The sequence below is a fragment of the Balaenoptera borealis genome (genome assembly GCF_965194805.1).
Source record: "Balaenoptera borealis genome assembly, chromosome: 6".
Taxonomy (NCBI): Eukaryota; Metazoa; Chordata; class Mammalia; order Artiodactyla; family Balaenopteridae; genus Balaenoptera; species Balaenoptera borealis.
Window position 1 is genome coordinate 4,276,661 of NC_138863.1, and position 1,153,433 is coordinate 5,430,093.

Here is a 1,153,433-nt window from a genome sequence, read left to right on the forward strand (position 1 = left end):
ATTTAGCCCCAGAAGGGCAGCATCTGCATCTGCCCTGCACCCCCAGAACCTAAGTCTGCGCTAGCCCAGAGTAGATACCCAGTAAGGTTTCGAAGGAACGAATGACTGTTACCCCACTTTACAGATGGGAAGACTGGGGCTACCATCATTAAGGACCTCGCCCAAGGCTACATATCTGAAGGTGGATGAAAATGGGCAAACGGGAAAGCGGAACAACGGCGTGGAGGACAACGAGCGGGTGGACAGGACCTGGGGCCGATCCCAGGGAACGCTGGGCGGGTCCTCCGGGAGGCGGGTACTAAGCGTGGTTCCTGCGAGGAACCGCGGCCTTCGGCGTTCGGCGCGGTTGCCAGGGAAACAGCAGGAGGCGGCGCAGGCGCCTAGCGCGAAGGGGGCGGGAGCGCGCCGGCCGAGCGGACACGCACCGCTCAGGCGTAGCGTCCGTAGCTAGGCTCCGCCTCGCGCCTTCTCGCTGCGGGGCCACAGGAAGGTTCCGGAGCCTGGGGGTCTAGGCGAGAAGGCTCGAATCCCCCTCTCGGCGGCTGCACGCATCCCTGCCTATCGCCTTTCCCTTCCCGAAGTGAAAAGTTATCCCCAACCCCAGTCCCTCCCTCCAGAAGGAACTCACCCCAACGCCCTCTGGCGGTGTCCCGACCCCTGCAGCCAGCCGCCCTTCAGAGGACAACAGAACAGCTTCCCAGCGGGCGAGGGGAAGAGGGAAAGTAGCCAGCATGTCGAACGCGTAAGTGATGGGCTGCCGGGCCATAGCCATGGGGTGGGCTCCTCCAGACAGAAAGATAGCCTGCTCTGCTTCTTTTCCGTTTCTTTTCTCCCCCACCTCTTCTTTTTGCAGTTTTAGCAAGTAAAGATACACGTCAGCAGAGAGCGTCAGCTTCTGTGGACAGGGAATGCCGTACGCTTAGACCTGCCAACTCCCCTGGTGCTGTCTCTGCCCCGCATAGAGATGAGCTCCTCCAGACCCAGTGCTTGTGCCCGCTGAGCCCTTGTGGATGTATTTTTGAGGAAGCAGTGTCTATGTTCAGTTCCTGCCTGCTTTTTTGTTAATCTAACCCAGTAACATACAGTGCTTTGTGAAAACACCCAGGTCCCGATATTTAAGTTAAGAAAGATCTTGAGGAAGCTTTATTGTACCACCTTGCTTTTCACCAAGAAACGCCAGTCAGGTGGCAGTAGCACCAAGGAGTATTCACCCAGCACTGTGCCATTTACACAGCACCAGCCCAGCAGTTATTTCATAATGGTCATCTCGAACATCTAGTGCTGACTCTGCAGGCGCTGTTCTGAGTGCTTGAATATAATAACTCATGACTCCTCTGTAATGTAAGAGCTGTTAATATTATTTCCATTTTACAGATGAGGACTTAGGCACAAAGAAGCTAAATAGTTCATATACAGCAAGGACACGGTGTCAACCAGGCACTGCAGCTCCAACCTGCATTCCAGCTCTCAGTAACCCTGTTTTCCAGGCCAGGAAATAAGAGCAGTGAGGCTAAGGGCTTGCCAGGTTTTGCAGGTGGGGGAGATCAGGAGTTCAGTTTTGGACGTGTTGAGTTTGAAGTGCCTATTGGACATAAAGTGGACATAAGTAGACAATTGACTTGAATTCAGATGAGAAGGCTGTGTATGAAATATAAATTCGACAGCTGTTGGCATAGACGGTCTTTATGAGACATGGGATGAGTGTAGACAGAGGAGAGAACAGGTCCAAGGACTAAGACTCAGTTATCCAATGGCAAGAGATGGAGGAGGAGAGACCAGCAAAGGAATCAAAGGTGTGATCATTGAGAAGGAAACAAGATTGTGGTGCCTTGGAAGCCAGGAGAAAAAGTAGAGTTTCTTGGAGGAGGGGGTAACAGACTCTGTCAAATGCTGCAGAACAAGCCACGGGAGAGCTGAGAATTGACCATGGATTTAGCCCTGTGGAGTCCAGCGGTGACCTTGACCTTCAGGGGGGTGATGGAGTGGAAAGATGGACTAGAATGAATGTAGGAGAGAGAAAGAGGAGAGAAATCATAGACAGTGCAGCACTGGCTTTTTAAAGGCATTTCGCTGTAGCTGGTGGCAAGGGAAATGGGGTCCAGAGACAGATTTTTTTAAGATAGGAAACAGTAGCCTATTTGTTTGCTGAAGGGAATGGCCAGTATAAAGGAAGCGGGATGACATGGGAGGAGGAAGGAGAAGTGGGGTGACATCCTTGCTAGTGGGGGCACGGGCCCCAGCAGACAGAGAAAGGAGCTCAGGTGGTTTATGGCGGGAAGATGAGGCAGGGTAGAGGCTGTTTGATAAAGATGCTGTTCAGTGGGTCGATGTCCTGGTGGGGCCTGGAAAGATGATGTAGATGGTAGATGGTGGTGACACTGAGGGGCCGAGGGCGATACCCTCTGATGAAATGAGGTTCCAAACTAGGGGGTGTCGTGGGTGGGAGGGAGAATGGTCTGGAGCTGGAGTGAGGAGCCAGGATCTGGCCCCGCTCCGTGCTGTGGTCAGAGGGCTCTGGGACGGAGGGAGGGCTGCAGGAGAGGCTGTGTTCTTAGGGGAGAGCCAGACCTCCCTTAGAGCAAGAATGCCAAGGAATATTCCAGAAACAGTACAAACACCTAGATAGTATTGGAAGAATTTGAAGGTTTATCATATATAAAATAACTTGAGGAGAATTCCCATTTTGCAAGATTTTGTATCGAAGTACATGTTTATGTCTGAATATTTAAGTCTTTTTTCCCCCCTCCGCCCACCTATGCATCATCCCTCCATCCCCCAGTTACAGGAAAACTGCCAAGCTGTAGAAATAACAATCTGGTGTTTTTCAACTGTCATATTCAGTCTTCTGCGCCCACAATCCTCCTAACTTCAATATCTGTAACATTTCTGGGTCATGTGCTGAAGTCTGAAACCAATCATGTACTTAAAAAAAATTCTAAGTGGTCTCATGGATAAAATACTACCTTCTCTTTACAAGGCACATTTCAAATTTCAAGAACACTTTCACATCTGTTATCCCATTCCTCAGTAATCCTGTGGGGTGTCCAGGGTAGGTGTCATTATCCAGATTTGCCACTTGAGGAAGTGAAGGCACAAGGTTAAGTGACCCTCCTGAGACTGACTACCTCAAGAGACGGGTTCTGATTTTAAGCTTGGAGCACTTACAGCCTTAAAAACCACCTTGCCATACCCCAGAGAAATAAAAACATAGGTCCACACAAAAACGTGTATTGGAATGCTCATAGCAGCATCATTTACAAGAGCCAAAAGGCAGAAGCACCCCATGTGTCCATTCACTGATGAGCGGATAAACAAAGTGTGGTATATACATGCAGTGGAACGTTATTAGGCAATAAAAAGAAATGAGATAGCGATACACACCACAACACAGTGGGCTTTGGAAAAGTTATACTGAGTGAAAGGATCCAGTCACAAAGGGCCACCTGTTATATGATCCCACTTATGTGAAATGTCCAGAATAGGCAAATAAATAGAGACACATTAGATGAGTGGTTGCCAGGGGCTGGGCGGAAGGCGGATAAGGGCAAATAGGGAGTGACGGGCTAGCAGGTGTAGGGTTTCTCTTTAGAGTGATGAAAATGTACTGAAATCAGAGAAAGGTGAAGGTTGCACAACTCTGTGAATATGCTAAAAAAAAAAAACAAAACCCACTGAACTGTGCACTTAAAGAGGGTGAGTTTATGTATGTGAGTTACATCTCCATAATGGTTCTCTTAAAACATCATCTTGCCACATTCCGTGTCTCAGATCATCTTCATGGGCACCAGCTCAGCGGAAGGATGCTGAGACCTTGGCTTCGAGGCGAGGTGGGGCTCAGGCTGGACTGAGGCTTCGAGGGGCGCGGAGGCTGCACTGGCTGGGGGTCCAGGGAGTGACAGGGTTGTAACCAGTGGACACACGTGGAGGGGCAGCAAGGCAGCGGGGAAACTGGAAAGCTGGAGCCAGTCTCCAGGGGAAAGGGTAGCAATGCAGGGTTGCGTGCTCACACAGCTACTTAATATCTCCCCATCAACCAACAACCTTGCCTGGTCTCTCCAACAAGGGTCCCCCGAAAGACAGCAGGTGAGGAAGAAAGAGGCTGCAGCCCAAATGTCAGGACTTGGAAGGATCAAGCCACCAGGATGGTCTTTGGCCAAAAGTTCCAGTTCAGGAGTCAGCTCTGCCCTGGCTCTGGAGGGATTCCTGCCTCTTTGACCCTGGGTAGAAGCCCGGGAGTGCACTGAACTAGGGCAACAAGGCTTCCCCAGGCTGGATCTGCCCCAAAGCAAAGTCTTAAATTCTAGGTGTGTCCCATCCATTAATTTGGCTTTTGTTTCCCCTGGTGGAAGCCTCCTTTACCCAAGATCCCTTGCTAATGATTGGTGTGGGTCTTTATGGGATTCAAGTCACCCCCCTGCACCCTATGGAAGCAGCCTCCATGGGTGGCATAACACACCTTAATGCTTGCTGGTGCGTTAAATGCTTTGAAGTCTGATAAATACCCTTTATCTCTTATTATCAACTCTACCCCTGCATATAGAAATTATGACTAGATTTATTTACAGAGTCTCCTGGATATTATTACCAAATTCTTGGTAATATTAAATCTGCCTGTCAGTCTCAAGAATCTGCTTTTTTTTTATCTGGTCTCTCCAGGCGGGAACAGAGACCGCCTTCTGCCTGTTCCAGACCTCTGCAGCTAGCATTCCAGAATTTTCTTCAGCTACGTCTTGTGTGGCTCTCGACATATTTATTCTTGAATGTTTAATGTTCTTGATCAGCACTGTGAATCGGGTTTTGTTTTTCATATTTTTTCTCTGCATTTAGTTTTTGGGCCTTTTATCTATGTCTTGCAACTTTGTATTAATTGACTTCTTACATTTTGTTACTGATTTCCTTGGATTTTGCAGCGGTGTCATTTACAAGCAGTTTTTTTCATCTTTTGTATTGATCCCTTTTCCATCTGTTTCATCCTTTTTGTACTTGTGTTTTTTAGCTTTCTGGTGTTTCTCTATTGAAAATATTTATGGTCTCTGGTTTTCAGCATTTTGAAGAGGTTGTCATCATCAGCCTCTTTGGACAGTATTCTTAATCAGGTATATGCCATAAATTAAATTTATTGAGCATCTTCTTGGCATCTGTGAAAATAATCCACAGTTTTTACTGTCTTGTGCGGTATTTCATCAGCTTTCCTTAATGTTGAACTCTTGTGAATTTCCCAGGTGACCCCCCCCCCCCTTGGTCAGCGGGAACAATGCTTTTGATCTGGCGCTGTGTTTTGTTTGCTGAGTGGAATTTCAGATCCCAGTTCCAAACAAAATTAGCTTGTAATTTTCTTCTGTAATGTTGTCCTGCCAGGTCTAGGCCCTGAGCCCTATTTACTCTGCAGAACGAGCGGATATTCTGTTTTATGGGAACAGGTGTCGAGCCTGGTGGCACGTGGGGCCTGTGTCACCCGTCAGGTCAGTGAACGCCTGGGGTCCCCGGCCCCCTCTCAGATGCTGGAAGTCTGGGCTTTGGTAAACTAAGAACCTGCTCAGCTGCTTTGTACCCATTTATCATGCAACGAGTGAGATGTCCTGGGCTAAGTGGAATTCTAACTTTTGATAGTACCTTTTCTCTGTTATAATGAAGTTGTCTATCAGAGTGCTCTTTCACTAGCAGTATTTTTTAAATATTGCCAAGTTGGGAGAAATCTGGTACTTGAACCCGAGGGATGCAGTGCCAGGGCCAATATCTAGCATCCAACCTCAGTGGGGTGCTGGGAGGGAGGAAGAGTTTCGTTTTTAGCTGTACATCTTTGTTTCCTTGTGGTGTCCAGCACTCCTCTGCCCCGGGATTTGTCCTGACAAACTGGAGGCAGTAAAGGTTCAGAGCCTGAACTCTGGAGCCTGGCTGCTTGGGTGCAAATCCTGCGTTCAAATCACACAACTTCGGGCAGTAACTCCTCTGTGCCTTGGTTTCCTCATCTGTAAACTGGAGTGATAATAATACCCACCTCATAGGGTTTTGAGAATTACATGAGTTAATATATGTGAAGTACTTAGAACAGTGACTGATATGATGTCTGTCATCATCACCAAAACCCTAAAGACTTTTCACATCAAGAGAAGCTTTCCACTTTTGGCCAGGAAGATAAAAATCTCCCATCTCTGCTCTAAGCACATAAAAATGATAGAAACAGCAGAAATTAATACAACGTTGTATATCAGCTATACTTGAATAAAATAATTTTTTTTAAAGTATAGAAATTAGTATAGAAACAGTAACAGATTTAAGTTCCTTTCTTGTTTTATGAGCACCAGCATGTCAATAGGTTTAGAAATAAACAAAAGTCCAACGAACTGAGGTTTTGTTAATACTATGATTTCCATATTTATCTTTCTCTAAAATTAAGGATGTTGCTTTGTTCTTAAATTATTCCAAGTACTCAGAATTGACAAAGGAAATGTTTCTTTTGAATTTAAGGTGATTTATTTAGAGAGCAGAGGTAGCTCAGTAGAGTCCAGCACAAAAAATGAAGTGACAACACGATACTTAATTTTGAAAAATGTTCAGAGTATAGCTAAGTGGCTTTCCATATTTAAATAGCGTAGTGTATGACATCTAGTTAGTAAATGTTAATTATTTTTATTTTTAATTTGGAATTTTGATCAATAAAACAAAAATCAAATTATAAAAAAAGATAGAAAAATATTTTTAAGTATTATTTTCATTTTTTATCTAAAACTTTTATTTTTTAATATTTTTATTTATATTTTAAATTTATATTTATAATATACTAATATCAGTATATTAGTTTATATTTATATATATATATTTATTTTTATTATATATATTTAATATATATATTATATATATTATATATATTTATATATATTAGTATATATTTAATAGTATAATATTAAATTATAAAATAAAACTAAAATATTTAAAATTGAAAATAAAAAACTTTTTTTTTTTTTAATCCAAGTTGAAAATCTCTGCACCAGGAGCAGAGTGGAAACCCAGGGCAGTGAGCAGGCCAGACCAGGAGGCGTAGTCGGTTCTGGCACAGGGGTGGGCAGTGCACTCTGGGATTTCAGTTCCTGAAAGGCCTGGGACCAGACCGTCCAGGAGGACTTGAGCTGGACTCCCATGGAATCCGGGGCAGGACCGCCCTTCCCAGCTGGGTCAGAGGCAGAGGGAAGGGCCACAGCCCATTCTGGGTCATAGTGGGAAACCAGCTTTTCAGCCAGAAGGCAAGCTGTGGAACACATAAACTCAGAATACGTAAAGAAGCCCCACAATTTAGTAGAAAAACAATCCCATGTGAAAACAGGTAAAACAAATGGATGAACAATTTAAGGAAGAGAAATTGCAGGTGACCGGTTGCACGTGGAAAGATACTGTCTCGGTAGCAACCGGGAAAATGGACACAGAAATCCTATTTCTTACCTGTCATCGTGGCAAACATTATGGTTGTGTATCTCAGGGCGGTGGCAGGGGCTCTTTTATTCTGGGGAGAGGTGGAGGCGGCAGCGTGGTTTGAATCGTGGTTTCAGCTCAGAATCGTGTAGACCCGGGTTCAGACGCTGACCCCGCCTCTGAGGGACATCATCTCCCTCCCACCCCAGTGGAGCGATGGGAGCCTTCCCCAGGGATGCTTCGAGGATGACACGCAGCATGGAACGCGGCAGGTGGTCAGTTTCAGCGCGAGATGTTCACACTTTCTTCCCCACGGGAAAGTGGGGGGCATGCTTGAGGAAGGGCAGATAGTGGAGCCGAGGGCCAGAGGGGGTGCCTGGGAATGACCTCGGGGCGGAGGTGAGGGATCCCCAGTGGAACAAGGTGGATTGACCAGCATATTTGTCTCCGGATGGCCTCTGAAATGGCAGTAAGGGATTTAAGACGCTGTAAACACACGAGGGCCAAGAGAACATTTGAGCATTTGACGAGAGACATCAGGAAAATGGAGGAGGAGGGAAAGCAGACTTGGATGAGAGGGGAGAGGTGGGGTAGAGAGCGTGGCCTGCAGGCCAGCAGAGCCCTGGGAAGGTCTTTCAGAGGTTGGGGGGCACTGGTCAGAGATCAGCAGAGGGGCAACCCCGGAGAGCAGGTGCTACGCTGCTCCCATCCTGGTGGAAGAGGCCGGTGCAGCAGCCTGGACCCAGGATGCAGGACGCAGGTGGGCGTGGGAACGGGAGGCCGGGCTGACAGCAGAAAGGCAGTGAGAGCCCGCAGCCCCCTGGACCCGCTTGCTTCTCAGGCTGGAGGTTGGAGCCGCCCTCGCCAGTGCATCCTGGGAAGACCCTACAGACAGAGACGGGCATTGGCGGGTTTCGCCCTCATCCCAGGGAGATGGCCAGGATCCTACCCACCCCATCACCCCCGGTTAAGCCCACTGGTTAAGAAGCCCCTTCCCAGACACAATGAACTTCCGTTTAGCTTTTCAGAACTGGGTCTTGGATATAAAATAGGAGCCAAAAATCAGCCAAATTTTGAAAGAAAATAAAAGTCTCTGCCATGAGTGTATTGATCAGAGTCCCAGCAGGAAAAAGAGGGCATACTCAGCAGGGTGGCTAATAAAGGGACCGGTGACAAAGGTGTGAGCTGAATCTCGGGAAACCAACAAGGGGTGGGGTGGTGTCCTGGGGGTGGCAGGGCTGTCACCACTCTAAGTCTTTGCTAGGAGGAGGATCGTTTGTTGACTCACTGGGGGACCGCGAGAGAGGGCACATCCCCATCTCACTCTCCCACTCCCCGGGCTCCCGGCTGCACCCTCCACTGAGCGGCTCAAACAAGAGCGGGGAGCTGGCCTCCCCAGCCACAGTCTGCACCTTACTTCCCACACTCAGTGTTATGGTTCCGGGGTTCGTAGGTGGTGCTTAGAGCTGTAAGTCGTTCATTTCTCACTGCTGTGTATTAGTCTGTTGGTGACTATACTATTTATTTATCCGTTCTCTTACTGATGGACATTTGGGATATCTCCAGGTCTTTACTTTTATCAAGAAATGCTACTGTGATCATTCTTAATGCAGATTTACAAGAGTCTCTCCAGGGTATAATTGTTCATTCGTAGTTATGCCCATGTTCAACTTTACAAGGTATTTTCCAAAGTATTTGTTCCAATTCGTACTCCACCAGCTGTGTATATGGACAAATCAGGTAACTATTCTGGTTATCAACTTCCTCATCTTTTAAATGGGTATAATAATACTGGCTTTACCAGTATAGTGAGGAATCACTTTATACCATTTAGGCAAAAGGCTTTTTTAACTATTTATTTGATGATAATAGCCGTGGTCATATCCAAAAATCACATGCATAACAAAACAGGACATAAGTGGTCTAAAGAGCCTTGCAACTATACACAGTGTTCTTAGCTCACATTTATGGTGTGTTACATTTTTGTTATACCAGATGCCCAGTATGTATGCCTTGCAAAGTAATTTTTTCTTCTTGTATTGTTGACCCTGTCGTCCCTCAGAATGTATAATAAGATGTGGCATCAGACCCAAGAAGCCCTCAGTTCTCTGCTTGATAACGAATCTCAGAAGATGATGAAACCACAAAGAAATCAAGTTTTCATCTTCCAGATGTTAGCCACCTTCTACATAAAATACGTGCAGATCTTTAGAAACTTGGAGAACGTCTATGACCAGATAGTCCATCCACAGAAACGCATGCTGATCCGAAAAATCCTGGATGGGGTGATGGGTCGCATCCTGGAGCTGAAGAATGAGATGGTTGAATTGGAATTAACCGAGTTTCATTATTTTGATGATATCTTACAGGATCTAAAGTTGATTCCTGTAAGTACTCAGGGTTCTTTTCATATTAGTTTCTTCTTGTTATAAATAAGATACATAGGCCTGTAACCAATACCCTGCAGACTTCCTGGTCGTATTTATTAGTTGCATGTTGTATTGAAAGTCGAAGCATAGCCCTTCAATGAAACTATACTGCCGTGGACGAGGATTGGGTTTGCTCAGTTTTTGGCGCAGACAGATCTTTGCACGGTCCTGGGGTCTGCTGGACACCGTTGTTGTGGTCTTACCTGTCACCATGGTGTCTGCCCAGGTAGGTTGGAATGGAGTAGGATGAGCCTTTCACAAATATCCTCCCAATTTCCAATAGCCATGCCCCTACTTCTGTTTCCAAAGGAAATCTCTCTCTGGCCTTTGTTTCCCATCATCTTCTCGATGAGCAGCCGGTTGGTTGCTGGTTCCTAATTCCCAGGAGGATGCATCTTCTCCTTTGCTTTGGGTCAATGGTGACTCAGGAGGTGTATGACAATGGGCCTTTGAGCCTCCGACACCAAAGAAGGGCTCCCTCCCCTTCTCTCTGATGCCATGCCCTGAGCACTCCCTGCCGGTACCTGTAACCACAGTGCCCTCCTGTGAGCATTCTGTCCTGCAGCTGCCCTTATGACCACTGCCTGATGCCCGGGATCTCTTCTGGCTGGGTCTGTAGGGGCTGGTGGACACTCCGCTTCAGTGTCAGGAGTCATGTGAGTTCAGTCTTCATTTTGAAAAGACCGTTTCCCTAAAATAAAATTAGGAAGAGAAAGTGTTTAGTTTTCTACACGGGGTTTAATATTTCTTCCTTTGGAAACTATTCAGGCTTCTATAAAAGGATGTCCCTCTCTGGGATAAACTTTCCTAGCATTATTACTGCATTTAATCAGAATGGACTAAAGAGAATACCTGGAATGAGTGAAGATGTTGAAGATCATCTCAAAATGTTCATGTTTCTTGCATTCATGTATAAGAGCATGGGTTAAAGCAGTAGATTTTTTTAGGTCGGGAGTACTTTACCCACCCCCAGTGTGAAAATATCAAGAACAACTCAGGACAAACATGAAATAAATAGTCATTAAGTCATAATAATAAATTTAGTTAATAAGGTAATATTCAATTTATTAATTTAATTCCAAGAATATTAAGTAATACTCCTAAATTTAAGGAATACGCAGTTTATGAAATTTATACGGTGGGCTCCTTCAGTTTTCTCCCTGCTCTTCATCCTGCCTCAGCACCTCTGTGCTGGCTGGTTCATCTTCTTGAAGGTCGTGACCGTTGAGAAGGATGATGACCGAGTGACATCATCCAGGCAGCCTTCCTGATAGGAGACCATGAACTACGTGTTCTGCCAGCCCTGGAGGGTGTTGATGGAGCCGTACGATGACGCTGAGCTCCAGGTGGTTAGGGGGCGCATCACACAGCCTCAGCACGGGCTCCAGGATCAGTGCCCTTGCCAGCGAGACACACATGGACCAGCCTCTGGGGATACCTGTGTGGCCCAGTTGTGCATTTCAGGGTGAAAGCTTGACCAACTAGCATCCTCTGTGGCTGGGCCTCTGTGGCTATCACCCACACAGCCCACAGCTCCTGTGTGTTCTGTCGGGCCAGCACGCAGATACTCGTACAGCATGACCACCCCTGACCATAGCTTATTGGCTCAGGGACGGAGACCTTGGTGGCTGCACTAGCCAGTCCTTCCTTGAGAGGTTCTGAAACTGGGACAGAGAGAGACTACTTTCTGTCTCCAATTCTTAACTGTAGTCTCCCAAACTTTTAAGTAGTTGGAGCCTTTGTTCACCCGATGCTCCAAAGGAAGAAGCTTCAGAGAGAAAGAGTGAGACAAATAGAGGGGAGAACAAAGCAGGATCACCAAGAGGAGTAGAAGGAAATGGCAGATTCCTGAAGGCGTCGTCTCCCCTGGACACATCCCTATTGCTGGCAGACACCCAGCTTTGTTCCTGCCCTTGTTCCAAGAGGTCCCAAATCCTTCCATCAATGTCCCCTTTGGCTAAACTAGCCAGAAGACTGTTTCTTTAGGTCCCCATAACATAGAGAAACACGTAGAGGAGAGAGAGAGATTCTCTGTTCCAACAAATTTACTTTGATTCCACCCCATGGAGAATGGAAACCCCAAGGCATCTGTGATGGGCATAAAATATATCACGGATGGGATGCAGCAGCAAGCCTGAAGCAAGGGATACCTACATTCCCCTCTCTTGCATTCTCAAGTGCTCTGTTTCCTCACCTTCAAAATCCTAACTGTAACTTTATTGGTCCTACATGGACCAGACAGAGCCACGTCAATAAAGTTTCGTCTTAAAATTTAGAAAAGCACAACACTTGAACATGCTTATTAATAAACAAAAATCATAACATTAGATAAAAGTGTCATCATTCTCCACTGACTGTCCACACTCACCCACTGGACCCTAGAAGCTCAGTCTTAGTTCACCCCAAACACTCCATTAGCCTAGGAAAGTTTTGGTTTTCAAAAACTGCTGCCACTTCCTGGGTACGCTATTCCACCAAGTCCTAAAGAGACATTCCTGTATGCTAAAATGCTTTTTCAAGGGAAGGCCTATTCAGAATTCCCTGGATTGGGGAGATGTGGGGAGTCACACCAGAATGGGAAAAGGCAGAGCTGATCCCAAGGACCAGAACTTAGCTTCCCCCCAGTCAACTGGTCTACCAGAAGGCAGCCATGAGTGTTCTCATAGAGTATCTAGGACAGTGTTTATAGATACTAGGACCAAAGGCCCACCCATATTCTTGAATAACACTTCTACAATCTTGATTATTGACCTTGGAATGGTAAACATTCATTTGACCTCCACTGATTTGAAATATCTGTACACAAATGAAGTTTATATTAGTGTATAAAAACAAGTTTCCTAATAAAGCAAATTAATTTTGTAAATGATTTTTGTAATGGGGTAATTTAGGTCGAAATAAAACCAAATTATTTTTTTTAATTGTGACTGTTCACGTACACATGGTCAATGGTGCTAATGATAAATTATTAGGTTTAATTCAAAGATCTCTATAGCTCAATTCTATGCTATCCTAATTTGCATTATTTTAGGTAAGCTCAGATAATATTTCTTTAAAGAAAATTTGTTAAGCTATCATTGGTTAATTGAGGCCTAATCGATACGAATTACTGGAATTTTACAGTAATGATCAAAATGGGATATGGTTACACTTTCTCCTTTTGACTTTATTTATGTCTCCTTAGCGGGAAGGAACTATCTTCACACCACTGGCTTCATCACCTCTTAAGTGAGGATGGGAAGTAAAGCGAGTCTCTGATGCCCTTGTCCTAACTGTATATTTTAAATGGATTTGAGTCCTGGAATCATGACCAAAATGCTCTTTTGCTTCTTCTTTCTCTTCTCTAGCAACAGTTAGATATCCCCATACCAAAGTATTTTCTGAAGGAGAAGTTGGAAGTAATAAAAGGAAGAGAGAAAATCCTTGCTCAACTATTAGCCGACAGTGGATTAGGCATGACTGAAAAGGTTTGTATATCATTTTAACAAACATTATTCCATAATCTGTAAAACCTCCTTTTCTGCTGCCCCTAATTGTGCGAGAAACAAGAAGACTTTTCAATGCGAGGAGCGTGGCACCTTTTCTCCCGTGTTATTCAGTCACTAAGAAGTTGCATAACCTTTGGATGTGTTTAGAACGAGTCATAACCATTCTTTTTTAAGATCAAAACATAGTACTTCGTTGGTTAAATCAGCATCTCTAAGATTGAGTAGGTTATTGACTCAGTTTACTGGTTCATCTCAAAGTCAGCCAGCCTACAGTCAGAAGCAGAATGTTGTTCGTATAAAATAATTAAGTGCTGAGATAACTAGGAGCTAAAAAATTACGACACTCTCTGAAAATGCCGATTGACCTCTTATAACTTCCAGCTGAGTGGCACTTAGATCACCTCGAATGGACTCTCTCTGGGGAAAGCGGGGAAAACCCTTAGAGACTCCCGTGGAAAGTCAAGGGCAGAACCCAGTGGGTGCTCTGGCCCCATTCCTCCTTTATCCCCAGGATGTGCGCGGCTGCACCCTTCCCTGTTTCCGCAGCTGTCTTCGCTCTGACCCTCACTGCCTTCTCGTGGATTCTGTGGTCATCTCCGTTCAGCCTTATGGCGGGCAGCCCTCTCCACAGGGCACTGCCAGATCAACCTGATCAACCCCTCACTGCCTGCAAAGCAGTGCCTCCCGCCTCTGGCTGGTCTTCATGGCCCAAGCATTAAGGCGGCAGCTGAGCATTCACGCGGGGACAGTTCAGAGTGACAGGGACACTGTTAGTAGCTATGCTGAGACTGTGTGTGCAGCCTGGGCGCAGAGGGCAAACCGACACCTGTGGTCTTCGGGCAGGTGGGCCCCGTGGGGTAGTGCCAGCCTGGGCCATGGTGTGAAGGAAGAGTCCAGGCGCACCCAGGATGGCAGGGGGGAGGGGGAAGCGTGTGCCCTGTCTGCCTGCCGAGGGACATGCACCAGATCAGCACACACGCCACGGCCCGAGCTCTCTGTCCTTTCGCACAGGCAGCGTCGCGCTGCATAGAGGGTTTGGTCTCCTCGCTGTATCCCTGTCAACGTGATGCTAATTCTGCAGAGCCCAATGGGGCACAACATCCCTGCAGAAACCTTTCTTGACCCGCCTCACTCACGACCGCCCCTCCTTCCTGTGCCCCTTCTCCAAACGACCGGCCCCCCTTCTACATTCTGCATTCCTTGAAGTGGATTCCTGGGAATCTGGCCTGGGGGTTGTCCAGCCGTTCCTTCACCACAGGCTCCTGGGCCTGTGCCGTGTGTCACCGCATCATCACCAGAATGGAGCCCTCCCTCCCCAGGAATCCACCCCAAAGAGGCCCTGGCCCAAAGCGGCGACAGGCAGTGCAGAGCCCGCGGAAGGTCTCCCAGGGAAGACAGAGAAGGGAGGTTACCTGGCACACGCCGCAGTCAAACCCGAAGATGCCCTCTCTGCCGATTCTCCGCCCCACTGTCCCTCTGGTTTGTGCGGGGTCAGCAGCAGGAAGGTTTCTCTCCTCCCTCACTCCGCGTCCAGCCCTGGTGGCTCCTTTCTGCTCGTTAGGTCGAGCTGTTCATCTCTGCTCCAGGCCCCGTTTCAGGGGTGCCTAATGCCCCGCAGAACACGGGGCTTCTGAGCAACACCCAGCCATCTGTGTGACTTTCCCATGCCCTTCAGTGTCTCACTGGACCGCCGCTCTCACCTTAAGCTGCTTATTTCTTGCAGATACATGCAATGTATACCCCAAGAAGAATTTTGATAAGGGAAAATTACTGCCCACTCCTATAGTAATCATGCTGAATATTTCACTGATGTTCAAAAAATCCTTGTCGGACTGAGTAGATGACACAAAATCCCTCACAAGTATCCCATAGAAGCTGAAATTATTTTTAGAATGACAGTATGGAATCTAAAGGAAATAGACAATAATAACTAATGTTTGCCAGGCACCTGCTCTGGGCTTAAGGGTTTTTACATACATCAGCTGCTTTAATGCCAGCATAATATTCATTTTACCCTCACGTGCAAAACGCATTATTGAAAAGGAGTGCTCACTGCAAATTCGAAGCAGCAGGATCCCCCTGAAAACCAAACCCTGATGAGCAATTGTTGTGTGAAAGAGCTTCCTCCTATAAGGCTCTAGGTGTCCCCATGCTGAGGGGCAGTGGGTGCTTTCGTGGAAAGAGGGTGGTCCGTCTCGGTCCCAGGGGGCTCCACCCCTGACTAACCGTGGGAACTTGCGTAAATTATTTTACTTTTTTCAGCCTCGGTCTTCTTAAGTGGTCACAGTAATACCTGTCTTGGCAGTTGCTCTGTGAACTTGATGAGAACACATGTGAGAAGCATCTGGCATCTGTAGGTCCTCAGTAAATGTCCCATTTCTCCCCTACTTGCCCCTTTCTCTGCACCGCCCCCTGTTGCACAGAGAAGTGACCGTCCCGGGAAACTTTGGTCCAAGGGATGAATTGGAGCACCTCTACCTGGTCCCACAGTGTCTTGCCCTGGACCCTGATGGGGTGGCCATCGCTGTCCTCTGAGGCCTGGGAAAAGACTCAGCCCATGATTGAGTGTTTTTCGAATTCAGAAGGCCTCTCCCTTCTGCCTCTATCCACTCAGGAGGCTTGGGTGAAACCAGGCCAGGTCCACAGCTTTTCCCTCCTTCCAGGAACAGCGCCTGAGCTCATGCAGGACCCAGGACGCCCCCAGCAGCCTTGCTCTTGTCCCTCTCCTCAGAAAACAGCACCGCGCCTCGCCAGACCTTGCCTAAACACACCCCACTTGAGATCTCCAAAGACAACATCCTATTGCATGAGCCTGATTTTCTCAGTCTTAATAGTAACCATCACATTCAGATGTTTTAAAGTGCAAGTGTGCAGGTACTGGCACACATTTCCCATATAAAGGTTTTTTTATTAATTAATTTTTATTGGAGTATAGTTGCTTTACAAGGTTGTGTTAGCCTCTACTGTACAGCAAAATGAATCAGCCATGCATATACATCTATCCCCTCCCTTTTGGATTTCCCTCCCATTTAGGTCACCACAGTGCATTAAGTAGAGTTCCCTGTGCTATACAGTATGTTCTCATTTATATATAGTATCAGTAGTGTATATATGTCAATCCCAATCTCCCAATTCCTCCCACCCCCCCCCCTTTTCCCCCTTGGTATCCATACATCAGTTCTCTACGTCTGTGTCTCTACTTCTGCTTTGCCAATAAGTTCATCTATACCATTTTTCTAGATTCCACATATATGCGTTAATATGCGACAAAATTAAATACTCCTAAAATGATTCTAATATTAGTCATATTCACTAGGTCATCCTGTAATTGATTTTAAAGTCAGCATTTGACTTCATCTATATTTCACATTTCAAATTCTCATAGTAGATATGTTTTGAATTTGTACATTTCTACTATTAAGTTAATGAAACAGTGACAGCAATTTCAAGTTTATTTCAATCCATTTTATTGACATTCCTCGTATAATTTGCTGCCAACCTAAAACCTTGTGGAGCTAATTAGTATTTTGTTCAAAATGGTAGAGGAGAGCTTAAGGGGTCCTTAAGTATGGGCCCATGGCGTGAATGTGGCATAGTATCAAAATATACGTATTCATGGGAAAAAATGATTCATATCGAATGGCTATCATACTATCAGCAGTTTGGAGACTCTCAGCAGGGTGGTGTCAGAAGTTAGCATGTGATGTTTCTGGAATCAGCTGACGTCATGAACATGTTTAAACATTGATTTATCTTAAATGTTTTTGCAGAAATACCCTGTAAAGCCTATCCCCCTAGAAGAGGCTGTTAAACTAATCCAGGTCGCCGAGAGGGCACGGCAAGGGCGCCTAAGAGCCATGTTCATGAAGCAAATCTATCTTCAAGAATACAGAGCAAAGCAAGCCAGGTTACTGGGCGAGAGAGTAGCAGACGTGGGGACTGCTGCACTGTGTATCCAGAAGGTGTGAATGGGGCGCTTTTGGACTTGGGGGCAAGGTGTCTTGACACAGCTGGAGATGCAGACCAGGGGTGGGGGTGAGCTCTGAAACTCAAAATTCCCACGTCCTACCTTTAGTAGGACTGGCCTAAATTCCAGAAGGACTGATTATCTTACCCTGGGGAAACTGTTAAGCAAGCTTCGTTGTATTTTTTTTAATTTTGTTATAAATAGGTATGAAACTCAGGCATATTATTGAAATATTTTTAAAGATCACCGATAACTGTTGGAAAGAATGTTGCTATATAAGTCCTCACTGAATTTTTTAAAATACATTTACACGCAGACATGGTAATTATAGAAGGGGAGCAGAGTTAACACCTGGGAGCTTGCAGAAGCGTGTGCCATTTGCAGAAGCTCCAGTGACCACCACTAATAACCAGAACACAGATGGTCCTTTCAGAAGAGGCCCTTGAAGTTTCCTTCCCTTTGTCAGATGACCACCCTCGAGTTATACCCCATCTTTTTTCAAATTGTGACTAAGGTTGCTCATGGGAAAATGCAGAAGATGGCAACGTGACACAAGTTAGAGTTAGGCTGGGGAGAAAGTAAGCATAAGGACATTAAACAGAGCCAGAAGATCAGGAATCTTGTCCCTAATTGTGTTTGAATGGGAGTGGTGGGAATGCTGGGGAGACACAGATGATCGACTATTTTCTTTCAAGTTTCTGTGGGGATATAAGGTTTTTTAATATTTATTTTATTGAAGTGTAGTTGATTTACAATGTTGTGTTAATTTCTGCTGTACAGCAAAGTGATTCAGTTATACACATATGTATTCTTTTTCATATTCTTTTCCGTTATGGTTTATCTCAGGATATTGAATATAGTCCCCTGTGCTATACAGTAGGACCTTGTTGTTTATCCATTCTATACATAATAGTTTGCATCTGCTCATCCCCAGACCATCCCTCCCCACCCCAGCCCTTGGCAACCACAAGTCTGTTCTCTATGGGATATAAAATTTTAAATGAGCATCTGAGTTCAGAGCTTGAGTTGTATAATTCTTGGATGTTGCTGTGTTATATTTCTCCATGTTACAGTGGAAACTTTTCTGTTAAAACTCTGAAGTGCCACCCTTAGATTTAGCCCCACACTCCTGCAATCTAGAAGCTTCTCTTGAAGAAATACAGGTAGAGGAACCTCACTAACAAAAACTATAGGCTATTTCTTTTTGCTCCCCAGCTTTATTGAGATACATTTGACATATAACATTGTGTAACTTTAAGAGTACGACATTGTGATTTGATATATGTGTGTATTTCAAAATGATTGCCACAGTAAGGTTACTTAACACATCCATCACCTCACATAATTGCCATTTTTTCTTGTAGTGAGAGCATTTGAGGTCAACTCTCTTAGCAATTTGCAAGTATAAATTACAGTATTGTTAACTATAGTCACCATGCTGTACATGATACCCCCAGAATGTATTCATTTTATAACTGGATGTTTGTGTCCTTTGACCACCTTCACCCATTTCCCTCACCCACCCAGCCCCTGGCAGCCACCGAAGCTACTCTCTATTTCTATACATTTGGTACTTTTAGATTCCATATGTAAGTGAAAGCATAAAGTATTTGTCTTTCTCTGTGTGACTTACTTCTCTTAGCATAATGCCCACAAAATTCATACACATTGTCGCAAATGGCAGGATTTCCTTCTTTTCGTAGCTGAATAATACTTCATTGTATGTGTGCATCACATTTTCTTTATACATTCATCCATCGACAGACACTTAGGTTGTTTCCATATCTTGGCTATTGTGAATAATACTGCAGTGAACATGGGGGCACATGTATCTTTTCAAATTAGTGTTTTCCTTTTCTTCAGATGAACACCCAGGAGTGGAATTTATGGATCATATGGTAGTTCTATTTTTAATTTTTTCAAGGAACCTGCATGCTGTTTTCCATAGTGGATGCACCCAGTTACATTTCCACCAACAGTACAGGAAGGTTCCCTTTTCTCCGCATCCTCGCTGACACTTGTTATCTCTTGTCTTTTTGATAACAGCCATCCTAACAGGTGTGAGGCTGTTGCTGGGTCAGCAGTGGACCCTCCAGTTTGCTCCCAGGGACAAGGGTGGGTCCTGTCTTGTCCCTGGGTGGACAGAACTGCCTCTAGTACCCCTTGTTCAATAGGGAGGCCCTGGACAAAGGTCCTCATCAGGGTCCACAGTTGGGTCCTGGGAGAGTGGACAATGGTATAGGCCACTTCTGTGATTCATACTTCCTTTAAAAATTTTGCCTGTGATCACGAAAGAAAAAATACTCCATCAACACACACAGGTGCACGACCTTGACCGCATAATCATTACATCATTTGGGATGTGCAGGTTACATGGGAGAAACAGTGTGACCATGTTTTCTTTATTTTTTATGTATTAAACAAGTAACCATTTATTTATTTATAGGTTTGGCGAGGTTTCCACCAGTGCAAGAGAACTGAAAGAGAGAGAGAAGAGGAGATGATATTCTTGGGTATGGTAAGTTTTCTTATAGACAAATAAGCATCTGGTTTTCTTAAAGGCAATAGAATCTGTAAGACTTGTGTCTTCCTTAGAGAGTTTTTGAGAGAAGAAAGGAAAGCAAAATACATGACCGGTGACTTAAGAGAATGGAATCACCTGTGTTATCTAGAAGCCTGCCCCGGGTGATCCAGAGACAGCAGGGTCTTGTCTGTTTACACGTCTGCTGGAATACACGGGCTGCTCCAAAGGTGGGACAAGCTGTGAGCTGCCCACCAATATCAGCTGTGCCCTACACTTTGTTAGTATATGTTAGTATTCGTGGTCCTGAGAATGGGTTTGCCCTGATACAGCTGCCTTCTTTTGGGTGATCTCCATGGTGAGTACTGAATCAGAGTTGAAAGGGTATATTACTTAGTTACTGCCACAGACTTAGCAGCTGCAACAACACACGTGTGTTACCTCGGTTTCTGTGGGTCAGGAGTCTGGGCTTGACTGAGTCTTCCGCCCAGAGGCTCACAGGCTGCAGTCAAGGTGTCGGCTGAGGATGGGGTCTCATCCTGAGGCTCAACTGGGGAAGGATCTGCTTCCACGGTTGTGTGGTTGTGGGCTGGATTCAGTTCCTGATGGGCTGCCAGACTGAACGCCTCAGTTTTTTTGCCAGTTGTTAGCTGGAGGTAGCCCCCAGCCCCTTGCCAAGTGGGCTTTCCATGTGGCAACTTGCTTCATCAGAGCTGGGGGACGGGGAGCTGCTTACAATCCCACACAAATGATTATGGAAGTGGTAGGCATCACCTTTGTCCTATTCTGATGGTTATCAGCAAGTCATAGGGTCCACCCCATGTTTTTTAAGACAAAAGTGATGAAAGTTACAGAGCAATACCCTGAATGTGGGACCAAATGCTATTTTTTCTATTTACAGTAATATCACTGATAAGATCTTCTAATTTACTTTAAATCCTAAGACCTCAGAAAAGAAAATTTAAATAGGCATGTTTTTGGTTGATCCCAGAACTCACTCTTTGCTCTTGCATCACTTTTAAAATGGCCTGTTCTAAGTGACAGACGACGTGGTAAATCGTTTTAGAATAGCATATATTCTCCTCCAGCCCCGCATCCTGACTGCTGCACCTGCACTTCGGCCTCTGTGCATCACCTCTGTCGTCAGCACAGAATGGAAAACAGGAATTATTTTGTTTGAGGAAGGGATTCACCTCCGTGGTGCAGACACTTGGAAGAGCGTCTTTCCCTGGTGAAGGGGTGTACGCTCACTGCACCTGTGTGCGGAACCTCAATTGTGACGTCCAGGCTTTCTTATCTTAAAAAACATGGTGACTCATATCAGAGTGGCATATATGATTCAAGAAATACCCTGATTTCACCACCTGCATTCTTGATTTCTTTTTGATCTTTGAGTTTCAAAAATAAGTCAACATTAATTTTTAGAATTGAAAACCCCTAGGATCCCAGCCCATCTTTTATTTCTTGGTTGTTGAGGTGCCATGAGAATCAAATGGGTGAGTGCCTGTCAGTTGTTATAGATCTTTATGATTTCAAAACTGTGCTGGGTGCAATATGATTCAGCCATAAAAAGAGGGAAATCTTGACACACGCTACAGCATGGATGAACTTTGAGGACATTATGCTAAGTGAGACAAGCCAGTCACAAAAAGACACATGCTGTATGATTCTATCTTTATGAGGCATCTAAAGTTGTCAAACTCATAGAGACAGGAAGTAGAAGGTTGCCAGGAGCTCAGGGAGGGGCAATGAAGAGTAGTTCAATGGGTATAAAGTTTCAGTTTGCAAAAAAAAAAAAGTTTTCCAGATCTGTTGTGTAACAATATGAATATACTCAACACTACTGAATGGTATACTTACAAATGGCTAAGATGATAAATTTTATGTTATGTGGTTTTCACCACAATTTAAAAATTGTTTTTAGTTCACTGAACATGGAAATGTATATTGAGGTGGTTCTATAGGAATCATCACTAATCACTAATGGCCAAAAAATACAAGTTAAAAATTAAATGAGATACTGTATTTCATTGAATCTAAGATGTTATTCATTATAAGATACATCATGATTGAAAATAAAAGAAAATGTTCTGGCAAATAAACCAAAACACATCCCTGATTGTAATATACAGCCATCCCTGTATATTTAACATTTCAGATATGTTAAACTGTGAAAAATATGTATGTTAGAACTGATGATAGAAGGCAAGTTGTATCTGTCTTACTGGGGGGAAAAGTTTTTTCATGTTATATTGGAAAAATCAATATTGTTAAAATAACCACACTACCCAAGGCAATCTGTAGATTCAGTGCGATCCCTATCAAATTACCAATGGCATTTTTCACAGAACTAGAACAAAAATTTTTTGAATTTATATGGAAACACAAAAGACCTCAAAGAGCCAAAGCAATCTTGAGAAAGAAAGACGGAGCTGGAGGAATCAGACCCCCTGACTTCAGACTATACTACAAAGCTACAGTAATCAAAACAATATGGTCTTCACACAAAAACAGACACATAGGTCAATGGAACGGTATAGAAAGCCCAGAAATAAACCCACGCACCTTGGTTCAATTAATCTATGACAGAGGAGGCAAGAATATACAATGGAGAAAAGACAGTCTCTTCAATAAGTGGTGCTGGGAAAACTGGACAGCTACATGTAAAAGCATGAAATTAGAACGCTCCCTAACACCATACACAAACATAAACTCAAAATGGATTAAAGACCTAAATGTAAGATCAAGTTATAATTATTGACAAGAGTGTGATGAGATGCTTATTCTCATACACGGTGAGTTAAATTGATTCACCTTTTCTGAAAGAGGCAACACAATCATTAAAATATATCCTTCCCCCTGAGTTCTAGTTCTAGCTTAAAGAAATCATCAGAAATAAAGGTTTATGTGCATAGACGTTTCCTACAGTGTTGTTTTTAATAACAAAAAATTGGAAATACACAATCCTAGTGTTCTAGAGTAGGGATGGAGTTAAATGATTTATGGTGGACCTACCTTTAAGTAGTGATAGACCACCATTAAAAAAATATGTTTATGAATCATTTTTGATGTGAAAATGCTCAGAGTGAAAATACAGGATTTAGAATTATACATATAATAGGATTTCAACTAAATACATACACACATACATGCACATACAAAGGAAAGAAAGTTTATATCGTGCTCCTTTTTTCATGTCGGAACTTTGGAAGTTTTTTGTTTTAATTGTATTTTCCAAAATGTTTCAATTTTACTGCATTAACTGGAAAAAAAAGGCACACATTTAAAACTAAAAGCAAACAGCCATAGAATATTATCAATTTTTTCTATTCAGATCTCCAAATTGTTTGGTGTATGTACGTAGGTGGACAGGTTATGATACAGAATTGTTTCTCTGTTCTACCCATTAGAGACACAGAAATATGAGATGTAATGATAAAAACAATGGTTATCTCCAATTTTCTACTTTAAAAATTAAACTAGCAGTCAGAAGATTCAATCTAAGATAATCTAAGTTTAACATGAAATTTTATGTAAGCAGCAGTTTGACTCAACCACTTCCATTTAATTTAATTCAGCCGACATTTACTGAATATGATGCGTAACAGGCCAGAAACTTAGGGAATGGCCAAATGCTATTTTTTTAACCTAAGGTTTTAATGGCTTACATTGGTACCACATAAAGATAGAGTAACATGTTTTTTACTGTAATTTTTCTGTTTTACTTTGTCGTTTGTATATGCTGAGCTCAAATAAAGGAAGTCTGTTTTAATTTTTCAGCAGTACAGAGTTTGGATAGTAAAAAGAGGACAGGTTGTCTGTTTCGTATTAAATGCGACTTTCTCCAGTTTGCTTTTTTTCCAAGCATGTCTTCTCTTGGTATTACGTGTTCTATGAAATTTTACACCATTGAGAAATATATGGATTCAGTTTTTAAAAGAATGGTATCTTCTGTTTGCTGGCTGATAACCATAAAAATCCATTACCCCAAATCCTGGGAATGTTTTCAATTAAATACATTTTTCACTATATCACTAATTAAGATAGTGTCTACTCATTTTAAAATTTCATTTTTCCATTATTTTACTTTGTTATATCATACCAGTGTATAAACCATTGACTTCTCTGATCAAAACAGTATTTGTATCTTTGTGGGAAGCTTGGCCTATTTCCAGGGGTGATTATTTAGTAACTGAAACGAGAATTAGAGCAAACGACATCATTATGTCCTCAGTTCCTGACTAAATGTTGCCTTTACCATTGTCATATAAATTATTTTTTGATATTGCCATTTTAAATATTTATATTCTAAAATCTACAAAGGAAAACAAATAGCACTCTAAAAATTCATGTGCAGTTATTTTAATTGGCAGAGTCAACGGAGTGGATGAAGGAGGACACTTAATGAATGTAATACATTTCATTCTGTGGGTTCCTTTGAAATAATGTGTCCTACAGCCATGACCATGGTGTATTTTATGTTACCCTGAAGCTATCAATGTTTGCATTATATAATAAAGAACACTAGGGGACACTTATTAAACACGAAGAACTGTCACTGAAATGCATCAGCTAAATCCTCAAAACACCGTAACACCCTGCTCACTTTCAAATTCTAACATGAAACAAGCTACCTTATAGATTATTTTTTGGTCAATAAATTAGACTCATTTCTTATTAACAAGTAGCCCCAGGTAGGAGCTTGGGCACCCAATGAATGCTCCCGAAAGGCGGCTCCCTCCTAAGGCTCCCCTTGGTCCGGGGCCCTCAGGGGCTCCGCTTTGGGAACTGCTGTCAAAGCCAAAATGAGTGAAGGATCAAAGTGAAGCGGTCTTTACGATCACACTTTGATTTCAACCCCAAACCATGGCATCCAGCTTGGTCCTGTGCATTATTCATTATATTTGGCTCCAAATGACCTTTGGTTGTTTCTAGAAGCAAATGTATTAAAAAACAGATTTGCCATGATTTATGGGGTTTTGTTTTGCTTTGTTTTAGTTTTATTTTACTTTTTTTTAAATGTTTATTTCAGCTTACTTTTTTTTTTTTAAACTTTGGGTTTATTTTATTTATTTATTTATTTATTTATTTATGGCTGTGTTGGATCTTCGTTTCTGTGCGAGGGCTTTCTCTAGTTGCGGCAAGCGGGGGCCACTCTTCATCGCGGTGCGCGGACCTCTCACTATCGCGGCCTCTCTTGTTGCGGAGCACAGGCTCCAGACGTGCAGGCTCAGTAGTTGTGGCTCAGGGGCCTAGTTGCTCCACGGCATGTGGGATCTTCCCAGACCAGGGCTCGAACCCGTGTCCCCTGCATTGGCAGGCAGATTCTCAACCACTGCGCCACCAGGGAAGCCCCTATTTTACTTTTTAAATGCAAAAAAAACGCTGTTTCCCTAAGTGTCTGGGGACAGCAGCATCTTAGAAATGAGTGCACGTCTCCCCTTGGCCTTTGAAGGGTTGGCCTGCCAGGTGGATGGAGAGGCAGGTGTCTGGGGTGGCCCCTCTACCACGTGGGTCGGGGGGCGGACACTTTGAGCCACTCACTCACCCTCCCCCTGAGCCTCAGTTTCTCCTTCTGTAAGAGCAGGATAGTACTACCTATTTCAGAGAGCTGTTAGAAGGGCTTCCGGACGCAGCCTAGAGCTTAGACGGGTTGCCTTCAAGGAATGGTGGCTGATGGTCGTCGTCTTGGAAAATTACATCACTTTGTCCCGATAACTGAATGATTTTGTACAAAGGAAAACTATCACGATGCATCATGACATCTCTATGTAACAAAACAAAATATTTCAAAATAAGTTGTTGCCTAACACATGCATGCCGCTGATTTCAAAATATAAAGTAACTTGGCCCTTGTTATTTGCTGCTCGTGTTACCGGCCAGGATTCTTAGCCTCCTTAATCAATAGAAATTGCTAAGAGGCCCGAAGAAATTCAGGCTAGGCTCTGTTGGGGCCCCTGCTGCAGCTGGAGGGGGCGAAAACAAGTAACGGTGCCCTTGCTCACTCCCTGAGTGTGGGCGAGCTGGTTCCTTGTAGGAGGTGAGGGTAGGGGGGTGTGTCCAGGGGTTGGGCTGGAGGGGTGGCTTAGTTGTTTTGCCCACCCCTTTGGTGGTGTGGTGTGCTGGGGGCATGCTCAGCGCCCTGCTTTTGCTCCCAACACCCTGATTTTGCTCACGGCTCCTCAGAAGTGGCAGTTGGGTTTTTGGTCTTTATGTATCTGGTTGTTCATGATTTGCCCCAACTGTGCCTGCACGCAGTTATTTTTAGTCCCTTATAGTTTCTTTGTTTTTTGTTGCTGGAGGAGACGTTTGTCCAGGTGCAAGCACTACAGCAAAGGGTCCCAGGTCCCAGCCTGTCTCACTCAGATTTATGAACTTGAAATTAGTCTATTAAAAGTGCAATCTGGAAAAGCAGTGCCACTGGAACAGCCCAACAGGGTCCGAGTCTTACCCAGCTGCAGAGGGAGAATTCGGAGATCCCTAGGGCAGCGGGCACTGCCCACCACGTACACTGTGTGTGTTGCACCAGGAAAATGTTTGCAAACCAGGAAAAGCAGTGATCCTGATACAGGCATGCATGAAAGGCTCTTAGGTTGAGCAAGGGAATCAGAGCCCGAGGAGGACACCCTGAATAATTTTTGTGATTCAAAAGTCCACCTCAAGATGCTTTGGGAAAAAAAGAAAACTCACCATTTTCTTTTCTGTTAAATGAGATCTTACAGTCTAGTTGACTGGGAACCTTTAGTTTGATTTTAAGTATTTTTTATTGAAGTATAATTGTCATGCAGGATCATATTAGTTTCAGGTATATATCATAGTGATTTGACGTTTATGTACATTTTGAAATGGTCACCCCACAAAGTTACTACAATATTATTGACTATATGCCCTATGCTGTGCGTTTCACTCCAGTGACTTATGTATTTCATAACTGGAAGTTTGTTTCTCTTAATCTCTTTCACCTACTTCTCCTGGCATCCCCCCCCGCCCCCCACCCAGTCCCCCTCTCCCCTCTGGCAACCGCTTTGTTCTCTGTAACAATGAGTCTGTTTCGGTTTTGGTTTGATGTCCATGTGTATTGATTTTTAAATTCCACATATAAGTGAAATCATACGGTATTTGTGTTTCTCTGTCTGACTTATTTCACTTATCATAATACCCTCCAGGCCCATCCATGTTGCCGCAAATGGCAAGATTTCATTCTTTTTTATGGCTGAATAATATTCTGTATGGAGTTAAATGATTTACGGTGGACCTACCTTAAATGGCAAGATTTCAAAAGGCAAGATTTCATTGCCATTAGATGGCAAGATTTCATTCTTTTTTATGGCTGAATAATATTCCATTGTGTGTGTGTGTGTGTGTGTGTGTGTGTGTGTACTATATATATATTCATTTATTCATCTTCTTTATTCATTCATCTATGGACGGACACTTAGGTTGCTTCCATATGTCAACTATCATAAATAATGCTTCCGTGAACATGTATCTTTTCGAGTGAGTGTTTTTGTTTTCTTCAGATAAATACCCAAAAGTGGGATTGCTGGATTGTATGGTAGTTCTATTTTTAATTTTTTGAGGAATCTACACACTGTTTTCCATAGTGGCTGCACCAGTTTACATTCCAGGAGTGTAAAAGGGTTTCCTTTTCTCCATATCCTCACCAACACTTGTTATTTTTTTGGCTTTTTGATAATCGCCAGTCTGACAGGTGTGAGGTGATATCTCATTGTGGTTTTGATTTTCATTTCCCTGACGATTAGTGATGTTGAGCATCTTTTCATGTGTCTCTGTTGGCTGTCTGTATGTCTTCTTTGGAAAAAGGCCTGTTTATGTCATCTGCTCATTTTTTAATTGGGCTGTTTGTTTTTTGACATTAAATTATATAAGTTCTTTATATATTTTGAATATTAACCCTTTATCAGATACATAATTTGCAAGTATTTTCTCCCATTCAGTAGGTGGCCTTTTAGTTTTGTTGATAGTTTCCTTTGCTGTGCAAAAGCATGTAGTCCCATTTGTTTATTTTTGCTTTTGTTGCCGTTGCCTGCAGAGAGAAGTCCAAAATAATATTCAGATTGATGTCAAAGAGTTTACTGCCTTATGTTTTCTTCTAGGAGTTTTATGGTTTCAGGCCTTACATTAAAGTCTTTAATACATTTTTAATTTATTCTTTTTTTTTAAACTCTTTATTTTTTTTTAATTTTTTTATCTTTTTGGCTGTGTTGGTTCTTTGTTGCTGCGCATGGGCTTTCTCTAGTTGCGGCGAGCGGGACCTACTCTTCATTGCAGTGTGTGGGCTTCTCACTGCAGTGGCTTCTCTTGTTGTGGAGCACGGACTTAAGGTGCGCGGGCTTCAGTAGTTGTGGCGTGCGGGCTCAGTAGTTGTGGCTCAGGGGCTCTAGAGCACAGCCTCAGTAGTTGTGGCGCACAGGGCTAGTTGCTCCGCGGCATGTGGGATCTTCCTGGACCAGGGATCAAACCCATGTCCCCTGCATTGGCAGGCAGATTCTTAATCACTGCACCACCAGGGAAGTCCCTAATTTATTCTTGTATATGGTGTGAGATAGGGGTCCAGTTTCACTTTTTTGCATGTAGCTGTCCAGTTTTCCCACCACCATTTGTTGAAGAGACTGTCTTTTCTCCATTGTATGTTTGTGCCTCCTATGTGTGTTGTAGATTAACTGACCATGTGTGCGTGGGTTTATTTCTGGGAAGTATTTATTGTTATTCTTATTCTGCTTTATTCTTGCCCTGGTTCCCCAGGTCGTCAGAAACTCAATGAGCAAAACAATTCTCTCCCTTTAGTCACCTGATCCCAGGATTCTTTTATCCCTACTCTAGGGCAGGACATTTGCCCTTATTTATCTCAGATTAGGGCCCATTACAAAGTCCTTTACTGCAGCATAGTAGAATGGTTAAGGCCAGGAACTCTGGAGCCAGCCTGCCTGGGTTCAGATTCTGGTTTCACCATTTACTCGCTGTGTGAACTGAGGTGGTGTCTTGGCTTCTTGGTGCCTCGATTTCCACATATGCAAAATGGAGATAGTGCTAGCACCCAGGCAAAGATGTGTGTTAAGTATTAAAGAAATTGGTATCTATAAAGCATTTAAAATAGTGTCTGACACACTGCACCCTGTGAGCACTAAGTAAGTGTTCACTGTTTTTTTATTTTTTATTTTTAAAGTTTTCTTTTTTTTTTTTTAATTAATTAACTTATTTATTTTTGGCTGTGTTGGGTCTTCGTCTCTTGAGAGGGCTTTCTCTAGTTGCGGCAAGCGGGGGCCACTCTTCATCGCAGTGCGCGGGCCTCTCACTATCGTGGCCTCTCTTGTTGCAGAGCACAGGCTCCAGATGCGCAGGCTCAGTAGTTGTGGCTCATGGGCCCAGTTGCTCCGCGGCATGTGGGATCTTCCCAGACCAGGGCTCGAACCCGTGTCCCCTGCATTGGCAGGCAGACTCTCAACCACTGCGCCACCAGGGAAGCCCCCACTCTTATTTTGTGTAATGGCTTATAATTGTGGGTTTAAATGCTCACATCACTCATTTAAAAATGCTTATTAAATTGCCATTTTTTATCTATTTAAGTTGGCCAAGATCAAAATGGTTAAGGTCACAATGTTGGCAAGGTGTGGGAAAAAAGGCTCTGTTGTACAGTGTTGGGGGGAAGAGTAAAGCAATCCTGCAACCTCTTTGCAAGGCAGCTCAGCAATATCCGTTAAAATTACAAATGTATATTTTTGAAAAGTATGATCTATAGTACCCGTAAAAAACCATTTTCAGAAAAACTATTTTAAGCCAGAAGAAACCTATCAGTGAAGAGATACAAGAAAGCATACAGGGTAAGAGCAGAGATTCTGGAGGTACATGCTTCAGGTCAAAGCCCCAGTCTGCCACTTCCTGGCTGTGTGACCCTGGACAAGTTCTTTGACCTCTCTGTGCCTCAGTTTCTGCATATATAAAATGAAGATAGTAATGGTACTCATACATAGGCTACTTTTTATGAGGAATAAATTAGTTAATATTTGTAAACCAGTTAAAATAGTGTCTCGCAAACTTTAAGTGCTGTGGAAGTGTTTATTTTAAAACATTTTTAAAGAATGTAGGACACAAAAGTAGCAAATTTGGCTCCCACCACTAATCGATTACAGGCTCAACTATACAGTTCTATTCCAGCTCTTAATTAAGCAAATCTTAAAACTACTACAAGTTTCTAGAAAGTAGATTTAACGGGCTAGAAATTGCTCTATTTTTAATTGTTTTGCACCCATTTGAAGTTGTGGCATCCTAAAATAAAGATTTACCATAGCTGTAGTATGAGCAGAGGGCAAAAGAAAACCATCGGCCGGCTTCCCTGGTGGTGCAGTGGTTAAGAATCCTCCTGCCAATGCAGGGGACAGAGGTTTGATCCCTGGTCCGGGAAGATCCCACATGCCACGGAGCAACTAAGCCCGTGCACCACAACTACTGAGCCTGCACTCTAGAGCTGGCGAGCCACAACTACTGAGCCCACATGCTGCAACTACTGAAGCCCACGTGCCTAGAGCCCGTGCTCCACAACAAGAGAAGCCACCGCAATGAGCAGCCCGTGCACCACAACGAAGAATAGCCCCCGCTCGCGGCAACTAGAGAAAGCCCGCCCACAGCAATGAAGACCCAATGCAGCCAAAAATTAAATAAATAAATAAATAAATTTTTAAAATTAAAAAGAAAACCATCAGCTCTGACTCTCCCCACAACTTCTTTTCCACTTCTTCTTGCTGGGTTCTTCTTTCTGAGTAGATGTGTTTATATACACACAGATATACAAGTATAGATATATTACTGTGAAATGAAATGGTGAAACAAAAGAGCTTATTTTTATAAACTGGGGAACGTCCACACACATGCACACGCATGCACACGATCTTAAAATGGACCAACCGAAGAGCAGTTTACTCCACAGCGTGAGGCATTCCATGTGTAAAATTTGCGCAGGAAGCGCGCAGCGCAAGCCCATGGGCTGATGGGGCGGCTCTGAGTGCTCCCTAATGATGACCAGCCGGGGGCTGCGTGGAGCTGATTAATCTCTGCACTGACCACGGCAGTCATTTGTTGGAATAGACCCTCTACCTTCCCCTCACTGCTCCCTCCTCGCCTTAAGTTACTACAGTACCCCCAAGACCATGAGCTCCTCCAGGAAGTCGCCAGCATTAAATCACTTATTTGCAAGGGGATTTGTGACTGATAAATTGAACAGATTGTCATTTGGACAAATGTCCATTTTATCTTACTAATTTGACCAAGGATTTTTAAAGGCAAAGCCCATCAAACATTAGATAAGCATTTTAAGTTAATGGACCATGGAGTCCTATTTCTTCACAAACCCAGGAGTCATCATCTTATGTCCTATTTTTACAGCAACATCAATTATTAATATGTATATTTTTGCTGACGGAGGACCATGCTATAAACTTAGGTTTCGTTAGCCAGTTCTGGGTCATTAACTGTGGAAAACTTGTAAATATAATGGTTTATTCACATGGGAAGCCTTCATTAAGATGCATTATTCTACAGCTGATGTATTTCCATATATAGTATATTATTGTGTTCTCTATTTCCCTTTAATATTCGTAATTTATTTTTCAATGAGTTGCTGTTTATGCGGTGAGTTAACAAATTTGAATGCCATATGACCAAAGTTGCTAAACAGGAAAAAGATGTTTTAGCCCAAAGGAAAAGCTACTCATTAACATAAGAATCTAAATATATTATAACCTTCAAATTCAAAAGCAACTAGCGAAAGAAGCTACAAATGACCCCAAATGTATTTTTGTCAGAGAAAGTCTATCTCAAGCAACACGCATGAATACACACATATTAACAGCCCAGCGTGGTGTAATAGGAGAAACACAGACCCGGAGGAATCCAGAAACCTTATTGCCAGCTTCTTCATTCACATAGGATGGCTTGGGAGAGTCATTAAGTGATGGACCTCAGTCCCCATCTGTTCAATGGGATAATCAGGTCCTTACTTCTGTCTCAAAAGATGGATGTAACATCAGTAAAGAAATGTAGAGAAAGAAGGTGTGGGACAGAGTGCCATGCCAATTACAAAAAATCTGATGAGCGCTGGGAGACTTCTGTTTCACTTGTAGATCATGGACGTGTTATGAAGTTGGCTGAACACTTTGTGTAGAGCTTTGCCAGGACACCAGCCAGAGTTGCCTACTCATTAATTCACTTTTAGGGATTCAAAGGGGAAAAGGCCCAGCTAAAATATAGTTTGTATGTGTGAATCTATGAAAAAAATATGCTATGATTTACCATAAGAACAATGTAGTGGGGGGATTTCATATGATTCACTGATAAAAAATCATAACATTAAAGCAAGACTTCAAGACAATTTTACACGTTCATCAGAGACAAAGAAATTTGGGTCATTTGTAGCAGAGATGCATTTGAACATCTTCACGAAAACAATGGACTTTAGGGTAGTCATTGGAGAGATCAGATAAAAATCTCTGTGTGAGTTATAAACTTCTATTTCATAACACTAGGAATGTAAGACATTACCTGAAAAATATGAGAATTGGATACTTCTTTAAATGATTAAATAAAGGGAATTCTTATCTCTTTATTTTGACACAAAGTAGATAATATAAAGTCATGGCTTTGAGCACATACATCTTGAGTCAATTTAGATCACTGGCTTTTAACATTGTTCTTTAAAATGATTCTGTAATTCTCATTCTAGATCCACTTTTAAAGTAGTTTTAGGGGGTTTTCCCTATCAAGAGTTGTACATTCTCACCTTCTCATTATACTAAACTTAGACAATTTGCTTAGTTTGTTACACATTCTAATACATATTTTTATCAAGTATTATATGTGTGATTTTCTTTTCATTTTTTTCCCACCTGGCTTTATGTCATTAAGTGGATGCTATATTCTGACAGCATCTCAATTGTGGATTCAAGTAGAGAAGTCACAAACCAAAACAATGGTCACATTCCCACCAACAGTGCAAGAGGGTTCCCTTTTCTCCACACCCTCTCCAGCATTTGTTGTTTGTAGATTTTCTGATGATGCCCATTCTAACTGGTGTGAGGTGTTACCTCATTGCAGTTTTGATTTGCATTTCTCTAATAATTAGTGATGTTGAGCAGCTTTTCATGTGCCTTTTGGCCATCTGTATGTCTTTTTTGGAGAAATGTCTATTTAGGTCTTCTGCCCATTTTTTGATTGGGTGGGTTGTTTGTTTTTTTAATATTGAACTGCATGAGCTGTTTATATATTTTGGAGATTAATCCTTTGTCCATTGATTCATTTGCAAATATTTTCTCCCATTCTGAGGGTTGTCTTTTCATCTTATTTATAGTTTCCTTTGGTGTGCAAAAGCTTTTAAGTTTCATTAGGTCCCGTTTGTTTATTTTTGTTTTTATTTCCATTACTTTAGGAGGTGAGTCGAAAACGATCTTGCTGTGATTCATGTCAAAGAGTGTACTTCCTATGCTTTCCTCTAAGAGTTTTATAGTGTCTGGTCTTACATTTAGGTCTTTAATCCATTTTGAGTTTATTTTTCTGTATGGTGTTAGGGAGTGTTCTAATTTCATTCTTTTACGTGCAGCTGTCCAGTTTTCCCAGCACCACTTATTGAAGAGACTGTGTTTTCTCCATTGTATATCCTTGCCTCCTTTGTCATAGATTAGTTGACCATAGGTCATAAATCAAGCCTTAGGAAATTGAAATCGTATCTAGCATCTTTTCCAACACAACACTATGAGATTAGAAACAAATTACAGGGAAAAAAATGTAAAAAACACAAACACATGGAGGCTAAACAATACGTTACTAAATAACCAAGAGATCACTGAAGAAATCAAAGAGGAAATCAAAAATACCTAGAGACAAATGACAACAAAAACACGGCAATACAAAACCTATGGGATGCAGCAAAAGCAGTTCTAAGAGGGAAGTTTATAGCAATACAATCCTACTTCAAGAAACAAGAAAAATCTCAAATAAACAATCTAACCTTACACCTAAAGGAACTAGAGAAAGAAGAACAAACAAAACCCAAAGTTAGTAGAAGAAAAGAAATAAAGATCAGAGCAGAAATAAATAGAAACAAAGAAAACAATAGCAAAGATCAGTAAAACTAAAACCTGGTTCTTTGAGAAGATAAACAAAATTGATAAGCCATTAGCCAGACTCATCAAGAAAAAAAGGAAGAAGACTCAAATCAGTAGAATTAGAAATGAAAAAGGAGAAGTAACAACTGACACTGCAGAAATACAAAGGATCATGAGAGATTACTACAAGCAACTATATGCCAATAAAATGGACAACCTGGAAGAAATGGACAAATTCTTAGAAAAGCATAACCTTCTGAGACTGAACCAGGAAGAAATAGAAAATATAAACAGACCAATCACAAGCACTGAAATTGAGACTGTGATTAAAAATCTTCCAGCAAACAGAAGTCCAGGACCAGATGGCTTCACAGGTGAATTCTATCAAACGTTTAGAAAAGAGCTAACACCCATCCTTCTCAAACTCCTCCAAAAAATTGCAGAGGAGGGAACACTGCCAAACTCATTCTACAAGGCCACCATCACCCTGATACCAAAACGAGACAAAGATACTACAAAAAAAGAAAATTACAGACCAATATCATTGATGAATAAAAATGCAAAAATCCTCAACAAAATACTAGCAAACAGAATCCAACAACACAAAAGGATCATACACCATGATCAAGTGGGATTTATTCCAGGGATGCAAGGATTCTTCAATATATGCAAATCAATCAATGTGATACACCATATTAACAAATTGAAGAATAAAAACCATATGATCATCTCAACAGATGCAGAAAAAGCTTTTGACAAAATTCAACACCCATTTATGATAAAAACTCTCCAGAAAGTGGACATAGAGGGAACCTACGTCAACATAATAAAGGCCATATATGACAAACTCACAGCAAACATCATTCTCAATGGTGAAAAACTGAAAGCATTTCCTCTAAGGTCAGGAACAAGACAAGGATGTCCACTCTCACCACTATTATTTAACATAGTTTTGGAAGTCCTAGCCATGGCAATCAGAGAAGAAAAAGAAATAAAAGGAATACTTGGAAAAGAAGAAGTAAAACTGTCACTGTTTGCAGATGACATGATACTATACATAGATAATCCTAAAGATGCCACCAGAAAACTACTAGAGCTAATCAATGAATTTGGTAAAGTTGCAGGATACAAAATTAATGCACAGAAATCTCTTGCATTCCTATACACTAACAACAAAAGATCAGAAAGAGAAATTAAGGAAACAGTCCCTCTTCTTTTTCTTTATCATCATCATTTTAGGCTTTGCAGGCCATATGGTCCCTGTCCCAACTATTCAGTGTGGCCGTTGTAGTGTGAAAGCCACCATAGACAGTATGTAAATGAATGGGCATGGCTGCGTTCCAATAAAACTTTATTTACGAAAATAAGCAGTGGGCCAGGTTTGCATCATGTGCTATAGGTTACCAAACCTTTTTCTAGAGCAGTTAGTTTTTCCTCAAACTTGGATATTATCAGAATCACTTGAAGACTTTCCCAAACTACTAGTTTCTTGCTTCTTCCTCACCCCCAGGATGGAACTGGGAATCCATATTTTTTTACTGCTTTTCAGAATTTTGAGGAAAAACATGAACTTGGAAAAAATAACTCACTGGTATATTTGAAGATGTGTTGCATCTAAAATAATTTCCCTGAACAAAGTGACTACTAAAAATAAGAAAGGAGCAAATATAATATAAAATAAGAAGGAATTTTGGGAAGATAAGCGCACGCTCAAAAAAGCAGAACAATAATAACCCCTCTAAAATTCTAAATAAATCCAAATAATAAATGGACATAACTGAAAACCAAATTAATTGTGAAAGATAAAGATAGAGAAATCTTCTGTAACATAGTGCAAGCAAGTAAAGGAGAGATGGAAAATACAAGAGAAAAGGTCAGATCAATCTGGTGCTCTGCCATTTATGTAATATTTGTTGCAGGGAGAAAAATGGAGAAAAAGAAATAATAGAAGGAAAATTTACAGAGGAGAAGACGTAATTCTTTATATTGAAAGGACCCACCAAATGGAGAATGTGATGAATGAAGAAATGCTCACACCTAGATTCATTTTGATAAACTTTGAAAAGACTAAGTGTAAAGCATCATAAGAGCAGAATAGCTTATCTACAAAGGAACAATCATCAAATTTCCAACAAGCTAGTCACTGGCAGCTCTGCCCGTTAGAAGAAGTATCCTCCAGGGTAGCTACTAAACTGCCATTCGAGTGGGAGGGGCCAAATGAGGACATTTTAGAAATGCAAGTACTTAGAATACTTATGGCTGACCATATCCAGTCTGAAAGTTACACTCAAGGACATGCTTCACCACCTAAATGTCCATCAACAGATGAATGGTTAAAGAAGGTGTGCCACATATATACAATGGAATATTACTCAGCCAGAAAAAGGAACGAAATTGTGTCATTTGCAGAGACGTAGATGGACCTAGAAACTGTCATACAGATTGAAGTAAGTCAGAAAGAGAAAAACAAATACCATATGCTAACACATATATATGGAATCTAAAAAAACAATACTGATGAACCTAGTGGCAGGGCAGGAATAAAGACGCAGATGTAGAGAATGGACTTGAGGACATAGGGTGGGGGAAGGGAAAGCTGGGATGAAGTGAGAGAGTAGCATGGACATATATACACTACCAAATGTAAAATAGATAGCTAGTGGGAAGCAGCCGCATAGCACAGGGAGACCAGCTGGGTGCTTTGTGACCACCTAGAGGGGTGGGATAGGGAGGGTGGAGGGAGACGCAAGAGGGAGGGGGTATGGGGATATATGTATACAAATAGCTGATTCACTTTGTTGTACAGCAGCAACTAACACAACATTGTAAAGCAATTATACCCCAATAAAGAGGTAAAAAAAAAAAAAAAGGACATGCTTTAGCAAAATGAAAACTGAATAGGAGAAAGAAGACTAAAAAGTGAAACCAAAACAATGGTTAAATTTAAATAGTTACTGGTTTAAAAATTAATCACAATCTGTTATTACACAAAGTTTGAGGGAAAAAGAGTGAACACATGCAGAGGTCCTAGACTTGCTTAAAGAAACAGTAAAAATACTAATGAATTCTAGACATAAATAGAAATATAGGTGGTGATTATGATGTTAAAAATTTCAGAATAACTGGCAGAAGATTATAAATAAGATGTATAGTTTCTTAACCACTGCATAGCAAGAATGAACAAAGTTGACTGCATAGACCCAGCAAAAGATAGGAAAGGAAAAACAAGAAATTGTTTTAGAAAACATAAGATGGCAGAATTAGCTCTGAATATTTTATTTATAGAAATGAATAAAATTCCTCTTTTCTATAATTTTCAGATAGAGTTTTTAATGTACAGTTGTATGCTGTTGAAAGGGAGAAACTTGTTGAAAAGTTCAACGCAAAGGGACATAAGAGCTGTGTCAGTGAGTTTGGTTTAACTCTGTAGAATAAGCGCTTGTGTTTATCTTGTTCTTTCTGCCCAGTGGGGAGCGAGGTGAGATCCTGTTCTGAAAGGAAGGATTAAGAGAACAGTGAGACCAATAGCTCCCTCCCTCTGCTTGGCTCTTGCAGCCACACTTACACCTCTTCAGGAGCAGATGGTAGGATTTCTGTCTGCAGAAACTAACCAACTCAAAAGAAAGACATTTGGATACTGATACTCAGATACCTCCAATAAAGCAGCTCTGACCTCACCAGTCAGCAACTCCCCTACACAGCTTCCAGACAGCTCTGGGAGCCTCCCTCCTAAATAAGCGTGAACCACAAAGGGTCACCAGTCACTTAGGAAAGACAGAGACCCAACAGAAAAGAAATTGGAAGAAAAAAAGGGGAAAAATAAAACATAAAAAACAGAATTCTATGGGGCTTCCCTGGTGGCGCAGTGGTTGAGAGTCTGCCTGCCGATGCAGGGGACACGGGTTCGAGCCCTGGTCTGGGGGGGTCCCACATGCCGCGGAGCGACTGGGCCTGTGGGCCACAATTACTGAGCCTGCGGGTCTGGAGCCTGTGCTCCGCAACAGGAGAGGCCACGATGGTGAGAGGCCCCGCACCGCGATGAGGAGTGGCCCCCGCTCGCCGCAACTGGAGGGGGCCCTCGCACAGAGACGAAGACCCAACGCAGCCATAAATAAATAAATTAAAACTAAAGAAATGGCTTTATTTAAAAAAAAAACAAAACAGAATTCTAAAAGTAATAACCTTATGGAAATAAAAGAGGATTATCGAATCCAGAAATTAGAACAAAATGCCCCAAAAAAGGAGAATCAAAGAACAGTTGAAGTGCTGTTGAAGAGTTAAAATATAATAATAGAAACTTCAAAAAATAAAGTTGAAAGAAAACATTAGAAAATCTCCTAGAAAATAGCAAAATGACAAAGAGATGGATGAGGGATACGTGTAGAGATGGATGAGGGATACGTGTAAAGATGGATGAGGGATACGTGTAAAGTTCTGAGAAGAAAAGATCTAAGAAAACAGAGGAAGGAAATTGTAAAGGAACAGTAACCAAAAAAATCCTTGTAACAAAAGGATATGGATTTTCAGATTTAAAATGGTCCCTGGCTTTAGGTTGTATCCATACCTTGGCTATTGTGAATAATGCTGCAGTGAACAGGGGGGTACAGATATCTTTTTAAGATCTTGATTTCATTTCCTTTGGATGTATACCCAGAAGTGGGATTGCTGGATCATATGGTAGTTCTATTTTTAATTTTTTGAGGAGCCTTCATAGTGTTTTCTATAGTGCCTGCACCAGTTTACATTCCCACCGACAGTGTACAAGGGTTTCAATTTCTCCACATCCATGCCCAACACTTGTCATCTTTTCTCTACTTGATACTAGCCATCCTTTGCTGAATCAGATTATAGTTTTTGGATTCTGGAAGAATCTTTCCTGAGTTTTGTGTGCTATTCACAATGTAAGTGACACAGACACGACACACTTTTATGTTTATCTGCATTATTATTTTCTCTACCGCTTTCTTAAGTCTATACAATCAAATCACAGTAGTAAATCAAGCCCTCATTTGTAGCATTTGCTAATTTCGATGGTGTAAGTATTCCTATAGCCAACTGCAAGCTGCTAACCTGAATGAACACAGGAAGACACGCACAGAAGTGACAGCATTATTACAGTATTTTCACCTTAGAGATACAACAGACATAATGACATCAAGAGCATAGATGACAATAAAATCCAGTAAAAATAATTATGAAGCGATGAGTTTTTGGTATCGGTAACTTGCGTTGTTAACATAATTTAATCCTAAGTTTATATAATTTAGCATTTAAAAATAACTGTGCCTAACAGCAAGCTGGCAAAATTCCTGAAAATCTATCAACTGGATCTCATGAGTCATTACAGGCTGGCTCCAACACACCACTGAATTTGTCCTTAATTTGCTAACTTACCTGGGCTGAATCTCTGAACTCCTTAGAGCTCAGGATCTTTAACTCATACCTATGATTCCCATGTGTGTTCTTCTTCTCCAAGTCCCTTTTAGTTCTTTCCATCCAAACCCACAAGGTAGCACTTTTATAGATTATTTGACACGGTTCCCTACTGTGACGGACATTACTCTTATCCCACCAACCTCATTTCTTTAGGGGTTCTAAAGAACAGGGATTATGTCTCAAAGTGACTTTGTATTTTCGGTTACCACAGTCCTCCACATGTTGCTGGACCAGTGCTGAGCATTTGGTTGGCGTTCTATAGCCAGCCGTTGTTGCCTTTCTGATCAGCAGATGTGGAGAGAGAACATTCTCACAATAAGATGTAATAGCGTGAATGTCTGGAGTCAGCTGAGAATTTCCTGCTCTGGAGGTCTTTAACAATAGAGGGGATATTTTCAGAGTTGATTTTGGTGTCATTTTTCTTGAAATCAGAACACCCAAACTCTTTTCATCAATTCTTGCTTCATTTACTTTCTAATGCTATATTCTTTTCTCTCCCACTAACCAAGAAGATTTGGAAAACTTTACCTTCTGTAACTTGAATGCTTTTTTGAATGATTTACCAAATAAGCACTTTTTAAGCTAACTACCAGTTTCTGGGAAATAGTACAGAGTGATCCCATACTTCCTCCCCATGGTTGTGAATTACTCCTTCAAGTTCTCCTGCAAGATCTGATTCTTTTGTTCTGTTTGTATTTCTTATGGGTCTTTGGTAGGACACCATTGAAGATACTGACATATTTCATTAGTGTCTAATATTTTTCACCAGCTCTGTAACCTTTATGATCTCAAACCTTTTGGCTTATATTTTCAGAACCCACCTCCTTTGTTTAATGAAGTCAGTGCTGCATTAATCCAGGCTGACAGGGTGACCCATCTGCGGGATAAAGTGCAGGTAAAGCATGAGGAGGAATACAGAGATGCCTTGGTTACAATCAAGGATGACTTGAAACTAATAGAAGGTCCCAACATCAAGGAGAACCTCCAAGATCAGATCCGGCGCTGGTTCATCGAATGCAGGTGAGTGTAGGACAACTGTGCTGACAGTCTCTTCTGTGGTGGTTGATATTCTTGTGTGTTTTTAAGCACAGAAACATGTTGATATAGATTCATGTGGTTTCCTGGCTTCATTTTAGAAAAGTAGAACGTGAAGGCTAAGAATTTAGGAACTAATTCTTTCTTTAATGAAATTGCTTTTGTTCCTGGTTTTTTTAAAGAAATACAGTCTATGTAATACCTCTATAACCACATGAAATTAAACATCATGGGTGGATGACACAGCCCCAAGATGGTAGGCTTTCACAGGCCAGGTCTGTCTGAAATCCGAGGGGTCCGGCCACAAGCAATTCATGCTGCCCTTCCTTCTGGGATTTGACCCTAATTGTATGAGACTTCACAGCCTCAGTCATGCTCCTTCTCTGTCATAATCCCTTGAAGCAGCTGCTGACTCTGGGACCTGATGCCTGGCCCCCAGGCCTCCCAGGAAATGATGGGAAGGTAGCAGTTCTGGGGACAAGGCATTATGTATATTAAGGCCTTCCTGTATTAAGGGTCTGCCTATATTAAGGGTCTTCTTTAATGCTCTTAAGTGAAATGTTAAGCAATTTAAAGCTTCTTTTCAAAAGATGGTTTTTGTTTACAAAAGATGTGCTCCTTTATTAGAGAAGTACAGTAGAACAAACACTTGTAGAACACAGTACAAGTTTCCACCCAGTAGAACAAACGCTTTGTAGACAACCCAGTTGGAGCAGCTTTAAAATCTATTTCAAGAGGGGAAGGAAAGAGAGCAGATTGTTGTGATCAGTCCCAGGGCCATGGAAGCAGACTCACCACCTGTTTTCTTTGATGGGTATTGTGCTGTACCATGTTAGGTTCAGAGACACTCAGATTCCAACTTTGATGAGCTCGTCAGGACCAGGGAATTTAACTTGTTGGCAATAGAAAACCAACCTCCTTCTCAAAACATTACATTAAAAGATGTTTAGGGGCTTCCCTGGTGGTGCAGTGGTTGAGAATCTGCCTGCTAATGCAGGGGACACGGGTTTGAGCCCTGGTCTGGGAGGATCCCACATGCCGCGGAGCAACTGGGCCCGTGAGCCACAACTACTGAGCCTGCGCGTCTGAAGCCTGTGCTCCGCAACAAGAGAGGCCGCGATAGTGATAGGCCTGCGCACCACGATGAAGAGTGGCCCCCGCTCACCGCAGCTGGAGAAAGCCCTCGCACAGAAACGAAGACCCAACACAGCCAAAAATTAATTAATTAATTAATTAAAAAAAAAAAAAAAAAGATGTTTATATCTGTGGTAGGCAGCCTCCCAGGTGGCCTCCACTGACCCCACCTCTTCCTCTGGTAATGTTCTCCCTTTGAGTGTGATGTAGACCTAGAACTTCACTTTTAAAGAAAAATATATGGGGAACTTCCCTGGTGGACCCGTGGTTAAGACTCTGTGCTTCCACTGCAGGGGGCACAGGTTCAATCCCTGGTCAGGGAACTAAGATCCCACATGCTGCACAGCGCAACCAAAAAAAAAAAAAAAGAATAAAAAGAATATGGCAGGGGACTTCCCTGGTGGTCCAGTGGTAAAGAATCCACCTTACAATGCAGGGGACGCGAGTTTGATCCCTGGGCAGGGAACTAAGATCCCACACGCCGCGGGGCAGCTAAGCCCACACGCCACAACTAATGAGCTCACGCGCCTCAACTACAGAGCCCACGTGACCTGGAGCCCTCGTGCTACAACTAGAGAAGAGAAAACCCGCATACCACAACTAGAGAGAAGCCCAAGCGCTGCAATGAAAGATCCCACGTGCTTCAATGAAGATCCTGCGTGCCGCAACTAAGACCCGACAGAGCCAAAAATAAATAAAATAAATAAATAAATAATAAGAATAAATAAATCTTAAAAAAAAATACAGCAAAAGCGATGGGGTGACACTGCCATCTTGCTTGCCTCTTGCCCCCTCACTTGCTTTCACCCCTGGCTCTGAGAGGGGTCAGCTGCTACCCAGCAGAGGGGCCCCGTAGAAGGAACGGAGGGAGGTTCCTGGTGACAGCCAGCAAGGAACTTGGGCCTCCTTCCAGCCTGAGAAGAGCTGAATCTTGTCCACAACCACATGCGTGAACTGGAAGGGCATTCTCCCCCAAGTGAGCCTTCAGATGAGGCTGCAGCCCCAGCCAACACTGTTTGCAGCCTCGTGGGGGACCCCAAGGCAGAGATACCCACCTGAGCCACATCTAGTTCCCTACCCACAGAAACAGTGACACAATAAACATGTGTTGTTTCGGTCACTAAGTGTTGGGGTGTCTTAGCATGCAGCAAGAGATGTCTAACATACATCAGTTATTTTACAGTGATTCAGAAAAACTTGAACAATCATAAACTTCTCTTGTGTTAATTCTGTATAGGATTCTAACATGCTGTCTCCTCAATAATACTTAAATTTTATAACAAAGTTTCTTTAGGAATGTTTGATATAACAGTTACATGCTTTTGATTGGGGAGTTCTGTCCTTTATTATATAAATAGAGCTTTTAAATACTTACGATTTTTTAAAATTCAAAATTGATTAATTTTGTGAGCTTTTCTCTTTATATCGTATTTATCAGGGATATTTTATTGCCAAACGGGATATTTTAAATGAAAGGAATATTTTAAAATGAGAAATTTGACATTGTATTAATTCTGTACGGATAACTGATAATAATAAAGAGATAGAGAAAAGATGCCGATAGGGAGGGAGATATTTATATATGCATATATCCCCTCTTCACTTTATCAGCTTCCTCCTTACTTTTAATTCTGGTGATGGCTTCATGGAGATATAAGATATACATATACATGTGTGTGTGTATATATATATATACACATACAGGCAGATAGATAGATAGCTCAAACTTATCAAATTGTACACTTGAATATGAACAGTTTATTATATATTACACATCCATAAAGCTGTTAGAAATAGATCAAAGATATTACATCAGCAAAGATGTTAGTGTTTGAGTTTTTAAAAATAGCATGTTTTTTTGTTATTCAAACACCAAAACCCAGTATTCCCATCACTAGCCTTGTTCTCAGACTACCCCGCTACCCCCCTGCCAAACTCCCACTCACAGTATAAGAAAAACTTAATCGGTAACAATTATAGGTAACAGTCTCTTCTGGCTTAAATAGTCTCTTTAAGGTTGAATGTCTATTTTGAGTAAATTTGCAGTCACTTCAGATGCCTCCCTATCGTGAATGTCCCCGTCTTTCTTCCCTTTGTGGCATCTGCCGGCAAAGGGAAGTTACCAGCCTTCACAGCATCGGCTGGGGGCCAGCAGAGTGAACAGCATCTGGGCTTGGGCTGTGCCGGCGCCCTGGCTGGTTTCCGCAGGCGGGCGGTGTAGCCATCTGGTCCACGAGGAGAGACCAGGCCACCTGGTCTTTGGGGACCCCCTCCTGTGGCCTGTGGTTTCTGCCACGTGCCCTCAGTCACTGGGCAGCTGCGATTCAGGCCTCTCACTTCCTGAAAAGGCCTCATCCCTCTGGGATGCTGGTTCCTTCAGGACCCACGCTCCCCAGGAGCGTACAGGGTGCCCTTCTCAGGCCTTGGGGGACGGGCGGGATCTCTCAGACCCTCCACCAGCAGGTCCCCCCCTCCTGGCTCCGTCCAACCCCATCACATGCTGCACACCCAGGAAGACAAGCACTGCCCAGACGGTCCCTGATGCTCTTCAGCCACTCCGCGGTCTCTGCTGGGATCTCAGCACTCATCCCCGCCTCGGCTGAGACCCCTGGAGGTTGGGGCCCAAGACGCAGATGGCATCCCCACTTGTCCGCCTTCTCCTCCCTTCCCCCACCACTCTGCCTCGCCAACTTCTTGTTCAAATGCATCCTCCTTATGAAACCCTCCCTGAGTGCTTCCCTGCAGTTCCTCTCCATCTCCTCCTTGAGCTCTGCCCGCATCTTCCCCTTCCCCCTCCAGGCGATCTGCATAATCACAGAAACTGGAGCCTTGCTTCCTGAGAAATAGCTGTGCAGCCTTGGGCAAGTCTCTTAACCTCTCTGTGCTGTCAGTCTCCTCATCTGTGATACGAGAACCTACTTTGTGGGGTTGTTAAGATATGAGAAACTTCGACCCCAGGATGCAGACCATTATTATTCCTACCGTATTGTGCACACCTGCTCATTCATATGCCCCTTCCCCAGATAAATGGCAAGCCCCGTGAGGACAGTGCCTGGTGCTGAGGAGAGAGTGGTGGAGACATTTCCCATCCAAGCGGTGGGTACTGCAAGCCAGCAGTATTGGCGTTTTCCTTTCTTATCTAATTACATAATTGTGTCTGGAGGAAATATACTCAGGGTGATTTTGTGCAATCATGGAAATTTAAGTAGAAAGGCATTGTTTCAAAAGAACTGTCTTCTGATTAAATCACCTTGGTTTATAACTGAAACCTTCATTTTCATAGTTAATGAAGATGATATGCCCTGTGTTCATGAACTTTCCTTATCAGCAGCTTTCCTCCCTTTTCTCAGGACATCAGAGAACAGATGCCCACAACCATGTTTTCTACAAATGAAATAATTCTTTACTTTTAGATAGACTTTTATAATCCAATTTATTGTTAGGTGATATAACAAAGTTGAAAGCACTATGTACAATTATAACTCCAAATAAGCTAAAATATATAAAATATACATATACACACATATACATATATACAAAGATATATTCACACATGCCTTTAATTTATTAAATATATGTTTGCATATGGATGGGAAATTTCTGGAAGGGTACACTAGAAACTTTGTTAGCATGGCCACCTCTGGGGACAAGAGTAGTGATGTTACTTTTATCTCATATTCTCCTGTACGCTTAGAAGTCTTTCTTTCAATAAGTATTATTTTTATAATGAAAAAGCCTAGTTAAAAATATATTAGAAGAAAAAGAAAGGCAAGAAGTTAATTTGGGATAATCCAAAATAAACATTTGAAATGTTAAAACACCCTAATTTTTTAAAAAGTATATTGATGCAATACCTGCACAACACTCCTGGAAATTCTTTTGATGAAAGAATAGGGCGCCTTGAGGCTGGCAGTAACTGCGCGTTGCTCCCCCATCTGAGGTGCTGGGAGGGTCATGGGAGGCTCCTGATGGCCTCCTGGGAGCAGCCCCTCCCATTGGCTCTGGGCTTTCTTTGAAGACCCAGCCCTCCCGGCCAGTCCCCTTGAGAACATTCCATCCTGCTGTTACTGACCTGACAATTTGGAGGCTGAGTTAGAGCAGCTCCCATGGGTATGCTGTGTGTAATTCACAGAGACGTAAAGATCCCTCCTTTTGAAGTGATGTAAGGTCGAGGGAGGATTTATTTTCATAATTGGATTACATTTATCTGATTGACTTTGATAAAATCCCTTTCCTTGCTTTTTTAAATCAAAGACAAATAAAAAGCAAATATTGTCTTTTGAAACATGAAACATGATCAGTCTTCAGGATAAATTCCAACAGGACATACAGTGACAACTAAAAAATGACTAGAAGTTACAAATATAAACTCCCACAATTTTGAATACTAATTCTTAGCTGATTTAATCAATACTTGTAGTTGCCAAAAGTTGCCCAGTATTTTATCAAATACTGGGATTTGTGGTTCAAGTTGATTTTTAAATTATTTTAAAGGAAGTCTTTTTTTTCCAATGTTAAAACTAATACATGCTTATTGTAGAAAATTTACAAGACAGAGTTTAAAGAAGAAAATTTAAATTGTCTATAATTTTAGTAGACAGAGATAGCTACTATAAAAATTTTTGGTAAATTGCCTTCCAGTATTTTTCTCTCATGTATATATTTTAATTACAGTTTTATGAATCCTTTTTCTAATTTTTAAAAATTTAACACTGGGTTTCCCTATGTCCTTAAAATATTTTGCAAAACGTTGTCTTTCATGATTGCTTAACGTTCTGTTGGATGGATGGACTAGCTAATAAATCAATGATCATCTTTTTAATATTTTGTCAAATTGATAAGAGAACAGTGGTGTCCCTTAATTTGCATTTATTTTATTATTTGGAGGGGTTGAAAAATCTTTTGGACTTTTTGTCAATAGCATTTCTTCTGTGAACTGCCCTGTCATTCATATGCTTCCTTTTGTGATGTCTTTTTTCTTAAGTGACCTCTAAAATGTAGTATGTATATATAAAGTAGTTTAACCCTTGCATTAATTTGTGATTACTGCTGTAATGCATGACCACAAACCTGGTGGCTTAAACCAATAGAAATTTATTTTCTTCTCGTTCTGGAAGTCAGGAGTCTGAAATCACAGACTCAGCAGGTCTGTGCTCCCTCTGAAAGCTCTAGGGGAGAGTCGGTTCTTCACATCTTCCGCTTCCGGAGACTGCCGACACTCCTTGGCTCGTGGCTGCATCACTCCAATCTCTGCCTGTGGTCACTTGCCTCCTCCTCTTCTGTGTGTCTCATCTCTCTCTGTTCTTCTCTTATAAGACACTTAGGATTTCATTTAGGGCCCACCAGGATAATCTTATCCCAAGATTCTTAATCACATCTCAAATATAGATATCTTTTTTCTTATAAATAACATTCAGAGTCTCCAGGGATCAGGACCCAATATCTTTGGTGGCTGTTATTCAGCCTACCACAATCCTCAACAACCCCATGAGATAAGTACTCTTCTTTCTTTCATTCGTTGGCAGCATTCCTGATGAAGGACAAAACGAGAAGTTTGTAGTACTCTCGATCAGCCCTGTCCAATAGGACTTTCTGCAGTGGTGGAATTGGTCTGATGTGTACTGTCTACTCCAGTAGCCACCAGCCACATACAGCTATTGAGCACTTGAAAGATGGTAGGGTGACTGAGGAGCTGAATCTTTAATTTAATTTAATTTTCATTCATTCAAATTTAAGTTTAGATAACCACGTGTCATTAGGGGCTACCATATTGGATGGCACAGTCGTGGGGATACTTGTTTCCAGAAAATCTCTTGCTATAATTAGTATTTCTTTTGGCTTGGGACCTGTCATAAACCGTCATCTAAGTGTTACGATCCACGGATGAGCTTCATTTTAAAGTATCATAAAGTGACCTCATCCAACCCCTTAGGGTGATAAAGGAGAACCTTGAAGTCCATGGGACTGTGGGCTCTTGTCCCTGAAGATGCAACAGCCTCTCCCCCATTTCCCTCACGAGCATCAGGGCCACCTGAGTAGCTGTCAGCTCTGAAAACCGGGCCGAATCCAGGCCTTTGTGTCCTTGCAGTTGGTCCTGTGTGGACCATTTCTCCCCACCTGCATTTTTTAACTTAGTTTGTTGAAACTATGCCCGACATCCAGCTCACCTTCAACCTAGAGAGAAGTAAGACCCTCACATGGGGTGACGGCTCTAGGATTGGCCCTGCGGCAGTTCTCCTGGGATTTTAGCAGATTCCTTTTAATCCATGCAATCTTGAGGAATCTGGAAGTGATAGTAAATTACACAGCCTTATTCCATTTTTTAAGCCAACACACAGTCAATCAGAGGTGATGGCTAAGAGGAAGAGCTCTGGGGGCTTGGGAGGATCTTCGTCCTCAGCAGGGTGAGCCTGAATGCGAAATGAAATGCCAGTGCCTTTTAATCTTGCGATGTGATGGCATCTATCATGCTCTCTATAATAAACAAATACATTACAAATCACACACACACACACACACACACACACACAGGAGGAGTGGTCTGAGAGCCAGGCTGCCTGGGTTCAAGTCCCAGCTCTAGCACTTACAGACTGTGTGTCCTTGAACCAGTTCCTTAACCTCTCTGTGTCTCCATTTCCTCAACTTAAAATGAGGATATTAACAGTATCGACCTCATAGATAGGATAACATAGACTAATACATATAAAGCCCTTAGAGTAATGTGTCGCACATGATACAGCCTCAGTAATTGTTTTAAACGTGTAGGAAGGCCGGCACATTCTCAGACACACAGTTTGCAGTTTGGAAGAGTTGCCATGGCCATAGTGCCCTGCGTTTTCACTCCTGGGTCTGGAGCCTTTATATTCGCAGCCGTAAGCATCTTTTCAAGTGCTGCAGCCTGATGTGCAGGAGAGACTGGCTGGGGATGGAGGCGGGGGAGGAAGGGCTGCCAGGGCTGGGGGTGGGGATAAAACTGAGGGGTAATAACAGGGTAGGCAGACAAAAATTAGACAGGGTGGAATGTGCTTTTAGTCCCCAGGACGGGGAAGCCAGGACGTGACATGTCTACAGATCACCAGCAGACGTACATCCTTCCTGGAAGAGGCCTTGGAATGCTTTGTTAATTTTTTTGATTAAAAAAATTAAGATATAATTTAAGTGCGGTAAAGTTCACCCTTCTGTGTACAGTTCTGCGGGTTAAGCTTTGTCATTTTAAGGTATGTGGACCTGGAGAGACCTGCAGATTTGTCTCTCGCCTCCACAGTTTATGCCAGTTTAGGGCTCCAGGAGTTTACACTGGAGGGGGCTCAAGAATTATCTGCAAGTGGAGAGAATGGTGCACTCACCACCCAGGAGAGCTCCCGGACACGTGCAGAAATTTGCTGAGGATGGGGATGTGTTCGGAGCGAGGCGAAACGACAGAGTTTCCCATCAGCCTGGAAAAGTGGATGTCTCTTTCGGAAAAGACTTTCGGATCTCTCCCATCCAGCCTCCAATGCTGCCCCCCTGCCAGGACCTCCCGGGCCTGCACCAGCTTCCATCACTGTTCACTCCTTCTGGACTTGTGTACCTGTCTACTGCTCCTCCAAGAGGGACCTCGCCAGGTGCTTCCCACGGATGCTCTTCTGGGATCCTGAGGCTTAGAAAGGCTGAGTGCCTTACTCGGGGTTCATGGCTCATGAGAGGCCATTCATACTCCAGTCTATTGATTCCAAAAGCCATGATGCTCCCACAACGGCAAATGTGTCTCCTCGTTCTGAGCATTCCAGCAACAGAAGGCTTGTCCTGTGTGTCTTGGACTCCGTGGTCATTTCATAGAAAAAGATGGCAGTTGCCCAAGGCCGAGTTGCTCACTAGGTACCGCCTGGAAACCAGGAGCTTTCCTTGTTTCTGACTCCTTCTCTGTCCCTGCTTCTAAGCCTCTTCCCGCAGAGTGAGGTGATGGTCTGTGTAGGTAAAAGGGAGAAAGGCAGAGAGGAATCGTGGGATTTGAGAAAACTGGCTGACTCCAGTTATTTTACAGGTGACAAAAGGGACTCAGAGGAGTCAGGTAACTTGGCTAAAAACTTGGGTCGCTACGGGCAGAACTAAAACCAGGGTGAGCAGAGGCTTTCTGAAGCCTGGTCATTGTGTAAAACGAGATCGGTTTTCAGGGAAAGGTTCAGAATTGTTCCGAGGACTTTTAAGGACATCGGAAAGAAACCACTAGAATGTTCACGATAGATATCTTCCCGGGACTGGGACCACGGCTCTGTTTGTTCTTTTCCTTCGTATTCCAAATTTTCTACATTGAGCATTAGTTACTTTCAGAAAGAAAAAAGAAATTTCAGGAGGACAATGGGAAAGGGATGGCCAGGGGAGGTGATTAGGGGTCGTTATTTTGAATTCCTTGTGTAATTATATTTTCAGTGAATTCTCAAAAGCAGCTGTGGTCTGTGGAGGAGATGTGAACACATGTGGATTACTCCTATGAGAAGGTGAATAGCTTTTTCTTTTCTGCCATTCGCTTTGGTGGAAAATATGTTAGGTTGAATGGAGGACATAAGAAGAGGTGGGTGAGAAATCAAGGTTATTCACCGAGGCCTTGGGGACAGGTGCACACCTGCGTGAAATCGCGTATTTTGCTGTCAGTCGTCACAGTAAATCAAACTAAGAACAGCCAGCAGCTACAGGCTCTCTGGGCTTATCCAGGCACCGGGTCATGGTCCTTTGAGATCCCAATTTCATTTCCTTTGGATATATACCCAGAAGTGGGATTGCTGGATCACATGGTTACTCTATTTTTAATTTTTTAAGGAACCTCTCATACTATTTTCCGTAATGACTGAACCAATTTACATTCTCACCAACAGTGTTCAAGGGTTCCCTTGTCTCCACATTCTCGTCAACACTTATCTTTCCTCTTCTGATAACAGCCATCCTAACAGATGTGAGGTGACATTTCATTGTTATTTCAATGTACATTTCCCTGATGATTAGTGATGTTGAGCATCTTTTCATGTACCTGTTGGCCACTTGTATGTCTTCTTTGAGAAATATTTATTCACTTCCTTTGCCCATTTTTAAGCCAGGTTATTTGGGGGTCTTCTGCTATCGAGTTGTAGGAGATCTTTATATATTTTGTATATTAATCCCTTGTCACATGTGTGCTTTGTGAATCCTTTCTCCCATTCTGTAGGCTGCCTTTTCATTTTGTGGGTGGTTTCCTTTGCTGCACACAAGTTTTTAGTTTGATGTGCTTCCACCTGTCTGTTTTCTTTGGTTGCCTGTGTTTTTGGTGTCGAATTTCTAACACGCTCCTGGGAGTTGCTAAGAGTCCTGGTCCTGGGATTATACTTGGAGCAGCCTTGGGCTAGAGGCACTGCCACCCTCTGCACGCCTTCCAGGGAGGTGGGAAAGTGTAGGCAGTCGCCTTAAGGAGTGTCAGAAAACCACGGAAAAAATTAAAACCAGTATTATCCTGGGAATGTGAAAGCCCCCAAATCTACTGACTCTCTGCTGAAGTCACTGGAAGCCGCCTCCTTCATAGGTACTTAATACATTGCAAGGCAGGGCAAACTGTTCTTTGGATATGGAGCCTTTGGGTTTGTTTCAGCAGGCTCTTGATTTTTGTGTCGTATGGTGACATATGTCAACACACGTGTTGCTTCAGACAGAAATTATCATGCCTTTATGTTTCATAAATAGGTGTTTGTCACTTGATAGAATTAAGGTCAGAGGATCTTCAGAATTAACCTTTATACTCTAAAGCTTCCCTTTTCTGTAATTCACTCTGTTGCTGTTTATGAAAGATTAATTTTGAAAGTAACGCATAGGAAATGAGTCTAAAATGTAAACATCTGTAAAGTTTCGTTTCCTAAACTTTCTGGACTCTTGAGTTAGGAAGGGCAGTGACTCACTCCTTTAAATGAGGAAGAGTCTATGGATGAATGATGTCTGGGGTTTAGAACTATAGGTGCATGAACAGAAATGGACGGCCGTCTATTTAAATAGAAAATTCTCTGCATTCCTTCCTAAAGTGATTTGTTCTTGCTTGGGTATGAATTTTTTATACAGATAAATATTTCAGACAAAAGGTGAAAATAAAGCATATATATCATTTTCTCAACAAAAGAGTCACCAAAGTCTAAATAATCAATTACGTCATCTGTAGTATATTGTTCCTTTTAATAAAAAAAAAAAGTGAGCGCAGGGCAGGGAGGTTCCTGTAGGATTCAAGCATGAGCAACGATAATACTTTGGAATCAAGAAGGAAGCTTCCTCCTGGAGTAGTAACTGCTAATCATAACCCACTAATAAGTAGAACCATCAATGAATAAATCAGATTTTGTAATGTGCCACTGAGAAATCGCCTTGCTTTGCACTAGACTTTTTCCACCTCTCCTTTGAGAGATGGCGAACCCCTCAGTTTTCAAACGAGGGCCATGGTAATTAAGTCCATGTGTAGCCAATTGCCTTTATTGAGTGTAAGTGAATTTATAGGCAGCAAGTGACACTTTTGGAGGCTTCTGTGCGATGGCACAAGCTGCTTTCTTTAGAACGCAGGAGAAATTTATGAACCTGCTGACATTAATGTAGGTGGTTGGATGACTTGGGGGGGACCAGCCGGAAACCCCTCCCTCCATATATTTTTCATACTTGGTGAAACACAGATAAATCTCTGCCCTGGGCATCTGAAACGGTGGGACCGTTGAAGCTCAGTGTCAGAGCTCAGGGGAAAAATTTATCATTTTAGTAGTTCTGCTTTCTAAATCACTGCAGACTCTAGAGCTGGTCCTTTTCACGTTTGTGAAAGAATTTTTGACAATATCCATAAATTTTTAATCAGCCCTAACTTTACCAAATGTTCTGTGCCTCACGTTTGCTAACTGAAACACAGAAGGCATGGGTGTTTTTCTCTTCAGGCTCCCTTAAATAAAAGAATATAAAGGCAGGTGGGTCTGTTGAAGGTGATTTTTATAAGAAAGTAACATTAATCATTGAATATTCTGTAAGAAATTAACATTGCCCTTCCCCCATTAACATTGTCATATATGAATTATAGCTTCTAGAGCTGAAAGGAACTTTAGAAATTGTCTGATAGACACACATGCCTTACTTTTTAATAACGAATGAATAAACCTAGTTCAACAGCATCGTTTGGAGGAGAGGGAAACGTACCAGCCTCCCACAGTGATGGAGCGATTTGCTCAAATCACACCTCTGATTAGTGGGAGCAGCCCACTTTATTTTTATTTTTATTTTTTTATTTTTTTGATGCGGACCATTTTCAAAGTCTTTATTTAATTTGTTACAATATTGCTTCTGTTTCATGTTTTTGGGTTTTTTTGTGTTGTTGTTTTATTGGCCACAAGGCATGTGGGATCCTAGCTCCCGACCAAGGATCAAAGCCACACCCCCTGCATTGGAAGGCAAAGACTTAACCACTGAACCACCAGGGAAGTTCTTCCAGCTTTATTACTGGAACCTAAACCACCCGTGTGCTTTCCTTGGCTGTCAGCTCAGCTCTGCCTGTGTAAAGTGCCAGGCAGGGGAGCGGAGCCTGCAGGTTCTCGAGTTGCTCGCAGCTTGGTTCTGCTGGGGCAGCCAGTGAAACTTGCTAAGCTTCAGTTTTCTCATCTGAAAAATGTTGACAGCAAAAATAGCACCCACCTCACAGGGCTGTTGGGAGGATTAAAGGAGACCATGATCTCAAGTTATGAGCACATAGTGCTTAAAAAGGAATATATTACCATGGAAGATCCTTTGCAAATCATTTCAGTGCGGTCACTAGATCAGGTTATCCAGAAATAACATTGCATTTTAAATAAAGATCCAAGGTCATCTCATTTAAGCCATTCAGTTTATAGGAGAGAACCAGCAGCCAATATAGAATGGAATCTGCCCAGTGGGGTCCTAGAACCTCTCCCTTTCTAGCTGGACAGGCCATTTGACTTGAAGGAGCCTCTGCTACTCGTGAAATCATCAACTTTGCCCAACATATCCCCTGTCTTGAGGCTGATTTTGGTTACGTGATAAAAATGACAGTCCAGTAAACTGAAAAGAGAGGAGAAAAATCCTCGGACACAAAATATACCCAAATGCGTTTCTGGTCCCTCCTCTTAACGGCCAGAAGCCCAGGGCCTAGACCTTGCCTCCCTCTGTTCCCTGCCCTTCTCGGTGTCCATGGTAACCTCATCCAGGCTCACAGTGTTCCATTCCATCCCTGTTTGGTTGACTCCCAAATGCGAATCCCCAGCCCGGAGCGCTCGCTCTCCTGAACTCCAGACGTGGGGATCCCACTGCCCACTCAGTATCCCCGCAGAGATGCACTTGGGGGGGCGGCATCTCAAGCTCCACACATCCAGAAGTGCACTGGGCATCTTATCCTCCCAAACCTGCCCCACACAGCCTCCCACCCCAGCAGATGTGAACCCACCCGTCCAGTCTCTTACCGTCACCCCGACTCTTCATCTTCTCTCAGCCCAGCCTGCAGTCGGCCCGAAAATCCCATTGGCTCTACCTTCCAAATATGCCCCAAGCCCACCGACCTCTCAGGCCTCTGACTTCGCCACCACCTGGGGTCTGAGCTGCATCAGCCCCAGCCTGATGAACCCACCTCCCCGCAACCACCCGGGCTCCCCAAAATCTGTTTTCAGGATGATGCCAGTGTATTCACCACCTATTGCTGCGTACGTAACAGTTATCACTCAGACTTACGAACTTAGTGACTTAAAAACCACACCCACTGCAGCTCCCACGGTCTCTGTGGGTCAGGAGTCTGGGCTTAGCTGCATCCTCTGCTCACGGTCTCACAAGGCTGCGGTCAAGGTCTCACCTGCTTCCACGCTCTCCTGGCTGTGGGCAGGGTTCGGCCCCTGAGGACCTGGGTTCTTTGCTGTTGGCTGGAGGCCGCCCCCAGCTCCTTGCCAGGTGGGCCTCTCACCATGGCAGCTTGCTTCACCGAAGCCAGCAAGAGAGAGAGTCTGGGAGAGAGGTGGGGATTACAGCCGTGGAGAGCCATTGGGGAAGTGACGTCCTGTCCTCATGCTTCCTGTGTTCTATTGGCTACAAGCCAGTCCTGGGTCCCAGCCCCACTCAAAAGGAAGGAGAGACACAAAGGTGTGGACACCAAGACACAGAGAACTCAGGGGCTGCCTCAGAGTCTGTGGACACAGAGAGGAAGAATCATCCTTCAAAAACCTAAGGCAGGTCTTGACCCTGCCTTAAAAAGTGGCTCCCTTTCCTCTCCAGAAAAGCAAGTTCGGGCTCGGTGCCTGCGGCCACTGACAGTCCTGGCTTTCCTTGGGGCAGCCCAGGGGCACCTCCTTCTTGGAGCGTCGCCGTGACCAGGCCCCGGGAGCCTCCTCCACAGGGACTCTAGTGCCTGGGAGATATGCTTCCACAGTCTCTGCTCCCAGAACTGTCCCCCGTGCATGTTTTGTGGTTTCTTCTAATGAAATCTGAGAGAAGGGAAATTAGAGGCTTCCACTTGTGTTACTGAATCCTCAGTGTGCAGGATAGAAAATTATGTGTCATGATTATTGTTCTTGAGTCATTTCCAACTTGTTTGTGTTTTGATTTTTCTGTCTCACTTGTTCTTTCAGATAGGACTTTTAGGTTTCCAGGTCATTCAAAATTAGACACAAGTGTTTATTCCCAGGAATATAAATAGTTCAGTGGTAGGAGAATGCAATATTATGTACATCAGGAAAAACAATATTATCATTTCAGGTCATGCAAAAAAATTATTTGATGAAATGGAACGCCCACTTCTTATTGTAAAAATTTAAAAACAAAGACAAGGGTTAATTCTTAGCATAATAAAATGTAAACTGAATAACAACAAGGATTTTTTTAATCTTCTGTTTACTGCTTTTTCCCTTATGCCTAGTACGGTGTTTGGCACATAGTTCTAAATGAGTGAATGAATGAATGAAACATTAAGTATTCCTTAAAACAAAAGAGAGCTATACACTTAATGAGGAAACACTATAGGTCGTCCCACAAAAGGAAAGGAAAATATAGATGACTTTGTCCCCTAATAATTAGTGCCATAATATAAATTGTTATCAATATAATGACATCAAAAGGAAACAATATTTTTTAAAATGTAGCAAAATGTATTTTTTTAAAAATCAACCACAGACTAAGTATGAAAGAGAAATATATGAAAGTTTAAGAAGTCTATAAATGTTAAAAGGAAGAAATTTTAAAAGACTTGAATAAATGGTGAGACGTGCCATGTTTCTGGTTAAACAGAAAGATGACATGATTGCTCTGGGTAATTGATAGAGAGGACACAATTTCAATTAAAGTCCCAACAGGATTATTTATTGAACTTGAAAACATAATTATTGAAGTCATTAGGATTAAAATAAGAAAATAAGAACCATAAGGAAGAACAAATGGCACTTTATTTTCAAGAATATTATAAAGAAAAATAAGGTGTTGCTATAAATGCATTACACTAATATAAAAGCACAAGCATAAATCAGTGAAACAAAGTAGAGAGCCCAGGAACTGACAAACATAAATGGAAATAAATAGCATATGATAAATTAAGTTTAAAAAGTAATAAGAATGGAAAAAATATACTTGCAATAACTAGATTGCCTTAATTGCTAAAGCCAACAAGCAGTCGAAAGTTGAATGGAGAATATAACTTCCCTAGAGAAAGGTCACAATTTTCTAACTATGGAAACAAAAATGTTTTCCGCTGGCTGTAAAAATGACAAGGTCTTTATAATAATCAAACCCTAAAATAAGACAAAAAAGGAAGTCAACCAAAAATAAAATTTATTTTTTATTGTACATTATTTTACCTTACCATTTTATTTAATTACAAACATGATTTCTATTTGTCATAGCAAGGAAAGCAATACTGAAACATGTACAGAAAAAAATGGTCTCCTCCCTCCAGGCCCTCTCTCTGAGCTAATCCTGGTGGACGGTGCACGCGTTCCTCCTGCACCTGCAAACATAAACACAGGCGTACAAGGCTCTCCTGTCCCCTTTTCTTTTGATAACCCAGGTCGCTCCCCAGCCCAGTCTTTCCCCTTAATAGTCTATCTTTAACATCCCCTCTGTCCACATAGAGCAGACTAGTCTTTATGAGAATTGAATTTATTCATCCACCTAAGTATTTATTAAGTGCTGGTGGTGAAAAGGTAAAGAGGAACAGGTGAAGTCTAGTCCCGATGCTGGATTCCACAGTGGGGCTTTACCAGAATTACATACGCATTCCCCATTGGGTGATTATTTGCAGTCTCTCATTACAGTTTTTATTTTTTACAGCTTTTGCTAGTACAAATTGTGCATCACAAAATATCTCTGCTTTTACTTCAGTAAGGATTCCCAGTAGTGGAATTGTTGGGTTAAAAGTTGTGTACATGTGAAAGGTATATAACACAAACTTGATAGCTAAAAAATTAAGGAATCCATTGTCTAAGGGTTTATGCAAAGCCAGTCAGTGACTGTGATTAGTAGAGACATCCTGGGCTTCTAGGCAGAATCCCAAGGTTAGAATTGAGGCACTTCTGTAAGGAACCGTTTGCCTTTGGAAAAGTCACTTAGACTCTCAGATTTTCCAACTACCTCCTTTGCAAAATGGACAAAAGTGCTTATCTCACAGAATTTCTGTAAGGATGAAATGAGAAACAATTTGTGAAAGGCGTGTGTGAAAACGCTTTGTAAACCTGCATGCAACAAACACACAGTCGATGATCATTCCTGCTAAATAAGTGGGTCCAAGAGGTAAGGAGACAGCTACACAAATGCACATGCACATAGCAGGTAGCAAAGTGCCAACGTCAGTAGTAGCTAAAGAAATGCAAATTCAATTTGGGCTTCCATTTTACACCCAAACTTTCATTTTACACCCAAAACCCATAAAGGCATCCGAGGAAGAGGAAAGCCAATGCGTTGGTGTGATAGGTGAAACAGACTGCAGGAGGCACTCAGAACTGGCTGGTGGGTTTGTGTTTGAATTCTGTTCTTCCCAGGAAGTGACCAGGGCTTTTCTCTGGGTACTTCCATCATGGGCACGGCCTCCCCACCCCCAGCCCCAGAATAATTGGCTGGGACAGGGGGTTGTAGTTATACCGAATTTTAATTCTTCCCATTTAAAATAATGAGCCGTCAGCATCCTGCCCAGAGCCTCTTGACTTTCAAGAACAGGTTGCTGCTGTTAGGAGATGCCTGTGAGGTGTGAACTAAGGTCACCTGAATTGATGTGAGTTTTGATGCTCGGACGGGCCAGGCTGGCACCTCGGTGTCTGAGTGCTGTGCTGCAGAGCCCAGGCGCCTGCCTCCAGACCGTGAAGCCATTTTTCAGGCACAAAAAGGAAATGGCAACAACATTGCCTGAGTCACGCAGATGCTGGACAAACGCTACTCGTACAAGATAAAATATGGGCTACTTCCCACCTCCCTGTGTGAGATTAGGGAGGGGGGCAGGTCTGTTTGCCCCTGGCCTCAGACAGAGTGGAGACAGGCTTCCACAGTGCCTCAGGCAGGAGTTCTTCACTTAGGCTACAAGATGTACAGGACACATATCATATCTGCAGGGCCAAAGACAGATTGAAAGTCCAGTCATGGACCAAGGGTTTGGATGGAGGTTTGGACCAAGGGTTTGGATGGGCATTTGGGGAGGAAATTAAGTGAGAACAGTTTGGGATCAGATGATGGGATGGCTGGCGATTCAGAGTCATTGCTTTACACACGTGAACCCTGCCTGGAAGCTCCTCTAGGGGAGAAATGGTGCAGGTCCCACTTAAGAGGCGAGGACTTGGAGGCCGTTATCCTAGATAACTTTGATCATGAAATGTGGATGGGATGCTTTCTGGGTCTGTAACTAAGATTGGTATCAAGAGAAGAAGCTGGAAGAAATGTCAGATTACTAGAGCTTTCCAACCCTGGAGCAACTGCCACGTGCCATCACTTAGAAGGCTAATTCTCTGGTGGGGAGGGGGGCTTGGTGGCTTCTCAGCTTCCTTCTTTTGTAAGTTTCCAGGGGAGATCCAAATTTAGTGGTAGGGAGGTGTCACTTGTCTTTGAAAAATATTCAACAATCTCTAGTTTGTTGATAAATCTAAAGTTTGATAAATAATATATTTCATATTCAGCATTCCTATTCAAATTTTCCTAAATACTTTTTATTTTACTTTTTAATTTTACTTTATTTTATTTTATTTTCTAACTGACAAAGCAAGAAGACTTTAATGGGAAGGGGTGCCTGGGTGGAGAGCAGTAGGGTAAGGGAACCCAGGAGAACTGCTCTTCCTAAATAGTTTTTAGGGAATGGATTTAATGAATACCTGGAAGTTTATCTTTTGGAAATTATACTTAATACTAATTAAATATTGTTCCAAAAAGTTGAATTCTTGCTTTTAGAAAAAAATGTCATCCCCATGAGACGTGCCAGCATTTGCTTGGCGGTGACTAAATGGGGACTAGGAGTGCAGAAATATCTGGTAAATCCTGTCTTGTCAAGTTCCAGATCCCTTTCTCAAGCTTTGTGTTCTTGGGTGGTTTTCACCTTTCTCGTTTCTCCTGTTCTGTAGATGCGGGTGAAATGTATATAGTTGAGGTGATTTTTCATGCAGCCATGTGATGAGATCCATTTTCTGCATCACTTGGTGCATCTGATGGTTTGGATGCCCATTTGAAGAACCTGCTTTGGCCCTGCCTATTGCAGCAATTTGAGGGCAAATGGAAATTAGTTGGTGGCGGGCGGGGGAGGGAGTGGCACAGCGGGGAGGGTACTAGCCCACGCCCGCACGTTAACTTTGAAAATCAGCCAGACGATGAAAGTTCAAAGGTAATCAAATGTCTGTGGAATTAAGATTCAAGCTATAATTGAGGGAAAGCTGTGATTTAAATAATCACCATGTACCACGTCAGGATCTTTACCATGTAATGATTTTGTAGAGGATTTTGTGTTAACATTTCCTTTAAGTAGAAAAGAATTCCCGCGTCTATGAAAGCACTTTCTAAACTACAGAGAGAAACTGGGGTAATCATCCAGAAACAACTTAACATCCCCTCTCTTCTCCATCCCAAATGCACATCCCTCAGCAAGACCTTTGGCTGTGAGATAAGAGGGAACCTATTGTATTTGGCCAAACATGTACTTTATGCAAGGTAGTCAGGGAAGCCCTCTGTGATATGATGCCATTTGAACAAAGCCTTAAAGCGAGTGGGTGCGTGTTTTTTCTCTCTGAACGTGAACACCTGTCTGAGGAGGGAGCATCGGGGTAGACGGAGGAGAAGCTGGAACGATGAGAAGGTGGAGGAGGGCAGGAAGGCAGCAGCGAAGCCGTAGTACCAGGGCAGCCGTAGTAAGTGCAGGAACCAGGTAAATCACCATCCGAACCAGGAGACTTGTAAGAATGAAAGGGGGTGCTGTTGTCAATTACACATAACTGGGCCTGTCCCCAGGAAAGCGGGCCATAAGTTAACCTAATTACGTGGGCGTTGGTTTCATTTGGAGGGAGAGTTTTGGCAAACTTGGAGCAGAGAAACGGCACGACATGACTTATGTTTTAAAAACATCACTCTGGCTGCTACGTGGAGGGGAGCAGGGGTGCGGAGGGGCAGCAGGGAGACCAGTTAATCCCAGTAACACAAGTACAAGATAAGGATGGCTCGGATCAGTGCGGGTAAGAAAAGTGGTTGGATTCTAGGCATAGAATTGGAAGGTAGAACCAGCAGGGTTTGCCGATGGATTGAACTGAGGTGTGAACGAGGGAGACGAGCCCAGGATTCTAGGGTTTTGCCCTTGCAGCAACTGGAAGATGAGTTTCCATGTTCTGAAATGGGGAAGTACAAGAGGAGGGGGAGGTTTGGGAGAGGAGGTGAGCACAAGGGTGGAGGTTGGGGCATTTACGTCTGAGACACTCACTGCACTTCTGAAGGTAGACACTGGGCAGGCAGGTGAGTGTATGAGTGTGTGGTCCAGGGGAGGGACGAAGGCAGGAGACGTGGTGATGGGGCAATGAAGCCTGCAGGGGGTGTTTAAAGCCAAAAAGCTACATGAGATCCTAAGGGGTGAGCATGGAAGAGAAGAACCCAAGGGCCGATCCCGGGGTCCCCCAGCATTTACAGGTGGGAAGGCAAGGTTCTGGCAGAGAAGGCTGAGCAGGTGGTCGGTGGGGGGAGGAGAACTCAGAGGGAAGCGAATCACAAATCATTTCGGGAGGAAGGGAGGGTCCAGAACTCACACTGCTTCCAAGCCACGTCCTGTGAGCCCCTTCTCTGTAAGGCAGAGAAGGAGGTGCCAAATAGAAGAGGAGGAGGTGAGAGATGGAAGGAAGCCAGGAGGATCCCAAGCTGGAAGCCAAGGAAGAGAACCTTCCAGAAAAAAGGACTGTGTCATCTGATGGATCAAGAGAGAGCAACGTGGTAAAACACCCTGGGAAGCCAGCACATCAAACTCACTGATAAACTTGTTTACTTAGTTTGTGGGGGAGATGGAAGCCCAAGATCACGGGGTCAGCAGGGTCGGCTCCTTCCGAGGCTGAAGGGAGAAGCTGCAGATGCCCCCTTCTCCCTGAGTCTCTTCACATCATCTGCCCTCTTGGTGTGTCTGTGTCTGTGCCCTAATCTCCCTTGTTTATAAGGACACCAGTCATATTGGATGAGGGCATCACCTCATCTTAACTAATTCCATCTGCAAGGACCCTGTTTCCACAGGCAGTCACATTCTGAGGTCCTGGGGGCTGGGACTTCAGCCTATGGATTTGGGGAGGGACACAGTTTGGTCCGTAACACCTCGTGGGGACTATTTTAATGGAGCCAGTGAATGTGAAGGACTTGAAAAGCTGGAGTGTGGAGGTGAGCAGGGAGATACGTGAGAAGCTGGGGGATGAGTGTTCACAGACGTAGACCACAAACTGGTGGTTACCGGTCGGGGGGGCATACAGGGGTGGGCAGTGGGAGGTACAAACTACTGGGTGTAAGATGGGCTCAAGGGTGTACTGTACAACACGGGGAATAGAGCCAGTATTTTGTAATAACTATAAATGGAGTGTAACGTTTAAAAATTGATTTGAAAAGTTGTAGTAAAACAAAAAGGAGGATGATAGTTTTCTAAGTGAGAGAGGCCTGAGCTTGTTTCAGATGCACAGGGAAGCATCCAGTCATGAGAGAGAAAGGGCCCGGGGGGAGTGGGAGGAGTGAGACGGTAGGGGGCCTCGAGATGCACCACCAGGCTGGCCTGGGTCCCGGGAGCAGCCTCCCTTCCACTAATGAGGGTGGGAGAGCCAGAGGGTCTGGGCTGGACCACCGTCCCTGTCCGATGGCAGCTTCCCTCTCCTCCACCCCGCTGCATTTGGGCAGAGCCCTGGTTGGGGGGGCGCGGGGGGAAGGGGAAGGATCCCCTCTGGGCCGAGACCCCATCACTCTGCAATTCCAGGTGTTTGAATAACGTCCATGTTCACACGATGTGTCGGCCCTGAGCTCCGTGGCGGGTTTGACGGGCCTGAACAGACACCCCGGGTGTCCCGGCAAACGTAAACCAGACACTGTTTCCACTTTGAATCTTTCCTAACACCATGTCGTTGGGGGTCTTCGGCTGCTCCCCTAGAGGTCCCCACATGGGCTGGACACTGTTTCCACTTTGAATCTTTCCTAACACCATGTCGTTGGGGGTCTTCGGCTGCTCCCCTAGAGGTCCCCACATGGGCTGTCACCTGCGGTCGATGTGGTCAGCCCCCCGGCCCTTTGCACCTGAAACACTGTGGGAGCCGAAATAGTATTTCCGGTCACTCGTCTCCAAGTATAAGTCATCTGTGCCCCGGAGCTCCCCAGCTCCACACTGCGCTGAGTTCCAAGTGCTGACACGCTCGTCACCTCGCAGCTTCCTTACGCTCAGCAAGGGAGGCGCTGACTGCGTCTGGGTTCTGAGCATCGTTATTCCGGAGACGGAAGGCCGTGTCCCATCTCTGCCCCAGAGCACAGCTGAGAACGTGGTGGTGAAAAGCCGGCAGCCAAGGAAACGTGAAACGAAATTCGAGAACTGTTTTCTCCCAGCGTGCTGTAAGTGACGGAGTCTCAGTGCGAACCCGGGGCAGCCTTGGACATCACAAGGCAGGAGTGCAGCAGCTGCGGGAACAGAGGTCCCCTTGCCGCAGAGTGAGGGCGTGGGGCGTCGTGAGAACAGAGAAGTGCGTGTGAGAGAAAGAGCTGTCAGGTTAGGCTGTCATTTTCTACATACGAATTTTAAAAGATATCTTTTAAATGTGTGCCCAACAACAGTTCTTACATTCTTTAAGGATAAGACCTTCAATTTTAAATTATGATTAATTATTTAAACTGTCACTAAAGAACTAAATATGTTCATTTATCTATTAGAAATAAATATATTTTTAATAATATATTTGCAAAAAGTACTGTGAAAAATATAAAATTATCAAATCTTACTCTGACGATTGATGCATAACATAATTAAGAGTTCCATTTTAGTAATGGCACATGTAAATCCTTTTTGGCTTTAATTTATATGAGTGTCTAGGTTTGTTTTGAGTCCTCAAAAACACCCAAGCTTTACAATGAAACAATAACACTTTGCAATGGAATTGCTTGTGAAGTTGGTCGTCAAAGGAATAAGGTGAGTGGTTGTGAAGAAGGGAAAGTGCTCTAACTTTTTTTTTTTTTAGGAATTCCTTTATTTTTATTAGTTATTTATTTATTTATTTTTAGCTGTGTTGGGTCTTCGTTTCTGTGCGAGGGCTTTCTCTAGTTGCGGCAAGCAGGGGCCACTCTTCATCGCGGTGCGCGGGCCTCTCACTGTTGCGGCCTCTCTTGTTGCGGAGCACAGGCTCCAGACGCGCAGGCTCAGTAGTTGTGGCTCACGGGCCTAGTTGCTCCGCGGCATGTGGGATCTTCCCAGACCAGGGCTCGAACCTGTGTCCCCTGCATTGGCAGGCAGACTCTCAACCACTGCGCCACCAAGGAGGCCCATGCTCTAACTTTTAATTCAGTTGTATTCCTGGTTTTTATCCAAGATCGTGTAGGCTGAATGATGCACAGATAAGACAGAACATGGTCAGGCACGTTAACAAGGTTTGAGATACGAGTCTCGTAGACAAGCAGGATCTGGGGCCAGATCTGTGCATCTGCCCTGTGGCTGTGGAGTGTGAGCTGCGTGAGGACGAGGTCTGACATCTTTTAACCTTCAGATCACTGTCTTCCATTGCAGCATCCAGAATCTAGTTGGTACTAAATAGATGTTTGTTGATTGACTATGTGCATGAATGGAAGGATGGATGGACGGATGGATGGATGGATGGATGGATGGATGAGTGCATGAGGCCGCTAAAGTAGCTGAAGTCACGGTAGCTCCGTTGACAGAATGGCACACATAGTGTGTCACCACCCGACGTCCCCACTGCTGGTGCATATGTCCATAGAACCCCCCACCCCCACCCCAGGCAGTGCACTGTGTTCAGTTCCTTTCAAAGCAATGCTGAGGAGCTGAGTCACGTGCCTGCTGAATGAGCCCATAGGAGAGTTTCAAGAGACCTGAGAGATTTTTGTCTAGACAGTGATGTAACTGTCCTAAGATGTTTGAGAAGCAGTCTATGAAAGGGATGGGGCCAAAGCCCTGCGGTGGGGACGGTTAGGGAGCTGCTGGCTGCCGACCTCTGCCCGAGGCAGTGGCCCCAATTCAGACCCAGTTCAGAGTCATCGCAGTCCTCACTGTCATGCACCTGCCTTTTTAAAAAGTTCCTTTAACAATATCCTTGAGGACACCGTAAAAAATAATTGCAAGACTCAACCCTTGAATACATAACTTTTCAAAATTGTACGTGAGGAACCTGGAGGTGAGGTGGCTGCCTTCTGCTGCGCCCCAGAGTATGAGGGCCGCTCAGGAAGGGCACCTGCCACCTGTCCAGCTTCAGACCGAACCAGACACTTTTTATGGAACCTCATTTTTCCTTGAGAAAACGACTGACACTCTGGCTATTCAGACTGAGGTTTGGGACAACATTTTCTCAAAAATGAACCAAGTGAGCCTGAAGGAAAACAACTGAGGGCATTTGTTGCTGATAACAAAATATAAACTTTCTAGCGAAAATTACAGTTTTGGAAATCTCGTAGTCACCTCTGTGAGTCTGAGAGCTTCTCGTTACTTAGCTTTGGGGTATGAGATGGGTGGCGTTATTAATGAACATGATTTTTGGTACGATGAAATGTGTAAGCATTGGGAAGATCCACATACGTCAATGAATCATTAGTTTTGAAATGACCAAGATGTTACAAAGTCATGATACAAAGTCATGCTGGGGTAAAAGATCTATTCAACGCACAAGGCACGTGGATTTTGATGTGACAGGGAAGGGAAAGTTCTTGATATGCTTTCAGATTCCACATCACCACCAGCCTTTAGGAAGCTACCACTTGTCGAGTTGTGGTGTAGAATCAAAGCAGAATATTCACAGCTATCTAAAAGGCTATTAAAACTCTCCTCTCTTTTCCAATTACACATCCGTGTGAGGCCAGATTTTCTTTCTATACTTCAACCAAAACAACATATTGTAACAGATTGAATACAGAAGCAGATATAAGCATCCTGCTAACTTCCATTAAGCCAGAACAGTAATACTGTTCTCACTAATTTTTTTTGTTCTGGGAAATACATTCTTCATTAAAAATGTTGTTTATGTGAACACATAACGGGCTTATTATTATTTTTTAATGAAAAATGCATATTTTAGAAATGTGTCAGGTTTAATGTTTAATACAGTAAATATCAATAGCTAGAACTCACATAAACAAAAGCTTTTGGGGATCATCAAAAATTATCAAGGGTGTCAAGAGCAACTAAGGCCAGAAGTTTGAGAACCGCTGTTATAGAGTCATCTGGAGCGTGGGCACCTCCTCTAACCCTCAGATTCTGTTCTTCCGTGGATTAATGGAACTAACTTGGTCGTTTTTTCTTTCTATATATGGAATAAATATAACACTCGTATCCAAGTCAGTTTCTCTTGGAAAAATTAACTTCATTTCCCTTCTGAAATTCCTCAACATTAAATTTCAAAGTCTGCATTTTAAAACATAGAAACTATATGGTTACAGAAAAGAAATTACTATTCGGAACTCTTAACATACGGGGCCTTAGACTCGCTAAAATCTAAAGCATGCATGCGTATTTCATGCACTAGTCCTAAATCTGTAATTCGAACAATGCCATGCTTCTGTTTTATTTCAAAATCCTGTGTTTATCCTAAATTTCAAACAGGAAGAAATAATTTGTGCTTCTGTCTTCATTTTTAATGCAAGCACAGAGTATCTCAATAATTTAAAAAAGCAGAAAATTACAATCTGCTTCAAAGAGAGGTGTGTCTGTCTCACAGTAACAATTGCCTTGAGGAAGGAAACCTGCTCCTGAATGTCACCAGGTCCTTCTGCTTCTTAGAGACCGGATGTCCAGCCAGCAACTGGCAGGGAGCCCCTATCCTAATAATGATCACTCATTTCAGTGAACTTGACCAGAGCCAGCTAGTGGGGAATGCAGCAGAGAGGGCTGTGCTCATGGATGTTTATTCTGCCCTTTTTCTTCCTCAGGCACTTAACGGGCACATTTCCCGACTACCCTAAAGAAGAAGAAGGAGGTTCAGCTATTATTTTTTCCAACAAGACGCGACAACAGGTACACATATGCGTGAGAAATAAAATGTAAATATATCATAATCGCATTTCTTTAAACTTTAGAGATAATGACTTTTGCAGTGTTATTAGGTCTTGGTTATTTCCCTACAGATGTTTACCTGGAAATACTTATGTTGTTTATCAATTAATGTACTTTCAAAATTTTTTAGATGAATTCATGCTTTCTCCTGTCTTTGAAAGCGATGTGACAACACATGAGTCTTATCTTCTTAGTCACTGATGAGCAGCTTGATTGCAGGAACCCTTTATGTTCTGGTCCCTGCTTGCCTCCCAGTATCATATCCTGTCCCCCTCACCCCATCTTCACACCATCAAGTCCAGCGGTCCACTTGCCCGTCCTCCTCACCGCTCATGCTGCTGCACCTTTAGTGCCTTCGTGCATCTCATGCTCTCCCCTCACTCCAGGATGCCTTCTGCCCTTCTTCCTCTGCTTAGCTCCTGCTTGCCTGTCAAGACTCAGCTCTTTGCCATATTCATGTTCTTCAAGAGAAACACCCTTGGACCATCTCTATAGATGCTCCAGTGGCATTTGATGATTGACATCCAAAGCTGCTTTTAGAAATGCCTTAATAAACTAGAAATAGGAAAACTCTTCTTGACCTCAGAGTATTTATCATAGAAACCAAGAGAAGGTTTGCATTACTCAACAGTGAAACGTTTAGAAGCATGACCATTAAAAGTGAAACTCAAGAAAAGAATAATTGCTATCAGCACTATTAGTTAATACTCTCTGGAAGTTCTAACAAATGCAATAACATAAGAAAAAGAAAAGAAGTTACAGATATTTAAAAAGTGACGATTTTATTATTGTTTTCAGATTATGTGATTATATTCCTAGAAAACACAAACTTATCAAAAAATTATATTGACATATTATGCAGAATTGTATAGAATTATACAGACAAAATTCACTGAAGAAAATGAAAGAAGACATGAATAAATAGACTGATGATTTGTTTCTCTGGATAGAAAGATTCAGTAAAATACAAATACACATTATCTTTCCATTGTTTATGCAGTTAGTGCAATTCCAATAAAATCAAAACAATTTTTTATTGACAAAATTATTCTCAAGTTTATAGAGAAGAATGAAAGCATGACAATATCCAAAAAGTTCTTGAAAAAGAACTGTAATCAAGGGAACTTGCCCTACTTGGTACAAATCAAATTATAAAGTAATTGAGCCATCACGGTACTGGGAAAGGAATAGACAGATAACAGCAATAACAAAAATAGTATGTCATGTGCAGCATTTATTGGACAAATATTCTGTGCCGGGTCTTATGCAAAGAACATTATGTAAATTAACTCATTCAATTCTCCCAACCCTCGAAGATCAAGCCATTTGGCCAGATTCACAGTTAATAAGTTGGGGAGCTGAGATTCAAACCCAAATAATCTGACTTCAGGATAGTGTGCTCAGAAATTGATTCAGGTACTAGTTGGAATTCAGAAATATAATCATGACCTAAGTGGAGAAGGATGAACTATGCAATAAATAATATTGGGACAACTGGCTCTCCATTTGAGAAAATTAGTTGATTTTTACCTCCCTTAATATACAAAATAAATTTCAGATGCATTAATATTTACATGTAAAATATTAAACCACAAATTACCAGTAGAAATTGTTTGATATTTAATAATAATGGGGAGTAATTTTATAAGTATATCACCATAGGCAGAAATCATAAAGAGAATAAGCTGATATCTCTAACTAAATGAAACTTAAATAGCAAAAAATATCATAAATGAAATTAAAATCATATGATAAAATGGAGAAAATATTAGCAACATAGCTGACGTTAGGTATCTTTCATATGTAGTTCTTAGAAAGTAATAAGAAAAATCTGAACACCTCAGTAGAAAAGGCAAAAAATATTAAAGTAATTAAAAAATTTTTTAACTCACTAGGAAAGAAATTTAAATATAATGTTACTGTATCTCTTTTCACCTATAGGATTGCTAAAATCTTTAACTTGTGATTATAATTGGAGTTGGTGAGCGTGTGGAAAAAAGTCACTCTCGCACATTGTGGCTGGATACATAAATTAGCATGACATTTTTTGAGGGCCATGGGCCAAGTAAATATCAAAATATTTACTGTGTATACCCTTTAACCCATAAATGCTCTTCAAGGAATTTATACTAAGGAAAAAATAAAAACAAGTTGCCATAGATGGGCAACAACAAACTTTTTCCATTAGCAGCAAAATAGTAAATATTTGTGGAACATACAGTCTCTGCAGCAACTACTCAACTCTACTATTACAACATGAAAGCACAGACAATATGTAAATGAATGGGCATGGCTGTGTTCCAATAAAGCTTTATTTATAAACATGGGCGGCAGGCCAGATTTGGCCCACGTGATGTGGTTTGCTGATACTTGCCATAGATGACTGAAACAGCTGTTCTTGTCTGCACTGTTCACAGCATTGACAGAGAAGAAACAGGCTAATGTTCGTTACTAGGGAATTAGTTAAGTAACGTGAAACACTAACTAAGCAGCAGTAAAAACCATGCTGTAGATGAGGTTTTGTCAGCACTACCGACCCCACAGTCAGCATCCCTGGCTTCCTCTGCTTCCCCGCCTGAGCCCTCAGGGTCAAGGGGAAGAGCTCTTCTCCCAACTCCCTGTCAAAAGCCAGCATCAGCTCCCAAAGCCTTCTCTCCACCCTCCTGTCCTTCTCCCCTGAACTGTGTGACCACTTAATAACCACCCTCTTGTTGGCAGTTCGAGCCCTCCCTTGAGTGACTGTCATTTTGACGTGATGTTATTTCACTTTTTTACATGTTTAGGTCTTGTCCCTCCAGCTAAATCATCCGGCACAAGTTGTGTCTTGAAAGCCCATGACAAGCAGCCAGACATGTTTCATGTTAGCTTTTAAAGGTAACAATTATAGAACTAAGAATGTTGGTGGAATGTCTAAATTGTCCATCAGAAACTCTCAAAAGTAGAGTTAATGTCCAGTCAAACTAAAAGCAAAAGAAAACTGAAAACGTCTGGTTAATACGTACACTAAAATCAAACAAAGGGAGCCACAAAGCAGCATGACTTTAAAAGGCAGATGATTGAAGAGTCAGGACAGCATTGTGGTGAAGAATCCGAGTTCCACTAGGTCTGCAGCCTTAGGCAAGCAACTTCCCCTTTGTGTCTCAGTTTTCTCGTCTGCGGATGGGGATGCTAAAAACACCTGCCTCCCTGGGCCAATGCAATAATTAGATGAGATGATACATGTAATGTACTCAGAATGGAGCTTGGCACCCTGAAATCATTCAGAAAGTCTTAGCAGTTGTTACTAATGGGAGGAGAGGGAGGAGGAGGGAGAGGAAGAAAGGAAGAGGAGAAGGAGGAAGGGGAGGGGGAGGAGGCAGAAGAGATAGACCAAACACAATCATTATAACATGCATGTATACAGTCAAATTTATATTTGTAAAAACAAAACAGTGCAAATACTTTTTCTGAAGTGAGCATAATCACATTAATGCCAAGCCCCCCAAAAGATGGAATACAAATAGAAGCTCAGATCAGTCTTCCTTATGAGTATAAATGCAAAAATGCAAAGTGAAATATTAGCGAAACACTACAGTCAAGTGGTGTTTATTCCCGAACGCAAGCATGGTTGTGTTTTGGATGTTCTGTGAATACATTGCATCATATAAAGAGATCCAAAAGGGAAAACCATAAGCTCATCACTGTGGATGCTGAAAGGGCATTTTACAAATTCAACTCCCTTTCTTGATATTAAAAGGTAGAACAAAAAATGGAATATATGAATACTTCTTCAACATGACAAAAAATATTTCTTAGTTCAAAAGTTAATATCATGCTTAATGAAATTCACAAGAAACATTTCCACTGATGTCATGAAAAATACAAGGATGGCCATTATCATCATTGACCCACAGGATCTATTGAACACTATTACACAAGAGAAAGAATGTAGAGATAGAGAATTGGAATGGAAGAGGGGAAATGGTCACTTTTTGCAGATATGTTCTGTACTTAGAAAAGCAAAGAGAATAAACTGAAAAGCACCTTAAACAATATGAGAAGTAAGACAGGGAGTTACAAAATTAATATGCAGAAAGAGAAAGCTTTTCTATGTTCAAACAGCAGCTACATAGAAAATATAATAAAAGAGTCCATTTACAATGGCAGCAATGACACGAAGATAAAATATCCAGGAATAAATTTAATAATAAATGTGTGTTCTATGGGAAGAACAGCTTAAAACATTCTGAAGAATGAAAATGAACAGATGGAAAAGCATATTGTGTTCTTAGGTAGGAATACTCAATGTTATAAATACTTCAACACTCCCAAACATCATCTATACATGTAGTACGATCAAAATAAAAATACCAATAGCATTTTGTTGGAGTGGGGAGTCAGGGCATGCAGGTGGTGACTAATTTGATTCTAAACTTTAGGTAGAAAGTAAATAACCAGGAATAACTAGTAAAATTCTGAGAACGAAAGGTAATGAGGAGGAACCAGCCCTGCCAGGTATTAAAACATGTTTTTAAGAGCCCATTGATACAGGCAAATGACTAAATGAAAAAGAATAGAAAATCAAGAAATATATCCAACTACACATGGAAATTTAGTGTATAATAAAGAAGCATATTATCTTTCTTGTAGAAGGAAAAGAAAAAGACCATTTAATGAATGGTATTATAATAACCAGGTTGTCAACTGGAAAAGAAGAAAATTCATCTCTATCTCTTGATACTTTACCCCAGAATGATTCCAAATGGATCAAAGATTTAAATGTCAAACAAAACAAAAACACAAAAGAACTAGAAGCAGCCAACAAAGAAATACGTCACAACCTCAGAGTGGGAAAGACCGTTTTACCTCTGTCGCACAACCCAGGCGTCATAGAAGAAAAAAAACATAAATTAAACTACATTAAAAAAATTTTTTTAACCTGCATGGCAAAACCAACCCCAAGTAAAGTCAAATGACAGATGACACACTGCAAGAATTATTTGTAATGAGTATCACAGATAAGAGATCATTTTTCTAATATATAAAGAGCTCCTACAGCTCTATAAGAAAAAACTCAATAACCCAATATTTTTAAAGCCAAACGCTATGAACAGTTCTCAGAAATGAAAATCTAAATGGATTTGAAACATAATAAAAGATGTTCAACATATGAAAAGACAATCAACCTCACATGTATAAGAGAAATGCAAATTAAAGCTACACTGACAGACAAAATTGATAGATTAAACCTCATCAAAATTCAAAACTTTGGGGCTTCAAAAGATGCCATTAAGAAAACGCATAGCACAGGGAGATCAGCTCGGTGCTTTGTGACCACCTAGAGGGGTGGGATAGGGAGGGTGGGAGGGAGGGAGACGCAAGAGGGAAGAGATATGGGAACATATGTATATGTATAACTGATTCACTTTGTTATAAAGCAGAAACTAACACACCATTGTAAAGCAATTATACTCCAATAAAGATGTTTAAAAAAAAGAAAAAGCAAATTCACACGATTAAATGCTAATTAGGTGAAAGAACATTAGAGGGTATATAACATTTATTTTCTCCACAAAATTTGCATATCTTTAATGCAAAACACCATGTTTCAATTCTAATTTAAAAATATCATAACATGGAGTTCTTGGTTAATCTAGATGGAATGAAAAAAAAAAAAAGGGTAACTAATGAGAACCTACTGTATAGCACAGGGAACTCTACTCAATGCTCTGTGGTGACCTAAATGAGAAGGAAATCGAAAAAGGAGGGGATATATGTATAACTATAGCTGATTCACTTTGCTGTGCAGTATAAACTAACACAATATTGTAAAGCAACTATACTCCAATTAAAAAACAAAAACAAAACAAAGCAAAAGTACAAAACCTTAGTGGACCATAAATACCACTTCCTATGTTGGCAAGAATACAGAATTAAGAAAAATCATTATTAATAATAAAAATACTTAATGTTAATAAAATTTCAATAACATTAATAAAAATTATTAAAATGCCAAAAAAAAGAAAATGCAAATACAAGAACAAACTGGAAGAAGATATTTGAAAACTTATACTTGATAAAGGATTTGTATCGAGAATGTAAAAAGAATTCTTACATCTCAATAATAAGACAAACAGTACAATCAAAAAATGAGCAAAAGACTTGAATAGACAATTCACAAAGGAATATATATGAATAGCTAATAGGCACATGGAAGGATGCTCAACACTGTTAATCATTAGGAAGATGAAAATTAAAACTATAATAAGGTACCATTTCACAACCACTAGGATGGCTGTAATTAAAAAAAAAAAAAGACAATAACCAATGTTGAGGATGTAGAGAAGAGGCAATCCCCCTACGTGGCTGGTGGGGATGTAAAATGGTGCAGCCACTTTGGAAAACCAGTTTGTCAATTTTTTTTTTTTTTTTTAGGAATTCCTTTATTTTTATTATTTATTTATTTATTTTATTTATTTTTGGCTGTGTTGGGTCTTCGTTTCTGTGCGAGGGCTTTCTCTAGTTGCGGTGAGCGGGGGCCACTCTTCATCACGGTGCGCGAACCTCTCACTATCGCGGCCTCTCTTGTTGCGGAGCACAGGCTCCAGACGCGCAGGCTCAGTAGTTGTGGCTCACGGGCCTCGTTGCTCCGCAGCATGTGGGATCTTCCCAGACCAGGGCTCAAACCCGTGTCCCCTGCATTGGCAGGCAGATTCTCAACCACTGCGCCACCAGGGAAGCCCTAGCCCTTTTTTTTAAGTGCATACCTTGCTCTCCAGAAGTAACCACTGTACTGAATTTGGTGTTTATCATTCCCTTACATTTCTTACATTTTGACTATGTATGTGTGCATCCTGAAACTGTAACCATCAAGTGTCATTTTTTTGTTTCACTAGATGCATTTCACACTGAAGGATGAATTTAGAGATATCGTTAGGCATCTTGCCTCTTTACTTTCTACATTGTGCAGGTCATCCTGGTTAGCACCTGTTTGAATCCCAGCTCAAGCCACTTAGTAGCTGTGTGTGTTGACCATGTGACTGAACGCTTTGTGCCCCATTTCCCTCATTGATAAAACAGGTCGATAACAGCTTGCACCCGTGGGCTGTGCTCGGCAGTAAATGAGCTCGTCTTTGTGAAGCTCTTAGAGACATGCCTGGCGATCGTTAGTGCTGTGGATGGAAGTGTTGACTTCATTCTAAAGCTGAGGAAACTGAGGCTCAGAGAGGTTATGCCGCTTGTCTCAGTCACATGACCAGTGGTGAGCAGAGTCCGAGGGTCAAACAGGGTATGTGTCCCGTCACGGTCACCATCCTGCCTCCCAGAATTCACAGTGGGTGAGAGCTCAGTAAATACCTGCTGTACTGAATGGAATTATATAGCTCTTTACAAACTTCCGCTAATTCTCCAGGGACGCTAATCCTATGTGAACCAGGTATTTTTTAACCAATATTTTAAATTTTAGGAGAACAAATGGATTTTCGTAGGAAATACAAATTAAAGCACAGGTTAAAGACACCAACTCTGAGGAGAGATGCATGATCATATATGGAGTCCAAGCAGGAAACAGCAGGGGTTCCTGGCTGGGATTTGGGGAAGAGGTGTGCGTGGGCCTGGCGCTCGGGCTGCGGCTGAGATGCTGAGGGAGCCGAGACCTCTCCTGGTGTTCGTGGAACCCCTGGGAGCCAGAGCAGCTCTGAACCCGCAGGGAATTGGTTCAGAAATGTCCACCCTCTCTCTCTGTCTGCCCTCCAAGATCCCACTGCTGCCTCCACTGATGAATCCAACCAAAGGCAGATGGCAGGAGGGAGCCCAATGATGTTAGGAGGGGTCGGTCTGTGGGCCCAGAGCAGGGCAGAGGAGGGACACTGGCACAAATACTTCCTTCCAGGCAGGAAAAATAGTCCTCATCTCGATCCAACTCTGAAAATGCCACGATGATTTTGTTTTTTACCAGGTTATTGAGGATATTATTGCAAGCCAAGAAGAGGAGGAAAAAAACAAAAAGAAGAAAAAGGAAGAGAAACCCAAAAAAGGCAAAAAAGGAAAGGAAAAGAAAGAAACAAAGGAAAAAAATAAGGTAAGGTATTTGGAATTTTAGAAATTGGGGATTTTTTTTGCTTTTTTGCTTTGAATCCGTGGAATAATCTCAAATTTGTTGAGACTGTAGTCACTCGTTTCCTTGGGAACCATGCTATCTACCAGCTGTTTTTCTTTTTTTTCTTCTTTTTTTTTTATGAAAGCTGACACTTTTTTTTCTTATTTGCTGTTTATTTTATACATATTCGTGTATATATGTCAACCCCAGTCTCCCAATTCATCCCACCACCACAACCACTCGCCACTTCCCCCCTTGGTGTCCATACATTTGTTCTCTGCATCTGTGTCTCTATTTCTGCCCTGCAAACCGGTTCATCTGTACCATTTTTCTAGATTCCACATATGTGCATTAATATACGATATTTGTTTTTCTCTTTCTGACTTACTTCACTTTGTATGACAGCCTCTAGGTCCATCCACGACTCTACAAATGACCCAATTTCGTTCCTCTTTATGACTGAGTAATATTCCATTGTATATATGTACATCTTCATTTTTTTTTTTTTCATGTTGGTCGACAGTTGCCATCTTTTCTATGACTCACAAATACCTATTAGGATAAGGAGTGGTTTCAACAACTCAGATACTTTACATTATTCACAAATGTGATAGCTTTGAATTGTCATTCTTCAAGACAAATGATTCCACTCATCTTTTCTCAAGGGTAGAGATAAGGAACAGTTCTTGGCAAACTAAGTGACCACTACAAAGTCAAAATAATTGTGTCTGCTTTCACCAAAGTGTGTTCATTTCAATTCATCACTTCACGTCGACATCTTGGACCTGTTTTAACAGGACTTGTTTCTTCCTACCCAAAGGAAAGCAGAGTTCAGAGTCACTGTGGGCCGGGCATGCCCTGTGAGATGGGATTGCTGGGTGGTGGGCGGGCAGGGGGGTGCTGCTGTCCTGGGTGCGATCGGAGGGGTTTTCACCCTCAAACAAGTGGAGAGACCACTGCCAGGGTGGTGGTTCTCTCCGCATAAACTCCTTCTTTGGGAAATGGAATTCAGGCTGAAAGCTAGCGTCATCTGAAAACGTGAATATGTTCACTGTAGCGGCTGACCCAGACAGATACTGCTTCACAGCTGACCAAAACCCTGATCTGAATCAGAGTGGATCCTGAAAGGCTGTGTCCCTCTGTGACTGTCCAGAAGCAGAGACCCAGCTCTAGCTCGGCTAGCCGTGGCCATGCTCTCATATTCTGAGGATTCCCACTGACGCTCAGACTCGCAACGTTCTCTGTGGGAGAAGCAACTCACTGGGGTCTGGTAGATGCATCTGGGACTTTTGGATGCATCACAGTGAGAGAGAAATTGGACGGGCTATGTAGTCAAGGAGTGATTGGACCAAGGAGGCAGAAGTTGTGAGCAAGGGAGAGGGGGATGATGGTGAATATAAAATGTCAATACCCAAAGTCCACGAAAATGCAAGTGATAAAAGCCAGCCTCTTGTTTAAAATCCTTTGGCTTGATTGAGGCGAACACTGCAGGCGAGGGTCCCTTTCCAGTGGTCACGCCTGCACGGTGATATGCGGAAATCAAGCACCTGTCCCCGCTGTCCTGCCCTCTCTAACTGTGTTCCATTGTTTCGCTGCACGGACAAAAGAAGAGAGACCCCTCCCCACTCATTTTGAGCACAGCCCACTCCACCGTAGTGGATGCTGAATGGGGCCCCTCTGATGCCCCCTTCAGGACCAAGGGGCTCAATCCCCAGCTACCCAGGATGTGGTGCTGACCCCTCACAGTTAGTCCCTCCCCAGGAACTGTTCAGGGTCTAGGAGGGTGCTTCAAATGAAGTGAGCCGCCGCCACGGGGCACGGGACTTCAAGGACAGTCACATTAGGGACTTCCCTGGCGGTCCAGTGGTTAAGAGTCTGCGCTTCTACTGCAGGGGGCACGGGTTCAATCCCTGGTCGGGGAACTGAGATCCCACAGGCCTGCATGGTGCAGCCAAAAATAAATGAATAAATAAATAAACAAATAAATAAATGAAATGAAGAAATAGCATCATCTTAGAAAAAAAAAAAGATAGTCACATCAGGGTACAAAGACCCAGCCCCTCACCTCCCAGGACAACTCTGAAGGGTTCTCCTAGCTCCTGGGCTCCCTGCGGGATCAGCTACCATTCTCTTGCAATTGCATCCCAGTTCAGCTCCCCCTCTGTCCAGTTTAGCTCCCCCCTCTACCCAGTTCAGCTCCCCCTCTGTCCAGTTCAGCTCCCCCTCTACCCAGTTCAGCTCCTCCCTCTGTCCAGTGCCGCTTCTCTCCCTCCCTCCCTTATGCGTGATGTTCCCAACAAAGCACCTGCACGTTCTCCATCTCAGTTTTCCAGGGAATCCCACCCAAGGGGCCAGCTATTGCTCTGTCTCATGGACTTACAAAGCTTTCAACCTTGTTACCTTTGTGATATTTTAAAAAGGGTCTATTTTCCCTTAATGGAGATAAGTTGAAATATTCAGATGTTTTTATATGAGGTCTTTCCCAAGTTTTCTGCTATATATAAGGGGCTGGCAATTGATAGATGACCAAGTGTTATAAAAATACTCAAAGAATAACCATACAGCTCTGCTGTTGTGGTTAGGGGTTAGAGTTAGGGGTGAGTCAGTATCTGCAAGTTAAACAAAACTCATTTCCTCTGTTTCCTGCCTTACCCTCTAACCAGGATGAATAATAGACGTCTTTTTCTACAGGTCAAAATACTAATTTCCACGCAAGGATTTGAATAGCTGGTCTCAGGAATGCTTCCTGATTCTTTAGGAATGATTTTAGAATAAGACTTTAAAAAGTCAATGGAAAAGGTAATCTGATCTATAAGAAACATACCAACATCATTTAATTGTATCAAGTTTTCGTAGAGATGAACATTTCACATTTTAATAATCACACTGTCACTCTGTAGACCTGTACTTTTCATATAAATTCATTTCTAAGTAATTCTGAAGGATTTTCCCCATCATTTGCAACTACTTCATAATTGCTGATGTACTCAAACTTTGCTTTTTTGTCCAAAACCATTCATCATTAAGTGACTATTTAATAGCTAGTTAGTAAAACACTATCACTCAACAAAGAGCAGATTGTGTAGCAGATAGTTTCAGATTTTTATGGAACAAGCTTCGCTAACAGTGAATTTTAATTTGCAAGTGTCAAACTCACTCATGCATATTTAGAGGAAGAGATGCTTAGAATAAAATTGAAATTCTTCCAGCTGTCCCTTTTCTTAGGCACTGCTTCAAAATTATCTTGCCAGGTGGAGGAGGATTTTAAAAATTAACTGTATCAAGTGAGCTGTCTTTTTGGTTTTGGTTCTTTTTTTCTGGAACAAGTTAGAATTTTAGGGGTGCAGGCAGATCAGTAGGGCAATAGGTGGTCTATGGGTTCCCTGGAAACACTGAGATGGAGAACGTGCCGGTGGTTTTTTGTGAACATCACCTGCAAGGCAGGGAGGGAGAGAAGCAGCACCGGGCAGAGGGGCAGCTGAACTGGGTAGAGGGGGAGCTGAAGTGGGATGCATTTGCAAAGGAGCATACATATCCAGGGAGTAGCTGTTGGGAGGGGCCTGGAGGGTGAGTGGACCAGAAGGCTGGGCGGGGGCAGTATTCCAGGCAATCTCCAAGCCACAGAACCAGAGAACAACTTCAGAGCGTGGATGACAGGAGGCCAGGATAGGTATGCAGTGTGTGGAGCCCGGAAAGCCTGCAGCAGGCAGTGAGTGATCCCTTGGGGGGCCTGGCAGAGACTTCTGCAGAGAGAAGATGGACAGAGAGAAGACCCTGTAAAGAGGCTGAAAAGACAAGCTATAGACTAGGAGAAAGTATTTTCAAATTACATATCTGACAAATAATTTGTATCTAGAATATATAAAGAATTCTCAAAATTCAACAGTGAGAAAAAAAATGTCTTTCTTTTAAATCTTTTGTTTTAAATCCATCTCTAAAAGTATTGAGGATTGCAGATAAGGAGATCCCCTTAAACGAGGGCTTTGATAGAGGAGATGCTGGTGCCAGAAGGACATTTTCTGCAGACCAATAGCAATCTCTGCAAATATGCTTTCAATACCAACATAATTTTATTTGCCTCACTCTGGACCTCATGTTGGCTTTAGAAACAAAAATACAGAAAAAGAGCACTCTGTAATCCATCCCTACAATTCTTTTCTCTCTGTTGTTTTTCAATGTTCCGTATGTTCAACCACTTGGAACTATTTTCAGTGGTTTTGTCCTGCCCATAACACATGATCACGCGAATACTAAGGAGTCTTCTGTAAGTTTCCTCCAGCCATAAAATGACTTGACTTGGTGCTCACTCCTTCTGGAAAGCTCCTTGGACCTATCCGTATGCAGCACGATTAGCTTGAAAAGCTATTGTTTGTCTGCAGTGCCACCCAGCCGCTCTGACCACAGTGCCCCTTGGCCCAAGGAGGTGCTCCACATTGAACCTTGGAGCCAAGCACGTTCTTATATAATTTTAGAGTATTTCAAGCCAAATTTTGCACTACTTCACACAGATGGAAAAGTGAGTGTCATGGGTTTCCAGAGGCTGCTATCAGGAATAAGGATTTCATTATGGAAATATACACACTGAGCATCTTCTGTGTCCACTGAAGTGCAGAAAGAGAGGGGATATAAGGAAGTGAGAGGCTTCTGGGCTGTAGAGGCAGGGGCTCGTAACCCAGGGAACACGGACCCTGTGGATACACACCCTGAAATTGTACGGAATTATGCAAGATGCATTCTCCTGGGAAGAAGGTGTATGGGTTTTCTTTGTGTTTTCAAAGGATTCTTCTCTCTAAGAAGCTCAAAAGCCACTGCATGCAGGAAGGACATATTGGGTTGTATACGGGAAGGGCCAAGAGAAGCACTGCAGACCCAGAAGAGAGCGAGGCTCTATGAGCACCGGAAAAGGTGGAGGCTTCCCGGAGGGGGTGGCACCTCAGGAGAGCTACAGGAGTCTACGCATGTCTCCTCATCTCAGGGGAACGAAATCTCCTGGCCGCTGCCCCACCTCCTGTCCTGCACGTGCAATCTCTTCTTCCCGCAGAAGCCAGAGTGACCAGACTCCAGTGTGACTCTGATCAGCGCTCCTAACAACACTTGAAACTCAGGAGCTGTGCAGTATTTATTTCTGAAGGAATGAGGAAGTACTCAGGTGAGGACCCTAGGGTGGAAGTGGTGGATGGAAAAACATGGAAAAGCTGCAGGAGATATCGCAAAGGATGACCAGCCTGGTGGCCTGGGTGTTTGAGGAGGAGAAGGAGACCCGGAGTTGAGGTGGCTTCCAAGCGTCTTGAGCAACAGGAACTGGCTTCAGAACCTTGATGGTGGACATCCAGGTAGATGTCCGACTATCAGCTGGAGGTTCAGCACGAACTCAGGTGGGGTCAAGACACGGTGTCGATGCAGGAGTTGCCCCTGTGCAGGAAACGCTAGTGAAGGCGGGAGGATGGATGGGTTTTAGGAAAACCGGTGTGGGTATACGTTGGAGGACCTGGATTACATCCATCTATCAGGGCAGGGGGAAGAGGTGAAACCAACCAGGGAGATGGAAACAGCCTGGCCGCAGGGAGAAATGCAGCACGATGACGCTCCTATTTAATTTTCCACCTGGGTGAATTTCTAGAAGGAGGAAAGGAACGTTTTCCTTCTGTTCCCCTAAGTCCATTCACCGTGAGAAGTGAAAACTAAGAATACGATGGAGGCAGAGTCAGGAGACTCTTTAAAGAGAAGGGACCACTGGTGTCAAATGCCGCAGAACAGTCAAGGAGGAAGCTTGAGAAAGAAAGTGTGGTGATGAGAACATCCCTGGGGCTATTTCAGGAAAGCGGAGCAAGGGCAGGAGGTGCAGAAGGCAGATGACAGGCAGGCAGGGGACTCGGGCTGAGACCTGTGGGCAGCTGGTGGACATACCTCCTTCAAGAAGTTGCAAAATGATGACTTGAGTCGAGAGAGGACTTTAAGATGGGGAAGAACTGTAAATGTACCGGGACAAAGGGGAAAGTGCCCGTGGCCTGGGAGAGCTTAAAATTGTCAGGAGGTGATGCCGAATAGAGTAAGACAAGGTTTCTCTGCAGCAAAGAGCAGCAGAGGAGAAGCCGGGAGAAGCACAGGCATTTGAAGAAGTGAGAAAAGGGTGGAGAAGGGGAGACCGTTGTATTCAAATGGCCTCTGGCTTCTCAGTGTAACAGGAAGCAAGTTTGAAACTGGTGTGACACTGCTCAGCTAAGAAGCACACAGCGAGGCACACGCAAAGACAACAGGCAGGTGGAGAACCCACTCACGCTGGGACCGTCTCGGGCTTCAGTTGTACAGCTGCCCCACGCCACCAGCTGGGTGCAGCCCGGACCAGAGCCAGACCGATGCAGGTGAACTGTGTTCTCTGGACCCTGATTTCCCAAACTGTGACTTTCTGGAAAGGTCACAGAGATTTCCTTCCAGGAGAAGTAGGCACTAAAGACAGGAGGATCCCGGGATTCCTTTGCTGGCCTGGCCCTACCCTGCAAAGGCTCATTTAATTAGCATATCAAGCAATATATAACGTCACTCAAGCAGTACATGTTCAGTGGAGAGGGGAAAAAAATCACTGATTAGCAGAAAGAGAAAAATAAATAGAAGTTGCCCTTGCACCCATGACCCAAAGTTAATGGTCATTAACATGTTGGTGTATATACCCTTCCAGAAATTTCTTTATGCATGTGTATATGTATATATATATATATATATATATATGTGTAGTAAGATACATTATTGCTAGTAACTGTTAATTGTCACGTCCTGATATCTATCTATCTATCTATACATATATATATAGTTTCTTAAGATACATTATTTCTAGTAACTGTTAATTGTCACGTCCTGTGGAGATGTGAAGTCAAGATAAAGATAAGGATTCTGAGCTGGAGCATGTCAGTTAAGCTATGAGAAGGCTGAGTGTTAGCTCGAGCTAAGTCTTCTTAAAGGGCAGAGAGGTCAGCCAGGTGGACAGAGGTAAGAGTGGCTCCCCCAGCAAAGGGGGCCTGTGAGGACTACAGAGGTGGGTGCAGAGCCGGGATGGTGGTGAGTGGGTTGGGGAAGGAGACAAGTTGGTGGTCTGCATGGCCCGAGGGAGAAAGTCGTATATTCCACAATAATAGCCGGGAAGCTCCTTCTGACAGAAATTAAACCTAGATATCCGCAGAGAAAATTGGGACAGATGTATTGAGGACATAGCTATATATTTTTAGACTTCAAATTGTAGGTTTTGTCAGATCTGCCATACATCTTTCATGTGGGAAGGCCAAAAAGGTTGAGTAACTGATTCTCCAGTCTCAATGGAATGTGAGAGCAGAAAAGGCAAATGACATTCTAAATGCAAGCTTGAAAACAGTTATGAGATGATGAAGTATTTTTACAAGTCAAATTTCAAGAGATATCACATTATCATGCATTTTTATTTTAAAAGGCAGTTTTTAACGATGATAGCTTCTGGGCTGATTTTTTTCACTTCTGGATCTAAAAGCGGATTCTAATTTCACTCTCAGCTCAGTGGGAAGTAATCAGCCTCTTCCCAGTCACAGCAACCTCACTACTACCCCCAGGACAGAGACCCTAAGGGAACCATCAAATAATCTGAAAGCCACAAGTGATCAGTCTGACATTTGGACCTGTATGTTAATAGGTATATGCTGAAACACATACCCCCATTTAAGAAACGGAACAGGGACTTTCCAAGAGGTCCAGTGGTTAAGACTCAGTGCTTCCACTTCAGGGAGCACGGGTTCGAGCCCTGGTAGGGGAACTAAGATCCCACGTGCCGCATGGTGTGGCCGAAAAAATTTAAAAAAAAAACCGGAACAGATATGACCCTACTTGAATTTTGACACTTACCCACTAATGTGAAGTGCCGACCGTCCCTCCACCCACAGACCGCTTCAGATGCACACGTTGGCTCATAGAAAATTTCAACAGGGCTTCTGTTCGTCTGAGTCCCTCTTTAAGCCAGGCTGGAAATGATCCTAATGGTTAACATTTGGGGAGTGGCATGGGCAGGCACGCTGTTTACCTCTGTCCACTCTCCTAACTTCACCAAGACAAATACCTAGGATACGATATTTGACGACGAAAAATCTTTTGGAATCCTCTGCGTTTTTCTCTGTATCGCTATCTCATTGATGATGATTAAGGAAAAAAATTGTGTTGTATAAGGACCCATGTCACACAATAGATGGAAACTTACTAAAAATTGTCAGTTTCAGTACATTGACGTTATAAATATGTTCTAAAAATCAAATCAAGGGGCGTCCACCAGTTTATTCTTACTAAGAAACTGCTTTGTCCTTAATGATTTATGACAGATTGGGTCATGACAAGAAAGTGGGGAGCTAATCTGAGAATAGCCAGCTGCCCGAAAAGAACCTCCGTGTGGCGGAGCTTCCTAGTGGGACCGAGAGACCAGGCAGGCAGGTCTCACTGCTGCTAGATGCGATGTTTGAGGCATCCTGGAGAAAGAGCGGCCCAGAGGCCGGAGCTATGGCAATGGCTCAATTTGCAAAAAGAGAAGAAAGCCAGATGCCACAGACCACAGATCGTGGCACCAGGTGCGGCCATGCAGAGGACGGATAGCCCATGACTCAGCCCTCTGAGTGAGGCTGGTAGGTGAGAACACGAGTCTCTCGTCTATTTGGTGGGTCCACAAGTGTGGAAGGCAATGGAGAAATAAAATGAATGAGACATAATAGACACCGCCCTCCAGCAGCATAACGTCAGTTCAGAGACCAAAGGTAAGAAATTGACATTTATTAGCAATAAGAATACAAAACCATCAGTACAATCTCAAGGTAGGAGAAACCCGTCTACGTGGGACATACATGGAAAAGTCAGGAGGACTTGTCAGCTGTCTGACTCGTGGTGTGATGGAAACGTCCGGAAGGCCGGCCACCTTCACGTTCAGGCCAAGAAGGAAGCTGACCATGGCTCCGCCTATAACCATTAGACCAGCACCATTCCTTAACTGGGCACCTGGCTGACTAGAACATATCCATCCATAGGAGAGAACCGGGAGGTGGAACTATCTGGAAGTCTCTGAGATGTAGGTAAAGGAGCCAAGAAGGTTTCACCGTGAGCTGACTTTGGGCTTGACGAGGATTTGGATTCTCTGACGCCCCCGGAGGACGAACCAGGCCTCAGCTGATGGAAAGAGGGCTTCTGTTAACCTGTGGTCCTTGCTCTAGCGGTTGATTAGAATCGCACAGAATGGTCTGGTTCTAAGAAAATGTCCGTGCCCCATTCGAGGAGATTCTCATTTCCCTGGTCTGGGGTAGAACTGGGGTATTGGAGATCTTTTATGTTCTCCACTGGGTTAAGTAAAAAGAAAGTGTTTTCTAACAGTGGAGTTGGGCTGCCTCTGGAAGAAGTGAGTGTCGGAATGTGGGCCAGGGCTGTCCAAGGTCTTGTTCGCCTGACAGGCAGGCCAGAGGGCAAGGGGCTGGGCTGCACTGGAGGAGGGGGGTGGGAAGGCGACCCCCAGTTTCCACGGGGGAAAATATGTATCTGACAGTCACAGTCACAGGGAAGCTCAGGACCCAGGAGTCACCTACTAAGAGGTGACACTGGCAGATATCAGGAAGAGGGATGGTGGTGTGACATCAAGGGGTGTCCCAAGGCACGGTCAGTGAGAATCTGCGAATCCCAGTGCAGGAGATCCCAGAGGCAGGCCCCAAAGGTAGAGCCTGAAGGATGCACCCTTGTAACCCCAGCACCTAGAAATTTCCACACGCGGTAAGTGCTCAGGAGATATTTACAAGTAAACAAGATAAGGTCATAAAGCTGGTAAACTAGCCCCCCACACACACACACAAAAAACTCAAGACAAAATAAAGTTCAGTGGCACCCAAAGAAGGCATATGAATTAAAAGTTAATACTATGTTTCACCTACTCAGCTGGCAAAACTTTTTTATCATTATAATTATGCTGTAACCGACAGACATCACCTATGCGTATAAATAAAGAAAAAGAAAAATGAAAGGTTCATGGGATAAAGGTGACAGTGATACAGCTGATTATTTCCTTGGATTTTTAAAATCTTTATCGCATTGTTGCAGTGGTGTCCTTTCTACAATTAATAAGCATTTTTGCAAAACATGCAACATGGCTCTGGCATTAGCTCGCAGGAGGAGCTGGGGTGAGCCAGCCCCCCTCTCTGGACATCCCTGGCTGGCGTCTGCACAGATCAGATCCTCAGTGATATTTATAACATTTCTGAACGAATGGAAAGGCTGGACATATCTAAGATGAGGTTTCTTTTTTTTTTTTTTAATAAATTTATTTATTTTATTTATGTTTATCTTTGGCTGCATTGTGTCTCCGTTGCTGTGCGCAGGCTTCCTCTACTTGTGGCGAGCGGGGGCTACTCTTGGTTGCGGTGCACGGGCTTCTCATTGCGGTGGCTTCTCTTGTTGCAGAGCACGGGCTCTAGGTGCGCGGGCTTCAGTAGTTGTGGCTCGCGGGCTCAGTAGTTGTCGCTCGTGGGCTCAGTAGTTGTGGCTCGCGGGCTCTAGAGCGCAGGCTCAGTAGTTGTGGCGCACGGGCTTAGTTGCTCCGCGGCATGTGGGATCTTCCCAGACCAGGGCTTGAACCCGAGTCCCCTGCATTGGCAGGCAGATTCTCAACCACTGCGCCACCAAGGAAGCCCTAAGACGCTGTTTCTTATTGGGACTCACTGGGTCTTCTGGGTGGCAACACCAGCTCGCTCAGGTCAGCAGACAATGAGATGGAGTTAGGGCACGTGGAGGGCTCAGGACCTGGCAGGCGTGGGCTGGAGCTGGGAGTTGCAGGACCCAGGTCCACTGGGACCAGCTCCTCTGTCCACCCCCTTCTCTAAAGAAGGCCGTGTGGTGGCTGGGACCCGCGTTCTCACCTTGCTGCCAGCTGGCCGGTCCACCTGTGTGTTCCCACGCCAGTGCAGAGGGAACCATTACGGCTGGCCAGTCCAGCTCCTCGGGGTCAGGCTGCTCCAGGAGAGGCACGTCTCTCTGGTTAGACACTCTCCAGCCACTCGGCTGAGCTGGGAGTTGTGGCCGAGAAGTTTCCATCAGAAAGGGATGTTGGTCAAGGCAGGCACCATTGACAGGTGCAGCTGTACTTGTATGACCCCTTCACAGTGAGATTCAGAAAAAAAAGTGACTTTGGAGTTGAGAGGGTAAAACCTCCTCGTGGGATTTCTCTCTCCCAATAATTGTCAAAATGAGCAAGATATTAAGTGTTTAAAACAGCAACCAAAGGAAAGGATCAGTCCAATGAACTATTGACCAAAGGAAGAAATATCTCTAAAAAGGAAAGCAGACGTGTTCCATCGTGCTTTCTCTCTGGTTAAAAGGTGTCTCCTGTGATGGCCAGTTACGTCATTACCACGTGGAAAGTCGTGGGAACCGCTAACGTCCGCTGTCATTCTGTGCAATCGGGATCAGATGTTTCCAAAACTGGTCTTACAGTGTTTTACTCCCCTTGAGAACTTGATATTTATTATAGAAATAAAGCTGTACAAATAGACCTATAAATCTTATTTTTACTTACATGCGTTAAACGCCTAGAGAGCAGGCCTGATGCTGGTTCCATATAGGGTACAAAATATCAGCAAGACGGAATCCTTCTCCATGGGGGCCCACAGCCCAAGAGAGCAGCTAAGACAGGCACACAAATAGCCAATAATATGCACAGAGAAACAGGAGCCAGGAAAGATAAGCAGATCCTACTGAGCCAGGGGAGAGTCTTCTTGACCTGGGAGAATCCAGGACGGCTTCACAGAGGAGGGGATATTTGCCTCAGACCTAAGAAGAATTTTCCACAGAAGAAGATGGGAAAATGAATTCTGGTCCGAGAGAGGTGGGCACCCTGACCCTCTCCAGCCTGTGCCCGTGCTCCAGCCAGAGTCATGACCCGACAAGCAGATCCATTCATGCCAGGCTCCTGCAGGGACCCCCAGGTGGCTGCCCTGCTCTCAGACCAAGTTCACACTCCCTGAGGAACATGGCTCATGGGCCTTCCAAAGTCCGTCCCCTCTCTGCATCTGTGTCTCTGTGTCTCTGTCTGTCTGCTTGGCCCTGTTCCGTACGCCCCTGCCCTACTAACTTCCAGTTACCAAAGGCAACACGGCCTTCCAGCTCAGACTCGCGCGGACTGGTCCCTCTGCCGAAAGCGCTTCCACGGTGCTCCCTCCCTGGAACAGCACTCCTCCCCCTCCCTTTCCCTTCCCCCTCCTCCTCCACCTCTACCCATGAAGGCGCACACCCACCACCTATAGGGGCTCCCAGAGGCCAAATACAGGACGATGTGAGTATCCAAAACCAGAAGAGCCACAGCACATCCGTCAGCAGCGCACTGACTGAAAAATACAAAAGATCCGTGAATGCTTCGTGATACCTGGAGAGAGAGAGGCGGGGAGAGAGAGGAGTAATATCTCTGAGAGTATTAATTAGCTATTTCAGATGCCCCTTTCTGTCTATGAATCATCTGTTTCCTCCAGGGACGTGCCTTTTTCCAACACTGGTCTTCTCCGCGCTTCTCGGGCTGATTCTTCTCGAATGACTGGGTGTCCTGGGCTGTGTGAGTGAGTGGGGCTCCTTCCCCCGTGAGCTCTGATTTCCTGTGGGTCCTGGAAGGTGGGTCAGTTGCTCCACAGGCGTGGAGGCCCCAGGATTTCTGGGTCCAGGTTCTCCCCCCAGGTCTGCAAGGCGGGTGGCCCCTCGAGGAGGCTGTGTTAGCCCCCGCGTGTTTCGTGAGCTGTGGTGCAGGCAGGTCTCCCGTGTCACCCCACCCCCGCAGGAGTCAGAGTCCTCCCGCCACCCTGACTTCCTCCTGGGAGCTCCCATCGCTCTCGTGAGCTCGTCTCACGTGTCTTCCCGACTGCCGCGTGGAGTAGGGGAGGAGAGGTAGGCGGGGATCTGGTACCCGGGCGCTGCCGGACCACGGCACGTGGCGCGTGAGGTCCCAGAAACGAGGGCACGTCCTGTGCCCAGACTCACCAGAGGCGCTCACCATCTTATTGCTGCTCCTTCAAGCTGTACAGAGAGCACTTTGATTGCTTTGGAAACTCCTCATGGACATCGTGTAGACCAGCATCCCTTCTTTTGCCCTTTGTGGGGTGACAGTAACCAGGATTTGGGTCATCGGGCACCTGACTCTTAATACAGTACAAACATTATTGCCCAGAAACGTCAGATGGGCCTTTGCGAGGTATGGCTCTTCCCGACGCGGAACAGCCCTGGTGGTGTAGGGCAAAGGGGACTTCTGCCGGGGGTCGGGGCAGACCCTCCAGCTGCAGTGGCCGGTGTCCCTGCAGCTCCCATCTGGCTGCACAGAGGCAGCCGGGACCAAGGGTGGCGTGGCCAGGCTCTCTCTGCAGCGGGGGCCCAGGGCAGGGAGGCTGGCAGGACCTCCAGCTCAGGCTGGGGCTCAGGACTGGCTTCCTGGCCCAGGGAGGGGACAGGCAAGCCAAGAAAGGAGCAGCCCGGGTGCTCCTACAAACCACCACCTGACAAGTGGCGGAGCAGAACACAGACGGAGAGCAGCAGCAAATCTGGGTCACGCGAACATGGCAAAGGAGGTGGCAGGACTTGGGCGGGCATCAGTTTTCAGAGCAACGAAGGAGCAGAGCATCAGAGGACAGGACCAAACTCGGGGTGGGGTACCCCAGGGAGCCCGAAGGCAGACCCAAGTCTCCAGACCATCCCCGCCCTGGTCGGTGGACACAGCACTCCCTGTTCAGACTGGTCAGCAGGGAAACTGCCCAGGTGGGCAGACGCCCCACAAACCAGAAAAGAGTCTACGTGCTTTTCTGTAGTCACAGCAACCACGATGTACGTGCCTTTCACTGTCTGATCACGACGGATAAACTCTGCCTGTAATTAACAAGTGTATTATTCTGCTTTCACAGGAAGAAGGTGAGGGCTGGAAAATGTCACCGAGTGTTTTCCTTCATATGATGGAAGAAGGAAATAACGTATACAAAGGTCAGTTTAGCAGAATAGGCGTGCTGACTGAGGTGGCCCCGTCCACCCAGTGTGGCCTCAGCCTCTGTTGGGCAGAATTTGCTGACCAATCATGAGAGGCTGCAAACATGCAATTCACAGCCAAGACCTTCTGTCCGTCTCTCTTTTAAAATTCCTTTGGGTGGCTTCAAGGCATATAACTGGTCAAAGAGCAAGATGAGAACGTAATCTAAACCTCTGTTCTGTTTTAAACCCTTAAGACTTCAGCTGAACATTCTCTTGTTAGGAATGAAAGGGAAGAAGGATTTTCCCTGGATTGTTTAAATTAAGAAAATCAATGCCGTATGTACAGTAAAATGTTTTAATCCTATTAGACTAAGACTCGTGCCTGAACACTGACACCTAAATCTTTTCTCCCATGTTCAGCATACTTCACAGAGTATAATCTGGCTCATTCAGCAAGTGTATGGATTGGTCTTTGAGATACTCTCATTATACTTTACTGGAACGGTTATCCAATTCCTGTGGTTCCACCCCACCCTCACAACAAATCCCAACACAGAATGACCTGCCAAGGTGACCCTGGTCATCAGTGTTATTTGGAAATTCCTGAAAAATGCAATAAGGGCGTGAAGTAGAATATGTCCAAACTCCAGTCACATGTGTGCCTCCTTCCTAATTCTGGTCTTAGGTGGACAGCACCGGTACTATAATTTACTTAATATCTATTTTTAATTGATACACGGTTTTTTACCCCAATTAATTGAGCCTCATCCTCAGCAACTATATCAAAAGTCGTTGCAGGTTTGATATGCCGGTTCTATAAAATAAGAATGTCCGTGGACTTCCCCCCGGCAGTCCAGTGGTTAAGACTCCGCGCTTCCACTGCAAGGGGAGCGGGTTCGGTCCCTGGTCGGGGAACTAACATCCTGCATGCCCTGCGGTGTGGCCAAAAAAAAAAAAAGAATGTCCGTGTACCTCCTGAAATTCTTTCCCTTACCAGCAGTGGCAAGGGTCCCACTCTACCTGAGATACTGAACGAAGGCAGAAGCACAGGGATAGGATGACCCCAGCAGGATTTAGCGACTGCTTTAATTGGGGAGGAAGGAGGTCAAAGGGTAAATTAACATTGATTAGGTGCCCAAGACACAGAAGCCTTTGTGTTTTCGTTCCCATCTTACTTACCTTTATAACAACCAGGAGCGGTAAACATCACTTACCCACGATCAGCAGGTCTGATCTTCTATCAGGTCTACTGATAGAAGACCTGCCATCGTTCACGTTTGAGAACATCAACTGTTTTTCTTTTCCATTATGGTTTATTACAGGATATTGAATATAGTTCCCTGTGCTATATACAGTAGGACCTTGTTGTGAATCCATTCTATATAGTTTGCATCTGCTGACCCCAAACTCCCACTCCAACTCTCCCCCATCCCGACCACCCCCTTGGCAGCCACAAGTCTGTTCTCTATGTCTGTGAGTCTGTTTCTCTTTCGAAGATTAGTTCATTTGTGTCATATTTTAGATTCCACACATAAGTGATATCATATGGTATTTGTCTTTCTCTTTCTGACTTACTTCACTCAGTTATGATAATCTCTAGGTCCATCCATGTAGCTGCAAATGGCATCATTGCCTTCTTTTTTTATGGCTGAGTAGTATTCCATTGTATATATGTACCACATCTTCTTTATCCGTTGCTCTGTCAATGGATATTTAATTTGTTTCCATGTCTTGGCTATTGTAAATAGTGCTGCAATGAACACTGGGGTGCAAGTATCTTTTCAAATTACAGTTTTGTCCAGATATATGCCCAGGAGTGGGATTGCAGGATCATATGGCAACTCTGTTTTTCAGTTTTTTGAGGAACCTCCATGCTGTTCTCTATAGTGGCTGCACCAATTGACATTCCCACCAAGATAATACCAACTCTGTAACAAACAATGGTGCCAAGCAATCCCTATCAAAGCATCCATTCACTTACATATTCACTCAACAAACATTGATTGACTCCAATGTGCAGGTGCAATGCTAGCCTGGAGCTACAAAGCTGGCACATGCCACCAGCAGGCTCACAACACACCAGGTGCTGTGGCGGTAGATGGGTGGGGACAGCGGCACAAGTTGGATGGCTTGTTAGGCTGGCCTCAGCCGCCTCTGAGGGACCCAGCTAGGAATCGCAGTAAGTCACAGGCCTGGCTGGGGTGCCCCCGGAACTCAGGGCTGTGTCCCAGACAATAGCTGCCATTTGTTAAGACACCACTTCACATGACTTCATGTATTGGTCTGTACACACTGTCTTTTGTTTCGTATTCTGCATATCTATCACCAACCTTCGAGATAATTTTCCAGGCCTTCGAACGCATTAGGTAATTGACCAGCTCCTCTTCTTCTGAACATCTCCCTTCTGGAGCCCTGCCAGCTGTCCTCCTTGGGGCTTCCTTTGCCTTCTGTGACTGTCACCCCTTCATTTTCCTGTTACTCCCTCATTTTGGTGGAGCCTGTCCTACTGGGTGTCCTGAGAGGGGCTGCCGGTGGGGAGTTTTAGGTGCCAGGTGCATCTCAATACACTCACACTCGGGATTTGGAAGCTCTGGCTCCCTTGGCCTGTGATGTAACTACATGGAGAAAGAAAGAAAAGTGGAGAAGAGCAAAATTCTCACCTACCTTAACAGGGAGTCAGGAGCCCATGTCTAAAATTGATGAATCAAGAAGCAGCAGTATAAGCGTATCATCTAGACATTGGCAGAGGAACAGAGAAACAACCAGAAGAGCCCACGTGAAGCTAGATCACTTCACACCCTCCTCCCGTGGGCCCTGTGCTCTTCCTCCCACAAGCTGCTCACACTCCCACCTCAGGGCTGTCGTACTTTCTGTTCCCCTTGCCTTCAATGCTTGTCCCTTCAGGCCTTCTCCCGCCTCACCTGTGCCCGCCCCTGACCCCACTTTACTCACCTCCCTCTGACTTCCGTGTGTGTGTTTGCTGTCTCCCCGCAGGGGAGGCGGCGGGGGGGCGCCAGGTCCATGAGGGCAGGGCATGAATTTCATAATTTACAAATAGATCAGATTTATGAATGAATCTGAATCTAGTCAATGCATTTTTGAGTGAATGAATGTGGGAATAAATGCCCCTGGACAGTGTAACTGGAAGGCAGAGTTTTTTTATTATAATCTTTTCAATACCCTGACTTTAAAATAAGGTGCCTGCATTATTTTGATAAAAACAGTAATTAATTTGGGGGACATCTAATGTTCCCATGGGAAGCCTGCGGACCCACCCAGCAAAGCTCTTGAAACGACCCACACCTAGTGTGTAATATCTGTTTCCATCAAGACTAAGAAAACACAAGCCACTCGGGAGCAGGAAACATGAAGTGTGATTTTCCTAGTTGGCTGTTGGGGCATTTGATGAGTTACCTGTCCGGTCTTTGGTAATTTACAGAAATTAAATGTTTTCATCTGAGAATTCTTTTCATAAAAACCAAAGGTTTTCCTTCTCAGACGAAACATTAGCATTTTAATCACTGAGATTAAGCCCCCTCCTCGTCACCCCTCAACCTGCAAAAGCTGCCGCAGCTCCCGCTTTCCCAATTCTGGGATAAAAGCTCATTCTCTGCTGTAGGAAAGAGCGGGCAGTTGTTTTCCTTTGAGAGCCATGAATAGCTTCCTGCAATTAGAAATGTCCATGAAATTCTTGAAGGGATTGAGAAGTGCCCTGTGCAAAAGTGTCATGAGAAAAACAAAGTTGCAGTGGAAAACTAGGTCCATTTACATGAACTAGAGTGAAACCGGGAAAGGCTGCTATGAACTGTTTTATCTGTAAAATAGTTACAGCTCCAGAAATGGGAATGTCATGAGGTGCCACTGCTTTTACATAAATAATCACATCTTGCTTTCCTTTCTGTTGAATATTCTGTGTTCCTTTCATTATGAAACGCATGGCTTCCCAGTCTTAGTAAATCTATCCCGTGAAAAAGCAGTGTAGCTTCCTTTAAATAACAAAGCAGTTTTGCTCTAAAAGATCTTAATGAAACAGGTGGGTTTTGCTGTGGGAGAAGATTTAGTCATCATACAAGGGGGAAATCTGCTAGAAAAGAGCTGTTATTAGTGAATAGCACGTTTTAACACAGTTATGGTATTTTCAAGGGGGAAAGCTTACAATTTTAAACCCATAAAAAAGAAGCATTATATTATTCCTGCATTTCAAAGTTTTCCACAGTCTAAGCTTATGTAAATTTCAGAAAAACGTACAGAGAAGGGGCAGTTGCCTTCAAGCCCGTGAGCCAGCCTCGCCTTTGTGTACTCACACCTTACAAGCTCACTGCAAAATCCCCCTTCTCGTGGGGGGACAGACATTCAGGCCAGAGCAGAAACTGAGGTCACCCTCAGACAGGTGTACAGGAGGCACACCCCCAAACCTCTCCTGCCGTATTGTCCTGTCCCATCGTCTGAGCCCTAGCGGCTGGGCCACCTCTCATGTGGCCACCCTGCTGGGGAAGGACATGTGGGTGAATCAATTCTATGAAAATTTTACCCCCTCTGTGATGTGTTTCTTGTCTATTTCTTATAAATCCACACTAGCCACCCTAGAAAAGGTTTGGGTGCTTTCATCATCCTCATTTTCAAAAATCTGCCCCGGAAACTTTTTATCACCCGTAGGTTTCTCCTTGCTATCTTCCTGCCACAGACTGTGACCAGCCAAGGATTGGCCCTGTCCAGGCCACACTGCCTTTGGTTTGCTGGTGGGAGGCCGGTGGGCCTAAGAGCCCTCGCCGGGCCTGGAATCCAGACAGGCCGACCCCTCTGCCCAGCTAACTCTCCAGGAAGTGAGCCAGGCCTGACCTGTGTGCGCCCATCACCTTGTGGTGCCCCTTCTCGCTTCCAGAAATCTCCATGCCAGCCTCTGGGAGCAGCGTCAGGGTCTCCAGTCTGTGGCTTGTGGACCCGACCCACCCTTTCGGAAAACTGGAGCTGCACACCCACATCCCGTCTTGCTCCCCTTGCGTCCTGTGTGGTCCTGACTCGGACCCCTAAAAGGACACGCCCAGCGGTCCTCAGCGTCCTCACTTCCACTTGCTCTCTGGGCACAAGTGTTTTTAGAGTAGCTGCTGTCCTGCCTGGTTCCTCGCCCCTCGAGAGGCGGAGATTGTTGACAAGGAAAGGGAAGAAAGACTGTGAGACCAGCAGCTGGAAAGTGGCAGCATGGGGGATCCACCTGACGGGCTTCCACCTGGCTGGAGCCCTCCGGGCGATGCCCTTGCCCAGTCGCCCGTTCTTGTGCATCTGCATCTCGTCGCCCTTTTGCTCCATCTCCCCAGGATCTGCAGCCACTCCTGGCTCACACCACGTCCCATCCCTTCTCCTCTCCTTTCTCGTTGGTTCTGCTCATCCCCGGCCTCCGTGAGTTACGTGGAAATTCCACCCTCCTCTCTCATCTGTTTGCCCACTTGACTCTCCGAGAATCTTCTCTGCTGTCCGCCTTCACAGTTGACACCTCTTGCCCCCTGTGCACCCAGACGTATGTTTCTGCCTGTGACCATGACTGTCCTCTATGGCTTGTCCTCTAATGCCACCCTTCTTGGTCAGCTGTGTCGGGGGACACAGTCCTGGCTAGTCTCAGGATCCCGTGCGGTGCTCGTAGGAGAGGCCGTGCTTGAGAAACTTCCATCCCATCGTTCACCGCCTGCCATCCAGGCCCCGCACGACCCCCTTTCTTCCCAAGCCATAGCCATTGTCAGACGGAGGTGGGGAAACCCCTGCCTGGGGCCCCGTGGCCCTCGGTTGCCTTCCCGAGTTGCACCGCATCAGTGCTCCAGGGATGCCTTCCCGGCAAAGTGGCCCAGCTGAGTGGTGGTTGCAGGTTTGGTTCCAGAAATTTTCCATCACATTCTGAACACAAATTCAAGGAAGAGATCTCATTTCCCAAACTGGCAAGTCTTTTTCCCCTGGGAGATCCCCCAGTCCCACAGCCAGGATACAGTGATATGCACTTCTGTGCAATTGGGAACTCCCCTTCTGAGAAAAGAGGCTTATTTCCATTTATTCCAGTGATACAAAATTACCCTTATTTCCTCTAGAGTCACATTTCTCTAACCATCCTCCTAACTGCCAGGCAAAAGGGAAATGTAAAATGTGTATGATTTCAAAAACATCCAAAAAGTGATACAGAAATAGAGCCGTTGAATTAGGGGCGAGTAGTGGGTCCTTGTGGGTTCAGTGTTGGCTTTTACTAGGAGCCAGGATAAATTACTGGTGAGTTGAACTAGCAACAGAATCTCTCCTATTTTAGCGAATCATTTGAATAATAAAAATAATGTAAAACGTATTACAGAAACAGTCACCTATAACTGTATAATCCCACAATTAACATTATTTTTTACATGTGTTTAATCGTATGGAAGAATGCTGTTCGTTTCATACTTTTTTATTGGATCTTTTCACATAAGCAGTTTCCTTCTTTATTTTTTAGATATTATACAGGCACAATCCTTCTGTTTGGGAAGTGGAGAAGGAGGTAGAGCAGAAAACTGAGGTTGTGTTACATATCACAAAACTGCGTTCCTTAGTGTCAGCACAAAGGAATGGGCACTTGCCGTCTACCTCTACAAGGATTAAATCACATGCTGCTGCAGCTGCTGACCTTCGACACCCCCTGAAAGGAGTTCAGGGTGGAGAGCTGACATGGGGCCCTCTGTGCTCTGGGAAAAACTGGCAGAGCAGGTCTTCAGAATAGTTAGATATTTTCAGGAGCCAATTTTATGAGCCCAATTCTTGCATCTCCTTGTATCTAGAAAAGCACTAAAATCCTTCATGGTGACGACTGCTCCTCGTGACTAGCAGAAACCTTCTGCAAAAAAATATGTGCTCGATTGCGTGTACTCCCCCTTCACCAAAATCACATATATGCTAACCTTACCCCCTACCTCTTTAGAGCACTTTCTCAGAGCTATCTGAGACGCTGTCTCCCAGGCTATAGTCCTCATTTTGCCCCAAATAAAACTTGACTCACAACTCTCATGTTGTACATTTTTTTTAAGTCGACATTAGTCTTCACGCTGAAAAAATTTCCTTTTCTTTTTCTTTATTCCTTCTGGAGTACAGACCTGTGGAAGAATAAAGATGAATCGTGGAATGTCCCCCAGGGCTATGATCCCGAACTGATCAAAGAGGACAAACGGAAAGAATTGGAGTCGGAGATCCGGCTGCAGGTAAGACTGCTTTTCTGCTGTAGTCCCAGTAAGTCAGTCACTGCAGTGCTTTGTTACAATTTCCTGTTAATAACCTACCCAGAATTTAAGCTATTTTTAACTTCACAAAGAAAACACAGGTTATGCGAAGTCACCTAAACCTAGGGTCTTTTGTATTCACCTAGGTTGACGAGCTGATGAGACAGGAACTAAAAAACTTAAAACTAGCTGTGAACAGAGAGAAGGAATTATCGGGCAAAACAGGAAGGAGGAAAGGAAGTAAAAAGGTGAGTGGTTCTTTTTTTTTTAAATTAATTAATTAATTAATTATTTATTTATTTATGGCTGTGTTGGGTCTTCGTTTCTGTGCGAGGGCTTTTCTTTCTAGTTGCGGGAAGCGGGGGCCACTCTTCATCGCGGTGCGCGGGCCTCTCACTATCGTGGCCTCTCTTGTTGCGGAGCACAGGCTCCAGACACGCAGGCTCAGTAGTTGTGGCTCACAGGCCCAGTTGCTCTGCGGCATATGGGATCTTCCCAGACCAGGGCTCGAACCCGTGTCCCCTGCGTTGGCAGGCAGATTCTCAACCACTGCACCACCAAGGAAGCCCCAGGTGAGTGGTTCTTATGCACGGGAAGCAGAGGGCAGATCCAAACCGTGACCAGGAGCCCGGCCCCCGCGGGTAGTGGCCCGTCCAGGCGTGCTGCCCGTGGACCCTGGCTGTCCCAGGCTGATTCTCCGGGAAACGTGCCTACCTTTGGTGAATTTACCTCGGTCCACCACGTAGCCCTCAGGGTTGTGGGCTCATAAATGAGATAAATCCAACAGTCTGGGAGTAACTTTCCCAGTCCGCCATCACTGCAGATCCGTGGTACCCAAGCCCCACAAGTGGGATGAGACCTATCGGAGGAGCTGGGGCATGTGCTTCAAATGCCCACCCGTCTCTCCCTGTAGAAGGTCTGTAGGGGAAGCCAGTGGCAATGAGCAGGTTCCCTGTGAGTCGGGGAATCCGATGAATTGAATTTTCAGTTGCCACCCATCCGTCTCGTAGTGGTTTCGAGTAGCCAGTTGGATTCCAATATTCCATGTTCACATACTAGGGTCCTGTGAGATAATAGAAAATATACCTATTGGTCTCTGCCCCTGGTTGTTGGCAGGGAGCTCCTGGAACCCTTGTAAATTCCTAAGTGATAAGCACACTGGGAGCGTCTTTTGTCACAATGAGGCGATGCTGGGTGGGCTCCTAGATGGCTCCCAGGGTGGGGCTGGTTACAGGGAAGACCAAGCCATGATTAGAAGCCTGGAATTCTCAGCTCCACCCACCCGCATTCTCTAGAGAGGGGACAGGAGATAGAAATGGAGTTAATAATTGGTCAAGCCCACATGAGGAAGCTTCCATGAAACCCCAGTAATAATGGGATTTGGAGAGTTTCTAGGTGGGTTAACACATCCACATGCTGGGAGGGTCACACACCCCAATTTCACAGGGGCAGAAGCTCCTACACTCAGGGCCCTCCCAGGCCTTGCCCTACAACACCTCTTCATCTGGTTGTTCTTCTGTATCCTTTATCATATCCTTTAATGAACTGGCAGATGGAAGTAAGTGTTTCCCTGAGTTCTGTGAGCCACTCTCACAAATTAATCAAACCTGAGGAGGGGTTTGTAGCCGGTTGGTGAGAAACATAGGTGACAACCTGGACTTGGCATTTGGCATCGGAAGTGGGGTGGGGAGCAGTCTGGTGGGACATCACCCTTAACCTGTGGGATCTGACTCTATCTCCCGGTAGACAGTGTCAGAATTGAGTTGCATTGCAGGACCCCAGCTGGTGTTGCAGAAAACTACTTGGCGGGGGAGAGCCCCGCACATCTGGCATCAGAAGTGTTTTGAACATGGTCCACTTTGATCCAGAGCCAGCCCTACCTCTGGGGCCAGGATACTCCAGGCAGAGGAGTTGGCAGGGTTGTGGGCAGCCTTTGCCCTTTGAAGGCTTTCTCACGTTTCCATGGTCCATCAACTCTTCCTGGGACTCACACACTCCCTCAGAGCTTATCACACTCCCAGCTACATTAGTGACTAGTTTCGCCAGCCCAGGGGCTGTATGGTGTCTTTACAGTGGCTCTATCGTAATGCTTTTTGTGTTGACTTTACAGTTTACAGTTTAACTCTGACTCTGAATGTCCTTCATGGGCCTCTACTGAGGCTCCATCTCTGTAGCCCACTGAGGGCTCTCTATAGGCTATTCCCTCATCAATAGGAAATAAATATGCCACCCATTGACCCTATTAATGAATTTCACGTCTTCAGAAAGTGATACCTTAATGACTGAACATGGAAATCAAGCCAAACAAAACAGGAAATGAAGCCAGGAGGTGACTGTACCCCTCCAGCTGAGAATAGGCTTCCTCCTCTTACCCAACAACTGATCATCAGTCTGGCCCAAGGGCACCCTCTGTACTGCTGCCCCCTCTCACTCCTTGCAGCCTGGTGTCTGCCCTCACCATGTCCTAACTCATGACATGTCACAGGGTGAGAAATTGCTATGAATTTCTCTCTTGGAATTAAACTGGTTGAACACACAATAGATGCACTCAGGGTACCCCAATAGATTGATGGTAATTGTGTAACTGTAGAGTTTTCAGTTCTCAAAATTCCAATCCAAATGACCTTGGGAGACATAAATATGATTCAATTTCGTAAGCTGAAACTTAATTAACTATATTAAATCCCCTCCTTAGGAAGACCATTAGCAGAAGGGGAATGGGCAACCTTGAACATAGAAAAGGAGAAAGAGGACTCAGAGGGATAGAATTTGGCAGTATTATTCCAGCATTATCCAGAAGCAGTGACTTGGTCAGAGATTTTACAGCAGCCTGAGTGCTCCTTTCAAAATATAAATATGACCTTAGCACTCCATGCTGAAACCCTTCAATGACACCCCAGTTCCCCCAAGGATAAAGATGACAGGCTTACAAGGCCATGACCAACCTCGCCAGTGTCCTCTTCTTCAGGCTCATCACCCACCTCTCCTCCCTGGCTGCACTCCAGCACCCTGACCTTCCTCTTTGTGCCTCAAACACCCTGTGCTCCCTCCCACCACAGGGCCTTTGCACATGCTGTTCCCTCTCAAGAACTGTCTTTACCCCCACACCCTCAGTCCCCAGTGTAGTTAACCCCTATTCATCCCTGGGGTCTCAGTCCTAGCCCTTCTTCCTCAGGAAAGCCTTTTGGGGCCTCCAAAGTAAGTCTGGTTGCTACACATACACTTGACGCTGAGTACCATGTCTTCCTGGTGCTTTATCACAGTTTTAATGTTACATTTACTGGTGAGATCATTTTGTTTGTATTTGCCTTCCCAAATCTACTGAAGGGCCATGAGTCCAGCGACTATGTGACTGTCTTTTCTGCTCACCTTTGTAACCTTTTCTGGCACATAGCAAGTCCTCAGCACATAATATTGAATGAATTAATTAATCAAATCTAGATCCTATGCAGATTGACCCCTATAGGCTAAATAAGTGCCTCAAGACGTCACAGTATGGCATAGGTAGCAATTCAGTGCATCCAGCCACCTCCTTGCTTATTCCATACTCAACAAGCAACCTTCTGATGAGTTATTGTACTTTCATGTTCATTTTCTTACAAGAAGGAAGGCTACAGAGTCTGTTTCCCTTGGCAATTATATTTCACATTATAATTTAATCTACTTACATTGCAGTCTATTCCACCTTCTCTTGTGATTTAGAGATCCAAAATCAGATCTTGGGGGACATATCATCTTTACTGATTGTTTCATTTAATATTATTTATTGAGCACTATATGCCAGGTACAGTTCAAAGCATTTGAGGTACAGAAGATAACAAGACAGACAAAGAGTCTGTACTTGCAAAAACAAGTTTGCAGATATGCAGGACTGTGAATCAACCCTGGATGTACTGTCACCCCCATTATGACATCACTGAGTGAGGTCCTGACTCTCAGAGGCCATCTCTCTCTCTCGAGCTCCTCTCTTGTTCTAATCACAAAATCTTTAAGGACATAGGAGTTCCTGAAGTGGCCATGAAGCTCCTTGAGGATAAGATTCTTGACTGGCTCTGTTTTTTGCATTCCTGAGTGCTAGCATATATAAATGAAAACAAATGACATATTTAAATAGAAATTTAGAATCTACGTTTAAAAGAAACAAATAAACATTCTACAGTTGAAAAATATGGTATCCAAAAATAAGAAGTCTTCTAACTGGTTTAACAACAGCATAGACATAGCAAAAGGCAGGTTGACCTCAAAAACAAGTCAATAGGAAATCCAAACTGCAGTACAGAAAAAACAAATACTGTGAAAAACAGAACAGAGAAGAAGAGAGGTTTGAGACATGGTCAAAAGTTGTAACATATGTGTAATTAGAATTTGCCCCAAAAGAGGAGAATGGAACAGAAGCAATACATGAAAAAGTAATGTTTGTGAATTTTCCAAATCAGATGAAATACACACAAATTCAAGACCTTACTGAGGTCCAAGAAGGATGATTACAAAGAAAACCACATCTAGACACATCACAGTCAAAATACTGAAAGTCAAAGATAAAAGGCAAACTCTTACTAGATTTTTTTAAAAGGCACATTTCCTTCAGGATAACAAAAAATAAGAAAGACTACTAAGTCTCTCAACAGAAACCATGGAAGCCAGAAGGAAGTGCGAATAGCATCTTTAGAGACTGGAAAGAAATAACTGCCAACCTAGAATTCTATACCCAGTGAAAATATCCTTCAAAAATGAAAATAAAATAGAGACAAACAAAATCTGATTTGACTTAGCAGCAGCAGACCCATAATATGGAAATACTAAAAGGATATTCTTCAGGCTGAAGGAAAATAATCCCAGATGAGAGAACAGAAGTGTAAGAAGGAATAATCAGTTCTTCAAAATGTAAAATTTGGGCAAGTATAAAAAGCTAACTATTCCTAAAATATTCTGGTTTTTAAAGCAAGAATAAGGGTCTGTACCATACATACAAAGAAAATATATAACAGCAGCAGCAGAAAAGTTGGGTAGGAGTAAACGGATTTGTGAGATTGCTGCATTGTTCAGGGAGCCAAAAAGAGCTAATTTAAGGTAAATTGTAATAAATCAATGATGTATTTTATAATTTTTTAAGTCATACTAAAATGTATAGCAAAAAAGTAATAGTGAAGATGAGCAGAAAATTTTTAAATAATTAATCAAAAAGAATACAGGAAAGGAAAAATAGGAATAAAAAGCAAAGAAAATTAATAAATAATAAAAAGAAAGCAAATACGAATTTGATAGAATTAAATCCAATTAATTTAATACATAATTACCTAAAATGTAAGTGGACTAAATGTTCTATTTTAAAAGACAATGATTGCCAGGCTGGAAAAAAACAAAACTAAATGCTATTTATAAGAAACACACTTTAGGGCTTCCATGGTGGCGCAGTGGTTGAGAATCTGCCTGCCAATGCAGGGGACACAGGTTCGAGCCCTGATCTGGGAAGATCCCACATGCCGCGGAGCAACTGGGCCCGTGAGCCACAACTACTGAGCCTGCGCGTCTGGAGCTTGTGCTCCACAGCAAGAGGTCGCGACAGTGAGAGGCCCGCGCACCACGATGAAGAGTGGCCCCCGCTCACCGCAACTAGAGAAAGCCTTCACACAGAAACGAAGACCCAACACAGCCAAAAATAAATAAATAAATAAATAAATTTATTTTTTTAAAAAAAGAAACACACTTTAAACATAACAAATAGATATGTTGAAAATAAACTATAAACTACAGATGGTAAACTGTAAACCATCAAAGGACTAGCCAAAAGATAGCTAGTGTAACTCAGTATCAGACAAAACAGGCTTTAGTTAATAACCACCCTGCACCATCCAAACACCACAGAAAAAATGTGGCCCCACTCCAGTGCACACCAGCAAAGGTTGCATGGGGAGCCTAGACTTCTTCCCTCATGAAGACACAGGAGACAACCCAACACCCTCACTGGAGTGGTGTCAGAGAAGATCAAATAAGGAACAAAGACTTTCATTCCTGCCCATTGGTTGTGAAGCCTTGCCATCCACTATGTCAGTGGAGGCCACATGGGGAATCTATCTGGACTCCACCCCCAACCAGTGATAACAAGGCACCCCTCCCTCCCTGCTGGGATGGATCAGAGGAGACCTAGTGGAGAGTCAGGACTTCACCAGTCCCCAATGATAACAAGGCCACCTTCACCTCAGTGTGAGTGGAGACCACATGGAGAGCCAGAACTCCCACCCCCACCCAGAAATACAAGGAGCCCCTCCCACAATGGATTGGGGAACCTAGACTTCTACCTTCCTGGCAGTAACAGCACAACACACACACATACACACACACACACACACACACATTATTCCCCTTCCAGAGCAGTGTCAGAGAGAGTTAAAACAAGAGATTTAAATTAAATTCAGAGTCTCATAATACAAAAATGTTTAGGTTTTATTGAAAGTCACTCATCATACAAGAACCTGGAAGATCTCAGACTGAAGGAAAACAGACAATAGATGCCAAGTCTGTAGTGTCAGAGATGTTAGAATTACCTGACAAACATGTTAAGGCAGCCATGATTAAAATGCTTCAATGAGTAATTATAAAGCTGCTAGATACAAATGAAAAAAAAAAAACAGAAAGCCTCAGCAAAAAAGTAGAAGATATAAAGAAGAACCAAATGGAAATTTTAGAACTTAAAAGTACAGTATGCAAAATGCTGGATGAGCTCAGCAGCAGAATAGAGGAGACAGAGGAAAGAATCAGTGAATTGGAAGATAGAACAATAGAAATTACCCAATCTGAACAGCAGAGAAAATCAACTGGAAAAAAAAAAGCTAAACAGAGAATTAGGAACTATGGGACTATTAAAAAAAATCTTATATTCATGGCATCAGAATCTCAGAAGGAGAAGAGAAAGAAGATGAGGCTGAAAAAGCACTTCAAGAAAGAATGGTTGAAATCTTCCCAAATTTGACAGGAGATATAAACCTGCAGATTTAAGAAGCTAAATGAATACCCAACAGGATAAATCCAAAGACATCTGATCTGAGACACATCGTAACTAATCTTCTAACTACAGAAGACAAAGAAAAAATCTGGAAAGCAGCCAGAGAAAAAAATGACCCTTTACCTATAGGAGAAAAACACCTTAAATTACTGTGCGTTGCACACCAGAAACTGAGATGGAAAGAAAGGGCACAGTACTTTTTCAAGTGCTGAAATAAAATAACTGCCAACCAGAATCTATACCCAGCAAAAATATTCTTCAACTGTGAAAAAGAAATCAAGATATTTTCAGATGAAGGAGAACTAAGAGAATTTTTCACCAGCAGATTCACCCTGAGAGAATTTCTAAAGGAACTTCTTTAAATGGAAAGAAAATGGTTCAAAAAAAAAAAAAACCCTGGAGCATCAGAAAGAAAGAAATAACTTGGTAACCAAAAATATAGGTAATCTGGGTATCAGTGAAATCACAAAACACTCCATGTCATGGACCTCCTGGGTACTTCAGAAATACTAGAGGTGGCAGGTGCTCAGTGATATAACCAAGGATCGTCTACCTCGGGAGTCTCAAACTCAAATGCCTTCAGTGTCAGTCAAGTTCCATAAATGAGAGAAGCAGGCAGAGGACTGTGATGAACTAAACAGCATACATGACTCAGCTCTGGCCAGTGATTGCCAGGTGGGAAGGCAGGCCCTGTCCTGCCAGATCTTCCAACTTGTCAAGAAAAGCCAGAAATCCTAACACAACATTGTAAATCAACTATACTCCAATAAAAATTAATATATATATATGTAAATAGAATAGGCTTTTCTTCCCTTTCTAAATTATGTTATTTGATTGAAGCAAAAATTATGACACTGTTTGACTTGGTTCTCAGTGATGCAGAGGAAATATTTAAGACAATATTACAAATGACAGGGGATGGGTAAAGGCATGTAAAGGGAATTAAGATTTTTCTACTTCACTCAAAATGTGACATGAGTAGACTCTGATTCACTATGCATATATAATGTAACACCCAGAGGAACCACTAGAAAAGTATACAAAGAGATACACTCAACACTATCAAATGAAATTCTAAAAACTGGTCAAGTCACCTACAGGATGACAGGAGAAAGCAAATAAAGAAATAAAAAATATAAGAGAAAAATAAATAAAATGGTAGACAAGTCCTAATATATCAATAATTACATTAAATGTAAATAGTCTAAATACACCAATTAAAAGAGAGTAGCAAAGTAGATTTAAAAACATGACCCAACTATATGCTGTCTTCAGGAACCTCATTTGATATATAATGATATAAGCAGGTTGTAAGTAAAAGGATGGAAAAAATATATCATGCAAACAATCAAAAGAAAGCAGGAATGGCTATTCTAGTATCACATAAAGTATATTTCAGAGCCAAGAAAATTATCAAAGTCAGGGAAGAACTTAGATATGATAAAAGAGCCAGTCCATCGAAGACAAATTAATCCTAAATGTGCATACACCAAACAACAGAACTATAAAATATAGGAAGCAAAAACCAATAGAACTGAAAGGAAAAACAGACAAATCCACAATTATAGTTGGATTCATTCTCAAGAACTGATAGAATACTAGACAGAAAATCATCAGCAAGGATACTGAAGAACTCAACAACACCATCGACAAACAGAGTCTAATTGAAATTTATAGAACACTCCACCCAAAAAACAGAATACATATTCTTTGCAAGTGCCCAAAGAATGCATTCCAAGACGGACCTTATCTTGTGCCATTAAACAAATCTCGACATATGGAAAAGAAATGAAATCATGGAGAGTGCATTCCCCTACCACAATGGAATCAAACTAGAAATCAATAACAGAAAAATAATAAGAAAATCTCCAAACACGTGGAAACTAAACAGCACACTTCTAATTCATAGGACAAAGAAGAAACAAGAGAACTCAAAACATATAAGGAAAATACAAGATATCAAAAATATCTGGGACACAAATAAAGTAGTCCTGAGAGGGAAATTTATAGCACTAAACACATACACTAGAAAAAGAGGAAAAAGTTCAAATCCGTCATCTAAGCTCCCACCTTCAGAACTTCAGAACCTAGAAAAAGAAGAGCAAAAGAAAAAAAAAAAAAAACACAAAGTGAGCAGAAAGAAGAAAAAGATAAGAGCAGAAATCAGTGAAATAGAAAACAGAAAAACAATAGGGAAGTCAGTGAAACAGAGCTGCCTCTTTGAAAATTATCAACAAAATTGACAAACCTCTAGTAAGACTGACAAAGAAAACAAGAAGTCACATATTACAAACATTAGAAATGAAACAAGAGGTATCACTACTGACTGCAGATATCAAAAGAATAATAAAGGGATACTACAAACAACTCTACACACAAAATTTGACAACTTACACGAAATGAACACACTATTCCTAAAAATACAAACTATTACAACTCATTTAATATGAAATAGATAAATTGACTAGCCCTACATCTATTAAGGAAGTTGAATTGTAATTAAAACAATTCCCCAGGTAGAATCTCCAGGGCCAGATGGTTTCACTGGAGAATTCTACCAAATATTCAAAGGTAAATTAACACCAATTCTACACAGTCATTTCCAAAATAGAAGAAACACTTCCCAACCCATTTTATAACAAGCTAGTGTTACCCTTAAGTGAAAACCAGACAAAGGCAGTACAAAAAAAAAAGAAAAATATAGGCCAATATCCCTCATGAATATAGATACAAAAATTCTTAAAATATTTTCAAATAGAATGCAAAAATAAAGAGAATTATAAACCATGACCAAGTGGGGTTTATTCCAGGAATGCAAGCCTAGTTCAATATTTGAAAATCAACAATGGAATAAACTATGTTAACAGACTAAAGGAGAAAAAAATCACATGATCATGTCAATTGATGCAGAAAAAGCATTTGACACAATTTAACGCTCACCCATGATAAATCTCTCAGAAAAATTAGAGAACTTCCATGACTTGATAAAGAGAATCTACAAAAACACCTACAGCTAACCTTCTACTTAACAGTGAAAGACTAAATGCTTTTCTCCTAAGACTGGGAATAAGGCAAGTGTGTCCACTCACTGCACTTTTATTGAACATAGTGCTAGATGTTTTAGCCAGTGCAGTAGGACAAGCAAAGGAAATTAAAAAAATAAACAGTCCCTATTTGCAGACGACATGATTGTCTACTTAGAAAATCTCAAAGAAACTCCTAGAAATAAAAAGTGCGTTCAGCAAGGTTATAGGGTACAAGGGGAACATAAAAAAATCAATCATATTTCTGTTTACTAGCAATGAACAGATGGACACCAAGATTAAAAATATCTCTTAAAATCACTCAAAAATGAAATACTTAGGTGTAAAGCTAACAAAGCATGTGTAGGACTTGTATGCTAAGACTACACCATGCTGATGAAAGAAAGAAGATCTAAATAGATAAACATACTATGCATATGGATTGGAAAACAAAATGTAAGGATGTCAATTCTTTCCACATCAATATACAAGATTAATCCAATTCTTATCAAAATCCCAGAAAGATAGTTTATAAACATAGACAAGATAATCCTAAAATTTATATGGAAAGACAATGAATCTAGAATTGCTAAAATGATTTTTTAAAAGAGGAATAAAGTAAAAAGAATCCATCTACCTAATTTCAAGGTTTATTATACAGCTACAGTAATCAAGACTGTTTGCTATTGGTAGAGGGTTAAACTGTAGATCAATGAAACAAAACAGACAACTGAGACATAGGCTCACACAAATAGGCCTGACTGATTTTTGACAAAGATGCAAATGCAGTTCAAGGGAGGAAGGATAACCTTTTCAATAAATGGTGCTGGAGCAACTGGACATCCACAGACCAAAAAAAAAAAAAAAATGAACCTTGAGCTAAGTCTCACATATTGTACAAAAAATAACTCAAAACAGATCATGGACTTAGATGTAAAATGTAAAGCTGTTAAGTTTTAGAAAAAATATATAGGAAAAAAATCTTTGGGATGTAAGACTAGCAAAGCGTTCTTAAAATTAACACTGCAAGCACAAATCCATTAGAGGAAAACTTGAACTTCATCAGAGTTAAAACTGTTTGTTCTGTGAAAGACCCTGTGAAGAGGGTGAAAAGACAAGCTACAGACTGGAACAAAACATTTGTAAAGCACATATCTGACCAAGAGCTAGTATGTAGAACATACAAGGAACTCTCAAAACTCAACAGTTAGAAAACAAAACAATCCGATTATAAAATGGACAAGAGACATGGAGACATTTCACCCAAGTGGATGTACAGAGGGAAAAAGAGCACAGAAAAGTGTCCAACATTGTTAGCCATTAGAGAAATGCAGATTAAAACCACAGAGGAATCACTTCATACCCATGAGGATGGCTAAAATAAAAGCAATGGCAACACCAATTGCCTAAGATAATGGGGACAAACTAGATCACTTTTACATGATTGGTAGGAGTGTAAAATGGTATGACCACTCTGCACAAAATTTGGCATTTCTTAAAAAAAACAAACATACAACTACCATAGAACCCAGCAATTGTACTCATGAGCATTTATCCCAGAGAAATGAAAACTTCCACACACACACACAGACATTTGTTGCACCTTAGTCAATTCATGATAGCCCAAAACTAGAAACAGCAATAATAATAAAAAAAAAGAACAAACTATTCATGCATACAATGACCTGGACAAATTTCCTGAGAATTATGATGAATAAAAAGCAAGAAAGTAACATACTGTATGATTCTGCTGATAGAACATTCCTGAAAGGGCAAAACTGTAGAAACAGAACAGATTAGAGGTTTCTAGTAAAGCTGGATTGGTTGTGGGAGGGAAGCAAGGGTTACTCTGAAAGAGCAACTGGAAGGACCCTTGGGGTGATAGAAACATCCTGGATCTCAGCTGTATCAGTATCAAGTCAAGATCATGGTTGTGACCTTGTGAGAAAGTTCTGCCAGATGTTACCCTTAGGAGGAACCTGCTAAAGGTTACATCTCTCCATAGCCATTCTTACAGCTGCATGTGAATCCACCATTATCTCAAAATAAGAACTTTAAATTTTAAAATACTGAAAAACATGAAGTATAGCTACTTGTAACCACATATGTGAACCTTGGAATTGTAATACTGATTGGAGGAAGCCAGACCTAAAAGAGTTTATGGGGTGCAGAGTCAAGATGGCAGACTAGGAGGACACGGAATTCACATCTCCTCACAGCTAGGGCACCTACCAGGCACTTGTGGGGGACCACGGACACCTGAGGGGATGGGAGGAGGAATCCCCAGCGACCGGGTAGGACGTGGGTGTGGGGGGAGTGAAGGGAGAGGAGAAGTGGAGGCGGGATGGGACTGGCGTCCCTGAGGGATGGCTGGGGGAGGGGAAGGGATCCCACGCCCGAAGGGGGAAATTGGGGGACCATTGGGAGGACATAGGATCAAAAGGGAGCATGGCCAGGTTTCCCATGCCCACTTGGGACCCTGGGGGCCTGCTGAGATCCTGGGCCTGAACCTCTGCCCACTGAGGCCCCCTCCAGCTGCGTGGGTCCTGAGGGAGAGGGTGGGGGGAAGGGGGAGCAAAAGTAAAGGCTGGACCTCCGGGACCGGCACCCCTGGGGGCAGCTGGGGGAGGGTAGGAGTTCCTACACCCAGCAAGACCCACCCACGGTTAGGGGTCCAGCAGCGATGGAGGAGACCCTGGGGGAGACAGTTGGGGAGGGGCATGAAGGAACGGAAGGGAATGGGGCCAGTGCTTTCCCTGTCCACTCAGGTAGCGGGGAGCCTGTTGGGCTCCTGGGCCTAATCCTCTGCCCTCGGAGCCTCCCTCCTGCCACAGAGAGCCCAAGCCCCACCCCTGCACCCCCACCCAGGGCCCCACCTCTACACTCGGAGACCCCCTCTGAGAACCCCTCCAACACACTGGGCCTAAACCCCACGCACACACCTTCACTCAGGGCCCTACCTCCAAACTCTGGAACTCCACATTCCAGAGACCCTCCTTCTGATGTGTTGCTTCTCTCCTTCTGCACAGGTCCTAAGCAGAGGCCCTGCCCCACGCTTGAACATCACCCCCCACCTGCCTAGGCTCCACCCCACCCAAAACCCCACGCCTGCCTAAGTTCCACCCCCCACCTAAACTCCGCCCCCATAGCCAAGGCTTTTGGTTTTTTCCTCTTTTCGATTGGAGTTCTGTTTAAACTTGTTGATTCATTGTTGTTGATTCTTTTATATTTTTATTTTTCCTAATAAATCTTTTACTTTTCTAATTTTATTTCATTCTTTATACTTTATTATTTTTCTCTCCTTTTGGCTTGTTTCCCACCCAAACTTTTTTTTTTTCTTTTTTCTGTTGTGGTTTTATTTTATCTTGTTGCAGTTGTTTCAACTATAGTTTTATTTTTCCTAATATATTTTTTTATCTTTCTAATTTCATTTTGTTTTTTATTCTTTGATATTGTACTGCTCCTTTTTTTCTTTTCTCTCTTTCTTTCTTTTTTTTTTTTTTTTTAACCATGCCACAAAGCTTGTGGGCTCAAGGTTGGGCTCGAGCTCCTGTGATGGGAGCTCCAAGTCCAAATCGCTGGACTAACAGAGAACTTCAGACCCCAGGGAATATCAATCAGAGTGAGGCCTCCCAGAGGTCCTCATCTCAGCACCAAGACCCAGCTCTATCCAACTGCCTGCAAACTCCAGTGATGGACGTCTCATGCCAAACAACCAGTAAGACAGGAATACAGCACCACCCATCAAAAAAAATGAACCAACAAAAAAATGTTACAGACGAAGGAGCAAGGTAAAAACCTACAAGACGAAATAAATGAAGACGAAATAAGCAACCTGCGTGAAAAAGAATTCAGAGTAATGATAGTAAAGATCCAAAATGTCAGAAAGAGAATTGAGAAAATACAATAAACATGCAACAAGGATCTAGAAGAACTAAAGAGAAAACAAAGAGTGATGAACAGCACAATTACTGAAATTAAAAATATTCTAGAAGGAATCAATAACAGAATAACTGAGGAAGAAGACAGATAAGTGAGCTGGAAGATAAAATGGTGGAAATAACTGCCAGGGTGCAGAATAAAGAAAAAAGAATGAAAAGAATTGAGGACAATCTCAGAGACCTCTGGGACAACATTCAACGCACCAACATTCGGATTATAGGGGTCCCAGAAGAAGAAGAGAAAAAAAAAGGGTCTGAGAAAATATTTGAAGAGACTATAGTCGAAAACTTCCCTAACATTGAAAAGGAAATAGTCAAGTCCAGGAAGCACAGAGAGTACCACACCAGATAAACCCAAAGAGAAACATGCCAAGACACATATGAATCAAACTATCAAAAATTAAATACAAAGAAAAAATATTAAAAGAGGCAAGGGAAAAGCAACAAATAATATATAAGGGAATCCTCATAAGGTTAACAGCTGATCTTTCAGCAGAAACTCTGCAAGCCAGAAGGGAGTGGCAGGACATATTTAAAGTGATGAAAGGGAAAAAACTACAAACAAGATTACTCTACCCAGCAAGGATCTCATTCAGATTTGATGGAGAAATTAAAACCTTTACAGACAAGCAAAAGTTAAGGGAATTCAGCACCACCAAACCAGCTCTACAACAAATGCTAAAGGAATTTCTCTAGGTAGGAAACACAAGAGAAGGAAAAGACCTACAATAACAAACCCAAAACAATTAAGAAAATGGTAATAGGAACATACATATTGATAATTACCTTAAATGTAAATGGATTAAAAGCTCCAACCAAAATACATAGACTGGCTAAATGGATACAAAAACAAGACCTGTACATAATGCCGTCTACAAGAGACCCACTTCAGACCTAGGAACACATACAGACTGAAAGTGAGGGGATGGAAAAAGATACTCCATGCAAATGGAAATCAAAAGAAAGCTGGAGTAGCAATTCTCATATCAGGCAAAAATGACTTAAAAAAAAAAGACTATTACAAGAGACAGAGAAAGACACTACATGATGATCAAGGGATCAATCCAAGAAGAAGATATAACAATTGTAAGTATTTATGCATCCAACATAGGAGCACCTCAATACATAAGGCAAATGCTAACAGCCATAAAAGGGGAAATCGACAATAACACAATAAGAGTAGGGGACTTTAACACCCCACTTTCACGAATGGACAGATCACCAAAAATGAAAATAAATAAGGAAACACAAGCTTTAAATGACACATTAAACAAGAAGGACTTAATTGATATTTATAGGACACTCCATCCAAAAACAACAGAATACACTTTCTTCTCAGGTGCTCACAGAACATTCTCCAGGACAGACCATAGCTTGGGTCACAAATCAAGCCTTGGTAAATTTAAGAAAGTTGAAAGCATATCAAGTATCTTTTCTGATCACAACGCTATGAGACTAGATACTAATTACAGGGAAAAAAACTGTAAAAAATACAAACACAGGGAGGCTAAACAATACACTACTAAATAACCAAGAGATCACTGAAGAAATCAAAGAAGGAACAAAAAATACCTAGAAACAAATGACAATGAAAACACGATGACCCAAAACCTATGGGATGCAGCAAAAGCAGTTCTAAGAGGGAAGTTTATAGCAATACAATCCTACCTCAAGAAACAAGAAACATCTCAAATAAACAACCTAAGCTTACACCTAAAGCAATTAGAGAAAGAAGAACTAAAAAACAACCCAAGGGGCTTCCCTGGTGGTGCAATGGTTGAGAATCTGCCTGCCAATGCAGGAGACACGGGTTCGGGCCCTGGTCTGGGAAGATCCCACATGCCGCAGAGCAACTAAGCCCGTGAGCCACAACTACTGAGCCTGCGCGTCTGGAGCTTGTGCTCTGCAACAAGAGGCCGCGACAGTGAGAGGCCCGCGCACCGCGATGAAGAGTGGCCCCTGCTCACCGCAACTAGAGAAAGCCCTTGCACAGAAACGAAGACCCAACACAGCCAAAAATAAATAAATAAGTAAATAAATTAATTTTTAAAAAAAAACCAAAAAACAACCCAAGTTAGCAGAAGGAAAGAAATCATAAAGATCAGATCAGAAATAAATGAAAAAGAAATGAAGGAAATAATAGCAAAGATCAATAAAACTAAAAGCTGTTTCTTTGAGAAGATAAACAAAATTGATAAACCATTAGCCAGAACCATCAAGGAAAAAAGGGAGAAGACGCAAATCAATAGAATTAGAAATGAAAAAGAAGTAACAACTGACACTTCAGAGATACAAAGGATCATGAGAGATTATTACAAGCAACTATATGCCAATAAAATGGACAACGTGGAAGAAATGGACAAATTCTTAGAAAAACACAACTTCCGAGACTGAACCAGGAAGAAATAGAAAATATAAACAGACAAATCACAAGCACTGAAATTGAAACTGTGATTAAAAATCTTCCAACAAACAAAAGTCCAGGACCAGATGGATTCATAGGCAAATTCTACCCAACATTTAGAGAAGAACTAACACCTATCCTCAAACTCTTTCAAAATATAGCAGAGGGAGGAACACTCCCAAACTCATTCTATGAGGCCACCATTACCCTGATATCAAAACCAGACAAAGATGTCACAAAGAAAGAAAACCACAGGCCAATATTTCTGATGCAAAAACACAGATGCAAAAATCCTCAACAAAATACTAGCAAACAGAATCCAACAGCACATTAAAAGGACCATACACCATGATCCAGTGGGGTTTATCCCAGAAATGCAAGGATTTTTCAGTATATTCAAATCAATCAATGTGATACACCATATTAACAAATTGAAGGAGAAAAACCATATGATCATCTCAACAGATGCAGAAAAAGCTTTTGACAAAATTCAACACCCATTTATGATAAAAACTCTCCAGAAAGTAGGCATAGAGGGACCCTACCTCAACATAATAAAGTCCATATATGACAAACCCACAGCCAACATCATTCTCAATGGTGAAAAACTGAAACCATTTCCTCTAAGATCAAGAACAAGACACAGTTGCCCACTCTCACCACTGTTACTCGAAATAGTTTTGGAAGTCCTAGCCATGGCAATCAGAGAAGAAAAAGAAATAAAAGGAATCCAAATTGGAAAAGAAGAAATAAAACTGTCACTGTTTGCAGATGACATGATACTATACATAGAGAATTCTAAAGATGCTACCAGAAAACTACTAGACCTAATTAATGAATTTGGTAGAGTAGCAGGATACAAAATTAATGCACAGAAATTTCTTGCATTCCTATACACTAATGACAAAAATTCTGAAAGAGAAATTAAGGAAACACTCCCATTTACCATTGCAACAAAAAGAATAAAATACCTAGGAATAAACCTACCTAAGGAGACAAAAGACCTGTATGCAGAAAACTATAAGACACTGATGAAACAAATTAAAGTTGATACAAACAGTTGGAGAGAGATACCATATTCTTGGATTGGAAGAATCAACATTGTGAAAATGACTATACTACCCAAAGGAATCTACAGATTCAATGCAATCCCTATCAAAATACCAATGGCATTTTTCCATTGGTATGAACCAAAAATTTCACAATTTGTATAGAGACATTTCTCCAAAGAAGATATACAGATTGCCAACAAACACGTTAAAGGATGCTCAGCATCACTAATCATTATAGAAATGAAAATCAAAAGTACAATGAGGTATCACCTCACACTGGTCAGAATGGCCATCATCAAAAAGTCTACAAACAATAAATGCTGGAGAGGGTGTGGAGGAAAGGGAACCCTCTTGCACTGTTGGTGGGAATGTAAATTGATGCAGCCACTCTGGAGAACAGTATGGAGGTTCCTTACAAAACTAAAAATAGAACTACCATATGACCCAGCAATCCCACTACTGGGCATATACCCTGAGAAAACCATAATTCAAAAGGAGTCATGTACCACAATGTTCATTGCAGCTCTGTTTACAATAGCCAGGATATGGGAGCAACCTAAGTGTCCATCGACAGATGAATGGATAAAGAAGATATGGCACATATTTACAATGGAATATTACTCAGCCATAAAAAGAAATGAAATTGAGTAATTTGTAGTGAGGTGGATGGACCTAGAGTCTGTCATACAGAGTGAAGTAAGAAAAACAAATACTGTATGCTAACACATATATATGGAATCTAAAAAAAAAAAAAAATGGTTCTGATGAACCTAGGGGCAGGACAGGAATAAAGACACAGACGTAGAGAATGGACTTGAGGACACAGGGAGCGAAAAGGGTAAGCTGGGATGAAGTAAGAGAGTAGCATTGACATATATACACTACCAAATGTGTAATAGATAGCTAGTGGGAAGCAGCTGCATAGCACAGGGAGATCAGCTCTGTGCTTTGCAACCACCTAGAGGGGTGGGATAAGGAGGATGAGAGGGAGATGCAAGAGGGAGGGGATATAGGGATATACATATGCATATAGCTGATTCACTTTGTTATACAGCAGAAACTAACACAACACTGTAAAGCAATTATACTCCAATAAAGATGTTAAATTTGAAAAAAAAAGAGTTTATATTGTAAGAGTCCATGTTCAAGAACAGGCGATGCAAATCCCCAGAGAAGTCAGAGTGGTGGTTACCTACAGACCGGAAAGCAGTGTGAGAGAGAATTCAGGAATGGTGAAAATATGTTCTGTATTTTCAACTGGGTGGTAGTTATATGGTTATATGTAAAAATTAAATGTAAAATGTTAATCAATCTGATGTGGGTATACTTTATGTACATTATGCTGCAATAAAAACAATAAATGAAAGCATGAATGAAATGAATGAATGAATGGGGAAAGGGACATGCAAGAGTGAAAGATGATGGAGCATTAAGAAAGAACCTGGAGGGAGTCCTTTGTGATGGGGAGCAAGAGTCACCTGAGGAGGCCTGAGATAGAAGATGAGACAACAAAGGAAGAAAGGGGCCAGGCTGCGGAATTTTAACTTTATCCTGTGGGCAATGGGGAGGTACTGGTGGAGATTTTAGACAGAATAGTGCAGCGATCAGCACTGCTTTAACGGACCACATTGTGAGCACTGCCCTCCAGCCGGCACAAGGATCTGAGTGCAAAGCCCTTTGGGAACCAAAGTTGGATGTTTGCCTCACTCTTTGGGCTCCAGGTTTGGGTCCTGATGCTAACAGAGGGGTGATCAGATACCAAAGAAAAGCACAGCTTGATTGCCTGTGCACTCGGCACTCTCATCCTCTGTAGTAAGCATCCCAGGGCCCAGAAGAAGAACCAGGATGCTCGGGGCCTGCTGGGACAGTCCACGCAGGTTTCAGGGTGGCCACCTCAATGCCAGTCCCTATGTTCACGATGTAAGTGTTGCAGCTCCGTGTACCACGATTGACTTCCCACCTCCCATTCCCCTACGCCACCAGCCAAAATCAGCTTCCTTAGCTAATTTCTGGAGCTCATTTTTCTTGTTTGCACGAAGCTTGTTTTTACTAAATGGGTTTTTTTTTTCCATTTTCTTCCAGAAAAATAAAAAGGAGAAAGGCAAAAAATGGAAAGTGGGGAAGAAGGATAAAGACCCAACGGCTGACAGGTGAGGGGTGCACAATGGGGTGGGGGGCACCCCAGAAAAGAGCATAGGACGTGGCCTGAGTCCTCGGCCTGGTCTGGGAAGGGCAACCCCCCCACTGCTCTGTACACCACACCCCTTCATCCTGGAAGAGTGTGGTGGGCGAAAGCACGGAGACCCCTCTGCAGTCCTGCATGCAGGCCAGCGTCCTCGACTGGGGAGACGCAGTGGAGAGGGGGCGCCTGGAAGGCAGACTCAGGCCCCATCGCTTTTAAGGCCGTGTGACTTTTTTTAAGTTTTAAAATTCGTGGGGTTCTCAAGAAATTTTTTTGAGAAATAGCATCCTGCTACAGCTTTTGAGGGAACGCTGAGGCTTGCGGTCCTTGAGGGCAGAGACAGTTCAGATTACATGCCCGCCCCTGGGCCCGGCCCGCTGAGGCCCTTCCTAAATGCTCCTTGAAGGAAGGGATGAGGATTTGTCTCACTGTAAAAGGATACTTCCATTTCCTTGAGCTTCATCGGCTGAACTTTGATATTAACGAATAATTATAAATGCTCATTTTTAAGCTGAAATGGGCTTCAGTGCTTTACTATTGGAAATAAATAGGGCCTAGGTTTTCAAACATTTTCAAGGAATTTAATTAAAATCCCTAGGAAGTGAATGTCAGAAATCTTTTTTTTTTTTTAAGATTTATTGATTGATTGATTGATTGATTGCTATGTTGGGTCTTCGTTTCTGTGCGAGGGCTTTCTCCAGTTGCGGCAAGCGGGGGCCACTCTTCATCGCGGTGCGTGGGGCCTCTCACTATCGCGGCCTCTCTTGTTGCGGAGCACAGGCTCCAGACGCGCAGGCTCAGTAGTTGTGGCGCACGGGCTTGGTCACTCTGCGGCATGTGGGATCTTCCCAGACCAGGGCTCAAACCCATGTCCTCTGCATTAGCAGGCAGATTCTCAACCACTGCGCCACCAGGGAAGCCCTCAGAAATCATTTTGAATGTATACCTTTTTTCCCATGGGTTTGTTAATGGGTAACAGGTGTTGCTCCCTGTTTGGGGTGTTCCCTTGTTCCCCTTTTGGTGCGCTGATACAGTCCCAAACTCTGCTTGAAAGAAGACCCACGAGAGAGGAAGCCAGCTTGGAACCATCCACAGGAGAAGTGGGGACCAGAGCACCCCAGAGCTGGTGCACACGCCCAGGGCCCTGGCAGGCAGCCTCTGGAGAGACACCCAGCCTTGGTGTGGGCTTTGGCTCTGGGGAGAAAAGGCTCCCACAGGATATCGCTAGAGGGAGGAGCTGCAGGCTTCCTCACATGACGTTCCACTGTTTAGGGAGAAGTTCAAGGTCAAGAGCTTTGGCTGACCGCTACCTGGTCAGCATTCTGAGATTCAGGTGCCCAGTTCCTGGGGAGGAACCCATCTACCGATGCACCAACAATGACGCCCCCTCGGGGGGGATGTTGTAGTCCCTTCCCTGGAGGAAGGTCCAGCCCCTACCTACCCGCAGGGCCACTGCTGTCTTTCAGTGACTTTCACATGCCACTTTTCTCCTTTGTCCTTACCTCAGTCTTTCAGGAGAAGAAGATTCTGCTAAGTGTCTTATTGAGTGACCACCCAGAGCTAAACTCAAATCTGCCAAGATGAGCTGACCACTAAGTTAAAATTATCTATTCACATTCTCTGCATTTAAATAGTCGCTTAACTGAATACAATTCTGCTTTAACAACACAGAGCACACACGTGTGGTTCATGGACCGTGTCTGTTAGTCAATGAATGTGTTCTTTGCATATGTTTCTTTACAGTTGAACTATTATAAATGAGCTACAGCAATTCTCTAGTGAAATGAAGAAAGACCAGTAGTATTTTATTCACTTTTATACCCAAAAGTGCAAAAATACCTGATCATCTTATTCCTGGAAGACTTTTCATTTTAATTTTAAAGACTCTATGTTATTCATTAAGTGGGATTCAATAAATGGGCTAGTTCTCTGCCAAGACACTGTAAGACAACTTATGTTTCTCTCATCCAGTTAGTATAAACCTTAAATCAGTATTTTTATCATAGTTTATAAGGTGGTTTTATTTTATTTATTTACTTTTTTTTTTTTTTCCCCATCACAAAACTACTCAACAGTGTGCTGACAGTCAAGGTATTCAAGGGACATTTCATGCTCCCTGCCATTCACAGGGATTGTTATTGTTGAGTATTGTAATGGCCTCCTGAAAAATCAATTTAAATAGATTTATCACTCTTAGCTCCCTCATCTATCTCTTCCTGGTCACTGTATGTGGCCGTGCTCAGAAAGGGACCATCTCTTCTCAGCCACTTCCTGGTTAATGATTAGGATGATCTATTATTAGTTTACAATTTGGGATTCCTCCCTGACCATTCCTGGTCATGATGCTTTTCTGTTCACTCAAGGCAGCCCCAGGCTGGTAGGTTGGCTGTCCAGAAAAAAGGGGGCCTAGGGCTTTCAAACTGGCTCAGCCATATAAGGTAGCCATATAAGGTAGTTTTAGAGTTGAAATTTTTTATTCTATAGCAAGAGTTTATTTCACTGGAAAGATCCAAATATAGGTTTGTGTTCCCAGAGTCTTAAGATATTTGGTTTGGATTATTTTAGAGAATCTTATTCAATTTTATGTTAATATTTTATGCATATATTTATGTTAAACGAATATTCAAGTCAAAACACTACAGTTGATACTGCCTTGGTATAGGTCAGATACTGTCATCCCAAATTCCATTACAATTAAAACTTTCTTAATTCTCAGCTGAGGGCACACTATTTTAAATATATTTGATAGAATAAAATTTCAGTCAACCAAAGACTGGAGTCATTGAATTAACATCTATCCCGATGGTATTTGGTTTGAATCTCACTGATGTTCTTGAGTCTCTTTTAATCACACTAACTTGGATCATTGAACAATCAAAGAACAGTTTAAAAATAGTTATATTTACAATTCTTCAGTCTAAAGAAAGACTGGGGTTGAACCAAAGCATCAGGCCCCTAAAAATGAAAAGGGAAAAGACAAAACATCTCGAAGGACTCTGTTGAACCGTATTTGAGCATGATCTAGCTGAATTCCAGCAAGCCAAGCCCCAGTTAATTTCACTGGGAGTTTCATTCATTAAGTGGGATACTACCTCCATTTTTTTCCTCAAGTAGTATAAATTACCACTATGCTGGCTACATGCCCAAGGCCCCCTTAGAGAAGAGGTTTTGTCATCTGTAAACACTATGGAAGAGTATAACATCCTCCTAAAAAATTATAATATTTTGTCTTTCATATTAAAATGATTTCCATTATAAGCCTTTGTTTTTTATAGATATTTCTTTTAAACTATTATGCTATGGAGTTAAAAGGAAACGTCAATTTCGCGAAGGACTGATGATTTATTACAGCTTGCAGATGCTAACTGAATATATAATTATGGCCCCGTTATGTTACTATTATTGGGTAATTTCTAATTCATATTTGTGCCATCATGAAGGCTGATGAAAGGGCAGACTGCAGGAGTTATAGCTGGTCTCAGATGCCCAAAGATATAATTCTTATTAATGGGAAACATCAGGTATACCCATGGACGAGTGCAAGTATTGTTTTTAAAAAGCCTAATTTATCCCCAAATTGTAGTAACGCTTCAGAAATCAACTTATTTGCATACATTCAAATGTACTTTGAATGAGATCTGGTTAAAGTTCTCTGAGTATGTGATGATTAACATCAGTACTGCTGATTTGATGTGTTTGCTCACAGAATAGATGGTCTGCTTTATCCCCAGGACCATCGAATCTCTGTATAAGGAACTAGTGGAAGAAGGCTTACTGATCCAGGCTCTGAAAGTCAACCTCTCTGATTACATTGGTAAAGTACACAAAGAATAATGCATGTATGTGTCACATATGTATGTCACCCCTTGGGTTTTGAGGACCCAACAGCCGGAAGTATGTTTCGTCTGTGCTTTTGTCCAACCTAAAATCTGGCCCTTAGTGGCTTGCAGTAAATGTTTGTTGGATTGAATTGATTTGAGTTCATTCTTTGCTGTGATCCAATGGGTCCAGCTCTCTCCCCTAATGTGGTAGAAGCAGGTTTCCAAACCTACTAGCAGGGTTCCTGGAGGCATTCTTTGTGGCTTAAACTGAATTGAGGAAATGAGGAATTGTTCATGTGCTCTGGTTATCAAAATGCCCTAGGGGGCAGTCCCTGGTACTTCCAACACAGAGTCCTCACAGGAGAAATTCCTTCCAGAATTCCATCTAGGGGCCACCACAGGAGTAGTTGGGAGGAAAAAGAGGGCACATTTGCTATCACCATCTTCAGCTAATGTTTTTCTCTTAATTTTTAAAAAATATCATGAGGATCTGAAAACATATTTAAAGCTTAAAATTCTTGATACTCCTACCACCCTAATGCAGATATCATTTTCACTTTCATACAGCTACAGTCAACTGAGGACATTCACCTACGTAACCACGAAAAGATAATCACACTCAGAAAATTTAACATTAATGTCGTACTGTTTCCACTAGGTAATATCTAGTTAATAATTTTCCCGATAGTCCTAATAAATAACATCCTTTGTAACTGTTTGTCTTTCTCAATCCCAAATGCAGTCAGGGATCACGGATGTGATGGTCATATCTTCTTCGTCCCCTTTCATTCCTTTAATCAGCACCAATTTACAGGCTTTTCCAGTCCTTCACAACATTGACATTTTTAAAGAGTCTGAGCCGTTTTACAGACTCTCCTTCAACTGAATTGGTTTGATGGTTTGATGGTTTCCTCCTGACTTGATTCATGTTAAACATTTTTGACAGGAAAACTACAGGTAATATCGTGTCCTTCTCAGTCTTTCACATTGAGGGCACAAAAATGACGCTTTGTCCCATCACTAGTGATGTTAAGTTTAATCACTGGCGAAGGTGCTGTTCCACAGATTTCTCCATCGTAAAGCTCCATTGTCCCCTTTGTAATCAATGAATAATCTGTGGGGGATAGTTTGAGGCTCTGGAGATTCTGTTCCCAACCATCTTAAAGGTGTAGGCATCCGCCGATGACGTCTGCCTGCATCAGTTTTTGCTATGGTGGTTGTAAAGTGGGAATATCCTATTTCTGTCTCCTCTTCTAGCAGGTACCATCGTTCTGGAGAGATTTCCCTCCCACCCTCCTTTTAAAATTGTTTTGGTACTAGAGTAGACACGTGGATTCTCTCTTTTTAAAACTGTATTATAACCCATTTCCGAGTTATTCATTCCAGTGTTTACACTGACCCAGTTTTGGCCTGCAGGAGCAAAAAGGCTGACATTTTCCTTGGATCAAAAAATGATCACTTTAATCCCTTTGAAATAAAGCCACATTTCCTTCTCAGGGGCTTGGAGGAGCATATTTCCTAATGGTGTAAGATTTTACCAGAAAATGTACTGTAATATCTGTTGGGTTTCTGTTTATTTTATGTGTTTCTTATTCAAGTACTGCAGGGTTTTCTCCTGGATTGCCTTGATTATGTTCTGTTAATTCTGTTCATATGAAAAAATAACACTTTTAGCAGAAGCCTACCTCTTTGCTTACGATTGGGATCTCTGAGTGCTGTCTCTCTCCTTGTCTGGTTTCTTCCTTCATATCATGTCTTTTTTGCTTATCACTGAATTCCTAGTTTTTAGTACAGTGCCTAGCACATGGTAGAGTCTCAGAGAATTAATGGACATATTTCTCATCTTCTTACTAATTTCTTATCCATCTTGGACTTCCTCACTGATCTCTTTGTCAGTTTCCAGGCAGCATCTTGAAGATGCTTAAGGTCAAAGCAAATGAATCAACCTCTTAAGAGTGACCTCAAATGTAAATGACCCAGTCTAGCAAAATCAGTCAAATCGCCACAAGGATTGGCTCCCTTTGGTCTTTTCCACGTTTGTCTTCTTTTTCCCGGTTAAGATCCTTAGCTTGAAAAGATGGCAGTGGATCTTCCCAGATCCCCACATAAAAATAGACAAAGCAACTAGATGGCGAAAGCAAACACCTGTGGACAACATTAACACAAAAACAAAATAACCAAGTTTCCCCTCAAAGCCCAAAGTGCAAGCCATTGGGGACAAAAAACAAAAGAACCCCAAAATAGCCAGCAAGCGCTCACTGGAAAGCACAGCAGACCAGGGTAGTAACTGCAGCTGGAATTGAGAGGGGTTTGCTCACTTCAACAGCAGGTGCGTGAAAATGGATAGAATCAGAAAGTATGAACGGGCGAGAACAGTCCAACCTCTGGATGCTCTTGAAATTGACCCTTCCAAGACACAGCCTTATACTGAGAAGAAACTCTTGGGAGTAGAACCACAATTGAATAGGAACAACAGAGATGAGGGAGAGAAAAGGTCCAGAATAAATTGGGGGAGGGGAACAGGACAAGGACATCTCAAAAAGCAAGCCACCATACTAATAACATATATGAAAACAACAGAAGAGGGGACTCTATGAAATTTAAAAAGCTACCCTGACCCAAGCTATCTTCTAAACATACAGGAATATTAACTCATATAAATTTAAGCAATGGAAAATGTCAAGGTCAAAGCCCATGCCAGATGTCTATTAAAAAAGAAAGAATAAGGAGCAAAGTATCATCACAAAAAGACATGCCCACAAAGCAGACATAACTGGAACCTACTCTTTCAAACCAAGCTAATATACATTAAGAAAATTATAGAAGATATGTAAGAACACATAAAATGGAATTAGAAAAGTGCAGAAATGAGTTACACAAAATTCCAGGAATATTTTAAATAAAGGAGAAAAATCATTTTAGGACAAAACTAAATTACAGTGAATACAAGAATGAATGAAGTCCACAAACCATGCTTTAAGAGAAATGAAATGTGAAAGACAGAAATTTTTTTAAAATAAAACTAGAAATGAACAAGATTAAAAGGTTTCAAAAGAAAGTAACAAGTACTAAAGGTAGGCAAAGAAAATTCACATAGGCAGGCAAAGATAATACACATCCCTGAAGAAGAAAACCAAAGCCAAGGAACAGAACAAATACTAAGAATTTTTATTCATGAAAAATTTCCTAAAACAGAAATGCAAACCGCATAATGAATGATCACACTCTGTATGTGAGAATATCAACTCCAATTGACCAACACCAAGATGTATTCTAATAAAAGTACCAGACCTTAAAGTAAAGGGGAAAAAGAAACCTTGGGGCATTACCCCTCCTCCTTTTCCAGCCGGCCCAAAGCTGGACAAGCACAGCAGGGTGGGTGTTGGCTGTGCCTCAGCAACTCCCCCTGCAGGTGGGGACGGAGCACAAACCCTCAGACTCAGAACGTGGCCGCATGGTTGGACATTCTCCACAGCCCAGGAACCCTGTATTCACAGCCAGCCTGGCTCAGCAGTGCCGGGACACGAGTTGTCTGGGGGGCTTCCACTCTTTTCTAAACACCACTCAAATCCAAATATGCACTAGGATCACAGCAGTTAGGGCTGAAAGAGACTTGGAAGGCAGGAAACTCAAGTTCATAATGTCTGGTTCCCCCAAGGCCCAGCCCCCAACTCCCCCCACCCCCAGTTCCTTGCTCTGTCCCTGCGCACCTGCCCAGCTCGGAGCGCTGACCCTGTGCCCAGCAACCAGCTCCCGCCATAAGCTTGGGTATGCAAGAAATAGCACATTTCCTTATTCATTAAATAACCATAACTTAGCATCACGAGGGCTAAACTGCCAAGGTTATTCAAATTCAATCCTTCTTACAAGCCTCCACCCCTGCCCCCAGGTACCATCAAGGTCCCCGATTCCCAAATGGTGCCTGGAGGCTGGGGAGAGATTCTGGGCACTGGCGCCCTCCAGGACCCCTTGGTGCCTGCAGGGGCCACTCATGCCTGCCTGGGGCCCTCTCTCAGCGAGGGGTTCTCTGCCCTGCTCCCTTGTCCTCTGTGCCACCAGGACACAGGGCTGATGCCCACCGACCAGAGACCCACTGACCAGCTGTCCCGCCCAGGCTGGGAATGTCTCCTCCCTCCTGCCTCTGAAGCTCCCACCCTCTGGGTCCCTGGTCCTTTCTGTAATCTTTCTGTGCCTCAGTTTCCACAATTACGAGGCTAATAACAGCAACGGCCTCACTAAATTGCTGTGACAATTTAATGAGTGAGGAAATGGAGCCCTCGAGGGCGTGCTGGCACAGAGCTAGCTAGCTGTGTCCCTGTGTTGCTGCGGTGGTGATCTCACCTATCCTTCCGCGGGCTCAGGGTTTGCCAGCCAGAGGGCTTGTGACTTCCTGGTGCCTCCGTGCCCCTCCCTCCCTGTGCACATCGCAGAAGCACGAGGCACCTAGGTCGGCCACTGCTCCAGGGGAAAATACAGAGGGAACAAACACAGCCAATACTCCCCTAGATTACCTGGCTCTGCCTATGGTTCTGGAGCTGCTGCGTTCGGTGGGAACATTGACACCCAGGCCAGGGCTGGTGCTTCTCACTTTCTCCTTGGCATCCAGGGCCTGTCCTAAGAACAAGAAGATTCAACGGGTTCCCCAAAATCCCACCTTAGAAGACTTGACTTAGACATTACATGTGAAAAACATCTGAAGCTTCGGAATACCTGGGCCCCAGGGTGCATAATCTTGGCAGAGCTGTTGCAACAGAAAGTTAACCTGAGAAGTTTCTCTGTCGACCACATTCTGGAAGCTGGTAGCCTGCATCCAACATACATTTTTATTGTATAAACAATTCAGGAACCTGGATTGTAACCACGTAGCACGCGTCACTGTGCTCTTCATCATCAGAAGATGCTCTGTTCAGCCTTGGCAGTGCCCGGGGCAGAGCTGGCATGTCCTGGTGCAGGTGGGAGGCCCCAAGTCCTACGAGCATTGTCTGCTGACTTGAGGCCTCCTGTGTTCTCTCACTCCTTTTCTTTGAGTAACTTTTTTAAGAGGCTGTTATTTTTTATCAATTGTTCTGTTCTTTATTCTCTTTTCAATGCTGTGTGGGGTAGAATGGAAATGTTAGAAGCTGATTTCACCTTGATTTCTCAAATATTTTTATTTCTCCTTATTTTTTAAGTGTGCGCGTATGTTCCTTTTCTCTACAATTAGTTCCTCCTTCTGTGTTCATTTGCTAGGGCTGCTGTAACAAGTACCACAGTAGGGCAGCTTAAACAGCAGAAAATTACTTTCTCCCAGTTCTGGAGGCCAGAAGTCCAACGCCACGGTGTCAGCAGTGTTGGTTCCTTCTGGAGGCTCTGAGAAGGAATCTTTTGGCTGTAGCCTCAGAGCCCCTTCAAGCCCCCACCTCTGTCCTGCTCCCTGGACCTGTCAGTCCTCCCCTGCCAGGATGCTGAGCTGCCCTGGGGCTCACGTGGCCTAAACTGACCTCTTCCTCTGTCCATCCCTCGGTGGTTTGCTGGCAGTCGTTGGCGATCCTTGGCTTCTGCTGTATCGCCCCATCTCTGCCTTCATCCTCACGTGACCTCCTCCCTGTGTGTGTGTCTGTGTCCAAACTCCCCCTTTTTATAAAGGACACCAGTTATATTGGATTAGGACCCACCCTAATAACCTCAGTTTAATTAATTACGTCTGCAATGATCCTATTTCCAAATAAGGTCACATTCTGAGATACTGGAGGTTAGGCTTTGACATACGGATTTTTAAGGGGACACAATCCTACCCATAACACAGTCCTGTTTCTTTTCCCGCTGCTGTCCTAGGTTTCCTTGCCCTTTTTCATGCTTTCTATCTCCGACACCTCTTCATCTGCTGCTCCTTCTTCCCTCGCTCGTGGAAGACCTGGTGTCTGTGCAGGGAGCCCTGAAGTCTCTAAATTCTGAATGAGTCCGTGGGAAGGGCTTATGGCTTCCATGCTGGGCAATAGCAAAGCATAGTGACACACTTTCAGAATGAGTCTCCTCACTTGGCAGAGGGTCGTTCCTTCTATTAGAACCAACACCCACCAGTTCAACTTCCTTTGTCTGAGTAGGGACTAGAAAATATGGCGCATTTGGGTATTAACTTGGATTTACTTAAGCAGGAAAATGGGGTCACTTTTATGCCCCCCCTAATGTCATGTTTACAGCAATAAGTGCTGGATTTAATGGTGGCTGCAGGATCCCTTCCTGCTCTAGTGAAGGCGAAATGAACCGCTCTTCTATTTATTACCTGCTCATTAAAAAGCGTGCAGATCGGAAGCCATAATAGACGCTTTCATTATCACTCATTTCCCTCACCAAGTCCATTGCCCTTGCCAAGGACTTTTTTTCATGCGGAGGCTTTGAAAGGCTGTGGCCCACAACAAAACAGCAATCGTTATCTGGATTTTAACTCTCATTTCCTTAGCATTTGAAAATGCTTTAAAGCCCTTGATATTTTCAGGATTTCGTAGACACCTACATGTATTTCTTCAGTGTTTTCATACACACATAAAGGCATTTGTTGTACATATATAACATTGAAAGCTCTGCAAGATCCGTACTTGCTATGAAAAGAAAAAGTCGGGAAAAAAAACATCAAGAGATTGTGATTCATTTTTCGAATATTTTTCCTTCAGATTCAGGTACAGATCAAGAGAGAATCACATGAGCATGTAAAAGTCCATCCTCATGACAAATGAAGGCAGCAAAACTAATTTTCGTGGTGACCTTATCTAAGTTAGAAAATAACACTTCAGATTTATGACTAGTTACAATTAAGCTCTTTGATGCCTTCTAATTAAACCTGTAAAGATTTATTTCGATATTATTCCTTTGGTAATCCTTTAAAAATGATAAAAATGTTAATGAATATCACCCTCAAAAGGAGATATTTCTATTTATCCTAAATTAGACTTAGATCCTACCTTTCAAATGATTGCATTTCAGGTTCAGATTTACACGACTTCAATACAAATTTCACATCCATCTTAAGTAAGTTATTTTTAAAGTTTGTGCAAATGTTAGACATAATCTCTTGGAACAGAAATTAAACCAAACCTGCCGTATTTTAGTTTACTTTGTATGTTCTTCATCTTAGAACTTTGCTCTTCACATATTCAACATCTGAAGGTTATTCTTTAAAATACTGGGAGGTTAGTATCATACTCAACATAATTCCCAGTTATTGTAGTGAGTATAGAAATGTTTTTGTGGCTGGACAGTTTTTCTTCAAGCCTTTATCTGAGAAGTTCTTTATAATGACTCTCCATAATATGAGTGTATTTGCTCAGAAATGTTCAATTTGTATCCTATGTTAGTTTTGCAAGTGTCCAAATTATGCAACTCAGAGTAGCGTAGTTTCCCATTCATTTGTCCTCTATTTTTTTTCTCCCCAGGTGAGTACAGCTACTTGGGGACTACTCTTCGCCAGATGTCCACAGAACCCATGCCTTCCCTCCTGGATGTCCGACAGCTAATCACCCTGTACGGCATCCTGCCACTAGGTAAGGATTCCACTTGCCCTGTTGTGCCTTTGCTAGAAGCAGGCGTGTGTGCTCGTGTCTTCCTGGTCGTCATCAGTGTGCATTGCGGCTTACCTCTTCTACTGAGAATTGTGAGTGAGGGTCGTTCTGCTGGGCTAGAGCATCCTGGAGCACAGAAAAGTACCACCCGGGAAGCACATCTGTAGCGCCTTTGAATGTCTGGTTAGCATTTTGAAGGTCCTGGAAGCTGTCATCTGGAGAAATGATAACCAAGGCAAGCACCTGCGATTCAAAGTGACCAAATTAGGGCTTCCCCGGTGGCGCAGTGGTTGAGAATCTGCCTGCCAATGCAGGGGACACAGGTTCGAGCCCTGGTCTGGGAAGATCCCACATGCCGCGGAGCAACTGGGCCCGTGAGCCACAACTACTGAGCCTGCGCGTCTGGAGCCTGTGCTCCGCAACGAGAGAGGCCGCGATAGTGAGAGGCCCGTGCATCGCGATGAAGAGTGGCCCCCGCTTGCCGCAACTAGAGAAAGCCCTCGCACAGAAACGAAGACCCAACACAGCCAAAAATAAATAATAATAATAAATAAATTTTTAACAAAAAACAAAATAACAAAGTGACCAAATTAGACAAAGGCTGAGGATAGGCTTACCTGTTACACACAGGCTCTGTCACTGGGTCCTTAACAGAGCTGGCCCTTCAGGAGTCAGTGAAAGTGTATTTCTTGGATCTAAAGAATCAAGGCTCTGCCAGTTTCCACGGAGATTCAATCATGGTTGTTCAGACAGACGGACCAGAGTCTACAGGAAAGTCGGGGCTCTCGGTAACGGATACCTGCCCCTCTCGTTCACTTTTATTTATGTTTTCATGACTGCGTCACCTGGGGCAGGGGCAGGAACTCCAGCCAGCCGTGCTCTGATGACCATTCTGAACTAGAAATCGCATTTTGTTTTGTTTAATTTGCTTTAAAGTGAGATGGGAATCGTTTGGACACTTCTCATCTTATTCCACGTTGACGTAAATAAGAACTTAAACCTATTGGCAAGGAACAGTTCATTCTTCTTTCAACTTCCTGTCAGAAGCAGTCCATAGAATAGGGGTCAACATAAATAAAATACATATATAACACAAATATATAATACTTGGGGATCAACATAATTTGGGGTCAACAAAATCAATATGCAATATTTAACGGGGTCCGTGTAAATAAACAGATTAGTCCTCAAACTTCATCACAGAGTGATGGAAGGCAGTAGAGCCGCGAACATCAAGAGGTGTCAAGATTGTAAGGGAACTCCTCACAAGTGAGCGTGTGGTGTGTCTGCATCCTCCGCTGGCAGATACAAGGTGATGGGTGTCGTCTCCAAGCTGACTTGAGGGTTCTGGAAGAAGCGTGCCCGGGAGGCATCCCACCCGGACCCTCCTTTTGTCAATAAGAAACCCGAAGTCTCCCTGGTGGCTGACGTCCCCAGCCCCGGAGGCAGCGGGGCGTTTGTTCTCATGACCTGTTCACGAGTTTGCACTGTACAAACAAGTCAGACAGAGAAGTTCGCTCACACGGCAGCCTGCCAGGGCTTCGTCTGAATTTCATACGTCTAAACTAGTATCTGGTCACAAAAGGGAATGCGTTTGTTGGTCTGATTATCCAGGTCGCCACTGCCAGGACCAGCCAAGGCGGCCACTTGGAAGACGGCACTGAGGACACACCGCAAGGCCACTTCCCACCCTGCCCGGCAACAAAGCTCCCACCGGCCTCCAGGGTTCCAGGAGCCTCGGCCAGGGCTCCCAGGACGAGGTGTGAACTTTCAAAGCAGTAAGGGCAGTAAGGGAATGCCCAGGAAGCATCTGGTCAGCATTCACCCGCTCACTGCCCCCCGGCCCGGAAATATCACTGTCCCCGCAGCGTGGAGGGAGAGAGGGAGGCGAGGGGGGAGGGCGCTCATGCAGCAGATGCGTTTTATGTGCGGTTTCATCGCCCAGCAGAGGTGGCCATTGAGCAGCTCTCACGGATGAGTAAGCCTTTCCACGATGCTGAGGAACTTTCTCCAAGTCCGGGGTCAGAAGGGGCAGAGCTGGGCTTAGGACACGGAACACTGGCCTCCTTGTGACTCTTTAATCCTTCGAAAGTTGAAAAGGGTGAACGCACAAAAGCCTGGAAATTTCCTCTGTCTCTTAGCAATTCTAGGCAATTTTTAAAACTGCCCTTGAAAGGCGAGATGAGCAGCTAGAGCCATGGCCGCCGTGGCAGATTTGTCCCCAGCGACTCCCCGGCCCCTCCCTGCCCTGCCGTCTGATGAGCTCTCCAGAGGCCAGCGAGGCCCCGGTGCAGAGGCCTTTCTGGACCCACCCTCTCCCCCTCTGCACGACGCTGGTGACCACCCCCTTCCTTCTGGAAAGTCACATCCCTGGGGTAGATGACGTGTCCGGGCCTCCCACGCCTGTGCCCCTTCCCTCCTGCTGCCCCTCCCCCAGTTCTGTCCTCAGCGCTGTTCTCCCCTCCCTTCACCCCTTCCAGAACTCTCCTGGGCCCCAGGCTTCGGCCACTGCTCTAACCCTCATCATCTTCCAGGGACCCCGACAGCTGGCACCACTCTCCGCCCCACCCCCTTGCTGACCCCAGCTACCTCGCCAGCCAGAATCATCTGCCCCCCCAGGACCTGACCTTCCGCTCCAGGCTGTGGTCACTGCGTCCCCCTACTTGCATCCTTCTCAGACGCCCCCTTCCACTCTGCCCGTTCTTCACCGGCCAGCCCAGATGCAGCCCCTCTCTCTGAAGTCTGGCCTGACTCTCCCCCATGCACCCACCTCATCCCCCCAATGGGAAGTCCTTTCTTCCCTGAATCTCTGTCTCACGGATCTTAGCACGGATCTTTTCCTCCCCTTCTAGTTACTTCTCAAGTTTAGCTCCCCCCGGCCATAAACTCTTTACAGCAAATCCTGTCTCTACCACATGCGCATCCCCAGTGGCCCCCAGCCGAGGCCACAGACGGAGCCTTCAGTATCCAGGTGATGAACGGGAGACGGGAAGAATGGCGTCTCTCTGCTGTCGTGGAAAATGAGTTCTGCTTCACCACAACACATTGCCATTTCCCACGCTAACCACAATGGAAGCGTGCCCGTTTAGCTTCATTTTAAAGAGAACTTGCTTAAAACTACTTTCCAAGTTTTTGCAGAGTGTAGTCGGTAACTATAAAAATTGTTCCTAATGATTAGATAAATTCCCTAAGTCTTGTCAATCACACAAGAAAAAAGAAAGAGAAGCACAATAATTAGAATGTTGATTTGTTTACAGCTGATGCAGAAGAGCCCAGCAGTTGACCAAAAGCAAATTAGCGCGATAGCCGATGTTCCAATCACAGCCTTCTACAGGATTTCATTCTGTTCACTCTCTAATTCCTTAGTGCCGACGTGTGCTCTGCTCGTGTTCAGGATGATGGAAGAAATCAAGCCCGAGTTCCAATCTGGGCTCGCAGGAGATGGGCGATGAGGTTGAGAGCACAGGGCAGGGACCTCTGAGGGACCTAATAATTCACGTCGTTTATTATCAAGGGTCAGGTTGACTCTGCCCCTACCGACAGACTAGAAACCAGGACAGACGAAACCAACAGGGACCTACTGCGTAGCACAGGGAACTCTGCTCCATATTCTATAATAACGTATACGAGAAAAGAACTTGGAAAAGAATAGGTACGTGTATATGTGTAACTGAATCACTTTGTTGTATGCCTGGAACCAACACAACATGGTTAATCAACTATACTCCAATATAAAGTAAAAATTAAGAAAAAAAAGCCAGGCTACTGCTGCCTGGATCTTGTTTTTTCCCCCGCATCTTCCCGTGCATCGCACATTCGTCTTCCCGAGCCTTCAAAGGCTGTAGTGCTGCTGAGAAGCAGAGAAACCCCCAGCCCCTTCCCCCAAAATGCCAGAGGTTAGTTACTGCAGGAATGTTCTCTAAAATGATGAGTGTGGGGGGAATGCTGGGGTGAGGGGTGAGAGAGAAGCAATGTATTGAACGCCCAAGGAGACCTGACAGCTCCACCTTGACATACAAATCAAAGGTGTCACGGAGCTGGCTGAGACAGGAGGCGTGCCCCTGGTGAGAACTGCCTTCCACACATCCATCACTGTTGCCGAGACTGGGGTCATGCCACGGAGTCATGGCCTTGAGGAGTCCCCGTCTAAGAACCACTTATTTTCTTGGCGGGATCTTAGAGCCTCTGCCTCTGCCTTTTTTAGGTTCTGAAGCAGTGCATGAGAAAGCTCCTTCGGTGAAATCCCTGCTCTTGGCTGGTCCGTCTGGGGTGGGGAAGAAGTTGCTGGTCCACACCATCTGTACCGAAACGGGAGCCAACCTCTTCAACTTGTCCGCAGCTAACATTGCCGGGAAATACCCGGGCAAAAATGGCCTCCAGATGATGCTACACGTCGTCCTCAAGGTATCTGTCACATTTCTTGATCTCCGGTTCTCCTCCTTCTTTCAAATTGCATTTTCAAATGCTGCAGTTAATCTCCTTAAGCCAGCTAGCACAGACCCTCACAGATCATTTCCTTAGGCAGACATGCACATCCCTCTTAAACTTCCCCATTGCATCCTCCTGTAAATTGCTTTATTATTGCATCTGGCTGAGCGTCCAACAACCAGACACAGCTTCTTTCTTTGCGTAAACGCCCTCCTGTGCCATTCAGATCAGCCTCCTTCTGCCACAGGAGTTCTTCCTGCAGTGTTCACAGGTCTCGTTAAAAATTCAATCCTTTTCCAGCCCACCTCCCTCCAGTAATGGCATCAGATATTTGCATTTGGGGGTATTTTTTTTCTCACATGGAATAAATTGAAGTCAGCTTCTCACACAGGAAATAAAGGAGGAACCCACAGGAAGCTAAGCTGACCGCAGTAGTGTAGATATTCAATTACATCCCCGTGCCAGAGGATGCCACGTCCTCGAAGGTGCATACACAACCCAGCACTGTGATCTTAGATAAGCTCTTCACCTCCCTGCGTCTCTGTTTTATCGTCACTGAAATGAAGGAGTCAAACCAAATGATACTGTCAGCCCTAAAAGCAATGATTCTCTGATATAGTTTAGATATAGATGATGATGGTGATGGATGATGATGAAGATACATCAATGGATGGATGGATGGATAGATGATAGATAATAGATAGATGGATAGATAGAGACACAGTATACATATGTACACTTGAGGATTACCAAGTTTTAGAGCATTCTGATACTCAGTATTTATATTTGATATTAAAACTTCACAGGATTTCATTTTCATTTGTTTGAGTCCCTCAAGGTTGTCCTTAGGCTGTTCAGTTCATTTTGCTAGCATGCCCGATAAGCCAGCTTTTACTATATCAAAATGTACACAGAGCAAGGACTGTCCGGTACCTGGGGCTAGATGTTAGCACTGCATCTGCTTTCAGGGGAGATGGTTACACACAAGCAGCCGCTCATAGAAATGGTTCCTTTTCCGTCTCCTCCTAACAGCCCCAGGGAGGAAGTGATGGCAGCGGGGTTTCCTCTCCCAGCCACATGGACCCCACGCTGTGCAAGTTAGGACATCCCCCCCTACTTTCGTCCCTTGCTTGTCCTGAAGGAATCCATGGAGAGAGAAGTTTGAGGAGCTGGGAGGCGAGAAGAAGAAGGAGGGTGGGGAATAAAGAGCGAGCATTAAGCTGTTTAATAGAGCACCTCATACACGCTAAGTGCTCCACGTTTTGTGTCATTGTATTTAATCTTCACAGCAGCCCAGTGAAGAGTCCATTCTCATCCCCATTTTACAGATAAAGAAACTGGGGCTCTGAGAGGTTAAGTAACTTGCCCAAGGCCACCGAGATCAAGTGGCTGAGCAGGGTCCAAACCTAGACCCTTCTCTTCCTGACCCTCCTGCACTATTTTTATTAATGTAAAATTTATATACAGTGACATGCACAGATCTGAAATATGCATTTTAAGTGTGAGCTTTGAAGAAACGGATACAGCTGTGTCACCACCATCTTCATGTGCTTTTTGGTCCTTGTATAACTTCTTTTTTGAAATGTCTGTTCAAGTCATTTGCCTACTCTTCACTGGACTGCTGGTCTTGAGATTTGGAAGAGTTCTTTATATATTCTGGTTACAAGTTCTTTGTGGGACACACATATTGCAAATATTTCCTCTCATTCTGTGACTTGCTTTTTCGTTTTCTAATTTTTTTGTTGTTTACTTGTCCTATCAGTTACTGAGAGGGGGTATTAAAGCCTCCAACTATGATTGTGAAATTCTTTATTTCTCCTTTTAGTTCTGTTGGGTTTTGCCTCACATATGCTGAAGCTCTGGTATGCATGAGATGTATCCACACTTAGGATGTGATGTCTTCCTGATGGGTTATTTTATCATTATGAAATGTCCCTTTTTGTCTCTAATAATACTCCTTATCTTGAAGTCTACCCAGTCTGATATTAATGGTGCCACACCAGCTTTCTTTATACTCTTTTATTTTCAATGTCTTTATAGTTAAAATCCCTTTTTGTGGATAGCACATACTTGAGTCTTGCTTTCTTATCCAATCTGACAATATCTACCATTGAATTGGAGTGTTTGCTCCCTTTACAATTATTCACATGGTTGAGTTAGGTCTCCCGTTTTGCTGTGTGTTCTCCATTTGTCCCATTTCTTTTTTATTCTTCCATTTCTCCTTCTTTTGGGTAAACTCAGTACTTTTTATTACTTTATTTCAATTCCTCTATTGTCTTTTTAGCAATGACTCTTATTTTTCAGTGATTGCTCTACAAATTACAATAGTCATTTTTAACTTAACACAGTCTACATAGCATTAATATTGTACTATTTTCCTTAAAATGTGAGAATCTTACAATATAATCCATTTATTATCCCTTGTCCTTTATGATTTTATCATACATTTTATATCTAGAAATGTCAACAACACAATAGAGTGTTATTATTTTTGCATTGAATAGTAATTTGTCTTTTAAAGAAATTCAGCAGAAAAGTTTAATATTTCATACTTACCCACACATTTACCATTTTAAGTGCTCTTCATTCCTTTCTGCCAATCCAGGTTTCCATTTGGTGTCATTTCCCTTTCAGCTGCAGAAATTCCTTTACATTTCTTTTAGTGCAGGTCTGCTGGCAACAAATTTTCTCAGCTTTCATTTTATTTTTAAATGTTTTTACATTGCCTCCATTTTTGAAGGATATTTTTGATGGATATAGAATTCTGGGTTGACACATTTTTCTTTCAGCACTTTAAAAATGTTATTACATTGTCTCTGTGACTGCATTATTTCTGATGAAAAGTTATCAGAAATTCGAATTATTGATCTCTTGTGTGTAATGTGTTAATATTCTCTGAATGGTTATAAGATTTTCTCTTTATCTTTGTTTTCATTCACTTGGCTATAAGGTGTCTAGATATTTTTGTTTGTTCTTTGTACTTTAACTGCTTGTGGCTCACTGTGCTCATTGAAACTGTAAATACATGTTTTAAGCCAAATTTGGGAAATTTGAGCCATTATTTCCTCAAATATTTTTTCTGCCTCACTTTCTCTCTTCTCCTTCTGAGATATATATATATATATTTGACTGCTTCATATTGTTCCACAAGTCACTGAGGTTCTGTCTCTCTAGTTTCCACATTGGATAATTTCTATTAATCTACTTTCAAGTTTACCTACCCTTTCTTCTACTATCTCCAATCTGCTATTAAACCTATCTTGTGGATTATTTTTTTGTGTTTCTGACATTTTGCTTTTCAGTTCTAGGATTTAAATTTGCTTATTCTTATAGGTCTCTATTTCTCTGTTGTAATTCTCCATCTGTTCATTCAATGTAGCTATCTTTTCTTTTAAGTCCTTGAACTCAGTAGTTGCCTTATAGTCCTTATCTGCTAATTCCAATACTGTGTCACCTTGGGGTTTGTTTCTATTTGTTTTTTCTTGACTATGTGTCACATGTTTTTGTTTCTTCATATGATTAATAATTTTTTATTGTACATTAGACATTGTGGATGATACATTGTTGACACTCTGAAGCATGCTAGGCTTGGTTCTATCAGGCAGTTAAGTTGCTGGCTGATCAGCTTGAACTTGCAGAGGTTTCGTTTTCTATTTTGTTAGTGTGGGTCTGTTTTGAGTTCACCCTTAGTCCTGGAACCTTGTCTTTACTTTGAGGTCTAAAAGGACAGCTTGAGGTGTTTACCAAGCTCTTTTAACTTGGCAGAAGCTAAGGTATGTGCTCAATTATTTTAGTGTTCCAGCTGTTGCTTTCCACTGAGCTTCTTGGAATCTTCCCCCATGCATGCACACTTGCAAGGTTACCCAATAATTTGAAGATGAGCTGGAATTTGAAGCCCAGCAACCTGACTTGTGGCCTCTGTGTACTTAACCACCAAGCTCAAAGCACTAAGTTCTTCAGAGGAAAAGTAAGAGAAACCCATCCTCTTGCCCAAAAGAACACCTAAATGCACTCATTCTAAATGCTGAATTTTGTTGACATTGTCAAGTAACCAACAGAAGCACATGAGTATAAAAATATTGGCATTTCGTGAGCATCTATATATCACAGACCTTACACTTCTCTCTGTTTTAACTCATTCACTCCTCGCAACAACCTTATGAGGTGGGCACTATTGTTATCCCCATTTTGCTGATAAGAAAACTGAGGTACAGAGCATTTAAGTGATTTTCCTGGGTCGCAATGCCGTGACGTGAGCCTGGTCAGTCTAGGTGCAGAAGCTCCAGGTCTAACAGCTGCGTTATTCAGCCTCTGAATTAAGCCGCTCTTCTCCAGCCACCAAATGGCTCAATCGCTCAGACTCCAGGACAGAGCCAAGGACATGATCATGATGTTCTCACTCTCAAGAAATTATTTGCTCCTGCCACTGAGGGGTTTGTCTCGATATCAGTCAAGCTATCTTTGCATTAATTAGAATCACTGCAGACTGACATTAGGTGGACCACAAAGTGCTGGATGTCAGGTTATCAACATGTGGAACAGTACGTGCATCCGCCTAGGCCACTCCACGTTGGAGGGCCTGACACACACCTCGTTAAGCTTCACCTTTACTGTGTATATAGCTGATTAATGAAAGACCAAGAGGTCTCTGGAGTGGAAGTCATTCAATTAAAGATCACGTACAGTGAGCCTGTGTGTCCTGGCAGGACTGACGGAGCAGCTATCTGCATTGCAAAGAGGTATTTGCCTTTAATTAACCAAAGGAAAGTGGGATTTTATGGCTGTGCTGGTGAATCAGTGGTAGGCAGCTCCAGTGCGGTCCTGTTATGTGGGCCGGGGCCGCAGCAGCTTGAGGGCAGCAAAATATGGATCTGAGAGGCATTTGCTGGAGAAGGTGAAATAACAGAAGGGCCCAATTACTCATCACGTCTTCTTATAAAGACTTCCTCTGACTGAATTAATCTCGGCAGAGCAAAGAATGCAACGCCTAGGAAACATCATAATTTCACTTCTGGCTGGAGGCGTCTGCTTCGCCCACAACACCCCGTGCACGTGCAAACATGCTGGCGAAACAAGTTTCTGATCTGTTTCCCAAGCACAAGTTCAAATCTGTTTTCTTCTCATTATTTTGGGAGGGTTCCTTTATTTCACACGCGATAACTCTAATGCATTCCTTTAAGAAATGCCTTTACCGTACCAGTTAACAAATGTTATTTAAAATTCTCTCGTCTAGTAAAGCTATATGTGGAAAGGAATATACATCTATTTAGCTAGGAAATATTAGAAATACATCTAACAATTAAGAAACACGGGATAAATGATTAATATTTAATAGGTGTTTTGCAGACAAAAGAAGTTATCAAGGCAGGGTGCCAGCCTCCTCAGGTGTTTATGATGGTCAAGCAGGGGATGGAGAAGCAGGGAAGACTCGTTGTCTGGCCAGAAGTTTTATACACACTTTCCCTTTTCATTGCCCCAATCCCTGATGAGGCAGGAATTAATGTCTCCTTTTTACAGACGAGAAAACTGAGGCTCAGAATGCTTAATTCAACCAAAAATGCAAGAGAACTAAGGGGCTGGCATCTGGATTTAAGCCTAGATCTGACTCCAGAGCCATCACCTGGCCCCCAGCTGGCCTCTGGGAGAGTGAAGGCTGTGTCGTGCCCGGCCCTGTGAAAGCTATGCCCTCGTGGTGGCCCGAGCGCAAGGCCATTCCTGGGCCAGAGTGTCAGCTTACCCTTTTCAGCGTGAGACATTTCAGCGTGAGAAGGTGAAGAAACTGGAGGCTGTAGCGTCCCGTTGGCAGCTCCCGCGACACCCCACGCCCTCCTGATTTCCCCCTTCCCTGACCCTCCAGACCGCCCGTGAGAAGGCGGAGGGGAGGCCAGCAGCATCCTGGAGAGCAGGACAGAGCAGAGCATCCTAATCCTGAGCTCTGGGTCCTGGGGGAGATGGTCCCTCCGTCCCTGGGGTCCTGGCTTCCTCCCTTTCCTCCTTTGTCAGAGGTCTGGCCACTGAGGGCTGGACTCAGAGGGAGACCTAAGAGAGCAGGGCTCACGAGGCCGCCCAGCTGGTGTCTGGGCCACGTGGCCCGTACTGGCCTGCGAATCCGGACAATAGGGAGCTGAGGTGCTCCTCGTGCCTCAGCACCACCCACCAGGGCTCCATGCTGGGCTCACAGCCAACGGCCCGTGGCAGCTGGCCAAGGGATTTTGCCCAGATGTGCTGGTGTAAACAGCTGGCCCAGGAGTCAGCAGATGGGGAGCCCAGGCAATTACATCTCTGTAGCTCGTGGAGGCTTATACTCCCGGTTAATAACCCAGACAAAGACATCGTGGCTATCCGTGGATGATCTTTAAAAAAAAACACACAGATGTACAATAAATGTAATAAATATGTCAGTCCCGCCTTTTCAAGATGAAATTCAGTAAGGGTAAAGCAGAGACCTACACCTGACCCCCCAAAACAGAGCCGCTCAAGTGAGAGAGGGGTTAAGAGAGGAGGGGGAGAGGAGAGGGAAACAGAGAAACAGAATTTAGCCGCTTTCCTGCAGCCTCAGGTGTGGCAATAAAGGGACTGGGGGCTGCTGCCCGCGAGCCCTGAGTGGGCTGCTATCAGAAAGCTGGGTCCCCTCCCGCTGGGTCGTGTAGACGGTTTCAGGTTGAAGAAGGGAGCACACGCAGGCAGCAAAACCTTTTTTTTTACTACAGACTTTCCATTTTAGAGCGGTTTTAGGTTCACAGCAAAACCGAGCGGCGGTCAGAGCATGCACACGTCCCCACAGAGGATGGGCGGCCGGGCTGGGGGAAAGGGCGGGTCCCAACCCCGGATGCCCCGGGCGCCACCTGCAGTGAGGTGTGTGCAGCCGCGCTGTGGGCTGTACGGCACGTAAGCGTGGCTGCATCTGCTCTTGTTCCGTGGTGGGTTATGGGGACAGGGTCCATGTCACAGGCATTAAAGAATTTTTAACCAGTTTGGGAACGCTTAGAGCGGGGAGTGCCCTACATGTGGCTAAAAGGTGCATGGGGAGGGTGACCATGGCCTTGCACCCAGGCGTTAACCCCTGTGCTTCCCAAAGTTGGCACAGAGTCAGGGCGGGTGGGCGTGAATCCGTTAGTCCTAATGGATTAGCTGGGAGTAGGCTGGGAAGAGGGGGTCCCAGGGGAAAGTCTGGATGATCTGTAAGCGTGACACCTGTCACCATCCAGACACCATCCCCTCGAATTCCACCTGATCATCAGCAATGGTATCAGTGGGTTCCCGGCACCAGCGCTGACCTGGTTCCCCCATGTCACCTTTCCCAGTCCATCAGCTGTGCCTCCCTCCTGGTCCTCTCCTCTGCCTCAGTTTACCTTCCTTTCCGTACAGGGTCAGCCCAGCCGGGCTGCTGACTCTAATGCACCTCTGCTCTTCCTGTGATTGTCATTCACGGTTTGTCCCAACTCACAGCCAGCAAGGACTTGAAGTAACTCCTACAATCACATAAAAGATAATGCAAGGAAATAGAAATTTTGAAAATATCATTCGTAAATAATGGAAATAGAGAACGAAATGTCTTCACATATTAAATGGAAACAGAATCCGAGTGACTACAGTTCAGAAAGCTAAGACCCCCCCCCAAATAACCGCCCCCCAGCTCCTCCCCAGCGTGGCAGCACCTCGCTGACGGCTGCCTGATCGCCCAGCAGGTCCCGTTCAGACACAGGAGGCCACACACTCTGCAGGCAGGGACCGTGCTTCCCAGACGTCCCTGCCTGCCACCACAGATGCTCAGCAAAATCTGTGTGGGTTGGATAGACAGAAGGGCGTACGGACAGATGGATAGGTGGATGGATGGTCCTTTTCCGTTTGGTAAACTAAGACACAACCACTGAAAAACGGAGCTGGGTTTTCCTGGGGTTCTCTATGACAAACAAAATAGGACCCTTTCAGAAAGAACTTCCCAAGCTTCCAAGGGTCATTTGGGCAGATCTAATTAGTAATTCAAGCGTGCCAAACACAAACTGGTTTTCATTGTTGAGCCATTATATCCCAACCAAGAGAATCTAATTCCGATGGCGGATGTTTGACAGCATTTCTTTGGAGAACACAAAAGATCAAATCCATAAAACTCACATGGATGGAGAAGTAACTGTTTGCTAGACCTTCCCAGAATTTGAAAAAGCACGTTTTGGTTGAAACGCATCTTTATTCGGGAATTGATATTCAATAGGACTACAGAGCCCTCTACTGGCGGCTTAAATAAACTATCCCCTGTAACTTCTGGAAACTTCCATTACGAATTAATTACATTTAATTGCCCATGACCTCAAACTATCTGTGGGTAATTTAAACAAAGCCTTTTCATTGCTAAGTGAAAATTAAAATAGCAAAGGACACCATTTTTCATTAACAAATTGGCAAAGAGTTTTTTATGGTTAATACTTGTTGAGGAGAAGAGAGTAGAAAAACAGATCCACTTATTTGTGGCTGGAGAGAGTGTGAACAGAGGGCCTCCGGGAGGGCAGGTGGACCACATGGGTGAGAATGTGAAGAGCTGGCAGACCCTCCGACCGACTAGCTTCATGGACCCAAAAGCACCCATCTAAGTGCTGTTTGGTTTAGCAAGAAGGCGGAAAGCCATCCAAATGTTAAAAAAAACAGGGGTTAGATCAATAAATGATGAGACCCCTTGCTAAAATGATGTTGGAGAAATAAATTTCGTGCGAAGTGAACAAGAATATAAAGCAGTGTGTGACGAACAGTCTCGTGCTTGCAAGTATAGATATTGAGAAAGGTCTGTAAAGACAGGACAGGTCTGATGCGTTTCCTCAGTGGAGGGGCAGAGGGAGTTTATGCCTGTCTGAATATGTATTCTGAAATTTTTACTAACCAATGCTGCTTTTGCAAGACAAGAAGAAAGGACTGGGACTTCCCTGGTGGCACAGTGGATAAGACTCTGCGCTCCCAATGCTGGGAGCCCGGGTTCGATCCCTGCTCAGGGAACTAGATCCCACATGCATGCCGCAACTAAGAGTTCGCGTGCCGCAACTGAGGAGCACATGTGCTGCAACTAAGGAGCCTGCCTGCCACAACTAAGACCCCATGTAACCAAAAAATTAATAAATAAATATTTAAAAAAAAAAAAACGGACTCTATTTCCGGGGCACACGTTTTCAAAGCTCAGCCTTGCCTGCCTGACGCCTCCGTGGATGTGCCTTGACTCTCCAGCACCTGCCTGGCCCACAGGCATCCTTCCCCTCCCCGTGGCTGTGAAGCAGGGAAGGCGTCTCCCCTGAAGGTCGTCCTCTCCCGCCTTACCTCCCCACCCAATGCCATCTCTAAACTCTGCCAATGTTTCCTGTCTCTGTCCCATGCGCTCCTCAGCTCCCTGTCACCTGGCTTCTGTCCCCTCCACACCCTGCCAAGGCCACCAGTGACCTCCTGGTTGCCAGACCCTTGGGCCAGCACTGGCCGCCGTCGGCCACCCCTCACTGCCCTCCACCTTCCCTGGGCTGCAGGACGGCTCCCTCTTCTGTGCCCCTTTGTTCTCTCTGGGGCTTCTCTTCCTTCTCTCCTCCATCAACGTCTTCACCCTGTGGTCCCCACTCCGCAGCCCTGGTCTCGCTTCCTCCCCTCTCCCTCTTTCCTTGGGAATCCCCTCCATCCATTCCCATGGCTCTGCTGCCATCCTCAGAGCCCTTTCCAGCCCCCCACCTCCCTCCTGCCCCCCAGCCCCATCAGTCCTCCCGCCTGGACGTCCAGCTGCCCTGGGGCTCCCCTGGCCTAACCTGACCTCATCCTTTCATCCCTCACCTAGTCCCCTTGTTGGATTCCTGGGCCATCGTCCTCCTATTCTCCAGGCCTCCCAGCGTTGGAGACCCCCTACTTCCTCATCCCTCACCCAACCATCACCAGGTCTGGAAGATCCTAAATGCCCCTCACATCCGTTTCCTGCCCTCCCCGCCACTCCTCTGCCCCAGATCTCACCTCCTCTTCCTCCAAAAGCCTCCGAACCCTCTCCCTGCCTCCAGCCTCACCTCTCACCACGCCGTCTGCACACACACCCCCATCTCTTTCCCAGTCTCCGGGGAGCAGTCATGCTTCACACCCTACCAGAGGGATTTTCCTCTAACACAACCAGCATCAAAGGTCACGATTCAAGACCCTTACAGACTCTCCACAGCTTCCAGGGTAGGAGCAAACTCCGTAGCACGGCCAAGGCCTTTGTGACACCTTCCAGGATGACCCCGAGCAGCCCCATGCGGGCACACCTAGCCCTGCACCTTGGCTCCTGTCCTGAGCATGGCAGATATATCCCCTTCTCCAGGCTCCGGGACCTTCTGGAAACCATTGGAAGGTCTGTCTCCTTTAACCCTCGTTGGCAGTCTCCATTTCTACTTAGCCCCCTCATCCACTTCTCCCTCTTTCATCGGTGGTCCTTGCTGACACCCCATTTTCCTTGTGCCCCCCTCCCAGCTACACATCTGCCCGCCACTTCTATAGGTGGGCTCCTTGATGTCAGGGACCCCAGCACCTACCCCAGTGCCCGGCACATCAAAGCCCCTCTATCAATGTTGTGAATGAAAAATGAGAGAATGGCTTTCATTCTACATGATGGACCCAAAATAATAAAACCAGACTTTCTTCCCCATGACAGCCTTTCAACTATTTGAAATCAGCTCCCTTGCCCCCTTGAGTCTTCTTTTCCCCAAGGAAAAGAGCCTCAGCTCCTTCCATTCTTCCTGGTGGGAGAGGTGTTCGGCCTGGGAGGGCCCAGCTTTCTGTACCCCTCTTCTCTGCCCAGAACTGACCAAGGTCACCAGACGTCCCCTGACCAGGCACGCCACCGAGGAAGGTCAGGGAAATATAGATTCATGCTCTGGAGGACAAGACAGTGATGGTCTTAGAGCCCTTCTTCCTATTAGAGTGAAAGGTGACAGAGGAGGACACGGGCCAAGGGTAAGGAGATGCTTTGGAATAGGCATCTTCTCTCCATGGCAACGTGGGAACCTGCTGCCTGGATGATAGTGCTGGCCTGGGGGTGTCGGGCCGACCCAGGGCTTACTCTGGGCTCCACATTTCTCTGTGCCGGGGGAGGAGGGGATTTTACTGACTTCTTTCTCCGCCTCGGCACCTTATGTGTAAAGGGGAGTCGGGTGGGACGCGCTTGCCTCCGCATGGGGTACATGGAAAGGGAGTAGCAGTGGCGTCCTAGATCTCAAGGCAATTTGCAAATGACCATTCTTTGTATTGTCATCATCAAAGAACTCGCTTGGGAAGTGTTTTCTGCTCATTTGATAATCACTGAGCCCTTCCAAACCATGTGGCCACCCAGGCCCTCTGCACAGCCCTGGGAACCCCAGAGCAGGTGACAGTCCTGAGGAAGGAATTCCTTCACAGGTGCGTGTTAGAAACACAGGAAGTGTGGAATTCCCCCACCGCTCAGAGAGAGCGCTCAAGTTCAGGGAACAATCCTTAGCGTTCCCATTCAATGGAATGGTGTGGCCAGGTTTTCAGAACAACTTTAAATAAGGTGCGAGAAATAAGACTGCTGCTTTCAAAGTTATCCCAAACTAATAAGATGCCTGTGTGTCAAGTCCATCTAGGTAGCTTACCTTGTTAAAAGCGGAAAGAGAAAAGGAACGCTGGAATACTTGGTACTCACATCTGCAATTTCCATTAAGAACAGCTGGATCTAGAGAAAAGAGGCACACAAATAAGAGCCATGGAAGATCCGGTGTTTGCCAGATGGACACAGGAGAGGCCGGTCTGCTGCCTCGGTGAGCGCACGAGTCAGCCTGAGACAGGAGACAGCTGCTTATGTGAAAACTGTGTTTCCATTGGTTTCCGTTCTAAAGCTAAGATTTTCAAGAGGGATTGAAAAGAATCAGATTTTTGCCTTTGCTATTATAAAGTATCTTTTTTCAGAGAAGCTGAAAACCTTTTATGTACAGTATCTCATTTGCTTATTTTCTTTGGGGGCTGGAAGCAGGGAAGCTTTTGACTTAAACCCAAAATAGCTTTTAGTGGCACAGTGGTTCCTTGGAGACTGCCCCTCTGACGCTTGAGTGGGTCCCTCTGACTACAGTGGGCAAGACAGCTGGAAAGAAGTTGGGGGTTAAAGTCAGGAGCTGAGAGAATGGATGCACTGATGTGGTTGAAGGAGATTAGGAGGGGGGATGGATAGACTTGAGGATGGTTAGACGGGGAGGTGGGGCAAGGGAGGGTGCTCAAGCATCTGGCTGGAGGAAGTGAGGGGACCCGAGGACATGGCCGTGCCTCCAGCACAGACCCAGCAGCCATCAATCAGCCTGGCCTCGCATGTGGCTTCTGCCACTTTCTAGCTGTGTGACCTTGGACAGGTCATGTAGTGTCTTTGAGCCTCAGTTTCTCCATCTGTAAACAGGGATGATAATAATGCTACCTGCTACATAGGGCTGTAGTGAGCTCACATGAGGTATCACAGGTGACACCCTCCAAGCAGAGGAAGTGCTGGTCTGTGCTGGCCGTAATCTTGCGTGTGATGTCCTGTACAATGCGTGTGGCCCGGGCCTGTCTCGCTCACTATTTTGATGGCTCCACGCCAAGCTGCCTCGGGTACTGGGATTGAAACTTGTGATTCTGAATTCTTAAACTCTGTGGCTCAGGGCCTAAAGAATAACGCTGACCATAGAGTGGTTGGCTGGTACCGTTTCCTCTCTGAACGTCCTGGCGTCCTGGCGTGTGTGGGACTGGAATACAGCCAGCCCGGGGGTCGGACTGGCAAGGGGATCCAGTTGAATCCACTTTTGTCTTTGAACGTGCATAATCTGCTTCCCTTGGTACGTAGTGCTGGCGGAAGCAGACTCAGCCAGTGTTCCCGGTGATTTTTCCATCATTTATTAAATGTCTGCCTTGGTTTAAGAATCATACCTGCTGCCTTAATGATGTTTAAAGAAATGTAAAAATAGGAGTACGTAACACTGCATTCGCTGTGGCTGGAGACGCTTTTATCTGTCACCATTTTGCACAAAGCACAAATTGTTGCAAAAATACCCGAACTCTGCTCTCATGGGGGCGCTTTGAAGAGATTGTTAGGTGCGTGGCAATTATTCATGGGCCCACGGTAAGTCCCAGCGCTGTCACGAAGCCCCGCTCGCCCTGGAGGGGCTCAGAGCCACCTTCCAGAGGAAACCACGGCCACAAAGGCGCAGCCACACGGAGACGAACAAATGGCATCATGGGGGCCCTGGTGCTAAAACAGCTTTTCTCGAAATGAGCAAACTTGAATCAACCTGGGAGCGGGCGTAGGCTGTAATTAAAACTCCTGGCCCAATTCCCTTCGTTTGCAGCAGAAAACTATTGGTTTATTTCAAGCCAAACTGAGTCGAGGCTCGGGGTCCTGGAACAGATCGCACAGACCCCCAGCGCACCTGCCCACAGGTGGGAGAGGGCCGGGCAGCGCCCCCATCCCGCTGTGAAGGAGGCCACAGGCCGCATGCGCAGTGCAGCCCCGCGAGTCCCCCCCCCGCGCCGTCCCCTGGGGTCAAGTGTGCACCCCAGAGGGAAATGCATTTACAACCCACCATTTCTCCTTGCAGGTGGCCCGCCAGCTCCAGCCCTCCGTGGTGTGGATTGGAGACACCGAGAAAACCTTCTACAAGAAAGTCCCCAGCGCCGAAAGGAAGGTGAGGGCTTCTCATTTCTTAATGCGGCCCTTCCCCTCCTCCAAAGGGGCCCCGTACCAGGGACTACCTCGATTTTTCAAGACGGTCTTGCTTTTTCAAGGGAGGAAGGAAACGGAGGGGCGTCTCTCTGCCTTAAGCCCTTGTCTGCATTTGAAAGGATCCAGTGTCTGATTTTACGAGGCATAATTTAGAAGAAATGAAAAAAAGTATGGAGAAGGGGGGAGGGGAGCGTTAAACCCAAACCTACCGATTCAGGGGTAAGAAACAATTGAGAGAACTCCGCTCAGTTACAGCAAATGGCACACATAGGAGTTATTATTAGGATTTCCTATTGTTCATCATAATAAATAGCAAAAGGCCTGCAATTTATGAACAAAGACCGTCCAAAGAACTGCCAAGCGCCCCACATTGGGTGTCCCCGGGGAGTCTTCTGTCAATTGCTTCCTTCCTCCTTTTCTCTCCTTTCAATGGCTCCCCTCCCCCGCACTTCCCCCCGCAAATCACCAGCAAATTTCCCACAAGTTAAAAAAAATTTGCAGATACACATGATTGTTATTCCACATCAATTTGCACCAAAGCAAATAGTGGTTAACTGTGAATTTCTGATTAAATTCATAAGGATTTTAATCACTTTTGCTCCTTATGTATTATACATCATTTTTAGCAGGTAGAGATGATTTGGATAAAGAATGAAAGCTGAATCTTTCTTCCCCAAATGAGCCTTGATTGCCCTGTCATTTTAGAAACTCTTAAGAGGACTCATTTATTATTTAATCTGGGAATCTGGTAGGTAGCTCCCTCTGCTGGCGAAGTTGCTACGTTAAAAAAAAAGTCCACATACAGTAAAGCAACTATACTCCAACGAAAATTAATTTTTAAAAAACAACAAAATAAAATAAATCTTTTAAAAGGCCACATACATGCGAACTTGAAGGCAGCAGTTACTACGATAAATCTAAAGAGATGCAAGGCAGTGTGTAATCCAAGGTGTCACACACTTCACGTCACCAGCTTTGTCTCATTAATGGGCGAGGGCTCTCCCACTGGACATCAGCCTGGAGAATGAGAATTCAGTACATGTATGTTCCAGCCCTGCTTTGCCCTTCATCTTAGTTGGCTGTGTGTCCCTGAGCAAGTAATTTAACCTCTCTGAGCATCCACTTCCTTAACTATCTAATTAAAGGACTCCAGAGAGAACAGCCTCTGAGTTCGTGAAGCCCCTCTCGAATTCTCTCCCATGACCCCCTCGAGCTGTCGGTTTGTCGCCAACAATTACGTCTGCTCGTCTGTACCCCTCAGTGGGTTGAGAGTAAGAGGGATGGACATGCCCGTTTGAGAGAGCCAGAGGGGCCCTGGGGGAAGGGCTGGTGGGCTTTGAGGGAGAGTCAGGCAGGGAACGAAATGTGAGTTCAGTAGACGCCCGCCCTAAGGGGAGTCACTGTGAAAGAGCAGGGAGCCGGCAAAGGAGAGTCTCCAGAACCCTCCCCTGAATAGGCCCTTCCTTGCTGACCCCGAGATGTTCTCTCCAGCACAATCTCTGATTCCCACAAATATAGTCACGGACTAGTCATTCCTGCAGAAAATGAAGGCCTTTGGTGGCACAGTCTTTGTTGCGGACAAATCGGACATTTATTCTGTCCACCTCTGCATTAGAAGAGTCTGTCGTCCGTCCGGGGAATTAACTGCACTGAGGACTGAATCACAACCTGGGAAAATCCCAGGATGCCTGATGAATACAAGCAGAAGGGTCCCTAGGCCCCCAAACGTCCAGAGGCCAACTGGGGGCCTGAGCCAGCCCAGGCACAGACAGAGCTGCAAGGGGCATGCACACCCCTGCAGCAGTGCAGGGGCCCCAGCTCCAGTGCCCCGGCCAGGGGAGAGCACGGTGGGCAGAGAACCACTGCCTATGCATCCTCCAGCTCGACATCCTGGGCCTGCCCCTCGGAGAGTAGGGCTGCAGGGTTCCTGCTGCCTTCCTGCCTCTGGGGCCAGAGCTGGGCCAGCTCTCCTCTCCTTCCCACCCCACCTCCAGCCTCTGACTCCTGTCCTTACCCAAGTCCCTCAGCCTCCAGGGCCTGGGGCAGTCATGAGCATCGGACGTCCAAGCTCTGGAGGTGACCACCAAATTCCAAGGGCAGCAGCTGCATCTGCCAACGAGAGGCACCAGGAGGTAGCACGACCGGTTCCACGTTGCATCACCTGGCCATCCAGGAACCCGGCGTCCTTACTGCCACCCAGCCCAGCCTCCATCCCAAAGGTTCCCCCAATCCCCAAGGTGCTGAAACCTAGAGAAGAATGTCCACCTGCAGAGAAACCACCACCTACAGCCACGACACAGAGCACTCCCGGCGTCCGCCCAGGGCATTGGAGGGATTCCAGGAACGCTCTTCGAAAAAAACTCTCACCCACAATGACTAGCTCCACCCTCGAGGCCTCCACCTCTGGGCTCAGGCCCTTTAGGAGGTACAGTGTGGAGGCTCGTGCAGTCATAAGGAGGGAGGCAACGGAGAAGGCCAGGTGACAGCGATGGCTCCTGGGTGCAGAGCCGGGTGCAGAGACCCCTAGGGCTGCTGCAACAGGCAGAGGACGCCCAGGGGGCACAACGCGTAGGTCAGGAAGCTCCTAGCACCCTGGGAGGGAGGCGGCCTTCCCGTGTTTTGCAGGAGAGGACAAAGGCCCGAGAGGGCGCACAGCTGGTCAAGTACAGTTCTGGGACTCAGAGGCAGGACCCCTCTCCTTGCCTGGATGCAGGTCCAGTGTTAGCACTGGCTTCCCGGCTGACCCTCCACGCTTCTACTACACCTGCGTCCTCCTTCTTCCCCTCTTCAACCCCCAGGCTACTTTAAACCACATCCTGAAGACTGCCCGTGGGGCCCTCAGGTCTTAGAGGCAAATGTGTCAGGCTCCGGAGTCCCCTGGACCCTGACCACCCCTGCCCTCCACGTTGTCCTCAACACCCAGCCCCCAGGGACTTGGCAGATGCCTGGACAGCGCCCTCCCCCTCCCCTCCCAGGAGGAGGGCCCTCCTTTCCACCCTCTGAGGCTGGAGCCGTGGTCAGCTGTTGGTGTGTGAGGCGAACGCAGTAAGGAATGAGGCAGGACGGGCTGCTGCTGCGTTTTCTGCTCCATTACCCCCATGACTCCATCCAGCAGGAGCCCTGCCCACATGACAGTAGGGCCTCCGCGAGGGAAGCGCTGGCTGGGTTGGAGCTGGCTGCTGCTGTGGTTTAGTGGAGCTGGCTGCAGAAAAGCAAATGGAAACTGCCGCATGGGTGTTAGACACTAATTTGAAATTGCCCACAATGATAAGGTGGTGTGGGGCTGGCAGGTCCAGCGGTCGGGGCGGCTGAGAAGGTTGCCAGGTGATGGTGGGGATGTTGGCTGACATGATGGATGAGCACACCAGTCTCATGCATAATGGACGCGGCTCTGAACCGGAACAGGGGTGGCCCAAGTGCAGAAGAGTGTTGGCTGAATGTACTCACCTTTCATTTCCATCCCCTCCTGATGGGACTCGCCATCAGTGAAGATGTCACTCTGGATGCAGCCCAGGATCAACATTTGTTATCCAAACAGGCTAATTAAGTTCGGTCATCCCTGCCATTGTCAGGAGACACAGACAGCAATATCATCTCCTGCCTCAGAACAGGCAGGACTGCACCACTGTCACCATGGCAACCAGGCTGCTGGGGATGGGCTCAGACCTTGCAAGCGTGTGTCTGCCCCCACAGAGTAGTAGTCTCCAGTCTCACCAGGGTCCTGGGGTTAGTCCTTCTTCCACCGGTCTTTGGGCAGCTCCATGTGCACCCCACACACGCCCCAGTCGCCCCTACCACCTTGCGTTGTTCTCCATCAAGCTTCTTAAAAGACTATTCTCACCATCCCCGCTCACTCTTCAACCCGCCACTGTCCACCTGATGCTCTCCAGCTCCATGGAAACTGCTCTCACAAAGTTCTTTGAAATCCATTTCGCCAGTGGGCCCCAGCTTGTAAAACTCTGTCCTCCCTTAGCCCCCATAGCCTTCTCCTGGTCTCCTCAGACCCCACCAACACTTTCTTCTGTGCCTCTTCCATGCGCTTCTACCCACCCCTTAAATACACTGGTGCTCACTGAGACTCCATCTCAGGCCCACAGACCTTTTTGCTCTCCTCGCCCTCCTTGGGCACCAGCTTAACAAATCACCCCTAAGCCAACGAGTGCCCCCACTCCATCACCAGCCTGCAGCTCTCCCCTGAGGCTCAGGTGCAATCACCCGGCATCACCCAGAATCACCCATGGGATACCTCCCCCACAATGCTGCCAACTCAGGCAGGGCCTGTCCAAACTCCTCCTCCATCACCACCTACCACATGACCCTGCCCCTCCTCCTGCCTTTTCAAAGGGTTACGTTTTTAGTATAACAACTTTTCATAAGAGAGCTTTGGATCCACCCGGTAAAATGAATTCTGAATATCTCCAAACTCTCCAAGCCTTGTCTAAATGCAGTGGATTTTTTCCTGGCACAGGTGTAGATATTCCTATAAGGAATATTCTTCCAGAATCTCAGCAGAGGTCTTTCCTCAGCGGCATGAGGCCTAGGAGGTGCTCCTCAGAGATGAGCAATTGACGTCTCATCATCCAGTGCAGTGGAAACTGGGGGAGATTTTTACACCGTCATTTTCAGCTCCGTTGGCAATATTGCTAGTTTCCTTCAAATCATAAAGCCCCCAGTTTTTATGACTCTCCCCTTTAGAAACCTTTCTCTTCAATAGAGCAGACCTAGCATTGATTTCCTACCAGCACTTATATTTCAAGCACTTGTCAGACAGACACATTATGCCATACACCCCTCATGGCATCCCTCCAGGTTAGGACCTATGATTATTCCCATTTCTCAGATGCAGGGACTAAGGCTCAGAGAAGCTGAGTAACCTGCCCAAGGTCACACATCTGAGCCAAGACTGGGATCAGATCTGTCTGACCCAAAGCCTGTGCACTGAACCATTTGCTACATCATCTGCCTGTTGTTATGGAGTTTTTTCCTTGAGCTTTTCATTTTTGCACAGAGCCCGACCCCTGAGGGAAGTTCAGTAGCAAAGTCAAGGCCCACCAAACATGCCTCCCTATCCTAGGCAGCCCAGAAGCATGGGTCTGAGCAAAGGCAGGTTTCTGCAAAGACCTGGGGTAGGGGTTGGGGAGCCGCCCCTTCGAGAGCAGGTTTCCATCCTTATGCCCATTTCCGGGATTTCAGGGAGTCGCATTCTGGGTCATCCCTCTCCTGTGCTTTGCCCTCTTTTAAGCTCCTCTGTTGTCCCCAACCCCCATTCATGCTTCCTGGGTGGAGTCCTGTAGGGCCGTTGTTCCCTCCTGATAGAGCCAAGCAGCCTCTGGACTTCTGTGAGGGCAGGAGGAAATGATCAGAAGCTGCCTGGTGATCTGGCTTCAGGCCCAGCCTGTGAGATTTATTTTGCTGTAAAAATCCCATCTCTTTCTCTGCTGTGAGTTACATTACAGAACGTCCCTTTAAACTGAATCCAACAACACAGAAAAAGGATTGTACACCATGACCAAGTGGGATTTATCCCAGGCTTAACATCCAAAAATCAATTAATGTAATATACTGTATCATTAAAAATAAAGGACAGACACCACACCGTCCTCTCAACAGATGCAGAAAAAGCATTTGACAAAATACAACACCCCTTCATGATTAAAAAAATAGAAAGAAAAGGAAACTTCCTCAGCCTGATAAAGGGCAACTACAAAAAAATCCACAGCTGACATCATCCTTAATGGTAAAAGACTGGATGTTTTCCCCTTAAGAGCACCTCTTCTATCCAACATTGTATTGGAGGTTCTCACCAGGGCAATCAGGGAAGAAAATTAAGTAAGGCATCCATATTGAAAAGGAAGAAATAAAACTATATTTGCAGATGACATGATCTTGTATACAGAAAATCCTAAGGAATTCACTAAAGTAGTATTAGAACTAATAAACTAGTTCAGCAAGGTTGTAGGATAGGATATAAGATCAATATACAAAAAGCAACATTTCTATACACTGGCAATGAAAAAATTAAAATTAGAATTAAGAAAACAATTCCATTTATAATACCCAAAAAATCGGAATAAACTTAACAAAAGAAGTGCAAGACTTTACTCTGAAGACTACAAAAACATTGTTGAAAAAAGTTAATGAAGACCTCGATAAATAGAAAGATACATCATGTTCATGGATTGAAAAACTTATTGTTAAGATGGCAAGAATCCCCAAATTGATCTACAGATTCAACACAATCCCCATCAAAATTCCAGCGACCTTAGTTGCAGAAATTGACAAGCTGATCCTAAAATCCATATGGAAATTCAAAGGACCCAGAATAGCCAAAACAATCTTGAAAAAGAATGGAGTTGGAGAACTCACACTTCCCAGTTTCAAAACTTACCATAAAGCTGCAGCAGTCAGGACAGTGTGGTACTGGCCTAAGGAGAGACATATGGGCCAATGGAATAGAACTGGTCCAGAAATAAGCCCTCACATTTCCAAAAAAATTGACTTTTTTGACAGAAGTGCCAAGACAACTCAATGGAGAAAGAATAGTCTTTTCAACAAATGCTGCTAGGACAATTAGATTGCCACGTGCAAAAGAATGAAGTTGGACCCCTACCTCGCACAGTTAACCAACAATGCACCACAGACCTAAAAGCAAGAGCTAAAACTATAAAACCCTTAGAAGAAAATAGAGACATAAACCTCTGTGACCTTGGATTAAGCAGTGGTGTCTTGGATACAACATCAGGAGTACAAGCAACGGAAGAAAACTTAAACTGAACTCATCAAAACTGAAAACTTTTTGCTGTAAAAGACATCAACAAGAAAGTGAAAAGACAACTCAGAATGGGAGAAACTATTTGCAAGTCATTAATCTGACAAGGGACCTGTAGCTAGAACATATAAATGACTCTTACAACTCAATATTAGAAAGACAAGTAACCAATTTAAAAACTGGGCAAAGGATCTGAATACACATTTTTCCAAAGAAGGTATACAAATGGCCATTAAGCACGTGAAAAGATGCTAACATCTTTAGCCTCCAGGGAAGTAAAAGTCAAAACCACAATCCGATACCACTTCACACCCACTAGGTTGGCTAAATAAAAGGAAAAAGTAAGAAAAACAGACAATAACAAGTGTTGGTAAGGGTCCAGAGAAACTTAAATCTTCTGCTCTCTGCTAGGATTGTAAAATGGTGCAGACACTTTAGAAAACAGTCTGGCATTTCTTTAAAAGGTTAAACATAGAGTAACCGTAAGACCTAGCAATTCAATTCCTCTGTACATACCCAAGAGATATGAAAACATTAGTCCATACAAATCTTATACACAAATGTTCATAGCAGCATTATTCACAGCAGCCAAAAAGCGTAAGAAAAACAAATGTCCATCAACTGATGAGTAGATAAATAAAATGTGGCATAACCATACAATGGATGTCATTCAGCAATTAAAATGAAGTACTGGGCTTCCCTCGTGGCGCAGTGGTTGAGAATCTGCCTGCCAATGCAGGGGACACGGGTTCGAGCCCTGGTCTGGGAAGATCCCACATGCCGCGGAGCAGCTGGGCCCATGAGCCACAACTGCTGAGCCTGCGTGTCTGGAGCTTGTGCTCCGCAACAGGAGAGGCCGCGATAGTGAGAGGCCCGTGCACCGCGATGAAGAGTGGCCCCCGCTTGCCGCAACTAGAGAAAGCCCTCGCACAGAAACGAAGACCCAACACAGCCAAAAATAAATAAATAGATAAATAAAAATTAAAAAAAAAAAATAAAGTACTAAAACACACCACAACATGGGTGAACCTCGAAAATGTTATCCTAAATGAAAGAAGCCACACACACACATAGAGACACATATTGAATGATTCTATTTATGAAATATCCAGAATATACAAATCTGCAGAGCCGGAAAGTAGATTAGTGATTGCCTAGGATTGCAGAAGGAGGTTGGGGGAAAATGGGCAGTGACTGCTAATGGTTGGGGTCTTTTGGGGGTAACGAACATGAAAACGTTCTAAAATTAATTGTGGTGATGGTTGCACAACTCTGTGAATATACTAAAGACCACTGAATCATACATTTTTTTTAATATTTTAATTTTATTGGTGAATCATACATTTTAAATAGGTGAATTATATGGTATGTGAATTATATCTCAAGAAAGCTGATCTATACCATAATAATGATATAAACATAATAATAGATAACATAGTATAATAATAATAGATATTTTAAGTCTCCTTTGCAGCCCTCAATCGCTATAGGCCCCTAAACAGGAAGGGAGTTGGGGGTGGGGCAAGCAAGGCCCCCCGCACATCCCCTCTGAAAGGCAGGGTCCCCAGAACAGGGGGAGGAGCAAGGTTCTGGAGTCACTAACTCCGTGCTGGCAGCTGGGGACCGGCTCATGAACTCTGGGTCACAGACATTGCTTGGCCTCCTTGTGCCTCAGGCCAGCATCTCCGGAGTGAGGGTGAGGACGGGTCCCTCTCCTGGGGTGGCTGCGAGGATAAGGTGAGAAGGTTCATGTCAGGCACCGAGGGAGACCCCTGGAACACAGGAAACACGCAGTAGATGCTACCAGTACTACAGAAGCAGCCTGGGCGTAAGAAGTAATGAGCAAGGCAGACGGGCTGGGAAGTAACAAGCTGCCCTGTCCTGGAAGGTCGAGGCAAGCCCCCAAGTGCACGCCTCATTGGAGCCAAAAGTTTCTGCAACTTCCCACTGGGCTTTCCTCCGAACGGCCCCTCGGCCCGGCGTCTTGCTCTTTCTCATCCAGTATCTTCCCTGCGTCCCGTCAATCCAGACATGGACCTGGGCCTTTCTGTTGGTCAAACAAAAGGAAGGAGGAAGGGGGTGCGACACTGGGCCCCCTGCATGGCCACAGCCCATTCCCTCCCCCTTCCCATCCCGGCATCACCCACCCAGCTCACACCCGCCCTGCGGACCACACTCCTAACCCCACCCTCCCCGCCTCTGCCCAGCAGGCTGCTGTCCCAGGTCTGACTCCCAATTCCACGGGGCAGCCAAAGGGCCTCCCAGGGAACAGATTCCCCAGCACACGAGTGTCCTTGTCCCAAAGGCCCTGCAGCCGTGCACAGCTCTGTCACCCCCCTGCCTCCAGTTTCCTGCCATTCGCTTTTATTCTCGAGCGTGGAATTTATCCCACGCCCACTCCCTTCCCTAGATGTTGCCAGCCCCTTCCTGCGGGCAGACGTGCGGGGCTGTCGTCCGGCCAGGTGTGCAGGACACACAGGGCCAAACAACAGGCGACCTCATCTCTATAGAGTAGCTCACATGTGCTGGGGCGGTTCCAGGAAAGCCCCAGGATAGGTGGGATCTTTAACTCTCTGGCTCAATTGCCCCTGAGCCAAATGGGAGCAAAAAAGGCCCAGACTGTTCTTGGGTGTCTCTGTGGAGGCCCCCCCCATCACCCCTAGCCACTTCGTCTTCTCTTGCTGCACTAGTTGTGGTTGATTTAAAGCCCGTGCGTTGCCATGGCAACGTGGCCAAATCTGCCACACACCCCCCACCCCACCCAGAGGCCAGAAGTTATCCTGCCTCGGGTACCTCAAGCCTTGCTCCTGTCCCTCATTAGTGCTGAGATTATACTGAAATAATACAGGTTCAAACTACATCCAAACTGCTTCAGAGAGAAGTTTCACACTCTTATGTAACCAGCTGTTTTCAGATCTGAGATCCAAGACCTTGGTCCTCATTGTCACGGCCGTCAGCAAAGGAAATCTTGAGTTCACCTTCAAAACAGCTCAGAGGAACACACTGGAAACCAATTCTCAATCCCAGCCAGCTTCCTTCCGCTTGGAAATCCGCCCTGTTTCCCATTCTTAGGGTTAAGATGCTAGAACGTTCGGTCAGGTGCTTCCTTCCTTCCCCCTTTCCAAATCTGAACACCGGATTTAAGGAGAGGAAGCGCCAGCACCTCAGACCATGCAAACCAGGAACCACGTCCCGAGACCCGACCCGGAACAAACTCTAAGCCAGTGTGTTTGGGCATCACTTTTTAGCAAATGTTTGCCACAGTGCATCCAAGGCTATATTTTCTTTTGTTCTTAATTCTTGTTTTCTTTATGTGGGCTCATTTTTTTCCCTCTCTCTTCCTCCCAGATGGAACCTAAGCGCCTGAAAAAACAGCTTCCCAAAATCCTGAAACTCCTGAAACCAGATGACAGGATTCTGATTGTGGGGACAACACAGCGGCCTTTTGACGCTGAACTTCAACCTTTTTGCAAAGTTTATCAAAAAATTATTTTGGTTCCCAGACCAGACTATGCTTCCAGATATGGCAAGTACCCCTCACCCCTTCCAGTATGCAGTAACCGAGGCTGGGCCGTCCGGTGTGGGCTTGCAGGCATGTGGGCTTGAGCCAAGAGGGTGGCCTTCGTCACCCAGCGACCATCAGAAGGTGATGTAAGTCCCAGTGCCCCAGGACGTCAGCTGAACTCCAAGCCATAAACATAAACACCAGGCCCCAAGATCAATAGATCTCTGTTCTGTTGTTAACATAATTCTTTTTACCCAAGACAAAAGGAAACTGGCCAGGGATTATTATTTTGAGCCCTGAAGGAGACAAAAGCCCCTGTGGGTGAGAATTTTTCTTTTGACAGGTAGATTAGGGTCACTCAGCTTGTCCCCGTGGTGGTGATGTCTTTCCCATGCAACAGCATTTCTTTTCACCTGGTCGATTTTTTTTTCCAGGCTCAAAATACTAGTCCAAGAGAATGTTGATTTACTTAAACACTAAATACAACAAGAGCTTACTTTTTTCCATTTTTTCCCTTGGATAGACAGATTCAAAATCACTTCTTTTGAAACCTATTTTTAAATGGGAACAATACAAAAAACTGACCCTGGGAGGCAGTGCAGTGAAATTGGGAAGAGCCGTGGCACGTGGGTTCTGACGAGACCTGGTTCTGATCCTGGCTCTCCCACCGAATAGCTGATGACCTTGAGAAGGAGGCTGACATTCTGAGCCTCCATTTTCTCAGCTATAAAGTAGGAGAAGTGTTCAGTTCACAGGGCTGTGGTGACCCTTATATGAGGTGGCTAGAATGCCCATCACCATCTCAGCTCCCGGAGAGCATGGGTGGAGGGGGAGGAGGCGGTGATGGTGGGCGTGGACGAGGAATATTTAAATGGCAGGTTGGTAAATGGCCCAGGGAGCCGGCAGTGGTGCTGGTGGTGCTTTCCATTATCGATTGCTGTGTGACAGACCTCCCCAGTGGCTTGAAACCACAAAGTACTATGCCTCTCATGATTCTGAGGGGCCACTGGGCTCAGCGGGGGACTTCTCCCTGAGGTGTTTCATGATGGCGCAGTAAATGGCGGCTGGGACTCCAGTCATCTGAAGACTGGACAGGGCTGGACATCCAAGACCATTCCCTCCAGGACTGTGTTGTTGCTGGCTGTCAGCTGGGAGCTCAGCTGGGGCTGGTGATCAGACCTCCTATACCTGGCCCCTCCCCGTGGCCTTCCACAGCACGGCAGCTAGGTCCCCAAGGGGAACATCCTAAGGGGAAATGTTTCAAGAGGTTGAGGCAAAAGCTGGAAGGATCCTTGTGACCCAGCTGCAGAAGTCACACAGAGTCACTTTCACCACACTCTGCTGGTCAAGAGAAAGTCACAGGGCCAGCCCAAGTTCAAGGACAGTGGACTACACAGCATGTGAATACCAAAGGTGCGACTCATTGAGGGGTCGTCTTGGCCGCCCATGGTAGTGGTGGTAGTGGTAGATTTGGTTTAGAGATGATGATGGTGGTGTTGGAAATGGTGGTGATGGTGACCGCAGCCTGGAAGTGATGGAGATGCTGGTGGTCATGACCGCAGCCTGGTGGTGATGGAGATGGTGGTGGTCATGACCACAGCATGGTGGTGATGGAGATGGTGGTGGTCATGACTGCAGCCTGGGGGTGATGGAGATGATGGTGGTCATGACCACAGCCTGTTGGTGATGGAGATGGTGGTGGTCATGACTGCAGCCTGGTGGTGATGGAGATGGTGGTGGTCATGACTGCAGCCTGGTGGTGATGGAGATGGTGGTGGTCATGACTGCAGCCTGGGGGTGATGGAGATGCTGTTGGTCATGGTGGCAGTCGTGGTAGAGGAGATGGCGGTAGCAATGATGTGGTAGCCATGGTGCATTGCTGATAATAATAAAAACTATTAGGTCAGACTTGGTTTCTATTAATCCTTCATTAGTCACAATAGCACCACCAAAACAGAGAGGATATATGGTCCTTTCTGGTTGATCTTAAGTTCCTGGTCAGTGTGATTTGCTAGAAGAACAACCCTTTACTCCCCATACATTATAAACTCTTAGCTTATTAGCCACTCCGTTTGCCATATGCATTCGTTTCTGTCTTGATAAAGTGTGATCATAATCACAATGTTATATGCAAAGCACAGGAAGACTTTGGGCCCAGTTATTTCTCCACCCATCTAGGGACTTCTCCATCTTCTGGGGCCTACAAGCCCTCCACTGGATCCTTTGCAACCAGCCAGCATCAAAGGAAAAGAAAGAAAGATAGTATAAATGATCTCTCAGGAGATTTAGGGACCAGACTGAGGAGGGGCCAACGGTTCTTCTAGCCACATTGGCCAGAATGAGTCACAAGGCCCCACCAAGGTTCAAGGGGGCAGGGATGTGTAGTTTAGCCAAGGAAGGAGTCAACACAGAGATGGGTGATCACCAGTGTTCTCTGCCCACTACAGAGGATTCCACGCTCCTGGCTTCATCAGAGCTTTCCCACTCTCATGCCCCTTGGTTAGATTCTCTGTGTCTCTCTGTCTCTCTGTCTCTCTGTCTCTCTCTCTGTATTGTATATATATTTTAAGCTATCTTAATGGAATAAGGTAGAGTATTATTAATTTTCAGGGGCTAGAACATTATTCTTGACTTTGAACAGTTTCTATTGTTTGACAAAACCATAGGCCCTTTCAAAATGAAGCTATTGATGTATAACAAGGACAGTTGTGTTCTTTTGATAAAGTGCCAGGCCTCTCTAGGGACTCAGATCACAAGACAGATTCCAACTTGAATCCCCTCACGGCAGCATCGTGGGAGAGGAAGGAGGAAGCATCCCTTCACCTGTGGGCGGATGATCAACCTGCAGCAGTGGTCATCTTGGGCCCAGGACTCTGTCCACTCAACCACATGTGTCTCACATATTTCTTTTTCGGTGGGTGATTTGTTCAGGCTGCCATTCTCGCCAACGTCATAAATGCTGCCCAGCGTTTCCTCCAGTGACCTTGAAGTTACCATAGCCACAGTGGCTGGGACATCTATGTTAAAGAAAGACTATTCCTATCTTGCAATGATCAAAAACGGTCTCTTGGGGCTTCCCTGGTGGCACAGTGGTTGAGAATCTGCCTGCCAATGCAGGGGACACGGGTTCGAGCCCTGGTCTGGGAAGATCCCACATGCCGCGGAGCAACTAGGCCCGTGAGCCACAATTACTGAGCCTGCACGTCCGGAGCCTGTGCTCCACAACAAGAGAGGCCGCGATAGTGAGAGGCCCGCGCACCACGATGAAGAGTGGCCCCCGCTTGCCACAACTAGAGAAAGCCCTCGCACAGAAATGAAGACCCAACACAGCCATAAAAAAAAAAAAAAAAAAAAAAAAACGGTCTCTTGCAGCCTGTAAAGCCTGGGCTGCAAATCCATAACTTGGGCCCTTGCTTGTCCATCTATCTGCTGGCAGCAGAGGGCCAAAGGTGCATGGAACACTCACGATCCAATGTCTCAGATTCTCCAGGCGGTGCGGGGGAGTGACGGGGCTGAGAAGAGAAGGGTAGATCAGCCCGAGGAAACACGGTCCTTAAGGTTTACCAAATATAATTCAACATCTACCTCCTTTCCCCAAATCAAGCAGTTTCCTTCAAAATGTCTCTGCAAAGAAAATCCACCCCCAGATTGATTAATGCCATGTCTAGTCCCCAGAAATCCCTTTGGGCTTCCTTCTCTCCACGTTCCTCATACCTCCTCCTGCCTCTCTTCCCCGGGGTCTGTTCCGCTAATAACCCGATTCATCACAGGCCCCCCACCTTGGACCCTGTGTCTGCTCAGAGGGGTCCAGCCCATGTCTTTCTTTTTTTTTTTTTTAACATCTTTATTGGGGTATAACTGCTTTACAATGCTGTGTTAGTTTCTGCTTTATAACAAAGTGAATCAGCTATACATATATATACATTCCCATATCTCCTCCCTTTTGTGTCTCCCTCCCACCCTCCTTATCCCACCCCTCTAGGTGGACACAGCACCGAGCTGATCTCCCTGTGCTATGCGGCTGCTTCCCACTAGCTATCTACTTTACATTTGGTAGTGTATATATGTCCATGCCACTCTCTCACTTCGCCCCAGCTTACCCTTCCCCCTCCCCGTGTCCTCAAGTCCATTCTCTACGTCGGCGTCTTTATTCCTGTCCTGCCCCTAGGTTCTTCAGAATCTTTTTTTTTTTAGATTCCATATATATGTGTTAGCATACGGTATTTGTTTTTCTCTTTCTGACTTACTTCACTCTGTATGACAGACTCTAGGTCCATCCACCTCACTACAAATAACTCAATTTCGTTTCTTTTTATCAGTCCATGTCTTTCGATTTTTCTGGAATTCTAGACTGCAGAGGCCAGAAGCTCATCCAAATCACATTATTCACCTTCTTGTGCTTTTGCAAAATCCCAAATAAAAATGAATTTTAAGAGACTATGTCGTCTCAAGCACTAGCCAGGATAGAATCAATTGGGAATGCCGAAAGCAGAGAAGGGACACCCAAGACCAGATTCCTTTCAGCCTAAAGAAGGGGAAGGGGATGTAGATTAGTCTGAAGAACTGAGAAGCCCTCTACATCCGAGAAAGGAAGGTAAAGCACGGCAGTAGGTCCAGAGAGCCCCTCAGCTGCCTTGAACCATTCTGTAGCCCTGGCCTCTGGTCCTCACGGCCACGCCCATTGCCAGCCCCCAAGCCTGTTGTGCTTTTGTGCCCACCCCCCCCCTCCCCGCGCTGGACCAAAGGCTTGGCAGCCTGCTTGTGGCTCCAGTACTGGCTGTGGGGCTCCCACTGCAATGAGCCACCAGGCTGGAGCTCTCTCCGCGCCTGAATCCCCTCTTTGCCCCAGAGCAGCTATTTAAGGGCCAAGAACCCATGATCTGGTGGCTTTGTAAAAGCAGTAGAAGCTGTTCCTTTAAAAGCTAGTAAGTCTAGTTCATCAAACATGAGAAGGAAGTCAAGCCTGATTCTCTTTCCCCTTCTCTGGATCTGGAGATGGCTGGGGGCAAGTGGGCAAGTCCCACCGCAGCTGTGACTGCACCACCATTAAAAAATGATGAGCTTGGGAAAGTCATCAATGTTTTAGGTATTTTGACGAAGCTTGACCAAGACTTTACACGAATATTATACATGTTCAGTGTCAATAGGGTGTTTACATGTCCACACTAGACCAGAGTAATTGTCTTTTTTTGCATCACTATTTTTTTATTGGAGTATAGTTGATCTACAATATCGTGTTAGTTTCAGGTATACAGCACAGTGATTCAGTTGTATGTATATATGTATATTCTTTTCCAGATTCTTTTCCCTTATATGGTATTACAAAATATTGAGTAGAGGTCCCTGTGCTATACAGTAAGTCCTTGTTGGTTATCTGCTTTATATATAGTAGTGTGTATCTGTTAATCCCGACGTCTGCGTCACTATTACTGAATCTTTACTTGCAGGGATTTTTGTGTTAAAATACAAGGAGGCTGTGACTTTCATAGCTTAACAGGGGGGCACGGGAGAGCCAATATTTGTCGCTGGGAAGCCCTTAGCCCTCACTGTTTGTCCCCTCCACGCTGCAGGTAGGAATTTCACCCACGGGTGCCCAAGTCTGAAGCTGCTCTGGGTTCCCAGCCTGGGGTATCTACCGGGTCCTCAGGTTTAGGGGTTCTCACCAGTGACTGTCCCATAAAACATGTTCCCTTCTCAGCTCCCAGAGTCACCACTCAGACCTGTTCGCACGGCTTCTAGATGTTATGAATGAGGACAGGAAACAGACGACATCCCAAGGGATGGAGTCATCTGGTTGTTCTTGTTTGTGTTTTTACCACGGGTTGTGTCTCCTGATGTCTAACTCTACAACAGTTGTATTTAGATAAGGGTAACCCTCCCCTGCTCCAATCCGTCTTTTACACAGATATGCTTAGAAATACTCTGTCGTTTATTTTGTGTTAGCTTTTATCATTGATGTTTTACTGAGCATTAGGAGACTTTGGTACAAAGTGGAATGACTTGATAGTAATAAAATTACAGAAATAACAGTAATAAAGCTACAGAAGAGAAAGTGTCCACCGTATGCCAGAACAGTTTCTTCCAAGTGATTTGTACACATTCTTGTCCTTATTTCTCATAGCAGCTTGAGAAGTAAATCTTTCTACTCCTACTTTTACCTTAGATGGGTTCAGGTTCAAATAAACCCACCAAGGAAGTAACAGTGTAGACGCAAGAGGAAGATGTTGCTTCAGGCAAATTTGGGGGCCCCCGTGGCCCTTGCTGGTCTTACTGCAGCTTTCAGCCCTTGATGGCTAACCTTCCACCGTTGGAAAGACACCACAGGCCCCATGATAACATGTACCCCTTCCCAGCAACTCAGCTCACCTTGGGGCCAAGGATCCCCCGCCAAGGAGGACAGTGGAGGCGCGTTGTTGGAATAACTCGTGGCCCCAAAAGCCAGACTCTGATGTGGGTCCTAGTTACATTCCAAGTCATTCTATCCCTTGACAGTCATTGGACCTTTTCATTTCATCAGATAGTTTTGGATCAATGTATTTGGACGATGCAGTCATGTCACACACCTGACGGTGCTCAGATCATGCAGTAATCTTTACTTTTTAAAACACTGTTTCAGATATTCCTCAAAGAAGGTCAAAATGCTCTAGAGACATCTGGCCAAATCTTCTCAGTGCCGCGGGTGGTTCTGATACGGAAGACCTTACCCCTGCCTGCATCCTTCCTCACTGTCTTCATAGAACTAAACACACCACAGCAAGTCTCATTTATTTCCCCGGAGCCTCTCTTGATAGAATAGACATAGTTCTCGAAGTGTAATCTCATCTCAAATGTTGTATGGGGACCATCCTATCTCTAAGGTTAAGTAAACATCAGGGATAATTTCATAATTCATCTTCACAGCGTCCCTGTGTTCTAAGTGAAATCTCCCGGTTACCCCAGGTCCCACTGACCCACACAACAACAGGACACCCATCTGGTAGATCTGTTCATCTGTGCATGTTTTTCCATTGTTGGGGGCAGAGAATAAAGGGTCCAGTTGCTCTGTCTAATAGGACGTGTGGGACAGTGTCTTACACCCAACGGGAACCGAGCCCTGCCGTGGCTGATAGAAATTGGACTCTGCATTCCAATTCCACACATAAAAATCATGCAAGAAATGAACTTTATAGCTCAAACAAGTCAGACTCCTACTTAGCCAAATGCCATAGACACCCACGTAAATTTCCAATTTTGGAAGATTTTGAACATCTTTGAAGGTACCGCCCTAAAACTATACTGACCCTAGTTTAATTTTTCCTTGTCAATTCAAGGGGCTCGTAGTCTGTAGACCTCAGGGCCATCGATGTGCATCCCTTACGGTTGAAAATCACTCGGGGCAGAGCATTTGGTTCTGTGGCTTCCTGCTCATTTGAATTACAAATTGGAGCAGACCTCCGGTGCTCTCCTTTCTTGGTGAGCCGCAGCTTTGTCCTGGGAACTGGGTTAATGCTGCTTTCTCTGTGGTGACTCCTGTTCTCTGTCTTTTCCATCATTTTGGATACAACAGTTTTGTGGAAAGAGATCATTCAGCGCAACGGCGGAGTCATCACTGGTGCCTTGAGTATCAGTTGCCTGGCAAAGATCAGCGACGGCTTCACGCAGGGACACATCGTCCAAGTGGTGAAGGAGGTGCTCACGGAGCGGAGAATCCGGCAGCAATCTCACAAGCCACTCACCGCCCTCGAGTTCGTCACGTCTCTCACCAGCATGAGTCCCGTCTACCAAGAGGAAGAAGAAAGCTTTAAGGTAAACACAACGCCTATCTGGCCAGGTCCTAGCAGCAAACACTTGTCATGTCACCTCCTCCCTCCAATCTCCTGGGTTTCATGCATTTGGACTCTACCATACCCAGTAAAATTTAGAAACTCGAAATTTTGGGGCCACAATATTTTTCTGGCCTTAGCAGGGAAGCACATGTCTTCCAAATTTTTGGAAAATTATGATCCATGACCTTATAAATGAACAGCCAAATTGCAGAATTGAGTAGCAGCTTCAAAACCATTGGATTTGCACACACACACACACACACACACACACACGTCTCTTGGTTCTCACTGATTTTTACTTCATAATCACATAATGGAACAAGTTTTGCATGGAAAAAAACATTCCCTAAACAGTGTACTTCCAGCCAATGCTGCTTTTGCCCCATATTTGCGCTGGTACACTTCATCTTCCAGTACACTTGCGATAGGAAATCACAAGAAAATTCGCCAACATTTAGTTTTCGTATTTTTGAACACACTCTGATATGTTCACAGAACTTTTTAGATCGGGAGGAAACTTTGAGAATTAACTCTTCCATATCCCTCGATATGGGAGGAAAAGAACTAGCCAAGGGTGATGTGCCTTTTCCAGGCACAATCCTTTTAGAGCCTTCGTCCCCAAGGCCCAGGCCAGCAGGCAACCCCTCCAAATCCTTTTAATAAGAATGAGTACAGCTGTGTTCTCTTTCTGAACCTAAAGGTAGTTTTCTTGGCCAACTGGAAACAAAAGGGAGGAAAACTGTATCCATGCAATTATACCCACCACCATCTTGGCCATGCAGTCACCGGAAAGAGAGCTGGAATTCCCGTTCAAGCCTCTTGTCTCTGAAAGCCTGCTTGGGATTAGGAAAATTCCCTCTACGACGTGTCACTTTTCCACCAACTGTAGAAACTGTTTCCCTTCTGCTTTGCTGCTGATGCTTCAATGAAGGTTGAAAATAGTCTCAATACTGATCCCCAAAATAATGATCTGCACGAGGGTTGACAAACTTTTTCCAAAAAGGGCCAGATAACAAATATTTTAGGCTTTGAGAGCTATGCAATCTCTGTCACAACTGTTAAACTCTGCATCATGGCGCAAAAGCATCCAGAGAACATAAATGACTAAGTATGACTGAGTTCCAATAAAACTTTATTTGCAAAAACTTTATTTGCAGACCAGATTTGGCCCATCAGCCATAGTTTCCTGACCCCTGCTCTAGAAAAACTCAAAAGAAATATTTCCAACTCCAGGCTGGAGATTTTGCCAAGTGTCTGAATCAGTATACTTGTTAACTATTTAAACCTTGTTAGTATTAATTGCAAATATTCATCCTCTTCAAGCGATATATCCTTTTCAGAAATCCCTAGGTTATTTCTCCTTTCTAAAATAATGTTTCTCCTTATTTTGAGGAACTAAGCTTAGGTGTTAAAATCTATGCTTTCTCTTAGCTGGGTTTTTAACTTTCTGAAATGATCTCTAGAAGTTTTTCTATCTGTTACAGGTGCTTGAGGTCCAATAACTGGAACCGATCACACTAAGCAAAACAAGGAAATGCTACCATTTTATAACCTGGGATGAGAAAGCATATGCTTCTCACATCCATTCTTGGCACATTTGATCACTTTTTTCATTTTTCAGGGAAACGAAATCATTTTACCACCATCACCACTAACCCCATCCCCCCCATCCATTTCTTTTTTTTTTTTAACGTCTTTATTGGAGTATAATTGCTTTATAACGGTATGTTAGTTTCCACTTTATAGCAAAGTGAATCAGCTATACATATACATATATCCCTGTATCCCTCCCACCCTCCCTGTCCCACCCCTCTAGGTGGTCACAAAGCACCTACCTGATCTCCCTGTGCTATGCAGCTGCTTCCCACTAGCTATCTGTTTTACATTTGGTAGTGTATATATGTCCATGCCACTCTCTCACTTCGTCCCAGCTTACCCTCCCCCATCCCCGTGTCCTCAAGTCCATTCTCTGCGTCTGCGTTTTTATTCCTGTCCTGCCCCTAGGTTCTTCAGAACCTTTTTTTTTTTTTAGATTCCATATATATGTGTTAGCGTACAGTATTTGTTTTTCTCTTTCTGACTTACTTCACTCTGTATGACAGACTCTAGGTCCATCCACCTCACTACAAATAACTCAATTTTGTTTCTTTTTATGGCTGAGTAATATTCCATTGTATATATGTGCCACATCTTCTTTATCCATTCATCTGTAGATGGACACTTAGGTTGCTTCCACGTCCTGGCTATTGTAAATAGAGCTGCAATGAACATTGTGGTACATGACTCTTTTTGAATTATGGTTTTCTCAGGGTATATGCCCAGTAGTCAGATTGCTGGGTCCTTTGGTACTTCTGTTTTTAGAAGTGGACATAGTAGCCATGTCAATTTTGGGTCGTCGTGTTTTGGGTCGTCGTGTTTTCATTGTCATTTGTTTCTAGGTATTTTTTGATTTCCTCTTTGATTTCTTCAGTGATCTCTTGCTTATTTAGTAGTGTATTGTTTAGCCTCTATGTGTTTGTATTTTCTACAGATTTTTTCCCGTAATTGATGTCTAGTCACATAGCATTGTGGTCAGAAAAGATACTTGATACAATTTCAGTTTTCTTAAATTTACCAAGGCTTGATTTGTGACCCAAGATATGATCTGTCCTGGAGAATGTTCCGTGAGCACTTGAGAAGAAAGTGTATTCTGTTGTTTTTGGATGGAATGTCCTATAAATATCAATTAAGTCCATCTTGTTTAATGTATCATTTAAAGCTTGTGTTTCCTTATTTATTTTCATTTTGGATGATCTGTCCATTGGCGAAAGTGGGGTATTAAAGTCCCCTACTATGATTGTGTTACTATCGATTTCCCCTTTTATGGCTGTTAGCATTTGCCTTATGTATTGAGGTGCTCCTATGTTGGGTGCATAAATATTTACAATTGTTATATCTTCTTCTTGGATAGATCCCTTGATCATTATGTAGTGTCCTTCTTTGTCTCTTGTAATAGTCTTTATTTTAGAGTCTATTTTGTCTGATATGAGAATTGCCACTCCAGCTTTCTTTTGATTTCCATTTGCATGGAGTATCATTTTCCATCCCCTCACTTTCAGTCTGTATGTGTCCCTAGATCTAAAGTGGGTCTCTTGTTGACAGCATATGTATGGGTCTTGTTTTTGTATCCATTCAGCCAGTCTATGTCTTTTGGTTGGAGCATTTAATCCATTTACATTTAAGGTAGTTATCGATATGTATGCTCCTATTACCATTTTCTTAATTGTTTTGGGTTTGTTATTGTAGGTCTTCTTCTCTTGTTTTTCCTACCAAGAGAAGTTCCTTTAGCATTTGTTGTATAGCTGAATTTTGTGGTGCTGAATTCTCTTAGCTTTTCCTTGTCTGTAAAGGTTTTAATTTCTCCATAGAATCTGAATGAGATCCTTGCTGGGTAGCATAATCTTGGTTGTAGGTTTTTCCCTTTCATCACTTTAAATATGTCCTGCCACTCCCTTCTGGCTTGTAGAGTTTCTGCGGACCCCACATCCATTTCTGCTTCCTGTCGTATCTCCAGGACTTGGCACAGCACCTTGTCCCACCTAGATGTTCAGTTAACTTGTTTAGTGGCAAATGGATTGAGCAGATGGATAGATGGAATGAAACTGTCACTCTGCCAAATAATGTGATTCCATGGCTGTAGTTGCTGGTAATCAGGTCTATCATTTTCACCCTGAGGAATTTCACCCAGCTGTGCTTCTGACAACGTGTCAGACTAGGGTCTTGCAGATTCTCCAAACACATGTACCTGCACAATGGACATGATGGAGAAAATATTGCATGATAATGATGTAATAGTTATAATAGTGTTAGCTAATACTTATGACTACTTATGTGCCAGACACACAGTTAGACTCAGTTAGACCACACCATTTACCCTATTTTGCAGATGGGGAAACTGAGTTATAGTGAGGTGTAGTAGGCAGAATATTGGCTCCCCAAAGAGACCTACATCCGAGTCCCTGGAACCTGGGCCTATGTTAGGTTACATGGCAAAGGGGAATTAAGGTTTCAGATGGAATAAGTTTGCTAATCAGCTGACCTTAAGACAGATTACCCTGAATTATCCTTGTGAGTCCAGTGTAATCATAAAAGTTAGAAGAGGGCACAAGAAGAGAAACCAGGGGCTTCCCTGGTGGCGCAGTGGTTGAGAATCTGCCTGCCAATGCCGGGCACATGGGTTCGAGCCCTGGTCTGGGAAGATCCCACATGCCGCAGAGCGGCTGGGCCCGTGAGCCACAACTACTGAGCCTGCGCGTCTGGAGCCTGTGCTCCGCAACGGGAGAGGCCGCGGCAGTGAGAGGCCCGCGCACCGCAATGAAGAGTGGCCCCCGCTTGCCAGAACTGGAGAAAGCCCTCACACGGAAACGAAGACCCAACACAGCCAAAAATAAATAAATAAATAAATTTATTAAAAAAAAAAGAAGAGAAACCAGAAAGATGGCAGCATGAGGAATCGTTGAGACTCCAGGTAGCACAACACTGCTAGCTCGAAGGTAGAGATGGGGCCACAAGCCAGGAAAGCCAGTGGCCACTGGAAACTACAAAAGACAAGGGGACAGATTCTGCCCTGGAGCTCCAGAAAGGAACACAGCCTGCAGACACCTTGATTTTAGCCCCATGAGACCCATTTTGGACTTCTGATCTACAGAACTATAAGATAATGTGTTTTTTTAAGCCATGTGGTAATTTGCTGCAGCAGCCAAAACAAAACAAACAAACAAACAAGAGGCAAAATGACTTGTTCCAGGTCACACAGCTTAAAAGGAGTAGAGCTAAAATTCAAATCTCACTCCAAAGCCAATTTTGTTGACCACATTCCATACTGTGCCTCAGTAAATTAGGAGTCCATCACCTTAAGTACTTGGCCACCTCACCTTACGTTGAAAGGTGAGTCAATGCTAAAAGAAGAATGAGAAAATCCCCAAGTGCCAGAAACAAAGATAAATCTCAAACACAGGGACAACCAGATGCCTGTCATGTAGCATAGAGAGAAATAAATGATAGAAAACAAAAAAAGATTAGGAGTTGTAGAAGATAAAATGACAAACCTGCTGCTTCTATGACTGGATCTTTGATATCCCAATATCACCAAGGAGCATTAGCTTCTAAACACCCTATAAGTCCTGGTTCTGGATGTGGGTTTAGAGAACCACATGGAAGCAAGTGCAGTACTGCTAGGGAGGTAGGTATAATGAGAGAGAGAGAGAGACCAAAACAAATCTGAAAATCAAAATTCCAAAACATTTTAGGAAATCTAGTGTTACATACAATCTTCAAACAAAAATGATTAACAGACAGTAGTTTAGGGCTTCCCTGGTGGTGCAGTGGTTGAGAATCTGCCTGCCAATGCAGGGGACACGGGTTCGAGCCCTGGTCTGGGAAGATCCCACATGCCGCGGAGCAACTAGGCCCGTGAGCCACAATTACTGAGCCTGCACGTCTGGAGCCTGTGCTCCGCAACAAGAGAGGCCACAATAGTGAGAGGCCCGCGCACCGCAATGAAGAGTGGCCCCCACTTGCCACAACTAGAGAAAGCCCTCACACAGAAACGAAGACCCAACACAGCCATAAATAAATAAATAAATACTTTAAAAAAAAAGAAAAGACAATAGTTTAAACAAAAACATTTAGATTAATATGATTAAGATGTTCAAGAAAATAAATGAAGGCGTAACTTCCATTAGAGATGCACACTAAGTTTTGAAACAAAGACAGGCAGAAATGGAATAAAAACAGATAATTAAGAAAAAAATCACAAAAAGAAAGCTTTGAAATGAAACATAAGGTAACTAACATAAAAAGCCAAAAAATAAAAGAGGTGTGAACACTAGACTAGACATGGTCAAAGAGCAAATTATCAGACTGGAGGATGGTCCTGGGGAGCTCCCCCCAGAAGGCAACATAGAAAAATAAAAACATAAAACCTATAAACTGCAAGTAAGAACCTTTGAAGACACTGACACCCAACTAACAGTAGTTCTAGAAGAAGAGAAGAAATGTCAGAGAAACAATTATTTGAAGAAATACTTGCTGAGAATTTTCCTTAATTAAAGACATGACTTCTTAGGTTAAAAACAAATTCCACATGACCAGCAGAACACATGAAACAAATCTACACCTACATGCATTATTGTGAACCTAAGAACAAGGCAACAAGCCAGTCTTAAGATACCAGATTACCTGCAAAGAAGCAACTGGGAGATCAGACGTCTCCTTGGCAAAAATAGACACCAGAAGAAAGTGAGAGTATATCTGCAAAGTGCTGAGGAAAAATAACTGTCTACCTAAAATTTATATCCAGCTAAACTAACATCCAAGAGATCAGAAAAAATAAAGACACTTTAAGACACACAAAGACTGAGATAGTGTCCTACTCACACACTTCAGAGTGCAGTTTGGAAATATCAAATAAAATTGAAGATGCTCATGACCTACAACCCAGGAATTCTATTTCTGTGTATATGCCCCAGAGAAGTTTTCTCATTTGTGTATAAGGAGATATAAAAATTGTGAATTTCAACACGGTTCATAATAACAAAATATTGGAAATGACCTATATGTCCGTTAATGGGAGAATTGATAAATAACTTGTAGCATAGTCATTTAATGAAATATTATAACCACAGAGCTTGTAAACCAAAGTGTTTCTCAGATTTCAAATGTGAAAGTTGAGAAAAGTGTCATCACAGGGCCAGTTGCAATCATTAAGTGCTTTGGGGTATTTTGGCTCCAATATTTCTGCCATGTTTTTAACAGTATCCCTCAGTCCAGCTGCTGGTGGCCTTGTCTGAACCATGGGGAGCCATTCACATTACCAAGAAAACCCACACCTTCGGGATAGAGCAAGATTCCCAGGAAGTCAGGTGACTTAGTTGGGAAGGGTCGTTGGTTAGATCTGGCCAGTGATCCTCCTTAACTGTTAACTCCTTGAGATAGAAGTTTCAAATTGTATAGAAATAGAGGTTGGTAAACCCACGTAGAAAGAATTTGTATTGAACATACATTAAATGCCCAACATTTAATGGCTGCTTGCCCCCTTCCGTTCAGTGAGCTTTTCTTTATTTTTAAGGGCATACTAGTGAATTCACATCCTTTTGATATTTTCCTGAACGTCTGTTCGATTTCAGGACTGGTACGCCAAGACGCCTATGGGTAAAAAGCGAGCCTTGGCATTAAAAGGAGATAACAAAGAAAATGAAAAGGACAAAGGAAAAGAGAAGGAGAAGAAAGGGAAAAAGGAGAAAAAGAAAAAGTAATGCCTCTCTGAGGAGCCAGGGATGGAGGTGGGCCCGACTCTCCAGGGAGGAGATTGACCATTGCCTGTCTGAAGACCCACACTGATGCCCTACGTCCACCAGCCCTGCTCTCTCTCAGTAGATCTTTGTAGGCTGACCACCAAGTTAGTTGTGCATAACAAGTGTTTCTAGAGCTTGTGATTATTTCTTAATCTATATAAAGTTTGTATATAAGCAAAACTCACTCTTCACACACTCCACGATCTATCCCAGTTGGACACGTCATCTCATCAGTACTAGTTGCTGAATTTAAATTTTGATAGTTAGAAAATACTCTAATCTGGCAACTAGTAAATTCAGTCAGTCATCGGTACTACTAGCTTTTTATTAATAATCTGTATATTATCTTGCACATATTTTAATAAATGAATTCTTTGCTCTATTCATATATTCTATATAATGGAGTAAAAACTTTTTCTTGGACTGACTCAGTAATTTGGTTTCTGGAGCTAAAAAAGATCTTTTAAATGAACGCTTTCAATCTTCTGACTTTGAAGATGGGGAAACTAAGGCCCAGGGTCCCACAGCTAATATTTGGAACATTGGGACTAAGTCATTGCCTCTTAATTCCTGGGTTCCTGCTCTTGAGAAGCACTGGAGCGCTGGCAGGCCAATGGCTAGATGAAAACTACGACCCAGAAAAGGGGTGAAAATAGGAGAAGAGAAACTCTAAATAAAGAAGTAAGAAATACTAAGAAAGAGAAAGATTAAAGAATAGAAAGGTGAGGGTCAAAAGATAAATTTCAATTTTGTAAGAATATGAAAGGTTACTTGGTGGCATATTGTAAGTAACCCCCTTCTAAATTGTGGTGAGAACACAATCAAAGGAAGGAGACAAATTGAGGTGGGATAAATTTATTGGAATTTAATTCAAATGAACTATTGGGCAGTTTTTGGTTACACCACAGAAAGTTCTACAGTCTCCTACTCTGTAGACCAAGCTAGATCTCCAGGCTTTCCTGGGATTTTCAGTGGGTTAGATCTTTAATGCCCAAAACTACCAGTGGTTCCCAGCTGTCTTCTGGCCACCAGCACATACCCCTCAGCCTGTGTCTGTACAGGACATGAACACAAATTAGGACAGAAAGAGACAGCCCCAGGCCCCCGTGCTCTGCATGTGCTCTGTACAAACTGGAAAACCATCCCTCAGAGTCTGTCCTCTTGAACAAGCTCCACTTTCCCAGTGCCCCGCCGTAGATTTGCCTTCTCATACCAAAGGAACCCCAATTTCTGCAGACTGTCTGCCTGCCCTCCCCTTACCCACCCCAGACTGTGTCTGGCCAAGGCTCAAAGTGGCCTGAGAGGTGGGCGGACTCCCCATCCTAAGCTCAGAGAGCAGTGAAATGTTCGTCTCTCCAGGGTGGTCCACGGAGACCCTTTCTTTCACATGTCATGGGAGCAGACTCTTGGTTTTGACCCAAGCTGAGAGCTCCAAGGCTCTAGGGTTTGGTGTTCATTGCAAAATAGTAGGATCTGGATTGTAAAGCAATGAAAATCATGATTGTAAAGGAATAAGCGTTATGAAAATGTTAGTGGTGGGTAACACCTTTTAACTTGGTCTGACTGTGATAAGCACACTTTTCAGAACTCATACAAACCTGTGTAGGTAAAGCTTACTAAACAATTACTAATTAATTCATAAAACATGAAACAGACCCACAAACATAGAAAACAAACTTATGGTTACCAAAGGGGGAGGTGGGAGGATGTTAGGAGTTTGGGATTAACAGATACATACTACTATATATAAAACAGATAAACAGCAAGGACCTACTGTGTAGCACAGGGAACTAACTGTATTCAATATCTTGTAATAACCCATAATGGAAAAGAATATGAAAAAGAATATATATATATATATATATATATATATATATATATATATATATATATATATATCTGAATCACTTTACTGTTCACCTGAAACTAACATAACATTGTAAATCAAGTATACTTCAATAGAAAATTAAAACATAAAAAAATTTAAATGGCCACATGTGGCTAGAGTGCCTAGCATATTGAACAGTGCAGCTTTGGAGTAACTTTGAGTCTTAAAAATTGGTAAAGATCGTCTAAATATCGTCCCTATGGGCTCACTCTCTCATGGCACGTTCACACTGAGACATGATCTCCACTGGCCCCTCTGTTTTCTCCCAAACTGTGACTCCCTGCCCTTTCCAGTGCTAGGTTTTCACTCTGTTCCACGTGGCTCCCATCAGCCAGCCCCACCTGGTTACCAAGAACCACTATGTCCTCCCACCCCAGCCGGCTTTGCCCAGCTCACAGGTGCCCTCAGCTCTGCACAGAGTGGGCCCCCTTGTAGGTCACTGCAAACTGCGCAAGAGCCTGACAAGCTATAGCCCAGCACTTTATGGTATTTGTACCATGGCCTCCTGCTCTGTGTGTGTGCCAGGGGATGGGTAGATTCCTGCACATGTACTCACAAAAATATATTTCACTTTTTTTAATACAAATGATAACATAGCATATATATTGTTCCACTCCCTTGCTCTTTTCACTTAATAATATACCTTGGGTATTGTTTCATATCCGCACACACAGATTGGCCTCATTTTATATTAGCCACGTAACACCCACTTGGTGGGTATAACATAATTCATCTGACCAGCCCACTCTTGGTCAGACATTTAGATCGTGTCCACCCTTTGCTATTCCATCAGTGCTACAATGAATACCTTTGTACGTTCTTCTGTGTGGACATGTACAGGAGAAAGATCTGTAGGATAAATCCCTAAAAAAGAAGTTATGGCAATGGAATGCTATGCAGCCATTAAAAAGGATGAAATAATGCCATTTACAGCAACATGGATTATTAACTACAGATTATCATACTAAGCGAAGTAAGTCAGAAAGACAAATATCACATGTTATCACTTACATGTGGAGTCTAAAATATGACACAAATGAACTTATCTGTGAAACAGACTCACAGACATAGAGAACAAACTTGTGGTTGCCAAGGGGGAGAGGGGAGGGAGAGGGATGGGGTGGGAGGCTGGGGTTAGCAGACGCAAACTATTATATATAGGATGGATAGACAACAAGGTCCTACTATATAGCACAGGGAACTATACTCAATATTCTGTGATAAATCACTTTGCTGTACAGCAAAAATTAACACAACATTGCAAATCAACTATACTTCAATAAAAATAGAAGTTATTGGGTCAGATTGGCCATGCACTTTCATTTTTTCAGTTTTTTAAGGTTTTTATCCTGTTGGGACAAGTCCCTTTATTTATTTTTTTAAATATTTATTTATTTATTTATTTATTTATTTATTTATTTATTTGGTTGCGCTGAGTCTTAGTTGTGGCAGCCGGACTCCTTAGTTGCTGCTCATGGGCTCCTTAGTTGTGGCATGTGAACTCTTAGTTGCGGCATGCATGTGTGATCTAGTTCCCTGACCAGGGATGGAACCTGAGCCCCCTGCATTGGGAGCCCAGAGTCTTATCCACTGCGCCGCCAGGGAAGGCCCTAGCCGTGCGTTTTTAATTCGGGTCACTCTTGCCAGGGTACCAGGCGCTCACCCACCCGTCCTGCAGGGGGATGCTCATGACGTCATCATCCACCGGGCAGCTCGTCAAACTGCGAGCCTGTCAGCAATCCACGTTTAAAATCCAGGCCCCCCTGGGAGAGCGATGCCGCCGTGTGCTACAACACCCATTCTTATCTGACGCAGAGACAGGAGACATGACAGCCCTGACGGGGGGAAAGCAAATGAGAGAGTGTGTGGGGTGGAAGGGCAGAGGGACTGGGGGAAAGAAAGGGAAACAGACCCTTCCTGGGAGTTCTGCTGGGGCCGGAGCCGTTCCAGGGTCATTATGCGACAATTAGCTCCTCTGGAGTGTGTTCTGAAATGAAGGGGACAGTAATTAATGTCATTAACCCTCATTAAGGGAGCATCTATGGAATGCAATCTGATTAAAGTGGAATTAAAGCTCTCGGTGGCTCTGCCCTCTGCCTGCCCTGAGGAACCAGCAGGTTCCGGGTCCAGAACCACTGCGGGCTACCACGGCGTTCTTTCGAAGATGTTCTTGAGACCATCTGGCCTTAAACAAACACCTCCGTCCAGAACTAGCAAGTTTAAGACCCCTAACGCTGAAGAAGCTGCTTTTGAGGCTCTTCCTAATCCTCCATCCATGTGTGATGCGAAGACAGTAATGGTGGTCGGTGTCACAGGGCTATTTCAAAGAGTGACACTATTTTCAGCCACTAAAGACATTGTGGGACCCAAACAACTGAGAGAACTGGCTTCTGATGTCCTCGCAGGTCTGAAGATTTTAATTTAAGGGAGGCATGGGTGATGCTAACGAAAGCAAAGGAGCCACGAAAAACCAATGGGCTTGGAACCAAGCTGGCAGCTACCTCAACAGTGAGGTTTGGAAAATCAGAGGGAGCTTGACCCAAAATATGTGTCTCCAAGCACCTGAGATCCCCACCATTAGAATCACTCATTCGCCAACGCGTGGTCCCCTTAACCATCCCGGGTCACTAGAAGATACGGCTGCAGCGTTGCAGTGGTGTGGGGTTTACTCTCCAAGTCTTTTATTGAACGCCTTCTACGTGCCAGACACCGAGATGCCCAGGGGAGCTGCTTTGCAGTCTAGTGGGGGAAGGGACATCAATGAAACGGTTGTGCGATGAATGTGTGTGGCCAGATCTGCACAAGGGGTGTGGGCACCGGGCACCCGACCTAGGACCTCGTCTAAGGGATCCGGCTTCCGGCCGCCTGGCCTCATCCCTGCAGGAGCGTTTTCCAGATGGAGAAGCTGAGACTCCATGAGTACCTGGCAGGTCTGATTCCTTTCCTCTTCAAAACGGCCACACTTAGTGCCCATATAACTACCTAAGACGGTGTATTTCGGGCCCCCGGCACATGGGATGTACTCAGTACGGGTTTATTGCCTCATAGACATTCCGCAGTGCACTTTTCATATGGGGCTTTGGGAGGCAAACGGGAGGCCAGGAGTCGGCCTCCAGGAGTTTTGGCCTCTACCCCCCGCTCCCCTACCCCGCGCACTGGACTGTAGTGGGATGACTCTCTCTTCAGCCCAGCTCACCCAGCTCCTCCACACGGCAGACAGACACAGCGCGTCGCTCCTCCTCTTGGCCTAGGGATTAAGCATCTTAGCAATTTGGTCTCTGCTGTCAATTCTAGTGGCTTAGAAAGGCCTTGACTGACCCAAGCCCAGGCTCCCCAGCTCTCGCCCTTCCTGGCCCTGCACCCTCCACGTTCTCACCAGGCGGGCAGTTGGTCTCCACCCTGCCGGGCTGCTGTGAACAGTGACCCCAGCTATGACCCGTGCACCCAGCACAGCGGCCGGCACCAAGTGAGGTCTCCGTGAGCACCGCTTGCTGTTCCATGACCGGCAGAGCTTGCGCTACAGGGGAGATGACAACACAGCACTGCGATGCAGGTGGGGTGGGGGAGGGGAGGGGGGACGCTCCTGCATCCCAGGGCCAGGGTGCACGGTCCTGTGAGAAGCCAGGAGACTGTCTGCAGGGTCTCCCCTCACCCTCCATCCCCAACCATTTCACTTGGCTCTGTTTCCCTTGTTGAGGGCCAGTTTGGGGGTCTGGTAGACCTCCGTCACCCCTCTGGGATACCTCTGCTCCGTCTCTAGAGCCCTTGGGTAGCCTCACTCTGACCCGTCCTCAGGCGTCTCCCCGCCTGGAGGGAGGTCAGCCAGTGTCTGGGAGGAGGGTCGTGGCTTCTTGGAAAGCACCGTAGGCTGAGCTGGGCTGAGTCCAAATACACAAATGAGCTGGGTGACCTCGGGCCAGTCCAACCACACAGACACACACACACACAACACATATTCACACTGCACACAGAAACACACATGCCCCACAAACACACATGCCCACACACACAAACACACCAACAGACATATAAACACACATGCACAGATACACGCATATATACACACCCCACACTTATAAACACATACACACACATATGCACACGTCCACATGCATACACACATGTACATACATGCTATGCACACACCCACACACATGCACACGTTCACATGCATACACACATGTACACACATGCACATGTTCACTTGCATACATATACTACACACACTACACACATGCACATGTTCACATGCATACACACATGTACACACATGCTATACACACCCCACACGTGCACATGTTCACATGCATACATGCACGTACACATGCTATACACACTACACACATGCACATGTTCACATGCATACAGCATATACACATGCTATACACACACTACACACATGCATGTGTTCATGTGCATACACACACGTACACACATGCTATATGCACATCCCCCACCCGCAGCCCCCATTTCCTTAGCAGGGCCGATGGCAGATGCCCGTGACCCTCGCATCCCTGAGCCTCAGGCCTCCCCCCAGGGGAGGAGTGGGCACTGGGGAGTAGCAAATTGGGGAGATGTCCCCACAGGTGCTACTGGGCTCGGAGCTGTGTGTTTACTGTCTACACTGAGCGAGTGCTTCGTGAAAACATCCGCTTCCTGCGCCTCGAGGGAGGGAGTCGCGGAGACCCCAGCTGCAGCAGGAAAGGCTGACATGGACCCCCGCGGCTCCCAGCTGCACGTGGAGCAGGAAGGGCAGGAGGGCAGCCCAGGAGAGGCTACGAGTGCATCCACGGCAAACCGAAACCAGACTCCCTACTTTCCAGGTGGGGATCAGAAAGGTTAACAGTCTTCCCAGAGTCACAAAGAGCTGCTCCCTGACACCACCAGGCCACACAGTCAACTCGGAGGAGTGAGAGGGAAGCTGAACGCAGGGTGATGTGGGGCCCATCCTGGGGGCCCCCAGGGAGCCATGTTCGTTTCCTCATCTATAAAAGACCTGGGGTGAACCCCACAAGGATCCTAATAGCTCTGAGTTCCTACTGCCCTTAGGACAGAAGCATTCCAGAGATGAGGGATCTGTAAGCCTTAATCCACGACAGTCATCAGGGTCATTTTTGATAAGAGGACCAGGACCAGGTTCACCCTGCCTCCTAAGCAATTGGGATCCAGCCACATTCCTGAGAAAGCACCCAAAATACCACAGGGCAAAGTCCTCTACCTGCAGCTGAATGTTCAACATCACACAGCAAATGGAGCATAGCGCCGAGGGTTTTATGCTGAGAGAAGCAGACCCCGTGCTGATGAAGAAAGTAAACAGCTGGAGGTCAGAGCTGGCGTGCTCTCACTCCGCACGTGATTCTCTGAGCATCCTGGCTTATTTTATGTCCCAGAGCTACAGCCTTAGGGCTGGAGCCCTGTCTGGTCAGAGGTGGCCCTCATCTTGGAGAGCAGGGACAACTTTCATCTTTGACCATTGGCGTCTGATGACCTCAGGCTGCATCAGCACAGCTCAGGTGGCCCCGTGGGGAGTTCGGCTGCTTCTGCATCCTCCAGGCGCCGGCCAGCTCTTGGCACCAGCCAAGCATCTTGCTGGCCCCGCTTCGGGGTCAACTCCATCTCCAACAATAGTGCCCACCCTGCCCCTCTGTCCTCCTGTCTTGCTTCATGTTGTATTACCCACGCTTTATTTACCGTCACCTGACATGGTAGACATCCATCTGTTTTCCATCCTCCCCCAAGCTACACTAGAACGTACAGCACCAGAGGAGCAAAGTGAGAGCCTGGATGAATCCAGGGAGAAGTCCTCCCTCACCTTTAAGTGGACTCCGAAAGGCCGAGAAGCTGCTATTGTGCGAAGCCCCTGAGAGCTTATCGGGGTGGAGGAGAGCAGAGAGGACCAGTGGAAAGGTTTTAGGGGCCAGGCCTGCAACAGTGTACACATCAGGTCTATATCCTTGGTCACTATGCAGTCACACGGCCACGCTCAAGAGCAGGAGAGGGGGAGGAATATAGGAAAGCTGTATGCCCAGCCTCTACCACGAATGGAAACATGAAAAGTTACCTCCAATTTTTAAATTGTGGACTCAAGTGTATGAATTCAAGAACGTTTGCTACTTCCAAGCAAAAACACTAAAGATAAATGAATATTCCCTTCTGGACAATCCCATTGATACTTGCTCTCTGACTACCTGAAATTGCCTTTAGAGAGTCGTTCTTTTGAAAGAAAACTTTCCAATAGTCTTTTATCAAAATGTGAATGTCCATAAAAGGGGATGCGCATTTGTGTTTTTATTGAGTTATGACACAAGTAGAACAAAGGCACAGTCCAGGATATGAAGGGGAGGTGTTGTCAGCCCCTTAGAAGCCCACTTGCATAGATGTACATCGACAGATGAATGGATAAAGATGTGGTATTATATACAATGGAATATTACTCAGTTATAAAAAGAAGGAAATAATGCCATTTGCAGCAACATAGATGGACCTAGTGATTGTCATACTAAGTGAAGTAAGCCAGACAGAGAAAGACAAATATCATATGATATCGCTTACATGTGGAATCATAAAAAAAAAAAAAAAGACACAGATGAACTTATTTACAAAACAGAAAGTGACTCAGACAGAAAATAAACTGATGGCTACCAAAGGGGAAAGGGGCGGAGAGGGATAAATTAAGAGTTTGGGATTAACATATACACACAACTATATATAAAATAGATAAACAACAAGGACCTGCTGTATAGCACAGGGAATTCTACTAGATATTTTGTAATAACCTATAAGGGAAAAGAATCTGAAAAAGAATATATATAAAAATAACTGAATTATATATATATATGTATATAAATAACTGAATCACTGTACTGTACACCTGAAACTAACATGATACTGCAGATCAACTATACTTCAATAAAAAATAAATAAATAAAAAATTTTTAAAAAGAAGCCCACTTGCAGCGCTTCTGCACTGGGTGTGGCGCACATGGGCCACTTCCAATGCCATCCAACCAGTGAGATGTGGCGCTTTCCCCACCAGCCAGGCTCCCATGTTTATGGGGCTCAGCAGTGGGGAGGTCTCATTGGGTGGTACCCTAGCGGGGCTGGGCCTGAACAGAAGCTGATGCCACCCAGAAACCTCAGTCTCCCCGTGGCACACACGGGGCTGCCATGCTCGGAGCCCAGACTTACACCCAGTCCTGGGAGCTCCCACAGCTCACTGAAGACAGCATGTCACCCCCAGGCGACCATCGTGCTTGACTCAAACAGCCAGAGCAGGGATGACATCCTGCCTCCTGAAAGATAATTTTACTCCAAGTGGAAACATTGATTCTGCCTCAGCAACTTTCCCAATTTGTGAGAATTCTACAACTGACAGATGAGCTGATGGGGAACGTTATCTTTATATAAAACAGTGAGCCACAGACTTCAAAGTGTTCTCGAAGGTAAATTTAATTACATCCTCCCCAACAAGACATCCAAAATACCCTCGCTTAGCTTTTGTGTGTGTACTTATACCAAGCACAATGCCCACGTCCTGTGACATTAGTATTTCTCTTTACATCATTGAAAATAGGAGTCCTTTGGAACTGGTTGGAGCAAATTATAATGCCCCTAGCCAGGGCCTTTTGTTACGCAGCTCTTCAAAGGGGGTGCCTGCCTGGCCCTCTGAAAGCTGTCGGACCACTGGAGTTCATTTGAGAACCCTCTACCCCAAGTTGGTCTTGCAAATTATTTCTGCCCTATGCAGAGAGTCTTTTTACTTTCCTCATGGCATCAAGTGACTTTGAATCTTGCATAATACATACACAGGGAAGGGATTATTGTGTTGCCAGGATTAAATAATGCTTATGATAATGAGCTGATAAGATCTGGAATGCCAGAGGTTTTGTGTTTGTCCCTGGAGCACGGTGGTGCTGTGTCCAGTGAGGGAAGAGCTGCAGGGCGGTCTAGGCTCAGTCTGCACCTACGGACTGGCCTGTGCCATCCTCCAAATGCTCCAAATCTGGATTGGGGCTACATTTGACCTCAGTGAAGCCCATTCCTGCCTTCTCTCCTGGTCCTGGGAAGGGGAAGAATGATAGGTCAGCTAACACTAAGATGACAATCAGACCACACCAGATTCTACTGTTACTTCATGAGCTTGGTTTCCAAGGCTGGGCACCAAGGGGCACTCCACCCCAGATCCTCGGCTCTGTGAGGAAGGTGAACCCAGCCTCTCTCCCACCAATATGGAATCAAACTGGGACAGTCACCCATGCATGGATGGCAGCAGGGAACTCACTGCCCCTGCAGAGACTGGCATCGCTTCTCCAATGGCCAAGGACATCCAATGCTCTCTGTGCAAAGCCAGCACAGACTAGCCAGTCACTTGACTCAAGGCCTTTGTCCTTGACGAGAATGGAAACTTCTCCTGTTCCTCAAGGAGCACATTGAGAGTTTGATGAAGAGCTGGACCAGTCAGGCCCTTGCCCAGGGTTCCAGTTGAAAGGGACACCAGAACAACACTGGGACCACAGTGCCCTCAAGTGGGGATTTGCAAGCACCGCTCTTGGTCAGTTCCAGGTTGGGAGCGTGCTGTTACATCCAGGACACATTGGGAATCTTATTCTAAATGTAAAGATGGCAGCAAGTCATCTTATGAATAAGTATCTTTGTTTACTAATAGAATATAAGCTATTCTACCATCTCCAGTAAGTAAATGTACAAATATTTAAAGAATGCCCATTTTTTGTCTGCTTGGGGGCGTCTCCACACCTCTGCTTGTCCCTGACATCTCATCCATTCTGCATATGCTCACAGGAAATGTCCATCACAGGGCTGTCCCTTCCTTGGGACCATGGAACATTTGGGGGATGCACAAGTACATGTCGAAAAGGGAGGAAAGAGTGACCATGAGTGAGAAGAGACACTTAGTGAACCGGCAATTCCTCTAGTCCTATTTTGTGCAAGGCACAGGCATCTATCAACCTCGTGATGAAGGTGGTTCTCAAGTGTGAGCTGACTGAGTGCTGCATGGTCTTGGATTCGAGGTGGATCCTGGCCGCCGGGGGAAACTTGGAGCACAGAGTTGCTGTGGCCTCAGCTGACTGTGCCTGGTCCTGTGGTCCCAGCCAAGCCCTCGCCTGTCTGATAGGAAACAGTACAAGTAAGACTCCGGAGTCCTCCTTGTGTGTTTCACCTGGTCGTCAGTCACTAACTTCTTCTTTTGGATCATTATCACTGGCCAGAGTCTGCCCGGGAAGACCACGACTTTGCCTTAAAAGACGGATCCTGAAGACTGCTGCCGGCCGTCCCCCCTGCAGCTGAATGACATATTCTTTATCTCAGCAGTATTATCATCAGCTGACCACAGCTGACCATCTGGGCCATAACAGTCATGCCACAACAAATGTCATCTCACACAGAGCTTTGTTCAGCGCCTCATCTATTTCTGCTTGATAGATTCTCAAAAGTGGCCCAGCTGGGTCAAAGTTCCATCGCCACAAAAAGTAGAAAGTAGAGGGGAGTGAAAATCATAGACTACAGGGCCGTGGCCTCCAGGGGTGAGGTCCCAGCCTGGGTCATGGACACCCCCAGCAAAGGATGCCTGTCAACCATTTCTGTCATCATAGAAACTGGCCAAAGGCAGATGTGAGCAAGATCGGGAGAACCAGCCCTCACTGGAGACATTCCCTGAATCATTCGCATCTGTAGATGCCTTCAGAGGGGCCCCAGCGCGGCCATGGTTCCACCCTCTTCTGGGGTCACTTGCCAGTGGGAAAGCAGGCGGGCCATGACACCTGTGCTGCCGTGTGTGGAAAAGATCCAGCGCCTCCTGCCACACCAGACACAAAGGGAAAGAGAAAGGGGCAAGGAAGCCATTGTCAGGAAAGGATTGAAATAAACTCCAAATACCTTGAGAGCAGAGCAGGAAAAGTTCTTCAGTCAGATTCCCATTCCCTGCACTCACTGGCGGATGGACGTCTCTGGAGAGCGGTTCCCCAGAAGATTGCTGCTGGGAGCTGGGCTGTGTGCACACCTTAACCCTGCTTGTGATGGCCTCAGAGGATGGCACTGCTGCCGATGCTAAATGGGATTGCTGGCAAACATCTGAACTTGCATCAAAATGAGGCAATGGGTGGGAGAGGGGGAAATGGGGAGCTGCTAATCAATGGATGTAAATTTCAGTGAAGCAACATGGATAAGCTCTAGAGATGTGGTGCACAGCATTGTAACTATAGTCAACAAGGCTATATTGTGTGCTTTAGAAAGGTAGATCTCATGTTAAGTGTTCTTTCAAAAATGAAACAAATTTTTTTCAAAAATGAAGTGATGGGGAGAGGAGCTTCAGACTACAAGGGATAGGAAGTCACCATCTTGACACTTCACTTAAAAATATGCTCTAAAAGAGCATTTTAGCAGGAGTCCCTCAAAAAAAATGGAGCATGCTGTACAGGGCAGCTGGCTCAAGGGGCAGAGACCTGCACTAACCAGCCTCTACCTGTACCCCCTCCTACCTCCTGGGCGGTGCTGTACCCTCCCACGTGCTCTCATGACTGGTGACCTCAGGATGCAGAGGAGATGCTTGAGACGGGTGCTCTACAGGGGCTATGCCCACACTAGACACAGAAGAAACAAATCTTTAGCACAGAGAATCCAGGAATGGATGAATCCATCTAAATGTCTCCCCTTGAGTCCAAACACACTAAGGGACAGTCCTGCTTCCAGTGGGCAGCCCTGCATGCACAAGGTGGGGAGAGGACAAGACCCACCTTTGAGGACAAACAGCTGTGACGGTCAAGTGCAGACTTCCCTGCAAGCTGACTGCCCCATCCCCCTTAAAGATGCCCCCACTTTGTCACCGGGGTATAAGTTGTAATGGTGGAGAAAATGGGGTGCAGGATGGGAGGGGTTACGCAGTGAGGAAGGGGATGTAACTTGTTTTCACTTCTCTGATGATTGACACACAGAGTAATAGTAGTGAGTTAAAGCTGCAAAGAAGTGTGATATTAACCAGGCAGGCTTAATAGTCAAATGGATTTGGACGAAATGCAAAAGAGTAGAAAACTTGGCATCTGCCCCTTCTTCTCTCCTTATCAGAATTGCGGATTCGACAAGCCGTGCCCAAAGCTAAATAAATCTGTGTTTGCCCATTATTTTCTGTTTGCCTTGGCCAATTACATTAGAATACGACTACAAACCACCATCGCTGCCATATCCAGAGGCACATACACACACACACACACACACACACACACACACATCTCAGCTGATGTATATAAATGTTAAATCCTAATGACTTCCACTGACGGCAGAGGGAAGAGCTAAGGTCCTTTGAACAGAATGCATTTTTCAAAGCCTTCCTCCCTGTTGCCTTGGTGAATCCCAGTGGAATGGAGATTGTCTTGGCGATAAGAGGAAGCCAAACCAGGAGAATGGAGGAGATGGTATATTGGGGCCAATAAAACTTCCTTGAAAGTTGGTTTCTTGGAGACAAGTTGGGGACACCACGGTGGTTTCACCCAGCTGTCCCGCTGGCATTATTAGGTCAATAAACTCGCCTAAGTTTCTATGAGCCAAATGGCCTCTCTCCCTGCACATTGCCCCCTAGCCCAGGCCCCGACTTCCGCGAAGGGGAGGGACGCTGCTGTCACGTGGCCGCCTCCAGGATGCCTGAGGGCATCTGCAGGTCAATAAAATGTCCTCAGACCCTGCCTGCCAGACCCCATCTGTGCCTGAGCCCCTGGGATTTTAGTGAGAATACAGCTTGTAAGATGGGGAGAAGGTCCACTGTACAAAACAGATGCCTATTAACTAGGAAGACCACCAGGGAGAGGAAGGGAAGAAGGAGGGAGCAATGGTGGGTCATCAAGTTGGCCTGAAAGGAAAAAGCATGAAAGATCCAGATTGATCTCAAAGAACCTGCCTGGGTACCAGGCAGGCTCCTGGCAGAATCTCAGTGCAGGTGCTGTCTGTGGATTGTCACCAGCAGCTCAGGGTTCCTGCAGTGGCTGCGCTGCTGCATCCCTGAGCAGCCCCTCTTCATGTTGGATGTGCACTTGGATCTCCCAAGGAGCTTGTTAACATGCAGGTTCCTTATCTGTGGGTCAGGATTGGGGTCCAAGATTCTGCATTTCTGACAAGCTCTCGGATGACACTGATGCAGCTGGTGCCTGAAAACTTCCTTAGGAATAGAGCATCTTGGGCTCCACCCCAGACCTAGGGAATCAGAATCTGCAGTTTATCACATCCCCAGGTGACTCAAATGTACATACATTTTCAGCAGTTTTGTTCTAGACACTACTTACACGCTGGAAGTCAGGAAGAAGGCAAGTCAGAGAAAATGGTGCCTGAGCACCCATGTTTGGTGCACTTGAAATGAGCCAACCAAGGGACCACATGGAACCATCACCCTTGAGTTTCTGCCGTCAGGGAGCAAATCCATCACACCTGCAGATGCCACCAGACTGAACAAGCCAGACAAGGATGGGCAATCCATTAGGCAGGACTCATGTTGTATACTTTGTCCCAGGGGCCCCTAAATGTCATCCATTCATGTGGCCATTTGGCCATTTGTCTCATGGCAACAATGCCCACAATTTTCTCTGATTTTCAAAAGGTAAGAAACCAATGGTTTTTGTTAAAATGTAGATGTACCAAAACATGTTAACACAAAGTTCCAGGAATTAGTCCTTAGAAGTCAAAGTCATGTCTGCTTATGTGAAAATTCAATGAGGTCACTAAAACACAAGTGGAAAATACTTTGGGAGCCTTTGATTTTAGGCCTGACAGGAAGCAAAGCATTGTTTGCATAAAGGAATAGACATAGAAAAGCATTTCAAAAGTCTTCCCACTGATAGAAAAACCCTAAGTATTATCGGCAAAAGGAACTTCCTTAAATTAGTAAGAAATGAAAGTCAATCTATGCTTTATCCAAAGAAACAAAAGAAAAAAGAAAAAATAAGTGAGAATAAAGAACACAGAACAGGGAAGAAGACCCCGGTACAAGCTCAGTTTTGTCACCAATGGGTGTGTACAGACCTTTGGCAAAACTCAATCTGCCCAAACCTCAGTTTCTTTGTCCCTAAAACTGGTCATCTGACTAGTTCACAGCTCATTCTCAGGTCTAAGAATCTAAATTTTCAGAAGTTATGACTTTACATTTTGCTGCTTTTCTGTGGCTTTCAACATAGACATACAAATGCATTTAAAATATCTTTTTAAAAATAGGGAACTGAAAAGACAACCCACAGAATGTAAGAAAATATTTGTATTTGGGTTTTTTCAGTTGGGGCTTATTATCCAAAAAAGCTGCTATGAATATTTGTGTACAGGTTTTTGTGTGAACACAAGTTTTCATTTCTCTGGAATAAATTCCCAGGAGTGAAATTTCTGAGTCTATGAAAATCACGTGTTTGGTTTTATAAGAAACTGTCAAACTGTTTTCCAGAGTGGCAGCACCATGTTACATTCTCAGCAGCAATGGATGAGACGTCCAGATTCTCTGCATCTTGGTCAGCATTTGGTGTTGTCACTATTTTTTATTTTAGCCATTCTGATAGGTGTGCAGAGATATCTCACTGTCCTTTTTTTTTAACTCGCATTTCCCTGATGGCTACTCACACCGAACATTTTTTGTGTGTGCTTATTTGCCATCTGGATCTCCTCTTCGGTGAAATATCTCTTCATGTCTTTTGCCCACTTTCCCTCCTTTTAACTAAATTTGATTAACTAAAAAACTCAGTGCTGCTTTTAGAGGAATAGGAAGCATGCATCCCTGACCAAAAAAAAGTGGGGGGATGTGCATCCTCAAACATTCATGGGAAGACCTGCAGAAACAGCCATAAAAATCAGCTGAATTTATTAAACAATCATTGTCGGGAAGAGCATCCAAACACAGAAGCCAAAGCCCCAATAGTTTCTGCCAGACTTCAGAAGGCTCCAGAAGAATATTTCTGTACAATGCTCTTCAACAAGTTAATGTCTGTTCTTATTTGAAGGGGGGTGGTGTGTTCATACTTGGGCTAACGGGTCTTAGAGGCTCCATTAGGATTCAGACCACTGGGTGGTCTGAATCAATACCCAGTGCTGATTCTAATACATGGTGCTGTAAGCGGTGTATTAAGATTCTATTTTGGTGGAAAATAGACATTAGGGAGCCCCTGGCTTCCAATATTGCAGGCCACAATCATTTTTTCTCTGCTCTGTGTTGCAGCATTCTGGAAGATACCTGGGCATTCCAGAAAGTAAATAGATCAGAGTTGCTTTTGTTTGAGAGAAGTCCCAGGGCTGGGAACAGGAACTCCTGCAGCCCCTCTGAGCAGGGGTAGGGGGTCCACAGTGAAAGCAAGGCGCAGGGCGGGCTCATTGCATGGGCACCCGTATTCACAGCAGCATTATTCACAGTAGCCACAGAGATGGAAGCAACCCAAGTGCCCACTGATGGATGAAGGGATAAACAAAATGTGGTCTATATATACAGTGGAACTCAGTTTTTAAAAGGAAGGGAATTCTGACACAGGCTACAACATGCATGAACCTTGAAGACATTAAGCTAAATGAAACAAGCAAGTCACCAAAGGACAAATTGTGTATGATCCCACTTCTATGAGGTCCCCAGAGGAGTCAAAGTCATAGAGGCAGCAAGTGTAAGGGTGGTTGCCAAGGGCTGGGGGGAAGGAGATTGGGAGGCTGGTGTTTAATGGGGACAGAGTTTCAGTATCTGGAGAGGATGGTGGTGATGATTGACCAAATGATGTGTATGTGCTTGAAGCCACTGAACTACACACTTAGAAATGGTTAAAAGGGCAAATTTCATGTTATGTATATTTTCCCACACTTTTTTTAAAAAGGAAAAGAAAAGATGGATTCTTTACTTTCAGACACACTTTGATCTCACCTTCCCAGTGACTATCCAGGTCTGTTCAGAAGCAGCCTTGTTTTGATTCCCCAAACCTCCAGGAAAGAACAAAGTGTAACAACCTGGCAACTGGTTCTCATTACCTTAGGAAGCAAAGACTATTCTCTTATTTGCTAGCAGTTGGGTCCAGCTTGATTAGGTCCACTGGCAACACTCCTCTGCCGTTTGGAACAGCAGGAGAAACCGGCTTTGGAACAGAAATTTAATGGAAATTCAGGTCTTGTTGGCAGAGGAGAGATTTGCTGGTTTTTTCTTATCTTCACCATACTTGGTGGACTCTGCCTTGGGGGATTCTAAGCATTAACTTTGTGCAGATATCAAAGTCTTGCGAGCTAGAATGGACCCTAAAGATGGTTTACTCCAAGCCCAAATGGAGAAAGAGATCCCACATGACAACAGGAAGGGACAGACCCAGGCCACTGCCCTCTGTCCTCCATCCAGCTTTGGACTTTTTGTGCTTCGTTTATCACACCGTCTAGACCCCCGGCGAGGTCGTTATTACAATCAAAGAGCCCTGGGAGAAAAATGCCTGACTTCTCACCTGTGTCAGGCATGTGAGCTGTCAGCAAATAGATCCACCGCCCTCTGCAGGGAAGAGGGAGAAAGTCCTGCCCTCACAAAGGTCACGCCCACGGGCACGGGGTCCTGATACTGTACACTCAGGATGCCACGTTGATGCCTCACCAAACGACATTCAGATAATCAAAATAGGAACATTGACTGCGCCCCTGCCTCAGGGCCACACCGTTCATATATCAATGCACAGAAAGTGCTGTGTCCCTCCCATCTTGCGGATGAGACAACTAAGGCACAGAAAAATCAATTAACCCACAAGGCACGTGGCTGGAAGATGCTGACCCAGACCCGCTCCAAAGACTGAGATGGCAAGGGGTGTTGCCCAACCTCAAGGTGACTGAATCTAAGTCCCAGTTCCCTGTGGTCCCAGCTCTCGCTGCTAACCCCGCTCCTCCTTCACAAGTGGCCGTACAGCATCCTGAGGGCTGTGCCCTGTCACCATCATGAAAGTCACTCCTACCAGGGGTTAGCTATAGTTCTCTGAGCCGGGGTGTGAGTGGACCAGGTGGTGGGTTAGCAGGACGGGCATCTGGCCGCTGCTGCCCCCTGCTGGGTGGCCTGGGCTCAGCACCCATTTGCTGGGGGGCCCACCCTGGAGAGAAACCCCCTGTGGGCAGTTCTGTGAGTGGCCACTGCCGGGAGGTCACCTCTCCCACTCCTCTCCCCGCCGCTGGTCCTCCTCCCTGGGGGGAATGGATGGAGGAGCTGCGAGTGGATTTCTCAGCATCCCTAAATCAGCCTCACCCAGCTCCCCAGGGTGGCCTGTGCTGGTCCAGGAGCCCTGGACGTGAGCCTCTCCTCCAGCCAGGGGAGGATTTCCAACTATACCTCGAGTGGGGAGGGGCCGAGGTTGGTCAAAAACAGAAGCACCTGGACAGTGTGGGCGTAAAGCGTACGCAATCCAAAGGGGCCAAGCCCGTCCTTCCACAAGGGTTGTCGACCTCTTTGGATTCACCGTGGGGAGCTTTCCTGAACCAGACCTGGGAAGCAAGGTACTCCACGTGAGGTTCAGGTGATGAAATAAGCCGCTTGTTTCTGCACTGCTTAGATGCAGAATTGTTGTGAACTGCTAAGCTGGTGTCGGGCTCCTTGGGCTTTAAGCTGCACCAAGTTGCAAGTTGCCAGCACATCACGCAAAACTAGTCTGAGGCAGTGGGTCAGGGCTGGTGAGGAAGTTTTCTCATTTCCACCTGAGTTTTTGGGGCGATGAAAATGTTCTCTGTCTCAACTGTAGTGTGGTGACTTGACTGAATACATTTGTCAAAAAATTCATTATATAGTTAAAATGAGGGAATCGTATATAAATTATACCTCAGAAAAGTTGAGTTTTTTTTTTTAATATCCATGTCAGGGCAATTTCTTCTTTTGTGGGAGGTTGACTGATTCACTTTCCCTGGTTATGTGTGAATCCCCAGGTGGAAACCTAGTTACCTGGCAGTATCTTTTGCAATTCATTCCAGGGGTGATTTAGCAGCCTTCGTGGACGGATGTGCTCATTGGCCAGGTAGCAAAGTACCCCAAAGACTGGAATGAACTAGATCAAGGACGACCCCTCAGCCCGGGGCTCGTGGCTCTCCACCCCAAGACAGCATCTCCTCCCCTCACAACTCCCCGAGGCAGCTATCCTGTCAGTCAAACGCGTCTCCCTACTTTCCTCCTTGTCTTCTTATCCCAGATGCCCAGTCCTTGACTTCTCTTTCCTAACATCATTCGCTCCCTGGATAATATCCCATCGAAAGGTCCCAAGTATCTTCCAAATGCTGATGACTCCCAAGTTCCTATCTCTTGCCTGGATCTTTTTCTCAGACCAAAGATGGTGGATGTATCTCCAACTGCCAACTCAACGCCCTCCTTGGGTCTATAATGGACAAGTGAAACTTAGGTCCAAAATCGAACTCTGGTTTCCCCCCAAAACCTGTTTCTCCCCATGTCTCCCCCAGCTCAGTGCCTGGAAACTCCATTCTCTAATTGCTCAGCCCGCAAAACTCTCCATTCACCCTTGACTCCTCTTCCTCTCACTGGCCCATCTGTTCCATCAGGAAATCCTGACTCTTCCATCTTCAAAATGTACCCAGAGTCCAACTTCGTCTCATCTCATCCATGGCTACTGCCCTGGTCCAAGCCATCCGTGCTCACCTGAATTGTTGTGATAACTTTCTAGGTGTCTCCCTGGTCCTACCCTTGTCCCCTGCAGCCCTCCCTGAGCACAGCAACTAAGGAAGGTGAGTCATCCCTCCGCTCCAATAACTTTCCATTTCCCCGAGCAGAGATTCAACATCCTTACAATGACCGTTAAGTCCTTCCATGACTTAGCCCCCCATCCGCGCTAGGTCTCACTCCAGCCCAGTGGCAGCCTGGCTCTTCCCAGACACACCTTGCCTGTTCCTTGCTCGGGGAATTTGCACCTGCTGTTCTGTTGGCCTGGAAAGCTCTTTGCTCCCATATCTGCATGACTCTCTCCCTCCCTTCCCCCCAGTGTTCGCTCACCCTTGCCTTTGACACAGTGCATTAAAAATATTTCTAGATTTGTAATTAGTTGTGTAGTTGTCTTGTCAACCATCATATAAAGCCTAGAGAGGAGGGATTATGTGGCTTTTCTGTCTCGACTCTCCAACGTCTTACAGTGTCAGGGAACAGAGAAGGCATTGAGCGCAGACTTGTTACATGTGATGACTCTCTATTTCATCCTGACCTCCACATATGGGTGGTCCCAAACTCAGCGGTGACAGACTCCCACTCAAGGAGAGTTACCCTGGTCTGGGTCCCTGCCACTCCAGGCCATCTGGCAAGGTACCAGAAGAGTGAGCCCTCTCCTCTTCCCAGGCACACGTTCCTCCCCCCCAGTGATAGTGTTGTCTGGCTGCGAGGACAGGCGAGGTGATGGGATTACCAGTGCATGACGGATTAGCCCCATGGCCCATCGGCCTGAGGGGACATGACATCTCTGCAGAACCACACCTTCTCAAACACCCGGGCTGCTCTTACATGTCTGTTTGAAAACAGCATCCCCTCCTTTCTGTGTTCCTTCTTTTGATTCCTCCCAGCTTTCCCCAGGGGACAGTGTGGACCACCCACAGAGGTTCAATGGTGGTGCTCATTTCCCTGCCCAGCTGGATGTGGACATCCAGCTCCTGGAGTGTCCTAGATGACCTTGGGTGGTGCCTGGAAATTCTTCCTGGTGACACTGGACTTCTCATTTACGCTGTACATGAAGACCACTGAACCCTTCCAGACTCTACTCCAGCTGGACCCTGCAGGCTAAAGACCTGGGGAGGGCTGAGGGAGCCAGACTAAGAACCAATCACTGCCTGAGAACACAGGCCTCATCCAGGAATGGCAAACTCCCAGAGAAGGCAGAAATCGGCCAGGATGGCAAATGGCGAGCACCATTTGAAGATAAGATACGTGGGGAACGGCTGCATGCCCTCGGAACTGTTGAGTAGAAACTAGAGATAATTCTGATTGTTGACTTGTGGTTACTTCCCCTCCTCCCTCCTCCCCTCTCACCACCAACGGAGAGGGAGCTTCAAGCCAGAATACATTTGAATGGCAAAATAATTTATGCTTAATTAGGGTGCTGGATTTAAAATTAGAAGTTTCGATGCAGAATCACATGGATTCTTTAATCGCATTGGTTTGCCACTCATTAGCCACTCTTCTTAGATGTCTGTGACCCTGGAACCTTCTCCCTATTCCTAGGCACCCCCTTTCTTCTCTATAAACTATGGCAAATTAATCTTCCTAAAATGCCACCCTGGTCATTTCATAAGCTGCCTCCAAAAAATTCGAAGAGTTGGGCATCCGTGGCATTTAAGACCTTGCATGCTGACCATGTCCCCTTCCCATGGCATCACTTCCACTCCTGCTGGCCGGGTCTACACAGCTGCTGGTCCCTCCATATCCCTTTGCTCACTTTCTTCTCTACATCTGGGAGGGAACCTTTTTACCTAACAAAATTCTGCCCATTCCTTAAGACTCAATTCAAAAACCGCCTGCCCATGAATTCTCTGGTGACTACAACAAGAAGTCTTCTCCCCACCACCACCGCTGATGGCCAAGCTGATTAAGTTCCTCATTATGTCTTCTTATCCAGTTGGTCCTGGAACCAGACACCTTGTTCTACAAGCCTTTGTAGCCTACAATAGGGGCTCACGAAGGTGATTCTTTTGGATTAAGGGTAAATGAAAGACAGGCCCTGTTTCTCCTTAACCCTTTGTGGTAGCTCAGAGAACAGTAAGACGTGTGATATGCTTAAAGCACGAAGCTTCCCCTGCTGCAAATGCCACTAAAATTCACAGGCTCTTGATGCCGTACACAGATTTCCTCTCTGCTCCTAGTCAGCTATCTCACCTGTCAGCCACACCAGATATTTCTAGTTCTCACTGCTGTGTTCAAGCTCTTTACCCCAATCATCTCTCCCAACCCTCAGCAAATGACTTTGACCCTCATTTCAAAGAAAAGACACCACTAGCCCTCCTCCCTCGCTCTTCTGGACCTGGGGACAACCTTACCTCTGTCTTTGGGGCACCTGTGCCTTTCTGCTTCCCTCCAGCGTCAGGTGCGCTCCTGCTTCTGCTAAAGGCCAGGGCCCCCAGCTCAACCTGGTGACAGCCCGTGTGCTCCATCACTTATTCCACTTTCTGCAGTACTTACAATAGTTCTCTCTCTATAAGCTTTATACCTCGTAGAAGATAAACATGCTCAAATCTCTGCCACCTCACACAATTACAGGCCTATCACTGGAATGGTTAATTTTATGTGTCAATTTGACTGGGCCACAGAGTGTTCAGGTATCTGGTTAAAGATTATTTCTAGGTGTGTGTGTGAGGGTGTTTCCAGGTAAGATTGGCATTGGAATTGGAAGACTGAGTAAAGCCAATGCCCTCCCAATGTGGGTGGGACTCATCCAATCTATTGAGGACCCAAATAGAACAAGAAGGCAGAGGAAGGGACAATTTGTTCTCTCTGCCTGTCTGGGCTGGGACATTGGTCTTTTCCTTCCCTTGGACTAGAACTTATATCACTGGTTCTCCCGGTTCTTGGGCTTTTGGACTCAGGCTGGAGCTACCCCACTGGCTTTCCTGGGTCTCCAGCTTACAGAGGTGATGGGACTTCTCAGCCTCCATAATCATGCAAGCCGATTCCTTATAATAAATCTAGAGAGCTAGTAAAATGATTCAGGTACGTCATGGCACTGGCCAGGGCGGCCTCAAGCTTCCTTCTCACAAAATAGATGGTTTTTCCTGTGGGTCTTTACCATTTGGAGTCCAGAGCCCAGAGGTCTTTTCCCTTTAACAGAAGACCCCTGTAAGCATTTTGCCTAATTGACTTTGTCTTGGATATATTGGTTCATTTAGTCATTTTATAACTGAGTCTTGCTAACCTGAAAACCATTCTCTCCTTTTTTACATTTTTATGGAAACCATATCTATTATGTGTTCTCTTATAAAAGATGTAGATGCTCATTATAGAAAAAATATAATGTAGGTAAGTGAACAGAGTAAAATAAAATACATCCTTCAAATCTTTAAATAAATAAATACAGGGTTGGTTTTTTTGTTTGTTTGTTTACAAATATTGGATCACAACATGCATTCAGCTTTGAAACCAGATTTTCACTTAAAATCAACTGTAAACAAATTTCCATACCATTAAATATTCTATCGTCACAGATTTCCGTGGCTCTGTAGAACTCCATTGAATCAATGTACCATAATTTATTCAGCCAATTCCCTGTTAATTGGATATTTGGGTTTTTGCCAACTTGCAGGGGTTCATCAAGTAGTCCCCCCCAAAGAAAAACCCCACCACAGAAATGGCTTGCAATCCTCCAAATGGTAGTTTTTCAGCTTCAACAATTTTTAGATCCAGCATCCACTGAGAATTAGTTCTGACCGTCTCCTCTGCTCCATGGATCTGTGATTCCCTACACCCTTACCACACCACTAATCATTGTTGCTTTCTACCTTCTAGGGAAATTCCATCTTTTACACGTTCCTCAAAGTTTTCTAAACTATTCTCATATATGTATTCTTTTGGGGGGGGGGGTACTTTCTCAGGATACTTACAAAAGTATCATTTTATTGCAGAAAACTGAGAAAATACAGATTTTTAAAAATACTCATTTAGAGATAACCACTGTTAACGTTTGGAATCCGTCCTTCCAATCTTTCTCCAAGCTTAATTTCATATATGCTTTACCAAAAATAAAATCATGCCATAGAATGCTGCCTTCTGGTAATTGTATATCTGCCAGAAATGTATGTAAATACTCCTTTCCCTGAAGTCACCTCAGCACACAAACATGCACATTTTTAAAGATTTGTCAATTTAAAGTCTGGTTTTAATTTGCATTTCTCTGAATACTAGTGAAGTTTAACATCACTTTAAGAGATTTATTGGTATTTTTATTCTTTTTTGTGAGATGGCCATGAACGTCCTTGGCCCCTGTTGCCATTGGAGACTTGGAGTTGTGCTTATTGAACAGTAAGAAGCCCTTTACATGTGAAGGTTCAATCCTCTGAAATATTTCTCACAAGTGCTCTTACCATTTGTTTTTAGGGCTTTTTTATATTTAGAAGTTTCAAATTGCTTATTTGAGCAAATCTATCTTCTAGATTCTGTCTTTGTTTTAATATTTAGGGAGCTCTTCTTCAGCCCAAGATCATAAAAACATATATTTATATTCTCCTTTAGTGATAATATGATTTTATTTTCAGTATTTTATTTTTTTAATCCTCTGGGTCTTCTTTTGGTGCATAATACTACAGATTTCACTTTTTATTTTTTCAGCTACCCCAACTCCAGTTATTGAAAATCCTTCCCTTCCTGGTGAATTAAATGCCAATATTTCATAATCTAAACCTATTTATTGTTTCTGTTTCCAAGCTTCCTACCGTCTTCCATTGATCTTCCATGGAAGCTTTTGCTGCTAACGCACCTGGAAGAATTATTGGTGCTCTACCCTGTGTTTTGCTCTCTGGTGAGGCAGATTTTCTCTCAACTTTCTTCTTTTATTGAATTTCCTGAACATTGATGTGAATTTATTTTTCCAGGATTCTCTCCTCTGCACCTTGCCCAATTTTCTAACTTTGCTGGTATATAGAAAAGCCATTAATTTTTTTTATTTGGGGAGGGACATAGGCTAGCTTACTGAACATTTTTATAAGTTCTAATATTTTTTCAGTTGATTCGCTTGGATTTTCCAAATAACTGTATCATTTGCAGATAATCGTTGCTCATTTTGATTTTTTATAATACTTGTTGTTCTTATTTCTTTTCCTGACTTACCACACACTGGCGAACTTCTTGAAGGGTGTAGAATATTGTTAGAGCTCACCTTGGCCTCATGCTTCCATACACCAAAACTTGTACTTGTGTGATGCTTCTGGCCTCCTTCTGATCTCATACCTTTCACTCTGGGACTACTTTATTGGTATCTCTGGGAGAAAGAATTTGCTTGCATGGCTTAGCCACTTCTAGATTCATTTGGGATCTGCGTATCTGAGGAGAGGGTACTCTGGGTCTCTCTGCTTCTTGGGAAGTGTCAGTCCGTGTTGGGTGTGGGTGGGGAAAGGAGGGTCAGAGCTGTCAGGGACTGTGTACATTGCCTAATTCGGGGATTGCTAGCAAGCTCCTCTGGCTTCAGATCTAAAGCCACCTACTTCAGTTGGCTTTATCAGTAGTGAAGCTGACACTATGAGCCCCATCTGTCTGATGCCTCCCCTCAATTGATTCCAAACTGATACATGGAAGACATAATAATACAGGGTTGGCTTGCCTGTTTTGTTCTTGTCAAAATAATCTGTTTCAGCATTAAATATGAGGTTAGTTGTTAATTTTAGAAAGATAATCTCTATCATGTAACAAAGTATTTTTTTGATCTAGTTTACTAGAAGTTTTAATACGCAATATGTTAGATGTTATAAAATATTATTTTAGTACCAGTTGAGATGATCATATTGTTTTCTCCTTTGGCATATTATGAGATAAAATATATTAGTAGATTTTTTTTAAAAAAACTAAACAAATTTGGCAATCCTACAACAAACTCTACTTGGTCATATGTATTATTCTTTTAACACATTGCTGGATTTGATTTGTTGATGTTTTACATAGAATTTTTGCAATTATATTTGTAATTGATATTGATCTAGCTTTGTTTGTTATTATTGCTATGATTGCTATTATGTTTGTTATGTTTTATTTTGGCTTTTTGTGACTATTTCTTTGACTTTTTTTTTACTTTTGTCGACAAAATTGATGTACTGTGGTTTTCTACTCCTTCCTTATTTCGTTTTTGTTTCTTTTTATTTTCCTGAAAAATCACTCATCCCATTAAGACTTTCAGACAAATTAAAACATATTTTCTTAAAGATTTAAAGTTCTATTCCTTATCTAGTTATAGCCTCTTTTCCCTTAAGGTTATGTATTTGTGCCTATTCTCTTGGCTTTTTACTGATCTTTTTTTTTTTTAATTTTTTTAATTAATTTATTTTTGTCTGCTTTGGGTCTCTGTTGCTGCTCACAGGCTTTCTCTAGTTGCGGCGAGTGGGGGCTACTCTTTGTTGCGGTGCATGGGCTTCTCACTGCAGTGGCTTCTCTTGTTGCGGAGCACAGGCTCTAGGCACGCGGACTTCAGTAGTTGTGGTGCGTGGGCTCTAGAGCTCAGGCTCAGTAGTTGTGGTTCCTGGGCTTAGTTGCTCCACGGCATGTGGGATCTTCCTGGACCAGGGCTCGAACCCGTGTCTCATGCATTGGCAGGCGGATTCTTAACTACTGTGCCACCAGGGAAGGCCGGCTTTTTACTGATCTTGCTAGAGATTTTTTCATGTCTTTTTTCAAAATAATGTTGAATTTTTAAATCATCTTAACTTTTTTTAATTATTCATTTCATTATTTTCTAAATGTATTGTTTCTACCTTCTTGCTTTCTTGGTTTTATTTTTATATTACTTTCTCTGTGCTGAGATGAATGTTTAATTCCTTTATCTTCCTTCTTTCTTGTTTCATAACAGAAGCATTGAAGGCTATGAATTTTCTTGAGGATAACATTGGCCACCTTCCATAACATTTGTTATGCAGTGCCCTCACTGTAATTCATCTGAAACAATTTCTTATCACTGATTTGATTTCTCCTATAACCTATGAGTTGTTCATAAAAAGTACTTTTGCTTGTTTTTAATATCCAAGTGCTTTGATGATTTTTTGCCTATCGAAGGCTATTGCTACATTTTCATTTTATTCACTTGCAGTCAGAGAACATAAATACATTTCATTGGAAATTTATTAATATTTTCTGTACAGCCTAGGATATGAACACATGTCCATGCAACACGGACCTTTGAAAAGACTGTGTGTTTTTGATTTACATGCTACAAAGTGCAATATGTATCTGCTACATCTATGTATTTATCATATAATAGTGGGCGGCACATCTACCCTGCCCAAGACACTGGGCAATTTCCCACTGATTTCTCTCCAGCTGTATCTTGGTCCATAAGTGTTTTCCTTCACACCATTATCCAACTGCAAGTCTCTTGCCCATTTTTCTACTGGGCTGCCTGCCTTTTTCTAATTGATTTGTAGGAGTTCTCTTTTCAGTGGGCTTGTGAGTACCCAGCCCACTAAGGGTGAGTTTACCACAAGTGACAAGTGACTGAGGGGAAGAACAGAAGGACTGGACAATCTTGGGGACACCAAATATCATCCAACCAGGGGCTCATTGGCTGACAGGCTGACCTTTGATACACGGGGTCTGGAAGGTGAGCTAAGGGACCCTCCTACCCTGGGTCAGTCCGCATGGAGCCTCCTGGGGTTAGCAGTGGAAGGTCTTGCTCATCATCTGTCTGGGGGATTCCTCCACCCGTCCCCCACCTCCCCCAGATCAGGTCTTTTTTTGGTTTCAAAGTTTGAAGAAGCTCTCAACAAAAGCTCCTCAGAATATTTCTGTCTGGTTTCTGTTTCAGTTGCTTTTTTCTTTGAAACAGTCTGTTTTTATCTTTTTTATATTATGAAGTTTAAGATATATACAGAGAACATCACACACACACACACACACACACAACTGCTCAATGAATCATCACTAACACCCCTGTAACCACCAGTTCAAGAAGTAAAACACTACGTGAAATCTCCCAATTTCTCCCTCTTCTGAAAAGGTAATCACTATTTTGACTTTGTTTCCTGTAATTTACTTTTGCCCATTTTTAAAATAAATTTATTTATTTATTTATTTATTTATTTATTTATTTTTGGCTGCGTTGGGTCTTTGTTTCTGCGCGGACTTTCTCTAGTTGTGGTGAGCAGGGGCTACTCTTCATTGTGGTGTGCAGGCTTCTCATTGCAGTGGCTTCTCTTGTTGCTGAGCAGGGCTCTAGGAGCATGGGCTTCAGTAGTTGTGGCTCGCAGGGGCTAGAGCGCAGGCTCTGTAGTTGTGGTGCACGGGCTTAGCTGCTCCATGGCACGTGGGATCTTCCCAGATCAGGGCTCGAACCTGTGTCCCCTGCATTGACAGGCAAATTCTTAACCACTGCACCACCAGGGAAGTCCCTCACCCATTTTTAATCTTTACATAAACGATGTCATACGGAATTCACTCTTTTGTGTCGGGCAACTTTCATTTATTCAACACTATGTTTGTGAGAGTCAAGCACTGTTGCAGGCAACTGTAGTACATTTCCCTTCATCACTGTGTCTTTTCCATTGTAGGAACACCATTTATTTATCCATTCTACTGTTAATAGACAATCGGATTGTTTCTAGTTTGAGGCATTAGGAACAATGCTGTTATGAACATTCCTGAGCATGACTTTTAGTGGGAATGTGCACACATTTCTGTTGAGCATTTACCTGGGAAGGAGATATTTTTGTAACTAGATGTGTTTGCCTTCAACTTGAGTAAATAATCTCAATTTTCCAAAGTGGTTGTACCGGTTTATGCCCTAGTAGGTTTTGGAAATCTGCATTGCCCCAAATCATCAAAATCAAATTGTAGGCATTCTGGTGGCAGTGTAGTTGCATTTTAGTGGGGCTTTAATTTGTATTTCTCAGTTGGCTAATGAGAATAAGCCCCTTACATTTATGTATTGTTATTTGGATATCCTATTTTGTGAAGTATCCACTCAAGTCTCTTGTCCATTTTTCTACTTGGTTGTCTCCCTTTTTCTAATTGATTTGTAAGAATTCTTTATCTGAAGGTGAACACTTTGTCTGTTTTACATTTTGCAAATATCTTTCCCCATTTTTTCGCAAGAGATGATGTCTGTGAAATATTTTCCAAGTCCTTTCATGACTGAAAATCTCGTTCTGATTCCCCACACATGAACATTAGATTGGCTGAGAATGGAGTTCTTGGGTTATAGTATATTTCTCCCCCTGCAAAAAACTTTGTGGGCATTATTCCGTTGCTTTGTGCCACCTTATTATATAAAGAAAACTGCTATCAATTAGATAATGTGGCTTTCCTACAGTAAACTTATGAGGGCTGTTCCTTTATCCTTGAAATACCAAAATGTCATCAGAATATGTTCAGGTATGTTTCTATCTTTTCAAAGAATCTCTTGAAGGATACTTTAAAGACAATTTTTAATCTTTAAGGGTGCTTAAAGGAAGCTTTGATTTGGAGAGAAGACCTTCTTCAGCTCAGGAGACTTACCATAGCCCATTTTTGTTATGGGCTACCATAATAAAATAGCATAGACAAGGTGGCTTAAAAACAAATTTATTTCTCACAGTTTTGGAAGCTGGGAAGTCCAAGATCAAGGTGCTGACAAACTAGGTTTCATTCTGAGGCTTCTGCTCTTGGCTTATAGGCAACCACCACCTCGCCCTGTGCTCACATGGCCTTCCCTCTGTGTGCCCAGGGAGAGGGGTCTCTGGTGGTTCTTCTATAAGGACACCAGCTTTATCAGATCAGCCCCCCCTCCCCACTTATGACCTCATTTAACCTAAGCCGCTTGTTTAAAGGCTCCGTCCCCACCAGAGTCACATGGGGGGGAGGGCTTCAACATATAAATTTAGTGGGGGACACAATTCATTCCACAGAAGAACTTACCTTTATTATTTCCTTGTTTACATGTTATAGTCTCTCTGCTCCTATTTCTCCTAAGATGTAATGAATTTCCTGAATCTGTCCTCAATGTTACTTTTCTTTACGTGCATCTTTTTGTCCCTTTTATACTCTGAGTATGAGAAATTTTCTCTGTCCGGTCTTAAATCACTGATTTGATTTTCTGCAATCTCCAATCACTGTGTCAATTGCATTTTAAAACTTGAAGTAATGGTTTTCATCTCAGAGCAATCTTCCTTGATCTCCTGTCGTTCCTTTTCCGTGGACATAATGTTCACCTAGATTCTCAGTGGCAACATAAATCAGAGATTTTCTCAAATTTTCTCTTGTTTCTTGCAGCAACTCTTGTTCATAAAGAGACATTTGCTCTGATGACTCAAAATAATCCATCCTTCTGTGGTTCTGAATCAGAGTTCATGTCGGTTTATCCTTGAGTGAGGAAGGAGAGAACGAGAGAGGGAAGAATGAGGTCCATGGCTTTCTTAAAAAGGTAGTTCAGGTGGTGGAATAATTATGTATTACTTCATAACAAATTACCCCCAAAACCTAATGGCTTAAAGCAACAAGCACTTACAATTGTTCAGTTCCTGTGGCTCAGGAATGCAGGCATGGCTCAGGTGGGTGGTTCTAACTCAAAGCCTCTCATGAGGTTGCAGTCATGTCAAGACTCAGCTAGGCTGGCAGTTCCAATGCCAGACCCCTTCACTGACTGCTGGCAGCCTCAGAATATCCACTTTCAAGTTCACTCACCTGGATCCCTCCACGGTGCCGCCTCATCACATGGAAGCTGGCTTCCCCCAGGATGAGCAATTCAAAAGGGAGAGAAAGAGAGCATCCAGAAGAGAAGCTGCAGTCTTTTTATAACCTAATCTCCAAAGTGACAATCCATCCCCTCTGCTGTATCATATCCATTAGAAGCAAGTCACCAAGTCCATGCTCAAGGGGAGCGGATGACACAGGGTGTGAAGATCACGGGCAGGTCAGTAGGGCCATCTCCGAGGCTGCCCACCACAGTTGGGTAGATCATAGATTGTGTGTGTCTGAGGTCAAACATTTTCAGACCCAGACTAAGAGAAGAGACAGAGTTTAACCTTACAGACACGGTACTTTTCTATTTAACAGGTTTGTATAGATTTGGAGAGAATTAGCCACAGACACGGCCAGGAGCTTCAGCACTGGGCAGAGTGTTTCTTTCCAGGTTTTTGTTTGTCTTGTCGTCTTTTAATGTATAAGCCTCTGGAATGGCTGGTGCAATGCTCCTTTCTGAAACATGCACGACTGAAGCTAGAGGCCATCGGGAGCTGAGTGTGACCCGAGATGCTGACGCTCTGGGAGTACCACGGGGCTCGGGGCTCTTCCCCAAACTGCTGAAGAGGCAAGATCCACCCCACACCCAGCCCAGGGCTCCTCTCCTACTGACACCCATGGTGAGCCCATGGCGAGCTGGGCGGCCCTTCCTCAGCCCTGCCTGCCCTACTTCTCCCAGGAATTCCCCAACACTCCTGTCACGGTGCACTCCGGCCTTAAGTTCAACCAGACACACAGCTCTCCATTTTTCTCCCTTTCCTATATCTCCAAGATTATCTAAGATGGGAAGAGTTAAAACTTGAAAGCAGATTACAAACTGTGCTTCTGCATCCTTGAAGTTGTCAAGGTCAGGCAAGGGGTATACAGTCTGCTTTGCTCTATCAGGTTGGTTTTAACTTTTAACTCTCAGAAGGCAAACTTTCCACCTTACAATATTTTGCCTGATGGGTGCTGCACTGTCTCCCCCAGTCAATGGCAGTGATATCCGTAATTAGCTGGATTACTCTTAAAAAGCCATGACCCTGGTGGTCTGGGCTCAGCACGGTGTCTTGATTAGGGGAACACCCTCCAGCAACCCCAGATGGTTTCAAAGCAGTTGTCTTTCTTTCTTTATCCAATTCCACATACGTCATAGCTGCTCCCAGGCCTTTTCTCCCAAAGTCCTCCAAATATCCCTGGTCCCTGCCTCAGCCCTTGTACCTCTTTTCTTCCCTCCCATGCCTTCCCCATCTTTTTCCACAAGACTGCATCTGGAAAAAAGAGCAAAATAGAAAAGAAGGAAGAGGAGGAAACGGATGAAGAGAGTGAAGAATTGGACCCAGTGGGGGTTTGAACGAGAAGCATGGCCACACAGTTCTAATGAGCACAGTTAAACTGCTCGCATTTGCATCTTAGCTCTGCCACTTAGCAGCTGTGTGACCGCCAGGAGATTGCTTCACTAGTCAGTTTCCCCATCTGCCAAATAGTAATAATGATAGCCCCTGCCTCGCAGGATTGTTGAGAGAAAGAGAGTTTACATGTGCAATATCTTTAAAAGAGGACCTATGTAATAAGTACCCAATATATAGTATATAGTATATATAGTATACAGTATACTGTATGTAGTATACTATATTCTTAGTACATCAAGAGTACCTGGCATATATGAGGGTTCAAAAAGTGTTTATTGGGGGGGAGGAATAAATTAGGAATTTGGGATCAGCAGATACATTCTACTATATATAAAATAAACAACAGGGACCTACTGTATAGCACAGGGAACTATATTCAATATCTTGTAATAACCTATAATGGAAAAGAATCTGAAAAAGAATAGATACAGATACAGATGCAGATATAGACATGTATAACTGAATCACTTTGCTGTACACCTGAAACATTGTAAATCAACTATACTTCAATAAAAAAGTAATAAAAATAAATAATTAAATTAAATTATGCTTCAAAAATGTGTTTATTGAGTGAAACTCATTTGTTTGTTATTTTGTCTTTGATGGGTATACTAATGGAAAATGTCCACATCTCCAGCTGTATAACTTCATCATTGTGTCATCATAAATCATGCCCCTAACAGGAAGAAAAAAAAACAGGCAAGAGTTGTAAAGGGCTTTTATCACATCTAGCTAGTGCCCACATGCCATCACGTTGTTTCAAGCCTTCAAGGACACAAAGGAAATGAAAGTGGCCTCTGTTTTCTGGGTGCATGAATTGCTGCCCATAAAGACCACGTAACAATGCCCCTTCACAAAGCAGCTCCCCACAGCCCAGCAGGTTGATGGGTGAGCCCTTCCCGCCACACATATGTCTTGGTTGAAATTGTCAAGCCTGAAAAGCTATGAGGAACCCCTAAAAAGGAACTTAGAAAAATCTTCCACTGAGTTGAAAAGCTTCTGACCCCAGGGAGACACATCTGAGTTGCTGAAGCTGGGAACTGGGAGAGCCGGACTGCGGGAACGGGAGACAGGAGAGAACAGCCGGAGGTGGATGGAAACACCACGGCCAGGAAGGGAGCCCCGGGTCAGCCCCGAGCTGATAGGGTCCACAGCTGGATTGGACGGTGAGGTTTGAGCCAAGAGCACCTGGGGGCTGACCTACAGGGAACCCGTGTGTTGAGGGAGCAGCTCTCCAGGACCTCAGGATCTAACAGGGGCCTTTCAGGCTCAAAGAAGCAGCCAGTCTCAGAAGTGGACCCACTTCACAGCGGAATTATGCCACAGTCACTTTGAGTTAACCTGGATATGCCCGGTGTTTGTCCCTGACCTGAGGTCACAATGGGGTCTGCGTATCTGGGACTGACCATTTCTCCCAGACCATGACCCTCCATTGGCAACCAACTCACTGATTTTCATCCTAACACGGGGCTGAGACTAAATTAGACCCACACTGTATTCATTTATTCATCAGGCATTGTTATCTTGCTGCAAACTAGTTCAAGACCAAGAGTATTGACAGAGAAAAAGTGCCAAGGCTGGTGGTCTCTGAAGGCGTGCTACTGGGCTCTGCACAGCTATACCAAGCTCATTGGATGCATACTGCATGATGCAAAAGAATTCTAGCTAATGTTTATGCTTTTCTATGAGGATCTGTTACCAGTCCTCATCTAAACACATTTGTAAACATAACTTGATGTAAATCACATACAATATATCACTGAAAATCTGTGAATTATGGTACCCTCTGATGAGCATTTAAACATCCAAGCAGAACAATGAAGCGACCTTTATCTGATTCAGAGAAAGCCAGGATCCCTCTGCTATTGATTGCTTAAATATATTCTGCACCTTCAAGGACAGTCAGTGAAGGAGAAAGTCAAATACAAGATTTCCAAGAAGTTAAGGGGGAGATATTGATACTGCATCCCTTCCTCCTCAAATGATTGTTCAGCCAGTGGGGGACTGAGGCAGGGTGGGCAGTAGGGGGTCCCATGAACTAATCAAAAAAGGAAAGACAAAGAAATAGAGATCAGAAGATTTCACGCTGAAATAAAGAAATTCGTGTTGCCTTAAATATAATTTGTGTTCGTTACATTTCAATTCCTAATTTATACATAGCGGGGTTGATAAAGAATTACATTATAACAAAATTAGCCAGAATAATTAGCATAGTATATGTGCTACTGATTAAACACCCAGCAGATAGCTTGGTAATTAAGATCAGTGAGTGCCATATTTTGAGGCTTTGTCATCTTATTATCTGCCTAACAAGTGCTTCATCTTTAGCTCCCTTCTGATTTGAAGTTTGATAGCAATCTCTAATAATTCTCAGTTTATTTCTTTAAATTATCTTACCCAAATTCCGATCATTTTCCTGTGGTCACTACCCTCCCTCTCTTTGTATTGACACAAACGTGCTGGTGTCAAATTTCTTTCTAAATGTAAGGCATCTGATGCTACAAAGCATTTGTGCTTGGAAATTCAGGTTCAAAATCCCTTTCAAAACCCATCATTCTTCGGCTGAAAGAAAGAACCAGAGGCCAACCACACACTCTGCAAGTTAGTCAAACGTCTGAATCCACAGAGTTCATACCTCCTTTCTAGGCAGAGCTCCATTGCTAGCAATTCCAAGAATGTCTCCATCAGGGTCCAACAGCAGCCCCTCAAGTGGCCCTGGCTGCTTGCTCACTGCTGACCCTAGGCCGTCATGCCACTGCTCCATATTCGGGGAGTCTGGGGTCAGCTGCTGTCCTTGCGACACACAGTGAGATTTTGTCATGGAAGGCAAGAGTTCAACTACCAAAGAACAGAAAGCTGGGGGCTGACTCACGTTCTTGTCACAGGCTGAGCTACGTCTGCTGCATCTCTTGAGACTGAAACCAGAATGTGTCCATGACTTTAAAGGCAGAGTGAACTCACCTACATCAACCAGGAATACTTTGAGCTGCAAGTCACAGAAAACACATGAATGGTACTTAAGGAATAAAGGCAAGAAGTCTGGCAGTTGGCGGCCTGGAGCTGGGGCAAAGGTTCAGAAATGTCATCAAGGAACCATCCGTCTCGTCCCCTCTTTCTGTCCCACTCACCTGAGTATGTTGAGCCTTCATTTCATGTCCATCACCTCATGGCTGTAAGTTGGCTGCCACAGCTCCACACATCATGTCCATGTTCAAGGAAAGAAGAAAAGGAAAGGAAAAAAATGCCAGCCACTACTTCCCCTTTCAATCAGGAGAGCAAAGAACTTCCCAGACGCACCAGAGCAGACCATGCCTGCCCTCACTGGCCAGAACTGGGTTGCAAGAGAGGCTAATTCGTAGAGTAGCTAGCAAGGAGCCTAGGGTGGAAGTTACTGACTTAGATAAACATGATTCATCACCAGGGGCCAGGCACATTGTCACAACAAAGAAAACCCAGGGTCTCTTAGGTAGGAGGAAGGAGAACAAATATTAGGTAGTAACTTCAGGGCTGGCTCCTCAAATGCAGATGCAGACACGTTGGGAAAAGCATCAGTGTATGGAAGAGAAGCTGCAAAATCATGCAGAGGAGCTGAGAGGAGAGGGGTGTGTCATTCAGGGTTCTCCAGAGAAACAGAACCAAGAGGATGTGTGTGCATATATATATATTCTTACAATAAAGGTATATATGATTTATCTTAAGAAATCAACTCACGCAATTGTCGCAACCAGCAAGTCCAAAACCTGCAGTGTAGGCCAGCAGGCTGGAGACCAAGGAAGAATTGCAGTTCTAGTTCAAAGGCCGTCTGCTGGCAGTATTCCATCTTGCTTGGGGGACAACAGTCTTTGTTCTAGGAAGGCCTTCAACTGATTGGATGAGGCCCACCCACATTACGGAGGGTCATCGACTTTCCTCAAAGTCCACCAAATTAAACATCATCATCTCGTTAAAAAAAAAAAATACAGGGGCTTCCCTGGTAGCGCAGTGGTTGAGAATCTGCCTGCCAATGCAGGGGACACGGGTTCGAACCCTGGTCTGGGAAGATCCCACATGCCGCGGAGCGACTAGGCCCGTGAGCCACAACTACTGAGCCTGCGCGTCTGGAGCCTGTGCTCCGCAACAAGAGAGGCCGCGATAGTGAGAGGCCCGCGCACCGCGATGAACAGTGGCCCCTGCTTGCTGCAACTAGAGAAAGCCCTCGCGCAGAAACGAAGACCCAACACAGCCATAAATAAATAAATAAATAAATAAAATTTTAAAAAAACAAACAAACTTCACAGGAGCATCCAGAATATGTTTGACCAAGAATCTGGGCAGTGTGGCCCAGCCAGATTCACACATAAAGCTAACCATCACACAGGGAGACAAGACAAAGTAAGAAAGGGAAGAGGTAGCAAGACTGGCACACAAGGTGAAGAGGGCTCTACAAAAGCTATGTGATATATATACATATATATGTATAACTGAATCACTTTGCTGTACACCAGAATATAACACAACACTATAAATCAACTATACCTCAATTTAAAATTTATTTTTAATTTTTCAAATTTTAAACTTTAAAAAAATAAAGCTATGTGAGGAAAGAGGAGAGATGTCATTGAAGGGCACAAACTTGCAACCAGCAGGTAAATAAGTCCTGGAGATCTAATGCACAGTATAGTGTCTATAGACAACAATAGTGTATTATGAACAGCAAACTTTCTAAGACAGGAAGAAAACTTAATTATCCCCACCACAAAAAAAGAAGTCATAATTCTGCAACAAGGTAGAGGTGTTAGCTAACACTACAATGGCAATCATGTTACAATATATAAATGCATCAAATCAACATGATGTGCACCTCAAACTTACACAGTGTTATATGTTCAATGTATTTCAATTTTAATATATCCAAAAATTAATTTTTAAGCTAAATGGCATAGTCTGGGCCCCTCAGGTCATTACAGCCTACAGGCACTGCTGGAGCAGCTGTGTTTTGTGCCCAGGTCCGGGTGGGGAGATACAGGACCACTAGAGACAGAGGTTATGGAAAAAAAGTCCACTACCCCGCAGGAAAGCACAGAAACCAACATTAGTGCTTTGCACTTCCACGGGGCACGGAATTGGGTACTTTAAGCCATAGTTAGCAGCCTTAAGAAGTACAGAGGCTGCTGCTAATACTCCGGTTACTTTTTGTGTTCACTTATGTGATGCTTTTGTCTTCTCGAGACCAGCAAGTCCATCCTGAATTTGGAAACCAAAGATTTCCCTGCATTCTCAGTTTCAAGGCGTGTCCAATTTATAGTCAACCAGACTCTCTTTTTAGATGAAGTGAAGGAATACGTGGTGTAGAACATCACAGTATGTTCCTTTCAACAGAACAGAGGTTGCAAGCCCAGGCTCGGGAAAAGGATTTTCAAGTTTCAGGACACAGTCTCACTTTGATAAAAGAAGATGTTGATCAGCAGTACCTACAAGAGCTTTTTTTTAAAAAACACGCTGTCCCCTCCGCTCCTCCCACTCACAAACAGGTCTACTGCCCCCCTTTCTAGAATGATCCTTAAGTGAGGCCTTGGGGAGATTAATTCCCTTCTCCCTGTGAGGAAGCGGGTGGGGAGGACTGCTGGCGGGTGGCCGTTCCCAGGGCTGTAACTGGAGCCACGTTTCTTCTATTTATAGACACGCCCGCAGCCCTCTCCGCCCAGCTGCTGACTTTGGACTCAGTTGGGAAGAAGAGCAGTTTGGTCAACACACAAACGACATCACAATGTCCAACTCTGATTGCCTTCCCGCTTACCCGGTCAACTCGGATTTCGTAAAGAGATTGAAGTCAGCCCTGGAAGCCAGGGATGAGGCGAGAGTGAGGGATTTGATCTGCACTGAAGTTCGGCAGGTGGACGCCATGATAGAACTGGCCAACGACGACTGGATGAAGGACCCCTCGGCCCAGCTGCCCCCCGGGGTGCTCCTAGGTAACTGCGATGAATCCGCTGCTTCCCCATCGTGTGCACGTGGTCGGGGTGGGGAACATTCGGGGGTGGAAGGGCAAATGGTTGAAAAAGGCAAATGATCCGTGCCCAGCTGTATGATTCTTATTTATATACATACACACATGCTGCATATACTGTATATATACATGTACCTAGTATATATCTGTATATATGTACATACTATATGTCATAGTATATATATATATCATAGCATATACATATACACATATTTACTGTATTTACTATACAGTACATAGTAAATATATATATATACTATGTAAATATATACACAGTAAATATGTATATATATACTATTATATATAGATCTATACTGTGATATATACTATGTGTCTATATATATACACATACACACACATATATATACACACAGTATGTTACACAGGCCACAGTTAAAGTACAGTACAAAAAATTTAAAAAGAGAAAAATTAAACCGTGACACCACCATCCCGACCCAGCGCCTCTTTTCATTTCTCCACTTTTTTCCAAGCTAGTCTATTTGCATGTGTAAATTTCCTCTACTTATAACCGTGTGGTAGATAATAATTTTGTGTTCTGTTCTGTTGAGTTAATACACCTAAAGTACTTTCCATATTGCTACATGTCTTCTTAATTTCAATCACCTATTGAGGTGATTAATCAGAAAATACTTAAACCAAATGCCTACAAGAGGGGGCTATGTGTTTACATTTTTACTACTATCAATAATGCTATAATTAGTGTCTTTATTAGCATTCATATGCTTTTTTCTTATTCAGGGTTCTGTCCTTAGGATAAATTCTTAGGAGCTGTATTACTGGGACAAGGATAACAAATTTTCCAAATTGTTTTCTGAAAGGATTTCTATTCCTCCTGATAGAGAGTGTGTGTCGCATCACACCCTGAACATTATGGGTGGTTAATATTCATACTTAAATCTCCAATTTAGTAAGTGCACCCTGGTCATTCTCCACTGCATGCTCATCCATCCTTTTATGTTTGCTTTTTTTTTTTTACATCTTTATTGGAATATAAGTGCTTTACAATGCTGTGTTAGTTTCTGCTGTATAACAAAGTGAATCAGCTATATGTATACATATATCCCCCTATCCCTTCCCTCTTGAGCCTCCCTCCCACCCTCCCTATCCCACCCCTCTAGGTGGTCACAGAGCACCCAGCTGATCTCCCTGTGCTATGCGGCTGCTTCCCACTAGCCATTCATTTTACATTTGGTAGTGTATATATGTCAATGCTACTCTCTCACTTCGTCCCAGCTTCCCCTTCCCCCCATCCTTTCTTTACTGCTCAGAACCAAGTCTTATCTGTAGGGTTTGGGTTTTCTTTGTAGACCTTTTTACATGTGGGTCCTTGTCTAGTCAGGTCCTTGGGCAATATCTCCTCATTTCTTTATAACTTTTTGGTCATTTTGTAGGTCTGCTTCACATAACATGTATATAATCCCATTGTCATATTTGCTGAAAATGATTTCCCTGACCAGAGCTTAACTTTTCATTGCATCGTGCTAATTCTAGCTTGTCAGATGTGCCCTCCACAATGTTAGTCTTGACTCCTAAGGAATGTTCAGGGCTCCCCTCCCCCCACTAGACAGACTCCTTCCCAACACACACGAGTGCATGCACACACGCGTACCATTGCACACACAAGGCACAAACACACACGTGCACAAACACACGCTCACACGTCCAGGAAGGACACCAAAAGGGAACGTGCCTGGGACATTGGTGCTGGTGAGTGGAGCTTTCATGTCATGAAGGGACAGATCAGAGACTGAAACTTCTAAGGGGGTGACCATCCCTCTATTCCCCCGTGATTTGGGTGCACCCCCGGTGCTGCCTCTCACCGGTGGTGTAAACAAGCTGCAGAAGGCTTTAGGGAGAAACTGGCTCCTGCTTCTTCTTTTCCTTGGTTTTCCTAATATCTGGGGCCCGGATCAGGGTGAGGGTTCAGGAGGCACGAGCCCAGAGATCACCACACCTCTATCCAGACCTTAGCTCTGCCTGGATGGGCAGGGGTCCTCACCGAGACAGCACCTGGTACACGCAACAATCCAGGAGCCTGCCCTGGGCTGTGGAGGGCACTTTGAAACCCTAAACTGTGCTTCGGCCAGGAGTGTTGAGCTCTACATTTTGCACTTGCACTCCAGACCACCCCTGCCCCCTGCCCCCTGGCTGCCCATGAGGTGATCTTATGAACCACATCATCCTGGCCCATGCTCTCTGACCCCCACTGGGTGTAGCTAACGCAAGGTGCTGCAAGGAGCGGGGAGGGGAGGGTATTTGCTCTGGGGATGCCCCCCCACCAGATCATCGCTGTGATTTGGCTTCACCATTGGGCTGAAGGCTCAGCTCCTGGGTGGCACCTCCTACCTCCCTCCTTGCCCCTTCAGACACAGGGAGGGGCCTCCTACGGTGGCCCTGGGGACCCCAGTTGGCTTCCCTAGCCCTGCCCGCCTTTGCTACGCCCTGGAGTTGTGCCGTCTGCTTTCTGCTGTGATTCTGACTGGAGCAAGTGCCCGTTCATCGCAGCCCCTTTTACAAACCCATCCCAGCAGGCTGGGGATTTGTGTATTTGGAGTCCCTGAGTTAAAATATCATTTCTTGTCCTTTAACAACAGCCCTAATCTGTTCTTTAGATTCATTTATTAAATAGCATAAGTGTTTTCACAGTAGGACACGTCATCAGTGCTCCACATTAATATCAATTACAGGTAACATCTTACTATTTTAAATGAACTACGTGAAAAGCTAATGATGTGATAATATTTTTCTTTCAGTATTAATAACATATTTTTTATTAATCCAAGATAAAAATCTAGTCTTTCCAACAAAAAATAAAATAAAATATCATTTCTTTTCACATTACTTATTGCCCTGCACCATCTTTACTGTCCCCACCACTTTACTAAACACTTGAAACCAATGAAATCTGTGTTAAGAGTGTCCCGTTCCCTCCCACGAAGAACCTGTATGTTCTAAATCATATCCGTATCTACTTCTCCCTGCCGAGCGGCGCAATTCAGAAGGGCAAGAACGGGTCAATGCTGCTGACATCTTGTAAGGACTTGGGCTTGTTCTGGGTTGTTTTTTGTTTTTTGGGTTTTTTTATCCTCATTTTTTTTTTTTAACATCTTTATTGGAGTATAATCGCTTTACAATGGTGTGTTAGTTTCTGCTTTATAACAAAGTGAATCAGTTATACATATACATATGTTCCCATATCTCTTCCCTCTGCATCTTCCTCCCTCCCACCCTCCCTATCCCACCCCTCTAGGTGGTCACAAAGCACCGAGCTGATCTCCCTGTGCTACGTGGTTGCTTCCCACTAGCTATCTATTTTACGTTTGGTAGTGTATATATGTCCATGCCACTCTCTCACTTTGTCCCAGGTTCCCCTTCCCCCTCCCCATATCCTCAAGTCTGGGTTGTTTTTGTTTCGGGATGATGGTAACTGAATGATTAAGCTCGTGACCTTAAGGCACATACTGTTACCGATGATTTTATTGTGGGGGAAGCAGGCTGGGCTTGAAACCGGGGTAGAGATGCAGCAAGCTCACACGTGCATTGGGGGGCCGCCTCTCTGGCTAACATGTGAGAGTAGGATTTGAAGGAAACAAGAAAGGTTAGGAAACAAGATCTAGTTAGGAGGTGATTGAGGGCAGTCACCCAGGTGAGAGATGACAGGGTCTAAACCAAGAGAGTGGAGTAGACACAGAGATAAAGGCGAGAAATGACAAAGCTGAGAAATGCTGGGAAGGGGCTGGAGGTGAGTAGAGGATAGTGCCACCAATCCAGACAGAAATCAGGGGGCTCTGTGATTGTGACAATGTTTGAGCCTTTGCTGTGAGCCTGGCAGTAATGAGGGGAGAATAGAAGCAGGAATAACACACAGGACCGCCTCCCAGGAGTTCAGAGTCCAGCCTGTGTCATCACAGGTAGGCTCTCAGGTGCCTCAAGTAGCCTTGGAGGGAGATGCTCCAGAGGGAAGCTTGGACTCTGCCACCAACGGGCTGTGTGACCTCAGGGAAGTCACCTTCCCCTCTCTGAGCCAGTGCCTTTACTTATTAACTAGTTCATGAGGTTCGATTAGTGATTCCCAAGCAGAGATCCCTGAGCAAAACTCCACGGGGGAGGTCCCTGGAGAACCACGCTGTCAGAGAATATGCAAGGGCAGGTTAAAGGCTCGCTATGGCCTCACCACCACCAGGGGGACTGATGGTTTGCAGACACGCCTTGGGCAACGCTGGCTCAGATCATTGTTGAGGCCCCTTCCATCTCCAGGCTTCTCTGTGGCCGTGATCCCAAAGTCTCACTGTCTCAGCCTAAAATGGAGCGAGGCCTCCTTTCTCCTGAGTATGGGAGTAAATGGGCTCTCTCTCGGGGGGTACTTGTGAGTCATGGGGGAGCAGCCCTGAGACGACCAGGAGCTGTCTGCATTCAGACACACACGTGGGGTCTTTAGAATGTGTGAAGAGGGGTCAGAACTTGTAGCAGCACCTTGAAGGGCAGCCCACCTTGGGAATGGATACTGGAATTTCAGTCCTCCTGAGGAGGAAGGTGAAGATGAAAGGATGATGATGGCTAAGAAGACCGGGCCGGGCCCGGCGAGGGGCAGGGGCTGCAGGTGCCCCCACCCCGGCCAGGAGAGGCAGGGCCGAAGGGCAGGCCAAAAAGGCTTTTCGGGGAAAGGGGAGGAAAAGTTGTCCATCCCAAGGACAACCCTTGTTCAAAGAACTCTGAGTATTGTTCACAAGAGGACAATTTGCAAAAATAAGAAAAAGAAAAGTAACAATTCTTTCTGCTTGTCAACATAACATACAAGGACCTTGCTTCTCTCAGTGAGATCCCCATGCTTGTGTGTGAGCTTATTACTCCCACCAAATAGAGCAGAAAAAATTATTATTATTTAATTCTGTGCAGCCATGTCCCATCACAATAAAAGCATAGGGAAAAGAGGTACCAGCCAAGAAAATGGCAGGAATGACTTGTTCTGGAGAACCCCTCAGGTATACATGGGTCCCCTTAAGGAGGGCAGAGGGCAAAGGAACTTAAAAATCCAGCGCCAACAGATAATGGGTCAAGGTGCAGAATGTACCCTCCCTGCCTGGCCATGAGGCAGAAGAGTGGTCCTCAGGCAGGATTCCCCTAAAGACGCAACTCACCTGTGCTCTTGTGAAGCTGCCTGCTCTCCTGCAAAGATGTACTTCGGGTGCCCTGTGGGATGCTGGGAAGAGCATGGAGGTCTCTAACAGACGCTCAGCCCGCTCCCCGCCAGTCAGACTGAGACTGGCCCGCTGTGAGGAACCAGGGAAGGAGGCCTGGGGCTGGGGCACAGCAATCTCTCTCATTCTCTCCCTCTGTGCGTGTGTGTGTGTGTGTGTGTGTGTGTGTGTGTGTGTGTGTGATGAGGGGAACAGAGCTGAGGCCCCAGCTCATCCACAATCTGCTCCCCCATCTTTCCCACCTACCCCATCCCAACCAGAACCTTCCTGCCAGGACGACACCCAAATCCCAGGGCTTGTCAGGACCTCCCCTGCCTCCTCGGCTCACCTAGGCCATGCCCTCCTTCCGGACCCCACACAAGAGGGCCCCCCTGCACACCCGACCCACAGACCCACCACTTCCCTCCACAAGAGCACAAAGCCTTCAGTCTCCATCAGTTTCCGAAACACACAGCCTCGCTGGGCTAACTTTTATACCCACTGAATATTTCATCCTCAAATGTGACCTCGTCGAGGTCAAGACCCTTGCCTGGTATCCGGAGCCTGGCTCAGGGTCTTAGCCCTGATAAGGGCTCAAACCCTGGGTGCCCTGGCTGCGTGGGTGAGCCGAGCTCTTTTGCTAACATTCACCCGGGCGGACACAGACTGCGTTTCCACAGACACGATTGGGATGAGTCTTTCTGCAAAGAAAGATTCGATTCTACTTTCTGCTAAAGGCAAGTCTCTACTGTTGAATATTAGCAACAACGGCATTATCCGTCCTCGCCTCTTTGCGATGCCTATCAGCTCACTAACCAGAGAGCACACAGCAAGGGAGAAAGGATGGCGGGGGAGGGGTGGCGAGACCCCGCTTGCCCTCCAAATGCATCAACTGTACAATTTGGTAACTGGCGTAATCAAACTACTTAAGAAACAACTGATTACTAATTGCTATTATTAAGGATGTCAGCATTCCATGATTTTGCTGCTGATATCTTATATACAAGTCAAGATGCTACTTGAATTCTTGATTGAAATAGAAAACTAGAGGCATTATGGTGTGCTTGGGGTAATGGTATTTAAGCATCTGGAGGCAAGTTAAAGAAATACTAATTGGGTTTTTATTAAGAGATCTCCCCCAGCAGCAAGTATAGGTGGGGAACGAGTGTGGGTGAACGTGGGATGGACATAGACCCAGTGGGTCCATTGGCAGAATTTGACTGTTCATTCAACCAGCTTGACACTGAGCGCGCTGTGCCATCCAAGGTACATCTACTCCCTCTGTCCCTGTGTGCGGAGGGCAACGTCGCCCACGGAAAACCCAACAGCTGAATGTCAGTTAAGTAAGCACAACCCCTGCCTTGGGGGACTCACATTTGAACCAATGACAAGTGTGTGTACGTTGCTGGTGTAATGGATACAGCAAGAGATTAACGGTGAGGTGACCCTGGCTCTCCCACGGACTGAGTGGTCTTGAACCTTGAACCTGTGTGGTCAGTCCATCTCTCTGAACCCTAATTTCCTCATTTAAAAACATGGGATAAGTGGGGTCATCTCTCAGGGTGTTTCCAAAAGGGACGAACTAGGGTTCTAAGAACAACGACTTGTGTTTATGGAGATTAACAAAACCCCGTTGCCTTCACAACACCTTCAGGTGTCGTGCACCCTGGCAGAGGCCTGTGTAGACTGGGCCCCAACTTCAGAGGAACGGCTGGCTCCAGGCCAGATGGGCAGGGAAGGTATCTCCTGGTGGGAGGCTGGTTTACGAGCTCGAATCACCAAAGACCAGCAGCCTTGCACAGGGCCAGCCTCATTCCGATTGTTAGGAGAATAAGTCCACAGACCAGAGCTTGTTAGCACTGGAGCCAACCGCAAGTGGGGCAAAGATGGAAGAATCACGTGCAGTGAGCACTTCTCTTAGGTATACGTTTCCCAAGGGCTATTGTCTTTCCCACTTTCCCGGCTGAGGAAAATGAGGCTCAGAGAGGGTGAGTTCCACATCTCAGATGCCACAGCCGGAGGAGGTGGAAATCCAGAGCTCTTCCTGGTACTCCTTAATGCCCGTAATTGTCCTATGGCTGCATTTTACAGATGGGGACACCGAGGCTCACATGTGTTCCCTCACTGGGCAACAGCCAGTTAGGAGCAGCTCACAAACTGGGTATGTTTTCTGACTTGTAGTCAATAGTTCTTGACACATACCCACCAGAGACGTGTGGCAGGAAGATCCATGAAAAATGTCCCCATTGAGGCTGTAACAACCGTTCGACTTTACATCAGACACACACACACACACACACACACACACACACACACACGCACACATCAATAGCATGGAGTCCATCGCTTCAAATCATTCAAATAAGAGTATTAAGAAAAAACATGGATGAATGAACGGGGCGCTCGGCTGCAGAATGAAAACAAAAATGGGGAGCAGGAGGTCAGTGATGACAGGGAAGGATGGAGAAGCAAGAGCTCTGCCGTCTCGGCTGCAGCCCTGATCAGAGCATGTGGGGGCAGGGAGACCCTGCTCGAAGCAAAATGAAATTAAACCTTTCTAAGTACTTATAAATCAGCACCTAATGACACCATCCCACCACCAGCCGGAGCATTGCTCTTATTACTTTGATTCACAAGCCAGGAAAAGATCCGGAATTATGCACAAATTATTGTCCCATCTTCTTAATTAACACTGATTGCAAAATTCTTGCTAAAGTCCTTGCTAACAGACTCAATTATGCGCTGCCTGAATTGATTCACCCAGATCAAGTGGAGTTTATTAGAAATACACTTTCCTACAATAACATCAGATTATCTTTGAATATAGTTAAATTATTTAGGAATAAAATGGCTCCAGCAGCAGCCCTTGTTTTAGCTTCAGAAAAATATCTACCACCACCTAGAATGAAGATATTCCTTTGCTTTCTGTCAGACACACACCCTAGGCTCTTTTTTCCTAGGAGCAGGTTGACTTGCTGTGGTGAGATGAGATATATGCCTTCGAGCTAATGGTCCAGCCTCAAAGCATATGGGCAGGAAGAAAAATCCGACAGGGTCAAGTCTCAGCTCCCCCCAGTATGAACTGTCACTGCCTGTGGAACACAGTGAAATTGCAATTAGGCTAAATCAGGATATTTTCAGAATCAAAATTGAGAAACAGGCTAATAAAGACATAATGTATGCTGATGACATACTTCTATTAGCATCACTCCCCAGCACACTGGAGAGTTTCGAAAGAACAAAAAGAAATGAGGATAAGAGGGAAGAGGCTTTTCTACCTTTCCAGGATGACGGTGGTTCCTGCAATGGTGCACTCTGCTGAGGATAAACATTCCAAAGAAACGAATTGGGGCTTCCCTGGTGGCGCAGTGGTTGAGAGTCTGCCTGCCAATGCAGGGGACACGGGTTTGAGCCCTGGTCTGGGAGGATCCCACATGCCGCAGAGCGGCTAGGCCTGTGAGCCACAGCTACTGAGCCTGCGCGTCTGGAGCCTGTGCTCCGCAACAAGAGAGGCCGCGATAGTGAGAGGCCCGCGCACCGCGATGAAGAGTGGCCCCCGCTTGCCACAACTAAAGAAAGCCCTCGCACAGAAACGAAGACCCAACACAGCCATAAATAAATTAATTAATTAAATTTAAAAAAAAAAAAAAAAAAAAGAAACGAATTGGAAATGGCAAATGCACTACCTATAGCCTGGTACCAAATACCAGATTCAACAGATGGATATTGAACAGGGTCTGGGCTTGTCCTAATCACCACATCCTGGCACATAGTAGGTGTGTAATAAATATTAACAGACCAAATAACATATGGAGGACACTAAAAATCTCCTGGGTTGGCCCTTGAAAGACGAACGTGTTCTTGACAGGCTGGGATGGAAAGGAAGTTATTCCAAACTGAGGGAACAAAGGTAGCAGATGTGGAGCACACAGTGTGCACACAGGGAAGTAGGAGTTGGCTGGAAATAGGGTGTGTTAGGGGAGAGGGAGGAATATCTGGGCAAGCACTTTGGGACTGTATTGGGTGAGGCCACAAATCCTAGACATAGGCATTTACACTTATATGCAAAGGCAGTGAGGAGCCACTCAGCAATGGAATGAGATCATCTAATTTGGAAAAAAGTGAAAAACTCCTACATATGTAAGAAGGATAGAGGTGGAGAGACTGGTGCCGGGAGTCATGGCTAGCTGCACACACCCACTCCCCCTCCTCCTTTACCAATAAAGTCCCTATGACAACACCATGTGCCCAGCTGGAGAAAAAACAACATTTCCCCACCTCCCCTGAAGCCAGGGCTGGCCTTGTTCAAGTCAATAATGGACTAAACAGCAGATCAAACATGACGGGAGAAAGAGTCAGTGAATTTGAAAACAGATCAATAGAGAGTATTCAGTCTGAAGAACAGAAAGTAAAACGATTGAAAATAAAATGAACAGGGACTGTGGGACAATACAGAAGGTCTGACACATTCAACCAAAGTCCAAGAAAGAGGATGGAGCAGAAAAACTATTTAAAGAAATAATTACCAAACATTTCCCAAATTGGATGAAAGATATAAACTTACAGATTCAAGAAGTTTAGCAAACCCAAAGCAGGATAGGCATCACAGGAGACAAATGTGTGCCTGGTATCTGGATGCTCTGTTGGCTGCTGTTCAGTCAAACTTGCCTTGAAAGTAAAGAGCACGTTTCATTGCAGTGAAGGGAGGGGAAAAGGTATGCAGAGAAAAAGACGCAGTAACAGTTTCTTATTTGGGGGTGCATGTAACTCTCCTTCCCACAAGCCTGCAGTCGTTCCCTACTGCCTACAGCAAAGGTTGGCAAACTGTGACCCTAGGGCCGGCTACCTGTTTTTATAAATAAAGTTTTACTGGAACATGGCCCTGCTCATTCATTTACACAGTGTCCATAGCTGCTGTCATGCTACAATGGCAGAGCTGAGTAGTTGCCACAAAGACCATATAATGTACAAAACCTAAAATATCTATCTGGCACCTTACAAAAAGGCTTGGCAACCCCTGTCCAACAATGTACAGTTCCAATTTTATAGCAGGTGTCCAAGAGTCCAAAAGATGTGCTGTGAACTAACCCACCCCACCATCTCTCCCACATCCTTCACCCACCCTGCACTCCTGGGACTCTGGTAAATAAAGACACTACTCATAGCTCAGTGGGGAGTAGGGGTTGCTCTGCAAAGTGTTTGCCATGAAAATTGACAGTAAACATTTAGAAACGTTGACAGCAATTTGACAATTAATATAACACCCACGTGTGTGATTACTGGACTTGTAATTATGCCTTTTTTCCATTTTATTCTTTCTTGTAATTAATTTTTATTGTATTTTGAAAGAGAATCACTTTGTGACAAATGGGGACCAAAAAAAAAAAAAAAAAAATCCCTGGTCCTTCACCTGATGTGGTTGAGAAACCCTGGTCCAAACCAGGCCTCAGTGACACCCCCAGGCCCTCTCTCCCCTTTTGGCCTTGGGGCAGGCCATCTCTGATCTCCTGTCTTCACGTGCTCTGATGCTCTGACAACATGCCCACCCGTCCTTCCAGGTGGCCCAGGAGCCTCGGGGTTCACAGTTGGGTGCCGTTTGCCTTGCAGGGTATTTGCTGGGGATCCACACCTTCGAGGGGGAGGGGAGAAAGAGGGATTGGCCAGTGACCCAGACCCCGCCATGCCTCGGCCAGCCCCAAGGGGAGCTTTGGAGCTGATCCACGTATCACGGTTTTCCTACATGGGGTCACGGTGGCAGGACCTGTCTATCGGTACCCATCAGTCACTGGATCTGCCACGTCGGGAAGCGTATTCTGGACTGAGACGCCTCTCTACCCAGAAGGAGCTGACAGCCGGGGCAACAAGTCCTCCCTAACAGTGGGGTCTGGGCAGCACACCTCCGTGTCCACCAGAGGTCTTGGCCCTGCCGTGCACCTCGGCTCTGATCCCTCAGACCTGCTGTCTGCGGCTTGCATCCTCCCCAGATCCCCGCTCTGCCTGCCTGATCGCTGCCCGGTCTCCCGAGCACCCACCTTCCAGACTGCACCCTGGGCCCCACCAACACAGCCCTGAGGCCAGGGACGCCTGCCTGCCTCTTGCTCAGCCCAGAATAATGGGACACTCATCCCCCACCACAGGCCAAGAGGAGGAGACAGACACCCTCAGGGGTCATGAGCCATCTTTTCCTTCAGTTCCCTCTGTGCTTTGCTCAGATGCCACCTTCGGAGAAAGCCTGTCCTACCCCTACTTCCTGTCACTCTGATATCTTACCTGATGCGTTCTCATCTTCACACCTGTACCCCTATCGATCAGTGATCTCACTCCACTTGCCAGCTAACAGCTGCCTTGTCTGTCTCTCCCACAAAGTGTAACCCTCCTTAAAGGCAAGGATTTCTACTCTGAATCTCCATAGGCCTCTAGTACCTGAAAAATGCCCCTTATGTGTACACTCAATACAGAATAATTCCAAATGGTATAGAAATTTACCCTTCCACCTGCAAGCTCTGAAAATATCAGTTTCACTAAACACTTCCAAAACTTGATTTTTTAAAAACATTTCACAATTGGATAGGCAAAAAAGATATCTTCTTTTAACTTGCATTTCTAATTAGTAAAAATGGACGTTGTGTATATGTTTAGTGGTCATTTCTATTTCTTATCATGCCCTTTTCCTATTTTTCTGTTGGAAATTCAAAGTTCTCATTTTTTGCCAACCGAAACATAAGGACAATGAACTTTAAATCCATCAGACATCACAGGGTTCGCTTTGCTCTGTGCAGACTTGCAAAGTAACCAAAGGACTCCACCAGAAGCAACCCCCCTCCTCAACTACAGGACCAGTAAACTTCTCATTTCTAGAAGGGAAGTAAAGGATGATAGGGCATAACCATCGGACCAAACCAACTTCAGGAGAGAAGTATTTTGCTCCCTGTGTGAGATTCATAAAAAACAATCAGTCTGAACAGGCAATTTGTCTCAAGAGGCAGGAGCTGCAATTTTATCATGTAATTAAATCCCCATGACAGTTGTAAAGAAACTCCGTCACCTTTATCAGGGAGAACTTCAATGAGATGCTTTCCAGCTCCATCACCAGAGTCTATAAGTGCCCTTCCAGGGCTGTTTACTCGTGGCTGTGCCTGCCGAGTTCCGGGCTGCCCCATCTCCCGCTCAACCACAGAGGATGGCAGTGCTCAAGGGCACCTTTGCTTCTGAGCTCCCGGAAAAGCCCTCCTGGGCCCTGATGAAAGCAACACTTGACCTTTGGATGAGATGGCATTCGTAATGAGAAGTGACCATGTTGCTTTGCAGGATCTGCACCAGGCTGGGTAGCGCTGTCAGGAAAATAAGTTAGCGAGGTGTTTTCCCCCAGTATTGCACTCTTCCACATGACGGGAATGAGGTTTCTCAATAATGTGAAATGAGGACAGACAATTTAATTCATTATTAATAGATGCACTTGATCTGAGGAAGTAAAATGTTTTAATGTTTTGTTAAATGAGGTGTGCTGTGCTAACATTGTTATTTGGAGAGAAGGTTAGGATACGTTAATATTTTTGGATGTTAATGTCTGTGTGACTAACTCTGGTGAATGGGTGGGTGGGTGTGTCCTGAGCTCTTAAAAGCAGAGCCTTACATGCCGGCTCAGCTTATTATTTTTAAAAAATGTTTTAATTTTTTTGTGTGAATTGCTTCTTTCACTTACATAGTATTTTCTTTTTTTAATTGAAGTATAGTTGATTTACAATGTTGTGTTAGTTTCAGGTGTACAGCACAGTGATTCAGTTATACATGTATATATATATTCTTTTTCAGACTCTTTTCCCATATAGGTTATTACAAAATATTGAGTATACATAGTTCCCTGTGCCATACAGTAGGTCCTTATTGTTTATCAATTTTATATATAGTAGTGTGTATATGTTAATGTTAAATTCCTAATTTATCCCTCACCCCACCTTTCCCCTTTGGTAACTGTACGTTTGAAAAAATGTTGTAATTTTAAAAAGCTATAGGGAGTGGGGATGAAGGAGGAGTGGGCTTTAGAAATTAAATAAGGAGAGTGAGGGTAAAAAAGGTGTGAAAGTAAATCCACGATAAGACCTGGGGCTAGTGCCAGGCCGTAGGAACGTTGAATTTAGGCCATCGGATTTAGTCCATGGCCACTTACAGAAACAATTCGGGTAGGAAGCAGAATATTGGTCAGGATAACAGGATGCATTAGTTTGTTGGAGGAAGTAATCAGAATCTCATTATGTCCCCAAGGGGGATGCCTTCCTGCCCTAGTGTGCCCATTTACTCGGGCGCTTGACCCCAGAAGGAAGCTAGACATTTACCCAATGGCCTAGGAGAGAATCCACACAGTTGCCCTTTCCCAAGAGCACAAGGAAACTCTACCTCGTGGCCCAAACACCTGGGAAGCCACGGCTCTGGATAAGCAGCCTGACCCCGTAACAAACCCACCAGCCCCACATTTCAGGCTCTGCTGGGCTGTTCCACAGAACATCACCAGAGCCCATTCTCAGGAATGGGCTTTTCTGAGGAAAAGGAAATCATTCATCAATTCAATGGCAAGATGCAAAGACCCTGATATCACATAAAAATAGTAATTACCATTTGAACACTACCATTTGTATATCTCATTATCATTTTAAGGTGGTTTTTTTTTTTTTTTTTTTTTTTTTGTCTCATTTGATCGAGAAGCAAAAATTCCCTCTTGTTAGCTACCAACGCTACAAGACTTGGTATGGAGAACCAGTTTTTGTGTCTCCCATGGGCAAAACATTATGCTTATAAGTCCCCAAAATATTCTTTACAAAAGTATATTCAGGACTTGAGGACACGGGAAGGGGGAAGGGTAAGCTGGGGTGAAGTGAGAGAGTGTCATGGACATATATACACTATCAAATGTAAAATAGCTAGCTAGTGGGAAGCAGCCGCATAGCACAGGGAGATCAGCTCGGTGCTTTGTGACCACCTAGAGGGGTGGGATAAGGAGGGTGGGAGGGAGACACAAGAGGGAGGGGATATGGGGATATATGTATACGTATAGCTGATTCACTTTGTTATAAAGCAGAAACTAACACACCATTGTAAAGCAATTATACTCCAATAAAGATGTTAAAAAATATATATTCACATCCAGTGGACTACCTGGCAAGTTAGGTAGAGAGATTTAGTCTGTTCACTGAATCATCCAGATAAAAGTTGGGTATCCTCTTCTGCTTGCATTTTTGTCTTCTCCTAAGTTCACTCCACACTCTGCAATAAAAGGCCTAGCAATTAAATTTCTTTACAAATGAGGTTCCTCCATCAAATAGGTACCATCTGAAACTTCATCTGAAACACTGAAAGTATTAAACATATTGATGTGGAGAAAATTTTATTCATCAGAACCCCTCTCTTTCAAGAAGGGCACTGTATTTGTTCAGAAGAATTTCCTTGACCAGCTCCCTGAAGCTGAAGCTGAAACTAGCCAGGCCTGAGACCGTGTGGAACCACACTGAAAGGGAGAACAGGGAGGAAGATTTCAGTGTTTGCACCAGAGAGAGGGGAAGCAGAGATGGAGGAGATTCGTGGGACAAGCCTGTACAAACTGTGATAGACCCCTTCACATCCTCAGTATAGTTACCAAACTCGCTAGGTAATATTGTTGGTTGGCTAACTTGAAAGCAAACCAACCAACCAGAAAAAAAATTAAATGAGCTAACTTTGTGCCACAGGCAGGACAGAACACACACATTCGAGCAGACACCGAAGTGGGGAAACATGAGGAGGCAAAGCACAGGGGTGTTCAGGGTTCCAGGGAGGACTCTGGGTTACACAAAACCAAGGGTCCCAGTGAGTAAGGGAACTCAAACTGACATCTAACTGACACAAGTTACTCTATACAGGCATTCTTTGAGGGTTTTAAAATAAAGTTAAATAATTTGCTGCACTTAGGCCACCTAAAGTTAGGTATAAACATCACCACATCCATAGCACGACTAACTCTGAGCTTAAAAACAAGAAAGAGAAAACTCGGGGCTTCCCTGGTGGCACAGTGGTTGGGAGTCCGCCTGCCAATTCAGGGGACACAGGTTCAATCCCTGGTCCGGGAAGATACCACATACCTCAGAGCAATGAAGCCCGTGCACCACAACTACTGTCTGCGCTCTAGAGCTCTCGAGCCACAACTACTGAGCCCACGTGCCTAGAGCCCGTGCTCCGCAACAAGAGAAGCCACCGCAATGAGAAGCCTGTGCACCACAACGAAAAGTAGACCCCTCTCACCACAACTAGAGAAAGGCCCGCACGCAGCAACGAAAACCCAGCGCTGCCATAAATAAATAAATAAATAAATAAAATATTTAAAAAAGAAAGAGAAACCTCTAGTGCCAGAAACGAGGGGACCCCCGGCAGTGAGTGGCAATTTCAACCAAGTGATTCACGAGGACAACAGGATCCTATGGACCTGGGATGTTGGTTTCACCCACCAATTTGATACCCACTCATCCACATGTTCACTCAAATCATCAGTAAGCATATCATACAGTATCAGACTGGAAACAGATTCTGGTCTTCCCTTGTGAGCAATGTTTCTCAACCTTGGCTGCGTGTTAGAAGCACCTGGAAAGTTTCTAACCATCCTGATGCTCACGCTGCTCCCTCCAGCCCATTACATCAGAATCTCTCAGGCTGGGGTCCAGGCATCAATGTTTCTAAAGCTCCTCAGTGATTCCACTCTACAGCCACTGCTTTATAGGCACCATGTGTATTATTTCTCCAGTTCAAGTTTTTTAGCAATATTTTCCTAAACAAAGACCCATATTTTTCCATCTTCTCTAAAAGGTTTTCAACCTTCGATTACAGGTTGAAATATTCATACCTATGCCTACATCTCCTTGCATATTAATGAGATAACCATGACACAAAAGAAAATTCTTTGAGTCCACCCTCACTTCTTCCTAGTGACCTACAGAGCTCCAAGTGCCCCCACTTCCTTTTCTAAATACTCCCAACCAATCCTTTTCATGATCCATTTAGGGATCTTGTCCAGAACTGACATCAATTCAGACTTTGAAGAATCAAGTTCTTTTCCTATTTGAAAACTAAAACTCTAGTCTTCTGGTCCTTCTTGTTTTATCTCAGTTTCTCAAAGATTTTGGCAATTGCGGAGCAACTCAGTACACAAATTCACCCTTAGAAGAAACTGAGTTTTCATATGGACTGAAGTAGGCAGAGAAGATAAGACTTGCGTTACATCTTGAAGGCTATGCATTGCCTTTTAAACAAGCTGAGAAGGATGAGGATGATAAAAATGAGATACAAATGGCTTGATCCAAGCAAGATTTTGATGGGCAGAATTGGTGTGCAGCAGGAAAGGAGAAGCCCAACCAAGAGAGCTGGGTGAGGAAACAGTGTTACTCATGTAACTAAAGGACATCGTTCAGCTGGTGGGAAGGAAGATAAAGAACTCCTGTGTGTTGGGGTCCTATGGTCACTGCTTTTTTCCATGTGATCTTTTTTTATTGAGTTATGATTAACACACAATATTACATTAGTTTCAGGTGTCTAACTTAGTGATTCGGTATCTTTATACATTATGAAATGTTCACCACAATAAGACCAGTTACCATGTGTCACCATAAAAAGTTGTTACAATATTATTGACTATATTCCCTGTGTGTATTATTACATTCCCTTGACTTATTTATCTTATAGCTGGAATTTTGTACCTCTTAGTCTCCCTAGCTATTTTACCTGTCCCCTCAACCCCTCTCCCCTTTGGCAACCACCAGCTTATTCTCTGTATCTGTGAGTCTGTTTCTGTTTTGTTTTGTTTTGTTTTTGGATTCCACATGTAAGTGAGATATTACAATATGTGTCTTTCTCTGTCTGACTTATTTCACTTAGCATAATAGTCTCCAGGCCATCCAAGTTGCCACAAATAGCAAGATTTCACTCTTTTTACGGTGGACTAATATCCCATTGTATATACATACCACATCTTCTTTATCCATTCATCTCTGGATGAACACTTAAGTTCCTTCCATATCTTGACTGTTGTAAATAGTGCAGCAATGAAAATAGAGGTACATATATCTTTTCTAATTAATGTTTATTTTTCCTTCAGATAAATACCTAGAAGTGGAATTGCTGGATCATATGGTAGTTCTATTTTTAGCTCCATACAGTTTTCCATAGTGGCTGCACCAGTTTACATTCCCACCAACAGTGCACGAGGATTCCCTTTTCTCCATGTACTCATTAACATTTGTTATTTGTGATCTTTTTTGGTGATAGCCATTCTGACAAGTGTGAGGTGGTATCTCATGGTGGTTTTGATTTGAATTTCCCTGATGATTAATGATGTTGAGCATATTTTCATGTGTCTGTTGGCCATCAGTATGTCTTCTTTGGAAAAATGCCTGTTCAGGTCCCCTGCCCATATTTTAATTGGATTGTTTGTTTTCTTGATATTGAGTTGTATGCATTTTTAATATATTTTGGATGTTAACTTCTTGCCAGACATTTCATTGGCAAATATCTTCTTCCATTTAGTAGGTTGCCTTTTTGTTTTGTTGATGGCTTTTTTCACTGTGCAAAAGTTTTGTAGTTTGAATTGGTCCCATTTGTTTGTTTTTGCTTTTGTTACTCTTGCCTTAGGAGACATATCCAAAAAAAATATTGCTAAGACTGATGTCAAAGAGGTTACTGCCTATGTTTTCTTTTTTATTTTTTTATTTTTTTATTTTTTAAACATCTTTATTGGAGTATAATTGCTTTACAATGGTGTGTTAGTTTCTGCTTTATAACAAAGTGAATCAGTTATACATATACATATGTTCCCATATCTCTTCCCTCTTGCGTCTCCCTCCTTCCCACCCTCCCTATCCCACCCCTCTAGGTGGTCACAAAGCACCGAGCTGATCTCCCTGTGCTATGCGGCTGCTTCCCACTAGCTATCTATTTTACATTTGGTAGTGTATATATGTCCATGCCACTCTCTCACCCTGTCACATCTTACCCCTCGCCCTCCCCATATCCTCAAGTCCATTCTCTAGTAGGTCTGTGTCTTTATTCCCGTCTTGCCACTAGGTTCTTCATGACCTTTTTTTTTTTTTTTTTCCTTAGATTCCATATATATGTGTTAGCCTACGGTATTTTTCTCTTTCTGACTTACTTCACTCTGTATGACAGACTCTAGGTCCATCCACCTCACTACAAATACCTCCATTTCATTTCTTTTTATGGCTGAGTAATATTCCATTTGCCTATGTTTTCTTTTAGAAGTTTTATGGTTTCAAGTCATATTTAAGTCTTTAATCAATTTTGAGTTTATTTTTGTATATGGTGTAAGAGAGTGGTCCAGTTTCATTCCTCTCCATGTAGCTGTCCAGTTTTCCCAACATCATTTATTGAAGAGACGTTTCTCCATCATATATTCTTGCATCCCTTGTTGTAGATTCATTGACCATATGTGTTTATTTCTGTGGTCTCTATTCTGTTCCACTGATCTATGTGTCTATTTTTATGCCAGTACCATACTGTTTAAATTACTATAGTTTTGTAGTATAGTTTCAAGTCTGAGAGTGTGATATCTTCAGCTTTGTTCTTCTTCCTCAAGATTGCTTTGGCTGTTTGAGGTCTTTTGTGGTTCTATGCAAATTTTAAGATTATTTTTTCTAGTTCTGTGGAAAATGCCATTGGTATTTTCATGTGGTTTGCCTTGAATCTATAGATTGCTTTGGGTGGTAGAACATTTCAATGATATTGATTCTTCTAATCCATGAGCACCAAATGTCTCTCCATTTGTTTGTGTAACCTTCAATTTCTTTCCTCAATGCCTTACAGTTTTCTGAGTACAGGTCTTTTACCTCCTGAGGTAAGTTTATTCTTTTTGATGCAAATGTAAATGGGATTGTTTTCTTCATTTCTCCTTCTGATAGTTTGTTATTAGTGAAGAGAGATGCAACTGATTTCTATATATTAATTTTGTATCCTGCAACTTTAGTGAATTCTTTTATTAGTTCTAGTATTTTTTTGGAAGAATCTTTGGGCTTTCCTGTATATAGTATCATGTCATTTGCAAATAGTGACAGTTTTACTTCTTCCTTTCCAATTTGAATGCCTTTTATTTCTTTTTCTTGCCTAATTGCTGTGGCCAGGACCCTATGTGTTCCCTGAGAGTAAATGTGTTATATTTTTTGTCTCTGAATCCCCAAAACCTAATAGCACACCCTAGAACATAATATTACACAAATGATTATTGAATAAATAGGTAAATGAATGGGTTGATTTTCAGCCATTTGTCGGGGGTTTTTTTGGTTTTCTTTTTATTTTGCTTGGCTTTTTTTAAATGTAAGAGTCACACATACAGCTCTTCTTGTTCTTTAAAACAACAACTCTGCCATGCTGCCGTGTAGAACTAATCTCCATGTCCTACTTGTGAAACCAATTCTGTCTACCATAAGCTATTTTTAAAGCTTTCACAAAGAACCAAGTCTGTTTCTGGACTACTACCCCCTACCCACTGAAATCAAGCTTGAGTATTTAGGGTGCTGTTGACAAATATAACACTTGGAAAGCTAAATTTAGCATAGAACACAGGGTGGAATGGCTCTTATCCCTGGACTCACCTCCAGGGTCCCACCCCTTTTAAAAATAGCCCATGACAACATGTATCAGGTACAAAAGAATGCTCTAGTTTAAAGTACAGGCTCCGGTTGGATCCTGGATTATAGTTGCATATAAAAAGTCTTTCAGAAATGTATTTAATTACTAGCTATCAGTCTGAGAAAATAACAGGGCAGAAAGGCTATGTTTAAAGAAACGAAATACCCAAAGAATTAATATTGCTACTGAAATGAATAGAGCAATGACATAATATGGAAATGAAGGGGGAAGAACAGATGACTTTATTCTAGTGGACATTCCAGAAAGGAAATGGTCTCCGTAGTGTTGCTGTTTGTCATTCTCCATATGCTCTTGTCTCTTGTGTCTGATAAAGGCTGCATGCTCCTTGCAAACATGGTCTGCATAGTCTTTACCACTGCATTTTCCGTAGCACTCAGCAGGGTTCTGGGACACCCCCAGTCCCTACACTGTCTTCACCAACGTGAGCCCTTCAGCCTCTGAGGCACTGTCAACACCACTTATCCGCCTGCACAAAGCATCACAGATGAGCAGAGGCTACACCTCTCCCATCCCAGCACCCTGCAGCCCCCTTCTGTAGAGAAGGTGTGTGTTTTACCATTTGGGGGAAGCTCCAGGCCTTGGGTCAGCCCATGTAATACAGTCATGCCTGCAAATCAGGTCTATGATGAGGGTAAACCATCTTTATTAAATCATAAGTGCATCCAATCTCCCCTCCACTCTTTACTGCAAGCCTTGCTAAGAAAGGTCAAGGGTATTCTGCTGGGTCCCCCTTTTGTGGAAAATCTCAATGAAAGGGGCACCCCAGGGGCCAGGTTACTCTGAGAGATCCTGCTCAGGCTTTAGAAGGACTTAGAGGGAGGCAGGGGGTGGTCAGGGGGCAGCTTTGGGGAGTGAATGAGAGTGAGAGAGAGGGACATGGGAAAAGTGGGTGATTACGAAGTCCAGCTCTGACTAAAGAGGTGCTGCCTCGTGAGCCCTAACCCTTGACATCAGGTCTTTTCTCCTGTTGTCTCTATGCTGTTTGACTGCAACACCACATAGCAATGGATCCCACGATCCCTGGGCTACCACTGGCACTGAGAGGATGGTGGCTACTGATATTCACACCTCCCTCCCCCGGAGCCTCTGTGCCTAACTCTCCTGGGCACATGCTCCACCCCCTTTGCTGGTCCAGGCAGTGCCCTCCCGACTCTCCTTCCTCTCTCTAGCCTCTGGGCACATTTTTTATTGTAAGTCACATAGACGTGGCACAGGATCCTGTTGGCCAACTCCACTGGCCCATCCCAGCTTCCTAGCAAGGGAAAAACAAGAATTGGAAAAAATATATGAGAATTGTGTTTTATCTATGTTATAAGAAAAAAGTGACCTTATTAATTTTTTAAAAAACTTTCCATTGAAGTATAGTTGATTTACAATGATTCAGGTGTACAGCAAATTGACTCAGTTTTATGTATATATATGAATATATATATATTTTTTTCAGATTCTTCTCCATTATAGGTTATTACAAGATATTGAACATAGTTCCCTGTACTATAGTAGGTCCTTGTTGTTTATCTATTTTATATATAGTAGTGTGTATCTATTAATCCCAAATTCGCAATTTATCCCTCCCTCCCCCGCTTTCCATTTTGGTAACCATAAGTTTATTTTCTATGTGTATGAGTCTATTTCTGTTTTGTAAATAAGTTCATCTTTATCGTTTTTTTAGATTCTACATATAAGTGATATCATATTTGTCTTTCTCTGACTTACTTCACTTAGTATGATAATCTCTAGGTCCATTTATGTCGCTGCAAATGGCATTATTTCATTCTTTTTTATGGCTGAGTGGTAGTCCCTGATAGATAGATAGGTAGATAGATGATAGATAGATAGATAGATAGATAGATAGATAGATAGATAGATAGATAGATAGATGATAGATAGATAGATCACATCTTCTTTATCCATTCATCTGTTGATGGACGTTTATGTTGTTTCCATGTCTTGGCTATTATAGATAGTGCTGCTATGAACATAGGGGTGCATGTATCTTTTCGAATTAGAGTTTTCATCTTTTCTGGATATATGCCTAGGAGTGGGATTGCTGGATCATATGGTAACTCTATTTTTAGATTTTATTGATTTTTAGACAATAAAATAAAGCCCTGAACTACAGTGTAGCAAGTAACTAGTAAGTTACTAATAAAGAACTGTTACCATCCATTAAAAAAAAAAAAATTGTGGCATCTCTCATCTTCAGCAAGGGATGCGCATTTTGGGATCAGTTCTCAACAACTGGAAGAAACTCACAGGCCACCTGGGGCCCCAGAGGATGCCTTTGGGAATCCCTGGTCTGTCCTACTACAGAGCCTCCCACCCGGGGACACTTGTGCAGAGCCTGGTCATTTGCAGTGTCCAGCTGGGCCTCCCTCACACAGCCTTGGGGCTGACACAGCCCTCAGAACACACATCCATTCACCACCACTGGCCACAGCAGCTAAGGAAGTGGATGGGATGAAAGCAAGAAGACACCCTACAGAGCAGGGAAGAGAAGCCCTGCCTGTTTTAGGCTGTGTGCCCTTGTCATGCGGAGAGCTGTTTGGAAGATATACAGATGTGCTTGTCTCTAGAGTTTACATCTATATAATCACACGGGGGTGGCTGAGCTCGTTGGCATATTAGTGGTCACATGATGCTGGCCATATCAAGTAACCATTATCACATCAGAGCCCACACGAGTTATAAATACACCACCACCCAGCCCCAGCTGGATGACAATTGAGTAATAACAATAGAAATAGCTCACACTCCGTAAGACCATCTTTCCCCTTCCTGGAGAACTTTTCCGAGATCATCAGCATTGCAATGAAGAGACAGCCAGAGCCAGTTGGAGGGAAACTTCAGATCTTTCAGAAGATGGGAAAAGAGCCTCAAGCCAGAGCTGGGTGGCCGGTGCTCGAGTACCATACTGCCTTGGTCACAGGAGACCTGGACCATCTTAAGCTCCTCATGGACCAGTTCTTCCAGGACGCCAACGTGGTGTTTGAGATCAAGAAGGATGAGATGGAGTGGCAGGTGAAATCCCTGGCCACGTTTGGACCGTCAGGTACCTTTGCTCCTTTAAAGCCCGGTTATTTATTTTTTTAAGGAACTACTAACACACCTCTGAACATATAGCTCCAGTGTGTAGACTGCTCACACGGGTGCTGCATTTAACATACTCGAGCAAAAGACATCTAGAAGCCAAACTTTGCGTGCATGATTTTTAAGATGTAGTTTTTAGGTGAGAGATGAGAGAGATCAAATTGGAAAGGCCAAGCTGTTGGTGAGAAGTGCCCTTCGCATGCTGGAGGTGCCTCTTGTCTTTAAAAAGAGCTTTAGTTTGAATGCTGATCTGCCAGAGCCTGGATCTGGCAGCCAGGGAAGCAGGAGATAAAGTACGCCTCTCCTTTGAGTGCGCCCGGAGCGGGCCCCTGGTGAGCAGCACCGGGCAAGTTTCCTCTGTGGATCCGTGAACGCCACGGCTCCAGCGGGGAAGCTGGGACACAGCCAGCACCGTGGAGGGAGAGCTCTCAGGAGCCGCTCCTCCTGGAACCCGGGGGATTCTGGGAAGGGGGAGGAGGGGGAGAAAAAAGAGGTCCTTAAGTTGTGTATGTCTGCATTCTTGTCGCCTGGACACTGTCGCTATGTGCCGGGCAGGCAAACATACCCCCAGGTAGAGAGAAGCCCCCTCACCCCCATCTGGGATGAACAGACTTTCTGACCATCAGGCTGCACTGTGGCCCCCTTGGCTGGCACTCCTTATTGGGCACCCTTCCTCCCGTGCATCCCGATGCCACACGTTTACCGAGAGGGTTCATGTGTTGGAATCTGTGAGGATTTCAGACTCTGTGGTCAGTGGGCCAATGGCCAGTGCCCCGTGCCCCTGACTCGTGATCTCTGGCAGGCCAAGAATCAGGAAGGGTGGTTTCCAAAGCACTGACCCAGTCTGTGTACACCTCACACAGGGAGAAGGGAATAAACCCAAACCCTGCCAAAGGGCTAAGCAGCTGAGAGTCGCCAGCGAGGCGGCAGAGGCTGCGGGAAAGGCACGCGCAGGTCTAGTCTGGGCCAAAACCCCTCCCGGCCAAAGGCATCCCAGAGCCTTTTTGGGTCTCCTCTCCCTCACCTGTCCCAGATGGGGCACACATCTTTCTCCAGAGGGCTGTGTGACCATTCAACCAAGAATGCTAACTGCTTGAATGTTCGATTAATGTTGTTTTTAATCACATGCCTCGCAGCCCTGGACACACACACACTCAAATGTTGCACTGATAGATATTAATGTCAGTTCATCGTCTGAATCAAAGCCTCTTTCCTGTTTTCCCCCTCAATCTTTCCACCCCTAACTTTGCTGTTTTTCTATGGCACATCTGTACGACAGGAGATTAGAGCATTGTGGCAGTGAAGGGACCTGAGATATGACCGAGCAGAAGGGCAGCCCTGGGAGTTAGTGCTGGCCTGCGGCCTCGGTGCAGGCTGGGAAGAGAGGATGGACACTTCTGGACTCTGTGCTCTTTCAGCACAGCCACCTGAATTCTCCCAGCTGGTCCAGTAGCAGAAATGACCAAACCCGGGCTGAGGACAGTGGCCCCGACACTGCCCTCGCTCGTACGAGGACTTCCTGGTGGCCAATTCAGCTCCTCCTGAAGGGAGCCATGGGGAAGGGGATACACAGGTTCACAGTGGCTGGCTCCTGGGTACCACATCCACGACGGAATGCTGGCCCCATCAAGCTCGCAGTGCCAGGAAAGCATTAGCATGGAGCGGATGTCTAGAGGGAGGTATCACCTGGGGAGAAGCCTGCTTCTGTGTCCTTCCTGGTGGCAGAACCTGGACCAAGGGTGGGATTTATTGGAAGCTGATTGATGATTCAGGTTTACTGAATGAGAGAGCTGCCTTAGAACGGGATTCTCTGGAAGGCCTGATAGAAGCTCATCACCATCTCCAGGGACCTGGAGAAAGCGGCTGGCCCTAAGCTATGGCTGAGCTAAATGCCCAACCAAGGCCCCTTCCCATCAGTCCAGGGGAAGACTTGGGAATCTTGGGTGGGTGAACAGAGCTGCTGATGGTGGGAACTTAGCATGCCCTAGAAAATGGAGTACCCCCTTCCTTGACCCTCAGTAAGTAAACTTCCTGTCTCAGGAAAATGAGTAGAATCAACAACCAGGAGCTGGCCCCTACAAGAATGTAGGTCACTGTTACGGTCAAGGACCATATCCATCATCTCCCTCAAATCAGACCCGGTCTTCACTGGGCAGGGCAGCTCAAACCCATGCAGGCCCACGGCCGCAGGGCCTCCAGCCGCCATCACCCACCACCAGGACGACAGGCCCCCTCTTCCCCCACCGAGTGCGCACAACCTCCAGGCTGGGCCTTGGGGACGCGGGGCGGGCTGGAACCGCGCGCTGCATGGAGGTGCGTAATTATGAGTGGTCTTTCAAACTGCTCAGCATGGGTCCCGGGAAGGAGGTGGCCTGTGAAAAGGGTCTCCTCCACAGCTCATTACAGCCACAGTATCGATTCTTCCATCATTATCAGAAGGCATCCCTGCCATGTGAAATCCTGTCCCTTGAAGTGTATTCACCAGGGACAGCTTTCCCCCATTTCCAGGAGTGCTCGCGGCTGCTAACAACCTTCCCCCGGCCTTTTGAAAGCCCCAAGTTTTCAGAGAAGTGAAATGTACAGCTCCCGCTCCATTCATCCCTCAAGAAAGAGCAACCCTATACGCGCGCACACACACACACACACACAAAACCCCAAAGAGCGCAAAGAAACAAACCAGAATTGTGCTCAATGCAGACCACCACATCAAAGGGTGCTTCTGAAACCCGGCCACTTCCAAGACAACTAAACTTTCCGAGTCCTTTTCTCGAGCAACCTTGGTGATGTGGGTCAGTTTGTTTTGTCTGTTGTCTTCCCCTCTTAATGATAAAGGGGTAAATTCGGGGCTCGAAAAGAGAGGGCTTGGATTCCAGAAAAATCCACAGCTCACTTTCCTCCCTCAAGCTGCCCCTAATTCAGAGTCTGGAAAATGTGAATTCTCCCACTGTCCACCCTGCTTGTCCAGCTTTTAACTCCTCAAATCTTACCCAAGTTACCCTCACATTTGGCAAAACTCTCTTGCTTCTCAATAACCGCCCACCCCGATCTCTCCTTTGTATTTCTTCTCTCCCTGTCTCTCCATCTCTGTCTTTCCAGTGTGTCTCTGCTCTGTGTGCTGTTACTTTCTCCCCTCTTCCTACACTTTTTTCCCTTGCTATCTCTCTGCCCCTCGCTGTCAGGGCCCTTTCACCTCTACCCCCACGCCTCCCTCCAGCCCTCATCCGTGATCCAGTTGGCCCTCACTGGGTTTCTCTGTCCCGAACCCTGAGCATCTCTGTGTATCTCCCTACCTGCCCACCTGGTACCTACTTCTAAGAGATGGTTTCACCCTATTTCAGTCTTAATGGACACCGCTCCCCCCACCCGCGTCCCCCGACTCACCTGACCTCTCCCCACCTCCCCTCCACCCCCAGGCCTCTGGACCCTGGAGTACAAGCGCGAGCTCACCACGCCCCTGTGCATCGCCGCGGCCCGGGGCCACACGGCCTGCGTGCACCACCTGCTCGGCCGCGGCGCGGACCCCGACGCCAGCCCCGGCGGCCGCGGCGCCCTGCACGAGGCCTGCCTGGGGGGCCACACGGCCTGCGCCCAGCTGCTGCTGCAGCACCGCGCCGACCCCGACCTGCTCAGCGCCGACGGCCTGGCGCCCCTGCACCTCTGCCGCACGGCCGCCTCGCTGGGGTAAGGACCCGGGGCCCCGGCCACCCACCTGACCCTCGACCCTCGACCCCCGACCCCTGACCCTGCCCCCGGAAGCCCTCAGCGCCCCGACCCCACTCAGACCCCGGACCAGGCCTCCGTCACCGCTCCAGGCCCCGCCCCCAAGCCCACCCCCGCAGGCCCCGCCCCCAGACCCTCGGCCTCGGCCCCGCCCGCCGCCTGACCCCGCCCGGACCCGGACCCGGACCCGGACCCGGGAGCTCTCGGCCACGTCCGTCAGAGCCCCTCGGAGGCCACCGGGCCCCCCGCCCCGGCCTCGGCCCCAGCCCGGGCCCCGCGCCGGTTTAATTAGCGCTTGATTGCGAGCGCGGGGGGGGCCGGCGCCACACGGAGGTAATGAGCCGGTGATCACCGGCCCGCAGACGCCGGCGCGGGAGAATGCTAAAAGGCCACTGGCGGGGTTGGAGGCTGAAAAATTAGGGTTTTTAATGATAATTTTATGCAGAATAATTGTCACAGTGTGACATAAATGGTTAGCTCCTCGGGCGGGGCTTCGGCGTCCCACAAGCCAGCCGAGCTGCGCCCGCGTTTTCGGGGCCCACCCCCCGCCCAGGTGCCGGGGTTCTGGAAGTTCTGCTGGTGCCGGGTCCAGCCTCGCGGCTGTCCTTGCGGAGGGTCTGTCCCCTCGGGGTCCAGTAGGTCCTGGGAGAGACGGCGGGGGCCCATCGCGTCATTGCATCGGATTTCTGTTCCGGGGGCCCAGCTTGCGTTGTGTCATCTTGACATTTCTTTTAGTCCCTGTTCTTGGGATTAAAATTTCTTGGCCTTCTGTCTCTATGATGACGATTAAATAAAATCACCATGTCAAGCGCAGGCAGGCAGGACTACTGAGCTCTCAGGGACCAAGGCGGAGGGGCACCGCCTACCAATGTCACGTGGAGCAGGGACTCAGAAAGGCACGTGGACCACCAGGAGTCTTGAAGGAAAGTGACTGAAAACAACATATTTTTCAAAAGCAGCTTTACTGCGTTGTAATTCCATATAGTAAACTGCGCATGCTTAAAGTATACGATCTGATAAATTTGGACACAGGCATGCACTCATGAAACCATCCCTATAATCAAGATAGTGAACCCAGCCATCACCAGCAAAAGGTTCCCTTGCCCCATTGTAATCTCTCCCTCCCCCTCCTCCAATTTCCCACTGATCTGCTTTTGGTCACTATAGTTTAGTCTGAATTTACTAGAATTTTATGTGAATGGAATGTAGTCTCTTTTGTCTGGCTTCTTTCATGCAGCAATATTACTTTAAGATTTGCTTTGAAGCATGTAATATTTTTTATTTTCATTTCATATTGGAGCGTAGTCGATTAACTGTGTTGTGTTAGTTTCAGGTGTACAGCAAAGTGATTCAGTTCAACATATACATGTATCTATTCTTTTTCAAATTCTTTTCCCATTTAGGTTATTACAGAATATTGAGCAGAGTTCCCTGTGCTATACAGTAGGTCCTTGTTGGTTATCTATTTTAAATATAACAGTGTATACATGTCAATCCCAATACTTTGAGAGTTGTCATACTGTTGTGTGTATCTATAATTCACTCCTCGGCATTGCTGAGTGGTATCCCACGGGTAGAGGATAACACAATGTATCTATCCACTCATATGTTGAAAGACACTTGATTGTTTCAGGCTTGGGGCTGTTACAAATAAAGTTGCTATGAACATTTGTGTACCAGCCTTTTTCTGGGTATATGCTTTCATTTCTCCTGGATAAATACCTAGGCAGAGCTGTGTCACATGATATGATTAAAAGATAATCTTTTAGGAAATGACCTTCCAAATTGGATCTACCATTTTACATTCCCACCAGCAATATATGAATGTTCTAGATGCTTCCCATCCTCACCAATACTTGGTATGGTCACTCTTTAGCTGTAGACATTCTTTAGGTACTCAGAAATGTTCCATTGTAGTTTTGATTTGCATCTCCCTGATGACAAGTGATGTTGGGCATCTTTTCATGTACTTATTTGCCATCCATTTATCTTCTTTGGTGAAGTGCGTGTTCAAATCTTGTGCCCTTTTAAAATATTGGGTTGTTTGTTTTCTTCTTAAATTTTTAGATTTCTTTATATATTCTGGATACAAGTCCCTTGTCAGGCATGTGATTTATAAATATTATCTCCCAGTTTCTGGGTTACATTTTCTTTCCTTAAAAGTGTCTTTTGGAGAACAGAAGTTCTTACTTTTGGTGGCATCCAGCTGATCATTTTTTTCTTTTAGGGATTGTGTTGGGTTATTTTATCTTAAAAAGAAAATCTTTGCCCAACCATGGCCACAAACATTTCCTCCTATGTTTTCCTCTAAAATTTTTAAAATAATTTTATATGTTACATTTAAGTCTATGACCCATTTTAATATCTGAATATGGTGTGAGGTATGGATTGAAGCTTTTTTTTCTCTGCATGTGGATCCAGCACCATTTGTCAAAAAGCCTTTCCTTTCTCCATGGATTTGCCTTTGCACTTTTGTTGAAAATCAACTGACTACATATGTATGGGTTTATTTCTGGCTCTCTTGTCAAGTACACACAAGACAGGGCAAGGCCTGACCAATTCAACTGGTAAAGATCCACGGAGCCACTCCTAGATTCGGACTTTTAACGCTTACATAAACAGTGAAAAGACGAATAGCCAGAAGTACCAATTCTGCACGGTCCTTGTCCCACACACCACAAAAGACAACACCCAAACAAAAGGGGCCAGATAATGGCAATGTGAGTTGCAGCATACCCTGTTACAGAACACCCAAATCTAGACTTCAGGTCAGCGGTTTTACAGTCTGCAGCTCTATTCTGAGGGGGGCAAGGCAGGAAGTCCCAAACCTCATCAGAACCCAGGAGGTGATGAGAAACGTCTCAGGACGGCCTCCCAGGGGCTATAGGGAGGTGAGTGGACGATGGTCTTGTAGCAACTCCTTACAAGACTTTCATTCTGGAGGATCACAAGGTGCTCTGCCAAGACTTAGATCAGCAGTGGTTCAAACTTTTGTTTGCGTGGCCTGTGTGGATACGTGCAAGTCGCTGGGGCTCCGTGGCAGAGCCGTGGTTCTGTGTCTCTACTCCATTACATTGCTCTATTGGTCTTTTTTGACACCAGTACCACATTGTATTGAATATTGTAACTCTGTAAGAAATCTTCAAGTCAGGTAGTATAAGTTCTCCAGCATCATTCTTCATTTTCGAAGTTGATTTGGCTGTTCTAGCCTCTTTGTATTTCCACATAAATTTTAAAATAAGTTTGTCAATTTCTACCAAAAAAGCTGCTGGGTTTTGACTGAGGTTAATGTGAATCTATAGATCAGTTTGGGGAGACTTGACTTAAAAATATTGAATCTTTCAACCCATGAACCCGATAAATCTCTCCATTTATTTAGATCTTTAGTTTCTTTCAGCTTTGTTTTATAGTTTTTAGTGTGTGGGGCTTGCACATATTTTGTCAGATATATCCCTAAGTATTTCAAATTTTTGATGCTTTTGAAAGTGATATTTTTATTTAAATCTCTGTTGTGGTAGCTACTATATAAATTGATAAGAATTTATTTTTGTATATTAATTTGAAACCTGCAACCTTGCTAAGCTTACTAACTGTTCTAGTAGCCTATCATAAATTCCATAAGATTTCTATGTAGACAATCATGTCATCTGCAAATGAACAGAGTTTTACTTCTTTTCCAATCTGGATGCCTTGTAGTACTTTTTCTTGCTTTATTGCACTAGATAGAACCTCCAGTGCAATGTTGAATAGAAGTAATGAGAGCAGACAACTTTCCTTATTTCTAATCTTAGAGGAATTAAATCTTTCACCATTAAGTATGATATTAGATGTAGATGACATTTTTCAGATTGAAAGAGTGCCTTTCTATCCCTACTCTGCTGGGAGTTTCTACTATGAATGGATATTGAATTTTCTAAATGCTTTTTCTGCATATATTCAGTTGATCATATGGTGTATTTTTTAGTGTTAATATAATTATTTACACTGATTGATTTTCAAATGTTAAACCAACCTTGCATTCTTCAGACCACAGTTTATAAATTGCTAGGTTAGATTTGCTGAAATTTTTTCAATCTGCATCTATGTTCATGAAGGGTATTGATCTGTAGTTTTTTCTTGTAATGTTTTTGTCTGGTTTTGATATCTGAGTAATACTGGCCTCAAAAATGAGTTGAGAAGTGTCCCCTTCTTGTCTATTTTCTGGAAGAGCTTGTGTAAAATTGTTATTATTTCTTCCTTAAATGTTTGGTAGAATTCATCCGTGAAGCTATCTTGGCCTGGAGTTTTCTTTATGAGAAGGTTTTTGGCTATGAATTCAATTTCTTTAATGGCTATAGTGCTATTCAGGATACTTCTCTCTTTTTGAGTGAGCTTTGATAGCTTGTATCTTTCAAGACATTTATCTCTTTAAGTTATTAAATTTATTGTCATAAAGTTGTACCCTATTATCCATTTAATAGCTTCAGAATCTGTAGAATCACCACTCTCCTTCATGATACTGGAATTTGTGACTTTTATTCTTTTTTCCCTGTTCAGTCTTGTTTTGGGTTTTATTGATTTTCTTTTTTGTTTTACTGTTTTATTTTTCATTGATTCCTGATAGGATCTTTATCGTCCTCCTTTCTTTACTTACACTGAGTTTTATTTGTTCTTGTTCTTCTATTTGTTAAGATGGAAGCTGATGTCTTTGATGATTTTTATTTTCTAATATAGGCTTTCAGTGTTATACATGTACCCTCTATGTACTACTTTAGCTGAATCCCACAAGTTTTAATATGTTAAAATTTCACTTTCAATCAGTTTTAAATATTTTCTAATTTCCCTTTAAATTTTCCCTTTTGATTTTTTTCTTTGAAACATAGGTTGTATAAAAGCGTGTTATTTAGTTTCCAAATATTTGGGTATTTTCCAGATATCTTTCTATTATTTATTTCTAATTTAATTCCATTATAGTGAGAGAACTTACTTTGTTTCACTTTACTCCTTTGAAATTTATTCAGTCTAGTTTTATGATCCAAAATATATCCTATCTTGGTAAAATTTCCATACGCACCAGAAAAGAATGCATATTCTGCAGTTGTTGGGTGGTGTGTTCTATAAATGTCAATTAAGTCAAGTTGCCTAATAATGTTGTGTAAAACTCCTATATCCTTACTGATTTTCTGCCTACTTGTTTTACAGGTTATTGAAAGAGGAGTGTTGAAATCTTTGACTATAATCATGGATTTGTCTGTTTCTCTTTGCAGTTCTATCAATCAGTTTTGTTTCAAATATTTTGAAGCTCTATTATTAGTTACATAGATGTTTAGCATTGTTATTGCCTCTTGAAGAACTAACATCATTATTAAAAGATATTCTTTATCTCTGGTAATATTCTTTGCTCTAAAGTCTCCTTTGTCTGATATTAAAATATCCAGTCTGACATTAATATAGATTTCCTTTGATTAGTGTTAGCATAGTGTACCCTTTTCCATCTGCATTAGTTATCTGTTGCTGTGTAACAAATTATCACAAACTTAGAGACTTACTACAACACCCATTTATTGTCTCATGGTTTCTGTGGGTAGAGTTTGGGTGTGGCTTCACTGGGTCCTCTACTGCAGAGTCTCTCATAAGACTGCAATCAAGGTGTCAACAAGGGCTAGGGTCTCACCTGAAGGATCAACTGGGGAAGAATCTGCTACAAAATTCATATAGTTATAGGCAGAATTCAGTTCTTTGGGACTGTTGGACTGAAGGTCTCAGTTCCTTGCTGACTATTGCTTAAAGGCCATGCTCAGTTTGTGTCTTTATTTTTAAAGTGGATTTCTTGTAGGCAGGTTATAATTGAGTCTTTTTTAATCCAATCTGGTAGTCTTTGACTTTTAGTTGGGTGTTTAGATCATTTACATTTAATGAGATTTTGATATGATTATGTTCAAATCCAACATCCTGTTATTTTTTTCTATTCATCTCATCCATTCTTTGTTCCCTTTTCTTCTTTTTCTACCTTCTTCTATACTGAGTATTTTTCATGATTCCACTTTATCTCCTTTTTTGACTTATTATATATAACTTTTGGTTCTGTTATTTTAGTAGTTGCTTTAGGGTTTTTAGTATACATCTTTACCACAGTCTGCCCTCAAGTTGTATTATACTACTTCATGTATAATATAAAAACCATATGACACTACAGTTCCATTTCTCTCCTCCTGACCTTTGCACTACTGGTATCATAGATTTTACTTCTGTATGTAAGTCCCACAATGCATTGTTATTATTTTTGTTCAAAGTCAATTATCTTTTAAATATATTGAAATAATAAGAAAAAAAAGTTTTTATGTTCACCCATGTAGTTCCTATTTCAAGTTCCCTTCATTCCTTTGTATAGACTGAAGATTCCATCTGGGATCATCTTCCTTCTGCTTGGAGGACTTTCTTTAATATTTCTTATAGTGAAGGTCTGCTGGGGATGAATCCTTTTGGAGTTTGTATGTTTGAAAAAGTCTTTATTTCATCTGAGTGTTTGAAAGGTACTTTTGTTGGGTAGAGAATTGTAGGTTGACAGGTTCTTTTTTTCTTTCAGTGTTTTACACTCATGGCTCCACTGTCATCTAACTTGAATTTTTAATCTTTAAATCTTCTATCTATCTGATCTTTGTTCTTTTGTATATAGTGTCCTTTTTTTCTGGCTTTAATAATTTCTCCTTATCACTGGTTTTAAGCAATTTGATCATGATGTGCTTTGACGTAGTTTTCTTCATGTTTCTTGACCTTGAGATTTACTGATTTCTTGGATCTGTGGGTTTATACTTTTCATCAAATTTGGAAAATTGTTGGCAATTATCTCTTCACATATTTTCTATATGATCCCCTCCTCTGCCTCAGGGACTCCAACTGCATATATGTTACACCACTTGAAGTTGTTCCACAGTTCATTAATGCTCTGTTAATTTTTTTTTTCATTTTTTTCTTATGAAATTGATTTACCTTTTGTTCTGAAATCCCTGATCTGCCATTAATCCCATCCAGTGTATTTTTCATCTCAGACATTATAATTTTCAACTTTAGAAGCCCAATCTTAGGTCTTTTTAAAATATCTTTCATGTCTTTACTTAACATGTTCAATCTTTCCTCTAGCTTCTCAGATATATGGAATGCAGTTCTAATAACTATTTTAATGTTTCTTTCTATCAATTCTATCATCTGGGTATGAATAACATTTTCTTTATTTTAACTTTGTTCATTTTGTAAATTTCAGATTCACATAAGGCATAGTTGTGAGATATAAGATATGTAGATATAAGATTCAAAGTAGAAATGCTTATGAATACATTTCTCAATGATTTTTTTAAAGCTGTAAGGAGATAGCTATTCTGCATGGATACTAAATAAAGATTAACTTCTACCTCATTTTAACTTACAATTTCTACCCTTGAGTCATTTGGTAGATGATTTGCTGGTGTACAAAGTTGCCATGTGGTGACAAAAGTATAGAAACCCCATCTATTTTTGAAAAGCACAACTCTAAGTTCATCCAATAATGATTCTTTCCCTACAAGCATTCAATCGCAAGTTGTTGAACTCTACAAGGTGCTGGGGCTGCGCTGTGTTGTACACAGTCTATTCCTGCAAGATGCTTTTGGTTTCAAAGGAGAGGAAGGTAATTTACAGCAGTGTGCTAGACACTGAGCCAAGAATATGTAGAATCCACTATGTGCATGGAAGTTGAGAGTGTGGGCTGGTAAATTTCTACTGGAAATTTTCTAGGAGAGAAAGAGGCACCAGCTTTATTAAAGGACATAAGCCAATCAAATCAAAACAAATGTCTTTCTATATACTAAGAAAACGGGCAAAATTATTAGGCAGTTTTACATTGATTGCACTCAGTTTTCATCTTTTTTTTTGAAATTATCTCATTTATTTATTGACTCTCCTCACCCACCCACCCCATTCATCATATTTTTATACCCTACAATTTTATATGTTACAAGTACATATTTTGCTACATCTGAGGTCTGGGTTGAACCCCAATTCCAACACTTACTAGCTGTGCAAGCTTGGGTAAGTTATTTCATTTTTCTGTGTCTCACTGTAATATTTGAGCCTACTATGTAGGGTGGTTATTATGAGAATTAAATTAGCTAACGTAGGAAAAATGTTTAGAAGAGCACCTTGCATATAGTTAAGAATTATGTAGGTGCTGACTGCAATTTCTGAGGCCTCTTGTATAATCATTGTGTCTATTTTATGAGAATTGAAAAAACATTTCACTATTTTTAATTAATATGGGGTTTGTGGTTTCTTTTCTTTATATTTGTTGGTCATCTATCATTTATTCCAAGTAATATCTCTAGTCAAGAACATACTCATAATTATAACATATTCCTATGGAAAATATAACCCATTTGATGATATTGCATGTCTAGGAACACACCATGCTTCCCACTCCCCCAAGAAGGCATGTCTATATTTACTTTTCTCTTGTTCAAAATTAAGTTCTCTAAGTGCAGCATGGTATCCTGGATTGGATCCTGGAACAGAATGTGAACATCAGTGGGAAAAGTGGTGAAAGTCAAACAAAGTCAGTTAATAGTTTTGGACTGATGTTAATTTCTTAATGTGGGCAAAGGTACCATAATAATATAAGATGTGAACTTTAGAGGGAGCTGGATGAAGGGCATTTGGGAACTCTCTGCACTATCTTTGCAACTCTTCTGTAAATCTAAAATAATTTTAAAATAGAAGGAGTTTTATTTTATTTTATTTTTTTATAAATTTATTTATTTATTTTTGCCTGCGCTGGGTCCCTGCCGCTGCACGCGGGCCCTCTCCAGTTGCGGCGAGTGGGAGTCACTCCCCGCCGCGGTGCGCGGGCTTCTCTTGTTGTAGGGCACAGGCTCCAGGCACGCGGGCCTCAGCAGCTGCGGCTCATGAGCTCTAGAGCACAGGCTCAGTAGTTGTGGCCCATGGGCTCCGCCGCTCCGCGGCATGTGGGATCCCCCCCGACCAGGGCCCGAACCCGCGTCCCCCGCGTCGGCAGGCGGACTCCTAACCACTGCGCCACCAGGGAAGCCCAATAGAAGGAGTTTTAAAAACCAAGTTTGCTTCGTACCTTGGGCTCCAATCTTCCACCTTACAGTATTAGAAAAATATTGTTCTTTACTAAGAAATGAGAATGTATCACCTACTCAGAACACAAAATATTGTGAATCCTGACAACAGCCCTTAAGACAAACCAACAAGCTTACATTTGGAGCTGAGGCATATGCAGACCATTCAAGCTACTCGGCTTATACACTGTGTGATAGAAACTAATTTCCTGGCTTCAGCTGGTTTTTCAGAAATCATTCAGATCTAGCACATTGTTTAATAAAGACTTTTAAAATGTCTTTGTATTAAGATGGGGCTTTTAAAATCTCTTTTCTTTTGTCTTTCTCCTCCCCTTTGTTCTTTTTCTTCTCCTTTTCTCTTCCGTCTCCTTGTGTCTCTCTACATGACTCTTTCTCCCTGGTGATTTCATTTGACAGTCTTGACTTATTTAAATCCAGGTTATTGGGGAAAAGTTTAAGATAAGCGATGAACACACCAGAAGTTCAGGCAGAACTATGCAACAGCTGACTTAGAATATCAATGACTTGATGGAAGATGCTGGCGGGTCCCCTTGAACACCTCTACAATAACATAGCCAACTACCTTGAAGGATAAAAGTTAACAGATGTCAGAGAGGGCCTGAGGTTTAGACTACGGCTTTTCAGCTCTGAAGAGTCCCCCTAAAGTTAGACTCCGAGGAGGTCTGGCTTCAAGTAGTATAAACATTATCACTTTGACAGGAAAGAGCTACTTTCTCCAGAATCTTTTTATACATAGTAGATTTTAGGTCATCCTTAATTTTTTTACCTTACAGTAGAGAGGGGGTCGTTGACCTACATACAGAGCCACTTCATTTTCTTACTCTTGATGACAATGGTCTCCACACCTAGGGACCCAGTTCTGCTCCATCCCCTTTTAGTCAGCAATTCTCCATGGGTGCAGGACTTTAAAACCTTTGAGTCTCTGAGTTCCTGGGATTTAAAAAAAAATTATCTGTGCTTCCTTCCAACCAGCAAGCTTCAGAATTCAGAATTCAACACACAAAAAGGGATATCGGAGCTTTAATCTAGGAGTCTTTTGAAGAGATTTTCCCAAAAAGAAAAGTTCCGGTAAAGTTACTCTCTTCACGTTAGTAACCTGCATGCCAGCCTCGCCCTATTTATTATCAGATACCTCTCCTTGACCTTTTTAAAATTCTGAGATAATTAAAATGAGAAAAGAATTAATAGAGTCCTGATTCTTTTTCTCCTCTAAAGCTGTCTTGATTTAAACAAAAGTGAGGAGGATTTGCTTCCTTCACAAACATATTAGTTAAAAAGCATGCAAGTTTACTTCTTGGTCCCAGCTGTGTCAATTCAACTAAATAAAAATTCATTTGTAAGCCAGAATTGGACTTGTGGAAGCAGCTCATTATCTTGGGAGGAAAAAATTATTGAAGAAAATCACTGGACAATTCTTTTCTAACTCAGACCTGGCAGGTTGAAATCTGGGCAGTGAGGAATGAAGTATGACTCTTCCTGAGGAAAGAAAGGCACTCTCTGGTCAGGATTTGAACAGGGACAACTATTCTGAGTCCTCGCCCCGACCCCAAAAGCCGTTGCCTAATAACAGGATGTTTGCTTGCATGAGGTTCCAGCTCATGAGCATTGATGTATATTCCAGTAAACAGTCCACTCTCCACATCCCAGATGAGTGACTGATCGTTGTTCAAGTGGAGGGGAGAAAACATGGTCTGGTTCAACAGGACTTTGAGGCATCTCAAGGAATATTAAAGAACAAGGTGTCAGTTAGGGGCTATTCCCATTGGATGATTTGATATTTGTAGAAGAACTTCACATTCTTTTTTTTTTTTTTTTCCTTTTCTGCCATGCGGCACGTGGGATCTTAGTTCCCTGACCAGGGATCAAACTCGCATCCCTGCAGTGGAAGCACGGAGTCTTAACCACTGGACCACCAGGGAAGTCCAGAATTTCACATTCTGAGCATTTGCAAATGTCTTACGTGCTATGATCCTCCCCGCAGGCCTGCAAGACATGGTTATACCCAGTTTACTGGTTAGAAACCTGAGGCTCACCAAGAGCCCATGTTCTGCCGTTAAAGTGGCACACAGTGTATACTGTCAGAGCCAGGTTTGAAAGCCAAGTGCCATAAGAGAGATGGATGTTGAAAGATAGCTTCTACCTTGTTAACCTAATTTTTTCAAAAACTGCCAACAGTCAGAAAGTAGCTCTGCTCATCTCTAATCACAACCTTTCAAACATGTTCTATCGTAGGTTTATCCTCCTTCCTTGCCACTTCTGGCATCTCAGGCAGATTCCTCCATTTTCTGGTCACTTACCAAATTCTATTTAAATACAGACAACTCACTGTCAGGAATTAAAAGAGGTAATCCAGGCCAAATCAAACCTTCACCCTCTGGGCAAAATCCTTGATGAGACACCTCAGGAAAGATATACAAATGGCCAATAAGCAAATGGAAAGGTGCTCAACATCATTAGTCATCAGGGAAATGCAAATTAAAACCATGAGGAAATATACTTTATGTTACACCCATTAGGATGGCTAAAGTCAAAAAGACTGACAACACCAAACACTGGCAGGAATGTGGAGCAAGTGAAACACTCATACACTGTTGTTAGGAGTGTATAATGATGCAATCACCTTGGAAAACTGTTTGACAGTTTCTTTTAAAGTTGAATATACACCTACCAGCAATTCCACTTCTAGATATTTATCCAAAAGAAATGAGAACATACGTCCACAAGAAGACTTACATAAAAATGTTCATAGCAGCTTTATTCATAATAGCCAAAAAACAGAAATACCCAAATGCCCATCAGTATCAAAAGGAGAATGAATTTTTTCATTGTGGTATGTCCATACAATTAAATATGACTCAGAAATAAAACAGAATGAGTTACTAATGCATGCAACAATCTGGATGAGCGTCAAAGACATTCTGTTGAGCTAAAGAAGCCAGACACAAAAAAGTAGAAAATTCTAGAAAAGACAAAACATGGTGAGAGAACTCAGAACCACGGTTGCCTGTGGGGGTGATGACTGGCTGGTAGCACACACAAAGGAAATTCTTGGAGAGATGAAAATATGCTACGTCTTGACTGGGATGTTGGTTACAAGCATGTATTCCTTTGCCGATTTCTGCAGCTATACTTCTCAGACCTGTGCATTTCTCTGTATGCAAATTTACCGGACTTAAAAAATACATAAATACATGCATATAAAACTGTTCTCTCATACAAGTCCCAGCTCCACCCCCCTCACCCTCATCCCTGCCTAAAAAGGGAGTCTTTTATTTCACTTTTCCTCCTCCTTCTCTTCCCCTCACTCTGATGCCTCTGGGTCTCCCTCTTCCTCCAGTGTGCTGGGGCCAGGGGAGGAGAGAAAGGTTGCCCATTTCTTGTTGAGGAGGGGACACTAGTGAAGCTTCCAGAAAGTCAGATACTCCTTCAAGGGCAAGTGAAGCAAACAGTGGAGCTAACTTCTCTAAGTTCGCTCCTTTAATCAGTCCTCAGTCCACCAAAAGGCAGAATTTCACTCGCCGTCCGGGGAGAATTTGCCCAAAATATCAGCAGCAGCCACAACCATTCAACACTTCCGAAGCAAATTAAATGGCAGCTGTTGCTCCAAGGGAAAACGGAAGGATGGAAATGGCCAGCAAGTTTCTCTCTCCATCTCCCCACTACCCTTAAGGATTTGTCCATTCACATCAGCCGTTTCCATTGTAAACATTTATGCTTGATCGTCTCACAGCTCAGCATCCCGGGAGAAAGGGAGGGAGAAGAAAATACAGAGCAGACGAATTCATAGAAAGGAGATTGTTAGATGTGTTTTAATGACAACTGGGGCTGTATATAATTCTGGCACGTAGGGATTGTCGAATGCTCCTAAAAATAGAATGTTGTGGAAATGTTTATTATAAGGAAATTGACATATTCTCTAGGAAGGACGGGGTGAATGGGCCTGCTACATTTTCTACACTGAAGACATATACAGGTTTTGATGCTACTTCTGTTAAATCAAGTGGGGCTTCATTGGATTTCTGCTACTGCGGAGAAAATCAAATTCTGGGTGGGGGTCAGGAGAAAATTAGTCATAGGTGTTCTTGTGTAATAAATACTGTTGAAAGTGTAAATGATCCATTTAGCAGTAGGACTGAGAATAGAATAATTGCTACATTACTTCGTATGAGATTGTCTGTGCTACTGTCCCTAGAGCTCCAGAGAGTGAGTATTTTGAATCTGAAGCTCATCCAGATCTGAGGACGGAATAAATGGCTAGGCTTGATATGGCTAATATAAATAGTATGCCTACATTTATATTAATTGGTGGATAAGATATGGGAAGAGGAATTCGTGTTGTGAGAGCCACGGTTAAGGCTAGCATTGGGGCAGTAATATATAAATTGATGATGTTGATGGTCATGGTTCTTTAATAAATAATTTGAAAAAAAAGAAAAAGAAAATACAGAGCAGAAAGGGGCGGGTGGCAGGTCCCCGAAGGAGAGGCTCAGCAGAAGGTCCAGGGAAAGCAAGTGGAGCTGCTCCTCCATCAGAGCCCGGGCAGCGGCTTCCCCAGCCTTCATCTGCAGCCAGCTGGGGAGTCAATGCACAGAGGGAGCCTCCTTTCAGTGGAAAGCGCGGCCGTGTTTTCCTCCCAGGTCTCTCCCCTCTGTCCCCTGCCTCCCCCCATCCCTGCCTTACCCAGCATCCAGCCGATCTGCCTGCCCCCACCAGCGGACCCAGGCTTCGGGCTCCAGCCACCCTGCCCCGGGGACACGTCTCCAGCGCATCCGCCTCTGCGTCAACTCCGAGGAGGAAAAGCAGCATAATGATGATTCAACAAGACTGGCTCATGACACCCATGACTCTCGCTGAGCACATTGCCTAGCGCGAAGCCCCTCCCGTCTGTCAGAAGGGATTCGGGCAGCAACCAAGGGAAGCGGACAGTGAAGGGCAGTCGGGATCGTCCAAGGACTCTGGCGACTTCCAGCCACTGAAACCGTTGCTCAGGAGACAGACGCTGAACACACCTGACAAAGGGCTTAGAAGCAATGTCTGTTTCCCCTCGAAAAAATTTAAGTCATCTTTGTGGATCTCGCCTTGTGTTTAATAGTTCTTTGTCACTGTTGTCTTTCAGCACCATCATTAGGTCGCTGACTCATTCTCTTAGCCAGCGGTAGCTGGGGTTCACATCCCAAGCAGCATGTCCTGGCTGTGGAGTCACCGTCACATCCCAGGTCCCCACCCTGGAGATCACTGCTGAACCCTCAAACACCACATCGCCACTGAAATCCAGGGAGAATGAAATCTGTGGCGCAGAGTTGCCCACAGGACTGGACGAAAAGCAGGTTCCTGTCGTTTGTTGTTGTACAGCACGAGGTCCACGGGCTGGGCGACCTCCTTGGCCTTCTGCTGCCTTCAGTGTTCTATCAGTGAGTCTGTCCAGGAATCCTGTGGAGTGCTCAGAGAAGAGACCCTTCCCCTCGCCCTGACAAGCTGCTGGCGTACAGAGCACGGAGGAAATTCTCTACTTATTGAATGAACCGATGAATGAAAAGTTTAGAGAGAACTTATGGGAAATGCCTAGTACCATGGCTGGCTCATAGAAGGTGCGTAACAAATAGTACCAATGGGCAGAGCAGCCGGGCAGGTAGGGTGACTGAGAACTAAGCCAGCCACAGCAGCCAGGGTCTCTGCTCTGCCACCTCTGGGCTGGATGGCCCTATGCAAATCACTGGGCTTCTTCTAAGCCTCAATTTCCCCACCTGCAAACTCCACCTACAACACAGGTTTGCTGCAAGGACTAAAGATAACATTCTTCTAAAAATAAATGAAAAGACCACGTGCTGGGGAATGCACTGACCTCCCAGCTCAGAACCAGAGGCTGTGAAATACCACTTTTGAGGGCCTTGTGCAACTAGAGGGATGGTGAGGAGGGAAGCCGGAGAAGGAAAGCCTGGAGCTGGCTCTGTCTCACGGGGTGCAGGGCGGCTTGGCAGGTGGTATGAAAGGGTAAGGAAGAGGTGAGCAGTGAGGAAGCCCGGGCTGAGGCACTCGGCACCTTCCTGCACCTGCGAGGTGAGTGGGAAAGCCAGCGCTTCGGGAAGACGCTGGAGGTGGCTGGGAGCGGTGTACGGGACGTAGGCTCTGAGTCCCACTTCCCTCTTTAGAAATAAGTTAAAATGACATTCATTCAACAGCCCTTGATGGGTTCATCTCTATTAACTCCTGCCTTTTGGCTCAAGCCACTTTTTCTGTGTGCTGTCAACCTTGGGCCCCATAACAGCTTGTCACCTCGATCATTATCAAAGACGGGGATGAGGGATGGGGGGGGGGTGGGGAGCGTCTGCCCAAGTTGCTTCATATCTGAGGCTGTTCAGACAATACAGCATCTCCTTAATCTCGTAAGACAGAGACAAGTCATTTTGACATCGTCAGATGGGAACTTACCCTTGGTTCCCGACAGCGACTGTCCTACACTGGCTCCAGGCCTTCCTTCTTGTGTCTATCAGGATAGCAGGAAACCTGCTTGCAAAATCTCCCCTGGGAGGAAAGGGCTTGGCCAAAGCTGGGTTTCCCACACAGTCCCGCAAAGGCTTGGGTGGTACTTTCCCCACTGGGCCATCTCTTCCTTGACTGGAGACACTGACACAGGTCAGGTCTTGCAGGTCCCCAAGACTGTTATCACTGCTCTGCTTAGCACTGAGGACCTCCCACCCACCCCCGCCCGCTCCTCTCGACTCACCTTCTCGGAGGCACTGCCATACGTGCTTTCCCAGATCGTTGCTTACGCCTGGACAGATCAATGGAAAATTTGAGAGCATTCTGGAAACCTGGAAAGGTGAGCTGACATTCTTAGAATCCATGAACCGCTGCTGTGGCAGTGGGGGATGGTTCTGTTAGTAATAAGTAACCTCTGTTGTTGCCCCTCTGTCAAACTGCAACTCTGATTCATTCTGGAAAATGAATTTGAAAATACAGGCAGGCAAAAAGGAAATAAAAGCACCATCACCCCATCATCCAGAGGTAAACACGCGGGCTTGTGTACTTCTAGGCTTTCTTCCTATGCATATACATACCTGCTCTTTTTTTTTAAATGGGAGTGTTCGATGCTGTTTTGTAACCTCATCTTTTCACATGACCACTGCAAATAGTTTTCCATGTCATTAAACAGGTTCCCACAACTTCACCGTTAATGACTGCCCAGTGTGTGCCAGCAGCGATGTGCCCCAGTCAATTTGTTGTGTTGTTTTTTTCTCATGCCTGTGGTCTGCAACTTACATCATTATCTGCTCTAAGGAAGTACCAAGGTTTAGCCAATTAGAAGCTCTCTATTAAAAATGAAAAGGACATCTGCAGCCCTCCAGAGGGTGGGCCAGTGTCCTCATTCTTCTGAAACGTATCTTTGTTGCAAAGAGCAACCTGGCCATCAGCCTGTTAGGCTGCGGACGTGGAAAAGAGACCCACTTGTATTTCCCGGTGGACTTCTTCAGAGAGGTTGGGCTGCTTTTAAAAAAAAAAAAAAAGAGCAGAAGAAAATGTTTTGTAATTGTTTGTGAGTGCACACAGGCTCAGTGGCAAAATGAGACGGAACCCTTGATTTCTAACCTCCTGCTGCACTGTTCAAAATTCCTCCCAGAGAGGCAAGGAGGAAGCAGATCTGAAGCGCTCTGATTGTCCAATTTGCATCCTCTCTTAGCTGGTTATTCTCCCAAAGGACATTTCACATCAAATTGTACTTGTTTGTAAAGATCTTTCACCCAAGACAGACCACCTCCCAAGATACTGCTGATATGGAGGCTAGAGAAATACAGAGAGAGGATTTAAAATATTGCGAGTCCCTGGGTAGAAATGTAAACAGATTTCAGGGCAGCGGCTTCCGGCCGGGAAACCCCCAGAGGATCCCGTCCAGAGCCCCGGTCAGGTAAAGAACAGTACAAACAGCAGCCACACGAAGGAAAACTCGAGGATGTTCATTAACTAAATGCATTTGTTCAATGCGCTCTTAGGGAATACCAACAGCGGGCTAGCCCCGCCCTCGGCGCGGAGAAGCAGAGATAAATAAACCCCCGTTTCTACACCCAAGGAGCCAACCGTCTAAGAGAGGAATCCAACGTGCCAGCGAACATTTGAAACACGGTGTGATAAAGGCTGCGCCCAGACACTTAGGCGCGAGGAACATGACAACACAGAGGTGTGACCCAGAGGAAGAGGAAGGAAAGATAGGATGTGTCCTAAGAAGCACACCTGGTCAGGTAGGATCGAAGCACGGGATGGAGCATCAGGAAATGAAACTGGTGAGGCCCCCAGAAGCTGCATCACGCGGCGTCCTGCGTCCCGGGGAAAGGAGCCTGGGCTTTCTCCAGCCGCCAGGAGGAGCCTTTGGGTTTTCGGCGGGCACAGATCTTATAATTCACACTGGAAAGGCTCTTTCTGGGTAGTACGGAGCTTGTTAGACTGGCACAGGGAACAAATTAAGAGACTGTCATTAGCTTCAGGCAAGAAATGATCTGGGGCCTCAACAAAGGACAGTGACAACGGGGATGGAGGCAGGAAGCAGTTCAAGTGATTATTCAAGAGACGGAATCGACAGGGCTGAGTGGCCAACTGAAGAGGGGGTGGGGGACAGGGTGAAAGCAAAGAGCAAGTAGTGCACACAGCAAGGCCCCCAAGGAAGCAGAAAAGGACGACACCTGGGACAAGAGGATCAAGAGGCATTCCTTTCCTCAGCCCTACGGAAGTAGGAGAGGACAGTCGTGTAGACGCAGATTCTAATAGGTATGCGGGCCGACTCAGTGGCGCAAGGCGGGAAGGATGGCAGTTTCTGGGGGAACGTGCACTCTGAGTGAAGTAGGGGTAGATGGCTGAGAAGGAGGAGAGTAGAAACAGGATCTCTTGGGGACAGCAGTCAACATTTGGAACACCCAGTAAAGGGCAAGGAAGGAGGAAGTGGTGCTCAGCCCTGGGAAGCATGAGCCAAAGGGCCCTGAGGACCAGTTGAGCCCAGAGGCCAATCTCCATGAATGGTGTTCCCTCCAGGAGCACTCTGCAGCCAAGCGGGGAAGAGCGGCTGGGTGATGACTGGCTTCCCAGCTGAAAATGTGGCCAGCTGACGCAGGGGACGGCCACGTCCCCTCAACTCAAGGGAACTGAGGATGCCGAGAAGAGAGAGTGGAGGGCTGCCCAGGGAAGGAAGTGAAGCCAGAAAGGGCTGAGAAAGCCAGGGGCCGATGACCAAGTCCCAGCAGAGCAGAGAGTACCAACAGGAGGGCTAGCTAGACGGACCAGAGCCTTACGCTGTGAAGTCAGCATGCTGGCGCGTCAGACGCCAAAGGTGGAGTAAACACACTGATGGCAACGTCCAGGAGGTGACCCGGGAGTGGGGGATTGAAGTGGGGCTGGTGGTCTGGCAGTGCCCATGAAGGACAAGGGCCAGCAGAATGGAGGAGGCTGCTGGGAGGGTCTATGAGACTGTCCTACTTTCAGGCTGGTCCAGGCTGAGTTCCCACCAGTGTGTGAGGCCACAGGTCCAGCATGGGCCTGCCCAGTCAGCGACTGCCACCTCGGCTTGGATTGAGGTGCCTGGAGTTCTCCCAGGTGGGGCAGAGGCTCTGAGGAAGCTGCTCTCCTGGGAGAGGACAGTCTTGGGATCCACCTGATGGACCTGGAAGCAGCAGGAGACACCCACCTCTGCGGGAGACCACAGTGTCCCACGGGAGCCTACAAACCCCAGGACACCACTGCGGGATTTAGCAACAGCCAAAATCCACAGTCTGTTCAAGGAGAGCTTGGTTGAAACCAAGATAGTCCCACAGTTACGCATGGCTGCGGGTTTCGCCCACGCATCCAGTCCTGTCTGAGGACACCGCAGTGCCATTCTGTGTCAGTGTCTTGAGGGATGGATAGATTCCCTCCCAGGGAGTAAGGCAAGCCTTGCCTCACACTGTCGCCAAAGCGCAGGTACATGCCGGCTGATAAAGAGCCCGACGGCCTAAGGGGACCTCCTTAGAACCCTGACTCCCAGTCCCTTCAACTGCCACCTGTGACAAAGAGCTCAGGTAATTCGTGTTTCCAGCACCGTCATCTGAACCACATGACCTTCCAGAGTAGCACCAAGTAGTTACACATTACAAGGTAAATGTTAACGCTGCACGTGGGTTCTTAGGAAAAGTTCCTACCTGTTGCCACCATTTAGTAACCTGTACCACCAGGTTTGCCTTAATCTTTTTTTTTTTTTTCCCCAGCTCAGTTTGAACTCCTATAGCCTGGGCACGGGAGACCTGGATTCCTGTCCTGGCTGTTTTAGGAGCCAACACCCCCGGTGGGGAGGGAGGGGCTCCGAAGCCCCGGGACCCGCAGGCAGGGCGTGGCGGGCTGGGGGAGACAGGGCGCGGGTGCGCCGGGCCCAGCCCGGGTGACTGACCTTGGCCTCCCCGCAGGTGCGCGCAGGCGCTGCTGGAGCACGGCGCCTCGGTGCAGCGCGCGGGCGGCGCGGGCCTGGACACGCCCCTGCACGTGGCGGCTCAGCGCGGCCTGGACGAGCACGCGCGCCTCTACCTGGGCCGCGGGGCGCGCGTGGACGCGAGGAACGCCCGCGGCGAGACGGCCCTGAGCGCGGCGTGCGGCGCGGCGCGGCGGCCCGACGAGCACGCGCGCTGCCTGCGCCTGTGCGCGCTGCTGCTGCGGTGCGGCGCGGCGGCGGACGCGCGCGACGAGGACGAGCGCAGCCCGCTGCACAAGGCCTGCGGCCACGCGCTCCACGGCCTGGCGCGCCTCCTGCTGCGGCACGGCGCCGACGCGGGCGCGCTCGACTACGGGGGTGCGTCGCCGCTGGCCCGAGTGCTGCACACGGCCGCCTGCGCCCCCGAGGCCGCGCCGCAGCGCACGCTGCAGGCGCTGCTCAACCACGGCTCCCCCACCGTGTGGCCCGACGCCTTCCCCAAGGTAAGAGGGGGTCGGGGACAGGCCACGAGGACTTTGCAGCGCAGGGACCCGGCCTGCCGCCGGGGGGCATGCGGCGCTTCTCAGGCTTTCAGGGTCCCGGGAACCCCCTGGAGACTGGTCCAGATGCAGATTCTGATCCCGCGGGAGGGGCTGGCAGAGTCTGCATTTCTAGCAAGACTAGAGGTGAGGGTGAGGTCTTGGGACCACACTTTGAGGAGCCAGGGCTGGGCAGCCCTTTCTAGAGTCACTAGAAAATGAAAAGGTTGGGGGGTCAACAAGCATACTCGAGTGAGACCTTGCAGAGTTGTCACCTGGGAACGCCAGGCACTTGTTTCTATGACGCCGTCATGGCTCAAAATATTTTGGCAGATTATCTGTTGGTGTAATTGGTGAACAATGAAATCAGTCTCTTGTCACATCTGGTATTTGACTTGAAATGAAATACCCAATGTGATCATCCACCTTATTAATGGGATTAATGATAGCACTTCACAGATTTCTCTCACTCAGTCCTCACCACACTCCTGTGAAATACACCAGGCTCCTGACATTCCCTTACCTGGATTTCAGTCAGGTGAAGTGCCCTGTTCAGGGTCAAGGTTGTGTTGGGACCTCAACCCCACTTTGCGGACTTGACTCTGAGCAGCTTGTCGCCTTTCCACGTGTCAGATCTACACTGAAATGATAAAGATGAAGAATAAACATTTCTTATCAGAGAAAATAAAGACAGAAAATGTTTCCAGAAGGAAAGTTCCCAAAATACTGATTAAAATAAGCGATTGGGGCTTCCCTGGTGGCGCAGTGGTTGAGAATCTGCCTGCCAATGTAGGGGACACAGGTTCGAGCCCTGCTCTGGGAAGATCCTACATGCCACGGAGCGACTAGTCCCGTGAGCCACAACTACTGAGCCTGCGCGTCTGGAGCCTGTGCTCTGCAACAAGAGAGGCCGCGATGGTGAGAGGCCCACGCACCGCGATGAAGAGTGGCCCCCGCTCGCTGCAACTGGAGAAAGCCCTCGCACAGAAACGAAGACACAACACAGCCATAAATAAATAAATAAATAAAATTTTTAAAAAAGACTGAAACTAAGCATTAGTAAACATATTTTTAAAAATAATTAATTAGTTAATTAAGATAAGCAATTTTCCTCCCCCAAAAGACTTCACTGAAGGGAGGTCATTCCATTCGATGTGAAATTGGCTGTGCTTAATTTAAAAATTATCCCAGGCTCACCAGTCATATGCCAGAGACATGTTTGGCCTGATAAGCTTTACACAAATAGCCTAAAAGCTGTTAATCCTAAAAGAACAACAGCTAGATGGTCTAGATGGTCTGAAATAGTGAGATTCACACATTTCTTTCAAATGCTAACTTTGCATCGCGGATGCATACAGAGTAACATTCTTGTCTCTCAAAACACAGGTGAGAAATGGAAAATCCACCCAGGCAATTCCCTGGGTGTTTCCTTCCTTGACAAACTTTATGCCAAGTTTCTTATGCCAAGTCTTGCACCATCTTCGAGTCATCCTGCCGAGGCACTCTACTAATGCAGTGATTTCCATACCGTGCGTGGACTCTTGAAAGGGAAGAAACGCCAGCGTTTTTGTATTCTGTAACACTTCCCTTTTATATTCATGATTTACATTTAGACGTTTCCCAATATTAGCAGGCTTAGTTCATCTACCGATAAAATGGAAACAAATGGGAACCTACCACCCCTCCAATTCACACCGTGTGTGCCTTAAACCAAGATGCACTCTTCAACCCTTATGGTGTGAAACTGCATGAAGAATGAACAAGAAACAACAAAACAACAAAGAAAGAAACAAGACTTTACATGATGGCCAACAGTGAAAAACAACCTGGGACAAATTCTTTGAAAGAAAAAAAAAAAAGTCAGTATATTTCAGTGGTGACTAGTAATAATCCTTTGTTAGCCTCGAAGGCAATCGATTTTTAGAGATCTCTGTCCAGGTTTCAATGTCCGAGGTGCAGCCCCACAGGTGTCACCCCGGGGGACAGGACTTCTAGCACCTGAACTCTGTCTCCAAGGCCATGGGAATCACCCCACCTTGACCTAGAGATGCAGGGCAAAGGCCAGTGCCTCCCCTTTGGGCCTGCAGGGGCCCCGTCCTGGGATCCCCTCACGACATCCTTTGTCAGCCACACAGGAATGGAGCAGGTCAGTGGGGTGCGGGGTGGCTGTGGGTTTGGGTCTGGGGGCAGTTAGTTACAGCGGGGACCCAGAGGCCATGAGAGGTGCTTGGCTCCCGGAGATGACGATGAATCTGCCAGCAGTTCCACACCATTGCGGAAAGAACCGGAGTTTCTTTGAGAAATCTTAATACTTTGAGGCTTTCACAGAGCAAAGTGCAGGGGACCTTCAGTCAAAGTTTGCTGAGTGAGAGAAGGGGATTCCAGCAACTCCGGGGCACGGCGCTGCAGTTAAATCTTTGGAAACGGGCCTCCGACGTCTTTGCGCTGAGGCCCGCCCACACCTCGGGGGGGCGGGGCGGTGCTGAGGAGGTCCGCAGCCCCCTGCCCCCAACTCCCCCCCCCCCGGCGCCCCCCGGCTAGGAACAGGTTGCGGGCAAGAGCGCGTTTACTACCAACCTGGACATCCTCCAAGCCAATGTACAAGTGCCTGTGAGGCTCTGGCCTCGCCCCAGGACAACCAGGGCGAACGCTCTGGCAATCTGGCGTCAGCATCCAGGCCCCCTGCATGTGCTCCACCGGGAAAGGGGTCTAATCAGCACGCGGGACATCAAAGGGCAGACCCGACTCGCTCAGCAGCCCCGTGGAGCGCGCAGCAAACACGCTGAAACGAGCCACAAAGCTGCTCTGCAGGCAAGACTCAGCGCCATGGCGAGGCGTACGCAGAGGCACCGGGGAATGTCACAGAGCACGCCGGCCGTGGGCAGCAGCCGTGCTTTAAATAGATGTAAAGAGACACCCACGGAGCTCAGAATTACTGAGGCAAAAGGTTTCGCAGCGAGCTTATGACATAGATCACAGTTCCCCCGTGCCCAGACAAAGGCACCAGCGCCGCAGCAGGCGGACTCGAAGCATCCGTCGGAGCCGCGCGCACTGCGCTGCCGCGAACATCAAAGCGGTGTCACGGCTGGGAAGGCAAGCATGTCGACAATGCCAGGCCTTTCTGCCCGGCTGACCGCTACTTAACACCAGCGTCAGGTGCGGGCGCGAGGGCAGGTGCAGGTGCGGTGTCAGGATGCAGCCAGGTTTGAATTCTGGAAGTTGCCGGATCGCAGGGGGCCCGGCCTGGAGGAGAGCGGGCAGGAGGGCAGAGAAACGCACACGAGGGTGGATCCACACTAGCTGCCGCTAGTTGACTTTGTGGGTTGGATGCTTGGTCTGGGATAAAGGCCTTTGCTCATGTTCCTCTCTCCTGCCCCTCACCTGGGCAGTCATAAATAATTCACGCTTAGATTTGCCCAGGAGTTGGGGAAGTGCCAGCCCAACACCAGTGATGAAAGCTCTCCCCCACAGGCATCCCTTAAGCACTTATTCATTCAACAAACATTTCTGGGGAGCGGCTGTGCTCCCGTGCTGGTGGTACAGTGTTGAACCGGAGCATGGGTATTTCCTGCCCTCCTGGAGCTGCCCGTCAGGTGGGTGAGATGGCCTTGACTCAGACAACCACACACACCACTGTGAAGTTGCTGTGATGTGAAAAGCTGCAAAGCCAAGGCCCTCCAGACCTTGAAGGTACCAAACGAGGGGCCAGACCTGGCTGAACAGGGAGTCCGAGGCCCCCTCGAGGGCTTATAGAGTGATTCCGGATCTGAAGGCTGAAGACTTAGCTGTGTGAAGAGGGGAGGGGAAATCATTCCAGGCAGAAGGAACAACAGGTGCAAAGGTCTTGGGGCAGAAGGAACTCTGCAATATGTGCGGGCCGGGGTGTGGGGGGTGTGTGGGAATGACCCAGTAGCTGGAGGGGAAACAGCAAGAGCCGGGACCCTAGGCAGGGCCCTCGTTAAGGGTTTGCGCCTTTGTCTTAAGAACAATAGGAATCTATTACATCATCTTAAGCAGGACAGGTGACATAATCCAGAGAGAATTGGAGGGTGATTTCTCTGCTCAGGGGTAGAGAACATGCTCTCGTGTGGGCTGCTGGGAAACCCCCGACTGCCGTGCGGTCCAGGTGAGGGATGCAGGTAGCTGGAGCAAGGGGCAATGGGAGGTGGAGGGCCGGAATGACAGATTCTAGAAACATCTGCAAACCTCTGGTCTTGCCTCTCCTTCTGGGCATTGACCACGCTGCACATATGGACCTGAAGTTTTTGTTTTCTTTTTACCGAATTACGGTATTAGGTAACGTGACTTCACACTCCAATTTCCTAGGGTTTTCCGTGGAGGGAGCCTGGGGTAGCAGTAGTCAAAACCCAGGGCTCCCTTCCCTGCCTTTACACAGCAGTGCCTGCACGCTGCCCCCATGGGAGGGGGGAGGTGAGCTATGAGCAGTAACGCGCCTCTGTTTTCCTTGCTCTTGTTTTATTTCTCCATCTACATAGAAAGCAGTGTGCCCGTGTGATTTTTCCCCTTAATTTTCTTTCTGCCGCCTCATTAGCTGAAGAGAGTGTGCGCGGACCCTAATGCCATCAGCGTGTCAGAGTAATGTGGCAGCCGCTTCTCCACAGACAGCAAGGAGGCAGCGGAGATTTTTAAACTGTGTTGGCGTAAAAATAATGAAGGCAGCCAGCTGCCTGGCAAACATGAGGGGGGCACAGCGCGGAGGGGTTGGGAAGGGCCCGGGAGCCCCAGAGAGGAGGAACATAGGAGAGACAGGAAATGAATTCCCAGAGACAGGCAATAAGACTTTGTCACAGTCCGTGACCCAGGGAGGAGGGGCCTGGAGGAGGGGGAGCTCTTACTGAGGGAGGGCAGCTGTTCCTGGGGGATGGGGCTTGAGGGGAGGGATGGGGATGTCCAGGTAGCATGCAGTCACTGGGAACCATTGACTATTTTGCAGAGAAGTGAGAGGGCCAATGGGAGGGTAGCTGGAGGGTCCAGGTTGGCCTGAGGAAAGTCTGAAGATGCAGGAATTGCCTAGGATACCATGTAAAGACAGACAGACTAGATCTGGAGGGGTCCAGTGTGAACTGCTCTTTTCAACGGCATGGTTTCCGCCCAACACAGAAAAGGGGCCCATGGGATTCACTATGCTCCCGGAAATGGCATGTTAGTGGTGGCTCGTGTAAGCCAGAAGTACCAACATGTCAAGAGCACACGGTGGGGTGCGAGGCTGGGATGGGAAGATGCACGCCTGCGTGGCTCTCCCTCTGCAGCTCAGCCTACCGTGTTCATTCTCTCCCTCTCTAAAGCCCACTTAAGCCGGAGCTTGTGACAGTAATGGATTAGGGAAGAAACAAAATTGGGGTAGGGAGGGGACCAGAGATGATAATAGTAATATGATTACCAATTTAAATGGGCAGCTGCTCCTGTCTTCATGTTAAGATATCTGTGAAGACGTAGACAGGAGGAAGGAAGGATGGAAGAAAGGGGGGGAGGGGGAGAAAGCAAATCCACAGCACCAACAGGAAGATCTCATGTCTGAGTCAGGAAGGGCTGACGCGGCTCTGCTCCACGGCCCTAAGTTTTCAGGCAATCAGGCAGGCATTACAGACAAATAGTTTAAGTCCGCCAGGCAGTAGGGGAGGCTTGTGGAGGTGCCGTGCATCGTGGGAGATGCAGTAAAGTGCAGAGGTGGAAACTGAGGAAACAGTTCCATAGCAACCTGCTACTTTGCTGGGGGGAGGGTGGGAAGAAGAGGCCTCCTGGTGGAGCACAGGTCACCAGGCTGGGCATCACCCTCGCCAGCCTTCCTCCACTTTGCCCCTCCACCATCTCACAGGTGAACAGAGAACGGAACCATGGACTTCCCCTGCGTGTTGACAGACCGCGTGTCTGGATCTCACCTTAATCAGAGATGAATACAGAAAAAAATTAATGGATTCATTGTGGGGAAGGGCAGAAGAAGAAAAATAAGATAGCATCCTGAGAATAGCGACAAAATCTGTACCTCTCATCAAAAGATCCAGAAGAAAATCTGAAAAATTGTGTACCTTGTGTACCATCCTTTATGGAATGCAAGAAGATCTAGTCTTTAAATCCATAAAACCAGACAGGTTAAGATGAGGAGTCAATAGAGTGGCATGAAAAGGAAGATGGAGATAAATTTATACCAAGAAAGCAAGAGCACAGTGGTAGGTCAGATTACACATTAAAGGAAGGAAAAGGCAGAACTGATTCATTAAAAAAATCAAATCAGTGATGTAAGTGAGGGTGCTGTGCTGTTTGCATGTGTGCCCCCAGATCCAGTGCCTGCTGTCTCTGTGTTCCGCTCTGCATCCTGATAGGGTACAGAGCCCCTTCAAGCTAACACAGAGCCCCATATCAGCTGGCTTCTGACTGGGTTCAGCCAAGGGAGACACCATGGGAAATTGGAGGGGGAGGGGGGAAAAGCCAAGGTATTTCTCCCCCTCTTCCTCCACTTAGGTAGCTTCTACAGCAGCACGTGCATCTCCGTGGCTCCAGTACCCGCAGGCGGCTGCTTCTCATAGTCACAGCCCCACCAGGCAGCCCCTGCCTGACTTGGTTCCAGCCTCCCTTGTATCTCTCATAACAAGAAGCACAGGCTTCAGGATTGGTGGTTTCTGAGTCTCAGTGACACCATCAAAGAACCAGATGCCTTTCAAGCTCAGTAAGTCAGCCTTGCCCTCAAAATGGTCCTTCTCTTGGTCCCTAAATGGCTTCCAGCAACTGGGCCAACCAGCCTCCTATTCAGATCCAGCTGTTTTCTCTAGAAGCCCTGAGGAAGTCTTTCTTTGCGTTTTATTGGCCCCAGTTGGCTTAAACTTGCCCTTCCCCGAACCATTAAATGATGAGTGGAATAGAATTATCATGATTGAATTAATCTAATCATTTGGAGTGTTGGGAAGTCAACCACAATGTTCACTACAAAGGACTAATATTAAAAGATCTTCTGGGGCTTCCCTGGTGGCACAGTGGTTAAGAATACGCCTGCCAGTGCAGGAGACACGGGTTCAAGCCCTGGTCTGGGAAGATCCCACATGCCACAGAGCAACTAAGCCCGTGCACCACAACTACTGAGCCTGCGCTCTAGAGCCCCCGAGCCACAACTGCTGAGCCTTTGTGCCACAACTACTGAAGCCCGCGCACCTAGAGCCCATGCTTCCAACAAGGGAAGCCACCACAATGAGAAGCCTGCACACTGCAACGAAGAGTAGCCCCCACTTGCGGCAACTAGAGAAAGCCCACGCTCAGCAACAAAGACCCAACACAGCCAAAAATAAAAATAAATAAAATAAAATAAATTTATTAAAAAAAAAAGAACTTCTTAAGTGCAAAAGAAAAAACAAAGCCAAGAAACTATAAAACAAAGTGATGGTCGTAAAGGACAAAGAGCAGAGAGCCAATTCACAGATAAGTGATATTATTGAAGAACATACAACAATGGATCAGAAATAGTAATCAAAGAAGACATAATAGAAGAAAACTTAGCTGCACTAAAAAAATCTTAACATAGAGAAGTTGAATGGATAGTCTCTGCAAATCAGTGATGGGAGACACATACCTATATACATTCTAAAAAAAATGTTCTAAAAAGGCATGGAAAAAGGCTTGCAAAGTACCCAAGCAGAAAACAGGTTATTCATAAGGGAATAAAAATCAGGCTGGACTCAGATTTCTCTGCTGCAGTGTTATTGTAAGACAATGAAATATCATCTACAGATTTTTAAAGAAAAGGTTTGGATGCTAGAATTCTAGTTTCAGCCAAGATAACTTTCATTTTGATGGCAAAAGAAAGACACTTTTAGATATCAAGGGCTCATAAGACATGCCTTCCTAATGCATTTGTTTAAAAGAAAAAAAAATTCTATTTACTCCATTATTTATTCAACAAATATTTATTGAGCACCAGCCATTTGCCAACAACATACTAGATGATTAGGATACCTAATGAGTGAATAAATCAGGGGGAAAAAGTATTGCTACCCTCATGGAGCTTACATTCTAATGGGGAAGACAGACATTGAACAACGAGCATAATAAATGGGCCAATAAAATGATAAGGGCTAGGGGAGGAGAAGCAAGACGGGAGACAGTGGGTTTTAAAGAGGGTAGTTTGGATGGGTGGTTTTTGAGTAGACTTGAGAGAGGTGAGGGAATCAGCTAAGCAGATGTCTAGGCAAAGAGCAGCCCAGCAGACAAGCCAAGAGTCTGTGGCCCCAAGGCTGGAGTGAGCCTCATCCACGTGGGGAACAACAAAGGAAGCAGTGTGGCTGAAGGTGGAGAGAACCAGTGGGACAGTAGCAGGAGATGAGATGGGAGAGGTGGGGGAGGGGCACAGACTGTGTGGGCTCTCGTAGGACATTGCAATGACTTTGGCCATTGGAGTGGTCTGAGCAGAGGAGGGGTATGGCCTGACTAACATTTTATGAGGCTCCTTGTGGTCTCCACGTTGAGAACATACTTTAGGAGGAGCAGAATAGAAGTAGGGAGGTGATTTAGGAGGTTGTGACCATAATCCACCTGAGGGATCACGGTGGCATGGACAAGGGAGGTGGTCTGATTCTGGATATATTTTGAAGGTAGAGCCAACAGGATTTCTTGACAGATTGGCTGTGGGATATGAGAGAAGAGGAGTCAAAGATGACTCCAAGGCTTTTAGCCTGAGAGACTGAAAGGTGAGATGTGCCATCAACTGATATGGGGAAGCTTATGGGGCAAGTAAGTCCGGGGCTGGGGGGAGATTTGGGATCTATGTTTCCAATACGTTAAGCGTGAGATAGAGCCAGCCACAGGGAGATATCAAGTAAGCAGTTGGATATTCAAGCCTGGAGTTTGGGAGGGAGGTTTGACTGACCTGGAGATACGCTTTGGAGGGCTGGTGGCATATGGATGGTATGTAAAGCCAGGAAGCTGAATGACATCACCAGGGAGGGAGAGTACATAGAGAAGAGGAATGAGGACTAAATCCGAGGCCATTCCAGCAGGGAGAAGATGCGGAGATGAGAAAGTAGCAGAGGAAACTGAGAAGGAGCATCAGTGAGGGAGGTGAAGGAATAGAAGTGTGGCTTCCTGGAAGCCAAGAGAAGAACATATCAAAGTGAGGACGTGGTCAGCCGTGTCAGATGTGCTGATACACAGCACGAGGCGAGGCAGAGCCGTGACCACCAGATGCAGCCTGCTCACGGGCTCTCTTGGCAAGGGCAGATTGGGTGGAGTAGTAGAGACAAAAGGCCAGATGGGATGGGAGCACCCAGCTGACCAAGAGGTGATGGGAAAGACTGTCTCAGGAATGGGAAACTCAATCTGCAGACTGTCTCAGGTCGACCTCTTAAATATCTCTCAAAATCTTTCTTCTCTTTCCATCCTGGCTGCCATCAGCTGAGTTTAGGCCACCACCATCTCTCCGCTAGATTGCAAAAATATCCTCGTACCTGGGCTGTCTGCCTCCAGTATGGCCCCATGAAACTCTTCTCAACACTGTAGCCATGGTGACATTTCTAAAATTAAAACCTGACCCTGTCACTCCTCCACTCATCATCCTTCAAGGGCTCTTGGGTGCCCTCAAGATAAGTCTAGCCTCCCTATCATGGCAGACAGTGGTCTTCTAGATCTGACCCTGCTTTCCTCTCCAGTCCCAGTTCTCACTACTCCCCGTGTCAAACTCCATGCCACAGCCAATATTTTTTGTTCCTTTTCACCTCCCAAGTTCGGTAAATGTTTTCTCCACCTAGAGCATTTTGGTCCTCAGAACTCTCCGCACCTTTTGTAACTCCTACTCCATGTCTTAGCTTGAATGTCACTTCCTCCAGAAATCTTTCCTTGACCAACTCACCACCCCATTGCAAATCTAGGTCTGAGTTAGGTGTCATTTCTAGCACCTGGTGATTCTCTCACCATAGTACTATGGCACCTATACATTTATTTTTATTACTACTACTACTACTACTACTACTACTACTTCTACTACTATTATTTGAGACTGTATCATTTGGGACTGTAAAATTCTGTGAAGCCAAGGCTTGCCTTTGTTATCACACAAACATAACAATCTTTAACTTCTAGTAGGAAATTGATTAAATATCTGTGGAATGAATGGCTTAAACAATACAGTTAAAATAGAGACAACTTAAATAATTGTAAGGCAGGTGGTAAAACTAAATGCAACTACCAAAAATTATTTCCGAAGGAGATATATAGCATAAAATAAGATCTTGTACTAATTATAATCTGGAACACAAACTTCAGATGTTACTAAGGAGGGAGAAGAATTGGTTAAGAGATGTGAGAGAAGGGATAATGGTACATCTAGAGCACAAAAGATACTATTTTGATGTTTAGAGAAATATAGGTTAATATTTTTTTATTCTGAAGGTAACCACTAGTAAAATTTTAAGTAAGATATAGACTTCCAAAATATAAAAGATAGGGACTTCCCTGGTGGCACAGTGGTTAAGAATCCGCCTTCCAGTGCAAGGGACATGGGTTCGATCCCTGGTCTGGGAAGATCCCACATGCTGCGGAACAACTAAGCCCGTGCACCACAACTACTGAGCCTGCACTCTAGAGCCCACGAGCCACAACTACTGAAGCCCGAGCACCTAGAGCCTGTGCTCTGCAACAAGAGAAGCCACAGCAATGAGAAGCCCACACAAGGCAACAAAGACCCAATGCAGCCAAAAAAAAAATTTTTTTTTAATATATAAAAGATAAATACAAAGAAGATACAAACCTGTGTAACAGAAATCAGACAACAAAGGAAACAAGAAGCATAAAAAATCGTAAATAATAAAATGATAGAAGTAAAACCAGATAGATTATCTATAACAATAAATACAAATTTCTTAAGTTACCCTATTACCAGTAGAGACTCTCAAACACTTTAGAACAACGTGAAACAAAAGGTTAGAATTAAAGAGTGGGCAGAGGTAATTCTAGCAAAAACAAACTGAAAATAAAATGATGTACTGATACCAATATGCAATGTAGAAGAATCCCAGGGAAATACACAAAATGAGAAGAAAAGATTCACTCGACATTGATAAAGGATACAGTCCATAGTGAAGAGATAACCATTAAGAACCTTACATGCCGAAAAAAGATTATGTTAAAATGGAGAAAGTAACTGAAAAATAATAATTCTAGATGATTTTTAATTCATATCTCAGTCCTTCCCATAGATAAAGTAGGGAAAAAAATTTTAGAAGCTTCAAATCATAAATGTGACATATACATGTTGAACTTTGAACCGTCAAACAGAATACAACTTCTAGTACTTCAAAATCAGACATTATTTAAAGCCGGAATACAATACCCCAGAAAATTAATAGCAAAAGTTAATTTTTAAAAATAATTTAGGGAGTTCCCTGGTGGCCTAGTGGTTAGGATTCTGGGCTTTCACTGCCGTGACCCGAGTTCAATCCTTGGTTGGGAAACTGAGATCCCGCAAGCTGCAAGGCGCAGTGTGGCCAAAAATTTTTAAAAATTAACTTTTTGAAAATTTCATCACACACTCCCAAATGAATACTGCGTCAATAGTTATTTAATTGCTGACTGTTTTTAAGAAAGAAAGACAGTGACAACATTGTGCCTCAAAACTTATGGCTCTGACCACACCTCTGTTCAAAGGAAGAGCCATAGCACTTTAAAAATTGCTTTATTGTGACTCAAGGGAAAACATATTGTCAAGTTAACTGAGCAGTCAATCCAAGGAGCTGGAAAGAGAAATGGAGAAAGGGATTAATAACGATAAAGGCAAAAAGTAATGGATTGGAATATTTTTAAAGAGAACCGATCAATGTAATCCGATAGCTGGTTTCCTGAGAAAAAAAATTAAAATAGACCAAATTCCAGCAAGACTAAACATGAAAAAAATTGCAAATACAATCATAGTGAATCTCAAATGAGACAGGGTGCTTATTCCTATATACAGTGGAGATACGCCCCCATCCAAATTTGTTCTCCACCTGCATGGACACATCTGCAAGGCTCCTGGCCCTTGCTTCCTGGGTTTCACCAGTGCAGTGTCCCAGAAGTGGGGGAGGAAGGAGAGTGAGGTCAGAGGATGTATCCACTTGGCACCCTCTCAGCTTCAGGCTGGTTGTGTGTCCCCAGCCAAGGATCACCCACCCCTTTCTCTCACTTTGCAGACCCAGGAGTGGAAATAGCTCTGCTGCTAATTCTATATCAATGCACTGTTCCCTGTGGTTCCCCTGGCTAAATAAGCCCTGTATCAATAAACCCTCCTGGAATAATCCTATATCGAGTGTGCCATCTGTTTCCTATTTCCTATTTCCTGACTGATACATATGCAATGCTAAATTTCTTTTCTTTTTCCAGGAAAATATAGGTGAACAAAATTGAGCCAAGAAGAAATCAAAACAAAATATGCCAGTAACCATGTAAGAAATTGAAAATATTAAATTATCACCTACAACTAAAGGCTAGGCTTAAAAGCTTCAAATGAAAGGTCCGTCATGCTTTCTTATTTCCAATAATTATCTACTTTTCAAAATCTCCCAGAGTGTTAAAAAGATAGTTTTCTCAGATGGTTTTACTAAGTTAACGTAAAGTGATATTAAAACCTGACAATAATAGCTCAAAAAGCTAAAACTGTAAACCAGATTTAGTTATCAAGAGAGCTGCAAAAATCTTAGCAAATTGAATCTGCCATTCTATTTGGAAGAATAGCCAAATAGAGTCTGTTTTATGAAGGCAAAAATGGGTTGATACTGGAAAACCTTTTTGTATCAACTTGGTTAGAAAAAGGCAAAAAAAATAAATCCTGAAATTTGTAGTAACCTAGGAATAGAAAGATATTTCCTTAACTTAGAGTATTTATGTGAAACTAATACCCAAGATTATGGTGAAATGTTAGAGACAATCCTATTAAAATTAGGACTAAGATGATGATGCCTGCTATCAATGTTGCTATTTAACATTGAATTTTAACGCTCTAGCCAATGTAACAGAACAAGAAAAGTAAGAAACATTAATATTGAGGAGGAGAAAATACCATTATTTGCAAAAATGATTCTCTACCTGAAAAATAACCTTAATAAATAAAGTGTACTTATAAATCAACAGAAAAAATGAACACACTGTAGAAAAAGTGAGCAAAAGACATAATTTAGCAATTCACAAAAGAAGAAAGACAAATGGTCAGCCAAAAGTAAACATTCCATATTTTACCTATCAGATTTAAATAATTAATGAGATGGTCTGGGTAGGAAGAAAGAGGCACTCTCATACTCAGTTCTTTAAAAAGTGTAACAACTTACTTATAATTTGACAGTTTTAAAAGCCTTAAAACGTACACACCCTTCGACCCCGCAGTTCTACTTCCAGCAATGCAGTAGAAGCAATCTAAATAACAACGTCTGGGGGCAGAAAGAGAATTGTGTTCACAGATGTTCATTGTTTATAATATCAAAAAATACTGAGGCAACTTACAGTAGTTAATTCATTGAATTCATTATGATATGTTCATACAATATTTTATGGCCACTAAAAATGATGTTTAAATGCTCATTTTTAATTTTTGAATTGTTCACAATCTATTTTGATAAATCAATTTTCAAAATAATGTGCAAAGCACTAGCTCATTTTTGTTATATATATTAATTCCTTGTCTAAATGCATATAACCTTAGTATATACAAAATGTTGACAGTGGTTATCTCTGAACAAAGAAATGTGAAATTTTTTATTTTGCTTTCCTGTGTCTTAAAGGGGTGTTAGATCTGAAAGAAGCTAGGTAAGCTGTAAAGGGAGCAACCATATTGGGTGTGTTCAAGGAGCACCGGTGAGCATGATGCAGGCCAGGCTTGCCATTGGCTCTGACTGTTGTCTACTGTAGATATTTGGTGCCTGACCTTAGAAAATTTGCTTAACCTCATTTTTCTCAATCAAGAAATAAAAAGAACAATTCTACAACTCTTGGTAAATCCTAAACCTCACAAACAGAGAATAATGAAGTTGCCCTGCCCCTCCCCAAAATCAACTCTGAATTTGATCAAGCTTCTGAATCCAACTACTAATTTACAGAAAGCAGAGAAAGAGCAGCATCCCACAGGGATACAATCAGCAAAATCCCAACAGTGAGAAACTCTACGGGACAAATAACCTAGCTTCTTCAACAAATATATCAACATGAAACAAACAAGAGAGACCTGAAAATACATCATATCAACCAATGTAAAGGTGTTGGTCTTACTTGAATTCTTATTCAAACAAACAAATGACTGTTTTGTTGGGTTTTTTTTTATTTTAAATTTTATTTATTTATTTATTTTTGGCTGCGTTGGGTCTTTTTTAAATAAATAAATAATTAATTAATTAATTATGTTTGGCTGTGTTGGGTCTTCGTTTCTGTGCGAGGGCGTTCTCTAGTTGCAGCGAGCGGGGCCACTCTTCATCGCGGTATGCAGGCCTCTCACTGTCGCGGCCTCTCTTGTTGCAGAGCACAGGCTCCAGACGCGCAGGCTCAGTAGTTGTGGCTCACGGGCCTAGTTGCTCCGCGGCATGTGGGATCTTCCCAGACCAGGGCTCAAACCCGTGTCCTCTGCATTGGCAGGCAGATTCTCAACCACTGCGCCACCAGGGAAGCCCCAAATGACTGTTTTTGATATAATGGCATTTAAGAGAAATTTGTGAATTTAAACATTGACTATATATTAGATGATACTAAGAAACTTTGTTAATTTCTCAGCTGTTACAGTGATACTGTGTTTGCATTTCTTCTAAACTTCCTTTAAGAGACACACAAATATTTACGGATGAAATGATGATACACTGAATTTGCTTTAAAATAACATTAAGGAGGGGGACTGGAGGTATGGATAGGGCAGGATTGGCCATGAACTGATGCGGGTACATGAGGGTTTACCCTACTAGTCAGTCTACTTTGTGTACTTTCAAACTTCTTCATAACAACAACAACAACAAAAAGTTTATTTTTTAAAAAGCAAGTACTGTTTCCATCTTTATGTTGAAGCTGATGGACTTGAACTGTAGACTTTGCAAATCAGAAAATAAACATTCTTTGCCAGTGGGGACTCTGAAAATAAAACGGAAAGGCCAAGTGGAGAAGAAATGCAACAGCAAAGCAATTCTTCTCCCCCAATTTCCCAACACGTTAGAAAATCAAAGTAAGAAACTGGGAACACCATCCTTGGGCCAAATTCCCTCCCAGCAGAGCTTATTTCCTCTTCTCTGAGCAGCTCTCCAGAGCCAAAGGAGCCTGCCCGGCCATCAGCATATTCCTCCTGGGAACTTGAATGCATACCGCTTGGCCCAGACTTTTCATGATGATAAGACAGCCCCTTACAGAGCTCTGCCCTGTGCTTACCTGTGCACTAACGCCTGGGGCCCTACAACGACCCTGTTGTACTGTTACTGGGATTGCTATTGTTCCCTGGAAGGAGAGTGAGGTCACATAGCCAGGGAAGTGGCAGCAGTGGGATCCAAGCACACCCTCCTGTCTCCCCACCCTTTCCCACCTGGACCCAAATCCCGGCCCACCCAAACTGTGCCTCCCACCATATCCAACCAGGTGCTGAAGACCTGCGCGCCAGCCCCCGCTGTCCTCGAGGTTCTTTTCAACTCCTACTCTCAGCTCCGCGTGTCAGAGTCCTGGAAGGAGGTGATCCCTGAAGAGGTGTTTCAGGTGAGGAAGCTGCCCCTTCTTTCCCCGTTAGTACAAGACTGTTGTCTGTTTCTGTTCACCCACGTGTGGAGTTTTGCGCTAATACCCAGGTAAGTGGAAAACATCTGGAGAAGGGAAGAGAAAGGCAAATTGGGGGCATATCTGAGCGTGTCTGATTTTCTTCTGGAGGCTCAGTAATCACACAGCCTGTGGTTCTAATTGGGGTCCTGTGGGCTGCAAGGAGCAGAAAACCGACCCACACTGGCTTAAGAAGCTCAGGGCTCCAGTAACCACTGTCCAGAGGAGGGTGGGCCGTGGAGGTCCTGGCTCCTGTGTGTCAGTTTCTTTTCTCTGACAGCTTAAGATGTGACCGAGGCAGCTGCTGGCACTGCATCCACACTCAACAAAGTCCACAGGTGACTGTCAAGAAAGAGAGAACTTTTTTTTCTAGAAAATGTCCCCTCATGTTTCATTGACTTGAGTCCTGTGCAGATTACTGAACAACAAAGTGTGCTCTACAGAGGGGGTGGGCAGAGGGGAATTCTAGGAAGTTACCCATAGTATCTGAAATCACCCAAAGCAGACTTCCCTCTGACTGGGCAGGAGCTGCACTTTAGAAAAGTATCCGGACGCTCTCGGGGAGGGTTGTAGTGCATCAGTAGCCATGAAAGGATCACCTGTGCCGTCAGGGCTCTTCTGTCTGGGAGAGAGACATGTGTCGGTTCCATGTGCCCAGACTGACGTCCCCCCGCCTTCCTTTCAGGTGCACCAGCCTTTCTACGAGTCCCTCTTTGCCTTGGCCTACACCCCACGCTGTCTGCAGCATCTCTGCCGCTGTGCCATTCGGAAACTGTTTGGCAGAAAGTGCTTTTACCTCGTGCCCCAGTTGCCCTTGCCGAAGTCCCTGCAAAATTACCTTCTTCTGGAGCCAGAGGGGGTTTTGCACTGAAACCCAGAGATTTGGACCAAGACACTTGTGCTCGTCTGTGGAGGCTCCGGGGTTAGGAGGGGCCCTGGATGGCACTTGGCACTCACCCTGTGCACAGACCTCACCCAGCTTCAGCTTCACCTGGGCGTGGAATTGGCAGTAAAAGCCCTTTCTGCCTCTCAGGGTTGCTCGTAAGGACTGAAGCTGTGAATAGCGTAGTACTTGTATCAGAAAGTACCTTTCAACAGAGGTTGAACTAAAAGGTGTATGTATTTTTCCAAGGTCTGTCTCCCGCCCACAATGCGTTAGCAGCATTCGAGCTGCACCCCGCCCCCCCCCACCACTGGCCTTCAGACCCTCTGCCTCAAGGGGAACATCCCACCCCTCCTAGTGCTCAGCCCCTCGGAAAGACTCTGTCCCCCCAAACATGACAGACGGACACACTGAGCGAGGACACTGGCTTCCGTGACGAGAGCCCCTGCCCAGGAGCCCACTGCTGCTTCCCAGCGCATCACAATCCAGAGGCCCCTAGAAGGACATCAGAGGTGCGGTGAGCCGGACATTCTGATCCTATGCGAGTCTTCTGTCCGACAGCCTTACCAAACCCCAGCTGATCCAGCTGTGGGGAACAGTCCAGGAAGCCAGATGCCAGGGCTAGACACAGGTTCGCGGAGGTTGCCATCACCTCAGCCCCAGCATCCAGAATAGGAGAGCCTTCTTAAAGGTCTAGGACTGTATTAACCGTGTCTTTTATTTTCTATATTCTGGTGCTTCGACATCTGGGGCCTTTCGGACCTTGGAGGGACTGCCCCTCCCAGGGTTAGCCAACTCCTAGAGATAGTAAACGACATGCCCCCAGGCGTCCTTTTCAAATACAACTCAACCAACCCAGAGTTCACTCCCCTACCACCGCCCTCCCCCCTCGAGCTCCAGCCACTACCCCTCCGGAGCCAGTGCCAGACAACCGAGGCCAGCCCCTCTGCCCTGGAGCCCACTCCCACTGCAGTCATTCGGACTAGCCAGTCCTACGCCTGTGTGTCCTGCCTCGCCTATCCTTTCCATGGAAACCACGATAAAGGCTCTTGCCCATGTCCCCTCCCCCCACTTCCTGATCAACCCCGGTGCTTCCCCGTGTGGTGTGACCCTTCTCTTGGGAATGGTGACTAATAAACTATCTCTTCATTGATAACTGTCTCCCAATCTGTTGGCTTCACTAGACCTCACATTTTCTATTAAAAACCATCTTTTAAAACAAGGAGTCTTTATTTTCATCCTCTGAGGATAAGCAGGGGCTCCACTTTTTCCAGTTTGAGCCAGTGCAAGGTGCAGCTGGGACGAACCTCAGGAGGGCGGGCACGCCATCCCACTGTTTGCAGTGTGGAAGGGGGGTTCCACACCCCAGTAGATAACTGCAGTCTAAGGTGGGATGCTGTGTCTGTGAGCGAAGCCCACTGTGGAGGTGAAAAGAATGAGGGTAGGCGTCAGGAAAGGAGTAGACCGGCTGAGCCTTGGTGGATGGTCAGATTTCAACACAGCGGGTCAGGCCAAGGGAGGGATAGGAGAGCATCCCCCTTCAGCTGACCCACCCACATCCTGCCCTTTGAGACCGACATCTCAGCCAAACTATGTAAACACGGTTCAAGATCCCACACACCCTCACCCCAGGCAGATGGCTCTCCCCAAGCCCCTCCCACGTAGACATTCAGGAGCTGCCCCTGGATCAAAAGGAAAACTTGAACAAAGGCAGGGGTGCAGGAAAGTGCACACACCATGGAGGAACAGTGATTCATCCGCCTGGAGGGGAGGGTCCCTATGCTTCGGCCACTGGAAGGAGGCCAGTCAGGAGGGTCTTGGCTTCCAGATGAAGGATTCTGAACTTCGTTGCACAGGCTTTGAGGAGCCACAGGGCAGGTGAGCAGATGTGACACCCGGGGGACTCTAGGAAGTCACTTCGTCCTGGAAAGGGATGCAGCACACCAGAGGGCGGGTAGGAACCCATGGTGACACCCCAGAGGTGGGGCTTCAGATCCAGGCTGCTCCACTGAGCAAGGAGAACAGTTACAGTTATCTAACCGATCGGCTGCAGTTTGCTCAGCTGGGAAATGAAAGCATGCACACCTCTCTCACTGGGCTGGGACTCGGTGAGATAATTCGTGAGGGCAGCAGGCTTCTCCAGTCTGAAGGGGTCTTGCTGAAAGGCAGATTCTGACACTGGCATCTGGGGCGGGGCCCCAGATTCTGTGGGTCGGCCAACTTTAACGTTGCTGACGAGCTTGGGTGACGCCCCTGCCCCTGGATGGTCCTACTGAGAGCAGAGTGCAAAGCCCTAGGGCCAGAGGCGGCCCAGAGAGGGAAAGCAATAAATGGTTCCTTCTCTTATTATGATTGTTTGATTATTAGGAGAAGAAAATAGCCTAATATTGGGATAAAGACTGTAAAAATGGAAAAGCAAAGCAACGTTATTTATGAGAAAAATGAGAAAGGCGGAAACAGTAAGAAATGCAGGGCTTCCCTGCTGGCGCAGTGGTTGGGAGTCTGCCTGCCAATGCAGGGGACACGGGTTCGAGCCCTGGTCTGGGAAGATCCCACATGCCGCGGAGCGGCTGGGCCCGTGAGCCACAACTACTGAGCCTGCGCGTCTGGAGCCTGTGCTCCGCAACAGGAGGGGCCGCGATAGTGAGAGGCCCGCGCACCGCGGTGAAGAGGGGCCCCCACTTGCCGCAACTAGAGAAAGCCCTCGCACAGAAACGAAGACCGAACACAGCCATAAATAAATAAATAAATAAATAAATAAATAAATAAATAAAAAAGAAATGCAGCCCCAGCAGCTCCTAAGGAGCCCTGTCCTCACGGGATTTTGCAAATGAGAATCTGAGTGAGCCTGCGGCCTGACTCAGCCTGTTCTTCAGCCTCCCCTCTCCACCCCCGCTCCTCCTTAGAAAACAGGTTGTATTTCTGAATGCACTAAATTTTAAATATGTTTTGGAGTCCCGGAACAAAGTAGAACTCTTTTAAAACACATTGACTTTAAATTTCTAAAAATCTGATGAATAATGACCAATTATTACATTTTTCAAAAACATGTTTTTCCCCGAATTACCGCTTAAAAACAACATGATTCTCAGAGTGAGCCCCAGACATCTCCCCATAGCTGCCGAAATTCCACCACTGTGGAATTCTTATTCATTATTTCACCCCCCCAAGAATTTTCTTTTAAAAATCAGATGCTCCCAGGTAGAGCTAATCCATGAAGTTCCTTGGGGATAAACCATTCACTCATCCGTTCAGTCATTTGTTCATTCCTTTAACCAACCCTGCCCGAGCCTGCTGGGGGTGGAGCCCAGGGCTTAGGGCTCAGGACCCACCATCAACAAGACAGCCTCCTAGTGGAGCTCACAGCCAAGCCAAGAAGGCCAACTTGTTAGCAAGGCTGTTGGAGAGACTTGGGCACATCAGGGGAGGTGTGGAGAGAAAGGGCCCCTTTCTCCACTTTCTCTCTGGCTTCACCTCTGCATCGAATGAGGGCCCCTGTTCCCAAGGCAGGTGGCAGTGTGGGCAGTTTGCAGCCTCCCTCACCAACACACGCATCGTGACACACTCACGTGACATCCCCGATGAGCACCCACTCCGCCCTCCCCCGCCGGCCAATACCATATGCGGTGGGTCCAGTACCTCCGGTATAGTTGGTCAACATGGACCCATGTGCAACAGAAACAGAGCAATGAACAGGGCCTCTAAAGATGTCAGGAAGTCCTTTACCCTGCCCCCAACTCAGGTACGTGACTGCTGCACAGAAAAATAGGAAATAAACTGGCACTAGAAATTAGTTCTGAATCACCCGGGTTCTAGTGGCCCCAGATGTGCTGAAAACGATTCCTGATGTATGGTCATGAGTGCATGGGACAAAAATGGCAAGTATGGTGGTTTGGGGGTTATCTTAACCATCAAATGGGATGGAATTCATTCCTAGTTTTTCAGAATTTAATTACTGCTAGCAATTTGCTTTGTTAAGCAAAAAATAAAATAACTGAAAAAATTTGTGGTATTGATGACTGTCTAGCTCTGCCCTATGGGTCATGTGGCAGGAAGTTCTAAAATGAAGGGGACTTGCATAATTCCACATAGATAAGAAAGAGGAGGAGGCGAGAAGGGAAGGAGAAGGACAAGACTAAGAGAAGGACGAGAGGAAGGAGGGAGGGAGAAAAGGTAGGAAGGAGGGAGAGAAGTAAGTTAGCTGAGAAAAACATCCAAAACCACATTCTGCTTTGCAGCTAGAATTATCTTGTCTGTCTTCTTTTCCAGTAAACAAAACATACCCTGGTATTTCTTTTATTAAAGGGTAAAAGTGTTTTCCATTCTTAAACAGCTCATATTAAACATCATTATTTTTCTCTCTGAGTATATTACATAAACTCAATTCCGTAAGACTAAACTAAACTTTTTAAATTTTAAATTTAGTGTTTAATGATGCCTTCACATGGTTCAAAATTCAGAAGGTAATAAAAGAGTAGATGATGTTTCCACTAAAAAGGAAAAAGATGGCAGAGGAATATTTTCCCTCAAACTTTGAGTATCTTTGACTATACACTGTCATCGGACCACGGAGAATTCAAAAATACACACATGAGGTTCTCTGCCAACAATGGTCCTGAGAAGTTTCACCCCTTTCCATCCCGACCATACCCTGGACACGATGAGATGCCCACAGCACAGCTAGATGGCCAGACACAACCCACAGCCCACAGGCAGGCAGGGCACGGACATGGCATGGTGTGATGTGTCATGTTTCAAATTCTGAAGGCGGTATTGGGCTTCTCTTATTAGTGTACTTTAAATCCATTTGATTTTAAGTTACATGACAATCATCCATTCCGCATGTTTGGAAGAAAATCAAAACCACTGACTCTTTAGGAAGCATTTGCTAATCCCAGTAACTGTATATAATCACCACAGTTTCCGTCTCCGAAATAACCCTTACGTTTTCATGTTGATGGGGCAGGCTGTTGAACTTTTGCAAAGAACACTTAACCCTCTACAAAAACGGTATAAAATACAGGCTTGGAGAATGAGCGGGTCTGCTCCAGTGACGGGTCCTGACGCAGACATCTGAGAGAGAGCTTAATCGCCGCAATTGCGGATGTTATTAGCTTGCCAAGTGCTTGTCATCTTTTAAGAGCTGCCCAAGGACCAAGTGATAAACCAGGAATATTGCATCTTTTATTCCATTATTTCAAGAATAAATTATTCCTTAGTCAAATTCTCTATGTGCACTTGGGATATTCAGGGGTCCCAAAGTTTCAACTAGGATCAAGGTCACGTCTTATTTTTGGCTTTCAGTCGGCTTTTCAAACTCCAGGGTTTGTCTTGAAATTGCCAGTATCGGTCTGATTTAAAACAAAAATTAATCTCATTAAATTGCTAAAAAATAAGCCTGAATGAGGTCAATTCCTAGAGCCCAGCGGGAGGATCCCAGCGTTGAAACTTATTTTCATGGAGTCCTGCAGGTGGCGCCATAAGCAAACGGTCTTACCCGGCCCACCAACCGGCTCTCCCCAGAATCAGAAGAAAACAAGATTTTAGCTCACATGATAAAGGGGAGAAGAGTATAGGAAAACTATAGAATCGTGACATATCATATAGAATTATGTTGCTATAATTTTAAAAATCCGTAATTAAAATATTGATTATGGGTTTGCCTACTTCCTTTGTATTAAGTATGCACGTTTTACAGGCAATGTGTTTATAAATAAATATAATTTTAAGTTGACTCTTTTATGATGCCATAATGACAGCCCAATCCTCATTTATGTGTTCAACGTGTTCTTTAACAAAATTATACATTCACCATTGCAATGTTAACTAGCTGGGTTTTCAGCCTTCATCTAATCTTCCAGAATGGTTTTTCTGCAATCCTAACACTCTGCTTAATCACTCCAATAAAAAGAGTAGATTTCTTTGTAATGCAATTTGTAAGCAATAAACATGATTGAGAATGCAGTGTTTGCTGTCGACTATGTTTAATGCAGGGTTTTAATTCGGTGTGTAATTATTCATTTGGTAGGCACTTTTCCCATTCACATATCTTTTCCCTGCTCTGAAAAAAGTTGGTAAGTTGGGCAAACATTGGGGAAACAGGATTCTAGTACTTTGTGCAAGCTGGAGTTTGATGCAGATGTTATGGAAAAAGAACATTTTTTTATCTGCTAAAAACAGGAGGTCACATTAACTCCTAGTACAGACACATAAAAATGTGATTATGGGTTCTAAACAGAACGCAGTGGGCTCCTAGTTAACACAATGAGATTTCTAGGAAGTGATGCATAAATTCTTCAAAAATGACACATTTCTCACGTTTCATTCCAATTTAATTACTGAGGCAGCTAACAGCGAGGAGCACAAAGTACGGGGGTAAAATGAGGGTTTTCTTCTTGTAACTGTATCTCTGTGAAAGTATATTTTTATGGGAAGCAGTTAATATTACGCTATTATTTTTCAACTGCGCTGGAAGGGATATCTTGAGCCTTTCTTGTCGAGAGCTCTCCCCGGAAGAGTCGGTTCCTTTGTTTCCTGGGTTTACTAATAAGGAGGGAGAATTGCTCCGCAGGCTACGGCCCCAACCCGACTCTCTGGAGTGAAAGACCCCAGCCCGAGAGGGGTTCCGGGTGTCGGTCCTCAGGGTCCTACGGTCGGGCCCAGTAGCTGCCCACGGGCCTACGGCCGCGTGACTCAGATACGCCCGGAGCTCCACTTACAACCTGCGGCGCGGGGCCGGGGGTAAGGGATTGGGGGTCCGCACCCACCCGCGATCCGCTAACACGCGGGGCGGGTCCTCCCGCGCCTGGCCCAGGTCTCTGGATCCTGAGTGCCCCGTGGCCACGCGGGGGAGGTTCTCCGGGTGGGCCTGGAGGGGGATCTAATTGTGGGGGGGAAGACCTGCTAGGCCAGTCCGCCGTGCCCCCCCCTCCAGGCGAGCTTGGGGGCGTGAGGGTCCAGCCCCGCTCCCAGGGCGACGGGGCTCAGGGCTGCTCCCCCGCAAAGGAGGCCAGAGGAGCGCAAGGCCGCCCGGGGGGAGGCGGGAGGGGGCGTCGGAAGACAAAAGGATGTGAAGCTTTAAATTCAAAAAGATGTTTTTGAAAGCCTCGTCCTGGGGTTTGAAAGGCGCACCGAGGACAGCGGCAGAGCGATCCCAATCAGAAATGCGATTTGAAGTCCTAATGAACTTGATTGCGTGAACATTTATAATCCCCCATGGCCCTAAATGAAATCAGATATAATCAGAAGATACAGGGAAGGGAGTGTTTACAGCCGACGCCGGGCGGCTGCGGGACGGGGAGATGCGGCCCCGGTATTGATGTCGAAAATGATGGATAACGCGGGAATGGCAAATATACTATTTGTCTAATGGCTCGGCAATTAAATTCCCCTGTAAATGACCCATGCCTCATTTCATCCTAATCTATGGAATTTTGATTGAATTCGTCAGCTCTAATTGAAAAATACTGCACTTTAATGTCTGCATTGCAGTTTCAGGACGAGAGTGGTTTTAATGAGACAGTGCCCCCCTGACCCGGGAATATTTGAGACTTTTACTCGGAATTTAAAGCCAGAAGATGGCTCAACTGAGCGCTGCGATATCCGCCCCTGTATCCGCGTTCATCTATCTCCAGACGCGGTTTAATAAACGCACTTGGGGATAAATGCGCCCCCGACCCTCGCGCCCACGTGGCAACCAAGGGGCGCCCCCTCCCGGAGATAAGAGTGGAGGGGGCTCGGGGCGGCGCAGCGGGGGGCCAGGGGAGGGGGCCTGTCCCCTTCCCCGCCCCGGTGCCCCGCCCCGCCGGCTCCCGGCCCTATCGCTGACCACTGCCTGCGACTTCCCGGGCCGAACTCAGGCAACCCCCGCCCCCCAGGAGGCGGCCCAGCTGCCTGTGACCCTTGCACGGGGAGATGGGGCCGACTTCCGACGCGCTTTATATGCAAACGACGAGGCGAAGACAGCCCTAAGAAATTAGCTACTTGCCGAAGCATATTTACTAGATTGAAATGAATTAAAGAGAGACATTTTAAGTCGTGCCAACGAGATAATTGGGCCACATTAAAACTGGAGATGTTTGCCCCTTTTCATAGAAAAAGCAAGCCGGGGGTGCGGTAAAAATCGCCCCCCACGCCTGAAACGAGATCAGGCCCGGCTGCTCAGAGAACGGAAGTCTGGGAGTGCGAGGGAATAGTCCCTGCGGGGACCTTTACGCGGCGACCCTCCAGCCCGGCTCCCCGGCTCCAAGGGGCCGATCCCGACCGAGGCCCGCAGGGGGCGCCGTCGAGCCAGGGTCCTGCAGAGAGAGCAGAGTGCTGCCGAGCGGAGAGGGCGGGTCAGCCCTTGGTCCTTGGCTGGCAGCTCGCGTCCCGCCCCCCCAGCTTCGTCCACCCGCAGCGTCCCCACGGGGCCGGGATGGGATCGGGATGGGGGCCCTGGGGAGATGGAGTCTGGGGGGAAGCAAGACGTCAAAGTGTTCAGGTTGCCCACCCCCTCCCCAAAGAGGAGTGTATTTGAGCTTTGTTCGTTTAGCACATGAACACAGTTTACAGATATTTTATTTAAAGTAAAATAATCTGAAATGACAGAGAAGTCATCTCCCTGGGCCGGCAGTGCCTAGCGCCCTTCTAATGCTAAACTTGGTGATGAGGGCCGACTGCAGAGGGACGCTCCGGGGCCGGCGACTGTCGGAGGCAAGCTGTGCCGACGCAGGGGTGGCGCTTCGGGACCTCTCTCCTCCCGGGGGAGGCCTCGTGTGTCGTTAAATACTGGCCCGCATCCTGATCCGTTGGTGGCCGGTGCTTTGTTTTCAGTGCTCAGGAGCCTTGAGATCAGAGGCTGCCTCAAACTGATACTCTCGCTCTGAGCGCACAGGCTTGCCGCCCTGGCGGCCCCGCGTCCACCCAGCACCTGCAGCGCTCCGGGGCTGGCGGGCGTGCTTGCAATTTAGAGACCCTCCCGAGCATTCGCTCCGGGCCAGGCGCCCTGCCACCGCGTGCTACGCGATCTAGTTCAGACCACCCGTGACATAAGCAATCTGTTAATTATCTGCGTTTTAGGAATGCAGTCAGGCCGCTGATGAGACAGAGCCGGCATTCCCGCCCATTACGCGGATGGAAAAACTGAGGCCGGGGTGAACTCAGCGGTGCACCCAGGCCCCTCAGGCCCAGGTGTCAGAGGGTTTCTTATCCTTTCCGCTTCTAGGCCCTGCTCAGGAGGAATCAAAGAACTAGGAGAACTTTACATGGATTTTAAAGAGAGACGATGTGGGTTTTCTATGATTACGTCCAAAATCTGATCGTATATCTTAAGGCCTTGCGCAATCATGCAAGTCTGATTTTTACCCCCTCATTTGTGACAAAGCCTTCTCTTGTAGCCTAGACGTTTATAATGAAGAGAAATTGGGACTTTTTCTTGTGCAGTTGCAGACATGAAAAAGGTAGACTCCCCGGCCCTTCTAATTCCTTAGAAGGGGAGCCCGCTTCGGTTCCCTTGGAACCGCAGAGCTGAAACAGGCCCTAAAGCAGATGCCATTATCCGCATGACACATAGGCGGCACTCTAGATCACCGAGCGCGCCACACACCCAAGGTGCTTTTCACACTAATATTTTTGAAATTTCAAAGTCTTAAATAAAACTGTTTCCTGCCATTCTCTCATTAATTTATTAATATATAACACTTATTTGACTTCTGTTTACAGATATTAAATAACCTTGTTAGATTATTAAAATTGAAATGTCAATGTGAAATTTGCTTCCACAGTAAATTATCCATTTCTTTACATTTTAAAGTATAAGTTTCCAAATAACTTACAATATACTGAACGAACTGAATTTTAAGGGTTTGGGGGTAAGACTGAAGTTGAACTTTAAGAAGTCTCTCATCTCTTAAGTCTTTTGGGGTTTTCTTGTTTCGTTTTGTTTGCAGTTTAAGTGGGCCTGAGAGAAACTTGAGGACAGAGGGAAAATTATAACAACCAAGAGATGAGGTAGCCTCATATGCTCAGGAGGAGAGCTGAGGGGCAGACGGCCTGAAGGAGCCCACTCACTGAGCCTTTGCCTTTGCCCTGCTATGGGGTCTGTGACTGTCCTGCTATGGGGTCTGCGCCCTGCTATGGGGTCTGTGACTGCTCTGCTGTGGCCTGGTCAGAGCAGGCAAGGGACACCCAAGGGAGCCTTCAGAAGCAGCCTCGGAGCCCCTCTGCTGGTGTCAGTGGCAATGTCCCCTGCAGGTGGAAATCACCTCAGGACAGCTCACCTCAGTACATGGGTGTGAAGGAGCTACGAGAATAACCTCCCAGGGGTGTCATCGTGCAGAATAAAGACTAGATACCGAGACATGAGCAGCCTTTCTTTAATGCTCTGCTCGTCGCTCAGAAACAAAACAAAACACTCTCTCAACAAACCCACACACACAAGGGGCAACATGGCCCGTGCAAAATATTTTCATTTCCTACAAAACCCAGAAATGTCCCCTAGGGAGGTGTGGGGACAGCATTCTAAAGTTTTCGAGGTTTTTCCCACTGTGTCTCAAAGAACTGCGCTCCTCATTCCCTCATTTCCCTGTCTGGTTGCATATGCTCAAGCAGGTTGGTCCCTAAATGAAAACACATGGGGAGGGGCGGTATTAAGTTCTGCTCTCTATCCTGGTTCTTGGTTCCTTCTTTCTCTAAAGTTTGGGGACTTCAGGCTGCACCCACAAGGGAGATACAATTGTTGGTAGCAAACTTATGCAAATTGAGCCTTCTGTATATTTTCAGATGATAAATGGAGGAAATTCAAAGAAATTCTTTTGCTTCGGAGGCCTAGGAGATCAGCATTTCCAATTATTTCTGCAGTCACCACCAAGGAGGGGTTGTATATTGGGGGACATGAGGCGGCAGGTTTTAGAGGTTTGTTTAGAGACCTACAAACAAGGATTCCCTCCTCCTGGTAGGATTCCAACCTTCTCAGGCAGTGACGAGGAGCAATGAGGACAGTGGGTGTGTATGATCGAACCAGGGAACAGTGTGGATTGTCCCAGCTTGGCAAACACAGATGCCCAGAAAGCTGTCTCACCCCCTTGTGGCCCATGACTTACACCCACCCTCAGGTCAGTGAGCAAAGAAGCCTGGGGAGGTGAGGGCTCAAGGAGTCTGAGTGTCGAGGAAGGGGGAGTTGAGTCCTGTGGCCAGCCTCTACTGACTGTCCTTTGCATGGGCTCTGGTTCTTGGTGGCTTTCAAGCCCCTCATACAAGAAGTCAAAGATCTACACTGGAATTTTCCTCCAATGTGGAATGGGTCCACCCCAGTGGTTTGGGGGTAAGCACTCTTCTCTTCCATGCTTCTGTAAGTTGGGTGCCCTATTATAAGTGAAGTGTTCCTGGTTACCTTTTCAAGTGGCTTCCACATCTACAGTTAGTTCCATTTAATGGTTGATTATAATAGAACGGCTCTCTCCCCACCTCCATCAGCCCACACCGTCTCCTGTCCTCCCATGGGAAACATCTGTCATTTAAGTCAATCCTCCCCTGAGAGTCAGAGCCGTCCTCTGGGAAAACCTCGTGGAGCTGGGTTGGTCAGTTACAGACATACCTACCCTTGAGGTTCCCAGATGAGCTTATTGATAAGCGAACTTTTTACGATGACCTTTCCCCCAGAAATCCACGGGAGGGATTCGTTAGGAGGAACAGAGGCCGTCCCAATTCTCCCTCCACATTTAGCCAACATCTCTCCCCTCTGTTTACACCCAGTGCCCTGCCCTGTCCGGTGACATCCTTTCTGGCTCACAGTTTCTTAATCAGAGGGGGCAGTAACCAGAGGAAATCCGGGCCCTGCTTTGCAAGCATCTCTGGAGAAAGGAGAAACGCAGTTCCGCCTGGGAGCACCTCTGCTTTTTATCGGTCCCTGTAGAAGCTGAAGTCGGAGCTGCGCCCTTGATTGTGGTGGCAGTTGATCCGAACACTCTCTCGCTTCCTCCAGTGTGGTTTCCAAAGGGTTAAATGGATGAACTCTAGGTAAACCTCGTCCTCTTTAACAGACAACACCCCTGCAGGGGGTCGGGGCCATCCAGGGGTGGCTGCTGGGGCCGTGGTTTGCGAGGGCCCAGGAGTCCCCAGAGGCTCCAGCCTGAGTCCCTTGGCGGGCTCTCCCGGGCCACGCGGTCTCCTCCCGAGAGCTGGAAGCTGGGAGGGCGCACTGCTGAGCCCCGGCCATCGGTCGCTTCCTACTTCCGCATCCACTGGACGCCGGCTGTGTCTGGCCCCGGACCGTCACAGTGTGTCCGGCGCCTTCCGGATAAGGCGGGCGGGATGGGACGGGGGTGGGGGGACAGTAGCTGACCCGGGCGTTCCAGGAGGGTTGCCAGTACGGCGGTTCCCAAGGCCCCCGGCTCAGGCTTGGCGCACCCCCTCACCCCTCGGTGCCCTCTGCCCGCCTCCCGGGCCGCCGTTTACGCGGCCCCGGGATTAGCATCTCTGTGAAGTCCCGCAAACAATGCCCGCTGTGCGGGGAGATGAAAGTCGGGCGCCGGGTAGCGGGGCGCGTTTGAAGTCCCCGAAAGGTGGGGCCGCGGGAATCCGAGGGGGCAGACGCGTAGAGATAAAGGCAGGTGAGAAGTGCCGCGCGGCCTGCGCCTCCCTCCCCGGCGCTCCCGGGCCTGCGGTTCGTGAACTCGCGCGGCCTCCCAGACGCGCGGCCCGAGCCAGCCCCGCGGGAAGGATGCGGGCGCTACTCCCGCGGCGGCCAGGCCCTCGCCCGAGGCCTCGGCCCCGCAACTACAGCCCTCGGGCCGGCTCCCGGCCTGGCCTCCGCCCGATGCTTCTTCCTCCCAGCCTGGGAGCTCCGGGGTGGACGGGCTCAGTCCCCGCTGAGGATCCGCTTTGCCGGGGCTGGGTGCTCCCGGGGAGATGAGTGGTGAGCGCGGGCGCGGGGCTTCCAGGACGAAGGTGTCAGGCGATCCAAAACCCCCAGTGCTCACGAACTCCCCACTCCAAGCTCCGGGGCTATTCTGAAAAGGAACTAGGACCCCTGCCTGCGCCCTTGGACGTCTGGACCCCGGCTCTGGAGCCGAGGCCCGCGTGGGGTGCGGGGGAACCTCGAGCTCCACGCGCTCGCAGCTGGCGTCTGGGTGCGCCGTCGGCGCGTCCGCGCCCGCAGTCTCGCGGCTCCCGGGAGGTGCAGGACCTCCCCGCCCTGGTCCCCAGATCCCACCAGGGCTCGGCTCGCGGGCCACGCGGCCGTGGCTCCGCCTGTTCCTCCGCGCTGGGGCGGGGAGGGCAGCGCAGGTGTGAGGGTCACGTTTCCCCGACTGCAGTCCTGCGGGGAACAATTTCCAACTTCTCCAAGGAAATGCAAAAAAAAAAAAAAAAAACTCTTCACGTTTCTGGTTTGCGGTTTTGTTTCTGCTATTTTGAGGGTGGGCGACAAAAAGCAAAACTTTCTACAGAAGAATGTCGCAGCACACACGGTGCTGCAAAGTGTTTCTTCTTCAGGGCGCTTTAGAAACCCCCCCTGGTCCTGCTTTCTGCACGGCCAAGGAGCAGAATAATGAAACCAAAGACTTTTATTTTATAAACCACTTGATCTTTGCTTGGGAAACTCTATTAATTGAATGGGTTTGCCTTTTTTGCCAGTCCCCTTTATCATTATTTATGGGCTTTAAATTGTTTAAAGTTCCCTTGACGTTCAATTTACAAGTTTGGGGACTTTTTTTGTTCTGCCTTTTGTCCTGGAGAAAGACATCGTGTTGGAAGTGCTTTGAAAAGCCAAACATGAGAGGTTGGCAATGAAAGGGAAGCGGGCGAGATCCCTTTTAATTCCGTTCTGTTGGTGAATGGCTCTTTTACATAATTGCAGGAGCTATTTCAAAGCCAGCCAAGGGCTGACTTCACTTAGAACCACATGGAGTCTATTTTGGGCTTTCAGATTTAAAAAAAAAAAAAAAAAATGGCTGAATAAAATAGTTAAAAAAGATGAGGCTTCAATGCTTTCTGCTACTTGCAAATTGGTGTGTCTGATGGGGAATTTTACACAAGCACCCCTTTGTAAGTGCGTCTTGGGCTTGGGAGGGACTGTTCTGGGTTAGCTGGGTGTGAATCCCAATTGCCCTTCCATAAATAAAACCCATCCCAAGCTATTTCCCAACTATTGCCAGGAGCAAGAGCTGCGGCAATGACCTAATGATCAGGCCACTCAAAGTCCCTATAAATAAAAACAACATGGTTGCCCGAGAAACCGGCCTGTAGCCTGGGACTGGGCGGCGGGCCGGAGCACCCGGCCAGCCAAGCCCGCGGGTTTCTCCGCACCCACGGAGACCTGGGGCTCCCACGCTGCCTTCTCTCCACGACCACCCGGGACCTCGACCCTGGCGGCATCGTGCAAGCGCACGGTTCGCGGTGCTTCCTTCTCCGGGCTGGACTCGACAGGCCGACACAAGTTTGTTGCATGAATATTCATTTACTTGTGCATTGAGCATTTTACACTCAGCCTCCATACACCTGCGTGCAAAAGCTGACTGGGACAGCCCCGAAGCGTGGCGACAACTTAATTACCATCACATTTACTGACGTCTGATGTTTTAAGTGGCCTAATACGGTCTTGACACCAGCTTGGCACCGGCCGAGGAAAGTGTCCAGGGGCTGGGCCAACTTCATCCCGACTGGAGTTTCCCCGGGGGGAAAAAAAGTTCACAGAAGTTAACTGGAGTTGGAGGATGCAAGGTCTCCCTTCGGGTGCATCCTTCGCTCTTCCTCCTCGGAGGGAGGGGACAGGGGACACCTAAGGCAAAGTTGCAAAGGTCTGTGCCGGCTGGTTTTCCCGCGCAGCCTGGGCCGAGCTGAATCACCGAGAGCTCTACAGTTGGAGGGCGTTCCGAGCTATGCAGGTCGGAATCCGAAGGATGGATAAGCGATGTACCTGTCTCTCGCTGCCCGGAAATCTCTCCGAGGAGCAGTGGGAAAACTCTAAAGGCTTTTATTATCCACTGTCCCCTCGCTCTGAACGCTTTGTAGGTAGCTCAGGTGCCCCGAATGAATCTTGTTAATCACGGCGAAACACAAGGATCCTTTTATGACGCGAACAGTCGTTTGCTAAGCAGTTAAGCATTAGATGAGAAAATATGACTGCACTGCATTCGAGAAAAAGCACACTAGTAAATAAAATTCATATTGATGAGAATTCTCTTAACTCACTAATAAAAGCAGATTAGTACTATAACCCCTGTAGTCAATACTTTCCACGGCAGTTTATGGGTGCAAATAATATGCCATCAAATTATTTCAAGTGTACCTATAATTCAGTGGACCTCAATCTTCTTGCTGAACTTTAAATGTGGAATTATCACCAAAATAATCAAAGGAACCTCTGTCCCTTGGAGGGTAATCAGGGGACGGAAGTCCCTAGAACAACATTTTTACGCCCAAATAGCAAAGTGGATGGCAAATCTGCTTAGGTAAAATGAGTAACAGCTTACACAGACATGCCAGTGTCAAGCAGCGAAGGGACCCGGCTGTATCAACGTAAATCAAGCAGTCGAGCGTTTTTTTTTTTTTTCTTTATTCTTCAAAAAACAAGGTAACCCTGCCCAAGACTGTGTGACTGTAACTATCTCCTAATGAGAGGGAGTATTTATTATGCTCATAAAGAAACCAGACTTTTGCCCTGGGCTTCGATTTTTTTTTTTTTCTTTTCCTTTTCTTCTTGTGCTTCTTTTGCAGGAGTGGAGAAAGAGGGATAGCGCTTACAGAGCCCACAGACGTCTCCTTCCCCGTGGATCCCAACGGGAATTCATTTCCCCTCTCGCCGCCTAAGCCACCTCGGGGTCTGGGCGTGAAGGGAGTGGAGGCAATACAGGCAGCGTCCTAATGAATTCCTTTCAAACCGCCTGCGGCCGGAGCCATCTATTACTGCGGCCTGGAGTGGGGAAACGCGCTGGAGACGTCTTTGTCCTGGTGGGGGGGCGGGGGGAGGAGGCGAGGAGAGGGAGGGCGGCTGGCGGCGGGGACAGCGAGTTTTCTCAGCGCTCCGGGGCGCCGAGGATGCACCCTCCCCTCGCTCCTCCAGGGCCCGTTGGGTGGGCAGTGGGTCCCCGGCCAGACTCCCGGCTGAGGAGGTGGTCCAGGATTAAGACGTCCCCCAGGGGGCCTTCGGGTTAAAGCCAGAGAAAGAAGAAGAGCGAGAAAGAAGAGCTTCAAAGAATCAGGTCGATAAATTCATAAAGATCGATTTATCTTTATCTTCCAATTAAATGTGCTCGTAAGTGATACATAGCACACGTCCAACACGGGCCAACTCCCCAACCACTAGCTCCTTGGCGTGAGCTGATTTTTAATGACCGGCGTAACAGTGCTCTTCTCTCCTCTCCTCCCCAGTCCGGTGCTTGTCGGCCGTTCCGGGCGAACGTCTAGACCCGGGAAGTTGGAGCCGAGGCCCTGGAGGCGCGTGGAAGCCCCGCGCGCGCTGGCGCGCTTGGCACGGTCTGCCCTTGCCACGAAAGGATTCCATTTTAAAAAGGAATACAAGAGCTGAAAGTTTTGTTTTTATCATGGTGAAGGGGATAAGAACATTCCTAACACCCACCCCAACCCCGCCAATTCCCTTACTCCCAAATTCTGGGTTTTTACCATTGTCGAGACAGGGGAAACATCTTGAGGGAATCGGCTGCATCCTGCAGTAGGCAAAGGGGAACCGCGCACCCTCGAGTCCTCGCGCTGGAAACCTGGCGGCGGCGCCGGGGTGAGCGCTCCCTCCGTTCTCAACGTGCTTAATTAGCGCCTATTTACAAAACGCAGCTTTTATTTGCGCAAACATCATAAAGCTTTCATCAGGATAATCTCACGTTATACAAACTGGAGGCACAGCAACTCCCCCCTTCCTCCCCGAGGATGGAGCAGATAAAGGACTCGCTTTATTATCATAATTATCGTGGCTGTTATTTTGGTGCGCGCAGGCAAAGTGTGTAAATAGGTGCGATGATTAAGAATGTCATGAAAAATGAGAAGGGATCGCTCACTGGAGGGCCCAGCTCGGGATGGGGGCATCAGCAGCCTCCCCGCGCCGCCGGGAACGCGGGGGCGCCTCGAGCAACCCGGCGGGTTCCCCGCGGCGGGCAGGGGCTGCTAGCTCCCGGCCGGCGCCCTAGGGGCGGACCTGGAGGGGCAGGACCTTGCCCCCAACTCCGGGAACCTCGCCCGGACCCCGGGTGCAGCAGCAGCACCCAGCAGGTTTGTGCCAAAGCACATACTAAAGAAACAAAACGCCCGCGGTTTAGACGCGGCCGTCGCTAGCCCCGAAAGCCGCCCTCGGAGGCGGCCTCGTTGAGGCTGCCGAGCCCCGAGTTTCGAGCCTAGGAGGTGCCAGTGGCCCCTTTCAAGTTTGTGCGGCGCGGGCCAGGCGCGCAAGCTCCGGCTCTCCGGGCCGCGCGCTGCGCTCGTGGCGTCCACTGCCTGCTCTCGGCCAGCCCTGGTGGAAGGGGCGGAGCCCCACTTTCGCCCCGCCCACTCCTGGCGCAGCCAATAGGCGGCGGCTCCCGGCCCCACGTGAGGGGAGCCCGGCCCGGCAGCAGGCAAAATGTGAATGAGAAAGAGGAGCGCGATTTAAAGGTGCTGGTGGCGCCCGCCGAAGACAAGTGCGCCAGCTTCGCGCGCTCCCCAGCGGCCCGCAGGAGGCGACCGACAGCCAGCCAGACAGACGGACGCGCAGACGGCTGCGAGCCCGGGCCGAGGGCCGCGGAAGCGACGCGCGCGGGCTCCGACGGGCAAACGGCGGGCGGCAGCTCCAGAGAGCCCCGCGGGGCCCGGGCGCCCGCTCCACTCCGGGGCGCACGGCCTCACCCGCGCACCGCCCGCACCTGCTCCCGCCAGGCATGCAGCGGGCCCAGGACTGAGGGGCATCTGCTCTCCGGGTCCCGCTCGGCCCCTGCCCGGTGCACCAAGCTGTGCTCCCGGCGCCCGGCGGGCTTCCCGGTGGCGGCGCGGCGCGGGGACTTTTCGCCTCTCGCGGGCCTCCCCCGAGCGCGTCTATGAGCGCAGCGTTCCCGCCGTCGCTGATGATGATGCAGCGCCCGCTGGGGAGTAGTACCGCCTTCAGCATAGACTCGCTGATCGGCAGCCCGCCGCAGCCCAGCCCCGGCCATTTCGTCTACACTGGCTACCCTATGTTCATGCCCTACCGGCCGGTGGTGCTGCCGCCGCCGCCGCCGCCGCCGCCCGCGCTGCCCCAGGCCGCGCTGCAGCCGGCGCTGCCGCCCGCGCACCCTCACCACCAGATCCCCAGCCTGCCCACCAGCTTCTGCTCCAGCTTGGCGCAGGGCATGGCGCTCACCTCCACGCTCATGGCCACGCTGCCCGGCGGCTTCTCCGCGTCTCCCCAGCACCAGGAGGCGGCGGCTGCCCGGAAGTTCGCGCCGCAGCCGCTGCCTGGCGGTGGCAACTTCGACAAGGCGGAGGCGCTGCAAGCCGACGCGGAGGACGGCAAAGGCTTCTTGGCCAAGGAGGGCTCGCTGCTTGCCTTCTCCGCGGCCGAGGCTGTGCAGGCGTCGCTCGGTGAGTCGGCGGCGCGCGCGACCCGGGCGGGAGGGCGCGGGGGCGCGCCAGCTCCGTTTTCCCCCGGGGACCGAAGGGGTGAGGCCGAGCCCCCGCCCGCCCCCCGCCCCGGATCCCCCGGCCTGAGGAGCCGGAGGATGCAGCGGAGCTGCGCAGCGGGGCCTCCGGAGGGCATTTAGAGCCACGCAACAAGCTCGGGGGCGGGGGGGCGGTGTGCGCATTCAGAGCCCCGGGCCAGCTGCTGCTCTGAGCGGCAAATTTATCTGCTGGCGAGTTTGGCCGAGTCTTGCACTCCCCCATCTCCAGCGCTGTGACCTGGGATCCCGGGTAGGTTTCAACCTTTAGGGGAGGGGGGTTGGGCTGCGCGTCTTTGCAGGGAGGGTGCCGAAGGGCGTCCAGACCTATTAAACTCCTTTACCGGGCTTGCTGCTTGCCTGGGAGAATCGGATTCCTAGGAGGCTGTGCGTCCCCATGTGTGTGCTGGGGTGTCCGTTGGGAACTTCTTCTAAGGCTACAAAACTTCCCTTTGACCAACATCATCTGTCTCAAAAACCGACATGGTCTGGGATCTGCACCTCCGTGTGCCCTCGCTCTGGCTGCGATGAAATTGAAGTTCACAGAATTTTGGCGGCGGCGGCGGCGCGGAGGGAGGTGGGCGGGCAGGATGAATCGTGAACTCCCCCTCAGTCCTCACCCAGCCCCCACCCCGGGGACAAAGAGGACGCCCTCTTGGGCCTCACGCCTCCTGTTACTTCTGCCTTAAGCTGCGGGAGGCTGGGAGGGTGCAGAGGAGGCCTGGTGGCCCCTTGAGTGATGGTTCTGGGCAAAGGGCCGTCGCCTGTACTGTCTCCTCCTCTCCCTTGAGCTTTCTCACGGCCCCCCCCCCCTTCTCTACCCCTCAAAGGCCAGGAAATCACAATGTGTTAATGTCACAGAAAGACAATCCGCTAAGGGGGGAAAATGCCCGAGTGACGGTGGGAAAGGGAAAGGAAGGCCAGTGTGCGAAATGTAATAAAACGCCGTTTGGTTTTGCTTTCAGTCGGGGCTGTCAGAGGGCAAGGGAAAGACGAGTCAAAGGTGGAAGACGACCCGAAGGGCAAGGAGGAGAGTTTCTCGCTGGAGAGCGATCTGGAGTACAGCTCGGATGACAATCTGACTGGCCAGGCGGCTCACAAGGAGGAAGACCCCGGCCACGCGCTGGAGGAGACCCCGCCGAGTGGCGGCGGCGCGGGCAGCACCACGTCCACGGGCAAGAACCGGCGGCGGCGGACTGCCTTCACCAGCGAGCAGCTCCTCGAGCTAGAGAAGGAGTTCCACTGCAAAAAGTACCTCTCGCTGACCGAGCGCTCACAGATCGCGCACGCCCTCAAACTCAGCGAGGTGCAGGTGAAAATCTGGTTCCAGAACCGCCGGGCCAAGTGGAAACGGGTGAAAGCCGGCAATGCCAATTCCAAGACAGGGGAGCCCTCCAGGAACCCCAAGATCGTCGTCCCCATCCCCGTCCACGTCAGCAGGTTCGCCATTAGAAGTCAGCATCAGCAGCTGGAGCAGGCCCGACCCTGAGGGCCCAGGGAGGGCCAGGGCCTGGACCACCGTGGAGAAGCCACAGTGCCCGAGGGAACTCCATTGTGGACTCCACCGTGTTTGAAGCAGAACTCAAAGTCACCCCCCAACTTCGGACGTCCCAAGCAAATTGAGAGTATATTCATTAAACAGGCTTGAAAGACTGCTTTTGAAGGGGCTACAGCTACACCTGAAGACACACTAAATATTTATTATACTATCCTACTTTGTACATTAGATATCTATATAGACTGGATCTCAGCTGCTGTATTTTGAAAGTTATGGGACCCAACTACCCAGTAATGTCCTCCAGCCACATTCCAGAAGAGAACAAAACCTCTGCTGTAAACCTGCCACGCATAGCAGCCACTTTTCCATACTTTTCCAAAGGTAAACATCACATGCAAGAACAAACACTGGGGTCTCCACTTATTTTTGTTTCTATTCTGGCTTTTTTAGTTGACTGAGAAGCAGACGTTTTGGGGCAGCCTGGAAATTCGCTTTGCTTTGGTTTTGCCTGGCTTTCTTTCCTGGGGTTGCATATCCTATGAGCCATGTCTGAAGCACGTCTCCGTTGTGTTTAATTTATTTCAATGTAGCTTATTTTCGTATAACTTATGACATTAAAACAATCTCAGTCTTGTGAATAATAAAAAGGAGAGAGAGAGGGAAAAGACCAATTCTTGGGTCTCATAAGTTTGTCCAGATTTGACTGTTTAGAGGGAACCGCCTGCCGGCGTGTGGCCAGGCAGCTGGTCTGAGACCAGTACTGGATGAACACCCCGTGTCCAGGGCCTCGTCAAGCTGGCCGGACATGAGCCGCATAGCACCTCACCAGGTTTGAAATAGGCCAGCAAGAGCTCCAACTGGGTTATCAACTTGAGCAAACCTAATTTTCACCTTAGAAATCTAACATCTTACCCTCTGCTCAGCCTAACCAGTACCTAGGAGGCTGGCAAACTTTGGCCAGAGGAGGTGGGCGCCGGAGGAGGGAAAGTGAGTGCGGGTATGGGTGGCTTTGCACAAACTCCTGATTCTCTAAATCGACGACAGCCGGGGAGGGAACGCGTTTCCTTACAAACATCCCGGACCCGAAAAGAAGCGGTGCTCGCTCGCGGGGCAGGGCCGAGCACTCATAAATCAGCCTCCGGGCGTGATCTTCCGACAGGAGCAGAAACCCAACTAGCCGAGCTGGGCTTCCCGGCAGCGCTCCGCTCGGAGGCGGAGGCGGGCTCTGAACGCCCGCGGGCCGGGCACCTCCCTCTCCGGGCGGGGTCGGAGCGGGGCGGGACCCGACCACCGCCCCACCCCGAGGAACGCCGGCCAGTTGGGGGGCCGGTCCGCGGGGCTGGGGGTGAGAGCTGGGCACCTCCCCTTCCTCGGGGTGGGGGGCGCGGCCGGCAGGGCGCGGGAGGGGCGTGTCCGGATTCCCAATCCCGCTCCCCGACCACCGCGGACCGCGCCCCCCGAGCCCGGCCAGTCCCGCGCGCTGCTCCTTTCCCGACCCGAAGCGCCCGGCCGGACGCGAGCGGCCAGGCCTTCCGGAGACTGCCGCGGACAGGCCGCGGGTGACCCAGGGGCGCGGTGCCAGAGCCCGCGCGGCCACCAAACCAGCAGCCCGAAGAGCGAAGAGAAGCCGGCGGCTTCGCCAGCCTCAGCCTTCAGAATGGAGGCCGGGGAACGGATTGCGAAGCAGCCGCGCGCCTCGCTCACCGCGGTTCTCGGTCCAAGAAGGCGAAATCCATCGCCGTGGGTCAATACTAATATTGACTTAATTTATACGGCTTACGACCCGTCACCTCTGTGCGGCGGAGGCGCGTTGGGGACCGAGGTTTCAGCCCGAACTTCAGGCGCGCGGTGAGGGCCGGGCGCGACCGAGACATCGATTTCCGCCGCGTTCCCAGGATTTCCAGGGACAGAAGATGGCCCGGGCTTGGATTTTGAGCACAGTGATACTGAGTGGCCGTTCCTCCGAGGGCCTCAGTCCGCTCTGCGGGGAGCGGAGAGCTGTGGAGGCTCCTTGCTGCCCCCCACCCAGCGCCCGGGCCGCTCCCTGCCCGGCGCACGGTCCCCAAGGCCCCGCCGCTCCCGCCGGTAGCCCGCCAGTGATCGCGCCCGGGTCGCCCGTTGGCGTCATCTGCTCGCGGCAGGTCCCCGCTGGCCACTAGCCGCCGCCGCAGCAGTGGAGGCCCGTGGAGACGCCGTCCCCGCCCCCCACACCCGGGCCTGTCCATCCCCAGGCCGGATATGTGCCCCTGGCAGAACCGCGGCCGGTGGCGCAGAGTCCGGGCCTGAGGATCTGGGGGGCTGCGGCCTCCGCGGCGGGGACGCCCCCACCTGGCGCTCCGGGTCTGGGGAAGGAACCCCGGGTGTTGAGAGCAGGGCACTCCCCGCAGATCCTGGCGTGCCCCCCATCCCATGTACCCTTGCACCATAACAGGTGTAACCCCTACCCACCTTCTCCAAAGCCCATGGTAGGGATGGGAGGCACAGAGTGGAGGGGCCCAAAGCCTTGGCTTCAAAAACCTTGGGGGGAAAGTGAAGCTCCTAGCAAGGAGGGGGGTGCCTTCAGGGAGCCTCATGGCGGGGCTCAAGCTCCCAGGCCCACCCCAGCTGCGCTGGTCCTTGGCCTTTGGAAGCAGGAGCAGTAGAGGGCCTGGGGCTACCCTAGCCTGGTGGACACCGCGGCACCGGCCACCGCTGGGCCCCCCTGCCCTCTCTGGGCTCCGTCTCCCTCCTCCCCAGCCTCTGAACACCGGGCGCCCCTGAGAGCCCAGCGCGGAGGCCCAGGCCCGAGAGACAGGCCGAGGGGAGGAAGATAAACAAGCGGCGCTTGATGGCCGCTGTCATCATGGCCGTCATCATGGCTTTCATTTGGCTGCCTAATGAGTCACATCACAGGCAGAGAGAAAAATTGTCAATCGCCCGGGCCCTAATGAATTTTTTTGCAAATTGTAATCAAGCCAGGCCGTCTCAGCTGGCTGATTAATGAGACCCACGAGGCTCGGCCAGCACCTCAGCTTTTTATTCCATCCCGTCCTCTCTGCACTAAATTAACAGCAACTTGTCTGAGCTTCAAATTAACTCCCAATGATTAATTCTGATGGGGGGGCCTGAAGAATAGCTTGTTCTAATAGGCTCTGGCCTGAGATGCTGTTGGAAATTAATACACTTCCCCTTTGGCTGCCGGCTTTAATCCAAGGTTGGGTTTTGACATCACTATATTTGTTGTTACAATAAATCCCACTTACATCTGCAGATCAAATAATTACGCTCGGGAGCGCCGCGGACCTGCACCCACCCCCTCCCTGCGCTGGGGCTCTTGAAGCCTGTCCGCAGCCTGCATCCACCAACCAGGGTAGGGATCCTGGGGGCGGGGGGCGGTGGTGCGGAGGAATAGTCACCCAGCCCCAGCCCTAGGCCCTAGCCTCGGGGAGCTGGGTGCCCCTGGCCTTTGCAGAACTGAGGGTACTTTGAAAACCTGCAGCCACGTCTCCACGTTCTGGGGGCAGGGCCCTCTTAGATTGGTCTTGGGCCTTAAGCAACCTCCTGCCCCTGCTCCCCGCTGGGGCTGGGAGAACCCCTCAGAGCACCAGGGCTTGGACTTGCCCACCCCAGACCCGTGCTGGAATTTTTGAGGATCAGCACATGCTTCTGCGCCCAGTTTTTGCCGCCCAGTCCCCAGACCCAGGGTGGTATTTCGCAGGGACTTTTCAGCTAAAGGGGGTGAGGGTGGGGTGAGGGTGAGGTGAGGTGGGGTGGCCTTCTAGGCCTCTCAAGACCAGGTGTGCCTGGCGGAACCATCCCGATTCTACGGCTGTCTGCGCGCCGGCCAGTCGGCAACAGGCGTGTAGCTGGCCGGAGCGCCTGCATCCCACCCTTTCTCTCAGGGTCAGTGCCCGCTCTGTCTTGCGTCTGTTTGTTCGAGCTTAATTGGCTTAATCATTTCAGCTGTGTCTGGCAAGCCTAGAACAGGGCCTCCGGGCCGCTCCCTCCGGCCCCGGGCCTGTCCCAAGCAGAGCGGCGCTCTGTCCCCCTTGGCAGAGGGTTCTGCTGGGTGCGCAGGAAGCCGGGAGGGACACTCTGGCGGCCTCAGGATCTGGCCACCGCCTGACTCTCGCCTCGGGGCCTTCTCAGCTCCCTGTGGCGGCCCCGAGTAGGGGTCTCTAGTGGTTGGAGCGCCGCGCATTCCGCGGCCTTGGCCGCAGAGTCGGTTGCCTTCTCTTGTCACCTGCAGGAGGCTTGGGTGACCACGCGGCCTAGTGGCGTGCCCGCGCTCAGCCTCCCTGGCGAGGATGCTTTTGTGTATGTGCCCCTATTCTGTCCCGGGAGACCCCAGGCCTCTGCCCAGGCATGCGCAGCAGAAACAGGTGGTCCGCTTGGACCCTCTGATGTGCCAGGGCTTCCCACACAGCCAGGGCACAGCGGGGCCTCTTTCTGCCAAAGCTGGAGGCCGGGCTCTGAGGTCTAGAGGGGAGCCGAGGTCTGGGGTCTACCGGGAAGGAGTTGCCGGGCAAAGGGAGGTGGCATTAATCTTCATTTCGGCCCCTTATGGTGTAAACAGGAGAAATATGATCTTGGTAACCAAACATGAATGCAAATCACACCGTCAGAGTAATAAAGCACCTGAAACCCCGACACACAAAAGCAACACCATATGTATGAAGACAACCTGCATAAATTATAAATTACATCATAAAAATTGATTGCCGATTTGAACAGTTCAGAAGTGAGAGACCTAAGCTGACTTCCACCCTCTCTGGCTTTGGGGAAAGGTCTGGGAGCACATTCCCTTCGATGGGCATCGGACCAAGGTAACTGGGCCCAGGGTCTCCTGCCAGCACTCTGGACCGATCTGCTTGCATCGGAGGTGGGGCGCGCACCGCCGGCTCTGCCCGCGGAGGAGAGGAGAGGCCCGAGACTCTGGAAGCTCTATGAAGTTCCGTGCAGGTGGGGCGAGAGGCGCCACAGGCACCGGGGCTGCTGCGCATCAAGGCCGGGGCTGGATTCCAAAAACCGCCCCACCAGACCAAGGAGTGCCGCCCCTCGACCCCAGCCCTTCCAGCCGGCGCTCAGATGTCTAGCTCTGAGCCAAAGTTCCCTGCGAGGGTGTCCCTCCGCGCGGAGTCGGCTCTGTGATGAGCGAGGGTGTGAGTGTGGGCAGGTGTGTGAGCGCGCGGGGAGTGTTAGCATGTGTGTAGTTGTGCGATTCCCCTCTCACGTCTAAGCCCGCTTTGCCGAGTGTCTCGGAAGTCCTGGATCGCGGAGAGCCAAGAGTCCGACCCCGCTGGAGGAGCCGAGACCCCGCTGGAGGAGCCGAGACCCCGCTGGAGGAGCCGAGACCCCGCTGGAGGAGCCGTTCCGGGGCGCGCACTGCACCTTCCCCCGCGGGAAGCCGGGCCTGCGCCTCGGAGCTTTACCTCCACTCCTGTCCCACCGCCTGGAGGCCCCCGGGTCTGGTCTCCGGCCTCCACCTCCCACCCTCTAGCGCACTCCGTCCCCTTTGACCTCTGAGCTCCCCGCACACACCCTTAACCTTTCTGATCTCTGGGATGGCGTCCTCCCCCCACCCCACCCCGGCCTTGGAGCTCTCCCGGGTCTGGACTCTGGGCTGCTCCCCTCCCCGCCCTCGAGGTCCACCCCCGCCTCCTCCTCTAGGAGCTTTCCCCCCAACACACACAGCTGGGGGGCCGGATCTACCCCCTCCCGCCGAGCAGACCCGGCCCGGAGCCGGGCCACACACCGGACCAGGGAGAGGAACACGAGGCCGGCGCAGCTCCGGCCAAAGCGCGGGGAGACCCTGGCTCTGCCCGAACCGTCGCGTCCCGTAGGCCTCGAGGGAGAGAGGAAGGAGATGGTGATCGGACCCCGCGGTTCCGAGGAGGCAGGGAGGCCGTCGGCCCGCGTGCGGTTGCCCCGCGCGACCTTGCCGGGGACAGGCTCCCGGGCCCGGAGTCCCAAGCTGGGGGCCCATTCAAAGGCGCGCCCGCGGCCGGAGAGCTGCTTAGGGCCCGGGAAGAAGCCGGGGGCAGAGCCCGGCCTGGGGGGCAGACGTCACGCTGGGCGCCCCACCCCCAGCCTTCATCTCTTTATTTCCCGCCACTGCCTCCCGCGCCTTTGTCATGCCTGTCCCGCTCTGGTGTGGCCGCGCGTCCTCTTAAAGGGCTCGGCCCCCCAGCTCGGGCTCCTCGGCCGCCCGAATGACAAAAGCTGAAATGAGATTACACCGACCAGATCCCATTAAGTCGGCCCCCCGGCCCGCGCTCGGGCCGACTCAGATCCCTCAGCCCACCCGTCCCCCCTCTCCGCGCCCCCAGCCCGACTTCCGCAGACGCACCTGGCTCGGCGGCGGGGACCCTGCGGCAAGCTGAGCGCCTTGGGGGTTTGCAAGTGGCCGCCTGACCCCAGGGAGGGAGCGCGGCCCGGGCTCTGAATGACAAAAGCCCAGCCCGGCCACAGCGCGGAAGGAAACCGAGAGGGGCTGCCCCCAGCCCAGCTTGGACTGGGCCTCCCTGCAGGCAGAGGTGGGGTGCAACCCAGGCTGTCAGAACCCAGGCCAGGTTGTTCTGTATGGAAGTTTCTAGGGCACCTCGCCCATAGGGCCAGCCAGGTAGCTGGGGCCTAAGGTGCACGTAGGAACAGGAAAGACACCCCCACCCTGTACCCAGTGCTTTACCTGCCCGCTCAGCTCACAGTCACTGGGAACACAGGGGGGGCTCCCTGTCTGCAAATGGAGCAGCCAGACTGAGGGAAGTGGCTCCAGTCAGGGTGTCGCTTGCAGTGGGCCCTGGGTCACTCCAAAATCTGATCGCTCCAGCCAAAAGCTTTGGGTGCTGAGGCCAAGGCCATTGGCACGCACAGCAGCCCCCTGAGTCGGGGGCCAGGGCTCAGGTATTGGCCTTTTGGGGTAAGGCTGGTCGTGGGGAAGGGCTGGTGAGTCAGAGCTTCGAGCACCCTTGTTGCTGGATATGGGATGGTAGGATGGGCTGGAGGTGCCTGGCCCTGTTTCAAGTTTCCCTTTTTCTTCAAATAAAGAGTCCGTCATCTTTAGATGAAATTGGGTAGATCTTCCAGAGACGGGGCGCAGAGCAGTGCAAAGAACACTGGAGGGAAGTCAGATCCTGATAGGAGCTTCCCTTAGCTAACTTGACCAAACCACTTCCCCCATTTAAACCGTTGTTCCTTCACATGATGACCTGGCACAAGGTTCCAAACTCCAAGACGTCTTGGTTTCTGGGGCGGTTTATGATGAAACACAGATGAAGTGCATGGTAACATCAGGGCCACTGCACAGCCCGTTTAGGGCCTCGGGGCACAGTTTTGAATGCAGAACACCTGGGTTCCCACACTTGGGGGTTTAACTCTCCAACGAAAGCTGATGTGGGCAAAGGGCACTGGGCAGAGCTGGGGCACACAGTGAGCCAATATTAGCCACTGTTTCCATTTGCATCCGAACAGAGGCAGGTTCCCCAGCTGAAGGCTGGACAGAACCAAGGGCTGCATGGCCACTTCTGCCTCTGCGGCTCCTCCTCTGGGTTGGGGTCTGCTGTGTGACCTCAAGCTCCTCGGTGACAGCCCTTCCACCCGCCCAACCCAGGTCTGTCCTGCCGCAGCTGAGGCCATTGCTCGACCCTGTCCTTTGTGGAGATGGCCTGGAGTCCGCAGCACCCTCTTTGCTCACTTGGTAAACGGGCTTCAAGTCCTGCACCGGCACCCTCTGTCCTCAAGGGGCCCGAAGTCTGTGGGGAGGAGACAGCTGAATGGGCTGGGGACCACTGCAGAAGGAGACACCTCTTCAACCCATGAAGACCATCGCAACTCGATTTTTCTCCATGACACCAAATGACTTCAGTGGTCCACATGTGCTATCTGATCGGATCTGCTGTGACATCTTAGCCCTGGAGTCGGGGGTCCCTGAGGCTGGCCTGGGGTGGAGGCAGGACTCCAGCTCTAACTTGTTCTTCTGCACAAAACCCGACAGAGGCGGTCTCAATGAATGTGTGAATTACGGATAACGACGTGAAGTCTCGTTTCAGAAGGGCCTGAATCATTCCTCATATTCGCACAGTTCCTCCTTGGTACGGACACCCATCTCCCTCCAGAGGAGCCTGGTGGGATTATTTAGAAAACTGGCAAGAGCCTGAGCACTGTGAAAACTAAAAGATAAGCATTTTAAACCCATTGTTGTCACTGTGCTTAGGCAAAGAATCTCTGAGTTGGGTGAAATCTCGCCAGACTCGTCATTGTGTTTTCCAGTAACTTGGGGCATGGTGCCACCCCCATGCAGAATGACCACAGACCTTCATGCGATCATTCAGAATATTTGTGTTACCAAAGCAATTATTTAACATACATGTATGTGATGATTACTTTGGGGCTTTAAACTATTGATCATTGAAAAATGTTTATCAATAGTTTTGAAGTGCATTTCCATTTTCCATGACTACGGCTGGAATTTTTCCCCACAACAGTTTTCCTATTTCAGGAATTTGAAAGCTATAAATTGCCAGAAAAGAATGATAATTGCCCATCTTTTTTTTCTTTTTTTTTTAGAAGTGGTCCCTGATCAGATTCAGGGCCAGTTGCTTCTCGGAATGTTTGGTGATATTCTTTTTAAAGTTTAATTTTTATTTATTTATTTATTTATGGCTGTGTTGGGTCTTCGTTTCTGTGCGAGGGCTTTCTCTAGTTGTGGCAAGCGGGGGCCACTCTTCATCGCGGTGCGCAGGCCTCTCACCATCGCGGCCTCTCTTGTTGCGGAGCACAGGCTCCAGACGCACAGGCTCAGTAGTTGTGGCTCACGGGCCCAGTTGCTCCGCGGCATGTGGGATCTTCCCAGACCAGGGCTCGAACCCGTGTCCCCTGCATTGGCAGGCAGATTCTCAACCACTGCGCCACCAGGGAAGCCCAATTGCCCATCTTTAAATGAGAAATTGTTAATTTGGGATTTACAAAGGACTTTCCTTCATGAATAATAGTGAAGACAAATTTGTCTTCCTGCTTCATCTCTGGAGGCTGCCGTCTCCTTACAGCGCCACCTATAGGCAGGGCATCTCTACTTGGCATTTTTGGCATCACTGGCAGGACAATTCTTTGGTATGGGACTGTCCCATGAATGTCAGCGATATGACCCAGTTAAATGACAGCCAAAAGTGCCCTCAAGGAGAATGCGGCTGTCCCTAGCTGAGAACACTTCTGCTAGGCATGGGGACCCGATGGGCACCTGGGTGCAATGCACACCTTTGGGCACTCGGTGCCAAAGGGGAAGACAGCTTGTTCCGGTGTGGGGAGACCAGTGTGCCCTGAAGCTCATGGGAAGACCTTCGTCCCCAGCCAGTTTGGGCAAGAAAGGCGCACAGGGCAGAGGCTCCTGCGGGGAGGCTACTGGATGAACAGGCATTTACCAGGGCCTTTCCCTGCACCCCAGTGACCACAGTGGGGCTGCTCCGGGCACCCAGGGCCACCAGTCAACACAGCAGTGTTTGCATGACCAACTGCCTACAGCTCAGTGCCCTGAGGGCTCACCTGGGTCCTCCGTTCAGACGCTCCCCGGGCTCTAGGGTTCCTGCTCCCTGCTAAGCCTCGTCCTGCTTCTGAAGCTGTGGGAGCGATCCTGCCCATTCGAGCTCATTAGTCACAGCCAACCACAGCTGGGGCAGCTGCATGGGATCTCAGCACTCCGGACACCCTGACTGAGAGCTGACAATGAACATGGGCAGTTCCACCCCGTGGGAGTTCTCCCTTCCCAGGGCACTTCCCTCCTGCAGAGGTTGCCCAGCACTTATGTGGTTCAACATCCCATCCCTTGGGCTCAGGACCGAAATGGCCTCCAATGTGTCTCAGGGGCACGACGGCCTTCACGGGGGTCCACACTGGCAGCCTGGAGCTCTTGAGGGGGCTCTGCTGACCTCACTCTCCACCTGGGCCTTTCGAATGCTTTCTCAAAATGAATGAATGGTAACAATAAATAATAATAATAATAGTTTTCCTCCCCTTACTACCCAGCCGCAGCCACTGGACTGCCAAAGAAATCGAGGGGTTTATAGATGAATTTGGAGATATTTAGCCAAGTCCCTGATGAGACCGGAGACCACAGCTTTCAAGTAATTCAGTCCATTAAGCCGATAGCCTGCCAACATTCCAGAGCTTCCATTGCTTCAGCTGGAGGAATTCGATGATACTTTCAGGAAATGTTCCCAGTGACATTACTTCTTGGCAAGTCCACCTTGGTCTTGAAATAATGATTTAGTAATATGAGCTCATGTCCCCTCCAGCCCAGACTAGGAGAGCTCCTGCTCCTCCCTTTCTCGCCCCTTCTCCCTTTAACTCCGCTCTCAGACATGTCAGAGGGGACTGGAATCCATGGGAGACCAGCGCGTGGCAGGGGGAGAGGACAAGGATAGTAAGGGTGTCCATGCTCCCCAAATTAACTGCGAACATCAGGGCAATCTCAGTCAGAATCCCAGAAGGATCATCTGAAATTTGACCAAATGATTCTAGGGTACCTCTGGAAGATGGATGAACAGATGGATGTAGCTGGGAAATTTTTTTTTTTTGTAATTTTATTCATTTATTTATTGAAGTATAATGGATTTACAATATTGTGTTAGTTTCAGATGTACACAGCAAAGTGATTTAGTTATATATACATATATATTTTTTCAGATCCTTTTCCTTTCTAGGTTATTATCAGATATTGAATATAGTTCCCTGTCCTATACGGTAGGTCCTTGTTGTTTATTTATTTTTATATATAGGAAAGTGTATCTGTTAATCCCATACTCCTAATTTATTCCCCCGCTTTCCCCTTTGGCAACCATAAGTTTGTTTTCTATGTCTGTGAGTCTGTTTCTGTTTTGTAAATAAATTCATTTGTGTTATTTTTTAGGTTCCACATATAAATGATATCATATGATATTTCTCTTTCTCTGTCTGACTTACTTCACTCAGTATGATAGTCTCTAGGTCTATCCATGTTACTGCAAATGGCATTATTTCATTCCTTTTCTATGGCTGAGTAATATTCCATTACAGACACACACACACACACACACACACACACACACACACACCCCACATCTTCTTTATCCATTTATCTGTCGATGGACATTTAGGTTGCTTTCATGTCTTGGCTGTTGTAAATAGTGCTGAACTGAACATTGGGGTGCATGTATCTTTTTGAATTAGAGTTTTCATCTTTTCCAGATATATGCCCAGGAGTGGGATTGCTGGATCACATGGTAACTCTACTTTTAGTTTTATGAGGAACATCCATACTGATAGCCATTCTGACCAGAGTGAGGTGATACCTCATTGTAGTCTTTTTTTTTTCTTTCTTTTTTTTTTTTTTTAAGAGTTTCCACTTTATTTATTTATTTATTTATTTACTTTCGGCTGCACTGGGTCTTCGTTGCTGCACGCAGGCTTTCTCTAGTTGCAGTGAGCGGGGTCTACTCTTGTTGCCGTGCGTGGGCTTCTCATTGTGGTGGCTTCTCTTGCTGTGGAGCACAGGCTCTAGGCGTGTGGGCTTCAGTAGTTGTGGCACGCGGGCTCCGTAGTTGTGGCGCACGGGCTTAGTTGCTCCGCGGCATGTGGGATTTTCCCGGACCAGGGCTCAAACCTGTGTCCCCTGCATTGGCAGGCGGATTCTTAACCACTCCACCCCCAGGGAAATCCCCTCATTGTAGACTTGATTTGCATTTCTCTAATAATTCGCGATGTTGAGCATCTTTTCCTGTGCCTCTTGGCGCACGTGTGTCATCTTTGGAGAAATGTCTATTTAGGTCTTCTGTAGCTGGGGAATTTTTAAAGAGAAGCATAATGATGAGGGGCACTTCTTTGATAAGAACGCACATCTAATGTCCGTGGGTGACGGGCCCTCTTCTGAGCCCTATAGTCATTAATTAGTTGAATCCTCACGACAACCCTAAGAGCTAGGTATTGCATTTTACCATACGAAACTGTTGGTATTTGCTAGCATTTTTTTACCTACAAAGTGGCAATTTTGTATTATTGCCATCCACATTTTGCAGATGAGAAAACCAGGGCACAGAGAGGTTAAGTACTGTCCCAAGGTCACACAGCTAGCAACTGGTAGATACAGGATTTATACCCAGACAGGCTGGCTGCAGGGATAGTGCTCATAAAATGATATGATGTGATTGACAGATTACTCAGAATTAGACTCTAGAATATATGAAAATATAATCTATGATAAAGAAAGCTCCACAAATTTGTGGAAAAGGAAGAATAGTTGCATACATGGTATTTGGAAAAACTGGCTAATTAGGGGAAGAGACAACAGATCTTCACCTCCCACCTTTACCGCAGATCAGTTACAGATGGATTAAAGAGTTCAATGCATAAAAGGAAACCTCCAAAACCTAGAAAAGAGGATTAGCTGAATAATTATCTGCCGAGTGGAGAGGACACAAGGAAAGAATAGCAAAGCTGTCTACATTTAAAAAAACTGGAGCTCTTGTTCATTAAAAAGATCATAAAACAATTAAAAGTACAAGGAAGAACTGGGAAAAACACTTGTCAGAAACATGACAAGATGGATTAATACATTTCCATATAAAGAACTAGAATAAAAGGGAAAGGAAACTGAGAAAGAGCATAGATGGACAATTCATGGAAAGTGAAAAGCAAACTCATTGATTCCACAAACATTTATGGGGCACTTATTACTTGCCAGACACTGTTCTGGTCTTGAGAAGGAGCTTGCCTTCTATGGGGTGAGACTGGCATGAAACAAACCAATGATGCCAGGTGTTATGAAGACAGGTAAGTGATAGGACGGAGAATAAACAGAGTAAGGAGATGGGGAGTGAGAGGTGCTGTTTTAGATGGAGGGTTGGGGACAAACTTGCTGATAAGGTGAGAGCTGGGTAGCTCCCTGAAAGAAGTAAAGGGGCAAGAAATGCACAGGTCTGGGGGCAGAGCATCCCAGGCAGAGGGACAGCAATGAGACTAATGTTACTGGAGCAAACTGGCAAGGGGGAGAGTGATGGGATGATGGGGCCGCAGAGGTAGCCAGGAACTTGACCATGGAAAGCTTTGGAGGCTCTGGGAAGAACTTGGATTTTATTTAACTGATACAGGAAGCCATTGAAGGTGTTAGAGTACAGGAGCGCCTACTTTTTTCTTTAATTGCTAATAAACATATAAAACTGTTCAAAGAGATACAAATTAAAACCAAAATGGAGTACCAAGGTAATTCTTCAAATTAGCAAAGTTTATAATATAAAAATAATACAAGAATTTATAATATTAAAAAATTCGTAAAACCAGACAGTGATATGGTTCAGGGAGGTAGACACTCACGCATGGCTTGAGGAAGAACATCCATTCAATAAATAGTGGTTGAAAAGGCACCTTGATTCCAAAATGAAAAGACAACCTACAGAATGGGAGAAAATATTTGCAAACAATGTAACCAACAAGGGGTTAATTTCCAAAAACAGCTCATATAGCTGAGTATAAAAAAAAACCCAAACAACTGAATTTAAAAAAAATGCAGAAGATCTAAAAAGACACGTCTCCGAAGAAGACATACAGACAGCCAACAGGCACATGAAAAAATGCTCAACATCACTAATTATTGGAGAAATGCAAATCAAAACTACAATGAGGTATCACCTCACTCCGGTCAGAATGGCCATCATCAAAAAGTCTACAAATAATAAATGCTAGAGAGGGTGTGGAGAAAAGGGTAACCTCCTACACTTTTGGTAGGAATGTAAATTGGTGGAGCCACTATGGAAAACAGTATGGAAGTTTCTTAAAAAACTAAAAATAGAGTTGCCATATGATCCAGGCATCCCACTCCTTGGCATATATTTGGAGAAAACTAATTCAAAAAGATACATGCGGGGACTTCCCTGGTGGTCCAGTGGGTAAGCCTCCGCGCTCCCAATGCAGGGACCCTGGGCTTGATTCCTGGTCGGGGAGCTAGATCCCGCATGCATGCCTCAACTAAGAGTTTGAATGCCACAACTAAGACCCGGTGCAGGCAAAATAAATAAATAAATAAATAAATACATAAATAAATAAATAAATATTTTAAAAAAGATACATGCACCCCAGTGTTCATAGCGGCACTATTTACAATAGCCAAGACATGGAAACAACCTAAATGTCCATCAACAGATGAATGGTAAAGAAGATGTTTTATGTATACACACACACACACACACACACACACACACACACACACACACACACACACAATGGAATACTACTCAGCCATTAAAAAGAATGAAATAATGCCATTTGCAGCAACATGGATGAACCTAGAGATTATCGTACTAAGTGAAGTAAGCCAGACAAAGACAAATATCATATGATATCACTTACATGTGGAATCTAAAATATGATACAAATGAACTTATCTATGAATCAGAAATAGACCCACAGACATAGAAAACAAACTTATGGTTACCAAAGGTGAAAGCAGGGGGAGGGATAAATTAGGAGGTTGGGATTAACAGATACACACTACTATATATAAAATAGATAAACATCAAGGACCTACTGTATGGCACAGGGAACTATACTCAATAGTTTGTAATAACCTGTAATGGAAAAGAGTGGGGAAAAGAATAGATATATACATATATGTATAACTGAATCACTTTGCTGTACACCTGAAACTAATACAACATTGTAAATCAACTATACTTCGATTAATAACAAAAGAAAAGAAAACCACGATCCAGATAGTCTTTGAGAGGCTGCAGAGGGGTAGCAAACAAGAGAAACAAGGGATCCATGCTCAGGAAGTAGGGCAAAATTTTCTCTCAGCCTATTTTAAATTTGTTAAACAATAAGCAATAACTTTCATTATAAAAAACAAATAGGAAAACCATTATTACTACTTTTATTCAGCATTGTAACTAGTGGTCCTAACCAAAACAGTGAAATGAGAAAAACAAATAAAAGCCATAAGGATGAGGGGGGAAACTAAAATTAATTTATGAGAGACACATTTACAAAAAACAAAATATAAGGTACTCAGGAAAAATTATAACATTTTCTTGAGAGACATTAAAGAACATCAGAATAAACAGAGAGAGAAACCACGGCTATGGATGAAAAGATTCAATGTCATAAATATGTCAGTTATTCCCAAATTGGGTTAGAAGATTCAGTGTATATAGAAAACAAACTTATGGTTATCAAAGGGGAAAGGGGGTGGGGGAGGGATAGATTAGGAGTTTGGGATTAGCAGATACAAACTACTGTATATAAAGTAGATAACCAACAAGGTCCTACAGTATAGCACAGGGAATTACATTCAATATCTTGTTGTAAACTGTAATGGAAAAGAATATGAAAAATATATACACATAAAGAATATATATATATATCTGAATCACTTTGCTGTAAACCATAAACTAACATAACATTGTAAATCAACTGTACTTCAATAAAAAAAAAAAGAAGCTTCAATGTGATTCGAATAAAAAACCAGGAGGGCTTTTGAAGAGCTTGAGTTAAGAATAACGATGACATACATGAGGAAGGAGATATGGTGAGAGGACATATACTACAAGATATCAAGCCTTTTAAGGTTCTGGTTATTAGGGAAGCATAGTGTTGCCATGGGAATAGATAAATTGAACAGTGAAACAGAATTGAAAGCTTAGTACATATACCCCATGCATATATGGAAACTTGATTTATCACAGAGCTTTCAGTAAATAGTGCTGAAGCAATGAATGATCTCCAGAAAAAAAAAGAAACTGGATGCTTCTCTCACATTACACATACACACACACAAGTTAATTATAAATAGATTAAAGATGTTGATGTAAAAGACAAGATTTTTAAATTCTTAGAAGCAAATATTCGAGTATTCTTTCTAAGGGAAAGGATTTCTTCAACAAGTTGCAAAATGCACTGTTCATCAAATGAGAGCATTTTTAAAAAGCCACAAACTAGAAGAAAATCTTTGCAAGGAATTTATATAAAGAACAATTAAAAAAAAACTGTTACGAGTGAAAAAGAAACAGATTAATCAGTAAAAAAATAATAGGAAAAAAATATGAACAGGCATTTTGTAGATGAGCAACATGATTAACAAGTAAATTTAGGAGTAGATGCTCAGTCTTACTGGTAATCAGAGAAATTTAATTAAGGCCCAAATGAAATACTATTCTACATCCATGAAATTGGCAAAAACTTAAAAATCTGACAATACCAAGTGGTAGGCAAGTTGTAGAGTACCTAGAACTCTCATACATAGTTGGGGGGAATGTAAATTTGTACAACTACATTGGAAAACAGTTTGCCTGTTACACTGTGAAGTCAAACACATGCATAGCCACATGGCAATTTTACTTTTAGGTATTGAAAAAGGGAATGACTAATGATCATCTAATAAATCTTTTGCAAGTCAGGTAGCTTCCAATTCATTGTTTCCAATGACATGGAACAGAAACCAATCCAGTTACCAGCTGGTACATCGTTAAAAATTATGTTTAACAATTAAAGAAATAAGGTCACAGGAAGTTAAAATAAATTTTTAAAATTCATGTTATATACATATTTGCATTGCAGAGAAGTATAACAGGGTGATGAATAAATGACCTTTAAGGATACAAGTCAGGATAAAGTTTTCAGGAAGGAAAAGAATGAAAGCACAATTTCAAGAAAAAAAAAGGAAAAATGTAAGATTTCTGAGTGTTGAAGAGCTTGTTCATGTAGCTTTAAATAGGATAATGATGGATAATAAATTGCCGTGGTGCTTGGATTCCACTGGACACATTTTTTAAAAGAGTGCTGAAGAGCTAGCAATAAGAGCTGGCTAGCTATAAGAGCAAACTGTGAAGTGAGGCTAATAGTGATCTATTTATTGGCCATTAACTGTCAGAGTAGGCTTCTTCCTGCTTTATATCTTTGACAAAATTCCTTATTTTTTCCATGTTTCTTATATAATAGGAACGATGTTAAGTATAGTGCATTTGGAATACAATGAAGTAAAGCTTTGTCTCAAAAAATTAAAAGATATTTTATTTTTAAGTGTTAACATTTATAATGTGCCCAAATTATACCATTTTCAAAAACTTATGATAAAAAATTGAGATTTCAACTTTAAAAGATGCAAGAGGATGCACAGTTTTTCAAATTCTGTTAGTGAGTGCATGAGGGGAAAGTTGGGAGTTCAGAGAAACTATTGAACACATGTGCTGGAAAAATGTACAAGAATATTCTTGGCAGCCTGGGTGGTGATGGTGAAAACTGGAAACTCAAATCAAGAGGAGAATGAATAAATACATTGTGGTCTATTCATATTCTGGAGCAGTACAAATGCAGGAACTTTGGTGACATACAACCTGGACAAATCTCCAGTTCTATAAAGCTCAGAAACAAAACTTATGTGGTATGTAACTAAACTATTTTTTGAAAAGCAAGGGAAAAATTGGCACAAAATTCAACATAATGGTTACCTCTGGGTGTAGAAACATCCAGTGGGCAGAATTACCCAGGGGGCACTGGTGATTTTCTAGTTCTTAAAATGCGATGGTGAGTTGCTTTATTATTCACTTTTAGAGCTTACATATATGCCATTCTACTGTCACATCTTAACCAATTAACCAATTAAAAAATTTCAATTTTTATTTTGAAAAATTTCAAACATATGGAAAACAGCATCCAATATCCAGTTCATATTTAGATTTCCTCAATTGTTCATATTTGGTAGCCTTTTAAAAGACCAGCATCCAGTCAAGATTCAAAAATTGCATTTGATTATTATTAATTTTAGTCTCTCTTATTCTAGAATAATTCACTCTCTTTTTATGACATTGACTTTTTGAAGGCTTCAGGCAAACACTCTTATAGACTGTCCTCTTATCTAGTTTTGTCAGAGTATTTTTTCCTATCCTCTTAATTCCTCTTGGTGATTAACCTGCTGGGGGTTGGGGGGTACTTCTAAGAAAAGAAAAACAGTGCATTTTATTATATAATGGTGTTACATTTTTATGTAGTCAAATCTGTCCATTTTTTTTAAACTTTGGGTTATTTATCTTAATGAGGCAACCTTTTTCTAGCCCAAGATTATAAAACTATTCCATATTTTTCTAGTAGTTTTGTTTTTACATTTTGTTTAATTTTATTCTATTTTATTTTATTTGGCTGCGTTGGGTCTTAGTTGCAGCACGGGCTTCTCTCTACTTGTGGCAGCACGTGGGCTTCTCTCTAGTTGTGGCATGCGGGTTTTTCTCTCTCTCGTTGTGGCACGTGGGCTCAGTAGTTGTGGCACAGAGGCTTACTTGCCCCACAGCATGTGGGATCTTAGTTCCCCAACCAGGGATTGAACCTGCGTCCCCTGCATTGGAAGGTGGATTCTTTACCACTGGACCACCAGGGAAGTCCCTACATTTTGCTTTAATCTATTTGGAATTTATTTTTGCATACGGTAGGGTAAGAGTCAAAGTATACTTGCCCCCAAATATATGGCCTGCTGTCTCTCCCTGTTTATTAAATAGACTTTTTCTATTGATGTGAAGTGCTACTTTTATCATATTCTAAATTCCCATATATCTATGATCCATTTTCTAGAACTTAGCTATAACTCTGATCTATCTGTTACTTTCTGCTCCAACACTGTATCACTTTAATTTCTGTAGTTATTTTGATATCTTTTATGGTAAGTTCTTCCTCATTGTGCTTCATTTTCAATTTTTTCTTAGCCAGTGTGTCACATTTTCTTTTCCAAAAGAATTTCAGAATCATCTCTCCAAGTTATTTTGAAAAATTCATTTGGAATTTAGATGGCAAATGCACTAAATTTATAGGATAAAGGGGTAACATCTTTACAATATTGAGTCTTATCATGTAGGATCATGACCTGCTTCTCTTGATATTCAGATCTCTGCCGTCCTTTCGTAAAGATTTAGAATTTTCTTCATATAGGCTTCATGTATACCTTACATAGGTTTATTCCTAGCTATTTAAAAATATTAGTTGCTATTATAAATGGGAACCTCTTTTTCTTTTTACATGAAAAATTGCTAGTTTGTTAATGGTGATGGTATTAGAATGCAATTGACTTTTTATGTGGGTTTTGTCTCTCCTTTTCAATACTTATACGCCCTTTTTTTCTTGTCTTATTGCACTGGCTCCACCCTCCACTCTAATATAATAATGAATAGTAGTGGCGATGATGCACATATTCCATTTCTCCCTGATTTTCTTTTTAAAATTAATTAATTTATTTTTGGCTGAGTTGGGTCTTTGTTGCTGCATGCGGGCTTTCTCTAGCTGCGGCGAGCGGGGGCTACTCTTCGTTGTAGTGCACGGGCTTCTCATTGTGGTGGCTTCTCTCATTGCAGAGCACAGGCTCTAGGTGCGCAGGCTTCAGTAGTTGTGGCTTGTGGGCTCTAGAGCGCAGGCTCAGTACTTGTGGCTCATGGGCTTAGTTGCTCTGCGGCATGTGGGATCCTCCCAGACCAGGGCTCGAACCCGTGCCCCCTGCACTGGCAGGCAGATTCTTAACCACTGTGCCACCAGGGAAGCCCTCTCCCTGATTTTAATGGAAATGCTTTCCTTTGTTTTTTTCTCTATCATCTCTGTGTCAGGTTCCAATTTAGCATGTGTGCCTGTGCACACCCTCAAAAGCAGAGCTTAGATTACTCACTTTGGGCTGTAGTCGATCACATTTCAAGGGTGCTCAGGCCTTGGGTCAAACTCCAGCTTTGCCTTTTCACACAGTTGTATGGCCTCTGGCAGGTTCCCAGCCTCTCTGGGACCCATTCTGCTCCTCCGTAAGAGGGAGACACTGACGCCTCTCTCTAGGACAATTACAAAGCTCCCAGCAAGGGGAACGCTTATCCCATGCCAGCACCCACTCCCCTTCATGGTTGCCTCCCCTGGGGCAAGCACTGCACTTGAGAACATGGCCTTAGAAGAGGCAGCAAGCTCCTTGGGCCCTGTGGAGGGAGGCCTACTTGGAAAAGAAACATTTACAAAAAATAATCTTAATGCGGGTTTCAATGCTGTCAGACAGGCCAGGTTTTTCTGGCTCCACTTTTCCTTGACGACCAGCTCTTCTTTCTCGCCCCTCAGATTCAGAAGTGTCCCGGGCAAACACATTGGCAGCTGAATCCACCATCATTGTTCATGATAAAAAATGTGACTAAATATATCCTTAAAGTTGGTAACTCAAGAAGGCATGTTTCCCCTGGTGTGTCCCTGAGAATAGCAGTAACAAAGGGTGCATCACATGAAAATTAATTTGTTAAATTCAGTCCCCTTACTCAACCTCTTCTGGAAGCCTTCACTCTGCCCATGGGAGACCTAGGCTCCAGAGTGGTGCAGGGTCCCTTATTCAGCACTTTCCATGCATATGTGACCACAGAGCAGACGCTTTCTTTCAGGTGTGCGGTAAATGCTTAACAGTCAGGGGGAAAAAACCCTCTGCTGTATAGTGTTTGCCAATCTCCTTGGTGTAAACACTCCAACCACGGCCAGTTTCAAGCTACCTATGGGATGTCACTGAGCACGGAGCTGGGAAGGGAGGTTCACAGTCAGCTCTCCGGAGCTGGGGAAAGCTGCTTCCAGCGCATCGCTGCTCAGGGAGTGGAAATCCAACAGGCTCTCTGATCCTTAAGGGGGGGAATGGTGATGCACTTCCTTATGCCCAACAGGGGTCCCAGTTTTTTGTGTTCCCTTCCAGAAATTGTTTTTAATGTGTGCATCAGTATATATAAATGGATAAACAGTATGGAATCATATGTAGAATCACATTATTCTGCACCTTGTATTTTTTCACTTAACATATCGTGGCCAGTTTTCCATAATCAGAACATATGGAAGGGTCTGGATCTTGTGGTCAGCTGCCCCATAGTCTAACCATCTCCCCACTGCTGGACATTCCAGGGGTTTGCAGGCCTCTCCTGGAACAGTGTTGTTCTCTGCAAGCACACATTTCCTAAGCCTCCCTCAAAGGACCTTGGGCAGCCTGGCCCAGCCCTGCCTGCTCTTCCATTGCAGACACCTGCTGAGTGGTTGAGAACTAACCCTCTTTTGGTATTAATGCCTAATAATAAACCAATCAGTGCCCTTCCTTGAGCACTGGGTACCTTCCCTCTTGCCCAGAGCTACAGACTTGCAAACGCATTCAGCAAAGACAGCCACCTGGTGCAATTGAGATGGAGGAAGAGGCGGACACTCTTGGCATCTCGGGGCAGGAGGGATCTCAGGGGCTGCCAACAGCTTTGCGGCGTCCGTCCCCATCTCTGGATTCCGGGTCCTTGGTGAAGCAGCCCGTCCTGACTCAGAGTGGCCGGCACGACTGCTTGCCAGACTCATGACTCCATCAGAACCTGTTCCAGGCTGGCCTCTACTGAGGCCTTTGACCAGGAGACCAGGCACGGGAGGGCGGGCATCCCCAGTGCCCCCTCTGTGGGGCAGACGGTGCCTCTCGGTGCTTTTTGTTTGGACTGAGCTGAAAGGGTGGCTGGAGTTGGGGGGGGGGAGAGGCCCCAACCTCAGGGCTGAACTAGTATGCCTCTGTCACCAGGGGGCCCAGGCCTGACATCTGCGTTCCTGCATGGCTGTCCCTGTCAACTCTGGAAGACCAGGGCAGGCGTGTGGTCCAGACAGGCCCAGGTCTTCTGAGGGTGCCAGCCAAGGCCACGTGCCAGGAGCCAGCTCCATGGGGCTCAGCAGGGAATACATCTGAAAGCCAAGGAGACCCCCTCCCCTTAGGATGCCAAGGACCAATGCCCCGGGCTGCTGGGCAGAGTGGGAGATTAGGGGGGAGGGCACGGTGGCTGCTTTCAGCAGAGCTGGGGGTTCAGTGAGCAGGACTTCACGTGCCTGCATAGCTGTCATGCAGGGGAGAAAAGTCGGGGGACGGGGGACGGGGTGGGGGTAGGCGGGAGCAAGGGAAGGTCTAGGGTTTTCCTTCTTGGCCTGCCACGACGCCTCTGTGTTTCACTGAATGCATGAGGGACAGATGGGCCGTGTTCTGCTCCGGACCTGGGCTCTGGGATGTGGCTCGCTCAGAGCCTGGTGGTGCCAGATAAGCTGCCTGAGTGCGGGGGAAGGACATCTCTGTGAGGGAGACTGGAACTGCCCCCCAGTGTCTGCCCTTCAAGAACATGTGTTCTGCTGGGACAATGCCATCCAGAGTGGAGACTACACACCCGGCCTCCCTTGCAGTTGAACGTGACCACGTGATGCGGTTCTGGCTGGAGAATGAAATGGAAACCTTCCGGGCCAGTGCCCTTTATTGCCTCTGTCTCTCTTCTCCAGTCTGCATGCAGACGCTGCCTGGGGCCATAAGAAGGAGGGTCTCACCTAGTGGTGGTCAAGTGCTGGGCTCAGAGGAGCTTGGGTCCCCAAAGACTCGACCCTCCACGGCAGGACTCCCAAATTTTATATGATCCATAACGGAACTTGAGTCTAAACTTCTGTCTTGTTGGAACCACCACTGCCATTTTGTGGTTTTCCCTTTCTGGCACCGTCTGAAATCTACCCAACATGGTACGCCCACGAGGGCTACCGGACCCCAACCTGGCTCTCGCTGACACACTGTATTAGCTGTGAACCGTGAGTGGTGCCTGGGACCCACTGCCAACCATGAAATTGGAAACTTTGGGGATGAGGTCAGCATTGTAGTCTTTACAAGCTCCCAGTGAATCCAGTGGGAGCTGTAGGTGGGAACGAGTGATCGACATAAATAAAGGAAAATGGAATGTATTTGTCCCTTCCCCAGCCATGCTGAAGTCAGGCACTGGGGGCCTATCTAGCTGCTCATCTGGGCAACTCAGTGTCGTGAGCTCCAGGCTGGGTGGGGTAGACTAGTTAACAGTTAATGGATTTCCTGAGCAATGCGGAGAGGTCAAATGCATTTATTCGACACATTTATAAGCACTTACTGTATGCGAGGCATTGTTTTAGGTGCTGGGAAAAGTGGTCGATAAGACATGCATAGGGCCTGCCCCTCCAGGGACTTGTGTTCTCCTGGGCGGTGCACACTTCAGCAGGTAACAGTGAAGATGTGGTGTGATTTCAATTGGGGTACGTGCCATGAAAACCAGTAAAGTAGGATAAGTGGGGAGAGAGTGGTGGCGCTGTTTCAGGTGGGGTGGTCAGAGGACCTGAGCTTCGAGCAGAGACCTAAGGAAGGAGAGAGAGGAGGCACGTGAAAGGCAGGATGAGGAACAGAGTGGGTGAGGGAACGGCAAGTGCAAACATGGGAATGGATCTATCGGCAAGCTCAAGAATGAGCAAGGTCAGTGTACCTGTGGGACGGGGAGCTCGGGGAGGAGCCGTCAGAGGAGGGGGTGGGCAAAATCTCATGGCACCTTTGCAAGACAAGGTGAGCATCTTGAATTTATTCTAGGGATGCTGGGAAGCCATCAGTGTGGAGAGCACAGGTGTTTCAGGAGCTGACTTACATGTTAAAAGGGTCACTCTGGCTTCCAGGTGGACATTAAACAAATGGGGCAGCAGAAGAAGCAGGGAAACAGCCTGGTATTGGAGGCATCGGCGCCTGGATCTGGGTGGCTGTGCTGGAGGGAGTCACACGTGGTCAGCTCTGGGAGGTATCTTTGGAGATGATGGGTGATCGGAAGGGAGAGAAGTCCTGGATGACTCCTGCACATCTGAGCAAGCACCTGGCAAGGACGAGCTGATATTTATGAAGATGGGGCTTCTTTGGGAGGGAAACATTAATTTCTGTTTTGGAAACGATGCACTTGAGATGCCTATTAGATATCAGAGGAACTATTGATTGGCTACCCCAACACCTATTCCCAGCCTCCTTTTTTTCTTTTCCACCCACAGGACAGAGGCTGGAAAGGATAGATACTTGCTTCATATGACCAAGTTCTGGCCAATGAGTTAGTCACATAGGGAAAAATTGCTGGAAAATGGTGGAAAATCTGGGAATAACTTTGCTTTCTTGATAAAAAAGATAGATGTGGCCAGTGCCATCCCTTTATCCCATGGACACGAATGCAATGTCTGGAGCTATGGCAGCCATCTTTTGATTGTGAGGTGGCTTGCTAACAAAGTGGAGCAGCAAGAAAGAACCTGAATTACAAAAATTAACACTGCTGAGCCACAGTACCAGACCTGGACCGTCTGCCTCTAAATATTTTGTTATGTGATACAATTAAGCATTTTTAATGCTTAAGCCTCTGTTACTTGAGTATTCCATTATCTATAACCAAAATAATTTGTACCTATACAACATCCAAATACCTACTCAGTGGTGGATATAGGAGTCTAGAACTCAGGGCAGAGACAAGGCTAGAGATATAAATTTGGAAGTCAAGGGCAAATATTGAAAGCTTTGGGCCTCGATGAGATCATTTAGGAAGGTCTCGTGATAAAGAATAGTCTAAAGACTAAGTCCTGGGACATCTAGCATTTGGGAGTCAAAAAAGGAGGAGCAGCCAGCAGAGGAGACCAAGAGGGACAACAGAGTATGCTCTGTGTGTGTGTGTGTGTGTGTGTGTGTGTGTGTGTGTGTGTGTGTACATACAAACACATACACATATGGGACCTTTGGTTTGGGGGTCACATGCTACGTGTCTATGCACTGATCTGCAACTTGACTTTTTATTAACAGTATATCATGGACACCTTCTCCCATCAGTACATACAGGTCTACTCTATTCTTTTTAATGGCTACTATTATTCTATTATATGAATATTCATAATTTATGCATCATATATTAAAAAGGACTTCCATCCTATTGTTTAATACATGGAACTGGTACGATTAGCTAGCCATTTGGAAGAAATAAAATTTTCACAAATGGAAGATGGTTGAAAGGTTTAAATAAAGTACTGTAAAATAATAGAAGTGTACTAGAAGAGAAATTGAGTTTTGTGTAATTTGGGTGAGGAAAGACTTTCTAAGCATCACACGACGGGCAAGAATCATAAAAGTAAAGACTATCTGAGGACATAAATCTTAAAATTCTGTACATTAAAAAAATCATAAAATTGGAAAGGAAATGAAACAATGAGAAAAATTTTTATAAATATGCTATATAAAGGGTTAATATCCTCTAAGTTTACACACCATTAAGAAAAATGTAAATGCTCAGAAAGAAAAGTGAGCAAAGTATATACAAGGGTAACAGTAACAAAATACAAACTGTTATTAAGCAAAAAATTTCAACCCCAATAGTGTTAAAATGCAGATAGACTAAGAGATCCTATTTTTTTGCCTTTCCCATTGGAAAAGAAAATGTTAGCACCATATCGGTAAAGCGCTGGGGACCAGGCAGCCACATTCCTGAGTGAGTGTTTAAATCATATGAGCTATTTTTTTTTTTTGACATGAAAAGTTGTTCATGCTCATTTAAGTTTAAAAAAGTAAGTTATCATGACAATTAAGGGCGCCGAGTGATTATTGATTGGATCTTGGGTGAGAGGAAAATCAGCTATAGACATTATTGGGACAATTGAGGAGATTTGAATATGGGCTGCATATTATATCATATTAATGGTAACTATCTTGGGAGTGATAATGGTCTTGTAGTTACGACAGAGAAAGTCCTTGTGCTTATTTATTTAAGGGTGAAAAATCATGATGTTGGTAATTTACTTTCAAATGGTTCAGTATCGTGTGTGTGTACATTATCATCTTTCTATCACCTGTCAATTTATCTATCATCTATCTACCATCTATCTATCATCTATCATCTTTCTAATCTCTATATCTATCATCTATCTTATATCTATCTATCTATCTATCATCTATCTATCTATCTATCTATCTATCTATCTATCTATCATCTATATAGAAATCACCAATGTGTTAAAATGTTAACAATTGGTGAATACAAATGAGGTATCTCTGATGTTCAATGAAATATTTCTTCAACTTTTCTGTAGGCTTGAAAAATTTCAAAACAAACATCTGCAGGGAAGAGCGGCTGCAAAATAGTTTGAAGAATGTTATTTTATTTTTTAAAAGAAAAGTACATCTGTATTTTTTAGAAGGCTGAAAGGACACGCATTCAAATGCTAAGAGTGCCCATCTCTGAGGTGTTGGTAGTTGTTTATTTCACTTTCTTTCCTTATTTTAAAAACAGTTATAGTAGTAATAAATGTTCAGATGAATCAGAAAATTCAAATAAGCAGAGAACAAGTTAAAATCATGAATAATCTGAGAGAGAACTCCTGTTAAGATTTGCTGCATCACCTTTTGGAGCGTTTCTATACATATATACACATATGTAATTCTATGTATTTTTTCCCAACCAAAATAGAACTCATGGTATACACACTGTTTGATAACTTGCTTTTTGCAAACTCTCACTCTGCGTTATAAACATCTTCCCATCTCCTGCAAACTGTTTATTGCTTGCATATGGATTAGGGGGGATTTTAATATTTGTATGGTGTTGCTTAATTTGATGTTCCAAATTTTCTGTGATATGAATGATGGTGATGATTTTTAATACTTACTGTGCACTCATTAAGCACTGTTCTAAGAAATGTATTAACTTATTTAGGCTTCACCACCCTCCAATGTGAGTATTACCATTACACCCATTATACAGATGAGCAATCAGACTGTAATAGGGAAGAATTTTGTATTCTATTACAAGGTTGTTTTTTTTGTTTTCGGCCACGCCGCACAGCTAGCAGGATCTTAGCTCCCCAACCAGAGATCGAACCTGGGCCCCGGCAGTGAATGTGCTGAGTCCTAACCACTGGGCCACCAGGGAATTCCCTCTATTACAAGTTCATCACTACAGGGATGTTGCCTATAAGCTTAAGTGATATGTAATGACCCATTGCTGGGAACCCTGCCCCCCAGGTAACGAGCATTAAGCGACAATGCCTTTGTTTAGCTCACAGGAAACATCCTGACCAGGCCCACCTGTGAATGACTGCAGGAAGGAAGAAATGAACACATCCCCTCCGGAGGCTGACTGGAACCAGGAGATGTTTGACTTTACTCCCTCCCCTTTTAGTGTAAAAGAAGCCTGAATTCTAACTCAGGAAAGACGGTTCTTTGGGACATGAGTCCACCGTCTTCTCGGTCTGCCGGCTTTCCGAATAGAGTCCCTCTTCCTTGCCCCAGCCACTCATCTCTCGATTTATTGGCCTGTCGTGTGGCGAGCCGTAAGAGCTTGGACTTAGTAACAAGAGGATCCAGGAAGCCCAGGCTGTCTGGGTGGACAGCCCACGTCTTAATCCAGTACACTGCTTTGGCAGTGAGCATGACAGTTTGTTGCTAAAAGGCAATATTTCATTTTCATAGCAAACAGCTCCGGCACTGGGAGAAGCTGCAGCCAAGCTCTCTGAGAACTCGGCATCCAGGCCAACACCTTCTGTTCAAGGAAGTCACCTCCCTGAGCGTGGTTCGGCAAAGCCAAGATGAATGGGATGGAGCGACAGTGACCAAATTGCCGTGCATTTCGAAAGTCCGCACAACCAGGGCACAGGTCCTGGGCTACTCTGTCCTCCCAGCCCCTCCCCAGCCTGCCTGGTGCAGAGTCACCTGGACGGATGGCACAGGAGTGGGCAGCCCTGGGGTGCCTGATCTGTGGAGCGTTTAGCAAGCGAGGACCCTGCACACAAATGATCACTGGGTCCTCAGCCAGGAGCAGTGCGGTGCCAAGCTCTCATCATTCCTGTTCATGTGTGTGTGTGTGTGTGTGTGTGTTGTGTGATTGTGTGTATTGCGTGTCATGTGTATGTGTGTGGTGTGTGTATGTGTGTAGTGTGTGTGGTGCGTGTGTGTGGTATATGTGTGGTGTGTGTGCATGTGTGGTATGTGTGTGGTGTGTGTGTGGTGTGTCATGTATGTGTGTGTGTGTGTTGTGTTGTGTGTGTATGTGTGTAGTGTGTGTGGTGTGTGTGTGGTGTGTGTATGTGTGGGTCGTGTACCCTCCACAGTGCAGTAAACCAGGTTCTTTCTCTCCAGCTTGGAGCACAGACAGACCTCGAGGCTGGAGCAGAGCTTGGTCAATACCACATGCAAATAAATAAGTGCTAATTGCCTGCAGTGTCTTTGGGTGTCAGGTGCAGTTATCGGACTGCGTTTATGGGCCAATTAGGCTCCTTACGGGACTCGATGGTGGTAAATCGTGGCTTAGCGGCTCCGGGAATGTGCTAGGGCCGGCGGGGCGGTGGCGCTCCACGCGGGCTGCTGGCTGTCCCTGCACGAGCGCTCTGGGACCCGCGGTGGGGGGCCGGCCCAGAAAGCCCCGCGCATCAATGACCGACCCTGGCCCGGGGCCACGGGCCAGGCTGAGCCTCCACCGAAGTGCCCGGGGACCTCTGGGGGGACCCGACCACCTGGCGGAAGGGGCGAGGCGCTGAGCGCCCAGCTGCGGGCCTCCCTCCGGACCCTTCCCCCTTCAGCCCGCTCACAGTGACAACGAGGTTTGGTTTCCCGAAAAGCAGAACCACCCAAAGACAATGGTGCAGGGGAGAGGGATGAACTGGGAGTATGGGTTTAACAGAACGCACACTACCATATATAAAAGAGATAATCAACACGGTCCTACCGTACAGCATGGGGGACAGTATTCAATATCTTGTAATAAACTATAATGGAGAAGAATTATCGAAAAGAATATATGTATACTTTGCTGTACACCTAAAGCTAACACAATGTTGTAAATCAACTATACTTCAATAAAAATTAAATAAATAAATAGATACTTTTTGAAAAAAAGAAAATGGTGCCCCAGGCAGGGCCAGGGCATCAGCAGGTGGGCCTGTTCCTGACCTCATGCGCACCCTCATTCAGGGGATATTCGGGCTGAGCCCACGCACCCTGCGGGCGACCGGACAGACCCGGAGGCCTGGAACCCGAGTGAGGTGCGGTAGGGGGTGATCTACCCCACGAGGAAGTGCACGGTGAAGGCCAAGGAGAGCCAGCTGCGAGCGCAGGGGGCGGGGCTGAGCTGGGCATTAGGGTGGGGAGGCCTCTTTGAGGAAGGGGCATTTCGCGGGAGACCCCAAAGATGAGAAGGAGCTAGCGGGGTCTCCCCAGGGCAAGGAAACGGTGGACAAAGGTCCAGAGCAGGAGAGAGGCCTGGAGGCTGGGGCGTGGCTGCAGCTGAGAGTGAGGGGCAGAGGGGCGAGAGGACGTGGGCAGGGAGGGTGGGGGCAGAGGGCAAGGAAGCAGTGGGGCCGCCCTCAGGGTTGTGGACGTTCCCGTGGGGACAATGGGAGCGGTTAAGAGGTTTCAAACGGGGAATGGCAAGATCAGGGCCCCAGGAGAACTGTCGGCTGCAGAGAGGAGGGTTTGGAGGGGTCTCGCATCAGCAGGGGAGCAGCTGTGGTCCAGGGCGAGAGGGGTCTGGGAGGGAGGGAGGGGAACGAATGGATGAGCCTTGGGAGGGGAGGGGACGAGGAGGCCCCTGGCAGGCCCGGCCTTCTGGATGGTTCCCAGCTCTGTGCGCTGACTGCGTTGAGGGGTCCTTTTGAACTTTGTTCCATCAGAGTCTGTAAATTACGTTTTGCTCCTGGCCTGAAAGCGTCCTAATTTTTAATCAATTTGTGTCCGTAGTTTATTAATCAATTAACGAATCACTTCTCCAATCTTAGTATGAGTGAAAAATATATGAATAAAAAACCCAACCACTTTCTTCAAAGTCAATGGCAAACTGTGAGCTTTAAAATGTACCTCAAAATAATTTTTAAAAAAACACACATACTTATGGAGAAGAGGTGGACAGTAAAGTATAAAGAAGGAAATAGAAACCACCCAGAACTCCTCATAGCGAGATGCCATTGCTAACATTTTGGATGTTTTTTTCTGGATATAAAAATATCTTTATTTAATAGAGATCCGTCTTAAACACACTCTGTATACTAATTTTAAAATTTATATTGTATCATTTCCTCACGTGATAGACACAATTTGAAATGACTCATCTTCTCTTATATATATATATATATATATATATATATATATATATATATACATAAAACTGAATCGCTTTGTTGTGTGCCTGAAACTAACACAATATTATAAATCAACTCTACTTCAATAAAATCCGTTAGACTTTGTGTTTGTTCCCCATATTTTGTTATTATAAAAACTGTAGCCATGAAGATCTTTTACACAAATGTCGAAGTGCTCACATTACTCCTTGGCCAGATTCTAGACATTGAATTTATTCATGTAATTAACACATTTACGGAGCCCCCCCCACTGTGATGAAGGCTTGTCTAGGCGCTGGGTTCCTGGGCCAGAGGGAAGATTTTCGGTGTCTTTGAACACAATTCCGTACCGCTGTGCAGAAATGCTGTTTTACTTCGTTTCCACCAACAGCGTGTTAGGGACAGTCCCACTGTAGCCTGGCCGGCACTGCATACGATCACTTAAAAAATCTTGGCTGTAAAATAGTTCAATTATATTACAATTTCACTCCCTTAGGTCTTATATTTACTTTTATAAGAACAAAGTCATCAATTTACAATTTACATTATTTAATTTGCATGTTATGAGGGCTTTTGGGTTATGGTCAATTATTAAGTTTTCTAAAACTATGTATAAAAGGTTATTATTGTGAGATACAGCCATCAAAAATTAATCCAGTGTTTTTAGAGAAATTCTATAGTTAGTATATCTGAAGGGATTGGTATTAAATTTGCATAAATATCAAAAAAAAAAAAATCTTGGCTGTAAAATCTAGGCACTCAGTCTCACCTTAGTTACCTCACTGAGGCTGCAGAACTTTCCTTGGCCTGGGAAGTGAGTGATTCAGCTCCCCACCCTGGAGGCGGAGAAGCTGTGACCTCCCCCCATGGATGCCCTGAGGCTGACGAGAGCACTGGAGGGGAGGTGGGAGCGGTCAGGATGCCGTAGACCAGGGCAGGCCAGGGGCCGCGGCGTAGCGGTGAGGCCGGGCCAACCCGCCTACCGGGCAGCTCTCTGGGGAATCTGGGTGTTGACACAAGGGTGTGTTTGGATGTTGGGGAAACTCATGGGTGGAGGGGCGGAGACCGAGGGCTGCCCACTCAACACCTGCTCCCTGCCCTTCCTTACCACCAGACCCCGCCCCACTGAGCCCCCCTCGCAGCCCTGAATGCCGCCACCTGGTCTGGCCAGCTGTGTGGCAGTGGTCACGAGCGGGGCTTCGAGGACGCCAAATAAAAGGGCCGACTCGGCTGCCCCTTCGCTTCTCCCCACCTGGAAGGCAGACGCTGGATGTGGAACAGCCCTCTGCGGGGGCCAGGAGGTGACGGTTGACCAGGTGGCCGGGAGGAGGCTGGGCCCAGATGGCCTTCTGGAACTTTCCACGCAGCCCTGGCCTGCCTACCTCTAGGTGTCATCCCTTACTTAAAAGAACTGTTTTGTAAATCTCTTACCAAATAGATAACCAATATGCATGTGAATGCAACTGATTCCTCCAGAAAGCAATTTTCTTGGTCCTTCTTTGGCTTATTTACTAGAAGACAGGTCACCTTTGTCATGGTTTGAATTTGGCCTGCTGGGGGTCACGTGACTGCGTGGTTGGGTGGCACGCTCCCTTCTGTGTTGCACAATTCACCAGACACTCTGTGGCGCTGTGGGCTCCCCAGGCCACGGGGAAATCTCAACAGAAACTGTAAATACTAGCGTGTCCTGTGATCGCGCGGCTCTATCTTTACTGACATGGAAGACCGGGGGTTGGAAAGCCATCCGTCTGTCTGTAGAGAGAAGAGTCTGGAAGGTGCTCCAATCACTAACCGTGGTGACATCCGGGAGGTGGCATTTTGGGTGAGTCTTACCTTCTTTATACTTTTCTGAATTGGGGGATAAAGATAGGATGTTATTTTGCATGAGAACATTTTAATAATATTAGTAATAACATCGTCCTGGAATGGGTTTATTTTCTAGCCACCGCTGAGTCCTTATCACATATCTGGGGCACTGTGGGTCCACTGGAAAGATACATCTGAAGCACCTGATGTATCAGAACTTCCGGGCCAAGGTGATCCCTGGCTGGAGGAACCAGGACCTCTTGGAATTTCTTGTAAATAAGTCAGAAGAGCTGCTCCTTGTTTTTTCCCTCTTGCCATGACTGTAGCACCTTGGGCCAGTGTGCTCATGCACGGGGCTGCCTGGGCCTAGCAGAATCCCTTCCGTAAGCACTGACCTGGGAATAGAGACCCAATTAATCATGACAAAAAACGCCTTCCCCTCCCGCCCCCCTAAAAAACACCCCAAGAAAAACCTCCACGGAAGCGGTGTAGACATATTTCCATTTCTTTATTAGAAAGAGGCCTCTACACTATAGCCACCTCTCTCCATTACTTTACACATTTTTCTTTTTCTTTTTTTTTGTCCCCTTAGAATACTGTACAGCTGACACAAAAAAATCCCAAGGCAGGAAAATACAAACTGGCATATTTAATCAAAACAAGATCATATGAAATAACAAGCCAAGTGAAATGTCTGTCAATGGTTTTAATTACAGTACAAACAATATAAATAAAGCATCATTGAGTCATTGTGAAACAAACTTGCTGAATGAGGTAATATAAAAACAACCAAAAAAAAAAAAAAAAAACCCATCTCTGGATAAATCCCAGGCTACTCTTCCATCTTCTATACATGGCTATTTACAGAACAGAGAAATGTGCTAAAATGTGCCGAGGCGCGGCCTTCCCTATTCCCTCCTAAAAATGCCTCTCAGTCATCACCTTTGACCTGCTCAGGCTTCCCTTTCAGAAACACACCCAGTGGCAAGATGAGAACCCAGTTCCAAGTCAGGGACAGGAGAGTGGGGCTTGTCTGGGGCAGGAAGCCACACCCTAGGACCCACGTGGCAATGCCTGTGGCTGGTGTGGCCGAATTCCAGCCCTTCCCTGGGCCGCCAGCCCGGTCCTTCCGGGGCTCGGCAGAGCGCCTTTGATCAAGTGCACACGGCATCGCCAGCACACGGGCACTCAAACCAGGGCAGGGGCAGCAGCCCCAAGAATTTGATAAATTTTAGACACAAAAACTCAGTCGGAGGAGAGAAACCGTGCTGGTTTTGAAGGTTTGGAGAAGGCATTATTTCTAAGACCAAGATGCGTGAACAGCCATACAGCAGTTTCCAAGGGTACCTACCCACGGCCTGTGCACCACAGAACGGCTCTGACCCTCACTCAGGTCCACCAGTGCACGCGTAACAGTCCTGGTGGGAAAGCTGCCAGGACCCCGTGGGTGGGACCGGGGGGCTGAGAGGTGCGTGATGGGCTCACATGAGCAATAAAAGCTAACTCCCTGGCTTGTCCCCAGCTCACGGCACCCTGGGTCCAGTCTCTGTCCTCCCAGGCGGGAGGTACCTTTTCCCCAGGCGACTCAGTGGACCGTCAGGTGCAGAGCTGAGTGCCGTGTCCCCAGCTGGGCTGCTCACCAAGGTCTTTGCACGAAGCCAGGCACCCAGGGTTTCTAACACAGGCGTTGTTACAGGGGTGGGGAGACCCGGGGCGTCCTTCATCCAGCCCGACACACCTTCAATTTCCATGTGCCAGTTCTGAGTATGAGCTTCTAGGGGATGGGCAGAGTCTCCTTATTACAAGAGTGTTTGAACCAGCTCAGACATTAGCTTCCGGGCCGGTGTGGATGCCGGCCGGCACTAGGGAGACGGGGGCATAATCTGATTTAGGGGCGACTGTTCCTGACAGCGGGTGTGTTAAGGGGGTTTGCTCCATTCCAAAGACTCTCCAGCCCTCTCACATCTTGTTTGGTTCCTTTCTTTCATCTGCATCTCAAAAGCTGAAGGTCATGGAATGCTCACCGACACTGAAATCTGGATGAGTCCTAATCGCAATCGGACAGGCGAGGATCTCTCTTATGCCTTGATCACGACCCTCGGGGGTCCTTCTCTACAGATGCCACAGCCAGGCCCAACACAAGACAAGCCTCAAGCCCACCTCTCTCTCATGCAGCCACCTTGCCTCTCCTTGCGCACAGCCGGCGCCTGCTGGGAGCCAGGTGTCCCGCGGTGTCTGGAAGCCAGCGATCCTGTCCTTTTAATGGGGCAGGTTCATGCTCATACACCTGCAGCCTTTAGAGCCACCTTGGGTCTCTCCTGGGCACGCCTGCCCCAACCCTGCCCTCTCCCCGGCACTGCAGGCCTTTTTCTGGATGGGTTGAGGGTCTCAGATAAGGACACTTTTACCAAAAAGGCGCAAACCCCCAAACCAAATGCTGTCAACAAAAACAACACCTCATAAGTGAAATGCCTTAAGGAGAGGTTTTCAAGTTCATGGTCACTGCACCCTTGCTTTGGGGAGGGTGCTTGCTACACTGGTGAAACAGAAATACTTCTAAAATCTGGGCTTTAAAAAAAAAAATCACAGATTAAAAACAGACTTTTTCGTTTTACAGAATCCCCTGCTGATGAAATGTCCTCTAATTTCAACTCAGACCCAAACTGAAAAAGCCAACCGGAAAAAAGTGTCAATCTATGTTTAAAAAGCAGCAGACATCCAAAATGAGACAGGGAATTTATTCATATTTTAAAAAAAATCTATTTTAGGACAGCATTTCTTTTCTAAGCGGGAGAAAATCTGTGGTTTGGGGATGATCACGTCTTAGGTGGCTGAACGTCCAACGTGGAGGTGCTGACCCTGTGTGGCAACATTTCTCTCTCTCAGATGTCACAGCACCTTGGGTTCCAGTGACTACTTCCTGGCAGTGATGGAACTGAAAGTCTGAGCACTGTTTCATCTACCCCAAGTGATTGCCCACCCCGCTTCTCTCGTCCGCATAACTGGAAGGAATGTGATGTCTTGACTGAAAGGCAAACTGATTTAGAAACGTGAATGACAAAGGACCTGTCAGCACAGGGCACAGAGCAGAGCAGGGGCAGGCCAGGTGTGTATCCGGGCCCCCTGCCCACACCTGGGGGCCCTGGCCTGGCCGGGGCGGAGCCCGCACCAAAGACCCACTGACCACAGGGCTTCCCGAGGACAGCCACTTGGGGAATCCAAAAAAGAAACATGTCTAAATCATGGCTAAAAGAGAAAAATGCAAGTCTCGATGCCAAAGGCCCTTATTTAGCTTTTTGGTGAAGGATGGGGGTGAAAATCACTCCAAGACACGACTTCACAGCGTGTGAAACCCACGTGTAAAGGGGCAGTTAGAAATAAATCATATTTCCTGGGAAAGAAAGATGTGTATCTTCAGCACGTTTCTATCTGAGCTCCTTCCTGACGGCTCTTCAGTTTGTTTGCTTGAAGGACATAAATACAGTCCAGGGGAGCTCCAGGAAAGTCGCGATGACCTTGCGGGGCACCTGACAGAGGATGTGAGGGAGGGAAGCAGCCCGTCCAGAGGTGACGGATTTGCTTTCCAATCATCTGTGCCTCCTGAGCAGTTTTTGAGACCTGACCCTACTTTACTCACTGAGGACCTACATTGCAGCAAGGCTTCCGAGCCCCCCAGGTGGGAATGTGGATTGCCCCCCCCTTGCTTCCAGAACATTCTAAATGCAAAGAGAAAGGGACTGGCGGGGTTGGAGCCACCGGGGCCCACGTCACCCGTGAGCACAGCTCAGGCTGGGGATTGGGCAGGAGCCAATGGCCACTCCCAAGGGGGAAGATGGTACCACCAAGGGCAGGCCCAGGACAAGGTCACTGTCACCCTTGAGAGGGAAGACAGCTCACTGACCGGCCACAGCAGCTCAATGAGGGACAGAGAGAGAGAGAGAGAGAGAGAGGGAGAGAGAAGGGGGCCCTGGAGCCTCAAGCCACACCCAGCCAGCTTAGGGTGCCTGCAAGAAGCTCTGGTTTTAAAGAGGAAGCAGGAAAAGGACACTCAACGGGCCCCAAACACGAGTGTGTCCAGTGGCCTCTCAGTGCCGGAGGAGGCGTCTGAAGGACAGAGGCCTTGGGATCGACAACACAGCAGAGGGTGTGGGAGAGAGAAGGGTGGTCTCGGCCAGAAGCAGCGGGAGTGAAGGGCCTGAGGGGGACACTCACCCTTCCGTCCTCTAGGAAATCAAACTCAGACTCAGGCTGGAGGGTGCATGGCGGTAAATGGGCTGATGCGACGGGGAGGGGGCAGTGCGGGCACATCCCTGGGGGAGGGGCTGTCCGGGAGCAGGGGTCCTCGGAGAGCCTCGCTCCCACTGACGACCACGGGCTCAGCAGAGACAGAGGAGGGTCAGAGCCTCGACGGGAGGGGCTGGCAAGCTGGCCGCCACCGACCCCCCAGGGCACTGGCTCGGGGCAGGTTTCCCGGCTGGTGCTCTTGGCCCCGTCCCATCCACGTTCTGTTCTCCTGAGCACCCCGCCCCTGGCTGGGCATCGGGCTGGCATTTATCACACTGGTCCAAACGTCACCACACCCTGCAAGGCCACAGGGTTTCACAGCTGAGGAAGGACCCTGGGAAGCTGGATGGGACGGCAAGGCCAGGTGAATCCAGGTCTGCTCGGCCCCAGGGCTGCCTTTCTTGTTGGACTATTGTTCCCTAGTGAAGTAGTGAGAGCTCCTTTGCAAATGTGGGGAATGAGCCTGAATGTGTTCAGGTGGCACCAAACTGGAAGGCCCGGAGCCGATGCTGGAGGCCGAGGCTGGGTCCAAGCGGACCGCATCAGGCGGCACAAAACCTCAGAGGAGGGGGCAGAAGTGCACGGCCCTGCACCGGTGCTACAAGGGCCACAGCCTGGGCTCGTGGCCCTGCAGGGAAGGTGCTGCTCTAAGGATTCCAGGCCAGAGTAATTCAGGAAGAGCTGCTTTCCTGCACCCGACAGCCCAGCGGTCAGCAAGCACCCGCTGCCCTCACCTCCTTTCTGGGATGATTCCACATAGGGTGGGCTTCCTGGGGGACAGGAAACTGTACCTGCTTATGGGACCGAAGACTCATGGCAGTAACGTCACTCACTCGCCCTCGACTGCTCATCTCCTGGGAAGACCGGAGACGGAAGGAACCTGGGACCCTGGCTTGGTAAACCATCTGTCTGTCCACCCCAGAACTCGAGGTCCACCCATGCACCGTCAGAATCAAGACTCCTTTCTCCGCAGGGTTCTCTGGGCCACAAGAGAAATCCAGAGAGGTCTGCAATACACCCAGCTCACCTGTGCAGGTGCCCTCACGAGTGGCCGCCTTATCACACGCCTTCCCCAGCCAGCGGGTTTCTCGTCAAGGAAAAATTTGAATTCTGAACAGAAAAGGTTACGTGGCTTCTGCAGTGGTGGCTTCCTGTGTCACTGTCATGTCTCTGAACTTACATGGAAATAAACTATGAAAACTGAACCCTCTTCCTCAACTGGTTATTTCTAACACTGGCCCTGGGTCCTTGCTTCTCCGGCCTTGGTGTTAGTAAGGCTTTAAGATGGCAATGAGAGCGTTGTCAGCAAAGAAAGGACTTCTAGTTTGACACTGACATACAAACAGACGAGCCGCCGGTCACCTTTATTTTAGAAGAAAACCCTTGAAACCCACTACCGCCTTTTCTCTGTTGCCAAAACTCGGGCTCGAGAAAGCAGGCTGCCCCCTGCAGCAGATCAATATCGCTAAAAATAGCAGGAGAGGGGTCGAGTTTTCTAAGGAGGAATCAATGAAGTCCCAGCGCTGGAGGGAGGGAAGGGAAGAAACCAGTCTAGCATTCAGGTCGTGAAAGGCTAAGTGAAAAAAGAAGTCATCTGGGAAAATATTATATTATAAACACATATAATAATCTGTACACACTCATATACATCCCAAAGAGAAGCCTTACAAGGAATTCCGTTTCTTTTCAAAAGAAGGCTTCACTGTGATAAAGCATTCCTACAGTGGGAATTAACTACAATGAAATAATTTAAGAATTTCGTTTATACTCTATCTGCGTTCACTACATAACGTCTACGCTAACGGGGAGGCCAATGCGCGTGGCTGGATTAGAAGAGTAATGCGTTCTTCAAAAACAGGAAGGACTTTCTTTTTTCCTCTATTCACATTTAAAATAACCACACAGCGATGAAACAGAATTAAAAATCGGGTGGAGGGATTATGGACCTGTTGTCAAGGCTCCCAGGCTGGAGGCTTCCGCACCTGTTATCCTGGGAAACCGCCGAGTTCCACTGAGCTGCATCAAGCTTAGAAATGCCCATGAAACACTGACCCAGGTAGAAACTGTGTAAAGCTTTATTTTTTCCCCACCTACTTTAATTTTTTTTTAAAAAGTGAAAGAAGAGGAAAAACTCTTACAAAATAGAAGGTTTAATATACGAGAGCAAGGAACTTCCCCGGAGGCGGCAGGGTTAACGTGGCCCTATGTTTCTGTGCTACATCAGTCCCATGCCATCCTTCAAGGTGACGCCCTCTCCCCCGTCATACTGTCAAAGGGCTCAAGGCACAGTTGCCCCCTTTTCTTTTTCACCTAAGGTGTCACGATCTGGTTTACTATGTTTGGCCACCACGTTGAAGGTGGCCGAAGTCTGAAGCAGCCAGAAACCATGACGACGGCAAATCGGGCGATGTACTAAAATGACGGGCCTTGCCACCAGGCAAAAAAAAAAAAGTCTCAGGGCGTTTCATGAGTCAGTCTGTGCTCCCAAATCGGCAGCGGCGGTCAGGATGGACCTCTGCAAAGCGCCCGGGTCTGGGATTTGGAAAGTCACCCCCCGCGTTGCCACAGCCTGTTCCTCTGGGTGGGCAAAAGTAGGGTCAGATCTAAATCGTGCTTTCCAGTAACAAGGAATCACATGCCTCTTTCCCCCTCTAATATGCTTTTATCCCCCCCTTTCTTGATTTTAATAAGCAAATTGTACCACCATCTTATTCTGATATGCTCCTTTTTAGAAGCTGTATATCACATTAATGGAAGTGTTTACTGCTGGGAATATTTCCCGTGTACAATGATCTGTAACCCTCTTATCTCAACTAGTTGCATATTATTAGTTCACATCCAGTTCAATTTATAAATTAACAGAGGTGTCATTTGTCTGTACAGAAATCAATGCATATTTATGAACTTCTTTTATTCAAATAGATTTTCAACACATCTCATCTAAAGACAGAATACAGAAGCCTGTGTGACTTGGGCAACATGGCCCCAGAGTGACTGAGACCCAAGACACCCACCTTGGCAAAAGGACACAAACTATCTCTCAGGTTTGGGCTAAAATAGCCTTTTATGCATTTACTTAGTTCACTAAATGTGCTCAAAATGCTGTTGTTAGCTGAATTCGTGATTTCCTTTTGAACTTCCAAGTCACTCTTATTTATTTTTTCCATTTTGTTTTTGTGCCAAGGAGACTGCAGTCAAATAATACTCGGCAACTGATTTCCTCTCTTTGGACTGAAAAATTAAACAGATACTAAATTATGACAGTGAATTTAGAAAGGAGGGCTCCAAGGGCTTGAAAGAACATGTCTGGGATAATATGATGCTTCTAAGAGTATTGCAATCACATCGTGGCAATCATCAGAGCGTGCTGTGTAACTACCTCCTTGGCTAATATGCTTTCTTCTCGGTGATGACTAATCATGTTCTATTAAACAGCGGTAATGCTGGAAGAACTCAACTATACGAGTGTAATGAAGCCAGTATTCTCCCTGGACAGATTAGCTACAACTGATTTGACACATACCATCATAGGGGCTTCAAACCTGACAAACTCTGCTTGCTTCTGATTTATGCCGTCAAGCTCCTCGGAGAAGAGATGAAACCCAAGTGTTCCGTCTGGTAGAGGTGAAATGTACTGATGTGCTGAACTGCCAGTTAAGGAGAGTTACCCCTTTTCCTGGCTGCGCGCCTCCCCTCTCCCATGTCCCGCCCCTTGTGCCACGCTCTGTCTCCCGGCCACCGGAGGGACCAGGACCAGGGTCCGGCGCCGTGTGCTACTATCAACGAACCCAGGCCCGCCGGTCGCTCCTGTGTGTTGATCAGGGGAGTTTATGCAAAGGAATCGATGCTGCAGCCTCTGGGCCTCCTCTTCGCCCCTTGAGGACCCATCCGGGTTTTGTGATTTCGCTTGGCGTGAGGGGGCGGGTGGAGGCGTGGAGGGTTGGCTGGGGACCACCAGGAGGAGTGAGGGGACGCGACGGGACTCACGTGGCGTGATCCCTGAGGGCGCGCGGGAGGCTGCGGGCACCGCCGGTCCTCAGATGATGGTGGGCACCCTCCCGCCGCTGTTGTTCCGGTTATTGTTCTTCCTGGACAGGTTGGGGGTGGCCATGAGCACGAAGCGCTCGTCGGGGCAGCCGTACTGCAGCAGGACGTCGGCGCACTCCTGGCTGGAGGCCTGCCGCGCGTAGGCCAGCGCCGTGTTCCCGTGCGCGTCGCGGGCCATCACGTCCACCCCGTACTGCGGAGGCAACAGAACCGCGTTAGGCTCACGGGAGGGAGGGGACTGGGCGCCTTGTTCAACCCCGCAGGCAGCTGGGGCAGATGCGGACCCCGGGACGCGCTACCGGGAACCCGCGGGGGAGACCAGCGTCCAGTGTCCCTGCCTCCGCCCCCTTACCCCCGCCAGGTGTATTCTTTTCAGAAAAGAATGTGCTTTTTGCATCGAAAAGCCCCTCCCCTGTGCAATAGAAACGGACCAAGGATAACTCTAGTTTTGCTATTTCCATTTTGACTTTCCAATTATAAACACAAAAAACGATCACTCTTTTGATCTCACAGGTGATTCATTTTCATTGTAGGAAATACATAGGTAATATATAAGAGCACAAGAAGAAAAAATCATGTATAATCTCGCTATTCAGAGATAATCTTGGTTAATCTCTCAGCGGATTTCCTTCTAATGGTTTTCTTTGAATCTAAACGCATATATGAATAACTGAGATAAAACTTGCACAAATAATTGGTATCTTTTTTTTTTTTTTTTACTGAACTTGGTGCTCTGATCATTTTCTCAGATCATTAAAAGTTATTCAAAAGCATGACATATAATAGCCATAGAATATTCCTCCGTATGAACGTAACTCAGTTACTCTGTCCTCGGTAGCTACACATTGTGTTTTATATTTTTTTATTATTTTTTAAAAAATTATTTATTTATTTATTTTGGCTGTGCCGGGTCTTCGTTGTGGCATGCAGGATCTTTTTTCTTTTGGTTGCGGCATGCGGACTCTTAGTTATGGCATGAATGTGGGGATAGAATCCTGACCAGGGATTGAACCCAGGCCCCCTGCATTGGGAGTGTGGCGTCTCACCCACTGGACCACCAGGAAGTCCCTACACGTAGTGTTTTAAAGTTGTCATTGGTCTAAATAGTGCTGTGGTGTACATCCTCGCATTGAATCTTTCTCAGGATCTCTGATTGTCAGAGTGATGACTAGAAGGGGTAATACGAGATTAGATTACACAAATATTTTTAAGCTTCTGGCTCTCGAGAAAGGGTGGACCGATGTCCACTTCTTCCACCACCATGGATGGGAGTCTCATCTCTCGTCTTCAGGAAGCATTAGCATTAAAGGAACTCTTGGCCAATTTGAGGGGGAAAGATGGCATGCAATTTGTTAATGGAACTAACTGTGTTCCCCCAAACTTTATATGTTGAAGTCCCAACACAGGAATGTGCCTGTATTTGGAGATAGGGCCTTTAAAGAGGTAATTAAGGTTAACTGAGGTCATATGGGTGGGGCCCTAATCGAATATGACCTGTGTCCTTATAAGAAGAGAAAAAGACAGCAGGGATGCATGTGCACACAGAGGAAAGGCCCTGTGAGGACACAGAGAGAAGTCTGCAAGCCAAGGAGAGAGGCCTCAGGGAAAAAAGACCCTGCCCTCACCTTGACCTTGGACTTGGACTTCTGGCCTCCAGAACTGTGAGAAAATAAATTTCTGTTGTTTAACCCCCCGAGTCTGTAGTGTTTTGTCAGGGCAGCCCCAGCAGACTCATATGCAACTGCTAACATGAAGCTGAACATTGAGTGATTCTGATATCTGTGTATCTAATTCTCCCATCACACCCATCCCAAGAGTCAGGTAAAAATATGTAGAAACTGGCATCGTTCTCAGCTGTGCTGGACAGACCCATCGCCTGCCCCGGGGGTTGGGAACAGAAGAGCCACCAGCAGGTGACCCACCTCTGCACAGTGTCCCACTACTGGTGAGCACACACCTCCCCTCCCTACCCAGGATCCTCTCAATGGGCAGCTTTCTGCCACCCTTCGAATGGGGACCTGCTGTGGCCGAGGACCCCAAAGGCATGCAGGCAGCGGCCAGGCAGGGGGTGTGGGCTTCTCAGAAGCAGCTCCTGGCTGGCACTGTCATTTTCTCCCTTTCTTCTCCCCATTCAAGCTGCGTGGCAAATGCTTCAATAGAGATTAAAAAGATAACTTTCCCCAGTGGAAATTAATCGGAAGAGTCCAGAAGAAGCCCTTTGACAAACTCCGATCACATCAAATCTCAAAGTCTAGGGTCCAGCATTTTTGTGTAATGTGAACGAAAAATCCAAAGGTGTGGCAACGGGAAAACCACATAAACCGTTCAGTTTATATCCTCCCTCTCCCCCCCTTCCCCACAAAACGATGATGGGAGTTTTTTGTCAAAGCAACAAGAGCGACATCACCAACTATGCTTGACCCAAGGGCAGGGAGGGGTCATCCCAAAGATGAACTCGGCAGAAACGCTAGCAAATGCTGTGCAAAGTGGACCACTGTGCCCGCATAAGGAGACTTCATTCCTCCCTTTTAAACCGGTGCTGTGTGTGTGCCCTCACACAGCTGGGCTGAAAGGGAGCCCCCCACCCCAAATCCTAAATTCCCTATTACTAATGCTTCCTACTTCCAGGCGGGCAATGATAGCCTTCTCCCGGAATGATGCCCGCGGAGCAGCGCTAAGTGCCTGCCGCGACCCGGTTCCCAGCCGAGGGCACGTGGGCGACCTACCCAGATGAGGAGCTGGGCCAGGACCACATTGCCCTTCCGGCAGGCCAGGTGCAGTGCCGTGCGGCCGTCCCCCTCCCCGCAGGTCTCGTTCACTTCGTCCCGGGAGCCATGCGCCAGCAGCAAGATGACCATCCGCAGGTCCTCGTCGGCGGTGGCCCGCAGCAGGTGCTGGCCCAGGGACAGCTCCGTGCACGACAGCGGGGCCAGGAAGAGCTTCTGCTCGTACTTGGCCCGGATCCACCGCTCCTTCTCTTCCCTGCAAGAGTCACCAGACAGGCGAGGTCACGATCGCGCGGGAGAACCGAGGCTGCACCGCTCTGCCCAGCGACCACCGTGTGGTGCGTGGTCCGGAGGCGTCCAGGGGGCGGTGACAAGTGTCTTCACCCGGCACCAGGAAGCCCCCCTCCGGGGAAAGGCTTCCCTACAGTGTACAAAGTGGGTCCCCACCAGGAGCACCAGCTGGGCACCTGTTAGAGATGCAGGTTCTCAGGCCCCGTCCCAGTCCCCAGAATCAGAACCCCTGGGATGTGTTTTAACCAGCCCTGCAGGGGATTCTGACGCCCTAAGGTGTGAGAACCAGGGATGGGCCTTGAGCTCTCATGGGATTTCTTGCGCTTTTTGTGGCCCCAGAAGAATCACCCTGCTGCCCGGGGTCCCGCCCAACGCAGGATGGATGCCACAGGCCCGGAGGCCCGATCCACTTTAAGCAGCCACAGTCAGAGCCAGGATTACAGACCACGTGGCTGGAGTCCAGGGGGCAGGGTGGCCGGCGGGCTCTCCCACCTGGTGTGACCTCGAGGGCTTAGTTCTCAACCTCATCGGCCGGGGAGCGGGTGTGTGTGAGCTCGGGGGTCTTATACACACTCCCGTAGAAGAAAATGTTGCTACAGACCACATATGAAAAGGCAGCGAATCCAATGGGGAAAAGGGATGCAAGTGACCCTGCTCGGCTCTGTTAGCTCTCGGGATACCTGGGGGAGCCGCGGTGAGGGCGTCAACAACTCCTTCAACACAAAGAGCAGCCGGGTGGGTTTTCGAGGGAAAGTGGGCTGGGGCCCAGCCTCGGAGGCCAGGCAGGTGGGTTAGGGTGCAGAGGGCAGGAGGACATGGGGAGGGAAGGTGTGAGGCAGGATGAGCATGGCAGCTGGTGCCCCTCCCCCAGGAGCATGACCCCAGCGGGGTGGGAGTGACAACAGGCCCCCTCTCTGGGGCCCAGAGAGGACAGGATGTTGCCTGAGACATCTGGAAGGAGGGCTGGGGAAGGGAGGAGGGGGCAGGATGGGAAGAGGAGCTGAAGAAAGACAGAAGAAGAAACCAACAGCAAGGTGTGTTCATATTGACCGGAAGGAGAAGACCCCGGACCGTCTACTCCTGCACTTGGGCCGCTAATGGTGGATTTGGGTGTTGCCTCTTCTAATAAAGGTGAAAACCACTGAAAACAACTCAGTAATCCTCAAGACTGCAGCACTGCTGGGGGAAAAAAAGTGTCGGGGGGGAAATGCAAAAGACAGAAGTGAGATTTCACAAGTAGTTCTTGAAATGAGAGAGTCTGGGAACAGAATGAGGCCGGGGCAGTGAGGGAGGTAGGGGGAGTGGGGTGGGGGACCTTAGGCCGGACAGATGCTTTTTTTTTTTTTTGATGTGGACAATTTTTTTAAAGTCTTTATTGAATTTGTTACAATATTGCTTCTGTTTTATGGCCGCGAGGCATGTGGGATCCTAGCTCCCCCACCAGGGATTGAACCTGCACCCCCTGCAGTGGGAGGCAAAGCCTTAACCACTGGGACCGCCAGGGAAGTCCCCGGACGGATGCTCTTTGATGAGGCTGATGAAAGAAGAAACAGAAGCCCTAGAGATAAGAAGTGACTGTAATCACCCCCAGAGACGTACATATACACTGATCCACAATTGCCCTCTCCTAAAACTCAGCATTTTCTCCGGGGGAGTCAGGAGGGTACATAGCTACAAACCACACAGAGGAATCACCTGGGGCCTCCGCTAGACTGGAGAAAGAAAACTCGTTACCCCGTGACATTTTTCCTTTCCAAGTACAGAATAAAGGCCCTGTTTACACCTTTTACCCGTGTTTACATTGCTCCTGGTGATCTAGTGTCGGGTTAGCCCTAATCTGTTTCTAAATACTTAGGCAAACATTTTCTTCCAGGAGTAAATCTGGATTAGTTTTGCTTCACTTCCTGGTCCATACGAGGGACCCCCGAGCGACCCCCCGACCCTTTTCATTAGGCGATTTCCAGGACAAGCACGTGGCTGCAGCCGAGAACTCACACCAGCGCCCGCAGCTCGGAGGCCGGCTGCACACCATCCCTGACTTGGGCCAAAACACAAGCACAAAAGCGCCGGCAACACCTTGGAAATACCGGAAGAGGTGAAAGACAAAAAACCCCCAGGATGGGCCGTGCTTTTCGTGTTATTTAAAAACCTTATTTAAAATGTATTAAACATATGTTGATGCATTTCATAAATCGCCGAAGAGCAAAACGTGAATTAAATGAAAAGGGACAGTAGTGGGAGAGATAACAGCCAGATTTTCAAGTTCCAATCCGCTAATTCTCATTTTTGGTAGGCATTAAAATCAGACCTCTTTTACTCTGCTCCGGTTGATTTTAATACTCATTGCCAAGTCATTCAGGGATAAACCAGAGGACGGAACATGGTAGCTATAGTCCTAACTGCAATTATTCCATTTTCTTTTTAATATTCGAAGACCCCAGCCAAAGAACGAGGTCAGACCCCCCAGCTTCTAGCTCCTTTCCCGTGGTCAGTGTGTTCTCTTGGGGAACGCCCCACCCCAAGCTCACCTGAATTCACTGAACTCGACACGTGTCTGAATGATGAGTGCATTTAAGCTGTTCTTTGCTTTTAAAAGTCAGTGTTGGGCTTCCCTGGTGGCGCAGTGGTTGAGAATCTGCCTGCCAATGCAGGGGACACGGGTTCGAGCCCTGGTCTGGGAAGATCCCACATGCCGCGGAGCAACTGGGCCCGTGAGCCACAACTACTGAGCCTGTGCGTCTGGAGCCTGTGCTCCGCAACAAGAGAGGCCGCGATAGTGAGAGGCCCGCGCACCGCGATGAAGAGTGGCCCCCACTCGCCGCAACTGGAGAAAGCCCTCACACAGAAACGAAGACCCAACACAGCCAAAAAAATAAAAATAATAAATAAATAATAAATTAAAAAAAAAAAAAAAAGTCAGTGTCGTTCGCAATACGTAATAAAGGCGGGTCCAGGTATCGTGGGGCTGAAAACACATACCATTTGGGGAGCCTTCTTTAAGAGGAAGACTCTGAGATTATGTATGTGAAATGAGGAACAGGGAGAAGGGCCTGGGGCTTGGGCTTCCTTGGCTTGGAGCGGGGTGATGATTATTTGTAAGGGTTTCAGAAGCTCCAACAACTCAAATACAGAAAGCAGGCTTGATACTGGGAACCGTCCCCAAGCGATGCTGCAAGGAGACAAGACCAGTGAAAGCCCCTGGGAAGCCTTCTCGCTGGGGTCCACCTCTCCCAGCCCCACGTCCACATGGCCCCTCACCTCCACCAAGGGCGCCCCCAGATCTGTTCAGTGCATGGTTTTTATTATCTGACAGGACCACGGCTCTTCACCAAAACTTCTTGTGTTATTTAAAAATAAGCATTCGATGCCGGCTTCTGGGTCCTGCAGGACGGTGACGTTTCAGTGTTTTGGTTTTTTTTTTTTCAGACACCAGGAGGCCGGAGAGCAAAGGAAGGCAGAGACCACTGGGCCTTGCGTCTGTGTCAGGCGCGCTGCTTCTCCACAGCTGAAATCCAGCTGGAAGCAACAGGGGATTCGGAAACGTTTCCGTTTTGTGGGAGCTAATTCAGCAACCCCCATGCGTGCATCCGCACTTAATATTAGCTACAGCCTATGTCCTGTGGTCAGTGTCCACGCTAACAAACTAGGAGGAAAGCTTAATTCTGCATGCTTCCTGCAGCGGCCAGAGGGAGGGAGAAGAGAATCCACGTTGAGCTAAAAGGCTGCGGTTGTCGGCCTTGGAGAGGCTGGCGTTTATGTGCTTGCTTTGTTCTTCTTTGTGGTGCAGACTTTTGCAACTTCAGTCACTGCTTGGGCCCTCGTTTCCTCACCTGTAAAACAGGCACGGTGACGTCTACAGCAGGCAAGGTGGTTTTGGAATTTGAAGTCACGTGTTCGGATGATGTGCTGGCCGTGCACAGTGGTCACCTGACAAATGGCAGCTGTGGGTGTCGTGATGCTTGAAGAGAATAACATCTCTCAAGATTCGCATTGCTGTCATGCACACAAGTGCTCCCCATGGGGGTGGTGCGGGTGATGAGGTGGTGTTGGTGGCAGAGGGGTGGGGCCTGACACTCCCGCTGGGTGGGCGAGGGGACCCTGGCCAGAGGCCTTGACAAACCCATGGGTGTCCTGTGGGGCTCCCCCTCCAGGGTGCAGAAGGACCTGACACATTGGGGTGAGGAGCGCTCAGCAAATTCAAACGACCCCATAGCTGTCAGGACCACCGGGGCCAAGTCTGGTTGGCCTCTGCCCGTGGCCTTGAGGCATCTAAAGCCTTCCTGGATGTTATGGACTGAACTGTGTCCCCCCCAAATTCATGTGCTGAAGCCCTACCCCACCCAATGTGACTGTATTTGAAGACAGAGCATTTAGGAAGTAATCGAGGTTGACCAAGGTCACAGTCCTGGTCCGTATAAGAAGGGGAAGAGACAGCTGGGACCTCTTTCTCCTCGTGCACAGAGGAGAGGACACAGCCGGTAGGTGGGTCTGCAGGCCAGGAAGAGGCCTCAACAGAAAGCAACCCTGCCGACACCCTGACCTTGGACTTTCAGCCTCCGGAGCTGCGAGAAAATAAACTTCTATCATTTAACCCCTCCACCTCCTCTACCCCCGTCTATGGTATTTTGTTATGACAGCTGGTCTGACCAATACACTGGACAGCCACATGGTCCATTGTTTCCACTTGGTTTCTGTGCCAACAGTTACCGTGTGAAAGATGGATACTCTGATAATGATTCCTTTTCTGCGAGAATATTCTGTCTAAAACCATTCGCCCCAAGAAACCATGATGCCAAAGCACAGATACCCTAATGGTGACTCTGACGTCCCAATCTTGCTTCTGGGATTCCCGGCTTGTCTCGGCCCAGCCTTTCTTCTTCCCCAAGGAAGGCCAGTTCAAGAGCAGCGTAGCTGGCAGTAGATCACCTCACCTCATTCCAGTCCCCTGGAGGCCCGCGGCTCACAGCCTCCGTTAGCTAATGAGCTAAAAAATGAATTATTGGCACGGCCGGCCATCAGCAGAAAGGAGGAGGCCCGGCTCCTCATTTGAGCCCTGTGCTGACACACCTTGAAATAAATCAACTGCACGGGACCAGGGAAAATGAGAGAACGGACCACTAATCAGAAGAAAGATACCAACCCAATCCCCCCAAAGAGAAAGACAAGATACAATCGAAGGCACAATAGTAGATATTTTCTCTCCTTCTTGCCTAAGATGAAACCCTTTCTAGGTAGCTGTCCATGCCCTCTGGGCCCAGGAAACCGCCTGGGGTGTGAGCCTGGGGCCCAGGTCTCGGAAGCCGTGAGTCCAGGGTCCTGTGGGGTCTGCCGGGCTCAGCTGGTCTGCTAGGCCTGCAGCCGGACAGATGAGGCTTTGCCACACTTGACCTTGAAGGGTGTTGACTCTGCCAAGGCTCCACCAAAGGTGATCCCTGGGGCAGATCTCACCTGCAACCCGCAGATTTAGTGCCTGCCAAATGGAATCAACTGCCAGTACCAGTAAATACTGCGAGGCCCCACTGAGGAGGTGCCGCCTGCAAGCTGCAGGAGCGCTTACCGTGATGGTGCTGCTGGTGACAGTGACGATGGTGACAACAGTGACCGGCTTTGTTGACGATTCCTGACCCCGGAACACCCTCCATGTTCTCACGAGTGACCTACATGTCGAATGCTGAACACCACGCATGTGTGACAGCAGAATTGTGGCCATGTTTTGGGAAATCATGACATAAAGGAAAGGCTTCAGGAAAAGAGATGGGTCATTTTTTTTTTTTTAAAGTAAGTGGTACCTTATTTTATTTTTATTAATTAATTTATTAATTTATTTTTGGCTGTGTTGGGTCTTCGTTTCTGGGCAAGGGCTTTCTCTAGTTGCGGCGAGCGGGGGCCACTCTTCATCACGGTGCGCAGGCCTCTCACTATCGCGGCCTCTCTTGTTGCGGAGCACAGGCTCCAGACGCGCAGGCTCAGTAATTGTGGCTCACGGGCCTAGTTGCTCCGCGGCATGTGGGATCTTCCCAGACCAGGGCTCGAACCCGTGTTCCCTGCATTGGCAGGCAGAGTGTCAACCACTGCGCCACCAGGGAAGTCCCGATGGGTCATTTATGTGGCAAGCTTCAGAAGATGGGGAAAAGGGTGGAGTCTGGAATTGACGGACATGGCTTTTCCTTTTTTGAATTAGGACGGCCGGATGCCAAGACCTGAGGAATCCCACACCATCCAGGCTGACAGGGCTGTGGACGGACGTGGCCCCAGCTGGGGACTGGGGATCAGGCCCCCAGACGGCGCTGGGCTTCAAGACTGGCCTGCGGACCGGCTGCAGCTCCTCTCTGGAGAAGGACGGATGTTGGGCTCTCCCAGCCCGTGGGGACCGGACGGAGAGGGTGGGAGGGCTTTCTAGTCCACGCGTGCCTGAATGTGAGCGAGGCTGACTCTGGTCCCCTCCCGTCCACTGCGGTGCCAGCAGCTCCCGGGGCCGATTAATATAAACCAGGTGACGCTCACACGTCGAGGACGGCTAGCTCAGACCATGACAGAATCAAGGTTAGTGTCGAGAAGAGAAGATGAGGGGTCAGAAATGAACATTTACGTTTGCAGAAGAAAACGTGGGAGTTCAGGGTTGTGGGGAAGTAGAGCTTCATTCCAAGCTCTGTGGCCACGACCCACATGTGGGCTGGGCTGGGTTCCATCGTGAGTCCCGGGGGCCAGTCCTGGGGCGAGGGCCGCTGTGCCAGGCGCTGGAAGACCACTGTGGTGCTCAGCTCTGGGGAAACACGTGGGTCAGTGGCGAGCCAGGTGAGGTCTGCGGGCATCCAGGAGCCAAGGATGCCACTGAGGCAAGACCAGCCACGTGACAGCACTGTACCTGATTACAGTGGGGACAAAGACAGCAACCCATTGTGAGGGTTCATCTGCCCTCAAGTAACTGAAGGGTGTCACGGGAAGGGTTGGGTGTCCCTAGCACTTCAGCCTGCCTGATACGGGGACCAGTGCCTTCTTAGCCCAGTGAGCAGAAAAGCCGCAGCGGGATGCCTTGGCCATGTGAATTGACTAGGATGTTGTCCTCAACAATGTTTGCTGTTTTTTGGGGGGGGGGCGTTTTTAGGTATTTTTCTTTCTTTTTCTTTGTTTTTTCAAAATTTTTATTGGAGTATAGTTGATTTACAGTGTTGTGTTAGTTTCAGGTGTATAGCACAGTGAATCCACTATGCATATACCCATATCCACTCTTTTTTAGATTCTTATCCCATATAGGTCATTACAGAGTACTGAGTAGAGTTCCCTGTGCTATATAGTAGGTCCTTATTAGTTATCTGTTTTATATATAGTACTGTGTATATGTCAATCTTTGTTTGCAGTTTTTTTTTTAAAATAATTCTTTATTTATTTTATTTTTTTGGCTGTGTTGGGTCTTCGTTTCTGTGCGAGGGCTTTCTCCAGTTGCGGCAAGCAGGGGCCACTCTTCATCGCGGTGCGCAGGCCTCTCACTATTGCGGCCTCTCTTGTTACAGAGCACAGGCTCCAGATGCGCAGGCTCAGTAGTTGTGGCTCACGGGCCCAGCTGCTCTGCGGCATGTGGGATCTTCCCAGACCAGGGCTCGAACCCGTGTCCCCTGCATTGGCAGGCAGACTCTCAACCACTATGCCACGAGGGAAGCCCTGTTTGCAGTTTTATAGTAAACTTTAAGCCTTTCTCATCCTTCCTTGACCTTTATTTACCATTCGGCATGAGCCAAGCAATGGGCATGCGGTGATCGACCATGGACAGGTCGCTGGTAAAACAGCTGGACTCCGTTACACACACTAGGAAAATCCCCAGTAGCTTCAGAGCTAAGGTTTATTAAGTCCTTCTGATGTGTTAGCCGCTGGGCCGAGTAATTATCTGGTTTCATTCTGACAACACCTGGTGGCGTAGGTCCTGCCATCATTCCCCCACATTTTAGAAGGTAAAGACGGTCTTACTGGGTCCCCAACCCGTGACGGCCGAGCGGCTGTCCCCGGCGGTCACTGCCTGAGCTCTTCCTCCGGGCTCTGCCACCTCCCGAATAAGGAAACTTGATCCCATCTGGAAGGGCGTCGCCTGGGTTGTGGGATTCCAGCTGAGTCCCCAGCACTCCACCCGCCCGTCCTCTTCAACCATCTCACCACGTGGTGATGGGTCAAGTGTGCGTCGCTTTGGAGAATCTAGAGCTGTACCACCCCGGGGGCAGCATGAGCCACGCACAGGTGTTTAAATTAATCCAGATAAAACAACAAGTCCCGCTCCTTTAGACGCGTCACACAGGTAAAGTACTCAGTGGCGCCAGGGCTGGCGGCGCCTGTCTCGGGCAGTGCAGATGATCTAGAGCGTCTCTATGACGGGATCTAGAACTTCTCCATCCTTGCAGAGGAGAGTGCTGATCTAGACAACCTGTCTAGATCAGCGGGAGGGAGGGTTTTTCTCTCCCATTGTTTTTCTTACCAAAATTATTTGGGAATAACAACAAATGCAGAATGAAGAGAAAGGAAATCACCAATGTGTGTGGGGGAGGCTGAGTGGAACGGAAGCCAATGCAGATGTCAGCGCTCAGGACAGCAGCCTCTCTAGCAGCCGGGTCCCGGGGGACACCTGTCCCCGTTGGTGGCCATGACGTCACTGGAGCACCGCAAATGTGTGCTGTCAGCAAGGAGCAAAGGGCAGGGCGGGTCTCACAGACCCTTCGGGAAAGCTGAGGCTGAGTTGGAGCCGCACGAGACCCGGGCCACCCCCCCTTAGAGAAACGCCGTCTTGATGCGGTCGGTGGCCCCTCCTCTGTCCACTGGAGGGCCACAAGGACGCAGCCACACTCGGCTGCCACCAGCTGTGTTTGGGGTCTGGCAGGGAGGGCCCAGCAGGCGGCCAAGGGTAACAAGGTTAATGCGCTGGATTCCCAGCAAAGACCATTTTAGCAAATGACCACAAAGCTTCTGACTGGCTTTCAGCACTGTTCTGTGGCCCCCAGGAGCAGATCCGGGAGCCGTGGCCAGACGCCCCCTGGTCCTCAAGGGGCCCATCGTGGAGGCAGGATGGACGATATTTTGGGGTGACGTGAGGAGTGGTCAGCCTTCCCATCTCCACAAACGAGGCTTTCTCTGGCTAAGACGCTGGGCAGGAATGGCCTTTCCCAAAAGCCCCCTCAGTGTCAAGTCTAATGTGTTCATTTTGATGGGAGACCCTCCTCCCAAATGTTACAAGGCCAAGAGCTTTTTGGGTGCTATTCACACTGCTCCTTCCAGAAACATCTTTTTTCTTTCCCCCTCAGGGGGTGGGAAAGGATTTTTCAGTAGTGACTTTATTTATTTATTTGGCCGCCCCGCGCGGCATGTGGGATCTTAGTTTCCTGACCAGGGATCGAACCCGCGCCCCCTGCATTGGAAGCGTGGAGCCTTAAGCACTGGACCTCCAGGGAAGTCTCTCAACAGTGATTTCAAAGGAGATTTTGTAGCAAAGTATACCGGAGTGGAGGAATGTCCTCAGGGATGAGGAGGAGAAACTGGAGGAGACCTGCACGGCTTTAAATGGTGACCCAAGAGGCCAGGAAGAGGAAAGAAAGCGCTAGCTAGCAGCAAGGAATTTCCCAAGCGTCTTTCGGCCTCAAGCAAAACAGGAACTGGGAGGGGAGGCATGGTAGAGGGGGCTGGAACAATATGTTAGGAAAACAGAGGGGCTTCCTCTCTCTGCAGGGGAAGACCCCGGCCCACTGCGAGCCCCGGCACGCATGCTTTCTCCCCCGGCCGCGTTGCCAAGGGGGCCGGCCTCGGGATGGGGGAGGGCAGCCAACAAAGACTGATGGCTATTTATTCCTTAATTACCAAAAGCTTTTAAGGAACTGGCCACTGTAAATCCCACATGCAGAGAGCAGGAGGCAATGAACAAGGATTTATGCTCACGGGGCAAAGACAAAATAAACATCCTGCCTGACTTCGGATCAATATTATGAGTGTTTTTGCCAACCTGCAGGGTGCTTTATGAGCTTGGAGGAACAGAACAGGATCATTATTAATTAAATAAAGTCAACTGCATTAGGCTTATTACTTCGGCGAGTCACAGTGAAGTGTGCCAGGTAGCAGGGGCTGGGGGTGGGTGGGCAGATTCCGGCCCCGGCAGCCCAGGAGCGAGAGTTTGTGCTCAGGTGGAGGCCCCGCGCCGTCCCAGAAGGTGAGGATAAGGGCGCTGGTCTCCCCCCACACCTTAGTCCGAGGTCCCGGTGGAGGCCTGGGGCCCGCGTGGCTTTGTTGTCATGAGCACCGGGCATCTCCCAGCACCTGCCTGTTTGGAACCTGACCGGGCTGAGTGGGAATATATCCCAGGGTACAAGCAGTGACGCAAATGCAACATCACCCCTCTAAAGATCTGAGGCAACCTAGGAGGATTTTGCTTCGGAACCTCAAAGCAGGAATAAAGGAGATGTCAGGCTGGGTCACCGGCTCGCGCTGGCCTGGACGTGAGGAGGCATTAGACGAATTAATGCACAAAACCCGGCTCAAGTTCCACAACCTGTTAGGTGCCTGCGATGTGCCGGTGCTCGCAGGGAAAAAGAGACCTGGGCCTTTCGGGGAGCGGGGCTGCACTCATCCTCTCCATGATCTCGGTTTCCCCTCTGGAGAGGCTGAAGGTTCTGAAGTTCAAGGCCCCCCGGAGCAACTGCTTGGGAGGTAAATGATGGATGGAAGGTGCTCGCTGCCCCCCTGGGACTGGGTGAGCCCCGCACAGTAGGGCCAGACGTCCCCCCGCTTACCGGGTCTGTGCAATGGAATGCCTCCGCTGAGTTTTCCGTCTGGACAAATACATCTGTACATTGAGTAGCACCGAGGGCAGCCACTGACTCATAGCTTTCAACCACCTTGTTCGGGACCAGCTCAACCTCGGGCCACTCCCAGACGAGGCAGAGATGCAGCCGAGGGGTCTCTCCACTGGATGCTGTCCTGCTGCCACCAGCACCGTGACCCCCAGAGGTGGCACCACTGCCCCGGCGAGCGGCCCGGAGAGTCTCCCTCACCCACTGGCCTGCTGCGAGCGCTCTGCACTGCTTTCCCAGGCTCCGCTCATGGGAAATTCATTCCAGAATGAAAGAACCTGCTGCATTTATTTGCGGTCCCTGGAACCACAGCCCCCAGAGCCCACCCGTGTCAACCCTGTAACTGTCCACTCAGGAGGCCACCAGGTTAGAAAAGGTGGGTATGGGTCAAGGGGAGGCAGGGCAGGGGTGGAGGGCTGTCTTCAGGGAGCAACGGACAGAGCTGGGGGCAGTGGACAGGGAACCCAGAGGCCGGTGTAGGCGGCAGGTGGAGTGGGGAGGAAGCAGAGTGGGGGGCGCTGAGAGCAATTTAGAGAAAGTCTAACTCTTAGGGGAATCATTTTCGGAAGCAGGTTATGCCAGTAGAAAAAGGCAGAACGTCAGATTGTTCCAGAAGCAGCTGAAATATTTTCAACATTTTTTTCAATTTTTAAAATTTTCAATGGTTTTTATTTTCAATATTTTTATTGAAAATATTTTTTATTTTGAAGTTTTCACAATTTCCCCCTATTTTCTAATCTATCGTAAAATAAGACAAGAAGACATAGGAAGTTAAGGGGAAACACGGCCATAGCACCCCTCCTCCACTCACAGACTCTCTTCTTGTCTCTCTGCTTCCTCCTTGTCATTTCCACTCACAGACACAGGTCATCTCGTTGGAATTTTAGCACAGACGCCTTTATTGTTACGTGCAAAGCTAGTCTGATAAATTAGGTTTGTGAGTTAGTTTGCAAATTGTGTGTTTTTACATAGTAACCCTAGCTAAGCTGCAGGAGCCACACACACACTGGATGTTTCTGTAGTTCAACATTAGAAAAAAGGCGGACAACTGTTTTAAAGCATAAATCCCGATAAATCTGTGCCAAGTGAGAGGGAGCCTGAGCCAGTCAAGTGAGGCGGTCCTAGATTCTGCGTAATGTGGCATGAAACGGGACGCACCTCGGCGGCACTCTCGACAGCCCTGTTGGTAGGACCCCCATCACAGCGAATTAAGTTCACCATAACAGTGGCTGATGGGATCGGCTTTGGAACATATCACATCATAAACAGATAAGGGAAGAGAAATGGCTCTTTTCCTCCACTCGGAATACTGTAAAATGGATATAAGCCTTTGCTGGGTGTGCACCAGTGCCCTTTAAACACCAGGGAGCAAAAACTCCACAGCTGTTCTTAAAAGAAAAATCGAGCGACAGGATGGAGTGGGGCAGAGGGCCAAGCATGACCCGGTGGCTGCTGGCTAAGTGGTCATTAAACACACACACAGAGAGAGAGAGAGAGAGAGAGAGAGAGAGAGAGAGAGGCTGTAGGTTATGGAGTGGTTACACATTTGGAAAGCAATGGAGAGTTTTGAGTAGGTTTCTAGAAAAAACTGCCAAGTGGCTTTAAGAACTACAGTCTTTGGTAATATTATTATTTTTTAAGACACAAGATGATTGATTTTAAACAATAAAGAATCACCTTAATGTAGATTTCCTTTTAATTTTCTCTGGGGGTGGGTGCGCACAGGGGATTGGAAGAATCACATGGTTCCTCAATGGCAAAACAAACAAAACAATAACAACAACAGCAAAACAGATTTTAAAAGAGGAAAAGCATTTCAGAGGGTTTGCAAATGGATAAGGGCATTTAAAACAAATTTGCGTGTTATTTTTTTTCAAAATATGAAAACACAGAAACATGCTGCAAGACGCTAATATGATCAGGGGTCAGCTGGACTGACACATCCCTTACAGTGGGGATGACTTGCCAGCAGCCGGTCACACGGGCCAAGATGAATTCCGTTCCAATGTAATGACAACTGCAATTTGATTAGAGACCCTCTTAGAGAAAACCCAACAAATGAAGAATGCTAGTTTTTCATTCTCAGCTAATCGTGAATGTTAAAAATATCAGACCCAAATCTACACATCCACTAGGTAGTATTTTTTTCTAAATTTGGTTGTGAAGGGGTGGGGCTGATCACAAGAATGATTCATCAGAAGTGTATACGTGAATTCTCTGGAGCAAGGAAAGCATTTACTATGAAAGAAGCTAAAGCTAAATTTCTTCCTTAAAAGCACCAAACTTCTATCTAATGGGATCAGAAGGCAGAAATTGGTCAGATGTTTTATTTTCCACAATTGACACAGAGTTTAACTTGCCCAATGGCATTGTCTTTGATATTAAGACATTAAAACATTAATGGCGACACTCGAGTCTATCTGCTCTGCTTTTTCCTGGAGAGGGAATCTTAGCACAGTGGCATGAAGAAGACCTCAGGGGTTCACTAGCCCGATGCCGGCTTCACCTGGGTGCAAGCTCTGCAGCTGGACCCTGAGCTCAGAAGGGGTCTGTGCTTGGTGTAATGGTCTAAGGGTGCTGTCTTGAAATTCCTGATAATTACTGGACAAGGGCCACACAGTTTTATTCTCTACTGAGCCCCATAAATTCTCTAGCTGGCCCAGGACAGGCCAGTTGCTTTCAAGTATCAGTTGGTGGCAAAGCTGTCGCCAATTCACTGTAGTGGGGTTTCCATAAAGCTAGATTTTTAAATTTTTAAGGCAGGCCTTTTTCTGATGCTACATTCTTTCTGCCTTCTGGATGCTAACATGTCCTTTCACGAAATCATGGTGATAGTAAATGATTTATTTAATTTCCTAACTTGGCAAAGTTAAGAACCAGCTACTACCACATCTATCCCCCAAATATATTTTACAACCTGACGTAACTGGGAAGTCCCATCACCCAGTCCCTTTCTGCGGATGGTTTTGTCCAAGGCGGGACCGCTCGCTGGGGCAGCCAGGAGACCAGGGCGAGTCTCTGCTCTCAAGCCCATGCTCTGGGCTTTCCAATCTGTCCTTGTGCGTGAGGATGTTTGAGAGACTTTAAAAAGGCTTTTAGAAAAAAAGCATTTCATCGAGACAGCCAACACTCTATTTTAAATGTGTCAAAAATCCAGACCCTGGGAAAATAGTATGGAGGCGCCTCAAAAAACGAAACAGAATGACTGCAGGATCCAGCAATTCCAATTCTGGGTTTATAGCCAGAAGAACTGAAAGGGATATTTGTACACCTGTGTTCACGGCATTACTCACAATAGCCAAGAGGTGCAACTCAAAGGTTCATCGACAGATGAACAAAATGTAGTCTATCTATGCAGTGGAATATTATTCAGCCTTAAAAATGAAGGGAATTCTGATATTGGCTGCAACATTTATGAACCTTGAGGACATGATGCTAAGTGAAATAAGCCAGCTGCACGCAAAAAATATTGTATGATTCCTCTTACATGAGGTCCCGAGAGTGGCCAAATTCATAGCAGCAGAAGGTAGAAGGGTGGCTTTCAAGGACTCGGGGAGAGGGGATGGGAGTTACTGTTTAATTGGGACAGAGTTTCAGTTTGGGAAGATGAAAAAGATTTGGAGAGAATGGTGGTGATGGCTGCATGACAATGTGAATGTACTTACTGCCACTGGACTGTACACTTAACATTGACTAAAACAGTAAATTTGATGTTATATGTATTTTACCACAATTAAAGATAAAATCCAGAATCGGAATGCTCTCTTGTTCCCTCACACAGATACCACTGTGTGAGTCTCCGACATTTCATGCCTGCCTTTTGATGGCTCATACTATTATAACTCCAGGACCTCAAAAAAAATATAACATTATTATTGCTAATATGTGGTCTATATTCGGTTTTCCCCAAATGATCCCAAAATGTCCTCTAGAGTTGAATTTTTCTTCCAATTCAGAAGTCAGTCAATGAGGATGTGATGCACTTGGTTACCCCATTTCTTTCATCTCCTCTAATCTAACAAACAGCTCCCTCCCCTTTTTGGTCTTTCATTATATTGATTGTTTCAAGGACTCCAAGCTATTTCTACGGTAGAAGGTCCCCCACCCTGTTTTGTCTGATTTGATTCAGGTCACATATTTCTGTTGTGAATACTACACAGGTGGCACGTTCTCCTCTGTCACATCAGGAGGTGCAGACTGGGGGTGGTCCCAAGGCCAAGTCTGAGCACAGGGTTAAAGCAGGGCCCCTGGCCCTGTCCTCTCTCTGGAACCTTCTTCCTCTTAAAACTAACAAGTGATCTGGGGGTGGATACCTCGAGCTGGTGAATCTCCTGTTCCTCTAAGGCCTTTCCCCCCCAAGTGCTGTGGCATCACTTGATGATCGCTGATCAATTATTACATTCTCAGTTACAAGACAGAGCTTTTCCGATTCTCTCATTCTTTCTGTTTATTAGTTGGCATCTTCTATAAAGAAGAGGTACCCCCCTGCCCCCTTCTGGAGTATCACTGTAGATTCTTAGACTTTAAAAAACTAAGTGTGTCATATAAACTATTATCGACATTATGCTTTTTGATTCTTTAATTGTTCCAGTTTGGCCAGTGGGAGCCCCTGTGTGCTGCGTGCTGTTCTATCTGACACGTCACCCTTACGCCCTGTCGGCCTCTTGCTTTCTGGCACAGCAGGATGTCCTAGGTCCATCCTACTTTCTCAGATCTGGAATAAGCTGTTTCCTTAAGGAGTCTTGATTCTTTTTTACGGAAGCCACCATTGATTTTGCTTTGTTTTTATAACTTAAAATTTGATAGAACTGTAGATTCACACGTAGTTAGAAGAAATACCGAGAGATCCCATGCACCCCTTACCTAGTGTCCCCCAATGGTAGCATACTGAAAAACTACAGCACAATATAATGATCAAGATATCTTGCTATCGACACAATCCAGCCATCGCGTTCAGATTTCCCATTTTACTTGCAGTTCGTATTCGTGCGTATGGATTTAGTTCTATGCAATCTCATTAAAGGTAAGTTTCCGTATCTACCTCCACAGTCAAGATAAGGAGCATTTCCCTTACAAGGGTCCCTCTGGCTGCCCTTTTATAACCATACCCACCTCCCTCCTGCCCATCCTCTGCATCCCCAACGCCCTGGCAACCACTCGTCTGTTCCGTGTCCATAATTTTGCCATTTTAAGAATGTTTTGTAAATGGAATCATGTGGCCTGTAGTCTTTGGGGATGGGCTTTATTCACTCAGTGTAATTCTCTGATGACCCATCCAAGCTGTTGTGTGTGTCACTGCTCACTCCTTTGCATTGCTGAGTACTATTCCACGGCACGGGTGTGTCCCAGCTTGCTTAACCGGATCACCCGCTGAAGGACGTCTCCTATTCTGGGCTGTTACAAATAAAACTGCGTGAACATTCGTTAAAAGGTCTTTGTGTGAACGTAAGCCTTCTTTCTCTGGGATGAATGCCATGGGGTACAGCTGCTGCCGGGTCGTGTGGGACTTGTGTGTTTCGTTCTAGAAGAAACTGCCCACCTGTTTTCCAGAGTAGAAGAAATCAATGTTTCAAAACAAGAATTGACAAAAACCAATTCCATTATGAAAAAGGCACTGTGAGGGCCCTTATGATTTAGAGGGACATGATATCCCTGCCTCAGAACACGGTGCCCTGGGGGCCTGGGGCCACTGCAGCCTCTGTCTTCATCCCCTCTGACACTCCTGGGCAGACTGAGGGGCACAGATTAGCTTCAGGAATTTGATGGGACAGAAAAATGAGTAGAGACACGCCAATGTGGGGGGCGGGGTGTGGGTAGAAAGCACGGCTGAAGAGGTGGCACGCGGGGATCAAAAAGGGGGTTCACATGTACATCAACAAGCGAGGATTGAGTTTACACGGTGGTCAGTGAGAAAATGTGCAGCCCCGTCTCTGCTAGTTTCCAGTAGAAAAAAAGGGATGAAAATAACACAAGTCTGAACAACCGAGAGCACATTGCAGACGCGCCTCCTGCACACGGCCGTCCCCAGGTCTTGGCTCCAACGGGGGCCTCTGGCTAGCCTGGAAAAGCCGTGTCTACGTTTCCACACCTCTCTCCCGCCCCTTCCCAGACTCTCCGGGGCACATTTGGAAATTATTTTAAAAGATAAAATGCCTCTAATCTGTTACCCATTAGAAGAAACATGTGAATATTATTTTCTAATTTGTGACTCTTGAGTGTGTGTCTCGAACACCAGAGAGAAGTAATTGAAATAATTATGTCTGATCCTGCATATTTCTATTTTGCTCCCGAAATAAGAGGGTGGATGTGTCCTCTTTGCGTGATATGCCCGGGGGTTGAAAGTATCCCTGAGAACATCAAAGCGCTGGACGAGAACGGCCACAAAACTGCAATTTCTACCCAGCCCGGCGGTGGCCTGAGCAGCGGGGGCCCTGGGGCAGGCAACGGCTGAGCGGAGAAGTGGGGGGCAGTGGGGCTTCCCGGTAAACACGGGCAACCCACTTGCCCCAAACTCCCCTACCCAAGTGACTAACTTGCTGCCGGAGCCCTGCAGTATGAGGCATAAGCCTGATTTATAACATGAGTGGCGTGGATTTTTCTTTTTTTTAAACCCAGTTATAGTGCGACTTGAGTGACTAGCTCCTGAAAATTGGTAATTTCTTGGTGGTTAACAGTAGAAGGTCCACCAATGAGAGGCGAGGCCCGCTAATAAATTTATAGGGCGTTATATGCCAATTAGACCTCGTCAGCCATTCAAAAGGCAGGGACGCCAATCAGGTTATCATTCCACAAATGCACCCTTTATCACCGACACTCTTGCAATTCAATCCCCCTTTATATGTTGGAAAAGCAGCATATTAATGCTGACTGTACAGGAATCTGTAATTTTCAGACGGCCCTTCTGGTTAAACCACCTCCCTTTTCTTCTATGCAAACTCCTCTTTGTTCTCCAGTGGGAAACAAGGACTTGACATGAGCATGAAATCTACATAGAACAAATTCATTCCAGACTCTGGGTTTCCCCACCAGACACAGGCCCTCAGGGGAACCGCAGGGTTTACTGGTATCACTATGTTATTATTTAGTCAGGCACCACTTAGTCATATGCTAGCATCCAAGGCCTAGTGGGCATCCATCTCCACCTCGTGGTCACTGGGCAGTACATCTGCTGGAACACAGTCCTGGCGACTGGGGGACCAGGAGGCACAGAGGTAAATACGCCCTTTTCGCAACAGTGAGGAAACATGTAGACCTGCCCAGGGAAACAGCATGGAAGTTTGCTCTTTGCATTAAAGCAGTGGACTGGGCTGACTTTAATTTTGTATGTTTTCTTTGAAGGAAAAAAAAATTCACAGAAGTGCACGCTCTCTGAGAAAAAGCCAGCTGTGTGGAAATGCACAAAGTGGACTTAGCTGCCGCTGCCCGCATCACTGGTCTGGCTTGCACCCTCTCCTCCTGGACACTTGCTGCTCTTCACAGCACCCCAAGTACGGTCTCCGCCCCTCCTTTTTCCATTCCCTCAAGGGATGAATGTCAGCTCCCTTCCACCTCTATACTTTGAAACATAGAATCCTTCTTCCCCTTACTTGAAGTGAGTTCTCTGAATCTGATTTGATTACCACCATCATCTAATGCCCTATTAAGCATTCATTCTTTCAAGAAATGTCAATCGAGCACTCACTAGGAGTGAGGTACCGCACTGTGTCAGGTTCTGGGCTACAGGTGAATAGAGACAGACAGATAAATAAATACCTCCCAATGGGAAAAGAACTACCTTTGTGGTATAGGCTGTGGTAACGTGATTCACAGGAGCCAACAAACTGCATAAGAGAGAGAATCAATGTGTTCTTCGTTTTCAACTACATGGACAGCCCTGGATTTAGTTTACTAAATTTAAAGTGTAGCTAAACCCAGATGAAAAAGGAACTCTATTTCCTGCAGCTTAAGAACACAAAATGCATCAGTAAATATTAGAGCATCTACAATTGGTGGGCAGCCTGTGAATCACTCAAACAAATACTTAAGTTCACAGAGGCACCAACCTCACGATATACCTACCATCCACTAACCCAAGAGTAAAGGCAGCCTCTTGGGACACGCCAGCCCACTAACATGCGTATCAGAAGCGGCTGGTGTTTCAAGATGGTGTCACAGACAGTGGCAACACCAGGCCCAGACTCCACATGTGTCCTTGCTTAATGGGCCTTTTGGTTTTCCAGCAGAGCTGGCGTCAGAGACTCCTTCACAGCACTGTCCAAAGAGACCTAATTCCCTGCATAGGAGATCAAAATATGCCACTCAGGCAGAAGGATTATTTTGAACTGAAGATATCTGAGAGTCAACAAATGCAGGAAAAGGCTTTCTCTGAGCTACCTGTATCTGCCTACAAACAGTTCCTCCATAAAAAAGAGCTCAATGGCTGTAAATCCCCTCCCTGGGAGTTTCATCGACCAGGGAGGAGGGACTCTTACCCCAGGAGCGATGAGAAGTTGGCACCACACCCATACAAACTTCGTCACAAGCTATCACGGTTCTCATCTAGTCTCCTAAGGGCCCAGTGATCTTTCCTAAAAGTTGTTTGTTTTCCCATAAGCGGCCTTTCTCCCCTTCCCTTTCTGTTATGAAGACGGTTAGTATATAAGCTCTCAAATCTCACCATCCTTTTGGTATTCACTTCTTTCTTGGATGCCCCCATGCATGTAAAATTAAAAATTAATAAATTTGTATGCCTTTTCTCTTGTCATTCTGTCTGTTGTCAATTTAATTCACAGGCCCCCAGGTACTGAACCTAAGAGGGTAGAGGAAATGTGTTATCTCCCCTGACAACACCCCCTTTGCCCCCCCCACCGCCCCCAACTGCTTGTGGAGGGGTAACTCTCTGTCAAGGCTGGGACCCAGGAGAGGGTGACCAGCATGGGTGAAGTCCAAAATGAAAGGACACTGGAGTAGCTCCCCACCTTTCTGGAAATGACAGTTATGGAGGCTGAGGGTCTCTCTTGCTCCAGCGGGGAATCCTGCCCAATCAGCACATCAACAAACCGGAAAACCAGGCCTTTCTGACCCGTCCCTCAGGCCAGGGGACACAGAGCGTGTCTCACATGCCTTCCCTAACCCTGGCCGGGGCTTGGTGCTGATGTTTTATCTGACTTGCCATGTACAGTCACTTGCCTTCTGTGAAGGCTGACCAGCCCTCAAGGTCTCTGCACACCTTCAAGCTTCTAGAAGGGGGATCTCAACCACACAAATACCCCCTCCCCACAAAGATGGCTGGCCTCCCACCTCCGGCCAGAGCCCATTCCGGAGTCCTGGATAATGATCAATCAGTCTGTGTTCACTGAAGCCCACCTCCTCCCCTGATCTGGTCCTTCCTGGACAAAGAGGACGGCTATGGCTCTGTTGTCACCTAACAGAAGATGCCCCGTAACTGCCTTAACCGACTTCCCACTACACCACAGGTTCACAGAAGAAATCCTTTACAGATACCAGGTGATCATGCTATCACGCCCGGGAGGATCCCTGTCCAGAACCTCACACTGGTCCTGTCCCTACTCCCCACCCCCGACCCCCCTTTCAGCAGGAACCGTGGGGGGCAGGGCAGGCTCTGGGGAAGACGTGGGGTGGACTCCTGAGCCACGCCAAGGAAGATGTCACCAGGTGAAAGGGCAATGCTCCTGAAGGGTGCCCTTCGCTCTGCTGGTGGTCTTCCTTGGAGGGGGTGTCGGGGTGCAGACGGACACTCCCACCTGGGCTCCCTCACACTCCCACTTCGCCCCTAAACAGCAACGAACGCCCCCATCCCCTGATGGGCTCCATAATGAGAAGCGCTGTCAATCACAGCTCCATTAGCCGGGACAGACTTTCACTTCCTGAAACAATTTATTGGATTCCCAGAAGCAAACGGGCCTTCTTCCTTTTCAGCTCTGTTTTTAGGGAGCTATTCAGAGGGAGTGTGTGTCCCTTCTGTTCCTGCTGAGCGGCCTTTGTTTCCTTCATTTACTCATGAAGACAGTTTCCTGAGTTTACCTACCTCCTCTGTCCTGGGTTTCCCGAGTATTTGCCAAAACTTTTCCCCCCACTGGTTCAGTGGCTACACAAAACCCACCAGCTGTTTCCAGCTACTGAACCAGGGAGGGAGCCATGAATTTTATTTGCAGATTTTTGGAGGGGGCAGGGCAGGGGGTGGGGGAGGGGAGAGGGGAGGCACATACTTGAAGAAATTAAACTCGGGCAAAGAAATAAAGAAACGAGGCTAAAGAATGGAAGGCAGACGATGCGCCTAAGCTAGAACTCTGGGGTCCCGGCCCTCCCTCACTCCCTCATTTCCGACGCAGAATTCTATAAAGAATAAAGATGCCCGAGCTGAAACTGTACCTTAAGAAGATTTACAATTTTTGGACCATGTTCACACTTACAAGATCTATGTTACGAGTGACAAAGTCTTACTGTGATAGAATTTCCAACTGTTTAAAAAACCTACATGACCTACAAGAAAAGTGCTGCCCAAAGGGCTTCAAAGGTCAGTGTCTCTCCCAGTTATGAGAAGAAAGAGAGGATTCAAAATTACATAAAATAATATTTTTCTTCTACTGCGCTTCTTAAAGAATAATATACACCTTGCAACTGCACTTGAGCCGGGAGGCCCTATCCTTGAAGCATAAATCAGTTTAACTTTTAACCTGGGAAAATAGGCTGAAGGAAGCAGTTATGTCTTGCCTCTGAGAACCGCACGTCAACAGTAAATCGGGGGGCACGTGAGTGCCACTGAGATCCGATCAGGGTAGAATTATGCAGCCACGTAAGAAATAATATCTATTAGGCTAATGTAATCACTGAATATTTTACAGATGAATTAGAATTTAGAATCCAATTATTTCCAACATTTGGACTGTCAGAGCCTGTTTCTAAGCGGGAGGAAGAAAAAAAAGGGGGGAGGGAGATGAGGGCAGGTTTTAAAGATGCAGTCCTGCTCCAAGGCTGCCAGAAGAGCAGAGACAGGACAACTGACATCAGGGTTTCGGCCATCACCCCGCCCCACCGAGCCCAGTGAACCCAAGGCCAGGATTCGGGATTTGTTATCCCTGACGGACAGCCATTGTCCCCGCCGGGAGCCCTCCTCCCAGGCTGGCACGCTTTCACAAAGGAAGCTGGCCGGGCCACATCCTGGGGTGGCCCATGGAGCAGGACCACTCTCCAGGCCTGGAAAACCACAGGGTGCCCTCGGGGGCCACTGCAGGGGCCTGGCCACGCCCAGGCCTGCCTACCCCCTCTTCCAGCAGCATCCCCCCACCCCCGGCTCTCTTTAGAGCTGGGTTTCTTTTTATGGATGGTCAGGGAATGAGGCAGAGAGAAATGAGGAAAAGGAAGCAGCACGAGTGAGCTCTGGGATCTACGTGAGCTGGTACCACCACCTGGGACCGGGTCTGTGGTTCCAGGTGTGGGGAAACGGGGGATGGGTGGAAACTGAGGCTCGGCTGTGAGGTCAGCACTAGAGCAGCAACAATGGAAGTGAGTAAACAAAATTCTTACAATTGATATTGGAGTGATGAATAGATTTGTCTCAGAGTTCAGAGGGTTTTTTTTTGAATTCAGAGTTTTTAATTACTTAGACCCAAAGAGAGGTTTCTCTAGAGGAAAATGACTGAAAAATAAATCTTTTTTTTTTTTTCCCTGCTACTTTTTTTTTTTTTTTAGCACAGAAACATGCAGGAGCCCTTTGTATCACGGCTGTTTTGCAATGCTCGAGAATCTTCCATAGTCTCATAACAGAGCGGGAATGTTAGGGAAAAAAACCTCCGCTTAGAATTCATTCCAGAATGATCCTTACAGTGTGAAATGAATGAACGGACCATGCGTTTAAATGTTAATATGCCAGCGGGTCACGGGGCTGGCCGTCCAGACTGAATGCGCTTGTTTAGGTTTATGGTAGCTGGGCAGACACCTCTTCTTCAGGAAGACACAACTAAAGCGAGTTACAGCCACTACCTGCTGGGACCTCCCAGTCCTACACCCCCCCGACGGGAGGGAAGTTTGGTGTTTACAGGCCACGGGCTTTTATGACGGGTGCTTCCTGCCCGGCTCAACAGACAGACAGGTCCAACCTACAGACTTTGCGAGTCCTAAACATTTTCTTCCACCTGGCATACAATGCGTCCTTATTATCCCTTGAATTACTGAGCTGGACCGCCCTGCTCCCCCTCAACTAGAACCTTTGTGTGTGTGCATGTGTGTGTGTGCATGCACACACACACACACACGCACACACATTTATCTCTCTGATTCATTTAATTGAGGGCAGGGCATTGGATAGGATCTCAGGCCTCAGAAGAGGCCTTCCTTGTTCTAGGATGATTTATTACAACTCCTGAAAACACCCGTTCATCAGTTTATCCTTTTGTACAAGATCAGACTTAATATCCAGTTTCTTTAAAGTACTTATAAAAATCTTCCTATGTAATACATTAAGTTAAAAAAAACCCCACAAAATTATAAGAAAAGAAACTCTATTTCTCTGTTGAAGAGTAATTGTAAGAAAGCTTCCCAAATTGGGGTGATCATATCTCTATGTATGCATGCACACACACATACACACAATTACATGGAATTCTGGTGATTTCTTAGTAATGGGTATTCTCTGCTCAGCAAAGGTAAGCTAGTAATTGCTGAAAATAGTTTCTTCAAGGCAAAGCGTGTGTGTCTTCTTCTCTTCAAAGGAGAATTACTTGAAGCACTCAGGCATCCCTTGATGGGTACAGACCAAAAAAGTCACTTCATTATGACCAAACGAAAACAATCCTTTAACCTTTCCCTTAGGACAAAAGTCAGCCTCCAACGTCACATTATCAATGTGATAGGCCTGCACGGGAAACAACACTTACATATGACAAACTCACCTCCGCACATGTTATGGGGAACGCACAGGCTGACTGAAAACCCAAGACGGAAAGCTCCCTGTCAATCACCGCTTCCCGTAAATTCACCGAGTTGGCCGGTCTAGAAGGTGAGGCCTCCTTGCTTCTTTATTTACTTATTTAAAAAATTTTTATTTTATATTGGAGTATAGTTGATTAACAATGTTGGGTTAGTTTCAGGTGTACAGCAAAGTGATTCAGTTATACGTATACGTGTATGTATTCTTTTTCAAGTTCTTTTCCCGTTTAGGTTACTACAGAATATTGAGCAGAGTTCCCTGTGCTATACAGTAGGTCCTTGTTCGTTATCTATTTTAAATACAGCCGTGTGTACATGTCAATCCCAAACTCCCAATCTATCCCTCCCCCTCCCCCTCCCCTCCCCCCACCCGAACTTTACCATAAGTTCGTTCTCTGTGAGTCTGTTTTGTAAATAAGTTCATTTGTATCACTTATTTTAGATTCCCCAAGCGATGTCATAGGATATCTGTCTTTCTCTGTCTGACTTACTTCACTTAGTATGATAATTTCTAGGTCCACCCATTCTTGCTTCTTTAAACTTGGTAAGTCTCCTAATCCAAACACCACTGCAGGTAGGTTGTTTGCCCCTGATGGGCCTGGTGGGAATCATCTTCCTTTCTGGAGGGGATGGAGCAATGTTCCCCCAGCCCTCATCCGCCTGGGTGCTTGGGAAAAGCTCTCCCTCCCTGAGAGATCACATGGGCAGCAGCCTCGAAGCAGGACCTGGTCTGTGAGCTACTGCAGCCGCATGCCTAATTAATGACCCTGCTGGTCGCAGCTGGAAGAGCTGAGCTGGGGGTGATTAATTAAATTAGCTGGCAGAGGAAATTACAGTGGAAAAGCCAAAGTTTGATTGCTCCATGATTAACCGCAGTGCAAATAATATCTGCATCTATAACTTCCAGCGATGAGATCAGAAGCCAATTGAATTTGGCACTGATTGAGGCTGGAAATATCCTGTGGTGAAAAATGATAGGTTTGTTCTAGAGGGAAAACTTACAGAAATGGACATCTAGCAAATGTGATCGGGGAAAAGGGCACCAGGGGAAACTGCAGGAAGGAAGCCTTACCTTTCAAGCTGCCTTTTTCCAACATTAAAACAACTCTTCTTTTTTCATATTTCTTTTGGATTAGTGACTAGGCGTGATAGCCTATATACCCTGTCTCTACATTTCAGATTTGACTTCCCATGCCTGGAACCTACGTTAGGGTTCCATTTCCCTTCCTCGTTCCAGGGATTAAAACGCAATTCTCAAATAATTTCATAGACTGATATGAGGGGATCACTTTCATCTCCCCTAGAGAAGGAATACTCTATTTAGACCATCAAATGTGTGAGCTATTGCTGCTTTTCTGGATAATGACATTTTTTTCTTCTTTGTAACAATTTCATGTTCAAAATACGGTTTCATTAGTGATAGGATTCTACTTAAAAGAAAAAAAAGTATTTTATACAGATAATTGCCCTGCAAAAAACTGCAGAACTTTCAGCAGACGGAAACATTACATCTTCCACCATCCACATATTTTCACGAGCAAGTCGTTTCAAAGCAGAAGTCATGCATTTCTACAGGAAAAGCTCTCGCTAATGACTTGGTGGCTTGGAACTAGGAGGTGTGGCATCTGCCTGGCAAGTGGTCAACATTTTACCCCAATCTTGACACACAGAGAAGCTCTCAGTCAAATGCAGGGGACACTAGAGCTATAAAAATGTGACATACAGGGAGTTTGTGATTAGCGGATGCAAACTATTATATATAGGATGGATAAGCAACAAGGTTGCTACTGTATAGCACAGGGAAACATATTCAATATCCTGTAATAAACCATAATGGAAAGAGTATGGAAAGGAATATGTGTGTGTGTGTGTGTGTGTGTGTGTGTGTGTGTGTATATATATATATATATATATATGTATGTATATATATCTCTGAATCACTTTGCTGTACACCTGAAACTAACACAACATTGTAAATCAACTATACTCCAATAAAATAAATTTAAAAAATGTGACAGAGTGGCAACATCTTAAACGTCGTATATGGTTCAGAAACGTATCCCTAGGAATTTCTCATTTGAGCTGCACAACAATCTAGTGGGTAGACAGGGCAAGTATTGTTATTCTCAGTTTTTTATTTAAGTGAGAAAGGTGAGGCTCTGGGTGGCCAATGTTATGGCAGAGTTTGACCCAGCCTTCCCGCTCACTGCCCTCATTCTAGCCTAGGATCCCCCCTCCACCTCCTGACTATACATGGTCTTCCTGCCAAGAGATGGCTCATCCTCACCCCAGGTTGGGATGTACCCACAAGCACCACACGTGGATGGAGGAAAACATGTAGGCAGGGCCACGATTCGGGTGGGGGGGTCGATGATGGGGCCACAATCTCTAAAGAGAAAAGGATAATGAGGAAGACAGATAAAAGCTCCCCAAAGCTGTCCATGTTCTGATACCTGGAACTGGTGACTCTGGGACCCCACTGTGGCCGTACCACTGGGGGGCTGGAGTCAGAGAAGATGTGATGGCAGATGCAGAGGTCAGAGTGATGCAGAGCCACGAGCCAGGGTAAGAGGGCAGCTTCCAGAAGCTGGAAAAGGCAAGCAGATGGGCTCCCGCGGAGCCTCTAGAAGGAATGCAGACGTCTCCACCCACTTTGGACTTCTGACGCCCAGAACTGTAAGATAAGGAATTTGCATGACTTTAAGCCACTAAATTTGTGGTCGTTTGTTATGAAGTGGTAGCAATCTAACATCCACACTGTCAGGAAGACGACTGGGTGAAAGATGCACGAGGGGCTGCCGGCTGGTGTCCTGGCTGAGCTGGCGGGGGCCTGGCAGACAGAGGGCCCATCACACTGGACGCCCGGCAACCTCAGCCCCTCGTGGCCACAGGGTCTCCAGGAAATCTTCTCTGCCTTCACAAACTGCTCTTCTATTTCCTCCCCAGCTGCCCCTCTGAGCCTGAGTCAGGAAGGTTCTGGACTCTCCAGAATTGAGGCTGGAGACTTGAGGCAAGGGGCCGTCTGTCCTGTCTTCCTTCCTCTTGCTGGGAAACGATTCTTCATTGGTCTCTTGCATCTGCACGGCTTTCCAGCAGAGGCTCAACTGCCTTTATGTCCGATTATCTTTCCAGGAGGGCCTGCAGGGCGAGCAGCCTTGGACCAGAGAGGCAGCCGAGATAAAGTGCTTTCTGCCCATCACTGAAGTTTCGGGTTCCCTGAGCGTGGGGCTCCTCTACTGTCATGTAGCCCGCTGCGTGTGTGGATGTCACCTGGCCTCAACCGCATCACCCTGGAAACTGGGGGCACTGCTACTGCCGCAGGTAAGAGCTTTTCTTTGTTTCTGACCCAGGAATCACATCATGAACCAGCTCCATGGAACTGTGGCGGGCTGACTTGCCCATTAGGGAAAATTTCAGACCCATGAGTTTCTCACTCCCTGCTAATTCCAGCCTTGAATGTTGGTCTTCAGCAGCAGTGAAACACACGGTAGCGTGTCACGGTGGGTCCCTCTTCCATAGCTCTGCACAAACCGCCCCTCTCTCCATGGCACCCCTCTCCCTGGCCCGCCAACTTCCTGCCTGGTGCTCCCTTCTCTCCTTGATGAAGCCTCCCTTGGTTTCTCTGTTCCCCTCTTCTTGCTGCCGTTTGGCATGTACGACATTATCCAGCAGTTTTCGGCGTTGCCTGTCTCCCTCTAGGCAGTGAGACCCCAGAGGGCAGGCATGGTGTCCCCAGGCCAGGGTACGGGTTGGTGCTGTCCGGTGTCATCCCACCTGAGGACAGGACTGGACCTCACTGCTCAAGCCCTGGGGTCACCGTATTTGGCCAGACCTTCTGCTGGGACGAAGGCACAGCGAGGGGCGAGGAAAGGCAGGCAGTGGGTGTGGTCACTCATTTAACCACATGGGATGAGGGCCGCTCCAGGTGGAGAGAAAGGCATAAGCGAGGTCAACGACATGGTACAGGGCAGGAGCCTTTGTGGGGTGATCAGTCTGGCTCAAGTATAGGATTCCTATAGGGAGGAGGGGGCTGGAGGGCGGACTGGGTCCGGTGTGTGAAAGTACCAAGTCACAGGAGCCAGGCAGGGGACCGAAAATGTGAGGCCCATGTGACGCCAGGAAATACTGAAGTCGTTCAAGATGCCATTTGGTAGTAATACTTATCCAGGGAGACTATCCCTTAAAAGGCAAAGGGACCCAATGAAATGCAGCCTCCTCACCCCCGACCCCGCCTGCAAGGACAGACAGCTGGTGGCTTCTGCTGGGATGAATTCTCCTGGCAATTGGAGCCAAGGCAGGTATGATGGCCAATATCATGTGTCCACTTGTCCAGGCTGTGAAGCCCAGTGATTTAATCAAACACATGTCTAGATGTTGCTGTGAACGGTTAACCTCATCTACAATCCGTTGCTTTTAAGTGACGATTGCACTCAACAATGTGGGTGGACCACACCCAATCAGCTGAATGTCTTAGGAGGAGAAACCCCAGGTTTCCTGGCGGTATTCTGCCTCAAGACTGCGGTGCTGACTTCCATCTGAGTCTCCAGCCTCCGGCCTGCCCTACAGATTTCAGAGTTGCCAGCCCTCACTATCACATGAGCCAGTTTCTTGCAATAAATCTTTCTCCCTGTACATGTGTCTGTGTGCGTGTGCGCGCATGCGCATGCACACACACACACACACACACACACACACACACACACACACACACAGTTGGTTCTGTTTCTCCGGAGAAACCTGGCGGATAGAGCAGGTTTCTGAGGAGAAAAGTGACCTGATCAAAGCGGTGCCATAGAATCATGAGTCCTGGACTCAAGGACTGGCTTCAAGGGAGGGAGGGGGACGCGGTGAAGGATGGAGAGAAAGGCAGGATGCTTGGGGGGGAGGGGTGGGCAGAGGGCATCACTCTTCTGGAGAGCATTGAATTGACACGAATTAAATTCCTCAAAAAGTCTATAACGTTTGATCTAGTTAGGCTCCTTCTGGGGACCCAGCCTTAGAAAAGCATGAGTCATAAGTCCCTCAAAGATGCACACACAAAGATGCTCACTCCAGCCTTCTTTCACTATTTCATTACGAATGTTCCCTAAGTCCAAAGGTGAAGGACCAAATGATGGCTCAACTGTCGGATGAATTACTGTGACTCCGTTAAGAATAATGCTCTAAAAGAAATATGTAACGATGGATAGAGGATCATGATATACTGCTAGTATGGCGGTTCCTTAAAATACTAAAAATAAAACTACCGTATGATCCAGCAAATCCCACTCCTGGGCATATATCTGGAGAAAACCATAATTTGAAAAGATACATGCACCCCGATGTTCACTGCAGCACTATTTACAACAGCCAGGACATGGAAGCAACCTAAATTTCCACCGACAGAGGAATGGATAAAGGAATGGTATATATACCAAGGTATATAGGGTACACATATACAATGGAATATTACTCAGCCATAAAAAAGAATGAAATAATGCCATTTGCAGCAACATGGATGGACCTAGAGATTATCATGCTAAGTGAAGTAAGTCAGACACAGAAAGACAATTATCATATGATATCACTTATATATTCCACTTATATGTGGAATCTAAAAAGATGATACAAATGAACTTATTTACAAAACAGAAATGGACTCACAGACTTTGAAAAGAAACTGATGGTTACCAAAGGGGAAAGCGGGGTGGGGGGTAGGAATACATTAGGAGTTTGGGATTAACATATACACACTACTATATATAAAATAGATAACCAACAAGGACCTACTATATAACACAGGGAACTCTACTCAATATTCCATAATAACCTATATGGGAAAAGAATCTGAAAAAGAACGGATATATGTATACGTATAACTGAACCATTTTGCTGAAACTAACACAACATTGTAAATCAGCTATACACCAATATAAAATAAAAATTAAAATAAATAAATAAGTACGCTAAAAAGAAAATAAAATATGTAACAATAGAAAGAGGATCATGACATGCTAGTGGTAGCCTAAAAAAGGCTTTAAAATTGTTTTTTAAAGCATTGTTTCTTTTCAAAAATTTTGTATGGGAAGACTATATGTAATACATCAAACACTAACTGGGGGTGAAATCACAGATGTGTATACGTAGATGCATGTATAGTGTACATATACATATACGCATATGTATATATTTTCAGTTCTCTGTGGGAGAGCTTCCCAAAATGTGGCCCTTGACCTTTAGAAGGTATTTCTTTGGGAAGGTTCTGTTAAGTAAGCCTGGGAAGCACTGCCCTTACTCGGATGCCCACAGCACAGAGCCTGCACCCCTTACTGGAAGAAGCCACGGTTTGTTTACTTTGGTTCTCAAACACACCTCTGTTTCCAGAAACACCTGTCACCACTTGCTGGAATTAAAATTCACAGGAGTACGCTCTGGCTTTTTTTTTTTTTTTTTTAAATTTCTATTTATTTATTTATTTATGGCTGTGTTGGGTCTTCGTTTCTGTGCGAGGGCTTTCTCTAGTTGCGGCAAGTGGGGGCCACTCTTCATCGCGGTGCGCGGGCCTCTCACTATCGCGGCCTCTCTTGTTGCGGAGCACAGGCTCCAGACGCGCAGGCTCAGTAGTTGTGGCTCACGGGTCTAGTTGCTCCGCGGCATGTGGGATCTTCCCAGACCAGGGCTCGAACCCGTGTCCCCTGCATTGGCAGGCAGATTCTCAACCACTGCGCCACCAGGGAAGCCCTACGTTCTGGCTTTGACACAGCATCCTGGTTCCTACGTTGAGAAGGTCTGGCTGGCTTATAGCCCATCTTTAAGATATTCAGGAAAGAGATTTCTCAAGACTTAAAAAAACCCACATTAACAGTCTCCGGTTGCTGAAAACAATCTGCTGTTCATCTCCAGACCTTATTGAGAAGTACGTGTGAAGGAGCCCGTGACGGGGTGGGAGGGTCCCAGTGGAGATCCGAGCCGCCCCACAGCTCCCGGAGGTTCGAGTGCGATGTCCCGGCACCGCCTGTGACCAACCTTCTCCCACTAGGCCTCCTTGGCCCCATGGCTGCTGCTGCCGACCTGTTCTCACTGAGGCTTCCTCTGAATGGGTTTCTTCTCCAAATACATTTCGGATTCTGAGCCGCTTGCCCTGACACAGGATTTCAAATCTAAAACCACTGGCGGCATCTTCATGACACGCCGGGCCATTGGCATGGCTGTCCTCACTGTCAGAGGCCCCTCTCGGAACCTGTGACATGTTGGACCGTCTTGCAGTCTCGGGAGGAGTGATGAGGTCCCTCCGGGGCCTACAGGGGGACCTCAGGCCACTTCTGGTACCTGGAAGCCCCAGCAGGTTCCCTATTTACCGGAAAGGCTTTGGAAACCAAGGACTAGAGACAGCCCAGATTCCCTGGCCCTCATCCCAGGCTGGAATACCGTTCCCTCCGACAACCGGGTCAGGAGACCCTTGGTGGCTTTGTGGGCCCCACTGATGTCGCCTCTTTTTGTCCTATGTTTTCTTTAGCTTTCTTAATAAACTGGGAGCCCCCTGGGGTGGGGGAGGGCAGTACTACGTCTTTTTTTTCCCCTAACAGCTTTACTGCGGTATAATTTACATACCATACAATTCACCTATTTAAGCATACATTTCAACAATTTTTAGTAAATCTACAGAGCTTTGCAGCCATCACCACAATTCGGTTTTAGAACATTTTTATCACCCACCAAAGCTCCCTCACATCCATTTACAATGAATCCCCAATTCCACATCCAGGCCACCACGAATCTGCTTTCTTTCTCTACAGATCCGCCTTTTCTGTCTGGCTCTTTTCACTGAGGACTCCAGTCCTCATGTCCATTCCATAGATGACTGTTAAGTACATGAAAACAGGAATTGCAAATAAAAGACACATCTGAGAGAGGGCTTTGTGCTGAAGAAATGCCTGGTCACCGTGCAACTAATTCAATGTACGTTTCGTACCATTTCTACACGTCTGTTTTGGTTTGGAAAAACCTACTGTATTTAGGTGCTGGGCTTTATGTAGACTATCAGTAAGTACAAACGGACTCTTCTGATGTTTAAGATGAAATTGCTGAGTTTAAACCCTGAAAGAGAAGAACAGCCTACGCCATGCCAGATAAAAACTGATCATGAACTTCCCAGAGTCCACGATGTGAATTCGCCCTCAGTATCTTTATACATTAACCCGATGACGAAGTTGCCCATTCTGAAGAGACCGTTAGGGTGATTAAATGGAGGATCGGAGAAGTCTCTTTATAAGACGTCTTTATCGACACTCGGTCTAACTCACACCAAAGAAATGCTGGAACCTTTTGTGTGGATCATAAATGCGGAGGGAGAGGAGAGTCGCAGATGGGGCTCCTTGGTGGACTCTTGCTCAACATCTCTTTGCAGAGGACACTGCCGTTAGGATAAGTGACCCGCCTTGACATGTGGCCCAAACGGGTCAAGAACCTGCAGTTTCTACTACGCTGAGCCACTCACTCTCACAGTCGGCTGGTATGCAAATACCAGTTTGGAAAGGACTAATGTGTTACCAAGGATGTCGGGACAAACGTCTAATGAAAACTGTCATTGGACCTTTAATGAGAAGGAGGGTCGGCTACTCTGAAGGACTGTCTGAGGTCAAAAGTCACGGGCTGTCTGCTCCTGGAGAAGGTCACAGCCTTCCCCACAGCCTCCTGCCCTCACTGAGTACAGCCCCGAGTTAGTTCTGGAAGCTGGCAGCTCTGATTTGTCTGGAAATGAGTCTGCGGATACGTGCACCCCCTGGCCAGTCCCGGGGCTGCAGGTCAGCGTTTGAGGAAAGGACTGGGGCATGAAGCTGCTGGTGGTTGGGGGCAACCCAGCCGAGGGAGGAAAGCTCTGCTGGGCAGGAGAGTTGAGGCTGCACAACTTCAAGTTCAGGCAGGTGGCCTTGGCATACAAGGTCTCATTTTAGCCTGAGACACAGACTATGCTCACAAGGCTTAGGCATAGGCAGTTCACGCCTGAAGATCCCGCTGGAGGGTCCAGGGAACCAGTCCAGGTCCAGGGGGTGAGAGAGGACCCTAGGCCTTGGGAAGATGTTCAAGGTGTAAGGCATTTTGCCAAAACAAGGATGAGGGAGAAATCCAGGGGGATTTGGGCACAGCAAGACGAGATAATGCTGCATACCATTTACTGACCGGGCTGGGGGGCTGTCACTGCAGGGGCTTTACACACTTCTGGAGCTCAGGTAGGACACACGAAGCACACATTCTCGCCTCCAGGGTACGGGCAAGGACACCAAGGTCCCGAGAGGCTGAAGGACTTGCCCAAAGTTGCACAGCTGGCGAGTGGGGGGGAAGCCAGGCAGACTTCTTAGTAACATGGCACTGGACTGCTGCGACCGACGAAAGCAAGTGGCAGAGCCTGGGAGGACCCGATGGGGACAAGCAGAGAAACCAGAGCCAGTCTCTAAGCTTTGCTCCCTCACCTTTACCGGCTCGGCCTGCTCGCCAAGGTGCAGGCCGGCTTCTCTCCCGAGGCCCCGAGAGGCCCATCTCCACAGGGTTCCAGGCACCTCCTCGCTGTTCCTCGGCCAGGGGTGGCCTCGTGGGTCACCTGCGCACCTTCCTCCTGGACGTGGACTCTTTGCTCCCCCTCCGCACACCCTGAATCGGTGGGTGTCAGCCAGAGCCTCTGCACCTTGCTCCGTGTTCCAACCGCCCGGGGAACTTGTGAAATGCCTCTAAGCTCAACCTCGCCTGCATCCAGTCGTGAGCTCTGGTGGCGCTGGCGGTGTTAGGTGACTCCAATGAGCGGCGGGTGCCGAGAGGGTCCCAGAGCAGCAGCCCCGGCCTCACCTGGGAGCTTGTCAGGACTTCCCCTGTCCTATCCCAGGTCCCTCGAGTCAGAAACTCGGGGGCTGGGGCCCAGCCACCTGGGCTCTGACAAGCGCTGCAGGTGATTCTGATGCCTGCCCAGGCTGAGAACCACTGCTTTCGGGAGGGTTTCTTCACTTTGGCACAGTGATATCTTGGTCTGGACAGTTCTCTGCTGTGAGGGCTGTCTGTGCATCGCAGGGTGTGCAACAGCATTCCTGGCCTCTGCCCACTGGAGGCCAGCAACATCCCCGCGCCCCAGGTGAGGACAACCTCAAACGTCTCCGGTCGTCGCTAAATGTCCCCCGAGACTTGAGGACACGGGGAGGGGAAGGGGAAGCTGGGACGAAGTGAGAGAGTGGCATGGACATATATGCACTACCAAATGTAAAATAGATAGCTAGTGGGAAGCAGCCGCATAGCACAGGGAGATCAGCTCCGTGCTTTGTGACCACCTAGAGGGGTGGGATAGGGAGGGTGGGAGGGAGACGCAAGAGGGAGGGGATACGGGGATATATGTATATGTATAGCTGATTCACTCTGTTATACAGCAGAAACTAACACACCATTGTAAAGCAATTATACTCCAATTAAAGATGTTAAAAAATAAATAATACATAAATAAAATAAATAAATAAATAAATAAATAAATGTATGTCCCCCCGAGGGGCAGAATCAGCCCCAGGTGAGAGCCTCGCTCTAGGTAAGGCCCCAGCACACAGAGCAGGGGTTCCTGACCTGCGACACACAGTTTAACGCCTGGGAGGAGGGCATGGGGCTTTATAAAATGCCAGTGTCCAGGCTCGACTGGCATAGTCTGGTTAGAGGGGCCTGGAGAGAGGCCGTAGACCCCCAGCGGATCTCACGTGTAGTCGGGGCCATGAAGAGGCCCACAGGTGATTGTGAGGGAAAGCCACGTTTGTGGCCCAGATAAAAAAGCATGATCTGCTCTACATGCTGATGAAGAAAGACAAATTCCAGAAGATTAAGTGCTTTCCGTGCTGTGACAGACCCTGAAATTGAGACCGGGTTACTTAATAACCATTCCCAGGTTATTCTGCAAGTAAGACATTTATATGTGAGTATCCCTGTAAGGTCTTTGCAGGAGACTAACTTATAAAACCAAGAGCGTCATAATCTGACATCCCACCCCATCGCTGTTCCACAATTCGAGAGGGCAAACACCGCCTCTGTTCTCACGAGATGTCTAGACCCACAAGGTTGAAAATGGTGGCCACTGGCCACATAGGACCACAGGACGCCTGAAGTGGGCAAGTCTGAATGAAGGTGGGCTGTGTGAAACAAGAGACCGGGTTTCAAAGTCTTAGTATCAAAGAAGAATGTATCTATCTCATTATTACTTTTAGATATTGATTACTATGTTGAAATAACAATTTAGAGATAATGGGTGAATTCATCATATCTTTAAAATTACTTCCCAGGTTCTTCTGACTCTTTAAGATGCGGCTAATAGAACTTTTTTTTTAAAAACATCTTGGGAACTTTTAAATTATTTTGTTTTTTTTGGCTGCGGTGCACAGCTTGTGCGATCTCAGTTCCCCCACCAGGGATTGAACCCGTGCCCTCGGCAGTGAAAGCATGGAGTCCTAACCACTGGATCGCCGGGTAATTCCCTAGAAAGTTTAAAATGATATACGTGGACCACATTATACTTCTGGACAGTGCTGGTGTAGACAGTGGTGAGGATGGGTGGGAAATTTGAGGAGAAAATGTAAGACCGTTCTCAAAGAGAAGGAACTGTTTTCTGAGCAATGCAAAAGAAAAGGCCAGGTTAGGTGAGGTTCCTCCCTCCTGCGGGTCTGTGTGCAATCTGCTCCTGGAGGTGGGCAGGGACAGCCGTTTGAAGGAGAATCACCGTGACCATGAGCAATGGCACCTGTGGACAATTCTCAACCACTGGATAATTCCAAAATCCGGCTTGGCTTTTAGAGCTGAGAGGAACTCCCCCTTGGTGTGGCAGCCATACACAGCTGGGGCATCCCAACCTGCTCTGCCAAGGAGGCTGCCAAGGGTTTTGAGAGGGCTCTGGAAAAGGAGGGGCAGCATAGAGACTCCAAGGCAAAGTTAGGAAACAACCCCTCCCCCCTGCATTCCTTGTCACCTTTTTCTTCTTTTATTAAAACTCTCACCTTTAATTAATCTCTTCCAGAGAAATTAAGCCCAATCGGCCTCACTAAGCTGTTCAAAGTCAGTGAGCTTAGCATGGCACAGGGAGGTCAGCTCGGTGCTTTGTGACCACCTAGAGGGGTGGGATAAAGAGGGTGGGAGGGAGATGCAAGAGGGAGGAGATAGGGGGATATACGTATGCATATAGCTGATTCACTTTGTTATACAGCGGAAACTAGCACAACACCTTAAAGCAATTATACTCCAATATAGGATGCTGGTCCTAGCCACCAGCCCCACCCCCTCCCCTGGCAATCCAGCCTCAGGGACGAAAAAGAGAAGCACCAAGTCCTCTTACAAAAGAGGAAACTGAGGCCTGGGGAGGGCTTGTTTTAAGGCTGTGCGGCTCAAGTCCGAGCATTATGCCTCCTCCAGTGCTTTTAGCACAGGGCCACGGCCAGCGGGTACCAGGGCGCAGACAAGGGTGCCCTTTGTATGGCACCACCCGCCAGTCTCACTCTGTGTGAAAAGCACGGTCACGTGCATGCCATTCACACCAAGAACACACCCTGCTCCTTCAAAGGTTTCAATCTCATAGACATTGTATAAAAAAATCTAACCACAATTTTAAAATGGTAGAAAATTAGAAAGTAAAGATAAGCAATAAATAAGTCAAAACCCTATCCCCCAGAAAATAAAAAATAACAATTTGGGGTACATTCTAATTTATAAGATGCTTTTAACTTAATATACGGTGACCCCCTCTCTGGGTTACTACGTTTTCAGCTGCATCATTTTTAGAGGCTTCAAAATATTTCACTGTATATACTATATACTGTAATCACCTACACATTTAATATTTTGTAAATAGATAACATTATTTATATACGAAAGAAAATACAATTTATTTGATCATCTATTTTGGATTGATGCTTTATTTAAAAATTTTTGACTATTATGAACAACAATTCAGTGAGTACTTTTGCAATGAAATTTTTTCACACAGCCTTCATTTTTTAAGGATAAATGTTAGGAGAAGAACTGCTGGGTCAAAAAGCATGTCCTCTCAGCTTCACATGTGAATTCTACCAAACATTCAAAGAAGATTTAATGCCTATTCTTTTCAAACTCTTCCAAAATATTGAAGAGAATGCTTCCTAACTCATTTTAGGAGGCCAATATTACCTGATACCAAAACCAGACAAAAACAATACACAAAAAGAAAATTACAGGCCAATATCTCTGATAAGCCTAGGTGCAAAATCCTCAACAATCAGTGTGATGCACTACATTAACAACATGAAGGATAAAAATCATATGATCCTCTCAATAGATGCAGAAAAAGCATGTGACAAAACTCAACACCGTTTTATGATAAAATAAGTATAGAAGGAATGTACCGCAACATAAGAAAGGCCATATATGACAAACCCACAGCTAACATCATACTCAATGGTGAAAAACTCAAAGCTATCCCTCTAAGATCAGGAACAAGACAAGGATGTCCATTCTCACCATTCTTATTCAAGATAGTATTGGAAGTCCTAGCCAGAGCAATTAGGCAAGAAAAAGAAATAAAAGGCATTCAAAACAGAAAGGAAGAAATAAAACTGTCACTATTTGCAGATGACATGATTTTATATATAGAAAGCCCTGAAGACTCCACAAAAAAAAACTATGAGAAATAATAAATGAATACAGTAAGTTGCAGGGTACAAAATCAATATACAAAAAAATCTGCATTTCTATACACTAACAATGAACTAGCAGAAAGAGAAATTTAGAAAACAATCCTATTTACAATTGTAACAAAAATAATAAAATACCTAGGAATAAATTTAACCAAGGAGGTGAAAACATGTACACTGAAAACTGTAAGACACTGTTGAAAGAAACCGAAGAAAACACAAAGAAATGGAAAGATATTCCACACTCATGGATTGGAAGAATTAATATTGTTAAAGTGTGCTATTACTTAAAGCAATCTAAAGACAATGCAATCTCTATCAAAATCCCAATGACATTTTTCACAGAATTAGAACAAAGAATCTTAACTTACGTGGAACCACAAAAGACCCCAAATAGCCAAAGCAATACTGAGAAAAGAGAACAAAACTGGAGGTATCATACTCCCTGATTTCAAATTATATTACACAGCCATAGTAATTAATAGCATGGTATTATGAGCCCTCCCCAGGTCTCAGTTTCCTCTTTTGTCGGAAAATAGACACATAGATCGATGGAAAAGAATTGAGAGCCCAGAAATAAACCTACACTTATATGGACAATTAATTTACGAAAAGGAGCAAAGAACATACAGTGGAGGAAGGATATTCTCTTCAATAAATGGTGTTGAGAAAACTGGACAGCCAGATGCAAAAGAATTAAACTAGACCACTATCTCACACCATATACAAAAATCAATGCAAAATGGATTGAAGACTTGAATGTAAGACCTGAAACCATAAAATTCCTGGAAGAAAACATGGGTAGTATATTCTTTGACATCAGTCTTAGCGATATCTTTCTGCATATGTCTCCCCAGGCAAGGGAAACAAAAGCAAAAATAAACAAATGGGACCACATCAAACTAAAAACCTGCTCAGCAAAGGAAACCATCAACAAAACAAGAAGACAACTTACCAAATGGGAGAAGATATTTGCAAATCATATAGCTGATAAGGGGTTAATACCCCAAATATATAAAGAAATCATACAACTCAACAACAACAACAAAACCAAACAACCTGATTTAAAAAAGGGCACAGGAGCTGAACAGACATTTTTCCAAAGAAGACACACAGTTGGCCAACAGGCATATGAAAAAAATGTTCAACATCACTAATTACTAGGGAAATGCAAATCAAAACCATAGTAAGCTATCACCTCACACCTGTTAGAATGGCTATCATGAAACAGGCAAGAAATAACAAGTGTTGGCAGGGATGTGGAGAAAAGGGAACCCTCATACACAGTTGGTGGGAATGTAAACTGGTACAGCCACTCTGGAAAACAGTATGGAGATTCCTCAAAAAATTAAGAATAGAACTACCATATGATTCAGCTATTCTACTGCATACTTCTGGGTATTTACACAAAGAATACAAAAATACTAATTCAAAAAGATATATGTACCCCTATGTTCACCGCAGCGTTATTTACCATAGCCAAGGTATGGAAGCAACCTAAGTGCCCACTGATGAATAAATGGATAAAGAAGATGTTATAAATACACACACACAAACACACACACACACAAAGGACTATGACTTAGCCATAAAAAAGATGAAATCTTGCCACCTGCAACAACATGAATGGACCTTGAGGGTACTACGCTAAGTGAAATAAATCAGATTGAGAAAGACAAATACCGTATGATTTCACTCACATGTGGAATATACAAAGGAAAAGAAGAAACCAAACCAACCAAACCAAGCCAAACATGTAGATACAGAGAACAGAGGAATGGTTACCAGAGAGGAAGAAGGGGGAGGAGATGAAACAGGTAAAGGGATTCAACTGTACGGTGATGGATGGAAACTTTCAGTGTCCAACACGCTGTAGTGTACACAGAATTCAAAATATAAAAAATGTCAGAAAAATTAGGAGTTTGGGATTAACAGCTACATATTACTATATATAAAATAAACAAATGACCTACTGTATAGCACAGGGAACTATATTCAGTATCTTGTAATAACCTACAATGGAAAAGAATCTGAAAAAGAATATATATATAAAAAAACGGAATCACTCTGCTGTACACCTGAAACTAGCACAACATTGTAAATTAACTATATTTCAATAAAAAAAAATGGTTAAGAAAAATGAAATACAATGTGGTATACATGAAACTTATATAATGTTATAAGCCAACGGTACCTCAATTAAAAAAAAAAAAAAAAAAAAAGCTGTCCTTTTAAAGATGTCCTTTTTCATGCCATGTTCTTTCCAGGAAGGTTTTCCCAATTTTTACTCTTACCAGCAGTGTTGGCAGGGGGAGGGAGGGGCTGAGGGCACATTTCCACGAAACCCTGGCCAACAAGAAGCATCACTATTTTCGGAAACATAACTATCTTTTTTACCCATCAGATGTTGCACACTGATTGGCAGCTAATTATTTGACGCCAGTAAGAGTCACTCCATTTTATCGGAACGTACACGACATGCCCTTCTCTTTGCCAGGCCAGCTATGGCAGAAGACCGATGGCTGACCTTGAAAGTCCAGCGGCCGTGACTCGGAACACGGTGTAAAATACCCCAGGGATGGTCACTGCTCTTTGGCTTCTGTGACATGAAAATGAAATGATTTTCTGATACATGAAAATCACTTGGGATTCCTGAGTCTCGCCTTATAGGTACAAAACATGAAGGTTGTAAAGGATGCAAAAGATGTCTAAGAGATAAGCCTGCTTGCCCAGCATCAAAGGAGAAATATCACTTCATTCTCTTCTTCACATATGTGCCACTCACAGTCTTGGTCACAGAATTTAGCCCATAGTAACATATATTATTTTACACTACATCGTAAGAAAATAATTGAATTGTCTTTCCAGAAACATCCTTCCTGTTTGTCCCAAAGGGGTTGGCACAGTACAAGTATTACTACAGATACTGATGACATTTTCTGATCACTCATTTGATTTAGGACCTTGTAGCCAATATGACGTGTGTACGCTGTAATTTTTACATGAGCTTGTTCAACTTGACCCTAAAGTACGTGAACTTGTAGAAATTTTTCCCCTTTAAACGCTCGGTGATTTTTCCTTAGAAAAACTATAGATGACATTTATCTAGAACTCAGACCTTGATTTAGAAGATTAGGTATTCAGCACGGTGCCACACATACTGCTCGTTCAATCCTTAAAATCAGGCTACGAGGCAGGTACTACAATTATCCCTACTTCGCAGATGGGGCAACTGAGGTCAAACACAGAGGTCAAACAGCCCAGGATACACAGCAAGTCAGTGGCAAACTGAGATTTGACCCTGGTCAGTTGAACCTGAGCCTGAACTTGAACCTCAGCTTCGGAACCAGACCCACCTGGACACGTACCAGGCTTGGTACATGCATCTGACGTGTACCGAGCTCTTAGGTCTTAGTGATTAAAAAATTAAAAAAAAATTAAAAACCACCATTGATGAGAAACTGTATTTCAGATATGCCTTTGAAAGAATAAAGCGTGCCAAAAAAAAAATACCACTGATAGAACCCCAATCCTTTTCAGTACATTTTTTGAGGAATAGATGTCAGCCACAAGAACAGTACGTACCCCATAATGCTATTTACATAAATTTCTAGAAAAGGCAAAACTAATCTTGTCCTGATAGAGAGCAAATCCATGACCATTGCTTAACAGAGAGATTAACTGGAAAGGGTACGAGGCCACTTCCTGGGGCAGGAGAAATATACCAATAGGGGTGTGGGTTACACACGTGCATGTGGTTGTCAAAGCTGCTGGAACTCTTGGCTCCCTCAGATGTGCAATGTACTGTATGTGGAATACACCTTGATATAAATGTTTAAAAATGACCCCTCCCACCTCACTAAATCATCCAATAATTGCGAGATTTCATGCTTTATCTCAACAATCCCGAAAGGACACTTTGAATGAGTCTTTTGTCCACACTTGGACTGAGAATAAGATATTCGAGTGACTGGTATGGGCCTTGCACGTTCAGGGCGTCCTGCAAGCCAAAGCATCCTGCAGTCTGTGCTTTAGTAAACGGATCTGCAAAGTGAGTGGCCTTTCCTGAGCTTGGGAAGGGTGGCCCTGTGATGACAGGGAAAGACAGTGTGGACCAGGGGTCAGGCCAGGGGAGCAGGGTTTTGCAGGATGCACGGGCAAGTCACGCTGGGAAGCACAGTCACCAAGGTCACGAGCAGTGACGCTGACATCACTGGACACACGCTGACGTGGGGTCCTCCTGACCACGAGATAACTACTCCATCAAATCTCAGCAGAAGCACCATGGGGAAAAGCCACGGTGACCTGCAAGTTTGTCTTCAGTGACCAAAGGAGTGTCCCAGCAGATGAGGAGTTTGATGGACAGCACTAGGGCCAGGGAAGGCCACGCTAAAGCCAGTGCTGGAACATTGGTCCTCGGTCCCTCATTAAACCACCGCCCAGCTGGCCATCACAGGACTCTGGGACTCAGCATGTGGCAACTGTCAGAAGATTCCCCCCTTTTTTTTTTTTTTTTTTTTTAAACACTATTTTATTTATTTTATTTATTTATGGCTGTGTTGGGTCTTCGTTTCTGTGCGAGGGCTTTCTCTAGTTGTGGCAAGTGGGGGCCACTCTTCATCGCGGTGCGCGGGGCCTCTCATTATCGCAGCCTCTCTTGTTGCGGAGCACAGGCTCCAGACGCGCAGGCTCAGTAATTGTGGCTCACGGGCCTAGTTGCTCCGTGGCATGTGGGATCTTCCCAGACCAGGGTTCGAACCCGTGTCCCCTGCATTGGCAGGCAGATTCTCAACCACTGCGCCACCAGGGAAGCCCAAGATTCCCCCTTTTTAAAAGGACCAGGGAGACGGGCTGTTCCAGCAACAACTGGACCCCACTCCCTCGCCTTGGGAAACAGGATTTCACTGTCAATATGCACATTAAAAGTGTTGTTCCTGTTTCTATGTGCTCTGGCCCCCGTGGTGCTCCTTTCGATAATCACCCAAGTGTCGGCGGGCTGGCCAAACACCATCTCTGTTCTGCAGAGAGCCCGACAGAGCGTTAGCAACATGTCAGCAAAGCTTTCCAGGCTGCCTGTGAACAGATCGTTTAGGGGAGCGTCCTTTGATGACTGCTTCACAGCCAGATGAAACCCAACGGCAGGGGGGGGGTGTGTTTCAGAAATAAGGCGCGACCGGTGGGTGCAGGGGACCGAGCAGGCGCGACAATGCGGTGAACGACACACAGGGAACCGCAGGCTCCTAGCTCAAAGCCAGTGGCCGTGTTCCTTGCCCTTGAATAAGTCATTCAGCCTCCCCCTGCACCACAATTTCCAAACCACATGTGCAAACATCAGGGACAGAGTCCTTTTCAAACTTGTGTTGAAACCAGGGACATTTCAGGAAGCCGTGATAAGGTCGGATGTTCACGTCCATCTCACCAGAGTGCATCTACCTCCAGGAGATGAACCGCCTGATTTCTGTCTGTAGAAAATCTGACTTGAGAAGCTGCTGCTGAGGCAAGGCCGCCTGCTGGGTTCCCCTTCTTCCCTCCACCTGCTCTGTGGCCAGGGGAGGATCTAAGTCCCTTGCCGCCTCCCTGGGGCCTGACTCTCTGCCCACAGTCCTTGTTTCCTACGTCACGTTCTTTGCCCACTTAGAGGGATGCGCTGGATGAACACAGCTGGCTTTACCTGGCCTAGTAGGTTTTAGGTGAGGGTACCAGTCAGTGTCTGGAGGGACCTCGGTAGGTTTGGGAAGCTGCATATCAGCATTTACAGAGGAGGGCAGGCGAGGCCCAGAGGTCAGGTTCCACGCCAGCACAGTGGCAAGGACAGCTGTGCCGTCCGGTGGCCGCAGACCACACCCCTTAGCGCCCGGTGTAGCATCACCTGCTCCAGCTCCCCAATGCCCTGGGGAGAGCATCCTGGCAGCCCCCCACCCCCGGCCAGCAGCCTCCTCATCTGCATGTGCTCCTCCCACGGCTCTGCACGGCCCCAGGCTACCTCCCTGGAGAGTCCCGGGGAGAAAGGCAGGGAGTTAATCCTGGGTGACCGTCAGACCTCGAGACTCATCTCTTAGCAGATGTGGCTCATTTGACAGCGTGGCTGCAGGTTAAAGAGGGCAGAAAATGACTCTGGAGCGAGGCTTGGCCTTCATCTTGTCCCAGAACAACCCTCCTCCACCCGCTCCATCCACACCTGGGCCCTCGTGCCTCCCCTCGAGCTCGGACGATGACCTGGGAGCCGCCACCCCTCTCGGTCCCACTCTGCCCCCGTCAGGTGCTGCGGGGCAGGTGAGAGGTGCTGCTGGGTCACCGGAGGGGCCCACCTTCCCCAGGTCCCACCTCCCAATGCCTCCACCCTGCCCGGGGTGTGGGGAGACAGGGTCCAAGAGTGCTCCGGATAATGAGGTGGGCTAGACTCACACCCGGGGGAAAGCAGGACACACCTGCCACCTTTCAGGTGACCAGGTCAGAGGCAGGAGTCAGGAGCAAGGCACGCAGAGAAGCGGGGCTGGAAGGACGGAGGAAGGCGCCTGGTCGGCCCTCATCTCGGCCTCCACCCCTGCTGCAGCAGGAAGACGAGTCAGCGCCTCTGCGGGCTTCCCTTGCATCTTCCCATCGGAACGCACAAGCACCTCGGGAAGCAGGCACTACTGCTCCCAGTTTACAGATGACAAGACTGAGGCCTGGCCGTGGTCTGCTAACTTGCTGCTGGGGGCGGCGCGAGGACCAGAACCCAGCTGGGGCCATTTCCATAGCTACTGCCTCTGTCCTCTCCCGAGAGCTGCTGTGCGAAGCTTCCACCACAGACGGACGGAAGAGAAAAGCCATGATGCTTGTTATCTTGGTTTATCTTTAAAATACACTTCCGAAAGCATCTTTCCTGACCTCCAGATGCTTTAGGAGACTAACCTGATTAGGAATGGGTGTTCCTGAAGTGACAGCAACAATACCGCTTGGGGCCTGGCAGTTTGCTCGTCACCTTCCAGGAGCCTCTCCAGGACCACGAACCAGCCTCCCGGCTTTCTCTCTGCCTGTCTCCCTGCCCTTGTCCAGCGGGCTTGCTCCCAACTTCACCTGCTCACCAGGAGATTTCTTCCAAGCAAGGAGGCTGCTGTCAGGAAGAAAACCTTCCGCGCCTGGGTTACAAGCCTAAGCGAGCTCGATATTTCCAGTAAGCACCACAAAATGCCTCCCTTCCCTGCTCCTTCCTCACACAAAGTGCTCGAAGGACTCTCCTCTCCCAAAGCAGACGTGGAGTCCAAGGCACAGGCAGGCTGCAGACTTGACAAAGCCGACTAGTGATGCCTCACCTCGAGGAGGAAGGTGGGTATGACCAACACGCATCTGGGGAAATTAGAACTCAGTGCATCAAGATGGAGATTAAGGAGACTGACCAGTGGTCCCTTGGTGTTTGCTGAGGCTGAACAATAAACTAAAAATGTTGGCTGTCGTGTTTCTGGCCACCATTCTCCACCACGTTCAGAGGGCATCACGGTCCCCAAGCAGCTGAAAGAGGACAACGTGCCACATGGCAGGGGGTGGGCGTGGGAGAGCGTGAGGCCCCGCCCCAAGCTGATATGGGTGGGAGGCGGGGGTGGGGGTGGGGGGACACAGGCACAGACATGCTGCCACCTGGTCATCCTGCGTCCTGCGGAGCCTGATGGCAGCTGTACTGTGTCTCACTGTTGTCCAGTGTCACATGCAGTTCCCTTCAGTCACCGACCCCACAACAGCCCAGCAGCAAAGCCCTGAGGCTCAGAGTGTGGGCTTTGGGGGCAAACTCCCTGTCACCAAGTACCTGCTGTGTGACCTCCGTGTCCTCAGCTATACCCTGGGGACAACTGCAGCTTTCCAAGGGGTTTCCTGGAGACTTAGCGATCCGGATGCCGTGTAAGAACTCAGCGGCTGCGCTCGGGGCCGTTAGGAGGCCAGGGGCTGCTATAACTCATGGGTGGGCCAGCGCTGGAGGGGCTGGCCCGCCCGCCCCAGGTGCTGTTGGAAGTGGGCAGGCAGCGGATGAGCTGGCACATTTGGTCTTTGCAGCGCCGATGGGCCACGTCCATCATGGAGGTTGTGCTTTGCAGGGAGCACGGAGAACACCAGCCTTCTCCAGCTGCTAGGGATACGCTCCTGCCGCCCCGGGCCTTGGGGGCTCAGCTCGTCTCTGGCCTTGATGGCTTTAGTGTGATGGGTGTGAGAGGCCAAGGTCGCCTTGCTTTGGGCCATAAGATCTCTAGCTGGAAAGGCCTCTCATAAGCCCCATGACCACGTAAGAGGCAGCGGCCTGCGTGGATCACCACACATTCATGGTCATCACCGAACACGTGGGCCCAGCTGGGGGCGTTTTAACTCTTCTGAGCGCAGGACCTCACAGGTGTCACAGAACATCCCAGGAGCTTCCTGCACCGGACGTGTCTCTCCTCACCGCTTCTTGGCTCTTGGTGCTTTGCCATCTTGGAAATGGTTCCTAAACATAACAAGGATTGCATTCTAATCCCTCACCACTACCTCCCAATCACAGAGACTCTTCTCCCCTCGACACGGACTTCACGTGGAAAGGGCACTCCGCTTTGTGACATCAGGGTCTAGGGATAAACGCGTCCTCTCCTGATAGGGTGGAGGTCTCCTCTGTCAGGACTGCTGATGAAATTACGTCCAGGTGCCCCCCCCCCAACATGGCACGGACACTGGTTCTTGTTCCACTGTGGAGAACGGGGTTGATCAACGGGGTTGATCTTCTTTGTCAAGAAGAAACCTGGTCATTAGAAACCGAAACTGTCCACAGACACAACTGTAACAGAAGGATTGAGAATTTTAAAATCACAGATGATTTTCTGCTGTTCCCACTGGATTAGAGCAGCCTCGATGGGATTGGAATCCGACTTTTACCTCCTCTGTCCCAGGGACACTGCTTCCGTAAACAGTGCTAGGATGCCCTAGGCCATACAGGTCTCCAGACCGTCTTCCGACTGTTAAGTGAGTCTGGGTTGCACACAGCCGTACGGGGCTGTGCGTCTTACTCCATCTTTTAACTGTGATGTCATGGCATAATCTCTAAGTATTGACGTCAGCCCTGTTTCGTGTGTGGATGGACACTCCACGGAACCTTTGGCTGGCCACTTGCTTTCTCTTCCCTTTTATCTGCCATGCGGCATAGCCCCAACATTAGTTTTGGGAAACAAATAATTAAAAATACAAGCTCTCAAGGATTTATTGAGCCTCTATTATGGTTCCTCTGAAACCCTACGGAATAGGTCATCATTCTTATTTTCATTTAACGCATCTGGAAAGGTAGAGTCTGACATTCTAGAATGAGAACGTATTCGTCTTCCTTGATTTATCCATTCCACACGCCCAGGAGAAATCTCCGGGGAAAGTAACTGGATTCTTAGAGGCCTTCGCACGAGTTCTTTAGAAGACGCTAATGATCTCAGGAGGTGAGGGCTGTTTTGGGTCGCCTCTTCCTTGCTCCGTAGCAGGGGTGCTACTGGCATTCTGGGCAAAGCAATTCTCGCTTTTGTAGGACCGTCTGGGGCTTCAGGATCTCAGGCCCCTAGGACTAAATGACAGTCATACCCACCCCCCATCCCCCGCCCCATGGTCATTTCCAAATGCTTCCTGGGCTGAAAACCACCAGAGGGTTGAGAAGGGCTGGCACAAGGACCGTGGTCATTTGCAGACAGAATTCCATGCTCCCAAGCCCTGCAGTCGACTTCTCTTCGGTGCCTCCAGGTGACCAGTCTGTGACCTAAGTTCAGCCTGCTCCCGGGCACTGTGTGAGATTATAGGAGTCACCTTCCCTGCCTGGGGTTCTCTTCTCTGATCTTAAACGCAGACGTCTCCTAATTTCACTAAGATCGTGAGGATCAGTGTGAAAACACATGGGGCAGCACGTGGAGGTCGTTGAGGAGAAAGTCACAGCTAAGTCACCACGGTTACGTGTTCGTCCTCAAGGGTCATTTGCATAAGATCACGCACATTACAGATGCTTTTCATGTGAGTCCTAAGATTGAGTGTTGTGTGCTCCAGGTAATGTTTATCTTCCGGACCCCAGGTTGATGACATTTTGTATCAGTTACAAATGACATTTAATGATTTGAAGCTTTAGTGCTGCTGCCACTGCTGTGCCCACTCTCCAGGGCCTCAAGCAATTTCTTGGAGAAATCGGGACTCTGAAGCTGGGAGAAGCTTGCTTTGTCCTGCTGGCTTGGGATGGTACACCCTGAAGCCCAGGGACCCTGCTCCAAAGCCACGACCGGACAGGCAAGGCTGGGCCTCGGCCATGCTTGACCACCTCGTCAAAACCATGGGGCATAAACGGGTGCAATGTCCACCTTTATTAACACGAAATCAAACTGCCAGGATTTTACGGCTGAAATTACCTTTTATTTGCTCTGCCTGTCATTTAAAGGCCTCGCCATCCACCCAATGGCCCAAGAGAGAAAACTAAGTATCACCTTGGATGCTTGTCCTTCCCCCAGGCCCCCAGCTGGGGTGAGCCCTGATGATGTTATGCCCCCGAGATCCCTTTGGTCCAAATGCCTCCTGAGGAAGGGCTGTGCAGCCGGCAGGACCTGGGTTGCATTCTGGTTCCTGCATTCACAGGCTGAGTTTCTCAGGCAGTTTCCTTGTCTATTAAAGGGGGAAAGACACCGGTTTGTCCTGTGGATTCCAGGAGCCAATGGCTGTGACATGCCTGGCCTCTCAAGGCTCTGGAAGGCCCTCATATCACTGATTATCACTGATTCCAACTCACCAATTCACCTGGACATGACGCACCTCTTTCTACCTGGCCTCACCCTCCTTTGGCCTGCCCCCGCAAGTGCAGGGGGTTTTGGCAGCAGTGCAAATCCTGCTCAGAGCTCTATGCTGGACGAGCCCCTCTCCCAGCTCCCCCAGCTCCCCGAGCCAGATGAAGGGCAGACATGCTGGCCAGGCCCACCTTCCCCCACCATCCGGCTTCAGCCACCCTCGTGTGTTTCTGCCTCTGTGCCCAGAATGTTCCCTCTTTGTGGAATGCCCTGCCCCATCTGTTCTCCTTGGAAATTCCTTCTTTTTTTAAAAAAAATTGACACAATTCATATGCTTTTTCACATTTCCTACAATTCATGCTGTAAATGTGTAGGCTCTGGTGGACTTTTAGTTTATTTACAAGATTGTAGAGCCCTCGCCATCATGGAAATGCAGAAAATTTTCATTATCTCCCCCCCCCAAAAAACCTGTACTCTTTAAGCAGTCACTCCCTGGACACCACTGCCCTTCATCCCCCAGCCCCTGGCAATCACTAAACTACCTTCCATCTCTACGGATCTGCCTACTCTGGCCACTCCATATGGATGGAATAATACAATACGTGGTCTTCTGTGTCTGGCTCCTTTCACTTAGTATAATGTTTGCAAGGTTCATCCAAGTTGCAGCAGCATGTATGGTACTTTATTGTTTTTTGTGTCTGAATAACATTCCATTGTATGGATGTACCATCTTTTGTTTACCCATTCATCATTAAAATTTTTAATTTTATTTTATTGAAGCATAGTTGGTGTATATCCATCATTTGATGGACATTTGGTTTGTTTTCACTTTTTGGCCATTATGAATAATGCTTCTATGAACACTCATGTACAAGTTTTTGCATGGACATGTGTTTTCATTTCTCTTAGGTATATACATAGAAGAGGAATTGCTCGGTCGTACGGTAAGTCTATGTTTAACTTTTGAAGGAACTGCCAGACTGTTTTCCAAAGTGGCTGTGTCATTTAACATACCCACTAGCAGTACATGAGGGTTCATATTTCTGTACATTCCCACCAACACCTGCCACTGACCTTCTTTTTTATTATGGCCATCTTAGTGAGTGTGTAGTAGTATCTCAGTGTGGGTTGACTTGCATTTCCCTAATCAGTAATGATGTCTGGCATCTTTTCATGTGCTTATTGGGTATTTGTATATCTTCTTTAGAGAAATGTCTATTCCAATCCTTTGCACGTTTTAAAACTGAGTTACTTGTCTTCTGTTGCTGAACTGTATACATTCTTTATACATTCTGCGTATTAGACTCTTATTCAATATATGGTTTTCAAATATTTTCACTCATTCTCTGTTTTCAATTTCTTGATATTGTCCTTTGAAGCACTAAAATTTTTAATTTTGATGAAGTCCAATTTATCTATTTTATTTCTCTATTTTCTTCTAAAAGTTTTATAGTTTCAGTTTTTACACTTAGGTCTTTGACTCATTTGGAGTTAGTTTTTGTATACGCCACGAGATGGGGTCTAAGCTTCATTCTTTTGTATGTGGATGTCTAGTTGTCTCAGCGCCACCTGTTGAAGGACTATTCTCTCCCCAATGAATTGTTGAAAATCAATTAACCATAGAGGGACGAGCTTATTTCAGGACTTTCAATTCTATACCATCAATCTATATGTCTATTCTTATGTCAATATCACAATCTTGGATTATTGTAGTTTTGTAGTAAGTTTTGAAATCAGGATATACGAGTGCTCCAACTTTGTTACTCCTTTTCAAGATTGTTTTGCCTATCTGAAGGTCTTGTGAATTTCCATATAAACTGTAGGATCAGCTTGTCCATTTATGCAAAAAAAAAATCTGTAATTCTGAAAGGGATTGTGTTGAATCTATACATCATTTGGGGAGTGCTATCTTAGCAATATTAAGTCTTCTAATCCATGAACATGGATGTCTTGCCAATTATTTAGGTCTTCCTTAATTTCTCTCAAAGATGCTTTGTAGTTTTCAGTATATAGGTTAAATTTATTCTTGAGTATATTAATATTGTAAATGGAATTGTCCATTTCTCATGTATAGAAGTACAACTGAATTTTGTATATTCCTGAGGTCCTTTATTAGCTCTAATAGTTTATTTTGAATTCCTTTAGATTTTCTATATATAAGATCACATCATCTGCAAATATAATTTCACCTTCTTCCCTTCTAATCTGAATGCCTTTGGTTTCTTTCTCTTGCCTAATTCTCTGACTCGAACTTCAATGATGAAGAAAAGCGTTGACAGTGGATGTCCTTGTCTTGTTCCTGATCTTAAGCAGGGAGCTTTCAGTACTTTACCATTAAGTTTGATGTTAGCTGTGGGTTTTTCATAGACACCCTTTATTAGGTTGAGGAAGTTTCTTTTTATTCCTACTTTGCTGTGTGTTTGTATCATGAAGGGGTATTGAATTCTGTCAAATGTATTTTCTGCATCTCTTGAAATGAGTGTGTAGCATTTGTCCTTTATTCTATTAATGTGGTATACTACTTTGACAGATTTTTGTGTGTTGAACCAACCTTGCATTCCTGGGGAAAATGACATTTGATCACAGTATATAATCTTCTAGTAATGGGGGCAGACAAAGAGATGTTCTCTGTGGGTTGTAGCACCTTTGAGATGGCATATTGGATATAGAGTACGGTAAAGAAAGAGGACAGATACCTGGGTCTTAAGAAATGAGGAATAAAGTCCAGGGACTTGGGCTAAGACAGTGAGAGGGACTCCAGGCGGGTTGTGGGCATTTGTGTATACTGCTTGGTGTAGACCAGTGCTTCTCAAACTTTAATATGCATAAGAATCACCTAGAAAGTTAAAACACATCGTTGGGTCCCACCACAGGGATACGCTTGGAATGGAGTCCAAGAACGTGCCTTGCTGATGCTGCAATAAACCACGGTACAAAGCAAAAATAAACCCGGACCACATATTCCACATCAGCAGACCCTCCCCAGCACCTGAGAGCGCACGGGCCACTTGCCTCTCTCACCGCCAGCATGCAGGACCCAGGCACAAAGCTGACTGAGTTTTCCAGATAAAGAGCCCAGGAAACTTCATAAATAGTATTTTCTTTTAGCATTAAATCTACATAATTAAGTGGGTGGACTAATGACTAGTTTCAACTTACAAATGAGAAAATGCCCTGGTTTTTAAAAATCAAAATCACAGAAGATGCTGGCTATGAAACCAGGACTAGAAATCCTCTGGTCTGGCTCCATATTTCATCACGCAGATAATAAATACGATTGTGAAGCTTTTGGAAATACAAGCTAAATGTTTTCAACAGACAGCGTTGGGTCAGGGACATGAACAGAGGGAGGTTCAGGCAGGAGAAGGATGTGGTTCCGTGAAAAGCTGGGGCTCGAACCGTGTGACTACGTTGTCTGATCTGTATATTTAGGTCTCAGCACTGTCTTCCAGAGGAGCTCTAAGGATTAGCACTGACTGCAGAAAATTAAGACCTTAGAATCATGACTGAGTGACTTGATCAGGTTTGCTGTATGAATGCAAACTAAAATGAATGATGCTTTATTATCTTTAAGTTACCATGAATGAGGCTACTCGATTTTATAAGTGGAAAGGCATTGTAGTTATGCTATTATACATAATAAATTTACAGTAATAATATATAAACACCGACACACTAATGGCTGGTAGGAGTATGAGCTGGGGCCAAGGGGAGGAGAGGGAACGTATACTGGTAAACACAGTGGTACCTCTAGATGCCACAGTTGACCATGGGATGTGGCCATATGATGCTGAGCAGAAAGAGGACGGGAGCAGCAGAAGGACCAGGGATGAGTGTCAGGAGTCAGGTCCTGGGTTCAAGCGATCTGTCCCTTAGTCCCGGGTGACCCTAGACAAATGACTCCAGGACCCTGACCTCACAGTCTTCTCACGTGGGAAACTGGGGTCATCCCATGTCGTAGGATGGCTCTGTCCTAAGAAAAAGCACCCAGTACACTGTGAACTCTGGACCCAGGTTTGTTTGCTTCTGTCTCTTCTTCATTGTTATGAAGAAGAAAGCAGGACCCTCCTCAGAAGAGAGAAGGTTTCTGGTGCAAAATGATCAAAACACCACTGAGAGAAATGACCTTCTGGAAAATGCTCTACTTTTGGAGGAATCAAAACAGAGGCAGTTGTTTTAGAGTATTTATAGGCCCCTGTTTAGAAGGGCTCCCATGATCTAGAATTCAAGTCTAACAGTTCGCCTCCACATTACATTGCCTCATCTATGGACGCGGGCTCAGAAGTGGTCAGGGCACCTACAAGCAACTGATGCTGGCAGATGACTAGCATTTTCAGCTACCAATGATAATAAAAATTCTTAAAAATAAAAAAATTCCTTGATTGTCTCCATGGCTACATTTCAGAGAGTAAATGAGAGGGGTTTTCAACCCAAGACAGCTCTCCGGTCGCAAAGCCGGCTACCACATTTGGTTTCCTGCAGGATCAAATAAAAGACAGGTTTGTGTGTGGCAGGAGGACGTAATAAACCAACAGCACCATTTCATCCATCTGCTTCAAAGGCAACTGGAAGGAACAGTTATGCTGCAGAACGCGGATCACATTTTACTTCACCTTATGGAGGATCTTGTTAGATCCACCTTTCTTATAATTAGGGCTCGTCTATCCTGAGAGCTTAATCGGAGAGCACTGCCGATGCGCAGATCCCCTCCACGCTCCCTGCCTGCAGTTTACCAGGGGAACTGCTCTAGCTGTTGTCAACCGTAATCTACAGCTATTATTTTCGAGGCAGTGTTAATGCACGTCTCATGTGTACATTTCCCTAACTGACTTAATATTGATAGTGGAATATTTCTGATCTGGGTGCAGAGCTCGGGTAAACCCAAGCATATTTAGCAACGTGCTAATGAGGACCATCCGGTCAAAGAGGGTGGCTGAGTTACGGCTCTCGGGGTCTGATTCCAAGGCGGCCTACTCCGAGAAGTCCCTAAAATATCTTAAGTCAAATCCGAGGTCCCCGAGCAGCTGTTGGGTTTGCAGAGCCGCGGACGTGTGAACTTTATTGGCAGTAAATGTCGCTCCTGCATGCGGATGGTGTGCCTGCAAACCCAGGGCTCCTCGGAGCCTGCCACTGTCCCCGCTCACTCAGGACACTGTCCCCGCCTGGACCCGAGGCCGGGAGGGTGGGCCCCGCTCCGGCGGCTGGGGCCAGGGCATGCCCGCTGACAGGCGCGCCACGATGACGGAAATGCACTCTGAGTTGCAATTAGTGGCACTGTCATTTTCGGGGGCTCCTGCCAATTAATTAAGCCTGTCAAACAGAAAAACCACAGTGCTCACATGATAATTTATATTGGAAGAGACTAGCCTCATGGAGCACAGCGGCTCCCTCTGCAAACAGAATTCTCCCTCCGAGCATGGAAATACATAAGAGAAAATAAATAAAATAAAACAACAACAACAACACAAAAGGGTGGATGGAGGGGAGGTGGAGATGGGGTCCTGCACGGGGAAGAAGAAAGTGAGGCCGCCCTTGTTATAATTGTTAACTCTGATCGCCAGAGTCGAAGACAGGCTGATTAAAACTCCAAACGAGCCCCCAGCTCCCTGAACCCTCTGCGTCCATCCGGGATGATAGAATCAGGAGTTTATTCATACCATTAAGCCCCAGAGAACTTAATTGAAAGAAGAGCACAGCCCGGACCTTGACAAGCGGGAGGTCACAGTAATTGCTGCCGGACATATTTAACATTAAGATAATCAGGCCATTAATTACCCTTTGGATCATTAAATCAGCCAGTTGCAAAATGAAATTTCTGCCTCTATTACTCACTTGAGAGACCACAGGGGTGGCCTTTAATTTATCAGTGAGCTTGAGATACAAAGGCTGGGGCTGGGGGAGGGCAGGCGGGGAGGGGGCCGAGCGGTGGCAGTGGCAGCGGCGGCAGGGCATCAATCCGCCATGCTCGGTGATCCTGGCAAATTAACTAGGTAAGATAACCTCCGCTTCCAAAGGCAGAAGCTGGGGGTATGTAAATAGATGAGGGCAGACAGGGAGATCAGAGTCTGCACACCACTTAGCAGGATAATAAAGGAAATCATCCTTGATTATCAGTGCTAATTTGGACACTGCCGGTAGCTTGTTATGCGTGTTCTGAGTAGCATTTAATTAATTCAATTGCTTGTTAATGAGGGAAGTGACATGTGGGGAGCAGATGCCACCCAACTGCAGATGGGTTCTGGTCATCACTGCAAAGTCCTTTTTTTTTTTTTTCCCCCCTATTTCTCCCCCTGCCCATTTTTCTTTTTTTTAAGGAAAGAAAATAGGAGAAGGTGTCAAGCATAGAGGAACACTCCAAAGAGACAAAACACTGACCTCAGCAGGGCCAAGAACTGTTGAAAAATAATAAGATGAGACAATCCTGGGACCGCGTGGGTCCTTATGTTCCCTGAGGCCACATTTGGATCAGTGCATCTTTATGCCAGAAATTTGAGCCTGAGATTACTATATTGTGATCTTATGATCAAACCTAACGAGACAGAGACGTGGCCAAGTGGTGCTGCTTTTAATATCTCAGAGTTAGCGGTGGGGATCCAATTATTTTCAGTTTGGATACATTTCCCCTTTATCAATATCTCCATGTGCATAAATAAGATGAAAGTGGCGTTCGGAAATCAAAAGGACACGGAACTTGGATCACCGGGCAGACTCGCTCCGCCTGGAAGCGAGCAGCCAGTCTCTCCCACGCAGATTTCTGACGTCCGGCCCCCAATCTTCCTCCTGAAGTGACATCTTTTTAGAGGTTAAACACAAGAGGGGAGTTTAGGGGCGCAGGTGAACTGACAAATAACGAAACCCGGAGAAAGGATGCTAAGAGAGGGAAGGGAACATACGCTAAATCAGCAAACTCGGTCCCCTTCCATGTGGGATCAAAGAGGTGACGGGTGATTTCAGTTGGGCCTAGAGCTTCTCCCGGGGGCTCTTTCATGGAATTGAGGACACAGCTCTCTACTTCCAGGTTCCTTTGATTTCCTAGACCAAATCGGCAGGCCCCAAACCACCTTGTAAACAGGATACCTGCCCTGAAATGCAAAGAGCAACTGGTCCCTGGTCCCTCCTGGGCCAAAGCCCTCGAATCGGAGACACAAAGATGGAAGATGAAGAGAGAAAGCCGCACACAGCCCAGCTGAGCTCGGCTTCTGCCAGGAGGAATGCGGCTCCAGAAAGCTCCGATCGGTCCTGGTGGGAAATTATTTTCCCTGCAGTCAATCGAGAAAGCTTCTAAGTGAAAGGGGGATGAGAATCAAGAAGAAGGACCTGCCTTAAGTGATGCAGACCGGCCCCGAAAACACCAGTGCACGGCCGAGCGTGAGAGGGTACACAGAGAGGTTTGTTGAGATGGCTTCACCGTGTGCTGGGAATTTCACTCACAAACACACGACGAGTTCTGAGGCCCTGAGGATGCAACACACCCCCGACACGTGTATTCCAAGCTGACCAGTTTCCTCTTTCTCTCATTCACCCATTCGTTCACGCACTCCGGAAATATGCGCATGACTGTTTTAACATCTCTACCTCTGAGCTGTGTCCTGACACTGGAACCAGAGCCCTGCCTGGTGGCTCCAGGCCCCGCGTCCAACTCCACAGGACAACGTACTCTAAGATGCAACACACCAGTTCACATGCAGACCGTCCTGCCGACAGCAAACTGCCCCCCTTAAGCCCCTAACACCTAGTTCATTCTGTTACCACTTCTCCCCTACTTCAGCAGCCCCATTTACAATCAATATTTTAAGTGTGTGCTTAAATGGTATCAATAGCAATTAGAGGGGAATTCTGATTCCACCCCAGAGGTAGTTAATTGTTATAGCATCGATCTTCTCTACCTGCTTCTTTCTCCAAATTAAACCTCCATTACAGAGGGGAACGAAGGGCATCCTCTCCCCTCCTGAGACAATAAATTTAATATCGAATGCACTGGAAAAAAAATGGCAGTTGTTGCAGAATCCATCCAAAAAGATTTTTTTTTTCTTCCTGGGAGTAATTAAAAGATGCTTTTCTTGACTAATGATTCCCTGGTTTAGGAATGGGAAGTCAATACTGCTTTGCCGCCGTCAGCTTCGATTGATCTCAAAGCTGTTCAAGTTTGAACGGCAGTTCTCAGGGCAGCTGAGAATCGCTGGAACCAATTACGTGCCGTCCAAAGCTGCCCTAATCAGGGGTGAAGGCGCAGCAAGCAGTAGGGCAGACGGCTGGTCAGAGGAGCCTGCCTGGGTGACACCAACGCGAGGTGGTTTCGGTTGTTTTTTTGGAGAAGGATCTGTCGTGTTCTACTTCCCCACGGTCCTGAGTGTGTGTGTGTGTGTGTGTGTGTGTGTCTGTGCGCTGGGGGAGGTATGGCACATTTCTAATTATATTCCACTGTCAGAATGAATCTTCTGAACAAGACAGAATGGATGGAGCTTCTCGGGAAAACAGCTGGGCCCTTTTTCAAAGAATTAGACTGGATATATTGCACTTGGCTTTTCCTCAGATAGAGATAAAATTTTATTAAAATATTTCTTTTTAGTATTACCTGAGGGCCACATTAGAGAACCGTCCAGCTCTCTGTGCTAGTGATCACAGGTCCTGCAGAGGGAGCGAGGCGGGGTGGGTGGGGAGGGCGTGTCTTTCCTTGTCTTGGAGAGGCAGGAACCAGACTAGATATCCATTCTCACACCGCAGACTGAATTCCATGTGGACGTTCCAGCCCAAACTTTGGGATTTTAATTCTGTTTGAGGAAACGGCAGGAGGTAGTGAAGGAGGAGGGGATCTGGACTGTTGTTTTACAATTACACTGAGTGGTCTTCGAGTGTATCTGAGGCTTTGCCCATGTTCCACCGGGACCACAGCCTTCCAACGACCTCCTTGCCTGTCTCCGTCCTTTCCTAGGATGCCGCTGGCTGCCTCTAGTCCTCGGAACAGGTGGGACACATACGAACACAGAAAGAGATCCAACAACCCACCCTCTGCCCAACCCCGAGCGTCGCTGTTAAAACACCAGCCCGGCTCACCAGGCCTTTGCTCTGTTGTGGCCTTGCCCTTCCCCACTCCTCACTGTGCTCAAGGGTCCAGCTCCTCATGGGCCCTGAGGCTTCCACGTTCCTGTTTGGGTGGAGGTCCCTCCCATCCTCCAGCACACACACTCCCCACGCCCCTAGGCCTGGAGATCACAGCACAGTTTAAAGTCAGCTCAGATGACATTTCTCCTGGACCTCCTGGAGCACCGCAAATCCCTCCAGTCTATGAACGCCACCGAGTCCTGGCATCCTCGGCTGGCCCCGAGAACATTCACCAGTCACCGCAGACTTACGGTCATCACCTAGCCATCACTTCTTTTCTATGAGGAAGCACTCAATGAATATTTGCTGAATTTAATTAAAAATAAAACTCCCTGGGAGAATTACTAAAGCACAAAGGTCTATTCAATTCTCAAACATGTTTATCTTCTTAGAGATGGACAGAACTTAGAAACCCCAAAGTTACCGCTGGAAATACGACGTAACCACATCACCTCACTGCAGAGATTTCACAGCAGTGACTCCACTTGTGAGAAAGACTCAAATGTCTCTAAAGTGTAAAGATACGACGTGTATAATACTACACAGAACAGGAAGTTACGTACTCAAGAGCTTAATTCAAATGTACAAGTTAGAAGGATAAAATACCTTTACATACACTGTCTTCACTTATGAAGATGAAATTATTATATAATATTTCCAAGTTAATAAATTAACCTATGTCTTTGTAATCATTCTAAATGGTTTCTAATTGTGATAGATGGAAAAACAACCAAACTTTTCTAATTCATGTATTAAAAATAGTATATATGCTCCTTTTACACGCAAACAGTAAAATGTATAAAGTTAATTTTTCCCAACTTATTTTAATGTTTTCTGCATTCACACATTAAACTCAATCCGATTTCCAATCATTTTTCTTTTTCAGATCTAAATACCCTCCAAGGAAACTATATGTATGCAAAAATAGACATTAAAACATGAATTAATCTTTTAAGAATGCTCCTAGTGGACAACCCTGCGGATTTCTATATTAGTGTTAAATTAAAATTAAAAAACTGTAGAAGTGTATCATTTCTTCAGTCTGTAAGACAGTTGCCCGCGTGCATATTACACAGCATAACTTATATATAAAGAGCTCATAGCGCCAACCTGCTCGATTTTAAACAGATGTACTTTGTGCACATTTCTTGCCCACCCCCCGTCCCCTCCCCACAGAGCACCTAATAGGAAGGGCAGGGTTAATGACACCAGCTTCATTCTCTCAAGTGAACCGAAGGGGGCACCACAAATTCACTTTTTAGTGTTGATGAAATGAAGCCCACCGATTTTCCATGTTACTAGCGGTGGAAACCAACTTCTTACCCCTTGCATGTGGCCTGACCACAGACGGACACCTGGGTTTCCTTGTTGTCTGATCACCAGCAAAACAGATCCGTGCTGATGCTGGGAGACCTCTTCTCCCCCTTCACCTCTGCACACACCTGAGAACTGAAGGCTGAGCCCACCACCCCGTGACCCTGCTTCAGATGCTGGGATGCCCCCCACCTCCCCGAACAGCCGTGGAGACAGGATGGTCCATCCTGCCTCTGTGAAAGAGGCTTTCTCAGAAAACGTGCCATTTTACCACCTCTTAGGTACATTAAATATGCATGTGTACTAAAAAAATGGCTTATAATTGCTGTAAATGAAAAATGAGAAACGGAATGGCCTCAAAATAAATGCGTTTTTTACACTGGGTAACAATTAACATTAATGAGAAGCCACCATAAGTTACGCCATACTTGGTTGATTAAATGTGTTAGAAATATATTTTAGAAAATAAAATACATTTGGTTACTATAAACTCACTTAGTGGGGGTCGGGGGGAGAGGGGAACCAATGGAGTAGATGCTTATCAAAGACATAAGAATAACAAAATTAAAGAATCCAAAATTCATAATTAGTGCTAACAGCCTAGCTTATGCCTATTAGAAGTGTATTAATTAAAGTGATATATTCATAAGGTTAGAAGCTTAATACATTTCTAAGAGAGGGAGAGGAATCCCCAAAGTGTAAAAACAAGCTTAAAAAATTAAGGAGTTTGAATTATCCATGTCTGCGGAGGAGCAATTTTTAATACAGATGTTTCTGTCTGGGGCAATCAGCTTCCCACTGGTTGCTGGGGCAGTTCCAGTGGTGGGTGTCATTAAGGTCATTTCTGGTTGTTGAACTGCCTGCAGAATGCCCCGTAACCACATGCCGTCCCATGTCCCTACCTCGTGGAGTCCAGCGAGGGCTTCGTCCGCCCCTGGGTGCTCTCCTCCCAGATGCTGTTGGCCAGCTCATTCCCAATGGACGACATCACCTTGATAAGCTCAATGGGCCAGTCATCAAGGTCCAGAGATCGGACTCGAGAAAGGTGGGTGCCAAGATTCCGGTGGATCCCTGAGCACTCAATGCATATGAGGGCTCCCAAGTTCAAACTGGCCCAGTTGGGATCTGTGGGAAGAGGAAAAGGGTGCCATATGCAATGAGACCGTCATCACTCATCCCAACCGTCCTTAGGTCTCAGGAACAAAACGGCCAATCAGACTTCCCATGCAACAGTCCCTCCCTAGAATCACATGGCTTGAAAATGCTCCCTGGCCGGTACTTGGAACCGTCTTAGGCATCTCAAAAGATCTGACATGTTGGCGGCAACTTTCAAACAACTGGCTTTAACCAAAGCCTTGGAAACAACTGAAAGCATTGGTCTGGAGAGAAAGATGCGCTTTTGGATACTTCCACAGCGGCACTCCCCTTGAGCAGGCAGACACACATGGAAACAAAATCAGGCATGACTTGGCGCCTACTGTGGATGGCAGCTGATAGTGGGAAAGAGAAGGTGTGCTGAGGGACAGCTGGGTCATTCCCAAAGCTACCAGGTCCCATGTGACCACCTCTGCAACCACGGGCACATCAAAGTTTTTAGTGACATGATGCGCACGTTTGCAAATTTCAAAGATGAAAGAAAGGCACACTACAGTGAAAAAGTGTGATTTTCAGTGATCTTATTTAAGGGCAACCACCAAAGCAACTCCCGTTTCTCCATCCTTCACTGCTGGCAAGATGGCGGACACGGTCCTTTGGTTAAGTTACTACCCAGGATGATCGACCCTCATTCTCGGAATAAATGGTAATGGGCTTTGGGCTGTGACACTGCACCAAGGGCACTGAATGAGTCCAGAGAACAGCACTGGGACCCCTGAGTGGGATCACTCCCTGTGTGAAACTGGTTGACATAGTCAGAAGACAGGATTCGGACCCAGGGCTGGCTTCATGCTAGAATCACCAGCTGAATTGCAAAGACGGGGCTGACCTTGACAGTCAATGGCTTTCACCACCGACAGAAGCAAATAAGGCTTACATCATCCAAGAATAATCAATATTTACTCCAGGTACACTTGAGGAGTCAACAGAAAACCAGGTAGCTGACATCATATTTATTTGGAATCACTCTGGAAATGGCAAATGACCAGGAGTGGCCTTATGCTCATTCAGCAGAAATCAGCCAGTCATTTACTTAATATCTAATACAAAGGCAGGAAGGTGGTGATAGAGACCATGGTGGGGGCACACAAGAAGAGGGGTCTGTGACCTCAGAGACTGTCTGGTTGGGAAGAGGAAACAGATGCCCCTAATAATAATAATAATAATACATAAAAAACAAAACACCTTTGCCAATGTGTCATCTCTCATGTCCTTGACCTCAGCCCCTTGGCCTTCCCCTTGTCCTCTGAGAAAACACAGCAGGGCAGCCAAGGGCTTAGTTTGAATCCTGCTACACGACTGGCTCTTATGATGACCTGGGATATATAACTTGACCCTTCAGACTCTTCATGTCACCCTATAAGTGGGACACACTGTAGCAACAACTATTACAGTCACAAGAATGGAAAGAGACGGTGCATGGTGGGACTGGACACAGACCTGGCAGATAATGTGTTTAAGGAAAGGGAGTTTAAGACCTCTTTTCTCTCCAGATTTGTCACACTTTGTCCCTGGATTCCTACTCAGGTGGCCTCACTCTAAACAAACTGGCCCCGGAGCCTCCCCCAACCTCCCTCTTCCACCTGCCCTCCTCACCTGGGCACTCGCCCGCCCAACCTGGCTCTCAGAATGTTCTGTCGACCTCCAATTGGCCACACACCACGAAGCTCATGAGCCATGGAATCTTCCCGTTAAAACAATCTTGTAGATGATAGTGGAAACCATTGCAGACGCTTCTCCTAATGGAGGTTCCGATATGTCTCCAATTTTGTGCTTTTAAAGAACTTACTTTAAAACTTCCTGATAAAAACACACTTCAAATAACGACTTCTCTCTTCTAACTTCATGTCATGACACATACTGAAAGTAACATTTAAAAATTCAAACAAAAGAAGATGCTTTAAAGAAGTCCCTCAAGGGCTTCCCTGGTGGCATAATGGTTAAGAATCCGCCTGCCAATGCAGGGGACACCGGTTCCATCCCTGGTCTGGGAAGATCCCACATGCCGCGGAGCAACTAAGCCCGTGCGCCACAACTACTGAAGACTGTGCTCTAGAGCCCAAGAGCCACAACTACTGAAGCCCATGCACCTAGAGCCGGTGCTCCGCAACAAGAGAAGCCACCACAATGAGAAGCCCGCGCACCGCAACGAAGAGTAGCCCCTGCTCGCCGCAACCAGAGAAAGCCTGTGCGCAATGAAGACCCAACACAGTCAACAATAAATAAATAAATTAAAAAAAAAAGAAAAAAGTCCCCCAAGATACCTGAAGAGGAGACCCCTTCTTTCACCTGGAGGCTGCAGACGTGGCCTTGCTGTCCTGCCCTTACCTGCCCTGCCAGCCAGTGGTCTCTCCCAGGTGGCTCTGCCCTTTTATCTGTGACAATCCTGAGTTCTTCCTGCTAGGTCACACAAATTCTGCCTAGCCAGCTGTTGCTCTTTTCCTGAACAAACCAGAGCCATTCAGCTGTGCGTCCTGCTGCTTCCCTGACTCACAGTGACTCCCTCCCCACCTGCTCCAATCCTGCCCATTTCCTGCACAAGGTCTGCTCTGAGTTGCTGGGTGCCCCCAACGGCCTTTCTCCGTGGCCCCGGGCTTTGTGGCCACTGGGTCCAGGCCTCGCCCACTGGGCTTCAGGCTCGGGACGGCAGGGCCACCTCACACCCTAGCCTGGTGCTGGCACCTTTCATTTTGTTTCAACTGGACTCAACAACAGCAAAAATATATGATTGGAAAAACTTTACTGAATGGGCCCAGCACTGTGCCAGGGCTGGAAGGTGAAGAATGAGAAGTAAGTCCTTCACATCAAGGATATGAACTACAAAAGGACTTTCTCAAAGGGAACGTGGCATCGTTCCCTGGACAGCGGACAGCATGGAGGAAAACCGGGTTGCTCCAAGGCACGAAGCGTAATTATGAAGTCTGTCAGTTCAACCAAACACTTTTAGTGTGTAGTGAATTCAAGATAAAATAAAAAGATACCATTTGATAGCAAAATCTAGAACATATGATTTTGAAATAAAGAAAACAAACCCCAGAAATCTCTGGGCAGGATTTAACCAACTGTACTCTATTTTTACGGGAAAAAGCAAACAAACATATGATCGTCGATCAAGCCAAAGGTTGATTTCTGGATGTGGCACAGGATCTGGGCAGGTGGCCTAATCCCTAGCATCTGTGGTGTGGCTGTGGCTCACGGGGATGCCTGAGGCATAAGCAAGACTTGTGATGAACCAGAATGGAAAAGAATACGAAGAAGAATATACATGGGTCTAGCTGAATCACTTTTCTGTACGGCAGAAATGCACACAACATTGTAAATCAACTACACTTTAATAAAATTAAAAAAAAAAATCAAACAAATAAACAAAAAAGAATTACAGTGCCATCAGAGAGGCCTTTGTGTGAAGGGCACTGTGTTAGAATGAAGTCCAAACAAAAATATTTCAATTCCTTAACAGCCATTAAATCAAGTGATAAACCTTCCACGCCCGATGACAGACGTGGGTTTGCTGCAGTGTGCGCTGTGTCAGACCCCCCATCGCCCTCTGCCGAGGGCCAAGCCCCGCCCCCCTCCCCCCCACCCCCCGCCCTGTTCCCGGCTCACACTTACTTTGGGTCTCGCAGTCCACACAGTGGGAGTTCCCTCGGATGTTCCGTATCGACTGCAAGGCCATGGCCTCACTCTGGCTGGTCAGTCGGGACTGGCATACAGGGAGACATACAAACGCGAGATATGAGAACTCCGAGAAACAGGTATACACCTGCTAATAACGCCTGGGAAACACCAAACAGATCGTGAGCGAATATAACACGAGGGCAGTTTCAACAAGGGACTCCGCTTTAGATGTCTTTAGGATGGAGCCTAGCGGGTGGAGAACGGATTGGCACCACCTGTTAAGACGCGTCAGATGAGAGACTCGTGCCCTAAGCCACATCTCGTGATTCCTCGTCAGGAGACCACACGTGCGTGTGGCTGGGGGTGTTTATGCTTCAACGTACACTTACTTGTCTTCTCTAAGCAAGTTAGAAGAACACAAAGCGGGGAAAAGAGGAACATAAAAATTATAAACTACCATAGCTAAGTTTTATTAACATTGTGGTATCTATTCTTCTAGCCTTTTTTAAAAAAGCACATGTATACAGATAGATATGCTTTAAAAAAAAAGCCAGCATGGTATACATTGCTTTGGAATCTGCCTTTTTAGCCTAATGACAGTGTCATCTCTCAATGCCATCACGTAGTCCCTGGCATTATTTTATTTAATTTTATTTATTTCTGATGTGATAGATATTCAGAAGTTTTGTTTTTCTATGTGTTTAAATTTGATTTTGGAAGATAGCTATAACCTATGTTACTGATTTTCAGTCTTTCAGCACCAAGACTCCTTAGGAAAAGGGTCAGAGCAACTCTGGCATCATTTTAAATGGCTGCATAATATTCCACTTATGATAACTTAGTTACAAAGTTTTCTTTGATGGACATTTAGACTGTTTCCAATTTTTGTCTGCTATCAACAGTACTGTGAATATGCTTATTGCTAACTCTTTGCACAAATTCGTGATTATTGACTAAGGACGAATTCTTCAAAATAGGAGCGCCAGGTAAAAGGATGTACGTGGTTTTAAGGCTTATGATGCATACATTTCATGTAATGGCTAAAGCCAAATAAATCCCAGAGGGCACTTAGAATAAGCTTGATTTTTGTGTAAAAATTATTCATGAATGGAACCATCTTATGTCAAATTGTTTGCTGTGAAACAATTGCTTACTACTTAATCATAAACTATAATTTATTAATTGCTACTGTCTGATTAGCATAATGCATCATTGGGGTTTTATTCCCTTTGGTTAGATGCCCAAGTATTCAAAGTGTGTTTAACAATTTCTATTGGCACTTGGAGTGTGTGTGTGTGTGTGTGCACATACAGAGATGTGTCCGTCTGCCTCTGTCTACCTCTATAATCTCTAGGGCATATGTATGTATATGTATGTCTACTATTGCTACCAATTCTTAATTATCCACGGGTAGCTAGAACACCTTACAGCCCATTCTCAGCTGAGGCTGTATTTTCCCCTCCAGCTATTTCTTGTGGATACTATTTCCATGCTGTACACCGTCACACCTGTTCACCAGGTGCCTAAGGTGCTCAGTGAGTCCTCCTCTCACGGAGAACTCTGGCCTTTGATGGCACACATCTATCGAGAGAAAAGGGGCAGCATTTTAAGGCTGCTGTTTGCATCAGGCCGAGGTGACGCTGTCTGTTTTCACAGAGTAGAGAGCTGGGAGGCATCTGGCAAGGGTGTGAAACAGAAAAGGCCAGTGCTGTCCCCCACCTTCCTGAATCCGATGACCTGGCATACATTCAGGGTCTGACTTGAGATACTGTGATTTTACGCAAAATTTGGAGATGCGTTTGTCCGTTCAGCCACACATGCCCCCCCACTGCCTGTTCTGAAACCGAGTTCCTGAGTTTTGTAGGTGACAGGAGTCCTCAGTCCCCATCGACAGGAGATGCGGAAGCATCCTGAGTCTGCTTCAGAAGCCACATCTGCAGCTGTGACTCAGTAAAGCCAAGGTGCTCAGAAATGAAAGGCCCTGATTCTCCCCACTGTGGGTATAAAACATCTTTAAAAAAGAGAGGCAAATTACATTATAATAATAATGACCGTGGTCTGGTTTACCCTGGTTAAAGAGGGTAATAAAATAAGACACTCCATCTTTTTGAAAGACAGACTCCCTTCTTAATGACAAAGCTGAACATAAATCATTGGCAGAAATTTCTTTAAATGGTTTCAAATGAAATTGCAGGTTGGAAGGCAATGTCCTTTCTCCTGGTTTCTAGTTGTTCACAGCTGGAAAAATCAAAATGCTCTCCAAGACTTTAAAGTGTCCCAGAGAAGGGGTTAAAAATATCCAAGCATTAAAATAATGATCTTTGAAGGAATCTCTGATGGGAAAAGGGAAATGAGAAAAATGACCTTTGTATAAGGAATATCACTGGGCAGTAATTCAGAAAATGCAGGTTAAAGTCTGCTTTTCCTGGCTAAACAAATGTAAAAGAATTAACTCTAATTGAATAAACCCCATACCTGGCTTTATCAACAGAATTTAGAAAATGGACATTTTATCTTCCCTACGCTCTTTGCATGCTCATATATGTGCATGCACTTTTCATTGAAGCCTGCACTAAGGGTCAGTTTTCTAACTTGACGTGGATTTGAATTTGAGACATTTATGAGAACGGAACAGTGCCTCCTCCTAAGTCTGCACTTCTTTTCCTGAGTGTGTTCAGCCTAAAGCAAAAATCAGTGTGGACACAGAAGCCACAAGGGTCCAAAAGATTCTATGATCTCCAATAAAATGTCCATACTTTACATTTGGGATAAGCTGAGAGAGCAAAGATTTAAAATGGGATATTCTGCCATCCGAACTGTGGTTAAGCTAGGCTACTAATCTATGCTACAGGACACATAGCGACACAATGTTTTTTTTTTATCTTTTCAATTATTTTGCTTTTTGCTCAGAAAGATTTAAGAGTCTTGCCAATTGCACGTCTCACACGATGCTCTCTCCTCCCCCACCCATTTCCGTTTCAGGATCAGCCGTTCCTGATTTTGGTGGCGGGGCCTTGGGGGGGGGGGCGCGGTAGGCTGCTCCAGGTCTTACCTTATTCTTGCTGCTCTCGCACGACTGTAAGCTGGCGAGGATCTGGCTCTCGATGGCCTGGACCCACGCGTCTCGCTCCTCGTAGGTGGTGGCTTCAAAGTTCCACGTCTGGCCAGTGAGGGACACAATGATAAACTCAAAGTTTTCTTCTTGTTCTGAAACACAGAGTGGTGGGGATGAAGAGTTTAGCTTTCATGAGATCACGGCCCCTCTGCCAGCCCTCGGTCATGAAAGTGCCTTTGGGTTCAATCGCGCCTGCATGGGGCCGAGGCACACACAGGACCGGCCGCCCCGCAGCGGAGATCTGAATCCGCAGACCTCCAAACACTCCAGATTTGGTTCCTAAAGCCAGCATGGCTTAGCTAGGTTTCAATCAATGCTCAGGGGATGAGGAAAAATGAAAATCAGCGTGTGATGTCAGTGTCTCTGTGCTGGGCACAGATGAAGCAACTCAGGGACGTAATATTGTAACTCGTGGCCGGCTGCTGAAATTGACAGTGGGATGAAAATCAAGTGAACGCTGCTCATCTCAGGGCACAATTTAATTTCTTTATAAGCACCTGTGCGCCAATCCACAGATACACCGCGGCAGAGAGGGAGGCCTGAGGACGTCTGTCCTTTTAGGGCAGAAGACCAGCTACAGCGGGGAAGGTTTTAGTCTGGAAGAGCGAGTGGAATTCCAGGCGATTTGAAGGGGCCACTGTGTACCAGGAAGAGGGGTCCTTACGTTCAAATCCTGCTCCGCCACTTGGCATGTTGGAGTCTGGACAAGTTCTCAACCCCTGCTGGGTTCATTTCCTCACCCTTAAAATGCGAGGGGAAAGCTGCCTTCTTCACTGCGTTTTCCACTGGCTAAATGACGTGCACTAGCTCAGGCCCATGTTGGGCGTGGGCCACGGAACACCCTCCGTGAGCGCTGGTGTTTGTCCTCTGTTCTGATCTACCCTCCTGCCTCTGCCACGGAATGAAAGGCAGAGGAGGGGCCACGTGCAGACAACATAACCAGCCACAGTTAACCATGAAGACGTCTGGAGCTGGACTTTTAGGCACCACCATGTCTCACGTGATCGGTAGTTTCCCATCACTTGTTGCTGAGCCAGCTGCATCATGAGCCCCTGGCGAGCGATTGTTACTAATAACGCAAATAACCTACTGCCCACCCAGCTGGCCTCTGCGTTAGTCAATTACCTCTGTCACCCACACTCGGCTTGCTCACATCTGCACAAACCTCCACCTTCCACACTCTTGGCTCCTCTAGCCTGTGTCCCCAGCACTCCTCATGGCCCCTGACCTCTGGCCCCTGACCTCTGCAAGGCTCCGTGCTGCCGGGTTGGCCCCGCCCCTTCTCAAGGCCCTGCCTCACTGGGAGCCCTCGGGCCTCCGAGACAAGGACGCTCCCTCAGTCTCCGAAGCAACTGCAATCATCTCCAGACGCCCTCTCCTCCTCCCCTTTCGTCTCAGAAGAGAAGCAGCTCCCACTACTGTGGCTGAGAGACCCACCGACCTGGGCAGGTGCGGACAGGATGCTTGTGTCTTTGTCAAGCACACCCAGGTCTGGGGAGCTGCTCCAACACCGACTGCCACAGAAACAGGGCCGTGCCACATTTTCGTGAAATCTTTATGTACCCTGATAACAAGAGTATCGTGTTCTAGGTGACATCAGGATCGCTGCTCTTTCAGAATTCACCCTGCTGGCGGGCTGGGCCTCAATCTGTGGCACCTGTTCTGAACAGCATGTGAAGGAAGGTCAGGGACTATCCTATCAGGGTGCCCAGCCTCACGGGGGGTAACGTTTCTCCAACAAGAGGGTCCACGGCCCCCACCAGCTTCTCAAAGCTCTGTGACTCTCCCTGCAGCTGTTAAAAGCTCCTGGGACGGGGGTGCATCGTGGGGCTGTGGAAAAGCAGGCGTGGAGCGCAGGCCCAACCCCGGAAAGGGGCCAAGCAGGTCGTCACCTGGAGCGGACCCAGGACAGCCCAGGGAAGGGGCTGAACGAGATGGTCCCGGTCCCCAAAGTGGGAGAGAAGGGCAGCTGGGATGCAACCAACACACGGAGACAGGAAATCTCTCTTTCAAGAACCAGAGTGGAATAAAGATTCATATAAAAAACTGAAAGAATCAAGAGCCCTTCCCTAAAGGAACTGGGAAAAGACACACTTCAGAAGATTCTACAAAGAAGGTTTGAACCAGATGGGTTAGGGAGCAAATGGATAAACATGTAAATACACCTAAATAAAAATTATATCAAATACTACTTTTCTTATCACGTCTAATTTGGGGAAGGTACAAAATACTAGAGAAATGAAAGTGGACATGGGGACCCTAGAGTTAAAACGCCCTAGGACTTTGCATTGTTCCATAGGGGAGTTAAGAACTATAGACTTTGGTAAACTAGGTACACATGAGAAAATACCAGGGTTAACCTCTATGAGAAAAGAAGTAGAATGTATAACTTCCTGACAAAGAAGAAGGAAAATTTAATTAAAAAATGATTAAAATCTTTTATCAAACTAGGAATAGAAGGGAATCCTCTTTCCGTAGACAAAGAGTACATATCCAAACCCATAGAACCATTATTCTTAAAGATGAAATGTTAGAAGCAATCATTTCACACCAGTTCAAGGGCTCTGAAGGCCAAAATGTTCACGGTACCAGCCCTTGTTCAGCCCTGCTGGCCAGTGCAGTGAAACAAAACAGGGAAGTGACAGATCCGGAGATTGGAAAGATAAAAGACACCAAACTGTCATTCACAGATTACAAGATTGCTTACAAAGGAAACCCCAAGGAATCTACAAATGTTGAGAAATAATAGTAGCAGTTAGTAAATGGGCAAGATTTAAGACCAATATAATGAAACGTTAATTGCATTTCTGTACATGAGGCTCTAACAGAAATCACGTTTAAAATATATCTGTTTATAAATTCATTTCTCTCCATCTGTGAGGTAGGGAAGGAGAGATACAAAGAAATGTGAATAAGCCGAATAGTTCCCTAAAAATAACAACACAGAGGATGACTCGGAACCTGTAGTCTCTGGTAACAGGTGGTAAAGAGAAGACTCCACACTGTGTTTGAGGTGATGGATTAACCCAAGCACGTGAGTGGCCAGAGAGGTTTCATGCTTGTCTCTGGAAGATGAAACCCTGGCTGGTCCACTAACAATAATGAAACACCAGTAAGGCTCAAAAGATCAAACAGATGCAGGACATCCCGTGCCCCCAGCCTGGTGGAGAGCAGCTCATGAGAAAAGGCTGGGATTGGAAAGGTGAGCCCCGTGAACACAACTGGATGACCCTGGAAAGCACAGCCATGTTTCACATCCTAATTAAGAACCAACTGTGCAAGCACTCCAAATTTGCTTCATCTGAGACAGTTTCCTTTTGAGAGGGGGAGGCCAGTGGGGTGACTGTCAATCCGGAAAGGCACGCAATTATACGAATAATGAAGAGGGGAATCAGAACCTACAGTCCCAATACTTCGGTGACCAAGTCAGCTGCATCAATAAGCGGTGATGGCCGTGACTGTCTGTGTACGAGCTGTCTGCTTCTAAGGGCTTTGAAGCGTGCACATGTACTCAGGTACGTGTCGGGACTTGTGGTCAAGGCTCTTCACGCTATAGTAGCTCACTACGCAGTGAAACACTGACCAAGCGTTCTTGTGCGAAATATTTATTGTTTTAACCGAAGGGCTTGGCCTAGCCCTGGAGAGGCAGGAGATGCTCCTCCAGTCTTGTCCACGCAGGGTCCGGCAACAGCTCCCAAACAGAAAGGCCTCTGATGGTGCCTTTGTTCCTGGGCTGGCCTCTCCCAGGTGCGCTGCACTGAGGGGCTCCTTGCTGAACCGTGGATGTGAACATCAGGGCTACCTGGAGGACAGGGGCCCAGCTCACCATGGAGAAGGCAGGGAGGAGGAGGGGACGGAACTGCCCCCTAACACCGTTTCAGTTCAGAGGCAGCCCCACAGGGGTGCTACTCCAAGCCTTCTTCTGGATTTCAGGCCCTGGTGAAGATGTCTTTATAAGAAGCCGGTTAGCTAGGATTCCCCATTTCCTGAGTAAGGGATTAAAATCTGGGCATGGAGTTTAGTTGCAATCACTCTACACCACCAGCATCAATGGAATCCAGCTGATGCTTAAGTTTTCATGTGTTTCCCAGGGTACTGTCTGTATGTGGCTTTTTTTTTTTTTTCTTTTTGAGGGAGGGTAATATGTTAACACTTACAGATACAGTTAGAGTTTCAGAACTAAATTATACCTGCCTTATGACTTTCCTCTGCTTCCTAAGATCAAAAAAAAAAAGAACAAGGATTATAGAGAAGTTGCATTTTTAATCATGTTACATATGACTTCCATGAAGGACTACTTGTTTCTTTGTAATGAATCTACTGCATGGAATAATAAATATAAAAAAGAATACTACTGGGCTCCAAGTTCATGTCAGAAAAAATGTTAAGGACTTCATAGGCATCATCTCATTTAGTTTGATTATTTTCCTCTCTTAAGGTGGCCAGCAGTGCTTTGTTTCTCAAAAATAAAACAGTTAAAAAAAAAGTTCTCCTAGGGTGTCCAGCAGGAGATGGATGGGTCTTCCCACTTCCCAGTGACTTTTTCTGTTATTTTCCCTCACTCCTGATGTCAGAAGAGCAAGGTGGCAGAATCTTTTAAAGGTAGTTTCCCCAGAAATCCCTAACCAGCTTGTTGCTAATGTCGTATTTATTTTTAACTGGTCACGTCTGGAGAATGCTAGGGGACATGATGCCATGGATGTGGCAGTCTAAACTGGGGACATTCCAGCTTCCATCTTTCTACGTATCCGGCTCTGTGGCCAGTGATTGGTCTGCATGGGAAGGAGGAACGGTCCCAGCTACACCAGGAAAATCAGAGCATGGGAGGCTCTTGGCCACTGATCTGTCCTAGTGGGGGGCACATCATCCAAATGTCCTACTCCAGGTTTTCTTATCTGAGCTGGGGTCGCAGAGCCCCTTCCCTCTTATCTTGGACTGAACAAGACACAGCTCACAAGTTATCCACGGGAAGGAAAACCTCTGCTATCTAGGCCACTATCTGTGGACAGGTGAGAACACTGCTGACCAGCAGAGAGAAGCGGGGATGGGATGGACCCGATGCCTGCCAGGTTCCTGGGTCCCTGCAGGCAGCCCAGCTGTCTGTCCTACAGTTGGATTGGATAAATTAATCCATTCTCCCTCCTTTTTTCACCTAAATCCCTTTACATTTCTATCACTTCCAAATCCAGTTCTAACTAATCCAGGGGAGAAAAGATCTATCCCTGATGGGAGCCTCCAAGCTGCTGCCTGGTCATCTTCTTGAATCAACACCTGGTAAATCTCTAGATTTAATCCTGGCTTATATTTCTGTATCGTGGCACTGACTATGAACACTCATTAAGCAAACAGTACATCTGGGGACCTAAATATTACCCCTTCTTCTGTGTGGACAGGACATTCACAAGTTCCTCCTCATGTTCAAATAAGAATTTCTATCAGATGATACAGCCCTATTCAAACCACCAGTGGACCAGAAGGGTCCCATCACATTCCGAAGTGACACTGTGATGCTATTTTAGTATCAGCAACTAGATAAAAAAATGATAAAAATAATAATTGGCAGTGGGGGACCAATCAGTCAGAAAGACAGACGGAGCATTACTCTCCAATGTTACCCTCACTTAAAACGTGAAGAATGAGAGCTCAGAAGGTGAGGACGAACAGTGGCTACGTTTCAAGTGGTTTCGGTTCACTGACACAAACCGACTCTTTGTGACAATTACAGCAGCTTATATTTAATTCATTCTGTAAAAATTAGAATTCAGGCTGTAGAAATTCCTGATGACATCTACGTTACAGGAGGTTTCTTAGTTTTAGATACACAGGTGATCATCAAAATTCAATCCCCCAGACTCCCCCCATCATAAAAAATCAAAGCCCGCCACACCCAGAGCCCGAAAAGAAAGAACCGTGTTGTTTCCCAGTGTGACATTCCAGGGCTTAGTGGTTTAATAAAGTTCTGTGATTGGGCTCATAGGGATTTAAACAGTTTTCCGTGTTTAACGGTTAGCTGTGGAAAGGTCCACTATAATAGTATTTTAGCACCATGAACCTGTCGAAATCAACCTGCCCAATTATTCCAAACGACATTAATAACACCGGATATTACACTAATTGCGTCCAGTTTCTATGCAGACGAGGCCCCGTGGGGCTAATTTCACCTCCTTAGGGGCAAGCAACTCAGCCATCAGACTGATTTCACAAAGAATCCCTCCTCATTACACAAGTCCGGGCTGTCAAACTTTTTTTTTTTAAAGGTTAATGGGCCAATCAGTCATCAATTATTTTTGCGGAATCCTAGCAGGCAAAGGGTTAAAGGGCTAAACACAGCTGCAACTGATTTACATTTGGAGGTTGTTTTCAACAGGAGACATCTGACAAGGATGCCTTTTGGGGGAGCGGGTGGAAGGGGAGAAAGACGGACAGATGCGTACCTCTGTCTTGAGGGGCAGGAGACTTGGGACCAGAACCATTGCCCTGTACTTCTGCAAAGGCCGAGAGGATCTGGACCCTTGTGCCCATCTGATGCACTATGGCTCAAAAATTTGCCTGCGAGATGCAGGTGTACTGTGTACGGCGATGCTGAGATTTGTTTCTCTTCTGAATTTATAAGAACCCAAAGTGTCTGCAGAGGTCACTCATTCGACTTTCTTCGTTGGCTGGATGAGGAATCTGGGTCCGCGTTCCTGGGCTCCCCTGAAAACCTGGAATCCAGACCCTGATGCCCATTTCTGTCCACGAGGCTAAGTGTCCTTCCCGACATATTTAATGACAAACACATGATGAAAACCTGTTATTTAAATAGTGCAGAGATGACAGTGTCCAGCACGGAGGGGCCATGTGCCCACTGACAGAGGTGGCCAAAGGGTCCACCGGGCCCAGAGGCTTCTAGATGGTCACCATTTAAAAATGATCTGACCATCAAATAGCCAAGGCTCGCAGGGAAATCGCTGTCCTCTCCACCTGTGACTTCTGTTGTCGCAGAATTGGGACTTCTGTTTTAGGGTACAGCACAGTACCCTGACGATGATGTTAACAGCAACTCAGACCACTGGTCAAGGGGCTTTTCCTCATTAACGAGTATTTGCAATGGGTTTCTCCCTGTTTCTGCCTGAATCTCCACATTCTCTTTTCTTCGTGTCCTTGGGGTCTTGGGCTCCCATTTTTAGGGTCCTCCCTCCCGCTTCTGGGGCCCTTCCCACTCTGCCGTCTACTAACTGGGGCTGAGCTGCCCATTTCACCCTGCTGGTCTCAGCTCTGTGGTCCAAAGAGGCGCCAGCAAGGACTGGGACGACAAAGGCATGCTGTCCCTCCCTTTCTTTTGCCAGGGAAGACCTCCATCACTGACCGCAAAGAGCCTGATGGAGCCTCAGAATCCTTCCTAGCCCAGTTCTCCAGGTAGCCACTATCAATTCATCTAAGTTGGAAACCGAGATGGAATGTACTTGCTATTCTGCCCCCTCCCCAGGTCCCCCACTATCTACACCCTTCGAGATCACGCCAGGCTTGGTCAAACACAGCCCCAGGCTTTTATGCTAATTTTGAAGAGTCCTACAATTTGTAAAATACTTTAATATTTCTGCTTTCAAAGCATATATTAAGTAAGCATGTGGTTTAGATATTTTGCCCAATTATGATGAAAACGACACACGTTTAAGATTTCAGCCCCAAACCCACCACAATACTGAAAGTCAGTTTTTATTCATTTTCAATTTTTCCTCCCATTTTTGTAAGAAAAGATAAATGTGAAGGATTTGCTCCAGGACCGTGCAGAATCAAGACCTATGGCAAAAAAATAATAAGTTAAAAAAATGCCCTCTTCCACTTGAGTTGTTCATTTTTAACAAAAAGAAAAAAAAATCATTATTTTTTGGTCTTTATAAACACACACAGGTCATGGTTCTTGGGTAAATATTTTTGCAAGCTCTCAACTTGGTAAATATCTTTGTTTAGCCCAGAGTCCAACGGAGGTGTTGTACTGTGGCTTAATTTAGGACAAGAGTAGAATTAATTTTGTGAAGAAGCAAGACCCCAGAGGGAGGTCACAGAGTTAGGACTGTTTACTGCTAAATGTTATCACAGGAAGATCCTCATGAAACACAGAGAAGTTCTGGTTTTCCAAACACATTAGACAGAGGTGGGAGGGCAGCCGGAGAACTAGGCAGCACGAAAGCTGCTGCTTCCAGAACCACAGGGGGCCACGTGCTCCCTTAAATTAAGCAGAGTGTCTAAAATAAAACTCCTGAAAAAAATAAAATGATTGGATCCCAAACTGAAAACCTCTCAGGAGGCAGAAGACGGATGTGTTAACATGTTTTCTGGCACCTGCTCAGGCCCAGGCACCCCGGGAAAGCTCAAGGCCCAAGCTTTTGGTTCAGAAAGAGAAAAACTAGAGGCTGTTGTTGTAATTTACCTGGTTGCTCTATATGCTTACCATTTGTTATTCATTCTTACATTCATTAATCACTTTTCAGAGGTCCCCTGCTCTCCTCATCACAGGGACATGGGGCCCAGGGCCCTTCCTCTGCTCAGAGCCTGGGGTGGGAATAGGGAGACTTGGACTGGCAGGCTCCAGAACCTTCCACGCTGCCCCCGCCCCCAGCTCTTCTCTCTTGGTTGCGGCTCAGCGTGTGGATGACTGTCAATCTCATCATTCTTTTAAGAGTTGAGGGCTGGAGATATCAGCAACCTTGCATCTCTCCCCAGAAAGTCAGTCCTGGAGCTGTAGTGCTCAAAGCGTTTCCTAAATCTGAATTTATCTGCATTAGATCTTAACCCGTGCCATCCACGGTTGACGAGTGCTGGCTTCGGCCGATCCTGCCCTGTCTGCATGGACACAGTCCACCGGCCTAAAACCTGTGTGCTCCACGCAGCGTGTTCTTGGAGATGGTTTTCCATGACGTAAGCATTGGTGACAGTTTCACAGCAACCACCGCGGTCACCCTCGCCGTGTGTCCAGCTCCCTGGTAAGGGCTTCGTCCGCCTCTCTCAATTTCTTCTTCAATTGTCATTCGAGGTAGGTTTTACGGTCTCCGTTTTGGAGAAAGAAAACTAAGCAGGGGAGGAGAGACCCAGCAACCCCAGTAATTCACACAGCTCGGAAGTGGCAGAGCTGGGATCGGATACAGGCATACTGGACTCAAAAACCCAATTTCCACATCTGACGGTTCTTTGGAGGATGAGAGTAAATGCAACTGGGAAGGGTAGTGAAAAAAGTCCGGGAAAAAGAAGTTTGATTTTTAAAATCCCGTCTTGCGTGTTCAGGGGAAACGTTTCCTGCCGAATCTCTGCTCCTCACTACGTAAATGATGCTCAAGCATCTGAATCTTCTTTGCCATGGAGACTCTCTGGCACTCCTGACACTAGGAGCAGTGGTAGTGGTGACGGTGGGCACCGTGTTACCTGCCTCTGGATAGATGACCTCACTGACTGTCCCCAGTTTACAGATGGGGAAACTGAGGTAGAGAGCGGGCACAGGAATGACCCCAAGGTTAGAGCTAAGAAGTCGGGACGTGAGAACCAGACCAGTACCATCTGCTCAAGAGTCTGGGCTTGAAACCACTGTGCACACCGCCGCTCACAAACCCAAGGTCGCACGGCTTCTCATCAGGAACCAGGGTTTGACTGCAAGTATGTGAATGACTTAGGGTGAAGAAGAGCCCAGCCCGAGCGTGGAAGGCGGCCTCAGACGGTGGCCCCGCACAGGCTTGCAGGCACACGGGGCTTGGGGAAAGCTGCTGGGGTCTGGGGTGGGCACTGGATTCGAGTCCTTCAGAAGGACAGCATGACTCGTCACACCAGCTCAGGCCTTCTTCCTCCACCGCGGTGACAGCCGTCTGCTGGGCGTCATGGTCCCGACGGGGGTGTGTGCTCCACGTTCATTGCCGAGCCGTCATCCGGGCTTCAGCTGCAGCTCTGACCCGAATACCTAGCCCACATGCCACGGTCTCCACGTGCCAGAGTGCCTTCCCGGGGCTCCTGACTGCCCCCCCCCCCCAGTGCCTTGGTTTCTCCTTTTGTAAAAGATCAAGGACACGACCTCCCTTAGGGGTTACTGGGGAACCACGCGACAGGATGCCAGAAGTCGGAGTACTCAGCCCTGCAGCCCGTCATGACCCCGAGACCCCTGAATCCAATGTAGTCTCGCGCTCCACTAAACCCGCAGGGTGCCCGGGGCCTCGCTGGAACTTCTCCCTCGCTCTGCATCAGGATCTCTGCCCGGCCCCCCTGGGCTGACTGTCAGCCCGTCCCCTCCACCTGCCCGGGGCCCGGCATTGGGTACCCACACCGGGCAGCTGGTCACCGTCTCAGGAGGGAGGGTGTGAGCATCACCTGTAATGGACCGGAACGAGGTGGACGTCTCAGACCTGTGACTGCGGACGCCGGGGGGAGGAGAGAGCATCACGGAGTCAGGCCTCAGATCTGTGACTGTGGACACTGGGCGGTGGAGAGAGTATCACAGAGACAGGCCGGCCGTGGGAAAGGCCTGCTCTCATCTGCTCACACGGAAGGGATGGTCTCGGCCATCTGGTGGAGGAAGGGGGTGCCAGCCCTGACCCGGGCCCGAGGGATGAACCACGCCCACCACGTGTGTTCTCCAAAAGGAGACTCGTGTTTCTCCACAGTGCGGCCTATTTGGAAACACTGTGTCCGGCACCTCTGAGTTCATCCATCTGGGCCACCACGCCGCGGCAGGGGACCCCAAACAGGCTTCACAGGCCTGTCTCTGGGGCAAGTTCCAGGTCCAGGGACATGGACCCTACGAGCAGGGCTGAGTCGGGACTCTGGGCTATACTGAACCCGGCTGGTACTTGGGTGACGCGGCCTGTTGGATGCATACAACGTGGGTGGGCCTGACACCCCAGGAAACGCCCCTCATTCCTCAATACATCTCTTCTTTACCCATTTACGCTTCATCACATGCCTTCTTCTGCAGGAGCAAGGAGAGCTGAAACAGCCCGGAAGAGTCCACGGTTGGCGCACCTCACAGTGGGCGATGGTCTGCCCTGTCCCCAGCGGTGCAGGGAAGGGGGGGCCTGAGGACACCCGCACAGAGTCCGTGTGATCCCTCCCGGGTGACGCTGCACACAGACCACCCAGCCAGCCGCGCTGCCACGCGTCCTTCTGCACAACGCCCACCTTCTGCTCAGGTCCTGGAAAAATGTTTCCAGTGGAGTCGATCATTCCCAAGTCCAGCCTCATCTACCTGATATGAGATACATTTTCCTCGTGGCTTAGGAGGCAGCTACGAATTGGAGAATCACAGCATAAATAAACTTTCCATCGCAGTCTGCAGGCTTCCGAGATGGAAAAGTTAAAGTTGCACTCTTGTGGAAGGAACTTAAATTTCACCAACCCTGGGAAAGAGCTGAATTGTTATAAAGTAACAAAGATTTTAAAATTAGGGCAATACAGTACATACAAATGAGGTTTCCAGCTCGGTTTCAGAGAGAATTAGCCCTGATGGACAAAAAAAAGTGGAAGAGAACATATTTTTGCTTGTTTTCTAATCCTGTCTATGCGCTTTCCTCATTAGTTCTGCTTAATTTGTTTTTATCCACTCCTGACATCCATCTTTGACCATTTCTATGAGCACCCAGGAGTAGGTCCTGGAGTTGAGAGATCTGGGCAGGTGTCCTGTCTCCAGAAGATGCCAGCTCCTCGTCCTGCGGAATATCACTTGACTTGTCGAAACTCCAACTTCCCATCTGTAACGAAGTACCTACCTGGCAGTGAAGATTCAATGAGATAATGCAGCGCAGGGGCCAGAACACCGAACGTAAGAATAAAAGGGCTTTGGAGCAAGACCATCAGGTTCGTTTCTTGGTCCCACCTGTCTTTCACCAGCCTGAATCCTCGGGCGAGTCCCGTAACATCTGGGCTGTTCTCTCTAGATCTGGACTGAGGGGCGTGGACACGCTCCCCGGACAGGGCCTGGCGCACAGTGGGCACCCTCCCCTCTCCTCCTCAAGTTTTAACTTCCTCTATAAGAAACTCTGCTGTCAACAATATTTTGTGGGTACCTCTGAACAGATTACTCAAGTGAACCCATTTAAAAACTAGGCCATTTGGGGATGGGTATCTTTAGTGGAATACTCAAGGCCTCAGGTTACGACAAAAGATAGAATGTTCGGGATATGAATTTTAATAAAGGATGATTTTATAGACAGAGAAGATGTGATGACATCATATAGCAAAAGACCGGAAATCAGAAAGGCATTCTGATAATTTATTTTATATAATTATATGAATTAAGTACTATTATATTGAAAGCTGTATGAAATGAGACTGGATGCAGACAGATACTAATCTTGAAAGAAACCTGAAGTAAATGAAGAATGGTCATGTCGCTTAATTGAAGATTCATAAATGTAATCAAATGCTGAACAGAAATGAAAGAAAATGTGAAGGAGACTAGTCATCATTTACTCCAATATCTTCAGGACTGCCTTGCGTAGCTATTGGCCATTGACTAGGGACCCTGAGTGGGTAGTGTTATCCGTATTTACAGATTTCAGAGAGCAGACAGCATCATGGTCCCTCCCCACCCAGGAGCTCTGGGCAGGGCAGTGCTGCAGGTTACCTGGTTGGTCAAGGCTGAGAAGTTCCCACTTCTGCAAACTGTCACACCTGTCGCGAGACACCTCCCCGCCAGCGTCTCCAGGAAGACCCCCATCAGCAAGTCTCGGGGGGGCCGTCTGCCTGCCTCCTCCTGACCCCCCCCCCCAGCTTTGTATATAACCACAGGTAAAACCAGACCTCACAAATATTTTTTAAAGGCCGAAAGTCAATAAACACATTTGTTGTGATAAATGCACACACATACAAAAGAAAAACATATCTGATAAGGACACAGGGAAGAGAAATGATTATGTACTCTAAGTTGAAACACTAACATTAAAAAATAGTGAATGAGAATATTTAATACCCTTTAAAAGACAACAAGACATAATACTGCATGTAACTGTTTCTAAAATTCTGTTCCTTTTCTCTCTCATTTTGTCTCTCTTGAACGAATGCTTTGAAAGAAGATACCAGGGGGTCAAGTTCCATTGGTACCTTAACAGACGACAGTTTCCCCTTGAGGAATGAAAAAAAAATTATGATTAAAAACAGGTCTTTAACAAGCCATCGTGAAAATGTAGTTTTGTTTTCCGGATTCATTTTTTTTTTTTCTTCTGGCTGAGAGCAGGGCTTTCAGTGGCAAGACAGGAGTAATTGTGAAAGGAAGGAAAAAAGGATGGTGATATAAATCAGCAAAGGTTAATGATTGGGACGTGAAGAGGGGGACTTGTTTACAGAAATAGTGTGCAATTTAAAATTTACAAGAGATTTAATGCCACTGCTTGGCAATCGCTAAAACCAACAGCCCAGAAAACAGTGACATTAAGAAAAATATTACAGTTATAATCATCCCCAAATAAGTCAATTAGTGTTAGGGCACGAGCTTGCGATTACTTGACCCATTTGGCTTGCACTTAAGTGAAAAAAAATGTCCCCCTATTATCCCGAGATCACTGGATTGTGACCTATTTTGCATCACACGTATTGTACGCCAGCCTCCCTTACAAGGGCTTGGGCTGATGGGGGTGGTTTTCCTTTGCCTGGCATCAAAATAATTCTGACCCTTGACATTTGTAATCATAAAAAAAAAGGGCAATTTATAATTGTGTTGTTTCAAATGAAGTCGGGGGGGAAAAATTCAATCTGTTATTATACAAAAGCAATGACGGCTGTCTTCGGTGAAAAAAGCAACGCAAGTCAATTTGTGAACTTTGGCACCAGACGACCTTTAGAAACACAACAATATACTGAATTTACAAGCAATAGCAGGCCATGCAAATGACCCGGGCCTGGCTGCCTCTGTATTAGAGCTGCAGAGAGCATTATGGAGAATGTTTCCACAAAACAAATTAAGACTGTTACTTAAATGTCACGGCACACTATTGTATTTGGCTACAGATCATTACACCTGATACTAACACTTTTAAAAACTGTAATAACTTGGGAAATATTACATTGAGTGCCCACATGTATAAAGGAAAAGAAAAAAGAGGAGAAAATAGGTTTGTGAAGTAATTTAAACATCACTACTCTACGACTGCAAGGGAAAGGTCAAAATTTAAGTAAGCTGAAAGGAACATGAATGGGAAAATAAAACACACAAACAAAAAGATGGAAAGACCACGGGAATGACTGTGCAAACACAATCAGGGTGCATGCGGCTTTGGGCGAATCGCATTTCCAGTTCTGCGCTGGAGAGGCAGGGAGGCAGGAAGGCTGGGAGGACCCGGCGTGGAGGGGGAAGGGGCTGAGGGGCGGCGTTACCTTCGGTGTTGGTGCTGCTGTTGTGGATATTTCGCAGGCTACCAACACGGTTTAGTTTCCATGCTTTGCGTTTGGCTGCATCCCGAGAGCAGAGAGGGGAGGGGGGGAACAAGAGAGAAAACAAAAAGGAAAAGAAACAGATGAAAAGGGGAGAAAAGAAATGTCCAAGTAGCACGTGACATCACCTCCGGCCTCCCGGCCGGGCCTCACCACCCCAAAGCGCAGAGAAACTCAGGAAGGGCAGAGGAAGGCCAAAAAAGCATCCTTAGCTTTGCACAGAATCCAACAAACGCCCAGGCAAGGAAGCCCATGCACCCCTTTTGCCCTGCTGGGTTCCACACGTGGCTACTCAAGACAGTGCACAAAGCTGGTCTTTTCCCTGGGGGCTGGGAGCATCTTTTGAAGGAGCTACGAGGCCGGTCGCCATAAGCCCTCTGATTTGGCAAAACACTGGGAGCATGTCAAATCAAAAGGGACTCTGGTGATTAGCCGTTCCTGTGTATGCTACAGATGGCAGGTGTGCAACGCCCAGAGCTGTTAAAAAATGAAGTATTTTCTCCCCAGACGTAGTTTGATCTGGATAGGAACCTACGCTAGCAAAACTCGACTACCATCTTGCTGTGGCTGAAGGGTGGTCCATTCTCCTTCCTATGGCGAGGAGGCTGGAGGCTCTGAATGGAGGAAGCCAAAGGGCACGGGCCTCCTGAAGCTCTCAGCTCACTGAAGAAAGCATCCGAGAGAAAAAGACAGACACCAGGTTACCCACAGAGCAGCCCTGGGTTCAGAAGTGAAGCGCGCGACAAGTTTAACACGGGCATGACATGCCCACGGCTCACACTGCGTGCTGTGACTAACGGGGGTGAGATGCCCCCTTCCCACCTCCGCGGACACTCTTCTTCACAGACCCATCCTCACCTCCTCACCGCCTCCACCCTCCCAACCCCCGACTCAGGAATGCAGACACCTGTGGCTAAGAGGCTGACTCCTGCCAGCCCTTCAGAGGAGACATACGGTAAAAAGCAAAGAGTTAAACAGGGTTTTGAGGAGCAAGTCTTCAGGCTAATGTGGCGAAAGATCCAGCCACAGATCCAAGGGCTGGATGGATGGCGTGGTCGGTGACAGCCACAGTCACCCACGCTCCTGAAGAAGGGGCGTAATTGGACCATCTGTCTCTTCTGACTTCCACAGCCGGGAAGAGAAACTCGTCAAACCTTGCACGCGGCTTTCATTGGATAACCATTTGTTTAATGCAGGTAAGAAGCGCTCACCTGGTGAGGCAGGTGTGTGCATTTCCGCAGCTGTGTCTGAAGCTCACCGCAGAAAGCTAGGCTGACCCACTCGGTCACAGACTGACCAGAAAACGAGGCATGCCCTGGCCAGTGGCCAGCTCTCTCACCCCAAAGCATTCCTGGCTTAGGACAGATTGGCTATTCTTGCCTTTGGTAGCATTAAGGTCAAAGGACTCAACCTCAACTAGTACGGTGGAGGCCCTGGGGGGTACCAAGTTCTGGGGGCCACAGAATGACCGGGGTGAGGACCAGGTCTTCTCAAGGAGTTCTGCTGCTGAAGCGAATCTCAAGCACTTTGGTGCACACTGGATTGCTTTGGCGTGACAATATAAGATACATGTGAGAAATAGGAACACTGAAGGGAACCAACGCAATTCTGAAACGGTACTGTATAATCAGGAGGCAAAGTTTATGTTAATGAGAGTACAAACTAGTTGTGAGTTAGCTGTCACCTGATTCGAAATGAGAAAAAGTGAAGCTATAACTAAACAACTAACAATGACCTTGTGGCTTGAAAACCAAAATAATTTACTAAAAAATGTCTTGGGAATTTGGGGTTAGCAGATGCAAACTATTATATATAGCACAGATAAACAACAAGGTCCTACTGTATAGCACAGGGAACTATATTCAATAACCTGTGATAAACCATAATGGAAAAGAATATGAAAAAGAATGTATATATATGTGTAACTGAATCACTTTGCTGTACAGCAGAAATTAACACAACATTGTAAGTCAACTATATTTCAATAAAATAAATTTAAAAAAAACAAAAAAAGAAATGTCATCTCTAACCTAGTAAGGTTGGTGACTGAGACCCTTCTACAGCATATGCATCTAAATTTAGTTTTCCATCAGTGGAGAAATTTCCCTTATCTCTACATCCTTAAGGTATCTTATCTATAAGGTATCGTCCCAGGTAACACCACACATGGCAAGGGGAGCTTCAGGTACACCCACTATTACAAATGTCATTTGAGACAAAGGAAACCGGTCACAGTTTTCGAGTGTTTACTTTGGAAATGTTCAGTGGATATTTACCGGGTTCCTCCTATAACTGAGACATTCACAGAATTAAGTGTGTGTTTAATTATTTCAATAGCCCGAGCTCTGGTGTCTTGGCCCACGTTTCTCAAGTTCCAGAAAGTCGTAGCCACAGAGGCTGCACTCCTCAGTGGAAAAACTTACCTCTTTCTAAAGCATTTACATATAAATAGGCAGAATCTGGGCTGGGCACCTCTGTGCAAGGGAGGGGAGCTCTGGTGCAGAAAACCTCTTTCCTGCCTGCTTTCCGCCTTGCATTTTTCATACCCCAGTCTCCCATTACCATATGGATATATAAGCAGGAAGTGAACTTGCAGCCTGGTTTTCTATTAACCTATTGATGAAATAATCAATTTTAATGTGTAAAATGTCATGCCTTTTTCTTCCTCTTAAACAAATGGACTTTTTCTGGCTGATACCAAGGTCCTGAGACGTGCATTTGTCTCCTGGGGCATTGATTGCTCTAAGTCCACTTGTTTAGAAGCTTCTCAACGGGAAAATACAATCATATTATCATCAATAAAATCTCTGGTTATGCGCAATGCTGCTGCCTGGATTCACCGCTAAAGGAAACGAAGACACGGCACCAAACGGACCCAGGAATTATCCAACCTGCTGCCGCGGGCTGGAGGCCTAGCTCCACTGACCAGCACACACCATGGCCGTCGTGCTGGCAGCACCCCCTGACCGCAGGCCTTTGGAATAGACGGTGATTCTTTTTTTAAAAATAAACTTCATTCTTTAGAGAAGTTTCAGGTTCACAGCAAAATTGGATGAAAAATACTGAGAGTTGCCATATACCGGCTGTCCACCCCTCACTCACCCCACACAACCTCCCCCAATATCAACATCCCACACCAGAGTGGTACATTTCTTAGAATAAATGAACCTACACTGATGCATCCTTATTTCCCAAAGTCCATAGTTTACATGAGGGTTCGCTGTTGGTGTTATACTTTCTATGGATTTGAACAAATATATAGTGACATGTATCTACCATTATAGTATCATACAGAAGGAGTTTCACTGCCCTAAAGATCTTCTGTGGTCTGGCAACCACTGATCTTTTCATTAGTTTTGCCTTTTCCAGAATGTCATATGGTTGGAATCATACAGTATGCATGCAGCCTTTTCAGATTGGTTTCCTTTGCTTAGTCATATGCATTTAACTTTCCTCCGTGTCTCTGTAATGGCTTGATAGCTCATTTCTTTTAGGTGCTGTATAATACTGCCCAAACTTGGAAGCAACCAAGACGTCCTTCAGCAGGTGAATGGATAAATAAACTGTGGTAATCTAGATGGTGATTCTTGAGGACTTCGTGTGGACTAGCTCAAATGACTAAATTTTCTGGATAATTTTTATTTTAATTAAAAAATTTAGTTTTAAAAAATATTTCAGGAATATAGTTTCTTTCTTTTAAACAAAGATTAACTTACTGTGCTTTTCTCACTCATGTTATTTCTCATGAAACTATTACTTTAATACAAGAATCTCCCCTGGTTTTGGACAAAAAGGCAGCAGATTGTGAGCATTCCATCAGTGTTTTCCATTCTGCTGTTCTGCTGACTGGATAAACAACAGTCTCTTCTGTGAGCAAGTTGCCACAATGCCTTATATAACTAGTTAAATGGCATCATGTCTCAGCATCTTGTCCGGTGCTTGAGAACATGCAGACACCTCTCAATGGACACAGAACCCCACAGCACGTAATCTCAGATCTAGTGCAAACTAACTGTCATCCCCAATGCAGATGGTGAGATGGGCCACTTCTCCCCGCAGCCTGCAAATTAAATGGAACTTTCTGAACCCCAGTCTGGGTTGGCAGGAACGTCAGCAGATCCAAGAAAGGGAGCCTTTAGCAGGACAGCATAGCATTCTCCCCATAATGGCGCCAAAACATGAACCGTGTTAAACACCAGACTACTACATGAATATCACAGCAAGAGGCGGTACACGGGACACACAGCTGATGGTTGAGAATTAAAAACAGAGGAGAGGAAAACTGGACAGGTACATGTAAAAGTATGAAATTAGAACACTCCCTGACACCATACACAAAAATAAACTCAAAATGGATTAAAGACCTAAGTGTAAGGCCAGACACTATCAAACTCTTAGAGGAAAACATAGGCAGAACACTCTATGACATAAATCACAGCAAGATCCTTTTTGACCCAGCTCCTAGAGAAATGGAAATAAAAACACAAATAAACAAATGGGACCTAATGAAACTTCAAAGCTTTTGCACAGCAAAGGAAACCATAAACAAGACCAAAAGACAACCATCAGAATGGCAGAAAATATTTGCAAATGAAGCAACTGACAATGGATTAATCTCTAAGATTTACAAGCAGCTCATGCAGCTCAATAACAAAAAAACAAACAACCCAATCCAAAAATGGGCAGAAGACCTAAATAGACATTTCTCCAAAGAAGATATACAGATTGCCAACAGACACATGAAAGAATGCTCAACATCATTAATCATTAGAGAAATGCAAATCAAAACTACAATGAGATATCATCTCACACCGGTCAGAATGGCCATCATCAAAAAATCTATAAACAATAAATGCTGGAGAGGGTGTGGACAAAAGGGAACCCTCTTGCACTTTTGGTGGGAATGTAAGTTGATACAACCACTATGGAGAACAGTATGGAGTTTCCTTAAAAAACTACAAATAGAACTACCATACGACCCAGCAATCCCACTACTGGGCATATACCCTGAGAAAACCATAATTCAAAAAGAGTCATGTACCAAAATGTTCATTGCAGCTCTATTTACAATAGTCAGGACATGGAAGCAACCTAAGTGTCCATCATCAGATGAATGGATAAAAAAGATGTGGCACATATACAATGGAATATTACTCAGCCATAAAAAGAAATGAAATGGAGGTATTTGTAGCGAGGTGGATGGAGTTAGAGTCTGTCATACAGAGTGAAGTAAGTCAGAAAGAGAAAAACAAATACAGTATGCTAACACGTATATATGGAATCTAAGGAAAAAAAAAAGAAGGTCATGAAGAACCTAGTGCCAAGACGGGAATAAAGATACAGACCTACTAGAGAGTGGACTTGGGGATACGGGAAGGGGGAGGGGTGAGATGTGACAGGGTGAGGGAGTGGCATGGACATATGTACACTACCAAATGTGAAATGGATAGCTAGTGGGAAGCAGCCGCATAGCACAGGGAGATCAGCTCGGTGCTCTGTGACCACCTAGAGGGGTGGGATAGGGAGGGTGGGAGGGAGCGAGATGCAAGAGGGAAGAGATATGGGAACATATGTATATGTATAATTGATTCACTTTGTTATAAAGCAGAAACTAACACACCATTGTAAAGCAATTATACTCCAATAAAGATGTTTAAAAAAAAAAGAAACAGAGGAGGAGGTGAAACTCGTCATTAGGTTGGTTGGAAGACATTTTCTTAGGATTAAAATTTCGCAAAAGGCAAGTTAAGACAGTACAGAGACTCATGCCCCACATGATAAGAAAATAAAAAGTTTACAGCCCTATAATAACAATGGTATTGTCACTTCCCCTTAAAATTAATAAAGAGCCCTCTTGCGTATGAACACTGAAGGTATTATTAAAACCGAATTTTTAAGGCGATCTTTGAATTATAGAGAGAGGAAAAGAGAGGTGACTTTGGTACTAACGGTGACCAGTGTAGGAGCGTGTGCACTGGGGGATGTCACGTGACGCTGTCCCCTCCTGAGCGCAGCCCTGATGTCCACATCCTGCACTGATTAATTTTCTGGTGTAGTGGGCTACCAGATTGGCAGGTGGGTGGCTGTGACTGACCCAGCTCACCCAGGTCCCAACTGCTGCCCATCCTGAGTCGTACAGCTAAAGAAGAAAAGCCGACAGAAAGTTTAATTCACAGAACACTTCTCTAAGGTGTCTGGGAGTTATAGATGATGATTTCTGTGCTCGGATGACCGTAGGAGGTATGGCACCATACACTCAACTCCTCGAAATTACAAACAGACAGTCACCATCTTTTCAAAGGAAACAGAGAGAAAGGGAAAATGTGCAAATTATGGCTTTCTACTAAGAGTAGCTGGAATCATTTAGAGTTAACGACTCCCAATTATTACACACCTCTTTATTTCTGGAAGCTACAGCTTTTCATATAAGTTCCTGTGATGATCATAAGGCATTTAAAATTCTACTTTAAAGGAAAATTCATTTTGTTTCTCTAAACAACAAAAACAAAATTTTAACTACAGCAAATGAATGTCTGAGAACTAATCACAGAGCGGAATTCCAACATGAGAATCCTTTGACTAGCTCTTTATAAGCGGAATAAAAATATTCTGCAGTCTGTTGGCATGCTCAAATGAGCAGGGTTTTATCCTAAACTCTTCCTCCATCATAGTACCAGGAGACCACAGACTTGTATTAATGTCCCCTCTGGTCTCCTTCTGACAGCGCTCTTTGTTGATTAGATAAATATTCCTCAGATAGCTGATTAAAAAATGATGCAGCCGGGAACTGTGTGTCCGAGCCTTGTCAGCCATGTTGGATGCTCAAGTGTGCATGAATTACATCCCTGGTGTGAACAGAGCAGGGCTGGCGAACTGCATGCCGCAGCCCTCAGAATCAATTACGAGAACTAATAGGATCTTTTTACCTAGGCAGAAGAAGGGGCTGGGTTGACGAGGGTGTGCCACTCATTTCTAAGACTGTCTTGTCTCAGCACGAAACAAATAACCCTCTCCATTCCTACCAGGGAGTGTAAACTTGTACCTCTTGGAGGAGCCAAATGATAACCTCGTTTGATAGCACTGTTCCCTGTCCACGTCGGATGTGTATTTATTTATTTGTAGAGATGCCATCAGTATAAATGCCACTGTGCGGGGGGGACTGCATGGGCTCTCTGGAGCATTGCAGCCGGACCGTGGCACCAGGATGCTGGATAAAGACAGTCCCCCAGGAACCTCTGCAGGCAGGGTCGGATTCTGCTGTGGTTTTGTGTCCCTTCCACTTTAGTGCGCCCGGTGTCCCGTGATCTTTTGCCGGTGCAGTTTCATTGTGAGGTTAGAGATTGGAGATTTCTTTTGTGCCGGCCATCTGAGCATTCACGTGCTCAACAAGACTGGGTAAATGTTCTGTTCTTTTATAAAAAGGCAGTGGGTTTTTTTTTTTCTTTTTTTTCCCATAAGATGCAACCCCGAAGATTCTTCCACTATGTGAAGTCACTACTTTAGCTGTGAAGGGGCTTGACATAATGGTCGCTTCCTAGAGGCTACCACACAGAGAGGCAGTCATGTTGAAACGTCCATTAAAAGGGTCTTTGAGAGGATTAAACAAAACCTGAGGCCAAGCAAAATAGGACAAATGTGCAGGAAGCAAAATAACTTCATCCTTCCCCGTTTCCAGCAAGACGAGTGTTCTTTTCGTAATTTGAAGTCACAGGACACAAGACAAGATACCAAACCAAACAGAACTCCGAAACAAGGAATCGACCCTTAATTAGACAATTTTAATTCCATTTCCAATAACTCATAACTGCTTTCTTAACAGCCAATACAATTTCTGTATTGGGGGCTTCTTTACAGCTCTTACGATTTGAAAACTGCCGAGGGCTTCCAAACAGTGGGCTAATGTAGACGCGCGCAGAAAACACCATTAACCCTGGAAAACATGGAAAATAAAAACAAAACAAAAACTCCAGGATACGCCATAAAACCAGAAGTTCCAATTAGGTGGAGCGTTAGTTTCTCTTTCGGCCTAGAAACACACTGAGTTGCAGAGCAAGGGTTCAAGAGTACCCAAAATTAATTGGGTATTTCAGTTTGACACCGAGAGTATAACTTTCAATAGGGACTGAAATAAAAAAGTGACTTGAAGTAGAATATCCCCATTTTAGCTTTGGCACATTCTCAGATGGCGATGAGAAATCCATCAGTAAATGATGGAAACTTCTTTCCATGTCTTCAGGGAGTAGCTATTCATTTTGAGAAGGGGAGGCTTTTGAGGGGCGGGCGGTGGCTTGTTAGGATGTTGAAATCGGGGCTCCCTGGCCTCTCGGCCTCACTCTCTTTTGGGATGTGATAAGGGTGTGAGAACAGAGCCCACTCGTGACTGTTGGGTCCCCAGCATCACGAGGAACTGCTTTTTTTTTTTAGGCCTGGTTTCTTAGCGAACAGGGTAATGTATACCCTAAATCCTTCCGTAGTATAGGACTGGACACGTGGCATTCAAAATAGAAACAAAAAGTAAATCAAATTCTCACGTAAGCAGAAAAAGTGAGGTTTAAATCAGTTTGTTCAAGCTGGACGATGTGTGTGAAGATCATCTTCTGTGGGATCTGTGAGCATCTGTGCTCACCCAGGCAAGCAGGAGCGGCGTCTGGGAGAGGTGGAGGGTCCCCCGACCTGTCCCCCTCTCGTGCCCCCTCCCCGAGGGCCGGCTGCTCTGAGGAGTGGTAGGCAGGCCCAAGGCTGGCAGTGCTGGGAGGGGAAGGCCGGCACACGGGGACCACCTTAGGCTTTCTGGGACTGAAATGAGTGATAATGGGAAACATTCGTCTTTTCTTTTTTCCTCTTTCCTTCCTTTTTCTTTTTCTTCTTCTCAGTCTCCTCCAATAGAATACATGGCAGGCCTTTTTTCGATTTTTTTTTTTTTTTTTTAAAACACAACATCTTTCTCAGCAATTCTAGAAAAAAGTTTTTTAATAAAACTTCAAATTGTGCTATCACATTTCAAAGGCAATGACCAGTTAGAGCAACTAATCAAAGGCATGATGATTTAATGACTGCCCCTCGTGCTCTCTGGAAGGGCTGTAATTGAGGGGCTGTGATCACTGGACCACCAGCTTCAACAATGGCAGACACTGCATTTGATCTGCCATCTTTGTAGTTGACTTCCTACAACCACCAAGTGAAATGATACCCTTTGGGGTTATTCAGTCCATCACGTTCCCCCTGTGGCCATCTGAATCTGAGAAGACTGGTGAAAATATCTTCTAGAAAACATTTTTAACATATTGCATTTAAAGAAGGACTTCACCGGAAATTCTCAATAGCATTCTGATTTGTGGCTTGAGAAATTCTGGAAGCCATAAGATCCTTGGTACTTACTGAGTCAATCAAGTACAAAGATCAGAGTAGGAAAACAAAAGAAGAATTCGAAACTTTTGATTCTTCTTGCTATTATGGAAATACATTCCTTTAAACACTAACAGATTTCTTCCCCCTAAAACTGCTTGACTATAACTTCACAACTTCTTAGCATGCTCCTTGGTTATTGTGAATGATTAAACAATGTCGTTATTATCCAAGGAGGGCCTGGAAAAGTACTGCAGTGCTGACACAACAAAATAACAAATGTCTCATTTCTTTCATTTAAAAATAATTTAAATACATTAACTTTATTCAGCTTCCAGCAAGAACGTTAGATTACTTGAATATTATTGCAGAAGCAAAATTAATTTCATAGTAGTATAATATTAAGAATAAACCATGACTAATCTAACTACCTCTTCCATTTTTCTTCTAAAGTTCTTATCCACATACATACGTAATTATCACACTTATAAGTACAGCTCTGACAGACCTGTACTACTTTTGTATGTAAGGTGTTACAGTTACCAGAGTTTTCAAAACTATCCCTTTTAACAGTTGCATTGTGGAGTTAAAATATATCATAGTTGTAGCCATTCCTTAGTGTTAAACATTTAGTGAGTTCCAATTTTACGCTATTAAAGATACTACAATCTGTTTCACTTAATATAGATACAGATAATTACATATAGAAATATTTATATATATGTGTATATACATGCTAGAATACACACATGTATTTCTTCTCTTTGCTAAGTCTGCTGAGAAGACCAAGAAGAAATGACATCCCAGTAGCAACAAGCACACCTAGACCCCAGATCTTGGTTTCTTATACCATTCTCCAATAAACAGAACCAGGGGTCCTTTGGAGAAATGGCTAATTCTAGGACTGAGACAGGAAAAATGCAAGATGAGCCTGAAGCATCTTGTAGTTCTAGGAAGTAAAGAAGGGCTAAGACAAACAGGTAAACAAAACCCACCTTGATGGGGATAAGGACAAAAGGGTACGGGAGCTAACTGAAAGAGCTCCCAATGGCTGAAGCTGGAACAATTTGAGCACGAAGGAAAACAAAGTAGTACTGGATTATGACCTCAAGTATAAAATAAATATCCAAGAGTCCATGCTGATATAAATGACTGAATAAATTAATAAATGGGGAGAAGAGGCAAAGCTTCCATGCAGAAAGAATTTCAAACAGTTTCCATAGGTGCCCCACCTACAGGAGGTGATGCATAACTGTCCACTGCTTAACTGAGGGCTGTGCAGAGACCTCCCCGCAAAGCGGAGTGTGCGGAAGTGGGGATGCAGAAGGGAGAAGCCCACAGTGGAGGAAACTGACAAACACAACCTCAAGCTAGGTGATCAAGGTCAGCACTGAGAGTCACAAGTCATGTTGATGGTGTGTACCCTCAATATGATGTGATGAAAAGAGCACTTTATCTCTGTGGTCTTCCTCCACCAAACCTGTAACTCCAGACTAATCCTGAGAAAAATATCAGACAGATCCCAACAGAGAGGCATGCTACAATATGCCTGACCAGTACTCCTCAAAATTGTCAAAGTCATCAAAGACAAGGGAAGCCCGAGAAAGCGTCCCAGCCAAGGGCAGCCTAAGGAGATGTGAGGATTACATGTCATGAGGCATCGAGGATGGGATCAGGATGGGACAGAGAGAGGCATTAGGTAAAAACTAAGGAAATCTGAATAAAGTACAGACTTTAGTTAATATTTATATATTAATATTGGTTCATTAATTATAGGAAATATACCATACTAATAAAAGATGTAAATAGGGAAAATTGTACGTGTGTGTGTGTGTTTGTGTGGCATATCTGTACTATCTCCTCAAATTTTCTGTACCTCTTACATTTTTCTAGAAAATAAAGTCTATTAAAAATACTATAATCAGCATCTTCGGGCAGGAATATGTTTTTGCCTCCCAATTATTTTAATTGTTTCCTTAGAATAAAATGCCAGGAGTACTATTGCCAAATGAAGGGAATACTTTGTAACTTGGAATATATACGGAGAGGACTATCTCATCACAATATATCATTTATTCTACTCACTAAATCCACTTTTACAAGCTAAAGACAATTTGAAATCTTAGTGTGGCATCAGTATTACATGTCACGTGTGTCATTGAAGTTCTTAACAACTTGAATGCCTACCCCAACTGGCAGTTGTGTGAAAAGACGTGCTATTTGATTTATGATTGTGAAAGTAGGTTTCAGAGTATGTTTGCTAACTAGTATTCTTTAGAAGCAATAATATACCAATGCTGGTTCTTTGGGTTACTGTGCTGTCTCCTTATATTTCATTTAGAATTGTTGACCTTTAAAATATTTTTCCCCTTTAATGGATTACAAAGTATATTTAATAAAAACGTACCATGTTTGAACAAGTTTCCAGCTAACTTCCAGGATTAGCTTTTAACAATTAAAAAATGAGCTTTGGGGCTTCCCTGGTGGTGCAGTGGTTGGGAGTCTGCCGGCCAATGCACGGGACACGGGTTCGAGCCCTGGTCTGGGAAGATCCCACATGCCGCGGAGCAGCTGGGCCCGTGCGCCGCAACTACTGAGCCTGCGCGTCTGGAGCCTGTGCTCCGCAACAAGAGAGGCCGCGACAGTGAGAGGCCCGCGCACCGCGATGAAGAGTGGCCCCCACTCGCTGCAACTAGAGAAAGCCCTCACACAGAAATGAAGACCCAACACAGCCATAAATAAATAAATAAATAAATAAATAAATAAATAAATTAATTAATTAATTAAAAAAAAAAGATTTAAATAAAAAATGAGCTTTGATCCACTGGGAAAAAAGTGTTTGTGCTCATGTTGAATTTAGATCTCAGCTTCTAATCAGCACATAAAATCGCCTTTTAAATAAATGTGACAGGGTTTAATAAAATTAAAGAGGAGAGTCATGCTAAGCTGGCTTCCTGAGATTCATCTGTGGTGACTTACCTATTCCGGGAAGGTCTGAACTTAAGAACGGCCTTAAGACTTTTGTCAGGAGACAAAATTAGCATCTTTTAAACGGGGATGAACAGTGATAGTTATATACGAAAAACAAGTTTGTAATCACTAGTGCATCCAGAAAATACGGTCCAAAATACGTATGTTTTACTAGGACACACGATATGAGGTGCTATTCTCACCAATGCCCATTTCGTATATAAAAACCCCAAATAAATTGCAAGAAAAAGAAATACTAAACTGACTTATGTCACAGAAGTACTGAGTTCAAGGCCTGATGGTTTTAAGGTTTTCAACCATCACTTTCATGAACGGATAGGGAACATATAAATCTGTACCGTACATGCATTATTTAGGTTAAAAAAAAACCGTATTATTTAAACTTCTCTAATTCTTTGGGGGAGACAGTGATGTTTTCCAGAGTGGGCAGGACGTGTAAGCTGCCAAGAAAAAAGCATCAGGACAGCAATGCATCGCTCCCTTCAGGGAGAAGAACTGGCTGCAGGGTGTGTGTCTGGTCTCAGTGGGTTAACGACTGAATGTGATCAGTGTGGCGTCTACAGCTTCCTCCCAGAAGTGCCAGGTGTGAGGTACGATGAAGAACAGGTGGGGAGTGGGGTAGGAAAAGCTCGTGCTCGGGACTCTCGCCGCCCCAGCCGGCAGCAGCGCAGGGTGGCCGTGGGGTGACTGGGGCTCTGGGACAGGTCCCCTTGGCATCAGCTCCATCCCAGAGCTGCCACGATGAGTACAGCAGACGACACACCAAGAAGGGCAGAAGGTCTGTGGGCTCAAGACCACTCTACGTACACAGATGCACGGAAAGAAAGTCTCAAACAGCATGAAGGACACGAGTGAAGGCAACTCCGGTTGAACCTGTAATTTGAATGATTTTCTAGTGAACTTCTGCATTAGTTCTGTGGACCCCCAACTCTCTTTTTTTTTTTTTCAGTGAGCAAAGTAAAAGAAGTGCTGGAAATAGAGCAGGTGTCTTGAGGGTGTGCTTCAAATCCAGCCACTCTGCCCCTCCTACTCATACAGATTTTGTTCTTAGGAAGCACAGTCATTAAAAGAACAATCTGAGGACGTGCTGAACTCAAGGCAAGAAATAGTATAAATGGAATGAAATGTGTTAATGAAATAGCTTTCCGTAACTTTTGGTAAAGTTCAATAATTTTATGAAGTCCAGCCATTCAGCATGGCTCCTATGGCATCGTCCATCTCCCTCTTTTTAATGTTTAAATGCCCCATCCAAGAGGTACAGAAGGGTGCAATGAGCTCCATCCTCAAAGGCCAAGAACCTCCAACGAAGACAAACAGATGAAAGGCTTTCTTACCAAAAAAACTCTGTAACAACAGCTGATGGCCCCGCCATAGGGGGTGGTGGTGACACTATTTGTGAACATATTCTCTTCACATCTCTTTTGTCATAAAACTAGAATTTGAAGCAGTTTACGAAACATACAGTAGCTCTCTCACACACAGGAGGGTTGGAGAGAGGAATTTCAACAGAAGACACTACTAGAATTAAAAGACCCGAACCTTTCATCTGAATGGATTTTGAATTTTTCAGATATCAAGACAGGTTTTTTTATTACGTATCCTAGAGATTGCACTGGAGCAGCTTAGAAGGTCTCAAAATGACATCTTCTTAAACAATAAACCGAACATTTTAACTGGGATCAATATATAATCAACCACTAACCATATAGTATCCTGTGTGCAGTGTCTGGACACAGGTGCTATGGGAATTGAAGGTGCAAGATATAGCCACAGCTCTCAAAAAAATGTACGACAGAGAAGAAAAAATACAGATGATTAATCTTAAGAGAGTACGGAGGTATTTCTGCAAGTTGTAGAAATACAGTTGAGAACGACTTCTGGAATGATGATATTTTATAAGTCCTTCATTAAAGGCATTATACATGTTGCTATGTACACACACACGTACACACACACACACACACACGTACACACTTCTCCACTGCTGGCCACGTAACACTCTACTAGAATCATCAAATAAGGCCCCAGTGATATATAAATTCAGTGATGTTTCTCTTCTACTTTTTGTTTTAAATTTTAATTTATTTATTATTTATTTATTATTTTATTTTTGGCTGTGTTGGGTCTTCGTTTCTGTGCGAGGGCTTTCTCTAGTTGCGGCAAGCGGGGGCCACTCTTCATCGCGGTGCGCGGGCCTCTCACCATCGCGGCCTCTCTTGTTGCGGAGCACAGGCTCCAGACGTGCAGGCTCAGTAGTTGTGACTCACGGGCCTAGTTGCTCCGCGGCATGTGGGATCTTCCCAGACCAGGGCTCGAACCCGTGTCCCCTGCATTGGCAGGCAGATTCTCAACCACTGCGCCACCGGGAAGCCCTCTTCTACTTTTAACTAGTGGTAGAACTATGTCTTCTGATAAACTCAACTTGGGTGAAAAGGTAACAACAAATTGGCAGAGATAAATCTCTGCCAGTGGTTCCCAATTTTTAAAAAATATGCACTCCCTTTTGGATGACAGTGATTCAGCAACATTCTAAAATGACTTTGCTTCCTGTCAATCACAATGTCAGTACACATACACCTCTGTCTATACAGAGGACACCTGGACTCAAGACTCTTGGCATCTCCAGAGGTCCTTTATCCGCAGGCTAGGAGCTATGGCTCCATCCTCTTTCCTCCCTCCAGATAAACTGGGTTTGATGACCAACAGAAAGTCCCAAAGGGGCAGCCTGAGAGTCGGCAGGACTTGGCTCTCCAGCTCGTGCTTCCATCCCTGACTTAGGGGCACGTAGGAGCAACCTCACCTCTCTAATCAAGACGGTTGGCATTTAAAGGGCAAAAAAATGTAAATAAAAGGCAGGGTGGGAGGTCAAAGAAAAATGCCCACCCAATGACTAGAAACCATGTCAAAGCAGAACTTTAAAAATTAGAAGACGTACACCAGACACTTTACTTCTCTCCCTTCGTCAAGCTGCCATGACTGGTGAGTCCGGCAACCTTCCCGGGGAGAGCTGGGCCTCAAAGGTGTCCTCACCTCCCGTGCAGATGCCGGGTGCCCGCTCAGCCAGCAGAAGCTCTGAGTGGTTAAATACGGATGAGTGAATGACAATGGCTGCTACTAATCGTTTATTGAATAATGAAACTGACACAACTGATAAAAGGGTTCAATCTTGAGAAAAATGATTTATCGTTTTTCAGTTTACTGGCACTGCCATTTGCGTGACAAACAGCTGGAAAGCCCCCAGTTAATCTCCGCACACCTCCAGCCTGAAAAGGCAGCTCCAGCCTGCACTTCCAGGTAATCAGGAACAGCTAATACCACGGCTGCGCTGAGGCAGTGACGGCTAAATACTGGTGTTTTATCAAGGCTGATCTCCGAATCAATTTGCACAATGGATTTTTCTTTTTTTTTTTTTTGGCGATGGGTGAGGGAGAGAAGAGACAGAGAAAAGAAAGAGGTACAACAAGAAAGAAAGATAAGGCACAGCTAGAGAGAGCACGGTCCTAACACGGAGAAATGGAATTGTCAGTAGGATCAAAGCATAAATGACTTTGGATCGTCTCTGGATGGCAGATAGATTTTCTCCATGGCAAAGTCTGATCTGCGGCATCAAAGTGCCCTATCAAGGTTGTTTGTCACCTTAGAGTGCAGGGCTGCTGTGCGCAGAATGTTCCTTCCACCCATGAGGAACAGAGGATGTTTATTCTTTAGGTATATCTTTTTCTGTTTTTCTATGGGTGGGTTGCAGGCGGGGGGCTGTGTGGCTTTAAGGACGTTAAAGATTTTATTTATATACAACACTCAAAAAAACACACTTATTTCTATGGTATTACATGTTGTGTCTTATTCTAATTTTGGTAAAAATCAAATCAATTCAATAGGCTCTTCCCCCGAGGGATTGACATAACATGAAAACCAGAACAGCTTGGCGTTTTGAGCCCTCTGCTGCTGCTTGGTGCCTGTGTCACCAGATTGGGGGGAAAGTAATTAAATAAGATAATGCACAGAGTGTAATTAGTATGGAGTTGGCAGAGAATAAACAGTAAATATTAGCTATGATGATGATGATGATGATGATCTACTTCTCAACTTTCAAAACAGAAAGGAACAAGCCTCTACTTATACTATTGTCATATCAATCGGTAAATTTAAGATGTACATTAAGTGCAAGCACGACAAGATTTCAATTACAGGAACAGAAATGAATTTGAGGTCCATCTTATAAATTACATTATCTCTGTCGGCTATTCTATAGCGTGAAAAAGTTGGGAAAGACTTCTAAATGTAACCAGGAATTTCAGGAATGCATAAAAACACAGGCAGGAAAAAAATGCTAAGTGCAGTGGATTTCAAAGATAGGCATTCTCTAAGATGACCGTGTTTGCTGAGATGAGAAAATGAAACTACACGGTTATTAATTAGGACACATATGGAAAGTGTGTTATATAACTTCAGGTGATAGATAAAGGGTATTTTAACCCAAGCACCGAGTCCTGGAGGAATTAGAGGCCGTGTATGGACGTCTAGATGGAGGCGCTGGGGAAGGTGTCTGTACTAGAAGCACCGCCTTGAGGGCCATCATAACCTTCCTTCCAAGGTTAAATAAGTTAAAGGAGCGGGGAGGCGGTTCTTTTCCTTTTTTTAAATGGAGGGCTTCTCAGAGCCCTCAAGTTGCTAATGTGCATCTAAAACTCCAAGACGGATCTAGACTAAACAACACTCTGCAAACTTTTGTCTTTCAGAGCATCTTGTTGGATTCATGTTCGGTAACACAAACTTTCGGAAAACACTGGCTGATATCACATAAAACCATCCTCATCCAAAAGAAATACTTTGGAAACCAATTAGTACCTCCAAGTGGGCCCTTCGAGTTGCTCTTCTTTTTCTACCTGGTGGACGAGCATCCATGAGGTACACGCCACGGGCGTGCAAGGTGCTGGGCTTTTTGGGGACACGAGCACATAGGTGTGTCTCCTGCCTTCTTGGGCTTTCTGTCTAGTGGAAGGGGCAAGACTAGCCCCATGTGAAGTGTTTCAAACCAAACATGTCATGTACACAATACAAGGCTGCCCTGTGGCAGAAAGTAATTGTCAACCGAACTGTGTAGAGAAACATGAGTTGAGGAAAAGATCATTGCGCCCCCTGCCCTCCCCCTCCCCCCTCCTCCACCAAGGGTCAGCCTTTTTAGCTGTACAACCGTGAACTGTGGGCATTTTTTGACAGCAAGCTGTCAGTGCCAAGGGAAAAAAACTCCACGTAAGGGGGCTTCCCTGGTGGTGCACTGGTTGAGAGTCTGCCTGCCAATGCAGGGGACACGGGTTCGAGCCCTGGTCTGAGAGGATCCCACATGCCGCGGAGCGGCTGGGCCCGTGCGCCACAACTACTGAGCCTGCGCGTCTGGAGCCTGTGCCCCGTAACAAGAGAGGCCGCGATAGTGAGAGGCCCGCGCACCGCGATGAAGAGTGGCCCCCGCTTGCCACAACTGGAGAAAGCCCTCGCACAGAAATGAAGACCCAACACAGCCATAAATAAATAAATAAATACTTAAAAAAAAAATTAAAAACTCCACGTAGGAACTAGAGTGTCTAAGATGCAGAGTCTTTGGTAAAGTTTCATTTTCAGGCCATACACATGAAAATCCATGTCTTAAAATTAGGAAGTTTTTCTTCACCTTTAACGGTAACTTTTGCCACTATTTTACCAGGGACCTTCCATGACCTTGTCATGATGGTGGTCATGACAGGGCAGACATTTCTAAGTTTGCCTCTGTGGCCAGACAGGCTCCCCAGCCCTGGACGAACTGCAGGCAGACGGAGCATGGCTCACCCTGGAGATCCACCAGAAGGGGCCGGAAGAGCCCAATGAGCGGCACCCACTTCCGCGTGGCAACAGCTCTTACCCACCCCGAAGTGCACTGGGGGTGTGCACTCTCCCTGGTGCCCACCTGTGCTCACGGACCCACAGGTGGGTAGAACATTAGCGGGCGGGGTACTCTGGGTGAGTAGAAGAATCAGCTTAAAAATTTCATCCATGCTACTTAATGGAATAACCTCTGGTGGTTACTGTCTACAACCTTTGAAAGAAAGACAAATATCATAGGCTATCACCTATATGTGGAATCTAAAAAAACGGTGCAAATGAACCTATTTACAAAACAGAAATAGAGTCACAGATGTAGAAAACAAACTTATGGTACCAAGGGGGAAAGGGGAGGGGAGGATAAATTGGGAGTTTGGGATTAACATATACACACGACTATATATAAAACAGACAATCAACAAGGACCTACTGTACAGCACAGGGAACTCTACTCAATACTCTGTAATGACCTATATGGGAAAAGGATCTAAAAAAGAGTGGATATACGTATATGTATAACTGATTCACTTTGCTGTACAGCAGAAACTAACACAACATTGTAAATCAACTAGACTCCAATAAAAATTAATTAAACAAAAAATCACTGTGATGTACACCTGAAACTAACACATTGTAAATTAACTATACTCCAATAAAGTTTAAAAAATAGAAAAAAATGAAACTTTGATTTATATGCTTAAAAACAAAAACAAACAAACAAAAAAAGAAGGAAAGCACAATTTAACAAGTGATCCCTTAAGTCAGAACCCAGTGTCCCTGGGCCTTTGTTAGGTGAGCCAGTATAATCTCCAAATTTACTGCGAGTAACTGGGCTCCCGAGAGTAATATTTTAATGTATATGAACTGAATCCCAAGACAGGAATTCGGGGCAGGCTCCGTCCTACACATGCGCTCACGGAGCCCTGACAACAGTCCTAGGTGGCTTACTGTCCCAGCTGATGGCTGAGAGCTCCAGGGCAGGAAAGCACGAGGAACCGGCCCAGGCCATCACCCCAGTAAGAGGTGGAGCTGGAATTCAACCCAAGATGGCCTGAGTTCCTGACCATCCCCCCAGCTGCCTGGGATCCTTACCTTCACCATCACAACCCCTTTTGGTGCCTGGTCGCCTGCCTGCCTGGATTGGTCATACACTGTGGGAAGAAACACACCAGGAGAGCAGAGTCTCGCTGATAACTGAGGAAGAATAGGGCATCTGGGCACTTGCAATGCTGGCTGTTTCGCTTTCATGGACAGCGAGATTCTAAGCATTTTTTAAAAGTTTGAATCTGTACAGAATCTTTATACTTTTTTTCCCCTGACTCACAATTCAAGAAGATATTAGAGGAGACCATCAGAGGTAAAAGGAACATTTTCCAAAGTCGGAGCAATGAGTAGAAATAAAACCCTTGCAAGAAATATTTCAGCCAAAGAGGAATTTCTTCTTCTTCATTAGAGTAAGGAATTGCAGAGTGAAATGCCTTAATTACCCATGAAGCAAGATAGCCTTACGTGATTGCCTTCGCTTTGAAAGCACTAGAAAGAATACCCAGTATTAGATGCTCGTGTCTTTTTCCAGCTGTTGGAAAACTCCCAATGCCATTCGCCAACCTCTGAAAGTAATCCTATGCAGAATAAAACTATTTAAAAACTTTAAAATATTTAATCTACTTTATCTTAAACTGTTAAAGTGATGTACGTAAAAAGGGATCCATTTTTCTTGAGCATCCCTCTGTATTTGGTGGTCCTCTGGACCACTTTTAAAAACAGTATGATTTTCTGATTCATAGTGCTGCTTGGAAAGAATAAATCCTGTAAATATGGGAATATAACTGTATGTGGGGAACAAGCTAGAAGATATTGAAATTAAAGACTGTATAACAGTCTTATAATGTATAACAATTCTTTTTTTTTTTTTTTGGCCATGCTGTGTGGCTTGTGGGATCTTAATTCCCCTACCAGGGATTGAACCGGGGCCCCAGCAGTGAAAGCGCTGAGTCCCAACCACTGGACTGCCAGGGAATTCCCAACAATTCTTAAAAAAATAAAATGTTTCCCCAGTTATTTTACCAGCAATTCCAACGCTGAGATCGAAGTAAAAGTCAGCTTGTTTAAAATGATATGGTAGCACGTAAACATGCATATAGATCACTATATTGACTAGAGACAAGTGCTGAGTTTAATGAGGCCCCCATAACTAGAGCAAGCTCATGATTCCTTCGCCGGGAACACGCGGACCCCAGAGGGCCACCTGCCGCCAGCCTCGCCTCTGCGGGCTCTCTGCTCCGAGTCTCCTCGGGAGCCTCCTGGGCCCCTGTCCCCGAGAAAACAACCTGGTGGACCTGAGTCTTCTTCCTCTGTCTCATCTCATTCCACTGCTTGATCACAACCGGACGTTATCATATATTTATTTACTATCTGGGACACATTTTCCACAACGGCGACAGCAGTATGGGGGTTCACAGGCTTCTCTAGAATCTTGCCACATTCCGGCAGGAGTGTGCCTGGAACCAGACCTTCGTGTTTCCTAGAGATGGACAGCGTGCGCCCTCCGAGGCGAGGACACAGGAGGAAACGTGGCTCCCGCAATGCTGGCCCACCGTGCTGGGAGGAGGCCTGGCCACGTGGAGGGGTCCCGTGTAGGTGTCTCGGCCGACGGCCAAGGTCCCAAGAGGCAGCATCAACGGTCAGACATGTGGTGACCGGCACTCCAGACGTTTCCAGCCCCTGGATTTAGAGTCTTCTAGGGGGAGGTCCCAGACACCGCAGAGCAGAGACAAGCCTTCCCGGCTGTTTCTGTCCTAATTCCTCAGCCACAGACGGGAGGGAAGCTTCTTAGGGGGTGCTCTGCTCCAGAGGGTGGACATTGCATCTGTTTGTCTATGTGGCCGGCTACAGCAGTAGGTCACGTAGAAAGGGAGGGGCAGGTGCTTTTCAAGGGGCAGGGCTTGCCTTGAAAACAGCAGCTCAAATACTAATTCTGGTATCTTGTTTATGAAAACAGGTAACGATATTTGAGCTTGCATATGTTTGAAATTTGATTTAAACCAATAAAATTAGGAAAAGTATAAAACCAATATAACAGACGAGGCATTCTAATGGTAGAGCGCCCGGGGCAGGATCATGACGTCAAGTCGTCTTCTGGGGGCTGCCAGGTCCTGGCGTGTGACCCGCACTCTGCTGGGTCTGAACCTTGCTGATGTTCACGCGCGACACAGTCCTAGTTGACCTTCACCTGGACCTCCGGTTCTCACTCCTGGCTCAGTTGGAATCACCTGGCGCCCAGGCTCCCCGCAGGCCAGCTGAACCCAAATCTCGGTTTCCAATCAGTGATTTAAACATTGTCCAGGGAGCTGGCTGGCCGGCCGGCCCGTCCTCGCGCTCTCCCCCTGCCCTGGACCACGGCGATCCCGCGGCTCCGCCAGCCCTGGTGTTGCCGCCTGAGGCTTCCACTCCTACAGGCCTTTCCTGCGGGGGCTACCTGGCCTAGCCAGCATCTTCATTCCTTCTCCCCACGACAGGGTCCGCCAGTGCCCCCGTCCTCTTGGTCTCCTGCACTCCCTCCTTTCTCCAGCCGTGACCCTCGGGCAGGCACACCCCTAACTGTCCTGTTCCTCCTTCAGTTCCTGACCCCCACGGCCCGCAGCTTCTGCACAGTCCACGCACCGCCGTGCACAGGACCCTTTTCCAGGCCTCCTTCCCTGAACAACGCTCCCCCCGGCCGAGCACATCCTCCCCCGACGGCCCACCTCTCCGTTCCATGCGTCACCACCGAGCTCCCGGTGACCCTCCTGCTGTCATCACCCCCTCTTCTCGTCTTCCCCCTCCCGCCACACCAGCTGGGATGTGGTTTCAGAAATCGGGGCCTTAGAAAGTCCCCGGGGGGCCAAGGAGCTGGGGAAGCTGGCCTCGGGGAGGACCACATACACATCATTCCCCCTCCACCTGGACCGCAAGCTCTCAGTCGGCAGGGCTGCCCCAGCTGGTGTCTGGGTCTCAGAAGCAGCAGGTAACAGTCTCTGGGTAGCAAATGGCCAGTGAGTGTCTGTTATCAATCTGAATTAAAGATACTTAAATTCCAAGATCCAAGGAGGTTACTAGAGGTAACACATTATGAAGATCTGGCATTGCCTAAAAGTCGTGAGGCCAGTTTTTACCACTAAATATAATGATGATAATCCCACAACTTTATTTGAAGGATAAAGGAGAGGAGGCCTGAGGGGATTAAATTCTGAAGGACAGAAAAACCAAAAAACTCTACAACTGTAGAGGGAAACACGAAAACATGGCATTTGAAGTGATCTGATGCTTTCCTTAACAGACTGAAACCAATGTTTGTAACCACATAAAATCAAAGAGGCACAAGAGCTAGAGAATCATCACCACCACTCAGCCCGAAGTGGTCTTAAAAAAACTGAGATTAGTACCAGGTATTTGAAATCGTCTGTTGGAAAATCCCCTGAATGGTGAGCACCACAGTGGTGACAGTGACACCTGATCTAGGACATAAATACGCAATGACCACAGAGAAATGAGGGGCGACCAAAGGGGAGTGAATGCTAAGTCACTAATTCTGCAGCGAAACAGAGAAGTTAATCATGGCCCAAGGGAGGCTGGCAGAAAAAGAAAGAATAGTTTCTGGTCTTTAAGATTCCATTTGCCCACTGGGCCGCTCATTACTGGGAAGTTATAGAAAAAATGCAAGTGTCCCAGAGATGATGCAAAAGCTGACCTCTGCAGGCAAACTGAAACAGGAGAGATGCCCGTGTGCCTTGACTACGTAAATACTGCTGCTCGGTACAGAAGCCGGGCTGTCCGGAGAACACTGACCCTCGAGATTAGAGACCGGCTCCCAGCGGGGAAGAGCACGGGATGATGGGAAATTCCAGAGTATCTTAGGCAGTCTGCGACTGATCCATGGGGGCAGGGAAGGGGACCAATCGTCACTCACGTGCCAATGAAAGGAGGTCTTAACTCAAGGTACTTAGGATTTTTCAAAAAGAAAAATATGAACGATGTAAAAACACATGGAAGTCATAGATTTCTGTAATTAAGAGGGAGCCAAAAAGTGGATTCACTCAATTGTAGGAGAGTCTTCCATTTCCTGTTTTAGATGCGGGAAAAAGGGAAGTCCGACAGCAGCGTAAGAGAAGAGGAAACTTGGCAGTTCTTCAAAAAGCTACACATACTCCTAGGTATAGGTAGAAAAAAACCTGAAAAGAGACTCAAACAGATATTTGCATGCCAGTGTTCACTGCAGCATCACACAACAGCTGAAAGGTGTCCATCAGTACCTGAAGGGATACACAAAATGTGGTCTAGGGCTTCCCTGGTGGCGCAGTGGTTGAGAATCTGCCTGCCAATGCAGGGGACACGGGTTCGAGCCCTGGTCTGGGAAGATCCCACATGCCGCGGAGCAACTGGGCCCGTGAGCCACAACTACTGAGCCTGTGCGTCTGGAGCCTGTGCTCCGCAACAAGAGAGGCCGCGATAGTGAGAGGCCCGCGCACCGTGATGAAGAGTGGCCCCCGCTCGCCGCAACTAGAGAAAGCCCTCGCACAGAAACGAAGACCCAACACAGCCATAAATAAATAAATAAATTAAAAAAAAAAAAAAAAAATGTGGTCTATCCACACACTGGAGTATTATTTGGCAATACAAAGGAATGACGGGCTGGCACAGGCTACAACATGGATGAACCTTGAAAACATGACGCTAAGTGAAAGAAACCAGATGCAAAAGGACAAATATCATATGATTCCATTTATATGAAATGTCCAGAATAGGCGAGTCCACAGAGACAGAAAGTAGATTAGTGGTTATCAGGGGCTGCGGGAAGAGACGGGGAGTTATCGCTTAATGGTTGTGGGGTTTCTATCTGGCGTGATGATAAAATTTTGGAAATAGCTAGTGGCAATGGTTGCAGAGTACTGTGAATGTAATCAACGTCAATGACTTGTATGCTCAAAAATGGTAAGTTTTATGTCATATATTTCCCCCACACAAAAAAGTTCCAAAATAAAAAAAAGTAACGAAAGAGAATAAGAAAGTAAGGGAGGAAAAAGACGACGACGGTGTGGATGGGAAAAGAGGAAATAAGAGAAGGGAGAAAAAAGCGAGAAAACTCTTGGATGGAGGAAGGAGAAAGAAAGAGAAAGAGTGAAATGAGGAAAGAGAAGCAAGAATGAGGGAAATGAGAGGGGAGGGCGGCCCTGGAAGAGCTGGAAGCCGAGGATGGGCCCCAGGGAAAGGTCCAGGAACAGCCCTGCCCGACGGTCCCTCCTGATACCAGTTCAGGGTCCCCTGCAGTAGCCCCGGTCCTTCCTCGACACCTGAGCCTCTGCTTGGCTCCCACCTGCCTGTCCCTTGGGGTCACACCCAGCCCCGGCATCCCAGGAGACCCGAGCCTCTCCCAGGGCGGCCTTCCCTTCCCAGCTTCCTCCATGCAGACCACCTGCAATGGCCCTGCAGTGGCCAGCACCTCGACACGGACTCCAGCACTACGGGATGTGCCCTCACATGTCACAGTGGGCTTGGCCACCTTTATCGTGTGGAGGAGTAGTTCGAAAGACTTTAGGGGTTAGAAAAAAAGTGACACCAAGAACTAGACTTGGCCCGTAAATTAATGGCTTTCAGATCCTGCCTTAGAATTCTTCAAGCAAAGAAACTTGGAAAAACATAGCTCTCCTGGGCGAACTAAGCTGATCTGTTGTGATCAGAAATAGAAGGTAGCAAGTTATTGATGATAACAACATATTAATCTCCAGAAGAAAACCAATGACCCTCCATGGACATTCTGGAACCACTCCTGGTTTGGAGGACATGGTGGCCCAGGGGTGGCTCTGTTCTCCTCCACGAGGGCCCGTCATGGGGGTGTTTCTATGCTGTTCAAAGACAAACGGGGCCAAACCATGTCTGCATCCCTCCCCGGCGGGTAGAACAGGAGGGAGGCTGTGAACACCCGTCTCCGTGCTCGTGGAGAGACAATGATGACACAGGCTTCATTCACTGTTTACAAGCTGCTCAAGAAAAGGTCCCAGGCCACCCGCCACAATGGTGGCTCTTAACGCAGGCACATCAATAGGTGACCACGGGCAGGTGAGTTCCCTCCCTCCATCAGGTCACGGCGGGCAGGTGAGTTCCCTCCCTCCATCAGGTCACGGCAGGCAGGTGAGTTCCCTCCCTCCATCAGGTCACAGAGGGCAGGTGAGTTCCCTCCCCGCTTCTCAACTCCTGCTGGAGGAGTCTGATCCCACAGAGAGGCAAAAACTAACATTTGGGGAAGCGGTGGAGGGATTCAAGAAAGTAGTTGACTTAAATTGTTTACATTCTTTAATTAATCGGCCTTTTCAGGGTAATTACATGGAAATGACAGCACGGATTCTGCACTCGGTGATGAAACTGTATTTTCGAGTCACTGACTCTTTCTCTTTAAATGTGGGCACAGGACTCATCTGCTCAGGTAAAAACACCAGGCTGTAAACAGGTCATCACAGTGGATGCCAGCTTTCTAAAATTCCTACCTTAAAACTTGAACCATTTGCTAATTGTGAATTTGATATTTTCCAGCTGCCATAAAAATACATTTTGTCAATCTGCTGAAACACTGCCAGGGGTAAAACGACAAAAATTCTTAATGGCTTCAATATTAACTTATTATAATTAAGAAATATCCTTTTTGACAGCCTATTGTACAATTCTTTGTTTTATATAAATTTAATCCTTAGGGAAAGTCCTAGATAAGCCATGATTTGGAGTGAGGGAGACCACTGAAAAGACACACATGAACTTTCAAAGGGAGGGGTGGTCGCTGTGGAGACTCAAGCAGGAGGTTCCCGTGAGGGTCACGAGAGGACACACAGGGAGTGTTTAATCGCAGTGCTGATGAATAGCAAGGGGTCAATAATTGGGCGCAATGATTATTGCTAATAGATGGTCAACCTTGGTTTTCTGTTTTGTGATTTTCTCTTTTAAAGAAACATCACTAAATCTAAATTTTGATAGAAGATATTTTATTTTCATGACATCGAGAACAAAGAAATCCTCTGTGTGTGTGTGTGTGTGTGTGTGTGTACACGTGCAGAACATGAAGTTAAGGATTCTGGTAGGTTCTCCTAGGGTTGTTTAGTAACCATGCCTACAGTACATCTCGATTTTGCAGAAAGTCAACTGAAACGGAGAAGCATTCCCTCCTGCAGAAAGCAAGACCAATCCAAATGAAAACCAAGTCAAAGAACAAAGCTACCTACTTACTCAATTAAGAAGAGTCAAATCAGGTTATCGAGGTGCCCAGTGTGCAATGTGAGGGTTCCATCCTCTACGTCCCCCCAAAGACTGAGGCCACGGGGAGCACCAAACCCTTGGTGGATTCAAGATAGATTTCTGAAAACATCCCACACGGATCGCTTGCTTGGGCGTGGCCAATTCCTCACCTCGTACACAAAACAGTAGAAAGAACATTCACATTTTCCTAGCTGATGACTCTGAGATAATCTACACACCAAGAATCTGAATTAAGAGTATGGCATATGAGGAAGAAACATCTTGGTTTACAACAGTTTTCTGCAAATTATCATGTGCTTAACTGGGTTAGCTTCATAATGGGCAACGTCAGCGATCATGCTGGCAGGAAAAAATCCCACCCTTTCAAATATCACTAGTCTTGGAGACCAATAAGGGGAGGTACACAACCGGGGAAACGACGTGGTGACAATCCTTTGGGCACAGACAGCAGCGTTCACAAAACCCAGCCATGTCGACGTGCACCCCCACATTACTGAAGACAAGCCAGTCGCCTGCGGGAAGAATTCATTACCTCTTTTAACGCTTTTTGCCGAGACGGAAGCTAACCGGCAGAGATCTTATCTCCCCGAAGCTCGAAGCCTCCCTAGATGAATCCGGGAACCTGAACACAGTGGTTCCGTAACCGAATCTGTCCTCCATGCTCAACACGTGTGCTCGGCGGCCAATGCCATGAAATACCTTCAATATTCTCAAACATGCTATGAATAAACAGAAATTAGACGGAAACAAGGGAAGCCTAAAAATTGACTAGGAGTTCGGATGCTCTAAATGGCTAACACGTCCATTTTTCGCCTGAAACCCTCTCCAAATGCAGTTTTGCTATTAGGCAAAACTCAAAGGAAGGTAATCAATTCCAACTCAAAAGCACTTATCCTGGGAGGATGGTGTGCACAGCACTTCAAATCCCTGGCTGCCTGCCAAAATCCAGACACCAGCCATCTATGTTTCTGACTAGGCGAGGAGCACAGGGGCCATGCATAATTGACTAGAAGATGGGCTAGAACTGTGGCCAATCAGTGTGTGATCAAAAACGCGTGGAATATTCAGCACCACTTGATTACACGGAGGCTCGTCCTCTCACTCTCCTCATGAAATCTCTTCAAGGTCCAGAGTACTGTAATAAGATCATTACTGTCAGGCGGTACGAATCGCAGGCAATGAGTCTTGGGATAGGAAGTCATACTTCACAAGCTCCCCTGGTCTCTCTCTCTCTTTTTTTTTTTTTTTGTATTTTACTGCATGCAGAGGCAGCAAGGCAACGAGGTGGCAGATAATGATCACATCACTGTGTGGCAACTAGAAAGGCACTTTTAAGAAAAAGCAGAGAGACATCAGCTTAAGAGAAAACTAAAACATTTTCCCTTTGCTTTTTTTCCCCCTTAAAAAAAATTAAATAGAATTAAACTGTGTGCGGTAGTCGCTTTCATGAACTCTGAGATAATGTCACTGAATTTAACCATTTGAGAGATTTTCATATGGCAGCAAAGCCCATTACCCCACAGACAAATGGCCAATTTTCTCCATGTCCCAAGTACAAAAGAAGCCTTGTTAGGTTGTGTGTGTATCTCAGTGGCGATGCCTGAACTTTGCACCGTACCTGCTTCTTTCGTTGGTGATGACACCCTGGGTTTAATACCTGGGGCCTCTTATATGTCTGAGATGAGAAAGGGGTGGAGTTGAAAGGCAGGGGCGCATTAGCAAAGATTCCTAAATAAACGCACCAAGTTTATCTCGAGCCACACCCACTCTAGAGTGTTAATCATACATCGCAATAAAATGAGAGCGCGCGGTGATCACACCTGGCAACGAGGTACGGCAGACATCTGATCATACTTAAATCAGCAAAGCAGGATTCCAGTGAATGATGGGGAGCTTAATCAAGAGCTCCCCTTCTCCCTCCAACTGTCCTGAAAAATGCTCACTCCCCTTGTCCAAAAACCCACAAAGGATATCATCCTCACAACGAACTTAAAAGCTGGGCTCACTGCATCTGAGTTAAGGGCTCACTGCATCTGAGTTAAACATCCCTAAGTTCAAAAAAGTTAAGTGATGTTCCCTGCCTGTTCTCTAATCCTGCATGTTCTAATTGTTTGCAGAGTAGCTGAAGCAGTGATCCTCATCCCTCGTGGAATGTACAACACACACACACACACACACAGAGACATATGTGAGAAAAGCAATATTGTTTGTAAAGAAGCCATGTCACAACAAGGGTCCTGAGAAAAGAGGCTGAGATCAAAACTAGGAAAGGAATCACTGCTTCCAAGTTCTTAAGGGCAATGGTGGGGGGTGATGGGCACGCAGCCCCCCACCAGCTGTGATGAGGAGAAGCAGCGCCAGGAGCCACAGGGCTGAACCACGACCTGCAGAAGCCTCCTCTTCACACCCAAGCCGCTGAAGGCCTTTCCAGGTGGACAGCACAGGTACAAGGCAAGCCACGCAGACTTCCAAGTCCTAGAGGCCTGATGTAGACCCCCAATTCACACTCACCTGCCCATCTCTGGCAAATTACTGAACGTCACTGAACCTTTGTCCTCATTTGTGAAAACAGAGATAACACCACCTCCCTGCTGGACACTATGGGTTGTATGAAGGATGCAATGAGGTAACAACTGTCTAAGAGCAGGCACTGAATCCTGGCTTCCTTCTTTGATGCTTGAAGACCTATTCTAACAAGGGAGGCAAGACCCCGGGGAGGGAGGGGGCGTGAACAGAACAGGCGTGATCCGCAGTGACTGCGTCCATGAAGCCCACAGATAGGAATAGAAAGTTACAAGGCTTTGTGGACCGAATGTTTGTGTCCTCCCAAAGTTCATCTGTTGAAGCCCTAACCCCCATGTGATGACACCTGGAGATGAGGACTTTGGGAGATAATCAGGGTTGGATGAAGTCGTGAGGGTGGGGCCCATAGGATGTGGTTAGTGGCCTTATAAGACAGAGAAAGAGCTCTCTGTGCACTGAGGCCCCTCCTGGACCTTGGTCTGAGCAGATCGCATCACACCCTGGGTCTCAGTTTCATAGCTGAATGAAGTGACATCCAAAGACTCTGACAGCTCCACCATTTTGAGAACATCAAGAAAATGACTTTGAGAGATTATCTTGGAATCCTCTAAAAGTCGGTTGACTCGGGGTCTCCCCACCCGGGCAGAATTCCAACCCCAGGATGCCTGGGGGGAAATGGCTGTCCTGAGTCCTCCTGATGGACAATGGAGGCTGTGGGTGGTTCATGCAGAAAAAGCAGCTCTAAGTTTAGGGCCAACAAAAGGAACTGGGGTCGGCCGCAGATCTGTACTTGTAGACAGCAAGCTTGAGAGCAGTTTGCATCTTTCAAAGGCGAGTCCACTCTTACGTACAGCAGGAGGCTGAGTATGTCTTGTTGCATCAGGAGTGTCCGCAGGGCCCTGGAGCTCCAAGCCACCTTACACCAAGATTTATCATGTGTTCACTTTTCATATTTTTTCCCTTTTTTGGAATAGCAGATATTTCATTCTGGAGCCTCCAACACCCAGGGTGCTGGGTCGAGGTCCCTTGGGCTCCCTGCACAGGCTGCTCGGGTGGCCACGGCTTATTTAGAGATCTGCTTTATCCACCAGACAGTGGGCATGCTGAAGGCAGGGGCCACCTCAGTCACTTTTCCATCCAGTCCCAGGCATAGCTCTTGGCCTGCAGTAGGTGATTAATGCACTTTCATGGAACTGAATCTAACTCTTTAGTTTGCGTGTACTTAAAAAAAAAAAAAAAAAAAAAAAAAAAGGACCAAAAAATCCTTCTCTTGTTGTCAGCTCATCATGATGGGAATCCTCTGTTCTGGCTTCTCCTGCTGTGATCAACTCATCTTTGTTTATTTCCAACCCAGAGAGTTCCACAAAGGATCTGTGACCACTGACAGCTTGTGTGTGTTTGTGTCAGAAGGACTGTACCCTGCAGGATGGCTTTTGAGTCAACTGTGCCCCGTCTAGGATGTCAATGTCTAGAGTAAACCCAGATCTACTCAATTTCAGCAAGTTCATTCTTGTGGAAGCTGGAGTTACAACCTGAGAACTCTCTTTGGAAAAATGATCTGGTTTGTGGGGAGTAGGTAAGTCCATCAGAATATCCAGTGTCTCCTATCACTTCCGCCTCAAGGGCGAAGAAACCCAGCCAACCTGGCTCCCTCATCAAAGTTGCTGCATTTTAGGAATATCATCCAGGAAGATGTTCCAGTTCTTGGTTTTTCCCATTTGCTCTAATTAACTGCTCAGCTTATTGATTTAGAGGCACGTACCAACGAGTTTACTAACAAGGAAGTTCAATTAAGAAGTCCTTACTGTTAGAAGAAATTACTCTTGATTACGGAATTTTGATGGACTGGATGATGGAGACTTCTGATTTTCTTTCCTTTCACTGAAGGTAGCTGCCAAAATTGTAACAAGGGGTAGATAAGGAGTGCTGCTGAAATGTTCACAAATAGGAGATCCAAGAGTGACCCACAAGAGTCACACCTGACAGCTTTCATAATCTCCCCTAGCTTTCCCCTCTAGACACCTCCAAACAATACAGAATCACACGAATCACACGAGAAAGCCCCTGTGGACAAGAAGCCAGCCATGGTGGTAGCTCCTTGGCCATCATGGGTTTCTTGCCAGTCATGTGAGCACCATCGCATCGAACATGGAGTAACCAGCGTGTTAACTGTGCCCAAGGAGAGAGGAAAGCTGAGAACATCCCGGTGATAAGACACTTAAATAACAAAACGGCCCTCCCAATCATGCTGTGCAAAATCCCCAAATTACCACTGACGCCCCCAAACTGCCCAGCCCTCAACATGACCCAGTGGCCACAGATGAACCCGAGCTTTGACACACCTGTGGACTGCTTTCTTGTAAAAATGAGTACGCAGGGGGCTTCCCTGGTGGCGCCGTGGTTGAGAATCCACCTGCCAATGCAGGGGACACGGGTTCGAGCCCTGGTCTGGGAAGATCCCACACGCCGTGGAGCAACTAAGCCCGTGAGCCACAACTACTGAGCCTGTGCTCCAGAGCCCACGAGCCACAACTACTGAGCCCGCATGCTGCAACTACTGAAGCCCGTGCGCCTAGAGCCCGTGCTCTGCAACAAGAGAAGCCACCACAATGAGAAGCTCGTGAACCACAAGGAAGAGTAGCCCCCGCTCGCCGCAATTAGAGAAAGCCCACGTGCAGCAACGAAGACCCAACACAGCCAAAAATAAATAAATAAATTTAAAAAAATGAGTATGCAGGGAAAATATTGTACAATGCTCCTGAGTAATAATTCTTCATTTCCTCTCCCTTGTCTTCCAAAATATCACTAATAAAAATTTTTTCAGAAGATAAAAGGTAACTGATCAATTACAGCAACATCTGTTTTCTTAGCATCTAAGTGAAAACAAAACTTTGTTTTGTGACTAATTCAATCAATACCACTGGTGTTTCAGGTTGTTGTAAATAGAAGACATTTAATGAGAGAGTGATGTTTTTTGTGGCATTTTATTAAATAAGATAACCATTATGTATTAAATCTGCAGAATCTACAATTAAGTTCTACAACATGTTAGCTTCCCCTAACTTTTACAACTCAATGCTGTGTTGTCTTTCTTCTGGACCACCCATGCCTCTCTTAAGTATTCTGCTTGAAATCCTAGCTACAGCCTCTGGTGCAAGTCTTATTCCCATATTAAGGCTATGAATGCCTTGGGGTGAGAGAGAAACTGAGTTTTATTTCTTGTCTCCCATGGAGTCAAACACACAGTGCTTCCTCTGTGCTTGTTGCTTAATATTTGATGAAAGAATAAAATGAAAAAAAAAAAAAGAATAAAATGATTCACAATGTCAGGTTCTTCTCTGAAAGAACGAAGGAAAACTAAGTCCTGTCTGACCTCTGCAACTTGGAGTTAATGAAATTTGTAAACATGTTGGAGACCTCACCTCTGATGGCTTAGTGGGTACAGCTGTGATGGGCAATTTTTCTACTGTAATGGACAGAGGCCAGTTGTGACTTTTTCTCTACAGGATAGTATTTCAATATCTATCCAGGATCAACCATACAATGAGTCTATAAAGACCCAGAATGAACAACCAGGGGGTGGAGATGAGAAGGATAAAATAAAGTTCCTTCTGAGACCTTTAGTAAAAAGCACCATGAACCCAAGGGAACCAAAAAAACAAAACAAAACAAAACAAAACCTCACAAAAAACAAACAAACAAAACCCAACAACAACAACAGGATTTCTGCATACCCTCTTGTATAATCAGACAGGGTAAATCCAGACTGGCCCTGCATTTTTTAAAATTTTATTTTATTTTTAATTAATTAATTAATTAATTAATTAATTAATTTATGGCTGTGCTGGGTCTTCGTTTCTGTGCGAGGGCTTTCTCTAGTTGCGGCAAGCGGGGGCCACTCTTCATCGCGGTGCGTGGGCCTCTCACTATCGCGGCCTCTCTTGTTGCGGAGCACAGGCTCCAGACGCGCAGGCTCAGTAGTTGTGGCTCACGGGCCCAGTTGCTCCGCGGCATGTGGGATCCTCCCAGACCAGGGCTCGAACCCGTGTCCCCTGCATTGGCAGGCAGATTCTCAACCACTGCGCCACCAGGGAAGCCCTGGCCCTGCATTTTTAAAGAAAGATCTTTGCTACCCAACTTCTAGATGTGATGATCCGTATAAAAGTCAGTGTCTTTACGTGGAATCTGAGAAATATCAAGGAAGCCACTCTGCCTGCCCCACTCCTAGATTCAAAAGCCGCTCCACACACCTCAAAGACTTGCTTTTTGCCTGGTGGAAAGAGTTTGAGGCAGAGAATCAAGAGACAGTTCTGTCACCTACCAGCAACCTGACCCTGGACAAGAAAGCCACTTAACCTCTCTCTACTTCCGCCTTTTCACTGGGGAAACAGGAAAATTAACACTTGATGCAAACTTGCATGAATGTTATAAAACTAACGAGAACCACCAGATTGGGGAACCACAGAACTGGGACCGCAAAGACCACTGGTACATTTCAGCCACAATAATCTCACTCCTGAACCCTGGATAAGAAGATACCCAGAAAGGAGGGTGATTCAAAGGCAATGCCAAAAGACGGCAAATCATTAAAGATCTGCAAAATCCCCACTACCCAAGAGCTTTCCAGGCACACACCCTTCAACTTGGCTCTGGCCATGAACCCAGGGGCCCTGGGGCCAGCATCCTTCTAGAACCTGGATTCCGCTACAGTGGCCCAACCAGTGCTGGACTTGCTACAGGGGACCAGGAACCTTGCCTCTCAGGACAGCCCCAGCTCTTACAAAGTTTTCCTTTTAGTATCTGAACCAAAATCCACCTCCTTGAAACTTCCACCCATTGGTCCCAATGAAACCCATCAGGGCCACCCAGGACAATTTGGGACTCTCTTTCCATGGTTTGAACACAGTTAGGATGCCCCCATGCCTCTTCTGCTGTGTCACCATCTTCCTTACTGACACGTGGAATGACTTCTGTTGATCTACAATCATCACAGAGATCAGCACCCAGATCTGAACATGCCCATTTTCTTAAATATAACTAATAATTCTGAGCAAATCAAATCCAATTTAAAATCAAGACTGTCACTGATATCTTAATATCCGTTGTTCCCAATGGTCTATTAAATAAGAATACAAGTAGTATTCGGGATACAGAAGTTTTGTTAAAAAACATTAATACCGCCTTCACATTTTTAATGGTAAGGCTGGAGGATGCTGGTTTCTAAGAAGCTTACCCTCAAAGTTAAACTCAACGGTGAAGTGCCCTATTTCTGACGTTCTTAATGAACAGTCGTTTTCCCAAATAAAAACATCACAAAGGTGCATATCATATCAAACAGGGCCACAGAATTTGAAAAACTCTCACATATTTTTAGAGACTGCATGTATGGAAAGAACAGATCTAAACCTGGGGGAGCCTCCAGGTAGGTAGATAGGGGGCCAGATGCCCGGTGATGCAGAATGTGCTGGAGAAGTACATAGGGTCCTCCGGCGGTTAGCATGGCAGCCCTTCACCTGCCCAAAGACACACCTCAGGTCTCAGTCCTGGGAACACCTAGGCACACACCCGTCTGAGAAACTTCTGCTTTAAATGACATACGTCACCCACACTAGCTTGTACCTCTCAATTCTTCCACACTTACCTAAGGAGGGGGCTGGAATACTTTACAATACTGACTCTTTAAATGATAGTAATAATTATATATGAGCCCAGTGACTATGTTGGAACTCAAAATACTCATAAAGGAATTCTTCAGTCATAGTTTCTACTCCTATAATTCACTAGACTCATTCCATTCATTTTATTTTTATTTTTTAATTAAAAAAATTTTTTTATTTTAATTTTTTAATTTAATTATTTTTATACAGCAGGTTCTTATTAGTCATCAATTTTATACACATCAGTGTATACATGTCAATCCAAATCGCCCAATTCATCACACCACCACCACACCCCCCCGTGGCTTTCCCCCCTTGGTGTCCATACGTTTGTTCTCTACATCTGTGTCTCAATTTCTGCCCTGCAAACCGGTTCATCTGTACCATTTTTCTAGGTTCCACATACATGCGTTAATATACAATATTTGTTTTTCTCTTTCTGACTTACTTCACTCTGTATGACAGTCTCTAGATCCATCCACGTCTCTACAAATGACCCAGTTGTGTTCCTTTTTATGGCTGAGTAATATTCCATTGTATTTATGTACTACATCTTCTTTATCCATTCGCCTGTCGATGGGCATTTAGGCTGCTTCCATGACCTGACTATTGTAAATAGAGCTACAGTGAACATTGGGGTGCATCATGTGTCTTTTTGAATTATGGTTTTCTCTGGGTATATGCCCTGTAGTGGGATTGCTGGATCATATGGTAATTCTATTTTTAGTTTCTTAAGGAACCTCCATACTGTTCTCCATAGTGGCTGTATCAATTTACATTCCCACCAACAGTGCAAGAGGGTTCCCTTTTCTCCACACCCTCTCCAGCATTCGTTGTTTGTAGATTTTCTGATGATGCCCATTCTAACTGGTGTGAGGTGATACCTCATTGTAGTTTTGGTTTGTATTTCTCTAATAATTAGTGATGTTGAGCAGCTTTTCATGTGCTTCTTGGCCATCTGTATGTCTTCTTTGGAGAAATGTCTATTTAGGTCTTCTGCCCATTTTTGGATTGGGTTGTTTGTTTTTTTAATATTGAGCTGCATGAGCTGTTTATATATTTTGGAGATTAATCCTTTGACCACTGATTCGTTTGCAAACAGTCTCTCCCATTCTGAGAGTTGTCTTTTTGTCTTGTTTATGGTTTCCTTTGCTGTGTAAAAGCTTTTAAGTTTCATTAGGTCCCATTTGTTTATTTTTGTTTTTATTTCCATTACTCTAGGAGGTGGATCAAAAAAGATCTTGCTGGGATTTATGTCAAAGAGTGTTCTTCCTATGTTTTCCTCTAAGAGTTTTATAGTGTCCAGTCTTACATTTAGGTCTCTAATGCATTTTGAGTTTATTTCTGTGTATGGTGTTAGGGAGTGTTCAAATTTCATTCTTTTACATGTAGCTGTCCAGTTTTCCCAGCATCACTTATTCAAGAGACTGTCTTTTCTCCATTGTCTATCCTTGCCTCCTTTGTCATAGATTAGTTGACCACAGGTGCATGGGTTTATCTCTGGGGTTTCTATCTTGTTCCATTGATCTGTTTCTGTTTTTGTGCCAGTACCATATTGTCTTGATTACTGTAGCTCTGTAGTACAGTCTGAAGTCAGGGAGTCTGATTTCTCCAGCTCCGTTTTTTTCCCTCAAGACTGCTTTGGCTATTTGGGGTCTTTTGTGTCTCCATACAAATTTTAAGATTTTTTGTTCTAGTTCTGTAAAAAATGCCATTGGTAATTTGATAGGGATTGCACTGAATCTGGAGATTGCTTTGGGTAGTATAGTCATTTTCACAATATTGATTCTTCCAATCCAAGAACATGGTATATCTCTCCATCTGTTGGTATCATCTTTAATTTCTTTCATCAGTGTCATAGTTTTCTGCATACAGGTCTTTTGTCCATTCATTTTAAATTATAAGAAAATGATTGTTCTTAATTTAGGTGACAGCATTTTCTTTTTTTAAAAATTTATCTTATTTATTTAATTTTGGCTGCGTTGGGTCTTCGTTGCTGCACGTGGGCTTTCTCTAGTTGCGGAGGCTACTCTTTGTTGTGGTGCATGGGCTTCTCATCGCGGTGGCTTCTCTTGTTGCAGAGCACCGGCTCTAGGTGCGTGGGCTTCAGTAGTTGTGGCTCACGGGCTCAGGAGTTGTGGCTTGCAGACTCTAGAGCGCAGGCTCAGTAGTTGTGGCGCATGGGCTTAGTTGCTCCGCCACATGTGGGATCTTCCCGGACCAGGGATCGAACCCGTGTCTCCTGCATTGGCAGGCGGATTCTTAACCCCTGTGCCACCAGGGAAGTCCCAAGGTGACAGCATTTTCTACCATTCTGTGTAGAACTACTGTTCTTCTGCAGAAAAGAACTACTAAAATCGCGTCTGATGAGGGCCAGGGCAGCAAGAAATTCATGGAAGGAAGATGCTTATTACCATCAGGAGCACCAAGGGTCCCCAGGTGGACAGAGAGTTTCTGGCTTTTCAGGCAGCATAAATACTGATGATACACTTTAGCCTTTACTTTCTGAACAAAGACGCCACAAAGGTAAGGAATATCCAGCGCTAGAACCTCTGCGCTCAGCTAAGAGCCTGGGAAGGGCGTGGGGGCTCTTTCGGGCTTGGCTGGGGGACGGCTCAGAAGTGCATCTGGGGAGCTCCGACCCCTCCCTCGGCGGGGCTCAGGCCAGGCCCTCGGGGGCCACGGTGGACAGAGGCTTCTGGTCTACTGCGCTGATGAAAGATCAGTGGACAGACGTGCCCAGGGGCTTGTAAGAGGCACCGTGAAAGGTGTGGGCAGCACACGGCTTCCGCTGGCTCACTTCCACCTGCCCTCCAACGCCCTCAGAGGCAGGCCTTTGGCTTCTGGTTGGGTCTGGTCAAGGAGGTGGCGGCATGAGACCAGAGGCAGGGAGGAGAGTGAGGTTAGGCGCTTCCCCTGCGCTCCCTCACCCTCTGGGTCACTGGGGTGGTACATGTCCCTCTGTTGAAGGACACAGCTCCTGATGGAGACCTCCCCCACACACTACCCTCTCTGGGTCCTCATAACCGGCCCCTCCTTTCCCCATCACCCCGCTGGGAGTCTGCACCATCCCTACAGCTCTTCCCACACCCTGCCCACACCTCTGTAGATGATCCCTGTGGAAAATTCCCATCAACGACCCAGTTGAGGGTGCCATGTTTTTCCCGGCACCCTGACTGAAATAGCTGAATTTTATTTTTCTTATACTCTAAAGAGATTTGAGTCTAGTCATCTGTTCCAATGGGGTATGTCAAAAACTACACAATTCACCTACTTTATGGACATCGTCTAGAGAACTTTTTGCATCTGCAATTGCGACTTTCCAGCACGAGGTCAAGCAAAAGAGAATACACTGGTAATAACAAGTCATAGTGCTTTGTAGGAAAGAGAAATATTTTTTTACAATTAAAATTAAACAACCCTCTAAAAATATACAACTAGCTTTCATTTCAAGAACAGAAGGCTTAGTTTTGATGGTTCCCACAATACACTTTGATTAAGAGTTGCTAAGAGTACTAAAAAATATTGTATATCATTGAATCGAAAATGATCTCAATTGAACGATGCATTCTGACTTCAGAGATGCGAAAATGTGAAGAAAAAAAAATAGTGTGCCTTGGATACAATTGCAATACAGCCTGTCTCCGAAAAATCTCATTTATAGGTTGGTAGGTAACTTTTCCTCGGGAAAAATGATACGTTTTCTTTTTACAGAGAACTTGTCTTATTTTCTGTTGGAAAGACGTCACACTGTGGCATCACAGAGACAGTCCTCTTAACTGCAAAGTGAGGCCCAGCTTCCTCTCTAATCATTAGCGTTGAACTTTTGAACACACACAACCATCACTCATCGTTCATGCCTCAGATGCTTTTGTGGTTTCTAATTTGGGTGCTTCTTTGGTGGCCGGGAGTCTGTCTTTCTGTCTGCATCACTGCCTCAGCAGTGAAGCCCTTTAATGAAAGGGTCTGTGGTTGGTTTGGGGTTGAGGATCTGACTCAGCCTCGTCATAGGCTATTGCTTGGAGCACACAGTACAACCTCAGTAACTCAGGTGGTGGAAGATGGAAACATCTCAGGCGTCCAACAAGCTTACAGTCACTTGGCAAATTTTCTGCAAACTCACTGGATGACCGGGACGCTGATTTGAACCCGCAGCCCGATTAAACACGCAACCACTACTAATGTATCTTATTCACACAGCTTTCACTATGTCAGTAGGTGGGTGGGATGATCAGAATGTGTAAAATGTGTGTAATGTAGTGATTGGTGGACTTGATCACCAGTTTCTACCAAGTGGCAGACACTCCTGAAAAAAGTCATTGGTTGGAAACACGTGACAAACACGGTAAGATATTTATCCGTGAAATGGGCACGAGGCCTTTACCTACAGCAAATCTTACTCTTCCCCTGGCTCTGTGGGGCACAGGTTCCCCACCCTGCTGAGAGGCCATGCATCTTCCTGGCTTTACCTCAGTCCTTTTGTTGGTGGGGTGTGGCCACCTGTGCATGGCTGGGGGCTTTTTGCCGAAGTTGTTGGAAGGTGTCTCATCAATGCTCAGCATCTGTGGCCGATTTCCTTTCCAAAGGGGAAGGTCAGTGGTGTCTGGGTGGGTGCTTTGATCCATCATCATTATTTCTCACCACTGCTGATATAGCAGAATCATCCTCATTTATCATAACAGGACAGAATTGGTTTTTATTGGCTAAACTTGTTAGCAGGAAGCTATGGGAAGCAAAATGGTAAGAAATGTGGTGAAGAAGGGCTTTCGGACTCCTCCCTGCCACCGGGAGAGCCCCAGCAAGCCCCCGGACACTCGCAACCCCAGTCTCCTCATTATAAATGAAAATACCACCAATTAACTCACAGGCTTACGGTAAATGACACAGAGCACGTACTGCAAACTCCGTTCCTTCCCTGCTAACATACACGTGGGTTTACAGGCCCATCTTTGGATATTAGGAGGGAACAGGCACTTTCTTTAACACTGAAACTTACAGTTTGAACAAAAGAGTATTCAGAAAAACTGTGGCAGAAATAGAGAGAAAGGATATCAGTTATGAGGGTATTTCCAGCGTATATGGAATCCTTGTTGAAACCAGATTCTTTTACTACTATTGGTCTCACCTATAATTATTCATGTTATACAACCATGTTTTGGAATTTTAATGTTCCTTTGAAGTATCTGTTTAACTTGTTTATTGAAACTACATTAATTTCACCTCCCATAATGTGTGTGTACGTGTGCATGCGTGTGTATCTCCACTTGCATCCATGGAATAAAAAAACATAAGTCCATCAGAAGGAGCCGCTTCTGAAAGATCACATCGGGCCATCGCTGAGAATAAAACCTGACTTCAACAAGTCAAAGGAGAAGCAAGACAAACTGTGCCAGCGGGAATACTAATGCAGCTCACAAAACAAAAAGAGTGACGGACACTAATAGAAGGGGCGTTTATCATCACACGTCGCTGAAAGTCAGAATCGGTGTGGCTGTCGCACTAGAGTTAAGTCTACCGGTGTCAGGGAAGATTCCTAAATTCGGAGGCGCCGATCTTTTTTGGAGGAAGACAACATGGGACAGCTCGGTTGGAGCAGACACCTTGACCCCAGGTTGCCGGGGTCGGGGAAGAACAAACAACTTGACCAGATGTTATGAGGGGGATACCAGTGGTACCATCGACCAGGCAACAACTGCCAGGAGGTAAGACAGCTGCTGCGGTTGAACAGTCTTGAGAATCAGTGAGTGAAGAGAGGGTCCCCTAGCACCACCTTGTTAACAAAAAGCACACGCACTGACCTGCGTTATTGTGCATTTGTGGTTCTGAGGATAAATGAATCCACAAATGAGAAAAAATAAAAATTAATTTTCAGAAACGCAGACTCTGGCCCTGAAGTCCCGGGAGGCCTTACCGTCAGCAGTGCCTGAGAGGCCATCGGCTTTGAAGTTGCTGGTGCTTTTCTTCCTCCGATGCTTCTTTCTGTTGGCGTGAGGGGAGGGGGGCGGGTCGAGCTTGGGGCTGGTGGTGCTGGAGATGCTTGGGCTGGAGCACACGGAGTCACCGAGCCCCGTGTCTGCCACCGGACCGGAAAAGGCAAAAGAACGCAAAGGTCAACACTTAAAAAGTAGACTTCGCAAAAGTACTAGAGCAATGTTCCTCCAGTGCCATATCAAGCTCCGCAAATAACACCTTGACTGGAGGCCCAGAGCATTCCGTGTTAAAAGGTCATAGCGCCCCTGCAATTCAAAAGCAGGCTCTCCTTTTGGCATCATCCTTATGCTCTGGAGAATTTAAAGTTCTCTCTCTCTCTTCTTTTTTTTTTAGGCCAGTGCTTCTCCAACTTTTTAAAAAAATTTTTATTGGAGTCTAGTTGATTTAAAATGTCGTTAGTTTCTGCTGTACAGCAAAGTGAATCAGTTATACATACACATATATCCACTCTTTTTTGATTCTTTTCCCATACAGGTCATTACAGAGTACTGAGTAGAGTTCCCTGTGCTATACAGTAGGTCCTTATTAGTTATCTATTTTATATATAGTAGTGTGTATACGTCAATCTCAATCTCCCAATTCATCCCTCCTCCCTTACCCCCCTGATAACCATAGTTTGTTTTCTACATCTGTGACTCTATTTCTGTTTTGTAAATAAGCTCATTCGTACCATTTTTTTTTGATTCCACATATAAGCAGTATAATATGATACTTCTTTCTCTGTCTTACTTATAAAGTTCTCTATTTTGCATAATTGGAGTTCTGGAAAAGGAAAGTGGGAGGTGGGAAGCTTTTTACTTGTTTACTTTTCTCTTCCCATAATTACTGTGATATATTAGGAATGAAGTAAAGACTCTTAGGAATACATATGAAAGTGTCATCTTAAATGGGGTTGATTCCGTGTGTGTGCACACACGATAAAGGTATTCCTGATTCTCTGTCCTCTACCCCCAACATTATGTATGGCTGTACGTTAGTTTATTACTAGTGAAAATCAGCATGCCACCTCCCTCTCTCACTGATGTCCAGCAATAGGGTTGGAAGTCCATAGTAGACCTGCCAATTTTTGATTCACAGAAGCTACTTACAAAATTTTAAAACCAGTGCACAAATGTGATCATTCACTGGACGTGAAACTCTCAATTTATTATGTCTGTTTTTACTTTATCAGAGAGAAGAACAGAATGCCATTAAAACACCTGAAATGAACATCGAATTCAACAGAACGGAAAAGTACCCAGAGAAAGTGATGGGGGAACACCATCCAAACACCTCCAAAGTTCTAAGAATTCTGTATTTCATGATTCAGCATCTTTGTAACTCAAAAGACAGAACGTTCTGTGTGATATATTTCATTCATTCAACAAATATTTTTTGAGCACCTACTGTGGGCCAGCCACTTTTCCAGATGTTTGGGATCCATCACTGAGAAAAACAGATAAAGGTTCCCGTCTGAGTGGCACTGACAGAGTAGTGGGGCCACAACCCCGAGTTCATTACGAGGTGGTGAGAGCCGGAGAGGGAGAAGGAGGGCGCGAAGGGTGGACGCTGGGGAGGCGGCAGCGTGGTGAGGGGGAGTTGCCATTTTAAATGACAGGGTGGGTCTCACTGAGAAGGTGACACGTGAGGCAATAGTTGAAGATGGTAAAGGCATGAGAAGGTGAATGTGCACCTGGGGGATGAGGAAATTGCCAGACCCTGGCCCGAAGACCAGGTGTGCACGCCTGGTGTGTTCCAGAAACAGAGGGGGGTGTGAGTGGCTGGGGCCAGTGAGGATGGGAGACTCACAGCAAATGGCATTGGAGAGAGGAAGGGGCTTGGCCACTGTCTAGAACCCTGGCTTTTACTCTGGGGGAAATGGGGAGCCTGGAAGGATTTTGAACAGAAGGATGACATGATTTCAAATATAAAGATACTGGAAATCAAAATGAATTTAAAATCTTTTCATTTTCTGATGTTCTAGGACATTTTATCATGTACTGAGAACTGTCAAAGGACACAGTATCTTTTTAGCTACAAATATGGTTCCAGGAATGCCTTAGGATGCAACTTCCTGATATCCTAAGACCAGCGATCCCTTGCCCATCTCTGCACGGTCGGAAGGGTCAACCTTCTTTCCATATTCCCATCACCTGTGGAGCAAAGGCCTCTGGGAGCCTGTCCTGGGAGGGGTGTGAAGAGTCAACCCACGGCTCCTGCAGGAGAACCTGCCTCAAGGAGTCTGGGGCTCCAGGTTGCATCTTTATCCATAAAGTGGCCGTTTCTTCTGCATTCTCTTTCCAACTTCCCGCCTGCTCTCCACCGAAGCCACACTCACCCTGGGTCCGATCCTTACTCCCCAGGCCTGGACGGTACAGCTAACTGCAGGAGGGCTCTCTCCTGCTGGCTTGCCACCTTTTAAGCTGTCCCAGTCTTCCGCAGTACGAATCTTCTAAAAGTGGCAATTCTTACATACTTTTTTTTTTTTAAAATACTAGATCCTACTGAAAATCAGATGAAAGCTGTAGGCATCCCAGAAAAAAAAAAAAAAAGGCTAGTCTAGTTAATACTTGTGCACAATTTCAGAGGGTTCAGAAGCTGCCTGATATTGCTAAGGGGTCCAGGGACCCCAAGATCATTGGCTGATCCTAAAGCAACCCTTTCACATGTTAGTCAACGCTCAAACCTTACAATGAATATTTTTGTACATTTCAAGTATTTGCTGCCCAGGTTTCAGAAGTCTTCACCCTCTGACTGCATCCTCTCTGACTCTAAAGTGTTAAGAACCCATCCTGTGCCAGATGTGGTGACAGGCCATGGGGAAACCATGGTCCCAATGACCCTCCATTCGCGGAGGCAGACGAGGGGCGCAGGCAGAGACAGCTGCCCTCTGCTGCAGCAGGGCTGGCGTTTCATTATTTCACTCTGTCCCTTAGGTGTCCCCTCAATTCAATGCACAATGTTCATTCCCAACTATGCCTCTTAATCCTTGCGTCACATTCTCTCCCAAACTAACATTTCTCATCTCTGAACCCTTACAGATCCTAAAGCTGGCGCTTCCTGCCCTTGGCCGTCTGTCCGGTATCTGGATGCAACTGGCATGGTTGTTTCCCAGGGCAGCTAAAGGTGCTCACCCCCATACTGAGCCGGCCGATGCTGGGCACGCGGTAGACGCAGCATTACAATAGGGACACCTGGGTCCCTTCCATTATCCAGCAGTTCTTTAAGGTGGGTACCAATATCTCTTTTTAAGATGCTCAGAATATATACATAAGCTATACGGTCATATAACAGGCTTCCATACATGTGAGGTGGCTCTATTTCTGGGTTCTCTATTCTTCTCCAATAATCTTTTCATCTATCTGTGTTCTATCAGCACATGGTCCTGAACGCTATGGCGCTTTAGTCACCTTGGTACCTCATAAGGTAGGGCAAGTCCCCACACTTTGTTATTCTTCACAATTGTCTTAGCTCTTGTTGGCTGTTCTGAGCACACAACTTTGTGTATTCATCCAGATCAATGGAAAAGATATTCAACAAGGTGAGGTCAAGACAGAGCCTTGAATCTTCCCTCACCAATCCACAACCAGAAGCTTTGTTGAGTGATCACTGAGTAAGACCTGGAGACATCATACTGTCTGTGCGTCCAGCTCAGACACCTTTGAACTTGCCTATAAAGAAACTATGGAACAGCCTTGTGAAACACTTTGTTGAAAGCTAGATGGGTACCCAACTTACAGATATGTCTGACAATTTAAAAACAAGAAAGGGAAATCCATTTAATACTTCTTCTCCTTAATGAACTATCTCTGTTCAATTAAATCACTGTTTCCTTTTCTATACGCACACAAAACACAGAAGTATTACCAATCTAATTCAGAATCCTACCTGGGCTGGATTTTAAACTCACTGGTTAGGGCTCAGAATTCAGCATTTTGGAAACCAAAATGACAGGCGCCTGTTTCTAGGCATCTCCCCACCCCTCCCCCTCCAGCTGCAGAAAACTTTCCGCAAAGTAACTGACAGCGACACGACAATCTCATTTCCAAGGTTTCTGGGTATCTTAGAATACATGTAATTGAGGGGGAGATTCCTGACTCGCTTGAAGAAAGTAGCTAAGTGCCAATCTCGAGAAGGAACTACTTGCAAGTGGTGACACCCACCTTCCCCTAAGGGACGATCAAAGCCAAGCTCGTCAGCATCCGTTACAGCCTTCCTTTCTGGGAGGCCATCCTCAACACCAGTGGGTCTATCCCCACGTGGCTCCATGTTTCCAGTAACCCGCTGGCTCACCACTGGGAACCCTCACCCAGCGACATCTGGCAACATCTGGAGACAGTCTCGGTTATCAGACCGAGCAGGGTGCGGGTACCATAGGCATCGAGTGGGCAGAAGCCTGAGATGCTGAAAAACACCCTACAACACATAGGACAGCCCTGCCGCAGACGGTCCTGCCCGAAACGTCAGTAGTGCGGAACCTGTGGACTCGGAAGGGCTCTTCTATTCTTCTTCAACCTCTCAGACTCCTCCTCCAGAATCCTGTTCTGTGAGGGCTGGGGGCAAAGTCCCTCACACCAGCGACCCTCCCCGAAGGCTCCCTTTCCCTGGAGCTACCCTGGCTCTGCCCCGGGGACACATCTCCTCCTGCACCGCAAAGCACGCAGGTGGGCGGGGCGTCCTCCCAGCCCCGCGCTGCTGCCTGCAGACCACTCTTCCTCCCCCCAAGTCCTGGCCCCTCCGGAGCCTGTGCCCTGGGATCCCGCTCGCTCCCCAAGACCCCAGGTCCCACCCCTTCACTGACCGTTTCAGGAGCAGCCCACCCACCCTGACCTGTGATCACGTCCGGCGCCTCCTAGGCACTCCCTCCAGCATCCGGGCCTCTGGGCCCCTCCCAGGTGACCTCGTGAAGCTCTTTCCTCCCCTCTGCGGCCGCACCCGCTGCTCTCCTGGCCCGGACCCAGGCCCGCCTGCTGCAGGAACCGGCCCCTCTGGGTTCTATGCCCCCCCGCCCCCCATGCCCAGTCTGCCCAGCTCACTTACACCGGGGCCTCAGGTCCCATCTACCGGCCCCATCGCTCTTCACCGACTAACATCCGCCTCACGTTCCCTTTCTCTCCCTACCCCGCGGGACGACGTCACAGGCACTGCGCCTGCAGATGGCAGCCTCGACGCCCCCTGCCTCCACCTCCCCTGACCGGAGCCCCCAGCATGATTGATGATTTCCACCCCTACCTGTGCCGTGCCAGGACTCGGGCCCGGGATGCAAGAGAACAGCACCCTGCCAACGGCTTCCTCTACGTGTGGCCCCTTTACAGTGGTGGGGTGGGACAGGGGCCCAACCTCCGGCCTGTGCTCCAATCCACTGCATTCTGGGAGTAAATCCATCCCTCCCCCTCCAAGAAGCTCTATCACCCCTTCTCCACGCCCCTCAGACACACTGCCCTCCATCCCACCCCCCTCGAGGACCCCCATTTTCATTTCACTGCAGACAAAAAAATGAAACGATAAAAGCAGCAACCAGAAGAGGGCACCCCCCTTCCTGTCCCCGGTCCCCATAGACTCTGGGGCCTCCCTCACCCCGCCCTGCTGCCGAGGCCGCCCCTCCCCCGTGAACTGGCTTCCACCCGGCAATTCGCACCCTCTCCTGCCTGCATTGAACATGCTGCGTCGCTGTATCATCTCCGTTCCTAACGAAACCTTCCCTTGACTCCAGGCCCTCCCCCAGCCACCATCTGGTTTCTGCTCCTCCTTAAAGCAAAGCTCCCCAGAGCTGTCCTCCTCCTGGCTGCCCGCGTCTGACCCGCCAGCCCCCGACACGCCCCTGCTGAGGCCCGGGTATCCCCCCACAGCCTCGTCGGTGGGCAGGTCCCAGTGGGATGGCGCCCGTCTCAGCAGCGCCCCACGTGGTTCCCGGCTCCCTCCCTGGCTGGGAAGCCGCAGCGAGGCCTCACGCTAGTTGGGTGGGAGGGAAACTAGGAAGCTGTGGGTCCTGGGATCCAAAGGAGGATGGCCGGGAGAGGCCCCCATTCTGGCCATCGCCCTCGGCCGCCTCCTTGGTGAGGTGGCCCTCACCACACGGTACACCCCGTCACCCGCGCCTTTGTCTCTTCGTTAACTGGACACCTTCTGAAGGCAGGAACGTCCTTCAACCTCTTCACCAAGACAGAGCCTGAAACGCCCTGGGGATGAACGATGGGGGTTCCAGGCATGTCTGTGGAACTGAGTTTTATAAAGAGTTGATTCTCTCTTGCAGAGGCTTTAACACAGGTGGATGGCACTGCTTTGGGTGTGTAACGGAGAATCACCTTTGCAACTTAGTTTTAAAAGTAACCACAAGCATGCTTCTGTGTCAAACCGCAGTCAGTCGGGTAAGTTTCCAGCAGTCTGGAACCTATTTTTAGGTGAGCAACTAAGATGGTGAACAAAGTCTATTTACGCTGCCAAAGTATCTCCCTTAGTAGACCCCTCCATTGACCACGCCCACCTCGTGGGCCCTCTGTGCTCTGGGGGCCAGCTCTGCCTAGGCTCCTGGGTCACGTCAGAGACTAGAGGGTGAAAATCCCTGTCCCCGAGTTGATTCCAATGACTGAGAGGATGCCTATCTGATCAGAGGATGAAAAGGGGGAATCAGATCTACGGCAAGCACACCAACTGCATGGATTTAAACGTATGTAAACAGAAGTGCCACCTACATGCAGAGAGAAGTAAGGTGAGGAACCATCCTCATGTCCCCTGTCACCAAGGTGAGCACAGGCAAGCCGACCCCATGGCCTCCCTTGAGAAATAGGAATATGACTCTGGGACCGCTGCTCGGGCCACTAGGACCCAGAGCGAGAGTGACAGAGAGCCAAGGTCAGGGGAAGGCCCAGAAGCGGGGTGGGGGGAGGAGGAGAACAGAAGAACATGAGTCTTGCCCTGGCCCCTGGAGGAAGGGAGGGAGGAGGGAGGTGAGCTTTCAGGATGACACGGGTTGTCATCTAGTAATAAGAGCAATAATGATAATGATGAAACCAGAAAGCAGGACCAGCATTGGTAAGCCCCACAAATTCTTTCGCAGACAAGGAGGAGCGTGAATAAAGTAAGGGATATGCACCAGTCCCTTGGAGACCAAGAAGCGCTTCCCGTCCATGGCCTGGTTTGCTGCTCACAGGGTCAAGGTACCGCCAAGAAAACCACCACTGCCCCAATTTAGAGACTTTCCAGGTCCTCCTGCAGGTGAGGCTGGAGCCCTGAGCTCCTCCCGTGCCGTCTCCCCGCCTGTGTCTGTGCTCCACCACCGTGGTCCAGGCCCTGGACGTGTGCTCCTAACGTTTTCACTGGAGGAGGGAAAGCAGCCACTATGAGGTCAGGCGTCCAGGCAGCTGGGCTAAGGGGGTGGCCACAGAAGTCCCTGGAAAAACCAGATGCTCTGGGATGGGGTCAGTGGGAGCAGGCACAGTTCAGGGCTGGACAGTTCAGCGAGGAAAGGCAGCTGCCCAGGAACCAGGAGCGCCCACTATGCGAGGGGACCTGCACCATGGCCCAAAGGAGGGGGCTGGGTGGTGAGTCATGACCGAGGCCAAGGAGGGGCAGGGCCACGCGTGGTCAGGGAGGCCTGGAGGAGAGAGGGCCCTGGCAGCCCTGACCGTTCTCGATGGTGGGGGTCATGTCGAGGAAGCTCTGGTTTCTAGCTAACTGGGTCCCGAGTCCCGGTGCCGGTATATGAATGCCCAGCTTCTAGATTTGGAGACCTCCCTTCCAAGAGGAGTCATTTAAAATTCCCCTGGTTTAAAATATGAGCAATCAAAACGCACTAGGCGTCTAGGCTGTGCTTTTCCATTTCCGAGAGACTCCTCTTGCCTGACAAGGTATCCTTCAAACTGAAGAGGCCCCGAAAGCCCAGCCCCAGACACTGAAAATGAGCCCACAGAACGCAGTACAAATAACGCATCTTATTCTGTATCAATTACCGGGCATCGGGACAGACAGTACCGTCGACAGCCTTAAATACGGGAGGGCGCATGCAGAGAGCAGAGGAGGGGGGACGCGGAAAGAAGAAAGCCATGCCAAATTAAAAAAGGCAAGCGCCTCATGACGCCACCTCTAAACCGGCTTTGATGGAGGGACCGGAGCCCCCGAGACGAGGCGCCGAGCCGGGAGAGGCCGGTCCACCGCCATCCCGAGAGCTCAATGCCGGCCATTAGTTCTTCCCAATCGGGCATCAATTGTTCAACGCACACCCCAAAAAATATATAATACAAGCAATAATGATAACAATCTGCAGTCTCTCCGAGCTTCAGTACGTGAAGTATGAGTCAAAGAAGCAGTTTCACTTTTCACTCGGAGAGCTGACAAGCATGACTAGAGGGGGAATAAAATAACATTCCGTTCGCATAAATATCAAGCAGCCTGCTTGAGACTGATGGGCCAGGCATGTATTCTTAGCCATCATTCCGGCAGACAGGCCCAAGGACACTCATAACTTATTTTACAATCATTTAGTTTCAGCTCAAGTGGAAAACGTGACAACTTATCTCTGCTGACAAGATGCCATATCAAACCTTACAATTAACTCTCGTCCGATTATCTGCCCAGCCGATCATTAGCTGGGCCATTTCTGATGAACTGTTGCAGGGAGCGTGCCTTGGTGATGGCCGTCAGTGCCAGGTGTGTGGATAGGTTTTCTGCTATCCCGACTGATAGTCAAATAGACCCGGCTCCATGGCTGTGATACCCATGGCCCTGCTTCTCCCAAGGGTCTCCAAATGTGTATGCCGGGGGAGGTGTCCTTCTGCACCGCGCTGGGAAGGAGCGGGGCATCCCTGCGACTGTTAGGACCGCAACAACTACTGGCGTTACTACTGCCTTTGCACGTCCAGCGCACTTCCCCGATCCCCACTCTGGAGTTCATTTCAGGGAGCTGTGGACCCTCTGGAGGGATGTCACCCTCCACTCGTCTGTACTGGGCTTGATTTGGAGAGTGGACACCAAGAATTCGCTGCAGGGAGCCCGCCACGCTATCTGGAGGAGCTGCCAAGGGTTCTGAGGGCAGGCTGACTGTTATTTCCTATGTGTTGATGAAAGATAGGAATTGCTTTAAAATGCATGTTCACAAGAAGCCTGAATCTCTATTAAAAAAAAAAAAAGGAAAAAAGGAAAAGGACCAACCGTGAATGCATATTAGTTCTCCTCTCTCTCATTTTCACATAGTCCCTAACTTACTCATCTGGCAGGATCAGGAACAATATATTACTAAAAATCTTTGTTTTTTGGTATTACAAGAATTCAAAATGATCAAAGACAGGGCTATTTGTCGGTGCCGGGTCGGGATGGAGGGGATCAGTTGAGGGTTAAAACCTTCCAAAAACTCAAGATGAAGCCACTGTAGGAGCTAGTTAATTAAAACCTATTCCCTTCAAGACAAAGCCGACAATATAAAGCTAATTTGGATCTTCACTAAGGGCTCTGTTCTTTCTGAAGCTCAGAGAGATGTGCGGGCTGGTAAATAGAGAACAGGCCACCTCTGCCATCCAAGGAAATCACAACATCCCGGCCGCTGTTAAAAGGTGAGTGTGAAGTGAAGTTCAAAACCTCACCCCTTCTCACAGTCCTTTTGACGGGAGCTTTCAACAGGACGAGGTTTACTTGAATCCCAATCTCTGAAGATGTTTCAGAGCCCGGCATATTGTCCGGTTCCCTTTGCAGCTAGCGGCGCTCACACGGAGGTACACGGTGTCAGAAGAAGGGGCAGCGGGGACACTGCGGGGGGCCCAGGAAGATGACAGGTGTTGGGGAAAAGGGAGAGACAACACAGTGTTAGACTGAGTTACAAAAGTGGGAGGAAAGGAATACAATAGGAGGGGCTAGAATGGAGAGAAAACATAGGGAGAAGTATTTCCTACCCGGGCTGTGTTCAGTTACACCCAGAGGTCTCTGTAAACGAAGCTGAATACGTTGGAATTGGTCTTCATTTACAGGAAGCCCTTACTTACTGAAACATGTTTCTATGACAGTCTTTAAAAAAAAAAAAACCCCACAAATTCTGATCACTAATTAGGGTACGGGGTTTCATTTTGAGGCAATGAAAAATGTTCTATGATTGACTGTGGCGATGGCTGCACATTTCTGTGAATATACTAAAAGTACTGAATTGTAGACGTTAAATGGGTGAAGTTTATGTGCTGTGAGTTTTAGCTCAGTAAAGCTATTTTAAAACAAAAGAAAAGGGCGGGGGTCCATTGTGTTAAATGCTACAACGCAACCAAATAGGGAAGACAAAAGAAGGTAACGGGACAGACAAGCAAGATGCAGGTTTGGGGTCAGAGCAGGGGGTCCGAGGGGGCCTGAGGACACTCAGAAACTTAAGCTAAGGCCGTTCACAAGACTCAGGTCACAAAGCTGAGTGTGGGGACCGGATGTGGCTGCCTGGGCCTCCAGACAGCCAGCAGGACCTGGTTCCAGGTGTCAGATCAAAGGTGGACCCTGGGATGTTCCGTCCTTCTCTGAGGGAGCCGTCCCGGCCTCCCCCTTGTCCTGTGCAGCGAGCACACACCCACGGGCGGAACAGCCTCACTCCTCTCAAGTTTCCTCACATCCTCCCCCTCCCTGAGCTACATCCGCCTCCCCTCTGGCCTCCCGGTGTATGCCGTTTCCTGGCATCCAGAATCACCTTGTCACCTGTCCCTTCCTGCCCACTACGGCAGGCTCTGCAAGCGTATCCTCGAGTCGCCCACTACGGCGGGCTCTGTAAGCGAATCCTCGAGTCGCCCACTACGGCGGGCTCTGTAAGCGAATCCTCGAGTCGCCCACTACGGCGGGCTCTGTAAGCGAATCCTCGAGTCGCCCACTACGGCGGGCTCTGTAAGCGTATCCTCGAGTCGCCCACTACGGCGGGCTCTGTAAGCGAATCCTCGAGTCCCTTTAGTTTTGCCTCATGCTGGATGGTCAGCTTGTACTCATACCATCACCCAATCTGGGGAATGCAAGTCAGGATTTTACATTTCAGGGTCAAAAATTAAATTGTTCTCTAGTTGATTTTTAGCTGAATCCAGCGCACAAAGTTTAAATTAATCCAGTGTACTCCGAAAAAATGTAAAGGCACCCTGAGCAGTACCGTTCGGTGGAAATGAGATCATTTCAAGAGATTCCTGCATCTCTTTTTACATAATCAGCCATGACCATTTCTCAAGTTGGGCGCTTATGGCTGCTAAATGACAAAGAGATTCTCTTTCACGTGGGAGACTCCACTGGCTAAGCAGGCCGGGGAGCGGCTGAGACGTCCAGAAGAAAACTCAGTGAGATAGAGAAGTTAATTAAATGCACGATCCCTCTTTGATAACGTAAATTTCCCATCTTTAGAAACTTAGCTGTTTCTATTAAAAGTCATTTGGGGGCTTCCCTGGTGGCGCAGTGGTTGAGAATCTGCCTGCCAATGTAGGGGACACAGGTTCGAGCCCTGGTCTGGGAAGATCCCACATGCCGCGGAGCAACTAGGCCCGTGAGCCACAACTACTGAGCCTGCGCGTCTGGAGCCTGTGCTCCGCAACAAGAGAGGCCGCGATAGTGAGAGGCCCGCGCACCGCGATGAAGAGTGGCCCCCGCTTGCCGCAACTGGAGAAAGCCCTCGCACAGAAACGAAGACCCAACACAGCCATAAATAAATAAATATAATAAAATTAAACTTAAAAAAAAAAAAAAGTCACTTGGAATCAGATTCCCAACTCCTGCACACGAAATGGTCCTGTCTGAGGCAGGGAAGGCCAGCTTCAGTTCTGCAAGTCCCCAGCGGGCTCTGTCCAGGGTCCTGAATATGTTCACTTGGTCCCTTCTGCTCAAGGTACAGAAATACATCAAAACAAGGCTGTTTCTTCACGACCCATCCCCGCTCTTAATCTACTGATATCACGTGGTTTGAAAAAGGAGAGCGATGATGTCCCCAGCTTTAAGAAAACCTGATATACAGAAGCCCAGACTAAAACAGGAGGTAATTTGGTTGTGATATACCATCCCATTGCTCCAGGGTCAAATGTCAAAAAGGTAAATAATCTAAAGAGTAGAGTGTGCTTGAGTGTGCTTAACTATTTCCCTAATGCTTAGATGGATTGAAACATTTTGACCATAAATCAATACTTTTCATATATTTTCCATATTCGGAATTATTGCATTAGGGCAGTTTTCAAGGGATGGGCCCAAGAAAATGAGTATTTGTGGGGCTCTGGATACCTGATGCTGAACTGCTCCCAGAAGCTCTGTGCTCCCCCCACGGCAGTGTGCGAAGGATCCAAACCATCAGGTCCCTGAAGCCCAGGAGCTGATTCGCATTTCAGCTCCTACCCTGACCATTTCCTGATGAAGAAGCCCATGGTCCGCAAAATGGCCAACATCAAGTGGCCCAAAGGGATGCAGATGGGGGGTCAGGAAGAGAACCACAGGACGAGTTCCATAAGAAGGAACTAGCACAGCTGTGGAATCAGAAAAGCAGTTCAAAATCCCACCTGGCTATGTGACTGGGTAGTTCATCTCTTTTGGCCTCAATATCTCCACATGTAAAATGGGCAAAACAGCACTCCTGAACACCTGCCCTTGGCCTGCCACACCCCGACCTGCTCCTTCTCCATCTTGGCCAAGACCAACTCCACCCTCCAGCTGTGCAGGCCAACAGCCCCGGCCCATCCTGACTCCTCTCTTCCTCTCACGTCCCACACCAGTCCAAGAGGACACGCCACCACACAGGGCTTGGACCCTGTGCTCAGTGCGGTACTGACCAACTGCCAGGCAAATGGATGGACAGACAGACCCACTCACCCCGTCAGGCTCTCCTCTAGAGCTGTAACAACGGAAGTAAATAAAACAAAGCTCCTGTCCTAGAGAGCTGACGTCCTAGTGAGGGGATATTATCAATAAACACACACTAGACACAGACTCACAAAGACTCACACATTAGAGGGATGATGGTAGATGCTGAGTGAACGGGTAACCTAGGTGGGCGTGTAGGGTCACTGACATGCTCTCAGCCTCCTTTAATCCTGAAAACCATGTAAACATGGCCACAAAGGGCAATCAAGTTTTTTAAAACAATAATCATCCACAAATAACAACTGTTGGCGAGGACGTGGAGAAAAGAGAACCCTCTTGCACTGTTGATGGGAATGTAAATTGGTGCAGCCGCTATGGAAAACAGTATGGAGGTTTCTCAAAAAACTAAAAATACAACTACCACAGGAGCCAGCAATTCTAATCCCGGGTAGGATTTATGTAAAAAAATAAACAAACAAAAAACACTAATTCAAAAAGATACATGCATCCCAATGTTTACAGCAGCATTATTTACAATTGCCAAGATGTGGAAGCACCCTAAGTGTCCATCAACAGATGAATGGATAAAGAAGGTGTGAGATATCTATCTACCTCTCTCTATCTATACATCTATATACACACACAATGGAATACTACTCAGCCATAAAAAAGAATGAAAATTTGCCATCTGCAACAACATGGATGAACTTGGAGGATATTAGTGAAATAAGTCAGACAGAAAAAAACAAATACTGGTATCACTTATATGTGGAGTCTAAAAAAACTAACTAGTGAAGATAGTAAAAAAGAAACAGACTCACAGATATAGAGAACAAACTAGTGGTTACCGGTGGGGAGAGGCAAGGGGGAAGGGCAAGACAGGGGTAGGGGATTAAGAGGTACAAACTACTATGTATAAAATAAACTACAAGGGTATATTGTACAGCACAGGGAACACTGCCAATAGTTTGTAATAATTATAAATGAAATATAACTGTTAAAAATTGTGAATCACTATGTTGTGTACCTGAATCTTACCTAATATTGGACATCAACTATGCCTCAGTTAAAAAAGAAAGAAAAAATAATAATCATCCAGTAAGTTGAAACTAAGGAATCTGAACACAGAACTGCAACACAAAAAACATACATTACTGATACCAAAAGAAGATTATAAATTTAGGGGGAAAAGTTCCGATAACTATTAGAGAGGATCTGGGACGCTCACTCTTAGACATGCCGAGATTAAAGCTGGACGAAGTACAGTGCCGACAGCAGACGGCTCACGGATTCCTGCAGGGGTGGGAGCCCAGGGCCAGACGACCCTCGTCGTGACGTCCTCCTGGCCCCTCTTCCCGGCTCCCACACAACACTGCACCCCTTTCACTGCCTTCTGAGTGCTGTGATTGGTTCTGGGGGATGCTTCCCTTATTGGGTGGTGTCCCTCTGAGTTTTAACTTCTTTCTGTATGCTTAGCAGCCAGTAGGCACCAAACACCACAAATGGATGCTCAGTAAAAAGTCTTTCAGAAAAAAGAATTGCCAAAACACAAACTGCAGTGCACACACACACACAAACAAAAAAACAGAAAAATCCACAACAAACAAACAAACAAACAACCCATACATTTAAGGAAAGTCTTTGAATGCTGGAAGAAACAAAAATCCGTATATCTATCATTGTATATCTATGACCTAGAAGTTTTAGATATTATTTAAATACCAGCTGAAAAACCTGCATTAAATATCCTCACAGTTTTGAGCCCTTTGTAGAATAAATGATTACCCTATGAAGATGATAAATTGTATCTTCTTTTTAAAAAGATCTCCATTTCCCTTGGGCATCATCACATGTAACATTGTTATGTTTCAACTCAACAGATGGCTTTTTTTTTTTTTTTTTGGATGAAATCAAATGGTAATTTGCCAAGTCATAGAAATAATATCTTCTCAACATTTAAAATGATACTTGAAAAACTTCTTGTTCTATGTCATCTCACTACTGTCTCCTAAACCGTGGGACAGGAGGTTTGATTGTGGTTCCCAAGCCTTTGTTGATGCTGGGTGGCATGCCAGTGAGAGATGGTATCAGGTGCCTCAAACGTCGGGCCACTTGAAAGAGAGGCCCCACAAGTCTCAGAAACTCTATTCCTTTCCGTCACACCTGGGCCCTAACAATCGCCCCAGTCAGTGGATTGGAGGCTACTGAGCGGGACTCCCTCCCCCCTTGAGCCACTAAGCCCACGGCGGAGCTTTGAAGGGTTGGGTTCCATTGGGAATCCCCCCTCAGCGGTCTTGCACAGAAAGCCCTGGAGCTGAAGCAGGGCAACTGGCAACCACTGGGGACCAAAGGTGACAAAGCTCCCCACTTGGATGAGCATGACCTTGACTACATATTCAGAGAGCGTTTGCACGTGTGCACACAGACAACCAGCCCACAAATAACTACCCAGCACCCGCTTTGTGGGAAGCACTGTTTTAGGTCCTGGGCAAATAGCAGGAAGACACTATGTGTTTAAAAAAAACAGATACAATTAACAGTGCAAAAACCAAACAAATCCACTTGTAATTCTATACTGGACGTGTGGATGCAGGAGGTACTCAGAATACATTTACCTAAATTTGCATCGTGAGCTGCCTTGGTTACCTGTTTCCTACCTATATACCCTTCTAACAGAATAAACATTTTTCATAAAAATATGGGACAACTCCATAGTTAAATGTGAGGATTTGTCCTATGAAAAATTTTTTTGGAAAAGTGTGAGATGATTTAACTGCCACCGAAAAGAGAACATTTCTCTTTCCTGCTGTTTTAGAATTTTGCTAACCTGCTGCTGATGACTAATGGCTGTGCTACATATTTTATGTAGATTCCAAGGCTGGGGTTAACCTCTCACTTCCTCTGCCTGAACACTAGATGTATTCAACTCACTCATGTCTCCAACTAGCGGCAGTTGAGGGCTGGGGCTGAATTCATTTGAATAAAGAACTTGAGACATTCAGGTCGTCTGTACTTTGAATTCTGGAATCAGTCTGGTGTGGTATTAAGAAGAAGAGGCCAATGACCTTTCACTTCTGATTACACTCTTACAACAACTGTATTTAAAATACTGACCAGGTCACAAATACATATTAGGTAGGATGATAAAAGGTTCCCCAAGCCAGAGGGCAACTGAGCAGATCAGAGTGGGCTGTTTTGTTTCCACGCCACATCTGTAGTTAAGATTTCTCCTTCTTTCGAAGGAGCCTGAGCGAGAGCTTCCTACATTTGGCAAGTTCTAGATTCTGATGGTGCCAAAACTGCCCAGTCCATGCAGGGCCTGGCAGGCTGGCACGGTGCCATGCACCTGAAGCCCAAGATTCTGATCACCTGGGTTACAAGGATACTGCTGGTTTTGTACTGGAATAAAATGAGTAACTCTCATGGAGAGTACCCATGAGGAACAAAGGCTGCACATAACGGTACTCAGATGAGCCACCTTGACTAGGGTGACAATCACCCTGCTTTGCCTGGTACGATCCCAGGTTATGCCTGTTGCCCAGCATAATTAGTAACATACGGTCACCACAACCTTAATCCCGCTCTGCCATCATTTCTGAAAATGACAAAAAGAACAAAGTTCGAAGGAAATCTAATAATCATGGTTATTAAGTTTTGGGCAAGTAAGGTTTCCTGAAAGTCGAAAAGCCCCTCTAAAAACCTACCCTAAATTTTTGTGTTCTATGCTATTGAATCTCATGATGATTTCATGTCAATCTCAAGTCAAAAAAACAAAAAACAAACAAACAAAAAACACGCCTGGGACTTGTAAATGCTGGAGAAGTTTGTTATGTGACAGATAATCATCTTAACTTGCCAGAAAATCTGTCGAATATTATACTTGGGATAGTTGTCCCTACCAATAACCCCATGGATGAAGATACCATGAATAATATCTCCATTCAAAACCACAGACCAAAAATCATTTCATTTCTGAAGTGGTGTTTAAAGTACAGCCTTTTTCAGCAGTTTAATAATACTGGCCCTTTTTCAATGGTTTAATAATATTGGCCAAATGAGTGACTCTTATTTTGTCTTTTCCACAAAAATGAGAAATCGGAGCGTAACCTCTAAAATTAATGACGGTGTTTAAAAACTAAGATTAAATTACTTCTGACAAAAAGCGATTAATAATTTAGCCTTCACTCCAGAACATTCTTTTTAAAAAAGAACTGACTTCATTTGTACTACTCTAATTTTATCATTTTAACTTCTAGCACTGTCTTGGAATTTGGGCTTTGTCCTGGCAAAAGTAAAATAAAACGCAATAAAATACAACAATAAAGAAAGTGTTTGGAGATCCTGAGTTGGATCTGCTTTGAGTTCAAAGCATTTTCCTTATCGTGGCTAGAAATTTTGTCAATATAGTTCAATCAGATACTAGGGTGGATCTTTGGGGAAATGGCTGTAAAATAAAATGAGAGATAAGATTGTGCTCCCAAACATAATAACTGACATTTTCCTCTTCTTCCTTAAGCAGAAGCCCAGCCCCCCCTGTGGCCGGCACCAGGGTCGGTGAAGGATGCGGCGCCCCAGCCGAGGAGTGGAATCTGCCGCCTGCTATCCGTGCAAGGACCGCCCGTTCCCATTCTTCCCACTGCTGTCTGTTGTATCCCCTGGGGTGAGGTTAGAAGCAGTGACGCCCCACCAGCCTCCCCAACCAGGGTGAGGCCTCCTCGCTGCCTCCACGGTGCCCCTGCCCCCATTCCTCGGGAACACATGTCTTTGCCTCTTCTCCCCCCCGCCCCACCCCTGCAGAGGGTTTCCGTCCATCCATAATTTTCTCCCGAACGCACTCTGGCCAACTGTCCCTGCCCACACAGCCGGTGACACGCTACAGCACAGCCGACGCTGGGACCGACCGGGCGGCTTCTGCTGTTCTTCACTGGGATTCTGTCACTTGCGAGGGTGGAGGACACTCCGGGAATCTGAGGAGGGAGGGGTTTTAGGGTCCCCTGGGCACGAGACTGGAAAGGCCTTACTCCACGTTCATCCAGGTCCACTGGGGCTATAAGCCCACGGTCACCCCGTCTCCCGCAGCCTCAGACGGCAGCGCAGATGCGTCCCGACCCTGAGCGGCTTTAACTAGCCGCCACCTCACCCTCCAGATCCCAGCAGCGAAGGGCTCTGGGGAGCAGTTCTGTTGCTGTTTTTAGTGTCCTCTCTGATTTCCTGGCTCTGGCTCAGAAAAGGAAGAAATAATAGGCGTTACGTATTTTCTTCCATGAAATTGAAGTTCGTTTTCTAATCCTGCATCTCAGGACACTTTCTCACAGGTGAAGGCGTCTCTTCTGTCTTTTCCAGAGGAAGCGAGTCTGACCTTTAGAGCTACAGTTGTCTAAGTTCCCAGAACATCCCGCAGGCCGCGGGATGCAGCTAGTGGGTAGGGTGCGGCGTGGCTGGGCTCGCTGGGTTCTGCCAGGGTGTTTAGGTACCTAGGACAGCTCAACGTGTTTCTGCCCTTATTTCATGAGGGTGAGTGGAAAATGGAGAAAAGAAGATGTCGATATTCGTGAAAAGAGCTCGGCACTTCGTATAAGCTTTATATGCAAAACGGGCCCAAGAATGGGATTCAGGAGGCACGCTCCAAGTGGCAAATCTATATAGCCTTGGACACTCAGGGGGTTTGAGCAGATCTGTTCTATTGTGAAGAAAGAGAACAAAATGATGACATGGAGACACAGTGCAGAAAACTAGGCTGAGATGAGGCATAATTAGGAATTGCACAGTATCTTCTAGCTCTTTCGAAAAGCACAGCCCTGCCACCACTCTCTTTTGAAGTGTTATAGCCATTGTTCTTACAAATTCAACTTTTTTCTTGGCCGCGCTGCGCGGCTTGCAGGATCTTAGTTCCCTGACTGGGGATCGAACCCGTGCCCCCTGCAACGGAAGTGCGGAGTCCTAACCACTGGACTACCAGGGAATTCCCACAAATTCAACTTTAATACATGAAAGAAAATCAGTAACAAAATTATATACTTAAGTATCTGACTATATCTGCCTTCACATCTGGAAAGTCTCAGGAAGAAGCCTATTTGTTCAAGCCGTGCTTGTGCGGGCAGGAGAAGGGGCCGGGCACGACTGGGATTCAGAGCCTTGTTCTGGGTCCACGCCGATGAGAACATTCACTGACTATTAAACACTGCAATTTGCTCAATGCAACGAAATGAAATGCAATGAAACTGTGATTCACCCTACCATGGACACTTCACGCATGTGAATAATTCCACTTACTGCCGGTACGACGTCTGCTTTCCGGGAGACAGGACAGGCTCTGCACAGCTTCCCCATGACTCTACCTGGTTGCTCTGAATTGAACTGGGTCTCCTGGTACCTCTGTAACTGTCTCCCCTGTGTGGCAAGTGGCAGACTGGGGGCAGGGACCCAGGCACCCTGACTTTGGTCTCTGTTTGCCCCACCACAGCCCCGCTCCCCTTCTCCTCCCTGCCCCCAAAGCCTCAAATGCCCCCCCTCCTGCCTGCTCTGCTCTTCTTGGCTTTACCAACGCCAGTCAAGGACCACGCTTTTCTGATCAATTAAAGTTGCAAACTGAATTATATTTGCTACTAATAAAGTGCAAGTGGAAATTCTCAAATGTTCATGGCTTCATTTGTGTTTTTTCTAACTACAGAATTCACATTGGAAATAACTTAAAAAAATTTTTACATAAATAATAGGTATTCATTTCTGAAAGCTGAAAAGACAACAAGGGAAAACAGTTAAGATCTCGTATAACTCCCTCACCCCACACTCTTTCCATCCAGGAGCCCTTTACACATACCCTGCCCAGCCCATCTACGCATAAAACATGTGATCCTGCCAGCTGTGTGACCTGGGGCCAGTTATTCAGACTCTCTAAGACTCAGTTTTCTCATTTAAAATGAGGATAAGAGCACTGCCACACAGAACTGTAGTAGATTTAATGAGCAATGTGTCTAAAGCACTAATCCAGGGCTACCGCAGGGCGAATAACATCGGTACATTATATAAGCCTGAGGGAAAGCTCACTGGGCACCCCGTTCTCAGCCCTGGGAACAGAGAGGTGAACCAGATGGAGTCCTCGCCCGTAAGAAGCGTACATTCTGGGCTTCCCTGGTGGCGCAGTGGTTGAGAATCTGCCTGCCAAAGCAGGGGACACGGGTTCGGGCCCTGGTCTGGGAGGATCCCACATGCCGCGGAGCAACTGGGCCCGTGAGCCACAACTACTGAGCCTGCGCATCTGGAGCCTGTGCTCCGCAACGGGAGAGGCCGCGATAGCGAGAGGCCCGCGCACCGCGATGAAGAGTGGCTCCCGCTTGCCGCCACTAGAGAAAGCCCTCGCACAGAAACGAAGACCCAACACAGCCATAAATAAATAAATTAAAAAAAAAAAAAAGAAGCGTACATTCTAGTGGGGAAGATGACAGATAATAAAATCAGCGAGTGAATTACAAAGGTTGGAAGGTGAGAGTGGTATGGAGGCAGTAAAGCAGGGAACAGGGCTGTGGGCAATTGTAAGTTGGGAGACACAGAGGCCTCACGGACAAGGTGGCATCTGATGGGACATGAGGGCAGGGAGGCCATGTGTGCACGGGGAGAGGTTCCCCAGCTCAGCACGGGACCAGGCCCCAGAGTGGGTGGGACCACACGAGGGTGATGCTGAAGCCGGTTCACAGCACGGTGACACCTGGCGTTTACATGAACATCTTGCCAAGTTAGTACACGGAAGGCAACATTTTCAGGGCTATGTGGCATCCCTTTGTGGGGCTTTACTGTTAATTCATTTAACCAGTCCTCTGCTGATGGTCACGGAGGTGGTTTCCTATGCCTGAACTGTTTTTAGATAGAGTAGAGAAACTTAACACATCTGTAATTAAAGCCAGTTACGATGTAATCCAACTTTTGGCAATAAGTAAGAACACAGACATATGCACTGGAAGGGTACACATCCCCCAAACTAAAAGCTTAGGGTAGGAGTTTTAACAGCAAAAAGCTTCTCTGCATTTTTAATTTTTCTAAAATGTAACGTTTTATAATTAGGAAAAATGCAAAGTTATTATTGCAAAAATGAAAGAAGGGATAAGGTAGTTAACCCACTTGCTAGAAGGAGGAAGAAAGGCTTCCTAGCGTAGGTTGAAGTATGCATAACTGACACCAATGTGATACTCTGTGTTTTAGCCCCATGATGGACGGATGTCACATCATTGACTGGTGGCACTTTTTACATGAGTACATCTATCATCCAGGCTTCTAGAAATCAAAGAATTTTAAAAGTGAAAAACAGAGCATAATGAACACAGTGCTACGGGAAAAAAATGAATATTGTTTGAAAGGACAAATAATTTCTTTAAAAAAAATTAACTGTCCAGGAACTCATATTCACGTGATTTGATGGCTAACACTTTGGTTTACAGTTTTGCCAGCGTCCTGGGAAGACAGACGTGTATAAAAACCAGGTGCTGATTCAGGCAATAACCCGAACCTTGACTGCTTTAGATGGTATCATAGGATGATAATTTTTCCAGAATGGGTGGCCCGGATGGACGCTGCTGGCTTACAAATCTTATCTGGGGGCCTGAACTGCATGTCTTGCTGGCGCTACCACTGCCTTCTGATTGATGGGGGCCTGATGGGCCCCCAGACTTCAATGTCCCTCTGTACCCTCACCATAAAGGTGTCTCGAAGGGAGATGGTGAGGTGGTGCTTCTGGGACATCTTGACATCGAAGGAAAACAGCCCTCAGACAGAGGATTTCTGAGGGCTGTTTTGGGGAGTGGAGATGCCTATTTCACTTTCTGCGTCAGTGCAAAGCTTGATACGAAATGAACCAAGAGCCAACAGCTGGTTGCAAGGTGAGTTTTCCAATCTCGTAAAATTAAGCTTAAAATTTCGAAGTACATTTTTCTGTTTTCTAATTACATGATACATAGAAAACATTTCCAAAGTAGCAATGCCTTATAATTTCAGAGTCCAGCTAGGGACTATATGCTTATAAACACTCTGAAGTATAGAACGCCCATGTGAAAAGGTAACTGGTGTGGTTGCAATCTTGGCTAAATGCTGCAGAGAGCAACTCTCATGTCAGAGCTGAGATCCTGAACTGAAACCCGATGGAGAGATCAGGTGTGGGAATTGTGTAAGGTATTTATCAATAATATCAAGCTCCCCAATACTACATTTTAAATGTAATTATAATTATTTCCTTGTAAATAAGTACACATTTTAAGAGATTCTGACATATATAGACAAACATTTCCCTGCTCATGTAGTAAGATTTTAAGAATCCCACTGCAGAAATAATGTAGCAATTAAAATAGCATTTATAACAAAATATGTTTAAAATGTTTCTTCCTATAAAAGAGTAAAATTTTAAGTCATTTAAAATAACCATCTGTTTCCTCATGACATAAAATTTTTAGTATCATGTAATTAATATTAATATCACTTTCTGTTAATAACCTTATCTGTCAGATAATAAAGCAAAGATGTAAGGAAAGATATATTCATTGAAAGAAGTTTAAGAATGCAAAACCAAAGTAATGTACAAGTACTAAAGGAGTAAATACACAGAGGGTTTGATGATGACCCTGATCTGTACAAAGCTACCTGTCAGCTGTATCTAATCAATCATCTCTCACCCTACCTACCTACCTACCTACCTACCTACCTACTTATCTTATCCATCCATCCAGCCAGCCAGCCACCCACCCACCCACCCCGATCTATCTCCCTATTTTTATCTCTATCTATCTATCTATCTATCATCTATTACCCTATCTACCTACCTAATCTTATCTGTCCATTGGTCCATCCATCCATCCAACCACCCACAATCTCTCTCTAACCCTATCTATCTTTATCTATCTGTCTATTAACTATCTGTCTGTCTATCTATCTATCTATCTATCTATCTATCTATCTATCTATCTATCATCTATCCACCTACCTATTTCCTTCTAACCATATTACAACCAATTGTATTTTTATAACCACTCCTCTGCTACCTTTACTTCCACTCCTTTCTTTCTTATCAGTATCTAAAAAATTTTAAGCCCATTACGTCTTTCCCTCTTTGTATGCATTTGTAAATAATAGGAAGCAAGGGAAGGATGGAAAAAGATCTGACCAAATTTTATTCTAATAACTGAAAAAGTCACCAGGGAGACAGTATCACTTTAGTTTCTTAAGCTATTTGATTCCTAGATTGAGGACTTGAGCAAAGCAGAGGAATAAAAAATGAATATTTTCCTGGCCCAAAAGTGGTATAAAATCATGAGAAAAAGTCCTATATTGCTTAAAAATATACAATGTTATAAAATCAGATGGTTTAATGTTGCAAATGCAAAAGCTCACTGAAAGTTTTCTTTCCAGTTGGAGAAATGGCATATACATTTGACGAATCTTTTTATGCTACTCCACCTATATGTTATTGGATGCGGGGCAGTAAATGATGCTTTCTATCTGTTAAAAAAATTACCCTAAAATTGCAAGTTTGCAACTAAAACTGCTGGGACCAAAAAACAACCAAACAAAAAAACTAAGTAACTGTAAAATTTTAGACTTCTGTATTTTAGGAAGCTTTAACAATTTACATTAATAACACGTTGTTGCATTGAGACCAATGAGAAACGATGTTACTAAAAATACCAGTGGGATGGGAAATGGCAAGTTTCAGCGACAACTCTACTGGAGACTTCTAGACTTCCAGGAGAATCAGGGGTTTCTGGGCTTGGACTACCTCCCTCTCTCCTAACCCACCTCTGCCTCGTCTTTCTACACCAGATGATAACCCATGCTGACTCAGCAGTTGGCTTGTAAAAGTCACAATCACTGCTCCCTGAAAACCATGAGGGGGGCACTTGACTGCCCAGACTCGAGTCCAAACCTTTTGTGGACCCTTTTTCTAATCACCCTTCCTACCTTGATGCCTTGTCTCCAGCTAAGTCCCTTCATTACCCACCCCACAAAGCTCCCCAGACACATGCCCTTCCCAGCCTTCACACACACTCTTCCCTTCTCTGTCGTCAGAGAAGCCAAGAGAAGAGAGAGTTTCCAGCACGATGGAGCGGTCACTGGGCTGCCCATCGCTAAGAAGCAGGTGGCGAAGGGAACCACGCTGTACCTGGGGTGGACAGAGTGCGTGGCCCGGCATTGGATGAGAGCAGTGTCCGGGCAGTGCGGGGAGGGAGGACAGATCGGGACAGATCAAAGAGAAAGCACCTGGTGAGCAGCTGGAGACACTGAGTGTAGACAGGAGTCCCAGGAGGGTGTATGGAGAAGGAGGCGGAGAAGGGGCTGGAAGGTCAGAGGGCCACAGAGCCAGGATGGGAGATGCCGGAGCAGGCCTGTCTGCTGAACGGAGGGACCCAACACCCGGGAGAATCTGACGGTACAGGAAGCAGACAGGGTAACTGCAGAGGCAGAGTCCTTTGGAAGTGAGAGGTGATGGGTCCAGAGGTGGAAGGAGCGACACTTCACAAGGGCAGGGACCTCCCAGCCCCTGGCCAGCAGGAAGCAGACCAGAGGCTGCAGCTCCAGGTGCAGCTGGGGCGTGGGGTTGGGAAGGTGAGTATGCGCCTTCCCCTATTTCACTGGTGAGACTTAAAGAGGGTCATCAGGTGAGGGAGAAAGTGAAAGATTCAAGAGGAAAATTTTTGAAAGAGTCATTTTGAAAAATTATGCTGTATCATATTACTTTACGCTACTTTGTGTCAAAATTGTCCCAATTCCTGTGCTGTACGGTAGGTCCTTATTAGTTATCCATTTTATATATAGTAGTGTGTATATGTCTACCCAATACTCTTTAATGGCCTACATGGGAAAACAATCTAAAAAAGAGTGGATATATGTATATGTAGAACTGATTCACTTTGCTGTGCAGCAGGAACTAACACAACATGGTACATCAACTACACTTCAATAAAGATTAAAAAAAATGGTCACAATTCTTTCCTGTAACTTTGACCCACTGTTCCGAGTTCAATTCTCTGGACGTTCACAGGGTAAGGCTCCTATTTGTTACCTTGACCGCCATTCGCATGCAGCGTTCAACCCCGACCCCCGCTCCAGAAGAGTGGACCTCAATCCCAGCTGCACCTAACAAGCCCCCTGGGAACATCTGGTGCACAGGCTCCACCCCAGGGCCAAAGAAGCCCATCTCCAGCCCTTGGTCCCAGGAGCCAGTACTTTTTTAAAGCACCCTCCAGAGCAGGACCAGGGACGCCCCTGCCCCAGAGGCCCCTCCCACCTCCCAATTCCTCCATCCCTATCTCTGACGTGGGTTCCAGAGCCTTCTCTACATGCCCACCCACTGCTGTGAACAATCCCCATTTGCCAGTGTCCTTCTGGAAGTGTGGTCCCACAAAAGAGACCTCTCCTTCTCTTAGGGCAGAGTAAGTCTCGACGGCATTTCGGCAGATGAGATACACCCAGGTCAGCCTCGTCGAGGCAGGGTTCCCCATTCTACGTGTGCACAGTTGGTTTGCTGAATCTGAATGCAGGATATTTATCTTAGTTTCACTTTGTTAGCCTGACCCATTTTGTGCTCTCTGAATAGGGAAGATGCTGAGATTACACCCGCCAATGTGTGTCGTCCGCGTGTCCTCAACACAGGCCGAGGGTCAAGGCCATCCCGGGTCTCCCTGAGGCAGAGTTCTTGGGGCAGCTGAGCGTGGTGGTTCAAAGTACAGCACAGTGGAGGCTGAGACACAGCCTGAGATGCAGTCCAGCCTTGGCCACCGGCCTGCTGCTACCTCTGTTTCCTCATCTAAAACGGGGATGGCACTAGCCCTCCTCTCCCGGGTCCTCGTGCCTGACAGGCAGGGAGTGCTGGACGGATGTCATGTGACATCATCACTGGTAGTAGCAGCAGAACTGCCATGGGGCTGGTACGACCCCCGCCTTCTGCCTTGGGGAACGGTCTGGGAAGCTGAGTTGAAAGTCTCGCTGCGGACAAGGCACTGCTTGGGTTGGCTGTAGTCATTCTCTCAAGAAAGGAAACAGCCTCCCTTTTCTTTGGGAAGGCTGATCACTTAATCCACGGTGGAACACAGTGACGGTGGCTGCTCGGGTCCATAAAACCCAAGTCTTCACTGTCCAGACCAGGGTTTCTGGACCTCTGCGCTACTGACTTTGGACCAGATGGCCCGCTGTCGTGGGGAGCTGCCCTGTGCACTGAAGGGGGTGCACAAGCTTCTCTGGCTTCACCCACTCGATTCCAGTAGCAAACCCCTCCAACCCCCTCAACTGTGACAACCTGAACTGTCTCCAGACACTGCCAAATGTCCCCAGGGGAGGGACACACAAAATCACCCCTGGTTGAGAACCACTGGTCTAGATGAAGATACCGAGGGCCAGAGAGGCCAAAAGATATGGTCCAGGTACCATAGCAACTGGCAACAGTATCCTGCTCTAACATCTGTTTAAAATGATTTCTAGACGTTTGCCAGGCAACAAGAGAACGGCCGGCCTGCAGGTATGCAATCTCCTGCTCCCGGTCTGATACCGGGGCAGCGTTTCCCCTAGTCAGCACCTGCTGCTAGAAATAGCTGTTAGGAAGGAACTGAGGAGGCAAAGTACAAAGTAACAACGTTCTGACTGGGAGGAAAAAAATACACCTTTTACCCCCTGCGGCCAGATACCCTAGGAAGCTTCTGCTTTCTCCTCGGTCCCATGCAGAGAAAGGGAAGCAGGTTCTGCCTGCAGAAGGGAACTGGGGTCATCCCTTTAATTAGGCCGACGACGAGCCTGGTGGGGGGAACAGACCGCAGCGGCCGAGACCGGGCGTGCCCAGCTTTGAGATGAGAGCCCACGGGTCCTTTAATTCTGAGCTTAGCTGAAGGTTGATGACAAGCCCCAGGGAATGGTTTCTGAATGCCAGCCAAGATTTGGGAGAAACAGATGAGAAAGGCAAAGTTCAGCAGAAGTGAGAGAAGGGAAAATGTCTACCTTCCCTTAAAAAGCAAGCTCTATGAAAAGATAAACAATTCTTATGATACGTTGTTTTAATACTAAGAATTCATTTCTCCTTTAAAAAAAATAGCAGAGGGGAAAACTATAAGCTTTGGAATCAGAAAGACCTGGGTTTGAATCCTGGCTATTAAGAGTGTGGTCTTAAGATTCTCGACCCTTTGGAACCTCACTTATGAAACAGGGATAATGATTCTCAGGAAATGGGCATTAGATGTCAAGCTCCTGACACAGAGAGGCAGCTGTACAAATTCAGACTCTAGGTAAGATGGCCAAACAGGCACATGTGAAAAGATGCTCAACATCGCTAATTATTAGAGAAATGCAAATCAAAACTACAGTGAGGTATTAACCCACACCGGTCAGAATGCCCATCAAAAAATCTACAAACAATAAATGCTGGAGAGGGTGTGGAGAAAAAGGAACCCTCCTCCACTGCTGGTGGGAATGTAAATTGGTGCAGCCACTATGGGGAAGAGTATGGAGATTCCTTAAAAAACTAAAAATACAGCTACCGTATGATCCTGCAATCCCACTCCTGGGCATATATCCAGAGAAAACTCGATTTGAAAAGATAAATGCACCCCCAATGTTCACAGCAGCACTATTTACAATAGCCAAGACATGGAAGCAAACTAAATGTCCATTGACAGATGAATGGATAAAGATGTGGTACACATATAAATGGAATATTACTCAGTTATAAAAAGAATGAAATAATACCATTTGCAAAAACATGGATGGACTTAGAAAATATCATACTAAGTGAAGTAACTCAGATAAAGACAAATATCGTATGATATAACTTACAGGTGGAATCTGAAAAAATGATATGACTGAATTTATTTAGAAAACAGACTCACAGACATAGAAAACAAACTTACGGTTACCAAAGGGGAAACAGGGGGTATAAATTAGGAATTTGGGATTAATAGATACATGCTACTGTACATAAAATAGGTAACCAACAAGGACCTACTGTATAGCACAGGAAACTACATTATCTTGTAATAACCTATAATGGAAAACAATCCAAAATAGAATAGATATATATGTATAACTGAATCACTCTGCTGTACACCTGAAACTAACACACTATTGTAAATCAACTATACTTGAATTAAAAAGGAAAAAAAAAAAAAAAAGGTGGGAGCGGTAGTGTCACACTACCACCACCTGCTGGTCACATGATAAAATTGTTAGCATAGACTCCAAGGAGAGAAAAAAAGTGCTCAAGCTGTAAAAATTAAAATTAATGAACTGACAGTAAACCTTCCCAGAACCCACAGTTACAGCATGCTCTCTGTAATCTCAAATGCAGGGCTGCCTGCCCCTCCTGAGGCTGGCTCTATGAGAAAGGAGAAACCAAAGGAAGTGCAGGACACAACGACCAGAGCTGAAACCCGTGTTTCTAACTTCTGCCATTAAAACAAGCCTTGTAAAAAACGTCCATGATGACAAAAAATATTTAAAAGTTAGCAAAAATGCAAGCGCTTCAGATTCAAGATTGGTTGTCTAATAACCATAGATTCTGGTGGGAAGATGTGTGGTTAAATGGTTAGAAGGAAATGGGCACACACACACCTTCCATGTGGAAGAGTGAAAGATGGGTATGGTTTTTACACTTGAGGCTGACAAGGCTGGACGGTGGCCTGGAGGAGGCAGGCGGAAGTGAAATGTTCAAGAGTCATCTGACGCAGTGCAGTACTGGCGGTGATGGGCGGCCAGGGTGGCAGAAGATTAACTCTTGGAATGAAGCAATCAGAGATGGGGTGGAGCCATCAGAACAACCTGACAGTCAAGAGGAGCGGGGAGTTTGGCTGCCACGGCAACGGCCACCACTGAGACCCTCAGCCCACAGCTGGCAGTGGCAGGAGATGGTGTGGCAGGCCGCCAGGCTTGCCGAGACACGTAGGACCACTTGCAGACGGATGCACAGGGTTCACGGCATTGGCTCGGGCCCTCAGCACAGGTGCGGTGCACCTGAAAATGCATTTTGCCTCGGAGCAACGTATGACAACTCAGTATACTACAAATGACCCTCCCGGGGGTCCCCTGCTACCCACAGTCATACTAACTCTTGGCTAGCACTTCTAGAGAAAACGACCTATAGAGAAATGATTAATCAAAAAAAAAAAAAAAGTCACAGGCTCCCAATGAGATTGCAGAGAATTCTCAGCCAATAGTTGTTGCAGAGATAATTGTTCTGAATCTATCAATAAAGCTGAGCTGCCCCTTCATTGACTGCAAACACCAATTTCTTTCACCCAGGATTATAAGCTGGTGTTCACAGGCTCACTCCTGCCATTACCGTGATAAACAGTTTAAACCACAACAGGGTCTGACATGTAGATCAATTCTGGGTCCATAAAGAATCTACACAAGAGGTTCCAGGACAGGAATTTACAGCCACCAGTTTTTATTCTCTCTTGCTGCAAAAATTACTTCTGTCAAACACTTAGGAGAGTGAGGAAAAATGTAAAAAAATTAATTTTTCATGTACTACTGGAACAGCCTTTTTCAACGCAGAAGCTCAAGATGAATATGTTTCTGCATTTAAAAAATTACGCGGAGCAGCATGTGGTGCTTAGTCGGAGTGGGACCCAATCCTCTGTGCTGCAAGCTGGCAGACAGCAATCTGAAACCCTGAGCTGAGCTGCCTGCATTTCCTCTAAGGGCAGATGCGGCTCTCACGTTAGCAACGCCAAATTATATTAGACATTTAATTTTAAACCTCAGGTACTTAAATGTAAAACCTTACAGCAGTAATAGTCATAAAGCAGTGGGGCACTGCATTTCACAGAATGGATTCTTCTTTTTTCCCCCCTTAATTTAACCAGAACCTCCTGTTTTGTAGTTTCACACACCACAAAGTCATCTATCTAATTAGGAGTTGCTCACAGCTGCTTAAAAGACAGAAACCCCCAGGGTACCTGTGCGTCTAAAGGGGAAGACTTTACAGAGTTCTCTGGAGCCAAAGTCTTAATTTAGTGTGGACAAGGGGGCAGAGAAAAATGGAATCCCAATGTTATGTATTATCATGTACAATAAAAATGTGGGACAATGGGAAGGCATATTCACCAACACATGGGCATTTGGATTCAAAAGCTGCTTACTTCTCCCTGTCCCTGCTGATAGCACAGTGTAAGCTTTTTTATGACTCTGACATCCAAACCAGAGACTGGGGTGAGGGAGAGAAAATGATTTAAAAAAAAAAAAAAAAAAAAAAGGGTGGAGTTTGTATTTCACTGCGACGTAAAGAGAAAAAGCACGACAGAGAGCTCTTAATCATTGTTTCTTTTGTGATTATTTTCCAAGCATGGCAGGGAACGTGGATGCCCAAGTTGAGGTCTTGAAATCCATTCATAAATGTGTTTTCTTGAAGTCAGCCGTCAGATCCTGTGCCCTGATTTTATTAACAACTGCTCGGCGTCTGGCAGGATGGTACTAACGGGAGGGAAGCCAGGACATTACTCTGGCCACAGGCAGACAAGGCTACTCCACATCCAGGTGGACCCGAATGGCCCAGGATTCTTGACAACGTGCACTCTGATCCAGGAAGTCTTGCTGGAGCCTGGGACTATGCATTTCTAGGCAACTCCCAGGGGCTGTCAGATACCAGTTAGTCTGTGGACCACACTGAGAAGCAAGGATTTCGAGCAATGGTTCTCAAACTTCAGCATGCAGCATCATTCCATGGAGGGTTTGCTGGCCCAAAGGTTGCTGGGTCCCACCCCTGAGTTTCAGATTCAGTGGGTCTGGGATGGGACTTCCGAGTCTGCATTTCTAACCAGTTCCCAGGGGATGCTGCCGCCACAGGTCTGGGAAGCATATCTTGAGAAGTGCTGACGTAGACTCTAAGGCCTAGAATCAGGCCACCTGGGTTCACATCCCAGCCTTACCGGGACGTGACTCTGGACCAGCAATATTGAACCCTTCTGTACCAGAGTCTCCCCACCTGGAAAATGGAGCTAAGAGCAGTATCCACTCCACGGGGATCAAATGTGATGATCCACGTGAAGCCCTCAATAAATCTTAGCTTTTTCTTTTTTTTAAAGATTTATTGATTGACTGATTGATTGCTATGTTGGGTCTTCGTTTCTGTGCTAGGGCTTTCTCTAGTTGCAGCAAGCGGGGGCCACTCTTCATTGCGGTGCGCGGGCCTCTCACTGTCGCGGCCTCTCTTGTTGCGGAGCACAGGCTCCAGACGCGCAGGCTCAGTAGTTGTGGCTCACGGGCCTAGTTGCTCCGCGGCATGTGGGATCTTCCCAGACCAGGGCTCGAACCCGTGTCCCCTGCATTGGCAGGCAGATTCTCAACCACTGCGCCACCAGGGAAGCCCAGTATTAGCTCTTTTTATCATTACTACTTTCTCTTTTCAATCATATCTTGGGTGTGACATACCATCCATCCTTAGAAAATATAGGCGTGAAGGAAGATCCCTGAGAAGCTATAGGAATCTTACTTCTGTACAACATTCTGTTGTCTCTCTGGATCTTTGCTATTTAAAGTGTCAGCTGTAAGCCTTAAAATAAGATGCTAATTAATTTTGCAATTCTGACCCCTTAATACTCATCTCTCTTCTTCCTCTCTGTCCTCATTTTCCTGCATTCCAACTAATACCTTGCACTTCCTTGTGGCCCCTCGGCTGTTCCATGTTGCCCTTTCCTCCTCTTCAAGTCTGTCCAAACTGCCTTCATGTTTAGAACAACTTCTTCCTGTGGTTTTGCACACACACAATCCATCTGGTTCTCGAAACGTTGCTCAAGTTTCAGTCTCTTTGGGAAGTTTTCCTTGATTAAATGTCTCCATCCTTAAACTACCTGCACAATTTCAGCCCAAGCTTTCTCCATCCACATCCCGCAGTAGGCTCGTACCAGGGCACAGACTGGTTTCTCATCTCCTGTGTTCACGGTTCAAGCTCTGGGGCATCAGGAAGCCTAGCTAGTCTTTCACAAACACACAGTGTGATAGAACAATGGACACCCGGGGCGTTGGCATGTGAGAAATAGCTCTGTAAATTTAAAAACAGCGTTCATCCGTTGGCAACCTCAGTCGTACAGGTACTTTATAAATATGCCCGTACGGACCAATACGATCACCTTCCGTGGGAAGAGGCTTCTCACCAAATCAAGGGTCTGGCGCTCACGGAGTCTCTGATGTGACGGTGTGGAGGTGCCTTGGCATACAGACATGACCAGAGGCAAAGAGCTCTTGGGTAGAGGGAAAGTTAGCTAGGGAGTCTTTATCAAAGCGATAATTATGCAAATGGAATATCTGTAAAGAGTGGATTTTAGGTTAATAGGCTGCTTCCAATGCTTTTTGTGTAAAAGTATTCTGCGTGTGGGGAGGCAAAGACTTGGGGTGAGGCTCTTGTTCAGGAACCTGTTCTTCTAACACCCCCCCCGCCCCAAATATAACTCCTATGGCACAAAGGGAACAGAACCTAGAGACCGCCGCCCTCATCGGGCTGTGGTGGTGACCCGACAGTTCTCACTCACAGGAGGAAAGCTTTAGAAAGGGTGCTGCTGGGCAGGGCAGTGTGGGCACCAGGCCGGGAAGAGCCAGCGTATGACTCCTGCCCCCCTCAAACGTGGGCGCGCACCTTCTCAGAGGGTGCCAGAATGAACCCACTCAGACAGTTAAGGGTAATGCTCATCGAAAAACGGCTGCATTTCCAAGTATTTGATAACGCAATTAAGCATGTGAACTGCTTGCCCCCCTAAAAAAAGTAACCATGGCAACCACAGCAGATGCTCAGTGACAGAGGCCACAGATGGACACTGCCCTACATACCTACTGACCACGCAAGGGAGAGAAGGACACACCCATTTAAGATTAGAACACAGAGGCTTGCAGAGGTAAGGCCGCCTGCCAAGGCCACCTGCTCGGCAGGTCGGGGGCCTCTGCCTGGAGCACGGATGTGTCTGCTGAGAAGGCCCCCGGCAGGCCTGTCGGGGCACCTGACGGCTATGAACGCACAGCTGTCGCGTTACAAGGGAATAAACTGTACGCGGTTAATTTATAATGACTTCAGCCTCTTCATTGAGCGTCTTAAGGTGCTGTCATGGTTTCAGACGAAAGGTGGAACGCCCAGTCCCTGAAGAGGCTGGAGGTAGACGTTCGTTCTCTACCGAAGCATCCTGTTTTGTCTGAGGAAGGAGCTGGGAGCGCGCTGGGCAAGGGCGATGCGGTCCGTAGGCCCCAGGCCCGCGCCGCTATGGCACCCGCTGGAGCTGCCTTTCGAGACCTCACTCCTCCTCCTTGGTTTGGAGATGTCTTTTCTTTAAGGCCTCTGCTCGGCGGCGTCTGATGGAGGGGCGTGGAGTAACTAGAAATAAGGATGATGTTTATCCAAAGCACACGTCCTGCTGCAGCAGCTGCTGGGTCTATAGGGAAGACCTGATGCTGAATCTTTTAATTAGGACAAATTATGCTAAAATTACTCTAAAACCCTGTCTGATAGATGACACACTACAGTGGGAATTCCTTTAAATACCGGTGAACAGGCCATAGACAAAATGCCACAGGCAAAGCGTGTTGTGGTAAAGTGCAGCCTCAACGCTGCATAATTCACGCGCTCACACATATGTCAAGATAGTTTCCAGTGTGCACATTTGTTTCCCTAGAATCTGCCCACACTTAAAAAAAAAAAAAAAAAAAAAGGCAAGAGGGAAGACTCTCCAAAACTTAGATGATATACCAGGAATCTTGGAAAACGGATAAGGAAAATGAATTATGTGTTTTCCTTTGATACAAAAACACCGCAAAGCCTAACCACATAAAACGCACACTAATGATGGAAAGTGCAGGCCACATCATGTAGGCAAGTGTGATCAGGGGCATACCACCTGCAGTCGGGTCTCAGCCCTGCCTGCGGTCTCAGTTTCCAAATCTGTCAAGTGGGAATGAACATCTACCGCTCCCTGCACCAAAGAAGGACACAAGATGCCGCGGGTGAGACAGCCGATCAAGGATAAAGCGCTCCACGGGTGGAAGGCGGGCCGGGCAGCGTCGACAGGGTGGCCGCCCTCAGAGCGGAGCTCGGAGAGCTCGGGGAGTCACGTCCAGCCCCTGGTTTACAACCGAGGACCGCGAGGTGGCCGCAGGTCCGTGGGGCTGTGCCCTCTCTTACCACTGCTGATGGCTGAGTTTGCAATGACCGTAGCCTCGCTCCACTGGTCGGCACTGGAGACAGAGTAGGACCGTTGCTGCATGCCGTCCGGTCGGCTGTTGAAGGAGCCCAGGCTGACGCCGCTCGCCATCTGAGACCCAGGCGCACTAGTGACATTCCCTAGGAATAAACAAGTCAGGTGAACACCAGTGCGCACTGCACACCCGAAGCCGGCACGAGTTAGTCTAGGGGCTTACGCGCCTGCACACCGTGGACCTGACACCGAGAGCAGCCGGCGTCCCGATACAGGGCAAGTGGAAGCATCACACGAAACAGTGTTCCAGAGGAAAATAGGGTGAAGCAGGCCTTACGGTGTTTGACAAAGGAACCCGATGCTTCAGACGGCTACACCCACCACAATCCAAGACAAAGATGCACACCACCACCACCGCCATCTCTAGATGGAGTAGCGGTGAAGACAAAAGACCCGCTTTTGGGAAAAGCGATATTCCTGGCAGGCCAGCGAGCCGGGCGCTGAAGGATCCCTGCTGCATCCACACATCAATGGAAATGAAATGATCACCAGTCGGGGGTCAACTGTCTGGTGCCAGAGGATTACTTTCACGGGGAAGCTATACTTCATGATCAACACAAATCAAAGTTGCCAGATGCGACATCGGTGGAAACGCAGACTCTTAAACCAGGTAAGTTTACTCTTAACCTTGAGAAGACTACGCAGAGGAAAAATAACCCGAGCGACTTCACAGCACGCACATAGACTGCGCTGAAAAATGGTTCCATTGTATACTTAATGATTTGAATCAGTTGCTCAACATCAAAATGAATTATGATCTGGTCACACCAACTTTAGACTCAAAAACATAATTAAGTGCCTCTCTCTAAAGCTCAGCCAATCATACCTTGCTGCCAGTGAGTTCGTTTGTTAGATCTGTAGGCAGATCTTCAAAGGCATTAGGTTTCTTTTTTTAAACATTCCTCCCATTGTTTTAGTTTGGAACCAATTAAGTTCAAAATTGTTTTCATAGAAGGTTTTCATAGCACAAGATTTTAAATACACAGACCGTATTAGTAGTTCCCAAGTCTGGCCAATTACCAGAATTACCCGTGGAGCTTTTTAAAAATAGAGGCTTCAAGAAATTCAAATTTCGATTCAGGAGGTCTGGGGATAGAGCTTGAGGGGATACGCATTTTCAAAAGGACTTCGGCGATTCTGGTGCGCAGCCAGAGGTAGGAACCAGGGCTCCACCACAAACGAGGTCCTCACTGCAATCGCACAGAGCATCCGGAAGTGACAAAATCATCAATGAAACAATACGTGGGCAAACAGGACAAACAAGCGGTGAATGAAGAGGAAGGATTTTGCTCTGAAAAATATATTTCTACCTTAAAAAATGATGCCGACTTTACGCTGTTGTGTGAACTGGGTACATTTTGAATGTCGTGAAAGTAAGTATTCCTAGGCAGGTTTACCGGATTCCAGAAAAAAAGCCAAAAGTACCACCTGAGGAAGGAAGAACGGGAGCCCACATATCTTCCTAAGCGTGGGCCTCAGAGCAGAAGCAGCTGCACCGCCCGGGAGCATCTTCGAAATGCAGGTTCCCCGGCCTCGCCCTCGCCCCTGCTTTTTAGTAAGAGCCCCAGGTGACACGTGCACACGTGAAAATATGAGTGGGCCTGCAGGAGAGCTCCGACTGATTTAAACACCAAACACTTAAACCAGAAAGTAACCATGAACACGAAACAAAAACTACAACGAAAGCTCTTCCCTGCCGCGGACCACTGAGGTCAAAGATGCTCCCGGGAAGTGCACCTGCCCTAGCTCCTCGGCTGAGCTGCAGAGGGTCTTGAGCCAGTTTCCCATCTCCCTCCCAACTCTGATGTTCTGATTTTAGGACCTGTCCGAGCCCTAAAAACGCAGAATCTCGTGCATCCTGAATGGCAGCGTCAGCCAGAGCTGCCGCCCGCTCCAGCACCGTCCTCAGCAGCCTGGGAAGCAGGGCCAGGTGTGTAGCATCTCACAGGGACAGAGGAGCCAAGGCACAGAGAGGCAGCACCAAGGGACACACCACACGCCCCTCCGGGTTTTTTCCACGTGTCGTCTATCATTTAGGGTGCCCTGGAGCTGTCTTCTGGGTGCGCTTCTCCTCGGCCAGATCCCTGTACCACAGGGCATTGTAACAGCCGGACAGCGTGCCCAGCAGCTGACCAGGCGAACCCGTCGGGCAGCATGGCAGGGTCTCCTCCTGACCCTGTGCTGACACCCGCGTCTGCCACCCCCTTCTCCCCACACCTTCTACGCCCTGCTACCTTCTGAGGAGGGCACCCGTTGGGTTACCTCTGGCTCCCAGCTGGGCTGAACGAGGGGGGAGCACAGGAGTGTGAAGTGGGGATGTGCATCCCTGGCCCCCCCTTCGGGTCCGTGGTGGTCCTGGTGCCACTCTGCCAGCCCTGGTGCCTGTACTACCTCCCGGCTTCTCTCTGCCCACACCTCTGTCCCTTTGCAAAGAAACACTTCTGAGCAGGAGGGTGTGGGCCTCTGCCTTCCCTTCCTTGTGGTGACCCTGGTCCCGCACGCCCACCATTTAAGAGGGGTTCACAACTCCTCCTGAGGCTCTGAGGCCCCTTCCACTTTCCAGTGTGGTCCTGGTGTCTGAATTTTACGTGAATTCATAAAAACGCTAACGTTAAGGGACTTCCCTGGTGGCGCAGTGGTTAAGAATCCACCTGCCAATGCAGGGAACACTAGTTCAAGCCCTGGTCCGGGAAGATCCCACATGCCGCGGAGCAACTAAGCCTGTGTGCCACAACTACTGAGCCCACGCGCCTAGAGCCCGTGCTCTGCAACAAGAGAAGCCACCGCAATGAGAAGCACACGCACCGCAACGAAGAGTAGCCCCTGCTCGCCGCAACTAGAGGAAGCCCGTGCGCAGCAACAGAGACCCAATGCAGCCAAAAATAAGTAAATAAATAAATAAACAGATAAAAACTAATCGTATAAAAAAATGAGCTTTATTAAAAAAAAGAAGCTAACATTTTTATGGTGGGTGGAAGGAAAAGGAAGTGATGGAAAGAGACTAGGAGAAAAAGCACAATGAGAAGCTGCATGTGGGCTGTGACCCCACTCTGAGCCGGGCCCCCTGAGCCCGTACTGCCCATGGGGACACCTACTGTTTGGTGAGAATGTCAGGGGGATGATTCCTTCCTCCCTTCAGCGCTCATCCGTACCCCTGACAAGTCATTATCATGTGTGGGATTTGTCCACAAAACCTCATTTCGTACCACCTGTAGGCACACAAGGCCAAAACACCTGAAAAACCAAAAATAAATTCACCATCCGTCCGTCTTTGGGCAGATGAGTCCAGCAGTGCCCCTTCCCTTGTTCATTCTGTCTGGGGTGTGTCTCCGAGCACGACCAGCCCCAAACCCTCCTGACGTACTCCAGTCAAAAGGCAGAGAGAATGATCTTAGTGCGCCCAGCACTGCCTACTTGGTGCCAAAGTCCAAGAATAAGTAGCCACAGGTACTCAGGACAGCCAAGTCCATCTGAACTCTGGGTCAGGGACGCAGGAAACATTCAAACGGAGACATCGGATAAAGAGCTAGTCTTAGGATGACAAGTTCTCCATCTTAAGGCCAAACGTCTACCAGGGAAAGAGCAGATTCCTTAAAATGTACAAGCTAATGAAAAACTATGCGATGATGCTGGTCATACCTCTGGTTTTTAAACTTCCAGCTGTTTGTCGAATGGAATTTTCAGTACATTAAGCTGCTGGTGGATCCACCCTGGGGTTTAGCTCCTGAGGGGCCCCCAAGGAACCAAACTGGGATCTCCGGGGTGAAGAAACTCCTGTCAAGGCTGTGTGGTCCTGGTGTCTGATTGCAGAATCCGTACGAGACCCAAAACAGCCGCATGGAATCATTCAGAAAGCACACCCTGAGGGCCCTCCAGCTGGCGAGGGGCTTCTTATCCCAACCACACCCAATTCCCAATTGTCAGACTAAACAGAGACACCATGACACCATGACTGAATTCTGGCCAAATGAATGTGTGTACATGGCCACGTGGTTATAGAAGTAAAATTTTAAAGCAGATCCATAATCTTGCGGCCTGGCGTCTGGGTTGAGCTCGTAGATGTGTTTTTGCTTAGAGGGCAATGAGTTCTTTTTTAAGTAGAATTAATTTGGGAGCGTGCATCTAAAAATCTGTGGTTTCTGGCATTGTTTGAAAAATAAGAATATGCGGCAGCCATGGGCCTGTGTTTATTCTCAGAAACAGTCAGTTGACTCCATCCCTTGAATCCGTCTGGGTGGTCTGAATCTACCCCGCAAGAAGACAGGGCACACACCAGCCCTCCTGCCCACCCAACTTCACTCAATTACCTGCCTGCCTACTTCCCGATCTTTGGTGACCACGAGTTACAAAATCTTCCAAAAATATACAGAGGACGATTCTCATTTCAGAAGGAAAACATTTCTCATTTTCTCTCAAGAGAGTAAATCTTTTTTTTATACATGCCCATTCACTTTAATTTCAGTTAAAATGTTTCTGAAAATCAAATAATAAAAGATCAACTAATTGTGACATAAGGAAACAAAAAATTGTGAGGGGTAAGAAATATTGCTTCTGCCTTAAATATATATACTCTGGAGTTCCACAAACAGGTGCTTGCCTGTAAATGTGAATGCATAAAGACACATGTTCCAACTCTGAAGCAAACCAGTGGTCCACAGACTTGGTCATGACACTGTGAAAGTAGCCTTGCTGGCTTAATGTGGCTCATGACACATCTTGTCCCAAGCATGAGCAGTCTTGGGCCAGTGGTCATATTTTGAGGCATTTCTACTTACTTTGAGTAAATCCTTCAGTCAAAGCAACAAACTACCCCCCAACTGTTTCATGAATATGTTTAGTAACTATACAGAGTTAAAATCTAATGATAGTATTTTATGTCATAATTTCTGATGCTTATTTTCAATTGCATGCACGCACACACACACCCAACAGAGGCTAGTGCATAAGTTCAGTTCTGTTCCTGAATGAACCTAGCTAACTGGTCAAGTAGTACTGACCTGCCCCTGCTTCTGCCCTACGTGTGAGCACTCAGGGAGCGTTCACCAGATTGAAAGCACCTCTAAGCACATAAGGAGATGCTAGGTTTCAAATCACTTTCTCTCCTCTCACAGTACTCAAGGGTGACCTCTCTCATTGAACGGCAATTCATTTCACATTAATAAGTTATTAATTAAGGCTGTGGATCTGGAGTTCTCACTTGTGACTTATCTGATTCCCTGAGAGCTAAGGGTCTTAAAATCAAGACCACCTGCGATCAAGTGATGCCTGAACACTGTTCTAAGTGCAGTCAGGGTCAGCCTGAAGTGAGGCAGAGGCCTCGGCTCCCGGTGATCAAGAGGAATAGCTGGGGATCTAAAGCCCAAATGGCCCACAACGATCCACAGAAACACCTCGCTCGGGGTCGGGTGACTGCCCTGTTGATCAGTCAATCACTGCAGGGGCACACGGTCTGAGAGGAGCCCTGCCCGACCAGGGCCCTGGTGATGCCCAGGAGAGGAAGACTGCTTCCTCTCCCAGCCAGGTGACCACCTAAACCGTTATCTGTTTGCTACAGAATTTCATTTGTGTATCTGGAAAACACGACAAGAGGCTGGGGTCTCTCCAACCGGGGGGACTCAGAACAGGGCTGGAACTTGCTGTCTTTCAGGCACATCTGTGTTTCTCCAGAGACAAGAGATTCCACAAGCCAGACTGGGACGTCCCCTCCCCTGGAGCACAGGGGGCAGGTCTAACAACTGGTTCTAGCTCACCGAGCTCCGAGCAGACACAAGGCCTTAAAAGGAGGCGGGCGGATGTTCGCCTCCCTGAGATGAGCACCAGGCCTGTGCCTGCCTGTGGGTGGGAAGGGCACTTTTCATCTTTCCTTCCCTTCTCTCCCCTCATCCCCGTCTTCCACCCTCCCTGGGCCTCAGCTCTCCCAGGACACCGCCTCCTGCTGGTAGACAGGTCCACGGGTCCTTCACGGCATGGCACAGGGGGGTGGCACCTTTTTGTTCCGATGGTCTTTTCAGGAATGTCTGTGCAGTGAACGGACTTGGATGATGGAGAGACCGTCCTCCTCCAGAGGAGGGCGGATCTGTGCGTTGTCGGGATGAAAACGTCACGTTCCAGGGCAAAGGCTGGGCAGGCGTGCCTGTACCCCATTATACAAGACTGCGGTTTCCTGAGCTCGGGGTTCCTCTCCTGTAACGTGATGCACTGTGTATGCTGGTGTCACCTGGCCCCGAGGGAACTGGTGCACGACACTGCTGAGACTCTGGCCACTGCTACTGCTGTGAGTAACAAGCTGTCATTTGTCCTGACACAGGGGTCTCACCATCCAGGAAACAGGCAGGCTGGCTGAACTTGCAGGGAGGGTAAAATCAGACCCTGCACAGTCCTGGTCACTAGTTCTAACACCGACCTACTACATTTCCTTGTCTCACCGCATGGAACCCCTGCTGTGCTGGGCACGATGAAGAAGACAGTCCCTGGACCAGCCACCGTCTGGTCCAGGAGAAGGTCTCAGACAAGCCCACGAGTGGCCAAAATGCAGGGCAAGGAACACAAGAGCCGTGAGAAGGTCAAAGAGGCAGGATATCATGCCTGCTGGAAGCTTCAGGAGAAACTTCATGGAACACTGTAGGTTTATTTTAGACTTTGGAATTGGCCCATCTCTGTAAATAATAACATGGAAAGAGGGGACACTACCTAACACTATCACCCGACAACCCAGATGTAAAGCTTTCACAGAACAACCCAATCCGTCTTCTTGTCTCTTAAAAGATTCCTCTTTTTTCTTTCACATCCCTCTGGATTAAAATCACACCAACATAAACAGATGAATGGATAAAGAAGATGTGGTGTATACACACACACACACACGCACACACACTGGAATATTACTCAGCCATAAAAAAGAATCACATTTTGCCATTTGCAGCAACATGGACAGACTTGGAGGTCACTATGCTAAGTGAAGTAAGTCAGACAGAGAAAGACAAATGCTGTATGATATCACTTAATGTGGAATCTAAAAAATACAACAAATTAGTGAATACAACAAAAAAAGAAGCAGACACACAGGTACAGAGAACGAAGTAGCTGTTACCAGTGGGGAGAGGGGAGTAAGTGGTACAAACTATTAGGTATAAAATAAGCTACAAGAATATACTGTACAACACAGGGAATATAGCCAATATTTTATAATAACTCTAAATGGAGTATAACCTTTAAGAATTGTGACTCACTATATTGTACACCTGTAACTTATATAATATTGTATAGCAACTATACTGTAATAAAAAAATTTAAAAATAAAACAAGGACAAAAAAAATCATATAGACATGCAGAAACAATCCACCAGAACACATGTACAAGAATGTTCATGGCAGAATTATTGAGAATGGCTGAAACGTCCATCCATCCACCATGGGTACCTCGTGGTAGATCCACACCAATAAGAATGAATGGCCTCTGACATGGGCCACAACAGGAGAGACACCACAGACAGGATGTGGATCCGAAGAAGACAAACACGAGGGCTCCACCTGTCCTGGTCCCATACAGCCATACGATGGGTCAAACCCAACAGGCAAAGCCCATCTACGGAGTGGGAAATGAGACGATGGTCACCCTCGTGTGTGTGTAGGGGAAGATGTGGGCAGCGATGGGATGGGGCCCGGGGGCTTCCTGGGCTGCCGGCCACCTGCTCCTATTTGACTCATGTGCTGGTCACCCGTACGCTTAGCTGGAACTTAGGATTTTGCACTTTGTAAGTGTATGTTAATCAATAAAATTTACCCCCCAACTCCCCCAAACAACTCATTTGAATGGTTTGTGAACGCAGAGGTCAGATCAGGAAGTATGAGAAGAAGTCACCAAGGAGCAAGGAGACACTTTCACCCGTGTTATATCCCAAGGAGCGGCCCAGCCCTACAAAGTATGGGATGCTGGCATCCAGAGGCAGCGAGGCACAAAAGGACCCATCTGGTAATTGTCTCAGGATTTTTTTTCCCCGAACAGTATCTGCATTATGATGACATACGTGGTCGACTTCCTGGCCCATTCTGGAACACAGGAGAGTGTGTCCTCACAGATCCCCTCTACTGATCAGCTGGCTGCTGGCCTTGCTGAGCAGGGGCGGCCGCATTAGGATGCTAATCCGCGGAGCCCCACACCACTGCCTTGATATGGAGATGCGTGTGCCCACTGGGCCGGCTGATTAGCGCGAGCTTCCATGTGTCAAAAGCGCCAGATTCTTCCCAAAGAATAATTTTAGCTTTGCTTACGTCCCTAAAGTGTAACAGTTGATTTGAAAAGGTACTTACCTCCACCATATGCTATTTTTCTTTAAACAATTTGCATTTCAAAGTGAATATGGCATTTATAGCTGAATGAATATCAGTGTGTTGCCTGATCTCACACGAGCATGAAAAAGATGCTGGTTTTCTATTGAACAAGAATGTTTTCATCCACCAAATGACATCAAAGGGAGAATTCCTTTTTTAAGCTATAGGCTTATTACATTAAAAATAGCCTGTTCTGATTTTTAAAAATATAACCTGAAATAAGGTTTTTCATAGCATTTAAATAGAGATTCATCAACAATCTTTTTTTTTTTTTTCCTTAATACAGAATTCTGCTCACTGCACATCCTGATTTTGGTCTACCTTCAATAATGAGACTTGACCCTACCAAGGCTTCAACTCGGAAAACAATATTTGGCATTTGACTTATTTGGTGAAACAGCCTAGAAAAGGGCAGAAACTCTTGGTGATGGTGATAATGAAGTTTCTCGTACACTGAGAGTGGAGGAGAAAAACCCAAAGAAGATTCTATGAGCACGTGAGTGTGAAAGAGACATTTATGTCCATTGTGGGACTTTGTAATTTTTTTAAAAAATCATAATTACAGAAATAGGATTGATAGGAACTCACTCTTCCCCTCGAAGGCCTCACCCTCTGAAATAGCGATTGCTCTTATAGGCCCTTTTTCATTCCTATGTGGCTTCAAATGTTATAAAAACTCAGAGTTCAAGGCTACTGTGCAAACCTACAGCTACACCGTGCCCCATTCCGAGTGCGGGCGGGAAAACCAGGTCTGCGGGAATCAGGACTGGACAACTGAGGCTCTTCTAATGGCCACATCACTTCAAACTAGGCCTCCGCCATCTGTTCCGTCCTCTAATTATAAACCCAAAAATAATATAATTCACCACACTACCATAAAAAGTGAGATACAAATGATTTAAGTGCCTGTGAGGAGGGCCCATTCGCCTCACTATTTGCATTGGAAATCTGCCCTCCTTTTGGCAACCAGGATTTCAGGCTAAGAGGATTTTTTTTTCCAAGGACACCTTCAGTAGCTTTTCTTAAAGATGCAGGCATTCAGGACTCCACATTATGTGATACTTGTTTTGTAAAAGGGTGCAATTCAACACATCTACTATTGAGATAGGAATCTTGTGTTTCTCAGAATGCTGTGCATTTTATTATTTTTTTGGTTGTATGTTTTCTGCAGTATGCTTACCAGAGAAAAAAGAATGTACAGAGTCCAGACCCAGTGGTAATGACAAATGTAATTACTACTAAATGCAACACTGTGGCCATGCCCAGAATTAAAAATCCTGGAACTAGACAGTTCATGGTTATTTCCTAAAATGTAGAAATAGCTCATTTTATTCTGATTTCTCCCTGTTCTAATGATGATGTCATGGGGAAAAAATGGGAGTATGTTTTGTTCTATAAATTACTGAAACTTATTTTGCAAGGTTATGCAGATACACAAATAAAGTAAAATAGAAGTCTACCAAAATCCCATCTAATAGATCAACTCATTATTGAACATATGCATACATTTTTCTTAATTATGACAATAGAAAAGATGTAATATTCTACAACACTTCTGTATTATGACTTCCCAGCCATTTCCCCATGTTGTTCCAAAACCTTCAAATAATTTCAGACATATAACATCTTACAGATTTAATGTAGATAACTTACACTGCCATTTTCCTACATCTGGATAGTTTTGATTGCTTGCAATTTCTCATCATTATAAACAATACTGCAAAGGACATCTTCTACTTTTAGACTTTTCCTTAGGCTGACATCCCAGAAGAGTTATTATTGGGTTAAACAGCATTAACATCTTTCTGACTCGTGATATACGTTATTAATTAATTTTCTTAATGACCCGTGGGCTAAAAGAAGATGGAACCTGGGCATCCTGAAAACAAGTCAGTTCAGAATTTGTAAAATGGATAGAACAGTAACAATGATGATAAAATGGAGATAATAATGATGATGATCATAATATGCCCCCTGTGGTTATTAATACAAGGACCAAATTACATAAAGCACTTCGTATACTGCAAAGCCTCTGAAGATAGTAGTTGTTATTAATTTTGCCAACAGTGAGTTGTCCTTTTCTCTACAGTTTAATTTTTTAGCAAAAACGGTGATACTGCTAATTTTGTTTGACTTTAAAATCTAAGAAGTCTGGATATTTTACTCCTGTTTCTCTCGTGGCGGTGTCTCTTCGTGTGTAAACTGCTCGGACTGTTTGCCTCCTATCTGTGTTTTGGTGTCCTAGTCATTCATCACTTCACATGAGCCCAAACACTCATTCACCGATGGTGTTTCTTGAACACCTACTCCTGTATAAGGACCAGTACAGCATTTAGCACTGGGACAACTCGGAGACACTCTTCCCACTCTTAGTCTCCCCAAATTCCAAAGGTAATGCCGAAGTCATCAGAAGTAGAGTTTATAAAAGGAAAGACAGAAAGGAAAGAAATCATGTGCTTGGGACATAACGCAAGCAATGGATGAATGAGATTACCTGATGGGCAAGGACAGGTGAGGTACAGTATCCACGGTCCTGCTTACATCCCATCCCTGGGATGCAGCTCCACCCTGGGGATGGATAGAACTTGGTGTTTGGTAATAAATTAAGAAGAAAATATTAAGCACAATCAGAAGGTAAGTTCTGATATTTGGAAAGAGTTTAAATATTTATTGCAATGACAAAATCTGCTTTTTCCAGTTGGGTGGCCCAGCATTCATCACTGCAAAACGACACCTGCACTTCTCATCCTGCCCATTTATATCTATCTGCCTGAGGAACACTTGCTGCTACGGATTCTGAAGGTGTCTATGGAGAGGGTCAGCATAATGCTTACTTATGCTTATGCACATGATGCTTACACAGTGCTTACTTACCTACAAGCCATTGCTTGGTACGGGTTACATGAACAAGTTTATATGCAATACAGTTATAATGAGGTATGGTGACATTACACAAAAGGAGGCTAAAACTAAGGATTTTTTAAAGCAATAAACTATGAATATAGCACTCAAGTAATAATGTTTTCTAAAACAGAAAGTCCAAGATGCTCGTATCATCTTCTCTCCTAGTTTCTTATTTGGTTCTATGCCCCCAACAACTTAATTCAATAGTTCAGTTTCCTCCTTTGCCATGCATAATAGTCCTGTCTTTAAAATATTCTTTCTCCTCCATGTGATATCTACAATAGGTGTGTTTCGCACAAAATTCAGTGTGACTTGACAGCACTGCTTTGAGGGATGTCTTCCCTGGCTCTCACTGAATTTTACAAGCCCTTTCAGGAAGGTGGCCACACAGCCCCACCCCCAGAAGTGCTCACTTGGACTTCTTCCTCTCCCATCCAGGCTTCATAGAATCATCTCTCAGGACTGAACAGAGAGAGCCATTAGGGGGTGAGGGCACTGAGGAACTCCATGTTTGCAACTCTGATGATGTGAAGGGGGGCTGCTTGTTTGTGGGCCAGGATGTTTTGGGGTTTAACCACTCACTAGGAATATTCCAGAGAGAGAGGCGCGGTCTCTGTACGTGTGGTTTCTCAAAATGCCAGGCCACAAGGTTTGGAGCTGGTAAGACATCATGACTACTTGGAAAAGTTCTCCTCTGCCAATGTGGCAACGATTATGGAGCAAGTGGGCCAACCACAGACTTGACTCTAGCACAGAAAGGCTCTACCCAAGGCCCTGGTCCCAGCCGAGGCCCCGGCCAGCTACCTTGCTGAAGGCCGTTGGGTCAGTGAAAGCCGCCCTCTTTCCTAGAGCTCTTCCAATGCTGACCATTTTCCCAATCTTGAAAGTATCATGTCAACAGCTGAAACACTATTCTTCACTGAACACACACATTTTTGAGAGGGGGGGGGAAAGTTTCTAAAGCAACTTTTATTTACTGATCGGGATATCTGTTCCCACAGAGATGTATGGCTCAGTATCCCCATCATCCTTCTATGTTTTTAACGGAAATCATCAAGGATTAACTTGCTTTTGTCAGTTCTTACAGAAAAGAACACTCCATTTAGAGTTCAAATGATTGAAGACAGTTTCCTTAAACTGGAAGGTATGGCTTTGATTTATATGTGAACTGTACCCCAATGATCTTGATCACGGAATGTTGCAATGGAGGAACCGTTATCTGAAAGCAAACGATACTTACTCTCAATATTTATCACTTACAGCTCACATGATGGGCGATACTCAGGAATATTTACTTAATGCAAAAATAATTGCTAGGTCACGAAGCTAGGAGAGGATAACAAAAGAAGAGAAATAATGGTCTATGCCTCAAAGAGTTTACAATTTAATGATGGAAACAATGTAGCACACATTTGCCTAAATCTCAGTGGGAGAAACGTCTAAACGTAGAAACGACTTAACAGTAAGAAGGCATTTCTCCTAAAAGCAGATGCCAAAACGTTTATAAAGAATCAAATAATCACTTTAGAGCCATTTCATTTCAGATGTCACCAACTTCTTCAAATTTTAGTCTTAGAGAAGCCCCACAAAACGTTTTTAACCTAAAAATAATGAATTATTAATTTGCCGTCAAAACCTACTCCAATAAAACCTGGTTTATGGAAGCAGACATCATCACGGGATACTGATTTGGGGGAGTATTCTCCAGCAAGTTAATTCTCCACCAAGAAGGTGATCATCTGCAAGTGTTCCACCAAAGCTGCTAGAAGGGTGTTTGGCCAAAGCATCCAATTTCTGTTATCGGTGGATTCGTGCTGTGAACAGAATCTAAAGTGTGGGAAATAAGCTGGTGACCAAGGGCTCTGATGTCCTAACGAGCCTGCGACTCGACCCACCGGGAGGAGACCCGCTCACCCGGTGCACAGACTCCGGAGTTACGAAAATGTCTTCTAGACCATTTGAAACTAAACAAAGAAAAACTTTGTTTCTACAAGACAACCACGGATCTAGTTTTGATGTTGCGTGTTGCGTTATTTTTTTTTTTTAAATAGCTATTACCACTGTAGCAGCAGCTTAGCGACTCAGCGTCTGCAGTGTGAGCAGTTTTGATAAACAGCCTCTGCGGGCCACACAACGGGGATAATGTATCCTTAAGTACCGCCAATGAGCTGCCATTCTGCACAGCCAATTACTTCTGTGCGTCTGTCACTCAAAGGAAAAATGACTGAGCCCATTAGATCAAACCTTTGTCACTGTTCCTAATGCACTCTTAGGCCTCATTAATCTCCGGGAGCAGCAACAGAGCTGCCGGGGTCTCATTGCCTCCCCCGACCAGGCCCACGTGAAGCCTCTCATCTCTCCCCCAAGTGTTCCGCGTTAATCAAGCTCTCCGTATTACCCCAGTCCCTGTCACGGCGGAGAGCGCGCTCCCTCTTAAATGCTCTCATTATGACCCATCTTTAGAGCCGGCTAAGTGGAAAAAAAAAAAGAGAGAGGGAGAGAGGGAGAAAGAGGACGGGAGAGAAAGAGGAGAGGAAAAAGCAAGTCCGATCACATTAATATTCATGACACTAATTAGTATTCTAGGTCACTGAATATTCATGCTATTAGTTGGGTTTTTTATGGGTTTGCTGGATGCCCTGATTACTGAAGTGTGGAGGGACACAGCATGGTTGAGACTTTCGATGTCCACGGCGGTTCAATACTCAAAACACATTGAGATCCCTGCCCCCACCCCTGGAAAATCAGCCTCAACCCTCCAGACGGCTTTCATATTTTGAAACCGCTGGGGGCCTGAGTCGGGGGAGGTGGAGGTGGAGGACAAGGGGGAAAGGTCTCCCCGTCACGAAGGTCTCAGCATCAATCTGGTTAGGATAAAAACACACCCACAGCTGCAAATACCCAACAAAGACACACTTTAGGGATGAGAAGATAGCTGTCATCTAGGAAGCAAATGTCGCAACCAGGAGTTATGGCGAACACAGGAATAAAGAGAGGATGGACACACAGAACTGGAGCAGAGCCCCCCATGGAGATCCAGGGAAGTCCTGAAGGGCATTTCTCTGGCTGCCCAGCTCACTGCCATCATGGGGGGAGCTGTGGGTTGCGGGGCATGGGTTTAGTTGATTCTGACCCACTATGTCTACTCAAAGGCTAAGTAAACACTTCATGGCATTTACCAAAATTAATTCAAAAACATAATTTCTCAACCCTCTTCCTTTCTTTTCTTGTGATGAGCACGACTATTATGATGGATTCCTGATACAGTTCTGAAGAGTCACCCCGGGTCAGGCTTTGGAAAGGCATGCAGTGTGTTATCCTTACAAGGAAGGGGGTAGGCACTGTTTTCCCATCTTCAAGATGAGGAAGCTGGGGTTTAGGTCCTAAGATGGGGAAGGTGGGATTCACTTTAGTGTTTCTGACTCCAAAGCCCCTGCTGTTGGCCATTATGTTTTCCTGCTTTCTACTGAAATGTCAAAATACCTGTCAGAGCTGAAACAACCCTATATTCTGTCATATATGAATATTATTCTACCAACCCAGCCAAAAACTCATGTCAGAAAATATTTTTGGACATTTGACCCCCTTCTCTGGAAGCATCCCTGAAATGACAGTTGGGCGGACTCTAAAATGTGGTTTCCGATGGGTTCCCATTAGAATGGCAATGTAGGTTCCATGCTGAAGGAATGGAAATGGCAGATACTGCCCTGGGCATCCTCAGCAAGTGACCTTGGAGGAAGGGGAAGATGTGATGGGGAAGGGGGAATTTAACCAGGCCTGAATAAAGAAATGTCTTCTGGATTCTTCTCCTCCTTCTCCTTCTTCTTCTTCCTGAAGTAGATGCTTAAGTAATTTTTTCAGAAATCCATTGAGAGGGAAATGTTCTATATCCCTGTATGTGATCTAAAAATGTCTTCACACTTGATTGGTAATAGTTTGGCTCTACATAAGCTTCTAGATTCAAAATTATTTGTTCTTGTAACAAATACAAGGTGTGACTCTTGAGAAGGTCAAGGACCATCAGAGTTTTCTTCCTTGATAGGTAACCTCAGTCTTCCCTTATCTTGGATGCTTTTGGGGATTTGTCCATGTTTACAGAGCCTCCTCTCCCATCCAGTTTGATACTTGACTCTTCAGATGGGAAGACACTGGCATTTCCTTTGTCACCTCTAGCATGTTTTCTTCTGTTATATTGCCGACAGTATCTTTAAGCCAAGTTCTTTATAGTATGTAATCCATCTACTGAAATTTTTATTTTTGCAATCTTTCTCCTTAATTTCCAAGAACTCTTTCTCCCCAGGTTTTTCTTTTTTTTTTTTTTTAACAGATTATTTTTAAAATTTATTTATTTATTTATTTATGGCTGTGTTGGGTCTTCCTTTCTGTGCGAGGGCTTTCTCTAGTTGTGGCAAGCGGAGGCTACTCTTCATTGCGGTGCGCCGGCCTCTCACTATCACGGCCTCTCGTTGCGGAGCACAGGCTCCAGACGCACAGGCTCAGTAACTGTGGCTCATGGGCCCAGCCGCTCCGCGGCATGTGGGATCTTCCCAGACCAGGGCTCGAACCCATGTCCCCTGCATTGGCAGGCAGATTCTCAACCACTGCGCCACCAGGGAAGCCCACCCCAGGTTTTTCATGTCATCTTTTGTTTGTTTCATTTTGGAATACAAAAACCAATCTCTTAAATCTTTCCGATGATACTAGTTGTAATTTCCTCTTAAGTTCTCTTTCCCCAAATTATCACTCTCTTTCTTCCAAGATCAGTTGTCCTTTTGCTTATGTTGGTCTTTCATATTTTGACTGTTGGTTTCCACAAACGTCTTGGTTGTCCACTCATGTTGATGAATAAGAGCAGGGCTGAACCGACTCTGCAGCCCTGGGGCACGTGTGTGGCACGTGCTGACTGGTGGGTTCGTCTTTGACCAACAATACAAGTTCATGGGCGGGCTGGCACACCTCCATTGCGTCCCTCATGGTCAGAGCTGCCCTTCCTTGCCATTCATTTATGTTTCCCTGTGACTACGCAGAGGTTTGAGTTTTCCAGCCTGCTTCCTTCTCTTGCAAGCATGAGCACCCACATCAGGGTATCCTCCCCAGGCACGCTGCTTACTTTCCCAGTGGGGATGGTGGTGGGGATGCCGCTGGTCAACTCTTCCTGAACGTGTCCCTCAGCCTGCAGTGCCTGCATCCCACAGGTGCCCAGTGGAGCCGGGAGCCACCCCATCTTCACTGCAGCTCTTCTGCTCTGGTTAACTCGCGAGCCCCAAAATGAGACCCAGGCTGCGTTATCAGTATGCAGGTATGCAGTATCAGGTATGAGAATGTGTTTTTCCTCCTCTTCCCCAAGTCCCTGGAGAAACTCGGTATTAAGATCATCACATTTCTAGCATTTTAATGTTTGAAAGGTAGTCAGCATTCCAATACTGGCAAACCACTCCCCGATACTAGGAATAACATAAGACCACCATCTCCTGCAAGTAATTTTCTATCCAATTGCTCCTTTTAGACCCTTTAGCAATTATCACCAGCTTCAGTGGTCTTGCTTGTGTGTTTATCTTCTGATTCTTCCACCCCCCCCCCCCCCATTGGAGTGTAAGCCCTTGGAGGGAGGGCCCCCTGAATCTCCAGAGCACTAATCAGGGCTGGGCATGCAGCAGACTCAATAATGATGGTAAGTGAATGGTACAGGAGGCAAAGCAATAAGGTATCCAAATCATTAAATTGGTTGGGAGAAACTAAAAGTCAACATTGACATACAGTTAGGCATCATAATGTTTGAAATATGGAATGCATTATGACTGCACACTAGAAAACCAAGAGAAACATCTGGATAATTATTCCAACTAAGGAAGAGTTCAGTAAGATGGCTGGATATAAAAAATACAAAAATTAGCATCTTTCTTATTTCTTACCAATTAGATGATAGAATAGACAACCCCTCGCCCCGCCAAGTATCAGCTTCACATTTCACCAAAAATTATAAAGTAATAGAATGGATTAACAGGACACATACAGGATCCAAATGGAAAAAAGTGTTAAAACTTTACTGAGGGGTATATAATAAGTTTGAATAAACTGGGAAAGAATTGTGTTCTATGATAAACTCAATATAGCTAAGATGTCAGTTCCTCCACAATTAATTCATAGATTAACAGCAATGCCAGTCAGAGTCACAGTGAGATTATTTTTAGGGGGAAGAGAAAGGTTTCAAGTTATTCTGAAGTTTACTGGAAAAAATAAATGGTGGCAATAACCAAGAAACACTATAAAATAAAAGAGTAATATGAAACCATGTTATATGTCACATTACCAGATATAAATTGAGCCATGAATCTAATACAATGTGGTAAATCCACACAATGCGGAGAAAGTAGGTCAATGGAATACACTTTCAATCCCAGAAACATAGCTAATTTGATTAAATGAGTTAGTTGTGCAAGAAAGGTGACAAATAGAATCAACAGGAAAAGGAAATTACAAAGAGAGAAAGAACAATTAGTTATATATTTGAATAAAAAGTTTAACTAGATTTCCTATTATATGTAATAGACCCAAACAAATTAAAGGTGGATTAGAGGTTAATTATAAAAAAGGGGAAAAGGAACAACAATAAAATTATAAAACTCTGAAATACATATATATGAATTATGATCTTATTTCAGGATTATTAAAGGCTTTCTAAATATCTAAAGTAGAAACTACAGAAGTACAAGTCTTATGATTTGATTACATACTAAAGAGGGGGAAACTCCGTACGTAAATAAGACTATAAAATTCAAAAAGCAAATAGTAAACTGGGGAAATAGCTGCAAAATATATTACAAAGTGTTGATATCCTTAATATACAAAGAGTTCTTACATGTCAATAAGCAAAAGACAAGCACCTAGTGCAACAATGGGCAAAGGATACATCTACACAATTACAACACAAGAAACACACAAAACCCATAAATACATGAGCTGTTCAACCTCACTACTAACTGAAGAAATCCAAATAAACAAAACACGAGATATTTTTATTGCTTATAAGATTAGCATAGATTCTAAAAATGTGTAGAGGTGAAATGAGCACTCACTTTATGGACAGAAGGGTATTTTATATAAAACCTTTCTAGAAATGAATTTGGAAATATGTACGGAGAATCTTGTAAGTGTTTATATCCATTGGCTGAGTCACTTCACCTATGGACTTTTATGCTAAGACATTAATAAGTTACACACAAAGATTTCAGTACAAGTGTGTATCAGGTCTATGTGAATGGAAAAATGACTAGAAGGGAATGCACATAACATTGATCTAATTCATAACATGGAGATAGAAAACGAATTTAAAAAGAGCTAAAAAGAAACAAAGATGCCCAGTTAATCCAGAGGTCTAAAACAAAATGGCAGAATTCAAATGAGTTGAGAATGAAAGATGAGGTTAAGTAGTGTGTTAAGTTCTTCGACAAGTTAGCTCTAAAATAACTAATACCTATCTTTAGCTAAAAGTTCATCACTTAAAAGTAGCATCCATTTACTTCAAATTAAATTTGCTGGGTTGGAATTCTTCATGTAAGAGAGTTCTATGAACAAAAGGGTAGAGCTCTGGGTGATACCAGCCAAGGAGGTCGCCCACAGGCTTAGCTGAGGGCACGACATCCCTGAGCGCTGCTGTGACCATGAGGGACTTTCTTCCCCCAAAGTGGCGCTGTGCTCCTGCGGACATCATATTCCCACTTCCAAGTCCCTACATGTGATCCAAAGAAGACGAAACATCTACCAGGCTCCTTGAATGGGGATTTACCCAGCTTAGGGTTGAAAGGATGTGCTGTAATAAACCGACCATGGGTGTGACCATGGAAAAGGGATTTCAATCGTGACCCAAATCTTCCCATTCACCCCACAGCAAGAATCTTAAAAAGAAAGCAACTGGGCATTGAAAACTCAATCCCTAGCCGAGGCCCATGACATAACCTCCTCTGGGGATATGATAAAGTTCATATGGCATTCTGTATTTTCTATTTGTTATCAAACATTACATTTTCCTTAGGACAGTAAGTGGCAGTTAAGCCCCAAAGAACACAAATCTCAAGATGACATTTCAAACTCCAAATCTTACATTGCTGACACTTCTTCAAATCATCAGGACTCTTCCCTCATCCTATGTGCCTGGCAAGTCCCCATGCTTTCTTCACACCCCACACAGGCGTCCCCCAAGCCCTGAAGCCTTGCCCCAGCTCCTGGGGTGAAGCCGAGCACATCACCCCTGGGCCTTCACACCTCCTATGAGCTGCTACACTGCACCGGCACATCTGCTCATCTTTCCCACCTCCCAGAGGGTGAGATGCCAGAGGGTAGGGATTATGCCTCATTTTTCTGTACCCCCAGGGCTCAGGACAGTGACCGGCACACATCAGAAACTTCATACATGCTGGCTGACTTGAACAACACATGGATAGATGTGTCACAATGGTTAGAAGGGGAAGTGGAAAGTCGGTTATAGGGTGACTGCCTCGCACAGGAGTTCTGGACGTCAGAGATTCTGGATCCACAGACTGCACAGAACAGGTGCTCAGCAAGTACTTTTTGAACAAATAAACAAATTAATGAAGACATTAGCTTTCTATTCAGTATAGAAAAACTTTTTTTCTTGGGCACTTTTCTCTCTTCCCATCCCATGGAGTTAGCACACCATCTAGAAAAGGAAAACTCATGTATCACTTGGAAGGAAGGTCAGCAGGTCATGAGACTGCATAAAGTAACCGTATCACCTTTCTAGAATGAACTAATGTCTCTGTTATCAGAAAGGCCAGGTTTATTTTGATCAGTCACAACAGCTGATGTTTGTATCGTGTTTTATGAGTTTCTGCAGCACCTGCCGTCACACCTCTGTGATGGGGGCAGGGCCAGGCAAGATCAGCCTAATGTAAAACATGGTTCAGCTACCTGCTCAACACCATGCAGCACCGGGCAGTAGAACCCAGGCTGCTGGACCCCAAATTCTGTCCCCTTTTTCTTACCCTCCTTTTGCCAAACAATGTCATTCACGCCACGGAACTGTGGGGTCAGCCTCATTCCTCTTTAAAAGCATCTACCATTTCAGAAAGGAAAAAAGGCAGCATCTTTAGGAAGCAGAGACATATGCTAGGAATGACTGCAGAACAGAAATCTATTTTGAGAAGATCAGATGTAGGTTGGAGACAGGAAAGGAAACAAGTGAAATCTGTGAAGGGATTCCATATGTTGGAGGAGTTTGAGTTTGTTGGTGGAAGACTTAAAGTGGTTTTTACCACCTTTTCTCTGATAAGCGATCACGGGAAGGTAAAAGCCACAGCACAGTTTGCCAAGACTCTTAAACAAAAACAAACCACGACACTCTGAATGGTTTGCATTGCACACCGAAGCAAAGAATTTCTCAACACATCTATTCTGAGAAAACACTAACTTTCTCTGATCCTGAACAAAAGCCAAATTCTCCCTTAAAAGAGAATAAAGAAAACCAAAATTCTGTGAAAGAATCACGTAACAGTTACAAGAGAAAACTGAGAGAATCTGAACTTTATAGAGGTCCAGGGGTTTCCTTTAAATCTTGCTCCAAATGGCTTTTCCATTTTTCTAAACACAGTCACTACAAATTAGTTAATACTAATCCTTGACACCTTAACAATGAATTCATGTTTTTTAGAAGGCCCTTAAATCCTCCAACATGTGTAAAACGTGACTTTCAACTGCCCAGCCCTGGGAAAGCCTAGTGGTTTGTGGAACTGTGACTCAAAGTGCCACAGTTTGCTTGTTGGCAGTCCAGGAACCCAAGGGTGTAGCGGAAACAGTCATTCACAGAAGAGAGGAGACTTGTAAACCTTAGTCTACAACCTTAATGGTCAAAATCTCCACTTAATCCACAAACCTCAGCACTGTCCTCCAGCCAGGACCACCCATTGCTGCCATTGTGCTGGATTTCTTCAGCATGTCGGCTGTGAGCTTACCTGAATTTGGTGAGATGTGCAAGCTGCTCATGTCCTTGGACAGGCCGTTGGTTTTCGGGCTGGAGATGGGAGCGCAGGCCGATGTGGCTCGGGGGGGCCTCTTCCCTGGGACTTTCACAGTGGTTCTCAGAAGATCAATCTCTTTGCCATGAACATTCTGCATGTAATCCTGTTCAAAATGTTAAACATCCAAGAGAGATTAAAAGAAAGACCTTTTACAATCTAGGACAAGAGGTTCTATCAGACATCCTGAGTTGTAATCCTATGACCCTTCCACGGTGGCAAGCGCTTAAAAATAAGGTTTTGATCTGTCTTGTACTGGTGGCATCATCATTACACTGAAATCAGCTCTGCCTCTGTGTCCTGAACTAACCCAGGCCCTGGAAATACAGGAGACACAGTCGATGCGTCTATCCAGGAGGATGAGACACCAGTACGGACATGAAATCCTATTTTGTGAGCTGCTGCATTATTAGATGGTACATTAGGACCCTGGGCTCTTCCTGTAAGTTTTGGGTAAAATTCCATGGAGTAGGAACTATTTTGTAATAACCTTTTTGTCTCCGAGGGCAATACCATTAGACATCTAGGTAAGACTGAAGTTGTCTGGTGGGAACTCAGGTGAAAACTCTAAGTAAGAGGTCAAGCATTTTGCTCAGGAAGATGTCTGAGGGGGTCAGTGGTACAGTGCTGAAAGAACATGGAGGTCACAAGAGCTGGATGTTAAAAAAGAAAGCACATTATTTGTACTCAAGCATTATGTTTCTCCAAGTGATTCACTGTACTCAGAAAAAGTATCTTGCTTTTGTCTACACTTTGCAGGTGAATGACTAGCAGTTATCACGGAACTAAAGGGAAGTCTAGGTACACAGGGAATTCTTTGTGCCGTCACCTAATTCAATATGGAGGAAAACAATACTTGAAGAGTTGGCTGTTGGGTGGCGAAAGAGAAGACAACTGAGAGCCAGAGTGAGGGGTCTCTTGACAAATTAGAGGAGTTATTGACCCTTTCATGCATTTTTGGGGGGGCAATGAACCCCTCTGTCTCTGCAGACATATCATTAAACCAACATCGCACATGAAGAAAGGATATAGTCTATCTAAATCACTCTTGGGTAAATAATATTTCAAGTGTTTTAAGACTAACCAGGAAATGAAATAAACAGATTCCTTCCTTGGCAGAATCTTGGTGGATTCCTTTTAGGATATAAAGGGAAAAAACCAATGAATCTGTAGTGCACGGGTCAGAGGCCTCAGCTTGCAGGATGAGGAAAGTCGGTCCAGGTGTACGGCAGAAGCTTCAGAGGGCACAGAAGGTGCTAGGGAAGCCAAGGGAAGGACTCCAGTGGCTTCTTTTAATTGCAAGACAATGTCCATATTCCATAAGGTGAAGGGGTTGAGAAGCAGTCACTGGTTTATCCACAAGTAGGAAGTTTGCTGATAGAAGTTATGGCACAAAAAGGAACTCAAAGTACTAGATTCCAACACAGGGGAAAGAACCCACATATGGGTCGCTGGGACCGTATGGGACAGAGAGAACTGTCCTCTCTCCAGCATCTGTAGGAGGGAGGGCCGGCTCTAAGTGTCACACCTCACCTGAAACCCAAGCAGTTGGACTTGTGGCCACACGGGAGCCAACCCAGACTCAGGAAAGGGAGTGGGAGAATTCTCAACAGAGGAGGAAGGGCTGGAAGAGAAACTCCATAACGTGAAGGGGGGCCTTGTGATGGAGATTACAGAACTCTGGAAGGCTCACCAGGCACCAGCCCAGGAGATGATGATGCAGTGACTTCCTAAGGACAGACCTCAAATGGCCAATTCTTAGTGCAGGGCTAAAGCTCAAAAAGCTGAGGCTAGAATCAGGAGGAACGTGGGACTGAAGACAAACAAAGGATCAGAAGCTGCACCAAGTAGGGGCAAATTCAGACCAGCTCCTCCAGGGAGGGGCGAGGCTGGGCCTTCCTCAGCAATGATAAACCATCCAGAGAGAAGCACCTGCACCGGCACGTATGCTGTCAGCCGGGGAAGCCAGGAGCAGGGGTGCTGGTGCACCCTGGGCTGCCCAGCTGTGCATTTAATCTCCCAGGGCAGCTCAGGGAGGGACATCTGCCGGGGTCGGCCACGGGCATCTTGGGGGAGGGTCATCACAGGTTTGGAGAAGGGATGGGCTGTGTCCAGCTGGGAACAGACTAAAGACTCCATCCACTTGAAAGGCAAGATGCTTCGACTGCCCCCACGCCCCCTGCCGCAAATATAATCTACTATGAAAAAAGTTGTGGTTTTGAAAGGATGAGGACAAAGGATGGAAAGAAAGTTATTATCATTAAATTAGGCTAAAGGATAAGGCGGATTGAAAGAAATGTAGAAGTCTCACAACCAAGCTCATCACGAGGATGGTGAACAAAAAGCACACGGAAGAAGGAAGTGGCTTTTGGTTAGTACAGGACCAAGGGTCAAGGTTATTAAAAAAAAAAAGGTTGTTCTTAAGCATCTTTCATTTACTTCCATTAACATTTACCCCAAATAGGCAAACCCAAGTTTCAAAACCAAAGTTAATGCTTGTAAATAATGAATTCCTTCTTGCATAGTTACTCCTTTAAAAATATCAACTTGCTACAACTTTCTTCTTTAATGCCAATTCTTAACAAATTAAAATACAATAACAGGAGTGTAATTGAGCATTTATGGCTTATGGGCTCTAAAATGAGGCTAATCAGAGAGTGACTAAGCCTCAGCGTGGTCTCTTTTTTAATAGGCATGTTTTAACATACAATAACCAGGATATTTTCTTTAAAATTATTATAGAAATGTACCAAGTGTTGGCTCTCTGGATTTGAACGCGGCGACAGAACCCATTTATCTTTGGCTCAGCATGGGCTGGGGGATCTGTTTCCCTGCCTGAGTTAGGCATGGAAGGCGCAGAAGAACTAGATCTTGAGAAAATCAGAATATAAGCCTGGCAATTCTTATATTTCAAGCCACTAAAACTTATAAAAATGTTACAAGATCCATTTCCTAATCCATAAAAGTCTTTCAGAAACAGGTGGATACGTGAGTCTGAGGCTTCTAGCTTCTCCCAAGAGAAACAACACGGAGCTTTCCGTTTTTGAAAGAACTACCCTTTTCATCTCTCCCCAGCTCGGTACTTGAGGAATTAAAGCTACAACCACTAAACAATGTCGCCTCCTCAGAAGTGGGATGCGCGGCCTGATGGTCCGAGGTAGGGACCGTGCAGGGGGAAATAAAGCCAGCGAGCTTGATTTTGATATGCAAACGTTACAGATACAACCCCTCTCCGTGTTCCTTGCAGAAAATGCTGATCGAGGATAAAAGGGGAAAAAAACCCTTTAACAAGGCATGAGGGTAATTCAAAGCCAAGTACTTTTAAACAGCACTTAACAAGTCCCCGGGGCCCACTCAAGAGCCAGGCCCCCCAGAGGTGCTATCTCCTGCCCCTCAACAGCTTGAAAAAGTAGTAATTGCAAACCTATTTGCATTTTTCTTCTCAAGTTGTCCGTGCTCATCTCGTGGATTATTTTTCGCAAGCAGGCGCCGGAGCAGGGGGACCCGTCCCCGACCGCGTGGATGCAGCTCCAGAGCCGAGCACAGCAGCCCGCTGCGGCCCCGCTCCCGCACCTTTGCCATCCCTTGTTTTTTACATTTTCCTCCTAATTATGTTGCATCTATTGCCGTACACTTAATTAGCTGCATTAATGTGATTTCTTTTCACATAGTCAAGCAATTAAGAGCTATGATTGAGTTTCATTCAATTAGCCTCAACAAACATGCTAATTGATGTCCCAGATGCAAATGAGGTGCAGTGAGAGGAACCTGCTAGCAATTGAGAGCTGTGTCAGGGACCCACAGCTTTCAGCTTGCTGACAGAAGCACAGCTCAACGTGGCTCCCACCTTCGGCGGGGCTGCCTTGGGAGAGGGCGTGGAGTCCTGAGTGCCTCCGGATTGGAGAATTAATGGATTGGCTGCTGTAACGGTGTTGTCCTAAAATCTCACAGTTACCCGTTACCAGGACTGGGAGGTCATCACTGGATGACCCTCAGCTCCGGCAATTAGAGTGGTACCAAGTCCTCATCAAAATACCGCACGAAGCTCCTAAAAACACCCCACCGGAGTTCTCCCCAAACGGCCAAGGGAACGATGTGTGGGTCTCGTTTTGCCCATCCCAGAGCCCTCTGTGTGCGTGACAGCCTACAGTTCTCAGTAAATGGTGAGTTCATCTTAGTCAGCTCTGGGGCATTTGGCACTTGAAGTTAAGCTCAAAATACAGCAATCCATCAATAGTCCCTAAAAATACTCTTACTATATTGATTCTCACTGCCTCCCATCCCTTTGTTACCTTTGGCTGTCTGGTGAAAGATGGTTTGCTTGTGTGTTCATAGGGTACCAAAAAGCAGTTAACAAGATCTTAAAGCTAAACCCAAATGCATCAATGATGTGATTGGCATCTGAAGATTAGATCATCAGAATAAAACACACAGCTTTGAAATGCAATCAATACTGCTCCAGTTTTAACATATACTTTTTAAAGGCATTAAGACTCTTCAATTCCCATAATTAAATGATGGAAAAGTTATAGAAATCTTTGTTCCAATTAGGTTTTCTCAATAAGCTCTGGTTTCTAACTGTACACAAATGTTGAGAAATTTATTATTTTCTATTACTATCTAATATTTTGTCTAAGTGAGGTAACTGTTAGGACACATTGATGTTTGCTTTGGTCTTTTTGCCATGGCTAATCTAGTCACGTGTTTTCTCTTTGCATAATCTAAGTTCAGCAGTCCTCAAAGTGTGGTCCTCAACGCCCTATCAGGGGCTTCATGAGTTTGACCTATTTTCAAAACAATCCCAAGACATAGTTTGCTTTTTCCCTGTGTTGAAATTTGCTTCGATGGTACAAAAGCGATGTGGGTAATAAATACTGCTGACTCCTCAGCACGAATCAAGGCAATGGTAACCACGTTGTACTTTGTACACTGTCATTATTTTACTGATCGTCACGCTCTCTAAATACAAACAAAAAAAAAACCACAAAAGTTTCACCCAAGGAAGTTTTCTTTTTTTTTTGTATTTCCTTTGATTTTATTGGTCTGAACTCATTTTACATTAACACTTCAACATTTTAATTTCCCGTTAACTGTAAAGAAGAAAATAGAGGAACTTAAGAGAATACTGAATCAGAGTTGGTGTTATAAGAGCACTCACATATCTTGCTAACAGAAGTATATTCACTGTTAAATCAATAGCCTGAACAAATGGCCACAATTTTTTCCCCAGGAATTTCCCTTCTAGGTAATAATTCTAAGGTTCAAAGATACGACAAAATTTAGTTCAAGAATTTTCACTGAAGTTATGTAACGGTAGGAATAAGCAAGTGCCTAAATGCCCGTTACAAATATTTTGAATTATGTGATAATTTACAGCCATTCAAAATCATATTTTGAAGAATACTGGCTAACTTTAGATAACAAAGTATGTTCTTTTTTTTTTTTTTAACTTTTGGGTTTGTTTGTTTGTTTGTTTGTTTGTTTATTTATTTATTTATTTATTTATGGCTGTGTTGGGTCTTCGTTTCTGTGCGAGGGCTTTCTCTAGTTGCGGCAAGCGGGGGCCACTCTTCATTGCAGTGCGCGGGCCTCTCACTATCACAGCCTCTCTTGTTGCGGAGCACAGGCTCCAGACGCACAGGCTCAGTAATTATGGCTCACGGGCCTAGTTGCTCCGCGGCATGTGGGATCTTCCCAGACCAGGGCCCGAACCCGTGTCCCCTGCATTGGCAGGCAGATTCTCAACCACTGCGCCACCAGGGAAGCCCAAAGTATGTTCTCAATAAACCAAAAAGAAAACAAAAACCCTAATGATTTAAAAAATTCTAACCTTTTTTTTTTTTTTTTAATTCCAAAAGTAGTTTTATTGGGTTTGTTTCAGCTGAGAACATCTAGAAAAGAGTGAGTAACAAAGGGGTTTTTTTCTCTTTTTTTTTAAATTACTTAATTATTAAAAAATTCTAACCTTTGAGCTTTTAAATTTCCCAGGTGATGTCACGGCAAGTATACTTAAGCGTTTCTGCTGCGCCGTGAGGGCTGACCATCCTGCACAGGAAAGTTCTTCCCTGAGTGTTTCATTCACAAGCTGAATTCGCCACTTGTTTGCTTGGGACAACACTTCTACTTGAAAGAATGACTATGTCAGACATTAACTATGGTTATTTGGTCTTGGGTATGTGGCAGATATTTTCTTGAAAAAGAACAAGTACTTTTCTTGTATTTGTACTGTAAGGAAAGCAGCTGACAGTATTTGTGGCCAGTGATAGAATCTGAGCTTTCCAGCAACAATGAGAATTTTGAAAACTTGTGTCTCTCACCATGACACCTTCCAAATACCTGGAGACTTTTCTGACAAGACTGGTGGCGATATTAATGAATGTGATTTTGGGGTATTACTTGATGAAAAGTATCACCATTTGGAAATCTGCATACCTCAGTTAAACAAGCTTTTTGAAATGACTGACACATGGTGTGTCACATGCATGGATACAAGATCATTCAAAGTGCAAGACAGGTCACTGGATTTAATGTAGCAGAGAAGGAAAATTTCACTGAATTCCTAAGCTTTAATAAACTGTCACATGTCAAGTTTTAGTGTAGTATCCAAGAAGAACATGCACAATGATCTGAAATGGCTATTAAAATACTCCTCAACCCTCCTCCACTGTTGGTGGAAATGTCAACTGGTGCCACCACTATGGTAAACAGTTCGGAGGTTCCTCCAAAAACTAAAAATAGAGTTGCCATATGATCCAGCAATCCCACTCCTAGGCATATATCCAGAAAAGACAAAAACTCTAATTCAAAAAGATACATGCACCCCAATGTTCACTGCAGCATTATTTACAATAGCCAAGACATAGAAGCAACCTAAATGTCCATCGACAGATGAATGGATAAAGAAGATGTGGTACATATATACAATGGAATACTACTCAGCCATAGAAAAGAATGAAATAATGCCATTTGCAGCCACACGGATGGACTGAGAGATTATCATACTAAGTGAAGTAAGTCAGACAGAGAAAGACAAATAACATATGATATCACTTATATGTGGAATCTAAAGTATGACACAAATGAACTTATCTACAAAACAGAAGCAGACTCACAGACATAGAGAACAGACTTGTGGCTGCCAAGGGGGAGGGATGGATTGGGAGTTTGGGGTTAGCAGATGCAAACCATTATATATAGGATGGATAAACAACAAGGTCATACTGTACAGCAAAGGGAACTATATTCAATATCCTATAATAAACCATAAGGGAAAAGAATACGAAAAAGAATGTATATGTATGTATAACTGAATCACTTTGCTGTACAGCAGAAAGTAACACAACATTGCAGATCAGCTATACTTCAATAAAATAAATTTTCAGAAAAGCACACTTAAAATAAAAAATACTCCTTCCTCTTCCAACTAAATATCTCTGTGAGAGCTTCTTCACATACTTTAACCAAAACGACATGTCTCAACAGACTGAAGGCAGAAGTAGAAATGATGGTCTAACTTTCTGAACTGAAATCAAAGAGCTTTGAAAAAATGGAGAAAAATGTTACCCTGCTTATGATTTCCTTTTGTTTTGGAAAGTATCTTTTTCATTAAAAGATGTTATTTATGGAATAATATGTAATGGGTAGGTTATTGTTATTTTAAATGAATTATATGAATATTAAACGTTTTCTCAGTCATTTCTCAGTCATTTCTCCCATGATAAACATCAATAGATAGAATCCACGGAAACAAAAGCTTTTTCAGATTTTTCAGTTTTTAGGAAGGTAAAAGGGCCCTAAGGCCAAAAGGTCTGACACCCACTAGTCTAGCTTGATGTTCACAAAACAGCCAAGGGCTGTGTGTGTGATTTTATGCACACAGCTGGGGGAGAAGCATCACAGCCTGACCTGTGCAGATATTAGAAATGGTCTGCAGATATGTTTGTCTTCTCCTGGAGGAGAGGAAGAACTCAGTCTTCCCTATTTTCACTACACTTCATGAATGTGTCCAGGTTCAAAAGGAACAGTAGTTTATATAAATTCTATTTTTAAAAACCCTTACTTCTGGGCTCAAAAAAAGTACGTAAGAGAAGCCACTGTCAGATGCACTGCTATTCCCAAACTCCACTTAATACTATTTTCAAAGGAAACTCATCTATAAAGACATACATAATACCATCCCTTCAAAGAGACCAAGCAAACGCTTAAGTCCAACATGTGTGAATAATAAAACAATAGCCTCATATATAGTCACAGGCACAGAGGAAAGTAATACCCTAAAAATACTATGAAAACAGTATCATAAAACTATGAGAAATCTCCCGGCCACATCCTTTCAGATCACATCCCTCAAAGAAGACAATTTCTCCTTCTCTCCAAAGGATCACAGTTACAATAGCAAAGGTAGCAGGCAGCTTCAAAGAGAAAAACCTTATGAGAATCAATTTGGTTTCCCAAAGACAGCCAACAGAATTCCACTGTTTCACTTCTGGAGCTGCTTCGGAGAGACCACTTGACCAGCGGATGTCAATGTGACCTGTGGCCACCGCAGGAAGAAGATACCTGGCAAACTGGATGTCAAATGGTGTCTGAGGCAAAGGCAACGCTTAGGACACCTGATTCTGAACCAAGGCTTTATTGGGCCTGGGTAATTACCTAAGAGGTGGTAACAGAGAAGGCTGGTGAAGCGTCGTGAGGGACCAGTGGCGGCACCCTTCGCTTACCACAGGGAGCTCAACACCACTGAAGCAGGGCAAACCTCTCCAGTGCATGTGCTAAAAGTGCTGGCATCCCACACATGTGGGCCCAAGTCCAACATTAGCCCAGGGGGAATAGGTTAATATAATATAAATCAAAATAGCAGAAAATTCTACGTTGAATTATGAATATACCTTTTGCTTCTTGATTGTATCTGTCTTGACTGACCTAGTATATTGAGCTTTACACTGCAAGAAAAATTTTTCTCATTTTAGGTTAAATTGAATATTACCCAGTTGTAACCCATGCGTGCTCAGACCTAGCCTATACAACATGAATGTGTTGGATATGCATTTAGGTCTCTCCCAGAGGCAAGCATGAGTGAAAGTTCACAGCAATGAACTACAAAGAGCCAGCCCCATTCCTTGGCTCCACGGCTATTTTAATAATTAAATATGGCTTGAAACAACTGGACCAGTAGTTAGATCTTAGAAATTCTGAGTTATGTAGGAATGTTCACCATAATGATAATTAGATCTATCTGAACCTCTTTAAAACTTCAGATTTCTTGGGATGAATTTGCTAGAACATGAAGCACTTAAAGAAACAGATTTTCTTTTTTATGTTTATTTGTATATTTATTTAGTATCTGTGAGCTCTGTGAGGGCTGGGACAGTATCCCCAGCACCAAGCAAGTGTCTGACACAAGATAGACACACAGTGACTTTTTACTGAAGAAATGAAGAAGTAGGATTTACACACTCAGGAAAGCACCTCAGACACTGCAAAGGCATGGGAAGGAGTAAAAGCATAGGGACACCACTTAAAGGCGTGTCAGAAGGAAGGGGTGGCGACAAGAGATCTCCTAGAGGGAAGAAACAGATTTTTAAGACAGAAGAGCACACGCGTCTGTCTTCAGAGGACACTAATGATCGCTAAGCCTTTTCTTCTAGCATTTGACCCAACATAGGACAGAAAAATTCCCACTTCACTTTTTGCCCATCACAAAATTTAAGTACTTCTTCTAATTTCAAAACTTTCACTAGGCCTGTCTGGAAGTCTCATTGTTTATGTTTTTTCCTGATGCATTGCTCTTCTAGGAGTGATTCTTCTGTTTTCCTAACGCTACTTACTGCCCGCCAAGGTGGTTTACAGTAGTATGATCAGATTCATTTCAGATGAATAGCAGTCAGTTCACTGATGAACATAGTTTTCTGGTTTCCTAAACCAAGGATGGCTGTCCACAGAAAACAAAGGTAGCCTCCTCCGGGCCAGAGGATGGCCTCAGAGTGACAGTGCCTGGGAGTCTCTGCCTGTTAGGAGTTGTGGGCTTGGGCCACGCTATTTAATCAGCCTGGGTCCCGATTTCCACATCTTGAAAAATAAGGGTGTTAACAGTTCTTGCCTCATGGGATTGTTGTCCCGATTAACTGAGACAATATACAAAGAGCTTGAAAGAATGCCAAAGCCCTTAAGAAATGTTGGCTCTTACTGCCCTTGTCCAATAAAAATACTGAAATACTTGCCCTCTGATTTTATGTGGGCATTTCCCGAAGTGCGGGCAGCGTCCCCACTGGGGGTGGCCATTCCGACAGGATAAGCCACGGGGGTGACCTGCAAAGATAGTTTTCACTTCACAGCATAGGAAAAAAAAAACTGTCCTCTGCAAACGCGTGACATTTTCTACTTTTTCTTCTTCTTTTTCTCCCCTCTCCTCCTTTTTCTTTTCTTTTTTTTGGTGGGGGAGGCATGTACAGGGTAGTCAGACATTTTTATTGCAAAATGCCGTCTGGAAAAGATGCAAAACAAAATTGCTAAAATGCAAGGGAGAAAAACAAAAGGCCCCCTTCCCTTTGCTTATTGAGTTCAAAGGCATAACAGGCAGCACCCTGCAGCAAATGGGAAGCTACACTAATTTTAAAGCCATAAAATGCTATCAAGTTCCCTGCGGGGCAGGACTACACTGAAGCTCATGGCACCTAAATAAGATATGGTTCATTTACTTCGCAGCTTAGCCTAATGTAATCATCAGCGGATTTTTAGCCTAGAGTTGTAACAGGCAAACAGCCGCTGCGGCAGAGGCGGTACTCCCAGCCATCGGCGGGGCCGCGGCTAGATGGCTGTTGATTAGAAAATTTTTCAGTTTTGACAAGCACTTAATGAACATCAATCGCACCTTGATTGGTTTCCATCTGGGGCCACAGGCACACCTGAGAAGAAGCAGCTCTCTCCATCTCCACCTCTCCTTCCTTCCCAACACTGTAGCAACCAGCCGGCAACCAGGTTAGAACCGGAGAAGCACATACTTACAAAGTCGAATAATGAAATTCCATTTCTTGGCAGCAGGGAAAAAGAACATTCCCGCACTGTCCCCCACGTCCGATCTCTCCCACTGACAGTTCTCTGGAGCGACTTGCCGTCAGTGAAGAAAATGAACGGGTTTGATTTATTTACCTTTCGCAAGAATTTCCGGCCACAATTAGTAACCCTCAAAAGGCCCGAAATGGAAAACAAAGTGATACAGATTGGGTACAAGGATGAAGCATCATGCTGCGTACTGATAAGACAATATTCCAAGGACTCCTCTGGAAGCTTTACTCAGATCCACAAGCTACATGGTTAAATCTGTACAGTTATAAAAACATATACATACTTTTTTTTTTTTGAAAAGCAAGAAGGCAGAAGAATTTTTTAATGTAGAAAAAAATTTAAGTTAGGTAGGGTCTAGGCTATCTGGTGGTCTAATTTCTAAACAGATATGAAGACTTTATTTGTCTGATCTCACCCTACTTATGGTCACTCTGTTCTCAACATCAAGACAATGTGTACTACGGTGAGCCTGCATTCTGGCCATTTTAACCATCAATCTAAACACTTTCAAAGCCCAAGGGCTATCTAAAATAAACAAGGAATTCCTCAGGGCAGAAATAAGACTTTGACAAAGAATCTAACATTTCTGTGTATGTGTAATAGGTATGAGTTTTTCAGTAGTCATTTTTTTCTAACAAAAGTTGTAGCTATTCCCTGAAAATATTTATACTACGGTGGCAGTATCATTCCATGGGTTTGAAATCATTGATATACGGGAGAAATAATTTACCATACTATCTGAAACTCGTTGGATGAATGCCAAAAATATTTCCCAGGTCACCTAAAGAGCAGAGAGAGACAGCCTCCCTCACCTTTGGTGGGCGCTTGGCAAACACAGAGAGAGCCCATGGCCCACGTGGGCAGGGGTGGGTGGGTGTTTGCATGCCACATGGGTTCCAGACCATCATTCAGGTTATTAAACCTCCAGAACCCACCATGTTCTTGACTGGTCCTAGCGAATTTCTCTGTGGTTATTTCTCATCCAGGGCCCTCATTAATGCTGGGCACCTTGAAATTCAGCCATTCTCAATAGTTCTCCCACGCTGTAGTTTTTACATTAAAACCTCAAGCTCCAAAGAGGTATTTGTACACCTATGTTCACAGCAACATCATTCACAATAGTTAAGAGGAGGAAACAGCCCAAGTGTCCATCCAACAAATGGATACACAGAATGTGGTATGTATACCTGGAACTGGTTCCAGGACCTCCATGGACACCAAAATCCGCAGATGCTCGAGTCCCTTATATATGATGGCATAGTATTTGCATACAACCTACACATATCCTCCTGTATACTTTGAATCAGCTCTAGATTGCTTATAATGCCCAATACGATGTAAATGCTACATAAACAGCTGCTGGCATGCGATAAATTCAAATTTTGTTTTTTGGAACTCTCTGGAATTTTTTTCCCGAATATTTTCGGTCTGCAGTTGGTTGAATCCCTGGACTGTATATATCCAATGGTATTGTATGTATATACAATGGAATGTTATTCAGCCTTAAAAAGGAAGGAAATGCTACAACACGGATGAACCTTCAAGACAGGATGCTAAGTGAAATAAGCCAGTCACAAAACATAAATACTACGTGATTCCACTCCTAGGAGGTACTCAGAATAGTCAAATTCATAGAAACAGAAGGTAGAAGGGTGGCTGCCAGGGGCTGGAGGAGGGGGAATTCAGAGTTAGTGTTTAATGGGGACAGAGTTTCAGTTTTGCAAAATGAAGACGTTCCGGAGACAGATGGTGGTGACGGTTGCATAACACTGGGAATGGCCTTGTCACTCCTGAACTATCTGCTTAAAAATGGTGAAGATGGCAAATTTTATGTGATGTGTATTTTACTACAAATAAAACAAAACAAAACCAAAAAAAAATCTCAAACTCCTCTCCCACCTTGGTGACCTTTTCTTCATTCTACCGAAATGGAGCCTGGAAGTGACTGTGACACTTTTCTGTGGCTTAAAAACATCGCATGGTGGCTTCCTTTCCTACAGTTTCAGAACTGCAGGCCTACAGATGTGAGGACAGGCCACACGTACGGCTAATCGTGCCATCATTCTTTCATTCCTTCGACAAAACAGTACTGGCTCAATGTGAAGGAAACGCTGGCAACAGGACCCAAAATGTCTCTGGCTCCGAGGAGCTCCCAGTTTTGGGGGAGAATCGGGGCCATGAAATAAGGCAAGAGAACAGGGAAATGAGCCAGAGGGTAAGGTGCGGGCACACAGCAGCGGTGCCCACACAGGCCTAGCAGGGGAGGAGGCTTCCGGGAGGAAGTGACATGTAAGACACCACCAGGAGGGGGGGCAGGAAGGAACATTGCTGGTGGCAGCGACTGCATCTGTTAGGACCGGGAGCCCCCAGAACACGGCCAGTGCCAGGAACTAAAAGAAAACCAGAGCTGTGGAGGAGGGATGGCGGGAGACTGAGGGAGCAGGTGAGGCCCGGAGGGGCCTGCTAGGGAGCAAGGACGCCGTCTGAAGCGAAGCGGGAATCCTCTCCGCACAGAACGTCTAAAAGAAACAAATGCAGGGACGGAAATCAACGTGTGATGTGAATTACAAGTGACGGATCACGGGAAGACTTGCTCTTCTCCGCACTGCGGGTGGACAGGTTTTGGGAAACGCGATGGGCAGGTACCACTCCAGGAGAACCGAGCAGACGTGCAGTTCTGAAAGTTCAGGACAGGTAGGGGTTGGGAAGTCGTCTCTCTAACTGTGACCTCTGAGGTCTTCCTGATGAACTCCCAGGGACCGCGGCGGAGAAGGAGAGGCCAACAGAGCAATCACCTCGAAAGGCGCCTCCTGATTCCAGGGAGCTGCCCAGTTCCAGGGGCTCCACAGGGGCACCTCCAGGCCGCCACGGCGGGGATGGGGCCGTGCCAGGAGCCGAAACCACGAATGAGGGGGCCCGGTCCGTGGCTGCTTCTGTCCACGTGCAACCAGAAGGTATCGACTCAGGTGGAGGCGGTGGGGTGGGGGGGGGGGGAGTCTGACGGAACGCCTCGGAAATCAAGGAAGGAAGGAACTGTAAGACGGGAGGAGGTGATGAAGTTTTCGAGGCCACAGAGATGCAACACACCTTGATCTCATCTGTAGATAAAACACATCGAATGAAGTTCCGTCCAGAGCCACGTGCGTATAAACGTAAGAGCCTACGCTCCTACGCTGACTACAGGGGGGTGTATTCAGAATACACTCTCCCATCGAGCGCCTGCCGTAAGCTGCGTCGGTTCCTGCCCTGGAAAAGGCAGAGCATTCAGTACGCCTTGAGGTGGACAAATCAACACCTCCAGATCCTCGAGGTGATTCCCACAACACTGGCTTGAAAGGCCAGGTCTGCCCTGAAACTGATCCGTTTGGATAAAGGGCCTGTGGTTGCTTCTGGGGAAGCAGAGAACGCTGGAGACTGAAGGACGTGAGCCTCTGTCCCATCCTCGACAAAGCCCCGCACACAGGGCTTATCCCTTCAGGCCCAGAAGCAGCAGACACGCTCGCGATTTTCGGTGCTTCTCAGAGCTGACTCTTGCCGGTCTGAGAAACTCTTGCAGAGACACCTGTCATGGTCCAATGTACTTGTCGCGGTCCGATGTACCGTTTACAAACCCTTTCCCACTTGTCTGAAACAGGCAGTAAGACTAGAGGACAGAAGCGCTCATTTGTTGCCATAAAGCTCCAGCCCCTTGCTCCCTGATGCCGACGTATTTTCCTGACCTACCTGTACATGGATTGTTCTGGGTTCCAAGATTTTATGGCATCCGTATAATGCCATTTGGGTGTGTGTTCTCTTCCGACCCCGACGTAAGCTGATCTATTCTTAGGGAGGTCTAGTTGTGCAGTGTGGGTGGCTTTCTCCGTCCCAGTCTCACCAGAATTTTTAAAGCAGAGCCAGGATCACCGAGGACAGGTGTGGAGCGCAGGCCGCCTGGGGGCAAAGACTTGACATGAAGCTCCAGAGCAGCCATGGCCCCTGCCACGTGGCCCCTACGTCCGGGCCTGTGTGCTGAGCCCGTGCTAGCCCTGGGCAGACGGGGGACCGGGCACAGTCCCTGCCCTCGGTGAGGCTACACTAGACGAAGCGGTACCGACGTGAGAGGCGCCAGGACAGGTGGGCAGCCTGGGAACCAGGTGTACCTCCCGTGGACAAAGGGCACAAAGGTCCACCTGCATGACGAGCATCAGACCAGAAACACAAGAAGCCAGACTGGAGAGGAACATACAGACCGAGGACAGCTTCCGGCACCGCGGCTTCTACAGGGGTAGCAAGATCCCGTAATCGTTCATCACAGAACGAAGCAGGTTGACTGCCGCGGTGTGACATAGCCAGGACACGCCAGACACCATCTTCTCAGAAAGAAAGGGAGGCCTGACTTCTCTCTCAGGGTTATCAGTCATTCCATGAGTCAAAGCTTCTACATCTGGAAATCTGGGCTTGGAATCTGTCTGTCTAGCCCTGTAGCCTGGCTTCTGCAACGTTCTGGGGAAAACAAGGGAGAGGTTTTCTGCGTGTAACTCAATTCACCACCTCAAGAGATGGGGGTCTCCCTTCACGGGTGTGCAGTGGGCTGAAGGGACTGATTCTTAGTGAATGCTCAATCCTCAAGTAAAACGTCCCCATTTTATGTGAGGACTGTGTTATCTTATTTTATTTTTTATTTTTGGCCGCACCTTGCGGCTTGTGGGATCCTAGTTCCCTGACCAGGGATTGAACCCGGGCCCTCGGCAGTGAAACCGGAAGAGTCCTAACAACTGGACTGCCAGGGAATTCCCAGGATTGTGTTATTTTAAATGACAGTTACCAGCAGTGGGTACAGGCAAGAGTTGTTCTTCTTACAACAAAAGGTATCTTCCTTTTTACCTTTAACTATTTCTTTTGAGAAGCATACCTACTTAGGAAAGCATCTCACATCTTTTTGTTATTTTGGCATCAGTATCAGTAAACAAGTGGATTTTTCTGCCTGATTTTGAAACTAGGAACTTATACTGAAATCAGCATTCTGATGACAATTCAGAGTTCAAGTCCATGGGGAAAAAAACAAGGAAATGTCAGCAACCTGCAGAATCTGAGGCTTTGTGGAGCTGGCGAGTCTAAGGCACTTGATGAGGAATGAATGTCCCGTAAGAAGGAAAAGCCCAGTTCTGCAGGGCAGGGAGAAATGACAGCACCCCAGCTGCTGCTGTAACTCAGGCAACATACAGAAAGGGAAAGAAATCCAGGAGGGAGGATTCCAAAAGTGTGAGCAACTCAAGCACAGGTCAGCCAGGTGGGCTGTCCACACCTGCCACACGTGCTCAGGAGGAAGCCGGGAGAACCTTCCTGGTCCGGGCACCATAACGTCCTTGGCTTGACCTGCAGCCAAGAGAGAACTCTTTCAGGTCCACTCAGGAATCCCCCCGCACACACCTTTGTCAGCAGGAATTTCAGCCGTGCCCTCGACGGCAGCTCCTTCGACACGGAAGATGAATGGGTGGCGATGCTGAACTGTGCAGCCCCGAGGTCAAGTTCTTTCTCATTATCCTCCCCATTTTTCTATCAAGGTGCTCCCTAAGGCTCACATTCAAGTCCACAGAAAGGGAATCCAAGGCTCTCGGAACAGGCTGCCCTTCACCCACCCAGACTAGGAACCAGCAGAGTGTCATAAAACCTCGGTACACTAAGACGTGTCTCCCCCAGAAAACTTAAGCAGGTAGGGCTTTTTAAAGGTCTTATAGTTGTACAATTTGTCCGAGGATCAAAAAAATATAGACCACGGAAAGCAGCAGCAGAAGTCAACAGCTTGCTTTTTATTTATTTATTTTAAAAATGTGTTTATTTTTATTTATCTATTTTTGGCTGTGTTGGGTCTTCGTTGCCGCGCCTGGGCTTTCTCTAGTTGCAGTGAGCGGGGGCTACTCTTCATTGCGGTGCGCAGGCTTCTCATTGCGGTGGCTTCTCTTGTTGTGGAGCACGGGCTCTAGGCATGTGGGCTTCAGTAGTTGTGGCACAGGGGCTCAGTAGTTGTGGCTCACGGGCTCTAGAGCACAGGCTCAGTAGTTGTGGCGCACGGGCTTAGTTGCTCCGCGGCATGTGGGATCTTCCCGGACCAGGGCTCGAACCCGTGTCCCCTGCATTGCCAGGCGGATTCTTAACCACTGTGCCACCAGGGAAGCCCAACAGCTTGCTTTTTACTATTTCAGTCTTATTTATATAGTTAGGGCTGTCTTTGCAAAATGCCACGTGGAGATGAGAGAGCAGTTAAGCTGGTCAGTCCTGAAGCACGGGTGACCAACTTCTCCCAGTTGCCTGGGACTTCCCAGGTTTTAGCACTGGACGTCCTGCATCCTAGGAAAACCAGGGCAGTCGGATACTCTACAAAGCCAAAGCAGCTTCGTTACCTTGGTTGAGTTTTCCATGTGTTATCTAAACTGCTTTCTAGGTTTTATTTAATTTAATAACAGCATCTTGAGAAAGAAAGACGAATCAAATCAACTGGCTTGTTTTCTGAGCCCGGGTCTTCGTCTTACCATGAAACTGATCCCACCCAGCAACTCCAAACTTGGAATGGGGGGTGTCCTTAGAAGTCCAACTGACTCTGTGAGCCTCCATTTGCTAGGGGTTCCTGGTGACAATTTCAGACGCACACACTCTTGAGAGTCTGAAGTGAGCTTGAGAAGACAATAACACCAAGCATCCCCTTGCAGTTAAAGGATTCTTTCTCTGGATTTCCAGAGCAGACGCTGTGCAGCCAGTTTCTCGATGTCCACCTTAAAATGCACACTGAGAAGAAATGAAGCCTGACTGTGTGCAGAAGGGTAGGATGTGTGAGCTGAAGCTTCACAGGCAAGGTCCACCTTCTGAAAAGGCGGCAGCCCAGGCCCACCACAGACCAGGCGCTGATACACTCAGTTACAGAGACAATGCCATGGACTTGTGGGTTCCTTCAGTCTTCCCCCACCGGCTGCTCTGCTCAGCTATTCTGCCCCTGCCATCAGACCCCATGGCTATCCTTCCCCAGTGCGGGAACCACCGATCTTTAGGAACACCTAGGTTGAAATCCACCATCACTTCTTCCTCCTGTGCCTGCATCACCTCCTCTCTGCCTACAATGCAGGAGGGAGGGGGACCCCATGAGCCCAAGCCAGCCACTGCTGACGGCCCCTGAGCCTCTGGGGAAGAGCGGAAGCAGGCCAGGAGGGGTGGCAGTGGGCGAAGGGTGGGGTTGAGACTTCACGGACAACAGTGTGAGTAAATCTGGGGTCCAGAGGCATCGCTGATATCAACTTGTAGGGAACTTTCTCCGTCTGGGTGGGATCAATGTTTGGCCCACTTTCCCTCTGATTTCCAGATGATCACTTCCTACGATCTGGCCACACACAGGCGATTCTATTCCACTGCTCCGAGAGGGTCTCTCCTCCCTAAGAGAACTGTTTAAGGTTTTCAACAACAGGAAACATGGCCTGGGGTGAAAAAGCTTCCTTCAATGACGTCTATCTGCGGTACAGGGAAGGCTTAGGGACGCCTGTGCTACAGAAATGGCAGAATGAGGCCAAGCTGTGTGTCAGAGGGAGCAAGGATTTTGGGCTCCTAAATAATCTGGGTAGGAGCTGAGATGAGGCTTGGGGTGAAAAACAGAAAGACACATCCGGGATGATGCCGTCAAACTGGGCCGACTTTGAGGGCTTGGGAAGAAGATGTGGGTGTGAAAGGATGTGCCAGAAGGAAAGGGAAATCTGAAGCTATGGTGACCAGCGGGAAGTGATGTCCTGGGGACACCACCCGAGGTCCCTTTCTATTAATCTTGTGCATGTGAGCTCTGAGGGGGACAGGCCATCTAGGGGGACCAGCGTCAGATCCCCTGGCAGCTGACCCATTCCAAACACTCAGTGAACTTGGTCTCACACCAACCCCACTGCCGGCTGCAAAGCTGAGGCCCCCCAGTTTCATGACGGCCAGCCTGTTTCTGAAGCCACCGTTTCTGACAAGCCAGAGCATGTCATCCTGCTAAGATTCCACAAGCTGAGCACACAGCTGGGGCCACACACTGACTGTTTATTGTGTCCAAAGGCTGGGTCTGTTTTCTACCCCACCAACGCGTGCGAGACGTCTGCTGGGATTGAAACTTGTGGTTCGGGTCCAAAGGATGATCTTTACATAAACACTTCCACAGACACCTGTGTAATAAGGAAACCGTATCTGTTTCCCTCAAGAATAGAAATGACCTCTTCTGGGAGATCTTTTTTTTAAAGGGCATCCAACGAAGACAAAAAAATACAAGAGTCGTGTGGGTGTTTTTTTTTTTTTTTTTTAAAGGAAATGGTCAGTCTCCTGCTTCCACAGCGCCCAAAGTAAGTTAAAGGTAGAGCCCAGTACTGTTGGAGCATCTGGTCCAAGAAAACACCTGAGAAAACCAGCATCGCTGGCAGCCAAGGGGAGCTGAGGGGGTGATACGGCAAGGCTGGGGAAGGAGAGGCTTGTGGGGCAGTTCTGTCCAGCAGCAAACTCTGTACCTTCTCATAAACTCCTGGCCTTGCCTGCCTGTCGGTCCAGGAGTACTGGTCATGGTGGTCATCTGGGATTTTAAATTGGCTAGCTAACAAAGGAGCTGTCTAGATCAGCCCCTGCAAAGGGGGTCCAGCCTTACAGACCACGCTCTCTGATGCAGGCAACGCTCTGAAGGTGACGCACTTTGACTGCAATAAAACAATTCAGGGCCCTCACCACGCTGGCCTATTTCCACACGAGCTTGATTCAGTCGTTTACTCTTGCTCCAGTCTTCCTTGTGTGCAAGACCCCGCCGAGATACTTGGGTTCAACAGGACACCACGTCGAAGGTGACTCGTGATAGAGTCAAGGTCCAGCCTGATGGAGTCCGTGTGCAGTGCATGTGTGCACAGGAAATAAATGCCTGTCCCACCAAGAAGAGAGCCACACGGCAACAGGTAAATGCTGGTTTTGAAGGGGCCGCTGGGGCTGCTACAGGCCCCACCTAACATCTGTTTGAATGATACACGTTTGATACATCTCAGGCCTATTGCTCTCAGACGCCCAACCCCACCCCATTACAGGCGCATTACCTTATTGGAATCCCACCCTCACAAAAGCATGCCAGTTTCCTTTTTGGTAAATAAATTACCTCATCATCAGAAGTTACGAGGATACACAGGAGCTGGCACAGTTATTCCACCAAGGACAAACACAATCTTTGTAGAAAACTATCTGAAAATGTCAGGCTGTTTAGCCAAGTTCTTTTCCTTGGCTCCCTGGAGAGGAACAGGCTGTATTTAGGCTCTGCTACTTGAGATCAATGCAGGTCCCCTGCTCCATGGCCAGTACGAGGGTGATGACCGACAGTACTGAAAACCAAAGCCACCAACCTGGGCAAGATTTCCCCAACATTTAACCACTTAGGTCCTCAGCACAAGTGGCCAATGAGCTTAGTGGTCTTTCTGCCATAATACATCTTGGAGATAACCCAGGGAGTGAGTGATACAGTGTGATCAGTGTTTGAGACCATTTGGTTCTATCACCTTTTGAAATTTTCCAGACTCAAATAATGGGGCCATTCTCCATGATGCAGAACTTTGGGACTTGAATTAGCAACACATCTGCATGCTCCCAAATTTCTTAATAAGGAAAGTCAGGATTCTGCCCTCGGACATCCCCTTGAATACCTCCTCCCATCTGGAACCAAAGAATGCCAGTCTAACTCAGCTGCTGGGGATCTGTAGCTCCCAACAACTTAGACTAGAACAGATCCATTCCAGGTACCTGCCAGAGAATATACCTGAAACTCACTGCCCTCTAAACCTTCACCCAAAGCTTAGCTGTATAGACAAAATCAGTGAAGGATTACAATGAAGGTCATGCCATCCCTTCATGCTCTAGTAATTCAAATCCACTTCTAGATTAAGCCACTCCCTCAGGGAACTGTGTACCTGCATCAATAATTCCAGTTCCCAAGAGACTGGCATTAACTGAAATGCACTTGCAAATGACATTGGCTCTTGCTTGCCCTACAATTACATAACAAAGCCCCACTGTGTTCCTTTTCTGGATTCCAATAATATCCATGCATACATAGGGAAAAAAAAAAAAAAGATGGCATTGAGGACCATCACAAGAAGCAGACTGTGTGGGAGAATTTTTGAAGAACTGATGGTGATTATATCACCAAGAGGTTGAGATGAAAAGTAAGTGGTTATCAGCCCTCCGACAGGAATGTTCCAGTACCACCTTTTGTTGTTACCATCTTTCCCCCTTGGCAAGAAGGAGCAAATGCCCCTCTGATGGCTCCTGAGCTTAGCAGGTGAGCGTAAGGTGACTTCAGATGCATCATCAATCAGATCTCACTTTTTTACTCCCCAGCAAGAAGATGGTGATTGCACGTCTCCCTCTAAGTAACATAAAGCAAATGGGTCAATAATCAGGCTTTGCTCTCTGACGGGGTCTTTGGAAGAACTACGCCAGAGAAAGGGCAGCCTCCTTGTTGATGGGGCAGCTTTGCGGAGAGAACCCCAAAGACCTGGAGGGGGACAGGACTGTCACAGGCAGGTCTCATGGGATGGGATTAAGTCTCTGATTTGGAGGTCACTGGAGAAGCAGCCAAATAACCCCAAATAAATCAAGCACAAAGGAATTTCCTCTGTAAAAGAAGGAGTATATATCTCAAAAGTCTACTTAATGGTGAAGCATGGGAAGCATGCCATCAACAGGAGAAACACACCAGAGACACCTAAAGAAACACATGCTTTTTAACACGGTTCAGAAAGGTGAAGCCACTGCTGAAAGACAAGAGGGAAAAGGGCAATTCACCCCAGCAAGCAAATTACACAGCGAGGGTACCATTTGTTACCCATCCTATTGGAAAGGTTTTTTAAAAAGGGAAACGTCCCTGAGAGCGCAGGGGAAAAAGCCAGAGGAGCTGAACTGATACCGTCTTCCCAGGAATTTGGCACTACATGCCCAAAGCCCATAAAAGCACACACTGTTCAACTCAGGAAGGCTACGGCTAGGAATCTGCGGGAAATGGATGAGGGCACACAAGTGTCAAAAGAGGAACCTGATTCGAGTTACTTACAACAGCAAAAATCATTCAACATGTAAATTTACTTGCCAAATGTCTGTTCTGGAGATACTGTTAAGTCAATTAGGGCACATGTGCAGAATGAATGTTATATAACTATTTAAAATGGTGGCATACATTTGCTGACATGGGAAGGTGCCTATGATCTGGCATCGTCTAGGAGAGCAGGCCACATGCCATGTGCACAGGGGTACTGCATGCTTGTGCAAGGAGAAAGCACAGAGTGTAGAAATGGCTGGGAATATACACCCCGAAATGTGAGCAGTCATGTTTTCCAGTGGGTATTTGGGGATTTTCATCTTCTTCTGTATGTTTATTTCTAACTTCTTGCCAATCACTGTGCAATTTTTTTTAAGTATTTAAAATGAAAAGCTTAACACTGTGATATAATCAAACAACCAGCTAGTACTATATATTCTAATCTACGCATTTGTCTACATCAAGGCAGATAAACATCACGCAGGATTCATGGAATGTGTTGTTCTGGAATAGTCATTACACCCCGTCTTCAGGTTTTACCAAAGCTTTCTAGAAGAGCTCACCGTGGGTGGAATGTCTACTTTTCCCCCAATAATGAAATTAATTGTCTTTTAATCTATCTTATAAAAATCACCAGTATAAGAGAAATTATTACACAGAGAAAACGAACTTGCCTCACAAACTGGTATGTGTTCTTATTGGACAATAAAAACTGACTCATGAATTGCATTTAATTCTTGTTTTTGTTCTCAGCTGCTCAAGCTGACCGTGGGTTCCCTAGTCTAGATGTTCAGACAGATCTCTTTTTTTTCTCCTTTCTCTTCTACTACTTGCTCCTGTCTTTTTACTCTCACTTAAAATTTTTACTCTCATTTAAATACTACTTTAACCTCCAACAGAGCTGAAAGGTTTGACTGTGCTGGGGACCCCCTCTGCCCCTCACAGCCCAACACCTGCTAATTTCTCCGAAGGAGCAATACTCACATGTAAACTTGGATGATAGGTCAGCACACCATTGTCACACAGGGTGACGTATTTCTTTTTCCATTCTTTGTTCAGTGATTTGCCACTTCGCTTCAGCAGCATGCCCTGTAAGGAAAAAGGAGGCAGACAGAAATTAATAAATATAAATTATAAAGTCCGGTGTCCATTTTTTAAAAAAAGAGTAGGCACATAGGTAATTTTTAAATTGTTAAACTTTCGTTTTCTCTCTGCCATCTTAAAATGGAAATGACACATTTTTAGCTTGGTAATTTGATTTTCTCCTTTCTTTTTCATACAATATATTTATAGTCAACCAATTTCCTTTTGTGTGTGTGTGGAGAATAATTTCCTTTTGTATGTGTGTGTAGAACTTAGCTTTGTGACATTAATGAGTGCTAAGATATGCCACTGGTTCAACAAATATAATACAAACCATCCTGATGTGCTACATCATACCTTTTCTTATAACTAAGTTATAAGCACATGGAGCCCCTAAAGGTATTAAAAAGGAACCTACATTTCCTTTTCTAAAAATAAGACAGTAACCATATTCTTACCTTATGATATTTATAAATAAGAACATTTTTTTTACAGTTCTTCATTTCAGACCTTAATTTATTAAAAATGAAATTCCATTTGCAAACTTAGCAACGGCATTTAATAGATGAACTGTGTATAATTTACTTTAACCCATTTTTAATGAAATCACATTAGGGCTTCTTGAAAACCATTCAAAACTTGAAACCAACACACTTCTGAAGTATATTTAATCCAGTCTTCCTTAGATGACTGATGAGAATTCATTCTTGTTTTAACTACCAATTCCCAGCAAACCTTCCGCCTTGTTTGTAGGTTTTCCTGAGTTAAGAAAACCGAAGGCAGGGGGCTTCCCTGGTGGCGCAGTGGTTGAGAGTCTGCCTGCTAGTGCAGGGGACATGGGTTCGAGCCCTGGTCTGGGAGGATCCCACATGCAGCGAAGCAACTAGGCCCGTGAGCCACAACTACTGAGCCTGCGCGTCTGGAGCCTGTGCTCCGCAACAGGAGAGGCCGCGATAGTGAGAGGCCTGCGCGCCGTGATGAAGAGTGGCCCCCACTTGCCGCAACTAGAGAAAGCCCTCGCACAGAAACGAAGACCCAACACAGCCAAAAATGAATAAATAAATTAATTAATTAATTTAAAAAGAAAACCGAAGGCAGCCCTGAGTTCTGCCAGGCCCAACACCTTGACTCTGCACTTTCTCTTTCCCTTTTGGGGCTTCGCGCCGTCCTTACTCAATTTCAACTTGAGCTCTCATATCTGGGTTCGTCTGACTCTTGTTCACAGAGAAGAAGGAAAACAGAAGAATCTCCTCCCTTGCTCTTCCTCTTGCTGCCCATTTATAAACCTACATGATGATAATTATGACTGCGAAAGCATAAGACTAATGCTAGTGAATTCACCCAGATCGAGGCAGAAAGAAAGTTCTAAGTTTGAAATAGAATCCGACACCTTAAAGAAGCAGAGGCATCCTGAGTCCCCTTGGGAATTTTTACCAGCCTCTGTCCGCCGCCTGATTCTATTGATCAGGAAGCAAAATACAAGAAAAAAATCAAGTAAGCGTTTTTTATGCAATGGAATTAAGTTCCAATTAATTACCAATATTGTGACATTATTTTTACACCAGATTTTACAAATGTAATGGACAACTCGGGACTCTGACCACAAATGTTTACTGTCGCTGAAAGAAAACATTTCAAAGTTTGAGGCAACCGACAAGTAAACCTTTGGAAGAGCATTTCTTTCCAAGTGCTTAGTTAAAGAAAGCACGTGACATAAAGCTGCAGACCTTGATTTCTTGGAATCTCAACCAATATAAACCAAACATGGCACGGAGACTGACAAAGGGAACCAGGCCCAGAGGAAACTTTTACTTACAAACCAAGGCGACACAAGTTCCAGGACATAGTAAGAACCAGTGGGAGAGGGGTGGTCACCACTGGTGACAATGAATTAGTGATAATGAAAAGGCAACACTTAAAATCATGAAATGTCCCTCCCTGGTGGGATTTCTAAGATATTAAAACTCAGCATAACAAAACATGACACAAGTTCTCCTGCAGGCTCACATTTTCCCACCACCATCCATTTTAGCTGGAATTCCAACAATACCAGGGGCTGGGGTTACTATGTGTCATTGGTGGCTGAGAGCTGCCCTGGGCCTCAGAAAGCTTTTCCTCCAGCCTCAAACGAAATGCAGGCCGCAGGTCACACCCCGGGGCTCCGTGCAGATGGACGTTCAGAAGTCTTTCAGCTAGCTCGTGGGCACTTTCAGAAGCAAATCCTACACTCCCCAGTGAAAGGTATAAAGACTTATTTCTTAAGGGAATAAAGGGAAAATTTATCAGGAGGCCACGTGAAGAGACGACGTCATAGTTTTCTGGGAAATTAAATTAGGCCAATTTGTTTGGTCCTAGGAAAACTTAATGTCTTGTTGAAAAAAAACAAAATCCAAATCTTGACAATCTTAAATAAATTCCGTGGTTCACCTCGGAGGATTATCTCTGATTACATGTACTATTCAAATGCTGCAACATTCAGCAGACCTGAACACCCTAATGGCCTAGGAACCATATTTCTGCCCTTCAGCCTTGGCCCCAGCTGGGCTTATTATCCCACCCCTCAGAGCCCACCTCCCCAAGACTGCAGTAGAGACTGAACCGATTGGTCGCCTGGCTCCCCCACGTCACGTTGCACACAAGATGGGGTCGCCCAGCTGCTGGTCTGGGCAGAGCTGGACCAGGGAAGGCGCACTTTTCTTTCAGTGGCCTGAGCGCTAGCAGGTGCTGATGCGTTTCCAAGCGTCGTCATGTCCTCTCTCTCACTCGCTCCCCGTAAGAAGCAGGGCAGGGGTAGCAGAGTTATGACGGCTCCCTCGTTACAGACATGTACTCTGACCACAGAGGTAAGGGAGCTCGTTAGTGATGGGAACTGACAGGACCAGCCACCGTGCCCTCTTCATTCCTGCCATTACACTGGGCTGCTAAGTTCTGGCCTGTGGGCAGTGACCACAATGGTCAAACCGACCAGTGTCCCCAGCACTGCCAGGCTTACAGCCTTCGGTCTCAAAGCACCAGCCCCTCCTCCCAGGGCACGAATCCTAAACCTGAGAGCGGCGGGTCACCCAGCATCCTGGCAGGCACCTCCAGTCCGGTTCCTCTCTTGAGAGGGCACTGAGAATCCAGGATTGCAAGGGAATATAAAACACCAGTAGCATTCGGTCTGGTATTTTATATCCACGCAGTGAAAGAACAGATAAGCACCACTCTAACATGAACAAATTCAAATCTGTTCCTGAAAATACATTGTATATGGATCCAGAGGAAGGGGTTTCTGTTGGCTAAATCTTAAGAGTACCCTGAAAATGCCCTAAACTCTGAGTGTCCTGGAGAGAGGGGAGACCGGGACGAGAATTTATGCAAGCAAATCTCCAGCTTACTAAAAGATTCCAGGAAGCGGGTGGTCAGGCTGTTGCAAGTGGAGAAGGCCAGACCTCTTGATGGGGTGGAGAAGGTCAACGAGGCACGGCGGAGCCAACGGTCCAGGAACGGCGCCCCGGACTGAGCAGGGAACGCAGGGTCCGCGTCTGCGTTTCCAGATTTCCTGATGACCCAAGAGAAGAAGAAAAACTGGAGCTTTATGCGACGGCTCCTTACTTTAGAATGTCAGCAACGGGTTATACACCATCTGCGTGTAATTCAGGCCAAACCCAACACGTCTGCAGGCCAGACGCAGGCACCTCTGTGTCTGCGACCTCCGGCCAAGAGTTAGCAGAAGGCGGTAGCGGGGTCTGGACCAAGGTGCTGGACCTCCCACGGCTGGGCCACGTGGGACCTCCATCCTATCACCCAGACAGCAGCCATCCACAGGCTTGCATGTCCTGGAAGGGGAGTCCCAGGAAAGCCCAGGGCTGTGGATTAATGCCCACAGCTCTGGACGTCAGGGTCCACTTCTGCACTTACATGTGTGAACCTTTAGAAAAGGTCAGCCAAAACACTAGGAGAGACCAGCAAACTGTGCGGTCTCTCCATAAATAATCAAAAGAGCCCCATCCTGAAAAACATGATGAGACACGAGGTCTTTGATGAGTCGAGGGCGCGGGAGGCAGCAAGCAGGATGAACTTTTGCAATCAGAGGTTCAACTGAACTTCAAATGAGGAGACTCAGGAAACAGCTTCTGTGGATTAAAGATGTGTTTCCTTTTGCTTTCCTTCTATTTTTTTTCTTAAATTAATTCTGAACCCTGATTTTTAGAGAGTATTTGTATCAAGTGGGAATCACAGAATTTCAGAATCACAGGAGACTCTGGAAGTCAAACCATTCCATCCTGAATCTGCTAGACCAATATTTGTGCTTGATCCCTGCCCGGGGTCACCCTGCTCAAGAATCCCTGGGGACAGTGAACCCATGGGCCTGGACCCCTAGAGCTGCCTGAGCAGGGCTCCGCTGCCCTCCGGGGGGCGAGCCTCGTCTGTAACTCTGGAGTGCAGCCTGCCCCCAGCATGCCCTTCTTTTGAGGGACCAAGGACAGTTGCCACAAAGGCCCAATGAGATGTCACATAGCTACACAGCCAAGCCCCGGACTCCTCCCAGAGCAAAAGGTTCCACACACGGTGGGGCTCTCCTCTGAGCACAGGCAACATCCTCCAAAGTGCTGAAGGGAGAGAACCCATCACCTCCCTTTAGGACAGACTTCTACCGACGAAGCAGGATGCTCTAACATGCCAGCAGCCCCTCACTGCAGGCTGAGCCCCTAGACTGGATCCCCCATGCTTCTGCCATCCCAGACTTACACAATTTCTACTCTAACTACCAGGAAAATGGAAAACCCTAAAAATAGTTCATTTTAAACTTTTGAAGGACGCAAAGCCCTGATCCCACAAGCTAGAAGATGACAGAGGCCGGAAGGCGCTCTGCCAGAGACACACGGGCGGGCAGCTCCCATCAGCGAGTGTAAATGGCCCTTCTGATTCTAAGTCTCTTTGATTCTGTGTGACCCAGGGCAAAACCGCACGGCGGAATGTCAAAATGTATACTTGGTCTATCTTTCAGATGCCACTTTTGTACATGTAGAAACGATTTCCTGCTTAAGATCGTTTCTCATGGACCAGCTATCCCAGTGTAGACGTCAATTACAGTTAATGCTTTATTTGAATTTCGCATGGCTTATGCATCTGTTTTTAAAATTTTTTATTTCAGAACAATATTGGGCTCATTGTGAGCCACATGCTGCTCTAAGAGCCTTACAAGTAAGTATTAACTCACCGAAAGCTTATGACGACCTGATGGTAATGACTATGACTATCCCCATTTTACAGATGAGGCCACTGAGGCACAGAGAGGCTACGTAACTTGCCCAACTCACACAGCCAGCTTGGTAGCTGATTTCAAGACAGCTTCCAATGCACCAGGCTTCGCAGTATTCGTGTCCCTGTGTAAATCATCCCATACTGACTCAGGGGTGCCTGAGACTCACTTTAACCAACAGTAGCAGTTGAAGTGACGCTACCTACGCTGGTTTTAAACCTTAAGAAATCCTGGCAGCTTCCGCTTCGGGGAGCTCTGACCAGGAAGCCATGCTGTGCTCTGTCCACAGTCCTGAACCACAGAATTACGAGAAATAATAATAGTTTTTTCAAATCATTAGGGTTTGGGGTAGAGTATTAGGCAAAAATAGACTAGAAAAACACAACTAGCATCCTGCATTGCTGTAACAAAAATCAAAAACACGTGTCACTGGCTTGGAACCAGGCAGCTGGCTGAGGCTGGCAGGGACTGAACAGCTGGAAGGACCGTGAGAAAAATGCTCCCTGAGGTTGGAGAAAGGGGTGCGACTTGTGCGCTGGCAGGACGGACAGTTAGCAGACCTGCTCCCTGTGGGAACACGCAGCACAGCCAGGATGTGTAGTGAACCCCTGGACGGACGTGGCTAAGATTTCCCAGCAGAATGCCAAACACGCTAACTGCTCTGATGAGCTCCGATGAGTCTGGGAGGAGGGAGAGGACATCAAGGTAGTTTTCAAGCAGAATTAGAAAAAATATTTCTGATTTAAAAACCTTACTGGACCAGACCATGAGAAAAATGGTTTCTCAATCCCAGCTTCTCCTGCAGTAGAAAACTCTGAGAGTAAGAACTGGCCTCAGAACAAAGCTCGAATCCAGGGAATGGCAGGAGATGTGATCTCACAATAAAGGCCCCAGCAAGAGTGTGGCAGTCAGACCCCCTTCTTGAGAACTCAGAAAGATTTAAGGTACACCCTTCCCATTACTAGAAGATCTGTGGATCAGAGACAGGAACCTGTGGATTGGCTTTTGCCTAATGGACAAAATTTGTAATTCAATACAAAGGACACCCACAAGGTTTTTAAAGGAATTACACCACTTTGGACTAAAAAGCACAGAGGGGACTTCCCTGGTGGCGCCGTGGTTAAGAATCCTCCTGCCAATGCAGGGGACACGGGTTCGAGCCCTGGGCCAGGAAGATCCCACATGCCACAGAGCAACTAAGCCTGTGCGCCACAACTACTGAGCCTGCACTCTAGAGCCCGTGAGCCACAACTACTGAGCCCGCGTGCCACAACTACTGAGCCCGCGTGCCACAACTACTGAAGCCCGTGCACCTAGAGCCTGTGCTCCGCAACAAAGAGAAGCCACAGCAATGAGAAACCCGAGCACTGCAACGAAGAGTGGCTCCCGCTCACCGCAACTAGAGAAAGCCCGCACGCAGCAACAAAGACCCAACGCAGCCATAAATAAATAAATAAATAAGTAAATAAATTCATTTAAAAAATAAAATGAAATAAAATAAAAAGCACAGAGAAGGTTCAAAATGAAAAGAGGCCCTGGGCTTTCAACCCAAGTACAGACTGAGAAAGCTATGTAGCTGTACACAAGCCATTTCTTATGGAGAAGAAAGGTTGACTCAGATAGCAGAGTCCAGGGCCAAGGAGGATACCCCTGGAAGCAGAACACACCCTGTGCTGTGGACCAGTAATATCTACAGGTGTTCTGTCCCTCTCCTCCTTTTTGGAATGAGGTACCTGCTGTGGTTCTCCTGTGCCGGTGTCAGCACTGTGAGTGTGCGTGCGTGTGTGTTTATGTGTACGATAACTTGTCCCTTGAGTACCTGGTCTTCAGATGGAAAGGTCATATCCCAGGCGCCTCATCTACATGTGCACCTGATGTAGATGACAATCTTGGATTCAAGCCTGAGCCAGATGCCATGATGGAATGAGACTTTGTGAATCTGGGGACAGGGTGAGGGTACTTTGCACGTGGGAGGGCAGATTGAAGTAGCTAGTCTCCAAAGATGACCCTCAAAAACTCAGCTCACTCTGTCATCCCAGGCCCTCAGACGCAATTTAACTAGTAGAATGTGGTGGGAATGACGCTATTGTTCTGGCCGAAGCCTGAAGAAGGCCTGGAAGCTCCTGTTTTTGTGCCCTTGGGAGCCCTAGCATCCTTGTAAGAAATTGGACCACTTTTCTAGGGAGACAGTGAAAAGGGAGAGACTCTGAGACTACATGGAGGAGAGTTGGGGTCTCGGATACACGATGGTCGTTGACCTGCTGGCGTCAACCCCCAGCCGTATGAGCCACGTCTGCTGAGGCACCAGATGTGACTGAAGAAATCATCTTGTATGCCCCAGCCCTAGAAGGCATTTTGCGGAGCAGAAACGAGCTGTCCCCAACATCCCTGCTCCAAATTCCTGACCCACAGAGTCATGAGCAATAATAAAATGGTTACTGTTTTAAACCACTATGATTTGGGTTAATTACCAGCAACAGATAACCAATGCAGTGGGAAGAGCTGGGAGCAATAGTCTATACTCATAACCGGAAGCTACACCACCTCCTTGTGAATCATTTCACCCTCCAGACCAATTTCAAAGCTTTAACATCTCTTACTAGTTTGCATAGTAAGAAATTTAAGGGCTTTGTGACATCTCAAATATTCCTCTTCTCTTACTTAGAAATGGCAAACGTTGATCTAATTGCTACCACCTCATTCATTTACTGATGCATCAGAAAGACTGATTTTTAATGATCTACAACCAAAACATCAGATTCTAGGCAGGCATTTCTTGCCTTTTTGGCTCAGGGAACTCTGTCTATGGTGGAGCAAAGAGTAGAATTGTCTTTTGGCTGCAATCTCTTTATTAGTCATGTGTATTCTCTGCGTAGTCCCAAGCGGTCATTGAAAGCCAAAAGCAATGTTAAGTGTACAAGCTTTAAATAAGTTACAAAGTTAATGTAATGAATGTAAGTGCTATCTAAGGTCCATCACTCAGTGCCCGCTGCAGCCCCAAGCTGTGATAAAACACCACTCATAAATATATATTAAAACTCTGTTCGATAGCAATTATTTACCAACAAAGATTTACTGATTGCATTAGAGACTGGGGGTCTAAAGCAGGCAAATCAGTCTTTGTTTTGAGTTGCAGGGACCAGTGGCGTTGGCGTCTGTGAGCACAGAGATCATCACGACACCGGGGGAACATTTGACAGCCAGGGTCCTACGAGGCAACGGAGGACCAGCCAGCTGCAGGCTGCGCCACGGAAAGATCAGACCATCGACAGACACATCCATGAAGCACTGATCTTTGCTCTGAGGCAGCATTTCTCATCTGCTTTAACAGCCACTGGAGGCCATGCATGCATCTGACTGAAAGCAAAGGAGAGGCCACGTGTGATTCAGCAGTGATATAAATTGAATTATCCTGCTGCACTTGAGGGGGTGCCAATAGCTTCCTAATTACCAAGTTCAAAAAGACGATAGTTTTTCCAGGGTTTGAAACCATCCACACAAGTTCAGAAATGTTTAGTATTTCTGCTTCTAAAAAAGAAGTGCGGTTTGAGTCCTTCTTTGGTTCTACAATGAACACCTGTTAAGGGTGCCTCGGTGACTTTATGATTCGCATTCTTAGTACTTCTGAGTAGATTCTCATGATAGCAGTTAAAGGTTTTCTATGGAATTTCTAAAACATCGCAGAGAAAAGCTGGCATCTTTACCTGAGATCCAAAGAGTAAGATCACCAATCATTCAATTTTCACATTTGCATTTAGTACTTTTATTCCCATCAAGATTTTTCCTGTAACATGTATTATACTTGTGGTTTACTTACGTTTTGTTGACTTAAAGAAAAAAAAAAAAAAAAAAACTAGGAAAGGGCATTTGGGTGAGTGGTACATTTCACATTAGAAATTGGGGAAGCACAGGAGTCGAACGACCATACAAGGGACAGGGACATTCTTCTCCCCTGTCAGGGGCTCCTGCAGAAGCCCCTCCAGCTGGGCATCACTCCCCGCTGTGTCTCCCCCGATAGCCCACTCTTCCAGAACGAAACTTATCTCTCCATCCTGTTCCTGCTCTCTCATTATGCTAAGCTGTCCCTTGCAGATAACAAATATACACTTTACCAAGAGCATGCCTGGACCCAAAGGAGTGGAGATTCACGCACAGAAGTGTCTGTTGCAGGGGGTGAAGTCTGTGCCCGCCTCCCCTCACATCCCTCCGTCACTTACACGTGGGACCGAGACGACATTAGCAAACTCCCTGTTAGGAGTGTTGGATGCATAATCCTGAGCGCCGGGCTCATCCCCATTTCAACAGGAATCTCAACGCCAGTGTACCCTACAGAGACTGTTAGCGCTGGGAATCCTGCAGCACTGGGGCTGCCAAAGTCTGGCCTGTGGGCCAAATCTAATCTTCTGCCTCTTTCTGTAAATAAAGTTTCATCGGAACACAGACATGTCCATTCTTACATAGGGCTGCTTTCACCCAGTACAGCTCAGGAGTTGCAGGAAAGACTGACCGTGTGACTTGCAAAGCCTAAAATACTAGCTATCCGGCCCTTAACAGAAGAAGGTTGCTGAGCCCTGCTATAGGATATGGAACCATGAAGAAGCAACTGGCGGCCACTGACTTAATTTACTCTATTTTTTAAAAATAAATTTATTTATTTTATTTATTTATTTTTGGCTGCGTTGGATCTTCGTTGCTGTGCGCGGGCTTTCTCTAGTTGCGGCGAGCAGGGGCTACTCCTCATTGCGGTTCACGGGCTTCTCATTGCCGTGGCTTCTCTTGTTGCAGAGCATGGGCTCTAGGCACGCGGGCTCAGTAGCTGTGGCTCGCGGGCTCCGTAGCTGTGGCTCGCGGGCTCTAGAGCGCAGGCTCAGTAGTTGTGGCGCAGGGGCTTAGCTGCTCCACGGCATGTGGGATCTTCCCAGACCAGGGCTTGAACCCGTGTCCCCTGCATTGGCAGGTGGATTCTTAACCACTGCGCCACCAGGGAAGTCCCAACTGCCTTAATTTAAAATTGGCAAATTTTGTTCTTTTCCCCCAAGTTCCCATCTTGTATCCTCCTCTTACTCCTGCTGAAGACCCCCTTACACTCTAGCACTCTGTGGAAGCTGGGCTCTGGGCTTCCATAACCTCTGCTGAAACAGGCATCACCTGGACCCTTAGAATAATGGTTGTTCTGGGCTGAATTATATCCCCCCCTAAATTTTTATTGTGAAGTCCTAACCCCCAGGACCTCAGAATGTGACTGCATTTGGAGATACAGGGCCTTTAAAGAACCTATGGCTAATGAGGCCTTCAGGATGGGCCCTAACCCAGAATGACTGATGTCCTTATAGGAAGAGATTCAGACACAGACACACACGGAGGGAAGATGATGTGAAGACACAGGGAGAAGATGGTCAACTACAAACCGAGGCAAGAGGCCTCCAAAGAAGGACGTCACCTTGATCTCAGACTTCCAGGCTTCAGGACTGTGAGAAAATAAATGCCTGTTTTTAAGGCTCCCAGTCTGTGGAACTGTAACCGAGCAGGACCCTGTGGGGCCTTCCCGGGACAGATGCCCTCCCGCCCCACATGTCCTCCACCTGCCCCTTGTCTGTAGAAAAACTTTAATAAAAGTTTTGAATAAATTTAATCAGAGATGTAGAGAACAAATGTATGGACACCAAGGGGGGAAAACCGCGGTGGGGTGGGGATGGGGTGTGCTGAATTGGGCGATTGGGATTGACATGTATACACTGATGTGTATAAAACTGATGACTGATATAAAAAAAAAATTTAATCAGAGAAGTGAGAAAATGCAGGAAGAAAACAGTCAAGCAAGACAAAATAATAGTTTAGCCATTAAACAAAGTCAAGGACCTTTAGTTCCTCCTCAAGGGCTACAGATAATATTCTGAGTCTTATCCTTTGAGCTGTTTTGCAGATACTGAAACCCACACCAGGTGGGAGAAGTTAACTGCATGCTGCCCACCAGCAGGTAGACAGACCCCAGACGGGTTGGAACCAGAAGGCTGATGATGTTGACTCCCGATGACCTCACCACCAGCCAATCAGAAGAGTGTCCATGAGCTGATCACACACCCTCCAGCCCCCCTCCCTCACCCCATCTTTAAAAACCTGTCCCTGAAAGCCATTGGTGAATTCAAGCCGTTTGAGCACTAGCTGCCTGGACTCCGTGCTTGGTGCCCTGCAATAAACGCTGCCCTTCCCTTCACCACAACCCGGCGCCAGGAGACTGGCTTTACTGCGGGCAAGGGGACCCAGGTTTGGTTCTGTAACAGTACTTTGTTACGGCAGCCCTGAAAGACTAGTACAACGGTGTACAAACAGGTTGTAAGCTGCTGCAGGACAGAGAAATGGTCTCATCCACCAGCACCCAGCACAGCAGGTGGTACAGCCCGGCCCTCACCACAAATGTCCTGCAGGTCCCCACGTCACACAGAATCTTCAGCTCTCAACTCCCTGCTCGCTCGAGTCTCACTTTGCCTCCCCAGTAGGACGTGTTCCCTGAGTATCCATCAGGCACCTCAAACACAGCGCACCCCAACAGACTGGGAATTCTGGGGCGCCAGGTCCGCCGGAGCTGGCATACGGTGAGTCCTAAATAATCACCCCGATTTACAGATGTTCCTACTTCTAAACTATCTCCCAAAATCCAGAATGTCTCCAAATAGCAGAGCAATCCATCGAAAACCTAAAACCAAAAATAAAAAAGCAGGGAGGGTGTAACAACCCGCCACTCAATTAAAATGCCAATGAATCACATCGGGATGAGGGACCCACCTATTATAGGTTTAACAGGAAAAAAGCAAGTGGGACAAAAATGACAAGACTATATACACCGTGGATCAAAACAGCTTGTGGTTCTAGACGTAGAAAAATACTCTTAAGTAAAAGAAGAAAATCAGTAACAATCGTTCATTATATGCAAGAAGAAAATTCCTATTAAATGGTTTCCCCAGATGCTCCTCAAACAGAAAAATTCTAGCAAATTCATACACGTGAGGCTTGGATGTCAGTGTTGGTAAAAGGAGACGGACCAATTCGACCAGGACCTGTAAGCTCTGCCACGACTCCACCATTTTAACTTTCCACCTAGTTTAGAGTGTTTCCATAGAAACAGCAGGAAGCCCCTCTTAGCTGAGCTCTTTTTTTGGAATAGTAATATCTGCATCCCTAGACCCCCATCCAGAGGATCTATTATACCACAAATGGAAGCTGTGCTCCAGCCTGTGGAGGGAGTTGGGGGAGGAGGCCAAGGGACCAGTGAGGATTCTGGATCTCTAACCAGCTCCCTCGCGATGCCCTCCCCTTTCTGGTTAGTAATATTTCTGTCATTCTGCCAGGTTGTAGGGTACAAAGGGTTCCACTTTAATTGAGCTGTCAGCATCTCCGGCAATCCTATAAAGCCTCGATTATGCACGGCGGGGTTAGTGACACACTTGTTATTGTGGATGCCCTATTTGCGAAACCCAAGCCTGCACCACGCGCGGGTCAGCTCACCCGCGCGACCTTCCTGTCATTAGCGGCGTCGATTTCTACCTCACCGCTGAGAAAATCACACGGCGCGGCTTCAAAGCGCCAGCCGGGACTGGATTCGACCAGGAGCTAATCACCCACAAATCCAGCTCAAATGGCAATAATTGGCTAAACTGCTCCCCTCTCCAGAGCTCAGCAGTAATTTGGGATAATAAAGAAAAGAATTATTCAGCCAACTGCCCTGGAATGGATGCTTTGTGACCGACACACTTCACATTTTAATAATGATGGACACAGAATCCAATTTAATTCCGTGTCAACTGAATAACGAGACGGAGAACAATGATGGGGAAGGGAAAAAAGTTTGTTGGTTTTTTTCCCCCCTTTTTAAAAAAGCACGTTAACCCTGAGGAACGCTGAAGAGATGTGTACTTCACGTTAGGTCTGGCTGAATTACGAAGTCCCAACACGAACCAAATGAATTCTAAGCAGGGGCAGAAAAACAAAACAATGAGGCTGCTATATATTGGGATAATTTAAAACAACAACCAAAACCACCCCCCTCGTCGAACGAAAAGAAACGAAGAAGAAAACCATTCCCACCAGGATGGACAGATCCTTCTTGATTTTTCTAGTTAATATCACCTCTTGATCCCTTCGTTTTTCTTCCCTCTTACCCTGCCTCTTTCTGCCGCCAGGGTTTCGGCAGCTGGGATGAGAGCCCTGCCCTAACGGCAGCCTGGTGACATCGCTGTGGCCACCCCTCAACACTGACTGCCGTCCGGGGGCCCAGCGGGCGCGCCCGGTCCTGACCTGTCCTCCCACCCAGACCACCGCTGGAGGCGAGAACCACGAACAGAACTGCGGGCTGGAGATGGACTCCACTCGCTCGGAGCCGGTGGGACTTCTTTTACTGAAGAAAATCAAACTGAATCCAATCGCCCGCCTCGGAAGCCAGGACACCCCGGCGTCCAGCCGGGTGACAGCGTGAGGCCAAGGATGGAGGGGCCCCTTTGTGCGATGGGGGGCATTTCCCCAAGTACAAACTGTGGGGCGACACCTGCGAACGTGTGTGTGCGAACGTGGCAGAGAGGAATTCCTGGACAAGCAACAATAAAAAACCTGCGGCGGCTTCTTTATTCAAGCAAATGATCCCTAAACCCAGGCACCAGCCCCCGTGCGATACCCGCCAGGGCGACTGTTCGCGTGCGTGCGAGCAGGGTGTGTGTGGGACCTGGAAGTTACCTGGTGTGAGACATCAGGGGAGCTATGAGTAGATTTTCCATCTCCATCAGCTCGGTATTGGTCTTCTGAAGGGGAGATTTGTCTTTTCTCCCCTAACCAACACTTCTAAACATGTTCTCCTTGGGACACACTCTGTTCTCGCTTCTTTCTCGTTTCTCTCCTACCTGTCTGCCAACTGCTCGCCCACCTGCCTCAGATGCCGCCACTGCAGAGACCTGGTTTCTCTCCAGGTCACACTCTGCCCCTAGAAAGTCACCCGCAGCTGTGGACAGCCCTCCCAGGGCCCCCCAGTAGCTCCTTCCCACCGTGTTCAGGCTCCCCGTCACGCCCAGACCGGGCACCACTGCCCAACTGGCGAGAGTTGTCACCAACTGTGGCGCCCCTCCCCCTGCCCCTCCCACCTCCTCAGCTGGCGTCTCCTAGTCAGCTTAAGTGCCCCCAGCTCCGGGCCTGCTCTGCCCAGCAGAGTCACCACGAGCCCCGGGTGACAAGTGAGGACTGCCCCTGTCCTCAGCTCTGAGACCTGCTGTAGGTGTAAACCAAAACCACACACCAGATTGTGAAGGCTTAGCAGGAAAAAAGGGCAACTTTTAAAATTGGTTACATGCTGACACGATTTAATTGGGGATAGGCTCAGTTAAACAAAACATTATTAAATTTCATTTCACTCGTTCTTATTTACTCTTTCTAATATGAATAGCGAAAGAGGGGTGCGATTGTATCTGTGGTTCACATTCTGTTTCTGCCTGCCCAGATCACCTCTGACCCTCCCTGTCGGCTCCTGGGCCTCTGTAGCTGCAGCTTAACCAGGCGAGAGACCATTCTCGTCTTGCTCATTTTTGTTTCCTATAACCTGGCACACAACAAGTGTTCAAAAAAATGCTGTTGGACAAATGAACACATAACTGTATGATATAACCATCGCCGTGAACGGTAAAAGGTTTCATGGAGATTAAATCATTGTGCAAGGTAATATGGCCAGTGAGGAGTAAAACCCAAATTTGCATCCACGTTGTCTGCAGGGCTCCAATCCTATTATGGTAACCACATGCCTTGCACCACACAGTAAAGGTGATTAGCAATAGCACGCTCATAAGGAGATCTCATCAGACACCAAATCAGTACAAATCGTCTTCCTGTACGCATGGTAAGTGTAAACTGCTACTTTGGATACAGGGAGGCATAAAGGAGAACCCCACGCAGGGCCTTCCCCTCTGGATTGTTCTATTTTGGAAATTAAGATGTGGGCACAGGCAGAGGAAGGCAATTCAAACCTGGATTAGAGTTTCTACTGGAGAAATCAAAGGAGGGAAGGATTACTCACTTTGCTCCTGGTTAAGAAAAGAAGAAGGTTTGTGCAAACAGCCATGTTTCGCTTTTAAGCCAAGACTTAAACCAGGGGTGGCACCCACTTGGCGGGCGGGCTCCCACTTCGCCACCCTCTGCGGCACTCGCAAGCGCGAGCCTTGAGCTTTCTCAACACAGCCCTCCAGGCAGACCTCTGCTGTGGATGAGAACCGGCCCAGAACAGGAATCCACAGCCGTCCCGCCCCTGATACTGCTAAGCCCTGGTCTCCAGAAACATCCCACATGCGATCTTTTTATGAGCGGCACAAATATTTCCTTCCACGACTATCTTCTGTCCCAACGATGACGATGATTACTACCACCACTATTACTACTACTTAATTTCTTGGAAACTGAATACTGTTGTGAACTGATTAGAAAATAAAAGAGACAAAGACAGAGACAGAGAGATAGAGACAGAGAGAGACTGTGTTTCTGGAAAACCAAAGTGAATCTAGTCAGTGCCGTGTCCTGGGGCTGTGTGTATCCGCAGAGTTATCACTAAACGCCCAGGACGGCAGGGTCTCTACAAGCTAGTGGCTTAGTTTTCACTTCAGACCAGTACCTGCCAGGTGCTCAGTTACTAGGTAGTCTGGTTGAAGGGGGCACCCCTGCTCTCAGTCTTCGCCTAAAGGAGTGAGTTCAAACAAAGATACCCAAGACACCCAGGACAGGGTGCAAAATGATTCTCTTCCTCCCAAATGGTCTTGTTGTCTTACATCTAAGATGTCAGGTGGAACTTTTCTACAGATTCCAGTGTCTTCCCCATCAGTTCCATTTGAGGAAACGTCAGATTGCTGAAAACTGTCATCAAACGGATATATGTGCTTACAAGCGTAAATACGCATAAAGAAGGTAAAGGGTCATCCCTAGACTTACTCCCTTGGTGAGCAGGAACTAGCGTGCCCACCCATCCACCAGCCGCCCACCAGGGTCACCAGGGGGTCCTTTCACAGACAGCAGTCAGCTCATCTGTCTGAACATACCTGGAACCAAGGAGAGGGAAGACAGCCGTCAGCGTGCAGAGCCCCGAATTGCAGGCAGTGTCTACCCCGCTGAATACACACAATGCATGTGGGTGACAGAGGTGACGGTGACTGGGGGGCAGCTCGGATGTGCTTCTTTTCTACCAAACATCCTCTACCAACGTCTTCTGTGCTCCAGCTTAGAGGCTGTTGCCATCAACGAGAAATGTGCTCCCTAATTGTGGAGTAAAATCAAGTGGCGTCCATCACACCTTACTAATATAAAAATTCTGGATAAAATTCTCAGCAGTCATCAAAAATGTGCTTAAGGAAATGTCCACACAAAAAAGACTATACCTTATTTCACGCCAAAGTCCTCAAATACCAAAATTTAAAACATAAAAGAGGATGAAGTCATGTTCAACCAATCCCCTGATGCATCACATTAGAAAAAAAATGACTCCAATGGTCTCACTCTAGAAGTTGATTGTTAATCAGGGCAATTTAATGATGAAACACTGCAAGTATTGTGTCAGCAAGTTAAAAATGGCCTTGTTTCAATACAAGAATCACTCAGTATATACTATATATAAAGTATTGTATTTCATGCCCCATTTACTGTAACACATTAGTGGGTTCAATCATCAAGTAACAACTGTTTCCTTGCCGGGTTCAGATATTGGGGAGGGGGAGTCTGCAGTGGGAGAAGAGCCCTTGTAGGCTCAGAGGGCCGTAGGCACGTACAGAGATTTGGTCCTGTTCATTTTATGGGCCCTTCAACAATATTAAATAATTGCACATCTAGATTTTAGCAAATAATATGGTCTTAGTGAATGCTTATTTTTTAAACGCCAACTAACTGAAACACTATTTGACATGTTGTTCTTCATTGAATTATTTAAGACTACTCAGAAAGAAGACTAAACAAAAAAAAAAGACTAGATAGCAGAGCCTTCCTGCAATGATTTGATTGATTCACTTCACTATTAAAATGTCAGAAAGAAAAAACAGACTGCAACAACTCTCTGCAAAGCAAAAGGCTGTACAATCTTTAAATATGAACTGTTTGCAAACTCCAGTCACTTCTTATGTTAAAAAAAAATCCAAAATTGAGACTAAGATAGGATATTTCACTAATTGGATTCTCTTTGGTTTAACACTATCCTAGATACTATTCCAACTTATCTATGATGTGAGAGGAGAAGGTATGGGGAGACAGTGGTGATTGGAAACCTGTGTGCTTAGAAAAGCTCACTCATATACTGAATCCATAAACTGTCTCCTTCGGGGGGAATAAAAAAGGACAGCAACCACGGTTTCAGGTTGGTTGAGAGGTTTACGGGAGATGCCGGGCACTCACATAATGACTCTCAACAGAGCAGAGATCTGTATTTTCCTTTTTACCTTGACTGCCAGGATGCTCAGAGATGTTACATTTTTCTGAGCAGGTTTTCTGGTAAGTGCCTTTTCCTTTGGTGCCTGGCACTTAACTTTTTATAGTTTTCACAAGTGTCTGGGCTTCTTTTAGTGTAAGATAAAGTTGAAAGAAGGAGAAGAAGAAAAACACTTGAGAGGAAGGTTTAGCCCCCAAACTCAGGCCATAAGAAAGCAGTTAAGAGACCGGTTTGGGAGGGAAAGGGAGCCCGTGCGGTTTGTGATCGCAGCCCAATTCCCCTTCAAGAGGCGCCCAGTGGCAGGCGCACAACCTCTGCTCGGCGGTGGGCGCCTGGGCTCCCAGGCAGGACCCGAGCTGCCCTCGAACCTGAGCTGTTTGTTACTTCCTGCTGCCGAAAAGAGGCTCGGAGCCAGGGCTGAGGCATTTCGGTCTTTGAATTGCTTTCAGTGCTGTGAGGGGCAGGCGACGGCTCTCCAGACAATAGTTCAGAACTTGTTCAGCAAAGCTTGATTTTTTTTTGCCTTCAAAGGTTGAAATTTGTTCTACAGATAAAAGTAATGCCTTCAGGGAAAAAAACTCTAAGGCATTCCTGACAAATTCAAGTCCCTCCGAGCATCAAGCTACTATTGTGCTAAGGTACAGTCAGCTACGAAACACAGTTAGAAAAGGAAAGCCAGAACTTCAAAAAAAAAAAAAAAAAAGAAAAACTGGCCAGGAAAAACAAGGAAGTAGAAGGCCTGATGCTACTTGGTTGTTTCTATCTGAAAGCTGGCAGACCCAAGAACATACACATTTATAGAGGTAACATGCTCCCATGTTGAAAGGGGAGGGAACAAAAAAAAGAGATGTTTGTAGATTTTAGGATGCCGGCTCTAATAGGACGACAAGTAAGAGCTATTCTTCCTCAAGGACAGAGAATGGTTCTCTAGCCTTGGCAAGTATTTCCTCCCATTGAACTTCTTTGAAAACTTCTCATGGGTGGAGAGGGAGTTAATGAAAGAAACAATATGTATAAGAAAATGCAAGGTGCCCAGAGTACGGCTAATAGAATTGGATGCTGGCTTTAATTTTAATGAAGAAAGTTGCCAGTAGCAACAAAACTGTCAGCAGCCGCGGAGGACCATTAATAAAGACAGAGACGACATTAGTGCCCGGCATCAGTACAAAAGGTTCCCCTCGCTCCATGCTGTGCTAAATTGGCTGCCCAATTTTTCTTAAGTGTCCATTCTATTTAGAAGACAATTTATTAATTTTTGCCATTTATTGTCAGTTGACAGGCCATCATTTTGTAGCCCGAATTTTAGACGAAAACTAATTGAAAAGACGGGCAGTATTTATGAGGGGTATTACTTGTCAATTACAGCGGCAAATACTCCTTGCTACCACCGATCTTGATGCCCCAGCTCTTTGGGTGTGAGGACTGGTACGGCTGGCATTAAAATATGAGTGAGTCTCTCCCAGCTCATCAATTTCACAGGCACAGAGGGAAACCACCTTCATGTTCTAGGGACCTTTCAGGGTGGATGGATACGTTGTAACTTTTGACAAAGGGGAAGTACACAGCAAGTAATGAGAACAGATAATTGTGCACACAAAATGTAATTCACTGCGAAATAATTCATATTCATTACTTTTTATCATCTCTGGAAAAGAGTCATCATAACTACTTAAACAGTCTGCTTTCTTAATTTTATACATTTTAAAATAATTTCCCCTAAGTTACTATATTTCAAACAAATCCAAGTAGATGTATATGCTCTGCCTGTCGATTTTCCAACTTGAAGGCTCAAATGTCTTTTTTTTCAAAAAACACTAAGCCTTATCCTTTACAAGGAAAACTGCTTTTACTCAGTCAAAACCCCTCCAGAACCTTGCAGCTAAAATGTTTCATAAATATATTTCCCTGAAGATGTTGTGTTCACATGCTATATAGTATTATCTTTTCATGTTTTAACTAATGTTTCCAAAACCTTGGATACAATGTGTTGAAGCAGTGAACAGTAATTTGCTTACCAACTAAAGAAAAGTTAAATGAGTTATAATTTTATGTGCCCAACTTAAGTTTCCTTTCTGTAGTAATGTTGATGGTGGAATTTGTTAAAGATTGCTATATTGCCTGAATTATGTTCCATTTGAATTTATACAAAGTTAAAGGTTTTAGCAATTAAGATAAGCATTTTCCCCAAACGGCAGTACTAAATTAAACGACGTACATGGTGTCTTGCCAATTACCCAGTCCTCTGCCAGAAAAACGAAAATTCCCTGGGATCACCCAGGCAGCTGCACGGAGGGTAGCTATGCTCACCTAAAACATGCAAACGCTTAAACAAAAAACATGGCACCGATCAAAAGGGATATTTCAGGATGAACTTCAGTGAACTTCTGGGTCCTTCAGTGCTTCTAACTGGAAAACCTTTCTTTGTACCCAATCAATTCCCAAGTGACTTCTGTGCTGAATTCTTGGAAATCAGTTACAGGCATACATAGAAAATGCTTGTATCGGTCTTTCCTCATCAGTAACTGACTGTGTATTTGCTGCCATCCCAAAGCTGACCGGCGGGCAGAGGGGAGCTCGTCTGTCACTCAGGCATGGTGCACACATGCAAAGAGGGTCGACTTGTGTGTGACACGCAAGCCATGTTTTCGTGCGCATCCACTTTTGTAGTTTCTGGTTTTAAAGTAATGGCTGTGGGACTTCCCTGGTGGCGCAGTGGTTAAGAATCCACCTGCCAGCGCAGAGGACACGGGTTCCAGCGCCGGTCCGTGAAGATGTCACATGCCGCGGAGCAACCTGTGTGCCACAAGTACTGAGCCTCTGCTCTAGAGCCCACGAGCCACGACTACTGCCTCCCACGCGCCTAGAGCCCATGCTCCGCAAGAGAAGCCACCGCAACGAGAAGCCCGCGCACCGCAATGAAAGAGTAGCCCCCGCTCGCCACAGCTAGAGAAAGCCCGCACGCAGCAACAAAGATCCAACATAGCCATAAATAAATAAATAAATAAATAAATGTGTATATATATATATATATACATGAAAAAAGTAATGTCTGCGACCAGGGTGGTGTGCTCCTCAATGGACGTGCTTTGAGCAACCCAGGAGGGTCGAGGACAGGAGAGGGGAGGGACCACGTCCGAGGTCCCCGTGTGATGCTCGGGGAAGGTTCCGGAAAGCAGCATCCCAGGGATGCAGTGCCTCTGCACTGAGCTGCTGACTGCTGATGCAGCATCTGGGTGGGCTCCAATGAGGGCGCTCCCCGGAGGGCTGGTTCCCATGCAAGCAACTCGGGGCCCACTACGTGGGGTGTGATTTGAGTCTGTGCGTCTCTCTGCGTGTCTACAGCAGTGCCCTCGAACCCCGATGATGGCCAACCAGGCTACACTGCCGGGACCAAGCGGCTTCCCAGATACCACACGGCATGAGCCGACTCTTACTTAGGAGACGTCTTTGGGGTTTAGCCTCAAACAGGCAGTGCTGTCTGAAGTAGTTTTTCTTCTGGTTTCACTGAGAAATAACTGACGTACATCACTGTGTAAGTTTAAGGCGTACAGCACTGTGGTTTAATTTATACGTATTGTGAAATGATTCCCACAATAGGTTCAGCTAACATCCATCTTCTCATATACATACCATACAAAGAAAAGAAGGACAAAAAGAAGGAAAGGGGGGGAGAAAAGCTATTCTTTGCGATGCGCATTCTTAGGATGACTCTCTTCACCTTCCTATACACCACAGAGCAGTGTTAACTGCAGCCAACATGCTGTTCCTTACATCCCTAGTACTTGTTTATCCTGTTAACTTATTCACTGCAAGTTTGTACCTTTTGACCACCTCCCTCCAGCTCCCCGAGCCCCTACTGTTCCCCTTTGGTAACCACAAATCTGATCTCCTTTTGTATGAGTCTCGTTTTTTGTTTTGTTTTGTGTTCTTTAGATTCCACATGTAAGAGAAGTGTTGGAATTTAATGGCAACCCTGGCAGGGACACTTATTGGTGACCCTCCTGCACTCACCCCTATTCTCATTTCGGCCGGTGTACGCGGGGTGCCCTTGGTCAAGGTCACTGCCTTGCCGGTGCACACTGTGTCCCCGACTCATGGGGGCTGGGTCAGAACTGGACTGGAATTTGGTCCATGTGAGCAGCATTCGGGGGGTCTTCTGTTTGAGGCTACTGCTGGCTTAGACGTGGTAACCATAGGAGGGCCCGGGATTCAGCACACGGAGCACGAGAACGCGCAGGGCCTGAACCCAAAGAGGTCAGAGCTGGGAGATGCTCCCTGGTGCCATACTTTGGGGTTGCCCCTCTGCTTCCTGGCTGGCACCAGGTGAGGTGACTTTTCTCACACACACACACCCCAAATCATTGTGGGTGAGCCACCAAGGATGGGGACAAACCTAAGGGAAAGAGCCACAGCCTCAGCAATGCTAGATTAAGATGCAAATTTTAAATACCTTCAGTACTTCTGAGACAAGACTGGCCTTCTGGGAATGCAGCAGCCTCTGTGCCTCCAGAGACCCCCAAAGGGTCCCTCCTCCCTGCCCAGATGCCTGGTCCTCCACATACCAACAGGCCTCCCAGCTTCCAGCATTGTGGAGGCAAGAGAAGGAGGTCTGGGTTGATGTGTCCAGACGATATAAAAATCCAAAAGTTCAGGGAATGAGTCTAAAGGACAAGAAGACAGATACTCTATTGCTATTTAAATCTGAGATCACTCCATTTTGAATTTAGTACAAGTCAACTTTTAAAACTTCAAAAATATATCCAAGATAAAATAAGCTTAGAGTTAGGTTTTGATAAACCTGAACAATGATAAACCTGTAACTGACTTAATAACTAGGTCTAGAAATTTTGATGATGTTTAAATAAAGGAGAGCAAAGAGAACTTCAGATTCCAGGTGGCATTTCCTTTTGAATAAACATACTAGTGATTTTGAAATGCCTGCCACACTACCACAAGCCCCCTGGTCCAGCTGCATCACCATCTTCCATAGACTTTTGCTGACAGTCACCCCTCTGGCCAGACTTTCCTTTCCATTCCAGGCCTAATGCACAGCAGCTCACGCGTCAGCAAGGCCAGGGTCTACGTGATACACCTGAGAATATGGTTTGCTGAACATCACAAAGAAAGGACTTCATCTTTGCTTCCTTTCAACTTTTTCTGCTTTTCTTTTCTTTCACAAAACTAGGTGAGGATCCATTAGCCATCCTAGTTTGAAATAAATGATGTTGAAATTTCAGAAGTAGCAGAGAGAGAAGAACTGAAAGCTTTCCCTCTGAAGCATCCTCTCGGGATGAACAGGTCACACCATGAGAGCTGACCAACGTCCTGGGCTCTGGCCGAGGAAGTGAGCTAAACTTAAAGGGATCGAAACTTTCCAGGATACCGGCTCCAAAACCAAGGAAGACTAAAGAACTGTTTCTCGTAATTTGCTCTATTAACTTCTATACAAAAAAATAATAATAAAGTAAAGTGGGGGAGAGGGGGATTAGCCATTTTTGAAACCCTACACCGCGACTACCTGCCATTCACCCACTCAGGGGGACAACCCACAGCTTAACAGATGATGCAAGTAAAGCTTAGGCAGGTTAAGAAACTTCCTCAAATCATGGCTAACAGGTGGAAGTGTAGGCACTAGGTGCTGGGTTGGCCTGGACTCAAAGTCCCTTGTGCCCTCCATCTCTCTAGGCCCTGAGCTAACTCCCCACCCCGGGGACCGCATCTCAATCAGCTGTCGGAGAGTCGGCTGATGCTTTGCAGCTACAACAGCAGTTCAGGGTGGGCTGAGGAAACGGTTGGCTCTGCCTCTCTGAAGAAGGGCAGGATAAGGGGATGGGAGAAAAGGGGGAGGACGCACCCACTCTCTCTGCCTCTGGCCACGTGGTTTGCCGACGGGGCCGTGATGCACGATTCAGCTGGAAGCAGAGAAGGAACGCTGTCTCCTCCACGCAATGTTTTCTATCTGTTGACCCTGATCAAGAACTGGGCCTAAACTGTCTCAGCTGTGACAGAAGGTGACAGAAGGCTTGATCATAGGATCATACGGATTTTTGTGGGTTTCATACTCGGTTTGTTGGACGTCACCCCAGGAATTCTGGAAGATAAGGGAAGGCTGGTTGGGTGGAGCGTCTGCTCCCACAGGGCAGTTCCACTTCCTCCAGCTGAGTAATCTGGATTTCACATCTGGGTCTCAATCATCCTATGAACCTATGCATGTGATTCCTTTTTACTTCCCTCAAAGAAAGCCCAGAACTGGCATATTTACCATACGTACTTGCTTCATGAAAAAAATTGGAGTCATTAGGTACGGCTCAATTACAGCATCTAGTATTTCTATACTGGAAGGTGATGAAGATAATCGGCATTTACTAGGAATTTTTGTTAATAACGTCATTTCCCAAATTAATTCTGAGAGCAGTCGATGTTTATTTCTAACCGAACCCAAAACAAACAACCATTGTCTCTCCCATCACAATACACCAGACTGTGGGTTTCTCATTTTACTCCCCCCAAAAATGAACTCGTTTGTTCTATAGATTTCAGCACTTGTAAATGCACTTATCATACTTTACTACCTAAATGAGGTTGAATAATATATTTGGTCTGATTAAATTTTCATTAACATTCAAAATCATTATTCAGTCATACTGTCTGGTAAAACACTCTGGCTTTTGAGTCCCCAAATAATTACCAGAGGGTCTTGGAAAGTGATACCTAGTCTTGCTAACAAAGGAAAACAGAATCGTCTCCTAGACTACCTAAAATAGATAGCAACTGCAGATGGAAAGAAAGATCACATCCTCTTATTCACCATATCCCTGGGGTATTGAGAGATTTATCTGTACCTGCCTGGGGCTTAATTAGAAAAAAAACAACTAACATCACAAGGAAGTTGACATTACAAGTCCAGGATTTTTCTAATTCAGTATCGGAAGCAGTAAGAAAGGCACAACCTTGTTCCTTAAAAAACTCCTCCCTTAACTCGCGTGGATCACAAGATTTCTAATCTTTAAACAGAGAAGGGGGAAGGTTTCCCCCCCATACAGCCTGTAAAATGCAGTAAAGACAGATCCCTTGACACAATCTTTGATTTTAATGCCTTACATTTGCACTGTTTATTGCTTGTCCTACGAACACATAAAGCTCCAATAAATGGAGGGAGAAATGAAGAAGCAGCAAGGTGCTCAAGGAAAGAATGGAAACGCTCATTGATTTCCCTCCTTTGTGGAGCGAATCGCCCGGCTATAGAAATTAAAGGGTATTGTGTAAGTTGCCCAACTTTCTGGAGGAGCGATCCATCTCCCCACCTCTACCTTCTGGAACCTCTTTGTTGGAAGATGTCAAAGGTCTGTCAGAGATGCGCTGAAGTCGGGACCCACAGAAGCAGCCTGGGAGCTATCAGGCCGATCTGGAGTCCACCTCTGTGTTCACTCCCACCGCTAATTCATCATGGCCCGGACAGCTGGGCTGATTGCCGGCCTCCCAGCACAAAGCGGGGCCGGCTGACCACCCCTGGGCCCTGGCCGGGCAGGGGGAGGGCTGCCGGCACGGGCTCCAGCGGCCCTAGATAAGTGCTGGCTGTCAGTGCAAGGACAAAGAAGGGCAGGCCCTGGGGAGAGAAAGGAGATAAAAAAAAATGCCTCACAACTGCTTTATCTGATGAGGGTTATGGCTAATTAATTATAAACTCAATTACCTAACCCTTACTTCAGCAGTCTCTATTCATTAAGAGATAAAACTTGACTGACGGCTAACTTTCCCTCGCACACATACCCACATGGCAGGCTTGCTTTCATTTACACTCGCTAACACCCCATTTCCTAGAAGGATCTCCGAAGGCAGCCATACCCGTCAGGTGCCTGTCACAAGCTGGCCCGGTTCGGGTCCCCCCCTTTCCAGCCCTGGCCCCCTCTGCCGCTCTCCTCTCCCACGCTGGGCCCCGAGCTGAGCGGAAACACCCAGACCCCAGACAATAGACATTATGGGCACGCGCCCCTGTCTCTGCTGCATTTTACGGGATCCTTTAATTTGGGTGTAAAACTGGGGAATCGGCTGCAGGGCGGTTTTTCCCCTTTCCGAGTAAACCTCCCCAACCAGGAAAAGGGAAGGGAGGGCCAGGCAGGCGCTTCATATTTTTACATGTCAATTTCCACTGCCCCCCGAAACTCTGGACAGGCCTGACCTTCTTTTCAGCAGCTCACGCCTCGTTTCAGAGCCCGCAGCGGCGCACAGGCCCGCTTCATCAATAGGCTCTATTCAGCGAAGGCTGTTAATCTCTTTCACCCTCTCCGCTTTGCCCACTTTAATGTATTTTCATGTCTATAAGTTCTTTTAATAAGCTGGGAGGGTCTCGGAGAGAAATACTTCAGGTTTCCTTACTGCTTGTCGCCAAAACTGCCTCTGGTGTTCCGCGGACGAGATGAGAGGGTCGCGCATCCAAACACCTGGCTTTCTTTTCTTCACAGGAGGCGACCGGAACCCCCAGCTTGCAGACGGGCGAGCGGTCAGGACGCGCGTCCCATGCCCCTCTTCCTCGCTCACGTGCTCCTGCGCTTGGACCTCCCGGCGGCCTGCTGGGTGTTCACGGCGACCACGGGGACATGTGGCTGCAGAGCCCCACGCCCTGCCCTGGGCAGCCTGGCCTCGGCTGCAAGTGCTCCAAGGTGGGGAGACGGAGGGACGCTGCTGGCAGGGCAAGGCCACGTGCAGGCGGCACACCCCGCCTGAAAAGTCCCCCCAGCCAGCGTGGTCCCCTCACACCCCCCCGCGGCCCCTCCTGGTGCACGAGCGACGGTAAACTTTACGGGAAGGCGTGGAGCTTCCTCCGCCTTCCCCTCCAGCGGGCCCTGCCCCGGGGGTTCACCTCTGCGTGGCCTCCAAGCCCAAACCCCAAGTTCACGGAGCCTCTCCTCCTGTCGCCGTGAGAGCAGGGGAGCCCCGGGGAGGCTCGCACACGGTCAGGACCGACGGGCTGATGGGCGCTGAGCACCGCTGGCGCCAGCATTCCGGGCTGGGCTGGAGCTCAGAGATCCCAGGGAGGCCGGCTGGCGGGCCCAAGGCTGACCAGCCGGGAGGACACATAGAGGCCGGGTCTCCTGGACGTGGGAGAGCCCTGCGAAGGCCGACGCAGCGCACACTCTGCCTGGGGGCCCCCCGTCGGGTGTGGCGGGGAGGGAGCACGGTGACGGAGGCTGTGCCGAGGGGAAGGACCCGGAGTCAGGGACGTCCCGGGCAGGGCCCCTGCCCACAGCAGGCAATGGTCCCCGCAGATGGACGCAGACCTGCAAGCTCACAGATCCCCTGGGATGGACTTGGCGGGAGCGGGCTGTGGGGCGGCCAAGGAGCTCCCCGACCTCGCTGTACAGCTGTCACCTCTCCAAGTCCACGATGGTACAACACCCATCGCGCAGAGACAGCGAGAACACAAGGGGTGATCGTGAACACGAATACGCTTTGCAAAGCAGATATCTTTTTCAGGAATACACAGCAGCTGTTCCAAGTCGCCCCAAAGTGTTTCTCGTCAAAGGCCTCCCCGCCAGCAGCCTCAGGTAAAGGAACGCCTCACCATCACTTTCCAACGTGGGCTCTGAACGAAAGCTGCTAGAATAATGTCACTGCAGTGAGCGAGTGCTGATCTGTGACCTCGAGGTCACAGGTGCCGGCGCCCAAGGAAGCCGGGTGATTATTTTTAGAGCTTGAGAAACGTCATCAATTTTTAAAGTAAGATTAGGAAGAGGGACAGCAGTTAATAACTGTGGCTATTGACAGTTCCATCGTATTTAAATAAAGCAGAACTTCCCACGGCTGTATTTGAATGGTGTCTCTACAGCACAGGACGTGTGGTTCTCCACGAGTCTCCACTCCTTGGGCTCCTGTGCAGCATCTGTGCTTCCTTCTTGGTCACACTACTCACCCGCCCAGGCTTGCTGCCATCTCTGCATTGTAAAGAGGTGCTGCTGCCGGCAGTGGCCCAGGGGCCAGGACGGGGAGGTGGGCAGGAGCGGAGGCAGGTGTACGGGCCCTGCGGGCGAGGGCTGGGACGCGGGGAAGCCTGGCTCTTCTCAGAGCATTCGCACGTCTTACTTCCTTTCCAGTCCGCATCCTCGGGGACCCTTCCTTTCCATTAGCATCCTCCCCGCATGCTAACGGGGAGGAGCAGCAAAGGAGACCGAGGTGGAGAAGCCAAGGGGGCGGGGCAAGACAGGTGAGCCTGGAGAGGTAGAGGTTGCACCTCAAGGAGAGAGACGGCCCGTGTGCCACGTGCAAGAGGAATACGGGCACAGCGGGTGCCAAGAACACATCTTCCCACCCAGGAGCAGAGGGTGTGGGGCGTGGGCCAGGAAGTATGGAAAAACCCTGTGTCCTGGGGAAGGGTGAGGCGAAGGGCCAGGTGGGGCTGGAAACTCCAAGCCCGACAAGGTAACAACCTGCACGGGGCGGTTCCCCCACCCCGGCATCCTCAGAGCAGGAGGATGTCATCAGGATGCACTCGGGAAACCTCTCCCAGCCACACGCCGTGAACCTGCTACCCACCTGGGACGTGATGCAAGCCCACACCATGGACCAGCACGAGAGGAAAGACCACTGATGGAAAACTCAGTGTCCGCATGTTTACATCCCCACCACCACGCCAACAGAGGAATCACTTTGAAATGTGATTGGAAATGATGAATACTTGGAGAGACGTTCAGAAAGACCAGCTAATTACAGTCATATGTGTAGTCATAATTGGGCCTTGTTGGGCCAACAGAAGGAAGACATTTGCAACTTTTCCCAGGAAATTATATTTTAAATCCTTCACGAGGTGGACCTCGTCCTTTTTTTCTGAGAAAACTTGATGGCGGTCTTTAGTATTCACTGGCATAATTAGGACTGCAGTTAATTTCATTAAATTCTCTTGCTGCTAAATGAAGCAGATTATGAGACATCTTTTATTGCAAGGCGTGAAATTACAGCCTGTCAGCTGCCAATGGTGGGGTGAAACTAATGAATTACAGGGTAAATAACACCAGAATTAACCAGCCAATTTAACATAGCGCCACAGAGCAAAGTCATTTTACTCAGAGCTTTAAGAAGTAACATGGCCAGGACACCTCTGAAGCACACATATGAACAGGGAGCCTGCCCATTCGGACCCCAAACACTGAGAGGGCAGTGAGGGGCAAAGAGAGAGTAGCCATGGATGTGACTCTCAAACAGTGGAAAAGCATTAAGAGCCCAAATGAGAGAAACTCTCCCAAATATTTACAAGCTGGGGAAAAAGTTAAGGAAAAAAATTATCAAGGTGCAATTGTGTGTTTCTCACTCACTCTATTTGTTAAAAGGATCAGGAAAACTTCATCTGTGTGCTGTGTTGAATGGTTACATTTGGACACACCAAATAGGAGATTTGGGAAATACCTAAGAACTTTGAAACTATCAATAGTACCTGACACATGAATTACATGATCAGTATTAGTCTCATGAGTAATGATCTCATCATGAACATCACAATTAATGGATTATTATTTTCATCATGAAGTATTTCCCCTTTTTGCTAGGTCCAAAAATTTGTTGAGATAATAATTATTTTCCTTTTTTTTTTTAAAAAAAAAAACCCAACGTCTGATATGGCAAAGGCAGTATAACAGCTCCCAGTATTATAAGGAAGCTGTCTGCCTAAGAGTATGACTTTATCCACGATTCATGTACCAGACTCTGTCTCAGGTGCTGTTCTGGGCGGAGGTGGGGGCAAGCAAGATGGTGACAGGGCTGTTCCCTGAAGAGCTCAATGCCGCTGGGCAATACTGATAGGTGAGCAGACACATGCAGGTCTCAGAGAAAGGACCAGAAATTGATGTTAAAGGTTTTAAAGCCCCCGTGCTGATGTACTGACCAGGCTATGAAACTATAGGACCTTATAATCCTGGAGTGGAAAGTAACTTTAAAGGCCACCTGGTAAAGTCCAATCTCTCATTTTGATGATGTAAAATGTATGTTGGGAACGAGATAACTTCATGGGGACTCTGCCCTCCTCGGGAGAAGAAACAGAAAGTAGAGCCCTGGGGAGGCACGGCTCAGGCTGCACCTTCAGACGAGACACAGAGGTCAGGTGCAGCGGTGTGTGAGGGTCCCTGTCTCTGCAAACGAACCCAGAAAGGCACGTGTCAGGATGTAGGAACATCACTGGAAGGGGAGCGATCATCTCTTTAGGGGTGCTGACCACACTGCTTAAGTTATGACGACTCAAAAATAGTGCAAGTTTTTGTTTGATAAAAGGACAGATTAAATGTGTACAGTTAGAACAGCTTGACTCATTTCAACCCTGTTCTACCTTTTCAAAGATGTAAGTTTCTATGCAGAATGAACTTCGAGCTAAATAATCTATGAAGAGGTTCACTTTACTTATGAATTTAATCCAGAGTATGTATATTGTGCAACAACACCATTTTCACTGGGAATCGTTTTTCTTTTGGACAAAATCAAAAGCAAGAGTGATGTGAATGGAAACAGGATTCTGAATCTGAGGAGGGTGTAAAAGGCCAGAACGGGCACACTCCAGAGGAAAAAAAGATGATCCAGGGTTTTTCAGTGCCAGTTTCCTCTCTAAAGCAATGCTTTTTTTTTTTTTTTTTTTAAATGGAATTATCTTTTCTTCCTCAGTTTCCGATGCTGTTAACAAACCACCGTCCTTACAGGCTCCTATTCTCAAAACCTAAAGTCTCCCGAGACGCTCCCTTCCACTCTAGACTAGAGACGCCACTGGGCCCTGGGCGCTGGTCAGCCTGTGTGTCCCTCCGCAGCACCCCCTGCCTTTGCATCAGCCTCCAACCTTCTTGTTCAACATGTTCAACCAGGGACGTGTCAACCGCTCTGCAGTTTTTAACTTCGTGGGATGAGGAGAGGGGAAGGCCACAGCCCTTCTGAGAACCGTGGCACCTCTTCTGAGAAGGCGCTCTTACAAACTCTTCCATCCCATTCGGTTTCCAGGGGTCTATGCATTTACCACCGGCTTTCTTCAAAATCTCCTTTCTCCTCTGAGTCCTAGATCTAAATTCCCCACTTTCCAGTACACCGTTACAACAGGATGCCTCTTAAACTCACCAACTTCTGCAAAGAAACACAACCTAAAACACATCATCTCAATAAAACATGGCGATGGAAAGTAGCTTTGAGCAAATAGTGAAATGAAAATTTCTAGAAAAGACGAGGTGGAATTTAGCTTGACAGACTCAGTGTGCCAAGGGTCCCCCCAAGCCACAAATCACAATCAGCAAAGGGAAAAGGCCCCTGGGGTGAAGTCCAGGGGAGACCAGGCCTGCAAGGGGCCCCTCCCAGCAGAGCCACACAGGGCACACTCAGCTCCTGCCCCCGTGAGCTGTGACAACACGTGTGAAGTGCTGTCCACCAGGGACACTCATCAGAGACTCGGCGCTCAGGGCTGGTCCTGCAGGCACCCTCTGCCTGTCATGGACCCCAGTTCCAAACTCCCTGGAGGAGAGCAGATGCTTGGCATAAACCAACCTGGTTGCACAAACAATGCAGGTGCAGTGAGCTGCTCTAATAGGTCCAGGGAATGTGGGCACCCGCCCCCCGAAATCCGAGTTCCCAGACCAGCCAAGGGCCACCCCGTGAGCAGTCAGGCCTGCGTGGGGTCTCTCTCCTGCACAGCCGGCCAGGAGAAGGGCAGGTGGGCAGGCGAGGGCATGCTGGTGGCGGGAGGCTGGGGTACAGGAGCACCAGGGCCGAGCCAAGGCCACGGGGCAGGCTCCTGAGGGGCACAGACTGGACGTCTGACAAGACCAGGCAGAGTCCCCAGTTCCTGACTCGGGGGACTCTGCAAATGTCACCGAGACAGACATGCACACACAGGTGCTCAGGAAAGGAGGAGAGGAAGATCCCTGTAGACCAGCAGGGCCGGAGGCAGCCAGCAGGGGCCTGACAAGAGTCCCGAGGGAGCCCAGGGCTGCCCAGCCCCCGAGCTGGCCCCACGGGCCGTTCTTCTCTTAAGGAGTGTCGGGCACGGCAGGCGTTTCTGCATCCCCGTCTGTAACCACCTGCATTCACGGAAGCGGCACAGTGTCTGACTTGGCTCTGGTGCCCCTGAAGTCATCATAAAGGTGGTCTGACTCAGGAGGCGGCTGGGGGTCTGGGAGTCGCCCTGCACTCCCTTGACCCCTTCTGAGGTGCTGGGGCATCCCAGCTGTCTGTCATCCCTGAGGCTCTTGGGACTGAGCTTTGGTCCAGGGCACGTTTCTGTTCCCGTTCAGGTGGCCCGCCTGGCCTAACGCAGGGCCCATGGCCTGGAAGCTGCCTTTTCAGCTATTCGCAAACAGAGCCCAGTGGCCAGGCTGTGTCCTGCTAGGTCCTGGGGACCCCTCTGACAATAAGTTGTAACTGCTGAATCACTGTCTGGCGGGGGGAGGGTGGAAAAGATATAATGCATTATCAGCACCCAGTGTGACAAGCACCACCATATTCCTGTGCAGAAGGCCGTGGGAAGAAAGCCAGGAAGGCTTCCGAGGGGTGGCAGTGCTGACACCAGACTTGGGCCAGCAGGACGAGCCAGGTGGAGGCGCGATGGTCGATAAATGCCGTGTGCAAAGGCACAGCAGGGAGGTGGCACCTATGCCTGGGGACACGGGTGGTGGGCATGGCTGAGACGGACAGAAGCTGGAACAGGAGGACAGAAACGGGCCGAGCCGGACCTGTAATGCTGCCGAGATGGCTGAGCTTCTGGGGAAGCCTGGGAGAGGGTCTGAAGCAGAGACCCACCCTGGAGGCTTGGGGGGCCGTTTCCAGCCTACACATACCTTCACATCAGCCCCTATGAGTGCTTAATGTTTGCTGAAATCAGTTGCCAGCATTTAAAAATGACAAGATTTGATACACAAACCCAGATTCCTGGCTTCCTTTAAACACTAGGACCATCTGGGAACGTGGGGGCCACAGAGTAAGAGGGACGTGGATGTGAGTGCCAGCTGCCCCGTGGTAGGAGCTGCTTTTGTGTGAATCAAACTCTTAACCAGCTCCCCATCCCAGGGCGCACTCATCACACGTGCCTGCTTGGCCGCTGTGATGCACTGGTGTTCGTAATTCCTGCACTAAGCATTTTTATTCATTTGGCCACAGGCAACACAAGTCCACACCAACCACTGACATTCTGGGGTCAGGCGGAAAGGTCCCACCAGGAGCTGGATTCATGAGACCAAAAAGATCCCAAGGGGTACGGATCCTGGGAGAGGGGGGAGATCTCTAAAAACAGAGATCTCTGGTTCAGGGCAGAGCGCCAAGAGCTGGAAGCCCAAGATGATGCTATTTACGGGGTAAGACAAAGCGGGAGGAGATGCCGCAGAGACAGGACACCCAGAGGTTCCGAGAGGAGAGTGGAGGGGCGAGGCATGGGAACCCCAGAGAAGAGAGTGTCACGTGGGAAGGAGCTCCGACAGCATCACTCCCTGGAGAGAAGTCAGGGAATTGCTTCTGTGGAAATGGGAATGTCACTCATTGGCCCCGGGAAATACAGTCCCACTAGGAGAGGGGCCCGATCCAGAAGCACCGAGCAGGTAAGCAGAGGAGGCTGAAGCGCTGGCGGGGCATAGGAGCAACGCTAAAACGTCCTGTAGGAGAGGAAGGGAGAGCATCCAGTGGGGGTGTGCAAGTGTGGATCCAGGATTGACCCCAACAAGGAGCGGGGAGCCGACTGGTGCCGGGAGCCCGGGGGTGGGGTGGGGTGGGGGGAGGAGCCTGGGGCATCACCAGAGACCAGACAGGTTCACGCGGCCTTGAAGGGATAACAGGACAACAAGCCTTTTCGCTCAGTTTGGAAGACCCATGTCCTTAATTTTATATAAAATTTTACATGAGATTAGAAACACATTCCATTTACAGAACTGATTGGGTAGGAAAACATGAATCCACAAGGAGGCCTGCTGGGGGTGGGTCCCTCCGGGCATTTCCCGGAGGAGGCTTTCTAAGAAAAATGTCTTTCAGTTCATAGGAATACAAAAGATTGTAGAATACAAAATATTTTGATCACTGCCAACTAAAGTGAAAGGCAGTGATCAAAATATTTTTAAAACGTCTACGGTAGATAAAGTAAACAACGTGACTCTTTGTTAACTCTTTAAGATCTAGCAGGAGAGCTGATACCCACCATACTTCCAAAGAGTGGGAGTGTAAGCCACTCATCAAATTATCTGTGACAACTGCCATGTGAGGTGTAACAGCCACGATGTCTGTGGGTGACAGAGTCCGGGCTCCGCTATCGCTACTGTGGGTTGGCGTCTAGATTCACGTTTCCGGGAAATGCCAAATCTCAGTGGACGTTAGTAGAAATAAAGATGAATTTCCCCCACCCACATTCTTGGATCCTCGAATTCTATCTGCAGAGCCCGTTAAGAACTCTTGCTGGAGAGCGTCTACTCTGGGCTCGGGAACTAAGCCGTCACTCTGGACCAAGCCACTTGCCAGCTGCAGTGGCTTGTGAGTTGGCATGACCTCCTTGATCTGGAATGTGTGGTCCCTGTTCTTGGTCTAAGACATGGAGGATGGGAGGGAGGCCCACACCAGGAGAACATGGAGGGGGGCACCTTGGGGGGAGCACACGCCACACGGCAGCACCTCGTACAAGGCGGGAAGGCAGGATTGTCATTGTGGAGTGGCGACCACAGATTTCTTTTAAATATGGGGACGTCTGCTAATTCAGTGCCTGAAGTTCTTTAACTCCCTGATGAGTATAGGTTAAGACTCTACAAATAATAATGCAACTGGCACCCAGAGCTTTGGAGGGAGAGAGTGGTGGGCATATATGGGTGAGGAAACAGGAAATCGTGGGAAAATGACACCAGGCTGAGGCTGTGAGGAGGGATGCATGCTGGAAATAATTTCTTCTTTCAGCAAAAGCAGAAGGGAACAGAATCTCAGAACCACCTGGAAGGAACTGGCCATCAGGAAAGTCAATGCGTTCATAACGCAAAGCCAAATCACCATGCCTGGCACGTGGCAAGTGCTGGATAAACACTGGGAATTGTTTATAAGTTGCGAAATGATCAGCAAGTAACTATTTAAAAAATAAATGTATGTCTATTCAAAAGCTTCCTAAGGAGTGAGACTGCTGATAACTTCTGAACAGGAACTCACCGCAGTACGTTATTGCATCCTTTACTACTACACATTAATCAGTAACTTAGACCTAGTCTCCTCCTTTCCATCACGGTCAGGCTTGCTGAAGTGTTGTCTACACCCACTGTCCCCTCCTGCTCCTTATTCACCACCCGCCTGTGATCTACCTTCCTCCCCATCCCTTCACTGCTATCATCCGTGACCTCGCTGTCCCCCAAACCAAAGGATACTTTTTAGTCCTTTTCCTATTTGATCTCCTTTAAAAAGCCACACCCCCTTTTCCCTATGATGGCGCAGTCTCCTAGTTCTTCTCCTGTGGCTCTGGTCCTGTTTCTCAGTTTTCTCCATGGGCTTGTCTTCATGGGCCCGTTCTTCTTAACATTCATGTTCCTCAGATGCCACCCCAGCCCCTGGATCCCATTCTGTGCAATTCACTGATCTCATGCACTCTTATGTCTTCAATTGCCATTTCTGTGTTAATGATCCCCAAATATACATCTTCAGCCCAGGTTTCCCTGATCCAGAAAAACATCCACCAGTTGGCTTGCTGTGGATAGTACACAGGCTCCTCAAACTCAGGGCGTCTAAAACTACACTCACTGCCTTCTGTGGTCCACCCTCCCGTTGCGCTTCTCACCTTGTGACTGGACCAACTTGTATGAAGTTGACCAAGCCAGAAATCTCAGCATCATTCCTTCTTCCTCTATCTCTTTCATCCTCTACATCTAACCAACCAATCAGTACTGCCCATTCTACTTCCATAAAATCTCCCAGACACATCCTTTTCTCCCCATTCCTGTAGCCACAACCTGCCTGAGCCCACGCGGCTCTCGCTTGGATCACTGCTCTACCTACCTTCTGTCAGAGCTCTTGGTCCCTCTGATCAGCCTCTACTTCTGCAGCTAGAATGACGATGCTGTAGTACATATCTGAATACCACTCGTAAAACATGGACCAATGGATGTGGAGTTTTAACCCATCACATGGCAAAGCTTCCGAAGGGGGTAGTTAGAAAGGAAGACAGAGAAAGAGGCCTAAAGAGAGGATGGTTCCAACTCTTTCTGGGCACAGGTGAAAACACGGTAGGGAACGCAGTGTTTTCTCTCTCTACACGTGCCACTGGGCTATGTCTCGAAGCCACTGCTTTCCTTAAATAGCATCACAATGGTTGAAGCCATCAGAATCGGTGCCACTGGACAGTGGCTGATTGTCCTGAAAGACTGACCGTCAACAGGTGTGTGGCCTCTGAGGCATCCGCTCGGTGCTTACCCCGTGGTAGGTCCAGGAGCAGAAAAACTACAGCCTTGGGCTGCAAGGAGATGGTGAGCCCCCCAAAGATCGCAGTCTGATCTGATTAGAAACGTTCCTCTCACACGTTTCGAGTAAACAGCTAATATACCCTTAGCTGGAAAATTATTTTGCTCATAAATTATTTCAGATTTTAATTTTCCCCTTTTCTGGTTATGCTGCCTCCCTTCATTGACTTTCTCATTTTAAAAAGAAGTTCATAATTCTTTCTAAGTTTCTCTCATCCTGTGCTGGTGACATCTATTTCTGAGTGGAAATCAAGCTACAGAAATGTCTTTCAAATGACGATCATCTGCAAATAAGGAACCATTTCATGTGTGAAAGCACAAACAACCCCTTTCCTAGGACTCTGGGAGAGGAGGCAGCAGCAGCCTCCTTCATCTTTGCCTTGGGTTTCCCTAGAGTAGTGGTTCTTAATGGGGTGGAAGTGAAACTGGTTTGAAACAAACCTCCCCTCCCCGGGAGCCCATTCACGAGGCCTAGGGTCTGGCTCCTCCGACACTGTGTTTCGCTGGGTTTGTGTAAAAGCCTTCCAGGTGACTCTGATGAACAATCTTTGAGAATCACCTAGAGAATATCCCCAGACTCAACCCAGACCAAATGAATCTGGATCTCCGTGGAAGGAGTGTACGTGAGCATCTATATGTGTGCAGAGACGTGAACAGATGTACCTCCGAGATTGAAAACCACTGGTGCAGAGGCTTTTTTGGAGTCCCTTGTGCAATATGTAAGTGGAAAAGAACTGCCTTGTGTCCTCAGACACTTTATTTCAAACCCCTCCTTTTGTTTGTAAGCTTTTTCCACAAAAGAGTGCTTCATACTAAACGCAGACAAGTCCCTGGGGAGAGAAAAACCATGTTCCTGTCTTCTGATGCCTAGACCTTGGTCACATTAAATACCCAACATGGTTAATTTGCTAAATACGGAAACATCAACAATGTGTCTCAAATAAATCCCTTGTTCATCGAGGGTAGCTTAAATAATGGCTTTATATCTTAAACTTAAATTCCTGATTGGCAAAATTTAACCGAAAGTCTTAGAAGTGTTCACTTTAAGTCCAAAAAAATTGTGTTCACTTCTAATTTGTACTTTAAAAAAAAAAAAGTCTTCAATCAGTTAGATTCCAAAAGAAAAGGCTTCCTGTTCAATAAATATCATCTATGGGAAACACTCACAAGATGAGGATGCAGTAGATAAAACGTTCCTTTCTGGTCCCCTGGCCCTTTGTGCCGCAGCACCCAGTAGAGTCTGGTACATCCAGGACCTCCTGAGATAATCCTGGCTTTCCTGCTGGGTGTAAGTCCCCAGAGTATAGACTGTGTCTCGTTCAAATCACTTTCCTTTTTATAACTAATGATGGTGGTCAACACGTACTTGGGTCAGCAAAGGCCACCTGAGATGATGTGCAGTCACTTTGATCATTTCCTAATATTCTGGAGCAAACTATCTTGAATTCATTACGTTTTCTAAACACTTATCCATGGGCAAAATTGCAAGAAAGAATGAATACTTCAGAAAGCACAGTTCCTATTCTTCCTCCTACTATACGAAGGGTTAGAGCAAAGAACGTCATTTTTTAATGCAAATACTATCTTTTTCATTTTTAATAAAATTTTGAAGGGCAAATATTCACCAATGGCAGGCTGCTCATGATCAACAGTACCATTTAACGACATTTGTCGGATGGCTCAGCTGTCGATTAAACGTGCTAAACAAACATTACAGGTTTGTGAGATAATTCTGTCACTCCATCCTAACACTTATGCTTGGACCCTCCACCTACCACGTTTATGTTCGTTTAAACTTTTTCCCTTTATCTGAAATCAAGAGCAATAAACTTATTGATGAGACAGGAGAATCTCCTCCCATATGTATTTACCACGATCTAATAAAGTGGAATAGATGGTGTCTCCATATATATTTACTTTTATGTGAATGCAGACATGGTGATGGCAGTCACTGTACTTCCTGAGCTGTTGATTAGGTGCTGCCTGCTTTACAGAGGCCATCTAGTATCCTCTTAATCCACCCAACAACTCTGGAAGAGGGCTGTTCTATCAATCCTATTCTACAGGTGAGGTACCTGAGGTTTGGAGAGAGGGTTGGGCGTTTGCCTGAGGTGCACAGCTGGTAAGTAGGGTTTCATTCCAAAGCTGGGATCTTTGCACCTTCCAGAAGGTCCTGTCCCTGAACATCTGTGTCAAAGCCCGTGCCAACGTTGTGCATTGTGATACTTGATATTAAATGTTCCATCTCAGTAAACACTTACTAGTACTTTTTTATTTTAATGTAAAGTGGTTATCATATTTAACCTGAGCTATTCTCAAAACCCTTGAACACATTACCCCTCTGCCTGCCCAATCCACGACCTCCAGTTTATACCAGCATCTGAGATCTGGGCAGAGGAAACCATGAAAACCAGTGTTTGCTGGTGCAGCACTTCTCTTCCCTTCTTTTCGTGCTCATGCGGCTCTCGGCTTGGTTCCATTTCTCTGCCCCTTAGCTCTAACCACGGAAGCTGCGTTAGAGAAAACCCCAAGGGAGCTGTTAGGATGCAAACAGGCCCGTCTTATCAGCGAGGCAGGGGGCTGCCTTCATCATCTCCCTGCAAAGTCAATGAGCCCTGAGCTTCTGGAATCACCCATCTTAACCCGTTAATTTTAAATGCGTGCTCTTAAGAACAGGATGCACATCACCATGGTTTGAAATCTGAGACTCCCAGAGGAGAAAAAGTGTGATGGACAACAGGGTTCATCTCTCTGGCCAAGGCCTTGCTGCATGCTGGCTGGAACTGAAGCGTTACCTAAGGGCCAGAGTTTTGCGGCAGCCCCGGTATTCCCACAGGGACTGGACGTGGTCCCCACAGGACCACTTCTTTGGCTCTTCTCCCCAGTCAGGTCCCTAACCGCTTCCTCGGGTCACCATCGCAGCACTCTGGGCCGCCTGCTGCAGGGCTCTAATTTGACTATTACTCTTTGGATATGGCTTTTGATCACTGTACCTTTCCTAAAGAATTAAGGTAACAGGAAATTAACGACAATATTTATAGCATCAAAAGTTTGCTTCATTCAGAAACCAGCTGAAGGGCTTTAGCTGCTTGCTGTTCAGTTTACTCTTTTGATTGCTTTGCTACTATGTAAATCAATTTGTTAATGTTCCTTACAAAATGCATGAGCCAGTTATACTGACAAACACACAAAGCTCATTCGTAATTAGCAGTTAATTAGTAAGAAGGAACAGATGCTGTTAGAGTTTCAGCAGGCGAACAGGTTCTGTAAACAATGCTTATAAATCTAAATGAATTTATTAACCACAATACAACTGTCAACATTTTGTTGGCAACCATACAAAATATGGCGGAATCCCCAAAATGTCTTTGCAATGTATTAATAATCACGGTGACAGCCAGGGCCTTTCCAGCCACCTCCTTTGTCTTCCTGAGATGCGGTGGCTTAGTCATTCCTTCTTACCGTAATCTTCCGTATGTACTGATTAGTAACAACGTTTAATGTGATGCAAACTTTCTACAACTGCGGCCTGGTTTGGACGTTCCAGCAGGGCTAGAAGTCAAGGGACTCAGAATCCTCCGGGAACTCAACGACCATCGGGAGAGCCAGATATGCACTACTGCCCACTCCCACAAGAAAAAGCTGATATAATGTGCCAGGCAACTTAACAAAGGGCCATGGGGGTGGGCAGAGGTGGGCCTGGGATAAATATGGAAGGTTTCAAAAGAGAGGGGCTGCCTGGGCAGCATCTTAAGGATGAGAAGTTTAAAAAACAGATAAGGTTGGTAAAAGAGCAAACAGGCTACACAGGCTGAAGAACCTCCCTGTGGAACGTGGGGAGACGCCAGACACGCTATATTTGGAAACCCGCAGAAGTTTATGGGGTGGTGGGAGCCCCGGGGAGGCTGTAGGGAACCAGATCAGCGCCGGGTGGCGGAGGAGGGCTCCTGCCCTGCCACGGGCTTTGGGCATCTTGGTACAGGCAGCGGGGAGCCACGGAAGATTCTAAGCTAAGTGGTGACAGAATCTAATTGGCATTTTCTGAAAGCAACCTTTGGCCTCAGTGTAGGTCGGGGCTGGACGGGGAACGGGCTGGGGTGGGCACTGGCATGCCATCCAGGAGAGCAGGGGAGGGCGGGGCAAGGAGGTGGGGTGGGCGTGAGAGGCAGGCAGGGGTGACACCAGCTTTTAAGTTAGTCTCTTCCCCATCTAGTTTCTGAAAGTCATTACCATTCACCGTAATTAACGAATCAGATGTTCCCGGGATATCCCACACATGATGCTGGAAGGGCTGTGACTCTGCCCCGCTTGCCTGGAGCGATCCTGACGGGCTCCCGCACGGGGGTCCCTGCAGCCAACCCTCCGCATCCTGCCCAGGTCCCCGGGATGGCGCCTCCCCTCCCCCCAGCCTTCTCGCCAGCTGCCCATCTGCTTTAGAGCTGTTCCTTCTTGGGTGACCTTTTATTTAAATGGCATTTTCCCGTCCTCTCGTGGGGACCTCCTTCATAATAGTCTGCTAAATGAATAACTGGCGAGCACAAATGAGAACTCCAGCAGACAGGGCCCCCCCCCACCCCCCGCTTGACATTCCAGATAAAACATTTTCTCAAGGCAGACGCAGAATGTGTGAACTAAGAGCTGGAACGACGGGCTCGGCCTCGGAGACATGTGGGAACTCTGCCCTCCTGGTGCTCGTGGATGTGGCAGCACTCAGCAAGGTCACACCCCTCCACGGCTAGTCTGCAGCTGTTCCAACGGGGCCGAGGTAGAAGTCGGGGCAGGGCTGGCCTTGACATGCAAATACCTCCCTGGACTGGCCGGGGCCCTTCACGCTGACAGGCCAACACTGGCCAAGGGGCCGACGCTACCAGGATGGTGTCCTGAAAAAACGTGTGTCATGCCAAGCAGCAGGTCAGGAAATCACTGTAATGGGTTGTAAGCGCACTTGTCAAAAAACGGGACATTAGAGAGCAGGCTGGAGGGCAATGCACTTAATAAGTATTACTTCACAGAACTCAGATTTCAGTTAGGCATATCTATGCACATACACACACACACACCGCATGCCGGTGTGAGATACACTTCCTACTCTGTGAATTCTGAAACACGTCGCAACAGCTGGTAAAAGGTCTGTGGTGACTTCTGCAGCAATCACAACATATAAATGTGGCCAAAGTGAGCTTATGTAGTCAATTGCTCTAATTATATTCTGGAGAGTTAAATGCACATGAACGTGTAATGTGAGGAGTAAGTGTCACTGAGGCCTCGGACAGGAACTCACTTGAAAAAGCAAAGGGACGAGTTTAAAAACCAGCCCCTCCAAAGCCTTAACCTGCAGGCGTCAGCAGGGTCTCGCTCCCCTGGCCCCTGGGCTGGGCCTTCACGGGACCTGCAGGGCACAGGCTTCTGCCTTCCTAGATAAGGCCGCTCTCTCCTCTGCCTGGACACCCCGAGGGCTCAGCCACCAGACTCTGGAGACCAGGTTTTCAGGGCCTCTACCCAAACATGATCATTTCAGCTGAGCTTTGGAGACCCCAGAAGGCCACAGTCATAGGGACTGGGTCCCGGCCATGACCCAGAGTGACCAGTGACCAGAAGACCCTGTGGTCAGATCATGCCCCAGCTTCACACAGTCCTGTCCTCCTGGCCACTCCCAGTGTGAGCTGGCAGGGATGGCCCCTGGGCACCCCTGTGGCAAGTGACATCACCTCTGTGCAGACTCCTCAGGTTTCTCCCCAACTCAGGACTCTGCAAGGACCACACAACAATCTAAGTAAATTGGCAACAGCGCCCAGCCCATAGCAAGCTCTCCACAACCATCGGCTATTAAAGCTAATAGTGTCTTACATTCTCCACGGAACGTTCTCCTAAGTTCACCCCATGGAAAACCAACAGCTTTCCCTGATAGCTGGCGCCTCCCACCCATTCCTTAGGGACAGAAGGAAGGATGGGGCAGCACAAGCTTTACTCCCCAGAGCCATGTGCAAACCATTCCTCTCCACCGTCTGTAAGAGCCCCTCCTCCTGAAGGAGCTCTCCTGCCTGATCTTAACGCTTAGTTCTAAACCTGCAGAAAGGGACTTGATGGGGTGCAGCACGGACAGATCCTGTCCTGAGACACTGAAGTTTGCCTAATTTGGTAACGGTGGCATTCAGATCAGTAGAGAACAGATAAACTCAATCGACGAAAGAGCTTAACAACCTGGAAGAATCAAACAGCAAAACAGTGAAAGGATGAAGTTGTAGGAGGGCTTGGGAGGAGAGAAGACCTTAAAGCATGATTGACAAAGGAGGCAACACAAGATGAATAAGACTCTATTCCAGAATTTTTAGAAATCTTCTCAAGGTCAAAAATTACTGCAAACAAAGCTGAAGTCAAAAGATAAATAAGAAACATATGTATATAACAATGTATATAAAAGCAAAGGGCTAACATGCTTAATAAATAATGAGGATTAACAGGCCAATGCTGAAGATACCAACAGAAAAACGAGCCAACACTTAAACAGGTCCTTCACACAAAACAACACAAGTAGCCAATAAATGTGTTTTTAAAAACTGGTAATAAATAAAGACAGTTTGTTTTTAAAACAGTAGGGTGCAATTCTAACACAGAAAACTCATTAAGATTAAGAAACACATATGTATATGTATGTGTACACACACACAAATGCAGATGAAAGTATGTAGAAAAATCACTTGTAAAAGAGTGAATTCATGTATTTTTTCTACAGAAAAATTTGGAAATATCTATCTAAAGCCTTAAAATTCCTAGGCCCTTTGACTAGTCAAATCTACTGTTAGAAACATACACTAGGGAAATCAGGAAGAATCAGCATAAAAAAGATCTCGCCCCCTGGCTGTCACTGCAACCCTTCTGTCCTCCAATAATAGGAACCAGGGGTTCAAGTGGATCTACTCAGACTGCCTCAAAGATGCCTCCGACGCTCAAAGGCTGGAACCCAGAAGCAGGTTCCAAATGCCTTCCCTGTACAGTGTGATGTACATTCAAAGACACACTGTTACTGTTTCATTCATTCAAGAAACATTTATTGAGCACCTATTATGATATTAACTGCAACCAAGAGTCACGATTTCTTCTGTCGTGGAACCCAAAGCAGGTGAGACCAACCAGGTGACAGAAGTGCTCCAGGGAGGACCAGGGTGACAGGGATGGAAGCAAGGGGGGCCTCAGGGAGCGGGGTGGGCAGGTTAGAAGAGGGTTCCACACAGAGTGAACCTGAACAGGAGTCTGAAAAAATGTGGGTAACCACTGGGAGCCCAGAGTCACGGCACCATGGGTGACTTTTCTTCTTGTCCTTGTATTTTTTCTAATTTTACTACAATGAGCATGTGTTACTTTACTTTTTTTCCGTAGTTTACAAAACAATTCCATCCAGGCCCCATCCTGCCCCCGCCCCTTTCTGGCCACCTGTGGCTCCTCCCCGTCCCCAGGCACCCTGGGCTTCCTTTCAGCTGCAGTTCTGCCAGGCAACCACCCCTGTCCCAGCGCCTCCTTCCTAGCTTCCCCCTACCCTTCAAGCCTCACGCTGTACCCCTGCCCACCCCCTGGCCTGGGCTGCAGGCTGAGGGTCCTGCTCCAATCCACAATCCCTCCACCCAACAGCCTGCTTGCTGACCACCCTTGGGTCCTGCAGCAAGCCTTCTACCTCCCTCCAAAGACACCTGCTGTCTGGCTTCCTTGTTCTCTTCTGCTGCATCCCCCAGCCCATCAGCCCTTCCAGCCTCACTTCCTTGTGAGTCTGTGCCTCAGGAGTCAGGTGTGACGTGGTCTCAGTGCAAAGGAAACCCTGCCTTGTGGGGAGGAGGAGGTTCCCCTCCTATGCCCACAAAGGAGGTGGGAGAGCCAGCTTCTTCCTGGCAATTGACCAACACCATGAGCTGGCTGCTTACCTACCCCTTTATCCAGGGGGTAGGTATCCTCCCCCAAGGCTCAGTGGGTCTGTACCCGGTTACTCCAGGCAGTAAATACAGAAGCCATCAGGCAACTGATTACTCCCCCAGCTGTTAATTACAGATGTTGACACTGACACAGGACAGGGAGAATTATTACACTGTCCTGAATGCTTATTATTATTAATTGGAATTAAGTTTAGAATTCTACACTATATAACTTAAAAAATGTTTCACCCATTCTAAATTTAATACGATGTATAAAGTACTTGGAAAAATTATATATGCTCCTGAGCAATTATGTAATCAAGAGTTGATGATTTTGAGGATGCATTACATTCAGTGTATAATGGTCGAAAAGTAAGCAATAATTCTACTAAACTGCAAAGAAAATGCTAATGAAACACTGCAGGCAAATCAAACAAGCCCAAGATAGAAATGAAAGGGCACATCAATAATGATGGCAGGGAACACTAAAGGATAATTATTAGAAGTGGAAGGAGGAATGATCAAGAGAATGAGAAGGCAAGCCACAGACTGGGAGAATTTGATTTCGAAAGACATATCTGATAAAGGAATGTTATCCAAAACGTACAAAGAACTCTTAAAAATCAACAATGATAAACAAACGACCCAACTGAAATATGAGAAGATCTGAACAGACACTTCACCAAAGAAGATCTACAAATGGCCAATAAGCACACGAGAAGATGCTCAGCATCACAGGTCACTGAGGAACAGCAAATTAAAACGATGACATGCCACTAACACACCTACTGGAAGAGCCAAGATCGGCAACACTGACACCATCAAAAGCTGGCAAGGCTGTGAAGCAACGGGAACTCACACTCACTGCTGGTGGCAATGCAAAATGATACATCTGCTTTGGAAGACAGTCTGTCATTTTCTCATGAAACTAAAAATATTCTTACCATACAATCTAGCAATCCCACTCCTTGGCATTTACACAAGTGAGTAGAAAACCTGTGTCCATACCAAAATCTGCACACAAAATGTTTACAGCAGCTTTATTCAAAATGCCAAAACGTGAAAGGAACCAAGACGTCCTTCAATTGATGAAAGGACAAACTGTGTTACATCCAGACAATGCAATATTACTCAGTGCTAAAAAGAAATGAGCTAACAAACAATGAAAAGACATGGAGAAACCTTAGATGCATATTACTAAGTGAAAGTAGCAAATCTAAAAAGACCAGATACTGCATGATTCCAACTATACGACGTTCTGGAAAAGGCAAAAGTATAGAGACAAGAAAAACTTCAATGGTTGCCAGTGCTGGGGGGAAGGAGGGATGAATAGGCAGAGCACAGAGGATTTTCAGGGCAGTGAACCTATATGCCGCGTTACTGTAATAATGGATACATGTCAGTGAATATCTGTCCAAACCCAGGGGATGTGCAACATCCAGAGTGAAGGGTAATGTAAACCATGGACTCCGGGTGGTAATGGTGTGCCGGTGCAGGTGTACTGGTTATAGCCAATGCACCACTGTGGTTCGGGCTGTCATGAAGGAGGCTGTGCATGTGTGGGTAGAGGTTACGGTGGAACTTTCTGCTTTATTTTGCTGGGAACCAAAAACTGCCCTAAAAAATTAAATCTACTAATGAAAAAGAAGAGGAAGAGGAGGAGGAGGTGAAGGACGAGGAGAAGAAGAGTGAAATGCTCATGACCAATCAAATCAAAGTCCCGGGTGTGAATCACTGACAGCTCTAACCTCCAGGGAGAGCACCCAGGAGGTGCCAGCACAGCCCAGAGTCCCACAGGCCATGCCCCTTCCACGGGGCATCCTGTAAATGCATGAAATGCCAGCCTCCCAGAACTGCTCCAGAACTCACCCATGGGGATGCAACTCCCATGGGCATCCCATCAAGAGTCCCCATGCCTATTTAGTTGTGGACAACTGACAGCTGAGCTTTTACTGGTTAACCGCTGGACTCACCGAAGGGTGTATCTGAGACGACCGTGACTGTGAATAGCATCCGGTGTAAGATAAAGGATTCTTAAAATTCCAAGGAAGAAACGCGTTGTCAACACCTTTTCCAACCTGCTGCCAGGTAAGTCGTCCACGAGCGGCTTGTTCACACTGCGGCTTCGCACGCTTGGGGCCGGCAGACCTTCCCGGGCTGGCCTGGGCACCTCTGCCCGCTTACAGCACAGCTTCTCCCCAAAATGAACCCTGAGTCCCTCTGACCCCCAAGGTATCCGACAAAGAACGACCAGCATGCAACGGCTACCCCTGAGGGAATTACATTCTTCTTTTTTTGTTTTTTAATTTTTATTTATTTTTTGGCCGCACCTCATGGCTTGCGGGATCTTAGTTCCCTGACTAGGGACTGAACCCTGGCCCGTGGCGGTGAAAGTGCCCAGTCTTTACCACTGGGCCACCAGGGAATTCCCTTTTTTAAAATTGAAGTATAGTTGCTTTACAATGTTGTGTTAGTTTCAGCTGTATAGCAAAGCAATACAGTTATATATATATTCTTTTTCAGCTTCCTTTCCCTTATAGATTATTACAAGATACTGAACATGGTTCCCTGTGCTATACAGCAGGTGCTTGTTAGTTATCTATTTTATACTTAGTAGTGTGTATACGTTAATCTTTACCAGCGGCTTTCTGAATTCTCGAATGTTCATCGAAATGAACACCTTGAGGGAGAAACATTGAGTAGATCTGACCCCTTCGATGCCCTTATGATTAGAACATGCCCTGGGCGTCCCTGCACTGGAGGAAAGGCAACTGCAGCGCTCACTGGCGATGAACAGCACGGCTTTCCTCACAGAAGTTTCCAAAGTGCAAAGAAAAATGCAATCTACTAAATAATTAAGTAGCCTTGTTAAACACAACTAATTTACTAAGCACACCGACCCTCCCTGGCCACCAAGACGGCCGACTGCAGTCCCATGTCCCGGTGTCAGGGAGAAACTCCCTGGAACCCAGTCCCTCCTCGTCCACACCTTCCTTCCGTGGGCCTCCTGCTCTGTCCTCACCCTCTTTCCGGGGTCGCATCACAATGGCCTTGCACTGGGAACTACTCCTCGGGCCCCCTGCCTCTGTCTGTCAAGATGGAAAGCGGCGCAGCGGCCATCGGGCTCTGCTGTCCATGGTCCTGACCCCAAGCTTCTTCCTACTCTTTCCAGAGAAAGTATCCAGGTACCTGTCACCATAGACTGCTTGTCGTTCCTTTCCTGAAGCCCTCCTCCCCACCCCACCCCAACCATTCTCCGTGCTCCCGCTGCCCTCGCCGGTCCCTGCAGAGGGATGTGTCACCTTGCTCCTCCTGGGAGGGTGTGTCTGCCTCTGTCAGCACTAGCCACACACTCAAGCTTTCTGCCCACCACCCTGCAAACTCCTCAGGGCCCCAAGGGGGCCTCCTGTCCACATGCACAGCCCAGTGCAGCACAAATATATGCATCAATCCCAATGTCGTTCCCAGTCTGTCAACAAGCAGGCAGGGAGGAGGCCGCCACAGCACGGGAAGCCAGACCCCAGAGAGGCTCCCTCTGCCAACCTAGGGTTCACGGTGCTCTTCTCAGATCCACGCTCAATTTCAACGCAGAGAAACAGGTCTCATTTTCTTCCAATATCATTTCTAGGAGCAATTTGCACTTGTCTACAAATGGTGTTTTGTATGGTTATTCTTGCTGAATTGCAAACAATAAGGAAAGACTTTCATAAATCAAGTCTGCTGACTCTCTTCCTCTCTTGGTAATAAAAAGAGGGTTTCCATTAGGAGAAAAAAAAATCAGGGAAGCCTCCCTCCAACACGGGACACAAAAACACGCTTCCCTTCTGCTGAGATGATCCAGTCTCATGAATGCCCGGGTTACCGAGATGAGTACACATCAAACAACAATATGCCTGTTGTGTTGAAGGCAGTTTCTTTTTGTTGTCGTTGTTGTTCTGCAAATATGAATGTGGGCCGTCTGATGTAAGGACATATCTGATCTAAGTGAGAAAAATATTTTTATTGCTCTGAGAATAGTCACTATTAACTGAATACAACAACAAAAAGAGGGAAAAAAAAAAAAAAAAAGAGCATGCAGACCCGAGGGAATTACCAAATCAATTAACAAGTAATTCAGGAACTAATTTCTATATTGCCTCTTAGCACAAAATTGTATCTTTAATTTCTCCTGCAATAAGCATCTCTACGATGATCCTAACATACACTGCCGCTGTAAATGAGTTTACAAGGATCTCTTTTTGATTGGCTCTACATTATTTCTTCACAGTTCAATGCTACTGTAGCCAAGTGCTCTGAAATATTTAATTATACTGGTAGCTACCAGTTACCAATTTGCAAGACCCACAGTGAGTACAGTACATTTTAAAGAACTAGTAATCAACTAATTAAAACCACAGCGAATTCCAGATACTCCAATTACAAACAACTGCTGCGGAATACACTTAGAGGATGAAGGGGAAGGAGATCTTGCAGAAGGTCTGGCTGTACCGTGGAGCGCGGATGCCACCCACCGAAGACCCCGCAGGACTGGTGCTGTTAGGAAAACGCATCTGCACTAGTCCCTGGGTGTTGTCCTGGGCCTGGATTTTTAATATCACATGGGAAGCCCAGTGGCAGATGAGGCCATTCAGTGTGAAGACCACACAGGTTTTGGAAAGAGGCAGATTTGTGTTTGAACCTTGTCTCTGCCTCTTACTGGCATTATGAACCCATGTACGCTGAGCCTCGGCTTTCTCATCTGTAAAATGTAAAGAGAAACAGCACACAGCCTCCCAGGGCTGCTGGGAGATCAGTGAGCCTGCTGAATAAATGCATTAAAAAAAATGGTTCATACTGGGAATCAGATCCTTTCAAATACAATGATTTCTATTTCTTCTCTTCCTCCTTTTTTAAATAGATCCAACAATATGAAGCTGAAGGATCCAACTTAGGAAAAAATGGCCAGTCAAAACAAAATCAAAATACCTGCAAACATCATTCTTTTAAAAAAAGGTCCAAGGAAGAAGAAAATGCCCAAGATGTTTGGTGTTAATAGTGGAAAGGGCATTGGAGTGAGCATCGGAATGATGGATCCTGGATCCTGCACGTAATAAAGTGTAACCTTGGGTAAGTCATTGAACCTTCTTGGGACTCAGTTTCCCTATCTGTAAAATGAAAATCCTTTCCAGCTTTAAAAAACCAGTATGTTTGGGCTTCCCTGGTGGCGCAGTGGTTGAGAGTCTGCCTGCCGATGCAGGGGACACGGGTTTGGGCCCTGGTCTGGGAAGATCCCACATGCCGCGGAGCGACTAGGCCCGTGTGCCACAACTACTGAGCCTGCGCGTCTGGAGCCTGTGCTCTGCTACAAGAGAGGCCGCAATAGTGAGAGGCCCGCGCACCGCGATGAAGAGTGGCCCCCGCTCGCCGCAACTGGAGAAAGCCCTCGCACAGAGACGAGGACCCAACACAGCCAAAAATAAAATAAATAAATAAATAAATAAATGTGTTTAAAAAAAAAACAAAACCAGTATGTTTGTTGTCCTAAGATACTGTAATTTCAGGATGGACTCAAGGAGAGCATTTGGTTATTTGGGCAAAAATGGCATGACCACAGGGAAAAATAACTCTTATGGTTAATATTTAAAATTAATATATGTTAATATATTACAAAAATATATACATGTCAATATATATATAAACACTCACACATATATTCTTCATTCTCTGAGGTAAATTACTTAAGAGAAATATGTAAAATTTTGAGTAGAATTTCAATTTTCAAGCAAAAAATGATTGGGGACCAAACTGAAACAGATCTTGGTTTGGAGAAGTATCTTGGGAAAGCTTCCCACTTTACACCAACCTGGTACAACCCCTGACCCCAGCAGCCCTCAAAGCATAGCTGCTGTTTGATAAACAAGACTGACCAGTTTTAAAATGAAAGAAGTTGGCAGCTGTTGATCATTCCTTAGGATTTGTTGGGAATCCACCATGGGCCCACATTCCAAGGCCCACAGCCTCTGGTCAGCCTTGAGTTTGGGAGCTGCCCCTCCATCCTCGGATCTGTCTCACCAGGTCCACTCACCCTCCCAACCTGGGTGGCCCCTCCTCTCCTGGACCCCTCCTCACCCCAGCTCCTCCTCAAAGGCCCAGCAAGTTTCACAAGTGTCCCCCTCTGCCCCTTCCCCCCAACAAAGGAGGGGCTAAACAAGCACTTAATTGGTTCTCACATGGTAAATCAATGGAAGACTAAAAAGAGAAGAAGAAAAAAAATCACGCAGGGAAGATATTAGTTGTCCTTTCTTTCAGACTATGAAATATTTCTGAGTTACAGATATTACTATGTTAAAAGGCTGATAAGTACCTGAAAGCACTAGTTTATGTATAACAACTACTCTTGAAACTCCTTTGATCAGGAGAGGCATTTCATGGAATCCAGACTTCTAATTCACCTGCTATAAAAGAGGGGTTATAAGCTTTGTTCCTCTTAGGTACTCATGGCGCCCGGGGCATTGTGCTCAAGACTACGTACATTTATCAGAAGGAAACGCTTCATTTTTTAAAAACCTACTTATTATTGAATGCAATTTATATCATTAAACATGTTTTTACAGAATATCAGCACAGTGTCAAAGTACCCCCCTAAGATACTTATCAGTAACTTCCTCAAAAGGAAGAATGGTAACTGCCAATTGAGAAACCCGCAGACCCCACCTTAACCAAATGACCAAGGTTGACGCTACCAGTAATTAGATATTTGGAAAGCACGTGCCCCCTGTTGAGGGCACTGGGAAGGGCACAACGCTTCTTGTGTTCCTGCCATAAATGCATAACCTCAATCTATTCCGGACAAAACATCCCAGTGCAGATCGAGAGACATTCTACAACACAGCTGATGAGTATTCCTAGATGGTGTCAAGGTCACGGAAGGTAAGAGAGACTGAGGAATTGTCTCAGCGTGGAGGTGAGGAAGTCGACACAGCAACCAAATGCAAGGAGGAAGCCTGGCCTGCATCCCGGGATGGAATCCGAGATGAGTCTGCAGACGGAACAGTGTGTTATCCGAGTCGTCTCCTGCTTTGATACCTGTTGAGGGTCATGTAAACTGTTCACATCAGGGAAGCCAGGGGCAGGGTGTATGGGAACTCACTGTACACTTTTTACAACTTTTGTACAAGTCTAAAATTATTTCACAATAAAAAGTTAAAATTTTTAAAGTTCTCCTTTAATCCCACACCAATTTACTTGTTTGTGTTCCTATTCATCCACTTTTAAACCGAATGTACATATATTTTCATGTGCTTATTATAAATACAGTTTCATGCTTTCACTTAGTATTTTCTAACACTTCTCACAGCTCTAAAGAGCCTTCAAATTGACCATTTTAGAGGCTTTATCTCCTACTACTGGTTAGTTGACAGTCACTAATTTAACTTCTTGCTTGTTGGACATGTGTAGTTCCTGGAATTTTAGTATTATAAATAAACTTGCTATGAACATTTTTGTACACTTAAGATATTGTCCCTTTCTCCAAGTAAATTATCCCCTTGGGATGAATTTCTAGGAGAAAGGGAGAAAGATTACTGGGACAAAGTGAATACATTTTTTTAAGTCCTTTATATACTGCTAGATTATCCTCCAAGAGGGCCGGGCCAATTTTTAGTAACACAGCAATGCATTTCTAAAACTCTGTTTTTCCCTAATTTTTGCTAAGAGTAGGATTTTATCATGTCTTGTTATTAATAATTATAAACCTAAGTATAAAATTATTTCTCATTGTTTTAAATTTCTAATAGTTTAGGTATGAGCAAAGAAAACCCGAACGTCCATCCATGTTTATTTCCTTCTTGTGTTTCTTCATTTCCAAATCATCCCTTGTATGTTACTCATATCCCCAGTAGTTTGTTAGTGTAGTTGGCATATTTATATATTTCCATAAAATTCTTTTTTATGCATATTAAAAACAATATAAATTATTTTTCTGCAGAAGAACTTCTTGATGATAAACATATTTTTCTTTGGGGGACAAATTACAATCACAAAGGCTACGGTTGATGTAGGCTGAATAATGGGGCAAAAATGTGGCAATTATGAAAACAGTCAAGTGTTACTAAAATTTGCTGGTTTGACATGAAACAATTTTTAGAAACAAAATTACATAATGAAGACATCTATTTAGGGACTTCCCTGGTGGCACAGTGGTTAAGAATCCACCTGCCAATGCAGGGGACACGGGTTCAAGCCCTGGTCTGGGAAGATCCCACATGCCGCGGAGCAACTAAGCCTGTGCGCCACAACTACTGAGCCTGCGCTCTAGAGCCCGGGAGCCACAACTACAGAGCCCATGTGCCACAACTACTGAAGCTCACATGCCTAGAGCCTGTGCTCCGCAACAAGAGAAGCCACCACAGTGAGAAGCCCGCGCACCGCAACGAAGAGCAGCCCCCGCTCACCGCAACTAGAGAAAGCCCGCGTGCAGCAGCGAAGACCCAACGCAGCCAAAACTAAATAAAATAAAATAAAATAATTAAAAAAAAAGACATCTATACGCAATTTCTTCTGTAGTAAAGAAGTTTTAGAAGAAACTACTTTTCTACAATCATTTTGGTCATTGAAAAAGGTTTTACTCTTTGAAGATTAAAAGATGTACCTCTTGTGTTTCACCTAAATAGAGTATTCTATGTACATGAATCAGAGTTCAGAGAATGTTGGATTACAAATTATTCTGTATCTTAAAATATAACAATGTAGAGTATGACTTCTCCAATGTAACATATTCTTTAAAAGAAACATAATATTGTTTTCGGGGAAAGAAAAACATTTCACACTATTGACCTATTCCATCTACCATATATACTTGCCTACCTACTCGCCCTGCCCTGTGGACGCTCCAGAGAGACACACTGTCAAAAGAGGCAACGCCCCTCCCCTCCCACCCCTCCCCCCAAAGCACGTGGGAGCAGAGGGCATGAAGGATGCACGTGTCCATGCATCTGGGAAGACGGAGGCAAGATCCCAAGGCCTGACGAGGTGTCAGGGGAGGGAGGAGAGAAGACACCACATCTCCTTGGGGACAAGGCACATTTTCCTGGAACAGAAGGCACGTGACATGGGCCCTGAGGACAGGAAGACTGTGACAAACACAGACTACAGGGACCAACCGAAGCTGGAAGCCCTATGTGTGTGAGGAGGGAAGGGAAGGAGCCCTGAGGCAGGGGTCCCTAACCCCCGGGCCATGGACGGGTACCAGCCCACAGCCTGTTAGGAACTGGGCCGCAAAGCAGGAGCTCAGCGGCGGGCGAAGCTTCATCTCCGGCTCCCCATCACTCGCATTACCGCCTGTACCATCTCCCTCATTCCCATCCGTGGAAAAACTGTCTTCCACGAAACCGGTCCCCGGTGCCAAAAAGGTTGGGGACCGCTGTCCTAGAGGACTCCTGGGTGTGAATTCCAGCACTGCCACTTACAGCTCTGTAACCTGGGCTGTGTGACCTAACCTTCCTAAGCCTTGGGCTCCTTATCTGTCGTTGGCAGTAAGTTGTGTCTGAGGCTAGTGGAGAATTAAGTGAGGTCACGTGATTAAAGCATCTAATATAGTAACTGATGCACAATAAGCACCCGGGGGATTGCCAGCATTCTTATAATAAACTGAACACAACAGCAATCTGGTCAATTGTGATGACTTTCTAAGCAGATGGAAATGTCACGAGCAAATATAGCGGGGTGTGGGTCTGATGAACTTGGGAAGGTGCTAAGTTGTTAATAGTATTTTTTAAAATTGAAGTATAATTGCTTTACAATGTTGTGTTAGTTTCAGGAGTACAGTAGTGATTCAGTGATATATATATACATATATATATATATATATATATATATATATATATATATATATATACACACACACACACACACACACACACAGAATATATAATATATATAGATATTCTTGTTCAGATTCTTTTCCCTTACAGGGTTATTACAAAATATTGAGTATAATTCCCTGTGCTATAAGTAGGTCCTTGTTGGTTATCTCTTTTATATATAGTAGTGTGTATATGTTAATACCAACCTCCTAATTTATCCCTCCCCCTGCCTTCCCCTTTTGTAACCAAAAGTTTGTTTTCTCTGTCTGGGGGTCTACTTCTGTTTTGTGAATAAGTTCATTTGTATCTTTTTTTGGTTTTTTGGGGTCAGATTGCATATATAAGTGATATTTTTAAATGTTTCTATATCACCAGTCTATAAACATAACTATAATCTTAAGTACTTTATATAAAATGTTTAACTGCGAACAGATTTCTCAAACCTACAAATCCTTCCACGCCTGTTTTATAATATTTCAGCAAATTTCTACATATTTCATTACGGCTGTCAGCTTTGGTACCAAGGGTTTGAAAACGTGGCCATCGGTACCTCCGTTAAAAAATAAATTCCCTGAGTGAGATGCAGGAAGGCAAATATGTTTTTGCTGCTCACATCTATCGGATACAATGTCGCTGTCTGATGACCTTCTTGGGAAGGGGTCTGTGAAGATGTCTGAGGACGCATCCGTCCTCACAATTTCTGGGGCCAAAGCCTCCGGAGTGAGCAACCGGTGGAGCCAAGGCATGAGAAGGGAGCCTGAGTGAGAAGCCAGGGCCCCGTGCTGAGCTGGGCCCCCTCCTCCAGTTTTTGGAAAAGTGTCCAGTCAAGCAGCCAAATGTCTCAGAGGGTTCCACTGTTGCTGTTTTTACGCAAAACATGACATTTAAAAAAAACTGAAGTATAGTTGATTTACAGTGTTTCAGGCATATAGCAAAGTGATTCAGTTATATATATATATTTTTTGTTTGTTTGTTTTGTTTTCACATTCTTTTCCATTATTACAAGATATTGAATATACTTCCCTGTGCTATTACAGTAGGTCCTTGTTGGTTATCTGTTTTATATATAGTAGTGTGTATATGTTAATCCCAACCTCCTAATTTATCCCTCCCCCGTCCCTTTCCCCTTTGGTAACCATAAGTTTGTTTTCTCTGTCTGCGAGTCTATTTCTGCTTTGTAAATAAGTTTATTTGTATCATTTTTTTTTTTAGAGTCCACATATAAATGATATCATATGATATTTGTCTCTTTCTGACTTACTTCACTTAGTAAGATAATCTGTAGGTCTATCCATGTGGCTGCAAATGGCATTATTTCATTCTTTTTATAAGGCTGAATAGTATTCTATTGTATATACATACCACATCTTCTTTATCCATTCATCAGCTGATGGACGCAAAACATGACATTTTGACAGCCCGTATGATTCTTCCTGCCAGAAAGTGAGGTGCTCACTTGTTTCAAACTTTATATTCACAAAGAACGAAATCCAAGCTAGCCTTAACAGTCATAAAATGCACTGCCTAGAGAGGGAGCTACAGGCTTAGTAGAAGGAAGTATTCCTGTAACAGTCTTACTTCAAATGATAAGTTTACTGCAACTTAGGAGAATTTAAGTTCAAATGCTTAAATCAGAATATTTCAAATACCACGTGTTTCCTAACTAGTACACGGAGCCTCCTAAAAAAGGTTCTTCCGACTCTCAAACATACGGACAGGAATAAAGTGGCCTCACCTTGCAATCCTAGGAAGGCGTAAGGCAGAAGAACGTGTAGATGGAGAGATGGTTTCAGATGGCTCCTAGGGTCACACAGACTGGAGCTCCTGTCACAGCACCGCTACTAACTAGCCGTGTGCTATGGGCTGAACTGTGTCCCCCCAGAATTCACAGGGTGAAGCTATAACCCCCAATATGACCTTATTTAAAGATAGGGGCTTTAAAGAGGTTATTAAGGTTAACTGTGGTCATAAGGGTGGGCCCCAAATCCAATACCAAGAGGAAGACTCAGCAGGCCAGGAAGAGAGTCCTCACCAGAAATCAATCCTGCTGGCACCTTGATCTTGGACTTCTGGTCTCCAGAGCTGTGAGAAATAAACTTCTGTTGTTTAAGCCTCCCAGGCTGTGGTACTCTGTGACGGCAGCCCTAGCAGACGTCCACAGTGTGATGCCAGGCAGGTTACTGAGCCCCACCTTTCTCATCTGTGAAATGGGCACCATCATATTTACTACTTCATGGTTCAAAGGGATGACACTGTGAAGCTCTAGCACAGTTCCTGGCACTCAGGAAACAGCCAGTAAACGTCGTTCACCACTAGTACTCTGACAGATTATAATCGCCCAGTGTCATAAACACTATGGGGATAAAGCAGCAAGGGGGAGGAAGCCCTCTGATCAGGAAGAACAGCAGCGACAGGCCCTCGGAGAAGTAAAGGCTGCTCTGGCCGGCCCTCGGGGACACAGCCTGCGGGCGCTCTGCCCCGGGGGAGCCTGGAGCCCTGAGCTCCACGCACTCAGAAGTCTCCCACCCTCATGCTGCCACTCAGTGGGGACGAGTCATGACTCCCCACAGCCGAGGCAGAGAAACTGACGCCAACACCCCTCCCCAGGGCAGTCAGAGCCCTCGGCAACGGGACGCCTCGGCCGTTCCAGCTTCCCCTCCTGGCCCCCCTCCTCCTCTCTGCTCTGCTCGCCCTGCCCCCTCTGCCTCTGACGACTGCCTGCTCACACCTCCAAGTCCAGAGGGACTGACCCCTCTGGTCCTCCCCCTCCCCTTCCCAGCCCAGTGGCATCCACCGTTCCTCCAGGGGTACAGGGTCCTTTCAACACACCTCCACTGCAACGCCCCCCCACCCACCGGTACTGGAGGGCAGGGGTAGCGGCCTCCCTGAAAGTCTGAGGCCAGCCTGGGTGGCAGGCATCTATCTTCTATCTCCCCAAGCCCCTGACAGAGTCCCCAGGGCGTGTCCACACAGGATGAGTGTATGACAGTTACAAGCCAATTGAGTCTGGTAAGAAATAATGCCAAAACCAAGTATCTTATTGATTCATCCACAAGCTTGGAGAAACTTAGCTTTGAGCAACTTCCCTCTATTTGTATGTGAGTTTATCTTTCTGAGCCCGTAGGGAATTGGGTTTTCATCACCACTGTTGAACTTTTAAAGAAAATAAACAACCTTCCGGTGAAATGAATCACTAAATCAGGTATCACCTCAGCTCCTGGATTATGGATACACAGAGGACACACTCAGTCGTAAAACGAACTTCCACTCCTGGAAATAACATTATGTTTGCGGGCTAGTTCACAGTATATAAAGTGCTTCATTGTATATTACTTTGTAATATACCCTCCTGCAGCCCTCCTGACCAAGGGAAGGATTAGGTTAAATTGCTCTGCAGATTTATATTTAAATTACGGACTTCGTATTTCAGTCATGTCATTTATTTCAGCATGTTGAGCATTTTGTACAGACCAGACTGCCATCCACCTACACTGGCCAAAGTGTCAGGGGGTCTGCCCTACTTATCAAAGACGGATGACGGTAAATTCCAACGCAGGCATCCAGATATTCCAAAGTGTGCCAAGAGTGCCAATGACACTATGATATCTGAGGAGTCAAAGGAAAAGCGTGTGATGCCCCCACCTGGCCCATTGAATTAATAATCGTAATTGGCTGAGCCTGTCGTGAACCAGGTCGGATGCAGTCCTCGCAGGGCCCTGTGCACCCAAGTGAGGTAAATTAGCTTTCAGAGCACCGGGTCTGTGTCACTAAATTACCTGCTTCTGGGGAGCTGGCTGGGCCCCCGTGGGTGCCGCGCGGAGCTGATTTGCCACATGGGTGAGCAGCCTTCTCAGGATGCTGGTGCTCACCGGCCCCTCTGTGGTCACGGAGTAAACAGGATCCCTTGTGGACGCGGCGCCATGGGGTGAGCGCTCCCCGCATCCTGGCACGAGGGCACAGCCGTCCCTTTCTTTCCCTGCCAGGCTCTCTAAAGTTTCGGCCCGGTCACCAATCTTGTTTCCTCCAGGAAAGCAGACGATGGCTGGGTGGCCGACCACCCGGCTGTGAACGGTGTCAAACTTTCCGGAGATGCTAAAAGTGAGCGGCGTCGGGTGGCTTTTTTCCTGCGGACGCTGCACCATCCACCCCCCCTCCCCACTCCCGTGTCGATCCCAGGTACCAGACCACGCAGGTCAGCGCCTGCAACAGGCTGGCCGAGGGGATTCACTCCAGAGGGTCCTTTCACTTAATTGACAACTGCTGCTTTCTACTCAACTGAGAATCAAACACATGTATGGCTTCAAAACGGCTCACAGGTGACCGCAGAGCGCTGGGGACAGTGCCACCCAGGCCGCTCTGCCTCTGATGCCCTGGGAAGGGCTTTCCTGTGGCTTCAGTGGCTGCAGAAAAGGCCCTGCTGTCACTGGCTGGCTGTCTGCCCCAGAGGTGGCCAAAGTCCATCAGGGTTCAAGGTCAAAATTAAGACCTTAAAAAAAGTCACATGAAACCAACAAGGACCTACTGTATAGCTAGCACAGGGAATTCTACTCAATATTCTGTGATAACCTACAAGAGAAAAGAATCTAAAAAAGAATGAATATACGTATATGTATAACTGAATCACATTGCTGTACACCTGACACCAACACAACATTGTAAATCAACTATACTCCAATAAAATTTTAAAAATAAAATAAATAAAATAAAATGCTTCCAACCACTCAGGTGAAAAAATAAAAAAGTCACACGAAGACACTTTGTGTTTGGTGTTTCCCTGGAGCATCCCAGAATTAAACAGCTGAGCCGGGTCTCCAGCAGCACCTCAGGCCCAAGTTCCGAGAAGGTGTGCCTGGGCTGGACCAGGCAGAGGAAGAGCCAAACGGAACGGGTGGCCCCTGAGTGCCTGTCACAGCTCGGGTCCCTGCACACACCTCTCTGCCTGCGTTTCTTCAAGGTCAACGGAGACTTGTTTCTCTCAAAATAGCAACCAGTGGACGAAATACATAGAAAACTTCTGAAAGCAGGAAGCAAGCGGATGCAGTGCTTTGCCCATGAGTCTCTAAGAACTGGCTGTGAGTCCTGCCAGCACTTAAATCTTTAAGAAACAGGCCACCAGGCAAGCGGCACCCCAGCTGTGCCTGACAGGCCCGTGCGGGCCCTGCTGAGGGGGTCCACAGGCACAGTGAGGGGTCTTCGTTGTGGCCGGATTTACAGGCAGGCCCCATGCTCTTCTGGAATCTCCCCTGCTGCCTAACCGGGAATGCCCACCCTTAGGGCCCAGCTGTGACTGTGGGATGGGTGTTAACAGCCGGACAAACACCATCAGTCTGTCTGAAGGGGGGAAGGACAGACCCCCACCCAGACAGAAGCATAATAAAGCAGGCAGTAGTTTTCACTCTTTTTCATTCTCGGAAATCCCACGAGACAACATTTAGGGAGGCGTTTGCTTGTTTCTTGTTTGTCCTCACAAATAAAATATACATACAGGTATTTTCAATTGTGCAAGCAAGACAAGATAAACTGACCAAGATTGTAAAAATTCAAACGTTCATACTCCAGTGTCAGTTACGAGGTGCGAGGCAAGGAGGCCCTGAGGTCTGTTTTCCCGGCGTGAACACCGGGGGCAGGAGGAGGCCCGGGAAGGGAGAGGCCAGGCTGTGCCTGAGTATCTGGACCCTAATATAGAGATGAAAAAACGCGGAAGGGAAAGAAAGAAGAAAGAGCACACAGCTGCCGTCCCCCAAACAGACCTCCCATCTGCCACCCACGATTTGCATGTCACCTTCTCCGGGCTCATTTGTACTTCATTAACTGCCAGTGACTTAACAAGATTTATGCAAATGACACCATAGGAGCTCCCCAACTCCCACTGCCATCAAGCGATTATGCATGTGCAACTCTCCACAGCAGTGAAAAATTAATACGTGACAAGCCCACTCGCTGCCGAGCCGGGCCTCTGGCCTTTTCTTTTTCTTGCTTTGCTTTTTAATTTTTATTGGAATAGACCTTTTTGAGGAGGAGGAGGAGGAGGAGGAGGAGGAAGGAGACGGGGAAGCAGCAGCAGAAGCAGAACTCTTTGAACCAAATCTCCACTAAGACCTCAGAAAGGACAAAAAAGGCGAGGTGGGCCCAGGTCCACCTCAAGAAATGGAGTTACTTTGCAGAAAATCAGTCATATCCTTGACGCAAAAGCTTTCACCGGGGAAGGAGGGAAGAGATGACCACTGCCTGCCGTGTATGGGCAGCTCCCACGCTGGGGGAACAAGCCTCTGTCTCACAACGAACGGACGAGCTGTAAAGCGTGAGCCAAACAAGGTTAAGATAACCCACCGCAACGTGTTTGATCTGTAAAAACACGAGTCAGGCTGCAGAGCGTGTTGCAGATGGCCTCACCCGTGCCCTAAACCGCCCCGGACAAGACTCCTGTGCGGAGGGGAAGACAGACCCTGTGATGATCACAAATCCTGGCCCGTCCCAAAGCCATCCCCAGCCCAGCCCCACCGGCAGGTCCCTGAGGTTCAGGACAACTTCTCTGTTGTTAGGCAAAGGGCCCATGAGCTGGGGTTCAGGGCCCCAACATACAGATCAAGTCCTGAACACGGGCTGAGTGTGGAGACACTCGGATGCTGGTGGGAAGGGCAGGCTATCGGGACAGGATGAAGGGACCCCGTGCAGCCCCGGACAGATGCGCGAGGACCCGTGTCCCTGGAGAAGCACGTTGCTGCAGGCACACATCAGGAGGTTCCTCTCCACAAGCAGGAGGTACTTCTGTCTGAGGTCAGGGGTCACATGTTTAATTTAAAACACATAACTTTGCTTCTTAAGCTTTCTGAAGGCTTTTCGCCAACAGGCAGTGTACGGCACACGGGCGTGGGGATACGGGGGCTGGGGTCCGAATCCTGGCCCCTCAGCTTCTGAAGATGCCTGGTCTGGAAAGCTTGCCCTACGCGGGTTTAATTTAAAAATAAGGATAACGCAGCTACCTGAACCGCGCAATGTTGAGGGTTCAGTGATATGCTAGATGAAAACAGCGTAACGAATACTAAGCAGTCACTTAGTTGTTCCAGGTCTGTAGTGTCTAGAACATTCTGGCAGGTGCTGCCCCACTGGGCTCCGTCCATCCTCTGTAATCCTCTTGCTTCATCTCTAACGGTTGAAGTCATCACTGAGAGGGTTAGGAATTTAGACTACCTCTAATGGTCTCGGTTCCTTTATAAAAATACAGATAAATCTGTATGGCAGGGTGCAAACCCACAACAGTCCGTGTGACCCACAGCAAGGCTCCGACGACAGTGTCCTGAGCAAGACTGATCTGAAAATCCGGCTGTGTTGGAATCTAAAAATTCTCTCTGGCCTCTCCACATCCCAGTGTCCCAAGGGACTTGATATCGTCCAGAGCCCATTTCACAGATGAGGAGTCTGAGGCCGGGCACAGAGTCCCGGGGACTCAGGCCAGGTGAGGTCTCCGGAGGCGTCTGGTCTGTGGCCACACGTGGGGGGCAGCTACGAGGGACACGAGCTACGTGCACTGCCTGTGTCACGATTCTCCAGAAAACCAGACCGTGATTTAGAGTTCGACTGGATTATTTGGAACATACACAACTGAAAGTTTCCAACGAGTGGATAATACAAACTTTACGCCGCACGGTCAAGCTCCATCGGCACCCATACTGAAAGCCTGGCCTGTAAGGCGAGCGCCTCCACAGAGGAGCCTGGGGGTCTGCCTGGCTGGCGTGGAGGCCAACGCTCCCACCCGAACCCACAGGACACGTGACTTAAGGCAACAGTCTAGTATTGAGTTCTAATATTCCCAAAGGGAAATGTCCCGGGACCAATATTTTAAGTGAGAGGAATAGAGTGGAATGCTTTTTCTAATTCTAGTTGAAACAGCATCAACAGAATGAAAATTACACATTAAAATTACCTTATTGGAGAGTTAGGTTTATAAATAAATGCACAAAGAATAAGCAACTGTGTGCTTGCATCTCTACAACAAAGAAGTTGTTTAAGAGCCTTCAAAAACACACATAGAGAACAGACTTGTGGTTGCCAAGGGGGACGGGGATGAGGGAGGGATGGATTGGGAGTTTGGGGTTAGCAGATGCAAACTATTATATATGGGATGGATAAACAACAACAACAGGTCCTACTGTATAGCACAGGGAACAATATTCAAAATCCTGTGATAAACCATAATGGAAAAGAATATGAAAGAGAATATATATATGTATAACTGAATCACTTTGCTGTACAGCAGAAACTAAACACAGCATTGTAAATCAACTATACTTCAATAAAATTTTTTTTAAAAATGCAAAAGTCAAAGAAAAAAAAAAAAAGGGAGAACAGCAAAGAAGAGGGAAGAGGACTCTTCTTAGTGGTTCTCCATGCCAGCCCACACACTGGCCGCTCAGCATCTGAACACGTCTTATGAAAACCTCGTGGACTTCCTGCTCTGGTCTCACCTGTGACGCTGGGGCCCGATCCATCCTGGCCCTCCCCACACCTCCGTGCAGAAATTGCCCGGTCCTCAGCTAAAGCTGTATTCCTACCGTTTCAAACGGATTAAACTAAACTGTGGAAAGACTCCAGCCCTGTTCAAGGGTGGTCAGTGCCAACACGAGTTCCTACAGGATTGGTGAAACTGTCTAAGCACCCGGAGAGGAGGCAAAGCTGTTATCCTGCCCACAGACTCCTCTTCCTCTGAAGCAGAATGCACTCTAAATCAACTTGCGTTCTTTAACAAACTAAAAGATGGCATTTCCAGAAGCCATGGTGCCGGGGCTGAACACTTATTTTTATTTTCCTGGGAACTACCACAGCCAAATAGGTCCGATGAATTCCCGTTTTACTTGAGACATAAAGTAATTTGGTACCCGGCTTCTGGGCTAATGAAAAACGATTCCAGGCTAGCAACATAGGCCAAAACAAATGTCTGAATTCGAGTCCTGTTGTGTAATGAGGAAGTTTAATTAAGGCCCCGCATTACAGCTGTAAATGTTCCCTTATATAATAAGATCTAAATGAAACTGAACCTAATCAAAGTTACAATTCCTTCATTAGCAAATTACAAACAAGAGCGCACAGCTGACACACCAGCTATGATTATCACAACTAATTGCCTCGTTGTTACAAACCAGCCTGAAACAGTGTTCAGATGTCCGTCTGCGAGAGCAAATTAGGGCCACGTCGGGCTACTCCTGTGATCACAAGGGGCTCTTGTACGGCGATCTGATTTACCCCGTCGACTGGCGGCCAGCGGCCCAATCAAAGCCGAGCTACAAAGGCAGCCTTTGAAGCCAGTGCAGCCTCCAAACACGCTCCATATGCAGGCGGGCAGACTGCACTTCATTAGATCTGTTGTCACATTTCCCTCTTCTTATTCTAATGATCCTATTTTAATACACACAGGAACCTCTTCTAATCGATGTCAAGTGAGTGACTTCTACATTCATCAACAGAGCACATCAAACAAACCTTGGCGCACGAGCCAGCATCACAGCGAGCAGAGACCCGGGGTGTGTCTCCAGCTACAGGGACAGGAAGGGGGAAACGGCATACCTGTTTAATTGGGATGGCTCGACCGCTCCCGATGCTGTCCGCCCGGCTCTCCAGGCCTTTTTTCTCTTTGTCTGGGTCACTCCCTTTCCGAGACTGCAAAGTAAAAATAAAGTTAGCATTTGGGGAAGGGCTGCGGTTCACAGATCGTGGAGGTGAGCCCCCATCTGCACGGTTTCTGCAAAACGCACGCCCAGAAGCCCTGGATGAGCTATGTGTGTACCCATGTGCGCACACACAACCCAGGAGCAGACTGCTGGGGCGTCCATCTCCACCGAGCCATCACGTTACAGGGAGTTTTCTAAACTCTTCTTCCTACTTTTCCACTGCAAAATTATCTTTTAATTCTTTTGTAAAGAGTTCAAAATTCAATTACTAGAAACCAATGGACCATACAGGAAAGTAACGCCCAACGGGAAAACACATTCTAAAGCTGTAGTTAATCCAGCCGAGGAAGAGAGGAGTCCTCGCTGCTTGTTTGGGAAACCTATGACATAAATGTATATATTTAATTAATATCTGAAGGATTTAAAAATTCTATTAACGTTTCAGCTGTGCAATTCAAAGGGACACCCTTAATTTGTAGCAAGGTGCCATTAATGTTCCTTTTGATGGCTTCTGGATAGCTAGAAAAGAGCAAATTCAAAGTTAAAACTAGTTTAAGATACCACAAAAAATAACAAAGGGAAAAAAGTTGAAAATACCTTTTGGGGCAAAACATCAGTACTCTGGGGAAAAATGAGTGGCTTTGTTTGCCAAGTTCCTGAACAGTTTCCCTGGCCATATTGTTGAGGTACGTGCACCGCCCAGGAGCGGGCGATCGGCGGGGAGGGCGGCAGTGGTCACCCCAGTTCGGAAGCCACAACCCCAGCATACGGTGACTTGGGGACACTGAAGGAGCACCACGGCTAAGTCTCCATCTCTTGGTGGCATGAGAAAGTGTGAGCACAATGATTTTCTGACAGATTTATTTTATTATGAGAGAAAGATCTAAGATTCGTCCTCCTTAATAACTGTGCTGACAAGTGACAACTCCACTCCATTACTTTTCAATGGGAACATTACTCACGCAATATTGAAAATGGAGAAACATTTTCATGTGCTTTTCAAATCTGGGATGATATATGAAATGAACAGACTTTGTGGTGTCCAGGGTGGCAGTGAGAAGCTAATGAAATCCAGTTTTAAAGGGTGTGAGATGGAGCCGCTGATTTTTTTTTTTTTTTTTTTTAATATTAAAGGGGGTGATGTCATAGGGCATAAGGGAGAAAAGTCCCCATGACGTAAACCCGGATGTGGGACTGCAAGGGGCACACGGGCTCCTTAGAAGACAGGCTTCTTCGATGATGTTAAGAAGCCGACATTTATTTACTGAACACCTACTAAGTGCCAGGCTCCGTGTGCTTTTTTTCTTTAGGATGCTAGAAGCCTGGAATGAAGTACCAGGAAATGAAACAAGCAACCAACAGAAAGTTGCAGAAGAACATAAAACATGACATTTAACCTTTGGGCTAGGAAAGAAATAGAGATTTATCAATTCCTTGTCATGAATTTTAGTTAAGAGTTGAGGGCTCACTTTTCTCTTTAATTAACTCTTTAATTAATAATCTGTGGTAAGAGCTACATAACAGCCTTAAATTCTCTTTTCCTTACATCTCAGTTCATAAGAAAGCTGGAATTTGAGGTTACTATTTGTAAAGTGAGATTCAAAGCTCATGGCGATGACTTTTAAAATTGTTTTAAATCAACAGAGACCATTAATGGTACTTTCAGAATTCTATGAATTCTAAATTTCTAAATCTGGAAATCCATCTTCATTATTCTCTATTAACCAGAATAATTAACAAAACAAACATTAAAAAAATTAACATCCTCCTCAAGGCAGCACATCTGTCCTCACAGCCACTCTGTCGTCAGAGCAGAATTTCCAGATTCCACGCGAAGCAGGATTATGAACTAAGCTCCGTGTTTGATAGCACTCCTTGAGATGAAGGAGGACGAAACTGAGGTAAGACTTCACCGCCAAAGTGTAACAGAAATTCCCTACGGCTCCAACACGTTGGTGGAGACAGTCACAAAACTAAAATTTCAAGACAGACCAGTGGTTATTTGTTAGGCAAAAGGGTTTGCTGTATCACTGTCTTACAGTGACTTTTGGTACAACAGGCTGTGATATACATCATAAAACTGAAATCCAACAACGAAACTGAAACAAACCCGTTGGACATAAGACACCGCAGCACGTACAAATTCCCAGTAAGGTCTCCTGATGTTTCTGCCAACTCTGAGACTACATCACCCACGTCCTTACGTTCTAGCTGAAATGGCTCCGTGAAATCATCAGATCCGAAGTCTCTCTGGGTACCGCTGCCTGGGTCAGGAGTGAGGGTGCAAGGCGTCCAGCCTGACACACAACCAGAAACCTAACGGGAGTTTATCACACCCATCACAGAAGGTCGGGGGGAGCCGGAAGAGTGACCGTGTAGCCTCCGCAAACAGTGAACACGGAGGAAAGAAAGGCTAGGATAACTCTCATTACCATCTCCTTCTTTAGAGGAATGTTTAACTTTCCCCCAGGTGATAAAAGAAGCTGTGAAGGGGCACCTCATCAGCTGCCTGCTTACAAGGACACGCAGCTTTGCTGACAGGAGCCCTCACTATTAAACAGAAACCTGCTTTCCCCTTTTTAACTGATGAGTTAAGTCGAAGGCTGCTGGAGCACATATAATAGGATCCACGCTCCCCTTCTCTACAGAAGACAAAATACCATTCAAACAGGTCTATTTAGACTATCAATTTTGCTGCCTTATTTTTACAGAGCGTCTCTATGAGCTGGGCTATGCCTTTTCACAATCTTAGATTACTGGATATGCTTGGCTCTGTTTCGGGGTGTCGGCATTATATGGTAAGCTTTAAAAAATACCATGTAAGTGACGCCAGGATTATAAAGCTTGAAAACAGGCGAAGCAACGTACAATTGTGGACACGTACTAGAATGAGGTTAAGACACGGATACAGAAAATAGACACCAAATCCAAGTGAATGCCGATCCCTGGACCAGGGGTCAGGGGGATGTATTCTGGAGGGGCACAGTTTATCTGTGACCAGGTTATATCTAGAAGAAGTAACCGCAGCAGTGGCAGAAAAATGCTTTTATTTGCTGAGTTGCACGGTGAGTACATGCATGTGTTTTTTTAAATTCCTATATGTTTGAAAATATTTCCTAATAAAACATTTGAACCACATGTAAATTAGGGCTACTAAACTAATCATCCTAAGTGCCAATATTACAGAACGAGGAAGTGAATGGAGATAGCCTTTGAATATTTCTTTTCTCAAAACAATGATTTTTTCTCAAAGAAATAAGCAAGATAGGATATAATTTAGCTTTTTTATCAGTGAAGTACTGTTCTTACCGCCAATATAACACATAATCTGCTACTACAGGAGAGACTTTAAGTTTGTACTATTCTGTAAAAGGTGCGTGTGATTGATTTTTGCTTATATCTGCACATGTGTATATGCCAACAGAAACATCTGGGACTGAAGAATGTTAGCCCAGAGTGGTACATTTACAGGTCATCAGATCCGAAGTTTATACAATTCATAAGCACGTTATTTGAAAACTGGTGTGTGTACTACTTAATTAACTCTGGCCTCTTTACGAGGGTCTAATAAATACGGAGGACAATGCTCCCTCATCTGGGCATTACCGTCCCAGCCTGCGTGGATTTTTATTCACTAGGATTGTTCGGCATATGGCACTTCTGTCCTCCTAATACACGCTTTTCAGTAAATACACTTTTGCCAATTTAAGCCAGTAATTACCAATAATCGCCAGGGATGAAGAGTCTATGAAATTTTACATGTTTAAGAATAGATGCAAACCGGTAACAAGGAGAATTTAGTGTCCTAAGTGGCTGCAATTTCAAAATTAATTTGCTTCTTGTCATTCCTTGGATGACACTGACATCTAGTGGAGTTGACACTTCTAAGATCTTCAACCTACACCACCCACCCGGCGCCACCACCATCGCCATCATCGTCTTGTTCAATGTGAAACCCAGTAATGACGAAGACACAGGATCTCAGCCGTCTTTTCCTTAAACGCCGTGATGCAAACCCGCCGTGAAGTTAGCTTCTTCCATGACCTGATTCCTGTTCCCGCTACTGACAGCCGAGCAGCCGGATTCGATTTCTAAAAGGGTGTATTTACTCTCAGACCATTTTCCAGCACTTGAAGAGATCAAGCACTGATCCCGCACAGGGTCACAGGCAGGCCCCCGCATCACTAGCTACATTAATTATGACATAATAAATGAGGATTTTCAGCCACCACAAGGATGAGTTCTTATTGGCTCTGGCACTGCCCCACCCGGCCTGGACAGCCGGGCCCCTGGCCTCTGCCCGGGTACCTGGACGCGGCAGCAGTGCGTACGTGTGCGCCACTCCAGCAGCAGGGAGGGTGCCCCCTCGCGCCAGTCTCCGCTCTCCTCCGGGCGGGCAGAGCCCCCCGGTCTCTAATCCGCTTCCCCTTGAACGTGGGTTAGCTCCCATCACACTACTCCTGATAGAAAACAGAACCCAGCTGCGCAAACAGCAGAGGGGAAGGGGACGTTTATTACCCGAGTTACGGTTCCTTTGCTTCTTCCTGCCTTAAACTTGTCTCCTTTGTCAGTTACCCAGTGGGCAGGGTCCGGGACACTATTTTCTGGCACATTCCAACCCCAGGGCTGCCCTTATAAAGGGTGGGGATGGGGATGGGCACGTGTCAGAGCAGCTCCATTTTAAAGAGACTTCCCGGTGCTCACCTCTCACCTTGAACAGAAACCAAAGCCAGTGGCCAGCAAAGGTGCCCCTTAGAAGGTGTCGTGAGCCTGGGTGTTTCCCCTTCCCGCCACACCCTAGAAGGAGCGGCAAAGATACAGAAGATACTCTGGTCCACGTTCGAGAGCCCCCGCTCCTCCCCGCTACGCTGGTATCCTGCTCTCGGCCCGGTCTCTCCGCATCTTCGGCAATGAGCTTCTCAGGTCCACTGAGCCATGAGTCAGTGCACAGCCTGTTCTGTGAGGTGACACCTTCTCAACTGGAAGACCCCACCTGGGCGTACAGAAGTGTTACAGGTGTTGGATAAGCCAGAAGTGCTGCTTAGGTGACTGCTGTTATTCTCAGTATGTCTGAAGAAATTCCACAGTAAAGCATCTTATTCATGTACAGATTTACGCATATCAGATATTCACCTGTATTTTGCAGACACCTAATTACCTCCCTCCCAATCTATTACACAGCCCTACAACTACTTTTTTTTTTTTTAATTAATTTATTTTTGTATGCGTTGGGTCTTCGTTGCCGTGCGCGGACTTTCTCTAGTTGTGGCGAGCAGGGGCTACTCTTTGTTGCAGTGCGCGGGCTTCTCATTGCGGTGGCTTCTCTTGTTGCAGAGCACGGGCTCTAGGTGCGCAGTCTTCAGCAGTTGTGGCACGTGGGCTCAGTAGTTGCAGCACACGGGCTTAGCTGCTCCGCGGCATGTGGGATCTTCCCGGACCAGGGCTCGAACCCGTGTCCCCTGCATTGGCAGGCGGGTTCTTAACCACTGCGCCACCAGGGAAGCCCTCTACAACTACTTTTGCTTATGCATTAAGAGAAATCATTCCATAACGTTAGTGGTGGTGAGATAAAAATGAAAGCGAGGCCACAGAGACTCTTCGCCCCTACAGGGAATCTTCTTAGCAGCCTCGCCACAACTACCATTGTTTCCAGCTCAGAGAGATTAAGTAAGTTGCCCAAGGTCCAACAGCCCCTGGCAGCGCAGGACAGGGTCTGAGCCTGTCTGATGCTCACTCTGGCCCTCCAATAGCAGCGTCTGCTAGAACTCACATGGCACAGGGCAAAGAGCAAAGGGAAGGGGAGAGTTGTGAGGAGGGGGTGTTCGCTGTTGGCAGTAGACCTTCGCACTAAAGACTTATCTGATGGGAAAACTGTTACGAACGTGGTGGGAAAGGGACGGGGGGATCTATCGTACTTGGTAGCCTCGTTCACCATCAAGAACGCCATCTTCAGGGAATTCCCTGGCGGGTCAGTGGTTAGGACTCCATGCTTTCACTGCCAAGGGCCCGGGTTCAATCCCTGGTGGGGGAACTAAGATCCCACAAGCCTCGCAGCGCCGCCAAAGGAAAAAAAAAAAAGAAAGAAAGAACGCCATCTCCAAGTAAGGGCAGTGGGTCAGATAAGAGACCTGTGGCCACCCCTGCAGAATCTTCCTTCAGTTTAAGCCAGGAAATACTGAACTTCTTTGCATCTAAGTCAGCAATAATCAACCAAGAGGAGAAGTCAAATGGCTTACAACAGGGCACCCTGACACTGGCGGCTGGAGACCTCTCTGTTGTGGGGCTGGCCTGTGCATCACAGGATGTTTAGCAGCTCCATGGTTGCTACGCAGACTAGATGTCTGCATCTAGTGGTCCACACCCACTCCCACCCCCGAGCGGAGACAATTCAAACTTTCTCCAGAAATGGCCAAAATTCTGGGAGTGCAAGACCGCCTGGTTGAGAACCCCTGCTTTGAAAGCATACACTTGTAATGCACAGACCTAGTTCCAGGAGGGAAAGTGTTCTTCTCAAATCAAATGACTCCAGTCACATGGCAGTAGCAGCTCTGCCTGGAGCTCTGTGCCCAGAGTTCTGGGCTCCACTGCAAAGCCTTCCATGATTGACTGGTAATGTCTGCTGTGTGTAAGGGAAGGGACAGGGCAGCAGCACTTTTGTGTCCTCTGTAGTTCAGGGGTTCTCTGCATCCCAACTGCCCAGGGAACTTTTAAAAACTACACACGCCTGGGCCCCACGCACAGATTCTGAGTTCGTAAACCTGAGCCCTGAGAGCTGATGTAGAGTTTTAAAATGCTCCGCAGATGGCTCTGAAGAAAAGTCCAAGTGGACTGGCTTCTGTCCATGAGCCGCTAAAGACCCTGAGCTAAGTCCTCAGTGCTCCAGCCTGAGGAGAAGGGGGTCTGTGCATTGATACGGCTTTATACATCTCACCTGAAAGGCTTGAGGCACACGTTTGGGGAATTCTGGCAGAGTCTGTCACCTCCATGTATCTAATGTGACAAGTCTTTAAGCTAGAGACCAAGAAAGGCACAGGATAACAGAGACCTTTATACAAACCCCTTGCTCTTCATTTCTGACACATGTCAGGACTCCCTGCAACTGAGGAAGTCCCACTTTGCTCAACATCTGCGTCTTGGCATCCTGTAATTTTCTGAGACTTCCACAGAACTCAGCGCTCTTCTCGTTAATTTGGTTTGGATGCTACACCTGTCGTTGAGCCACCTGGCGGCCAGGGGACCGCTAGGTGAGCAGGAACCACGCTCCGATCTCCCCCTGCCCCCGGCCCCCCGGCGGGACACTCACGGTGAAGAGGTTGGACCGGCGCTTGGACTGCTTGCGGACGGGCGTGGGCGTGTTGGCCGCGGGCGGTACGTCGATGCGCAGCTCCTTCTGGCTGGTGCTCGGCGTGGACGGGACAGAGGAGGAATAGTCGCTCAGACTCCCGCCTCCGTTACTTGTCTGTAATGATTGAAAGCCAAGGTTTTGTTAGTGACACGCTGCAGAAGCCTACCCCGCCACCTGCGTGGGGTCATAACCCACAAGCCAGCAAGCTGCATGGAGGCGCGGCCCGGCCGGCGGGACCAGCATCTCCCGCTTGCTGGTGGCAGCAGCAGCAAGCAGGCACGGTTTCATCCTAGAACAGACCGATCAGCTTGGCACCGTTCTGTCTAAGAAAAGTGACCGAAGACAGAGAAGTCTCTATCGTTTGACCTTATACACTACCAAGTGTAAAACAGAGAGCTAGTGGGAAGCAGCCGCATTGCACAGGGAGATCAGCTCGGTGCTTTGTGACCACCTAGAGGGGTGGGATAGGGAGGGTGGGAGGGAGACGGAAGAGGGAGGAGATATGGGGATATACGTATATGTATAGCTGATTCACTTTGTTATACAGCAGAAACTAACACACCATTGTAAAGCAATTATACTCCAGTAAAGATGTTAAAAAATCTGAGAGTTAAAATGCCATTATTTTCTATTTCCTCTGAAAAGGGAAGGGGTTGGTTGAACTAAGTGGTTTCTACAGTCCCTTCACTGCTCCAGATTAGAAGGAGAAAGAGTGCGATTTTGCCCAGTAGAACCAAAACTCACATTTTGAAAATGACCTCTTGAAGGGATAAATTGGGAGATTGGGACTGACATATACACACTACTATATATAAAAATAGATAACTAATGCGAACCTACTGTACAGCACAGGGAACTCTTCTCAGTACTCTGTAATGACCTACATGGGAAAAGAATCTAAAAAAGAGTGGATATATGTATATGTGTAACAGATTCACTTTACTGTACACCTGAAACTAACACAACATTGTAAATCAACTAGACTCCAATAAAAATTCATTTAAAAAAAAAAAAAAGAAGCAAATGACCTCTTGGAAATGTGAATGCTTCTGGAAGATACTTCAAGATTCAGAGAGAATTACAGATGCCTGGAGTGGGATTTAACATCTTTGAGCGTGCCTTCACAGGACCCCACTGTAAACACACTTCCTGACTCTTCAAGCTACCAAAAGCACGATACCAAACCTTCTCGCTACATCTCTTTAAAGAGTGCCAATATGACACCCGCCTAAGAAATGTTAACCGAAGACACAGGGGCAGGCAAAAAAATAAGCCAACAGTTCCTTACTGGGTTTTTGGTTAGCTTCTTCAAAGTGACAGTTATATTGTTTGTCCCCAAGTAAATAGCAAAATGTTGCGATGGAAAGATACTAGTTTCCATAGGGCCTAAGGGAGACGGGAATTATAACTGAGGGCTGCTACCATATTGAAGCATATTGTGGGATTAGCTACTGAGATTCACCCACAACTGCTCAACCTACAAGCAGACAAGAATGAGGACCAGCGTGGGGTCACTTAAATCAACAGCAGAGACGACAGTGCATACCCCACACCTCCACTCCAGCCAGCAGGCCTCATAACACAGGCAGCGTGAAGACGGGCAATATTAAAGAATGATTCCCATAAAAACCGCTTGGCCACAGCAGTTTCTGAAGGAGATGTTAAGTCAATTACTGACATGCTGTTATTTATAAAATTGAAAAGAAAAAAAAAAAATTCCACCTTGGAGCTGGCTGAGAACACTATTTGGCAGGTGTGTCCTCCTGGGTTCTGACCTGCTTTTCAGTCCAACCTCTCACGGGACCAACATACCTGGCTGATGTGCACGGCAGACACCTGTGCGGAACAGACAGACGAGTGGCTCGGAGAGTTGGGTAGGGACTTGCAGGGCCCGATGGACAGCTGCTGCTTCTTCCTCGTGGCAACGATCTTCTGGGCAACTAGCGGACAGGAAGACAGAAGAAGTCTACGTGAGGCTGGTTTCCAAACAGAGGGAATGTGGCAGAGACCGAGGGCTGTCTCCGTTATCCACTATTCCCTTCATCCGCGTTAACAGAATTCCTGATTTTTAGTTGGGCACAGGACTACCAGAATAGATATGACATTTCCTGAAGCTTTCTCCGGTCCATCCCCCTGCACCCCAGCTAAACGTGGCCATGCAAGCAAGCTCTGGCCGATGGGATGGCAGCAGGAGAGTCACATGACGGCGTCCAGGAAACACCCTTGAGAGGGCTGCTCCTGGCTCATCTCTTCCTTATGTCTTTTTCCTTCTTGCTGTGTAAAAAGCACCTATGTTGGCTGTAGCTCTGGAAGCGATCTTGCAGAAGGAAGCCACACTTGGTGGGACACAAGCCCCTTCTAGGGGCTAGGCCTCTGGCTCAGCAGCCCTGTGGAAATCTCAGATGCTTTATATGTAAAGCACAAAAATACACACCTATCTTGTTTAAATTATTCTAGTAATAGGACTTTCCCCCCAGTTACTTGTAGCAAAAGTAATCCCAAATAAGACAGGGTAATTTAAACCAAACCCTTTGGAAAATCAAAAATCTATTTTTTTGCATAGCCTAAAGAATTACTCTTAACTCTATAGGCTACTGCATAGAATTATATTCAAGGACATGTAATTATGTCAAAGACTTTTTTTATTTAAATATATGGCTACACACATTGCGAGTTTATCTTAATCAATACAAATCTAAATTCAACCAGCCATAACTTCTCTTGGCAAATAGGCTGGCTGATAAAGCATATTGAATTTAACTGGAAAGGAAGTCAACGATTAGAAAACTCTTCCTACACCAATAGGTGTCACTACAGGAGAATAACTACAGCTTTTATTTGACTAGATGTGCGTCTTCGGGGAATAGCTGTAATTAAGTTCAATGATATTCAATCCTTATCTCTGCCCAGAGAGGTTGCTGATTTTAAAAATACCCACGCAAAGGAAACACACCACTGTCCCCAGCAATAGCTTATGTTGTAGAAGGAACACACACAGTGTCCGCAGATAATTTCTTTTCCAAATGAACATAATTTTAGTAAGGAACTGGTTTGTCCACAGCTTATGGCTTTCATGTAAATGAATGATAGTATAAATATGATTAAGTGAAAATGCAATATATAAAAAATGGCTCACAGAGATGAAGAAGCAGCTTCATTAGTTACATCCCACCTCGGATAGGCCTCTTACCATCCTGAAAGGATGATACCAATTAATTTATCTTCCCGTAGTGTATTGACCATAACCTTCAGCAGCTAATCACATTTAAATTACAGAGGAATATCGCAACACTCTGTCATTTCAAAACCATTGGTGTATCGATCTGGGGTCTTTGAAGATGCACATTAGAATATTTTAAAAATCATTATGTGAACTCAAAACTAAAACCTAAGATCAGATTCCAACAGCCGCAAAACGTGTGTCTTATAGGTGAACTGAAATCCCAAAACCAAAAGTAAATGAACTTAAAATCATGATTGTTTGGGTGCCTGCCAATTTACTTCTATTTCTTTCTTTTTTTGAAAAAGAGCAAAAGGTTTTTTTTGATGTTCAACTACTCCTGGCCTCAGAGTCACTACTCAGTTGGATGACCATACTGACTTTCACCTTAAATCTCATAGAAAAAAACACAAACGTCAGAATTAAACAGGGCGAAGCTGTTGGGAGAACTTCATAGACATTTTCTATAAGTGTTTTCTACTCTAAGGGGAGATTCGAGAAACTTTCTAAGACAAGTCAAATATGTTACTAAAATCCTCATTTTATGGAACTCCAAATGCAAATGAACGTTCCCTCCTTCCCACGTGGAGGCTAGAATGAGCAAGTTCACGGACAGAGAGAACCTTTTCCCATTAAACCCTCTCACAGAACAACAGACGGGGCTGTGCAAAGCGTGAACCACACGTTGAGTACTACGGTTCTTCTGTCCACTGAATTATGGTTTGGCCACATTTATTACAAAAAAAAAACCCGAAGTCACAACTGCTAATAACTGGTAGCATTCTTTTCAACTTAACTAGAACCTTCAACCCTAGTTGTTGTATTTCCCCATAATTTTTATGTCTACACACACATGGAAGAAAGGAAATGAGTTACAAATATTTTGTTCTAAAATACATAGACTGCTTTAGGAGTTACAGGATCACCCATAAAAGTGGGGGACACTTAATAAAGAACAACAGAAGTATCTGACTTAAGAAGGAAAAGGAGATAAAGGGACTGTTTTGCAAGGTTGGGCCACCTTCTCCTCCACAGTGAAAAGCCTCCGGCCCACTGCGGGCTACAAGGCTGGGCTGGGCTGTGTGAGTGGAAGGGCCCCCCGCCCCAATAACAACTCGAGGGACACGGGATGCCAGGGGCAGGGAGGCACTGTTCTCCTGTAACTATGATCATCAACTTTTCCTGATATTTGGAACACTTAAATGTCAGGAGACTTAGAACATGAATATTACTTACACTCCAGATTACACTGGCTGGGAAATTTTTATAATCACTGAGTTTTTGTCGGCATTGGATCATTCCACAAATGAATACGTCACGTAGTTTATATAAATACAGGCAATGCATGAATGAGAAAACAGAAACACAGTCACTTGAGATTACTTAAAAGAATCTGGGCTCTTTATCATTGAGGTGTGATGTTTTTCCTATTTTGGTGACTTGCTTTCCTATAAAGTTGCCCGAGGCGCTAAGCCTAAGCCTGAAATGCTGTCGTTGGCAGATACGGAAAATGTCTGCTCTTTTACCAGACACCCCACCAATTTCATTAACCTGATATGGCAATACTAGTACTTGGTATCATTTTAAAAGTCACTTCCTAGGGATGTAACATGCATGATAAACGCACAATAGTTAACACAGCTGTAGGTTATACATGGAAGTTGTTAGGGGCGTAAACCCTAGGAGTTCTCATCAAAGGTAAAAAACTTCTGTTTCTTTAATTTTGTATCTATTTTACATAGATATTTTATTATATCTCAATAAAACTGGAAGGCAAAAAATGTTCAAATACCTTCAAGTACAAATGAATGAATGAATGAATAATGTATCTCACTCCCTCCACAATTTTGAAATTTTATTTGGGTAATAGATAAAACATACCCTTTAACGAGCCCCTTTAACCATATCTATAATTACAATGTAGAAACTTCAAAACCAAGCAAGCAAATTGCTGGTGCCTGGGAGAGGCACGAGGGGCTCCTGGGGGCTGGCAGTGGCCCCTTCCTGACCTGGGTGATGACTCTGAGATCATTCTATTTTAGCCGTACCCTTAAGTATACTTTCATAAACGTACTTCCATTCTTCAACTAGAAAGAAGTTTATTTACGAACTTAAGCAACAAGAAAAGCGAGTTATACATTTACTTTCCCCACAAATTTTAAATTCTCTATTGGATAGATGATAAATGGCACCTTTTAATTAGTGTGTAAAAATAAGACTCTCAGATAGCTCGCAAATAAGACCTCATTAAATCCTGGCCTAATGCCCGATTTCGGCTTCTGCTTTGTTTCTCAAATCATTTGCACTAGAGGAGGAGCAGAAAGAACGAATCTGGTCACACCAAGGGAATCAGGCCCACCTCTCACCAGGTAACTAGGGGGCACCCTCCTCCCTCCCCTCCCTCTCCCCCCTCTTCTTTGTCTCTTACATCTGAACGATGGGCCAGCGGTCTGCACTTCCCGTCTACTGAGTCATTTAATCCTCGCAGTTGAGGAAAACAAGGCAGAGGGGGGACCGGCAGGAGAACAGGGGTTCAGACACTCCGTCGGCCCCCACGACGGCTCCAAACACTGCCGCCTGGCAAGGAAGCACCCCCCCCCCCCCCCAGACTCTACGGCTCCCAGGACAGGCACTGTGTCCCTTTGGCCCTGTCCCCTCACAGACTCTCCCTTGCTCTGCGGACCACTGCAACCCACTTCCGCCTCCAACCCCTTGGCTGGACCTGCCATTGCCAAGGTCGCTGGTGACCAACTGGAGGCCAGGCCGCATCCTTCTTGGCCTCTGGGCAGCCCTAGGCACCGCTGATGGTTCCTCCTCCCATGACGCTGATTTTCCTGGGTTTCCTCCTCTGGCTGGAACCTCTTTCTCAGCCTCCTTCACCAGTTCTTTGAATGTGGGAGCTTCTAGGCTTCCTTCTTTGGCCCTTTCCTCTCCATGCCTATGGCTCCCAAATCTATACGTAGCCTTGCTTCGTGCCCTTCCTGCTTCTAGAACCGTGTATCCAATAACCAACGCCACAGCTGCCCCTGGATGCACCTCAGTGTCCACGTGGCCCAACCTGGGCCTCGCCTCTAACTCTGTTACCACCCGAGCACCCCCAGGGCAGGGACAGAGGAGCCAGAATAGATCGATTCTGCCACCAGAATTTCTCTTCAGTTCACGCTCACTGCCACTGCCTTGCCGCAAACCTCATCGGCCCGTGGCTGGTTTCTGAAGCAGCTTCCAAAGCTGTCCTCTCCTCACTGCCACCCAAGGAACACACTGCAGGGCGACCTCCGTAAAGGTGACTCGCACAGGCCTTGTCCCGCTCTCAGTTCTGCAAACGCTCCCGTCACCAGACAGACGTCAGAACCGAAATTTCTCAGCAAATGGGGCTCTTTCACGCTTGGGAGGGGTGGATTCTCCCCTCCTGTTATTACTTCCCATGGATCCCGGCTCCCATGACCCGGACACTCCTGGCCTCTTCCCAAGCCCTCCAGTGAAGGTCCGACCCACTGACAAGTGACTTAGGTGATGGCCGGCTTGGGACAGGCTGTTCCTTCTCCATCCCTTCGGTCTGGGGCTCCCTCGCTGCCTGGAACCATACGGGCAAGTCTGTCTCATTCTGGTTCCCACAGAAGGAAGCCCAGATAAGCTTCATTTCCCAGGACAGCTCTACCAGTAAAAAGTAGTCATCCGATCTTCCAGGGTCTTATTCCTTAACTGGTTCCGAACCCCAGGGAGGACAAGGATCCCTGCCCAATCGGACACGGACCCCTCCAGCCTCGCTGCTGGCCCCCGGGCTCACTGCCCACTTCCCAGCCGGACAGAACCCACTGCAGATGCCACAACGTGTGCTCTCTGAATCCTGTTACACAAGTTGCCACCACGGCCCAGACATGCTTCCCCTTCTCTTCATGGCCAATTCCTTCTCAGAATCCGCATCTCGAGCATCACTTCTCCTAGGCAAGCCTTCCTCTCTAACCATCAGGTTCCTCTGTGGAGACCCTGCACCCCAAATACCAAAGGTGCTAACACAACCAGCTCCGTGTTTCACCCAGGCCTTGACTGAGAACCACTGCACATTTACACACACACATACGCACACACGCACACACACATGCAGTCAGGGCCGCGCTGAAGAGCTGCAATTCTACTTTTCAGCCCTGAATCCCTAGTGCCTGGTGCATAGGCATTGTGCAATAAGCGATTATGTAATAATCCCAAACCAGACACGTCATCATTCACATCAGGTCCTGGCCTCCTGATCTCTACTTACAGGGCGAGGCCCCAGGATGGGGGTGTCTTTGACACTCCTCTTGCGTGGTACCACCTGGCATCGGTAACGTCCACAATTAAGCACTTAAATTAAGCTTTTAAAAATTTCATTAACGATTATGACATTCTTGGTAAAGTCCAATGAGTGTCAGTAATTTAATCAGCAAGATATCTTCTCTAGTTTAAATGATTTACTTGAATTAAGTCAATTAACAGAAATGTCTGAAGAGCCATCTATGGGCCCAGAGAAGGAAGGGGAGGCAGGGGAAGAGGCATGTGACCTGGTCTCTAGCCTCATGCAGCTCCCAAGCCAGGAGCAAGGTCCTCTGCATCCCACATCAATAGCTCCAAGGTTTCACCAGAGACAGGACCGCTGAGAACTGCTCAAGGGTTCCGCTGGGTGGTCCCTGCTGCCCCATCCTTTCTTCACTCCTTATTTACTCGGTTCCTACGACCCAACCTTCTCCCTGTGCAGGTCCTGAAGGAGCAGAGGCTTCTCCATCAGGCAACAAACTGGCGGCCCTTTCACGTCCCTTTTGCCCCAGTTCACTGAGGCAGAGGAGACTTAACTCATCAACCAGCTTTGTAATGATCTGCTTTTGAACATTCCCCATCATGACGCCCCATACAACATCAGCTTCCGCTATGTGAGCCCTCCCATATGAGCAGCACGGCCCCTTCTGGAATGAGCAGAGCTGAGCCCCACGTCCTCGGGCTGCGCTGGGGAGCGGGTGACTCTGGGGCCTGGGGAGAAGTGGGGTCCGCAGCTCAGGACGGCACTGTGGAAGCATGTACAACTTGACTGATGACGTAGGGTCCCAGCTAGATGCCAAATAGAAACTTGGTGTGAATCAAGCCAAATCTGAGGAAGAGGATGATCCTTCAGCTACTAGGAAAAGCTGTATGAAGCCCATTGGGGCCAATATGGGGTGGCAGTTCTGCGTAAACAATGTCAGATAGGAATTTAAGTATGAATGATAAATCTATTACAGTAATATTTTAAATGTTTATAATAGACACACTGAATGAAAATCAACTAGCATGAGACTCTAATTTTGCTCCACAAAAATATTTTAAAAGCACAATTTGAGTTGAGGGTTCATGCCATTGTTTTATTTCTATTTTTGGTGCTACCACCCAAATGTAACATTAACTGTCTTTGCATTGAAGGGCTCTTCCATTAGAACCTTGGAGGGCTTACCAGGCAAATCCCCATAAAAAATGAAAACCACCAGGGACTGTAAATTTTCCAGTAACAAATAAAAGGTCCCCTAATGTCTCAACTCAGTTTTAAATTACAGTTGAGTGATCATTAAACTATCTTGTTAATTAAGTAGAAATTAATTACCAAATTATCTATGTAGTTCTGAATTTGTGACTTAGGAAAGAAAAAAGTTTGACGTGGAATTTTTCTCAAAGTTAATGAACGTTAAAGGGGGTGTAGTCTGTGTTGTTGGTAATCCTATACCCATCTCCTAGATTCATTTTCATATGACGTTTTGGGAATAGAGGAAGCTATGCCAGAAAAACCATTAAAACGAAAAAGAGAGAGGGAGGCGGGGAGTGGGGTCTTCTTGAAGGCCTCTTGGGTTGTGTGATGCTTAGTGACAATTAGTGAACCACAGGGACCCACAGCCCTTCCTGGCCCACACATCTGTGGAGATCCTGCCAAACTGAGCCGCCAATTGGAAAATACAGTCAGCTCACGTTCCAAGACAGTGGGCCAATTCCACAGACCTCCACGTGACTCTGGAAATGCTAGACAGGATGCTTCATTTACCTTCCTAGGGTCAACATGTACTTGACATTCAACCAGCACTCACCAACTGGGTCAATGAATGAACAGATGGATCAACAATGGGGACAGGGTGAGGACATGAGGAGAAGTAGGGGTGGAGAAGCAGCTGGAAACACATGTTTAAGGATCCCATATGCAAAGTGTGGATCGTATGCTTAAGGCAACAGGGAGCCGTCAAAGCTATTCACGGGCCAGTGACAAGATCCAGGCGTTGGAAGGACACCTGGTCTGTGTGGTTTGCAAGATGCAGGTGATCTCTACCTGGACAGTGGAGAAAGAAAGCATGGGGGGCGGGGGGTGGGCGGGATTTGGGGGACTGTGACGGAGTGGCCGTGGTCTATACGCAGGACCCCGGCTCTCTGATATTCTGTTTTGAGACTCTCATGTCTCAGACTGCCCTTACACACGATTAACATTTCCAAGGGGTGTAGAATTCTAGGCTGATTACATGTCATTTGACGATTCAAAGCTACCAAAAGGAGTTATTCTAAGGGTATATGAGCTCACTGATGTAGTGTTAGCTAAACCCCCATAGTTTAAAAACTTTCAAAGCAGATTTGGACATTTAACCTATTCTAAGTTTCAGTTCCTAAATCTGAGTATACCGATCTACCTTAGAAAGACAGGCTCTCCTGTTCTTTAACGTGTGTTAGATCTTCCTGTCGGCACGGCGACCCGCGAGGAGAAACTCATTATCTTTGTTCTAGCAAAGCTTTCATCCTTTTTGCCACTACCTTTAAAATCACCCAACTGCCCTCTCCAAAACCGACTTGGCCCCTTCCAAACCATCCTTCGTATGGACACGTTTATCATTCTAAAAACAGGCCTGGCTTGACCACTTCCACGTTTCATCAAGACAAACTATAAACCATCAGAATAGTTTCCTAATTATAACAAATATTATTAAGGAAGGAAACATACCCTGTAACTGAACAGGTCATAAAATGAATTTAGGGGTGCGTGAAAAGGAAACACTCTCCCATGCATTTGTTTTTTGATTCCTTGTCAGTGAAAACCTAATGAGAAGCTCTGCCAGAACCCCTGTGCCCTTACCTTGTGTACTTGAGCACAAAATATGACATTTCTATTATATTTTTTAAAAAACCCTCTAGGCCAAGACAGGCCATGGTTAAAAAAGCCAAATTCTCTTTAATTTCTTCTAGTGAAGCTTTCAAGTTTTCAGTGAAGTAATGAAATCCGAATTCTTAATCTGAGATTCCGTTCTTGTCTGTATTCTTTTTATCTCGTTGTATTAAAACAAATTTATCTTCATTTATGTCGCAATTACTTATTAGGGTTGTTAATTTGCTGGAAATGAAGCTATTGTTTAATTGCTCCTATTAATCGGGGGATTTAAATGCCGACTGTAATAAACAGTTACCTTCAGGATGGAGCAAAGTCACGGCTGCTGACATTAATTTCACAATTTCAGAATGAGGGGAAATTTCTCCCATGTGTCAGGCAGCTGGATTTCCCTTTTCCTCCCAGAGAAAGTGCAAGAGTTTTTAAACATAAAATGTTTAAAAACTCATGCTGAAATAAACACGGTCTATTCAACGTGTTTTATACGTGTACCTAGTTCTGATGTAAAGTTATTCTTTGTGTCAGGGGAACATCAAATCATCCTGCCAGAAACCCACATCCCTTTTTCATGCGTTTCTTCACAGCACAATTTTCGCTTAAAACCAAGTCCCAAAGTGGAGCTGCCCACGGGAAGCTCTGGGTCCCAGCGGCCCCAGATGTTGGGCTGGCGGGCAGCAGGCACCAGGACACCAGCCACCTGCTGGGCTTCTAGGCCTCCGAAGGACACAGGGCTCCTGCGTCCACACGCAGAGGACTTTGAACATTCACTGCTCTCAAAAAAAATAAGTTTCAGCATATCCCAACGCCATATTGTCAAATGTCCTTCAGCTGGTTTTGCCTGCGGCCGGGCCGGACGCGGCGCTTCTAGGGCTGGACGCGGACTTCTAGGGCTTCAGTCAGCATTTCTCCGCTAGCAGGAAGGAGGGCGTTCCAATCAGCTCTGCCTGGCGTCCCCTCAGAGAGGGCATCGCAGGCTCCAGCGGCCCTGTGCACCATCAGGACGCCCAGCAGACCGTCAGTTCCAGACCTTCTGAGGTTACCTGCAGACACTGAGGGATCCTCCAGTACCTCTGCCCTCCCTCCCTCGTGCTGCCTGGTCCTCCCTCAGCACCGCCCACATTGCTGTGCCTTCTCCAGCCTGCTGACCCCACCAGCACCCTCATCTAAGACCTTCACCACATCATCTCTCCATCACTGTGCAGGCTCCAGGTTTTCCTCTCCGAGTGTAGAGGAAAGAACATGATCCCACCCAGCATGTGGCACAAATCCGATGCCTGGTGGACGCCTGGAGAATCAGGGCCCCCCTCAGGGATGGGTTCACGCTCCGGACAAGTCCGAGGCGCCCAGCGCACACTTGCGTCAGTGCTGCTTGGATCCAGGGGGCCTCCAGGGTCTCCAAACGGAAATGAGCACCACCGACCTGAGCGGTGACTCTCAGGAGGGCCAGTGGGGGGGAAGAGACATGTGGGCTCCGCCCCTCCTTCCCCTGCCTCCCCTTGGGCACAGGTGAGGCCAGGATGACACCTGCCAGGCGTGCATGAGCCAGAGGGTGCAGCATCGATGCCCGTGACCCAGGCTGGTCCCAGGACACTCTCGGTCCTGCCACGAGTCTTAAGTTTAATACGTGGAGTCGGCTTTTCCCTTCCATGGGTCAGGGGCGGCGTCTTCCCTCTGCTCTCTGGCGTCCCTCACTCACGATCTATTCCTTCATCACATCTTGGAGCAGCTAGTATGTGCCAGGCAACCTGTCAGATGCGGGAGACAGTGGGGTCCACACCGGCCTGCCGGCCACACCACTGAGGAAAACAGGGACCAGGAGGCCTTACACGCTCGCGGTGAGAGCGCCCTTCAGAAGAGATGGTCACACAGCCTCCAGGACTTCTTTTACTAAGGTCTCAAGAAGCAGCACTCGGCAATCTTAGCGGAGAACCCGCAAACCTCTCACTCCGCACCAGTGTTTCAGGTTCAGCACCTGCCTCCTTCCTCAACAAGTGTGTCGGGTACAGGACCAGCTGTGGGGCTTTAACAGTGCCCTGAAGAGCGGCGGGTATTTGTGACATCAAAGTGGGGATAATTTTAAAGAGGGAAATATTGATGAATTGTGAATATACTACATAGACACTGAGGAATCATTAAAAGGAAGAAAAATTTGGGGAAAGGGGGATTGGGGAGGGATAAATTAGGAGTTTAGGACTAACAGATACACACTCCTATATAATAGATAACCAACAAGGACCTACTATATATATAGCACAGTGAACTCTACTTGATATTTTGTAATAACGTATAAGGACAGAGAATCTGAAGAAGAATATATATGCGTAACTGAATTGCTGTGCTGTATTCCTGAAACTAACACAATATTGTAAATCAACTATATTTCAATTTTTTTTTTAATTTTAAAAAAGCAGGAAAACTTTGGAAGCATGACCAGGAGCACAAAGCACATCCAAGTGTCCTGCCCGAGGAGCCGGCAATGATCGGCACTGGATGAGGGCAGGCCCTGATGAAACAGAAAACCAAGGTGTGTACGCGGCCGCAGAAGCAGCAGCAAAGGGTGCGTGTGTGCCCGTTGGCTCAATCCTGAGCCAGGAGAAGACGAGGAGTCAGAACGTACAAGCCAGGAGCAGTGAGGGGGCTGCTGCTGGCCGTGGGCTCGGAGCATCAGCAAAGGGAGATTCCAGGAGGCGGGAGCCGGTACCTCTGACAGGTGCAGAGACCTGGACAGGGGCTGGAACGCCACTGGTCACCCTGACCCTAGAGCTTTACTCTGATGTGCTGCATAAGGTTACAAGACTGAGTACCAGCTACTCAATGCTCACTGAGCATTCATTACTATGACTCCGCTTAATGAATAGATAATCAATTAATACAAGCCAGCAGGGTTTAAAAGCAGGGGACGTAGCTTAGGTTAATCTCAAATGTAGAAAGATGTGCCAAAAGCATAAATTAAAGATCTTTCAAAGAGCGAAGCTTTCCGGACTGGGGCACTGTGATATTCTCACCAAGACCCAGGTGAACACGGAGCTGCACCTAGACTCGGGCTAGAAAACGTTCCAAATGCTACAATTAAATCCAGTGCAAATCTGTTCGAGAGGCCAAGAGATGATTAACTTTCTCTCTCCCTTATTCTCAAGTTGGATGCAAATCAGTGTCTTTCAAGACAAGGCAAGTGAAGATCCCAATAAATTGGCAATACAATTTAGATGGCAGACAAGGATCTAAAAGATAAATGGCTTAAACAAAGAGGGGGAAAAATGAACCTGTCACTTCTTCTCAACTCATCAAGCTGTCTCGTGGAGAAAATGATTCCGGAGCAGAGATGTTTCTGACACCCACTGGAGGCGACGGCGCACCCTGGATGCTTTCATCTGAAGCTCCTCACCATTTTTTCTGCACCAGGAAGGCCACAGGACTCACCTTTTAGATCCCCTATTTTTTTAAAAAGGCCAAATTACTGGTCACAAAATAGACTAACACAGTTATGAGGCAAGTGAAAGAAACACCCAGGATAAATGCAAATAAATGTAGTGATACCGGAAGAACACAATCCATGACAAAGACAGAAGTGACACAGGAAAAAGGTGACTGCGAGAAGGATTGTAAAACACGATAAAAGAGAAGATACCAAAAGAAATGATCAAATCACAAAAATGATTATTCAAGCTGAAGAAACTGCGTGAAAATTTAAGATGAGGAGATGAAGATAAATGAGGAACAGGAGACAAAAAGCATCCAAAATAAGAAAATATATGAGACAGAAAGGCCATAAGTAGATTTTTAAAATCGGGAACCTTGAGACAAATACAGTTAAGTACAATCATTGGTTTTCTCTTTATTAAATTAGTATAGTTTGGTTAATATTGCCTTAACCAAATTTGGAAGGTCTACTTTGCTTCCTATGTTAAGAGACACACGCTCACAGAAAAAAAAGGGAGTTTTAGAAACTTCTTTAATCTCCCCATTTGTCACAAACACATTCTCCTACAGGTATCTTTTAACTTTCAAGAAAAATGGACTTATCTATCACAACTGAAGCTGTTTTCCTATTTCTGGGAATAATTATCCTTACAACAATCTCCATTAAAAAAGACATTTTCTTCTTAAAGTGGGGGAGAAGATGTCTTGGTTGGAACCTGAGAAAATTATTCCTCTCTCCCCGGCTCTGTTAATAACAAGCCAGCCGCCGTGCTCCTTGCATGAAATGCCTTGGAAGAAGTGACAGTGACACACAGGTTGAATTATACAATGTATTGTGATGCAATTAGGAAGAAGGATGAGACGACAAAACAGATTTCCACTTGGTCTTCAACAGGGCTGTGTGCACTGAGTCACTGTGAGGCTCCGCCCACCAACCATCAATTATTATCATTTAACCAGCACCACCACCCAGAACCCTACCCTCTCCAATACACACAATTCCTGTGGGTAAGTCTGGCCTTTTGCGATACTTCAGCGATATTAGGCATTTAAGTTATATGAATTCGAGGGCCCAGGTAAAGAAATGATATATGATTCCACAGAATTAATATAGCATCCTAAATAGATAACTAATAAGGCCCTACTGTACAGCACAGTGAACTCTACTCAATACTCTGTAACGGCCTTTATGGGGAAAGCATCTAAAAAAGAGTGGAGATATGTGTATGTATAGCTGATTCACTCTGCTGTACACCTGAAACTAACACAGCATTGTAAATCAACTAGACTCCAATAAAAATTTTTTTAAAATTTAAGAAATTTAAAAAACAGCATCCTAGATTATTCTTTTCCATAGATCATGTTTACTGAAGAGTTAAGTACAGTGTAGAGAAACTTTTTGCAAGTTTTTTTTCTTCAACAAAAAATTAAGTGTATCAATTGCCACTGTAATTACTCACAGCACCACAGGTAATTAAAAGGGCTCTAAATCTAATTTTATTTACATTTAAAAGACCTGAGGTCATTGCCATCAAGATTTCACTTTTGTGACTAATCATGTTTCAGTATTAATTAGAGTTCGGCAGAGGATACTGATTGATTTCTGAATTTGTAATCTGCTGTGATTCAGAAACTGTGAGGAAGTCAAACTATCCCTACCTGTTACTGCCAGTTTCTACGAATTACTGAAATTCTTGCAAGACTCATGCATGCATTTTAATTCTGGAAAGCCTCATTTCAAAAAAAACAAAAGAGCTCACAGTAACACTGCACACTCTCCCTGTGAGAAAGTACTTCACGTTAAATTCAGTGCATCTGGACCCATCTTACCGCAAAATACTGACAACAGTATTTTAAATGGAATAACAATTGTTTTTCTTTCCCCCTAAATTTTATAATGCAAATTTATAACCGTGGACAAAAAATGGAAAGAAATGTAGCATGTACACCCATGTCCATACCACCTAGATTTTATAATTGTAGATGTTGCTCTACTTGGCTTATTACATACCCACCATCCATCCATCTTATTTTTTGATGCATTTCAAATATGGGGCAGACATCAGTGCTCTTCACCGCTACACTCTTCAGCATGTGCATAATTAACTGTCATGTATTAACCGTTTAAGGTTCCTTTTCTTGAGATTGAAGGTACATACTGTGAAATGCAAACATCTTAGTTGTACCATTCCATGAACCGACAAATGTCACGTAACTCAAATCACTATGAAGCTTCAGAAGGTTTGTGCCCCTTCCCCAAACCCACTCCCACCAGCCCCTCTCACTCTCAAAACCACTCTTCTGATTTTTTTTAACCGCAGATTAGTTTTGCCTGTTGTAGACCTTCATATAAATGAAATCATTCATTTACTACGAATGCCTCTGTTCACTCGACATCATGTTTTGTGGATACATCCATAATAACAAGTTTTCAAACTAACTTCATCACTGCCACACTGAATACCAGAATCCTCATTACAAAGTTTTCATCTCTTCCCAGTGAAACACAACAGGTCCCTACGAGAAGATGGTGATCTCCTACTATAAAGAAAGTAACACCTAATTACCATGAACTTCTCTGGTCCTGCCAAGAATGAAAAAGGAACAAACTGTCCATATTTTTTGAACCTATTTCTAAATTTATCTGATCTGGGGTATATGTGTCAGTTGTAGATAAGAGGTCATAATGACTCTTTAGACCATAAGTTCAAAACCCTTTCTACACATGGGAGTCTTCCTTTAATCCACCCTAAGAAAGTATCCCTCATTAACAAAAACTGAGGAATGTTATCCTTGGTGACATCACGGTTCAAACTCACTGAGAAAAATGGCATTAAAAAAAAAAAAATCCACAGTGGACACTCTGAAAACAAGTCACAGAATCTCAGACTAGATTCTCACACCTCCACCTACACACAGCAGCAGGTCACAAAAAGTTATCATCTGTATTCCAAATTCCATTAAAAGGTTACAAACTCAACAACGACATAAAAACGTCAATTCACAGCACTTACAGCTGAAGACAGTGGCCTCCTACCCGATGCCTTTTCCATTGCTGCAGGATGCCCAGCGACTCTTGAGAACATGGGCAAAAGTCACGGTGCAACTTCAACACGTTATCTTAACACGTTATCTTAATGTCGAAAACTGTAAACATTAAACACACAATCCCGCTACTTCAGCACCCTTCCAGGGTGATACTTACAAAGAAAGAAGGAACTGATTGTGAGTTTTATGAAGTTATTCAAAGAAGGAAGATTATTCTAACACTGATACTGCTACTTGTGACATTTTATCTACTAACGATATGTATGTTTACATATCAATATAAGCTTTTCTAATAAAGCTTTTGGGAATTCATTTTGAGAAAAAAAACCCCAACATGAATAGATGAAAAGGACTCAAATGTGTGCTAGTTAATAACCCAAATCATTATCTATCACAAGAATTAGAGAAACTAATTTGAAAGGAACGCTCTCTCTTCACTGCTGACACCCCAAATCCATCTGTGGCTGAGACACAGGAGTAAAAGGCAAATGACAGCCCAGGAAATTTAATACACTAACTAAGGACATTGTCAAAGAAAGTTTAGAAAACACAGGGGGGCTTCCCCGGTGGCGCAGTGGTTAAGAATCTGCCTGCCAATGCAAGGGACACGGATTCGAGCCCTGGCCCAGGAAGATCCCACATGCCGCGGAGGAACTAAGCCCGTGCACCACACTACTGAGCCTGAGCTCTAGAGCCCGCAAGCCACAACTACTGAGCCCGTGTGCCACAACTACTGAAGCCTGCGCGCCTAGAGCCCATGCTCCGCAACAAGAGAAGCCACGACAATGAGAAGCCCACGCACTGCAACGAAGAGTAGCTCCCGCTCGCTGCAACTAGAGAAAGCCCGTGCACAGCAACGAAGACCCAACACAGCCAAAAATAAAAAAATAAAAAAATAAATTTATTTAAAAAAAAAAAAAGAAAATCCAGGGATTTATTTCCTTCCTCCAAACAAAAATTATATAAATAATAAAAGATGATAAAGATATTTGTCTTTAAAACAGATTTCTCTTTTGATGGGCAATTATACAAACATGAGGGAGATAAAATGTACAGGAGCTAAAGCTATCCTTCAAATGTATTACCAATCCACCCAACAATGGCTGGGACTTCAGGCCCATGAAGGAGAAGACGATGCCTTCCATGCTCTACACCTTGAACTGCAGCCTCTGCCCCGGGTGGGGTGGGGCACCCTGCCCATCTCCATCCTTGCTTCTCCCTGGCTGAGGCTGGCCCCTCAGTGAAGAGCTAGTCCTGCTGTCCGGTCAGAGGCCTTAAACCGAATCCACAAACACCAGCAGCCAAACAGTGGACAGTCAGAGGAATCCCATTGTGTCACTGGGTCTACAGGATAAGAAGAGTGTCACAGCTGCCAGGAGTCATGGCTTTAAGCCTCTGGATCCCACAAAAGGAATTCAGGAACTCCTTACAAATTAGAGGCATTCCACCAGAGAAAAAGACATCTGATGAGAAGACTCATTTTACATCCCCCAAAGCAAACTGGTAATGGGAAGACTACCGTGTGTATTTTCCCAAACAGCTTCAGCTGGCTGTGCAGTGGCTCAAAGGCGCACTGGGTCCTACCTGGCTATGGCAGCTTCCAGGCACCTGAAGACTGTTAACAAGACAGGAATTTACAAGTGTCCCCTGAAAAGATGTCTGCACTCGGAAAGCCTGATTTAGTCTCCAATAAAGACTCGACTCTTCTTCATTTGTGACTTTCTGGCCTTTATAAGCATTTAACTGTCATAACGTCTATAGTTCAGCATTGAAAAGGCATCATAGGGCGTTTATTATAAATCTTGCAAAACGTATAAGGCCCCTTTGCACTTTAATCATTTGCTAACAGTTACAATAAGATTGTATTAAAAATTTAAACTGCCCTACTTAAGCCATTTACCTTCAAACGTCCATTTCCAGGGAATGAATCCAAGGGATATGAATGTCGAACCCTAGCCCAGATTTATTGCACCAAAGAATATTTCTACTGATACAGCTCTGATGAGTGAAGTCTAATGATTGTAGTTTTATTACTTTTTAAGCACTTAATGGGAAAATTTAGACATTTTCACAAGACCGAGCTTCAACAAGAATGGTACATTTAAAAAGTGTCAGGCTGGGGAAGGTCTATGAGATTACTTTAGACATACCCAGATGAAACACAATCGGTGGGAATTTTAAGGCAACATCTAATGTCACAGGCTTGCCTCTGACATTATTGGTTTGGTTCCCCCCATCAACATCTTAAAATAGTCCAGGGAATATTTAGCCAAGAGTAACCATAGAGAATTTTATTATTCTACACGTAAACTTTTAAAGCCATTTAAAAAACTCCACAGTATTTAATATTTTTCCCCACACTTACAACCACTTACCATAGGGAGGTTACAGAACAAATACCGTAATTATCTCCGTGTAATTACCCAAGCCCCGGCAAGGAGCAACTGTTTCTATCACCAACCAGACTGTCAGCGGGAAAATTATCTTTAAAATGTTCAGAAGCAAATCAGAAAGTTTCCCTTTACTTGAAGTAATTTCCCCCCCATTTAAACCCACAGCTGTGATCCCTCAGCTTTCAATTAATGCCAAGGCAGTAATCCTATCAATCACCGAGGACTATAAATTTCTTATCTTTCTCATTAGCTACACCATGGCACAGCTTAAATATAAACATACCTTGCCACCAGACTGTAAATCACTCGGCACCAGAGACTCTACCCACGGTCAGAAGGGGCAGGAATGATTTCAGCAAATCCGTCGTGCGCCCACTACACTGAAGCTGATTTACACTTCTCCAAAAAAACAGAAAACTACCGAGATTCACACTGACACCAGCTCTCTTTGAGTTTGCTTATTTGGCTTAAAACTGGTAATGACCTGTCCTTATTAGTATTACTAAGTTTTATGTGCAAAATCCAATTTTCTGTGCAAATATATTTTTTGCTGCATCTGCCAATAATATCTTGTGTGGTTACCTGTAGCTATTAATTTTTCCAGACCTAAATCCTTCAACTTATTTTTAAAGCTGTAACAACAAAAAATCAACCATCTTCTTGAAATAAAAGCGGGCACAACTATATCAAGAGGGATGGCAGGCCCGGGGTGGGACAGCCCCTCCAGAGGACTCGCCACCTTCTTTTTCAGGTAACTTTTGGGGTTGACATGTTGATACCAATATTCTGAGCCTCATGCGAATAGTTTTATCAGATGTTCTCTAGTGAAACTATGCGGTCCAGTCCCTTAACAAAAATTCAGGCTACCTAAGTATTTCTCCACCAGGTGCAAACTTTATAAACTGTGTCCACTCGGTGGAGCTGGTGGCGATTTCGCCCACTGGTGTCACAAAGCAGTGCAAGGACTCGGAGCCTTGGGCTGCGCTGTTTCGGGAGCTGACCGTGCTTCGGCCGTGAGCTTCCAGTTTCCCATCACATCCACTTTATGCCTAATTTAATTAATCGTATCTTTCAAATTAAAATGGATGGGGCACATTAACTCACCACCTTCGGTCTGCAAAGCGCAGAGGTTGATTATCTCCCCTGAAGGAAACCACGGACAGGCGGCTCAGGCCGTGGCAGTACCGCCATCTAGCGGCCCCCGCTGTCATTGACCCGACCTTCCAGGGCGGCTTGGGCTCTGGGGCTGAAAATATTTCTTGAGCATCTCAGGAACTGCTGGGTTCTGACATATTCTAGGGCACCCGAATACGCTATTTAAAGAGCTTCCGGAGAATAAACTGTGATGAGAAATACTTACTTCACAGGGTACGGGAAGTAGACACCATTAGTCACAAATTGCTTTCAGGTTACAAACATCTAAGACTTGAAGCAAAAAGCCCAAACCTCAAAATCAAAAATAAACAGGTAACTTTGACGGTTTTGAACTGTATCTCAGTAAGGCTGTTATTTAAAAGAAAAAGCAACTCATCAATGCCTCTATTAGGATTTCCTTTTTCAAGTCCTCTAATGAGGATTTCTCAAGTTCCTGAGGATTCTTTGCTGATGACTCCACTGAGATTTTTGGTAAATATTTATCGATCAAATTACAAAGGCAGTGAGTGCAACAGGGAGGAGCACGGGTGATGGAGCTAGACGGCCTGGGGTCCCATCTCAGCTCTGCAATTGATGACCCACATCACCGGCAGGTGACCTGGCCATTCTGTGCCTGCTTCCGTCTCTGTCTACGCCTCATGGGAGGGGGGGTCTGAGGAACAAGTCACATTTGATGAGCAGGAAGCAGAGGAAACGTGCCGGCCTCGTGCAGAGGGACCACGGGGTGTGGGTGATGTTGAAGAGATGAGGGGGAGGAGCTGGGACACCGACTGGTCTGGACGCTGCCTCTGCTCTCTTGGGAGTTTACAGGTCAGGTGAGGAGCACGGCCGTCAGGCAGACCATCACCACTAAGCCTGTGGAGCCCTTATTCTTTGTCAGGACCTGATCTGATCACTGTACCATGACTGACTCACAGCAGACTACCGTCACCTGTTAACTGAGAGACCTGTCGCCTTGTACGGGGGCAGCAGAGAGGCAGACGCCTGACTTCAGGGTTCCGATCTGAAGACTGAACTTGGGGGGAGAGAGGGGCTTCGAGGACAAAGAAGCAAGGACGGCATCTGGTGGAAGAGAGAGCAGCATGGGGCAGGTAGGAGGAGGGTGTGGATGCTAAGAGGTGCAGGGGGTGAGGGGGACACAGGCGTCAGGAGGGTCTCAGGACTCACAGACTGAGGGGGGGGAGTGTCCACCCCAAGCACAGCGGGGAGTCTCGGAAAGGCATTAGGAGGCGCTGTCTGATAAGACCTGAATTGAAAAAGCACTGCCAGAAGGACTGGAGGGGGAAAGGGGGGACGCCTACAAAGCAGAGAGTGCAGAGAGGAGCCCAGTGGGAAGGGCAGTGGCTGGGGCCAGGGCACTGCTGGTGGTGATCACATAAGGTAAGTGACCAGAGCACCAGCCAGTTAAACCAACAGAACTTGGTGAAGCGCACATGGAAAGGAAAGCAGAGAGGGGGATCAGAGTGGCCCCAGCTGTCCAGTCCCAGTAACAGGATAGATGTGCTGGGACTCCAGGATCAAAGGGGCAGGTGCGGAGCCTGCGTGCCCCTCGGTACCCAAGAGGAGCTGCCCCGTAGACAGCTGACGGGGGCAGCTCTCAGAGAAGGGCTCTCTACTAGCAGAGGGCTGAACTCCGCTCAAGCAAGCAGACATCGTAGGCCAGAGAGGACAGGGCGAGGAGGAAAAGCAAGGCCAGGACAGAGCCAGGAGGGTCACAGAATGAGCCCCCAACCCACAGCAAAAAAAAAAAAAAAAATCCATTTTATTAAGAATGTGTTCACGCGGAAGCATACTGAAAAGTATACTGAATAGTACAATAAACACCTTGTAAAGCCACTGCCTACATGCAACAAATGCAAACATTTTACTCTATTTGTCTTATTTCTGTTTATTAGCTGAACCAATTAAGTAGCAGATTATCATTTCCCTTCAGCCCTAAATACTCAGAACACGTTCCTTCTTGAAGCAAGGACATTTTCCCACACAGCCACTACGCCATCGGAGACCCACAGGAGGGTGTGAGTCTGTGCCCGTGTGCAGGGGGCTTGGGGACGCTCAGATGACTTGCTGGAGAACATCAGTCCCCAGGATCAGGGGGATGAGATGCGGCTGGAGGTGGTGCAGGTGCAGGGGCAGGGGCAGGGCAAAGAGCTCAACCAACCAGGGCACCGGGGAGGCTGCAGGTGGGCACAGAGGGAGCTCCTATTTGTCTCCAAGACAAACAGAAAAACAGACAACGGGACCGAGGGATAGAACTCTTCAGCACCGCAGTTTTCTCACGTTTGTCCCACTTCTGCTCATTTCATCCCTCCAGCTCGGAAGAGCCCAGTGAATCACTTCTGTCTTGACTTCCTCGTTTCTCTGCAGCATCCAGCCCGTCCTCTCCAGCGAGCAGACACCCACAGGATATGTGACACCCATAGGCTCACACAGGTGAGCCGAGAGCTCACCTGGTGCCGGGGCCCGGGCTTGGCAAATGGGCGCAGAGATGAGCAGAGCCGCATCTCCTCCTGCTCTGACACCGCTCCCCGCTCGGGGGAGAAGGCAGAGAGGGGGGCGAGGAGAGGGGCTGCGAGCTGGGTGCCCACGTCTGAGGGGCCAGAGGACTCTGCTCAGTGGAGGGCATTCCAGGCCAGGGCAAGGGCGTGGCAGCTCGGCGTACCTGGGCCACAGGTGTGCAAAGGGAGGGACGGGACAGGAGGCAGGTGTCTGTCAGCCCCGAGGGAGGGTCCTCTGCTTCTCACTCCTACCCAACTCCCACCTTGGGGGGCGGCTGGGGGGGCACACGGGGCGCCCTTCATAACCCACAAGGAGCTGCTGCCTGAGCGAATGCAGGTCAGCGACAGGAGGTGCTGGGCCAGCAGTCAGGGATCTGGGCCGCCCTCACTGCCATCCACCCTGCCTGCGGGTCTTCAAGTTGGGAAACGCCTCCCGAGAGGGGCTCACAGCCACAACCAAGTTTGGAAACCTCCATGGTGGTTGCCAGGGAGACATCAAAGGCTTCTGAGCAGAAAAGAATCATGTCTGAGCTCCATCCTAGGCGAGGGCATGGGAGACAGTGCAACACAGAGGCTGAGAGCAGCCTCACCGTCCGGATTCAGAAAGGAGGATGTTGACCAGCCGTGTGGGTGACGGCGGGACTTCCGAGAGGGCGGGGGGGGGCAGGGGGGGAGAGGCCGGAGGGCTGGACGCAAGGCCACGCCCGCCTGGCATTCACAACCAGCCCCCTTAGTCATTCAACCACAGTTACGGGAAGTTCCCGTCCGCTGGACCCTGTGACCACCGTGTTGACTCAGATCCACTTCCTGCCCTCGTAGAACTGAAGGTACAATCATTTCTAAAGAGGGTCTCACATCTAGTATGGATTCAGAACAAAACAAAACAAAACAAAGCACGGTCTCCTCAGCTGTACGATGCCCTGTTTCGCTTTCCTACAAAACAGAAAATACTGCAGGAGAGCCATTCACGGAGGATACAAGTCAGCAGAGGCACGGGGTGGTCCCAGGCGCGGGGAAACGTACAGCCTTAAAGGAGCCAGCGGGCTGCCTCCACGTTACGTGGTTCCTTGAAAAACTCGTCACAAATTCCTAAAACTCGTTTCCAACATTTTTCTGTCTTTGAAATACTTCCAGGAGACTAATTGCTTGATTAATTTCATGGACGTAGAACTTCAGACAAAGTAAAGGCTCTCCCCCCCGCCCCAAGACCCCAGAGGAAACTCAGAACAGCAAAGTCCAGGCAGCAAGTTAGAGCGCGAGCAGGTTCACGCCGGGTGAGCCCGTGTCTCGGGGGAAGGACTCTGACGCTTCTCAGCCTCACAGATCAGAAAGCGCTGACCTCCCGGCCGATGGAGAACCCGGGCTGCTGACGGAGGAAAACACAGGTCTATCAAGCTTCCATGGAGACTCGCCCTGAAGATGCTGTTCTTCCTGTTTCAATGGGAAGAATGCCATTACACCCGTGACTGTGGAGAACAGCTTTGATTTTTCTCCTGGTAAAAACCTTATCTCTGCTGGTTTAAAATGCTCTCAAGGCAGTTATTTCAGCCATCGGGGCTCAAATGAAGGCGACATCAATGCAAATCTTCTCCCACTGAGGGCAACCCTCCCCACTACTTGGTGCCCAACGGTGGCCGATTACAGTTTGGGAGCTGGTCCATCTCTGTCATCACCGGTCCATGCGCGGACACCGGGCACGGCCTGGGGCTCCCACACCGCCATCTGAACCTCTTCCTTTCCCCCACGAGGCTGCTGGCCGACTACACAGCCTCCAACGCCCTGCCCAGCACTGCATTCTACCCGCAGTCTTATTTTTATCACAACTACTTGAACTTCCCCTCGACTGTTCCCAGAATTGACAGGAAGGGAATCCTTTCCAGGAAAAATCAAATTCGAATCTCAGAAGGAAGTTCTAAATCTTCCCTACTGATGCGTACATTTGAACTGTACCCTTATCAAGGTGCAGGCGGCCTTGTTTTTGTGGCCTAGGGACAAGCCCAGGGGACCAGCCCAGGGACAAGCCCAGGGGACCAGCCCAGGGGACCTGAGCGAATGGAGGGATGAATGGACCAGCCCACGATTCAGAGCATCTCATTAGCGTTTCCCTCCCGCTGCCCACGCATCTCTCTCATCTTAATTCTCTTTCACAAGATGAAAAACGGTAATTACTTTAGAACCATCTGTTTTCTGAGACTTCACCGAAAATACCAAAATAAGTTCATTGGAAAGCTCTGATTGGAACCCAAGCACCGCCATAAAGATAAAGGCGGCTTGCTGGAGCAAAGGTAATTGGGAGCCACCTGACAACTATTTTAATTACTGCATTTACACCGGGCTCCACTTCCAGCCCTGGCGTTATTTCCATTTTAAATGCTACATTTCTCAATCGCTGCTCGCTTTACTATCAGCAATTTTTTAGGCTGTACACACAAAGGTTGTGATTTCTTATTCGCATTTTCCCATCGCCTACTTCTCGTGCCCAAATCCACGCTGATGTGGGAGAGTTTTGTGGCGATGTTTCGAGGGGAGCACGAGATCCTGCAGACACCGTCCTTTCTGAAAACGGGAGAGACGTGCGTCCACGTCTCAGCCGTACCATTTACACTTTAGTTACAGGCCTTCCGTCCGCAGACACCTGTCTCCTCATCCAAAAGAGGAGGTAACAGTACTAAGGATCCTTAAAAGCAGTTGTGGATGTGGTGTTGTTTTGTGGATTTTCCAGCCGTGGGTTCTTAATTAGACATATGCCACATTCAGGGGCGGGGGATGTCTGTAACATCCTGACAAAAGGTATCTATTATTTGAATTTTCTTTTCAAAACTTAATACAAAGAAGCTCAAAGATCTGGATGTTTAATTGCAGAATATATCAGAATGGGCAAGACTAAGAAATTTAGCTTTCGTTCAAGTAGTAACTAGTGACTACGTACTATCTCTTGATGCTATTTTTGCTAAGGATCCTAGAAAAAAAGAGACTGGTGGAAATGACCAGCAGGTGGGAAAAAGGGGTAGTCATCTTAAGCAGAAAGAAAAAACTCTTCAGTGAATTTTGGTAATATTTTCAAGAAGGAATTCATTTTTTTAGGTGTGAGGAAAAGAAAGGCAACCAGGGGGACTCAGTTAATTAGTAGATACACTGTGGTTACCCAGAGAGACGCCCCTCCCCCTGCCACCTCACCCCTTTAATAGGGGAGAATGTGACTAACCGAGCAATTCACTTAACAGGTCCTCAAGAACCGTTTTTTAATGAATGAGTCAGTGTTATTTAAAAGATCTAAAATTTATGGTGAGTTAAACTGCGTCCACAACACAGAGGGGGAGAGGTGTTTACAGGAGACTCAGTGCATTTTGGCCTACATCCAGATGGAACTGGACAGAGCCGTCTCAACACCTTTCCTGGATGGGTGGGGCACAAGCGCCAACCCCAGAAGGGCTCTGAGACCTCCCTGAGGGCAGAGCGGGACCAGCTCGCATCTCTGGGAGGCCTTCCACTACTTCTACGTTAGGTAGATATTCTTTTTCAAAATCCTCCAAGCTAGCCACAGATACATTTCAGCTATTTTGGTCACCCCTACAAGGAAGCAATAATGGGAATAATGTCCCCGCTCCACAGGTGGGTAAGCTGAGGAAGTGAGACGCTGAATCGTCACGTACGGCGGGAAGATGAAGATGGAGCCCAGTGTTCTGTGGTCCAGCCCAGCATCCATCCCCGGGCCACCCAGGGGCGATGGTTTCTTGGTAACTGACTCAGGAACATCTGAAATTATGATTCACTATCTGTTGAATTCCCAAGCCTATCGGCGGGTAGCGATTCAATAACAGCTGTCTTTACGGGATTAAGCAGGAAGTTCGTCGAGAGAAATCGGAGTTTTTCGGTGTCTCATGTCATTAGTGACGGCTCAGGCTGTCTCATCGTTAGCAAAGTTATAAGAAACATCTGGGCTTTGAGACGTTCCATTTACTTCAACCACCTTCTAAATAGAATAGTTCAATAATTCCACCAGAGTTCTGTGGTTTGTTTTCTAAACCCTGGATGAATCCGCTTTAATTCCCATCACACTTATTTTGAAACAGGCAGAAGGGCTGAACAATAAAATACAAAATGTAATAAAGCTAAAAAAGGAAAATATTCTGAACCCTGGACTCATACTCAAATACTTTTCTAATTGTCTACAAACTCCCAAATCAGCTGCACAGTTTTAAGCATGCCTTTTCCTGTTCTGAAAAGGCTAGTTGGGACATATCAACTGCCAGGCACTGCTATGGATGAACGTGTAGCTTCTGGCTAGGACCCACTGTGGCTGGTCAGTGTCACGTGGACCTGGGGTTACTGTGGCACCTCCAGGCGACGGACAAGAATCCAGTGTCATGCAGTGAGGGTGCAGACATACACACACTGCACTCAATCAACGCTGATGGAGGTCAACAGGGGCCAATGCCAATGGCGGGTCTCGGCACCATTTCTCACAGCTGCCTGGCAGAAGTACCAATGCAGCTTCTTGGGCATAAACTATATAGTTGAATCAATGGAATGGATTTGGGCTGCGGACTGAAGACAGAGAAGATTCAGTGGCTGAGGACGGGGTCTCAGTACGTTCCATCGACGAAAGAGGCTGGGGAGGGGTGGCAGGTGTCACAGAAGGAAAGGTCGACAGGTGAGGGAGGGAAGAGCACTGAAAGTGGCCACTGGATTTAGGCAAGAAGGTCACTGGCGAGTCAGTGAGAGATGGAAGGGTGGAGTGGGGCAAGGAGTGGGAAGCAAGAATTAAGGTAAGTAGCTCTGATTTCGGGGACCAGAACTGCTGGAAAACGCCAGCAGTCTGACCACCCCGCCCCGGCGTGAGCCTGCTCGGGCCCCTGCAGGCTGGGATCACCCCCCTGGGAAGACCAGACAGCAGACCAGAGCTCTCTGCTGCCTCTGGTCACCGGCGAGCACGCGGTCACCCACTCCACCCATCAGAGTCCTGCCTTCTCGCCCTCAACTCCACTTAAAGCCACTCCTGTCCTTGTCACACTCTTCACGAGCCCCACGTCCTCCTGGCTGTAGGAAGCTGTGTCGCGGGCACAGGCTCCTGGTGGTGCCTCTGCTTCCAGGTTTGCACCTGCCTGGTGGGCATCTGAGCTCCGGGCAGCTCCCTCAGGCCCCTTTCCCAGGCTCCTGCATCACCATGGCAGGCACAGCTGAGACACGGAGTTTCCTCCGGCCTTCTCGAGTCACCCAGCCCCCTTCTGTCTGCAGGAGCTTCCTAGGGCTGCCCTAGCAAATCCCTGCAGAACAGACGGCTTGGAATCAGCAGAAACATGTCCTCTCACAGTTCTGGAGGCCGAGAGTCCAACATCTGTATTACTTGGCTGAAATCAAGGTGCTGGCAGGGCTGTGCTCTCTCCAGAGGCTCCAGGGAGAACCTGTTTCTTGCTTCCCCAGCTTCTGGTGGCCGCTGGCGTTCCTTGGCTTGTGGCTGCATCACTCCGCCTTCAACTCCCTCCGCTCCATCCTCATGTCATCTCCCCTGTGCATGCACTCAAATCCGTGCCTCCCCTTACAAGGATAAATGCAAGTGCTTTCAGGGCCCAACCAGAACATCCACGAGCCCCATCTGAGGATACTTAACCACACCTGTCAAACCCTTTTTGCCTCTTAAGGTATATCCACAGGTTCCAGGGATTAGGAAGTGCAAATCTTCGGGGGGACCATTCTTCCGCCAACCACACCATCTCAGGCTGTGGCTCAGAGATTCCTCAGCTTTGGAACCTGTCACTTCAAGCGCCATTTTCCTAACACTGATGAGGGAAGTCCACCAAAGGTATACTTTTCTCCCACATCCACCAGTTTTTCTAATTAGTTTTAATAAAATTCTGAAATGACCACTTGTCCTTCAATTTAAGCTTTTTTTTTTTTTTAAGAAGGAATTGTATTTGGGAAAATGAATACATGAGATTTAGGAATGGATCTTTATAAAATGCAGCTTAGTTTTTGTCATTTGCCAGAAAGAAAGGGGTCCATAAAATGCGCCTATCTGGTCCTTTATAATTTTTGTCCGATGTATTTAATGGTATCGATTCCTTTACTTCCCAAGAGGAATCTACACACCAAAGAGACAGACTCTCTTCTTCCAGTCTACCTACCTGGAGACCCATTTGTAACCACAGTTCACGGGTGATCAGAGATGCAGGAGGGGGGTCCCGACAGGCTAATGTCTCGTGCACACAGGCAGCGGGAGATGCAGCTGCCCACCCGGACCTCCCCCCCGCCCCCCGCAAGCACCTCTCCCAGGCAGGGCTGGGAACGTCACAGCTGACGGTGCCTGATCTAAGTGGTCAGAACCTAAGATGCTGTGGGCAGGAGGGGGGCACTCGAGATATTCAGGGAAAGGATCTAGAGAAGGTGAGTCTCCAGACCAGCCTTCTGTCTCCAGGGTTGGTGAATCCAGGCCAGCAGATGCCAGCATAGAAAGGAATGCTATGAAGTCATAAAGACACAGTGGAAATTAAACAACGTAGAAACTATTCCCAGGTCTTTTTAAAGCAGGTTATTAACAAGGATATAGAATAAAATGCCAATTTTTGTTTTAAAAGTATTGAATGGCTAGACTGACTAGATGGACATACAATGTTTATCACGAGGCAGTGGGATCACAGGTGATTTTAATTGGCTTCGTTAACAGTTTTCTGTATTTTTACAAACAAGTGTTATCCTAATCAGGAACAACATGAACATTTAAATATACAGAAATAGATAACACATGAAATATACATGTGTATTTTCGAGGAAATGGATGTGAACCAGGACTCCGAAAAGCAAAACTTCACGGAAAGGGCGCAGCCGAGGGACACATGAGCCCCCAGTGCGGGACTCGCTCAGGGAGCCTGGGCTTCGTGCACGCTGACCACCAGCAAAACTACAGAACCATGAGCTCCGCTTCCCCACTGTTACCTGGCCAGGTGGGCGGGGGCAGGGGCACCTGAGTCTTACTCATGGGATTGGCTCTTTTCCACTCTCCCTCCTTATTTCACCCATCATATTTATAGCAAGTAAGTTAATGACATATCACGCTGAATGATCTCCTCTGTCATCTCATTTCTTCAACGGCCTCCTAACTGTCCCTGTAGCACACAATAGTGTGACCTGCCCAACTAACTGCATTTCTCTAGGGACCATTTAGGGAGAAAGGGCAGGAGACAAAGGAGGGAGACGCCCTTGCACAACCAAGGACGGGCTCTCCCAAAGGGCCCCGAGGAGGGAGACGCCCGGGAAAGCAAGGTGTCCAGGAAAAGAGCCCCTGCTCACAGTTTCGAATCTGATTTTATGGGCACGTTCACCCACATTTATCTTGAATTACTTGATTCATCGGGATACTTGTTGAAGATATTCCGTCATCAGGGATGTATTTATGAGATCGCTGTTCTTCAAACTGTCCTCTAGCAGCGGCTCTTCTTCTTCCAGAAGAACTTCATCAGGCAACGCCAACAAGGAAAGATTCAGCCAGGTTCTCTGGCTGAGCTGGAGCCTGGCCCCCTGTAGCCCCCGCTCAGAATACGAGGGTTCCCAGGACACTGTCAACCGCCCGCCGACCCTCGAGCGTGTGTGCGTCCCCAGCTCACTAAGGAGTCAGGCTCACTGTCTGCAGGGCCTGTGGACCCACCCTGGTGCCTTGTGAGCGGTTTAATGCAGAAAGTTGTGTATTGAATTCAGTGGAAAGACCTGCAACTTGGGCCACTGCCCCACCTCCACACGCCCTCCCGCTAATGCTCTCATTTGCAGGGGCTGGTAAAACAGTCCCTGGCTCTAAAAGAAAGTCTGTGAAAGCTGCCCTCCCAGAGGGGCTCTTATGCCTCATTTGGATGAATTTACCCCACTTCTACCTAACTTCTCTTCTTGCTCAAAATATTCTGCCCTGTTCCCACTATTCCAAGGACTGAAAATTGTAGAACTCTCCAAATTATATTTTCTTATAAATTCTAAACACTCCATTTGTAAATAACTGATCAAAAAAAAATTTTATATAGAAGAGCCTGTGACTTGATATACTTCTCACTGGAAGTACCAAACGTGTAATTAGTCCCATTTTCCAAATAAAGAAATTGAAAATCTTCTGAGCTGAGATGTGACAGTGTCTAATGGAAATTATGCAGTGGGAGAAAATAAAGGGTGAAAGCAAAATACAAATAAATGGAAAGTAACAGGGAGAAGCTATCCACCTTAGGGGGAAAAGAACTAACAGAACTAAACAAAACAAAAGAAAACAAAACACCACCATCTCGAGAAACTAAAAGATTCGCCCAAGGCAAATGCAGTCTCTATCAGAGGCTCTTTCCTCTCCTGCGTGCCCCCAGCCCACTGCTGGTTCACAGAAGAGGCAACACCTGCCAGTTCACTGGAAGGGCCGTCGACACTTCAGGTGCCTATAAACCAACCATTTGGCACCTGACCACCTGTCAGTAATGGCGCTCACCTGTGCAGAAAAGAACACCTGTGTTTCCCCAAACTGATCCACTCTGCCCGGGACTGTCAGTCTGACTGTCGTCTGTCTCATCACTAACTACCAAGCAGCATGAAGAGCCCACAGTCTCCCCAAAACAGGGAGAGGCAACAGCTGGGCAGGGAAGCTGATGGCCGGGGCTCCACCCCAGACACCTGCTTGGCCCGGGTGCTGGTGAGAGAGCGGCCTGTGCTCCACCTGCCTTCCGATCAAGGGTGCAGACCCTAAAGTGGGGAGCCTGGGCTGTCACTCAGGCCGATGGAACTCTTGGTGGCGTCTGTTGAAAGAGAATGGCAAACTAAATAAATCCATTTATTATACTGTGTTAAAAAATAAGCATATAGTTTGCCAAACTTTCGGTGATTCTTCTCTAAAGTTACACGAGAGGCAAAATTAGGAAAAGGGGATTTGGGTCCCTTTAGCCACAGACGACATCATTTCCTCTTTTTTTATTTTATTCTCCTCCCCATTCCAACGAGTGAATGAAACTTCACTTCTGCGTTCGTGCACTGTTGATCCAGTAACTTCACACACTTTATGGAGTGTATCTTATTACAGGTCTAAACAGCCTCTTAAACCATTGTGTTAGTTTTATTACATCTGTATTCTGCAGTGACAGCAAAAGTTAAAAATATGTGGGAATCATCCTTACGAGCTCTTCCGATGCCCCCTAGTGGCATCATACTAAACTACAAAATTGAGTACTTTCCTTTTGCTATATTTTCATTGAATCTCAGAGATCCTGTCACAGATCTCGTTCTATTACCCACATATTCTATCACATAAAGAAAACAGTCTGTGTGAATGTGTTTTTATTAGACAGTTTATCCGAAATATTATAATTTATAATTACAGCGCTGCATCTAAGCCAAGATCCCTCACTGGTGAAATGGCCTACACTGTATTAAAAATAATGATCGCGGGGCTTCCCTGGTGGCGCAGTGGTTGAGAATCTGCCTGCTAATGCAGGGCACACGGGTTCGAGCCCTGGTCTGGGAGGATCCCACATGCCGCGGAGCAACTAGTCCCGTGAGCCACAATTACTGAGCCTGCGCGTCTGGAGCCTGTGCTCCGCAACAAGAGAGGCCACGATAGTGAGAGGCCCCACCGCGATGAAGAGTGGCCCCCGCTTGCCACAACTAGAGAAAGCCCTCGCACAGAAACGAAGACCCAACACAGCCAAAAATAAATAAATAAATAAATAAAATTAAAAAAAAAAATAATGATCGCTTAAAGGAGCATTTTCGTTCACTACCAGGTTTAAAATGTAATCAGCGGCTTTTGAGTATACCATTTTCAGGACAAAGGTAGAACTGTGCAGGCAAGAGACACAGATCAAATTTCCAGCTTCTGCTTTGAGACTAAGCTAGCTCCCTGGCGGAACCGGCCCCAGGGGCCCTGCCTGCTCGTCGGTAAAGCTAGCGGTTGAGCGGGACAGCGTCTCAGGTCCTTCCGGACGTGACATTCTACAAGCCTGCAGGTCAGGCAAGAAATGAATTTAAATGCAGAAGACACCTGGGTATTTCACTTAATAATGACATCCTGGTGCACGGATGGGAGCACTCCCTAACATCTAGGCGACTGCACTGGCGCTCAGTATTTTTTCATCTGGTTTACACAGCAAGTTAAACATGAGGGAGTTTCCCGAAGTGACAAAGTTCACAGACAAAACATTCCTCCTTGAACTATGGCTGCACGTGGAGCACAGCTGGCCAGGGTCGGGTCGCAGCGCCCCCTGCAGACAGAGACACGCACAAGGGAAAGAGCCGCCCAGCCCTGTAAGGGGGTGGCACCTGGGGCCAGGTGACACGGTAGCTGGCCGGACGACTCCCGACGAACACGCCTTAGGTTCTCTTTTCTTTTAGGGCTGACTGCTGTTTATTAATCACATATTTAAGTACAGGCTTGCAGGTCCCACGTGCGCCCACTGAAGGGCATGTGACTGAACACGGCAGCACCTGGGGGACCCGCAGAGACAGAAAATCAGGCAGGACCACCTGTGCTCCCGGCGGCTGACACAGGTGCCCAGGACACGGTGTGAAAAGAGCACATGCTTACGTTTTCTTTCTTCCGTGTTCACAGCAGTGACTCGTGTGGGTTCGCAAATTTTGACATTTCAGACGCTTGATAATGAAATAAGAGTTTTATGTTCCCCCAAAGGGAGGATGTGCTTCGAGCATCTGGGAAACATGGGTCGAGATGAAGTTCCAGGCCCAGCCCCAGGAGGAGGACCCAGAATGGCAGCCCAGGGACCTGCCCCGAGGCTGCCCTGCTCTGCAGCCCCATCCCTGCAAGGAAATGAGGGGCAGGTCCAAACCCAAGGACCTGGGTGTGCCCTCTGCTTCCCTCGAAGTCACTCCACACCGGGGGTCTGTCTCCACGGTGACACAGGCAGCGCTGGTGAGAAGTCTGAGGGAACACTGCACGTCCGACATCCAGCTGCTGAAGTCACAGCTCTGCATGGGTCTGGGGACCAGGCTCTGGGCCCGGCTGCCCTCTGGGGAGCTGGGTGCTCAGAGAACCCACCTGGCACACCCCCGAGAGGGCATGTCTGTGGGAGCAGCAAGGACCCCCTGCTCCCCACGTGTCATCCCAGCCAAGAAACTGGCTGCTACCTCCTAACAAATGAGCTTTTCTTTTTATTAAGGGACAGACCTACTGAAAGTAATATTTGGAAAAAACTAGAAGTTATGATTATTTTCTGTCTATAAACAATAAGCACGGGCTTCCCTGGTGGCGCAGTGGTTGAGAGTCTGCCTGCCAATGCAGGGGACACGGGTTCGAGCCCTGGTCTGGGAAGATCCCACGTGCCACGGAGCAGCTGGGCCCGTGAGCCACAATTACTGAGCCTGCGCGTCTGGAGCCTGTGCTCCACAACAAGAGAGGCCGCGATAGTGAGAGGCCCGCGCACCGCGATGAACAGTGACCCCCGCTTGCCACAATTAGAGAGAGCCCTCGCACAGAAATGAAGACCCAACACAGTCATAAATAAATGGATAAACCAATACTTTAAAAAAAAAAGCCCAATCAATACCCACCTCCCCTTGGCATTCTTTAAAAAAAAAAAAAAATAAGCACTTTAAAAATGAAAATATCCAGGGTGGCCAGAGTGCAGGAAAAGGACGCCGGCCGCAGGCAACCTGAGCTGATACAGGATCCCCAGAAGGTTAAGGTTATCAAACCACAGGGACCAAAAGCTTTAAAGTTATGCAAGTCGCTGAGCGGCAGTCTCACGTCTGGAGGTGTGTCCCAAAGAAATGATAAAGGATGGAGATGCAGCTTTAGGCAAAGAGCCAACCACTGAAGCACTAATTCTAAAACAATAAATAAATGGAGGGAGGGGGTCACAAAACGTCTAATAGAGGACTGGGTCAAAAAGTTGTCACAGTCACTCAAAGAATGCAGTGCAAAAATTAGAAACTATTTTGCAGAAAAAGTATTTTTGTGCAAAAGGTTGTAAGACATCAGCATGCCCGAGAATCCATTTTTTCAAACACGTGGGCATCCATGTACACCCCCCTTCCCAGGCCTTAATGATAATAGCCAGTGGGTGGTGGTCTTCCGGGTGGTATTTATTTCCATATTTCATAACCTTTAAAAATCACCTCTCTCTTTTCTTTGGCAAGTCTCACAAAACCCAACTTACTCATCAAAGTTTTTACATCCGTGTCTCTTGTAGACAAATTTACAATCCACTTTTCACAGTTTACTTTTCCCCAAATCAGGGATGATCATCGATAAAGGTGTTAATGCACCCTTCTCCTCTTCACAAAATTTCCAATGGCTCTGCACTAAATACACAAACTAATCCCAGACTCCAGAGCCCGGTCTTTGGGGGGCCCACCATCTGCTCCAAGCCTGGCTCCCCCACTCACTCTTGGAGCCAGTGTCTGGCCAGGTTCACCTGGCAAGCGGCATGTAAAAAACACCCAAGTCCACGGACAGAAGCTACGCTTTCTCGTATCAAAGCATCTCACAACTCACTAAAAGTCAACCTCTTTTGAGGACTACTTTGTCTTTCATGAACTGGACCAATTTGGTGCTGCTAACCTAGTGGGTAGTGGGCAGTTCCTCAGTGAGTACAGGTTACTCAAAATCTGGCTATGTCAGAAAACAGACTTGTGGTTGCCAAGGGGGAGGGCGGTGGGGGGAGGGATGGAGTGGGAGTTGGGATTAGCAGATGTGAGCTATTATATACAGAATAGATAAACAACAAGGTCCTTCCGTAGAGCACAGGGAACTATATTCAATATCCTATGATAAATCACAATGGAAAAGAATATAAAGTGTGTGTGTGTGTAAACATATACACATAACTGAATATATATATATATAACTCAACACATATATAACTGAATCACTTTGCAGAAATTAAACAACGTTGTAAATCAGCTACACTTCAATAAAAAAAAAATCTGGCTATGTCCATGTTCTATAAGGGAAAAAAATGTTATAAAATAAATAGAAGACTTCAAAATAACTTGGAAACATCAGCTACAGATCGTAACAACTTCTGACTATCCTAGTTAAGTAACATCTTCATATTCTTTTGATCAGAGACTCTGTGGAGGGTTAAATAGGTCAAAAAATACATCACCGTTTAATCATCTTAAAAACATTAGAAAGAGCAGAATGCCGTGGCATTATGAACAGATTATGAACAAAAATAAAAGCCATTTGTATGCATTAATGATACATCAAGCTAATTCAAGCTGGCTAAAGTCATTAAGAGGAATCCTGGGGCAAAACACAGCTCTGATGCCACAGTGCGGCAAAGTATTAAAAGAACCATTTTCTATGGCATTGATAAAATTAATTCTCTGAGCAAAAGATAGGCTCTTACCGTGAAAATCAAAACACAGCACATTTACTAATAGTGTGTTTAATGGCCTCGTGTTGGTAGTGTGAGAGTTAACTCAGGCATTTCTGTGCACTTACACGAACACTGGGACCCACTCAATGCTCCCAAGGGAAGCACAGCATGACAAGTCCAGACTCAGGGTAAGAAACTGCCAGAAAAGATCCAAGCCTCTATCAACACAACATTCCACGACACCATGAGATAAAAGATGGCTTACTGTCTCTCGCTGTTTATAATATCATCAATCTTGATAAAGATTTTCAGATGACTTCTATGTTATTTTTTTAAAGAATTAAAATGCCTCTCCTTGTAATGGTTCCTTCTACTCATATCAGAAACTAGCTTAAGAATTATCAGTTCACACCTGATTCCGTATCGTTAAGGCCAGTAGCTGCAGTCTGTGGAGTACGAACCACACTGATAATTTAGAAATTCCCCCCTACCTAAAAATTGTCATTTTGGAGAAGTGATTTTAAGCAAATCAGTCAATATTCCAGGGAGATACTTCCTCTTTAAAAGGAATTATCAGTGGACCTCTGGGTCCACTGAACATGATGGGAGATAAATTCTTAAAAAGGGCAACTTCTACGCAAAGAGACTCCAAATAAGGAACGAGCTGATTTCATACTGGTGACAATAATCATGCTTTAAAACACTTGAGTTATTCAAGGTTCATCACCTCTTAGCCCGGATTGCTCGGTGCAGGCCAGTCACAGGTCCCACCTTGACACACTCCCCACCTGGTCACCGTGTTGGGAAGAGCTGGTTACAGATCACGTGCCAGACGCACCGGGCTCATCTGGAACACATGTGTTGAAAACTTCCCACCCCTAAGAACTTTTGAGCTCAAAGAGTTTTTTCTAAAAACAGTAAAGTAACTCAAAAGTTCTTCTATTTCGCTTTTGTTTTTGTTACCTCTGAGAATACAGTTTACTACACCAAGTGTTGCTATTTTACTTCTGGCATTCATTCATTACTTCGATTTGTGATTTAACCCTGTTACAGAGAAAGCTTCCCTGGTTAAGAAATTCACTGCATTTGAAAATGCATATATAAGCGGTATTGACAATGTCATGTTTCATAAAAATAGTTAGTATAAATCATTTACACACTTTCTCACCCAGACATAAACGAGGGTTACAGAACAAGGAGAACCACCTCCCCAAGCCTACACATCCTTAATCACTCCACCCATGCCCCCTCCACTCACAGGCTCAATCAAAAGTCTACTTAGTGCTGGGGATATTTTCCGTTTGGTGAGAGATGATCCGCGATGGGCCAGGTATGGCTCTTTTGGAAACAACTCGCAGATTCTAATTTCCAGGAAATGAGACCACGTTAAAAGCTACCAGGCAGGGACAGCCAAAGACACCCGTGGCTAATGATGACATCAGGGCAGCCGCAAAACCAGGGTCAAGACCGCCTTGTAAGACTTCACCAGTTAACTTGAGAGGAACCTGATGACTGTTTTCCTTTTCTTTTGTCCCCCACCTTAGCATCACCACGTGAGTGCTACGTAAGACTTAGGCAGGTAACTTTTTTCACGTCATCCCTGTTCTTGGGAAGTTTTAAACCAGTAAACCCCTTTAAAAAGTGTAATTTAAGCAGCTGAACCTTTTTTGCCCCATCCTAATACACACTAACCAACCATCTGTCCCAGGAAGTCCTGCACATACAACTTTCCACTGCAAAGAGGGCAGTGAGAGTGGGCGGGGTGGGTGTGGGAGCAGTGACGGTGATGGGCACAGAGGTGCAGTGAAAACGGAAAATGGACACGCGGGCCTGACACCAGCCGTACGATGTGACTTTAGGAAGCCAACCCCTCAGAGAACATGGCTCCCAACCACAAATCAGGGCTCATAAGATCTACGACCTCACATCATAAGCCCTTACGCTGCGATATAAACATTCCTCGTTACTACAAATGATAAAGGAAAGTACATGTTAACAGATACTTAATGACACTTGACTTAATTAGTTCACCTTTTCAATATATATTAAATGCCAAATGGACACACATGGCTTGCTTTTGAACATGAAAAAGCTTATCTTTGAAAGTACTCTTTTGGAAAAGAAAAAAAAAATATATATATATAAAACAGTAAATTGGCTCCAATCTAATCTCTAACATCATAAAAAAGGGAGAAAAACAACATTAACACTACAAATAACAAAAGAGGCCACCCCGCCGGTGAAAATTAAGCTGCTTCCAGGAAAGAATGGAATAGGCCTGACACATCCCTCAACAGGACGAACAGAAGACTGTGATGTGAGCAAGACAAAACGGTGCCAGATGATGCCACACTGGGGAGAAAAGCCCAGAAGACTGCTTACACTTAATGATGCCCTAACACATGCAATTAGGTTGCACAAACTGGGCTCATTAATACAGCGACCCTTGTACTGGACACTCCTGTAATTAGGGCCAAGCAGCTGCAGATGTTTCATGTGAAAGGTGATTCTCTGTACATCAGGGTTTCAGTCTTTGGAAGCAAAGGCTGGAAAGCAAACTGAGGCTGTGTGCGGTGCCACAGGACCCTGGGCAGGTCGGCGATCTCTCGGGGCTCAGGCATCGGCATGAGGGAGCCGACCCCCGGCAGGCGTGAAGCCCAAGTAGAACAGCTTCTACGAAAGCGCTTTCCAGAATGTTGACTGCAGCACAAATCTGAAGAGCTGGGGTGGGGTGAATTGGGAGATTGGGACTGACATATATACACTACCATGTGTAAAACAGATAGCTAAGGGGAACCTACTGTATAGCGCAGGGAACTCAGCTAGGTGCTCTGTGGTGACTCAGATGGGTGGGATGGGGAGGGGGGGTGGGAGGGAGGTCCAAGAGGGAGGGGATATGGGGATGTATGTCTACATAGAGCTGATTCACTTCATTGTACAGCAGAAACTAACATAACACTGTAAAGCAACTATACCCCCAATTAAAAAAAAAAAAAAAGAAAGAAAGAGCTGGGTGATGGTGTCAAAAGACTGACATGAATCTTCCTAGGACGGGGACTGCTATAGATAAATGCCCACCCCCAGGACAACTGGAGGAGAAGCCCCAGTAAGCAGAAGGTCTAGCAATAGGCAGACAGAGACCTTCAAACGCTATTGCCCAGCTTTTCCAACCACATGCACCTAAAACTAAATTGTTTCTTTTAATATAAATAAAGCAGATCCATCCTAGAACAAAAGGTCTCCCACATGAGATCACTAAACTATCCCTGACAAACAACCCAGTGACAAAATCCAGCAGCCTTGGGGAGAATTAAGCAGGATGGCAATCTGCAATTTATCTACATCTTGGTCTATATGGATCTTGAGCTGGTCCACCAATTATTGTCAGAGCAAAATTTGGCAGGTAGGTTTCCTACTGTTCAATGAATACAAGCTTAAGAAGTTAAACCTCTAGTGGGGAGTATGCCTTAATGTGTATAATAGAATGCTTTGAATTAGGATTTAACAAATGACTACAACTTTAGAATGTATGTGCAAGAACATTAAATTCTGCGTACAACTGATGCTGGGAGGAAAAACAGAACATCCTTTATATAAAACAATACTGTTTACGATTCATATAAATCTACATCAACTCATTCTGGGGGCGGGGGAGGGAGCGAGGGGGGAGGGAAGGAGGGAGGGGAAGGGCATAAAGCAGCTTAGATAAGGGAAAGACAAAATGGTGTTCTGTACCACCAGCTGGTTCTACTTCGCATTCTGTATAAAGGGAAGCCACTCTTCTTTAGGTATCAGAGATCTTTAAAATATGCAAGCCAGATGCCATAGTTTAAAAATTATAAAATATACCGCCAAAACCTTAGGGGTCCATCAGCTCTCTTCCACAAAACGCCAAAACAAACAAAAAAACGGATCCTCCCCCCTCCCTAGGCTAAGATAACTGTTCTGTGACACAAATCTCTATGCTCATCCCATGTCCATCACACACCACTGTCACTCTCGGCAAGACAAGCTACAAACACGGACACCCGAAATAGGTGAAATATTTACAACTGTTCAAAGAGTGACTAAAATCCACAATTTCAAAACCCAACCCCAGGAAACTAAAATCATGGCTGCTCTATCGTGAAGACTTTCTTGCTCCCAAGATGGCGCATGTAACCCTCCAAAGGGGCACTTTCACCACCCACACCAATGACTTTTCACTACCTTTAAGCCCTGCTTGGTCTTCTGAGGGAAGAATTTACTTTTGTCGTTAAGTGGTCTTTATTTTAGGTTATCACTGAACGTCTCGCTTGAAAACTCCCACCAGCAACGCCACCTTCCTTTACCTGCCCAGAGGCTGAACTAGAACGCCATGAAAGACGTGCTCACTGCAAGGGCTCTGGCCACTCAGACCTGGTTCCTTTATAGAAAGTGACACTTTTCTTTTAAAAAAAAAGAAAAGAAAAAAAAAATTACAGCACCAGAGAAACGACACCTGCCGAGAATGAACTTTATTTGCTGCAATCCTGTTTCTGCATGTATCCAGGCCCTAATCTGGACAAATGACCAGGGACTTTCAAAAAATTGAATGCCAAACACAGAAATCACTGTAATATTAAAAATACAACAGCCTGCAGTTCCTCTCCCAGACATGGCCGGGGGCAAACCAAGCAGCACAGAATGGGACTGGGAGACACGGGGTGGGCCCCGGGCAGCCCACAGGGGCCCCAAGCCCCATAGGGCCCTTCTGGGAACCCAGACAAAGAGATGGGTAAGCAGGCCCCAAGCCAGATTCAGCTGCCCAGATCAAGTAAAAAGCAGTGAGTGTATTAATTCTCGAAAGGTGAATCCGGCGTACAGGAACCCCCTGTGCGGGCCAGATCTTTCTGCCCCACAAGCTACACAAACTAAGAAGCAGAGGGCGACCCCAGGCTGTCGAGCAGGGGCGACGGAAAGCACCCTAGTCCGGCACTACCTCTTCTCCGCCCCCGGGTAAGATGCCGCCTGCATTTCTGGGTGACTGTTCCAAGTTTATCTTACCTGCTGGACTTTCACTTCACCAAGGCAGGGGCCCTGACTGTGCTTCCAGGCACGAGGAAGGCTGGTGCTCAACTAAGGGAATGAATGAACGAACCCAACAACCAACCTACTTCACTTCCTTCCTCGAGAAGCTAACAGAGAACCTCCCTCCTGAATCACCTTCCGGGAGATATGTGACAACTACACCAGCAAAACCATCCTGTTTCTCCATTACTTTCACATTCTGTCTTCTGCTTTAGGACAGTTAAAGCAGCAAAGACTAAGGTCCCTGGTCTCTTACAAAGTAAAGCTGGGCAGCCGGCTGATCGGGAGCTCGGCCTGCAGGAGCAGGTGGAGGTCGGAGCTGGGGTAACACACCAGGTCTGGATGCTTCTTTGATCGATAAGCTAATGGTTACACAGAAGTCACATGCCTTTTAAAAAATTCTTTCTACCATGCAAAGATATAAAAAGTACACAAATAAAAGTAAGCCTTAGGGCATAGAGAAAGCCCTGAAGTCAAAAAAGAAATCCAGATATACCAAGCCCGTGAGTGGGCAGTGAACCTGTGCAGTGAACGTGTAACCTGCCCCCAGCCTGCCCCGGGTATGTGGGCAAGACCCAGATGCTCTGTTTTAATGACAAAATGGTTAAGGCTCTAGGCTCCCGGCTCCCAGGACTGGGGCCCAATCCACGCGAGTACCTTTGGTCAAGTTACGTGACTTTTCTGAGCCCTGAGTTCTTTAGCTAGAAACCTTCCAAGTTTTTTTTTTTTTTCTTCCCTTGAAGATTAAAATGAATGGTTATTGCTAATGATTTCCAAGTACTGAGTATATTCCCTATTCGGTTAACCACTACTTTTACCACTAACAATTCAAGACTCTACGATTAACAAATAAAAATGTTTACCGTCTAATTACCACATAAAATATGCAGAGTAACCCCAATTTTATTTTAGAAACTTAACCTTCATGTAAATAAAAATATTTTAAGAATAAAATCACAATAGTCACAGACGTTGCAGTATCATGGATGTTATTCCCTTTGCAGACTTTGTACAGTCCAAATACTGAACGGGAATGTATCGTTTCTAAAATAGTAACAAAATGTTCTGGAAATCTCGCAAGCCTGTGAGAACTCACACTTCGAGTTTCATATGGTTCACCGGTGGAATCACTGAGGAGCTGTCACAGCAAGGAAACACTGGTATTTTAACCAATGACTTTTGGAAAGGTCCTTCCTCCTCACGCTCCCCTTGCCAGCTTCCAGCTTGAGGATGACAGAGAAGTGCCCCCAGCACACTGGCGCCTGCCCACTGCCTCGGATACTCTGGGCGCTGGGCAGGGAAGCTCCGTGGCTTGTCATCCCTGAGTACTAGTTAATTTACTATGTATAAGACGAGTTCATTTATTTATGGAAAGTTCACATTTGGAAACCTCCATCAACGCACAAGGAAAGCAATCACTGTGGAGAAGAAACTCATCCACGCAACTAAATGCCGATCCTCTACGTCAGGGATGGGCAGGCTTTCTGTAAAAGGCCACAGAGTATGTCAGGCTTTCTTGGCCAAAAGGTCCCGCTGGAACCACTCAACTCTGCGGCAACACCCAAGAGCAGCCCAGCCCACCCCTCCCGCAGCCTGTAAACAGAAAAGTCTGTTTATAGAAACAGGCTGTTGGCCAGATTAGGCCCCTGGGCCCTAGTTTGGAGACCTTTCATCTGTTAATACTCCGCTTTAACCATCACCGGGGTTCCCACTATTCGGGGCACACGGCGACCTTGCCCGCTGGAGCCCAACCCCTCGGGAGCGCCCCACACGCTTCCCTGCATCATTCTTCACGGTGTCACTAACGTTCAAGGAGCTGCAGATACTGGCCCTGAACGGCTTTCAAGTGGGGTCTGCTGCCCAGCACGGGTGCGCAGGGCCCGAGGAGGCCCATGTAAACGTGCGGTGAAGGACAAAGGGGGCGCAGAGCCCTGGGGACTGGGGGCTGTTCTCGGCAGACCCCTGAGCTGGGAGAGGTAGTCAGGAATGTGGCGTACAGGGAGACTAAATAGGATAAATGTGCTGAAAAACAGAAAAGGCCGGTAATTATCTGGGAGGCGGATAAGAGGAAAGAGCTGGCCAGCTTAGAAAAGGAACTGGCTGCTAAGGAAAGCGGAAGAAAATGCAAAGTTAAAAAATGGACACAATCTTTGAAATTTAGTAAAATGGCAAGAGTGTGGAATTCCTATAATTTCCTCTGAAAGCTCGTTTGGACATTTTTTAAAAAAGCATAACCTGCCCGCTTTGGGGAAGTGCTGGGAGCACCGCATCATTACTGCTCCTCCTGGCATTAACCGTCTCCCCGGGGCAAGGCCTCCACGACCCCAGGAGCAAGGGCAGCCTCCAAGCAGACCCAGCCTGTCTGCCCTGCTCAGCCCCCAGCAAGCCCCGGCGCAGAGCTGGGGATGCAGAGGTAGGTCCAAACCAGATTAACCCACAAGAGGAGGGGGCCTAGGATTTATGCCCCACGGCTCCCATCAGAAACAGAATCCTCTGCCGGGAGGATCCTTCTCCCGGGTCTTTGATGCTAACCTACCCCAGACCCTCCCCGATCCCACCAGACCAGAGACCACCTTCCCTGCTACAGACCGCCCCCCCCCACCTCCCGCTCATCCCCACCCGCTGTCTCCCCCGCCCTCCCGGCCTGACGTCTGCCATCACAGTTGTATACGGGGGGACCCTCTGCTCCGCCAGGAGAATTTCCCGCCTGAGGGGTGGGTGTCCTGGAGGTGAAGGGTCAGGAAGGAGGCAAAGACGAGACACAATTCCCAAATGCTGGCGCTCACGCCCAGCCACCGGTCCTAAGGCGTAGTTACTTCCGGCCAACCGTGACTCTCTCTCCTTTCTGCTTACTCTCCGCCAAACCTAACATGAAATATTTAAACCTTTTTCTTTTAAATGGGGCTGAATAAAGAGCGAGCATCTCCAATGAGGCAGAAATGATGCGTGTGTACGTCTGACACGCCCTGTGCATAAATAACCACTTGAGAAGTGCTTCATCCTGTGCACAAAGACGTCACCAACGGTACACACGGGACTGTTCTAGGGTGGGTGCTCAGTGCACCCCCTGAACGCAACCCGGGGCTGAGGGTCCCCTCCTTGTAGGCAGCGCTCGGGGTCACGTCATCCGCGTGGACCAGTGACCGCTGTGAGGTGAACGGATGCTGCACGCACAGCTTGAGTACTTACCGTCCTGGAAGACCCTCTCCACGTTCAGCCCGTACGTGGCGCACGTCTCGTAGTACGTGCACCTCTTGAGGTCGCTGGAGAGCTTCCGCGCCCTGGCGTCGTCGATGACCCGCGGGTTGGTGGAGCTGATGGCATCTGCAACAGACCGACAAGAAGCGGCGACATGGTGACCACGAGCGGCCGGGGGACGTCCTGCCACTCACGGCCCCCAGGAGCTCAAAACCTGCCCCGCGCTCGGCACTGCTGGGATTCTTTTCAGGACCTGGAGTTTTCAAAACATCGTTTATCCCCAAAATAATCATCCCAGACACCACAACGACCAGCTGTTTCAGAGGATCCTGCTTCTGAATATGAAATAAAAGAATGTCCCCAAAGACCAGAAGGAAAGGGTAAGAGTTAAATGTGGCTCCAGAGGAAAATGCTTCAACAAGGAAAACCACACGGTCACTACGTGCGGTGACCTTCTCGGCACACGGCACCCGGGAAACACACGCCCTCCATCTGCCCGCTGGACACATGCTCATGCAGCCCTGCTGGGTGCCTGGCCCTGTTCTAGGCACAGGGATGCCCCTCAGGGAACAAGAGGGACAAAAATCTGTGCTCTCAAAGAGGGGACATTAGGTCAGCTGGGGAGGGAGGCAGGAAATAAGTAAAACAGAAACGAGGAAGGACGATGGGTGTAGGATGGGATGTAGGGTAGGAGCTGGGTCACAGGGCAGGGGTCAGAGAAGCCACACCTGCAGCAGGTGGCGGGTGGGGGAGGGTGCCTGGGGCAGGGGGCGGCAGAGCGCCTAGCATTTAAGGGGGACCCAAGGGCGAGGCAGGAGTGGGAGGGGGCCTGGGGCACTGGAGGGGGTGTCGCAGACTAGTGTGCGAACCACGTTGGCTCTTAACAGATGGCTCGGGTGGGGGACTTCCCAGGTGGTCCAGTGGTTGGGACTTCGCCTTCCAAGGCAGGGGGTGCGGGTTCGATCCCTGGTCGGGGAGCTGAGATCCCACATGCCTCGGGGCCAAAAAAAACCAGAACATAAAATAGAAGCAATACTGTAGCAAATTCAATAAAGACTTTAAAAGTGGTCCACATCAAAAAAAAAAAAAAAAAAAAAAAAAGATGGCTCGGGTGGGAGACACCCCCCACCTCCTTCAGGACCTGTGTACAGATGGGGGCATCTGAGCCGCGAAACACATGTCAGGCACCAGCCACTAGTCTCCTAATAAAAAGAAATGCAGCCCCTTTCTTTTTTTCAGCTCCGCATCCACGAGGCCCCCTCCCCCTCCCCGTTCATTCTGTTACTACCGAGTAACTGGGGGGCCCCCACACGCCCCGCACACAGGACCAGAGGGCGGGCTGAGACGTCCCGGCCGGCGTGCTACCCCGCGACAACACACACTTTACAGGGGCTGCTCCTGACGCGGAACTTTCCCCGAGGGCGTGAAAGCTGCTGAGTTACAGGAAACACTCAAGGACTCTCTAGCCAAAAACCCGCCAACGGGATTTTCTGTACTAGTCCGGGGAACAGCAAGCAGTGTAAGTCACACAAGACAGTGACAACCTTTTAAATGTTTGCTGTTGCACAGGAAGTGCAGGAGGCACTCCAATTTCTGGAAGAAGTAAACAAAAGGGACATCTTGAGGGAATCATTGATTTTTTCCCCTCTTTCTCTTTTCCTTACGCCCTATTTTTTCTTTTTTTCCTAGCCCCATGGAATAGGTTTAACCGATAGTTCTGAATCACTTCTAGGGAAACTAACTATGATTCAGGACCCTTCCCCTGACAATGACCGGAGCCACCTCAAATAGATGTTCCAGAACATTCCCTGGCAGGGCCTGTTAGAGGGATTTCTTCAAACAGTATCTCGTCCTGTCTTCTTATCTTACAGAATAAGAAATCTGACTTGGATTTCATAACACTTAAGGAAAAGAAGTTTTTTTTTTTAAGGTGTAAACATCTTTTAAGAAAACAGGAGAAAAAAAGTTAGAAACCCAGAATTTTCCAGTGCTTTGGTATAAACTAGAAAATATACACCACAGAGCATGAATCCAGCTTCAGATTTATCCTGACCCCGTAATCCCCCAGTCCCTCCTTCCCCGGTGGGTGCCCACTCATTTCTGTCCCATCTCAGCTTCCTTCCAAGATAACGTTGTCACGTGTCAGAAACAGACCCTACACTTGAATGCTCTTCTAGTCTTACTTTTCATTCCTCTTGTGACTCTGCATCTTTTTACAGCTCGGGCTTCGCCCTCAAATCAATGTGATCTTCAAGTCTTTAAAACAGATGTTTAAGGACATCACACCATCACCTCGTCCTCCTGGAAGCATCCTCCAGCTCCCCGACGGTACCCGGCAGAGAACACGTCCTCCCACCTCTGGGTAGGGCCCCACACCCCACGTATCCTTCAGGAATTATCTTGACTCTTCTTCATCTTCTCCATCCCGTAATCTCCTACCTCGAGGCCACCAGCTGCAACCAGCTGGGAGGGAAATCTGAGATCCCCTCACCCGTTGTCTCTGGCACCCCACGCAGCCTGTACAGGAGCGGGACAAGCGTGGCTTCACAGAAAGCGAAAGGAGCTAATGGTACCTAAGGGTGGAACCTTCCAGAAGCCCACACTCACTCCACCTTCCTGCCATGGGGGCTTCTAGGGTGCTCTGGGAATTAGGGGTCTGGTTGATGACCAAGAGGAGCCCTCAGGTGAGGACTGTCCCTAATTGATAACATTCCCGTCCTGCTCCTTTGGGACATGGCTTTGCTGAAGTCCAAACAGGTCTCACAAATGAATATGAGGGGACAGTGAACAAGCCCTCCATCAGTGCTCCCAGGTGCTCGCTGGGTGCAAGCTCCCAGATGTACCTTGCAGGTACATGGCCCTCAACCGACAGACGCTTATAAAACTAGAGAGAATAAAAGGCGGTCGGTTTCTCCACATCAGGGCTTCCCCAGAGCCTCTGCGGAGCCATCCCCAGGCCTCCCTGAGACACAGACCATCCACCATCCCGGTGGGAGGTGAAGATGTGCCTTCCTTCAGCTGGGGTGGGAGACACAGAGGCTGCACTTATCTCCAAGGTCAGGAACAGGGAGAGATACGCATCTGCAGTCCCAGCAGGACCTCAGGAAAGCTGGCCACGTGTGGAAATATCAGGAACAAAAGCAACCACGAACTCGACACTGCTGTGCCCACGGATGCCCCCACTGCCTTACGGGATTTCCTCCCTTCAAGGCCTGGTAGCGTCAAGGTCAACAGCAGCCTGGAGGGAGTGATGCGGGGTTTGCAGGGACCCCAGACCCGCCACCCCTACTACCCAAAACACTGCTGTGTAGGAAAGACGACAAACTGATCAAATTACCTTTCTGGCCTGGATTGAAAACCTACCTGCCCTTCATCCCGGTGAGTCCACCGCAGAAAGGCATTCTGCATCCTGAACACAGACCCCCCGAACCCAGGCGGCTGGTAAGGAGCTGCCCATACAGACCCTGCTTTGGCTCAGAAATGCCCTCGGTAGGCCTGCAGGAAGAGGCGCTTACTAGAAATTAACTGCCTCCATGTCGATTTCAAGGCAGCTTGAAGCAAGGTCTGCTTCAGACGAGCTGCCCACTATAAAGTATTACGTATTAAGAATTTTCAGGAGGCCAACTCAAATATGCCAATTCTGTACGTCCGAACAAGAACCAAGGGCTTTTTACTGGCGCGCCTTGTCTCCCGGTGACCACTAGAGGGCACTTTGGGCGTAAAAAACCTCTCAGGTCCCATGTTGGTCTAAATCCACCTCTGCTCTGAAGGTTTCAGGTGTGAGACTGCTGACCATGACATATATGCTATAAAAAAAAAAAAAAAAAAAAAAAGGAGGCGGGACTTCCCTGGTGGCGCAGTGGTTAAGAATCCGCCTGCCAATGCAGGGGACACGGGTTTGAGCCCCGGGCCGGGAAGATCCCACATGCCGCGGAGCAACTAAGCCCATGCATCATAACTGCTGAGCCTGCGCTCTAGAGCTCATGAGCCACAACTACTGAGCCCGCGTGCCACAGCTACTGAGCCTGCGCGCCTAGAGCCCGTGCTCCGCAACGAGAGAAGCCACGCAGTGAGAAGCCCGCACACCGCAACGAAGAGTAGCCCCCGCTCACTGCAACTAGAGAAAGCCCACGTGCAGCAACGAAGACCCAACGCAGCCAAAAAAAAAAAAACTGCGTTTGGCAATGAAGTTCTCTCCATGAAAACCCAACTCTCACAGTTTACATCTAGCACCCTGAGCAGATGACTTTAGTTTATTCCAAACTTTTTTCTCCCAACACACACACACACTCCACGATTCAGGCTTATCCTGCCAAGGCAGCGGATTACCCCGCCAGAGCTCTCAGTTATATTAGATCTGGTGCCACGCACACAGCTAGTTGTTCCTGCTTGTTCGACACAGCTGGTTTCTTATTTGGAGACGTCTTACATCAGGGCATGCAAGGGCAGACCAGATGTGCTCATTCTAAAGGAATTAACAAAAACAGAACCTGCACCAAAAAATGAAAAGAAAATCCAGTGTTTCTTGACATGATTATATTTTTTAAGTTCCCCATTTTTCCAACAAAGCAGTTTTAAAGTTAACCTTCATCTGACTTTTAAAAACATTCCGTACAACCCCTTAGTTAAGTCCCCAATGGCAGGTACCAGCACATCAACGAAACTATGATCAAGGGCATAGTAAGTGATGTCACTTTACTAAAAGACCGAGTTTTAAGTGACCTAGAAAAAAACACAAAACCTACCCACATGGTAAGATTCTATGCTTTCTAAGGGATCTGCTAAAAATGAGATACAGATCATAAGACATTAAGAAATAGAGCCGAATAAAACAGAACTCTGCATTACATCAGAAATCAGTATTAAAGGTGCAAAGGTTAACATAAATAACCTTTTAGGGCGCTTATATATTATTTTGTAACAGAGAATTAAGATATCCTAATATAGAACTTAAAGCACTTGGGGGTGTGGGGGGGGGTGTTTTGTTTTGAAGTTGCCAAGTGATTTCTCCACTGAATCAAATCAGGAAATGTGACAGTTTCAGTTTCATGGACGCTCACTGCAAAAAGGGAGCCTTCAGTAGGAAATCACTGCTTCTTTAAACCATTTCCAAACCCCTCCACTCTGAAAATACAGGCCAGGAATCACTTACTGCTCAACGGCTGGAGCCCTAGCAGCACAAGCCGCCCTCGGGCACCACTCACCCTGGGTTCCCACCAGGACCAGCGGAATCTCACTCGTGTTCCGGTAGTTGGCCATCCGGCTGTAGTAGTGGTAGACCGTCTGGAAACTTATCTCATCCTCCAAGCTGAAGACAAATATAACAGCGTCCACCCACATGGCAAACTGGGGAGAAAAGAAGGGCAGGTGAGCGGGAGGAACTGGGTGAGGAGCTCACAGAGAGAAGGGGAAGGAACAGCATCAGGTCACCTTCGTGAGCACAGGACGGAAGGCCGGCAGACACCCCTCCAGCCAGGCCGCGTCCGACGTCCGCTGTAGTGCATCGCTGGGGCATCACAAACGCCCTTCTCATCCTCGCACAACACACCTGCGATGGGCCCTCAGCCCCTTCCCACCCAGGCCACGCTGTCTCCAAAGTAACACCAGACATTCTTCCCCACAGGAGTGTCTACCCTCTGGCCCGACTCGGCCAGTGGAAGGCAAACCCCGTGCACAGCAGAGCCGACCTGGAGACAGGCACGGAGGGCGACCCTGCAGCTTCCTGTTTCACCCTAAACCCCCACAAAGGCCGCCCAGGAAGCCGTGCTGGACCCCTGAGATGGGGCTCTTCCTCTGGGCGCCCACGGCTCGGAAATCCTCCACCTCCAGGGGCCAACTACTCCGTCAACACGAGAGGCCTTCATGTTGTAAAGATCAGCCGCCACTGATTAATTCCAGCACCCTTCAAGGAAATTATGACTCACTGCCAGAGAAATGAACAAAACCAATGAACAAAATGAGCAAAACTTAGAGGAAAAAAATGAAAACCCCACAACAGCCTGACTCCTGTCATTTTATTCTCACTTTACTTGCATCCAGCTGAACTCACATCAGATCCTCTCTCTGGCAAATGACCACACCCTCAAGCACACGTTATCTCGTGGAACACCCATAACCATCTTGTACAGCTGGAGCCAAGAGGAGAGAGAGGGTCCTGGAAGCGCAGGAGCTTCCCAGGGCTCCCAGGGTCACAGAGGTGGCGCTGAGGAAGAGACTAGTGGCAGAGACCCTTCTCTTTGATGAAAGACCCAAGTGAAAATGGAAAAAAAAAAAAAAATGTCCCACATGCTTTCTCTAAAAGAAGCTGCAGCTCCCACATAAGTTCTGATGGTCAAGGCATCAGCTCTAATATGTTTGGTGAAATTTTTAGTGGGTTAAGCTCTGACTTCCACATATAAATGAAAAGTGTATTCAGTTACAAATGGAGATTTTACGCAACAAAACGTAAATAAACCTGAAGTTCAAATGATAAATATGAAATTAAATGAGAAAGAGAACTTGGGGCCAGTAGCCTTGGGACTGGCTGATGCCTCCTGAGGGCCCAGGACTCAGGCTGACACGGCATCTCCTTCTCCCGTTCTCTACCTTGAGATGTGTTTTCCTTTCTCTTCCCAAGAATCGGGGAGAAGTCAGCTTCCCCTCGCCCACGAGCACCTTACGAATGCCTGTGGTCCCTGGGACCAGCCCGCACCTCCCAAGACTGACAACCACCTGACCCTCCGTGCAGAGGAAATGCAAACCAGGTCGCATCCTCTCAAGGGTGCATCCTGAGAGCCCCAGGGCCTAGTGAGCAGTGGACACTCCATAGATGTCCCCCATCCACCCCAGCGGCTTCCCCACCAACTGCAAAAAAAAACCCCCAAAAGACCAGTTAACTGGCAGAGTTTTCACACTACCTAATAGGACACTAGTAGCCACAAAATCCTGCAACTTCACTCATGAAGCCATCATGACCTTTGCAGACTATATGACATGATCTGCAATCGTGGAAACAAACATCATGCTCACACGTGCCTAGGAGTGGTGACTTGAAAACAGCTCTTTTCCTTGAATGTCCGAGTACACTCGGCCTAGTTTTGCAAGGCTCCATCTTGACACCCCCTCAAAGCAGAAATCTGTACTTTAACCAGGGTAAGCTTCTAGCCTAATGATGCTTCTGCAGGAAGCATGTGCTAGAATAAGGGACTGGTCCTCAGGGAAACTCACGGCCAGAGGCCAAGACAGAGACCTCCTGGGGGCCCTAGTTCTACCCCCGGTGGTGGGTGGGGGAGGTGTGGGCCGGCCACCTCGGCCTGTGCCCTGACGTCATGAGATCTCCGGGCGTCAGCGTCCTTGGTGACGGGCACGCTCAGAGCATCGTCCCCCAGGGTCATCTCGAGGATTAAACGAGCTGCACCACTCAGGGCAGGTCGGGGGGCAGGGGGCTCACCCAGTGTAACCGATTCACAATACGTGTGCTTCTCAGGCACGAGAAGAAACTCACAAGAAGGGTACCACTATTGCTCACAGGCCTAAGTTTTTTTGTTTTATTCTTAAAAGCAATTCTTTAATTAATCAAGGACTAAAAGGAAGGAAAATGTTACTGCATCGAATGACATCACATGTCCTAAGCATCTGAAGCTACAGAAAAGATGTATCCCATAGGAATACATGCTTCCTAGAGGAAAGATGCTTCTCAGAGAGTACACACCACTGGAGAGAAAAACCCCTGGGATTTTTAATGTCACCGTCTGGGGATGTGGGGAACACTGGGCCTGAGCTTTGTAATAAGAGAACCACCCCTCCCAGAATATTTTCATTAAAAAGGCAACCCCAATAGCAATCATGGCTGATGAAACCTTCAGGGTGGGGCAGTGCTCCGAACCCCTAATTCCTCGGGCTGGAGTTCCCTCTCCAGTGTGGGCCTGGGGCTCCTTGGGAGACTGGTCTCACTGCGGTTGAACTCTGGCCCAGGGCAGCGTGCTCACTGCTCCACGACGGGCGTCAGGGGAAGCGCCGTGTCTCTGCAGCCCTGTGCCCCCCAGCATCCACCCCTGGCAGCACCCCTGGGCAGCAGCGCCGCTGAAGCCGCTACACCAGCTCCAACATGCGCGTCTGTACTTCTCCCAGCTTTCTTCTTCGATCCTTTATGTCAGAGCTAAGGTGTGCTCTCTAAGTGTGAGATTGCCCCTGGTCACTCCAAAACATGTATGAGCTAGAAAAGCGGAAAATCACCCCAGGTGACACCCACACTTCACCTACTTCATTCTCCTATCTCCAGCTGCCTCGGAGGGAACCCTTGTGATAGCAGGACAGACGTCCCACGGGCAAAGGACAACTGAGAAAAAGTGATTTAGCTTTTAGCGCCATCATGAACCTTCTAGGACCGTGTCAGATATCACACCCTGTCCTGCTTAAGTATAAAGTAACAGACGTGCGCTGAACCCGAGCTCCCACAGCTTCGTAACCTACTTTTCTTCATGTTTAACATGTCTTCAGTGTTTCCTTACTCTTATCATCGACTATGCTGTTTCAGCAAAGCTAAAAAAAATCTTTTCCACACTTTAACGTCTTTGCTATCAGAACATACCTTATGGACTGCTTTGCTTCACAGTTTGACAGTATTTTTCTTTTAAATACCGGTATAGCTTATAATCAGTGGCATTTTAGACTCACTGAAACATGGTAAATCCACGCCATTTTTCTGTAGAGCTGCATACACCTCAGTGTATGGAGTTCTAGAACTTTAACAACCGCCATATTCAACATTGTTCACTTAAATCACCAATAATCCTGTGTCGCACTTTCACCAAAGGGTAAGTTCAAGAAAGAACGCCAGAGAAAATTTTTAATATTGAGTTCGCATTAATGGGTCTTGACTATTACTAGCCCTTGGTTCCTTCAAAGTGTTCAGCTAGTAAATTATATAAGTACAGTAATAAACTGGAGAGTAAGTAAACCAAAGAAAGAGGTTTTCCACACTCATGCTGGTTTTTTTTTCTCCACACACCCATTTTTCAAGGAAGTTTCGAAGAAATCACACCGTGCTGCATCCTGGTTTGCGGCGGAGAATGATCCGGGCCGAGAAGCCTGGTGGGCAGCCGGGCGGGAGTGCTCAGATTTCCAAATCCCACCCAACTTTCTAAATGACTGTACTGCTCTAGAGATCAAACACTTACAGGGTAAAAGGAGAAAAAAAAGGACTAGAGACACTTCCAGATGTCAATTCAGCTGAGTTGACACGTCAGTGCAGATTCTGCTCTTCCTTCCTTCTTAAAAAACGCAAAGTGAAAATCAGCCACACAGCCCAAACTTCCCTCTAGGTTTCTGTCTGAAGGAACACCAGAATTAGTCTCTCGGGGATGAGAAAAACCTCAGGCACAGAAAGAATTTTCATGGGGCCTCTCTCTCACCTTTCCTTGTACGCACCTGACCGACTCCTTAGAAGCACCTGTGGAGTCAGACCCTTACCAAGGAGGCACAGGTGAAAGCTGGTCACCAGTGTGCGCGCAGTACTCACCTGTGCCTCTGGAGGGCCCCCTTCATCTCTGATCAGCAGCAGATAGCTCTGTCCGTCAACAACAATCTCTTTCTTGAATCTGCCACCTGCCATACACACACAAAAAATCTTGTTACGCGGGAAAGACAGAGCGAGGGGAGGGCAAACAGACGTGGGCTTCGCTTGTGGAAAAATACACCCTAGGCTGTGGCCCTGGGGGCAGCCCTGAGTGTTTAGGAGTGGGCTGCGGCTCTGCCTCCAGGGACCCCTGGACTTTAAAAGAACTACTGAACTCAGATTCAAATATCCATCCTTAAGAACCCGTGTTCCTTTCTAGTTAGAATACACAGCCTGCATGCAATGCCAGGATCACTCGTGGCTCAGAAGGGTGGGATTTTAATGCAGGCTTTGTGTGTAAATTCAGGAATTCTCTCTCCCTGGGAACACGCTGATACCGAGTCCAGAAACAGAGAGCACGGAAATTGTTCTCTCGTTGGGTTCACAAAACCGAAACGAATTGTATCTGCTGAACAGGGGCCTGGTCTCCAGCACGTTGACAAATTCAAGGGCTGAGAATCTGTATTCTCCTCAAGAGAAACCCAGTTCTTGGAAGGAAAACATAGAACAGCATGGGGATGGTGTTTCCGTGTTCACAGTTCACAGGTAAGGGAAGGGTGCTCAACTACTACACACGGGTTAGACACAAACTACTGGATGGCAGCTCCGCACAGGTGGGGACACAGCAGCGCAGCTGGCGCACGGAGAGCGTTAGAGACCACGCTGGGTTAGCGAGAGACCACCAGGGGCGCCGCCGGAACGCTGGGGGAACGGGGGTGGCCACGTGAAGGCGGCAGGGGCTGACCCCCCCCCCCACGCCCAGGTGCCTCAAGCATCTCCCCTCAGCGCCCCGGATCGGACTGCCAGGCCTCCCCTGGGCAGCGGGAAATACTTCCACTTCTGGGTCCCTCCGCCACGCCCTCTGCCACCTCCAGAGACAAACGACCCTCCCACGCTCCGGGCTCTGAGCCTGCCCCAGTCACCCCTCACTGAGCTTCGGAACTCGTGGTCTCGAGAGGAACACCCCAGCACCGGCTCTCATTTCAGCTCCTCAGCACGGAGGCCTTCCAGAATCACCAGCTAACCCCGAACAACTGCAAGCCCGCGAACCTCGCTGGTGGCGCCTCCCCACCGGCCCCAGAGGCTGGGTGTCGGCCCCCCGCCCCCCGGAGTCACACCTGGCTCTCCGCCACAGTGGCCCCTCGACGACGCGGACCTACCCTCCCAGAGTCCGGGGTTTGGGCCATCCCAGCGCCCGAGAAGCAGAAACTAGACTCCCCGTCCCAAACCACCCCACCTCACCCCACCCCTAAGAAGTGTCTGCAGGTGGGCTTCTGCCACGTGAGGCTGGGGCGGCCGGTGAGGAGGTCGCCTCTGCAAGAGGGCACGCATGCGCACATGGCCGCTCCCGCCCCGCACTCCCCCCCCCCCCCGGGGAACCCCGTGACAGGCAAGATGCACGTGCTTAAAGAGCAAAACTTCAAAAACCGAAGAAAACTTCCCAACTTTAAAACGGATTAACTCTCACTTTGATCCCCCTCACCGCCGACCCCGAAAAAGGAGGGCAGAGTCCGTGGAGAACGGACGGAAGGAAGCACATCTGATGGCCAAGGGTGGCGGGTGGCGGGTGGGGGTTGGGGGGGGGGTAACAGAGCGCATGCGCGCTGGACCAGACGGGCTGAGGCCCGCTCTGCACCTGCGCTTCTGGCTGTAGGAGGATCCGCAGCGATTCACGGTCCCTGCGCCCCGCAGCTCCCCAAACGAGCCCTGACCCCCAGCATCTGAGCGCACGGAGGCCAGCCCTGGTCTGATGAACTCAGGTTCGACCTCCACGAGCCTTCACAGCTGCCCTGGGAACGCTGGTCTCACACGGCCAATTCCTCACTAATCCGCGTGGTCTCCAGAGCAGGAGGGGAGCTCCCGCAGTACCAGCACCCCTCCCACCATCTCCCTGGGGAGCAGGCACCCGGTGGGCGTCACCACCCAGCTCTCCGGGGATGACGCCCGCTGATGGCCCTGCTCCTCCCCTGGGTCTCTATACCCTCCTGTGTCCTACAGGGTAAGTGCTTGTTGGATGAATTTCACATTTATTCGTTCATTCATTTTCTTTCACATATTTTTGTAGAGTCACGATCCCAAGTTATGTGTCCAGATAGTTTAATCACAATATTAAAGTTAAGAAAGGTTTGCACAGAGTTCTTTCTGCGCCTCTGCTTTGTAACCTCAAGCAGAGGCCTCTGGATCTAATTTTCATCAGCTCTAAAAGGAGGGGTGATTCTCTCCTCCATCCTTAAGGCCCCTTCCAATTCTAAAATCACTTTTCATTTCCCCCCTAAGATATGTAATTAGTATGTCTCTTCAATATTTTACAACTGCAAATATTAGACATTTGCAATGGACTTTTGTGTTTTCTCTGGTGTTATACATACATCAGGAAACAAAAATGAAACACTCAAATGCATTTGCCATGAACCCAAAGGTTTGATTAGATAAAATTCAGCCAGGTGTTTAAGCACCCAGATTGTGAAAAAGTAAGACTATGATTAATAAAGTTATATATAAAAAATAAACTCCTACTGCAGATAGATTGTCAGCAGGCTCAACGGAAACACAGACCACTGGGTACTGGAGAAACACAGCCCAGCAGATAAATAAAATTAGACTTTAAAATCCGTTTTCTACAGTTCACTTTAGAGACACAAAGGGAAAAAGCCTTGGGATGAAGGTGTGGGAGGTACCAAGCTGGTCTACACTCACCAGGGGCCACCTCTCTCATTATTTGAAATTCAAACCTGCCATCCATCCCAGCCATTAGATCTTTTCCTACCGAAATATTAGAGCACACTACCAAACTCTACATCCAACTTCATTTCTAATGCAGATTTTTAAATGCCTATTTTATAATCCTATTTCCAATTACAGTCATCCCTCAGACTCCACAGGAGACTAGTTCCAAAATCCCTTATATAAAATGGCGCAGTATTTTCACATAACCTACACACATCCTCCCGTATACTTTAAATCATCTCCCGATTACTTACAGTATCTTGTACGGTGTAAATACCATGTAAATAGCTGTAAGTTCAACATAAATGTTACGTAAATAGCTGCTAGCATGAGACAAATTCAAGTTTTGCTTTTTGAAACTTCCTGTAATTTTTTTTTTTTTTTGAGTGTTTCAGATCCGTGGCTGAACAAATCTGTGGATACAGAGGGCTAGCAGGTCTGTTTTACCGAGCTTTGTATTCCTAGCATTTAATGCACAGCCTGGCCTGTGGCCCATGCTATAAACTTGTTACACGAATAATCGTCAACGGTCTCTGACTGCCAAATACTATTACATAACATTAAATTACCTGAGGGATAGTTTTACTTTTAGAAAGTGTACCCAAATCTGACCCCTGTATTGGGAACCATCAACATGCCCTTGGCTCAGCCCACTTGTGCATATGTGTGCAGTGTCCCACACACAGCTGCCTGCCCACCGAGTATACAGAGGTACAAGGGCTCTGCACCTGTGATGGCATCTCCATGAGAAGGGAAAACGGAGGTCCCTCCTGCACTTAAGTCTGTTCCTTCCAAAGATGCCGTGAGGTCAGCAGAGGTAGACAGCACCACGTTAAGTGTATAGCAAACAGGTAGAGATAGGTGAGCAGAACCAAGTTCACCTCTGGGCTTTGATGTTCTTAACTGAGTTTCGCTGGACAGTAGAAGAAGTGTTTGCATCTCGTTTGAGCACACAGAGGGGACATTCTTCTTGTCTGAACTCAACCTAACATGCAATTTATTAAATTTCTGGTTCACCCAAAGTCTAGTTTTCAGAGTTTCCAGAAAACTGCCCTGGGAAACTTTGTTTGCCCTTGAGCTTGCCTTCTTAAGCGAGTCAAGGTCTTAATTTCTTCCAAAAATGAGTAAAAGATGGACCTGAATATACCTACCAAGAACAGGGATTCTGGATGTGTTGTGAATAGCACACCAGAAGAAAAGGTCAGTTGTTTTGTTTCTTTAATATCTTGAAAAAAGACTCAAGGGGGCCCCTTATAATCCACTGGTAACCAATCACTATCAAGGTTTCAAGGTCACTCCCCTGAGTCCTGATCTCATGCTGGGGGAACCAATTTTGAATTTGGGATGCTGGCATAGGTAAAAACAACCGGGTTCCTTCTACTCTTTAAACTCAAGCTAGGTAGGATGAAGCTACAGTGGGGCCCTATTAAATATAAGGGCTGTCTACACTGAGAGAGGTATAACCATCTCACCTGGGTTGGCATTTCTGCTTTAAGGGGGAAAAAAAGAAAACCCAATTTTCCTCTTCTCCAAAAAAAAAAAAAAAAAAAAAAAAAATCTTGTTGGGAGTAAACACTGCAACAGATGTTTGACATTTCTGTCTTTCTGGCTAATTGGACTAAAAGATATTCACATATCATTAACAGCTCTCCAAGCAACAGCAAGCCTTCTAATACTTTACAAGGCACTTCTCTTCCCACATCATGTCCATTATTCCTCACAGCATCTTGAAATACAAATATCATCATCAACATCCACGTCTAACTGGGGTGGAAGAGAAGTTCAGACACTGACCAAACCCCCCCTAGCCAGCAGGCATGAGACCCAAACCCAGAAGTGCTGACTGATTCTCACCTCTGCCCTCTTCCCTGTGGATTTCTGCTGAGACAGTTCATGGCACACAGTGTCCACAAACGAGCTTGGAATCTTTTGTGTAATTTCCTAGCACCCACAGGGCGACACCGAGAATGCAGGGCATTGGGGCTGAGGATGTCTTTTCCTCGCTCCACTCACAGCTCTGGAAGGGAACTGTCTTCAGCTCCAAATGATAATCATCCCTGTGCTTAGGAAACTAAAAAGAACTAGACCTGCCTATCACTTTGTGTAATAGGGAAGAACCTGTTGTATTCTATTACAAGTTAATCATTGAAGGGATGTTGCCTATAAGCTTAAATGATACGTAATGGCTCATCTCTGGGAACCCCGCCTCCCAGGTAATGAGCATTAAGCTAAAATACCTTTGTTTAGCTCACAGGAAACATCCTGACCAGGCCCACCTGTGAATGACTGCAGGAAGGAAGAAATGAACACATCCCCTCCGGAGGCTGATGGGAACCAGTAAGTGTTTGACTTTACTCCCTCCCCTTCTAGTATAAAAGGAGCCTGAATTCTAACTCAGGCAAGATGGTTCTTTGGGACCCGAGTCCACCATCTTCTCGGTTTGCTGGCTTTCTGAATAAAGTCGCTCTTCCTTGCCCCAGCCACTCATCTCTCGATTACTGGCCTGTTGTGTGGTGAGCAGTACGAAGTTAGACTTGGTAACATGTTTCATGTTTTTTTCCTGTTGATTTCTATCTTTACTTTTCCACGCATAAGCAAAGGATGAATATCATTCTTGAGTCTAAAACTGCATTTGTGGAGCATGCTACTTCCCTTTTCCATATGAAAGAGGAGGGGCATTATTCCAGCATCTGAGCAGACAAAGTCAAGCCGCTAAGACCCTCCCCATAGCTGCAAGCTGGCCTCACATCTTGTCACCCTCATGAGGCCCCAGCTCAGGAGCACCTGATTTTCCCGGAGGAATGGTTTAGAGATTCTTGGCATTTGTAACATTTGCCTAAAATTTTCTTCTTACTTAGCCCCAGAACAAATATCTGTAAATGCTGTTGTTCCCTAATTATTTAGGACTGGCGGGATGAGAGGACTACACTGGAGACAACTATGAATCTTTTCATTTCTCCCCGGGGGAATATGAAAAATTTGATCGTGCACGTGCCAGAAAGGCTTTAAAATTAATTTTGCTCTTTCAACTTTGATCAAAATACTGAAGTCAGGTACCTATTACTGAGGTTTTGGAGAAGTTTCATATCATGACATTTAAAAGGGATTTTGGATCCCATATTATTTTTACACTGGGGAAGAAAAGTTTTATTGGTTACATATCCATTTACAAAATTTAAAACCAAATCAGACTTCACTTCCCCTGCCAAGTTTTAAAAAAGCTTACACTGTTTAAAAAAGGGGAGGGCAGGGACTACTATAAAAATGTACTAACACTAAGGATCTAATTAATGCGCAGTGATTGTCAAGTTCACAGGTGAAATGCTCACGCTTATGACTTGAGGTGAGATGGGATTTAACACACAGGCCACGGTCTTTAACAACTTCATTTCACCCAGACCTGAGTAAAATAAAGAAGGAAGACTGAGACAGAAGTCAAAGTTCCAGGGTAAGACGAAAGATTTGAACTTTGCTATAACCAAATTTCCTTTCTACCATTTCTAATAAAATGGGGGGGGGGGAGTAAAAGCCAGATAAAAGGTTCACCATCCACCAAGAAAAGAAGCAAAGCTTTACATAACCAACCTCGAAAACACTGGCCTTAAGAATAAAAAGGAGGACTCCAGAGCTGGGTGGAGAGCGGCTCCTGATCCCCAAGGGAGGAGGGAAGCTCAGGAAGGGGCCTTTGTGTCCTGTCCCCTGACGGTTAGGAGGTTCCTAAATGAGCAGCCGCCAGGGCTCTCTGCAGGCAAAGTGCCCGCGATACCCAGACGGCAAGGAGGGGCCCCCGCAGGGAGTGACCGTATAACACAAGCCCCTCCCAGCCCCCGCGGAGGCAGGGGACCCGGTGCAGGGCATCCAGCAAATTCCTACGGAGAGCAGCGCCCTGTGTGTCGCGGCAGCTCACCTCTGTCTGGAGGCGATGCCCTCAGAGGACAAAGGGACTCACGTTACACTGCGATTCTCAGGGAAAGGAACATCCAGCCTCAGCCTTCTGTGCCCAGCGCTTCCCTGCAGGGGACCGGGGGTGTGACGGAGATCTGGGAAATGGGAACTCGGGCAGACTGGGCCATCCCTCTGGGCCAGGGATGTCTCCTCTAGCCTGTGTCCTGCCACAGGAAACCAGATGGCAGGGGGCTCCCCACACCCCATACCTGACCCAGGACGAGTGGCCAGCCTATGTGAACGGCCTGAGCAGTGCACGTATCCCTGCACTTGACTACAGTCAAGACAGCGCCAATCTCAGCAAAGGGGAGGAAAAAGCTAAAGAAATGGTTAAGACTGTCATGCAAAGATAGGGCAAGGGGAAAAAAACAGGGAGGGACTGCGGGAGTTCCCTGGTCGCCTAGTGGTTAGGACTCCTGGCTTTCACTGCCACGGCCCGGGGTTCAATCCCTGGTCGGGGAACTGAAATCCTGAAAGCCGTGCAGCGCGGCCAAACTAAAAGGGGAGGCGCGTTGCAAAACCCGCCAATGGAGGAGAAAACAAAACTCAAAAAGCAGAAGGAAATCCCTTCTGATCACTTCCCTCCCTAATGCCACTTATAAACAGACATTTAACAAGACAAGAACTCCAGGGAGAAGAAACCGAAACAATGAGGGAAGAAATGGAAACCTCTAGAACTGAGGACCAAACCAACATTTTGGAACGAACGAACACAATGTGAAAAAGTAAGGGAGAGAAGAACACCGCTCAAAGCTGAAATTCTGGCATGGAGGAATGGCTTGAAATAAACTCCCTCAAGATGAAAAAGACAGAAGTTAATTGACAGGAAGACAAATGAAGCTAACAAAAGGATAAACGGCACCTCTGACAACAAATCCCCAACAAAAGAGCGCAAAGACTATTCAGAGATAAAATACATAGGAATTTTCTTGAAATGCAAGAAGATATGAACCTGCAGATCAAAACAGCACATGATCTTCCAAGAGAAAAAGACAGACTCTCAACGTCACTTTAAGAATGGGGCAACCAAGGCCCTGGTGAAAAGCTGCCATGCCAGCCAAGATGGGGGCTCTTATCCCGCAGCAGGGTTCAAGGTGCACCCCCCAGGAGCACTCTCCAGAGCCACTTCAGGGGTTTGGAAAATGGCCAATGTAATAAGCATTTCTTACATACGTACAACTGGTTTTGAAACGGCTGTCACAATGACAACCAACCTGCACTGGCAAGTGTGTTACACACGAACCCAGAGACCAAGATGGTGGCTCTGGCTGCATCAGGCAACCTGGGCAAAGGGCAGAACCCACCTGCTGGGATACTGGGAAAGTCGCAGCCTCGCCCTGGCCTTTTAAAAATCTCATCCTGCATTTGTTTGCGCCTGAAAATCATGAAGACAAGCAAGCAACCTGCTTTGGGACATGTCCCACCTTCCGTGAGGGACAAGCCGGGCACACATGCGGTGACAGTTTTTTGTGTGATGCAAGTAATTTAAGCAACAACAAGCACATAGTTAACCAGCTGGTTCTTGGCGATGCCACAGTGCATTCAGTGCTGACCATGGTCCAGGGGGGCTCCTACCTGAACACTTCTATGGAATGAGAGTCATTGCTTTTATTGATTCAACCTGGAATTTCAAGAGTCCTACTATTCCTACTACTTCAACACTTCTGGATGTATTTAATGGAAGAGTACCTTGAAATGGCAAATAAGGTGAATATGTATATATACATATATATATATATATATAAATATATATATATTTATTTAAGTGTCACTTGTGTAGCTCAGGTTTTCTTGACATCAAGCAAATAAATCAAAAATTAATTGGATGAAAAGGCAGATATAAAACTGAAACAGGAGCCCCTTAAGCCCTATTCTGTGTTCATAAAATAGCTTTATTGCTGTCTCTGATAAGCAATGAGTCAGAAATCTATAAACTAGAACTTGTACAAGTTTTATTAACAGAACACCATGATGCATCAGAGATCTACTTAAAACATTTTGTAAAAATGGTATTGCTGCTCAAAAAAGAAACTGGAAAATTAATTTTTTGGGAAGTGGTTTGTTGCCGAATAGCTAAATTCAATTTCCTTACATCTTAACTTCCAAGAACTTTGAGAAAAAGGTAAATTAGCAGCTTAACACATGAAACCCATTAAGAGTTCTCTCTTCCAAGTGCTATCTTCTCACGACTAAAATAAACACAGAAACCTTGGGAAGGTGTAGGCTGGTTGACCTGGACCAATCTCCAATCATCAACGTCCAGGGACAGGCCCAATTCCACTTTCATAAAGTTTTATTAGCTTTTCCCCTGCAAAAAAACACTAACATGGCTGTAAAATAGGATTATCCCAACAAAATGTTCTCTGTAATCACGGCGGCAGAACCTCAGATACTGCAAAGAATAAAACACGCCCTGCGATATCAGCAACCCCAGGAGGCAGGCAGGTCCTGTAGCCCAAAGCATCCCTTTTCTTGTGAAGATGTCCACGGGCTCCGTGGTGGACAGGGGATGCCCTCTGGAAAGGGAAGCCTGGACTTCACTGTCCTCAGCTCACACTCTAGGTGTGATGCAGCTCACGCTCCAGGTATGATGCTGGCGCCTGGGCCCGCAGCCTGTTCCCCTGGGCTCAGAGCCCCAGGCCCGTTCAGGCTGCCCTGGCACCACACACTCAGACTTTCCTGCAAAGCTGTCTTTGGAAGTTAGGACCCACCCTGCCCCCCACCCCCAAAGTTCACACACTGTCCTCCACCGAACTCAGTACTTTCCCCAGTAACTCAGCAGCTGTTCCAAGGGACAGGCAGCCTGCAGGGGCCGGCACGGCCCAGCACGCAGGAGACCTGGTGACCCGAGGTCCTGCTGAGGCCCCTGAATGTGGATGCTGAGCCGTCAGGTGGGCTGTGGCCCTTTCAGGACGGCAGAGTGTGTGTATCCAGGCAGGGGGAGTGCGGTGCAGAGGAACGGGCTCGAAGCCGCCCGCCAAGGGCCGGCCTCTGAGCTGGGCGACCTTGTGCGGCTTCAGTAGCGGCTGGTGCCTCAGCTTCCTTATGTGAAAACTCAACGGACACCACCACCTGCCTCTGAAGCCACAGCGAAGGGGAGCGGGAGCTGATCTGTGTCAGCTGTCAGGCTCCCGAAACACTACCTGTGTCTCCTGAACACCAAACTAAAGCTCTGCTATGTTACACTGACGACTTTGTCTGGGGACTTGCACATTGAGGGAGAGTCTCAAAGTGAAATTCAAGGACAAGGAAGAACCAAGACCACAGCAAGCAGAGAATGAAAGCAAGGTGTGTGTCTCACGCTCAAATTCCCATATGAAAACCAGGATTCTCCTTAACACTCTGTCACAATTCCAGGCACTCTGGAAGACCCAAGGTAACAATTATTTTTCCCAAGTCAAAACAGCTCATGAGATAGCAAGTTTTGGATGGTGCTACTCATACTGCCCCAGGGAGAAGATTTTGTGAGTCCCAGTATCCGTCTCAATATTTATCCAAGTGTACAGTGTGTTTCTAATCTCAGATGGGGACTTCCATGCAAGCAAGCGATAGAGGAACACAGGAGAATATATCTGATTTACACTCCACCTGTGACACAGTTCGGCTCTTATTTGTATTTGGCAAGGGTTCTCCCCCTGTGTTTGCCGTTCCCCATTTCTCTGTTAGCTCCCTACACTGGGGCAATAAAACCTTGGTCTTCAGAACCACCACTCAGCAAGCATTTAGCAAAGCCCGTTATGGGCCAATAATAAACACAGTGCTGGTGCCGGGAACAGAGTGAACAAGACAGAATCTCTGACTGTCAAGGGCAGCGGGAGGAAATGGGAACTGACCAGGAGAGCCAGCTGGGTGGGGTATGGGAGGGGACTGGGCACCAGGAACAGACACAGCCTGTGCCCCCTGGAACCCACTGGGAACCCACCGAGTGGATGGGGCAGGGGGCATGGTTTTCAGTCAGCCCCCTGAAGGAGAAAATAGCCACATAACGATGGGTCCCTCCCTATAAAATCTAATATACGGGCACACCTCGGAGCTACTGTGGGTTCAGTTCCAGACCACCGCAATAAAGCGAATATCACAATAAAACGAGTCACGGGAATGTTGGGGGTTCCCAGTGCATGTAAGTTATGTTTATACTATACTGTAGTAGTCTATTAAGCAGCATTATGTCTAAAAAACAACGTACATACCTTAATTTCAAAATACTGCTAAAAAATGCTGACCATCATCTGAGCCTTCATCAAGTCATAACCTTTCTGCTGGTAGAGAGTTTGAAATATGTCAAGAATTATCCAAACGTAACACAGAGACATGAAGTGAGCAAGTGCTGTTGGGAAAAATGGCGCCGACAGACTCACTGGATACGGGGCTGCCACAAACCTTCCATTTGTTTAAAAAAAAAAACAACTGCAATATCTGGGAAGTGCCAATAAAATGAGGTATGCCTGTGTGACCAGAGAAGTAAGCTGTTTGTTGGAAATGTCCCAGTACCCACTGGGGTGGCTGTACGTGAACATTCCAGCATCTACTACCGTCTCTGAAATAGTTTGGTGGTAAATGGAATATCAGTCGTGCACATATACTTGTTTCCCTGGGGGGAAATGTACTTAAGGCTATTTGTTTTATTTTTAGTATTCTGCACATTTATTTTCAGCATGAAAAAGGATGAATTACAAGAAGTACTGCAGATTCAGGAGAAAGAGCCCAGCTGCTCACCTGGTGTCTTTAAATGAGGCCAAATCCCACCAGCCATGGCCTGGAACGAGTCCAGGGGCAGCGGCCTCAGAAAAGTGGGCGTGGAGGTGAGCTGGCCGGCACCCAACAGTGCCTTGGTGGGTTGCTCAGCTACCAGCACACGGGCAGATGGTCTCTTAGTCCCTCAGATTTGACTGCTCTCAACTAGTGTTTCCCATGTGAAAATAACTTGTTATTTAAAAAAAACTGTCGTTGTCAACTTTGTTTTTGAATATGCAATTCAAGAATTGGACACGTGAAAGTACTGGCTTTAGGACTGTCTGTTCACACACAATTCTCTGAATATAAATCAGGTGTTTGTTTCAAAATACTAAAACAGGATGGTGGTTGTGAGATTAGACCCTATGGAGAAACCCAGAAATCCTCTGCATTTTAATACCTGATGTGTTGACACTGCAGAGCAGGGTCACAAACCATCACCGCGAAGGGCCACCAGATAGTGGCCTTGCGGGCAGTAGCCTTGTTTCGGGGTCGGGGCGGGGGGGTTGTTTTTGTTTATTTTTACAGATCTTTAAAAATGCAACAATCCTTCTCAGCTCACGAGCAGCAACAGTACAGGGAGGGGGTGACAGCTGTGGGAGAGCTGTCTCTCCTTTGGTATTCCTTCTGGGGACACGTCACTTTTTTTTTTAATTTATTTTTGGCTGCATTGGGTCTTCGTTGCTGCACGCGGGCTTTCTCTAGTTGTGGCGAGTGGGGGCTGCTCTTCGTTGTGGTGCGCGGGCTTCTCATTGCGGTGGCGTCTCTTGTTGCGGAGCACGGGCTCTAGGCATGCAGGCTTCAGTAGTTGTGGCACGTGGGCTCAGTAGTTGTGGCTCGCAGGCTCTAGAGCGCAGGCTCAGTAGTTGTGGTGCACGCGCTTAGTTGCTCTGCAGCATGTGGGATCTTCCAGGACCAGGGCTCGAACCCGTGTGCCCTGCACTGGCAGGCGGATTCTTAACCACTGCACCCCCAGGGAAGTTGGGGACACATCACTTATCGTTTGGACTGTCCTCTTCCATTTCCGGGGGTGGGGGGAGAGGTGGAGGATCACCCTCTGTAACTGTCTCATTCCCATGGAAACAGTGTCAGGACTTTAACAGCAGGATTCCAGCGGGCTCTGTCTCCAGGTCACCGTGCCCATCCTAGAGGGTGATCTGGTCTCTGAGAAGGCCAGCACCCTGTGAGCTGGACACCACCAAGATCTGGAGCAAAGCCCACCGTCCAAGGCTGGCAGGAGACAGACTGCCCTGGGGTGGGGTGTGAGTGTGTGAGTGTGTGTGTGCGTGTGCGCCTGTCTCTCCCTCTCAGGCAGATTCGGAACCCGCCCAGCCCAGGAAGCCCCTGCACCTGCACCCTGGGACACACTCAGCTGGCACCTGTGCTGCCAGGCTCCTGCCCAAATCGGAAGGCCGGCCAGGGCCCATCCTACAGCCAGTGCTTCATGGGACTAATAAGCTGCCGCCCCTCCTGATGGGGCAGCAGAGGGTCCAGTGGTAAGTGGTCCCTGCGGCTCATTCCCAGCGTTATGTGTTAGCTCCAAGGCCCAGAGGTTGTCTGAGGACTCCTCCCATCTGCCCTGCTGTGTCCCTCTCCAAAGCCCGCACCTGTGTAATGACCACCGGGACCCCAGGGGTCCAGCCCCCAACTCCCTTCAGAATCCTTCTACGCACGAGGGCGATGGGAGATGCACGCGCTGGCAGCCCGGTCCACCCGGAGACCACGCGGTCACACCCCGTGTAACTGGCAGTCCCTGCACACACCTCCCTCTTGCTTCAGCCTCACCCGCTCCCCTCCGCTGCGTGGAAGGAGTCGAGGACACACTGCCCCCTGGTTTCTGTCACCAAGCCCCACCCCCTTCACACTTTCAACATACTGTCCCACCCAAGTGGCCCTCAAAGAGCCATGCTGCGTTCTTCTTTTGTTTGTGGTGTTGCCATTTTGTAAAAGAAGCAAAACGGTAAGAAATGGGGCTCAGAAAAGGATGGCGTGCTGGCCACACACGCTGCCCCTTGGGCCACATGGACAGAACCGAGCGGCTTCCAGACGCAAGACGGGGGTGACCATCTGCTACACTCAGAATTCTTCCTGACCCAAGATGCTGCCTCACAATCCTTCCCAACACAGGACATCCAGGAAGCCACCTACGATGGGTAAAAGACTACACTGTGAGTTGCATGCGGTTTCCACTTCTGGCCTGGGTCAATCATCAAAGAATTGATTCAGTCAAACCATTTCAGTCACGTCGAACTGTCACCTTTTGTAGATAACCGGCAACTGTACGTGGCGTGCACGCACACGGGGGCCTGTCCCAGCCCCTCAGGTCTTGTGCCCACGATGCCCCAGCTCTCAGGCCGGGAGTCCCTGAGTCCTGCATGAGGAGGTGACGTGGAGGGGAGCGTCTGCGGGCACCTTCATCACACTACACACCCTCCTCATATAGTTCTTTTTGTGGCACTTGGCCTATTTTGCTACTGGTATTTTACCTTCTTTTGCCTTATCTCCATGTCCTGGCCCTGGGAGTTGACCACGGCCCCAGCGAAAGTCTGCCCTTAGAGTTCTAACGTCCAGCAAGCGTGATCTTACAGCGTCATCCTGCAGGAGGTACGTCTCCTTTCCACGGCAATCCCGTCTCGCACCAGCCGTGACTGGAAGGTGGGCTCCACGCTGTCACGTCCGTACCCATCCCCCCCCGGAACATAAGCCTGTCCCCCTGACCCACTGCCCCGCATCTGACGGCGCTGCCTGCCCCCCTTTCTTTCTGCTCCGCCCGCCCCGAGGCTGGCCTCAGCCGGCATTTCTTCCTTTCTGTACAAACTTCCACAGAGAACCTCTCCACCTGTGGTCAGACTGCCTCGGTCAAGGACTGGTTATGAGTCTCTGATCTCGCCCTTCCCTGGGACCAATAAAATGGGGAGCGGGGGTGGGAGAGAAGTGAGCTTGTAAAAGGCAGAGATTTGCAAAAGGAAGCACAGAGGTGAGAGCAAACAGGACCTGGCCCTTCTGGTCTCCGGGGCACCCTGTTCCCACTGGGTAAACTGAGTGGAACAGGTCTGTTCATCATGGAAGAGATCTGCATTACAAAGCCTCCCACTGGTTAAAACTTAGAGTCTGCGACTCAAGCAATGCCATTCAGAGGTGTCTCTAAGTCTTCCCCTGGAGCTATTGAGAAAAACATACAACTCTTCCTCCCCATGAGATGTGAGTTTTGAAGACCGTGCAGTCACATGAGGCCACCAGAACTGCCTGCCGCCAAGTGGGGAGACCCAAGCAACGGGAGAGGCAGGTTCCTCACTAGCTCACGTGGATCAGGTGATTAGGGGCTTTCTCAAGCTGTACACCCATCCCCGGAGCTGCTCCAGGTACATAAGTTAATAAATTCCCCCTTTCTACTGAAGTGCAGTGAAGCTGGTCATCTCTCCCTTGCAACCAAGGGATTCTACACTACGACAATGAACATGAACCAGATCAGAGCAGGCAGCTGCCTGGGTGAATGATGGACTGGTCAGCGGCCACTTGGTTCCCTGGATCCAGAGCCGCTGCCAGCAAGACGACAAAGTCAGGGCGCAAGGTCATGGGCAGATGTAGCAACGGACCAAGGAGAAAACACCTGGTGGCAATTCAGCTTTGACAGATCCAAGGACTATTTTCTAATTTGCAGTTAAGTCATGCACTTAAAGGTCTAAAAAAACATCTTGGGACTTAAAATTTCTCTAGAAAAAATAATTTCTAATTTCAAAGGTGAAACATTCTAGACCCCAGTCTCCTTTTTCCTATTAAAGAAATGGTTTTGCCCTGAGGTGTCTTAGGAAAGACACGGTTGTGTTCCCAGCATGCACGCTACTATTTTGGGGTCTCTGTCAGTCAGATGACATGAAGGAGCATGTGTGGGCTACGCTGGGAGCCCAGGGACACTTCCCGGCAGAAGCCAGCAGGCAAAGCTGCTCAGCTGACCAGGTGTAAATCACCACCGTGAATTACAGTTACTCATCCAGAAGCTTCTTCTCCCCTCTGGGACACACACACTGACCACAGGTGCCATGCCCAGCTCTCAGCAGGCCCTCAGTTTCCCGGTGAATTCATTATAACAATACGGGACAATGTGTTCTGAGGCCCAAACAACCAATTCAAAAATACATTTTGTCCTGCCAATTTTGTCAATGCGAAAAACATAATCTCCTTGTTCTAATTTTACAGCTCTCTTTTTCTTGTTTAAAATGAAGTAGAACATGCTTCTCTTTATTTCTTTGAAGTTCTAGTGATAATTTCAGTATCCTTTGCCTATTTTAAAGGCACTACCACCTGACCCTCAATATGGCTTACATGTGCGGGGACAGAGTTAGCAGACGGTTACATAGATCAAGACAATGACGAGAATCAATGGTATTTCTACAGTTAGAGGCTGAGTTAGCATCTGAAGTAATTGAAGAAGATGGCCGAACTGATTTCTGCTCTATCTATTAGGCCAACCTACCAGTGGGCTCTTAATTTTAAGGTTTCATATAATCCTCATTAAAAACTTATCATGTACTTATAATCACTTGGTTGCAAGTAACATGGTAAAGTTACGTTGCAACATTTAACTGGCTAGCTTTCAAAACTACTCAAATTTTATTAGTGTTTACATAGTTTGTTCATTGGAACACTAAACGGCACCCAAGAACGTGTTCAGAAATAAGCCTAACATCTGCTGAGCAGCGGTAGCTCACAAAAATGCTTTTTAAGTTTATTTGATTTGGAAAGGGTTTGTGGAGCTGACAGTTTAAATGCATTTCACGTGTCCCAGAAAATAAGGCTGGTATTTACCACATGGCTTGTTTCTAAGGAACTGAGTAAACATTCATTTTTAAAAAATGACTTCAGATACCCATGCTCCTCAGAAAGCTTTTACTGCCCTGACGATAGACACATCTGTTGGGAAACAATTCCAGGCGGAGTCCTCAAGGGAAGCGGCAGGATTAACAGAGGGGCGTCCAGCTCACAGTGACCTGACGGCCAGCGGCCCCTGCTCCCGGAGGAAGTGACCACTAGAGCTGCAGCCGGTGTGTGACGTCCCGGCTAGGAACGGGCAGGGCACAGTGGTAACCCCAGGGCCAGTCACCCTCGGGGGGCACCCTCGGATTGGAAACACCGGAGAGAAGGCTAAGATGGGGCCGTCTCATCCACCACAGCGGCCACCGTGCACCGAGGCCACGTCCAACCAGAGAAGCTCGTGACCCTGAACCGCAGCCCAGACAGAGGCCCCACCGCCCGGGTGCAAGAAAGAAGACCTCACAGAGCTCAGCCCCATCCTGGAAGCCCTGTGGGGATGGTGGGCCAATTTAAATTCCATCCTTCTTTCTAGTTTCCAAATGGCCTGATTAGGTCCCAGGCGTCTCGTACAGAGCTCTACCATCATGACCTGAGCTGTGCTTAAAGCTGTTAGAATAACCGCACTGGTGAGGAGAGACAGTTCCCCAGGCATGTTGGAGCCAGGCCTGAGCTGGTCAAGGAACAGGACGCCTGGGGCATGAGCAGCGCGGATCACGACCTCGCGCCCGGTGGACACGAAGTCCTGAAGCCACACCTGTGAGGACAGCCCAGGAGGCAGGGCTGCCCACCTGGAGAAGAAGATGCAGGAGCGAAGGGGCAGGACCCATATTTACAAGGTACGTGTCCCTGAGCCCTCTCTCCGTGCCAGGGGCTAACGCAGTCATCTGCACACTTACACTCGTATTCAGTCCCTACAATGACTGGGGAGCAGGGAGGAGTAAGCTGAAATTCAGGAGGATGGGTAACTCACCCAAGGCCACAACGATAGTAAGTGGCTACGACGGGCTGGGAACCCGGGTTTCAACCACAGGCAAGTGCGGGCCTGACACGCGGGTGGAGAGGCGGTGCCATCGCAGCCCTCATGCCGGCACGTCCCCCGTTACCAGGCTCGTGGCCGGAACCTGCTGGCTGCTGGCCTAGATTCGGGGCTGCCATGGCCTCGGAGCTTTTTTACCCAAAAATGTGAATTGGTGAAGAGCCTACAGGAAGCTGAAGAGTCATTCACTGAAGGAATGAACCTCCGATGGATTCAGCTCCTGAGGACCTGAGAACGACAGGGTCATGCGCCCCCAAGTCACCCCAGGCCGAGGCCCCGCTCCGCAGCAGGTGGCGAGCCCACCTATGTCACACCTGGATGAGGGCTTAGTCCAGGTTCCAACGAAGGGAAGCTCTCAGACAGCGTGACATCTTCCTGGCACTTTCCCCCCATTTGGTGGCCCTAAGTCCTTGAAACATTAGCCAAGAGCAGCTAACTTAAGCATCACAGGAAGGAAGGCCTCTGGACGTTCTTAAAGTGGTTTCCACCAACCTTAACACCAGCTACTCAGTCCGCTGGATGCTTTAGTGCGTCTTAGAACTAGAGGCCCCTCCCCTCCTCCACCGCCATGAGAGCAGCCGCTGGGCAGCAGTCTTTCCGGGCCCCAGGTCCCCTGCGTGGCCCACGGTGGGAGGCACAAGGGGAGGGGCACAGAGGGAGATGTAGCGGGGCAAGGGCTCAGCTCTGAAGCTCAGAGCTCTTGGGGACACCACCGTGTCCCGGTCTGCAAGGGAAAGTGTCTCAGGTGGCCCACGTTTCCATCAAATTCCTACATTAATACTGGGCAGCCTTGGTTTTCTTTCCTTTTCTTTCTTATTTTGAAGGAAGAGAGCGAAAACCTGCGGCAGGCCCGTGGAGTCTGTGGCGGGGAAGGCAGGGTGCCCAGCAGACATCAAGCGCACAAACACATGAGACGGAAACTCCAATGACACGCCCAGATCCTCATTCACTGTCCTAATTAGCAGCCACTAATAGGGCACTGAATGGCAGAGGAATAATTTTCACCCGATTCTTTCCATCAGAAGTGAGTGACAGCTGCGAAATTCCATCAGCGGTGTGAAGGTCACATGTAAACTAACCTGATCTTTGTGATGTTCTAGGAGACCAGCCATGAGCGTGGCCAGTGAGGTCTGGGGCAGCTCATCGCCCTTCTTGTCACCAGGAAGTAACGGGGCAACTTCAGCAGGTCTGAGTGCAGCTTCTGTTTCAACACCAGACGTGTAAAATACACATACTATTACAGGTTAAATTCTGTCCCCTAAAAATGTGTTCCAGTCTGCACCCCCAGTACCTGTGGGCCTAAATCCAGAGACGGGTGTCTTCATGAGATGAGGGAAACTTAGACACAGGGAGAAGGCCCCGTGATGACACGGCAGAGACGGGAATGATGCGTCTACAAGCCCAGGAACGCCAAGGGCTGCCAGTCACCAGGCACATGGATCCTCCCACATTCCCTCCAGAAGGAGCCAACCTGTCAGCAACTTGATCTCAGACTCCTGGCCTCCGGAGCCGTGAGAATACATGTCCATTGTTTCAAGCCACCCAGTTTGTGGTAATATGTCATGCAGCCCTAGGACTCGGATACACACACATGCATCTCACGCACGCGCACGATTAAAAGGGTATTTGCCTGCACAAAAAGTTTACTCTTTGGATTATTTTCGTGGACTTACAGGCTCCCTACTGGGTTACCCACTTTTGCATTGTTAATCCACTAATTAAAAAACACACATAATATTTAAATCCATTCCCTCATTTCAGCTGTATCTTTAAAATAATCTAAATTGTATGAGTCAGCTGCCTTTGCCACAAGGATAAAGTATCAACCCAAATGTATCACACAATTAAAGCACAACAGGTGTCATCCTCTGAGAGGTGATGAAACCTGCACTCTGGCGAAGGTTGGGGATCTGAAAACAGAAGGCCCTGACCACCTTCACCCTCCCAGCAATCTAAAGATCCCCACCACAGGTCAGAGTAATGCTAAAGGATGTTTACACATTAATTAAAGCAAAAGAAGAGCCTGTGCAGACGGGAGAAGGGCAGGGAAGCTCCCATGAGCTGTGTGCACAGACAGCGCCCCCAGAAACACGCCTCCCCTGTAACGCCGCTGCCCTGTGTGGGGAAGGCAGTGGATCACTCCAGCCACTGTAAGAGGAAAGGGGGATAAAGCTGCAGGTAATAATAACAGCAAGAAAATGGAGAGGTCTCAACAGCTCACCCAGAGGCCAAACCTCTCGGCCTGGCGACCGTGACGTACACCTTCAGCTGTGTCCTAACCTGACCCTTTGCTACGAAAGCAGCTGCAGGTGGGGCTGAGCTGTAATCGGTTTCATCAACCTCCCGCACACCCCGGAGAGGATTCCCTTTGCTCTGATGTTCTCCATAAACCTGGGTGATGACACACAACACTGCAGCTCCAGAACATTCTCTGTGGAAAGCTTCTCAATGAAGCGAGCAAGGGTAATCGATGGATGTTAATGCATCCGGCAAGGACTGAAATCACTTTGCAGCTACAGGCTCTGTGACCGGGGGCAGGGACTTCTGTGTGCCAAGACGATGAGAAAGCAAGGCTTTTCTCATTCATTTCCTTTTAGAAACAACAAATTATGGTTCCCTCCTGCGGCCACGTGGGACTCGCCCCAGTACGTGGACAGAACATGGGAAGCAAACACATGCCCACGTGCCTGGTTGCAGGGTGGCTGGCCTCTGGGAGGCAGGGAGTCACGGGGACTAAAGGCTTCCAGGCACCAGGAGGCACCTGCTCACAATTCTTCCATGTCCCGGAGGACCTGACGCACGTCCCCTGGGGGGAGCTCTCTACGCTCCTGGCAACGTCAAGGAACAATCCCCTGACCTCTCAAACAGTGAGAGGACAGGTGGCAGGGCCAGCTCCTGAAGGGCGCAAGCAAAGATCTAGGACAATCTTTCCCCTGACCCAGGAGCCCTTGGGCACAGACCCCACTGAGGGGTGAGATGTTTCCACTTTGCAGATGAAAGAAGGGATGTCCCGTTAGCGAACTCGAGAATGCATCCACCCTGTAAAATAATGTATTCTGAAAATTGTATGATACCATGAAATTCCCGGAGTAAAATGTGTTACCTGGAAAGTCGAAGAAGTAGGGCTGTTACAGATCACATTTAGGTCTCCCCACTGGGTACAGTTTTTACTTTTTACGTGCCAACGTTCAAGAGAAAGGCTTCTGGGTTCATCAAAATATAAGGGCCCGCTACAAAGAAATCAGTCAGGGCCAAATGCGATGGCACAAACTGAACGCCCAAAGGGAGATGGCAAAAGCCACAATAAGGACAAAACAGCACCACGCGGGAAGGGGAAGGCGGCCACAGGCAGGAGAACCAGGGACCCGCACCAACCACGCCGGACGTCGAACGGAGCACAGGAGAATCCAGCTCGTGGCAGCAAAACCAGGGCCCAGACCACGTAACCTCCAGGGACCCCCCGACCAAGGGGTCCCCTCAGCTGAAATCCTGAGCATTCCAGGGGCACACAGGCAGATTTACTTGAGGAGGTGACCCTCTCACTTGCAGCCCAGCTAATTAGTCCATCAGCAGCTGGTGTCATCAGTCTACACAATTGCTAGACCCGAGGAATAAGTAGAACGCCCAAGAAAAAAGCCCTAAAAAACTCTCGGGTATAATCAAAATGACTATGGCTAAAACCCACAGTCAGACACAAAGGCACAAATACACAAGTACAACCCAGGTACGGATTCCAGGAAAGAAGACGGCTAACTTTCTCACCTCGCTAAAGCACGCAATTTTCTAGCATCCGTATCCATTTTTCAGTGTCTAGCTATGCTTGTCCTCATTGATTCCCACATTTGAGCCTTCACTTCCAATCTCCCTCAAACCATCATTTCAATACAGATAACGAAAAAAAGTAGGCCTTTCCCTCATGTGACCACCACGAGACTTTTATGGTGGGACTGCAAAATCCTGCAAAGTCATGGCAGAGCCCCAAGCAAAGACCGCCACAGGATTCCATCTTGCACACTTTTCTGAACGGTTACACGGTATCCAGGACAAGAGTTAAATACTAGAACAGGTGTTACGGGAAACATGTGAGGCTACTCAGGACTACTGCTAAAAAGACGTCTAAGGGACAAAACAGGGGGGAATGTTTAACTTAAAAAAAAAAAAGAAAAGGATAAGATGAAACCAAATAGGATGATACACAGAACGAGGAGGGAAGGGAAGACTACGGTACAGAGTTGCGTCTCTCCTCGCTCTTCAAACAACACAAGCGCTGCCATGAAGAAAATGTACAGTTACCTGCATCCATATCTGCAAAGAATGGAACAGCCAGTAAGAAAAAGAAGGAACCAGAAATTCAGTGTCTCAGAGTTGGATTTTCAAAGGTTACACGGAGAGAAAATATAATTTAGAAAACTGTGCGTGTACGCTCTACCTGGATTTGGGGACGCGGGAGCTAAGCGGTTTCCTAGCATTACTACCATCATTTTATTTAAAGCAAAAAAAAACAAAATGTGGATATGTTAACTGAAGAGGTAAAAGCCTCATGGCAAAAGAAATAGCTTATCCTCATGCAAAGTGATTATTAAATGTTTAGAATACAATATAAGGGGGAAAACATACTCAAGCGTATGGTGGTGGTCATCTGAAAGGCTCGGATCTATGACTAAGGAACAGTACACACAAATTATGTATAAACTCAAGATCCAGATCAGAGAAACGTCCAAGCAGTAACAGTTAAAGGAGTGACACTGGATTCACATTTGAAGGGACAGAACTATTTGGTACGAAATACATTCCACAGCATTCATGGTTTGACTCTTACTTGCTCCAAATGCCGAGATGGTTGGCGAAAAATACTACAGAAGAAGCAACATGCCTACGGATTTTTACTGCTTGGTATGTTATTACTTTTCTTGACATGGGATACATCACAGTAATGATTTAGAATATGCTAACAAAAATTTTAGAAAACTAAACTCTCTTGAGGTGGAGACTGTGTGACACGCAGCATACCTTCGGGAGACTCCTCCTGGACGTACGTGCCGGTCAGATAGCGATGCACCAGGGCCGACTTGCCGCTGGCCAAATTACCCACAATGCCCTGAAACACAGAAATGGACAGTCACTAAGGAGTAGTCAGTACATCACACTATTCAGCAACCTGCAAACAGAGAGGTTAAAACGGACAGCAATCCTGAACACCATCACGACCAAGCATCAGCGGGATGGCCGAAAATGGGCCAGTTAATTCCTTCTGCTGGAGAAAAAGGGGTTCCAACGCCTTCAATTAACAGCTCACGTTTTATCAGCCTCTACGGCCTGAAGAAGCAACGTGGTTAGAGCACACACTGAATCCCATGAGCGCTGGTTACATCGGGAAGGTGTACAGTGAGTCTGCCCACCAACATGTATTGTGGACCCTCAAAACACTCAACAAGGTACGAGGTTAAATGGGACGCAGTGGCAGTTACAGAGTCATAAGGGGATTAGGAGGACATTCTGGCGCATTCCGTCACAACTTTGGGGTAGGATTTGGCGCCGGGCGAGACTAGCTGAAAAAGAGCCACACCAGAAAAGCACAGTGCTGGGGAGGGACCGGAGGGGAGAAAACTGGACCAAGGCGGGGAGGAGGAGGAGAGCCGGCCTGCACCTCTGGACACGGGGTCCACACTGCAGGACAGAGCAGGGACACACGGTCAAGGCGGCAAAGGTGTTCATGCTGGATGAAAAACAAGTCAGCATGATGTGAGGGCCACTGTACCAGCAAGTAGGAGCTCACAATCACCGGCGGGCAAGGCTGGCTTCACCCTGCCTTCTTCAGAGAAAGCTCCCGTGTTAACACAGCTGACTGACACACCTGGACTCAGGTGGCTGTCCCCGGGGAAGCCCTCCCTCTGCTCGGGATCTCACTCCCCCTCTACCTTCTGTGCAAAGACTCTCCTGGCATTTTAATCTTTTCCTCCCCGGCTAGAACTTTCCCCTCTGCATTTAAGCATGATCCAATCAATTCTCTCTTGAGGAAAAGCAGGACGAGAGACCTGCCCTGGACACAGGTCCCCGCCTATGAACAGCCTGCCTCCCTCTCGCCCACTCTCTGACCCTACCCACCCCCAGCCTGATGTTCTGACCCTATGGCTACAAGGACACTGCTCGAGGTCACCGATGACTTCTGTTTCTAAATCCCCTGGCCCTCCCCTTGCTGCATCACCGGAAGCTGTAGAGGAGATTCTCTTTCTTCAAACTTCCCGCTCTGGGCTTCCTCTTCAAAGTAGCCCCAGCCCACGCTGGCTCCTTCCCTAGACCTCCTAGATTCCCTAGATCCTGGATTCTAAGTACCCCGCCCCCCCAACCAAGGGAGTCAGGCTACATCCCACCTACTCCCAGTAAGCTACGGATACCCACTGGCATTCTCCAGCCCCACCCCCTCTCCAGGTAAACCCATACACACCTACACTGGTACTGAAACCTCAGCGTGTCCAGACCTTACTGTTCTCCCCCCAATCTGCTCATCATCCTGTCATCACACCACCACCCAGACTCCCAAGCCAGACACCTGGACACCGTCTCCAACTCCCACCCCGCCCAGATGTGCTTTTGAGGGTCTCCACACCCCACCCCCCACGGGGCAGGCTGTGCGGTCCGTCCACTGGACCCTGGGAGAGCCTTTAGCTTATCTCCCTGCCTGGGAGCTCCCCCTCTTCGCCCAGAGAATACCAGAGATTCCTTAAAATTGACGCTGCAAAGATGCGGCTCCCTCATTTCACAACTCTTGGGAAGCCTCCCACTGCCTGCAGGCCAGAGTCCAAGTATTTCACGAACAGACAACAAAGTGTCTCCCTCCAAACCCTTACGATCAACTTTGCTGTAGGCACCCCGGTCCGGCAGGCACCGCTCCCTTCACCCGAAGAGAGTTCTGGGTGGCTTCCCTGCTTCTCTGCACACCCAGAACACGTCACACTGTGACTGCTGACGCTCCTGACTCCACCCCCCCAGCACGCTCAGGTCCCCGAAGACCAAGCACTATGTCTGTGATGCTGGCAAGGACACCTCTCTCAATCCCTACACCCGGCACAGGCTCCGGCCCCGGTAAAGTGCCGGTAAATACGGGATGGTTGGATGGATGGAACGGGGGTTTGGGGGGTGTGCTGGCTGGCTGGATAAATGGGTGATGGTGCCACTAACAAGAAGAACAAACATGAAAGCGCACAAATTTGCCACGAGATTGTGGAAAGGAAGTTAAAACCTGACCTAAAACCCTGGACCATCCTGCCCCTCCCACCGTCATGGTCCTTTCGTCCTCGGCTTCCCACACCCTGCTTCGTCCTCGATATGTCGGTGACCAAACACCATCCTAACAGGCCTTGCAGACTCCAGACACCTAGATTGTTCCACATCAATCGCTGCCCGAAATAATACCCCTACTCATGGGTCAGCAATCAGTTCAGATATCACCTCCTCTGAGAAGCCTTCCTAATGCCACACAGCCTCAACCAGTGCCGCTCCCCAAAGCCCCCTTAGTGCCCTCCTCCTAACGCTACCTTGTCCCTTACCTCTTTGTCTCCCCAACATCGGTATGTGGGTCTGACTCTCTCCAGTGCTGACAAGGGACGGGGGTCTCGTTTGTGTCTGGTTCTCTACCCCCCACCATTGCCCACGGCGGGCTCCTAGCAACACTGGGTGAATAAATGAATGAATGACACTAACGCCACTGAGTAGAAACGAGATGCTTTATTACTACAGCTCCAAGCCCCAGACTATGTGGACGGATCCTAAATAAAGTTGTTTCCCTTCCTGATTTGACTTATGTCTTCCCTTTGCTTTGGGCCTCTATAATCTGAGAATTTCTACCTGTTAATTATTCTTTTGCTCAAGGGCACCTGCTGTTTGTCAGCTTCACGCTGAGAAAATCCAGAACAGTATGCCGCAGAATTGAATTTTTAATTAAGATTAGGCTTTTTCTTTCCCGAGGAGGAAAATGCTCAAAATCAAACACTGTTCAGTCTGTGCTTTCTGTGCGTGGCGATATTCCCTCCTTCTTACATGTCAATGATTTGCTAAGAATTAACTCACCCCTTAGAAGGATCAAATCACTCAGTCCCGGGGGTGGGGGGGGGAAGGTGTTTTATTTGGATCGAATGGCCATCTCATACACCTTCTTATGTTTGCACACCACGGGCATTATTTTAATTTGAAACACTGGCAGAAACTAACAGCCAGCTGTGAGGAGGAAATAAAGTAAGGGATAAAAATGCTCTTTAAGCTGTAAAGCTGCACTGGGATCCATGAACTGCTACTGGATACAAACTAGAGAGAATGGAATCAGGCCAGTCTGGGTCTACAGGCTCGGGGAGAAGCAAGGTAATACGGGAAAAGGTGTCCTGAAAATTACAGATCTGTGTATTTTGGTGGCGATACGTCATCACACGGGCCCGGCATCCTCTGGGCGGGGCTGTGAACGGTCACATCACACGAGGTGTCTTTCTAAACTGAGTTCTCTACTGTCCCACACTTCACCACTTACCAGCTATACACGTGGTTTGCTGAAAATAAAATCGAGGCTTTTGGTAAAAATCCCAGTTGAGAATTCAATGAAAACGCACAAGTAGGATATGACAGGTTGCTGACAGACGCCCACCTCTATGGGCCAGAGATCTATGGAGTGGTTTCCTTTCCGCCCAGAGGTAAGTGGTCAGCACGTGCTGCCTGGCACACGTCTGCAGGGACCCGAGTGTGGACCCAAAGCAACTGGCCCCCATCACACAACCTCAGGAAGCACATAGCATGGCACTGCCACTCTTGAAAAGAACGCGAACATTGGGGAATTCCCTGGAGGTCCAGTGGTTAGGACTCCTTGCTTTCACTGCCGAGGGGCCGGGTTCAATCCCTGGTCAGGGAACTAAGATCCCACAAGTCATGTGGTGGGCCAAAAAAAAAATGAAAGCAAACATTGACATTTTTTCTCTGACAGATTCCAGATGGTTTATGGCCCAACACTACATAAAGAGTCCATCTGAGGCTTGCTATTATGTCACTGAATTGCTGCGTTTCTGAAACAGTCAGGGGTTCCGAGGGTGCTGACCTAAGGGACCACCTGTCCCCGGTGCTGTACCCAGGCAGGACACAATCGCAGCCCTGTGGATACACAGAGGCTGCCCCGAACAAAGGAGCATTTCTGTAGATGCCGGGAACGCCTTAGCACAGAAGGGATCTGCTGAGGCCAAGCTGCCCGCTGCACCCCCCAGCAGGAGGACGCCTGGCCCAGAGCAGAGCTGGCCGTCCTGCTGGGGTCTTGGCCGTCCCCACACGGGTCGGGCGCAGGGCCCCTCCCCCAGAAGAACTGCAGAATCCTCCCCATTTACTTATCCGTGAGATGGAGTCCACCCCTTCTGTGAATTCAAGCCAACTTTATGAGAGTTCTGTTTTAGGATCATAAATCCACACCACCGGTTAACACAAGCACCCCTACACCTCCAAGCACTGATTCCAGAAAATTCCATGCTTCTGAAATACCAGCAGAGAACAGGTTTTGGTAGGAGGCGTCCTCAGTCACGGGCTGCTATGCGGGCTCTGGCAGAACCCTCACCACCTCTAACTCCCCAAACTGGGTCTAAACCATGGGCCTTGACACCCTTAAACTTTAAACTTCAGCACCTCCCTTGTACTGGCCACACTTCAGATGCTCTACAGCCACATGGGGCCCATAGGTGCCACCTTGAAGACAGAGGACATTTCCACATCGCAGAAAGTTCTGCCAGCAGAGCCGATGCGGAAGCACCAACGCCAGGTTCAGATCCCGGCTCCACCTCTCACTAACCAGGGCTCCTTGGGCACATTCTTAACATCTGAGGCTCAGCCCCCGACGCCTGTGAAGTGGGGACAACAGCACGACCGGCTCAGGACTAAAGGTGGCGACTCCAGCCAGGAGGTACCCCACGCCCCGCACAGAGTTAAGTGTCGTCATCATCAGAACACCGTTCCCCTCGCTTGACTCCCACGGCAGGACCCCAACCTCTGGCCGGCTCCAGGGGCCGCCTCTGAGACTCGGAAACCTCCCTGGAAACCTCCGAGCAGCATGCCTGGCCGCGCGGCCGCGATCGCTGACGTCGCCTCCTGACCGTGTCCCGCGGGATTCGCTCTGTTCCGGGGACGGCGTCACAGAGCACAGGGGACAGAGCGGCGCTGTCCCAGGGCTGGGCTTGCGGAACCCGCGCTTCTGGAACGGCCCCGGAACCGTGGGCCCCTTTGCCTCCCCGCAAGGAAGGGGCCACCGAGAAAGGTCAGACCTGGTGGGAGGAAGGAGGGGGGACGGGAGGGCAGGGGGCCCGGCCTGGACGCCTGGCAATGGCAGCGGGGACACACATCAGATGCCCTCGGGCCGGGGGGGATGTCAGAGGCCCTGCCCACGAGCCCTCCCTTCAGGCCTTAAGTTTCAAAACCTGTTCTTCCCGGTGACACTGGAAGTCACAGACACTCTTGTCCTCGCTCCATCTCCTTGTCTCAGAGGGAGAGGCCAGAAGGGGCCCGTCCCCCCCCCTCCCCGGGTCCACCCGCGAAGCACCACAGGTGGCTGGGGCCCCGGGAAGGGCGTCCGAGGGCCTCTGGGGTCACCGGGCAGACAGGCTGGAGCTGCTGACAAACCCTGGGGCCTCGGAGAAGGGGCACATGGGGGGACAACATGCTGAGGCTGAGGGGCCAGGTGGGCCGAGCAGAGCAGGCCCAGGGCCTGGACGGGAAGAGCTGACCTGCTGTCACCACGGTCAGGTCCGTCGCGTGACAAGTTTAAGATACATACACACACACACACACACACACACACGTCCTCCAGACACCACGTATTTCATAACAATGTGATTATTTAACAGTTCTAGCTGTCCTTTCTTCCGTCCCCAAGTGCAGGGGGCAGGTGAAGTGGGGAGAGGCTCAGAGGTGTGGCTGTTACGGACCCAAGTCATTTTCTATTTAAGTCAATTTGAACCTTAAATAGTGTCACTGAAAGAGTACTTAAAGTTCATAATAAAAACAAGACTTTTAATTTTACGCTACTCCTTTGTAACACAGTACACAGTCACATTTTCTCGGTGATGAATTATAATTACATCTCGATGACTCGCTACAGAGACTTTCCATGACATCCTGCAAAGGACTAATAAAGCTGTGTGCGTGTGCATGTGCGTGTGTGTGTGTGAGTGTGTGTGAGATACACTCAGATACGAGAGACAGTGGCGGGTGGACCCAGCCTTGCACACAAGGCCACCCGCCTGGCCGTCTGTCATGACGGTCACGGGCGCCCTCAGGACTCCAGCCCTAACCTCAGCCTCACCTGGCCCCTCCCCAGGACACAGCAGAACACGGCCCACCTCTGGGCCCCAGGGAATGAGACCCCTCACGCCCACCGGGATGCGGGCTTGGGGCGCTCACAGGTCACACCTCGCCTCTTCCTGAGCCCCCCTCCAAGCCCCCCTCCTGCAGGTGAGGAATGACCACACCCGAGGCCAGAGCAAACACTCACCACTTTGAGCTCCGGGACGGATCGACTTAATGTCCATTCCTGGCTGTTCACAAAGGCATCTGTAAAACAGGAGGGTAAAAGGAAGTGAGGTGCTGTGACTTACCAAAGTGCAAGGTCAAGATGCCCCCAAGGTGCCAGTTTTCAAACGGGAAGGACACCGAAGACGGTCCAGCCCACCCCTAGCCTCACTTCCACCCAGAGAAGCTGCGATGTGCCTGGCTCACTCGGCTGTTCCGATTCCAGTGGGTGTCCTGCCTCCTAAAACGCAACACACACTCCAACGACTCCGAAATCCTGCCCCAGTCCTGCAGGCCCCACCTTGGCCACGGGCATCAAGACCCTTCCGATCCCGAATGTGGGCAAGTGTGAGGACGAAGGAAGCTCCTGGCTTTCCTGGAAATGACCCTGTAGCCGGTCAACTTCGCGCCGTTTGGTTTTTCACTAAAATACTCACTTGCCTGAAATCCCCCCCATAAAGTTATGGTAGGTGATGGTTGGAAAATCCAAGTGTTTACAGTACAACACTTTATGGTTTAGAAGAAGACTTTTGAGCTGGAGTTTTGAGCCTCAGAAACATATTAGACCCTGAAGATCCAGTCAGAACACTTTGGGATGTGTCAGAAAGTCAAGGGGGAGGACTTCCCTGGTGGCGCAGTGGTTAATAATCCGCCTGCCAATGCAGGGGACACGGGTTCAAGCCCTGGTCCGGGAAGATCCCACATGCTGCGGAGCAACCAAGCCTGTGTGGAGCAACTAAGCCTGTGCGCCACAACTACCGAGCCTGCGCTCTAGAGCCCGTGAGCCACAACTACTGGGCCCACATGCCACAACTACTGAGCCTGTGCTCCAGAGCCTGCGAGCCACAACTACTGAGCCCACGTGCCACAACTACTGAGCCTGTGCTCCAGAGCCCGCGAGCTACAACTACTAAGCCCGTGCGCCTAGAGGCCGTGAGCCACAAGAGAAGCCACCACAATGAGAAGCCTGCGCACCGCAACAAAGAGTAGCCCCTGCTCGCCGCAAATAGAGAAAGCCCGCGCACAGCAACGAAGACCCAACACAGCCAATAAATAAATAAATAAAGTTATTTTTAAAAAAAGAGTGCCATTGCTGTGCTTGTAACAACCCAAGGCTGGTTACATACATTTGGATACATCCATGTAATGAAGGCTAAGTCGCCAACAAAATGTTTAAAACCCCAACGTACCAAAGTGCAGTCATCCCAAAGCTATAGGGCTGTGTGTGTGTGTGTGTGTGTGTGTGTGTGTGTGTGTGTAAAATACACACACAAGCTTGTCCATGCTAAGGACAATTCTGGCAAGATAAAAAACTTCACAGTTGCTGATCTAGGGTTACGGAACCAGGTGGCCTGGGGACAAGGTAATGAAGAGACTTTCTTTTCATTGTCACCTTTTGGTACCTTCCACATTTTCTACCATCTGGCATGAAAAAAAAAATTCAATAATATAGTTTTTAATAACCTTAATAGGAAAACAAAGAGGGTAAAGTGGGAATTAAAATGAGCTCCATTCACTAATGCACGGCTGATATTTAAGCACATACCACCAAAGATTATGTTTATCACAGCAAGTATTACATATTGATTATAAATTAAGCAGGGCTCCATTAAAGAAAGACGTGTAATTATATAAACACTGCAACAGTGTGTGTCGTGCCTTTTTACTTGCAAACATATCTTCCCTCGAATGGAATATATTTGTTTGTGGCAACTAGCTTAATAAAATTAATGCCTGATTTACCTGACCAGATTAATAAAATTAATGCTTGACTTAACTGATCAGAAAAACACATCTTCAATTTTAAAAGATTTACTTTAAAAATGTTCATCGCCTCCATCACTGCCCGGTCAGGACTGAATGGTGCCTCCCAAGAGGCTAAATGAAAAATAACAGAAGATTCGGCAGAAGACGTACACACCAGGTACTCCTTCACGCTACTCCTCTATGGATCGGGACCTTTCTGCGGGCTGGACTCCCTAAGTGGGGGTTACAGAGATGACAGCACAGCCCCTCTGGAAGAGGTCATCACGGGGTGAGCAGGGTGGGGACCATGGCGACCAGACCAGCCGGCTGCCCTATTTAAGTACCAGGGTGCAGCAATCCTTAAAGGATAAACACACATGCTTCGGGGGCACACACCCAGCAGCCTGTGCGTGTGCGCGTGTATGGGAACGCGTGTATGGGAAAGCGTGTGCACGTGCACATGTGTTCCCAGAGCAGCTAGAACCAAAAGTCACGGAAGATGTGTCTCATTTCAGAAGAGGCCATTCTGCGCTCCACTCAATTCCCCCACTTGGAGTAGAATAATCTTAAGAAAACACATTCCCATGCTCTCTTGAAATGCTACTGGGCTTGAATTTAGAATGAAACACGCCCGGTGACCGCTGACTGACTGCTTTTAGCCTGTCGGGGACACTGAAGCCCCTTTAGCTGTCGTCACTGGGGGCCAGCAGGCTGGGCGTCCTCTGTAATGACCCGGTAGAGTTTAGGAAAAGAAGCCGTTAATCATTTCTTATCATTAACATGGCTCCACTTCAGATGACATTTTATCTTTTCAATTTAAATCATAATAGTGAAAATAAATTCTCAAAGAACACCAAGATTAGGGAACCTGAACTAACAGGGAACTTTTATCAGGAGCGGAAAAACCCAAACTATTAGCTTCTTCAGAACAGAAATCTGAAGGCAGCTGGAGAAAGAAAGTGACCTCCCACACACACCCCCCACCCCCCAAAAGCAGACTCAGGGACGGGGCCTAAGGACACAAGGGAGGTTAACACAAAGGGGCAGGAACTGTTACGAATTTTAAGCAGAAATTCTCAGCCTAGTTATTCTGAGTTGACCAAAACGTGAAATTAAAGGAGAAGACACCAACCCCACCCCGCTGTCTCACTGGTGTGCCCCCAGGTCACATGCATGGCATATTATTTTAGGACTTAAGAAAGGGAATTCTAAATAGTTAAATGTGGATGCCAGGAGAATTCCTTCCTAGCTTAACCCTGTATTAAGATAAAGTCCAGCGAAGCTCAGAACGTGAAAATGCACTGTGTCCACACAATGCACACTCCTATGATGCTGAGCAAAGAGGAAGGTGCCAGACCTACACTTTCAAAGGCAAAGGTGCTTGGGGTTTGGACAATTAGTGCTGAGCCCCAAGAAAAATGAAATTCAAACCATCTGGGTCATCCATTTATGGTGTCCTCAGCAGTTTCTTTGTTTTTACGATTCTGGTGAGTGACGACGGGGCAGGCTGTGCACGTGGGGCGGGAGGGGCATAAGGGGAATCTCTGTACTTCCCACTCAATTTTGTTACAAACCTAAACTATTCTGAAAAAATAAGGTCTCAAAAAATGTAAACAAATATATATGTATATATACAAATACACGCATATAATATAATATACATGCATATGCACACAGACACACAATGAAATAAAGTGCCGAGCCCGGACCCCACCCTGCAGTGACGAGTAAAGTGCAGGTTGTGGAAGAGGGCTGAGACAGAATGCATTTACAACACCACACTGTATTTATTCCTGTTCTGGTCCTAACACTGCTGACCACGCGGGTCACTGAGTAATAACCGTGTTTACACACACAGCGCTGCTGGAGAGCCAGCTCCTGGCGCTGCCCGGCCTGGGGGAGCCCTGAGAGCAGACGGCAACCTGGGCAGAGGGCTGGGCTCCTGCAGATTCCAACCAGCCTCCACCCGGAGGCCGTCTTGACAAAAGGAACCACACACCACGCACCTGGACCACCAGGGTGTGGTCAGCTCTCCTTGGCATCCCGGAGACCCCGCTCTTACTCCAAGTGGAGGGTGTGACTTGGGGCTTTCTTAGGAAATATGAAAGCGTGATGCAGGAGGAAAGCAGAGATTATACAAACACCAGGAGAAACCCTTCTTTGGGCCAGTTCCGCCTCCTCCAAGTAGACCTCCTTCCTCGTCCCCACTGGCTGCTGTTTGTTTCCCGTGCCCATGGGCACCCCTGCACCCGCATCGATCTGGTTTCGTCCTACTGAGGAGCAGGGTTGGCCCAGCTGGGCCTGCTGACCTGCAGGGCAAGCAGACAGCCTTCCACGGAGGGGCTCAGACAACCTGGAGCTGGAAATAAAAGCCGCTGTCCACACGGCAGAGGAAGGAGCCTGGACCCTGCAGCAGCCCCCGATCCTGGCCGGCCTCGGGGCCCCTCACTGCACCCCGTATACCCCAACACACTGGCATGCACCCTGCTGTCCCTGAAACAGCCTGAACTCTCTCCCAGAGGACACAAACAGATCAACCCTTGACGGGGTGCAGGAAAGCATCTTAAGCGCTTGCCTCCAGAATCCCGAAGTCCCTTCCCTGTTCTTTTGAAGGAGACACAGTTACAAAGGATGCGGGCTTATTTCAGAGAACAGCCTCTCTCCCCAGCGGAAAAGCTGCTTTTCTGAGCCACTGGAGAAAAGCAAAAGATGCAGCGAGGCCTTCTTTCCGGAACCTCCCTTTCCAGGACCACCTTCAACCCCACCCTGGCTGCTCTCGGTGACAGGAACAAGACTCTGGACCCCAAGGAATGCAAATAGCTCCTGACACCGACAGACAGGAGAACAGGCCTAAGACCATCCGGGGCAGGGAGCTGCAGAAACAAACAAAAAACAAATCCAATAACAAAGCTACTCGGCTGTTCATTTTTATTTTCACTCCCAGGAGAACTGTGTCCTTTCCCTTGCCCGGACTTTCTTAAAATTCATCCTGACTACAAACTCCCTTCAATCTCCGCTTGCTGAGAACACTGAGGGGCTCAGCTCTGGTCTGTTTTCTAAATTATTCATATGCAGAACCACACATTTAACCAGGAAATGTAAGGCCCTCATTTTACTACACACACAAAAGGCGCTCTGACTTGAAAGCCCTTGAAAGCCGTAAAAGCTCCCTTTTTTAACAACCCCCTCGGACCAAAGAGAGAACAAATGGGGTGCGGGGGAAGGGCAGGGACCTGATTCCCAGCTGCTTAATTAGCAACTTGCTGCCCATGGGGGATCACGGACCAATCACCTAATTCCTAAATGCTAGGAACACAGGTGAAGAATAGGTCCAGCGAACAGACCAAATCATAGTGATTTTACACTGGGTAGAAAGCCCCGTTTTCCCCTTGGTGCTACTGTATTATTTTGTATTATTACAGCACCAACTCTTCCACTCTCTTGACTTGACGTATCAAAACCCAAAAATTCAAGTCTTAAAACTGATAGGATTTTGCAAAGTAGCCAAAAAAAAAAAAAAAGCACTTCTTGTCCTTCAGCATTTTCCTCCAATACCTCGGAGTTTATTTAATTGCAGGGCATGAAGATGGCTACAGACTACATTAACCTTTGGGTTCCAGCAATAACCAGGAGCCCTGGGTTAAGATCTACCAGGGAGATTACCCCTTCATTATGTCCATTTCCGCTGAGCCTGGACCAAGCAGTTACACTTTGACATTCAGAAAAGCATCAAAGCTGTGGTTGGACTTCCTTCTTGTGCACTTCATGTCAAAAATAAGCAACATGTGAGAATAAACACAGCAATCTACTGGCGTAACAGTAACCGCGATGAAAATGACTGATTATGAAGGACAATCTTAGCAGCCTATCTGGTAGGGGGACTAAAATCATAATAAAAAGGGATGTGTTTTATTTTCTCCTTGTCTTCCTGCCCTGAACAAGAGAGTGAAAGGCTTTTCAGGAGTATAGAAATCAGAATGAATAAAAAGCATAAGTCTTCTTTACAACATCAAATCAAATCTCTTTTGCAATACAGGCAAATGATGCCATTTTTCCATCACAATGAATTTGGTTTGGAGACAAATGATTTCAGTAATTACAAACAAACACCTTAGACGGAAAACTGCCCTCAGTACGCCTGACTTTACCACTGTCTATGCAATGAGGATCAACCCTGCACAGGCCCGGATGAATGAAGCACAGAGAGAAAACAGAAGAGAGAGTCTCAGCGACATTTACGACTGAGCTTGTGATACTGATGACCATCCCCTGAGCACGGCTGTGACCCAGGCTCACTTGATGCCACAGCAGCGTGGGGACAGGCTCTCACTGCTCCGGGCTGCCCGGTGCTGCTGGAGAGGGGTGGTCCCTTGTGAAAGGTCACGCCAGCAAATCCCTCCCTCTTCACCTGCTGTGTTCTCTCTCCCCTGTGCGCTCCTCGCCCCACCTTGCCCCAGACTCACCTGGGACACCTGGCAAAGCTGGCGACAGGTGAACATCAGCCAGGACCCATCCTATTCGAACTTCAGAGTCTGCATCTCTAACCGGCTCTCTCTGGATTTCTTTACTCCCTCCACTTTCCAAACTTTGCTAAGCAGATGTGGCCAATGTAAAATTCCAATGTGGGAGCCCTGCTTCTCCCACCCGGCCCCACCTGTCCTAATGTCCAGGACCCCAGAGAGGAGGGAGACCCAGAGGAGCACAGGGAACTCGGCACAGGGACCCAGAAGCCACGGGCTGACAGTGGCCTCCACCTTCTTGGGTGACTTTCTGAGTCTCTCTGACACTGCGTTTCCTCATCGGTAGAGTGGAAGTCCTTCCCCTCCACTCGAAGAGATGATGTAACCCCTCTGCTAGCAAAGGGCCCAATCCCCACAGTGGAAGCCCTCCTACGGCCTTTGGGGTTGTGATCAAGGAGCAAGGCTTCTGGTACCCCATTGCCTGGGTCCCGCAGCCTCTGGGGTGGACACAGGCCACCTGAGTGCACCGCCTGCGTTGGGACCACAGGTGAGCCTGAAATAGCACGGGGCCCGAAAAGGCCTCATCAAGCCATCAAGCCACAAGTTATTAGCTATTGGCATTCAAAGCAAGCCATTAACTCTAAAGCGAGTAAAACCCGCTAAAAGGTACTGCCGGTTAGTTTCGATCCCAGGCCAATTTATATTACATTGAACCTCCTGGAATTGTCATTTTGTAGGTCAAAAGTGGCTGAGTAGCAATTTCATGTGGTTCACGCTACAGCACGTGAGAATGCAAGAGGAAAATAATGTATCCATGTGGCATGATGACTCATATATAGCAGAAATTCTGCAGGGCTCTGAAAGAATCCTGAATTCACTGTCTCTCAGCAAAAAACAAAAGAATCAAAGGAACGCCAACAAGAGGGCTATGGTAAACCAAGAGATCTCTCAGTGGACTTGAACTGAGACCATAAAGCCCCACGTCCTGGGCCCCCATCTTGGCAGCAGGAGAACCTGGCTAAGGACCAGGGAAGGGCCAGCGTCGCTCCTGCTGAGGCCCCGTCTCCACAGCTGTGTCCTTCCTCGGGGTCTTTCGCGATCGGCTCCCAGCGCTCCTCGCTAGACAAGGGCGCTCGTCTTCAAGTACGCTAACCCAGCCCCCCTCTGGCTCCTGGGCTCACTCCCCAGCGGAGCTACGGGCTCATTTCTTCCTCCAAATTCTCACGCAGAAGCACAGCACGGGGCCACGATTAGACGGTTACAGTCTCTCCTTCCCCCACAATCCCGTTTGGATCCAGTGGCCACGAATACAGGTTCCAAACAAACCTCCCGAAATCGTATTTAAGGGTTAAAAAAAGGACCCTGAAATCACAGGTGACTTTTTAAAAACTACATATTATCTCCGGGATTGAGATGTTTGTTTGAAACCTTAAATTTCACAGGAAGGTTTTTTGAATATTCTTTTTAGCAACAGAAAAGTGAAATAGCATTTATTTTTAGTTTAAAGCATTCAGAATCCCAAAATATAAAGGGAAACAACAATGGGAAAAAGGAAGCACAGCCACCGAGAAAAGAAGCACTGGAGGAGACCAGGGCTCCCATTCGGCCTCGTTCCCGTGCTGAGAGGAAACGCATGTCCCTAATAAAACAAGAAACCCATTTCAATGCAGCAGCGAAGAGCCACACTGCAAACTGGTTAATACATTAATACACTGATGACTCTCAAATGGAGGGTTTAACAGAAGCTCCCTGGCACAGTTTTCCATGGGATGATTTAATTTCTTATTTGAAAATCCCTGAGTCTCTCTAAGAAATGGAATAAACCATAAACCCTTGGGATACAAGATTCGTTACAGGCTTCCCTGGAAGTTCAGGATGCTTTCCAGTGACCTCAAAGACCCAGAAACCAGTCTCCCACCCACACGTCCCCTGACAGCATCCAACCCCTACTCCTAAGGTCCTCCCAGGGCAGGGTGACGCCCCCAATCCCACCACCGCGGACACGACCAGGGGCTTGAGATCCCAAGCATCTTCCTTCCCCTGAGCCCTGATGTGACTCAGAATCCTTCTCCACGAGACCAGCCTCTAAGGGGATCCTTTCTCTTCTGCCTAAGGAACACCCCAAGGCAAACGATGCCTGCCCAGATGAGGTCCAGGGGAGACGCGAGCTTCTAACTTCTCAGAGGACGGCTGACTCCCTTCCCTACGTTTCCCCCAATGGCGTTCCTACATGCTTCATAAAGCACCTTGTTCCAGAGCTCTCTGACAACACCACTGCTGTGCTGGGTGTGTGAAAAACGGCTTGAAAGATTCGTGTCTGAGGATAAGGAGAGTAGAGGGTGTGAGGATTTGAGAATGGAGAGGAAGAAAACGTTCCTTTCCTCCTTCAAATACGAAAACTGATGCCTCTCTACAGCCCAGAGGGGGAGCAGGCGAACCACCTATGAAGGGCCCTTCTGTGCAGACCTGACAGCTCTGTGTTCTGTATTTCCTTCAGAAGGACGCGCACGTCATTAGCGGACGCCGCTCCAGAATATTTTATTCACAAACGACACAACAATCCAAAAACCTGCGCAACCTGATTCCATCTGATTTCTGTTCTGCTGTCATAAATCCAGGGCGATAGTGGGTTTTGCTGCAGATGTCTTTCTAGAGCAGGCTTTGGATCCCCAAGCAGGATAACCCTATGGTCCTCGCTCTGGTTAACCCAAGAGACATCATGTAAGCATTTCCACACAAACAGGCAACAGGCCAGTCTCCAAGCTCAAGTCAGGGGCCTTCTATCAACACCAAAGTCCCTAAAAGAACCACTATCGGGGGAACGTAAATTGGTGCAGCCACTATGGAGAACAGTACGGAGATTCCTCAAAAAACTAAAAATAGCATTACCATATGATCCAGCAGTCCCGTTCCTGGACATATACCCAGACAAAACTATCATTTGAAAAGATACATGCACCCCTATGATCATAGCAGCACTAATATTTACAATAGCCAAGACAGGAAAACAATCTAAATGTCCATCAACAGATGAATGAAGAAGATGTGGTGTGTATGTATGTGTGTGTGTGTGTGTATATACATACATATACACACAATGGAATATTACTCAGCCATCAAAAAGAATGAAATAATGCCATTTGCAGCAACGTGGATGGGCCTAGAGATTATCATAGTAAGCGAAGCACCAGTAAGTCAGAAAGAGAAAGACAAATACCGTTATGATATCATTTATAAGTGGAATCTAAAATATGACACAAATGAACATATCTATGAAACAGAAGCAGACTCACAGACATAGAGAACAGACTTGTGGACTTGTGGTTGCTGGGCGGGGGGATGGTTGCAGGCGGAAGGAATGGGAGTTTGGGATTAGCAGATGCAAACTATTATACATATATGTAGGATGGATAAACAATAAGGTCCTACTGTAGAGCACGGGGAACTCTATTCAATATCCTGTGACAAACCATAATGGAAAAGAATATGAAAAAGAATATATATATCACATAAGAGATGTTCAACCTGGACTTTATGAGGACTTACAGCTGAGCCCTGGGTAAGAGCTTCTGTAAGTGGGAAGATTAACAAGAAGTTTTAAGTGATGGCTGGTGTGATTAATAATTGTGAAACAATAACACTGGCTGCCACACTAGGGTCCTGAGACAAGGACCCTCAGAACATACGGAGCCCCACCACTAAAATGCCAGCTCACGGCCAAGGACACACAGCCTCCTGGCACATCTAAGCAGCTGCAAAATGTTGTCATCTCAGACCAAAGTCAGAATCCTACCTTTTTAAAAGATTTTAAATTGTAAACAGACTTTAAGGAGTCTTTAAAACATTTTAACACCTACAATGAAACTGTCGAGTCTTCGAAAACGAAAATGTTTAAATAAGGACGTTTTATGAAAAGGTATGAGTCATAAACTGCCAGAAAAAATAAAATCAGCAGGTTAAATTCACAGCCATTTTTCTGAGATAGGTTACAGTTGTTTTTCTTACTGAAGTTTGAGTCAACACATGAATTAAAAGGTAATTTTTTAAAAAATATTTATTATTTATTGTGGCCGCACTGCGTCTTAGCTGCGGCATGCGTGTGGGATCTAGCTCCCTGACCAGGGATCGAACCCGGGGCCCCTACATTGGGAGTGCGCAGTCTTACCCACTGGGCCGCCAGGGACGCCCCAAAAGGTAACCACTACTATGCAGCTTAGATGCTGCTGGTGGGCAACAACCACTTTATGAAAGTTAAGCAAAGCTGAAACAAGAAAATTTTCCTGGTTAAAATAAATCCTGGAATAAACAGAGATGGCTTAGATATTTACAATTCATAAGCTGCACTTCTGTCAGTCCTGTGCTGGATATAATTGAGCCCGACAGTTTTAATTTCATAAAGAATTGCAAACAGTCAGTAATATTTTGTACCTCTTGGTGCAATCAATGTTTATAATAAGGGATGGCTTGGTAACAGATGACAATGAATCCGGAAGATGACTACAGAATGAGCAGGCAGAATTAACTCTTTCCCTACTGCCCCTGAGTTTTGTCTAAAAAAACTGTAAGGTTGGTGGAGAAGTGGAGGCCGCGTGGCCAGCGGGGCCCAGGACCACACAAGCCCAGCAGCAGGGGCAAAAGGCACAGAGCCCGCTCTGCGTCGGTTACCATGGCCTGCCCATCGCCGGCAGAGAATCAGCATTCCACGCGGGGCTGCAGGCGTCACAGCGGTGGGGGGCATGGATGTGCTCGGCCACTTATGAGCTGCTTCACCAGGACTAAGCGTGTGAGACGGGAGACAGTAACCAGCACTTCTCCAGCTGGAGGTGGGAACTCCTGCTTCCAGGAAGCAAGTCACTTAGCCTCTTCGGGCCCCCATCCCTTCCCCTGTAAGACACGAGGGCTGCATCTGGTCCCTTTGGCCCTCACGTCCTAGAATCTTCTCTTCCAGGAACTCCTTCCATGCAGACCCACAGCGGGCTGGTGCTTAGGGCAGGCCCAGCCTCTCTCAATTTAATGGGCCTGCGCTGACCAAAAGGGAAATTTCAGAGACCCTGGTTTCTCGACACGGCCTCATAATGGCCTTCGGCTAATATAACCCTTGACTTAACGTAGATAAAAGCAAATCAAAACAAAAAGAGCTGGGATATTTCTCTTTACAGGGTGGAAACAGGGCTGGCTCATCTTGAGTTAGCATAAATGCTTTCTCCCACAAATAAGTCTGCAGCCCTTGCACAGGAAATGGGTGGTGATTTCACGGTGCCACTACCAATGCTGTGGCTGCATTACAAGATTAAAATAAATACTGCCCATTAGGTTGTAATGTCCAGCAAATCTAATCACCATCTCGGTAGAAGGTCCGTTGAGTCAGCTGACAAACACGGATCGATGTCTCCTGCCTGTGGGCCCGGTCCAGGGCCTCCTGTCTGCGAGACGTGGATGCAGACTGCCGAGGGCAGAGATGAAGGCCCACCTCCATCGTCACACCTGTGCGTCCACCGTGCACTTCAGGACCTGCACGGCTTCTGGGCCCCTCTGTCACTGACGTTCAGGGTCAGTACTGGTCATGAGCAATGGATGAAACACTGGAAAACAGAGCAAGTGTGCCAACTCCCTCCGCACTGGTCAGGGCAGTGCCCGTCGCTGTACTGCCGATCCTGGGAACCCCGCCCCACACGCATGCACCATGTCGGCTCCTCTGTTCTCAGCACAGAAGAATTTCCAGTGGTTACACAGAAAGGGATCAAACCCTGAAGTCCACAACAGAGGGGCTGGCGACGGTCACACCCGTCATCTGCACCCGGCCTGCCAATGCTGCCCGGCATCTGTGCAAGACCCACCTCGGTCCCCTGCTTGAGAAGCTCCTTGGGAAGACGGCCACCACCCTGCTCCTCTCCTCTGCTCCCCGGGCTGGGTGCCCAGCGGTCCTGTCACACACGTGCACCTGCGGGACTCGCCAGCCGCTCTTATCTCCTTCCCCATCAAGGCGCCCCGCTGCACCTCACCCTGTGCCCTGATCAGCTCCAATTCACACGGAACAGGCACGGCTGTGACGGTATGTAGGCTCGGGTGCAGACTGCACAAAATACAAAATCTACCTTTGCGTGGAAAAGCCGCAGGGTAGGTGACGTGTGATACGCTGAGCACAGAGACGGGGTCACAGGACGTGTCACCTCAGCCTACAGTCGGGCACCAGGTAATTAATGAGTGAGCTCGACAGCACATAAACAACCGCAAGGAAGGTTGTCTGGAATGACAGCCGCCGCTGTGAGGTTAGTTGGGTTATCTCTAGGAGGAAGAGGCAGGGGGATCTTTTCTCTCTGATTTTGGTCCTGTTTTAATTCTTTACCGTGGGCAGGTATTATCTTTGTAATGAGAAAAGGTAGTAGAGATACTTTCCTCATAAAGGACTGGTTCCTTTTTACGCTTCTAACAACCAGAGGAGCATGAGGTGAGTCACCCACGTGGTCATCAAGGTAGCACAGGAGGAAGCCTTTAAAGGTCAGCCTCACTATCTAAGCATTGAATTAGGAAGGAAACACAAGGAGATGGTCCCCATTATTTCCAGACTTCTCAGTCCTCAGACTGTGACTGTCAGAGATCCTTAGGTGATTCTGAAGTTACGAGGTCCATTCAGTAGTAAAAGAATGCGCGTGAAATTTTACGTGTATGTACGTATATTCATTCCCCGACTCTGGGGATCTGCCTGTCACCCCCGCCCATCACACCGTGCAAAGCCACGGTGGAAACTCAGCCGGCACGGGGAGGCCTGTGTCAACGCCACACAGGTTAGACGGGGAGGAAGGAATCGGAGTCCCCACGCATCCTGGCCGTTCACCCTCTACATCTGAGCTGTGTTTGCTTTCTAATTACACACGGCCTCTCGGGAGGGAAGGAGTCCCACGTGGACACAAACAAGGCAGGTGTGCAGTGACAGCAGGACACCTCGTCAGAGGGCCGGAGAAGATGCTGAGCAAGGTGAAGAGGAACAAACGCCCCTGCGAAGCCAGAAGATGCACAGAAAGGAGCTTCCGGATACTTTTGTTCCTTATTCTTTACGTCACTAAACTTAAAGCTAAGCAGATGGTCGCCTTCTAGAATCAGACGTGATTTCTGTTACTTTCTATGAAACATTCATGATACATTCTGCAAAATTAGTAGGCATCCAAACTGTCTTGTTTTCCAAATAGAAAAGCCATTACTTCCCAACTGCTGGGGAGCAACTCACAGGATCTACTACTACTTCATAGGAATCTAGATTATTTCTGGCAGAGACAGAATTTTCTGCGTGTGAAGAAAAGCTAAGCAAGATCAGTTCTCAGTTAACTCTTCTATTTAATTTCTACATCCTCCTATAAGACAGCAAGTACAACTGCTTCTGATGTTTTTTTTTTTTTTTAATTTTTGGCTGTGTTGGGTCTTTGTTGCTGCGTGCGGGCTTTCTCTAGTTGCGGCGAGCGGGGGCTACTCTTCGTTGCGGTGTGTGGGCTTCTCATTGCGGTGGCTTCTCTTGTTGCGGAGCACGGGCTCTAGGCACGTGGGCTTCAGTAGTTGTGGCTCGTGGGCTCAGTAGTTGTGGCTCGCGGGCTCTAGAGCGCAGGCTCAGTAGTTGTGGCGCACGGGCTTAGTTGCTCTGCGGCATGTGGGATCTTCCCGGACTAGGGCTTAAACCCGTGTCCCCTGCATTGGCAGGAGGATTCTTAACCACTGGGCCACCAGGGAAGTCCTCTGATGCCCTTTTAACAAGCGTTTCTGACAAAACCTTCACGTGATCATGGAGCGCGGGCCCGGCCCTCCCTCCAGCCCCCCGGGGTCTGGCCGTGGGGAGTGTTGGTGGCTGACTGCCTCCTGATCCCGATACAGTGGCCGAAGAGAGCAGCGTAAGCCAAGCACCCGGCCCCTGGACGGCTGACCACGGACGGGCACCGGACATAAAGGCCTGGCCCGCTCACCTGACTTGGACCAGTCTGGGAACTGCCCCAGCTCCGAAGTCCCTGCCCTGCCACCTGCTCAGGGGGCCCGAGCCCCGTGGGGGGACTGCTCTGCAGCCGGCAGCCCGACCTCCCCCACGGTGGGCGCCAAGAGCACGCAGGCCTCGGGGGACGCGCTGCCCGCCTCCCGGAGGCTGCTTCCCTGAGGGGCTGGCCCCCAGCAAGGGCCTTACGCAACAGCAACGGCTGCAGAGCGTGGCGGGGTGCCCACCAGGAAGGCCCCCAGATCACGCAGCCAGACCCGGGGAGCATTTTCTGCCGCTCCGCCGACCATGCCGGGTCACAGGTGCCCCTCTGCTCGTGGCGCCCCGCCAGCCCCGACCCGGCCGCCCACTCCAGGGCATACCGTGCACTCATCTCGGGAGCCGGGCAGCACCAAGGACCAACTCCAACCTGACCCCGCCCTCGGAAAGCCTCTGTCTAGGGCAGAAGACCAATGAGCCCACAGACAGGTCTGGAAGGCCAGCCCGTGATGCCAGCAGGATGTACAGGGACCCAGGAAAGGGACGGGGGGAGGAGGTCCGGGGCAGGCAGTCAGGAAGGGGGCTCGGAGGTGCTGGCATTTACGCCTGGGGGATGGGGAGCAGCCAGGGGAAGAGCAGGCGGGCAGGGGGGCAACTGAGGAAGGGGGGGGCGGGGCAGGATGGAGTGCGGCTAGATCCCGGGGTGGAGGACAGAGTGCGGGTCTTCTCCTCACGGGAGTGGAGTCGCCTGGCCTCTAAGGGTGAGAAGACGATGACAGGAGTCATACTTCCTGGCTGGTGTGAGACACCCGCTGGAAAGGGCTGGCGGCGAGGCCCCTCCTGCTCTCTGTGGGCCCAGGTGGTGGAGGTATGGGAGGAGGAAAGCAGATGGAGCGGGGAGAGGAGGGGGGAAGGGGAGGAAGAGGTAGCACTCCCAGGACCGCTGAGGGACCAGCTGCGGGAGGGGAAGGCCAGGTGCCCGGCTGGCGGGGCAGAGGGAAGGTGGGTGCCACGTGCTGACATGGCAGAGGGGCCAGAGGCCCAGGTGGGGTTGGGGCAGGGGACACCTCCGTGGAGACGTCCACACCTACTGCGCACGGGGGCCCATCCCCGGTGGGTGCCTGCCAGGAAGCCCCCTCTGTGTTTGCTCTGGGTACATAAAACATCTTCTACAGATATTCAAGATCCAACTCACTGTGCATGTTTGGGGTCTGAACTTATTGTTTGAGTTACATCCTCTCAAGACAGCTGTATAATTTCTGCAAAGTGATCTATCTTGCAACTAGCTAACCAACTAGCTATCGTGATGGTGCTTATTTCTTTGGAAGGTTTCAGGATGCACCGCGTAGTTTGCTTCTAGGAAATTTACTTTTGCATCCCTGCCTTGCCTTCCAGTGCCTTGGACGTCATCAGCCACTATTCCCAAGCCCGGCCAGTGCTGCATCCCAGTGGTGGAGGGGCCCACGTGATGGAGGCAACACTGAGGCCAGATGAGGAGGAAGGCAGAGGCAGGTCCCCAGAGCATGAAGCCCCCCCCCGGCTCTCTGCCCCTGGGGCCCCTGCAGATGTGAACCCACAGCAAGAGGTAAATTTCACTGAGGGTTCTCCTGGCATCCGCTTTGCAGTACTCGCCAACACGTGACCTTACTGTGGTCACATCCACAAGTAACAGTGGTTATCTGATCATTTTCGACCCAGCGCTGCTCTGTGGTGAGGGAAGGAACAGAAGGAGGTGAATCAAAGCCAGTCGCAGACTCGCTAGAGCCCCACCTGGATGCTGGCACATCTCAAATCATTACCCTGAGGCCCTAAGCAGACTCTGAAGATGTGTCAAATTTACTTTTGCTTATTGCAGTGGAAACGTGTACAGTGTCCCACCTCTGGGAGTACGTCACTGGCAAGCACAGGCTTTCAAAAGACCCAACCTCTCCCCTCCCTTGATGAGCAGTGGCCATCCGCAGAGACACTGGCCTTGCCCGCAGAAAAGAAGACACCCAGCACCTAGCACCCAGAGCCCAGCTCCCTCAGAAGGGGACAGACTTCCCTGGGCCCTGCCTGACCTAGGGAATAGAATCTGGAGGGAGGGGTAGAACCTTCCAGTAAACAGCTCCCACCCCAGTGCTCTGGCACTCTCACCGGGGAGCTCTGAGATCCCCAGCTCACCGCTTAATCAGAGAAAACCCAGCAGTGGGAGGCTTCCAAGAAGCCTCCTGGCATATTTTAAATAGCCACAAATCCACGCTAAACCCTAGGCACAGGCTCCAAGTGTTTACACGGCTGCATTTAGAACTCTGAAAATAAAACCATTGATTTGGACTTCTCAAAACCAATCCTCAAACTGGACTGCAGGCGGAAAAAAATCATGAGCAAAGAAAAAACACAATGACTTCATCCAAAGATACAGCAAGAGCAAGCAAAATCCAAGACCAACGCACCCACCCAAGCTGACTTGGGTCCACCCCATGGGGAGGCCGTGTCTCTGCCAGAGGAGCCCCAGCATCTGGATGCCACCAAGCATGGCCCCTGGGGCAGCAGGGCCGTGTCAGTCTCAGAATCTGCCTGCATAGGCTGAGGTGTTCACCCTGCCCGTCCTTCTAGTCAAGGGACTAAGAATAAACTGTGCCCGGGGACTTACTTCCCTGGCGGTCCAGTGGTTAGGACTCCACGCTTCCACTGCATGGGGCGTGGGTTCAATCCCTGGTCAAGGAACTGAGATCCCACAAGCTGCGTGGCACGGCCAAAAAAATAAAAAATAAAAAATAAAAAAAGTAAGAACAAACCACGTCCCTTCCTGGTTCCCTTCACTCTTCTTCTAAACTAAAACCTGTGCCGAAAAGTTTCAAATGCCAAACATCAAATGCTCCAGTTGGAGCTCTGCCTCTCTGCAGCTAGATGTAACCTATAGCGCCAGGCCTCCGGGCAGAGGGGGAGGGAGGCTGGGGTGCCTGAAGCCTCAGGAGCCCACCTACCTGGCCCTGTCCTTTCAACAGCCAGCGCTTTCACCTTCAGAAGGGTGGGGTGGAGTCGGGGTCAAGTCCCTGCAGCTCTAACTTTCCAGGGTCCTTTGTTTCAGAAATGTGTACTGAAGCCCTCTGAGCAGTAAACGGGAAGCCACTGCACTGGCCCCAAGCAAGGGGCAGGAAGTAAGACCCCCTCCTTGTCCAAGGAAGAGATAAGAGGCGCACCTTTGGACCCATCGGTGACTGGAAAAAAGGGACACTACCACGTGAAAACCAGCGAGGAGTGAGACCCGGGGCTCGCAGTCACCTGTGCGTTAACTACAGTCTCACTTCATCAGACATATGTATGCAGCTGTTAGATACCTCTACCATCAGATAAAATCGGTCCAGGGAAAACAGTAAATAGAGGAAATATTTTTTAAAACATTGTCAGCACCACTAAACATCCTCAAGGGCTTAACACAGCCTGGAAAGAGAACTCTCCAGCCTGAGTGCACTCCCAGCCTGGGGTGCAAACCGCGAGCTCACTGCCCACCTGCTTGGACACAATCAGCCTCAGCCCGGCCAGCCAAGACTTCACAGGTGTGAACACACACGTACACACACACACTTGCACGCGAATCTACCACCATCCCAGCTCTGAAAGGCAGAAACCGCAGGGGAATCCTGGGAAACATTCCTATCTTTCATGACTTGGGTTGAGACGGAGAAGGCAAGGTAGGGAAGATCCCTGTTCCAGGCCTGCCAGATGGAGGCCCATCAGTAATCACATCTTGGAAATAAATGACAATGAAAGCGGGGAGGCCAGTAGATCCTGGGAACCTGCAGAGGCCAAGACCGCAGCCCCACGCCATCCCTGCCCCATGGCTGACAGACCTGCACACGTGCTCTGTCTGCCCCTCTCTGCATGGTCCTCAAATGTAAGGTCTGGGGCTGCACGGAGACCCACTGCAGTCGCTAAACCCCGCCCGTTAACAAAGTCGCCCGGTACTGTGTCAGAGTCTCTAAGAGCCTAAGAATGCGACAAGCTCCGGCCCTGCCACCCACGGGGCCGCGCAGTGACGGCGAGGACACGGCAGCCTCACTTTTCCCACCGCTCCCATTCCAGCTCCCACAGCCCCCAGGCCATCTCCGTGTGGCAGGGATGTTAGAGGTGAGAGCAGGTCATAAGTGGACCAACTAACAGCTGGAGCCCGGGAGCCCCCGACTGACGGGTGGTCTCGGGCTCCTCAACCTCCCCAACCATCTCTATAGACAGCTCCTCCACAGAGCTCTCTCCATAGATAATCCATCAGCCCTACTGACGTGCGGTTTCTGGAATCGATGAATGGACACAAGCCGAGCGCTCCCAACAGGGCCCAGCCTGGAAAACATTACGTAGGTGTGGCTGTCACTCTTAATTGCCTTATTGTGACACGACAACAAAACAGTCTAAAAATAAGCATAATCGGTCTGTTCCTCAAAGAGCACAGTCTGGTGGCAGGAGCTCCAGACTGCGGGGCAGGGAGGGGATCCAGGATGGACCCGCTGTCCCCCTCGCTGCTCCCGAGACCCGCGAGCTCGGTCCCTCCACTGCCAGACGCCAGGCACCACTGCACGGCCCCACCCCTTGACATAAATCACGGTTTCTATTTCAGGGGCAGCGACCCCCGTCCTGGCCATAAAACGGGCACGGGCCGTCACACACAGGCAGGACAGAAACCTCAACGTAAGGAGAAATTCCAATTCACCCGAAACCAGAAACGACACAACAGACCCTCGCAGGGCCCGGGGTGTGAGCTGCAGGGCACACTGAAGGCCCAGGGAGCGGCAGAAGAGTCCAGACGTGTGTTTGCAGCAGAGGGCCCGGCGATGTGAAAGGCAACTGAGCTGTGGGACCCTCGCTGACCCCTAGAGCTGGAGAGAGAAGGGACGCCTCTGGGACAGGCAGAGCGCTCCCCCCGCACACGCAGGACCTCACACGCAACAGGCACTCTGCGACCCGACAGCTGAAACCTCCTACAGACACCGCGACCGGCCACAGACCCGGAGGACGGGACACAGCCCACACCTGACTGCCCCAGGACAGAGGTCAGAGGAGAAATTCAGGGGACATCCTTCTACCACACAGAGCCTAAACTCCTGGGCATGTGAGCTTCCCCTCAGAAGAGATGCTGAATGCTGAAATCCTCCTGCCCTCCCTCAAATCTGTTAATATCCCAGATAAATCTCTGGCCATGCCCTGTGAAGGAAGGGAACATTCCTGTTTATTTTGGAAACAGAAGAACTGAAGAGCTGACAGGTCATCTAAACAAACAATTTGAGTTTCAAAGGCTGGTTGCCTCCTATAAAGGGATTTTATCTGCAAGTTTTATCAAATTGTAACTGACATGCATCAAGTACATCTAACTTTGGAAACTCACCTGAAATGGAGTGTCAGTCAGCTGGTATCTAAGGTGAAGGACCTTTCTAGGATTTGCTTGACATTAGACGCACAAATCATATTATCACCCCAAAAGGCACACCTGCTACAAATAAAAGTCAGGCTTCAGAGGCCACTGGGGAGGAGATTCCTGGGCATAAAAGGTGCTGGTTAACACCTGCCACCCAGGAAGCCCAGACTGAAAGGGCAACCTGGCCTGATAGAACCTGAGGCCTTAATCTCCTTCCCAGGGATGGATATCTCTCTGAAGACTTTAAAGAAAAGGAAAAATGCCACAAAAATCTCCTGCCGTGTGGAAAACTAACTGCCTCAGAAATACACACTTGTTTGACAGCAAATACCGGGATTCTTCTGCTGAGAATAGTGTGCACTTTCAGAGCTGGGGTTCATCCCTTCCCTGCTTCCCTGGACAGAGGCTGTTACAGCCCCCATCTACCTGACCTTTAACCTGCAGGTCTTAGGGGCGACCCCATAAATAATAATGTCGTGGGATTCATCCGGATGGACCGGACGGGGAACTGGGGAAGGAGGTTATTTGGAAAGCTTTCCTCTGAGCCGGAATTTGGAAGTGGCATTTGGATCTGTCGGTCAGGGGCTGTGTCCAAACCTCCTGTAGGTGCTGTACGTATGCAGGCATCCTCCGCAAAGGGGTACAAGTGGTGCGCAGGCCTCAGCATGGGCATCTCTCAATCCCAGCTTCTCGGCCTACTTAATAAGTTACTTGTTCATTTTAAAATTTTAACTAATTTAAATATTAAATACGAAATTTATTATTTTGTAGTTTATAAAACACTGTATATTTGTATAATGTATGAATATTAAGCCAAGTAAATATGAAATTTTAACGAACATTTTAAAAATATGTATTTCGGAGAGATGAAAGAGGCAAGTACATTTCAAACGAAACAAAACGAAACAAAAAAATCAGTGGAACCCCAAATTGTAACCTCTTTCCAAAGGGTCATTATTTTTTACCCATGCCACCTTAAGCAGAAGAAATTATTTTTCATTTTAAAGGAGAGTAAGATTTCTCACATACACAGCACCCCGCTCTCCCCGCTGGCCAGGGTGGCAGCACCTCCTTCCAGAACAGTTCCTGTCATTGGCGGGGCGGGGGAGGGGGGCACCACCAAGCAGGCAGCAGCTGCCAAGGGGTGGGGGACACACGTGGCGCCCCTGCTGCCCTGAGCCCTCAGGGTGGCACACATTCGCCCTCACCCCTCACCACCAGCCCAGGTCCAGCGCTGTTATCAATCCCTATTTTCCAGACGAGGAAACCGAGGTACAGAGAGGTTAGAGAACACGCTCAAGGACACACAGCCAGAAAACGGCAAAGCCAGGCGTCTGGTTCCAGAGGCCTCGTTCTCAGCCAACAAGCCGCACGTGCCCTGTGACCAGCTTGAAAGGGCTTCACAACACACCTATTACTATCCCGGTACGAAAACACAAGCAAACAAAAAATAGCCGAGTAGCATCACAGTATAAAATACGCACACTCTCAGACCCTCTGCCAGACGCGACGTGATGCATACGTCGGTGGAAAACAATACATTTCCCCAATACTCTAATTCTGAACAGATTCCTCTGTTAGTGATCTACTCCTAAAAGTCAATAACCCACCAGAGCCGTAGGGCGTGGTATTCTTTAGGCACTTGGTCGATGTTAACGGCAGATGTAAAAATTACGGTAACTGTATTACATTTCTAGGTGCTATATAGAATTCAACATTTACTCCTGTCTCATAAACCTGAGATCTGAGTTTAAGGATGGGCGGGGGCAAAGCTAAAAGCTCTGTACAAAGACAAGCTCCCTCCCAAGTGGCTCTGCGTGTGTCTGGCTGTCTTGGGAAAAGTGGATACACAAGGCAGTTAACTCAAGTGGGGCGGAACTGAGCTGAGGACAAAAGCACCAGGCCTGAAATGACTGCCTTCCACTGCCGTGCACGCATTCTGCTCCCGGGGAGGAACACAGGAGAGTCGTGGTGGGTGAAAAAGGGGCGAAAATTCTCAGAGAGGTGAGCATCTTGACCAGGGAAAACGGGACGGGACGGCAGCCCCCGGGCACGGGTCATCTCATCTGGTGCCCGCGGCCCGGCGTCAGCCCAGGCGCACAGATGGGAAAGCCCGCCCGGGGTGGTCCAGCAGGTGCTAGGGGGGTAATTCCGAGCAGAGCCTCCGGGGGCCCACAGTCGCTCTTCCCACCAGGCCACAAGCTTTTCCTGATGCGGCCTGAACAGGACAATCTGCAGAAGAACTGTCAGAGCAAACATTCCAGCCAGGGTGACGCTCCGGCCACGGGGACTCGGGATGCTACTTGAAGATGCGCCGCACGCGTCGGAACCAGGCCAAATGGATGTCACCTGCTCCCGGGCAGAGACAAGGCCCCGGGAAAGGCCGGGCTTCCCACCTCAGGAGGCCACCTGGATCCCCTTCCACTGGCACGCAGAGAGCCAGAGGACAGGCCTGGGGGCGTCACACATGAAGGGCCACATGGACATCCCGGAGGGTGCATCCCAGGTTGCAGCTTCCAGAAAGGGCTACCATGCCCTTGACCTTCGAGACACCTGCACACATGCAGACCCTCACTCCATCCCACCTTCACTGGGATCAGGCCCAACACGCCTCCCGCTGCTAGATCAGAGCCTCACAGCCTGCCCAAAGCTGCCCAGTTTCTTCACATCTGAGCCTCTTTCCATCAACAAAGCAGATTTTCTCAATCTTCCATGAGCATACACTGAATTAGCACTCTTCGGTCTTGGGGGGGTGTCCCAAGAGGAAGCCCCATCATGGGCCCAGCTCCCTGCACTCTGACCTCTCCCATGTGAACCCCAAGTGCCTCTCACCAGGGTTACCTGCTGGCACGAATGATGAACAGGTTTTATGACACGATCTTATACTGTCGAGCCACAGTGCTTTCACCCAAAGCAGTAGTACTTGATGTACAAAAGAGTGGAAATGTCAGCTTGACAGCAACACAGGTCCAAAGACACCATCTGTATCACGGTGTTAGAAAACTTGAGTATTTGAAGATAATATGGAATGCTCCAAATGACCTTGATCACACTCCACCCCGCTGGACAAACAATATGTTGCATCAGCGCTTATTACTCTGAAGGCTGTAAGTCAGTGCCAAGAGGAGGATCAATCGCTGTTCAATAAAATAGGAAGATGGCTTCTTCTAGGGGACGCAGACGACTCTGGTTTTCAGGCAACACACCCTCCAGGAGGAAAGCACAAGCAGGGATCACGAAAGGCAGGTTGAGGACGCAGCACTCGGAAATAAACACATATTTGGCTCGGATCAGGAATGAAATGAATCCACATGCTACTAATGGAGTTAACTCTTCCGGTTACAGGAATCAAGAGGGGAAAAAAGATTAAGCCCAAGGGGCAAAAAAAAAAAAAAAAAAAAAAAAAAAGGACCACTCTGCTCTCCCACTTATAAACTGACAATTTAAAAAGAAGTAATTAACTGGGAGATCATTAGAAAATACGGGGTGAAGTAGTGAAAACAACATACAAGGTTAATTCATACTTGTGGCTTTGGAAATGCATTTGCCCCACCTGGGCCAGCTTACATGTGAGAGCAACCGTAAATCCAAGCATATCCACGTATTTCATATGTTCTATCTTTGGGTCTTTTGTAAAACATACCATAGGCAATCATTCTAAAGCAAAGCTATTCATTCTGGCCTTCCTGAGAATCAGCCACCGGGATTCTAAACACCTACTTAAATAATGAGGCAGATGGGGCTCAGGGCAGTGAAATGACTTCTCTGGGCACCTTGAGCCCAAGTTTGCGGCCAAAACCAAACCTATTCCACTGACTCTGGACGCCGCGCCTTCTCCACATGGCAACTTAAAAAAGTCTCCCACGATAAACAGAACATTCCTTCCTGCCACCATCATCGACTTACTCACACACCTGAAATCAGTTTTCAAGGCAAGAATGCTAAGAGAAAGCAAAAAAGAAAGCAGCACAGGCTGCGAGAGAATCAGATTGAGATCACGCTGGGACATCACCCACCACCTTGAAGGCAGAAGGACAAACGGCTTCAGTACCATGAGGGGCTTGATGGCCTGACACGAGCCCAGGAAGCACAAGCTGTGGTGGCAGCTGCGGAGTGGCCACTGGGCAGGGGGGATGGGACAGATCACTTCCCCTAAGTCTCAGGTTAGCCAGCTGAATAAAGCAGCAATCACAGGTACAGCCAGGTTTGGGGGGGCCGGGGGGAGCCGGGGAGCAGGTAGGAGATCAGTACAAGGAAATTACAGACAAATACACCTCTCTTTCTGTAAGTTTGGGAGAAAGCTGCTTCCTGAGAGACCAGGTACAAAAATCATCAAAATCCTAGATCCTGAAAGGACTCTTGACCTTAAAAACTAATACGGGACTTGAAGACCACCAATTCTAAGCCCCAGACAACGAACACGGCACCCCTTCCAACATTCCCTGACTAGCCTGGGCTTGGCAGCCTCCTGTGACCGGGAACACTTCACACAGGGAAGCAGCCCACCCCTCAGGTGAGAAGTGCCTGCCTAGTTCTGAGTCAACCTGGTCCTAACGCATTGCACTCGTCAGTGCTGACTACTGCGTCCTTATGGCTGCGTCTCAAAAACCGGCAGACAAGTCTCCACGCTCCCAGGCTTCCCTTCCAAATTAAAATTCCCCAAGTGTCTTCAAATGAACTTGGCTTCCAGAGTCTTCCAGGAGCCAGATCAGGCAAGTAGATTAGGCGTCTTCTGTTAAATGCAAGAGAGATCAGATTCTCAGAAGGTTGGCATTCTAGTCTGGCAAGTAAAATAACCAGAAGAATAAGATATTCAGGTATCCGGGAGCTATGGATGAGCGGTGGGCACCACGGAGACAGCCTGCCTTGCTGGGTCCACCCTTCCCTCCACCAGTGACTGGGCCAGGATCTAAGGGAGCGGGACTTAAGTTGCAGGAAAGCAAGTTACAGGTGTGCGTCCCTAAGTCCCAAATCTTGTTACACATAGCTCACAGACCAACTGGTTTTTCCATTGTTTTAGAGCCCTTGCTAATTGGAGCAGGAAGGTACAAGATGGATCAACAAGTGCCGTCCCGTCCCCACCCCCATCAACTGAAGGAGTGGCATCTGAGTAATTCTGGTCTGTGTGAGAACGAGGGAGGGCAGGAGCTGCATCAGAGGGCCTGGTGGCATTGTTTACCAGGTCAATTCTCAAGTGTCTGACGGTCAGCAGCACAGCTGAAAGAAGTCCTTGCGATGACAGGCACAGGGGCCAGAGGGAACACAGATGCCCTCTGACAAGCATCTCAAACAGATGAATATTCACGCACACATGAATCTGTATTCCACTGGTACCCAAAGGCAGCCCTCGGAATAAAGGGAGTGGTCCTAAGTGTCGACCAAATGAAGGGCACGCTAAGTCAGGCAAAACCTTGCACCTGATGATCACACCTGAAACAGACCCAGTGCTTCGTAACTATTCTCAACAAAGGACAATATTAGAAAGTAACCCTCTTTTTCCCTTTCACTCCCACCAAGTGAAGTGTGCCTCTTCAAATTATCTTCATTTGTTAGATAAGGAGAAGCCAAATGATCCTTTCCCAAGCCTCTGGCTGGTACGCCCTGGTACTGAAGGAGAGAACAGAGATTCCCATCCTCCAACCTATGAAGCTTATTTCTTTGTAAGCTTTCTGAATCTTCAGATCCATGAGTGATGTTAGAATTGAAAACCAACGTGAAAATGAAATTAACAAGAGATTATGAGAAAACAAAGGGTCAAGATGCATCTTTGAATTAAAACCAGCCAAATGAATAGATGTGTGCTAAGATTTTTTAAATTAGGGGAGCATCTACAGGTTTGTCTTAAGTAAATGAACAGGAGAAAAGAAAACTAACAAATGTGAATGCCTACATCAATGGAAATGTATGAGAAACAGAATGCCTAAGGCTGTAACCTACCAACAAGTAAATATCATCACCACACCACACTGGACTCTAATCTGAGCTGAACAAAACCTAGACCAAAACGATGGTGGGCAGATGGTACTTTCTCTCAAAGTGATGCAAAGACAATAATCGCCCTTCTTTTTGCTAATCTGTTGACCTTAATACCAATTCTGTTCATCACCTGGGTATATAACTGCAGCTTGCAGCTGTACATACTTTATCTCAATCGTTGCCCTAATAAAAAACCTTTTCTTTTGCATTATTTTACTCATTGTCAGCATTTTAAATAAATATAATTTTTCAAATAATTACAGAAAAGAATAACAATAGCCTAAAGGCAATTTCCCATCATAAACAAAAACCTCACGCCAAAAAAACAAAAGAAAAAAAAAAAACCTCCTGAAAACCGTAACATCCTTTTTAATGGCTGACAGTGGCATTAGTCATATAGATCTGGTGAACACGAATGATTCTTTTAGGAGTTAACTACAGAAATCCCAACCAACTTGCTGGTGGAGAATCTCCTCTTTTCTACCTGGGAAACTCCTACTGATCCTGCAAGACCCAAATCATTTTCTCTCTCTGTGAGGCCTTCATTCACTCCTTCCCCTCTTCAAGGACATTTGCTCCCCTTTTTGTGTCCCCCCCAAGTCATCTCAGTTCCTCCCACAAACACCTATTACAAGTCTATGTGCCAAGCACAGTGCTCTTAATTCTACAAAAGGAAGAGGAATAGGACGCCCAGGAGGGACTCATTGACTATTAGAACTGGCAAACAAGGTTACTGTTACACATTAGGATTAGTGCTCCGATGGAGAAATAGTCATACCTTCCCCTAAGTGTCCCATGATGTTGGGATTCACGGGAACCTCTCCATCTCCCCCAACAGGCTACCGACCTTGGAAGTCAGGAACTGTGCCCTAGTAAGCCCTAGCTCTCTGCTCCACTGCAGGTTACACCACAGAAACTCAAATGTTTGTTAATGCAATAGAACAACAAAAAGACTGAAAATACAAAAAGTGGTACCAGTGCTTTACAGTTGGGTCTTATACTTCCAAACAAAAGTACTTAATTCTATAACCGACCAGATGGCTGCAATGGACCTATGTTAAAACTGGAGGATTTCTTTAGCAGATGTACTTTTGAACATCCTTTTGGGGGCAGGATATTCCAAGCCCAGCCAAGCCCAGATCACGAAAGATGCTAATAGGTGACTATGCTGAAACGTGGGCTCCAACTCAAGAAAATAAACGTGGCAAGACACAGCCTAAGCCTCCAGTGCCTGCTTCGAGGGTACCTGGCTGACCAGCGCAGCTCTGTCTGTACCCCAAGTGGGCTGCTCCGTCTCCAGGAAAACAATTCAACCTTATGACTAAAACGATGCGGATTTTCCTAAATTGCTACCTAGAGTCATTTATTAAAAAAACAAAAACAAAACAAAAAAACAACACACACAAGTGAATTTCAAAACACTGAGTATGTAATTGGTTCAAAATGTCTCAAATGAAAAACTTGCAGTTACATCCTTTCTTTAAAACCCTGTATGTCTTTCTCAGCAACAAATCAAGTTCAAAAATAAAAATGCATCAAGTTATTTCAGTCATTTCATTTCACTGTTGCTTCCCCTCTTACGGAAAGTTTTTTTTTTTTTAACTATAAAAGTCTATCACCCTGCACAAATTGAGTGACACACATCAACGGAATCAAAAATTAAAGAACAAAGCCACTCATCAAACTGTGCTGTCAAAAATCAGCTGTAAATTAGTAATTTAAAGAGCTGACCTCAGTCTGGGCTATCAAGGAATTTATTGCTGTAATCAATCCTCCCAGACAGCAATAGAACACCCTGAAAACACGTGCGGCCCTAGACTGGCACTGCCGGCATCTGGTTCCAAGGATGCCGGCAGCTGGTTCCATCCGTCAGCAGGCTGGTCGGGATGCAGAGGGCCCTCGCCAGAGGGTGACACCCTACAGTGTGATAAATCATTTAGGATATGATCTTTCGCTGTATTACACGGTAGTTGTGTCAACAGACTCTGCCCTAATACACGCGTATCAGATAACAGGAAACTGCCCTTGATGTGACATAAGGCCTCTCTGAAATGTTCTAGGGCTCCCTAACATTGATAGTTACACAAAGCTGACAGCAGCCACCCTGGAACCTGGGAGGTGACGGTTACACATCACGGTGGGGGGAGAAAGAGGAAGAGCCTCAACAGACCAATAGGGATTAAAAAGTACGAGAGAGGGGCTTCCCTGGTGGCGCAGTGGTTGAGAGTCTGCCTGCCGGTGCGGGGGACGCGGGTTCGAGCCCTGGTCTGGGAGGATCCCACATGCCGCGGAGCAGCTGGGCCCGTGGGCCACAATTGCTGAGCCTGCGCGTCTGGAGAGGCCGCGATGGTGAGAGGCCCCGCGCACTGCGGTGAGGAGTGGCCCCCGCTTGCCACAACTGGAGAAAGCCCTCGCACAGAAACGAAGACCCAACACAGCCATAAATAAATAAAATAGTGTTTAAATAAATAAAAATAAAAATAAAAAAAAGCCAGCTTGTATATCACCTGCTCTTTAAAAAAAAAAAGTACGAATCATCCAACAACAACAGGAGCTTTTCATTCTTTCATCCCAATGCCTTGAATTAAGATTATAAGAAAACCACAGCTATGTGATGTGTGAGCCTGTGTGCGTCCTTAAAATAAGACTCTAACCATCTTGCAAAGGTACCTTGCCTAAGCAAATTAACTCTAAGAGGCCAAGTAATTAATAATAATTCGGTAGTCTTTTGAGGTTATTTTCCTATAGTCAATTCAAACTTTTAACAGCTGAAAGAGTGTAGCAAAAGAAAATTTGCCTGATGACAAATCTCCTCTAAGGTCCTTTATACTTGAAAGGATGTCAAATTTTCATACAAAGTGGCTGAGATTTAAAACTAGTGACTGCTCCTCCCAATATATATATATCACATTACAGGTCTGCAACGGCTTACCTGTAACTCTGAAATCCAAACAGGTCTGAAAATGGAAGCTTTGTTCACAAATGTTTAGCAGCCTCTTGGTGGCAAAGCACATTTATCACACCGAGTGTGAATATCTCCGGCTTTGCTGCATTTTGCTAGTGCCTGATTACAGGGTGTTGCCCGACCTCACGGCCAGTGTTCTGTCACACACACCACTTTACCTTCCTAAAATCCGAATTTTCTTAAGTCCTGCAAATCTACCTGGCCCCATGGTTTAAGGCTCTGGGGACCTTCGCTCTATGGACGTTCACAGGGAGATTGAGCCTGGGTTCCATTGCATCTGAATGTTACTTGAGAGAATTCTACCCTAAATTCAAAACTTCATTTAAATAGCACCTAAAATTTGCATAATCTGTCATAGGAAGCAAATATATAAAAGTATGATAAAAATGAGAAGACCCAAAAGCTGTGGGGTGCACCTTTTACTTGTAATAGATACAGGCCTTACAAAAATCCTGAGAACGCTGACATTTCAGGTATTTTAGCCAAAGGCAGGTGAAGGAGGTAGTTTTGTGAGTACCTAGAACTTTGAAGTAAGGCCCTAGAGTTCCAACTGTGTGTGCTGTAACCTAGTTCGCTAACATTTGGTTTTTCTGCACAACCCACAATGCTGTTATTCTCAGATGAAAGTAATTCCACCCTGAAAAGGAATGGCCACAGGGACAAAGCAACCAAGCATTATTTTAATTATTACTATTGTTATTGTCTTGTACTGCCCTAGAAGGGAAAATTCCCATACGCTTCACACACCTTTACTATTCCAAATCTACTATCAATCCATTTGACAGGAAAGGAAACACCCAAACCCCAAAGCTTTTAACTTGTATCAATAGCCACCACAATGAAACACATTCTAAGTGCTGTCTGGGCCAGCTCCCTCTTCCTCCCACTGAGGTCCCCCTCCCCCTCCCCCTGAGGTGTACCTGCCTGGGACCCAGGCAGCTAATGACTATTTTCTACAAAGCCCCTGAGAACAAAGATGCAAGCCTTCCATTAGAGGAAGAACGGGCTGCCTGCATATCTGAACTTCCACTGAACACAACTGATGGCAGCGGTAGCTCCATACAAACCAAGTGTCTCAACAAAACAACTCACATCATTTTTTAATATTTTAAGGGCACGTGGGAAGGGGTTGAGATAATGGTTGGAATCAAACACGGTGTTTTCTACAGTATTCCAAGGCAGATTAAAACAAAAGATGTGTGCAGCAAGTTAAACTAATGCAAGCCGGACAACAGGTAACTTGATGCTATACAACCTCGCTAATCAAAAAATTCAGATTTTAACACTACTTGCACATCTGACTGCTTGGTTTCAAATATTTTCCATCATATCCTGAGGCTCAAAGGGAGCGTATTAGAACATGACATCATCTGTCTTCAGTTTACCTTAAAAGTAACTTCAGTGAAGGCAGTGGTTTCTTTGTATTGTCTGGTTTTAATATACGCCCTCAGCAGTCAGCTCACCTGTGAAGCCCACTAAGGAAGAATACGCTCTCCGGGGCTAGTGGGTTAGCAGGTGAAAAGCTCTGATGAAAAGCCCACATTGCAGTGCTTCAACTATCTCCATCTCTATCAGAAGCAGGGTTCTGGTAATCAGCAGAAGGGACGTTACTAATGATTTTTCCGTGGTGAAGTGCACGGGGGACAATATTCTTAGGCATCCCCCTCACACCCCTCCCCATGAGAAGTACGCAACAATGTAGCCTAACCCCCCACCCCCAGCCTCTTTAGGGCGATGTCCAGGCAGCACGTAGAGAGTTTTGCTGTTTCTGGAAGATTCTGACCCCCAAACAACTACCAGAAGGTCAGCTGATTCTTGCAAGAGAATGTCACCACATCTGCCTCCAGAACCTTCCCTGTTGGAGGTCCAGAGAACTGAACAGAGAGTAGAGAACTGAGATCTCAGGATCAGCTGCGGGGCGGTGGTTTTCCCTGCCCGTGTGCTGTAATACGTTCCTAGGAAACAAGAGTCCCGGCCCAGACGAGCTCTCACCATATGATGCCACTTGGCAGGGAGGCTGTGGGCAGAGACCCATCTCTGACCACTGGAGTGAACCCTCTCTACCAAAGGGTGAGGGCTGCCAAAGCAGCGAGGCCACATCGCAGCACTCAGAGATGGTAGTGCCTACAGGGAGACCAGGCTTGGAGGCGGAGGTAGAAATTAACCAAGATGAACACCGCCTCTCCTGGCCACGCAGCACCTGCGTGGTAGCTTCCGGGGCCAAGCCCCAGCTCCCTGCTGCAGCCCACAGGTATCCCAGCCGGCAAGCGCGCGGTGCAGCACGAGCTCACGGGCCCGCTGATGGAGAACTGGCTGCGCCAGCATCTGCGGGAGAAAGGCACCGCTTGGCAAGGTGATGTCTCCCTAGACGGGCTCCCAGTGGCTAAAGCGACAGACCCTGAAAGGCACCAGCACACGCAGCTGGGAGCAGGGGCAGTCAAGAACTTCCAGAGCTGCAGTATGACGGGAAAAACCGCAGTACCGGAGTTCACTTCCAGCACGGCCACTCGCCGGCTGGTGACCTGGGAGGGCAGGTCCCTTAGCCGTTCCCAAGTCCCGGCGTGTTCTGCCAGGCAGGCCGCTGCGGGGCCCCCGGCCGGTGCCCACCACTGCCCTCCCCTGCCCGGCCGCGCTGCCCACCTCTGCGCGGGGACCCGTCGATGCTCTCGGCGCTGGACGAGTGCGCGTCGGCCGGGGCCCGCCGCAGGCTGCTGAAGTAGCCGCGCGGCCGCGAGGCGCCGCTCCGCGGGGAGGGACCGCCGCCGGTCGCGCCGTCCCTGCGCGCGAAGATGCCGCTGAAGAAGCGCAGCAGCCGGTGCTCCAACGCCGCGCCGGAGCCCGCGGCCGCCGCCCGCGCGCGCTCCAGCCGCTGCAGGTCGCTGTTGTCCAGCGTGCGGTTCTTGCTCTTGCTGCGCTCCCAGCGCTCCAGATCCGAGAGCGCGTCGTTCTTGCTGAGCACCTCGCCCACGTCCAGGGTGTTGCGCTTCTCCGAGGCGGGCTGCCCGGAGGCCGCGGGCTCCAGGGCGGCCCCGGGGTCGGCCACGGCCTCGCCGCCCGGAGCCCAGGCCAGGCTCCCGGAGCTGCTGTGGCGCCTCCCGCGGCCCAGGGCCTGGCCCCGCGGCGCCTCGGGCCCGCTCCAGTGCCTGAAACTGAGGCTCCGCCGCAAGGGCGCGGCTCGAGCCCCCTCCACGTCGGGACTGCCGGGAGCGGGCGAGCCGGGCCCCTCCTCCACTGCCGGGGGGCTGCCGGCCAGGGCCTCGGGCTCCGGGCCGCGTGCGCACGGCCGGAGCCGCCCGAGCTCCAGCTGCCCAGTGCTGCGGGTGCGGAAGGTGCGGAAGTCCCAGCCGCGAGGCCGGCGGCCCTCGGGGTCCTCAGCGCACGCCACCTCCTCCGCCTCCTCCACTAGCCGCCCGGGCGCGTCAGGGGAGCGCGCGGGCCGGGGCCTCCGAGCCGGGCGCGGGTCGGGGCCGCCGGGGCCCGGCGCGCCCAGCTGTTCCTTCCTGACCATGGTCACGGAGATGCGGTAGACGGTCTTCCTGGGGGGCGTCCCGCGCGGCATCGCGTCCGCGGGCGGAGACGCGGGTTCGCCGCTGTCGTCCAGCAGGTACATATCTCCCGGGACCGCGGCCGCCGCGCCGCCCGCCGGGGCTCCGCCGCATCCAGCGCGCCGCGGGCCGGGCCGCACGGTCGGGGCGGTCGCCGCGGAGGGCGGGCGAGCCCGAACAGGGTCCACGCCCCCCGCTCACCACGAGGGCCGCGCTCAGGCTGCGGGAACGGCGCCCCTGGCGCCCGCCGGCCCGTGCGCCGCGCGGCCCGAGTGCGGGGGTCCGGGTCCGGGGCGCCGAGCCATGGGCCGGCGGGGCCGGGCGGGCGGGCGGTCAGGCGTGGGGACTGTCTCGCCGGCAGGTGCGGTCGCGGCGCGCAAGGCCCGGGGCGGGCGGCGGCGCCCGCGGCTTCATTGTCTACGGCGCGGGGCCCGCTCTCATTCTCGGGCCTTTTCTGCACAGTTCGGCGGCTCCGCAGCCTCCTCCACTCCGTGGGCTCGGGACACGCGGGCAGCTGCGCCGGCCGCGGGCGAGGGGCTGGCGGGCGGCGGTTTAAAATGGAAATGCGCGCCGGAGCGGGGCGGGGCGGGCAGGGGCAGACGGGCAGGGACCGCGGGCCGCGCGCCCAGCCCGTCTGCCGAGTCCCGGGAGCGCGGCGGTGGCGGCGGGCGCGCGGCTCGGCGGCCAGGCCTAAGCGCCGGGGTGGATCGCCGTCGCCGCGCGGACCGGAGCCTCCGGTGCATTGGCTGGGGGTGGGGGGGGGGGACGGGGCGGGGGAAGGAGCGAGCGCCCGCCTGAACCGACACTCCGGGGCTTGGCTTGCAAAAGCAAACAGAATATGGACCATCTCTCACCTGCTGAGGGTTTATAGGAAGAACCTCTCCTAATCAAGGAGCTTTGAAGGAGCGACTCAAAAGGCTTGTTTTCAAAATCAAGGTATCTTAGGTACTTGTTGCCCTAACTGTACAGAGGAGCAAGTGCACCCCCAGGAAGGAGAGAACAAAGAAGGGCCCAGGAAGGCAGCATCCTGCGATGGGGGTGCGGTTCACACCAGTGCCCTCCAAATGAAGGACCGTGCAGTTTCACTCCTAGAATAATATTTTGGAGTATTTTCCCAACGGGTGAGGAAAAACTCCTGACAGGCAGGCATTTGCTGTCTTGGATAACAGGCCAGAGAATACAGTGGCTAAGAGCAGAAGAAAGCAAAGAAGGCTGCCTGTCCCAGCCCTGCCTGTTCATTTCCTTCCTAGAGGGCTCAGTTTGTACACCTGTCCAGGGGGGATGGAAAAGAAATACAAAAACAAAAACCCAGTACCTAAACTCTGAGCATTCTTGTGAGGGCTGAATTAGCTGAGGCTATGGGCAGGCATTCTGTGTAAGTGCTAAATATTTACCATTAGTATTGTTTTTTAATCAACAGGTTGATTTTAAATATTTATTTATTTACTTTGGCTGCACTGGGTCTTAGTTGCAACACGCATGATCTTTTAGATGCGGCATGTGGGATCTAGTTCCCCAACCAGGGATCGAAGCCGGGCCCCCTGCATTGGGAGCGCAGAGTCTTGGCCGCTGGACCACCAGGGAAGTCCCTTTACCATTAATATTTAGTGTTGATTTTTCTCCCATCATCTTCCCACCAGCTACCTCTTGGCTCTGTAGATACTGGTTCTTCATATTATCTGATGCAGCACTATATTCACACGTACTTGATCAACACATAAGTTCTTCATGCTGTCCTGAACATAGATCTCTCTGTTTAAAAGCTTCAGAAGGAAAATGTGGTAAAGACAACATCCACTCATCAAACCCGATGCTTTTACACAGCCTTCTCTAGGCCTGGAAATGCCAAAGACTGCTGGGAGGCTGTTTCTAAGAAAAGTGCTCGAGGCCAGGCCAGGCGTGACTCTGGGATTAGACAGCTGTTCGCAAGTGCTGATTTCCCTTCTTTAATCTCTTAACAAGTAATTATGGGGCAACTGTTGTGTTTATGGCACTGAAAAGGATATGAAGATGAATCGTGAGGTCTCTTACAAAGGAGGTTATAACCTAGGAAATCTGGATTTTACCTCAGAGTGAAATGAAATATTTGGATTTGAAGAAATAAACCAAAAGTTGGTTGAGTTTATTTTTAAAAACATACTTTATGGCATAGAGGATTTTTAGGGCAGTGAAAACACCCTGTATGATATAATAATGATGGATACGTGTCATCACACATTTGTCCAAACCTATAGAATGTGCAGCACTAAAAGTGAACCCTAATGCAAACGATGGACTTCGGGTGAGGATGACGTGTCAGTGTAGGTTCATCAGTTGTAACAAACGTACCACTCTGGCGGGGTATGTTGATGGTCTGGGATGCTCTGTATGTACTGGGGGGTGGGGCGGGGGTCGGGGGGGGGATGTGGGAATTCTCTGTACCTTTTCAATATTGCTATGAACCAAAAACTACTCTAAAAAATAAAGATTTTTTTTTTAAGTACTTTAAAACACATTTGACCACCCTCAGTGGCTCTACCTGGACACAAAATTGCCACTGTCACAGGCTCACAAGCTCCATCCACCTGCTCTTGGCACTAAAGGATTCAGGAATGTGTCTCTCACATGTCCTCACTGCAAAGATAGGGACCCCAGGACAGATCAGTCTTACCTTTTGAGTTTCAATAAAAAGCCCCCTTTGTATAAGACACACAGATCACCAACTTCTAGAGCTAGAGCCAGGCAATAATCATCTATCAGAATGAGGTTTCTAGAACCCATAGGTTAGGGGAATGTGAAGGCTCAGAGAGGGTGTGTGCTTGCCCCAAGGCTACGCAGCTCATGGCTGAGAGCTAAACCTGGGGTCACACTGCCTGTGCCCATTTCCATGCTTCAACATCATTTCTTTTGTCGTTCTGCTTTGTGGACATCAGAGAGAGAAACAAATTTGAGACTATTACTGCATTTGACACTAACTGAACACAAATGATATCTCAACATCTCAGCAAGTTTTCACTTATTCATTTTTCCATTTGTTCATTTATTCATCAAATATATATATTGAGCATCTACTGTGGCACTCTGCAGTGAGAAGGTAGAGTCTCTCTGTCCTCCGAGAATTCACAAACCTGTGAAAGACGCTGCAGTTCGCAAGGCCAAGTGATGTAACATACAAAGAGAGGAGAATGAAAGGGTGGTACAGGGCAGTGCCCAGCATGGTCTGATGGACGAGCTCCCGAAGAGACAGCAAAAGCCTCCAATTTTACAGCTGTCGAGACTTAAAGGTCCACCAGGTCTATAAGCAGAGAAACTGAAATTCAGCAATGCAGAGAGGCCAGGATCTCTGTTAGGACCAGAATCCAAGGCCCTAACTTAGCCTGGCATCCATTCTCACTAGTGTTTGAGACCATGGCAACTTCCAAACATTGAGATGAATTTTAATATGAAATCAGCTGCCCCATAAGATATAAAGTATATCTTGTTATCTTGGGCATTCACAGATCCCAAGGTGGGGAAACAGCATTTCTTTAGAACTCAAATATTGAACTGTTAGGGTCCTTCCAATCACTCCGCGGTTGTCTGGAATCCAGCCCGGGTTTTGCACTTTGCCGCCCAAGGATGCCGGCTGCAGAGTAGAAGATTCCATTCTATCCACCTTAGATAACTCGGAATCTTAGATGACACTGAACGAGGAGACCTCTTTCTGCTATAGCCGGTGTTGTTCACTATCTTTCAGTGCTTTCTGCCTCACAAGTAGCACCCATTTTCCATACCAATCATACCGATTCTGTGTGAGGCCTGATCGTCTGCACTGAAAAACCTGGGAGAATGGCCTCTCCCTACGGCCCTGGATACATGGGCTCTTCCGATGCAAAGAAGACAGAGAGAGGCTCGGACAGAACCTGCCCCTCCAAAATCGAAATCCTTTCTCACAGCCAGACCTGCCTTTGAAAAATAAAAATAATCATACTATATGTGTTCAGGTGGGCATGACCGCTTTATCTTCCTGTTGCTTTTTAAAGCAGCCCTGCTAGACCATTACTTCTTGAATTTTTCCATGCCATGGAGTATATCTGTATCACCATTTTGGCTTTAAAAAAAAAAAAAAGAACGGAAGACTGTAGTCGATCTCACTGCCACATCAAAACCGAGCAGCCGGCAGGCAAGCAGGCAAAGCCTTGGCACTGCAGAGATGCCAATGTCAGAAAGGGAAGGACCACATGGGGGTCCAGGAGAGGGGGCCAGCCCTACCTACGCCCCCATTCATCACCTCGGCAGCTGGCTTCCCTCCCCCCGTCCCAAGTTTATGAGATCCTTTGGCCACCCTCCCATGACTTTCCTGTCCTGGGCCATTTCTAGCTGCCTATAAATTAAACATCCTGCATGAAAATACTATTTTGCAAGCTTTCCTAGAGCTGATCAGCCTTGTTTAAAGGAAACCCCTGGTAGTCAGCAGAGCCATCTGTTCCGCCAGCTGACTTTCCAACTAACAGAACTTGCCAGCCAGTCATCACATTTACAGGATCCTGGCAGAACCACATCTGTGGGCAACAGAAACCTGCAACCCATGGACCGTGCCCTGGCCTCTGCACGCCCATCCCAGGAGCCATCAAAGGATCCCTCCCCCTGTCACGGGGCACGTGACAGCCTCTTTTCTGGCAGCAGGTTGACTGACAGATACAAACAGGAAGCAAAGACAGACATGTATGTTTTCCTAACAATTTCATGTTTTACCTTTTGGCAGAAGACTCGAGTCAGATCCTTGCAGGAGGAAGGGTTTCTGATCTAAGATCTACCGTGATGCTCAGCTTCTGCAATCACCCTGCCTGGGCTGAACTCATTAGGGGCCTCATTTTCCCTCATTTTATAAACTGCAGGTTCAAGTGGAACTCAAGTGAGAGGCCCTTGAGTCACAGAAGGACAAGGCACGTGCTCAGTCCCTGGGGCAAGGGCATTCAGCAGAAGAAAGACCACAGGGGGCCTCTGAGCACCTACATCTTACCGGCATTCTTGCTCAAGGACCGACAGCAATGCAGTCACTGCCAGCCTAACGACAGGACCGTGTGATGTGTACAGATGCACAGACATCCCAAGGCAGCGCCTGTGCTCCACACGCTTCCATTTTAACAGGAAGCACCAAGGTGCAGCCTCAACGGGCAAGACAGCCACACTCCAGGCTTGAGAGTGAGGAAACCAGGTCAGCGACTACTGATCACAACTGAACTTGGTGTGACCTTAGAAGAAGGGTTTTCTCAATCCACTGCCCGTCCGAAGGCATCCTCAGATCTGAGAATCAGGCAGTTTTGTCCCCATGGAAGCCAGACAGCTGGGTGCCCCCGCGGGTGGGCCGGGGCAGAGGAGGGGCCGGAGACCCAGGCACCCACCCCCAGCGGTAGCTCAAGTCCAGCTCAGTATCCTGCCAGCAGAGGTTTCTCTGGGAGACCCTCCTGCGGATTCCAGGTGACAGGTGATCGCTACAAGATGCTGGCGGTCGGCCCCACACCTGCGCGGGGCAGCAGCGTGGGCGCTCACACTTGACTTGCAGACGATTTCACGTCGAAGGTGAATCAGGAACACACACCCTGACAGTCGGTGGACCTCTGACAGCGGGGGGGTTGACAAGTGTCACAAATAACCACCAACCAGAAGAAAGTGTTACACGTGATAAGAAGAAGGCGGGGAAGAGGAAGGCAGAAGATGATTATTTCTACCTGAAACACTCAAAAAAAAAAAAAAGGTTTCCGAAAGGGAAGCGGTATCTGGCCTTCATCCAGGGCGGGGTGTGTCCACCGCAGCAATCTGGGCATTCTGGGCTGGGCCATTCTTGGTAGGGGCGCCGTCTGTGCATCGTAGGACGCTCCGTTAGCAGCACGCTGGCCTCTGCCCACTAGATGCTAGGGGCACCCCTCCCCCCGTCGGCAGATACTGGCAAACGTCTCCTGAAGGCAAAATGCCTCGGGCGGGTCCAAAGGCACAGGCGAGACACACCCACGTGAAAAGGGGACTAGGGGTTCCCGTCTTCTCAGCTATTCATTTTACCATTTTATTAATTCAGCCAGTCCTGCCTGCCTCTGTTTGTAGTAATGAAAAGCTCTAGACAATCTATTAAAAGAGAAGCAATGACGTCCTGTAATCCTTCCCCAAATACGAAGAATAGCAGGAGTTCCAGAGGAGGCCACTACTGGTCCTCATTCTGTGACAGACACGTCATCAGTTAAGGTTAGTTTAAATGAATAAGTATCGTGGATGTGATTAAAACGCTGGAAAGGAAAAAACTGAAGTTTTGCCTACCTTAATTATTTAAAACCCAAAGCAATGTAGTATTATTTTTAATCAGAAAATGTCCTAAGCAAGATGCTTGGAGGCTTGGACCCAGGAGTGCCTTCCAGCACTGCCCAGGTGTGGACAGAGCACCTGAGGGCATGTGGGATCTCAGCTCCCGCCACGAGCCCCTGCAGGGACTTGTGCGCAGGCCTGACGGGCCACAGACCAAGGGCTGGAGGTACTTTGTCACACGGTCCGCTCCTGCACTAGCTCAGGGTGACATCACTCCATCCTTTGCAAATGGGAACCGCTGTTTAAATTACAACAAGCTAGAGCTGGAAGAGATTTTAATCTGACCCGTTTCACAGATACAGCAGCTGAGTCCACAGGAAGCCACCTGCCTGAGGCCAAAGGGGAGGAGCAGAGGAGAGGGCCCTCCACACAGCTGGAACAGGAGCCCCTAGGAAACCTCAGAGCCACTTAAGCAGACCAGTGAGGGGCAGTCTTGATTTCAGAAGTATGCCCCTTGTCAGTTATGAGTAGATTCTCACTCCCAAATACAGGAGTGTGTCAGAAACATCTTCGTGGTCTTCCTTGCTAAGTGTCAGGCACAAGTGACTTAAGATGCTGACAGAATGAAAGCCAAGCCTACTCCCTGTCACTTTATGGAAACAAATGCCAACACCCCATGGAGTGACAACCAGAGCAGCTCCCACCTAATGTCACCCCTGCGATGCCGGGCGCTGGGCTGCAGCCGGGTCTCCCCGCAAGGATGCGCCCCTTTCCCGGCCTCCAGCTCTCTGTGGCAGTTCAGCTGATGAGTCAGAAGGATTTAATCAAGGGCAACACACAACTCTGCACCTGTCCCCTGAACAGCTGCAAAGAAGCTCTGGAATTTGTGTGGAGAAAACCCAAGAAACTCCTACAGATTACCTAACCCTCCCAGCCTTCGAGTGCATGAGGGGCCGAGGGGCCGGGCTGACCTGGTAACATTTTCCTCTGCAGGATCCACCAGAAGGGATTCCCCTAACAATAACATCTGCCCGATCGTCGACAATGAAAACCCAGGGAAGAGCCTTTCGGCCGGAACTGCCATCTTCCAGTAATTCGCCAAAATGACCAACACAAAGGGAAAGAGGAGGGGCACCCGCTACATGGTCTCTAGGCCTTTTAGAAAACATGGAGTGGTTCCTTTGGCCACATACATGCGAATCTACAAGAAAGGTGGTATTGTAGATATCAAGGGAACGGGCACTGTTCAAAAAGGAATGCTCCACAAATGTTACCACGGCAAAACTGGGAGAGGCTACAACGTTACCCAGCATGCTGTTGGCATCACTGTAAACAAACAAGTTAAGGGCAAGATTCTTGCCAGGAGAATGAATGTGCATATCGAACATATTAAGCACCCTAAGAGCCGAGACAGCTTCCTGAAACGGGTGAAGGAAAATGATGAGGAAAAGAAGGAAGCCAAAGAGAAAGGTACTTGGGTTCAACTGAAAGCGCCAGCCTGCTCCACCCAGAGAAGCACACTTCGTGAGAACCAATGGAAAGGAGCCTGAACTGTTGGAGCCCATTCCCTATGGATTCGTGGCATGATGGGTGTAAAGAAAATAAAAGACCTGGACTGTAAAAAAAAACCAAAACGAAACACAGGGAAGAGTCTGATATGGACCCTCCTAACAGCCTCTGGAGTAAAAACAAAACACCAGGAACTGTCAAAGAGCAGCCACCTAAGTGTGTGTGACAACAGCTGGACGTTCACCAGGCTGGTCTTTAGATCCATGACCCCAAAGATTCGTAAAATCCAGAACTTCTGTGAAACTAAGAATCGAGGACACAAATAATGCCGTGGGAATTATTATCCGCACTGCTACAAAGCTCACCATCAAGAAAAGCCTATTTGAACAAGAGTTATCACTACTGCATCCTGTGTGGGATCTGGCTGCAGAGATATCTGGAACTCTTTCATCTGTGCCCAGGGGACTTGAAGGTTTGATATATTTTTCTCAGAGTGCTGAAAACAGCATGTGAAGATGCCTGTTCGAAGCCCAAATCCCCCCTCTGCCCCAAATCCGCAGTGGGAGACATGTGACCAGCCTCCTGCCTTCGTTGGCCAATGTGTCACCAGCTCCGTGGTCCCCAGGCTCGGAGGATAAACGCTCCACGGCGGCTGATGGCAGCAGCCAGCCCCCTGGTAGTTACAATGTACATTAGAGCTCTGGGGACGGAAGACGAGTGGGTCGCCGGGATGAGTTCTGACACAGTAAGATGGAACAGAACATCTGTGCCTTCTCACCTGCTTGCCACACACTGGTCATCAGCACCCAGTGCACGAGGAGCAGGGGCGAGGGGTGAGGGGTTCCTGGAGCAGGAAGGTGGGAGGGCAGGGGGGCGCAGGGGAAAGGCAAGGCTGGGTCTCTAGCCCAGACAACTAGGGCAGCTCTGAGCTTCTTTACCTAGTTATGCTGTCGTCCTACGCTTGCCTCCTTTCAAAAATCACCACCAACCCCAGGACCTTCCATGAAAAAAGATGGACCGAGGAGGGGGAGGATAAATAAATCAGCCACGGCCAAACAATCCACAGGACTCAAAATCTTTACTGACTCTCCCCTCCAGCGTCATCGCTGTCCCCCCAGGAGTGTTGCTAACACTTCTGTGATCTGCCTGGCAATGAACCAGCACAAGACTTTCCAAATTTGGAAAAGGAGGTTCACGACGCCTAGCCTGCCAGCTCTGGGCACCACTGTGGGTGGATCTAGGGCAGCCTGAAAAGCCTCTAAACTACAAAGTCATATAACCACCTAAGACATGAGTAGTTGGCTCCGCAACAAGTGATGTGCAGAGCTGGGGTTCAGGCGCCATCCCTGGGTCCCTCTTCTCCTGTCCCTCTGTCACAGCCACTCCACCCCAAGGGAGGCGGCCAGGGCGGCCGGGAGAACCTGGTCACACACACCTGCCTCCTCAGCCCCAGTGGCCTGTCCTTCACTGGCTTCCAGAGGCTCCTCCCCCGGCCACACCCAGAACCAGCGCTGTCCTACCATCCTCAGCCGTTCTCTGCCCACAGCCCTCCATGCCGGCCAGCCTCTCCTTCCAGAACTGCACCAAAGCGGTTATTTTAATGAATCCTCTCCTTCCCAATCCTTCAGATCCTTCTGTATCCGGCAAAGGCCGAGAGACGTCTCATTGTCTACGCCAGCCACTGGTGGCCTCAGAGACCCCTGCTCCTGCGCTCCCCACAAAGGTGGGTCCGTCCAAACTCCACCCCACTGGACCGACGCTCCTCACACGTGTCCACGGCCCGGCAGCACATGGCGCCCACCCAACCCTCTGCATCTCCAGGAGGCTCTCGTGCAAGCTCAAGCGTGGAGGCAGCGGGCCCACTGCAGATGCTCGCACAGCAGGAAGGGCTAGGTGCCAGCAGCCTGCAGCCCTGGGCTCCCACCCACCCTCCCCGTTCCAACTTTCCGGGCTGACCGCCCTCCCTGAGAACGCCAGGGCACCAGGCCCTCTTAGGAAGACTTCAGGCCAGCGTTCAGGGCGGCCTCACTCTCGAGCCTCACAACCACACCCACGTCTCCCGCTCAGAGTTGGCAAACGGACCCTGTACCATCCATCACAATCGTGTCCTCTCCTTCGGCCAGGCCAGCCCATGAAAATGCTCAATTATCTCCCATTTAATAAGAAACAGAAACAAGAGCCTCTCCTCCATCTGCGTGCCCTTGGCCTCTGCCAACGTCCTCCCAACTCTCCTTCCTCCCTCCATTTCCCCATCCTCTTCGTCCTCCACTGGATTCCCACAGCAGGCGGACCTGGCTGCCCCACGGCCCGGCTTAGCCCACTCTCGGGCAACCATCCTTTCTGCTGTGATCGGACTTTTAGGGCACAATTCCGCTCAGACCCCCAGAGATTCGTGTCACCTGCAGAGGAAAATGCCCACTCCTGCACTGGTGCCCCAGACCCCAGACAGCCCCCACTCACCCCTGCAGTATAATACAGCCACCGGGGTGCCGGACTCCAAGGCCAGAATGATGCAAACCCCGTGTGACTTTGGGGAAGTGACCCTGAGTCTCTGCACCCAGTCTCACTTATGCAGTAAGGTGATAACCACGGGGCAGATGAGACGACCAAATGCGATGATGTCTGTGAAGCACCGGCCCCGGTGCTTAGAGCTAACGTGTGTCGTCTGCATCCCAAGAGTCTTCCCTGTAACCCATCAAACTGCTTCCTAGTCCTGACTCACCTCCCCACCCAGTCTCACCACTGCCTCCTGCTGGGGCTGCAGGATCAGCTAACTCCTCTCATCACTGGAGCCCGGGCTCAGGTGTCTGTGTGTGGCCTCCCCGCCACACACACCTGTGCACACCCCTTCTGGGTATCGATCCCCCTGCTCTGACCTGCCATTTGCCATTTACATAACCACCTCCCCCAGAAGATCAGGGTTCTTGACATGGGGCCACCAACTTTATCTCTAAACCCCAGCCCTTATCAGCATTCTGCTTAAGAAATGCTGCCTAATGGTTCACTCGATCAACCCAGGTGGCTGATCCAAGCTGAGTCCCGGAGGGGAGGGGTAGTGCCTTGGTCGGTCATGTTACAGATAACGGCAGAGGTCAGCTGACTTGCTGGCCCCGCCCCCCCTCTGGGATGCCCCAGTTTATACCGCTACACCGCACGGCCACCCAACCCCCTCTGAGTTTATCTACAAAGTCTCCAGCGGTTAGGGAAAGACTCGGCGAAGACGGTGATTCATTTCTTCCCCTGGCCACAGAAAGCCTCAGCTGCAGCTGATCTTGGGTGGCTGCCCCCTGAGAAAAGGTGCCCCTCCCTTGGTGGAAAACAGGCAAACATGATGCGGGGGGGGGGGGGTGGCGAGTTCCCAGAGCCTGACTGCCTGCAGGGAGTACCCCCCCAGCAGAAGCTTCATTTTAGGGAGGGGAGTGCTGGTCAGAGGGCAGACAGTTTGGAGCCTTGAGAAGGCCTTCCCTGGAGGGATCCCCTGGTGGGGCTGCTCCGTCCCTGCCCACCCCTCGGGCCTGGGCCACACACACTATGCAAAAGGAGGCGGGTGGGGATTCGCCCAGAGGTCCCCAGCCATCCCGGGATGGGGGTGGTCAGCGGGGATTCAGCATACAGGGGCTACCTGCCAAGCACAGGGCCTTTCCAGAGATAGAAGGAAATGCAGGCTATTGAGCCAGGTGCTTAGAACACCCTCGAAGAAATACAACACCTGAAATAACTTAGAACTCTTTAAAGGGAGGCTACTAATGGGACCTCCCCCGGACTTAATGCAAGGATCCAAAGGCTCTGAGCCCCTAGCACTTCATAAGTGCTCAAAATAATGGTTTTCCTCACTTTTCAAATGGCACATTCAGGGAAGCCGTCAGGAGCTGTGGAGGACCCACAGGGATGGCCACCCTGCAAATACCACCTCGCTGCACCCAAACCGTCTGAGAATCTCCAGAGAAGCGACAGCTGTCACTGGAAATCTCTGGGCGCAAAGAACGGTGACCTAGGCAGCAGAATGTTCATGCAAAAGGCCTTTTTCTCAGGAAGACTGCTCTATGGAATTGTAAGTTCACACCCAAGGAAATTTAATACTTGGGATGGCCATCCACGAAAACCACCGGCACACACCACTCCTCTGGAACTTGCCAGCGTTCACAGGCTGTCATCAAGCAAAGGGATGAACCTGGGCCTGCAGCCTGCCCACACCACCTCCCCCAGGCTGTCGTGCAGGGGCCTGGCCCACTTGCTGCGGCCAGGCCAGGGGCGGGTCTCACTCGTGGCCAAGAATGAAGGGTCGTGGTGTGGCCATTCTTTGTAAGCCACGCATGCAACACCCTTTCAGTTTACCCGCTCCCTTCCAGACAAGGTGTAAAAAGGTATTTTACATCGATCGAAGATTCCCAGTACCAAAGCCTAGTGTGTGCGGCTCCGTCCTACCAGAGGTTTAGCCTCTGAGGCTTCGAAGACACCAGGCCACCAGCAGGGCAGGCAGGCCCACCCCCAAGCCAGCCCTTCTAGCACTTCCGCCCAGACCCCCAAGGAGCCCGCTCCCCATCACCCTCCTGCAGCCCCGGCCTCCCCTCACGGGGCCTTCAGGCTCAGCCAGAGCAGCCCTGGGCCCCTCGTCCCGATGTGACCAAGGCCAAGGCTGGAGGAAGGCAGGCCACGGCCAGGCTCAGCCAGAGGCCCTTCACAGACGCTTTGACACAGTTCATCCATTTTATTCCCCCAACGCCCCGATGAGGCAGGCACTGTTATTAGCCCTAGTTTTACAGACTTGGAAAGTAACTCGCAGAGAGGTTGAAAAGGTGCCCTGGATCTCATTCCAGGTGTGCCCTGCCCCACCCCCTCCCCAAAGCACCGACTGCACCCCAGGGGTGAGGCCGAGCCCACAGAGGGAGGCTGCACTGGAAGTGAGGGTGGGGAGAGACAGGGTGAGAGCGCGTCGCGGGAGAGGGTCAGGGAACTTCATCTTGCTGCGGGTGGTGCTGGGTGAAGAGGTAACAGACTTCGGAAGCAGGAAGGCAGAGGGAGTGATACACACACACACACACACACACACACACGACACGCCCCTCACCCAGCTCCACGCGATGGGAAACTGAGAGTTCAAGGCAGCCTGGGGTAAAACAGGCGCCCATTTCACTTGAATCTCTAGGGACAAGGTACCAGTCCAGGGGTGAAGATTATCCCCAAATCCCTCCCTCAGGGCTGAGCAAAGCCCTAGGCTCCCTCCCCTTCCCTGTACAGGCTTTGAGAGGGCTTCAGCCTCCAGCCAGACTCCAGGGCAACCGTCCCAGGAAAACCTAATGGCCCCAAATCACTAACCCACTGCCCAGTCTACCTGCTGAGCCAGCCTCCTCCTGGGGAGCCCCCTCCGGGCCCCCTTGAAACCTGCTCCCTGCCCCCCACCCTGTGTGCCCCCAGGGCCCTCTCACCCCTCGTCCCGGCCCCTGACCCCTGACCTCGACCCCGGAAGGCAGCAAGGACATCTGTCAATTGCAGTGCTCCCTTCCCTAAAGAGGATGTACTCACTTACGAAGCCATAAATTCTTAGCATCAGACACGCTCCGGATACAATTAGATCAGGACCACCGCGTGGGCATCAGGTAAACTGCCCATCCCCCAGGGGATCCAGACCTTTTGTGGTTTTGTCAACTCAGCTCCTCCAAGGGTTATATTAGCAGCGTTATTTCTAAAGCAAAATCTCGTCATTTCTAGTAACAGAAGAGATTTATTTTGCTAACAGAAAACGGTGTGCACAGAGAAGCAGAAATGCTTTCCAAAAGGGCTAAAAGTGTAAAGGAAAATGTCCATAAATGATTAATTGGCCACCAAGGTTTTAATGACCTTGATGACCAAGACCAACAGTTTAATGTTCATAATGGCGTTTGAAACATCACTGCTCTTGTCTGCTTGGGCTGCCGTCACAAAGTATCACAGACTCGGGGTTTTAAACCGCAGAGATCGTGTTTTCTCGCAGCTCTGGAGGGTAAAAGTCTAAAGTCAAGGTGTCGGCAGGGTTGAGTTCCCCCTCCATGGCTTGTAGGTGGTGTTTTCTCCCTGTGTCTCCACATCGGCTTCCCTCTGTGCCTGTCTGTGTCCTAATCTCCTCTTATAATATAGGACACCAGTCTTATTAGATTAGGGTCCATCTTAGTGCCCTTATTTTAACTTAATAACCTCTTTAAAGGCCCTGTCTCCAAATACAGTCATATTTTGAGGTACTGGAGGTTAGGGCTTCACAGCTCATGGCATCATTGAGATGGCATCATGGTTTAACCAAAAACAACAACGATTCTTAAAGGAAGGGGTGCATTCAATATCTAATAGTCCCATTTGGATTTACAAAAGGCATTTTTCGCAGCAAAAACTCAAAGCAAGCCCGACATCAACAAGGTGCTGCCATGCTCAGCTCAGCTCCCAAGCTCCCCAGGCCCCAACGGGAGTAACAGTCACTAGTTGGTGAAACTCAGGACAGAGAGAAACTCAGCTTTTTCCGGAGGAAGCCGAGTCTCACCCCCCAAGGCTCACTGCCATCCTCTCGGGGAAACTAGGAAAATTCACAGCACACATGTGGGCTGGGATCAGTCTTGACTCTTGTTTCTACCTTGTCATGGACGTTACTGGATTCATTTAAAACCAGGCGTGTCTTGCTCCAATATTAAACCAAAACCCATGCGTATGGTCGGCAGTTTCAACTAAAGACCCCTGGCACAGAGCGGAATGCAATGCTTCTCCTTTTCCTTTGTAGCTCTTATGTTCAGACTGCGTTGTTCACTAGGCATAAAGCAAGATTTTAGGCTTAAAAGTCAGTTCTTTCTTTTTTTTAAAGTAGCCCTAAGAACAGGTGCATGAGGACTGTCCGGCCAAAAAGGTGTGTCACGTTCAAACCCGAGCCTCCGCAGTGGTGGTCAGGCACCAGGATAAATGAAAGCAATATTCTCTCCCGCCTGCTGTCCCCATCAGCAGCAGGCATGACCTAGCCCCCAGGCCAGTGGGAATGGGCTGTGGTCTGGCGGCAAAGGACGACTCCTGTGTCCTCACAGGGAAGGGGACATGCAGTGGACGGCCTTCCCGGACAAGACGCTTTCTTCCCTTGTCTGACTGAGCCTGTGCAGCCCTGCGAGTTACTTACTGGAAGGCTCAGAGCCCCAATTGCCTTGCCTTCCTCTGCACTGCCCCCTCTGATCCAACAGAGGTTCGCCCACAGCACGCAGGACAGAGTCTCACTGGGGGGATAAAAAGGAGGCTGGAAATCTCCACTGAACAAATTCAAACATGAATAAATCATGCTTTCTGGAAAAAAAAAATATATATATATGGTTAAGTTAGATTACTTGCCACAAAGTAAGGAATTCTGCTCCAAGGCGACCCACAGAGCAACAGGGTGGCGAGCCACCTGCTTCTCTCCAAGGTAACTGCTCCACTCAGGGTGCGGCTCACACACAGCCTGGCTTGAGAAACACTTTGTTATTAGTTGATCAGATAAAAGCACTCAGCAGGGTCTGCTCTCTCCATCCGCTTTCACTTTGGAAGTTGAGGGTAGGGAGTGTAACACTGGTGAAATAAAGGCATGAGGATCAAAAGTAAAGTGAGGTGAGCCTGGGATGCTTCTGGACACCTAATTAATTCCACGTTCTCAATTCCAGCATGAATTAATTTTCAAAGCGTATGTCTGCTTTTAAATCTATGCTGACCTTGGGTGGAATGCACAAATGTTTCTGTTATCACACAACTCAAAAAACAAACAAACAAACAAAAACAACCTGGGGATCACTCTGGGTACAGTAATTAATATTTTTTATTCATGAAAGAGCTTGTTTGAATATGATTCAATCAGAAAGTCATTTTCTTTCCAAGTTTGCTGGGTTTCCTATATGAATGCAAATCATAGTGACAAAGACACAACCTAAAGATTGAAAACCCGCACTGCTTACTCCTTATAATGTTTAAATTTGGCCCAGATAGAGCCATGAGAAGCAACTCAGAGAATCTGATAGAATACGTTGGATATTTTTATTCTCATTTTCTTGAGACTATTTGCCTTCGTGAAAATAAAGCAGAGACCCATGATGGAGCCTTTTCAGATGAAATTATCGTCAAGCGCTGTCACGTGGGACGAGAAGAGACAGTCTTTAAAAAGTCCTGCGGGTTAGGACTGGAGCACGTCAACTTTAGGACTGGCCAAGGGGGACTACTGACTGCCAGTATCTAGTTCCTGTCACTTGAAATGTGTCACTGTCCTGGGATCACTTCATCTCCACTAAACCCATACACGGACGTCTGTGGATGACCTTGGACGGGGTGGACCACTCTTTACCCTGGTCTCTACCTTCGGACAGTGATGCTGGGCCCATTAGATTTTCTCTGGTCATCATTCAATCAGCAGTATCCGTGATGCAGAATACTGTGCCCTTTTTCGATCTGTCATATATCAAAATATTCCATTGGAAAGTCTGTTTCCTTCATCTTGCTATTGTTGTTACATAGTTAAGCAGCCCCAGCTGTTCAGGAAATACCACCGCAATGAACACATTACTGGGCAAAGAAGAATGAATGGAGGTTCCTGACAACCATTCCACCGGCTACAAAGAGGCCAGGAAAAAAAGAGCCCAGGTTACATGAAATACAGAGTTATGAATAAAATCCCTCCGCTGCCTTTTATCACCTCATCACAGGCCAGACTGAAATAAGCAGCTGGAGAACACTGACTATAATCTCCTCTCAGTACCGGTAAGATGTTTCTTCTGGTTCTTTATCTGTATTTTCTAAACTTGACATGTATTGCTTTTAATAAGAAAGGCTATTTTTAATGGTTAAACTTGGACTGGGGCTGGCTTTCAACAATTTTGTTTATGCTCTGAGCAAGACAATGACTTTAAAATCTATCTTTATATCTCTCTCCTCAAGCCGACCACCTTTAAATCCTGACTGTTTCCCCTTTACTACTTAATCCATCCAATAATAAACAAAGTCGGCACAAATCAGGCAGAAGAGAGCAGTGAACCTACGCCACTATGCTGTATGTAGCAAAGCAAGAGGGGGCCCCTGCACAATGGCTGGGTACCATTTCATCCCTTCAAGAGGAGGAAACAGGCTTTGGGAGGTAAAGGACTTGCCCCAGGCCACACAGCTAAGGAGAAAGGATGGTTAAGGGATTCCTGGCGAGGTCAGCTGACTACAAAGCCAGGCCCTTTTCCTTCCTGGTGCTGTGCTGCCTTCCCACCCTTGCTGATCACTGGAAGAACAGGTATTGCTATCTTTTACACTTTTGTTTACCTACAGCGCTGAGCCCTCTTCCCCAAGGTTGCAGCAATGTCTGTGCAATAAAGTTTTGAAATCTCCTGTGTTCACATGCATAGCCCTCCTCCAGCTGTCCCCTTAAGGTGTAATCAGTGTCGTCACCCCACAGACATGTGACCAGGGAATTTGCTTAGGGCAGTTCCTCAAGGGTGAGTGAACCCACAGGGAGAGGGTAGGAGAAGAGTCTCAAGACGTAGGAACCCAGCAGGTGGGTGGGCAGAACCTCGGTGGGTGATGGACAGAGGCTGGAGCGTGACCAGGTGGCCTCGGTGGGGTCCCCTGATAAACCTGGAAGCCAGGCCCAGCCACCCGGGGTCGGGTGGCCTGCTCCAGAGGGACACACTTGCAGCATCCTTCCCTACGTCTTCGGAAAGGCTGTCAGCTAGTCTCCTGCCCAGTCCACGTGTGTTTTCAAATGAAGGCAAGCTGACCCCTCTGGTATGATCTACGGCTGGCGTCATCCTGTATTTCTCCCTCAGTTAAATAACCATTACAAAACTGAGTTCAAAAACCAAAAAGGTGCCCCAAACCCTAAGCATTTCCTACTAGAAGACACTTTGTGTAATGTAAGGCTAATTTGCATCAAGAGAAGACATTTTCATCGATGGTACTTGCCTTACCCCTTCCATCCTACTATAAAGTAGGTTACTTTATATCCTTTTTGGAACACGACAAGGTAGAAATACAAATTACTCCATCAATTGTTGTGAAAATCTCTTAATTTCCTTAGCTTAGATTCCTAGAAGCATAATTCCTGGGTCAAAGTGTACAAACCATTTATCCATTCACATTTCCAAACTGCTTTCTAGAAAGGGCAAATTATTTCGACTGCCCCGTCATTATATGGGGGCCTCAGTGTTGCCCGCCCCCTACCCACCGACAGACAGGCTTCTTCGGGCCACCGTCCAGCCCATCCCCACAACACGGCCACAGGAATGGATACCTCTGTGTCACTGTCACCACTGGGTTTAATCTTCGCTTGTTTGCTCAAACAATGGCATCTCAGATTAACTGGGTTTCGTTCATTTACCTACGGGAATCTTCATGTTCATTTGCATGGGCTCTTTAAACATCAGGAACAGCCACTTGTCTGGAACATTCAGTGCAAGCATGTTTTCCGTAACGTGTCAAAATGGAGATCAGAGTACATCAAAAAAGATTTTCAAGAATACTGCTACCCAGACATCAGAGCATAGTTTTCTCGATGGTACCAGATCTCCCTCCCGGTTGGCACTGCCCACAGAGTGGCAGCCCATCTTGTCTCTATATTGGCTGGTCTTGAGGCTGCCAACAGTCAGAGGCTGGCGTTCTTCTGAGCAGTCTAGCTCTTCCCACAGAACATTCCTTGATAAGTCTTTCTAGACTTTTAGCCGCAGTTGAAGCTAAACTCACAGGTCTGTAATTTGCAGAAACCACATTTTTGTTTTCTACTCTGAAAACGGGTACTTTTTATCACGTTGAATTTTCCGTGCCCTGTTTGCCAGGTATTCTTCAGAACAGCAGGGTGGTAGGGGGAGGGTAATCTCATATTTACAAGAATCCCCCGGACCTCAGAAGTTATGCAAGCCGTAGCACAAGCATCCAGTTTTATGTCCTTTCTTCTCTGCTGTGTCCCCAGTGCCTAGAACTGCCACGGAGAACAACTAACACATAACGGATGGAGGGAGTGGGGGAGGGGTGATAAGGAGATGCCAGGAGGGGAGTGAATGAATAAACCCACAAAACCACCCAGCTCCCAGCGCAGCAAGGGGCTCTCTCACACCCTCTTCACTCCTCCTAGGTCTGATCAATGCTTACTTTCATCTTTTCCATCCAAAGCTCACTCTCCAATCAAAAACACATTTTTCTGATTGTCCACCAACATGGTCATCGAGTTTGATTTACTGAATTCTACTGCCTCGGCAACTCCATATATTAACTCGAGCTAGAAATTAAAAAGCCACTACTTTGATGTAAAAGGCACTCCAGCGTAAATGATAAGAGAAGCCAGCTCCTGATCTAAATGAAGAGCGGAAGTGCTTCTAACTGATTTCATCTCCATCAACCTCAGGACACCTAGGCACAGCCCAGATCCTTAAATTAGTGACACCTGATACACTGCATATTCCATCGCGCCCTTTAAAATCCAGTGCTCCTTGCTTGGCGTGTGGTCCCCGGACCAGCAGCGTCAACAGAGAACGTGGCACAAGTGTTAGAAATGCAGACTCTCAGGCCTCACCCCAGACCTTCTAAATTAGAACCTCTGGGGGTGGAGCCCAGGAATCTGTCTCAAGAAGACTGCTTCTTAAGCATCTCGATTCAAGTGTGCAAAGCGCTGCTCCAGGACACAGAGGGCTGATGTCCTTTCTGACATTTCTGACGTAACAGCCCATGTTAGATAAACACTTTAGCAAATGTCTTAAAACGACTGATTTAGTAAAACGCCAATGTTCTATTTCCCCACCCTTTCTTATTTCCCCTGATTCTGGAAGAACGGTACAGCACTGAAGGATCATTAAAGTAACACATTTTTAAAAGACATATAACAAGTGTGAAAGGCTTTTAAAGCATGACAAAGTCAATGACGGAATAATGGAAAAATTAAAAATCTCCTGGAAGTAGAGGCAGAACTGCACCCAAAATGTCTCTAGGACTTATTCTGTAATAGGAAAATAAACATCTCCTGTAGCCTCACTCCCTCTTTTAGAGGAAACTGCCCTTCCCCTCCGCCCCACAAAGTCCTCTGGGTCCTGGAGCTCTCTGCCCAGTGACCACACCCACCTCCCTCCTGGGGCCCGCCTCCTCCAGGGAGCCCCCTGCCCATCCCTAAACAGCAACACAACTAAATTCCAGTGCATGTCAAGGGTTTTTAAATAAGCTTTCTGGAAATGTCAAACCGCCCTCCTTTGGGACCCTCACGAAGTCACAGCGTTCTGAGTCCTCCAAGATCCAATCGGAGGAGCCACTGTACTGACAGCACCAGCAGGTTGACCACAGTTGGACCAGCGATAATCCCGATGAAAGTTCACGTGCAAGTGCTCCAAGCACCACGGGGCACCTGGGCATGCGCATTTTAGATCTGATCACTGCCCCCATCAACTTCCGGAGGTGGAGACCATTATCCCTCTCCTTTTTCTACATGAAGGGCTAGAGACTTGGAGGGGAATCGCTCAGTCACACAGCAAGCAGTGTGCAGGAAGGGAAGGCGCAGAAATCTGAACCCAGTTCAGCCTGATTCCAAAACGCCTGCTCCTGATTTAAGGGATGGAGAAACAGTAGGAGGGGCGGACGGTGCCCTGCGGGGAGCTGCCTGGACCGACCCATCCTTCCCCACTATGGCTCTAGCGCGCGGGGTGTGGGAGGGGTGCCCTGCTTCTCACATCCTGGGAACCGAGCCCCACAGCTGCGGTTCTGCGGTGGCCTCCGCTCCTGTCTTCGTATGGCTTTAACTTTATGGCAACAGCAACTAGAAGATGGCATCACCCTGAAGAGGAGGAACCGTTTTTCAGGCTGTGGCTGGATTCACCGTGGACATGGAAAACCCTCTCTCCAGGGAGAGAACCACTCAGGCGAAGTACCCTTGCTGCTGACCTTCTGGAACCTCTGACTTCAGGCACTTTAACTGAGACAAGTTTGACATTGTCGCCTGCAGACTCCTCATGGGTTCTCATTACACAGTTCTCCATATGAAGTGGGACGGAGCTGGCCCGTCCGTGGCCCATCAGAGGCCCAGGTGCAGGGCCAGTGCGTCGTCACAATTTCACGACCCACCCTTAACCGAGGGGCTAAAGGTCAAAAAAAGAAACAAAAGCTCACTGCCCTGGGGGGCACAGGAGGCAGAGGGGCAGGAGGCTGGGGGCAAGCAAGCAGTTGCGGGAAGACAGAAGAGATGGAAGTGGCACTGTGCCCACCGGATGGACACGCCCGTGGCCAAAGCTTCTCAACACTGGCCCACAACCGTGCAGGGCTTTCTAAGAATAAAGGGGGGGTGAGGTTCAAGAGAAGAAGGCCCTTGTGCTAATCTCAGTCACCCCAGTACTCTTGACCCTCTTGTATGACTGTGTTTGGGGGTGCGGATGGGGAGGCTGCATTCACTAAAGGATTTAATTTTTCTGAATGGCAACCATCTGCTCTATTCCAGACTGATGCAGAAGCGGTGGCTGTGTGGTCCATGATGCAGACACGGAGGGGGAACCCCCAGGTCCCACCTGGGCCCCCCTGAACTGGTCAGCCGTGAGCCTGGACCACAAAGTGATGATGAGACTAAAACTCGCATGGAAGTTCATTCCAGACCTCAAATTCTACCATTTTTTAAAAAACGTTATTGAAGCATAGCTGATTTACAATGTTATGTTAATTTCTGCTGTACAGTAAAGTGATTCAGTTATACATATATACACATTCCTCTTTAATATTCTTTTCCATTATGGTTTATCACAGGATATTGAATATAGTTCCCTGTGCTATACGGTAGGAACTTGTATAAATCTATCCTATATATAATAGTTTGCACCTGCTAATCCCAAACTCCCAATCTTTCCCTCCCCCAAATTCTACCATGTTAACATCAGGATTCCTTTCGTAGGCCACTACAAGTGACTCCTCAACTGAAAACCTCGATAAAGTTCACAGGCCTCTGTCTGATCTGAAATATTCAGGTTACTCAGGTGCCCTCAGGTAAACATTTTTCTCCCTCCTGCTCAGCAAATCACTGAAATACGCTAAGGGTAGACCCGGGATCAACTGTCAAGATGATAAACTCATCTACATGCAGCTGTGACCAAACATTTGACTAGCTTCTTAAAAAGCAAACAGAAAGCCACCCTCCATGTCACTGGGCACTCTTCACTGTCAGGACACAGACCCCCGCGTCGACTTTCCAGAACGAGGACGACCTTGCTCCCCTGACCTCCGTCACGCTGGCTACATCTGTCTCCGTGAGCAACTCCAGCCCACCTTTTGTTTTAGGCACAGTTAATTATTTTTCTGCTTTAATGCTACTTTCTTGTCCTAGGGCAGTACGCAGGTCTAAGATCAGGAGCCCCCTATCTGGATGGTGTTGCCCCCCTTACACTTAAATGTGTTCTACAAAAGCCATTCTTACAAGAGAGCAAAGCTGATACGCTACCAGAATGATCTGTGTGTGTAAGTCAGCACATCGAGCACCGGGCCCTCCAGCAAGAGCTCACGGCGCACCGGGGACAGGACTCCAGCCACAGTCCACTGTGCTGTATTTCGGTCACATCTCAAATCCCAGAGCCCGTTTAGCCAACTTCTCAGAGACTGCCTCCTGGTCTGAGTGCCTGACTCCGCTTTGCCTCGTGCTAATTCGATGTGGACGTTTGAATGATCCCCTCCATGTGGAGAGGCTATCGTGGATCTCCCGCCCAGGGGATTAAGAGTCTGCAAGTGAACTGTTTATCCCAGGGCAGAGAATGAGGACGAGCTACTTCCAGATAAATGGGGCCTCGGACTTCCCTGGTGGCGCAGTGGTTAAGAATCCGCCTGCCAATGCAGGGGACACGGGTTTGATCCCTGGTCCGGGAAGATCCCACATGCTGCGGAGCAACTAAGCCCGTGCGCCACAACTACTGAGCCTGCGCTCTAGAGCCCACGAGCCACAACTACTGAGCCCACGTGCCACAACTACTGAAGCCCGCGCGCCTAGAGCCTGTGCTCTGCAATAAGACAAGCCACCAAAATGAGAAGCCCGCGCACCGCAAAGAAGAGTAGCCCCCACTCGCCACAACTAGAGAAAGTCTGTGCACAGCAAAGAAGACCCAACACAGCCAAAATAAAAAAAAAAAGGGGGGGCCTCCCCTGTGGTTTCACGGGGTCGACTCCCTGGAAACGCCTGTGTGAGCACCAGCTAGTACAAGAGAGAAACATCAACAAGAACGGTCCCAGGAAGTCCCCAGGGACGGGGACACACACACGCGCACACACACACCCCCCGGTGAACACGCCATGTGACAGCGACAGGACAGAGAGAGGAGGCGCTGCCACCGGGCTCTGCTCCCCTCCTGCTGCTCCTCCAGATTATCTAATGGGGAAGAAATCGGACTGCTCTTCCAGACTTTCTTCTCCCAGCCTCCCATCCTGCTGCCAAGGGGTCCATCCAGGGCTTCTCGACCACCTGCAGCGGAAACGGCGCAGAGAATCCCAAGACGTCTGCAAGGCTGACTTCGCATGGTCAGAAAGCTGCCCGTTTCCAGAATGGGAAGGCTGCTCTGCAATTCGGCACCCCGCCCTGTGGCTCGGGGAGCCCCCCTCCCGCTGGTCCCAGGCCCCCTCCAGCACGGGCGCACCAGACAAGGGCAACACACACCACGGGGCTCTGCCGCCTGCTTCCTTTGATTAGACCATCCGTTTCTCTCGAGGGAGATCGCAGGGTGTGGAAGACCCACATGCACGTGCTGGCTCAGATACTGGGGACCCCATAAAGAGACAGCATGATTTGGGGGGGGGTGGGGGACAAGTCGTTCTTGGCAAAGTCTATTTCTGAGTTATGTTTCAACAGTGAACTTGTCAATTGCTGGCTTCCTAACCAAAGAAAAGGAAATAGAATTGTGCTCAGACCAATACGCAAGATAACCCGATCTCCAGGGCCCCGCAGATGGATAAGGTAAATTGCTAAGGGCTCCCCAGCGGAGATGCTGTGGGTCTTACTGGGCAACGCTGAACAAGGAGACATCCACCTGTGTCACACAGAGAGGGTTTCCAGTTCCTTCCATTCCCCCGTTCACTATGATCACTCCCCCCTGACAAACACAATTGAAAGAAACGTTAAAGGTCATGAAAGGGGAAAGCCTTTCCAAGGAAGCATGTATTCACCGGCCTCCCCCTCCCCAGCAGGGCGGCGGCAGGAGGCAGATGGTTGTAGCTATGGTCCAGTCCAACTCTGTGTCTTTCCCAATCCTCCTGAGGCAATCTGCTGCGAAAACTGATCCCAAGTCACTTTTTCTCCATCTAAAAGCAAGAATTAGTCTGCACTTCCTCGTTAACAGAGCCTTCGGCCGCCACGTGACTTCCTGAGCCCAAAGGAGCCTGTGGCCGGAGGCCCGCTTCACCTCCCAGCGTACCGCCTTCGCGGGTGGGTCTGTCTTTGGACAGCTGGGCCCTGTGGACGTCTCTGTTGACAGCTGTTAGGACACAGGGAGGGAGTGGGGAGAGGGCCTGCGGGGACGTCCCTGCAGAGAAGTGCAGAAGGCCCCGTGCCACCTCTGACCTAGGCCATCAATGCCTGCGGCCATAGCCCGAGGGCCCAGGAAGGTTGGGGGGGTGGGGGAGTGTACAGAAGCCTCCAGCCTCACGTTTCTTCGGAAATGCTCCCCACTAAACGCCCCAGACCTCAGTGATGAAAGAAACGCACGCTTGAGCATCCATCCCATTGTACGTGCAACGAGCCAGTGGGACTTAGGAGATGAACCCCTGGTAGGAGGCAGGCTGAGCTGAGCGGGTGAGGGGCACACAAACTGAGGATGGGGACACTTTGGGACGACCCCCTGGGAATTATCGGAAAACCACAGGACCATGAGTCACCTCAGCCCCAGGAACCCACGTGGGGACTTCAGGCTGAGCAGAGACTCAAGGTGCAAGGAGATGACGGAAGAAATGGCTGATCAATAGCGAACAACCTAATGCTCACCGAAAAGGGATCAAGACAAACAGATACACAGACAGACAGATGAAGGCATGTTTGAGAGAATCTTGTGCCACTGCTGAAAGGTTAACGGTAAAGGCCGAGCAGCACTGTAGAAGAGCTGGTGACCATTTCCACGCAGCGTTATCCTAAGGTCATCTCTGCACACAGAAGAACAAGGCTGGAGGAGGACATGGGAAAATGAACACAGGTCATCTGTCGAGTTGGTAAAATCAGACTGGGGCAATTGTTCTTTAATGATTATCTCCTACGGTGCAGTAACATCACATAGCAGTAACATCGCTTGCGTATTCTTTACATTTAGAGGACAATGTCACTGAAAGTCGGGGGAGAGAAGCAACGCTCTGGACGGAGACAGAGTAGCAGCTTTTGAGCAAGACCAGCCGGCAGCCACGTGGGCAAGAAAGGAGCCCACGGCGCCCAGAGGAACAGGGTGCGACCAGCTCCGCGGCTCCAACTCCTTGACATTTACCAAAGTGCTGCTTGAATCGCAGCCTTGGAATGCACAGGCAGGCTTTCGACATGCACAGAACACAAAAGGCATTTCTTTTCTAATTACAAGTTTCCCTAAAACACAACCAAGACGTATTTTAAAAAAAAGAATTCCACATTCTGGGGACATTCACATATTTCTGTAGGGTTGTATTTGCCTGAACTGTATCTGTAAGATGAAAGAGTATTTTTTTAAAGTTCAAAACCCCCATTATACATTGTTTCTGGTATTGTGTAGGTCTGCACATGTGTAACTGGCTGGTGAGCAAGGACACGATTTGCGTGATTTATGGGAAATACCCTCCAATCATAACCTGGTTTTTTTCGGGGGGGGGCCCATTGTCAGCTCAGGCGTCAGGCTGGTCATTACAAAAAGGCCGAGGTGGAGACATCGTTCTTGGGCAAGAACACACACACTCAGAAGTAGAGCCTATTCCTAACCCACCTCAATCCAGCTCAGCAGATCAGGACTCTTTTCTCCCACCTTTTCCAGCCCACCAAACATCTGACAGTTCTCCTTCAAGGGGAAAGAACAAACGTGCCTCCCTGCCTTGTCAGGCAGGCTTCCCAAGGTGCCGTTCAAAGGGTTTGCCCGCCACTGTTCTTTAGAATTTGCCCCCAAGACATTCTTAAAAGATGACAGGGGAGTAAAAATGGTGACAGGTAAGAGAACATACAAATGAGTTAAAGATGCTGGCCTGTCCCGTTCATGGCTTCTGCCGCATGCATTCCCTATCAGACAGTTTAGTTACAGACCTTAGTGGTTTACGGACCAGAAGTGCCAGGAAACAACCAGGAAATGCAACTCTACACTGGTCTCTCATTGAGCTGAGCCTGTCCGTCTACCAGCGGGGGAAATGGTTCTTTGGAGTTGTAGGATTTCTTTGCTTCTGAGTTCTGAGATGGGAACACGTGATTTGGGAGGTAATGCACAGTTCATTCCTTTTCTGGAAGATAATGTTTCTGCCCTGTGTCAGGCTGGCCTCTCTTGACCCTTGATCTCTTGAGGGGAGGGACAGCACCTTCCCTCCTGGACTGGGGCCAAAATGGCCACTAGGGATCGTTTTTAACTGCATGGTAAACCAGCCAGAATCTTGGGAGATGGGCCAGCTTGAATCTTTTTTTTTTTTTTGTATTTATTTTATTTTATGGCTGTGTTGGGTCTTCGTTTCTGTGCGAGGGCTTTCTCTAGTTGCGGCAAGTAGGGGCCACTCTTCATCGCGGTGCACGGGCCTCTCACTATTGCGGCCTCTCTTGTTGCGGAGCACAGGCTCCAGACGCGCAGGCTCAGTAGTTGTGGCTCACGGGCCCAGTTGCTCCACGGCATGTGGGCTCTTCCCAGACCAGGGCTCGAACCCGTGTCCCCTGCATTGGCAGGCAGATTCTCAACCACTGCGCCACCAGGGAAGCCAGCTTGAATCTTCAACAGAGGCAGGAAATGTTTCAGCATCTGAGGCTCTCAGAGCACCGTCTCTGTTCACCTGGGAACGCAGTCCCTGACCGACAAGGCGCTCCGCACCCAACCACCTCCGGGTCGGAGCATGAGCTCTGCAGGGAATGATGCTGTGAGCGCCCCTCAGGAGGGAAGGGGTTAAGTGCCTGTGAATCGGGCTGCCCTGGGCGCCGACGACTACCTCCCAAGGGGACACCAAAACCCCAGTGGAGATGCTCACGTCAAGGAAAACCAGAAGTCTTTTTGAGCAACTGTGGATCTCTGAACCCTGCGACGGACAAATCACAACGAGAAAGATGCCAATATCCCCGAAGGGAAACTATTCTATTCCTGACGACATGATCAACTCCTGGGTCCCTTAAGACCTCAAAAATAATCCTAAAAGGAAGTTCCAGAACAGTTTCACTGGCCCTTAAAGTGTTTTTTCACAGCTCTGAGAAGCAGAACTCGATGGCACAGGCACATGGGGTGAAACGTGCTGCTGTTGGTTTGACAGACGAAGGTGCGGCAAGCCACAGCGCCCCGTGATCCTTCCCCAAACAACGTGCACCTCCTGTGCGCCCAGAAACACAGCAGACGGCCCCACCAATAAACAGCCCACCAGTAAAGGCCAGGGCAGTATGGAGAGGATGCTGGGGAAGCCCCGCCCCGCGAGGTCATCCCTGATGTTTCTGCATCTGCCCTGAGCTTCCGCCTCACGCCCCCAGCAGCTGCTGAGCAACAGCTCCGGCTGGAGAAATAAACTCCCCTCTCAGCCTCCTCCTCTTCTGCCCACCCTGGAAACCCTGGGATTCCCCAGGCTTCTCTCCCAGGCCATACAGTCACCCTGGATGAGTTCATCCGCCCCCGTGGCCTGCCCTGCATCTCTGGATGACCTTCAGAGGGATGCCCCCTGCTCAGATCAGAGCTTGAGGGCCGTTGGCCCTACAGCCTTTCCTACAAGCCCACTCAACTGTCCCACAGAAGCTTCGCACGCACCAACGGCGTGGCCACCAGGGAACTCATCCCGGTCCCTCCCCCAAACTCAGAGCCACCGTGATCCACCTAAGCCCCCAGGCCCCACGCCCACCCTCGGCCTGGCCTCTGCCAAATCCAGTCAAGCATCAAGTCCGGTACAGGCCCCTCTGGGATGTCTCCCGAATCTCCCCCTTCCCTCCGTCCCCACCGCCATCTCTGGGCCAGCGGTTCTCGGCGGGGCGGTTTGCTCCACAAGCGGCATCTGCTTAGGACTGTCTGGAGACGGTCCTGGTTGTCACAGTTGGAAAGGGGGGCCACTGGCCTCTAATGGGTGGGGAGCCCAGGGACGCTGCTGACCATCCCACAATGCACAGCACGGCCCCGCTCAAGGCGTCAGTACGGCCGAAGGTGGAAGTCCCTGTCGCAGGTCCACACCACCCCTCTCCTGGATTCTACCAGCTTCCCCACTGGACTCCCCTCTTCCAGTCCCTGCTTTCCCAGCCCGTGCGCGACAGGGAAGCCAGAGCGATCTCTCTCTCCAGGACACACATGATCACAGCCTTAATCTCCCCCAATCCTGGAAAGCAAAGCCAATGACTTGGAATCTCCCCACTCACAGACAGCTGCCATTAACACCATGGTGTTTTTCTTTCTGGTCATTTATCTGGGCGTATTATATAGATTTTTTTTAAATCAAAAGAAATATATTTTTTTTGTTTTACAAAACTGAGATAGTATTCAACCTACTATTTTGTAACAGTTTTTAACTTAACATTTCCCCACATCGTTTTGATGTCTATCTTTAATCTGACCATTCACAAGTTGTCGTGGAGTGCACACTTCAGCTTTCCTCTCTCTGAGTCAAATGTTATGGGACACCTCACGTGCAGTGCCAGGGGTAAGCCTAAGACATGGCGCCTCCAGGGGTTCCCACTCCCAGAGCTGCCGCCGTGACAGTGCCACGCTCACCTTTCACGGTCATAGCATCTTGGGGCCAAACATCATCATCAGGTCTAACTTCCTATTTTACAGCCAAGGACGCTGTAGCCCAGTGAGGCGGGGGGGTCGGTACCCAGGCCACGGAGCTGGTCTGTGACACACCGATCCACGGCACTTCCTCCTCCTTCTGGAAAGGGCCGAAACACGCTGCTCTCTGGCCTGGAGCGTCCATCGCCACGTTCCTCCCAAAGATGATTACAGTTTGAGATCCTATGAGATGCTGGGAAGCTTATGACCCTACAAGGCAGGTCTTATCTTCATTTTACAGATAAAGGAACCAAGATCAAGAGCAAATGCCCCACACCACGTGCTGAATCACACAGCGAGTTGGTGGTATTTTAGCTTCCTAGGGCTGCTGTGTTGAAGCTATTAGGCTGGGTGCCTTAAGCAACAGAAACGTATGGTCGCACAGTCCTGGGGGCTAGAAGTCCAACAAAGTATCTGCAGGGAAGGTTTCTTCTGAGGCCGTGAGGGAGAACCTGACCCAGGCCTCTCCCCTGTTTCTGGGGGTTTGCTGGCCATCTCTGGTGCTCCTTGGCTTGTGGATCTCTGCCTTCATCTTCCCAGGGTATGATACACATTTATCTCCCAATTCCCCGTTTTCTATAAGGACACTAGGCATATTGGATTAGGACCCACCCTATCCCGCTATGGCCTCATCGTAACCAATTACATCTGCAATGACCTCATTTCCAATAAGACCATATTCTGAGGCACTGGGGGGTTGCGACTTCAACACATGGATTCTGGAGGGGACACAATTCAACCCCTAACAAGTGGTGATACAAGGATTCAGTCAGGCTGACTCACCTCCAAGCCAGTGGGGTCCTGGGAAAGCTGACGTGGAGGGTCCCAGAGGACGGGCCATCTAGGGGTGGGCACTCCAGACTCTGGAAGGGGAAGGCTTGGTTCTGGACAAGGCCTCTTCCACCGCCAGCACTGACCCAGAGGGCTGGACACCTGCATCCCTTTGCAAAGTCATGACTATTCCCCAAATTGGAGAGCTGTACCCCTCACGTTCCTTCTCTGAGTCCAGCAACCATAGAAACTCAGCAGGGGTGTGTTTATTCTTTAGAACAGTCACCCCCAAAAAGCACAGTGCACAGGATGCCCCCCGCTGTCTCTCTGCACGTGGCCAAAGCCCTGGAAAGGCGCCCCAAGGCAAAAAGACCCAAAGAACTTGCTTGAAGAAAAGGACAACTGAGCCGGATGAAAATTCAGGGCCAACCGCATTCTCCAGAACCCTTTTCTCGATAAGATGGGATTTCAAAGCACTGAAAGGAAAACACCAGTCCTACACAGGACAATGCTGTTCGCCCCACACCTCCTGGGATGCTGCTCCCTGGGGCGTGGCTTTGGCGATGGGAGTGGGGAAGTTCTGGAAAAGGCCTCACGGATAACTCTGACACTGACTCTAGAAAAGTCACTCATCTAACTGATTCTTCCTAACATGAAAGCAAAGTGCACCCTTGCTTCTGTGTTCTTGTTTCTCAGAGACTGAACCCACTGTTGCCAAACCATTTAAAATAATCTCAGGAACTGGAAGTTTCTGAATGCTGGGTGAAAGAATTAATCCATTTTCCATACCTAGAGACTCTACCAAGCTTTCAGAGTAAGCTGAATACCAGGAAGATGAAGGGCAAAACCTATCAGGCAGAGAAAAGGGGAAACGGAAGAAACACCTGCATCTCAGGGAGCTTGGCAGTGGGCACAGCAGGGTGACGGAGCTCACCTCCTTCCCCATATGACCTTGGGTGGGTTTCTCATTCCCATTTCCAGAGGGGGCAGCGGAGGCTCGGGAAGGTTGGAGGCCTTACCCACCGCCATGCAGCCGGACTATAGGGTTAGGATTCAAACTCAGGACACCTGCTGCTTATACCTCAGGTGCTTCCTGACCACAGGTCCCGGGGCAGAAGGCTGTGCAAGATTCCTCATCGGGGAAGAAACGTTCACGCTGTCTTGAGGGGAAACCGGTCCTGGACTTAGGGTCCCAGAAAATCCACGCAGACCTGACAACAGACAGCCGGCCGCCGTGTCGACACTTCAGAGGAATTCAGGGGAGGGGGTGGGGCAGACAGGGGACCACTTGTCCATCCACTCATTCATCCCACGAAAGGTACGGTGCCCCCAACCACGAGCCAAAAGAGAGCCTCCCTCTCCGAAAATTCAATGCTATTTTCAACGCTCTGAAAAGCTTTTATTTTGACCAAAATAAAAACCAGTGTTCTCATGTTCAACAGCACAATTAAAGTGAGAACGGGGAGAAATCTGATGAAGAAACAGCCACAAAAACACAGGATCAAGCCTCGCTCCTACTGGGATGCGGACAACTGCAAATGCAGCAGAGAAGGTTCCCCGAAGCCCCTGGAAGGCTCAGCCTTTCCTTGACCGTCCTGCGCGTCTTGGACACACAGCTGGCCCACAGCACAAGCGGTGGAACTGATTAGAGACGGGTTTAATTCACGGCCTGAGCGACTTGGTTTTGACACAAGAAATAACTTTCTGATGGACAGTTTCTCAGCTCCGGTTCCCGTGAGAAGCTGTAAGTAAACAAGCGTCTTCTGGTGGGATGAGTTCTGTCTGAGGGATGCCCGAGGGGACCTTCCAAAGCCAGGGCTCTGCACTGTTTTACACAGTGCCACACACAGGGGCTGTAATTATTACAATGACACTGCTGCCGCTTGCATGGAAGACTCCTAAGGATGTGCAGGTGAAATGTAAAGCTACATCAGCGCTACCTTGTTTACACACAGAGCTCTCAAAAGCACAACTTTCATCTAGCGATGTGCCAGTGCAAACTCATACCATAAATTACTCCCAGGACCCCAAGGAGAAATTCAAGAGAGAGACACAATTGTGGGAAAATCAAGTGAAAAGCCCCAGCATTTCGTCTTAAAGCCGCAGCTGCTTTCTTCAGCCCCAGTAGTGTTCAGCCCCTGTGCACGGGTCCAAGGCCTGGAGAAAATCAGGGCACCCAGCTGCAGCTTTTGTGGGAGGGGGTCAAGCAAAGCAGAACTCAGAAGCCCACCAAACCCACCCAGAGGGAAGGGTAAGACTGCCCACTGGGCTTCTGACTTTTAAGGAAACAGAGATACCCTCCTACACATGAGATAGGGCCAGGCAGGTCTGCCAACGCAGCTGTCTGTGCTTTCCAGCAACTAAACTCCTGCACCTTACTATAAAACAATGATGCCTGTCCCAACAGGAAAATCAAAGCGACAGCACATGTTATAAACCTCCAGCGACATGCCATCAGGCACCCCAAAAGGAAGGCTGAGCAGATGAACAGGCAACAGCTGGCTATCGTGCCTCGTGATTAAAGCGGTGGGCGCTGTTTTGCAGCAGACACATGACCACCTAAACGGCAGGGGAGAAGACAGAGCCTTGATCCCCAGACAAACCAGGTGGAACCAGAAAAACAGAAGCATCCGGAGGTTCCCGTTCGCAGCCGTGACCTGCACAGGCCTGCTGATTTCAGCTCAGAAAACCAGCCGTGTAGGACTCAGCCATCAACAGATGGTCACCAGACAGCCCCAGGTGTATCTCGGATCTGCCAGCTCACCAAAGCCTGTACCGTGGCTGCAATCGTCGTGGAGATGGCAAAGCACAGGGTCCCTGGAGGAGAGCACAGGGCAATTCGCCCAGCCATGCAGCGGCCTGTGAGGACTCGGCCACAGGCCAGGCAGTCTCCTGGGACCTCTACTCAGGAGGGGAGCGCTGAAGTCAGAAAGACCGCTTGTTAATTCACCTTGAGATGCTGAATTGCTGGAGCAGGTAACCTCTTGGGTCTCGCAGACAACACATTCTCACCTTGTGTATTAATTAGGATCATGTGGCCACATATGACTGAAAACCCCAGTAACAGTGGCTTAAAGCAGACAGAAGGGCAGTCCCGTCGCATATTAATGAGGTGTCCAGGTGGGCTGTCCCAGGTGAGGCTGGGGGCCCCATAAACCTGGACCCCTTCCAATTCCAACGTGGCCGTCATCCCTCCTCCTTGGGATGATCAGAGAGGAAGGGGCCACGGGACCCGCCCTTGTAAGGAGGGCATCCAGAAGCTGCCACGTAACGCCCCCAGCTGCATCTCAGGGGCGTAGCCATCCCCAGCAGCAAGAGGGTCTGCGTGGGTCTTCATTCTGGGCAGCCAGATGAGGACCAGTACCAACGACCAGCTGCACTGAAGGAGCATTTCCCACCTGCCACAGCTCGCTCTAAGCATTTTTCCACGCATCCCTCATTGAATTTCACTGGCAACCATGTTGCATAGATATCACTACCCCCCTTTTTCAAGGTACACGGGGGCTCTAACCTCTTACACGGAAGTCCAGCCCATGGCAGCTGGCTCTGGAAGGCTTACGGTGCACCCCGGGAAGAAGCAGAATGCGGAAGAAAAGTCCTTTAGGAGGGGTGGTCCGTGAGCCCAGGGAACTCTGGCAGGAAGGCAGGCCAGTCGCAGCAGGTACAACGTGGTTTGGTCCTTGGGCACAAGGCCCCTCCCGACCAACGGTGCCCGCCTAGCCAGGGCAGCCTGCCCCACCCCCCTTTCCCGGCACCTCCCTGGCGACTGCCCGAGCCTGGCAGGTCACAGGTGGCCAATCCATCATCCTTCCCTGTGCCAACCCCACGCTCCATGCGTGGTTTTTTCAGTTCAACCCTCCTAAAGCACCCTTTCCAAGGGTCCTGGGGACACCCTTTCATTGCCCTCCAGGATCTGACAGCATCAGAATCAAGTTGGCTAGGACTTCCCTGGTGGCGCAGTGGTTAAGAATCCGCCTGCCAATGCAGAAGACACGGGTTCGAGCCCTGGTCCGGGAAGATCCCATGTGCCGCGGAGCAACTAAGCCCGTGCGCCACAACTACTGAGCCTGCGTTCTAGAGCCCACGTGCTACAACTACTGAACCCGCGTGCCTAGAGCCCGTGCTCTGCAACTAGAGAAGCCACCGCAATGAGAAGCCCGCGCACCGCGACGAAGAGTAGCCCCTGCTCACCGCAACCAGAGAAAGCCCGCGCAGCAACAAAGACCCAATGCAGCCAAAAATAAATAAATAAATAAACAAATAAATTTATTTATTTAAAGAAAAGAATCAAGTTGGCTATTTACACATTAGAACAAAAACAGAGCCTTCTCAGCGACGAACCCTGATGACATCGACAGCGCCCCCTCTGCGGATTCCCCCTTGGGAGTCGCCCTGGGATCCAGGCGTTGCCAACACATTTGCATAAGAAGGAGCTAGACGGTGGGCCCTGTCAAAATATTTCGTGACGGGCCAGAGACGCGTTTGATGACACGACGCGCAGTTACCAGGGGATGTGTTCACAACATGTCTCCACAATCTGCTGGCTCTCAGAGGCGGGCTCTTTGTTTTGATCGGGCTGCGCGCGGGCTGTCACTCAGGTTCATACATTATGCAAGCCCGGCAGCAAGCTGGGGCAGCACGCAGGCCTGGGTTCAAATAATTAGGAGGAGGACCAAGCGTGGAGGAGGCAGGGCTGGGTGTTGCCATGGCGACGGCAGGGACCGCAGCCACGTTCTGATGAAGCACAGATGCCTCCACCAGAGCTGCTGGGCTGCCGAACATCATCAACGCAGTGAAGAACCAGAATCACTGAACACTGGAACCTGAAGCCTGATGCAGCCCACTGCTCCCCCCAAACCTGCACCTCATTCTCTGACAGGCGCCGTGTACACAGAACATGGCTGTGCTGTGCTATGACACGACATGGGAGATGCTTAGGCTGTAAGGCTCCAAAATCCCATCTCAAACATCTCATGAAAAAGAACGCACAGAAAAATGTTTAGCGGAAATTCCACCAAAATATTAACAATGATGTATTACAGGTTTTCAAAACAATAACTTTCCTTTCAATATGTGTTTTGTTTGGCATAAAATCTTCCTACGTTGCTCTACTTTGAAGTTCTGTATTCGTGTATTACTATTCTAATAGAAAACAATGCAATGCAATAGTCCATATACAGTGATGAAATGGTTAATACCTGCTTCAGGAGTACTTTTGACTAATGAGGCTTCATAAAAATCCCGAGTAATAGTCATTTCCTGCCTTCAGTGAAGTCTATTCACATCAGGTTATCAGTGGTGGTCCCTACACGCTGGATGTTTGGTCCCCATCCTGGAGATGCTCCTCCCATGTGTCTGTCCTGTTCTCCTTCTCCTGGTCTCGAGCGTCTGGCTATGACCACAGCATCCTAACCGGCCCGCCTTCATCCCGCTCCCGGAGCCTGATGAGGCCACATCTCACTGAAGAAGCCCACCAGGGCTTGCCCACCTTCCCTGCACACCTGGTCTCCACCTTCCCTGCTCTTCCAGGCCTCTGGGCACGTGTACCTGCTCACCCATCCCTCTGCCCAGACCACACCTCCAGGCTTCCCTTCTGCCAAGCCCATCCCCAGAAACCCGGCAAAGAGCTCCTCCTTTCCAGCCCCACCTCATCCCCGGGGGCTTCCCGCCCGGTGTCCCTGACCCGTCCCCGGGCTCCTCCACGGGGATACCAGGCACAAGGTCACAGCCATGGTCTGGCTTCACGTCCTCTGCTCCAAAAGCAACTCCGCTACAGTGAAAGGCTCAGAAGTGACACCTCGGCAATGCCCAGTGGGTGCTTTCCTCCATCTGCTCTGAATGACCTTCCCCAGAGCAGTCCGAGCCCCTGACTCACCGGGGGTCTTACACTTCCCTCTCCTCCCACCAGACTTGCTCTGGAGGACACTCGCCCAGCGAGTGAGTAGGACCTTGGCTGTCTTCCCCTGTGGGTCAAGGACACGGTGCCCACTCGGGTCATCCCTCCCTTCTTTGTCAGCAAACATGTCCTTCCTTTCCTAAGTTCACCTTTCCTCCCCCCAGTCAAGAACATCCCAGGACATATTTTCTAGTTCTGACCCCATCCTCATCACCCTTTGGCCAGAACTCAAAAATAATATTCAAACCACTGAGAAAAATCGCCCCCTTTCAGACAATCAGACCCCCCCATTCCCCCCACCAGTAACATACCTTTCTCCCGAATATAGCGCCGGACCTGACCCCAGCCACACAGACTCCTGTGACCCCTCCCGCTGCCTCAGCTGGGCTCTCCAGCGCCCGAGGCTTGCCGTGCGTCAGACCTTGTCCAGGGAGCCACGGCACAACTCACCCCGCGCTCACGGCCGCTACAGGGGCATCATCTGAGAGCCCGAGATGTGATTCTCTGTATGGCATCCTGAAGCAGTTCAGGTCTGGGAAGAGTTTACTGCTACAGATGCAGATGTCAAGGTTATGGAGCAAAAGAGAGCTGCACCCCAAGTCCCAACCCAGCACCTGGAGCAAGTCTGGAGAGCCCTCCCGTGAAACACTCACCCCCACCACGATTTGAGAGGCTGTGGCTGAATTCCCCCAGCAGGATCTGAATCCCCCTCAGCCTTCCACACACACACGTGTGCGCGTGCACGCATGCGCAACTCACTTTTCAGCTCACACACAGAAAAAAATTTTTAGTATTTAAAAATGTCTAATAGTTTAAAGAAATATGCAAATATTTAACTATGAAACAATAAGTTCTAAATGGATATTCTACAGCAGGTAAAATGAAAGAACCAGAACGACATGTATTAACACACTTTTTTTTCATTCACCCTGCAGAAGGATACCTTCAGCGGGTGTTACCCTTGTGGGTTCTTACACACACAGCACACCACTTACTAAGGACACATGCTCAAGTCACAGTCTAAAGAGATATAAATGGGAATTCCCTGGCGGTCCAGTGGTTAGGACTCCACGCTTTCACTGCCGAGGGCCCGGGCTCAATCCCTGGTCGTGGAACTAAGATCCCACAAGTCAAGTGGCGCGGCCGAAAAATATTTTAAAAATTGAATAAAGAGATGTGGATGGAAAGACACGAACCATGTCAACACAGTCGAGGAGGTGGTGCTGGTGCTAGTGGGCCTCCCAACTATGTTCTGTTTCACAAACATAAACACACAACCACACCCCACATAGAAAAAGCAAACGTTAAATTTTAAATCAAGGAGGTGCATAATCACATCCACCATGGTCTTCCCTGTGGATTTCAGAATTTGAACCATTTAATACCTTCAATGTTTAAGATACAAGGTTCTCGCAACCGTTATGAAGTTTCTTTTCAGCAAAGAGTCACTTGGGACGGCGGCTGCAGAGCTGATATCTGGCCACCAGCTCCAGAGCAGTTGGCCACGGTTCCGTGTTCTTCTGTAATTAGCAGTGACAGATTCCCCTTGAGGCCCCACTTCTGGACACACTGGTGTGATCTAACTTATCCATGAGGCAAGCTCGCACTGGAATTATCTTTAAAACGGAAATATTCCTCTTGGGTACTATACCTTATTAAATCTGACCTTTTTTCATACTACAAATACTAAGTGCTTCATAAAAACTGAAAACACTACAATACCAAAGAAAAATCTGAGGTAGAAAGTAATAACCTGGGGTGGCAGAGAGCAGAAGCGTGTCATTCATTCAGAGAAAAATGGCCAAAGTGAGGGGAGGGGTGAAGAGCCAAAAGGCAAGAAATGCACCCCAAAGGTGTCATTGGGAGGCTTCCAGAAGTGCACGTTCGGCACGGGCCTCCAGCACCCTAACCTTCCACTCACGCCCAGCCTTGCTGGAAGGACCACAGGACCTGCCAGCTGGCCTGGGAGCGCAAGGCTGGGGACGCACCAGCACAGGGAAGGGAACAGGAAAGATACTGAGACAAGGTCCTGACCCAGGACGGCTCAGGTCACCCTGAAACCTTGAAGCAGCAACTCTCAAAGCCACCATGTGCAGAACAAGTGAAGTCTGATAACCCGCTATTTCCAAATGAACTAATTTTCTGTTCCCAAAACATGTTTTGCTAATGTTTACCCGAGCTGGCATGAAGCGACGCAAATCTGGCTGCGTAGCTGCCGCCCGTAGATTTCTGTGTGTGCACGGCATTCTGCATCAGCAAGCAAGAGGTCAGCCTACAAAACACAGATAAATCCCCAAAAGAGTCAAATCAATTCGGATGCACTGTTTCTGCAGCTGCATTTAAAGTTCCAAAGGAAAGGAAAGGCCCATTTAGGTAAAAATTTCATAGCTGTGGCAGCCTGGAGAACATCAGGCAATAACAGGAAAATGAGCTCAACCCTAGAATATACTTGGATGCAAACTGATGAGCACTGCAGCTGACCCCCTATAATATTCCCCTCCCCGCTCCCTCCGGGGTGCAGGCGGGTCCGAGGGCGCGAGATGCCCTGAAAGCCAGGGGCAGGTTTTGGCCAGAGAGGGTCACATCTGACTTGGGTTTGAGGGCTCCCCCAGGCCGCTATGAGAAAGAACATTCCAGCGCTAACTAGAAGGCCGCAGCAGTGACCCACCGAGTGACGCTGCTGCCCAGGAGGGACCAGGGTGCCAGCAGCTGACGCCCAGAAGGTGAGGAATCTCAGCACGGGGCACGGGAGGGCGTCAGGTGTGCCCAGTAAGGTCTCTGGGGAGCCAAGGGCAGGTGCTGCAGAGGCCCGCCGGAGGATAAGCCACTACAGTGAGAACAACACGGTTCTCCGGACGCGCAGCCAAAGGCAACCAGCCCAGCGGATGCGGAGGTTCAGGAAAACTGAGTTCCGCACAGACGCAGGCTGCACATCCTGGACAAAGCGCACAGCAAGGCAGACCGGGGCCCCCCACACGATGCAGCAGGAAATCACCCGCGAGTCGGAGCGCTGAAAGCAGTGGACACGTGGGCCAAGGGCACAGTGAGCCAAGTCCCAATAGTAAGTCCCTACACTCAGTGTCTTGTCTCTTATTGCCGCTGTAACGAATTCACCACAACTTAGTGCCTGAAAGCAACACCTAGTCCGTATCTCACAGCCAAAATCAAACTCAAGGTGTCGGTAGAGCTGGGCTCTTTCTGGAGGCCCTTTGCCCTTTCCCACTTCTAGAGACGGCCCTTATTTTTTGGATCACGTCTCCATGGGTCCAACTCCTGTATCTGTCTTCACCTCTTCTGCTGTGACTCTGACCGTCCTGCTCCCTCTTGCAAAAACCCTTGTAATTACACTGGGTCCACCTGGATAATCCAAGATAATCTCCCACCGACTGGACCTTAATTTAATCGCTCCTGCAAAAGCCCTTTTACCATGGAGGGTCACATATCCACAGGATTCAGGGATTAGGAGGTAAACACATCGGGGGGCCATTATTCTGTCTCCCAGATTTAGTCTCCCAGATTTTCTGTTGTTTTTTGTTTTTGTTTTTCTGGCGAGGATTAGATGAGATTACATACTCTAGTTAACCGAAGCTTGATAAAAATTTAAATATTACTATCAAAAGCTTATTAATCATAGTGATTAACACTATTAAAATTAAAAACCTTCTAATTTTAAGCTTTTATTGTACATTGTCTAAATACAAGCTTAATGATGGATGTTATTAATGAAAAAAAGATAAGATAAAGCCTTGATAGTCTGTAAATCCCTACTTCGAAGCTTGTTAATTTGTGCTTGAATTGTGTCTGAAAACTTCTGTATTAATGTAAAATGGGTCTGTAGAAAAGGAGAAGCTAGAAAAGAAACAAACTGCAGGAAGCCAATTAAACCAGACAGATCAGGGCTGAAACTGCAAGAAGAGAAACAAGGTGTCCAATTACAGATTGCACTGGCTGGGCAGGCTAAGTGCGGAGCCCACAAAAGCCAACTGCTCCTGAAAGTCACCCACAAAAACCTACTGGAATTTTTCAGCCCCTGTGGTTCAGTAATGATGAGCGAGAAATTATTAGCATCTCATAAACTTGGAGCTCTGGGTCCCAACCAAAACACAGTCAAAAGTCACAGTTATGGAGGTGCCTTCAAGATGTCGGAGGAGTGAGACGTGGAGATCACCTTCCTCCCCACAAATACATCAGAAATACATGACATGTGGGACGACTCCTACAGAACACCCACTGAACGCTGGCAGAAGACCTCAGACTTCCCAAAAGGCAAGAAACTCCCCACGTACCTGGGTAGGGCAAAAGAAAAAAGGAAAAACAGAGACAAAGAATAGGGACGGGACCTGCACCTCGGGGAGGGAGCTGTGAAGGAGGAAATGTTTCCCCACACTAGGAAGCCCCTTCACTGGCGGAGATGGGGGGTGACGGAGGGGGAAGCTTCAGAGCCACGGAGGAGAGCGCAGCGACAGGGGTGCGGAGGGCAACGCAGAGAGATTCCCGCACAGAGGAGCGGTGCCGAGCAGCACTCACCAGCCCGAGGGGCTTGTCTGCTCACCTGCCAGGGCGGGCGGGGGCTGGGAGCTGAGGCTCGGGCTGTGGTCGGATCGCAGGAAGAGGACTGGGGCTGGCGGCGTGAACACAGCCTGAAGGGGGCTAGTGCGCCACAGCTAGCCGGGAGGGAGTCCGGGAAAAAGTCTGGAAATGCTTAAGAGGCAAGAGACCATTGTTTCGGGGTGTGTGAGGAGAGGGGATTCAGAGCACCGCCTAAACGAGCTCCAGAGACGGGCGCGAGCCGCGGCCATCAGCGCGGACCCCAGAGACGGGCATGGGACGCTAAAGCCGCTGCTGCCGCCACCAAGAAGCCTGTGTGCGAGCACAGGTCACTCTCCACACCGCCCCTCCCGGGAGCCTGTGTAGCCCTCCACTGCCAGGGTCCCGTGATCCGGGGACAACTTCCCCGGGAGAACACACGTCATGCCCCAGGCTGGTGCAACATCACGCCAGCGGCCGGCGAAGGCTTGCCCCGCATTCTGTGCCCCTCCCTCCCCACCCACCCCAGGGCTGAGTGAGCCAGAGCCCCCGAATCAGCTGCTGCTTTAACCCCGTCCTGTCTGGGCTGGAACAGATGCCCTCAGGAGACCTACACGCAGAGACGGGGCCAAATGCAAAGCTGAAACCCAGGAGCTGTGCGAACAAAGAAGAGAAAGGCAAATCTCTCCCAGCAGCCTCAGGGGCAGCGGATTAAATCTCAACAATCAACTTGATGTACCCTGCATCTGTGGAATACCTGAATAGACAATGAATCAGCCCAAAATTGAGGCAGTGGACTTTGGGAGCAACTGTAGACTTGGGGTTTGCTTTCTGCAACTAATTTGTTTGTGATTTTATGTTTATCTTAGTATTTAGAGCTTATTATCATTGGTATATTTGTTTATTGATTTGGTTGCTCTCTCCCTTTTTTTTAATCTATATATACTTTTTTTTTTCCTTTTTCTCTTTTTGTGAGTGTGTATGTGTATGCTTCTTTGTGTGATTTTGTCTGTATAGCTTTGCTTTTGCCATTTGTCCTAGGGTTCTGTCTGTCCAATTTTGTTTGTTTGTTTTTTTAGTATAGTTTTTAGCACCTGTAATCATTGGTGGATTTGTTTTTTGGTTCGGTTGCTTTATTCTCTCTCTCTCTTTTTTTATTACTTTTTTATTTTTAATAATTTTTTTCTTTTAATAACTTTATTTCTTTACTTATTTTTCTTTCTTCATTCTATCTTTTTTTTCCCCCCTTTTCTTCTGAGCCGTGAGGCTGACAGGGTCTTGGTGCTCTGGCCAGGTGTCAGGCATTGAGTCTCTGACGTGGGAGACCCGAGTTCAGGACACTGGCCCACCAGAGACATCCCAGCCCCACGTAATATCAAACGGAGAAAGCTCTCCCAGAGATCTCCATCTCAACGCTAAGACCCAGCTCCACTCAATGACCAGCAAGCTCCAGTGCTGGACACCCCATGCCAAACAGCTAGCAAGACAGGAACACAGCCCCACCCATTAGCAGAGAGGCTGCCTAAAATCATACTAAGTTCACAGACACCCCAAAACACACCACCGGATGCGGTCCTGCCCACCAGAAAGACAAGATCCAGCCTCATCCACCAGAACACAGGCACCAGTCCCCTCCACCAGGAAGGCTACACAACTCACTGAACCAACCCTAGCCACCGGGAGCAGACACCAAAAACAACGGGAATTACGACCCTGCAGCCTGTGAAAAGGGCACCCCCAAACACAGTAACTTAAGGAAAATGAGAAGACAGAGAAAAATGCAGCAGGTGAAGGAGCAAAGTAAAAACCCACCAGACCAAACAAATGAAGAGGAAATAGGCAGTCTACCTGAAAAAGAATTCAGAGTAATGATAGAAAAGATGATCCAAAATCTTGGAAATAGAATGGAGAAAATACAAGAAATGTTTAACAAGGACCTAGAAGAACTAAAGAGCAAACAAACAATGATGAACAACACAAGGAATGATATTAAAAAATTCTCTAGAAGGAATCAATAGCAGAATAAATGAGGAAAAAGACTGATAAGTGACCTGGAAGATAAAATAGTGGAAATAACTTACCACACAGCAGAATAAAGAAAAAAGAATGGAGGAGTCTCAGAGACCTCTGGGACAACATTAAATGGACCAACGTTCAAATTATAGGGTCCCAGAAGAAGAGAAAAAGAAAGGGACTGAGAAAATATTTGGGCAGATTATAGTTGAAAACTTCCCTAATATGGAAAAGGAAATAGTCAATCAAGTCCAGGAAGCACAGAGTGTCCAATCCAGGATAAATCCAAGGAAAAACATGCCAAGACTCATATTAATCAAACTATCAAAAATTAAATACAGTATGCTAACACATATATATGGAATCTAAGGGGAAAAAAAAAAAAGGCCATGAAGAACCTAGTGGCAAGACGGGAATAAAGACACAGACCTACTAGAGAATGGACTTGAGGATATGGGGAGGGGGAGGGGTGAGATGTGACAGGGACAGAGAGAGTGTCATGGACATATATACACTACCAAATGTAAAATACATAGCTAGTGGGAAGCAGCCGCATAGCACAGGGAGATCAGCTCGGTGCTTTGTGACCACCTAGAGGGGTGGGATGGGGAGGGTGGGAGGGAGGGAGATGCAAGAGGGAAGAGATATGGGAACATATGTATATGTATAACTGATTCATTTTGTTATAAAGCAGAAACTAACACACCATTGTAAAGCAATTATACTTCAATAAAGATGTTTAAAAAAAAATTAAATACAAAGAAAAAATATTGAAAGCAGCAAGGGAAAAGCAACAAACAACATACAAGGGAATCCCCATAAGGTTAATAGCTGATCTTTCAGCAGAAACTCTGCAAGCCAGAGGGAATGGCAGGACATATTTAAAGTGATGAAAGGGAAAAACCAACAACCAAGATTACTCTACCCAGCAAGGATCTCATTTAGACACGATGGAGAAATTAAAACCTTTACAGACAAACAAAAGCTAAGAGAATTCAGCACCACCAAACCAGCTTTACAACAAATGCTAAAGGAACTTCTCTAGGCAGGAAACACAAGAGAAGGAAAAGACCTACAACAACAAACCCAAAACATTTAAGAAAATGGTAATAGGAACATACATAGCGATAATTACCGTAAATGTAAATGGATTAAATGATCCAACCAAAAGACACAGACTGGATGAATGGATACAAAAACAAGGCCCTACAAGTGGGTCTCTTGTAGATGGTATATATGCCATCTACAAGAGGCCCACTTCAGACCTAGGGACACATACAGACTGAAAGTGAGGGGATGGAAAAAGATATTCCATGCAAATGGAAATCAAAAGAAAGCTGGAGTAGCAATTCCCACATCAGACAAAATAGACTTTAAAATAAAGACTATTACAAGACACAAAGAAGGACTCTACATAATGATCACGGGATCAATCCAAGAAGAAGATAGAACAATTGTAAATATTTATGCACCCAACATAGGAGCACCTCAATACATAAGGCAAATGCAAACAGCCATAAAAGGGGAAATCGACAGTAACACAATCATAGTAGGGGAGTTTAACACCCCTCTTTCACCAATGGACAGATCATCCAAAATGAAAATAAATAAGGAAACACAAGCTTTAAATGATACATTAAACAAGATGGACTTAATTGATATTTATAGGACATTCCATCCAAAAACAACAGAATACACTTTCTTCTCAAGTGCTCATGGAACATTCTCCAGGATAGGTCATATCTTGGGTCACAAATCTAGCCTTGGTAAATTTAAGAAAATTGAAATCGTATCAAGTATCTTTTCCAACCACAATGTTATGAGGCTACATGTCAATTATAGGAAAAAATCTGTAAAAAATATAAACATATGTAGGCTGAACAATACACTACTAAATAACCAAGAGATCACTGATGAATTCAAAGAGGAAATCAAAAAATACCTAGAAATGAATGACAATGAAAACACGACGACCCAAAACCTATGGGATGGAGCAAAAGCAGTTCTAAGAGGGAAGTTTATAGCAATACAATCCTACCTCAAGAAACACCTCAAATAAACAACCTAACCTTACACCTAAAGCAAATAGAGAAAGTAGTACAAAAAAACCCAAAGTTAGCAGACGGAAAGAAATCATAAAGATCAGATCAGAAATAAATGAAAAAGAAATGAAGGAAACGTTAGCAAAGATCAATAAAACTAAAAGCTGGTTCTTTGAGAAGATAAACAAAATTGATAAACCATTAGCCAGACTCATCAAGAAAAAAAGGCAGAAGACTCAAATCAATAGAATTAGAAATGAAAAAGGAGAAGTAACAACTGACACTGCAGAAATACAAAGGATCATGAGAGATTACTGCAAGCAACTATATGCCAATAAAATGGACAACCTGGAAGAAATGGACACATTCTTAGAAAAGCACAACCTTCTGAGACTGAACCAGGAAGAAATAGAAAATATAAACAGACCAATCACAAGCACTGAAATTGAAACTGTGATTTAAAATCTTCCAACAAACAAAAGCCCAGGACCAGATGGTTTCACAGGCAAATTCTATCAAACATTTAGAGAAGAGCTAACATCTATCCTTCTCAAACTCTTCCAAAATATAGCAGAAGGAGGAACACTCCCAAACTCATTCTACAAGGCCACCATCACCCTGATACCAAAACCAGACAAAGATGTCACAAAGAAAGAAAACTACAGGCCAATATCACTGATGAACATAGATGCAAAAATCCTCAACAAAATACTAGCAAACAGAATCCAACAGCACATTAAAAGGATCATACACCATGATCAAGTGGGGTTTATCCCAGGAATGCAAGGATTCTTCAGTATACGCAAATCAATCAATGTGATAAACCACATTAACAAACTGAAGGATAAAAACCATATGATCATCTCAACAGATGCAGAAAAAGCTTTCGACAAAATTCAACACCCATTTATGATAAAAACTCTCCAGAAAGTAGGCACAGAAGGAACTTACCTCAACATAATAAAAGCCATATATGACAAACCCACAGCCAACACTATTCTCAATGGTGAAAAACTGAAACCATTTCCACTAAGATCAGGAAAAAGACAAGGTTGTCCACTCTCACCACTCTTATTCAACATAGTTGTTGAAGTTTTAGCCTCAGCAGTCAGAGAAGAAAAAGAAATAAAAGGAATCCAAATCAGAAAAGAAGAAGTAAAACTGTCACTGTTTGCAGATGACATGATACTATACATAGGAAATCCTAAAGATGCCACCAGAAAACTCCTAGAGCTAATCAATGAATTTGGTAAAGTAGCAGGATACAAAATTAATGCACAGAAATCTCTTGCATTCCTATACACTAATGATGAAAAATCTGAAAGAGAAATTAAGGAAACACTCCCAGTTACCATTGCAACAAAAAGAATAAAATACCTAGGAATAAACCTACCTAAGGAGACAAAAGACCAGTAGGCAGAAAACTATAAGATACTGATGAAAGAAATTAAAGATGATACCAACAGATGGAGAGATATACTATGTTCTTGGACTGGAAGAATCAACATTGTAAAAATGACTATACTACCCAAAGCAATCTACAGATTCAATGCAATCCCTATCAAAGTACCAATGGCATTTTTCACAGAACTACAACAAAAAATTTCACAATTTGTATGGAAACATAAAAGACCCCGAATAGCCAAAGCAATCTTGAGAAAGAAAAACAGAGCTGGAGGAATCAGGCTCCTGGACTTCAGACTATACTACAAAGCTACAGTAATCAAGACAGTATAGTACTGGCACAAAAACAGAAATATAGATCAATGGAACAGGACAGAAAGCCCAGAGATAAACCCATGCACATATGGTCACCTTAATCTTTGATAAAGAAGACAAGACTATACAATGGAGAAAAGACAGCCTCTTCAATAAGTGGTGCTGGGAAAACTGGACAGCTACATGTAAAAGAATGAAATTAGAACACTTCCTAACACCATACACAAAAATAAACTCAAAATGGATTAAAGACCTAAATGTAAGGCCAAACACTATAACATTCTTAGAGGAAAACATAGGCAGAACACTCCATGACATATATCACAGCAAGATCCTTTTTGACCCACCTCCTAGAGAAATGGAAATAAAAACAAAAATAAACAAATGGGACCTAATGAAACTTAAAAGATTTTGCACAGCAAAGGAAACAAAGACGAAAAGACAACCCTCAGAATGGGAGAAAATTTTTGCAAATGAAGCAACTGACAAAGGATTAATCTCTAGAATATGCAAGCAGCTCAATATCAAAAAAACCAACAACCTAATCCAAAAATGGGCAGAAGACCTAAATAGACATTTCTCCAGAGAAGATATACAGATTGCCAACAAACAAATGAAAGGATGCTCAATGTCACTAATCATTAGAGAAATGCAAATCAAAACTACAATGAGGTATCACCTCACACCAGTCAGAATGGCCATCATGAAAAAATCTACAAACAATAAATGCTGGAGAGGATGTGGAGAAAAGGGAACCCTCTTGCACTGTTGGTGGGAATGTAAATTGATTCAGCCCCTATGGAGAACAGTATGGAGGTTCCTTAAAAAACTAAAAGTAGAACTACCATACAACCCAGCAATCCCACTACTGGGCATATACCCTGAGAAGACCATAATTCAAAAGGAGTCATATACCACAATGTTCATTGCAGCTCTATTTACAATAGCCAGGACATGGAAGCAACCTAAGTGTCCATCGACAGATGAATGGATAAAGAAGATGTGGTACATATGTACAATGGAATATTACTCAGCCATGAAAAGAAATGAAATTGAGTTATTTGTAGTGAGGTGGGTGGGCCTAGAGTCTGTCATACAGAGTGAAGTAAGTCAGAAAGGGAAAAACAAATACCGTATGCTAACACATATATATGGAAATTAAAAAAAAAAATTGGTTCTAAAGAACCTAGGGGCAGGACAGGAATAAAGACACAGATGTAGAGAATGGACTTGAGGACACGGGGAGGGGGAAGGGTAAGCTGGGAAGAAGTGAGAGAGTGGCATGGACATATATACACTACCAAATGTAAAATAGATAGCTGGTGGGAAGCAGCAGCATAGCACAGGTAGATCAGCTCGGTGCTTTGTGACCACCTAGAGGGGTGGGATAGGGTGGGTGGGAGGGAGACGCAAGAGGGAGGAGATATGGGGATATATGTATATGTATAGCTGATTCACTTTGTTATACAGCGGAAACTAACACACCATTGTAAAGCAATTATACTCCAATAAAGATGTTAAAAAAAAAATCAAAGAAAAAAAGTCACAGTTACTAATGGACATAACGGGTTACAAATCATAACCACGGTAATGGTAAAAAGGGAGCAAAAATTGCGTGCATCAAAAACTGAATTTTGCAACCCTACAAAAGGCGTACGTGTGCTTAGAGACATGAACCTTCCCAATGCTGATTTTCGCAAAATTAGACGAGTCACATGCACTCAGGTGATTCTTCATGAAATGTTGGTTACTTAACTCATTTAACTCTCCCTGCTCCCAGCCCACATCACCACAAAGACTCCGGTTCCCAAATCACTGTCTTAGTGTTTAAATTTAAAAGTGAGTTTATGCATAGCGTAAAATTAGTCACTGTATTCACTTACTTAGTAAAAGAAATCTGATTTCAGAGAGTTAAAAAAAAAAAAAAAAGCAGCTCGAAGGTAAATTATGTTTCTACCCAATCCTTCACCCAGGTCCCAGATTAGAGATTATAACTCAAAAGCAAACGTTCTTCACAACATCAAAAGCAGTAGCAGCAGCAGAAGCCACACTCCTGATTTGGGGCTTAATTATTTTAACCACTATCCTACCTTCCTCTTAAACCCCAGCCTTTCAAAAATGTTTGCATGTAAAGAGTAACTTTTTGTGTTTTGGAGAGAGCAATGTCTAATTCTCTGGACATCTTAACCGAGTTTTTAAAATTATTATTTGGGTATCTCTTCCTCATCTCTTTACATATATTTGGTCTGTTTTTTTCCTATATTACAATTAATCCTTAAAATTATAGAGCTACAGTCCCCTGGTAAGGCCACTGCCGCATGCCAAAAATGAAAGCAAATGTTCCCCTTCTTCACTGCAAATTCATAAAATGTGAGCCCTGCCCAATCCCTGGGGAACTGGTATGACTTTGACTTTTTAACTCATCTGAAGTTAAAAAAAAATAAAAAAAAAATTAAAGATTCACATTTGTTCGTTTTACAAGCATCTCTAGGGAAGTTAATAATGGCATTTAAAAATTACACAATATATCCCCCCACTTCAAAGATGCAACAAAAAGGGCATCTTTCCCAAGCTTTTATTAAGCTGAAAAATGGTCTTTTTAATTATTATGTTCAGAAATTTTTTTTTTTACTATTCATTTTTGTAAATTCTTTCAGGGCAAAAACATGTATTAAAGGTCCACTCCATGCAAGGCACCCAGTGACGTCAAGCTGACCACAGCTGGGCAGGGTGAGACCCCAAGTGTGGCCAGAAGCCATAATCCTGTGAGGTTTTCCATACACTCACATGAGTGCTTCATTTATTGAGCCAAACTGGCAGAAGGGTTAAGGGTTGTTGGGCAGAGTGGAATTGCTAGGTCAAAGGCCACATATCTTTTTAAGGCTTTTATTACATTTTGTCAATTTTTTTTTCCCAAAGGGCTATCCCAATTTACATTCCTTCCTCTCATGTCGAATGGAAATACTATGGTCTGAATATCCCCCTCAAAGTTCATAGGTTGAAGTCTAACCCCCACCAAGGTGATGGTATCAGGAGGTGGGGCCTTTGGGAGGTGACTGGTCATGAATGGAGCCCTCATGAATAGGATTAGTGCCCTTTTAAGAGAGATCCCAGAGAGCTACCCTGTCCCCTCCAGCCACATGAGGATATAGTGAGAATTCAGGGACCTGGCAGAAGGCCTTCACCTGACCATGCTGGCACCCTGATCTCAGGCTTCCACCCTCCAGAAATATGAGCTATAAATTTCTCTTGTTTATAAGCCACCCAGTGTGGGGTAGTTTGTTACAGCAGCTGGAACGGACTAAGGCAGGAACTGATTTCCATATACCTTTGCCAATATGGGGGTCTTTGTTTTCAATACTCTACTTAACTAGATGAAAAAGTCAACTCATCATTTTAATTGTTCTTTAATTAACAAAGCTAAATGTATTTACATATTATTTGCCCCTTCATTTCTTTTTATGAACCTGTGTCTGCTTCTTTTGTTGGGGAATTTCCCGTTCTTTTTGTTTTACAATAATTCTTTATATATGGAAGATAACCCTTTGCCATACATTGTAAATATTTTCCCAGTTGTTTATTTGCCTTCATATTTGCTTAAAGTGTTTGTGATGTTCAGAAGTTGTTCACTTGTTGTTCAGATGTTGTCAAGGCAAACCTCTTTTTTTTATTTTCTGCCTTTGATGGTCATCCCAAGAATATATGACTTTCAAGATTTGTTTTGGAGGAAAGGATTCTGTCTTTGGAATGGCTATAGGCAAAAAGAGAAAAACAGTAATTTGACCTAGTTTCATAATAACCCAGCTCCCCAAGAGGGACAGAATGCATAGTTATACTGTGAAGTCAGGAGACCAGAAGAGGGCTGACCCCACTGCCTTAAAATACTTGCTCTTGGCATAAAAAGTAGGCTACAATGGAGAGGAGAGTAATGCCAAACATACATTTGACCCACGCTTACAGATAAATTCAGGCAAAATGTAATAAATCCTCTGCCTAGAAACACTAGAGAGATAATGCTTTGAAAAAATATCTCAGGCTGTGAGTAAAGAATGGGATCGTTCCAATTTTAGGTCATTTTAGATCATTCCAATTTTAACAATACTGGCAAACTCCTCAGCGGGGCCAGTTAGGAGAGTATGAGGCACAGTGGAAAGACGGATGCTGTGCTCAGATGTCCTGTGAAGTCTGGTTCTCTGATTCCCAGTCACTTGACTCTGGGTGACGAAGCAAAGCCAGGGACACGGCTCTCCGCCGCCGGACCCTGGAGGTGACAACGCCCACCTCTGACCACGTGAGGAAGCAGAGGGCGTCACCCTCGCGCACTCTTCACCTAACAGCTACCCTCACTTGCATTTTATGAGCAGAAAAACGATCCAACAGAAAAAGCACTCAGCTGGCATAGAACCTTCTGTGGGCACATGACCCACAGGCAGAGGTTCGTTGGCTGCGGGTGTTTGGAAGAACTGAAAGCCTTGTAAGAACATCACATATGGCACGTGCTCCAAGCAGAGAGCACGTCTGAGCTAAACAATTAACAGTATTCCCAAGAGGCAAAGAAAATGGGAAAAGACAGCACCCAACGTCTGGTTCTATTTCACATGAAGTCCTCACGGTACATACGTACTGCGGGAGCTGCTCTAGCCTCTTCCCAAACCACGTGGCCGCTGCTGTCTGGCCCTGTGCCTGGCACATCCCACACCCCACACCAGGCTGCACGGGGGTGGAGGGTGGGGTCTGGGGAGGACATTGCTAGGGACCCTCAATGCTCCCAATGTAAGTGAAACTGCCAAAGATTTTACACCAGAAACCTCTGACGACTTCACAGGCTTTATAAAGAACAACCCCCTAACCCTGCCCCACGCATCCTGCATTTCCTCACCGCTGAGCTGCAAGAGCCTTCTTCCACATATTCCTCAAATACATCCCTCCCGCACAGGGCCTTTGCACACGCTGTCCCCCCCCTCCTGAAAGAAGTGCACTGACGTCCCCACTGAGACTGAAGAGGAGCAGCAGCTCGTTAAGCTGGGTCACCGCCCTCCTCAGAGGCCCTCCTCTGATCCCGCTGCTGGCCTGTGCGCCCCAGCACCGCCCCCCTCTCCAAGCAGCACTGACCTCACTGAACTGTATGGTTATGGTGGTGACCCTGGCCAACCTCGCCTTCCCTTCCAGACTCCAAGTGCCGGAGGCCAAAGACCTTGCTTGCCTTGGCTCGCCAGCACCAACGGGAGGCCAGGCACACTCACAGATGCTCAATAAATATTTGACGAATGAATAAAATGAACCGACACGAATGCAGAAAATTTAGGGGCCTTCATGATCATTTAGCAGAACATACATGTGTGTCTGTGTATGTGTGCGTATATATTAAATATATATACATATATTTTTAATTGTAAGAAGAAAATCATACCAAAGACTCTGACACATCCCTACATTCTGAAATGACAGAGAAGTCTTCCAGGCCACTGCTGGCCAGGTGTCACCCCCGTTCCCTACACAGCAGACGGGTGAGGATGCCCGTGGCCCATGCTGTGCTGCAATATGCTAATTCGCTGTTAATTGCAGCCTCTGTTAGGAACTGTAGGTGGGGTGGCAGGTTCTACGGGGATGGCTGCACCAATTAGGCACACTCACAAAGGAATATTTTAAAATAATTACCAGTTTATTTTAAAGGCTTCCTTTAATTTCAGATCACCTGGAGTAAAAAGCAAAAAAGTGGTTCTATTTACCTGTGATATAGTTTCCTCTTTTTTCCTTTTCCTTACAATTTCTAGCAGCTTTTTGCCCCTGCCAAAGGGAACACCCATGGGCAGGAACAGTGTTGAGCTAAAAATTCTTTCCCTAGCCTTCATCTTTTTCAAGGGAATAGAGTGTTCTGTTAGTTCCTGAATCCACAGTTTCTGTTCAAATAGATGTAATACTTGTCACTAACAGAAGCTGAAAGGTTTGGGGGACAGGGCTTCTGACACATGCATTACATGTAAACCAGTTTAGATGACAAGACAGAACCCGTTTTATTGTAAAATAAGTTGCCAAATGAAGGTACTTACATCCCTAAGGCCGTCTGCCTCAAAACCTCATGTGGAGTATTAAATGTAAAACTATTTCAATACAACTTATGTTTATTTGCTCACCTTGGGCAACAGGGTGTCCATGTACCTGCCCATCAGCAAGAACGCCCCCAGCCGCGAGGAGAGAGCAGGACACCTGAGAGACGAAAGGGCACCAAGACAACCCAAGCTAAGAGTCTCGCGTGGAGGCAGAAGCTAGAATCTCGAGAGGCTGGCATCCACGCCCACAAGAGCACAGCGCCGGCCGGCAGGACGGGCGGCCACCGGCATACCTGGGGGAGAATCACCCAGCCTGGCGCTCTGGCCACCACGGCCCAAACAACCCTGGATGCGCTGCTGAGATGCCCGAACTCTGTCCCACCTGAAGACGACCCTTCTTACACTAACTTCGTGGATTCGTAGGTTCTCAAGGGTCGGAGCGGAAACCCACACAAGGCCTTGCTCCTTTCCCTCGGCACCTGAGTACGACCGGCTATTAAGTGTGTCTTTGCCAGTCTGAATGAGCACAGGGGCAAAGACCAATCCATAAACCATCTGCAGGGGTCTGGGTACTCATGGCATTGCCCCTGAGATCTCATTACTGGGGGCAGAAGCCCCGGCTGGCTTGAATTATTTACTGCAGCCCTGGCCCTTTGACTATGCCCGTGCGTTATATGCAGGGAAGGTGCATCTGGGCCCCGCTTTAAACAGGCTCTGTCCAGGGGCACCAGCTCGAGGCGAGTGAAGGGTGCAATCAATTAACAAGCACTCTGAGGCCTCACCAGATGAGAGGAAATAAATGCCGGGATTAAATCTGTACGGCCCTCCCTGCCGCCGGCAACAAATCCGCCCCACAGGCACTCAAGCAGCAGACTACGGGCTTCACTGAGAAGAGGAAAAGTCTCAAACAATAAGCAACTGGGAAAACAAAATCCTGTTAACAGCGCTCGAATTATGATTACAATTAGAAAATAAAAGCATGTCTGATTGTTCTCCAGTGAGACCGCAGGCTGCAGACCAGAATAATTTTACATAATTATCAACATCACCACTGACAGAGGACTTTCCAGAAGGGAGTCACGCTGCGCCTGGGTCCCTGACCAGTGGCCTAAGATGTGGTTTCAGTCCCAGAACGACGTTCCCAGTGACCACGTGGTCTGAAACTGGGACAGAAGATGGAAGCACTTCTTTGTCTGAAATGTAAACATATTTACGTGGAAAGTCCTACAAAGGTATGAAATTCAGATCATATTTACAATCGACGAATACTCTTTAAGGAAATGAAGACCTTTACGGCAAACCTAAATTTTAGCAGAAACTCAAGACTGTACTTTTTACTCTACCTGTAATGGACATACACAGCTGTTCTTTACAACTGGCTCAATCTCCTGCTTATCAACGAGGAGACCCAACCCAACAGACTCGGACTCCTGTTCAAAGACACACAAGAGAGGGGTTCTCTGATTACACCTGAGTCCGTATCTGAGGGCTGAGCACCCCAGGTATCTACACGGTGTCATCACCCAGGTGTGCAGCTCCTGGCAAACAAAAAGGAAGGAGCTCTCAGCACGCAGGCAAAGCATGTCCATGATTGGTTTTCATAATCTGGAAGAGTATCATGTCGGAGGAAGGCACGCCTCCTGACTCTCAAGCAGTGTCAGGTAACAGTGGCGTGTGATACTGCCATCGGGCTTCAAGCTGAAACCCTTCCTCTTGCTGAGGTCAGTCAGCACTGCGACAAACCTGAAGAGCTGACGGTCCACGTCGCCACGAGGGTCTACAGGCATAGAAAGCCCTAGATTCACGGTTCAAAAGCACTCACCCTCCCGTTAACAGTGCTCACACTTGGCCCCCCAGGAAGGAGATGCTCGGTTATCCTAAGGTGGTCAGCCAGTCACCTCCTGTCCCAGCCCAATGACTGGACCTCGAGCAACTAGCCGGCGGGTCTCCACTTACCCACCTTTGAGGCAAGAAGCCTGGAGCCGCACCTCCAATCCTGCTGCGGCAAACACTTCCACCCCTCCCAATGCACTTCCCGGCCCCCTTGCGGTCGTGGGACCACCGACCAATCCTGGCCAGTGAGCTGGGAGCAAAAGTGACCTGTGCAACTTCTGAGCATCTAACTGCAAACGCGAGACCCTCCCCGCCAGAGCTCTTTTCCCCAGCACAGAACCAGGAATGTTCCAAACGTGAACCGCTCCATCAGCCTGGGACCCCGAGGGACCAGATGCACAGAAGCCCCTCTGGCTGGCCTCGGCGCGTGCGCAGATCCGGGGTGAGAGCGGGAAGCAGCCCTGGGCTGCCCGAAGCTCAGCTGAGCCTGCGTGGTACCACCGCACAGCCCAGCCCCACGCTACCGACACCCCTACCATGCGCTTTCCCTCCACTGCCCGTGCCAGCCCCTAGCCTCTGTTTATTCTTATTTCTCTAAATCTCAAATAATGTTATCCCAGCCAGCCCCCTAGGGCTTTGGGCCCCCCTCCAGCGCTCCCTCCCCGACTGCCTTCATTCCCCCGCCCCCATCACCTCTAGGTTCCCTTCTCCCACTGGGGACACAACTCACTGCTTTCTCCCAAGCACTGCTGGTCGCTCCAACTCCACCTTTTCTTTTTCTCTCCTACGTTCCCACAGCTTTTCTTACTAAAATCAGGGCTCAAGAGAAAGTGCTCAAAGAGCTGCGTCATAGCACCTGGCTGCAAACTCTCCCCACACAGCAAGACAGAAAACCACCAAAAATAAGACCAAAAACAGGAGGAAAGGAAACCACAAAGCCCTTGGTAATAAGCATCCTTCAAAATGACAAAGCTCTGTGCAAAATTACTTCTATGCAGAACTTAACCACTGCTTCCCTTTTCTGTGGTCTCTTAAGTTTGCTCTTTTATTTCTATTATTCCATCTTTATTACTATTATTATTACCACGTGCTGCCTCCAGGGGGCCCAGGGCCTGGCCGTCCCCCACTCTGAGCACCCCCGGTGCCCTGGCCTGCGATGGCTCCACCTTCCAAGGACCACACCCCACAGGATCCTTGCCAAGGCCTCTCAGCTGGGAACTCTGACCAGCAGGGCTCTTTCCAGAGCCAGATTACAAGGGGGGAAAAAACACACGCCTTGGAATTTTACAGAAGACAGCCAGCCAGCTCTGATTCCAGCAGTCTGCAGTGCTGCGGGCCGGAGCTCTTTCTCCGTGAGAATAAGAAGGGACCACGACGGGGACCAGGCAGAGGAGTAACCCCGAGACTCAACGAGGGGCCGTTCCAGGGAAGTCAGCTGTGAAGCCAAAAATCCCAGCGAGCAAAACTAAGAGCTCCACAGTCCTCACTCAGGAGACTAACCCTCCACTACCCCCGCCCACCCTCTAAACGGGGCACCCCGCAAAGTACAGGGCCCACAATTCATCGGCTAAGTCGGGCTCAGCAGATCTGGCTGCATTTTTTTGTCTAACATATTTTCAAAAGAACAATATTTGTTTTGGTGGAACCCAACATCTAGATATTATCTCTCCTTTAAAAATTCTAAACCACTAACAAAACCTCGAAGAATGTTCCCACCACAGTGTCAGGGCTGGGAATCCAAGCCTCCAGCAGCCAGCAGCCTCCTCTCTGCCACCCCATCGCCAGGAAGATGACCGGAGCTGGAGCCCCACAGACTTCAGGGAGACGCCAGTCTGTCCCCCGCAGTGGGGAGGGGGCCTCACGAGGTTCAGGGTCCAGCCCCTTCAGGTGACAGGCAAAGCAAAGGCTAAGAGAGGGGCCCCGAGTCACACTCGATCCGCCAGGTAGGGAAGAGCCAGGCTTGCGGGCTGCCAGCCAGTGCCCCCCAACGCCCAGAGTGCCTTCCTCCTGCCCTGGGCTCCGTGTGTCCTCTTATTCCTGCAGAGAGCACCGAAGGGAGACCAATACAATTCCATTTAACAGTAGCTAAGTTTCCAAATAGTTAGCTGGATTTCATGAGTAAGAAGCTAAACCGTGCTTTGGTTCTTCTATAAAACCTCCCGTTTCCCACCTAGGCCCCTCCCCTGCATGGTTTGGGGACGGCCTGGGGTCGGGGAGAGATGGCTCTGGCCTTAGAGACATGGGAACTCACTTTGGTCCCAACTCTGTTACTTGGGAACCTGGGAAAAGTCCCTTATCCACCTGACCTTGTTTTCCCATCCAGAGGATGTAAACAAGAACTCAATACCCTAACCTTTCCACCTCCCTGCCTCACTGGGCCAATGAGACAATGTGTGTGAAACGGGTTTATAAACAATGATGATTTGTAAGAAATGCTGCTGCTTGCTTTGAAACTCCATGGCATCAGTAAGTGCTTCTGCCTTTATTCTCCTAGGATTGGTTTGTGATTCCTTCAGCGATATGCAAGATTCGCCGTGATGCCCAATTGTCTTTTCCAGGAAAAGGCTCATTCTGGGTGTGATACTGGACATTCAGAACACAAGCCCTGCAGACGGTTTAATCGAAGCAGGACTTGGTCTCGGAATTGCGGAGAGCTATCTTCCCATCAGTCATGCTGTCTTACCACCCCTCCCCAAATCCACTAGAGGATGGATGGCCCAAGGGTGAATTACGTTCATCTTGTGCAAACCAGTTTTGCTTTCATTAAAAACTGACACATTGGGGGACTTCCCTGGTGGTCCAATGGTTAAGACTCCGTACTCCTACTGCAGGGGGCAGGGGTTCGATCCCTGTTTGGGGAACTAAGGTCCCGCATACTGAGTGGGGTGCCGCCAAAAAAAAACAAAAAAAAATTTTTTTTAATAAATAAATAAACTGACACATCAGTTCTCGGCAATCTAGCTCAGACTGTGACAGAGACCACAGCCCTCTCTCCCCTGCCCCCTGCACCAGATTCACCAAGAGGCTGAAAAAGGCCATTGGTGGGGCAGCTGCACACACATCTGCACAGTGATGCCAAGTGTGACAGACGCCAAGTAAGTGACTGGCGCTTCACACCTACGAGAGGCCTGGAAAACAGCCGATCTTGGTAATCAATGATCAGTATTTACTAGTGTCCAAAGACGACTTCTCTGCAGACATACAAACATAGCTGCTTTACTGTTTTCATTATAAAATGCATGCTTATCAGAGGAAGTCTAGAAAATCCTTGAAAGTGGGAAGAAAGAAAATCGGAGTTCCAGCAGGCAAGTACCTCTTCGTGCCTGCAGTGTTTTGGTGGAGTTCCATAAACCACCAGACTGAAGCTTCAGGAGGTGGGGGGGGGGGGGGGGGCAGCCGTTACCATGGTAACACAAGGCCATGGACGGCGGGTATGGCTTCCTGGGTACTCCTCAGGTCTGTGGCTGCAACGCTAGAGTCACTGACTAATTGCTGGTTGAGAAGAAATGTTACACAACAAAAATGTGCTGACTGGGCACAGCCGGGCAATTTTTAGAAAGCAGCATCTTCCGAGGTTCCCAATTTCTGATGCAGAATAAGTCTAAAAATTTTAAATTTTTGTAAATGTGCTTACATTTCTTAAATGCTGCCTTTCTTATGTCTTCCCTTAGGGTGTCTTCATTTCTAGTATTTCACCTGTTACACATCCACACTGCAGTTGGCAACACAGCAAAGAGAAAATAACTAACAGTGATAAAAGCAATTATGATGCCAAAGATGTAGTGCTAAGTGATAAGCATAAAAAGGTTCCAACCAGACGCTAGGATTAGATCGCAAACGGCAAATACCATCAGGTGTTAGCTGTACAGCCCTGGGACTTTGCCCGTCTGTAAAATGAGGATAGTAATAATGATATTAATGAAGATGGTGGACATGAAATGCACAGCACAGAACACAGAGAGCACTCAATGTTAGCCTCACTTACTCACTTTTATTATGATTATTATTAAATATTATTGGCCAGAAAAGAAATATGCATGTGCAAGCCGAAACCAAAAAAAAAATGACATAAAGTGTAAAGTGACAAGCAATATTCCTTTTATATGTGCCCGTTGGAAAAGGAATCATAAATGTGAACTAAAAACATGTTTTTAATTCTATTCCTGATGCCAAGTTATAGCTGGAGGTTGCCTCAATTCTGAGGGCAATGATCGTATTTATCTTAAAAGAAAAACAAAATGAACAAATGAACTGCATGGCCAGAGAGCTCTTAACAAGATGCCCCTGTCATGCAACAGTTTTCTTCATCTAAATTCTGAGGTAAGGGATCTATTCATAGTAAGCTTTCCAAAAGCAACAGAAAATTCAATATGGGGAATGAGCACTGACACAGGGCCTTCCCTTCCTGAGTGCCAGGACACGGGAGGGCCACAGCGTGTGTGCAGACATGTGTGGGGCTACACAAAGCCACCTCTGACCTATAGTGGGAAACCCGCTCGATGTGCCCCTTTCTGATGCAGTGGGATAAAAGTAAACTAACTCACTAACTGTTGAGATTTCTAGTGAAATAATTCCCCACAAAATATTTCACCACCAAAACATTTACAAGCAGGGCTTTGCAGACAGGGGAAAATACTTCACACACGTGGTAAGACAGATATTTTTTACTTCTTCTTAAAAAAAAAAAAGAAATCGCTGAAAGTTTCACACTCACAGAACCTAACATGTTTTTTTATACACAAGAGAAGCGGTATCTAACAAAAACTTACATACCTCCCCCGGAGCACCTAAATTGCAAGTATCTATTCTACATCAAGTCTTTCAACCAATAGGGACCAAACACTACAAGGACTCCTTTCTGATCTCAGTGTTTGGGCCCACAGAGACGAAGACCCCAGCCATCGGGAACTCGAGCCCAGTGGCGGTGGGACAGGCAAGAAACAAGCATAATGAGAGCGCTGGATAGTGACGGTGCAGGAAAACAGAAGCGGAGGGGCTGCGGGCAGGAGGGAAGCCCAGCGCTGAACCGCTGGGAGGCTGAGCTCTGAGCAAAGGCTTGAAGGAAGTGAAAAACCCACGAGGAAGGGCCCTCCCGGCACAGGCACGGCCACAGCCCGGAGGTCAGCCCCTGGGAGGAAGAGGGTGGCCTGGCTGGAGCCGAGGGAGCCAGGAGGTCGGGGAAGAGCAGAGGCCGGAGCAGGGCTGGCAAACCTCTCCTGCCAGGCACCGGAGAGTAAACAGTTTAGGTTTTTGGGGCCAGGAGACTATCGAGGGTGTCGCAAAGGTCTGTGTCTCGAGGACTCAACTTTGCCGACATCTGAAGGCAGCCGCGGAAGGTGTGTAAGCAAACTGGCGTGGCTGTGACTTAAACGCGGAAATGTGAACTTCATAGGACTTTCACAGGTCGCAAAGTACCTACCTTTTGATTTTCCCCCCAAGCGCTTTATAACCATCAAAACCATTCTTAGCTTAAGAGCAGGCGCAGGACGGATTGGCCCCTGGGACTTGGTAAAGGGCCCCTGCAAGTGCAAAGCTCTGCAGCAACGTGACCGACTTGGGCTTTAACAGTCACCTAGAAGCTCTTGGGAACGGCCCCCTGCGGGAGGGGTGAAAGTGAGGGGACCAGCGCATGGGCAGTGTGACAACCCTGGAGTAAGGGGGTGGCAGGACTCCTCCCGTGCCCAGGGTGCAACCGGGGGTCCCAGCCTGACCGGAAATGGGGGACGGTGAGAAAAAGAGAGGCATTGTGGATTATCCTGGGTTTGGGGCCTGAACAACTCACTGGGAAAATGAAGTGACCGCCAGCTGAGATGGGCCAGGCTGCAGACGGGACACAGGACAAGGGGCCAGGGAGGGGGAGCTTCAGACCGGGGGAGAGGAAGCCAACGCACCTTCCCTATTAGGAGCAGCCCATGGTCCAGCGCAGGGAGACGTCAGTATTCACAACCGGGGGTAAAGAGAGGCCGTGAGTCGCCTCATGTTAGGTCACCAAGTCTGGCTTTGCTGCCAAATGAGTTACAGAGTGTTTCCATTCTCGTGGCTTTCTGATACGAGACAAAGGACTTGAACCTTTATTTGCTGAATAAATACCTAAATGACTATAAAGGCGGGTGAGGGGGGCTCCCTGAAGGCTATTTATGTGCCTCTGAAGTTGGCAACCTGAGGCTTATTGTGGCTGCAATTTGTGCCTATTCGTCCTTAAAGTCTGGAAGAATTTTCAAACCTCTGCTAGAGACAGGAACTGGCCTGAATCAGTTACACAGACCAAATTCCTCATGTCCGTGCCCCATCGTGACCTCTGCTGCTTCCATGTCCTGGATCCAGGCACTGCCATCCCTCACGGGTCTGAGCCAAGCCTGCCTAGCCAGTGGGTGGCCAAGTGGAACAAGTGACGGCCAAAAAGGATCCCATGCGAGTGGTGCTTGCAAGTGGCCCTCTAGTTTCTCTCTTTTTCCCCCCAGCTTTATTGAGATATAATTGACAGATAACATATGTAAGTTTAGTGCTTACAGTAGGGTGATTTGATACACATATATATTGTAAAACCATTACCACAGGAGGTGTTAACACCCCCCATCACATAATTACCTCTTTTGTGCGGTGGGAACATTTAAGATCTACTCTCAACAACTTTCAAGCACATAATACAGTACTGTTAAGTCACCATACCACACATTAGACCCCAGAACTTACTCAGCTAATCACTAGCAGTCTGTACCCTTTCACCGACATCTCCCCATCCCGCCCCTGGCAACCACCAATCCGTTCTGTTTCCACGAGTTCGCCTTTTTTTGGTTCCACATATAAGTGAGATCATACAGTATTTGTCTTTGATTTATTTCAATTAGCACACTGCCCTCAAGGTTCATCCATGTTTTCACAAAAGGCAGGATTTCCTTCTTTTTATGGCTGAATACTATATTCTATTGTGTATATACCACATCTTCTTTATCCATTCATCCATCCATGGACACTTACGTTGTTTCCATGTCCCGGCTCTTGTGAACAATGCTGCAATGAATGTCGAGGTGTAGCTATCTCTTCTAGACACTGTTTTCATTTCCTTTGGATATATGCCCAGAAATGGGATTGTTAGATCACATGATGGTTCTATTTTTAATTTTTTGAGGAGTCTCTATATTGTTTTCCATAGTTGCTGTACCAATTTTCACCCCCACCAACAGTGCAGCACGAGACTGCCCTTTTCTCCACATCCTCACCAACCTCATTTTGATAAAAAGCCATTCTAACAGGTGGAGATAACATCTCATTGCGGTTTCCCTGATGATCAGTGACGTTGAGCATCTTTTCAGGTACCTCTTGGCCATTGGTATGTCTTCTTTGGAAAAAGTCTATTCAAGTCCTTTGCCCATTTTTTAATCAGATTGCTTGGTTTTTTGCAGGTTTCTGTTTTAGGACTGGTGAAGGGGCTCTTAGAACCATTTCCAGAAGGTTCCGTGGGCACGTGAGCAGTGGCAGAAGCCTTGAAGTCATGTGCAGTTTTCCAAAGCTGAGTGACCACTTTGTGCAAATCCTAACTTGGTGGGGAATTTCTTTTTTATTTTTGTATCCACGGAATAAAGCCTCACGTGACCTTGTCATTTCCCACACGTGGAGAAGGTATCACCGATTACCACCCTTCACGCCTGGCTGATTAATTACAGCCAACACCCCCAAGGTCCTCTCCAGTTCACCCTGCACTACCCGCTTCCCTGCCCTCCCCCCAGTACCGGGCACCAGGAAAAAGGCAGAGACCACCTCCCCAGCCCCACCTTCTCTGTCATCTGATTCCTCCTGGGCAAAACTGGGGCAGGAAGAAAGAAAACACACAGCCCGCCACACACAGTGTGACTCACTCCAGCTCACACTCCCCTGGTGGCTAAAAACACACACCTGCACAGGCTCTCCCGGCACACAAGGAAAGGACCAGCTGCAGTAAACTGGACTGCCCTCTGGAAGCAGCCAGGAGTTCCCATTCTGGCTTCAAGTCCGCCAGGAGTAAAAACAGGGGAAGCATGTCAAACTGACTTGGTAGAGCATCCAAAGGCCTCCGGGGAAACGCATTTCACCTGCTGTGAGGAAAACGAAGGGCTCACCTGTGTGCACCACCAGGCAGGGAAGGATCGACCAAAGGAAACCGACCACTCTCTGCACCCACCAAATACTTCAAGCAGCTGAGCTCCTCCACAGCCCTGAGCACCTACATCCGTGACTGAAGACTTCGTTTTTCACGTGCTTTTTAAATAAAGGTATTACTCCAGCGCCCACAGCAAGTTAAGAAGGAAGTGGGGCCCCAGCTCACCTCTCTGCCTGCAAACGAGAAATAATCAACCCGCCCCCCCGCCTCGCTGGGGACTTGAGGGTCCTCTGACGAGTCTCTCCCCGGACCACCAGACCTGCCTGCCTTAAGCATCCCACAATTCCACAGCTCCCTGCTCCCTGACGTGAGGCAGAGGGCTCCGATGTCACATCTGCCATGGTGACCCCCTCCCAAGGCCCCCACCATCCTGCCTGGGCTTCTGACGTCATCAGTCAGGGTTTCCCCTGTGTCAGGTACTATGTGTTCACACGCAAGGCCTCTCTGACTGCCAAATCCACATTTCCTATAACTTTACTTTTAAACTCAACGCCCTCGTGATGCCTTGCTTGACCTTAACAGGTGATGCATAGAGAGTGGAAGCTGATTAATCAACGCTGGGCAGCACCTGGACAGGGTTTCCCGCAAGGTCATCAGCAGGCTTGGTCCCGGCAGCTTGCAGGGGTTATGCGTTTTGATTCAAGTACTTAAAAATTATCTTAAAAAACTAAAGACTTTGCCGTGAGTCCCACAGAGGTAGCTGGGGAACCAGGATGTCCTCCAGCCTAAGGAGGGACATACAGCAAATGCACAGAACCTCTGCCACCCCAGTGACCGCAAAAGTCACACCAGGGGGGCGACTGACTTACAGCAAAAGTACCCCATCTGTAACAGACTCACAGACAGAACAAACTGGTGGTTACCAGTGCGGGGAGGGAGGGGGAGGGGCAGGATAGGAGTGGGCGATTAAGAGGTACAGACTACTAGGTAATAAGATAAATAAGCTACAAGGATATATTGTACAGCACAGGAAAATATAGCCATTATTGTATAATAACTTTAAATGGAGTATAATCTATCTGTTGATTCACTATGTTGTACACCTGAAACTAAGTCAACTATACCTCAATAAAAAAATAAAATATTAAGTATGTTCATACAAAAAAGCACCCCATCTGATTCATTAAGTGGTTCCTTCTCATGTCACTGCATTTGATTTAGTAATTTTGAACTTACAGTTGGATTATCCAGGACTGATGAGTACAAAAAGGTAAGAACTATTAGTTTTGCGTACATTGTTAAGTAACCATAAAGAAACAGCATGAGCCAGTTGTGGGCCGTGAAGCACGGGAATATGTCCTTTGCTGTCGTGCATGATTCAGAGCTGAGACACTGCTCAGGGTTCGGGGCTCTGGTCCCAGGAGACACAATAACCATCCCACAAGAAGGAAAGGAAGAGGGAACAGCAGCAAACCAATAGGTGCTGGCTGGGTGGTCGAGGTTGTGCCCCTGGTGCCTCCTCTGAATAAGGAAACAAATCCCATCATCTCCAAAGGCCAGCACAGTGGGGATGAGGGCTTCCACATGGCGGGGAGCACAATTCTGTCCCTAGCACTGACCTTAGGTAACATTAGCTTTCTGGTCTCGAGGGCTGGGGTGGATGAGGAGGAAGGGTTAAAGTTGATCTCCAAGGCTTCCTGGAGACCTAAAATTCTGCTGATTCTCAAAACTGATTTAACAATCAATATCCACTTACACAGTCCCATCAAATACAGCCCCACAAGACACAGCACCCCTGACAGCCAGGGACCTGAGAGTCTTCCCAGCCTCACTTGCCTCCCCGAGACCAGCAGAGGTGCTGTCGAAATGAGAGGAAAGGCTCTCCTGTCGAGAGCACTGCAAGCTATCAGGGCAACCACTGCGTTTACACAAGCACATCCAAGAACATAACCTGCTAGGCGTGAGAAACGCCTGACACCCAGTGTATGACGTTTGCAAAGCAGCATGCCCTTGCTTCCTTCTGAAGAGAAACATTTTGACCTTGTGGTTCTCTATAATGTTGTAATAACCCACCCTAGTTTATGTTGATTTATTCACAAACGGCTCTTAGTAAGGCAAATTCATGCATACATTTTTCTTACTTTCCAAAGACAGAGACGTTCTAAAATAGACTTCGTCACTTCATGCTGCTGTCAACAGCTAGTTCTTGTTCATTTCATGTAAACCATCAACTATAAATATCTCAGCTGTATCTGCAGGAGATTTATTAGTGAGCTCGGTTTAGCGACGGATTTACACCGACAGGAAGTGGCAGGACGGTCACTCCCCTCTGTTTACACGTCTCACTCCCTCCATCTACCGGTAGCTGCTGAAAATGAGTCCGAAAAAAGTCCAGGCTTAAATGTTTCAATAATGGACACTAACAAATCTATATAGCCTTGCTCCACCTGGTTTATAAAAGAACAGCATGATTTCAGGTGCTCTGCTTAGTTAACAAAATTGAAACCATATGAGCAGGCGAATTACGGCAATAGTGGACCACTGTGTAATTAAGTAAGGTGAATTCTAGACTTCAGTGACACGGACATTATGAGACTATATCTCAGTGTTTAGGTTGGACTCGGGGTGCCCAGGGTTGCTATCACCGTTTCTGGCCGTCCAGAGGCCATGCTTCCCTGGGAAGCCTGCTTTTCTAAGCGTCAGCTCTAAGAAGCAGTGATGGGCCCCAGTAGCTGTTTTTAAGGCGTCCTAACCATGCTGGCGGGCTCTCCAACAGATCCTTGGTTTTCCAGCCACTTTCCCTGGATGCTGGGCTTCACTTTTCACTCCTTGACTGGGGCACTTATGCGAGGCTGCCCCCCATACTCTCTGAGACCCCTTTTCTGGGGAAATGTGAGCGAGTTCTTTAGGCGTGAAATAGACTCCTCTGGGCTCCACACCTGTCTCACCTGGCCCATCCCCACATCCCAGGCTCTCAGACAAACAGACGGCCCTCTTCCTCCTCGTCAATGCCAATCAGGGGGTCCCGACTCCAGCCACCTCCTCTGGACAGGCTGAGATTAAATTTCCTTAAAAATTATTTCAATGTCTTTGTAACTGTGTTGATATCATTAAAAAAAAAAAAAAAAAAGTCTGGAAAACTACACATCCTATTCCCAGTCCTTTAAAATAACAAGACTGCTCATGCAATGCCGATCGTGGTGCCCAGCACGCAGACGTGCTCCACATGAAGGAAGGACAGAAGGACAAAGTAAACTGCACAGAACCATATAATCATTTTAAAAGTTGGAACAGCAGAGAGACCAGAAAGCTATTCCTGTGTTTACGAAGGAGAAGGACAGGCGAGAGAGACCACTGCTGATTCCAGTTTTCTTTTTCAGGTTTAATAATAAAAATAATATTTAAATAGAAAACAAATCAAAATGCAATTCCGCTACGAAGAACAGACCGTATTAGAATGCGTTTAATCACCAGAAGGGGGCAGTGTCTTCAAGACTACGTAAGTCCTTACCCTGCCTCAAGTCAGCTCAAACACTGAAAGCCCACATGAGACTAAAAATACACCAGGTTTCCGTTTAAATATCCCACTCTCCACTTCCTTTATATCACTAAAAAAAAAAAAAAAAAAAAAAAAAATTATTACATGTGAACCTACAATTAAAATTTTAATTAACATAACATAGTTATGATATATTATAAATTAATGCAGATATTGGTTCATCCTTTTCCTTTCCTAGCTGTGGTGCTCTCTTACATTACATGAATACACATTTTTTGAAAATCTCAAAGCCACAGGTAACTCTGATGTAGACTGCAACCTGAGGATGGCTGACATCAATAATCAGTACAGAACTACGGACCCACAACTTGTACGCCATCATTTCCCGCCATCTCACACATGGCCAGGTAAAGAGGGCCTTAAGCAGGATGGCATCACCTCAGGCTTGTTCTAGAAGCTCAGCCGGCTCTCGAGGCCACCCTCCCGGCCACAGTCCCAACACCCACCATCTGATCATCACTGACTGCAGCGCTCAGACACCCTCTCTACGTGGAGCCAAAACGTGTATTCCTGGGATCCTGACATTCGTAGGAGCCTTGCAAAGAGAAGTTACACCCACCCCATCTTCTATTTCCCAATGCCTCCTCTCGTCTCCAGGAAAAGAGTAGCTTCAGCCCTGAGAGGGCATGGCTTTCCCGCCATTACCACCCTGAACAACCTCAGCCAAATTCCGTGTTCCACGCACGTGTGGCCCACAGTGGAAGCTCTGGCTTCCCTCTGTCTCAACTCTGCTACGAATACTGGTGTCAAGTTCCTCCCAGGCACGTCCCACCTGTGAACAAGGAGGCCTGCTTGGAATTACTGATCACACCTGCAGGGAGGAGGGCCTGAGACATTCCCTGGAGCACTCTCTGCCAGTCTGTGCCACCAGCCACAAATCCCCCCGTGGTCCTAGTTCCAAAACTGCCAGCCTGGAACCAGCCTCTTCTGGAGCCCAGCCCCCCAGAACACTGCAAGACGGGGTCTCGTCCAAAGGAAAGGTCCCCCAACTCCGTCATCACCGGGCTCCTTCTATACGCCCTGGTTTGTCTCCTGGTCCTCAAGAGCGTGGTGTCCAGAGCAAAGCCCACGTCCCAGCGGTCTAAGCTGTCGGGGACAAACACCCCCTCCATCTGGGGCGGGGATGACAGGCACAGATCCCGGCCGCCTCACTGACCCCACTGGACATAGCTCCCCGTCCAGCTGGGCCTGGACCTCTCAGAATCGGAGCTGCCTCAATTTACTTCCATCTCAGACTTGAGGAAAACATACACACACAGCAAATGGGGCACACTAGCTCTTTGGGGACCACATCCCACTAAGAAAAAGAGCGACTGACTCTCTGAACCCAAACCCATCGGCCTTTAGGACACGTCCCACCAAGGGCTGCAGGGTTCCAGACCCAACGCCAAGACATCACATTATTTCCTGCTCAATTCCATCACATCGAATCAGTTCATTCCTATCGCGGTGTATGGAATTTTTAAAAATGTCTCTGATCCCATGAGATTCGATGGGCAGGTTTCTTTACCCTTGGATTCGATGGACCGGCTGTGGCTGAGGGTGCAATCGGGGACTTTGCTGGGCGTGACCTTTGGGGGAGCCCACCTCTGCTTGGTCACTGTCCCAGCATCGCCTCCCAGGGAGCCAGGAGGCCGTGCGGGGAGGGCAGCACTCTGCCACGCCACCATCCACTGGCGGCCCCTTGCAGAGGGCCTGTCCCTTTCTTTGCATCTCATTCACAAAGTAACAGACAAGGTCCTTCTTCTAAGATCCTTTTGTATTCTTGGCTGGGCTCAGCTTTTCTGACACTCCTCTCCCAGCTCATCACTCGTGCTTATCCACCACCAACTTCGATTCCATCTTCACACCCAACCTGGACGCCAGGTAGCTTGGCCTCCTTGACCATCACTAGTATGTGCAAACACCCACACCCCTGGGAGACGTGGCATCTGACAGAGCAGGAAGGATGTGCACCGAAGGGTCAATAATATTCACCTTTGTGGGAAGAAATTATGGTTGCTTTCTATTCATGTTTTTATAATAAGAAAAATTAGAACTACTTGTAAAAATCCAAACCTTAAAAAAGTTCCCACTGAGTAAAATTGGGATAGATGGTAACAGTGACAGAAAAGGAAAGATACTTCCTAATCCTTCCCAAACCTTCTCCTAAGGGATCTCGCCTCTTCCTCTCTCTGGACTCTTTGGAATTCCGTGCCCCTTCACCCGGACCGTCCCCACCTGTGCCCTCCTTCTCCCTCCTGGCAACACGTGACGACACAAACCCTAAAATGACCATCACTTCCTCCGGTCATCTTCACTCTAGAATAATTTAAAATATAAAGACAGTCATCCCAAAGAGAAAATGACACCTGTAGCTGGCAAGGCCCTCTTCCCCGTGAAGAACCAGGAGTTACATGTGAAAAGTTCAGGTGGAGGGAAAATTCAAAAATCAGACACCGAAAGAAAGATATCTCTCAAAGCATAAGGGTACCTGGCAACCTTTCTTGAGGGCTGGACCCAAGCAGGACCGGGGAAGGGCATTTCCAGAACTCCTGGAGAAAGGAGTGCTTGGAAAATGTGGCAGAGCTATTACTACAGACTGAATGTCTGTGTCCCCCCAAAATTCGTATGTTGAAACCTAACCCCCAAGGTGATAGTATTTGGAGGCAGGACCTTAGGGAGGCCATTAGGTCATGAGGGTGGAGCCCTCATGAAAGGGATTAGTGCCCTTATAAAAGGGACCCCAGAGGCTCCCTGGCCCCTTCTGCCACATGAGGACACAGTGAGCACACAGCCATCTGTGAACAAGGAAGCAGACCCTCACCGACACCAAATCGACACCAAATCTGCCGGTGCCTTGATCTTGGACTTTCAGCCTCCAGGAGTGTGAGAAATGGTTGTTTGCTGCTTCAGTCCCCCAGTGTATGGCCCTTTTGTTACAGCAGTCTTGGCTGACTAATGCAGATATATTCCAAGTAAAGGAAACACAAGTGTATTTCAATATGGAAACAAATAAGTAAGCGCAAGCATGAAGAACAGCAGAAATCCAAACTGCTGATGACCTTAGGGGCCAGTTAAAATTCTGAAGTAAGCTCGGAAAACAAGCCACTTGAGACCCTCCTCTGCTGGAAGAGTCTTTAAAGAGTCCCATCAGTAACAACAATCTCCAGTATATTCTATAAAGGGAGCCCCCGTGTAGTCACAGAGCCTAGGGATAAATTTTAGTCATGACATTTATGGCATTCTCGATCTGTAATTTACACTAATAATCTCCAAGTAAAGAAGGATTTAAAAGGAGCAGAAAAAGTAATCACTTGTGTCTCTCCGTGAACTTAAGGAAATCCAAAAATCTTCCCAAAAAGGAACTCAGGAGTGTGAATGAATAGAGTATAACTTCTTAACAACCGGCTCTGGGAGACTGTTAATAGCTCTACTAAAAGACAACTATTACTTAAAATCCGGATTTTACTATGTGGAGGGGTTAAGTGTCGGAGGCCACACCTGACCAGGTGTGTCAGCAGTAGTGAGTCAGGGGTTCTAAAGAGGTTTGCCCATCTCAGCACCAAGGACAAGCGCCAGGGTGAGGGATGGAACTGACTTTAAATATAGAATAGGGGGAGTGGGTGGGAGGTTGATTGTAGAGTCGTGGAAGAAGGAGAAGGAACCATAGTTTCCCCTTCATTCTAAGGTACTTTATCCATAACGAATTCTGAGAACTACCCTTCCCTGTGACAATTTTCATTTAGCAGTGGTTGAACAAAATCCTCCAAGTAAAGTGAAAGTTCCTAATACCCAGCAAATGACTGAGCTCCAGTTCCTGGGAAGCTGTGGGAGAGCCAGAGGACTTGGTGTTTACCCCTGGCTCCCCACCTCCAGGGTGGCAGCTCCACTCACCACCACCCCTGCCTCAAGCATCCCTCCAGTAAAACACATTCTTGGCCAACAAAGGAAACAATATCTTTCCAATCCTTCCAATTACGTCAGGCTCCCAGTGAGCTCAGAAGTCAAGTCACACCTACGATTATTACAGGGAAAGATGCAGAACTCAAAGAAAGGTGTCTTCTCCAATTTTCTTTCACTCTCCAGCTGTCTGTAGCTCCACCTGCTTTAAAAGACAAGACTCAGTCCTCCTTTGATCAGAAACTCTTTTCTACTTTTCCACCTGCTGGTCCCTAGTAGAAAGCTCTCCACGTAATGAGGAGATAAGCGGTATTTGTGTAATTAACAAGTGAAATACAAGTGATTCTATTATTGCAGCCATGTTTATATTTGGGTAAGACCTCCTCCCTCCCTATAAACGGTTCAAAAATTATTCAAGGCATTGACTCATCCATTCAAATAAGGATTTAGCGAGCGGTTCCTCATTAACCTGCAAAAGAATGAACTAACAACAGAGGTAGTGAAACTGTCTGTCTGCATGGGACTGAAAACCGCCACCCTGGTAATACTTTTCGTATTGATAGGGTTGCCAGTTACATACGCGAGTTCTCCTGGTGGAAATTCTCAAGCTCACTTACACTCCAGTGAAACGTGCCCAAGAGAGCCGCCACATGTGCACCATCCCCTGACCCACTGTCCAGCACCCAGAGCCCGGCACCCAGCGTATCCTACTGCACCCAAAACACCCTTCCGAAGTGAGTCCGCAAGAGGTAAGCATGGGTGGTCCACCAGTGGTGAGTGCAATGGCTCCTGTCTCTCCCAGATTATATACCCCTGCAGGCAGCCTGAGGGTTCAGACACCCCAACTCGTGTGTGTGTGTGTGTGCGCGCGCGTGCACATGAGAGAACCCACACCGTAGTGTTGAGTCATACTGAGTCGACTAAAGTCCTTACACCTACTGTTTATCCAGGAGGCGTTTCTTTTCAGCCACGCTTTCCCCACCTGTACCTGACTAGCTGATCAGCCAAACTCCTGTGCCTCTTCCTTGCCCCTGCCCACATCTAATCCACAGTCAAAACCTGTCTCAACACGCCCCTCGGTGCCAGCTGCAATCCGTAACCTTAAGTTTAAAGGATTCCTCCAGCTGGTTTTGGTTTGCACAAATCCGGGCTGCATGTGGCCGCAGCTCTTAACCGCTCCCCCTGCCATCTCAAGATATGCTCCAACTAAACAGAAAGGACCAGACTGGCTTTATTTGGGGATCTGCACAAAACAAGGAGCTGACCCCAGAGCAGAAATTAAGACGATGGTGGATGCCAATGGGTGAAAACCTGGTGTGCGACAGATCTGAATGTACCTGCTGCTCTTAACTTCTGGTTTTTAGGAAGGAAAAAATACATTCAGTTAAAATGGACTCACACTTCTGTGGGATTCTTTTTTTTTTGGCCGCACTGTGAGGCACGTGGGATCTCTTAGTTCCCCGAGCTGGGATGGAACCCATGCCCCCAGCAGTGGAAGCACACAGTTTTAACCACTGGAAGTCCCTGTGGGATCTTTTTAAGTCTCTCCTCCAAACCAACCATTCACCCCGAGCCTCCACGGGATGGCTGGTGCCACCTCCCTCCTTCCACAGACTGGATGTCAGCATGACCTCGCTCTGCCTTTTTCCTGGCAGACAACTACTGGCCTGAGATAAAGTCACAGGTCCAAAGACATTCCTTTGGCAAGATGGCCATGGCTGTGGTCTTCTAACAGTGATGCCCAGTCTGGGGTGGCCTGCCTGAACTTGGCCCCCTCAAAGCTGCCCCAGGACCTTGGCTTTGGCCTTTCACCTCTACGAATCAGGGAGAAATGAGGATTATTCTGGAAAATGCACATGTGGGTCTGGAGATGGCCAGTTAACTAGGGAATCATTTCAACCTTAAAACACAGGGGCACCCCGCAGGTTCAGAGCCAAATCCTACCAACAGTTTTAAATGAATGGAAAGCTCTTTTAAACATTTTCCCCCAATTCCAGAAACACATTTCATCAAAAGAGTTCTGTAAATCCTCACCAAAGCTGCTGTCCGGGGCCATTAGTGTTAGAAAGGAAAGTCAGGACCCGGCACAGTATGCTGTGATTCCCGGGAAGCTGGGACAAAGGACGCTGATCCCAAACTCTGGTGATGGCGAGACAGGCTGAGGCCCCAGGCTCCCAAGTTCTGACGGATCCTGGGCTCCCTTGGGCCATCACCCCAGCTGCAAAATCCTTGAAGCCCACTCCATGCTTTTGTTATAAATCACAGTTGAGAAACATTTACACATCCTTCTAAAAGGGTACCGCTCTTCAATGTGAGAAGCCCAAATTTTGGTGTCCCTTTGATCTCAAGGTTGCCACTGAAACCTGACCCCATAATTATGCGCACGACCCGGTGACCCAAGAGCAGAGGGCTCTGTCAATGCAATGAGGGGCCGCCACTTCTAAGGGGACACGACGTGGTTCTCAATGGGCCGCCACTGGCGTTTGGGGGCAAGACAGTTCTACACAGGGCAGGCCTGTCCAGCACATGGGGAATGAGTAGCAGTCCTGGCCTTAGGGCACTAAAGGCCATGGTGAGATAACCAAAACTGCCACCACACATTGTCACACTGCCCCCTGGGAGCAGCACCGCCCAGCTGAGAGTGGAAAGGGCAGCATATTCATAGGTCTGCCAAGGTCAGGCCCAACCTGGGGCCAGAATGGGTTGAAACCACAAACAGGAACCCCAGGGCCACATCTGGGGGCCAGATGTCTCTTCTCCTACGGGGCTGGCATCCCCTCTTGACTCCGCAAGCCCCTCTCCAGCCTCACCCCCATCACAATCGCGTGCTGTCTGCCGCAGTAACATCTTCCCTGGATGGGACAAACAGCTCACATCCCTTAAAGGCTGCTGTAATCCGTCAGGTTCTTTCTTGAAGGCCTTAAAGATCTCCCTGGGTAAACACGCAACAATAAAACCTTCCTGCTTGCTATTCAAATAACCACATTCCACAGTTTTCTTCTTACACATTTCAAGCTTTGCCACCAACCGCTGGCATTTTTCAGGATGTCCCTGTGGTTGTAGGATATCCATGGTAACATCACTAAGTTTTCTTTTTTCCTTTTAAATAGCTTCCATTAATATTTCCATCAGTTTCACACTCAGTCCATTAAAAACAGAACAATATAGACAATCATCCTACTTTATGATCAAATTCTGTATAAATCAGGGGTCACAAAACAAGCTTTCAGACTCAGCACCTTGACACACAGTGTATAACTTCCAAGTGCCAATCTCTTTGAGCATCAGTTTCTTTTTTTTGTTTGTTTTTTGTTTTTTTGTTTGTTTTTCATTTGTCAATTATTTTATACCTATAGAAAAGCATGTCAAGTACATGTATAATCTCTTCAAAAGTTAATAATATGATATATGAAGGGAAAAAAAAAACCAAGGACCATCATGATATATAACCATCCTCCTCCAAAATATATACATTGTTTTAATGAAATGATGCCTGGAATAAAGGCACCAAATAGACAATAAGTATGTATAGAATACCTTGAAGAAAATGTCACAACACTGTAAATCAACTATCCTCCAATAAAAATTTTTAAAAAAAGAAATAAAAATAACCCTGCTCACAAAACTAAAAATAAATAAATAAATAAAGAACCATTAGGATGGAAGGTGAGAATTTCATTATAAGCATCAGTTTCTTGATAAGAAAAACCTCACTCCACACCTCACGTGGTTATAATAAGGACCAGATAATGTAACAAGCTCTGCAAAAGTGCTGGGACGTCATAACGCAAGGGCAGCGGTTAGTACTTGTTATTCACCATCATCACGGTGGGGCTGCATCATTACTGGATAAAATCTAGAGCATCTTATACCCACTGCTCAGAAGCAGAGAAAGCACCTCTCACACAGAGCCTGATTCAAAGGTTCTCACTTGATTTTTTTTTTTCTTCCACTCTGTAGCTGAGCTGTCATTGGTTATTTATCGAGTGCCACAGTTAAAATACAAGGGGCCTGGGCTTCCCTGGTGGCGCAGTGGTTAAGAATCTGCCTGCCAATGCAAGGGACATGGGTTCGAGCCCTGGCCCGGGAAGATCCCACATGCCGCGAAGCAACTAAGCCCATGTGCCACAACTACTGAGCCTGAGCTCTAGAGCCTGCAAGCCACAACTACTGAGCCCACGTGCCACAACTACTGAAGCCTGCGCTCCTAGAGCCCGTGCTCTGCAACAAGAGAAGCCACGACAATGAGAAGCCCGTGCACCGCAAGAAAGAGTAGCCCCCGCTCACCACAACTAGAGAAAGCCCACGAGCAGCAACAAAGACCCAACACAGCCAAAAATAAATAAATAAATAAATTTATTAAAAAAAAAAAAATACAAGGGGCCAAAGAAGCGAAAACAAAGTAAACACAAAATGATAGCTATCATCAATTAATTAACTGACCCTAGATAATAACTCTCTGGAACGATTCCTGTACTTGAGGATGCCCTAAACTCAGGCACACAAGAACCTCTTCTTTAGAGCAAGTGTCATTTATTCCAGGAGTGAAGGCACCCTTGGGATCATTTGGTGCTGCCTGGAAGGGACTCCCAGAAAGTGGGAAAGTACACCTGCCAACCCCCGTCTCTGCCCAGCACCTACAGAGAAGTCACTGCCACCTAGAGAGAGACGAAAGAAAATAAGGAAGCACCCTAGGATGGTTAATTTTATGTGTCACCTTCTCTGAGCCACAGCGCTCAGCTATTTCATCAGACATTATTCTGGATATTTCTATGAAGGTGCTTTTTGGATGAGAAACATTTAAATTGGCAGACACTGCGTAGAACAGATTGCCCACTATAGTGGGGATGGGCCTTATTCAATCAATTGAAGGCCTTAAGAAAAAAAGACGGACATCCTCCAAGTAAGAAGGAATTCTGCCAACAGATGGCCTTTGGACTTGAGATGGAACATCAACTGTCCCCTTCATATTTTGGGCTTATACCGCCATCATTATGGAAGTCAATTCCCTAACATAAATCTTTATCTCTGTTAAAAAAAAAAAAAAAGGAGGAAACAGGCAAGCGGCCAGTATTTCCACATTCTCAACAGTAATAAGAAAAACAATGGGGGAAAGTTTAGTGGTTCCTCAAAAAGTTAAGCACAGAATTACCATGTGACCCAACAAGGCAGTTTCTAAGTACATCTCCCAAAGAAATGAAAACCAGTAACTCGAGTAAATACATATACACACATGTACTAGCAGCAGCGCCCTTCACAACAGCCAAAGGTGGAGACAGCCCAAATGTCCGACAACCGATGAGCGGACAAACTGTGGTTAGAGGCCAACAAAGCAATACCATTACCCAGCTTTTAAAAAAAACTACTGACGCGGTACCTCAGGGGTGGACCTCAAGAACATCTGAGCGCAAGAAGGCAGACATGAAAGTCCGCAGTGCCCGATTCCATTTATTTGAAATGTCCAGAATAGGTAAATCCACAGAGACAGAAGCCGACTGGTGGTTGCCAAGGACTTGGGGGGGGGGGGCAGGGGGGCGGATGGGGAGTGACGGCTAAGGGTACGGGTTCCCTCCTGGGGCAATGCAACTGCTTTGGAACTAGACTGAGGTGAGAATTTACTGAATGCCACTGAAGTGTTCATGTTAAAATGGTTAATTTTTCGTTACGGGTGTGTTACATCCCGCAATCACTAAAAGCAAGGACTACAAAAATGGCAACAACAAAAGGGCCGGGCCGGTTCACCTGCTGGGAGCCTGACCCAAGGCTGTACCGAGTCCCAAGAAGACTGTTGTGCCGGAGGAAGATGCCTGTAAAAAGAAAAGGTCTGAGACCACAGAGCACGGGGAGATGAAGGTCATCTGACCAAGAAGCAAAGGCATCGCCTGGAAACCTTCAAGTACTGACCAGGGCTCCTTGAGGACAGCAGGCTGATGGCCCCAAAATGCTCCCTGTCTGACCTCACGGTGAGACCGTCAGGGGCTCCCAAGATGCCTCCCGCAAGGAGAAAAGGGGCCCGGCTCCCAGAAGCCGGCTGGTCATAGCAGAGGAAACCTTTCGCTTCTGATCTCCTAGCTGTGCACAGACTCTGCCCCAGTGCACCCTTACCTAAAAGTTGTAATTTGGGCAATAAGCCGTGAAAATGGGCACCCACTGTAACAAGAGTTGAGGAAACGATCATCTTGTTTCCTGATTTTCTTTCCAAGATCACTAAACTGGGTACCTTTTAACTTTAGCCAGTGATAATGAAACCCTCAATTCTTCTAAGACTTAGACTATCAAAGAAAAGGAAACAATTTTAAGATATATGTTTGTATATCTAGATAGATACAGATGCCTAATATGCATGATTTATATGATAGACAGGTAGAAAGGAATACACTATAGATGTATAATTTTGACCCTAAAAACTGAAAAACTATCAAGCTTTAACACAAATATTTAAATAGTGCACTGATTTTTTTTAAATTCTGGTGAAAATATACACATAACATAAAATTCACCATCCTACACATGTTTAACCACGGAATTCAGTGGCGTTAGGAACATGCAATGTCATTTTAAAGGTCTCCATCACGTCACTGGCTTCTCACAAAGATATCCGGGAGCAGTAAGGCGAGCAGGTCCCTGGGCCCCAGGCCCAGCTCCAGACTCCACTCCCATCACACCCGGGCCCTCGGAGCCCAGCCCAGACGCAGGGCGACCTGCCTCTCCCCAGGGGCAGTCCTGAAGGAGCCACCACCGCAGCCGGCCCCTGGGACGGTCCCTGTGAACACCGCCCCGCCTAGGCAACAGCCCTATTCACACCAGGCCCGGCTTGGGTTTTTTCTATCAGCACAAAGGCAATCTATCAGGTCGGAGCCCACAGACATGAGGCTTTTGTGCAGCACTGACAGAGGGTGACATTTCAGGAACGGCCAGCCTGCCCTCCCTCCCAGAGGAGGGGCAGATGAGCCTGTGTTGAAGGCACTTTTTGTTTACGGCTCAATTAGCCGAGCCATCACAGGGTGACGACACACACTCCCTGCTCGGGGGACGGGACGCTCAGGATGCTCGGAGAGAATGGTCACATAAAAATAACCAGGGCCGGGGCCACACAGCCGTGCTCTGGGCCGCAGGGACTCTGGGCCACCACTGACCCCAGCAAGTGACACGAGAGCATCCGATGACTTCCGAACACACAAAGGACTCAGTTCCAAGCAGGCACTCGGCGAGAGGCAGCGTCCATTCCAGCCAAGGCTCTGGGCAGAGGGTCAAGACGCCGGATTAAATCAAAACTGTCCAGGGGAGGCCACCAGACACACGCAGCTACCGAGCACTTGAAATGAGGCTGGTCCGACTCAGATGCGCCATGAGTGAACAACGCACCGCAATCCAAAGGCTTACAACCAAAAAGGATGAAGTCCACCCCCTTAATAAATCCGATATATTGCAGATGGGAAGGATGGGACTTTGGATGTGCTGGATTAGACACAATGTATTAACATCTCAGTAAAATGAATTCCACTTGCTCCTTTTTACTTTTTTTTATGGGGCTACTTGAGAATTTTTAAGGACTCATGTGGCTCACATTCTATTTCTACTGGACAGAGCTGCTAAGGGACCTCAAGAAAGACCCAGATTTCATGACAACATAAATTCTTCCCTTGGGGAAGATGCAGAGGTGGAGTTTGGCATGCAGGGTACAGGTGGGAGATGCAGATCTGTGGAAGGAGGGGAGAGAACCAGGACCCGTGGGGAGCCCTGCAGCATGTGCAGCCTGTCGGTATCATCAGGATGGGCCCAAACGGCCAGACCATCATGCCAGGCAGACCACTGGAAGAGGGCCCAGAGGGATGTGCCCTTACGTGGGCATCTCTTTCTGCAGGGGCCACAGCCGGTGATGCTCCCTGCAGTCGGGCAGCAGCAGTCCTCCCCAGAAGGGGCCCCCAGCACCCAGCATCCATCTCCTCTGTCCTCCACCTGCCCGTCTGCAGTACTCACGCCGGCCGCCACCACACAGCATGACCACCGGTGAACATGGCAAAGATACACACCACAAAGTTCTTCAAAGCAGATGCTGGGTCAGCTCATTAAAATTAGGCAATGCTTCCAGGTCACGCAGAGAGCAAATGCTCACTGAGCACTCAGGGTACCACCTCCCAGTCCCCAAACAGAAGCTTAATAATAAAAGCCTGGAGAATGAAATGAGTATGGCGCTTGATGGACTGGACAGACTCACGGCACAGAGGTGAATGAACAAAGCCCAAACCCTACTTCTGCCCTTTGTCCATGGGGAACCTGAGGCCCAATGTCACGCAATATACTGAGTGTCAGCAGCACCGTGACCCTGGCCTCTGGGTCCCCAGCCTGGTGCTCTGCCTGCTGGTCCCCAGATGTTTCGTTCTTGCCAAAAGCTCAGCCACCTGATGCCAACTGCTATTCCCAAAGCAGCTTTCCAGCTCAACTCCTGGGTGGCAGGCTTGTCACTTGAATGTCTCAAGTCACTGTTCCTCCACAAGTGCCCCCGAGGCAAGATCATGCTGCACCCCCCCAATGCCAGGTCAGACTCTTGGGATGGAGCTGCTGCAGGAAGAACTCAGTATCTCCAGATAAGATGGGTCTTGGTCAGCTCCGGCTGCTGTAACAACACGCCACAGACTGGGTGGCTTAAACAAGAGATGCTTACTTTCACAGTTCTTTTTTTTTTTTTTGATGTGGACCATTTTTAAAGTTTTTGTTGAACTTGTTATAATACTGCTTATGTTTTGGTCTTTTGGCCACAAGGCATGTGGGATCTTAGCTCCCCGACCAGGGATTGAACCCACACCCCCTGCCTTGGAAGGCGAAGTCTTAACCACTGGACTGCCAGGGAAGTCCCCTATTTTCACAGTTCTTGAGGCTGGGAAGTCCTAGATCAAGGCACCAGGTGATTTGGTTTCTGATGAGAGCTGCTTCCTAGCTTGTGGATGGATGCTTTCATGCTGTGTCCTCAAAAGATGGAGATAGAGGTCTCTCTGTTATCTCTTCTTATAAGGGCACTAATCCCATCATGGGGGCCCCACCCTCATGACCCCATCTAAACCTAATCACCTCCCAAGACCCCACCTCCTAATACCATCACACTGGAGTTTGGGGCTTCAACATGTGGATTTGGGGAGGACACAGTCCATAGCAGGGTACACCAAAACTTTGTCATTAGTTGACCTTCACAGCTACAGAAGAAGAGAAGCTTCTCTTCTGCTAAATCCTCAAATTTCCTCTACCTGGCTCAAAATCATGTTTGGTTCTTCTAGCCAGGATCTGTCAGTTGAAGGTGGCAGGTGAGTGTCAGGAAACTGGCCATGGACATTCACATCCATCTCTCTGCCTCCTCAAGCTACATCCTGACTGAGGGCCAAGTGGACCGCCTCCACCACTCCGCACCTTCAGCCCCGCAGGTCCCTCTGCCTGCAGATTGCTGAGCGCAGCCATCCCCTGGTCCCAAGCCGCAGCCTGGCCCGTCTGCGCCTGCTTCCCTGGGTGCTTGGTTGGAACTTCTACCTCTGCTGGACAATGAACTTGGGATTAACAGATACACACGACTGTATATAAAACAGATAACCAACAAGGCCCTACTGTATAGCACAGCGAGTTACACTCGATATTTTGTAATAACCTATAAGGGAGAAGAATCTAAACAAGAATATATAACTGAATCACTCTGCTAAACGCCAGAAACTAACACAACATTGTAAAGCAACTGCACTTTAATTAAAAACAAAAAACCACTATATATTCAGTGTGATCACAACAATGTACAAAAAAAAATCTGTGAATGAAAAAAAAAGAAAAATATTCTTTTCAGGGAACATTGTTTTACAAGACTGGAAATCAAGAAGGAAAATGATGTGGCTTCAGCTTTAGGAGACGCTTTAGAGAACACCCCTCCTGTACCAATAGGAACAAAGTGGACAGTCACCTAAGATGCAGGTTTAAATGGCATCCCCAAATCGAGAAAGGAGGACAGATCCACATATACTGTGTTCTCCTGGACTGGTCAAGGTGTCAAGGAATTTACAGGAAGGCATCCCTTAATTTATTGACGCTATTAAATAACAAATACACATGTATTATGTAAAATGTATTTAAAACCTTCTAAAATTCAAACTTCCACATGAACACCATTCGACCCTGCTGACCTTACTCACGTGCCCTGTTTCTTTCCTACGTTACATGTAGGATGCTGGGAAATGAGTTTGCCGCCACCACTAAGATGGCATGTGAGCCAGCAGGGGCACTGGAGCTGGCTGGGAGCAGGGTCGGGTTGTGTGGCCTGGACCAGTCATCCAGCTGCTGCGGGCCAGCCTCTCTGCTGCCAAGCATGGGTGTGAGTCTCCCCAGGGTCTCGTGACTCTAACAGGCAGGTTTCACAGGACCCCGGGGTCAGACGGAGGCACAAACCTGACGTGCTGATTCTGAGTCTGTGGCTCCTTCTCCTCTGGGACCTTTGGTATCACTAACTGAGACATTTGCCACCCACACAACACTTCTTACCCCAAACGTGCGGGCTTCTTCCACACCAACACCGATTCTCCAATTCCTCGGACAGCAACTTGGCGTCTTGAGATTCAAGTGAGTTCTGACGCCACCCAGAATTAGTGTCAGACCCCACAGGTTAAGGGGCTGGTCCCACAAGATCGCCCCCGCCTCAGGTGCCGACGAGAATCAATCAGATGCCTCGCATCCTTCTGAACGACCAGCTATAAACTGGGGATTCCCACCTCCCCTCCTTAGGTTTGATAATTTGCCAAAATGGCTCACAGAACTTTGGAACAGTTTACTTGCCAGTTGATTATAAACAGCCAGACGGAGGACACGTGTAGGCAAGTCACGGGGAAGGGTGCAGGGACTTCCGTGCCCTCTCCAAGGGCGCCACCCCCACCCCCAGTACCTGGAGGTGTTCACTGTTCAGGAGTTCTCGCAGAGATTCATCTCCAGCTTCTCTTCCCTTCCCGGAGGTCGGGGGGCGGGGGGGAATGAAAGCTCCACGTCTATCTACTTGGTCTGTCTGGTGACCACCCCATCCCGAGGCTATGCAGGGCCTCACACTGCGAGCAGAGCAAGCGGGGAGGATGCGGGGAGTCCAGAGGGCAGGGGAGCCCCAGCTGGGGGCAGGGTGGTGCTGCCCAGGGGCGGGACCCCAACTGCCCGGAGAACCAGCCCGGCCTGCAGGAACCAGGGACTCAGGCCCTGGGGTCTCATCACACTTCCTCATAGCAGGTGCCGCCGACGGCAGCCGGACACCTGCAGGGGAGGCCTCGGGTCACGGTCCCCATAGGAGCTCCAGGACAGCAGCCGTCGGGGGGCAGGCACTCAGTGCAATTCCAGTGAACGTCCTGGAATTGTGCGTGTGTAAGAAGCTGGGTCACACCGCACACACTCAGGGGCAGGCGGCTGAAGGGCCAGCTGGCCCAGAGAGGAGAAGGCAGAACCCGGAGGAGCTCTCAGCAACGCTAGGAGGTTGTTAATGCCTTTTCATTGCAGTTGTCCAGCAAAATGCAGTGAAGTTCAGACCCAAACAGAGGCTGAGTCCAGGCCAGCGCCAGAGCAGAGAGCAGACCATGGACTCTGGGGCTCCAGGATTGGGGGGTGGGGGTGGAGGTCACTTTCCCTGACTGAGCATCTACTCCACTGTCGGGCCCTGTTGGCCTCTCTCCTTAAGCCAATCCATCCTTCTGTCTTCCGGAAGAGCTGTCTTTAAAACAAAGATTCACAAGTTCCCTATCGAACAAAAGGGTTTTCCAAGTAAAATACGTATCGGAAAAGGGCCTGGGAAATGGGTTTCTATACAAGGAGGCACAGATGGCCAACATTTTAACCGTCACCACACAGGCAGTGGACCACAGTGATGGAAATGTCCCTCATCTGCATGGTCCAGCATGCGAGCCACCAGCAACACGTGGCCACTGGACACTAAAAATGTGACTAATGCGACTGAGGAACTGAAATTCTCATTTGATTTAAATTTAAATAGTCACTTGTGGCTCACAGCTATCACACTGGAGGGTACAGAGCTAGATAATACAGACATTATATTTGAAGTATTTTATCATGAATAGGAAGACACCTGAGGTTCCCTGAGTAATACTACTTCCCAGGCACTGTCCTAACCATGCATGGTCATGTCCTAACATGCACCATCACACTTAATCCCGATAAAAGTGTTATCAGAGGGTTGCCATCCTCCCCACTTTACAGGTGAAGAAACTGAGGCTCAATGAAGCTGGACTCTACAATAAACAATCTTTGGACTTAAAAGAATCATGGGACACCCAAACAAAATTAATTTTAAAAACTAGTGTCTAAAACACTGGCCGAACATCAGCACGTAATATTCAGTGGCCATAAAACCACCACCAAACTCACCTAGAAAGGAGTCAAAAGAATTTTCAGTTAGTGACTCACTTCTTTCTCAAAGTCTTTGCAAAGCAAGACAGGAATGAGAGGGTGTGCATACATATTATGTGCTTCCCATGTTAAAAGGATCCCAAGTTTATTTGTAAGTCTTCATCCCCTTTTTAAGAAGGGACTTTTTTTAAAATTTATTTATTTATTTATTTATTTTTGGCTGCGTTGGGTCTTCGTTGCTGCATGTGGGCTTTCTCTAGTTGCACAGCGGGGGCTACTCTTCGTTGCGGTGCGTGGGCTTCTCTTGTTGCGGAGCATGGACTCTAGGCGCGTGGGCTTCACAGTTGTGGCACGCAGGCTCAGTAGTTGTGGCTCACGGGCTCTAGAGCACAGGCTCAGTAGCTGTGGCTCACAGGCCTAGTTGCTCTGCGGCATGTGGGATCTTCCCGGACCAGGGATCAAACCCACGTCCCCTGCATTGGCAGGCAGATTCTTAACCACTAAGCCCAAGGGAAGTCCGAAGAAGGGAGTTTCTTATACACTGTAAGGTAAAGATCTGGCTTTGACATTCCTTTTGGCCAGCAGGAAGGAAACCAGCCTTAACGAAGCTGCTCTTGCCTCTGAAGGAAGGTCCCGTCCCCTCCCAGGCCCCAGACACACAGGGCTTCCCAACAGGGGTTGGTCCGCGGTGACAGCTGCCCGCAGGAGGCTGGTGTGCTTCTCCACCAGGGAGAGCGGCCCCGGTTCTGCTCCAGGAAGAATACACACATCACAATCCCTGCTCATCAGGCTCAGCCCAGCAAGTAAAGCAAAGGCTGGTGGAAGGACAGGCCTGGAGCTCATCCTGGACAAAGTGAAAAGCAGTTCCCTCTTTAAAAAGCAAAACACTGAAAGAAACAGAGAGGAAGGAAAGAGGAAAAGCACCAAGAAAGGCAGGCGTAAAGAAACAGGTTCTCTAATATTTTTAATCGTGGGCCACTCACCCCATTTCTTCCCTTAGATTTTCAATGCTGGTTATAATGTTTAATTCCATAAACATTCTAAATTTATACCTTGTTTTTTATTAAGGAGGTAAAGAGAGCACCAATCTGAGAAATGACAGCGTCCACTTCTGGGTACTGATTAGCAATGGGAATTTCGGGCCCAGGTGGGGTGAGGAATAAATACTATACATGGGTCAGTCTCTGAACCAACAGGCTCCAAGACGAGACCCGCTTCCCAGGTCCAGTGAGGCCGAGAAGGGCAGAGCCAAGGTGAGACCACAGACCCTCCCGCTACGTGGGCCCCCCATTTCCCAAATTACCTGAATCTGAGCACCGGGTCTGCTCACAGACTGTTCTCACCTGGGCACGGGCAGAACCCTGGGCTCAGAAGCATCAGGGTCTCTTTCCATTTTGCCCTTTACTGCATGGGATCCCTCAACATTTGAGCCTGTTCCCCCACCTGTCAAACTGAATAACAAAGCCCTCTCTGGACGGTCGCTGTGAGGGTTGAATGAGAATACATGTACAGGGCTGCTTGGCCCCAGACAGGCATCCACAAGTGGTCATGTCACTGCGCTAAGATCCCTTCTGACAGGGTGCGGTGGACTCAGTTAACAGGCCCACAAAGGCGTCCACTTCCTAGTGCCCTGAATCTGTGGATACGTCGCCTCACAGGGCAAAGGGGACTTTGCAGCTGTGATGAAGTATCTTGAGCGTGGCCCGGATTAGGCACTGGGCTCAGTGCCGTCACAGGGTCCTTATACGAGGGAAGCAAGAGAGTAGAGTCAGACAGGGCAGTGTGACGACGGAGCGGAGGGACAAAGAAAGAGACTGGAAGATGCCCGGTAGGAAGGGGCCAGGAGCCCAGGAGAGCGGGCCAACATCCACCCCACACAGACTTACTGGGGCCACCACATCTCAGGGCTGGGAGCTTTAGGACGTGCCTTGACCTTCCCGATAAGCCTCAGCTTCCGCCTCGGAAAAAACAAGGCGAACTCTGTTCCAATGGGTTGTGCGTCTACTCAACAAGAGAACAAGCGTAAATGCTTAGCAGAGCCCGGGGCAGTGCAGACAGCAAGCCAACAGCAGCTCTGGATTCACAAACAAGGAACTGTGCTTCCATCTGTAAGCACGCTGCTGCCCTCAGACCAGCTGCTAGGACTTCTCAAGACCCAGTCAGGGACGAATTCCACGTTGGCCTCAGTCTGACAGCTTCTGCCTGCGGGTGGCCCCTTTCAGGATGCCATGCAGGGGTCCTGATGGCACCAGAGCCATCACAAAGTCAACAGGCAATCCCCACGGAGGGCACCAGAGATGGGAGGGCACTGGCAATGTCACCCACCCAACACGCTCTGGGACAACCTCCCTGAGGGCATCCACCCAGCAAGTGCCTGCCTCCACAGCTCCCTTCTGGAAATTTCTCAGCTGTGACCCACAGCTTCCTATCCCCACCCCTGATCTCTAGGTGAGCATTCAGACAGGTAGCAGCCCCACCAAACAGTACCGGCTGGGAAGCAGGTTGCTGATGGACCTCTGCAAACACGGCGTTGAGAGCTCCCAGCAGTTGCCCGGCAGACCCCTGACCTGCAGACACACGGCCCAGGCAGAGCGAGCACAGTCCCCGCCAGCGGAGGGGCCCAGGCGGAGAAGGGACACAGGAGGAGAGCACAGTCCCAGCAAAGGTGCAGACGCGGTGAGAGGACGAGACCCCTCACAGGGTCAGGCGGCTGGAGGGAGGGCAGGAGGAGGGCAGGGCTTGGAGATAAAGACGAAAACGCCAACAGGCAGATGGTCAGCCTCAGCAGTGCCCAGTGCCGGCCTCCCAGCCGGGGAGAGGGTCGTTGGGCTTGAGAAGGGATCACTGGGGAGGGAGGCCATGGCTCGGGCTTCTCTTAGGACAGGTTGTCTCCCAGAAAACAGAGTGTTTCCCCGCCTTTTCCCAGGATCTCCACTTCCAAACATCCTTCCAGCTCAACGGTGACAAGAAAGAAGAGAGGCCGGGGACTTCCCTGGCGGTCCAGTGGTTAAGGCTCTGCTCTTCCAATGCAGGGGGTGTGAGTTCGTTCCCTGGTGTTGGTTCTCTGGTTCCCACATGCCTCCCGGCCAGAAAACCAAAACATTAAAAAAAAAAAACAGAAGCAATACTGTAAAAAATTCAATAAAGACTTCAAAAAAAAAAAAAAAAGAAGGAAGAGAGGCCAAGACGCCAGCCCACACCTCAAGTTCTGCCTACAGCTGCCCGCTGGCCTGGGGTGGGAGTGGGCCCCTCCTCGGGGGGATGGACCAGGGCAAGAGGCCCACGCGGTCCTGCAGCCAGGCTCGGGCCTGTACTGGGCTGAAGAGCGTCCCTCCAATTCACATCCACCCGGAAGACACACACCGGGAAGTAGGTCAGGTGATGACAGAGGCAGAGACCGGAGTGAGGCAGTTACAAGCCAGGGGACGCTAAGGACTGCCAGCAGACCCAGGAGCTGGAAGAGGCAGGAAGGACCCTCCCCCAGGGTCCCTGGAGGGAGCACGGTCCTCTAACACCTGATTTTAGACTCCGGCTCTCAGAATTACGGGAACAGATTTCTGTTGCTTTAAGCCGCCCAGGTTGTGGCCCTTCATTTTGGCAGCCACAGGAAGCTAACACAGGGCCTGTCAGGCAGGGGCTTCTAGGTCCACACACGCTGGACCCAAAACGCTTCCTGCCTCATCTGCGTCCACTCATGTCTCCCTCCAACAGATTCTCCCGCGTGCCGGCTGGGTCCAGCTGGACCACATAAATATGAGACACGGAGACAAAGCACCTGCTCTCACACTTAGAACCTGCCCTCCACTTCACACAGTGAAAAGGTCGTCCAAAGTCATCGAATGGCACCCTCGCGAATGTGCATTTCCTTGTTTATAAATGTTTATCTCAAAAGAAAAAACAACTGGAAACCAGTCTCAAACTTGAGTTGATAACAGATGATATGCATGTGGCAGCACTTCGAGGTAGACGTACTGAAGTCTGCAATTGACTCTGAAACGCATCCGAAAAACGAAACAATGGAGGGATGGACAAATGTGATCAAGCAAGCACAGCTACATGTTAACTGCGGAATCCAAGTCGTGGGTATACAACTACTCACTGTAAAATCCTTTCCGTTCTTCTATACGTTTGAAATTTTTCATGATAAAATATTGTAAAAAAGAGTACAGTGGCAAGACCCCCTTTGAAACTTTTTGGAAATCAGTAACATGAGAAGCTTTGGGTAGATACACTTCACAGTGGCCTTTTAGGAACCTTTTCATCACAAATAACAAAGCAAAGTGCATCTTCCTAACAGCACTGGAATACCTGAACCCCTGGTGGGTTCCTCCCAAGAATCCCCTCCCACATGTCACATGGTCAGTCAGGTAGCTGCTACACTGTGAAAGAGGGCACTAAAAAGATGAACCTTTTAAAAGCACCCCCTTAATGCCCTTAAAACAGATACCGCAAAGCTAAGCGGGGCTCCTCCACCTTGGTCTACGACGCCGGCAAGGGGCCCAGAGCTCCACGGGGAGGGAGCTAGTGCCAGGACCCGGGTGATGGGGATCCAGACTGACAGCTGGCCCCAGGTCTGGCTCACAGCCAGCAGGCCCTCAATGTGTTCAATGGATGAGTGATGCCAAAACCCAATGTTTAGGAGAAGCACCTGAAGGCACCCTCACAGGCACCAACACTTCCGCAGAACGTGCAGAAAGCTGGTCTCAGGTATTTGGCCCGAGAAACCGGATTAAAATCCTTCCCCCATGTGAGGACACCGGGAGGCCTCCTCGGCCCACTGCACGGCAGACAAGATCGATGTCTGTGGAAGGTCATGTTCAGCCCCAGTAGCAGCGTCCCCACTCCCTCCCCCACCAGAGTCTGACTGCGCGAAAGCAAGGCTCAAGCCTGCAATTTACACCTGCTTCCTCAGTCCAAGGAAAGCATCCTAGGATGTCACGTCTTGGTCATTAGTAGCTTGCCCAATTTAAGATTCGATGGATAGAGGCCATGGTCATGATCATAAAAAGGTTTTAAAAGGTTATGTGGGGACTTCACTGGTGGTGCAGTGGTTAGGAATCCGCCTACCAGTGCAGGGGACATGGGTTCGAGCCCTGGTGCGGGAAGATCCCACATGCCGCGGAGCAACTAAGCCCGTGCGCCACAACTACTGAAGCCCGCGCGCCTAGAGCCCGTGCTCCGCAACGAGAAGTTACCGCAATGAGAAGCCCAGGCACCACAGCGAAGAGTAGCCCCCGCTCGCCGCAACTGGAGGAAGCCCACGCGCAGCAACGGAGATCCAACGCAGCCAAAAATAAATAAATAAAATTAAAAAAAAAAAAAAAAGGTTACGTGGGCTGAGAAAATGTGCAGGATGAAAGGTAAGTGCCAAGAGGAGGCCCTTCTGACTTCTCCGGAGACCACCTCCCCCAGCGGAGATGCACAGACCAGCAGAAGCACCACCACCTTCTGTCCATGGAGAGGGTCCTGGGGCCACACACAGCCTGGGTTTGGGAACCAGAGACCCACACGGACCACCTTCTCATTGCGGCCACGTGACCTGTAGCAAGCTTCCCCACCTGCCCAGCCTCAGTTTCCTTATCTGTAACAGACGGATGATACCACCCACTTCACAGGGATTTCGACAAGAATTAAATCAAATAACACTCTTGAGGAGCTGGCGCAGCGCCTACCACCTCTGAGACACTCAAGAAATGCTAGTTTCCTTCTCTCTCTCTCGCAGGGGCCCCTTCCCAAGTCCCAGCAAAGTTAATTAGGATCAAGAAAACACGGCAAGTTCCTAGAATTTACCAGAAATCAAAGAAAATCAGCCTACCAAGAAAAGGATGATAATTTATTATAACAATCCAAGTCCCCCAGGGTTGTAATCTATAAAGAGAGAGTTCTAAAACTACAACTTCCTGTCCGATTGTAAAAATAGAACAGTGTTTGTCAAAGACCCTGGATCCAATTAATGCATTCATTTTCTCCACAGAAGGAATCAAAGCCTCTCAGTTTCTACCCATGCGGAGGAAACTGGGACCAACGAGGGGGCTCGGGAAGCTTCTCAGGGCCACTGCCGTCGTCTGGGTAAGAGTGAAAGCAGGGTGACTGAAGCCACAGCCCCAAGGATAAGGGTCCCGAGGCAGGGTCCAGAGGATGGGTGGGGCAAGGCACCCCCAGAACCAGAAGAGAAGGGTTAGGACGGACAGAAAGACTCACCATCCCTAGGGGCTGGGGACACGGAACAGGCCTAGAGCTCAGAAGTGTGACCAAGGCCAGGCGTGGTCTGGGGGCACAGCTGAGGGCTGGGAGGAGACCCTACAGCACATCCAGTCCCACACCAGGCACAGGGTGCAGACGCCTTCTGTAACCTGCACGGCACCCCAGGACGTAAAGGTGTGCACCGCAGCCCCCAACTTTACAGATAAAGAAGCAGAGCAGCTGACTTGCCCAACGTCACCCATTTCAAAGGGGCAGAGCCAGGACTGGAGCCGGGGCAGCCTGTTAGTTTTACAACAGAAGCTACAGGGCAGGAGGGTTTCCAGAAACAGACCAAAAGAGAGCCCCTGGGTCTGGCAATTAGAAGGCCTCTGGAAAGCTCCAGGCACGGGGAGAGAAGTCCACGGCCGGGGATTGAGGAGGGAATTGGGGACTTGGGGGCTCACGGGGTGGAGGGGTAATGGGGCCAATGCCATTCAAGAACACACACTCCAAAACGCACAGAAGAGGCCACATCCCCGGCTGTCCCCGTGGTCAGGGCTCGGCACTGTCCTAAACGACCTGCCATCTCTTCCTCATTCCTCAACCCCACGGTGGCAAATATGCACCCACACCCTATAATCACTTGATTACAGACATAATATGTTATGATTTGACTACACTGCCTGATTATTACAGTGTGAGAAAATACAAGAACTGTTTCCATTACGCCTAACGTAACAGATGAATAAAGGGATCGCTTTCAATCATGGTGAACGGCCTCAAATGCTGATTTCCTTTAAGATTGTTTGAGATTGTCTCTGATGTGCAAAAACTTTAAAACTAACACAAACCAATCTCTAAGCTCACAGATTTTGTCACCATTTGTTGGGAGTTTTGTGTGTCTGCTCATCTCAACAATGTCACAGAATTAGCTAGTTTGTTTGGAGAAAAACCTCAAGCTGGTCCATGGAAGAGTCATATGTGTGAAAATTTAAAGCCTTGGTGGCGCGGTGGTTAAGAATCTGTCTGCCAATGCAAGCGACACGGCTTCGATCCCTGGTCCAGAAAGATCCCACACGTCGCAGAGTAACTATGCCCGTGCGCCACAACTACTGAGCCCGCGCGGCACAACTACTGAAGCCCACGCGCCTAGAGCCCGTGCTCCACAACAAGAGACGACACCACAATGAGAAGCCCGCGCACCACAACGAAGAGTAGCCCCCACTCGCCACAACTAGAGAAAGTCCGCATGCAGCAACGAAGACCCAATGCAGCCAAAGATAAATTGAAGAAAAAAAAAATGTAAAGCCTTGTGTTTTATGAAATAGGATAAAAGTCAAGCTCAGAGGACATAAAAGAAGTTGCATTTCAGCCTGGACTGGCAGGCAGCCCCTTCCTCTGCAAACAGAAGCTCAGGTTCAAACCTGTCAACAGTTTTTACATCAAAGGCCTTAGTTTCTGCCTAATCACTAACTCAATTACAGTTCTAATCTGAAAAAGGTATTTAATGGGCCTTTATTTGAGTTTATGGATATTTTCCCCCAATACTGAATTAGCAATTTAACCCTCTTATACCCTCACCAGACAGGCAGATGGCAAGAGCCTCAGGAACACTGCCCAGGGCCAGGACAAAGGGTCAAGGTCGGCCTAGGAGGGACCAGGCCCTCCTCTCGCACCCCCAGGTCAGCAGCCAGAGGAAACACCAGATAAGGGGGTACCCAGCTGCACACCTGGATCAATTGCGGGGAGTTGAGAACACCCCTAACATGTCAGGGAAACCCTCTAGCTATCCCCCCACCCCAAATCAGCAGAAGAGATCTGTAAGCCCTCCCATTCTTCCCTCCCATACCCCGGCAGCCTCCCAACCTCCAGGGTTTCTCATAGTCACTTGTTTGTTGATAGTCTCGAATTCAAGACACAAAGAAGTAACACTGGAAATGGTGGCTAGGTCCCCAGCCAGCTTACGAGGCCTCTCTGGCTAGAAAGGAAGCTGAAATACTGTGTCCACGCAAAGAAAACAGACCGGAAAGCAGAGCCAGGGTAAGACGATGACCTGACAACACGAGGGCTCCACGTGCGGACAGGCCGTCCTGCAGTGTCCAGCCCCGGGACAGCCCACCTTGGCCGCCTCTCCCCTCCAGAGGCTTCTCCACACAGTCCAGACGTCACACTTGGAGGAAGCACTCAAGTCCTTTGTGCTGAGTCTGATCAGTATTTTTTATGACTTTTCCAACAAAACAGGAGGAACTCTGACAGGGCGTTGTGGGGGAGCGGGGGGCACGCATCCAGCAGTGATCTGAGCTGCCTGGAACATCACTTGGTCCAGTAGAGCAGGGGTCCCCAACCCCCAGGCCATGGAACCGGGTCACACAGCAGGAGGTGAGCAGCAGGCGAGCGAGCAAAGCTCCGTCTGTATTTACAGCCGCTCCCCATCGCTCTCATTACCTGCTGAGCTCCGCCTCCTGTCAGCATTATGAGCTGTATAATTATTTCATTATATATTACAATGTAATAGTAACAGAAATAAAGTGCACAATAAATGTACTGCACCTGAACCATCCCGAAACCATCCCCCCTCCCCCAGTCGACGGAAAAACTGTCTTCCACGAAACTGGCCCCTGGTACCAGAAAGATTGGGGACCGCTGCAGTAGAGAATGTAACACCTAAAGTTTACAACCTCTGAAAAGGTAAGTTTATTCATTTCCTGTTGCCACTGCAAGAAACTGTCACAAACATTAAAGGACTTCCCTGGTGGCACAGTGGTTAAGAACCCGCCTGCCAATGCAGGGGACATGAGTTCGAGCCCTGGTCCGGGAAGATCCCACATGCCGCGGAGCAACTAAGCCCATGCGCCGCAACTACTGAGCCTGCGCTCTAGAGCCCATGAGCCACAACTACTGAGCCCGTGAGCCACAACTACTGAGCCTGCGTGCCACAATTACTGAAACCCACAGGCCTAGAGCCCATGCTCTACAACAAGAGAAGCCACTGCAATGAGAAGCCCGTGCACCGCAATGAAGACTAGCCCCTGCTTGCCACAACTAGAGAGAAGCCCACGCTGTGCGGCAACGAAGACCCAATGCAGCCAAAAGTAAAAAATAAATAAATAAATAAATAAATAGATTTAAAACAACGTTAATTGACTATCTTACCATTCTGGAGGTCACAGTCTGACCTGGGTCTCACGGGGCTAAAATCAAGGCCTCAGGGAAGAATCTCCTCCTTGCCTTTTCCAGAAGCTTTCAGAATCCACCCACATTCTTTGGCTCGTGGTCCCTTCTCCCACATCAGAGCCAGCGACGATGTGACCCTTCTGTCATGGTCACACCTCCCTCTATGACTCTCCTCCTCTGCCTCCCTCTTTTACTTTTAAGTACCCTTGTGATTATGTTGGGCCTACCAGGTAATCCAGAATAATCCCCCACCTCAAAGTTGTTAATCACGCCTACAAAGTCCCTTTTGCCCCATAAGGTAACATAATCACAGGTTCTGGGGATTACAGCACAGGTATCTCTGGGGCCATTTTTCTGCCTACCACAGTGGGGGGAAAGATGAAAGGAGAAAGCTCATTAATCCTTATGCTTAACAAGCTTCTCAACACATGCTCAAGGGTGGTCCCTGCAGCACTGCTTATAACTGGGGACAACGGGAACACACCAAGGAGCGCCGAACGGGGGTCTAGTTAAATGAGTGATGGCGCAAAGCCATTCAACAGAACACAGAGGCCTAAACACGCTGACGTGGAGAGATGTCCAAATATCCCGTGAAGGGGAAAAAAAGCAAACTGCAGAACAGTATTTAGGGGATTCCATTTTTCTTTGAAAATATGAAGAATTAGCACTATCTTACATGATACACAAAAATTAACTCAAAATAGATCAAAGACCTACATGTAAGAGGCAGAGCCATACAACTCTTGGAGGAAAACACAGGAGTAAATATTCATGGCCTTTGATTAGATTAGGCAGTTATTTCTTAAATACGACACCAAAGCCCACCTGACCAAAGGAAAAAAACAGGTACATTGGACTTCATTAAAAACTTTTGTATATCAAAAAAACACTGTCATGAAAAAAGTAACACACAAAATGGTGGAAAACAGTTGCAAATCATGTATCTGATAAGGGTCCAGTATTTAGAATACACAAAGAACACTTAGAACTCAACAATAAAAAGACAAATAATCCAATTAAAATATGGACAAAAGATTTGAATGGGCATTTCTCCTAAGAAGATATACAAATGGCCTATAAGCACGTGAAAAAATGTCCAACACCCCTAGTCAGTAGGGAAATACAAATCAAAACCACAATGAGCTATGGCTTCACACCCACTAAATCAAAAGGACAGATAAGAGCAAGTACTGGCACGGACGTGCAGAAACTGGAACCCTCACACGTCGCTAGTAGGAGCTTATTCCCAATAACCAAAAGGCGGAAGCAACCCAAGTGTCCATCCGTGGATGAATCCACAAACAAAACCCAATACACACACATACGATAGAATTCAGTCTTTAAAAGGGAGGAAATTCTTTTTTTAATTTTATTTTCTTTAATTAATTTTTTATTGGAGTACAGTTGATGTACAAGGTTGTGTTAGTTTCAGGTGTACAGCAAAGTGACTCAGTTATACATATACATGTATCCACTCTTTTTTAGATTCTTTTCCCATACAGGTCACTATGGAGTATTGAGCAGAGTTCCCTGCGCTATACAGCAGGTCCTTATTAGTTACCCGTGTTACACAGAGCAGTGTATACCTCACTAAGAAAGGAGGAAATTCTGAGACATGCTGCAACATGGATGAAACTTGGAAGCACCAGGCTAAGTGAAAGAAGCCCATCACAAAAGACCACAAATTCTATGATTCTTTCTTACATGAAATGTCCAGAATAAGCAAAATCCATAGAGACAGAAATTAAATTAGAGAGTATCTACTAATGGGTACAGGGTTCTTCTGGAGTGACCAAAGTGTTCTGGAACCAGATAGCGGCGGATGGTTGCACGACTCTGGGAATACGCCAGAAACCACTGAAGTGTACACTTTAAAGGGGTCAATCTTATGTGAATTACATTTCAATAAGCCTATTATTTTTTAAAAGTAAAAAGTTATATACTGGACTTCATGGGCATAGAACATTTCTGGAAGGATCTCCAAGAAACAGTAGTTACCTCTGGGGGTTTGGATCAGGGGGGTCCTTTAACTATCTTCTGGGCTATGTAGTTTTTCCTCCAGTGAGCACATGTCATAATGAAAAACTGACTAATCTTCGAGAACACTCCTTACAGTGACAGACACTTCCACTAACACCACCATCACCCCGCTTGCCCCGCACAAGGCGTGCTCTCTGCAACTCCTCACCACCTGCCAGAGAGATGGCCACCAAGACCCAAGACCATCAGTGCTCAGCTCCCTGGACGATTTCCAAACAGTCTCAGGACACTCAAATAACCCCCATCATCATATCCTCATAAATTCTAAGCTGGCAAATACTTTATTTTTTTTTTTAAAAAAGCCTTCTATGAAATGTGTAATGAACTCTTTTCCCCTAATTACAAACAGACCTGTCTGAGGCTATGGTAATGCATTCACAGAGCTCAATTCTGTGTACGCTGTACTTCACCCCCCGGTACATTGGGGCTCCTCGTGAAATCAATCTGGAAAGTTATCTTTCTGGCTGAGAGTGTAATCATACTATTATAAAACTACAGCACTTGACAGTTGTTGCATCTTTCTAATCAAACCTTCCGAGGCTGCATCCTTTGTGAGGAATGGGGCCCTGATCCCATCAAAACATTGCTCCTCTGGGAAACGCAGACAAGGCTTCCTGGAACTCAGGGTGAGGGAAGAGGACTGGACTCTCTGGGGCCCTTCTGCTTCTGACAGCTAGGACTGGAGGGTAGCTGGGATCAAGCAGAGAGAAAGGAAGTGGATGGAGATGGGAGAACATTCTGGAAGGGCTCTGAGTATTTTCCAAGACTTGAGAGGTCAGATTTCAACACATCTGGTTTTCCTGGTCACACTCTATTCTTAGAATCCATCACATGCATCAGAGGTACCAGGAGACAGGGCCACCGAGATGCAGACACACAGAGAGGCCCCCAAGGGGCAAAAGCCAGTCAGACATGGACAACGGCAGACACGAGGAGGAGGTGCCAGGAAGGATTTTCAGGGGAGGGAAGTGGCTCAAAATACAGGGGAAACAGGTGGCTAATGTCATTTGAGGGAAATATGCAACAAGGACAACAGAGAGTTAAATAAGAAATAAATTATGAAATGGGGGAGACAAGGCAACCTGCGTCCAAAAAAGCCAAACGCTCGGGGCTCCCCACCCAGAGGAGGAGAATGTGGGCAGTCCTACGGCATCAGTGCACACACACACTCACACACAGAGACACACGCACAGAGGGAGACAGAGACACACACACAGACAAGCATGCATGCACACACACAACAGAGACAGACACACAGGCACACATACACACACACCAGACACACACACAGCGGCATGCATGCACACACAGGCTCACACACACACAGGTGTGCACTTGCACACAAAGACACAAAGACACACAGGCTCACACAAACACAAAGACACACATAGAGACAGAGACACACAGACACAGACAAGCATGCATGCGCACAAAGAGACAGACACACAGACACACAACACAGAGACACACATACTTAGACACAGGCGCACACACGCAACAGACACATACACAGACACACAGGCATGTGCGCACACACAGGCGTGCACTTGCACACAAAGACACACAGAGACACACATAGACACATAGGCTCACAGACACACAGGCGCACACAGGCTCACACACACACAGGCCCATGAGGATGTGAACAGTCTCCATGAACCTGCATGCCTACCTTGTCCCCCACCCCACCCCGAGTACAGAGCGATACCCTTTCTCATGCAGGGGGACCTCATCCCTCCACAAGGCAGCCCTGGTGAATGGCCCTCCTCCCACTTACAGACGGGGCCTGAGGCTCAGGTGGCCTGAATACCAGGGCCCGGGTCAGAAAAAGAGGCGAAGCTGGGACTCAGGCCCGGGCACATCCGCCTCTACACCCCCTACAGCCCCTGCTCTCAGTCCAAACCTACCACTTTACAAACAGGTGAGCGAACCTGTCCAGAACCAAAACGTCACTCACATGAGGCAGGGCTGGAGGAAGCACCGAAGTGGACCTCAAATGTCACTCAGTGCAATAGTTCAGTGCAAATCAAAAACGCCTCTGCAACAGAGCTAAGCAGTCACTTTCACACACGGGACCAGACACACAGGCGGGAACCGCTCCGGGCTCAGGTGGTCTGGGTGGGCTCTGGTCCCACCGACTGCAATGTGGCCCAGGACAAGTTCAGGAAGCCTCTGTGCTTCCCCTTCTTGTCTGAACAGCAAAGCAAGCTCTAGTTACAGCATGGTGGAAGGATTAAGTGGGTTCCTTCGGGTTAAGCACTCAAGAGCTCTTGGCACAGAGAAAAAGCCAACAAAAGTTCATCCACGTCATTGCCACCATCATCATCAACTCTCGTTTTCCATGTCTCATTAATTCTCAAAAGCCAGCATCTTTGGGGCTTCCCTGGTGGCGCAGTGGTTAAGAATCGGCCTGCCAACGCAAGGGACACGGGTTCGAGCCCTGGTCCGGGAAGATCCCACATGCCGCAGAGCAACTAAGCCCGTGCACCACAACTACTGAGCCTGTGCTCTAGAGCCCGCGAGCCACAACTACTGAGCCCACGCGCCACAACTACTGAGCCTGCGCTCTAGAGCCTGCGAGCCACAACTGAAACCCACGCACCTAGAGCCCGTGCTCCACAACAAGAAAAGCCACTGCAATGAGAAGCCCCGCGCACCGCAAGGAAGAGTAGCCCCCGCTCGCCGCAAGTAGAGAAAGTCCGCGCACAGCAACGAAGACCCAAAGCAGCCAAAATAAATTAAATAAATAAATTAAAAAAAATTTTTTTTTTTTTTTTAAAGCCAGCTCTTTGGAATGAGTTCGGACTCCATTCCTTTCACCAAATCAAAATAACCCCAAGCCTCTGGCCAGCGCCACTGTCTTGCTGCGTTGTTTGCCAGCACCCACAGCACTGGTCCTCCCGAAGGGAGGAACCAAGCAAGGCTTTCCAGCCCTAAAATAACATCAACACACTGCAAGGAACAGCTCTGAAGAGCAAAGACGTTTGTGAATCACAGGGAAGGAGTGGGCGGGTTTGGGCAAACCCGTGGTGGTGGCTCAGTTGCCCACCCTTCCCTCCCATCCCCGGTCTCTCTCCGGGACCCACTGTGAAAGCCTGCAGGAAGCAGACCTGGTTGGCAAGGCAACAGACCCACAGTCTCCAGCATCCTTCCCAGACCACACCACAGACCCCGGGTCCCTGCCGGTTGGGAAACCTGGGACGGCCCTTTGGGCTTCCACCTCCAATCTCCAGAAAGCCCTGGTGCCACAACGGTACCTGCTAAATACTTGGGACCTCGGAAAACAATCAAGCCCGGCTCCAAAATGATACAGCCTAGTTCAAACCTGACTTCTACATTCCTCCGCAAAAATGCAAAAGATCGCCTGTGCTTGTGTCCAAAACAAACGTCCACACACACAGTCCCATGGGGTAAGTGCACACGGACACTGGTCTCCCTCTCACAATGACGCCACCGCTCAATACACAACCGAAAGGATTTCTACACTCCTGACCTCATACCTTGGTAGAGAAAAAGTTAAACGCAGCTTACGGCACTTTCTAAGGCAGCCGGGTAGATGAACGCACGTTGGTTTGGATGGATGCACACATATTAGTTTACTCCCGTGTGCACACACGGAGGCAGGGGACACGCACAGAGAACTGAATCCCCACTGCAGTCTGCAGGAGGCTCCAGACGCCCTCCCTGCCCAGCTGCGGGTCACTCAGGGGTCCCGACACCCGGGCCACTCTGAGCACCGTAAGGGTGAAGGTTCAGGCATTCGTGGCGTCTCCACTGACGCCCTTCTTGGGGCTGTGCACCCCAGATTCCCACGTGGCTCACCTACGGGACGGGGAGGGGCCGGGGGCTGCCCCCGGGCATCTTTCCATCCTGGAAGGCCTTGGCGTGGGCAGCTGGGACAAGCCTGGCTTGGGCCGTGGGGCAGGGTCCTCCTATCTTGTCTGTAGCCACTGGAGCAGTGGCTGAGTCCTAGAAGGCAGGTGCAGGCCAAGGACAAAGGGACTTGGGGGGGGGTCACAGGTCTGTTCCTGAAATGGGGCCAGTGGGCAGTGGGAGCCATGATACCAAGCTCACCAGGAGGCAGCTCCAAGAAACCGGGGGCACCTCCGCTGCTGGTCAGGCGACAGGCGCGGCCAGGCTGGCCCCCCACCACGTACACACACCCTTCCAGCTCAGTCCCCCCGTCCGTCCTCCCTGAGCGAGGCTGCAGCCGTCCCCCCTTCTCCCCGGAGGCTCCTCCAAGGAGCAGCTCCCACTCAGCCCGCAGACCAACTCAAGGACAGCGGCAGGCAGGCCTGGGAGGCCTGCTTTCCAGTCTGAGGGGCCCAGCCTGGCCGGACACGGCCCAGAGGAGGTGCCCCAAAACCCCAACCAACCTCCTGGCCAAAGCTGCAGCGGCCACTGGCCAGCCTCAGACCAAAGGCACGCCACCCACCACGTAGCTTTTAACCTCAGTGACTCGGATACGGGCAGCGACCCCCAGGCCTCTTCTCCCGAGCACCTCAGCCACTCAGGTGTGAATCACACAGCGAGGCCGCTTAGAGCAAAGCCGAAGTTCACACGTGTGCTCTGGGTCAACGTCCTCCTATCTTACCGAAAGCGACCTGACGAAAGGACACGAGGGCTGAACCGACGGTGAGCACGGCTGCCTCCTCCTGCCGTACAGCTTGGTGGGCGTGAGGGGTTGGTCCCTGCACAAGCTTCCTTCGCTTGCAGCAGCGAGGTCCCGGCCCCCGCCAGCCCTGGATGCTGCGCTAACACGCCTGCACCCTCCTGACAGGTGCAGGACGTCTACAGATGAGCATCTCCCTGTGCCCGCGGCCGGGCGTGCGCTGGGGACAGGCTTCACTCAGAGACTGGAAATGGAGAACAACGGGACGGGCACAAGTGAACAGGGAGCCCCCTCCCTGGTTCTGAGCTGAGCAGACCCACCATGCTTGCAGGACGGCCACGGAGCAGGACCGCAGGCTCTCCACATCACAGAGGGACGGGGACAGCTAGGAGGGTGGCATTACAGAGCAGGCGAACCTCCGGCATCTTTAAGAAGCAATGCTTTCCTCACTAACCCAGATTCCTAAGAAAACGATCCATCTGGAGAGAAGACCCACAGAGCCGCGGCAGCTCTGCCTAGAGGCACCAGGACCCTGGGCCCCTCCATCCCAGCCGACCTCGCCAGGGCTGCCCGGGGTTCCGGGATGCCAAGAACCCAACTGCTCACACCCACCCCAGGAAACCACCGCCCCACACCTCCCTGCGATTCTACTGGCTGGAGAGAAAGACTGTTTGACAGACTCAAAAAACATTTCCAAGTGGCATCAAGGCTCTCACAAGGCCCTCCAACTTACAGGCGTGTAAATGGAAGTCTCTTCTCTCCCTGACCAAAGCTGGAGGCCGCCCTGGTGACGCCCCAAGCAGTCCGGGAGCAGGAGGCCCAGGGTCAGGCAGCGCCTCTGGTTAAAAGGCTACGGAAGGGCAGCTGGGTCCTGGTCTTCTTTTCTTACCAGGAAAGCTCCAAGTGCTCCCTGGGTCCCCTAGAGAAGGTGGCCAGCTCCCAGCTAGGGCTGGAACCCAGAGCCCCAGTCCCATGCAAACTTCCCACATAAGAAACCCCGATAAACCACGAGGCGCAGCTAAGCAGGCCACGCGCTCTGCTACAGCACAGACACCACCGGGCAGAGCCAGGCTAATTAAAACAAGATGCTCGAGATCAGGGCTCCCAATTACCTGCCAAATTAACGCGCTGCCTCACAGACTCCCTCCTCCTCGTCCCCAAAGCCTACCTTCAATCAACCTTTCTATTTCTGAAGACCACGGTCCCCGGGGCCCTTCCACAAGCCTCCCGCCGAGACTCCGACTCCACCTTCGTTATTACAAATAAGCTTCCCTGCATCTCTGGGCAGAGGTGACTTGGTGGAGAAAACTCTTTGTCCACCCAGTAACAGGCCCCGGAGGTGTGACCGCAGCTCGGGGCCCCACCAGCTGGGGTGGGGAGTGGAGGAGACGGCAGCTCTCGGATCCCTAAGCTGAGGCGCTTTCACGCGCCAATCAAAGCTCAGTTAAGCCACTCTCAAGGGGGACGACTACTACTTCCACTGCAGAGGACAGAGAGTGCCGCTCAGGAATGTCACACGTGCTTGCGGGCGCCCTGAGTGGCTCCCACCCACACCTGCCAGAGGCCCTGCCCTTTCCTGGCTCAGTCCAAACCCGAGGCCCCGCGAGGTAGCTGCCCAAGTGCCCTGCTGTGGCTCCAGATGGAAGCTGTTAACCGGCGTCTTCGGGGACCAGGCACCATTTCTCACACAGACTCACTGCCGCCAAATGCCACCCAACAGGGCAGGGAGGTGTGCTGAAACACCAAGACCCAACCCGCCCTCTTCACACAGACGATGAGGACGGTGACGAGGACTGGAGTAGCAGCGACCCCTTACTAAGTACTAACCATGTGCCAGTGTCCTGGCATCTGTTTTTCTTAACTAATCCTAACAACGACGCAAGACAGGCATTAATGCTACCTGCGGAGAAAACAGAACCGAGGCACAACTAGGAGGTCATCACACTCACACCCAGATACACGCTGTGTGTGCGTGCACGCGTGCATCAGAGGTTAGGACCAAGGTAGGCACGGTCTCTCTGCACTAGCTGGGCCCACGGCCAAGGCCCCCACTGCTCAGGTGAGAGGACACAGCCTATCACACTCACCTGCGGACACTAGAGTCTGCGGCTGGGTTCCTGAAACTCAGCTCTCTGGACGGCAGACGCTGCTCTCACCTGGTTCTACCACACCTCTATGAACCCTCCATTCTCTGAGTTTGACCCTCTCTGCACCCACAGCAGCTCTGCATGCTTTGGCCACACCTGTCTGCAGACCTCTGACAGGTGCGTGCACCTGCCCACCGCCCACCGCCGCGTCCCCACCGCCCGGCGAGTGGGAGCTGCTCCTCTGACATTTTCGGGGAGTGAAGGAGAGACGGAAGAATTCCACCCTTTCCGGAAAGTCCAGTCCCCGGGGTTCCAGACGTTCTCCAAACAGCCAATGGTTCTACTTGACAAAGCAACTCAACTGGTCTTCCTGGCCTCCACCAAGGCAGGAGTTAGACCTGCACTGAAACCCCACGGGCACTGCTAGCACACCAGGGGAGCGCTCCAAACCTGGTTTCCTTCACTATTTTCACTTATAAAACATTCCTCGATAGGATTTCTGGGCGCCAACTTCCCTCTCTTCCCTGCAGTAACCGTGCTTCTCGATGCCAGCAATGTGCAGAACTGAAAGTGTGTCTGAGGAGAGCCCTCCAGATGAACGTGGCAGAGGGGAGATCGAACAGCATCGAGACGAGGCTCAAACTCACCCGTTTAACGCTTCTCCCAAGTCCTGCTCAAGGGGCTGGCAGGGACCAGACTGAAACCATCTGTACCTTAACTGCACACCAGAGGTCTTCAAGGGACTCTGCGAACTTCCTCTATCTTCTTTAGAGACTTTGGAGAGACGTGACAGAAGCCCCGCCCCCCAGCCTCCTCCTCCGTCGGGCTCCTGCCCCTTCACTCTGAGCCCAAGGGCGGCAGCGGTGGGCATCGCCGGAAGCGTGGCGGCACACCGCTCTCTGCTCTTCTGCACAGAGCGTCCCCCGCTTCACCTCCCAGACCTGCCCGTCCAGGGAAGGACAGAAGTGAGCCCCTTTTCACATCCCAGAGAAAACTCCCGGCTTGTCCCTCTTTCTTTAAAGGTGCCCCACTCACAAACCCTCAGCACACGCTGGCCACGTACATGCCTGGGAAAGAAAACGATTCAACTGGTCTCGTAAAGGGGCCTGAGAATCTGCCCAGCTCCTCCCTCCTCACCTGCTCAGAATCAACTCGGAAGATCCAGAGGCCTGGAAATCCCATTCCCAGAAGACAGACAAGCAGGCAAAAGGGAATCGACCACAGCTCCTGAGAGTGAGACACAAAAGACAGGGCTGACCTTTCCCAGGTGGTCTCACCTGTGCGGAGGTGGGTCTCACGTGATGCTTCCTTCCTCCCTCCGTTCCCCCACAGACCAAGCACCAGCTGCCGCATCCGGTCCTGCTGAGCCTCCCACCTCTCTCCTCTGAGGTCAATTCACTCTTGAAAAATGCTGTTTTATCAGCAGACCACGAGTTCACTCTTCAGCCACAGGAAGGACAGAGGCTCCCACCACCCTGGGCATGGCACCTGCAGGGCCCGCTTCTTGGGTTGAGGACGTAAGAGGCTCCGACCCGAGTCTCCCCTGACCGTCAACACCACCAAGGCAAACACCTGTCCGCGGCGGCCAGATGGGAGCCCGTGGCACTTCCTGGGTCAGCAGGTCGGGGGCTCCGAGAACTGGCATTCCTGACAACTGCTGGTGGCGTCACTGCTGTCAAGGATCAGCATTTGGGGTGAAGAAGGAAGGGCTGGACCACGAACTGAGGAGCCACCCTGCCCGCAGAGCTGACCTCTGTGGGAGGAAGGGCCAGGAGAAGCCCCCCACGCCCCCCCGAGCAGCAAAGGGTTTCAATTTTATAAAGAGCTCCTAAGGCGAAGGCGGGGAAAGGATCCCGGAGGAGAGTCCAGCTGCGGGGCTGGAACTGGGGACAGGCCCCCAAGTGCCCAGGGCCGCCGCCTGCAGCACCATGAGCAGTAAAGCCTCGGGCCACCTGTGGGTTCAGAGCCTGCGGTCCCGATGCAGGCCCTGCCCACCCCCGCCCAGCGCTCTACCCTGGACGGGGACCTGCACCACATCTCTAAAGCACCAACCCTACCAGCTCTCCCTAAAATCCACCCAGCCTCATAAGGACAGATACAAGGACGTTCATCATTTTAAATAGCGGCGACCACCAAAGAGCCAGCTGAGTCCACAGAGCCGAGGACCAACCCTCGCGGAGGCCCAGACACCTGACCTGCGGCCACCAGAGGACCCAGGGCCTCTCCTTGCCCTCCCCCTGGGACGCCCCTGTCCCCCACTCTCTCCAGCAGCTCTTCCTCCTTCCTCCGTGACAGCTGGGGGCTACCGAGTGGCCACGGGAACATCTCAGGCGAGCCTGAAAGCTGGGTAACGAGAGGCAGGGGTGCCATCACCACCAGATCAGGGTGACCTTCTGGCAACCGAACCCATCACAGACCTCTAACATCAGGTGTCTGGCAGGTCACTCTGCACAAAGTCTGCCGGAGTGGCTCTAGGACAAGCCCAGGAGGAACCCTGGGAGGGTGACTGTCCCTCTTGCTGGTGGCGGCTCCCAGCGGCCAGGACTCCCTGTGAGAAGGCCCCAGGCCGTGCAGGAGGAGCTACCGGCTCCTGGGCCCACAGTGGCCTCCCTGGGGCGGTGCCTGCCCGTACAGGTGACACCACACCCGCGGGGTGACGGCACCAAGAACCAGAGGGCACAGCAGGGCTGCACCGCCCACCTTCCTGTCTCCTTCCACATCCGCAAAACAGAAGGATGACCGATTAGCGGGCCTGACCAGAGCCTCCCAAACTGTAATGCGTCCCCGTCACGTGGGAATCCAAATGCAAGTACGACTCGGGCACACGCCTGCACTTCTGACATGCTCCCGGACGACGCTGTCTTCCAGTCACTCAGTGACGTGCCGTCCATATTTCCTGCCTTGCGTCTCGAATTAACAATTCCGAGTGGTTTAAATGGTTCTCCTCTATAGACGGAAACCGCCATGGGCACTCATAAAATACACGGGTGCTCAGAAATATCAATACTCTTCATGTTATTCACCAGGTGCTAAAATGCAAACAGTGTTACCCTCATTTTAAAAAATTAGATTGTGAAAAGGGCTTAAAAAAAAAAAACAAAAAAACTAATCCAAGGGAACAAAAGCGGACCACGAGGCCCACGGAAGATTAACGGGCGAGTACAACTTGAAAGAGGAAAGCTAGGACAGGTGGGCCGAGCTAGAAACAGCAGCTGGCTGCAGAGCCGTGCTCACTGCTGGTGAGGGTCCTGCATCTCCTCCAAACGCCCACGCCGCTCTCCAAACCCAGGAGCCCTCCGAGAGCGGCAGGCTGGTGTAGGCTGCGAACCTGGACTCTGTCCTTGCAGAGGGAGGCAATGCGACGTCAACCCCTGGGACACCCCGGGGGCTGCCCTCACCGACTCTCCCTGCTCCTCCCGGCTCGATTACCTACGGGAGCCTCTTCTAGTCTGCATTCCTTACACTCGAAGGGTCTGGAGAACCCCACTGACCTCGCACACCTTCTTCCAAAACTGTGAGGGACACGATACCAGGGGAAAAGGAAGCCTGAAGCTGTTTAGTCACCTGCGTGAGCTCCCAGGACTAGAGGCTGTTTCTCCAGAGCGAGCAGGTCACCATTCCTGCACGAGCCCCAGCGCCTGGACCCTGGACCACCCCCCAGGCAGGACATGTCTCACCAGGGCGGGGTGGAGGCACGTCTGTAAAAGGCCAGATGCAAAAGCAGCCAGAGGCGAGGCACAAACAGAAGACTGTGGCTGTTCCAATAAAACTTCATTAACAAAAACAGGGGGCGGTGGCCTGGATTTGGCCCACGGGCTACAGTTTTCTGACCCCTGTTCCAGACCTCCCCCACCTTTAATCAAACACGTGGATAATTCCATAGTGAAGCGCAAGCACCTTCACGTGCACGGACACATACATAAAGAACACAAGCAGCGTCCCCGTTGAACAGCTCAGGCTTTGCTGCCAAATGAGCATTGCAGACCTAGGAGCTTCTGGATTTCCCAATTCCAGGTAAGGGGCTATGGGCCTTTATGTACCCCAGTGTTTCCGGAAGTTGGGAGAGGTGAGAGAGGATGAAACAAAAAGGAGAAAATGAGCCCACGACGCGCCATTTTCAGCGCATCTCAGCACACGGATCCCACCACTGGAACATCCTCAGGGATGTGGGGAAGACTGCACACCCCAGGGCCCCGGGCACACCAGGTTAGCATGTCACCTTCCCTCAAAGGCAAACCGCAGTCCGTCGGCTGAGCACTGAATTAATGCCTGAAGCGCTGGACTTTGCTCTGGAACTACCAGGAACCTTATAGCAATCGCTCTGATTGTCTTCTTGCTCTAAAACAGACATAAATATTTCTCATGACACCTGGGCAGAACTGGCAGCCAGAGGCTAACCCCCCAAGGCTTGGATCACAAATATTAACTGCACCTGTTACTACTGCACACGCATTTTCACAAAACCACCGTGCGCCGGAATTTCACTGGGCTCTTTTCTTTTCGACGCACAGACACTGAGCACCTGCCTGCCGTCTCCACTCCCAGGTTCACCGCCACCCCCGCAAGTCCAGCCTCTCACAGGGACAAGGTGAAACAAGGCCACCCCACAGTCTAAAGGACTCACACAAGCTAGGATGCGGTCATCCGGGAGGTGGACATCATGGGGACCTGAGTGTTTCCTGGAAGAAACGTACTCCTTTCCACATGGAACACGCGAGATGCATGTGCATCATGACATCACTCCACGCAAGCCCCAAGGCTGAATCCGGGAGGCTGGTGGGGAACGGGGCAGAGGCATGAATCGCATGAAGGCAGGCCACAGGGACGCCAGCAAGCGGGAACACTGAAGGCCCCCTCCCCCTCCCATCAGACGTGCTCTCCTAGGGCTCGCTCATCTCTGTGTTAATGGATTTCATGGCACCCACGGGTTTGGCCCGTGCCAGGCTGGAAGTGTGGCCTCAAACGCCTTGTGGTCTCATTCATCTCCGTGTAGTTTTCCTAGGGTGGCAGATGGAAAAGGTTGCAAGAATGTGACTTGTGTCTCTTATTATGTTACAGATGTTCTGAGCAGTAAAGCAATGTTCATATACCCACGACCAGGAGGAGCAAGGGCGCTCAAGGTCGCTCTGTCAAGAGATGGGAGTTGAGAAAGCCACTAGAAGAATCAATACGGCAACATATTACTACCGCCTGGAGCTTTGTTCAGGCGTTGGGAAGCAAAAGATACATAAGATATGAGGGCAAAGGTTTGCTAAAAGATTTCTCAAAGCCTTCTGAATCACAAGAGAAGCATGTTACTTTGGCAGCGGGGGTACCACGTGGCTAAGCCATGTCCTTGGGGCCCAATCTCCAAGTCCACCACTGCCATCACCGCTGCTCTCTGATGAGGAGCGGAGCATCTGTCTGAGGTGCATCCTACACCACCATCCTCAAAACGTGTGTCTTCTGTCACACGGCCAAAGGTGTCTTCTTTTGCTGACGCGGTTCACCTCTGCACAGCTCTCTGGGTAACAGAGCAGGTCCCTATGGACCACGCGTCGAGTACCACAGATGGTCTGCTTCCACAAACTGCTTGCTTCTCGTTAACCTTCTTTAATCTGATTCAAGATTCACAGCAGCATATAAATAAAATCTTTTCCGTCTGTCACAGAAGAAACTGAAGACCACAGAGGTAAAGCAGCATTCAAGGCATGGAGGAGCACCTGAGATCTCGGACCAGCAGTGTTTGTCCTGGTCCACACAAGGGCACCCACGTGTGCTGGACTGAAGGACTGGTGGTGAAATCAGACAAGCCATCACCGGCACCCCCAAGGACCCCCCCATCACCCCCAATACCCACCCCGAAGCTCCCACCCCATCTCTGGCATCATCGCCATCAGCTGGGAAATAACCTGATTCTTGGCTGGGAACCAGAGTCATGTTGGAAGGACCCCACCAGCCCTGTTTCTCGACAGAGATCCGGGACAGATGCGCTGATCCCAGGCATGGTTCTGGAACCAGAATTCCTCCCCTTGCTAGGCTGCCAGGAACCACCAGGAGTTCAACACCTGGGCTAATTTACAACCAGGCTCCTTCTAGACTACAACCTCCACTTTCTTGTCCCCTCTGCCCCTGAAGATCAAGACCCTGAAGAAGCAGGATGACCCCACTGGGGGGCGGAGGGCCTGCTGGGTACTCAGCCGTGGGCTTCCCTGCAGCTCCACTCTCGGCTCCGATGAGTGACATTCACATACGAGGCAAAAAACCACCTGAGCTCTAGGGGGACAGCCCGGATTGCTCTGGCCTGCTGTGGTGACAGCTGTTCCCATGTCCCTGAAATTCTGCCCTCTGACCCCCTCCATCACAGACAGACCATTACAGTCCAGGGTGCAAAACTGCTCCCCATGTAAGGCAAAGGCTGGGCCAAATCCTGGAGAATGAGGAGGTCCCAGCCAAGACCCTGGGGGTGGGGAGGTGACAGCCGGGCAGAGAGGACCCCATGGACAAGGGCCTGCAGGGGAGAATCTCAGGTGGCATAGAGAGTTTCTTAATTCATTTTTCAGTACTACCTGTCCTAAAACACCTTTTTAGATTTTTTTTTTTCCCCCTAATCGCTCTCCCCCATGAAACTTTAATAGCAGAGGTATATCATACACCTGTTTACAGCCTGTGGCCCACCAAAACCACTGGTCATATCTAGGATTTTTTTTTTCTCCTCTCAGGAACCAACTTTCACCACCACTGAGAATGCACTGTATAAAGGGATTACCAGCAGCTTGGGCTGTTGAAGAAACAAGCACGGACCCTGCTCTGCGCCAGCGGGTGGATGTCCCCCAGGGTCGGGGTGTCCCGTTCTGGGCCCTGCCTGCCCCACCTGTACTGGAGCCTCAACCTCTCTCATGCTCTGTATCCAGCAAGTACTCAGTAAGCGCCAACCAACACTTGGTGCTTCGGCAGACAACAGGGTGCGTAAAAGGTGGTTCTGGTCCCTGGCGCCGTCAGGACCAGTGGGGCCACACAGGGTCCAGTCTACCCATCACAAAGCAACACCCAACGGGGCCAGAATAAAAGGGTGTCACTGTTGAAGACAGAAGAGCTGGAGCCACCAGGGGCAGCTCCCTAGAGGGGCACTGGAGCTGCTATGTGTTGGGTTCCACAAGCAGAATCTGCAGGAGACAACTCCAGCTAGCCACAGTGACACGGCCTCCCCACGGCCAACGAGCCCGAGGTCTGCAGGAAGTAAATGGCTTCAGGAGGCAGTTACTGAGGTCGACTAAATCTGACCCTGAGTTAGAAGCAGAAAATTCCATCTACTATTTCCCCTGCTTCATCCTCAGCAGTTGCAAGACACCCAGGTAGGTTTCAGCTCAGTCTCAGATTTCCTCCAAATAAACCTCGAACTGAGGTTTCCTTCACTGGCCCTCCGGAACCGTAGCTGGGACGGATGCACGGTTTCCTTGAAACGCACAGCCTCTGAATAATCATCCCTTCCTTTCAGAAGCGGAATGCTCACACTCAGCTGTTCAGGTATACTGCGTTGTGTCTCACCAACAGCATTCTGGAACACTTACACTACTTTCAACAGGACAAGGAAGCGAGAGTCAAAATGATTTTCACCAACAGCCCTATTATTAACAAGCCCTTTGAACCTAGGTGGATCATTCGGATCCCAGCTTTGGGAGTGTCCACGTCGCTGAGAACACGGTGTCTCATTTTCCCGAGCAGAGAATGATCTAAACAACAAAATGGCGATAACCAGGGTAAGAGACAGGAGACTGAGAAAACAGTGTAATTCTACTACGCAGGGTGTAAAAGATACATCCGCATGTTGAAATGACTGCTTATCTCATTAGAATATTTTTTTAACTCAAGCCAAAATTTTAAAACTATCAAAAACCTCCACCCACAGACTACAGGACCACTGAGAAGATGGTAATGTGACCCTGGACCAGTCTTAAGGAGGTGGAAACAAAGGAATTCTGAAACCTGACACAAAAGGTTCCCTAGAGTCAACATTCCAGCAGGAAGGCTTTTCCTGGTTAATCAACTAGAAATTCGAGTTTGACAGCTATGGGGGCAGGTGTCCAGCAGGCTTCTGCACTTCCAACTGGCCAGGCACACACTGTCCCACCCTGAGGGTGCCAGGCAACAGGCCCTCGCACATCTGGGTTACTTCGCTGTAACTAACAGGGAAAGAGGCTCAGGTGCGCGGCCCCCATGCTTTGAGAGCCTGACCTGCGGTGAACGAAGCCTGTTTCCAGCCCCACTGACTCTGAGAAGGATCCTATTTCTACCTCAGAAAGGCTGGTCACGCCCCAGAGAGCATTCTTCTTTCTAAAACTTACATAACAGAAACTAAACACAGACCCACCTAGAGGGGGAAAGCCAATCCCTGCAGACTCGGGGACCTTGTAAGTGATTCCAGGGGGCACAAATCTCCCACTGTTCTTGCACAGCTTTCACAAAGGCAAACTGCAGCATCCTCTGTGTCTCTGTTGGCTTCGCTCTCTCCTGCCCCAACGCCTGATGGACCACTGCTTGGACCACTGCTTGGACCACTGGATGGGAAATCTCTTGCCACGCACTTCCATCAAGTTCCTGAAACCAGTGAAACTCACATCTGAGTGATCAGTCATCACTCATCAAGATGGCCATTCACATGTTTGTGAAGCATCTGTGCACCTTCAAGGTTAGCCTTATAAAACTGTCTCCCCCCGGGGTCACTCTGCATTCAAACATGCTTCCTTGAAGCGAGGGAGAGAGAGGTGACGGAACAGCCAGCACCCGAGGACCAGGGCGTGGCCTGAGCCAGCCGAATTCAGGCCACAGCAGTGCCAGGGTGCGGGCAGCACATGTAGGCGCCGCTGTAAAAAAGGCTGCCGAGCCCCCGGCGGGATGTTGTCTTAGATGCGGCCTGTGATTTCCCCCGAGGTCATGCATTCAGAGGGCACATGCTACCACTGGACGCCCCAAGGAACACCTGCTGGGCCAAGCAGGGGTCCGAGTGGCCAAGGCTCCTGCACACATGTAAGGCCGAGCTCACCGCGGGGCTCTCGGCTGTGGCCACGGCCACGGTTATTCTGTAGCTGCACGAGGGACTGGAGAAGCCCGTAGAGCCTCTGGGCATGGACTCACTCTCCGCCCTCAAGGGCAGAGCCACGAGGCTTCCACGAAGAGAGCTCCTGCTCTTCCCGGGAGCGTCTACCCTGCTGAAGCGTGCTCAAGAAGCTGCTAGAAAAAGGTGCAGGAAATGGAATCACTCCCTTCTTTTGCTCAATCCATTCGGAAACAGCATGTCAGATTTACCATCTAACCCCACCAAGGAGAAAGCCGCACCCCTGAGGGAGTCAGGGTACCTGCCGTAGAAGAAGGTGCTGGCGCCCTGACCCCAACGCCCGGTCAGAGGCTGGCCCTACCTTCCTTCAGGGTGACCGTGTCTGGGTTCCTCCGTGTTGTGACAGGGTCTGTACCCTCTGGAGGTGGTCACAGTTAACAGACATACTTTGCTTCTAGACCAGGGAAAATGACCTTTCCAAGCACCAATGCTCCAGGCAAGGCAAAGCTGGGGGGCACTGCAGACTTGAAGGATGAAGAGGTCTTTGCGGGAGAGGTTAAACTTCAAAGGGAAAGCAACAGGGCAGCCCAGGGTCAGGCCCGCCCCGGAGAAGGCTTCCTGCTGCAGAGTATGGTTTCATCCCAGCCCCTCAGCCTGCAGGGCATAGTTGCAGCCCAGACAGCCCCTGCCCTGGAGCTCAGTCCAGCAGCACCCTTCCTCCAACCTCTCACCTGGATGCTCTGACAGTCTCCCAGTGAAGAGGCAAAGCTAGTAATTCTTACCATACGCAATGATGGAACATCTACCAAAATTCCAGACTCGAATTTAACCATCTCCCACTGAGCATGCTCCGCAGGACTGGAAACTTAATAGCAACGAAGCAGATACGTTGTGTCCTGAAGACTGGCTACATCCGAACCGGAGGTACTTCTTCCTGATGCTTCAGCACCTGCCCCTGCTCGGTCCCATCCCCAATCAGAACCTGCCGGTGACACTGAGCTCCGTTAGGTGGAGCCACAGCCAGCCCTCCTCCTCAGGGCCCAGCCGGTCCCTGAGAGCTGCCTGGGGAAGGGGATTGATCCAGCCCATCACACTGGGTGGGAGCCACATTGCCCAGGGAAGGACAGTGCCTCGACTTGCCCAACGGGTCCTGAAGAAAAGCCAGCACGTGGGTGTACAGGGAGCACTCGATCAGAACATGCCCAAGTCCTGAAAATGAAGGACAAAATCCCAGCTGCAATTTGGTCCTCCTAGTAGTTCAGTTCATGCAAGTGAAAGTAAAATGCAGACAATTTTCTTAAAAGCCCCTGGGAGATGAGTGGGCAAGTGAGGGCTGTGAATAAGGCCAGCACAGGAGACTGGCATTGGGTTAATGTCCTATGGTCAGTGGATACTGAGGAGGTACAAGTGGCAGTATCTGATGCTGAAGGTTCAGGATGCCTGCAATGCAGTTGCAAGAAAACAAAACAAAACCAAAAAAAAAAAAAAAAAAAAAACCACAAAAATTTATGTATACATAAATAAAGCAAATGTGGCAAACTTTTTTAAAAGTCTCAGAGAAGGGCTTCCCCGGTGGCGCAGTGGTTGAGAGTCTGCCTGCCAATGCAGGGGACACGGGTTCGAGCCCTGGTCTGGGAAGAGCCCACATGCTGCGGAGCAACTGGGCCCGTGAGCCACAACTACTGAGCCTGCGCATCTGGAGCCTGTGCTGCGCAACGGGAGAGGCCGCAATAGTGAGAGGCCCGCGCACCGCGATGAAGAGTGGCCCCCGCTTGCTGCAACTAGAGAAAGCCCTCGCACAGAAACGAAGACCCAACACAGCCATAAATTAAAAAAAAAAAAGTCTCAGAGAAATTCAACTTTCTTTTTAAGATCATCTACATGTAAAATATATATAGTTTCATAAGCACGTTTTAAAATCTGAGTGGACACATCAAACTCATGTATTAGTATCAGATGGGTGACGAGAATTTATGGATTTTTTTTCTGGTAGTGTTTTTTTTTTTTTTTTTTAAACAGTGAACGTGTATTACCAGAAAGAAAATGAGATTTTATTTTTCGGTGATGGAGGCTGGGAGTTGATGGACTCTTTTGATCTGATAGAGAAAGCGCTGCCTGAAACCACAGGAGGAAACAAACTCCATTGATTGCTTCCTTTTCATCTCAGGAGTCACTTCCACTCCCACGTGTGCAGACAAGGAAAGGCTCCCTGAGGCCAAGGTCGAGACCCCAACCCTGGCCCTGGCCCTTGTGCTCAGGATGGGTCCCCGCTCTTGGGCTTCTAACACCTGACCTCCGGCTTTTGGCAACCAGCCTACAGGAACCCACTCTTTGAACTGTACTTTGCTCCCTGGGTCCTGCTCTAAAGATTTGTCGCAATAAATGAAAGTGAAAGATACACAAACAGTTCCAGCCTGAAGAGCAACACCCCTGCTTCCACAGAGAGTATCAACTTCACTCCTGGAACAGTGATTATTCACCATCTGGGCCCTTATCCATATAAAAAAATGTCACATAACATTTAGTGTCAGCAGGGACAAAATGATGCAGCCATTAGAAAGAATAAGACAGAGATCGATGCTTACATAAGACGAGAAAATTTCTTGAATAGTGCAAAGAAATTAACCATAATTACTTTTGATATTTATACTCCTTTTTCCCCCCACTGTGAGCGAGTATTATTTTATTTTTATTTATTTGTTTATTTTTGGCTGTGTTGGGTCTTCGTTGCTGTGCGCAGGCTTTCTCTAGTTGCGGCCAGCGGGGTGGTTGAGGTGTGCAGGCTTCTCATTACGGTGGCTTCTCTTGTTGTGGAGCACGGGCTCTAGGCACACGGGCCTCAGTAGTTGTGGCTCACGGACTCTAGAGCGCACGCTCAGTAGTTGTGGCGCACAGGCGTAGATGCTGCGCGGCATGTGGGATCTTCCCAGACCAGGGCTCGAACTCATGTCCCCTGCATTGGCTGGCGGATTCTTAACCACTGCGCCACTGGGGAAGTCCTGCGAGTACTACTTTATTAAGAAATAAATTCTCTTCAACTCTAGGTCTATCTAGACTTTGCTCAAGCAACTCAGCGACCACATAGAGAACCATGCTGGGTAGAAATTAGCTACAAACATCCCTCCAAATCCGCAACTTGTGTATTCTATGCCCCAAGTATCGGAAGCCCTTTTTCCCCATAACGCTGTGCACCGGCCCTGAGTGCCTCCTCCTGTCTTTTACGCTGTGAGGCATGAACTGGATAAACAAGCGACCTTTGTAGGTAACACCATATCCTCCTGTGCTTTTTTTCCCTTCATCATGGTCTCCTCTTCAAAGATCTGTTCACTCTCATTCTCAGACACTGTGAGGTTCTGCAGAGATTTTCTCCAGTGTCTTCCCTTCCAAAGAAAGCACACCCAGGAGAGTAAGTAGAGGGTTTCCCCAGTCCTTAAAAGCATCGTTTCTTGTGCGTTTCTGATAACCAGCCTCTTTTTTCTTTTTGATCTTATTCAATAAAAACGGCATTCTCTCCTCAACAAGGATAGAGAAAAGGGTTGAAAAGGAGGCCAATGGGAAGTGTCCTTCCCTGCATCCATTCGGCCCCTGCCTGCTCCTCTCTCCAGGGACCCTTGGGGAGGAAGCAGGATGCGGGTGGCTCTCTGGGCAGGACCGGTGTCCACAGTCCCCTGGGCCTGACTCAAGACCAGGAGGACCGAAGTGGATCTCCAGTGCAGGCACGAGGTGCTTCCTTGGCCCAGACTGAAAGGCCTTAAATTAACTTCTTACGCCCAAAACCCTAGTGGGTCAGCAAGCTACATTTCCCGGGCTGCCCTGCGGTCTTCGTTCATACGTGCTCCCACACGCCCACCACGGGCACCCGCACTAACACGCTCCCACACGCCCACCACGGGCACCCGCACTAACACGCTCCCACACGCCCACCACGGGCACCCGCACTAACACGCTCCCACACGCCCACCACGGGCACCCGCACTAACACGCTCCCACACGCCCACCACGGGCACCCGCACTAACACGCTCCCCACGCGGACGCCGCTGCGATCACGCGCTGAAACACCTTTCATCGAAGCTTCTCTTCTCAGACACAATGACCAGGGGGAGGAGGACTCCACATGAGACAGACCTCAGTGACCTCTGCCCCCCACTGTGGTACCTCCAGGGCCACCTCACACCTCCGTCTCCTCCCTCCCACCTGATGGGGAAAACGGGATGGAGGGTGGGCAGGAAAATTACAAAAGTAGGTTCAACACAAAAAATAACCACTCGGGCTTCCCTGGTGGCGCAGTGGTTAAGAATCTGCCTGCCGATGCAGGGGACATGGGTTTGAGCCCTGGTCCGGGAAGATCCCACAGGACGCAGAGCAACTAAGCCCGTGCACCACAACTACTGAGCCTGCGCTCTAGAGCCTGCGAGCCACAACTACTGAGCCAACGTGCCACAACTACTGAGCCTGTGCTCTAGAGCCCATGAGCCACAACTACTGAGCCCATGCTCCGCAACAAGAGAAGCCACCGCAATGAGAAGCCCGCACACTGCAACAAAGAGTAGCCCCTGCTCACCTCAACTAGAGAAAGCCCACGCACAGCAACAAAGACCCAACACAGCCAAAAATAAATAAATAAAATAAATAAATTTAAAAAAAAAAAGGCCACTCATCGTGAAGGACCAAGCATGGCATCTTGAAAAGGACCGAGAGTAGGAGGCAGGAGACCAGCGTCCTTCAATTTAATTGAGCCAGAAACCCCTCCCCAGGTAGCCCCAGGCAGGGACAAGATCCATCCTCATATCTCAAGAGTGTGGGGTTAATTTAGAAAAGCCCCTAAGAGATCAGCTACCTGGCACATTTTTAGATTCCAAAGCACTGTCTGTGCTCTACGTGCTCCATGCTAGCCTCTTTAAGCAAAAACAACACAATACATCATAAAATTTCAGCCCCAGAAGAAACATCCCTAACACTTTCTCCAAGGAGAAGCTGTGCAAAGCGTAAGTTATAAATGCGGTTGGAAGTTTGCACACCAACTGCTGCAATGCTGCACGGGGTCTTCCAGACCAAGGGAGACCAGGACTTTCGATCAGGAAAAGGCAAGCGTATGTGCCGGCTCACTGTGCTTTTTCATAATATCTGAAAGTTTGCATGTAAGAAAGTAGCTGCTGCTTCTCTGTGAACAATAAATAAACGATTTAAAACTCACACTTCGGGACTTCCCTGGTGGCGCAGTGGTTAAGAATCCGCCTGCCAATGGAGGGGACACGGGTTCGAGCCCTCGTCCGGGAAGATCCGACATGCCGTGAAGCAACTAAGCCCGTGCGCCACAACTACTGAGCCTGTGCGCCTAGGGCCCGTGCTCTGCAACAGGAGAAGCCGCTGCCATGAGAAGCCCGCGCACCGTAACGAAGAGTAGCCCCCACTCACCACAACTAGAGAAAGCCCGCGCGCAACAACGAAGACCCAATGCAGCCAAAAAAATTTTTTAATTAAATTTTTAAAAAAAGGGTAAGGCTCTTTGAAAAAATTTAAAAAAATAAAACTCACACTTCAGAAAGTGGTTGATGAGGCCCAACCAAGTTTTTCTTTCTGCCTCCCACCAGGAAAAAAAAAAGGTTTAAAACACTATAATAAAATAGCAGGTTCAACAGTTTCCACTGACTTTTTAAATGGTGTTAAAATGCTATAATAAAGTAATAGTTTAAAAAACATCTTTCCTCGTATTTTTTCCTTCTGGTAATCTGACTCTCCCCCACTGGTAATCCTTGTTCTGCTCTGGAATACTAAATCCTACCTTGGAAAACACACTTCAAAAGTGTCCTCCACAAGGCAAACTCATCCAAAGGAGGGAACGCTGATGAGAAGGTGGGAAAGGAAGCCCTGCGCGGAGGGCTGATGGCCTGAGATGCTTCAGTCTGGACCAAGGAGGCGGAGGGTAGCTCCCGCCGAAGGAGGACCACCAGGTGATAATCTGCTCCAGGCACTCCACAGGGACCCAGCAAGGAGCACAGAAACCTGTGCAGAGAGAACTTTCCAGAGAAAGGGACCCCTGGGCTCAGGAGCAATGCCCCATCCTCTGTGCAGAGGTGAGCAAGTGCACACACGTACACGCACACACACACGCCGGCTGGGGCTTTTCCTCCAAAGCCTGGGAGAGAAGTCGGTCAGCACATCCCCAGACAGACAGTCTGCGTGCAATCCAATGCATTCTGGGACCGAATAATGCTTATCACATAAAAATAGGATGACGCCCCATCACAGGCACAACATGCGTCAGCCAGAAACTAATCTGGTCCCTGCGCTGGAAATTCAGGTTTTACACTGTAAGTCAGGAGCACCCAGTCTGCATGACCATAAACACTCAAAGGCTCCAAATAAGCCTATAACCCTATTTTCTTTTCAACAACATCACAGTATGGATTAGGCTTTATAGTTGTTCTCTGAATCTCTCCTGGGAGGCAGGGTATAAGCTGAGATTTAGCTTTTATCTCGAATGTGCAACAATTATGACTATCGGACGTATTAGCAGCTGCAGAAAATATGAATTAAGAGCCAACCTGAAGCCACTTGGGGTGTGGCTGGTGTAATATATTAGAAAAAGTCTTCACGCCTGCTCTTCAGGGGAAAGCATGCTGGTTTTTCCGATGACAGATGCACAAAATTTTTAATGTGGCTGACTTAATGCCACGCAGGAAGAAAAGGAGGGCAAGAGAAAGAGAAAAAAAAAAAAGCAAGTGATTTCCAGCAGCAAGTCCCCGGATCACTCGGTGACTTTGGCCTTAAAACATCCATGACCCGCAGGCAATGGTATCTCAGTTGCTGAGATAATTATTGGACTGGATTCAGAATTCAATGATATGGACTTGACAGCTCCTACAGGTCAGCACTGTTAATACTAGAAGTGATAATTACACTCAAAGTGACGGTGTTGGCGTGGAGAGCTGCGGGCTCCTCGGATTTCTCCTGCTTTACCCGCGGCCGGCAATGGGGGAGGGGACACTCGAACCCAGGCTGTGCTGTCACTGCAGTGCTACCCTCTCCCGGGGGCCCAACGGCCGCCAGAGTCCATCCTCTCCCTGCTACCACTCGGCCCACACAGGGCCCGCTTCATCTGGTCCACGTTGCTTCTCTGAGCTCGCGTCAGCCCTCTCCCCCCTGCCTCCCTCCGTTCCTAAAGCCTCAGGGCCCCTCCCAGCTCAGGGCTCCGCCCAGAAGCTCAGGCCTTCCCACCCAGACCTGTCCATCCACACGTGCGCCCTTATCCAGGCCTGCGGGCAGCTGCCCCTCTCGGCCAGGCCTTCCACGAGGCCACTACACTTTCAACACCCCCCATCCCACATACACACACTCACACCCCTTCCCTGCTGTATGCTTTTCCTTGTCCTTCTCACTGGCTGTACATTTTACTAGTACTTTACCGAGCTTTGTTTGCTTGTATCCTCCATCCTCCCCAAAAATATCAGCTCCAGGAAGGTGCGTTCGCACCTGTTTGTTCGCTGTTGATGCCCCGACGCCTGCAACTGGACACAGTTTAATCACTTCTGTGTGAGACTCTGGTGACAGCCGTCCTCTCCGGGGGAGCTGGTGCCCACACACGGGGCACTGGGCCCTGCGCAACAAGCACCAAGGTGCCCAGGGTGGGGACAGGCAGGAATGGACACAGTGTCCTGTCTGAGGGACGTGCGCCCACACCCGTACACACTCTCATGTGCACACACGTGCGTGCACGCACACCGGGCTCCGCGTGCCTGTGCTGTAAGCAAACGAGAAGGGGCCACAAAGAAGGCAGGCACCCCCTCCCCATAGGGAGGAAAGGGAGATAGCTTTCATGGGAAACTGAACAGTTGATCTGTCCTTGACGTGTTATAAAGCTTTCCACTAACGGAAATAGAGATTATTCTTGACGGAAAAAAAAAAGTCAAAGCCAGGGGAAATGCAAGGCGCCTTTAGCATTACAAGAGTTAAAATTAAAAGGTGGGGCTCATTGGAAGACACGTGAGTAACAGGGAGGAAGCAAAGGTCTAAGTCCTACAGGACAAGCCAGAAAGGCCTCTGCGGCCAAACCCTGGAGAGCTCAAGGTAGCGCAGCCGGGGCCCTGGGCTCCAAACGCGTGCTCCCCCCGTGGAGGAGGCTCCAGAAAGCCGACCTCTGGCCGGCAGGGATGTGCAGAGCCAGGCACCGGCAGGTCCTCCCAGCAAACCTGCCTCCGGATCCAACCCTCTGAGCTCATCAGGGGCACACCGGCTCACTTACACACTTAGGCGTGAACATGCAAGCTTGTTCAAGGCTGCCAAAAACCTTTTCTTCTGGAATGAAAGTGCCAGCCCGGAAGAGCCGGGCACGTGAAAGGGTCGCAGCTCCGAGCCAGCGAGGACGCACAGCCCGGCCCGGGGTCTTTGAGGACACTTTCGCCACGACTTCCTACCCGCCGCGGAGAACACAGAGAGGGGAGGATAAAGAGAAGAGGCGGCGTTTCAAGTGTTCAAGGCGCTGTTTCCATCCAAGATGCTATTCTGAGATCCATTCCTCCCGCGGGGGAGGGGCGGTCAAGTTCTCATTTCATTTGCAGTGAGGACATAATGAGGGTCGACAGTGGCGACCTCCACACCCTCTTCAATGAACTTGCTCGGCACACACAGCCCTTCCTTTCTTGAACTCAGTTCAGCCAGCGGCTGGCACGCGCATGCGTGCACGGACCATCCGGGCAGCGCTGGAGGCACCGGACCATCCCTCCCCACACTCCTGCCAGCGCCGGCCCGGCTCTCCTGGAAAACCCTTGGCCGCAGAAAGCCATTCATGTCAACAGCTGGTCTCTTGACACGAAAGCCCGAATTCCAGCACAGGAGAACCAGGAAATGGGCCGAAGGCATTTGCAGGGGGAAAGCACCCCTGGGCTACGGCTGCAGGCTGGCGTTGGCTTCCTGCTGTCACGTTCCTGGGCTTCGCTGCACTGTTTTTGCAGAAAAGGTCAATACTACAACTGAGAACTCATCTAAGGAACCCCAGACAGGGCAGAATGAGGTTAAAACAAGATGCCTTGACAATCTGAGAGAGAAAGAGACAGAGACGGCAGCCTGCCACCGTTCCTGGGCATTGATGTGTGCGGTGGGCTGCTGTGAGCACTTCCACGAGTTACTGTACTTGAATTTCCAGACGCTGCTCTAAGGAGGTGCCAGCGCTACCCCTGGTGTTTCGAGATGAGGAAACCGAGGCACAGGGCATCCCTGAGGTTTAAGCAAACAATCTGCAGAGGGCATGTGTTATGATTAAACAGAACGACATAATTTACACATGAATGTGTGTATATCAATAAGCTTCTAGCTTGATTACGTTTCGAACGTTCATCAAAAAAGGTAAATAAATGGCCCTGAAGCTGACATGGGTTATGGAGACAAAAACAGTACAATCAAGAGCCATTAAAAAAAAAAAAAAAAAAAAAAAAGAGCCAATGGGAGAGGGCAGCGGGGCAGATCAGTCCCCACACTAGAGAAAAATCCCAAAGCTGACTTCGTGCCAGCCTCCCAGTGCCATTCTCCGAGCATTCCTTCTCATTAAAGCAAGAGACAGAAGAACAAACACCAAAAAAATATAATAAAGCCTGTCTGATGATTTTAAAAACTGGAGTAGGACGCCTGCCACGTGTTTAATCTCAGCCAGAACGTAATTTTGCTCAACATTCCAAGCAAAATCTCTGTTGTGATGCTTAGCATAAAATGCCACCTAGTTTCTAATTACCTGACGTGCTTCTATACAATGGTAATTACAACGAGTAACGGATGCACACACTTCCCTAAGACCATTCTCCACTTGTCTGATCCAGAAAAATTAGTCGTTAAGATTTCTTACATAATTTCCTATTAAAATCCACTTGATTTCCTGCCTGCCACAAACATTTGGATCTTCATTAGTTCTAAAAGGGAGAAAGTCAAAACCTCTCTCATCAGAATGCAACTGACTGTGGTTTTTAATGAACTTGATCATTTCTGGTATTTAATGGACTATTACTAGATTGAAAAATAATTCTTTCAAAGCAAAGACATCCAAAGAGGGCTGTAACTCCCTGCTTTTGGTGCTCATTAACCGCTCATGGTGTGTTCTATCTCCCTTCACTCTCATTATACTGGCGCCTCACAAATAGTTTTGGCCTGATTTTGTTTTCCTTTCTACCATCAGTAGCCATAGATGGCTCCCTTCTTTTTTTTTTTCCTTCCATCACCGCCATGACAAATCTGAAGCACTGATGACACAACTGCACCAAAGAAAGCAACACCCGTGTCTGCCAACTTACAGAAGCGGCTCTGAATGGAAGGGAGACCCCACCGTCCACAGTTCATGCTGAGGATCACGGCCCCCCGTCCACTCACCAGGACCAGGAGGGAGCAGGCCGGCACATACCCTGCCACCCGCAGACAGGCAGGGGACGGGGGTAAACTGCGGCAGGGGCTCTGGGTTTTCTTTTCATCTGTTTTAAAATATTAATTTTTGTCATTTTTTATTTGATGCACTCAAAAAGGTTGTTTTTTTTTTTAATCTACTTTGGGATGAGTCAATTCCAATACATCCACGTACTTAAATATCATGCAGCCATGAAAAAGATCGCTGATGAAAAGGCGAGGACACGGGAAATGTCATCGTAACAAAGACTCAGTAGGAAAACACTGGACACACCATTGCGTAGGTGACACTTACCAACCCTCATAAAACACCAAGGTGGGAAAAAGAGAAAACCTCCCCAGAGTAACAGTAGTTGCCTCCAGATGGAAGGATCACAGGCAATTTTTCTTCTTCTTTATAGTTTCCTCATTCTCTATATTGAGCATATAACCTGTTAATAATCAGAAAAAGGGTTGATTCACTCCCTGCAAATTCTCCTCTTTGTGATCAACTCTACCTTTTCTGTTTTCTCTTTTTCCTGTTGAAAACTCGAAAACCCAGACAAGCATCCGCTGGGTGAACAATCTAATGAAGGTATCACTTCTCAGGGTCGGGGCTCCTGCTTACCTAGAGGCAAAGGTGGGCAGAGAACCAGGGCCTCCCAGTAACCCTGTCCCACCACAAGGACCCGTGCACGACTCATTATGCATCTCAAGGCAGAAAGTGGCAGGTGACGCGAAGAGGGTCAGTCACAAGCTATGGGACTTGAGAAGAGAAGACCGTCCAGGAGATGAGGACACACAGCCCCTGGGCGAGGCTACAAGGATAACTGGTGTTCCCGCAGGAGTGGAGGAGGGGACAGGAGCAGGTCCAGCCACGAGGAAGCTGTGGGAAGGCGAGCAAGAAGGCCTCTTCGCGCCGACGAGCAGGGGGCGAGGCCACCTGCGAGAGGAACACTCTGCCTCCCTAGCGAAAAGGGGAAAGCCCAGTCGGTGCAGGACAGCCAGAGGCTTCAGTCTGGGCGACGAGGGTACGCTGGGATTCCAAGGTCAGCCTCTTCGTGCTGGGTCTAGGTTTGTGGCACACGTGCGTTCACAGGTCGCGACGGTTGCCCAGGATCGGTACCCGTTTGCTAACTGTACTTCCTGAACTGAAGTGGAAGTCGGCAGAGAGAGCCAGAAAGCCTGACATTCCGCAGTGCCCTCCCGCCGCTGCCCGCCCCCCCCCCCACCGTGTGAAGAGCAGAGCCCAGTGATGACGGGTGTGGCCCGTCCACACGGCAGGAGAAGAATCACCTGCAGGAACGTTGGCCCGGATGAGGAACAGTCCCAGGGGACTGCGGTGGGCAGCAACGTGCCCCCGCCCAAAGATGCCCACATCCTAATCCTCACATCCCGAGACTATGTCACCTTACGTGGCAAAAGGGACTTTGCAGATGTGATTACGTTTAAGGATCTTAAAATAGGGGAACTATTTTGGATTATCCAGATGAGCCCAATGTCATCATGAGAGTCCTGAGAACTCGGAAGAGGGAAGCAGAAGAAAGAGAAAACATGATGTGAGGATGGACGGAGCGATCAGAGAAAGACTTGAAGACTTTACACGGCTGGCTTCGAGGATGGAGGAATGGACCACCAGCCAAAGAGTGCGCGGAGCCCGCAGAAGCTGGAAAAGGCCAGGGGATGAATTCTTCCCTAGAGCCTCCAGAAGGAGCACGGCCCTGCCAACACCTTAATTTTAGGACTTCTGACCTCTGGAACTGTAAGAGAATAAATCTATGTTGATTTAAGCCACTAAGTTTGGGGTGACTTGTTACAGCAGCGACAGGAAACTAATACCAGACCAAGGTCACAAGGGACCCTGTGAAAGTCCTTGGAACTACTTGCTCCATGGAGTACAGCACAATCTACGGGGATATTACATTTGTCATACAGCAAACCAGTAGTGTGTGGAAGACCTCAGTAATGAAGTCTGAGACACCGACACTCAGAACTGGCCACACTCACTCCAGACAGCTTAGTAACCTGGCAACAATTTGACCCCTAACTGCATCTTCTGGATGTAACTGCATCTTCTAGATGTAACTGCATCTTTTAGACCCCCTTGGTAGCACGACAGTGGGGTATCACAGGTACTTTACAACTCACACCCTTTCTTCGACACAAACTTCAAGGCTTCCAGCTCTGTCCACTTCAGAGATAAATGATAAACGTCTTGACAAAGACAAGACGCATGAGACGGCAGGCTGCCCGGCCTCCTCTTCTTGGTACTTGGGGGCTGATTCTCGCCTCCCCGGCCCTACTTGACTCCAACACCACACACCTTAGAGTAAGGATGCAACACACCTTACCCTAACCTTCTGAGTCCTAGAGAACAGGGATTCTTGAAACCCATCCCATTACCCAATGAGGCGCACACAGCCTCTGCCCAGCCCAATCACTGCCCCATCGCAGCTCCGGGCCCTCCTCCAACTGCTCAGGTGGGCAGCCAGGGGCCAGAGATCTGCCCACCCAGCTTCCCTTCTCTCCCCCACTGCTCAACCTCTACTCCCGATATTGCCAACAGCCCTGACTCACAGGTCAGGCCGAGGGGATGAAATGCATGACGGTCCCGAAGAAGATGCACGTGCCAACGTGTGCACCTCACACAGGGGATCCCGGGTGGGGACAGGTTAGCACAATAATGAGAATAACCTGAATGCAGAGGTTCACTGTTCCCTTCCAGCTCTCAGACATGGGGGCCTGAACTCTTCTGGCCCGAGCTCTCAAGCATTTTGTACCAGCTCCCTGGAGCTGCCCAGTCTGATGCTGGCTGTGTGCACGTCTGTCCCGTGTCCCATGGATACCATGTGCAATGGATACCATGTGCAATGGGGTCAGGCACACCTGGATACCAAGCCTGATTTCTCCATTCACCACCTGTAGGACCTTACATGACATTCGTATTCTCTGAGTCTCTTAATCCCTACCTGCCACGATAATAGGGATTTTGTAGATTATTACAACAGGTAGCCAATGTACATAAAATTCTTGACATGCGGTTGATGCCCACTAAATTGTAGGTATTACAACCACCAGCCCAGAGCAAGCTCCGGCACACGGTACAGAGATCCGAGTTCCCTGGAGAGGACTTACAACAATTGCTTCCCACAACATAAAAGGACCAGGGCTGTAACTGTGACAAGGCAGCAAAGGGGCTTTCTCACAGCGCAGCAGGAATCCGACCAGGTGGCAGCGGGAGGGCCCGGAGCCACTCGCCACACAGAGGGAGAGGGCCAAGCGAGGGGACGTGGAAACCATCGGCACTGCAGACAAGGAAGGAACAAGAAGAACACACAGCAGAACAATCAAGTAACCGACAGCCGAACTGTGATCAGAACTATTCATCACACACAGGGATGCCTGCACACACCGAAGCTCACAAAGGATGGAAACACGTGTTCTTCCAGAGTTCCTGCAAGAAGTAAGCTGGGCAAAAAGACCCTTTGTTGAGAAGCCAATCTTTCACCGACTACATGACAATGACAGTCTCAGCCGGCTCTCCCTAGGCAACTCCCACACACTTTGCTTTTACTTTCCCCAGAGTTTTGGGAACTTCTCCATCCCACCCTCCAGTCCCAGACCTGAAATGAAAAGTCCATAATCAACATCCTCATGAAGCCTAAGAAATCACAGACAGCGGCGGAAGGCGGGGATGACCCGTGTGTGCAAGTGGCAGTCTGTCCCAGGGGCCTGCTGGGTGAAAGGACAGACTTGCTCCAGCAGCTGGGCTGGTAAAGGCCACCCCATTCCACCCCTTCCCTCTGGAGTGCGATGCCCAAGTGTGGGGTGGGGAAGGGAGGGTCCATTCTCCTCATGGGAGGATAAACTGGTGCAAACTTTCTGGAATCGGTGCAATAATACATTACTTTTATTTGGGGGGAAAAAAAAAACTTTGATAGAGCAATTACCCATCTAGAACGACATCACAAAGAAATAATGCTCAGTGCTGTTATTATGAAAACATCCTTTACTGCATTGTTTAGAACAGCAAAAACTCAGAAGCACCTTAAATGCCCAACAGAGTGTGGCTAATTCTGAAACATCCATTCATTTGAAAGGATAATACACATGCAATTTGGTAAAGATGCTCTAGTTATATCACCAGGTATTAAACACAGGGTGTGAGGCTCTGAGCACCATAAGAGCCTCTGTTCTAAGATGTGAGAGGAAGCAAGCAAAGACCATCTGAAACTCATAAGAAAAAAACCTAAACACTACATCTTGAAATGCTCGGTTATGGGCTTTTTTTTCCCCACCTCTACTTTGAATAATCCTACAATGAACACAAATTACAAATGTTTAAGCAGTCTGTTTAATAGTCTGTTTAAAAATAACTGGATGGGACTTTCCCTGGTGGCATAGTGGTTAAGAATCCTCCTGCCAATGCAGGGGACACGGACTTGATCCCTGGTCTGGGAAGAGCCCACATGCCGCGGAGCAACTAAGCCTGTGCACCACGACTACTGAGCCTGCGCTCTAGAGCCCGCGAGCCGCAACTATTGCGCCTGCGTGCCACAACTACTGAAGCCCACGCACCTAGAGCCCTGCTCTGCAACAAGAGAAGACACTGCAATGAGAGAAGCCACTGCAATGAGAAGCCCGGGCACCGCAACAAAGAGTAGCCCCCGCTCGCCGCAACTAGAGAAAGCCTATGTACAGCAATGAAGACCCAACGCAGCCAAAAATAAATAAATAAATAAATTTTTATAAATTATATTAAAAAAAAACTGGATGCCTGTTTTTCAGGCATTCTCCCCACTTATTAATAATTTCTTGATTTGGGTCAGTTTAAATACATCCCAGGCCACACCTCCACACTGAGTATCACGTCTGGCCAGTGGCTTGACAACCTGGATCCTCCTCCCAAAATCACACACCACCCCCCATTTCCGCTTTCCTGGGGATTTTGCAATCTCCCGTTCCATATGGATTCCTACTGACCACTGTTGCCAGGATCAAAACACTAAGTTGATACAGAAGAATTACTACTTTACTTTCGCTTGATACAGTTTCATAGAAGACTCCAAGCCTGACAGTATTTCCATCTCAGAAGAAAAACAAGACTAGACCACCACCATCCCAGAAGTATGGAGAGAAATGCTTCCCAAAACAATCCACTCTATCAGTTCCACGGTTTCATTCCATCAGTGGAAGTTTGCCTGTACAGTTCTGGGATAAATGCTACAAGAATTCACCCACATTCACTTACAGTTTGCAAGGAAAAGTGTTCCATTAATTTTTAGGTTTATTACACATCATCACTATTCTCAACCTAAAGAAGCAACAAGTGCCTCCAGTTTCCAACCTCAGGAGGGTGGTGAACTTTCTCACAAAGTCCCTGTAGCTCACGTCCTTATCTGCATCTCTTTCTGATTTTAATTTACGCACAACAATCTTGCCAAGCTCCTACTGCTTCTCAGTGTATGCTTTGTTAAGGGTTTTTTTTTTCTTCTCCAAATAATTCATTCCTTGTTGCCATAACTTATTCACAAGAGGCTTTTTTTTTTTAATGTAAATCGTTTTCTATCACAGGATTACAAGGGTGATATTCCACATTTTCAAATGATTTTCTTGCTGCAAAAAATAAAAATCTAACTCACGGTCTCCAAGTAAACAGAGATGAATCATAAGCAAAGGCGACAGCCATGCCCAAGCCTTCCCCTGGGAGGAGACAGGCCAGGACACATGTGCTACACCCAAGGTCTTCCCACAGGGCTGCTCTGTGGACGCCCGTCACAGCTGGTCCCCAGGTTTGCATCGACCGGGACAACCCAGCTATGCCTCTGGATCCATGTGGCTAAGTGGCCTTGACTTTGAAAAACAGACATCAGACAGAACTCCCACGCAGCCTGCCCACTTTATAAACTAGTCCTCTCTCTTGCAATGGAGACATTTGCCGAAGACCACATCAACACCTCCAGTTTCAAAGGAGACCCTGACATAAAATAGAAATTCAACATTCAACAGTGACCACCCCAAAAAAGGGGGTAAAGTCCATTAAAGTGATCAATCTCAATGTTCTCTGCTAAATTTCATCCCTGCCTTATCTCATCACCTTAAGAAATTTAACCCTGAAATTTTAAAATGACATTCACATCGTGCAGATTCAGGAGGAATACCTGATACATTTTCAAGCTTTCTTTTTCTTGAATGAAAACTCCTATTTTGCAATGGAGACATTTTACCTAGAATTTGTGCACAGAATTAGTTGATCTAGAATTTAATACATAGTTAGCCAGCAAAATCCAAGAATCAACCCAAAGAGATGCAGGATCTCTAGGGTTCCTCCCTCCGTCATCTTGGGGCCCAGATGTGCCCGGCGAGGTCGATAAGGGCGGTATGTTGCCCACCATCTGCTTCTCTTGGATGTACATCCCCCCCCCCCACCAAACCCCCCAGTCAGTGAGCAGGGCCTTGTTGGGCAGGCTCTCCAGTACAACCTTCTGCTTTCCCGCTTTGTGTGACAAGAACATTCCCTGGAAGGGAGGCGTGAGGGCTGTACAGCCAGCTCGTCCTTTGGGGGAAGGCCCCGGGCACACGGCGGGAGGATGGGGGTCACACTGACTCGCGGGCAGGACCCCGGAGGCCCCGTCCTCTGACAAGAGATTGCGGGCAGCCGTCCACCTGCACCCTCTCCTCTCCACATCCTCAGCTCAAAGCCTCCAGACCTGCCTCCACCCCTTTCCACCGTCCCTGGAGCCTGCAGACAAAGTACACCTAAGCCACCCTGTACCGTTAAGGTTACATCTTGGGCCTGAGCCATCCCCCGCCCGGCGTGACACGCTCACTCCCTCTGAGCAGGACTTCTAATCGTGGGTGTCGTTGGGATCAGGGTCGGCCGCCCTAGCCACGGGGAGCCAAGTTCAGCCAGCTGTCACGTGACAGTGGTGCCCCCCCCGCCCCGCCCACTGTCATGACCCTTTTGTGGTCGTAACTAGGAACACAGCTGTCACGTGACAGTGGTGCCCCCCCCGCCCCGCCCACTGTCATGACCCTTTTGTGGTCGTAACTAGGAACACAGCTGTCACGTGACAGTGGTGCCCCCCCCGCCCCGCCCACTGTCATGACCCTTTTGTGGTCGTAACTAGGAACACAGCTGTCACGTGACAGTGGTGCCCCCCCCGCCCCGCCCACTGTCATGACCCTTTTGTGGTCGTAACTAGGAACACAGCTTAAGCAGCATCTACACCGTCCCAGGCGCTGTGCTCAGCGCTGGCCTGAATCACCCCTTTGGACACTCAGCACAGAACTCAGGGGAAATGGGCGGCATCGTCCCCGCTGGACGCCAGGGGCGTGGAGCTCAATGCCACCAGCTGCCGAGGTCACAGGGAGGTCCAAGTGGCACTCAAACCAAGGCTGTCTGGCCACGACCCCCCCCACTTCCCGTCCACCCACACGGTTCCTCCCCCATGGGCATCCAGTCCAGCCAGCTCTGCCCCTGGGTACACACTTGCTGTTTCATCCCTGGACGCCATAAAACACTTCTCACAGCTTATCCTGGTGAAGGTGACCAGGGCTGGGGCAGGTGCTCGGCAGATGGCTCCCACCCTTGGGTGGAAACCGGGACCCCTGCTCCCAGGAACCAGCACCCAGAGACGCGCCATCCACACCAGCCTGGGTCTCGTCCTAGGCACTGACAAACCCAGCGTGGGGAAAACCGCTGCCTTCCCCTGAAATGTATCAGCAATCGCCATGCCCCAGAGGCAGGCAGAGACCAGGCCTGCACAGGGAATGAAACACTTCCTCCCCAAGAGCTTTCCAACAACCTGGAAAGAATGAATGACGAAATCACAAGATCTCCATTTTGCAACCTCTTAGCATGAACAGATCCGGAAGATGACGATTAGGCACTGCTCACATCAAAGAAAGACAACTCAGAGGTCCATCCCGTGATGAAGCCCGGCCTCCACCCAGGAAGTCGTCTGGCCAAACAAAACCAGAACTGGAGTCAACACAAGCCTCCACAACCACTAATTTACAGGAAAACACAGAAGCGGCATGTTAAATAATTCTAAGGGGATGCGGTCCCAAAAAATCCAGACCAAGGAAGTGCCACAGGGCGCACCAGTTCTGTTAACAAATCTATTCCACAGGAAGAGAAGGAAGACGGCTGTGGAACCCACACGTCGGAAGGGACTCAGGAGAAGCAGTAACCACCTGCACAGTGTGGACATTATTCGGATCCCGGTTCAAACAAACTGAAAAAAAAAAAAAAAAAAAATGATGATACTCCTGAGACAACTGGAAATTTGGACACCAACTGTGTATGTGATGATATTAAGAAATGGTTCATTTTTTAAGTGTGATAATGGTGATGTGGTCACGTGTGCTTTTTTTTTTTTTTTTTTTAAGAGTTCTCCTCTTTTGGAGATGGACACTGAAATATTTATGGATGAAATGACAGGATGTCTTGGACTTGCTTCAAAATAATACTGGTGGGTGGCAGGGTGTCTAAAGGAAGTAAGATTGGCCACGGGTTGGTAGTTACTGAAGCTGGGTGATGGGTATCTGGGAGGTGATTATGCTATTCTATATACATTTTACGTGTTTGAATTGCTCTGTAAGTTTTAGAAAGCAATACTTAACTCAAAAAGTTCAAGCCTAGACTTTTCTTCTACCTTCACTCACTATACACACCCTACATATATACACATGAAAACACACACACGTACACACAATTCTCTATTTTCTATGCATACATTAGACCTTCTCCTTAGGGAGCGAAATGAATGATCATGCCACTCTGAGTCTCAAGTTTCCACATCTGTAAGTCGAGAATTACATCTACGTCTTAGAGTCACTTGAGGATTAAACCAATTAATAAACATAAGCTGATTAACATAATTCATGTCGCATAACCTGTGAACTGCTATCGCTAACAGTACCAGTTTCAAACGTGCCAAGGTGGTTTGCTCTGACAATTCTCCTGGCGGGGGCCTTCTGTTGCTATGAATTCAAGAAGGATCAAGGGCAGAGGGGCAAGATGCACTAAAGGAGCAATGTCAGAGTCACCGGCCTGGAAATGAGGTGACCTAAGGATCACGTTACTGATGGCTATGCCCTCGTCCCTCTGGTTTAAGACGCAGAAAATCGTATTACCTTGAGGATTTAAAAGTGAATAACCATTCTTTTTTCCCTCGTCTCTCTGGACTACAGCAGGGGACACCAGCTGAAGCTCTGCGCCACTCCCAAAGGCTACCGCGCACAGCTGACAAGCACTGACCTGCAACTGCCAGCGTGGCTCTCGTGTCAGGACACCGGGGGATCAAAGTCAATTCCAGGAAGCCAACAGGGGGAGGGGCGTAACACAAAACGTCTTGAAAGACACCATTTAGGGGGTATGGGGTTTGGGCTGACAGCCAATTTTACTTCTGTCACCTTTAAAATTCTTTACCAAAACCCTTTTTTAAAAGCATTCAAAGACAGTAGATGAAAGAAGAATCGAAGTCGTGAGACTGTCCAAAGCTGGGTTCGGAGATGCACTCCGAACACGGATCGAGTGCCAGAGTGGGTGGATCGAGTGCCAGAGATACAGAAAGAACTGACCGTGGCAAGAGGGATGCGGCAGAACCGTGGTCTTCAGGCAAAGGGAAGACAGTCGGCCCTTCGCTCTCTTCTGGACAACGTTTCTGGGCCAAGCTCGCGGGACAGGCTGCTGGTTCAATCCTGCTCCGCGCCCCGGGGGCCCAGGCCTGGCTGGGCTTGGATCGGCTCACCTGCCCCTGGGGCAATAACCCTAAGGTGGCGGGGGGGGGGGGGGGGGGGGGGGTACCCCGGGAGGCATCCCTGCACTCAAGTCTCACTGCGAACAATTACTTCTGCTTTTCATTACGCTTCTTTCTTTAAACAAATTTTTATTTTTTTATAATCTATTTTATATTTTTAAAAAACTGCTTTAATCTAAACATACTCTTCTACATTTTTTATAAAACAGTAACCTCATGGCTATTATTTTTTTCCCAGTACAAATTAGTCTCTGCAACTTCAATTAAGATAAAATTATAATAAACATATAAAATACAGATATGCTAAATATAATCAAATATAATGTAAATAAAAATATTAATAAAGAAGTAAAGATATTATACGTTATAATAAAGGCAAAAAATAAATAGTTCATCTCAGGTTCAGAAAGTCACTGTTCCCTGGTTCCATCCACTTTGGAAGTCAAGGGCGGGCTGCGCCCCATACCTGCAGTAGCGGAGACGGCTGTGCAGTCGGAGCCCTCATCTGAGTGGGTGATGAACAAACGCTCAGGTACCACATACGGGTGATATGGAGGAGGCCGGGGCAGGGAAGGACACTGCTATGGACTGAACCACGTCCTCCCACCCCCCAAATTCCTATGTTGAAGCCCTAACCCCCAATGCGGCTGTAGACAGGGCCTTTAAGGAGGTAAATAAGGTCAAATGAGGTCCTAAGGGTGGGGCCCTAATCCAATAGGACTGGTGTCCTTATAAGAAGAGAGACCCCAGAGATGTGCACACAGAAAAGGCCACATGAGGACACAGGGAAAAGGTGTCCATCCACAAGCCAAGGAAAGAGGCTACAGGAGAAACCAACCCTGGCCACACCTTGATCTCGCACTCCAGCCTCAGCACTGTGAGACAATAAATGTCTGTTTCTTAAGCTCCCCGGTCTGTGACAGTCTGTTACCCTGCAGATGGACACAGACACCAAGCCCTTCCAATACGCCACCATGTCCCCAGCCAGTCAGATCTTACCCTGCACGACCAAGGATGTTTCTGCCGGCAACGGTCCATCAGCAGCATTTGCATGGCTGGCCTTCGGGCCAACCACGTTAGGGAGGGTGAACCCCACTGCGGAGACCCAGCCGGGGGAGGATCACCCTCCACACAGCGTACCCTCACAAGCTAAGCATCCACCCCGCTGACCCTCAGGACATGGAGAAGATGTGAAGTCTCCTGAGAGGGGCGAACGAATGTACATCCACTCAACAGACCTCTGTCTGAGCAGCGGGTGGGGAGGGGAGAGTCAGCGGGAAGAGCAGCCAAGGGTACCAGGTGCTGACACTCACTTCCTCCAAGTAAAGTAGGAGGAAACTGAGGGTCAGAATCCAAACGGCTTCCCCAAACGCACCCAGCTAGGAAGAGCAGGACCAGACATCATTCAGACACTCTCCTTAGACACTACAGTATATGCCCCACAATCGGCAGTTAATATGACGGAGTGAAAGCAGAAAATGCCAGGAGGGAGGTTCAAATAAAATGTGCCCGGGTATGAGAGAAGGCAAGGGCACAGCACTTCTGTTTTATTCCCGGGCTCGGGGAGCAGAGTAGAACAGTCAGGAAAGGCGTCCCTCTCGCGAGCAGAGCTTTCGTGGGGTGTTTATTGCTGCCAGGCACGTGTGCAGCTGGGGTGCCTGTGCCCCGAGGGGCGAAGGCCGGGAGAGGAAGGAAGCCCAGGCCAGGCGAGTGTGTGCCTACGGCAACCACCTGGTCTGCGGGAGGAGCGGCAAAGTCCCGGGGCGAGAGGGAGGCGGGGAGCTGGAGCCCGAGCGCTGAGGCAGCCCAGCCACCTGTCACCATCCGAAGCCCACAGGCAGCCCAGCGACCTCTCCCTGCACCTAGCAGGCCCTCGAGCCACGTCGCTCAGCTACCCCAGCTCTGAAAACTATCTCACTTCAGTGAACACTTAAAAAGGCAGCGCTGTCCTCTGGCATTTTCCCAGCTCCCTGGATGTTTAATTTCCGGCCTTCACATTTGCAAGGAGGAATTTAGAATGTCTGAAGCTGCTTACCAGTTGACACGTGGTGTTTGCACATCTTAAACAAAAGTCACCAATGAACCCATCCCATTCTCTTTGAAATACTGCAAAATATCCAACCATAGCCAGACTTTTTCATGAAGAATTGTAAGGACGCAGTGGACTTGGGCAGATGCAGGACATCACGCTCCAGACTCAGGACGAGCATCTCACTGCTGACGGGACAGCCCGCGTGTCCTCCCCGCTGTGATGCACTGGCGCCGCTCCTGCCAGCCAGGCGTCCATGGAGGCAGCTCCTCCACCAGCCTGTGAGGACCTGCCCCTCTTCTTCTCTACCACCCTCCTGGCACCCCCAATCAAGGTGGCCAAGAGGTGGCTGATTCCCTCTGGCAACAGGAAGCCCAAGTGGTGGCCCAGGAAAGAAGTGCGGTACCCCAAAGACACAGGGGTCCTGGACCCCTCAGCGGCCCTGGTTCAGCCCATCACCAGGCCTGGTTCTCAGACTGGCCTCCCATGCTCAGGACTGCCCCCCACATCCTTCTGGTAAATTCATCCGCTGGAATTTGCTAGAATGGGATTCCGATGTTTTCAACCATGGACCCAAACAGACCAATTTATCATGCTCCCCAGCTTAAAAGGTAAGCAAGTTCTGGCTATTCTAAAAGGCAAAGGCCACCTGCTGAGGGAGAAGATTGCCTGAATTTAGGAACTTTTTTTAGTGCCCTGAGTTCTGAAGGCCATTCCCAAAATGGCAGCCACAGTAACCTCAAAGTCCTGGGTACCCGGCCTCACGGACTGGTTACTATAGCCTCGGGCCTCTTCTCTGGGTATTTCAGTCCTTCGGTCTGTGTTCATCAGGCGTGTTCCCTGTTGCTACATATACATACGGCCTCATTCCAGGAAAGATGCCTTCAGGAGCTTGGTCCTCCCCTCTCACGCGGTCAAGCTCCACGGAGCTCTCACCGCACAGTGGGTCCTGCGTGGGATCCTGGGGTCTGGTCCCACGACCAGAGTCCCTGAGCACCTGGAGCCTGCGTTGGGGAGAGACTGGGGGGCTGGGGGTGGGGACACAACCAGAGCTGGGGGCACAGGCTGCCCGCCTGGCGTCTCAGCCAGAAGACGTCCGTACGGCCTCCAGGGAGCAGTGACACTTGAGCTGAGTAGTGAGGACGTCAGCTGGGTTAAGAAAAGAGGGACATGCCTGCCTGGGGGCGGGACACGCCTGCCTGGGGGCAGGACCCGGACCACCAGAGGCCGTGGTGGGGCCCGAGATGACAGGTGGCCCCAGGGAGCTGTCTGCAGAGGAGTTGCCTGCAGGGAGGGGCAAAGACCACGCAGGCCCGTCACCAAGGGCCTCGGATGCTAAGAGAAGCAATTCCATTTTCATTTCTTTATTTACCCCATGACTTGTTCTAAAAGGGCTAAGGGGGTGAGGCCAGGAATTTCAACTTCACTCTGAAAGGCCTGGTGAGCCATTAAAGGCTTTTAAGCAGGGCAAGGCCTGGCCAGATTTGTTTTGGAATCTATTTACGGGTTAGCTAAGCTGTCAAACACGAATTACCACATCAACGTCCTCGGACATCTGAGCACAGAAGCAGAGACGCGCCTGCACACACCGAGGGAGGCTGGTAAGGATCGCCGGTGCTCGATCACGTAAATATAAATACGTGTTTATTACACACTCAATCAAAGATGCGGGGACAGCACACAACCTGTGAGGCTGATCATAAAACATCTCAGCGGCATCCTACGGGTTATCACACTGTGAAAACTTGAAAAGCTATAAAATCTTTATTTATACGGAGAGCTCAGCAATTCTCAAGCAGGTTTGATGTGGGGGATTGCATGTTGCTGGGCCTTCTGGCTTTTTAACCAAGAAAGGCCTGTGAAAGGGGGCAAGCTCACGGGCGTCCCTTGACAGCAAACCACACCACCGATGCTTCCTGAGCCCGCTGGGTAGGACGCTGGGTCCTCCACGCACCAACGAGGCACGTGCCCACAGGGCCTGTCCACATTCCAGATTCAGGTCACTCACCGCTCCTCACGTTGTGACACCAGGATTGGGAGACCCGGAGCAGTGGTCCCCAAAGTCCAGTGCCCCACCCAGCAGCAGCAGGGGCAGCCCCTGGGAACCTGTCAGGGAGGCTGCAACCCAGGCCCCGCCCCAGACCTCCTGGCTCAGAGCCTGTGGCGCGCATCCGGCGTTCACACGCTGTCCGGGTGACTCTGAGAACCTCTGCTCTAAAGGCCACCAGCTCTACAGCCAGGCCGGCGGGTGGGCCCGCCAGCCTGGACAGGTGCTGCGGAGGGACGAAAGCAGGTGTACGGGAAGGGAAGCCACGCCTTACAAACCCGCGGTGGCAACACAGCAGCTCTTGAACAGAGTGATGGGGACACAGGGGGAAGAAAACAACACGTGCTATGTCGTCAAATTTCGTGATCTCAACCCTTTAAGACAGTCTGGTATCAAAGAGAAGCTAAGGAAGCCACGTTTGAACTAGAAAAGCATAAACAAGCCCAAGAAAACTGCAAAACAGACTCGAAGGGAAGTGACCTAACCTGACAGGGCCTGACCTGAGGAATGACCTTGAGGAATGACCCTGAGTGGACCGGGAGGGCCTGGCTCCAAGCACCACTGTGGACAAGAACCCCAGCTCTGCAGAGGGGACCGACCAGCCAGGAACCCCTCGCTCTTCTGAACACACAGTGCATTTTTTATAACATCCCAAGCACTTAATATTTCACGAATAATATATTCGTGAATGTCAACGTCCTGGCAAGGGAGGCAAAGGGCAGGTTCTCTGACTGGTGCAGAAGCTAGCTGGCCCTCGAGGGGACACCGGGGCTGCTGAGCAGTGGCAGGACCCCAGAGAGGTCAGGGTCTACTTCCAGTGCAGAGGTCAAGGTCGGCTTTCAGTTCAGAGGTCAGGGTCTACTTCTAGTTCAGAGGTCTCCAACCAGCAGCGAGCCCACGGCACATCCTTCCTAACAGAAAGTGAGGCAGGAATGGGGAAGGAAGTACAGGGGTTATTTTTTTTATTCCTGTGTCAAAAAACACAGTGTTTCCCATCCTTGCTATTATCCCCCATAAGCAAAAAAGAATAAATAAGCAAACTCCCAAGCAGATAAAAGTCAGCTCTGCAGTACTTTGCTGATGCGGCAGGAACTGACGGCTGACGCGGACACGGGCTGTCATCTCCCTGACACACACTGAGCCCCACCATGAACACGTCTATGAAAAGCTTTGTAGGAGCAAAATCCGTGATTTGAGGCAAGTACACAGAGTTTTCTCCCCACCCTATAAGTAAAAGAACTGCCAAGGGAATGCTCCAGAATGTGGAGTTGTCAAAAAGATTTAAGTGTGAAAGTTTCCAGGAGGTTTACTCTTGGCCAGAGAACAAGTGAGTAATTTCCTTGAGCCAAGCAAAGGTTAATAATCAAAGAAGTTCGTTAAGACGGCCCTGAGCTCAAGCTGCCACGCAGTTAGTGTAAAGCGCTGGGTGGAATTTGCCGACTCAAGCGATTGGAGGAGGGACAGGAAAGTCACATCCTCACCCAGGAGCCAGTTTCCTAGAAGCCCTAGAGGAGAAGGTGCTGGCTGGGTCTCACACAGCCCCCGCCCACCTTGAGAGGCTACGTCAGACCCAGGGGACAAGGCCAGCCTCCCTCACTGCGAAGTGCTTGATCCCGGTGAGCACGTGGGTCCATTACCCCACAGGTGATGCCACTGGTTCCCACCTGAAAAAGCAACGTGTGCCAGGCTGACCCTTGGGTCAGCGCAGAGCTCTGCCCTGCAGATCAGAGGCTGGCAGGGTCCACGGAAGTCCGGCTGGCGGTTTTCAGCCCAGCACTGTTGAGATTCTGGGCTACCCTGTGCAGCATCCCTGGTCCCCACTCACCAGATGCCACTAACACCTGCCTCCCCAAAGCTGGGACAACCAAAAATTTCTCCAGACCCTGCCAAATGTCCTCTGGGGGCAAAATGTGCTCCCTCTCTTTGTTAAGAACCACAGATCTTAGCCAAACACTTGGACTGACAAGGAGCGAAACTGACGTCAGTGGGGGTCACAAAGTGCAAGATACCTGCCAACCCATGAGACAAGGGTGGCAAATCCTCTCTCTCAAGGACAGGTGCTGTCCTCAGACAGCCCGCTGAACTTACACCCAGAGCAAAGACGCTCAGACTCCTGGCGGGAGGGTATAATCCAACAACCAATCTGGAAAACAGTGTGGCAGTTTTTTAAAAAGTTGAGTACACACCCACGACATCTCCCAGCCACTCCCTGCTAGATATTTACTCAAGAGAAACAAAAGCGCGTGCCCATAGGAAGAACAGTACGTGAGTGTTCACAGCAGATTATTTGTAAAAGCCAAACCCTGGAAATGAGTCAATCAATATCCAACAACAGGATAAGCTGTGGGGAGCATATACAATGGAATACGACTCAGCAGTAAAAAAGAGCAAGCGACTGATACACACAGCGACTTTATGAATCTCAAAATCCTGACACTGAGCGAATGAAGCCAGATGAAGAAAGGGTCCATTACCATGTGATTCCGCTTCTGTTAAATTCTAGTAAATGCAAACTAATCCACAGTGACAGGAGATCAGTGCGAGCGGATGGGGGTGGGGGGATGGGTCACAGGGGGCAACGCCTGAGGAGACGAACACGTCCGACAGCGTGACTGTGGTTTCGGGGTGGTCCATCAAAACTCATCAAATTGTAAACTTTCAATGTGCACAGTTTCTCTTGCAGAAATTGTTAAGTCTATAAAGTGGTAGAATAAAATAAAGTAAGTGCAGAAAGGGCACGGCAGCTGTAAAATTCACCGAGAATTTGGACGGAATGTCCCATTGGGGGGGGGGGGGCGGTCACAGGACCTTACAGGTAAGTCCTGCCTAAGCAGGTGGGGACTGCTCAGGTGGGAACTCTCGGCTAGCAGCGCTGCACCCCCTCCCCCGACACTGCTACGATGCCAGGGGATGGGCACACAGCCACCACCTACGCTTCCCACTCCTTCCCCATCACCCAGGGGCCCATCGCCCCTCCCCGGCCTGGGGCAAGTACAGCGGTCTGCGCCCTGCACAGATGGGGACTAAGCCCCGCCTGAAAGGCGAGTCTGGTCTGGCACAGAACAAGAATGCAGACCGTCACCAAATGCCCTTGGAAGGAATGTTGTGGACAGAGCACTAGACGGGAATCAAAGAACTGCCAGCCTGACAAAGCCAACTACAGGGCAAGCCTGGGTGAGCCTCGCCTCTCTCCGTCCCCAGAGCCACTCTTTGAAAGAGGGACGGTGCCGTCTGAGCCGCCCGACCACACCTGCGGTGGAAAGCAAATCCCGTGCCGAGCCCCACGTGCAAGTCTGGCTCTGCTCCCCCCTGAAACCAGCATCAGAGCCGAGCACAGGACTCGGCCACTTCCGGCCCTGCCGCCTGGCTCTGCGTGACCTCAGGTCAATCACGTTGACTTTCAGGGCAGCAATTTCTCCATAATGTGCTAATTATAGCTCAGAGGAAAAGTAACTTCTATTTATACGTGTTTAAAATGAACTGCTTGCCAGCACCTTTATTATTAAAAGGTCACATAATTCGGGTGCCTTAAATTTAATAGCTATAGTTTCAACCAGCCCGGAAAAAAAACGTCACAGATGTTCCGAACTCAGGTGAATTTTCAAAGCCACGCTGTCTGGAATCCCTCCCTCCTCCCAGACTGGGAACCTGTCACCGCAGGCCGCCAGCTTGTGCCGCGTGTCCTTGCCGTGCAGTCAAAACCGCCAGCCAGCATCCCGACGCCACCAATCACAGCAACGGAGGAAAAGCAAGCTAGCAGCTGTGATTCCCCTGGGGACCACGGTGAGTAAGAGACACCTGCAGGAGGAGCACGGACCACAGAGAACTCCTCAGCCCCTCTGTACACCTTGGGCGGATCTGAGAGGTCTCCTTTCTGCATCATTAAAACATGCAGAAAGGTAGGTGGGAGGGGGAGGAGCGGGGGGGGGGGCGGGGTTAGTGGGTGAGTCCTGAGTTCGAATCCAGACTCAGCCCAGCCACCTCCAGGTGTCGGTGGATTTTGGCAAAGCTCTCAACGCCAGGCCTCAAGCTCCCGGCCGGCAAAATGAGGGTTCTACCACCTCTGTCCTGGGGTGACCAGATAAGATGACACAAAGCATGCTAAGCCCTTAACACAGGGCGGGGTCCCCCACGCAATAAACAGTTGGTGCTATTACGGATTTTATTAAGGGAGGAAAAGGGAAGGAACTAGGAGTGTGTTCATGAAATGTTTAATAGAAATTTCTGGAATCTGGAGCAGGAGCAGCTGTCAGGGATGCCTCCAAACGACGGTGTCATTTACAAGGCAAACCCACGCCCGGCGGCTGCTGGGGCAGAGCTGCACCCCGGGTCCACAGGCCGAGCCAGACTCCTCCGCCAGGGCGCCCGGCCACTCATCCCTCCACCGCCTCGTGCTGGCCTCCTCTCCCGACTGTCCTCGCGGTGCGGGGCATTTTTAAGTAGCTACTCCTGTCCTCTGTTCCCCAAAACGAATTCATAACTGAAGTCTGAAAGGGAACCACTGGGGGAGGGGGAGGCAGGGGCTGGGACTCCTTAGCCAGCTGGCCTGGGAGCGAGCCTGGCCCACGGCACCAGCCGTCACCAGCCATCGGCTCCCACGTGACAGATCCCGAACAGCTGCCTCCCTCAGGGCTTTCCAGGTACCGAAGCTGGGCACAGAGAAAGGTCCACACATGATGGCAAAAATAATGCCCCGATGAAAGAGCAGGAAGTTCTGAAGAAGGGCTCAGCTCCAAAGGGTCGGCCCAGAGCACGTGTGGCCTGGCCGCCGGGGGGCTTTAGGGAGAAGAATCAGCAAGATGCCGCTCCAGCTCCAGCGCCCTCCAAGCTCGTAAAAAAAGACCGGAACCTAAATAGCAGAGATCGTAACGCACGGAGAAAAGAGCAAGAAAACACACTGGGCAGATGGCTGGGGTCTCTGTCCACTGTGCCCTGTCCGCTCAGTCCCTTGTCCACCACCAGGCCCCATGTCTCCCCTCTTTGCCGTGTCGGTAGAGGACAGAAGGCAGCACGGATTTGGGTGGAGGAAAACACGAGTAAGTGCTGGGCCTTCACTGGTGGCTTCAAGTCTCAGTGGTCCTGCTCATGTGGATGCAGCTTCTCACAGCTCCTTACCAAGAATGGTCTCGGTGACATCACATTTTGAAACCAAGAGAGAAACTCTTGGTCAAACAAACTCAAGTTTCTGATTAAAATTTTTGTTCTTGTGTCCAGAAAGCCCTAAAAAGGCAATCTCAAAGTCATCACTCTTTAGGTCATGTTTTTTTTTCAATACTGGAACCCAGGCTTAACAAACCCCAGTAACTGAATCTAACAGGAGTTATGTAACAACAGCCAAGGTAACAGTAACCATGGAAAATGGATATTCCACACACAAGTTACTGGAAAAGTTCACTGCAATTAGCTTTGCACAGTATCTTCCTACAGAATTCTCAGACAGGGGTTGTTTAAGAATCAACACATGGTTGCAGCAGGATGGAGGGTCCTGTCCCCTATGGCTACAAGACTCGAACCCCAACCAAGACGGTCCATGCATCTCTCCATCCCTCACCTGCTAACGAGCAATTGCCAAGGCTGACGGGACAGCTCTAGGGATAAAACAGAACAAGACTACGTGCTCCTGCCCTCTCGGGAAAAGACACCTTAACACATCCACACAAACACCCACACTCACAAATGTAAGTATAAATCACATTACGTTTCCATGAGAGACAGGGGCGGGGGAAACACCAACAGGGAGCCCAGCTGCAGGGGTGACCGAGGTTACTTCCCTGGGTCCCTGGGGTTTAAGGTAAGGCCCCAAGAACAAGTGGCTTTTTAATACTTAAAGAGAGTCGGGGGCTTCCCTGGTGGCGCAGTGGTTGAGAGTCTGCCTGCTAATGCGGGGGACGCGGGTTCGGGCCCTGGTCTGGGAGGATCCCACATGCCACGGAGCGGCTGGGCCCGTGAGCCACAACTGCTGAGCCTGCGCGTCTGGAGCCTGTGCCCCGCAACGGGAGGGGCCGCGATAGTGAAAGGCCCGCGCACCGCGATGAAGAGCGGTCCCCGCACCACGATGAAGAGTGGCCCCCAACTTGCCACAACTGGAGAAAGCCCTCGCACGAACCGAAGACCCAACACAGCCAAAAATAAATAAATAAAGTAGCTATTAAAAAAAAAAAAGAGAGAGTCAAAGGGGACTTCCCTGGCGGTCCAGTGGTTAGGACTCTGAGCTTCCACTGCAGGGGGCACAGGTTCAATCCCTGGCTGGGGAATTAAGATCCCACATGCCTTGTAGCCATAAAAAAAAAAAAGAGAGAGAGAGAATCAAGCCTTAAGGAGAATTTTGGTTGCCTGTTGTTGAAATAGATAAGTGAGATATCTGAAATCCTTCCACCATGAAAACGCACGGAGGCTGGGGCATTCCTTTTTTTTTTTTTAATTTATTTTATTGAAGTATAGTTGATTTACAATGTTGTGTTAATTTCTACTGCACAGCAAAGTGATTCAGTTATACATACACACATTCCCTTTCATATTCTTTTCCATTATGGTTCATCATAGGATATTGAGTATAATTCTTTGTGCTATACAGTAGGACCTTGTTGTTTATCCATCCTATATATAACAGTTTGTATCTGCTAACCCCAAACTCCCAATCCACCCCTCCCCCGCCCCCGCCAGGCAACTACAAGTCTGTTCCCTATGTCTGTGAGTCTGTTTCGTACATAAGTTCATTCGTGTAAGTGATAGCATTATGGTATTTGTCTTTCTCTGTCTGACTTACTTCACTTAGTATGATTATCTCTAAGTCCATCCATGTTGCTGCAAATGGCATTATTTCATTCCTTTTTTATGGCTGAGTAGTATTCCATTGTGTATATGTACCACATCTTCTTTATCCATTCACCCGTTGATGGACATTTGGGTTTGTTCCCATGTCTTGGCTACTGTAAATAGTGCTGCTGTGAATATTGGGTATCTTTTCGAATTATAGTTCTGTCCAGATATATGCCCAGGAGTGGGACTGCTGGATCATATGGCAACTCTATTTTTAGTTTTCTGAGGAACCTCCATACTGTTCTCCATAGTGGCTGCACCAATTTACATTCCCACCAACAGTGGAGGAGGGTTCCCTTTTCCGGGAGCATTCTTTTCTAACTAAACTGTTCGAACGAGAGAATCCCTGTCCCATCAGCAGGTGACATGTTCGAAAGTTAAGCTTTCCCCACTTTGTGGGGAGAGGTGGTCATTGTAAGCAAGTCAGAGGAGAGCATGGGAGGAAGGGATGGACACTCAGAGCCGCCCAGAAGCTCAATCCCTAGTCGAGTGACAAGAGGTGACAACTGAAATGTATTTTGTCATAAGTGCCCCTCAGCTAAAAGCCAGCCTGGACTTTGAAGAGATAACCATGACGAAGTGGAAGTTAAAACCCAGGGCTCTGGGCTTCCCTGGTGGCGCAGTGGTTGAGAGTCTGCCTGCCAATGCAGGGGACACGGGTTCGAGCCCTGGTCTGGGAAGATCCCACATGCCGCGGAGCAACTGGGCCCGTGAGCCACAATTACTGAGCCTGCGCGTCTGGAGCCTGTGCTCCGCAACAAAAGAGGCCGCGATGGTGAGAGGCCCGCGCACACGATGAAGAGTGGCCCCCACTTGCCGCAACTGGAGAAAGCCCTCGCACAGAAACGGAGACCCAACACAGCCATAAATAAATAAATAAATAAATAAATAAATAAATAAATAAAAAAGACTTTCTCTCTATTAAAAAAAAAAAAAAAAAAAAAAACCAGGGCTCTGGCTGGATATTTTAGACCCACAGGCTCACCAAATGGAAATTTGGTTTGGAAGCAAAGGCAGAGCTGTGAGCTAAGATGGCTTGAAGGCTCGAGTCCGGGGAGAAAAAAGCCTTGACCTGCCAGCATAACCTGGGTGCAGCCCGGAGATGCACCCTGTGACGTGCAGACAGCAGCACGGAGCCGTGGCGAAGACATCGAGAGACTATACAGGGGAAGGAATCTGCTGATTCAGTCCCCCTGAAAGGCTGCATGGTCAAAGGCCAGCTCTGGGCAGGATGTGGAGGGAGCTGCAGGGGGTCGGATGAGGAGGAGGCTACGGACTAATAGCCCTTTGTGAAGTCATCGCTGGCTCAAGGACAACCCAGAAGACGTGCCCCATAAGGGCCCAGTCTGGGGAACAGGAATTTGGGCCGAATCAGGTTCTGTAATTAACACTGTAATTAACGCTGCTGAGACAGGAATCACACTATAATCTGGCTCCCAGTTCAGCCCAGGATGCCCCCTAAACTCATAAACTGGAGAGGTGATGAGAGCTGCACTAGACACCTAGCACACAGGCCATACACACACACAGGCTCGTTACCCACGCCTGCAGCATCTACCGTGTGCTCACCGCAGTGACAGTGACACAGCGCGGCCAGGATTACAGACAGTTCCACATCTGCTTCTCCCATCTCTGGCTAAGTCTGGGGAACCAGGGTATAGTGGGGATGATGGAGATTATTATCACGGACAGGGTTCCTTCTGCAGACCCCTGCACACTCTCAGATGTCATAACAAGGCCTTCAACGTGTGTGCACCCGTTACACAAGGCACACAAGTGCTAGATCATCCACGTACTACATGGATTACATACACACATACAGTATGTTTTCTTCCCTTTTTGGCTATTACTCTACTGAGTGAAATTTCACTGTTGGGTTTGTTGAGGGAAAGAAGACTGTGGGTGGCACAACTGAACACAATGCCCTGGGACAATCTGGCTTCCTCTGACCAAGTCTTCTCCTCCCCACCCTCCCTATCCCCTCCCCTCCACCTCTACCAGACCAGGTCGGTTCAGGGACTGAGGAGCAATGGATGGGACAGTGGCAGTCACTTTGGAGACTGGAGGAACATTGAGCTCAATCAAAGTTCAACACCATGGATTCTAGACTCTGAAACTGAGGCCGAAAGAGACACATGTGTTTCCCAAGGGTTCCATAGCAAGTCACTGAGGCACGAGCCTGTCTTGGCTCCCCCGGCTAGGGTTGCCTGTCCCCCTACAGTCACATAGAGTCATCAGGGCTGTGATCCTCCACAACATCATTCTGCTTCCAGGAAGTGATCTTGGTGTAACATGATCCAACAAGAAAATGCCTGTGCTCCGTATCAACACATGGACTATTCCTAAAACCAAAGTCCTGGACAAAGAGGATGGCATGCCACCGCATCAACCAAAACCACCAAGGCCCAAAGTGGGGTTGCCCTCCCAAACACACATATGCTCAGCCATAGAATTCAAGTCAGAGCTCAATTCAAAGTGTCCCTTTGGGTTCAAGGTTGAACTGTATCGAGATTAACAACACACACTACTATATATAAAATAGATCACCAACAAGGACCTACTGTATAGCACAGAGAACTATACTCAATATTTTGTAACAACCTATGAGGGAAAACAATCTGAAAAAGAATATATATATTCAGTTATATATAATACATATATATTCAGTTACATATATATAACTGAATCACTTTGCTGTACCCCTGAAACTAATGCAACATTGTAAATCAACTATGCTTCAATAAAATAAAATAAAAATTTTTTAATTTTTTAAAATTTTATTGAAGCATAGTTGATTTAAAAAATAAATTAAAAAAAAAAAAAGATTAACAACAAAAACTGTCCTTCCGAAGTACAAGTTAAACCAACTTCCCCTGCAGAAGGAGACGCTTCACATTCCATCCGCACTTAATAAGCACCTTGTCCCCGCTGTGCCTGCACTGCACCTGGAATCTGATACCATGACACCCAGACGGTACCGTTTCCAGAAACCCTTTGGATTCCATGCCAACACGGAGCCAGCCTAGGAAAACCCTGCATTCTATTAAAAATGCCTGCTGAATTATCATCCTCTGGATGGAGAGATATACAAAACATTCACTAGCGGAGAAGCAAAGCAATGGGTATGTAAGAGTTCACTCTGAATGTTCTTTCAACTCTTCCACATTTAAAATTTTTCATCACAATATGTTGAGGAAAACAGATCCTCCTCAACTTGTAAACAATGTTCATCTCTTTTAATTGCAAAATGTCTTGCTCACACAAATCCCAGACCCTAGGCTGTGGGACCCAGAGACCCAGAGGGGGTGCCTGCAGTCCACCCAGGGGGTGAGGGCTCCGTGGACTCAGGTGAGGGGTCTCCCTTGCCACGCCCCGCGCCACACAAAGCACCCAGATGTCTATACCAAAGAGTGGAGCAGGGTCCCATCTTCCCGGATGAGGGAGACTGCACCGCGCTGAGATTCTTTTATGTCCAAGCAGGTGACCTGGAAACTGAAAATCCCAGAAGTGCACCTCTTCAACCTGCATCCCCTCAGAAGTTGAAGCTGGGATTCTAGAAGAAACACAGGCTCTGGCGTCTGAGTCTGGAATTCTGAGCCACTTCAGAAAAAGCAGCACTGCCACGAAGTCCAGACCCAGCTCGCCATCCGGGCAGGGTCCCCAAGATGCACAGACAGAAGCACAAGAGCCAACTGCCCATGATCTGAGCTCCTACCACTTCCCCCCCACCCCACAATTCTCCTGCCAAGCAAGGAGTTGAGGGAAAGAGTTTGGGGCTTCGGAGGTTTGGGGGGGGGGGGGTTGGAACTCTAGATTTAGAGAGCAGGCAGGAAGAGATAGATATATAATATTTTTATGCCCCAGCATAAGATGACCAGAAGAGCAAGTCCAAATTGAGAAACCTGGGTAAAACTGAAATTATCCAAGTGAAAAAAAAAAAATAGAAACACACTTTTTTGTGTGAAGACAGTGAGATTTCTTCGGGCAGAGACGAGAGATTCCAAAGGCCTCCTTCGGAAGCGAGATGCCAAGATGCCCGGTCAGCGACCCCCTGCCCCAAATGGCATTAGCTTCCCATCTTCTGGGGCTCAAACAGCGCTTCCTGCAGGAGCTCCTGGGCTCCTCAGGGCACCCCCTCCAGCCCTCCCAGCCCACTGCACACCCGGCCCGAAGCCTGTGCCTGCACTGACCTACACAGCAAGCAGCCTGTTCGCCTCCGCGCTCCCAGCACGTGGCTCTACAAGTCTACGGATTAAAGCCATAAAGTGAAAAAATAAATACACACCTAATAGACAGATACGGTATAGCGACAGAGACAGAGAGAGAGAGGGAGACACAGACGCAGAAGAGATTTAGGCACCAGTCCAGCACCATGGGACACGTGCTCTGGGGCAGGCACAGGTGGCCAGGAGACGACCTGGCTGGATGAGCAGGACCGCAGGGCCACCAGAGCCCAGGCTCAATCGTACACGCCCCCCCGCGGACTGATTCAGCTCCTGGAGAGCAGTGCACGCGAGCTGTACTCCTAAGAGGCTGCCGTGCCCCTCAGACACCCAGTTAAGATTCTGCAGGGGAGGAACTGGCTGCCATACATCCCAGATGCCTGCCCCTCAGCCTGGGTGACAGACGGGCGTGACTCGTGAATCTGTACACCCGAGCCCACCCTGCAGGGGCAGGGTCCTCCCACCACCAATCCCAGGGAACCGGGTAACCGCCCTGCTGTGGCTGAGCACCCCCCTGGCCCACACCTTAGGGCTTCCAGGGCATCTGGAGGTGCAATCCCCCAGCACGGCCCCACTCCTGCGTTCCCTGCGTCAAACTTCGCTCCCTCCTCCTGAGACTCACAGGCAACCTCAGGCCTGCACCTGCATCTTCGGGGGCCCATCTCTGTTTCCCTGCTCCCTTGCCCAGGCCCCCACCTCCCCTTGCAACAGCCCAGTTTTGTTTTCTTTTTTAATTTTTTTTTAATTAATTAATTTATTTACTTATGGCAGCGTTGGTCTTCGTTGCTGCACGCGGGCTTTCTCTAGTTGCGGCGAGCGGGGGCTGCTCTTCGTTGCGGTGCACGGACTTCTCATTGCAGTGGCTTCTCTTGTTGCAGAGCACTGGCTCTAGGCATGCGGGCTTCAGCAGTTGCGGTGCATGGGCTCAGCAGTTGTGGCTCGTGGGCTCTAGAGCACAGGCTCAGTAGTTGTGGCACACGGGCTCAGTAGTTGTGGCTCGCGGGCTCTAGAGCACAGGCTCAGTAGTTGTGGCACGTGGGCTCAGTAGTTGTGGCCCAGGGGCTCTAGAGTGCAGGCTCAGTAGTTGTGGCTCATGGGCTCTAGGCACGTGGGCTTCAGTAGTTGTGGCTCACGGGCTCTACAGCACAGGCTCGGTACTTGTGGCGCACAGGATTCCTTGCTCTGTGGCATGTGGCATCTTCCCAGACCAGGGCTCGAACCCGTGTCCCCTGCACTGGCAGGCGGATTCTTAACCACTGTGCCACCAGGGAAGCCTGACAGCCCAGTTGTGGACCCTCCCTGCCACTCCCCACCACCGGCCGCCACCACCATTTCTATCCTGCCTGGTAACAGCCGAGCATCACAGCACAACCCTGTCCAAATGGAAATCCATAATCTGTAATTTCCACGGTCCAATAAATAAAAGCACTCCCAGCATGCTCTCTGGGGCTCACCAGGTTCTTCTCCATCCTCCGGCCTCTCCTCCCCAGGTCCCCGCAGGCTGCAGAGAATGGGTTCTGGATGTTCCACTCCTATTACCCACCCGCCCGGAAAGCCTCCACTGCCTGATTCCCACCCAGCTCCCAAGTCCAGTTAATCCCACTCCCCTCCCCTGCATCACACCACCTGCTTATCCCAGTCTGGACCAGTGTGGCCTCCTGGGCTAGGCCCGACTGCGCTGGAAGAGGGGCTCCGAGCCCACACGTCTGCCTGTACCCCCAGATGCAAAGAGAGCGCTTTGCCCACTATTGGTGCTCGATAAAATCTGGTCTACTGATTCTCATACTGGCCACTGCCCATACTAAACAAAGTGAGGGTATACCCGGCCCTCCCCACCCCCATCCCTCGAAATAAATATTTGCATTTGTACAGCCACTGGAGACATTCACACAAGCACACACCCGGCTCTCTCTCTCAGGCCCTCGGGTCCTTACCAGCTTCCCGGGTTTGGCCTCGTGAGCGTGGCCTTTGTGGAGGGGGATGGGCGGCTCCCAGGACACAGCCGGAGGAACAAAGAAAATAACCCCTTGGGAGTAACAGAGAGTTGGCAACACTTCGCTGATCTTTTTCCCTTTTGTGTCTCCGCATAATTGCTACGAACCACAGAGACTGAAGAGCGCTAATACGTAACCATTAAGACCACAGATCAGTTTGGACGGGGAGTACAGAAGCAGTTTCCCTTCCCATGCCAACAGAGACGCACAGGTCACCTAAAACCCGGCACCGAGGTGTGAGATGGACTCGGGGCTGGTCTGGGCTCAGCCAGGAGGACCCCCACTGACCACTGATGTCGGGCAGGAGCCAGGGAGAGCCGAGGGGACCCCGTTCCAGCCCCGGGGGAATAGCGCCATCCGCAGTTTCAAGGAAAACACTTCCTGGTGAAGGATTTCACTCTCACAGCTCCACTTACAAAGCTACACTTATTCCACTAACAGGGAATGAAGAGCCTATAGAATATCCAGAGCTAAGAACCTAACGCCTAAGACAGTGCCGGAAACGTATTAAGCACTTGACTCTTCGTTTCTGGACAAACGGCTGGAAAGAAGGAGAAGCAAAGGACAGAGGCAGCAGGCAGCCACATCCTGAGTGTCTGCAATGAGCCCTGAACAGCAAGGAAAGGTCTCCAGACGGGGGCCACCAACGGAGCGGGTGCAGGAGCAGCTGCGCTGACCTGCGAGAAGGGGTAACAGGACGCAGCGCTTGCTCCCCGGCGTGCACCCCCCAACAGGAACGGGGACACGTGGGCACCACAGGCACGGCAGCCCTATTCCCACCAGCCCCGAACACGAAACCACCCGAGTGCCCATCATCGGGAGAACAGGGAAGTAAACGGAGGCAACCAGCTCCAACCACACGCAATACAGATGAGTCTCGCCCTGCGCTAGCCACTCAGCCAACTCAGGTTTTTTGATCTGGATGCTGGATGTACCCGTGTGGTCAGTTTGTGAAAACACCCTCCCTTATGACCTGGGCTTCTGGATCTATGTTCTATGCCAAAAAAAAAAAAAAGAGCTCAAAAAAACTAGGACGTTTGAAGTGGTCTCAATCCCTCCAATCCCAAACTCCTAATAGTAACATACGGAAAATCAGAGATCCAGGCTTGATCGTCGAAGCTAAAACTGAAACAATTGTTTTGTTTGTCTGAAATTAGGGTTCACCAGCCTGACCTGACAGGAGCGGGGTCAGGACATGAGGAGACTGAGTCACTGCTCACAGCAGCACCCAGATCTTTGGAAACCACAGCAAAGGGCAGGCAGGCAGGCCCACGGAAGTCCCCTCCCTGGAAAATAGGCCAGTTCTCCCCTCTCAGACAAGGACAACTGGACACACAAACAGCAGACTCTCAGGGCAATCCGCTCTCTCCAAATCCACTTCTATTTCATTACAAAAGGGAGCCAGTAGCTACCACATCTATAAGACCAAATCTTGCTGACGGCCACCATCTGCCCTCACACAGAGAATACGAAGGAATAAAAACTCTTTCAGGACACTAAGGTGGGTCTTGTTTTGTTGTAGGTACTCACGAAAAAAATTTTTTTTCTGTCGTATGCTCAGTACTGCTGGTAGACTATGTCCATATCACCTCAAACTCACTGAATGAAAACTAAATTCACTGCCTGGAGATACCGTTCCCCCTTTAAGACTATTATCTGAGGATCCGGTAACAGTAGCTTTGTGTGCTAAGCTGGAAAGGGACATGGTTGTCTTTGCAAGAGCCTGCTGGATGTTGACATTTCTAAGACCAAACATAAATCGTTTGTGAACATGGCCGGTAATTATTTGGAATTCTTCTCCCAGAACCATGAAAAGTGTTTCCCACCCTTTCAAAAAAAAAAAAAAAAAAAAAAAAAAAAGCAGCTTCTAACCAGGACGCTAATGACAACCAGACGGCATAGGCAGTTTCTGAAGATTCACAGTCGCTCGTGTAGAAACACTGCACAAACACTCCAACACCGCAGCCCAAAAGAAGACAGTCCGCATCAAACAGCGGGAGAAGTGTGACATCTGCAAAGGAGCCCCTGGTTAAACAAAAACACCAGTCTGTTCGCAGAGAGCTCAGGGTGGCCACCTGTTCAGGGCCGGTGGCGAGTTCTGATTAGCAGTGGGAGAAACAGTATCAGAGCGATGACAGCCCCCGCTCGGGCCCTGGGCCCAATCCTCCGGCCTATATTTAGTCCACTCTTTGTGGAAATGTCCCAACCTCGCACACAGACAAGCTCTTTGGCCGGTTGCTCAAAGGGTCCAGTAACAAATCTGTTCTGCTGGGGCAGGTACCTTCTCTCCTTCCCTCCCTGGCCGCCACATGCAACCAAGACAGACCCGCCGGCCTGGGTCAGTCGTGAGCAGAGAGCACAGGGAGGTGGAGGGGTGGGACCCACTGCGATGCCAGCCCTGCCCCCGGATGGGTCATCACCGCGACCCGGTGTGCAGGCTTCCCACACCACAAGATGGGAGCCAACGTCCCCCTCAGCCTCAGCGGCCCGCAGCTCCCGGAAGGACGGGGCCCAGGGCAGCACACACCGGGCCTGGTGCTCAGAACCCGAGGAAAATCACAGATGCTGCAGAGATTAGAGATGAACATCTGCAGAGTACATTTTCCTTCTCAGAGAAAGGTACTTAACAAAGGGTAGGAATTATGCGGCTAAGCACCAGATCAGAACCCCCAACCCTGGATTTTAAAAATAACTCAGCCTGATCCGCTTTGCCAAACTCAATCACTTAGGCGAAGGCCTCAAAGAATCTGGAGCGTTGGGCAGGGGGTGCGGGGGAGGGGTGGGGGACACGGGTTTGCTGGAACATCGAGAAACAAGAGACAGGACTAAATCAGTAGTTCAAACAAGCCAGAGCGAGATGCACCAACTGTAAACACCTGCAGGGTACACGGGAAAAAAGGATGCAAAATAAGAGATTTTAGTCTTAACAAAATAAAAACTCAGTCTGAGACACACACACACAAAAAAACCAACAACAACAACAACAACAACAGAGGTGGTAGTAACAGGGCTCCAGGTTCCGCTGTGAAGGTTCCTGCAGCTGCCAGGGCTGCTTCTCCCTTCTGAGTCACTTCCACCAGGCTCCCCACACAGCCTTCTTAAACTGCTAATAACATACAGCTCCCCTGTTTAGAAACGCTCTTTTAGCTGCACAACAAAAACAAAATGTATCACCTGCCAAATTATCATAACAAGTGAATACGGAAGAACCCCACTTAAACACACAGGAGACTACGCTAAAGATCAACGACCGCGGAGACACAGGAAGGGAAGTCCACAGAGCCCCGGACTGGGATTTACGGTCTCCCTCCCTAAGGGATGCCCCTGGCAATGTCCACCACCCACCAGCCACGCTCCTTGCAGGGCGCTCAGCGTCAGCACCGTGGAAGCAGAGTGAACCTGGACTTGAACCCATTCGAACCTGGGCTTCAGGGCCTCCTCCACTGCGTTTAAGCTGTGTCACCAGAAGCAACGCCCTGGGCTGCTGTCACCCACAGGGAAGGACAGGAGGACGCCCCTCCGCTGACTGAAAGCACCGCGCGGAGCCCTGGCCCAGAGGCGACGCCCAGTCCGCCGCCGCCGGGGCTCCCTCCCCTCCCCGGCCATGCTTCTCAAAGTGCCGTCCCTGGACCGACACCACCAGCATCCTTTGGAAACTTGTCAAAAGCACGTTCTCAGGCCTGCTCCAAACCTACAGAACTGGAAACTCTGGGGGCAGGGCCAGCAACCTGTTTTCCCAAGCCCTCCATGTGATTCCACTGCGCGCTTAACTTCGAGGACCAAGGCTCTCAACGTTCCACTGAAGATACTACGTCAGCCACCCAGCCTGTCACTCATCCATCCCTATCAACGGTATCGACGCTACGTCTGAAATTCACTTACACCCAGGAGGAAGAAACACCACCCTTTTGCCGAGAGCCAGGTTGAAAAAGTTGCCAGGATTAAGCAAGCACATCTTTTTCTTCCCCTACATGCACTAGAGAAAACTTCATTTCCACCCAAACACCACACAGATTTTAGTTTCCACCCAGGCTAACCCACCAGACCCAAAAACACCCTGGCCCTAACACCTGTGCTCTTGTGACAACTATCAAAACACCGTCACTCCTGCCAGAGGCTCAACATTGTTCAGATCACCAGTGAGGGGCAAGAGGACCCAAACGCCAGAGAAAACGTGAGCCCCTCTGACAAGTCACCCGCTCGACAAACAATTCCCGGGCGTCCCCCAAGGGCCAGACACGACACACCGCATCCCTGAGGAGACAGAACACAAGCACGACCTGATTTTCCTCAAAGGGCCCCCAGTCCTTGCTGGGAGCTGGGGCCTGGGACAGACAGGGAAGATGCTGACTTCAGCCAGGCTGAAGGGACGCCCGGAATCTGGAAGGGTCCGGAGACCGTTAAGGTATGAAATTTCACCTGGAAGTGACGGCCCGCCACCCGAGAATTATTTTGAAGGAGGAGACTGTGGCACTCATACCAATAACGAAAAGGCCCCAAACTTACAGCTCGTATGAAGCCTGAAAGATTACGAACATAGCCAAGAGTATCCAGGAAGGGTTATGCTCATTCACGGCAGGAAGAAGGGATTTGTTCCTTAAACACACACACCTGCCCCAACCAGATTAAATAAATTCTTACAGGCAAACAAACTCTTGCAGAAGTTCTGCCGAGGTAAGCAACCACACAGAGCGCGTAAGGCTTTCGGTTAGTGGTGACATCCGCTACCCCTTCCTGTCTTGGGTAAAGGGGACACGTGCTTGGGATGGTTTGTACATTCAGCCTGTGGGAACTATGAATAACCAAGAACTTCATTCCTAGCTCAGAAAGGGCTAGAGAGCCAGCGATGAGGTTTGACCAGCCCAGCCCATCTCTTTCCAGCAAGTTTCCCACCCTTTCTGGGCCTCCAAGGTGGCATCTGTGTCATGGAATCATCACAGGATGGACTGAGATGACGCAGGTCAAGCACTCGGCGCTCTGCTGCACGCAGGCGCTCAACAGAGCTGCTGCATGGTGGGATGAAAGGGGCTCCCTGCCCCATCTTCCCAGGCTCCCCAAATGCCGGGGCTCAGCCCTTCAATGCCCCTGTGTAAGTGCCCTGACCAGGGGTGCCAGGAGGAGTTCTCTTGCCGAGCACTGGGCCACTGGGACCTCCCCAAGCCTTCCCAGGAAGCCACGCAAACCACCGGCAGGGCCAGTGGGGAACTCGGTGCCCCGCTCCCCGAGCAGCTGCTTGGTGAGCGTGGAGGCATGAATGCTGGTTAGGGGCTCGGCCACGGCCCGGCTGAGTGAGCTGGCCGGGTTATCGTTTGCATCGCGGTTCTGCGGCAGGCAGGCAAGCTGAATTACAAGGTGCAATGGCTAACAGAGGCTTTACCCGTACTAGAAGAACAAGCTTTATTTAACAAGAAAGGCAGCTGACTCATTCACCTCAACCCCCATCAACCCCAGGTGGGCTTTTTAAAGGAGAACTGGAGGGGGGACCCTAGGCAAGATGCTTGCTCACCCAGGAGGCGGGCTGGTCCCCGTTCATTTCCAGGCATGGAGGACACCCAGGGTGCCGGCCACGCCCCTGGGGGACAGCCCAGAAATCTGACCAGGTCAATCTGAAAACAACAGGCAATGCTTCCTTAAACTCCAGAGATTGGAGAAAAAAAAAATCTCTCAAAGTCCAAAATAAAGATTTGAAAAAACACTTTTCTTTCTTTCCTTTTTCTTTTTCTTTTTTTTTTTTTTTTGGCAAGGTAATGTTTTAAAACAGGACTGAGAACTAAATCACATTCCCCATGCCTTCAAGCAGGGTCACAGACCCATTCAGATTTGGGGATCTTGGTGAGCTCTTTCGACTAAAATATATACAATTCGGACCATCATTAAGAGACTTTCCAGTCCAGACCCTCTTAGAATCACTGTGAAATAAGCATTAGCAGAAACACCCTCCCCTTTGATAAGTCCACTCCTCACTCCAACAGCCAACAATTCTTGAAAGACTCCGGAAAACAGGCAAATTTTAAGTAAATTATGGCACAGTCAAACGCTGGAATATTACGCCGACGTGAAAAATCGTATCTTTGAAATTGTTTCATAACGTTGAAAAGTGCTCACTTTATGCTAATCAGGTAGTTTTGTAAGTATGACTCCAACTTTGCGTAGGTACACACAGAGGAAGGAAAAAAGCCTAGCTGCATCTCCTCTAAAATGCAGGCAATTTTCTGTTTGTTGAGGCAAGCGATGTTTAAACCATTTGTTATGACGTGCATATACTTTCCTGATTGGAAACGGTCTTATTTTAAAATTCAGAGAGGTTTACGTTTTGCTACTATACCATCCTCACCTGCAAGGTTCACAGGCAGGGGCAGATCTGCGTGTGTTTCTTCGAGGTACTGTGATCCTCTGGGCGCACACTCAGTTACAGCACAGAGTTAAATGCGTCTGCAGTCTCCGTACCCCACGGCAATGCTCTCCTACTTGGTGTGAGTGAAGAACCCATATCCTACACAATTGCACAGAACTGTTTCTGCATGCTTCTCTCCTCACAGGAAAAATGTCATCCTGCCACAACTGAGCAATCTTCTCAATTTCCAAAATATTAATGATGTAGATATAAATCACAACCGTATCTTAAAATTGGTAGTGTGTGAGAACATTTCATTATAACAAATGAACTTATATTTCATTAGGAGGAGCATTATATTTCTCTGGGGGGCTGCAGACCTAGGTTCAAAGGATCCTTTGGTTCAGACCCGACTCTGACCTCAGTCACACGTTCAGGAGGTCATTGTCCTTCACTGAATGAAGCTGGCCCACGTTCTCTCACAGGGTTGGTACAGCCCCACATCCAGCTTATGAATGCAAGAGCATGCTTGCTAAAGTTCTATACAAGTAAAAAGTGGTATCGTTGTTAATGACAATGCAAAGAACAGAATCATATTTGAATGGTTCTTAAGCCTCATTAAATTAACCACAGCCCTGACGCGATATAAACATTCCTTTTTCTAACAAAAAAATAATAGCATTGCCAAAGTCCCAAGCAGGATTCATCACTGATTCTGCATCTTATTAATGATAACAAGGTTTCTAGCCAAGAAGGGGCCTAAACTCTGACATAGCGCAGGTAGACAGCAAGCTACCAGAAACCACCATCTGGGAACCACACAATGTTTTGGTTTTTTTAGGAAAGAAGGAGAAGAACACAAAAATGAAACCACATCCTCTTGCTAGAAAGTCAAAATGCTTTGCGGGGGGTGCCCGAGACCCCGGAAGCGGGCTTCGCGAAGGGAAATGAAAACGAGGCAGCATGGCTCACACTCAGCCAGAGGTCTCTGCACAGAGGCTAGGTGCTCTCAGCCCGGTGCTTTCAGTGCTCGTCACCAGCTTTCAAAGTGTTTCTCATCAGACTCCTATGGATGCTGCCAGAGAGCTGCAGAGAGACAGCGGAAACAGGCACAGGAGCCCTTCACTTGGGTGGCCACGGAGCCAGAGCCCCGGCTCTGGAGGGACGTTTCTGCAAGCTCACCCAGCATCAGCAGCCGTGTGCCGGTCCCGCGGCCTCCCACGAGTCTTGTCAGAGCCACACTGCAGCCTCTGCCTCTCGAGGAATCTGGAAGCATCTTAAATCGCCAACAGGGCGGCCAGGTGCTCTGAGAGCCAGGCCCACATAAGGCTGGAGCGCTGTTCAGACCCTCCCCGGGATTAGCAAGTCCCCTGTGGATGCAGGCGACCAATGAGCATCCTGGCCGGGATGCTGTTCAAGTCCACGGGGCTGCCAAATGCCAAGAGGATCAGCACTGCCACATCCACCTTCCCCACCTAACTGGTCACGCGTCAAACCAAGACACTCCGGGGTGAGCAGCTCAGGCAGCACGGCGCCAGAGCAATGCTCTCCTGAGGCCAGGGCCCCCTCACCTGCAGATGGAGGGGAGCGGGGCGATGCCTGCGGCTGGGCTCCCGACACACTCCTGCCAGGCCCTAGAACCTTCCCAGTGTTCCTCAACTGCGGCCAGAGTGGCTTTTGGTCAGAACAGTTCTATATTATGGACAACCCACGCTTCAGTTCTTTTACCATCATTGGCCAATGGCAGTGAGAAGGGAAGCAAGGGAACAAACCGGAAGCTGAGTAGCAGGGAAATAACAGCCATGGTAAACCCGAGAAAGCACAGGCCCAGGAGAGGCAGAACTCGGCTGCAGGGCTCCTTAGGATCACTGCCTCGCCTGACTTGCAGGAAGGGTGGGTGGCCTCCCAGTGCCAGGTATGTGACAGTGAGACCCCCCCAGGGAGGGTTCTTCTGATGTGACCCAGGACTTTTGGTAGAAAACACGCCATACAAGAAGCCAGCTTCTGAACAGGGGCAGGTGGACCAGCACCGGGACACGATGCAGCCTGCAGCGGGGGCTGGCTCTCCGCTCCGGCTAAGGTCAGCTCTCTCCACTGTGCCCCCGAAATGGCCAAAGACACCAAAGGGGTTGGCCCTGCCCGCCTAAACACCCCAGCCAGAGCCTCGCCCCCAGCAGCAACACTTCTCAAAAGACCTCTTCAACGTCCAGCAAGACGCTCGGCCCCAGCCTGGTAACCTGTCGCGGTCCGGTGGCGCCAACCCCTCCGGCTGCCCCGGGGCTTGGGCTGGGCCGGGTCACTCGGGTGGCCCAGGACGCGGCCACACGGAGCCACTTTCTCACCGGAGACTCTACTGCCCATTAGCACATTATCGCCGGCGATCCATCTTCCCTGGCAGAGCTGGCGGCGCGCTCGCCCGGCCCTCGGCCTCCCCCTCCGCTCTCGCCCGGCCTTGTGGGGTGAGAAGCACCGCAGTGCCCACTCGGCGGGGCAGCCGCGTGCCACGGCCCGGCGCGTGTGTACACACGCACGCACACACACGCGCGCGCCCGCCCGCTCCCCCGCGCCTTCCAGAAGCCCCGCGGCGGCCCGGCCCTCACCTTCGATGGCGATGACGTGCTCCCGGATCTGGTTCTGCAGCACCGGCTCCTCCACGCGCTCCAGCAGCTCGTAGATGGAGTAGATGTTGGGGTGGACCGACTCGAAGCGCTGGATCTCGGCCCGGATGGCAGCCGAGTTGGCCAGCTGCTGCTGGTAGTTCATGGTGCAGGCACCGCGCCCGGAGCCGCGCGCCCCCCGCCGCCGCCGCCGCCGCCCCGCGCCCCGGGGCCCGCGGGCCGCCGAGCCCGGGGCGCCGCAGCCCCCGGGGAGCCGGGCCCGCCGGCGGCGGGCGGAGGAGGCGCGAGAAGAAAGGAGCGGGCGGAGCAGGCGCGGGGCCGGCCCGCCGACTCAGTTCATGGCCGGGACGCGCGGCCGGCGGGCGGGCGAGCGAGCGGGCCCCGGCGCCCCGGGTCAGCGGGCCCCCATGGAGCGCCGCGGCGGGCGCGGCCGGCCCCGGAGGAGGCTCGCTCGGGCGCCTTCCTGCGCCGCAGCCGCCTTCCACCCCTAGGCGCTGCCCCGCCGAGCAGCCATTAAAGCCCAGGCAGCTGCCGCGCTCTGAGCGCCGGGGCCGAGGGCCGGCCCCCGGGCAGCGGCCGCGCCGCTCGGGGCGCCCGGCCGCGGCGTGGGTCCGCGCGCTGCGTGCTGCGCCGCCCGGCGCGCCGGGGCCCCCGCGCCGAGCCCGCCGTGCGCCGCCCGCCGAGCCGGGACCGAGCCGCAGGCGCCTTGCAAACCGCGGAGCCCGCGCCGAGCGCCACCCGCCGCCTGCCCGGCCAGCCCCCTCCCTGGCACGCAGGGCTCCGGCCCACGTCGGCCCCGCCTCCGCCCGCGCCCCGCCCGCCCGCGCGCTCGCCGCTCGCCGCTCGCCGCCCGCCGCCCGCCGCCGCTGCGTCCTCCCCGGCGCTTCCCAGCGCGCCGGATCCCGGGGAATTGCGCCAGGCTCCGCCCCGCGCCTGCCCCTAGGCTTCCTGGGACTTGTAGTCCGCGCCGCGCCGCGCCGCGTCGGCGCCCCGCCGGGACCGCGGGGACGAGGCGCGCACGACGCCCGGGGCCCGCGTGCGGCCGGGGCCCCGGGGGCGAGCGGCTGGGCTGACGGGCTCGCAGACCCGCGACGCGGCCGGGCCCCTGCCCCAGCCTCTCCACGAGTCTCTGCGCTGCCCCGCGGCTGTCCCGCCGCCTCGGGACCCGGGAGGCGGTGCGCGACCCCGCCCGCGTTTTTGTTTGTTTCTGAGCGGCTGCCTAGAGGAGCCTCTGCGACTCGCCGTGTCCCCCGACCGCACTTTGCTGCCTCCCTTCCCCCCAGCCCCAGTTTTCACTTGCTGTCTCCTTTTGCGAAAGTGGCACGAGTGCTTCCTCTAAATAAACTAAATTTCTTCCCGAAGGCGAAGAGCCTCCTTAGCCGTGGCGGCGTGGGTATTCACAGGCCAGGAGTGAAGTTTAGACGGGGACACGAGGTGCTGTGAAATACCACGGAGTCTCCCGAGGCATCCTTTTCCTTTAAAATTAAAAAAAAAACAAAAAAAAACAAGCAAACTGAGATGTGGGTCCCCAGCCTGCTCACCCACCCCAATCCCCGCGTAAGCTCAGCGCCCGGGACCCCGCGGGGCCGGACCGCACTGCAGCAGTGGGCCCAGCGCGCGCAGAAGGCTAATCCCGCAGGTTCGAGGCAAACCGGATAGCTGCAGATGTGCTGAGCACCGGCGCCAAGTTTGTGCGCACCGGCCTGGTCCCTGCCCCCGCCCATCCAAGTGACCTTTTGGAAACGCGAGTCCGCTGCCCTGGCATCCCTGATCAAAGCCAGCTGAGCCTTCACCTGGTTCATGTGCAGCCTGCTTGTGGCTTACTCACCCTGGTATCCAGCCTGCTTGGGTTACACTCTTTGGGCTCACACTTCCCCCAGACAAATGTGCCGACCACCTTCAGCACTCTGAGCCCTTGCTCGTGCCCTCCTCCCTATCCCCAAATCCCAGCAGGGTCCCTGATGCCTGAGGCAGAGTTCGCGGCTCCCTCTGTGATATGCCTCTGGCTTTGCTCTCATCCTACCTAACCGTAGTAACTGAGATGCCGACAATGTGGCCTCATCTTACTTAACGTATCAGCAGTCATTGGTCGGTCCCCTCCTTGAACCCTTCTCCTGGCTGCTGGGATAACATGATCACCAGGCTTTCCCACTACCTTCCCGGCTTCTCAGTCCGGTTTGTGATCCCCTCTTACTCCTGTAACCTTTTAATATGGCGAGCCGCTGGGGCTCATCTCCGGGTCTCTTTTCTATAAGCGGGGAATCTCTGTCTTTTGGGTGTGAATATCATATACAGGTTAATGAACCTCAAATTCATGTCTCTAGCCCAGACCTCAACCCTGAATCACAAATTCATATCCAACCGCTGCCTCAGCGTCTCCTGGATGCCCGCTGACAACTGAAATCTAACGTGTCTCAAACTGAACTCTTGCTATGCCCTCCTCCTGCTCCTCCTGAAATCTTCTCTGTTCCAGTTATGGGCAACTTCAGGCCTCCTTTTGCTCAGGCTAACAACCATCCTTGATGCCTCTCTCCCCCATACCCCAAATAGTGTCAGCTCTACCTCCCCAAGATCCAGAATCTCACAGCTTCTCACCACCCCACTGCCACCAACTTGCTAAAGTCGTGATCATCTTGCCTCTGGGTTATTGCTAGGAAATTGATCTGGCAGTTGATCTCCTTGCTTCTTATCTTGTGCCCTTACAGTCTGTTCTCAAGAAGGCAGCCCTGGTGACCCTTATAAAACCCAAGTTAGGTCACGTTAAGCTTCTGCTCAAAACCCTCCCGTGACTCCTGTCCCGTTCAGAGTAAAATTCAGCTCCTTACTGTGGTCTCCAAAGCCATACACACACTAGAGCCTATCAAGAGCTGTGCGGGGTGTGATGGTTCCCCCTACTTGTAAGCTAACAAGGTAGCCTGCCAAAGACACGAGACTCCTGGGTCAGAAACAAAGGACTTTATTATTCATAGCAATAGTAGTAGCTAGAGGATCAGCATTTTCATGAGCTGGTAGTTAACGGAGCCCCAGTTCCCAGAGGGCCAAGAGGTCCAGATGCGCATATAGCGGACTGACCTATAGGACAGGAACCCTGAGCTTAGAGAACCCCAATCTTTTATATGGGCAGTAAGCATTCTGCCCTATAACTGTGACAGGAAACCCTATCTTCATCTCCCAAGGCTGTTTGCTCTACAAAAGTTCTTGAAAAGGTAGTTCAGAAGAAAGGCAGTCAAAGCCACAACTACTGAGCCCGTGTGCCACAACTACTGAAGCCCGTGCACTCTAGGGCCTGCGTGCCACAACTACTGAGCCTGCATACTGCAGCTACTGAAGCCCGCATGCCTAGAGCCCATGCTCCGCAACAAGAGAAGCCACCGCAATGAGAAGCCCGTGCACTGCAACGAAGAGTAGCCCCTGCTCGCTGCAACTAGAGAAAGCCCACACACAGCATCAAAGACCCAATGCAGCCAAAAAAGTTTTTTGAAAAGAACAAAGGCAGTCCATGCCTCTTCACTCAGACATGCAGAAGTGCAAGAGACCTAGGGAGGATTATCTCCCCTAGCTTCTTGGTACACCTCCCACCACAGCATCTGTCCTTCTGCCCCATTCTCCCCTCTTTAGCCACGCTGCCTGGCCTCCTTGCTGTTCCTTAAATATACCCGGCACACACCCGATTCATGTATTTGCACATGGTGTTTCCTCTGTCAGGAATGCTCTTCCCCCAGCAATTTCAGCAGCTCCATCATTTCCTTCACACATTACTCCAAAGCCACCTTCTCCGTGAGGCCTCTTCTGACACCCTGTCTAAAATGGCATCCCTCTTCACCAACACTTCACGTCTTCCTTCCTTGCTGTGGCAGGAAAAATCATGGCCCCGAAACATGCCCACATCCTAATCCCTGAAACCTATAACTATGTTATCTTACATGGCAAAGGGGTTTTGCAGATGCAATGAAGTCAATGATGTTGAGATGAGATTATCCTGGACTCTCTGGGTGGGTCCAATGTAATTACAAGGGGTCTTATAAGAGGGGAGGCATCAGGGTCAGAGTCAGAGAAGGAGCTACGAGGATAGATGCAGGGATGAGAGGGAGAGAGAGAAGTTGGAAGATGCTACACTGCTGGCTTTGAAGATAGAAGGATGGGACCATGAGCCAAAGAAAATAAGTGGCCTTTAGAAGCTGGAAAAGGCAAGAAAATGGATTCTCTCCTAAAGGTTCCAGAAGGAATCCAGTCCTATCAACTCATTTCTGACTTGTGACCTCCAGAACTATAAGATAATAAATTTGTGTTGTTTACACCACTATGTTTGTGCTAATTTGTTACAACAACAATAGGAAGTTAATACACTTGCTTAAATTTTTTCTTAGCACTCATCCCCATCTGATACAGTACATACTTTACTTAGTTATCTTGGGTGTATTCTGTGTCCCGACCAGAATATAAACTCTATGAGGGCCAGGATTTCCATCTGCTTTATTCCTTGTTCTAGCTCCAGCACCTATAAGTGCCTGACACATAGCAGGTGCCCAATAAATGCTTATCAAATTAATGGCTTCCCCCATTAAATTGTAATTTCCATGAAGACAAGGACCATCCCTCTTCTGCACAGTCCTTGGTCACTGTAGGGGCAATAAATATTCAACAAGTTAACTGATGAAAAATAGTAAAAAAAAAAATAGTAAATATCTCTTCTAAGGTAAGGGCTCCCCTCCCATCATACCAGGCACATAGTAGGTGTTCAATAAATATTAGCTGAATTGAAATGAAAGTTAGTTTTTCTAGCGACATGAGACCCAGTGGTATTTACTGTGAATACAGCCAAGAATTCGGGCCAATTTTGATATGATAGTCCTTCCAGGGACTTTAATTTGTGAGTGAAAACTTTACTGTGAGAGCAAGCTGGCTCTCAAAGTAGTGAATTTCTCCTGTCACCAGAAGTATCAAGGAAAAGCCTGATAACCATCCCATTCATTCATTCATTCATTCTCTCATTTATTCATTCAACAGATCTTCTTTGATCACCTACTCTGTCCTAGACAGGTACTACATTCTAGAAACAGAAAGATGAAAAAGATGATGCCTGCCCTTAGAGAGCCTCCATTCCAGGGGACTGTCTGTAGAAGAGGCATTGCTTTTGGGGTTCAATTTCTGAATCCAACTCAGAGATTGTAAACAGAGAGTGAAAATAGTTATAAATGAAGGTGGCCGTGAACCACCCCCCCAACACACACACGCACATGAACACAGGGTTTACACACTCAAACATTCAGTGACTGAGTTACAGTTGGATGAATAATTCCGGTCATGTCTAAGTAAAAGTGTAAATTTAGGGCATTTCTGCTAGTGCCTAGCCATATATCTTTACTTTCTCCTGAAATGAAACGGTGTGAGTTGTGTCCTCCAGGGGAAAAACTTTATTGTCATAATTTTAAACATCAAAATGCTCCCCATCCCCCAAGCCTGCACAGGTGCCCTTACACATAGCTACATAGCTATTCCACCTAAATTATCTCTAAGAAGTGATTTAGAAAATTTATAAAATATTCTGTGTCTCTGGATTCTTATTGCTTTATCTATTTACCTGAGCTTGAATTGATGTCATTAGATTACTTTGCACGCTTGGTTGGGGAGCTCTGAGATTTTTATTTGACATGTGTGTAGACTGTAATATGACAGAGGTTGCTTCATCTCATAGGGTCATCTGCAGAGAGCAGAGGGTCGTTGCGGGGAACTAGCATCTCACGAAGGCTTTGGGCTCCAGATGGAGGTGGGGAGGGGCCACATAGGGCAGGAGAGGAGAGCAGGGACCAGAAAGAGGGGTAATTCAGAAAGGGCCAAGATAAAATTTCCTTATCTTGCATTTTGCTCTCTGAGGAAATGACTCTGGGGTGAGGACCAGAACACACACAAAGCGTGTTGGCATTTTTGCAGTTTGAGCTCTAGGCTGATCTAGACTGGGCTCTGCGGGGCCATGCCTCTCTACTCCACGTAGCTCTCATTCTCCTCCTGGCACTGCAGGACTTCAGGAGGCATGTGCGTCTCTTAGTGATGGGGAAAGTTCAGGAGAACAAGCCCCATTGGGCAAGCTCATTTCAAACCTCTGCACTCTTCACATTTGCTGACATCCCCGTGGCCAAAGCAGGTCACAGGACTGTGCCCAGAATAGGGGAGGGAAGAACACCCCACCCACCATGAGAGGACCCTGCAGAGTTATGTGGCAAAGGTGTGGCTGTATAATCCTACTGTTGGAAGGTAGTGCAGAGCTGGCTATTAGTGCAGTGGAGCACGCCATCCTTGGCCATGTAATCGAGCCCTTTAGCTGAAATTGTGTTCTTCATTCAGTTGTTTGGCCCAGGGAAGAAAGCAGTGACATCTCACAGGGCAGTTGTGAACATCTGAATAAGGTATGTGGGCAAATGCTTTGTCAACTGCAGGTATTATCCCAGCAATGGAACAAGGAGTTCTATAAGCCTCAGTTTACTTTTCTGTAAAAGATAGATTATAACACCTAAAACATTGGATTATTATTGCTATCAGAGCTACAGTCAACTTTCCCAAGTTCACGAGGCCATAGTAAGCAAATAATCCAGATCTGACTTACTCCACTTCTCTAAGGGAAGAAATAGAGGGGCAGCGTCCACCTTTTCTGTACGTGTAACTTTCCCAGCCATCGAGGGCAGCAGAAGCAGTGATGCAGGATTTCTGAGGATGGTTCATATAAAGCAATACACCTCCTACTGGTCTTATCTTTCTCACCCCTCCTCCACACTTTTCACTGGCCCTTGACCACCATGTTGTGAGGAAGCCCAAGCCACATGGAGAGGCTACAAGATCGTGTGAATACAAGATCCTTCAGATGATTCTAACTCCCAAGCTTCAAGTCTTCCAGCTGAGACCCAGGTAAGGTAGCGTGAGACAACCTGTTCTCTCGTGCCTTGTCTGAATTCTGGACTTATCAAAACGCTGAGAGATAATAAACGATTATCGTTGTTTTAAGCCTCTAAATTTGAGAGTGACTTGTTCTACAGGAATAGACACTAACGGAGAGGGGATCCTTGAACCTGTGCAAATGTATGAGAATCTTGATACGTGTGTGAGAATATATGACATTTTTGTTTCTTGATTCATCATTTGTTGACATTTGCCCTGAATAAGGGCCCCCTTGAGAGAGAATCCAGTTCCCCCATCAGCTCTGCTTGTCCTCTCCAGGCAGCCCTTATCTGGTGCCCATGACTCACCTTCTGAAACAGAGTCATTGGTTTTCTACTGCTGCCACCAACAACACCAATGTGTTATCCTGTAGTTCTACAGGTCAGAAGTCTGACACGGGTCTCATCAGGCTAAAATCAAGGCATCAACATCACGGTCCTTTCTGTAAGCTCTGCAGAGCATCTGTCTCCTTGTCTTTTCCAGCTTCCTAAGGCTGCCTGCACTCCCTGGCCTGCGGCCCCCTCCTCCATCAATTTCATGGCCAGCAAAGGTGAGTTGAGTTGTTCTCACGTGACATCACTCTGACCCCCTCCTTTGCCTCATCCCACTTGTCAGAACCTTTGTGATTATATTGATCCCACCTGATAATCCAGGCTCATTTCCCCATTTCAAGATCAGATGATTAATAACTTTAATTCCATCTGCAACCTTAATTCCCCTTTGCCATGTAAGGTAACATATCCACAGGTTCCAGGCGTTAGGACCTAGACATCTTTGGGGTGTGGAGGGGGGACATTATTCTGCCTATAACACACTAACAGACACTGCCAGTGTTCAGTATGCACTTGTTGTTTACTATTTGGGGTTGTCAAGTGTAATAGTAGTTGCATTTGAAGCTACCTATGCGTAACTAGAAGGGTTTTCAAAAGAAATGTTGGGTTCCCAGAATCAGCCTTGGACCCACCCACACCCCTCAGTACCAGGTAGCCTTTGAAACTCATGAGATTTGTGTAACCTGATAAGTCACCTACTACTAACATGCTCAGAATCCCCCCAAAGGCCCCCACAGCTCTTGAGGCAAAGGGATGGAAAACAGAAACACAGATGAACACAGTCTTTAAAGGCTTCATTTCTTTTGCACTTACATTTTTAGGTCAGTCAGTGCTTATTTGCAGGGTTAAAAGAATATCTTCCTAATATGCAGAGTAAACAAAATGAGCAATAGTACTATTTAGCTCAAGGTCATTTAAAAAAGATTTTCATGGGACTACCCTGGCGGCACAGTGGTTAAGAATCCGCCTGCCAATGCAGGGGACACGGGTTTGAGCCCTGGTCCGGGAAGATCCCACATGCCGTGGAGCAACTAAGCCCATGCACCACAACTACTGAGCCTGCACTCTAGAGCCCACGAGCCACAACTACTGAGCCCACGTGCTACAACTACTGAAGCCCATGCACCTAGAGCCTGTGCTCCGCAACAAGCCACCACAATGAGAAACCCGCGCACCGCAAGGAAGAGTAGCCCCCGCTCGCCACAACTAGAGAAAGCCTGCACGCAGCAACGAAGACCCAACGTAGCCAAAAATAAATAAAAATAAATAAATAAATTTATTTAAAAAAAAAAAGATTTCCATGTTTATGGGCTATCCTTAAAATTAATAATGGATGCTATATGATTTTATCAAGATTTTCAAAATCCCACTGAAAATGCAAAATGTTTCCTGTATGAAATCCAAGTTTTATTTCTCCAACTGCCACTGAAATGGGAGTGCGGTTCTTGAGGACTCTTAGAAAGCTTGGGGCAACAGAAAGTGGGATGGGGTAAGTCAGAGTTCAGGGTAGATGGGAGCAAATTGAAGCTGAACCCTGAATGTTACTTTTCTGGGAAGTGTCTTGGTTCTGCCATGTGGAGCTCTCACTCCTGACCTTTGCCCTCGAGCCCTCCTTTCTCTGGAGGCCAGTTGCTCCTCTCCTCACGGCCCCAGTTGTCTTGAATCACCAGGAAGGAATTTGCCCCAAACCACGACACTTTATGAAACTTACTTTACTCCTTTGGATAAAGGTCTGGGGACACACACACACACAAAATCACCATATTTTCCTAAATTAAGGAGTAATTGTTATTCAGAGATGCATTCTATGGGTCACGATTCTTTAAGAGGTTGCAAAACCAATCTTATCAATGAATAGAATAGAATACAATAGAATAGAACAGAATAGAACAAATAGAATAGAATATCAGTGCATCATAGGTAGTGGGGGTGAGTGCTGTCTAAAGGTAACAGTTGTTCTGTGAAACTTTTGTTGTTTTGTGAAGACAGCAAGGAAGTACTACTTCTCGAAGGACAAACATACAAGGAAACCTCTCACCCCCCCACCCCCGCCTTCTCTTTGGGTGTCTTTGCTAAGCATAACTCTTCTGCAGTTTCCATGTGGTATCTGATTCCCATGGCTCCTGCAACAAATTACCACAAACTTACTGGCTGAAAACAACACCTATTTATTATCTCAGTTCTGGAAGACAGAAGCCTGAAATGGATCTCATGCGGCTAAAATCAAGGTGTCCGTAGGCCTGCAGTCCTTTTGGAGGCTCCGGGGGAGAATCTGTTTGCGTGGCTTTTCTAGCATCTGGAGGCTGCCTACGGTCCTTGGTGTGTGGCCACTTCTTCCATCTTCAAAGCCAGTATCATAGCATCTTCAAATTTCTCTCCCACCCTCCTGCCTCCCTCTTTAAAGGACCTTGTGATTGATTACTTTGAGTCCACTGATGATCCAGGACAATCTCCCCATCTCAAGATCTTTATTTTAATCACATCTGCAAAATCCCTTTTGCCACTTAAGGTAGCGTTTTCACAGATTCCAGCATTAGGACACAGACATCTTTGGGGGCCTTGATTGTGCCTTCCACTGATGCTGACAGGACAATGGAAACAGACACGGGCTTTGCATATTTCAGTGAAATATATCATGGGCTGTCCCTCAGATATATCCACATCAACACATGCTTAGTGACCAGCCTCCCAAAAAAACAAAACCAAAAAACCCAGCCTCTCTGTGGAACATTAAAGCACTGTGAGCTCTTCTCATTTTTATCTAAAATTTAATTTAATATTCTAAAAGTCATTCAATAAAATACATAGGACTATGAAGGAAACCAGTTATATTGAATTAGAATTATCAAGATATTTAACAGTTTATGATATAGGAATATATGTGCTTCTTTATTAACATATTAATTAACAAGATGTAGCAGCCAGTATACTAATAGAACTTTGAACTGCTGATAAACCTAAACAATATTTTAAGGAATTTGTAACATTTGTATGTCATTTTTTTTTTTTTAATTTATTTATTTTATTTATGGCTGTGTTGGGTCTTCGTTTCTGTGCGAGGGCTTTCTCCAGTTGCGGCGAGCGGGGGCTACTTTTCATCACGGTGTGCGGGCCTCTCACCATCGCGGCCTCTCCTGTTGCGAAGCACAAGCTCCAGACACGCAGGCTCAGCAGTTGTGGCTCATGGGCCCAGCTGCTCCGCGGCATGTGGGATCTTCCCAGACCAGGGCTCGAACCCGTGTCCCCTGCATTGGCAGGCAGATGCTCAACCACTGCGCCACCAGGGAAGCCCAGGGCAAGTCCTTTTGATGGCTGTCAGGGGGAAACCACTCCACCAGGATCAGTCTGCTTCCAGACCAGGGTTCCAGCTCCTAAGATTTGTGCTGGAGAGAAGTAGTTAGAAGTCTGGTCTCAGATTGTCACAGAATCAACACTACGGAAGAGACCTCAGAGTCCCTTTCGTGCACCAATGAAAAAACTGAGGCCCCCGTGGGTGAAGTTGCTTCCTGCACTACTTGTTAAAAACGAACTCAGGAGTGGAACTGACCCTGTGAAAGTTACCAATTCCTGAGCCCACACAGCGTGGGTATCAGCATATGGCTAAGACTCAGGTGGCCAGAGCAGGAGGAGGGGCCGGCTCCAGTGGAGAAATTCCACTGCTTTGGTGGCAATTTCCTTCCCCTTGCCTGATAGGAACACAGCCACACAAGAACGGTTTCCCTAGAATTTTCCCTTGGAGCCAGCCACTGTTTCTTTTTCTCTTTTCCAAATGAGGACAAAAGGCAAAGATGCCTTATCCTCCTAGCAACCTGCTCAAGCCCTCTTCTGCGTGTGCCATGAAAACTCTGTTCCGAGTTCACGTCAGCTCCTGGGGGTGTGAAAATGCAGCACACCAACCTTGGATTTGCAGCAGTTTTTAAAGTGGATGTTTATAGAGACACAAGCTAACACAATTCTGTAAATCATTCCTCCTTGTACCAAGTGCAAAATGCATAATAATTCTGAATGTAAGAATTCTTCTCTCATATAATGGAAGATTAATTTTCTTCCACACATTCTGTGAGCTGATTAAAAAGCCGGTTTTATACATATAGTTTTGGCTGATGAACAAATTAGACATTGAGAAATCAGATGCAAATGAGTAGTTTACAGACACTTTTGAAATTATATAATCTTCTCCCAGATCATATGAAAACCAAGTAACTGATTTAGAAAGGATCTGTTGAGGCGTCTGAAAGGAGGGTTTCTGTAATGTTTACCAACTATTTTTTTCTAATCACAATTGCCATGTATTTTTGCAAACATCTTTGCACTTGTGCTTTGTATCTGTTTGTTTTATGGATTATTTGTTACAATATCTTCGGGGGGGGTTTGTTAAAGTTTAGGATTTAATACGTTTGGTAAACTTCCTTTTGCTGCACCCTCTGAAAGTATACAAAACAACAGCCCCCCAAAAGGACTGCTTTTCTGTTCTTCAGTTTTCACTTGGTGTCCAAATATAGATTAAGTTTAAATATTTACCGAAAGGTCGCTAAATCCTTGGCTGGGCACCTGTCAACATCACCTTATTTAACCTTCTAAGACATCACAGGGCAGCTAATGCTGTGCACCCAAGAGGTCCGAGGGTCAGGGAGGAGGTGACGGGCCCAAGGCTACAGCCAGACTCGACACACCTGGAGGGTAAAGCCCAGTTTTCTGAGTGTGAGCACACCTGTTTCCCTTCTAACCACAGTGAATCTCTAATTTTAAAAACACAAGGGAGGAATTCCCTCGCGGTCCAGTGGTTAGGACTCCACGCTTTCACTGCCGAGGGCCTGTGTTCGATCCCTGATCGGGGAACTAAGATCCCTCAAGCTGTGCGGTGTGGCCAAATTAAAAAACAAAAACAAACAAACAAAACCCACAAGGGAATGTGTGATCACAGAGACATTTTCTGTGATATGGAAGTTGAGACTATTACCAAACAGATCTAGATCAGTGGGCATGGCTTCTGTGGAAGGGAAGAGCATTTTCCCTGCCTTAACTTCAGTCTCTCCTGTTCTCACCAGGCTCCATGTTTTGACTGTCATTCGATGCTTTGCTAAGCTGTGACCCACCCAGCTCAACATGTTGCCTGACAATAATCCCTTCCTGTGTGTCACACTCTGCCCGGGGTGTGAGTGTGCCCTGTAGAGGAGGCCCTGGCATGTGCCCGGCTGGGATCCAGGGCCCACTCGGCATCCAGCATGCTGGCCAGCTTTCTGCGTGTATCCCAGGAATGTAAGACTGCCTTTGAAAAAGGAACAGCAGTGGTGTTCGGACTTGCCTCCTCTTATTAGGACAGTGGTCATCCGATTGTGTTCCTCGGAGCCCCCTAAGGAAGCCGGCTCGCTGCGGGGGTGGGATGTGAGTGCATGGGGTTCTCCCTCACCCCCAACACTGACTCCCTTTACATAAAAGCTTCACTTTTATCTTATTAACATGCAAGGTTCCCCATTAGATTCAGTTTGGGGCATGGGTGTTACTTAAGAAGCAAGACACATCAGTACAAGATGTCAAAAAACTTTCTAGGTACTTAAAAACTTCCTAGACCCATGACATTTCTGCATGATCATCTGTAGGCCTTATCTACTTGGGGTGTTTTTGTTCTACAGGACATGGAAGATGGGGCACAGGGATGATGTGGGCAGAGGGGAAATTTGCTTTCCTTCCCAACACCTCTCTCCGGTTCTATTATATTTTCCTTCCCTCCTTCCCTCCACCAAGAGTGGAGAGTGGGTGACAGAACACCAGGTTAGGGGCTGGCAAAAGAGAGCCAGCAGGCCAGATGGCCTATGAGGTAAGAATCATTGCCACATTTTATTTAAAAAGTCAAAAGAAGACTATTTTTATAACATTTGGAAGTAAATAAAATTCAAATTTGGGTGTCTAAATAAAGTTTTATTAGAACACATGCACACCCATACATTTGCACATTGTGACTGGCTGCTTTCACACCACAGAGTTGAGTAGTTAAGACAGAGACCTGAGGCCTGCAAAGCCTAAAACACTTACTGTTGGGCCCGTTGCAGAAAGAGTTTGCTGACCCCTGCGCAAGTTTTAGAGGGTCCGGCCTGGTTTTAGAGGGTCTTCTGAAAGGTGTTGCCTTAACAGCAGACATTTTTTCTTTTTCCTAATCGAAAAAACATTTTAATCATCTTATCTCATTGACCTTTCTCATGCTTGAAGAAAATCTGAAAAAATGTTGTTTGCACAACTGCCTTCTAACCTACGCAAATGAGTCAACAGCAGACCTCTAGTCGTAACAGAGCAGGGGAAATGCTGGGGGAAAGTCAGAGAGTCCTTAATCTGGACTCCCTTGTAGCTACAGCTATTCTGTGGGCGACCTCTGAATACATAATGAAGGAGTAGCACAATGAATACAGAGCCTTTATTTTGATGCCCATGGGACTGAGTGCATAGGAACTTCATGAATATGCAAACAGTACACACCAAGCTTTGGCAACTCTTTTCTCAATTTCACTGGTTATGTTTTACCAAACAAGTCTTTGAAGCAGTTATGAAACCAAGACACACCTTACTGAGTATCACACAAAGCTGGACAGAGCTTGGTGGGTGGCCTGGAAGGAGAATAACTTGGTGCCTATCAAACCAATATTCACTGAGTATCTAATGTACATAGATGTGAAGCTAGGCTGTTCCAGGAATGTAAAGAGAAAGGTGTCTTGGGGTAGCTCAAGCCAGCCCTGGTCCCCGTTCTCCACGGCAGTTCAGCTCTGCCCCAAACCTGCATCACTGATTCACAGAACCAAAGTTCTGGAGGAAACCACCCTACCTACAGTGCAGTGTGGTGACCATCTTTGGGTTTCTCATCTCAGTCCAGTTGGATTGCTTCAGAAGCAGACTCTGAGAGGATTCAAGGGCAAGGAGCTGATTTGGGAGGTGATCCCAGGAATCTCCAGAAGGGGTGCTGGGAAGTAAGATAAGGAAAGGGAGGAAGCCAGCTTAGGGTGTGCTCCTGAGAAGGGTGTTGCTGTAGGGCAATGGGGGCTCCTTTGCCCAGGTCCTCTAGAAGACTGCATGGGGTCACCCCAAAGTGGTCCTTGTCCCCCACAGGTGAGGAAGTCAAGGTATTTACCCACCAATTCATTTATGAAGGGCTGTCTTCTGAGGCATCAGTTCCCTGACATTTCAAACCTAGCACATTCTGTGGTCAAAGAGATCTCAGGTTCCCACAGGGAAAATCCACGTGTGGGTTTGGGAGGCAAGCCTCGGGCGTAGGGAAAGGTACCAGCCGTGGTGCCCACATCCTTCTCCACACACTGTGCACACCCTGAGAGCATTCTGGGAGGCATGCATCCTCCAGCTCCTTTCTCTTGCAGGGGTGCTTTGTGTCCCTGGCTGTGTGCTGCTCTAAGGGGCCACACAGCTGGCCCATCCTCCATCCATCTCTGGGGCAAGGGGATGGAGAAGAGAGTCTCATAATTGGGGGGTGGGGTGGCGGGGGGCGCTGGGGCAGAGGAAGGAGTAGGGACGAGCCTCCGCTGGGCATGGGGGCTCTGGGGCTTCCCTGTCACAGCCCCCCACCTTCCTGTCACCTGGAGTAAAAACTTCTTTTCCTGGGCTTCTGCTTCCTTGCTTGAAAAATATCAGATGGACCAGAGGACCTGTAGGCCAGCACTTCTCAAACTTTAATATACACACAAATCACCTGGGGTCTTATTAAATCTGCAGGTCCTGATTCAGCAGATCTTAGGTAAGGCCTGAGATTCTGCACTTACAAGTTCCAGGTGGAGCCGTTGGTCTCATCTGCCGGTCTCATAAGGTATAGTCAGGATGTAGTATACCTGGTCCATCAAAAATCTCTGGTTAACCAGGATGGTATGGGAATGGGGTCTTACAACTTCATAGCTGTTAATGGAAACATTTTTGTGGTTGCTCTTCTAATCCTTGCTATTAAACTTTTCTCTAAAATATTTTAGATCACAGACCTGTTTAAGGAAGCCCATACTATTTGTAAAAACCAAGCAGTTTCTAGAAGTTTCTTAGAAATGAATGCAATCCCTTTGTATTTCCCTCAAAAAGCTAATTTCTCTGGGACTCCAAAGGGCCTGTTTGTGCCGTTATCCCACTTATCACCCGCCTGGTTATTAGAAGCACAAAGTCACCGCCAGGTTTATAGGGTGAAATATCCTAAGTGGGGTGACGTAGGTGTTCTATCCAATTCTTTCCCCCAGACCTGGAGTAGAATCTCACCGTCCTTCGCTTCTGGCAGCAATTCTGGCCCCGGGCAATTCACCCACCTGTGTCTCGGCAGTATTCTGGACCACGTGCGGGCTCACTCTCTGTCAAACCACTCTTCCTGGAAGTGATGACCAGCCCTGTGCTTGTGATGTCACCATGCCAGAACCGTGCACAGCACCTCCAGATGGCTCTTCATTATGGATGAGAAAACAGAGGCCTAAAACTAGTCTCAAGTCACCCAGAAAACAATGGCAGATGTAGCAGTAGGAGAAAATATCTGGTCCAGAGCCCTCTCCCGGAACCACTCAATCTAACCACAGATAGAACCCACATACACCAGTCCACTTAATTCAAATTCTGGCTATTGTTAACTAAATGACTTAGGTGAATTCATTACCATCTTTGGGCCTTGGTTTTCTCATCTATAAAATGGAGCCACTAAAACACCTACTGCATACGGTATTATAATTATGTTTCTGGGAATCTTATTAGTAACACCCTCAATCTTATTAGTAACATCAGTTACTAATTTAATTTACACACATGCAATTATAATGTTTAATGCCCTTTTACATTTCTTCTCAAACTCAAAGTATGTCTAACTGAGTTAGGTTAAATGTGCCCTCTAAAATCTTATTTTATTTTTCAAAATATATGCATGCATAGGCTCTATTGGGGTTAGCATAAAATGGGACCAGTCAACCAGCCAATAAATGTTTACAGAGCACCTACTCTGTGCAAGGCGGTCAGCGTAATGGAGATTTGGGACACGATGGTAAATAAAAGAGACTCACTTCCTTCTCAGAGCTGTCAGTAAGCAAATACTTTCTCATCACTAATTAACTAATTCCAAGTGTGTGCTCCAGTGGACTTGAGGTGAGTTGCTCTTTACATCAGCTTCAGTGTCTTCTTCAGCCCAAGTGTCTAGGCCAGATTTCCATTTTCTTTTCCCTCAGGTTTATGTGTTGATTACCCTGTAGCACCTGAACTTCTCTTTGACCTTGACCTTCATGGGAAAGATGACCTGAAGGTCTAGTCTTGAGGAGCAGAATCTGCTCAAGTTTTGGCGAATGACTGGGTTGTTTGTTTGTTTGTTTGTTTGTTTGTTTTAAATTTATTTATTTATTTTTATTTTTGGCTGTGTTGGGTCTTCGTTTCTGTGTTAGGGCTTTCTCTAGTTGCGGCAAGCGGGGGCCACTCTTCATCGCGGTGCGCGGGCCTCTCACTATCGCGGCCTCTCTTGTTGCAGAGCACAGGCTCCAGACGTGCAGGCTCAGTAGTTGTGGCTCACGGGCCTAGTTGCTCCGCGGCATGTGGGATCTTCCCAGACCAGGGCTCGAACCCGTGTCCCCTGCATTAGCAGGCAGATTCTCAACCACTGCGCCACCAGGGAAGCCCGGGTTGTTTGTTTTGAAGAAAGGAAGTAAATGTTTGCAGAAGAATAATTGAAAAGCCTTGGACGATAGAAGGTGATTTCAAGGCTCTGTGGGAAGAGATGGGGAGAGTGAGAGGCTCAGCAATAGGTAATCTGTTCTAAAACCTAGAGAGAAAATTAACATGACTAATGCAGAAACTGCATTAAGTTTTACTGTATGACATGCATTTTTCCCCCTATATGGCATTCTTTCCTTTCCATGGAAATCAGTAAATTCTACATTACTTGCACGTGTGTTGGATCCAGATGTGGATTTCTTTTTGGATGGAGGGGGTGTTGAGACCGGGTGGGGGAGCATGCAGCATCACTCAGGGTTCTCCCACAGGTACAGGTGTGTGTGAGGGGGTAGGAGCAAGGGTCCTAGTGTTGCACTGAAAGTAGCTCATACGGCCTCGTGCAGCAGTTCTGGGTTGGGGGGGCAGAAGAACCCCTATGGCCAAAATGTTGATCCCCAAGGGGTTGTACAGGGTTGACTGGCCAGGAGGTATGGAGGGTCCTACAGAGGACAATATGAGGCAAAGGGCACGTTTGCAGCACACTTTTCCATCTTGCCTGGAAAGGAACAGCCCAGCTTGTGTGATATGTTTTATCGTGGTGATGGAGGGGAGGGGATGGGAACTGAACTGGGCGGAGTCTGGAAAAGCTGATGCAACATTAATCTTTGTGAAGCTGACTCCTTTGAGTTCAGCCTGAGCTCTTGTATCACCTGTCTCCAAGACGCTGGAGCTGTCTGGGGGCCAAAAATGCTTTTAGAGATCCTCTAACCAAACACACCTGTCTTCATGATGCTATCCCAGGATCCCATGGAAGCCGGGAAGGTCCTGGTGGTGGTATCAGATCAACCTAAGGTCCGAAAGATTGGAGATGGGAGAACCTGAGAGCGGATTGCTGAGTGTCAGGTTCAGTCTGGAATGTAGAAACCTCATTCCCAATTCGCTTCAGCTGAGCTCATATCCAATGCTCATCTATCACAAACAAAGCAGGTTGGAATCAGTTTCCAGGTTTCACTATGGAAATCTAGCCTTCCCTGTCCCTCTGTTTTGTTGTCTGTCCCCAAAACTCTGTTAAAGGTGCAGAGCTCTTGTTTTCTTCTCACACATGACACTCGGGATTTTCTCCAGAGAAAGGGTTGGTGTGGTCGGGTATCCTCGGATAGAGCTGGGCTCAAATGGTCCAGGAATTTCCCTAGTGGGCAAGGCTGATGCTACAGACTGAATTGTGTCACCCAAAATTCATGTGTTGAAGCCCTAACCCCCAGTGTGACTGTATTTGTAGATAGGATCTTTAGGAGGCTTAAGGTTAAATGAAGTCATAAGGATGGGATCCTAATCCGATAGGATCGGTGGCCTTATAAGAAGAGGGAGGGAGCTCTGTATCTCCACTATGTGAGGACAGAAGAAAGGTGGCCATCAGCAAGCCAAGAAAAGAGCTCTCACTGGAACTCAATTGTGCTGGCACTCTGATCTTGGACTTCCAGCCTCTAAAACTGTGAGAAATGAGTTTCTATTTTTTAGGCCACCCAGTCTATGGTATTTTGTTATAGGAGCCCCAGCTGACTGAGACAGCTACTGTGTTCCTGGCTTTGTGGCTCCATCCCTGTCTAGCAACTTATAGGCACTGAATACTATTATATCCCATCTGGAAAGCAATGTGGCAACACTTTGCAAAAATGTTATGTCTTTGGTCTTATAATTTCAGTCCTGAGTATTTTTAGGGAGTAATTTAACAGGAGGAAAAAACTGTATACATTGAAGAAGTTTATCGGAGTAGTGTCTTTCAGGTTATCAAGTCAAATGTATTCCGCCATGTAGACTAGGCAACAGTAGAACAGGGTGTCAACCTGGGCAACATAGAGATGTACAAGATACATTTTATATTATATGGTTTAAAAAGGAAAAATGATACATTTTGTGTAGGTTTTAATTAGAAATGTGAAACATATGCGTCTATGTGAAGGGAGAGAGAAAGAGAATTTGTCAACATCGAATGAGTTAATTTAGGGCAGTGGGATGTTAGGGAATTTGAAAAATTTAGACATTTTCCCTTATTGCCGTTTCATTTTTTCTACAGAGAACAAAACAAGGCTTATACTTGTCAGCTTCCACCCTCGGCAGTGCCTCCCCTCCCAGCCTGCTTGTCCCCTTGAGGCTGAGTTTCCAGACCCACAGGAGGCCTTCCATGCCATCCCCGGGGCTCTGTTTTCTAATAGAACACCCACTTGTCACAGCAACTGTGTCCTCCTCTCTGTGTAAACTGTCACCGCAGTGCCCGACAGCCTCCTTTGCATCTTGCCATTAACCTCACACCTGGGCTCCCCTCCGGTTAATAGAAAAACCTCTGTGAAGCCAGGAGCCAAGACCAACTTCACTTTTCCACAGCTTTACAATGGCCGGCCGTTTCTCTCACTGGGATGTCACATGATTTGCTCTTGATGACAAAATCCCCTGGAACCAGATCCTTCTCTGAGTCAGAGCTGGATCCTCTTGCTGAGTATCTGGTAGCTTGAGTCAGGTGATACCTAGCCTGGCGTTTTGGCACTGAGCCCTCAGGACCGGGTACTCCTGCTTTCAATGTGCGCTGGGGCCGAGTTTCATCTCGCAGCCCCCAAACTCGCCTTAGTCCCTTTGTCTACATGACTTGGGTAAATACGGTCCCTTTGGAATTGAATTTAGGTAGGAAGTGATGAGTATTTTCCACTTATACAGCACCTTTATCAATTTTTGAAACTATTTCCTTTCTAATGTAAACAAATGAATGCAAACGGTAAAACAAAACAAACAGCCACAAAAAGGTCAAAAGAGAAAAATAAAACTATGCCCCATCCACTAGTTCCACTCATTGGGAGTAATTATTAGCAGATTCTTGTGTACCCTTATGTCTATGCATATTGCACATATGCAGCATCTATACATATATTCTGCATATCTTAAAACAAAACAAAACAAAATCAGGATCCTACCGTGCACTGTCCTAGTGTTACATTTTCACTTAATTATATTGACAGAGCTTGGGATCTTTATCAGCACAGTTAATAGGCCATTTGATAGGTATTGAGGTTGTTTGTTTTGTTGTAATAAATAATGCTGCAAGTAACCATTTTGTGCACATAACTTTGTGCACATTTGCAAGTTTATTCGTAGGGTACATTCTTAATGATGGAAATACTGGGTCAAAGGTAATGTGCATTTTAAATTTAGATTTCTACTGACAAACTGCCTCCAAAGAGGTTGCTTTAGTTTATTCTTCTTCCGACAATGTATGAACCCACCAGATTTTTCCACACTCTAGCTCATGATATGCACGCAAACTTTTAAATTTTTGCCAATTAATAGTTGAAAAGTGGCCTCTTCCATTATTTAATGATGGTATCATCATTATTTAAGTTGCATTTCCTTCATTATGAGTGAGGCTAAACATATTTTCATATATTTATTGGCCATTTATATCTTCGGTTCTATAAGATGCCTGGACCCTGGCATATTTTTCTGTTGGGTATTTGTCTTTCTCTTATTATTTTATTAAGCAAATTAGCTCTTTATCTGCTTATGGGTTATAAATCTTTCCCAATTTTTCGCTAACGTTGGTTATGAGATTATTTTTCATACAGAGAACATTTAAAATTTTTTCTTAGCGTTTGGAGCCACTTTTCTCTGGTCTCCAGGTTTTGGGGCTGTTTTTAGATAATTCTTCTTCTTCCTTTTTTTTTTTTTTTTTTTGGCTGCACTGCACAGCATGTGAGATCTTAGTTCCCCGACCAGGGATTGAACTCTTGCCCCCTGCATTGGAAACGCAGAGACTTAACCACTGGACTGCCAGGGAATTTCCTGATTTCAAGATTATAAAATTTGTATTTATTTTTCTTCTAGTGCTTTAACAGGTTTACATTTAAACACTTGAACCGTTTAGAGCAGCCTTGTTCAACAGAACTTTCTAGGATGATTAATATGGTCTGTGTTGTCCAATGGTAATCACTAACCACATAGGGTTCTTGAGCACTTGGAATGTGGCTAATATGATCGAATAAATGAGTATTTACTCTTATTTAATTTTAATTAACTTATATTTAAATAGCCACACATGGCCAGTGGCTACTGTATTGCAAACCACATACCCAGAATTTATTTTGGTGTTAAGATTGCAGGAAGGATCACTTCCCCTCTCCTCCTGAATGCCTAACCAGGTGTCCCAATGTCATCTGCTGAACCTATCCTTTCCCCTTGATTTAAAATGTCACCATTATCATATGCTCAATTCCTGTGTGCACTTGCATCTATTTTTGGACACTCTGCTTGGCTCCATTGATTACCCAGAACCTTTATATCTGCAAAGAGCTTTTAGAAAGCTTCTCTAGTTACAGTATCTCAGAGCATCAGGATTACTTAACAGAAACATCTATTCGTTAGCCTTTGCATAGAAGATGGCAATTCATTCCCACATTTTTCTGTCCCATTCTGTTTTTGACTATAATACTTAACATTTAATGTCTAATCTAACAGTGATGGTGGAGAACAGGGGAAACATAGATAAAGGATTGACATGTGAGATTTTAAGAACTAAAATGCACATGCACACGAACACACACACACACACACACACACACACACACACACAGATTTTCCAAAGATTTTTTGGGAGCCAGCTCAAGGCAAATGAGGATGTGGGTGAGGGCTGGTTTCAGCACCTTCAGCTATACATTTCTGGGCCCTCTCATCCCAAACAGCAGTTATTCCTTGTCCATCCTGAGCCTCTCACAAAGCTCTTGGTCATGACAGTTGTCCAAACATCGGCTCTTTTGTCGCACTCGAGGTATCAGCTCTTTGGACGGGCTGTTCCCTGACTGACTTATTGCAAGTTTCCTCAGCTCCTTCCCCAGGGGTCCACCCCACAGCCTCTTACAGTCAAGGTCCCCTTGGTCTTGAAGGTCACCCTCTTGGGTGGGTTCCCATAAATTCAGTTCTATCATCAGGCTATCTTTTCAGCATCCCCTTGGCCCAGAGGAAACTCATGCATTTGTACCACATCCGTGTTGGGGTCTGTGCTATTGTATGATCGCCCTCTCTCCCAGGGGGTCCAGTCAGGTCCCCACCCTTGGAGCCTCCAGTGGGGAGCGGCCCCCAGTGTTCCCAAGCGCCCCCCTCCCGCTAAGCTTCAGCTCAGGCAGCAGGATGGCAGTGAGTTTCTGCATCTCAGCTGCCATTCAGGTGGGAGAAAGACACAGGCACCAACAGTCTCTAAGGAGGGGTCTCTTGGAGCCTTTGGGGGTTGGAGGGGAGTCATGGGAAACACCTTAGCCCCTCCCCCACCCCACGGGCTGGCTCTGTTCCGTTGCCACCCATGATCTCCGATAAGCTCTAGTTTGTGCTGAGATAGCCTTCCAGTAGGTTTGAGGATTACAGAGCGTGCTTGGTCAACTCAGGATAAGTCCCGTGTGGATGTGTCTTGAGGCTCTATATTAGAACCTGAAGTTATTTATTGCCTACTGTCCTCAGGAATGGGACCTTCCCTGAAATTCTAAGACAGCACAGAAAGAAACATCATATGCATGGCGCTTAGCCCCTCTTGCCACTGCTTTGAACCTTCTCTAATTTCCTTTCCCCTCTCCCTCTCAACCTTTTAACACACCCTAGTTCTTTTCTCAGCGCTCCTAAGATTATTTTATTATTTTATTTTTAATTTTAAAAATGTTAATACAATTTTCAAAGGTTGCTTTCCATTTTCAGTTATTACAAAATATTGGCTATATTCCCCATGTTGTACAATACATCCTTGAGCCCAGCTTACACCCAATAGTTTGTGCCTCCCACTCCCCCATCCCTATATTCCCCTCCCCCAAATGGTAATCACTAGATTGTTCTCTATATTGGTGAGTCTGCTTCTTTTTTGTTGCATTCACTAGTTTGTTGTAGCTTTTAGATTCCACATATAAGTGATATCATACAGTATGTGTCTTAAGATTATTTTAGAACAAAGTACCAGGACAATGGTAAAATAAAAAGAGAAATTAAAAAGGGTTGGGGACTTTCCCGGTGACCCAGTGGTTAGGAATCTGCCTGCCAATGCAGGGGACATGGGTTTGAGCCCTGGTCTGGGAAGATCCCACATGCTGCGGAGCAAATAAGCCTGCGAGCCACAACTACTGAGCCCGTGCGCCACAACTACTGAAGCCTGCGTGCCTAGAGCCCGTGCTCCACAAAAAGAGAAGTCACTGCAACAAGAAGCCCGTGCACCACAACGAAGAGTAGCCCCCGCTCTCTGCAACTAGAGAAAGCCCGTGTGCAGCAGCAAAGACCCAATGCAGCCAGAAATAAATAAATAAATGCATACATACATACAAACATACATACATATTAAAAAAATAAAAAGAGTTGGCAGGCAATAATATCCATTATAAAGTCCTTTTGCTTAGTATGATAATCTCTAGCTGCATCCATGTTGCTGCAAATGGCATTATTTTGTTCTTTTTTACGGCTGAGTAGTATTCCATTGTATATATGTACCACATCTTCTTTACCCATTCATCGGTTGATGGACATTTAGGTTGTTTCCACGTCTTGGCTATTGTGAATAGTGCTGCTGTGAACATAGGGGTGCATGTATCTTTTTGAATTAGAGTTTTGTCTGGATATATACCCAGGAGTGGGATTGCTGGATCATATGGTAATTCTATTTTTGGTTTTCTAAGGAACCTCCCATACTGTTTTCCATAGTGGCTATACCAACTTACATTCCCACCAACACTTTGCTGTACAGCAGAAATTAACACAACATTGTAAATCAACTATACTTCAATTAAAAAATAAATAAATAAAGTTCTTTCGTTTTTTGGTGCTACTGGGAAGCCTTTCTCCGTCTCTGGCAGAATTATCCTCCATTCCAGTTCCCCAGCGAGCACATGACAGCAGGCATCCTACCAGGCTGGAGCTGCAGCTGGGTGGGGGCCAACGCACGGAATCAGGTACAGCAGTGCTTAGCACAGCTACAGGGGCTCCCCATGGGAACAGGCAGAAATTATGCTGTGTTCAGATAAGAGGACTCTAATTAATAAGAAATTTAAAGAAGACCAATTTGTGCTCCACAGTGCACAAATTCCGCAGACCCGTGGCTATTTAGGGACCACACAGCCATAATGGGCCCAATTGTCCTTTATTGAAGAACAGCAGAGCACAGTTAAGAGGTAAAAAAGGGGCTTTGGGAAATAGGTATCATCCGGTTCCACATTCATTTTCTTCAATTGCTTCTGAGCAGAGAGATTTTCCTCACCAATGAAAACCAAAGGCTCATTTTCCTCTGTGCCAGTACTGAATCTTGGAAATCAGGTTGGAGGGCTTTTGGTCTTGGGTTTAAGTACCAGTAATCTATAGCCGAAGGCTGATGGCTTCGTCAATGCTGGAACACCAGAGCGTGGCTGCATTTATATTCAATTCTCTAAATCCATGTGTTTCAGGATTTTCTCTCAAGTGGAGCCATTGTTTTGTATTGATAACAATCTCCCAAATGAGCAGAGGCAGGAGGAGGGAAGCAGGTCAGGAGACATGGATTCTAGTCCTGGTTCCGGGTGCACCTCTGAACCCCTTCGCGTTAGTTTCCTGGGGCTGCTGAAACACGGCACCACACACTGGGTGGCTTGAGGCAACAGAAATTCATTCTCTCATGGTTCTGGAGGTAGAAGTCCCAAATCAAAGGTTTCAGCAGTGTTGGTCCCTTCTGGAGGCTCAGAGATCAGCTCTGTGCCTCTCTCTTAGCTCTGCCAGCATCCGTGGCATTGCTTGTTTTGGGGAGGTGTCACCCCATCTCTGCCTCAGTCGACACATGGCCTTCTCCTTGTGTGTGTGTGTCTGTGTCTCTTGCCCGCTTCTTATGAGGACTCCAGTCATATCGGATTAAGGGTCTACCCTACTCTAGGATAACCTCAACTTAGCTTACATCTTAATTACATCTGCAAAGACCCTATTTCCAAATAAAGTCACATTCATGGGTACCTGGGGTTAGGACTTCAGCCTATTTTTTGAGAGGACACAATTAAACCCACAACACCCTCTAACCCTGGCTTCCACTGTTTGAATATTTGCTTCCGCTGTCATGAGGCAGATCTCTGGTGCTAGGTGTGGCTCGGCCATCTTTCCTGGTCACAAACAGCTAGGCTGTGCCCAACTACGTCTTCCCCAGGGCTCCTGAAGAGCACTCCTGGGCCCCCCAGTGATTGTGATCAGGACTATTCATTTGGTTGCAAAAACCCCAAACTGATGCATACAAAACAAATGCAGAATGTCACAATTAGTAATTGAAACTAGGAAGATCTTTTTTTTATCTCTTCTCCACAAATCCCATATTCTTTCCCCCGCTGCCCTCTGGTCCAGTGGAGTTATGGTACTTGTTCCCTTGACGTGTTTCTTTCCTTCTGAGATCTGCGATGAATTTCCCTGAAAGCACACGCTTGCCGTGTTTCTTCTGCACTCTGGCCCCTTTAATTCTGGGGCTTTGTCACCAACACCTGCTGTTTCCTGTGCTAACAGGCCAACGGTTTTGCTCTTATCTTTGCTCCCCGGCAGCGTGTCTCTCTCTGGGCTGTGTCCCTAGATACGGTGTAATTTTCACCAGTGTTTATGGAACATTCCGTCTATCCTATCTCCTCTGTCTGGCTTTCATCGTGTTCAGTTTGGGAACTTCAAATTGGCCACTGTTTGTGGTCAGGGCGGCAGATGTGACCCAAGAGCCACACAAAGGCCAATAGCTTGTCCTGCATGGTCACGTCTTCACTCCTTTTGCAAAACTGGATCCCAATCTTCTGACCTTGTCAGTTTCCTCCGATGGCTGGGCTGCGTATATAGTTGGGAATTCCTGATGTTGATATCCTTGTTGGCCTTTTCCAGAGGAGACGCTGCTGCCAGCATCCTGCCTGGAGTTGTTGGAAGAAAGGGGTCTCAGCATCCATGAGGCAAACACACGCTTAACTTCCCTGCCCTTGGTGAAGCCTGGGCACCCTGTCCAGAGGCCATTGCCTTCCCTCTCTCCAGGGCGTCTACTTCCAGGCTTTGCAGGGGGTGGGAAGGGGCATTTCTTCTGCTGAGAGGAGGGGTTACCTGAACTCGCACTCAGCTCTGCCTGGTTGAGCTCTACGCCACCCCTCACTAACCCCAATTCCTAGACCTCTGGGGGACTCTGCTCCTTGGTCCTTAGCCTCCTCATGGTCTGCTTAAGGTTTTTAGCTGTCACGTTATTTTACTCATTGCTCTGCTTCCCAAATTTCAGACCTTATTGCTGTTGTTTACTCTTCCATTTTTCTTATTTGTATGTCTTTTAAAAAAGCCATTTACTGTTATATGACTCTATTGTAGTATACTTAATTAGTCAACTACTGTTTTGGTTATTCATATCATTTCCATTTTCTGTTACTATAAAGAAGCTGCGTTGAACAGCCTTATGCATATCTGTTTATACGGCACTTATAATAAATTCTTTTTTTTAAAATTAATTAATTAATTTATTTTTGGCTGTGTTGGGTCTTCGTTTCTGTGCGAGGGCTTTCTCTAGTTGCGGCAAGCGGGGGCCACTCTTCATCGTGGTGTGCGGGCCTCTCACTATCGCGGCCTCTCTTGTTGAGGAGCACAGGTTCCAGACGCGCAGGCTCAGTAGTTGTGGCTCACGGGCCTAGTTGCTCCGCGGCATGTGGGATCCTCCCAGACCAGGGCTCGAACCCGTGTCCCCTGCATTGGCAGGCAGACTCTCAACCACTGCGCCACCAGGGAAGCCCCTATAATAAATTCTTATAAGAGAAATTGCTGGATACATACACATATACACACACATTTACTATATATGGCACATATGTATCAAGACTTGTGAGTATATATACTCATATACATCATACTCACATATATATACTCACACTCATGAACTCATACGTGAATGTATGTTTGTATATACTCATGCATACATAATGAGTTTATCACGTTCATATGTATTTTATATGTATAATATATTGTCAACATGGTTTTGGTATTGTCCACATGTGCTTTTTATTTATATATATATGTATTTATTTTATTTTTTATTGAAGTATAGTTGATTCACAATGTAGTGTTAGTTTCAGGTGTAGAGCAAAGTGATTCTTTTCAGATTCTTTTCCACTACAGGTTATTATAAGATACTGAATACAGTTCCCTGTGCTATACAGGAAGTCCTTGTTGTTTATCTATTTTATATGCAGTAATATGTATCTGTTAATCTCATACTCCTATATTATCCCTCCCCCCACCTTTCCCCTTTGGTAACAATAAGTCACATTTGCTTTTCTTTCATTGACTTTAGGGTTTCGGGGTCAAATTGCTTGGGTTCAAGTCTCATCTCTCCGGCTCCTGGTCAGCCTCTCTGTGCCTCTGTGCGTGGAGACAGAGCATCTCCTCCCTGAGGCTGTAGTGAACACTCAGTACAACAATACTGAACATTCCTGTAATGTCCTGGCGCAGAGCCCGGGTGCCCAGCCAGCCCTCAGGAAGGGTCAACAATGTTTGCTTTCAGGGTCAACAAGTGGCACTCCCCTCCCACCCGATTTCGGAATAATAATAAACTAAGACAAAACAATCAGGAGATAGAGACCTTGATAACACCTTTGTCACTGACAAGACCAGGTTCAGGTATGGCCTGCTGGTTCCCTGCCTGCAGGGAGCAAGTGTGCAGCTGACAGGCCTCGCCCTGTCCCGCCTCGAGCTGGGCTGGGTGGGGGGATGGGAAGACAGACTCTCAGGGGCATAGAAGACCTCAGGCAAGTTGCTTCAGGGTGGCTCCTGGCACTGAGGGCTGGTGCATCTCCGGCAGGCCTTGCTCCCCTGCTGGGTGTGTGGGGCGGTAGGAAGTCTGGAGGGTTCTGGGAAAGCCCCTCCTCTAGAGAGCCAGAGGGGTTCTCCCAGGTGACTGTGCTCTTTAGCTGCCCGGCTCACCTGTTGGGCCAATGGACGACCGAGACCAAGCCCCATCTCAGGGGAGGGGACCAGCAGTCCCTCAGGGCATGTCAGCTCCCACCCTCGCGGGGTGCTCCCCCTACACCAGGCGCTGGTCTTTTATGGATTCTCTTAGGAACTTAGATGGCACTACAGACTCCGCCCCCGAATAGCTCAGACATCAGCTGAGTTAAATCAACGCAAGGTCACTTCTCTCCCAAGGCCACACACTCATATCTAGCCCTGTGTTCAACATCACCTATCAGAGGTTCTGCACTGGGATCCAATGACATCCTAAAGATACTCCAAAAGTTAACAGGTGGTAATAAGTTACCCCCTATGTAAATATAGACCCTCTCTTCATTAAGAAGTTCCTGGGGATAAAATAAAGCCAGAAGATTAAACCCTCTTACAAGCTAAACTTCAAAGCAGTAGAAGTCCAATGGAATCAAAGTTGGAATTAAATATTTTGCCCTTGTGAGTTAAAAGTCAAAGAAATTAAAGACCAAAAATCAAGCTCCAGGCTTCTAATTCCTCTCTGCTCAGCCAGGGACATTCTTGCCGGGATGATGGGCAGACCCCCAGACGGGCAGCTGGGGGTCTCTTCCATTGGAAAGGCCGGTGTTGCCAGCCTGACCACACAGGATGGTCAACTGGTGCATTCATTTCCTGGGGCTGCTGTAACCAAGTGCCACAAATTGAGGGGCTTAAAACAACAGGCCTTTATTCTCTCACAGCTTTGGTGGCTAGAAGCTCGAAAGCAAGATGCTGTCAGGATTGGTTCCTTCTGGAGGCTCTGAGGGAGAAACCATCCCATGCTTTCTGCCAGCTTCTGGTGGTTGCTGGAAATCCTTGTCATTCCTCAGCTGTGGGTTCATCCCTCCAACCTCTGCTTATGTCTTCACAGCGACTTCTCTGCGTTTCTATGTGCCCCTTTCTGTCTCTTATACAAAGACACTCTCATTGGATGTAATGCCCCCCGACCCCATGCAATCCGGTGTGCTCCCATCTTGATTGCAAACTAATTACATCTGCAAAGACCCTAGTTCCAGATGAGACCACATGCTGAGGTTCTGGCTAGACCTGTAGAGTGTGTACAACCTCCAGCTCCCAGGCCGAATCCCACAGCTGTTAACTCAGGGTCTCTGGGGTGGAGCCAGGCGCCAGTCCTTCTTCAAGGCTCCCCAGGTCATTCTGATGTGCAGCCAAGGCTGAGAAACTCACTGAGGTCTCAGGAGGTGGAGGGATCTCTTTTAAAGAGGCCAAGTGTCAAGGGGAAGGAATAAGAGAGCACGCGTGTCACACTCACCACCTTAGTGAGGCAGGCCAGTGCTTAGCTTTGCAGGGACCTGGGGCATGTGAACAAAGGGTGGGGATGGAGAGAGCCTTGTTTTCACTGCACCCCTCACCCAGGCTGCCCGTCAGTCTGTGAGGATCGGTTCAAGTCCTTGACCTCTGAGTTACACTCAGCTGAAAGAAATCTGCCGTCAAGACATTATTTATTTATTATTTATTTGAAGTCTAGTTGATTTACAGTGTTGTGTTAGTTTCTGGCATACAGCAAAGTGATTCAGTTATACATGTGTATATTATCTGCAGACTTTTTGATGATGGCCATTCTGACCGGTGTGAGGTGGTACCTCATTGTAGTTTTGATTTGCATTTCTCTAATGATTAGCGTTGCTGAGCATCTTTCATGCACCTGTTAACCATCTGTACGCATCGAGACATTGTGACGATGTGTGTTCATCTCATTTGGGGACAAGCCCCCTGTATACGTGAGACAGGGCTGCCTTCTTGCAGAGCTTTGCCATTTACAGTTTAAGGCCCATTCCTGGGTCTTGTTTGCAGTCTCTTCCCCATGCTGCATGAGGAAACCGCTGGTTCTGGTACTTTGGTACTTCGAACGCTTGCTCTGCAGCTCCCTTGGCGGGCCGGCCCCCCATTGGGTTTCCCTCCGCTGTCCTCTTCCTCCTGAGGCCCCCTTGAGTTTCCAGCAGCTGAAGCTACTTTCTGAACGGCTCCCTCTCCTGTCCCACACACCTTTGGTTAGAACCATATCCCAATCTGAGTGCCTTCTCTCCTAATTCCTCGTGGCTTTTGTTCTAAGATATTTCTCCACCCTCTGCCTTGTGAGACTACCGAGGGAGCCAAAGGAAATAAGAAGGCTCTAGGTCTGCGACAACTATCCACTGTTCAAGGAGTTCTCATCTCCTTACGACTCCGTTCCTGAGTGAGTCATTCCACTGGGAGGGCACCCTTCCCTGAGGACGAGTATTTCAGCCAGGCTGGACTTGGTCTAATTACTGTCCTCCTGGCTCAGGGCATCTTGGCTGTACCTTTTCATAGAACTCTTGTTCCTGAGCTTGTTCTCACAGGGCAGGATGTACTGGTCCCACCTCGACTGTGTCACCTTGAAATGCATCTGAGGAGGCTGCTTCAAGTGTTTCATGCTGGTCTGGGTGACCTTCTCTAGAATCTGTTCAGATTTTCTGTAACCACTTGGAATATCCATCCAACGTTAATGGTAGTTTGCAGTTGCTCTCACCACAGACCCTGAGGCTCTGGACGCCTTCTCCCTCCAGAAGGAGGTCCTCCCAGCAGAAGTCCTGAGATGGCAGAGCTGTCAGATTTTATTGGACTCCACTGTTTCTGACCTGTTAACAACCAAGATCACATTAACAACATCCCCCTATTTCCCTGTTAGACCTGGGGGTGCATCTCCTTTCTTGTTTATAATGTCTTTCCTGGCCCTGAGATCTCAGTTATTCCTCCCGTACTGTTTTGGGTGTTGCTAAAATCCCACCCTTTCTCCTGTCTCTTAAAGAAATCTCTCTCTCTCCAGTTGAATCCTCCCAGTCTGCCTTATTTTATTTTTACTTTTCCTGTTCTGACTATAAGCCTAAAACATTTTTGTTTGTTTGTTTAACATCACTCTGATTTTGCCTCGATTTTCTGAGCAAGTTTGATTCTTAGAGGCATGGGTCTTTCTGGCTTTTGGATTTGCAACAATTTCACTGAGTTGATTCTCTGCCTTCACCAAAAATGACAGCATTTATTTCAGAACAGATCCTTGTTTCTTTTTATTTACTACTGAAAAATCTACCACCTCCTGAAGGTGAGTCAGTTTGGTCCTCTGAAGTCAAAAGCCAGGGTCAGAACTTTCATAATGAACGTGTCTAGAGCCAGCTTGAGAGCCTATGGGGAACCCTGTGATTAAAGCTTAGTTCCTCCAGCCTTTTCCTCGGCCGTGTGTGCAGAACGAAATCTGGTGGCCAATCTATTGCTGTCTGTCTCCCCAGGTTTAGCACCCACATTCTAGACGTACAACTAGCTCTCTGCAAAAAATGCAGAACTCAGCCGCCTTCCAGTTTAAAAGCAGACCATGTTCTGCCCACCAAGGTCAAGGTCAAGGTCAAGGAGGGTCTCCTCCAGCCTCAGCCTCACCTGGGGTACTGGTGTGCATATTTAAATGTCAGCTGTGTCTGCACAGGTCAAGATCAAGCCGTGGCAGCTGGCACGCCACGGCCACCCACGCAGCTCATATTTGGCTAAAGCATCTGCTTGGTTCCCAGCAGCACACGCCTTCGCTAAGGCCTGGGCTCTGTGTCCTCCATGTACTGCCCAGGATCGCTATGGCTGTCACAGGCTGGGAGCATCTGCTAAGGTGTGGGTAGCCTGGGCTGGGCCAAGGTCAGGGCTGCTGCCCTTCCTTTTGAAAAACAAAACTGTCCAAAGCTGCAGTGGCTCACCAAGGTCAAATCTCACTTGAAACAGTCTTAAATCTGCTTGAAATTGTCAATATCCAAAAAATCTTCGAGTCCTGTCTTCACAAAAGCTTCATCTACCCTCTGTCTTGGAAAACCTCCTCGTGTGATTCTGGACTGGGAAAGCTTGGGGCTGGGGGGAGCAAACCAGAATGTCTGCTCTCTGATGGCGTGAGGAGGATGGGCTGGCTGAACACGCCTGTTCTCTTTCCCTGACTTTCCAATCAGGTCACTGACCCCAGCTCCCTCGGGAAAAGTAAGAGGTAGGACAAGGAACCAGAGTGTTTATGGAAAATTCCTCTCGTGGAAACCAGCGTAAATGCTATTATTGTTCTATTATTAAGTAGGAGGAGCTCCCTACCTTTTGGAGTATTAGCACTATTTGGGTGTTATCACCAATAAGTCTTTGGTTAGCTTGCATAATATAGTAGGCTTCACATCCCATGACCATGTAAACCCTGGGATTTCAGTCACTCTTATTGAAGTGTTTACTGAAATCATATGTGACTCTTCCACCTGAAATGCCATTAGTTGCTGTGGACTAGTACAGCTCCAAAGTCAATAAGTGTAATTTTAGAAATAAATTTCAGCATAATACATGCATCTTAATTTATCTGAATCTTGGCCAGTCTTAACATTTGGAGGACTGACAATTGTAATTCGATCACTTTAATTCTCTTTCGTACCCTTGGCTTTATGATCAAAACACATGACAAATGTGATTTACTTATTCCCACTGGAGCCTGAGGCCCTACATCTATTTTAAGTTATGGCACTAGAGGAGAAGCTTAAATGATATGAACCCCTGAGGGGTGTCCATGAGACCCCAGGGCTACAGGATGGACCAGAGGTTTCTGGAGGATTGGTTTTGCTTTCATTTCCATGACACAGGTAGCCTTGCCCATGTTTTTACCTAGAAAAGGCTAAAATGAACCCTGTGGTGTTGAATTGGGATCAGAGGTATCAGTATAAACTCATGATTTTATAGAGACAAAGAAATACCGATGTGTGTATCAGATGGGTTACTAGACATATACATATACATACATGTCTTAGCTCTGTCTCTGAGAGAGCCTAGAAGCAATGATACCCCAGTAACAACGAGCACACCTGCTGCCCAGATCCTGGTCTCTAAACAGCATTCTTCAGAAATAGGAATCAGGGAAAACTGGTTGATCCAGTGCTGGGGCAGGAAAAATACAAGATGAAACTTGTGGTGACAAAATAAAAAATAAGGAAATGCTCAAGTAAAGATGGCAGCTTATCAAAACAATACAAGAGTCAACATGAAGGAAGCCCACGTGGCCAAAGCTGAAACATTTGATCAACAAAATAGATGATGATAGTGTTGAATTTTAACATATAGCATAAAATTAAAAGCCATCATGAGTTCATACTGGTATAAATAAATAACTGAATAAACAAGTAAGTAATAGGGGAGAAGAGACAGCTCTTTCTCAAAATAGAATTTCAATTGCTAAGTAAACACAAAAAGAGGGAAATAGAGAATAATCATTAAGCAAACACCTCAGTAATAATTGTTGCAGACTAGATCCACCAATGCTAAAATTAGTGGGAGAAAGTCCGAGAAGTAGGGTTTGCATAGTCTCAAAGTATCTGTCCCAAGATTCTTATCCACTACTGAGAAAAGAAAGCATGACTTTACAATGGAGAAACCCAGCAGACACCAACTTAACCAAATTATTGAGGTAAATGTCACAGTTAACAACATGTCTTGGCATCATGAACCCCTCGATAAGATGCACTGAAAGGATATGATGTTATTTTTGCCATATTCTTGTTCCAATCATGAATAAACATTGGCCAAATCTTAACTGAGGAACATCCTACAAAATAACCAATCAGTATTCTCCCAAAGCGTCAAGGTCATGAAAGATGGGGAAAGACTAAGGATCTGTCATAGACTGGAAGAAACTAGTGAGACCCAACAACGAAAAGCAATGTGGGATCCTGAACAGGAGCTGGGAACAGAAAAAGGACATTCGAGGAAAAATCGCCAGATTCTGATAAGATCTGCAGTTCAGTTAATAATATCATGGCAATGTTAATTTCCTGTTCTTGATTAAACTGTGGTTGTGTTACCATGAGCTGGAAGCAGGGTATACTACTTCTACAACGTTTTTTATGTCTAACGTTAATTCAAAATATAGAGTTTAAAGAGAGACGTTTTCTTGCCCCATGATTTTACGCAGGGACAGATCCAGATTTTGTGGAACCTGAAGCTTGTACAATTTTGGAGGGCCTCATGAAGAAGAATACAAAATTATGAATATAAAATTAGGCACAAAATTAGTATTTATTTATAAAGAGTAAAGAAAGTGAGTAGGTTTTTTGATTACACATAATTTGGTAGTTGAGTTGCCCTTATGCTACAAATTACAGAAAAATATTGTTTTTGATGAGAACCTTGTTGGCTTAGGCCGTTTTACTGATACATGGCAATTTTGCATGCTGTTTCATCTAGAACCATCAGACTTTGTAAGGACAAGAGGTGTCAGATATGGGCACACACGATCCAAAATTTGGGGTGGGTAAAATACGTATTTTTATACATAGAAATGCTTACCGTTTGTATTACTGCTGCAGGTTAAGACAACTTTCATAGAAATTCTATTTACACAATTCCCATGGATAAAGAGAAAAATATGGTCCACTTATAGCTGTATGTGCAGGATTATAGGTATATTCTTGTTGGGAGAGAACTTCTGCTTTAGCTGGGCATCGATAAGAACTGAATCCTCAGCTTATAATTTTATATATGTAATGATTGGAAGGATTTTCCACAGTCTAGATACTGGCTTCTTACTTTAAACTTATTTTCGCTCCTCTCTGCACATACTTGTGATGCTGGGAACTGAAGGATACCTTCGTGTCACAAAGGGGCCAGCAACACATCAGAGAGTCCTGGAGCGGGTGATAGCGTTATCCCTCGCAGCCATTCCTATGCTGAGTTGGCTGGAAATACCGTAAACTATGTACAGATAAATATATCCATTAAGCCCCCACTGAATGTTATCACCAAGGCAACTTCCTCTCAGTCAGATCCCCAAACTGCCCAGTCCACTCCAGTGCCATGGACGTGAGAAGCTGACAGAGAGGAACAAGAGTGGAGAAAGAGAGAGAGATCATAACAAACTGCTGTTAAGACATCTTACTTTTGCAGTTTTCAAAAACATATACGACTGTGTCAACGCGTTACGCGGCCCTTCCCAGCATCTTGGAAGGGCCCCTGCAAGCCAATGGCCCCAAAGTGTAGAGCTCACTGGCTTCACACTGAGTCAGCCTCTGGCTACCCCTCTCAGGGGAAAACTGAACATTTCCTGAAGCTATGGCTTTCTCCCACTTTCTATTACTGATTTCCAAACTAGCCCCTTGCAGACATTTGGCCAGCAAGCCTTTCCTGTCTCTGTTTCCCATGTTCCTCCTTTCTAGTCCCACATAATGGGGTGGCCTTTGACTTTTTCACTTCCTGTTCTTCTCTTTAAGACGCCACAAACAAGAATCCCTTCCTGGAGGAAGCTAGAGAGATGGGGAAGGTGAGCACGGTCCTGCGCTATGATCACTTGTCTCTGTTTTGCACTGATAGTTGGGTTTCTATTATAACCATCATTTATTAATGGCGGCTAGGTTGTATGCAGTACCAGGTGATTCCTGTGTGTTATCTCACAAGACTCCATGACTCCAGGAGATGGGCAAGAGTCCACTGGAGTGGGCTGGGCAGTTTGGGGATCTGACTGAGAGGAAGTTGCCTTGGTGATAACATTCAGTGGGGGCTTAATGGATATATTTATCTGTACATAGTTTACGGTATTTCCAGCCAACTCAGCATAGGAACGGCTGCCAGGGATAACGCTATCACCCGCTCCAGGACTCTCTGATGTGTTGCTGGCCCCTTTGTGACACGAAGGTATCCTTCAGTTCCCAGCATCACAAGTATGTGCAGAGAGGAGCAGGATACTCCAATTATTCAGCTGTGGTAGGGCATGAACAATGATCATCAAAAGTGGACTTGGGGGCTTCCCTGGTGGCGCAGCGGTTGAGAATCTGCCTGCTAATGCAGGGGATATGGGTTCAAGCCCTGGTCTGGGAAGATCCCACATGCCGCGGAGCAACTGGGCCCGTGAGCCACAACTACTGAGCCTGCGCGCCTGGAGCCTGTGCTCCGTAACAAGAGAGGCCGCGATAGTGAAAGACCCGCGCACCGCGATGAAGAGTGGCCCCCGCTTGCCGCAACTAGAGAAAGCCCTCGCACAGAAACGAAGACCCAACATAGCAATCAATCAATCAATCAACAAAATAAATAAATCTTAAAAAAAAAAAAAAAAGTGGACTTGGCCACAGGGATAAAGCAGGGTCCCAGAGGCATCAACCCTTTAGTTGAGGGGGAATCTGGGGAGAGTCCTGGGGGAGGGGTGGGAAGAGTTGACACGGAGAGGGTTCAGGCAAAGAGATGGGGACAGTGGCTATTCACCAGCTGGTACAGGACTATGTCAGCATTTTATGGCCCTCCTGGTGCCAATAGCTGAATACCAGCCCTGGAGGTAGGAAATGATATTGTCCTTATTTTGCTGAGGAGAGAAAGAGGTTGAGAGAGGTCGAGTAACCTGCTCAAGCTCACACAGTGGTAGCTGGTGGAGGAAGGAGTCCATACCTGGTCTCTTAACCAATGGCTTCAGGGTCTCTAAATGAAGGGTCTCCATCCTCTGGTCACTGTTGTTTAGTCTATCGCTTCATGTTGCTGTATGTGGACCTATGTGCAGCCAGAATGGTAAGCCAATATTTAAAGGAGCTGAAAGACACTGAGAGTCTCCCACTGGGAACCACCTGGGCCCAGGAGCCGGCTTGTGGCACCTGGGAGGGTCTTTCTCACCAGAGGGATGCTACCCATAATCCCTCAACCTCTGGGTCACTGAAGCCCAAACTGGACTTTGCCAAATTGTTAAAAAACAAAACAAAACAAAAAAACAAGAAACAGGGCTTCCCTCGTGGCGCAGTAGTTAAGAATCTGCCTGCAAATGCAGGGGACGCAGGTTCGAGTCCTGGTCCGGGAAGATCCCACATGCCACGGAGCAACTAAGCCCGTGCGCCACAACTACTGAGCCTGCACTCTAGAGCCTGCGAGCCACAACTACTGAGCCCGCGTGCCGCAGCTACTGAAGCCCACGCGCCTAGAGCCTGTGCTCGGCAACAGGAGAAGCCACAGCAATAAGAAGCTCACACACTGCAACGAAGTGTAGCCCCTGCTCGCCGCAACTAGAGAAAGCCCGCACGCAGCAACAAAGACCCAACACAGCCAGTAAATAAATAAACAAATAAATTTATAAATAATAATAATAATAATAATACTCAATAATTACTGAGTGTTTATAATATGCCAGGCACTGTTCTAACTGCTTTCCATTATTATCTCTTTTCATTATTACAACAACCTCTTGGGAAGTAGAATTTTTGTTCTCATTATACAAATGAAAAGATTGAGATAGAGTTGAATGATCCTGCCCACAAGACACAAAGTTAATTTTTTTTTTTTTTTTGGGCGACGTAGAAAGAGTAGCTTTATTGCTTTGCCAGGCAAAGGGAACCACAGCGGACTAATGCCCTCAGAACTGTATGTCCCAACCCGGCGGGGTGGGGTTGCCTGTGAGGAGTCTTGTCGTCCAGGGGTGGGTTGCTGATAAGGATCAGGGTGCCCTGCAGGGCCCGCATCCCTTCAATCCAGAGGTCATCTGGCATCAGGTGGTGATGGGCAAACTGTGACCTTCTCCGCAACGAAGAGTGCTTCATCAAGTAGTTAACATCTTCCATTTGGTGGGGTTTTAGTTCTGGTTTCCGGACTTAACGAAGCTCAGGTTCTTGATGTCTCATCGCAGAGAGAATTCAGTGAGAGACAAAGTGATGGGTAAGAAGTGGATTTATTTAGAGAGACACACAGTCCGCAGAGTGTGGGCCATCTCAGAAGGTGAGAAAAGGCTCACAAAGCTAACTTATCACAGCACCGTATGTAATTGTAACATCTAGAAATAACTTACATAGCTATCAATTTTGGGAACCAGCTAAATAAATTGCAGAACAGCCATTCAATGGAATACTGAACAGCTTCTTGGAAGAATACCATAGATGCTTACTTATTTACTGATAAGGGAAGACGTCTAAGATCTATGTCTATATCTGCATCTATCTATATATATGGTAAAAAATCAAGTGGCAAAATAGTATCAGCCCACTTAGATAGAAAAAAAAGTATCTATTATAAATGTATTCGTGTATGGGTCTGCTTCTCTATGTACAGACATTATCTGGAAGGATATGTTAGAAACCTCTGCAAGATAAGTAACATACTTATGGTTTCTTATGGAGCCTAAGTGTTGGGAGGGAGGACGGAAGCCTTATTTTTAACTTTATACACTTCTATAGAGTTTGATTTAAAAAAACAAAAACCATGAGTATGCATTACTTTAGAAATTAAAAAAAACAATAAAATTATGTTTTAAATGGATATAGTGGGCTCTCTCTCATAGTGCTGTTTTAAGAATGAAATAGGATGACAGTGAAAGAGCCTAGCTGTGCCAGCTTAAAGGTGGGGCTCGGTGAGCATTAATTCTGAATCTAATCCAACACCTGGCACAGGGCACATGGGACGTCATTCTTGATTGAAGAGTGGGATTCACAGGCCAGCCTTGAATGGAAAGGCTCAGTGCTGTGCTTTGAGCAAGGACCCGGATTGCTTGAAACCTAAGTTTCTTCTTAGTGAGAATAACATGAGAAAAGTAACATCTGGCTGGTGTAAGTGAGGACTGTGACAAGGGTAAGCATGTTACAGAGAAAATAACCACGGGGATTGGCCTCGAGGGCTGGGTTAGCGTCTTAGCTCTGCCCCTCACAGGTGTGAACCTGTGGAGACTATGCGAGTCTCGAGTTGCTGTGAAGATCAGTTAGATAAGGCATCAAGGGAAAGGCTTTTGTAAATTGTAAAACGCTATTCATACACTTTGTTTCATGCATATAAAAGTAGTGTGAGAAACAAACCCTTCAACCCCCAAATGTTAGTCATCAAGAACAAAACAAAATGAAATAAATTCAGAGGGGGCCCACAGAATGTATTCAATTTAATCCTTTAAAAAAAAAAAAACCTCTTTATTCTTTTCAAAAAAGGAATAAAGGTGGGGGGAGGTCCAGGTTCTGTTTATGATGTAGAAAGGTGGGAAGAGCCGTGCTCCCCCCAGCAAGAAAGAAGAACGTCCAGCCTGAAGTCTAGGGAAAGACACGGGGCTCGAGGAAGGCACGGGACCAGAGCACCTGCTCTGGTCCAAGCAGGGAGAGGATGGGCCGACACACAGCAGGTGGGAAGACGGCAGCCCAAAGTTTCACCTCATTGTCAAAGACTCAACGTGGGCTCTTCTGAGCGTGGAATCCGGGAGCTGCGGACACAAGGGGAACTGCACCTGTTCATGGTCCTTCTGCATGGACCTGGCTGATGGGAAAGATGGGAGGGGGCGGGAGGGAGGAGAAACCTCCGCAGGTGTCGGGGAGGGGTGGCCCACCAGGACCTTCTCACACAGGAAGCCGGAGCCCAAGCTTTTTGGGGAAACAAACCCCGTTGCCCTGCAGGGCTCAGGTCAACACCTATTTTGTTGGAGGAAGGGAACAGAAAAGAAACCATCCTGGACCCAGAACATAAGAGATCTTCTCCAGGGAGAGAGGGGGAGGACCAGGACCCAGAGAGCCAAGCCTGCCCGAGACTGAGGATGGGCCAGGACACCCGAGGACAATGCCTCTCCCTCCCAGGCTCAAAAGCATGATGAACAAAGAACAGGGTCTCCACTGGCGGGTGGGGTTCGGGGGACTGGAAAGAGGAGGGATCTTTCCAACTCGTTTTTAAAATACAGGTAGGTGCTACATTTATATCTGCCCGTTTAAATTCTGTCCTCTTTCACTTCTAGAATTCTGGTGTGGAAAATCATGTTTTACTTTTAATTAAGCATTGGTAATGGAGTATCTGGTCAGAGTAGGAAATCATTCTGTAACTGAGTTTTGTACTCAGTGCATATGGATCATTCCTCATCTGTGATGTGCTCCAAAATGCAGCTTCCTTTTCCAGAAAGCTTGATGCAGAATAAAGTGTTTCATCATTAGGTGTACAAACAAACAAACAAACAAACAAAAACCCTCTCGGTTGGCGGGAAAAGCCCAATGTTGAGATTAGAACAGGAACCCAGGAAGACACTCTGGCGACCCAGGGTTTGGGGTCTGGGAGGAGGGGTGGAGGAAAGCAAGATGGGTCTTTGCTTATCTGGTGCTGCTGTGGTCCAGCCTGGGCTGCCATGTGCATCATCCTGCCGGCTCTCCCGGGCACAGGTGAGTGTTTGGCTGTAGGCCACTCGCTGCTCAGTTCTCAAGGGTCCCGCTTGCCCTCTTCCAGCCCCGATTCTGCCCTGGGTCACACACCTCACAGCCCCCTCTGTGGGGTCTCCTCTCCAGACAGGCAGCCCTCTCCAACGGGACCCTTGCTGCCAGACAGGATGAATAGAAATAATCTAACTGAACTTTTAAGTATTTTTAGAATATTACTTAATTCTTACAGAAATGTTTGTGCCTCCCAATTTTTCATAAAACTGATTTGCTTTTCTCCCTAAATATGAAAGCAATCTATGTACATTGTCAGAAATGTGGAAAGTCTGGAAAGGAGAGAAGGGGAAATTTCAGACCCAAACTTCTTAGGCTAAGAGCTAATGTCTAGTGTTTTGGCTTCAGTCTGCATTTCCCACTTTCTGTTGCCGCCTCTGCAACCAGCCAGGGGCTGCCTTCTGCGTCAAACACACCTCTGTGCCTGTGGTGATGCTAAGCCCTCCCTACCAAAGGGCTTTAAACTTGCCACCAAAATACAGCAAGCATTCCGGTTTGCACTTTCTCCAAGCTCTAACGTCTGTCTCTCTCTACATATATATGCTTATGCAACTCGAATGTACTATTTTGACTAAAGCTTTTGATAGAAAAGCTCAGCCAAGCATCCCTTTCCCAACAGGAATAGAGGCGACAGACTTTGATATTTCAAACCCCTCTGGGAAGAAACAGGATGGCGGTGCCAGCATCCAACCGCATACCGGAAGTGAAACAGCTTTCTGCAAACAGAATTTCTTTGTGGAAATTAGAACAGGTGTCCAATGACTTTGAACCTTAGTTTCTTTCTTCCTTCCTTCCTTCCTTCCTTCCTTCCTTCCTTCCTTCCTTCCTTCCTTCCTTCCTTCCAATATTTATTTATGTATTTATTTTGGCTGCACCGGGTCTTAGTAGTGGCACAAGAGATCTTCCTTGTGGCATGTGGGATCTTTTTTTAGTTGCGGCATGGGGGATCTAGTTCCCCGACCAGGGATCGAACCTGGGCCCCCTGCATTGGGAGCGAGGAATCCTACCCACTGGACCACCAGGGAAGTCCCTTTTTTTTTTTTAAATGATAAGTTGGAAGGGAAAAGACCTTTGCTAGGCTTCTTTCCTCTTTTTTACCTTCTGCCATCATTATGTCACTCAGGGCTTGGCCACCTGTGCCAGGGGCGCCACACGGTATGAAAGGTGACTCTAGTGGGCTCTGAAGATGGGCACAGATGGGTTTGAGGCACAGCCCAGGCTACTGGGCACGAAGCTCGTTCTCCACCTTAGCTGCTGCATGAGCCTGAAAAAAAGAGAGAGAACGAAATTTCCCAACAGGTCAGACATGCTCTACCTTCAAAGGAGACAGGTTTCTTTCTCCCTCCTGCCTGTTTGTACCTGGGGGGTCAGATTTTCTTTCCTCTCTTCATTTTCCCCTTACCTTGAAACCTACAGACTTTAAAAAAGTTTACTGTTATTATTATTTAAATAACACTGGATCCTTCCTGACCACCTAACAGAGGTCGTGACGAGCTCTGCCAGATCTTATTGTTTTCTTTTACTTTTACACATCAGTTCTTTTCAAAAAGAAAAGTTAACATAGAGTTTTCCAGGTAATAGGGCTACAAGGAAATAGGTGTCAGTGCTAATTTCTAACCTATACATTGAAACGTTTCCCAAATTCTGTTCTATGGAACACCGGCAGGTGTTCATGGCTATTCCATGGTCAGAGCATCCTGTGATTTAAGATATTTGATAAAAGGATTTATGAATATTGGTAACTCACGTAGAATAGATATTAGCATTTTAAAGGCTTCTTTAAGTTTTGCCATAAAGAAGTCTGTTTAAAATTGCTAAACCTAGAGCTTTTTAAGCTTATTTGACTCTGGAAAAATTTTCTTTAAGAATTCTCAATCAATTTGAAAAAATCTGAATTGTATTGAATAAATAAAAATAATACTGGACTTCCCTAGTGGCGCATTGGTTAAGAATCCGCCTGCCAATGCAGGGGACACGGGTTCGAGCTCTGGTCCGGGAAGATCCCACATGCCGCGGAGCAACTAAGCCCGTGAGCCACAACTACTGAGCCTGCGCTCTAGAGCCCATGAGACGCAACTACTGAAGCCCGTGTGCCTAGAGCCTGTGCTCCGCAACAAGAGAAGCCACTGCAATGAGAAGCCCGCGCACGGCAACGAAGAGTAGCCCCTGCTCGCTGCAACGGGAAAAAAAGCACATGTGCAACAACGGAGACCCAATGCAGCCAAAAATAAATAAATAAATAAATAAATAAATAAAAATAATATTGTTTTTAACTGGGCCTCCTGCTTCACAAGCAGTATAAACGTAAACTTGAGTTCTTGCTGCAAGAAGAAATTCCGAGCTTCTATTCAAAATCTTCCTAATGGCTTCCCTCTTCTAATGTGCCATTTGTCCTTTGGACCCTAGATAGCTTGTTTCTTTGTTCATCCATCCATTCATTCATTCATTCATCAATGTGTTTGTACTTAGGGAATCCAAAATGTTTTCCCTTAGGGTCTCTGCTTTTATGAACCTATAATCTAGAGATGCAGGACATGACCAATGGCTCCACTGAAGGACAGAGTAATATGAATAATATTGATTGATCAATTAATTAACCTAATAATTAAATAGATATTTACTGAGTGCCTACGATGTACACTCAACACACAGATGGAGGCACTGGAGAAACATCTGTGAACAAATAAAATCCCTGCCCGGGGAAGTAGTACTCTCTTTGGGGAGACACACAGTAAACAAACGCTGGCATGTCAGATGGTGACAGGTGTTACAGAGAAAAGTAAGGTAGGCAAGGGACAGGGAGTCCCAGGTGGGGAGGGTGTGAGGCTTGGGGTGGTCAGAAAAGGCTTCACTGAGAGGTGACATTTTGATCAAAGATGCAAAAGGAGGTGAGGAAGGAGTTTTTTGCTTTCCTGGGGAAGAACATTGCAGGCAAAGGAAAGAGCTGGTGCAATGGTGGGGCAGACGAAGCCCTGGGTAGGCAATTTCTTTTCATTGATTAGAATTCTGTCTTTAAGAACAGTCCTGCAAGTGTTTAAAGAGAGTTATTCTGTCCTTTCCTGGGTCCTTACAAGTTCTCACAGTCATTTTCCATTCGAATGAAGCTTCACGTATCCCAGATTATACTTCCTTAGGAAACACTCCTGGTTTCTTTCAATGTCTCCTTTCAAACATCTTTCCTAGACCTGGGATGGATGTGGTCTGACCACACCAATCACTGTTACCTGCCTTGATACGACACAGAACTCCAGTCTTTACAGCCCAAGATGGATATAAGGCAGCCATGTCCTTGAGTTTGTGGTCAACTTCTCCAACATGAGTTGCTAAATCACATTCATCCATCTTCTACCCATGAAGATGACTTTAAGACTCACAGTTGGACATAGCTGATGACACAGATCTGAGAAGGATAATTTGGTTGACTGATTAGAGATTCAACATTATCCCAATAAGCTAGAATAATGGGTGAAACTAACAGAGATAAATCTAAGAGAGATTAAAATCCCATGTTAAGGTCAAAGCAGATCTTCTGGTTCCTGATTAAAACACTGTGTTTCAATGAGTCGATTTATTCTACTTGGGCGTCTTGAATCTTCTGTTCTAATTGCATGTTCAGCCTGAAGAAAATGCCATAGCACTAGGTCTTTGGTTAAGGATTGTTTCCCTTCCTACCATGACAAAAAGAGTGATTGACAGTGGGCTTTGCACATGTATTTGTGTGTGTCTGTGTGTGTTTGTAGACTAAGGCGCCTTTTATCAGGGCTTTTCCATTCCTAATGTTCCAATGGAAAGACTCAACAGACGGACAATAACTTCACCAGATTCCAGCTGTCAGTGCCTCATGTTGGCCAGGAGTACATATTAGTTATCAACTGCTTCATAACAAATTATCACAAACTGAGTGGCTTAAAACAACCCACATTTATTAACTCACAGTTTCTGTGGGTCAGGTATTCTGGCATGACTTGGGAAGGGGGTTCTCTGCTTAGGTTCTCACAGGCTGCAATCAACGTGTCAGCTGGGCTGTGTTTTCATCTGAAGGCTTGACTGGTGAAGAACCCACTTCCAAGCTCATTTGAGTTGCTAGCATAATTCATTTCTTGTGGTTGTAGGACTGAGGGCCCTGGCTTTCTGCTGTCAGGTTGAGGCTGTGCTCAACTCCTAGAGACCACATGAAGTTCCCTACAATGTGGGTTTTTGCAGTGTGGCCAACCCCTAATCAGAGCCTCTAGCTCTGGTTTGCTTATGGAGTCTTATATAATGTAATATAATCATGGGGTAACATCCCATCACCTTTACCGCATCCTGTTGGTTAGAAGTAGGTCACAGGTCCTACCCACAGTCAACCAGAAGAAGCTACATGAAGGTGCCCCACCAGGAAGCTGAGGTCATGGAGGTCATCTTAGGGTCAGTCCACCACAGGGCATATCCCCCGGAGGCCAGCTCACACGGGATGTTGAGAAACTCATGTCTCTGAAACAGCCCACCCAAGTATATGGAGAATCTCTCTCCTATAAACTTACTGAGAACAGGGACCCATGCTCTATACGCTTCTGTATCTCCAAGTTTCAGCTTAGCACCAGACATGTAGTTTGTACTCAATAAAATGTTTATGGAAGTGAATTATACAGAATAAAGTTGACTTTCATTGCAGAGTATTGAAATAACTGGCAAAGGTGAACTGCTCTGACAAACCCTGGCTGTGACGATGAAAATCAGGTGTGTGCCTGAGGACCCAAGAGGGCACAAAATAACATTTGAAATGGAAAGAGAAGCGATATATGATTATAGAAAATTTAGTGTGCTTCCTGAAAAATTTAAGATCGTATTAAAGAGTTATTTGTGAGGCAGTCATTAGCAACCAGCAGGCATCCACTTCACAGGTCATGGTGTTCCCACAACAAGCCTTTTGCTGGTAGGGTGATTGGAGGAGCAGATGAGTAGGTCATGGAATCCAGGGTCGTCCCCGGGAGGTTCCTAAAATCTTCATAATATCACTGGGGTGAGAAGCTCACAATGTGTTCTGGATTATGGTTCATACATATAGCTGTTGAAAAACTATACCCACAGAATGTTGATGAATTGACCAATGTCAACATAAAGAATGGTTTCCTATAAGTGCTTCACCTCGTCCTGGTCAACAGTTAAAAAGCCCGAAGCCCCTTACTCATTTGCAGCGATCTACTCCTCTTTTGGGACTTTTGTCCTAGACACAGTCCTTGGCTCAGATTAGCCATGGAACTGGCTTTGCATACTGTTCCCTTCTTGGCCATCATGAATGCCAAGGTGACCTGTCTCCCAGGTTCCATCATGTCCACAGCACTCATGGGCTCTTCCTTGTTGCTCAGCCTGTTATTAACCAGTTCTTCTTATAACCTTGGCTGCCTTCTTAGTAATGAACTTGTTATTAAAGCTAGCTAAGGTGTTTTCCAATCCCACTCTGGGCATATATCCAGACAAATCTATAATTCAAAAAGATACATGCACCCTTATGTTCATAGCAACACTATTCACAATAGCCAAGACATGGAAAGAACCTAAATGTCCATCAACAGATTAATCAATAAAGAAGACACAATAAATATAAATATATATATATATGTATCTACATACACACACACACACACGCACGCGTGTGTGCACACAATGGAATATTACTCAGCCATAAAAAAGAATGAAATAATGCCATTTGCAGCAACATGGATGGATCTAGAGATTAACATACTAAGTGAAGTAAGTCAGAAAGAGAAAGACAAATACCATATGATATCACTTATATGTGGAGTCTAAAATATGACACAAATGAACTTATCTATGAAACAGAAACAGACTCACAGACATAGAGAACAGACTTGTGGTTGCCAAGGGGGAGAGGGAGTGGGGGAGGGATGGAGAGGGAGTGGGGGAGGGATGGATTGGGAGCTTGGGGTTAGCAGATGCAAATTATTATATATAGAATGGATAAACAACAAGGTCCTCCTGTATAGCACAGGGAACTATATTCAATATAGTGTGATAGACCATAATGGAAAAGAATATGAAAAAGAATGTATATATATGTATAACTGAATCACTTTGCTGTACAGCAGAAATTAACACAACTTTGTAAATCAACTATACTTCAATAAAATAAATTTAAAAATAGCTAAGATGTTTTCAGAGACTCTGCTTTTAGCCATCCAGTGGACACCAAGGTCTTCCATATGTTTCACACCACAGTTTGCTTTCATAACAGATTCTTTGATGTGGGATGATTTAGGTGTAAGGTGGAATCACATACTTCCTCTGAAAGGCCACACTTCCTCTCACTTAGGATGGTGCCCAGGAGTGTTTCTGCTGCCTGGATCAGTCTTCTTCTCCTTCACTCCTTCCTTCCCCAGATTAGTTTCCCCTCCTCTATAGGTACATCTAAGGGCTCCCAATTCTGCCTAATTTAGCCAACAGGGTTTAATGAAAGCTCAGCTCCCCTGGGGATGGAAAATGAGAATTCTTAATTAAATCTTGGAATATTTAGGTCTGAACCTCAACCTTTTTTGACAATTCCAAAATTATTTCCCCTGTAACGTTTAAAGCTGCAAATAGGTCATGAATGTACAAGGAAGCATTTTAAAGTCACATTGGAGATTATGTTCTGAGCCATGATTTAGATTTTTTTTAAATTAATTAATTTATTTATTTTTGGCTGCGTTGGGTCTTTGTTGTTGTGCGCGGGTTTTCTCTAGTTGCAGCGACCGGGGGCTCCTCTTCATTGCGGTGCGCGGGCTTCTCATTGCGGTGGCTTCTCTTGTTGCAGAACATGGGCTCTAGGCATGCGGGTTTCTGTAGCTGTGGCACGTGGGCTCAGTAGTTGTGGCTCGCGGGCTCTAGAGTGCAGGCTCAGTAGCTGTGGTGCTCGGGCTTAGTTGCTCCGCCGCATGTGGGATCTTCCCAGACCAGGGCTCGAACCCGTGTCCCCTGCATTGGCAGGTGGATTCTTAACCACTGCACCCACCACCAAGGAAGTCCCCATGATTTGGATTTTAATTCGGAGTAGGATACACAGTTGAAGTAATGTCCCTTCTAACTTTGGAAGTTATTTTTATATGTCTCAGGAAAGTCTTTGGGAGTGGTGGGCAGGTTGTACTTTTCTCAATTGTGTTCTCTACCAGGGGAGAGAGCCTGCCTCTTTGGGTCCAGCCCCATCCTGTGAAGTCGGAGTGTTTTTCTTGGCAAAGACCAGCTTCTGTGCCCCTAACCACCGTGGTCTTTCCCTTGGGCCCCTTCCAACAGGATGGAGTAGGCACACGGTGCCAAAAGACCCAGAAACAGGCGGAGAGCTGAGTGCAGAGTGGAAAACTACCTTACATCCTGACATCCACCAGACAGCTGCACTCGCACAGTGGGCCTGAGCAACGCACAGGAAGAAAACCTGCTCACGTTCCCATCACGGAACAGGGTGGGTTCATTCTCACACTTGCATTGTCTATATTTAGGCTTTTCCTTCATCGAGGGAAACATCTGCAGGTCACCCACACTCTATCTCAAGGTGCTGATCGTTTTTCCTCCAAAAATCAACATGTCTAGGGGTTGATATGCTACAATGACACAAAAATAGTCCAACGCTTGCAACCACTGAAATATGTTAAAGGAACCTGGAGGAGTCGTGCTTGGGAGTTGGCAGGTGAGCACATTTTTTCTTACTGAATAAAAGCTTGTTTTGAAAATTTTGTATTTATCATGTAAGTAATATATGTTCGTTGATGAGCTATCAGAAGATACAGATCCACCAGGAGAGAAAGTGAGAAAAACACTTGTAATCCCAGAGGTAACCACACTTAAGGATTTGTTGTGCACCCTTTCAGAATGTTCTCTACGTTTAGTATGAATCAATCGTACATACTATTTTATAACCTGCTTTTTTACTTATTATACAACATGAATAACTTTCCATATCGATGAATTAATTTCTGCGACTACAGTTCTGGTTTCAATTCCAATGTGTGGGTTCCCCCCCTCCCCCCATACATCCAAGCAATTCTGGGATACGGGGTGGAGGGTCCTACAGTTTAACTCAATTCTGACTATTTACCTGGAGATAACGTCGGATCCCATAGGTTGAGGGCTCCATCCCACAAGCCTGCCCCCCTCCCCCTACTTCAGATGCCAATCATAAGTCCAGGTTGATAGTTACCTGTGCTTCTGACCCGCTGGCTATAGATCAGAGGTTCAATTAATTTGCAGGAGCAGCTCGCAGAATTCAGGGTAACATTCTACTTACGAGATGACTGGTTTATTATAAAAGGATATAACTCAGGAACAGCCAGATGGAAGAAATGCATAGGGCAAGGTATGGGGAAAAGACACAGAGCTTCTGTGCTTTCTGAATAAGCCACTCTCCCCCAGAATCCATGTGTTTACCAACACGGAAGCTCTCTGAACCCTGTCTGTTGGTTTTTTGTGAGAGCTTCCATTACACAGGCATGATGGATTAAATCATTGGCTATTGGTGATTGAACTCAATCTCAAACCCCTCTCTCCCTGTCCTGGAGGTTAGGAAGTGGAGCTGAAAGTTCCAACCCTCTAATCACATGGTTGGCTCCCCTGGCAACCAGCCACCACCCTTAGGAGACTTAGGGGTTTTCTCAAAGTCACTCATTAACATAACACAAAAGGCACCTTTAATACTCTCCTTACAGGAAATTCCAAGAGTTTCAGGTGCTCTGTGCCAGGAACAGGACCCAAGTCCAAATATATATATTTCTTATTATAATTCACAATATCACACTGCAGTATAATTTTTAATGGTTGCATATTACTTTATCAAATGAATATACCATAATTTATTTAATCGGTCCCTTAATTCTTTAATAGCTAAGTAGCTTCTAGTCTCTCACAACTACTCCTGTAACAAAAGTTGTGTACATTCATCGTTTTTAGTTTGTTTTGTATCTTGGTGCACAGAACTGGATTGTGCATTACCTCCAGCTCAGGACACTCTATCTTCATTCATCCACTAAAAATATTTCACATTATTTTATTTTCTTCTTCACCCAAGTCTCACTCCATTTTTTTCCCTTATAGATTCTACTTTTGAATATTTTGTGTGTCCTTCTGATCTATTTTCTAGACTTCAATTTATACATATACGTAATTTGGTGAAGCATTTATTGCTTTATGTGTTTTAAAGTTGCCACTTCTTAATTTTCATTCAGCATTACATATTGAGCTTTTCTTTCCTTGATGTATATAGCTTCTGTTCCTCCCTTTCCCAGGTAGAGAGTACTCAGTCATGGGCATCCACTGTTATGTATCTGTTCATCCCTGATGCTGGACTTTTAGGTTATTCCCAACTCTATGCCATTATAAACAACACTGCATGGAACATCTTCGTATGTGTCTTTTAGTGAAAGTTTCTCTCAAGTATATGTCCAGGAGTGGGACTTCTGTGGTGATATCATATGCAGAGTAATTTTCACTAAATATTTTCAACTTATTCTCCCAAAGAGCTTTGCCAGTTTATACTTCTACTAATGGTGTGTGAGGATTCTCATCTCCCCCAGTATTATCTCCTTTTAAAATTTGGGCCAGTCTGGTAGATGCAAATGACAATTTTTATTGATTGAATTATGATTATTAACAAGTCTATTTCAGTCTATGTTTTTTAGCTATTTGATTTTTTTTCCCCAATATGAGAATAAACTATTCATAGCATTTTCCTATTTTCTATTTTTCCATATATATACATATATATTTCCATATATATAAAAACTTAGAGTTTTTTTGGATTACATATGCTGAAGTATCATCTTCCAGTCAGTTATTTGCTGATTAACTTTATCTCTGAATTGAAATCTTTGCCTTTCAGTTGGCTTTAAAACATTAATTTTCCCTTTCATGGCTTTATCTTTCAGAATCTCATGTAAGAAATCATTTCTTACATCAATATAACAAAGAAATCATTTCTCACCCCTTCTTAATTAACTATTTCCTTAGGGTATATTATTTAGAAATGGTATTTTTGGGATAATGAATGTACATCAGAACTCTTTGGTTATAAGTGAAAGAAATTTAGCTCAAATCAGCACAATGCAAAAAAAAAAAAAAAAAAAAAGGAAATAAATTGGCTCATTTAACTGAGAAGCCAAAGTTGTGGGGGTGGTTTCAGGAACAGCTGGATCCAGGGGTTCAACTAATATAATCAGGGCACTGACTTTGGCTCTTTTTATTGTTGCCCTGCTTTGCCCTTTCTGGGCTTGATTTTCAAGTGAGAATTCCCAATGTGGCGTCAAAAAGGAATAGTGTCTGCTCTTGGCTAATAACGTCCATAGAGATTGCAATTGTGTCTTCCCTGATAGCCCTGGGAAAAGTCCTGAGGGAGGCTTTGCATTGTGGCTTGAGTCTCATACCATCCTTGGGAGTGAGGAGAAATGACTCTTTGATTTGAAGTCCCATGAAAGTCCCCCAGAAAATAATAATAGTGGTTTCCCAGAAAAGGACCTGCTGGACAGCTAAACATGTGTTCGTATTTTTAATTTTTATATTTTGAGAATACTGATTCCAGAATGGTTGCTACTTCCCCCAGCAGAGAAGCCGGCCCCACCGCAGAGTCCCCTCAGCCTCAGGCAACCGCACGTGTCCTCCCGGCTCCCTCCATCTGTCTGGGTCAGTCTTCCTGGGCATCAGGGTCCATCAGGGGAGGTCCACCTCTCCTGTCTTTGCAGGAGATTCACGGTGGTGGCTACTCTTTCTTGCACTGGCAGCCTCTCCCTTCCACACACGCTGCCCCTCTGCGTCACACAGAGAAAGGGGGGCTGCTTTTGTGCCAAGTCGGCTCCCCGCAATCACCTAAGGTGGTGTCTAGACAGCCGGGCTCCCCAAACCACTGTGCTCTCCCCCAGTCCAACCCTCTTTGCTCCGGAATCCCTTGGAACTAACAGAAATCCAGACATGGTGGAGGAGGGCGCCTCCATCCAGGGTCCTGGGGGAGCTGGACAGGACCAGTCATCACCCAGGAGTTCTGGGCTCAGCCCGGCTGATCTGTGCTGTGACTTAGGGTTGGTTTAGCTTCCGGGTCATACGGTCAGTTCTGGGGGGAGTAAGCTGAAGGTTCTGGGGGCAAAGGGGGGGGCCAGACTGTAAACGCAGCTTGATGGATCACTTGTAAGTATTTAGGCCTGTGGTTTGGGGCCCTCCATTTCCACGTGTGCATCCACTCCTGGGTACAAGAGATGCCTGATTTTCCACCTCCCCCCTAATCCCCTGTCTCTGTCTGACTGCACAGACTTGGGACACCAGCTGCAGCCTTCATTGTGATCTGTAGGTTATCATGTGCAAAGAGAGAAAACATGGGCAGGGGCTGGCCCTGTGGTTGTCTGAGGGCCTGGACTGTAATTTCCCGGTGAAGAAACAGGAGGTCAGAGCTGCCTGGGGGAGAGCACCCGCTGGAGACCTGGTCCATCCTCCTCCTTGGGGCAGAGAAGATGGCCTTCAGGTGAGACAGAAAATGGGCGCCCACCAGGTTACCTAAGGTCAGGTCACGAGCTGGGTGATGGGTATCTGGAATGGACTTGAGATGCCTGAAGAGACCTCACAGAAAACCATTTGCCTGCTCTGCTGGGTGAGAGACAGGCGAGGCACAGGGAGAGATCAAGGTTTGCCACCATCGCGGAGACGGACCAGATGCGAGTCCTCTGCGTGGTCCTGATGTGGACGGAAGCGTGGGTACCACAGTGATTCTCAAAGGATGCTTTGTGAACCCTGGCTGCTGAGGTCCCCGACGGGGCCTCACATGGATGTCCAGAGGCAGGTTCCTTTCTCTCTCTTGTGGACGGAGGTGCACAAAGACCCAGGATTGCGTGTTACTTAGGACCCAGGGCTGTTACTAAGAGTTATCAACAGCTTCTAAAATGGAGTATTTCATAAACTAGAGTTGAGGTGTTACTAGCATGTGCCAAGATTCATTTAGTTGGCTTCTGGGAAAACTGGCTGCTGTGGGGAGTTAGACATTTCTACCAAGCCTGTGTACATGTGCATTATCAAGATTCTTACTTGGGGGCAGGTTGTTTCATTTTTTTTTCTCTTTTATCAGTACGTTTTTCATGTTATCTTCAATTTAGTGTAGTGATTAATCTTAACGATTAAAAATCGACTTTATTAAGGTGTAATTTACATACAACAAAATGCATCCATTTTCAGTGTGCAAGTTGATGAATTTTGACGTGTATTACCCATATAACCACCATCCCAACCAACATATAGAATGTTTCCAGCACTCCAGAAGGTTCCATTGTACCCTTTGCAATCATTATTATCATTACTGCTCATCTGATGTCCATCACCACTGATTAGTTTTAGCTGCTCTAGATTTCAGATAAATGGAACCATCCAGTATGTATTCTGATGTATCTGACTTTCTCTCAGCATACCTGCGATATGATTTATGTTGCTTATTAGAAGTTTATCCTTTCTCATTGCAGTTATAGCTATTCTCACTTACTAATTATACATTCCAGCTATTTGACCTTTCTCCTAATACATTTAGAAAGTTGTGGGCCATTCGGTTATTCCTTCTGTGTAGTGGTATATATTTCCTCAGCCATTCTTTTTCAGCCTGGAAGCGTTTCAATAATTTTAAACAGGCATGCATTCTAATACATGTGAATTATCCCTGCCCCCATTGCTAAGCTGGATGTGGTAATATACGGTGAGTATTCATGAATTTGTGATGTTTCAATACTTTGCAACTTACTCACAAGGTGTGCGTACTAAAATCTCTCGGTTGGTTTTAGTTCAGAGACCATTATTTTATAATCGAAGTCATGCGTAAAAGCACGTATTCTTCTCTTGTTTGTTAACAATAGTGACTCACTCTCCTCTGTCTTTCACTTTTCCTGTATAGGTGGAAATCCTGGAGAAATAGCTGTCACTCTTGGTTTGAGAACTGCACACTTTCTGAGCCATCAAGAGCCTACACATGGTGAGAGCTGAGTGTGACCTGAGCTCCCATCACACCAACATCCCCCTGGCCTTCCCCTCCCTCTGGCTTCTAATCATTTGTTCTCTTACCTCAGAAGGCACCTGATACCTAGAGGTGTGTTTTTCATATTAAGGGTCATGACCCTCTGGGAGTCATGCGATCAATCTGAGGGGTTATCATCTGCATTAAAAAAAATGAGATAGAATAGAGAAAATTACATAGTGCATTGTACTAAGTAAGAGTAACATTTCATGAAACTCTTGTTTCATTTGTGTATGTTCGTGTGCGTGTTTGCGTGTACATAGGTGTGTAAGTGTGTGTTTGTGTATGTGTGAATGTGTGTACATAATGGGTCACCATGGAAAGTGTATTTTTTATTGTGGGCCATGGACAAAAATGATGTTTGAGAAGCACTCGTCTGGAAGAGACCCGGAATCTCTGTCTTCCTCGTGTGCTGAGGTGACTCTGGCTGCAGAGGTGGGTGTCGATGTGTCTGCAAGAGAGCCCCCTGAGGGCACCCTGCCCCCCCTTTGGGACGTTCTGGCTGCTCCTCAGGACAGCGGCAGGCAGGCTGGTTGGCACCTATCCTGCTCTGGTGGGTCCAGTCCGTTTTAAGCCTGCTGCACCCACTTTGACCCAGATCCCATCACCACTGCCCTTCCCCCAAGGATACGGCCACAGCTGTTCTTGCAAGACTCCGTGGTCTCCACTCCTGGCTGGCGGCTGCCGCGGCTCCTCTCGCTCGGCTCCAGCTGGCCACTCTGGGTTGTGCTGATCCTGGGGGGCTCAATCCAGCCGAGCATTTTTAGAGGTTGGGGACCCTGGGGCCTGGACCAGCTTGGGTGAGAGCTACGCAGTGGTGGCCCAGGTGGTACCCCTGCAGGGAACACTGACTGAGGAGGGAAGGCACCAGGAGTGGGATCAGGCAGGGAGGGGGCAAGGCACAGACGGGATGAGTCACCAGGTTGACATTGGGAGGATTTAGTGTAAGTTTGGTGTGACAGCAAGTCAGCTCGGGGACGGACAAAGATGGACTCTGTGAATGGGCGGGGGGTGTCAGGGGACAGCCCCAGGGACCAGGTAAGCTGGCCGCTGCCCCGAATCCTCCTCCACTCAAAGTCAGTCCACTTGTTTCTCCAAGTGTCCTACCCAGGCCTTGCTGGGAGGTGCCAGTCTCCTGCTGGTTGTTCAGAATTGGAGTATTTTTTTTCTTTTCCATTATGGTTTATCATGGAATACTGCATATATTTCCCTGTGCTATACAGTAGGACCTTGTTGTTTATCCAGGCTGTATATAATAGTTTGCATCTGCTGACCCCAAACTCCCAATCCATCCCTCCCCCATCCCCCTCCCCCTTGGCAACCGCAAGTCTGTTCTCTATGTCTGTGAGTCTGTTTCTGTTTTGTAGATAGGTTCATTTTTGTCATATTTTAGATTCCACATATAAGTGGTATCATATGGTATTTGTCTTTCTCTAACTTCACTTAGTATGGTAATCTCTAGGTCCATCCATGCTGCTGCAAATGGCATTATTTCATTCTTTTTTATGGCTGAGTAGTATTCCATTGTATATATGTACCACATCTTTATCCATTCATCTGTCAATGGACATTTAGGTTGTTTCCATGTCTTGGCTATTGTGAATATTGCTGCAATGAAAATAGGAATGCATGTATCTTTTCTTTCTTTCTTTCTTTCTTTCTTTCTTTCTTTCTTTCTTTCTTTCTTCCTTCCTTCCTTTCTTTCTTTCTTTCCTTCCTTCCATTCTTCCTTCCATCCGTCCTTCATTCCCTCTTTCTTCCTTCCTTTCTTTCTTTCTTTCCTTCTTTCCTCCTTCCTTCCTTCCTTCCTTCCTTCCTTCTTTCTTTCTTTCTTTCTTTCTTTCTTTCTTTCTTTCTTTCTTTCTTTCTTCTTTCTTTCATGATTGGTAGAGATGTCTCTTAAGTCCCTTTTAATCTATAGGATCCTCCTCCATATTTTTTTCTTTTTCTCTTTCTTCTTTATTGTGGTAAAATTCACATAACATCAAATTTACTATTTTAAACATTTTAAAGTGTACAATTCATAGAGGCATTTAATACATTCAAAAAGTTGTGCAACCATCAGCACTAAAAAGTTCCAGAACATTTCATCACCCCAAAAGGAAACCCTTACCAATTAAGCAGTCACTCCTATCCCCCTACTCCCCAGGTCTTGGCAAACACTAATCTGTTTTGTGTCTTTTTGAAGTTGCCTTTTCTGGATATTTCATATTAATGAAATCAAACAACATGTGGTCTTTTGTGTCTGGCTGTATCTTTTCGAATTATAGTTTTGTCCAGATATATGCCCAAGAGCGGGATTGCTGGATCATATGGCAACTCTATTTTTAGTTTTTGAGGAACCTCCATACTGTTTTCCATAGTGGCTGTACCAATTTACATCCCCACCAACAGTGTAGGAGGGTTCCCCTTTCAGACTTGGAGTATCTTAACCTAAAGGCAGGTGTTAAATCAAATTAATGCAGGTGTTAAATTAAATTCAACTGGAGCTCCAAATCCTTCTTGAAGACCCTCTGCATGCAATTTAGGGCTCCCTATGAAAATGTGGCTTCAGGACATCCCAGAGCCCCCAAGTCGGACCCCAAAGGAGAACCCTGAGTTTTACCCAAGCCATGACTGAGCATTCAGTGGGAGGCCCTGCACACAAGTCAGCACTGGTGCACCGATTCTGTGTTCCAGGGGTTCAGGGCCCCATCCTGCTCTGCTGACCTGGAACTCCATCCTGCAGATGAAACATGGGTTCTGCCACGGGTCTACAGGAGAATCCTTCCTGCCTTCCATTAATAAACGCACTTTATTTGGATACATGCTTTCTTCCTCTTCAAAACCATACTCCCTTTTGAGGTTAGAGATAACATATCTTTATCTTTTATTGCCCATCACAGCCGGGGACTTGCACACAGTGGGTGCTGGTTGAGTATTTGTTCACTGGAGCTGGAAAGCCCAAGTAAAATGTTCTGCCTTCCCACAAAGGACTGTTCCTTTCTCTTTCTAAATCTCCATCAAGAGCTACACCATACTCTTCCCCACGAAGCACGAGTCTGTGTCAGCTCTGGATCTTCTGATACAGCAAAAACATTCTCTCTCTCTCTCTCTTTTTTTTTTTTTTTAAATAACTGCACCTCCTGTTCTGAAACTTGCCTTCTTAATGGGGAATAGCTCCCATGTGTACATGAATTCCTTGCTGGAGAGGTGGGTGTGGGTGTTGGGTGGAGCAGGGGGAGGGATGGGGTGTTAAAACACCATGGTCTAGAAAAATGGTGCAGACGAACTGATTTGCAGGGCAGAAATAGAGACACAGATGTAGAGAACAAACGTATGGACACCAAGGGGGGGAAAGTGCGGGGGTGGTGGTGGTGGGGTGAATTGGGAGATTGGGATTGACATGTATACACTGATATGTATAAAACAGGTAACTAATAAGAACCTGCTGTATAAAAAAATAAATAAATAAAAATTCAAAAAACCACAAAACACCATAGAAACAGGATGTATTGAAATAATTGAAGGGCAAGGGTGGCAGCTGTGTCTTCCCATTTAATTAAGTGACTAAGACACTTATTGGCTAAGCAGAGCTTCGTGCAGTGGATGCCCCAGCTGGGCCAGCTGCAGTCGAAAGTACAAGAAGCATGAGCGCTGGAACGCTGAGGGCAGCCTGGCTGTGCCTGACCACTGCCACTCTCCTGTGCCCTGCGATGCAGGGGACAGTGCATGTGGCCAGGAGGTCACTGAGGGTGGGGGAAGGGCAGTAGCCTGGAATTCAGGACACCAGGTGGTACCCCTCGCCCCAGCTCAGCCTCTAACTTGCTCAATGACCTCGGCAGGTCACGTCACATCTTTGCAATTCAGCATCCTCATCTATAAATGGGTTGAATGAGTGACCCCAGAGGTTCATTTCCTCGCTGACATTTTGAGTCTGTGATTTCCTTTGGGCTCTAGCTTTCTCTGGTTGAGAGGGCAGAACAGCGAAGGAACAAGACAGACTCTGAAGTTAGGCACGGTTGGTGGAGGCTTGGGCGGGACTGAGGTCAGCGGGCATTAGTGACACTGTCTTGACACAGCACGTACGTGCAAGTGCAGGTCTGGCCGGTCCCCCAGTGCTCTAAAATTCTCAAGCCATCAGGGTGCTTAATTATATAATTTTTCCAGTTTTCCACTAACGTAGCTATTGAAGACTTTTATGAAAATCTCCTCCTGTGCAAGTAATCAGGCCAAAGACTTTTCTACTAAGGTTCAGTATTGCGCATCTCACATACAAGCACATCTTCTAAAAGCAACTGTGCCTTGGAAAAGTCACGTGTAAACTCTGTGTGGCCTGATGAAGTTGCTTGCTATCAAAGTGGAGCCAAACAATAATGTAGGTTCAATGTGAGCAAATAATGTCATTCACACTCAAACAATATGTAGGGCCCGTGGGAAAAGATTTTGCCTCTATAGCTTCAAAGAGGACGCTTAGATCCACCATCCTCTTTCCCACCTAATGTTCAATGTTCTCTACAAGGAGTGGTCTAAGCTGGCGTTCAGCTCAACATTTCTCGGACTTGCTGGGCAGCAAACAGACTCACCAGGGAAACATTTCTTTAAGACACTCAAAAAATTATGCTGCTTGGAAAAATGCTCGTTCCCCAATTAGAAAATCAATATAATATTTAAAAAAATAAAGTTATTTATTTTGTTTATTATTTTTGGCTGCGTTGGGTCTTCTTGCTGCACGCGGGCTTTCTCTAGTTGCGGCGAGCGGAGGCTACTCTTCATTGTGGTGCGTGGGCTTCTCAGTGCGGTGACTTCTCTTGTTGCGGAGCACAGGCTCTAGGCGCGTGGGCTTCAGTAGTTGTGGCACGTGGGCTCAGTAGTTGTGGCTTCCGGGCTCTAGAGCGCAGGCTCAGTAGTTGTTGGGCTTGGTTGCTCTGCAGCATGTGGGATCTTCCCGGACCAGGGATCGAACCTGTGTCCCCTGCATTGGCAGGCGGATTCTTAACCACTGTGCCACCAGGGAAGTCCCCAAAATCAATCTAATATTATGGATGTTAGTTTGAAGTTGAAAAATAACAAAAGGAAAACTATTGAATGTTGCAGTATTCTTCCATGTAAATAAGGACAAGCACAGTGCTTCACACAGAGTAAGAGCTTGAAAACGTGTTAGAAGGCATGTGTTTTCCCTAGAAAGTTAGAGGACCTGGGAGGCTCCAGAAGCAAGGAGTTATCGTGATAATGTGAAATTAATTCACTGAGTACTGCGGTCGCAGAAGTCTCTACCATACGGTACACGGGTTTCTTCGAAAACAGCTGATAAAAGCTGATAAACTATTTATAAAGAGAAATAGGTTTTTTTTTTTTTTTCACAACTGCAATGTCTTTCTTCAAGAGGAATGCCAAGAAGCAAATATTTTTGTGTATATATTGTCTTAGCCTGGGCTACCATCACAGAATACCATAGACTGAGTGGTTTTAAACAACAGAAATGTATTTTCTTACAGTTCTGGAGGCTGGAAGTCCAAGGTCAAGGTGCCAGCAAGGTAAGTTTCCAAATACCATCCCGTTGCAGGGAGGAGGTTAGGGCTTCAACATATGAATTTGGGAGGGGGACCCAAACATTCAGTTTATAACACTGATTATATATATGTACCCTTGTATATTTATTTACTCAAAAGATATACACCTTTTAGACTGTTGCCCTGAGGGCCAGCAGCCAGGAAAGTCAGGGATACCCAGCCAGTGCCGGGGCTGCCCCAGAGGAGGTGAGTGGCACCAAAGGGACACAGAGCCCAGTAGGGAGGCTGCCCTGGCTTGGGAGTAGATACTGGTGGGCACTGCTCCACGACCAGCTCTGTGGGGACTCAGCCTTACCCCCCAGCCCTGCTCAGCACACCTGGGGTAGGAGGGGGGGTCGGTGGTGTTGGTTAGAAAGTGCTCTTTCCGTGTGTCCATGAGTTGACTGCAGATGAGAAAAGTCACACAAACCGTGAGACGGTCGTTGGGAAGGCTGATGAAGCCATCTAGGAGGTCTCTGACAACCACATTTAACCAAACAAAGCCACAGATGGTGGAGTAGCAGGAATTCCGAGAGGCCGTTTCTCACCCCTGGATATCCTGCTCCTTTCCATGTGGATTCTGCTAAGTTTTACTCGCCTCCCAGCCCCCAGATACTTGGCAAGCTTAGGCCCAGCTCACGTGTCAATTTCTCTTTGGGGGGGAAGTGATCCCCTCCCCATCCCCACCTTTAACCATCCAAATCTCCATCCTCGGCTCAGGGACCAACTTCTCCGTGACCACACAGCACACAGTCTCTGTACCATCTGAAACATCTCGCAGATTCCTCAGGTATCAACACAGAGATTTTGAGGTCTCTAAGGTCAGGGGAAAATACAATCAGATCCTTCTTTGAACTTGCCCAGCTGCTGAGAACCAGGCTAGGAGGAGGCGCAGGAATGTTTGCTGATTGCATCAGGCCCTCAGATCTTAGCTCTTGCCAAAAAACGGAGCAAAGGCAGTTGGAAAGTTCTTCCCTAGACCTGGGGGGCATTTTGTCATTGTTATGAAACATTATCAGTTATGATATTCATGACGACGTGCAACTGAGAAACTGTCCCCAGTCAAGTATCAGGAGAAAGAGAAAGGAACCAAAATTTATTAAGTGACCACCAAGTGACAGCAGATTCTTTTTTTTTTTTTTTTTTTTGCTTGCATTGGGTCTTTGCTGCTGTGCGCAGGCTTTCTCAAGTTGTGGCCGCCAGCGGGGGCTACTCTGCATTGCGGTGCGCGGGCCTCTCATCGCGGTGGCTTCTCTTGTTGCGGAGCATGCGCTCTAGGCGTGCAGGCTTCAGTAGCTGTGGCTAGCGGGCTCAGTAGTTGTGGCACACGGGCCCAGTTGCTCTGTGGCATGTGGGATCTTCCCGGACCAGGGATTGAACCTGTGTCCCGTGCATTGGCAGGTGGACGCTTACCCACTGCGCCACCAGGGAAGTCCCAGATTCTTTTCATATTATTTAATTTAATTTTCACAATAAGCCTATGAATTTTGTGTTCCAATATTTGTGTTCCAGTAGTACAGATGAGGAAACTGAGCCTTGTGGAGATTATGTAATCTGCCCAAAGCCACACAATTAACAAGTGATAGCATAGGGAATAAACTTTGGGTTTGTCTGATTTCTAAGTCTATGTTTTTTCCTATATCAAGGAACCTTCCAAAGCATTGTGCATATATAAGTATATTGATCATGGTAAATTTCAGATCAAAACATCCTCTTTAATATCAGGGATTAGGGACTTCCCTGGCGGTCCAGTGGTTAAGACTCTGCGCTTCCACTGCAGGGGTCACGGGTTCGATCCCTGGTCGGGGAACTAAGATCCTGCATGCTGCACTGCGCGGCCAAAAAAAAAAAAATCAGGGGTTAAACACATTCATGGGCCCTCAGAGCTTCTCCCCTGGACAATGTAGGGGGTCTTTGCCCAGCTCGACAGCTGTGACCAACACCTATGTCCTTTCTGGGTCTGACAATATTTTACCTGTTGAATCTGAAGTGATGTCCCTCACCTCCTTCATGTCCCTTCTTAGGTCAAGAAGTCAGGCATTTTTTGAGCTGTGAGGAGGAATTTTAAAAAAGAAAGAAAGAGCACATGAAACGATGCTCACTGTCATAAATCATCAGGGAAGTTAAAAAAACCCACAATGAGATAGCACTTCATACTCAGTAGAATAGCTATAATCAAAGACAGAAGGCTTCCCTGGTGGCGCAGTGGTTGAGAATCTGCCTGCCAATGCAGGGGACACGGGTTCGAGCCCTGGTCTGGGAAGATCCCACATGCCGTGGAGCAGCTAAGCCCGTGTGCCACAACTACTGAGCCTGCGCGTCTGGAGCCTGTGCTCTGCAACAAGAGAGGCCGCGATAGTGAGAGGCCCGCGCACCGCGATGAAGAGTGGCCCCCGCTCGCCGCAACTAGAGAAAGCCCTTGCACAGAAACCAAGACCCAACACAGCCAAAATAAATAAATAAATAGAGAAATAAATAAATAAATAAATTTATTAAAAAAAAAAAAAGAAAATAGTAAGTGCTAGCAAATACATGGAGAAATTAGAACCCTATATTCTATGGTTGGTGGGAATGTAAAATAGTGCATCCACTTTGGAAAGTAGTCAGGCAGTTTCTGAAAATGTTAAACAAGAGTAACTCTATGACCCAGCAATTCATAGATATATACCCAAGAGAAATAAAAACATATGTCCACACCAACACTTGTATGTGAGTGTTCACAGAAGTATTATTCATAATAGCCCCAAAGTGAAAATAACCTAAATGTCCATCAATGGATGAATGGATAAACAAACGTGGTTTATTCATACAGTGGAATATCATTTAACGTAAAAAGGAATGAAGTACAGCTTCAGGCTACAACATGGGTCAACTTGGAAAACATTATGCTAAGTGAAACAAGCTAGTCATAAGAGACCACATATTGTATAATATTATTTATATGAAAAGTCCAAAATAGGCAAACAGGCAGGCAGTAGATCAGTGGTTTCCAGGGGCTGGGGAAGAGAGGGAGAGACTGCTAGTGAATACAGAATTTCTTCTTGAGGTGACGGAATATTTAAAAATTACATAATGGAGATGGTTGTCAACATTGTGAATGTACTAAAAGCCATTGAATTGTACACTTAAATAGGTGAATTATATGGTATGTGGATTATATTTCGATAAGTCTGTTATTAAACAAACAAGAAGGATGGAAGGAAGGAAGAAAGAAAAAGAAAGAAAGAGAAAGAAAGAAAGAGAAAGAAAGAAAGATAGAAAGAAAGAAAGAAAAGAAAGAGAGAGAGAAAGGTATCTACTTCCTGTCCTTGTAGGACGTGGGGTCTGGTTCATTCAGGGACCCCACCTCCTCGAAGTGTTCTGAGTCCTTCAAGGGCCTTCCTAACACCATGCCTTTATTCCTCCTTCTCCCCTTCCTGGAATGCTCCTGCCTCTCCTGTCTGCTGGGCAGACCTACTATTCCACCATCAGGGCCCGCTTCCCCACATGCACTCTTCCCTGTGGTTTTCCCAGATCAGCTGGCAGGTTGCCTTACCCTTTCCTCTGTGCCCAAAGACTGTGCTCCTTTTGGACGTGTCACGTGGTACCGTGGTTCCTGGCTACCCGTCCATCTTCCTCGTGACCCTGATGACCCTCCTGGGGAGCCAAGGCACCGTCCTATCTCTCTGTGAGCACCCAGCAGCTGGCACAGGGCCTGGCAGACAGCAGGGGTGAGGCAGATGCTTGCGGAGTGAAGGGCACATGCCCACACAAACACCTTCCAGAAACACACATCCCTGGGGAAAAGCCAAGGCAAAATTCACTGAATTTCTCTTCAGCCAATTTCCTCCTTCCTGTTACATTTCAGGGAAGTGATCAGGTATACGTGTTCTCACTGTGGTTAAAAAAACAACAAGCCAGGTTTTAAATTTAGGAAACTGGAGGCTCGGCTCCTTAGGGCTGAGAAAGACCGGCAGATTCTGCTAGAATTTCAGAGTGCCAAAAAGTCAAAGGCAATTACCTTAAAAATAACAACTTACGTTGTGTTACCAACATATTTTGCCGTGTGTACAATAAACCAAACTGATTTAATTTAATAATTTGTCTGCCAATTCTGAGAAAGCTTGGTCAGAATAGTAAATAATTTCATGGAAGATAAATAATTGCTGCTTAGCTGCCAAGTGAATCTGTTCAAAAGTTAGATGAATTCTTTACAGGTTCTTGACAATATTGATGGAAAGTTCTGATTCCTAACTGATCAATGCTGGTCTTTCTCAATTACAGCTTGTATTACTTAGGAATTTTGGTTGCAAAGCCCAGAAAGTCATGTGAGCTGCTCAAATAAGAAAGGAAATTCATCTTAAAGGCATAGGGAGCCTCTGTGAACCCAAAGCCTGGAGGCTACTGAGTTTCAGGATGGAATGGAACCAGGTCCAAGAGCTCGTTGGGACCCTCCGGGAGACCACTCCCAAGGGCTCTGTTTTCTTTGTCCCTTGGTTTCTTTGTCAGTCTTTCCTCTGCTGCAGAAGGGCCATCTCAGCGTCCTATTCAACACAGGTCAAAATGACGCCCCCAACAGCTCCATGTTGGCCTTGGCTCCACTCAAGACAAGAGTCAGGCTGACCTGGAAAGTCTCACTTCCAAATTACACATACATTAGATGTAATCTCGGTAAATTTCAGATTAAAAGCATCCCCTTTAACACCAGGAGTTCAGTACGCTAATGGGTTCTCGGAGTCTTCTGCCCACACAAAGATCTCTTTCTTGGCTTGAGTCAGCTTCCCAGCGTCATGATGTATGAACCTGGATGCCCCCGGGGGGCCATGCAGATGGGCAAAGTTGGGCAAAGCTGTCCCAGCAGAGGAAGGGGCTGCTGAGCAAACAGTAGGGTCCTCAGCACAACCCACAACCACGCTGGAATTTGCCTAAATTTTGCCCTTTTCCACTCAGTTCTGTTTCCTTAAAAATGCCGTTTAGTTTCCCTAGCACTTTATAAATCTTTGCATTGCAGTATGGATTATTTTATAGGCAACCCTTGGAAAAGTTGAGTTTCCATGAAGATAATTTGGAGGCACGGGGCTCTCCCTAGTGGTGGGAAACAGTGGGCGGGGCTCAGGGAATGAGGAAGGGGTGTTAGACCTCAGAGCTCCGGACAACATCCAAAGTTGGCCTGCATTCCCCGCGGCGGATTGATGTTGGAATCAGAAGTCTGGTGGGATATCTTGTCAACAAGACAGGAGGAGACGGAAGAGCTTTGACCGCTTCCACGCATGTCTAGGGCTGGTTCCCTGCAGCCCGGGGCTTAAGCGGTCATGAGACACAGACCACACCCGTGAGGGATCACGAACCCTGTTATCCTGCTGGGCTGAGCCTGAGGGAGGCAAGACTTTGCTACCTAGAGATTGAGGATGGAAGACTGATGGGCCAGGGAGTCTAGGGGCCCGGCCTTCAGCTGGTCCAGAAATGACAGTCATGGCGGGATGGGGGGCTGGATGGGGGGTGGGTTGCAGAAGAGGAGCGAACTGACAAATCTTTACAGCCTTTTAGGCCCCGAAGCCAATGGGATCCCGAGATAGGCCTGGGACTCAGCAGGGAACTTGCATCTGAATCAGGACGGCTGGGTGAGTTTCTGCTTAGTCATGGCTGAAGCGGGTGGGCAGAGGTACCCTGAGAGAGTAAAGAACAGCCCTGGTCCCTTCCCACTGCTAGAGCTGAGGCTCCTTTCTTCCCTACCAGGATTGGCTCAGAGCTGGGGGTGTGCGGTGGGGCTGGGCTGGCAGTGACAAGGTGATTGGGGAGGGGGTCCCACTTGGAGTGGCAGGAACACTCAGATCCAGGGTCTGAAGACCTGGGGTCTCACGAGAGCTCTTTCCTCGGCAGCCACTGATCTGGAGGAGTTACCCACCTCTGAGCATGCTTCCTCGCCTTTAAAAGGGGAAGAATGGCAACTACCTGTGAGACTTACATAAGATCACATACCTCAAGCCCCTGGCACCTAGCACTTGGCACGTGGTACAAGCTTAATCAGCACTGATGCCCTGCCCTTTGGCTTCTTTGTGATGCTGAGCAAACTATCCATCTCCTTGTCTCATAAAAGGGGATAACGACATCTTCCCTTTTCCTTCACTGGGACCGTAGCAGGTACACATTCGGGTCCCCGGGCTGTGACTGTTAGTGATTATCCAACATTCCTCTTCTCCACCGTTCCCAGTCCCCCTTGAAGTTAGGCTGTGACTGGGTTCCAGCTCACAGCACGTGGGTGGAAGTTGTGTGAGCCACTTCCAAGCCTGACTGTAAGAATATCCTTCCAGATTCTCCAGTTCTCTCTTCCCCTGCCACAGTGACCTTGGAAGCCAGAGAAGTAAGTGGGCTCCCCAATCTACACTGTGGGAAATCAACCTTGATTGAGGGCTTCTTCGTTCTTGCAGCATAGCTGAGACTATCCTGACAAATTCAGGCACTGTGGAATTCCTCAAGTTTTATCTACTGCTACCCCCACCCAACCCCCTTCCCCCCAAATAAGACATTATCTACAAAAAAAATGAAGACTTTAAACCCTTCATATAACATTTCATTGACATGACCTTGAAGGGCTGATGGCCAATATCAAAAGGGTCAGTTTTCATTGTACGGTCAGCTTGGCCTTCAGACAGTGCTGAAGTGGCTTCTTGCTTACAGAGTAAATGTGTCATATACATTTGTGCAGCATCCTCACTTTCAGTGGGTATGTTTTCTACAGTTTAATGTTCCAGGCTAGAGAGTTGCTTTATACTACTCTTTATATTATAAAATTAATACCTGCTTATAGTAAAAAAGAAATTCAGAGCACAGACAGGCATCACCTGAAAAGTAGAAGTTACTTTCCCCTCTTAAACACAGTCCTGTCCCTGAGCTAGTTTGTCTAGCTAGGACTTCTCTTTAAGTATAAGCACTTAAAAACAATCACAATCAGAATTCTCCTACATATATTCTTCAACAATTTGCCTTTTAAGTTTGGAAGTAGATTTTGAACATCTTTACATGAAGCTCTATTTTAATAAACGACAACATAATATTCCATCATGTGAATATACTGTAATTTATTTGAACATTGATATGGTTTTCAGAATATTTCAGTTGCAAATCATGCATCCATGTTTACATTTTTGCACATTTGTGGGAGTTTCTCTGCAGGATAAATTTCTGGAAGGAGAATTTCTGAGTCAAAGGGTATGTGCTTTAGAAATGCTAAGAGATTTTGCTAAATTGTGCTTCTAGAATGCAACAGTAATTTACACTCCCAAGCAGGGTACATCAATGCAATTTTTGTATTCATTCATGCATACATGCACTCAATCAATCAACCAATTAATCAATCACTCAGTCAACAAAATATTTATTGAGTTGTCTTTTACGTGTCAGGTGGTCTGTGGGTACCATGTTGAGGGAAACAGAGGCGACACCTGCTCTAACGGGGGTGACAGTGTCATGGGGAGATAGATGTAAATTATTTTATTTGCTTTGATAAATGTGGTAAGAATAAGGTGTGGGGACCGTAAAAGCACAGAGAAGCTGGTAACCTCTATTTTGTGGGCGTCAACTTACACTGCTTGCAAGAATGACCACCTGGCACATGATATTTAAACCTCTCAAAAGCTAACAAAAAAACCTCTCTGTGGTCTGTGTTTCTTCCTTTTTTGCTGTGGTTCGTATTATTTCCCTCTGTTCTGTATCACTAGGCAAAATTTAGCCTTCCATTTTTCTATATATCTTTTATTAAATAGGACTAACTGTTGATAAATTGTATTCCCTTTTGTTGTAAATCATTGTGCCTTTATCTTTGTATAATGTTTAGACTTTGGCTTTTTTTCAAAAGATTTAACAGATTTTAATAGTAGTAAAATGTACAGAACATTAAATGTACCATCTGAACCATTTTTAAGTATACAGTTCAGTAATGTTAAATATACTCACATAGATTTCCAGAACTCTTTCATCTTCCGAAACTGAAACTCTGTATCCATTAAACAACAACATTCCACTCCCTTTCCCCCAGCTCCTGGCACGGGCCATTCTACTTTCTGTCTTTGAATTTAACTCCTCTATGTGCCTCATATAAGTGGAATCATACAGTATTTGTTTTTTGTGACTGGCTTATACCACTTAGCATAATGTACTCAAGGTTCAGTCATGTTGTAGCCTGTGACAGGGTTTCCGTACTCTTCAAGGCTGCATAATATTCCGTTGTAGTGATATACTACATTTTGTTTACCTATTCATTGTTAGTGGACACTGGGTTGTTTCTACCTTCTGGCTATTGTGAATAATGCTGTTGTGAACATGGGTGTACAAATATCACTCGGAGACCTTGCTTTCAGTTCTTTTGGGTGTATACCCAGAATTGGGTTCGCTGGATCATACAGTAAATTCTGTTAATTTTTTGAGGAAACACCATACTCTTTTCCACAGTGGCTGTACCGTTTTACATTCCCACCAACAGAGCACAAGGGTTCCAATTTCACCACATCCTCACCAACATTTGCTCTTTTCTGTTTTTCTTTGATAGTAGCCATCCTAATGGGTGTGAGCTGGTAGCTCACTGTGGCTTTGATTTGCATTTCCCTACTGATTGGTGATGTTCAGCATCTTTTCATGTGTTTCTTGGCCATTAGTATATCTTCTTTGGAGAAAGGTCTATTCAAGACTTTTACCCATTTAAAAAATCGGGTTGTCTTTTGTTTTTCTTCCATTTTATGATAAGAACATGCAGAAGTGAGTAAGGTGACTTTTGAAAGATGCCTTTGAAGCTTTTATTCTGAAATGATAGTCTCAACTCCTGGCCCCGGGCAACATTCTCAAACTAAGGAACAGTCATTTCTTCTCTTCAAAGTTCCAGGAGTTCAACGCCCACAGAGTTGTTTGCAGAGCACCGGCCTTAGGCCAAAACGGCATTATGTTTCTCCAAGAACTATATGGATGGCACCTCCTGCACTGTCTCTTCCTGGTGGGGAGGGGACTCCTGACAAAATGCTCTCCAATCTTGGGTCTCAACAGAGCCCCTCACAACCCTGCTCCCCAGGGTCACCTGGCGGCCTCTGATGGACCTTGACCTGCACCTGCTCCTCTCCACATTCTCTTTTCTGTTTTTCTTCCCCTCCGTCTCTCCACAGCTATGTTTTGTCCTTGTGGGTCCTTGGAGGAGACTTCAGGTCCTTCAGATTCTATAGACTGAAATATTTCCAAGGCAAACAACCCTTCTTCATACAGATATTGGTTGACTGTCAGAGCATAACTTCAAGTCAGTGAGTTAGGCCAACAAGGTTTTTGTTCTTAAGAAAGTGGTCTTCGCAGTGTAAAAAGCCAAATCCAGCTGAGTAAATTTGAAGGTCTAATCGGCCTTATTAGGCGATTCATGAATCACCCAGCCTCCCATCTAGCAACTGTTGTAGAAGGGCACTCCCAGGGGTGGTATAAAATGGAAGGTTTTTATAGGAAGAAGGATGGGGCAATGGAGCATTAGCAAAGAAAAGAAAGGACTAGTTTTAGGCCAGGATGTCTTCTTTTTTGGGGGAAAGGAACGCAAGGGTTTTATCATGCAGATTGCCTCTTCTTCCTGGGCGTGAGCTCGGGGTTGGGGTGGGGTGTGGAGAGTAAAAGAGAAGGCCCAAGTGACAGGTGACTTCTTTGGTGCTGAGCAGAAAATTCCAGGCTGGTTGATTAAGATCCCATTTCTAATGATCTTCCAATTTACTTGGTTGGATTTTTTTTTTTTTAATTCACTGGAATAGACTAGGTATTAGATCTATGTTTGATATCATGGGCTTTAGCACAAGGGATGCCATTTTGGGCCTGTGCTTTTTCTCTTTAATACCAGGAAGGCGGGTTGGGAAGGAAGAAGGCATAGGGGCTCCCACATAAGATTTCATTTAAAGGAAGTGCTCCACTGGTTTAAAAAAGGAAGGAAAGAAGAGAAAGAAAGAGAGTGAGAGAGGAAGAAAGGGAGGGAAGGGCAGACACAATAAGAAGTGATGTTTGAAAACCATCACTCTAGGTCAGTATCGGGGTCCAGCTAGGAGAGTGGTGACTCAGGACCACTTGTAGGGAGGCTGGTGTTTGCTGCATTTTGGGACACTGCTTTTTCCTTCTGGAGACTGGGATAAATTATTTGTGCAAGGTTTCAAGTCTCTTATCTAGGCTCTTCCTTCTTGGGAGTGATGACCTCTGCGTGTTTAGGAGTCCAACAGTGGTGTCCACACAGTTCCAGCAGAAACACACTGTTGTGTTTAGGGCCCAGGGGGGATGCACTAGCCGACCCAGCTCTGCCCCCCGAGAGACTAATGAGTCACCAGCCCATCCTGCTACCGGTCACATGAACCCTCCCATGTGCATCGAGGACCATGGCTCCGTCTCACGCTGCCATGACTTGCAGAAAAGACAACAAAACCCAGAGAGTTTGTGCGAAGTTGTGTGTGATTTCATATCCACACTTCAGCCCCCTCGAACATGAGGGCAGTTAGAAGAGGCCTTTTAGCAGGCCCCCCTCAGATAAGGAATTCTGTATATTACTTTAAAATTTTTAGAGTTGGTAATAAACATCTGGTTATTAAGAGTCATAAGATAATTTGGGGGTGGGTAAGAGGTGAGAACTGGAAAAGATTTCTATTTTTGGTTAATATCTGTCTGTATTCTTCACTACCTGAAATTTTTATAATAAGCATATACAGGGTATTTCTTTTTTAATACGAAACCGCGTGTGAATAAAGTCTTAAACACGATACAGGTATTTGGAAGATTATTTTCATCTAGAGAAGGAATCTACAATTTCAGGACTGTAATGCAGGTTGGAAGCAGTGAAACTGAATGTCTTAAGTCATGAGCTGATAACCTGCTCTGGCTGTGCTGGAGGCAGGCTACAGAGTAAGTACTGTTTCCTCTCTGCTCTTCTCATAATAAAACATTATATTTAAACTGTGCTTTCCACACTCACCGGACTTAATATACTTCAAACGAACCCCGTGACTTTGGGAGGAACAGATTTTTTCCCCTCATTTTATAGGTGAGGAAACTGAGGTCCAAAGAGATCGAGTGACTTGCGAGCCCCAAGACATAAAATGAATGTCCGAGTCAGGAGCTGAGATTTAAAAATGCTATTTACCCTCTTCCATACCAGGGATTGACAGACTCTTCCACCTGCTTCAACAAGAGCAGGCCTGCTTTTATTAACTTTGTGTATTAGAATCTGTACTTTGTCTAAGCATTTTGTTTCTCAGGCCGCTTCTTTGCCTCTGCTCTTGCCTTGGGGCCCTTCATAGTATTGAACTCTGGGCAAATGGTACCCTAAGTGTGCAGTTTATTTTTATTTTTATTTTAAAGGCAAAGTTTTTTTACTTTATTTTATTTTATTTTATATTTGGCTGCATTGGGTCTTCGTTGCTGTGCACAGACTTTCTCTAGTTGCAGTGAGCAGGGGCTACTCTTTGTTGCGGTGCACGGGCTTCTCATTGTGGTGGCTTCTCTCGTTGTGGAGCACGGGCTCTAGGCATGTGGGCTTCAGTAGTTGTGGCACGCGGGCTCAGTAGTTGTGGCACACGGGCTTAGCTGCTCCGCAGCATGTGGGATCTTCCCGGACCAGGGCTTGAACCTGTGTCCCCTGCATTGGCAGGCGGGTTGCTAACCACTGCGCCACCAGGGAAGCCCGCGTGTGCAGTTTACAATCACAGGGCTGCCTCTCCCGCAGGGCATTTGCACTGAGGAGAGTTTCGATATGGTTAGCAATACACCCTATCGTATATTTAAAATTGTCTAAGGGGGTAGATCTTATGCTAAGTGTCTAATAATAACTAATAACACTAACAATAATAGTGTCCCCTCCCCCACAATTAATGTCCACTGGAACCTGTGAATGTGACCTAATTTGGAAGTAGGGTCTTGTAGATGTGATCAAGCTAAAATGAGGTTACCTTGGATTAGGGTGGACCCCAAATCCACTATGACTGTTGTCCTTATAAGAAGAGGGAAATTTGGACACAGAGACAAACAGGAGAGAAAGCCACGTAAAGACAGAGATTGGAGTGACACAGCTACAGGCCAAGAAACCAGAAGAGGCGAGGAAGGATTCTCCCCAAGAGCCTTTGGAGAGAGCCTGGCCCTGCTGACACCTTGATCTTGGACTTCCATCCTCCAGAGCTGCAAGTGAATAAATTTCTGTTGTTGTGAGTCACTTGATTTGTGGTAATTTGTTACAGCAGGCACAGGAAACTAATTTACAAACTGTCTTTTTTTTTAATGAAAAATTGCTAAGTGGGTAATTTGAAGGGGGGCTTGTAGCTGTTCCTCATGACAAAATGCTCCTTGATGTTCTTGAGATTGGTACATTCTTTTAGTATATTTTATATTTATATATATACCCACCGCCCTTGCAAATGCTCTCAGGGACCACAGCATGCATTTCATGTTGTGTAATATTATTTGTTTATTTGTCCCTTCTTCTTAATCTTGGAATCTTCAAAGTCTAGCAAACAGTCTGATCAAGAATTTATTCTTTTTTTTTTTTTTCTTTTAGCAAGATCCATGCTTTATGAACGTATTACTCTCACACGTCTGGGTGACAAGTTGGACATAAGAATTCATTCTTAATAACATTTCTTGAATGAATGAATGAATATAAGAATGTAGCCTTTTTCTTTCTTGTGAGAAATCTCTGATAATTTATGCATTATTTCAATCGTGTCTATATCCATATAGGATAAATATCCTCTAATATTGACTTATTTCAGATATGGAGAATGGCAGTTAGGACGCTTAGCTTTTCTAAAGATAGAGGCCAGACCCCAAAACATATACACTTCCCCAGTGCTAATTAATATGACATTCTGCCAGCTCAGACCTCTTCCAGTTAGAAAGAGAACAGCTCTGGAGTGTTTTAGGGTGTACATGGGGTCGAGATAACTTATTTTTCTTTCCAACTTTAATTACATACGGTTAGACCCTCACTCAGGTTTGAAGAGCAGCTTTGCTGTGTTCAGGTATAGAAAATTCCAGCTCATCTTTTTTGTGAGATAGCTTCTGAGTAACCACATTATCTTTGTACTTTACATTAATTCGTTTCAGCCTTTATACCTGACACTATCACACAGTTTATTGGATCAGGCAAACTTCCACAGATTCTTTCAACCTAGTCTATGCTTTCCTGAGTCTCATTCTGACCTATTCTCACTGAATAGAATTTCTAGTGGATAGAAAGTTGAAATTCAGGGGAAAGGGAATGATTATTGCACAGGAAAGAAAGGAAAACAACTACAAACCAACCTAGAAAGCAGGCATTATGGCAGTAAGTACCTTACTTAAAAATAAGGGAAGTCATTTTCTAGTTTTGACACCGAAAAATACTTTTGTTACTTATAGTTCATGAAAGTAACTTAAACTCTATTTAAAAACATCAAAAACAACAACAACAGACCAACCTTGTTTAATAATGTTTGTTGAGAGATTTTCCTTGGAGGGGGTGGTAGGTTGGGGCCTGGGGATTCGTGTCAGCTGGGAATTTTTATTTTCATATCTGTATATTGCTTGAGTTTTCTAAAGCAAGTTTGTATTACTTTTGTGATCAGAAAAAGCAATAAAGAGAAATTATTTCCTTGAGGGTAGAAATGTTGGGAAGGAATGAGGCCTTTAAAAAACAATTTCTGGAAAGCCTTATACAATTTCAGGTAAGCTTCTGTTGCCAGGGAGTTGCTAAGGAACGTCAAGATTCTAATGGAAATCTACTAGCAGTGATCAATGGGAGAAAGGAAATGCCATATTCCTCTGATGGGTAGGAGAACATTCTTTTCTTCTGATTAGAAGAGATCCAGGCTCAGTTCATGGTTACCGTACCAGGAGAGAATGTCTACTTTGCCTTCTGGAGAGCCAGTGAGAGGGGTTAGTGCTGATGGAGATGGGAAATAAACCAGGAGCCACATGGGAACACCTGTGACACAGAACTTGGCCCGATACAGACACTCAGGTATTGTTAAGTCTCACCACCAAAATGGAAAAATTGTTGGGGGATGACTTTCGATAAAAATGGCAAAGGAGAACAGTTGCAGAAATGAACTGAAATTTTCATACTCAGCAAGATTAGCTTATTGTCATTAATCAGTTCTGATGTCACAAAGCCAGGTTTAGCCTTGGAGCATCGAATTCAAGAAAGGATTAACTGTTGTAAACTACAGAGATAGATTTTGATCCATGTCTCTGCATGATAAAGTTGGAATTGGTTCACAGCAGTTTAGAAATACTGATGAACAGACCAGATTATAATCAGACATTTTTATAATTGTAATCATTCCTGGAGAAGGAGAAAAGGAGTGGACTGTTTGGAATTTGGGGAAATTTTTCTCCATTACTTCTGATGGCTCAGGAACTGAGGTAGTGGCTAGTACCTGGGTCAAAGCCCACTGGTGAATCCAAATGCCCGTTTTATGGGAGAGCTAGGCTTGCTTGACTGGGAGTACCCATCAAGTGTCTGAGGACAGGGAATTGTATTGGGTAGGGGGAAGATTCTCACTTGAGGCAACTCTGGGGAAAGCCGAGATTCACATGATTGGGTGGTCAAGGACTTAAACTCCAGGCATAAATGGTGAGGGGCAGCACTGAAATCAGGATAGTGACATCAAGAGTGTAGACTTCAGCATGAGATCAGAGTCATAAGAAAGTCAGGGTGAGTGCCACGATCATCTTAGCATGCCCACAGCTTTTCTTTTTTGGCTGGTGCCTACTGCCTGTTGAGATGAGCAGATTTAATGGGAAAATACAAGGAGGGCATGCTTTCAGTGGTCCTTAATCTGGACTCTTGGACTGGCTTCATGGAAAGACTCTGTGGGAACCTCCTAAAATTGTTTGCAATATTTTGTGCATGTATCCATCGTATTTTTTTCCTGTTCTCCTCTGGCCTCCACCTCCTGGCTGCTACTCCCATGAGATCTCGTACATGCCAAGGCAGTAGCCTCCAAATGCCTCAAAGCTAAGTTTCTTTGTGTGTAAAGAGTGGAACTGCATTCAAGACAAAGGTGAGAAGAAGGGCCTTTCCCCCAGTTCAGTGCCACACTTTGTCACGTGGTCCCTCAATGCTCTGTTGTGTCCAGAGGCTCATGTGGTTCTTTTATAAAAGCAATTCCACTAGCTCCCAGACCAAGCTCTCTAAATATAGAGCCTCCAACCTAGTTCAAGGCACAGGGGTTGCAGAAGGGAACAGAAGCACTGTTATTCTTCCTTCTCTTCTATCTGCTCTGTTGACCCTTCTCTCCAAACCAAAGGCTTCCCAATTACCATATAATGGTAACTCTGTGGATTAGTTTCCTATTGCTGCTGTAACAAATGATCACAAACGCAGTGGCTTAAAGCAACACACAATTTTTTATCTTACAGTTCTAGAGGTCAGAAGTCCAAAATGGGTTTCACTGGGGGACTTCCCTCGTCGTCCATTGGTTAAGACTTTGCCTTCCAATGCATGGGGTGTGGGTTCGATCCCTGGTCAGGGAGCTAAGATCCCACATGCCTTCTAGCTAAAAAACCAAAACACAAAACAGAAGCAATATTGTAACAAATTCAATAAAGACTTTAAAAATGGTCCACATCAAAAACAAACAAACTCTCAAAATGGGTCTCATGGGCTAAAATCAAAGTGTTGGCAAGACTGCGTTCCCTCTGAAGGTTCTAGGGGAAAATCTGTTTTCTTGCCTTTTCCGGCTCTTGGAGGCAACTGGCATTCCTTGCCTTGTGTCCTCTTCCATACTCAAAGCCAGTGATGTCCAATTGCGTACTTCTCACTTCACATCACTTCACATCACATCACTCTGACCCTGACTCTCCGGCCTCCCTCTTTCACAGTTAAGGGTACTTGTGATTACATTGGACCTACTCAGATAATCCAGGATAATCTCCCTACTCGAAGGTCAGCTGAAGAACAATCTTAACTCACCTTTGCCAGGTAGCATACAGTGTTCCCAGATTCCTAGGGAGCTGTTATTCTGCACAAGTCTAGATGCAAGTAATTTAGGTGGAGTGCCCTATTGTCTACACTAGGAATTTGGTCTCCCCTTACTCAGCCAATGTTCCCTGTTATGGTCATAGCTGTTCCTGTTATTATTATATAACATGTGCACTTGTAGGGGACACCTATCATTTTGTCCGTCTACCTCTCTCCGGGTGATAGCACTTCCCTTCCTGCGTCGGGTGGGGTTCAGTCTCTAGAGCCAGAGGTCAGGGCCAAGAGCTATCAAGCACTGACTCGAAGGCTGAGTCTCGTATGAGAGCCTGACCCAAGCCAGGCCATTCAGCACCCCTCCCTAGACTCTTCTCCCCACACCCAAGGAAACCTGTCTCTGATAGTGGGAGACCCAAGATGTCAAACCCGATAGGTGCTGGCCACCATCTTTCCAGCCACGTGGGGAAAGCAGCCTGGGGTTGGGGGGGTGGGAATGAGGCTGGGAGGCAGAGAGGGGCTGAGATGAGAGAAGAGTGGGAAAGACAGGCAGCATCTGAGCCCTGTTTTCGTGGTTTCAGCTGCACCCCGACTTTTCCAGGCTTGGGTTGGCCAACCCCTCCTGCCATTACACGAGCTATCAGTCTTCCCGTATTTCTCCCTTTTGCCTAAGCTAGTAGGTTTTTGTAGCTAACAAGTAAAATAATCTTCAGTAATACCATTTATACGTAGAAATAAAGACTAAGTGTGTAAAAAGAACTACAGTTGATAAATAAGATGTCTGTTAAAGGGAGGAGGAAAAAAACTGCAATGGAAAAGACATTTTGTGTGTGAAAAAACAAAAGAATAAGGAAGACATGAAGAATCCAAGCAGAGGCAGTGCTTGGATGGGTGAGTGGGTGCCTGCCTTTCCAGGTCTTTGAGCAGAGGCTCAGGGAGAGACCATTTGTACCTCTGGCAAAGTTAGACCATGATGTTTCAGGTCATTTGTGTATCTGAGATTCTGACAAAGATACTCCAATAATGTAGTTTTCTGTCTCTCTCTACTACGACTTTCACCCTCCAGCTTGCAATTTATGTAGATGGATTCCAAATCTAGATGAAAATCACAAAACAGAGGGGAAGAAAAGTGTATTAGATAGCAACGATCTACTGGGTTGTCCTTAAAGTGACTTCAGAAGACCCTTAGTCTGGGACCTGTCCCCCAAGTTGAGAAAGGTTTTGGAAGATGAAGCTGTCCCACGTGAGAGTAGATACCAAGAGTCTTGGTATCTCAATGGCCGTCTTCAGAATCGTACAGCTGGAGAGGAGAGAGTTAAAGTCCCCAAATGAGAGAAATCAAGTCATTCATTGAACAGCAGGGTAGGATGGGGGTTGGGTGTAGACGAGCTTAGTGGAGGCTCAGAGTTTTTATTATAGGGCTGGAAGAGAGGAGCAGGAGGCTGGTGACCCCAGGAAGGATGGACTCAGGTGTTTTACCCCAGCTTGAAGCAGGGCTGTAGAGATGGGGCAGGAGGGGATCCCTTCCAGGTTTTGCATTCACATGGTCCTCTAGCTAGTGGAGTTCATTGGCCAAGACTTTGTGGAAGTCTTCAACACCTTATCAAGCAGCCTTCAGGTTCCCCTGCAAAGAATGGACTTTCCCTAATTACTGGTTAGTGTCTGACCTCACAAGGGTGCTTTGTGGTGGGAAGGGGTGGGAGTGGAAGTTGGGTTGGTGGGTGAGGCAGTGTTCTAGGTGACAGTGTGACAGGACAAAGTGGCGTGAAGACCTGGCTGAGGGACAGGGTAGCCAACCATATAGCTGCAAACAACTTGCCTGAAAGCAGTCTGGCAGAGAACAAATCGGTCAACATGACCACTGGGTTGAGACAACAGTTTTGTCAAATGCAAGTCCACAATAGTTTGAGTGTTCGTAGTTTTGGGGCACCACAAAGATGGTTTTGCAAGTTTTTGGTCAATTTTTCCCCCAGATTTCTTTCATCATTCTGTTGACTTAACATTTCGAATTTATTTCCAGAAGATTTTTCTTAACCAGGTTGACTGGAGTTGAGGAACACAGGTGCCCTAGACCTTTTGCTCCAAGGATTGGTCGCTTCTGAAACAAGGGAGAGGATGTGGTCAAATTCCAGAGTTAGGACAGGAGCTGGAGTCTGAGAGCTAGAAAAAGAGGATGGAGTGAGGATGCTGGAATGGGAGTGGACACAGAGGGGGCCATCAGAACCTGAAACTAATGACCAAGAGAAACCTCAGAGCAGAGGCCATCACAGACTTGGTCCAAAGGTTATAGGGTCATGGTGGAATATTTCCAAAACCATGGCTTTTGGAGGCCATAAATTCCTTCCCATGGGGGTGTCCCTGAGTAATAAGATGGTGGAGAGAGTGCCTGACAATATCCAAATCCCGGGCTGGTGCAGGCTCCCAGAGGTGGCGTCTGCCCTCTTTCCACTTTTTGGAAGAAAGTCAGGGGCTGACGGGAGGGCTTGAAACCAAAGGGAATCTACCAGCAGAAATGTCATGCAGATAGGAGGAGCTGGCAGTGGCCACGCTGCCCATAATGACATCCTCTCCTGCAAGAGACACATCCATCCTCCCACTTAACTAACGTCTTGCAGGACCTTCCGCTCTGGAGATCAGCTATTGCTATAGCCTAAGCCATCAGAGAGCCTGTTGGCGCCCTTGGAGATGGCCCTTCTTCGGATGTTTTATAGACTTTTGATTTTATTTAATATGATTCTATGAATTCTAAGTAAACTCATTCATCACACCTTCCCTGGGTTTTGTGATCTGTGCAAACACATCACAGATCCTCTGCAAATACCTTCTCAATGAAACCTGAGGACCAGAGCTTGTAGAATAGTTGAACATCTCACAAGAGTGTTTTTTTTTTTTTTTTTTTTGGCTGTGTTGGGTCTTTGTTGCTGCACGCGGGCTTTCTCTAGTCGCGGTGAGCGGCGGCCACTCTTCGTTGTGGTGCATGGGCTTCTCATTGCGGTGGCTTCTCTTGTTGTGGAGCACGGGCTCTAGGCATGTGGGCTTCAGTAGTTGTGGCACATGGGCTCAGTAGTTGTGGCGCACAGGCTTAGTTGCTCCATGGCATGTGGGATCTTCCCGGACCAGGGCTCGAACCCATGTCCCCTGCATTGACAGGCGGATTCTTAACCACTGAGCCACCAGAGAAACCCACAAAAGTGTTTTTTAATTAAAAAAGTAATACACACACGTCACAAATGTAGACAGCACTAAAGGATAGATAGCAAAGATAAAATTCTTCATCTTACCCCAGGAGTTCAACTGTCCTTCCCTGCAGGGCTCCTGTCTTTTCCCAGGGGGATACACCATTGCATTCCAGAAATTTCCATGCATGTACCCACTTTTGAATCAATGGCCAACCTTTTTTTTTTTTTAACATCTTTATTGGAGTATAATTGCTTTACAATGGTGTGTTAGTTTCTGCTTTATAACAAAGTGAATCAGCTATACATATACATATATCCCCATATCTCCTCCCTCTTGTGTCTCCCTCCCACCCTCCCTATCCCACCCCTCTAGGTGGTCACAAAGCACCGAGCTGATCTCCCTGTGCTATGCAGCTGCTTCCCACTAGCTATCTATTTTACATTTGGCAGTGTATATATGTCCATGCCACTCTCTCACTTCATCCCAGCTTACCCTTCCCCCTCCCCGTGTCCTCAAGTCCATTCTCTATGTCTGCGTCTTTGTTCCTGTCCTGCCCCTAGGTTCTTCAGAACCATGTTTTTTTTTTAGATTCCATATATATGTGTTAGCATACGGTATTTGTTTTTCTCTTTCTGACTTAACTTCACTCTGTATGACAGACTCTAGGTCCATCCACCTCGCTACAAATAACTCAATTTCGTTTCTTTTTATGGCTGAGTAATATTCCATTGTATATATGTGCCATATCTTCTTTATCCATTCATCCGATGATGGACAGTTAGGTTCAACGGCCAACATTTTTCAATCAGTTATTATTATTTTTCTCCGGTGACTCGACCTCGGAACCTGGCAGTGGCACCAGGGGAGGGGTGAAGAACTCCCTGCTCAGTGACAAGGGAGGAAATGTCCCAGTGGCATGAGTCCAGAAGGTGACCACTAGCCAGGGCGGCAGCTCCGAGCCAAGGGGCCAGGGGTTCACAACTGAGAACGTCATCCAACAGTGGAAAGCTGGCTTCGGTGACGCTCTCCAAACGCATCACTGTATTTGTCTTTGTTGCCGATGGCTGTCTCTTTCTGTTCAAAGGTATTATTAGATTATCCCCCAGATTGAAAGAGTGTTATGCTGGGGACTGTCGGATTCCTCCACTGCCATCTCTGGGACACGACCAGGGCGACTTCGTTTCATGACCTTTCCCCTGCGAGGCACGGGGGAAATTCTAACCCAGTCCTTATTCTTTGCAAAGCTCCTCCTCGAGTGCACGTTGGTAAGTGTCTCATCCGTGTATTTATAGATTGTAAGGAGAGAAGGCTTTCGTGAGGGCACAGTTTACTTCAGGAAGCCTCGCTATTTTTATGACAGCTGTCTATGGAAAGATGAAAATCCCGAGGACGTTTGAACAGTCGAACCCCGTCACCAACCCATCAAAGAAATCAGGCCAGACCACATGCTACAATGTGCTCTGATCTGTTGATATTCCTCTTAACTCTGTGGATATCCACTTTGAATTATGTGTACCAAGGGAAACCCAGTTGATATATTTATACTTAAGGGTGCCTGAAAAGCCTCATCTTCACAGTATTTCATATATTTACAGAAAACAAACATATGGCGTGGTGGTGTGTTGGATATAAATTATATATATATATATTTCTATTTTTTATGTCTATATCTCAAACCATAGCTGATTAAAGTTGAAATAGATGATAGAGAGCATCCTTTAACTCATAGATTTCAGTTCTATGGTTCATTTTAAGGTGAGAAAAACAAAGACATGGAGAAAGTAAATGTCTTGCTCAAAGAAGCAGAGCTATTTGATGACAGAGCCAGGCCAGAAACAGGAAGGCTGGTTAGCCTTGGTTCTCCGCCCTGCCCCACCCTAGCAGGGTCCATTCTCTGCTTTTCTCTTCTCTCTTTGTCCCTGGAGACTAACCCCCGTAGCTGCATTTCCTGAGCTCCCTTCCCAGCTGGCTTCTGTTTGGATTTGACCATTGGGCAGCATTGGCATTAGATGAGGGGGCAGAAAGAGAAAGAAGCTGGGGTATTCCTCCCACCCGCTCCCTGTTTTGACATCTTGTCTCTGGTTGTAGCTCTGACCCATCACGATGACAGCTCCCTCCTGTACGGTTCCAGCTGTCACCTGTGTGCAGGCACCCCTTTGGCCCTAGGGATGGCATGCTGCCCCCTGTGGCAAGTCTCTGGCTTCCCCAGCGTCTCTTGTGTGGTCCCCCAGCCCTGCCCACACCAGAGTCTTTCCATTTGAACTGTGTTTCCTGCCAGGTCCCTGATGGACACACCAGGTGTCCTGGACCCCCATCCAGGTTTTTCTTAGTTCCCCATGTTGACTTGTGTGGGCATCTCTGCAATAAACCCCTATCACAGTGCTTGGCACACTAGGGTTAGCAAACATTTGTGGGATGGCTGAATGAATGCAAGCACACACTCTAATCAATGCCTGCGAAAAAATTAGAAATTCTGACAGATGGAATGTTGTCTAATATTTGAGCAAACTGTATTCATTTTGAAGTTTCCCTAAAACTGGAAACTAATGTTGATGAGTAAAAGCATTGACATATGCGTCCGCCAAGAAAGCACAATTATCGTCCAAGGAAAAACACTATGACTTAAGAGAGACGTAACCTGATTGGGGCACTAAGCTAGGGAAGCACGGCCGACAGGTGACGTGTATACGTGAAGCAAATCAGAAACTGCCGTCTGAGCAGGGCTTCCCATAAGCCACAGGGAGAGGTAGTCCATGAGGGTTTTAGAAATCTTCTCAGGCAGATCCCAGAACTGGAAGACGCAAGGAAGCGGATTCTTCCGTGAAGACTCCAGAAGGATCGCCGCCCTGCTGAGCCCTTGATTTTAGCCTTGGCCCTCCAGAACTGCGAGATAGTAAATGTGTGTTGCCTAAAGCCACCGAGTTTGTAATAACTTGTTACAGCAGTGCTGTGGACCAAATGGCGTCCCCACCCAAATTCACATCTTGAAGCCCTAACCCCCAGTGTGATTGTATTTGGAGACAGAATCTTTGGGAGGTAATTTAGGTTAAATGAGGTCACAAGGGTGGGGCCCTGGTCCAGTAGGATGTGCCATTATGAGAGAAGACACCAGATTGTGCATGCTTTCTCTCTCTCCTTGCACCCTCAGAGGAAAGGCTTTTTGAAGAACGTGGCCATGTGCAAATCAGGAAGAGAGCTCTCACTAGGAACCCAACCCTACTGGACCTTAATCTGGGATTTCCAGCCTCTAGAACTACAAGAAATACATTTCTGTTATTTAAGCCACCCAACCTGTTGTATTTTGTTACAGCAGCCCTAGCAAACTAATGCAGTTATACAGTGTAGGTCAGAAAAGCCGAGGTCTTTCCCAAGTTCTGTGGATCACTCATGGGCTGTGGGATCATGGGTGATCACGTATCACCTCTGCACCTCAGTTTGTTCACCTTTAAGTGTATGTGTGTGTGTGTGTGTGTTTTTCATTTAAAAGAAATTTTTTTTGGCCACGCCATGCGGCTTGCGGGATCTTAGTTTCCCAACCAGGGATCGAACCTGCGCCCTCGGCAGTGAGAGCATGGAGTCCTAACCACTGGGCCACCAGGGAATTCCTTCTCCACTTTAAAATGGAGCTAACAGTATGGAGACTTGAACGCTTCATCAGAAAGTTCTAAGGTTCTAATGCAATAAGTAAGCACTCTTTTAAAATCATACAGTGTTAGACAGCTGTAGAGGGCAATATTTTTATAAGCTAGAGGCTTGAGAGGTGGTGTGTTATACTGAACACGGGGACACCCAGGACCCCAGGTGGGTGCAGGGCATGGATGTTTGTGATGATGAAACCAGAGCTGCCATCCCTAGACACCGATCCTTAAAGTCATGCTTTACAGAAGTCCCTAAAAATTGACTTTGGAATCTGGCTATTTGAAGGGAGATTTGGCTTTTTAAGACAATTAGTGCAGTCAAAGGACCCTGATTAGGAGAGCATTAACCATAAACTCGCAGTAGTTTTGCCTTGGCTTATGGGGTAACTAGAAAATTGAAGGGCAACACAATGGTCAAAGTCCTACAGGAACTCCGAAGCAAGTAATGATAGAGGCACAGGTCAAGAAGAGAAGAAGCTTTCCAGGGATCAGAGGATTGTACCTTTAAGGCTGAGAGAGGCTTCTATGGGGATGGGGCCCTAGGACCTTCACAAGAGGCCTGGCTGGTTAAAACAGGGTGGAATTGGTGTAAAAACAGACAAATAGACTAAAGGAACAGAATGGACTAAAGGAAAGAAATAAAGAGCTCAGAGACAGGTGTAGGTGTATGTGCAAACCTAATATATGATAAAGGTGGCATCATAAATCACTGGGGAAAGACGGGCTGCTTTGTAAATGATGTTGGGAAAACTGGCCAACTAAATGGAGAAAAACGAAACCAGATTACCACCCAGCATCACATACAAAGGTGGAAACCACTTGGACCTAAATGTGAAAGGAAAATTAAAATGTTAATTGAGTGGTGTGTGTGTGTGTGTTTGTCCATCCTTGTGACTCAGGGAGTGGAAGGACTTCTTAAACAAACTTCTTCAATATCACAAACCATAAGGCAAAACAAAACAAAGCAAACCTGATGTGATTATATCAAACTAAAGATTTTATCTTTCATTGTTCAAAAAGTACATTGAACTCAGCAGGATGGATGCATCTTAAGTACAGTGAAAACTTTAAGAAGCAACTATGCAAGGCAACCTTATTTACAGAAGTCAAAAATACAGGCACACACCAAGAAATAGGCTCTTTTTTTAAAGGATTCATCTAAATTAAACAATGTCTACACCTACCCATTGGCATGGGAGCCTTATGGGGGTGGTTGAAACAGGAGTGTAAAATGCGACAAAATCAATAAATAAAATGAGAGGAGGGAGATAAGCTTAAAAATAATTTATGAGATTCTGTTCTCCCCACTTCCCAGAAAAAGTAACCTGCGAACTTGTTCCGACCCTGTGTAGACTCTAATTTTAATGAACTCAAGTGGCCCCTCTGGAACTCTTTTCACAGTGCAGGTTCCTGGGCCAGAGCTTCGGGGCTTCTTTTTTGATTGGTTTGGGGCGGGAACCAGGATTCTGAATGAACAGCCTCACTCTGTGCTTCTGACAGAGGTGGCCTGTGGTCCGCCTGAGGAACCGAGCAGGATAGACCTCACCTTCCCTGGCTCAGATGATTCCTCTCCTTGCCAAGCGCTGTGGGGTCTGGCCTCCGTTTGGCCTGTGGATTCTCAGTCACCCTTGCCCCACTGGGATCTGCCATCTGCTCTGTGCTAATCACATAGCTGGCCTGGCCCTCGCTCTGGCTTTGTCCAGTGGATGTGGCTCTGGCCCCCGACTGATTGCCTCCTGGGCTTTCACGATGGCTATCACCCCAGCTTAGTAGCCACAGCTCCTGTGGCCCCATCCCCAGGAGCCAAGACAGGGTGACACTTCTGGTCTTCATTGCAGGTGAGGCCATGTCATCTGGGCCTGGCGTGAGAGCCACCACGGGCCCAGACAGCTCCAGGAGCCCCTCTGCCCACAGCAGACAGTGTGTGGTTTGCATGGCCAGTGGGGGAAAGTACAGATGGGGGCTCTTCCGTCCGGGTGGCACATACCATCCTGGCAGAAAAGCAACGGCCATGATGTGGTCAGACAGCCACAGAGCCATTGAGAGGGCAGAAGGGAGCTCACAGAGCAGAAATGAAATGCTCCTTCTCAGAGCTGCCAGGCCAGATGACGCGCCCTTAACAGTCACCACTTTCTTTGTGAGGATCAGAGCTGCATCATCACGTCCCGGAACCCAGCCCATCACCCGCAGAAACAGAGGCCTTTTCTTTCACAGGCTGGTGACTTCATTACGCATTCCAGGACTGCGGGAGCCCGGGAAGGCTCTCTTCCGCCAGGCCTGGGACAAAGGCTGGGAAAGCAGGGGAAGGCGCACGGGGCTGGCTCCGGCTGAGAGGAGACAAGAAGAGCGGGTGGGAGAGGGTGAGCCCACGTCCAGAGCCCTGGTTGCCACACAAAACCCCCTCTGTGTGTGGGTATCAGCGGAGCGGGGGCTGGTTTCCTCTCACACCTCCCTGGGGAGGAGGTGGAGCCAGCAAAGGGCAGGTAGTGAGGGGTGAGAGCAGAGCAGAGGCCCAGGAGTCCGCCGCGCTGGTTGTGCCCTGGTGGGGACGGGAGTTTACACGGGTGCGTTCCCGAAGCTCCCAGGGACTCTTCTATTGTAACTGGAGACCACGATGTCCACCTCCTAGGACGACTATAGGATCCAACTATAAAGTAAAAGTTAGGAGTCTGCAAGCTCTTCCAGAACACTCTACCATGGGTCAGACAATTAGATCTTTTAAAAAAAAAAATTTATTGAAGTATAGTTGATTTACAATGTTGTGTTAATTTCTGCTGTACAGCAAAGTGATTCAGTTATGCATATATATTCTTTTTCACATTCTTTTCTATTATGGTTTATCACAGGATATTGAATATAGTTCCCTGTGCTATACAATAGGATTTGTTGTTTATCCATCCTGTATCTAATAGTTTGCATCTGCTAATCCCAAACTCCCAATGCTTCCTTCCCTGCCCGCTCCCCCTCCCCCGGCAACCACAGGTCTCTTCTCTATGTCTGTGACAGACAATTAGATCCCAACATCGGTGAATACAGTGCCACAACAGTTTATACAACAAGTGTTCAGATTTCATTCTGACAACCATGATGTGGGTACCATCAGCCCATTTTACAGATGAAGAAATTGATACCCACATAGTTCAGGTAACATGTTCACAAAGTCGCATTACTTGGCAGATCCTTTATCTCCAAACTTAATGATTCTTCCCCTGCATCAACAATGACCCTTCTGTTCTATGTCCCAACTGTTTACCCAGCTGGAAATTCTGCCCCTTCCGGAGAACTCCATCTAGCCCCGGCCCCAACATGAAAGCGATTCCTTCTCAGATCACTGTCTGGTGACAGCCCAGCACTCAGCCTGGCGTGGCCTCCTCCTCCCTCCCTCTCTCTGGGGCAGACAGTCACCTTTCTTCCCAACTGTGGCTCCTCTTTGTGACCTGTCACTCCGCAGAGGGGCTGATTTGAAATAGTCTGAATGTCCTAAGCTGTAGACCCAGCGCCGGCCCGCCCATGTTCAGCAGGTGTCCAACCCTGGCTGTGGGATTCAACCAGCAGCTGTGCCTTCGTGCAGCCTGCACCCTCAGAGGACAAATGCTAGCCTGTCCTCACCCTGGGGGCGCCTCAGGGACTTCCCTTGGCACGTGGCAGGATGTGGGTTTCGGGACAGCAACTCTGGGCTGCTGGTCTTCTTTCTGACTTTAACAGGATGTGTCTTGCAAAGATCCACGTGGTAGAGTTCCAGCCCCTCATCAAGAGTTGGGGCCCTTTTCTTTTTTAACTAAATAGCTGAGTGCATGTCGGTCACTGTGGAACAGGGATTGACCAACAGAAGGACATCACAGACACAGTCAATAGAAGAGGACACAGGAGCCAGGTATCGACATAAGACAGGAGATAACCTGGCATGTGTTTTCCAGAAGTCCCGAGTTGCATGCACTGGGCTGGGCACGGGGCTGACCCCACCCACGAGGAGTGTGAGAAGCCACCGGCACCTGGAGCACATCAGAGCAGCTCCACGTGTGGGGTAGCTTTTGCCATTAAACAACTTTACATTCTCTCCCTGGGTCTGTTGGCACCTTTAGCCCATCGTCTTCAGTCATCATCTCACATCAGTCATTGGCCACAGCGAGGTAAACGAGGGGACGAGGGAGTGACAGCAGCATGGCGTGGTAAACAAGCACGGAGGTGGAGTCCATGATGTATCAGAGGAGATCTGGTGAATCCTGGTCCTGATACATCTGGCGTGAGCTTTGTCCAGTTCACTTTGTTTCTCTAGACAACAGCTCTCTTTTTGTGAATGAGTGTATTCACTTCCTACTGCTCCTTGTATCAGACAGGTTTCTCCAGATACACAGATCAAGAGGGTGTATGTTGTGTGTGTGTGTGCGTGCGTGTGTGTGTGTATGCACGTGTGCATGCATGTATTGTATGTATAAACATATGCAAAGAGATTTAACATAAGAAATCGTCTCACATGATTGTGGAGGCTGACAAGTCCCCAGATCTGCCACGGGCAGGCGGGAGACCCAGAGCCGACGGTGTGGCTCCAGGCCCAAGCCTGACCTTCTCGAGACCCATGAAAAGCCAGCATTTCAGCTTGAGTTCAAAGGCAGGAAAAAACCCCAATGTCCCATCTCAAAGGCAGCCAGGAAGCAGGAATCTCCCCTTACTCATGGAGGGGTCAGACTTTTTGTTCTGTTCAGACCTTTAATTGATTGCATGGGATTCACCCACATTAAAGACGGCAATTGCTTTACTCAGTTTACTGATTCAAATGTTAATCTCATCCAGAAACACAGACACACTCAGAATGTTTGACCAAATGTTTGGGCACTTTTTGGCACATCACAGTGACTTTACCTAAGAAATGTGCTTTATACTGCAATTACACTCATCAGCTTTCTAGCAAGTTATGATGAATATCACACAAAAGCCAAAGACTGAAACACTAGGTTTGTTTTTGGTCCTAAGGTAACTCAGTACAGGTTTCTAGAACAGATGGATTTGAGAAAATATTTGACTCCAGAGCGCTTCTCTTGTGTTAAACATCCAAGACCTTATTCTGATGTGAAAGTTAAGGGTGGGATGGATACTGAAAATTACAAATTTCTAATGTGGAGAGTAGGAGCCAAATGGGAGAAAATGGGCAGAAATTCTGCCCATAGTTATGAGAAAACAAACATTGTAGTCAACCAAACAACACACCAACCAACCAACCACCCACCAACCAACCAACCACCTACCAACCACTAACCAATCAACCAGCCACCTACCAACCAACCACCAACCAACCAACCAACCACCTACCAACCACTAACCAACCAGCCACCTACCAACCAACGACCAACAAACCAACTAACCACCTATCAACCACCACCAATCAACCAACCACTGGCCAACCAACCAACCAACCAACCGCCAACCTATCAACCAATCAACCAACCAACCAACAAACCAGCATAACCAAAGCTGTTGCTTGATCCCCTAATCAGTAATCTTTTTTATTCTTTTTCAAATTGTGTTCTACAGACTATATAAATCTCAAGCATTTGGGAAGTTTGCTAAAGACAAAGAATGCTCAGCCCCACCTCATCCCTGTTGAATCATAATTGCTGAGTGCGGTGCCTAGGAATTTGGATTTTTAGTAAGTTTCCCAGGTGATTCTGATGAATGCTAGCTTGAGAACTCTTGCCTAGTGTATGCTGAGTATACCTAGAGCTTTGATGTACTACAGGTATGAGAAGATTTTTTTTGGATCTTGACCTTCACATTTTGAAATAAGTAGATTCACTTTTATATTACAAAGAAAAGACTTAGTCCTCCCTTCCCACTTCATTATTCACTAACTCAAAGAGGAAATTGGGACAAAAAGAGATGCATTTGAATGGCTGCCATGATTTCTCCCAAGAACATGTTGGCAGGTGTAAAATTCCAGAATGAATCAATCCTACATGTGGGTTGTATCTCTGGCTAGTTTCGATTAACTACATGTCTGAGTACTGCTCTGTTTAGACTCTTCAACATTCTGGTTATGTTTTATTCCTTAGAATCAAGATGCTGTCAAGATATTGATTTGGGTATTTGGGGGGCATAAGCTTTATTTTATGTTGTCAAGGACCCCAACCCCTGGGTGATGGAAGAATATTATGAAAATACTTATTCTTTCCCATACTTTAAAAACTTCATATTTATTTTGAAAAAAATTTGAAAAATTTAGAAATATTTACTCATTTTTGTACCACCTAGAATTGACAACTGTTAATATTTTGACACAACTTTTCCCTCGATTTTTAATTTAAAAATGAAACCATTACTTTCAAAAAGAGACATGTTTTTCTCTTTCTGAGGGCAGGAATAAAGAGGTAGTCATAGAGAATGGACTTGAGGACATGGGGTGGGAGGGCGAAGCTTGAGCGAAGTGAGAGTAGCATCTACATATATACACTACCGAATGTAAAATAGTTCGCTCGTGGGAAACTGCTGCATAGCACAGGGAGATCAGCTCAGTGCTTTGGGGTGGGATAGGGAAGATGGGAGGGAAGCTCAAGAGGGAGGGGACATGGGGACACGTGTATGCATATGGCTGATTTGCTTTGTTGTGCAACAGAAGCTAACACAGTATTGTGAAGCAATTATACTCCAATAAAGATCTATTAAAAAAAAAAATGAAACCATTACAGATGTAGCTAATGTCCTTGAACCTGTCAGGTTGGTCCTCTTGCTACTTTAATTCCATATCCTTCTCATTTTCCCCAAAGCCAACTCTTCTCATGAGCTTGGTACATATTCCTGTGTTCCATTTAAGAATAATGTAAATATATATATGTATATAAATAGTATATAGTATTGTTTGTGTGTTTTAAAACACTTTACACATAAATGGCACATCTTATCATTCTGTATCTTGTCTTTTTCACTCGATTTTAAGTTTTTGAATCTATGCACATTGCCATATATGAATTTAGTGCATCTCTTTCAACAGCTGAAACTTGTAGGTCTACAGTTATTTTATTTGCCCATTCCCCTACTGGTGGATGTTGGCTTCCAGTTTCTTCTGTTGCAGATAATGCTACAGTGAACACTGACGTGTCTCTTCGTGTACAGAGTTTCTCTAGGATACAGATATAAAAGTTAAATTGCTGCATTGTGGGGCATGCACATTTTCCATTATAATAGGTGTTTCAAAATACTCTCCAAAAGGCTGAGCTAATTTATTTTTCCCACCAGCAGTGTGTGAGATGGCCAACCGCGCTTCTCCCATTTTCACTAATGCTATGTATAAATTTACCTAATTTTAGCCAGTCTGATTGATAAAAATGATACCATGCTCTTTTAATTTTTAGGTTGCACTAATAATTATTGAGGCTGAGCATATCTTTTAGTTTTTTTTTTTTAAATAAATTTATTTTATTTTATTTATTTATTTTTGGCTGTGTTGGGTCTTCATTGCTGCGCAAGGGCTTTCTCCAGTTGCGGAGAGCGGGGGCCACTCCTCACTGTGGTGTGCATGCTTCTCATGGTGGTGGCTTCTCTTCTTGTGGAGCACAGTCCCAGGTGCACGGGCTTCAACAGTTGTGGCACGCGGGCTCAGTAGTTGTGGTGCTCGGGCCTAGTTGCTCTGCGGCATGTGAGATCTTCCCGGACCAGGGCTCGAACCCGTGTCCCTGCATTGGCAGGCGGATTCTTAACCACTGCACCACCAGGGAAGTCCCTATCTTTTAGGTTTTTATAATACTTTTTTGATGAGTAACTCAAAGCTCATGCCTACAGATTAGAGACAATTTATTAGATGAATAGTTTAGACTTGTTAAGAGAGTATTTCAGTATAAAGTGATGGATCCTCACCAGTAAAAATATTAAAACTCTACAGATTGGGATGAAGTAAAAAGTAAAAGCCTCCATGCTCTTCAACCCATTCCTATAGCTCATGGACCATGTGATTTATCATCTATAAAGGGACACTCAAGAGAGGGAAAGTATCACATCTCAGGATAAGTGCTAGGAGCCACTGCCCCGGGCAGCATCTGCTGGGAATAGAGTGTGGGATGTGTGCATTATCCCAGGCTTCTTCTGTGTCGAGTTCATAACTGTGTCCTGAAACTTAACAACATATCAAGGACATCTTTCCGTACCAGCATATAATGATTTACTTCATTTTTTCTTCATTATTTTGTACTTCGAAAAATTTCAAGCTTACAGAAAAATGATAAAAATAAGGCAATGCATTTCTATATTCCCATTACACAGTTTGCCAAAATTTTGTTAACATTTTGCCATATTTGCTCTGTGTCTGTATCTCTCTCTCTATATGTAATGATTGGTATTATTGCAGAGACATTTGGGAGTGAGCAGGGGACATCATCATCTTTACCACTAAATTCTTCAGGTGTATCTCTGGAGAACAAGGACATTCCCTTACCCATGTAATGTACACATCATTCTCAGGGAATTTAACATCCATATAATACCACTGTCTAATATACAGTCTGTATTCAAATTCCGCCAGTTGCCCTCATGATGTCCTTAATTGCAATTTATTTTTTTCTGATTCAGGATCCTACAGAGGGTCACACATTTCGTTTGCTTGTCACGTCTCTAAATTTTTAAATCTGCGATTGTAGCTCATCCTTCTCCGTGTTTCATGACACTGAGATGAAACATATAGGTCGGTTGTTTTGTAGAATGTCCCTCAATTTGAGTTTGTCTGATCGTTCCCTCATTATTACGGTCAGGTCACTCACTTTTGGAAGAAGCACTGGGAAAGTGATGCTGTGTTCTACTCTGTGCTTCCCACTAGGAAGCTCCTGATGTTAGTTTCTTTCGGCCTCATTCCTTTTAACAGCTGCATGATAATTACATTCCATTCTGTGGATGGAATGTAATTACTCCAATTCTGCCTCTATGGATGAGCTTTTAGGTTGTTCTGGTGTTTGGCTAATGAAAGGAATGCTGCAATGAACTTGACAAGGAGTGTTTTAAATGTTAGAATGATTAGTGAATGTGATCAAGAAGATGAGAGAGAAGAAAGAACAATGGAGGACAGTGTTTTAATTTGAGTAGATCTAGGTGTGAATCCTGAAGGAAGGATGGTTGGCTCATGTAGGGAGCGGGATGTGATGGTAAAAGACAAGGTCACTTTGGCTGCAGGAGAGAGAGGATGTGTTGGAGGGGCAGGGCGATAACTTCAGAGTCTGTTCAAATAGCCTGGGGAGGAGAGAAGAAAAGCCTGAAGCTGAGCAGTGTTGGTAAGTAGATGGAAAGGAAGAGAACAATTAATTTTAGATGTACTGACACACACTGCAACAAGGATGAACCTTGGAAACGCTACCCTCAGTGGAAGAAGCCAGTCACCGAAGTCCCCAGGTTGCATAATTCTATTTTTTTTCTTTTGGCCACACCACACAGCTTGTGGGATCTTAGTTCCCTGACCAGGGATGGAACCCCTGTCCCCTGCAATGGAAGCATGGAGCCCTAACCACTGGGCCACCAAGGAATACCCTGCCTGATCCTTTTTATATGATATCTCCAGAATAGGCAACTCCAAGGAGACGGAAAGCTGATTAGTGGTTACCAGGGGATGCGAGGAGGGGGAAATCAGTAGAGGGAGTTTTTCTGGTGTGATGAAAAAGCTTAGAAGCTAGAGAGAGGTGGTGGTCGCACAACGTTGTGGATGCACTGAATTGCACACCTCAAAATGGTTAACTGTATGTTATGTGAATTTCATCTCAATTAAAAAAATAGGAGATAACAAAACTTCAGGACACAGGATTCAACGGACATTGTGAAGTGGCGGGGAAGAGGGAGAACTGGCTGTCTTTCAGATTTCTGGTTCAGGCACCTGGGTGGAAGGCGACACCCTTAACTGAAATAAGGTTTTCAAGAAAAGGAACAGCTCAGAATGGGAGAAAATGAGGTGTTCAGATTTTTAAAAAGCTATTTATATGGTAAAATATCAAATATATACAAAAGTCACCAAGTAGGGTAATGAACCCCAATGTACCCATTACCCAACTACAACAATGACCAGTTATGGTCAATATAGCATCATCTGTAATCCCATCCACCTCCTACTCCCATATTATTTTGAAATAAATCCCAGACATCATATCCCATCATCCATTAGTAGCTCAGGATGCCTCTCTGTAAGATAAAGAATTTTAAAAATTCAACATACCATTATTACAACAAAAAAATTAACAATGATTTCTTAATATGATCAGATGGTCAGCCAGTGATCAAATTTCTAATTGTCTCCTAATTTTTTCTTATTGTTTCTTAGAATCAGGATCCACAAAAGATCCAATTATTATGATTGAATACTGTGTCTCTCAGACCTGTTTCTATTTATATATTCTCTCTCTGTCCTTCCTAATTTGCATGTTGGAAAATTAGGTTTTGTCACATAGTCTCCTGTGGTCTGGATTGTGCTGACTGCTTCCTTATGGCATCTTTTACATGTTTTACATAAACATAAACATGTTTATGTTTCCCATAAATTAATTGGTAGTTGGGTCAAGATTTGATCAAATCTGAGTTCAATTTTTTTGGCAAGAATACTTTATAGGTGATGGTGTGGTCTTCCATCAGGAGACGTATAATGCCCAATTGCCTGTGTGTGTGTGTGTGTGTGTGTGTGTGTGTGTGTGTGATGTTAATAGCTGTTACTGATCAATGTCTAGTTAACCCAGACAACCTGCTCCCAAATTCCTGACCCTCTGAAACTATGTGAGAAAATACATGTTTGTTGTTATCCTAAGCCATTCAGTTTTGGGAGGATTTGTTATGCAGCGACAGAAAACAAATACAGAAATGTTGAATCAATATTAGGAGACCCATTAATATAATTCATCATACGAATAGAGATAAGGATAAAAACTTAAAAAGTCATCTCCAAAGATACAAAAAAAGAAAAAAGAAAGCACTTGTCAAAAGGCAATACCCACTCAATAAAATAAGACTTGATGAATACTGTCTTATTATGCTAATATATAGATATATAAACACATATGTATACATACATATATATTTTATGCCCCCAAACTAGCACTTTACTTAATCAGAAAACACTTGAGGATTTCCCATTAAATGGAGCAAGTATGCCCACGATTTTCACTATGATTTAACAATGCGTTGGAATTATGAACCCCTGCATTTGACAAGGGAAAGCAATAAAAGGCATTAGTACTGAAAGGAAAAGCTAAAACTATCTTTATTTGTAAATGATATGCTCATGTATCTGGAAAACCCAAGTAAATGATGAAAAAGCTATTAAAAAATAGAACTTAGAGAAGTTTCCAGTTATGAAGTTAACGTATAAAATAAAGGGAAATAATAAAATAGCTAGAATAAACTCAAGAAATGCCTTACACCTGCTTAAAGAAAGCTATGAAACCCTCTTGAGAAACACAGAAGTAGAACTTAAATACATGGAAAGACGTATATGTGTTTGGATAGAAAACTCAACAACTTAAAGACGAAAATTTTACATATTAATTTATACATGTAATGTCATCCTAATAAAAATATCCACACATTTTGCCCCCTGGAATTAGACTAGTTGATTATAAAGTTCATGGGGAAGAACAATCAAGCAAGAATAGTTAAGAAAACCCTGAGCATGATTATTTTCATCTTAGTGATGTTTTTCTTAAGTGTCTGTGGATTTGAGAAGCCAGGTAGAAACGTGCAGCTGGGAGTTTGATATGCAAGGCTGAACCCAGAAGTCCCCGATGACCTGTACGGGTAGGATAAAACCAGGAGGGCGCCTGGCCTTTCCCTGGAGAGAGTGGATGGGCTTTTCCAGGAAGGGCATGTGGAATGGGTTGAGGACCCAGGAAAACTAGAATTTGAGGCGGCTGTAGGTGAGTGGGCCGGTGATGAGGGCGAGGTGGGGGAGAGGGAGAGTGAAGCAAAGGAGGAAACACCAGGGATGAAGGAAGAGGACCAAGGAAGATGCTGCAGAAATCAAGAGTGTGCAGAGTTGCCACAAGGAGGCAATGAGGCCAAGCAGCTGAGATCCTGGAAACAACTGAACATTCCATCTGGGTCTGACAGGTAGGAATCCATTCGTGACCGGTATGCACCAAGTGGAGGTGTGACTGAGATTACCAGTGATAACGACTTCCAGTTGATCTCGGAGAGACAGCAGTAAGCGGTCCTGAAAGAGATCTTCGTTCCCTGCCTAGGAATTGAACCTGGGTAGCCTGGATGAAAACCAGGAATCCTAGCCCCTACACTACCAGGGGCGAGAGGCTAGAAACAAAGTGGCCCTGGCTCTTTCCCCCTGTTTGAAAGCAAGAATGTTTCAAGGAGGCAAAAACTGTAAAAACAGGTACAAAATTTTTTATTAGAGACACAGCACAACAAGTGGGAGAGCACACAGAGAAACAGTTTATTTATTTAAGTCAGAAGCTAGGCAGAAATCACACCCGGAGAGGAGGGTGGGCGTCCTGAATGAACGCAGTAAAGAGGTGATTTAAATCCCTTATATAGGACAGTTCTTCCGGGTCTTTGTTTACATTTGACCAATCATCTGGTTTCTTTTTTCACGCTTGACCTGTCCTAAGACCCTGCCCAACATGTGTGTACAAATTTTGCTAAGATGGATTCCACCGCAGAGGCCTGTGGGTATGTCCGCATTTATTATGGGGTGTAGCCCCCTCCCTTTTGACCCCCAAGAAGCCTTCCTGCACATATGCAGACAGGGAAGCTTTCCTTGACCTCAGGAGGGGTCATCTTATCTCTTTACTTCAGCAGAACTCAGCTTCTGCCACTAGCTTTGTCCTTGGAGTGTCTGGGTGAGAACAAAGCGTCAGTGTTATTTCACTTGACAAACACCAGCTGTCCGGCCCAGGGGCCCATCTATCTCCTACCTCACAATGTCTTGGTGACTTTCCTCCTGGACGTTGCTCTATGGCTGCACACACGTAGCGTCTAGGTACATAATTGCAAATAAAGGTCATTGTACTAAGCGTAGTGTTCTGTAATCTTTTTCCACTCAGCAGTGTATTGTGAAAGTCATCTTTCTAAGTCTGACAATAAAAACTTGGTGGAAGTGGACCGAATCCGACAGATTCATTCATTCATTTAAATATTTAATGAATGCCTCCCATATATCAGGCATTAATCTGGATGCTTGGGACATACGGTGAACAAAACATTCAAAGATCCCTCTCTTATGGAGCTTTCATTCTGGACAGACAATAAACAGTATACGTAATGAATAGGTAAATATGTAGAAGGCGGTAAGTGCTATATGGAATAAAGAGTAGGCAGGGGAAGGGGGATTGGGAGAGAGGGGGTGGATGGGTGGGTGGCAGGTTGCAGTTTTAGGAACAGCGATGGTCGGGACTCGTGAAAAGGTGGGATGTGAGCAGAGCCTGGAAGGAAGTGGGGCGCATGGTGGTGCAATTCACAGAGAAAGGTAATTCACATGTGCAATTTACATGGAGGCAGGTGGGACAGGGGAGGGCTGGGGAATAAAATGATAATATTTCTACACGTGGAGTCCAGGTGCCTGGTAGACATCAGAAAAGGAGATGTCCTACAGGGAGTTTAGTGTGTGGGTCTAGAGCTCACAAGAGATGTTGGTCTTGAGGAAATGGTTGGGAAATTTTGATGAGAATGTGTAGAGTGATGGTTTCCAAACTTGAGCAGGCTTGGACTCCAACTCCAGAATTTCTGATTCCGTAGGTTTGGGGTGGGGCCTGAGCGTCGGCAAGCTCCCAGTTGATGCTGCCGTTCCAGGGAGCACACTATGAGAACAACTGGGGTGGAACAAAGGAAGCTGAGCTTGGAATTCTTAGAAAAAAAGGGAAATGGGTGAAGAGGGCCTTCAAAGAGGAATAGTAAGGGCAGGGGCTAAAGCAGCAAGAGCAGGTCCCCAAATCCAAGTGGGGACATTTCAAGGAAATGGGAGGGGGCGGCAGAGTTCAATACTCTGACAGATGGGGCAGAGATGTGTTGGCTAAATACAGTCATCAGAGACCTTCATGAAAGCTCTTTTAGTGGTTTGGGATTTGCAAATGGAAAGAAATGAATTCTCATTTAAGAAGTGAAGGAGAGGCTGCTCCCATAACCGGGGGCATGAGGTTAGATAGGAAATGAGAACTCTTTCTATATTTCATTATATTTTCTTGGTTCCTGCTTTGACCTGAATGGTGACTAAACTTTTGCAAGACATCATTACAGAAGGGAAAAAAGATGTCTGCTACACGCTGATTGATGTAAGCATGTATTCTTTAATGGTAATTGTTGTAGCTGTTACAGGGGACATTTGATTTGAACCTATCCGTAAAGTAAGAGTAAGTTTCTCATATTTGTAGGATGATTCCTGTGAGCAACTATTGCTTCTTACATAGTGACAAAAAATTTATTGCACTAAAAATGGCTCTTTAAGAGTACATTCAATCAGTATTTAATTATGATATATACTGATAGAACATAAAATATAGGACAACATAGCAGAAGCTGTTAAATACATATCAGTTTAAAATAATTTAGTAATGAGATACTGTCATCCAAAGCAGAAATCATAGAGCAAAATATTGGTAGCTTTTACTTTGCAAAAGAAGACGTTAGAATCTCCAAACATATCACACTGAAAAAGAAAAGATGAACAACAATTAAAAGAATTTTAAATATATATTGCATATATGTAATGAAAAGTCAGTATCTTTATAATATTAAAATTATTTGAAATCAGTTTCTTTTACAAACACTGCAATAGACAAATGATCAAAAGACAAGAAAAATTTTCAAATGAAGAATGAAAAATTGCCAATAAATATTTTAAAAAGGACCTCTTCGTTAATATTCTTAGGAATAGAAATGAAAGCAATAATCAAATTTTCACCTTTCAAAAGGACACAGGTTAAGAAAAGAAAATGTTAAAACCCAGTATTCTCACTGGGCAGTTGTATGTTGTGGAATTTTCCTGAGCAGAATATTATTTTTAATTCTGCAAGATTGCAATATGTTTACAATAGGAAAAAATCAGGAGCAAACGAAATGTGTAATAATAGGGGGTAGATTTTATAACTTATGGAGTAGACTGTAACCCTGAAAATGATGGTATAGGAGAAAAGCACTTGGCTTGGTAAGTGACCCCTCTCTTTATCTGTTGGTTTAGTTTGTCTGGGACGCAGCTCTGCAGGACGTGTGGCAGCCCCCTTGGACTTCCAGGCAGGTAGCCTCTCCTTTGCTGAACTCTGATGGAACTTTGATGATCATTTCAATGGAGACCTGTTCACTGTGTATGGCAATGATTTATGCATATTTCTGTCATTTGTAATTGACAGTGAGCTCTCCCATTGCAAGGACTGGGTCTTAGTAATTTCTCATTAATTCCCTCCCTCACCCCTACCGAACCGAGCACAGCACCCAGCCCACGGAAAGTACTCGGGACATGCTGAAGAAATGAGGACAGAGGTGATACTGCAGTTTTCTAGCAAGGCCAGAGGGCACAGAGCGGGGAAGCCAGGGTCCGTAGGATGGCCAGTGTTCAGACTTGACTGAGGTCAGAATCAGCTGGCATGCTTCCAAAAGAAATGATGCCCCGGTTTCAAGTCGTGCAACGCATGAGTTTGGAAATCAGCATTTTAAACTCCTTCGCAGGTGAGAATGCCGCTGCTGCACCGGTTCAGGGTCCAGAGCTGCCTCTGGGGAGCCCTGGGCAGAGCAGGGGCTGCGTGGAGCTGGCTGGAGATGGAGGAGGCCAAAGGAAGAATGTGCAGGTGTGTTGGGTGCAGGAGGGGGTGCAGGTGAGCTCTTTGATCCCTGTGACTCTGGGAAGAGGGTTTTGAGAGAGGCAGGAGTGTGGACGCCAGATTGGATTTCTGCTAGAGCCGAGAAGTTGAGGGGGCATCTATCCATCCTGGTGGAGAAATGTGGGTGAGACAGAGGAAACTGCTTTGTCATCAAGTTTGGAAGCGACAGGACCCAGAGTCGGGGCCACAGATGGAGTAAGCAGGGCCAAGAGGACCTGCCTGGTGTCCCTGACATCACACCCATGTCTCACACCTCCCAGAGACCAGCTGTCCCTACCATGCCATGCTCTGGGACTGCTTTTTGCCTCTGGATTTCATGTAAGTGCCAATTATAAGGATAGCAATTGCATACTTACTGCCTTTGCAACAGAATCTCTGAATATTTGTTTTTACTTTACTTGATTATGTTGATCCAGTACCACAAGTGCATCGAATATAATCTAACAATTTGCTGTTGTGGAAGGTGAGTCACTTACGGCAGTATAGGTCCCTGTTCCAGGGGCGGTGCCGCCTTGCAGGACATCTGTGGCTGGGGCACCCGCTTTTGCGGAAGTGCAGTGACTGGGGAGGGTGAGGGCCCATAGCTTTCACTGAGTCTGATGCTTAGCTTTCACTGAGTCTGAAGGATTTGTTGAACTCTTGAAATATGGTGTGTTTACAGTCTTGGGAGGAGAGAGACCATTTCTGTTCATTTTGGCTCATGTCAAAGAAACAGCCCTGTGCCCCTGAGCTGGGGTCAGGCTGAGCCCAGAGTGTGGCAAGGACACCCATGCCAGAAGGTGGGGTTTTCTGGCGTCCTGGGGTCTCCCTCTCTGGGGAGAGCAGCACAGTGACACTCAGACAGCAGTCTCCAGGAGGACAAGGTCTTTTGACTCTGAATCAAGTTCAAGTTCTACAGTGCGCCATTACGATTTTCTCTGCTCTGGTCCAAGCTTGCTCTAGACCCCCTCCTTTCCTCTTTGTTCTGCTCCTTGCCCTACCCAGGAGCCAGGCCAGACAACCGCTGTTCCCTGACCGTGCTCTTCTTCCCCTGACTCTGTGCCCGCCAGCCCAGCTCCTCGCGAGCCACTCCTTATTTCCGACATTCACAGTCCTTCACCGCCCAAGCCAAATGTCATCATCTTCTTCAAGTCACCTTCCTGCACCCCAGTCACTGAACGGAACCTTCCCTTCCCTTCCTCCAAGCCCCATTGCATCCTGTCTGTTCCTCTTTCACATCTCACCCCATTCTGCCAGGAGTAGAGGGGCTGTCCTGCCTTCACTCCTGGTTTGGCGTGACCTCTCCTGCCATAGGGACGTTACCTTCCTCTTTGGGGGCAGCACCTCTTCTACAGTGGCTGGTGCATACAGTAGGGGCCTGTGGATGTTTGCCCAAGGCCTGATGGGAAAAGAAACTGCCATTGTAAGATGCCAGCATAGGGCAATGAAGAGGAAGGAGAAGATGTGGCCTTGGGTAAGACTGACTGTCTTCTCTACAGGAAAGTTTGGAAAAGCTTCCTATTTTTACCAGGCTAATTACGAGCCCGCATGGACTTGGTTCCAGGTCTCCTGCCCTTGAGCACTGCCTACTTGTGAAAGGAGCTAGATTTTATTTCCCTTTTTTATTTAAACTTGAGTAAAGAGGCAAGTAGTTCATTTTAAATGATTCACACTTAAATCAGCCTCCCTCCGCTTCCCAATGGTGATGACTCTTGAAAATGTGATAATTCGTTTTGCTTGGAGCCCACATTTTGAGCTCGGGGTGTGTTTAAACTGCGATTTTGGTGCCCTTCAGGGTAACACTATCTTCCTTGCTGGTGAAATGAGCAAGGACTTATGCCGGTGAAATTCACTTTCTCTTGCTTCAATGCAAATTCTTACAGATTGAGTTTGCTGCTCCTTTTCTTTGCAAAAACTGAAACCTACAGCTGATGATGAAGCCTTAAAAATAAACCTACTACAGAGCTTCGAAAATTGATACAGTATTTGCCGATTTAGCGGTGGCTATTGACAGATGCTCTTCCTTGTGGTGCTAGCTAGCTTTTTCCCGAGGTGTTTCCTCTGACGTGTGATAAGCATGATTTCCTCAGTTACTCTCCTTACTCCAAGTCACTTCATAAACGGTAGATGCATAAGAATTCCAGCCCATTATCAACACAACAGCCCTCTTGGCCCACCTCACTTTCCAGCAGAGGTACAAAGAGGAGAGTGGTCCCCAGGGGACCTGCTTCTTTCCTCTCTGACCACATCCTTGCTGAGACACCTCGGTGGCTTTTATGACAACAGCCAGCACCCAGCTTGTTGTGGTCCTGTTACCAGCACTTCAAGCTGAGACACAGACGTCTTTGAGTCCCTCTGTAATCTCCTCTTCTGCCCACTTTCCCCCCACACTGTAGGAGGAGCAGAACGTAGGCATGGGTTGCTAAGCTTCAGCGTTTTCAGAGCTAACATGGGCCAAAGCCTTTTTATAGGTGAGGACACTCAAATGTGATGCTTTTGAGCATGAAAGTACATGATCTAGTTTAAGCTGAAAAGAGATTGCAGGGGACAGAGCAGAGAGAGAGCACCGCCGGGCGTGTGCTGGTCTGGGGGAGGTGACAGAGCTTTGGACTGGTATGCTGGCGGTAGGGGTGAGGGTTGCTGTATTCTGGATATATTCTGAAGGTGGAGCCAACACGATTCATTGATGGATTGAATGAGGGGAGTGAGAGAAGAGAGGAGGGTCAAGAAGGAGGTCACTGCTTTGGCCTGGTCCGTACTGGACGGGTTTGCCCCTCACTGCTCGGGGCTGTGCTGGTGAAGGAATGGGCTCTGGGGGAACAAAGCCCAAAGGAAAGTTCCGTTTGCACGGTTCTGTTAGAGGTGCTTCTGAGACATCCACGTAGAGATGAGGGGTAGGCCACCCAGGGATAAGACTGGGCCAGGGCGAAGGCATTTAGAGGTCACTTGGCCATGGGCAACGGTAGGTCATTGGCGACCTCGACTAGGTGGATTTGATGGAATGGAGTGAGGAGTGAATGGAGGACAAGGACCTGAAGGTACCTGTACGGACAAGTCTTTTCAAGAGCTTTGTTACCAAGAGCAATGAGGTAATTGGGCGTGTTTAGACAATTTTTGAGATCTTGGTTTCTGCCCCTGCCTGGCCGGCTGCCCGTTTCCTCCAGTGACCCATATGGCACATGCCCACGGAAACCTGACTTAGGGCAGGTGTTAATGTGCATCCTTGGACTTAAATGAGTGCCTCGTTAAAGCTGACACAGCGGCGGTCATGATGCCTCGTGTCACGATTCAAAACCCCTGACTAAAAATAACAACACTGCGAGCCTTTACCCAGCACTTTGCCGGCTAATTAGCTCATCCGTGCCCCTTACTGTTTGATTTATGTATCTCCTCCCTCAGCGAGGCAAGATCCCAGGTGAGGAAACGCTGGGATGCCGGTAACGTGCACGGGGCGTGCAGAGCCCTGGGTCTGCGGAGCTACGTCCAACCCTCCGCCCCCCACCTGCTCTCCCTGTTCTGCTCCTGGCTGGGTGGTCGGCAAGCTGTCCTTACAGGGGGAGCAAGAAGGTGCCCGGACAGGAGCGAGAGTGTCGCTTGAGCAGAGGAGGCGTGAGGGAGGCCGGTTCGGGGCTGGGGGGCAGGCGGATGTCTGCGTGGGAGCGAGTTTGGCTCCCCCAGCCCCGCCCCTGGTCCTTCCCCACCGCCGCCATCACTCTCCAATGAGACCGAACGGTTTCCCACATTCGTGCATTCAGTCTCTTTTCCATCCTGTTCCAAAACAAGGTGTTCTGAAGGACGTTTTGGGTGGATTCTCCAGTACCGGGCTGGGGCGGGGGCAGCTGTGAATGCTGGGTGCACTGGAGGGGAGGTGGTGGTGACCCCAAGTGCTCAGGGTCAACCTCTGCTTGGGCGGCCTGGCCAATTCCCCGACCACCAAGCCCCACCCGACTTCACCCTCCCTGGTAGCTCGGCCCACGGGGCTGTGATCTAAGAGGAAAATGCTGCTGCTTCCGTTTAGCCAAGAGCCTACTGCTCTCACCGGACAGGTCGATGGCTGATGGACAGCAAGAAAAGAGGACATTTGTGGAAGAAAGTGGCCATGGTCCCACCCTTCTGCAGGAACTCTCCCCTGAGTTAGAAGGAACTTCCCTATTATTATCTGCCCGGGTACATAATTAACACTAAATAATTATAGTCCTACTCGCCTTGAAGATAGAGTTGAGAAATCCTCCTGTTGCAAGGGAAGAGGGACTTCTGCCTCTCCTTGTGTCGTTCAAGAGTCTTGGGGTTCCTTTGCTGAGCAACCAGCTCTGCTTTGAAAGCTTCTTGGGGAGGGAAGCGGGCAAATCTCAGCTCTCCGAGCCGACCCTGGTTTTGGCTGCCAGCGCTGCCCCTCCTGGTGTCACAGACCCCTGCCCTGTTCGTAGGTCCAGCGTGCTTTACTTTGCCCTCCTGGGCTCCGACTCTGGGGCTGAGGTGGGGCATCTCCCAGCATCACTCTTCCCTGCTGGGCAACCTTCCCTCCTGGACCCCTTCCTCACAGTGACACCCCCCTCGCCAGTCCCTTGGATCCTTTTCCCAACCATGAGCCTCAGGTGGTACTAACAGAGACCCTTAGGAGACCCCTGGAGTATACGATTTCACCTTCCAGTGGGACAGACGAGCCTAACAGATCAGGAACTCTGCTCTTGAGCAAGTAATGTCAGGCTTGCTGTGATTTTTCAGACTATGTGCTGTAGATCCTAACCGAGGTCAAATAAGTACATCCCAGAAATAGGTGCATCAAGGAGGAAAATCTATTTAGACATCCTGCTTTCCTCCCTCTCCACCTCCCCTCCCCCACTGCCTTTCTTTTTTCTTTTTATATGGATGTCTCCATGGACAGGTTATGAAGAAACTTATCTTTTGAATCCCGAAGAGGGAAGAAGGAAGTGAAAACTGGACTTTTACTATGGTTTTGTGACTTTTGTTCCAGGATGTGGATAGAGAACTTCAGAATCTCCTCCGCCCGTGGGCTGGAAGGGACCCTCGTGATCCCTGCGGGCCTGACTGAGTGATGACCCCTGCAGCTCTCTGGGACATCCTCTGGGTCTCAGGCCACTCCAGCGTTGAAGGTCTCCATCTTCAGGGAGAGGTCAGGGTGGTGTGGGAGCTTGTGGACAGAGTGTGAAGTTGCACGTGACAGGAGATGGCGGGCAGAGAAAATCCTTTATGTGGCTTCTGTCTGTGGTGTCCAAAAGGTCTGTTTCACTGAAATCAGCACCGTCAATGTGATTGGGGCTCTAGAGAGGCGGCAGCTCCTGGTCGGGCAGACGCTGTGACAGGCGACTGTCCAATGTGTCAGGGAGAAAAGGCTCAAGTCTCAGGACCTTTCAAACCACCAGAGAGGGTCCTGCCGCTCCTTGCCCACGGCCATGGCTAGTTAATGACATTATTTCCGTGGTATAAGGGAGGGCACTCAAGTGATTCTTCCCAAGACAGTGAAGTCACTCCCGGGTGGCCCAGGTGGCTGCTGTCCTCAAGTCAGAGAAGCAGCTGGTGGTGCTAACGGCAGACCACTTGCTGATTATTGTAAAAGCCTCTCCCCCAACCAGCCCCCCACGCCCCAAAAAAGAAAGACAGTGGAGAACGGAATATTGTTAGATCCTACAGCTGGCAGAGACAAACCATTCAAATGGCAGATCCTTGGCCTCTAAAGACAAATGGTTTTTTACTAAATAGTGGAAATACAATTGCAAGCTCTGTGACCACATAGGTGGGTGTTTTCAACGTATACTATTTAATATTTATTACGCTCTCTCGCTCCCAAGGTAATTTTCTTGCCCGTGAAAAACAGTCTGTGATTAAGACATGAAGGTGATTCAGTCGGTGACGGATGAGATTGCTGCCCGTCCTGCCCTCGTCAACCCTTCCCCAGACATTAACTACGATCTTGAGGGTTACTGACCCGGAAAGGGAGCCGGCCTTCTCCTCGGCTGCTTCCCACGCCTTGGAAATTCTGCACGTGGCTCTCACGCTGCATCTTGGCTGCTAAGTGATTGTGTTCTCTGTATGTTGGCAAAACACTTCTCAAAGTAGGTCTTGTGGAACACTGGTTCTGTAGATGTTCATGAACAGAATGGAAAAATACTATTATTTGGGAAATGCTGGGTTAGACAGGTCTTCTCATTACATGACCAGGGTCCTTAACTATGTGTAAATGCGTGTCTTCGAAGGAGGGAGGACGCTTATTTGACTAAGGAACTCTTTTGGTGGAGAACACCCCTTGGGACTCATATTCTTAGGAACATATTTGGGGAAATGGTGCCATAAAAGGAATTATTGACACTTAGCTATCCTCCCGACCAGTGTTGTCCAATAGCCTGTAATATGAGCCACGTTTGTCATTTTAATTTTCCAGTAGCCACATTAAAAACTACAAGTAAACAGGCAGAGACTTCCCTTGTGGCACAGTAGTTAAGAATCCACCTGCCAATGCAGGGGACATGGGTTAGAGCCCTGGTCCGGGAAGATCGCACATGCCACAGAGCAACTAAGCCCATGCACCACAGCTCCTGAGCCCATGCACCACAACTACTGAAGCCCACATGCCTAGAGCCCGTGCTCCACAACAAGAGAAGCCACCGCAATGAGAAGCCTGCGCACCGCAATGCAGAGTAGCCCCCGCTCGCCACAACTAGAGAAAGCCCGCGTGCAGCAACGAAGACCCAACGCAGCCAAAAATAAATAAATAAATTGATATTAAAAAAAAAGTAAACAGGCGACATTCTGCTATTGATTCCTTCCAGTGTAGTTTTCATTTCGGCTATTGTATTGTTCATCTCTGTTTGTTTGCTCGTTAGTGTTTCTAGGTCTTTGTTAAACATTTCTTGTTATCTTCTCGATCTGTGCCTCCATTCTTTTTCTGAGATCTTGGATCCTCTTTACTATCATTAATCTGAATTCTGTCTCAGGGAGATTAAACAGGCGAAGTTAATTTTCATACTGTATTACATAAATTATATTAAGTAGTATATTCTATTAAGTATTATAAAATATATGTAATACACATACAATTATATGTTACATATGTAACTCATATCAAAAATATGATTATTTCAAAGGTGATCAATATAAGAGTATAAATATTTACATTCTTTTTTTCCTACCAAGTCACTGAAATCTGGTATGTGTTAGACTCTTGCAGCACAGCTCAGAGTAGCCACCTTTCAAGGGCTCAACAGTCCCACGGGGTTAGTGGCTGCCATATTGGACAGAGCATCTCCAGCCCAACCCTTGCCCTGTGCACCCCGTTCAACAGCCTATCAAAGGCCATGCAGACTTGGTGAGACCCCTTTAGAGGTACAGGGATGGGGATTTGTTGCCAGTAGGGGCTTATGTTGTGTTGGTTTTCAGCACATTCCTCACCCGTCTGCCTAATGCCCCACTAGGAGCTGGGAAATCTGCCACTAGGAGATATTTTTCTTTTTCTTTTTTTAGAGCAGGTTTCTGCTCAGAATCTGACCTCCTGTCCCAGCTGGGGAGGGCAATCAGATAAGCCAGAAGGAAACCTCAGTGTAAATGTCCCCTTGACATTGGGGCCTGGAGCCTGAGCTTCCAACCCTCGGTGACATTCCCCCTTAGCTGCTTGTTCCCTGCATCTCCCTCCAGAGACAAGGCCCCCCAGAGTCTCAGCCCCTCCCTCCTCACCCGCTGAGTCCATCATGAGAGAAGGGTAAGGTCGTCCTGATCCACGTCCTTCAGCTACCAGGAGGTCTTATCCTGGTTCTGTGATCCCGGAAGTGTGTCTCCCTCTGACCTCACCTGAACCTTCCACTTCTGTGTCTGCTTTTGATGTTCTCAATGCCAGACAAGCCTCTCTGAGGCGGTTGGAACAGAACTTGGGGTCACAGTGTGTTACTTGTAGGACACCTCCTTCTACCTTTCAGTTCTTACTGAACCCAAGTTGCCTCTTGGTGGTTATCTTGCCTCTATTCACCGTGTCTTAGGTGCCCGATAGCATACTAAGTGGCCAACAGGAATTAACTTAATTTAGTCTACAACAAAGTTTGGAGGTAAATGCTACTATTCCTCTCGAGTTGCAGATAAAGTCACTAAGACTTAGAGAGAGGCCGAGGACGTGGGCCAGGCTGCCAACTGGGCAGTGGGCGAGGGGTGCCGTCCTGTTGTCTGACTCTGGATGCCAGGCTGAATCCACTCTCCCCTCTAACTGCTCCTGCCATCTCTTTATCTTTTTTTTTTTTTTAACATCTTTACTGGAGTATAATTGCTTTACAATGGTGTGTTAGTTTCTGCTTTATAACAAAGTGAATCAGTTATACATATACATATGTTCCCATATCTCTTCCCTCTTGCATCTCCCTCCCTCCCACCCTCCCTCTCCCACCCCTCTAGGTGGTCACATCTCTTTATCTTATCTCAGCCTCAGGGGCACATGGGCTGGGGCTCAGGCCTCTTGTAAAAGGCAAGCCTTCGAGTGTTTGAAACCCACCAACAGGCTTTTCCTCTCCTGCACGGTAGTTTTCACCTCTTTGTTTGGAGAGAGGAAAACAACACGAAGAACAGACTGTTGACAACCGATTTCCCCTGCCCATAATTTCTTTAAAACTGACAACTACGGCCACTGTGTCTAGAGCCTCGCTCTACACAGAAGCCCTTTCCTTTCCCCGCTGCGGTGAGCACTTCTCTCCTTTCTGGCCCCGAGGCAGCCGTGGTGTCCCCTGGATGGAAGTGTGTGTCTTGAGCAGGTGCCCAGGCAAGCGGCTGGCACTGTACACTGATTCTCTGATCGAGGTGACTGAGGACTTATTACTCTCAATGGCACACATGTCTTGACCCAAGATGCAGGGGGATAGCCATCTTGTCTCCACGAAGATGCAGGGGGATAGCCATCTTGTCTCCACGAAGAATCTTGCACTGGAGCTAGAGTCAAGAGTCATCCAAATAACTCCTGTGCTGGCCAAGGACAACTCCCAAAGGGCAGCAGAAGGGGTTGCCTATGTTCCCAGCCGGGGGGTCCTGGGTCAGGCAGTTGCGTCAGCAGACCTCTGCTTCTGACCCCTTTGTCCAAGCAGCTGAGGCTTTGGGAGAACAGGAATTTCATCTCACTTAAAATAATGGTAGCAAATGCACCTGGTTTTACATAATCATTTTTCCTCATCATTACCTTTGACATTTCTCTAAAGCAGCTGTTCTGAATATGTCCCTGGGCCAGCACCACCAGCATCGCCTGGGAACTGGATAGATATTCAGGTTGTCAGGCCCCACCCCAGACCCACCAAACCAGAAACTCTGGGGGTGGGACCAGTAACCATGTCTGAACGAGCCTTCAACAATGACACTGTCCCATGTGGCAGCCTCTTGTGTCACAGTGCCCATCAAACACTTCACATGTGGCTGGTAAGATGCACTTTGATTTTGCAACCTGATATGAAAAAAAAAGTATGCCAAATACTGCATTAATTTTTTTATATTAATGGCTTATTGAAATTATAATATTTGGGATATGAGTTAACTAAAATACATTATGGAAATTAATCTCACCTGCTTCCTTTTACTTTTTTTAGTATCATCCTAAAAAATTTAAGATCACATAAGTGGGTGGCTCTGACACACATTGAAGTAGGAGAATGGTCGTCCTCAAGCTTAGGGCTTAGAGGAACTTTAGAGATACCAGGCATTGTCCATAGCAGACGACAGACACGTGCCACAGGCCAGGGAAATGAAATGGACTTGGGTACCTATTAGGAATAGAGGTAGATGGGATGGGAACCTGAACTTTTGACTTTATATCCTTTGGTATTTGCTTTTAGTTATTATACTCTTACAAAACTAAACAAAACTAACCCACACTAAACAAATACCCACCTCCTCAACACCAAATAGACAAACAAAATGCCCCCAACACCTAGTTAACAAAAAAACCCAAGAAGAATTGAGGCAAAGGATTGGAGATGTGGGGACGGGGATTTGCAGTATTTTATTGAAGGCGGGGAGGAAGGAAAGAAACCTAGACTTATCACGGCTGATGCAAAGGGCCGATGCTATAGATTCCACAGATACACATACCTGCAGATGCAAATATTACGCTCCAGCTATGCAAATTGGTCCTATTTCTTAAAATAAACGTCTTTGGTCCCTACCTGAAAACAAGGCAACTTTGGATGGTCTGATCTTTCCTTTCAATCACAGTAGCCCTGAGCATCTTCAATGCAGAATCTTATAAAACGGCTTCCCCAGGGAGCAGAAGTTAGGATGAGGAGGAGAGGAAGGGTCTGGTAGGTTTTCGGGCTGCAGACTCGTGGCATTTGGTTGTCATTTCAGCTGAGCTCATGCCAGGGGATGACTATTAACTGAAAAGACGTGGCAGAGCTGAGCGGCCTGGTTGACTGTGTTGACAGCAGAGTACGTGGTGAAGGTCTTGTGCTGCCCCTGCATCTCCAGGGTCCGGTGGTCGACAAAGCAGGTTCAGATCGTAGGAACGGGAGGGTCACAGGAAGCAGCTCTCTGTTACAAAGCTTAGAAGAAGTTTTTATTGTTTTGTGCTTTAAAATTTTTTTGCATTTTTTTTTAAATTTATTTATTTATTTATGGCTGTGTTGGGTCTTCGTTTCTGTGCGAGGGCTTTCTCTAGTTGTGGCAAGCGGGGGCCACTCTTCATCGCGGTGCGCGGGCCTCTCACTATCGTGGCCTCTCTTGTTGTGGAGCACAGGCTCCAGACGCGCAGGCTCAGTAGGTGTGGCTCATGGGCCTAGTTGCTCCGCGGCATGTGGGACCTTCCCAGACCAGGGCTTGAACCCGTGTCCCCTGCATTGGCAGGCAGATTCTCAACCACTGCACCACCAGGGAAGCCCTGCATTTTTGCTTGAAGTAAATGAGAAGGAGGGTTAACTGAGTGCATGCACCCTTAAGGGCAGGAAGTATTGTCAGGCACGATTTGGGAAGAAGGAAATGGGTGGGATCCTGATGCAGAAGGAAGCAGTACATAACTGAGGTGGTCTTTCCACCTCTAGACGATTTTCTCTTTCAGAGGCACAGATTTCAAGAGCAAGCCCTTCAAGCTTTGGAAGGAAAAAATCCAGACTTTTCATATCCGTGAACGTGCTTGGTGTACACACCCACCCAAGTTCTAAATGGAGATGCTGAAGTCCACCCAGCCCAGGGACAGCCTGTTTTTCTCTTGACTGCTGCCTTTTAGAATTCATTTTTAAAAAACCTACGACAATATTATGTTTTCAAAGAAGAGCACCTAACACTAACACAACATTGTAAAGCGATTATACTCCAATAAAGATGTTAAAAAAAAAAAAAAAAAGAACAGCAAATGGGCTGAAACAGTAACAAGTCAGATCCTTTTAGGTTTGAGGTTCTGTCTCTCTTAAGCCTGGTGGTGGGACAGCTAAGCTGAGCCTGCAATACTGAAGGGTCTTCTATATTTGTGTTGTCCAAAACCATATGTATTGGTCAGAGTTTTCCAGAAAAGCAGAACCAATAGGATGTGTACATACAGAGAGAATTATTTTAAGGAATTGACTTATGGATTATGGAGGCTAAGTCCAAAATCTACAGGGTGGGCCATCAGGCTAAAGACCCAGAAGAGAGCTGATGTTGTAGTTCAAGTTCAGAGGTCGTCTGCTGCAGAATTCTCTCTTGCTCCAGAGAGATTGGTCTTTTTGTTCTATTCAGGCCTTCAACTGATTGGACGAGGCCCACCTACATGGGGATGGCAATCTGTGCTACTCAAAGTCCACCAGTTTAAATGTAAATATCACCCCAAAACCCCTTATAGAAACATCCACATATCTGGGCACCCCACGGCCCAGCCAAGTTGACACATGGAATCAAACATCACATCGCATAACCTGGTCTGTCACAAGAGGGGCTTTTCACACAATGTCTTATTTAATCCCTTTATGTTTGAGGAAAGGAAGTCTTGGAACATTTAAGTCATTTGCCCAAGTGCCCTCAGCCTGGACCCCCCAAGGCCAGTGCCCTCTCCACCTGGGGTGGTGGCCTCCAGTGCCTACCCCAGTTCTCCTGGCAGATATGGCAAGTCTGTGGAGGAGGCTCCCAGCTTTGCTTCCGAGCAGGGTTGAGAGCTTGCACTGCAGAAGGGAACTCCTGGGAGTCTCCTCCCACTTTTCAGAAAGCATGACGTCAATGGATCGTGCTTTTCCAACTGTAAGCCTTTTTATACGTTAGGTTAGTGAAAGCTTGGTGCCTGCCTCTGCTTTTCTGTGGTTGGGGGCTAATGGGCTGTGTAGCCCATCCCACAGAAGTGAGCCCGCCATGGCAGCAGATGGAACCAGTAAGCCTCCTCTGCTGGAGCTGGACGGAACCACCATCCACTGCCTCCTGGGTACGTACCTCATTCTCCTCACCCCGAAAAATCCCCTCTTCAGAGGGCTGTCTGGAAGACCCTGTGCCTTACTCTACATGTTCCCAGCTCGGTGTGGGTCCCCTCCACGTCCACACCTGCCTTGCTTTCTGGCCCGGGGGCCCGCACTGGCTGATGGTTGGGAGCCAGGTGATAAGAAGCTCCTGCAGTGACCACTCATCCTGGTTCCTCATGCTGTGGCAGGCAGGACCTGACACTCCTCTCCTTGTGTCCATGCCACCAGCTGCTGGCCTCCCAGCCCTGGGCTCTCCTGTTGCCACTGAGGTGCAAGACCCCACAGGACCTGAGATGTGCCCAGGCCGGCATGACCTGGCGAAGGCCTAGAGCTGAGGAATGGGGCAGAAAGTTGCTGGAGGTGGGGGTATTAGGATGGATTTGCCACCTAGAATCTGAGCGTGGAGGTGACTCAGAGAGAATCCTGCAGAGCTGGCTTCTAGCAGGAATGGAGTCCTGGACGCTTAACCAGCAGAGACGAGTGAAGGTAAACTCAGCGATGGCTATTGTGGTCAGCGGGAGGCGCTGAGCCTCGGGGATCTGTTTATGATGACTAGACGGATGATGGTTTTCTCGGGGGAGAATGAGATGGGCAGCCAACTGGGGCGTTGCTTGATTTCTGTGGTCAAAAGCTGTGAGTTGACATGTGTCCCCCAGAAAGCTACATGGAAATCCCAACTCCCTGTGTGGTCATCTTTGAAAGTGATCTTCTTGGAAATAGGGTCTTTGCACAGATAATCATTTAAGATGAATCTGTACTGGATCAGGGTGGACCTTAAATGCCATGACCGGTGTCCTTATGAGAAGAGGAGATTTAGACACAAGGGAGACACGCTCACAGGGAAGAAGCCCATCTCACAACAGAGCCAGAGATTGGAGAACGGCAGCCACAAGTCAAGGCCCACCAACAGCTACCAGAAGCTAGGACGAAGCAGGAAGGGTTCTCCCTTAGGGCCTGCGGAGGGACCGTGGCCCTGCTGATATCTTGATCTTGAACTTCATAGCTTTGCGAGAACACGCTTCTGTTGTTTTGAGCCACCCGGCTTGTGCGGATGGTCCCAGCAGACCTGGGAGCTGATATGAAACTTAAGAACCAGCGAGCAGGAGACTGCTGTCTGCAGCCACGGAGGAAAAGTGGGCCCCTTGCGTGGTTTCCAAATCGGAGTGAGCTCATGGCGAGCCCACTCTGCTGTTGTTTCCCCACCCCTGATGTATAACCGGGCTTTGGAGCCGGCAGACCTCACACCCATTTCCTAGACGTGGAGTAAAAGTCATGGCGGTAGAAAGGGTCTCGGGGAAGCAGCCAGGGGTCAGCTGATGTGCCCCTGCAGTGCGGGCCAGCTGCAGTCCTGGGGGGAGGTCGCTGCCAGCCTGGCCGAGGGGCCTGTCGTGGTGGCCGTTTAGGTCCCTCATGCCACCGGCAGGTAAGACTCCACAGCGCTCGCCTTTTTCCTGCATCACTGGCCTCTTTCTCCTTCTCCCGCGTTGTGGCCATGTGCACAATGCCACAGGCCACGCAGCCCCACACGTGTGCAACGGGATGTGCAGGGGAGGGGTTGCCCCGGGCAAATCCCTCCATGGGAGGTGGGGTCAGTAGAAGCACTGTCGTCTCATCCCCAATCTGTACAGGCCTTGTTTTGGGAAAGCCTCAAACCGCATGGAATGAACTTGGGAAAGGCTTTGGCCTGAGGTAGCCTGGGGTCAGCTCCCTTCCCCACCACATCCTTGCTTTGACTCTGTGCAGATTGCCTGACCCCTCTGAGCCTCATGACTGTAATTTCCTGACAGTGCCACCCCACAGGGTGGTAGAGGGGACCATCTGGGAGGTTTACAAGGTCTGCACATAATGGGCACAAACGCGACTCCTTTTCTTTTCCCTCAGGAATTCCCCAGTCTACCAAACAGGAAATGTTGAGTCCCCTTGTCACTTCCCTTGCTGACATATTATTAGCCCTTTAAGGCAATACCACAGAAAAATATTACATTAAAATAAATTTGTCCTGTGTATTTGGAATTAGGACTCTTATTAGCAAAGTTTCAGTCTTTTAAACACCCCTCTGTACCACCTGTGACCAGTGAGAGAGCCCTGGTCAATCTTTTTACCATCTTGATGTCCTGCTCTTTTCCTGGGTCTGCGTCAGACCTGCTTTGTATAAGGTGAAGTAGAAAGGGGTCAATGACTCATTGAGTCAGAGATACAAGTCTGAATGAAGAAGCTTCTGGTAGCTGACTGCATGATCTCAGTGGGCTGGATCTCTCCAGCATATACTCTCCCACTTTGTATCTCAGGTGGTGTTGCAAAAACCTGAATGATGTTGAAGGGGACCACATGTAGGACCTTGTTACAGCTTCTCTGTAAGAGAGATCCTAATTTTTGGAAAACAAATGTCATGGAAGATAAGTTTGTAATAGGGAAAGACAAATCCGACTCCATATTAGATCTGCTTCTTTTGCTTTAACCTTTGTATTCTGTGTTGCCTATAGCCTGAAATATACAGGAGAGCCCATTCGCAAGGTTCTGACCTTTAAGGGTATAACACTCTTCCATTCATAGAGAGATAAAAGTTGCAGAACAGAGAATAACATTTGTCTTGGAGGTTTACAGGAACAATGTGACCTGACCTACACGGACAGCTGCAAGGACAAAGGATGCCGACACCAAGAAGTTCGCAACAACCAACAACGCCCATCCTTCACCTTGAATTTAAAAACACTTTGCTGAATCCCTTTGGGGAGTTCGGGATTTTCTGGGGCACGAGCCACCCTTTCTCCTTGCATGGCCCTGCAATACACCTTTCTCTGCTCCAAACTCCAGCATTTCTGTTTGTTTGGCCTCACTGTGCGTCGGGCACACAAACTTGTATTTGGTTACAAATTCATTATATAAAGCTTACTGGAGACATGGCACTGCTACCAAAAACACCAAAGGAAATCATTTCCTTTTGTGTCTCTACTCATGTGATTTTCTATGGTTGGCAAAATCAAGAGACAAAAATCTAACACACACAACCCACAGACCTTTAAAAATGTCGTTAAACCACCAACCCTTAGTGTCTGAACCATGGGCCTGAGCTGCTGAAATGGCAGCAAGAGGAACAGAGCAGAAATCATTTCCACAATCAAAGGCTCCCTTAATATTTTACTACATTATTTACAGCTTGGGAAGACAGGAACCTTCACAAAGAGCTACCCTTTGAACATATAAGGCAGTTTTAATGTAAAAATCAACTCTGACTTTATATCTCTCTTAATTTAGATTTCCATTTATTAAGGAAGTAATAACACACTCCAAAAAATTAAGCTTGACATCTGATTAAAATGTCCAACCAATTTCTTTACCCATTAGTCTGTGTAAGATGTGAGTCTAAATTTTTAGGAATCCTTTAAATAATTTCGTTGGCCAGCTTTCATTACCTTTTTCCTTTTAATATCCTCCAGGTACCAATCTCAGAAAGTGTTTGTGTTCTGGTAGCAGAATCATTTCTAGTTCCAACACTAGATGAGACGATGAGGAAGTTGATGAGGTAGAAGTTCTGTATAAAAATTTAGTGCAGTCGTGAGGCTAGGTTAAAAAAAACCTGCCTAAGGTTGGCCAGCCTCTCATTTATCCCCTCACAGTAACCTCTGCTTTTCCAATGTCATAGCATCAGGATAGAAGAGAAGAAAATACATGTAAGTAATGCTGCCGACTACACCTTCAGCAAATATAATATTTGTTTGAATTTTCCCCCAGGGATAGCGAAGGATTTGCCTTGATCTCTCCGTACATCCGGCTTCATCTCTTTGGACCAAAGTTTCTCACCTTCAGCACTATTGACATTTTGGGCTGAGTCCTTCTTTGTTGGGGGGCTGTCCCATGCATTGCGGGAGGTTTAGCAACATCCCTGGCCTCTACCCACCCACTAGTAGCACTCCCTAGACCCAGTGGAGATAATAGAAAATGTCTCCAGACGTTGCCACATGTGTCAAATGTTCTTAGCGGGGCCAGGGGAATTCAGACCTCATGTTTTGTCTGTAAGGCTTGCGGTGCTCTTGGAGGACACCCTCCCTTACTTTTCCCTGAGAGTGAGTAGGTTTCGAGGTCAATTAGGCCAATCCAATAGTTCCCTTTTTGCAGGATTTACAACAGAGAAGTGGGGGGGATGAAGGAACAAGGACAAAAGGAGGGTGTACATAATTCCCCTTTCTCCTGCATTGGAAGGGGTAATACGGGATTGGTGGAACTCTTTTCGGAGAAGCTGTCCTCAATCTTCCTGGGCTAAAAGGTCAGAGTGAAGCCAGGGGTGGAGAGGGAGTTGGGGGGAAGAAGAAAAAGGGGGCTGTGTTTTATCTCATGTCTGTAGCCCTCACACAGTGCCTGGCACTCGGTGGGTACGCAGAGATTGGTCCATCCACAGAGCCTGAGCATAAGTTCCATCCCAAGCTCTTCACACTCAGCAGCAGTGGTGTCCATCCTCATTCACAAGCAGAGAGACTCAAGAACTTCCAGTCCTGGGCAAAAACCACCCAGCGAGTAGCATGTCTTTTTGTATAACTTGATAGGTATGTTCCGTTTTTACCACATTCCTTCCCACTTACTCACATTTTTGTAATTCTTTTTAGTATTAATCACTAACTGGCCGATAGATTTCTTCTGAAGTTATCTTTTGTGGTGTCAATCATTGGCTGGCTGGCTAAACTTGTAATAAGAAAGAATAAATCTGACTTCATATTGGACCTGTTTCTTTTACTTTAACCTTCGTATTCTATTGCTTTTTCTACAAGTTAAGAATGTTGCCTAGAGACAGAAATATACAGAATAGTCCATTCTCAAGGCTCTGACCTTTAAGGGTATAACAGTTTTCCATCTATATAGAGATAAAAAGCAGAACAGAGAGTAACATTTGTCTTGTTGGAGGTTTATAGGAACATCATGACCTGACATATGTGCACAGCTGCAAGAACAAAGGATTCCGACACCAAGAAGTTTACAATAACCAACCACACTCCTCCCTTTTAGTATAAAAGAAGCCTGAATTCTAACTTGGGTGAGCGGTTCTTTGGGACAGTGGTCCACCATCTTCTCTGTTTGCTGGCTTTCCGAATAAAGTCGCTATTTCTTGCCCCAGCAACTCGTCTCTCGATTTATTGGCCTGTCATGCGCTGAGCAGTATGAGCTTGGATTCAGTAACAAAATGAAGAAATTGTTTGTCCGTCCCCAGGGCCTTATTGAGTACAGACTGGGCACTTTTCCTTGTGGTACCACAGCTCTGGATATCGATTGGACACTCAAATTTAGGTGAGTAGATTGTAGCGACCACTTCCGTAGCGAGGTGATGCTCTGAGCATTTAAAACATTTGACGTAGTGCATAATTGTTTTTTGTACGTATGTGGCAATACCCGATTCAAAGAGGTTGAAATTCCCAGTGCACAACTTGTTCGAATGTACTATGTTGTGATTAAATAGAATATATTCACATAACAGGGCTCAGAATGTGGCTTCCTGATCTAGGCCAGCTGTGAGTGTGTTGAGGTTTATCCTGAAGCTGAGAGTCTTGAATTTACATCTTCAGTCCTGACCTCTCTCTGGAATTCCAGGCTTCCAACTTGACCCTCCCACTTGGATGCCCAACAGAGTTTCCAAGCTTTTATGTTTAAAACTGACCTCCTGATGCATGCAGTCTCCTGACCTGCCTGCCAGCATCCTTCCGTCTCTGGTGATGGCAACTTCAGACTTCCAGTAACTCCTGCCAGAAAATTTGGAAACCTTATTCATTCCTTTCTTTCTGTCTCTCCCCACATCAAAACCACAAAGAAGTCTTATTAGCACTGGACTGGCTTTGGAATTTATCCAGAGACTGATCACCTACCAGCACCCCTTTGCTACAGCCCTGTTTTACATTACTGTTATCTTTCTCCTGTTACTGAACTGGCCTCCCTGTTCCCATTCCTGTGCCCTGTCTCCTCTCTGACCCCAATCTTTTCTCAACACAGAGTGATCCTTTTAAAATTAAATTAAATCAGGTCACTCCTCTGCTCAGAAATAATCTCACAGAGATGTTTTCCCTTCTCATTATAATAGGAGCCATAACTCTCACAATGGGCTCTAAGGCCAACATATGTGCCCCGCTCCTGCTCTCCATTACCTCCTGGCCTCATCAGCCGCCATTCTCCCCATCAATCATGGCCACCTGGGGTGCCTTACTATTCCTTGGCCATGCCAGGTCCTTTCATCCCAGGGCTCTGTGCTTGTTCCCTCTGCCTGGGATGCTCACACCCAAATAACCCCATGCTAGGACCCTCCCTGCCATTCTTTGCTCAAATAGCATCTTTTCAGTTTGGTCCACTCTGGCCACCCTATTGACACCTGAACCTTCCCCCCTCACCCCAAGACCTCCAATCCCTTACCTGCCTCACTTTCCCCTTTTTCTGTAGCACTCACTCCCTGTCTCCTCACCTGCCGTAGCCTCAATTTACGGTCTGCTGCTCCAGCTGGAATGTGATCTTCGTCTCTTTTGCTCCCTGATGCATATTACAGCACCCAGCACAGGGTCTGGTACCCAACAGGCTCTCAAAGAGTACTGGTTACATGAATGTACATGATGGAATTAATCTCTCATTTCTTCAGTTCCCATGTTATCTTTTTCTTTATAGTTTTGGAAGCAGTCTCCCATCTGCTCTATTGGGCTACTGTATGCTTTTTGCAGTTTACCATCTACTGTTTACTGTCACTGGTAAGTGAAAATCTTCTGACCATGAAGGTCTCCTTTTGATTTGAGGTGGCTCATTTTTCAAGACAGCTTTGATTTTAAGGGTGTAAAGTCTTTTCAAATCACACTGAGAATATAGTAGAGTTTTAAAAAATTTGTTCTACTTGCAGCAACTCTTTTACTGGACTTAACTTTGATTGACTTGATCGTCCCTTTGGAACCGGCCAGTCTCTTAATATGCTCAGTGATTGTTTTCTCTCTATTGACACTTGTTGGGGATTACTGGCTGAGATGGGCTCCATCAGAAACTGTTTAGGTCACTGCTCTCCTCATCTTTTAGTCACTGTCAAGTGACTGGTTTTATTTCACCTTCACTGTTTTATTTCACCTTTAGAGTGGTTGTATTTCACCAGTCTAAAGGTTGTATTTCACCAGTCTAAAGTCACTGTCAGGTGACTGGTTTTATTTCACCTTTAGACTGGTTGTATTCCACCTTGACTGTTTTAACAACCCATCATTTTTTCTAAGGAAAGGGCAGAGCTGCAGCAGAGCACAACAGCCCTACTGCTGGGAGTCTGCCCTCCCAGCCGGCTGAGGCTTGCCTCCCCCAGCAGCGCTTGGTGGAGTCCCCTCTGCCGTGTCTCTGCTCTCTTCCGAGGGTCATCCCTGCCTCTTTCAGCCTGGGGAGCAGACTCTCAGTTTAGCTATGGGGCTGAATCAATGGATCCTCCGTTTGCCATCTTTTCACCTTCAACTGTCCATCCATCCTTATTCCTCCCTACTCAGGTCCAAATGATTTGTGTGGTTTTCTAGGATAACCGTGGGGGGCGGGGGGCGGTGAGACTTCCTGCAGACTCCCTCACCCCACGTTTTGCACAAAGGCAGGTGAGTGCCCTCTCCCCTCCCCCCACCCATCCCCCACCCCCCTCGCCCTTCCTCATTCACTCTCAGGTGTGCTGTGAGCTGCACAATCTTCTCGACTTTCCAGGAAAGCATTTGAGAGCCCTTTTCATTTCCAGCAGTGTGTTGGTATGTCTTCTTTTATGCTGGTGGGTGGGAGAATATAAGTGAGTGGGTGATGACTTCTTTTTTTTTTTTTTTAAGTGGGATGAATATCAGGAGTCCCACTTTTTTTTTTTTAATTAATTAATTTATTTTTGGCTGTGCTGGGTCTTTGTTTTGTATGTGAGGGCTTCCTCTAGTTGCGGCGAGCGGGGGCCACTCTTCATCGCGGTGCGCCGGCCTCTCACTGTCGCGGCCTCTCTTGCGGCGGAGCACAAGCTCCAGACGCGCAGGCTCAGTAGTTGTGGCTCACGGGCCCAGTTGCTCCGCGGCATGTGGGATCCTCCCAGACCAGGGCTCGAACCCGTGTCCCCTGCATTGACAGGCAGATTCTCAACCACTGCGCCACCAGGGAAGCCCAGTGATGACTTCTCGATCCTGCATCTCACGTTGCTCAGTAACTACCCTGCGTAAGTTGCGTGACAGGCATTGCAGGGTGGCCAGGAGAGTAACGCTGTCTGTACGCTCGGAAACCTCGATCTGGTTGGCGCAGAAGGTAGGTCTTGCTGAAGCTGTCAGCCGTGTTCGGGTCCCATCCTCTCAGCTCCTTTCCCGGCACTTGACTGAGTTTCCTGGCCGCTCTTCTTGACATCATCTCTTCCCGTTGCCCCTGTGACAATGTGTAGCCTTGTCATCTCCAACTTCTTGGACTATTGCATGCTTCCTAAGCATTTGTGTCCCCGTAGTCCCATCCTTAATCCTCTGTGCTCTCTCTTTATTCCCTTCCCTGGACCCTTCGTTCACCTTTGTGTTTCTACCATCACTGGAGTCCGCATCCATCACTGGAGTCCGCATCCATCACTGGATTCCGTGTGTAGGGGAACGGTTTTCCGACCTTCTTATTCTACAATTCCCTCTGCCTGGTGCCCTTCCACCCCAAATCTTTAAAACCTAACGGGCTCAGCTCATCCCCCTTCTACCGCTCTTCCATTTCCCTTCAGTTCCACGTCCTCTCTAATCCTTTTCCATTGGTACATCCTTCCCTCCTTTTTGATCTCCCTGCTGTGGTGGTTTAGATGCTCAGTGCTTCTCTCCTGGGCGATCGCATCTTCTTTTAACCCATCTAACTGCCCCTGCTCTGGCCACCCTCCACTCTAACCTACGCACCAAGGCTTCAGTTTGATCTCCCTAAATCACAGCTCAGATCATGTCATTTTCTCTGCTTAAAAATTTCTTGTTGGGAAAATGAAATTCACATTTCCTAGCTCAATAGAGATCCCCTGAGGGTTTGTCCTTCCACGCCCACTCAGGGTGTCCTGCTCCACACACGTTGTCTCCTGACAGTCTGGGAGTTAGCAGTGCATGGATGTGCTCAGCATCTCCTCCGTCTGGGATGCCTGATGCCCTAAGTTTGCATGTCTCCATCCCGTCTCCCCATACCTGTACCCAAATCGCCTGGCTGTAGTGGTCTCTACCGCTTCTCAATCCACCTAGGGCTTCGTAACACTTACCCCACGCTTCCTTTGTTCCAGGTATTTATATACACGCCTTTCTGCCCCAAAGCCTGCTTCTTCACTGGTTGTATTTATGTGCAAAGTGCATTACACAGTGCAGGACTCAAAGAAATATTTATCCGATGAACAATGGTCAAATAACTCCTATGGGGCACCCCCCTTGACATTCGTGGGGATTGTGTCTTGAGACCTTCGAGTGGTTAAGAGCTGTAGTTAACAGCATGGAGTTTACAGTGAGACAGGTTTGGGTTTAGGTACCAGCTGTGTCACTAGCTATGTGATCCTGCAAGAGTTACTTAATGTCTCTGAGAGTCAGCTCCCTAAAAATAACAACCCACACAGACCTTTTGTGGGAAGAGGTGTGTAGGCCCTCAGCCCAGCATTTGGCATGTAACAAGTGCTCAATAAATGCTAACTGTCAATATTACTGTCTTTTGCTTCCATCCAAACACAAAACCAGTAAAAGGCAGGTGACCCTTCAGACCTGCATCCAGTGATGGGCAGAGAAAGAGGTGGAGCTGAGAGGCCAGTGCTGGGCAGGTGGCCAGGTTTCCACACATGCTTCTCAGGGTGCTCTTGTCCTCCCCTGTATGACCAATTATTCACAAGCCCTGGACTTCTGAAGCTCCGCAGGAGTATCTGAAATTGGGTAGAAATTAGGTCCAGGCTGTGCCTGAATGGAGGTGTCTCCCTGGGGAGCAGACCAACTCAGCACCCATTCTTCTCTTTTTAAAAAAAATTTTATTGAAGTATAGTTGATTTACAATTTTGTGTTAATTTCTGTTTACAGTAAAGTGACTCACATATATATATATATATATATATATATATTTTTTTTTTTTTCCATTATGGTTTATCCAAGGATATTGAATATAGTTCCCTGTGATATACAGTAAGACCTTGTTTATTCGTTCTACATATAATAGTTTGCATCTGCTAACCCCAAACTCCCAATCCATCCCTCCCTGCGTCCTTGGCAACCACAAGTCTGTTCTCTATGTCTGTGAGTCTATTGCTGTTTTGTAGATAGGTTCATTTGTGTCATATTTTAGACTCCACATATAAGTGGTATCATAAGGTATTTGTCTTTCTCTTTCTGACTTACTTCACTTAGTGTGATAATCTCTAGTTGCATCCACATTCTCAGCACCCATTCTGATCTCCCTGAGAGCCCTGCCAGGCTGGAGCTGCTAACACATGCCACATGACCTCAAGCTCACGTCTAACTTGTTTGGTTTAGCGGTCTTCTGATGACTTACACCAGATCACTAGGGGCCAAGGCCAGCTCTGGAGACTTCTTTCTCTTCTGCATTTATCTACCATACAGACTGGGTGTATCCGTTGGTCCTGACAAGACAGAGACGGTGCATGCAGGTTGGGTCATTCGAGGAGACTTTGATAAGGGGCTATTTGCAAAAGTGAGAGAAAGATGTAGGGAAAGTGCCAGGGGCAGTGCACCATCCTGGGGCTAGTGCCATTAGGGTGTTCTCTCTCCCACGCCTGAGGGACAGAGGACAGCAGTGGGCCTGGACTGCTTCTCTAAGCTCCAATCTTGGCTCATTGAAGGTAGGCAGCCCGCCAATGGTGATTCCATCCGAGGGGGGCAAGGGGAATGTCCTAACCTCACTCTGTTCCTCCTCCCCACCTCCTGCCTGGGCTCCCCGTGGCCCAGCCCACCAGAGTCCAGAAGCCAGTGGCCCCGGTTGAGGGGGTCCACACTGGCCAGCCTCCTGGGGCAGAGAGTGGCTCAAGGAAAGGTGGAGAATGGATCGGGGGAAGCAAACTGGGGCTGAAGTGGTCGAAGTAGATGCTGGGCTATTTTGGGATGACCATCACGGACCATCCTGGGCCACTTCCTTGGATATTTTGTCCAGGGACAGCTCTTCTTTTTCTTTCTTGGAGGAGCCCCAGATAAACAGGCGGCCATCAACCCCGCTTACACTTGCGCCCCCTCCATCGCGCTGCCTGGCGGGGAAGCTGGGGTGACATGACGCTCAAAGTGAAGCGTGATGCCCACCTGCCACCCCCACCCCGTCCCATGGCACCGCCTTCCATCCTCTGCTGTCAGCAGAGTTAACAAAGGGCCTGCTGCCCCCAGGATACGGAGTGCATCCGTTTCTCCATTCCTGGACTTTCCTTCACAAAGGTATTCTGAACGTGGGCCTCAGGAGACACATCCAACAGGAAAAGCAAAGCTTGTTTGGAAAAGAGAAATTCTGCACGTGCTCTTTGACCCACAGGAAGGTCCGTGGGAAGAGAACGTCTGATGTTCGCAGCTGCCTCGACGTGGCCCAGTTGGGAGATTCCTGCCCGGAAAGGAGAGGAGCTTCTCACTGGGAAGGGAGCTCTTCTGGCATTTCAAAACCTAGTGCATTTATAGAAATTGACGGGAAACGTTGAACTTGAATCTCCCTTGATCGCATTCGCTGATGTCGCTCAGAAGTGTACTGATTGGATAATTTCTATTTCCAGAAAAGAAACTCACCTTTGAGTTAGGTCTGAGCTGTGAAAATGACATTCAGAAGGAATACTTGAAAAAAATGGGAAAACCTGGCCAATATGGTGTTAGGGAGAAATTTCCTTCTCAGCCATCGCTCTGCTTCCCTGGATGCTGTTGTCTTCATGGGTAACACACACAACACGAACACACAACCACACACACACACACACCACCACTAGCCCTCCACGTACAACACACCCACAGTACACCACATACGTACACGCCACACACCTCACACACAACCCACAGTGCAAACGTCCATATCACACACACACACTGCACAGCACACAGCACACCACACACAACCACCATCTCCCCCCGCCTCCCTCTTCTCCCTGAAACCAGGCTGCCTGACAGGAAATTAGATTTTCAACAGAGAGTCGAGTGATTTTCTCTTCTAGAGAAAAGATGATGGCGGAGGGAGCCATCTGAGCTGCCACAGATCATAACTTCACAGTCGCTTCGTGCTGCCCTAACGAGACGCTCCGTTTTGACAGCTCACGTAGGAATCTGTGCTGCATGTGCTGAAGTTCAGGGGTGCCTCTGACCTTCACGTCTCCCTCGGGGTCAGCAGCTGAGTGTGTGTCGGGGTGTGAGTGTGAGTTTGTGAGGGAAAGGGCGTGAACGTGTGGGCATGAGAGGGTGTGCACGCCTGCTTGTGTGAGTGTGTGTGTTTGTGTGAGTGTGTGGCTGGATGAAGCGGGTGGCAGAAACAGGAATCACATGTGTGGGCACACAGCTGAGTACAGTCAGCTTCATGAATGATTCAGTTAAACTCTGGTTTCCAGGAATATGATTGAGTCAATTGCCGCAATCCACTTTCCCTTTGACAGTCTGGGTTTAAAAGCTCAGAAGCACTGTGATATCAAATTTCCGGATTTAGAATCTCCCTGCACCCTCCAGCCCAAACCAAGCTCTTTCCTGTGCAGACTCTTCGTTGCTGTATCCTGCGAGTGGGAGCCACAAAGCCCCAGCTATAACTCGTCTGGTAGATACGGGTATCTGGCAACTCTGGAAACTTCCAGGCACTGAGGCTGGGAGCTTTCAGTGGGAAGAGCAGGGGGGTTACTGCCCACTTCCCCCCCCACCGCCCCCCAGGAGGCTCTTTCTTCCCCTGGTGTGACGGGCTTAAGGGATGGCTCCTTCAGGCATCCTGGCTCGTAGGAGCAGGGTGGTACCCAGGAGAAACACAGAGGAGGCATCTTATCAGTGATTCCCAAACTGGGTCAGCTCTAACATCATCTGAGAGCTTATTTACAAAGCACATTGCCTGAGCCACTTCCAACATGTGCTAACTCAGAATTTCCAGAAGTAGGCCCCAGCAAGGGTATTTCCAAACAGCTCCCCAAGGGAGAGTGAGACAAACACTAATCTCTCTTGAGTGTTCTCTGTGGTTTAACCCAGCTTACGAGGAGAGGAAAGCAGGGGTTTTGGAGCAGAAACTCCATCTTGAAAGATGGGCTTTGGCTGGCTTATGCCTTGTTACATCGTTTTTGGTGTGAGATGCTTCCTTCCACTCTTTGTCTAGTAACTCCTACCCATTCTTTAGGTCTCAGTTTGTACTTTGCCACCTTCTCTCATCCCACAACCTGGATCAGGTGTCCCTTCTGTTTGGTCCCATGGCAGTCTGACATTTTTTTTTTTTTTTTTTATCATAGTTCCTAACCCTCTGAATTGTTATTTCTTGTTAAGTTATCCATGGCTGTCATCAGACAATAAGAGGGTAAGGATAATGTTTTGTTTGCCTTACTTGCCTAGACCTGGCAGAGAGGTGCTCAATGAAGATTTTCCTGGGGGGTAGATCTCCAAGCACAGAGCACTAGAAAGGAGGTGAATGCATAGACACAAGGCAGGACAGGAAACATGATCGACACCTGACAGGCTTCCCTCATTTCCAGGGTTTGACCCACAATAGCATCATTGCAACCTGTATCAGTCAGCTATTCCCATAATAATGCTGTGTAATAAACCATCCAGAACCCACAGGCTTAGAGCAATAACCATCTACCCTCACTCTCAAGGGTTCACTGCAATGCGGCTGGGCTTCTTTTCAAGCTGAACTCAGGTCATGTCTACCTGGGACATGTTCTTCTCCTGGCAGAGATCAGAAGATTCCAGAGACCAAGCCAGACTATGGAAGGATGTTCACAACTTCTGCTTGCATCACATCCACTAAAATTTCACTGGCCAAAGGAAATCACATGACCAAGCTCAATATCAATGAGGCAGGGCGGTATATTCTATCCACAGCATGAAGGGAAAGAATGAACATTTTCTGAACAACAATTCAAACTATCAAATAACTTAATTCTACTATCTTCAGATTTTGATCATTTCTTGCTAAGGAGGGATAACAATAACAATATTTAACATTTGTTGAGTCCTTATTAAGTGTCAGCCATAGTTCTGTAAACTCTGTAGACATTTTCTCATTTAATGCCCATAAAAATCCCAGGTAGTACGTACAATGTGTGTGCGACCTGCCTGAATCACACAGCTGGAAGAAGCAAGGTATGAACTAGGCACTTCTGGTGCCCAACTCATAACACTACTTGAGTCTTCCTCCTCTTTCATTTTCAAGCCTGAGTTTGGGTAAATGTTTAATTTGTTGCCAGTGCTTTAACCTTGGTGCAAATAATCTAAGCGAGGGGAAGATGGAGAAAGAGGTTCTGAGGTGGAAGCTGGGGGAGTTGCAGAAGCACAGACAAAGCTCAAAGCCAAAGCCAAGCTCTCCCATTTGATTACCTGGTCTTGAGCTAACCCAGAATTAACATGCATATTTTCAAAACAACTGGTGGCCAATTACCGAGAACGTAGAATGTGACAGATGGCAGGTACCAGGATGTTGATTCCAACCTCCTCGTTTTACAGATGAGGAATTGGAGCCTGAGTGAGGGGAAGTAACTTGCCCAGGACATATGGCTCGTAAATGACAGATCTAGATAAAAACTAGATTTGTAATTCCAAGTGGAGTGCTCCATTTTCCTGCTTGCTCTGTGGGAACCATGAAGGTGGTGTTGGGTACCACTGGCCTGGGTGGGTTTTCTGATTAATTGATCCTGCCAGAACATGCAATTGATTCTACAGAAGCAGTCAAAGCATTTGCATAGTGAAGTCCAACAAAGCAAACAGACTGAAGTTTTCAATGTACAGCTACTTGCTTGGCAACCTGTAGGCACTGCCTGGATGAGTTTTACTCAACAGGCAGCCACCTGGTACTTGTACATTCTCACAAATGATTTAGTGGCGGTGATGTAAATATTAACTGTCAGTTGATGTGTTTTATTTAACAGTAAAGAAATGCAAAACCAATTGAATGATAGGTTTAGAGAGGCAAAATTGCCTAGAAATTGGGTTTATTGTCAATATTTTTACATATCTAATATTTGTTCTTCTCAACAGCCAACTATCTAAGTGTGAGATTGTTGGGTTGGCTGTAGTTGTGGTTAATAATGGCAAAGGGGGATCAGGGAAAGTAAAGGGAAGAAGTATGCAAAGTTTTACACACTTGTACCATTCACTTCCGTACCTCAGGAGTAGAGGGTTTTTATTTTTACCCTCTTCTAGCCCTCAGTGGTTCTTCTCTTGTGCTCTGTAGGAGATAGGGCTTACTGTCCTTCTCCTAGAGGTTCAAGACTTTTGTTCCCAGTGGCATAGGGTCCAAGTGGGGCTACGCATCTTTCCTGCATCTGTACCTGCTCCCTTCCTCCAGGCCTGTACCACTGAGGAAGCTATTTTCTGTCTCCTCCCCAACCCTTGACCATTCTTGTAAGCATTTGCAGGAAGTCTGTGGAAAAGAGCCTGCAAGTGGGTGCAAACTCCCTTGGTGTCTGCTGAGGTTCTACGCTCTTGTGCAAGCCCATTTTTCAACATTTTGTAGTTCCTTAGAATTGTAGCTGAATTCTTCTTGCCTATTTATATGGTCTCAGCATCTCCTCCTCTCATGCTGTGCTACAAGTGAGCAGATGTCTGCACCTTGCCTTGGAGCTACCTTCATTTCTTTGGACTTCAGGATACTTCGTTGCCCTGCAACCTCAGATCGCTGATAGATCAAAATATGTTATGATTTTGTAATTGATCCACTTTCTCTCATCATTTCGGTAGGAATAATGTTTTTTCCAGCTTTCTACATCCCAGATGAAAGTGGAACACCACATTTTCCCCCTTGTTCAACTTTAGTCTTCCTTTGGGATTTTCTTCTAAATATTTCTGAAAAAAAAATCTTGATTTCTTCCCAAATTTGATGCTGGCATTTATGGATCTGCCAGAAGCAGCTTCTGTTTTGCAGGTCCTCTGAGTCTCTGTGCTGAAGAGAAGGCTTAGTAATTGGATTTAATTTTAATTTTTAAATTTATAGCACATTCAACCTTGTAATTAAAGGCTTTAGAATGATCCTAAATTTCCTTGAAGCCCATCGACTTGACCTATTTTATTGCCTCATTGTGATGAGGTCTGTTTAACAAGCATCTGAAATTGTCCTCCTCCGGGCCATTCCCCATATCATCCAAAACAGCCCTTCTTTTCTTTTCTAAATGTGTTCCGGAAATACAGATATTCGGGGAAACCTAGACCAAAATGAACTGCCCAGAAATCGCCATCCAGTGAGGCCTCGTCGACCTAGCTGTTCCTGAATTCCAAAGCTATGGCTCATGTTCTTTAAGAGGAAATTGCTTCTCCTTGCAATTTTCTCTGTGTGATGTTTTCTCAGGCCTGTTGTTACAGCACAGGTTACTTCACTGCATCTTCAAGCTGGCTGTCAAGAGGGGAGCAGTGCCCGGCTGCTCTTGTGGGCTCACGGCAGGCTCACATCCTCTGATCCTCTCATTAACAGAACCTTCCATGCGCCTCAATAAAGTCTCAATTGAATGGCCACAGGAGTCATTTCCAGAACTGACTCTTTAGGGTGGCAATTAATTTATGGTTAATTAACTTTGGTGTTAAGCTTAGTCTTGGCAACGATGTTTGAAGTTTAAAGAGGGAAAGAAAGGAAGAGAAGGAGGGCCAACCCGGGCTAATAAAAATAACAGAGCTGGAGGACTCACAAAGGTAAATAAGAATTTAGGCAGGTGTATTTTGTATCACGACTTCTTCGTGAGGATGCTTCATTTAGATTAATGCCCACAGTTAGAATAAAGTGGCAAAACAAGCTTCTTTTGTTTGACTAAGGATATTGGCTTTAATTAGCAGTTTTTAAACAGCCAAGCAGAGCTCTTCATCAGGGAGGGAGACTCATTAATAACACCATTCATTATCCTAGGGTTTCCTCCCCGAGGGTGGCGGCGGGCTTTGCCGTATAAGAATTCTCATTGGAATGGCTGACTCGTGAAGACCCCACAGTGGCCTGGTAGTTCTAGGCCTGGGATGTGGTCCAGGGCACAGAGGGGAATCTGCAGATCTCACCTCCAGCTCTGGCAGGGTGCAGAGTGAAAGAAGCCAGCCTGAGGAGTTGATAGATGACAGCTAAGCCAATTAAGACTTGGAAGTCCCCAGACTGCAATGTCCCTTCACTCCCTCATCTGACATTAGTGGTAAGTGAGGAGCTCACAATGTGAATGTCTTAGGTATAGGTTGGAAAACTATAGCCAGGGGCCAAATCTGGCCCACCACCAGATTTTATAAATAAAGTTTTATTGGAACACAGCTATGCCCATTTGCTTAGTGTCGTTTACGGCTACTTTCATGCTGCGATGGCAGAGTTGAGTTATCACGACAGAGACTGTACAGCCTGCAAAGAAAAAGTCTGCCAGCTCCTGTCCTCCATCACTGACGTGCCAAAACATGGTGATGCTTCGGGGCGGAGATCCACCCAGAATGCACTGCACATGCTACCTTTGTCTTTAAGATGAGAATACCAGGACAATAATTTGACTTTCCAATAAAATGGCAGCCACTGGCCATTCAGCGTAGGGAAGCATCTTCACCCCACCTGGAGCCCAGAGGAGATCATTGTGTGCTGTTTCCAATGATAATCTTAAGCCCTCAAGAGAATGATTTTGTCTTTTTTGCCTTGTTTTAATATTTTTTTTCTTACTGTCGGGCTATGAGCATTGATTCTCGTAGCTGTCATTTACACCTGCCTCTGAATGTCCTAACCTTTCTGTTAGATGGTTAATCTGATGCTTCTGACCACAGAGGTTGAAAAAAATAAAGAAAATGGGAATCGTGTCCAAAGTAAGTGGGAAGTGGCTGCTTCTAGTTTATTTATTCCGGGGTCCCCAGGGAGGGCTGATCTGTCAGTTCTCTCACTGGCCGGTATTGATGGAGGGAGACGCTGCTTTTGTCTCTGTTCTCACTCTCTAGCGGGGGAGCTGGTCACTTACCTGTCCCCCAGAAGAGTGTTTGCCTGCAGACTCCGGAGCAGGCTCTGACAGAACGGAGCCCGGGTCCTACCTGAGCACGTGACTGAGGCGCCTGACCTCACCGGGAAGACTTCCGTGGGGAAGGAGGAAGTGCCCTGAGGAGGAGGCGGGGGTGCACCTGGGGAGACACCTGCGAGGCCCTGATGGGGAGAGGGCGTGTCGGCCGCGTGGCTGGGACTGCAGCGAGAGCCCCGGGAGGCGATGGGGGGGGGGCCCTGTGGAGCGTGGAGGGGAGTTGGAAACCCTTGAATGGTCTTGGGGTGAGTCTCAACGGGGATGGTGGGCAGGGAGAATGATAGGATTCGATTTGCCTTTCTCCAGGAAGGGCCAGAGGCAGGAAGGAGCCCAGAGAGGACCCCGATGTTTCGGAGAGAGCACTTAGATTCTCGAAGGCCCTGAGACCAGGCCTGCGGCGGGGGAGGCACCTCCCGGGTCACATGACCTTACTCGCCAGCACCCAGAGGCCAGAGAAGCCGCTGGGAAAGTATTGAGCCTCCATTCTGGTCTCAAATGGGTAAAACAAAAAAGTACCAAATGTCTGAGACACCCCCCGCTCCCCCGTCCCCATCCCCAGATCTCCTTTGACTAGGAGACTCTCATGCTGGACCAGTTACGTGCAGCGCTAGGCAGGACTCAAGCAGGGGCCCAGATGTGCAGACGGACCTAATTCCTCCCGGTCCACAGACACAGCCCCTCCCCATCAGCTTCCTTCAGGCCCCACGGAATTTTTAAATCGTTTCTGCTTTTGAAAAGCAAACAGTCAACATCTCTAGGTTGCATTAGTGTTGTTGCCTTTCCAAGAACATAGGCGATAAGATAGCAGAGTACTTGAGCATCGCTGTCTGGCCACCTGGACGGCCCCATAAACGGCCCAATCTTGGCTCATTCACTAACGCCCTGGGTCTGGCTTTCAATTTTGCATCGTCACAAACTCTATTTTGTCAGTGTCCCGAGGCTGAGGTTTCCCTTAGGCTGCAGATCTGCCCGTCTCCCCAAGGCTGGTGCCTGTGTCTACCTGGAGCTGTAGTCACGGGGCACAGATGCTTGTAGGTGTGCTCGCTGATGTGATGTACACACGCATGCACACGCATGGAACACGTCTGCCAGATTTCAGAGAAATGTGCCTGTGGAGTAAATGCTGGAGCCAGCCTGACCTCAAGAAAATTCACGGAAAAGGTGGTTTCCTGGGAGCCCAGAGTCAGTACAAAGGAAGCTGTTTGATCTCAGGGAGGTGGCCTGAGTCACTGCCACTCAGAGGTGGCCTTGCCAGACGAGTTGTTATGGTCTGAGCTAGTGCAAGCTTAACCTCTGCAGTGACAGTGTTTTGCTCCGTCTGCTGTAAAAAAAGTACTACAGATCCGGGGGCTCACACAACCAACATTTATTTTCTCACGATTCTGGAGGCTGGAAGTCCAAGATAAAGGTATCAGCAGGGTTGGTTTCTTCTGAGGTCTCTCTGCTTGGCTTGTAGATGGCTGTCTTCTCCCTGTGTTTTCACATAGCCTTTCTTTTGTGCGTGTCTGTGTCCTAATCTCCTCTTCTTAGAAGGACACCAGTCATCTTGGACTAGGTCCCACCCTAATGACCTCATTTTAACTTAATTTCCTCCTTAAAGACCCCATCTCCATATGCTCATTCTGAGATACTGGGGGTTAGGACTTCAACATAGGAATTTTGAAGGGACAAAATTTAGCCCGTAACATGGTCAAATCTAGGACACCAACAAAGTTTGCTTCTAAGAGTCTCTATTTTTAAAAAAATATTGATTACCATGACCGACCCCACCGTTACAGGCTATGATACACATGAGCATATTTCTGCTCGTGACATGCCAATTACAATGCCTCCCTGCCTTCCTGGGGTTTCTCTTGGTTGGTCTTTTGGATGTCTTCAGACTTTTCTGTCCCAAATTAGCAACCTGTCAGTTGGTTCCCACAGATGGCTACACCCATTAGGTGAGAGCTTCACTACTTAAGCTGGGAGAGAGGCTTTAAGCGCAAGTTCTCTGGCGGTACCTTTCTGTCCCCTCCCGTAGCCACCCTCCACACACTGCTAACAGGTGTGACTATATTACCAGTAAATAAGACAAAAAAATATAAAGAATGATTGGACTAGGGCCATGGAAACCACAGGAAGAGAAGTCTGAACAAAGAAAACATCTACTTCTGTGGATGACACAATGTTGGAAGAAATCCAAAAATATCTTGACAGCCTGGAGCAATGGACTGACTCTAACGAGATGAAGTCTCAGTTGGGATAATTGTGCAGTCTGGTACTTGCATTAAGACAACTCAGCTGTAACACATAAGGTGGAGGAGAGGTGGCATCACAGCAGGGACATGATGCAGAGACTGGTTGACAGCGAGTTTGCTCTGTGCCTCAGCTCTCAGAGCCAGTGCAAGCTTAGCCCCTGTGACGATTGTGTTTTGTTTAAATGAGGGAGGAAATAGTCTCATTTTTCTTGGAAGAGGTCAGATTACTCCATGGTCAATTCTTTCAGATGTGGCCACCGTGCTTTAAAGGGGTGACAGCAAAATAGAATAATGGTTCTTGAAACTGAGTCCTGGGGAAAGGGTGAGGAGACAGAGGGTGTTAAAGAGAGAGGACTTGGGACAGGACGAGCATGCTGGACAGATTAGAGTATTTGCAATGTGGCCAGATCCAAGATAGATGGGACTCACTCTGTGTGGATTCAACATGAAGACCACTGGGTAGAAATTCACGGGGAATTTTGTTATTTACCAGTATAGTATCTAACAGATACATCAGAGCTTGGAGATGTTTAAGCAGAAACTGGGCTTGGAGAGAAACTTGGAAGAGATGTGGTAGAAGAGATTCAATTATTGAGAATAAAAGCAAAAGCATAGTTAAAAAAATAGAAAACAATGTGGACAAAATAAATCCAAAGTATGTCAATAATTGAAACAAACATGAATGCATGAGTGCAACCATTAGAAGATGTATAATCCAAATTGTATCATGTTTACAAGAGTAAAACATAAGCTGACACAAAAAATTTGAAATTAAAGAGGTAGAAAAAGATATACCAGATAAAATTAACGGAAAGAAAGCTACTTGCTTGCAGCTAGAAAGTAGCAATATTAATATAAACAAATATATACAGTTCAAGGTTACATTTATTTCTCTATTTAAATTCTCTTTATGGCCCTTATCATTACCTTATATTTTCTCTCCCCCTCTACTCCATGCTAGACTGTAAATTCCATGAGAACAGGGACCGTGTTTATTCTGTTCGTTGCATCTTGAACATTTCTTGGACCACGGAAAATACTCAATACATATTTGTCGAATGAAATAATGACTCCAAAGACTTTTCTTTTTCTCTTTCGAGGACTGATGTTCCAGGATGGAGGGCATGTGAACTGGCCTTTGTTCTGTCTGGTTAGCTATTGCTGCAACCAAACCACCTCAACACTTAGTGGCTTAAAACACCAGCTTGTTATTATCTACCGTGGTTCTGTGGATTGGCTGGGGTCACCTGAGCGGTTCTTGTATGGGCTCTTTCATGCAGCTGTGTTCTGCATGGCTGGAGATGGAATTATTTAAAGGCTCAACTTATACCAGACGTCCAAGATGGTGCACTCGCATGCCTGGCGGTTGATGCAGGTTGTCAGCTGGGAGTTCAGTTGGGGCTGTTGACCAGAGCATCCATGTACGGCCTCTTCATGTGGCTTGGGCTTCTCACAGCCAGGTGGCTGGAATCCATCAGCAAGTGTTGTAGGAGACAGGAAGTGGAGGATGCCAGTCTCTTAAGGCCTGAGCCCAGAGAATGACACAGTGCCACTTTGTCACAATCTATTGGGCAAACAGTCATGGAGCCCACTTAGATGTAGAGGTGGGGACATAGATCTCCTTTTCATTCCCCTTGTCAGTGGGAGAAGTGTCCAAAAATTTGTGATCATCTCTAATCTACCACAGACCTTCAAACGAGGGAAACTGTTCCATCTCTACAAATGACAGTACTTGACAGATATGATTTGCTGAGTCTGAGGCATCTCTTTTCCCAGAGAAGGAAAATTCCATCATGGAAAGAAAAGAGTCCTGTTCTGGAATCTCTGCAGCATGTGTGGGTTGGATGAGATATCCCCCAATACCCTTTTCCAGTGCCAACATTCTTGGATGGAAACCTCAGTGACAGACCAGGGGGAAGTCATCGTGATTCAGTTAAACCTCAGAGGGTTGTGGGTTTCACGGAGGGAAAGAAATTGAGGTCTGCCACTAAGAATTACTCACTTCCTCCTTTCTCACTTCACACCAGCTAAGCACTTTTGTCTAGAACTTCCCATCTGGAACTGGAGGCCAGGAACAGTGCTCTAAGCAACACAACACCTGTCTTGGGGACTGTAATACCTCAGAGAGGTGTGGATGCGTTGTGTGAACACTGACACTGATTTGGTAAAATGTAACAATGGGCTTTCAATGCTTCTGTTTATGATTCATTTTTAGATATTGGACCCATTTTAGAAATTGCTGCTCAATTTCTCTTGCTTTCTTACCTCCCCTCAGAATTACTAGCAACATGTCCTTATGCAAGTTACTTGACATCTTTGTGCCTTATTCTCTCATCTGAAAAGAAAAGACGAATACTAGTGTATACTTCGTAGGGTCGTCGTGGGGATTAAATGAGCTGATACAACATGCTGGGCTCTCCTTTAAGACTTTACAAGGCAGGGCTCAATAAATTCTAACTATTGTAATTTTTCTTTTATCACAAAATTTAATGACTGCATAATAATCCACTTTACGAATGTTCTATAAATTAATTTACCCATCTATGAATTTTGTGTTTGTTTCTTTGCCACTGTAAAAATGATATTATGAATATCTTTATGGGTAAATCTTTGTGCCTACCACTTAGGCAACATTCCTAGAAGTGGAATTTTTGTAGCGCATTTTTTTTTTTTAACTGCATAATGCAGTTAAATAAAGTTCAAATAGTCAAGTGAGTGGTGTTTGAGTTCTATAGGATTGGCACCTCGGTGTTCGCAGAAGAATATATTCATCACTATCAACAAAGCAGAACCATACTGTGATTCCCAGTGATACCCAGGTCCGCCCTGGACACCCACGGCCCCTCTAACTCTGCAGGGAATCATCAGACTTTCTCACTTCCTATTTTCCAAAATAAGTTTTTTGGTTTTTTTTTCTGTATTCAGTTCCTTTTCCAAGCAGCCCTTTACTCCATTCATCCACAACTTAGCCTGGCATTGAAATTACACCAAATTAATTGATTGATCAACCGAACACAATGTTAATATTTTTAAATGGTCTTTATATGTAACACATTTTTCATTCTGATGGGAAAGAAGAGTTGTATGTATCAGTTATAAGTGGGAGAAGAGTACACGTTCTTCACAGAATCAATCCCTATGACGTCTCACATAATCAGTGTATGTAAGATTTCACATAGATCTCCTTGATTTCACATTTGTTGAGCAGTTTCCATGATCTGGCCCCGGAAGTAGTCTGGCCCCTTACGTGATCTCCTCCCACCTAAAGCAATAGCACTTGCCTCTTTATCCATCTATAAGGATTTCCTTTCTCTACCTGGAGATCTCTCCTCCTCATGGCCTTTTTTAAAAAATTAATTGTTTTACTTTTTATTTTTTGGCTGCGTAGGGTCTTCGTTGCTGCTGCGTGTGCACTCTCTCTAGTTGTGGCGAGCGGGGGCTACTCTTCATTGCAGCATGCGGGCTTCTCACTGAGGTGGCTTCTCTTGGTGCGGAACACGGGCTCTAGGGTGCATGGGCTTCAGTAGTTGTGGCACATGGGCTCAGTTGTTGTGGCGCGTGGGTCCAGTTGTTCCATGACATGTGGGATCTTCCTGGACCAGGGCTCGAACCCGTGTCCCCTGCATTGTCAGGCAGATTCTTAACGACTGCGCCACCAAGGAAGTCCTCCTCATGGCCTTTTCATTCACTGTTTTCTCTGCCTGGAATGGGCTCTCTAGTTCTTCCATACCCAGCTCATTCTCATCCTTCTGGGTTCAGCCCAAATGTCACCTCCTCAGAGAGGGCCTCCCTGACTACCCCCTATAGCAGGCCCTGTGGGGTCACTCTGCTTCTCATAAAGTATATGTAGGAAATAATCTGAAACTATCTTGTTTTATGTCATCTTCTCCAATAGGTTGTAGGCTCACAATGGCAGGGATGCGTCTGTCTTTTTCATGGCTGTCTCCCATGGCAATGAGCATTGATGGAGTGAATGGATGTGTACGAGTGAGTTGCTGTGGAATATGGTGCTGTAAAGATGGCTATGCTAGTTTCCTATGGCTGCTGTAACAAGTTACAGCAAACGGCGTGGCTTCAAACAACACAAATTTATTATGCTATAGCGCTGGAGATCAGAAGTCTAAAAACGTGTCTTATGGCAGAGCTGTGTTCCGTCTGGGGGCCGAAGGACGGAATCCTCTCCTTTTCCAGCTCATGGCCCCCTTCCAGCAGGGGCATCACTGGACCTGCGTCTGTTGTCACCCTAACATGAAATCCACAACATGGTTAGTTCTTTCACGTCTATCGCCCTTCTTTCCCCACCTCTCATCCTGATCAGGCTTTTCCTTCTGTGGGGAGCGGGGAGAAGCTGGGCTATTGTGCAGAAATGTCAGTGGTCTCTATTAAGTCCCTGCTGTCCCCAGCGGCTATTCTCTGCTGACTTCCCACAATGCCAAATACATTTTCCCTGGAAACCAGCTAGCTGTGGATTTTCCTTTCCAGAGACCCAGGGGTCCTCTCAGCAGTGGAGCAGCCATCTGGGCTTTCAATCAGTTTTCAGGCTTCATTGATGCCGCCACTTGCCTGGGATTGCTGATCAATGGGAACCCCAGGGGAAGGCTAAGCAGTAGGGTTACCTGGCCAGGCTGATGGAGTTCCTTCTTCTCCACTGCCTTAACTCAGGACGGCTGTCCCAGGCTGAGCTGCCCGTCTCTACGTGTATGATTTAAACAGCAACAAGAAAGAAAGATTACCATATGCCTAGGTTACAGTTTATGTCACAACTGACAAAATATATCATTGATAGCTTTGAGGACATGAAGCCCAACAAGAAAAGCAGTAGAAAAATGTGCTTGTTTATGGAAAATTTACAATAACAAAGAGTTGGTAATGGTTGCCTTGCCAAGTACAGCGGGTTGAAGGGCCAATATTTCTATTTCTTTTCTTCATAACCTTTACCACTTTCAACGTACAATGTAATTTACTTTTCTTAATTTAATTTAATTCGATTTAATTTTCTTTTTCTTCTTCCCCTCCTCCCCTCCCCCTCCCCTTCCCCTCCTCCTTCTCCTTCTCCTTCTATTATCATAAATGCAAGCTCCCTAAAGCCAGGGATTTTTCCCTCAAGGATTTATCCCAAGCACTTAGAAGAGTAGATGGTATATGGTGGATACTCAGTAAATATTTGTGGAATGAATAAATGTTGGTGGGTGAGTTTCTCAGAAACCATCACGTGACATTGATTCAAAGGCAATGAAGCCCTTACTGCCATTCTGATCCTATAAAGGCATGGCTTGTTCCAGAAAGAAGTGAGACAGGAATATGAGGAAATAAATCTGCAGAGGAGTCCACATTAAGAAATTACATCAAACACAACTTTATACAATTAGTTACTCTATTGCACGCATTAACTGATCCATCTCCTTATAAAGAAGGTCTTCTGTGCAGTGGGCAATATGCAATCTATAGTTCCTCAAATTTGGCATTAGGGTTCATTTCTACATAGGTATCATCGTCCTCATAGGAAGAATCCTTTAGTTACTGTAATATTATTTCAATGACAAAATCAGACAGCACCTAACTTTGACTTCTTATAATTGGCTCAGAAGTGAAACTCTTCTGCTGGTTCTAATCTTAACTCTTCCGTGGAGTTTTGACTTTCAATAACAATATTTTAAAATTCTAGTAGTTGATTTCTCTTTTCAGACCTATCCTTTTTTATTTCTAGAGTCTTGCTCTTTTCCTATGATTTCAACTCCTCTTGCTGTTTCTAGGTTCTGTTGTCTGATGTGGGATATTTAATGCTCATCTCCTGAGCTTCCATCAAAGTCTAGTGCTTTATTATTTTTTTGATTTCAAGTTCATTTTCAGTGTTTTTTCTTTTTTTTTTTCTCAGTTGAATCCGTGAGATTTTCTGTTTAACTCTACCAGTGCCTCAGCTGTGTTATTGCCCCTGCATGATATTTTTTGTTTTTCCCCACTATCTTCTCAGCTTGGAGGTTCCTCTAACTAGGGAATCAAATGGCAAATGGCAGGAGGCAAAGGAAGGCGTTTTTCCCCACCCAGAGTCCAGCGAGTCATGTACTTCTTGTCTTTTCCTTGGGCTGGCTGGCACATTTTTTTCCAGCCACCACATTAAGAGCTGTGACTTTATACGTGGATCTCAGTCTCCTGAGATTTTACTCCTGCAAAACTTGTCCTTTGCTTCCTGGTTTGTGTTACCCCGCACAATGGCCCCTGTGTGGGGCAGCTCACACACCTACATGGCTTCTAGCTGATGCATCATCATTTTTCATTTTAGTTATATTTCCCCATATTTCTAGTGGAAGGGTTTTCACATTCGTTTTGTCATCTGTCTTACAAGAAACTAAAATCCCTTTAGTTTACTTCCCACCACCATCTCTCTCTCTGAACGCAGTAAAACCGGGGCAGGTGCGGTGTGGGTCTTAACGGAATCTTTTTTCTTATTGTTGATGCTGTCGTAGTGTCTGAAGCCTTGACCTTCTTGTCCTGTGGTCACATACTCTTTCCTGCAGCAGTGGTCCTCAGCTGGGGCTTCTTTTACCCCCCTGTTGCAGGGGACAATTGGCAATGTCTGCAGACCTTTTTCGTACCATGACTGGAGGCTGCTCCTGGCATCTAGTGAGTAGAGGCCCCGGATGCTGCCAAACATCGTATGATGCCCAGGACTGCCCGCACAACGAAGAGGGATCTGGCCCCAAATGCTAACAGTGTCGTGATGGAGAGCCCCTGCCCTATAGGGATGGCACTTTCTTCATTAAATATCAGTGATCACTGCGTGGTTATTCTCTGCCCCATCCCTCCCTGCCCATTCTACAACCTTCTCTGCTCTGTGACCAGGAAGCTTGCTCCTAGAGTCTGCACTGTCTGTCTCCCTTGTCTGCTGGCTTCCGACTGGCTTTGGAGTTTGGGAAGCAGTAGCTGACAGTTGGAGCAGAGAGAGGGATCTGGGTAGATCTTTGCCACTCCTGCCCCCCTCTGGGCTGCCTTCCTCTGTCAGCGGCTGTATCCCTGCATGATTCCTCTTCCTTGCAGGCAGCCGTCTCCATGGCTGTCACTTTTACTGGGATCTTTTTGGGCCATTTCCACACCTTTGACCTTGGATGGTGATGGCAATGACAATGCCCACTCCTCCTGGGCTCTGGGAACCTCAGCAACCTCTGTGTGTCTGCTTACCCTGCCCACAGCTCTTCGTTCATTACTCTTAAGCCATCTGAGTTGGATACTGTGTCCTGCCAGGATGCTGGCTGGTACAGCCGCAGTGATTTCCTTAACTGTAGGGCATGATGACCTCATTCAATGCACCAGATTGTCTTTCATCTCTATCCTGCATCCCTGCTCCGTTAGGTCCGTGTGGGCCCATCACCTATACGGTGACCATGGTCTCCTTACAATATACTGATATAGTGGCATCTCTCAGCCAAGAGACCTTGACCAGGGTTCTATTTATATGACAAGCTAGGGAGATGGAGCTGAGAGCAAACATGATTTGACTCTTCGGGGTTGGCGGCCAGATGCTGAGCTAGGGATACCTCCCTTCACTTGATTCTAAATCATATATAATTAGATATGTACACCCCTCCATGCAGGTGTTTCCCATGTTTATGTTCTCCCCTTTATTCTCGTTCCTTTCTGGGAATCCTGCTCCCTTCTAAAGACTTGGGCTTTATATGCTGCCCCTCTGTGAGGATGACTGAGCTTTCAAAATCTACCTCTCCTGGAAGCCTGACATTCAGCTAGAGAAGAGCCGCACTTTTATCCCAACTTTCTCTTGGAGGATAGTTTTGTATTTCTTTGACTCAGAGCTTGGTGGGACCTCATGAGTGTAGCCCTGAGCATCAGAAGAATTTGAAACCTGAAGGTTGGGCAATTTCCGTATTCTGAAAGGTCCATGCTGATTTTTTTTTTTTTAACATCTTTATTGGAGTATAATTGCTTTACAATGGTGTGTTAGTTTCTGCTTTACAACAAAGTGAATCAGCTATACTTATACATATATCTCCATATCTCCTCCCTCTTGTGTCTCCCTCCCACCCTCCCTATCCCACCCCTCTAGGTGGTCACAAAGCACCGAGCTGATCTCCCTGTGCTATGCGGCTGCTTCCCACTAGCTATCTATTTTACATTTGGTCGTGTATATACGTCCATGCCACTCTCTCACTTTGTCCCAGCTTCCCCTTCTCCCTCCCCATGTCCTCAAGTCCATTCTCTACATCTGCATCTTTATTCCTGTCCTGCCCCTAGGTTTTTCAGAACCAATTTTGTTTTGTTTAGATTCCATATATATGTGTTAGCATATTTGTATCTGTTTTTCTCTTTCTGACTCACTTCACTCTGTATGACAGACTCTAGGTCCATCCACCTCACTACAAATAACTCAATTTCGTTTCCTTTTATGGCTGAGTAATATTCCATTGTATATATGTGCCACATCTTCTTTATCCATTCATCTGTCAGTGGACACTTAGGTTGCTTCCATGTCCTGGCTATTGTAAATAGAGCTGCAGTGAACATTGTGGTACATGACTCTTTTTGAATTATGGTTTTCTCAGGGTATATGCCCAGTAGTTGGATTGCTGGGTCGTATGGTAGTTCTATTTTTACTTTTGTAAGGAACCTCCATACTGTTCTCCATAGTGGCTGTATCAATTTACATTTCCACCAACAGTGCCAGAGGGTTCCCTTATCTCCACGCCCTCTCCAGCATTTATTGTTTGTAGATTTTTTGATGATGGCCAGTCTGACTGGTGTGAGGTGATACCTCTTTGTAGTTTTGATTTGCATTTCTCTAACGATTAGTGATGTTGAGCATCCTTTCATGTGTTGGTTGGCAATCTGTATATCTTCTTTGGAGAAACGTCTATTTAGGTCTTCTGCCCATTTTTGGATTGGTTTTTTTTTTTTTTTTTTATTGAGCTGCATGAGCTGCTTGTAAATTTTGGAGATTAATCCTTTGTCAGTTGCTTCATTTGCAAGTATTTTCTCCCATTCTGAGGGTTGTCTTTTCATCTTGTTTATGGTTTCCTTTGCTGTGCAAAAGCTTTTAAGTTTCATTAGGTCCCATTTGTTTATTTTTGTTTTTATTTCCATTTCTCTAGGAGGTGGGTCAAAAAGGATCTTGCTGTGATTTATGTCATAAAGTGTTCTGCCTATGTTTTCGTCTAAGAGTTTTATAGTGTCTGGAGTTTTATAGAGTTTTATAGTTTTAGGTCTTTAATCCATTTTGAGTTTATTTTTGTGTATGGTGTTAGAGAGTGTTCTAATTTCATTCTTTTACATGTAGCTGTCCAGTTTTCCCAGCACCACTTATTGAAGAGGCTGTCTTTTCTCCATTGTATATTCTTGCCTCCTTTATTAAAAATAAGGTGACCATATGTGTGTGGGTTTATCTCTGGGCTTTCTAACCTGTTCCATTGATCTATATTTCTGTTTTTGTGCCAGTACCATACTGTCTTGATTACTGTAGCTTTGTAGTTTGTCTGATACTATACTACAAAGTATATTGGGAGCCTGATTCCTCCAGCTCCGTTTTTCTTTCTCAAATTTGCTTTGCCTATTCGAGGTCTTTTGTGTTTCCATACAAATTGTGAAATTTTTGTCCTAGTTCTGTGAAATATGCCATTGGTAGTTTGATAAGGATTGCATTGAATCTGTAGATTGCTTTAGGTAGTATAGTCATTTTCACAATGTTGATTCTCCCAATCCAAGAACATGGTATATCTCTCCATCTGGTCGTATCATGTTTAATTTATTTCATCAGTGTCTTGTAGTTTTCTGCATACAGGTCTTTTGTCTCCCTAGGTAGGTTTATTCCTAGGTATTTTATTCTTTTTGTTGCAATGGTAAATGGGAGTGTTTCCTTAATTTCTTTTTCAGATTTTTCATCATTAGTGTATAGGAATGCAAGAGATTTCTGTGCATTAATTTTGTATCCTGCTACTTTACCAAATTCATTGATTAACTCTAGTAGTTTTCTGGTAGAGACTTTGGGATTCTCTATGTATAGTATCATGTCATCTGCAAACAGTGACATCTTTACTTCTTCTTTTCTGATTTGGATTCCTTTTATTTCTTTTTCTTCTCTGATTGCTGTGGCTAAAACTTCTGAAACTATGTTGAATAACAGTAGTGAGAGTGGGCAACCTTGTCTTGTTCCTGATCTTAGTGGAAATGGTTTCAGTTTTTCACCATTGAGAACGATGTTGGCTGTGGGTTTGTCATATATAGCCTTTATTATGTTGAGGTAAGTTCCCTCAATGCCTACTTTCTGGATGGTTTTTATCATAAATGGGTGTTGAATTTTGTCCAAAGCTTTTTCTGCGTCTATTGAGATGATCAGATGGTTTTTATGCTTCAACTTGTTAATATGGTGTATCACATTGACTGATTTGTGTATATTGAAGAATCTATACATTCCTGGGATAAACCCCACTTGATCATGTTGTGTAACCCTTTTAATGTGCTATTGGATTCTGTTTGCTAGTATTTTGTTGAGGATTTTTGCATCTATGTTCATCAGTGATATTGGCCTGTAGTTTTCTTTCTTTGTGACATCTTTGTCTGGTTTTGGTTTCAGGGTGATGGTGGCCTCGTAGAATGAGTTTGGGAGTGTTCCTCCCTCTGGTATATTTTGGAAGAGTTTGAGAAGGATAGATGTTAGCTCTTCTCTAAATGTTTGATAGAATTCACCTGTGAAGCCATCTGGTCCTGGACTTTTGTTTGTTGGAAGACTTTTAATCACAGTCTCAATTTCAGTGCTTGTGACTGGTTTGCTTATATTTTCTCTTTCTTCTGGTTCAGTCTGGGAAGGTTGTGCATTTCTAAGAATTTTTCCATTTCTTCCAGGTTGTCCATTTTATTGGCATATAGTTGCTTGTAGTAATCTCTCATGATCCTTTGTATTTCTGCCGTGTCAGTTGTTACTTCTCCTTTTTCATTTCTAATTCTATTGATTTGAGTGTTCTGCTTTTTTTTCTTGATGAATCTGGCTAATGGTTTATCAACTTTGTTTATCTTCTCAAAGAACCAGCTTTTAGTTTTATTGATCTTTGCTATTGTTCCCTTCATTTCTTTTTCCTTTATTTCTGATCTGATCTGTATGATCTCTTTCCTTCTGCTACCTTTGGGGCTTTTTTGTTCTTCTTTCTCTAATTGCTTTAGGTGTAAGGTTAGGTTGTTTATTTGAGATGTTTCTTGTTTCTTGAGGTAGGATTGTATTGCTATAGACTTCCCTCTTAGAACTGCTTTTGCTGTATCACATAGGTTTTGGGTCGTCGTGTTTTCATTGTCATTTGTTTCTAGGTATATTTTGATTTCCTCTTTGATTTCTTCGATGATCTCTTGGTTATTTAGTAGTGTATTGTTTAGCCTACATGTGTTTGTATTTTTTACAGATTTTTTTTCCTGTTATTCATATCTAGTCTCATAGCGTTGTGGTCAGAAAAAATACTTGATACAATTTCAATTTTCTTAAATATACCAGGGCTTGATTTGTGACCCAAGATATGATCTATCCTGGAGAATGTTCCAGGAGCACTTGAAGAAAAAGTGTATTCTGTTGTTTTTGGATGGAATGTCCTATAAATATCAATTAAGTCCATCTTGTTTAATGTATCATTTAAAGCTTGTGTTTCCTTATTCATTTTCATTTTGAATCATCTGTCCATTGGTGAAAGTGGGGTGTTAAAGTCCCCTATTATTATTGTGTTACTGTTTATTTCCCCTTTTATGGCTGTTACCATTTGCCTTTTGTATGGAGGTGCTCCTATGTTGGGTGCATAAATATTTATAATTGTTATATCTTCTTCTTGGATTGATTCCTTGATCATTATGTAGCGTCCTTCTTTGTCTCTTGTAATAGTCTTCATTTTAAAGTCTCTTTGGTCTGATATGAGAATTGCTACTCCAGCTTTCTTTTGATTTCCATTTGCATGGAATATCTTTTTCCATCCCCTCACTTTCAGTCTGTATGTGTCCCTAGGTCTGAAGTGGGTCTCTTGTAGACAGCATATATACGGGTCTTGTTTTTGTATCCATTCGACCAGTCTATGTCTTTTGGTGGGAGCATTGAATCCATTTACATTTAAGGTAGTTATTGATATGTATGTTCCTATTACCATTTTCTGAATTGTTTTGGGTTTGTTATTGTAGGTTTTTCCTTCTCTTGTGTTTCCTGCCTAGAGAAGTTCCTTAAGCATTTGTTGTAAAGCTGGTTTGGTGGTGCTGAATTCACTTAGCTTTTGCTTGTCTGTAAAAGTTTTAATTTCTCCTTCGAATCTGAATGAGATCCTTGCTGGGTAGAGTAATCTTGGTTGCAGGTTTTTCCCTTTCATCACTTTAAATATGTTCTGCTACTGCCTTCTGGCTTGCAGAGTTTCTGCTGAAAGATCAGCTGTTAACCTTATGGGGATTCCCTTGTATGTTATTTGTTTTTCCCTTCCTGCTTTTAATATTTTTTCTTTGTGTTTAATTTTTGATAGTTTGATTAATATGTGTCTTGGCATGTTTCTCCTTGGATTTATCCTGTATGGGACTCTCTGCACTTCCTGGGCTTGACTGACTATTTCCTTTCCCATATTAGGGAAGTTTTCAACTATAATCTCTTCAAATATTTTCTCAGTCCCTTTCTTTTTCTCTTCTTCTTCTGGGACCCCTATTATTAAAATGTTGGTTCATTTAATGTTGTCCCAGAGGTCTCTGAGACTGTCCTTAATTCTTTTCATTCTTTTCTCTTTATTCTGTTCTGCAGTAGTTATTTCCACTATTTTATCTTACAGGTCACTTATCCGTTCTTCTGCCTCAGTTATTCTGCTATTGATTCCTTCTAGAGAATTTTTAATTTCATTTCTTGTGTTGTTCATCATTGCTGGTTTGCTCTTTAGTTCTTCTAAGTCCTTGTTAAACGTTTCTTGTATTTTCTCCATTCTGTTTCCAAGATTTGGGATCATCTTTACTATCATTACTCTGAATTCTTTTTCAGGTAGACTGCCTATTTCCTCTTCATTTGTTTGGTCTGGTGGGTTTTTACCTTGCTCCCTCATCTGCTGTGTATTTCTCTGTCTTCTCATTTTGCTTAACTTACTGTGTTTGGGGTCTCCTTTTTGCAGGCTGCAGGTTCATAGTTCCCATTGTTTTTGGTGTCTGCCTCCAGTGGGTGAGTTTGGTTCAGTGGGTTGTGTAGGCTTCCTGGTGGAGGGGACTTGTGCCTGTGTTCTTGTGGATGAGGCTGGATCTTGTCTTTCTGGTAGGCAGGACCGCGTCTGGTGGTGTGTTTTGGGGTGTCTGTGGCCTTATTATGATTTTAGGTGGCCTCTCTGCTAATGGGTGGGGTTGTGTTCCTGTCTTCCTAGTTATTTGGCATAGAGTGTCCAGCACTGTAGCTTGCTGGTCGTTGAGCAGAGGTGGGTCTTAACGTTGAGATGGAGATCTCTGGGAGAGCTTTAGCCATTTGATATTACGTGGGGTGGGAGGTCTCTGGTTGACCAGTGTCCTGAACTCAGCTCTCCCACCTCAGAGGCATGGGCCTGACACCTGGCCGGAGCACCAAGACCGTGTCAGCCACATGGCTCAGAAAAAAAGGGAGAAAAAGGGAAAGAAGGAAAGAAAGAAAAGAAAAGTTATTAAAATGAAAAATTTTAAAAATTATTAAAAATAAAAAAATTAAAAAGTAATAAAGAAAAAAAAAAAGAAAGAAAAGAAGAGAGCAACCAAACCAAAAGACAAATCCACCAATGATAACCAGCACTACAAACTATGCTGAAAAAAAAAAAAAAAGAAACTGACAGACAGAACCCTAGGACAAGTGGTAAAAACAAAGTTATACAGACAAAATCACACAAAGAAGCATGCACATACACACTTACACAAAGAGAAAAAGAAACAAAAGTCTATATATATTAAAAAAAAAAAAAAAAAAGGAAGGGAGCAACCAAATCAATAAACAAATCTACCAATGATAATAAACTCTAAATACTAAACTAAGATAAACATAAAACCAAAAGCAAATTAGATGCAGAAAGCAAGCCCCAAGCCTACAGTTGCTCCCAAAGTCCACTGCCTCGATTTTGGGATGATTCATTGTCTGTTCAGGTATTCCACAGATGCAGGGTACATCAGGTTGATTGTGGTGATTTAATCTGCTGCCCCTGAGGCTGCTGGGAGAGATTTCCCTTTCTCTTCTTTGTTCGCACAGCTCCTGGGGTTCAGCTTTGGATTTGGCCCCGCCTCTGAGTGTAGGTCGCCTGAGGGCATCTGTTCTTTGCTCAGAGAGGACAGGGTTAAAGGAGCAGCTGATTAGGGGGCTCTGGCTCACTCAGGCCGGGGGGAGGGAGGGGCATGGAATACAGGGCGAGCCTGAGGTGGCAGAGGCTGGCATGACGTTGTACCAGCCTGGGGCATGACGTGTGTTCTCCCAGGGAAGTTGTCCCTGGATCATGGGACCCTGGCAGTGGTGGGCTGCACAGGCTCCCAGGAGAGGAGGTGTGGATAGTGACCTGTGCTTGCACACAGGCTTCTTGGTGGCTGCAGTAGCAGCCTTAGCGTTTCATGCCCATCTCTGGGGTCTACGCTGATTGCCGTGGCTTGTGCCTGTCTCTGGAGCTCGTTTAGGCGGTGCTCTGAATCCCCTCTCCTCATGCACCCTTTTGGGAAGTCTGAGGTCTTCTGCCATCGTTCAGTAGGTGTTCTGTAGGCGTTGTTCCACATGTAGATGTATTTCTGGTGTATTTTTGGGGAGGAAGGTGATCTCCACGTCTTACTCCTCCATCATCTTGAAGGTCTCCTCCATGCTGATTTTTAAAGAGCTCTGGGCAAGGAGCCCAGTGCATTTGCAGGAGAGGCTGAGGTCTTCTCTGGTGTGACCTGGAGACGTTGCAGAGCGGCTCCTCCACTTCCTCTGCAGTGGGCACACTGCCCGTCCTGATATTTACAAAGAGGAGCCATGGAACAATGACATAAGAACCAGGAGGAGAGGGGCACTTTCCAGGCACCCCTCCATGATAGGCAGGTGCTGAGCAAGCACAGTGGACCCCCAGCGAAGCTTAGGACCCGGGCATCTGGGTGGAGAGGGAATGAGCATCTCTGCTCACTCTCAGGTGTTTTAGGCCCCCATAGTGACTGCTTTAGCCACAATGTTTGAACAATATTCCATCATTATTCCACTAGAGAAAAATAGAGCCAATACCTGGAGGTGCTGGGGATTGAACCCAGGGCCTCATACATGCAAAGCATGTGCTCTATCACTGAGCTACACCCCCTCCTAACTAGCCACCATGAGCTAAAGGCTTGTGGACGTGCATTGTCCTGTCCTACCCCATGGAGACTAATCAAGTTTTGCTCATTTGGAGGTTTCTGGGCCACCTTATGTCTCTTCTCCACAGCTGTCTATGGAGGGCGTGGGCTGAGTCTCCTGGGGGTCAGGGTTAGGCTGTGGTTGACAACAGTTTTGTGTCCAAGGGATCCCAGTTCCTACAGGAGAATTGTGATGCCTGGGCAGGCAGTGTGTAGGGCAGACTGCACCTGGTAGGTGCCTTAAGAGACATGGAGTTGGGCTGAGGGCAGCTACAAGAGGATGCTGGGACTTCTGGGTCCTCCCCACACCCCGGGGGAACCACTCCTCCATGCAGGGCACAGATGTGCCGACTCCTTAGTGTTGGGGAGACTGGACAGCTCCCCCACCTCCAGCAGAAGACAGAACCCCTGGGCTATGGGTGAAGGCTGGCGTGAGTGTAGCCTGGGAAAAAGCTGCACTTCTGAAAGCCTAGAAGGCTCTTTTTTTTTTTTTTGAATTTATTTGTGATATTTCAAACAATTTACTTCCAAGTAAGCAAAATTCTTTGCATAGAAGAAACAAAATAATAGAAGCCAACAGATGAACAGAGAGATGAGGTGGTAGGTTATGCTTAGAGAATATTTGTTTTCTAATGTTAGCTCAGATTAATCCGTGAACTATTTTATGTATTGTCACCAAAGAGAAGGAATAATACAAGAAGCTTACAATGACCTGCAACCAGCAGTATTTCTGCATCTCCATTTCATTGAGGCCTCTTGGTTATCAACTAATGAGACATTTTCTCTCATGAAACTCGGCATATTCCTATTAATTGCTTCCTATGTCCAGGTACTAAGAGGTAGGTTTCTTTTCTTTTTTAAAAAATTTTTACTGGGGTATAATTGATTTACAATGTTGTGTTAGTTTCAAGTGTACAGCAAAGTGAATCTTTATACAAATACATATTTGGAAGGCTCTTTAAGGCACTGGCTCCCTGGACATAAGTCTGCACCAGTGGGTAGTAATCTACCAGAAAGTGAAGGGCCAGGGATTTGGGAGACAGTGTCCTTCTGGTCCTCGCTAGCCACTAGCCCCTGAGGCTGAGGGCTGGTGCACCCTGTAAGGCGCCCACCTTTCCTCAAAGCTTCAGCTGTTTCTCTTACTTTCTTGGAATCTCAGGTTTCAGTGACCTTAGTCTTAAATTGCTTCTGGGGTGTGTTGTATTATTTCATTGAAATTTAATGATTTTGATTATATGGTCCTGCTTATTTCACTTAACTTCTATTTTTTTTTAATTAAGAAGTTTTAGAATTTCTGTTCTTTTCTGTAAAATGGTTCTATTTTTAATTTTTAATAATTTGTTTTCTCTTATAATTTTTAACATCACTTTTTGTTTTAAAAATTAATTTCTAAAGAGTTTAAAAATAATTTTTAACTTTTAAAATTGCCTTTTAGTAATCATTTCATGATCTATATAAATCAAATCATTATGCAGTACACCTTAAACTTACACAGTGTTTCATATCCATTATATCTCAAGAAACCTAGAAGACAAAAATTGCCTTTTAGTTTGTTACATTAATCTTTAGAGGATTTCCTTTTGATTCTTATCACATGGTACGTTTACTATTTTTACATTGGCCAGTAAAATATTTACATTGCATTTTACTCCCTTGCCCTTTAATACTTAATGACAAAACTTTTCATCTTCTTTTATACTTTTACTTTTTAAATCAGTTTTTATTTTCGTTCTCTTTAGTGTCCTTTTACATCTTTTAAAAGTGTTAGATGTTGTAGATAACCCTCAAAAATCTCATGTTTTTGAGCAAACCTGCTTCACCGTTTGTAAAAATTCCTGGTCTACAAGTTTGCAGGCACGTGTGTTGCTACCAAAGAGCAGGGACGTGCGTTGAAGAGTGAGAGAAAAGCCACGCCATAAACAGCAGGCTGTGCTGACTTTTGCTGCATGACAATGAACTTACTACAGACCTAGCAGCTTAAAACAGCACTCAGTTATCAGCTCCTAGTTCTGTAGATCAGAGGTCTGGGAGAGGCATGGCTGGGTCCTCGGCTCAGGGTCTTGTAAGGCTGGAATCAAGATGCCCCTGGGGCTGTGTTCCTCTCTGGAGGTCCTGGAGAAGAATCCACCTCTAGGATCACTCAGGTTGTTGGCTGAATTTAGTTCCTTGTGGTTGTAGGACTGAGGTTCCCATTTCCTTGATGTTTGATTTCTGCTCCTGGAAGCTGCCTCCATCCCTCCTCAGATGTCCCCCCTCTATCTTCAAAGCCAGACACAAATCTCTCTCATGTTTTGACCCCTCTTCCCAGGAAGAGCCTAGTCCCTACTTTTAAAAACAGTTTTATTGATATATAAGTCACATACCATTTGGTGTACAATTTAGTTGTTCTTAGTATACTCACACAATTGTGTAACCATTATTGTGGCATGATTTGAGAATGTTTTTATCACCCCCCCACCAACCAAAGAAACCCCATACCTCATTATCAGTCACTCCCCATTTTGCCTCAGTTCCAACTAATCAACTCTCTGTTTCTACAGATTTGCCTATTCTGAACTTTTCATACAAATGGAATTATTCAAGATGTGGTCTTTTGTGATTGATTGGTTTCTTTCAGTTAGCATAACAAGGTTCACTCACACTGTAGCATGTGTCAGTACTTCATTCCTTTTTGTGACTGAATAATATCCCATTGTATGGATATACCACATTTTGTTAATCCATTCATTAGTTGATGGACATTTGAGTTGTTTCTACTTTGTGGCTATTATAAGTAATGCTGCTATGAACATCTGTGTACAAGTTTTTGTGTGGACATATGTTTGCATTTCTCTTAAGTATACACTTAGGAATGGAATTGCTGAATCAAATGATAACTCTATGTTGAACTTTATGAGAAACTGCCAACTGCTTTCATGGCAGCTGCACAATTTTATATTCTTTTCAACAACGTACGAGGGTTTCAATTTCTCCACGTCTTTACCAACAGTTGTTATTATCTGTCTTTTTTGATTATAGTCTTTAGTGGATGTGAAGTGGTATCTCATTTTTGATATGCTTTTTCTTAATGACTAATGGTATTTTTCATGTGCTTATTGGTCATTTGTATATCTTCTTCAGAGAATTGTCTATTCAAATTCTTTGTCCATTTAAAAAATTGAGTTTTCTTTTTATTGAGCTGTAAGAGTTCTTTATATGTTTTGGATACTAGACCCTTATCAGATATTTGATTTGCAGATATTTTCTCCTAGTCTTTGGGCTGTCTTTTCTCTTTCTTGAGAGTGTCCTTTGAAGCATGCAAATTTTAAATTTTGATGAAGTCCAATTTATCTGTTTTTTTTTCCCTTTGGTTTCTTTTGCTTTTGGTGTTCTATCTAAGAAGACTCAGCCTAACTGAAAGTCACACAGATTTACTCTTATACTTTCTTCTATGAGTTTTATAGTTTTAGCTCTTACATTTAAGTCTGTGATTCATTTTGAGTTCATTTTTGTATATGTTATGAGATAGGAGTCTGAATTCATTCTTTGCATGTAGATATCCAGTGGTCCTAGCACCATTTGTAGAAAAGACCACTCTTTACCTATTGCGTTGTCTTGGCACCCTTGTCAAAAATCAATGGACCATAGATGTATGAAACTTTTCTGGATTCTCATTTCTAATCCATTGATCTTTAGGTCTACCTTTATGCCAATACTAACTTGATTACTATCACTTTGCAGTAAGTTTCGAAAGTGGGATGTGTGAGTCCTCCAACTTTGTCCTTATTTAAAAAAAATTTTTTTGGCTATTTGCATCCTTACATTTCCTTATGAATGTTAGGATCCACTTGTTTATTTCTGTGAGAAATAAAGTTGGGATTTTGATAAGGATTGCACTGAATCTGTAGGTCATTTGGGGGCACATTGCCATCTAAACAGCATTAAGTCTTCCAATCCATGAACACAGGATGTCTTTCTATTTAATTTCTTGCAATGATGTTTTATAGTTTTCAGTACTCAAGTCTTGTACTTCTTTTCCTGAGCATTTTATTATTTTTTTGATGCTATTGTAAAGGGGATTGCTTCCATAACATCATTTTGGTATTGCTAGTGTAAAGAAAAATAATTGATTTTTTTAATATCAATCTTGTATCCTGAAACTTTGTGAGCTCATTTATTAGTTCTCAAAGTTCCTTAGGATTTTCTGTATATAAGATCATGTCATCTACAAAAAAAAGATAATTTTACTTCTTCTTTTTCAATCAGTATAAATTTTATTTCTTTTTCTTGCCTAATTGCCCTGGCTAGAACCTCCAGTACAATGCTGAATAGAAGTAGTGAGAGGGTCATCCTTGTCTTGTTCCTGATGTTAGGGAGGAATTTTTCTTTCCTTCATTATTTAGTATGATGTTAGTAATATGTTTTAGAAAATGCTCTTATGTTATTTTTTATGAGACTTTGAAATATTTACAGATGAAGTGAGGTGATACTTTGGATTTACTTTAAAATAATCCAGCAGAAAGAGAATGGAGGGTATAAATGCTTTTAAAGGGGAATAGACATATGTTGATAATTATTGAAGCTAGGTGATGAGAACAAAAGGGTTCGTTATATTGTTAGCTCTAATCTTGTGTGTGCTTGAAAATTTACATAATAAAACTTTAAAAAAAGTCCTCATTTTTTACTCAGTCCTCAGATCCCTGTAGATCATTGGTTGAGGGCTCTAGGATGGGATGGAGCCTCAGTTGGGTTTAATTACAAGCAACATGATGTAACACGTGTCCAGCTCTAGGTCAGAGGCAGGAAGAACATCTTTGGCTAGAATATGCCGTCACTGTGTCTCAGCACAGGTCTGGCTCCTTTTGGAGACCAGGGTGCATGTATGATTGGGCCCTGGATGAGTGAAGCGTCAGTGAAAGGGACCATCTTAGTCCATTTTCCTTGGATGCAGGCTCTGGGTGGGGCAAAGTTTCCAGCCCCAGTAGTTACTTGGGTGGTAATCCTAGGAAACCTAGTGGAAAATGGAGAAGAGAGATGGGGAAGGGAGGAAACCCAACAAAGAATGCCTTATGAAGCCAATCACCACCTGTGACACTGGCCCTTAAACCGCTGAGGAACTTTTGGTGAAAACACCGAACAGGTGTCACACTCCTCCCAAACTAGGCGCTGGGGAATTTTCACACTGGCTCTGCCTTTTGTTGAGAGTTGCTCCTTGGGATCTTTAATTCTCCAGCGTAAAGCCCTCCGGCAAGGAGATGCAGCTGCAGGGGTTGAAAGTGGGGTGGGCAGACCTTCACTACAATGATGTGGCTCAAGGGCATGGTGGGCGGGGCAGTGGGGTGGGCGGGGCGGTGGGGGGGAGCAGTGACGGCATCTACCACAGTGAAATTTCTACCTGACGGTATATTTACCTTCAATGTGTTTTCACCATTGTTCTGTCCTGCAATTAACCTTGGATGTCACTTAAGCATTCACCCAGAAATCCACCTCTTTCCCAGGAAATGGACTACAGAGTCGTCTTATTAGTCACTTAATTCAACCTCACCTTTTCATTCAAGGTCATCCCATAGATTCCCAGAGAAGTGATATTGAAAATGAAAGAAAACTGAGATGCAGTCTTTTGAGCTGTCTCATACATTTATTATGCAATTTGAGTCAGCGAAAGGCAACAGTAGTGACTCCCGTTTTCAAGGCTAAGTGGAAGAATATCTCTGATACAACCTCTGGCTTCAGCCACACTACCCGCTGGGAAATTGGATCTCCCACACCTCCATCTTCTTGGGCTCTCCAGCAGCCTCAGAAAGCAATTAGGAACCATGTGTCTGGTTCTCCTGGCAGCCAAGAGATGACCCAGTCCCATGGTATGTGGATAAATATTTAATAACTAGCTCTACGGGAAAAAAACCCAAAGCCTGAATTTTTAAACATTTGCCCATTTCCGTGGTGTAAATGTTCCCACCGTGGCTGATTTCAAGCTACCAAGGGTTTAACAACTGGCTTGCAAAATTCCTGAAGGTTTACTAATTGGCTCTTGTGAGCTGTTACAAACTGGCTCCAGCACACCACGGCCACAGAGGAATACTCCTCTCCCGGAGACCTGTGCTTCAAGCCAGTCTTGGCGAATCTTGCCAGCAGCTTCAGCAGCATGAATGGTACCAGCCCTGATGGGACCCATCGGAAAGAAGTGGCTGACCCACACCGCTCTGCCAAGGCAACCAGACTGAAACCGAGCAGGACCCTATGGGGCCTTCCCAGGACAGACACCAGCCCTCCCCGTCCCCCCGGCAATGTCCTCAGCCTGCCTCTTGTCTGTAGGAAAACTTCAGCCGAAGGATAAATTTAATCAGAGAAATGAGAAAATGAAAAAGCAAAGAAAAATAGTCAAACAGGACAAAATAGTAATAGTTTAGCCATTAAACAGATTCAAGGACATTTATTTTCTCCTCAAGGGCTATAGATAATATTCTGAGCCATATCTTTTGAGCTGTTTTGCAGATACTGAAACCTCCACCAGGTAGAAGAAGTTAACTACATGATGCCCAGACTGTAGCCATGACCTAAGCTGCTCCATCTCACACAATTCTGAAAACCGGCCTCAAAGAAGTGGGAACAAACCAGCTCTGGAGCCGAAGATTAACTGTACTTAAAACAATCAAGATGACTCTGATCAGACCACCACACGACCAATTTCAAGATGATTGTCTGAGCTAACAGTGCTGTTCTGCACGTAGCCCCCTCCCTATATACACCTGAAACTCCCCTTTAAAAGCTCTTGCCCCCTGATTGGCAGTGGGGAATTGGCTTTTGGACCTGAGTCTGCCTTCTCCCCAGGTTGCTGGCCTCCTGGATAAAGCAATCTTTCCTTTCCTTCTAATACTTGTCTCTCGAATACTGGCTTTCAAGTGGTGAACAGCTGAACCTGAGTTTGGTAGCAAGACCTCACAGCAGTCCTGCACAGACCCTTGGCAGTTCTGAAAACCAAGGGAGGACAGATGTTGAGCCTTGGAAAGATGGCTGTCACTGACCAGCAAAGGCAACAATGCAGAAGTCCACAGCTGTAGGGACAAACTTCACCAGGCTAAAGGGAGAGGTTATCATGGAGATTGCTCTGCATTTGCTCTTGGAGTTTACAGAGTCCCAGCCATCTCTGTCTTGGTCAGCACACCCTGACAGAGGTGATGGAGCTTTGCTTTGCTAACATAAACTTCACTTGAGTTTGGTAATCATACAGTCACTCTTCATGAATTCCTTCTGCTTTCTTGAATAGAAGCCAAAGTTAATTTTTGAGTAATGGACAGAGCCCAGTGTTTGGCAGGTCAGCTAACTGAGTTAAAGAGAAATGCCCATGTGCACGTGAGAGTGGGCCTTTGTACCCAAGAAGACAGGAAGTACAAACTCTGGAAAACTTCACGTTCAACCTAATTTACTATTGGGTTACAGTTAACTTAGTTGGCTAATTATATTTAAATTAGTTGACTAGTTTTCTAAATTGGTGTTTTGCTAGAACTCCCGGAAAATGTGGAGTGAGGGGGGAAACTGGGTTAGGAGATAGTATTTTAAAAAACCTAAATTTAGGATAATTTGAGAAATTATTTTTGGAGCGTCTCCAGAAAAAATTTTATAATTAAAGAGCATGGCATTTTGTTTGAGCCTAAGTTTTTGATGAAATGAACATACAGTACTTGCACTACAAGACAGTATTTATCCATTGTGCTAAACTGACAGGTCAGAGGATTACGTGTTTCTTTTGAAAGCTAAAAGAAGTTTCCATTGGACGTGAAATCTTTTAAAGCTTCATAGTTCTGGGCCGAGGAAAGATGGCCTTGGCTAACAAAACTGATGTTTCCTTCTGTTGTTTCCTACTGCAGAGCTGAGAGCTTTCTCTCTCTTTTTTTTTTTTTTAATAAATTTATTTGTTTACTTTTGGCTGCATTGGGTCTTCGTTGCTGCATGCGGGCTTTCTCTAGTTGCAGCAAGCGGGGGCTACTCTTCGTTGCGGTGAGCGGGCTTCTCATTGCGGTGGCTTCTCTTGCTGTGGAGCACGGGCTCTAGGCGTGCGGGCTTCAGTAGTTGTGGCACGTGGGCTCAGTAGTTGCGCCTCATGGGCTCTAGAGCGCAGGCTCAGTAGTTGTGGCGCACAGGCTTAGTTTCTCCATGGCACGTGGGATCTTCCCAGGCCAGGGATCAAAACCGTGTCCCCTGCATTGGCAGGCGGATTCTTAACCACTGCGCCACCAGGGAAGTCCCAGAGATTCCTCTTTTATTAGCAAGTTTCCACACTAGGAATGAGCACATAGTTCTGTTCATTTTCTGTCTGCGATATAATATCTCAGTGCTTTAGGCTGGAAGAAAACAATTAAAGAGAAGGAAAGAAATCCTCCTCACTTCTACAAAATCCCTGGTGATGACAGTGATGCTGTTGATATCAAATGAGCCATGGATAAAAGATACTGTATGTAAATATCACCTGGGAGAACTTCCTTAAATTGATCTATTTTAAAGTTGATTTTTAATGCATAAAACATCTTTTGAAAACACTGTCTCTCTTGCACATGTATCCCGCTTTATCAATTATCGCTAACAAATGACACCTCCCGGGGATGATTAGACACAATTAAAATCTGCTCTTGAAAGCTCTCCAATTTGCCCTCAAATATATGTTTATTGGTTTCACCAGACAATTGAGAGGGAGAGAGAGATTGAGATTCACTGAAGGTTTGGAAGAGTGCTCTGCTGGGGTCATCTTTGGGCAAAGGATTTTGGCCCTGCCCTGTAGTTAGATGCTCATGGCAGCAGGTGTGAGAAAGCCTGGCATGGTGGCATCGATTTCTTCGAAAATCAGATTCTGTTCCCCAAAGTGTCTCTCTCTTTCTCCCTCCCTCCCTCCCTCCCTCCCTCCCTCTCTCTCTATCTCTCTCTCTCTCCCTCCCTGTCCTGTCTGGAGCAGACTGGCAGGTGTGGGCCTGGGGAGAAGGTGTCAAAGGAAGGGTGATGTGATGCAGGGGAGGACAGGGGATGGGAAGTGAGGTTTCTGCCTGTCTTCACCCTGGACTGGCCCCGGCTGTCCCTGTTTGCCGCCTGGACCCCAGCACCAGCCTGTAACCCATCTCCCTGCTGCCACGCTTGCCTATTCCAATCATTTCCCACCCAGCTCGGCTGCCAGAGGGGACTGAAAATGGGCATCTTCCCATGTCACTGGCCTTCCCGAGGGCTGTCTCTCTGTGCCTGGCTGAGTCCTGGCGTGATGTCCCCTCCTATCCTCCTACTTCATCTCATAACACTTCCTTTTCTCAGTTCCTTACACGTGCTTATTTCTTCTCGCTGCTCGGATGGTCCATGCCTTTTACTCTGGAATGTTCTTCACTTTCTCTCCCAGCGTCTGCCTCTCTCCTTCCCTCAGATCTCAGCCTCAATCCCGCACCCTTGGAGAGACTCCCCAGCTGGGGTTCCCCTGGAGCTACTTCCTAAGACCCTCCACTTTAGCCCCTTGTTTCCTCCCACTTGTATTATTTCATTGTGAGTCTGTCTCCTTGTGGTCACTCTTGCTCTCGTGTTACAGTTGAAGAAAGATTTGGGACTCTCCCAGGCTTATTATTTACCGAGCGATACAGTCAGGCCTCCAATGGGACAGTCTTGGGTGTTTCCTGCTCAGCCTAACACACTGAGTTTGAGGGAAGTGCACAAGTTCAAATGCAGGTCAGGCCGTATGAAGGGTGGGGATCCAGACTTCGGATCTATCTCTCTAGAAGCTGTGGTTGCATCTGAGGGAGTTAATGCGAACACTAGAGGAGAGAAGATGCAGACTGGACAAGGTTCCAAAGTTTCTTGGGCTCCTGGTCCACCTTTCACAATTCTTCAAGATGTGATGTATCTGGGTTGGCCCTTGTCTCCTCCAGAGGCTTGCCTGATAGCTTGGGTTCTCAGTGAGCCCCCTGCCTCTGGCCCTGGCCTGCAGAATGAAGTATCTGTGGATGGGGTGAAATCTGAAGAAAGCCAAGGTAGGATCAGTTTTCGCTGTTTCCAGAAAATAGCCATTTGAGATCTTTCTTGGCTTACAGATCACCTTGAGAATCTGAGGAAAGCTGAGAGCATCATAGAGAAATACACATCCATTTTCATACATAACATTAGTAGCATCTTGGTTCCCCCATCACCATCCAGAGGTCCCCCGGGGGTCAAAGATGCCAGATTAAGAACATCCACCCTAGAAGGTCTTTTCCAGTAAGATTGGAGAAGGCTATGTCTGGACACTTTTCTTTTTTTTTTTTTTTTAATTTATTTATTTATTTATTTATGGCTGTGCTGGGTCTTCGTTTCTGTGCTAGGGCTTCCTCTAGTTGTGGCAAGCAGGGGCCACTCTTCATCGCGGTGCACGGGCCTCTCACTATCGCGGCCTCTCTTGTTGCGGAGCACAGGCTCCAGACGCGCAGGCTCAGTAATTGTGGCTCACGGGCCCAGTTGCTCCGTGGCATGTGGGATCTTCCCAGACCAGGGCTCGAACCTGTGTCCCCTGCATTGGCAGGCAGATTCTCAACCACTGCGCCACCAGGGAAGCCCTGGACACTTTTCTTGATTGGAGTTCCCAAGTGTGTCAAAAAGAGAAATTGTAAACTGCCTTAAGTCTGAAGCACCTTCACTTTCTACAGCAGAGTTCAGAGTGGTATTGAACATGTGCTCCCATTTTTAGGAGAATACCATTTGGCTGATCACCAAGAGAGGGTGACGGCGGTCCTGGGTACAGAGTGGACATCAGCTCACGTGTGTGCTGGGACAGTATAAACTGCACGATCAGCTCAGTGTGAAGGAAGTGTCAAGAACACCCTATTGCTGCCAGTTTTGGAGTGGACACTTTGAGTTTGTTCTTTTCACCAACTTTGTGAATTCCTTCGTTCCATCCTTCACGACCTTTGCCAGATTTCTGCTTCCGGTGAGAGCAATGAGCTGGGGGAAGACAAGTGAGCCCAGATGGCAGAGCTCGTTCCTTGGGGCCATCTGGTTGTCACCACAGGCAAAGGTATTATTTTCAAGAGGTATTTAAACCTCCGTTTTCCAGGGAGTGCCTATTACATGGTCTATATAGAGATGCCCTAATAAGAGAAGTTTGGGGTGAATGAAGCCTCTTTTAAGATAGTTATATAAACATAACTATTCATAAATAAGGGGTTGGAGAAACTCAGGTTGGTGATTGTAGGACCTGAGGAGGAGGAGGAAAGGAGAGAGGAGTTTTGGGTTTTTTAAAATATTTATTTATTTATTTTGTTGCACTGGGTCTTAGTTGCAGCAGGCAGGCTCCTAAGTTGCGGCTCGCCAGCTCCTCAGTTGTGGCACATGGGCTCCTTAGTTGTGGCATGTGAACTCTTAGTTGTGGCATGTATGTGGGATCTAGTTCCCCGACCAGGGATGGAACACGGGCTCCCTGCATTGGGAGCACAGTCTTAACTACTGCACCACCAGGGAAGTCCCGAGAGAGGAGTTCTTTCCACCCAGCACAATCCCCACCCATTCTGGGGAACTTCGCTCATCTGTCTTTTATTCTGTTTCTTGCTCTCCATGGGAGCTGCCATGATAGTCCTGCATGGCCCCACCTGCTGGCTTCAGTGGACAACTGACTCAACTTGGGAAAAGTGATTTGTGGGGTTTGGATTTGGAACAGAAGAAAAGAAGCCAGTCTTCTTCAGGTGCCTGAAGTTGAGACCTGCCGCTGTGGCTCCTGCCATGTGGACTAGAGAAGTGAGGTGGGCTGGGGAGGGAGATGAGAGATGGAGAGACACTCTGACATTCCCCCGAGATTCACTTTTTCCCTGAAGTTTGGATGGATTTTTACTACTGAGTTCTTAAGAAACCCCAGGATTTAAAATGTACATCTCCCTTTTTTGCTTCTATGACTTTGAGTCGGGTTTCTGTTATTTGCCACCCCAAGAATTCTCAACATTGAAACCTCAAGAGGTTCAGGGTCAGGTCTGTCTAGGGCATAACCGCTGCACAAAGGAAGGGGACACTGCTCAGTCAGGGCACATGACACGGGCACAGGTCTCTGAATCATTGAGCGTGGGACAGAAAACTTAGAGATGGGATGTCACAGAGGGTGCAGAAGACCAGGAATGGGTTGGCCATCTTGCCTAAAAAGTACGTTGGGAGAACGAATCTCAGGAGTCTAGCCAATGTGGGGAGCCCCAGCCCGAAGCACAGCTCTCCAATGTTTCTCTTTTGGTAGAAGAGTGTCTGATTAGACATATTCCCTTTGTGAATCAAGGTGTCCTTGTGTGATCTTCATAAAAGGAATCACATGGTGATACATAAAGAATGAACATAAAACAATTGGCTAAAACTTCTCCAATGAGTGCCATTTGGGTTCATGAAGTTAGTTAATGACTCAGTAGTAGAACTAGACGTTGATGATCTTTTAAAAATTTTTTTTATTTTTAAAATTTTAAAATGTTATTTATTTATTTATTTTAATTTATTTTTTGGCTGCATTGGGTCTTTGTTGCTGCACGCAGGCTTTCTCTAGTCGCGGCGAGTGGGGGCTACTCTTCGATGCAGTGCGCGGGCTTCTCATTGCGGTGACTTCTCCTGTTGCGGAGCACGGGCTCTAGATGCACGGGCTTCAATAGTTGCAGCACACTGGCTCAGTAGTTGTGGTACGTGGGCTTAGCTGCTCCGCAGCATGTGGGATCTTCCTAGACCAGGGCTAGAACCCATGTCTCCTGCATTGGCAGGTGGATTCTTAACCACTGTGCCACCAGGGAAGTTCCCACAAGGTTATCTGAATGAGACCAAGGAGAGGTGTAATCTTATCACGCCTGATCTTCAGGGGAAGCTGGCAGCTCAGTACATCCTCATTTTTTCCCCCTCCTCCAAAGAGACAACTTCATCTTGGAAATATAAAATTTAAGAGCTGGAGAGACCTAAGAGGTCATATGGGTTCTTTAGCAAGGATGCTGGAGTGGATTTCCCTTGTTCCACAACCCCTCTGAAACTGTATATAAATGTTTTTTATTAACTACTTCTTGGGAGAAGGTCCATGGCTTTCATCAGGTAGCTCCAGGACTTGCAACCCCAAACTGGTTAAGATCTACCATCCAACTGACTCATACATGGAAAGACTGAAGCCCAGGGAGAGGAGAGTTTTGGTAATGGTCCTGTGGGTAGGTGATAGCAAAGCCCGGATAAGGAATGAAATCTCCAATGTTCCAGACTGCTCTTCCCCCATTATTGTGCTTTGTAAAGAACCTGTCGTAGGTTCCCAAAGAAACTTAATTTGCTTCAGAGAAATGTGACGGCTGTAAGCCATGCACTCCTTAACTGGGGATTAATTAGTAAATAAGAGCTTTCCAGCTTCCAGAATGGAAGAGGTTATTATAATATTTCTGGTTATGACTTTGTATTAAAAAAATATGGTTCACCAATGTTCTCAAAGATCTGTGTAAATATTAACTCCTTAATCTTCTTATTGACTCCACATGACAGATTTTTGTTTTCTAACTCGGGAATTACACTTCTACTTTCATTAGATTTAAGGCATCTTAAGAGTAAAAACTCATAAAGCAAAACAAAATACCTAGAAATAAATCAGAAAATTTATCTAACACAAGGAAAAGGATCTCAGATGAATCATTTTCTACAACTGGGTGCTGAATTTGGCATTAAAATTCCTGGTTATAAAGGCAAAAAGGAAACACAGCTTCCATTCTTTATGCAGGTACCCAAGACAGACTAGTATTATTTCCATTTTGCTATAGAAGAAACACAAGGATTTATCTAACATGCGTTCTTAAGCAAATAATTTGGCATTTCTAGCTTGGTTTGCCTGTTTATAGAACCAAAGTATTGATAGTAATGGGTAATGCCCCCTTCCCAGGGAAAGCAGGATGGATATTAATGAAAATTTAAGTGGCTTCACCAGCCCAATGCCATGTAGACAAGCCTTCCAGAAAGGTGAGGGGAAGTGGGAAAATTTGGTTTCATGGTAATAGTGATTATTTTCAACAGCTCATATTGTTTCCATCTTTCCAGAGTCTCCTGCAGAAACAATGCCTCATCTAACCTCAGTTCCTCATGAACTCAGCTCCATTCGTGTGTCCTCTCTTTGAACTTTGCCTCTTGTTATGGTAGATGACCCTCACCAATGCCTCCATCCCCTCCTGTTCTGATGCTGGAGTGCCAGGCCCCCACACCGCAAACCTACCATGTGTCAGTCATGGCACTGGAAGACGATGCAGGGTGTCTCATAAAAACTCCATGAGGAAGTAATTTAATAGTCATGTTGCTGATCAGGGAATTGATACCCAGCTACTCCCTGATTTCCTTTCATCTGCTTTCCATTCTTGTGACTTTACCTCTTCCAAGGTCACCAACGACTACAAAGTATCATGGGAAAAGTGACAAACTGGTCAATTAATTTTTATAAAATACTTTTTTTAGTGAATATGAAAGTAATACAGCTATTTGAACACATATGAAAAACATAAGAAGAATACAGATAATTATGAAAATACCTGTAATTGCACGAGAGATGCAGTAGCCCTGGAGGTGTGTTGCTTTAATCTTTCTTCAAGAAAAAACCTTGCCATTCAGCTGCAAGCAGTGCAGTTAGCTGTGCCCTTGGGACCTGCCTCAGTGTTGGAGACAAGGCCACTGTCTTCTTGGGTGGCCCCTCGCCAATGATAGAGCAAGAATATTAGCACCTGGTAATTCCTGCTCAATATAGGACTCTTCTGATGGGCAGTTCTCACTCCAGAGCTCCCTGAGGGTTAGCAGAGGCCAGAAGACTCTGGAGTATCAAGTTCCATGTTCCACTGGAAGGGCTGGGGTTGCGCTGTTCACCAAGGCCATCAGGAATGTGCTGGTGAGAGGACCACCAGCATCACTAAGAAGTTCAAGGGAGGCTCTCCCACTTTGTTCCCCCCCCCACCCCAGCATGCCCTCTCTCCTGAGCCTTCCAAACCCTTCTTCTACCACCTGCCATGACAATTCAGGCACATCTGCATTGTTCCATGTGGGCCACTGGTTTCTCCTTGGAGCCACCCTAGTCCAGGGCTGAGAGTAGGAGAGGCTGTCTCAGAACTTGGCCCATGGATAGTGATTTTTATGGATATTGGAGGCCCTAAGGCAATAGAAACCATGGGCCAGTACCTGACCACCAGAAACCAGATGGTCGTAATTATCAAAACATCCAGCAAAGTTGGAGTGGTAGCAAGGGGCATGACCAGCAAAGAGCTGTGAATGTATTTAATAAAACATGGTATCCCAGGGGAAAAATGGATGGGTCTCCAACAGTGGTATGTTTCATTTATAAGATCAAAAGGAAGCAAGATTGAATGAGCAGGAGGCCGAGGGTGGTCATTCCAAGGAAAAGTCACAGACTCTTGCCCAGGTCCAGTCAAAGTCTGCTTTAATCAAGAAGATGTGGTACATATATACAATGGAATACTACTCAGCCATAAAAAAGAATGAAATAATGTCATTTGCAGCAGCATGGATGGACCTAGATATTATTGTACTAAGTGAAGTAAGTCAGAAAGAGAAAGACAAATACCATAATGTCCCACTTATATGTGGAATCTAAAGTGTAACACAAATGAACTTATCTAGGAAAGAGAAATAGGCTCACAAATATAGAGAACAGACTTGTGGTTGCCAAGGGGGAGGAGGAGGCGGGGAGGGATGGAGTGGGAGCTTGGGGTTAGCAGATGCAAACTAGTATATACAGGATGGATAAATAACAAGGTCCTACTGTATAGCACAGGGAACTATATTCACTATCCTGTGATAAACCATAATGGAAAAGAATATAAAAAAGAATGCATATATATGTATAATTGAATCACTTTGCTGTACAGTAGAAATTAACACAATGTTGTAAACCAACTATACTTCAATAAAAAAGCAACAAAAAAAGTCCACCTTAGAATGTATCAGGTAGTTTGGTGAATCTTGTGATTGACGTATTTCATAGTTGGAAGAACCGCCATATTGTTTCATTGGATCCCAGAATGAGAGCTACCACAGTGGGGATGGTTAAGCGGAAGCCCCTGAATCTACTTCCTCCCCCACCCCAACCCCAATGTAACAAATAAAATAATATCACAGACTGTGAGGGAAGGAGGAGTAGGGGCTATTAGTGCATCATCAAAGACCTATAATGCAGAGGGGTGGTCCTGATCATAATTCCATTTAATTTGCTAGTCTGGCTCCTGCAGAAACAAGATGGATCTGGAGAGTAACTCGAGACTACTCCAACTTCATCCAAGTGGTAGCCCCATTGCAGCTGCTGCATTGGACGAGGTATCGTTGCTAGCATACAGCCTTGGGACATGTTATACAATCATTGATTTGGTAATGTGTTCTTTTCTATCTCAGTCAGGAAAGAGCGACAGAAACCATTCATATTCACCTGTTACGGACAACAACATGCATTCATAGTTTTTCCCATGCGTTGTATTAACTCTCCTGACCTCTATCATAATATGGGTTAAAAAGGGCTTTGGACCATTTGGACATCCTGCAGAACATCACAGGAATCCATGACATGGATGACACGTAATGACGAACAAGATGCTGGAGGCCTTGGTAAGTGAGACGCATGTGCTACAGGGGTGGCAGGCAAATACTAGGGAGATTCAGGGCCTGTGACTTCAGTGTAGGTTTTAGGGATTCAGTTGTTGGGGGCACATTTGGAATTCCCGCCAAAGTAGAAGACGGTTGACTACATCTTGCATCCTTTCCTAAAAAAAGAAAGAACACCACCTGGAATGCTTCTTCTGTTTCTGGAGGCGGCATATTCCACACCTAAAAACCTTGCTTTGGTCTGTGTACTGGGTGACACGGAAGGGCTGCCCTTTGAGGGGCCTCAGAGTAGCAAACGGATCTTCCACCATCTCCATCATCTCCACGACCTGGGCGCGTTAGAAGTGCCTGAGCCACCAGCATGGAATCCCGTACAACACGGCATTAACACAAAGGAAGGGGGGGGGGGAGGGAGCCCATGAGCATGAGATCTTTTGGTGTGCTACACATCCCACCTTCCAGAAACTGCCAGCCCAAAGAAGTGCTGAAATGGCCTGCGAGGCACAACTGAGATGCCAGCTCAGAGGCAATAATCTGAGGATGGGGTGCAGTAGGTGCCCTGAGTCAGACTGTGACCGCGTAGTAAGAAGACTGCATCCCGGAACCAAGAGAGGAAGCAGGAGTGCCCTCCCTTACCCAGATTTCCAGTGACCCACTGAGGACTGGGTGGTCCCTGTCCCTACATCTCTGGGGTCCTCAGGATAAGATGTCCTGGCCCCTGGATGGGGCTCGCTCTTGCCAGGCACTGCATTGAACTACAGGCTTGCCTACTGCTTTGAACTCCTTGTGTCCAGAGGCCAGCAAGCAAGAGGAGTCTTTATCTTGGCGGGAGGGGTGGACCCAGCCACACTGGGAGAGGTGGGTTGCTGTGACACCACAGGGGAGGGAGCGACATGCAAGGGACCCAGGTGGTTCACCTGGACACCCCTTGGTGTTTCCTTGGAGGAAAAAAATCTCTTTTTTCATCAAACTAACTTCTGGATGAATTAAAGAGTCAAAGAAATCAAATCTAAAAAAGCTGTAAGAGATTAAAATTGAATACTGTAGAGAAGAAAGGCCTTTCTAAACTTAAAAGTGATAAAAGAAGCCAGCATATCTGCATAAATAAAAATGGAAAATGATGAATGTTAAAAAAAAAAGCAAAAATCAAAAGTCAAACAGTAGATTGGGGCAGAATAGTTCTAACAGACGCCAAACATTTTTTTCTGATGTTGGGACTGTGGATATTTTCTGGTTTCCATGTTTTATCCAGTGTGGTTATGTAACTCTTCCACGAAGTATATATATTCATTTTAAAGAGAGGAAGAAAAACACGGTGTTTTTGCTTTTTCTGAAACAAACAAAACTGTCGAACTGGCAGTTTAAGTAAGTATTGAGGTAAAGAAAACCCTGCAGAACGTTAAATTGAAAAATTTGTTTGGACACTACACCCAAACAATATTAATACTGAATTAAAACACAAATTTCCAGTTCTGGATTACTTTACTTTCTACAGTGCACATGGAAAACACATTGTGTACGGTTCCCTTCCCCTCTGAAAAGCATGTGAAGAAAACTCTGGATGGAGAAGCAGGCACACAAACATTTTAGGAAACTAAACACGGGATTAGAATCCTCATAGTCCTTTAGCTAAACAGATGGTAACCAGTGGCTACACAAGAAAGTGGGAATTTTGATTTGACAATTGAACCAAAACAAAACCCCCATTCCTCCTCGCAAGGACAGTGCGTCTGGTTTTGAGACAGAAAGCGATAGAGCGGGAACCTACGCTTTCCATTTCTCTTTGCCGAGAATCTGTTTTCCCAGTGGTAACAACTGAGTTAAGTCATTCTGCGAGAGTGGCTCATTAATTGAATTCCCTACTACGCTGACTTCAGGACCCGGGAAGCCCAGAGCTGGGATTAGCAGGGGGGGTGCTTGCAGTTGCCGTGATTAAAATGATGGAGTCAGACCGGGAAGAATGTTATTACTCTCCTTAGCGTCACTCAGAGGCAGGAAGGCTCTCCCTCGGGTGCCCAGCCCAGGACTGTCTCGATATGTTTCATTTGAACAGGGACAAGGAACATCTAATGTAATAAACATACTGCAATTCACAGGAGACCCCCTGTACGCAGGGACTCAAAGCCTGCTCTTTGGGAATTAGGATTGCATGCTTTTTGAAGAGGCAAGGCAGTTGGTGCTAATGAATCCCAGTGGCTATTTCCAAGGAGGGGAATAGTCTGGGGACAGCTTAAAGCACCACCAACCCACTGACTTGCAGAAGAGGCGCTTTCCTCTGTGTCAGGTTGTCCTTTAAGGCAGTAAAGCAGTTCTACTAGTGTGGTAGCTCCTGGCTAAGCACAGCTCTGCAGCTCCCTGAGATGTGTACTGGGTATCCCATTTGATATGGCTAACAATGGTGAGGCTGAAGGGAATCGGACTGCCCAGGGAACAAATAAATCTCTTGTTCTCTGATCAGCCATCAGACCTAAGCTCTATCCCAATTTGGGTTTTCACAGTGGACGAGCCCTCTTGGTCTGTCAGCCGCTCTGTGAGTCATCTTCTCTCTCGTGAGGTTAGCCAGTGTTCCTGTACCATCCCTACAATGATAAACTGTTATCAAGTCACTGGTCACACCCTAAATAAGTATTTTTTATGATGGTCACCAAATGGTGATTTTTTTTCCCCCTAATTTCATGATTCCTTTTACATGTATTAGTTGGCATTTTACTCTAAGGAGGAGATTTTTTTTCTTCCCCCCTTTGTTTGTGTCTGTCAGTATTTTATTACTATTTGTTTTGGTGCTTAGGCGGTCCCAGATTTGGCTATGGGAGTGCCTTCAAGATGGTCCCACATCCTTTGACTTGTTTTCACCCTTCTTAAAGCAGTCCTTACCTTCAGACACAGCAAGATGTTCCAGGTTGTTTTACAAGATCTTTATAAGACCTGGTTTTGAGTCTTTTCCATCTTCAGACCCCAAACCAGCCATTATTCTAAGAAGCTCTGGTTCTTTTTACCAAGATCTGGGTGATAGGTTTGCTCATTACCACTTGGTATCATTGCTTTTGGGCCCTCTTTAGCAGACAGAGCAAAATAAATATATCAGTATTTATCTACTTATCCAGCCATTATCTATCTATCTATCTATCTATCTATCTATCTATCTAATCTATCTTTCTATCTATCATCAAGTGTTCACACTGATACCTCCAGTATGTCACTTCAGGGTTTACTCTAACTTTCCTTCTTTCCATATTTTTAATTTCCTTCTCAGATAATGAGAAATCTGTCTCCCATGATCCACTATACGTGTACGTATTTCTTCAGTGCTAGAATATACAAAGTAGTTTCAGAAGTGCTAACACATACTACTGAGAAAAACACATCTTACAGCTAGAGTTCAATGTTTGTTGACTGTTCTTTCTGTCTCTGGCCCAAGGATGTGGAGTATTGAAATGTTATTTAGGTTTGTTACCCTTCTTCACCCTTCAGTGTGGTTGTGTTATTCACCTGAAATCATATAATAATTGAGTTCATTTGTAACTTAAGTTCTGTCTGTACTTGACTGTTACTTTTCTTGTTCTCATTCTTATTGATTTTAAGTATATGGAACATTAACAAGGTCCCAAAAGTCAGAACTAACTCATAGGTATACACCCTTCCCCATCCTTTTCACCCTGTTCTTTGGAGGTAACCAATGCCATGAATTTCTGGTTTTTCCTTCCTGTGTCTCTTTTTGCACAAATGAGCAGAAACATGTACATTTTCTTATTCTTCCTTTTTCCCTACACAGAAGACAGCATACCTTAGTCCTCTTTTGCACTTTGTCTTTTCTTTTTTTAACTTAATGTCTCCTGGAAATCCCTCCACATGATTTTATGGAGATCTTTGTCATTCTTTTGTATAGCTGTGTAGTACACTACTATGTGGATGTACCATAGTTTACATCTACTCTCTTAGGTGTAGGTGTCTGGATTGTTTCTAATTACAAACAGTGCTGCAGTGAATAACTTTGTCTTCATAGAGCAGATTGCTCGATTACAAGGTAAATATCTGTATGTCGTTCTGTTAGAGAATGCCAAATTCTCCTCCATAAGGATTCTATCAATATTAATTTACATTCTCACCAGCCACATAGGAGAGAGCCAGTTTCCTCGTTGTTTTGCCAACTGAATGTGTTGTTATTCTTTTGAATTTTTGTCAATCTGGTAGGTGAGAAATGAAATCTCAGTGTAGTTGTAATTTACATTTCTCCGATGAGTGAGGTTGAAAACATTTTCGTGTTTTTGGCCATTTTTATAGCTTTGTGTAAATTGTCTGCCCGTATCTTTTATCCGTTTTTCTATCAGGTTTTTGATCGCTTTCTTCTCAATTTTTAAGAATTCTTTATATTAGAGATATTACCTTTGTCCCTGCTGTATGTTGTGAGTATTTCCCCAATTGTCATTTGTCTTTTAGTTTTATTTATGATGACTTTTTTTCTGTACAAAAGATTTTTAAAAATTTTTTGGCTGAGTGGGGTCTTTGTTGCGGTGCGCGGGCTTCTCATTGCGGTGGCTTCTCTTGTTGTGGAGCACAGGCTCTAGGCACGCGGACTTCAGCAGTTGTGGCTCGCAGGCTCTAGAGTGCAGGCTCAGTAGTTGTGGTGCACAGGCTTAGTTGCTCGGCCGCATGTGGGATCTTCCCAGACCAGGGCTCAAAACCGTGTCCCCTGCATTGGCAGGCGGATTCTTAACCCCTGCGCTACCAGGGAAGTCCTGTACAAAAGTTTTCAAAAATATTTATGGGGTCAAGTTTATCACTCTTTAGTTTTATTGCTTTTCCATTTTGTGTCATAGCTACAAAGCCTTTTTCTCCACTAAGGTTAAAGAGAATTAATCTTTGTTTACATAGAGTATGTACATGGCTTCATGTTTTTACATTTAGATCCACTTGGAGTCTATTCTGGCATATGGTGTAAGGGTTGTATCTAATTTTATCTTTTCCCAATAGTTACTTAGTTGTCCTAGCATCATTTATTAAAACGTTCATCTTTGCTCAGGCAAATTGAAATACTAACTTTACCATATACTAAATTTCCATACATACCTGGGTCTATTTCTGGACTTTTAAATTCAATTCCACCTGTCTGTCTATCTATTCGTTACCTAGTACTACAGTGTTTTACTTACAGAGGCCTTATAGGATGTTCTCACATCTGGAGAGCAAGACCTTATCATGGATTTTTGTCCTTGTGTTTTCCTAGCTATTCTTGCATATTTAATTTTCCACATGGACATCAGGGTCAACTTTTCCAGCTTCATAAAACTGCTTGTTGATATTTTATTGAAATTTTGATTAATTTATAAATTAATGTGGGGAGAACTGAGATCTTAAGGACACTGAATCATCCTATTCAAATACCATCTTACTGCCTGCTTTCTCGGGTACTCTGGGTGACACCGTGTTAATTGGGTCCTTGGAAAGCAGGTGTTGCCACAGAATTAGGAGTGGGAGAGGTTTATTGGGCGGTAATGTTTGTGAAAGTAACTAAAAATAGTGATATGATTATATTGGTTGCAGGGAAGCGGGGTGTTGATAGAATGAGATACGTCATAACAGACAGCCAACAGAAAATGAAAAGTTGATAAATCAGAACTGAATGGTATCCAGAGAGTATTTAGACATACAGGATAACCATCAGAAAAAAAGAACAAAAAGTTAAATGGTGTTGCCTTTGGCATGAGTTGGAGAGAAAAAGTGGAGCAGGAATTTATTGCCTTTTGCTATAATCTTTTTGAATATTTTGATTTGTTTAAACCACGAGCAGGTTTTATCTTGTTAAACAACAAACCAGTTAAAGATACAAATTTCTACACAGATCAATAATGGTCAAAAAATAAACCCTTAATAGTTAACTCCTTAAGGCCTCAGCGATAGCATGGCTGGAGCTGATGTCTAAAGATGCAAGGAAAAAGCAAGCACTGAAAATTGAGGGTGAATGAAGGAAATGATTAATTCGGAAGCTGGTTTAAATGCCAGGAATAAAATTTATTCCATGCATCAGTGTTCTGAAGTGAGAGGGGGATTTGTCAGCCCACATCAGTTGGCTTCTTAATTACATCCTTGCCGATCCAAGACCCATGGAGGCGTCAATCACCCTTAACTATGAAGTCATCCCCAGCACAAAAAAGCCATTATTTAACTAGCATCTTTTACTTGTGGCGGCTCTTTCTAGAGTTGTCAGTGGACAAAACAACCAGTTAAAGGGGGGAAAAAACAAACCCCAGTTTTTCCAACAGCTGTTTTTCCCTTAATTGTTTTGCTTATTATTTTTGAAGCTGATGGGCTATTTTGATGTCAGGTACCTCTGGTCTCAGAATCCCTAAAGGCTTGAAGTCAAGCGGTGTCATTGGAGCTGGGCAGCTGCGGCTGGCACTGTGGGAATCACATGCTCCCAGCTGGGGTGGCAACAATCAAGCAGGCTCAGACGTAACGCAGGAAGACACCGTGCCGTCCGCAAGGGCCATTTAATAACCATCTTCCTTCCTGCTAGTGTCAACCTTTTTACAGTTGACTCCAGGGAGAACTGGCATCTGCAAGTTCATGCTGAGTGGAGGGTGCTGATTAGTTGAACATACCCGTCTATATATTCCAAATATGTCTGATAGATTTATTTCAAGTGCCAGCATCAATCAATTTTGCAGGACCTCCTGGAGTGCAGTTTGAAAAGGATTTGGCTTGTTTTACTTCGCATAATTATGGGTTCATCCAGTCCTGTTGCCAATGCCAGGACTTTCTTCTTTTTATTTTGTTTTTAATAAAAGTTGTATATGTTTAGAGTGTGCAACATGGTAATTGGTACACATGTACTATTGATGATTACTAGGGTCAAGGTAATTAACACATCGTCTCATCACATTAGTGTGTGTCATGAGGGCACCTGAAATCTGCTCTCTTAGCAAATTTCCAGTATTCAAGACCATATTACTAACTAGTCATCATGCTGTACACGAGAGCTCTAGATACACTCATCCTTCATGACTGCACCTTTGAGCCCTTTCACCAAGGATTTCCTTCTTTTTTAAGGCTGATATTTAATATTCCACTGTAGGAAGGGATTTTTATATTAAGAAAAGGTACAATCCAAAAGCATTTGTCATAGAAACTTTTATGTACCGAACACAGCTACCTAATCTAGAAAGTGCATGAGAATTAAAAAGAGGACCTGATCAAACTATACTGGAAGATAGCACATCACTCTCATGATTCGACAGATCGAATAGAAAAAAATAATGCAGGTATTTGAATGATACAGTTACCAAGCACACGGATACATAATGTACTTTAATGTCAATTCTATCAAATGTTACTGAACACCTGCTTTTTGGTCTATACCAGGAAATTAACAATGAATAAGATAAACATTTCTGGTTCTCAAGGGTCTCCATTCGGTAAGCTGGCTGTGCAGGTCAGATCTGCTTCCCAGGGCCGGCGCCTCTAAGATGTGAGGGCGCAAGGAAATAGAGTTTGGGATGCTAATGGCCAGGGCTCACTACCTAATATTCAGGATCTCCTGCCAAATGAAAAACCAGGGCCCTCTTGCTCACAAAGCAAGGGAAAAGCTTTTCCTTTCTTCTGCGTTCTCTCTCCCTGCTGTGGTGTTTTTTATTTGCTATTTAATGTCTGAGAGGGGAGGCTGAGGAAGTAAGTGCAGACACTCCCCAGTGCCTGGGCCCTGCCCCTGACTCAGTGCATGGGGTGTACCAGCTACCCTTCCCGTGCCCATGCCCGCGTCTCCAGGAGTGGTTGCAGGGGTGGAAGGAGGAGGTGCTGAGAGCCTTTTGGGGGGTAAGGTAGGGAGGTGAGTGGCGCTCACTTCATTGTCTCAGTGGACTTCACTCATAAAACACAAATTCAAAGTTAAATTATTAAGAATTTTAACTCAATGACCACAGAGAATTAAACCCCAGGCGAGGCCCCCTTCCGAGGGCACGTCTTTGTGTGATTCCACGCCCATGAAGGCAGCACTGCTATAGTTTCTATAGTAGAGGCAGGCAGGGGAGAGGGGGGTGGGAATGGATGGCAGGAGGGCAGACCCATGGTCACTGCCATCTCGTCATGTGTGAAGTGTACGCCAACTCTCTGAAATTTTACCAGCCCGGCAAACTGCTGAGTTAGTGACTGGTACTAACTCAAACCTTAACGACCCAAGCCATGTGGGCAACATCTGAAAAGACAGCGCTAGCAATTCCTTAACGTTATCCTGATATTTTCGGCCTTACTTGTTTCATTTGGAAATAAAACTGAAGGGTAGTTTTGCCTCGAATATTTAACAGGAAATGTGAATACCAGCAGAGTTGACCCTTCCTATTCTAGGCTGTATTTGGAAGTCTTTTGCATCATCAAAAATGTATTACTGCCAATCTAAAAAGTATTTTTAAGGTGATATGAATGTATGTTAATAAGTTTTTTTGAAGTCCCCAAATGTCACTTGAGCTTTCTAATTCAGTCCACACCAAGTCTTTGTTCCCATGATTCTTGTGATTCTAGGATTCTAGGATGTTTTGTTTTTTCATTTTTCTTTTCCTATCACTGTATCCTCAGTACCTGGAACAGAGCCTGGAACATAGTGTTGACAAATATTTGTTGAATGACTGCATAAATTTGTTCAGAATTATTACTCAGGTTTTATAAGGTAACTTATATTCCTTAAAAATAAAATCAAAATAGAAGAGTTGACACCCCAATTAGTCAATTTATTCAAAATTCTTAAAAGGGTTTTTCTTCCCTCTGTTGTTTTGTAATAAATGGAAATAATTTATCTTTCAATTTGTTTAAACATGGAATTTATTAGGACTTCTTATTTATTTCAATTCTGGACTGGGATGAAAAAATTACTTTTAACAGTAGAATTATGAAAAGAGGTCAAGTTAGGCATCTGAGACACTTGGTCTGAAAGCCCTGGTTTGGATTAAAGCTGAGAGCTAGAGGTTGGAACCAGAGTCTATAACCCATGTACCTCTACTCCAGCGCCCAAACTGCCCTTCTTTGGGACAGTGGCTAGCATGGAAGATCTCTGGCCATTTGCCCTTCCAGCATGTGGTCAGAGATAAATATGAATAAGAGAATGAGCTCTGTTGTTAAACCTAGAGGTCTATCTACTAGGCAAAAGGCAAAGAATGCCATTGTAACCAGTATGTCCAGTTTGCACAAGCTTGGGGTACAAAGTCCCCCTTATACTGAAACCCCTAATACCATGCCAAGGCTCTCCTGTCCCTGGTGTGTCTAAGAAAGGGATCTTTCATCCTGAGGTCAGGTCTAGTGCTTCTGGACCTGTATCAATGGAAGAGGGATTCGAGTCCTCCCTGATTCCTGGCCAGGATGCCAGTTATCCCAGACGGGCCCTGTATCTCTTCATGTCCCTTGGAGGTCATGCACTTGAAGATGAGTGAGGCTGGAATGGAGTCATTGCACCTGGGACAGAGAGACACCCATGGTTACCACAGAGTGAGGAGGCGAGGTCTCCATTGGGTGATCTCTGGTCAAGACTATGTTGACAGGGGGACAAGGGAGCTCAAGAGACTGGAAAGGGTCCTGAAGCAAGATGGCTCTGATACCAAAAAGTGTTGGAGCCCGGGGTAAAGTACTTGTCCTTCCCACCTTGGCTAGCCAGGAAACATGTGCACATCACCCCACAGAGAGGAATTGCAGCCCCTTGGCTCTTCCTGGCACCCCTTGCTGTGGTCAGTGAAGGCAAAGTCCAGGAGTCACTTCCTCCAGAAATTCAGTATGTCAGCAGAGTCATGTTCTGGGCTGTGACCACTGCTCCAGCCTCTGCTGTCATGGGTCCCTGTGGATTTCCTTAGATTGCAGGGAATCTTCTAGACCAGATGGGTAGGCAAATTTGTCTTCTCTCAGCACTATGCCCAGATAAGATTGCATCAAGCCTTAAATGATCTGGCCCTAAATATTAAAACTGATCTTTCTCTCCTTCTCAGATTCTTGTGTAAGATGGGCTCCTCCAAGAGGCAAATGCCAAGGGATTAGACGTGCAAAAGATTCATCATGGGGAAACGCTTGTGAAGGGGCCAGGAGGAGGCAGGGAGACTCTGTGGACCATTATGAAGATCTGACCCTTGGAAGGAGAGAAGGAAGGAAGGAGGGTAGGGTGGGAAGAGTCTCAGACCGCAGTGCCATTCCAAGAATGGTTTGGCCAGGCTGATGGGGAGTCTTTGAGCCCAAAGTCACCAGTTGTAAAGAGTTGAATATCTGCCCAGGTATGGGCTTGAGCTAATACCTTCCCCCAGTGCTCAGGCCTTGACTGGGAGCAGCTTGCAGCCAGTGTGGCCTCTATGGGGACATGATGGTGGATCCATCTGGGGCCTTCAGTCAACTACTCTCCCCATGGCTGGTGATCTTAGCAGCTTATTTCTATGGCTGCCACAGCTCTCATTGCTCTCTCTTGCATCCTTGTCTTAGACAGAACCATCCTAGTCCAAAGGGCAAGTTTTAAGAACTTGGAAACTTACAGGTTCTTTGTAAATAGACACAATTTTGGTGGCTGTGACTCAGATGACCCAGGATGATTTCTAGCTCCTCCTATTCACACCCTTGTGTAATTCCCTCCCCTTGAGTGTGGGCTGGACCTAGTGACTTACATATAACCAATAGGATATGGCTAAAAGGATGGGGTGTCGCTTTTGTGATTAGCTGATTAGCTTACAAGAGACTGTAACTTCTGTCTTGCTAACAGACTTGCTCTATTATACTCTCCCTTGCTGGCTTCGATGAAGATCCACAGGAGAGACCTATGTGGTGAGGATCTCAGGGCTACCTCTATCCAACAGTCACCAAGATACTGAGACCCTCAGTCCAACAGCCTGCAAGGAACTAATTCCTGACAGCAACTATGTGAGCATGGAAGGGGATCCTTCCCCAGTCGAGCCTTCAGACGAGACCCCAGCCTTGGCCAACACCTTGACTGCAGCCTTGTAAGACCCTGATCAGAGGACCCAGCTAAGTTGTGCCCAGACTCCTGGCCCAGAGATGCTCTGAGATAATAAATATATGTTGTTTTGAGCAGCTAAATTTATGACAATTTGTTACACGGTATGGATAACAAATAGAGGGGCTTAGCCCATCTTTGACCAAGAGCATCTAAACCCTGAATTCCCTGGATATGTTGGGGGAAGTTATCAGATCCCTTCCAGGTTAAAAGTGCGAGGCCCAGCCTTGATTCTAACAAGCGTTTTTTATTTTACAACATTGGGTTAATCATTGGCTATACAAGTAAGTATGCAAAACACATACCCTTGTTATCATGCTGGAGTTCTAGGAACCAATGCAAAATTCAATCAGGAGTAAATCCTGCTAAGACTCTGTTAATCAGTCATGCTTGGCGCATGCTCACCTAAGGAAGAAAGCCCCCTCCACATGGCAAGCGTGCAGAGAAGCAGCAAAGGCAATGTTTGTCAGCAAAGCTGAAGAATAAAGCCAGCTAGACACTTAGAGATCTCTGAGCAAAAGAAAAGAGGCTCACAGTGTCTAGACAATTCTTTGCCATAGCTTTATCCCAAGGATACTTCTGTCTAGAAAATGATTCATCCCTTTTCTGAAATGTATACATTCCTCAGAAAAAGGTGGCTTCCCAAAGATCTTTTAGAAATGAAAACACTACAATTTTCATGAAACATCCCAGATAAAAAAAACCTGTAACCCAATTTCTAAAAATAACTTGATCCCAACATCATAACTGTCATCTCAAAAGTTTTCATCCTTAGCAGGAATAAAAAAGGGCAAAAAAAAAAAAAAAAGTGAGTTCAGAACACCAAATTTTGGTTCTAGAAAAAGGTGTCAGTGTTGAATGTGTATGTGGTAAAAGTTGCATGCAAGTGGAATTATGAGTGTTGTATAATGCACTGGCACTTCACGGCAGAGACATCCACAAAAAACTATGCTTTCGGGACTTCCCTGGTGGTCCAGTGGTTAAGACTCCACGCTCCCAATGCAGGGGCCCTGGTTCCATCCCTGGTCGGGGAACTGGATCCCGCCTGCTGCAACTGAAAAAAAAAAAAAGATCCCGCATGCTGCAACGAGGATCCCACGTGCCGCAGCTAGGACCTGGGGCAGCCAGGTGAATAAATAAATAAATATCTGGAAAAAAAAAACCGTTACGCTTTCTTTTCTAAAGAATTTTTTAAGTAGCCCCATGTTTCTTTCTTGCATGTAGAAGAAGACTCAGGAGTGACTGTGATCCTTTCCTGTGCTTGTATTGAATGCTCTTGCTTACCCATCCATGCTCTATGGGTGCTTTTTGTTATGCAAGAGGTCTGTAAGGAACTGGATCCTTGTCTACAAGTCCAAGAATGAAGCAGAGGCAGATGTGGGAGTGTTTAAGAACCCCTGTGAAAATCTAAAGCAAACTGGAGGCACTCTTTCCAGACAAAGGCACACCCACGCAGACACACACTTTGCAATGAATTTTGAAAATGTGTTCTTGGTGCCAGTGAACTTCAGGGTCTATGGACCTCAAGGACAGGAAAACCCCCAGTTAGGGAAAGTCTTGCCTCTGGTTCATGCCCACTTGCTAGGGTGGTTCTTTTGGGCCCTTGGGCTTTTCACAGAGGTCCATGAAGACCCCAGGAACATTTTGTTAGGTTTTATTTTGCGGATTAGCTTCCAGGCTGAACGGACCACAGACTGGCCTGGGCATGGTTTGTCAAGAGTGCGAGAGGACAGGCCCCAGGTTTTCCCAGGTACCACCCCGCCTCCCGCCCTCCCTCCCAGCCTGCCTGCCAACCTGCTTTCTCATTCATTTATTATGCAGGTCCGCCTAGAGAGAGAAAATGCTCCGATATTTATTACATGATTCATTATATTGTTCAATTTAATAACTCTCCATCATTGTAAATAAATAAATTGACATTATGACTGCACAGATTACCTACTGTGAGCCTGACTGATTTTCAAAATCTTTAAAAAATTAATTGACTTCATATTTTAGAACAAATTTAGATTTACATAAAAATTAAACAGATGTATGGAGAGATCCCACATCCTCCTTCTCCCCCTCGGAGTTTCCTCTATTAGTAACATCATGCATTAGTGTGCATTTTTGTCACAATTAATGAATCACTATTGATACACAATTATTAATTAATGTCCATAGTTTGCATTAAGGCTTAATTTTTTTTAAACTAATTAATTAATTAATTTATTTATTTTTGGCTGTGCTGGGTCTTTGTTTTGTATGTGAGGGCTTCCTCTAGTTGCGGCGAGCGGGGGCCACTCTTCATCGCGGTGCGCCGGCCTCTCACTGTTGCGGCCTCTCCTGTGGCGGAGCACAAGCTCCAGACGCGCAGGCTCAGTAGTTGTGGCTCACGGGCCTAGTTGCTCCGCGGCATGTGGGATCCTCCCAGACCAGGGCTCGAACCCGTGTCCCCTGCATTGACAGGCAGATTCTCAACCACTGCGCCACCAGGGAAGCCCAAGGCTTACTTTTTGTGTTGTACAATTGTATGGGTTTTGACAAATGCATAATGTCATGTGTCCACTGATACAGTATCCTTCAGATAGTTCTGCTGCCCCCAGATACCCTATGCTTCCCCCCTACCCCTGGCACCTTCTGATTTTTTTAACTGTCTCTGTAGTTTTGCCTGTTCCAGAATGTCATATAGTTGGAATCACACAATATGTAGATTTTTCAGACTGCCTTCCTTTACTAAGAAATGTGTATTTAAGGTTCCTTCATCTCTTTCTGTGACTTGTTAGTACATTTCTTTTTATTGCTTAATAATATTCCATTGTCTGGATGGACTACAGTTAATTTATCTGTTAACCTATAAAAAGGACATTTTGCCAAGTTTTGACAATTAGGAATAAAACTGTTATAGACATCCATGTGTAGGTTTTTGTGTGGGCATAAGTTTTCAACTCCTTTGAATAAGTACCAAGGATTCAAGCAATTGCTGAATCATATGGTAAAAGTATGTTTAGTTTTATTACGAACCACCAAACTCTCTTCCAAAGTGGTTGTATCATTTTGCATTCCCAGCAGCAATGAATGAGAGTTCCTGTTGCTCCCCATTCTCACCAACATTTCGTATTATCAGGTTTTTGGATTGTAGTCATTCTAATAAGTATGTAGTGGTATCTCATTGTTTGTTTTAATTTGCAATTTCCTAATGACATATGATGTTTAGCATAATTTCATATGCTTATTTGATATCTATTTATCTTTTTGGTGAGTTATCTGTTGAGATCTTTTGCCCATTTTTAAATTGTTTTTTTTTCCCCCCTTATTGTTAAGTTTTAAAAGTTCTTTGTATATTTTGGATACCAGTCTTTTATCAGATATGTGTTTTGCAAAGATTTTCTACGAGGCTGTGGCTTGTATTTTCATTCTCTTAACAGTCTTTCACAGAGTAGAAGTTTTTAATTTTAATGAAGTCCATTATCAGTTTTTTCATGGATCATGTATTTGGTGTTGTTCTGCAAACCCATGGTCATTTAGATTTCCTCCTATGTCGTCTTCTAGACGTTTGATAGTTCTGCATTTTAAATTTAGGTCTATGACCCATTTTGGTGCAAGGTCTGTGTCTAGATTCATTCTTTTGCATATGATGCTCAGTTGTTCCTGAAGCATTTGTTGAAAAGACTATCTTTGCTCCAATGAATTGCCTTTGCTCCTTTGTCAGAGATCAGTTGATAATGTTTATGTGGGTCTATTTCTGGGTTCTCTATTCCGTTCTATTGATCTATTTGTCTATTTTTCACCAATACCACACTTTCTGAATAACTGTAGTTTTATAGTAAATTTTGCAGTCAAAAGATATCAGTCCTCCAACTTTGTTCTTTTTCGGTGTTATGTTTGTTGTTCTGGGTCTTTTGAATTTCTATATAAACTTTAGGATCAGTTTGTCAATATCCACAAAAATATGCTGTTTCTCATCAAAATCTTGCCCATCCATTGTTGATTTTTGTTGGATCCAATCTTTACATGATGATTGCAAAATGATGGCTTTTCAGTCCAGCTCTCTCCACAGCTACCAGCTGGGTCTCAGCACTTTCCTGTGAGCAAGAGCCCTCCCACCTTGTCTAATCACTGTCTCTCTGTCTTTGTTTGTAGTTAATTTACAATGTTATATTAGTTTCAGGTGTACAACATAGTGATTCAAAATTTTTATAGATTTTGCTCCCATTTGAAGTTATAAAATATCGGCTATATTCCCTGTAGCTTATTTATTTTATACATAGTAGTTTGTTCCTCTTAATCCCCTACTCCTATCTTGCCCTTCCCCACTTTCTTCTCCCACTGGTACCCACTAGTTTGTTCTCTATATCTGTGAGTCTGCTTCTTTTTTGTTATATTCACTAGTTTGTTGTATTTTTTGGATTCCACGTATAAGTGATATCATACAGTATTTGTCTTTTTTTGTCTGATTTATTTCACTAAGCATAATACCCTCCAGGTCCACTCAAGTTGTTGCAAATAGCAAATTTTCATTCTTTTTTATGGCTGAGTAATAATATTCTATTTTATATATATATATACACACACACACCACATCTTCTTTATTCATCCATTGATGGCACTTAGGTTGCTTCCATATTTTGGCTATGGTAAATGCTGCTTTGAACATTGGGGTGTATGTATCTTTTCAAATTAGTGTTTTTGTTTTCTTTAGCTATCTACCCAGGAGCGGAATTGCTGGATCATATGGTAATTCTATTTTTAGTTTTTTAAGGAAACTCCTTACTGTTTTCCACAGTGGCTGCACCAATTTACATTTCCATCAGCAGCATACAAGTGTTCCATATAGTAAGTCTTGAAATCAGGAAGTGTTATTCCTCCAACATTGTTCTTTTTCAAAGTTGTTTTGGATATTCTAGGTCCTTTTCATTTCCATTAGAATTTTAGAATAAGCTTGACAATTTCTACTAAAAATTCTCCTGGGATTTTGATTGGGATTGCACTGAAACTATAGAATAATTGAAGGGAAATTGTCATCTTAACAATATCAAGTCATCAATCCATAAATCCATCCATAAATGAGATGTAGCTATTCATTTATTTAGGTTTTCTTTAACTCTTAGCAATATTTGTAGTTTAGTGTATACAGGTGTTGTTACTTCTTCTGACTAATTTATTGAAGTATTCATATTTTTGATGCTACTGTAAGCTGGTAATTTAAAATTTAAATTTCAGATTATTTTGTTCTAGTATATAGACATACAACAGATTTTCTGGTATATTGTTCTTGTACCCTGATACTTTGCTAAATCACTTATTAGTTTATTAGTTTTGCTCAGTTGCTTATTAGTTGCTTTTCTGTAGATTCCTAGGAACCTCAAGAAATAGGAGTGGTGAGAGTACACATCCTTGCCTTTTTCCTGATTTTAGAAGGAAGACATTCGGTTTTACCACTTAGTATTATATTAGCATTGGCTTTTCATAGATGCTCTTTATCAGATTGAGAAAGTACCCTTCTAGTCCTGGTTTGCTATGAGTTGGACTTTTCAGTGTCTATTGAAATGATAAAGTGGATTTTCTTTTTTAATCTGTTACTATGGCAAATATATGGATTCATTTTTAAATGTTAACTTAACCTTGCTTTGTCAGGAAGTGTATTGGTCATAATGTATTATACTTTTTATGTGTTTTTGGTTTCTATTTGCTAAAATTTTGTTTTGAATTTTTGCATTTATGTTTATGAGGGATACTGTTATATAGTTATCTTGTCCTCTAATGTCTTAGATTTTGGTATTGGAGTAACGCTTGCTTCATAGAAAGAGTTCAAAAGTGTTCTCTCCTTGTCAATTTTCTGGAAGAGTTTGTTTAGAATTAATGTGATTTCTTCCTTAAGTACAATATTTGGTCGATTTTACCAGTAAAGTCATCAAGGCTGGAGATTTTCTTTGTGGGAAGATTTTAAAATACAAATTCAATGTCTTTAATGGATATAGGATTATTCAGGTTATTTCTTTCTTCTTGAGTGAACTTTGACAGTCTGTGTCTTTCAAAGAATTTTCCCATTTCACCTAAGTTGTTGATTTTATAGGCATAAAGTTCATGATATTTCATTATATTGCATTTTATATCTGTAGAATCTGTAGTGGTGCCACCTCAGTCATAACTAGTATTGATAAATTGTGGTTTTTTCTTTTCTTTATTCCTGAGAAATCTAACCAGAGGTTTGCCAATTTTATTGATATTCTCAAAGAACCAGCTTTGGTCTCATTGATTTTCTCTAATTTTTTTTCTGTTTTGTATTTTTAGTTTCTTAAGGTGGAAGCTAAGGTCACTAATTTGAGAACTTTCATCTTTTCTAATACTGGTGTTTAGTGTGTAGATTTCCCTGTAAATACTTCCCCCCCTCCCATTTTAATGTCTGCCAGAAATCTTTCCATATCAGTTCATAGAGCTCTTCTGTGGTGGCCCCCAAGCTGTAAGCTTATTCAGCTTTCTGCTTTCCGGAGAACTGCTTGTCTCTTTCTTGGTATGCACTCCTGACGCTGCGGTATTGAGCGTAAAAAAGGAAAATGGCTTGCGGCCAGTTTCGTTCCAGGTGCCTGCTCTGGATCTAAGAGCCCCTGGTTGTTCCCCAGAAGAAGGACATGCTGCCCTGAGGAGGAAGTCTGTATCTCCAAAGAATGGCCCATAAGGCATGCTGACGCATAGATAGTGGCGCATAGATAGTGGCGACAGAATTATGTGGAAATACAAGGTTTACTGATTTATTGTCTAATATTCGTTCCGTACTAAACCTATATATACATTCATGCTCTTTGAATAAACTAGCCTTGCAACCATCAGTTGTCTTGGCCCTTCTGACCCCATACTGGTGCTTTTCAGTTCCTTACCCCTCACCGCCAGGATCTTCTAGCTTTCTGCAGCCGGTCTGCGGCACTCTTCCTCATTCTTTTTAAATTTATTTTTTCCAGACTTTAAAAAAATAAACTTTTAATTTTAAGGTAGTGTAGATTTATCAAAAAATTACAATAGTACAGAGAGTTTCCATAGACCCAACACCTAGTTTCCCCTATTATTAACATTTTACATTAGAATCGCACTTTTGTTAAAATTAATGAACCAATATTTATACATACTTTGCTATTAACTAAGGTACATACTTTATTCAGATTTCCTTAGTTTTTACTTTTTTCTCTTCCAGGATCCCCTGTAGGATATCATATTGCATTTACTTATATGTCTTCTTAGGATCTCTTGACGGTTACCTTGACAGTTTTGAGGAGTATTGGCCAGGTATTTTATGGAAAGTCCCTCACTTGGTATTTTTCTGATATTTTTCTCATGGCTAGACTGGGGTTTATGAGGGTTTGGAAGGAAACTACAGAGATAAAGTGCCATTCTTTTCACATCAAATCAAGGGTACATTTCATCAACACAACTTATTATTGATGATATTAACCTTGATCACCTGTTTGAGGTAGTGTTTGTCAGGTTTCTCCATTGTCAAATTACTCTCTTCCCCCTTTTAATACTGTGCTCTTCAGAAGGAAATCACCATGCACAGGCCATACTTAAGGAGTGAGGGGTTATGTGTCCCTACTCCTCACTTTGAGAATGTTTACATAATTATTTGTAATTCCTCCTCATGGGAGATTTGTCTATCCTCCCCCAGTTATTTACTTATCAGATCATTTATTTATACCAGTATGGACTCATGGATATTTATTTTATACTTGAGTTATATAATCCAATACTACCATAAGTACTACTGTATTTTATTGCTCAAATTGTTCCAGCTTTTGTCACTGGGAGCTTTTCCGGTTGGCCCCTATATTTCTTTGATATATCCAAAACATTGTGGTTTTGCTTTGTTTTGTTTTTTAAGTATTTCATTACTTTCTGGCAATATAAGATGTTCCAGGTTTGTTTTGTATATTTTCTGCTTTAGTACTAGAATCAGCCATTTCTCTAAGGAGTGCTGGTTCCTTTTATTGGAGAATGGTATTAGAAACAAAGATTTGGGGAATAACTGTAATCATTCTACTGGAGTGTCATGCTTCTAAGCTCTCTCAGCTGACAAAGCAAGGAAATATATGCATGTACCTCTTTCTTTTCACAGCTGCATTGTATTCCATTGTATGTATGTGCCAGAGTTTACTGAATCAATTTCCTTGATTCAGTAGATTTCCTTGCTTGGGTGTTTTGGCAGTTTCCAATATCTTACAATTATAAGCAGTGTTTCAATGAACAACCTTGTGCATTTGTATTTTCATATTGTTGGAGGTAAATTAGCATAATTTCCTAATATCTTTAGGATAAATTCCTAGGGATTGCTGGGTCTAAGGGCAAATGAATAGGTAGATTTTTTTGCATATTGCCAAATTCCTTTTCATAAGGGTCACACCATGTTTGTGTTCCCATCAGCAATGTATGAGAATGTCTGTTTCCTACAACCTTGCCAACAGAGTATCTTGTCAGAATTGTGAATTTTTGCCAGTCTGATGGCCACTAAATTCCCATGGAAGAATTTAGGTTTTCTAGACTAACAAGCTGACAGCAATGAGCTATGCCAAAGGAATCCAAAGGCTAGGGAATGGGGTACAGAAAATGCCTCTCATGGGTTCCATTCTTCTGAAATTTTAAGAATAATGCATAAATAATCTCATTTTGCACGTACACAAAGGAAAACAAAGATTTTGAACAATGACTCACAGGCCCAGAGAAAAACTGCCTCTTAGCAAATGTACTACAACCATGTGGCAACTTGTGATAGCACGTTCCTTGCGGTTGCCTGTAACCAAAATCTAACTTCCTCCAAGATGCTTTGTTTCTGTGGCTGCCCGCTGAGGTTCCAGTGGTGTCACGGCCACCCATACTTTTTGTTCTGTGACTTCTCTGGCATGCCAGGTTATGGTACAGTGCCCTGTAGAATTCAGTACTTGCTGGCCAACCCACATCCTTTCCATCACCCAGGATTTTTAACATGAAGCAAAGAATCCAGAGACACCAGGAAGAAGTTTTCCTAGTACATATCCAATTGTATAAAAATTTTGAAAGAAATGTCATCTTAATTAGCTGACTGTTGTCACCAAAGAAGAAAATGCTATAAAATAATGTCTATCACTGGTATTTAATGTCAGTTTACTTTTTCAAATCATGCCCACAGTCTCATCTGAGGATCCTTTTCTCTGCCTTTAGTGAGGTAGGTGGCACGGCAGGCACTCTTTTTTCCCACTATATGGATGGGGAAGAGCTGGTACAGATGGAGTAGGAGTCTCTGACCCAGATAACTCAGTCAATGAGAGAGCCAGGGAGACATGCTCTCCTAGCCCTTCCTCCACCGTACCATGCACGCCAACTCGGCAGGGGATGGAGTTTAGTTACAAAAGAAAACCAGGGGTCAGACATGGAGTCTTCTCTCAGTGGGATGTCAGCCAAGCCATAGAACCTCTTTGGGTCTCAGTTTATTTTTCAAAGAAGGAGAAGATACAGATTCTAGGATTCTATCAAATGGGGTCCCAGGCTTACATATACAGGGGAACATAATCATTCTTATTCTACCATACTATTCATTCATTCATTCAATAAAGGTTGACAGTCAAAACTGGATTGCAAGTCAATGGCATGGTTGTGTAGACCCACACTGGATGTTGTGAAGGCGCACTTCCATCAGGCCCAGTAGCATGAGATAAATTACCTATGCCCTTGGTACCACATCCTTCAGATTCTACTTTAGCAGATACAGAATTATTCAAATCATAAGCAAAACTCCCAATAGTTTGTTTTTCAGTTCTCTGGTTTACCTCCCTGGGTTTACCTTACTGGGTTTACCTGTCCCTACAAAGAGATTTTCACTTCCAAGCTGAGTTCTTCCTTTCTTAGTTTAATATTTTTTTCTCACTCTTTCTGAAGGAGAAGCAGGATGTTGTGTACTTTTAAAAGTTGACTGTATTTGACTGTGAAAGCAGAATGGATTATTGAAGGGCTCTGTGGTGAAATAAAACATCAGTTTAATTGGGAGAGTGAGATATGAGAACCCCAGGATTGAAGAGGTCCTCTGCTGTCCTCTAGGACAAAATTCCACTGGATGCATGAATCATCATTCCCTTTACTAGATCTTAACCGTGAGTTTTTTGTAAATGCCGTTGGAAAGATCAGGTGGTCATTCAGCTGGTGTCTCCATTTAGCAATTAAGAAAATTGAGTTCACATTTGCGAGAACAAGAAGGCTGCAGCCTTTCTGGGTGGAACATTTAAAAAGAAATGTATTGAAGTAATAAAGCTCTTATGCATCCAGGCAGAATGGACCTATTAAAAGGTGGCAACAAGGTGGAATACATCACAAGGAGTAATGAGAGTCTGAGGGTGGGCAAACCTTCATGTACAGTTCATCTCATTGGTTAAGGGCAGAGGGGAAACTGTGCTATTTATAAAATGATAATTTGATTTTTCTCAAAGTCTTCTGTCCACTTAAATAAATGGAAAACAAAGCAGGAGGATGGAGAAAATAGGGTAAAAATGAGAAAAAATTACAGTTGAAATGAAATATTAAAGTAATTTTAGCCAGTTGGTAAAAAAATCTCTTTTCTCAATTTATAAAATCAGAAGAGTGGATGGACATAAATAATGATGATAAATATAAATCTGCTAAGTAAAAATATGTTAATGATGAGAATATATTTAGCCAAGAGAAGAAGAAAAAACTGAAAACCTAGAAAAGTCACCTTAAAAATAGTAGCTGAGAAATGGAAATGTGGAAAAACAACCAGAAGATATCACTGTAACCCTTCAGTGCCTTCTGAGTAGGCAAGAAATTTTAGTATCAAGCATTTTGTAACAAGACATTAAAATAATGCCTGAATTTTCCTCTTTAGACTGAGAATATAAAAGTAGGTTTCCTCCCATAATAAAGTATAGCAACTTCCCTCTGAGCTCCACAGTTCTGGACCAGAAACCTCAACGAATCTGATGTGGTCCTTGGTTACCAGGAGGTCTGGAGGAGAGACAGTGCCATAGCAACCTGGTATTGTTGTTGCAATGAGCACTCACATCTCTTGGTGGAAGTTCAAGGCTGGGGCTCCCATCTGCGGATGCAGAGAAAGGCTCAAATGGAAGGGAACTTCCATTACCTGAGCGCCTACTATGTACCTCACCGTGCTGGACACTTCAGCCACGTTATGTCATTTAATCCTTCCCTGTGCCCTGAGGGACCGTGATCATTACCTACATTTGGAAGATGTGGGATTCAGGGTTCAGGGAGATTAATTTGCCTATGGATATGCAATTAGAAAGCAACATAACCAGTATTTGAAGGCGTGGTAGAGAACGACACCATATCTGTCATGGGCTGAGTAGTGGCCCTTCCTCCCCAACCCCCCACAAATTCATATGTTGAAGTTCTAACCCCCAGGACCTCAGAATGTGACTGTATTTGGAGATAAGGTCTTTCAGACGCTAATTAGTCTGACTGGTATCTTTATGAGATGAGGAAATTTGGACACACAGAGAGACACCAGGGACGCATGCACAGAGGAAAGGCCATGTAATGACACAGCAAGAAGGTGGCCGTCTGCAAGCCAAGGAGAGAGGCCTCAAAAGAAGCCAAACCTGCTGACACCTGAAGCTTGGACTAATAGCCTCTGAACTGTTTGGTTACATTAAAGCTCTGAGATTTGGAATGTGTTCTTGCATAATTGAGAATATTTTTAATGTTAAATTGAAATAAAAAATGTGGATTCCACAGAATAAGACAAATCTACCTGGATTAGCAAACACGTGTCTTTGTCATGATGCTATTTGGACACAGAGATGATAAAGGGGAAGAGATTGCACAGTCTTGATGTAGAGAGGGAGGGAGAGCCTGGGGTGGGGAAGGGAGGAGTTTCTATGAGAACAGTAGTTGGGATCAGGGAACAGGGAGTCAGTTGGGAGTAAGAGGGATGCATCAATCTGCTTGTGTGAGAGAGCTCTGGCCATCAAGACTTCCTGCCAACGGGATGGAACCAGAATGAACACACCTGTCCTGCTTGCCTTTGCTGCATGGAAGGACCCCAGACCCCGAAGGGCATGGAGTTTAGAGAAACCTGGGCAATCTTGACAGCTGTCTCTCCCTGCCGTCAGTGAAGAGGGATGAGTCCCCTCAGAGAGAGTCAAGATGGGGGCTGGCAGGTGCGAATGTCAGCATTGGAGGTTAGCTTCCGTTTTGAAGCATTACAGCAAGACCCCAGGATACAGAAGAATTATGCATTTAATGAATTGTAGGTCTCTGTTTGTACTAAGACTGTGTACCCTGACTTAAAATGAGATGAAGTGAGACTGTTTAGAGCTCCTGAGTCTCATAAGAAATGTGAGCTGATGACACAGTTGGTAGGATTCAGCCACCTGACCAGCCAGATCTGTATTTCCCTGCCTTGGTTCGGATGCGGATGAAAGTCTGTTATCCCATAGGCATAGGCGTGGAATATGGTTTCAATAATGATGGTGGGTGGTGGGCTGCCTTGAGTCATCCTAAAGCATCCCTTCACTTATTAAGCAAATGGTAACTGATTGTTTACTGTGAGTCACTGTGGTACATGCTGGGGCTTCAGCAGAGAGCAAGACAGCAAGGGAGAGAGTAACATGGGATGTGAAGGGATGCTTGCTATTGTGAAATCTGTTTGTAGTAGGATGAGAACACAGAATTCCTTTTTTGGGAGAAAACTGCTCTTTGTTTAGGCAAAGAACCAAAACAGCCGTGAAAGGTGATGGTCCCCTGCTTAGCTTCGCTGGGAGAGGTTTAGACTGAGAAGGGTGCAAATCTTCTGCATTTGGGGAGACTGGGGTTCACAGGCAGGAGGAGTGGTGCCAGGAAGGAGAGAAGAGGAGGAGCCGGGAAGGGGAGGTCGCCCCAGTAACACAGCAGGACCTGGTCTGGTGAAGACGGAAGGGTCTGGGGCGTGTTGGGATGTAGTCTCCCATTGAAGACTTTCTGCCTGTCTCAAATGTTTCTAGCTCCCCGAGTCTTGTGTTGGTGGTGCTTTGGGGAGACAGAGGTGAGGGTGGTGGAGAGTCACAGAATGTCAGGTGACCAGTAATGTGATGAGGACCGTCTAGATGGACTCAGGTGGCACGTGGAAGTCTCCTGTTCAGCCCAGATATCCTTCAGTCAGGTGACCCTTCACGGGGTCCTTTGGGAAGGGCTGGGACTTGAGCCATTTTGGATATTACAAGAGGGCACAAACCCCGTCTCAACCTGGGGAGAAGGGGTTTCTGAGACATTAAAACCACCACTTGGCATAGCTGCAGTGGCATGGTGACCTCAGGGAAGAGACGCGGTGCTGGGAACATGCTGGTGGGAAGGTGGGGACAGAGGATGCTTGCAGATGGTGGAGAGCAGGATGCAGAGGGTACAGGGGAAGGTTAGGAGGATGAAAGACGCAGGTGTCGAGTGAGGGGCAAGAAATGACAGGACCCTGTAGGAGGAAGGGTGGAATAAGGCAGATGGGGGCGGGACACGGGGAGCTCCAGGGTGTCTGAGAGGCTGCAGTGGGAGGAATCAGCCCCCCAGTCTCCTGGCCCGCGGTTGGGGTGGGGAAGGCGCCAGTGGGACCCCTGTCCCCACAGAGGCAGCCTCTCTCTGCTCAGGTGGTCGATGTGCGTGGTTGACACTCTAGACTATGGTTCTCTTTCACCAGTGGCCCCAGGAGATTCCCGGCAGCTCCCGAGTGGAGGGCTGGGTGTGGAGGGAGGTCCTAGCTGCTTCTCCTGACTCTGAGGATTGGTGTCAGGACTGATGTTCCCTTGGGCTTGTCTTACCTGCCGATGGGCACTGATAAACCAGGAGCTGGATGTTGGCGCTCTCTTCCTCGTGCCAGGCAGGCACTAGGCTAATCCTCCCAACAGCTTGTCAGGTGGATATGGCCCATCTTACAAGTCAGGAAAAGGGGGCCAAGGCGGTTGCAAATACTCACACAGGTGGCCAGAACAGAATGCAGCCGAGACTGGGGTCTGCTGGGCTGCAATGTGTTTTCCCATGCCCTCTCCTTTGCCAGCCCGTTCTGTGCCCGTCTCCTGCCTCTGCACAGGGATTCCAAAGCTCTGCTTGTTGGTGTCTTGGTTTCCTTTGCCTGGTGTCCATCCCAGCTCTTTAGGGCTGGTGAATTCACCCCCAGTTAACATGTGTCTTTCTGTTCTATGCTCTGCAGCCCCTGGGCTGGCAGGGCTGGGAGTGGTGATGGGGACAGGTTGATACACTTGGAAGGGCTCAGTCCACAAGGAGTGGGCAGGGTTCCGGGAAAGCCATGAGGCTGGGGAGCTTCCTGGGCTGGGGGCAGGGACTGGCCCTGAGAACTGGCTGTGGCGTTAGGAGAGACCGTCTATCAGGAAAGGGGGACACCACCTGCTGTCACAGGTGGTGAAAGGGGGTGGCAGCCACACCACCCCGCAGCCCAGCAAGGCGGGGCCGAGGGGACTGACTCCCTGGCCCTCCTCCCCTCCTGCCCTTTGAGCTCCTGCCAGCACCTCCCATTGGCCAAACCCACCAGCCCGTGGAGGCCCAGCCCGCGTTCCCCGCTGGAGCGCAGGGTCCACTGGAGCCAGTGGGGCTGGACCTGCAGGCCTGAGAGCACCAGCTTCAAGGCCACACCATCAAGCCAATTATTTTACAGCTTTAATGAGGTTCCAAAGTTAATCATGCATTTCATTCTAACTTGCTACAGATTCTTAATCACAGCCTTAGGAGCATTATAAAGTTAATACTCTTTCTGGATATTTAAGGATTTCATAAAAGCACCCTATTATATCCTGAGGGTTCCTCCTGAAATTTTCTCTTCCTACGGCATGTAACCCTCTGAGCTTTGGAAGGTTCTGGTGGTAGTTACGCTAACTTGCTTTGGTACGTTACCGGTCTTGTCCGGTCTGTCCAATAGAAATGCAACGTGAACCTCAAATGGGGGCCACATTTGTAATTCAAAATTTATTGGTAGCCACATTAAGACTGTTGTAACCTTGTATGCTTTTGGAGTCCAACAGGGCTGGATTCTAATCCTGGCTCTGTCATCTCTGAGCTGTGTGATCCTGGGCAGGTCACTTAACCTCTCTGAGTTTCAGTGTCTTAGTCTGTAAAGTACACCAAACATACCTACTCTTTATGGGTTTTGTGATATTTAGCTGAGTTAATGTATCTAAAATGCCACCACGTAGTTTGAACTCAGCAAGGGGTGGGTATTGCTCTACATTGTTGAGACGCGTGTAGAGAATAAAAAAGGAAACGTGTAGATTAGACCTGCTGCTTGCATCTTCTGAGGAGCACGGATCCTCCAGGTCAAAACAATGACGTCAGATGGCCTCTGCAGATGAGAAAAAGTCTTCGGTTTAGAAGTGATGGGGCCATTTGAGAGAGATGGCTCTCGGCTCTGATAGATGGCCTGTCTCATGACAGCTCTCGGGGGTGGGGTAGCGGTTAGAAACAGGAGCTGCCAAGTTCCGAGGCACCGGATCTAGAGGCTCCTGTATCAGAGAGACAAGCACGGAGGATGTCACAGCGGAAGCCAGGAGAGAAAGCTGCAGGAAATATGAGTCAGAGCAAAGCAGGGTAGACTGCCGTCTGCTCCTCAGGCTTGTGGGCCCCGAAATCCGGAAACACCCGCTGCCTTCCTGAGCCCACCCTGACTGCACTGGAGAGTCAGGATATTGATTTTCTTTTTTAATCACTTGGGTAGATTATGCCATATGCCTGTTGTTTAAAAATTAAAGGACAATCACCCCTGGGGGGGAAAATCAATCATCACTTATAAGGAGAAACCTCTTTCATATGATTTTAATGACAGAGGTAAAGAAACCATTTATCCTCCTGCTTTTCAAAATAAGAAAAGCAGACATGCAACTTGGTTGGAAAAACATGATGTATAGTGAATTAAATTTTGCAGCCTGATGTTATGAACGGGTAAAGGAGAGAAGGGGGACTGTGGGAAAAAAAGAGGAAAAATGTAAAAATATGAAGAGAAAGAATCATAGAGACCATCTGATCCAGTGAATTCCAATTTGTCCAGCCTTCAGGTGCAAATAAGGGTGTTTTTCTTGTTTTTAATCCAAGTGACAGAAATCCAACTGAAACTGACTTAAGAAACATATTTTTTAACATTAATTAATTTTTTGAAGCATAGTTGATTTACAGTGTTGTGTTAGTTTCTGCTGTACAGCAAGGTGTTCAGTTATACATATATATATTCTTTTTCATTATGGTTTATTACAAGATATTGAATATATTGGGTTGGCCAAAAAGCTCGTTTGGGTTTTTCCATAATATCTTACAGAAAACCCCGATTGAACTTTTTGGCCAGCCCAATAGTTCCCTGTGCTATACAGTAGGACCTTGTTGTTTATTTATTTTATATATAGTAGTTTGTATGGTTACCAGAGGGGAAAGGGGTATAAATTAAGAAACATTCTTTTTTTTTTTTTTAACATCTTTATTGGAGTATAATTGCTTTACAATGGTGTGTTAGTTTCTGCTTTATAACAAAGTGAATCAGTTATACATATACATATGTTTCCATACCTCTTCCCTCTTGCGTCTAGAAACATTCTTTTAAATGTATTTACTGGGGAGTCTAAGGGTTAAGTGACCCTGCTGTGGGCTGGGCCGGGTTCCTCTTTCCCTCTCGAAGGTCTTGGCTCTGTTTTACCCCGTCATGGCCTCATTCCCAGGCAGGAGGTGGCTGATAGTCACGCTAGGCTCACAATGTCCTTGCCGTACTATCCAGACAAAGCAGGGGTGGCATTCCTTCCTGTTTGCAGCCCTTTCTGCCCCCTGGGCTGATGACTGGGGCAGGAGGGGAGCAGGGGGTCCTCTGATGAGCCCCTGTGGTCAGACGCTGGTCTCCAGGCTGGCAAATCTACGTTCTTGGAAACCCGTGGTGGGACTAAGGGAGAAGGAGGGGCGGCCACCGAAAGAGAGGGAAGATGGGGGCGGGGCTTCTCTCCCAGCCCACAGCTCTGAGGCGCCTCCCCCAATCCCTTAGGGTCCCAGAGCTCAGTTTGAAAACTATCCTACACCTTCCCTCCTAACTCCTCCCCCCATAAATTTTGCAATAATGAGACTGAGGCCAAAGAGGAGATACAAAACATAGCCAATCATTATTTGTGGATTCGTATTTGGGGATTTGCCTACTTGTTACCATTTGTTTGTAACCCCCAGGTCAATGCTCGGGGTGCTTTTGGGGTCCTTTGCAGACATGCACAGAGCCTTGGAAAATGTGAGTCACCCAACTGCCCTGTTCCCAGACCAGGTGGCACCAGCAGCTCTGCCTTCTTGTCTCCTACTCACACTGGAAACAGGGTTCCCTTTTACATTCTCTTTAGTGCCATGCTGTTACCATTGGGTGCTTTTTCTTGGTGATTTTGCTGTTTAAAGTGGCCCCCTATGCATGCGGCTGAAGTGCTGTCTAGTCTCCTCAGCTCAAGAATGCTGTGATGTGCCTTATGGAGAAAATACAAGTGTTAGGTAAGCTTTGTTCAGGCCTGAGTTATAGAGCTGTTGGCCGTGAGTTTAATGTTAATGAATGAATCAACAGTATATTAAAGAAGATGTCTTTAACACACAGAAAACAAGGTCATACATTGATTGGTTGACCAGAAGTGTGCGTGAACCTAACTCTGTATTTTCCCTACAAGCAGCGGTTCAGTGTCACTTGTTGCGTGTCCGCGGCGACATTATAGTCCGTCACCATCCCTCTAAGCCGGAAGAGGGCCACCGAGGAAGCCGGTCCACCGCTTCCCTGCTCCACCATATGTAATGAGGGGCAGAGATGCAGAGGGGAAGGAGGCAGAGAAACCGTGGTGGGGCGATGAGGAAGAGAAAACAGCAAATACATGAGAAGGACCGAAGGGAAAGAAGAGAAGTGAACATCCGTAGGTTCAAAGTCTCTCCACAGCTGCACTGGGTGTGTCGCACCGGACAGGTACAGAGGCTTCGGACATGAGCACAGGGTTTGTGTATGTGATGAGATTCTCATCAGCTCCAAATACTGTAACTAAGCCTCGTCTAAAAGTGTATAAACCCAGGCCACAAGTTTCAACAGAGACTTGAACTTAATGAGAAACTCCCCATGATTTATGCAAATGTTTTGAGCATGTGAAGACATTGGTGGGCAACATCACCTGGTTTAGGAAATAAGGGAGGTGAGAAAATGTAATTATGAAACACAAAATTTAACTAAATATGTACTTGGTGTCTTTTTTTTTTTTAATAAATTTATTTATTTATTTATTTATTTATGGCTGTGTTGGGTCTTCGTTTCTGTGCGAGGGCTTTCTCCAGTTGTGGCAAGCGGGGGCCACTCTTCATCGCGGTGCACGGGCCTCTCACTATCGCGGCCTCTCTTGTTGCGGAGCACAGGCTCCAGACGCGCAGGTTCAGTAGCTGTGGCTCACGGGCCCAGCTGCTCTGTGGCATGCGGGATCTTCCCAGACCAGGGCTCGAACCCGTGTGCCCTGCATTGGCAGGCAGACTCTCAACCACTGCGCCACCAGGGAAGCCCTTGGTGTCTATCTTTTAAAAAAAAATTCTGAGTCCGTTTAACAAAAGGGACAAGGAATTTTCCTGTCCGATATTGAGGTTTGCATTAATACTTATCTTCCAGGGAGAGGGGGTTAGTAAACTGAGCCGTGTAGGAATATCATAGAAACTGCATTTGTTACAATGCTTGATGTGAAAAACTGCTCTTAGTAACTTCCAGTTGTAAATTACATGTGTCACAGGAGGGTGAATTTACTCACCAGGCTGTGGCGTGATTAAATCACTGAATTTACCTTCCCCGATTCTGTCACATTTAACCCACCAATACATCAAACCTTGCAGGAAAGCCTCCTCCTTGTGAAAGTTATTTTGACAAGTAAATAAGTGAGTGATACAAACAGATTAATACCGAAATATAATTTACATTTTCAAGGCACTTTTCTTTCACACATATTTCATCCAACTCTCTGCTCTTTGAAACTTTGATTCCAAAGTTTGAATTTCAGTATCTTAGAAAGTGTCCTTTCTCTTTATTTTTTTTAAAGATTTTTTTTGATGTGGACCATTTTTTTAAAAGTCTTTATTGAATTTGTTACAATATTGCTTCTGTTTTATGTTTTGTTTTGTTAGCCGCGAGGCATGTGGCATCTTAGCTCTCCGACCAGGGATTGAACCCGCACCCCCTGCATTCGAAGGCGAAATCTTAACCACTGGACCGCCAGGGAAGTCCCAGAAAGTGTTCTTTCTTGACCCCAAGAACATTGTGTGCTTTTATTGTCAAACTTCACAAAGTTTGTTTTAAAGATAAAATTTCATTCATTTCACTTTCTCAAGGAGTTCTGAAAGATTTGAATACGTGTGAAAGAAAAATTTAGGATTTTAAAAAGTGTCCTACAGCCTTAGCATTATCTAGTAATTGGATGTATTTGCAGTTCCCTATTTGCATACACAGATTGTTCACATCTTAACCATGGCTGCTGTTGGGTTCGTCTTTGGTGATTTCATGCTTGCCTTTGGGTTATATCTGGAAATAGCCTCTAGTCCAATTCATCAGCCCCCTTTTCCAAAGCAAATCTTGGTGTTCTTGTACGTTGGCCTTAGAGTGACGAGCACTTGGAAAAATGCTTATGTTGCTGGTTTAGGTGTTAAGGGCAGGGTTACAGAATAGCTTCTGGCGTCACCCGCAGCCCGTGCATGCACGTGTTAGCCTGGAGGGAGCATTCTTGCCAGCTTTGCCTGCTGATGACTTGGGGGATGGTTTGTCCCTTTATTTACTTTTTTCTGCATTGTCAGTAACCCCTGCCTCTTCTTCTGGCCTCTGTCTTCCCCTCTTGTGGGCTTCTGCTTGGGCTTCTGTCCACAGCATAAGTGCAGCCCTGAGAGGGGTGGGCCCGCCTGTCTTACTGGTGGCTGTCCCGCTCCTTGGGGCCGGCACCCTGACACCGGCAGGCTCAGCTCTCCCACGGCTGCTGCAGCTCTGCCTTGTCTTTGAGCACCACCCACTCGCTTCCCAGCCGGATGCCACGCGCACATGGGTGCACCCCTGCAGTGGCCCCATCACCTCTCAGAACACTCCAGAACACTCAGAACTCTGGCCTTATTCTTCCTAACTAACTGATCCTTCTTCAGGTCTTTGCCCAAAAGGGTGAGAACAGTGTGAAAGGAGAGCTGCTGACGGAGGCCCTGGCCGATCCTGTGATGGCAGGGATGGTTTCCCTAAAGAAGCAGCCCTAGAGCCCTGGCCCAGCTTTAGTTAATTGATTTTCTTAAAAAAATCATCTTGGTCTGGACATTTTCAAAAATACACAAATATAAAGAGAAGCATGTAATAATCACCACATACCCATCACGTAGCTTCAACAATTATCACCATTTTGCCGAACTTGTTTTGTGTCCAGCATTGTTTTTCTGGACTCAATTTAAATAGTTATCCATGGGACTTTTCGGTTTAGGATCTGTCTCTGTGGACGCTCCCAGGGTCCCGTCTTGACCTCTGCTGTCCCAATGTGCCATGCCCGGCCTGCGGGACGTCTCGGAAATCTGCCCCCGCAGGCCCGTCCGGATGCCCCACTGAATCGCCTCATGGGAGGGGTTTCTAAGGGTAAGTGTCCGGCACTCCCTTACCAGCCTTGTCTAATCCTGAAGATTCCCTGTGAGGGAAACAGCAATGTTGGTCCCAGCAATGTGTCTGTCTGGCCTCACTATCGGGGCTGTTTTAACAGAAACTTCAATTTGCAGGGTTCTTTCTAAAAAAAGCCAAAGGCTAATTACTGATCAGCATTCAGATCCTGTCTTAGGAGCATGAACTAGTTATTAAGGAATAAACACTGAAGAAATCCCACTGCAAAAACTGGGGAGAAAAGAAAGTTCAGTGATGTGAATCCAAGTCATTACCTGAGGATTACCGTCTGAATTGGCAATGGGTCCCTCTGCCACCAGCTGTTTCTCATCTAGTTTGCAGTATGAATACTAATTTGGGGGCAGAATTGAACAAATAAAAATGAAAATTACTAACTTGCTAGTGATGCAAAATAAAATGAATTTTGCCTTTGATTTGGTTATCGAAGACCACATGAATGCTGTGTGACAACTCCCTGGCACACACGCAGGCTCAGTGGCATCTTTTTCCCACATGTGCGGGGTCACCTTGGGGTCAGCCAGGTGGACCTGGTGACCTTGGTGTTGCTGACTCACAGGAGGGGGGCAGGCCGGCTGACAGTGAGTGGCGCTGGCCACCAATGAGCGGGGCTGGCCGCGGTTTGGGAGATTGAGGCAGTTAGGCTGCAATGCATGTACCTCTCATCCTCCAGCAAAATGTCCCGGACAGGTTCTCATAACAATGGCCCAAGGGCAAAGAGCAAGGGGAGATGGGCACAGCATCCTGAGGTCTAGTTTGAAACTGGGATTCTGCCACTTCCATCCATTCTGTTGGCGAAAACAAGTCACAGGCCCGAGACCAACGTCAGAAGGCAGGGCTGGTGACCCCCCTCTTGGTAGGAGTGAGAGTACTGCAAAGGTGCCTGCAAAAGGCAGGGTGGGTGAAGAATTGGGCCCATACAGTGCCATCAATGTACCAGAACTGGTGTCTTTTAAAGTCAGCTTCAGACTTGAAAACTGATTTTAGTCCGTGGGAAAATAGCTGGGGCTTTCTTTTAATGTTGAAAAGAGGGCACTGACTTTGAAGTCCAGCAGTTTGAGTTCATATCCGGGGTCACCCAGCTCCTGGCTGGGTTTCCTTATGCACATCACAGAAGTTCAGAGTCTGGGTCCACATCTGTGAAGCGAGGTAGCTAACTCCTCTTCATCGTGCAAGTGTGGGGTCCAAAGCACAGAGAAGGGTGCTTGGCAGTGGCTGTCACATGCGGTGGGTGTGAAGAAATCTCTCTACACACAACACTCCTGCTCGTCCGGGCAGGGAGAGTGATTATAACCCAAAATAGATTCAGAATATAAACAGGAAAAATACAGCTTATCACAGAGTACCACGTAATCCCTAGATATAACTAAGTGATTTAAATGGCATCTCTGGTTCTTCATTTCTCCTCCTTACTGTCTGGAGTGTCCTGTGTTCTTTCCCAGGGCAAGTCCTTCTCTTAGGTCAAAGTGTCTGTCCCGCTTCCTGGAAGAAGCGGAAAACAATCCCATGGGTTGCAAAGGCTGGATCCCTGACCTCTAATTACATCATCATTTCTGCCCATCACCTGGCTGAGCTGGCCCCTTGGAGAGGAAGCAGGGCTTACACGGTGGCGGGAAGGGGACTTTGGAAGAAAGAGGGGAGAGAGTGTCGCCCTCAGAAGACACGTGCATGATGCTGGTAGCTTCAGGCAAAGGTGGTCTTCCACTAGGGTCACACAGCTGCCCATCGGCCTGTATCAAGATGCTGCTGGATTGGCACTCTGGGGAGGAGGCTATGCGTCACGATGGGCACGATGTGGGGACCAGGCCATTGGAAGGGGGAGGAGCACTGCGGTTAAACACCCTCAGAGGCTGCCCAGGGGGTGCACTTTTGAACAGATAGGACAGAGAGCCCAAAGCACACAGACTCCGAGCCACAGACACCTGCAGGAGAAAGTGAAGAAGAGTACAGGGGGTGGTCAGAGGCCAGGAAGTGTATCCTGGGGACAGGCCAGGAGCTTTCCCTTATCACCGGCTTGGATCCCACCGGTGGAAGGAGCACTCAGCCCAGGAGAGGCTGGAGGGGGGTGAGGTAGGTATCAGGCGCTGATGGGCAGCCCAGAACCCAGGAGGAGAGGGCCTTCCGGTTGGTGGAGCGCGGGATCTAAGGAGCCCACTGCAGGGGTCAGCGTCAGTGAGCCTGGACCAGACAATGCACAGCCCAGATGCATTTTATAAAAACTTAATTATGGAAGCTTTTGAGGTAATATAATATAAAATTTTGAATCTCACTTCACCTTATGCACAAAATTTGATATAAAGACCCCTTCTTTAAATTATTCTTACGAGAAAATTAGTCTTAAATAACGCAAAACCTTCCAAAAATCCACCTTTTGCCTAAAACGCGACTTCCCCATGTTCCAGAAGTTCAGAGTCTGGGAAGCGGCAGCCGACTCAGGTCTTCAGGGCAGGACGGGAGTCCTTCAGGGTGGGGCTCAAGGAGGCCCCCAAACTTGGACTGAGCTGCCTTCCAACCAGGCATATTTTCTTTAGGCCCTGATTTATGGGTTCATGAAATTTTGCACAGTTAAATTCTAAATTGTCTTCACTTTCTAATCACGTTCTTTTTAAACTGCCCACTCCCATGTAGAGCAATGATAAGAAACAATAACTTGCATGAACATCAAGCTTTATAGTCTTCAGAGCTTGTTCACATCCTCCAGCCAGGATCTGGGTACCTCACAAGGGCTTTTGGATGCTACATTGGTACCCACTGAATGTTGAATGAATGAACGAATGAATGAGTGAACTCATTATCCTATGTGAGACTGGACACATCCCTGTGATACATGTTGTATTAGTCAAGGTTCTCCAGAGAAACAGAACCAACGGGTGTATGTGTGTGTGTGTGTGTGTGTGTAGATGGCTCCCACAATTATGGAGTCTGAGAAGTCCGCAGATCTGTCGTTGGCAAGCTGAGGAACCCAGGACACCCAATGATGTAGCTCCAGTCCAAGCCCGAAGGCCTGAGAACCAGGAGAGGTGATGGCGTACATTCCAGTCTGAAGGCAGGAAGGAACTGATGTCCCAGCTCAGGGCAGTGAGGCAGGAGGCGTTTCCTCTTACTCCTGGACATGGCTGCCTTTCTGTTCCATTCAGGCCATCGGTGGGTTGGGTGAGACCCACCCACATTGGGGAGGGCCATCTGCTTTACTCAGTCTACCGATTCAAAGTATTAATTTCATCCAGAAACACATCTTCACAGACACATCCTGCGTAATGTTTGACTAAATGTCTGGGTACCCTGTGGCCCAGTCAAGTTGACACATGCAATCAGCCATCACGCATATATTTTATAAATGCATATACATTGCCTGCATTTACCTTCTCTTCCAACAGAGTTAATTTCTTTGATCTGGGATGGTATAGTTGCCTACTTTAGCTTACTTAGTACCAAGAAAGAAGTTTCAGGAAACAAATACACAAAACCTTCACCTATTTTTAGTTTGCACAAAATTTACTCCAGATTTATCTTTTCAATGAAAAGATGCCAAGATCAAATATTTTCTAGGAGTTGGGAGGCTTGTAATGGTGTGCTGTACGCTTTCTGCCACAGAACAAAAGAACAAGTGGTCGAGCTGGTGTCAATCTGGCCAGGGTTTCAGCATCTAAATGAATCTTTGTGGGCCTGTTTTTCCTGATATTTCATTAGCTTCTCCTGGAAGGCTCTGTGGTCCTGTCGCTGACTCATCCTTCACCTTCTCCCTGAGCTGTATCTGAGTCTCCCCCGAGAACACACAGTTGCGCTCTGTGTGCGACCCTTAGAATGGGCTGCGTGACTCAGACATCAGCCAAACGGATCATTGTTTCAACTAGGACAGTGACGGTAAGACGTTCCTCAGATGGGGAGGTAACACCTGGCCACCCCCGTGTTGGTGTCCAGGCAACGTCAGGTTACAGTGAATGATGTGACAGCTGTCTTAAATTTCTTGGTTCTAGCTCAGAGATAGGTGGGTTCGGTGGGGGAAGAGCAAAGATGAAAATAAATAAATAAATAAAAAGGGGAAATCTGAATAACCAGGGCTCAGGAAGGTTCAGAACACGGTTAGATTTATGACCTCAACATAGAGAGTTTGCGACGATTCATTCTAGTGCTCGTATTTCACCACCGACAAACTCAGTTTCACTCTTTGTGAGTCTTCTACCCAGCTACCTTCTGGCTACTTTCTCTGAACCTTGGTTCTAATCCTGAGAAATAGAGGATCTGACTCAGTCTAAACACGAACCGGTCTTCTTAAGGTTATGTGTGTTCAGTTTCGTACAACCATCTCTGGCCCAGGGGAGTCACATGGCACCAAGATGGTTCCCCAGCCTCGATTATGATGGGGCTGTGGACAGGACCAGTTCCATTAGAAGGGCCATGGGCAGGGCTGACATGCCAACACAATCTTTTTTAATTGCTTAATCCAAGTGTGCTGGAGCCAACTCGTATTGGATCATGAGAACTGACTGAAACTTCCAGGAATTGTGTGAGCCAGTTAAACACAGTCATGATTAAAAATTAAATTGTACAAATTTTCAATAAAACAAAATATAAATACTAATTACTTTACTACATTTTGCTATTATCTATGCCTAATAATAGATATTATCTATCTCAGTGATAGGTACTGTCTAATGGTGTGTTACCATGATGCGTCTCTACCCAACTGCACATTTAGTGATGTCAGGTTGGCCATCAGGAGTATTTACACCATGGAAATTGTCAAGTGCGACATACTAGGACTTAATTTACTGTGGTGTTAATTGTCTAGACTTGAGAAATTGATAGAGAAATGTTAATAATGCAAATTAGATTTGAAACTGGGAATGTCTATAGCCACCGTATTATGAATAGCACAAAAAAATTGAGGAAATTTCTTCCAGTGTTTAAAAGTATTGTCTGATTCAACAAAAGTGACTCACACCATTGATAAACAAGTTTCAACACACAACTTCGGTGTTTCATTTTTGTCTTTTTTAATTAATTTTTTATTTTTATACAATTTTTACAGGTTATACTCCATTTACAGTTATTATAAAATATTGGCTATATTCCCCATGTTGTACAGTACATCCTTGTAGCCCATCTTACACCCAGTAGTTTGTACCTTCCACCCCCCCCACCCCTACATTGCCCCTCCTCCTCACTGGTAACCACTAGTTTCTTCTCTACATCTGTGAGTCTGCTTCTTTTTTGTATATTCACTAGTTTGTTGTATTTTTTAGATTCTGTATAGAAGTGATATCATATAGTATTTGTCTTTCTCTGACTTATTTCACTTAGCATAATGCCCTCCAAATCCATCCTTGTTGCTGCAAATGGCAAAATGTCATTCTTTTGTATGGTTGAGTAGTATTCCATTGTCTGTGTGTGTGTATGTATGTGTGTGTGTGTACATATATACACACCACATCAAGGAAAATATCAAACAACATTTGTCTCACAACTACACTTATTTGTCAGTTGCAACCATAGGTTGGCTGTGGATACAAGAGTCTACCAAAAATCAAAAAAATCATTGTGTCAGAGTCAATCGGCAACATAGAATTTACAGCAAAGGGTATGGTATATTTTAGAATTTGTAAATTGTATGTTACACATCCTTTATATCAGTAAAACTTATAATAACCATATATACGTGTATATACACATATTCTCTTTTTTGAGGGTGGGAAGTCCATTGATAAACATTTGCCAGCACCCAGATAGTCTTGCCCGTCCCACAGGGCAGCTCATGGGTGAGGGAGAACAGGAGAGAGCTGCGGCGTAGGTATCTGGGAAGAGCAGAAGAGGCTGAGTGGGAGCTGCTTCTCCTGCAGGAGGGGATGATGCAGCCAAGAGTCCACGAATCCCATGAGACAGTGGGATTCACGTTCCCGCCCCAGACGGTACTGACAACCATGGGTGATGGAGCAACAGGGACAGCCAACCAGCCAAGAGGGGACGTCAACTCAACAACTGGGTAAGAATCCCTCTCCCTCCTCCACATGCCAGCACCGTGGAGGGAGCGAGGTGGTGTTGCATTCCCCTCCTCAGATCCAGACAGATAGTGCCTGGGTGCAAACGTTTGCTCAAGGGAAGGGAGGAGATATAAATTACACCAGAGATGGAGGCTTTAGACTGGACTGAGCTTTGTTTGTTTGTTGTTTGTTTGGGTCCTCTCTCTTTTCTTCTTGGTGAGCCTGGCCAAAGGTTTGTTGATTTTGTCTATCTTTCAAAAAACCCGGTCTTGGTTTTATTGATTTTTTTCTATTTTTTAAAAATCTCTTTATTTCTTCTCTGATCTTTATTATTTCCTTCCTTCTGCTGGCTTTAGGTTTTGTTTGTTCTTCTTTTTCTAATTCTTTTAGGTGGTAAGTTAGGTTGTTTACTTGAGATTTTTCTTGTTTTTTGAGGAAAGCCTCTATCGCTATGAACTTCCCTCTTAGGACTGCTTTGCTGCATCCCATAGCTTTTGTAAAGTTGTGTTTGCACTGTCATTTGTCTCGAGGTATTTTTTTGTTTCCTCTTTGATTTCATCGTTGACCCATTGGTTTTTTAGTAGCATGCTGTTTAGTCTCCACTTAATTGTTTTCTCTTTCTGTGGTTGACTTCTAGTTTCATGCCATTGTGGTCAGAAAAGATGCTTGAAATAATTCTTATCCTATTAAATTTGTTGAGGTTTTAGACTTGACTAAGTTTTAAAACCCAAAAGTAACTGGAAAGCTCTGGATTCTGTTTAACGCATTATTAAGGAATGAAAAGGAAGATCCAACAACGTACAGTTCAAGGTGTTGATGAAAGAAAAAAAAATCCATATTTCTATCTCAAAGAGTTACAACTGATCACTGAAGAACCTGGCTGGACTTGTCCTGAATAACTTCTAATTTTATTATATGTGCAGTGACACGTTCTCCTCTTTTCTTTGCTAAAAACTCAGAGCCAAATCGGTGACCATCTTTGCCAACTCAAAGGAAGTGATGGTATTTTTTTAATGCAATAATCTGTATTATCTTCCTGTACATATTTTCCAATGGCTCTCACTTCCTCAATTATTTACTCTTTATTTTCAGAAGAACCAAAATCTCTTATTTTTGTTTCATAACTTAATAATTCAGTTGTGCTTTTCTTTCCCCCAAATAGATATAAACAATGATTGCAATAGTTAAATGAGTACTTTTCCATTTAAAAATCTTGAAAAAAAATTTTTTTAATTTACTTATTTTTTATTTATTAAAAAATTTTTAAATTAAATATAGTTAATTTACAATGTGTTAGTTTCAAGTGTACAGCAAAGTGATTCAGTTATTACATATAAATATATTCTCTTTCAGATTCTTTTCCATTGTAGGTTATTACAGGATATTGAGTATAGTTCTTTGTGCTATTCAGTAGGTCCTTGTTGTTTACCTATTATATATATAGTAGTGTGTATACATTAACCCTAAACTCCTACTTTATCACCCCCCTTCCTGTTATCCCCTTTGGTAACCATGTTTGCTTTCTATGTCTGTGCCTAAGTATTTATTCTTATCATTTTTATCAGAAGTAGTCAACGATGAAATAATCAAAGAGGAAACAAAAATTGCCTCGATTTTTAGGAAGATGAATACTGGGAATAAATGAAAAAGTGCACTACTAAAGTAAGATATGACTATGTTGTTGGGAATTGTGAAGGAAGAATAAAAGACCCTGACCACGGGACATGATGGAAGTGGAAGCTTATGGTTTTTGACATCTGAGGAATCCAGCTCCAAGCTCAGATTGTGTTGATACTGTGAGGGCTTTGGTTTCTCATTTCATTTCTTTTTGGTTTTTAACCTCATGGTAAGACAGCCGAATTAATCACATTTCTCAGTTCAGGACACTTTTCTGCTACTGATCTGTGCAATGTGCCTCTTCCATTATCCTTTTTTCCCCATTTTGAATTCCTCATTTCCATCTTCCTTGCAGCAACTATTTTAATGTATTTAATGTCTATCTTCTTGTTCATATGTGTATTAGTTTGATAGGGCCCCTGTGACAAAGCACCACAGATTGGGTGCCTTAAACAATAGAATTTATTTTCTCACAGTTCTTGAGGCTGGAAGTCCAAGATCAAGATGTTGGCAGAGTTGGTGTCTTCTGAGGCCTCTCTCCTGGGCTTGGAGATGTCTGTCCCCTTGCTTTATCTTCACATGCTTTCCTCTGTGCATATCTGTGTCCTAACCTCTTCTTCTTATAAGGACACCAGTCAGTTAAATTAGGGCCCACACTAATGACTTCATTTTTAACATAATTACTTCCTTAAAGACCTTATCTCTATAAACAATCAGATTTTTAGGTATTAGGGGTTAGGGCTTCAACATATAGATTCTAGGAGGACACAATTTAACCCATAACAATATGAATTCCTGAAAAATTTGTTTTTTTGTTTTGGGTGCATTTTTTTTTTAGTAAAGTTGACCATCTGTTCATGTTTTTATAGTCCTGTATTTTATTGCATTTTCTCTCCCATGAAATGTCTTTCTACCTTTATTCCCTTCTGCTCTTGAGTCGTTGATCTTTTTTCAAATTGATTTGTTGTTGATTTGTTGGAGCTATTTTAAACATGTATTCTATATACTCCACTGTCTGCATGTTGATTGCAAATATCTTCCTCCAGTCTGTTGCAAACATCGTAAGTGTGTAGCTGAATGAAAATTTCCCCATGTTTATTGAGGTATAATTGAGAAATAACAATTGTATACAGTTAAAGTGTGTGACTTAATGTTTTGATATACGTATACATGATGAAATGATCACCATGATACAGCTGATTAACAAATCCATCACCTCACATATTTACCAATTTTGCGTGTTTGTGGTGAGAACACTTATCTATTCTCTTAGTAAATTTCAAGAATACAATAAGTTATTGTTAACTGTGGTCACCATGCTGCACATTAGGTCTCTGGAGCTTATTTTGCGTGACTAAAACTTTGTACCCCTTGACCAACATCCTCCACTCCCCCACCCCCAAGCCCAAGCAACCGCCATGCTACTCTCTGCCTCATGAGTTCGACTATTATTCTTAGATCCTACATACAGGGGACATCATGCCAATGAATTTTTATGACGTAAACACAGTCACATGATAAGCACCAGGTCAGGAAGTAGAAGGTTTCCTGGCCCCCTCTGTGGATCCCCTCAATTGCTATTCTCTTCTTTTTCCCCAAAGGTAACTGCTATCCTGATTTCCAATGCCAATTGATTAGTGTGGCTATTTTTGCATTTCGTATAACTGAAATCATACACTATGACTTTTTTTGTGTCTGGCTCCTTTTAGTCAACAATATGTGTCTGAGAATCATTCACCTTGATGCATGTAGATTAGTTTGTTTTCGTTGCTGTATACTAGTTCATTGTATTGTTATATCACAATTTGGGTTGTCACCAGTCTGTGACAATTACAAATAACACTCCTATGGAGATTCTTGAGCAGGTCTGTTTGTGTTCATATATATGCATTTTGTTGGGTATATATCTAGAAGTAAAAGTGTTGGATATGTTTAGTATTCTTAATACAGCCAAATAGATTTCCAAAGTGGTCATAGAATTGATATTTCTTGCCAGCAATAAATGAAAGTTCCTATCACTTTACATCTTGCCATGTCTAGTTTAGTCAATGTCTTTAACTTTACCCATTCTGGTAGGTATCCAGTGATATCTCATTGTGGTTTTAATTGCACTTCCCTGATGACTAATGAGGATGAAAACCTATTTGTGTTTATTGGTCACTTGGATAATTTCTTTTGTGAAGTGCTTGTTGAAATTCTTGCTATTTCTTATTAATTTGTAAGAATATTGTATATTTTCTGGATATAAGCTCTTTGTCAGTTACACATGTTGCAAATATTTTATCTCATTCTGTGGTTTGCTTTTTTTTTAATTTTTAAATTTATTTATTTATTTATTTTTGGCTGCGTTGGGTCTTCTTTGCTGCACGAGGGCTTTTCTCTAGTTGTGGCGAGCAGGGTCTACCCTTCATTGTGGTGCACGGGCTTCTCATTGCAGTGGCTTCTCTTGTTGTGGAGCACGGGCTCTAGGCACGTCAGCTTCAGTAGTTGTGGCTCGCAGGCTCAGTAGTTGTGGCTCTTGGGCTCTAGAGCGCAGGCTCAGTAGTTGTGGTGCGTGGGCTTAGTTGCTCTGCGGCATGGGGGATCTTCCTGGACCAGGGCTCGAACCCATGTCCCCTGCATTAGCAGATGGATTCTCAACCACTGTGCCACCAGGGAAGCCCTGTGGTTTGCTTTTTAAATCTCATAATGATGTATATTGTTGAACAGAAGTTCCTAATTATAACACAGTATAATTTATCAGTCTTTTCCTTTATGATTATTGCTTTTTGGGTTCTGTTTAATAAATTTTTGCAATCTCAAGATCATGAAGATATTCTGTGTTTTCTTCTGGAAGTTTTATTTTTTAATTAATTAATTAATTTATTTATTTATTTTTGGCTGCATTGGGTCTTCGTTGCTGCGCGCGGGCTTTCTCTAGTTGCGGCGAGCGGGGGCCACTCTTCGTTGCGGTGCTCAGTCTTCTCATTGCGGTGGCTTCTCTTGTTGCGGAGCACGGGCTCCAGGAGCACGGGCTTCAGTAGTTGTGGCGCACGGGCTTCGCTGCTCCGTGGCATGTGGGATCCTCCCGGGCCAGGGATCAAACCCGTGTCCCCTGCATTGGCAGGCGGACTCCCAACCACTGCGCCACCAGGGAAGCCCCTGGAAGTTTTATTTTTTATCTTTCACGTTTAGAGTTACAATCCTTGAGACTGAAGTTAGGGTGTAGGAATGGAGATTCATTATGCTCCATATGAATATCTAGCTGACCCAGCACATTTAGTAAAAAGACCACAATTTTCCTATTTATCTGCATACTATCTTTGCCATAAATCAAGTATCTTTTTATGTGTGAGTCTGCTTTTGGATTCTCTATTTGGTTCCATTGTTCCATTTATATTTTCTCTATTTGTCCCAATACCAGTAAGCAGAGTTTATCTTCCAACTTTGTCCTTAATTCTAAGGATTATTTTGCCTATTTTTTGACCTTCATATTTACATATATATTTAATAATACACTTGCCAATTTACACACACACACACACACACACACACACACACACACACACACCCTGTTAGACTTTGCAGTGGGTGAGATGGCATTGAATCTATAGATCAATTCGAAATAAACCAACATCATTATAATATGGAGACTTTCAATACATAAACATGGTCTATCTCTCCATTTATTTAGTTTTTTATTAAAATTTTCTCATTAATATTCAGTAGTTTTCCTTATAAAGGGCTTGCATGTCTTTGATAAGATCCATTCCTAGGTATTTGATAATTTTTGATGTTACTAAAATGTTTTAAAATTTAATTTTCTGGTTGATTATTGTTGATATGAAGAGATAAAATTGGGTTTTAAATATTGATGTTTTATCCAGTGACTTTGATAAATTTGCTTATTAATTCTAATATTTAATCTAGCTTTTCTTATTAACATCATGTTGTCAGCAAGTAATGACAGTTATATACCTTCCTTTCCAACCCTTACGTCTTTTTGTCCCCTTGATTTATCGCACTGTTAGAACCTCCAGTGTGATGTTTAGAAGAGGTGCCAGTGGGCATCTTTGTCTTGTTTCTGGTCTAGAGAAAACAATTCAACAATTCACATTTGGGGCTTCCCTAGTGGCGCAGTGGTTGGGAGTCTGCCTGCTAATGCAGGGGACACGGGTTCGAGCCCTGGTCTGGGAAGATCCCACATGCCGTGGAGCAACTGGGCCCGTGAGCCACAATTACTGAGCCTGCGCGTCTGGAGCCTGTGCTCCACAACAGTGAGAGGCCCGCGCACCGCGATGAAGAGTGGCCCCCGCTTGCCACAACTAGAGAAAGCCCTTGCACAGAAACGAAGACCCAACACAGCCAAAAATAAATAAATAAATAAAGTAGCTATAAAAAACAACAACAACAACAAAAAAAAACAAAAAAAAAAAACAATTCACATTTAACCACGAAGTTTAGAAGGGCTTTTTGTATTTCTTTTCTTTTCTTAATGTATCAAATTAAGGAGGGTCCCTTTACTGTCAGGTTAATGCCCACTTTTAACATGAATGAATATTGAATTTTGTCAGATGCTTCTGCTGTACCTACTGAGATGATCATATGATTATGCACCTGTGTTCTGTGTATGTGATGTAGAGAATTGCTATGGAAGGTTGATCTTGTACCCAAAAGCTTGGAGAATAATCTTTCTTTCACTCTTAATACTTTGTCTGTGGAATCCATTCATTTTTCTGGGTAGAAAATTGTTCAGTCTGTAAATGATGATTTTTTTATCTCTTTCTCTTTAATTCTTATCTTTATTTTTTCCCCTTCATTATTGGTCAGACGTCTGTCAGTATCTTCAACAGTACCTGTAATAGTGGGCATTCTTGTCTTGTTACCAGTCTTGAAAGGAATGTGTCTAAAGCTTCTCCAACAGGATGATAAGACTGACTGCAAGTTATCAAGTTATGGAAGTTCATTTCTTCTTCCAGTTTGCTGAGAACTTCTTTTTTTAATGAATAGGTATTGAGCATTACTAAATACTTTTTCTCTATCAGTTGAGATATCCCAGGCTTTTTTTCTTCTTTAATCTATTATTGTTCTACATTACTATCTGAAACTAATTCTGCGACTATATTGCATGACTATGGCAGCTTTCTTTCTTTTTTTTAAAATTAACTTACTAATTAATTTTTGGCTGCATTGGGTCTTTGTTGCTGCGCGTGGCTTTCTCTAGTTGCGGCGAGCGGGGGCTACTCTTCTTCATGGTGCGTGGGCTTCTCATTGCGGTGGCTTCTCTTTGCTGCAGAGCACGGGCTCTAGGTGCGAGGGCTTCAGTAGTTGCGGCACGTGGGTTCAGTAGTTGTGGCTCGCGGGCTCTAGAGCACAGGCTCAGTAGCTGTGGAGCACGGGCTTAGCTGTTCTGTGGCATGTGGGATCTTCCCGGACCAGGCATTGAACCGGTGTCCCCTGCATTGGCAGGCGGATTCTTAACCACTGCGCCACCAGGGAAGTCCCTCTTTCTTCAATAAAGATGTAGCTGTGTGATTTGATTAAATGGCCCAAACTTTTTATTTTATTTTTTTCCAATATTGTAACATTAAGCTTGTGCTTAGAAGTGGGCTCTTTAGGATTATAGTCCAACCAAGGTAAAATGCTCTTGACCTAAATGGGAGGGAAGTCTAAAAAGGAGGGGGTATCTGTATGTGTATGGCTGATTCATTTCGTTGTGCAGTGGAGGCTAACACAGCATTGTAAAGCAACCATACTCCAATAAAAATTAATTAAAAAAATAAAAAATAAAAAGTCAATGAAAGTTCAAAAAAAAAAAAAGATAAAATGCTCTTGAAATCCTCTTAACTATAGTCATTTTTGAAAAGCTGCATCATGTCTCCATATTCCAGGATATTTTAGCAATTGTACTCGCTCTTTTTTTTTTTTTTTTAAACTTTTGGGTTTATTTATTTATTTATTTATTTATTTATTTATGGCTGCGTTGGGTCTTCATTTCTGTGCGAGGGCTTCCTCTAGTTGCGGCAAGCAGGGGCCACTCTTCATCGCGGTGCGCGGGCCTCTCACTATCGCGGCCTCTCTTGTTGCGGAGCACAGGCTCCAGATGCGCAGGCTCAGTAGTTGTGACTCACGGACCCAGCTGCTCCACGGCATGTGGGATCTTCCCAGATCAGGGCTCGAACCCGTGTCCCCTGCACTGGCAGGCAGATTCTCAACCACTGCGCCACCAGGGAAGCCCTGTACTCACTCTTGATATGGAAGAAAGGGGGTGCAGAGAAAAAAAAATGTGGGGCATAATTAGGAGTGCCGTGAAATGTCAGCTCGGCTTTCCTTTCTCATGCTGGTGCTTCCAAAGATAAACCCCTGGAGTCAGCTTTTGTGTTCATTTCTAGTTTATGTGAACCTGTTTTATGAGCCACTTCTGCAAAAGGCCTTTGGGTCTCCTTGGGCGTTGTAATCAGATCATAGATTAAGCTCATCAGCTGTAGGGATAGAAGGTACTGGCACAACTTGTCCATGAGGACCACCACGTGGCATCCTGTCTTCACAGCAGCACAAGCCACGGCTGAGATGGTGGCTGGGACAACTTGTCTGCAGTCGGAGACCATCCCAGTAGAAGCTAGAAGTAAGTTTGTGGCTTCTGAGATGCTTTCAATCTTCCACAAGACCAAATTTAACCTATGGCATAATAAGAAAAAGAAACACTTAAGCTCTCTGTTTAGTTTTTAGTAAATACATGTCATTTCTTTTTGTCATTTGTCTGTTTTCAGAGCCAAGTGTATAGTTCTTGGGATGTCATTATATTGAACTCTGCTCCCACTTTCAGTTGCCTTTGTTGCAAAGTCTCATAAATACTGAGATACATTATTACATAAACTGAGGGCTGCCGGGTCGCCCCATTTGTCCCTCGGAAATGAGCGTGTTTGTGACCGTGGGAACAGCCTGTTCTCTGGAGAGACATCTTCCGCTTCCGGTGAGGGATCAGTCTCTGTCTCAGTTATAAAGAAAGAATCTCCTCTCCCCCGTTCCCACGTTTGGCAGGAAGCCTTCTTCTGTCGCATTTGTTCCTGCTGCGGTTTTTGTGGTTTTATTCAAAGAGAGCAGAAATGTTCACCCATCCTGGTTTCCTCTTTCTCTGAAGGCCCGCTCTTACCTCCTTGTGGACAGGCAGTTTGTAAAATTTGCCTCTGAAAAGCGTTCTGTGCTGTAAAATGGCTACGTACACATCTGGAAATATCCCTCTGTAACGTCTGCTGTCAAACACCAGGAAAAGCTGCTGTTGGTTCTATTGGCGTGATTTCTGTGCTGCGTCTCATCACCTGTGGGCGTCCAGACAGCCTCGGTGGTTGACTGAGGGGGTCCTGCCCGGGACCTGGGCTGTGGGCCTGTTGAGAAACCCCCCTACGTGGGACAACAGTGGGGGTACTGGCTGCATCCCTTTCCAATTCACTGAAGGCCTGGACACGTAATTTCATTTTTCAAGCCCATGACTCCCTCCATGGCAGGAAATCGGACTAGATGATCTCTAAGGCTGCTCTCAGCTCTCAATTTTTAACTTCATTTCTTCTCACCACCGTGGCTTTTATTTCTTGGGGGATGCACTGAACTGTTGACGAAGCGTGTTCTCTTTACTGAGTCCCTGTGGCAAACAGGCACCTCGTGCCATTTCCAAAGTGAGACGCCAGGGCTTTGGGAAGCGGAGTCCAAGTCACAGCAGTGCGTCCCATCTAAACCCTTCTCTCCAGACGCCATTCTGATAAGGTCCCAAGAAAACTCCACGAGCGCGTTCTTCAGTTTGGCGGAATAACTTTTCGAGGTATAGAGGGTGGTTTTTCCTCCCCTGCCTTTCTTTAGGCCCTCTGCCCATTCAGGCTGAAGGCAGCTGTGGAGTGACCAGACTTCCAACCAGGCTTGGGCTGGATTTCCGGACACCTGTTTCCAATGCCCTTAGTAGTGATGGAAGTTGAGGGTAGGTGTCGTAAAGGACATGAAGTGACACGGTTTACCTCTAGGGAAAAGCAGAGACAGGATTGTCTGGGGGTGATTCTAAGAGACGGAGGAGGGACCGAGGTCCCCAGGCTCTGCCGGCCAGGAGGGGCAGGTTGGGCTCCACGTCAGTGGCCCACACGTGGCTGACTTCAGAGGGAGGGTGGGGAGGGGATGCTGGGCTTGAGGGTACAGGGAAGGCACCGCAGGCCTGGGGCACTTACTGGACATACTGAGGGGGATGGATAGGACCTGCCCTTGCCCCTGCTGCAGTCTCCCACCCTCCCCTTTGTGTGGCCCCCGTGCTGCTACTTTTAGGAAATAAAAGTGATTTTTCTTATTTATTTATTTATTTAATTGAAGTATAGTTGATTTACAGTGTTGTGTTAGTTTCAGGTGTACAGTAAGTGATTCAGTTATATATATATATATATATATATATATATATATATATATATATATATATATATTCTTTTTCAGATTCTTTTCCCTTATAAGTTATTATAAAATACTGAGTAGAGTTCCATGTGCTATACAGTAGGTCCTTGTTGGTTATCTATTTTATTTTATTTTTAAATTAATTTTTATTGGGGTATAGTTGATTTACAATGTTGTGTTAGTTTCTGCTGTACAGTAAAGTGAATCAGTTATACATATACATATATCCACTCTTTTTTAGAGCCTTTTCCCATATAGGTCATTACAGAGTATTGAGTAGAGTTCCCTGTGCTACGCAGTAGGTCCTTGTTTATCTATTTTATATATAATAGTGTGTATATGTAAATTCCAGCCTCCTAATTTATCCCTCCCCGCTTTTCCCCTTTGGTAACCATAAGTTTGTTTTCTATGTCTGTGAGTCTGCTTCTGTTTCATACACAAGTTCATTTGTATCTTTTTTTTTTTTTTGGATTCCACATATAAGCGTTATCATATGATATTTGTCTTCCTCTGTCTGGTTTAAAAGTGTTTTTTCTTACATACCTGAATGTGCGGCCTGCAGTTCATTCCTCCCACAGTAATTTCCAGCAGGCTGAAGTGCTTTTCACATGTTTATTTTAGTGAAGGCCGTGGAAAGTTCTGAGGCCAGTAAGTGCAGGGATAGTCAGGGGAGTGTGTGAGCCACAGGGACTGCAGTTAAGGCCGGGGGGACAAGGGGACCAGGGGGGAGGAGGGAGACACCCAGGAAGGTAGGAGAAGAGGGGAAATCCAGTTCTCTTGTAGAAGGTGGGTTAGGACAGTAGAAACCAAAGGTGTCCTAATAGGAGACACGAGCTGCTTTCAGAGAAGCTCCTGCAAGTTTCTTGCTGCCCAAGGGCCTGGAAGAAACTCTCAACATGAGCAAGACCAGGAGGGTGGAGAAACCCCAGCGTGAGAAGGGGTCCCTGGTCTCGGATGCAGTTTATTTGAGGCTGGTGTGTGGACAGAAGGCTGTGCATGGGGGATAGAGTGTGAACACTGAAGCCAGCCTGTCTGGGACCAAACAGCTCCACCATCTCACCAGGGGCTGCTCACCTCCCTGGAGCTCAGTTTTCTCACTTCTGGAAAGGGGGTGATGATTCACGGTCATGACGGTTAATTGTGTTTGTCAACCTGGCTGGTTCACAGTGCCCAGATGTTTGGTCAAACGTTATTCTAGGTGTTTCTGGGGGGGATGTTTTCTTTCGGTGAGGTTTACGTTTCAGTTGGTGGGCTTTGAGGAAAGCAGTTGCCCCTCCATCGTGTGGGTGGGCCACACCCAATCAGCTGAAGGCCTCAAGGACCAGAGACTGATGTCCCCCAAGCAGTAGGGAGTTCTGCCAGCAGACGGCCTTTAGACTTGAATTGCAACTCTTCCCTGAGTCGGCCTGCCGGAACTACCCCCTCAGATTGCAGGCTCACTAAGCCTCCACAATCATGTGAGCCAAGTAATTAAAATAAATCTCTCTCTATTTATACACATATACATCCTGTTGGCTCTGTTTATCTGGAGAACCCTGCCTAACATGGTAATATTACTCACCCCTAGATTATTGTGAGCTCTCTCTGGGGATGCCCAGGTGAAGGGTAGGGGGATGGACCAGAGTAAGCTCAGTATACTCAAAATAATCCCTTAAAAAGCAAAGGCATAGGGCTTCCCTGGTGGCGCAGGGGTTGAGAATCTGCCTGCCAATGCAGGGGACACGGGTTCGAGCCCTGGTCTGGGAAGATCCCACATGCCGCGGAGCAGCTGGGCCCGTGAGCCATAACTACTGAGCCTGCGCGTCTGGAGCCTGTGCTCCGCAACAAGAGAGGCCGCGACAGTGAGAGGCCCGCACACCGCGATGAAGAGTGGCCCCCGCTCGCCGCAACTAGAGAAAGCCCTCGCACAGAAACGAAGACCCAACGCAGCCAAAAATAAATAAATAAATAAATAAATTTAAAAAAAAAAAAAAAAAGCAAAGGCATAGGTTGGGGGTTGCCAGGGCTGGGGAGCCATTGTTTCATGGGTACAGAGTTTCCTTTTGGGGTGATGAAAATATTTTGGAACTAGATAGAGGTCGTGGTTTCACAACATTGCGAATGGACTAAATGTCACTGAATAGTTCACTTCTAAATGGTTAGCTGTATGTTATGTGAATTGCACCCCAACATAAATAAGAAATATTCAATGTTTCAGGAAAAACAAAAGAAAACAAAACAATGGCCTACTTTAAACAAGTCAAAACCCTAGATGCGACCTTATTTGGAAGTAAGGTCTTTGTGGATGATTAAGTTGAGGCCATTAGATGGCCCGAGATGTCTGGTGTCCTTATAAAATGGGGAAATGTGGACCCAGAGAGAGATGTACACAAAGGGAAGACAATGTGAAGACATGGGAAAGACACATCTACAAGCCTAGGACACCTGAGGTCACGAGAAGCTGGGAGAGAGGCCTGTGAGACAACACATTTCTGTGGTTAAGCTGAGGTGATTTGTTAGGGTGGCCCCAGGACACTGACACAGCACTGGTGCCCCTTTTATTTTTAAAAAATTTTATTGAAGTATAGTTGATTTACAATGTTGTGTTTAATTTCTGCTGTACAACAAAGTGACTCAGTTATACATTTATATGTTCTTTTTCAGATTCTTTTCCATTATGGTTTATCACAGGATATTGAATACAGTTCCCTGTGCTATACAGTAGGACCTTGTTGTTTATCCATCCTATATATAATAGTTTGCATCTGCTAACCCCAAACTCCCAATCCCTCCCTCCCCCATACCCGCTATTTCTTGGCAACTACAAGTCTGTTCTCTGTATCTGTGAGTCTGTTTTTGTTTCATAGACATGTTTATTTGTCGTATTTTAAATTCCACATATAAATGATATCATATGGTATTTGTCTTTCTCTTTCTGACTTATTTCGCTTTGTATGATAATCTCTAGGTCCATCCATGTTGCTGCAAATGGCATTTTTTCATTCTTTTTAGTGGCTGAGTAATATTCCATTCTGGTGCCCTCTCAATGCCTATGTTGGCCACCATGCAAGACCTGATGCTCCTCCCAACAGACTTCACTTCCAGGAGGATGGAGAGATGTGAGATCCTCCCACCCTGTTGTGGGCTGCAGGTGGGGACCTGCCTCTGGCCAGTAGGATGTAAAAGGTGATGGAGGTCATTTTCATAATTAAGTTACATAAAATGGTGACTTCTGTTCTGCTGGCAGAGTATCCCCCTTCCTGCTTGCACAGTGGGATGGAGCCGGCCATCCTGTTGGAGAGCCAGTGAGGAGCTGCATCCTCCCAACAGCCATGTGTGCTTCGGAGCAGAGCGTTCCCCTGTCCACCCTCAGCTGCTAACACCTCCGTGACACCTTGATTTCAGCCTGTTGGAAACCCTGAGCAGAGGCTGCAGAAAAGCTGTGTTCGGACTTCTGATCCACAGAAGCCATGAGATGGAGTATTTAAACCACTAAGTTTTGAGGTAATCTGTTACACAGCAATAGAGAGTGAATATGCAATCCTGATAGCTTATTGATTTTCCTCTGAGTATGTTTTAGACCAATTTTCCATCCCTAAAATCTACAGGGTTCTCTAATTCCCACCAATCTGTCACTCTCATCTGGGAGCCTGCCTGGATCGCAAACCTCTCTCTCCACTCCTGGGTACCTCCCCGCCTTGCCAGTCATAATCAAGCAAGACACAGTGGTGTCCCATGCAAGTAAAAGACACTGAGGGCCAGAACTCATAAAAGAAGCACAAAATATTAGAACGAGAAGGAATTAAAGCTCCTTTAGTCCCACATCATCACTGAGTAAAGAGACACAAAAACAGGGAAAATGGACTTTTCCCATGCCCAAGCTAGCCAGGAGCAGTGCTGGTGTAAAACGTCAGGTTTCTGGATTCTTGACCAGTCTGCTTTTAGTTGCTACGTAGAAAACTAAGAAGCCTTTGTCAGAGCAAGGGCCAGATTTAGAATGCTTATGTGGGCAGGGGGTGGTGGATTAGGCAGGGGTGGCAATCTGGACCAAGGCTCATAGTAGAGAACTTGTCCCGGACTCTGCTTGTTTAATGTTCTACTGGATGGAGGAACACTTAACAACCGTATCAAAGAATGAGGCCATCACTTGCATCCACATTTCCTTGACAGGCTGCTTGTTTAAGGGAATGGAACTCAGAGAATCGCGTTCAACCACCCAAAGACTCATCACTGCAAGTGGCAGCATTTTTTCCATCCACAATATCTGCAGCTTCATTTGTTTTATGGCTTTTATTGAATGTTCCTAAGGTTTGCCACAAAACTCAACTCGACATGGATTTTGCGTCCTTTTTACTGAGATCCTAACATATCAATCAGATGGACAGATGTTTGGTGAGAAGTAGAAGAAAGGACTGAATGCAGGTGGCCTAACTCTCTCTTTAATCTAGGATGCTAGTATTAGAAACTGAATATTAAATATTAAATAGGCTTGCAATACCTGTGTACTTTGGTCTTAGAGATCTTTTCAGTAAAAGCCCAGTTTAGTTCACTTTTAAGTTTTTTGACCGTAGACCAGGGAAGCTCTGAACAGTTCTCATATTGTTGAAAGAGTCTTGAGATGCGGCAACTTCGCCAGCCTGTGAAGCCAGTTCGTACCACCCCGCACAATTGCCGTAATGAAAACGCCTTCAAGCCCCACCTGCCCATTCATTCATTTGTTCATTCAAAACATATTTACTGAGTAGAGAAGATAGATGCAGTGGTGCACACAATCAGACAAGCTTTCTGGCCTCATGAACTTGCAGTTGAGTTGGGAAGACAGACATTAATAAAGTAATCAAACCACACTACAGTGTCCTGCAGGGAAGGCCCCACTCAGGGACCGGTGCTTGGACTGGACCATGACAGGTGAGAAGGAGTTAGGTAGGCAGACTGCAAAGGGAAGAGTGTTCCTGGCAGAGGGAAGGGCATGTGCAAAGGCCCTGTGGAAGGAGAGAACAGAGTAAGCATGTGAGGATGAGAGGGGGCTGTTTTCCTAGAGAGTAAGGGAGGGTGTGTCTGAACACAAAGCTGGGATGAAGGAGGGCCCTGTTAGGAAGTTTTGTACAGCTCTCTGGTTGGAAGCGGCAGGCTTAACACACGCATTGAGTAGCCCTTCTTCCTGAAATACCCCCGAAACAATAATAAAGGGGTTTCAAAAAAAGGGGCTATCAGCCTATACAGATAGCATGAAAGAAGAGAGAACTGTACCAAGGAAGCAAGGGAGCTATCTGACTCACAACGTGGTCCCCAAAGGCCCAGAGCAAGGTTTTCATAAGGATGCTCAGACCCCAGGCTTCTTCCCCACTTGAATCCTGACACCTCCCTGTGGAAGCAGACCAGGAGAACCTACTCCAGGGACACTGCCCACCAGCGGTGAACACTTCCTGTTCATCTTAGCGCCCAACCTCTTAGAGAACAAATGCTAAGGTTCCCCAGAGATGTGGCCCAGGTGATCTCCTGACAGTGACCGCTATAGTGAACCACAGCTGACACCCCCTCTGCCCCACAGCTTCCTGGCCACTTTTTAGGGCCTGGCTCTCAGATATAAACAGATAGCCAGGGGTTATCAGACGGACCGGGGAAACAGCTGTTTGGCATCTGGGGAGCTTTAAACAAATGCAGTGCCTGGCACCACCCTCAGAAAGTTTAACTCACTTATCCTGGGATGGGGTCTAGACAACGTTTGCTGTTCGTTTCTTTGTGCTTTTTGTTATTGTTGTTGATGGGTTGCTTTCAAAATCTCCAAGTGATTCAGTGTTCAGGTGGGATGGAGAACAGCTGGTAGAGTCCCCTGAAAGTAGAATTAGGTGTCGGAACACCTGGATTTGAGCTCTCATCCCACCAGTTAACAGCCGTGTAGATATATATGTGTGTGTACATGCACACCCACAGGTATGTGTATATGTGTGCACGGGCACACGTGTGCGTACGTGTTTGTGTATGCGCGTGTATACACGTATACGCCTGTGTATGTATACCCACACGAGGATGAGGACATCAGAATCACCAGAGGGTCTGCAGAAACACAGAATCCTGGGCTCCACTCCCGGAGGTTAAGATGTAGAAGGGCGAGGTGGAGCCAAGAGTCTGCACCTTTAACAAATTTTCAAATGATGCTGAACCTGGTCTTCGCGAACTGCTGAGTTAGGGTCTAGCGGGCTGCTTGTGAGCTCAGACCCAGAACTGCTGAGTTAGGGTCTAGCGGGCTGCTTGTGAGCTCAGACCCAGACCTACTGAGTTAGGGTCTAGTGGGCTGCTTGTGAGCTCAGACCCAGAACTGCTGAATTCAAGCCCTGGCTTTCCCGTTTACTAGCCGTGCGGTCTTAGGAATATTACTTCACCTCCCTCCTCTTCAGTTCCTGAATCTATACAATTGACATCTTAATGCACATACCCCTCTCAAGGTGCTGTCCTGAAGTGAGAGGGTTCCCCGGTACTGGAAACTTCAGAGGGAGGGTGGGTACAGGAACCAAACTGACACGTGACACTGCTTTGAAAAGGACAAATTGTGAGCCACTTTGTTTTACTGTCACCGAAGAGCTGGAGCCATCTCAGGATTGCGCTTATCCGCTTTTGAATGTTTCTCCCGGTGTCATTCGGTATCTCCTAAAGAGGTGGGCTTTCTCAGCTGGATGCCCTCGGGCAAGCTGTACCACCTGCAACGTCACCTCCACCCCATGTAGGTCAAACAGGATAAATAAAAACCTTACTTCCCCGGGGCCATTTTAAGAACCACACCAATTCACATCAAAGTGTTGTAAATTGAAGTATGCTAGTTAGAAAAATGTGCAAGTTTTTAAAGTATTGTTATTACAGTGGAGCTATTGGAATTAAGATTAAAATTATTTGACATCTCAGCTTAATAGGTATATACTGTTTTACATTCCCTTTCCATAAGAAAGATTACCTAGCAATCGTCTCATTTACGACACTCTGGGATGCCTCACGTTTAATATGAAATTCTGGGTTAAAATTTACGGTATTCTCGGGGGAGGGGGAAATGTGCATTTTCCGACAAATGTTATGAAGCTTTTAGAGCTTCATCCACAGTACCTAGATGTCTGAGTTCTTCAAAAAGTACATCCCAGTCTGGGAGTTAGGGCTACTTGGTGGAGAAGATGTAGCCGTACCCTCAAGGGTCTTCTGGGAGCTGCAGGCAAGAAAAGGAGCCAGCCTTGCAAAATGAGGAGAAACAGGCTGCTGCGGAAACACAGAGGATGCCAGGGAAGGGCGGGGCACAGGGAAGTCCTCCCAAAGGAGGTGATGAGACTGAAGGATGAAGAACAGGCAGCCTTGATGGGGTGGGTGGGCAGGGAGCTGCTGTGCCCTGGGAAGCCCTTCAGTGAGAGAGGGTACTGTACTGGGGGAAATGCAGAGAGTTCTCGAACACTGTGTACCGTTTCCTCTCCAACCACTCCTCTCTTTGATATTATACACATACAGTTTTATAGCCACATCAACTGTTTTCACTTTCCACACAGCCTTCCCATCGTAGTCTATATGCACGCATGCTTTCATCATTGCAAACATAGCGTGCATGCAATTTATGTTCTTTTCACTCAACATCATATTTTTCAAGTTGCTCCAAGTTGGCTTCATTACAAATTTAATGACAATGTCAAAGTTCTTCAGTTGATGTCAGTTACTGATTTCAGCTTTCCCACATTGTTGGTTGTGTCTGTGTTTTAACCACTATAAACCATGCTGTGTCCACATCTTCATGTACGCACCTTCTGCTTCTTCATCCTTGGGGATGCAGTCCCCAAGTGACTGAGGCAATACACCCTGGGCTTGAATCCTGGCTTTGCCACTTCGGGGTTGGGTGACTGTGGGTGAGTCATTCCTCCTTCCTGGGGTTCTTTTCCTCATCTGTAAAATGGGTACAACAACGTTATCTACCTTACAGGGATGTTGGGAGGGTGGAAGGAGTTACTATGTCAACACTTAGAATGATGCCCAGCACATAGGAAGAGCTTATGGGTATTTAATTAAGTATTCTCATTTACCTTTCCATCTATTATATACAAGTTAACAATGAAGTATGCTCTGTGTGTTGAAACCCTTTGTCCACTTATCTGTTGGAGCTTTAACTTTTTTCTAATCAACTTCTGTGAGCTCTTTATGGAGTCTGGATATTTGCTGGAATGTATTATCTCAGCCTGTCCTCATTTATATATTTTAAACATTTTTTATTACCAAATCTTTCAAATGTCTCTTTTGTGATTTCTTCAGGGAAATTAGAGCCCATTAATCAATACTTCATCGAAAAGTTAATATTCAATAACATTTTTAAGGCATGCTTTGATTTATTATTATAATTTTATTTCAATATATTGTGTTTTATTTTCCAAATCAATTACTATTAAATCATTTAATTTGTTATACATAAGTATTATTCAGGAGAGCACTTGAAAATGTTGGAGGGGATGGACTTTCTCTGGTTTAAATATAAATGACTAATATTAGATATTATATTGGGTTCATAAATATGGATTGCAAGATTTCGACTTCTTTAAAATTTATTGAGAATTTCTTTATGACCTTGAGAAAAATATAATCACTCCCATAAATATTATTTAGCATCATGAAAATAACTAACACTGTCATGCTACTTTCTGGCTTACAAAACCCTTTTGTTTGTCTCGTGATCCCCCAGACAATGTCAGGTGGTTGCTATTGTGTGAATTTCGACAACAGTGAGTTACAATCTCATATAACAATTGTATTTCTGTCCACTTCCCTTGTAGGTCTAATCAATTTTCCTTTGCATATTTTGTTGCCATGTTGTTTGACACATGAAATGAAAAGGAAATTTATTGAGCAGCTATTATCCAGGTTCTTGTGCAAGAGTGCTTCCACATACAGGTCATTCAATTCCACGGCAACGCTGCGAGGTCACTCATGGTATTTGTGCTGTTAGGGATGAAGCAAACGGCATAGAAAGAGACTAGTGTCCCCAACTCCTCTGGCCAACAGTAGGTCAGTGGCAGAAAGTCTGAGGACAGACTTTCCTGATGAATTTTATAATTCATTCCTCTAAAATGACAAGTTTCTCACAATGCATTTTCTTAATAGACCTCAACTTTGTCTTGTGTCAATATTCAACGTCTGCCTTCTCTTTGCTTCCATGCTGCCTCTTTTCCATCATCTGTGTCCTCATTTTGTTGTAAGGCCATCAGTTTTTTTTCTTCTTTTAACATAATCTCATTAGAACACTTTCTTTTTTATATTGGGATCCAAATTATCTAGATTCATTGCTATACATGTACATTTTTATTTTAATACATTAATGTGCATGAAAACAAAGGATAAGATGGTGGTGCTGAGGTCTTAGGGTGGGGAAGTGGGGAGATGCTGGTCATAGGGTATAAACTTCCAGTTAGAAGATGAAAAAGTTCTGGGATCTAAAGTACAGCATGGTGACTATAGTTAAAAATACTGTATTAGAAACTTGAAAGTTGATACGAGAGCAGATCTTAAACATTCTCAGTACAAAAAAAAAAAAAAATTGCAGTTATGTACCGACTCATTGCAAAGACTCTAAGCTTCTGATATCATATACAGTATGTCCAGACTGGAATTATATATGGGTATAATAAATGCTTCCCTGAAAAGTAAAAAAAAAAAAAAAAAAAAAAGGAGTTATGTAATGTGATGGACGTGTTACCTAACTTTCTGTGGTAATCATTTGGAAATATGTGTATCAAATCATCACATTGTACACCTTCAATTTACACGGTTTATAGGTCAAATATATCTCAATAAAGCTGGGGAAAATAAATTTAGAAAACTAAATAAATAAAATGTGTACTAGAGAATTCTGTTGGTTCTTTCACAAAATTTCATTGTAGAGATTTCGGCAAATACTGTGAATCACCAGTGACCCCTCTGGCTAGGTAGAATCATTCTTACCATTTTTTGTTTCAGTTTTATATATGAAATTGATATGCTGAATATAGTTGTCTTTTTTCACTTACCATTACCTCATGAGCAATTTCTCGTGCCATTGAAAACATGCACTATAATAATGGCTGCTTAAAGGGATGCATTACCATTTTTCAATCATTTCCCCCTTTAAGTTATTTCCATTGTTTCCGCTTTCTGCTTTTATAAATAAAGCTGAAATAACCTTGAGTTTAAAGCTTTGACCGTATCTCTATATCATATTGATTCATTGATATTTCTTGTGATTGGCTTTGTAGCCTGACATATGGTCAATTTTTGTATGAGTTCGTGAGGGTTTGAAAAATGATCTGTAATTGTTGGATGAGGGATTTTGTAAATATACATTAGACCAAATGTGTTAATTGTGTCATTCAATCTGTCTGTACATGGATTAAATTTATATGCTTGATACCAATACTTCACAGAGTTGTGTTAATATATTCTATGTGGAAACAAGGAAAAAGCTTTGACTTCATCTCTGATTGAGTCCCATTGACAGATTCCTGGAAGTGGAATTAGACAAAGATTGTGAATATTCTCAAGGCTCTTGTAGCATCTTAACCTAATCACTTTTCATTAAAAAAAACACACCAGTTTATAATCGCATGCTCTGTGCGTGAGAAAACACCTTCCCCTCAATTGTCCCCTCCTGCACCAACCACTACACACGGTGTCTGAAACATCTTGCTAATTGTCTGCTGCTGTCGAGGAAATGGCACAGACGTCCACACCAGGGAGGCCCAAGGTCCAGGACCAACTCTTGCTCTGCTGCCTAAAATCTGCAAGTCCTGTAACCTTTCGGAGCCTGAGATTCATTCTCATGATAAGCACTTTAACCATCAGGCAAAAGATGCAGATGGAAGGGAGATTTAAGATGAGTCTGGTTTCAGTGAGCCTGTCCGAACCTGGCTACCTCCTTGCCGGGGTGGTCCTCCCTGGGTCCCACGGACACTTGGAGAATATGAGTAGACTCTGGGGGGTCCAGGATCCAATGGCAAAATCTTGAATGCTGCCTTCGTAAAATATAGTTTGCGGTACAGGATAAAAATATTTTCTCTCCACATAACGTTAGATGGTTAAGATGCTGTGCGTAGTAAAGCATGACACACAGGAACAGTAGGAACATGCCTGGAACAGGGACCGAGGCCACTGCGCCATGTGAGAAGCTCCCCGCCCCCCCACATCTCTTCTTTTCACCACGATCCTGTGAGCACTGGTACCCACTAGAGGTCCAGAGGAGGGAGGAGGGTACCGTGTCCTCGGTCAGGGTGTGCTGGGGCTGAGATGGGGGCCCAGACAGCCCGGCTCCAGAGACAGCTTTGCCCTCTCACAACATCCAGACTGTTTTCCACCGAGTGAGGATGAAGAAGATCTTCCCTTCCTGATTTTACTTTCACCTTAACAGTGACGTCATACTGCTCTGTGTGTGGCGAGTTGTTGGCCGTGGAAGTATGAACCCCGCTGAAGGTCCAGCGTCAGGGCAACCGGCACCAGCTCTGGCTGATTTAGCAGAGCAAGAGAATCGGGCCGCTCCCAGGACTAGGCTGGGAAACGGGCAGCAGAAGGGAGGCTTGGGCCCTTGATGTGGGGCTGCAGGCGGGGTCCCTCTCCACGACAAGGGTCTGCCTCTCTGCTTCCTGTGCCACCAGCTCTCAATTAAAGGAGGTGGTGCACATCTGATTGGTGGAGCCTGGTAACATGACCAGGCCCTAACTGCAAGGGATGCTGGGAAAGAGAGGATCTGGCACCTCTGGTTCGGCTTTGTATCAAGATTCAAGAGGTGGGGTATTCCCAACCCACAGATACGGGTTTTGGATTCTGTGCAACCAAAAACAAATGGCAAGTATCTACTTTCCTAGAAAAATTGAAGACCACTTTATGTCTGTCCATCCTTAAAATACATCACAGAGTGGGATCTGAAATATTCGGGGGGATATGAAGTCTTCAACTAACTCTCCAATGATCCATAAATGAGACAGAGAAAAATAGGGTGTGAAAGTAAACGGTGGGCATTTCTCTCCAACTCTGAATTCTGTGGTGACACGTGGGTAGCTGGAAATCAGCCAAGGGGGACTTACTGACACCACGGACTTCGAGAAACACTTTTTACCCAAGCAGCTGGTTTGTTAAACACCGGAAAGGTCCCTCCTCTCTGCCCTCTGTAAGCCTGCTGAAATCACCCCAAGAGGTCATGTTCACCTACATCCCCTTCAGCTAATTCCTGTCCTTTCCCTTGCATCTCCTTGATGGAGTTTAGTTTGGTCCTGCCTTCAAGTTCAGAAATGACTTACTTCGCTACCCGCTTAAGGATGTAGATCAGTTAGTATCTAATTTGTAATAGGAACCTCCAGATCCGTTTTAAAGCAGACTCCAGTTTCCTAAATAGCTGCCAATTTGCCCCAAAGTCCCAACTACCATTTTAGACCCAATGAGCATCGCCACAGGGGATTAAAAATTATATTGGAGATAAAACTTTTAGTATTTTAGGAGGCAGGTGTTTGGGAAAGTAGTTTACAGTGAAAAGGCTTTGCAGTGTTGATCAACCTCAGAGCTCAGACAGCAGATCTGTAAGTGAGGGAGGCGGGGGATGGGAAGTGTCAAAATGGGGGAGAAAATAACACTCGGATCTTTTGGATTAAGGACCATTTCATTGCTCATTCGTGCTAGTTGTGGTTTCTAGCCCGAAGTGCTTCGCATTTAGAGTGGAAAGAAAAGAGAACCGTTCTGAATGGACCTCCAGCGAGAATCTTGGGTGAGGCGCCTATACCCACCCAGGCGCCTGCAAAAGGCTTCCTTTTCTCTATGGAGACTTCATTGTCTCATGGGAGCTGATCGCACACCAGGGAATATTTTCCTAAATATGTCTTCAGAACATTTTGCAAAATAGCCTCTAGCTGGGTTTTGACAGACACTGGCTGTTTCTTTGGGGTACTTGAGTGTCCAGCTGCCTTTGAGAGAGTCCTCACTGTCTTTGCAAATGCTTGAACCCAACTGAAAGATGCCAGTGGTCACCAGGGAACCGAAGTCTTCTACCATGCAAACCACAGTCTATATTTCATAGCGGTGGCAGCTGATTGGCTACTGGATTTCCCCTTCATGACTATTGAACACTTAATTGCTCTACAATTAAAATGTAATTATACTGTCAAAGAATAATTCCACAGTTACTCTAGTATAGTGATTTACAAAACGGAAAACGTATTTTTAAAAGAATTCCGAAAGTTCCTCTCCACACAACTTGCTAAACCCTTTCATAATTGGTGCCTTTCTGGGCATCGCTCCAGAAGCTTCTCAGCTGTCACATTTTTAAGGTCAACTGTACAAATATTAGCTTATCATCTACTCAGGGCTTCTGAAAACATGATATTAGTTATCTGGAGTGATCTAATTATTGCTTTGTTTGGAAATAGATAATAAATTCCTAGTGTTTCTGAGACACTGCACATTCCAGGAGCTCTAAACCTTGTCATAATTCCTTAAGGATGAAGAATTACCAACTCTCCCTTGAGGCTCTGAAGAAAGGAAAACTAGGAAGAAAGAAAAGAATTTAGAAGGAAGGAAGGAAGGAAGGCAGGAAGGAGGGAGGGAAGGAGGGAAAGATCTTTGCTCTCCAGGCTCCAGGGTCAGGTTGAGATCCTCCCGAGGGGAATGTTGCCCCCTCTCTTTGCCCCCGTCCTGTCCTCCCTGCCTCCCCTCTCCCCATTCCAGCCTTCAGTCTCCTCCCTTTTTTCCTTTATTGTACATTTCTCCCTTCCTTCCATCTTTGCCTCCTATTAACCCTGATGGGGCAGGGGAGATGCTTGGCTAAGTTGGTAGCTGCCTCACGTTTCTGGGTGCCTAGTAATGCCTCGGAACACAGAATGCTTCTCATTATTAGCATCCTGTGATGTTGACATCTTGGGAAAAGTTGCTGTCCGATGCAGACAGCAAGGGGTCTGCTGTAGCACACAAAGTCTGAGTGTGCTGGGCTCATGCTGCCCAGTGTTTGGGCAAAGCTGGCCCTCTTAGAGGTCAGGCCTTGCTCCTCTGTCACCTGCGACCCTGACCCAGAGTGAGGACTGAAAGAAGAGCCATATAAGGGGGCAGTGACTGTATTTCCATGGTCTGGTGTCATTGTTGTTTTAAAATAAAGTGTGCCTTCCCAGAAAATTAAATAACAATAATAATGACTTAGATAATCATTAAAACAGAATTTACATTCTTGTGTTCTGGTTGTGCCTTCGGTACAAGTGAAAAACAAACAAAAAGTCAAGCAAACAAACAGGGAAAACCCTGCAGGCCTGCTGGTTCTCCACATCCCGGGTAGATATTGCCTCCATGATGGCCTCACACACACTCACACCCCAACTTCCACCCCAGACCTACGGCTCCAACCAGGCTCAGCTTCAGGTCTCTGCCTAGGGTATTTGAAATCAGATCATTCTAGAACACTCAGCGCTATATGTTTAGTTATGTGTAATTGAAACTTTGCTTCACTCATAGCACAAATCGGGGGGAGGGAGTTTGGTTTACTAAGTTGCATAAGCCAAGGGCAGTGCCATCTGTGCACCTATTTTTCTTTCATAATTATCATTTCTTAAGCGTTAGGTATCTGTGTTTTTGTGCTATAGGGAAAAGAGAATGATTGGTTTTGAAGTTCTTTGCTGTGATGAATTATTTGCATTGATGGAATTGACTTAGTTACAACCTTCAATACTCCTTACCACCAAAGTGCCATTTAAAAAGCCTCCATTGAATAATTTAACAACACTGTATCGTATGTTATATATGAAAGTTGTTAAGAGAGTTCTTATCACAAGGAAAATACTTTTTTTTTCCATTTCTTTAACGTTGTATCTATACAAGATGATGGATGTCCACTAAACTTATTGTGGTCATCATTTCATGAGGCGTGTATGTTAATATCATGCTATTTCAAATTTGTACGTGTAATTTAAATTCAGAAATGTAGTGCTATGATTGAATTTTAAGGAAAACGCAGAGGTGGGTCTGAGAACCCCTAAAATGGGTGCTGAAGGGAACTGGGCCCTCAGAGCATCAGGAAAGGCAGCAGCAGATGTGGCACTGCAATGACTTTGATGGCTTTAGCTAATGTTCCCATGTTTGCTAGGCTAGTGTGTTATCCAATTTAATCCTCAGATAACCCTGCAGCGTAGGTACCATTACCCATGAGGAAGGCACCAAGAAAGCCGAGGTGTCTTGCCCAAGTTGAATACATAGTCAATGTTTCAGTCCGGTAGTCTGACCCTAGAGTTTACAGGCACCACCTCTCCGTCCCTGCCCGTCCCCTCGGTTCCTCGCCGGTTTGTGAATTTAAGTGGTTAATTCAAGTAAATCTGTATACAGAGTCCCCAGAACTCAACAAACCTTTCTGGGGCAACCACCATCTTAGGAACAATTCCTCCTGTACTCAAGGCATTCACCACATAGAACTTCAAATTGCCCAAGGTTGACCTTTACTGTGGCCACTTTCTAGAGTCTCTAAAGCCCAGAGGAGACCAAACAAACAAAACCCTGCAGGCAACGTAAGCGAGAATGTCACTGGTCTAGAAATTGCTCTGGGGGGTGAACAGCCAAAACCACCTACAGCTGGAGACCAGACAGGGGTGGCCTGGATCGGACACTTGAACAAAGACTGCATGGTCTGGACACGCTGCTGTGTTAGACCAGTTCTGCCACCCTGTCATTTGACTCGCTTATTGGCACTGGCTTTTATCACTGGGCTGGCCAGCTTGCCTCTCGTCTACCCATGTCCACTCACCAAAGAGGTGTGGTGCTTCTAAAAAAAAGAATGCTGGTTTGGTGCCGCAACAGTGAAACAAAATACCTTGTGAGTTTTAGCTTTTGCCTGTTTCTTCATCGAAGCAGTTCAGCAGGCTGGCATCAACTAAAGGTTGTGAATAACACGGTGGGTCCATCTAGTCAACCTCAGACTCTGGAAGGAAATCTGCAGCGAAGGCCCTGTGATGGGGATCAGAGCTCTCCAGGGTTCGTGGCAAACACCAAATGGGAGGCAGCCTCGCAGCATGGCTCTGCCTCAACCCACAGAATTGTTCTCTGGCTTCTTGAACACAAAACAAACCCAAACAGAATAACGTATTTTTCCCTTAAGATGGAACGTAGATATTCTTGCAAAACGAAACTCCATGAATTTAAGGAGGCAGGACTTTAAACCAAGTTGGTCCTAGGTAAATATTTTAGAGGTTATTCAGGCTTTGAGGGGCAGTAGATGTTTCTGGGTCAAATGGAAATTGACTGCACTGTCTGAAGCCAAAAGAGCATCAGTAGAAGCGGCAGCGACCACAGCTCCAGTAACAAAGTTGTGCAAGACTTCCAGGGATTGAGGACAAAATGCATTGAACTTCAGAACCCGATCCTGGTTTTCTGTCAATTTCTGTCCACCTAACCTCTCTGAATTCTGTTCTTATCTCTAAAATGGGAATAACAATACCTACCCACTTTGCAGTGTATTTAAAATTTTTTTTTTAATTAATTTATTTAATTAATCTATTTTTAGCAGTGTTGGGTCTTCGTTGCTGCGTGCGGGCTTTCTCTAGTTGCGGGAGTGGGGGCTACTCTTCGTTGCAGTGCGCGGGCTTATTGCGGTGGCTTCTCTTGTTGCAGAGCATGGGCTCTAGGCGTGCAGGCTTTAGTAGTTGTGGCAAGTGGGCTCAGTAGTTGTGGCTCACGGGCTCTAGAGCACAGGCTCATTAGTTGTGGCGCATGGGCTTAGTTGCTCTGTGACATGTGGGATCTTCCTGGACCAGGGTTCGAACCCATGTCCTCTGCATTGACAGGTGGATTCTTAACCACTGTGCAACCAGGGAAGCCCTGCAGTCTATTTTGATACTGAAAAATGATCAGTAAGAAAAACTCAGCTAATTGCAATCATTGTTGCTTTTGTTGTGGTCATCCATGTACAATGCTTGGTGTCAGTCTATTTATCTCTTGTAAAAATAAAATACAGTGTGTGTGTGTGTGGAAAAAAAAAAAAGAAAAGAAAAACTCAGCTGGGTCAGATATGTAAATGGCTGGACTACAGAATGCTTTAAGGACCTCATCAATATGACAAAAGATTTATACCCCTACACACAGCTCTTAAAGACAAATAAGAAAAATACAAATAACCCAATAGAAAAATGGGCAATGAATATGAACAAGCAATTAACATGAGAAATACAAATGGCCATTAAATTTAGGAAAATGTTCAAACTTACTAGCAATGAAAGAAACGCAAATTAAAGCAATGAAATATTTTTTTCTGCCATATTGGACACATAAGAAAGTGATAACACCTAGTTCAGTGAGAGCATGGGAAACAGGAAGTTCTACACCCAATGTGATTGTGTGGATTGGGATAAGATTTTCAAAGAGCAATTTCAAATTACATACCAAAATTTTAAGTTGCTCATCCTTTGATATGAGAATTTCACTTCTAGGAATGTAAGGTTAAGGAATGCTAGCGTAAGTGCCTAAAGGTATATATAAGTATATTTTGAAAAGATGATGTCAGGAGGGGAAAATAATCCCTGTTATTATCTCTCACCAAATCCTGTGAAATATCAAACTCCAAATATGGATGCTTAGGGACTCAGGACCAGGAACTGTGTTGAAATTTCTTCCCTGTTGAGATAGGTTAAACTTTATGCAGCAAGGCAAAATGTGAATTATAGCTTAACTTGAAGTCTCTTTGAAAATACCCCAACTGTGGCTGCATTTTTAATCTTTACAGTAAATTTTGGGGGATGAAATAGAGTAAGTCTTGCCAAGAGTAGAAATTTGTGTCTGGGTACAAATTAGACCTTGCTCATTTTGCTACAGTAACCCCATCATTTAAGAAATTGTAAACTAATACCTTGGAAGAGCTCATGAGCTCCATGAAATGGCTGGACTACATTCAGAGAAAAGATATTGGCTGAATTTCTGAGAACAACAGTGAAATTACTGAGCCAACGAATTTCTGTGCACTATGTGTGGTTTGGTCAAATTTAGTGGTTAAAGAGATGCCACTAGAGGCAACTTCACTCCACAAAATGCTCTGTAAATAAAGAAAAGTAACACAGCTCTCTTGTCCTTGTCTACATATTCCATAAAAATGCTTCAGAATGTGTAAAGTCATGGACGAGTTTGATGCACAAACAGCATAGCGCTGAAATATGTAAAAGTGCAAAGCATTGGAATTACCAGGAGAAATGATCAAAACAATAATTATGGAAGACATTAATGCACCAACTCAGAATATGCCAGAAGGAAACAAGAAATAAACAAGGAAAGACAAGGATTTGCACATTGCAGTTAACATGTTTAATAGACACATATTGAATTGTGTACCCTACAAATAGAGACAAGGCTTTAAAAAAAACCATGGAATATCTACAAAATTTGGTTATATGTAGGCTAAGGAAAAACTTGATTACATACTCCAAAGTAGAAATTACAGAGGTCACACTATTTAACTAAAATGTTTTAAATCCAGAAACAGTCTGCAGATGAATAAGAAAAAATAAATTTTAAGTACTGGGACATTTTGAAAGCATTCTTTCAAACAGTTTTGAGTCAAAGAGCAAATCTTGCAGTGAGGTGGATGGACCTAGAGTCTGTCATACAGAGTGAAGTAAGTCAGAAAGAGAAAACAAATACCGTATGCTAACACATATATATGGAATAAAAAAAAAAAAAAAAAGGTTCTGAAGAACCTAGGGGCAGGACAGGAATAAAGACACAGATGTAGAGAATGGACTTGAGGACATGGGGAGGGAGCAGGGTAAGCTGGGATGAAGTGAGACAGTGGCATGGATATATATACACTACCAAACGTAAAATAGATAGCTAGTGGGAAGCAGCCACATAGCACAGGGAGATCAGCTGCATAGTTTGGTGCTTTGTGACCACCTAGAGGGGTGGGATAGGGAGGGTGGGAGGGAGATGCAAGAGGGAGGAGATATGGGATATATGTATATGTATAGCTGATTTACTTTGTTATACAGCAGCAACTAACACACCATAGTAAAGCAATTATACTCCAATAAAGATGTTAAAAAAAAGAGCAAATCAATTATTGTCAAGGTAATTTACAAATGATTTAGAAATTAATAATAATGATAAAATACAATCAAACCTGTAGTATGTTGTCAATTCAAATTCATAACTTTACAAACCTTTACTATTGGAGAAGAAAGATTTTTAAAGATTTAACTAAGTATTCAACTCAAGAACTTACTTAACAATAAAAATAAGCAAAAATGCAGGTACTGATCATGATAAAAAACATGATAAGTTAGAAGTAAAATTGTAGAAATAATAAAGTCAAGATCCTGTTCCTTGAAAAGATTTAAAAAACAGAGAAGCTTTCAGGAAGTACAATCAAAGGGAAAAAAAGAAAGAAATTAAGACCTATAGTATTTGGAATTAAAAAGAGAATATAATTACAGAGATAAAATAACTAAAACTTTTAAGATAAAGAACATTTTTTTCCATAGAAGAAGTGTTCTTAATACTGACATATAAGTAAATGTTTGTCAACAGGATAAAGCAAATGTGCTACATCCATTTTATGGAATATTATGCTGCCATGAAAAATAAGGAGACAGGTTTTATGTACTAACATGGAAAAATCAGAACTGTGAATAGAGAATGCTTTAATTTGTGTAAAAAAGGAAGTATAAATTTTGTCTTTGCTTCTATCTACATTATAAATCTCTAGAAGAATGTATCAGACATTCATAACATTGGATATATACTTGGGTATCCCATATGGTAGGAACTGATCAGATGGGGAACAGAGGAAGGATGGAGATTTTTATCATGTACACTTTTATACTTTCTGATCTTCAAAACTTGTGACTGTACTACACTTTCAGCAAATTAACTAAATAAGATAATACTGTGAACGTAATTTAAGCTAATAAATTTAGGAATCTGGATGTGGTTAATGTCTTTCCAATATATTATAAGTTGCCAAAATTGATCAAAGAAACATATCAAACCTAAACAGGCCGGACATCTCAACCTCGTCTAGTGACTTATCTTTCTTACCCATTGCCTTCACCTTACAGACAAAGTCATGGAAGATCTCTCCCGGAAGACTTTTTCAAAGCTGTCCCTTCATCTTTCTTTACCTCCTGCCACGGCTCTGGGCTGTGCTGTGGACCAGCCCTCTGATCAGGCTTCCTGCCTCGGCCGCTCACCCCATTGTTTTCTGGCAAAACTGCTAAGACCACCAGCTCTAGACAGTGAAAAGGGGTGGGGGGAAGTTGCCACCTGGCCTCTGTCACTTAGAAGGCCTCATGATTCTGAGTTTATGTTACCTTCCTGAGCCCCCATTCGTCATCTGGAAATTGGGAATAATTATTAGAGCATCTCCATTACAGGACTACTCTGAAGGTCAGATGAAAGAACAAGGGTGATGTGCTTAGCAGAGGGCATATCCTGCACCCAATAAATGTTAATTCTTCCTGTTAACACACTTGACTCTTCTCATGGCCAGCACGAAGCTGCACCGCTCAGCCCGGCCTTCTAGAAGAGTTTGTTCTCCCAGTGGCCTCCACTTGTGGCTCCTTCAGTGCTCACCTTGGCTGTTGAGTCAAAGTCATTCTTCTCAGGGAGGTCCCAGACAGTGATGGCGCACAGTGAGGGCATGGCCATGTCCGCCAGCAAAGCCTCATTTCGTAGGCAGCCCCGAGGGTGGGCAGGGGCTTTGTCAGTTCTGTCCCCCAGCCCAACAGCTCCCTGCCCTCTCTTTTCCTTTCACAGATGTCTCTCCCCAATACTTCCCTTGTTCTGTTCACTCTGCCTCGGCGTCTGCCTCTGGAAGAACCCAACCTGCAGGCTTGTCAGTTCAGTCTACCAGACCCCTTGCAGCTAAAAGATAAAGTCCAAACTCACAGCTTTGGTCTCTGTGCCTCAAAGGCCATTCCCTAATTTCTTCATCCTACAAGTTCTACACATCCTTCTGGAGAAATATTTCTTACTAAGTCTTCCCTGAGGTATCCAGACAGCCACGTCCGCTCCAAGCCCTCAGTTCTCCCCATCCTTTGTAGGCTCTCCTGGGGTGACAGGCAAAACCTGAAACTGACAAGGGCAAAGGGACTGTTAACCCATCACTCTGGGGTAAACGCGACAGCAATAATTTGCCTTAATTTCCCTGGTGTTATCTACATCCTCAGTAACAAGGGTGGGATTGTTGAATTTAAATTAGAAGTTTCAAATGCAAATCAAAACTAGAATGAGGTATCAGCTCACAATGGTCAGAGTGGCCATATATGGATATTCCTCAAAAAACTAAAAAGAGTGTTACCATATGATCCAGCAATCCCACTCCTGGGCAGGTATCTGGACAAAACTATAATTTGAAAAGATACATGCACCACTACATTCATAGCAGCACTATTCACAACAGCCAAGACATGGAAGCAACTTAAGTGTCCATCAACAGATGAATGGATAAAGGTGTGGTACATCTATACAATGGAATACTACTCAGTCATAAAAAAGAATGAAATAATGCCATTTGCAGCAACATGGATGGACCTAGAGATTATCTTACTAAGCAAAGTAAGTCGGAAAGAAAAAGAAAAATACCATATGATATCACTTATATGTGGAATCTAAAATATGACACAAATGAACTTATCTACAAAATAGAAACAGACTCACAGACATAGAGAACAGACTTGTGGTTGCCAAGAAAGAGGGGGTGTGGGGGAAGGATGGATTGGGAGCTTGGGATTAGCAGATACAAACTATTATATATATGTATAACTGAATCACTTTGCTGTACACCAAAAACAAACACAGCATTGTAAATCAACTATACTTCAATAAAATAAATTTAAATAAATAAGAAGTTTCATGAGATAGATTTTTCTCCTCTTCTTTTAATAGAATTATCCACTGAATAGAATTATAAATTTAACACTCAATATATTTACCCATGTGATTCTAAGAAATGCAACGCCCCAGGTCCCTGAAATGCTCACTTCTGCTAGGGCAGGCGGGCCATGTGCATTTTCACATAGGGTTGTGAGTTTTTAAAAATCTGAAACGCATCTAATTCCCTTGTATAAATCTTAGTAATTATGTTCACAAAGTCATCGTACACAGCTCAAGGGGAAGGGTGGGAATCCTCACCTCACACCTGTGTCCAGGCTGTCACTTCCAGGCTGATTAACACAGCCAAATGCTGGGAGGACGCTTGGGTCACCGGAGTGTGAACCTCTGAGGGAGGATCAGATGATAAAGTCTGAATGCAGAAATCAATCTGAACTCTGGGGCATGGCTTTAGCTGGGTGATTTATGTGTCCCCTTTGATCAGATCTCTTTACACAGACCTCCGAACTCAAAGGAGGGTGAGAAAGGTATGAGATTATTGGGGTCCCCCCTGCGTGTGCCAGTATTCTCTCCTAGGACAAGGAGATGCACTAACACCCCTTTCCTGGGTTGTTCAGAGAGTGAGGGATGAGACAATGGCATTGAAGTTGGAAAGGTTGGATTAGATGCACAGGATTCGAGAACTGGATGAATATTGAACATTCTGTAGCCCAATCTCCTGAGACTGTAGGTGAGGAGACTGAAGCCCAGAGAGGGGAAGAGATTTCTTAGCTAGTTTTTGGAAGAGTAAGTCTTAGGACCCCTGTCTCCAAACTTCTATTCATTCCTTAGCCTCCCATCACTCTCTGCCTCATTCATGAGACTTGGAGTGATAATTATCATAGCTGGTGCTTACGGACTACCCCATGCCAAACACTTTCCATTCATTATCCTAATTAATTCCACCAACAACCCTATGAAGCTGGTACTATTATTACCCTTTTATAGATGAGGAAACCTGGGCTCAGAGAGTTTGGAAATTTGCCCACGCTTATGCAGCTAGTAAGTAGTGATGAAGGATTGGGATCCAGCGGTACCACCCAGAATGCTGTCCGTGGCCATTACCCAATCAGGCCTCTGCCTGGGAGAATCTATACCACCCACAGACCTCAGTACTTATGGGAAATGTATTTCATTTTCCAGGCAGGTATCATTTGTGCAGTAGTTGAATTTACGCATAAAAATAAGAACAAACGTATTACGTCTCTAAATAATGCATTTTTAAAAAATGAGTGTTACTAAATGTATCTTTTTCTAAATGTATTTTCCTTTTATATGAATAGTTTCACTAGTTTTATGGGCCAGGAAGGAAAATAGAAGTAAAGAAGATCCACATACGCTAAGCACGTATGTGATTGCCCTCCTTTCTGCCTCCTCTTTTAAAAACATCTAACTTGTTCCTTCCTCAAAATATTTATGCTTTAATTAAAATGGCCTAAGGCAAAGTTCATTTTCATGGGAATCACTCCTCACTGATCTCTGATTCTAGGTAGTTGCTATAGTTACACCTGAATTAAGCAAGATACATGATATAATAACTTGGTAATGTAGGACTTCTCCCTGGAAGGTGCACACCTTTCCCCCATCTGTTGGGCAAGTTGTAAGGCTTTTCAGGCTCTGGCTCCCAAATCAACTTCAAGAAATGTTGACTATTTTAATAAACACAAGAAAAGCAGGGGTTAGGGGTGTGGTGCGGGGCTGGTGTCAAAGGGAAAATGGGAAGGTCATTGTAGTGATCAGTTCTTCTGTGTGAAAAAAAAGTCACTCCTTAACGAAATCTACAAATTAGTCACATAATTAGCAGCAACAAAAATTTCTGCCAAGGCTGAGGTAGGAGGACCTTTTCCACCGGGTACAACTTGGCAGTGCCCTGAGAGGCATGTTTATGGTTTACATTTCCTTCATGGTCTCATGTGAGGACAAGACCAGAGATAATTTTTAATTCCACAGAGAGAGCAGTCAGAAGAACAGCAACAAAGTGCTATGTTAAAATAAATGTCCATTGACCTTGTTTATCAGAATAGAAAACATTTACATGGACAATGTTGAAATACAAAAACCGAAAAGGAGGATTTCTTGGATATTGAAAAATGTTATCTGTAAGTTAGAATCAAAGATACAGCTGTTTTTCTTTTATGCTCAGTATATATTTGTATTGTTTAATAAATAGTCAACAATAGGTGTATTTGGAATATGTATATTCTAAATTCCTGTTCTAAATATGTTTTGGGAAATTCTTAGGGGATTTTTCCTGAAAGTCATTGAGACTGTGAGTCTGGATCTTGGATTATCCCCTCCCCTGTAGCTTTTCCTTTCTACAGAGAAAACAGGGGAGACCCGGGGACAAGCATTTAGGAGCTTCTCTCTGCCCCAGCTCCCTGTGGGGTCATCTTCAGGACACCCCTCCAAGGCATCTTCTTGATGCTTGCTCAAAACCAGGAAGTCAAACTTCCCGATTTGCCTGACCACAAGGCTAGGATTCAGCCCTGGGGGCTGGCAGACAGAGCCCACCACCTACTCCGGGGACTTGTGCCTTTCCTCCTAAGGAACATAAAGGTGACCTCAAGGTCACTTTGGTGCCAGCTGTCATCCTGCTGTCATTGTAATGTAAACATGAAAACATTTTAGGAGAGAAGAGAATAATAATCCAGGGCCTCTGCCACATGTTGGCTGATGAGCCAGACTTTTGAATTTCTGTTTCCTTTACTTTTGTAACATTTTCCTTTTGTATTGCCCCAATTTCCTAATCCTTATATGACAGTTAATCTTTCTATCAAAAGGTTAAAATAATGTTGTTGTTGTTATTACCTACAGATTGTTTTGAAGCGTATTCAAACTCCTCTGTCCCTTCAAGCTGTGGTTACACCCCCATGAGAGCTCTGTCAATATTAACTGGTAAATAAGAGGCACATGAAAAGATGCTCCACATCACCAATTATTAGAGAAATGCTAATCAAAACTACCTTGAGATATCACCTCACACCAGTCAGAATGGCCATCACCAAAAAATCTACAAACAATAAATGCTGGAGAGGGTGTGGAGAAAAGGGAACCTTCTTGCACTGTTGGTGGGAATGTAAACTGGTACAGCCACTATGGAGAACAGTATGGAGGTTCCTGAAAAAACTAAAAGTAGAGCTACCATATGATCCAGCAATCCTACTCCTGGGCACATATCTGGAGAAAACCATGGTTTGAAAGGATACATGCACCCCAATGTTCATAACAGCACTATTCACAATAGCCAAGACACGGAGACAACCTAAGTGTTCAGCAACAGATGAATGGATGAAGAAGATGTGGTACATATCTACAATGGAATACTACTCAGCCATTAAAAAGAACGAAATAATGCCATTTGCAGCAACGTGGATGGACCTGGAGATTATCATATTAAGTGCAGTAAGTCAAACAGAGAAAGACAAATATCATATGGTATCTCTTATATGCAGAATCTAAAAAAAATGATACAAATGAACTTATTTACAAAACAGAAACAGACTCACAGACTTAGAAAACAAACTTATGGTTACCAAAGGGGAAAGCCGGGGGGAGGGATAAATTGGGAGTTTGGGATTGACATATACACACTATTATATACAAAATAGATAATCAAGAGGGACCTATTATGTAGCACAGGGAACTCTGCTCAATATTCTGTAACAACCTAAATAGGAAAAGAATTTGTAAAAGAATAGCTACATGTATATGTATAATTGAATTACTTTGCTGTACACCTGAAACTAACATAACATTGTTCATCAACTATACTCCAATATAAAATGTAAAAAAATATTAGTTGGTAATTGATAATAAGGAGTCTGGACCCCCTTGTTCGACCCTAATCAAGTGCTTTTCTCTCTTCATTATGTGTTGCCCAAGTGGACAACGTTATTAATAGAACATAAACCCCATTTCTTGAGTTGGTGCTTCCCTTTAAACTGAATCCAACCCTTTTAGGGAGCAAAGATGCATCTGTGTCTTTGAACTGTCAGCCCAATGACAGGGTTTTACTTCCCGAAGTCGCTAAAGCCCACGCTTGGCCAGCTCATCAGGATGAAACCACCTCGTGGTGCTGGACCTCCCCGCTGTCCCTCGGGGAACTTGCTGGCCGTGGTGGGCGGGGCTGAGGTGGACGCCATCCGTTGAGTCCTACCTCATGGCTGGGGACTGGGTACCAATTTAGATACAAGCTCCTTCCAGGCAATTATTACCAAAGTTTTACACACAAAGGCAGTGATGTTCTAGAGCAGACTTGGGTGGTTTTCAATTCCTCTTTCATTGGTTTGGTTGCCAATGGCATTTCCAACAAAATTGGGGAAGAGGCCATGTGTGTCCTTTGACCTGCTCGCCTCCTGTCTCCCATCCCCTGCTCCCTCTGTCCACTCAAGATTCCCAACCGCCAAACCCCCTCACACCTGCCTTCTCATGCCCCAAGCAATCCATCCCTCTCCTGACCACTTACCTCCAAGCACAGACCCAATTAAAATTCCCCAGCTTAGAATCTATGTGGAAAATAGTTAAAGGGCTTCACAATAGCAGGTAGAAGAAAGAGCAGCACCCTCTCTCCTTGGCGGGGAGATTTGAAAACTTACTCAAGGAAATTTCAAAGGAAAGCAGTGGGTGCTGAAATGTCCTGGGACTTTGGAACAACCATCATACCCAAGGCCTGTGGGTCACTCATGGCTCCAGAGAGCTGATGGGAGGGAAAGGGCTTTGGGAGGCGGCCTCTGGCTCCTGCTCTGGGCACAGGTCCTCCATCTGAGCAGTGGATGGCACTCGGAGCGAAGTTGTGGGGTCTACCCATGCCGAGGGGGCAGAGGAAAATGAGGGCCGGTGGTGACCTTGGGTCCAATGATTGTATAAGTGGGATCTGTCACCTGAACAAAGGTGAACAGCTCTACAACATGAGAATTTTGGATAATGACCTACAGGGGGGCTGCAGGGGTACAGGAGGACAAACGTTGCCAACCATGCCTCTGCCCACGTGTCCTTAGTCACAGCAGGCCACTTGCTCAAGCCCACTCAGCTCGGAGGGGGCAGCCTGCATCCAAGGGGAGCCAGACAGGGAGGGGGGAGGAAGAGCTGTGAGCCACCACCACGATCCACCCTCGCTCCAGCCTTCGAGAGGTATCTGCTCACTGCCCACAGCTAGGCTTGTGGGCCCAGCCCTGCCTGAACCTCCAGGAGGAGAGGTCCAGGAAGGGACAGTTCTTACCACGTGAGCAGGGAGAGACACTGAGCAGATCCGAGGCGGAGGATCTTTGAAACGTCTGAGTCAGATGAAGCGGATGTTGGAAAAGGCCCTGGTGTTTCAAGGCTGGTAAAGTGGGAGGGGGGTATGGAGAGAGTCTCTTCCAGGACAGCAGAGCCAGCGGTGAATCCTGGTGGTCCCGCTTCCCATTGCTGTAGGTACACGGAGATGAAGAGCCGCAGGGCACTTGGGAGGCAGTTACATCCTTCGGGAGATTGTTTGTAGACCGAAGAGCTACCAACACTACTGGTCAAATGAGAAAGAATGAGTCAGTGGAGAAACCAGGAATTATAGGTATCAAGTGCCAGAACAATCTGGAAGGTAGGCACTGTTATCTCTGTTGTTCAGAAAAGGGACGCTGGAGAAATTCTATGACTTGCCCAAGAAAAGCTTGTTCTTTCTCTTCCCCTTTGGGTCTGCCCAAATCAGGCAGAGATGCAGGAAAAGAGAGAGAAGCATCTAAATAATCCAGATGACAAGACATATTTTTTTCCTGTAGAAAAATGTATCACCGTGGTCTAATAGTTTCTATTTTCTGCAAGTATGATGATGTCATACCTGCTCCATGACAAACAGAAGCACAAATGGTAAGCAGAGTCACAAAGAATGCACTCGCAGAGAGAAGCAGAATGGCATGTTCCAGACCAAATGGGGACCCGGGCAGAGCCTAGAACAGACCTTGAATTCTCAGCTCTCCATCTGGAGGTCAGTCTGCAGTGGAGTTGGTTTCAGCAGTTAGTTCTTACCTGGAGCCTGTCCAGTGCATCTAAAAATCCTGAGGCACCGCCCCAAACCCCTGGACTCTTTCCCAGAGCAAGGCTGTTTTGGTAGCAGTCGCATCTTCAAAGGACCCGGGCGCATTCCAAGGGAGAATGCTTTTCTCCGCGCATGGTGTCCTTTTTTTTTTTTTTTTTAACATCTTTATTGCAGTATAATTGCTTTACAATGGTGTGTTAGTTTCTGCTTTGTAACAAAATGAATCAGTTATACATATACATATGCTCCCGTATCTCTTCCCTCTTGAGTCTCCCTCCCTCCCACCCTCCCTATCTCACCCCTCTAGGTGGTCACAAAGCACTGAGCTGATCTCCCTGTGCTATGCAGCTGCTTCCCACTAGCTATCTATTTTACGTTTGGTAGTGCATATATGTGTCCTTAATCGGGATATTTTCAGAGGTGTATTCACCTTCCTCTGTACCCAGGCTTCTGATCTCCTGGGGAAAAATACCAAATCCGTGACTACAATTTCCATGGTGTGCCCTTTGATCTTCTGAATTATCCTCTCCTTCGAAATAGGCCACTCTGCCTAAGTTCTTTATTCTTAACCTTTTACAAAATGAAAGTGTTCTCCAACCTTCAGAAATTTTTGAAGTGGATATAATATACACTTGAAAAAACAAGCCGTCCTTTCTCATCTCCAGCCTAAGTGGCTGGGCTTGCACACGCCGGGGTTTCCACGGGGGCTGAGGGGCAGCTGTGCGAGCCAAGGCTTAATGGGACCGGTAATAAATGGGGCTGAGAAATCAGATATTCATCCTCCAGACTGTCCGTGAGTACTTAGTGTTATTCTTCCAGACCTGCAATTTACTCAGCAGGAAGAAGGATGGGACAGCTGAATTAGCTGGAATTTCAGGGGGCGGGAGGAGGAGAGGGGGCCCTCCATCTAGTTTCTTCTCTGGTCCTGGCTCAGCCTAGCACAGACCCCATTCTATTCAAATAGGCCACGGAGGATTGATTTTAAAAGCAGAACTTTTCATTTTGAGGCAATCGGGACATTTGAATATGAAATGGTATTGGATGATATCAAGAAATTACTAATTATTTTAGGTGTTAATAGTTTTATGATTATGTAAGAAAATGCCCATATTTTTAAAGAAATGCACACTGAAGAGGGTAAGAGAGAAGGGATCTGATATCTGGAATTCGCTTAAAAATATTTCAGGAAGAAGGAAGGAAGGAAGAAAGGAAGGAAGGAAGACAGATAAATGATGTGGCAATTTCTTGATAATATTTGAATACAGGTGATGGGTATATGGAACCTTTGTGGACATAAATTGGAGATATTTGATCATTTTCATGATACAAACAAGCAGGCTTTCAATACCCCTAAACTTTAACAACAAGATATATCAGCTTTCAGAATGAGGTGAGCAGAGAGTAACAAGAAATAGGGACTTAGGATAAACATTTAAAACATCAAAGATCATTGCTATAACAAGCAAGAGGAAAATCTGTGCCCTGAAATAAATTAATTTCATTGAACAAAGGAAAATTTTATAAAGGGGTAGTTTTCTATTTTTAAAGAGACGAAAAAATAAGTTATCTTTTAAATAAAAATATGAGGCTGGAAAAGGAGAATCAAGCATATAATAAACCAAATCCATCATTGTTGGAAAAAATATTTTTTTAAATGGCATTTCAGAAAGTTAAACCAGCAATATGGAAAATAAATAACCTCAAGGGCAGAGATCATAGTAAAATCTAGTAAAATTATCAGAAAATGATGAGCTTTAAGTTTTCATTCCCTCTGCGTTTAATCAAATTTACCTAATTGTGAGTTTATATAATTTAATTTTTAATCATGCCCATGTTTAACAACCAGCTTCCAGAATCCCTAAAATTTTAACAATCGACTCTTTCTAGCCAGTACAAGCTTGAAAGCACTGAGACCCTTGACACCAGCACAACACCCTTCTGCTGCTGCAGCCAGCCCCACAGAATGGACGGAGAGGGTCCGATACGTGCCGTGATTGAGGCTGGGGTCCCAGGGGTATGGGGGATGCGTGTTAACAGAGAGAGAGGACAAAGCAAAAAGCAGAGGGGCTTTTATGCTACACCCCATTAAGGACTTGGGAAGGGAGCTCACGGTCAGGAAGGGATATACTCCAGACCAGCCCTCCCAAGACGCCCTTGACCGCCCACCTTGGTGTGAGGACAGTTAGAAATTTCTGTTCACACCTGTAGGGGGCCTTTGGCCATCACTGAAGTTTGCTGGGGAGGTTTCCCAGAGGAGGGGTTGGGGTGGGGTGAAACGACCCTGTAGGCAGATAGACAGGGGGCCAAACACCTGGGCTAAGGGCTGAGTGGCGATCACTGTCAGGCCACAGGGGAGACACCGGGGAGGGCTGAGATGGCCCTGGGTCAGTAGAGAGCCGCTGGGCCATGAGCAGGATGAGAGAGGACCACCGGGTGTGCCACCAGAGACTTGGGCAGCAGCAGGGCCTGGGCTGCCCTTCCCCCAAGGCCACAGTATCATTTACCTCCCCTTCTCCTCAGACATCCTTGCAGGGGATCCAGGAGAGAGGCTATCTGAGGACAAAGTGACCCGACAGAGACTCAGCTGTCTCAGGAGACCGGCTAGATTATTGGATCAAAAGACGTTTATTAGATTAGACAGAAGTATCATTTTTCCCTGCTTCTCGGCTCCTAGTGAGTTCCAAATCTACAAAGGAAGTCTGGTTTCCCTATTTTCTCACTCTAGTAAATGTAAATTTGTAACCCCATGGTAGAATCTTTATTGGGGACTTGGAAATCCTATATAAAAACCAATCCAGTATCCATTTACAGTTGCATTTGGATTAAACAGCTGATCATTCTGGCAGGATTTCTGGTGAGGGTTTCAGGTGGGGAAACTGGGGAGCCAGAAGTGCAGAGAGGCGGGTCTGGGGTGGGTGTGAGCTTGCAGGGCACTGACAGCTCAGCTTCCCCGCCCTCCAGAGCCTCCCAGTTCTGGGGGACACGGACCCACCCAACTCCGGGCTGGTGGCAATGAGGGCTGTGCAAATGGGGTGGGCGGAAGTCAGCTGGGTCCCGCTGGAGGGATTCAGAACACGAACCAGCATCCCTGGGGCCACGTCTGTGGGTTGACCAATGCTGGCTGCAAACACCCAGTGAAGTTCATCTGTCTCCCCACCGTGTCTGAGGGGGGCCACTGAGGAACCCCTTGGTTGATTATCTGGAAACTTCCTTCTCTCTCCTTTCATGTCCATGGTAGCTTCAGGTCCCAAACCCAGGGAATAGTTTTAGATTTCCACTCTCTTCGAGGTACGTAGGGGTCTTAGGCCCACCAAACCATGGCTCGATTCCTGCTTCCACCCCAGGGAAAGCTCGCATCACTCCCGGGCTGCCTGCTCAGGGGGCAGGGAAAGGCCTGAGCTTCCTGGAGCCAAGGAGGCATTTACCATCCAGGGCTCGTTGACTTGCTTTGAGAATACTTGGAAAGAAATGTTCTCACATTTGGCCATTTAATGAGTGTATTTATTTACTCGAGTTTTTACAGGAAGTGAAAATCCCTTGTCTCGAAAATCATATGTGGACTTAAAGAATTGCTACATTGGGATTTTCAATCTGTTTGTGTTTTACCCCAAGCAGGGTTTGCTCGATAGCCACCTGTTTTTAATGCATCCTCCGTCTGGTCCCCGTGGAGCTCCCCTGGTGGGGAGGAAGGCCTGTCCACCCACGGCCCAGGCAGCCCATCACCAGCTTCCTGGGAAAGAAAGAAGAGCCTCAGAAGTTTTCCAAAGCCAAGATGTCACATCTGTTTGGCATTCATTCCCTTCAAACGGAATTCCCAGGAAAGAGAGTTTTGTAGACCCTGTTTGCTGACTCTGGTTTTCTGAAACTGTCCTGGGAAAGAGGCTCCAGAATGTGTTTAATGGGGTCTCTGCTGATGACCCCCTGAATGCTCTCCTTGCCAGCCGTGCCCACCTAGGGCCATGTGTCCATTCACCTTCCCCTCAGACCCATCAGATGCTGCGTGTTCCCACTGATCACCACCTTCTCAGTCTGTGTCCCGCCTGGGCAGATCTTCACTGAAAAGACACCAGAATCGGTCCCTGTCTCACCCTCAATGTAAAATATGTGCTTCTTCCAAATGTCCGCCCTACATTCAGAGTCTATGTGACTCCCCCTTTACGCTTAAACAAGAGAAATTTTTTTTGTCCCTTTGTCCGTTCCCCCTAGAGCCAGAATGGTGTCTCATTTTGGAGAGCCTCAACGGAGATCCAATACTGGGTGAAATGTTGTAAGTTTTTTCTTTTTTCCCTGGACCCAGATTGATTCACAGACTCTCCTGGTTGAAATAGAGGTCATTTCAGTGGACGCATCTTTGAAGACACCTGGATTTATGGCAGATGGATATGAATTATGGCTGATACCTCTGAGTAAAGTCTATTTCCCATTAGGGTCCCATTTAAGAAGTCACACACTTTAGTGGACCTTGGGCCTTAATTTACACAGGAGGAAGGATGCTGTGCTGACCCACCTGTCTATAAACCAGTCTGTAGGTTCTGGATTATGACCTGAAAAGTTAGGACCAAAATATCATACTCTACCTGATGCATAGTTGTGGGGTGTGGTCGTTCCCATGCAATGAGGAGAGAGCTCTGTTTGGGTTATTATTAGCTAAAATGGGAAAACACAGGATGATAAGGAAAAAATAAGCCATGGAATGGGAGAAGTGTTTCCAAGATATATATCGGACCAAAGACTCATATGTAGAAAATATAAAGCTCTCTCCCATGTTGATAAGAAAACCCAGTAGAAAATGGGCAAAAGACATGACCAAGTATTTCACAAAAGAGGTTCTTCAAATGGCCAAAGCATATATGACAAGGGGCTCAATCTCATCAGTCGTCAAGGAAATACAACATAAAACCACCAAAAAATGTTACTACATTCCCACCAGAATGGCCGAAACTAAAAAGACAGGCAAGACCAATAGTTAGTGAGGATGTTAAACTCTCATACACTGCCCATGGGAGCGTGAATGGGCACAACCATTTTGGAGACAAAATATACACACGCCTGGTTATACCCTGTTACCCAGAAACTTCACTTTCAGGTAGATACCCAACAGAAGTGCACATGTATGTTCACCAAAAGACATACACCCTGGAATGTTCATAGAAGCAGTATTCATTATAGTAACAAACTAGAATCAACCCAAAAGCTCATGAAGGGAGGAAGAGATGAACACAGTAGAGTCTCATACGGCAATGGAAATGGACAAATGAAAACTATTCACAGCAGCAACATAAAGGGAGAACCTGGTCACCAAAGATATGAACTGTATGATTCTATTTATGTGAAGTTTGAAAACTGGCAAAGCTAATCTATGATGTTCAAAGTCAGAATAGTAGGCAGAAGGGGCTAGTTAATGCAAGTGGACATAAAGGGGAATTTTGAGGTGCTGGGGGTTTTCTGTTTCTTGATCTAAAGGGTGTTCTGTTGATGACCTACATGTTGGTTATACGTGTGTGTATGAAAATGCATTCATCTGTTCACTTACTGTTTGTGCATCTTTCTGTATGTGAGTTATACTGTAATGAAACTTTAATGAAAAGTTTACTAAAAATGAAAATAACAGAATATTGAAGAGGGGCTTGTTGGGATTTAGGGTGGTAACTAGTTACAAGCCCTAAATTCCCTATGAGTTAAGAACCTACTGAGAAATAAGACAGAAGAGCCATAGGAGATTGAGTTTTAAAACCAGCAAAAGAGATTATGTTTGTTTGTTTAAGAGGTAAACTTATATTGAAGGGTTCAATGTGGATTTATGGCCCCAAATTATGGCTTCTTGTCCACTTCTTTCTCAAGCCAGCCCACGGGCTGACTCACATGGAGGAGTTTTGGGGTCTGCAGAGCAGGAAGACAGTACCACATGGACATTGGGTCCCCTGCCTGGGGATAGAGAGGGGCATCCTGACCTGTACCTGACCCCAGTGTGCTTACTGCAGCAGAGGGGAGCCGAACAGCCTCTGACTGGGCACTGGGCTTGGCCTCTCCCCAGTCTGACCACAGAGAAGTTTTGGGAGATGGGAGTGAATTGGGATGAGGAAGGAGGACAGTAGAGGTTCTCCCAGATTTTCTCTTCCTGGGGACAGAACTGGGAGTTCCTTCCCACAGTGGTTGACTGGGCTATTCCCAACATTCTACCCCCTGGGCATGAGGTGGGATTGCACTTCCCCAGCACATTCAAGGTTAGTGTGGCCAAGTGACTGTCTCAGGACAAGGAGACATGAGTAGTTTGGGCATGAATCCCGAGGGATGCCTTTAAGAGTGAATGAATCACTAGCAGCACTATTTACAATAGCCAAGACATGGAAGTAAACTAAATGTCCATCCACAGATGAATGGATAAAGAAGATGTGGTACATATATACAATGGAGTACTACTCAGCCATAAAAATTGATGAAATAATGCCATTTGTAGCAACATGGATGGACCTGGAGATTATCATACTAAGTGAAGTAAGTCAGAAAGAGAAAGACAAATATCATATGATATCACTTATATGTGGAATCTAAAATATGACACAAATGAACTTATCTATGAAGCAGAAACAGACTCACAGACATAGGGAACAGACCTGTGGCTGCCAAGGGAGGAGGGGTGGGGGAGGGATGAACTGGGAGTTTGGGGTTAGCAGATGCAAACTATTATATATAGAATGGATAAACAGCAAGGTCTTACTGTATAGCACAGGAAACAATATTCAATACCCTGTGATAAACGATAATGGAAAAGAATACGAAAAAGTATATATATATATATAACTGAATCACTTTGCTGTACAGCAGAAATTAACACATTGTAAATCAACTATACTTCAATAAAATACATTTTAAAAAGAAAAGAGTGAATGAATCACCAGGTGACAGACAATATCTCACTCAGTGGGGTCCCCTCCATTCTCATGGGCCCCTACAACAGAGCAAGGTATAACAGAGCAGCCGGTGGCCTGTGAGGGTCATGGAGAGTAAGCCAGACACAAACCTTTGTTGTTTCAAGCCCCTGAGATTTTGTTTGTTATTGCAGTGTAACACAACCCATACTGACCAATACATCTCCCTTCTGTGCAGATGTGAGGGGTGAAGGAATAATATTTACCCTGCATTTTGTATTCTCAGCCATTGGACTGTACAATCAGGCTATGGTCTACCAGGGCTTTGTGGCTGGACCCTTCAGAGGAGAAGAGCCTAATCTATCAGGGCTCTCTCATCTTCAAGAGGCCCCTCCCTAATTTCAACCACTGCTCCTGTGTGTATCCTCCAGGGGACCCAGGGAGTGCCTGTGAGCCTTTCAGCTCTTCCCCAGGATGGTTCTGCAATGGTACAGAACAGTACATTAATCAAATTTGCCTCATGACATATTGTGCCCAAGGCTGAAAATATACTCTCTATTCCAATAACTGTCTTAAATTATGTCCAGCAAGATGTACTATACAGCTCACCAGGGGCTTCTCAATGTGATTAGAAGACAGCACCAGGACTGCATCGAGATACTTCAGAAATGCAGAGCTGGCAACGTCTCCAAAGGCCATCTAGAGATTTGTGTGTCTGAAAGAAAGAAGGCAGACAGAGGGAATGTGAAAGAAAACTCTTCTTGTTTTTGCTCTTGCCAGAAGAATTTGTGTCACGTGTCCATAACCATAACTTAACAGTTCTGTACTCCTTTGAGAAAAACCTCCCAGCAAGACTATGGTAAGTTGGACTATGGATCTCAGTCCTTTACCCGCCCTCTGTAAAGGATTCCACTTCCAGACTTTGCCATGTGATTTTGCAGTGCCAACTGGTGGAATACATGGAAGATAATCTATGTCTCCTGTGGATTTAGAGCTTTGCCTCATGACTTGCTTTTGTTGGCCAATGGAATGTTAGCAAACAAGATGCTAACAGAGGCCTCAAGAGTGCCAGCGTGGCTTGGCTTGGCTTCTTGTGCTTCTGCCAGAAAAGGGACGTGCCTTGCCAACCACTGTTCTGAGGAGAATGAGAAGGTGCATTGAGCAGACCTGAGCCAAGTCCAGCAGAGCCACAGTGCACATGAACCCATGGACAAGAAATAAAAATTGAGATTCTGGGCTTGTTTGTTAACCAGCAATAGCTGTCTGATACAAAGGCAAAAAGCCAAGCACCTGTGTTTCCTCGGTCAAAGAATAATATCTTGAGATATCCTGTCTTCTTGCAAAATTTAGGGAGTTTAATGATGACACTCCAATCGCCAGGTCTTAGATTTGGGTTCCTTTTTGCACATTCTAAGTACAGAAAGATTTTCAATATCTACTTCCCTTTGAGCCCTGAGCTCCTAGCACCTGGGTGCTGCCTTAAGCGTGGGCTGTTTAGTGATAGTGTCTTGGCGACCCTGGCTGTTACCACTGCCTCTTGCTGTGGAATTGCTCCAGCCAGTGAAATCTAACTCCTAGAGGTTCATCCTCTCTCCTTCTCAGCATCTACTGCTGCAGCAGAATTGCCCTCAGCAGATTCCTGAATAGCAGCTGTCTTTGCTTTTGGAGTGCCCCCCATGGCCTGGTGGGACCAATGCTTCTGCTGTCTGCTCTCCCCCAAACCTAGCTTTGCTCAACACTAACTCTGCAGACCTGAGGCCAGGGTGGGAGCGGGCGGGGTCTGGACTTCTCTCCCTTTTTCTTTCCGTCACATCCTGAAACGTCTCTCGCTGCCATTTTAGGTCTCGCTGTGTCTGTGTCATCCCTTCCCACACTCAGATATTCCAGATAAAGTCTCATGGGAGGATTATTTTGCCCTTTAGATTTCTGTTAATGTCATTCAACTTTACTTCCTCTTCCTTTTCCCATATGGGTCTTTATGCAATTCCAATTGTTTGTTTAAAAAGGCCTACTGTGCCTTGTGGGTAAAAGTCATCTGATTTCCAAAATCCAAAATCATAGTTAGTACATTTCTGGATCAGAGTGGATGTGAAGAAGTCACACAACTACTGGATAAACCTGCTTTGACCTCAGATGAAAGTCAGAGAAGATGGAGAGGAAAATACGAAAATTCTCTGAGTATAAACACTGAGCTGGCTATGAAACCGGAGAAAACCAATAAAAGCACCTGCCTGCTGCTGTCTGCACAGCCCATGCTGGCAGCTCTGCCTGGCTGGGGCCCCAAGCGCCCTTTCTAGTTCCTGCTTCGGCCCAGTGGGGCCCGGGTGAGTCAGGTCAAGGTGACTACAGAGATGCAGGCAGGCCTCATCCTCAAGTCCTCGCTGGTTCCTCACCAGCCCCAGCTCTGCCCCTCTGCACACGGATCTTCCTAGGGCGTAAAGGCGTAAAGCCCCTGCTCTGCCTCAGCCCAGAGCTTCCCTCTCTCCATATGAGAATTCTCACCCCCAGATACCAGTCCATTCCAGCCATCTCTCCAATATATCTCACTCCCAAATCCCAAACCATTTCAAGGTCAGACACAGGATTCGGACATCTGGATGTAATAAATCAGCTTTTGTACTGGAAAAGCTGGACTGGAGACCTGAGTTGGGATCTGGGGCCACAGTGCAGCTTCCTACGCCCTCAGCCCTCCATCAGCATCTCGGGATAACGGTGCAAGGAAGGGTTTGGCTCTGCTGAGCAGACCAGCTTACCCAGGACGCCCAGAAGGCAAGATGGGGCCTGAGACCAGTGTGCTGAGCACGGGGAGGCAGGAACACAGGGGGAGATGACTTTACAGGCACCGAAAAGGAGAGGAGAGGAGAATCCCTGGCAGGGCTGGGCTTCTCCTGCAGGCTCCCCCCTCCTCTCATATCACCTGGAGGCAAGAGCGTTGCTTGATGGAATTAGCTATGATGAGGTCACCTTGGAGTAAGGTTGGCCCTTCATCCAATGTGGCTATGTCCTTATAAGAAGAGACAGAGAGGAACACAGGGAGAACCCCTGGGGATGACAGAGGCAGAGATGGGAGTGCTGAGTCTACAAGCCAACAACGCTAAGGATGGCGGGCAACACCAGAAACTAAGAGAAAGGCATGGAACAGGTTCTCCCGTAGAGCCTTCAGGGGGAGCACGGTCCTGCCAACATTTTGATTTCAGACTTCTGGTCTCCAGATCTGTGAGAGAATAAATTTTTGTTGTTTTAAACCACCTGGTTTTTGATGGTTTGTTACAGCAGCCCTGGGAAACTAAGACACATATCTCAATACTTCAATGGTTTAAACCCATTTAACTGGAGTTTAGTTCATGCCCATTCAGGAAGACATTGAAAAAGAAAGAAGAGAATGAAGAGGAGAAGGAGAAAGTGGAGGAGGAGGATAGAAGATGGGACTTGCCCAATGGGACATTCGTATGTGCCCTAAAGCAGTCACTAGAAGAAGATTACATCGCTCTAGGAACAGGGTGGAGAGTTCTCACACACACACACACACCTGTGCATATTTAGACACTGAGGGTGTAAAAGAAGGTCACAGTTGTCCCAGGCTGGACAGGGGGCGGCAGCTGCCTGAATGAGCCTCCTGCTGCTTCACTTGTTGGCTTGATGTGTTTGCAGGTCACTTAACACCTGTATCCTCAGATTCTTCTTCTATAGGATGGAGGTTATAAGAATATCTGTAGTGAAAGTTGGCCGTGTGAATTAATGAGATACTCAGATAAAGTTCTTAGTACTGTGTCCAGCACATAATAAGCATGCAATTCATGTAACTATTTCTGCTGAATTATCATCAGATATTAACTGTGGTGCTGGGAAAATAATAGACATGGGCACACAATTTATATCAAGGAAACATATAAGAATATAATATTTGATAAAAGTGGCATTTTAAATCAATAAAGAAGGGAAGAGTTGTTCAAAAACTGCTTGGGGAAAATCAATGATTTGGAATTTTGAAAATTTATACTTCAAACTCCATGTTAAAATAGATTCTAGAATGATGCAAAAGTTGAATATGAAAACTCAAAGAAATCCTTATTTCTTGAGATTAAAATGTTAAAAAAAAGGAAGAAAAGTAGATAAATTTGACTACATAAAAATATCTGTATAAAAAACTGAAAAGAAAATCCTAAATTGAAGAATATATCTTGGACAGTGTTGACAAGCAAATAGCTAGTAATTACATTAAAGTTTCATATAAATCAATGAAATAACATGAAGATACCTACTGTGGGTAAAACACGTGAAGAATTTCATGGTGATCATAGAAATGTACCTCTCAGATCTCCAACCGCGGGGAGTGTAATTGACCAGGACTGGCTCTGAAATCCATCACTACAGTCTCACTGAGGCCACACTTCCCGACCAGACACTAGGGCAGCAGGCTACTCTTGGGGGATGTGGGGCTCCTCTAAGGCAGCGTTGACCCTCGTACTCCTCCATACCACGCTGCAGTGGAGGACATCTCCCCCAAACCTACCTTCCTCCCTTCCTTCCTTCCTTCCTTCCTTCCATCCTTCCCTCTCTCCCTCCCTCCCTCCTTCCCTCCTTCTTCCCTCCCTCCTTCCCTCCCTCCCTCCTTCCTTCCTTCCCTCCCTTCCTCCCTCCCTCCCTCCCTCCCTCTCTCACTCCTTTTCTCCTCCCTTCCTCCTTTCCTTCCCTCCTTCCCTCCTTCCTTCCTTCCTCCCCCTTCTCCTTCACGCACGGTCAAATCATCATGTCCTCCAGCTCCCCATCTCCCTCCCAGTTCTTCTCACAGGACAGTGCCCTACTGACTCTCTGGCAAAGTTAATCCTGTGTTGGCATCCACCTCTCAGAAGATGCAGATTAACAAATATATAAAATGATCACTGGCTTAACAACATCTAGAAAAAATGTCCAGCCTCCATAGTATTCAAAGACCTCATTCAAGTTGTAATAAATAAATATCAAGATGATTTTTTTTTTACATTTAACTATACTGCCCTAAGTAGGCCTTTTTCAAGGAGCCAAGCTTATATTGCTGGGTGAAGCACAAAATGACTCAGTTGTTGCAGAAAAAATGAGCCCTGTGTAGCAAGAATCTTAAAAATGATTATACTTTTGACCCTGGAATTTTATTTTGAGGAAACTCTCTTAAGCAATATCAACACTTGTAAATAGGCACTAAAAATATTCAACATTGTTTCATTCACCTTAAAGAAAATAAGCAGTCATTTAACTTAATGCTGGCAATAAAATGGAAACTGATTCTAGAATGATGTTCAGTGCGGCAGTGGTGGAGGCGTGTTGCTTCAATCTCCCGTCAAGAAAGAACATGCCCTGGGGCTTGAGGATGCAGCGAGAGGGCAGTCTCCAGCTCTTCACAACCACAGGGTCAACTCCAGCTTTGGAGCTGAGACCAGGCCCTTCCCAGGCTCTGGGGCCCGGGCAGGTCTGCCCACGCAGAGATCCCGTAGCTGGAAGTCTTTTCTCTGGTCCCTTCTGAGTCGCCCAAGATTTTCTCGGGTCTGCCTTGCTCATGGAGTCCCTCCTTGCCCAATCCGCGTCCTCCCTGCTATCCTTCATAGCTGTCACACCTCCGTCATGGTCCTCAATCCTGTCTCTTCCCCCTTTGTCTTCCACTGGACACTTCTAACGGGTACTTTTGGTTTGAGAACTCTCCATCTGCTGGCCAGATCTCTGGTGGAGCTGCGCTGTGGTCTGAGACCCTTCCTGCCCAGTCCTCCGTGCTTTTCTCTCTCCATCTCTGGCGTCAGGCATGCAGGAGAAGAAGGCTCTCCCCACCTCCTGTTCATGCCCCTTCGTCCTCACGGTGCCTCCTCTGAACTCTCCTGCATGTCCAACCCCATCCCGGCATCTGCTCCTCAAAGGACCTGCGTGAGCACACCATCCTTCCAAACAACTCACCTGGGAGACTTTTACTTCCCTTCCCTGCAAGTCAGGGCTCTACAGGGTCTCTGGTTTCCCAAGGGGATGCTGTGCTACTGGGGCTCCGGGACGTAAAGTACCAGCAACAGCTGCCTCCAGAGCTATATGAGCTCTGAACACAGGCATCAGCAGGTAAACGAGGAGTCACCACCTTGGCAGGGGTAATCAGTTTCAGTCATCAAGAGGGGCCAGAGGGTACCAGTTGCAGTCTCCCTCAGAAGGAGAGGCCCACTGGACTCCTAGCAATGCAGCTCCTGGTGATGTATGGAGAGCTGGATGACCGGGGAGTAAGGGGTGGATAGTGGTGGTCTTGGAAAAGCACTGCTGGATCTCCCTGAAAAAGAGGACTTGCCAGTCCGCTGCAAGGGTGCAGGGGGCTGCCACCCTCCAGTTTGAGGCAACTTCAGACCCCACCTTAGCTTCTGGAAGAAGCCACATTCCTCCAGAGCTGACCTAGACAGCGACCGAGCACAGCAGATTCTGAGACTGGGATGTTTCTGCCCAGTGTGGGAACGTCTCCGGCTTGGTGGCTGAGACCTCGTCAGAGCTGGATTGTGGTCTGAAGGCTCTCCCTGCCTAGCTCCACTTCTTCCTTCATTCGTCTTTCAAGGGTGTTAATTCCCAATAATCCTCTTGTATTACCAACTCCATGTCAGCATCTGCCCTTTAGAGGACCCAACCCACACTTTAAATAAAATAAAGTTTGAATAAATAGATGCATGAATTAAATTAGCAAACCAGGATTTCCCTGGTGGCGCAGTGGTTGAGAATCCGCCTGCCAATGCAGGGGACATGGGTTCGAGCCCTGGTCCGGGAAGATCCCACATGCCGCGGAGCAGCTAAGCCCGTGCGCCGCAACTACTGAGCCTGCGCTGTAGAGTCCACATGCCCAATTACTGAAACCCATGTTCCACAACAAGAGAAGCCACCGCAATGAGAAGACTGCACACCGCAACACAGAGCAGCCCCCGCTCGCCACAACTAGAGAAAGCCCGCGCGCAGCAACAAAGACCCAACGCAGCCATAAATAAATAAATAAATAAATAAATAAATAAATAAATAAATAAATAAATAAATAAATAATAAATTAGCAAACCAAACAACCACCAAAATAGAAATAGTGTTTGTCTTTGAGAGATTCTTTTGAAGCAAATAAGATACTTGTCAAATTTTTCATGGAGAAAACAAACAGTAAACTTTATTTTTAAATAATAACAGCTAACATTTATTGAGTATCTACTATGTATCAAGCATTATACCAGATGCTTCGTATGTATTATCCCATTTAATTTTCACATCATCCTTATGAAGCAGGTACTATTATTATTCCCATTTTACAGATTGGAAAACAAAGGTTTAGGAAGGTTCAATAACTTATCCAAGGCCACAGACCTGGAAGGTAGTAGAGATTTGGATGCCTGTGTGTGTGACTTCTGACTTACTTTCCTGAGCTCCATGTTCCATGAATGTCCATCACACCTGCCCCTCCATCATTATTGACACATCTTCCTGTTGCTGGATAGTGAGCATTTTAGGCTTTGTGGGCCACATATGGTCTCTGTCATCTAGTCTCCCTTTTTTTTAATGATGACATTTTTTTAAATGGGAATTATTTATTTATTTATTTACGGCTGTGTTGGGTCTTCGTTTCTGTGCGAGGGCTTTCTCTAGTTGCGGCAAGCGGGGGCCACTCTTCATCACGGTGTGTGGGCCTCTCACTATCGCGGCCTCTCTCTTGTTGCGGAGCACAGGCTCCAGACACGCAGGCTCAGTAATTGTGGCTCACAGGCCTAGTTGCTCTGCAGCATGTGGGATCTTCCCAGACCAGGGCTCGAACCCGTGTCCCCTGCATTGGCAGGCAGATTCTCAACCACTGTGCCACCAGGGAAGCCCCTTCCTTTTTTTTTTACACACTTAAAAAAACATTTAAAAACAAATAAACATTCATAGCTTTTGGGCTGTACAAAAGCAGGCTGGGGGCCATATTTGGCCCATGGTCCATAGTTTGCCAACCTCTGATTTAGCTTATTTTTTAAATTTTTATTTATTAAGCCATAGATGATTTACAATACTGTGTTAGTTTCAGCTGTACAGCTTCAGATTCTTTTCCATCATAGGTTATTACAAGATATTGAATATAGTTCCATGTGCTATAGAGTAAATCCTTGTTGTTTGTCTATTTTATATATAGTGGTGTGTATATGTTAATCCCATATTCCTAATTTATCCCTCCCCCTCTTTCCCCTTTGGTAACTATAAGTTTGTTTTCTATGTCTGTGAGTCTGTTTCTGTTATGTAAATAAGTTGATTTGTATTATTTTTTTAGATTCCACATGTAAGTGATATCATATAATATTTGTCTTTGACTGACTTACTTCACTTAGTATGATAATCTCTAGGTCTACGCATGTTGCTGCAAGTGGCAATATTTCATTATTTTTTATGGCTGAGTAATATTCCATTGTGTGTGTGTGTGTGTGTGTGTGTGTGTGTGTGTATAATATCTTCTTTGACCATTCATCTATGAATAGTGCTGCTATGAACATTGGTGTGTAGCTTATTTTTTAAATAATCAGACTTTGTAAATGAATTTTATTTATTTATTTACTTACTTATTTAACCTCATCCTAAGCAGTAATATCTGTGAAGTCCCAGGTTGGATATGCTGTCGTATATGTTTTTAATACACACGCAAATGAATACATGCCTATTAATATAAACACATTTGGTACCACCTGGAAGCATCCTTTGTTCCCCAGTTGTGCACCTTACACTTTGAATGACGGTCCCTTCCACTGCTCTGTCATCTCACTGATGTGAGTGGTTGCCCTGCCTGGTGACCTAAGGCCAGAGCTGGGAAAGACTTTATCAGGTGAAGGGAGTTTTGTGACTGATGTATATCTTGGTTGAAAATATAAACCTTCCAGAGAAACTTAACAGCTGCATCCCTGGCAGGTGTGTGTCTGCTTGGCAACAGGCAAAGTCAAACTTCTAAATGTCGACCAGCAGATTCATCATCAGAGGGTGTCCTGGCACCACTGACTACTCACTGCTGCTTTAGCCACTGAGATAATCAACATGCAGCCTGGATTCCTTCCTTCAGCCAACAAGGATCTGTCAAATTCTTGCCACGTCCTGGCACTTGGTAGGTGCTGGGGACACAGTTGTGAGACAACAAGTGTGGTCGTGGCTCTGTCTCCATGGAGCAAGTAGAGTCCGGAGGGAGACAGACACCCACCACTAATCTACAAGTGAATGGAACATGGCAGCGGTCTCACTACCCCATAGGACCGGCGTGGAGTCCCACTCCAGGGTGAGACGGGGGTTGACTTAGGGAGGTGGGGGAAACTTCCTGGGGAGATGACAGGTGTCCCGAGCCCTGAGAGGTGAGCAGAACTTCCCTGAGGAATGAGGGAAGGGAAGAGGTCCAGGCAGGAGGGAGAGACTATGCAGAGGCCCCGTGGTGGGAAAGCACCAGGTGAAACATGGGACTGAAGGAGCAGTGGGTAGGGGCGTCGAGGTGCAGCAGCCCAGTGGGTGAGGCCGGTTAGGCCAGTGGATCAAACCACGCGGAACCAGACGCCATGTCCAAGGTGTGCGTTTTCAGCCTAAAGGTGCAGTGCTTCAGAAGCAATTCAAGCCGAGGTCACGCAAGCGTAGCTGTGTTTCCCAAAGATCACTTGGGTTGTAGAGTGTGGAGGGAGATTGTATTGGGTTAAGCATGAAAGGGTACAGGTGAAGGAGATGGTAGAACATCACAATGTCGGTGAAAGACTTGAGGGGAGCTTTCCTGGTGCTCCGTCTGAACCCGGGTACATGGTCAAGAGCTCTATCCATCACCCTGTGGCCATCAGGAATGGGGACACGTTTGCCAAGTTCCCCAACCAAAATTTCAACGTGGAGGAGGGTGGGTTGCACACACCATCCATGTCTTTATGAGAGAAGGCATCCTCTGCTGGAGATGTAAACGGCATTAACAGGCGCTTGCTTTCAATAACTGGTTTATCTCTTGGCATAGGTTCTCGATCGTCAAACAATCAGCACACACCGAGCCCCAGACGCATGGTGGGAACAGGCATCCAGCTGTTACAGTAGGTAGCAACATGGCACACACATGTGTACACACACACTCTGTTGTGTATAAAAACCTATGTGACAACCAGACACAGCATGTCCATTTGCCGAGGATGACTGCAAGGGCACAGAAAGCAATGCTTTTTCTCTGATTACTGGGGTTTGTGTTTGTGGCTCTGTTCCCAGGATAAAACAATGCTCCATAATGATAAGGGTATGATGCCACAGCATTACTAATCTTCCCCAGTGATTTAGTGTGTTTTTGTTTTGCACACATGAGATGGCACACAGATCCCTAGTAACAGAACTTTAATTTCTATGCACAGGGGTTGGATGTTGCATGCTTGTGATCTTACTGTAAATCCTATGTAGGTGGGCACTTTGTCGTGTGTTGTTTCCCATCCCTCGTTGGGCCACTGGAAAAACATTTTGGCTGCATGGAAAGAACATGAGCTTTCAATCCAGATACACCTGCACATAGATCTACACTCCAGGCCCCAGTGGCCTGGTGGCTTTGAGCAAGTTCCTCATCTTCTTTGAGTATCAGCATCTTCATCTGTCAAATGGGCCTCATGCCATCAGTTTATAGTTCGTCATAAGGATTTGATATTCAGTTGGGTGGTAGAGACTCTTCCACTTCTTTTGGTCTCATCATGATTGATGGGTGGTTTATGGATCAGGGGCAATGCTGGATGAACTAAAGAGGAAATTGGAAGATAGTTTGTGCGCGTGCATGTGCGCACACACGGGCGTGTGTAAGTATGTCTTCATGAGTGTTGTGTTAGAAACGTATTAAGGTCTCAACAATTGTGTGTTCTTCAGAAATGGATGTTTGTCCCTGGAATGAGTGTCTCAGGGCGAGTACAAGTATCTCACTAGAAAGTGACAGCTGATTTTAGTAACTTTTTGGAGGAGGGGGAGATGAGTGAATTGTTGAAGGTCATTCCTGCTCTAAACCTGATCTTTGGAAGCTGATTTTTCCCAAAGACCATATTGGACTTGACTAATGCATGGGTACCCAGTAAATTGCTCTCCTGTCCTCAGAGCATACTTCTCCTTCCCTTCCGTTGCACACATGTTTCCATGGACCCCCTGGGTAGCTTTGCAAAGAGACAAAAGGTGAAAAGGAACAAAAGATGAGAGTCTGAGAGAGCAACTGGTCAACTGAGCCTAGAAGCCACGCTACGCAACTCACATTATTCTTTCATCACCATTTCAAACAGACAAGATGCCCAAGTGGCATCTTGAATGTGAACAAACCTAGAACAAATTAGAATGAAGTAGCAAATCATTAATTAAAACCAACAACTTCCACACTAATGGACTGGACTTTTCTAGATCAAAGTGCATGGAGCAGATTTGAAAGAATCAGGAAGAATTAACACAGCGGTGCCCAATCCACAGTATTAACTTGGAAAGGAAATAGTGTTTCTAAAAGAGCCTTGGCCTTTTGGGCTGCTCTGGTTCGATGTGCAGTGTATGTTGTCTGGGGCTTACTGCTGGGACCCGCCCAAGGAAGCTAGGCAGCTTGACTGGACCATCCCTGGCTTGGTGGGGTGGAGATGGGCCACCCAGGGATCAGAGGGGGCCACCTAGAGCGGCAAAGAGCCCACTTTTCAAGTTCATCGTTTTCTTTTCCCTTTTTTAAAAAGATATTTATTTATTTATTTAGGATTCTTAGTTGCAGCATGCAGACTCAGTTGCAGCATGCATGCGGGATCTAGTTCCCTGACCAGGGACCAAACCTGGGCCCCCTGCATTGGGAGCTCGGAGCCTTACCCACTGGACCACCAGGGAAGTCCCTTCTTTTCCCTTTAAAAAGACTAAACCCAATTGCAGTAACATCCTCATGGAGCTGATATGACAACACGAATGATTGTTTGTTGTTTAAACAGCTTTATTGAGATATAATTCACATACCATACAATCCACCCATTTAAAGCACACAATTCAATGCTTTAGGGTATATTGCATTATCAAGTTTTTATACATATATCATATCATACATATATCATAAAATTTGTCATTTTAATCACTTTAAGTGATTAAAGTGTACAGTTTGGTAGCATTAAGTACACTTACAATGCTATGCAACCATCATCACTATCTATTTCTAAAACTTTTTCATCATCCAAAACAGGAACTCTCTATCCATTAAGCAATAACTCTCCATTCCCTTCTCCCCCAGTCCCTGGCAACATTTAATCTACTTTCTGTCTCTTTGAATTTGCCTATTCTAGATACTGCATATAATGGAATCATACAACGGATGGTCCTCTGTGGCTGGTTTCTTTCACTTAGCATGATGTTTTCAAGGTTCATCCACGTTGTAGCCTGTATCAGTACTTCACTCCTTTTCATCAATGAATAATATTCCATTGTATATACAACATTTTGCTTATTGGTCCATCTGTTAATGAAAGAAATATTTGTTTTTAAAAATGCTATGAGAGATGACTATCATGAGATTTAATCAGTGAATTTGATGAGCTGAACTGGGCTACTCTACTGTCCACATCTTTCTGTGTTTCAGAGACAGGAAATCAGTTCCCCTGTTTGCCTATTCATAGATCATTTATTTAGTGGTAATCCCACTAAATAAGAGAGGGAGGACTTCCCTGGTGGCGCAGTTGTTAAGAATCCGCCTGCCAATGCAGGGGACACGGGTGTGAGCCCTGGTCCAGGAAGATCCCACATGCCGCAGAGCAACTAAGCCCGTGCGTCACAACTACTGAGCCTGTGCTCTAGAGCCTGCGAGCCACAACTACTGAAGCCTATGTGCCTAGAGCCTGTGCTCTGCAACAAGAGAAGCCACCGCAATGCGAAGCCCATGCACCGCGACGAAGAGTAGCCCCCGCTCGCCACAACTAGAGAAAGCCCACACGCAGCAGCAAAGACCCAAAGCAGCCAAAAATAAAAATAAATACATAAAAATAAGAGCAAGATCTCAATATGTATATACTATCACAAAGAAAGAGGGACGTTGCCGAGAGCCCTTGCACAGGAAGTTCTGGAAATGACCATTAAATGCAGGGTACCTGAGGATGGGACTCTGTTATCAATGGACTTGATGGGTCAGAAATGAGAAGGTCAGATACACCACTCAGGGCTGGCGGGTGACCAAGTGATCAGGAGGTGTCCTACAGCAAGCCCAGAAGGGGTCAAGCACGAGGGTAGGTGGGGGCAGGAGTTTGGACAAAGGGAGCCATTGAGGTCCTGGGATGATTAACTTTATGTGTCAACTTGGCTTGGCTAGAGTGCCCAGCTGTTTGGTTAAACTCTAATCTAGATGTTGCCATGAGTGTATTTTGTAGACGTGAGTAACGCTTACAATCAGTAAGGTTTAAGCAAAGGAGATGGTGAGCCTCATCCCATCAAGTGAAGATCTTTAAGAGAAAACTCAAGGATAGAAACCCTGCCAGAATCTCCAGCCTGTCCACCTGCCCCATGGATTTCAGACTTGCCAACCTGACAATCATGTAGCCATTTCCTTAAAATAAGTTTCTCTCTATCCATCCTTTATATACACCTCTGCAGAACCTTGACTCATACAAGCGCACACAGGTAAATATTTCTGGGAAACCAAGTCAGGAAGCTCAGGGCAGGGGGCAAGGTCACAGATGCACCTGGAGGACAAGGGAAGAACTTGGTCCTGGGAACGAGCCGGAAGCTCAGGTGACTTGACCCATAGTGTCCTTCTCCCCTTGCCCAGGAGCCAGGCCAGCAGTAGCCCTCGGGGAGCTCGTGCTCCACTGGTGTCGGGGGCAGCAACCCAGTAGGGACACGTGTAAAGCACCATTCCCGGCGGTGAAGAGGGAAAGCACACAGGGGAGGACAGACTGACCTGCTGGGGGCCGTTTGAGGCAGGCTAGTGGGGAAGGAGACAGCTGAGCAGAACAGGGAAAAGCAGGAAAGGGTCCTGCAGTGGCTCTGCGGGGGGCATCCCTCAGGGGAGGGGCAGAAAGGCAGCCCTGATGTCGAAGGAGGTTTGGACGGAGAATGGGCATGTGTGGCCAAAGCAGGGAAGCCACAGAGGGTGAGGTGGCGTCCGGAGGCCCCGGGGCCATGGCGGGGGTGTCGGTCCTATTCTGTGTGCGGTGGGAAATAGTACAGCCTTTGTGCAGCAAAATGGTGCTTGTGGGAATCCTGCTGTACGCATGGGGCGGGGGAGGAAAGAGGTTGCAGCCCCCCACTGAGAGGCCGGGGCCCTACATTCGGTGGACATGGCTGGGGGAGGGCTCAGATCAGGGGGGACAGTCTCCGTGGGGGGCAGAGACATGGAGGGACGGGCGCCTAGGGCATCGGTGACTGGGGTGGAAAGGTTGGGACAGGAGCAGCTGGGGGGCAGCCAGATTCTCCAAGAAACGAAGCGGAGGGGAAATAGGCAAAAGGAAAAAGCAGTTGGATTCGTGAGCCACGCTTTACTTCAAACAAGGGCAGAGCGTTCCCAGGATGATCTTTGACTTCATCCTGATAGGATGAGACCCCGCTAATGGGAAGAAGGTACGACGTTGAGCTGCACTCTGTTTCATTCACGGAGTTGAAACACGCTGCCCGATTCTCCCATTGTTCTTTATATCTCACGATACAGATCTCCTCACTTCAATTCCCAGATGGCAGATAAAAAGGATTCCGCGTTAGCCTATGATTTCCTGCAGTGAGTTCAAAGCTCCTCCCAGACCTGGAGATGTTGAATATCCCGGAAGAACAGTTCATCACGGGCACCATACTGTCAACGAAAACAAAGTTGACCCTGCACATGTAAGCGACCTCCCCTGTACCTTGGGTGAGTCACGGCAGACAGCAGAGGCAAAGCATGTGACGCCTGTGTGACAACGTGGGTCTCACCATCTCCTGTGCTTCTCCTCTTAAGAAAACACCAGTGGTCTAATTTGGGATCTTCTTTCCAAACATCGTCCCTCCTTCACCCCCAAACCCTGGGAGTTTTGGCCGGTTCACTCCATAAGCCTTCTCACATGATGTTCCTTAGAGCCGCTGGTCCAGGTTGCAGCCAGCAGTACCTTCGGACACTGGTGCATGTCACTTTGAGCCCTGGGTCCCATTTCACTTCATCACACGTCAAGGGATGCTTGATCTACACGGTGAGTTCAGCAGCAGACGCTCCATAGCACAGAAATACTGGCGACCCCAAGTCATAGGGACCAGCTACGTAAATTGCAGGGGCTCAGCGCAAAATGAAAATACAGGGCTTCTTGTTCAAAATTTTAAGCATTTCAAGATGGTGAGCACACAGCATTAAACCAGTGTAGTCCCTTCTGAGCGCGGGGCCTGGTGCACTGTGGAGATCTCACCTGCCCATGAAGCTGGGCCTGGGAGTTGAGTCATTCAGAGTAATCGGAAAACAACACTTCTCCAGCAAGGCAGACCAAGATGAAGGCAGATGAAGTCCCCGTGGTTGAGGAAAGGAAAAGACAAGTTCAGCTCCAACTCTGTGTCCTGACTCCGGCTTTTTGGGAGAACCACTTCCGTCAAATTGAAATTCTAGCCTCTGGTTACAGCATTTGTTTATGGCATTAGTATTTATATGTCATGTGCACATGCCCTTTTCAGAGGGAGAGAGAGAAAAGGGGATGCGTACTAGATGGGGATGTTAGTGCCATGGTCTTTACCTTTATTCCAGGTCCTGATCCAGAGCTGACCAGCTGGTGAAATGAACTTGCATTCAGAGCTCGGCCCCTCCATCTCAGTTGCCTTAGTGACCGCACAGTAGGAAGAGAAGCAGGTTATTTTAAATTGCTCGTGCTAATCTAGCCGAGGATTAAAATCTATTAAAAATCTAGGAATTTGTAATAGAAAATCTGGGCTACATCTGGGTCTTTCACTCTGAAAATGCCCAGGCCGGCTCTGCTGCTTTTCTGTTACCAATCCTGGCAGTTACTTGCTTTGCAAATTTATTCTCCCAAAGGGGGCTTAGACTTTGGACAGAAGGAGTCAGTGACTGAGTGGTACCCAAGTCCATGGCCACTTCTCCCGAAACTGCCAGCTCCTGGTGTGGTGGCCCCTGTGTCCTGGCTGTTGCCCATCTCCTCACCTTCCTGTGGCAGGTGTCTGCTGACGGGCTGGCACGTCAAAAGTATCCATCTGGACAACCACGTGGGTGAAATGCGCCTGGCAAAGTTGTGCAGGAGGCTGGCCCTGAAGCAGGATGTTTGTCCCCAAAGGTGCCACTTGCGTCTGGTTTTATCTGTCGGCTGTGAAACCCAGGTTTGAGGTAGAGAGAGGAAGTTTGTTATAATCAAGCACCACGCAAGCTTTGACCGTGGTGAATGCTCAGTGGGGATGTGTGGGGTGAAATGTGGATAACAAGTCTCCATCACTATGTTGAACCAAGTCAAAGGCCACGTGCGATATACCAGCCCGAGAGGCACCGAGGCGGGGAGGGCTGGGGGTCCTCAGGTGGAGGCAGGTCAGAGCTGCCGCGTTTCACATGCATCTTCCTCCATATAAAACACCACCGTATTCTGATGGGTACCCTTCTTAGGAATGGGTCGATGTGCAGTTATGAATTGATTTCAGCTCTTGGGGGGAGTTTTGAAAGGGTTATTTGAAATATTAATGAAATATTTTTCAAAAACCTACGTGAGGTCTCAGCAATGACTCTCACAGTGGTGATGATATGCAGCTATCCTCTCATTAAAAACGCACATGAAAGGATGCTATTTTTTTTAATGATTTGCCATGCCTCTGAACCACGTTCTGTCCTCTGCACTTTGATGCAAACGTTTAGGTGGGAGTGTCATGGGAACCAGACCCTCTGATCTGGCTCATAGGCAGGATGGGGGATTCGTCTGCTGGCGTCCCTGTAGGCTCAGCCTGCCTGTTAGGGCCTGCATTCATGGTGTGAGAAAGAATTCTTAATCATTAGAAAGTGGCTGGAAAAGTAAAAGTTCTATGTTAATGTAAAGAAAACTAACACCTTCATTATCCTTTTTCATTTTTTATTTTAGGAAAACCTAGCTAAATCATCAAGCCTATCATCTGGTATCTGTGGGGCACAGGAATTCACACCCCAGAAACTGATGCCAAGCTTGGCTCGAAGGGAAGCCTTTATCAAGAGTGGTCGGGACCTTCCAAAACTTCAATTCCCAGCTCTGAGCTCTCAATTTCAGGCCAGTTTCAGGCCAATTTGATGAAAGAATTATAAGACAAGACCCATAACAAACATTAGGGAGATTGGTAATAAACTGGGAAGATAAGAGGGAATAAAAAACTAATCTTGGGGTAGCAAAGAGGAGGCTTTGGGCACTTCTGGAAAAGGGGGGTGGCCCAGGTGTCAGAATATCTGAATCTTGCCCCCCTGGGCCACTTCCTTAAACCACTCGCCTAATGACTGAAGGCTCGGTGTTTCCTTTGCTCGTGTCCGAAAGAGCAACAGGAACCCCCATCTCATCTGGCCCTCTTCACAGGGTTCTTAAAAGATGCAAATAAAAAAACAGATGTGAATATGATTAACAAAAGAAGACTCACAAATTAATTATCGATATGCTTGAGGACAAGATGGTGAACAATTCCATAACCAGATTAGGAGGGCAGGGAGGGCCGACTGTGAATGCTGAGATGAGAGAGGCAGGAGACTGGGCCCAAGGGGGGTGGGGTCCCACGCTAGCCAGGGGCACAGGGCTGGCAGGGTGATGGAGGGGAGGGTGCTGCCCTGCCCGTCATGGGACACCTCCCCTGCAGGTGTCTACCTGCAGCCCCGATGGAATTCCCTAGTTCCTGCGATGGTTGGCTTCAAAGGCTGCAGGATGGAACAAGGATGGTGGTAACACAGACTCGAGGGAGAGGTAGAGAAGCAGGAAGAAGCAGGATTGGGAATTCGCTGACAGCTTTTGGCTCTCCCTGGCCCAGAAGAGGGTCAGACCCAGAGGCAAGGGGTGGGAACCGTGGTGACATCTGGGTTGATTCATCCAGATGCTGGTAAAGGGCGCCTCTCAGGGCTGAATGAGGAGTCTCGCACAGACGCACATTAAATTTATACGGATGTCCTGGCAGAGGGGACCGCCCCCCGCCCCGCCCCCTGGGGCTCCGGAGCAGACTGTGTGGAAGAGAGCGTGTGGAGGGGTATTCCCAAAGCTAAACATGGTCTCAACATGCAATCCAGCAATTGGTCCCCAAGATATTTACTCAAATGAGTTGAAACTTTACACCCCCATGAAAACCTGCCCATGGATGTTCATAGTAGCTCTATTCATAATTGCCTAAATGTGGAAGCAGCCTTGATGTCCTTCAATAGATGAACGGATAAACAATACATCAAGACAGTGGAAATTCAGTGTAAAGTAAATGAGCTATCAAGCCGTGGAAAGACATGGAGGAGACAAATTCACGTTGCTAAATGGAATAAGCCTTTTAAAAGTCTCCATACTGTGTGATTCCAATGTGATTCCATATGGCATTCTGGAAAAGGGAAGACTGCAGAGACAGTGAAAAGCTCAGCGGCTGCAGGGGCTGGAGTAGGACGAGGGATACATGGGTGGAGCACAGAGGACTCTCAGGGCAGTGAAATGGTTCCGGATGACACTGCGATGGTGGATACGTGACATCATCCATTTGGCAAAACCCAAACGGATGCACAATATCAGGAACGAACCCTAAGGTAAACTATGGGCTTCATTTAGTTAATAATCACAATGTACTAAGACTGGTTCCTCAGTTGTAACAAACGTACCTCACTAATGTGAGATGTTACTAATAGGGGAAACTCTGTGTGAGTAAGTGTGTGTGTGCATGTGTAGGGGTGAGGGCTCTATGGGAACTCTGTACTGTTGGCTCAATTTTTCTATCAGCCTAAAACTTGTCTAAAAAATAAAGTACACTAGTTAAAAAAATTTTCAATCTCGTCTCAGTCGTGATCATGGGGAAAATGAGAACGTTAGTGAATTTCCTTATACTTGTTTGTCTTTTTCTTCCAGTTTTGTGGCTTGATTTCATTTGGAGGGTGGGAGGAGGGTGCCGTGGTCGTTTGTTCGTGTTAAGGGCGTCCAAAGGTTAATGAGCACATCCATCTCCGGCCCAGGGGAAGTGGAATGGTCTTTCCTCGCATATAGTAACAGTGTGTGTGATATGGAAGCCTCCAGCAAGAGCTTTTCTGCAGTATGACATGTTATTACCAGAATATAGTCACGGCAGGTGCATTTCTCCCTCTGAGTAATGAAAGCCCCGGTTCTCCAGTAATTTGGAAGTGCGGGCATGAGGAGGTGATGGAAAGGGTCGCCCCGCTGTCGGACCCTAATCCATGACATCACCAAGCTTCCACCTCGGTCAGCGAGAGGAGCTATTGGTATAGAACTGTCTTTGCTCTACATTGAGTCTGAGGAGACCAAGGCCCAACAAGCCATCTGTGCACCCCACCTCTTTTTAAGGGACCATGTTTATCCCCATGAAGAAAAGTTTAGTGGGAACCTCAACAGTAGTCACCGTAAGGTGGTCCACAGACGTCAAGAAGGTCCCAGGCCCACAAGTGAAGGGGGTCCTCCTTGGAGACGGGGAGTGAGGCCATGGCAGGAACACTGGTCTCCTGCATCCTCTACTTCTGAGTTTCCTGCATCTGCCTGTCTCCCCCACTTTTTAAAAATTGTAGTGAAATAAACATAACATAAAATGTACCATCCTAACCATTTCTAAGGGCCCGGTTCAGGGGCATTAAGTACCATCACATTGTTGTGCCAGCATCACCCTCATCCGTCCACAGAACCCTTTTCATCTTCCAAAACTGAAACTCTGTCCCTGTGAAACACTAAATCCCCATTCCTTCCTCCCCTCAGTTCCTGGTCACCACCATTCTGCTTCTGTCTCTAGGAACCTGCCTACTTTAAATACCTCACCTAAGTAAAATCCTACAGTATTTGTCCCATTTCACTTAGCATAATGTCCTCCAGTCTCATCCGTGTTGTAGCACGTCAGAATTTCTGTCCTTTGAAAGCTCAAAAACAGTCCGCTGTACCTATATACCACAATTTGTGTACCCATTCATCCATTAACGGACCTTCTGCTTTTGCGCATTGTGAATAATGCTGCTGTGAATGCGGGTGTACAAATATCCCTTTAAGTCCCTGCTTTCGATTCTTTTGAGTATATATCTGGAAGTAAAATTGCTGAATCATGTGGTAGTTCTCTGTTCAGTTTTCTGAGAAACCTCCATCCTGTCTGCCGCAGCGGCTGCACCATTTTACATTTCCACCAACGGTGCACAAGGTTCCAATTTCTCCACATCCTCGCCAACATGTGTAACATTCTGGTTTTTTGATAGTGGCCATCCTGATGGGTGTGAGGTGGTATCTCACTGTGGTTCTGATTTGCATTTCCCTAACGGTTAGCGATGTTGAGCTCATCTTTTCCTGTGCTTATTGGCCGTCTGTATACCTTCTTTGTACCTCCCTCGCTTTTAAAACTAGGAGCGGGTGGGATCCTGCGGGGGTCATCACCAGGTTGCTTCTCCCTGTCTCTATGATTGCTGTGTGTCAGGCCTTCTCTGGGCCCCTGGGGTTTTATACTATTTTTTTTTAAATTATTTTTATTTATTTATTTATTTATTTATGGCTGTGTTGGGTCTTCGTTTCTGTGCGAAGGCTTTCTCTAGTTGCACCAAGCGGGGGCCACTGTTCATCGCGGTGCGCGGGCCTCTCACTATCGCGGCCTCTCTTGTTGCGGAGCACAGGCTCCAGACGCGCAGGCTCAGTAGTTGTGGCTCACGGGCCTAGTTGCTCCGCGGCACGTGGGATCTTCCCAGACCAGGGCTCGAACCCACGTCCCCTGCATTGGCAGGCAGATTCTCAACCACTGCACCACCAGGGAAGCCCGCCCCTGGGGTTTTTATCCTCAGCTTCATACCCTCTGCTTACCAACCTGACTTCCGAATTAGACAGAAGCTCCTTTTTCTGCATCTTTATCCTGTAACTCTTTACCACATCACTTTCCAGCTTAGTTTTCTGTCTCTTCTTTCTGGATCTTCTTTTCTGAGTCCATGATGCTGGAAGAAACACTTTTCTCTGCGGCTCCTTTGAAGAGTCATCCCACACTTTTGTTTGCGTGGCATCTTCACTCGAAACCTTCCCCTGTCTCCACCTGCACTCTGGGCCTCACTCCCAGACCAGCAGAAAGAAAAACCACGGGAAGACCTAGCTAGTTTCCCCTCATTAACACCAATTAGGAAGGTGGAATCCAGCAGCGAAGGTAACCTGAGGAACATGGCCTTTTTCTCTTTTCACTGTGCACTCTTATCTTTGCGTTTTTCTTCTCAGAGAATAAATGTCTACCTGCCAGCCACTCCCCCGCTGCAGTAAACATCCAAGTTCAAATGTGTTTAATACTCAGCTCCTAAATTTAGTGCTTCTAAATTCAGCTAAATCCAAATGCTGCATTCTTGTCCTTCTCGTGGAATTCAGGAATTACATTTAGAGCAACTTTGCATGCACAGGAAATTTCTCCTAAATGCTAAACACTTAGAAACATCGCTCATAGATGAGCTGTAAGTTACCTTCACTTAAAAAAAAAAAAATCAATGGGACCCATACCTGCCTTGCAGGGTCATTGTAAAGATGAAAAGAAATCATGGATTTAAAGTGTCTGGCATGTTAGTAGCATCTCGATAAGTACTTTTTATGCCAATCGGATTTTATATCATGACTCTGCAAATAATCCCTAAAATTGCCTAACACACTCCAGTTTAATGGGGCTTTCTCAAGCTTTGCCTTACTCAGTCTCCGTAGCAACCATGTGAGGCAGTCATTGGGCCGCTAGGAAGAATGCTTATTGCAAATCATCTTGTGGTTAGAAATATTTCCATGCTGAGCAGTGTCTATCAATAAAACTGTAAGCTCTTCAAGCTGTGTTCTCTCTTTTCCCAGAGACTGTGAATGGTGTAGCCTGAGTGAGCCTTTCTGATTTACTCGTGGCCAAAGGCATCAACTCTTGATATCGTTATCTTCCAATTATTCATCCATGTCCTAGCAGAGCTGGGTTTTGTTAGTTTGGGATTTTGTTTTGTTTTGCTGCCCTTTTCCTCCTCCTTCTTCTCCTTCTCTTCAGCAATAATAATTTCTACTCAAAGCTCCCCTTTTCTATCTACTTACATCATCTCCTAAGGGCACGGAGAAGAACTGAGTTAACTGACCTATAGTGCAAATTTAGGCAGTTTATCCTTTCTCGAGAGAGAGAACAGGAAAATCTGTTTGATCACATGACATTCATTCACCTTTGGGATTCCTGGGGGAATACTTCTGGACAAATAGTCAGCCCTCACTCGATATCCATGGGGATTGGCTCCAAGATCCCCTTGGATACCAAAATCCACGGATGCTCAAGCACCTTTTATAAAATGGCATAGTATTTGCATATAACCTATGCACATTCTCCCATATACTTTATCATCTCTAGATTACTTATAATGCCTAATACAATGTACATGCTATGTGAATAGCTGCTGGTGTACGACAAATTCAAGTGTTGCTTTTGGGAACTTTCTGGAATTTAAAAAAGTATTTTTGATCATAGATGAATACACAGATGCAGAACCTGTGGATATAGAAGCGTGACCACATGAGGAAGATAAATCTTTACATCAAGAGTCTGCAATAGATACAGATGCTACTAGAAAACTACAAGATGTTTTGGTCAAGTTGCTACTCGGGAAGAAAAGATTGGAAGTGGATGACCTTTCCAATCCTGGAGTAAGCACAGCCCGAGCTGGAGTCAGGGTGACAAGGCCCATTCTCACTTCTGCAGGAAGAAATCTGCAGGCACCTGCAAGCCCTGCAGAACTCTTTGGATGATTTCTGACCTCAGATGACCAGCACATGGAAAAGTAGATGTATAATCCTTTCTTTGCCAGAACAGATAAGGGAAGGATGCAAGGCTTGTCAGAGGTGACCTCACTGCCTTCTGGACAAAGGAAATGATGCAATGTGGATTTGACTCAAAGAGCCTTGGAACAGTCTGGAATCCTTTGACCGAATGGAAACCTCAACTAGCAAAGTGAACTCGTGGAAACTTCTAATCTATTGTTTACAGATACTTTTAAATTCATGGTTTTCAGCTCATTGGCTTCAAAACCAGACACTGGCACCAAATGTCAGGGACTGTTTCACAATTTCACCTTCTTTTCCAAGACCAACAGCTGCAGCCTTTTCATCCAAAGTCACCTCTGAGCAGGCGAGTGCCACTGCTGGCCCCTTAAAAGACAGAGGTGAGACATTGCAAAGGTTTGTGCTTGGCTTTTCTTGTTGTGGTTTTCCATGTTTTTTATTTTTTTAACATCTTTATTGGAGTATAATTGCTTTACAATGGTTAGCTTCTGCTGTATAACAAAGTGAATCAGCTATACACATATATATACACCCCCATATCCCCTCCCTCTTGCGTCTCCCTCCCACCCTCCCTATCCCACCCCTCTAGGTGGTCACAAGGCACCGAGCTGATCTCCCTGTGCTATGCGGCTGCTTCCGACTAGCTATCCATTTTACATTTGGTAGTGTGTGTATATGTCCACGTTCATGTTTTTTAAAAGCAATCAAGCACACACATGGAGTCCAGAAAGACTACAACACAGTCTTTCACTTTATGCATGAGCTGCTTTCCCCTAATCCTACATAGTGCACAGCTAGGTGGGTCCCGACTCACCTTGCCCTTCCCCCAGCAGGCTCCAATCCTTTGATCCTGGCTCTCTGCGGGCTCCACGTGGTCAACCCTCTCAGCTCAGGGAGGAAGAGTAGGCTCCCACTGGACTTTTGCTCCTCTCCCCACGCCCTCCACCCAGAGCTCTTGGTCCTCATCTCAGCACCCCTCCTCCTAAAGGTCATTCTGTCCTTTCCTTTTCCTTCAGGTCACAAGTTACTACTTGTTACGCTTGTTAACACTGTAGGCTCTCCTCTGGGAACAGATGACAGTCCGACCTTCCAAACATCAGCTAAATGTTTAAAGCCACATTTCTATTAAATAACTTGCAATTCTTTGTAGGGAAGGAAGGCACAGCTTGTCCAGACAGTGTGGACAATGAAGCTGTGATAATTTTTAGGGGGCAGGAGAGTAGACGGCTTGCAGGACAAGGTCCCTAAAATTAGACCTAGACCCTTTCTCCCACCTGGATCTATCATACACATATCCTGAGTAATACCAGGAACAGGGGGTGATTTGTCCCTCTAATTACCATGTGACCCCAATGAGTTATGAAACACTAATCTAAAACCTTTACAAAGCAGACATTTTTTCTATCTTTTCATTCAGGAATACTACGTCTTGCGATTCATTTTAACCAAGGAGAAGTGGATATGTCCAGAACTCTAGGACTCTTCTTTGATTTTTGGATATTAAACCAACCTTGCATTCCTGAGATCCAGCTCACTAGGTCATGGTGAATAATCCCTTTTACATGTTGCTGAACTTAGTTTGATAGTATTTTGTTGAGGATTTTTGTATCTATATTCACAAGGAATATTGGCCTGTAGTTTTCCACTTGTGATGTCTTCTTCTGGTTTTGAGATCAGGGTAATACCGTCCTTAGAGACTGAGTTGGGATCTGCTTTGACTCTTGCTCCCACAGCCAATTTTAATTCAGCAGCTAGAGTAATGTTTTAAATGTAAACCAAGTCACATCATGTCTGACTCCCATCTCCAATGGCTGCCCATCTCGTTTACCATCCTGACCACTTGCCAGGGTCCCCAATGCCTAGACCCCTGCCTGCTCCTTGACCTTTCTCTCCTGCCACCTTTTCCCTTGCTCCCTTTCCTGCAGTCACACTGGTCTTTCCAAAGTTCTTCCAATCCACCATGCTACTTTCCACCTAAGTGCCTTTCTCCTGCCTATTTCCTCTGCCTGGAATGCCATGAATGGCTCCTTTGCATCAGGCTGGTCTCTGTCCAAGCATCACTTTCTTAAAGGCCTTCTCTGAACGGTTCACTTGACGTAACATCTATTCCATGGTCACTTTCTGCCCATTACTCTGCTTAATTTTTTTAAAGCACTTATCATTTGAAATCAGTTTATTTGTTCACTTATATATGGCTTATCTCCCCTATTATTATGTAAATTCCACGAAGGTGAGGATTTTGTCCTGTTAAACTATCAGTACCTAAGTGTGTGACGGATGCTTAGTAGAAGCTCAGTAAATGTTTGTTGGATACATGCATAAAATAGACAAATATTTCTGTACAAGGATATTCATTACAGCATTATTTATCATGGTAACACATTTAACAATACATAAATGCCCAACAGGCGAGGAAGAGTCAAATCAGGGATAGTGTATCCATACGATGGAACATTATGTGGTCATTTAAAGTGGTGTTTAAAAAACTTTAAAGACATGGGAAAATGTGCGTGATACAATGTTACACCAAAAAAATCAGGTTATAGCTCTATATACAGTTTACCTTAATTATATTTTATGTTGTAAAAATATATTTATAAAAAGAAATGTGAAAATAAAGGGGAAAACAGAAAAAACAGTGACAGTCTCTGAGTGGTGCATTATGGGCAATTTCAACGTTTTCTTTCTGCTCTTTTGTATGCTCTAAATTTTCTCTGCTATGCATGCACTATTTTAATAATAAAATATTTTAAAAATTATGATTAATATGATATATTTGGAGAATAGCAATTTTCAAGTGGGAAGACATACCGTCTCTCCTGAGTTGAAGTGTTTCCCTGTAATAATCTTTCAAGTAGAAGTTTCTAAAATGAATCTGAATATGTGGTGGATTAGTGGCTTCCTGTGTGCTTTCTTCACCCTGCTTGACTGAAGCAAGGAAGTCCAGGAGATGGTTTGGTTTGTTCTTTTTATAATGCAAATTGGTTCTTTTTATAACGGTCCACCTAGCCCTTCTCCCCCTCAGATTCTAACTCCAGAGACGAGACCTTGCTCCACATGCCTTTCTATCCCCTGCAGAATCTACGCAGCGCTCTGCACCCCACTCCTCACTAACGATGCTGGTAACACAAGGTACAGACCTACCCTCACCGGCCTTGCTCTGCAGCCTCAGCTTGCTCAGAACGGAGATGGCAAATGGCCTTCCCGTTACATCTCAGAGCCTGAGGAGCCCCCAATACATGCTCCTGTGGTTCACCTGCAGCAAAGTCTTCTGTATGTATGAAGCCACGGGACCGTGCTAAGGACCCTGCCTGCTCTCCGTGAAAAGAGGGAGCCCTCTCAACACAGGGCTGGCCATAAAAGAGTATCTAGGAAGGCTCTGCCCCTTGTGTACAGACTCTTCCTCTTCCTCTTCCTCTTCCCTTCCCCAGTGCCTGAAGCATCTCTCCAATTCCAGACTTGCTCTTTCTTTCAACGTGCCCAGTGCCAACGGATGCCATGGAAACAGCTGCCGCAGTGGTCAGGGAGGCTGGTTGGAGCTTCTGCTCTGCGGAATGATTCATCTCTTAAGGAAGAACGATGCTCTCTCCTGTGGAGAGGCCCCATCCCTGCACCGGGGCCGAGCTGACCTGCACGGGATCCCTCCGACAGCTGATGTCATCACTGTGCTGCCGAGAACAGCAACATGTCCGCACTATTTTGAAGACACGGAAACGTTCAAAGGTTTTTGCTTAAGACACAGGCTCAAGCTGAGTTCCTAAGGCTGTGTTTATACAGAAGCTGAAGCGTTCAATAGACTCTTGAAGACTGTGTGCCATCTTTCTTTTTCACCTGCCGGAATGTTATCCTCCATGACAGTTACCAGGCCTCTAGAATCTCTTAAGAGTTTAAGGAATTCCAGGAAGGAACCAAACATCCAGGAATGCCCCAGAAGCAGCCAAAGGATGCAGAACAAAGTCCTGATCAGCGTCAGAAAGGACTAGGGGGCCATTCAAGGAACTCTGGTTGCTCCCAGACAGGAGAGGGGATTTTTAATTTTTTTTTAATTAAAAAACATTTTTATTTTATATTGGAGTATAGTTGATTAACAATGCTGTGTTAGTTTCAGGTGTACAGCAAAGTGATTCGGTTATACATATACATGTATCTAATCTTTTTCAAATTCTTTTCCCATCTAGGTTATTACAGAGTACTGAGCAGAGTTCCTTATGCTACACAGTAAGTGCTTGTAGGTAGAGGGGATTTTTAAATGTTTTCTTCTCAGACACCCTCCTTAAATTGCCTGTAAAATTAAATTAGCCAAGACATTTTCTCTTAAATGAGTAAAATGGGCTGACATTAGTAACAATCACTAACATGGAGCACTTTTTACACCAGACATTGTGTAGACATATGGCCCCATCTTGCTCAGAGTAAAAGCCCAAGTCTTCCATTGGATCTAAAGGCCACAGGTGACCACCCCCTCCCCGGTACCTCTCGGTCTCCTCCCCTGTCCCAGCTCCTGCCCATTCCTCTCCAGGTCCTGGTCTCCACGGTCCTCCTCCTCAGGGCCTTTGCACCTGCCCTTGTCTCAGCCTGCATGTCCCCTCCCCAGACTCTATGCACAGAGCTCCCGCTAGGGGCCTCCCCATGGATGCCTATTCATTGCACAGTGGTCCTTGGTCTCCGTGCGTAAAATCTCCTCCTGCCCCAGCAGCACCTTTACCTCCAGCCCTACCTGGTGGTTCTCCAGCATTTGTTATCACCTGGCACACTCATGATTTCAGCCTTGCTTTGTTTTCTCCTAGTAAGATGTATACCCTGGGAAGGTGAGGTTTTGAGCAAGCTCCCCAGGTGACCTTCACGGCACTTGGAGGGAGAGCTAAGCATTGCCCCACCTGCTCAGGGGGACCTGGGCCCCGAGCTGGCTGGCATCACAACGCAGGAGTTTGCTCCACAGTCTGCCTCGTTATGAAACAGGAAAGTGCAGAGGAAGGCATAGCAGTGTCTGGTGGGGACCAGGTGTCAGAAGGTCCCCTCTACTCCTCAGAACCTAGCAAACAGGGGCCTGGACTCTCCAAGCTGCACAGCTGATAAATGTCCCAAACCCTCACTAGGATTTCTACACAATTCTTTGGGACTTACATTCTCGTGGGCTCTGTGTTTTTCATTGCCGCATAGCAAATTGCCACAAACTTAAGGACTTAAAACAACACAGACGTATGACCTCACAACTTCCCGGGGTCAGGAGTCAAGCATGTTGTAGCTGGGTCTGCAACTCAGACTCTCACAAAACTGAGATCCAGATGTGGGGACCTGGGACAGGGGCCTCCACCAAGTCACTCACCTACTACGATGTGGCCCTGGTGGTCTGGGGAGGAGACGACCCCCATCAGGCCATGTCCTGAGACACTGCTGGACACTGTGCCGGACCCTGGCCTCCCTGTGTTCACGCCCAGGTCCTGGCCAGGGCTGGAGGGTGACAGCAGAACAGAGGCCGCTCCACAGAGGCACCTCGGTTCCCATCCCAGGCAGAGGCTGAAGTGGTCTCTGTGGGGAGGGGGTGGGGCAGGGCCGGGGGCAACCAGGGAGGTGCGGAAGCCGAGCCCCTGGCCCAGCTCCATCCTCCCATCAGACCTCACCTAGTGCTCAACCTTCAGATTTTTCTGACCACCTCAGGCCTAACCGGAACCTCCGTGGTAGTGATGGGCGATGGTTTGGACACTGTGTCACAATCCTTATGACAGGGCCTATTTGGGAAGCACGGTTCCCCTGCTGAAGGCGTAGCATGAAATACTTCCTCTGCCTCTTTTTAGTGACCCTGACCTCTGCGGTCCCATTAGACTAGGGACAGGCCTGTGGCCCAAGGACAGGAAACCTGCATCAATGCAGCACCCTACCGTGTAGCTTCACACAGAAAGGGCCCAACTGGGAAAACAGGTTGTTACCCTGTCCATTCAGATTGCCTTTTTCCAGGAATGCACACGGAGAGAAATCAGCTGAGTCATGTTAATGCAGTGCGGGTGGGATGAGCGGATACGCCCTTGTGAGGAACCCTCCCCCCCGAGCTCTTGGTCAGTTAGCAGTTCAGCTGCTGGACCCTTAAAACTTTCATTCGGAGCCTAACACAATTCAGTCTCTTGGCAAAATGGCCCCATGTTCAAGATCCTTGCCATTCTTATTTCCAAGGTTTTCCTTACTTCTTCTGATGTAACCTAAATGAGTCTCTGCAACCAGGAGAAGATCTTTCCCATTTGACAGATGAGAAAGCTGAGGTTCAGGCTGGTTGAGTGACGGGCCTAATGTCATAAGCATAGGCTGATTCCAGAGCTCAGCGGGGACTGCCACCCTGACGACAGCAACACCCAGAATGGTGACCGCTGGAGGGGAGGGCAAAGGGGAGAGTAGAGCAGAGGCTGCTGAACTTCCTCGGTAAATCGTATTCCCGACCCGAGACCAGGAGGAGGGTCAGCGCCTGAGCTCCCCACCACCCTGGCTGGACTGAGGTCTGCTCTAATAGGGGGGCTTCTCCTCTGAAGCTGCTTCCTGGCTGCAGTGCCCACCACAGCCTCGTGGGGCGCTGAAGGGACCTTCTGCGTAGCCCCTGGCAATGACAGCGGCCGTCCAGTGCTACAGCTGCTGAGAAGGAATTTGCTGGTTGTTCTCTAGTGATCAAAAGTGGAGAAGGCAGCCCCCTGGCTGAGATTGTGGATGGGGGCCCAGGCAGTGGCTCCTCCAAGAAGGCTGAGGGGAGAGAGCTGGTTTGGTGTCTCCACTCCTCTTGCTGCTCTGACTTCAATGGCCGTTTGTGGTTCATGCACACAGATCTCCAGGATCTTTGTGGAATTATTCATCCACGGCAACTTTCCCCCTGGGGTTTGGCAAGAATCACTTGATTTGACTTTTAATCACATTCTTAGCAGCCCATGCTGTTGACTAGGCTCCAGCTACATAGAGAGTGGGAAGTGATTCGTGGGATTTCTGACACCGAGTCCTGAGGGCTTGTCTTGGGGGCCAGTTTCTATCAATTGCTTGAATATCCTGCCCCATGTGGGAGAGCCAGTTCAGAAGGAAAGAAACACCTGCCCTTTCCACCTGTCATGTGCAAAATGTTTGTTTGCCCTAACTAATGGCTCACCTTGGGCCCTGGGTATTTGTTTCTAATTCTCCTCCTCGGATTGAACCTGCTTTAGAAAACAGATTATGTGCAATATTGCAGAAGTTCACTTTTGTTCCAATAAACCAAAGCATTAAATCTAAAGTGATAACCTTTAAAAGATCCAATACCCTTGGGAAAATGAAGTTGCTGAATAAGGCTCTGAAGCCTTGAGAATTTGCCTTCCGAGGCCTTTGGGGATCAAGTGACCGCATTTTTCTCATCTCAAGTCTCAGATTTCTGGGACAGAGGCAAAGGGATGTGACTAAGACAGATGACTGTGGATCACTTTTTAATTCATAAAAATGAACACCGAATTTCCACTTCCCGTGGCTAAATTGAGTTTTCCCACTGGGGAGCACACCACGAATTGGTTGCATGGGGCTGCAAGAGGTAGCAGAGCTTGGCCTGGCCCACCAGGGTAGGAGGGAGGCCTGCGGCGCTCAGCCCTCGAGGCCACCAAGCCCAGGACTTGCTGCAGAAGCACAGGGGCCGAGCAGGCGTGTGGTGCCAAGGCAGTGCTCACTCTCCCTTAAGTGCCAGGCACAAGCTGCCGAATGAAAGACAGAGGGCCCGTGAGCAGCGGGCCTCTGTGCTCTGATGAACATGAATATCTTGGGAATGAGCTGCTCTTTCCACATTCGCCTACCAGTCCTCTCTTGGCTGTGGTATCAACGGCAGCATAAGGTAGTTGCCCAGCCAAGAGGTCCAGTAGCCTGGAAGGTAGGATTCACTGGCTTTCTACATCACCATCACCAACATCATCAACACTGTTATCATCACCAGCACCACCACCATCACCACGACTATCACAATCATCACCATCACCATCATCACCATCACCACCACCACTATCACCAGCATCACCATCACCATCCCCACCAGCATCACCATCATCACCATCATCATCACCATCATCATCATTACAGCCATCACTATCATCAACCCCACCACCATCACCACCACTATCACAATCATCACCATCACCATCATCATCATCACCATTATCATCACTATCATCATCATCACCATCACCATCACCACTACCATCACCATCATCACCATCACCACCATCACCATCATCACCACCATCATCATCATCATCATCATCACCATCACCACCACCACTACCATCATCATCATCACCATCACCACCACCACTATCACCAGCATCACTATCATCATCCCCACCAGCATCACCATCACCATCATCATCACCATCACCATCATCATCACCATCATCATCACCATCATCACCATGACCACCACCACCACCATCATCATCTTCCTCACCACCATCACCACTATCACCAGCATCACCATCACCATCACCATCATCATCACCATTATCATCACTATCACTATCATCATCACCATCATCACACCCATCACCATGACCACCACCAGCACCATCATCATCCTCACCACCATCATTGCCCATCATAGCTACAGTCATCGTGCTCACTGGCACCCCTCACTTTCACGCCAATGTAGAGAGCGTTGTCCAATATCAGAATCTAATTTCATCTTTGTAACACCCTGTAGGTGAACACAGCAGAGACAGTTATGGCATTTCCCGGGAGAGGGGGCTAAAACTCAGAGTGATGAACCTATTTGCCTTTCTCACTCTAAACCCCAAAGAACTTTACCCAGGGTGTGACTCTTGAGCTAACATTAAGAAGTGTTTGTCAGGCAGAAGGTGGGAAAAGAGTGTGTGGTGTATGGCGTGTGATGTGTGTGTAATGTGTATGTGTGTGACGGTCTGTGAGTGTGTGTGGTATGTGTGTATGAGAGTGAGTGTGTGAGAGTGTGCAGTGTATGTAGCATGTGCGTGGAAGTGAGTGTGGTGCATATGTGTGTGTGTGGTGTGTGTGTGTGTGTGTGTATGTGTGTGTGTGTGTGTGTGTCCCAAGCAAAGGGAGGAGGGGAAAGCCTGAAGCAAAGCTCCCAGATGACTTTGTTCCTGCCAGCTGCTCTTTCTGAAGTGTCATCTGACGGTGTCGCATCCTCCCCATGCCCTGTTGCGGTCCCTGCTTCCAGGCAGGGCAGAGTCTGGGCCCACCCAGCCTGCGCCCCTCCTCCTTTAAAGCCTCTGTAACGCCCGCTCCCTGAGCCGCTCTAAACCCTGCACGGGCAGTTCTCTCTGTGAGTGTCACCTCCTGCTCCCTCTAAACTGCCTGCAGATCCCTTCACCCCCTGCTGGGTGTCCTCCTCCACGGGGCATGGCCTCGGTCCCTGCCCTGAGCCCGGCCACAGCTGGTGCCAGTTCTGTTCCGAGTGTGACTTCCTCGTGTGCCCGGGCCCCTCGACCTGAGCCTCCCCTGCTGCCGGGTTCCCAAGGTCGGGCATGTGGGGGCCAGCTGGTCAGTGGTGGCGGCCTTTGCATGGGGGCTGAGGGCCATCCTGGGAAAGCCTCACGTTGTTCCCTCTGCTGGGGTCAGGCTCATGTCCACTGATGGGGCAAAGGGCCAGGCTCCTCTTCAGGGACCTGTGGGCGGAAGGAGGCCAGAAGGGCCAGTGGGGAGAGACTCCCTTGGAAGGGGAGCAGCAGGGCCCAGTAACCAAATCGAGGTTGCCAGCGGGAGACGGATTCTGAGCACAGCATCCTGAATGTGGACCAACCATGACTGTCTCTCCCTGGAGGCGGAGGGCAGCAAGTGACACTGGAGGGCCGTGTCCCCACTGTCACCCACCGGAGCTGCCCTGACGTGGCACCTCGTCTGCAAGTCCAAGATCACAGGTTCACCAGGGCTGGTTCCTTCCTGGGGATGTGAGGAAGGAACTGTTCCTGCCTCTCTCCTTGGCTTGTGAACTGCAGTCTTCTCCCTGTGCATCTTCACACCGCCTTCCTTCTATGCAAGTCTGCCTCTGAGTTCAAATCCTCCCTTTTTTTTTTTTTTTAAACATCTTTATTGAAGTATAATTGCCTTACAATGGTGTGTTAGCTTCTGCTTTATAACAAAGTGAATCAGTTATACACATACAATATGTTCCCATATCTCTTCCCTCTTGCATCTCCCTCCCTCCCACCCTCCCCATCCCACCCCTCTAGGTGGTCACAAAGCACCGAGCTGATCTCCCTGTGCTATGTGGCTGCTTCCCACTAGCTATCTATTTTACATTTGGTAGTGTATATATGTCCATGACACTCTCTCTGTCCCTGTCACATCTCACCCCTCCCCCTCCCCATATCCTCAAGTCCATTCTCTAGTAGGTCTGTGTCTTTATTCTCGTCTTGCCACTAGGTTCTTCATGGCCTTTTTTTTTTTTTTTTTTCCTTAGATTCCGTATATATGTGTTAGCATACTGTATTTGTTTTTCTCTTTCTGACTTACTTCACTCTGTATGACAGACTCTAACTCCATCCACCTCATTACAAATACCTCCATTTCATTTCCTTTTATGGCTGAGTAATATTCCATTGTATATATGTGCCACATCTTCTTTATCCATTCATCTGTCGATGGACATTTAGGTTGCTTCCATGTCCTGGCTATTGTAAATAGAGCTGCAATGAACATTGTGGTACATGACACTTTTTGACCTATGGTTTTCTCAGGGTATATGCCCAGTAGTGGGATTGCTGGGTCGTATGGTAGTTCTATTTGTAGTTTTTTAAGGAACCTCCATACTGTTCTCCATAGTGGCTGTATCAGTTTACATTCCCACCAACAGTGCAAGAGTGTTCCCTTTCCTCCACACCCTCTCCAGCATTTATTGTTTCTAGATTTTTTGATGATGGCCATTCTGATCGGTGTGAGATGATATCTCATTGTAGTTTTGATTTGCATTTCTCTAATGCAAATCCTCCCTTTTTATAAGGACACCAGTCATATTGGCTTAGGCCCACCTTGCTCCAGTATGACCTCATCTTAACTAATTCCATTGGCAAGGACCGTATCTCCAGATAAAGTCACATGGCGGGTATGCAATTTGCAAAAAAATAAATAAGGCGAGCTTGCTCAGTGAAGGCAGGTTACAAGCGGTGGGGTTTTTAACAAGCTGTAAGAAGAGCTCAGGAATTTCTTCTAGTCACCAGTTTCTGTTAACCCTGTTGGGCACAGTTTCAGCTGTGGGATGGGGTGACCAGGTCAAAGAGTGAGGCCATATTTTATTTTTCTGGGAACAAGTGTTGGAAAATCACGGGAAGTAAGATCAGTGTACGGGGTCTACTCCTATAGATCAGGGATCAGCCAGTTTTTCCTGTAAGAACCAGATAGTAAAAATTTCAGGCTCTGTGAGCCACACGTGGTCTCTGTCAACACTATTCAACTCTGCTGTTGTGGTGTGAAAACAGCTGTAGAAATACACAGAGGAATGAGTGTGGATGTGTTCCAATAAAACTTTATTGATGGGTGTTGAGATTTGATTTTCATATAATTCTCACATGTCATGAAATATTATTGTTCTTTTGACTTTTTTCCCCAACTGTTTTAGTCCATTTGGGCTGGCATAACAGAATACCATAGACTGGGAGGCTTATAAACGACAGCAATTTATTTCTCACAGTTCTGGAGGCTGGAAGTCCAAGGTCAAGGTGCCTGCAGATTCAGTGTCTGGTGAGACACTGCTTCCTGGTTCATGGACGGCTGTCTTCTCCCTGTAACATGACTCTCTATTTTTTTCTCCCAATTTTATTGAGATATAATTGACATATAACTTTGTATTAGTTTAAGGTGTACAATATAATGATTTGATACATTTATATATTGTAAAATGATCGCCACAATAAATTTAGTTAACATCTATCACCTCACATAATTACAATTTTTTTTCTTGTGATGAGAACCTTTAAGTTTTCAAACACACAATACAGTATTGTTAACAGTAGTCGTCACCATGCTCTCCATTACATCCCCTGACGGCCAGGCTGGAGGCCTCTCCTGGGAGCACATCCTATGTGTGTGTCTGAAATAAAGCCTGAAATGTCTTTGTAACAAAATGTGCACAATTTGGCTCAGTTTACTTAATAGACATTTAGTAATAATTCAAGCATGAGATAAAGCAAATACTCGGAATATTGTTCAAACCAGCTTGTCATTCTGTGCAAAATATGCTCAAATAATGCTTTTGTGCTTTTAAAATAATACCAGTAACAAATGTTTTCTGCAGAAGAATAAAAATAAGCTGAAAGAGGGCTCAGGGCCCCTGGGGGTCAGGCAACTTGTCCTAAGGCCCCTCTCCGGAGGCTGGCCAAGCTGCTCTGCCCCATCCCCCCACGAGGAGCCGCTATCTGATGCTGACACCTCCAGCCTCTCATGGACCACTACGTT

The 1,153,433-nt window shown here is 46.7% G+C and overlaps 4 protein-coding genes, 3 long non-coding RNA genes and 1 pseudogene across 29 annotated transcripts; 5 read left to right on the plus strand and 3 right to left on the minus strand.

Moving 5' to 3' along the window:
• Nucleotides 1-358: 358 nt before the first annotated feature.
• Nucleotides 359-170,388, plus strand: DRC11 (dynein regulatory complex subunit 11). 5 transcript variants are annotated; one of them, XM_082396878.1, is made up of 19 exons: nucleotides 366-742; nucleotides 9,470-9,794; nucleotides 13,184-13,303; nucleotides 17,095-17,286; nucleotides 19,738-19,809; nucleotides 40,177-40,382; nucleotides 66,081-66,165; nucleotides 74,141-74,263; nucleotides 88,189-88,264; nucleotides 95,348-95,454; nucleotides 95,619-95,720; nucleotides 114,978-115,045; nucleotides 118,809-118,891; nucleotides 126,308-126,415; nucleotides 130,638-130,837; nucleotides 144,424-144,510; nucleotides 154,666-154,843; nucleotides 162,369-162,607; nucleotides 163,328-164,105. In XM_082396878.1, exons 1-19 carry the CDS (start codon nucleotides 732-734, stop codon nucleotides 163,454-163,456), a joined length of 2,511 nt encoding a protein of 836 aa, XP_082253004.1. In that variant the 5' UTR covers nucleotides 366-731; the 3' UTR covers nucleotides 163,457-164,105. The 5 variants fall into 5 exon arrangements, with proteins under 5 accessions (XP_082253007.1, XP_082253004.1, XP_082253005.1 ...); XM_082396879.1 differs by lacking the exon at nucleotides 163,328-164,105 and adding an exon at nucleotides 164,112-165,153 and having other exon boundaries at nucleotides 369-742; XM_082396877.1 differs by lacking the exon at nucleotides 163,328-164,105 and adding an exon at nucleotides 169,794-170,388 and having other exon boundaries at nucleotides 370-742.
• A 35,766-nt stretch (nucleotides 170,389-206,154) lies between these two features.
• Nucleotides 206,155-272,110, plus strand: ASB18 (ankyrin repeat and SOCS box containing 18). 2 transcript variants are annotated; one of them, XM_082395601.1, is made up of 6 exons: nucleotides 206,155-207,542; nucleotides 230,381-230,503; nucleotides 233,955-234,222; nucleotides 253,793-254,297; nucleotides 269,901-270,014; nucleotides 270,757-272,110. In XM_082395601.1, exons 1-6 carry the CDS (start codon nucleotides 207,338-207,340, stop codon nucleotides 270,940-270,942), a joined length of 1,401 nt encoding a protein of 466 aa, XP_082251727.1. In that variant the 5' UTR covers nucleotides 206,155-207,337; the 3' UTR covers nucleotides 270,943-272,110. The 2 variants fall into 2 exon arrangements, with proteins under 2 accessions (XP_082251727.1, XP_082251726.1); XM_082395600.1 differs by lacking the exon at nucleotides 230,381-230,503.
• Nucleotides 248,240-289,361, minus strand: LOC309630400. Of its 3 annotated transcripts, XR_014245639.1 has the most exons (4): nucleotides 289,256-289,361; nucleotides 254,857-254,973; nucleotides 251,601-251,810; nucleotides 248,240-250,309 (listed from the first exon to the last, which is right to left on the minus strand). It is a non-coding gene; the product is annotated as an uncharacterized lncRNA (long non-coding RNA). The 3 variants fall into 3 exon arrangements; XR_014245638.1 differs by lacking the exon at nucleotides 251,601-251,810; XR_014245640.1 differs by having other exon boundaries at nucleotides 248,240-251,810.
• On the plus strand, nucleotides 288,494-292,191 carry GBX2 (gastrulation brain homeobox 2). 2 transcript variants are annotated; one of them, XM_082395606.1, is made up of 2 exons: nucleotides 288,494-289,531; nucleotides 290,516-290,774. In XM_082395606.1, the coding sequence occupies exons 1-2, from the start codon at nucleotides 288,954-288,956 to the stop codon at nucleotides 290,622-290,624; spliced, it is 687 nt and encodes a 228-aa protein (XP_082251732.1). In that variant the 5' UTR covers nucleotides 288,494-288,953; the 3' UTR covers nucleotides 290,625-290,774. The 2 variants fall into 2 exon arrangements, with proteins under 2 accessions (XP_082251732.1, XP_082251731.1); XM_082395605.1 differs by having other exon boundaries at nucleotides 288,497-289,476; nucleotides 290,516-292,191.
• A 31,029-nt stretch (nucleotides 292,192-323,220) lies between these two features.
• AGAP1 (ArfGAP with GTPase domain, ankyrin repeat and PH domain 1) lies at nucleotides 323,221-874,563 on the minus strand. Of its 14 annotated transcripts, none has more exons than XM_082395537.1 (19): nucleotides 874,282-874,563; nucleotides 687,561-687,619; nucleotides 681,065-681,152; nucleotides 658,705-658,790; nucleotides 654,410-654,551; nucleotides 649,197-649,331; nucleotides 606,607-606,734; nucleotides 604,753-604,908; nucleotides 597,346-597,438; nucleotides 533,852-533,956; nucleotides 510,694-510,862; nucleotides 489,418-489,576; nucleotides 455,464-455,625; nucleotides 414,844-414,918; nucleotides 400,453-400,607; nucleotides 397,395-397,485; nucleotides 393,530-393,752; nucleotides 333,789-334,044; nucleotides 323,221-331,255 (listed from the first exon to the last, which is right to left on the minus strand). In XM_082395537.1, exons 1-19 carry the CDS (start codon nucleotides 874,442-874,444, stop codon nucleotides 331,052-331,054), a joined length of 2,649 nt encoding a protein of 882 aa, XP_082251663.1. In that variant the 5' UTR covers nucleotides 874,445-874,563; the 3' UTR covers nucleotides 323,221-331,051. The 14 variants fall into 14 exon arrangements, with proteins under 14 accessions (XP_082251663.1, XP_082251652.1, XP_082251653.1 ...); XM_082395526.1 differs by lacking the exon at nucleotides 874,282-874,563 and adding an exon at nucleotides 718,708-720,168; XM_082395527.1 differs by lacking the exon at nucleotides 489,418-489,576.
• LOC309630410 lies at nucleotides 339,873-369,894 on the minus strand. Its single transcript, XR_014245651.1, has 2 exons — nucleotides 369,811-369,894; nucleotides 339,873-346,645 (listed from the first exon to the last, which is right to left on the minus strand). It is a non-coding gene; the product is annotated as an uncharacterized lncRNA (long non-coding RNA).
• Nucleotides 722,897-735,561, plus strand: LOC309630397 (large ribosomal subunit protein eL21 pseudogene; annotated as a pseudogene). The gene is made up of 2 exons (XR_014249511.1): nucleotides 722,897-728,121; nucleotides 729,005-735,561. The product of XR_014249511.1 is annotated as a large ribosomal subunit protein eL21 pseudogene (transcript).
• Nucleotides 874,564-1,083,470: 208,907 nt separating the features above from the next.
• Nucleotides 1,083,471-1,086,370, plus strand: LOC309630409. Its single transcript, XR_014245650.1, has 2 exons — nucleotides 1,083,471-1,085,135; nucleotides 1,085,454-1,086,370. It is a non-coding gene; the product is annotated as an uncharacterized lncRNA (long non-coding RNA).
• Nucleotides 1,086,371-1,153,433: the final 67,063 nt, after the last annotated feature.

What these genes read in the sequence shown, in the direction of transcription:
- DRC11 (XM_082396878.1), top strand. An exon ending in AAACAAAGGAAAAAAATAAG is followed by an intron (nt 74,264 to 88,188) that starts GTAAGGTATTTG and finishes CTGCTTTCACAG; the next exon opens with GAAGAAGGTGAGGGCTGGAA. An exon ending in CAACCTCTCTGATTACATTG is followed by an intron (nt 118,892 to 126,307) that starts GTAAAGTACACA and finishes TTTTCTCCCCAG; the next exon opens with GTGAGTACAGCTACTTGGGG.
- ASB18 (XM_082395601.1), top strand. Translation starts at nt 207,338, where the DNA reads ATGTCCAACTCTGATTGCCTTCCCGCTTACCCGGTCAACTCGGATTTC. An exon ending in GCCCCCCGGGGTGCTCCTAG is followed by an intron (nt 207,543 to 230,380) that starts GTAACTGCGATG and finishes CCTTGGTCACAG; the next exon opens with GAGACCTGGACCATCTTAAG. An exon ending in GGCCCGACGCCTTCCCCAAG is followed by an intron (nt 254,298 to 269,900) that starts GTAAGAGGGGGT and finishes ATATCCAACCAG; the next exon opens with GTGCTGAAGACCTGCGCGCC.
- GBX2 (XM_082395605.1), top strand. Translation starts at nt 288,954, where the DNA reads ATGAGCGCAGCGTTCCCGCCGTCGCTGATGATGATGCAGCGCCCGCTG. An exon ending in GGCTGTGCAGGCGTCGCTCG is followed by an intron (nt 289,477 to 290,515) that starts GTGAGTCGGCGG and finishes TTTTGCTTTCAG; the next exon opens with TCGGGGCTGTCAGAGGGCAA.
- AGAP1 (XM_082395526.1), bottom strand. Translation starts at nt 719,677, where the DNA reads ATGTACCTGCTGGACGACAGCGGCGAACCCGCGTCTCCGCCCGCGGAC. An exon ending in CCGTCCCGGAGCTCAAAGTG is followed by an intron (nt 681,153 to 687,560) that starts GTGAGTGTTTGC and finishes TCTGTGTTTCAG; the next exon opens with GGCATTGTGGGTAATTTGGC. An exon ending in GCCGGTCCAACCTCTTCACC is followed by an intron (nt 597,439 to 604,752) that starts GTGAGTGTCCCG and finishes TTTACTTTGCAG; the next exon opens with TCTCGGAAAGGGAGTGACCC.